General features: G+C 39.8%; 11 protein-coding genes and 3 long non-coding RNA genes across 22 annotated transcripts; 6 read left to right on the top strand and 8 right to left on the bottom strand.

The window, feature by feature from the left end:
• The first annotated feature begins 31,164 nt into the window (after window positions 1–31,164).
• TRIM71 (tripartite motif containing 71) lies at window positions 31,165–73,800 on the top strand. Its single transcript, XM_063301944.1, has 4 exons — window positions 31,165–32,085; window positions 57,952–58,119; window positions 68,566–68,700; window positions 72,015–73,800. The coding sequence occupies exons 1-4, from the start codon at window positions 31,165–31,167 to the stop codon at window positions 73,464–73,466; spliced, it is 2,676 nt and encodes an 891-aa protein (XP_063158014.1). The 3' UTR covers window positions 73,467–73,800.
• A 7,204-nt stretch (window positions 73,801–81,004) lies between these two features.
• CNOT10 (CCR4-NOT transcription complex subunit 10) lies at window positions 81,005–112,072 on the bottom strand. Of its 3 annotated transcripts, none has more exons than XM_063303934.1 (19): window positions 111,812–112,066; window positions 110,135–110,229; window positions 109,420–109,581; window positions 107,956–108,106; window positions 107,428–107,570; window positions 105,162–105,242; window positions 104,079–104,162; window positions 102,983–103,100; window positions 102,008–102,157; window positions 100,451–100,653; window positions 97,095–97,216; window positions 96,143–96,316; window positions 92,508–92,585; window positions 89,545–89,658; window positions 88,350–88,480; window positions 85,803–85,838; window positions 85,109–85,236; window positions 84,373–84,448; window positions 81,005–81,290 (listed from the first exon to the last, which is right to left on the bottom strand). In XM_063303934.1, exons 1-19 carry the CDS (start codon window positions 111,831–111,833, stop codon window positions 81,136–81,138), a joined length of 2,223 nt encoding a protein of 740 aa, XP_063160004.1. In that variant the 5' UTR covers window positions 111,834–112,066; the 3' UTR covers window positions 81,005–81,135. The 3 variants fall into 3 exon arrangements, with proteins under 3 accessions (XP_063160004.1, XP_063160003.1, XP_063160005.1); XM_063303933.1 differs by having other exon boundaries at window positions 92,508–92,588; window positions 111,812–112,064; XM_063303935.1 differs by having other exon boundaries at window positions 81,154–81,290; window positions 85,093–85,236; window positions 92,508–92,588; window positions 111,812–112,072.
• Window positions 112,073–123,279: 11,207 nt separating this feature from the next.
• On the top strand, window positions 123,280–146,025 carry DYNC1LI1 (dynein cytoplasmic 1 light intermediate chain 1). 3 transcript variants are annotated; one of them, XM_063303929.1, is made up of 13 exons: window positions 123,280–123,636; window positions 123,969–124,042; window positions 133,380–133,496; window positions 134,495–134,725; window positions 137,758–137,927; window positions 138,372–138,465; window positions 139,326–139,461; window positions 139,949–140,060; window positions 141,989–142,048; window positions 142,167–142,211; window positions 143,183–143,303; window positions 143,515–143,676; window positions 145,204–146,025. In XM_063303929.1, the coding sequence occupies exons 1-13, from the start codon at window positions 123,476–123,478 to the stop codon at window positions 145,314–145,316; spliced, it is 1,596 nt and encodes a 531-aa protein (XP_063159999.1). In that variant the 5' UTR covers window positions 123,280–123,475; the 3' UTR covers window positions 145,317–146,025. The 3 variants fall into 3 exon arrangements, with proteins under 3 accessions (XP_063159999.1, XP_063160002.1, XP_063160001.1); XM_063303932.1 differs by lacking the exon at window positions 123,969–124,042 and having other exon boundaries at window positions 123,283–123,445; XM_063303931.1 differs by lacking the exon at window positions 123,969–124,042 and having other exon boundaries at window positions 123,467–123,636.
• A 7,744-nt stretch (window positions 146,026–153,769) lies between these two features.
• Window positions 153,770–182,449, top strand: CMTM6 (CKLF like MARVEL transmembrane domain containing 6). Of its 2 annotated transcripts, XR_010067971.1 has the most exons (5): window positions 153,770–153,905; window positions 162,893–163,069; window positions 163,594–163,692; window positions 166,305–166,518; window positions 182,361–182,449. XR_010067971.1 is itself a non-coding variant. In XM_063303937.1 (4 exons), exons 1-4 carry the CDS (start codon window positions 153,777–153,779, stop codon window positions 166,452–166,454), a joined length of 555 nt encoding a protein of 184 aa, XP_063160007.1. In that variant the 5' UTR covers window positions 153,770–153,776; the 3' UTR covers window positions 166,455–168,945. The 2 variants fall into 2 exon arrangements, 1 of the variants encoding a protein (XP_063160007.1); XM_063303937.1 differs by lacking the exon at window positions 182,361–182,449 and having other exon boundaries at window positions 166,305–168,945.
• An 11-nt stretch (window positions 182,450–182,460) lies between these two features.
• On the bottom strand, window positions 182,461–200,069 carry CMTM7 (CKLF like MARVEL transmembrane domain containing 7). The gene is made up of 5 exons (XM_063303938.1): window positions 199,555–200,069; window positions 186,806–186,979; window positions 185,299–185,397; window positions 183,968–184,049; window positions 182,461–182,575 (listed from the first exon to the last, which is right to left on the bottom strand). The coding sequence occupies exons 1-5, from the start codon at window positions 199,696–199,698 to the stop codon at window positions 182,562–182,564; spliced, it is 513 nt and encodes a 170-aa protein (XP_063160008.1). The 5' UTR covers window positions 199,699–200,069; the 3' UTR covers window positions 182,461–182,561.
• A 4,327-nt stretch (window positions 200,070–204,396) lies between these two features.
• On the bottom strand, window positions 204,397–233,506 carry CMTM8 (CKLF like MARVEL transmembrane domain containing 8). The gene is made up of 4 exons (XM_063303928.1): window positions 233,034–233,506; window positions 209,696–209,869; window positions 208,356–208,472; window positions 204,397–206,024 (listed from the first exon to the last, which is right to left on the bottom strand). The coding sequence occupies exons 1-4, from the start codon at window positions 233,202–233,204 to the stop codon at window positions 205,941–205,943; spliced, it is 546 nt and encodes a 181-aa protein (XP_063159998.1). The 5' UTR covers window positions 233,205–233,506; the 3' UTR covers window positions 204,397–205,940.
• A 15,155-nt stretch (window positions 233,507–248,661) lies between these two features.
• GPD1L (glycerol-3-phosphate dehydrogenase 1 like) lies at window positions 248,662–272,994 on the bottom strand. 2 transcript variants are annotated; one of them, XM_063303926.1, is made up of 8 exons: window positions 272,808–272,954; window positions 266,902–267,079; window positions 265,669–265,809; window positions 263,508–263,646; window positions 260,688–260,800; window positions 254,867–255,100; window positions 254,116–254,222; window positions 248,662–252,474 (listed from the first exon to the last, which is right to left on the bottom strand). In XM_063303926.1, the coding sequence occupies exons 1-8, from the start codon at window positions 272,858–272,860 to the stop codon at window positions 252,378–252,380; spliced, it is 1,062 nt and encodes a 353-aa protein (XP_063159996.1). In that variant the 5' UTR covers window positions 272,861–272,954; the 3' UTR covers window positions 248,662–252,377. The 2 variants fall into 2 exon arrangements, with proteins under 2 accessions (XP_063159996.1, XP_063159997.1); XM_063303927.1 differs by lacking the exon at window positions 266,902–267,079 and having other exon boundaries at window positions 272,808–272,994.
• LOC134497916 (uncharacterized) lies at window positions 248,662–1,103,099 on the bottom strand. Of its 2 annotated transcripts, none has more exons than XR_010067969.1 (2): window positions 1,103,053–1,103,099; window positions 248,662–249,327 (listed from the first exon to the last, which is right to left on the bottom strand). It is a non-coding gene; the product is annotated as an uncharacterized LOC134497916 (long non-coding RNA). The 2 variants fall into 2 exon arrangements; XR_010067970.1 differs by lacking the exon at window positions 1,103,053–1,103,099 and adding an exon at window positions 726,907–726,938.
• Window positions 300,378–376,322, top strand: OSBPL10 (oxysterol binding protein like 10). Of its 2 annotated transcripts, XM_063303924.1 has the most exons (12): window positions 300,386–301,302; window positions 327,097–327,272; window positions 327,846–327,925; window positions 333,788–333,979; window positions 342,961–343,171; window positions 345,572–345,708; window positions 359,763–359,909; window positions 365,850–366,315; window positions 369,008–369,194; window positions 369,864–370,046; window positions 371,712–371,865; window positions 373,563–376,322. In XM_063303924.1, the coding sequence occupies exons 1-12, from the start codon at window positions 300,944–300,946 to the stop codon at window positions 373,608–373,610; spliced, it is 2,340 nt and encodes a 779-aa protein (XP_063159994.1). In that variant the 5' UTR covers window positions 300,386–300,943; the 3' UTR covers window positions 373,611–376,322. The 2 variants fall into 2 exon arrangements, with proteins under 2 accessions (XP_063159995.1, XP_063159994.1); XM_063303925.1 differs by lacking the exons at window positions 371,712–371,865; window positions 373,563–376,322 and having other exon boundaries at window positions 300,378–301,302; window positions 365,850–366,305; window positions 369,864–369,968.
• LOC134497914 (uncharacterized) lies at window positions 365,777–369,870 on the bottom strand. The gene is made up of 3 exons (XR_010067968.1): window positions 369,733–369,870; window positions 369,084–369,173; window positions 365,777–366,217 (listed from the first exon to the last, which is right to left on the bottom strand). It is a non-coding gene; the product is annotated as an uncharacterized LOC134497914 (long non-coding RNA).
• On the bottom strand, window positions 382,671–452,267 carry STT3B (STT3 oligosaccharyltransferase complex catalytic subunit B). The gene is made up of 16 exons (XM_063303922.1): window positions 451,591–452,267; window positions 440,631–440,739; window positions 425,386–425,673; window positions 424,988–425,053; window positions 423,069–423,168; window positions 409,281–409,379; window positions 404,733–404,879; window positions 403,173–403,221; window positions 402,194–402,348; window positions 391,274–391,485; window positions 390,689–390,876; window positions 390,401–390,572; window positions 387,310–387,483; window positions 386,578–386,691; window positions 385,482–385,694; window positions 382,671–384,186 (listed from the first exon to the last, which is right to left on the bottom strand). Exons 1-16 carry the CDS (start codon window positions 451,875–451,877, stop codon window positions 384,106–384,108), a joined length of 2,454 nt encoding a protein of 817 aa, XP_063159992.1. The 5' UTR covers window positions 451,878–452,267; the 3' UTR covers window positions 382,671–384,105.
• LOC134496203 (uncharacterized) lies at window positions 463,933–496,168 on the top strand. The gene is made up of 4 exons (XR_010067877.1): window positions 463,933–464,213; window positions 465,397–465,539; window positions 491,732–491,960; window positions 495,136–496,168. It is a non-coding gene; the product is annotated as an uncharacterized LOC134496203 (long non-coding RNA).
• Window positions 780,444–869,038, top strand: GADL1 (glutamate decarboxylase like 1; the record flags this gene model as incomplete). Its single annotated transcript, XM_063301836.1, has 14 exons — window positions 780,444–780,635; window positions 781,196–781,322; window positions 784,263–784,353; window positions 786,441–786,547; window positions 786,878–786,993; window positions 791,378–791,457; window positions 791,570–791,624; window positions 798,732–798,848; window positions 805,795–805,859; window positions 806,889–806,970; window positions 815,941–816,140; window positions 826,093–826,144; window positions 830,145–830,234; window positions 867,399–869,038. Coding segments are annotated over 14 exons (1,548 nt in total), but the record flags the coding sequence as incomplete, so codon positions are not given.
• TGFBR2 (transforming growth factor beta receptor 2) lies at window positions 884,630–945,784 on the bottom strand. The gene is made up of 7 exons (XM_063303921.1): window positions 945,657–945,784; window positions 921,670–921,835; window positions 919,598–919,788; window positions 896,032–896,831; window positions 895,423–895,564; window positions 889,613–889,740; window positions 884,630–887,111 (listed from the first exon to the last, which is right to left on the bottom strand). The coding sequence occupies exons 1-7, from the start codon at window positions 945,730–945,732 to the stop codon at window positions 886,932–886,934; spliced, it is 1,683 nt and encodes a 560-aa protein (XP_063159991.1). The 5' UTR covers window positions 945,733–945,784; the 3' UTR covers window positions 884,630–886,931.
• Window positions 1,103,100–1,148,253: the final 45,154 nt, after the last annotated feature.

Here is a 1,148,253-nt window from a genome sequence, read left to right as displayed (position 1 = left end):
CGAAAAGATCTTAATCAGTCCTTGAGTGTAATAGGCCCCTCAGAATCACTTTACGGCACTAGCCATCCCCAGGTGTGATTATTCCCCCTCCCATTCCAAGCCTGCAGACAAAACCAGGTCTTCAATCATTTTTTAAAGTCCAGGAGTGAGGGGGCTTGTCTCACCTCTGAGGGAAGGATGTTCCAAAGGGCAGGGGCTACAGCAGAGAAGGCACACTTCTGAGACCCCGCTAGATGGAATTCTTTTATGGATGGGGTCTGTAACATGCCCTCCTTGCATGACCGGGTGGGGCGGGTCGATGTAATAGGGATGAGACGGTCCCTCAGATATCCTGGTCCCATGCCATGTAGGGCTTTAAAAGTGATGACCAACACCTTGAATTGGACCCGGAAGCAAACTGGGACCCAGTGAAGCTCACGCAACAAAGGTGTTACATGTGCAAATCTTGGGACACCCAAGATTTTCCACGCAGCCGCATTCTGGACCAGCTATAGCTTCCAGATATTCTTCAAGGGTAGCCCCATGTAGAGCGCATTACAGTAAACTATATGGGAGATGACCAGGGCATGAGTGACCGTTCGGAGGGCCTCTCGGTCCAGGAAAGGGCATAACTGGCGCACAACACAAAGTTGCGCAAAGGCCCTCCTGGGCACGACTGCCACCTGCTCTTCGAGCAGGAGTCATGAGTCCAAGAGGACCCCCAAGTTACGCACCGGGTCTGTCTGGGGCAGTGCAACCCCATCCATTAATGTTACAGCATTTCCTGGCATCTTCTTGGCACAACATTTTTGTTTATTCCAAATTATTTTTATCTGAATTGAGGGTGTAAAAAAATGGGGGAGGGGGGAAGTTGACTTTATCCATAATATCCTAATCCAAGAATAAGAACCATAGTGATTCCTTCCTCTGGATACATGATAACTTTGGGTAGGTGGAGATTCTTACATTCTCAACTGGTTTGAACAGCTGCTGCAGGCTTTACTGAAAATGTCCTATATTTGTCTCTGACAAGACACCCTTGCCACTAGCTGGATTAACAAACAGGAGCTCGTACAAAAAACGTAGAAATGGCTATTCATTCTGCTGGATGGAGCTGATGGTAGTTTGAAGGTTGACAATTTCACCAGAAATTGTCAGTGTTACTTCCAGGTTCAGCATAAATACGGCTCCAAACTTCCACAGTTGCAGAAGGGATGAATGAAGAGATAATTCTAAAATACATGTGCACATACTCAGACGGGTGCACACAGTTTTTGGGTTTTAAGAAGCTAGATTATTTTGTTGTTGCTTGTACACTGAAGCCCAACCCAACTTCCTGGGACTGAGCTGGAATTGACACCTAATTCAGTCTTCTGTACACGATCATAGGTATGCCTGGGAACTGACCGAGAGAAAAAGGATCCGGCTTGTTGGTCCACATTTAATAGCTGCTTGTTCCACATTCTGCATTAATAGCTATTGAAGCCTGACAAAGCTTGCAAATTCATGTTATTTTCCCAGGAACAGATAAGAGCAACATTGGCATTAAAGAAGGCAAAAAGCGATCTGAGTTAATTCAGAAAAAAAATCAAACCATTTCCACCACTGTCTCACCAAGCCCCAGGAAAAACAGAAAATCCTGGCCTTGTCCAAATACATGATACAGTCCCACCCAATTTGCATCAGTGTTGTTCAAAAGGGCAAAATACAGATACAAAATAATGCCACTTCTTATTAAAGGAAAAGGAGCTGGTTCCCCTGCAAAACTGGCAGCACTACCTGTAGGTGATTCCACTAATATCGGTTTTTCCATCATCCATAGCCTAGCTGACATTTAGCTGGTCAAGTTTTAAAACTCCTGCTCTAAAACTGGATTTTTTATGATGAAAAAGTGTAAATGTCACAAATACATACATACATACAATGGGGGTGGGGTGGCTGGGACTTGAGCCACAGGATAGTCTGCAACCTGTCCCTCTTTCCAGCCTTCAGACCAAGTTATAAACCCTCCCTTAAAAGTTGCCACTGAACTGTAATCCTTAGTAGTAACAAAGGGGGAAATTTATTAAATGCATATTAACTCTGATGAATCAATTTAATATTCATTGATTTACTTGTGAATCCAATCAGATATAAATTTGCCTGATCCTATGCTCACTGTTGCAAGTAAGATCCTGGCTGGCCGCGGAGCAGCCCTCAGCTGAAAAGGGACTGGGCAGCCTTGTTGTAAAGTGGGAAGTTGAGCCATGTGCTCAAAAGTTGCACCAGGCATGGTGGAGCCTCCCAAAAGTCTCACTTCAGAAGTGGGGGAAGACACCCATTTTTTTGCTTTAATCCTCCCAGGCTTAAAAAAAGAAGTGGAAAATGTCCCCATCCACTTGGGCAGGAGTGTCCGCAACATGTGCTCCAAAAAGTTAAGATAGCCACAGTGGTGCAATTAAAGCTGCATTTATGTTGTCATGGCCAACTTGTGTTGTCAAGGCCTCCAACTTGACTTTTTTGATTACACCCTGCAGACTCCCCTACATTTCGGGTTCTAATGCTGGCTGGGAAATTCTGGGAATTGAAATCTACACATCTTAAAGTTGCCAAGGTTGAGAAACACTGATACATACAATGACCATATTTTCTTGGAAAAAATAAAGGACAAACCTGAAAAGGGGGCAAATCTGAAAGAGATTCATAAAGATAAAAAATTAATTATGTTTATAAATTTACAAAGGAAAATTCAAGAACAAAACCAAGACAACAGATAATTAAATCTGAAGGACCGCTTTCTGAAATAAAGGACTGTCCTTTATAATAAAGGACATGTGGTCACTGTAAGCCAGTGTTTCTCAAGCCTGGCAACTTTAAGATATGTGGACTTCAACTCCTAGGGGAATTCTAGGAGTTGAAGTCCACATATCTTAAAGTTGCCAGGGTTGAGAATGTTGGAAGTTTTGGCAAATTCAGCATCCCTCATTAACATGTAAATTAAGTTACCCAAAATGCAACTCTGAGGAAGCTGTTTGTTGCCACTCCCACTTCCTCTTTCTCCCTTCTCCACCCAGGGAGAGGCAGCATGGATGCTGCCCTCTTCATCAGGACCATATGCTTGGGCCTTGATGAGGGATTCTGCCCCTTTCTCTCACGCACCTCTTGGCAGCTGTAGGGCTGAGAGTTTAGGGCAAACTATGTAATTAGAAAGAAAAGAAGAACAAAGGAACTTCATTTTTTCCGCCAAGATGGATGTTACAGAACAACAAAGAATAAAGTCAGTAAGCTTCTTTTTATTTATCTTAACCTAACGTGTCTAAGCGTGTGATTCTTTATGCTTGGGAGCTGAATGTGTAGGAGCAATAACCTGTGTGTCATGTTCTCCATTTCAATGTTCTGCATACATTGTAACGTTTCACATGTCACTCTCTTGCTCCGTGTTTCCTTCTTGGAAATTTCCAGCCCTGCGAGGCTGTAATCTTTGGAATGTATGTTTGGGTTGGTGTCTTTCTTCAAGGTTACTTTCCCAGGCCGGTTTATGACGCTGGGTGGCATCTGGCATGGGGTGATTGCTACGATGGGGCGCGGGGCGGAGTTGGACTGAAGCAACAGTATTTGATTTGTATTTCGTGCGCTTTTGCTTTATTCTCAGCTTTGTCCGTATCTGCACACTATTCCTTTAATAAATCAGTTATCTTAAAGCCCGGGCTTGTGAGACTGAGTATATTGGAGTAGGCAACCATTACACTGTGTTTCTCTGGGATGCTCATGGAAGCTATCTAAGATAATTTTCTTTTTCTGTGCCAGCTTCTAAGCTGTGTTTTAAGCTCTGCTCCATTGGTTCTAGCAGGCCGCTGAATTGGCTTCAGAGAAACACTGGTATCTTCCTGGTAGTAAAATATTGTATCACGTATATAATTCCATTCATATGTACAGCCATGAATGTGGGCATGAGTACACACAGATCTGATGCACACAAGTTTGAGCTATATTTTATCTACCCATAGTTCGTGCATAAAATGCAATTAGTCTGTGTTCTCACAGTGCATTTGGCCATGAATTGTGGTTTCTAAACATCATGGCTTAGTCCACAGCAGCAAACTAAGAGACAAAGCACATGGTTAATGTGGCATTAGAATCGAGCCCCAGTTTGACAGAGGTTTGTGACCTAGTATTGTTTATGGATTCCTTAAAATTGTTTTTAAATGCTGCTTTTCATCCAAGCAGGTGAGGGCCCTATTAAGACTTCTCTCCCATTATTTCAGAACAATCCCGTGAGGTAGGCTGCAAAATCACAACTGACCCAAAGACACAAGAGAGAGACTTACAGATCTGAGCAGGGATTTGAACCCAGGACTTTCTGGCCTAATGTTGAGCTTCAGTTCTAGTCTTCATCTTCCAAACAAGCTGGAATACAACCTCATCAACTGAAGTCAGTGTGAATGTTGTTCTAATCACTCTAAGCCATGGCAGAGTTTCAACTTTCTACTGTTTCGTTTTCTATGCTCATATATTGTTCATTTGTGGGGGGGAATCAATCAAAGTCATGAGATTTCTTTCTTTCATTTCTTACATCCAAGATAAAAAGGAAAAGTAAACAGGGAGATTTAACCAATCAGTGTGGTATATTTAGTTAATACTGATTAACTACTCTAAGTCTTTATCAGAAACCCTTGATATAAGAAGTTTTGAGATAGCAAAAGGACTGGGGCAAATGCTTTATTCTTTCTTTTTTCTTGCTGTTTAATCAAAATGGTGCCAGGTGATCTTTCCTCAAGCCACTCACCTCCCTGCCTCCGTCTGACAGCAGCCTTGATCTAAAATGTCAGCAAAGTGAGATCACATCACTAGCAGCCAATATGACTTCCTTACTCACCGCTTGGGTGTTGACAGCAGGCTGTAAAGGCCCTCAGTCATGATATCAACCTAACAGCACAAATCCTAAGGCAACTCTCCAGTTGCATCAATATTCCTGTCTTTTAATTTACAGATTATAAATCTAGAACACATTTGGGGTGATATTCCCTGAACTGATAAACAAAGGTGTAGACTTACATAGGTAGGAGGTAGGTAGGTTGGTAGACAGACAGACAGACAGACAGATAAAATAAGTTATGCATGCATATAGAAATAATATGGAAATAAGTATATAAACATAGTAACACCAAACCATTTCCAGGATTTTGATAACTCACTTTATTTTTTACCCAAAAATAAAGACTAGGAATTTTCAGGGGTGTCCACAGGATATGGTAAAAAAACCCAGGCAGAGGCCATGACAGTTGAAGCAAAGCTCAGGCCATCACCCATAAAAAAACAGGCAGAGCTTCAATAGCTGAGCTATATATTTTCTCTTCCATTGGAATATACAGAGTACCATTTATTTATTTATTTATTTATTATTTACTTACTTACTTACTTACTTACTATCCCACCTTTATCATTTTTATAAATAACTCAAGGTGACAAATATACCTAATACTCCTTCCTCCTCTTTTCCCCACAACAACAACCCTGAGGTGAGCACTGGGCTGAGAGAGTGACTGGCCCAAGGTCACCCAGCCAGCTTTCAAGTGGTCAGTCTCCTGGTTTCTAGCCCATTGCCTTAACCACTAGACCAAACCATGCCTCTCAGATGTGATACAGTGATTTCAGGAAGGGCTGCATTCTGAAATTTAAGATAAGCTCTGAGCTACACCAGTCTATTAACTGAATCAGTACAATTACATAAAGCAGATATTTTTATTTAGAAATACAGTCCCTTCCATGATGGGGAAAATGATTTTCACATCACCTTTGTCCTCACAATTTTTTGCCATTGGTAGCTATTTCTGTTTTCTTGTCTGATGCTAGATGGTAAATGTCTTACCAAACAGCATCCTGTTAATTGATGGCTGAGGTCTTTGAATGCAAACTTCTCATTCTCCAGGAGTGGACAACCAATCACCTTCTAATGAGGCATACTCATGTAATGCATGTAAACCAAGAGGCAGGGCTTCAATCATCACTCCCAGCTGCCATCTTGAGTTTTCGACGCATGCGCACCCAGATAGCCCAGCCTTCCAAATCCTGAACTACAATTTTCAGCAACCTCAGGAAGTACAGGATGTACTCTTAGCATCTTGTATGTAACATGAGCGTGGTGGAAGTTGATTTCTTATGAACTATTGCAACTTTGTCATCCTCGCCAACCAGCAAGCAGGTTTTCCCTTCTATGGAAATATAATATATAATTGATAAATGATGACAGACTCTGATAGTTCTTGTGTTTGGGTGTGGGTGTAAGTGTTCGTAATTCCACTCCTGCCCCAGCTCACATGCTGGAAAAATGAACTTTTATTCCATCAGTAATAGCCTAAAGGGAGTAAATGTAGCAAAAGTCATGCGATTTAGAAGTTAATGGATAATCTTGTGAAATGATCTAACCAACTTTGTTATGCCTCGTTGAGTTTGTTTTAGAATATATATCTAGTATAGTGGGAAATCCAGGCACAATTGGACTTTCAGGACACACAAAGTAGTTTTCACAATGCCGGCAAACAGTAGTGGGGAAAATAATTGATAACTTGAGAGAAGAAATCTTCACTTTGCATTCCTTTCTGAAAAGGATTGGATGAAACATGGAATACTTGGTGTAAACATTTGCTATTTAAAGTGTCATTTGGTATGTAAAGTTGTCAGATCGAGGCTGCAAAAGACTTAGATCCTATTAACTGACTTTGTCCTGCTGATTAATCACCTTCCTTCCTTCCTTCCTTCCTCCACCCCCCAGGAGTTCAGCATGTGTGTGTGTAATGTTCAAAAATCAAGATGGCAATCACAACAATTGAAGCCCTGCCCCCCCTTTTTTTTAACAAAACACATACACCCCCATATATTCAAGCAAAATATATGTGAGTCCTTTCTAATTTAATTCCAACAACAGAAGTCCTGTAAGGCAAAATTGGGCAGAGAAAGAGAAATTGGCCCAAGTCATTTTGGGAACTCCGTGGCAGAGTAAGTAAACTACTCACTAAGTTCAACATTCTTTGTGGGCCACTGAGATTATATTCTAAGCTCTCTTGTTTAGTACTATCAGACCTGAACTGCAAAAATCCAGATGACCACTAGATGACAGCCAAGAATACAAAAAACACTTAAGTAATTTTTGCAGCCCAGATCTTGTAGCCCCGCTAAGGCCAAAGCTGTGGTCTTAGTAGAGCTAAGAAATCTGGACTATAAGAAGTAATATGTTCAAATATGTTCAAATAAATTCTACTAGGTATACTCCTAGATAAAAGTCTACAATTCTACGGACACTTACCTAATAGAAAGAGCATGGAAGATAGTAGGACTTACTTCTCAATAAAAATGCATAGGAATACACTGTAGGAATCCTAAAACAAGTTTTGTCCCATAAATTCCGCAGAAACCAAGCATTATTTTGAATTCAGCTTACTCAAAATATAGTTTGTTTTTAGCTTCATACATTGGGTGAAGTAGATCAACTGTGATTTATTAAACCATGTTTAAACAAAACACAGCTTCACACAATATTTGAATCAAAGAGTTAAATGGAAGGTCTTCAGAAAGATTTCTCAGTTACTTTTCCTTATGCCTCTGCTTGCTTCTCAGCTGATTTCAGGGGTCACTTTGTAGTTGCACTCCCAATTTAGTGTTAATATTTGATTCACCAGGGGTTCTTATTCAGTAGCACCTCAATCACTGGTCTCATAAAATAAAAGTCCATAAGGGCACCATTAAGTATATTTTAAAGTGAAGTCCTACATTTATATTAGCCATTTTATGACTGTAAGAAAATTCTGTGAGATAATTACACAGGGACATTTGAAAACTATCTGCAATGAAGGCATAAGTAAGTCTATAATTAAAATCCTTTTCTTGGTTGTTAAGTATTTAATTTAAAATATCCAACTTATTTTAAACAAAGCAAGCATGTCAGAAAAACTATTTTTATGATGCGTGTGTGTGTATGTCTGTGCACACACACACCAAAGGTGGAACAAAAGTCAGGCCCCCATAGGCCAATCACAGTATGTTTTATTAATATATTATTTCAGAGAAAATGTTAGTGTACTTATGAATGTCCAAAGGTCGTGTGTCAAATGAAGAAGAAAATGTGTAGAAGAAAATGTTGTTCAACCAATTCGAACATTTAATGTAATTTATATAATAAATTGTCTATAGAGTCTGAATTTTGGGACACCCTGTATATTCAGTTTTCAAAAGTGCAATTGACATTGTGCTACCCTTTCTACATTTGAATTTCCTTCTGCAATCATTTGCAAGCTGCAATATCATAATCTTGCACTTAATGCTCTCTACATGGGGCTGCCCTTGAAGACCAGCTGGAAATGTCAGCTGGTCCAGAATGCAGTGGCGCAGGCAGTGATGGACATGCCTCAGTATGCCCATGTAACACCTCTGCTTCGTGAGCCGCACTGGTTGCCAGTTTGCTTCTGGGTGCTGGTTGTTACCTGTAAAGCCCTACATAGCATAGGGCCTGGTTACTTGAGGGACCACCTCTGTTCTATAGTATCTGCCAAGCCGATCCAACATGGCAGGGTTGGCACACTCTGGGTTCCTTCAGTTAAACAATGCCATCTATCAGGACCTCAGAAGCCCTCCTTCTCTGTAGCAGTGCCTACCTTCTGGGATGAGGTTCCCTCTGAGGTCCGAACAACCCCCACCCTACAAAGGTTTCTAAGGGCCCTGAAGACCTGGCTCTTCACCTGGGCCTTTGGTGGGCATGACTGAAGTCCCTTTTCTTCTTTCCCATCTGGGTTTGTTTTCTCTGTCATCTCTGTTCCTTTATCTTGTTTGTTTTTGCACTTTTGGTATTGTTCCTTGTTTTAAAATAGTTTTAATACTTTGTAAACCACCAAAGCTGCTGGGAGCATATAAATTTAACAAATTAATAATAATAACAATAATGGTTAGATGGAAACCAACATATAATTTCCCAAGGATCCCCTTCCAAGTGCATTGAAGAAATCTCATCTTAAGGCAGAAACATAGAATCATAGAGCTGGAAGAGGCCCTTTAAGTCAGCTAGGAATCCAAATTAAAAAAAAACAAGATGGTCACAGCCATACAAAGTCCTATACCTTTTAAAATATGTATTATACACACATAAAAAAGGGATGAGACTTTGTGTTGCCACAGCTGCCATCTTGATGTTTTTGACACCGCCCTAGGACACCTCTAGCTTCAAAGGTGCAAGTGCTTTGGCCCTAGGGGGTCAATAGAAGCAGACTCCTAAATTCTTATGAAAGCTGCATATTGGCCATGTTGTCCTGTATTCCCTCAGACGCATACACATCCTAATTTTTCAGATGCTTAAAATACTCAAATTTTGAGACCAAGATTAGCAAAACAGGACAAAAAAGGATTGTGAAGGTTTTCCATGATGGGCCATTGAATAAGGCGTTAGGGATATACTAACCCCAAGCTAAGACATATAACATCAAACCATTGCACCAAACACTGAGTTGCAGCACTGCAGTTTTTGTGTACATTCTAATTCAAAACTTTGTGTGAATGACTTCAAGGGCTTTTTAAACTGTAGCCAGCTCATGAATTTGCTAGCCTCACCCCTCTCATAAAGCCAGTGTTTAATGGCAGAGCTTAATTCAGGTCCACAACTTGTTTAACAAAACATAGCATCCTTTCACGGTCATCAGTGGCTAATAATCAGCTTGTACAAACCGTAAGGTAGTTTCTTTATTTGTGGCTTACATGTTTGAGGAAACTTCCACTTTAGATAATAAGGCCAGGAGAATATTCCTGTGATTAAAAAGATAGCCACAGAGGGGCGGTGTTGTTTTAAATAAACAAAACTGAAAGGCATCTTAGTGTGGAATGATATTTGTAGCCCTGAGAATATTTCCAAAAACATTTTTGCCCTACAGTAAGTGTAGTTCTTTTCTCCCCACCCAAAACTTAGCATATCTGCTTCTTTACCCATATTGGGAGCACTGGTGGGTATTCATGCTATTTCACAATCTTTGCCAATGAAGGAGAAGAAAAAAGCAAAACGCAGAAGTGAGATCTTTCTCTCCTCAGTTTGAGGAAGATACTCAGCTCTTCTCAGTTGGTTGATCCCTTTGTAGAAATAAGAGATTTAGCTGGGTTCACACATCACCATCGTACTGAACTATGTTTTTTGTTGTTGATGAGTGCAAGGAGCCAGCATGATTAGTAAACCTAGTATGAATGTTTGACTTATTCAAACTATGGTTAAAAGAAATCATGGCCTAACAAACTATAAACCTAATTTTTGTGTTGGATCCATCCTTTTGTAACACTTAAGTCAATGAAAAAATGCATAATTAAGTTAATTAGAATCCAAATATATTGCTGCTTAGAAAAGGAGCAAAATATTCATTTATCTGGACATATAATGGCCTTTCCTGCAACCCTTTACAAGCCTGCTTAAAAGTAAGGGCTAATGCACATGTTTCTGCAATGGGGTGTGGGGGAGGCAGTGTTTCCAGACTCCCCACTTTAATTAACAAAAATGTCTCTAGCACTTCTAAAATGTATCCTCACTTCGCTGTCCTTGTTTGCAAAGAAGGCCTGTTCATACTTTTTAGAGTTTTTTGGCCAATGAAAAAACACTTCTAGCAAGACTGACAAGTACATGCCTTGGCGAAGGGAGATTTTTTAAAAACATTCCCTGCTGGGAAGCGATCGCTATTTGTTCAAATTTTAAAAAACAGGAAAAGAAATCAGAATCCAAATTTCTGGTGGGGCATTGCCTATCCCATGTGAATTCCCCACTCCCACTGCAAACTTAGGGAAGGGAAGGCTATTCACTTCCTTTGGAATAGCCTTCATAGCTTCTGGAGCTTGGTTAAAAACTGGCTCTTCCAGAATGCCCTGAAGCCTAAACAGCTGGAGTAAGATCTGCACCAAGGTAAAGACATTGCTGTGGCTATTGTGTAGTGGTTTTATTCTGCATTCTATGGAATTATTATTATTGTTGTATTTTTAGCCTTTAGAGGGAGGAAGTTTATAATACTAGTTGGTAAAAATATCAACTTTTTCTTTTCGGTTTTATTGTTTTTGTTTTATGATATATTGTTTTATTGGTGTAAGCCACCCAGAGTCGGCCTTAAGATGGGTGGCTATATAAATGTTTTAAATAAATAAATAAAATAAACTGATCAACAATACAAAAGTACAGTGCAACACACGTAAAAAAACAGGTGCTTTGATCACACAGTCGTGGCCACCAACTTGATTATTTTGGCCATACCTTACAGTCACCCCTGGTGAGATCCAAATCTGGTCAAGTATATCCTTTTCTGTCCAGTGTCGGTACATAGCTCCTTTCCCCAGAATGCTCAGCAAAGCTTCCAAGATGAAGGGAAGAGCTGTAAACTCCATAGTACAGTGTCTGCTTTACATACAAAATAGGGATGTGCCACATATTCCATCACGGAATGTTTTGACCCTGAAAAGGGCTATTCAGATCTTAGAAGAAGCTATTCCGTTGCAGGTGTTTACAGAACACTTGGAATTAGCCCTTTTTGAGACTGGATTACTTTTGAAATGCTTGAAATACCTCTTCCCAAGGTTGGAATAATCCTTCTAGGGTTGAAACATTCCGTGACAGAATGTTTTCCTACTGTAAAATATCATAAATGTAAATCCTTGCACTTTCCAAGTAGAGCTAGAAAAGACTCAGCATGAAACCCAAGGGAGTGCTGTCTATCTGCAGAGACATGGTGAGTTCAGTGGAATACTGTCTGACTCATGCCCTTTCCCTGTGGCTGAGTTCCACCACCCATCCTTCAACCAGCAGACACCTATGCCAGCATAGTGTTTCCTGTCTGTACCGCCAATCCCTATCCTGCCTCTATGGCCTCTGTACTGGCTTCTCACTGGATAAAGGCATTCTGATTCTGGGGGAGCAAGGAAAACGTTAAGCAAAGCCATTAGCTTTCTGGCCTTTCCTCCTCCTCAACGGTGCCAGCTGGTGGGAAACAATCCACCAATCACAGCACTGCTCGGACTGATAGTTTCAACAGATGTCTAGACTTGCAGGTTTAGCTGTCTGTCAGAATCCAGCACTTCCCCGAGCCCCATAGACAGCTGACTCAGAGGATAGAGGGCTGCTATTAAAATGGTGTTAATAGGTGAAAAATTATGTTTGAAGGGGTTTCTTATGTTCTTCAGCTAGGAGGGAAAATTTGTTTTAGAAGGGAATGCAGTACTAAGAATTGAAATGTGTTATAGAAATAAGGTTTACTATAATTTAAATTGGACTAGGAGATTGATACTTATTGATTTATGTATATCTTTGGAAGTCACTTTGTAGTAGTCTGGCTTGTACTTCTACACTTTTTAGTTTTTTCTCTTCTTCTTTGTAGGTTCTTTTCTTTCTTTTTAGTTTTTATGCATAAGTTGAAAAAAATTAATAAAATTCTTTTTAAAAAAATGGAAGAGGCCCTCTCACTTCACTGGGCAGCTCCCCCAGCCTGACAATCAACTGTTCACCTAGCTGGGGAATTCTGGGAGTTGAAGAACTCACACATCTTAAAGTTGCCAAGTTTGAAAAACAATGTTCTAGATCATGAAATCCTTTTCCTGACAAATCATATGAAATTGTCAAAATTATAAAAAAGTAATGTTGGAGAACTTGTTTTACAAAAGACAAAAATATCTAATGGATCCTTAAAACTGCAGTATTGTGTTTCTGTCATTAAATATAATGCTGAATATTAATGAATATATATGAGACCAATTAACAGGGGTATTGTAGCTGGGCACACTACATGCTCAAATTACAATCACATTTTACATTGCAGCTTTGCCTCCACCCCAAGGAATATTTCTAGAATGGATGCCTGTGAGTTTATGTCATTCAATAGGTCCTACTCCTAGGGAACAGTATACTGTACTGATCTATTGTTTTTTCCATCTTACTTGTTAGCCAAAACTTTTCTTAGATCAATTACAATACAGTTTAGAATTAGTAACAGCATTATGTTTTTTGATTTTCAGGACAATGTAATCGATTTGTTGTTTACCATCTTGAGTTCACTTAAATATATTTTAAAAAATTTGTTTTGGAATAAGTCAAAGAAATAATCAATCATGTAGCTAGCTATAGTTTTACTGAAATATTCCTATTAAGACTCCTTTGTAATGGAAAAAACATAACTGAATTTAACTGAAAACCATAATTGTTTGAATGCAACAGTAAATATTCTAAATTTCACAGGTTGCATTTTTGTGAATGCTTATAATTTCAATCAATAATCTTCTGTTCTACTCTCTTTCTCCACTAATATATTTTAAAATATTTAGAAGACTTTTTAAAGCATCATCAAAAGCCAATGTAAACGATCTATTGCAAATAACTATATGAGAGCCAGTGTGACGTGCTAGACTAGGAGGGGAGAGACCCAGGGTCTAGTTTTATCTTGGGCATGGTAGCTAGTCTTACTCACTGAAAAGAGGGTTGAATTCTGTTTTAGCCACATTTAGACTGCCTTTGCACAATATGACACATTAAAAAGTACACATAATAAGCATCCGCACAATCATCCTGCCTCGTCCTCCCCCCAGCTTTTAAGAAAAGTTTTAGGGTTACTGTGTCATTCAAACCCTAAGCAACCATCATTTGTATATTTGCAAAACCCCAAATTTCAGTTTTCGCCAATCTAAAATGGTAGCCATCTTAAGTTTTAACAGGGTAGTCTAAGAATGCACTGGAAGAGTCAAACACAATAGTGGCAATGGGGAGATGGTAATTTGTGTAAAAAAACCTGAACATCTTGGGTGAGACAAGTCTTGGAATAAACCTATTTAAGTATTTGAGATTTATTAGTCATAACTTAAGCTCCATTTATTTCAGAGGATCTATTGTAAGTATTGAGAGCCAGTTTGGTGTAGTGGTTAAGGCACCAGGCTGGAAACCTGGACACCGTGAGTTAGGCACCAAGCAGTCTCCAAGAATCAGACACAACTGAACAGATTTTAAAAAAAAGTAAATAGCAATCAGAATACAACTCAAGTGAATTTAAATTATAAATAAATTTAGAGGATGCTGTGTATATCAGTAACTCTGCAAAAGAAAATTGGAGCTCTTGAATCCATGACTTGGTCACATATGGCATTAAACCATAGTTTGTTTAATACATCTCAGTGGTTGAAGTGATGCACTGCACTGTCATAAACTGATATACAAACAAACAACTTTATAGCTTCTTATGGCATATGCACTGAGTTTACACATCATAATATGAAACCATAATGTGGCTTTTTTTTTTTCTTAGAATACTGCAGGAATCAAGATGTAATTTGAAAACCATGGTTTATGGGCTTGGATATTGAGTGCACCCAGCCAATTGTGATTTTAAAACCATGATCAGTAAACCATGGTTTTCCTCATCTTTCTCAGTCTTTCCTAGTTTAAATTTTTAGGTTGAGATTTGCTTTGTGAGAATTTATTTATTTATTTTGAATTCCTGGGAGCCTGTTGATTGTCAGCTCAGATTAAGTCCTGGAGTTTCCATTAGCACATGTAAATTTCAAATACCATGCTCCCACTCTCCATTTTCATGCAAACCACCAGGGCTGAAATCCATATGACACTGGGTTTGATCCCAAGAAAAGATTCCTTATTTTGTAAGCTGCAATACAGCTCAGTCAAAGCTTTCAAAAATTTTAAAATAGTTGTTTATGAAAGTAGCCATTTAGATAAGAAGCCAGTGATTGCCTTTTACAATCTTTTGCACTGATCACTTGACTTGAGCTTTCAATAGCCTCAAGTGAATCTTCCCAACTCTACCTCATTTAAGAAAAGTGGGGGAGGGAGGCACAGAGTTGTGACTTCAGGAAGAAGACAATAAAATTAACAATAAATGATTAAACAGATTGTTTTCAACTGTGGATTTACAAATGCAAATTGTTTCACAGGGTGAGATTTAATTGTTCACTGAATAATTGCACTGTTGTTAGTTGCTTAAAAGAAATGAATGCAAAGCTTTGCAGAGTGATGTGGTATGTCCTTCTAGTTTGCACTGAAAACATGAGCGCACATCCAGAGAAAAGAAACATCAGGAAACATAAATCAAAGTTAGCAAAAGTCTCAGTTCACTAAGTGTACATTTCGCTTAACCAGGACTGACCAACCTTCTGGTTACACTTAAGCATTTGAGAGGAAGAAGATAGAATATCCACAGTAGCTAAGATGTCCCAAAGTGCTGCAACCCACAATCTTTATTTCCCTGGAATTTTGTGGGAGGTGGTGGTTGTTGTTCTTGCTGCTGTTATCTTTAAATCTGGTTTTGGTTCAACCAGGTTTTTGCATCTCCTACCTCCTAACAGTGGGATATCCTACTGATTTTAAAATATTGGGATGGAAGAGGGCCCTGGAAGCCAGAAATAAGGGTTCAGGTATTACAAGCTTTGTTTTGGCTCTGGATGTTGAAACTGCCCTAAATAATGATTTACAGTGCAAAATGGTTGGGTTTACAACCAGCCTAAGACATTCAGGATGAAAGCACCAAAAAAAGTAGAAGACAATTTAAGATTCTGGGGAGAAGAAAAATTGGGGGGGGGGCTGCCTTAGTTCCCTCCCCAGGCAACATGCAAAGCTAAAGCCACACAAACCACTTAGTGAGTGCAAATAAAAGCTTCTAAATTGCACATAACTCTTAAACATAGGATGCACAATATCACTGTCAGCAGTTTCATGTTAATGGTGTGTGTGTGTGTGTGTGTTTGAAGTGGTAAGTTTTGTAATTATTTGCTCTCTGCTTAAAGTGATTAAATATTAGCAATAGTTTATGATTACCTAGAAACGAAACATGTTGTAAGTATTTTAATATGAGAGGTTGCTAGGTTTAAGAGATAAATCTTATTTTAATGAAGGATTGGGGTTTTGAGATAGTAAAGTGTGTTGCTGTGCTAAATTGTTAATTCAGATTTATTGAATTCAGAAACCAGTTACCAGTCTGGAATTTTAAAAACTGTACTTTCAAAATAGAGTTGAATCCAGATTAACAGTGGGGGGCTAGAGCCATCTGCTCAGAAATAGTCCCACTTATAGTGACAACTGAAGTTCCACTGATTTCAGTTAGATTAAAATATATCTAACTGCATCTGGATCCAATTCACTTTCCTTAAAGGCACTTGAGCTTGCACATTTGCTTGGGCATGATTTGCTTAATGACTGTTTATTAATTAAACTCCAGTTGTGTAGCTTCACATTCTGCATTAAGTCATATACCATGCTTTAAACAACCACACAGTGGGTTCACCCAACACTTCGAAGAAAGTGACTGACACCCCAATTTACAGCCAACTCCAACCAGGTTACTATTCTGTAGCAGGCCACACTTCAGCTATTTGAGTCAGACACTCTGTTGATGCTGACTTGAAGGTATTCCTTAACGTAGTTCAGTGTTAATCTTTGCTGTTTTTATCTTTCTTTTGTTTTTCTGAAAAGAACATAGAATGATAAGCTGATCCATTTCTCCTTTGATCCTTAAAAGGCTTTCTGTTGACTTGTGATCCCAAAAGAGAGGTTCATAAGGTTCAAAAGGTTATTGTTTCCAACACCACGCCATGGAATGAAAAAAAAGAAAAATAAATAAATATAAAGCAAAGAAGATAATAGCATGGAAGGCTAAAACTGGAAAAACCACAGATAAATAAAACTAGGTATAAATATGCTACTGTCAACTTTGAAAGAATGGTTTCAGTTTTTCCTGCACATCTAAAAATAGACAAGTAGGAAAATCCTATTTGGCAGGAGCTACAGTTCATGAGGACTGTGCAAAACCCCCAGGTGTTTTCAGAACCTAATGGCTAGATCTGGGGCACAGGTGGATGACTGCAGAGGAATTAAGGGAGGCAAATGACGACATGGGAGTGATGATGTCATCATGCCAATGCTGTAACTTACTACTTGCATAAGAGATCATGATGCAAGTGCATAACATTTTGACATCATGGTTTGCTATAAATCCTGCTCTGCAAGCTGATTCATACACTGTGCAATATTTAGTTTGCTACAATTGGCTGGACTTACAGACTAACGCATCAAACCTGGATTACAATCCAGAATTATTCAGTTCTCATTACAAGCCAAAATGAAACAAACCACATTGTAGATCAGAACCAGCTGATGTGGGTTAGTACATTATGCAAAGCCAACTATAGAGGTCGGTAAATCATGATTTATGGCTTAGTCCATTTGGAAATCCAGCTTCTAGCAATTATGGTTCTCCCACTCCCGCCGGCTAACTTTCAACACTTGCATGAAAGACCTTATGCAGACATTTACCTGCATGCATTGGTACTAGGGACTAGAGCAAAACCACAGCTGGATTTGATTTGATACTCTTTCTGAGTTTATTAAAAATAAATGTGATTATTCTCCATTTGTATTTATGTTTCCCATTCTATTAAAATCACAATTTATTAATAACTTCCTGGAGGTCTTGGGGAATCCAACACTTTCAGGGCAACTCAGGGGCTTCAAGGCCTAAGCTAAATCATCACACCTAACTTGCACAGTGCAAGTAACTCAAGAGTAAATAATTTAAAACAAGACATGAATGCAGTCCAGAATGATCAGCCATAATTTCAGGGACATCCACTGGGGGGAAGAGAAAAAACACAAGATTGCAGGAAAACTGTTCAACCAAAGCCCCGTCCATTAAAAAGAAGGGGTGGATTTTGAGCGACATAGTTCTGGCAGCCTCTTGACTTTTTTGAGACACACATGCCTTAGACCAGGGTTTCTCAATCAGGGTTGCATGGAACCCTAGGCTTCCATGAGAGGTCACTAGGGGTTCCCTGGGAGATCATGGTTTATTTAAATTATTTCCAATTTGGACAACTTCACATTAAAGAGGTAAGTTTCATTCTTTATTTTTAGTTTAAGAACACTGTTAATGCATATATACAGGCTGATATGTGAAATGAATATAATAATTTTGTCACTTCTGGCTTATATTTGAGCCTGAATGTGCAGGGGTTACCCGAGGCCTGAGAAACATTTTAAGGGTTCCTCCAGGGTCAAAAGGTTGAGAAAGGCTGCCTTAGACACTCCTGAAAACTTGCCACAGTCAGCTTTCAGCTTTTCAAACATTTGTAGCTGAGCCTTTAAAACATAGTGGTAGACAGAGACATTTCTTACCACATGGAGATAAATTACCAGACACCAATGTTCACATGAGAATGTATATTCTCCCTTTCTGTTAAGAGACAGAATACAACCTTTAAATTATACATACATGCATATAAAACACCTTGAAAATATACGTATACTGTATTTTACATACACACACACATGGTTAACAAAAAAATGAGAAAGAGAAACTTTGGGTATATCCTACGCATCTCTACATGGGGGTAAATCCCATTGCATTCAATAGAACTTATTTATAATAACCAAGGGTAACATTCCCCTATAAATCAACAGCATCATCTTGCCAAGAAGGATATAAACCAAGGGAAGTATCTTTATATGCAGAAATTAACTCTCCAAATATACACATAACAACTTCTCTTCATCCCAGTGATGCCTCTGAAAGGTGCAGGCACAGATGTCAGCCCTACAAGATGGACCAGAGAAACCAATGCAATGTAAGTCAGGACTACTGTTACAATAGAACAGCTATACAGTAACCGAATCTTGAAAGTCTGGATGTGCTTCCCTCCTCCCTGATCTTCCTGTGAATTAGGGAGGGGTTTGTCTGAGACATTTCCTCAAATTAGTTTCTTGGCTGGGGCTCAAGCCCAGCTTATCTGAGTCTTGCCTTGGTAGCAACTCTTCTTCCCATCCTTCGAGGCCATTCCCTATGCCCTCTACAACAGAGCACCATTACTAAGGAGAGGCAGGAGGTACTCACTGCTTTGTTCAGGTTTCCTACTGACAGTTACTGTTACCTGAACCAACATCATGCAGAATCCCTCGCTCTCTCCAGGTTAATTAACCTTTGCAACATTCAATGGCAAAAGCAGTTGTGATTACAACACAAAAATACAGCTGGAGAATGGTGTATAGTGAGCAACCTTCTTCTGTTGAGGGCCACGTTCCCTCTAGCCCTAGTCTACTAGTCATTTTTGCCCATTTTATGACTTTCTGTTCTCTTGCCTAATCTGCAAGGAAAGAGAGATAAGAAACACTGTTGAGTGAAGCTCAATTCTTGCTGAGAGCAAGTCTTGGCAACAGTATGAAGTGGTTTGCCTTCTTCTGGAATGTTGTTTTGACTTCCCACTTTAGCCCACAGCTGTGGGATTTTCTGGTGGATGCCTATCCAACAAATTAGGATGACCTATTTAGCTTTGTCAAGAACAGTCAAGATCAGGTAGGTGCTGTCACTGATAACTCTTAACCAGGGTCTAAACTAATCTTGGTTAATGGATCTGAAATTAGTCCAAGGGCTATAACACTGAGTTCTAGAGCTCTCTGCCACTTAGGCAGAAGTTCCACTGAATACAACCAGTCTTACTTCTGAGTAGACATGTATGTGTCAGCGGGAAAAAACCTCCCAGAAGAATTCCAATCCACAAGGTTCGATGATGCAGAGAAAAGAGTTTATTTGTAACGCGTTTGCAAAGGCGGGTTCCTCCGTGCAAGAAGGAACCCGCCTTTGCAAACGCGTTACAAATAAACTCTTTTCTCTGCATCATCGAACCTTGTGGATTGGAATTCTTCTGGGAGGTTTTTTCCCGCTGACATATGGAATTGCACTGGGAGCTTTCTTCCTGTTTTTTGCTAGGTTCAAGTCCCAGGAAAAAATTCAACAGTCTTCCCCAGATTTGCACAAAACATTAGACTAAAAAGTAGTCAGCCAATACTGACCCAGAGTATTGTATGAACACAGCCAGTATGATTTATGTTTATGTTTTGCCATGTTGTATGAATACAGGCATCAGGGTTTATTCAGGAAACCATGGTTCAATTAACCATGGGTGAGCATGCTGTGGGAACAGATGCCCCTGCTTCAAAAATGATAGCCAAATTGTAATTTCTAACATAACAAAAATGGGAAATTATTAAATGAGTTGAAATCATGCTAATTGCACTGAACTGATTTAACTTAAATTACATAATGTAATTCTTTTCCTGGCCCTACCCACTTATTGTGCTTGGTCTCCAGCATCTCTGTTGAAGGCCCTGTATGGCTTTTAGCTGGAGAAAGGTTGTACTCTTGCTACAATAAATAATACGCTAGCTGGTTTTCTGTTGAGTCCACTAGCAACTCTATTTGCAAATGCTGAATGGAATCTTCATGCATTGCATTATGAGAATTGAAGAACAAGGAGGGAGAAGAAAAATGGACTTGGCTTTTTTGCTCCACGTTACTTCCTTCAAAATGTCAAGATTGCCTTCTCTCTCCCAGTCTTATATAATCCCATCTGTTTCCTTGGTTTCCTGCCTTTCTGTCCTTATGTACTTGGGCACCACTCTCAGTCTTGGGGAGATTTCCTGAAGGGTACATTTTGCTATTTAATTCTTCTTCCTGATAGGCTTTTCTGTTCTTTTCACATGATTCTTTAGATTATTTTTTTGAAAGCATGCTAGTTATTTATTTCTCTGAAATCTTGCATTAGGTACCAAACAGTAATTTTCTAGGTCTGTTCCATCAATTGATTTTGTAGCAATAATGATTCACTTTGCAATCTGAACATGAATTAATAACTGTAGCAACAAGAGTGACCTGCCAGATAAAGATCTGAAGTTGATTAATCATCTGCTTTTCATCAATTAATTGATTACATTTAAATAAATGACATTTGCATATTAAGAAAGTATCAGTAGCTTTTAGAGGAAAACTAAAACAAGACCATTTATCCCTGAACCCAATGAACTGAATATTTCCATACATTTTTAGACATCTTAAATATTAACAATAAAACACACATCCACATTACTTTTAAAAAGGCAAGCCAGTATTTTCATTAATCTCAGATCCAAATATTAAATATATCATGCTGATCAATCAACATTTTTTTTCTTGCATGTATTTCCTGTATTTTCTTTGGGAGCTCAGAGTGAAATACATCAGACTGCCTTCTACTTCTATCCTCACTAGTTATTGGGCTGGGAGAATGGCTGGTCCAAAAGTCATCTAGTGAGCTCTGTGGTGGCTAGGTAAGTAGGACCTGAACCTGGGTTCCCCCAGGCCAACTCTACACTACTCACTCAGTAATCTACTTAATAATTTCAGCATAGTTTATGGTCTGTTGTATTTCTAAACTGCTAGAACAGCCAATCGGGACTGTTACAGATTAGGTTTACATGGCAGCAAGAAATAACTAAAAGTCCTAATCTTTTGCTGCCCTCCACCAGATTTGTGCCCTCTAGATCTGGTGGCTCTACTCTTGCTAGTTAGTAAATCCGTGTGGAATCCAGACTGTCATACTTGGATCTTTCTCAAATTATAACTAAATCCGGATCTGAGTGGATTCAATATTCTATACGTATACATATACAAATATATATACACACATATATATACATATAGGAGTCTAGAGTAGAAATGCATAAAACTACACAATAGAAAACAGGAAGAATCCCTGTTCTGGATGATACCAGAATTTTAATGAATACATACAGTACTTTTGTATTTAATATAATTTAAGAGAAACCTCGGGGCATTGTAGATTAAATTAAATTAATAAATAAAATAAAATAAATAAATAAAATACTTCTGCCACTTGGACTCTCTTACTCTTTTTTACTCTTATTTTTATATTTATTTTTAAGAGTAATTCTATATTTATATATTGTATTATATTGTATGTTTGTTGTTTTAATGGGTTATTTTGTCCCTCAGTGGGAGGAGATGGGCTGGGACAAATTAATTAAATAAATAAATAAAATAGATATTTAGATTTTGATGCTAGATTCTCAGTTTTGTAGATCCAGCGTTGTTTTTCCTAAGCACTAAATGGAAACAGAGTTTTCTGTCTTTCCTCACATCTAGTTGTGGTCCACAGTTCTACTCTGAGATGTTGTAGCCCTAGTTTTCCATTTCATATGAATTTAATCAGCAAAGGAGTGGGCGAGACCCTACCCTTGCTACTCCAACCAGTCTCCCGGAAGGGAAGAAGGGAAGATAGAGGTCCTTATGTACCTGAAAGCAGGAAGATACAGAGGAGACAGGGATTTTACTGATCATTCTAAAGAGGGTGCTTGGTTTTGTTATTATTGGGAAAAAAACTGCTGCCAGGTAGAACATAGTTGACCAGATTAATCATTCTAAAATCAGTTACTAGGGTTCTAAAATAAATTCTAAGATAAATGATTCTAAAAGAAATGATTAATGATTATTTGATTTATTACTTATTATGTATTATTATTTATAGATTTATATTTATTAGATCAAATTAATGGTCATAAATAACATGGAAGATTTTTAGTTCTTCAGAATTCTTTATCAGGCAAGAAATAAAGCAAGGGCATAACAGGAAGTAACTGATACTTAGTCACATTTGCATTTAGATACAACAGCCCTTCCCAGCCTGAGTGCAAATCAAGGCCTCTGTAGGACACCTACTGAGTGGGTTGAGTTCCAGTGTTCAGATGCCCTGGGGCTTGAATATGCTCTTTGTATTTTACTGATAACCCTGTTGGCCCCACAGAAGTAGGTGGAAGGAAGGGAAAGCAGGGCAGTGATAGAATTCTTTTATTTAATATATCTATATCTATATCTATATATTTATTATATTTTATATATATATATATATATATGGTGAAAACTATTCTTGGCTTCTCAAATGCAAAAAAACATAGGTCTAGACTTTGGAACAATGTTTATACTGGAGCGGGGTGTCTTTGATGAAACCCTAATTCCAGTCAAGACTCTCTTGGGTGTAGCCTTTGTGAGATATACTAGCAGCCAGGAACCAGCATCCATCACCTTTTGCTCCCTCTACCATGTATTTTTTATTTATCAGTCTGATGTTGGGGCTGATCTCTCCTTTTTTTTAAAAAAACCCAGATATTATTGATCAGGGATACTTGATAATTGCTGGGAAATGGAATACAAATAAGGCATTGATGATGCTGGTCCTTGTAATAATTCTAAATACAGTCAAACCTTAATGCCATTGTCCCTGCCTGCACCTTTGTATGCATTTTTCCTCTAAGCCTCTGAACCCCAGTTAATTCCTTGACCCTCAAAAGCTGTCCCATAAAGTATAGGGTTGGGTTCTTAGTGAGTTGAGGATTGCAATTCACCAACCTGCTCTCCACAGGTTGGCACAGTGAATGGGACTATAACAGAATGTGCATGAATTATACTTCTCACATTTTTCTTTCAGTTAAATCATGCTCCAGTCAGTCTGCTAAACCGCTGTATGATGGTGGACAACTTAAAGACCATGTTTTGCAGCTCCTATATTGTGCCACCAGTTTTTTTTTTTTACTTTCAGTAATAGTGAAAATAAATATGTTGACATTAATCCTTCTGCATCCCACAATTAAAAAGGATTAGAAATGTCAGTTCCACCTTCACTAGTGATGTCAATCCATCACCACCAGTGCTCCAGATCTCTGGAGGCTGAAAAAATAAAGTTTCAGTCCCCATCCTTAAAAAAGTGGTCCACCTGCTGGTTGATAGAACATGAGACTCTCATAATAGTATCCAGAAGTATAAAACCAGAATTTAAGGTAGTGTTTCTCAACCTTGGCAGCTTTAAGATGTGTGGACTTCAACTCCCAGAATTCCCCAACAAGCATGCTGGCTGGGGAATTCTGGGAGTTGAAGTCTACTCATCTTAAAGCCACCAAGGTTGAGAAACACCAATCTAAGGTTACCACAGTCAGTCCCCACTCAATAAAGGATGCAATTCTGGCATTCTGAACAGATAGTGCTCCAGTCTCTGCTTAAAGATTTCCCACCACCTTTGGTGGCACTTTGCTCTAGCCTTCTGTTTCTCCCAATTAAGAGCCCAAACCTCTTCCCCTGCCTTCTTGAGCAAAGGAAAAATACATAATTACGTACACTGAAGACCATCATAACCATAATTATCTCCAGAGAAACTCAATGGTTTCCCAACAACTTTTTCAGTAAATGGTAAGATTTTCTGTACAAAAAGTATCACCATTTGATTATTGTCATGCCCTGAATAACTATTAATAATTATATGGGTGAACAACAAGGTTACTTGCAAATTAAAATGACTAAGAAACAGAGAGAGAGAGAGAGAGAGATGTGGGTGGTACTTATTTTATTTACTTAAAATGACAGGTGTGAGGCTGTGTAAGTTACCATGTAGGAAGCGGAACATTTGGGTCATCTGATAGAAATAATGGTCATCTGATAGAAATAATGGTCATCTGATAGAAACTCAAAAATGTAGGTAGGTGTCAGCAAAGTAAAGAAAAGAGAAGCTGATTTTAAACCCTAGTCCAGATAAGTTTAAATTTAAATTTCATTTTAAAGTAAAACCAGCAAGAACTTCAGCAATTCAACCCCAAACACATGTAAAGACAATGTAAAAGGAACAATTCCAAAACAGTTCACACTTAGAACAGATCTATTGAAATCAATAGAAGTTAAATGTTACTAACTTAACTTCCGTAGATTTCTGTGCAATTTTTCACAACGTGGCAGAGTATGATTAGTTTTTTACATTGTGCTAAGTTAAATCCAAACCAAGCACATTACAGCTTAGCATGTTGTGTAAACCTGCCTCTGGGGACACAACACAATACAAAGTTAAATAAAATCCACTGATTTAAATGTAATTAGATATAGGAAGCACTGTATAATTGGAATGCTTGGAGAAATAGGAAGAGAAAGGAGAAAGCAAGCCAGCTGGTTCACAAGCATGTGTTTGAATGCCATTAAAAAGTTTTCAGTCTGTGGACGTGCTTAGAGGTACATTCTCTTGCCCGGTGGCAGATTTGTGTGTCTGAGCAAATATTCTATTAAAGATTGTCCTTTGCACAGGCAGCACCAAAATACATTGGGAACTAGCACATCACATTGGGAAGGACCTTGTTATATATCTGCATGTACTTTTTGCTTGCTTTTTATTTTCTTTCCTTTGCTAGTATGTAGAACTAAAGCTAATTATTTTAGGTTAAAAATTCAACCCTTTCAATTTTCTTTTTAAAAAGAAGACATTTATAGAAATTTCCTCTTGCCCAATTTGTTGTTTGAGCATAAATTAAGTTTAAATATAAATCAAAAGCTTATTGTTGGGTGATACCCACATTCAACATCATATGCATAAACTAAGTTAAGTTGGCATGGTCTATCAAAAGGTCAAAGTAACAATGAGACAGGAAGGCAGGACATGTTTTAGTAAACTTGTCAGAAGGTCACATTGGCACTGTTACCATTTCAGACTCCCTTAAACCTAATCTCATTTTCAGAAAATTATTTATTACTCTTAAGAGTATTAAAGTAACAAGACCAGCAACTTGTAATACACACAGAAGTGAAATTCCACTGTCAGTTTATGATGGGGTAGGAACCATCATGTGTATAATTATCCACAATATTGTCCCAGTTATATACAAATTGATATTTTCTTCCATTTTATAACTTTATAGAAATATAAGACAGACATCCTTTTCTTATTCATTGGCCTCTATTTCTAAGCTGTGACCCACTACAAGGGAATACTTCTGATCTCAGAAAAGTTAGATTCACCTTAAAGAGGATAGCAGTGAATTGTGTGGCAGCTGAGTAAACAGGTTCAAGAACAGACTGAAATGGTTGACTATCGCATATATTAATTGTTTTTATCTTCTAATGGAAAACTTTTGCAAGGCAGGGCACACAATTTTTGCCAATTGCCCCAATCTGCCAGCTTCTGTCTCGCTGTCCTCCAAAATGTAAAGGGGAATCATCCAAAAAACAGTCTTACCTGAGCACTTTTGCAATACAATTTTGATAAGACCTTTGCCTTTTAGGTGGGAATTTTATCTGCTACCCTGAGCATGGAGTTTCCACTATATTAACTAAAATAGTGTCATATATTCCCAGAAAGTCAAGATCAATTCAACATTTTAGACCCTAGTCAATAGCAAATGTCCACTTTCACCATCCACTTCTCAAAAAGTAGCATTTGGACAAATTGGCCACAGTGATCCACAGCACTAGGTTCCTCTGCTCATTAGGAAGCCTCAGCAAAAGCCATTAGAACAATGTTTCTCAACCTTGGCAACTTGAAGATGTGTGGACTTCAACTCCCAGAATTCCCCAGCTAGCAAGTCCATGTATCATAAAGTTGCCAAGGTTGAGAAACACTGCATTAGATGGTAAGGCAATACATCTCCATTTTGATCAGGCAAATTTCTTTATCAGTTATAAAATGTAGGAGAGGTTCTTTGTGTATTTTTTCCTTTTTTACATCTACCGTACTAATTTACTTTTTTAAAATAGTAAGGGATTTCTGTCTGAATTGCAGAGTCAACTCAAAGGCATGCCCCAATTAATTCCTAATCATCATAAATATCAAATGTGAATTTCTTCTCTCAGCATAGCCAAAAGAGCATCAGCCATAAATTAGAGAAAGGTATTAGTTTGGGGAAAACCAAACTTTACAAAAGTGGAGATGGATGGATGGATGGATGACACATAGTATCAGTGATAACTGAGCCAATTGTGGAATGAAACATCCTGGAAAAGAATTTGGTTGGCTTAGTCTATGCTGCAAAGTTTTATTGTTTAACTCACTTGTCACATGTATACACAACAGAAAAGACAAAAAGGAATGATTCTGCTTAGCAAAATTATTGATGGCTGTTAAGGAAGTGAATAATAAATATACACAGGATTGCAGTCTTAATGTAAGTGTAATGTCATGTAAAGCAGTGTGCTTTACATGTTTTTATTTTGAACTTAGGTCTTTTAAACTGTCCTTTGGATTTTCTAGGATATACACAATTCAGAATAAAATAAGCTGAATATGCTTTGCTGAATGTTATTAAGACAGGAAAGGGGACAGCTTGACAAAATTATGCTAATCTGAAATGGTAAAGGACAAATTAATTAAGCAAATAGCAGTGCAGCAAAGAATAATGAATAATGAGAATAACAAGCATATTCAAAACTGCAGGACTAAAGATCATTGCAAATATTAAAAGAAATGGAGAAATTAAATATTCAGCTGATATTTAAATAGTAATTAATTATGAATTGTTGGGCAAGTCTCTCTATGACAAACATTCCATAATGAAGATGTCTATTGAGGTGGCTCACAAATAGTTTAATAAATACAATAAATAAAAAATTAAGTGGCCACAAGTAAAAAGGCTCTAAATCTACCCTCTACCCTTGAAGACAAGTATTTGATTGTAAAGCCTGGGGAGCTGAGTTTCCTTAGGTTCCAACCAGGTAGAGCTTTTCAGGTCAAAATGTGGGCCTAGAAATTAATTAGAAGCCCACAAGAAGGGAAACAAATAGTCACATATCCATGCTTGTTCCCTATAAGATCTGCTGTTTTTTGCACCATCTTAAATTTCTGGATTGTCTTCAAAAGCAGCCCCACAGCCAAGTAGGGGAAGGCTACACCATAGTAATCTAAATGGGAGGTTACCAAAGCATGATTCATGGAAATCAAGATCTCAAGCAATGCTCACTAAAGCAGCAAGAAGGGAGCTTGAGAAATGTCTGGAACACAATAATTACAGCATTTTATTACTCTTAAGTGGCATGCACAAACCCTTTCTGACACAACTTATCTAACAGCATTATGTTTAATGCATAAGCAGCCCATTCTGGTGGATTTAGTTCTATATGACAAGTCATTAAAGTATGACTTAAAATAAATCTGATTCCTAATTTTATAGAATTCTTTTCAGGTATCTGCAATCGCATGTTTGGATCTCAAGTGAAGAAAATCAAGATTTTTGTTTTTATTTTTAAATGAAAAATATAGTAAAACAGGTTTTTCTGCAGTTAAAATCTCTGGTTTTTGCAAATCAAGTATTCTAACCACTGCACTATGGTCTTTCCCTAAAAGTTTGCACTTTTATTATCATGGTATATCAGTTTTTCTTCTGGCTTCAGTGAATGAAGAATCAGTTCTGTATTATTCATATGGATAACATAACCACACATGACTGATAATTTTCTATCATGGTGCATCAGAGCTGAAGTTTGAAAACAGCCAATGAACAGTAAGCTACACATCTTGTAACTTAAGAGCTTCACTCTAAAAATATAAATATTGGCACATTTTTATTAAGTTGAACAGTTCTCAACTTACTCCTTTATAAGTATATTTAGGAGTGCATCCTAATCAACTTTTCTGTTATCTGATATTTGTGGCTGCGTTACAATCATTTTATGAAAAGCAAGTGTTCTTAAAACTACATTCAACAAAGTTATTTCCTGCATTAAAAAGAAAATTTGGTCAAACATACTTGATCCCCAACTACTGTTAAAAAATCAGTAGGACTGGGCTTCAATATTTATGTGATGAACAGCCTTCTGATTGAACTGCACATTATTAAGGGAAATATTTTTAAACAGAAGTGCTTAAAATAGTTGGATCCAGAATTTGACATCAGTAGGTCTACTCTATGGAATAACATTGTATCCAACAATTGACATCCATCATCATCTTAAGGAAATCTTTCCTCTTGGCATTGACATGGGTGGGAGTACCTCTTTTGAGATCTGCTGTAAAAATGTATGCAGATTATTAATCAGAAAATGGTTTTCACTCCCTTTGCTCCATGAATGTATTCACATGTAAATGAATGCAGATTTACTGCATTGGTTAATCAGCTGAAAACTCTCATGAGGTTTATTTAATCGGAGATATCTCTAATTTTCTTATTAGGAACAAGGTTGAAGAACCCTTCAGTCCCGAAATTGTTTGATTTACAAACACTGGTTTCAGGATGCCACTTCTTAATGTTCTGTTGTAAGTGTTTAAGGCTCCTGATCATTAACCTGGATAAGCTCTTTGCTTAAGAGTAAATATTTTAATCTAAAAAGTATAAATATGTGCAGTAAAGATCAAGACACTGTCCTTTTAATTGTACAGTTTAAAACAGGCTTTAACGACATGCTTTCATTCCTTTCCCGTTCAAATGTTAATATAAAACTAATATTCTTTCAGTATCTTAGTATCTTACGCTGCAAAGCTGTGCAGTTCCTTCAGGATAATTCTACTAGAAATCGGGTGTACCTCTAAATAAACCAGTTTAAGGCTTCTTTCAGATAAACATGTTGGGTGCTTGAGACCAGCCGAGCAAAATTTAAGACCTTTAAAGAAGATCTTGAGGAAGATCCTGAAGAAACCGTACTTCCCCTCCCACGCCTGCGCCCCTCTCTTGAAAAAGGGGCCGCCACCCATTCATTCCAAGCCGTCGCTCTTTCCCCGAGTAGCCCGCTCGCTTGCTTGCTAGAATCTCGATGCTTAGCCTGAAAAGACGCAGCCCCGCACAAAGGGTTAATGTTTCCTGTTTGCTTTTTTTTGAGCTCTCCTCTTCCCCTCCTCCTTCTCTCCCTCTAACCACCCCCTCAGCGCTCAGGCGGAAGTGAGTTCGCTCCTTTGGAGATTAAAGGGATTCCGAACTCTCGATCGGTTTCAATAACACGCGTTCCGAAAGAGGCGCACCAGGAATGCGAGCACCTCGGCGCCCTGCAAAAATCAGGCTCACCTAAATCGGGGAGGGAGAGAGGGGAAAGGCTGCTTTTTTCCTTTTTTTAGAAGTGCAAAATCCAGAGCGACGTAGAGGGGAGAGGAACCACCCATTCACCGGCACGATGGCTCCGCTGAAATCGAATGGGATCTCCATGTTCCTGCATGACTGTTGTTAATTTAACTCCTCGGCCGGCGGGCCCTCCTTCCCCCACGCCCCGCATAGATTTTCTTGATAACGTCGGGGATTTTTTCACCTTTGGAGGGTCAAATAAGAATTCCGTTTTCAACTATTCTTTTCCTGGAAGACCACGCGAAAAGTTGAAATGACAAAGGAAATGTGATCCCAGTGGCTACGCAGCGAGGAGCCAAAGGAGTACGAGGGTGCCGCCGGACCGTAGGCCCGGGGAAAGCGTCGCACCGCTGTTCCAGTTTGTGCAAGCGAACCTAATACGCCCTCCATGAATAATTCAGGAAGGCCGGCCGGAACCTGCCGCCGTCCTTCTCCCAGGCGGCTCCTTTCGCCGGTTTAAACGCGGGTGCGCCCAAGCTACAGGAAAGAGCAAGACCGCGTGCGCGCCGCTGCCGTCCTTGCTTTAGTGGCGGTGGCGGCAGGAGCAGCAACGAAGGGAGCCGATTCGGAAAATCCCGAGAAATAAGAAGGGACCTGATCGATGCGCTCACCCGGCTTCCCGGGGGATCCGCTTGGAGACCTGGGAAAGGCGTGGACCCGCGAGGAAGATGACCTCTTGAGCGCAAGATCGCGCGCTCGTTCATTCATTCACACGCATCACCCACCCGCACTCCTTTCTTTCGGACGCCCGCCTGCCTGGAAAGCTGCTGCGCCGGAGGGATCGCCATCTCTGCTTCCCGCTTCTAAGACATGCGGTGGAGGAGCCCGCAGGGGCGGGTCGGTGCCGGAGGAATCTGCCGGGGCAACTTCCGTGTCTCCCGAAGCTTCTCGGAGTCCCCAAGAAAGGAGAAGTGAAGCGAACGACCCCCTTGCTCCCTCTTGCCTCTCTCCCCCACCGGCCCTTTCCTCGTTTCCTCGCCATCAACCCGCCTCTTCTGATACACCAACTAAAGAGAAGATTTCACCCCCCTCCTTCAGTTTTTCCCCTAGAAGGAAACGAAGAACAGCCGCCCGACCGGATCCAGTTCACGCTGGATTTCTAAGGAGAAGGGACCAATGCACTTTTCTGTTCAGGAAACCCTCATTCTTCCGCCTCGCCGTCTGAGAAGCGCTGAGCCGGCAGAGGAGGAGGAAGAAGGCGCTGTCGCGGGTGGGAAGCAGCTTCCAACGCAGCGCGAGGGAGGCGGCAACTCAGAGGAGCGTGTGCCTCCGGACGCTGCTTAAGGAAGAGGGGGAAGGAAGAGGAAAGCGAGAGGGCCACCGGTTGAAACCGCTCCCGTCTCGCCAAGCCCGCGAAGGGGCGGCTTGGAGCAGCAGGAATCCTCGCAGCGCCCCCACACAGCGACTAATTGATGCCACCCACCAGGGCTTGCAACGCGGGTCGTCGTCGCTCGCCTCGGTTCATGCTGCCGCCGCCCCCTTACTAACCGCGCGCGCGCTGCGCTGCCCCCTCCCGCTCCTCCCCTCCCCACCCCCTCCCAATGGCTTCGTTCCCCGAGTCGGATTTTCAGATCTGTCCGCTGTGCAAGGAGATGTGCGGCTCGCCGGCTCCAGTCTCCTCTAATTCGTCCACCTCGTCGTCCTCTTCGCAGACTTCAAACTCGTCCGGAGGAGGCGGCGGCGGCGGCAGCGGCGGCGGATCGTCGTCCTGCACCCCGTCGAGGCGGCTCCACGTCCTACCCTGCCTGCACGCTTTCTGCCGCCAGTGCCTGGAAGCGCAGCGCCACCCAACCGCGGGTGACTCTCTCAAGCTGCGCTGCCCCATCTGCGACCAGAAGGTGGTGATCTCGGAGCCGTCGGGCATGGATGCGCTGCCCTCCTCCAACTTCCTCCTCAGCAACCTGCTCGACGTAGTTGTCGTGGCCGCCGCCGCCGCTGAAGACCAGAAGAACAACGGTCGCCCGGGCGGCAGCAGCGGCCAAGGAGGCGGCGGCGGCGGGGCGAGCAACAGCAACGCCAACAACCGGCACCCTCATAGCCGCCCGCAGCCTGCGCAGCAGCAGCAGCACCGCGCCTCTGCAGGCGGCTCCTCCCCGGGCTCTGCCGCCGGCTCGGCGCCGTCCGGGGGAGGCGGGGGCTCCGCGCTGCTGCTCCGGCGGCCCCACAGCCGACAGGGCGAGCCCCGCTGCAGCTCGTGCGACGAAGGCAACGCCGCCAGCTCCCGCTGCCTCGACTGCCAGGAGCACCTGTGCGACAACTGCGTGCGCGCCCACCAGCGCGTCCGCCTCACGAAGGACCACTTCATCGAGCGCTTTGGCCCAGGACCGCCCGCGTCGGCGGGGACCGGCCCCGCCTCGGCAGCCGCCCAGCTCGCCCTCAGCCAGCCCTATTCCGCCGCGCCTTACAACATCCTCTCCGTCTTCCCGGACCGAGTCAACTATTGCCAGCACCACGATGACGAGGTGAGTGTCCCGAGCACCCCTTTCCTTCCTTCCCAGCGGAACCGGTCGAGTTAAGTGGCTGGTCCTCAAAGACTCCCCGTTATCAACTTGAGCACAGAGAAGCGTTGGGAGTCAAGGAATTGGCCTTTTCCTTCTTCCCCTACCTTTTGGGGAGGGGCAGCGACCAATCAGGCGCTCTGCTTTGTGCCAGGCAAGGAAGCCGGAAGGATGCCAACATGTGGGGGGGGGGCAGGGGCAACCATGTGAATCCTGTCCCCAAGTCCATCATAAATGGCCAGGACGTGGGTTGGTTTTTGGTGGGTGTGGAACATACTTTTGGTCCTGGCAGTGCTGAAGGGGAATACATATACAAGTGTGCTCCTTCCCAAATAGACACAAACACATCCTGTAGTAAAGGATGCTTCTTAGGCTTGCTTTTGTGGGGCTTTGTCCTGGGGCGATAATTTGGATTAAGGGACAGCTAAATAAAAAGGGGCATTGGCACACTATGCTTTCAAGATGGATTTTCATTCACAAACCTATGTTGATAGTTTTTTACTGTATCAATCTCAAAATAAATGGGTGATAGCATCCTATACATATTGGAAGTTGTTCAAAGGTGCTAAACTCAGAACTGTGTGTCTGCTGGGGGCGGGGAGAATTTGGTGCTCCTGGGGATTACAAACTATAGAGTTTGTGTAATTGAGCAAGAGCTTTCTGCAGTTCTTTCATCTTGTAACTTTGGTGATTTTGTGGCTATGCAGTACGAAATTCTTACCTTAGAACTGTGTTGTAGTTCTTCTGACAGATACACATGCCTTTTTTCCCCTAAGGCTGTCAAGTAGTCTCTCCTCCCCATTAACAGGAATTGCCCTTCAGTTTCCAGAATATCTGGTGGCTTTCATTTCCTTTTTTTTAATGGTTCCCCCTTCTTTCATTCTTCTCCTTTGCTTATGTGCTCCGGTTTTTGCAGCTTCCAGTCTGTCCTCTTTTCGTCCATGCTTTTGTTCAGGTGGAGCTGTCCAAGCTTAACTGGAGTAAATCATAATGCTCTACAAAGCAGCAGAGCTTCTCCATGTGCTGCAGGGGGGAGAGGATAGCTGGAGCCATTTAAAAACAGCACCAACTGTGTGTGTTGGGGGGGGCTGATGCTGCAGAGCAGTGAGGCTTGTTCCCTCTTGCAATGCTTTGGAGAATAAGTACATGCATTGTTAATTCAGGGATACCAAGATAGAAATCTTAAATGTGAGAATTGGTAATCCTAATCCCAGGCATATCTTTCTGTTCTTTGCTGCTTATTCCTCTACCAATGATGGTTTTGCGCCCATTCCCAGGACCAAGATGCCCAAGACATGGACAAGGTGCTCTGTGAGGATTTCCTGGTCCCCGTCCCTTTAGTTTATGTCTTTGAATAGACTGGTAAATTTGCCACTCTGCTTGATGTAGCTGCTGATTACAGACAGCTACAAATGAAGGAGCCAGGCATTGGTGTACTTTTAGCACATATTTTGGTTAAACATAAGTGAGGATCCTTGTAAAGGGGGATGATGAACAAACAATCTATAAGTGTCAGTTCAAATCAACTGTGGAAGTTGGGATGCTCATGCTTCTGAGCATGTGTGAAGTATCTTTTGCATAGAAGTTATTTCAGATTAGTAGATAAAAGATGTAAGAGCCTCAGTGTAGGTCTAATGGCCTCTTGCTTTCTTTTTTCTTTTTAAAAAATGCCCACTGACCTTTTGTTTAGTGAAAAAGTAGCTGTGTAAGTTGATTGTTTTTGCATATGTTCTGTATTGCATTTTTAAAAAGCTTTGTTTTTTTATAAATATCTCAGGTTTTTTTTTAGAAATCCTACTGGGCTTTCCCTGAGGTTATCTGATTTGACAGATGGCTTTTAGTGTTATTTTGAAAGTTTCTAAGTTGATGGAGATCATTGTTCTTGCATGGAAGATACTTCGTTTATAATACTTGTATTTCTTGAAAATTGGACAAAAACCACACATAAATATCTGAAAATACCTTTCTGACAGATCTTTTTCTACTTTCAAGGGATAGAGTCAATAAGGAATAGCTGAAGCAAAATGAAAAACTTAGCAAGCAAGTGAACTGAGAATAAATGTGCTGATTATACTTCTGTCTATAGTTATGCTTTGAAATTGCATGTGTTTGGTATAAGCTGAATGACCTCTTATGATAATATATAAATAAAAGGTTTAAGATCAGAGTGTCAAGTTGGTACAACTAAATGCATCTATTTCCTGAGAATACTGCACTTTAAAGTCAGTTGTTTATAGATTTTTAAGCATAGTATTCTAACAGAGAATCATTGCTTCAGATCCCAGAGAATAACACCTAGTTGTGCATGCATGCACTGGAAGTTCAACTTGTAAGCCGACATTCCTCTTAGCTGGTTGCATAGACCACAGTGGAATTTTCCATTAGCTTTGTTGTTAGAGGATAGCTTACTCCATGCTTACTACTGAAAGATAACAACCAGGTTTGGGAGATGAATTATTGGTTATTGCTATTTAGATACTCTGTAGTTTGGAAGAAAATAATCCATGATCTATTTTGAAAATGGATGGCTGTTCACATCTAGTCACCTTGTGCCATTTTTTGTGTGGTTATTTAAAAAATGAAAAAGAGTGCCCACTTTTTTTTTTTTTTTTTTAAGAGAAGGGAATTTTATTAGAGTTTTTAGCAAGGGTTTGAGGAAATGCAAATATCTCCCTATTAGCACTTGGCTGTCTCCCACTGAGCTTTCTAGAATTTGCCACAAATAAATAGGAATATTTATCAATCTGAAGGAAAGTTGGAACTCCAGATGCAAGATTAAGAATGATAAGGTAAATTGTGTAGTGTTTACAGTGATGGCCTACGTGCATGAATATTTCTGTTGTCCTGAAGGAGTTAACATCAAAAAATAATCTCTTCCAACCATCCCTTCCTCATGCTATTTTCACTACTACTCACTTACTAGATTCATTTTATAGGAATTCTGAAGGGGAAAAAAAAATCCAAAAATACTTTATTCTTGTGGCTGTATTGTGCATGAGTATCTTGGACAAAATATTGTAATTCAGCTTTATCATAGTGCTTGAGTTTCAAATAATTGTGATTATACCGAAAAACTTAAATATGTACTCTGCTTTGCAGTGCTTGTTCATTTCTCTCCCCATTTTTAAAAATTATTTCAACACTTAACAGAACATGTTGCATCTTCTTCTTTTTAGTCATACTTTGATAGTACAAAGCATGTGCATTTTGTTTATGATAGTTCTTTTGGAGCGAGTAGTCCATCAATAACCTCTCAGTATAACTTCACTTAATACAATACTTTTTTGCTGTAATCTTAAACATGATTATTTAGGAATAACTAAATAGAAATAAATACCAAATAGAATGGGGATCACATCTGGTAAACAACTCAGAATTGTGCTGTTAAAGAGAGTCTTGACTTGGGGTTGTAGTGAAAAAATATATATTTGAGCTTGTGTTAAGGGATATACATTTGGCACAGTTTTTCAGTTATTGTAAGGTTTTTATGGGAGAAGGGGATTAAGGGTGTTCCAAAGGTACCTTGCACTATTTCTGCTTGCACAGGGCTGGCATATTACAGCCTCCTGGGTTCCCTGAAAAGCTGCCATTGAGGATTAAGAAACCTTCTGAGACAGTGTGCTGTTCTAACACAAGGCTAGCATAACAAGGCATGGAGAGTTGTAATTGGCAGAGATTGAAGACATCGGCCCATCTGATTTTCAACCAATGGGAAATTTCAACTACAGTCTTATTTCTGACTTATCTGTAACTGAGATTCCATGAAAGCGGACTTGGGTATGACTTGTGTTGGCACCTCAAGGTTACTACATGAACTCAGCTATTTGTTTTCATCACTAACTACTAGCGGTTCTTTAGAATGCCTGTTATGACTTGGAGAGACTTGCTGTGTATGGTTCTATTTTAAGAAAGCCATCACTTATTCTGATGGCCTTTATTTCTCCAGAATCATTCAAAATGCAAGTTAAAACAGAAATATTGTCACATAAAAGTATCTCAACAACATCTTGCAGGGTTGTTGATGATGATGATGATGATGATGATTTCTGGAGCAATGTTTCCCAGCTGAGTCTCTGGATGGGTTGGGATTGTAGCTTCCAGAATTCTGAGCCAGCATTTGGAGGGTCCCAGTTGAAAAAGGCTGCTGTAGAGAATTGTAAATCAACCTAATTGGTATTTTGGAGATTCTCTAAAACATTGTACACCTATAGGGTTCTAGAACACTACAATCATTTGCTTGTTTACTTAGAAGTAAATCCTATGTTCAGTGAAATTTCCTTCCAAAGAAGTCTATTCAGAATTGTAATTTTAATCTTGGGTTCTTTTTTTACCTGTTCATCCAAATATCACAAAACGAAAGCTGTTATACAGGAATTAGAAGCATTTTCACTGTGCTTTTATGATTTTGGTGGTCACTTTTCTTTTTTAAAGAGTGAATATCAGTATCTAGTCTGTTCCTCTTGGTTAATCTCCCCAATTTTGTCCTCTTCTGCAACTCTGCTTAGCCTAGCGGGCCTTCTCTTTGTGTACTTGTGACAGTGAACTCGCTGCTTCTCTTTTGCTTGCGAGGTGAGTATAGTAAAGAATTATCCTTAACAGGATGCCTTTCAAGCAAGAGGCAGACATATTTATCTCAAGTTAGTTGTAGGTTGACACAGAAGTTGAAATAGGAGCGTGAGAGTATTACTTCTTTAGGAATGTTCTTATATGATAGCTTAGCTTTTTCAGAGGATGGATGTGTTCTGATGGCTTTGTTTTCAGAAACGATTTTGCCTGGCCTGACCTGAGTTTCAGCCTTTATGGAACAGTGTTTCCATCTGGTATCAGAGATCTGAGGTTTCTGGTAAGACTCTTTGTTTTATGTTGAGTGGGAGAACATTTCTTCTTCCTGGCTTACTCATCGTATGTGCGTTTTACTTGTGTGTTGCATGATGTAGTTGATAGTTTTCCAGTTTAGAATAAAAATTTACATATTAAATGGTCACTAAAAATAAATATATATATATGGGGTCTCAGCATGCATTCTTCATTGTATATTTCAGATATATTTATGCATGGAAATGGTGGAAGAGGATAAAGTGTTTCTGTACATTTAGGGATTTTTCTTAAGCAATATTTTTTCTAGTATTAAAAATATTTCTGAGTAGATAATAAGTGCCCTGTAATGCTGAGTTTTGGTTATGTAACTGGATTACACATTTTCAGGGCATCTACAAACTGCTTCTTTAATCTGCTTGCCAGTGCCACTGCACTGGAATAATAAAAATTGTTTACCCAAAAGGTTTGACTATCTCTGGGAAAAAGTTTGGACAACAGACTGCATGGTGCCAGCTATCATAACAAGTGACCCCAATGGTCACATCAAAACACAGCCAGTGAAAAAGTAACTATTTGACTCTAGAGATTGTAAAATGAGAGAGTTAAACATTTCCCTGAGGCTCAAATATTTTTGAACACAATGACAAGAAGTGCAATTTAAGTTTGCAGTGGGGAAGGGAAGAGAGGGAAAGAACCTAAAACTAAAAATGCACCAATCTTACTAACTCAGGTATTGATTTTCATGAATTAGCAATGTTGGATTTTAATGGGTGTGCCAAATCTGTGTTCTGTATATTGTAATTATTTCCACCAACAACTTCTGTGAGATAACTTGGATTCTTAAAAAGAAATAGTTGGAATCTTTTTAAACATATGGAGCTGGACTCACACACATACTTGCAGAGTTTCAGTTTATGATGTTGTTTAACATTTGTGCCCCCCTTGTCAACTTTTTTTGTATATTCTTCTATTAAGGGGCTCAGCACTGATTGAACTGTGCAAGAAAAGACATAAATATTTTATACCTGGTGAAGCGTTTTGCAAGTGCTCAGTATAAAAAGTAGTTTTAAGAGTTAAACAGTTTTCCCCAACCTGATGCTAAAAACCTTGTTTGGTTTTGCTTTAGTGTGAACCAGAGAGAGTTGGCACTGTGCTGCTTGTGTGGGAGAGAAAGTAGTGGATTACACAAGAGTTGCCTCTATTAATATAAAAAGTGTTAGAGAAGTCTCATATAGTGCCACAGGTTTGTATAAGAAATGCAGTAGGGTATGAAGACTGTATGCTAGTGTAGTTTGCCTACTTGCACTATAAAATAAGAGGATCTTGTTTGAGTATAAGCACTTGTATTATATTTTGGAAATTGTGGCACATTGTCCTGTGTCAGTTTTGACTACAGCAGCGGTAATTCCTCTGTTAGCGTGGGTTTTAGTTGCTGCTGTGTGTAGGGAAAGTCTAGTATGTTTTTGTGGTAAAAATAATTATTATGTGGACATGTAGTTGTGTGGTGACAGTTGGGTTTGGAGAACAGTAATGATTGTTGTGTAAATCTGTAACCTGTATAATATCTCAGATGAAATAACTTCAGCTGTGTCCAAGCCACTTCATCCAGTCTCTTCCTGTAGTGACATATAGGGATTCTTGCACAAGGAATTCTTTTTATATAAGTCTGCTGTTAGATGAATCTATACTTGCTATACAAAATGAGAACGATTTTTGTGTATTTTGAACAAGAAAAAAAAACCAGCCATGTTGTGGAACTTCCTGGCATCTATATTCCTGCTCTGTCAAAGTAGCATGACCTTTTAAACTTACAAATAACCTGATGAGAGCATCTTGACTGAAGCCATTTCTGTTTAATGTACACTAATTGCTGTAAAGCTAGAATTAAACTCTGAATTTTGTTATTGTATTCTACTAGACTTATTTACAAAGTTAAATCACAAAAAAAAGAAAAAGAAAAATTAAGACTTGTGTTATTGAACAATACTTTTAGGAGTACTAATTGTGGAAAACTATACTTCCAACATCATCTTGGTATGTAGTGTGTACTTCCGTCTCTAAAAGCCTGCCATCTTAATTCTGTTTTAAATGAAAACCAGGAAGTTACATTTCCTTAGAAACCAAGTAGTGGCACTGATGAATCCCAGTGGTTGTCAAATGCAGCCCATTATGTTGCTCCTGTGAATGTTGAGGGGGATGGGATGAGGTGCAGAGATCAACAAGCCAAAGCTGTTATAGTGAGGACAGAATGGAAGAGAAATGGGCACTTGACCCCATCTCCTTCCAATCAAACTCAGTAAAATGGATTCAGATCTAATTCTAAACTTTGTACATGTTGACTAAAACTTCTTCCACTCTTTTGATCAGTTTGCCATTTGTCTTCAACAAACAAGTCAGTTGAAAACTCTTGGCAAACCTAGTGCAGGGTGGCATAAAATCATTTGTTGCTTTTCTTTAATAACTTGCTGTGGAGAGTGGCAGAATGTAATTCGATTTAAAAATATCTTTCTTTCTGAAGTATTGTATTTCTGCAGAGTAGTTTGTCAGTAGTTATTGAGTTAAAATGAAATCTATCCTAACAGTTGTGTGTCAGCAGCTACAGCCCAGCTGTCCAGTGAAGTACAACGGCTGCAGCATCTACACCATGTGCTTCCTTTGTGCAAGCAATTGAGCAAGAGAGTTAGCAAATGATACTCAGTGCCAGGTAATTTTTATTATACTGATTGTGGCCAATATCCCTCTGTTTGCATTTGGGTTATTTGCATATGAATACCCATGTTAAAACTATTCTCCAATTTGGGATGATAATATTTGAAGTGGCACATATCTGGAAGGCACTAGGATGCGGAAAGTTGGCATATGATACCTCAGTTGCTGTGTTGACCTAATTTAATGTAACAGGTAGTAGAGAGAGAGAGTTATCATTCCCAGTTTTTTTCTTTCCTCCCTTGTAATATATTCGTATAACACAATAATTGTTTATGACTTAATGCCACATTGTTGGCTGGCAGGGAAAATTACAAGGATGGACACTGGTCTGATTAACACATAACATGTAAGCCATCATAGGATTCTTCTAGGTAGCCTGATAGGGCTGGGACTTGAGGTTAACTGTTTCACCGTGGTTCCAGTCCTACTGTAGGGCAGTGCCATGAGGTAGTATGGTTGGCCTATGGAAGTCCCATAGGGTTCTGCAATATCTGCATGGTAGTGTTGTGAGAAGTCATCCAGACCTTTGGAGTAAGGTAGCAGATCTCCAGCTCTTTACCATTTAATTTTAACTTAACCTAATTCCAGGGAAGTCAACCATTCCTTAAATACAAAATGAACTAGATGAAGGTGAATGAATTTAAATTAAGCATGGACAAGATGGATGTACTGTTGGTCAGTAGAAAACAGAGCTCCAAGACTGGGGTTGATCCTGTTATGGATGAAGTTGCACTCTACCTGCAAAAGCAATCTCTAGATCAGTGTTTCTCAACCTTGGCAACTTTTAAGATGTGTGGACTTCAGCTCCCAGAATTCCCAAGCCAGGAGGCTGTCTGAGGAATTTTAAAGTTGTTGAGGTTGGGAAACACTGCTCTAGATGTTCCTGGATCTACAGCTACCTCCAAATTCCCAGGGAGCAGCAGCAGCAGCAGCAGCAAGAACTATATTTGCAATAATGACATCTAGTGTACCAGTTGTAATATTCCTGAGTCAGTCAGATCTGGAAATAATCTGTGACTTGGTTATATTCCAACTTGATTACTGCTCTCTACATCAAGTTATCCTTGAGGAACATCCAGAAAATTGAGTTGGTACAAGATGTTAGCTAGTTGGCTAACCAAAGCTGATTACTGGTACATGTCTTACGGAGGTCCATCTATTAGGGTCATGGGAAAGGGCTTCTCCTGTGCTGCTCCTAAGCTATGGGCTACACTTTGTCAGGAGTTGTAAATATTTTTGCCTTTCAGCTTTTAGAAGACATCAGCAAGACCAGAAATATCCTCCGCAAAGCACAATGACATCAGAATGATGACATGTGGTGTCATCAACCAGATGTCATTATGGATTTGAGTTGTGATGTTTGAGGCAAGTTCATAAGTTACAGCTTTTGTATGATTGTCATGCCTATTTCATTATTCCACCCTCACACACACACACACACACACACACACACCATGGCCATGATCAAGACCTTTCTCTTAGCTACCATTTTCAGTTTGTTACTTTATAGTACCTTAAGAGTTTTAATTAAATTTTAAGTGCTGTTTTATTTTTTTAATGTTAACTAATTTGAGTACCTTATGGATAGAAAGGTAGGGTACAAATCAGAACAAGTAAATAAATGATGAGGGGGGTTGCTAAGAGCGCTGTGTAAAGTGACATGTCATAGCTTGTTACTGTGTGAACCAAGCATGGATCCATACGATCTGGGCTGCAAAAGTAGGCAGCAACAAAGAGATGCTGAAAGTGAGTGACCATCTGGACTTCCATCCAATCTGGTGGACTACCCAGGTTTAGCTAACCATGATTTTAAAAAATCTTGGCTTAGCATTATGTGTGAACGTTGTTTCTATATAACCTCTGTTTTGATATTATGAGAAAGATGAGAAATATAGCCACAGTTTTGCCACTCTACCTGCAAAAGCAATCTCTAGATCAGTGTTTCTCTTTAGAAACTTTAGAATGCAAGATTTGGAACTGACTTCCAGAGATGAGGACTTAGAAGTCAGATGAAAGCTTGCTTACTAGGTTTAACAAAGCAAGAGTTGCATGAAAGTAGGCCTTTGTTAGGCAGGGACAGCTGGCTAAATGACAACTTTTATTTTGACAGGTGAGATAGTATTGTACAGTTTATTAGGGAAGGAGGGGAACTTTTATTTGCTTTTTCTCTCTAAGGATTGCTCTTAGCTGGAGATGCATTTCCTCCTTTTTACTAAAGTTCAACTTAACAAAAGCAGCAGAAAAAGATAGCCTTATTGACAAATGTTGTATTTCACTGAGACTGATACAGCTTGACCAATAAACTGTTTTGGAGTGCAAGAATAAACTTGTTCTATCTCCTCATTTGGATCCTCTTATCTTTGTTCTTCTGCAACAAGATTGTAGATTAACTCCAGGAACTATTCTGATTCTCAGTCTTTATTTGGGATCCAGATAAATAATAGAGGTGAGCATTTGCCTACCAATAAAATAGATTCCTTGAATTGCTTACTGACTTCATCTTTAAATTTATTGTGGCTCTTTCTATCCTTGCTCTTACTTGTACTGTCCATATTGAGAATATTTAGTTAGTAAATTTATATAGCCATCCATCTCACATGAAGTGACTCTGGGTGGTGTGCAACCATTAAAACCATTCATATTGGATGCTCTTTGTTGGCCAGTGGTCTTCCTTAGAAACTGTGGTTAAATGGTTATTATTATCCATTCAATCGTGTCCGATTCTCATAGACTGCCTGGACAAGTCCCTGCAGTTTTCTTGGCAAGGTTTTTCATAAGTGGTTTGCCATTACCTCCTTCCTAGGGCTGAGAGAGAGGGACTGACCCAAGGTCACCCAGCTGACTTTGTGCCTAAGGTGAGGCTAGAACTCAGTCTCCCAGTTTCTAGACTGGTGCCTTAACTGCTACACCAAACTGGCTCTCAAACTATGGTAATCATGGCATATTTAAACATTGGATATTACTGTATCCAATGTTTGAGGAAACTGAACTTTGAGGAAACTCATTAAATAAGGAACGTATTGAAATCCTAGCATAGTATTCCCCACTCCTAGCAGAGTCCCCCACTTCTGCTGGGTTGTAATATAAATCCAACTGCTGGGTTCCAAAAATCCAGACCACCACTGGAGGGTAGCAAAGAGTTAGAATTTTCGGTACCTCTTTGGTGCCATCTAGTGCTTACTGAATTTTGCAGTCCAGGCTGATTTACCAAAATGTAAAGCGGGAATTCCCATTTTCTTTCCCTTCATTTATAGAAGATAGAGGACAAATGAGAATACTAATAGTTGGGTAAAAAGAGTTGAGTGGGCTTTGTGAGAGACAATGGTTTCTTCTGAGTAGCTTGTGAAGAATATCCTGTACTTCCTCACTCATACATGTCTTTGAAGCCGGTGTTGGTCTTGCTTACATTAGGTTTAACAGGTTCCTCCTTAAATTTTTCTCCTCCTTCCCCCTTTTTGAAAAAGAGAACAAATTAATGAGAATTGCTGATGGTTTGGGATTTGTAAGCAAAATTCTATTGACATGCTTTGCTGGTGATTCATCTGCCTAGTTCGTTGCTTTGAGTGCTTGTTTCCTTATTGTTATTATCTGAATAAAAAGATATATGCCTTTGGTTTTATTTGTCATAGTTTCTGGAGCAGAAAGGTATAATTTGTCGGGTTAGCCTATGTATGTTTACATTCAGCAGACGTTTAACGCAAATTTGACTTCTTGGTTGTTGTTTTTTTTCATATTCCTGTCTCGTTCATGCATAGAACACAAAACAGTACATGGCTTCCCTATTTTATCTTCACAGCAGCCTTTGAAGCAACTTTGGTTGAGTATTTATTTATTTTATTTTCTATCCTGCCTTTATTATTTTTATAATTAACTCAAGGTGGCGAACATACTTAATACTCCTTCCTCCTCCTATTTTCCCCACAACAGTAGCCCTGTGAGGTTGTGGGGAAAATAGGAAATAGCCCTGTTGTGGGCTGAGAGAGACTGGCCAGCCCAAGGTCACCCAGCCGGCTTTCACACCTAAGGTGGGAGTAGAACTCACAGTCTCCTGGTTTCTAGTCCAGCACCTTAACCACTAGACCAAACTCACTCTATTGGTGACTGACTCAAGGTCACCCAGAGAACATTATGCCCAATAAACTGTTTGAACCTAAATCTCCTCACATTTTGGCACATTGCTGGATGTTACTAGAAATCCTTTGTTTTTGTTTGTTTGTTTCTTTCGGTGCCCTCACAACTCAACAGCTCTAAGAGTGTTGGGGGTTAAATGAATTTTCACAGCCCAAATATGGGTGGTGTAGATGGACTCCAGCTACAGATTCTGTAATGCAGATGGGTACATTTTGTCATTTGGAGAACTACAGCAGGATTTGTGTGGTGTGTCTGGGTCATGCATCACCCAGGTGGCGCCAGAGCTTAGTTTAGGGGCATTTAATAGGGGAGCCTTAAGGCACTTGTTTTGCCCCTTACAATCCCACAAGCCTTTCCAAATCCAAAATCCTTTAGTTTTTGGCCTAGCTACTCTATGGGGAATTCTAAAGAAAATGACCCTAAAGCCACATGTTTTGTTTTGTTTCTGTGCCCTCACTGGTTGTTAAAAATAAGCTTGGGCTTCAAGCAGAGAATACCTTAAACAATTATTATATAACTGAGCACACATTCAGTTAATTATAGAGATTTGCTGATGAAGAAAAGCTTGTTTCTCCATCTTGTCATTTATTTACTTTTTCACTTACAGTCATGTGAAAAAGTACACTCCATGTAACATTTTTTTTTCTTTTTTAATGTATGTGGACATAATATTTTACCTTCATTCAAACGATATAAATATAAAGGTGATGTAATTGAACAAAAAAATCCTTTGAAAAATTGACTGTGCAATCATTTATTCAACAAAAAATTAACAGATATGCCATTTAAAGGTAAAGGTAAAGGTTTCCCTTGACGTAAAGTCCAGTCGTGTCCGACTCTAGGGGGCGGTGCTCATCTCCGTTTCTAAGCCTTGGAGCCGGCGTTGTCCATAGGACACTTCCGGGTCATGTGGCCAGCATGACGACACGGAACGCCGTTACCTTCCCGTCGAAGCGGTACCTATTGATCTACTCACATTTGCATGTTTTCGAACTGCTAGGTGAGCAGGAGCTGGGATTAACAACAGGAGCTCACCCTGCCGTGCGGTTTCGAACCGCCGACCTTCCGATCGACAGCTCAGCGGTTTAACCCGCAGCGCCACCGCGTCCCTATGTAAATGCTATTTACTAAGTAAATGCCATTTACTTCTGTGGAAAAAATAAGTACAGCCTTGGCTCTAATACTTGGTTTTGCCCCCTTTGGCAGAAACAACGTCAAGTATGCCTTTCTTATAACTATCTAACATAACGGGAGGATTTTTTTGTTCACACCTCCATGTAGAATTTTTTCAGCTGTGCAATGTTTGAGGGGTTTCTTGAATACAGAGCCTATGTCAAATTACCCCACAGCATCTTAATGGGATTTCGACATTAGGCTTTGACTTGGCCATTCCAGAACCCTCCATTTCCATTTTTTCAGCCATTCCTTGGTGGATTTACTGGAATGTTTAAGGTCATTGTCATATTGGAAGGTCTTCAATCTTCTGACAGATGATCTCAAACACCCTCTAGTACAATGAAGAATTCATAGTGGATTCTAGGATGATGAGCTGCCCAGGCCCTGATGGAGCAAAGCAGCCTGAAACCATAACATTTTTACCACCATACCTTACAGTTGGCATCAGGTTCTTCTGATGAAATGTTGCCTTTGGTTTTGGCCAAACATGTCTTCTGGTACTGTGGCCAATTAACTCTATCCTTGCCTCATCTGTCCAGAGCACATAGTTCCAGAAGTCCTGGTGTTTGCCTAGATGTTCATGAGCAAACTTTAATCTTGCCCTGATGTTCTTTTCCCATGTAGATCAAATTTGTGCCACTTCTTTCTAATGGTAGACACATGCACTCTGACATCAGTGGTGGTGAGAGCTACCTGTAGGTCACATGATGAAATTTTGGGGTTCTTACAGACTTCTGTCAGCATCTTGCATTCTGCTCTTGGGCTGAACTTTCTGGGACAGCCTGGCCTGGGCAAGTTAGCAGTTGTTGGAAATCTTCTCCACTTGTAGATAATCTTCCAGACAGTGTAATGATTGATGTCCAATTGTTTGGTGATCTTTTTAAATTCCCAGACTCATACACATCTATAACCTCCTTTCTGAAAGCCTTAGAGAGCTCTTTTGAACTAGGCATGATGATACCATACACTTCAACAACAAAGAGCCAATCAAACTAAATATCTGAGGTTTAAATAAGACGGGTTCCTCCCAGATCCTCTCTGATGATCTAATCATTTGCACCAGATCTGGTGCACCTGGTTCTAATTTTGAGTTTTGAGGTAGTGGTAAATGTAGGGGTGTACTTACTTTTTCCACATGTGAAATTTGCATTTTTATTTAAATTACACAATGGACTATAAACTCTAAATGGTGCATGATATTTGTTATATTATATCCCCTTTATTCTATCACTATTCTTGAAATGAAGATCAAATACCTGTATATTTGAAAAGGTCAAAAAAATTCAATGGGGTGTACTTACTTTTTCACATAACTGTAGCCCTTCTCTTGGAGCATTAACGTTTAGGATGAATTACAATTGATAGATGTATGCAAAATATATCAAAGCTAATAGAATTCCATATCTTTAAAAGAACATCAGAAGAAATACATTCAGCCTATTCAGGTTACTCAATGCGACAAACTAAATTCCTGAAGCAATAAAAATATTTTGATCAGATAAGAAAAGTTAGAGAGTCCAAAATGGAGGAAGGAAATTGCCAAGTTTCCCTTTTCATGTCTCAGCCATTCCTCCGTTACTATTGGAATATAGCATACCATCCAGATAGGTTTAAACAAAAAATTGTTGGCACTTGCAGGGTAGTTCACACCTGTCCTCTCTGTGTGAAGCACTCTGACTTGCAACCTGTTGGATAACTAAGCTAAGGAAACTGCTGTAGGCAAGGCAGAACCATACCAGTGGTTAGTGCCACCTGAATGCTACCTATATTGGCTACTTGCAAATAGTGAACATGTCCTATATGTTTATTTTGACCAAGACTGAGTGATGTTATCGGTTGAGTTGAAATTTCCAATACTAAGGGGCCAATCAATAAATATTAGTACCAGATGATTCTGAATGGGAATTGGAGGTCAAGTGTCGATTATAACTTTGGTAGTGAAGAATCCTCTAAATGTGGGTTGTTGCATCTTATATTCCTCAAAGGGTAAAAAAAATGTACCATATTTTATGAAGGGAGTTGTGAACCAATCCTAAGGTCCTAGTGTTTTATCCACACAATATTAATAGTTTCCTCTGACCTTCTGCACTTTGTCTGACACCTTGCATTGATCACTATTTAGTACTTCTTTTTCACTGCCACTTTCACTTTCTAAGAGGTCCATTGAGAAATTATTTCAGAAGATAGATTGTCCGTATCGAATATTTTGTAGCTTGATGCTTCCTGGCCCCTTTCACTTATAATCCTATACTTTCCCATCCAAAACGTTTGACTAGTAATCTCCATATTTTCTGTAATTTCCAACATATGTAGTTTTTTTTTTTAATTGGGGAATGGTCCATCATACATATCTTGAGAATAATGCTGCCTATTCTTGGCAAGTTCAGTAAGGTTGGCAAATGTTGCAAGATGCTGATCCAATGGAAGTTGCTGTAGTCTGGCTACGTTAAGGACTGATATTTTTCCTACATGATTAAAAAAAAAATGTTAGTCTCTAGGGGGCATGCGTAAAGTGGTCAAAAGGAATATTAAACACAGGGTTTTCTGCTTGATTTATATTCAGCTTGATTCATACTGAGACCGGTCAATTTGCTTTACAACTTTAATTCTCAGTCTCTGGTTGCTGTGTTGTACTACAGTTCATTTCAAACCCTGTGTGTATAGAGTGCTTTGAAAGCCTGTGTGTGCAGGTACTTTCACACTTGTATTACATCCATACATTTAAACAGTTTTAAGAGTTCATCTTTAACAGAGTATTTTATCCTCATTCAAATGTTGGAACCTAGGTGTTTTAGATATAATCCCACCATAGAAATTATATAGTGTGATGTGGGCAGAATATCCAACTCTGCCAATCTGCCACCAGAAGAAGAAAAACCAGCCTTTTTTTTTCCTTTTTCCTTTTTTTTATTTTTGCAGAATTAAAGGTTAGCCCCATGCCTTGGTGGCAGCTAGAAAAGCGATGATTTAGTGTGACTTTGACCTTTGGCATACACGCCCATTTGAATCTGACCTAATCTTTTAATTTATCAGTGCTGCTAGGCTTTGGGTTTTGTCTGTTTCCAGATATATCTTATATTTTGTTACTAAATTAGGGATATCCTATTCTTCTAAAACTGAGAAAGAAAAACGCATGACTTTTTGTACTATTTGAATGATAATTCATCTTAAATAAATATAGATCTATTTTGCTATGACAGATTTATTAGTTATAACTGAATTGGGATTTCTATTGAATGTGCATTTCTTATAATTATGTGTTCTGTGTTCTTCATAACAAGCTTAACTTACTACATTCCTTATAAAATAAAATGGAAAAAAAAGTGTTTGAATTCAAGAGCAGGTAATCTCCAAAGTGTGGGGACGCAGGAGATTGGAGCTTTTAAAAGGTGATGGAAGGGCATTCTGCACATGCTCTCAGACATACTTTCTTAGCACAAGGATAATCTGTTTCTGAGAAGTATTACAAGAAAAAAAGTGAAGGGGTAGGTGTTGATTATGATGGAGAAAGGAGCCAAACATTGGTCTTGTGGGAGATGTTCACAAAAGTGGGATCAGTACTAAATCATTCAAGAAGGAATGGGGCGTAAACTTCTGTTGCAGGCACACTATCACACTGCACACTCATTCCTTGATTCTACTTCTGCAACTACATCCTCTTGTTGTGTGACATACTAATGAAAAGAAAACACAGTGTATATCCATAGGTATGCTCGTCTTTTTTTAAAATAATTTTTATTAAAGCTTTTAAACAAGAAAATTAAAAACTAACACAAATTAATATAAAGTAAGAAAGAAAAGGGGAAAATAAGGAAATCAAGGAAAAGGCAGAAAGTGCAAGAAAAGAAAAGAAAAAAGGTTAAAGAAAAATAGAAAAGAAAGAAAAATATATAAGAAAGTAGCTTCCAGTATTCTTCACCGCAGTTATAAGTACAATATTTTTAAACCTCTCTAACAATACATCATATCACTCTTCTTTCTATAATCTGTCTTGTCTAATTACCGAAACCATAAAGCACAAGTTCATTTTTTTCATTTTTACACGAAGAGTACATAAGAGGCTTCTCCGTCACCAATAAATGTAGATAGTCTTTTCTCTAATCAAAGTAGTCAGTTTATCTGTCAACTTCACCAACTATTCCTTCATAGTGGGTAGTGTTGAATCTTTCCATCTCTGTGCATATAGTAATCTTGCCATAGTAAACATATATCGAAATAATCTTCCATGGTTTTTTTCTGTTTATCCATTAAGCCTAAAAGGCAAGGGAATAGTCTTGCCTTTTTGAATGTAATATCTAGAATATAATTTTCCAGACTGATTAATACTCTGTGCCTGAAAACACAGGCCGATCTAGGTAACTGCCAGCTTCTATGTTTCTGAAAGGACTTTTTATCTTCTCGCAGGATTCCTAGCTCTGTTTGTATCTGGAGCAGCACCTGACAGCAGCTAAAGCTAATTCTCTATAATCTCCATGTTGAGTTTGGATCCAAATTGTAGGCAACATTTTGGCTTAAACATCTTGCCTGGCGTTTTGGTTTCCTTTATTCCTTTTCTCTGCACTTCTGTATCTCTAAGTGACTTTGAGCCAGTTGCTGCTTTTCAGGACAGCCTACCTTAAAAGGCTCCTGATGTCAGGAAAAAATTGGATGGAGTGATAAGTACACCACCTTGAATATTTGGAGGTAAAGTGGGGTATTAAAGTAGTAAATAAATTTGCATTTAACTTTCCATATGGCCTATAAATTGTCTTGTGACTTTTGTTATCTGGGTTGTGTTACTTGCTTACTGTGGCTTATTCTACATCAGGTTTGTCTTGGATCTGTAACTTTCCATTAGAAAGGTTGGCTTGGTGAATTCTGTTTTACCCTTCCCAAGAGATCACAAGACTGACTGTTCTTCATTTTTAAACAGTGAATTTTGTGCAGTCAGTGTTGCTGCTTAAGGTGACCGTGAAACCTCCTAGAATCATTTTGCAGGCTTCTTCATACAGCCTTGTGTGTGTTGGATGTCAGGTATCCTACAGATGCCAGAATTCTAGCATGGACTATCCCTCATTTGAATGAAAAGCCTGCAACTCATGGTGTACTGCCATGTTAAATGGTTAGTCCAATGGAGCCACCGTGTGTCAATATATCTAAAATTTCCTAGGTTCTTGAAGATTTTTAAAATTTATTTTGTGTCTGTATGTGTGTGTTTCACTCTTAGTCTCATTTAAATACCTTTTCAGGCATCTGATTATAGTATACATACATCATTGCAAGCCTTGGTATTCTATACCAGGACTCTTTTTCCTTGTTGTTTCCTTTGTGTTGAGCTGTGTGATGGTTTGGGATGATAATGCTTGTAACTGAAAATGCCTGAATGGAATCACATTGGGGAAGGCTGCCCTACTCCATTAAATTAGTTTTAACAGCTGGCTCTGCTACCTGGCAAATACTTCTAAAACATCTCTGAAACTCAGAAGTAGTATGTGAGAGAGTGAGAGATAATTCTGGGTCTACAGAAATTTACCTCTGGTTCTCAAAACCAAGGCTGTTAAATTGGTGAGAGTAGGAGTAAAAATACATTTAGTTACTTTGAAATTAAGCGAAGTCTATATTTAATATACAGTTATTCCAAGGTAAATAATTTGCTTGCATTAAACTGAATGTTTGGAATTTCAGTTAATTGCAACAGTAAAGTAATGCTATCACTGATATTTTCTAAAGTATTAAAACTGTAACTATTTGAGGTCAGTCTCTATCATGTATGCTGGTCCTATTTTTTACCTTGTTTAAAGCTCTAATTTCATTGCTGCAGTGAATCAGGATTTAGCTTATTTATTTGAAAGGGAAATTACAAGAAATGTTGGTAATACGAGGAGGTATCAAAATTTTTCCAGTGCTAAGTCCTTTGTTGAGGACTGTTGGGCTGGGGGAGTTTGAGTATTGACTAAAGTCACCCAGGGAATTATATAGCTGAAGGTTGACTTCAGCCAGTGATCTCCTTGGTCCTAGTTCAACCCCTGAACCACTAGCTCCTGTCAGTGTCAAGTACTGCTGGATCTGTAATACTATGATCTCCAGAATGTGTTCCAGAGGGCTTGGAAAAAGTGGATTTTCCCCTTAGAGAGGTCTTTCCCCAGAATTAGATCTCTGTTGTCCTCCTAGCCTCCAAAGAAGCTTCAAAGCTAATTGTATTTTAATATTGGAAAGGGTTTAGTAGGATAGGCAGTATTCACCTTCATTTTAGTCTCACGGAAAAACAGAATTGTTCTGTAAGTAAGCTTTAAACATCACATTAAAACAAATTCTAATATTTACTTGGAAATAACGTCATTACAATACTTATGACTACTTTTAGGTAACTTAGAAGCATATATCTCTTTTGAATTGTTTAGATTTTAAGAAAACTGAATGCACAGAGATATTAATATAGTAATTTTAGCATGCCTCAGAAAACAAGTACACCTATTTACAAGGCATAATCTCCTGAGCACTTCAGTTTTTGGTTTTTGATATGACCACTATCCATCTACTGTATTTTACTAAATTGATGCATACATTTCTAAATGCGTGGGGTAGGGGAAAATGTCAGGGTTTCCACTGTAATAGAAGTATTTAACCAGGTTTTTGTTTGTATGAAACTCTAAACTTTGCTTGTTTGATCTTTAGTTATACATACAGTATAAAAAAATTATCATGGTTTGACATGTAAATGCAGTCTGTAGAAGTTAACTTTTTTATCTTTTAGCTTTTGCTGAAGAGTGGTTATTTTAAGGAGAAAGAAGACTAAATAAAGCCTATTACTTTATGAATTAATTATCAAGACTGCACCAAATTATTTAAAGGATGCTTGGTGATAGTATCAGCAGAAGTGTCATTTGTGTCTACACTTGTGGGCTCACATCTTGTGGGGGATCTTTGAAGTGGCTGCATTGGGTCTTCAAAAGGATGTGATGCTTCAAGAAGCTGGTTCAGAATTATTGTTCCTGAAGTACCTCTCAAAGTGGTTTGCTGCCGCTATATTAATTATCCAGTGAATCTTCTGATGAATCAGATGAAATTCAGGGTGAGATTGCTGCTGGAAGAAATTGAAGTAACTCCTGTCAGTGTGTGATTAAATAGTAAATAGCATAGATTTAAATATGTGTTAAATCACAGCTTTCATCATCCTCAGGCAGCCTTGATAAAACTTTTTGCATGTAAACTATAATAAGATAAGATGGATATGAGGCACAAATAGAGGCAGACTTCATGCTGTGTAATTTGGCTGTGCATATAGGAGTTATCTAAGGCACCTCTAATTGCCACCCAAAAGTTAAACTACAAATGCCATATTTTTCAATAAACCTGGCCATTTGTCATGCCTGCTGTGGATAATGAGAGAGGGTTAAAGTCTGAGAAATTTGGAGAATACTAGGTTGAGGAAGGCTATTCTATTACAATAAAGAAGGCATTGCCATAGTTTAAACTTCAGTAAGTGAAATGGAGCTTGCCAGTGAGGTGAGTCTGGATGGTCCAAATCTGTGGTTAGGAAGAACTTGTAATATTGCCCCAAAAGAAAATAGGATTGCAAATCTTGGTAGTAAAATAACAACAAAACAAAAAAAATTATGTTGAGAAACTATAAGAAATAAAGATTTTTTTTTTTTATTGAGCTGAATGTTGAGTCTTACCAAAGAAATGGTTGAGATTGTAGGATACAATCTAAGACAGTCTGATCTGCAGAGCAAATACTAAATTTGAATGGAATGGCACTTTGAGAATATTAAAAAAAAAAAAAAACTTAAAATTTTAAGATTTCATTCTACCAATTGATTCTTCCTGGCTTTAATTTAATTTAATTTTTTTCCTGTTCAATTGTGTCTGATTCTCGGAGACTGCCTGGACAAACCCCTGAAGTTTTCTTGGCAAGGTTACAATCAACAAACTGTTTAAAAGTAGAAGAGGAAGGCCAGATATGAAACACAAGCTAAAACGGTAGAATAGAATATTATAACCACTATTGTTATCAGTATAAATTGGATCTCTCAAGCTAGGAATCAGAATGTTACTTGTCTTAGGTACTTAACATAAGTGATATAAATCCAAGAATCTAAGACAGAAGTAGGCAAAAAGTAAAATCTCTCTGTCTGTACACACACACACACTCAGAGTTATGTAGGGGCTAGTCAACTTAGATCTTATCTTGCTGGCAGCATAACAGAATTTGGCAATGTCCAGGGAGGTAGAGTCCATTTTATCCAAAAGAAGGGTGTATATGTAGAAGGTATCAGAATGACTTGGATATTTTACTAGATAAGGGAAATAAAATGGGTTCTAGTAAAAAAATACGGGCAATAGATTCTACAGTGACATGAGTCCATCTATGTGGTTGTATGAAATGTGCAAAATTTTCATCATATATCCACCCGTCCCATGTTCAATTTCAGATCCATATGTGGAGGTGGTGTTAACTGTTAATGAGTTGTTTGTTCTGCCATCTTAATCATAGTATAACAGTCAAGCCCCTTCTTTTCTTATGTCCCTATGTGAATAATAAGGCAAAGCATGACAACTAAGCCTTAAGTCTCCATTGGCTTCACAATGAATCCAAGCCTTTTTGTGTGGGGTTGTTGTTATTTTTGTTTTTGTATTGCTACTTTCAGTGGAAACTGCATCCACATTCCATTGCTTTTGTTAATTGTGCCTGGTGCTTGAAACTTTTGGAAAGAGGAGGCAGGTAGGTGGGGCATGTTGGGGACAATGAGGGGGAGGGGATCTGGTTTAGGAATTGTCCATTCAGGTCAGAGTTTAACTCTAGCGGCCATTCATCAGATGTTGGTTGATTGCTATGGAATCCTTGGAGACATTTAATTGAATCTCTGCCCATCCCCCTCCTGGCTCTTTGAAAGCAGATGGGCAAAAAAGGGAGTATGACACTCGGACATTCATGTTTTTTGTTTTACTGTGCACTATAAAGCCCTTTCCTAGAGCAATCAACTTTATAGCCTCGCTCTTGGCCTGCTGTGGCTATAAAAGATGAATAGTCCCATGATATGCCTTGCCAGCTTTGGAAAATGTAGCAGGTTCCTATAGATACAGGTTGGTTGGTTGGTTGGTTGGTTGGTGGGTTGGCTGGTTTGTTTTAATGCATATGGCCAATTCAAGGAACTGAGGGAAATGGGCATTGGTTTACAGGTAATGCAAGTCTTGAATGCAGCTTTTTCGTATCTGTAAGTAATTCAGATACACACACACACACCGCCTCTCCTTTGTCATTAAGTCATGTTGCTGGTTCTGATAATGATCTTAAAAAGAAATGTTCCTAAGTTTGGTCTGAAATACTTATAAAACTTCATCTACATCAGGAGATCTGGAATGCAGTTCTATTTTACATCTCTTCTATCATAATGGAAGTTTTAAATCAACTTTTTTGCTTAACTGTTTTTGTGCAATTCCAGACCCTCACCCCTCACCCCCAACATTTGCATTTCAGGATTTGAGCCTTTGTTCTCTATTCCTATTTCTAGTTTTGCTACTTTTCAAATACTGGCAACTAAGTGGATATTGGCTAGATGTGGCCAATATCGTATGTGGGGTCAGGTTTAGGAATGTTCCATGACTGACCTGCAAAGTGTAGCTTTTAATTAAAGCCAGCCTTTAAGCAAATAAGTGGGCTGCGTGCATGTGGCACAGTTCTTGCTTCTTGTGCTGTCCTCATATCATAGTGTAACTATTATGTCTTTTATTCTTCCATCCCTAGCAATTTCCTCCTTTTGCGTTCCAAACAGAGCTTGAGTCCTAGTAATGGTATGGGCACATCCACGTAGTTTTCTTGACAGTAAAAAAGTGGTTTCTCTTTGCCTTTTTCTGGGATTTTGTTTGACTTGGCAGTCTGGCCTACAGCCATGGAATTCTCTGAAGTGGTGTCCTGTCTAAATAATTGCCCTATTTAGCCTCCATGTCCAGATAAGGCTAGCCAGGTTCTGTCATATATTGAAACACACACACACACACTCACACACATACTACAACACCAGAGATATTTGGGTAACTTTGCCTTGGGTGTTTTTTTGCAAATAGTCTTAATATGTCATATCTAATTATCATCTCATTTTCTGTGAACAACAATTACAGTTTGACCAGTACCTAGAAAAGTATTGCATTGCTTGTGAGAGTGTGAATTCCCTTTCTATTCAGAACCTTCCATAATTTCCTGAAAAGTTCCCTGCAAAGTTTGAGTAACCCTGGTGTGGTACCCTATGATGCAGGATTAGTTTTCTGCTGGAAAAATATATTGTGCTGTAGATAGAGCCTGCCTGGTTCATTCCTGGAAGCGTATGGGAATATTTGTCCATATGAAGGTGTAATCCAGTTAGCGACTGCCACATAGTACATTTTTTGAATAAAATGGGATGTTATGATTGAGTAACAACTAATGTCTAATTCAGTTTGTTGTAACCTTTACTTTCTTCAACCATGGCTAATTTAACAAGCTTATTCTCTAAAATGGATTCTTGGCAGCTTCTTGCACAGAAGATAGTCCAAACTACTGGAGAGCTTTATTCCTTTCATGTTAGACAGCTGGATGATATATTTTGTCAAATGAAGTGACTCAACTATGTGCAGCCTGAAATGAAAACTGCAGTTGGTTTGTGACTTACTATAATATTGGGATCCATTGTAGTGGTTTATTTGATAAACCTTGGTGAGATGAACTAGAAAAGTGAGCAGTTCAGTTGAGAGAATGCTGTTATACCAATCAGATTGAATTCCTTTTTGCCGGGATTAGAAGTTGCTCTCAGGCTGGCTTCTCTGGGTGTGGAACTGCACCTTCTCAGCTAGAGGACATGGCAAGGAAGAGCCGGGGAGGAGAAGTGTTGGCAAGCAATACAACTGTTTAATATTATACAGCAGCAGCTGGACAGAATGTACTTGCATAGGACAATAGCCAGTACGTATTAGGTATTGTCGTGTTTTTTAGCATCTGAAGCAGAAAAATCTTAAATTTTATTATCTCTCCCCCCCACCCCAAACATGGACGTATATTGAACAGAGGAGAGAAAAAGACACCGTTTTGTTATGCCACGCTAGGCTGGTACAACTGTAAAGAGTATCTGGTACCTTCCAGACTCGTTGGACTGCAACTCCCACCATCACATGCCACTAGTCCTGCCCCACATCTGGAAAGTGCCATGTTGATGGCCAGTAGAAAACTCCACTACAAATGGCCAGAGATACTGTTTTTTTCTTTGATAATGAGAGATGCTACTAAAAAAGTATTCTGGCCAATTTGGAAAATGAAGGAAGAAGACATGGCAAAAGGTGATCCTTCACTCCACAGTGTCTTAGATCAACATCTCTTAGCACAAGATCCTCACATTCTGTAATGAGAGGAAAGAAAGGCCCGCCATTTCGTTAATGATGTTTCTGGTAACATACTGTACGAGTAGAAATTTTTGCAATTATGAGCCTAATCTAACTTGTAAAACCGGTTGTATTCTTAAAAGCCTTATTTTGCATAGCAAATCTTCATATATTCTATAATAATAAAAACAACTTGTCTGGCATTGGGTGGTTCCTACTGCTACCAAGCCATTATTTTTAAACTATAATCAGCTGAACTAGAGGCTTTCTTTAACAATCTATTAATTGTTTTGATTACTTTTTCCTCTCTCCTGTGGCTTGTGTGCACTGATGACTCCTACATTGTATTCCTTTGGAAAGTAGCATCTGGATCTGCATGACAGCCCTGCTCTCTGGCCTTTGACCTAGCTTTGCTTCTGGCATTAACTGTTTCAGAGGGTTAATAGTAGGTTTAGCTTGAAGCAGAGTTCTTGCTCATATTGACGCCATTTTCTTTGCGGATGGCCCCTTTACACAAAAAGGGAGGGGGTGACGCTTCTAACGACCACAAGAATTGTGATATTAACATCACTCCATAGGTGGCCTGCATGAGCTTCTTTCTGTGCTTTTAAAATCAGTAGCAGGATTTTTTTTAATGATTACACTTACATTTGGAAATAAAATGAGATCAACTAGGCAATAAAATGATGGTGCTATGCTCTGCCAAAGGAGAAATGCTAAATTTTTTGTGAGCCCAGGTAATAGTTACACTGATCATTTTTTATGACTCTACAGATTCATGCTCTTTATTTTTTAAAAAAAAGTTTTTGTTTATGGATGGTCAACATTTAAAATGTGAATTTTACTGTGAGTGCATGATTAAGAACAAATTAATTGAATTCTCCAATATTCCTCTGACAATAGGCTCGGATAAGTACATATTCAGTTTTGTTTGAGAGGGAAACTAACTTTGATTTTGGAAGTGACATTCAAATATAGTTTTGTTAATGCAGTAACTCATTATTTTTGCTGGTTGATTGTTATCCATTGGTTTGAATTTTGTTTAATTAGAACATTTTAACATTACGGTTGATTTTATAGATAATGGATGAGGATATGCTAAGAAAATAGATTGTCATTACTTTACATAATTACAGAACCATTTCTTGTTATCTGAACTATTTGTGTTCTACAGAGGTAAATATAAAACAGTTGCGGAGCAATGAAAGATAGCATAAACTTGCTGGAGTTTTTTCTTAATACTTCAGTGAGGAGCATCCAACATCTGAGTGCTCTGTTGCTTCCCTCTGCTGGATGAAATGTGAAGAGAACTTTGTGATTTGCTGATGAATAAATCAGATAATCCCTTGACATGGTATTTTGGAAAAGTTCACTGGAGTCTGTTTGAGAGTTCTTAACTAAAACAATTTCTCTAAATAGTAAGTTAAGAACTTAACAGGAAGGACTTATATAAATCTACTGGCACTTCAAAGAATATAGTTTGTAATGGAAAGATATAAACAGAATAAAGTTATTCTAATACCTTGAGTTAAAACAAAGAGGAACTTCTATTGTTTTTCCCCCAATGTACTTTACAGATTGCCCAGTTAGGAAATGGCTTTTAAAAGAAATAAGTTTCAAATCTTCTGCTGATGTACATATTACTGAATACTCTCTCTGTCTCAGGTGCTGCATTTCTACTGTGATGCTTGTTCTGTTCCTATCTGTCGGGAATGCACGATGGGACGCCATGTTGGTCATAGCTTTATCTACCTCCAAGAAGCTTTGCAGGACTCCAGAACCCTTACCATTCAGCTGCTAGCAGATGCCCAACAGGGCCGCCAGGCCATTCAGGTAAATATGCAGTTTACACTGGGGACTGGTATTCTTTGAAGCCTCGGTGCCTGTTCAGCTGGGGTAGCAATCATCAGTGATAGGCTAAACACTTCTAGTACTGCTATAAGAACACTTCTGTATACACTCTGCTATGCCATTCTCTCTTGAATGATCTAGAAACGGGTCAAGCTGCTGTATAGTATCTGGATTCCTCAGTATAGGTTTTAAATATACTCCAGAGTTATTGTATAAACTATATAAATATGTCATTGTTTTTAAAATTCACTTAACAGAAGAAGAAAAAAGAAAGCCAAACAACAAAAATATAGATGTAGAAGGGCTTCTCATATATATTTATGTGTGTGTGTGTGTGTGTGTGTGACAGAGAGAGAGAGAGAGAGAGAGAGTGAAGTTAGGGTTAGGATCATCCAGGCATAAATCTTCTACAAAAAAGCAACTGGGATTATGTCAACTTCCAATCTCTATGGAAAGATACCAGATTCCTTCTAACTTGTTAAACTTTGGTAGTTGGATATCTAGAACTCCTTTACTTAGGCTGTTTCAAGATTCTTACCTCAGTGCATCATTATTTAAAGTTGCCTGAAGCTCTCTATATACATATAAACAAAGTGTTTGCTTCTGAGAGTCTTTGAACATTTGGTCAGTTAGACAGGTCTTTTTGTCTTTCCATTATTGCTTTCAAGAAATAAAACCAGGGAGATTTTTCAGTTTGCAGTTTTTGGGTCTTCAGTCTGCTTCTTTTGCCTTTTACCATCCTATAATCTTCTTGCAGGCTCTCTGGAATTCTTGCATAAACCACTCTCATGAGTGGATCAATTAACCACCCAGGGTCCCTCTTTTTGGGGGAGATAGGTGGTGATAAAATTTGAAAAATAAATACATTAAATAAATAAATTAAACTGGTACTTCTGGCTAAAGGAAAAAGTATTACTACCAGCATATTTTCATAATGTGGTTTCTTGAAAGCTTTGACCTAATAGCCTCAGTGTCTCAATAATTGGAGCATGAAAACCATTTCCAAAAATATAGCAAAATGCTTTTTTTTAATGTTCACAAGGTGGCAGAAGAGTGTCTTTGGACACTCGTTGTCTTGGATGCCATTAAACCAGTTAAACGAGTCTAGCTCATCTCAAAATCAAAACTTGAAGGAGATGCTTTTGCTAAGCTTGTGGGCATTTTTCTTGGTCTGGAATGTCATAGGGGCATTACTTCCTGGATTGTTGGCATCCTGTCAACATTTTAAAAGTTTTTGAATACTTCAAATAATACAGACCCAGAAAAAGCACCCCCTACATCTTTCTGAAAAACCCTATAAGTTGGCAAAATTGATTCCTAGAGCTGTATTCCTACTTTTCTGATTGGCTGATTATTTTGAGAGGAAGTGGATTATTAGCTTCCTACTGGCAGAAAACCAAACATTAAGACCAAACCCGCCAAACCCAACTGCAGGTAGTCCTCTCTTTATGGCACTGAACAAATGGTAGCTACATCCGGTCCTCAAAGTTACGGCCATTGCCCGCGGCCATGTGATTCCAGTCCCAATTAGGGTCGATAAGTGAGGACTATCTATATCTAAGTAGGTAATTGGCAGACCAATTTCTTCTCTTAATGGCAGCAATAAATCAGAAATCTTCTGTGTATGCCTTGGTAGGAGGAATACAAAGGAAAGACAAGAATTCAGGAAGAAGAACTTGACCTTTTGCAGGACTACTAGATTTGGGCTATAAAACCCCACATGATTGCTGGATGGCAGTAAAGAAATACAGATAGTTTTCCCTTAACGCCCACAATTGGGACTGGAATTAAGGTCGCTAAGCAATGCAGTCATAAAGCGAGATGTCACATGACTGCTTCGCTTAGTGATGGCAATCCTGGCAGTCCCTGTTGCCATGGTTATGTGAATGCCCCAGTTGTTAGGTGAGGCAACTTCTTGCCAGCTTCCCATATTCAGGTCAGTGGGGAAGCTGGCAGGAAGTTGCAAGCCCCAGGCCCTGCCAGGTAGGGGAGGGAGTGAACGGGTATATGGGAGGGTTGGGGAGGGTGTGCGGGAGTGGGGTGCAGGTTGGGTGTGCAAGCGCCTCAGAACCACTTGGATTTTCAGCCCCAGGGTGGAGAGGCTTCAGAAGCCTCTCCACTTGGGCTGAAAATCCTGCTTGGATTTCTGCACGGAGCTTTTTCGGCATGGAGCTGTCCGAGGACTCCCTGTTAGAGGACTCCCTCTGGTCTCTGGGGATGGGATTTTGGCATGGAGCTTTTTCGGCCATTTTCATGCTGGAAAAGCTCCATGCTGAAATCCAAGCAGGACTTTCAGCCCCAGAGTGGAGAGGCTTCCTCTCCACTCAGGGCCTGAAAGTCCTCCTTGGCTGAAAATCCTGCTTGGATTTTGGCATGGAGCTGATTGAAAAAGCTCTGTGCCGAAATCCTATCCCCAGAGATGAGAGGGAGTCCTCTTGGCGGGCTGCAGCAGCTTGCGATTGCCAAGCACCCTGTGATCATGTGATCACCTTTAGCAGTCTTCCCTGCTGTCTTTCCCATTAACTTTCTGGGGAAGCTGGCAGGAAAGATTGCAAATGGCGATTATATGACTGTGGGGCGCTTGGCAACCAGTGGTAAATGCGAACCGATTGCCAAGGGCCCGGATCGCAATCACTTGACTGGGGGCACTTCAACAGCCGTAATTTGGGGCATGGGTCCTAAGTCCCTGCCTTGAATGCCATTGTAAATTTGAACTGTCACTGAATTAATGGTTGTTAAATGAGGACTACCTGTAACAGTGGCTGCCTGGATGTCAGTAGCCCTACTTTTTGGAAGTGGAAGAATAACTTTTAGCTTAGGCCTGCAGTAAAATGCAGCATTGCTTGGTGTGCCCTGATGGATAAGAGAGATTACCTGAGCACTGCAAAATTCCCATTTTAGTAATGAGACATCTTCAAGAGGTGTAATCTGAAATCTGGAGCTATCCTCCAGGTGTACTTGCTCCTTCTACTGTCTGTCTCTTTTCATTGCAAAACTATAGCTATCACAATGCCAACAGATATGTTGCTATCCCAGTAAATAATATGTTTAGGAAATTCCTCATCCACAATAGAATCCCCAGGGGTATAAACTTGTATGTTTTTAAGCTCACTTTCCCTTAGGTGAATTCTACTTACCAGTGTTAACCATGTTTTGCTCATAAATCTAAGCTTTAACTTTAAAATAGCTAAAGCACAACTTTTGGTCTTTTTCAGCAATGACATTAACAGTCTTCAAAGTTCCGAGCTACATAATGTGTGCTTAAGAATACGTATCTGTCTGTCAGTCTGAAGTTAAGTCTTTTTGGGATAGAGGATTAAGCTAAATGGGAATGTTCTATTTTAATGTAGTAATTAATCTGCAACTTCCTCTTCTATTTTTAAGTTATTAGATGTCTAACATACAGTGTATGTCCATGGAATTCATTTGGCATTGTGGAGGGAGGAGCGTAGATCTTTTGCTCTCCTCTTAATTAATAAGTTATGCACTTTCACAGCCATGTTGACAGAAATTTTTAACCAAAATATCATAAGCATTTTTTCACAGTGGCCTTTCAGTGATTGCAGTGCAGAATGCCTGTGAATACATTCATACAATCCAGAAAACATGCTGAAACTTTACAGTTGATAAAATGCTGCAATGCTGGAAAAAAATAAATTATTTTGAAATGTTTTCAATGTGTGCTCTAATGCAGTGATTAAAAAGGGCATGGTACTTGGGGGCTTAAGAACATTGCCAGTCTTTAAAATACTGGTGATGTTTAAATGAGATCTTCGATTATATCATTGAATGGATTAAGAAATTGGGAAGGCTGAATTTGGATTCAGGACTCTTCCTATTTGCTACCACTGAAAGGGGGCACAGACAGAGAGAGAACAAGCAGGAAATCAAGAGCAGAGGACTGCAAGGCATGTTGAGGAGAACAAATTCAAAAACCTGAATGGCTGGATCTAATCTATTGTAGAGTCTCTCTCCTGCTGGGATGCAGGCAGAGGCTGGGCCAAGCTATTACAATGAATGGAGATATTTGCAGTAGTTCACTGACTGGACTGGATGAGGAAGGCTGGTGGGGATATGATTTGATAGGCAAGTACAAGGCTCCTCTTTTTCACAGCAGCTTGACGTAATGACTGTACATACTGCGAATGGAGGAAAAGAAACAGGATCTAATATTCTGTATGAATGGAGATTCCTGTGTAGTAGACTAAATCATAGTTCACAGTGGGAGAAAGTATATGCCTTATTTGAGCAAGAGAGGTTGATATGGGGAACCAGTGTAATGGTTGCCTAATCCCAAATACTCAGTCTCACAAGCCCGGGCTTAAAGATAACTGATTTATTAAAGGAATAGTATGCAAATACAGAGAAAGCTGAGAATGAGCAAAAGCGCGCCAAATACAAACTTAAAAGCCTTGCTTCCAACCCAGTCCCGCCCCGAGCGCTCGTTAGCAACCACCCCCTCCCAGGTGCTAGCAACCGTTACATCTGCCTGGGAAAGTAACCTTGAACAGAGTTGCAAACCCAAACATACATTCCAAAGTAGCAAAATAAAGAGCACAGCAATAATGGAAAATACCAGCAAACGTTCAAGCATGTAAGACATGGAATAATGGTTTGACATGTGAAATGTTATGATGTTAACAGAACATTGAAACCATGAACATGACATATCGCCCCCCTAAAAAAAATTGCTAAGGAGCCGGCTTGTCCGGATAAGCAGAGTGAAAACGAGCAACGAGGTCGGGTGAGCGAACGTCGTGGGCAGAAACCCACTCAGGATGAGGGAAGTGTTTCCAACTAATGAGATACTGCAGAGTGGAGCGCTGGCGGCATGAGTCAAGGATTTCCTTGACTTCAAAGTGTTGTTGGTTATCGATCATAATGGGAGGCGGTGGGGTTGGTTGGGGATGCCAGTGGTCCGACGGCAGGTACGGCTTGAGTAAGCTGCAATGAAAAACAGGATGCAAATGTTTAAGATTATGGGGCAGATCCAGTTTGAAAGTTACAGGGTTAATTTGTGCAATAATAGGGAAAGGACCAACAAATTTAGGACCAAGTTTTTTCGAGGGCTGTGGTGATTTGATAAATTTTGTGGATAGGTAGACCTTATCCCCCACAGTGAACGTAGGTTGGGGGGAACGTCTAGCATCTGCATGCTTTTTGTAGGTGGTTTGGGCATGGGAAAGGGCTCGTTGAATGTTGTGCCATGAGTCTTGTAGGGTTTCAGCCCAGTCAGTGAGAGAGGCTGGCAGTGATTGTGGGTGCGGGAGTTCAGGTATCGGGACGAACTCCCGGCCAAAGACGGTTTTAAAAGGAACTTGTCCAGTGCTTTGATGTACGGCGTTGTTGTAGGCAACTTCAGCAAAAGGAAGCAGGTCCACCCAGTTGTCTTGTTGATAATTGACGAATGCTCGTAAATATTGTTCCAGTGTTGAATTAACGGCTTCAGTAGATCCATCCGTCTCTGGATGCCACGCAGTGGAGAGGGCTTGTTTGGTGCCAATCAGCTTTAAAAATGCCCGCCAAAACTGTGACGTAAATTGTGAGCCTCTGTCACTCACCAAACGGGTGGGGATTCCGTGAAGACGGTACACGTGTACGAGGAAGAGGCGTGCCAGCTGTTGCGCGGTGGGGATGGAAGCGCATGGGATAAAATGCGCTTGTTTGGAGAAAAAGTCCTTTACCACCCAAATGACTGTTTTTCGTTGACTGGGTGGGAGGTCGACAATAAAATCCATGGATATGTCCTGCCATGGGTAGGCAGGGGTTGCCACAGGTTGCAGAAAGCCTTGAGGCTTGCCGGTTTTGCGCTTGGTTGTTGCGCACACAGGGCAAGCGGCCACATAAGTTTTAAGATCCTTTAGAAGAGTTGGCCACCAGAATTGACGTCTGATGAGGTGAAGGGTTTTAATGTATCCAAAATGTCCAGCCAACTTATCGTCATGGCAGCGCTGGAGGATCGTCTTTCGTAAAGCCTCAGGGACATACAGACGATCGTTTCGCCAGGCAAAGTCGTCAGTAAAAGTTACAGTGTTTAGATTTGCTTGTAACCAAGTGTCAGATTTCAGGTGGAAAAGCAACTGTTGTTTCAAGTCTGATGGAATTGGCAGACGCGCCAAACGGGAGGGAGGCGGAGTGGTCTGGCGTTGAGCCTGTTGCGCTCGCGTCTGACTGCGCGTCACAGCTGCCAAACTCAATTGCTTTTCAGTCCATACAGTACCCTGTACCATTGGCCCCGGGCCAGCATCTTGGGGTCTACGTGATAAAGCATCTGCTAAAAAGTTTTTTCTGCCTAGTATAAACTTGAGTGTGAAATCAAAGCGAGTGAAAAATTCAGCCCATCGAAGTTGTTTGGGGCTGAGTTTTTGACTGGTGCTTAATGCTTCTAGGTTCTTATGATCAGTCCACACTTCGAAAGGGTGGGACGCCCCTTCCAATAAGTGACGCCAGGTTTCCAAGGCTGTTCCAAGGCTGTTGACAGCAAACGCCTCTTTTTCCCAAACATGCCACCTTCTCTCCGTTTCTGTGAACTTGCGAGAGAGGTAAGCACAGGGTTTTAAAGTGCCAGATTGGTCTGCTTGAAGCAGAATTGCCCCGATAGAGAAGTCAGAGGCATCAACCTGCACTACGAAAGGCTTAGTTGGGTTAGGATGCTGCAAAATAGGTTCAGTGGTGAAAATTTGTTTGAGCGCATCGAACGCTTGTTGGCAGGCAGGGGTCCATTTAAGGAGCGCGCCTGGGTTTTTCGAGCGCCGCGTATCCCCCTGAGCTTTAGTTTTTAATAGTTCAGTAAGGGGAAGGGCGGTTTCAGCAAAATTCTGGGCAAATGCCCTATAGAAATTGGCGAATCCAAGGAAACTTTGTAATTGCTGCCGGGTACGAGGAGGCTCCCATGCCAAAATGGCTTCAACCTTGGCAGGGTCCATCTCAATGCCCTTTGCTGAAATTCTATATCCGAGGTAATCTATTTGTGATTGATGAAAGGCACACTTAGACAGTTTCGCATACAACTCTGCTTTCCTCAGTTTAGCAAGCACTTGACGCACCAAGTGAACATGTTCTGTCATGGTCTCAGTATAAATCAATACATCATCCAAATATACCAATACCCCTTTAAATAGGTGGTCATGCAAGACCTCATTGATGAGTTGCATAAAAACCCCAGGTGCCCCAGACAGACCAAAAGGCAACACTTTGTATTGGAAAGCCCAAGAGGACGGTTAAACGCTGTTTTCCACTCATCCCCTTCCCTTATGTGAATACGAAAATAGGCTTCCCTTAAATCTAACTTTGAGAAGATTTTGCCTCTGGCCAGATGTGATAACATATCTTTGATGAGGGGCAAAGGATATTTATTTAATATTGATACTGCATTGAGCCCGCGGAAATCGGTACATAGCCTCAAAGAACCATCCTTTTTTGGTCTAAAGAGAACAGGTGCCCCCACCGGGGAGTTTGCTGGCTCAATGAAACCCCTAGCTAGGTTTTTATCAATGAATTCCCTCAGCGTGGCCAGCTCTTTAGGAGACATGGGATAGATTTTTGGGTGAGGTAATTTCACATTGGGCAGAAATTCAATGGCACAGTCTGTCTTTCGGTGAGGCGGTAAGTGATCTGCTTCCTTCTCCCCAAACACATCTGCCAAATCTTGGTATTGCTTAGGCAGTCCTTCTAGGGGTTCAAGTGTTTGTACAGTAGTGGTAGCCACCCGTCCACCCTCAATGTCCTCTAACAAGTCCTTTTCTGGTGCTTTATAAAACCCATCAGTAAACGTTACAGTTCTATGCAGCCAATTGATAAAAGGATTTTGTTGTACAAACCAAGGCATTCCCAAAATAACCAACGGACCCCCCACTGGAGCTAAGACAAAAGGCAATTTCTCCCAATGGGTACCCATTTGCAAAGCTACAAGTCCTGTAGAGTGGGTGACAGCTTTTCCCCCAGCCATAGTTCCATCCAATTGCGTGAAGATCATTGGCCGTTGCAAAGGGAACGTGGGCAGTTCTAAGGCAGCTACAACATCGGGATGCATTAGCGAACGTGAACAACCCAAATCTAGCATAGCCCAGACTTCGACAGTCTTGGTTCTAGATCCCAATTTCACTTTGACAGTCAGGGTAGGAAAATTCCCACTCACCGAATCGTGGTCGCACCCGGTTTCTTCCACCTGCCCAATGGCGCCCTTCAGAGCAGGTGGTAGCCTTTTCCCGCCGGCTGGTCGAACTGTAATTCCTCCTCCTCTTCCCCAAATGGGAGGTCTGAAGGGTCGACTTCTGCGCAGGCAGCCCTCATCTTACATGGTAATGATGGCGATTTTCCCGATGCTTTTCCTGGCCGTTCCTCTGGTCTGCGTCTCGGGCACGAAGAGGCACGATGCCCTTCCTTCCCGCATCTCAGGCACTGACCTTTCGCAAATCGTCGTTCTCTTTCTTCTTCCCAATGTTTCAGTTTTGGGCGGCTTGAAAATCCAAGGGTCCGAGCCCCCTTACTAACTCTGGTTTGCCTCAGTTCCTTGCTATGGGCGAACGTTTGTAGAGCGTTTTCAGCGCTGCCCGCCAACTGAATCCACCCATACAACATCTTGGGATCGTCCCGACACAAAGCCCACCGGAGGACTTCCGTCTCCAGTCCTTGTTTAAACATTTCCACTAAAGTTGACTGGGACCAATCCTCCACCTTTCCCGCCAGGGCTTTAAATTCCAAAGCGTAGTCTGCGACAGAGAGGGTTCCTTGATAATGTTTTCTCAGGGCACTTTTCGCTCTCTCTTGGGCCAAGGGGTCTTCAAAGTGCTGTTTTAATGCCCACAGAAACTCATCAAAGTCATCTAGCTCCGTGGCTTCTGTTTGGCATAACTGCACATACCAATCCGCTGCCCTCCCCTTCAACTTGTTGGCAATAAAATTAATTTTGCCCTGCTCCGAACGAAAGCATCGCCCCCAATCATCCATATAATGTCTAGCATTGGTTATGAAAAAAGAGAGCGTGGTAGGGTCGCCATTGAACTTTACCCCAAACGGTGGAAAGGTTCTTATCGGCTCCGCCGGCTGCGATGGCTCCGCAAACGTCAACGCACGTCGAGCCCCCAGTGGTGGCCGATCCCTGGTTGTTCTCGACTCCCTTCCCCTCGATTGTTGGGAAGCCCGAGTCCTACTTCTTCCCCTGAGTGACAGGGACCTCTCTCTCGGGAAAGCCAGCTGGGAGGGGTCTTCTTCCCAATCTTCCTGTAGGGACCCCGACCCTCTGGGGATATCCTTCAGGAGGGTCACTATCATTTCCATTTTATCCTCTATTGCCTTCATGCGGGCAGAGGTGACAGGCTCTTCTAAGGGTCTAGTTGTCACCACCACCCTCGGTGATAAGGGGATTTCATGTTCCCAGGATGACTGTGGTGATTCCTTCCCCGTTCTTGCTTCCACCTCGGGTTGGAGTTCACCCCTTGTGGCACCCTGCACCGCCAACAATAGGTCATCCAATTGGGCATCCCGCTTCTCTCGACGTGCTGCCCTTTGGGCTCGCGAAGTCGGAGCTACCAGGGTCTTTGTCGAGTCCGGCTCCTCTTCGCTCCCCTCACTCTCTCGTAGTTGAGGTTCTGTCATCGCTAGCGCTCCCCTTTACCCAAGCTTTGGATGGGGCTAGCGGAAGATGATATAAATGATTCTCAGCTTTATGTAATGGCTGCCTAATCCCAAATACTCAGTCTCACAAGCCCGGGCTTAAAGATAACTGATTTATTAAAGGAATAGTATGCAAATACAGAGAAAGCTGAGAATGAGCAAAAGCGCGCCAAATACAAACTTAAAAGCCTTGCTTCCAACCCAGTCCCGCCCCGAGCGCTCGTTAGCAACCACCCCCTCCCAGGTGCTAGCAACCGTTACATCTGCCTGGGAAAGTAACCTTGAACAGAGTTGCAAACCCAAACATACATTCCAAAGTAGCAAAATAAAGAGCACAGCAATAATGGAAAATACCAGCAAACGTTCAAGCATGTAAGACACGGAATAATGGTTTGACATGTGAAATGTTACGATGTTAACAGAACATTGAAACCATGAACATGACAACCAGTGGCTTTCAGTTATTGCAGTGTAGTTATTGTAGACCAGTTTGAATAAATAGCTTTCTCTCTGAGAAAAATAGTCTTATCAGTTTCCAATTTGGATAATTCACAGAAGGTTTTTACATTGTGCTTTGATGCTAATAATGAGGATATGTTCAATCGGCCATTGCCAGCCCACTTTCAAAGGCTGATTATTATATTGGTCAAAGTTTGAACATGCTCCCTTGAAATTTAACGCTACCTTTCTATTTGGTAGCCTGGGTTATTTATTCAATCCTAAAAATTAAAAAAAAAAGTTGAATCACTTAACAAATGTTATGTCTCCTACTGTTCAATTACTTGACTAAGCATTCTTTCCTTTTTGTTATAGCTGAGTATTGAGCAAGCCCAGGCTGTAGCAGAACAAGTTGAGATGAAGGCAAAAATGGTACAATCTGAAGTGAAGGCCGTGACTTCCAGACACAAGAAGGCTTTAGAAGAAAGAGAATGTGAGCTGCTATGGAAGGTAAAAGGAGAATGCAATATGTTTATGAATTGCAATGGCACACTTCTTATCTTTTTTAAAAATCTTCTATGGGAGGAAAAGTTGCTTGCAAAAGGTGGCAAAAGCAGCCTTTTGTCATATCCTGATTTTTTTTTCTTTTGTTTGTCTTCACTGGATTCAGTGGATTCAATTGAGAATCCATTAAAACAAAGTTCTTTTGATTCTACTTTTACAAAAAAGCAAAGAATTCCTAGTTGGAACAGAAAGCTAAGCAGATCCAGTTGGAGTTTTACACTTCATTAGCTGTAAATCTTAGCAGGAAGAGTCAAGGGACAGCATATGGAAATGCGTTGCTTATTCATGAGGTGACCTGGGGATTGCAGCCCACAGTTTGAGAACTCTCCTCTAAACACACTTCTGTATGGAAGTTTTTTTTTTTTCTTTTAAAAGGGCACTAGCCAAATGGCAGCAGTTGTTGACATCTGGGATGGAATTTTGCAATTGAACAGTAAAAATATTTTATTATGGAAGATAATCTGAGGAAGACCTAATTAAATAAGATGCATGAGAGCTGGATGAAAAAAAGACCAGTGAGCTTGGTCAGAACAGCAACTAGAGATAGAGCTGGGTATGGTGTCAATGTTAGAACAGGAGGCAGATGATATTGAAGAGTTGGTGTTGGGGACAGTGTCAGAGAAGGAAAGTGTACGAAGAAAGTTCTGGTGAAGGAAAGTGAGTATTGGATTGTTAATGAAGAAAACAGATATGAAGGGGCAGAACAGAGGGTAAAGAAGAAGTGGTGTTGGTGATAAAGTTGGACACAGCAGTCTAAGTCTGTTATGGAAGAAGAAAATATTGTATAAAGTTTTGGTATAGTAGAGGAAATGTTGGAACGCCAGTAAGTTGTTGGGGAAAGAATGAATGATAGAAAGGGGGAAGGAAGTAGGAGAGTAAGTAATGATGCTGGGAGAAATAACTGTCTCCTGCTCAAGTCTTCATCCTGCATCATATCCTCCACCATGATGATTATTCTTGAAGTGTCTCATTGCCTGACATGTTGAGTCTTGCTGGTCACTTGTTATCATTATTATTACCACAATCGCTGCTGGTTGGTGTTTTATAATTGCCATTTAATTAAAGTTTGCCATTTGATTTGTGGAGTTACTCTAATGCAGCAAAAGCAGGATATCCCAGGAGACAGTTAGGCAGGTAGTGTCACTTCTAAAAAGCCAGCCATCAATGTATTTCAGGCAGATGGGTAATTTCCCCAAGTCCTCCCTTCTGCTGTTGGTGGCTAATAAAATTAACTTCTTGGAAGATCTTATCCAGGTTGGAAATGCCAACTTGGTTTGTGTAACGGAGACCTAACTGGGTGAGCTAGGTAATATCATCTGGTCCCAGATTCATCCTCCAGGTTTTCATGTACCGGAGCAAAGAAGTGTTGGAGGCCAGGGGAGAGGTGTTGCTGTCATTGCTAAGGATTCTATTCCTTTCCAGGTCCAGGATGCAACAAACCACAATTTCGTCAGGCTACAGATCTGAGTGTGTGTATTTAGAATTCAGAGAACACAGGCAGTCCTCAGCCCCAAAATCTCTGTACCTGAGCAGTTGGATGTTGTCTTGAATCTGGATGCTGGAGTCCCTAAGTTATTGGTATATGGAAACTTGAACATCTGGGCTGAGGCCAATTTCTTGGATTGTCTCAGGAATTCATGGCTTCCACAACCTGTCACAATTGACAGGGTGCTTGGATGAATTAGTTACTACCAATGTCATAGTCCCATTTTGGTTAGAACTGGTTGGGAGACATCTATTGAAGGAAATTCAATATGTTCTCTTCTGAATGCATCCTTTCTCAAGAGTGATGCCACCTGCAATACATTTTTTGAACCTTCCCTATTGACAAAGTACCAGTACTTGTAAAAGTACTGACTGAACAATTCCAGGTGCTCCTGGATGACACAGATAATGTCAATTGGTTTTGATCTGGTTTTAGGTTGGGGTGGAGCAGAGAAGCAACTCTGGTTGCCCTGATGGACAATCTGTCGAGGGAGCATAATGGAAGAGTGTTGTCTCTGTCTGTGCTTCTGGACCTCCTTCAATTTCATTTATCATCATATCCCCCTTGACTGCTTGAAGGAGTTGGAGGTCAGAGGCATGGTTTTGTTGTGGTACTGTTCCTACCTTGAGGACTGGTGCCTGATGTTACTTTGGGGAGATTACTGCTCCTCCCAAATAAACGTTGGGTTGCTACAGGCTTCCATTTTATATAAACTCACTGGAAATGAACAGGGAGAGTGGAGCTAGGTATCAGCTTTATGCAGGTGTCAGTCTCCGGGGTAGGCTTCCTGATTGGACAGGATTTGAGTTAGATGAGGTGTAGCAAACTAAGCCTGAACCTAAATAAGTATGAGATATTGCTAGATGGTGTTATTTCTGTCTGATTAGAAGAGAGTTTACCTGCACTGGATGGACCACCCTTTTCCTGAATGTCAGGTGTGTGTAGTGGCAAAGGGTGCCTTCTATCAGTTGTCCAGCAATTATCCATGCACTTGTTACCTTCCAGGTGGATCACTGTATTGTGCTTTACATCATCATGCTGTTGAAAGTTACCTGGAAGCTGCAGCAAGACCAGGAGATAGTGGCCAGTCTTCCTTCGGGTCTCTCATTAGGAACATGTGACATGAATCTCAGCTCAACTGCAATGACTCTCCATGGTTTTTGAAGTAAATTCCAAAGTGCTTATTTTAACACCTTTACACCTTGGGTTTTGACTACCTAAAGGGCTGACTTCCCCAGTATGTTACCAACTGGGAGCTCCATTCATATATTATGGTCTGCTTTGGATGCCCCAAAAGGAGACTTGGCTAGAAACAGCTAGGCCTTCTCAGTGGCAGCACCAGCACTGTGGATTCCATCCCCCCAAGGTGTGGTCTTAATCCTTCCTGGCTGCTTGGTTAGTCGCATTTGACAAACCACTTCTATAAAGTAGCCTTCCTTTCTGATTATCTCTTTGTATTTATTGATTTGCTTAATGACTACTTCGGTAATATTTTATATGATTTGTTATATATGGTTTTGTTTTTATGTCATGCCTTATTGATTATTATATAATGCTATGTTGTAAACTACCATGAGCCGGCTTTCCAAGAACATTTTGGTAGAAATTCAACGGTAAATAAAGTAAGTAAATTTTGGGATAAGGTGAATATCAAAATTCTTTTTTAACTTCAACAGTTTTGCAGGTTTGCTTTTGCACATTCAAACACACCCTTCCCTCCTCTGTGGTATTTATGGCTGGCAATTCCAAACGTGTTTCTCTGCTCTTATTTTAGGTGGAAAAAATCCGCCAAGTGAAAGCCAAGTCCCTCTACCTGCAAGTTGAAAAGTTACGTCAAAACCTCAATAAGCTAGACAACACCATCAGCGCAGTCCAGCAAGTCTTAGAGGAGGGGCGGAACATGGATATCCTCTTGGCACGGGATCGGATGCTTGCACAGGTGCAGGAGATGAAGAATGTAAGAGGCTTCCTGCAGCCTCAAGAGGATGACAGGGTCATGTTCACTCCTCCTGATCAGGCACTGTATATGGCCATCAAGTCTATGGGGTTTGTCAGCAGTGGGGCCTTTGCTCCTCTGACCAAAGCCACTGGGGAGGGTCTCAAACGTGCATTGCAAGGCAAAGTAGCCTCTTTCTCAGTGATAGGTTATGACCACGATGGTGAGCCTCGCCTTTCTGGGGGAGACATGATCTCAGCTGTGGTGATGGGGCCAGATGGAAATCTCTTCGGTGCTGATATTTGTGACCAGCAGAATGGAACCTATCTGGTCAATTACAGGCCTCAGATGGAAGGGGAACATCTGATCTCAGTCATGATGTGCAACCAGCATATAGAAAGCAGCCCATTTAAAGTCATGGTCAAATCAGGGCGCAGTTATGTTGGCATTGGACTACCGGGGCTCTGTTTTGCTAGTGAGGGAGATAGTGATGGAAAGCTGTGCCGTCCCTGGGGTGTTAGTGTAGACAAGGAAGGCTATATAATTGTTGCTGATCGTAGCAACAACCGCATTCAGATCTTTAAGCCTTGTGGGGCTTTTCACCACAAGTTTGGCACCTTGGGCTCCAGACCTGGCCAGTTCGATAGGCCTGCTGGTGTTGCCTGTGACTCCTCGCGGAGGATTGTTGTGGCAGACAAGGACAATCATCGCATCCAGATCTTCACTTTTGATGGCCAGTTCATTCTCAAGTTTGGGGAGAAAGGAACCAAGAACGGGCAGTTCAATTATCCATGGGATGTAGCAGTAAACTCCGAGGGAAAAATCCTGGTGTCCGACACAAGGAATCATCGGATTCAGCTGTTTGGGCCTGACGGAGTGTTCCTGAATAAATACGGTTTTGAAGGAGCACTCTGGAAGCACTTTGATTCCCCACGAGGCGTGACATTCAATCACGAGGGCCATCTTGTCGTGACCGATTTCAACAATCATCGTCTTCTAGTCATTCATCCCGACTGTCAGTCGGCCCGTTTCCTTGGGTCCGAAGGCACAAATAATGGCCAGTTTCTGCGCCCACAAGGCGTGGCTGTGGATCAGGAAGGTCGTATTATTGTGGCAGATTCCAGGAACCATCGTGTGCAGATCTTTGAGCCGAATGGTAGTTTCTTATGCAAATTTGGCACTCAGGGAAGTGGCTTTGGTCAGATGGACCGTCCTTCAGGTATTACAGTCACCCCAGATGGCATGATAGTTGTGGTGGACTTTGGAAACAATCGAATCCTCGTCTTCTAATCTGTGTTTATCTGTACTAGCAAGAAACTCTCAGGGAAAATCCTTTTAAGAGATCATGCCCCCACACAAACACACAAATATTTCAATGATAGTTCAAACCTACCTCATCTTTAATTTTTTATAGATGAATGTACTTTCCCTTTTTATCTGCAGGGAGTGAACCTGTGATGTTATAAACTCTTAATCTACCTCATTATCTTTGTGTTCCTTTGCCTCCACAGTATACACAGTGCAGTATATAATTAAGCCTCTTTTTCCCTGAATGGGACATTCATGCACAAGCATGTTTCTGTGCACATTAGCTGGTTGTGTGATAAATTCTGTAGACTGCCAAAAAGGCACACTCATCTTTAAAAAGAAGAAAAAAAAATCAGTAGTTTTAGATTTTTAAAAAAAATTATGTTCAGATTGTACTGTTTTTTTTTATTGGAGGGGGTGAAGGGAGCTGTGTTTTTAGATGCTGCTGCAGCAGAGAACTCTTTTCTTCGTTCTCCTTTTTTTTTATACCTCAGTGCATTTGACATACTGTTCCACATGGTGTCTTGTTTCGGAAGGCATTGGTCTTTTGAAGTGGGATGGAAATCACCATTTTTAATTGATACTTGTCTGCATGTGTATTTTGAAAAATGCAGTAACTTCATGGCACCAAGACAATGTTTGAGGATGCACAAAACGTTGTGATGTGTTCAACCTTATTTTGGTAGCTTGGACTTTGGCCCAAAGGGCCACAGGGCAAACCACCCATCCATGACAGCCCTGGAGAGACTGCCAGCTCCTGGAAACAGCCGCTTTATCTGCTGGGCAAAGTTGCTCTCTAAACCTGGGAACTTTAGAAGTTACCTCTGTTGTTGTCTAAGGAGCTACTACTGGGTGAGAATGTATCTCACCAAACAGAGGCCCTTTCTGACTTCAAAAGGATGTATTTGGAATGTAGCTTTGATATAGTTGGATGTTCAAGGCAAATGAGGATTTCCTTTTAGTCTAGTATTTTTCTCATAGCCTTTGTTCCAGTTCATTTTTAAAAAATAATTTCCCTTACATAGTGTGTGTATGTGTGTGTACATGTATGACAAACATGGCTGTGTGTGGCAGTTGCTGTTACAATGAGTCAAATGTTTGGGCATGATATGATATTTCTTCTGTTTTGAAGGTTTGTGTTGAAGAAATTTGCTTTTTGTAATGTAGCTTTATCAAGACGTGTGACTTTTCAGGTATGTATATCACAGGAAGTCAAAATTTGGAATTTCAGGGTGCATTTCAGAAGTTACAGATGAAGGAAGGAAAGCAGACTGTAGTAACTAATCTGAGTTGACTGTTTCCTGCCTTTCTCAGGCTCTTTCCCCCCACTCCTATTAAATGGAACATCTACATGGGAAATTCATCCTGGCAGGATAGCCATGTAGTTCCGTCTTTGGGATAAAGACTGTGGAAAGTGAACCACCCTAAATCCTACCTCATTTGCTCCAGCGCCAAAGAATGCCATGTAAAATGGGGGTGCACATCTAAAACCAAAACTAGTGAATATCTTGAATTCAATCAGCCACATTTAGCACTGAAAATACTGAGAATGTTTATACTTCTCCAAGAAGCTCTGTAACTCAAGTTTTATATCAAATCATAGGAATGTAATTCCTTCCATGCTTTGTCATTAACCCCTATATACCTCTACTGCTATTTGAGCAAATGTGTTCTGGGTTGCTATGGTGCTTAGTCTCTATGCTAAGGCTGTCCTTGGAGTCTTATCTGTAACATGGTGTAACATCTCCTCTTTAGGATCCTGTTTGGAGATCCAGAATCCTGATAGAGCAGTCTGGATCTCTTTTCAAAGAGATTTCTCCCCCTTTTTGAACTGAATGATTAGAAGGGGATAATAAACGATGAACATTTTGTGTAGTGGCTGAAATGCTCTTTAATGAAAAATAATGCTCCCTACCCAACCATATGTTCATTACTGGCAGAACTAACCATGAACATTTTGAGCTGACCAAGATGTTATGAGTTGCACTTTTTGCATTTTCCAAGGAATTAACTTCTAGGTGTGAGGAAGTTGAGTTTCATCCTTTAACTGGATGGCTACATTGATAAAATGGAGAATTAATTACTGTTAGCCTTCTCCCAGGAAATTAGAATTGAACCAATTCTACAATCCTTCACTGAACTATCCTAGCATTTCTAATGTCTTATTTAAACCAGTTGGGCAGACTCAGTGGCTTCCTTTTAGGCACCACTATCATCTCTGAGTACAAGAATTCAAATTAGGCTTAGGATAGAGTTGATAAAACTTAAGCTATTTTCAATATTTCTGCATTGCTACAACTGATACAAAGCTAAGTTGCAAATGAACTTTGGTGCTAAGGGATTAAAAGCTAGGATATCTGAAACTAAGGATTACCTTCTTAGCTATCGGCAGACCAATATGATGGAGGTGTTGTTAATATTTTAAGATTGCATTTGATGATGCTTTGAAATATTTTCTTCTCTTGGAACACCAAATATTCATTCTGTTTCAGATTTTTAAAAACTGTTTTTTTTAAGAAGACGACTGGTTCCATATATGTTGATCACATTGTCAGAAACTGTCACTAGAGGGGTTAATGCTTGAGCATTGCCACTGGAAACAAAAGTATGCTTATCTTGAGGCCAAGCTTAATGTAAGACCAGTGCACAACCTATGAAGGCATTTCAGATTAGAGTTTGTACTTATAACTCTAATGTTAGTTTCTCCAAAATAGCTACCAAAGATAACTGGTTAAAAGCTTTAATTTTGTTGTTGACAGAATTCTCCGTGTGCTTATAATGGAAGCAGTTACTTCTGTTGATTCCAACCTTGTTTTCTGGTAGGCTTTTCATAAAATAAGCTACTTCTAGAAGTTTTTGTCCAATAGCAACCCATGCCATCCATTCCTTCTAGCCTCAGAAAACTGTTGACTAGTGAAGTTCTGTTTTGAGAGAAACATATATGCACACTTACATACCTGCATTAAGAGGCTATACAAGATTTCAAAGTCAGGAACCCAGTCTGGGGAAGAAATTCTGTGTGTTCTGGGTTTGTTCATCTGTAAATACATTCTTCATTTCTATTGCAGATCTATACATCTGCTATTTTGGCACAAAGCAAACAATTTTAAAAAGGGTGGTTTCTTCATACGTACATTTTTCCTGCTTGTGTATTATTAAGCTTTTAAGTTTTATATGCTGCTCTTTGGCTACCCAGAGTGACTTCTGTACAGTTACTGCAATAGGTAATGCAAAGCACATGTTATCTCACTTTAAAGTATTATTGAAGCTTCTGCATAGGAGTGTTTATAATACTATGAAGCTAAATAGTATAATAATAGAGAAAACATTTAATGCCAGTGTAAAAATGCCCCCTAGGGGCCTGGTTTTATTTGGGATGTAACTGACAGGATTTCAAGTCTTGCCTGTTTGCTGTTTGTGGACTTATTGGGCTCCAAATAGACACTAATTGAATACAAAACTAAAACTAGGTAAGCAAAGGTTTGAAAACAGCTTGTAAGTGTGTGTTTATTCTTCAGCTCTTGGCTACTAAACTATTACATCTCAGTTACAAAATATTTGTTATTTATACAGTTTTTACCTACATTTGGGGAGTGGTTGTGCTGTAAACGTTTGAATTTGGCTAATCAATAATCTGTTAGGGGGTTATGTAGTTTTCTTCTGCTTCGAATAAGTTTTTTTCCTGAAAGCCCAATAGGAAGTCAAAAGGTGCTGCTAAATGGCAGGCACTTCAAACAGTTAATTGAACAGTGTACTCTTAAATACAACTTTGGGGAAAACTTTAATGACAGTTGAAAACCCTATAAATCAGTGTTTCTTAAATTTGGTAACTTCAAGATGCATGGACTTCAACTCCTGGGATTACCCAGCCAGCTTTTCTGGCTAGGGAATTCTGGGAGTTGAAGTCCACACATCTTGAAGTTGCCGAGGTTGAGAAACACTGCTATAAATGATATGCTGTCTAAGATTAATCAGAACTGGTAGCAAGGGAGGCACTTCCTTATAGTGTCCAGCTGGAATTGCATATGATTTGATCCTGGCTCTTTTAGTTTGTTAAACTCAAAATTAATTTATTGAAAAGTTTCTACTTGATTTTAGCCATATCTCTGATTTCTTTTGAAGATTAGGAGATTCATATATTATGTTCTGGTTCAAAATAAGTGCCAAAGCATTTTATGTGGTCGTTTTAAAAAAAAAAAAACATGAACATATTCAAATGGTGCCAAAAGGTGATAGGGTATTTTTTAAAAAGGAAAGTTTAATCACCTCACCCTACCTCCACACACAGTTTTAAGCTGTGTAAAAAGTAAATATTGGTACTTGTGTTGGACAAACACTGTTTATGGTCCTTGAGTCCTTGGGAAACCAGCAAGCCCCAATTTGCTGTGGTACAGGAAGCTTGAATAAGCGTGTTTTAAATTCCTACCTCACTTTTAACTTTAGAAGCACAGCATCTACCTCAAAGTTAGCGTCAAGAAGTTGCCAGGTAGCGTTTTCTTATTCTTCCTGCTCCAAAGAGCAATGCATCCTGGGATCTTACCTGGCTGTGTTTCCCTTTAACATTGGGCTACGTGAACTAAAAGTGGACACCTCAGGCAAATCTATTAATCATCTTTCTTTATGAACATATGTCTAGGGAACACATCCCACCTTTATTTCAGTATTTAACCCAGCTGGTTGGCACAATGAATTAACTCTAGAGTCATTGCAATCATAAATCTCCTCTCTGACAGAAAGGAATATATTGTATTTATAGCAAGTTGATTGAAAAGTCATCTTCTGGATATCTGGAAATGCCTGGCAAATTCTCCAAAGCAGTCAGGTCTATGAAAGGAAATAATAATAATCTCCCATATTAGGATGTGGTGGAAGGAGATGGAGGGTTCTTACACTGATTTTTCTGATTTGAAAATTTTGACATAGCAGTTTAGAGTATTTAGGCAGAGATAACGGATTCCTACCCAAAGCATCTTAGACTGGATTATTTCATCCATTGTTTCCCGCATGCTGCAAAGCTAGAATGGAAGCACATCATGGACACCCTGTGGATTATCACCACCTCCTCAGTCTTGCTTATGAGTGAGGTTGGAGAAATGGGCATAGAAAACTACTTGCAGTTGTGCGGAGCATGGATAGAAGGTATCTTTTTGGTGTTCCTTTAAGTGATTTTGCAGTTTGACAGACATTGGGTCCATTCTCTTTCCTATCCCTCAAGTAATGATTCTTCAGGAAAAAGGTTTTTAAAAATGCTTTGTGTACCTGCATGGTCTTAGATCTCTTCAATGATTGTATCAACTTACAAACTCAGGTTGATTTTTTACTTTGTTGGAAGCTCCTTTTTTCAGAGCTTTGGTCACTGAATGTTTAGTGTATGTAGTAGAGTGTGGTGTTCTTTAAGCCACCGAACCAGTAAGTTCTTTTTGTAGCATTATAGATTTCTTAGACCATGTAGCTTCTTTCCCAGGGGGGAGATCTTGTTTGTAGCCTCCCCTCATATAACACATATATATATTTTTAAATAGGTTACGTAATGTGTGTTCAGTCATCCAAACTGATGGCTCTTCCTACCTTGTATGTGATATTTCTTGTACTGTGCCTCACCTATTACACATCTGCTTATATAGTGCTAGCCCCTTTTTTAAAGTAGCAGTAGTATGACATGCCTTGGTGGTTATTTTTTTAAAAAAGAGCATTTGCAGTATTTTTCTGTGCCTAAACCCTGTGGTTGGTCTAAGACCAAAAAAAAAAAAAAAAAGGTCCAAAAATTAGCATAGGAACTCTGCAGACCAAATCCCTCCATTGATTATTCACAACATCTTATAAATCCATTTTCTCCCAAATTCTTTTGAAGCAATTCGTTTATTTGCAGGGCTGCTTAAGATTTTGCCTGGTTTTGGAAAATATTTTTTGAGCAGGTTGAATTTTAGTTGTTCATATACTGCTGAGTACACCTTGGATTTGCTTTATTAGAGGAAAACATACTAAGCATCTCCTAGAACAAGCCCCTTCTATGCATTATTGCTGGGCCAAGGTTATTTTCGTACTCAGTTGAAAGCCCTTAACTTTTAAAATTTGGTCACTCCAACTATTGCTGTTGGACTGCAGAGTAAAGTGGGAAGGGTGAGGCACAAGCTTTATTTGAACAGGCTAAAATGTTAGAACTTGTGTGGTTTCTTTAAATGGAGGCTTCTGAATGTATCTTTGTGGTCCATGGAGAAGGCTGAAGGATGTAGCAAGGAGACAATGTATCAGCTACTGGCAGCCTTAAAACAAAGTCATGGTCTCCATGGACTTTAAAATGTTTCTATGCAGTTTATTTTATTTTTGTTTAATCAAATAAATGTGAGTTTCACTTCAACTGTGGTTTGTCTTTTTTCCCCTCTCCCAAAATAGTTGCCCACACTTTTTCACATGTCTGTGGGGATAGATAACACACCCATGTTGCTTTTCCTATTAATGCTTTTATCTATATAATATGTTGCCTGATACAACTTGACAAATTCACAGCCCTTTTAAATTTGAAACATTTGTCCCTCTACTGTGAAGCTGCAATTACATGAGAAGGTTGTAAAGAGCAAATTGATGGATGTTGGCCTCTTTGTAGTCAAAGCAGTATGTGCTTAAATACCCTCAGCTAAACATCTGAAGTTTTGACAGCAGCCAAATTGTACCTAACTAGACTGAATTTCAACAGACCAGTAGGGGCCTGCACGAACTGGAAAATCTTCTGTTTTAGACTTGGAAGAAACCATCACATTCTGGAAATTCTGCCATACCATTTTGAATCAGCTGTCGGTCTGGGTTTGGGGTGAAGCAAAATCTGAGGGGAATCTGTCATGTCATGGAATGAGTGGGGCAAGGCTGGTGTATGTTTCCCCCCTACAACCCTTGCCATCAATCTTCTTAGGCTGCCTCCAATCTTCTGTGGTTGTGGCTGGTGATGTCTTTGTCCTTTTCTCACCCTTGATCCCCACCCACCCACGCGCTTCTGCCTAAGCTATATTTTAGGTTATAAACAATATTGGGCACAGCCCACCTGAAAACAGGCATTCTGCGCACATAATGTTTTGCATATCCCTACAGAACTATGTACTCCAGCACTATTCTTAGCTTTTGACTTTTTTTTTAAGCAGTCACAACATACAATGCAATCAACAAGGCTCACTGTCCTGGGCAACTTTTTTTTTTAGTATGCTCAAGAGCTGTTTCCATGAATCAGCGGAGCATTTAGATTTCCCATGATTCTGAAATGATTCAAGAATGCTGGTCTCCCATCCTCTTAACCAGATCTGACCTTGCTTGACTTTTTTCAAGATCAGCCAACTGATACTCCTTGCCCAGAAAGGTTGATGGAAGATTAGATGAACAGCTGTGACCAAGTGTTAAAAGTGAAAAGACCTCCAAGATGATACAAGCTTTGAAGCACAGCCACATCACTTTGGACTGTAAAGGGATTCACAGGAGAAGCACAATGAACGTCATAAGTAACGATCTTGAAAATATTAAAATGAATCTTTGTCAGTCTTTTTGTGGATTTTATTTTTAAATGAAAAAAAAATGCATGATATATGCAGATACATAAACAATTTTTAAAAATTACAAAACAAATCTTAAGTGCTCCCTCTGGGAGGGCCATTCTGTTTACAGAGGTTCACTTCCTCTGAACAGTGGTGAATGTTGGCATCTGAATAGGTTGAACCAAGTGGGGAGGTTGGAATACAGGTTTCTTTCGTATTTCGGAGAGCATTTTCACTGAAGGGAGAAGCTGATTTCTTTTGATGATTTGTAATGCCAGTTGAGTGTTGCCTAAAAAACAATTTCAAAACTTGTGACAAGCCTATGAAACATCACATGCACTTCACAAAATCTCAACTGCCATTATAGCTGGATTTTCATTACTATTTTATTGCAGATAAATGACACATGAAATAATTCAACATTTAAGGGAATGTCAGCCAACTCCTTTCTTGGCAGGAGAAATTCATTTTCTGGTTTTTCCCATGACTGCACCAGTCTTTTTAACTATTACATACACACACACACCCCTCAAACTATAGGATGCACAGGACATTTTGTGCAATCTAACCCCACAGAACCTTCGGGAAGCTGGGAGATGGCAACCTTTCCATTTATTCAGGATACATTTTTCTACACTTTCCTAAGAGCTTAAGTGAACATTAACTTATGTGACTCTACCTAAGTGACTGTCTAAAACTACATACAGGTATTTGAAATATGATACCTTGGGCCCAGAGGTGTTTTAATTTTTCACTGAAAATATCAGTTTTGACACAGATGTTGGCTAAGAGTTGGAATTAATTTGTAAAAATCTTTTCCATTCACTTTTGCTATACTTCTGCAACTTACCAAAAGCCTGATAGTCACAACAATCTCTACCCAATGGACTGAAACTGCCAACACTCAACTATTTAAGCACTATTTGCTTAGGCCCTCATTAGCTCAGTGGAAGCTTTCAAATACTGTAACCCAGTTTTTTTCAACCTTGGTGACTTTAAGATGGCTGGACTTCAATAAGCATGACTGGGGAGTTCTGGGAGTTAAAGTCCAGCCATCTTAAAGCTGTCAAGGTTGAGCGATACTGCTGTAACATACTCCCATAAATATCCCTGACAACCTAATCTTTAACATCATTTACTTTTTTCCAAGTTGTGGCATACTGGCACACTGCAATCTGGAGATTCTTTGCTGTTAATTCATAACACTGAGTTGGCTAACGTGAAGCAAAGTATATGGGGGCTTTGTTGAAGCATACATATTTTAAAATATCCAACAGCATTTTAAAAGATGACAACACATATCAAACAGGATTGCATTTGCAATTGCTAACTTTGACTATGGAGTTTTAAAAAACATATGAAGAAGGGAGATTAATAATTCAAACTGGGAAAAGAACCACTGCTTCAACTTAATGCTTCAAATGACAACACAATAAAATTTTATGGAAGATTTTTTTCAAGCATTTCTTGAAATTGCAGAGGGAGACGTGTTTCTTGGAGATAGATAGGATTTTTTCTCTCTCCAAACATAAGACACATCTGCTTTATCTAAAAGGAACTCTGGTACAACTTCCTCAAAATGTCTTTCATTATATGTCACTAATATCTCTTCAACATGTGGAAATACAAATAACTGTAGAGAAAGAATATACTTCCTAGTCTTCAGTTCATAAACTTACTTGAGAATAGATATATGCTGGATTTTTAACTCATTAATTAATCTCACAGACATGGAAGTTATAGCTCATACATACACAAATCGTAATACAATAACCGTAAGATTAAATAGAGGACCTTCCAGACTAAAAAGATGGAGACTTAACAAACAGATAAAAGTGACTCATAATCAACCAAATATGAAACTAAAGAAGCAATTGGAAAACTGAAACTGAACAAATCTACAGAATCTGAGGACATCTCTACAATAACCTACAACACTTTTCAAGAAATTTTCTAGGTAATTAATGAAGTCAAGCACTCCCTCTGTTATGGAAAGAAGCTTTCATTTCTCTGATCTACAAGGAAAGAAATGACCTAACTATTCAGAATCGTATAGACTTACTTTGTTACTGAATGTAGATTACATGCTTTTCACAACAATATTTGCAAAAAGAAGAAACAGGTTTTTAATTGAATTAATACATCCTGACCAGACTGGTTTTGTCCCAAAGAAATATATGACAGGCAATATCAGATATATCTTGAATACTACTGATAAAATGAGAGGGCAACCATAATCTGTCTTGAAGCAGAGTAAGCTTTTGATAATTTGGAATGGTCTTTCATGCTTACAACTCTGAAGATGAACTGTGGCTCTAACTTCTTTAAATGGACACAGTTTTAATAACGAACAAGAAGCCAAGATCATAGTAAATGGTTTTTTATCACAAAAACCGTAATGGTGAAATATGAATCAGAAACTGATTAAGTTAAAGACTATATGATTAAATGGATGCAGAATTTACAAACAATAATTGATATGCAACAATGGGAATTGCAATAGAAGAAAAATATGAAACTCACAGTGAATATTACACATAGAGATAACTGGTATAAGATCATTTACTGCTACTATATTACTCCAGTATTGATTACTAAAATGCACAGCTCATTTTCTAAAAATTATTGGAAATGCAATCATCTCATTGGGTCATTTTTCCATATTTGGTGGCAGTGTTATAAAGCTCAACATTTTGGAAAATGATTTGCAGTAGAAACAAATTTGAAAAACTGAATTTCCTTTCCAAACTGCTGTTTTTATATTAAATATTACTAAATCTTACATTCCCATGAAGTATACTGAACTAGCTCTGCATGTGGTAACTGCTGCAATGCTATTCTACACCTCCTTTTGGAAGGTACTCATAGTTCCTTTTGCAGAATGGCTAATTAAGCTCTTAAGTATGCTGCAATGTCCAAAATAACTTCATTATTTCAAAAGATACAGAATTTATTTCAACTTGGAAACCATTTTTAGATTTCAACACTATATATAGGCTTGTAGCACATCAAAAATTTGGTTTTCTCTTGACATAGAGCCTTTAATTGCTTAGATAGAAATTACTGTAATTCTTTATATCCTTTTATGATTTATACTGTGCTGACTACTGCTATTGATAGTTACATCTTACTTGGATTTTAACAATGATTTGTAGTTTTAAAACAAAACAGTTTACTCAGTTAAACTTATTAATGAAATATTGAAAATGCTAACCTAATTCTGTGATTCCTGTAAACTCCCTATTTATCTATTTTGTGTTTTATTTTCCCTTTTTCTGTTTCTTCTTTTTGTGTGTCTTTTTTCTTTCCCTTTTCCCCCTTTTCTTAAAAATGCTTAATAAAAATATAATTAAAAAAGAGCAATTGTTTACCATTCTGAAGCTCAAGATATACAGCCAGTAAGATAGCTTCTGGTGGAATCTCTTTTGGATGAATTAGTGAGGCAGCCTTGTATCAATACCAAAAAAAGGAAAGAAGAGGTAAATTAATGTACTTTTTATAAAAGAATACAGTAGACTTCCAATGCACAAAAAGCATTTTATGTCAGATTTCATCCCCAAAAAACAAAGGCTGTTGCTACCAAAGCAATGTAGATAATTAACATGATTACATTCTTTGCATCAATTTACATCATTGGTGCTTACATAAATTGACACAAAGAGGTACTTACATTAATTATGTAATTTAATGGACATCTCTTCCCTCTCAACTGATCTTTTAAATTAAATAAGTTAAAGCACATGTTTAAACAAGACCATTTCTAAACCACAGTGAGATTTTCCGAAACAGGTAATATGTTCAACAGCGGACTTTGTTCAAGGCTTGCTACCCTACTGGATATAACTGTATTTTTTTGGTATGGTCTCTAGGACTTCCACAGAGGACAACATATATTAAGCAGGTTTTGCACAAATCTGCAGAGAATGCTTAACGTTCATGGTTAAGGAAAGAGTCCTTTCTCCCAACTTGTTAGGGTGAGAGTCAGATATTGCTCCAGTGAAAACATCAAAGGTGACTCTAGAATAGATCTTGCTTTAATATTACAGTTGCCCATATTTTAACAGTTTCCCCAAGAAACGATGTAAGAAAACCTTTTTTTTTTTTAACCTGATGCAGACATTTCCGGGCTTTGTCATACTCGCTTCTTAAGCAGTAGGCACTTCCAAGATTGAACAGCATCATGGTTCGTGCAGATGTAACAGAACTGGGATAACACTGGGGTGTTTGCTTGCCAGCTGTATTAAAATTGATACAGAGTGCCATAGTTAAACTACAGTATGTCAAAAATGGGAATAAAGCTAAAGATTAATCAGCATTCAGAAATAGAACAGTTGCTAGAAGAAAATATGAGCTTCCCAAGAAAATGCAAAACAAGAATAGCTTCTTAAACTGTAGCTAAGCTAACAAGTAGCATTCACTACAGTGAACATAACATTATGAAGAAGAAACATCTCACATTTGGATCACCTGAATGGACTATAGATGCCGAAATATTCTTACGTTTTGTATTGGGAGTTATGATTTTCACCCTGCACATTTTATATTTAAAAACACTTAATAAATCTGTATTTGTAAATTCAAAAAACTACAGAAAAGGTGGAGTGACTAAACCTGAATTGCTTGCTTGAGCCATCTAGTAAGGTGCTGACAGGTTTATGAAACCCACTGATAAAACAATATTTAAGTATTGCTTTGATCCATAGTACACTCCTAAAAAACTGGATACAAAGGTCATTTTCCAGTTACTTCATACTACAGAGTAAATGGGAAGATGCTAGTTTACAGAAGTGCACAAACTTACATGATTCCATGGCTTCATTTTCTCCTTTATCAGACCCTGAAGAGAAACCAAACCAGAAGGCATAGTAAGCACGTCATGCATTAAAAGTATAATGTTGACAGAAATGTAATCTGTGTTGAGGGGCTAACTGCTAATTTGAACAAATGTAAAACTAAAGCAACCAGAAGTAATCACATGCGGAATACATAACATTTAAGACATGACGATGCATATCCCAACTCCATTAATTATAGTGTGTGTGTGTCCTCACTCAAGGCACAAATGATCAGGCTCAAATTATCCTACTTCACACACATTATGCGAAGACCTAGCTCTCTGGAAAAAGCTGTAATGCTGGGAAAGGTGGAAAGAAAGAGAAGAGGACGACAACCAGCAGCAACGTGGGTGGACTCAGTTACAGTGGCGATGGGGGCACCAGTGGAAGAGCTGAAGGACCAGGTTAGGGATAGATCATCATGGCGAATATCTGTATATGTGGTTGCTAGGAGCTGAAAACAACTTGATGGCATATAACCAACCAACCAACCAACCATCAACTAAAGGAATGGTCATTTAAAATCATCATTAGCATGGCAATACACATCACTTGTGATGCTTTTGAACTGCCTTTTGTTTGCCTGGCTATTTCAGCAGGGGCAGTGGCTGGCTGCTTCAGAGCAGGTACCTTGTCACTAACTAATAACATGGTTTGCCCTATTAACCACCAGTAGTGGCAAAGATAGTTGAATAATAGGCAGAGACTTAGGCTTATATCCTGGCTCTGCTGACCCATACTATGCAAATAACAACATAAGTACCCGAGATCAAGCTTGAAGCGATCCCACGCTGCACTGCCCTTGGAGTTGTAGGGTGCAAGTTTTGGGGGGGTAGAATATCTGCTGGGTCTTGGGTCACCAACCCCAGCAACAGCAAGGCCCACTTGCTAACCAAGGGGACTAGCCTGACTGGCCTGCAATTAGCATGATGTATCTCCTCTCTTTCTCTCAGCACAGGGCTCAGACTCAGTCTCAGCAACAAGGCAACAGCTGCCGCTCTCCCCTTTCCCCAGTCAAGAGACCCTGATTCTTCTCCCTTTCCACAGCCAGGATTGGTGGAGGGAGCTGATGGATGTAGCTAGCTAGCCCTAATCTTGCAGAGGGGTGGCATGAAGAAGTTCTAAAGATGAACTTTGATTTAAAATGAGAAGGTGGTATTAATTTAATACATGTGCAGTACTATCAGGACTAGGATATACACATTCCTAGTTGTGAGGACTAGTTTCTCCCAAATAAGCATGTAGCCCATATCAGGATGGTAGAAGGGAGATGAACCTTAAGGAAGGTGACCTGAGAAACAGATTAGGGTGGGGGGGAGGGGGAGGGGGAGGGGGAATCTCTCTCTCCCAGGATTTTCCTTGCGTTCAAACTGAAGCACTGCGGGGATGGCAAGACTAGGAGATAGTTTTGGGTCCTGGCTCTGGTTCTATGGAATATCCTTCCCTTACAAATAAGATTATCGTTTTCCAAGAAGACATTGCAGAAGCAGCCAAAGATGGAGTGGTTATGCTCGTTGCTGGCGCGGTTGTCAGTGTTTTGTCAAGTACTGTAACTATGTTCAGATTTAATAATTTTAAATTAATTTATTTACTGTGGATGTTTTAACTATATTTGCATTGTGAATGTTTTCATTATCAGCTGCAAACCGCAGTGTGCTCTTGGCAGACACGTCAGGATGGAAATAGGATAAACAAACAAGAGACCATTAAAAGGAGATGTGGAATGGGGACTGCCCAAAGCACTTAGCCAGGTGTTCATCAGGGGAGCTCCAGCTGCAGCAGATGTCCTAGTCACAATTACTTGTCAGAAGCAGCCCTCTCTCTGCACCCAGCAGAGTCGGGTTCTAACAGACATTTGGGTCTTGAGCTAAGAGCTTAAATAATGGCTGCTTTCTGCCAGTATTCCACCCCACACATCGCTCCATCCAATAGACGGAGGGACTTGACCAGCTTGCTCCTGTATTGGCTAGACTGGAAGACGTCTGAAAAGCAGCAATGCCTTCCCATTGCAAAGCAGACCAATCACAGCCCCGGGAACAGCCAGAACGCTTAGCAACACCTTGAAGCAGCCAATCACTGTGTTTTGTCTACGCTTGAAACAAACGTTCAGAACGTGGCTAAGTTGTTCCAAGTTTAAAATGCCCATTATGAGCGCAAAAATTTCGAGCTTGGAACATTTTACACATCCCTAATTTGAGGCAATTACAGATCTATTTTTCATCTTCTATATATTTATATGTTTTTGTAGGATGCCTGTGTTAGAATTAAAAGCTGATCACATTCATTTCTGTGCAACGTACTATTTAACAAACACAAACTGCTACGGCAAATCTGAGGAAGGCGATATGTCTTCTTGGGTGATTAACTGTCATGAATGCATTAACTTCAGAAAATGCACAGGCAGAAGCAATGCCCTTTATAAAAACGTACCACTGACAGGAAGAGCTCTTACAAGCTACACAGAAAGGCAGCTGAAAGCATAACCGATTTCAATCAACTATGGACTCATTCACCTTGATCCTGTTCGTTGGAAGAAATCCCCAGGGACACATCAGTGACGTTCTCAGGGTTCAAGTGAGTAATAGCATCAGAGATTCGGTCCAGAGAAATGAGGGCCACTGCAGCATACAAATGGCCGAGGAACCTACAACACCAAATCCACAGTGAAAAAAGTCAGTCTGGCATCAAGTTGCATCAAGCAGACAACAAACTTATGCAATATTTCTCAACCTTGGTAACTTCAAGCTGTGTGTACGAACTCCCAGAATTCCCCAGCCAGCCATGTTGAAGTTGAAGTCCACACAGCTTGAAGTTGCCAAGGCTGAGAAACACTGAACTAATGAAAAGCAGAGAAGGTGGATTCTTCTCTCAGTAGCAGCTTCACTGCAGCTAATCTGTACATCAAATTCAGTAGAAAGAGATGCCTGCACGAAACAGCAACTGTTCATATATTTAAGGAGCTGTTCACTACTCTTCCTTGATCGCCAGCTCCCCTTATACATCTATTCATGACTGACTGACTGCTTTGGTAAAGATCACCAACCAGCTGAGCTTTTATTACGCTAAATACATTGATGGGTATTGCATGGCATCTTCCAAGCTTGATTAGTATTTCTCACTTCCCTCACTGCAAAGCTGTGTAATACTTAATTGGTAAGATGAAAGAAGAGCAAGAATATAAAAACTAGGGTTGTGGTTTGAAAGCAAAAGAGGACTCTTGGGGCCTGTGGGGGGTATGAACACAGCATTGTCCTATAACTCCTTTAACCAAATGTGCCTTTTCAAGGATGATGCTGCAGCTGAAGAGGGCAGCAGTGCAATCAAGGGAAAGGGGTGGCTGCCTGAAGAAGATGCAGACTGGAGCTAGGCGACCATCCCTACGTGCTGCAAAGGATCTTTCTGCCTTGGAATTTGAAGCACTGTCAATAATGGTAATAAAAACAGCTTCCTACCAAAACATCTGTTCACTATCCCTTGTTGATTACATTGAAGGCTATGCCTACACCAGTGTTTCTCAACCTTGGCAACTTTCAGATGTGTGGACTTCAACTCCCAGAATTCCCCAGCCAGCCATGCTGGCTGGGGAGTTCTAGGAGTTGAAGTCCACACATCTGAAAGTTGCCAAGGTTGAGAAACACTAGCCTATACTATATATACAGGAATGAAATATCCTATTAATATCTAACAGCAAGATCAGGTCAAGCATACTTAAGGGATCCTGAGAGCTTGGGCTGCTGAAGAAGTTTATCTGCGTGGCTCAGAGCCATAAGATTGTCCCCCAGTGCCAAAGCCACATAAGCACTGCAGGCAAGCATGGAACATCTAGGAGAGAAAAAGAAAAGGATACTTAATTTATGGGTACATATAGATACCAGTATGAGTATAGTTTAGCATGCCTTAAGAAAATTTGCAAAAGAAATAACTATGTTAGAATGCTGACCCATCACTATTGTATGAAAACATGCACATTTCCAATCATTCCACTCTGAATGAGTGTTTCTCTTATTCTTGCTGCCCTAGAAGCTGTAACTATGTCTATTCTCAAGGAATACAAGCTAGTCCTTACACGCTTGTCCTGAAATTTGAGCTACACATTCCACAGCTTCAAGCACAAGGCCCATAAGGATGCAAGTATCAGGTCAGATTTTTACAGCCTGTGACCCCTTCTTCCCTCCCCCCCACCTCGCTTCCTTAATACAGCACTTTTAGATATTTTCCACTTCAGAAGATTGAGCTTGGGGCAAGCTGTCTTTGTTTCAGGGCAGAAGCAAATGTTTTCCTTGCTACAATAACAGATTCCATTTCCAGTAACAAACAACAACAAAGAATATAAGGGGACCTGATCTAACAGATCTGATGTGTTGAAGAGCTGCAAGACGAGTATATTAAACCCCCCAGCCACTAGATGGGCAATTACTGCTTCTGGCAATTGTCAAGTTTGCTTTTGCTTCAGCAATAAGCCACGTTAATTCATGGCAAGGTCTGGGTTTTCTTTATTTCTGGGTCCCAGAAGGCATGTTCTTTAATTATAGATGACCAAGATGAGAAGCCTCTCCATTGCCCCCTCCCCATTTCCTTTCCACCATGCCCAGATGTCACTTCAAATCTCACCCAGAAAAGCTTGCCATGGAAAGGAGGCATCCTTTCAAGTCCTAAATCTATCTGGCTTCTTAAAATCAATGTAGTGGTTGCGGTTACCTAGAGGAATATGGTAGGGGCTACATACTGGGGGCTGATTGTTCTGGTAGACATATTCAGTAGAAACCAGGACACAAAGACTTTGCACTGAATCAATTCCAAACCTATCAAGCCCACACTGACTTTCATATGCAGATACATTTCTTAGTAGACCCTTTTCGATATTTCATATCAAAAGACCCACTATTGTGCCAGACATATTCTGTAGGAAGAGATAATGTAAATCAAGTAAGCTATATAATTTTCTCAGTCTTCCTTTCCCATTGCCCAGAAATGACCACTGTGTGCAAACCCAAGTGTTAGGATCTAAGAGTCCATACAAAATAGACACCTCACTGCCCCATTCTCAAGTTTAAATTTTAAGTGAGTACTTTGATGACTTTTTTTGTATACTCACTGGAAAGCACATGAAAAAAACCCTGAACCTGAGCTAGATTCCAAAACCTGTACCGTGTTGCAGAATGTTGGCCAAACAGATTCTTTATTTTTTCAGTATTTATTAATAACTGCTTATTTTAGGAATACATTGCAATGGTTTCTATGCCTCCAAGGAACAATATTGCTCCTATCATGGTCAAATCTGCTAGTGAAATCAAAAAATTTTATACAGCTGTGCTAAATTACAGCCACAATCAAGTTTAGCCTAAATTCAAACCATTAATATTACTAAGTTCTAGCATACTTACTCAGTACAGCATAATTTGAAGCACAATCCACAATTAACGGTATTTGCAAACTAATGAACTTGCTTTCTAAAAAACTAAACAGCATTTAGTACTGTAGGGTTGTACAGCGCAGCGGATTTGAAGGCAAAAAGCTGCTCTGGAGCATGCCTGTATCTCCAGAACCCACATGTATGTTTTCCCAGGACTGCATAGCAGCTGTGGAGTGTAGATGTCTGATGCTAGTAAAAGACGCAGCTGCTATTAGCAGCAGACAGATGTGGGAGCATCGCCACATGCTCTGAAGAACCTTTTTGCCATCCATTTCAAAGTGCTGTACATCTCTAATATTTTGAGTAGCAGATCTGGGATCTTATTTAAGTCTTTAAATTCAACTTAAAGTATGATTTTGTATGACTTCCAGAACAGAAACTAGCAAAACTGGAGGGACAGTATTGCTGTTTATCTTACTCATTTTTAGTATGCATCCTTCCTGGTGTATATCTTTTCAAAATGGCCTGCAATTCTATAGTATTTTCTCACAGACCACCCATGTTCTGCCAAGCAGCATTCCCCATAACTAACACTACAGACAGGACAGTAATTCATATTAGTATCTAATACATTGATTTTTCATATGCCACTTTCTCTCATATAAACCTTTTCTCAGCAGCTCTAGGTCACAAAAGCTTTCCTTGGGTTTTGAAAACAGTGAATAGTATTCAACGGAACTAAATTATACCTACGTACAGAGAAGCTCATACATGACAATAACAATCTCTGAAAAGCCCCAAAGGTATTGGAGTGTTTCTGAGACTTTATGTCTGTCACTGTTGTCAAATCCACGTAACAGACCGAAAAGGGATCTGCAGCAGTAACCTATGAACCATATTACAGAGAAGGGCTAGGAAGCAGGCTCCTTCTGCTGGAGCAGTTTGTGACTGCTTTCTAACTGCAGTTCCAGCATCCTCCAATCAAGCCTCCAGATGTCTGGGGACTGGAACTCCCATGATTTCCAGCTACCATGGCTGCTGTTAGATTGTAACCTGCCCTGCTGCTTAACCTCAATCAAGTAAGACAAGCTCACTGAAGTTGTGTGCATTCAAGAAATCAGTACTGACTAGCTGTACAACATAAAACAAGCTAAAATTTAATTATCTCAGTCATTTTTTCGTACTACAGGAAGGGCAGAAGTTTAAGTTGCTTTGTTCTGAAAGGAGCCTCTTCGTGTTATGACTGTTTATCAGAAACAATAGAAACATATAAGAAAAAGTTGTATGGTTTTTAATTCATTCTGATGACAGAACTTACCTTAGGTTTTCTAATTCCTGCTTTCTCAAGGGAGAAGATGGAGGAGCAGGGATGAATTTGTCTCCTTCATGACTTTTACTACTGAGATAAAGACACCATGAGTAGTAGCTTAAGGAACAACACAACGAGGTCAGCACTTATTCACCAGTTTACAAAGCAAACCCAAATTAAGCACGTTTAAAGAGGAATAAAAAGGGGTTAGTGTTTTATGAGCACAACAGAAAAGATGCAACAGCTTTTAAAAATGCATTTTAGTAGAAAAATTATTTTAAAAACTTAAGACTACTGCAGCCACTTTATGAAAAACTGGGATTAGATTATCTGTATTCCTTGCAATGCCTTTAAGATGGAATAAGTCCACTATATGTATTAAAAAAAAAACCTACACAAATGCAAAAAGCCAACATAATTTTGAATATGTATAAATATATTTCTAAGCTTAAGGATACAAAAATTAAATATTTATAGTCAACATTTCTATCCAAAAACACTTTTCTATGGATGGAAGTGAGAATTTTTTTGTTGCTGTGTTATTTTTCCCCACACTATTAAATATGATCCAAAGAAAATATATTTTAATTTTCCAGTGAATGATGACCCTATGTGGTGGAAGAAACCCCCTCTCCTTTGAAGTCGAGAGACACCATCTAGGCAGTCTGAAACTGGGGTGAGTGAAAAGTGACATTTTAAAATGTTTAATGCTCAAGACAGCTTGTATTAAATTTTTACACACATTAAAAACCATTAAACACAATGTTTTCTCCAAGGACAAAATGGGAAATATCAGAAAAAAAGCAATGTCAGTCAACACTGAGCTTCCTAAGTCCTTATGCCTTTGTTTAGGACATATAAGCCATCATTCAAGATCTTTTAAAAAATGTATGGCACTAAATATCCTGCTATGATTATACCATATTCCATACTATTGCTATTATTATTATACCATATTCCATACTATTATTCTTAAAATTATTACTGTTATTTATTATTTATTTATTTATTTATCTATTTATTTCTCGATTTTATTATTACCACCCGTCTCCCCCGAAAAGGGGACCTTGGGTGGTATACAATAAAATTGACATTAAAACCATAAACATATAAAATACAAATATAAATAATCAATATAAATAGAAAATAAAAATAGATATAAAATCCAAGTGGTGATAAGATCTGATTCGGTGAGGAGGGCTCTATGGCGCCAACCACCCCCAGGAGGAACTATTCCCCTTCCTACCCCAGGCGAGGTGGCAGAGCCAGGTTTTCAAGTTCTTCCAGAAGGCTGGGAGAAAGGGGGCCTGCCTCACCTCTGGGGGCAGAATGTTCCAGAGGGCGGGCACCAATACAGAGAAGGCCCGCTTCCTGGACCCCATCAAATGGAATTCCCTTACTGACAGGGTCCGTAGCATGCACTCTCTGCATGACCAGGTGGGACAGGTCGATGTCATGGGGATGAGATGGTCTCTCAGTTAGCCTGGACCCATGCCATGTAGGGCTTTAAAGGTCATAACCAATACCTTGAATTGGACCCGGAAGCAAACTGGCACCCAGTGCAGCTTGCGCAGCAGTGGTGTCACACGTGCCGATCTTGGGGCACAAGTAACTGCCTGCGCAGCTGCATTCTGGACCAGCTGAAGCTTCCAGATAATCTTCAAGGGTATCCCCACATAGGGCGCATTGCAATAGTCTATATGGGAGATGACCAGGGCATGAGTGACTGTTCGGAGGGCCTCTTGATCCAGGAAAAGGTGTAATTGGTGCACAACACAAAGTTGCACAAAGGCTCTTCTGGCCATGACTGCCACCTGCTCTTTGAGCAGGAGTCATGAGTCCAGAAGACCCCCCAGATTACGCACCAGGTCTGAATGGGGCAGTGCAATCCCATCCAGAACTAAAGATGACAACTTCCCAGATACAGAGGAGCGGTCAACCCACAGCCATTCCGTCTTACCAGGGTTCAGCTGAAGCCTGTTGTTCCCCATCCAGACCCCCACAGCCCCCAGGCACCGAGAGAGGGCAGTCACCACATCACTTACCTCACCTGGGATGGAGATGTATAATTGAGTATCAGCATATTGATGATATCTCATCCCGTGGTGACAGATGATCTCACCCAGCGGTTTCATGTAGATGTTAAATAGGAGAGGAGAAAGAACTGAACCCTGCGGTACCACACAAAAAAGGGGTTGCGGTCTCTTACCTCCTATCACCACCGATTGGGACCAGCCCTGGAGGAAGGAGGTGAACCAGCGCAGGACCACGCTGCCCACCCCCAACTCCCTGAGCCAACCCAAAAGGATACCATGGTCAATGGTATAGAAAGCTGCTGAGAGGTCGAGAAGAGCCAGGATGGATGCACTGCCTCCATCCTGCTCCTGCCAGAGATCATCCATAAGCATGACCAATGCAGTCTCCGTCCCACATCCTGGCCTGAAACCTGACTGAAAGGGGTCTAGATAATCTGTTTCATCCAGAATCCTCTGGAGTTGCAACGCCACCACCTTCTCAACCACTTTCCCCCTAAAGGGGAGGTGGGAGACAGGACAAAAATTGTCCAACACAGTAGAGTCCAGTGATGGTTTCTTGAGGAGGGGGTATACTAGCGCCTCCTTAAAGGCAGCTGGGAACACCCCCTCTCTCAACAGAGGGGTGTTATAAATTATAAAATAATTTATAATTATTACTACCATATTCCATACTATTATTACATTATTCCATAATATTATTATTATACCATATTCCATACTACTGCTGCTATTTAAAAATATTTTAAATAGCAGAAGACTTTAAAATATTGAATGCATTATTTGTGACATAACACCAATAGTGAGGGGAAGAACAGAAAAAATGCTTAAAATAATAAAAATTTTAACCAGAATGTTTAAAAAGTGACTTTTTAAAAAACAGTCAATATGACAATCTTTCAGTTTTTAAAAAATGAAGTTGACATTACTAGGACTTTGCTTCCATACTTAGAGCACTGCATTGCAGTTACAGAGTTTCCCAAAGTAAGAGATGAAAAGTAAATTGAACAGATTGCATTCTTCATGCCAGAAAAATCTATAAAGCTGTCTTTGACTCAGACCCAGCTAGGTGGCTGCAGCTAGCAGATGTTTGCTGAAAAGTTAGGCATACTGAACCTGGTTAGTATTTGGGTAGGAAACCACCAGGAAATCCCCAGGCTGTAGACTAGACTGGGAAGTTGGAAAAATATCCCAGAAGAACCAACAGCAAACCATTTCTCCACTGTGGCTGAAGAAAAATATAGATGTGTTCATAAAGCCTCCAGGAACTGAACCTAACTTCAGGGAGGTTTTTTTCCATACTCTTTTTCTTTCATATAAGCTAGAATCTGTTTTTTCAATACCAATTGATAAAAAAAAACACCCTGCAAGTTCCATGCATTCCCTCTGTAATGGCTTCTTAAGCATACCTTGCATTTATTTTCCATGCTGTGCACAAAAATGTTTTTTTTCGTAAGTCATCGATCAGTGGTACGGTTGCAATATATTCCTTTCAAGAGCACTTCTGCTTACTATTTATGTGCAAAGTAATTTTTCCCTCATTCAAAACCTATTTACAGGTGATATACGTTAGTTTCCAAACAGGCTACATCCACCTACTGTCACACTTACCTGCAAGCTTCATTGTTCTCACTGCTTTCATTCCCACTCAGCTGATTACCAACTTTAGATCCATTTTCTTGCTTTGGCTCCTGCTGGTCTTCAGGAAGCAACAGCAAAGCATTTCTTAGACAAATTGCAGCAAACTCCATGCTGGCTACAGGAATAGCTGAAGACTGGCCATCGCTTGAAAAGAAAAAGCAGTATATTGATTCCCCCCCCTCTTTTAAACATTTGTCCCATCTGTTTGTACTGCGCTTGTCTGGTTCACACAGTGAAGCCATCAATGCATGATATGACAAAGGGTTTGTTCTTCAGCTAGTTTGTCACAGAGTTTGACTCTGTTTTGAAGTGGAGACACGCTGATGGGCCCAAGGTTACCCTGTGGCTTCTGTGCCGAAGAGAGGACTAGAACCTCTTTTCCCCTACCCCTAGTCCAGCACCTTAACCATTACACAACACTGCTTAAAGAGAGTTTCAAAATGCATCCACTTAAAAAAAAAAAAAAATCACATGCAAGCCGATTGGAACATTTATAAAGAACCAAGAAAGAAATATTTATATTGAGCAATAAAGGAAAGGATGGCTTAATTTGATTTATTTTGTATCCCTGAAAACGTGTATCTTTTAAAAGAATCTTAAGTGTACTAAACTTAAAAGTTTATTGAATCATCTAACTAGATTCCACATTCAGACTCTATTCAACTTTCCAAAGTCATAGTCAACTGCAAAGGGTATTCTGTAAATAAGGACTAAATCTGATATACTTTCAACGTTAAAAAAAGACTTCTAGTGAACATGTTAAGCCTACTTTTCCATTTACACTCACTTTTGCAAACATTTACAGCATTTCCTCTAAATTTAATGATTTCTATGATTAATAAACAACAGCAACAATAGTTAAGAAATTTTCCCACCAACTACTCATGCTTAAAGAAACCAAATATCACCCCAAAGTACTTACTTATAAACAATGTTCTGCACAGACTGAGATGCCAAGACGATTTTACGATGATAGCCCTGACCTACAATGGACTGTACAATCCCCTTTTTGCTTGGAAGGCCCTTTGTTTCTTGTTCCAAACTCTACAAAAAAAATTGAAGACATCAAGAGGCTGACATACTCTTTCTCTGCTCCTACCCAGAACTTTATTTCCAGTCCTGGTCACAGAATGCTTATATTCAACATTATTAGGGCTGGGGTGGGGGGAGACAAGATTTTCCAAGCAGGCCAACCTGCACACTAGCCACAGGAACAATTCTTTTTTATATATATAAATTTTTATATATAAAACTTTATTAAAAGTTTTTAAAAGAACATACAAACTAATACAGAATAAAGAAAGCAAAGAGAGAAAAAGAAAGAAAAGTACAGAAGGAAAAGATAGAAAGAAATAGAAAGCAGCAGCTTTGATGCAGGTATGATTACGAAGTATGATTATAAAGTTATCTCTTACTCTATGATTACAACAAAAAAAAAAATGCTCACTTTTTTCTATTATCCAGGACCACCTATTCCATAGTTAAAGCTGAAGTCAGGGGCTCACTGTATTACTCCTACACAATTCAGCAGGATTGGAGAAAGAGCAGAAAATGACTGTCCCTGCCTGAAATCGAGGTCTGGATTTCCTGTGTTGCTTATTTGCAATGTCATCACCACTTTAATTCACCTCAAAGATGCCACCTGTATATAGCTGCCCTACTAACTCATCTGGCCGTAATGAAATTCCCAAAAAATCATATCAATTGAAATCAGTAGTTATTAATCTTTTCTGATCTGAGACCCATCATAATCATGGTTTTATAGTATCATTTACTACCTTTACCATGGTGAGGAGTCAATCAGGTGTTGCTAAGTGATTGCTTTTGGTTTAACATGTTTGATTAACTCTGTCAACTGTAATTTGTGGCTTAGTATGTGTGCAAACTACCCACTGTGGTGTAGTCAACAAATTATGACACGGTACATGTGAGCTTTCTGAAAGAAAAATCCGCAAAGAGGATCCAGGCTGAAATATCAGTGCACACCTATTTGTTTTAGCTGTGTGCCTGCTGACTACAGGGAGAAAAAAAGAAAATCCAAAGCAAAGAAAGCTTTTCCAGCTTTTCTCCGGCTCTGAGCTGAAGGATGCCAGAAGAGTGATCGGTTTTTCTCTGACTTCAGGTGATGCATTTCTAATATGTAACAAAGAAGCTTGTAATCCTTGACAAGCTCTTATCCCTGAGCAGTAATAACCTAACATATTTCTCATGACCACTGACACACAAAATGTAGTCATATTTTTATGTTACAGTATTCAAAATCTCTCCTAGGTCAAGTCAGACTGCAATCCACTAAAGCAGGGGTCGCCAACCTTATTCTGCTTAGGTGCCAGAGCCCATGTCTCTGTAGTAGAGTAGATGGTTAGGCATTCTCTCCCTCTCTCTCAGGTGAATACACTGGCACTTGGGAGGGTTCTTCAGGGCAAACCATTGAGACATGTTTCTTTCTTAGGGGAAAGAAAAGGAGGCGGGGCCAAAGGGGAAAATGAGGTCACGCTCTGCAGAGTCTAGGGCTGCCTCTTGTGGTTGGGGAAAGAAATGCTTATGGAGGGAGGAGGAAGAGTCTTCAGTATCCAATGGTACTATATAAACATATATGTATACTTATATTGCATATGGGCCTGTAACACTGTCCAAAACATTATAATTTATTAAAATACAGGTAAAAGGTAAAGGTTTCCCTTGACGTAAAGTCCAGTCGAATCCGACTCTAGGGGGCGGTGCTCATCTCCGTTTCTAAGCCTTGGAGCCGGCGTTGTCATAGACACTTCCGGGTCATGTGGCCAGCATGACGACTCGGAACGCCGTTACCTTCCCGCCGAAGCGGTACCTATTGATCTACTCACATTTGCATGTTTTCGAACTGCTAGGTGAGCAGGAGCTGGGACGAGCAACGGGAGCTCACCCCGTCGCGCGGTTTCGAACCGCCGACCTTCCGATCGACAGCTCAGCGGTTTAACCCGCAGCGCCACCGCGTCCCTAAAATACAGGTAGTCCTCACTTAATTACCACAATGGGACCAGAATTTCAGTTGCTAAGTGAAGTGGTCATTTAGTGAATCTGACCCAATTTTACAACCTTTTTGTGATAGTTGTTAAGCAAATCACTGCTGGTAGCAAAGAAACCACATGGTCATTAAGTGAATCACATGGTTCCCCACTGATTTTACTTGCCAGAAGCTGGCCAGGAAGGTTGAAAATGGTGACCACAAGATGCTGTGATGGTCATAAATGCGAACCGTTAGCCATGCATCCAAACTGTGATTACGTGACAGCAGGGACACTGTGATGGTTTTAAGTGTGAGGACCAGTCATGAGTCAGTTTTTCCAGCACCATCATAAGTCCGAACCATCACTCAACAAATGGTTGTTAAGTGAGGACTACCTGTAGTGCAGTTCTATACCAGGCCTGAGTTAGAATCACACACTTTTTTTTTAGGACCTCTGGGGGCTGGGTGGATATGATCTTTCTTTTTGGGACTATGGGCTAGATAATTTCAGCTGTCATGCACTAAAGGATTTTCATTCATCAGTCAAAATCAATCTAAATAAAGCAATTAAAAAGTAAGTGCTGGGGCAAAGAAACCAAGCAGGAATAAGGAAAAATTAATTCTGGAACTGCATTCCCAGCTCATTAGCTAAATTCAACCATTCTGTCTGGTTTGGAACATGTGTGCACCCTACAACCGCACCCCACTTCATCATATCTATCCCTCCCACACCATTACTACTTTGTCCCTCCACTCCATTCTCTTTCTCTTCACCCTTCTAATAACCAAATGTTTAGACACTGGCATTGCGGCCTAGGTGGGCCAAAAGGTTAGACGGTTTTCCCCTCTCCTCCTCTAGCAGAGCTGTCAGGAGGAAATCAGGCTGGCTTTCTCTTCCACTTTCCACTCAGAGTTTTTTTTAGAAATACCTCTTGTAATGTAAATGCCTGCAAACTGCCTGGCCTTCTAATCCTCTCTGACTAAAAACTATACTTTTTCCAGCTCAGGCAGGAGCAACTCCAATTAAATTAAAAGCATATACTTTTGATTTCCCTTCTCATGATCATATGAGGACCTGGAGGCTTGCTGTGCACCTGTTCATGCAAGGCTGGAGGGAAAAAAAATGAATTTTTCCTTTATTTAAAAAAATGCACAATTTCAATAGTAAAAAAGCCAAGTTATTAAAAAGCTATTTAAAAATCCATGCTTAATTTTACAAGGTAGCAAAATATTAAATTTAATTTCCAGCACAAAACTGTTATGAAAAAGACCACTGGCATCAGTCTTACCCCTTTATTGGCAGCAATACAACACTCCGCTATTCTCAACCACAGGCGAGGATTTGAATGATAAACCTGGACAGCTTCTATCAGACATTCAAAAGCAGCTAGTGGCCTCCCAATATGTAAAAGCTGAATGCCACAGTTATACAGCAACTCGTAACGCTTGTTGGTCAGTAACGTGCACATTGGTCGTCCTGAGAACTTTTTACCTGTGATTAAAAATTGGATGTTAACTATGCAGTTTCAGAGGACAGCGGCAAATGGATATTACTGGACAAGAGCCAATTAAATTATCCTGTAACCAGAGGAGCTAACGAATGTTAGTAATTAATAATCCCTATGATTCAACCCCTTGCTTTATGTTGGTTGCTTTATTTAGGCTGTCATCAGCTTTTTTTATAGATCAAAAATGTAGGATGAGAAATGGAGCTCAAAATCCTGGTTCCTAGAAGTCCCTTTCTTAGAAAAAATAAGTTTCTCATTTGAGCAGAAACTGCCCAAATATTAATCAACTTCAGGCAGGACAATTGCTCTAATTAACTGACACCAATATATCCTATATGCTCCAGAAATAAATTAACCCTGGTCCCTCTTGGATACACAAATATCATAAACAGGGTTGTTAGTTATGGCACAGCTTCTCCGAGGATCCCTTGTCTCTGAACTTCCGGAGTGCTTCTCCTACCTAGTGTGGGCGATAGGCCCTGGTGAGGGTGCTCCCACCCACTGAGCTGTGTGAACAGGCCAGTGGAGTCAAGAATGCAGCATATACACATTCTTATTATACAAACATAAATTTATATAATACATACTATATAAATTATAACACGTATTGAAAATAATATCTATATCACATATACATTATTGATGCAGAGGATGAATGATGCTCATTTTTCTGCAAAAAGCAATGACTGCCCTGGAAATAATGGAGGAAAGTAAAAGAAGCGAGAGAGTAGCACATCTTCCCGGTGTCCAGAAAAGTTGCCCTTCTCCTGAAGTATCAGTCTGCTCATCAGCTCTATTATTCCTTCTTTCCTATTACCTTCATCCATTTCTCTTTATGTGTCCTTTTTGATTGTATCTCACAAATTCTAATCCATACATAGGCTCTTACTCTAAAATTTGTAATTTAAATCCAGAACAAGTGCGTCACCGTTGTACATTGTCTGTCTTTAAGCCTCACAAAGCCTGAGGTTTGTGATTACCACCCTTCTTAACTTACCCATTAGTAAACATTCCTGCAGCTAATGAAGTCAATTCAACAAACGATGCTCTTGAGCACTTGAGATTTACCTATCAACGGTGGTGATCTATGTATCACTCTAGTATTACATTTGAAGAAATAAAATATATTACGCTACATATAATTCCACTTTTTGTATTTCAATCCTTAGTTGCAAACCGGGCTAGAAAAATAATTCTAAGACGTCCCATGCATATTAAAAAAAAAACCTAAAACAGATCAGTTTCAAAAATTAGGAAATCAGCACTTTTGTATTTATTTTATATCCTATTAATCTATCCATTAGTCCTTACACTGTATTTATTACTTGCTTACTTTACCTGGGTCTGGGCCTCCTGTCCCAAGCTGTGCACAGGCATTGTCATTTTCTTGCAAAGCCTTTTTAAAATAGAAAATTCCTAAGTTGTGTTTCCCCATAGCAAAATGGATGCAACCAAGATTATTCCAGAACATGCACCGTAAACATTCTCCTAAGAAAAAGCAAACACAGAAATGAAATTATGGACTTCCTAAGGGAGGTGGGCAACATTTTATTTTCAACTACAGAGACTAAACATTTAATATCTAATTACCTTTCTTTCACATTCACTTGGTCTATTACAAACCAGCAGTCACAGCTTCAACATTATGTTCAATAATACTGAGCCCTGCTTTGACCACTGAGAGTCCCCCATTATTCTTTCTTCAAATCACAGTCCAAATGTTCTCCGTGTTTCCTTCAAAAGCATTTGAAGAAGGACAAGAATTTCTTGTGAGGAGAAAACTTTTGAGTTCAATTATATTCATATCGACTCAGCAAAACTCTTTAATTAACCTCAACAGATAATGCAACAATGTAAGTTGCATAATTTATCTTGAATGCATTTAAAATCAACAATAAAGGGAAAATTGTTATTACATGGCAAAAACAAGGGTTTGTGTGTTCAGATAATGAGCTTAACTAGACATCATATGGCTTTAAAAAGTAGTTGGAGCTGCTGGTTTAACCACTGTGAGACTTCTAAGGCTATAACCCTTTTCATATTTACTGCATTTATAGAGACTTAATTAAAGATCTAATTGCTTAGTAAATCAATGGATGTGGTCGATTAAGTGACACCTCTCTCAGAGAGAACATTTGGAATGTATGAGATGTTCAACAGTAAAATGCTCTTATACAATATATTACAAGAGGAAATAAAAACATTTCCAAGGAGGACAGAAAATATAAAACTCAGCTAGAGATAATTTCCTCCATATGATGTTTTATATCAAATCAGGGGGAAAAGAGTCAAAAGTATAAAAGCGAATCGTACCTGTCTTCATAAATCCTGGATGCTCAGCAATATTTGAGCTGTTCAGGAGCTTTACAGCTTTCCGGTAATTGCCTCTTAAATACTCAAAGTTGCTTTTCAGAAAAAGAGAAGGAGCAGACTGTGAAGTACATAAAAACAATAGTTACTGGTACTTCGAAGGAGCAGAGTTGGAAGTCTGAATTAACAACACAAGAAAAGCAAAAGTTGCAGAAATGACTAAACCTTTACTGCCAGAAAGGTACCACTAAACTCTACAATTTCTAGCGGTCTGAAGCGTTCTGCAAGCAGTTGATTGTAATATAAAGAGGCTGATTAAATAGAAGTATTGAAGGAAAAAAATCTTCATTCAGAATTATAAGGAAGGAAATTAAATGCAAGTTAATAAAAACGTTAGAAGAAATAATACTTGGGGTACTACAATATTCTTCTAACGGGATTCTAGTTCTCAAGGGGTCTTTCTGAATAGGTTTTATTCTAGTATTAACAACAGATGGGTTTTAATGTTGGGAACACTATGGTCCAAAACAGTCTAGAAACCTATGTAAGCAAGAATTGCTTAAATGATTCATCAGGAGTCAGGGTGCACCTTTTCCAACTAAACAATTTTATTAAAAAAATAATAGTTAATTGGAAAAGGTGCAACCAGACACCTGATTTTTTGCCACCATAGGCTAACAGGCCTCTCCCCCTACAATATCTTAATAATTAAGTAAATTAAGTAAAAACTTTCCAAGGCTAAAACAGCAGATTTTTAGATACGATAAATATGAAAAGTAGCATAACAATCCAAAAACTGGAAGGGATTTAAGGAAAATAATTAACCACTTTAATCCCTAATTGTAGAGGTATTTCATAATAGGATGCATCCAATGGCTGTATCAGTTTATATGCTTATGGAACAACATCTGCCAACACAATGGATCCCTCCTCACCTCTCATCAAATCTGTAGGGGAATCTGCCAAAACAATTTAAGATCTATATAATGGAGAGGAGGAGGAGGAGGGAGAATTCTACTGTCTGAACAAAAATATGCTAATCCTGGATAGTTCAGATCCTAGAAATTACAAATATGTTATTCATTACAGCCGTACTTACATTTCCAGCTGTATTCATAACAGACTTGATTTCTCTCTTGCATGCTTTCAGAGATTTCATTTGAATATAAGCTCGAACCTTATACTGGTAAAAATGAACATAAAACTTCATTATGCTATGAAAAAAATCACGTCACTGTTCAGAAATTATACTGGTCCAGGCATCAAAATTAGATGCAATTATTACAATTTGGACAAGTAATATGATATACTGGTTAGTAAAGGTAAAGGTTTCCCTTGACGTAAAGTCCAGTCGTGTCCGACTCTAGGGGGCGGTGCTCATCTCCGTTTCAAAGCCTTGGAGCCGGCGTTGTCCATAGGACACTTCCGGGTCATGTGGCCAGCATGACTCACGGAACGCCGTTACCTTCCCGCCGAAGCGGTACCAATTAATCTACTCACATTTGCATGTTTTCGAACTGCTTGGTGTGCAGAAGCTGGGACGAGCAACGGGAGCTCACCCCGCCGCGCGGTTTCGAACCGCCGACCTTCCGATCGACAGCTCAGCGGTTTAACCCGCAGCGCCACCGCGTCCCTTCTGGTTAAACTTTAAAATTATTCTAAAAGTAAGAATAAGTACGACAATGTGGAAGAACTGGTTTCGAGAGCTGATGTCCAACTCAACGCTGATAATTAAAACAACGTATGAGCACTTTTATGGCCAACTGATAATCCATACTATTCCTTTTAAATATTTCCCTTGGGAATACTGTAGAGCAAAACACGATATAAAAAGTTGACATTGTGCTTCAAAGTGCAAGGTAGAATGTCTAATCATGCATACTTATTTTATCCATGAATTACTTTGGTGTAAAGGGTTATGTAGAGAAGAGAAATCTCTTGGGAACCAGACTGTGCACAGACACAGTGACCATCAAAGTCACCACAGCTAAAAGGAAATAAGTGGCTGCTGAAACTGTACACAGCCCAGCTCAGACATTGGTTATCTCCAATATAATACACAAGGAGATCTACAAAAAGAAACCATATTTAGCTAATATATACCAACTAACTCTGGGTCAATTTGAAAATGGACATAATTTCTAAGAGAAATATTTAAGCAGAACCCAGCAGTAAGTCTTACCTGATGTATTTTTGATTTAGCAGCTTCCGTTAGAGTTCCACCTTCAGACCTGTTATTAGCTTCCTTAGTAGCATTACCTGTCTGATTACAAATCAATCAATGAAATAGTTGTCAGTTTTTGAAACCAATGAGTATTTGTTAAATTAAACTTATATTGTGTAATTCCTGAAATCGAACTTTTAATGATGATTTATCTCTCCTTTTTTGCATAACTAAAGTAACAGGTAATTACTAGGGGAAAAACCCTTTTTCCTATTGGGTTAATACAGCATATTTCAAATTAGCTCAAATTATGGCATACGTACAGCACTTCCCAAATATCCGACCAAGCACAAGTTAGAGCTGCTACTAAGGCCTAATTTGTGGAAGGAAGGGAAGTGAAATGTATTTCTCTGCCCTTATTGCATCTGTGGATAGCTGTCTGGCAACTTTGTTTAGGGTAGCCTGGGCCCTCTTGGGAAGGATTAGCACAGAGATCTACCTGCAAGGTTATGTGGGGAATATGCTGGGCATCTGTTGGACAGTTGCTCGGATTCACTCTGTTGGATTCTAGGTTTGGTGCAGGAGGTAGCTGAGGCTCACTGTAGTTTGATTACCTGGGAGGAGTTTGATGTCCTTCCTGGCTATCTTTCCAAGGAGGTGACACAGAGTTGGGGTTTAACAGTGGTGAATACTTTGAGAGCCGGAGTTGTCCCACTATCTCTTAAGGAGGCAGTAGTTTGCTCCTTCCTCAAGAAGCCACTGCTGGGCACATTGCTGGACACATCCAGTTGTCAACTTTCTCTTTTTAGGGAAGTTTGTAAAGAAGGTAGTTGTGCAGCAGTTCCAGAGAACTCTAGAGGAAATGGATTATCTGGACCTTTCATTTGGGATTCAGGCCTCAGTATGGGCTTGAAACAGCACTGATTGCACCTACAGATGACCTCTAGCAAGAGCAGGATGAGGATGGTGCATTCACTGTTCTTGACCTCTTGGTGGCTTTCGATACCAGCAATCATGGTATCCCTCTGGATCAGCTTTGGGGGTTGGGAGTGGGTGTACTGTGTTATGTTGGTTCTCTTCCTTCCTCCGGGGCCAGTTCTAGTCAGTGTTGATGGGGGGAGAGGTCCAGCCCATGGCCCCTGCTTTGCCAGGCTTGGTTCTCTCTCCGTTCTTGTTTAACATCTACATGAAACTGCTGCGTGAGGTCATCTAATGGCATGGGGAGAGATATCAGTATGCTGATGATACCCAACTTTACATTTCCACCCCTGGCCACCCAGGTGATGCCGTGGAGGTTCTTTCTCAATGCCTGGAGGCTGTGGCGGTTTGGATGGGGAGCAATAGGCTTCAACTGAATCCTAGCAAGACTGAGCGGCTGTGAGTATTAAGGCCCCTGCTTCCACGGACTTTCCATCTTTAGTTCTGGATGGGGTTGCACTACCTCAAACCAAACCAGTGCACAATTTGGGGGTCCTCCTGGATTCATGGCTCCTGTTTGAGGAGCAGGTGGCAGCTGTGGCCAGGGGGACCTTTGCACAATTTTGTGTTCTGTGCCAGTTGTGCCCATTCCTGGACTGTGAAGCTGTGTTCACAGTCATTCATGCCTTGGTCACCTCCCAAATGAGCTATTGCAATGTGTTTAACATTGGGCTAGCCTTGAAGAACAGTTGGATGCTACAGCTAGTACAGAATGCAGATGTGTGGATATATGCACTCCTCAGTCAGTGCATATTACATGTCTGTTTTGTAAAATGCACTGGTTGCCAGTGTACTTCTGGGCGCAATTCAAGGTGCTGGTAGTGATCTACAAAGCGCTTCACAACAAGCATGGGGCTGGGTTATTTGAGAGACTGCCTCTCCCCAATTACATCTACCCATCCAATTAGGTCTAACAGGAAGAGCACACTCCGGGTCCCATCTACTAGGGAGTGCCATAAGGCAGGGCTCAGGAAGACAGCCTTTTCTGACGTGGTGCTCAACCTTTGGCATATCATTCCCCCAGAGGTTAGATTGGCCCCGATCCTGTCAGCCTTTGGCAAGACTTTAAAGACATGTCACTGGGCCTGGGGATTCAGATATGTGCATGAGTCTGTGTACTGGCTGCGGTGACTTGTATGGTGGGTTTTTTTTTTACTTTGGCTATAGATTATATGTATGCTGTTCTTTTTTTTACTGTTTTTATTTATATGCCTTACTTAATTAATGTTAGCCACCCAGAGTCAAGAATTTGAGATAGGCGGCCATATAAATTGAAATTATAAATAAAACAAATAAAAATAATTACCTCAGCTTTCCCATTTTTGTTACTGCTGCCTTGCGAAACCATTTTTTCCAGGACAGCAAGCAGATGCAAGGCTTTCTCAGCTTGACAAGTCAGGAGGTATAAGTCAACTAGTAGGAAACACACTGCCTGTGCAAACTTTTCCTCTAAAAAACAAAAACATTTATTCCAAACATTTGGAAGAATTCAATGCATGGGATATATTTGTGGCAAATTACCCTGGCAAAGATTTAGGCTTCTCACACAAGTGTTATATAATCAACTAAGTGCTCAAATGGCATCCTTATAAGAATCAGAGAACAAGGTTCTTAAGACTCTTCTACATGACTGAACTTCTTTTCACTAAACATATATTTATACTAAAGTAACTATTCTAACTGAATTGCATATGCTAATTGTAATAAACCACAATAACAGTTTCTATAATCTCAGTAAAGAAGAAGGAAGGACAATAGTCATATCAATTGAATGAATGAATAAATAAATAAATAAATAAATAAATAGGACCTCTTTGGTTGTCCATAATCTTACCAAAAGGTTCAATAAATTGATAAAGTTTCTCCCCTACTGTTATTGCTTCAGTGTACTGCCGCAGATGATACAAGATAACAGCTTGATTATAATAGAGCATGCTGTTTTCAACATCATCTAAACCGTCCATTTCCTCAACAGCTGAATGAACCTGTTGGGGGTGGAGGGAGAAAAGGAAGAAGATCCAACATATCTCTGTTGACTCATTTTCAACAATGATTATCGAATAAAAACACAGCTGAATTACAACAGACTCTGCTACAAATTGATTCAAATATTGTAAATATAACTAATTGGTTAACCATCAATTTTGCTGAAAAGACCTCTTTAAAAGTAAGAACGACAGGACACAACTAAGAATGATTTTTGCCTCTGCTTAACTAACCGAAATACCATAAGCACTTGGCATATGGTAAGTGCTGTTTGGTCATAAAATACTGATATCATTTGTTAGGAAAAGTAATCATTTACCAATAGAGTGAATGAAGACCTAATTTCTTCTAACATAGTCGAATACCATTCAAGTATATTTTAAGATAAAGATCAACAGATTTCAGAATCAATTTTGCTTATTAGGATTAAGAATAAAATTCATAGGCATTCATCAGATAGCCTCTGAATAGCATGTTAGGAAAAATAGTTTGATTGTTTGGAAAATAGATATCATTACTGTTATCTCAGTAGTTATTCCCCTTAATAAAGTCATTTAATTCCTGAAGAAATTTTAAGACATTAATAAGACCAGAAATTATAGGATAGAGGATTGTTTCAATCTATGCAGCCCATCCTATCTGTGACTATTTTTAAAAGTTCCATGGATTTTTTAAAGTTCCATCCTCTGAACAGATGTGTACAGAGTTGCAACTTAGACAACATTAATTTTACATATTTATTTTGTGCCTTCACAGCAGTCTTGACTCCTGGTAACTGCCTAGATGAATCACTGCAGTTTTATTGGAAGATTTTCAGAAATGGTTTGCCCTTGCCTCCTCCTTCCTAGGTCTGAGGGAGAGTGACTTGCTCAAGGTCACCCAGCTGGCTTCATGCCTAAGGCGGGGACTAGAGCTCACCATCTCTTAGTTTCTAGCCTGGTGACTTCAACCACTATACCACATTGGCTCTCATTATTATATATAATCCATTTCATTTATTCTGATTTGCTCAGCTATAGTCAGATAGCAAAATAAACCACCAAATGTTTTCCCACTATGAATACAAATTTTGAGAGTGGTAATTTTTAAATGGAAAATTGCCTTTCCTGTCTTTTGTTTTTGTTTAAAAGGAAAATGGAAGAGGAACAAAAAACACCCTGCAATATTTAAGTTATTATAAAAAGCGCATTCCCTTTTGGAAATCACTGGATTTTTAAAAAAATATATGCAAGAGCTCAGAAGCATTGTGCCTAACACAAGAATTCCAGTCCTAAAGATGAAAAAGTTACTAATTCAACAAACAAAGCAGTACCTGGTTTTTCAGCTGATTAAGTGTTTGTTTCAAGTTATCTGTTGTTGTTTGATTACTTTTACAGAATTCTGCTACTGCCATGTTCAAAACTATTTTGTAATCATCTTTGTTTATTTCTTGCAAGCAGCTAAGGTGTTGCAGACAAGTATCATAGTTTCCAGCCTTGAAAAGCAATTTTAAAAAATACAACACATAAGGAGATATATGTTAAAATCAATCAATAACCTGGAATGCTAAATGTCTTGCTATAATTAAGTATATACATTGCCTGCAATTTAAGTAAGCAAGTATTTACTCGGTCAATGACCAGCAAATTAAAAAAACCAAGAGTAAAACAAATTAACACAGCAGTACACTAAAAGAGAAATCAAATAATAATATTACACAGTCTCCTCTGCAATTAATTTTATTTCAGTGGCATTTAAATCCATAGTGATGTCATGCATATTATACTTGCTCCATAGAAAAACAACAACTTACCTGCTTCCACTCAAACCACATATAAGACAACAGAACTGTACTGCAGTAAGGAATGTCAAAAGGAAAGCAGCACAGCATTCTTTCTTTTCACATACGGAAATCCATAACACAAGAACCAAATAAGTAAGTAGAAGCCTAGACACCTAGGCCTTTTGATTTTCTTATCAGTTCAGCTAAGATACTTAGGCTGCAGAAAAAGGGCTAAAGACCTATGCTATGTCAAGAATTATCTTACCAAAAAGGCTTGTAGTGCACTGTTTGATAGTTCCTTCTCTTGATCAGAAATCCCAGAAGAAGTACCTGCTCCTTCATGTTTCTCTGTTCCCTGATCTACAATACAAAGTGAATGTTAGAAACAATAGTTAAACCTAACTGAAATGTCAAGCCATTTATTTATTCACTGTGACTCCAAGTCAGTCTTGACTCCTGCAGTTTTCTTAGCAACGTTCTTTAAAGAGGTTTGCCACTGCCTTCTTCCTAGGGCTGAGAGAAAATGACTGGCCCAAGGTCAGCCAGCTAGCTTTATGTCTTAGGCAAGACTAAAACTCAGTCTCCCAGTTTCCAGCCTAGTGCCTTTAATGACTACACTAAACTGGCTCTATACTGAATTATTTTTAACCTGCGAGGATTCTGAATTTGGTAAATCTAAACTATTCCTCTAATATTTTCAGTGTATTCGGAGTTTGTAAATGATTCAATATTTAAGTTATAGGTTGGACAAGTTATCCAAAATCAATCTAAAATTTATTGGGGCAGCATATGTGGCATATAAGAAATGGGGCAGATAAAAAGTACATCTGGTTAAAACTACTAGATGACTGGCAATAGCCCAGCATGGAGATTTCCAGGTAAACAGCAGTTACTATTTGACTCCTTCTCACACTCTAAATTATACTGCTGAAGCTAAGCAAATTGGCCTAAACAATAATCATATTAGGTGGACAATTAACATCATTAAGTAAAGGAAAAGAAATTTCTGGGCTCAGGTTTATTTATTCTAGGAATAAGTAACTCTGATTAGTTGACAGATTTCAGAGTTCTAAAAACATAGACCCTGTAAGCTGAGTTTGCTCACCCCTACCTTAAAACTCACAGAGACAATAGTTAACTGCTTCTGATATTCCTTCTTTTCATTTTATCCTTCTCTGCAAGCTATGCTTGTGTGTAGTGGGGATGGGGTAGGGCAAGGGTTAGTTAGGATGTTCAGCTTATGTCAAATTATTTATTTGATAAATAATTTATAATAATTTTATAATAATCATAAACCAAATATTAGTTTTTTTAAAAAAAAACCCAATCTAGTTCAGCCTGTAAACATTCTGACTGATTTAGGGTCACTGGAGTCAGAAATTATGATGCACAATGTACGGTAAAGTCAACAGTCTTTTGTACTGCGCTTAGTAATTGGGAAGATATAAGGCATAAAGGTGGAATGAATCAAACATATGTGTACTACAGCAACTGATGTCAAGAAAAAAGATCTTCATCTTTAGCTATTTACATCCAGCCAATTCATAAAGACTACCACGATAGGTTACCTATCCACTTTTAAATTTTAAAAAATGCTCACACAACGCTCTTTTAGGGCAAAAAAGGAAGCCACGTCTTTAGCCTTCTCCTGCATCCGTCCTCTTAGACAGGAGATAGATTTAATAGACACGGAGCCACTCTACCCGTCTCCACATTCTTCCCCTCTTCCAATTATGTTTGCAAAAACGAAACAGACCACCAGAAGCCCCTTGGCGGAAGGCAAAGGAGCACTTGGGCATCCACTCGACGTGCGGAGAAAAATATGGGGAGACACCCTCCAACCAAAGGCAGCACAGAGCCCTCCAGTGAAGACCACCGGAGGAAGCGGGTAGCCTGAGGAACCCTTGCCTCGCCCTAAAAGAGACCGCTCTTTTGTCCTCACCTCCGCCTTTGTCCGCTGCCATTGACGCCGCGAGAGCCGATCTATCAATACCTTTGCAGATATTGATATAGATACAGCGAAGACTCCCGACAGGCGCAGCCGCAACTGGTGCCTCAACAGTCCAGCCTCAGAAGCGTCGGCTTGAGGAAGAAGAGGGATGGAGGAAGAGAAAACAAACGCATTGGTACTAGCTCCCTCCGCTTCCGATGGGATTCCACTTTTGTTTCCGGGTTAGGTGAGAGGAAAGGGAACCGCGAAGCCCAAGCATCCTCTCGCTGCCCGCAGCGTAGAGACGTCACGCAGGGGGAGGACCGGACTGTTCCACGGCTAAGGGGCGGAGCCAACGCAGGATAGGCGGGATGTGGAAGAAGAGCTAATGCTGCGTTTTTCAACCTTCCCCAATGCTGGCTGGGGAGTTCTGTGAGTTGAAGTCTACATATCTTAAAGTTGCCACGATTGAGAAACATTGAGCTAATGGGTCGGCTCAGAGCTGATGCCATTGTCAGGAATGCGCGTTGCTTATTAGGCCCCGGGATCTCTTGCCTGGTGGAATAATTAAGTAACCTCGGATAGAAACCGGGCATCGTCTCCACAAGAAAGGGTGATCGTCACGGCTGCTAGCATAGACCGGTAGTAAAACGTGATTAGCCCGTTCGTGGAGGATAAGCCTGTTCATGGCTAGCAATCGCGATGGCTATATATTAATACAAATTTGGAGAAGGGAGCTGCACACGAGAGAAATAAACACCCTCAAGTCAAACTTGATTCCTAGGGGCATAATTACTTTTTTTAGCAACAATATGAAAGTGGTGTGTTGTCACCTTTTCTAAGATTTTGCTTTTAAATTCTCAGTCTAGCCAGCATGGTGTAATGGTTAAGATTTGGACTGGTACTGAAGAGACTGAGGTTCTAGTCCCACCCTCACCTGTAGAAGCTCATTGGGTGACCTTGGGCCAGTCACTCCCTCTCTCAGCCCAGGCCACCTCACAGGAGTGTGGATGGGAGAAACCGGAAGAGAGCTAAGCTTGCCAGCTTGAGCTTCTGAATGGAAGTTGGGATAGAAATCTAATAAATCATCATCATTTATGGTTGTAAGATTTCCTGACAGGCTGAGTACTACAGGTTCAACTCTCCTTATCTGTCAAGATTAGCCAAGTTTGGCTAGTTGCTGTTCTCTGTAGACTCCTAGATGAAAGGCAGGATGATGATGATGATAGAATGATAGTGCAAGCTATCAGTCTTGCCTTTCCTTCTAGGTTTCTGGCAGAAGATCTTTCCATTTCTTTAAATGCCGCAAGTGTTTCAGCCATTTGCCCTTTCATTTACCATTCTAATAAATTGAAAAGGATGGGGTTTGTTTGACATTACCAACACTCCCAAAAAAAGCCACACAATCTGCTTTCTTCTGTGGACCTGCCAAGTCATGTTTTCTAAAGCTCAACTCTGAAGTGAAGGATATCTCTGAACAGAACATTATGGACCTCTTCTTGCTTTAGACCAATTTCAGCACATTTACATACCACATCTGCATCCAAGCCAAGGTGATCCAATTGTTCCCACAGCCCATTGGGCAAGGAGGAAAGGAAAGGAAGAAATTGAATGCTATGAAGACCAGGGTGTCTGTGGGGAGTGGGTGAGGGTCAAATAAGATCATTGAAGTCACATGATTGAAGTCCTGCCCCAATTTTAAGCTAGCTGCAATGCACATAACAAAATGGACAAGATTTAATCAAGTGATCACAGCTGCCATGTTGACTTCTTTGACCTGCATCCCTGTGTGAAGAAAAAGGCATTAGGATCAACTCTCTCTCTCTCTCTCTCAACCTCCAGCAAGTTGCTGAGGATAACTTTGTTCTATTTTAGCCTTTCCCAGGTTGGCATCCTCCAGATGTTAGGTTACAACAACTAGAGTTCCTAGCTAGCCCAACTAGGCTAGTTGGGAATTATGAGAATTGTAATCTAATACATCTGGAGGATGCCAGGCTCAAGAAAGATATTTTGTTGGATTTTTATCACAGGTACTCCCTGTTATTCCCTTTGTGGATTTGAACTAGTTTTGTTGTATCTGTATACTGCCTTTACAGAATAGAAAAAGAACAGCACATAAATATGCTCAGTATCCCCAACATTAATGTTACTCCTTCCCTCTTCCTTCCCCCACTCTGTTTAGAAAAAGCTACATTCCTTGAAGACACAGGTTGAAGCAGAAGACCTTAGATGGCAAGAGCAGAAGTGGCAGTTGCTGGAACCAAGGGTGGCAAGTGGGGTTTCCAAACAACTTTTGGACCTAGTAGGCAACACAGTGGCCACATCCCCGAGGTCAGTCATCTGTGCGGAGAGTGAATTCCAGAAATCCACTGCTGCAGTCTTAGCATCCATCAACTGCTTGCGAGAGCCCTGGAAAGCGGGCAGTAGTGAGCAGGCCCTGGGGATGAAAAGGGCACAGATGGAAAGCCAACCATGGCTTCCACCTTGGTTTGTCTTCCTCTGCTGGAAGAGATCAGATACTGTGAGGCTGAGGAGGAGTGGGAGAGCCTTGGTTTTGCTAGAGGCACCAACCCATCTTCCAACCTGGTCTCTTTCCATTATACCTCACTCTAGGAAATGTATGCTGGAGCTGGCCCAGCAGGCTCAGCAAAATGGGCTGACACACATGGAACAAGGCCAGGTGCTCAGCATGCTGTGGGAGAAACTGAATGAAGTCTCTGCCACATATGTGCCTCTCCTGAGCAAACAGGCTCCCCTTTCTTGAAGTTGGACAGCCATGGCCCTGCTCCAATGGCCAGTTCTCTATAGCTGCTTCTGAGTTGTGGCCTGCTCTTCCCAGTGAAAGAAACGCCAGATTTAAGAGATGATGGCGTCAAGAACAATCCACTGTTTCCTATTCCTTGGAGCTAAGATTTCCAGTACAATCAGTGGTCCAGTTAGATAACGTTAGCTAGTCTTCCTAGTGGTGGGGTTTGCTCCCTACATCCTTATAGTAGGGCTTTCCTCCCCTTAAGGTGTGGCTTTAGAAAGGTTGACTACAGCTCCCATGATCCTCACTTTGTATTGACAGTTGCAGGTATTGTAGCTCTACACTCCTGTAGGGAAGATTAGTATATTACTTGTTCGGCCCTTGTCCTGGAATTTAGATGGTCGATCGCTGTAGCTTTTCTTTTAAAAAGTGAGCAGTTTTCTAGTCTTTGTGGGTCTTCGTTAATCTGCGTATGGTGTCTTCTCTCTGCCTTTTTCCTCAGCAGGCCTCCTTTGGCGTCAGCGTACACCTAATTCTACCATAATTCCTGTTTAAAAAGTACCAGATGGTGCAAAAAATGCAAACATCTGATTCAGATAAAACAAGGTGGGTGGGGGTCCTCCAGAGTATTTTTGACCTAGGTGTCCAATTCAAGGTGAAATCCCACATCAACCTCCCCCCCTGAAGAGTCAGAGATAATAAAATGCAGAGGGAGAGGGAGTCTGCAGCTTCTCCTGGAACACAAACACCCCCAAACCAGGAAGTCCCTGTCCCACTGCCAACCTCTTACATGAGAGGACTGTGTAAAAGGAGGCAGCGGTTGCTCCAGTCCCCAATCCTGCTCCAGAGATAAGAAAGCCTACCATTCTACAGGGCAGGCAAACTAATCTCTCTCCGAGCTGTTGCAGGGCTTTGAATTCAGAAATTGCGGAAGCTCGCCATTTCGCTTCCGGCCACTGTCTTTCCGCTTCCTTCTCATGCCAGAGCAAGGCAGATGTCAGTGTGTCTCTCAGCTCCATGCAGACCCCTGGAAGATATATTCCAACATTTTGCAAGACGCAAGAACATGGAGACACCTGACCTTCAAGTGTGCTAGAAGTTCCAGGTACTCAGTTCAGGGGTCAGAATTGAGGAAAACAGGCCAAAATTGCTAGTGAGAACCAAAAGGCTAAGCAAAGGAAGGGGATGGAGATTAGGGCAAAGTTAGACTTGATTTCCCTGATTCCACATAGGCCAATGGCACAAGGCCTCTAAGCAGTGATTTGCTTAATCACAATTTATTAAATAAAGCAGTATTGGCTACATTCACACATGTTGAGCCATAAACCAAAAGGGCTAGGACAGCTGCTTGACTTCCCAGCCTGCTGGTGGGCTGCAGGTGGTCTTCCAGTGACTTGCTTCTCCCGGAGGGCGTGTGCCTGAGAGGGTTCCTCCTGTTTCCGACAGAGGAAATTGTCAAGAGTAGAAATGTATTTCACCTCTGGGGCTCACACTCCCATTCCCACTCTTGCCTTTTTTGACTCAAAAAACGTACTATAGAAATGTGGCATTCTGCCTTTGAATTGTGACAGTATATTCTGGGATCTTTTTGGCACTGCAGATGGGGTGCTGGACTTGCCATAAACTATAGTCTGTAATCCCCAAGGGCCACAAAAGCTAAGATAAAACCAAACATACCATATTATGGCTTAGCATGATTGACTGACTGATTAGATCAACTTAATAGCTGCTCAATTGAAATGTGAATCAGGGTAGTGTACACCAATAAAAAACAATGTGTAATAACCCCCCCCCCCCCATATTAAAATATAATAAAACAAGTTGTTGTCCCAAGAACTCTGGGTTCTTTACACCTGGCATGCTTTGCCAATTAACACACAAGGCAGAAATCTCTTTTATAGCTTTATTCTGTACAGCAAAATGGCACTTGGAAACTGGCTTTCAAAGCAAGCGCAAAGGAATTCTAAGGCATCAGGTTTTAATCTGCTACTATCAGAAAATCATTCACCATAAGCAAATACAATTTCATTGGTATTGTTACCTGGAATTTTAGCCCTCATTTTTAGCTTTTTAATAAAGATGATGTTAGCATTTAGTATGGCATCCGTGCCTTCTTTTGAAGTTCAAGAAACTGTGTTTTCCTTTTACCCCAAACCATTTCTTTCTTTTACGTGCAAAAACTAGCCTTTTCAGCACCTAAACAATAGAGAGCATATTCTGAAAGTCCATGAATACACTTGCAAGTTTTAAGATGGATACAAACCTCGCTGGGAAAGGGAGTGACATAACCTATAAATTTGCCACTTGTGGAATGTTAATGTTTTCTATTGTTCAATTCTCACATGTAATCAATGTCTTTTACTGTTTGATTAGTTGCCTTCGGACATATCACATATACCGAATGTATGTATCATTTGTTTCTGTACCCTATAAAAAGACTTGACCCCTTTGATAAATGCCTTTTGCTTTGCCTGAATTACTTTGTGATTCGTATTTTCAGGTAGGCGAAGGGACCACCTTTACAAAGGTAAAATTGTTTTCTCTCCCAAATTCAGGGATAGGACTTCAGCTCCATGCCACTCAGGTTGCCTGAGTTTTTAAGGCAACAGTATACAATAATTATTCACCCCCACGGGTGGGGAAAACACTCCCAAAAGACAGGCACTAATGCCCAACAGCACTTGCTGTCGCTAAGGGAAATATGAGCCAAGTTTATCCATTAGGTTAAAAGTGCTTCCCATGCATTCCACAAGAGGAGCTGTGTTTTAAATGGTTGTTTTTAAAAACTCTTTCCATCTTAGATTTTTCACACATGCTGCCTGCCTCCTCTCTTCTCCCTTTTCCTACCATTTCTTTTTTCCTCCTAACAGTTATTTGAGACCCCCTTCCCCCCATCCTGAAAAAAGGGGAATTTGTCCTAAATCTATATTGAGTTTGACCAGTGTTTATTGTCTTTAAGCTAGATAAGCTCACTTTCAGAGATGTCTTTCATTTACATTATTTTTAATGCAGAAAATTGCATTCTTCTGGCATTGAATGGGGGAGTTTCCTTGACCCTGTATCTGGGCTGTTTCTCCCTCTTTGAAGACAATCATATTTTCTACACTGACTATGTAAATGGCATCCCCTCTTTTTTTTTTCCCACTTACCTGGTACCCATGCACAGCTACAACACTGTGAATTCAGACATGCTGCAACAGATAGTTAAGCATGCAATGACATCCATTCTGGAGGAGCTGAAGCAGTGAGCCTCATCAGTAGGCATATGCCCCAGCTGCCAGCATTTGCAGAAGATGGTAATGGTATTGTGAAGCACAGAATACATTAACCCCAGACCCTCCTGTCCCCAATAAAAAGATTCCAGAGTGTAGCCTTTCTGGAGCATTCTTCTGGTCCTGAGTCAATGCAGGCCAGATCAAGATGGCCCTGCACTGAGAGATCTGGATGCAGGTCCACCTTGCTATGGATGTACAATCTGCAAAGCTGCCTCACATTGAAATGAAAAATTAGAGTTTATCTCTTTGGGTTCGCAAAGGGGTAGTGGGCTGAGGGTCAAGAGGTATGTTCCACTTCATTATCTTAAACTGAAGCACAACTTCCCTTTTTAAAGAGAGTCACAAACTATGATCATCACTTCTTCCCTATTCAGATCATTTTCCTATTGCAACCACCAGCTTTTTGCTCTTTACAGTGCTGGTAACATGAATATAAAGCACTACTTGTAGGAGCCCTTATGGCTTGAAATGAATGGGACTTAGGGTCAGCAACCACAACTGAGCCACAACTTCTCCATCCATCCATTGGATCTTGTCCAGATCTTTCCATCTTGGAGCTGCTGCTGTGTAGAGGTTCACTGCAGGTCTGGAAACCCCCAGAGCATAAGGTGTAGTCTCTAAAGCCCTCCAAATAATGTCACTGCATTGCAAATTTTAATGTGACAGGGGAATAGTATAGTATACCAGTCATGTTATTGTATTTAATTCATGTACAGTAAATTAAATGTAGTTTTTGCTATACGCCCACCTACTTTAAACAGCTGCGCCCTGCAGCATGCCATCCAAATACCAAGCACAGCCCCTATCTAAAAAGTATGCATTCTATACACTAAACGTCTGAAATTATCATGGATCACCACAAGTGATGTTCAAACAGTATATGGCAGCACGATGTCATCAGGAGGGTCTGTCTTCAATAACGGATTTTCTCAGGGTCACCACCTAAATTGTGACTATCCCAGCCAAACAAGTGACACTTCGCAACTAAGATTCTACTCTGTATAAACTCATGTGTGTGATGGAATTTGTGTGTTTTGTGTACTAGCAGTAGGGCAGTAGGCCATATTTCTTTATTAGATTTATATAACAGCCCATCTCACAGGTGGCTCACAACAATTAAAAACAACAGGAAGAAAACACAATAAAAATATAAATAAATGCAACAAACATACTAAACTACATTTTAAAATCACCATTAAAGGACCAATTAAACACAAAACATAATGATGGTCAGCAGGTGAATACAACCAGACATCCCATTCAATACAAGCCCTGAAAAGGCTCACTTCTACTACCAAACCCCAGGCACAGTGACACAACCACGTTTTCCTAAAGGCCAGAAGGTTAGGGGCCAATCTAAGTTCCTGGGGGATGATGTTCCAAAGTGTTTTGGAGTGTATTAGAGCATATGGGGGAGTATGCAGGGGCCACATATACGCAAAGAATGGGACCACCCACTCTTGGCCTTCTTTCCATCTTCCTTGCTACTCAGCATCAATTGGGCCTTGGGGTTGAAATACATTTTCCACCTCTGGACCAAAGGGATTTTGAAATCTTAAATTTTCTTAAATCATATAATGGTCAGTGTCTCTCCTTCCCAGCCACTTCATCTGCCTAAAATGTTCCAGCTCACAAAGTAAATTTCAAAGTAAATAAAATGAAGCGAGCCAGTTATATGAAAGAAAAGAAGTGGGCTAGAGGAACAAGGATGGAGAAGAGAGGGAGGGAAGATGGGAGCTGAGTGGTCCACTTAATCCCGCTAACCTTTGATAGAGATGTTTAAGAGATCATCTCAAGTGCCTGCAACAAACTACTTCATTGTTCTCGGATAGGAAGCCAGCTAAGCATCCATTCCATTCCATTCCATTCCATTCCATTCCATTCCATTCCATTCCATTGGCTTTCTTCCCCCTCTCTCCCTCTCCCTCTTTTCTCACCCCCAAGTCATTTAGCAGTTTGAGGCTATTTTGTGTGCTCAGTTCTCATTGGACTGGGTGAGGGACTTCCCTGTGTCTCTCCCCTCCCATTTTTTCCTACTTTTATTAAACAGATTTTACCCAAGACATTTGATACCTCTCTTAGGTTCTCTCTTTTAGCTGTATAACACAGCTTGTAACCCTTCAGACTCAAAGGTATGCTTTGGAGTATATGAAGGTGCAGACCTAGCATCTATCCACAGCTCCTTATACAGTACCATATACAGTATACATCTTTTCCCACAATCATGCTGCAATACAGAAAGGCACCTGTGTGATCTTGGGGAAAGTAGCTCTGATGATGATGGCCAATTTTATAGATACAGTTCTGATCTCAGTACTACCTCACAAACAAAGTACTACCTAAACTGCTGAGAAAGCACCTTGTTGGGCTAGCTTTCCAGTTTGGCAATTGGGAAATAAGTGAGAACTTTTCCCATACACTGCATCCAAAACTTTATTTTGCTTTTGGAAATTGTTTTGAATTGGTTTGTTCCAGTTTTTACCACAGGTAAAAATCATTAACTTGTACCTAAATACTCAAACTCTTATAAATATAATGATGCTAAACTTAATACTGAAGTAGCTAATCAAATCCCTGAAGAGTAAAACAGAGCTATAGCTCAAGTCCAGAAAGATTGATTGATTCTTCAGGTTCATTGAGCATTTCTAAAGTACCCGATAAAATCATTAAAGGATTGGTTCCTGTAATGAGATCGCTAGCTGTCATAATAGAAATAGCAAAACTGCATTAATTAAAATGTACATATATGGTCCTCGTGACTTTATAGAATTTAATACACTGTGTATATCGATTGTCATGTATAACAATCAAAATACAAAGTATTTTTAATTTTTTAATTTTAAAAAAAGTTTTGATGATTCAAGTAAAAAAATTAAGAGGGCTATTTCACTCTGGTCTTCATAATTTGAGAGCCTTTTCATGGAATTTTCATATTTTACAGAAAGGCAAGGCGGATTTCTGCTTTGGATTGGGAAAACCAAGAGCTTGAGGGTAAGAATAGGTCCCTCTGTGACCACCATCAAAACCTAGAGGGACAGCTTGAGGAAGCATGGGGTGAAAATGGAGGATTAAAGGCCAAAATTAACAGGTGAGAATGTTTTTTATTTAAAAAAATTTCACTCTGGTCTTTATATTTTACGGAATGGCGAGGCGGATTTCTGCTTTGGAATGGGAAGAACAAGAGCTCGAATATAAGAACATGTAGCTAATCAAATCCCTTAAGACTATAATGGAGCTATAGCTAAAGTCCAGGAAGATTGAGGGATTCATCTGTTTTACTGAGCATTTCTAAAGTACCCACTCATTAAAGCATTGGTTCCTGTAGAAAGAGATTCTAGCTGCTGTTATAGAAATAACAAAACTGAATTAATTAAAATGTATGGATTTGGACTGACTTTATAGAGTTTAATGCGCTTTGTATTTTGATTGTCATGTATCACAATCAAAATAGGAAGTATTTTTAATTTTTCTTAATTTCAAAAAAGCTTTGATGATTCAATTAAGAAACCAAGGGGGCTAATTTCAGTCTTGATCTTTTACAGAAATGCAATGATGGTTTCCCATTTATTCTTTGAGACAGAACACCTGAAATCAAGTGCCTGACAACAAAAATCTCCAACTAGAGGGGGAAAACCAACTTCTCAGCCTCATGAAAGAAAGCCAACAGTTGACAGAAGACCAGAGGAGGTGAGAATGTTTTAGAAAGGTAAGGGAAGGGGTGGTCCTGCCAACACTTAAGGAGGCAGTGGTCTACCTCCTCCTCAAGAAACCATCGCTAGGCTCAACTATATTGGACAATTTTTGTCCTATTTCCAACCTCCCCTTTTTAGGGAATGTTGTTGAGACAACAAGACAAGGCAAGACAGGAGACATCAAAACAGTCGTAGACCAGCTCAATAACAGAAAGAAAATCAAATGTAAGACAGCAAATAAAACCTCCTCATTAAAAATCCAGTGTGGTCAAGATGTGACATATTTTGATTTCCAGTGGGAACATGGCAGAATGAAAAGTTGTCCCTGCGAGCTTAGGAAAGCACTTGGAATCACCCCATCTGTCCTCTGGACCACGGCTTGCAGCCAGAAAATCATAAACAGCAATCACAATCCATGGGCAAGAGCTGCCGGGAGGCTGGGACATTACCATTTCCAAGCCCTGCTGTAGCCTTAAAGGGACATTAAGTCCAGCCACCCCATTTCTGAAACACCCAATTTATTTTTCTTTTAAGTATGCGTACCCTAAGAGAGGCTTTCTACAGCAAGAAGAAGCAGGATCTCTTGGTGCTTATTGTTAGTTTTGTGATTGATTTTTTCTTTAAAAATTCTTTTTAAGTTTTGGAGGGCTAGGAGCATTAGATGGGTATAGGGCATAAAGGTTAGAATATCTGTAAATACAGTATTCTAGTATATTAAAATAAATGCTAGTTTATGGCACCGTCATCATCTGCCGAATTTTAAGCACTGCTGCGCAGAACCTGGCAGCATTATTAATTTATTTGATTTATTTATTTATTTCTATAGCTGCCCATCTCAGCAAGTGACTCTGGGCGGCTTACAATAAATTATATGTTGTGGCAGGGTTGGTATCTGATAGCAACAGGGAGGTGTAAAATCGTCCAAAACGCCCCAGGTATTTATACAATAATGGTAAAATGAGGCTAGTATTTCTGAAGCAAATCAGACTACTTTCCATCCTGTCAAATTAGGGATTAAACCAAATCTTGCAATCAAAGTAGCCTTGCCTTCCATGAATTTGTTTAGGCCTCCTTAACTGATATAAGGAGAAGAAAAAGAAAAGCAGAATTTGGACAGAACCGAGTCAGATAGGATTTTTAGATCACACCATCCCAGACATTAAAAAATATGATGTGTCATATTACTACACCAAATATTAGTGTTTCGGTTAATGAAAAACACGGCCAACTAAGAAGCCAAAGTGAAATGGCTGTTTTGAGGCTGTTAACGGCACAGCCTGATGTTCTTCAATTTTGACTCTCCAGAGACCGGCAGGGATGTGGCCCGCCCGCGGGCTAACCAGCTAATCCTCACAGGGTCCTCCAGACCATTTCAACTGGAGGCTCCTGATCCCGAACCTTCCTCTCAGTCAAGAGCTGCCCCCGAGATGAAAGTCAGGGATAGGCGGACTAAACTACGCGGCCTGAGGGGGCTCAAGCGCTCAGCAACAGCGGGATGCCGTCTTCTTCCCGCAGCCCCGTTTCAGCCTCCCACCTGCCGTCCTCTCAGGGCCACTTACTCCAGGTCCCGGGCGCCATCCTCTTCCTTCGACCGCTTCAGTTTCGCCCGTTTGGGACTGAAGCTCCCGCTGCTCAAATTTGAATTTGATGCTCAGGAAAACGTTGAGAGCGCATGCGAGTGAACCCTCCCTCTCCTGGCGCCTTAGCGGCGGCCCGGCGGCGACGCGCGTCCACTCGGCTTTCTATTTCCAACATCCGGGTTTTTGTCGACGTCGCTGAGCCTGCCGCCGCCGCCCGCTCTTGTGGCTCTCTTTCTCCCATTGAAGAAAAAGGCGGCGGAGGTGGCGGCAGCAGCAGCGAGGACGCTTTGCTCGGTGGGGTCGATACAGCAGGGGGAAGGGGACCCACGCGGGCCCCCGCCTCCCTCGCGGTGTTGTGAGTGCGTGTGCGCGCAGCGAATATGGCGGCGGTGGTAGGAGGGCGAGCCGGTTCCTTTCGTTCCTCTTCTTCGCCAGGGATGAGTTCGGGCTACGGGGCTGCCGCCGCCGCCTTCGCCACAAATAACAGCAGCGGTGCGGACACGCGAGCGGGGGTGGACGAGGACGATGGGCAGAATCTCTGGTAATTGAACCGTCTCCCCCTTCCTTTGCCAGCTCCAGAAGGGAACCGTTAATACCCGACCGCTCCCCCACGCCTCTCCCCTCGGGCGCCCAGCAGCTGCCTCCGCGTCGCTCACCTCGCAGGCTCCTTTCTTTCGGGGCTGCGGGGGGGGGGGGTCTCCCCTGGAAGCCTCCTCCGCCATGTTACTGCCTTCCCGACTCATTTTCTGCCCCCGAAGGGATCTCTCCTTTCCTCTTGCATCCTTCGCCCAGCACTGCTGGCGCCGTGAGAGGAGTGGGTCCTTTTCCCCCCGGGTCTTGCCCTCCTTCACGGCTCTCCTCCTTTTGCGGCAGGTCCTGCATTCTCAGCGAGGTGTCCACTCGTTCCCGATCTAAACTGCCTTCTGGGAAAAACGTTCTGCTGTTGGGTGAGTGGTCGCTTTCTTCTAATCTCCTGCTTATTCTCTCCTTTGACTACTCTCTCGTGGCCTTGCCCTTGTTCATTAGGGGGCTGGACCGCTTCACGCTGCCTTTAGAGCACCAGCGAAAGAGGCCGCTTGTACCGAAGGGAGCGGAGGCTGTAGCCAGCGCTTCGTTGATCTTCCAGCCTACTTTCTCGTGCTCACCCCCGCCCCCTTGCAAGATTGAACAGATTCTCTTGTGCTAGACGAAAACGCACCACTGGAGCCGTGTTTGTCTTCCTTAAACAATAGTATATACGAAGTAAGGTGTTAAAACTGGCTTTCAGGGTCTGCTTTGTGGTCTTCGGGTTTGTTGATTGACTGGGAAGTCGAAACAGTCAAAACCGTGTCTGTTGCTGTTTTGCATTATAATGCCTTAAAGTTTTTGTCTGTTAGATATGGTCAGTCATTACCTTCATACTCTTTTTGCTATTTGTTAATAGAAGTCACAATGGACTGCTTGAAAGTAACTGACATTTGAGGTTGTCAAGATTTATCTGTACCAGCAGCTATGTCCTTCTGGGGTAGGGGGAGTCTCATAGGCCTAGACAGGACCTAAAGAATCAGTATTATATACTGATGGATGTTTTCTATTTTGATGATGCATATTGTAATTTGAGAAATTAATATTGTGAAAAAAAATATACATTGTGTTCCAGTAAACTTGTTTCTTGAAATGTAAACTTGGGTATCAAGTATGAGCAAACCTACTTGTGGGTTAGCTTTCTAATGGCTGCTTTTTTTAAATTAAAGTTTTTATTAAATTTTTCAACATACACATACAAACTAAAAAGAATGAAACAAAGAATACTACAAGAAAAGAGAAAACTAAAAAGGTGCAAAAATACAAAGGGAACTACTACATAAGTGACTTCTGACTTTCTACAACAAAGTTATACATAACTTCATAGCAATCTCTTACCCTGATTTAAACTAAAACAAACGTTATTTCTATGAAGCATTTCCATTTTCAATGTAACATTCTCTTCTAAAACAAACTTTCTTTCCCACTAAACGAAAACATAAAAAACCTTTTCCAACATAATTTTTCACTTAATAAATAGTCAAATATTCTTCTTCACTAAAATTTTATTCCTCCCTGCCAGCTAAAATAACAAAAAAATAGCCTTACATTTGGTTAATACTATTTTTAAAAAATCCATCAAAAGCCTTAAGAAACTAGCCTAATAGTCCCTCCTTGTGGGGGGAGATGGGCAGTGATAAAAATTTGATGGATGGATGGATAAATATTTAAACAATTAACCAAAGCATTTATATATTTAAACATTGCATCTTACTCCTATTATGTATTTGTACCATGACCTTATTAGTATCCTTTTACCCAAAATGAAATCATTATCCCAAGAACAAAAACATCCACCAAAACCTTTAAGAGGCCATCCTGATAAACACATTTAAACAACTATCCCACTTCAAAATAAAGCAGGGCATTTACATATCTCGGTATTACCCAGAGAGCTTTCCCCTTACAGGTCTCAAATTTAACAGCCTGCCTTGTGAAGTCCAAATATTCTTCAAAAATCTTCCAGCCTTTTAAGCTTAATCTTTTTTCTTGATCTCGATATTCCAGTAACACGGCTTTTCCCATCTCTCCTTTTGCACCCAGAACTCTTCCTTCTTCAAATTTCCACAGTTCAGTTTTGCTCCCTGCACTTTTTAACCCCAAAACTTAAATCGTTGCTTTCCTCTTTAAAGAAGAAGCATTATTCTCAGACTAGTTTTCACCCTTGTCGTCTTCTTCAAATTGTTGGTACCCTCTGGACTCCACAGGTTCTGAGAGATGGTCCAGGACTTGGGTGACCTCAAGATAGAATTCTTTAAAGATCCCTTTAATTTCTTCCATGTCTCTCCACAGTATGTTATGGTGCCCTCTAGTGCTTCAAGGTGGTAGAACCATTAGGCAGCTAAATTGGGAATGTCCTTCAGCTTATTATCAGGAAGTGTTCAATCAACATAATAGGAAGTGCAAACAAAGGCCATTCTCATGGGAAAGTGAAGGCAGATAGCTGAGAATTCAGCTCTGCAGATTCAACAAAGTAGGTAAATCTTTTATAATCGTCAAAACATTTTAAAGCAATTAAAGATTAAAAATCTTTAAATCCCAGCATTCCAATTTAAATATTAAGCCAAATTTCCAAATTAATAAATTCCAAAAATAATGAAAACCACCAAGAGGTTCTACATTTCTTTGTTGCAAAAAGCCTCTTTTCAGTAACAAATAAACAAAAAAACCTTAGTGTTATAGAAATGAGGTAGGCAGCTTCAGAGTCCGTTTTTGGCTTCATTGTGGCTTGGGAAAAGATGACAGCCCCGCTTCCCAGTTGACCACTCACCAGTCGATCACAAAACACCATTTTGTGGTCTTCTGGCTGCGACCAGCCATCCGGAGCGTACATGGGGTGATTCCTGGTGTTCTCCTTACTCCAGAGAACACTTCTGGGCTCTCAGGAAGCCTGCCTAAGCCCAAAAAATTTGTAGCGCTGACTGGTCTATCATGGAGATCATATAGACGCTGTTCAAGCCGCCATTCCCCCACCAGAAGCCTCTAGTGGCTGCTTTAAATTGTTTGTAGATTAGTTAATTTAAGTTGTAGAAATGAAATAGGTGAAAATATTGACTGTGAAGATGAATGACACAGATCACTTGAGGCTCTACTAGGTAAAAAAATAATGTATTCTTCAAATTGATTTAGCAATTATACAGAAGTGGCTTTTTAAAATAATTATTTCCCAATCTAGCATTCACCATATATGATGGTATATGCTGCTGGTCTCCTGTCCATGTGCTGATCAGATATGACCATGCTTAGCTTTTTGAAATCCACCAAGGTGGGCTAGTTGCTCTTTACTAGCTAGCTATTGACTGATTATATATAATATGAAATACTGGACTTGCAAATACATTCTGTAGCCATCCACTGGACATGAGAAGTTCAGTAATGTTAAAATGTTTCTGTATTGTTTAATGCAACTAACAGGACAGTTAACATTAAAATAATGTATTTGGCTGTTTAGTCCAAAATTTCAAGAGTCTATAAGTGCTATATTATACAGAACATGTTAGTGAGGCATAATGGCTAATCTGTTTTAGCATATGAGTGGAAGTTATACCTTTAGATATCATAACTCAATATGATTAGGTTTATTTTCCCATGAATAACAGTTTAAAATACTGTTATGTGTGTTAGCTTTCCATAGCCAGTAACAATGAATTCCTGTTAATTTGTCAAATTCATTCAAGTTCTCCATCCTGAGCAACGTTATTTATAGTTCTCAATACTGTTTATAGCTCCAATATGTCTCCAACAGTCCTGACCTCTTTTTTTTTTTTAATTGCTTTTCTGCGAGAAATATAGTCCTATCTCTGATCACTATTGCTGATCTTTCCATAAAAAATTTTGTGCCACATTATTACTTATTAAATATCAATGACCATTAGGTACCCTGCAAGGTTAAAACTGAAACATGAGGATATCATTATTTGTTTCAAGACAGCTAAAGGCTGCTACAAATAAAACATTGTGACCAGGATATGTGATATTATATAATTCCCTTGAATTGGAAGGAGTAATATCCCCCTTCTCAAATTTCACTTAATTGACACCAAGATTAATAATGTGAAGTTTATTCAATTTCTCCATAACCTTGGTTTCATTAAAATAATAATAATAATATATCTTAATTAAAACAGCATTTGAATTATTCTTATAGTTAATATTGATGCCAGTGCAATGCTATGGGGAGGATCAAGAAAGAGTGGGATCTAGCGGGGGAAACAATAATTTTGTAGCTCGTTCTCTTTCTCAATATCATTTATTTATTTATTTGAATTTATTAGCCACCCAACTCCAATAGACTCTTAATTATGGCTATGAATTTTAGTAATGTTAATCCATGTTGATCCTTTTTCTTTTCCCTAGTATTTCATATTCAGCATATTTTTAGAAAGCAGCATATTATAAGAAGTCATTGGTTGCATTTATATATTACACTCTGCTATGGCTTATTATTTGCTAAAAAGTCAGACCTTAGCTGTGTTTTCACACCATACTAACCATAAACTATGCTTTAAAAATCATCGTGGATGTCAAAACAGGATCATCCACATTGTATCTTAGCTTGGTCCATATAACATGGTGTCATATTAAGCCAAATGCTGGTTTGTTTTGGCTTAGCATTTTATGTGAATATTGCTAACTGCCCATTAGCGTATGTCTGTTTTAGAAACATTATAGAAACAACATTGCACATTTTGTGGGAGTGTTGTACAAGCTAGAAGTGTTTGTGTAAATAATTGCTCTATTTCTTGGATCTAAGAAGTGGTTACTGTACTTAGGTCCAAGAAATCGAGCAATTCTTTGGAGAGAGATAAGTAGTAGGGTTGTAGTGGCTGTAGGTATTCTTAATATAATTTTTTGGAAAAGGTAGTATCAAGACATTGATGCCCAGATTTTAGAAGGCCAGTTGGCCGTTGAATACAGTGTTGAAGATCTTGCTCTAAAATGTAAGCAGAGCAAGGGTAAAGGCATGAGATGTGTTAGGACAAAAATGAAATGTTTAATTTAAATATACACTTAATTATAATGACATTAAATATGTTTAATAAGATAATTTATTAATTGAACATTAATAACTCTCTCAGAACTCTTCCAAATGTTGCTGTCAAACTTGTAATTTTTAATGTGATTTAAAAAAATTACAGCTTGACAGCAACATTTGGAAGAGTTCTGGAAGCAATAATGAGGCTTTGGAGGCCATATCACATTGGGCTTCAGCTGCTGTACCTCTATAACTAATGGATGCTAGTCCTGGCTGTTAGAAGTAAACAGTGTAAGAAGTAATATATTTCATTGTAAATTAAAATGACTTAGTGGTCAGATTTGCACGAGTTTTCAAAAATATGTTAAGAATTATAAATGGTTCTTTTAAAAAAAAAACAACCTCTTTTTTTGTGGGAATTTAAATCTATGGCCACTTCCTATGCATTTTGAAAAAAATAAAACAGCAGATACTAGAGAACCTTGATGAGAAGGTGTGAGCTCTTTGCATACATTATAGCCAGTTGATTAGGTCAGAAAATTATACAGCAAGGTTCTATTTGTATACAATGGATAGTCTTTTAAATCATGTGCTTCATTCTGACTAATGTTTGTTTGGACGCTAATATGTAAGTATACTTTTAAGAAGCTTCTTGTTTAATTGTCTGGCCTTTAAAATCTTATAACTTGGAATCAATTCTTTTCTTTTTCTTTGATCAACATATTACTGAGTCTAGGGCAACATTTTTTCTAACTAGTTGGCTGAGTTACTTTGGGCAGCCCCAGAAATACTTTTTTCTGATTTATGTTACATGAGCAAATTCAGTGTGATCATTTTTTTTAAAAAAAAAAGCCATAATAACTGCTTTTGTGCTTTCAGTGCTCTAATATTGAAACAGCTTGGATTTTGTAAAGGACAATTAAAAGTAAAGGACTATTACCATCCTTTATTTTTTAATGGGGCTCTGGAATTTCAACTTAATAGGCTTTATTAAAGATCTCTATATTACATACAGTGTATACCTATCTTTAGATAAACAGAAATCAAGGTAAGTGTTCAGTCTAAGTGGTTGCATGTCAGATTGTGAGAAGCTGCTTAGTATAATTGTATGATACCATGCTCAGTATGTTACAGTTTTCTGCAGTAGAAATATGGAAGGTAGTGATATTTGACTAACTTATAAGGAGATAGGAATGTTATGGAGAGCCAGTTTGGTTTAGTGGTTAAAGGCACCACTTTAGAAACCAGGAGAACATGAGTTCTAGTCCTGCCTCAGGGATGAAGCCAGCTGGGCGACTTTGGGCCAGTTGCTCGCCCTCAGTGAGAGGAGGAAAGCAGTGACAAACTACTTCTGAAAAATTTCCAAGACAACTATCTGGACTTGTTCAGGCAGACCCCAGGAGTCAAGACTATTTGGGGAGGCACAAACGTAAAAGGACCTTTATTATGCAATAACACATAGGAGGCTTGTGTGGTATTGGGTTCCAAATGGGAGGAATATATAAAGGGGGGAAAAAGTTACAGCAGGTAACCAGGCAAACATAAGTATCATAAGCACAGGTACTCATGTCATTTGGGTTCAGTTTGTTGCAGTTAGGCCTTATTAAATAACTGAAATAAATGTGGTAACAGCTTAATTGAAATCCCAGCAAGTACAATGGAAATAAAAATGAAATGTACTTTTCTTGATCTTAATCAAAAGATTTGTTACTTGCAGCAATTCTATATGACTTGTATTAGTCCTAAAAGGTAAAATATGCAGTAGGACAGTACAGCATATCAGATTCAATTTCAGAAGATGCTTCCAAGTGCAGGGGGGTACAAACATAGCACATATTTGCAACTCTTTCAAGCAACTGTGTCTTTTCTGAGATAAATGGCTACTTTAAGGAGTTGCATATGTGTACAGTACTGAAACTCTTCTTTTGGAAATGAATCTAAAACAGTGTTTCTTAAAGTGCGGTCCTAGGAACCTGGGGTTCCCCAAAATAAAAATTATTTGCCAGTTTATGTTGAAAAATAAAATAATATTAAAATCTCATCAAACAATTGTGATAAGCAATAGTGGCAGTGAATGCGTCAATTTTAATTTTTAATACGGTATATAGTTATAAATATAACCCATACAAACAAAAGCTCTTTTGGGATCCTTCATAATTTTTAAAAATGGGAAGGGGTCCTGAGAGAAAAATGTTTAAGAAACACTTATCTAAAATATTGCATAGCTATACTATGCAATATATCCTATAAATATTGTCAGGATTGAAACTGTATTATTTTTACCCTCATATACTTGGCCTGCACTTGTAAGATACATTGCTTTTCAGGTTGTCATGCATGCCTGATGTTTCTAACCTAAACATTATGATAAGCAATGTTGGACAAACCAGCTCTTGTCAGGAAGTATCCTGGATAACCTTTTAATATTTTTGCTGACTTGCACAAAAAATCTGCTGCAGATATGGGTGTTGTTTGCAGTGTTCATCGTTTTTATATACAGTATTAAATTGCTGCTTTATTTTTTAATCAGTGCATTTAACTGTGTTGGCTAATGCAAATTTGGTTTTAATTATTTCATATTTTATACCCCCTTTTGTGAGTTATGCCCTAAAAGATAGGTTAATCAATATATATCAAGTAAATGAATACAGAATGTGGGAGTAAGACATTCAACAAAAAATTAGTTCAAAAACGCATGTATCTCACCTTTTTGTATTTGATATCTTGTCTGCATATTAGCTAGTCCTGCCTGACACTCTGAAAAATATACACATCCTTGTATATTAATCCCCACTTCCCCAAGGCATTCATTTGTACTTGACTGCTGTTCTGGAAAGTCAGTCTAATCTATGGGGAAGGCTTTCTAGGGAATACCAGAAAGAGAGCTGAAAAAAAATCTGTTGTGTGTCTGGAATATGACAGCCAGTTTAGTATAGTGGTTAAGGCACCAGGCTAGAAACTGGGAGACCATGTGTTCTAGTCCCGCCACTTCTGAAAAACCCTGCAGCCAAGAAAACTGCAGGGACTTGTCCAGGCAGTCTCTGAGAACTGGACACGGTTGAAAGAATTAAAAAAAAAACTAGGTAAAGCACACACTGTAAGGTTTGATATATAGCTGTTGAGAGTGCATTCCAAAACAAAGATAGTGAGCATCAAAATTCTTTATGTGTAAAGGGATCATTTTCTGTGGTAGGTCTTTATATTTTAACTATTACAGTATATTCTTTTCTGCAATAGCCTTATTGAAATGATATACATAAGCCAGTTTTTTTAATCTTCAAACACTGCATGTAGTATACTATCTTTTGAGAAATAAGAGCTATATTTGGGTGCAGCAGACATAAAAATTTCCTCTTGAGAGGGAGAAATTCCTCTTTCCCTTCTCTTTACCTGTTCCCCACAACAGCTTTCAATGTCTTATGAAACTGTTCTCATAACTGTAGGCCCCTCTTGTGTAGCGTACTGAAGGGTTCTCCCCTCCTTTTCAACATTTACATGAAACCACGGGGAAAGGTCATTGATGGTTTAGGGTTCAGTATCATCAAGATGATGTGTATCAATTATACCTTTTGATCCTGGGCCAGCCAGGTGAGGCTGTAGCAAGGTTCTGTCCCCATGCGCAGAAGTTATGCAGGTTTGGAAGGGGAGGTACCATCTCCGACTCAATCCTACCAAGACCAAGTGGCTGTGGATGTTTGAACTGCCCAGATCTGATGATATTCCATCTTTGATCTTGGATGGGGTGGCATTTCCTCCTTCAAGGTTGGTATGCAGTTTGGAGATCTTCTTGGACTTGCAACTCTTGCTTGAAGACCGGGTGTCAGCTGTAGCCAGGAAGGCCTTTGCACAACTCCACCTGGTGCTCCAGTTGCACCCTTTCCTAGATCAGGGGGCCCTTTAGACAGTCACTAGTCACCTTGTGACTTGACTGTTGCAATGTTCTCTACATGGGGCTGCCCTTGAAGACCACCTGGAAGCTTCACTTGGTCCAGAATGTAGTGGTGTGAGCAGTAATGGGCATATCTCAGTATGCCCATGTAACACTTCTGCTTCGCAGGTTGTTTGCTTCAAGGGGCTGGTTGTTACCTATAAAGGCCTACATGGTTACTTGAGGGATTGCCTGTCTCCTATAACATCCACCCAGCTGATTCAATCCTGCAAGGTTGGCACGCTCCAGGTTCCTTCTGTTAAACAGTGTCATTGGAAGTGCACCTTCTCTGCAGCAGTGCTTGCCTTCTGGAACAAGGGTCCAGTAGGTGGCCCCATTCTGCAGTTGTTTAGAAGAGATGTGAAGACCTTCGGCGAGGGACAGCGAGACCCCTCCTTTCATTGCGCTTGCCATCTTTTACCTTTATTTTTTATGGTTTATTGGTTTATTGTAATTTCTTTGATTGTTGTGAGCTGCCCAGAGAGTTAGGCGGCATACACTTTAATAAATTATTATTATGAGTAATCTACAGTTAGATTCACAGTCTAAGACTGGTAAAAACTTAATAATTCAAGTCCCAACCAAGGACCTAAGAATTATTAAGGTAGTGTTGTTGTTGTTGTTGTTATTGTTTTACATTTGATGATATGGACTTTAATTTACAAAGGCTTATGTGATCATTGATAGTATCTAACATGTGAGAAAGCTCTTTATTTTTGCTGCAAAAGTCTATAACAGCTATGCTTCTGTAGACTTTTGTGAAAAATATATTAAAGCTAATGTTAATAAATGCTCAGTTTTTGTTTTTTAAATCTAGGTGAAGATGGAGCAGGTAAAACTAGCTTAATTGGAAAACTTCAGGGAATTGAGGAATACAAGAAAGGAAGAGGAATGGAATATCTGTACCTAAATGTTCACGATGAAGACAGAGATGGTAAGTACCAGTTGAGACATGAAGATGTTACATTCTTGATTATTTGGGGCATGTTCGAGCATTTTAAAATGTGAATCTTCATTAATCAGCAACTATCAAATAAAATATCCCATAGCTATATCTCATATATCATGCTTTCTGCTTGCTTATGGGAGTTGGTAGGCTAGAAAAAAGTGAATTTTGAAAGGATGGTTTACACTATGGAAAATGTGATGGCTGGTTGAGGGTGACTATGCAAGATAAGAAACTTTCTTTATCACCCCTAGTTGCTATTTTCCCTGTTCTCTAAAACACTTCTGTAGCTTATAACTGCATCATTTTTTCCCATCATTTCTAATTATTTTCTCAACTGTTTAACCAGATTGAGCTTTACATTAAAGTGTGCCATTTCTCTCAGTCCAATATTTCTTACTTGCTTTTACTTTGCCTCTTTTTTCCTCTTTTTGTCTCTGTTTTTAATAACTCTCCCCTACTTTTCTTCAAAATCTTTTATACCATATTTTACTCTAGTATACCTGTCTTTTCATCTCTCTTGCCTTTATATGAATGTTCTGTTGTAATTTTTTTTTTTCTATTTCAGAATATATAGAATAATCAGGCTGGTTTAGGTTAGATAGGTGTCAGAGATTTTGGAAGGTTTTGTATATTGCTGGGAGGAAGGGGTTTTAACCAAGAAAAAAAAAGCTCTTGAAACATGGCAATGTCAAGATTCATCTGACATTTTGCAGGTTTGCATACCTCTGCTAACAAAACAAAAAAATTTTCATTGTGAACCATAATGATTTTTTTAGTCCCAGCTATTTAAAATATATCAGATTAGAATAATTCAAAGATGATCTTTAATGAATGATGCTACTATCTTTTCTTTCATAAGAAAAAAAAATGAGAAAAATTCTTGCTATCAAAATTCAGTATAATCATAGTTTTAATGTATAGTTCTATAGTTTATTGTTAATCGTTGCCGTTGGTGTGCTATTTGACTTTTGCTTTGTTTCCAGATCAGACAAGATGCAATGTATGGATATTGGATGGTGATCTGTACCATAAAGGGCTGCTCAAATTTGCAATAGAAGCCACCACTCTAAAGGATACTTTAGTTATGCTGGTAGTAGACATGTCTAAGCCATGGACTGCTTTAGATTCTCTACAAAAGTGGGCAAGTGTTGTAAGAGAACATATTGACAAATTAAAAATTCCTCCTGAAGAAATGAAAGAAATGGAACAAAAAAGTAAGTATTTTATAAACACTTGGATATTTGATACATGTTATGAAAATATTGATAACCTTATCTTCGTTGTAAATAAATGCATCTTTTCCATTCTGAAGATATTGGCTACTATAATTGTCAGTCTTTATTAAAGGAAATCTAATGGTGACGTTAGATCTAGTATCTGTTTATACATGCTGTTGTTGATTTTTATCTTATAAACTAATTGGAGGAGACATTGCCTTAAGAGGCAATATAAATCTTTTAATTGAATTAATTATAATATTTTATAAAGATCTTCTGTTATAAATTTATATTTTCAGTATAATATAATTGTAATATCTACCAAGCCATTATATGTGAGATTATCATTACAATTTGTCCTGAAAATAGTAAGGTTTAGCATATAAACAGTTTAATATTCTTGAAATAGTTCTATTCATTATAAAGCTATGGAATCAGTACCTCTGCTCAGAACATATTATTTAATTGAATTTTTAAAAAATTTCCTTAAATGCATGAATATGTCTTTTTCTCACCTGTGTCTTCTCAAAATGGTCACTCAGGAAATGCAGTTGGGTCTAAACAGCTGAAAGCAAAGATTTCTAAAATATATTTCTCCTGATACTAGAAGCCTGCTCCATAATAATGGAGCTCCAGTGGATATTCAGAGATGTGGTTTCTCCATTTCATCCATAAAATTCTGCTTTTAATAGAAATAAGAAATTCTTAACTATAAAGATGCTGTTGTGGTAACTATAAATTATTTTAGTGGAACAGCACTGATGTGCTGCAAATAAGGAATAAGTAATAAAAAAAATGTTTCACATCTGTCATTCCTTCATTAACATCTTTTGGACATAGTCTATCCATAGAAACAGACATCATTGCTGACTTTGTAACTGCTAATTTCTGACCCCATTCTTCAAAAATCTCCTGGAATATTGCAAATGTCATAACATTTTGTGTCATTTTGTAAATTCCAGTACTAACCAAAAACAAAAGGCAAGGTTTCACTTCCCTTTTCCTTTTCTGCCTGGAACCTTTAGTCCCCTCTAGTGTCCAGTTTCTGAAGTCATAGTCTCAAATCTCTGTTATGAGTTAGGATAGACAGAACAATTTAGTTCCCATGAAAGGCTGCTTATTTATGTAATTATTTCCAAAAATCTTTTAGTAAAAATCTTGATATTCAAAATTTGTCTGGTTCCTTAATTTGTTTATAACTTTATTGGATCACAGGCTTATTTAGCTTTTTGCCATTTATTTCCAATTCTTTAAATTCTTAAGTTTATAGTTAATTTTTCTTTTGTTCAAGAATGAAGGTAAACTAACTGGGTGGCTTTTCAAACTCATCATTCCAAAGATCTCTAAAAGCCTTAAGCTAATTAAATAGGTAATTTCCAAAAGTGATTAGAAAGTGAGGTTAGTGAACACTTAAAAAGGCTCTGCTGAGATTGTGAGCATGATGGCTGTTCGTCTCCTGGTGCTCAGACCTGTGGAAAACCTCTGTCCTGTGGTCTCCTTGCGAGGAGCAGCCATTTGGAGCATATGTGTGTAATCTCCTGTCCTCTCGGTATCCAGAGAGGTTCCCTAGAACAAGTCTACTTGCCAGTTCTTCGGTCTTTGCCACCATCATCTCTGTTCATTTGGAGATGTGCTAGTTCGCCTCCCTGGAAGTCCGCTTTGAAAATGATTTGGAACAAGTGCTTCAGACCTAATGTGAGCACAGCACTTCTCTATGAGTCATTAAGTATCTCTATTGTTTTTAGATTATTTTTTTTTAAGGAATCTACTAATTCAAGTTACTATAATTCTTGACATATTTGTCTATCTCCCATAATGTTTGAAAATTTTCAAATACTGGAGATGGAACTAATAAGAGAATACTCTAAATTTTAAATTGAGATATAGTAATAGTAAGACAAGTCCAAACCATATGAATTAATGTTCTAGCCCCTGAGTTATATCTTGACCAGCATGGTTATCGTAACCATTGATTCCTGAACATTCTGTTGAATTTTCTATCGTACTAGCCCTGTTCTTGGTGGGGGGAGGGGGAGAGAAAAAAAGAGTGCATTTTCACCCTAGTTCTTATCCTGAATATAGAATTTTGGAATCAGTAGTGGCATCAGGATCAAAAAGTTAAAATAATACATGTTTGAATAAACCATCAGGAAGCACCTTAAAATAAATCTAACTTAATTTTAACTGTATAACAGTTTTAAGCTGATCCAAGGTAATACTATGAAAGGTACGGTTTCCCAAAAATTCTCAGGCTATAAAAATATAAGGAAGCTCATTTCAGTACTAAAGGTTGTTGTTGTTGTTTTAGTATCTATTGTACATAACTATTTTTATAAAAGAGCCAGTTTGGTGTAGTGGTCAAGGCATCAGGCTAGAACCCAGGAGACCATGAGTTCTAGTCCCACCTTAGGTACAAAGCCAGATGAATGACCTTGGGCCAGTCACTTTCTCTCAGCCCTAGGAAGAAGGTAATGGCAAACCACTTCTGAAAAACCTTGCCAAGAAAACTGCAGGCAGTCTCCGAGAATCGGACACATTTGAACTTTTTTTTTTTAATGAAATAGTCATACTGACGTAGTCTGGTACTCCCGTGAGAGTAGATTTCTTAGGTGCAAGACTGGTCTCACAGAAACATTGTGAACGTAAGCTAGATAACCTTCTGCAGTGAAATATCCTCAGAATTTAGATTTTGTAAGGTATAAGCAAAGAATGAATTTTGTGAATTGCTGCCCTCTTTTTTTAAAAAAATTGTGTTTATATTTGCTTTTCTATTTGCTTCCAGTTATTTGATTATTATATTCAGAATTTTTTTTGCAGGTTGCAACTTGTACCTAAAAACTTCCTTATATATAATATTTCTCTGATGCCTATTAATTAGGTTTTTATAATTAAAACGATTAACAGTATTCTCTGGAAGAAAGGCAGACATAATTGAAAGTATATAATATTTCTGATAGAAATGCAAAATTTATTTAGGAAGAAAGTAACTTCCTCCCACCCTCCCTCCCTCCCTCCCTTTCTTTTTCCAGTTGTTAGAGATTTCCAAGAATATACAGAACCAGGAGAAGATTTTCCAGCTTCTCCACAGAGGAGAAATACTTCATTGCAAGAAGACAAAGATGACAGTGTTATTTTACCTCTGGGTGCAGATACACTAACATGTAACTTAGGCATTCCTGTAGTAGTAGTTTGTACAAAGGTTTGTTCCATTTTAATTAATGTTATATATCTTTAAATAATTTAATTAAACTTTTAAAACAATTGGTTGATTCATTAAAAGCCTTAAGAGTTTTGTTTTTTTTAAATACTTTTATTTTTGGCCATTTCTTATCCCTTTTATTCTGAATATATTGTAAACTGGTAAATGACAGTATTATATATCTTTGAATATAGGCTTCAAATTTATTTTAGATTGGCGCTAATTATGATTTTGGACCACTCATGAGTCTTTCAATTACTATAATAAGAGGAGAGAGTATTATTGCTCCAGATGCATATCTGTCCCTTAAGAATTTCTGCTCTAGAAAACCAGTGTATTAATATAAATATCGTATACTATTGGGAGTTTCTAGAACTGCAGTTAAATTGATTTCTACATATACAATATTAACCCCAACAATTTATTATTTTATTTATTTTGCAGTGTGATGCCATTAACCTTCTGGAAAAAGAACATGATTACAGAGACGAGCACTTTGACTTTATTCAGTCATACATCCGACGGTTTTGTTTACAGTGTATCCTTTAGTATATAGATATAGCATTAACTTTCAGTTTAGGTAATTGTGAAGATCATTCTAAGCCCTCAAGCTCTCTGTTGAAATCAAAAAGATTAAGGTGATAGGATTATCGTATCTTGATCTTACACGTTGAAATATGAGTAAATCTTTTACCTTTATGCAGCCTTTGCTCCTCCCTCATTTCCAAACAATCAAACTAGGATTTCTCTTTTAATCAGCTTAGAGCAAAACTGTTAAGTAATAGTGTGAACTTGGCTTAATTTATAAGTTCATTCCATATTGGTAACTATCAAGTCTTAAGAAAAACAGGAAACTGTTAATTATATATTTAATTGCTTATGTTATAAAAGGAGGAATAAAGGGGCTACATGAGTGGCCAAATGGCCTTTTCTTATTTTTTTTCAGTTGTGATATAATCATCCACATGGGCAAATAAGTAAAAGGTAGTCCTCGTTTAGCGACCACAATTGGAACTGGCAACTTGGTCATTAAGCGAAGCGGTTGCTAACTGAAACCATGAATGTGCTTATGATCTTACTTCAGCTTTCCTTTGCTTTACAGACCTGCAAAGGTTGTGAATGTGAAGATTGGTCGCAAAGTTACTTCTTCATTGCTGTCGTAATTGCAAACGGTCGCTGTACAAGGCAGTCACTAAATGAGGACTACCCTGTATGATAAATAGAACAAAGTATGCTTAGTAGCATATTCTTGAATTGTTAGATTTTGCACATTACTGAAAGTAATTTTAGATTTTTAAACTTGGTGGATGCTATCACACATTTAAGAAGAAAATATTTCAAGGTATATAGATTTGCAATGGTACTAAAATTTTGGATTTTCTTTAACAAATAATTCAGATGGTGCAGCACTTATTTACACTTCAGTAAAGGAAAATAAGAATATTGATTTAGTGTATAAATATATTGTCCAGAAATTATATGGTTTTCCTTTCAACATACCTCCTTTTGTTGTGGAAAAAGATGCCGTATTTATGTAAGTTGTTCAGTAATTGGGTTTATGTACAATAATATCTTGAAAATATTGTTGCTTATTTCCAGTTTTTTAAATGAGTGTTTTATTTAGATTTCCAGTTGCTGGAATACTAGCATTGAAGTAATTTCTAGAGTTCACTGAGAGGGGAATTTCAGGACAGAAGAACAACACTTTTCCTATCCTACTGAAACCTCCCAGTTTTGTCCTATACAGTTTTAAAAGGCTTCCAAATAGGGTGTTTCATTGCTGTATATTGGGTTAGGAGGGAAAAGTTTATGCAAAATAGAAATAAATAAATTTTATATAGTGCAGGTAGTATGTATATTTTTAACTGAATTTTTTATTTTAAATTTCAAAAGGGACTCATGGAATTTAATATGAAAATTCCTTGAAGAACAGAGGTATTTTTGTATGGGATGTGATTGGAGAGAAAGAGAACCAAACGTGAACAATTGAAATCTCTTGTGTGATAGTATTTTGCCTTCAGTCCTGCAGGATGGGACAATGAAAAGAAGATAGGAATATTACATGAGAACTTTCAGACTTTAAAAGTCGGTGACAACTTCGAAGATATTGTTACAAAGCCACCTGTCAGAAAGGTAATTGCTTACTGTAATTAAAAGATATATTAGTATATTGGCTTATTTGCAATTTCAGGAAAACCTAAGTAACAATAATGTGACCCACTACTTCAGATACAACTGAAACTTCTTTTTTGGCTGTAGTCTGAAGCATATTTAGAAGTAACTGTCATTTAATAATGCCGTAATATTTAACTTGCAGATTAGGCTGGCTCCCTCTTTACTGATTTTTTTTTTTTAAGTTGCTGAAAGCTGAGCTGTTTTGGAGAGCCCTTTTCTAATTTGGTGTTGCCATCTTTATTTTTGTATTTTCTACTTTTATGGTATCGTTGTTTTTGCTTACATTGTGTACTGTTATTTTTACTTACAAGTGTTGGGTTTTTAGGTTGTACTATGAATGTTTTAACTGTATTATTTATGTAAGCCACAAAAACCTTTCTGAATTGCGGCAGGATAGAAATACGTGAAATCAATCAATCAATCAATCAATCCAGAGCCTTGGTATCTGTTACTTATGCCCCATTGAAGAATAGGATTGGGAATATATATATATTCCCAATATAATATAAGCTAGATTTTAAGTAGGGTATAAATGGGAATAGCTTTGAAGAATTGATGAATGGAATGTCGTTAGAAATTTTAATTATAAAATTATTTAAGAGGACTTTTCTCATGCATTTAATGTTAGGAATATATTATAATCTTGCTTTTAAATAGTTGAGTTTTTCATCTGTAGTGTCAGCATGATGTCTGTTGGCTGCCTTGGTATCATACCTTGTAATACTTAGGACACAAAGGCTGTCATAATTTAGCCTGTATCTTTGTAAGTAAGTACAAATAAATATATTTTTTCAGGATGCTGCATGTGAGTTCAAGAGCACAATTGTTGCTTTACATAGATTACATTTTTATACTAATCATTAAACAAGAAAATTATGAAGACAGCATTGCTTATAACTGTTTTTCAACAATAAATTGGTCATATTTGTATTAGTAAAATCCTACATCGTAAATGTAAATGTCATATAAGATAAATGAATGAACTTCTGCTTGCCAAAGAAACAAAGCTTGTGAAATAACATTAGTTGTATGCCACCCAGAGTTGGTTTTAAGATGGGTGACTATGCAAATGTTTTAAATACATCTTGATTGAATGACTTTTTTGATTTATATTATAAAATATATTGTTTTTCTGATGTAAAGCAATCAAGGTGATAAAGGTTCCCTTGAAAACATATCAACTAAAACAGACACATTCAAAAAAAGCAGTGTTGCAAAAAACTATACAAAAGCTCCAAGACTGCTAAGAAAAGGCACAGAACTGCATTTCTACATTAGTGCAACAGAAGTTCGGAAGTGTCCTTTTTGCATGCTGTTTTTGGACATCTATAATAACTAGGTTAGTGCTTAACTACAATACTGTAGTAGTGGTTAAACGGCAAGATCAATAATGCAGTCTTACAGAGAGCTCCTGTGTGTTGCACACATCTTCCTTCTAACAGTGGCCCAGCCAGTCATAGTCTCTTAAGAAGCTCATAGCACAGGATGAAGGCAAGAACCCCTCTCATTTCTGTTCAGAAATCAGTTTTCAGTGTTACGCTATCTCTGAACATGGAAGTTCTTATTTAATACTGGATGTCTAATACCTACTGATGTGCCTGGCTATATGTGAATTTATATGATACCATGATAAGATTCTTAGCAACTGGTTGCAAAACTTGCAAAACCACTGCTTGGAGAGAGTCACCCCATAACCATAAGCATTTTGTGATAAGCAACAAAAAGATAAAAGCAGAGATTCTTTAGGAGATTTTATTGGTTAAATGAGGCCTAGGCTTTTTAATAGCTTTAAAGATCACAGCAGTGCTTGAAATATGGGCTTGAGTCTGATGTCTATGTATTTCATATTTTTCTAGACACATTTTAATACGTTTTTGTTATTGCAGTTTGTACATGAGAAGGAGATAGTAGCAGAAGATGACCAAGTATTTCTTATGAAGCAACAGGTATTAATCTGTACTTTTCATAGTTGTTAAAATGTATTTTATTTAATTAGAATTACATTTCATTTATATTTCAACATTTATGAACTTTTGCTCTTGCATGTCTGATTGTGTTTTTCAGACTCTGTTAGCCAAACAGCCACCTTCTGCAGCTGGAAGACCAGTGGTTAGTAAAAATTATTAACTTATTAATAATCCACAACAGGCTTCGTTTTAATATGGCACAGTAGCTCATTTCTAATGAAGTATATCATATATTACTAACTCTGCATTTTGTACCTGAAATCTTTAATCATTTTGCTGCTTTTAGACTATATATCGTGTATATGTACATCCCTGACATCTTGTTGAATTCAGTGGGACTTTTTTATTCTTAAAAAAACCTAGAATAGTGCTCATGAAAAACTTAACTCTAAATTTTTAGATTTTGAGGACATCAGATATATGCCAACACTGAGATGTTTGTTTGTTTGTTTTATTTATTTATTTATCAAATTTGGCACTGCCCATCTCCTCCCACCAGAGGGACTAGCAAACATACTGAAGGTTTGCCAACTTTGTGAGCACTATATGCTAATGTTAGAAGTTAATATTCACCTCAGTCAATCAAATCTTTATTTTGGTCATAGACCAGCATAGAAGTTAATAATGAACCTCATGTTTTTTCTTCCTAATAGGTATTATATTAAAAGGTTTTCCTAACCTGTTGAAGTATGCTCAGTAGTCAGTGTATTCTTGTTCATTCTATCAATGTATATACCCAAAATTAACAATCACTTTTTCTTATGTATTTTTATAAAGTTCACCTCTTCTCCTAATCTATGTTAACCTGTGTGATAATAAGCTTATTTTAGAAAGCTTGTCAATGGTTTTGTTATATAGGAAAAAGTAAGGAATTGTTTAATTTCATTTTTTCAAGCTGCTAAACTGGGATTTTGTGACAATGAAATCGCATTTGTTCTCTAATCATTTATAGACTACATAATCTGTAACCATAGTCTTCTTAGCAGTCATTTTTAAAGGTTTTTTTTCTATAGGTGGCTAATCTTAGAAGAATATTTTTAACTTCTTGACATTTTCCAGATGGTTTTATGTCCATGAGATAAATAATTTACTGTAGTGTAATATTCTGTATAGGACACCTCACCAAGAGTCCCTGGAGGATCACCCAGGACACCAAATAGATCTGTAACCTCCAATGTTACCAGTGTTACGCCCATCCCTGCTGGATCTAAAAAAATAGATCCTAGTATGAAAGGTAAAACACAGAAGATATTATTAATTTGTTGTAATTGTTTGGGATTTTGGTTTACTACTCAGTTGGTGAGGCAATCCTTTATATATAGTTTACATTTATTTATTTATATTTGTATCCATTGTATAAAAAACATTTTTAAACATGTTTAAATATTTCAAATTGAACTAAACCATATTATCACCATGTCATGGACTTTTTAAAAACTTTTCAGCTGGAGCCACAAGTGAGGGGGTATTGGCAAACTTTTTCAACAGTTTGCTGAGTAAGAAAACTGGATCACCTGGTGGACCTAGTAGCATTGGTAGTCCAGGAGGAGTAGGGAGCACTGGAAGTAGCAGCAACAGTAACCTGCCACCATCTGCAAAAAAATCAGGTAAGAACTGTATATAAATATTTTGAGGTTGATTAAATGGAACTTAAGGGATAGCTTCAAATCAACTGAACTCAAATTAACTGAACTCATATTAAATGCTCAAGCAACTAAATACAGTAAGAACTTACATAATGATTTAACATTAATGTTTAGTGATTCATATTTTGGCTGATTTCCTCATTGTTACAAGTTGGAAGTAGTCTAGTGCACAAGCTCATAAATTCTTCTACAGAGCTTTAACTCAGGCTGGTTTTTTGCCCATAACTTCTGGATTTATTAAATTCTTCTTCCCCAAAGTTTTTTTAAGGGAAACGCTTACTGCATGTGGTTTGGGAAAAGCAAAAGACAGCATTAATTTCCTGTTGCTTCTGTTTTCTCCAAGTGATATTATAAAAATTGTTTAGATACAGTTGTGGCAGAGAGAGATACACTATGGCTAACAGACATCAAGACAGATAATATGTTAACTTTGTAATAGTAAGGGTGATACTATTTTTAATACTCCAGTATCTTTCTTGATCATGTTTCTTCAATTTTTTTCCCACATTCTACAATGGGCTAATTTACTTCTACAGCATAAGCAGATCTTTGGCTCTCTTACTGTCCTTTTCTGGGTTGATGGGAATGAGGGAGGTATTGTTTTATCTATACAGGCAGATTCCCCACTCCTTCAGCCTAGAATATGTATATGCTTGTTTTCTTATAGATCAATTGAGGGTACATTGATAGGAACTTGATAGGGGAAATTATTCTCACCAAAGCATACTTTCCTAATATATAAGTATAGATAAACCTACTTATGACACTAATTTTTCAGACTTACTATTGGATACCTTTTCCTGTCAGGCTTGTCCTAAGACTGTCTAATACTGGCAAATGCAGCACAAGTTTATATCCTTGAATGCAAAGTTATAACTACAGTGAGCCTGCATGTTATTTTAATAGACTTGTGTCCTCAAAATTCTGCTTGTTCTGGTTGAGGCCAAGAGGCATGTATATGGAAAAAAATCAGCATGTATAGGTTTGGCATGAATATTCTGTCCCAAATTTGCCAGTACTTCCTTGCCAAATTCCCCCTTCCATATGTGGCAGTGAGAGACTAAAAATTCTCTTGTACTATTAATTCTGTGCTTCAAATGTCCTCTCCCCAGTTCTTACATTAGCATTACAAAAGACTATAGACAGTATCTTAGGGCTGGAATTAGCTTTTAAGAGTATTACAAGATAAATTGCTAAATTGGGTATTGCCATCTGACATGGGAAAATTGTTTGTTTGACCAAAGAGAGAGAGAGAGAGAGGGAAAAAACAGTAATACATCCAAAAGAAGCCAGGTAAAGACACTGATACAAGATTATGTTTATGCAAGTAGGCCCATAGCATGTATTTTCAATCTGTGAAATGCAATTTAGTATTGGCTAAAAATAAGTAATAGCAACAATATGTCAAATTCTGTAATAAAAACACACTTGGCATACAGTGCTTGTGTGGAAAATTACAAAATATATATATATATTCTTTCTTTATAGGGCAAAAGCCTGTCTTGACAGATGTTCAAGCTGAATTGGATAGAATCTCACAAAAACCAGATCTGGTTTCTCCAACAACACCTACATCTCCCACAGAAGGTGAAGCATCTTGAAGACACCAAATATAGCCATTTATTCAGTTCTTTGGGATAATTTAAACTTGACTCTGCCTCTTCATTCAATGACTGGAACTGGGGAACTGAAACACTTTCAGAAAAGGACAAGCAGATGATGTCTGTTGTGTCGCTCAACATTGTAAAAGGGAATTGTATAGATGAAAATTATTACACAATATAATATTGCTATTCACAATTCAATGTGACATTCAGAAGTCGCTTATTCCTGAATTTTGTTTAAAGTCAGTGCCATTCTCTAAATTTGAAGGTGTCCATGTAATCATTTGAAATCAAAAAGCTGCTTGAAGAGTTGGCAAAATGATATGCAAGAAGCATGGGCACTTAGTTTATATTGAACTCCCCTTAGCTTAACTCAGTTTTACAAATCCTCTTGGGGAAGGATCTACTAGTTTTGTTGGAGAAAGGTTAATCAACCATTGTTCTTTTGTGCACCATCAATAAACTAATTCAAATAAAATTTAACACTTCATTTGGAATATGACTTCAGATTATGCTGATCACATTTGAAATTTAACTGTATTAAACTGTTTGAACTAAAGAGTAATACAGTATTGAGGATTCAGTTCCAAATATTGGCATGGGTTTGAATCACTTTGGGATTCTAAATTTCTGAAAAGTAAATAGAAAAAGTACATGTGACCATTACTCTCAAATTAATGAAAATAAATTCCTTAGATATGTTTTACATTTATGCCTTAATACTCATTTTTGTTGTTTAGGTAGAAATGTCATCTAAAGTCATACAGATTTCAGCATATTTTTGTAGTACATAAAATGCTTATTTCTTTGCTTTTGGGAAAGTCACTTTTAGTTTCATAAATCTATTTCTAATAAGTTGCCTTCTAGACCATTTATTAGGTTTTGGAGATTATTGTTGGTATATCACAGTACAGAAGTACTCTAAATACTGTAGGTTCATCCATAAGCTTATATGCATCTCCTTTGGATTCCTACCTCCTTAAACAATGTCTCATAAATGCTTCTGAAATTCCACTCCCTTTCACAAATAGTTTGCCATGCAATATTTGGGGCTGATATTCAACAAATCCAAAGCATCCTTAAATAATTATATGATGGCTCAACTCAGATCATTGGTGAGTATATGTCAGGGAGGAAAAATACAAATTCTCACAGCACTGTAGCAAACATGAAAGCACCAAAAACTTCACATAAGAGATCTCTATCTAGTGTATTCTACATTCTTAGATAAACATACTTTTTGAAAAGGTAGTAATCAGCTTGAAGACTTTTTCTTGGCATTTCTGGGAACACTTTTTAAAAAAAATAATAGGTTCATCAATGTAAGATTTCTGGATTGATTTTTGTTTTAAGTCTCAATTTCCTGATAAAAGAAGTAAACTCTAATTCCAGTTGCTTTACATCACTAAGATCTAACTTTACTAAATGAATGCTTATTCCAAGAAGGAATATATTTACAGAAGGCTGTTTACATAAGTTTTCTTTATTTTTTAGTGAAATACATGAAATAAATTGTACCTGTTCAGATTACTACTATGTAAACACAATGTGAACATTTTGATGTGCATTTAAGATGTGCATGAGTTTATAGTACAGATGAGGTAAGTAATGTATCTTTCCAGTCATTTATATCTTGAATTGTTTAACTGTATTATTTGTCTAATTTAGGACAAAGATTATAGAAAAGGCCTTATAGTTTGATAGAATATGTGAATATGCAAAGGAAACATGCTAAAGACGTTAAGGAAATGTATTAAACTAGGAAGTATTTGCCTTACAAAAAAGTACCAGCAGATATATTTTCTATGCTGTGTGAAGTATCTCTCATGTTTAATTAATTAAGTTTTAATAGAAAGAAAATTCTAGAAAGGCAAAGACCAGAAGCCATGACAATAACTCGGAAGTGAATCCCCACAGGGAGGGAAAGAGTTTGACTAATTAGGGTAGCAGTCCTATAAAAAAACTGAAAGTGAAAGTGGGTAACATACTAATATATAGCACAGTGGCTTAATTTTTTTTTTTCTTATACTTAAGGCCAACTGCATGGACATTTTTTAATACAGATTTTAGAATGTGCTGTGCCTGCCTTCCAGGAAAAGGGGGTACCTCTGGAGCTACCATTGTAAATTTCATTCTCCATTCCTTCCTTTGAATTCTGCACATGGTTTGTGTCAGATCAGAATCAAAGTTTGCTGTGAGATTTAAGAGCAAGTAGGATAGGCTTTAACTGGGCAGTGTTTTTAAATAAACATTAGGATCATATGTGGCAGCCATAGAAAATATACAGCTTTTTCGTAGTGGTGCAGTGACATCCAATAAAAACTTCAAAAACAAACACAAATACACAGCGTAACAAATAGCTTAAGATAAGGCTTGGTAAGTGGCACAAATGACTATCTGGTTTAGCGCTTCTCATTTTAATTGTCACAGATTACTATTTATTGGAACCTGAAATTTGCCAAAGCACATTAAGTTGATAATTTCATAAAAAATTGGTAACAATTCCCAAATACCAGGGATTTTCTTTAAAATCAGGTAAACCAAAATTTAATTGATTAATGTGCTCATGAAGTAGTTTTGTTGTTTATTCGTTCAGTCGCTTCCAACTCTTCGTGACTTCATGGACCAGCCCACGCCAGAGCTTCCTGTTGGTCGTCAACACCCCCAGCTCCCCCAGGGACGAGTCCGTCACCTCTAGAATATCATCCATCCACCTTGCCCTTGGTCAGCCCCTCTTCCTTTTGCCTTCCACTCTCCCTAGCATCAGCATCTTCTCCAGGGAGTCCTGTCTTCTCATTATGTGGCCAAAGTATTTCAGTTTGGCCTTTAATATCATTCCCTCAAGTGAGCAGTCTGGCTTTATTTCCTGGAGGATGGACTGGTTTGATCTTCTTGCAGTCCAAGGCACTCTCAGAATTTTCCTCCAACACCACAGTTCAAAAGCATCTATCTTCCTTCTCTCAGCCTTCCTTATGGTCCAGCTCTCGCAGCCATGTGTAACTACTGGGAACACCATTGCTTTAACTATGCGGACTTTTGTTGTCAGTGTGATGTCTCTGCTCTTAACTATTTTATCGAGATTTGTCATTGCTCTTCTCCCAAGGATTAAGCGTCTTCTGATTTCCTGACTGCAGTCAGCATCTGCAGTAATCTTTGCACCTAGAAATACAAAGTCTTTCACTGCTTCTACATTTTCTCCCTCTATTTGCCAGTTATCAATCAAGCTGGTTGCCATAATCTTGGTTTTTTTGAGGTTTAGCTGCAAGCCAGCATTTGCACGTTCTTCTTTCATCATCTTCATAAGGCTCCTCAGTTCCTCTTTGCTTTCAGCCATCAAAGTGGTATCATCTGCATATCTGAGATTGTTAATGTTTCCTCCAGCGATTTCAACTCCAGCCTTGGATTCAAGCCCAGCATGTCACGTGATGTGTTCTGCATACAAGTTGAATAGGTAGGGTGAGAGTATACAGCCCTGCCGTACTCCTTTCCCAATCTTAAACCAGTCCGTTGTTCCCTGGTCTGTTCTTACTGTTGCTACTTGGTCATTATACAGATTCTTCAGGAGGCAGACAAGATGACTTGGTATCCCCATACCACTAAGAACTTGCCACAATTTGTTGTGGTCCACACAGTCAAAGGCTTTAGAATAGTCAATAAAACAAATATATGTTTTTCTGAAACTCCCTGGCTTTTTCCATTATCCAGCGGATATTGGCAATTTGGTCCCTAGTTCCTCTGCCTTTTCTAAAGCCAGCTTGTACATCTGGCAATTCTCGCTCCATGAATTGCTGAAGTCTACCTTGCAGGATCTTGAGCATTACCTTACTGGCATGTGAAATGAGTGCCACTGTTCGATAGTTTGAACATTCTTTAGTGTTCCCCTTTTTTGGTATGGGGATATAAGTTGATTTTTTCCAATCTGATGGCCATTCTTGTGTTTTCCAAATTTGCTGGCATATAGCATGCATTACCTTGACAGCATCATCTTGCAAGATCTTGAACAGTTCAGCTGGGATGCTGTCGTCTCCTGCTGCCTTGTTATTAGCAATGCTTCTTAAGGCCCATTCAACCTCACTCTTCAGGATGTCTGGCTCTAGCTCACTGACCACACCGTCAAAGCTATCCCTGATATTGTTATCCTTCCTATACAGGTCTTCTGTATATTCTTCCCACCTTTTCTTGATCTCTTCTTCTGTTAGGTCCTTGCCATCTTTGTTTTTGATCATGCCCATTTTTGCCTGGAATTTACCTCCAATGTTTCTAATTTTCTGGAAGAGGTCTCTTGTCCTTCCTATTCTATTGTCTTCTTCCACTTCCGCGCATTGCTTGTTTAAAAATAATTCCTTATCTCTTCTGGCTAACCTCTGGAATTTTGCATTTAATTGGGCATATCTCCCCCTATCACTGTTGCCTTTTGCTTTCCTTCTTTCTTGGGCTACTTCTAGTGTCTCAGCAGACAGCCACTTTGCCTTCTTGGTTTTCTCTTTCTTCGGGATGTATTTTGTTGCTGGCTCCTGAACAATGTTGCGAACTTCTGTCCATAGTTCTTCCGGGACCCTATCTACTAAGTCCAGTCCCTTAAATCTATTCTTCACCTTCACTGCATATTCCTTAGGAATATTAGTGAGCTCATATCTAGCTGATCTGTGGGTCTTCCCTAATCTCTTTAGTCTGATCCTAAATTGTGCAAGAAGAAGTTTGTGATCTGAACTACAGTCAGCTCCAGGTCTTGTTTTTACCGACTGTATAGATGTCTGCCACCTTTGGCTGCAAAGGATGTAGTCAATCTGATTTCGGTGTTGTCCTTCTGGTGAAGTCCATGTATAAAGCCGTCTCTTAGGTTGTTGGAAGAGAGTGTTTGTTATGCAGAGTGAGTTGTCTTGGCAAAATTCTATCAGCCTATGTCCTGCTTCATTTTGTTCTCCCAGGCCATGCTTACCTGTAATTCCAGGTGTCATTTGACTGCCCACCTTAGCATTCCAGTCTCCCGTGATGAAAATAACATTTCTTTTAGGCGTGTTGTCCAGTAGGTGCTGCAGGTCCTCATAGAACTGCTCTACTTCAGCTTCTTCAGCATCTGGTTGTGCCCTGAATTCGAATTGAGATCATTCTATCGTTTTTTGGATTGTATCCAAGCAGTGCTTTAGCCACTTGACTATTAATTATGAAGGCTACTCCATTTCTTCTGTGGTCCTCTTGTCCACAGTAGAAGATCTGGTGGTCATTTGATGTGAAGTGGCCCATTCCAGTCCATTTCAGTTCACTGATGCCCAAAATGTCTATCTTTAATCTTGACATCTCACCAATAACCACATCCAATTTGCCCTGGCTCATAGATCTTACATTCCAGGTTCCAATGTTGTGTTGATCCTTAGAACATCAGATTCGCCATTCACCAGCACCGTCGGCCGCTAGCCGTCCTTTCGGCTTTGAGCTAGCTGCGTCATCACGTCTGGGGTTAGTTGAACTCATCCTCTGTTCCTCCCCAGTAGCATTTTGACCATCTTCCAACCTGGGGGTCTCATCTTCCGATGGTATACCAACATATCTCTGGTTGTACTGATCCATTTAGTTTTCACGGCAAGAATACTGGGGTGGGTTGCCATTACCTTCCCCAGGGGTCGCATTTAGTCTGACCTCTCTGTCATGACCTTCCCGTCTTGGGTGGCCCTTCATGGTTTAGCTCATGGCATCATTGAGGTGCTCAAGCTCCAGCACCACGACAAGGTAACAATCCTTTGCTCAAGCATGAAGTAGTTATTGATGTTAAATCTATTCCTGAGTCAGAAGTATTAAGTGCTAGGAAAAGACTGAAATCTTTCAAAGTAATTTAGGTTCTCTGGCACAGATTAGGGTTTAATACCTTATCTTCACACAACTCCTTGCATAGCATATCAAGGAAAAAGAGCTCATTCTTTTTTCTCACTTTGCTTTATAGAAGAATTTCCCATCTAGCAAAAGTCTGGATGTAGTCTGTATAAATTCCTCTCAGACATGGTAAACAACCGAACCGTTCTTTTCCACATGTTTTCAACATTTTATTTCCTAAATATCCTATGTTACTTGCACATTGCTTTTTGGACTGAGCCCAATTTGCAACTGTGACTACCAGAAAACTCTTACCCTTTTTTCTTTCTCATACAATTATATCCCATACTTCATATTATAGCCAAGTATAACTCAGCTTGCCTTCTGACATATACTGAAGCATAGAGCAAAACCATACTGATTGTTCAGATTCACACATTATACAAAGTGGTTTATTTTTGGCTTAGTGCAATGTGTGAACAGAGCCACTGTAACCTAACAATGTGTGAACTGAAATATTACAGCTAATTCAATAAATCATGATTTAAAAATCCCAATGTGTATTCAGACAATGTTTAAAGTGTTAGGAAGGTTTCCACACCGGTTTTAGGGCATGGTTATGGAGTATAAATGATAAAGCCTCTACATAGCATACCTTTCTTTAGCTTCAGATATGCAGACATGAAATAATCCTGTCGTCTGGATAAATTAGACAGACAGATAGATTTGCCTGACCATGAGTCATACTGCAGTTCAATGGAGTTTGCTTTGAATAAAACCACGGAGGATGCGCCACTGGAGTACTTCCTGAAAGGCCAACCAATAAAACTGCTCAACACGTTCCTGGTACTGTAAGGAATTCATTCATGGAAAGTACCATTTTAAATATTAATATGACAAATTTATCATAAATTAAAGCTGTAATTGATCAAAGTGATTATAGATACTTGTTTGCCAGATGCTAATGTGTGTGCAAGAGATGTTTGCCATCTGTATAGTTTTGGTAATTAGGAAATTTTTGCTACACTTCTACTGCTTTTAAGAAAAGTAAAGCAGCAGGGATGTGATATAATTACACAGATTAGAAAAGATAGTTTAGAAATTGAACTAAAATGGAAATATGAAGTGCCATATTTTAAATAAAGTGCAATGGAACTATAATGCATGAATAATACAAATACATTCTTGATAGCAAAAGTTCTGCATCAGTTAATTGTATCTGTTACCCAGTTTTCTCCAGTGTTAAGTAACCACTACAGATTGCTGTTTAAGCAAATGTACCTTGATAATATATTCTTATATATAATACATACTAAAGATCCGATATTTTGATCACATCACTAACGAGGTGCTCCAAAGGAGTAGCTCGTGTAAACTTCATAACATCACACGTAGAAGACTTCAACTGACTGGTTGCATCTTCTGCATGGAGAACAACCGGATCCCTAAAGTGGCAATGAGTTGGACTCCTTTTGACGCTAAACGACAATGAGGACGCCCTCAAATAACATGGTGAAGAACACTGAAACAAGACCTGAAGGCATTGCATATCACATGGAAGGACGCTGAAACACTTGCCCAAGACCGAAAGAGCTGGAGAACCCTTACTGTCCAGTATGCCACCTAGCATGGACCAGGGAGATAGATGGATAGATAGATATAAAATATGTAATATATAATATATAATCTTAGTCATATTCATAGTGAATATTAGACACTTGTCTACTTTGTACTTCCAAGTGAACTGCCACTTAAAAGATTGTTTAGAACAAAGAGGTTTTGATAGCTTTTAATTCAACTCAACCTGTCAGTCACATATGGATATGCAGATGCTTAAAAGGGGATGGAAAATGGAAAACCATTTTAAGGTGCAATGTTGTATGAGCACAATAAAGAATTACTGCTTTTGTTGGCCTTTTAAAATTCTTGTGGGTTGGTTCTGCTAGTGCAGTGTTTCTCAACCCTGGCAACTTTAAGATGTGTGGACTTCAACTCCCAGAATTCCCCAGCCAGCATGGGGAATTGAAGTCCACACCTTAAAGTTGCCAAGGTTGAGAAACACTGACCTAGAAGTTAATTTCTAAAATGAGAGTGTTCACGCCCCTTTACTCCTGCACAAAGCATGCTCTGCGCTGGTGAAACCCTTCTTAACAGTTGTGAGCCTTCAGTTTCAAGGGCTATTCAAGAGGGAAGGTAACTAAAAATCCAGAAAATTGCAAAATAGGAGCAGGGAGCGGGAGGATGAATAAGGCCAGGGTGGACTGCTGGAATCCACATCGGCAGCCAGTTCCTCCTCTGGGCATAACAGCCTTCCCAAACTGGTGCTTCAGCGCCGTGAGCTTTGTGGGAAGCGTTAACCGCGAGCCGAACTGGCTGGGGCGGTCCTGCTGCTTTCATTGGAGGGAAGTTTTCATCGGCGCTCTCTCATGAGCCATTTTCACCCCCGGGGAGGTTCAGGGCGATTCGCTCCGTTCGGGCACAGAGGTGCGCTGCGGGACTGCGCTATCCGACGACCCTCCCCGCCGCCGCCGCCTTCCTCCTCCTCCAGGACCGGCGCGGCGCCGCCAGGGGGCAGTTGGGCTTCGCTGGACTGAGACGGCGCCTCCTTTTCCTTTCGCTTTCTCGCATAATTTGCTTTCGTCCGCGGCCATGGAGAACACAGGGCAGGTCTACGAAGATACCACCGTCCCCACCGAACAGAGCAAGGGGCCCTGCTGGGGTCACCTCACCACCAGCCACTTGGGCAGGTGGCGACTATGCCTCAAGATTTCGCAACTGGTGAGTTGGGTTTTGCGAGCGGGCAAGAGAAGAAGGAAACGAACGAGCAGGTGGCGCCGCCGGGCCCTCCTTTGGTGCCGCCTTCCATTCTTCGTGTTTATTTGTTCTTCGCTCTCTGCAGCTCGCGGACGAGGAAGGCTTCGGTAGAGAGTGAGGGATGTTGTGCCTTTTATGCTCCACTAATTCTGGACTCACTCGCTCACTACCGGTGTGTACACGGAGGACCCGGGAGGGAAGGGGCGTACTACCTGTTGGCATCTCAACGAGTATCTAAAATGTGGACGGTGAACCCGTAAAGTTGCAAACTCTTGTCCGCCCGCTTCCGGGTAGCTTTCTTCCGAGGAAGAGCCTTGCATTCTGGGCTGGTTTTGCTGTCGCTGCCCTTGCATGTCTGAAGCCGCCCTTTGTGTGGCTTATTTGGGGCTGTTTTCGCATCATTCTGGAAAGCTGCGCTAGACTGTTGATTCATCCGAAACGGTATCCGTTGTACGAGCGGTCGCAGCTCGCTAGCAGTCTTTCTCAACCTTGGCAACTTTAAGATGTGTGGACTTCAACTCCCAGAATTCCTCAGCCAGCATGGGTTGTTGAAGTCCACACATCTTTAAGTTGCCAAGTCTGAGAAACACTGCGTTAAGAGTTTTAGAGAGGATTGCTTCTTGGCTCGGGGTTTTTGCAGGAAAGCCGGAGTGCAACTACTGGGATGCAGCCTTTCCCCTGGAGGTCAGAAGAGCTTGTGATCTTCTCGCTGGAGCAGTGATGAAGTTGGGGGTGATGGGTATTGTGATCCAATATGTCTCAGGCCTTTCAGTTGGTATTAAATATTAGGCTTGAAGGTCTGGTGTGTGTGAGTTTACAAGAAACCCCAAATCCACCACAGCGAAGTACAAAAGGGTGTATACACTAAAGATTGAAGAATGTTGATCCCAGAATTTATTTTGAATAACAGATGAACAGAGGTTCCAGATCTAGCACATACCGTCTGATTCCTGATTACATCCCCCATGTATTATACATTTCAACAACATAAATGAGGTGCAGGAAGAATCATTTTGTTACAGCTTTCCTTGATCAATTGGATATTAAAAATCCCTGCAAATCACTCATAGTTTACTAGTAGATCCAGCTTTATTCTCTGCTCCTTCCTGCTCTACTGCTTGGCTATGCCCTTTGCAACAAGATGTGCCCTCAATAATGTTGCTAGGAAGGTGTTTTCTTCATAATCCCCAAAGGCCTTCATTGTTTTGTCACATGTTGGTTATATCTGTGTATTTCTTTTGATGTATTCAGTTTAAAGGAGATAGGTTTGCACCTATTTCTTAAATTAAAAAAAAGCAAATTACCAAGCACACTAAAGTTAGGAACACTGAAAGGCAAGTCAGACGCCCTGCCCCCATTCCATAACGTTACTTAAATGTTGGAGTCCATGAGGGCAAAGAGTAATAGTGTTTTATCGGGCTTGGACAAGTTGTAATGGGATGCTGGATGCAGCTTAGCACAGTTCAGATGTAGTCAATATGTGTAATGGTTGCCTAATCCCAAATACTCAGTCTCACAAGCCCGGGCTTAAAGATAACTGATTTATTAAAGGAATAGTATGCAAATACAGAGAAAGCTGAGAATGAGCAAAAGCGCGCCAAATACAAACTTAATAGCCTTGCCTCCACCCCAGTCCCGCCCCGAGCGCTCGTTAGCAACCACCCCCTCCCAGGTGCTAGCAACCGTTACATCTGCCTGGGAAAGCAACCTTGAACAGAGTTGCAAACCCAAACATACATTCCAAAGGAGCAAAATAAGGAGTACAGGAATAATGGAAAATACCAGCAAACGGTCAAGCATGTAAGACACGGAAGAACGGTTTGACATATGAAACGTTACGATGTTAACAACACATTGAAACGGTGAACATGACAATATGATACAGATGATCTCTTGGTTAATTCAGTCCACTGTCACATGGATAGAACAATGTGAGCAGACCTTTTATGTTTGAATTTGTTTTCATTATCAAGGCTTTTTTAAGTAACTAGCAATTGCTATTAATGTGCAGTAGTACCTTCAGATATTTTTTAGGGCTCAAATGTACTGTAGTGGCACTATAAGTCCAAATAGTTGTTTCATAAAAGTAAGTGTCCTTCACGTTGAGTTCAGCTCCTGGTAACATCACGGGTACAGATGTGTAGTGTTCTTGGCAACCATATGGAAGTTTGTGCCATTGCCCTTTCCCGGGATTTTGTGTGTTTTACTTTTTATACCAATTGATTAATACATTAAAGTTAAATAAACCAGCATAGTATTATGCAATATAACTTGAGGAAGTAGGAGGATAGGTATAAATCTCTGAAGTGTTTTAACATACAACAGTTGAAAGCAGCTGGTCATAGAGTAGTGGTTATATGAACGCCTCAAGTTTTCCAGCCGGGAAATTGATTATGGCAATAATAACCAGGTCCTCGTTGGGAAGGAAGTGAAACTGTAATAGGAAAATAATGAAGCAGGGAGATCTGCATTCAAGTTCCCACTTGATTCCATAGCTCTCTGGTGGACTTTGGACCAATAAATTTATTGGCTGTAGGGATAACCTGAGTGGAGAGGCTGCCGTGTGTGCTGCCTTGAACTTTCAGAAGAAAAGGCATGATAATACTGCGCTAATAAATTGTTGAAAGGAAAGTAATATATTAGATTTCAGATTTATCCAGGTGGATATTCTTAGCACAAGAAGGCAAGCCCTAGCAATTTAATCATACATGCAACATATGTATCTTTGAACACAAAATGTAAGGATAAGTGTCCTTTGTTTCTTTCTCATTATATAAATGTATCAAGTAACATGGCCATAGTTTATGTATATTATCTAACACATTCTTCCTCTATTTGCTTTTTGTAGTTCATGGCTCCATAATTAATTCTTTAACTTTGATATAAGGTCCTTCAAAGTCTGGTGGGAAGGTCATTTGTTAAAAAGCATTTCAGTATCAAAACAGTGCTAGCAAATGAACAAGCATCTTGGCAGGATGTCACTTGAATGCCTCAAGTTTTCCAGCCGGGAAATTGATTATGGCAATAATAACCAGGTCCTCGTTGGGAAGGAAGTGAAACCGTAATAGGAAAATAATTGAAGCCTGACTTGCAGATTTCTGATTAAACACATATAGGAAACTAAACCTAAACAAGTCATGTTTTGACATAATACATCTGGCTCAACACATTGCATGAATTTTATCTGACGGGATTAACATCTAATATTTGTTTAGATGACAAATGCAAGAGAGGAGCAATATTGTTTTGACCTTAAACTAGACATGCCATTGTGTGTCTCCCAGCTAGTACAGAATTCCCCTGTAATGCTAGCTTGTGATGCAAAGACAGGAGTGCAGTTCTGGTTATTATATACAGTGGCTCCTGTGTAGAAAGGGGAATAACAAGACTGCTTTGTGTTTATGTATCATACTGACCTACAAACAGACAAAAACTATATGCCTTAATATGGCCTCTGAAATTGGTAAATGTCAATTCGTAGTTTGATGTAAGGTTGCAGTGCAGATTTTTTGTACACAATAATAGCTGGCATAATTGGCTGGCAACTCTCTACTTCTCTGCAGTTTGAGATTGTTCCCAGCTTGCCTCTCTAGGTGCAGCAGAAATAAATGTGTAGCAGCTTCCCGGTAAGGTAACAGATATGTATTTCAGTCTATTTTTAACTAAGCAGTCTTTATTTAAAACTCATAACCTCAAAATGTACATCTTATCTGCTTCGCCGCTGAAGTTTCATAGGGAAAATAACATGTACAATGAAGTAACCAAGAGTGAGTAGTAAACAGCAAGTCCAATAAAATGTATCTTGAATAAGAACATTAAATGAAGCCTGAATTCAAGTATGGGAAAAAAAATTCTTTCTGAATGTTAGAGCCAAGAAATAGTTGCCAAACGTTTTTGAAACAATCAAAACTTTGGTATCTCAATTGTGTTACTTGAGATGTGTCAGTATACTCCCACAATTTCAGCTGTCAGTCTTCTGTGGAAGATATTGTTGGAAGTTTCCAAACATTTGACATAGTCTATCCTTGCCACAGAAATTGTATATAATGTTAATTCAGTAAATTTTACTGGGATAAGCTTTTGTGATATTTAACACGAAAATAATTGGTAAGGAAAATGCAAGACTAAAATTCATTGTAACTTTAGATATATAACTTTCGAAAAGTTTTTAGAGCTTTTTCACATTGACACCAGAAATTATAATCAGGGTAATTTAACAGAAAACATTTTGTATCAGTGCTCTGTAAACTTGCATTTTCAGTAAACTTGATACTGGTGTTCCACTGAAATTCCCATTGCAGCATTTCAGTAATTAACTCCATATTATGCAACTTTTTAACGTGTTCAGTTTCAGATTATAATTTTATCAATAGTTCATAGAGAAGTCCTAATGAATGTCTAGACTACTGCATCATAACATTTTTTAATTCTGTTAAAGCTTTCATATACTGTACTCCATGTTTCTGTATATCTTTAGTACTTTATAGTTGTTGTTTATTCGTTTAGTCATTTCCGACTCTTCGTGACTTCATGGACCAGCCCACGCCAGAGCTTCCTGTCGGTCGTCAACACCCCCAGCTCCCCCAGGGACGAGTCCGTCACCTCTAGAATATCATCCATCCATCTTGCCCTTGGTCGGCCCCTCTTCCTTTTGCCTTCCACTCTCCCTAGCATCAGCATCTTCTCCAGGGTGTCCTGTCTTCTCATTATGTGGCCAAAGTATTTCAGTTTGGCCTTTAATATTCCCTCAAGTGAGCAGTCTGGCTTGATTTCCTGGAGGATGGACTGGTTTGATCTTCTTGCAGTCCAAGGCACTCTCAGAATTTTCCTCCAACACCACAGTTCAAAAGCATCGATCTTCCTTCGCTCAGCCTTCCTTATGGTCCAGCTCTCGCAGCCATATGTTACTACAGGGAACACCATTGCTTTAACTATGCGGGCCTTTGTTGTCAGTGTGATATCTCTGCTCTTAACTATTTTATCGAGATTTGTCATTGCTCTTCTCCCAAGGATTAAGCGTCTTCTGATTTCCTGACTGCAGTCAGCATCTGCAGTAATCTTTGCACCTAGAAATACAAAGTCTTTCACTGCTTCTACATTTTCTCCCTCTATTTGCCAGTTATCAATCAAGCTGGTTGCCATAATCTTGGTTTTTTTGAGGTTTAGCTGCAAGCCAGCTTTTGCACTTTCTTCTTTCACCTTCATCATAAGGCTCCTCAGTTCCTGTTCGCTTTCAGCCATCAAAGTGGTATCATCTGCATATCTGAGATTGTTAATGTTTCTTCCAGAGATTTTAACTCCAGCCTTGGATTCAAGCCCAGCATGTCACGTGATGTGTTCTGCATACAAGTTGAATAGTTAGGGTGAGAGTATACAGCCCTGCCGTACTCCTTTCCCAATCTTAAACCAGTCCGTTGTTCCGTGGTCTGTTCTTACTGTTGCTACTTGGTCGTTATACAGATTCTTCAGGAGGCATACAAGATGACTTGATATCCCCATACCGCTAAGAACTTGCCACAATTTGTTATGGTCCACCCAGTCAAAGGCTTTAGAATAGTCAATAAAACAGAAATAGATGTTTTTCTGAAACTCCCTGGCTTTTTCCATTATCCAGCGGATATTGGCAATTTGGTCTCTAGTTCCTCTGCCTTTTCTAAACCCAGCTTGTACGTCTGGCAATTCTCGCTCCATGAACTGCTGAAGTCTACCTTGCAGGATCTTGAGCATTACCTTGCTGGCATGTGAGATGAGTGCCACTGTTCGATAGTTTGAACATTCTTTAGTGTTCCCCTTTTTTGGTATGGGGATATAAGTTGATTTTTTCCAATCTGATGGCCATTCTTGTGTTTTCCAAATTTGCTGGCATATAGCATGCATTACCTTGACAGCATCATCTTGCAAGATTTTGAACAGTTCAGCTGGGATGCCGTTGTCTCCTGCTGCCTTGTTATTAGCAATGCTTCTTAAGGCCCACTCAACCTCACTGTTCAGGATGTCTGGCTCTAGCTCACTGACCACACCGTCAAAGCTATCCCCGATATTGTTATCCTTCCTATACAGGTCTTCTGTATATTCTTGCCACCTTTTCTTGATCTCTTCTTCTTCTGTTAGGTCCTTGCCATCTTTGTTTTTGATCATACCCATTTTTGCCTGTAATTTACCTCCGATGGTTCTAATTTTCTGGAAGAGGTCTCTTGTCCTTCCTATTCTATTGTCTTCTTCCACTTCCGCGCATTGCTTGTTTAAAAATAATTCCTTATCTCTTCTGGCTAACCTCTGGAATTTTGCATTTAATTGGGCATATCTCCCCCCATCACTGTTGCCTTTTGTTTTCCTTCTTTCTTGGGCTACTTCTAGTGTCTCAGCAGACAGCCATTTTGCCTTCTTGGTTTTCCCTTTCTTTGGGATGTATTTTGTTGCCGCCTCCTGAACAATGCTGCCAACTTCTGTCCAGAGTTCTTCCGAGACCCTATCTACTAAGTCCAGTCCCTTAAATCTATTCTTCACCTTCACTGCATATTCCTTAGGAATATTAGTGAGCTCATATCTAGCTGAACTGTGGGTCTTCCCTAATCTCTTTAGTCTGATCCTAAATTGTGCAAGAAGAAGTTCGTGATCTGAACTACAGTCAGCTCCAGGCCTTGTTTTTACCGACTGTACAGATGTCCGCCACCTTTGGCTGCAAAGGATGTAATCAATCTGATTTCGGTGTTGTCCATCTGGTGAAGTCCATGTATAAAGCCGTCTCTTAGGTTGTTGGAAGAGAGTGTTTGTTATGCAGAGTGAGTTGTCTTGGCAAAATTCTATCAGCCTATGTCCTGCTTCGTTTTGTTCTCCCAGGCCATGCTTACCTGTAATTCCAGGTGTCATTTGACTGCCCACCTTAGCATTCCAGTCTCCTGTGATGAAAATAACATCTCTTTTAGGCGTGTTGTCCAGTAGGTGCTGCAGGTCCTCATAGAACTGCTCTACTTCAGCTTCTTCAGCATTTGTGGTTGGGGCGTATATTTGGATCACTGTGATGTTAGATGGCTTGCCCTGAATTCGAATTGAGATCATTCTGTCATTTTTTGGGTTGTATCCAAACACTGCTTTAGCCACTTTACTATTAATTATGAAAGCTACTCCATTTCTTCTGTGGTCCTCTTGTCCACAGTAGTAGATCTGGTGGTCATTTGATGTGAAGTGGCCCATTCCAGTCCATTTCAGTTCACTGACGCCCAGAATGTCTATCTTTAATCTTGACATCTCACCAATAACCACATCCAATTTGCCCTGGCTCATAGATCTTACATTCCAGGTTCCAATGGCGTGTTGATCCTTAGAACGTCGGATTCGCCGTTCACCACCAGCACCGTCGGCCGCTAGCCGTCCTTTCGGCTTTGAGCTAGCTGCGTCATCACGTCTGGGGCTAGTTGAGCTCATCCTCTGTTCCTCCCCAGTAGCATTTTGACCATCTTCCAACCTGGGGGTCTCATCTTCCGATGGTATACCAACATATCTCTGGTTGTACTGATCCATTTAGTACTTTATAGTACTAAACTATAAATATTGAGACCAGTGCAGAGCTTTAGTCCATTCTTGAGTGATCCTTTCATAACACTTTATATTGGTTTTATTTACCACCAGATTTTAAAATCTGTAAGAGTTACCAAAGTTCCACTGATCAAACATTATTCCATGATCATCTTCAAAGAAGTGAATGCTTGATATTGCAGCCAGTGACTGTCCAGAACTAAATCTCCTCTTGAACTTTTCCCATATTTTTATTAAACCCTTTATAATTGTTTATTCTATTATTTTGTCCCTTCTTTGCTTCAATCCATAATAATTTATGTAGTCCAACTAGTAAGTCTTCTCCGTCCATAGATGCTATTCAGCCATAAGGAACCGTATCTGAATCCATTCAGACATGTATGGTTTGAGTCCGTACAAGAAGTTTCATAGCTGTTTCAAAGTTCCCATAGGAGAATGCTACAACGTTACATAATATTTAAAGATTTCAGCCATTTTAATTTGTTTTTAATTTAAATTTGGGGATCTGTAAATGATGTCTAGGGAAGTAAAAGATGCCTTGACATCTGTATTGTCCATTCTATTATAAACAATAGAGCTCTGCAGCACTTAGTAAATCAGGAAAAGCGTTTCAGAGTGAACATAGCACCTGGCGGCTACTTCTTAAACCAGCCATGCAGTGTTTGCTAAGCACAGCTAAAGCACAGCTGCTATAAAAAGTAGTAGATAAGTACTACGTCCATGCTCATAAAAACTCCAAAGCACCATATCTGAAATTAATCTGAAACACTGCAGAATCCCGATAAGTGCTGCACTCTGTCATCCACTCACTCGGTGAATGTTAGATTGTATTGCTTGTCCTCTGATACAGAGTTGTATATTTCCAAGTATTGCTGTGGAAGTTTTTCTTCAGTTTTAATTGTTTATCACCCTGTATGCCACCTAGAGTTGCTTTAGTGATTGAGGTGGGTAATAAATTGATTAAATAAATAAATCTTTTGCTGCACTGACCTATTTTGCCAAACAGTGTTTATTCCCATATTGCTGATCACCTTCAAATATTAATTTGTGGGTGTGCATGAAAGAGATAAGCAAACACAGTTAGAAGTTTGCGTTTTCTCTTTGTCTTTGATTCAAATAATGCCTACTGAAAGGAGAAGGCAATGGCTGCGGTTTGATAGTAATGGAAGGAATACATGTAATTTAGTAGATATACAGTATTTCTAACTCAGTCATTCAAGCCCTGAGTTCAAATTTTGATATAGTCTTGAACGCTGAATAAATATGTGCAAATTCCTCTGTTGAAGCCCAAGATCTAAAACAAAGTACTTCTTTAAAAGAGTATGTCTTTTAAGATAAGAAAGATTTGTTATTTATAGAATTGAATCATCCAGTAAATGATCGAGTGGCTGATCATCTTTATTCTTTACCAACAGGTGTTATCCTTCATAGCCTTTGTCCTTGAAGAAATTGTGACGAACTGCAGCTCCTGTGCTGGACTTTACATCTTTGAGTTTGTCAGCTGCAGTGCCTTTCTTTTAAGCATATCAATCCTGGTTGTGTACTGTTCTTCTTTATATGAAAAGACTGGAAAAGAGAAAGTAGCATGTTTGGTAAAGAAAGGCATCTTTTCACTTTTGTAAAAAAACTGGAGACATGAAATTTAGTCAAGAGGGAAGAGTTTGGGTGACCCAGTTTTAAAGATTTTCCCCTGCCAAACAACCATCTTTCCTGCCATTCTTTTCATAACTTTATAGCATCAAAGCTACACTTACAGAATGATAGCATGCTCATTTCATTTTTTTATACAGTGCTTTGTTGCTTCGTCTCTGTGTTCAGATTATTTCACATGCCAATAAAAATAATACTCAGTGGAAAGTGGGTGAGAGGTAGGGAAGAGTAAGAAATTCTGGTCATTTAAATGAATGTTTTATTTTAAAAGCTACTATGAGAAAAGGCTTACAATAATGACTTTGAGCTGGGGCAAATAATTGCATCTTATTTTGACTTTCCTACCTGTAACATACAAATGTTGGTGATAAATTTAGATTATAAAATGTTATTTGAGTAATTAATGTAGTAGGAATGAAGGATAAAAAATGACATGTTTGATATTTTTATTTTTTCTTCATTATAGGATTTCATTGTTGTTTTATTAGTAGGATCAATCTTTCTACTAGCTTCAATTACATTTTCTGGAACCAGTGACAAGACACCAATTGAAAATGCTGCAATTGTGAGTACATGTCCATTTTCTGCTCTTTTTCTGCACTTTCTAACTTGTGTGTATATCTTTTAAGTAGAATCTTTATGGAGAGTTACTTTAAATTTTGAACCTTGATCACCTAGGTCTGTGAAAAGTTGTGGGAAAGTCTCAGTATTGCTACTGAAACCTTAAGATCCATTGAAAAATCTTGTGTGGCTTAATTAAGAACTCATTAAAGGCAGTTGTTTTCCTTTAATACAGCTTCCACCCAAGGATGCTTTGTAATATTGGCCCACTTTTTGTGACTTGTCCCTTTTTGCTGTCCTGATCTTATCTTCCTTTGATGGTCATTGTTCCTTGTTCTTGCTCTCTGCATCTTTTCTTTCTAATGACTTTCATAAAGAAAAATATTTATGGTTCAAAATATTTTTGTGCAAATTTATTTTTGGACTGGCTATTTTAAAGCTTGAACCCAAATTACTTTAAAAATCCTAAAGTCCATATTACAGAGCCAGTTTGGTGTAGTGGTTAAGGCACCAGGCTAGAAACTGGGAGACTGTGAGTTTTAGGGCCACCTTAGGCACAAGGCCAGCTGGATGACTTTGGGCCAGTCACTCTCTCTCAGCCCTAGGAAGCAGGCAGTGGCAAACCACTTCTGAAATCTTGCCATGAAAACTGCAGGGACTAGTCCAGGCAGTCGCCAAGAATCAAAAACTGATGTTAAGGCATCAAAAAAAAAATCCATATAGGAACTTTTTGACACCATGGTCATCTCACAAGCCATTTGCAATCTACACTGGCCCTTTGTATGGTCAACCGTGTGCAGCAAAACCACTGCATTTGTTCCATGTTGCAATAGTAGGAAAGATGATGAATGAGGTCAGTCATCTCAGCAAACCATCTTCCCAGCAAAATTGCAGATTTTTTACCTATCAACCAGCTTTTTGACAGATTGCCAGGATTGTAATTGTGACAGGGAAGAACAAGTGCTTCTGTGTGGAGCAATTATCTTTTATAATTCCATGTCTTTCCCTTGCTTCAGTTCATTGGTGTTGAGGTGGAAGGGCATAAAATAACTTCTGTGTGGTGAAGTAGAGATTGAGGAGAGTGGTGGTTGCATTTTTATGAGAGGAGGATATCTCTTCAGAACCTAATTCTTATCACAGCAGTCAGACTCGCCACCACTTGGTATATATTCACAATGTCTATGCTTAGTCCATCTGATTTTAGCACTTTAAATGCTGCCGGTTTGTTTACAATATGCACCAAACTAATGGAGGTCTATTTATTATTTGATCTGTTATCTATCTATCTATCTATCTATCTATCTATCTATCTATCTATCTATCTATCTATCTATCACTAGGAGTTGAAAATGACTTGATGGCACATAATCAGTCAATCAGTCAATCAATCAATGGAGGTGTTGGTATTAAAAACCCAAAGAACAGGCATTAAACTAGCCATGAAGTAACCTGCTTTTGGGAATTATGATTTGAGCTATGATTAAGCTACTCCTTTCCTTCTGATCATTTTTAAAAATCTGTACTAATATTTATATTTGTACTTTTCAATGTTTTCCTTTTTTTTCTTAGCACTATTGTACACACTGATAGAAAATACAGCATCTAAACTGGTGTGAACATACCTTAGTTTGTATAAAATTGGCACAGTTGAACCCCCCCCCACCTCATTTAAAACATAAACTTGTCCCCATATAATATAAACCAACTTAGTATGTAAGAAGGAGAGAAATTCACTGGCCCTGCAGCAAGCAAAACTCTTCATAGGCCCTTTGCAGTGAAAACCAGGAAAGAAGCGAAATGAAAGAACGAAGCATGTTGATGCATCACAAAATGCATGTAAGGAAATGAAAAATAACTAGAGATTTTTCAGGAAAAAGGCTTTCTGAGTAACTCAAGGTGTACAAGAATTGCCTTGCATCCAAAAGAGAAAAGTAACAAATGTGTGTCTCAATGAATGGCATGCATTTTTGTAAAGGTACAGTATTGTCACTGGTATGGAGAGGAGACTCATCTGTTCTCCAGAGCTCCTGCTGTAGCAGTTGGTGCTATGTATGGCCTTGTAGGCAAGCTACAGCTGGGGTTGACTTGGGAAATTCTGGCCATAAGTCTGGAATAAGAGGAATAAAGGAGGATGGTCACAGTACAACAATAAAACAAAACAAAGGGAACCACTGGATGAACAATACTGTAATTTGATAGAACTAATACATTAGTGTCATTCATATAGAATAGAGGTAGGCAGCTTCCCAGGACCAATGGCAGTGAAAAAAAAATCTGGAAAATCTTGGCCTTTTTTGACCCTCAGCACTGGATAAAATTTTTTGAAAAAGTCTGGACTTCAGCCAGGAAAATGTTGTTCACTCCCAACCTGGTGGTTTCCTCCCCTCTTGTTCCTGTAAGCTTCAATGAAGTTCTGATTTCTCTCTCTCTTTTTCTATTTCTTTAAGTTGCCTGTTATCCATAGTTCAAAATTACAGTATTTTATTAGTCACAAACCATGCAATACTCTTCAGGGTTTTGCTGTTTCAAGTATGTATGTGTATGTGGATATGTGTCTGTATACATGCAAGACAACATAAAGATATGCACGGACGACTCTGTTTTTTCATTTAACAGGCATTTGGATTCTTTGCAAGTATAGCATTTCTTGTGGATGGTGTCCAAATGATTAAGAAGCGGTGGGTCAGAAATGAGAGACAGCTAGAAAGTACAACCAACCCATCAAATCCACCAGAGAATCAGCCATTAAATAATCAGCAGGCCTGAGTTGTAAACCACAATAGCTTTTTACTACATGCTGGTCATAGTTGAAGAGATTCTGTCTTTTAAGGTGTTTCTAGATTATTATATTTTATTTCAGTTTTGTACTTGCTTAATCTCTGCACAATTCTTGTTCACATAAGGTATGATTTCTGAATGTGACCTTACCCCTCATTCCCTGTTTTAAAATAGCATTGGATTCACAGGATTGCACTCCTTTTGCTTTTCATACATACAATGTACCAATAATAAATGTAAAGTAGTCTGTTGAAGATAGAAATTTTGGCTGGGCATTGTTAAATCCTCAAGTGTTGCTTCTCTCAGAATGAATGTAGAGAGTAATGCATAGCAGAAAAAGTGGTTTGGCATAGTAATTCAAATTCAGATTTTTATTTTTTAGTAAATCTAGCCGTGCATGCCTGTGGATGTTTCCACATTCTTTTCCCAGTGAAGATTTTGTTACTCCTTCTTAAGTCATCTTAGAATTTAAATAAATTCATGGGGTTTTATTGTCAATATTTTGAATAGTAAGGTTTTATAATACAGATGGAACCTGCGTCAAAACATTGCAGGGTGCATCCTGTTCAGCATTCCAGAAACACTATTCCATTCCACCTTAGCATCCCAGTTAGCATCCCATGTCTTCTGACATGCTGTATTGTTGCTGTGGGCTCTTGTCAGGGAAAGGATACTTTTAAAAAAAAAAATTGTACTGTACATTTGCAAATCTTGTGGCTCCCCCCAATTCAGTAGGATGTGGGTGGGTTAGGCATTTTCATCTACATTAACCACCCAAATTTGAAGCGGTGAGGTCGGTAATCGTACATTAAAATAGCAAGCTAGATACTCTTGTGAGCCTGTGTATTTAGAGGGTAGAAGTAGAATATTTTAGGATTCTGAAACAGCCATTGAAAGATTTCAGATGTAAGAAAAATCAGCCTGTTAGGAAAAAAAAGATTGAGAGAGAGAAAAAAATAACTACAGAAAGAATTTAAATCTTTCAAGATTGCATAAAACTATAAAAGAAATTCCTATTGGTATATAAAAATACCAGTTGATTTTATAAAAAAGGAAATTTTTATTTCTTCTGTCAGTTTTTCATTATCTTTCTTTTATGTAGTTGTTTATGTATACATTCTGTTTCTTTGGGTGAATGAAATCATGACTGCAGAATTTTGTCACGGAGCGTCTGGTCAGCACTTCTTGTGAGTGGTCCTGGGAGCAATAAGTGGCCATGTTTCTCAGAACAGCAACCTAGATGGTGGTAAGAATGCTGTTTCTGGGCCAAAAGAAACATGATTAAACTTGGTCATTGATGCTCAGAACCAGATTATAGCTTTATGTGGTGTTGCAGAAAAATAGTATAGATAGCAATAGTCTGCAGTAAAATATTCTTCAATGTTGTTATTTGTAAGTGGAAAAATCAGCTTGCATGTAGTGTTTATTTAGGCGAAGCAAAATAGCTGTTACCTGATTTCCATGACAACCATTGAAACAGCATCAAAGCTGGAGAAGTGGAACAGTTTCTGTCCAAACCTGTTCTAAAATGCAATCAATAAATTGTGATATATTTTGGGAATTTTGGATAGAAAAGGGCAGGATTTTCACAGATTATTTAACTTATATAGTTGGGTATTAATGCATTGACATTGTTTTTAGGTAAACCATTTCAAGGAAACAGATTCAACTTTTATTTGCCAAATGTCTCCCAGGTGTGATTTTCTAAATTTTTTTCTGAGGTTTGTGTTGCCAGAGTTATCTTAGAGGCTGAACTGCAAGAATGTGGTTACCCAAGTATATTTTCAGGTATGTTAGCTTTCAAATGCATATGTCTGTTCATTACAGGTCTACAAATAAATTGGGAATGCTGGTAGGAAATTCCTTCTGTTGAGCATGTAGTGGGAAGCAGCTGCAACGCTGTTCTGCAGTATGAGGTTCAAAGTACAGGTAGTCCTCAGTTAGCGACCACAATTCGGACCGGTGACTTGGTCGTTAAGTGAAGCGATCGCTAAGTGAAACCATGACTGTGCTTACGATCTTACTTCAGCTTTTCTTTACAGATCTGCAAAGGTAGTAAATGCGAGGTTTGTTCGTGAAGTTACTTTTTCATGACATTGTAACTGAATGGTCCCTAAATGAGGCAGTCACTAAAGAAGGAGTAGCTGTAAATGTTATTCTGATGTCAAGATAAACTTCGGTTAAAATCTAAAATATAATACTAGGAGTAGGCCAAATTCATAGCCATAGTTTTTACATTTGGTTGAGTGATGTCACCCAATATTTCAGTATAGAGTGTCTTGTTTGTTAATTTCTCAGATGAGGAAATGTACAATGCTATTTGCTTATCTATTTAAATTTGTAAATATGCATGGAGAGTAAGGACAACTTCTGAGTGACTCTCAAGGAAGCTACAGGAAAGCGAGAGTAAGTTGGCCATTTTTCCTTTCAAGTGTCTTAGCATTTTCACATACTGTGTAGATAGGTGAATTTGTAAAATTGTAATGATTGCCTACCCTTACAGAACCAGACTCACAAGTGGGAACTTAATGATATCTGATTTATTAAAGAATAGTGTGCAAATACAGAGAAAGCTGAGAATGAGCAAAAGCGCGCCAAATACAAACTAAAAACCCTCGGTGGAAACGTAATCCCTCCCCTCGCCCTGCCATTGCAAATTCCCCGCCGCAGGTGCTGGTAACAATTTCTGCTGATGTCCTGGGAAGAAAACCTTGAACACACAAGATAACCCAAACACATTCCAATCCAGCCGAATACAGATAACATCCCAGAAGACAGAGTCCTCCTCCCCTCCCAACCTAAACACGCATTCGCAAAATGACATGCGAAACGTTACGATGTACGTTTAACATTGAAACAAGGAACCTGACATACCGCCCCCCCCAAAAACAAATGCAACATTAAGGAGCAGGTTTCAGAGGATAAGCTGAGTGAAAGTGGCTAACTAAAACAGGTGAATTAACATCACGGGCAGACACCCACTCAGGGTGGGGGAAGTGCTTCCAATGAATCAGGTACTGTAAAGTTCCATGAAGCCTGTGAGAATCAAGGATCTCCTTCACCTCGAAATGCTGCTGCCCATCAATCATGTTTGGAGCAGGAGGGGAGGCTGCAGATGCCAATGTGCGGAGTGGCTGACAGGTTTGAGCAAGCTGCAATGAAAAACAGGATGTAAACATTTCAAATTGTGAGGCAAATCCAATTTAAATGTGACAGGGTTCACCACCCCAACAATGGGGAAAGGCCCCACAAACTTCGGGGCCAATTTTCGAGATGGCTGAGGTGACTTAATAAACTTAGTGGAGAGATACACCTGATCTCCCACTTTAAAATCAGGTTGAAGGCTTCTCCGTTTGTCTGCGTGCAGTTTATAAGCAGACTGGGCATCAGCCAAAGCTTGCTGAATGACCGGCCACGAATCAGCCAGTCTAGCAGCCCAATCAGAAGCAGAACAGGGCTGGGTAGAAGGTTGTGGCAACTCAGGGATAGGCACAAAATCTCTCCCGGAAACCACACGAAAAGGTGTGTGCCCCGTGCTCTGATGGACAGCATTATTGTAGGCAACCTCAGCAAAAGGGAGCAAGTCAACCCAATTGTCTTGCTGGTAGTTTATGAATGCCCTCAAGAACTGTTCAAGGGTCGAATTTAAAACTTCTGTAGATCCATCAGTCTCAGGATGCGACGCAGTGGACAATGCCTGCTTTGTGCCAATTAATTTCAAAAATGATTTCCAAAACTGGGAAGTGAACTGTGTCCTGCGGTCCGTGACCAAGCGGGAGGGGCTATCGTGGATCCGGTAGATGTGGATTAGAAAAAGGCGGGCCAGTTGTGGAGCGGAAGGAATAGAAGCACATGGAATGAAATGGGCTTGCTTGGAAAAATAATCCTTAACCACCCAAATCACAGTCTTTTTCTGACTAGGAGGAAGGTCCACAATGAAATCCATAGAAATCTCCTCCCAAGGGCGGGAAGGACTTGCAACTGGCTGCAAGAGCCCTTGCGGCTTACCCCTTTTTCGTTTTGACATGGCACAAACAGGACAGGAAGCCACATATTCTTTTACATCATGCCTCAAAGTGGGCCACCAAAATGGCCACCGCACCAAGTGCAACGTCTTTACAAACCCCAAATGCCCAGCCACTTTATCATCGTGAGAACGGTTTAAAATTTCCTCTCGCAGTTTTTCAGGAACATAGAGACGGTTCTGTTTCCAAGCTAACCCACTGTCAGTGTGAAAAGTTACATTGTTTCTGTTTGCTTGCAACCAAGTATCAAATTTCAGCTCTTGTAGGAATTATTGTTGCAACTGAGAGGGGATGGGCAGTGTCCTCCCAGCCGGCGCGCTCGAAGCTGGAGGCAGCTGCGCCCGAGTTTGGCTGCGAGTGACAGCTTGGAGACCCAACTGTGTCTCTGACCATACAGTACCCACTATCTCAGCCGCTTGGACCGAATCTTGGGGTAAGCGGGAAAGAGCATCAGCCAGGAAGTTTTTCTTTCCAGGAATAAACTTCAACTGGAAATCAAAACGACTGAAAAATTGAGCCCAGCGAATTTGTTTTGGACTGAGTTTCCGAGGTGTGCGGAGTGCTTCTAAATTTTTATGGTCAGTCCAGACTTCAAAAGGGCATTTAGCCCCCTCTAAGAGGTGGCGCCATGCTTCCAAAGCAGCTTTGACTGCAAAAGCCTCCTTTTCCCAAACACGCCACCTCCGTTCAGTTTCCGAAAACTTCCTTGACAGATAAGAACAAGGCTTTAAATGATTGGAAGAATCCTTTTGCAGGAGAAGCGCTCCAATCGAGAAATCGGAAGCATCCACTTGAACCACAAAGGGCCGCATGGGATCGGGATGCTGCAAAATGGGTTCAGCCGTGAAAAGGCTTTTTAGGGTTTTGAAAGCTGCCTGACAGGCAGGGGTCCAATTGAGTAATGCCCCCGGATTTTTCACTTTACAAGTGTCACCCAAACCCTTTGTGCATAATAAATCAGTCAAAGGCAATGCAATTTCAGCGAACCCCTGGATGAACTGGTGATAATAGTTGCTAAATCCAAGAAAACTTTGGAGCTGCCTCTGAGTTCGAAGGCGCTCCCACCCCAATATGGCTTGAATTTTCACCGGGTCCATCTCAATGCCCTTGTCAGAGATCCTATACCCCAAGTAATCAAGTTGAGTCTTATGAAATTCACACTTAGAAAGTTTAGCAAACAGTTCAGCATTTCTCAATTTGCTAAGCACCTCCCTCACAAGGTGTTCGTGCTCCTCCTCAGCTTCTGTATAAATCAATACATCATCCAAGTAGACCAATACCCCTTTAAACAGATGTTCATGTAACACTTCATTGATCAATTGCATAAAGACCCCTGGTGCCCCCGCCAATCCAAAAGGTAACACCTTATACTGGAAAGAACCCAGTGGACAATTGAAAGCAGTTTTCCATTCATCCAAGGTATCTGGGTCGTCCCTGCCCAACGACCACCTCAGGACCTCCCTGTTCAGACCGTCCTTAAATAACTCTATTAAAGTAGCCTGGGACCAGTCCTCAACCTTCCCAGCCAAAGCCTTAAATTCCAAAGTGTAGTGTGCCACGGATCTTTGCCCCTGGCTGAGTTCTTTAAGAGCTGTCTTCGCTTTTTCTTTGGCTAGGGGGTCTACAAAGTGTAGTTTTAATGCCCACAGGAATTCCTCGAAATCCTCTAGCTCTGGAGCATCCGCCTCATTTAACTGGACAAACCAGTCAGCAGCCCGCCCCTTCAGTTTGGTGGCAATGGCATTTATCTTAGCCCTCTCGGATCTGAAATACGGTCCAAACTCGTCCATATAACTACTTGCATTCGTAAGGAAAAATGACAACTTCATTGGATCCCTGTCAAATTTGATGGCAAAATCTTTAACCCCCGCTCCTGGCGGGCCCCTCGCCACATCTGGGCGTTTGGTCTTTCTGGTTGGTACTGGGGATCGCTGCTCTCAAGAAGGGGACCCAACAACTCTCACTCTGTGCAATTTTGCCTCAGTCTGGTGCCTTCTCCTGCCTCTTTCCACCGAACGGGGAGAAGGAGAAGGGGACAAACCTCTGTCGCTGCGAGTTTCGGTCTCAGCCTGGCGACGTCTCTGGCCTCTTTCCACCACACGAGGGGGAGAAGAGGACAAATACCTGGTGCTGGAATCTCCTCTTCTCTTCTCCCGGGGCCTCCAGTCCATTGACAGTTTCTTTAGCATAAATTCTATCAACTCCAATTTGGCTTCCACTAGCCTTATCTGGTCAGGGGTTTGGGAATCCTCTTTCCTCTCCCTGCCTTGCCTCACAACCGTTGGGGACATCGGGTACCTCTGCTTCCAGGACGCCTTGGACGTCCCTGGTAGGGGTCCCTGTGCCTCATCCCAAGAGATCAGCTCCCCAAGTGACTCCTCGGCAGGTTCACGGGCTCCTTTTCCTCCAACCTCCTCTTCCTCCCGGCTGGAACTCGAAATCTCCTGTACCTCAGATAGTTCCCGAGTAGGGACCCTCTCCGTTCTCCTCACCATGGAGTCGGGTTCCCCATTGCTCGTGCCCTCGCTTTCCCTGGTTTGGGGTTTTGGTTAGGTCATCGCTAGCGCGACTCCCTCACAAGATAATCCTGGAAAGGGGCTAACAGAAAACTTTTAAGTATTATCAGCTTTATGTAATGATTGCCTACCCTAACAAAACCAGACTCACAAGTAGAGGCTTAATGATATCTGATTTATTAAAGAATAGTGTGCAAATACAGAGAAAGCTGAGAATGAGCAAAAGCGCGCCAAATACAAACTAAAAACCCTCGGCGCGAACGTAATCCCTCCCCTCGCCCAAACCGTTTCAAATTCCCCGCCGCAGGTGCTGGTCACAATCTCTGCCGATGTCCTGGGAAGAAAACCTTGAACACACGAAATAACCCAAACACATTCCAATCCAGCGGAATACAGATAACATCCCAGGAGACAGAATCCTCCTCCCCTCCCAACCTAAACACGCATCAGCCAAATGACATGCAAAACGTTACGATGTATTTGTAACATTGAAACGAACATGACAAAAATAAAATAAAATTTCTGCAGACTACACAAAGCTCAAATGATAATATGTAAATGTTTATAAATAATTTAGTCATGTTGTCTTACTCCACTTACTCCAATTTTTATTCCATGTTAGTTTGTGACTTAACCACCTTGCAATTTACTTTGTTAAATAATCTTCTCAAATACACTGTCCTCTGGGTATCCTGGAATTACAATCCCATAACTCAGCCATGATGGCTATTACTGGCTGGGAATTCTGGAAGTTGTATGCACAGTAATTTGGATTTCAACAACTTGAAGGAAGTTGTTTCAAAGAACTAAGATGCATTGGATCTACAGGAATCTAGTGGGTCTTATTCCTGAGTTAACAAGTTCAGTTTTGCACTGCCATCATTCTGGAGGAAGGCTGAACTTTTGACATAAGAGGCCTGCCTCTGCAAGGACTTTTACCTTTTGGAGGCAGTTCAATCTGAAATTACAAAATACTGACCTATCTGTAACAGCCCTACATTTTGGGGTTTTACCAAAGCTAAGAAGTTGTCAGAAGTAAATAATGGTTACTGATTTCAAAGAGATAATTCTAGCAGCTTCCCTTGTTTTTGAGAAGAGGAACCTAGGTGAACATTTTGCCCTGGCTATCTATATCTATATATCTATATCTATATCTATATCTATATCTATATATCTATAACCTCCCTATTGTAAAATATTTTAGGACCTTTACTTTAGTATGTTCTAATACACTGCCTTAGCCCTCTTGGATGATACCAAATATCCACAGAAGCTTTGTCCCTGTCATTTGGGAGCATCGAAATTATGGGTCATTTTTTGTTGTACTGCCGTCAAATTCTAAATTTTATTTCTTCTCACCGACCATAATATGTGATTTTAAAGTTGCCAAATTCTGTTTCAGGGCTTGTATCAGAAGGAAGCAGATGGAGAAACAAGACTATTATTATTCAGTAGCTGGCTAGGAACAAAGCATATAATTTGACAACTTTATTTAATTTTTATGTCACTTTATACCACCTTATTTTATAACTATGTTTTCTTTTACACCTTTGCAAAGTAGTTTTATAATGTTGTGATAGGTTTTAAGAAATTATTCTTTTAGCATTCTAGTACTTGTATTTTGAGATCCAGTTTGGTGTAGTGGTTAAGCATCAGGCTAGAAACTGGGAGACCGTGAGTTCTAGTCCCGCCTTAGGTACAAAGCCAGCTGGGTGACCTTGGACCAGTCACACACTCTCAGCCCTAGGAAGGAGGGAGTGGCAAACCACTTCTGAAAAACCTTGCCAAGAAAACTGCAGGGACTTGTCCAGGCAGTCTCCAAGAATTGGACACAATTGAACTGATTTTTTAAAAAAAATCTTATTTTATTGCTCCATTTTATTTTTATTTTTTTTCTTCCTAATTTAATTAGATTTTTAAAATGTATTTCTATTCAAGTTCATAAATTCTATTACATAACTGTATTATTTTCTGGTTAGTGACTTTAATAAAGTTTGGTCTAGTGGTTAAGGCTCTGGGCTAGAAACCAGGAGATTGTGAGTTCTAGGCATGAAAGCCGGCTGGGTGACCTTGGACCAGTCTCTCTCTCTCAGCCCAACTCGCAGGGTTGTTGTGGGGGAAATAAGAGGAGGAAGGCGTATTAGGTATGTTCCCCGCCTTGAGTAATTTATAAAAATAATAAAGGCGGGATATAAAATAAATAAAATAAAAATATTCAACTATTCCTTCAAAGTTGTTAACTGTAAGCTTTAAAAAGTATCTTTTTTTCCTAAGGAAATTAAGTAAAAAGCAGTGAGCTTTGCTGAAGTAGTTTGTCATTCAGACTTCCAGGTTTTAGCTCCCTTCCAATATATTATTTATTTATAATTTTAGCCCACTTTTTATTATAACAATAATCCATTGCAGGGTATAATTCAAGATTCTAAAAATAGACAACAACAATTGCAAAATCCTAACATTACAACAAGTGTATTAAAATACTAAAGTTGGGAGAGCAAGGAGGATGGATTTTTGCTCTGTCATTGTTCAATACACTTACTTCTTTTCATCTAAAATATATATGATGCATTCCTACTGGTTTGGTGAAATATTTTTAATCTATTTGGTTTAGTTATACCATATGTGAGGTTCTTTTCCTTCTTCCTTTTGTCATCCAAAAACCTATGGGATAAATACTGAAGAAAGAGCAATGGTTCCTGGCTCAGAGTCCAGGACTGAGCTGGGAGCTGAACACTCTTTCCCCCCTCCCCCCCTCCCTTATTTATTTACTTATTTACTTGTCACATTTTTATCACTGCCCATCTCCTTCACAAGGAGGGACCCTGGGCAGTTCACAAAACCGCCATTCCTTCCTTCCTAAAACTTCGTTCTAGGTGATGCGGGGGGGGGGGGGAGAGGAGGAGGATGATACAGGAAGAAAATGCCGTGATGGGTATGCTTTTGCTAACCCATCAGCTTTCCAGAAGCTGTCGCTTTCAATCCCAAAACGGACAGAGAAAGGGAAGAGGGAACAAAGAAGTAAAAATGTGGAAATTGTCTGGACAGCCAAAGAGTACACCCCCACCCATTTCAGATTTCTCTTTCCTTTATCTCCTTCCATCCCACTCTCGGGACCTCTTCTGTCTGGATCTGTGCTGGATGCTTGGTGCACTAGCTGTCAATAATGATTTTATTCTATAGCTTTAAATGGTCATGGTGTCTGTATTAGTTATGCATTTTAGTTGTACTTACGTTGATATCCTTATGAAGTATCCTGTATACCTTGGTGGAACAGACAGATTAAAAATCAAGTATATATTTTTAATATCACTAGAATCATAGAGCAGCTGTGGAAGCCATCCCTTCTGTAATGAGCTGCAGATATAACAGGTGTAAACCTGCCTGTGATAATACCGTGATAATAATACTGAATCAGATCCTGACTCAACTACTTTATCTACAAGAATCCCTCCACACCTGGTGCTATCCAGATGTGTTTAGTTCAGCACCCATAATACCTTAGTGGCCATGCTAGCTAGAATATGCAAGTTGAAATCTAAGCAATCTGAATAACATTAAGATGTGGAAAACCACTATGCAACATTGTACAAGTAATACATGACATATGGACGCCCATTGATAGCTTTTTTACATACACATTTTGTGGAAGAGAACCATGGACACGAGTGTAAGCGTGAAGGACCAAATTATGTGTACATTCTATCAGTATCAGTGTTACTCTTTGAAATCAAATCGTATCTATGACACAAATGAATCCATTATTGTATTTTGTTGGTTTTTTCATTTGTATGTTTAAACTTCTTTTGTACAGATTTCCTTATTTTGCAGCAACTTTTATTATGCAGTTAACTATTAATGGATTTAATATTATTAACTTAAACCAGGATCTCGCAAACTGTGAGGTGGGGAGGTGCAGACAGAGTCCAGAGGTGGTGTGAAGAACCTTTTAGCTGTACATTGTTACAATAAATGCACCTTTCCCAAAGTTTCATTGTTTTGTTTTCATTGTTCATCTGTGTTCATTTTGGTGTTTGGATTTTTAGGGGAGGTGTGTATATTAAGATTTAAACTAAAGGGAGGTATGATGGCAAAAAGTTTAGGAACCCCTGATTTAAACTGTGTGGAGCAGAAAGACACATTGCAGATTTTGTCATATGAATCAGTGATCACTCCAGTATTCTTTGTTATTACTCCATTTTCACCTTCAAAAATATCTCTGCAATGGGAAAGTTGGAATATCCTAGGGAATACAGAAAATAGCTCCTTGTGAGCATATTCTTCATTAGTTGTTTAATTCATCCTTTGTATTCTGCCAGTTGGGGCTGGGGCAGTTTCTGTTTGTCTCATCACTTGCAGAATTGGAGAAGTAAAGAATTTAACCTAGGACTTTATTTTTTTTATTAAAATTCTTCAGTTGTAATTTTATAGTGCCCAGTAATAGCTATTCCCCGGACAGTTGCAACCTATTGTTTTTGTTCTCTTCTCCCATGGTAGTTTTGTGGAAGATGATGTTGGCAGATGCTGGGAAAGCCTTTAGCCCAGGAGAGGTAAAAAAAGTCACACACCAAGCATTTCTATAAAAATAATTTATTTACAGAAAGCAAAAACAAAAGCAAAACATTTAAAGGACTTAGCCCCCTTTGGAGCAAGCCTTACTCGCTACATATCGGCAGTGAGAAAAAAAAGGGAGAAGACAAGTCCGGGCAGCTCCTCCCCTCCCCCCAGGCTATTTGCATGAAGCACGTGAGAGGAGACAATCTAATACAACCCCTTCACCTGGCCAAAATGATTAGGCACATATAGCAGTCTTAATCTGTTAGTAGGAAAACCTCAACAGATGATAAACAAAAATAGAAAATATGTAAATTGAACAGTGAGTTAACATCAGCTTCTGCCAGTTTTGCATTAGATAAGTGCTATTGCCATAGACAGACAATTGTAGTGCAGTATGTTACCTGTCAGGGTTGTGTGTTTTCCCCCCCATAATTAACACATGCAAATATGATCTTGGCCTTTAAAAAGCTAGTAACATTTATACTGTTCCACTTAATTTGTATTGATTTATGTAGCTCTTTGATTATATTTTAAAAACATTTAAACAAAATGATATTCTCCAGTCATTCTAGATGGAATTTTCAGACCAAATTTGCTGTGAGAGTTTCTGGAAGCATCTTGGGAAATACAACTTTAATGAAGTGTGGGAGCTTCTACAATAAACACCAAAGCATGCATCCTCCCTAAATGTATGCAAGAACAAGCAAAGGTGTAGATTTGTAACTGTTCCGCACAAGTTCTGCAAGGCTGTTCAGTCTTGTTCTCCATTGCTTTTTATGATGAACATACGATGTTGTGCATTAAATGAAATCTAAGACAGAGATGGGCCAGCTGTAGCCAACATAAATTGCTGAGGCACCAATTTCCAGGATTCCTCATCATAGGCCATGCTGATTGACGCTGCTGGAAATTTATTAATTTTGTAAAAATTGGATTCCACCTTCAACATCTCCAGGACTACAGGTTGCCTGCTCCTGTACTCAAATTTGTTTGGCAAAACATATTCAAAATTCCACCCACTTTTGGGTATCTTTAAGTACCAGTTGATTTAGGACCATAGTCCGCAGTAGAAATTTGCACAGGAATTAACATAACTGAAATTTAATATGGGGTGGAAACCTTGCTAATTACACATCAGAAAGAATACACCTTGTTGACATTGCTATGAACTGCCTGATTCAGTTGTTTTGTAATACTCTAAATTTTGATAGCCTCATCCAGTAGGCCACATTTAACATACATGTTTACAATTTTGACAGGCTGGTGACACTATTTGTAATCTTAACAGTTTCCATTAAATTTTCCATTAAATACTTTAATCCTAGGATACATATCTACTGTTTGGCTATGTGGTTTTGGACTCCAGAGCAATCTGTTTACAATAATAAAAGTACTATATTCTTTTCTTTTGTGGATCTCAGAGTTAGCCATATGCTAGACCTTTATACCAAGGGAGGAAACACACTATGAGTATGACAAGGTTTCTCCATCATTCTGAGCACAGATTGCATCTGTGATCAGTCTTCTTCCATGTCTTCTGCTTTGCTTTTCGTTCTACAGGGAACATTTTCCTACCTTTCACTAGCTAAGTCTGTTTGGGAAGCTTATCATCCTTTTAAATCTTAGCAGTTGGAGGAGATGGGAAGCCACAATTCCTTGAATGCATCTATGTTTAATAATATGTAATAAAATGCATTATTTAAAAATGAGGAAAACTGAAATAAATGAAACCCCTTTTTGGGGGTGTTGGAGGGTGAGAACAGATAGGAACAAAGCCAGATAGACACACCCATAGCTAACAAGTGAATATAGTTCTGTTTATACAAGCTTAATGCAAAATATATTTACAATAATTCTAGTAGTGAGTCTTTATGTATATCTGCCTATACACACACACACACACCCATACATACATACATACATACATACATACACGGTGTGTACACACACATCTATGAAATGACCAAGCATGTATGTATGTACACTAACAAAATCTAGCTATATCAACAGAATTTTTAACTAAACCGTTATCTGCTCCTTTACCTTATATCACAAAATGCTTAGCTGCTAGTTTCATCCCTCCTCCAACAAATACTTACAACTTTGCCTACCTGCAGGTGTATCACAGTTTGCTATTCTCTCCTTTTGCACTCACTCTGGCCCAGTTTTTCAGCACCTGAACCACCTGGTGTTTTGCCACCATCAACAGTCCAGAACTGTTTTTCTTCCTGGGGACTCCTCGAAGATTCCTTCTCTGGATTCCTCCCGATCTCTTCTCCCTGCATGTGGATCAGCTGGCCTTCTCTGCTCCACGTTGTGTCTGGCTGCCTCTAGTTCCAGAAGCATCCTCCGCCAAGCCCGGAAGACCTTTCCCCTTTTTCCCTCTACCTGCTCTGGCTTGTTTATATTTCTTTCAAAACCTACATGTCACTTTGTGGGTGATTCTAAGCAGTTTAAACTTTTTTCTTTTCTCTGTCACTGCCAACGAGCCTCAACTGTGCCTTTGACAGTCAGACCATGAAAGAGAAATGCTGACATGTAACATTTTTCTGTTCCAGGACAATTCATCCTTCCTTCCAGTATTCCTTCCACAGGGGGAAGGAACACTAGCATTTTCTTAAATGTTGTTGGTCTGCTACTTGTATCCAAATGTCCCATGAAAATAATGTTATTATTTTATTTATTATTTAAATTTATATTGCTGCCCATCTCCCCCCAACGGGGGACTCTTTACAAATTACTTTGCTGTTCTGCTTGATCTAACTGCTACTGTATGTATTCGGTACTGAGTGAGTTTCCCTCCAATTAATAATTGGTATTTCTGAGCCCTGGCCTCTCATCATATCATTAACAAATTGCATATAATTTTGGGGCTTAGATACCTGAGAGCTAATTTGAAAGGGGTATGCATCCTTTTCTTTATAAAGTTTTCAAGTTTGCTTGTGAATGGTTCTTACATGACTCTTGCTTGGCAGATGTAAAGCTTAAATGGCTAGATTGTCCATAACTAAGAATTGGAGTTAATTCTGAGCTGTCCCACCATAATCTTTGCAACTGCATTCAAAAATTTTTGTACTTAGTGGAGTAGCAATGAGAATACTTAGCAGTCCAAGGTAGCATAACCAGTGGTGAAACATTTGGGGAATTGTAGTTATTACTTTGGAATACCATCTCTTCTGTATCCTTGTAATAGAGGACTGGGCTGAAATAATGTTTATTCTTGACATATTATTAGGCTGCAACTTGCAACATCCTCCACCATGATGGATTTCAGCTTCTGGAAGGTGGTATCTTTCCCAGAAGGTTGATTTTTCCTTCACACCTGTAGGTTTTTTCTTTTTTAATGTATATAAATATAAACCTTTGGTTCCATTATCAGTTTTCTGGAATGCCAGTCACCAGGCATCCAGTTCTTGGTAGCCTTCAACTTCCATCAATCTCAGCTTAAATAATAGCAAGGAATAGCATGAGACAAACTTTGCAAGCCCTTTAAAACTCCTGAATCCTGCATTGCTGTGACCTATCACATGATCTGAGCTTCATCTAAGTCACACTAGCTTGTAAGCCATCAGATATGTAACCTGCTTTGCATAGCATCTGGCTTACTGGCAACATGTAAGAGCACTTGGCCAGTAACTACGCCAGTCAAGTTGGCAGCATAAAGCTGGATAACCAGTTTTACACATTTTGGATTGTGTATTACTTACGCAGCCACAAAAGAAAGAGATCTAATATCCAGTTAAGGCACCTGGAATGCTAGAAATGTTTTTGACCATCATCATAATCATCCACCACCACCACCACCACCATCATCATGCTGTTCTTAAAAAAAAGAAAATAAATTTATCTATTTTGCCACCAAAGAAATACTGTGGAGTCATTCATGCACTCATAATACACCAGAATCCTTAGTATAATTGCATTTTGTGGAAGAGTTACTTCCTTTAAAATAGGTGTCATAGGATTTCCCCTAAGCATTATGTGCTCATTTATAAATGCATAATAATATTGAAAATTGAGTCAAGATACTGTAGCTACTTTCCATTATCCCCACCAACATATATTGAATTCTTATTTTCACCCTTTCTAGATAATCTGATATATGCTTCTGTGGATCATAATAGAGAATTGTATTTTCTATGTATGATATTAATAAAATAAGTTTAAAATTCCTATACTGTATCACAAAACTGGAACACTAGAATATAATGGATTTTTTATAAACATTCTTCATTCTCAGTGGATCTTATGGCAATATGCATATAGTTATAAAATATAATTTAAAAAACATGGTAAGAGAAATAAAAACTAACCAAATCAGAAGTAGATAAAGTTTAAATGTCTGGTTGAGCAAGAACATTCAAAATTTGGCACTAAAAAAGAAATTCATACTAACCATGGGCAGCACAATCCAAAAGCTGGGATGCAACCATCTTAAACAGTATTATTAAGCATAAAAAGCATAGTCATGTTCATGTAGGTTAAATAAGATGACCATTTTTAAGAGCTAGAACCAAGAGCCAGGAGAGCTAAGAAAAAGATTTCTCAGATTGTTGGTTCATGGTGAGTTTTTGCAACATTTGCCAGCCATAGCTGGACTGATGCAGAATACATTTTCCATTTTGAATCTTAATTTGGATTCTCTTAAGTGCTTTAGGTCATAAAGAATTGGTGTATAATTTAAGAAATGTAGTCTTAGAAATTGGCATTTAGCATTAAAAGGGGATATTTCTCTTTGTGTTAAGGAAGGACCCTTTCCCTCCACAGGATGATTTACTGCAGCCATTCTTGTTTCACAGGATCCAAGAAATATGAGCAGCACAAGCCACACAAAGGAGTAGGTGACAAGTGCCAGAAGATGGCACTCTAGTGCCCAACAAAAAAGTTCTTCAGAGCCACTGAGGCCAGGCTATTGTATTTTACCAGTATACAGTTCCATCTTGCATGTTTTTGCAAGCTCTTCTCTCAACAGGTGTGCACTTCTTGAAGTAGCAAAAGACTCACACTGCAGCATCTAAAAAAATTGGGGAGAAGGGGAAAGACTAGGATCAACTTGCTGCAATGTTAATGTTAAATGTCTCATTAAAATAAAAGCTTCAATATAATTGGAATAGCAAAACTTTATAGTAGCTTAGATGCCTTCCATCACATTCTTGGGGGGGCAAGATGACTGACCAAATATGAATTCTGTCTGCATTAAAATCTGGAGTGTGATGACCCCCCCCCCCCGCATAAACATGTGATAGAAATGTTATAGGCTGCACCTGGGATGTTTATTTAAATAGCAAAGCAGATTGGGGCTTTTTGTCTACTGTTAGGAGAAGACACAAGGAATGTGTCGGAAAGTTTTTAATGTTTTGAGAAGTCAGTAGAAATCAAGATTACCCACTCAGTTGTTAATTAATTTTTTAAATGAATCTGTTTAGGCCACCTGTCCTGTGTTCAAAGCAACTGATGAGTAAACGTACTTTCTTTAATTCACTATTTTATATGATTTCTGTAAGGACAAACAATAATTTACTGAAGTATTGCAAATATGAAAATCAAATATCTACATATGAGATGGGAAATTCGGGAGATGAGTTTATGCTAGTGGGCCAGGAGCATATTATCCTGAAGGAGATCAGTGAAGAAACTGCACACGATTTGGACAACCAGCAAATGTACTGTAATTTCAATTGCTTGGCAATAAAGCTACGCCTTGAATTTTGCAGCCATCAGACATAGAGTGCCTACTTTACTCTTGTTTTGTAAATGTTGTATATACTGTAGGCTGCAGAATCCTATCTAGAGCAGAAGGAAATAAAAACAAATTTCTTAGGGCCAGAACAGGTTCCAATGTCACTGCCAAACTACAAGTATAAATTAGGTAGATAAGCCCCATCTTTCTGGCTATTCTCCACACAGGCCAAGTCAGCAATGATGATACATGTAAATTACTCAAAGTACTTCTTCCTTCACTGAATGTTATTTTAGGAGCATAGCTGGAATAATGGTTAGGATCCTAAGCCAGAATCTTAAAAAAAACAAAAAACAGATTCAAATTGCACACAGTGATGGTGGAAGCAATTGGGTGACTTTAAATCTGCCACTGTCTTTCAGCCCGACCTCCCCCACGAGGTTGTTGTCAGGATAAAATTGAAGTGTAAATACTATGTATGCCACCCTGAGCTGCCTGAGCAAAGAACTGGTCACATTCACCTGTTCTATAAATCTAACAAATAAACAAGCACAACAGGACACTTTCACTTACCCATTGTTCCCTAGGTTTAATAATATACATTGAAAGGTTATAGAGTCTGAAAAAATAGCATAATGGACCTGTCTGTGGATTACAGGTTAAAATAATGCAAGGAAAATGCGCAACAAAGACCTGGTTGGTCAGACTGGTTGATTGGGTGCTTACCTGCCGACTGAGTGTTACAAGAGACTTTGTAAGAGAGCCATATGCTTAGGAGGCACATAAATGTAGCCAAGAAACCAAAGACCTATTTAAAAAAAAGCAACAGCAAAGGAGTCATACATGAAAGTATCTTACATTAAGAATCCTGTAGATTCTAAACAATATTGAACAGCCTTTGAAATTCCAAAGGAGGTATCAACTGTGATCAGAGATTAGGAATAGATACCAAACAGACATTCACTGGGCACTGTCAAACATATACCTCTTTGTCCTCCCACTCTCTAATGCTCCAACCAGCAGAAATCTGCTTGCAAATCACTGTTTTCTTACTGGGAGTAACAAATGATTTTAAGTATGGTGGTCACTGGAAAGAGTAGGCTTAGTCCATTACCACCTCTCCAAGACAGATTTTCTTTTTTTTTCCAAGTAAAGCATGGCAAAATGCATTTTCAGTATAATTGTAATGAAAATACATGATCTACTGCCTTTCAAAAGGGATGGGGGAGAAGAGAGAAATTTCTTTCCATGAATCCACACCTCTGAAATCTAATGATTAGTAAGAAATTGAGAGCATGAGAACCTGTAACAGACAGCTCAGCAGCTAGAGCTAACCGAATCCCTATTGTGAACCTGTTTTTAAAATGTATCCAGCACCAATAATTATTTAGCATGCATGGAGCAAGCTGATTCATTAAACATTAAGTTTAGAGTTCAAACTTAGCTATTTTATGAATATTGTATGTGCCTTGCTACTAAACAATATTTGGAGAGATAAAAGAGCAAGCCACAAAGAGTTGTTACCCAGAAAATTTGAAATCTTCATGACCTCAGAAGCCCCATGCATTACTGCAGAATCTGGTAACAGAGTGGAGTTTTTAAGAATGCCATTATTTAAATTGGGCCAAAATTACAGCCCTTGATGTACAGAATAAGGCCAGCAGCGGGAAAACTATCTATTTGGAATGCTTGTGCAGATTCCATTGTAGTTAATGAAGCTTTCCTTGCCCTACAGCACATAACGGGAATAATTGCCGGCTCAGTTATTTAGTTATTAGATATACCATAAAATAAAATAATAAAAAAGAGACATGGGTTTTGCTAATGGAGGATTAGAGCAATAATGGAAAAAAGAAACGTTAAAGGCTTGGCTTTGCCAGTGTTTTTCAAGATTCAACACACTCAAGCCTCAACCATAGGTAGACTTGAATGTATGGACTGCCCCTCCTTTTAGTGTGCTTATTATGGAAAAAACTTGAAATCTACCTTAAGACCTGACTGCACCAGTTACAAATAAAGTTGCTTATATGTAACAAAGAAATGGCAAATAGCCTTACCGCTCCAGCCACCAGTCCTGCTGAATTGGAGCTTTTTGCAGCTGCCACAATGGACGCAATCAGAAGCAGAATAGTACCTATTAGGTAATGGAGAAACTCCTAAAATGAAACAGACAACGTAGTTTAGAAGAAAAGCTACGAAGACCCTGTAGTTTAGAACAGAAGCCTATCAAAAGAACGTTTCAGTGTGACTCATCCAAAGCAACCCCAGTGCCAGCTGAGTTCAAATATTTTAAATCAGATATTAAAAAGGAAACTTGAAACTATTCACTCATTCTCCTCTAGATAACATTTGCTGAATGAAAGATAGAAAGGAAAAAATGCCATTCTAATAAAATGGATATGGCTGTTACCGCACTGCCCAGTTACAAGTATCCTTTATAGAATCATGTGCCATTTTTCTATCTTTGGATAGTTCCTATTGGTCCTCTGCCAATGGCAACTCCATGAGATCATTAAAAGTTATACATTCAGCATGGCTGACTTTTCTGAATATATGAAGTTGCCTTATAACTGGTCTACCAACTTAGCTGAGACCAGTGATGGCATGTAATGGTATTTTTATAAGCAGAGAGACATTCACATCCAAACCAGCAGGACATTCCTCCCTTATCAGTTAAGACAACAGCCTCCTCACCAATTCACACAGGAACCATGAGTAAGAGACTTTCCACTCTTTAAGTCTATGCCTTAGGAACCTGGGAGTTAAATGGAAGTGGGGAGGAGGAGGTGAGAAGTGAAACAATCCAGTTGTTGAGATTTCTCTCCTACCTTCTTTCAATAAATCTTGGTTAAAACACTCTGGAAGAATCTTGCTTTCTATGGAGGCAGGGTGGCTAAGAACTTGATATCATTTCTTAACAGCCACAGGCAGATGCCTTTAAGGTCTTTCAACCTAGAGATGTCTAGGTCTGAAGCTGGGGTATTCTGTATGCTACACAGTAAGATACAGTGCCCCCTTTATGTGGTGATCTTTCACTCTTGTCACTGAAGAGACATGGGGTGGGTTTGTTTGCCCAGTGGATGCTGCAGAGTGCAGTGGAAAAAAAACTGAACTAAAATCAGGAAGTACAGGCACCATTACACCTCTATGCAGTTGTGTTCAACAATCTGCCCAAAGGATAACCAAATCAGAGCAGGTTTTGAGCAGCACAGCCAAAGCACGTACGTCCATCCCCACTACCTCGCTAAAATGCAGGTTGCAGATGTCGTCAACAAGATTCTCTTAAAGAGCATAGACTGATGAAAATTCTGCCATTTTAACTTTATAACCAAAAGAAGACATTCAGTGGTTCCTTCTTGTATGTTGTTAATGTTTTCTTTAGTTCAATGAAAGTATCATCAGGAGCTGCAATTGCTAAATGATAACTTGTTTTGGAAATTTGGAGTGAAAATATTACATAGGGATTGCTGCTGTTCAGTTACAAGTATAACAAAACAATCTACTGTAAGTAATAATCCTTCTGGAAATGGACAAAGATGATTTTAATTATGGATAGGAACTTACTGCAAGTGGCCAGCTGATGCAAGTCAGCATTCGATAAGCTCTAAAGACGTAGATCATGTAAAAGATGAAAATCATAATTAAGTCACATATGCAGACAATTTCAAAGTAGCTGTAAGCACTGTGGTTTGTCCATTGTGAAGATCTTATGCAAATGAATCCAACCAGCAGCAGTAACTGTAAGACAATAGCAAAACAAAACAGAACAAAAAGGTGTGAAGAATGCATGAAAAACCACATTCCAAGAACAATAAAATGTTCAGAATTAACAATTTTGAAAAGCAAAAGAAGAACAATTCCAGCTGAAAGAAGATTAAAAACATTCAGAATTGGAGGATAGAAAACATTCAGATACTTCCAAATCAGAATGGATTTTTAAAAGTTTAGAGAATTTATTCTATCTAGTGTCTCATTCTGGACTAAAAGAGTATGCTACAGAAACTGATTTACCAATCCTTCTTTACCAGTACTTACTGTATGTAACAACTGGTATAGTAGAAGTAGTAAGCTAGAAGTAGAGAGAGATACATAATTAAGCATTCACCATACTGTAATGTAGATTATTGGTAAAAGGAAGGAATGGAAACAGATTAGATCAGAACTAAATTTCTGAGAAAAATATTCAATATCCAGTTTCAAACTCCTGAACTGGCATGAAAATAAGTGGGGAAAAATTCAACAGCACATCAGATAAGTTCCAGTGTTTTTATATAGTTTGATCTCAGTTCTAATCCAGCTTGATCTCAAAAAAGGATGAGGGGAAAAGTACACCAACAGGGGAGACAAAGGGGAATAACTGTTCTGTGAACAAAAGGGGGAAAGATCAAAAACATACAAAGATGCATATCTTAAGGGGAAAAATATGCATATCTTAAGGGGAAAAAATAAGCCTCTTAGAGATATTAAAAACCATAGATAGCACAGAAGATTAGCATAGCAAACCATTCCAGTTATAGGGATTGACTAAAACTTCAGTGTAGTAAGCAATCTTAAAATATTTATTTTTGTGAATAAATAATCAAATCAAATAATTAATAAAATGCAATATAATAAAATACAATAATAAATAAAATAATAAAATAAAATAGCAGAACAGAGTAAGGATGAGTAAGAGAGAGAAGTTGCTGAAGATGGTAAAAACTCAAGTTTGCAGTTTATACATCTCTTAAAAGAGTATGGAAGTATAAAGTGTGATATTATGCACACTTCAAGATGCATCTCATTTGCCAAGTTTGTAACTGTTTATTATTTTAGTGACTGATTTTAATTTTGGTTTTGATTTTAATTGTATGTAGAATTGTGTGTGTATGTGTATACACACATATGTAAGAAAGGCAGGGCTACTTTTAAAAATTAATAAAAATTAATAAACCTTACCATTCTTTACCTGGGAGAAAGTCTCATTAAACTCACTGGGATTTACTGCTAAGTAGACCAATAGCGAATTTGTCTACTTCAGCTGGGTAGTGCTTTGGATCTCAAGCCAAAAAGGTGCTTCTGAGCTAATGGGGCCTGCATGTAGCACTGGTGTGCAACTTTTAAATCAAGTAAGTCTTATCCCAGAAGTGCACAGCGACTGCTGCTGCAGTTGGTTGCCACAAATCCCTGGAAAATATTTTCCTTAAGGAGTTGCAGACGGGTATTATGTAAGCACCCCATTTCTGCCCCCTGAACCCCATTCCTGCCTTTGAACTTGCAGTGGAGTGAACTGTGAAGTATGGTAGATCATGCGAGGTGCACAGAGATCAGGGCTACTGGAGCAAAGCTGCAGCACTTGCTCCTCCTCTAAAAACAGAAAGTGATTATTCAGATCTTTCTCACTAGTGCAAACTCTGCAATCTGAGAGAAACAACGGCATGTTTTAATGGAACATGCAACACATGAGTTAAAATAAATTGGTTAAGAAATTACTTGTGGAACATAGAAAATAATTGTGATGTTTTAAATATGAAAACGTGTTCATGTATTCAGCTTTCCCCAACCTCACACAATCTGGGGGCTGAAATTTCCAATATTCCCAGCCTGGGTATTCTTGGGGTTATGGCCCCAAACACCTCTGAAGTCCCACTTAGGAAGTCTGGTTGGGAGTTATGTGAAGCATCATAAATTCAAGGTATTTTTTTGTTTGTTTGTTTTGCAGTTCAATCGTGTCTGAACCTCAGCAACTGCCTAGACAAGCCCCTGAAGCTTTCTTGGCAAGATTTTGGAAGTGGTTTGCCATTGCCTCCTTCCTAGGGCTGAGAGAGAGTGACCTGCCCAAGGTCACCCAGCTGGCTTTCATGCCTAAGGCAGGAGTAGAACTCACAGACTCCTGGTTTCTAGCCTGGTGCCTTAATCACTAGACCATGGGTGTCCAACCTTTTGGCTTCCCTGGGCCACATTGAGTGAAGAGGAATTGTCTTGGGCCACACATAAAATATATAATATAGTTAATTTATGGAAGTAATAAAACTTCATTTATTTTTTATATTTTTATTATAAAAATTTTTAAAAGAGGGCAACATAAAACTAGTGGGATATTTGACCTTGTTTTTGTGAAACCAATGCATCAATGTCTAGTTCGATGAAAGTGGTTGCAATTCTCAGTTTGTCGTCTCAACAATTTTTTTTTTTACATTTTTATAACAGAGTCCTTTTGAGTTTCACAACTCAAAAGGACTCTATTATAAAAGCTAGTTATTTGGTAGCAAATCTGATTGCAAAAAAATCAAAACCATTTGCCGATGGTGAGTTTATTAAGCAATGTATGGAAAGTGTGGCAGATATAATTTGTCCTGATAAAAAAAGCAATTTTTCTAAAATCAGTTTGTCTCACCAGACTAGCCAGGCGAATTGAAGAAATAGGAAAATCTATTGAAAGAGGTTTGAAGAGTAAAGCTGCTAATTTCAAATTTTATGCTTTGGCGATGGATGAAAGTACTGATGCTACAGATACAGGATCAATAACCTACTAGAGTTAGAACAAGAGACCAGTATCTCTATTTTCAAACAATTTTTTTCAGATCCATAGTAATTTTCAGATCCATAGTAATTTTTAAAAATGGTAGAAGTAGCACATACCTTAGAAATTTACAACACAGTAATTGATATTATACAGTATAATATAATTCTTGATAGTTCCTAACTTCACTGTTAAGGGCTTTATTTGAGATTTCAAGACTGATCCTTCAAATAGCAAAATCCAACTTCGTAAAGAATGTTGTTTGCACTTTCCTAGAACACAACACATGCTCCACCAATTCTCAGTTAACATATAAGATAGAGATGCAAAATATTTCTTTTTCCTCTTTGAACAAAGATATTTAGAAATGGTGGGGAATTCTATTATATAAATGTAAAGGTTCCCTCAAGCGTAGCTCAGATCCATGTGACTAGATGGACACATTTTCATGTATTGTGACACTGTCCTCTTCCAAGATTTTTTTCTCAAGTTTTCCATCTAACTCACAACATTGAGATTTTCTGGTGCTCTCATCCAAGGACCCTCACCACCAATCCTGCTTAACTTTTTCAAGATCAGTCAAAGTTGGTTAGGTGCTGCCACTTGCTGTGCATATTTTATTCGAGGAATTCTTTTTTAAAAGTGAAGGAGACGGGAATCTGGAAAAATTCATTCATTCATTCATTCTAGGAGAAAGTGAACTTAGCTCAAGATACATAGCAATATGGATTTTCAAGAGAAAGTAATAATGTGATAACTGCGTATTTCAGCAGCACATAATTTTCAGATCTTCAAATGCCAGGTATGGTGTTTCTTTCGATTTTGCATTGATGGTTTAAATTTTTGTTTAGCTTAGGGGAAGTAGTTGACCGTAAAATTTCTCAGTTTCCAGTCTTCTTCAGAACAGGAAACATATATTTAAATATCTTGTTTAACAACAAGATGAACTCGATAACTACCAGAGATGATAACCAGTAATTTTACTCTACTGCCAAAGTCTTATCTTTTGGGGTAGGGATGATTTGTTAATGCAGAAACTGTCAAATGTTGTTAAACTAAGCAAGTTTTATAGTAAATTATTTTAAGACTGATGTGTAGAACCAAGCAAGGGTTCATTCCAAAGGCACTTTCATCTAGTGAGAAACTTCCCATTCACAGAAAAGATGTTCAGACTTAACTATATGAGAAAGGCAAAGATTCCCACAAGTCAATCTCAACTCCTGGTAACCACATGGACATGTTTCCTTGGCAGCAATAAGGAAGTTGTTTGCCATTGCCACCTTCCAAGATTTTTCTGTTTTTTTATTTCTCCGTCTAGCCTACAGCTCTGGGATTTCCAAGGGTCTCCCATCCAAATCACTAACCAAAGCCAACACTGCTAAGCATTTTTGGGCCAAGGTATTGGCACTTGTTATACTTTACTTAGTAAAGGTAAAGGTAAAGGTTTCCCTTGACATTAAGTCCAGTCGTGTCCGACTCTAGGGGGCAGTGCTCATCTCCGTTTCAAAGCCGAAGAGCCGGCGTTTGTCCATAGACAGTTCCGTGGTCATGTGGCCGGCATGACTACACGGAACGCCGTTACCTGCCTGCCGAAGTGATACCTATTAGTCTACTCACATTTGCACACTTTGTCAAGACCTTTAAATGATCCTATAGAATAATCTTCAACCTGATGTTCTCCAAACATAATTAAGACTATATATTCACTTATTGCCAGCCAACATAGCTAAGGATAATTTAACCTACTTGGAGGGTGCTAGGCTCAGGAGGAATGCATTACAATGCATCCTTTTGTTCTTTCTTTTCTAATGTAATGCCACCCAAATATATAATAAAGGCACATTGAAACAAAAGCTCATGAACTCTTGCACTAGTTCACTTAACAGCAGCAACAGAGCTAGTTTGCAAGACACAGAGTTAAACTGGTGTTCGCTTGTTTTATAAAAGCAGAGTATGAAATACAAAGCCAAAGGTAATAAAAGTAAGATCAATATATGAAAATAAGATCATTGGAGGGTTTCTGTTGGGACCCAGAAGAAATTTACTTTTGCATTTATGAAAAATGGGTTCAGCTTTCATTTTATTGCTATAAATAAAATGGTGCAAAAGGCAAATATGCTTGCCCCAACACCTTTGGTTCTCAAAAGTAATGTGCTTACAGTTAGAAAGTTTTTCTGACGTTCAGTGAGAATCTGCCCAGCTGTAACTTAAGTCTGTTACTCATGTCCTGCATTCTGGGACAACCGAGGTCTTGACTGTTTTCTGTGGTGATACCCCTTCAAGTATTTAAAGAGTGAACTGTTATTACCACCCTTTTGTCTTCTTTTCTCATGATGACATAGGAAGTTCCCTCAATCTAGATTCTCTTGAACTAGTTCCAGTTTTCTGAAATCTTAAATTGATATCCACAACTGGACGCAGTACTTTAAGTTGGATCTGACCAATGCAGAGTATAGTGCAACTATTATCACAGTTTGGAAAGTAATTTCCCACTGATGCAGTCTATCCGATGTATCCTATTTGCTGAGCAGGATTCAGGTTAAGCAAATGGTAGAACAACTGGGTCCTGGGTGACCAGCTGAGAGCCTGCCACTGGAGGATGAGGAGGTGGGGGGTTGAAGTGCCTTTTCACCCAGGTGAAAGGTGGCAGCCAGTCGAGAAACCAGTACTTGGAACAGGGGCTTTTCTTCCACAGTGTCCAGCCTATTTCCCACCACTGAGTCTTGGAGACTGCCTCAGACGTAAGACAGAGGATGTGGAGGTCCCATTTAAGGTAAGAGGCAAATGGGGGTGACACTCAAGCTGCCTCAGTGTTGTGACAGGGTGCCTGGGGTATTGCAGCCTTGCATATTTTAATTGTGTGCATTATTTAATATCTCTAGTTGGTGTAAGCATGGTTGGGGGATCCCATGGTGCCTATCTGAAGGAGCCTTCTGATAGCTGGCCCAGGGTGTTTGCATCTTAATTGGAATATAGAAGCTCTTTCTGCTTTTTTTTATGCAGAGAGGGCTAGTTATTCTCATCAAGATGGGGATTTTGGTAGTTACATCCCTATAATGTTGGCCCAAGGGAGATATGGTGGGGAGTACTGGGTAGGCCATATATGGGAAAGGAAGACTCCTAATCTGGTGGCAATCTCCATTTACAACCCAGTTACCCGATCCTAGGGATCATGTGGCTGGATTGCTGGTGCTACTGGCCTCAAGTTGCTGATGTTAATGCCAGAACTGTTTGAAATAAGAGCATCTTCATTCATGATATGGGATGGGATGAAGCTGCAGATCTGGCAAGATCTGGCTTGGTAATAATAAAATAATTCAGATTTAAACATTTTCCAGAAAGCCAGAGCAATAATGTTGCCTCACTGGACATCTGCCCAGGCAATTATTAGGTCTTCCAGCATCCTTAAACCAAGATTGGGGGGAAAGGGGGATTGGCTTTGGTTGTGAGAGATATCTTACCTATGACCAGGGGCTCTGCTGTTGAGATACCAGAATATGAGTGCCTATTTGTTAAGATGAGCTGTAGAAACAAGCTTGGGATCTTCCTGGTGTACCAACTACCTTGCTACCCAGCAGGATCCCTTCCTGATCTCCTGCAGCTGATCTCTGGGCAGGCTAGGGAGAACCTCTACTATTTGGGTTGTGGGACATCAATGGCCTGCTCTGAGATCTGGCTCCAGTAAAGCTCGGGAGTTCAGGGCCTCCATGGGCTTGTCTCAAGTAAGGAAGAAGAAGGAAAAATGCTTCACTTCCCTTATAACCATGGTGTGGGCCCAACTCATGTAGGCAGTCACACTTCAGATCTCCTTTTTGTCTCTGAGGAGATGCTGTGTGAGCTGGAGATGGAAGGAATTTCCATCACATCGTTGTCATGGTCAGATTGTGCCCTGATTCAATTGCAATTAGCAGCCACTTGTGTCCCCTGTGGGGCTGAGGCATTCGTTCAGATGGTCCACTCTAGGTACCTAATGGATCCCACTGGTTTTCAAAGGGCACTTTAGGAATTTCCCAGCTCTCTGTCAGGCAGTTCTGTTCAGTACTTGAACAACTGGTAATAGGAGGTGAACTGAGCTCTGGACATTATTGCCCCTGAGCAGCCTCTTTCCAAGGGCAATCCTGGTCATCACCTTAGTTTACTGAGGCCCTCCAGGAGAATGCCAGAAACAATGCCTGGAGGACTGGTGGAAAAAGTACAAACTTAAGAAAAGGCCCACTAAAATAATTCAGATTTAAACATTTTCCAGAAAGCCAACAAGAAGGGACCCATCCTGATCTCCATTGGGAGGCTCACCAGTACTGCCACAGAAAAGCAGCGCCTTCTAGCCTCAGCCCCCCTGAACCTCTAGAAAATGTGGAATTATAAGTAGTTTCCATCTAGATGTTCTAACAGATCAGGCTGATGCCAGTTGGACTAGATGATCCTGTAGGTACCCAGGTGCCAAGCCATAAAGGATTTTATAGGTCAAAACCAGCACCTTAAATTGCACCTGGAAACCCATCTGCAGACAGTGCAGAGCCTACACTGTTATATTGGTGTTATATGTTCTCAATGACAGGAGCCAGTAAGCATGCATGCTGCTGCATTCTGTATCAGTTGCAGCTTCTGAGTAGTCTGTAAGGGCAGGCCCATGTAAGGTACATTGCAATAGTCTGCCTGGGTGGTAATGAAGGCATGAGTTACTATATACACTATAGCCATATCCTTCTGCTCCAGTTATGGCTGTAGTTGGCGCACCAGCTGAAGCTTGGCATAAGCCCCTCTGGCTGTGGCTTCCACCCATTGTTCACACAGGAACTATGAGTCCAGAAGGTCCCAAACAATTTGACCTACTCCTTCAAGTGTAGGGCTTGTCCATCAAGAAACAACCCTGGTGCCAACAGAGAACCCTGATGTACAAGTAGCAACTCCATTTTACTAGGGTTCAGCTTCAGCCTGTTCTCTCCCATCCAGCCTCCAGGCATCAGGATACAACACTGATAACATCTCCTTTACAAGCCAGCTATGTAGAATTATAGCAGCTTTTATAAATTGTTGACTTCAGTTTGTGATTAATTCTCTAACCCATCAAGATCATTTTGAATTTTGTCTTCTAGAGTGTTAACTCCAAAAGTAGAGTTTTATGAAATACGATAAACATTGCTTTTACTTCTTTGTGCAAATGTTCTAGAAAAACTTTAAACAGCAAAAGGCACAGAAGTGAACCCTGTGGCACATCCCTTTCTATCTAACCTCCAGTTTGATGAGGAACCCCTGACTAGCTTTCTTTGGTGTGGTCTTCAAGCCAGCTGTAGAGCCATGACTGAGCATGCAGATTATATATAACCAACTTCTTAAGCAGATATATCCTAGGGCACTTTTTTCAAACGCTTTCCTGAGGTCAAGAGAGCTACCAATTGACCTCACCATGCTACAGCAAACATATTGTTTGCAAATGTATTAGTCGAAGCTGCTCTAAAATGTTTGGGGAAATATGAAGACCAAAGTGATAGTTCAGTGATGCAAAGTAAGTAGGACTTTAATACTTAGGGGAGTTTTGAAAGGATTCTTTATATGCATGTATATATGTACCCATCACAACTGTCTTTTGGGGTAAGCAGCATTATGCAGGTGCAGAAAAGGATTAAAAATATCATTCCAGATTTATGCATTTATTTATTATATGGCTGCCCATGAAAGGTAAGAGAGTAGGAAAATGAAACATATTTCAGTCTAATTGATACCAAAACATGCATGGTATCTCTTCAGACTTCCCAGCATGTCCATGTACCAATTCATACCTAGACTTCTATTCTTTAAGCTTCTCATTTCATCACCAATTTCTCAGTCTTCCCCTTTCTCTTGACCAATTCACTCTTACATACAGTTTATAACTCAATCCTCATTAATTTTATCCATGTGATTAAACCACTCCAAAATACTTCTTTCATACTGGTCAGTTCATGTTCATACAGCATCCATTCATTCTTGATCCTATCTCTTATTTTACCATATGCAAACTTCTTAAGAATGCTGTTCCCACTTCATTCAGCTCTCCAGACATACTCCACTCACTTCCATATAATGAAGTGGCTTACTCTTATAAACAGGCATTTTCACTTCTTTCAACACATATTCAATCCTCACAACAGACCACATACTACCCATTCCCTTTGTACATCTTAACATTTCTTCATCCGTTTCCCCGTGTTTAGTCATTCCTTCAGTGAGATAAATGAATTCATCTACTTGCTCAAGTTTTTTTACCAACTATGTATAACTTGCACTCATTCACTGCATTTTCCTGTCAGATACAATTACTTGATCATTGATACATTGATTTTTAGATCCTTACTTCTTGTTGCATCATACAATCTGATATTTAATGCCAATCACTCAAATCCTCAGCCAAAAACACAGCAGCATCAAGATACACATACATTAATGTCCCCAACCAACCAATATATCTCTAAAAGATCAAGTCAAGTATTCCTTATACATTTATCTATAAATACATTAAACAACCAGTGGGACATCACATGTTCTCCTTACTCCCTGCTCAATACTGAAACATTCCACTTTTTTCACACATGCTTTAGTTCTTCCATATACTGCTGTTACTACATTTGGCAGCCAACATTCAACTCCACATTTGCACAGAACATTCAAATTATTCACTTCATCATATACGTTCTCTAAATCAGCAAATGTTACCATTTTTTTCACATTAATACATATTTCACTGACTTGCTGAAAAGCAAAAAGTCTAGTTTGCACACTCCCGTCTCACATAAACTCATCCTTACCTCTTATTTTTTTCAGTCAGAATTCTGCCAGATACCTTCCTGGTCACACTCAACAAACTAATCCCACTGTAGTTTTTGCAATTCACTCTTGCTACCTTGTCCTTTATATAGGGTAACAATAATATTCTTCCAATCATCAGGTATAGATGGAATCTTCACAGTTAGGTTAAACAAGTTGCACAACTGCCCTGTAAGTGAACCACTTCTATATTTTGACATTTGTCCAGATACACCATCAATACCTGCAACCTTAGTTTTTCAACATTCTCAGTGTTTATGACTTCCATCATTTTCATCTTGGACACTAACATTTATAGCATTCATTTCAATTCTCCTCTATGACATACCATTATTATTTGACAGTTACTTGAGGCATCATCTCTTCCCAGTTGTTTCTACCCATCCAAACCAGTCCAGCAGGATGGGCATGCTTCAGGTTCCGTTGGCTAAGGAATGCTGGTTGGTGGGGCCCAGCAGGCGTGCCTTTTCTGCTGTAGCACCTGCCCTCAAACCATCTTTAATCAATTATAGAACTTGTGCTATAATTTTAATCTGTTTTGTACCACAAAACAGTTGAAAACTTCCATCAATTTTCAGCAGTAGTGGACAGAAGGGGCTATGAGGCCTGGAAGGTCTAGCCAGTTTGGTCTAGTGGTTAAGGCACCAGGCTAAAAACCAGGAGACTTTGAGTTCTAGTCCCACCCTAAGCATTAAAGCTGGCTGGGTGACTTTGGGCCAGTCACTCTCTCTCAGCCCAACTCACCTCACAGGGTGGTTGTTGTGAGGAAAATAGGAGGAGGAAGGAATATTAGGTATGCTCCCCACCTTGAGTTATTTATAAAAATAATAAAGGCAGGATAAAAAAAATCTAAAAAAAAAAAAAGGAAGGGGTCCCATAGGATCCATATGGCCCTGGGATTGCCTGCCCATCCCAGTTTCAAATGTGATTTGTTTGGACTACTAGTTCTATCTTCCCTAGCCAGTGTGGTGGTCATTGGAATTATGAGAGATCTGGAGGTACCAGATTGGAGAAGACTGTTCATACTAAAATATGGGCTGTTTAACTGAAGCAAGTCAATTTTAGCTTACTCAATTAACCATAATTAAATAGCCCATATTTTAGCATGAACTCACTGGCTAAGGAAGATAAAACTAGTAGTCCAACACTCAGAGCACACCAGTTTGGATAAGCTTGTTCTAGGCAGAGGCAAGGCCCATGGTAAGGCTGGGAGAACATGGGTGTGCAGATCCAGACTTTTTCCCGAGAGAAATGGCAACAGCATCTGCTACAGTGCTGCAGTCCTTAACAGGTCCTCTTTCTTCATGCAAGTAAATGAAGTGTTAATGGGATACTAAAACACTCTATTTATGATGGATCCTAATGCTGAGGAAATCAGTAAATGAGAAGAATAATCAAGCAGAGGTGGCTGAATACTTTTTTAGAGTTCCTACTCTGCATCAGAAATTTGTGTGGTTACCTATCTTTGCAAAATTGTTTGCATTTCTAATTCAAACCTAGAGGTTATATTTTCAGCTCCTGAAGGACAGTCATTAAAGCTCAATATAGTTCTCAAGTTGAACTTCAGAACTATATAAATTTGCTAAACAAATGAACAAACTTCTGCAGGCAAAAGCAGGCAATATCTGAGGTTAGTGAATTTATTATACTAGGCTACTTATTCAGAGGACTGCAGTCATAAAAAAAGAGTACTAATAAATTGAGGTTCTCTGCTGGGCATTGCTGCAACAGTGTGTTTGCATCCCGTTATTTCTTTCTAGTTATTTATTCAGTGTCTCTAGTACCTTTCCTTCAAAAACCTTACACAGCCCTCTACTCAACTCATCTCCCATATAGACTACTGTAATGCGCTCTACATGGGGCTACCCTTGAAGAATATCCGGAAGCTACAGCTGGTCCAGAATGCGGCCGTGCAGGCAATCTTGGGTGCCCCAAGATTTGCACATGTAACACCTTTGTTGTGTGAGCTGCACTGGGTTCCACTCTGCTTCTGGGTCCAATTCAGGGTGTTGGTTATCACCTTTAAAACCCTACATGGCATGGGGCCAGGTTGCCTGAGGGACCGTCTCATCCCTATTACATCGACCTGCTCCACCTGGTCATGCAGGGAAGGCATGTTATGGACCCCATCCGTAAAAGAATTCCATCTAGCAGGGTCTCAGAAACGTGCCTTCTCTGCTGTAGCTCCCGCCCTTTGGAACATCCTTCCCCCAGAGGTGAGACAGGCCCCCTTGCTCCTGGACTTTCGAAAAAGATTAAAGACCTGGTTTTGCCAGCGGGCTTGGAATGGGAGGGGGAACAGCTACACCTGGGGATGGCTAGCGCCCTAGAGAGATTCTCGATGGACCTATTACACTCATGGTTTGATAAAGAACTCTCAGCTATCTAGACTCCATCCTATTTTAGTTTACTGTGTTTGTTGTATTTGTAACTGTTTTGATTTTAACTTCGCTTTTATTGTAACCACCCACAGTCCCTCCTTGAGAGGGAGATGGGCGGTGATAGTTTGATAAATAGATAAATAAGCAAGCCACGTCAGGCACAGAGTTATGAGCAGCGTCATAGCGAGACTCAAGGCAGAGTTGAAACAGAACTTGGGTCAGCCCAAAATCTGCACGAAAGAGCTGCACTGCTTCTCTCTAGAGTCGGAAAGGCGCGGCCGCGGCGAGGAGGCGTCCCCAAATCGCCCAACCGCGCGAGGACGGCGGTGTCCGAGCGGTTCTTCTCCTCAGTCCCCTCACGAGAGCTTTGTCGCCAAAGCTTTGGCGATTCCTGGCGGGAACTGGGGTAACACGTGCAGCGCGTCGCCCGCTCTGGGGAACCCAGCCAGCAGCGCCAGCTCTAGTGGGCTGGGCGACGCAAAATCTTCCTGTCCTGTCTGGCAGAGGCGCAAGAGGCAAACAAATCCTAGCAAAACTTGAACGAGGGAAGACTTGCGGTTGCTCCCGCAGCTTGGCCAAAACTTCCGCCCTCCTCCCTGGGACCTCAAGCCCCGTCTCGTCCTTACCATTTGGGCCACTTTCAGCATGGCTGAGCAAGAGCCCGCGTATCCTCTGTCGAGTAGCCCATGGGGAACGGGCGGCGGAGCAGAAGAGCTGTGAGCGCCCCAACTGCTGGCTTCGGTGCGGATGACCCGCGTTCCGTGGAGCATCCTGCGCTTTCCTGAGCAAACGGAGGCGATTTGCCTTTCCCCGAGTTCCTCCTCCTCGGGAGAGCTATTGCGAGCGCTTTGCAACTCCAGAGGCCGGACAGCCCGGGGCGGGGCCCGCCAGCTCTCTGGCTGCGGTGCCTCTTGTACAGTTTGAGCCAGGCGAGGAGACAGGCCCGGGCCAGCGCCCCACTAAAACCACGGGAGCAAGGTGGAAGGGCGGCGAGGCTGCTCTGGGGAAGGGGCCATGTCGGGAGGGGGCGCCTGGAGCCCTAACAGAGCGCCGCGCCCGTGCTCGACTCGCGAAGAGGGAGAGAAGGTAAAACAGGAAGGAGGAACTGGCAGATGGAAGAAAGATTTGCCCCCTCCTCTCCCACACACATATACGATAAACAGGAAGTCAATTGAATAGGTGGCGGGGGAAGAGATGGCGAAATGTTTCGGGGCCTGCCGCTGCGAATGGTTGTCGAAAGAGGGTGGGTAATTATTGTACAAAAAGCAAGAGCCTTAGGTTATAACGGGGGGAAATAAAAACATACATTAGGACAATATGCTATTAGGCTAACAAGATGTTAAAACGTATTCTTTGGAATTCTTCATGCTCAGCGGGAAGCAAAACAACGGAAGAGCGAAAGAAAAAGCTGGTTGGAGTTGGAAGGGTTCATCTAGTGATCATCTGAAGCCAGACTTTTAAATTGGATTCCCTGCTAGGTATTCTGCAAGTTTAAGATTGTCTCTAGAGTATCTTAAAGCCTGCTGGGACAAATAAATGATCTATGGCTAATAGGTCGTATAAAAGTAGATTATAATGCAGCTGTTATGACGATCTTTCTCCTTTTGTGTAGGTTTTCTGAATAAGTGTAAATCAGAAATCAAAAGCAAGTAGTTTTGAATACCAAGAAATCTAGAGGTCATTTCAAGTGGTGCGCTTTTTTAAAAAAAAACACTAAATATAAGCTAAATGAGTGGATTTATCATATAATTGGGAGTTGATGTTGTAGTAGATCCTTGGCCTGATCCAACAGGATGATTCTTCTGGAAGCCCTGCCCTTAACAAGTACCACTTTCTCCAGCTTTGGATCTTCCCGTTCTGAAGAATATATTGGCTATAAATTTTGGGAATTGCATTTCATACTTTTGGAAGAGGCTGGTCTGCAGAAAGGCATGACAATGAAAGTGTAAGATGAGCTGGAGGAATTCCATATCCAGTGGCAGTGTCTCTCTTACTGAGATTCACTGCATTGTATTGGCATCTGAAGCTCCAGAACTCAGTGCCAGAGCTCAAGTTGAAGCTGAGAATTCAGGGAACGGATTTCTCAAGGTGTGCCAAAATTATTGAGCCCACCCCCCCAACTATGAAAAAAGGTGAAAGGTCCCCTGTGCTAGCACCGAGTCATGTCTGACCCTTTTGGGGGGATGCCACTCTCGTGACGTTTTCTTGGCAGACTATGGTGGGGTGGTTTGCCATTGCCTTCCCCAATCATCACCTTCCCCAGCAAGCTGGGTACTCATTTTACCAACCTCGGAAGGATGGAAGGGACTAAATAAAACAACTGCTGGATGTCAACTGTGGTTTGATACTGTAGTTCTTTGTCCTGTCTCTGCATGATGTTAAAGAAAGGCTTTCTTATAATCAAGCTTGACTGCTGGTGACTTCATGGACACACTAATGCAGTTTTCTTGGAAATAGCATGTAAGCAATTTGCCACAGTCAGCTTCCAAGATATTTCTCAACTTCCCAGCCTAGCCAGCAGCCTTGGCATTCTGTGGTAGTCTCCCATCCAAATACCTACTAATCAGGTTTGACCCTCGTTAGCTTCTCTACCCAGACCTGGTTAGTCAGATACCACCACCTGCTGAGCTGTATTACCTAAATGGGCTACCCTTAGCCCAGATGATTTTGCTACCCAGATGTAGCCAGTTTAAGGTAATTAATTTCACATATATTTTATTCATTTATTTTATTTTTATTTTATTTTTATGCTGCCTTTATTATTTTTATAAATAACTCAAGGCATCGAATATACCTAATACTCCTTCCTCCTCCTACATTCCCCACAACAACAACCCTGTGAGGTGGGTTGGGTTGAGAGAGAGTGACTGGCCCAAGGTCACCCAGCCGGCTTTCATGCCTCAGGCGGGACTAGAAGTCACAGCCTCCTGGTTTCTAGCCCAGCACCTTAACCACTAGACCAAACTGGCTATTTTAATCCTATTGTTCTTTCGAGTTGCTCAGAGATGGCATATGTGGTACATCCTGCTTTTTTACACATAAGAATGTCATTTGGTAGGTTAAGTTGAAGAATCTGACAAATCCAGGTTCGGGCTGAATTGTGAAGTCTTTTTTTGTATTGCCATGACTGTGCCAAACTGGCTCTGAAAATTCTTAGGAAAAAAAAGTAGAGAAGAAATTCCAACCTCATGGGGTTCTGGATCTGTTTGGACTTGCAGACAAAATTGGTTAGTTTCTTTTTCTGCCAGGCTTTCAGATGACACTGCATTAGTCCTGCACCTTAGGAATTACAGTGCTTCAATCCAGCTATTGTTCTACTTCTTTAAAGTTCATAAGATTAAAGGGCATTTCCATTATAAGAATTATTTTCAATTTCATGTACATGGTAAAGTTTAGAGAAACTATAAACACAGTATTCCACAAAATATCAAATATAGTTCTTGGCACCAAGTGTTATTTGGAAATGGGTTCAAGTAAGGTGAATCACAGAGGTCTATGCAGCACTGGGATACATCAGGCATCAGCTTGCCAAAATCAAATCTGCCCATCCAGTCTAGACATCTAGGGAGGACTTGTTAAAGATTCCCCCATGAGAGGTTCACAGGACATCGACAATGGAGCAGCCCTTCTCCGTGGTGCTCCCCCATCCTTTGGAGCACTCTTCTTGCATTTTCAGAAGCAGGTAAAATCTATCCAATCCAGCGAGTGTTTGTTCCAATCTGATCATTGGGACATACAGTGTAGGAATTTGTGTTTTTAGTCTGCAGTTATGGGCTGAATGGTTATTTTATTATATTTTATTAGTATAATATTAGTGTTGTTTTGTTAATATTACTATTGTTCACCAGCCAAAGGCTGAGAAGATTGGGGCACATTATAAGCCTTATACATTAAATAAACATGCCAAAAATATGCATTTTGTGAAAGTAGTGTTTTCCGCCCATGTTGCCACTTAATATGGACCAGTAGTTCAGTCATATTTTTTTTAACTTTGTTCTTTTTATTTCTGAAAGCAAATTGTCCTATGTTCATGTTAAATCTCAAGAACATTTTCTCTAAGATTATAATTTTTTGCTTTTCTTTTTTCCCTATAGGCTTCTATTGCAGTAACTTTGGAAAATTAATGCTGGCTTTTGACAGTGTTAGGTGGTCAAATTATGTTCCATAGATGCAGAACTGTGTTTGTTCAGATCCCCAGAGCATGAATATTTTGTTTCTCTAGTTTGGTTGCATGAGAAAGCTCCAAGGAAAATGACTGTAAACCTTCTGCTTTTAAAAGAACGTAGTTCTGCCACAGACCAGGTTTATGCAACATGGCGAGAAACCTTAGGAAGCGAGAGCATGCATGATGCCACTTTAAAATTTTCCATGCACTTTCAGATCCACATTATTCATGTTCTTGTTTATATCATAACCTTCCTCCGCAAGCTCAATTTACAAGTTTTTCCTTAACAGTAACACTGAGAGGCCGTATCTGAACCAAAGTCAACCTGTGAGCTTCCACGGCTGATAGTGGGCTTGATTCTGGATCTTCCTGGTACTAGTCAAACACTTTAAAACCACTGCGCCATATTGGTTGATCTCAAAATGGAGCCACATTTACCCTTGTGTTGTAACTGACAGCAAATCTAAGGTACAGCATCCAGACTAAAGAAACCTCAAATTACAGTGGTTTAGAAACTCTTTCATTGTTGTTTCTCAACAACTAGCTTTCAGAGAACTGCTGCCAGGAATGCTGGAAACAGCATATGATCTCATCATGGGCAGCTCTACCCATTTTGAATTTATTTAATCCCCTATACAATGGTTTAAGATGGCCATCATCACATCCTACAGGAGTAAATTCCAGAGTTATGCTCTGTGCTATTTGGAAAGGTCCCTCCTATTTGTCTGCCCCAAATCTTCCACCATTCAGATTCACAGGATAATCTTCAGTTCTAGCATTATGAGAAATGGAGAAATTTTTACCCACTTTTTCAACACTAGACCATGTATTACATTCTTAGTATTTTAAAAAAAATGATTAAAAAAGGAACACCCTAAAGCATTACAGTCTTTCCCTATATGAAGCTGTTCATGGCCCTGGTCATTTTGATTCTCTTTTCTGCATCTTTTCCAGCTCTAAAGTGAGAATGGAACACAGTATTTTAAATGTGATCATACTACAGATTTGTGCAGGGATATTAGAGTAATGCATTTCTTATATTCAGTTACTTTCCTAAATGTATGCACCCTAATGAGTTATAAACTATTCCCATCTATATCTAACTGGTAATAAACCTGCAGCTTTGAAAGTTTATAGACGTTTGCTTGGAAGAGCAAGTTGTAAGAAGAAGTGGATTTTGCTAATGAATAAATGCATGATTGGACAAGAACATTTATGAGAATGAGAAGTCCACTCATTTTGTTACAATAGTATACACTACCTAGGAAATACTGTAATATGAATTGATACAAAGAGTAACATGTTCTATTTGCAGTATTTTATCTGAGGGAGGATACAATTATTTTCCTGTTACAAAAGTTTCCACAGATTTTAAATCAATCCCAGTTTTAATCACACAGTGGCCCTGTTAGTACAGTGCCTGAGTGGAAACATTTTAAATGGGTCATGACTAAGGGCAGGGAGAAGGTGGCCTAAGAGGCTTGGTTGGTGTCTTTTTGGACAAATCTGATTCCTTTGAGATTAGATGAACTACTTACTTGAAGGTAAGGCTGGAAGGGAGAAGGGAACTGCTCCAAGCCTAAAGACAGGGCTGTTAGCTGTAGACATTCTGGGCATGTGTGGTTGGCACACAGAGGAGTGAACTTATGGAGGATATCACTGGGTAATCCATGTCACATAGGCACAGCTGTTACCGTCCATCAAATTTAAGTAAGACTTCAGTCCTATACATACACACCAGAAAGGATTAAATGAATTCTCTATTCAATACCATGGAATTCAGTCGGGCTTACTTCAGCATAAGGTCTGTAGATTTGCAATGCAAGGCTTCCATGTTTACTAATATGTACACACTATCCAATCTATAGATGATACAATCATACCATGGTCTTGTCATGAGAATACACCAGTGCTGAGTTCACATAAGCATGCTTATCCATAGATGACTTAGCCATGGTTATCCCAACCTACGAGGGTGGGGGGATGGGAGGTTACATGGCCTAAGTTTGCATAACATGCTAGGCTAAAATATGGTTTGCTCATTGTGGTTCAGGGCACTTTCATGCTGTTAATTTCATTCCCCAAACCTTCAGAACCAGTTTGAAGGTGATCTGCGAACATTTCTCTCAAGCCAAAATGCTGAGAAACTCGAGTGAAAAATCACTGCCTCACCCAAGCTACTGCCATTGCTGTAGGAACAAAAATCACCTCCCATTTAACACAAAAGAAGAAAGTAAAGCTCCAGTGGTCTTGGACTTCTCATGCCTTGTCCCACCTGGACAGGGGAAATTGACAAATTCTCTTTCAGTTCCATCAAGATGGCACTTCTCTTGCAAAGCCTGAAGGTCAGGAAGAGGGAGGCAGTGATTCCCTCCAATGGAGAAAGAATCATAGTATTCAAACACAAGGAAACAAAACCAAGACCCATTGCCACTACACATCAAGGCTGAGTGCTGACAGCACGGCTCTCTAACACTGTTGACAGGAACCCTGAGATCTACAGCAGCTTTCAAAGTGGCACAACATTGTATGGAAGTGCCCTCAGTGGAAACAGCATTGAATGGCTTCTGTGCTTTCTTCTCATCCTCCCTATGCCATCAGTTCTTCCTTCTGCTTCTTGTCTGTTGTAACTGAGCTTTGTCACAATAAACAATGATAATTCCAAATGAAGAAGTTATTGAGAGAACAGTGTTCAGAACCATTCCTGTCAGATGAACTATCCTTCCCATCATTTGCAAATGGAACCATTTGTTTTTACTTCTGAGTAAAACCCACACTACCTACGCATTTTAATCAAAATTATGTAACACTTACATACAGAACTGCTATTTTATTAAAAGGTAATACTTATTGCAAGGTTCGTGATCTCCAAGATACAAAACTAAAATAGGCATTTCCACCATAGCAGGAAGTGACAACGAAGGCAAAGAACTGTATGGATGGAGAAAAAGAGGGAAAATAGGATCAGAAAATAGTAAAAGTCATTAGGCAGATTTTTATTCGTATTCAAATGTAACAGAGGGGATAGTAAAAAAATAAATTTAAAATCCTCTCATTGTTTCTTTTCCCAGTAGGACACTAAATTCTGTGGAAGAAATATTATTGGGCCTTTAGTGTATGCATAGTATTAGGATGATCCTTACAACAGCAAATCCACATCGACATTAGTGAAAATAAGTGACATTTTTGGTTCTTCACTGGAGGTTAATGAGTAGTTAAATAATATTGCTTCTTGGCTGTTCTGTATTTAACAAGTTTTATTCCATGAAGCACATTAAGAAATTTTATTCAACAGATCCATGAAATAAATATATTTTTGTTTTAGTTATGCGTTCAGAACTGGTTATTCTCCAGTGAATACACTCTTTCCATTCTCTGAATTCTAAGAATCCAGATACTAATTTAAGCAGGAAAACATGAATAACATACATTGGAATAATAAACACATTATTTGGCGCATATACTTCTACAGTCTTTGATTTTATGCCAGTGAATATGTATATATAGTTTAGTGTCATTAAACAACAAGTTAGTTCACACATAAGATCATGATTTAATTTACTCATATCGTGGTTTGTAAGCAGAGTTTTTTTTCCCCCTCAGTATGACATAAAAGTGTGGCTCAATAAACTCTGCAAGTGCTGACTTTGTTCATAAAGGAAAAGGAAATAAACATTTATTAGAGGCTCTTGTATCTAACAGGTCCAATAAGCTGGAGAACTGACGTTCTTAGCAAACACAAACTAAACTGAAACCTAGATGTTCATGAAAAACAAAGCTTATCTACAGTGCTTCTCACTGCTGCCATTTACATACATTCTGAAACTTTACCAAGAGTTTTTCACACACACTCAACCATTCATTTATAGCATGGAAGGCTGGAACAATACCCTTTTTTCCTCAAGAAGAAAACAAACATTTTATATATTTATTTGTTTGATTGATTTCCAAAGGTGCCTAATTGCTAAGTGACTCAAACATTTTCCAAATGCTGAACTTCATGCACAAGAGCAACATAAGAATTTGGCCTTTCCAGGCAGTTGTATTTTTTGAAGTTACTTTGGGAGAAATAACAGTATGTTAGGTGGGAAGATTTTTCTGCCTTGGAATAAAAGCCCCCTTCATGCTTTGTCGCAATTTGTTGCACAAGCCATAGTGGCCTAGTTCACGTAACATGTTACCATAAATCACAATGTCTGCTAAGCCAAGATCAAATCAGCCACTTTATGCTTTAGCACATACCTGACCTTGGCTGATGTTGATAGCATTAAGGAGGTCAGGCATGATCAGTACTTGAATGGGAGGCTATCTAAAAATTCCAGGGCTATAGGGCTGTTAGCTCAACTCAAGGGAGGTGTTTTTTGTTTTGGTGCTTTTGAGTCAGTTTTTAACTCCTGGCGACTGCCTGGACTAGCACCTGCAGTTTTTTTGGCAAGTTTTTTGGAAGTGGTTTGCAGTGCCTGCTTCCTGGGGGTGAGAGGGTGATTGGCCCAAAGTCACCCAGCTGGCTTTGTGCCTAAGGTGGGACTAGAACTCACGGTCTCCTGGTTTCTAGCTATATTTAGTGTTTGTGGGGAGGCTGAGGGTTGAATGTGGTTGGGACCCTCTCAGGACAGAGTGAACAGAGCTCTTTTTTTCTTTCCTGGATTTTGATTTTTAACTGCAATCTGCCTATTTTTTTTTTATTTTTTTTATCCCACCTTTATTATTTTTACAAATAACTCAAGGTGTGGAACATACCTAATACTCCTTCCTCCTAGAACTCATGATATTACAGTTTTCATTTGTTTCTCATCTCAAAAGGGCAGGATAATGTGTCAACAGTCATGGTTAGAGGAGTTACTCTGCAAGAAGGAAACCAGATGTTATCCTGAGATTGCCAGCCTCTGAGCTACTCCCACAGGTACCTTTTTCAGACTTTGGCTCTACGTCTCAAGGTCCAAATAGCAGAGCAATTAAATAAAGAGAACTATTCTCCTTATTTAATGAATGGAGGAATTATTTATTTCATATGTGATATATCCCAAACATCTTACATGATGCTGCCATTATCACATTTCTAGGTGAAAAGAGCAGGATTTAAAAGGTACTTAAGTAAATAAAAAGTATATTGCTGCATCTGACACAATGTACAGTTTTAACAATGCCTGACCATTGTCTTTCAACTTGAATCTTCTTATATCTGACTCTGGAGGTAAGTGAACCAAAGCAAACATACACCTTTCCCCTCACTCCTGATATTAAGCATAAAGGTTATCTTACCGAAGATGCTGCCCAACTATTGTAACTGTGGCTGTCAAGTTCTTGGGTGACTGCACATGCTTCTGAAATAGCAGCAATTAAGTACAAGAGAAGGGCACTCCCATTAAAACACAGACCCTACAGGATGGGAAAGAAAAACAGGAGATAAGGGTTTTCTTCCCCGCACACATTATTCCATGCACAATTGTATCATCTCCTGGTTTAGAGTACAAAGATGTACTCCCTCACATCTGGAGAGTACCAAGTTGGGGAGAAAGCTATAGCAGCTGAAGAGATGCCTGAACTCTGAAGAGATGCCTCCACAAGAGCAGCTGAAGAGATGCCTCCACAAGGACCACAGTTCATTTCCTTGAAAGCAAGCTTGCTGGTGGGAAAGGGCTCAAACCTACTGATTAAAAAGAAAAAGGCGAACCTTTTCCCTAAGCAAGATCTACAAGCTGCACCTTTCCCATTAATGAGCAGACAGCTTCACATGGTACCAGGATGGCCCAAGACAATGGTGACTGCAGGAGAACAGTTAAATGGCAACCCTCATATAGCTCAGGATGGCTAAGAACAACACTTAAAGGTTTCTGGGCAGGGCTGAGGATCACAATGGCTGGGATAAGGCAAAGTGAATGAGGCAGAAGGGTGTATGTGTTCAGACTGGCGATCTTCTCAATTTTTCTGTGTATATCCTGCTTCAGCCTGCTGCCTTGACTGAACAACAACCAATAGCTTTTGGCACTCTGAACAACAGATCAAATTAGAGTATGCTGCTTTTTAGCACGTGCCAGGGAAATTATAGAGTAATTTATCAGAAAAGGGGGAGGGAAGCAAGCTTCTTGCAGCTGTTCTTTCTATGGCTAATACATGGGAAAAGGTTGATCTCCATCTTACCATGAAGTCTCTCCTAACTGTCCCTCCTGTCAAAGCAACATGTGGATTAAAGAAAAATATCCAGCTATTAGGTAGTATGGAGTGTTTCAAAAAATGGCACTATGCCAGCAGAACTGTTGGGTACAGTTTGCTCTAGCCATAAAGGTATGCTTTGGGATTCTCCCTGCAAAACAGAAAATATAGCTCCACTTAGGATGTGTTGTGTATTTTCTTAAGGGTTAAAACTGGTCCATAAGCTTCTGCATCCACCTCCTCAAACAAACAAATGCCAAGCCAAATATTGTGGCCTCACCCATTCCAGAAGTGTTTTGGGAGGCATCAAAGGGCTGCTGTGGATCTGCACGAAGGTCACAGGTTCCCCTTCTCTGCAGTACATGTTTGAATTGCCTGTATGGAACTACTACTATCAAGACGATTTTCTTAAAAAATCTTGTAATGTGGGTAAAGGTACATATACTCACAACTGTGGTCCATGGCACTTGAGGAATCCTAGTATATGTCATCGTTATGTAGATGATTAAAAAGAAGAGTGTAAGAATCCAGTAAAACACAGCCACAAACATTATCCAGCCAAAGACAGGGTACAGGAAATATTCTGTTCCAGCAATCAATGTCCATACCAGCAATCCTAATACCTACAAATATATAAAGAAGATATTGTTACCAAATGTAAAGTGGAAGATGTGCAAGCGAAAAATTGTTTTAAAAACTTTTTAAAATCTGATTCCAGAATATGAATTTTCAGGTTTGATTTCTTTTTCCCTTTCTCTGCCCCATTTTAAAAAAGTGATCTCATCTTATCAAAGAAGGTACAGCATATAGTGATCTTAGCTGATCTTGAAAAAGCTAAGCAGGGTTGGGCCTGGGTAGAATTTGTATGGGAGATCACCAGGGAATCCCAGGGCTGTATATTAGATTGAAGAGTTGAAAAAATACCCCAGAAGGCAGCAACAGCAAACTTTTGCACTGTTACCAACAAAGCACAAATACGTCCATGCAGTCAAAGGAGTTAACTCAAAAAAGACTTTAACTTCATTCTACATATCTCTGCTATACTTATTTGCTTGCAACATCAAAGTTAGAGCTGAAGTCAGAACTAGGACCAGTATGGATAGGTTGCTCAAACAGATAATCAGTAATGGAAAAATTTCAAAGGGGGGAAATATAGAAAGTATTTGTGAAGGTTCTGCCTGGATGGATTGGACTGTTTCACTCTATGAGGCTACTTTCATTAATATCACCACTGATCACAGGTAGCTGCTATTCAGTGTGACAGTGCTGGGTACAATTCACTCAGTAGAACCCTAACATGCAGAACGAATTAACATACAAGTGATTTATCATTTCTATTATCTCATGTAATGAAAAAAAGTTTTTCCAGCCAAACAAAAGGCTAGAACTTGAGCAAGTGCAATATTTGTCAGATCTAGAATTCGGATAAACACAGTTCTTTTAGTTCAGTTTGTTCCTTTAATAGTAAGAGGTGAACTCCTACACCTTTCCCATATAGAAGTATGAACTGTTCTAATCTCTTCTGAACAAATCTGGTCATATCAGCTTTTATATATGCATATAAACCAGGAATTCAACAAAAAAAGTATAAACAAATGAGGGAGAATTCAAATATTGTACTGCGGATTTATTAAGGCCTATAATAATATCACCTTAGTGAAGGCCTGAAAGGTTATGGATTATACATAGCATATGTTCTTTCAGGTTTATATAATTAAAGGCAATACCACTATTTACATTAAAATACCTAGCATTTGAGGAATGTTCTAAATCATCCTACACATAGTTTTGTTGTTTTTTCAAGTTCTAAAAAATACTTCAGAAGCTTGCCACAACTACCATCAGCCCCGACAGCATGAGTAATGGTCAGTGGTGATTTGAGGCTCAGTCCTACCAGTAGCACAAGTAATGTAAGTAATTTTAGACCGAAAACATCTAAAGGGAAGGGAAAGTTGGCCATGAGTATTATTTGGAAATGTGTACTGTTTTGCCACAGAAAAAGCAATCTATTTTAAAAGTAAAAACAACAGAGAAATAGTTCTAAGTTTTTAAAAGAAATTAAAGAAAAAAATACTAACAGCATGGTCCTGGTCCCATTGGTCCCCAAAATATATAACCAGCCTTCAGACCTCCCTGGATCTCTTTTCTGCTGCCCTAGGACAGGGTTGCTTAGCAATCATTTAAGGCCCTCAGGCTAGGAATCTCTGGCCTTTAATCCCTGAGGTCCAGATCTAGTTGCACCCAAGCTCAAAGGCTGGAAAGACAGATTTGGAGAAATAAACAAATTCACTCACTTCACTCACATTCAATTACATCTTCCACTTATTCTCTGAATCTGCATTATACAATTGAAAGCAAGTTACTTATTCTCTTACATTTAATAAGTCACCTTGATTACACATTCATATAGAATAGTAATTGCTACCACTGGAGGTCGCCACTGGTCCACAGAAATATTTATTTGGCAACATTAAAGTAGTTTCTAAAATATCCTTTGATGAAATCCAGTTAATGTTTCAACTTCTGTGCTATATCTAACAGGAATTCAGTTATTTAATATTTTATGTAATACTGCATGATTTTATGTCCAAAATTATAAATAACATTGGGCATAAAATAATTTTTACACTTTTCTACTTAATCTGTAACAATGCATAGCTGGAAGTGCACTCACAAGCACCCTTAGGTACAATTGTGCATGGAATAACAAAAGTCTTTCTCCATTTAACACTTGGGAGCTCAGTCAATTTAGTGCTTGATCACTGTATGCTTATTTTCATTTTTTTCTGAGTTGCTAGGTTTGTTTTCATTAACCCAATCATGGTTATAATGCTGGTTCTCTGCAAAATCATCATTTGGAAGCCTGGAAGTTAAAGTCAGGAAAGCAGACTCATTCTTGCTAATAACGCAATTGTCCTCTTCTTTGACTTAACCATAATTTAACAGCACATGTCTGCACATGCTAATTATTTTTAATTCTCATCTTCAGATAAAAGCTATAGACATAAAAAGTTAGACTACTGTCAGAATCATTTAACATAATTTTTCTTTGTGATTAGCATTCTATACCACTCTCTTTTCATTAATAACTGCTGTAGTTGATACACTCTCTGCATCAAATGAAACTGATTGTAATCCACAAATGGCATAATAAATGTATTGATCTGTTAAAATATCACAGTACTTTTTGTTATGCTGAAGAATAGGTGGGACTGATTACTAATCTGTTAGGCTTAAGGGTGTATTTCTGCTGTCTGGTTCTCATAAGTGGCAAAAATGTGCTTTTTTCCACTGAGAAAAATCTCAGTTAATGCCACTCTGGGCAGCATGTGAGCTCTGAGGCACAGTCCATTTGTTTTGGTCACAGCCTTGAGATATAATGGATTAAGAGATATTTGACATTTTCAGCTTGCTGAGGAAAATGGAGGACCATATTTTATTGACCCTGACAAACTTCAAAATAATATTACACATTTCTTGGTTAGAATTTAAAAGGTCAGGCTGGCTCTTCCCAGATAACTTATGCTCAATCCATAGCTGTGAATAGGCATGTAATACAGTGAACAGATTTCCACAGTGTTTAAACGTCTCTTGCAAATTGATTTAACATTCACAAGCGCAGCCAACTTAGAAAATATATTAGGCCCTAATACCACAGGTATCTAGGGCACACAATAGAACAATCCTTTCATTCTTAGCCACAGCTTGGTAGGTATGTTGAAGAGCCACCTACCACCATTATGTAAGCTTGTCTCATAATAACCTGATTGTTCTTTACGTTGCAAGCACATGGTTCCTTTGATAGTTTGTGGAATTTGTTTAGTTTCTTACTGTAATCTTGTCTGACTTAGTAGTAAGAAAGAAAAGGGTGCATGTACAGGGGTTCTTCCCTGGAATTCGCAAAGAGGCAGCTATAAACCACACTCAAGTGGTTTTGAATAATTAGGTAGAAGAATCTAATTTTGGTAGACACAGCTTAACATATCCTACTGGCAGAATTCACTTTAAAAAATAGAAACAAAACACTGGAATTGGCAACTCTCAGCACGGACACACACAGGGGATTTTTTTTTTTTACACCTTTAAAATAAAAAGTGTATTAAATATATTTTAATAAATATACATCTACTGAATTGTCTCTATTTGTTTCCTGCATGTACCAAAGTCAGTCAGCCTTGAGAGCCCTTGGCAGACAATCAAGTGTTTCCAAGCTGGGTGGCTTTGGCAAATGCTGCAGAAAATCCCATAGAATCTGCCAGAAGTGACCAGCCTGGAGCCTCTGCGTGTGATATGCAGGCCTTCTGGTAGTGTGCACCAAAGATGCCCAGCCTGGAAACCACTCCAGACTACTTGCCCAAAGTTTAGCACACCTAAGATCTCCCAGACCAGGTGGATCTGGTACATATTGCGAGTAATCCCACAATGCATGCTGGACTCAGCAACCATGGAGCCCCTGTGGTGCATGCTGAAGGTCTTTCAGGCTGGATGGCTCCAGCATGTGTTGAGGGACAGTCAGTCAGTCCCAAGTTCAAAGCACAGTAATTGGGATACCACAAAAGAAATAAACAAAAGTGTAAGCAAAGTCTTGCCCAAGAGTTGTAGTCAGTACTACATTACCAAATTAGAAGCACAGTCAGTAGACTGTCAGAGATTTAAGAGTCCAGCTAGCTCACATAAGTTTCCAAGCACAGGGTGGTATTGAGGGAGGTTGCACATTTTGCCTCCAACTGTTTGCTTAGTGAGCCATGTGCCTACTTATGTCCCAGATAGCTGAGCATCCCCTAAGCTTAATTAACTTATTGCTGGCAAAAAGTTATTCCCAAGGAACTTGGCACTTCTGCAGCTTTCAGACCACTTGATTTCATCATTCTCTCCCCTTCAGAGCTTTGGAGCTCTGGTTTAGATTCCAGCAGGTGGATGAAAAAGGTTCTGGAACAAGAAGTTTACCATGGTGGGTGTTTGGGAGGCTCATCAGCCCTGGTTCTGGGTGCCTGAGCGCCATTTCTTTTCATTCTAAGTTGGGTGTCGCTGTCTGAAATATGGGCTTTGGGTAAACCCAGGTGGATAATTTTGAAAGAACTGATTGCTGCAGGTGGCAGGTTATAATGCATAATGGGCAGGTCCTCCACACACATACCTTTCGTTTTCTGTGTTTTGGGGAGGGTTGAAAGTTTCATTTTTAAACAGATTAAAGGATAGTTTTTTTGTTTCCAACCTTAAAAAGGCAGAAGATTAAAATGCCAATTTTTAGCAATTGTACCATGACATTAATCTGCAAAGATGGAAGGAGCTCCTCTTTAATACAGCAGTCTCATAAATATTTCCCTTGAAATAGAAAGTTAGTCCCTGATCATGAAAATGTTTTAAGTTAAGAGTAAATATTGCAATATCTCCAATTATATTTCTGATGGCAGCGTTATCTACATAATCAATGCAATGCCTGAATAATACATGCAACATCCTTCTTGTTGCTGCTTTGTTAAAGAATATCAAACAGTGGCTATGACTCCTTGACCAAAACTCTATTTACATAAGCCAGTTTGTTTAAAGAGTTCCTAACTGCTTCAAAAGAACAATGCTGTATACAGCTGCTTTGCTAATAATGACAAGCTTTGTTGTTTTAAGATCTCCATCTTCCTGTTATGGCTTTACTCCCTCTATTTATAAATAGCACAAGCATTGTTCTGCGATTTTTTTTTTTAAATATAGGAAACCATCTTCCTAACGCACATAACAAATGAAAATTCCAGTGGATCCTATTGCAATAAAATTTTAGTTTCTTAAAGAAAGATTGAGATTGGACAACAGAAAAGGTATATAAAGTTTCCCCATGGGAAGTAGCAATTTAAAAATAATTTTGAATTTTATTTCCTATGTCCCATATTTTTCTACAATACCATGATTTTGACCAGAGGAATGTACCCTTCATTAATGCTTATGAAGTAGAGAACTTTCAGATACTATAAGCAAAACAACATAAAACATGGAAATTCTTCCTTGACAATTAGCAACATGTAAGTATTCAATGTTTTCAAATATTGCTAAATCTTGTCTCAGTCCATATTGTCATGAACTGAAGTGAAAAATCTGTTGAGTCACAGGGCCCAGTTAGTAAATGTCAAATGACAGAGTATTTTTGAAGATAACAACATGCATTTGGACAGTGTATTGTACATAATACCCAACTCTGTTTTTCTCATACATTCAGGGATTTCCAGTCAAACTGATGTGCTTTACACTAAGTAATAATTTAGCATGATGGGTGAACCCAGTCACGGTGGCTTATTCCACAACCTTTGGTTAAAACAAAACATAGCTTGACATGTGAACGAGCCAATGGGTAAGACTGGTGTTGAGAAGATGCATAAAATGTTCAATACCATCTTCTCTCAGCCTACTTATGCCACTAACTCAATCATCCCCAACTTGGTGCTGTCAAGTTCTGTTGACCTGCAATTACTATAACTTCCATCTCCACCAGTCACCAAGCCAAAGAAAGTTGAAAAGCTGGTCATGAAAAAATAGACCAGCTCCCTGTGTAAAGCAGTAGTTTCCCATAGCGATATATAGGAAGATCCAATGTTCAGTTTATCACTTGTCCACAGAATTCACTCAATGACTTTGGGCAGATCACTCTTTTTTAACCCAATTCACCTCACCTCACAGTTACTGTGGGGATAAAATTAGAGATCCTCAGGTATGCCACCTTAAGCTCTCAGGAGAAAAGAGGGGATATAATTATGGTAAAAATGATACATTTGATAGCAGGCATAGGAAAAGTCAGCAGTCCTGCTTTAGTCAGCATTGCTAACACACATGTAAACAATAAAAGGCAGTTTAGTAGTTGTTGTACTGGACCACAAAGATCCATGTTCAAGTTCTCATAAGAATAGCCATGCCAGATCAGGCCAAGGATATCTTAGTCCAATTATTATAAATCCAATAATTTTAAGAATTATTATGAGGTTTTATTTATGCAATAATAAGATAAATAATAGTACATCAGTTGAAGTCTAACTGATCTAAATGGTAGTGGATGGCTGAAACTGCTTAGTCAGCCTATGAAAATGAGCATTCTAGAACTTTAATATGCCTTCCTGTTTTAGAGCATACCTGGTGGAGGAAAGGTAATCCCCAAAAGTCCATGCACTCACATCTGCAGAATTACAATGATCATACAAAGAAAACACTTCTATGATGCATTTAACACACAATTTAGCTAGCAAGAACAACACCCAACCTGCTCTTAAAACAGAATATTCAATACTTTACTTCTACCGGTGCATGTTATAAATTAGCAATGTGATCAGGTATAATGGTTTTTTTTAAATATTCCAGCAGGCCCTCTCTAAATTGAGAACTGACATGCTGTTACATTAGAACAGATTTCTAGTTGCCAATATAGGAAGTTCATCTAATAGGAAAGGAAAATAAACATGGCATAAACAGGGCGTTTAGTCAATTATATTGTCTAGTGGATCTCCAGACCTCATCTGGCATTTAAAACAACACTATTTGAAAATAGTCAAACCCAATATTGTTAAATATAATATACACTACACAAATCCCTAAGATACTCTTTCTCATTCCAGAATTTAAGTATAATAGAAGTATAATTAATCCACTTTGACAAAAACTTCAAAGGCTGAGATTGGACTCCTGGCATAGGTCAGAACTGTAGACCTTTGTGATGAAAATTTGTCCATGAACCTGAAGCTTACATATGTCTTTATATGGTGTAAAGCAGATAGAATAAGTTTACAAACCCACCCAGTATCCTTTTGGACCCTCCATCCACCCAAGAATAACCACAGAGTGGGCAAGCCCAACATATTAACAGCCAAAATTGGTGCCTTAAGGTTTACAGTAAGACCCTCCAAATGTTGGCCCTATTCATTCAGGCAACATTATGAAATCACTAACCACACCTCCAATTCTCAAGACCAAAATAATGCTTTTTAAAACTGTTCACCCTCGGCAAACACCTTTCTCCTGACTTCTATTTCAGTCCCTGTCATTCAGGTGGAAACAGTTCTGAGTAACACCTTCTATTGCTTCTATGTCTAATTAGTTCTTAGTACAATTTAAATGCTATTTAGCATTTAGCAGCAGTTGATCTCACTGAGTTTGTACCACTCCTGCATGCTACTGTAAAGCTATTACAGATGGCAGATTTAGAGGTTAAACCTATTTCTTTCTCCAGATTTTGTTTAAACTTCACCCTCAAGAGAAATTCTTGTGAACCAGAAGCTTGCTCAGAACTTTGTGACATTTTCATTGGTCTTTAAGCTATTACCTTATCTGTCTTTTTCATTTTGGATTTTTTCCCTAATAAAGCAATAAAGCCATCTACAATCTTTATATCACGTATGTTTGAATGTAGTTCTTCATTTGTATTAATTGGCAATACTCCATCAATGCAGCAACAGCCAACTCTAGGCTGTGGTTCTTAAGGGCTGTTTGGCAGCTTGCAGCTTTTCAGATGTTGCCCAACAAGTACATTTCTTTTCAATTACATTCCATGCAGAAATGTCCAGAATAGTGGACAGTATAGCACAAGGAGGTATGGTGAACAGCAAAGGATGGGAAGGCTGTAGTGACGAATATCCAGTTTTATTTATTTTTTTCATTCATAGCTTCTCAAGCCCAGGAGAAAGTCAGAAAAGGCCAGAGTATCTTGTAGATTCCCTTACTCATATCAGTTTTTTCTTTTGACTTTTGCTTCATAAATAAAAATATGTTTGGGTTTGTTTGTTTATTTGTTTGTTTTTGAGCTCAGAGCAAAGGAGCCCCAACTGGAATTGTCACATCATCTGTGTTCCATCAAAACAAAAATCAGGACAGCTTTAGTAAGCCCCCTTCTGGCCTCAAAACAAAACTTTTGGAACCCAGACTTGTGTTTCAAGTTTAGAACACCTGAAATGGCAATCGTGCCTGAATAATTTGTATAATGCTAATAATCTGTTATTTTATTCCTAGGAATCAGGGGTGACCATAGGAAGGGGGTCAAAAAAATGAAGATGGTCGCCACAATCACATGATGGAAGCCTGACCCTTTTTCATTCTAACTTCAGAAGATTTATAAATGGGTATCCCTAATTTTATCCCCACAACATCAACCTTGTAACCCTAGAGTTCCGTAAGAGGTCACTAGGGGTTCCCTGGGAGATCACGATTTATTTAAAAAATCATTTCAAATTCGAGCAATTTCACATTAAAGAGATAAGTTTCAGTCTTTATTTTTAGTTCTTAAAATATATACAGACCTACCCATGAAACAAATATAATAATTTTGTAACTTCTGGCCTATATTTGAGCTTGAATGTGCAGGGGTTCCCCAAGGCCTGGAAAATATTTCAAGGGTTCCTCCAGGGTCAAAAGGTTGAGAAAGACTGAATTAGAAGGTTCCACATGTGCTTTCCTTGTATTGCAAAAACCAGACAAGTGTGGGATGAGGGGAGCTCTTTTAACTGGCCTGAAGGCGGGGAATTCTTATTCCACTTCTGGGCCAGCTTGTGCCAAATGTTAGTTCAACAGGAAGCAGCCCCAAACCAAATTGGTGGTAGAAGTTGTATCTCAGCTAGCTCTTTCTAATCTGGAGATGGCCATCTTAAAAAACAGAACTCTGAGTGACTCATCACTATTTTTAAGAAAGCAAACTGACAACCGAAGTAAGAATTATAACTTTCCAATCTATTATATATGCCTTTTTAGCAACTTTTCTTGTTTGAAATACTAGATCGTACTTTGGGGAAAAAATGCAATATACGTTAAAGTCAAATTGTGTGGGTGTTTAAATTCAGTCTTGTAAGGAGAATGTAAATGACAAAATGTAACTAACTGAAAAAATTCAACCTCATTTATCAGTTGAGTGTGATGAAGAGTTTTTAAACTGGCTTCAACAATGGCACTTTCTAAGCAGACTCTTGACCTTCTAAAGATTTTCTTGTTCTGCAAATATTTGTTCCTAAAGCCCACTTCTGCAGGACTGAGAGAGAAGCAATTGCCTTAGCACAATATGTCTGCACAGTTTTGATATAAACAGATTCTGGAAAGAAATCTTCAAATTGTAGTAATTAATCAAGTGCTCCTCAGTCTTACACATTTCTACTACTTCAAAATTAAGGAGTATAATAAACTTTTAACACACTGTTGATATAATCAAGTGATTTGTCATTTAAAAATATATGATTAAAAGCTGACTTTTAGTAAACCGAGGTAAAGGATCTCTTCTTATTTTATATAAAATTCTAATAGACTATGTGAGTAGTCTATTAGAATTCAGTTATTTTTTATTCATAAAATTTTGTTTTGAGGGATGAAACTTAAAATATGGTCACAATGAATGACAATTATTTTTGTAAAACTTGTACATAAATATATCTTGGACTACCATAAAATCATAAAATAAAGATAATATATTATATGTATGTTATATCTGACTACTAGGAACACTTCCCTTCATAAAACTGTGGCAATTCTTGAATATTCTTTTGATATGATTTCAGAAAGATACAATTTTTTAAAAAGCATGAACTTTATGGAGATAGTATCTTGAAAAGAGTGCAGATCTTAAGTTAAACGAAAGCAAAAAACAAGAATAAAAATTGCATACATCTGATTTACTATTTTGGACTACCTGTATTTCTCAGAAACACATTCCGTTGGTAATAATTTTTCAATCTAACAATTCTTTTGATAGAAGTATGCCTTTTCCAAAAACAGTGTTATTCAACAATGTTATCTTTTACCACAGTGTGGAATTCAATACAGTATTTGCCCAGTGATAGAAGCTGGGATAGCAAGTCACATAATGAATCATTTCAAATAAGAGGACTTGGGATGTGCAAATCCGCAACACGAAATGAAATGGAAATGGAAAGGGATTTCCATTCTTCTTCCATTAAAATTTTACTTTAAGGCAGACTTTTCCACTAGCTCAGTAGCCATGACAAGGTATCCCATAGGTGTTAAACAGGAGTGGAGAGAGAACCGAACTCTTTTGCAGCAGAAACATTTCAGTGCAGATGTGCACAGCCCTCTGACTACTGTTCCATGCAGTTATCTTGGATCAGTTTGTAACAGATGCTTTTAGGGCTAGGACTTTGTCAGAGATTGTTTTCAACAAACCACTGCCTCTTCCTCAACTGTGACAGGGAGCATAATATACTACCATGACCTATTGCTACCATTAATTGGAAGTTGGTAGGGAATGGGTGAATAATAAATATATACCAGCAATCCACCATTTAAAATGTATTAATATGGGTAGTAGGCAAACATGGGCAAAGTATAACTGAGTCATTTTATTTTTTGCAATAGTGCAGGGTTGCAATTTGATTGCAAGGTTGGTGGAGGTTGTGTTCAGTTTGTGCAAGAGTGGGGGATCCTCTGGTGCTAAGGATACTGGTTTTGGCATCAAGAGCAACAGTGACTACTACGGTGGCTGGTGCTTTGAGGCCAGTAGTTGAAAGATGTGCAGCTGGCTACATCCTGGCTGAGACCATTGATGGGGGAACAAACAGCAGCAGGGAGCCACAGAGATGCTGGAGACAAAGTTGCTTGAGTGTTCCGCATGATGAGATGTTTGGTGACAACATCAGCGGATCTGCAGATCAGTCAAAGAGCGGTTTGCACTTGTTTCTGGATGCCAGCTATCAGCAGAGAGGAATGGGGCTGGAGACAGCTGGTTTGCTGGCTGGCAACTGGGGCAACAGAAGTGTGAACTTGCTTAGTGGAGGTGACAAGTGACACCTTGGTGTTGGTTCCTCTTGCATGCTGTTTGGTTGTATTGGTGGCAACTGCCCAGAATCTTCTGTGCTCAGTGTATTGGAGGGTGGGGACGTATGGATGGCATGAGGAGGCAGTGGCAGGAGTGGGATCAGTTCAGTGGCTAATATGAGAGCTGGTCAGAGTCCTGTGGCTTCTGCAGAGTTTATGATCTTGGGTAGCTGCCATCTTGTCTCTTCACTGGCAATTATGACTGCAGGGTGGTGGAACATCTGTGCCCTGGCTGACCTACTGGTGTTTTTGCCCACCTTTGATGCTTGTCCCTGCTGCACGTACCATGGAACTGGAGTTTGGGAAGTCAAGGACTTTTTACTGTGGAGTTAAATGGATGGAAGTGAAGCAGGGAGAGCTAAAGGAAAGGGTTTTATTACTCTGTGTGAGAGGCAGAGAACAGGAATGTCCTCTCCTGGTCACTCCACTCTAAGAATTTTGGCTGGTTGTTTCAGACTCTGTCCAAGCTGGATTTAAAGGACATGTGCATGTTGTGGTTGCAGTGGATTGGTGGCTGTCCTGATTAGTCCTGCTAGCCCATTTAGCACCTATGTAGAAATGGGCCAAGGTCTTGCTAGGCAGCCTGACCTCGGGTGGTTGATATTATCTGGGTGAGAGATAGGATCCTATGTCCTAGGTGAGAGTTGGCAAGGTACACAGGAGAATGGTTTCTTGGGGAGGGGCTGGCAGCAGAGGAAGGATGGGTGGTAGCATTCCAGTTTTGATGGGCAGATGGAGATATGATGGGAGATTGGGGGCAGCCTGCTTTTGGGAAAGGCATTCTTGCTGTCTTTCATTAATTCTGCCTTCTAGCCCCCCTGTTTTCAGGCTGGTCATCAGATCCTTGATCTCAGGCTGCTGCTGCTTAATGCCAGGTTGGCTTGTAATAAGGCTCTCCTCATGCAAGAGCATATTTTGGAGGGCCAATCTGACTTGTATTACTAAAACCTGTGTGGGCATAGAAAGGGAGCTCAATCTTTCAGGAATGTGCTCTCCTGGGCTTTGAGTATGGCACCAGCTGTGATCAAAGGGGGTGGGGGGTGGGGAGAGAAGTGGCTATTATTATCCCAGAGACTGTTCCAGCTTTCAGAGGTTGGGATGAAAGGGTGGTGACAGCCTTGATTATGCCTGCATGGCCTCTGTTTGTGGATCCTGGAAGACCCCAGGTTTTCAGAGGGGGTCTGGGAGATGAAATGGCAGAAGAGACTCCTGGAGCTACAGTATGCTACAGGAAAACCAAGAGTGAATCTGCCCAGACACAGGTAAGAGCCTTTGTTAGGGAGCAAAGTGTAGTAATAAAAGCAGCAGAATTATTTTGCTGGTCTTATTGTATTGGCAGATTGCCATCCAGTGGCCCTTTTTCAGGTGATTTGGTCCTTGCTGGTGGGGCTGGGTTGGAAGATCCCTTGCAAGCTGTGAGGGACTTTTAATGAATCTGTTGGTTTAAATCACTTCAAGTAGGCACTCTGGTTGTGCAGATCCTGTGGAGGTTGAGGCATGGACTGATGTGGTTATCTGGGAAGTGTTTGATGCTGTCGGCTCTGAGGAAGTAAGCTGGGTCCTTGGAGCTGTGAGTGGATATACCTGCATTTTAGATCCATGCCTCTCTTGGTTGGCTAACACTGGGAGCATGTAGCTGGGTCCAAACAGTGGCAAACTCTTCCTAGAAAGAAGGGGTGGTCCCATCTGCTCTTATGGAAGCAGTAACACACCCCCTCTTCAAGAAGCCATTGCTGGCCTGACTGTGCTGGATAATTTCTGCCCTGTCTCCAATATCCCCTTTCCAAGGAAGGTTATTGAGAAAGTTGTGCTGAAGCTTCAAAGGGCCCTGGATGAAGCAGGGTTCAGACTTGGACATTGTTGATGTCCAAGTGGATGGAACTGGGATGCAGGTGGTGCATCCAACCTGGCCTTCATTGATCTCTCAACCCCCTGATACCATTGACCATGGCATATAACTCCGATCAGCCCTAGCAGTGCCAACTGAGAGGGATGATAGGATTGGCAGTCCAGCAATAAATGGAGGATGATAAGATCCATACCCCTGCTGTCTGAAGGAGGCTTCAAAATTAAAAAAAATATATCTTGGATGTGAATGAAGAGTATGTGGAAATTGCAGCAGATGCAGGGAACACTATTCTAATTGCTTCATTGACTAATATTTGCCAAATTCTTGGCTGCAGATGAATTACAAGTTTACTACTATCTCTAAACAGATTGGCTTTGTTTAATGCAGTTTATTTGGATTTTTGTCTTACTGTAATGTATAAATGTAATCCAGGAAAGGAAACCAAGGTTTGCAAGCCACAGGGTGTTTGTTCACATATTACGTTAATCTAAAGGTGAATTAATCACACTATAGCTTAGCATTATATATGAACTTTAATCAAAATGGCTGGTTCATACACACGGGTGAAATGAAGCATCTCGGTCAGAAATCTGTATCAAGAACAAGTCTGCAAGATTCTTAAAAGCGACACAATTGCTATGACAGAACAATAAAATATACCTGGCAATAAATTTTGTGGATACTTGATCACTGATAATTATTTCATGATGTGATACTGTTTGTTCCATAGAATGCTTAGAGGAAACACAGTAATAAATTCAAGTACTGGTTTAAAATGTACTATGAACAATTGCTTATTTGCTTCTGTTTTCTGTCTCTATGGTATCAGTCCTGGGTGTCCAAGTACCAATTCTTCTTCAGTCTACCTGACACTTGCGGGAGTCCTTAGATATAGTAGCATTTACCAGATTGATGATGGAATTGACAATTTTAAATGGCAATCTTAACACACGCCAACTTGGAGACAATTTTATATGCACTTGTTTAGAGAATTACATGACAAGTCACATTAATTGAATTGAATTGAATTGAACTGAGTACAGTTTTTACTCCATTTTCTACGGAAATCTCCAGTTATGCAAGAAACAGAGTTGGAATTATGGGAATCCTAAAATATTAATTATGACTTAAATGTCAGGCCTTTGAAGCTCCCAATTACATTTTCACTGCCTTCTCTGAAAATTCCTTGGAATCTGGATTATTAGCAGGGCTTCTCCCCAGCACCATGGGAAGCTGTGTCCCAGAAGATGGTCCTATTTCAGTGTCTGTGGTATCCCTGGTTAGGGCTCGATTTTCAGGCTTTACTGCAGGGAGTTTACTATACCATTCAAGAGAAACTGAAATTGTCTGTAATGTACCTTGTGATACATAGATACCCCTCCCATAAACTTGCTACTTGAAGTGTCCAACTCACTGATCATTAAAGTAACAAACTGTTTTACCTACTCATAAATAAGAGTTAAACCAAGTATTACTAGAATTCACTTCCCAGTGTATAGTTCTACTATATACAATAAACCAGCCTTTCTCAACCTTTTGACCCTGAAGGAACCCTTGAAATATTTTTCAGGCCTCAGGGAACCCCTGCACATTCAGGCTCATATATAGGCCAGAAGTTACAAAATTATTATATTCATTTCATGTGTAGGCCTGTATATATCATTAACGGTGCTCTTAAACTAAAAATAAAGAATGAAACCTACCTCTTTAATGTGAAGTTGCCTGAATTTGAAATAATTCTTTAAATAAATTGTGATCTCCCAGGGAACCCCTAGTGACCTCTCATGGAACCCTAAGGTTCCACAGAACCCTGGTTGAGAAACCCTGCAGTAAACCATGATTAGAGTTTTCACACATTCTGCAAGGGGAATTAGAGCAGGGCAGGGAATGCTGACTTAGCATGTGCTGACTCCCACATTATACTTAGACATGAATAATTTGAGGTCCAAGACACAAGCAGCCCTTCCCACTACTTCCTACTGCATAGTTTCCTGCCATTTTTAAACAAAGACATTTAAAAAAAATGAAGTCAAACCCCAAATTCTCCATTAAAACTGAAGGAAATTCAGCTCTACTTACACATCATCATTGCTCTACCCAGTGGGGTCCCTGGTTCTTCCCCTCCCCAAAATTTCCCCCTGCCATCAAAAACTGCCCATTCCTGCACTAAGCTGTATCTTATTTAATAATGATTTAGCAAATAAAATGCAACTAGCTGGGTTCATACTTTGCCCTAATCTAAAGTCTAGTGAACTATAAACATTGAAATTGCTGTAATAAGTATTTGCATTAAAAGAAAATCTTTGAAAGCAGGGTGGGTGGGAAGAGTGCAGGATTATTACTCTTCAAAAGGCAGTGTATAGGAAAAATAAATATAGAACACAAAGTAAACATCACTCCCAAAATGGCCAGGAGCACTGTATAAAACAAATGCTAATAGAAACAAATTCATAATGGGACAGAATTAAAAATGTTAGGAAGCTTTTCCAAGCTCACAGTGCTTAAATGATGCTTTTATGGAGAGAAAGAAATATTTTAATTCTTGTTAAAGACACAGAATCCCTTAAAGCATTGAGCTTACATTGTTCTTTTTTGTTCTGCAAGTTTTCATTCAGTCTGAGGGCATCACCACACATCGGATTTGAGCTTCAGGATCAGTAGCATTGAATTCCATGCTGTAGTCTCTATTTTACATACAGCTCAGCTGCAATGTCAGAGGAATCACTGTGACTGCAATTTTGGATCAGGAAAGCGAGAACTTCTTCATGTTAGAAGTAGCCTCATTTCTCATTGGTGGGAACTCTCCGACTCTTCTCCCTCCCTGTGGAAGTGAAGCCTACTCTGTGCTAAGCTTCCATTTCAGTGGTCCCTTTAATTCATTGTTTTTCAACCTTGGCAGCTTGAAGATGTGTGGACTTCAACTTCTCGAATTCCACAGCCAGCTATTTAAGTCCACACATCTTCAAGCTGCCAAGCTGAGAAACACTGCTCTAACTGAGCAGAAGTTGCCATGCACTGCTCATCAAAGCAATCACTTTGCCCCCACCCCCATTCAATTAACAAAATGAACTATGGCCATGGAGAGGGGATGGGACAGTGGGCGGAGGTTGATTATTTGAGTCTCTCTTCATCAGTAGGAAGGACTACTGCTTTGCTCAGGTGTTCTTGGCATTTCAGAGTCAGCAGTGGTGAGGACAATTAGAGCTAGTTCAAAACTGTAGCAGTGTGGAAGTTCTCTTTGTGTGGACAGCTTATGGTCAGCTTGTCAATTCTCTTTTGAGTTCTTTGTATGTGGAGCACCTTCCATGCCACAGCTTTCTTGGGTTATCTTTTGTCACCTCCAATTTTGATCCTTATGGACAAGAAAGGCTAATCAACAAATTGGAATATATTATGAAGAGGAGGCTGGAACAATGACATCTTATGAGAACAGGTTCAAAGAGCTGGCTGTGTTCGGAAAACACTGAGTTAAATAGTGATAATAGTAATCATATTCCAATAACTGAAGGGCTCCACATAGATGACAGAATAAATGTACTTCCTGTTGTCCCAGGAAATAGGACCATGGACTTGAATGAAAAGGACATTGTAATTAAACTTTAGAAACAATTGCCTGGGTGGATGGTGGAAAAGATGACTTCCAATGGAACAAGACTCTCCTTAATTAAAAGGTTTCTAAGTAAAGCTGAGAAGCCTCTCAGGATATTATGTAGTGGATGTCTTGCACCAGCAGTAGGCTGGACCCAGCTAACTCAAGATCTTTCCCAACTCTCTGATAACAGAATAAATCATTAAAATGTTTCCAAAGAGAACACATTGTTATTGTTTATGAAATTAGCTCAAAAGGATTATACATTTACAAAGCAACTTCTCAAATGTTTAATATTTGTGTTTCATTCCTTTTAAAGTGTTAATTTGCTATTAATATTCCAAGGAGGCCTGTAACATTCCTAGATAGACATAACATTGATAATTGATTTCAAAAAGATTCAGGTATGTTGAGGTCTATAACTTCAATAACCCTGAAATAACACTTGGTGCACTGAAATCTTTTCATATCTAAAAGCCTAATTTGAATATCTGCAGCCTGTTCCTACATTCCATCTTAAAAGGGTGCCTAACTGCTTCAAGATAAGCCAATTGTTTCTTCCTCTGCCCCCAGTGCTTATTGTTTTAAAGAAGTTGACAGCCTGCACATTATTTTGTGATCTGGAGTCACTCTAATAAATATATTACCCTAAGATAGATTTTAGATTATACCAATATCATAGCAAGTACACACACACTTGTATGTATATACATATATATTCCAACATAGAGTCATTATCTAGCATATTTACAATTGGCACATAATCAGTTTTGAGAAGGCTCAAATGCATCCTAATAGCCTAACAGTTCTCCCCTACAAAGATACAAATTTTATAAAATTGGTACTATAAGGATCTGCACTATGTAAATATTAATTGCTGGGCCAAGATAAAGGTTATTTAGAATATAATTAGCTCTAAGATTAAATATTTTTTTGTCCTTCAGTGGACCCCAACAATTCATAGTCATTGTACTGTTAGTGTTCTTCTTTAAAGAGGAGCATACAATGAAATCTCATTTTATTGGGCCTTGATACAACCGAGTTGGATTGTACCAAATTTTCTGTACCATTTAATACAAAGTTGTATTAATGCATATCATTGTGCAAATGTCCTAAATTTCCTCTATATCCTACTCTCCAGTAGAAAGGACACTGCTGAATAAAGGGCACTTCTTCCCCCCAGTTGGCCTCTTAAAATGAGCTTTCACTGAATAGTAAGTAAAATGAACGCTCGCAAACCCTCTATGACTTAAGATATGCTATGAGCCAGCAGTGGAAATTAACCAGGAAGGCTCATGGCTGAGTGGGCAATTGAATCTAGATTGTCCCAAACATAACTCTTAGCCTTTTCTAATCAGGACCCCTCTAGATGGACTGAACTCCCAGAAATTTCAGCATTTGTTACTCTTAATGAGCCACAAAACCCTTTATTCCTTTTGCAACAAGGTAATATGGAAACTATTTTAATAAAATATGTGACCTCAAAGATTTCAGAATATTTTGATATTTAAAATACAGTCTCATTTATATCCCAAAAATGTAGAGCGTGCAATCCTTTGCATTTTTACTGAGCAATAAGTTCCACGGTGTTGAATGAAATTTACTCCCAAATAACAGAGAAATGGATTCTATCCAAAAACTTTCATCCTTAGCGCAGTCTACAATCTGTACACAAAAGATGGTAACTTTAAATTGTCGTTACCAGTTTTTACTAACATTCTTTGTCACAAGGAGGTGACAAGAATACTGTTCCCGCAATATGAAGCTATTTCCCCAAAATCCATGGTGACCCCTTTATCTGTCTAGTGCTTGGAAACAATGGCAAAGGAACCTATTATCTGTAAAAGCAGATATATTCTATTTTTATTCTCGACATCAAGGTATATGTAACCAATGAAACAGTTTTTGCCTCAGTCAGGGTAATGTATAAAGGTAGAGCAAAGTAGTCACAAAAACCAAATGGTACAATGTGTTTTAGGTTCTTGTTAACCACTTAAATTAGATTGTACTGGGGAGTGACATGCACATACTCACCCACCCCCAAAAAATCACAATGGCACTCTGTATAATCATTTGAAACAGAATTCATGATAACAGTAAGTGATATTTCTGATTTTATATGTACAGTAAACGCTAGATCACTATTTGCCAATAAAATGGCAAATCACTATTCTGCTATTAAAATGTTAAACTATTGTATATACTAGTTGTTAAGATTATATTGACAGCATAACAATAATCCCACAGTTTCCAATCAGTTATAGGGACTTTGACGGAGTACCACACTAAGGGTGTGGCAGCTGATGAGTGTTGCAGGAGAAAGTAACCCCATTCACTGATTATTCTTCAAACCAGAGCTGTGGCTCTAACAACCTCTTCAGCAGAGGCAGCTGAAGAGAGAAACAGTACAGTTACAACTTGACTGCGTGTGTGAACTCAAGAACTCCTGTGAAAGAACAGTTTTCACTATCTAAGCACTTTGGACTTACTGCAAATTAATGTAAATTATTTTGTTTATTCTAAATAATAAATACAGGGTTGAACTTTAAAACTGTCTTTGTTCCATTAAAGCTGAGTCAAATGTTTTATTTTCAGTTCTGCTATCCAAAAGACATCACCATTCAGTTTCTTAATATGAAACAAAATTACAGAACTGCTTCACATAACCCACTCAGCAAATGGCTGAGTTCACATATCACATTAATTCATGGTTGGTTTAGTTATGTTTTGCTGAATAAGCCCCAGCTGATTGGGTAGACACATTGGACTAACTATAAACTATAGTTAAGAAATCACACAGTAGCTAAATCCACTTAAAAAAACCAAACAAACTGTGTATGACCTGGTTCTGCATGTCTTTCGTAAGTTTAAACTGGATTGCAGTTTTGGTGTGATTTGACCTCAGTACCTAGCTTCAGATCTCCAGAACAACAAGATTCTGTATATTTTGTTTACTGGCATGCATATCCAGACTTATAGTGTCATGGGGGCAGGGGAGTGGGATGAATTACTATATTAAGGGATCTAGCTATTCATAAGCGATGGTTTATAGCTTATGATGTGCTGTGTGAAACCAGCCAGTTGTGATTTATTTATCAAATCATGGTTATTATACCATGGTTCACCTAGTCTGGACCTGGAAAATAAATTGGGTTAGACCCGATTAGTACTTGGATAGAGAGTATCAGATACTCCCAGGACTATAGGCTAGACTGTGAACTCAAAAAATATCCTGGAAGAATGCAGCGACAAACCACTGCCATATAATAGCTAAAAAAAGCCCTGCTTGGCCATATCCATGAAGCCACCAGGAGTAGAACACAACTCAAAAACTGGACTTGATTTTTATGTGAACCAAGGTATAGTGCAATGTGACATTCATTGCCTTCCATTTATACTGACAGAACCTCACCTCAGTTTCTGAGGCCTCTGTCTGAATGTCCCTGTTAAAGGCTTGTGTTCACAAGGTAGTATCCACAGCTGTATTAAACATGCCCTCTCCGAAGAAGTTCACTTGCTGCCTATCTTTGCTGAAGGTAGGATATCATTTCAGCCTTTTTGCTTTTAAAAAGATGTGTTATTTTAGATCCATGCACTCCTACTATCCTTTACTATTAGTTTTCATTCTTTTTCTTCCAACTGTTGAATTTCTTTTATGTTTTATGTTGTATTTATTATTCTATGTTTTTATGAGGTTCTTGAGTTCTATTTTGAAACCACCCAGAGAGAAGGACTGCTAGGTAACACAGAAATGTAGTAAGAAGGCATACAGTAATAAATATTTAAATATCAGGCAAAAACATGGGTAAGGTTAAGGTTCTATTTTCAAAGACTTATCTTGGCAGGCCATTTTACTGCTGCTAATTTCAGTCACCACTATGTATTGTACAGTATTTTAATACTGGTGGTGCAGTTTTTTTAAAAAATGTTTCCAATGGGGTAAGTCAAATACATTTGTTAATTATAAACACATAAATACAGCACATTGATTTCTGAGCCCTGTTCTGTTTTGTAATGGTTACATCTGCTGATACCTTTTTCTTTTAAATGTTACAATTATTTTAACTTACGTTGTTCATTAGTTGTCTTAGTTGCCTATTGCAAATACTAGAACTGTAGGGTAAAAATATTTTAAATCAGGGGTGGGTAATCTGAACCCCAGGGCCATATGTGATTACTTTTTTATTTTTGGCACCTCCCAAATCTCTTTCTTTAGTCCCAGCCCCCGTCTGAATGCACTATTACATTTCAGTGGTGCTGTTGTCAAAAACTGTTGTTATTCTTTCCTACCATTTTAAGGCAGAGAACACATAAAGTTAAAACCTTATATTGACTTTCACAGCTGGGGGGGAATTAAAAAATCCTCAGCCCAGTCCTGGACCCATCTATCATCACCCATGTTGATGCAGCTGCCCCATTTTGCATCACTTTCCCTGACAGTGAGGTCCTTAATGTCTTCAGCTGTAAAAATGTACAGCTTTGGCTAAGAATGCCCACCATTATTTTTAATACACCCAAACCAGTAAGTAAATAACATTTTATGTCAAGGTATAAAATATGCCCAACTTTCTATGTTATATTCTGCGCAGTCTGATAATGAATTACAGGTAGTCCCCAGTTTAAGAACAAGTTCCATTTCCAAGGTCTGTCCTTAAGCCTACTCAAAACACCTCCACATTTCCTTCTCTTCCCAGCTGTTCTCCTACAGTGCACATTCCTGGAGTGGTTTTCTGAGCCGATAGCTACATTCCTCAGCAGCTTTTTCCCTCTTCACTGCCAGCAGGTTAACAGAATAAGGTATGACCAGAGGTACTAAAGTGTTTACAGAGATAAAGTCTGCCCTGAGTGCATGGTGTCATTCTGCTCCAGGAACAACAGCAGGATTCACCTGATCAGCTTCAGAAACAGTCCTCAGTAATCCATTATCCACAGCAGTTACTGGATCATCCTATATTTCCACTTGAATAAAACTGCTGAAGTCAAACCCAAGGACTTCCCAGGCTTTTCATTCCAGTAAGGTAAGAAAATGTATACATGCTCCAGCCAGCTGAACATGTTCTTTGTCCAAGCTTTCAGCTGCCCGGAGTCTGAATTTTTCTCGACAAATGGAGAAAAGCAACCAATAAGGGTGTCAGCTGGGGACACAGAATGGAGCTAAACTCCAGAGTAAGAAAACAGAAAGGGATGTAGCACTTCAGAAAAGCAGCCAATTTAACAGTGGCTACCTATAGGTCTTAAAGGAGGACAGGAAAACTTTTCTAGATTTTCAACCGTTGTTCATAGAGCAATAATCCTTACCTTTCTTTCTTTTCTTCAGGGCAGGGGATACATGTAACTGAAGAAATATATAGGAAACCTATTTGTTACAAGGTTAACAGGGAAACAAATAATATGAGTTGGCTTGAATACATTTATTAATCTTTAAGTTGTAAGTTGCAACTATTTTTTTGCTGCAATTGGCAAATAGAGCTGTTCTCTGGAGAAAAAAAAATATTCTATTGCCTTATAATGTTTACAAAGAAATTTGCATGTTGCTTGGTTCTCTAAAAATCAAAAATTTAATTTGCCCAAGGCTTGGACCCATAAAATGGTTTCATTGTCAACAGTCCTGGCATTTCTGAAGCAATCTGAAAGTTCTGCACATATTCAGGGTGCCCACAATGTGAACTAACTACAAACCGCTTTTTTTTTTGCCTCCAAATCAGTGTTAGGGACTACATGGATAAGTTCCTGCAATTTTCTCGGCAACATTTTCACAAGGGGTTGACTACTGCCTTCATCTTAGGGCTGAGAGCCAAAACTCACCCAAACTCACCCAGCTGGTTTCCCAGTGATTAAGGTGCTCCCAGTCCAGAACCTTAACCACTAGACCAAATTGGCTCTTATACAAGCCACAAGCCAAAATGAATAAATCAGATCCTTCTTGGCTTTTAAACACTCCCAGGTTTTCAGAATACATTATGTAATTATTTTATGTCAATTCATTATGTTGCTTAGATATTTAAAATATACTTCTGGATTTTGAGGCCCTCAGCCTTAGCAAAACTTAAAAACGATGATGTGTGAAAAGAAACGAAGGTGCAGAAAACAGACATAATTTGAATGGTTTTAAAGAGAAGATGGAGAAGGCTGCCTAAATTTAAAGCTTCCTTGTGGCTTGAAGCCAAATGCCCCTTCTGCCCCTCTTACTAGAGATCTTGGCTCTAGAACCTATTTGTGGTCTGCCTTGAACAAAGAGTGGCGGGAGTACGGTGAAAATCCGAGGTAAATAAATATATTGTAACAAGAGGAAAAATCCTTGCTGAAAAACCCTAGCAGCTATGTTGCCAGGGTTAAAGTTAAACCAAATAACCCGATTTCCTGGACTTGCAAGCCACACTGACTGGTAAGCTAACCATGTGGCCTGCGTTCACAAAGCCCACTAAGCCAAAATGCGGCTTGTGGTAACGTGCGAATACAGGCTTTGGATGGCACGCCGGCGCGTATATTTATATTCAGAAGCCCAGTCCGTTGACTTACTCCCACGTTCGCATTGCCTACGACCGCCCCCTGGGAGTGCTAGACTTACGATCTCAGCCACCATGAGGACTCCGGGAATCGTCTTCAGAAATTCCTTGTCGTAGGCGAGCGTGCTCGAACTGGACGAGAAGGTGGCCGCGAAGGAGCTGCTGGTCGTGGTCACCGTGTGCGAACTAGCGCGCTCCTGCTGCTGGTGGCTCTCGTGGGGCAGCTGCTCCATCTTCAGCGGCAGCGGGACCACCGCCGAGAGCCTGGCCGCCCGGCTTCCGCAGCCAAAGCCAGGACTCCTCAACCCAGCTGGCTCTGGACTTGTCGGAGGTTGCCGCCCGGAGAAGCGAATTACGCGCAGGGCTCTTCGGGAGGTGCTGGCTTTGGCGCAAGCGACGCCTGTGAAAAGCCCCGCCGGCGGGACTCCTGGGGGCAGAGCTAAGGGGACGCGCGCGGGCGGGGCGGGGAGAGGAGAGGCCTCCGTCACCTGGGGCCGTGCCGTTTGGGGAGGGGTCGGGGAAAGGGAACAAGAAGGCTCGCGCTGCCTCCAAGCTCCGGACTTGCCAGTTCCATGTTGGCTCTTCTTGGTCTGGAATTTTGCCGAGCTGACAAGAAACGTTATCTTGACCGACCTCACTACTGATGAGGCAGGCTTATCTGGGTGAAAAAGCGCCTCTGAAATCGGTTCGATTTCCGAAAGAGGCAATAGAGATACGATTGGATTGAACAGAGACCTTGAAGGATTTCATCAGAAAATGCACAATCGTCGTTATCAGTATCTCCTCCACCTTCTCCTCTACCTCATTATGACCCACAAATTCAAAACCAGTTGCAGATATAGATACAGGCTTGCTTCCTCGCTCGGGGAAATATCCATTTCTGGTATGTTCTTGACTTTCAGTACTATTGAAGGTTGACTTTATTAACAATTCTCTCCCCCCCCCCCTCTCTCTCTGAAGTAAGCTTCATTGAACACAGTTGGATGCGTATGTGGGGCTTTCAACTTACTTTTGAATTTTTTTGTGAGCCATTTTGAGTTTAAAATACTTTGTAAGGCAGGTTGCACATTTTAATAGCAGTGAATAAAGCATATTAATTGTCTTTTGAACGCAGAAGTATGCTTGGCAAACTAAGCAGTCAATACAGGGACTATAGACTTCATCAATCTCAGTGTAAAAAATGGCCACCAATGCTACCCCTGATACAATGCCAGTTCCAATTTATCATCTGGCACTCCTAGTGCATGGATAAGAAAATAATACACCACACGGGCTGATGCGCAACAGAACTGTAGACACAAGATTGCCTTAATGAAGTTACATTGCCAAGGTATACTTCTCTTACTTGGACAGTCTACAATTCCATGGCTATAGGCTACATTGGGAATAAAACAAAAAATCCTGAATGAATGCAAGAGCAAATGCCCTTCTTAATTTTTCCCAAAGAAATTACATGATCCTGCCCATGCAGTCGCCAGGACAATTTAAATAAAAACAGACTTTACTTGCAGTATGTAGCAATGTTCACATTGGGATGCTTTCAAGCAAATACCTTCACATGTGAAACTTGTGACATACATACATACATACATACATATGACATTCCCACAACATGCTAAGCTGAAATCTGCCCAACAATAATTTACTGAATGTGTAACAGTTGGTTCAGACAGGCAAACGCACTGTATTTTGGCTTGAATCCAGCCTATAGTCTTTGCATTCAGCGCAATTCCAGTTCATTGTTGCTTATCTTGTAACTAATGTTTAAAAAGCACATGTTATAATTCTCCAGGGATTTGCAGTTTCCTGCCTGGTGCCCTCCCCCACTGCTGGCTAGGAGTTATTAGCTTTGTGGAACAAACACACTTGGGGCACATGAGGTTGGAAAAAGCTGGTTCTATGATATCTCTTCCTGTATGGAAAACAGAAACAAAAAGGGAAAAAGTTATAACCTACCTGTTCCCTGCTTATAATAGGTCTTTCTGCATATGGAATGTTTAATGTGGTGAGATAAACATGTCATTCCCATATTGATATTCTGGTGTACCTGCTGTTTCTAAAACTACAGGTATTTTTTAAATCATCCCTCCATTCTCTCTGCAAATCTTAGTTTGTATCCATGAAGAAGACCATACTTTTACTCCAAATGTCACCTCTGTAGTGTACCAGATAAATATGTGTTGGGATCCATGATTGCATATGGGTCTAAGTGCCTGAACGAAACATGCATAAGCGTGATTCATTTTTATATAAGCAATATTGGGGGAATAGAGATCATGCATTTTGCACCTCTTTGCACTGGAATCTATGCAGAGAAGCCCCTGTACAGATTTGGCATTCTGTTTGTGGACACTGGTCATGCTGAGAGGCTGAAGCTAGTGGGCATAGTCCTGTTTTATATACATGCACATGAATGTACATATAAATGACATATGACTCAACAAAGATCTATGGACCCTCTTTTGCTCTTGTTGACTCTTATGAGGCACCCACTTGGTATTTGAAGAGATGTATTTAGCACTGGTGATGAAGAAGCTAAGATTCATTTTTTAAATAAGAATTTTATTAAGTTTCAAGCAAAGATAAAAGCTACAGAAAAACAAAAAACTATGAAGAAAAAAAATCAAAATGTGTAGAAACACAAGAGAAAAATTTTCAAAATTACAGAAAGAGGTGACTTCTGACTTTTAACAGCAAGGATATACAACAATTTTCCATAATCAATCCCTTACTCTATATTAAACCAAACTCACATTATTTCTATAAATCATTCCATTGGCACATTATAAAAATCATTAAATACAGTTACTTCCTCCCCTTGTATTAAAATAAAAAAAAAATAAACCTCCTAATCAACTCCCCCCCAAATATAACATTTATTTAATTAGTTCCTTCCTACTATGGACAAATGCCAGCTCTTCGGCTTTGAAATGGAGATGAGCACCGCCCCCTAGACTCAGACACAACTGGACTTAATGTCAAGGGAAACCTTTACCTTTACCTTTTACTACTATTCTATACATTCCTGTCTACTATAATAAAGATCAAACTAAAAAACATATAAATTATCTGTCATTGTACTTGATAATACAATTTTAATAATCTTAATCATATTAAACCCAAAACCAGACATTTATTTTTTATTATACCTTAATAATCCAAATCGTTAAAGATAAATGAAGTCAGCCAAACCCTAAAAGCAATCCAGATAAATATTCTTAAACCCTTATCCCACTTCAAAATAAACCAGAGCATTTATGTATTCCCACAATGTACACAGAACTTTTTTCTTTAAAAAATTGAACAGCCCAACTGCCCCCCTCAAAAACTCTGGCTTCTCTTCAGGAGACCTGCCATACACAATAACCCCTTCTTTTCCATGGCTTTCCATCAGAAGATCAATTTCACTTACAGCTTGCAACTTGATCTCTTCCTTTAATTTCTTGAACTCGACTATCCGATCTTCATCCAGCATTTCAACAGATTTCAGGTGTGGACATGACGGACTGAATAGCTGTGCCTGTGGGTTCAGCGGGCAGAACTGACAATGCGGCAGTTTTTTTGGGTTCAGGCAGTTTTTTCCTGAAGCTCAGGAGTGTTTTTCCAGAAAAAGGAAAATAACTTGAATCACTCCATCTGTCCTCTGGATGACTGCTTGCAGCCAAAAGATTGCAAACAGTGTTCGTGTTTGACTGGTAAGAGCTAGCCTGGAGGCTGGGACATCACCATTTCCAAGCCGCGCTGTAGCCTTAAAGGGACATTAAGTCCAGCCACCCCATTCCTAAATCACCCAATTTATATTTCTTTTAAGTACGCGTACCCTAAGAGAGGCTTTCTACAGCAAGGAGAAGCAGGATCTCTTGGTGCTTATTGTTATTTTGGGGATCAATTTTTTAACAAAATCCTTTTTTAGATTTGGACTTTGTTTTCCATCCAAATATTAAGGAGGACTGAAAGTAAATAATTGTCTCCCTGTTATTATTTTTGTACTAAATTTGAAGATATTAGCATTTTCCTACATGTTGAATTGGCTGTTTTGAACTTTCATTTTCTGCTTCTACTTTCCCTGGAGAACTGTCTGCATATTTCACTTTCATTTGTGTAAACACATTTTGGGATTCTTTCATATCTTCAACTTTTGCTGGTTAAGCTCCTAGGGGGCGCCATAATCTACTGCTTGAGACGTGGAGGATTTTAAACAGACTTTCTCTGACTTCCAACAAGATTTTAAACAGATTCTTTCTGATTCCTACCAAGTTTTTATGCAAGGCATTCAGGACATTGTGGAAAATATAAGGTTTAAAATGTATCATATGGTTGGGGAAGTTGTGGATGAAACTGAGGAATTTCATAGAAATAGAAGAGAAATGTCTCTTCTAAGAGTGAGATCAGGACTTCTGTTGAAATGCTGGAAGCTAAGATTCATTTATGGGGCTCATTCTGTTATGCAGCATGTCCCAATTTAATGCTTACTGCATGTGTTGGAATATGTAATAGTTAAGGTATTGGCAGCAAACCTAGACAGCATATTAAAAAGCAGAGACATCACCTTGCCGATAAAGCTATGGTTTTTCCAGATGTGATGTATGGTTGTGAGAGTTGGACCATAAGGAAAGCTGAGTGCCAAAGAGTTGATGCTTTTGAACTGTGGTGCTGGAGAAGACTCTTGAGAGTCCCTTGGACTGCAAGGAGGTCAAATCTATCAGTCCTACAGGAAATCAACCCTGACTGTTCATTGGAAGGACAGATACTGAAGCTGAAGCTCAAATACTCTGGCCACCTAATGAGAAGAGAGGACTCACTGGAAAAGACCCTGATGCTAGGAAAGACTGAAGGCAAAAGGAGAAGGGGATGGCAGAGGATGAGATGGTTAGATAGCATCACCGATGCAATGAACGTGAATTTGAGTAAACTCCGGGAGACAGTGGAGGACAGGAAGGCCTGGCGTGCTATGGACCATAGGGTCATGAAGGGTCAGATACAACTTAACAACTGAACAACAACAACAACAACAAGGTATTGGCACCAAGGATACCCAAGTACTAGTTTATCTTCAGTCATCAATCTCACTGAGTACCTTGGGGCCAGTCACTCTCATACCAACTTACCTCAAAGGGTTACAATTTGGGGGGAAAACAGGAAGCAGGAACACTTTTCCTCAAGAATTTAATTGCAGAAATAATTTATTTCCTCTTGGAGGGTGCTTCATTTTTTAGATTACAAAAATAAATTGCTTTCAGAACAAAACAGCTATCATTTGTTTATCATTTTCCCAGAAGGAAATTCCATACCTATTTTACATTACTGTTCATTTCTACCAGTCGGCAAATTAGCCAGGGTTAATGTAGCTTTCTTAAACATATCAAAGCAATTATTCCACAAAGAAAGCATTTCATACCCAGAGGCCATGCTGCATGTTAGTGGCTGAAATTCAGTAAGACTAAATTCTTTACATCCCTTTTGCCATTGTTTTTAAACTGCACCCATAGGTACCATTCTTTAACTTGTGGAGTTCCTCTTGTCTCACAATGAGCATTTTTTTCCAAAATCAGTTCTACCAGGTACAATTGTAAAACTTTACTTTATAATTACACAATTAAGAAATAATTTTACCACTTGGCTGAATCATCTTAGCTTTGTTAGAACTCAAGACCTTAAGTCTCCAAGAACCTTATTTTTTGTTCTACATCATTATTCTGACAAATAAAATTGAAAGTTGCTGAGAGACCCACAAAAGCTACATTTTCTTACATGTAGATGTACATCAGAGACAAAACAATTGAATGCTGCCACTTGAACAATCACCCTTTTATTGCCATATAGTCAGCAAGAAAGGAGACCATTTACCTTATTTTAAATAATGAACCTTTCAAGTAAAAATGCTGCATGGTTGCTATAGAAATTCAGTCAACTCTTCACCTAAATTTATTTCAGTAAAACCTCTATCCCAGGAAAGTGAGTGCTACGTGTACAGTTTCATCTAGGTATAAGCCTGTATAACATGATAGTCATAATCCTGAAATCCACTGTTTACCCAGCAGAAAATTTTAATCATAGTGCACACCATTGATTCTATGTATATTGATATGATGAAAAGGAATATGAAAAATTTTCAATGGGTTGAAAAATACTTGCACAGCCTTTCAAAGAAATTAGTTTTATTCCTTGCTGGATGCAAGAATGTATTTCAAATAATGTTTAATGAAAGTACATTATATTGTATCGTAGATAATAATCCTATGCAAAATGCTAGGGAATTCCTGGAAGCTTGGCACTCAGACAAATCAGCCATCAATAGACACATAAAAATAAACCATATTTACACACCATCCAAAAGAGACAATAAAAAAAGCTAAGAAGGAAACAAAAAGACCAGAACTCATCCTCTCCAGCAGCCTACACCCAGATAAGCAGCGACGAACACCAGGCAAAAAAGCAGAAAACAATACCCTAATCAAGGAACTACCAGGGAGAAAACCACACCCCCACCAACACTGGCAGGGCAAGCTGCTGTATATAAACAAGGAGCAAACCTCACACTCACTAGCACTGTTGATGTTGCCTAGTTGGGTAATGAAACGTCTGTAAGCAAACAACCAAGCTCAGAGAGCACCAAGGACTCCACATTATTAAGTATTCTAGAGTTACCTGTGTTTTCCTTTCCCAACCTGGTGCCCTCCATATGTATAAAATCACAAGTTATTGTCATGCTGACTAGTGGTCGATGGGGGTTGTATTTCATCTAGGCACCAAGTTGGGAAAGGATACCCCCAAGCTGTTACTAAAAAAATCTGCTGTTTGTAGTCTAGAATATTAAGACATTACTCTAAAATTTACTAGAGTATGATAGTTAAGAAAAAGAACACTGAAAAAACACAGATACAATTTTATCTTATTAGTTTGCAATGCAAATTATTCTGTCAATGGAAAGGGATGGATTTGACTCAAAATATGTCCTAGTAAAAATAACAGGATCGTTCTGGCTCTTACTGGCAGCATTTTGAATATTCTTTCCAGATGATTAGCAAGCTATACCTGACAATGAAAAGGAGGGAGGGTGGGGGGGAGGAAGCCAAGCCAGCCAACTATTCCCAGCAGTCATACAATTTTAACAAAATCCCACAAAAAAGGTTCATTACTAGAGTGGATAAGAAATTTTTAAAAAATGGATATCACTTGACCAACATTACATCTGGCTAGGAAAGAAGGAAAATTGCAAATCCTGTATATTAGACACCATCAGGGTTTCTATAACAGCATGGCTGGCTGGGGAATTCTGGGAGTTGAAGTCCACTCATTTTAAAGTTGCTAAGGTTGAGAAACACTGCTATAACTCCTGTCTACATGCTTTGTAATAGAATGGGCATGAACTAGAAGAGTTTTAAAGGCAAACTGCAGACAGCAATGCTAACAGTACTGTATGAACAACACAATAACACCCCCCCCCCAATAACTGGTACTGAGGTGCAAAAAGCTAGTCATTTCTAGAATCTGCTAAATTGTACTTGCAGCTGGCTAAGATTTGTTCCAGTTTCATTTTGCTCTGCCAGATTCCACCTTAGTTCCACCCCTACCCTGTTCTATCCTTTTCTGTCTTGGTTCTGGTGGCACAAACTTCAACCCTGACAATCCTCCAGGAAAGAAGTGCATCTAGACTTGTACTTTACTGAAAAGACAGAAAAAAAGAGCCACTGACCAAAGCTTAGTCTGCCGTACGTGCAAAGTGTAAAAGATTTTCGTGTTGGAGTTTTGATCAGGATATTAATGTATTATTACCAACTTCTACTAAATAGTCATACCTAATGTGACAGTTATGAAACAGACTTACAGCAAGGAAGGTAATTCAATACACTGGACTGTTTTTTTTAGCAGAGGTTTAAACTGGCTGGTACAATACATAGCAAACAAAAAAACAAAACAAAACTCCACCCTTGGCATGATCTAAGTTCTGATAACATTCTAAAAAAAAGCAAACGATGCTATCTTTTGATAAAACTGGAGCCAGCAAGTGTCCTGCACAGCTTTGGCTGGTATGATTCATTTGGAACAGTTAAACGCGATAGCATTTAAAGGACAATGTTCTTTGTACAATATGGCAATGGTCCAAGATTGTAGCCTTTGATTCTTTCTTGAGGATCCAAACATAAAATGCCAGGTGTTGCTCTTTTCAGTCCTTTCATATCTCCTTGATTAGTGAAGGCTGCTAAATATGCTTGAGATTTGGCTATTCTACAGTAAATTCAATTGCATCTATTACAAAATCAATTTAAAAATTTGGAAGTTTTTTTTTTTCAAATATTGTAACCAGATGGCTAATATAGCTGCCTAAGTGATTTGTAAAAGAAGTATTACTATGCAGTGTTCAAAGAAGTCTATTGTCATGTTCGCCGTTTCAATGTCTTTGATACATCGTAACGTTTCGCATGTCATTAGCTGGATGCGTGTTTCATCTTTCACGGGAGGATGGGAGTAGTTATCTCTTGGCTGTGCTTTGGAATGTATTTGCTTTATCTGCTATGTTCAAGGTTACTTTCCCAGGCTAGCAGGTCTGACGATTGCTAGCACCTGGACCGGGCGGGGCTGTTGCCAGGGAGGCGGGATACGTTCGGACCGAGGGTTTTAAGTTTGTATTTGGCGCGCTTTTTGCTCATTCTCAGCTTTCTCTGTATTTGTCCTAAGTTCCTTAATAAATCAGATTTCATTTAGCAGCCTCTTGTGAGTCTGAGTATTTGGGGCTGGGCAATCATTACATCTATGCCACAGCCAAAGTGGGTTGGATTGGTAATGGGAAATATGCTGATGCTGCATGACCAAAAAGACCACAGTGTCTTCCAGTGGATGAAGGGAAAGTACATATTACTTGAAACAACCCTTGACACATTCCATTATCTACATTTGATCAAACTCTAAGTGGAAATCATAGTCTTGTACAAAGATATTAGGCCATTGAGTTGTCAGAAGTATACAGTAAAATCATAGATTACAATTTAAGAAGGTTTCTGAAGGATTATGGGGCAGAATATTTATAGTGGGAAAGGAAAAAAAATAGTAGAATAAAGGAAAAGGAAGAAAAAATGCACAATGACTTTGTTGCCTATTACATAATGTGTAATACTCCCTTCTAACTTGTGCTGTATGTTGTACATGATGTATTGTGTGTTGAAAAAGAAAGCCAGAGCATTGTAGCAAGAGGTGATGAAAGTTCTAGTCCTACATGTGTGAAGGGTGCCAAGTCTGAGAAAGTCAGTCATGCAAACACATATTTGTAGACCCTTTAACAATGAAGAGTTCCAGCTCAAGTACTAGCAGCTAATAACTGAAGCAGAAGTCTGAATCAGCCAGTCTTCTTCATTGCAGATAGGCATCAGGACAATTTGTAATATTTATTATACAGTGGTTATGGGCTTGACAAACAGTTGTGAGGGGAAATTTCAGTTTCTGAAAATAGCTTTGTTTATAGGCAAATATACTCTGAGATCACAGGAGCAACAGTGATCACATCAAGTAGGCTTCTAATGCTCTCATCTCATCAAAGTTGTTGCTATTTTCACAACATTTTGCAGCTGATTTAAGACACATCTCACTGATAATCCAAGGGTATTCTCCACAGGGGAAGTGCATTGGCCTGTTGCAACAGAAAGAAAGAGCCTGGAAACAAAGCATGGCATGGTACCTTAAAAAACGACACAACACGTATTATAAAACAGTGTATTCTGACCGTGCGTCCCCTTCTTGTGCAACCTAAAGACTATTTCAGATGATGTTCCAGATGACTTTTTGGGAATTCCTTGAACCTGAAAATACTGGACTTGCAGTAAAGACATGATTTTGCTCACAAATCTTTGCTGGAATATCATGTTACAGTGGTATAGAAATAGCTATTGTCTCAAGCTTTATTTCTATTTGGTTGTATTCATGATGTTTTAAATTTATTTATGTATCACTTTATTGCAATCCACCTTGAGTTTTCTTGGACTTTCTGGGAATATAAATGTAAGCTTTATGCAGACTCCCTGCACCATCTTTGCAGGCTCTGGGGCATGTCATAAATTGTGCTGCTGAAATTCTAAGCCATCGTTTTCATCAGCATAAATAAATAGCAACATATCTCCTGGAGTGCCAATTCTGTTCCCTAACTATTCTTTTGAGAATCAGGTATTACAGATAACAAAAAGAAGTAGGTGGTACAACTGTACACACAGCAATAAGTGCAGAATTTTCTTGCTTCACAATCTCAGCGCTGCCACCCTTTAAAATAAATGTTACACATCTCAGAAGACATGCAGTCCACAGATTTTTTAATTGTAGCAGTAGTTTTCATTTACTGAAGATAAGGTAAAATATACTGGGGGCACTAATATCAGTAGGGGGTGCTTGAAAATAGTTGCTTTCATGATAACTGTGTTCTTTATGACACTTAAGGCAATTTAAAAAGGCACAAATATCTTATTTATTTATTTAATTAATTTGTCCCTGCCCATCTCCTCCCATCTTAAAAGGAAACTTCCCAAATCTCAATTTTTAACACAATAGAAAAATATTGGTATAATGCATTATACCAGTTTCTCAACCTCAGCAACTTTAAGATGTGTGAACTTCGACTCCCAGAATTCCCTAGCCAGCATGCTGGCTGGGGAATTCTGGGAGTCGAAGTTCACACATCTTAAAGTTGCTAAAGTTGAGAAACGGTGGTATAATACATTATATCAGTCTTAACTTGTACCCTCCAGTTGTGTTGGGAATGCACTTCCCAGAATTTCCTATGAATAGGATTGTTGGACTTGGTAGTTGGGAATTCTGAGAGTTGTAATTCCCAAGCATTTAAAGCTATTTAGGGAAGGCTGCTTCCCCACAGAAGTTTTCAGATTCAATCTCCAAGTAAAGGATTAGGCACCAGATTACAGGGAAAACCTCTTTCTGATATTATGGTGAGTCTTTGCCAATCAGACAGACACCACTGGACTAAATGGTGGTGTCTATAAATAATCTATACTGACATTAAAATATTTTCTTGGAAATTAATTACCTTGAATCAAGAATGAATCTTAGATACAATTTTATATCTTAAACACTATTTACAAAGCAATCCTTCCCTCATTTTGACATCTATAGATTTATTTAAAATAAGAGAATACCCATATGGTTAGTTTGCCAGTACATGGAAATGAAGAATGTATACTATTTTATATATACAGTTGAATGAACTTTTATCTTTTATCTAAGTACTTCATGATTGATTTGGAAGTGTTTCAGAATGTTGCCTTGCCAAAATATCCAACCCCTTTTCAGCTTCCATTTCTCAGCTGCTTGTGGAACATTAGCTACTAGGACATGTTGATCTTTAGTTGAATCTGCAAAATTTCCTGTCACTGACTGCCCCACCTCCCAAAGCATCATAGAACCACCCCATACTTAACAGCGTAAGAGGTGACAAGGTGCTCTTTCCCTCAGACACTCCAGCCATTTTTCTCCAAATATATCTTGGGTCCTTGTGGCCGAACAATTCAAAACCACGTTGTTCCAAAATATTTCAGGCATATTAAAGTTTTCTTTTGCAAACTTCAGGCAATGACTTTTGTGATGAGGTCAGAGGAAAGGTTTCCCCTTCTGACAACTCTCCCACAGAGATTATTGTTATATAAGCCACAGTGATCTGTGCATTTTGTTTTGCGGTTCTGACCGGTTTGGGGACAATTCTAGCAGAGATTTTTGTTTTCCATAAAACAATAACCACCCACCCATCTTACACATGCATATTTTTGCTGTCACCATGCATTGTTGAGACTGGCAACATGTCAATAGCTGACTCCGGAATCACTCCAATCACTCCAGAATTTAGCAGCTGTTTCCCTCTTCCAGTAATGTGATTTAGGTTGACTTCCAGATGAACTTTTAATCCTAAATTAAACAATAACAATCACTACTTGATTCAGCATGCTGCAATAGCCTTCCCCTACTTTGTAAGCATGAATTACCTTCATTTTCAAATGCTCAGACAGCTGCTAAGAGGAGCACATGATTGTTGAAAGTTACAGAACAACCACCACAATCTGATAGGAGAGAAGGGTCAAGAGTATTCACCGGTGGAATTCTTTTCGCCTGGCTAAGTAATCAGTCACCATTATTTGGGCCTTATTAACAACTTAGAGGTTTTTTTTTAAATAACACTGAATCAGCTAGAAGAGTGTCCAGACTTCCTCACCTACTACATTCACTTTTTTCTTATTCTGAATCTATAAAGAACTGCAATGAAATAAAAAGTATGCATTCAACTTTGCAAAAAGATGTTATGTTTAACTTTGTCCCAAGTAGGGTTGGGCCAGCAAAAGTTTCTGTCATGAAGACAGTCACTGAAACATAAAATTTGACCTGGATACCCGAACATTTGCATGCAGCTGAATGTGTGTATATGTCAAATAGTAATAACAAATAGCAATCCATGTTATATTGTCCCTGGGAAGAATGGTTTCAATGGTATAATGGAAACTTTCTAAAGCTAATATTGCCCCAGAGCACTTAGCAACAGCATGAGTATGAAAAGTTAAGAGCCAGGTGGCAGCTGACTAAATCACCATGTCAAGAGCACATGCGACTTCTGATGGTGCACTGAACGCCCAAGCTATAGCAACCGGAACGCTACCATTTGAGGAATGATTCATTACAGCTTATTCCAGTTTCCTCATTTACTTTCTGTCAGTCAACATAGGAAAAGAATTACTTCTGATGTGTAAAGAATGAGGAATGGTGAAAAGACTTTTAATGCCATGGGGATATTCCTCCTTTGAGGAAACCAAAATAGATCATCTTGATTTGGGTCAAATCTCCATAAAATCCAAACAAGGAAGCCTTTCTCCTCTGGATTCAGGTTAGTCATGGGGAGCAATAGCATGTTCTGAGGTCTTAGTGTGCCTGAAGACAACGTCTTGCCTTCTGCTCCACCTAACTTTTAATTTTAAAAAATATTTAATAATTAATATTTAATTAATGGAAAACAAAGCACAAGCTTCAAGTATCATCTTTATTTACGACGTTTTAATCTTCACATCGATTTCAAAGTTAAAATCCAAAATGTAATCTTTTTGATAAAACAAAAATGTAAGAACTCATTGGCTTTACTTTTCTCTGTTTTTAAAGCTGTATTGAAAGGCCTAAGCTGTCTGAACCTGGAGTTTAAAACACACACACAAACACACACACACACACTGTTCAGGATGATCGATACAGTGTAGATTTCTAGGGTTTCTTGTAACTATTTTGTGTATTGAACTTGGAACTTAGTATATTTTTAATTTGGAATAGTTTCAGGGCTGCCCTAGAAAATTAAGTTTTATTAGTGCTAATATTATGGGGTTCCTCCCTAACTCAAGTAGTTGGAGTACCTTCAACTAGAACAGCGTATAGCCTACGATAGTTCAAGCTTGCTTTATCTCATGGCCATAGCTTGTATTTTTCTATGCATACACCTTTAATAAGAACTATTATCATGGGGCTTGTATCTGGCGGCTGTTGGTTGTTCATTTTTAATTCTTAGACTGACTTGTACTGCAGGCTAGTTTTGAGAGTAAAACAGAGAAATGTCTGCCTTGAGATCCACAGAGCATACTGTACATGAAATGAATCAATGTCCCAAATCTTTTACTGAGGCCAAATTACTAGATTTTTAATTTCTAGATCTCCATGTTATCTCCTGCTTGCAGTAAGAGTTTGGTACATAGAAATATTTTTGCAGAAAACTATAGTTTACCTTTTAAAAAGCATGTTTAGACAACCAAAATTCTCTTGGCATTTTAACTAGTGATTTATTTATTTATTTACTTAATTTACTATTCACATTTCTATCACTGCCCATCTTCCCCCAAAAAGGACAACTCTGGGCAGTTTACAATAAAATTGACCATTTAAAACCATCAGTGAATAAATTACCAAACACACACCCAAGATAATAAAATAATAAAGATAAAGATAAAATCCAATGGGCGGATTACATTCAGTAGGGAGAAGTCTACATCACCAGCCACCCCCAGGAAGAGCTATTGCCCTTCCCATCCCAGGTGAGGCAGCAGAACCAGATCTTCAAACCCTTCCAGAAGGTCAGGAGTGAAGGGGCCTGCCTCCCCTCTGGGGGCAGAATGTTCCAAAGGGTGGGCACCACTGCAGAGAAGGCTTGCCTCCTGGACCCCGCCAAGTGGAATTCCTTTGCTGATGGGATCCGTAGCATGCCCTCTCTGCATGACTGGCTGGGACAGGCCGATGTTATGGGGATGAGACAGTCCCGATTTGCCATTATTTCACAATTCTGTGACTAGGAAAACAATAATCTGATTTCAACTTTTTAAATGTCTATTCCAGTTCTCCCCACCAGATACCCTCCAAATGTATTGAATTACGACTGTTATAATTCAATACATTTGGAGGGTAACGTATCTTGAGGGCACAAGATTGGGGAAGCCTATTTTACTCAGATCTCACAATAGGTTAAAAGTTTGTTTCATTTTTATCCTACCTTTATTATTTTTGTTCCAGAACAACTTAGTATGAGAACTAGAAGCCATCACTCAATAGAGGGAAATGCTACCATCACCAGTTCAATATGGGGCAATTCATACAGCAATGGCCTCTAATGGAGTATTATACTGCGCAACAAAATGTAGGCATGAAGAAGCTTGTGTAGATTGCTAGTAACCATGATCAAATTTTGCTCAATATGTCCTTGGGCAAAAGCCTAGCATTAAGCAATCCATATATGCTTGTTCCTATGAAGTGTTATAAGTTCCTTTTATGAAGAGTGGCCTTTTCCATTACTCTGACTTGCAGTTTGCTTCCAACATGGAGGTTTTACGTCTTGTATGGAACTATTTACTTTATACTTGTAGAAGGCATATATACAGCTAGTTGCTTAACTGGAAGTAAACAGTATCAAATACCTTTAGGAGTCTCATATGCACTTAAAAACAGGCATACAGTTTAGAAGGTGACATAAATCTTAAGATTTATCTTTCAAAATGAATTGAAAATAACTGCATCTCAGATGTGTAGATTCAATTATTTTACTATTATCTTAGCTAAATGCCACTACATATAAAACTATTACTAATTGGTGATTGTTTTTCTACACCTGCACATGATAAAAGGCAAATAAACTCTACTAGCTGAAAAATACCCCTTTGCTATATTTAAAGCTACACTACATGTGTTTACCCAGAAATACGACCCATTAAACAAGTAAGTGTACTTAACACTGTAGCCTTGGAGATATATACATTGATATGCTACATTTGACCACAAATGTGCAGATGTCCTTATTTCCCTTCCCCACCTTATTCTTTCACACTTTATCTGGTATGAATAAAAGCTGTCCTTATACGAATTGTTGTTGGGGAGAAAATATGTTTTGTACTTATTAGATGTGTGTGTACCAAATAAAAGTACTACTATTGAATACTATTAGGCCAACTCCTGTGTTACCTGAATTTCTGTTTGTAAGTTGCTATGTTACTTTAGCCAACCAGGCATTAAGACAAAGACAGTAGCACTCTCTAACCTTGTTTTCCTGTTCTCTTACTGAAAAAATTAATGTGGCAAATACAATTGACAGAATAACAAATGATCCTACAGCACTGAATGTGCAAATAAGAAACAAAGAACGTTATGTTTTATTGAAAAAAAAAATAACAATGAGTGACGCTTGGATAAATCTTTTACTGACACTTCCATCTGATTTAAAAAATCACATGGGAAAATGGCTTCATTTATTAGATGGAGTAAATAGTTTTAAATGATTTGACAGTATGCATAACTCATCACATTCAGTTTACAGAGCCCCTTACATATTACAAACACACTCATATACAAAATGGTTATACATATTAAGCATTAGGAATAAAGGCAGAAATATTATTAATCTAGATTCGATATTAAAAGAAAAACAGTCACTTCATATTAGGCCTAGCAGGCTTTGATATTATAAAGAGAAATATGTGCTTTCTATTCCTGATAATTAACTTTTTCTCAACTGTGCCCTTCCAAATCTGTAAACATTTCTCATTACCATGTTGTATTCAAGCCATTCTAAGTTCTGAATGTCTTAATTCATCAATGGAAAAGTGACATTAAGTGCTTAAAGCAAAATAAAAAATGTATAAAGTTTTCATTGGTGTAGACAGCTTCCCCCAACTTAGAGCTTTCCAGATGTGTTGGGACTACATGTAGTTTCAACACATGTGAAGAGCTCCAAATTGAGAAAGATTTGGGTCAAGTTTGAAGCATTATTTGGAGCATTTGAAGTAATCGGGGAGCTGCTTCCCTTTTACATTAAGAGTGGGAATTCAGTGTCCCTCTAGACCAGCGTTTCTCAACCTTGGCAACTTTGTGTGGATTTCAACTCCCGGAATTCCCCAGGTGCCAAGGCTGAGAAACACTGCTCTAGATATTGTTGGACTACAGCTCCCACTTGTCCTGATCATTGACCACCCTGACTGGGGCTAATGGGAACTGGAATCCTGCAATGTTTGCAGGGTCCCAGGTTCTCCACTCTTACATCAAGTTACCATTCTAGACTCTGCTTCATGACTCTGCTACCATTCTAGACTCTGCTTCACTTTCCTTATACAGAAAAGTTTTTGAGGGGGAAAAAGGGGGGGGGGCAAAAATAATGCTTAGCATATATAGCCAACTGTGACTGCCACCCACAGAAAACTTGGAGGCCTGTATCTGTAAGTAATTTCCAAATATTTTCTGTTCGGGAAGAAAAGCAATGGTATAGAAAGTTTTTTAAAAAATCCTGATTTCCAAATTTTCAGTGTGATCTCCACTGTGAAATGATTGTGCTTGGGCCAGCCTCTTCTATCTTTACAGCTTCAAAAAGCATATAATAACCTTACTCAGGGCACTTAAAACAAGCTAACTATAATAAAAGTGGTTTGGGGGATGCAAGAGCTCAACAGGAGAATATACGATCCTAAATTAATGCCTTTGAGGCCAGGGAGTATATGTAAAATAAAGGTAGTCAATATAATATTACAATGACCATGTCAAGGTGTGAGTGGAGATTCTAATTCAAATCCTGCCAATTAAGCAAACTGAATAACCTTCAGCCGGTCATTCTCTCTCAGCCTAACCTACCTCATAGGGCTGTTGTAAGGATGAATTAGAGGAGAAGAACCATGGGAATGCCACTCTGAGTTCTTTGGAGGTATTTAAGCTTAATAATAATTGAGAATACTAGTATATATACAAGATTAATTTCATATACGTTAGATCAGCTTTCCCCCAACCAGGTGCCTTCCAGAAGAGTTGGACTACCCATGTTGGTCACCAATGACAGATGCTGTAGTTCCACAGATCTGAAGGCAGCAATTGGGAAGACGGCTTTACACAGTTTATTAATCCCAGACTGTTATTTAACCAACATAATCTTTATCACTAATTTTTTTTCAAAAGCATCTTACTCCCATTCTAAATAGCCATCCCTAACAAGGAAATGGAGAAAGCTATCAAAGTCTTTGACTCGTTCCATTTTAAATCTAAGTAACTTCAGTCTTCAAAGTCTTAAAGACAGCAAGGCAACTGAAGAGACCAAGATCTTGTAGAAAGGTTTCCATTTAAAAACAGGTGAGCTCCTGTTAGATGGATTTCCAAAGGCAACTCAAACAACAATTGCAACAGGAACAACAACAAAAAAAAAGGCACTGAAATAAAAACAGCTATAACAGTAACACATTTCCTGGTAAGGGACATTTGTGAGGTAATGGGAATTACCAATACATTCACTACTGGGTGTAATCAGAACAACTTCTCTTAAGTTATCTGCACTAGCCTTCCCCAACTACGTAGAATTCAAATGTGTGGAGACCACAGTTTTCAGATTTTTACTGGTCTGTCATTCCCCTGGTTGGTGAAGGGCTGGTGTATGTTAATGCAGTGTCTCAAGCACTGGACTGCTGGATACTGCAAAAAGAAAGCACACGTGCAGCTGTTAGTTAAATGTAAAAGCTGCAGGCTCACATATCAGGGCCTTGCTGGAGAAAAGAAGAACGGAAGTATCTGTTTCTGGCCCTTTCTAATTTAATCCCACATATGGACAACGATATGCTGAGGAAACAAAGATTCTACACCAACCTCACTCCCTCTCATTGACCCCTCATGGCCCAAATACAGTTTTGACACTTCAGAGCATGGCAGCAGATTAGTTGTTAAATGCCACCTGAAAGAACTTCTGGGCAGTGGGCCAACCCAAGTGATAACAGGCTGCAATCTTATTACATATCATGTGAAAACTTTCACACAGCCATGCCCCATCCTCATATAGATGCCCATGTCATCACTTCAATCTTATTCATCTAGGATAAGGGCAGCTTTGGAGCTGCATATATAAATCCACAGGATTATCCTTTTTCTAAAAAACATGTGATGTTAAGCACCACAGCTACTGTAGATCAAAAAATGCTTTGACTTGGTACCTAAAATTCTTAGGCTTAGGTAGAGAAAGGGGAGAAAGCTAAGTGGCAAATTAGAGAAGGGATAAACATGGGAGAACAGACTTTGCTTTAAACAGCAATCTTACCATTATTTAGAACAATAGTTTCCATCATACCCAGATAGAGCAGGAGATCCTAGGAACTGCACTCCTACACATTTACTAGGTTGGGAAGCCAGTTTTTTTTTAAAAGGAGACCACAATCATTTAAAAAGCATATTTTCATTTCTTCAAATTACTTTTAAGAATAAATTATTTTTAAAATCTAAGTTTCAAAAATCTTAATTCCACTCCGCCACCAATCAAATATTACTAAAGTAATCCTCATTAAATTGTAATCTATGCCATACAAGATGTGCAAATCTGATTGAAAAACTGACTGCATGTTCTTGAAGCTTGGTATACGTTGGCAAACAACTTCTAGGTGATGTGCATTTGCATGATGCCCTCGATTTAAAGCTCCCCAGATGTTGACAACTAAAGCTCTCCTCGTTGCTCTGAACCTAGCTGGCATTGATGGGATCTGTAGTCCAGCAACGTTTGGAGTATTGCAGTACCTTAGCCCTGTCCTAGATTGCATCTCCCCCTTAAATCACTGGGGAGTCTAGATGAGTCCCCATTTGAAAAGCAAGCATTAGAATTATGTTTACAAGAACATCACACATTTTAAATGGGGCAAGGAGATTACTAAGTCTGAGGAGTGTGCAAGTCCTGCACAGTATATCTGAAAGCCACCCAAATTTTAGCCAGTAAAAATAACAGCTAGTGTTCTAGGAGCTATATAATAAACACCAAATAAAAGCAGTCTAGAGAAGCCCATAGATATACATATTTTTACAATTTCTTCATGGAGTAGGGAAACCAATTATATCAATTTGAACTCATGGATGAGTATGAAAAAGCAGGAAATGTGACAATGGTAACACATGTTTTATATATGCTCTGGGTGGCTCTGGAGACAAGAGATCATCTCTTGGACAGGCTTTCCTTCATAGCAGATTCGATAAACAGCAGTAAATAGTGGAAACCTAAAAAATAAGACAGGCAATCATCTTACTAGATGGGGAGGATGAAAGCTGTTGGTGTCCAACTTTCATGATGCTCTGATGACCAAAAAGAATCTGAGATAGCATGTATTTATTTATTTATTTGATTTGTGTTTCCTTTTTCTATTCTAGACAAGTATATCTAAATGCACTGGTCCCTAAATTAAGAAAGTAGAGCACATTAAAAAAAATATAGCAGCTAGCCTGTGTAAAACTTTAGAGGGGAAACATATTTAACTTCTTCCTTTTCTTTTCACCATATTCTGCATGCAAAGGTTGCCAGATCACTTTACAATATATTCATTATTTAAATCACGTACATAATATCCCCCAGTGTGTGCCAACATGGTGTAATGGTTAAGGTACTGGATTAGGAAGGGGGACACCCAGGTTCTAGTCCTCCCTTAAGCATGGAAGCCAGCAGGGTGACTTTGGGCAAGTCACTCTCTCTCAACTGACCAGAAGCCAGTTTGATCTAGTGGTTAAGGCAACAGGCTAGAAACCAGGAGACTGTGAATTCTAGTCCCGCCTTAGGCATGGAAGCCAGCTGGGTGACCTTGGGCCAGTCACTCTCTCTCTCAGCCCAACTCACCTCACAGGGTTGTTGTGGGGAAAACAGGAAGAGGAAGGGGTATTAGGTATGTTCACCGCCTTGAGTTATTTATAAAAACAATAAAGGTGGGATAAAAAAAATTTAAAAACCCACCCTAATCTGCTTCTGGCTCTGTGATAAACAAAACCCCTTGTTACATCCTGCACTGACAGCTTTGCTTGTAAGAACTAGGTGAGTGCAGTGCAAAACAAGTGGGCCCTGCAACTATGTTGGACAAATGCTAAGAAAAACAACAACAAACAACAACACATGTACATCTCTCCTGTTCCTCCCTGTTATGGATATGTCCAAAAATGAGAACCAGGTATCAAGAATTTCAAGACTGATTTGTCCTTTGTGGGAAGGCCAAAAATGTTCCAGCTATTTTCTGTTTCAAATCACAAGAATTTCACAAATCAAAAGAACCAAAAATCAAATTCTACAGGAGTTTTCAAACCACTCTATGAACTATTATGTAGCTCTTGTTTCTATGTTTTATTTTCTATTAGTAGCTTTTACAATAAAACAGAGAAACAAGAGGGCCTGTGGGGATGGGATGGGGTGAGGAGGGGGAGAACAGGGAATAAAGGCAAGTCCTACAAGGAACTGCCAGTTAAACAAATTGGTACATTGCTTATGATTAAAGAAAATAAACCAGTGAGTGCAGCAAAAATACTATTGTAGGGACATAGGATAAACAGCTTTTGGAATTTCAGGTAATCAAGCATGCAAACATTCTCTGATTATTGGAATCTGATACCAATTTTAAAAAACACCAAGATAAAATTATGGTTTGGTTTTCTATCAAAACGAGAATGAGACAATTTATATTTTAATATTATTACTGGGAGATCATTTAAATATATAGCTCAGTAACCCATTAATATCCCACTTCTGGCTGACTCTCTGAGTAGAAGAGGAAGATCACCTCATTTCCCAACAGGTTCCCTAAAGATCCAAAGGAGCAGGTTTGGGAGGCATCTGAGGTTGAAAATAGGAGGAGGGAATCAGCAAATTAGTAGCTCACTTACTTTTCCACCAGACCTTTCTGCTGAAGGATGCGATGCACTTCTGCAGAAGTCTGTGGTCCTTGAAGTTTCTGCCCATTCAGCATCTCTTGCTCCAATTCTTCAATGGTCTGAAAGTTAAAAAAAAAAAAGTATTTCTAAGGTTCGCAGATAAGTACGTAAGGTGACTAGTACTCCCCATCTCATCTTTGTGTTAACAGTTTCAGATAGAAACCATATGTCCCAGTTCCTTGTTTGTTAGCCCGTATTCAATATACCTCAAAAGCAAGCAATTATCAAGTCCTACGCTTGTTACGATTTGCAGCTAATCTGTTATCTGCAACATCTGTGAGTACGCTGGCACTGTGGTTATGACTTTGCCTGGCTCTACCATTACTTTTAACAAAGCTACCTCTTCTGTGGCAATTTCTGAAGTTCTGACTCAGGGGTCACTAACCATTGGGTGGGATTTGTTTTCTTCATACTTTTGTTTTAACAAAACTTACAGAGCTCTCTAAAAATAATTGCTAAGGAAGTCATCATAAAGACAAAGGAAACAGGCCCCCTTTGGCTATTCTCTAATTTCAGCTCTGCTTAGAAATAAAAAGCAAAGTTTATAGTTGTATTACAGAACCATAAACCCAACAAGTTGTAACTAGGTTCAAAAGCATACCTTATCACCCTCTAATACAGCCACAAAGTGCTACACAATCATTCCAAATGTGTCAACTTCCTGGGTTGAGGGAAAGTATCCAAAACACCACAAGTACTATACCTTTCCTGTTTTAACAAATGCTTCGGCCACCCTCCGATTGCGGCCACCGTAACACGTTGTGATCAAATCTGCAACCCCGCAGCTCTCCAGGAAAGTGGCAATAGAGACCTGCCCCTTGCAGAAGATTTTGGCAAAAGCAATCATTTCCATTAATCCAAGTCTAATGACGGCTGCTTTGGTATTGTCGCCACAGCGAAGACCGTCACAGAAGCCAGCTCCCACTGCTACTATATTCTAAATAGATGACAGGAACAAGGCAAAAAGACAGCAGAGTGATTGAAGAAATCACTGAAGCTACAGTTACATGCATGCTACATGAATTTCAGGTTGTCAACAGCTGCAAAGATATATTCAGCATCTTTCATTAAAAGAGAAAATCTAGTAAGTCCAGCACTGAAGGAACTGTATTATGAATTTCATTTGGTAAATATGATAGTTATGGTATAGTTTTGGACCAGTGTAGCAATTTATGTCCCCCTATCCTCTAATTCTTAGAGATTCATACCCAATGGAAAATTACTGTTGCCCGGAACAGTGGTTTCATTTACGTATGCTAAGCCATGGTTAATGTAGCAGAACTCTGGTTTGGTGTTATGACTAAATTGGCAATTCCATAATTGAACCACTGTTCTATCCCCCAGATACCACTTGGGAAATGAAAGTAGGTAACCCTCTCTAAACCATGGTTAGTTTGATTGGAAGGTCAAATCGTATTTGGAGTGATGTATGAACAGAAGGAGGATTGTCTAATCTTTCTCTAGAAAAGTCTGCCTGAATCTACATGACACTTCCACCTATAATACAACTTGTATTATAACAAGCACCCAACCTGCTGTGGTTTATTTAGTAAACCATGCTTGGGCAAACCAAGCCTCGGTGGGGTGAGTGAACACAGCTTCGGTGTGGTGTAGCATTTATGTTAAGACCAGAGAGATTCAGACAGATCTCTGCTCAGTCAGGAAACTCACTGGGTAACCCTGGGAAATTCTCTCTCTCAATTAACCTACTCCACTGATTTGTTGTAAAGATAAGATGGATGTATGTAACGAGGAGTTTCTAGGAGTGTGCCACCCTGACTTGTATTCCTTCCGAAGGTGTGCAGAGAGCTGATATGCAGATTCTTGCAGATTCATACTGATTCTCATTCCTGCCCTTAGAATATAAATACAATGGACTTGCCACTCAGTGACTTCATAACAAGGGCATAAACTCTGTCATGAGTAAGGATGGCCAAACTCTGACCTAAAAATCTTTTTGCAACAAGTCCTAGATAGTAATAATTACCAAAGCAGTCATATTTAACTAAAAGGATGTAGCAAGCTGAAATATCATGGGGCCGAGTTACTTGCAGAACCTTCTCTCCCCTGTTGTATCTACCTGTCCTGTGAGATCCAGCAGGGGAGGCATACTCCAGGTCTTGCAGGGAGTGGCAGGTCCCTGGAGGAGAGGCTTTTCTGTTGTGGTGCCTGTTCTCCGGAACATCCTCCCCCCGAGATTAGACTTGCCCTTTTCCATACAGCCTTGAAAACCTGGCTTTCTTGATGAGCCTGGGTTGTGTGGCTGAGCCCGTAGCTTGGTTATGTGGATAGTGTTGGTTGGTTTTATTCTATTTTTTTATGATGTTTTATTTTGTTATTTTTCTTCTTTGTTAGCCACCGAGTCGTATGTTTGATTGAATAAATAACGAATAACTTAATAACACCCCCTCCCCCCGCCAAACACTAAATGCCCAGAAGAAAGACTACAGTATACTAAAATCTCTGTTGGTAGCCAGTTACCGCAGAGCAGCAGGCTATTTGCTTCAAATCTGCTATCTTTCTTTGGTGACAAGCCTAATGCAGCCTAACATAATATCTGTGCAGGCATAAAGCTCCAGATTTAATCACTGATTTCTCAATAAAAAGAGGATTTTAGATAGCTGGATGGGGAAATCTTTGCTTGAGACTTTAGAAAGCCCCTTCAAGTCAAAATGGATAATGGCTGGGCTCATGCTTTACACACTAAACTGGTATGTGATCCCAGCTAAATGAACAACCTAATGTGGTTTGTTTGGTTTGGGTTTAGCATGTGAGGTAGACTTATTCAAGTAATCATGTTAGGTGATTTATTCAAGTAAGCATGGTTAAATAAAGCCACTCAGTTTGTGAATGTATTCTCTGCATATTAATAAAGAAGATATTGTACTATAATTGTAGCTTTACAAGAAATGGCATATCTTTTCAGTCTATATGCAACAGAGGGAGACAGACAATGGATCATAATGCTGAGTTCAGATTCAGTGAACTGCAGAGAGCTTTGCCAGAATGGGTAATTCAAAACAGATTTCCTTGATGCATGTTAAGCTTAGCTGAGTCCAGTATGGAAAACAGATCATTTCTTATACTTCCTGATCAGCAGGCTGTGGAAAGTCAGAAAGACTCCTCAGCATTAGAGAAAGTACAGACATTTACTTACAATCACATAATTTCAGAAGACTGTTAGTATTCAAGCTACACCATACTGGTACAGCAAAGATTCAAGGAGGCATAGTAACGCAGAAGAAACTAGAAATGGAGCCAGTCAAGAAAGCATAACAACATGTGCACACAATGCTGGATCCTGGTTTAGCACAGGAGACCCAATAGCTGGGTGCCAGCAAGCACATTTGGATTTTTGAAAACATGTTGCAAGCACTCTCACAAAATGGTATCATGAATAACAGGGCTTTCGCTAATAGCCATAATGGGCACAGCTACTCCCCAGAAGCCACTCCCCCAGAGGCCTTTTGTGCCCATTATGGCTATTAGCGAAAGCCCTGTTATTCATGATACCATTTTGTGAGAGTGCTTGCAACATGTTTGGTGTAGTTGCTCATGGCATCCACTCTAACCTGTAGGATGCCCCCACCCCTCCCAGCTTCTTTTGTCTTTTTCTGGACAGGCACATTTCTGAATCAAACTGGTAAGCCACCCCTTTGTGAACAATGAGAGCCAGCCTTGTGTATGGCAAAACCACAATATTATCTGGTGGTACAAGCAACTTGCATTACCTTGAAGAAAGGAAAAACTTTGATTTCTGAAAGTAAGTTTGATTTGTATGGTAGTTGTGAAGATCCCAAATGAATGCAAATTTCCAGAACCAGTCTTACATTTTATCTGATCACTCCTGGCTATGGTGAAAATATATTTAACAGCAGTTCGGGATGGACTAGCCAACTTTTCTGGCTGTGCATCATCTTTATATAGTGAATTACATCCCAGTGGCCATGCTGGTTGAAATTCTGAGAATTACAAGCCCCAAATGCCTAGCATCATGCCTGGAATCCCGTCAGGGGGTGAAAAGATGGGTTGCGATACAAGAAACCATCCACTGTCACTTAGAGTTATAAACTGGGATACTAACAATCTTAATAAACCATGGTTACAAATCTTGGCTACACATCTTGATTCTATGTGAATCAGACCCCAGTATTCAACTATCAGGCAGTTCCTTGCATGAACTGAGCCTAATTCCAACTTTCTCCCATGGGATCTAATTCGCTTTAAAGGGGAAAATCAACTCCTCTATCACCAAACAGGTTGTGGCGAGAGGGGAAACTGGCAACTTAGTATGAGGAAAAGAAAGGGAGGAAATACTGGGGCTCCTCCTTGCATTCACCTCTTGCAACTCCCTCCTTGCTTTTCCTAGCGTAGAAAGATAGCTTCTTTCATCTGGGTCTGTATATGACTGGTCAGAGGCCTATCAGAGAGTTGGCTAGTCCATCCCCAACTGCTATTAAATGTAGTTGCACACACAATGAGAGTTGCAACTGGCTTTGTGAAAAAACACCACTAGGTAATTTCAGCATCTGAAATTTGACACTTCTTTGCTATCTTAAGGCACGGGGATTGCTTCTGAAATTTCTTACTTTTCCCTAGACTAGCCCCTGACGATGAAGACTGGTGTTCTTGGTGCTCTGTGAGCTTGGTTGTTTGCTTGCGGGCATTTCATTATCCAACCATGTAACATCATCAGGACACTGATGGTGATCAAGCTCAGAGAGCACCAAGAACTCCTCTTACGGATTAGCAAATGCCTCCAGACCTCTTCTCTCTGTGGCACCGGGGAAATTCAACAGTGATATTGCCAACAGCAATCCAACATGCCTGTTACTTGAAAGAAAAGATTTCTAATGTCTTGTTAAATTATATCCCCAAAATCTAGAATCTTTCACTCTGTTAAGACGTTTGGCTACTCTGAGCTTGGACTGTGATGAAAAAGGTGATTATGTACTCATGGGCTTGTATTTCAGATTCTAAACATTAGCTTAAAGAAACCTTCTGTACAGCCTTTCAATTAGCACTGTACTGAAGAAGAGGCAAGGCTGGAGAATATGATTCTGTGTAGTCTAGGTTTACTTCCTTTTTCAAAAATAGAGTAATAATGATGAATTTGTCAATGTAATTTCAGCAGTCAGAGTTTTTTTCTTTCTCAATTTTTTTTCTTTCAAATTCAGCACTAGATATTATTTAAGTGCATTTTTATGATTTTTAAAATTTTCTTTAGTTGTTAAATTGCTATTTGGTTTTTAAAAAGCCCTTTCTTCTTTTATTGATTCTCAAGGTTTATTAATCATTTTAATCCTTGGTTCCCCCCCCATAGTTTAGTATAGATTTTTTTTTTACCATATAGCTTCCTTATATATAACAGCTTAGGTTTCTTTTTAAAGTCTATCATTTTTATACAATAGTATATAGATATATATATTTATATAGCTAGTTTGTATATAATACTATAAACTATTCTACAATGTTTTACAAGGAATGTTAATTGCAATGTTTTTAAAGTTTCATCAATGATTGAAAAAAGTTTAAAATGTGAAAGGAAACATTTCACTTCAATGTATCTTTTTTCAGCCTGTTGTCAAGAGACCATAAAAACACATCCAAGGAAGTGGTTAGGCAAAATACTGTATATGCATCAGGTGTAATTGTTATTCCGAAGGCAAATTTTGACCAGGAGGGCTAGGAATGTTGTTTGGCAGAAGAACAACACAGAACTCTTCCCTTAACATTTATGTTTGCTTTAGTACTTTGGCAGCCTTAGTTACTGAAATGTTCCCTGTTCAAATGAGTTGGCAAAAAAGGACCCCACAGCATCTACTGAAAAGGGCATTTACTGAAGTGTTTGGATATCCCCATGTTTATTTCTCTGATGCTTGGTTATTGAAATCTGGTCTACAGAACCTATGGCAGGAGAGCAGATGCCAGACAGCAAACCCAAAGTGTCTCATCACATCACATCACATCACATCTCTACCACTAGGGTGGCTCCTCATCTTCTGCAATTTCACTGATATCAGTGACTCAAGAAAAATTACAATTTGACCATTGCCACAATCATGTAATTGTTGTTATCACCAATACTGCCCCCTTGTGAAGAGTAGGTGAGACTGGAGCCTCAGTTGAGGTCCTGTGGACCAGGTGAGATGGTCTGGCAGACAGAATAACGTCCACAGGGGTGCTCCCCATTTCTGCTCTAGCAGCTCTGGAAATGCATGGAAGGTTTATGCCCTGTGGTTTATGCCCTGGTTCTTGTTGCCCACCATTAAACTAACCAACAATAAAAATCCAAAAACTCCTACTTCAAAGTGCTTTCCAAGAGAGAGGTTGCCTGCATACTGAAGGGAGTTTTGCAATAAACCAATACGGTAGTTTTGGCACCAACATGTCACTCAAGATTACAAAGGAAGCAAATATGGAAATCGGGTCTGGTAACAAACTCCCCAGCAAATTTACCTCTAGTTTTATGAGTCGGTGGGAGGCAATTTTGCTTTTTAATGCCATCTTTGAGAAAAACATACCTTAAGAGCGCCACAAATCTCAACTGTATCAGCATCATCCACAACAGTTATTCGGAAGTTTGGGGTCTGTAGAAGTTCTTTGAAAAGGAGGCCATTTTCCAAAATTTTACATCCTATTTTTGTTGGGGGAAGGGAGAGAAAAGGAGAAAAAAACAGTTAATGTCATTTGGTTATCATTTCAGCATTTCTAAGTAGGAAATAAAACAAAACCTTTACACAATTAAAAATGAATCTATTGGATCTTCAGCAAGTTGTGTCTCAAAATCCTTCCTGATCACACAGTAACTCTTAACCCATACAAGAATCGCCAAGATAGTGTCCTAATCTCTTTGAATGAAAGGTTCAATAAAGAGATGAGAAATAAAACAAGAAATCTCAAGGGGGTAGTACCTGATGATTCTTCTAAGTGTATTCAGTTCTATGCTGTCTTTTTTTTTAATCTGTTCAATTGTGTCTGATTCTCAGAGACTGCCTGGAGAAGTCCCTGCAGTTTTCTTGGTAAGGTTTTTCAGAAGTGGTTTGCCATTGCCTCCTTCCTACGGCTGAGAGAAAGTGGCTGGCGCGAGGTCACCCAGCTGGCTTTGTGCCTAAAGTGGGACTAGAAGTCAGAGTCTCCTGGTTTCTAGCCTGATGCCTTAACCACTACACCAAACTGGCTCTCATGCTGTCTAATCATGTCTTATTTGTGGTCAGATCTGATGTAGGTTTTTACTAATAAAGACCTCTATATTTTGTAACAATATATCACAACCATTAAAATATATAGCAAACCAACTTACCCTTTGGCTAGTACTGAATCAGCCAAGGCAATACATATTTCATACTTCTAGCATCCTGATTTACCCTACTATCAAAGAATCATGCTATTGACAAAACAGGGATACTTGAGATACAAAGACAAGAACTAAGGTATGATTTCTTCCCATCTTTTCATATATTTAGTGGAATGAGTGGAAAACTGTCCCTGGAATTGAAAAGTGATTCTCTTCTCACAGCTTGTACAAAGCCCTCTCCGTAACTACAATGCAGTACATGACTGCAGGATGTTTAGCTGCAAGACAAAGAAAAATGCATGCAGAATTTGGAAGGCCTTGATACAAGTCAAACTATTCTACTGCACTGCTATTGCTTGTCTGATAGTAAGGCTCATTGAACTCTATAGAATTTATTTTTAAGTAGACCTATCTTGGATTGCATGTGCCTCGTGTGGTGCAGAGTGGTAGGCGGCAGTATTGCAACTGAAAACTCTCCCCACAACTTGAGTTCGATCCCAGCGGAAGCTGGATTCTCGGGTAGCCAGCTCAGGTTGACTCAGCCTTCCATCCTTCTGAGGTCAGTAAAATAAATACCCAGCTTGCTGGGGAAGGCAACAACTGGGGAAGGCAATGGCAAACCACCCCACTACAGTCTGCCAAGAAAACGTCATGAAAGCAGCGTCCCCCCAAAGGGTCAGACATGACTCGGTGCTTGCACAGGGGACCTTTCACCTTTCACCATCTTGGATTGCACTATTCACCACATATTTCAATCTAATGTTCTCTAGATGTGTTGGCACAACAACTTCCAGGATTGCAATGCTGGTTGAAAATTCTTAAAAGTATAGTCCCAATATACTTGGACGGCTCCTGCTTGAGGAAACCTGCTCTACAGTATTATTGGAAGATAATGAAAAACAAAGTGTAACTTTACTGGGAGCAAAAGTCCATCACCGAAGAGCAGTGGCAGAGGCATCTGCAGCAACAGTCACTGGCTTCAAAATGGCAGACATGACTTGGTAATCAAAACCCCGGCCCTTTTTACACCTATGTAACGCATGCAATGCTCAGTAAAAAGGCTGTCCTAACAGTGAGACACACACTGAGACAAGGAGTAGTTCTCTAGTGTTTATTACTGCTACATAAACAGAATCCTAACAAACTGAATAAGCGTGGGAAAAACCCAGACATATAAACCCCAAAAGCTAAGGCGGGCCTGATCTGAATGGCTGCTTAATTCCTCAGTACTACGCATGCGTTTTCCCCCCTGGATAGAGGCCCGCTCCTGCTCACCATCATTACTCATGACAGGGACAGAGCTTTGATTACCCAATTGCATTTGTCATTTTGAAGCCAATGACTGCTGTGGATACTCCTGCACCCGTAAACATGCTATGAACAGCAACTCTGCTGATATTTTTAAAAACACTGCTGGAAATTTGGGAATTTCCCATTTCTTAAAAAAAAAAAAAAAAGAGAGTAACTGGTAGGAATATCCTCCCTTTCCTCACAAAGTATGTTTGCTGCTTGCTTCTGTTACAGAGGATTGTATGCAATGACATCCTATAAATTTAAGCATCGCTAAGTTCAATGTTGGGACATGGTGGCGCTGCCGGTTAAACCGCTGAGCTTGCTGATAGGAAGGTCGGCGGTTCGAATCCGCGTGACGGGGTGAGCTCCCGTTGCTAGTCCCAGCTCCTGCCAACCTAGCAGTTTGAAAACTTGCCAATGTGAGTAGATTAATAGGTACCGCTTCGGCGGGCAGGTAACGGCGTTCCATTTAGTCATGCCGGCCACATGACCACGGAAGTGTCTACAGACAAACGCCGGCTCTTCGGCTTTGAAACGGAGATGAGCACTGCCCCCTAGAGTCGGACACGACTGGACTTAATGTCAAGGGAAACCTTTACCTTTACCTAAGTTCAATGAGACCTACTTATTACTAATCCAGGTTAGCCATGGGAGGATTACAGACCAAACCTGGACAAATGCAGTTCCTAAGGATCACACAACACTGAAATGAAAGTATTTATTGAAAAGCATCATGTTACTTTTCAAAATTTACCTATTGTGGTTTCGCAGAACTTCTCTGCAGCTACCTCATTGGCAATGTTAGCTCCCATCAACACACTGATATCTATCCCCATTTTCTCTCGGATTACATCGGAGATGAGTTTGAGTCCCTCAGGGCTTTCATCTATTCCCTGCAGGAAACATAGGATGGCAATGATTACAGTCAATAATCACTTTTGGAAAGAAAATAAGAGACAATAATTCTTGTGGATAGACTTTACAGTGGCATATATACAGCATACAGAGTGGTCTAATCTTTATTGGTAAAGTGTGTCTGCTGTGCTAGTGTTATAATTTGTCAGCCTTCCCAGGTAGACCAGACAGGAAACACAACCAGATGAGCTAATTCTACTTGATTATAAGGCTATATTAACAGAATATTGCAAGTCTGAAAAGTACAAATCTCCTGCTGTCTCCTTTACAGCCTGAGAAGTTAGGCAAGGTTGCTTCTGAGCCTGCTTCTCCACTCATTATGCAGCTGCGGGCTATGCCCCCTCTACTATTCCCTAGGCAGCATCTCTTCGCCCCATTTCTCAAAATCTTTCTCACATACTACTACATAATCAGACATGTTAGGCTTACGACACATTTTAAGCATACTGGTTTGATCCAAATACAACATTTCTCTCCTGTATTAAATTGACATTTAGCATTTCTTCATTTCAGCATCTTCCACATGTAGCAAAATCACTATTCAAAAAGAAGGTAGAATGTACTGCATTACTCGACTAGAACACCATAGCTGACAAAAGTGTAGTTATTTCTGAACCTGCCCAATTTTTCAATCAGGGCATCCATTAAAATTTAGTTAAAAGGAGCAAAACATGCAAGGAAGGAAAAATATTTTCCACATTTGTATCAGCTAAAAAACAGAGGAGGGAGCAACTACAACTCAATTTTGTACCAATCTTCCCTCTCCCCAAACTCATTTATATAGTTTCTGAAATCAATTCAGTAGTCACCACCATCACATAAGAAAAACCAGGATCTAAAGAAGCCTATAGAACAGCTGAAATGCAGAGGTGTACAATCTTTCAGACTTATAGGGACATATAGGGCCTCTGAAAGCCATGGTTCCAGAAACTTCAAGAAGTTACTACCAAACTAATTTTTAACAAGATAAAAGGGAAATATTCTGAAAGATACAACTGAGAATAGTCATGCTGACTATATTTAAATTAAATTTAAAATGTACACAACATTAAATCAAATTTAGTTTTTGCTTTGCTACACCAATTATCTATCAGAGTTTACACCACCCATTCCACTTAAGGCTGAGAGGAAGTCTCTGACCAGAGAAAAATTGTGTATCCCACCTGTAGTAGGAGTGGGATAGGAGCCAATTTTCTCTGTCTGTGGTAGCTTCTCATTTCTCCAGGAAGACTCAAAAACACAAAACTTCCAATTTGGGACATGAGCTGATTTTTTTCTTTAAAAGCTGTTCAGGATAAGTGTCGATCATGACGGTAAAATGAGTTTACATATACAGTGAAGAAGTAACTGATGATTTCTACATATAGCTCCAAAACTGAAACCAAATTAAACGAGATACATCTGTCCTGGATCTCTCAGGCTGGAATCAGTTAGCTAAGCTATATTAAAGTTGTAAATCCAGCAGATGTATACAGTCCAATCCCAAAGGGAATAGAGTCCATACCAAGGAAGCATTCATTGTCTGAGTCAAAGTTTCCAAGGAAGTGTACAGTGAGAACTAAATACAGGACAGTTCACAGCAAAGCATATGGCACTGAAGGCTTGGCTGTCATAGACAGCTGTTCCAATAACAAACTACATTCAGGTGGGAATGTACATACAGGAATCTCTCAGACTCCTCCTAAGCATAGCTTGGATTGATCTATCCTGATTTCTAGCACCAGGCTGCTCCTGAATATATTCTACCTTCTACCTTCCTGCTGTCATAACATGGAGATGGCAGCCCTTCCATGCTTCTATGGGGTGAGTGAGACTTCAGTTCGTGGTCTGAATCACAAAGGCCAAGGGCCAAGAAAGCGTGGTTCCTGATGCTATCACTGACACCTCACCACCAGGACTCCACGATTTATACTTCTATAGAATTCTTTCTATGCACCTTATTGAACAGTTGTTTAGTAATTATTCAGTTTTGTTTTATACATGAAAAGAAACAATTGTACCTTAATGAGAGTTATACCAACAGCTTTCTTTGCTACATGCCCAGTAATTGCATCACAGATTTTATAAATGAATTGGTGGGGAATGACAAAAACCAACAAATCTGCATCTTTCACAGCTTCGTTCAGATTTGGGACTGCAACCTGCAAAAAAATATTTGGGAAAGAAAAAAAGGAAGATATGTGTAATCATGTTCAAAGACACTCAATTCACAATTCTTATTTTAAACTGCATTTAATTAATAGAACTAGCAAATTCAATTATTAAGGCCAAAAGGAAACAATTTCAAAATAAACAAAAAATTACATATACTCAATAAGACTTGGTGATACACTGTATTACAGCAGATGCATTTAGCTGGAACTGGAAAATTGTAGATTTCCAGAATAATTTAATAGCCAAGATGTTAATATCTGCATTGCCAATGATCATAACAGCAAATTGCAAATAGAAAGAAATGAGCAAATTTGGAACATATTCATAACCAAAGCATTCTGGGCTTTTTGCAAAAAAAAGAAAATGATTTTGTGACTTACGGTTTTGATCATTAGAAAGAATAGGTTATAGAAAGAAGGGAATTATGATGTAATCTTGAGAGAGAGGTTTGATTATAATAGTATGTACAACTGCTGAGAGGAAGATCAGAAGCCATTTCTTTATATTTCTTTTCATGTTTTCTGTTCTTCTATTTTCTCTTTATTCTATCTCCTTTTTTCTTTCTCTTTTCCCTTTCTTTTCTTTGCTCTTTCACATTTACTATATCTTTTTCTCTGAATGTATTTCTTATATATGTAAAATCTTTTAATAAAAACTATTCTAAACACACACATATACATATAAACATACATACATACACACACACGTGTATAAAACCAAAGCATTCTAATAAAATCAATGGAAAGACTCCTTCACAGGAAGGCACCTTATATTTATTTTGGTGAATGGCAACTGTTCTTTTGAAATTTAATGAATATACATGTCAATGAAAACTGTTTTATTTTCTTTGATCTATGGAAAGATACCTCATTTCTCCCCATATTGTAAAAAGAACAAGCCAAGACTAAGATGCAGTGAGATGAGAGGTGACCAATGTTTTGCTAGTAGACATTCATGAAAGACCAGAAATTTCCAAAACAGTTTTCTTACTTTCAGAAATTGTATGCCATGTGATATCAAAAGAGAGGGTAGTGAGAAGTATCAGCCCAAAGCCCACATATATCTGCTCCAATATTTACCACATTTTCTGGTAGTTTATATCCAGGAAGATATTTCACATTCTCATGGTCATTATTAATGATATCTGTAAGTTTCCTTCCATTAATAGTTTCTTCAAAAACCCACATTTTCACTGTAGAAGCAAACTTCTGCAATGTTTTTACATTATTGCCTATTATTTTAGCCACAGCAGACCCCCTGCAAAAATAAAGAAAATAATTATATGCATTAAAAAATATGCTAGCTTAAGAATGAGGAAGGAATGAAATCTAATAATCAAGTAATGGGTCCAATTACTTTGTATAATTTTCAAATGTAGAACTGTCATTGAAATGTCATGGTGGCAGCTCGTTCAAATTACTCTCTACTAAGCACATGCAGTTTAACTGTGGTTAGGAGTACATGGGACTGGGTCCATGTCATTATTTATTCCCATTATAATCAATGTGATGGTTAGTCATGGCCAGTTTTGACCCACTGAATTCAATAGGACTGTAATTTAAAATTGAACATACATCTCCAATTGCATTCCTGAGAATTTTTGTTAATTTAAGATTTTATACATTTGTTTAAAGGTTTTATTTTAGACTTTTTGGATGAACATTGCAGTTCACAGAATCACAGAACTGTGGAGTTGGAAGGGACCACAAGGTTCATCTAGTCCAATTCTCTGCAAAGTAGAGGAACACCAATTAGACCATCCATGAGATGTGGCTGTCCAGCTCTTCTTAAAAGGTGGAGAATCTACTTACTTAAAGTTATAGGAGATGTATGTGTCCTGCTTGTTATCAGTGTATGTGTCTTGTCTGTAGAAAGGTATTTCTCTGCAGCCATGAAGCAACATAAAAATTTCACAAGGTAAATGCCCCATCTTGTCCTGAACATGAATCAGTCTTTTTATACACATCTCCTTTTCATCCTTTCTATCTAGAAATCATCACATGGTTTATAGCAAAATTAGAAATGGGAACAGTCTGATAGCCAAGGGAGACTTTGACACAATGGACTGAGAATTCAGATCCACCATAGTTTTATTACAACTGCCAACAACAACAACAACAATTATCAATGAAAATAGGCAGGTCATTTACATTTTATATAGTACCAGACTCACCCCTACAGCTTTTAGTATTTTTCTTTGAAAGTTTATTCTTGGATGTGGCTGGCAAAACCCAGATGGCTCAATTATAAACTGGAGAGAAATCAAATAGTAATTTCTCTTTCTTTTGGAGATTATTTTGTTAATCCCTTCATAAAAAATGAAACATTATCCTCATTATGTCATAACGTTTTAAGCAAGGCCGAATTACCTGGTGCTTTCTAAATAACTTTGATTACAACTCCCACTGGCCCTAACCAGAATGGATAGTAGCAAGTCATTGTATTCCTCTGATTCCAAATGTACCTAGACCTCTTCTAGATCAGCCTAACAAAATTCTTATAGGCTATATTAAGAATGCGTCTATTCATCAGAAGAAAGATGATTATGCTATTCATTCACTGAGATCATCAGCCTAAATATTCTGGCTGTGAAGGTCAAAAGTAGGTCAACTGTTGTCTATTTTTGCACTAGTGAAAGTTACTAGAACAGTTACTAGTATTAGTCAGAGGGATATGAAAGATTGGGAAAGAAGTGGAAGAAGATTGCTTTTACTATATTAATATGAATTATATAAAAGAAAACATATGCCAGCATTTGCTAGTAATACTTTATGCATACATTTTGGTCAAACATTTGATTGGATCAACCAATGTCCACAATGTAGTACGAAATTACTCCCAAAGCTAAACAGAGTCTATCTTTAAAATTATATACACTGTCCACCTTCCCTTTAAAGTTCTCAGAGAGATACAGTTGTTGTATTATGCCATGCTCTTATTTTTTTGAGGTTTTACACAACTTCCACACAGAGAACTGAACTCATGGACACCATTGTGGAGCACCAGTACCAAGAAAGCCCCCAAAGCTAATGCACTCTGTACAGTCATCTCAAGGACCATAGTTCATGAGTTTAATTCCTGGTTTGAACCCCACAGTAAGATCAATGGCTATTTAAACCTAACAAATTCCAAATAGAATGAAACTAGGTGTATATTGCCTCCTAGTGGTCAGTAGAACTAAGCAAAGCACCTCTTTGAAAATAAAAGATGAGGGGATAAATTTATTTTTTAATTAAATGTATATGGCTGCCTATCTCATATACATGATTCCAGGCAGCTAACAATTAATACAAAATAAAAGCATAATAAAAACACAACCAATAATTAAAAACATAAATAACATAACATGGCATAAAATAGCAGCCAAGAATAATAAAAAATCTCACAGTCAATATAACCAAAAAGTGGGCTCACCCACACTATCAGAGCCCCAGGCTTAAAATATTTGTCACTATTTCACCTTTCTTTTTGCAGAAAAAGCTCCCCCTATTTTGTCCTATATTTCTGTCCTGTGTTGACTCTTGGCGACTGCTTGGACTAGTCCCTGAAGTTTTCTTGGCAAGATTTTCAGACGTGGTTTGCCTTTGCCTTCTTCTTTCTAGGGCAGAGAGGGAGTGACTGGCCCAAGGTCATCCAGCTGGCTTTGTACCTCAGGTGGGACTAGAACTTACAGTCTCCCAGTTTCTAGCCTGGAGCCTCAACCACTACACAAACTGGCTCTTCAATTGTAATGAAATTTACTGTATTCCATGATTCAGTTAACAGCCAACAAAGGGAAAGAGAATTGCAAAAGAGCAGATTGAACATCAGGGATTGAGAAAACGAAGTGTTCTGGTAGTCTTACTTTCAGGAACTTCTGCAAATAGCAACACAGTAAATACATTTTTCTGCAAATGTGCAACTGGACTAATATAAGCTTATGTCCTTTAAGCAGCAAAGTCAGCACTAACAGACCACTGATTATATTTAGCAATCTGAATGGTCTCTGTCAGCTTTTGTTGCAGAATATATGTCAACAGAGTTAAGACAAGAGTAAAGTTTAAAATATTCCATAATAGCATCTGGATAGAAATGTCAGAAAGAAAGTCCAAAAGAAAATTTCCATTAATTGCTCAATTTACTCAAGTGGAGTGCAGAACTTAATGAGTTAAAAAAAGTTATTCTTCTCTAATAGCATATTAATTAATATGATGAAATATCCATTTTCCATGGGAAAAAACCCTAACAAATGCAAAAATGTAGTTTAAACACATTTTGGAACCCCTCCTCCAATGATTAGCATTGTGTTTTTGGGTTTCCTCAGCATCTGGCAGTCTACTCTGGTGACAGAATGTTTATTCAGATAGATGGTTAGGAAGACCCAACCTGCCTCTTATGTTATGAAATGTATAGAGAACCTTCGACAAATACAACTACTGGAGGCTTAAATAGGTAGATCAAAATTCTGCCCCTTTTTACTAAGCTCCTAAAGCATCAAAGAGAGCTCCTCAACTGTCTCTCATTTCCATCTTCTCTGAACACAGTCAATTTCCCAAACATTTGATTGAATGAAAGAGGCACCTTATTTTCCAGTATACTGAAATGGTAATCAGGCCCTTAGCAAAAAAAAAAAAAAAAAGTTTTGTGTTTACAATGGTTTTTAATTTTTGAGAAATATAGAAAATAAACTGACAACAAAATTAACTTACAAAATTATTCAATTTTTCCAATTTCCTCAAATACATTAGACCAAAAAACAACTAAATGGACTTTACAGAGATTATCATATTCACCAATCTGATTAAAACTTCTCCAACACTGTCTAGAAATATTTTGATATCAATTTTTTTTTAAGGTCATAGGGTTTTAGAGCTATTATTTCCATATCCAGTTCTTGCTGACTCACCAAGACAGACTGAAGGAAAGTTAGACCAAAAAGCAGTGTTTCTCAACCTTGGCAACTTTAAGTTGTATGGACTTCAACCCCCAGAATTCCCCAGTCAGCATGCTGGCTGGGGAATTCTGGGAGTTGAAGTTCACATATCTTAAAGATGCTAAGGTTGAGAAACACTGCCATGAAGCATTCCAAGATGATTGGAATGTGTTTAAACTTGTAAGCTCCTCTATTTATATTTTAGTGAGGTAACTCAAATCTCTTGATTTATATGGCTCAATGGACCATAAGTAAATCACAATTGTTACACTAGGCTAAAGTGTAATCAGTTAACTTTTTATTCAGTGTCATATGAACACAACTGTTTAGTCTAATATGGAGGCAACTGAAAAATAGGGATAGGCTTGTGGTCAAACATACATATTATCCATATAGATGTCTGCATATGTTCAGGATTCATTCTCACCTTCAGCCAACTGTGCAAGAGAGAGTGCAATGAGCTGATAAGATACTTTTCTATCCCTTCAAAGAATGGGGAGGAAAGAACAGAAAGTTTTACAGTTCCTAAAATAAGCATTCTTAACACCACTTTGAATGTTGCTAATGTGAGAGAAAAAGTAGAACAGAAGCATTGTGAAGGTTTTTGAAACAAATGTTTCACCCAGTCAATTTAAATATCACAGATTCTAGACCTAGGAAATGTAGGGATTAATTTGTTACTCTTGGGAAAAAACTTAAGAGATAAGTGGTCTTCCATAACAAACATGCCTCATTTCTAACAGGCATTTTGATGAACACAAGAACAGCCCTGCTGGATCGGGCAAAGGCTCATCTTATTCCTAAGTCTTTGTTTCTCACTGGGACCAACCAGAGGTCTCTGCAATGCTTGTGAGACACACCTCTCCCACCAACACTTCCTTGCACCTGGTATCTGAAGGGATGCTGCTCCAACCTGGAGCTACACTGACTCGTCATAAGTGATAGCCCTTGACAGGACTGTCCTCCACAAATTTATTCAAACCCTTTTTAAAGCCGTCCAAGTTTGTTGTCATCATCACATCTCTTATGTGGCAATGAATTTCACAGGTTAAGTATGTGTTCTGCAAATAAGTGCTTCCTTTTGTCTGGTTTAACACTCCTCCCAATCAGATTCATTAGATGACTCCTGGTCTCAATGTTTTGAGAGAGGACTTTCTTTCTCCTTGCCATCCATGATTTTTGCATCTCAATTGCATTTCTCCCACAATCACCTTTTTCCCCCAAGCTAAAGAGTCAAAATATTCATTGGGAAAGTGTTCAAGACCCTTGATAACTTTGATTGCCCTCTTTTGCATTTCCCCCCCAAGAACTATTATATTCTTCCAAGGATAGGGACCAAAAGTGTACACAGTGTACACAGGGCTCCAGATAAAGGCTTTACAAGGTTGTATTTTTATGTTCATTCTCTTTCCTAATGATTATCAGCATGGAATTTGCCTCTTTTACAGCCAAATGGCCCCTTCCAATTCGGTGATTGGCTCCATCCTCTGCAGCCAACAAACTGTAACAAAATAAATATTTGTGCCACACAGCATGGAATTATGCAGACTTTTTTTTGCACTGTAATCACTGAAAGAGCAATACCTCTACCCAAGTTTTCCCCAGCTGGTGTGCTCTGGCCCCGTTGGACACCTCCAATCATTCTCCCACCCAGCATATCCAGGTGGAGGAGCCTGGCTGAGAGAATGTCATCGTGGGTACCCGGCTTAGATTAAACTCTCGGGAGGCGAAATACCACCCCCACCAACGGACATTCAAGCCCAGCGTCCGCGTTCCTAATGAAGGGACGCGCTTGGAACAACCACATTTCCACGCCAATCGGGGAAAAGGCAACCTTCAGCCTCGTAAGCTCTCTGCAATAAGGGAAAGCGCAAAGCCCCACAAAACAGCGCCGGTGCAGGGCTTAGTCGGAAATCTCTCCGCGCCCCGTTTCGGAAGGCTGTCACTTTTCGTGGAGGGGGTGAAAGGCGCGGCAAGTCCGGGGATTTCTCCCCACGAAAACCGGCCACAAAGAAAGCGCAGGCTCTGCCGACGCCCCTGCCAGCTCCGAGGCGCACGGCGCTTCCCACTCACCAGTTTCCTGAGCCCACGATGCAGACTTTCAAAGGTGCGCGAGGCAGAGCCATTGGAAGTCGCTGCAGCGACGCAAAACAGCCCAGGGCAACGGAGCTCCGTAATCCCCCTAATGGCCGCTGCGAAGAAACCTCCAGCGGCCATGAAGCGCCGACACAGGCGAAACAAGCCCGCCTCCACGAACAGCCGAAAAACTCCTCCTCCGGGGTTTGCTGGGAATTGTAGTCTACGTTGATAAATAACTAGAACGTGTTTCTCTTCTGGCTGCGCTTTTGGGGTTTACAAGCCGGTTAAATTTGCAGCCTGGGCGCGTTGCTGCTTTTGCATGCTGGCTGGGGAATTCTCGGAATTGAAGTCTGCACATTTTAAAGTTGCCAGGGTTGAGAAACACTCAACCCAATGCGTGGCTGAATCCAGAAATGCACGGCTTAACCTCCAATAATCTTTTCAATTTACTTGGGAATAAGCCGCACAATATCTGAGTAGGGGTGGATGCAGTTGCATTCGCATCCTCTTTTCGATTCCAGCAGCAACTCTTTGTTGTATTTATACAATTTCGTCGAAACAAACCCTTCTAGGTTTCACAACAGCAACTGCAGGCGATAGAAGTACTTTTGCACTGATCTCCTTTGATATTTCTGTGAGTCACAATAGTTTTCCGGAAATAGAACGGTCGTGTAAACACGGAAGCGGAATCGTCAGCAAGAGAAAGAAACAGACTGATGTTAGCACATTTATGCGAAGTTAGATCTTAGTTTGTTTGACTATCAATTGAGCAAGAGCAGAGTTACGGTTGAGGCGTATGAACGCTTACTCGGTGCTAAGTCCTATTGAATTGTGTCAGTTAAAACATTGTGGTAAGCATGCTTTATTTTAATCATGGTCTGTTGAAAATACATAGGGCCCTGCGTCACAGATAAAACTAAGCTGCTGAGCTGTAGTTTACAAACTACAGTGGTTGGATTCACATACCAGCTATGCCAAATCCAATGAACCACAGTATGTCTTAATGCAACACGTCAGTCTAGCAAATTCAGTGACGCTCCCAAGTAAATGGATAGAGAAGGGGGAGTCAGCAAAGGGCTAGTGTTTACACTAGCATCTTTCTAATGCTGAGATGTGTATTTGATGTGTAAGCTGAGTAAACAAATCAGGAGGAAAGTTCAAAAGGTGATACTGCTTTAGAGAGAACATGAGTAAGACTCAGATGATGAGGAAGTTCAAATGGAAGTAGTCTGTGTCAAGGTGCAAGATAAAAAGGAAATAAAAAGGCTCCAACAACTATTCTTTTAGGAATGCTGTTACATATGCATAGAACAGTAAGTTGAGTTGTTCTATATAGTTTAGGTTTTTTTATGGGGGTGGCAGAAAGTGCCATTGGTTTGGTTCATAGGTTCTGATTGAGCCAAAATGTGGTTTAGTTTAGCTTATTGTGCATCCAGCCATTATGATTAACCATCGTTTGGTGTGCTGTGCAGACATAGTTGTAGCTTATTAGCAAACAGTGGTTAAACAAACATGAATCAGGATGATGTGTGAATGCTCTCTTTAAACTTCTTCTTCATACAGAGAAAAGCAGATTATACATATTCCTAAATATTTAGATAAAAGTGAGTAAACCATTCTGTGGCTATTGATTACAGCAATAATTGGTGATAACACCTTCAATCTAGCATATTAATAGTTGTAATGGGACAGAAAATAATTTATTTGGTTTATTCCTAAATATCAAAATTATTGATATATTCCACTGTGTGGTTTCTTAGTGGAATTTCCCTTTCAAAATGATTTTTTTGTTCAATAGTAGCTTGTAGCTTGGTAGTGGAGTACTGTACAATATTCACTAAAATTCTATTTCCTCAATATCCAAAGCATATTTAAGTATATATGAAAATGAACCATTGTAGGTAAGCCCCAGGCTATTAGTATGTCATCCTATTTCCCAAAATAACCAACCAGATGCCTTTGAAAAATCCACAAGCAATATATGAGAATAACTTTTGCCAGTTATCAGGTCCAGCAACTGTATTACTCCATAATATAGATAGTATAATCAGTAGCCATCAATACATGCATCTTTCATAAATTTGTCATATCCCATTTCTAAAATCATCTGGCTTAGACCTCATTTGATTTGATTTGATTTGTATTTATTTATTTATTGTCATATTTCTCCCTGCCCAACTCCTACTCCGGCAGTTAATCCCATCCATTCATAGTTGTATCTATTGGCTGCAATGAAAACAAAATTATTTCAAGATTCTTAGTCAGAAACTGTATTTACAACACTTCCTTTGTCTGTCTTGAATAAGAAATAAATACATCTGCTCATCTATTTGAATAGATCCCATTATGAAGAGATGGATTATTTCTATTAATTTCCTCCATTCCCATCCTTGAATAATTTTTGATGCTCTTATTTATGTTTTTCTAACCTAATAATGGGTATCAACTCTCCATTTCCCAAAGTAGGGAGAGAGAACAATTGCTTAATAATTACAAAATACTTAAATGAAGATTAATCAAGAAAAAAATTGTGATGGAATTACATCACTCCCCAAATTTCTCAATTCATTAGGAACCAGTAAGCTACCTCTACATAAATTCAGTTGGATTCTGTCTGCAAGATCCACTGTTCAGATATGCAGAATTATATTTAGCAATATCCAGATTCCAGAGTCTGATCACCTCATAACTTAAAAATACAATTCCTTTATGGAAGGTAGGGCAAATAATTGCCGAGAGTGCCAAATCATTTGCACAAGATGGGCAATGAAGAAATATGATGCTATCCAAAGTATGGTTCCAAATTTGAAATAGTCACATGGATTGATTTGTTTTTCAAGAAAAACAATTCTTAAGTTAACATACAGTTTCAAAACTTATTTCAATATTTTGTGTTTCCTCATACGCTCTTACCTGAGACTAATTTAATGGGAGAAAAAAAGAAAACATTATAGGATGCTGTGAAAAGAAAGTGGGTAGGACAGATGGACTCAAATTATCATTCTGTTCCAGAGGTCTCCAAGACTGTGTTTGCTCAACAAGCCTATGTTTACTTAACCATGGTTTCCAGTATTAATGCAATTGCCTGGATTCGCTCAACATTTTATGTATACCACATATGCAAAAATCCAAACAGCCATTAGGTGGTACTTCCATTCACCTAGTAGACATCTGGATTTTTGCAACCTACACAGATACTGAACTTCGAACTATCCAGTCACTCTTCAGCCTAGCATGCTGTGTGAATCTAGCCAGAATCTTAAAAGCCATACTTTTGTTTGCTTCATTTTATCTAGCAAGGTGAATGACCCCAGACATTATAGAATATAAACCATGGTTTATGGTTTTGCATGTGCGAACTCAGCTGATTGTTTCATTCAATAACCATGATTAAGTGGGCAATAGATTGACATATATATGACATTTTGTAATAAAAGGAACACAGGATGAAGCTATGACACAGAAATAGAATTATTTCTAGTTAGAGTTTCTGAAGATAAGTAATAAAGGATTTAGGTCCTGTGGTGGTTTTGGGGTGACATTTTTATTTTCTTTCATTTGAGAATGGTTGCCATTTGTTTGTATAAGAAAAGTATTCTAAGCCCATCCTTCTGCAAAGTGCCATAAATAAAATCAGATCAGCTGCTCAATAATTTCATTGGGAGGACAGTGTAATGCTGGTTCACTTTTTGAAAAACAAAATGCACCTGAATTATGTGATACATGGATCATTGAAGACTTAATGGAGCATTTTCCAAGAAGAGCAAGAAATACTGGTTGGAATTATTTCTCTTCAAAGAATAGGAAAATACAGTTAGAAAATACCCCCTTTTTTATCATGATCACCTATAACTGAGAAGGGGTTTTAAAAACAGTGAAATGTGTGAATTCACGTGGGCATACTGTTATTTTAATCTCTACATATCTTTCTCCCCTTTTGTAAAGCACATTCCATAGCCTATGTATTTATCAGTTAGGAAAGTTGTCAGGTATTAAGATACAAAAGGTAAGGATTACTCTGAATTATACTCCACCCCTGGTGATTACATAGATATATGCATATTGAATTTTAGTGTCAGCAATGCACAATTAAATTGCCATAGTCTCCTTTCGGGATATTTTTGTTCTTTCCCAGTCTAGCCAAAATATTTAGGTTTTTTGGTGGTTTCTCATCTTCCAGTTATTGACCAGGTCTGATCCTGCTTAGCTTTATCTGAAATCAGCCACGGCCAAGTAGGAACTGCCAGATGGTTTTGTCAAAAAGGATCAGGACAGCACTATGGTTCGATGTTATTTCTTCCCTGGTTGCATTGGGTTGATTTTACATAGCATACCGAGCTTAAAGTTGGACTTAGCCATCCTGACTCATTCTTCATTCGTAACACTAAGATATGAAGTGTGGGTTTAAACATTGCCCTAAGCCAGTGATGGTGACATTATGGCACACGTGTCAAAGGTGACACGCCACAATGTTTTGGGTGACATGCCAGCATTCACCAACACCCAACAACTATTCTCCCTGATTGAGTTACTAAAGAAACTGAATGAACAAAAGGTAGTGCAACTCCCCCCACCCGCCTATCTCCCCCCATCTCTGCCCTTTTGGCTGCCCTGCACCCTGCCTTGAGGGGCAGCAAGCAGCCCCAGAACTGCGTGGCTCTGTGGCTGCTTGCCACACCCCAGGAAGCTGCAGCCACCCCAGCCCAGTCCCAGCCACCCTCGCCACTACGAGCCCCCAGCTGCCCAGCCCTCCACCGCCCCAGCTCACCTGGCTGTCTTCTTGCTCCCTCTTGCACAAAGCCGGTTCTTGCAGAAGCTGCTTGCAATTTGCAAGGGCTTCTCCAGGAACCGGCTTTATGTGAAGGGGCAATAACAATTTTAAAAAATAAATGAATATGTAAAAAATTGTTTCTCTTTTGTTCGGGGTAGGGTGGGGTGACATGCCACCAGAGTCAAGTTATGCATTTTCTCAATTTTTGACATGCAGATGTCATGTTCCCGTTCCGATGTTTATGGTTCCTTGTAACGTTTCACATGTCATGTCTGCAGTTGCGTGCCTGCCTGGCCACGCTGGTAAATTTCCTTTGTGCTGACTTGTGATCTTCTGGAATGTATGTTTGGGTTATCTCTGCTGTTCAAGGTTACTTTCTCAGGCCGATTCTAACGGTTGCTAGCATCTGGGGTGGGTGGTTGCTATGCTAGCCTGAGGGGAGGGTTTGCAACGGGAGCAAGGCTTTTTAAGTTTGTATTTGGCGCGCTTTTGCTCATTCTCAGCTTTCTTCGTACTTTGCATACTATTCATTCAATAAAGCAGTTTTCTCTAGTAATTACTGGTGAGACTCCTTTCATTGGAATAGGCAACCGTTACATAAAGCCCTTCCCACGCTGCATACCCTCGCTGTACCGTTGGAAGGGCTACCGGACCAATACCAGGACTTTGCCGACGTGTTTGGGGAGAAGGAGGCGGATCGGCTGCCGCCTCATCGGAAAACTGACTGTGCCATTGAAATTCTTCCCAATGCAAAGTTGCCCAAACCAAAGGTATATGCAATGACCCCAAAGGAATTGGCTACTCTTCGTGAGTTCATAGACAAAAACTTACAGCGGGGCTTCATAGAACCAGCCCATTCACCAGTGGGTGCTCCAGTACTCTTTAGATCAAAGAAAGACGGAACTTTAAGACTATGCACGGATTTCCGCGGGTTAAACGCAGTCTCCCTATTAAACAAATCTCCTCTCCCGGTCATCAAGGAAATGTTAGCCCACTTGGCGGGGGGGAAAATCTTCTCTAAATTGGACTTAAGGGAGGCGTATTATCGCATTCGGGAGGGGGATGAATGGAAAACAGCTTTTAATTGTGCATTTGGGGCTTTTCAGTATAAAGTGTTACCGTTTGGATTGTCTGGGGCACCTGGGGTTTTTATGCAATTGATAAATGAGGTCTTGCACGACCACTTGTTCAATGGTGTTTTGGTCTATTTAGATGATGTGTTAATATATTCAAAAACAATGAAAGAACATGTGCAATTGGTTAGGCAAGTGTTAACCAAATTGAGAAATGCTGAATTATATGCCAAGCTATCCAAATGTGCATTTCATAAAACACAAATTATTTGGGGTGTAGAATTTCAGATAAAGGCATTGAAATGGATCCTGCCAAAATTGAGGCTATTTTGGTATGGGAACCCCCACGCACACGCAAACAACTACAATCTTTTCTCGGATTTGCGAATTTCTATCATCCATTTTTAAAATTTTTTGCTGAGATTGCCTTACCCCTGACTGAATTACTCAAAACCAAGGGTGTAGGAGACACCCGCAAATCAAAGAACCCAGGGACACGCCTAAAATGGACGCCTGCTTGTCAACAGGCGTTTGACCAACTCAAGCGACTGTTTACCTCTGAACCAATCTTGCAACACCCTGATCCTGACAGACCATTTGTGGTGCAAGTCGATGCCTCAGACTTTTCTATTGGTGCCCTCTTATTGCAAGCCGATGAGCAAGGACAATTAAAGCCTTGTGCTTATCTGTCACGTAAATTCTCTGAGACAGAGAGGCGCTGGCATGTTTGGGAGAAGGAGGCTTTTGCAGTTAAAGCCGCTTTGGAGAATTGGAGGCATCTATTGGAGGGGGCGGCACACCCTTTTGAAGTGTGGACTGATCATAAAAACTTGGAGTCCCTTACTGCCTCTCGCAAGCTCAGCCCTAAGCAAGTGCGATGGGCTCAGTACTTCAGTCGCTTTGATTTCAAACTCAGATTCATTCCGGGAAAGAAAAACTTTTTAGCTGATGCACTGTCTCGGCAACCCCAAGATTCGGGAACAGCCCCAGATGTGGTGGGCACCCTCTGGACAGATTCCCAAATGGCACTAGCAGCAGTGACTCGCAGTCAGACGCGAGCGCAGCAACCTGACACTTCTGCCAGTCCTAGCGCGATACTTGTATCCGTTCCTGCAGATTTGCAACAAAAGTTTCTGACAGAGTTGAAATCGGATACTTGGTTGCAAAACAATCAGAGCGAGGTTACTTTGAAGCAAGGTTTGGCATGGAAAGATGATCGCCTCTATGTGCCTGTAGCCTTGCGCAAAACCGTGCTATTCAGGTCTCATGACGATAAAACAGCTGGGCATTTTGGCTTTACAAAAACTATTCATCTAGTGCGCCGACAGTTCTGGTGGCCAACCCTGCGGCGAGATGTAAAAGCCTATGTCAAGTCTTGCCCTGTCTGTGCTACTGCAAAACGAAAAGGGGGGAAACCTCAGGGCTTTGTGCAGCCAGTGGCCAATCCCTCCCACCCCTGGGAGGAAATCTCTATGGACTTTATTGTGGATCTACCTCCTAGCCAGAGAAAGACTGTCATTTGGGTTGTTAAGGATTTTTTCTCGAAGCAAGCTCATTTCGTCCCTTGTGCGTCTCTACCATCTGCACAACAGCTGGCACGCCTCTTTCTGGTTCACGTGTACAGATTACACGGTAGCCCCGCCCGCTTGGTGACCGACAGAGGAACACAATTTACGTCACACTTTTGGCGGGAATTTATGAAGCTATTGGGCACTAAACAGGCGTTATCCATGGCGTCCCATCCTGAGACAGATGGAAATACTGAGGCTGTCAATGCCACGTTGGAACAATATTTACGTGCTTTTGTTAATTATCAACAAGACAACTGGGTAGACCTCCTGCCGTTTGCTGAAGTTGCTTACAATAATGCTGTGCATCAAAGTACTGGGGCAGTGCCCTTCCGTACTGTATTCGGGCGTGACTTTGTACCTATTCCTGAATTGCCTCCACCGTCTACCTCACCCACCTCCCCGACCGATTGGGCCTCACAACTGGCAGATTCCTGGCCAAAAATACAGCAAGCTTTAGCTGATGCTCAAGCCACTTATCAACGACATGCCAACGAAAAAAGGGCACGACAACCTGTTTTTCAAATAGGGGATAGAGTATACCTTTCCACCAAATACATCAAATCCCCTCAACCATCCAAAAAATTGGCGCCCAAGTTCATAGGTCCATTTCCTATTGTTGCTCAGATTAATCCTGTTACCTTTAAGTTGGACTTACCTCACAATCTCAAGCGTTTACACCCTGTTTTTCATTGCAGTTTGCTTAAACCATTCGTGGAGTCTACACATTGGCATCCTGAGCCGGCTGCACCTCCCCCCATAATGATTGATGGTCAACAACATTTTGAAGTCAAGGAAATATTAGACTCTAGACGTTTCCATTCCACTCTGCAGTATCTGATTCGCTGGAAGCATTTCCCTCATCCGGAGTGGGTCGCTGCACGGGATGTGCGCTCTCCCCACTTGGTTGCTCAGTTTCACGCTGCTTACCCTGATAAACCCGTGCCTTAACCATTAGGTTTTTTTTCTTTGTGGGGGGGGCGATATGTCATGTTCCCGTTCCGATGTTTATGGTTCCTCGTAACGTTTCACATGTCATGTCTGCAGTTGCGTGCCTGCCTGGCCACACTGGTAAATTTCCTTTGTGCTGACTTGTGATCTTCTGGAATGTATGTTTGGGTTATCTCTGCTGTTCAAGGTTACTTTCTCAGGCCGATTCTAACGGTTGCTAGCATCTGGGGTGGGTGGTTGCTATGCTAGCCTGAGGGGAGGGTTCGCAACGGGAGCAAGGCTTTTTAAGTTTGTATTTGGCGCGCTTTTGCTCATTCTCAGCTTTCTTCGTACTTTGCATACTATTCATTCAATAAAGCAGTTTTCTCTAGTAATTACTGGTGAGACTCCTTTCATTGGAATAGGCAACTGTTACAGCAGAGCCCAAAAGGTTTGCCACCACTGTCCCAAGCAATATGTAATGTGTGAATTAGGGCTACCAGATCTGGGCTGAACAACTATGTTTTTTCCTACTAGGTGGGGGCAAAAAAATGGATTTTCTGTATCTCTTTGGTACCATCTAATGCGGATCTGGATTTTTGCAGTCTAGGTCTGGTGATGCAAGTGTGAATCTAACTAATGTAGTTCATAAACCATGTTTTATTACTTCTGTGTTTGTATGAACCTGGCTATTGTGACTCATTACAATGATCATAAAAAACCCATAGCTCAGTGTAATATGTGAACCTGGTTTACTAAGTTTTGGTTTCTTTAACCAACCGAAAACTATGGCTGAAAACTACAGTGGCTAAGTTCATACAACAAACTAAGCTAAGCTCAAACCAACAAAACCATTGTATGGATTGGTATAGTGTGTGAACCCAGCAATTAAAGCGCAGCACACTAAAACTACTTTTGAAAGTTAATGGGATTGTGCGTATTGCTATCTTATTGCTCTGTCCTACATAGTCCTTTCAGCATGGTCCATGGCATGGCATCCAAACCTGGAGCAATTGCCACTTCCTGTTGGCATAACTTGAATTTAAATTAGCAGCAACCTCATCCACCATCATATTGTGCAAAGTGTGAATACATATATTGTTTCTTTAGTTCCAAGATCTCTGCTCATCTGAACTTTGTCTAACGCAACATAACGTAACGTAACCTGTTATGTGAAAAACATTAATATATAAACCAATCACCTAAGAAAGTTGGACTCCCATTCACTGGATGTATACAAGCAGAGAGGAATGCATTCTTTTGGATTCCTTCATTGAACAAGGGATTGGACTGGACTCCATGATTCAAATGGTCCTTTCTGGTCTGTAATTCTACTGTGGCTGCTTTAGAGGTAGAATTAGTGGTTTATGATTCCATTGTTCTTGGAGAATGATGTTGATGGGGATCAAAAATGATGTTTTGCTTCTTTTTAACAGATGTAAGTAACCAATACAACCCAACTGAATTTAATGAAAGTCAGAACTAGAAATCAATTAAGTTCTATGTATTGGTTATTTGAAAGGACAATAATTACATACATTTCAATGGTATCAAAAAGGGGGTGGGACAGTGGATATTGACCCCAGTGAGGTCCAAAGGCATAGTCTCTTTAGATTGTATTTCAGACCTCAAATGATTTAAAAAGATCATAGAAAGACATTAAAGAAAATACAACAAGAATATGCTTAGCCTATTTAAAATTAGTTACAAGCAATGTAATCACATTTAATCAGTAACCTGTTTCTTCTGCATCTTTCTTATAAAACGTTGAGAGTTCTTAAGGAGTCAGCAGCCTAAAAATATAACTCTTAAGAGTAATTTTTACTGTACTAATTAACTCATAATCTTTTACATGGCTTTATCTCCTGCAGAATGTTATATTGCATGAAATAACACTTTTTCCCCAGGATGAGATGCTATTTTATCATAAAGTAGTTGTTTAGGAAATTGTAAGCTGATAACAAAGCACAGGTTTGTAAAAATAATCCTGTCTTAATATGAATATGTTTCACTTATTCACATTATTTCACTTATGTGTATCCTGCCTTTCCTTCAGGAGCTCAAGGTGGTTTACATAGGATTCCCTCCCATATTTCCCTTCAACAACAACCTTGTAAATTAGTTAATCCAGTTCCTTTGTGGATACTGACTGAATGGGACACCTGGTTCTGCTCAACACAGTGACTGGTCTTCTTTCCTCATGTTACCTTGGTAGACTTCCAAAGGTTGTTCCACTTTTACCAGCATGTGCTACTTTCAAGTACTTGTCCAATTGCTTCATTTTAAACAACAGTGAATGGCAGTACACTTGGAACTGAGGAAATATATGGCTAAAATGTGAAGCAGGAATATCGGATGAGATAGGATGATGTGTACAATTTTGTTCTTACAAAACAAGCAGGTTTTGCAGCTCTAGTCTATACATTTTAGAATATACTGCCTGGATTAGCATATTAGAATCTAATACTTGTTCTGTATGCAGCCTGTGTAAATCTCCACTAACGGAACCTAGATACCTGTCCATGGATCAATGTGAAACGTATTTGTAATTATTTTTTGTGCTGTCCAAGAGGCTTTACCTGATTAAACCACTGCAATCTCCCTAGATTGTATCTTCCAAATAAGAGAATATATACTCTACACTGTAATAAAGTTGAATTCTGTGGCAGTTTTATTTTATAGTTTATATATGCATATCGTCTTTTTTTCAGAATTTTAAAATGTGCTCTGAGATTTAGATGTAAGAGCACACAGCGCCTCTAACTGACTGAGAATGAATGCAATTAACTTTTCCCCCATGGTTCTGTATCACTTTTCTATAGTGAGAGAATGAGAGATAATTTGCATATGATTTATTTACATATGTGTCCTGTTAGTTACCATTAGATCAACAGCATAGATATATTGTAGTGAATGGGCAAGAAAGCCCCTACCTCACATTCACTGACAACCATCAGTATGTGAGTTCCAACACACATTTGAGCTGACTGTGTTAAAACAAAGGAGTTGGAAACTGAGGCTGAGAAGAGAAACAGGGTTTATTCCATCTTTCCAACAACTGTAGAATTAATTGACTTGAACCCTTAGACCAGTGTTTATCAACCTTGGTAATTTTAAGAAGTGTGGACTTCAACTCCCAGAATTCCCCAGTCAGCCATGATGGCTGAGGAATTCTGGGAGTTGAAGTCCACTTCTCTTGAAGTTGCCAAGGCTGAGAAACACTGCCTTAAACACTGGGAGGAGGAGTCCAGGAATTATTGAGACAGCGGGAAATCTTTTTAAAGAAAACAGGTATCTTTTAAAGAATGGGTTAAAAAATTAGCAGAAAAAAATCTATATATGATTATTTTGTGTTCTGTCCTTCTGTGTTTGTTTATCCCTGCTATTAATATTCCTTGTACAAGCTCCATGAGGGTGTGTTTTATGTAACTTGGAACCACTTTCTAAATTAGGAACAGATCAGCATCATCTTGTGATCTGCCTTATATTTGCCTGTATATATTTTATATGGAGGATGATAGCAGAATCGGCAGTGACAGACTTTGTATTTCTAGGCGCAAAGATTACTGCAGATGCTGACTGCAGCCAGGGTATCAGAAGACGTTTAATTCTTGGGAGGAGAGCGTTGACAAAACTCGATAAAATAGTTAAGAGCAGAGACATCACACTCACAACAAAGGTCCGCATAGTTATGTTCCCCGTAGTAACATACGGCTGCGAGAGCTCGACCATAAGGAAGGCTGAGCGAAGGAAGATAGGTGCTTTGGGACTGTGGTGTTGGAGGAAAATTCTGAGAGTGCCTTGGACTGCAAGAAGATCAAACCAGTCCATACTCCAGGAAATAAAGCCAGACTGCTCACTTGAGGGAATGATATTAAAGGAAAAACTGAAGTACTTTGGCCACATAATGAGAAGACAGGATACCCTGGAGAAGATGCTGATGCTAGGGAGAGTGGAAGGCAAAAGGAAGAGGGGCCAACCAAGGGCAAGATGGATAGATGACATTCTAGAGGTGATGGATTTGTCCCTGGGGGAGCTGGGGGTGGCGACAACCGACGGGAAGCTCTGGCGCAGGCTGGTCCATGAAGTCACAAAGAGTGAGAAGCGACTGAACGAATAAACAATGATAGCAGAATTGGGTCAGATGTAATTTGAACAGCTATGTATTTTTACCTTCCTTGTCACTTAATGTTTTGTTTGTAACTACTTAAAGCCAAAAAACATTTTATTTACATTTTCTCTTTCCTCCTTTGTTAAAAAATAATAAAAAAATATTTATATCTTGTGAGATAGGTTGATAACCCAAACAGGATGGGGAAAGAAAGGGCAATTATTCCTAGCCATCTTCTGCTACAGGGACAGAATCCCCAGGATTCCAAACATTCCCCAGGAATCTTCCAAACATACATTAATTAGTTTTTAAGGTACAACTAGATGTTTTGTAACTTATGCAAAAAATGTGTGGCAGGTATGGAGCTCCTTGGCAGAGGTGATGCTTGAAGGAAGGTTTCTCATGTGGATATGAAAACATGCAAACCGCTGCCCAGGAGAATGCAGTTTTCTGCCCTATACCGCAGTACGCTACTTCAGCCATTCTAACAGTTTTTTCTTAGCTAAATTATTGTCATTTTGGATTAAACATAGACATTTCTGTTGCTTGTAAAACACCCTTCTAGAACTCGATGTCCTCCAGATGTGCTGGATTTTGACATTCGTAATTCCCAGCTAGCAAAGGCCATTCTGAGTGGGAATTTAGGGAGTGGACATCCAAGACATCTGGATTGCCTCATTTGGGGAAATGCACTGCATCGCACAAAAAAGTAATGCAGGATGCTCCCATCTTTTCTCTCTCCATTTAACAAATAAGTTCTTGTATCATTGTTTTAACTAGCAAGATAAGCAAGAACACAGTTATGCACAGGACACTCCACCCTAGAGAAATATCTTGGTGCATTGCATACATATAAATACACTTGCCAACCCATCCATTCCCAGTCAATTTTTATTTAACTTGCCTCATTATTCTTAAGGAACTATCCTTAAAGAATGCAAATATAGCATTCTAAGAAATCTGGATGTCATATGATACTACTTTCTTGCAGCATTCCACTTTGAGCTTTCCTTTACTCCTATGGAAGCTCCTCTCTGGTTTTCCAATTCAGTAAAACTGAGCAGTGTTTAAAGGCCAGCATTAGGGCAGGGCATCAGAAATTATTTCCTCTACAGTGTAGTTTCTAGTCCTGAAGAGGGACTGTATCTAATGATGACATAAGGGACTGATTAGGCAAGTTATAATAGTGAAAGAATACATCTTTTTTTTTTGAATTGGGAAGATACATGACAGAGACAGACAGAACAAGGCCCCACAGGTTGTTGTGGAGAATGCTGTCCTGTTACCAATGTTGAATTACATTTCAGTTTCCGGGCTATTATCTTCTGTATATGGGAACTATAGATGGGACTCTTGTTCTTCACTTTAATGAGCTACAGAAAACGTCTTGGGCCAGCCCTGAATTACTCATACATTAAACCTATTCCTTAAACTTACAATGATTGTGAAGGTTGAGGTGGCTTCAGGGCTACCAAGCACTGCACTAGTGCAGTGTTTCTTAAAACTTTTTTCCTTAGAACTCCTTCCCACTTTTAAAAATTATGAAGGACCCCAAAAGAGCTTTTGTTTGTATGGGTTATATTTATTGATATTTACTGTATTAAAAATTAAAATTGATGCATTCACTTCTCACAATTGTTTGAAGGGATTTTAATATTGTATTATTTTTCAACATAGGCTGGCAAATAAATTTGACTTTGCAGACCCCTGAGAGGGTCTTGGAGGACCCCCAGGAGTCCTCGGACCACATTTTAAGAAACACTGCACTAGGGGATTCATTAATTAATGGTAATGGTGAGAGAAAAAGTGAAAGTTTAAATCACTAAGTATATGTAAAAGTCATCAACATCATCTCACTGGCAGTGGGCAATCAACTGTTTGCCACCCCTACCACGTCTAGCCAAGGACCATGACGTGTCAGGACATTCTGACAACTATGGTGGCCCATGTATAGGGCCTTCCTATCTAAAAAAAGGTAAGTAGTGGTTAGGGAAAAGTCTTTTCATTTGTGGCACCCCTGCTTTACAAGCTAGGCTCACCTCTGGGAGATTCATGTGTGTGTTTGCTACGTTTAACACTCATGCTGTGACTGGATCATGCTGAGCCATCAGCTGTTTTTGGCTTAGCATGTTGGGTGTTTAAAACTTGGCTTAATGCTTTGTGTGCCCAACCCAGCCAATTGTGGGTTACTCAACATAGTTAACCAAGCTAGGGGTTAGCACAATCTGCAAATGCTATATAAAGCTGCTTCTGCTTCACTTCAAAGCTGTGCTAGTGGCACAGCAAGTATAGTGGAAAGCAGATGATCTCTTGGACTACATAGGCAGCTGTCCTATGCATATTTTCCTGCAAATTGGTTCCATGGAATCCAGCAGGGTTTTCAACTTTGTGAACATTATAGCAATATTTCCCAACATGGTGTTCTTCAGATACGTTCATTGCCACTCCTGTTCTCATCCCCCGTATCAAATGGCATAGGTCTGGTGATGACTGGAGCTGTAGAGTAACACTTACTACTACTGAATATACAGTAGTTATATTCCTAGTCTTGAATTCAGTCTCACATTTGACGGAGGGATCCCATTGTCTTTTTGTTTACAATCCGACAATAATTGAAGTAAAGCATATTGGCTTGTTTTCTTCCTTAAGGTTTATTTTTTTTTCTTCAGTAAAAAGACTTATGAAATAACATTTGTATTGGTTTATATTTTGGACAGCTTCCAAAATCTGCATAATAACTGTGCTCTTTAAGAGGTGAGAGTTTCTAAATATAAAAATGAATCATAAAAGCTGAGTAATCCATTTAGTATGCTCCTAAATCACAAACTGGTGCAGGTGGTTTTGACAAATGAAGGGCAAGAACTGCATTGTGCTATTCAGCCCATTATTTATCAGGCTGGTACTTTGATTTTAAACATCTGTATCAGCATACTGCAGTGCTGTGTAATTTCATCCAACTTGATGCAAAACTCACTCCATATTCTACCAGGTGCTGGAGATCTACAGAACCCTAAATTCCCACTTTAGAAGACTTCACGGGCAACCTTGGGCAAATAATTTTCACTCAGCGTCAACTCTCATCTATACAATAATCGAACAGGGTTATTCAGAGGACAACCACAGGTATAAAAACCCTTTGCACAATATAAGTTACATTAATTGTGAATTTTAACAGATGCTGTCAAAATTCAGCATTCTGGTACAGTAAAGTTTCAGTCCTGTGTACTTATTCAGAAGGACGTCTACGGGACTCATTGCTAAGTTAAGTTAGGGAGGAACAGGTAGTCTCAGGCTGGAGCTGAGTTTCTTCCTCTAATATAGGAAGTTAACTTACATTAGCTGGCTAAGCCCAAACCAAGCAAACTGCATGGGTACTTACTGGAAGCAATGGATCCCTACAATGCGAACTGTTGATCCATCAATTCACTATCAGCAACAGTGGCAAAGTGGTTAGCTGGGAGCTAAGCGGATGTTAGACATGATAGCCTCCCTATTTCTGTCCCCTTCGGTTTCCTCCACTCGTTTACTCTCTCCCTAATCTTATTAGGAAACAAGGCTGATTTTGAGTTCTTTGGACTAAAAGCCCTTGATCCTGAGCCAATGGTCCAGTCCTAATCACATGAGTGGCTTGCACTGATAATGGCAGTGGCTTTTCACAGCTTAAATCAGAGATCTTTTCTGAGTCTACCAAGAAATGCCAGGAACTGAGTCTGGACTGGTCCAATGAATCACAGTCATCTTTCTTCAGAAATTTTGTAATTAAGATGGGATCACTTTTTGGACGTGGTCTTGATCCTTTCATTAGATATGCCTGTTAATGAATCGTCATCTGTAAATGTATCAGTCCTGTGCTCTTGACATCTTTCTGCAATGCCTGAGGACTTCTTTTATATAACTGTAAATCTCTTGAACAGATTGATGTGCTCCATGAAACATGTTATAAGATTAGAAAAAGAGTTCAAACAAGTGTCAGGCTCCTAATACAGGCTTGTACTTGCTGAAGCTTCTCAGAAACAAAACAAGAGTACAGGCAGAACAGAAATCTTCATTGTAACAGCAGGACTAAAGCCTTTATTAACAGTTAATAGCCTTTGGCAGTTAAGATTGATTTCCCAACTTTATAACCTCTTAGATCCAAATATGGTACCCTCTCTTTCCACATTTTTCACTGACTAACAGGTAAGCAGCCTTGTGTTTTCCACACCCAACTCCATGTGGCGGTTGCTTAACGAAATGGAGATCTACTTTGAAGCACTGAATGGAATAATATGGCTGTGAAGTGCTTCATAGCCTTTGGTCTTTTATAGACTCAAGACTTTTCTGCTATTTCTGAGGTTGTTACAGACTATGGGATTGCAATTTCACTTCCCACTAGTTGGAGAATACTTGGGAGGGGAAACTGACGTGATGGGTTGTGTAATACAGACTAAGTATCTAGCCAATGAGCTTTATCATTTCATTAATAAATGTCTATCATTGCTTGTTTCAGTCACTTTCTCAGCTTCCTTAATACAGCACCAAACCTTAACTTGGCTCTTTCTCCTGCTAACAGAATGTTACATTTCCCAGTTGATCCTGCCAGCACAGCTGGGAGTTCAGCTCAGCTTTCAGCACTCTTAATATGCTCAACGCTAAGCAGTCCGATACACACTCCTGAGTCAAACCTTACTTACAAATTTTGTACAACTGGGACAAGTTCAAACCTTTCAGCAATGAATGAATGAAACACATAGTGCTTTTGCCTTAAATGTTTTTCCTTTTTGAGAATAAAGAACAGTAAGCCTCCAAATGCCATGCTTTTTGTGCCACCCTCTTGTGTTTGCCTATTCCTGTGGCACTGCATTTCATATGCCAGCCTACTTCTGCTGCCTCTGCTGACTAAGCAACATAAAGCATTGACGGCAAGCCACAACCCTGACATAACTGCATCCTGCCAGTGGATGGTGGGTGGAGGTATCTTTCCAACAGGGACCAAGCTTACTGCCTCAGAAAACCCAATCACTGGAAGCAGCAAGCCTTACTATCCCAAAAGGACAAGTCAATAGTGGGTCTTCAGTGTCAGGCAAGGCCTGACTACTCTAAAAAAGCAAGTGGAAAACAGAGCTTCCATTCCATAGTCCATTTCTGAAAACTTCTCATTGAGTAGAACAACTTATGCATTGGTTCAGCACCATGTAGACCATATCCTCACTTGTACCTAACCACAGAATAAATGTGCCCTGGCAATTTTCTCTTATATCCCCATAAAATTACTTTCATCTTGTCTCCAATCATGGTTAAGCCATGCTTAAGTTGTGTTTTCCTGCTTAAGCTAACAGCAGCCAAATATGCAGAATCTGTTACTCACTGCCATCCATTAATACTGTTCTGCTGTCAACTCCCTAAAGAGTTGAACAAGTACTGTTATGTCAATGGTCTGTCACAATTGTGCAAAAGGCAAGACTGTTCAGCCATGGCCATAGTGCAAGACTGAACAGCCCAACTATAGAATGATGGGACTAATCCCCCCTCCCCAAAATTACCTCCTGGACAGAGCACAGAGGAATAGGGAACTGGGCATCTGTTGCCTATATACATAAAGAAAATGAAGGAAAAAGAAAGCCTAATTACAGTATAGTAAAAGGATTCTATTTTTTTTAATACTCAGCTTGGGTTATGACAGAACGTGTTGTAGGAGAAAGGAGCCCAGAGATGACCGATAGGGTCCTGCAATCCCTGTTGCAGCACCATAACTGGTGGACACTTTTCCCAACAGCTGGTCATGTACAGAAGAGGTAGGAGCGTAAAGCTGGAAAATGTAACCAATCATTTTGCCCATCAGAGACTGCTTATGTATAATCAAGATAGTACCATTCAGCACTGAATCAGAACAGATGCAGTCAAGGTAGGATAGGGACTGGCACTAGGAGAAGCAATTTTTTTGCCACTTCAAGGTTGGAGAGTACTTTCACTTAATAGAGGGAAAGGCCCTTTGGATCTTTGCTAGAGAAATTAGAGGCTGCTGTGCTGTTCTTTCCTAATCCCTTCCCTCTCTGTCTCAAGAGAGATACAGAGAAAATATTTCAAAAACGTATTGTAGTAAAACCCTTGAAGATATACAGCTGAAACTTGGCAGTATGTAAGGCTGCTTGACTCCATAGCAATTCTGGGTGTCACACCATACTAAAAAAAACAGTATAATGTAAAAAAAAAATTATGCATGTTCAGAAGAAAAAAAAATCCTAATCAACATATACGGTTATATAAGAGGCTTGCCAAGGCCTGGGGTGAAAACCATGTTTTAAAATATCTTCTGAACAAATTCAGAGTAGGGGCCAAGGATCTCTGGGGGGATGCTGTTCCAGAGTGTAGCTCCTGTGACATAGAAGGCTCACTTCCTGGGTTCCCTCACATGACATTGTTTAATTGATGGGACCTCGAACATGCTACCTCTGTCCAATTGCATGGAATGGGCAGACACTGCTGGAGATAGACAATCCCCCAGATAGCCAGGCCTATGTCATGAAGGGCTTTATAGGTGGTAACCAGCACTTGAATGCACCTGGAAGCTAACTGGCAACCAGTACAGGTCATGGAGCAATGGTGTTGCATGGGCATCCCATGGCATGCCCATTACTGTCCACACTGCTGCCTTCTGGACCAGTTGCAGCTCCTGAGTAGTCTTCAAGGGCAGCCCTACATAAAGTATGTTGCAACAGTCTACATGCAAGATGACCAAGGCATGAGTGACTGAATGGCCTCCTGGTCCAGGAACAGGAGCAACTGGCACACAAGATGGACCTGTGTGAAGGCTTTCCTGGCCACAACTGCCACCTTTTCTTCAAGTAGGAGCTGCAAGTCCAGGAAAAACCCCCAAATTCACACCAGTCCCAAATGGAGAAATGCACCCAGGACTAAAGATGGAAAATCTCTGGAATTGGGTAGCCCAAATACCCACAGCCACTCAGTCTTACTAGGGTTGAACCTGAGTCTGTTCCTCCTTATCCAAACCCTCACAGCCTCCAGACAATGGAATAAGATCTTGATAGCATCACTTGGTCAGCCCAGGGTCAAGATATACAAGTGGGAATCATCAGCATGCTTTGAACTGATGGACGACTTTACCCAGTGGTAATGTCAAGCTTTGTAGTACCTCAGACATTAGGGGTTTTAGGCTTGAACTCTCCCCTCCTGCCAACACTGATTGGAACCACCCACATAGGAAGGAGGAGATCCACTTAAACAAAGTACCCTCCTAATCCAGATAGGTGTTTGGGAAATGGTACAGAGTACCAAGAAGAAGAGTAGTGTTGTCTTCCCTGCATTTCCAGGAAGTCTTTTATTGTACCAAAAGGAGTAACAAGCTTTATGATACTTATTTCTTAACTTCTACCTTAACTCTAAACCTATACTATATACTATGCAGTACACATACAGTATGTCTATGTGACTATTGCTATATGCATTATATATCTAAATCGTAAAGAGTTCTGTATACACTTACGTTCTCCTTTGTCATGGAGGTATGCTTACCTGAGCTATAACTAATTGTTTAGCCACCACTGGAGTTATTTGGCCTCTGTTGCTGGCTGGTGTTCTGGTATTATCAGCTCAGCCCTACTGGCTGCCATTCTGAACTGCTGCTGAAGCATTGGCTTTGCAAAGTCCTTTAGCCTGTATTTGGAAGGCAGAGGGAGGAGAAGGCAAGTTACCAGCTGCTGACAGGCTGTAGGCTGTTACTGTAGTGTCTTCTGCTGAAGTAGAGTGGCTTCCAGGCTCTGCTTCCCCTTTCAGCTCTTCTGCTGTTGGTTTGCTGAAATCCATGCCTGCTTCTCCTTTGTCATCAGTTGCTCACTGCATTGCACTTTATCCTGCACCTGCTCTACACTCTTCTCTGCAATGTCTTCCTCTCTTCCTCTCCCACACAACAAACATCTCTTTCCAACATACCCATCAACACTCAAGTGCTTAACAGTGTCTTCCTTTTGCAACTGGAGCCCTAGATGAGGTCCTTTGCTCCTCCTGCTGCCTTAAAGTCTCAGGGGGCAAAACAAAGGGAAGGAAGGGCTTGTGCTGACTTTTGAAAGGTTCTCCTTCCGCAGTGGTTCAGAAGAATACCATGATTGATTGCACTGAAAGCTGCTGAGAGATCAAGGACAGCCTGGAGGGCTGCACCACCTGTGCTGGCCCACTAGAGATCATCAATAAGCGTTACCAATGCTGTCGCTGTGCTCTTCCCCCAGTCTGAAACCTAACTGAAAGGCTTTTTCCTCCAAGGCTTCCTGACCACCTTTTCAACAACTTTCCCCACAAAAAGGGAAGGTTGGAGACTGGCTGAAAGTTGTCTAGGACTAGTGGCTCCAGTGATGACTTTTTGAGGAGAAGGTACACCACTTCTTTCAAGGCAGGTGCAACCATCCCTTACTTAGGGAAGCTGACACTCTGCATGGACCCAACCAAATGTCACCTCCTGTCCAGCCTTCACAGGCCAAAAGGGACATGGATCTAACAAACAGATGATTGGGTTCAGAATCCTGAGGACTTTGTCCACTTCCTTGGAAGTTATAGGTTCAAACTTACCTCATCTAACCATGCAAGAACCTTCCCAGTTGGGGAAACTCCAAGCAAATCCAAGTAACTTTATTTGCCATAGTAACTTCACATAACGGTGGCCCTGCAGATGATCCTGTGACTTGCCGCTCTCCAGCATGGAATGAATTACCTTAAACATGGCTGCTGCATGGCTATTTTTCCATGATAAGGAAGGAAAAATAAGTATGCGTTGCTGCTCTTATTCCACAATGTAATCCTAATGTGGGCTCTTATTCATGCTCAGAGGGTTCACTTTTCATCTTTCTCCAATGGCATTTTACGTATCTCTCCTGGTGCTTCATCTTTTGGAGCTCCTCAGAGAACCAACGGGTGTCCAGGATTGTCACATAGTGAAAGGCCACATAGGAATAATCCAATCTAAGGTCCTCTTCATATGCCCATTCCAGGTCACAACTAAGGCCTTGGTTCAATTGCCCGCTAAATCCTTAGAGGATCTCCAAGTTCTCTCTGGAATCCATCTCAGTAACCTAGGGTGAACCGATCTAACGAGTCCTATCTCCCTGCAGAGTGGGGCAGCTCCAACAAGCCCAAAAGTGATCAGAGAGTGATTATACCATGGCAAAGGATTGATGATAATGTCCTCCACTGCTGGATCACGCTGCAACTGTCCTGAGACAAGAACCAGATCTAGTGTGCAATCCGTGGTATGCATCAGACCCTTAATTATGTGGGTCTGCCATGGTGGCCATGAACTAATGTCCTGCTCAAGACTCTATGCTACCCAGGTACAGATTAAAGACCCCAAGAACTATCAGCTTGGGGACTCAACTGCTAACCCAGTGATGGAGTACAGCAGCACAAAACTCAATTGCTCCCTAGAGCCCACTTCAACTAAAGGTCTTATATCTGGTTATCTGCAGAGCAGAGCCTCTGAAAACCATCTGTGTTTTCTGGATGACAGTTGCTATCCCAACCCTCTACTTGGGCTTACAGACACACCGTATCTCTAGACCCACTCAGGTCTTGGTTACACATACTAAATTGGCTGCCTCATCCACAATCAAATCAGGGTGAGAAGAGCTTTATTCAATACCAATCTGGCATTCGGTAGCAGCAACTGGAGTCCAGGGCCACCAAGGATCCAGTGAATTGACATTGGGGGCAAATACTGAGGGTTGGACAGTGAGATTGCTCTGAGCCACCAGCCTATCCTCCTTTTGTGATCATTACTTTAATCAGCTGTCCTCTCCTCATCCCAACCCTCTCAGGTCAAGGAACTCACCCAACCACACTCACCTTCCACTGCAACCAACCATACTTGCCCTCCCCCCAAGAAACCCCAGCAACCTCTTAACTGCTACTGCCCCTAAACACCCAGGAGCCTGAGGGTTGCTTCACAGCTGTGGATAACCTCACTCCCCACTGCCACTCAACAAACAGTCCAAAACAAGTGACTGATGTCACACAAGCGAGCCAGCAACTCCAATCTGCACATGAGGGGCAGTCTGGCAAGACAACTCCAGTAAGTGGGTGCTTGGGCCAGGGCCCAGAGGGCAAAATGGTTTATACAGTTCCTCTCCCCAACTCCACTTCCACCACTGTAGAAATGCTGTACGTGATTTGGTCATGTTTTAAAATAATGTGTAACATGGTTTACTCATTCATTCAGATTAAATATGCTTTTATTGTCATGAAGGCTGGAATTATCTCTCCGTTACAGCTTACCATTGATAGAGATTAATGAGTAATAGTAATAGTAATAGTACTATTACTATTACTTCTCTGTAATAGTACCTTAGACTGGCGTCATTTTCATTTTGGTTTCAGGATGGCCATTAGAACATTTGCTTCTGAGGATTCTATGCAATTTTAAATATACCAGCTCTGCTCTTCATTCTTTTCTTTTGTTGTTTTAAGATACTTCAGTTTTAAAGCTGTTGTAATTTAATAGTAATTTTCAGAACGTAGTCTACTGAAGTATAGAGTGTTTGCTTTATTCTATGTTCCAAATTATGATAGGGTAAGCAATTGATTTGCCCATCTAAATTACTCCAATAACTTGACTGACTTCATTTGCACTCCAAAATAACCAGTCAGTTAATCAGGCTCCTCTTCAGATAATTTATCTAACTTATATTTTGACACATATGGATTCAGTTAAGATTAGGCCAGTTATGAGAAGTACATGAGTCAATTTGTATAAAAAATAGGAACAGGTTTCCCCTATTTTTATAAGTATATTGCACTTGTGAGGGTTGGAAAGAAAATTTACCTCCAACGCTATCTCACTTCTGCTTATTTTGCCCCAAAAGGCTCATTTCAGTATTGGAGCTACTGCAAGCAGGGAAAATTAAGTACATAATACATCAGGGAAAGGCAAGTTTTACATCTGTTTCCTGTGCAGCTAATTTAATTATTAAAGTATTTTGAACCAAACAGAAGTCTGATATATTCCTGAGAGGGTAGGCAGGCAACAGGTGTGGTACAAAAGCTGCAAAATGTGAAACTAAAGTCCTGGGTCCTGTCCCTAGATACTACCACTAAAGATGATGTTCCCCAATGTTAGCCACATTGTTGGCTACGTTCACACATGCTAAGCTTGGTTACTTTTAAACTCAGACTTTTTTTGATAGAATAGTGTTTTTAAGAGCTTAATCCATATAATCAGTTTATGGTTTAGTGTTTCATGTGAACCTAAAAAATTAGGTTCAGTAAACTACAGTTAAAATTCAGAAATTATAAAAGCTGCACCATTTCAGATTTCAGGTATGGAAATACTTTGTGTTTAAAAAACCTGCAGGGGAAAATTAGCATGTAATGGAAAAACGTTCCTATCCAATTCTTCTTTCCAGTGGAGAAACTTTTTACTTTTTAAAAATCAAGCCTGGATTCAAGGATGCCATGTTTATTTTCAGCCTGAAATGCAACAATCTATTATTTCATCTCACTCTTTGACAACAAGGTATCACAAAGCTTATCATTTCAAGCAGCAAACCATGATGCGATTTGCAGATCAGCAGTTCAAATGGGACCGGGTTGGAAAAGCCTGTTCTACTGAATGAGTAGAACAGCTTTTCTTGGGAGTTACTCTTGAGAAGTTATGAATTAGAACAGATGGCATAAATAATCACAAGGCTGGTTCCTTCTCCATTTTCTTAAAGGCCCATGCTTTAAGAAGTACTGTACCGGTTCTAAGTATGTGTCAACAAGTTTTATATGCTACCACTAATAGCATTTCCCCCACGACGGGACGGGAAGTGGGATGCACATGGTCAGGCATCCAAGCACTGATCGGATAAGGACGCCGCCTGGGCCTCTTCTGTGAACGCACTTCAAACGCACTAAGCTTAATTATAATTATAATCTTCAGCAAAGGATCGTTACCTTGCCGTGGTGCTGGAGCTTGAGCGCCTCAATGATGCCCAGAGCTAAACCGTGAAGGGCCACCCAAAACGGGAAGGTCATGACAGAGAGGTCAGACTAAATGCGATCCCTGGGGAAGGTAATGGCAACCCACCCCAGTATTCTTGCCATGAAAACTAAACGGATCAGTACAACCAGAGATATGTCGGTATACCATCGGAAGATGAGACCCCCAGGTCGGAAGATGATCAAAATGCTACTGGGGAGGAACAGAGGATGAGTTCAACTAGCCCCAGACGTGATGACACAGCTAGCTGAAAGCCGAAAGGACGGCTAGCGGCCGACGGTGCTGGTGGTGAACGGCGAATCCGATGTTCTAAGGATCAACACACCATTGGAACCTGGAATGTAAGATCTATGAGCCAGGGCAAATTGGATGTGGTTATTGGTGAGATGTCAAGATTAAAGATAGACATTTTGGGTGTCAGTGAACTGAAATGGACTGGAATGGGCCACTTCACATCAAATGACCCCCAGATCTACTACTGTGGACAAGAGGACCACAGAAGAAATGGAGTAGCCTTCATAATTAATAGTCAAGTGGCTAAAGCAGTGCTTGGATACAATCCAAAAAATGATAGAATGATCTCAATTCGAATTCAGGGCAAGCCATCTAACATCACAGTGATCCAAATATACGTCTCAACCACAGATGCTGAAGAAGCTGAAGTAGAGCAGTTCTATGAGGATCTGCAGCACCTACTGGACGACACGCCTAAAAGAGATGTTATTTTCATCACGGGAGACTGGAATGCTAAGGTGGGCAGTCAAATGACACCTGGAATTACAGGTAAGCATGGCCTGGGAGAACAAAACGAAGCAGGACATAGACTGATAGAATTTTGCCAAGACAACTCACTCTGCATAACAAACACTCTCTTCCAACAACCTAAGAGACGGCTTTATATGTGGACTTCACCAGATGGACAACACCGAAATCAGATTGACTACATCCTTTGCAGCCAAAGGTGGCGGACATCTATACAGTCGGTAAAAACAAGACCTGGAGCTGACTGTAGTTCAGATCACAAACTTCGTATTGCACAATTTAGGATCAGACTAAAGAGATTAGGAAAGACCCACAGATCAGCTAGATATGAGCTCACTAATATCCCTAAGGAATATGCAGTGGAGGTGAAGAATCGATTTAAGGGACTGGACTTAGTAGATAGGGTCCCGGAAGAACTCTGGACAGAAGTTGGCAGCATTGTTCAGGAGGTGGCAACAAAATACATCCCAAAGAAAGAGAAAACCAAGAAGGCAAAGTGGCTGTCTGCTGAGACACTAGAAGTAGCCCAAGAAAGAAGGAAAGCAAAAGGCAACAGTGATAGGGGGAGATATGCCCAATTAAATGCAAAATTCCAGAGGTTAGCCAGAAGAGGTAAGGAATTATTTTTAAACAAGCAATGTGTGGAAGTGGAAGAAAACAATAGAATAGGAAGGACAAGAGACCTCTTCCAGAAAATTAGAAACATTGGGGGTAAATTCCAGGCAAAAATGGGCATGATCAAAAACAAAGATGGCAAGGACCTAACAGAAGAAGAAGAGATCAAGAAAAGGTGGCAAGAATATACAGAAGACCTGTATAGGAAGGATAACAATATCAGGGATAGCTTTGACGGTATGGTCAGTGAGCTAGAGCCAGACATCTTGAAGAGTGAGGTTGAATGGGCCTTAAGAAGCATTGCTAATAACAAGGCAGCAGGAGACGATGGCATCCCAGCTGAACGGTTCAAAATCTTGCAGGATGATGCTGTTAAGGTAATGCATGCTATATGCCAGCAAATTTGGAAAACACAGGAATGGCCATCAGATTGGAAAAAATCAACTTATATCCCCATACCAAAAAAGGGAAACACTAAAGAATGTTCAAACTATCGAACAGTGGCACTCATTTCACATGCCAATAAGGTAATGCTCAAGATCCTGCAAGGTAGACTTCAGCAATTCATGGAGCGAGAATTGCCAGATGTACAAGCTAGGTTTAGGAAAGGCAGACGAACTAGGGACCAAATTGCCAATATCCTCTGGATAATGGAAAAAGCCAGGGAGTTTCAGAAAAACATCTATTTCTGTTTTATTGACTATTCTAAAGCCTTTGACTGTGTGGACCATAACAAACTGTGGCAAGTTCTTAGTGGTATGGGGATACCAAGTCATCTTGTCTGCCTCCTGAAGAATCTGTATAACGACCAAGTAGCAACAGTAAGAACAGACCACGGAACAACGGACTGGTTTAAGATTGGGAAAGGAGTACGGCAGGGCTGTATACTCTCAACTTGTATGCAGAACACATCATGCGACATGCTGGGCTTGAGGAATCCAAGGCTGGAGTTAAAATCTCTGGAAGAAACATTAACAATCTCAGATATGCAGATGATACCACTTTGATGGCTGAAAGTGAAGAGGAACTGAGGAGTCATATGATGAAGGTGAAAGAAGAAAGTGCAAAAGCTGGCTTGCAGCTAAACCTCAAAAAAACCAAGATTATGGCAACCAGCTTGATTGATAACTGGCAAATAGAGGGAGAAAATGTAGAAGCAGTGAAAGACTTTGTATTTCTAGGTGTGAAGATTACTGCAGATGGTGACTGCAGTCAGGAAATCAGAAGACGTTTAATCCTTGGAAGAAGAGCAATGACAAATCTGGATAAAATAGTTAAGAGCAGAGACATCACACTGACAACAAAGGTCTGCATAGTTAAAGTAATGGCGTTCCCTGTAGTAACATATGGCTGTGAGAGCTGGACCATAAGGAAGGCTGAGAGAAGGCAGATAGATGCTTTGGAACTGTGGTGTTGGAGGAAAATTCTGAGAGTGCCTTGGACTGCAAGAAGATCAAACCAGTCCATCCTCCAGGAAATAAAGCCAGACTGCTCACTTGCGGGAATGATATTAAAGGCAAAACTGAAATACTTTGGCCACATAATGAGAAGACAGGACACCCTGGAGAAGATGCTGATGCTAGGGAGAGTGGAGGGCAAAAGGAAGAGGGGCCGACCAAGGGCAAGATGGATGGATGATATTCTAGAGGTGATGGACTCATCCCTGGGGGAGCTGGGGGTGTTGACGACCGACAGGAAGCTCTGGCGTGGGCTGGTCCATGAAGTCACGAAGAGTCGGAAGCGACTGAACGAATAAACAACAACAAGCTGAATTGCCTATTCACGTATGGCTTGTTGCCTTCGGCTTAACGCGAATTATAAATCCAACCTGCCTGATTTTCAGCGAGGCTGCTGCTCCACGCGCCTGCAGCTTCGGCGCCCTGATGCAAAACTTATTCCGGATGAACGCTCTCTCGACCAATCTTCCAACAAGCATATGCGCCGGAGCAGAGGCAGGCTCCGCGCTGGCAGAAGGAGCGGGCGTGAAGGGTATCTTGTCTCCTCCTCCCAGCGTTTCGCAGCTGTGTGGGAATCGCTCGCGATCGGCCTTCCAGGCGGGCCTCAAACAGAGACTCACAGCTAGGGCTGGGGCGAGAGGACGGCCTCGAGGGAGAATCGCGGACGGGGCGGGTCTCTCCACGCCACTGGACACAAAGCGCCGGCGCCGCCTCCACTTTGCGGGCGCTCAAAGCCCTTGAGAGGGAGGCGCCCGTGGGGCTCGCCCGGCCCTTCCTCTCCCTTTTTCTTTGCGAATGACTCGGATATTTCCCAACCTGCCGGCAGCGGGTCCTGTCTACAGCGAGGGCCGGGGCTGCCTCAGAGCCTTCCCGCGAGCTCCATGGAGAAGGCAGCTACGGCGCTGCAAAGCGCCGGGGACAACGCGGCGACGGCCAACAGCAGCGGCGGCGGCAGTAACAGTAGCAGCCGGAGTAGCAGCCGCCCCACGTCGGCGGGGTCCTCGCCTTCCTCCTCCACCAGTCGGGGGCTCTCAGGCCGGCAAGGAGGAGCGGCGGCCGCGGCGGTGGCTGCGAGGCCGGATGGAGGAAGCAGCAGCAGCCCCAGTTCAGCGGCGGCCAGTCCGGGAGGGGGCTGCGGCGGCGGTGCCCCGGGGGGGCTGGCGGCCGGCAGGAGAACGGAGGCAGTTCTGGAGGGGGCCTTGAGCAAATACACCAACCTCATCCAAGGTTGGCAAAGCAGGTACTAGGGGGAGAGGATAGTTTGCACGATGGTCCGCATTGCTTCGGGAAGGAATAAGGACCTCCCCCCCCGCCGTGCGCCCCGTCCGCGGTTCCTCGAGCCCAGCGGACTTGATGAGGTGTGGCGCCGACGATCATTTCTTTCTTTCCGCTCTTACAAATACTCTTTCTTTAGATTGATGCTCATCCGAAAGGTTATGGGACCCACCTCGTAATCTCCTCTCTCGCTTTTCCCTTTCTGCTCCCCGTCCATCCTCCCAGGACTCCTTCAAGCGTCCTTTTCCCGCAAATCTGTGGTTGTCCATTTGTAGAAGTTCCTTCTTCAGCTGATGCTGTGAGGAATTCTCAGCACTTTCTGTAACGCAGGAAAGTCAGGTTTCCGATTGCTTTTAAGGTGACAGAGTTGCTACTTCCAAAGAAAGGTTTAATTGAAAACCTATTCTCTTTCTCGTGTATATTGTATTATTTTTGTCACTGTTTCATGGTGTGTTTGTGAAGCCTGTGTTTGATGTCTTCCAGTTGTTAAGTTGTCTGTGCATCTAACTTTACATGCAGGAGAATGCTGCTTTTTGACACTGCCTGGTACATACTTAAATTTAGTTTTTATTGTATTAATGCATTTGATAATCTGAAGAAGAGCTGGTGGCTGCCATGTGTGAGTATTCCTGCATGGGGACTGTATGCCAGAAATGTGTAAATTGGTCAGGTAAATAGCCTGAAATATCTGGACTGCTTAGGAACATATACTGAAGGTTTAACAGTTAGAGATTTTCCTATTGGCTTACTTTAATCATGTTCAATTTAATATTTTTAAAGATTAGAGAAAAATGAAAGACATCTACAGTTGGCAACAGAATCATGAGGATAAATCAAAATGCTAAAATACTGTACCACTTACACACTTTGGAATGCTTCATCAGTCCGAAGTTAAAGGGGAAGAACTTTGGAGAATGTTCATTTGGTGCTTTGTGGTATTTTGGTTAGTTGAAATAAACTGCTCATCTGTGGATTTTGGAGTCTTTACTGGTCAGTGTAGCTATTTTTTATGTCCCTTAGAAAAAGAATTAAACGTGTGTATGTGTTGTGTATGAAATGGAGCTTATAAAACACTTTTAAGTGAGCATTAACTCTGAATTAAACAAGATACTGATTAAATACAGATACATAGTATAGATAGATATGGAATAAGATTAGAGGATTAATGTTTGTTTTCACACTAAGTTAACTAGGGGTGAAGAAAGAGTACTGGATTTCCCACTCGCTAATACAAATTAGGCAAAGCAAGAATTCTGACTTTTTAGATGCTCCTAGAACATAAAACTGACAAGTTGCTATCTGATTAAAAAAATGTGAGAGCAGTCATATAAGCATGTGGCAGGAAATACTGTTGTTTCATTCCCGTCTTAACCGTATCTGCTTGAATGATGCATTGACAGAAAACACAGTCTAGTACTTTCAATAAATATTTCATCTAGAGCTTAAATCAGTATTGAATAATAATCCATTTAAGTGATGAAAGTTAAGACTGTACTAACTTAATTTTCTACATTTTGTTTTATAATTTTTGAATATTAGTAATTGCTTTAAAATTGTGAAATACTGCTGTTTTGGCAGATTATAAGAGCTGGAAAATTCCTTTGGTGGCAAGTTGGATGGAAACTGATGTGTGCTTTTCTCTACAATAGCTTTATAGTTGTTGATGCTACAGACCCTACCAAGGCAACTTATAAGTCTCTTGGAAGGTGAAGTAGTAACTGTAGTAGTAATCATGTAATTTGTGTCCTGAGAAGGAAACTCCACTGCATTGATATCTAAAAGCTTGCCCTTTTAAAATACTTAATAGCTAAAGTAGAAGGAAAAACAAATATTCTCTTATTTGTATAAAATACCAGAGTTGAATAGTATTAATTATTTCAGGTAGAATAGCTTCTGGGAACAGTACCAGGATCGACCAAATCACTCTGGTTCTGGAGGAATTATACCTGGATGCAACAACTGTGTATTGCATGCTGACATTACAGACTGCTTGTGGATGATTTTTTTGATTATTGTAGCTGAAGTCCTGTTTTTCTGACAATCAATAAAATAGAGAAACTATGCATATTTTATTTTTAACTGACCAAATAGTAAATTGGCAGAGACATACAGTACATCAGTACAACCTTTAATAAACTTGGTCAGTAAATAAACTGGGTGAAGATGGATTTTAGGAAAGGGATCCAAGACCAGATTGCATTGTCTTCCTGGCCTAATGCAGTTCGTTATCAGTTCTGTTGTACGATATGACAATGGTGGGAGGATCAGGCCCCTCTTTTGATGAGGCTTAATTGGGGCCAGGAACAGTCAGATACTCTTCTTTATCTTACATTGTTACTATTTTCTTAGTAAGAAGCTTGAGGTTTTGGTGATCAGTGTCATCTCAATGCTGTTAAAAGAGTTCCACATGATCTGCACTCTGATTTTAAATGGGTTTGCCCTAAAATATTTAGGAAGAATTATTTCAGAGCAAATGAAAGAAAAAGCAATCCCTTTATTCTTCATTCCCCTGCCTCCTAATTGTTGTGCAGGAAGGAAACAAATGGATTCCTTTTCCCGTAGCAGAGTGTTTACTAAGCAGTCTTTAAAGCTCTGTTAAAAGTTAGGAAACTGTCAGTTACAGAATGTGGAGTCTGGTTATTCCCTACGTAAAGTTATGTGGCGATATGTATATCTGAATACTGTAGTGGATTCATTTTTCTTTGCAAAGAAAATAATATATATGCCTGTTACGAAGCAGCACACAGGAAGGAAGCCAGCAGGTACTTTATTTCTTTTTAAGTAGGAGGGAAGGAATTAGGACAGTGTGGGGAACAGAGGCAGTGGTGGTGCTCCATGTAACTTGTCTACGCCCTTCTCACCCTGATAGCACTACTGCATTCCCTAATTTGAAACACGAGGAGCTTCTTTCAACTTCCTTTCTATTGAAATGTTGTGTTCTCACATAATTTTAAAAGTTGTAAATGCCTCAGTTATTTTTTTGTTCTGTGGCGTTATCTGTTTCTGACTCATCAGGTCAGCAAAGCTAGTGAGGCTTGAGCTTCACCAATCCTGAACATTGAATGGTTACCTCACTATTTACTATTAACTCCAAAGGAATTCAGCTGCAGTGTGTTAAATATAAACAGTCACCTGAAGATATGGACTGTATGGTAATTCATGAAATTTTTTGCTGTAACTTGGCATTGTTTAAGACGTTAGAGGATCCCTTCTTTTTGCTGCAACTGCTACCTCTCTGGAGGTTGTTTGAAATACGGATATTTGTAGGAAGAACTATTTATTTGTAACTTTTATTAATTTGTAAAAACTCTCATTTGTGTAGTTGGTTCCTGCCTTAAACTCTCTAGGTTTTTTAAAATCTGTTTTTTTGTGTGGAGCCATTTCAGAAGCTTTGCACAGTATGCCATGCTCTCTAGATTTCTCCTCTTATGTGCTTATGAAGTACATTAATACATGATATTAGTCTTCCTTATGGAAAAGTCATACTTGGTTCTTGACAAACATTGTCCTATGTTCAAATATCTATATACTTTGGACTGTTAGTTCAATCATTTATTTAAAGAAAAGCTACACATTTGTGTTTTCTTGGTACCAATGGTTTGATTCTAGGACTAAGGTAAAGAGGTTGTTTCTAGACCAGTCTTTCTCAACCTTGGCAACTTGAAGATGTATGGACTTCAACTCCCAGAATTCCCCAGCCAGCCATCCTCTTTCCCCTGAATGTTGTTCTTTTTCTGCTATTCATAAGGACATTCATAAGAACAGCCCTGCTGGATCAGGACCAGCCCTTATCTTAGTCCGATACTTTGCTTCTGGCTGTGGCCACTTCAGTTTAAGTAAATTTAAAGTGGTGCTCATGTACCCCAGTGCCTACTTTACCCTTAAACTGCAGTGCATTTGTCATTTGGTTGATTGAGTTGAAGAGATCCTATCCAACCTTTCATGCAGGAGCTCAAGATGGTGTACATAGTACCCCCTCCTCCTATTTTTAATTTTTTATTTATTTGTTGTTGCTTCCCACAACAACAACATTGTCAGGTAAGAGAAAGAGTGACTGGCCCAAAGTCACCTTGTGAACTTCCACTGCTTCCACCTGGGTTTTTTTTTGTTCCTAGTCCTAGTCCAACTCATTAACCAGTACGCTGCTATTAATGTTTCTGTAATTACCTAGTTATTTTTCTTTGATTACTGTTCCTACTAACTTTCCTAGAACAGGTGTTAAGCTACAGTTTCCAAATCTCCCTAGGATTCTTTTTTGAAAAAATTGGTGCCACACTGGCTACTTCCAGTCCTCTGGAACTGAGCCTGATTTGAGATGAGTAAGCTAAAACAGTCCAACAACCTAAGAGACGGCTTTATACATGGACTTCACCAGATGGACAACACCGAAATCAGATTGATTACATCCTTTGCAGCCAAAGGTGGCGGACATCTGTACAGTCGGTAAAAACAAGGCCTGGAGCTGACTGTAGTTCAGATCACGAACTTCTTCTTGTACAATTTAGGATCAGACTCAAGAGATTACGGAAGACCCACAGATCAGCTAGATATGAGCTCACTAATATTCCTAAGGAATATGCAGTGGAGGTGAGGAATCGATTTAAGGGACTGGACTTAGTAGATAGGGTCCCGGAAGAATTATGGACAGAAGTTGGCAGCATTGTTCAGGAGGCGGCAACAAAATACATCCCAAAGAAAGAGAAAACCAAGAAGGCAAAATGGCTGTCTGCTGAGACACTAGAAGTAGCCCAAGAAAGAAGGAAAGCAAAAGGCAACAGTGATAGGGGGAGATATGCCCAATTAAATGCAAAATTCCAGAGGTTAGCCAGAAGAGATAAGGAATTATTTTTAAACAAGCAATGCGCGGAAGTGGAAGATGACAATAGAATAGGAAGGACAAGAGACCTCTTCCAGAAAATTAGAAACATTGGAGGTAAATTCCAGGCAAAAATGGGTATGATCAAAAACAAAGATGGCAAGGACCTAACAGAAGAAGAAGAGATCAAGAAAAGGTGGCAAGAATATACAGAAGACCTGTATAGGAAGGATAACAATATCAGGGATAGCTTTGACGGTGTGGTCAGTGAGCTAGAGCCAGACATCCTGAAGAGTGAGGTTGAGTGGGCCTTAAGAAGCATTGCTAATAACAAGGCAGCAGGAGACGACGGCATCCCAGCTGAACTGTTCAAAATCTTGCAAGATGATGCTGTCAAGGTAATGCATGCTATATGCCAGCAAATTTGGAAAACACAAGAATGGCCATCAGATTGGAAAAAATCAACTTATATCCCCATACCAAAAAAGGGAAACACTAAAGAATGTTCAAACTATCGAACAGTGGCACTCATTTCACATGCCAGTAAGGTAATGCTCAAGATCCTGCAAGGTAGACTTCAGCAATTCATGGAGCGAGAATTGCCAGATGTACAAGCTGGGTTTAGAAAAGGCAGAGGAACTAGAGACCAAATTGCCAATATCTGCTGGATAATGGAAAAAGCCAGGGAGTTTCAGAAAAACATCTATTTCTGTTTTATTGACTATTCTAAAGCCTTTGACTGTGTGGACCATAACAAATTGTGGCAAGTTCTTAGCGGTATGGGGATACCAAGTCATCTTGTCTGCCTCCTGAAGAATCTGTATAACGACCAAGTAGCAACAGTAAGAACAGACCACGGAACAACGGACTGGTTTAAGATTGGGAAAGGAGTACGGCAGGGCTGTATCCTCTCACCCTACCTATTCAACTTGTATGCAGAACACATCATGCGACAAGCTGGCCTTGAGGAATCCAAGGCTGGAGTTAAAATCTCTGGAAGAAACATTAACAATCTCAGATATGCAGATGATACCACTTTGATGGCTGAAAGCGAAGAGGAACTGAGGAGCCTTATGATGAAGGTGAAAGAAGAAAGTGCAAAAGCTGGCTTGCAGCTAAACCTCAAAAAAACCAAGATTATGGCAACCAGCTTGATTGATAACTGGCAAATAGAGGGAGAAAATGTAGAAACAGTGAAAGACTTTGTATTCCTAGGTGCAAAGATTACTGCAGATGCTGACTGCAGTCAGGAAATCAGAAGACGCTTAATCCTTGGGAGAAGAGCAATGACAAATCTCGATAAAATAGTTAAGAGCAGAGACATCACACTGACAACAAAGGCCCGCATAGTTAAAGCAATGGTGTTCCCTGTAGTAACATATGGCTGTGAGAGCTGGACCATAAGGAAGGCTGAGCGAAGGAAGATCGATGCTTTTGAACTGTGGTGTTGGAGGAAAATTCTGAGAGTGCCTTGGACTGCAAGAAGATCCAACCAGTCCATCCTCCAGGAAATCAAGCCAGACTGCTCACTTGAGGGAATGATATTAAAGGCAAAACTGAAATACTTTGGCCACATCATGAGAAGACAGGACACCCTGGAGAAGATGCTGATGCTAGGGAGAGTGGAAGGCAAAAGGAAGAGGGGCCGACCAAGGGCAAGATGGATGGATGATATTCTAGAGGTGACAGACTCGTCCCTGGGGGAGCTGGGGGTGTTGACGACCGACAGGAAGCTCTGGCGTGGGCTGGTCCATGAAGTCACGAAGAGTCGGAAGCGACTAAACGAATAAACAACAACAAGCTAAAACAGAATATGACTCAGAAAATTCTGTGGATGCTAGTGTGCTTTACTGATTTGGCTAGTTTTGATCTTCCTCTGGATGGAATGTGGGCTACATAAGTAGACTCCAAAGACATCTGTGAAGTTCTGCAGACAATTTCCAAAATTCTAGCTTTAAGGAGATGAGAAAATACATAATACATATTTGAAAAGTTTATATTAAGAGTATAAGTACAGTCTCCTTTAATCTTACTGTGTTGAGCAAGTCACAGATTGAACGAGTTATTCAGTCATCAAATCTAGTGAAAATGCATCCTTTCAATAGTTCTGCTTTCTTAGCTAGGAAAACTAAAGAAAATTCTTATATAACTCCCATTTATTCTATACTAAGTTAATTTCTACAGCACAGCTTTCTACATATTTAGTGAAAAATGCTATGGAATTCATCAGTTGTTGAACATAGCTTGTATACAGTATTTTTCTAGCAGTGGCTGACCAGACTCAAGCAGAGGGAGAGACATATCCTTCTCCCACATTGTGTCCTGAGATTGATATTGGAAGGCATGGTGTCCCCAAGTTGAAGGTAACATTGAGTCTTCAGTAACCCTTGATAGACCTATCCTACATGAATTTATCTAATCATCTTTTCCAGGTTAATGGCCATTGCCATATATTTTGGTTATGATTTCTGCTGTGGAGAAGATTTTGCTTGTTTTAAAATTCCTTCCTATCAGCTTCATTGTATGGTCCCTGGTTCTAGTATTTTGAAAGATGGAGAAATTCTTGCCATAAATGATGTTATATTCTTGAAGCATGCCCCCCTCCCCATTGCCTTTTTTCTACGTCAAAATGTTTCCAATGTTCTAGTCTTTCTCATAGGGAAGTGTTTAAACTCTCTCATCATTTTGGTTGTCCTCATCTGCACTTTTTCCAGCTCTATTATATCCTGTTCCAAATGTGACAATTAGGAGTGTGCAGTCCTTCTGATGTGGATGTACTGTAGAACTGTAACACTGTAGACAGCATTACAATGTTGGCTTTTTTATTTTCCTGTTTCTAATGATCTGTAGGATGGAATTTGCCATTTTCATGGCTAGTGCATACTAAGTCAGCATCTTTAGTTATGGCTCCCAGATCTTTTTCTTGTAAATTACAGACAGCTCAGACTCCATTTGTTATTTTTGCCCTATTGCACATCAACCTAAAATTTTGACTCACACTAACAGTATTACTTTTATATTGTGCATGAGAAGATGCAGCCAAATATTACAATCTTCAGAGGAGTTTATAATGCAGTGGGTGAACAGTACTTAAACTCTTAAAGGTTCTTTAAATCATAACCATTATTTGTCAATGCAGGCAATGATTCTAGGCAGGCATTAGGTACAGTCTCTTGACTGGCTTGAACAACACTTTACCTCCAAAGACATCTATGATATAGAGCAGGGGTGGGCAGTTTGTGGGCTACGTGCAGTTCCTCAGTGCCATATTTGTGGTCTCCAAGCACATCCAAATTGTACTGCCAACTTGTGGCAGCAAATCATAATCTTGGGATTTAGGGCTAGTTTTTTTGGGTTGGTGGGGAGAAGAACAGGGTTTGTTTATTATTTATTTACATATTTATTTATTTATTTACAATTGCCTGATTTCACAGACTCCAGCTGATTTATACAAAAATAGTAAAGCACATATTTATTTATTTATTTATTGAGACAATTTGTATGACTGAACAGCTAACAGCATAGAAAAACATAAACCTAGGCAATAGTATTTGCAACTCCAGATACATACTGTAGCACACACACCTGAATGGCCAAGTAAAACAGCATACCTCTTAAAAACAGCAGCACATAACAGGTACTTCAGGCCACAAAGTCGAACAGAACAGCCACATCTTTGCTGTGGTGAAAGGTGATGGAAGTGATTTGCCTCCCAGATGCTCTCTGCTTTCATTCTGATCTTAGCCTCTCACCACCCCAAAGTCTCCCCTTGTCCCTGCTGATGATGTTGTATCATCACCCAATATCTTCTGTGGTTCTTTGGATACTTCAGTTGCTGAATTGCAGTCCTTGATTCCACAAATATTGTCCATTCCTGTAATAGAGGAAAGATAAGCAACCTGATATCCTTGAGGAGTTTTATGGGTGTGCGTTTTAAACTTACAACTGGAACACAATCCTCCATTAGGCATTTTTAGATCCTATTGATTTTAGTGGGATGTATTTGAGCACAAGTGTTTTTGTTGGTTTATGGAGCTGTTGACTGATTTGCCCTTGCCCTATTCAACATTTTTGTTTTTCTACAGCAGGTGGCAGCACATGACAGACCTAATCTGGGCTTGGAAACTAAGCAAGGTCAAGCCTTAGTATTTGGTTGGGTGACCACTGGGGAATCCAAGGCTGTAGATTAGATTGGAAAGTTAAAAAAAAAATCTGGAAGAGGGCAGTGGCAAACCACTTCTATACTGCTACCAAATAAACCAAATGGATGCACCAGAATAGTCAACAGGAGTGAAGCTTGATTCAAGAATGTGTGATTTATAAATTATGGAGTAGTTCTAAAGTAGCAAACTCTTTAAAGCAGCAATTCTTCATCAGTTAATCGCCAAGACTGTGCAGGGCTTTGGATTTAAAGGCAAAAAGATCCTTTGGGTTGTGAGGGAGTGCAGATGTCGCCCCTTTCTGTAACTTCTGAAGACCAAATGTGTTTTTTCTTGGGAAAACTCAGCAGCTACCTGATCCTGGAAAAAGGCACATGATAGAACTTCTTTGAGGAAAATAATGATTGTATTCTCTGAAATTGCTGTTATAAGAAGGTATGTTGTATTTCACAAGTAGAGATAGTGTGACTTTATACTTATGTTAGTAAACAGCTAGTGATAGTATTTGGATGAAGGTTTTTAATATTCAAATGCATACTTTTAATTCCTGATCTATTAATAATGGAAAAAACTTACCAAGAAAAGGTGAAGATGTATTCTGTTTGAATCAAAAAGAATCAGAGGTTAAGGCAATGGGCTAGAAACCAGGTGTCCGTGAGTTCTAGTCCTGCCTTAGGCGTGAAAGCCGGCTGGGTGACCTTGGGCTAGTCACTCTCTCTCAGCCCAACTCCCCTCACAGGGTTGTTGCTGTGGGGAAAATAGGAGGAGGAAGGAATATTTGGTATGTTCGCCGCCTTGAGCAATTTATAAAAATAATAAAGGTGGAATAGAAAATTAAATAAACTTTTTGGGAAGGTTGGCTTCCCAAATTCAAACAATGCAACATATAAATGAGAAAACAGTCTAATAGACTTGTTCTGTGTAAATCTCTAGAACTGGTTAGGCTGCCCTAATCTATTGACCAATTTATATGATCAACAGCACTGTGGAGATTTATTGCATTACTTAACATACTGGCTTGCTTTTCTTCCGTTAGTAGATTATATTAATTTTGTCATTCTTATATTTATTCCCAGCTTGGTCAAATAGCTAATCAGGTCTTGAAACTTTCCTATTTCAAAGGAAGGGTTCCTAGAACAAGAAAAATGTTTTTATAGATAAAAGCAATTTTTTTCTTTAAAAAACAAATTTGGTAGCTTTGGGGTACTTTGATTACAGTCAATTTATTTAATAGCCGGATACAGACAAGCTGTGAACAAATGCATTTAGAAATTGTTACTTCGGCTGTTTACAGTTATATTTATCTGGAAGTAAACACAACTGAATTTCCTGGGGCTGATTTTGAGTGTGCTGGTCATTGGATTGGCTTCAGATCTAGGATAATATCTGGCACAATCCCATGCTGGAAAACGTATGACTAGTTAAGACTAGGTTTGGCACTAGGATCTGAACTGAAGCTTAGACAAGTATATGGACTGGTATGCTTTTAGGGACTGCCGCAGGATGTTCCTGCTGTAGCGCTCTCGTCAGTCATCCCAGAAGAGAAATTATTTCTGTCTGATTTTAAAAATGATCTGAGGGAGAATCTCTGGTGAACTCTTTAAAAAAGCCTTCCACTTTTGGCATGGTCTGAACTACAGTTCTTAGGCTTGCTGGGATGGGGTTGGGGGAGATGTAGCCCTTATCTAGAAAGTCCCTTGTTAGGAAAAGCTTTGAAACCTATGTGTCCTATTTAGGTTCCTTTGGTCATCTTTTGAAGTTAAATCAAAGTCACTTTAAAATCAGTATTTTCCTTGCTTTCTTTTTATTAATTGTTTAGTGATGCAAGAACAGCATTTTTTTTAAGGATTGAATATCTCAAAGCGCAAGATTCTTTCTTAGGTCAAAAAGTAATGTGGTCCTTGGTTGGCAACAGCTAGGCTAACAGTGACTGTTATGAACATATTGACATGGGTTGTTCAACAGTGGTTGTTGTCTTGAAGACAAGGAAATCTGGCTCTCCGCCTTGCTATTGAAGAAATATATGAGAAGTCAGTGGAAAATAAATCAGGTGGCTGGACTTGGGGATAACAGGAGGAGGAAGAAGTATTAGGTATGTTCCCCGCCTTGAGTTATTTATGAAAATAATAAAGGTGGGATTAAAATCTAAAAAACTAAATCTAGCTAGGTTCAAGGATTTGAGATCTGACCTTGATTTGGAGTATTATGAGTGTTCCTTCCATTAACTCCATTCGTAATTTTGTCAGTAATGAAACAAATGTACTGGCAAAGGGATGAGCAACCCATATGCCATATTCATCCTCTAAAATGTTCTGTGAGCCTCCCCCAGCCTCCTATGCACTGCTGAGATATAGTGGTGGACCAGTTGTATCAGCTTCTTATCCCACTGGTAACTGTCAATGCAATGTTTTGGGTGAATGGGAGGTTTTGGTGGCTGATGTTTCCAGTTGGAGCTGTGGTTTGAGGTGCATTTTCTTACACTGTTTGTAACTGGTGAGTGGTTTGTGCCCCATATTTGTGATGGCACCATTATCATATGTTTTGAGTACATTTAGAATCCAAAATCCTATGAAATCCTTGGCACTTGATTCTTCCCTCTTAGGTTTTACATTCCATCCATTACCAGCAAATGAAGTCTTAATAAGCTCTACGTACCTATACAGTCATGTGAGACATTGATGCCTTGACATGGACTCTAAAGATAAAATCCATTTTACATCTGTTTTCAAAGGGGTCCAACCCAGTTAACAGAAGGGTATTGTTACTTACCACCAAAAACCAGATGAAATAGCAGTTGTGAGTTTGAAGAGTAACAAATCATATCATGGATGATCTTGGAGTAATGTAGCTATCATGTGTATGGAATTCTTTTTTGGAAAGTCAAATGCAAACAGCATAGCTATTAACAAAGAAGCCAATTTTTTACTGAAATGTTTACTGCATATCTGTGAGAGGCTGTGAAATCTGCTTAGAAATCTACTTATTAGCACTTTATCTCAGATTTTGATTCCAGAGATTCTTGGTTCCACTTTGGTTATTTGCAGCTTATTTCCCATTCAAGCAGTAGTGAATATTCTGAGGTTAAGTTATGATTTATGTTATTTGGATATTAAAGCATTAAATTCTGTAGAAGAGGCCAACTTACAGTTGGCTCATACTTGATACATGACAAACTAGAGAAGCAGACCTTATCCTAACAATCATATTAATTTAACATAATAAGTATTCCTGAATGTGGATGCATTTTTAACACAGAGGGGTGCATAGAAACAAACTTTCTGGTTTGTAGAATTTAAATTCCTGAGTTGTCTCTTTGTTGTCTTCCATTATTTAGTCATTCATACAACAACTTTGGTATCCATGGGGGCTTTTTAGGGTGGATGGACAATTTGTGGACAACATGTAGCCCCAAGATTGTTATGGCCCAGATTTCATAGTAATGAAGATACTAGCATTGCAGCACAGTTTCCTGCAATGAAAACCAAAGTTATGTCCTGAATAGGCTTATTGCACCTCAAACTTCAGCCCATCCCCAAAACACAGCTTTTTCAAAGTCAGGAAAAATAATCCCCACTGACTTGCATAATGTCACGATGTCCTTGCCCATTTCTCCCTAGCCCTTGTCCACAGAAATAACACTTTAAATACCTTGCCTACAAAAAATGCTGCAAATTCTTTTGGTCACAGCATTTATAATTTAAACTTAAAGATAAGAAATCTTTTGGAGAGGGAGAGTAGAGGCATGGGACAAATGCACTTTCATCCATCCATAAAACTTGGTTATAACTAGAAATCAGGATGAAGTTCTTGGCCAGGATTCTTGTGTGAAGAGCTTGGTCTTTAATACTTTTATCACTTTATAAATCATTCATCTTGCTGTTTAGCATTCTTTCTGTCAATATTAACAGAGGTGGCCTTAGCAGTAGTATTCCAGTACAAGGCTGTTGGTTCTTGTGGATTTAGATTTCCCAGCTGAAACCCTGTTTCTGCCGCTGTTCAAGATTTCATGGCTTTTATTACTATTATGGATCTGCCTCATTATGCTTCAACTGATCTAGAATGGGAAGAATTGGAAATGTTGGTTGCCTTGGGCAGGATTTTCTACAGATTTAGGCGATAGTATTGAATCAAGAGAATCCTTAGAATTATTTTACTGTCATTTAGCTCAGCATTTAGCAATAAAATAGACAAGGACTTTTTTTGGGGGGGGGTGGAGTTGATAGAAAGAGAACATGGTTCTGGGTTGGTCTTGACTTTTAATTTTGCATTTACAACCTGCGACTATTATGATTAAATCAGGCTAAACCATTGGGCAAGCGTAGAAGGTGTCACAGATGATTTCCTGCTCAAATATAAAATGACCTGGGACTAGTCCCAACTACATCTCAGGAGAGTGCCTTCTAACTGAGCAGCAAAACTAGTTGATCAAGGTTAATTATAAAGCTAGTAATATGAAAAACCAGTTAGAGAAGAACTGTGCATGTAATAGCTTCATTATGCAATGAATGTGTAGGTGTTAGGCTCTTTTAAATAAATGCATACTTACATACATACATATACTCCAAATTTTTCTCCTGTTCACATGTCTGTGGCAAAGAAATCTTATTCTCCTAGGATAAAAATACCATTTTTGTGCTAGGAAAAGCAATGCAGGTTTTCATATAGATAACACTTGATAGCTAATTGGAACACTGCATGGATGTTGGGTGCATAAATATAAGCTTCCACTGGTCTGTGCCCATGCCACCATTGGTGACAAGCTGCTCTCTACCTGTTTGAAAAGAACGCATGCTTAATTTTAGAGGATGCATACCCCTTTCATCCTCTCCAGGGTTGTGGGAACATATAAGCAGTGTTTTAGCAAATCTATCAGAGAAACATAATATTAAGGTGCCTCTCTGGTAAGGCCATTACTTCTGTGTGCTGGGTGATAGCAGGATAATGCACTAGTAGTGTATCATCCAGGCTAATGTGATTTTAATGGAGGAGTACAGTCCACTTTTTATTTCGATAACTAGAAGACGTAGGAAATGCATTCAGAGGAGATGCCAGGCATCCAGGGATAGCATGCTGAGTTAGAGAAGAAGACAAGGAACAAAGGTAGTCCGTAGGTCAGCTCAACTTTGGTGCATATATGTAAATGGTAAATAAGAATGAGTTGCTTTGCGTAGATTTTACAAGAGCAGTATATGTCCCTTATAAGATTAGCATTTTATCTTATTCACAATATAGGCACTTGCTAATACTTAACCTCTTTCAGTTAGTGGTATATTTGAATGATGAGTCATGAGAGACATGATAAAATGGCTGCCATGGAGAGAATACATTCAAAGAGCAGCTGTGTTGTGGATGTAATTGATCATAAAAACTTTAATTACTGATGCTAAAAAAGTAACTTGCTGAGGATCTCATATACAAGATGGAGGTGGGGCTTGAGCCTTGGGCCAGAACCTGTCCTTTTCAGATAAAAGTTTTCTATTCCAATAGAAATTAATTTCACAGAAAAATCAAGTTAAAACTTGAATACATCGCAGAACAGGCTTTTCTCAGTCAGGATCTCCTTTTAAGTCCCTAGTGTATATAATATAATTTTTCAGTCAGTTATTTTACATTGTGTTTTAGATCATTTCCAATTGTCTCTTCCTCAGGATACATAACTCACACACAAGTTAAGCCCAGGCACCCCACCATTGCTCCCCACCAAATGGGTTACCCAATGGCATCTTTAATCCCCCCCACGTTTTGATTTCTGCAATTTTCCACACCTAAGTTCTAATCTTTCATTACATTTCATTCTCAGTCCTTTTGTCTTCTCCTCCATCTGATCACCCTTAGCCCTCTCCCAGTTGTTTTGATATAATTTCCATGCCTTTGTCTTTAGCAGGTAATGCCAATGTGACCCTCCCTCTCCTGTCCTCTCCCCTCTCCTTTTTTTTTTTTTGTCTTTATTTCAGGGGGTTAGAAATGGTTCAGCGTGCTGGAGATCTTCTCCATGCAAAGGAGGTATTCTGCCACTGAGCTAGGGTCCTTCATCAGTATTAATTTTACCTGAAACTATCTTGAAAAATAGTAAGATTAGCCAGTACAATGACCTCATTCAAAATTGGAATGCTGAAGGGGAGTTACTCCAGTATTATTTGATTATAATTATCCAAACATTGATGGTGTATTGTGTGAACTTGCCCTATGCCTTCACTCTTAAAAGAACTGTAGGTTATATTTTTATTGGCAAGTTTTTTCTTCTGTGTGTAAAATAATAACAACACCTCGATTCCACGGTTCAGAAATCTGATTGCACTATAGTGGGAATTCTTTGGAAGCAAAGTAGAACTTAATTAAATCAGGTAAGTTGAAGTCAGAGAAAGTTATGGGGACATTTAGCTCAAAAGTATCAATACATTGTTTTCTTTACCCAAAGCAATTACAATATTTACATTTTGGTGTAATGTATAATAGCCTATAGTTCTTGAATTTAATGAACGTACATAAACATTCACTTTTTTCTTCACAAAAATAATCTCAGGAGTTACCGGTTTATGAAAGTTAACATTTTTTCTTCATTCTGAAAGTCTGCTGGTGTCCAGTATTGTAGTAATGTCTAATAGTAGCTGCTTCTACCTGCCTTATCTGGTCAGGCAGGAGGGGCATACTCCAAGTCCTGTCCGCCAAAGAGTGTTGGCTAGTGGGGCCCAGAAGGAGAGCCTTTTTGGTCATGCCTTCTGGAATATCATCCCTCCATAGGTCAGGCTGGCCCCATCCCTGCTGGCCTTTCACAAGGCCCTGAAGATTTGGCTCTTTGCTCGAGCCTGGAGCCCCGGGTGTGTGATGGAGCCCTTCTTGTGGTTATGTTGAATGTTGATTGTTGTTTTATAATTTCCTGGCTACTGTGGGTTTTATGTTTTTAATTACGTTTTTATTGTTTTAATATCGAAACCTGCCCAGAGTCATATATTACAGATGGGTGGCTATATAAATTCAATTAATTAATTAATTAATTCTCGCAGAGGTAGAGTATTGCTATAATGAAGAGTGAATGCCAAAGATATGGGGCAGGGGTGGGGAGAGAATACCAGTACAACCTTAGTGTGGAACTGTGCTTACATAACAGTTTATATATAAAATGTTGCACAGTATTGACAGGAATAGATTTTGTAGTTTATAACAGAATGGTTAGTTCCAACAATGTTTAATAATTCTCTCAGCATACATTCTTTTCTATCACATTGTGTACATGCTTTATTTAATAAGTAGCAAATTAATTAGGGTATTTTTCCTTACACAGCAAACTATAAAAAAAGTTGTCAGATATAACAGGAAAAAAAATTCTACTAGCTCTGTAGTAATTTTGAAATGATAATATATCTGTCACTGAATAATATGGATCCCATGGATTTCTGTTGCCAACTGCCGATCTAGTCATGCATATTTTATTTCAAAGGACAAAGTTGAATAACAAATAAATAATATACACAGGTCAGTTGTGACCTTGCACAGGCAACATTATATTACTTTTGTTTAGGATGTAATCTGCTGCTTCTGCTGATTATTATGGATCATTTAAAAACAAAATATTGGAAGAAGGCTTCCTGTACTATTGAGTTTGCCCTATTATAAGAACAAAGCAACACTGTTGATTTTCTGATGAGGATCTGAATTGGAGAGGTCACTACAAGGTTTAAAAAAGGCTCTTCAGCAACGTCTGTTTTAAAATATTATACAAAAGCAGACAAAATAATATTAGGTTTATTTCAACTGCAAAAAAAAGGCCCTTATATAAAAGGCCTGGGTAATCTTAATGTTATGCTTGTTTTATGCTTATATTTGAAGTTTCATTCTTGCAGTTTATGGGTTACAAAGGTGAGTTATGAGGAAGTACGCACTCTGGATAGATGTGAATGAGTTCTTTAGCTTCCTTACTTCTCCCATTAGATGAATACACAGCTAACTTGATTAGTCCTCTCATTTTTCTCAGTGGTGTAGAACTGAAAATACTTGAATGGATAAGCCCAAGAACATAACTGTTGGAGCCAGCCAATGACTTTGATAGGGTGTTCTTAAAGTGTGATTCCTTACCTTCTGGGAGTTCATTTTAAGGGGTTGCAGTATTATAATCCTTGAAAATCCCTGACCTAACTAAATATTATATGTTCTTTAGCAGTAGAACAGATGCATTTGGAAGGCTTACAATATGGACAGAAGAATTTAGTCATCTTCCATTATTACTTCCCAGCAACTGATAATGAAAGTATGTTGCCTATGAATCTGGAGGTAATAAACTGCAATCAAGATCAGTAGTGGTTAATAACCTGATCATTGATGAATTTCTCCAGTCCTCTTTTTAGACTGCCTAAATGAGAGGCTAAGGACCCCATCTGATGGCACTAAGCTCTACAGGTTAATTATATGTTATGTGAAGAAACGCTTTTATTAGTTCTGTGTCTCCCCAAATCTAATCTCAATAGATGACCTTTAGTTCAAACATAAGGAGGATGTTTTCATCTCAAGCATGATGCTGTATACCTTTGTCATGGCTCCCTTTACCTGCCTTTGCTCAGATACTGTAGTTTTTCCTTGTAGGGAACCTGCTGAAGCCTCCAAATATTTTAGTTACTTTTTCTTCCATCTTTTCAAGTTCAGTAGTAATTTTTTCAGATGGGGATGTAAAGTATGGTTTAACCATAAATTTATATAAGGGCATATTGACTGTTTATTTTTGGTTCTCTTCCTAATTATTCCAGACATAGAATTTATCTTTTTTAAAACAGCAGTAGCAGGCTCTGTTGAGATTTTCCTTGAATGAACCACCATGACTCCAAGACTTTTCCTGCTCTGTCACTGCCAGCCTGATCCCGTTAGTACAGATTTGAAGCTTGCATTTCTTTCATGCCACAACACCTGATTTTGCATTCACACCGAATTGTGTATGTGCCATTTTGCTTCCGTTTATCTAGTTTGGGAAGATCCTTTCGGGTCTCTTTGTAACTGCTTGTTTATTTTGTCATCCTGAACAGTTTGGCATCATCAGAAAACTTAACCATCACATAGCTCAGCCCTTAAATCAAACAATTTATGAGCAGGTTAAAAATTACTGGTCCCAACACTGATATCTGACGGGGACTCTATGTTTAAAGCTGCCCAAATTTGCCAATTTCTTGCTACTGCTTGTTTCAATTTTAGCCAGTTACTGGTCTGAAATAACGCCCTATCTTTTCCCATTGTTGTTGAATTTGCTTTGGAGAAGGACTTTATGAAAGACTTTTGAAAGTCCAAATATATAGTGTCTATTAGATCATCTGTTCCTTTGATACCCTCAAAAAGTTAGTGAAACAAAAAGTATGCTAAGAGGAGCTATGTTGCTCCTTTTCATCAGGGCTCATTCCTGTATATGGTTATTTTCTCTTTAATAATCATTTCTATCATGGTATCTGGAACAGAAATTAAGCCAATCTTCTGTGTCTCCCCCCCCCCCCCGCCATCCCTTTTTTTTAAAAAACCAGAGGTACATTGGTTGTTTTCCAATTCTTGGAATAGATGCCAACCATAAAGAGAAATTGCACAGTTTTGTTGCAGTTTGGCCCCATTGTTTTATTTTTAATTTGTTGGTTAGACTTACAAATTCATCTCTTGCTACCTCTGTCTGTTGTTTTGATTCCTTTCTGAAAAAGGCAGCTCAGGCTTGGACATAATGTGCTAAATCCAAAGCAGCAAGGTCAGAAATAAAGAATTTATTGTTTCTCTGCACTTCCTTCCTTCCTTCCTTCCTTCCTTCCTTCCTTCCTTCCTTCCTTCCTTCCTTCCTTCCTTCCTTCCTTCCTTCCTTCCTTCCTTCCTTCCTTCCTTCCTTCCTTCCTTCCTTTCTTTTAGCACAGTTTCAACAGCTCTGTTGCCCAGTCACCCAAGAGCCTCCCTGGCTGGTTTCCTGATTCAAATATATTTAATGAATGTTTTGTTGTCTTAATGTTCTTTGCCATCTGCTCCTCAGTGCACAATTTATTGATTGCTTGCATTTCTTTTGCCAGTGTTTATGCTCATTTTTATTCTCAATTGGGCAAGTCTTCAGTTTTTGAAAGAAGCCTTCTCAGTTTTAATAGCTTACCTGACTCTGTTGTCATGTTCTCCTGAACTTCGTGGCACTTTTTCTCTTTGGAAGCATATATTCTAACTACGCCAATTATTCTTGTGGATGTTAATTATCTCTTAGACACTTGGCCATCTTGACTCCTTCTCTAAATTTTTTGTTTTTGGTTAACCAGTTCCCTCATTTTACGGAATTTGTTTTTTTATGCCAAACATGTGTAGGATCTTTTTGGCAATTGCGCATCGATATGCATGTTGAATATAATAGTGTTATGATCACTGCCTGGGTTAGTAACTTATCTGTCATGGGCATGATCATGAAGAAGGGTCAAGATTTGGCTGATAACTTGCTGCAACCATTTTATGGTAATCTTTCTTCTTTCAGCTAGGTTCATGTTGGCTTATCTTAGGGCGATATTTAACCTGGAAAATGAATACATGAATCTGTGGATCCTTGACTGGGCCCTGACTGGATTTCTGTATTTTAGTGTATTAAATTATTTCTATTGTAATACATTTTCTCATTCACTTAAAAGATATGCTAAAATATATAGTTGTGTTGATTTGTTAAAGTTCACTGATTTCAGAATTCTTGATTGTTGGTTGGGCTATAAAATCTAGTTAATTTTTGTTGGTTATCATAGTTTTCCCAGAGTCTGAGCATCTAATCTTTAGATGAAAGGAGAATTAGGTTGATAATCCTTTTTTTCGTTTATGATATGTAATTACAGTAATTGGGACTGGAATTTCTGTTGCCAAGTGATGCGATCATAAAGTGCTACATAACATGACTGCGCTGCTTAGCAATGGCAGTTCCAGCACTTCTGCTTGCCATTGTTAGGTATATCCTGTGCCACCGTTAAGCGTGACATCACATGGTTGCCATTTGTGACCTTTGGCTGGCTTCCCCATTGACTTTGCTTGTCAGAAGCCAGCAGTGAAGGTTGCAAATGGTGATCACGTGACTGGGGAATGCTACGACATAATTGTGAGCCAGTCATCAAGTGCCCAGATTGTGATCATGTGACTGTGGGGACATTGCAACGACCGCAACTATGAGGACTGGGCATAAGTACCACTCATTCAGCACTGTCATAACTTTGAAATTAAGGAATGGTTGTTAAGCAAGGACTACCTGTACTTGTACTTGTATAGGTAGTCCTTGCTTAATGACTGCTATTGAGACTGGAATGTTGGTTGCTAAGTGAAGTGGTCATTAAGTGAATCTGACCTGATTTTGTGACCTTTTTTGCAGTGGTCAGTAAGTGAATCACTGTGGTCATTAAGTGAATCACATGGTTTCCCCATTGGTTTTGCTTGACGGAAGCCCACCGGGAAGGTAAAAAATGGTGATCACATGACCATGGAATGCTCAACAGTCATGATGAGAACTGGTTGCCAAGTGCCCAAATCGTGATCATGTGACTGCGGGGACGCTGCAACGGTTGTAAGTGTGAGCACTGGTTGTAAGTCGGTTTTTTCAGCACTGTCATAACTCTGAACCATCACTACACAAATGGTCATTAAGTGAGGACTGCCTGTAGTGTATTCTCTCATGCTTTGCTGAGAATCGTTTTGATCGTAATTGTCATGAGTAAGGATGGCGAGCAGGGGGCTCCCATCCAGACTGTTAAGCGCATGCGTAGCACTGAGGAATTAGGTAGCCATTCAAAGAGACACAGATCGGGACCGCCTTAACCTTTGGGGTTTATATGTCTGGGTTTTTCCCACGCTTCTTCAGTTTGTTAGGATTTTCTGTCATGTAGCAGTAATAAAACACTAGAGACCTATTCTTGTCTCAGCGTGGTTCCTGTGTGTTAGGACAGTAATAGTGTGCAAAAAGACTGGATAATTACATTGTGCTTGTAGTAGGCACCTCTACCTTACAAGCTGGAGACTAGAGATTTGAATTGGTTTAGCAATGTACCCACAGCTGACTTGTGGACTGGTCTCTTCCCGATTTAGGATAGTGAATATCTCCCCTTGAAGTTGAATAGCAAGAGAGGTGTTTATAGGAGGCTTTTTAAAAAATATATTTATAGGGAGCTGCTGCTAGTTGTGGAGAAAATTAGAATTTAAGCTGAAAGTTATAGGATTAGATTTTCCAGGACTCGGGAAGTAATCCAATGCACCCAGATTTCTAGAGGGAGCGAGTAAATAGAGTGTGTTTGATGATTTTTCTTTGCATGTGATCAAGCCTCACCCAGTTTCTTTCAAAGCAATATTTCTCTGAGCCTTAGTCTCCATTTTGGATCAGTGTACCCAATGTTCCTTTGTTCACACCTGCTCTTTGTATCCTAAACCTTTAAGTCTAAAATCCTCCATGTTTCCTTTGCTGCTTTGTGGTTTCCCAGCAATTAAATATTATTTTATATGGACATTTCTGGTGCCACTTTGTGATTTGGGGAAAGTGTTGTAATCTATTAACATGTCTCAGAAGACTTGGCTTCTGCAGATTGATTCCCACTGACTACCAGATACAGGATTATGGTATCCTGGTGTTCCTCAGATAACAGAAAGGGGAAAGCATGCTCCTTCTTTTAGCCTTGCTCTCATAACCTGGTAGAGCGGTGGAAAAGAAGGTGGTGCAGTAAATAATGAAGGCAATAGCTGCTGCATCATTCCTGGCTGTCTTGGTTGGGTGGGGCAGGCCCAGTGGTGAAAGGGAGCTTTACAGTGCTATAAACAAAAAACACATCACAGTGGCTTAGGGTTAAGGTCCATATAGTAGATAGGCCAAAGGCTTAGTAAACATACACATGCATCTCATGAATCATTTTTGGCTTACTGTGATTTGCAAACTTGCACCAGGTTCAGACATAAGCTAAATACAAACTGGAATAGCTTAGGGTAGGGGTTCCCAAACTCTGGATTGCAATCCTTTGGAGGGATCCTGAGTGGAGTTGCAAATTTTGAATGACTTGTCCAGGCAGAGCCAGATTGCTGGTCTGTGAGTGGGGTTGGAAGTTGCAGTGGCTGTAGGGCAAAGGTGCTGGAAAGCTGGGCCCGAAGGCAGTAGTAGCAGGGCCTGGGATCAAAGTCATGGGCTTTGTTGGCAGGACTGAGGGCAGCAGGGCAGGAAGACCAAGGAGACTGGTCTCACAGAAGAGAGCTGTGGATTTGCCAGATGCCTCACCAAGCTACTGCTTTTCTCTGGCCTTTGAGAACCCATGGACTCTGTCGGAATTCTGCCCCCGAGTTTTGCAAATGGAACCACTAGGTTCTTTCCTGAATTCTGTCCTCCATCACCAGTGTACACCTTCTCAGGTGATGAATAACTGGACCTGCTTCTTGGAACAGGACCCCCCAAACTCTGTGCAGCACTTTTGGGGTTCTCTGTGAGAACTCACTCTCACTTTGCCTGAATCCTGGTTTAGGATGAGGTATGAATCCAGCCATTGAGCCAATGATGTTTCCTGCCTAGTTTGCTATTAGAGGGAAAGATTTGTTCTTGCATAGATCCAGAGAGAATAGGAAATCAGAATTAAACAAGGACATGTGGATATTTGGAGATGAGAGTTCATGAAAGGGGAAGTATTTTGATGCTATCATTTGAGTAGGAATGATGATGTGATTTTGCGTGTGTGTGTGCGGGCTACGGGGGGCTGCATGGTTATCTGGGAGGAGTTCAAGCCCATTGAACCTGAGGAAGTAGACAGGGTTCTTGTAGCTGTTAGTTTGGCCACCTCTGTGTTAGATCCGTGCCCCTCCTGGCTGGTCAAGGCTGCCTGGGAGAGGACATGTGATTGGGTTTGGGCGGTGGTTAATTCCTCTTTGAGGGAGAGGTAGTCCCACTGGCTCTTAAGGAGGCAGTGGTGCACCCCCTCCTGAAGGGGCCATCGCTTGACCCAACCAATCTGGATAGTTTTCATCCAGTCACCAACTTCCCCTTTCTAGGGAAGGTTGTTGAGAAAGTGGTTGCACAGCAGCTTCAAAGGGCTCTGGATGAAGCGGATTATCTGGACCCCTTTCAGTCAGGATTCAGGCCGGGCTATGGGACTGAGTTGGCATTGATTGCGGTCTTGGATGACCTCTGGCGGGAGTGGGATGGGGGCAGTGGGACCATCCTTGCTCTTCTTGACCTCTTGGTGGCCTTCGATACCATCGATCATGGTATCCTTCTGGACTGGCTTCGGGAGTTGGGGGTAGGCGGCACTGTGTTGTGCTGGTTCTCCTCCTTCCTCCAGGGTTGGCTCCAGTCGGTGTTGGTGGGAGGGGAGAGGTCCAGTCCACAGCCCCTACAATGTGGGGTGCCGCAGGGCTCAGTTCTCTCACCCCTCTTATTTAACATCTACATGAGGCTGCTGGGTGAGGTGATCCAACAGTTTGGGGTGAGGTATCATCAGTATGCCGATGATACCCAGCTTTATATCTCCACCCTGGACTGTCTGAGTGATGCTGTGGATGTCCTGTCTCAGTGCCTGGAGGCTGTAGGGGCCTGGATGTGGTGCAGTGAGCTCTGGCTCAACCCAAGCAAGACTGAGTGGCTTTGGGTGTTTGGGCCGCCTGGTACCAAGGTTCTTCCATCTTTGGTCCTGGATGGGGTGGCACTGCCCCAGAGGACCTGGTGCGCAATTTGGGGGCCCTCTTGGACTCACGGCTCCTGCTGGAAGACCAGGTGGCAGCTGTGGCTAAGAGGGCCTTTGCACACCTTTGGGTTGTGCGCAAGTTGCACCCATTCCTGGACCAGGAAGCACTACTCACTGTCACTCATGCCCTTGTGACCTCCCGTTTGGACTACTGCAACACGCTCTACATGGGGCTGCCCTTGAAGAGCATTTGGAAGCTTCAGCTGATACAAAATGCGACTGCCCAAGTTGTAAATAGTGTCGGCTACTCGGCACATGTAACACCTCTGCTTCGGGAGCTGCATTGGTTGCTGGTGTGTTTCTGGGTGCAATTCAAGGTGCTGGTTGTCACCTTTAAAGCCCTTTATGGCTTGGGACCGGGTTACCTTAGGGACCGTCTTTTCCCAGTTCTGCCTGTCCAGTCCAGTCCAGCAGGATGGGCATGCTCCAGGTCCTGTCAGCCAAGGAATGTCAGCTGGCAGGGACCAGGAAGTGTGCCTTTTCTGCTGTGGCGCCCGCCCTCTGGAACATCCTCCTTCCGGAAGTTAGGATAGCCCCGACCCTGTTGGCTTTCTGGAAGACCTTGAAAACCTGGCTTTGTGCCCGGGCCTGGAGCCCCAAGTGTGGGAAGGGCCCCATTGCATGGTTATGTTAACACCATGGCTTTTAGATCGCTTGGCTGTAATTATTTTTATTTTTTGTTATTGTTGTTATTGTTTTATATTATGACTGTTTTTATTGTTAGCCGCCCAGAGTCACTAGTTCGAGATGGGCGGCAATATAAATTGAATAAAGAAAGAAAGAAAGAAATTGCTGAGCCCTGATTGAAACTCTCAGCAACATAGGAGCAAAATATTGGGGCTTGGTTAATCTTTAGAAAGGCATCAGCAAAAACTGAGAACAAATTAAAATATTTATTTTAATTTCTGGTGTTTTATCTTTTTAGAGTAGCCATTGGTGGTATGATGCATATACTTCTTGAAGAAAAAAAACACATTTATATAATAAGATTAATTTGCCATTTAGAAAAATTAAGGATTTTATTATAATCAGTGGCAGTTTTTCATTTTGATTAAATGTCATCCTGATATCCACATGTAACTTTTTAACAATGGATACAATTATCAATTCCAGTTTTGCTGTGTCAAGATCTGTTCTTACAGCTTGTATTTGTTGAATAAAGCCTAAGATAAAATGCTGGTTTTTCATAGTGAAGCTAAATTCTTAAGGTCACATTTGAATAAAGCTCACATTTGATTAGTCGAATCTGTTTTTAAGGAAATGTGTTAGAATGAGGAGGAGAAGGTCTCTTTAAAAAAGCAGAAGCAAAACCTTTTTCCATTTTAAAAATGTGTTTAGTATTTGGTTTTGAAACAGTACAAGAAGAAGCGAAAATTTAAAACGGGCACATACCAAAACTAGTTGCGTCTTGTCTTTGTAAAAATCATTTGTAAATAGCTGATTTCAGTGGGAACTAATTGCAACAGCTGGAGCTATTCAATTGCTTGTTTAAGTTGGAATTCTGAGGGACTAAAATGTTTGTAGCAATGGGTAAGCCCGTTTGTGATAGTGGAATTTTCACTGTATTTCTGCAGCAGATTTCATCAGCACAAAAATTACTGACTTGGTTGAATTTGCCAATTAACTATTTTAGTTCCTGACATCTTCCCTCCATCTAAAAGTACTGTACGCTCAGTGTAATATACATGATACCTCTGGAGTTTTCAGTGCAATGGTTTTCTGAGTTTTAGTTTATTTTCTGTTTGAACAGTCAGTGCCGCTTTAATCCCAAGTGAAAGATTTGTGGTGTGAAGAGACTACCATCTATCAGTGGTTCAGTACTATCATCTCAAGGCAGCACCTTGTATTTTAGGTATTAAATACTTTACAGCACTAGTCTCAACATAACCTTGCCTTTTCTCGTTTAATATTTCAATAATATTTTATTTTTCAGTCTTAGATTTTTTACTGAACAATGGCAAATATTAATATATCAGCAGTAGAATATATACATGCACTATGCTTCACTTCTTACTTGTGTCCCAGAAATAATTTTAGCTTTTTATTTTTCTGGTTTCAAAATAAGAAATTCCCCATAGAAAATTAATTTATGTATTTTTTTCCCCTTTAATTAACAGGTATTTTATATTGGACTTTGAGACTGGAATTCTGCAATACTTTGTAAATGAACAGAGTAAAAACCAGAAGCCTCGAGGAATCTTGTCTTTAGCTGGGGCTGTAGTTGCTCTCAGTGATGAAGCGCCAAACATGTTGGTGGTATATTCGGCTAATGGAGAAATGTATAAACTGAGAGGTACAGTATTCTTGAGGGTTTAGTTCCCTTGATACAGTATAATCTTCAGACTGTGTTAACTGTGGTAAACATTTTAGTTAATCTGTATAAAATTAAAGCAAGGCTCTGCATTTCCCCTATTAATGTTCATGTGCAAATTAGTACATTGACATGAGATTTATATTTATATTGTAAGATAATTCTGTTTAGGCTAGAATTAAATCTTTCAAGACTGGAAAAGGTGCTGAAAGTCTAATGATTTAACTAAATGCAAACTAGGCAATTACCGGAATATCTGATAGAATTCCCTGAACTGTACATTTTATGTTGTGGGCATGTTTGTTTCTTGACAGGAAAATAGACTTCCTGATTTATCGATATGTATTTAAATCATAAGTAAGTATTTTGATATATTGAGATTAAGATACGTATCTCGGATTTAAAAGCAAGGTAGACAAGTCAATTTTCACTCATCAGAATGTCTTAATTTTAGCATGGAGAATTTGAGAACAGAAAGTTTTCACAGCAACAAATTGCTTTTAAACTGAACAGTTAAATTACAGATTATTTTGTGTGTTGTGTGTTTATTTCTAGCTGGTGATACAAAGGAGAGACAGTACTGGGTGACTCAGCTTCGATCTTGTGCCAAGTACCACACAGAAAATAATCTGAAGGTAAAAATTACTGGACAGGAAATGGCTTAGTTGCATGTCATAGAGCAAGTGAAGGTTGTAATAATAAAACCCCATTAAATGGTTAAGTTTGCAGGGCCTTACTATTAATTTTTCACTTCCTTATATAGTAGAAAAAGCTATAAAGAGAGAACTACTTACCAAGTTTTAATATCAGTAGGGTTTAATGGGTAACTGATACCAATAACAAAAACTAATAGCAAAAAAGGGAGAGAATATAATGAATGTACAGGGTGACTATTTCATGTCTTATTAGGAAATGTTAGTGTGTTAAATGAGCAAACAAAAATGAGGTTGCCTCTAAATTGGGTGTTAAAAGCCATTTATCTGTTATAATACAGGTAGTCCTAGCTTAGCGGCCACAATTGAGACTTGCAGCTCTGTTATTAAGGGAAGCGGTCACTAAGTGGGATATCATGTGACTGTGACTGTGCTTTTCTTTTCCCCGCTCCCCTGCCATTTGGAATGCTCAACCCAGGCACTGGAATAATTAACAAGAAGGGAATTAATGTTTGTATTTACAGTCATTGGAGAGGAAAGGATTACAAGACAGTAAGCAGGCACACAATGGGGAATACACATAGAAAGGAATGGGGTGGTGTTGGTAGCCCTGAGGTGCTACTCAGACAGCCCAGTGTATTCCCCATTGTGTGCCTGCTTACTGTCTTGTAATCCTTTCCTCTCTAATCTCTCCTGTGATTGCGAGGGTGGAGGACAATGGGGAATACACCAGGCTGTTTGTGTAGGGCACTGGGGCTGCCGGGGTTACCACATTCTCTTCAATGTGTATTCCACACATAGTTATCTTCTTTGCTACACATGAAGCCTGATACACTCAAAGTTTCTTGGATAAATGCTTTCAATTTTTATGTACATAATTTAACATTACACTTGCATCTTAATTCTTAGTTCTTTTTTTTAATATTACATTAAATAGTATAATTATTATTACATCACAGACTTAATTATAATTAATTAATTAATTAATTAATTAAGGAGTTGAAGATGACTTGATGGAGATAGATACTGTAAATAAATAGATAGACCAAAATGAGACAACGAAAGAACAAGTCCACATTGTATGTGTTAAAGTTTCTTCAAATTTTTTACATCTTGAGCGTAAACAATTTTAGAGCTAACCTTTCTTAAACATTAGCTGGGACATCCAATAAACATGACTTTTTTTAAATGAATTAATTTCATCTTAAGATCAAAGACACATGTCTGATATACTTTAGACCACAAAAATACCGATTTGATGAAACAAGGTATTCCAACTTTTTATTTCAAAATTCTTCTTAATTATCAATATTTATTTTAGAGATCCTCTTCAATTCTTTATATACCTGAGCTTTAGATTGAGACTCCAGTGAAATCTTTTCAAGTATGTCAAGTAGTTTAAGAGTTTCAGAGGCTGCCAATATGTCAGATCCAAACTGAGAAATCAGCGAATATTTTAATTGCATGTGGATCTGAGGACTTTTTGGCCGCCCACATTTCTTTTGTAATCATTCAAAACCTTTAAAAAGTCTCCTGATCGGAAGCATTGTGTCCTTTTTCTGCCCAGGTGTTCCCAACCCCCCCCTTTTTCCTGCCTTTTAAAAATTAGGGTTATCCAAAACAGTGAATTTCCTTTTAGAACTGGGGTCAGGCTGAAACCTTTACCCCAGAATTTTCCAAATAGGTCTGGTTGCCTTTAAAGCAAGTAGAGTAATTGAATGTTGGCTAAAATTAGAAGCAAGTGTTCCAGAGCAGTCAAATAATTGCACTGCTGAAGTTCTGTTATCAGTTGCTCTTTACTAATGAGGATTGGGGATAATGATCATCCAAAGCTCTTCTGCCCGCCCCCCCACTTCTCATGGGAAGTCATCAGTAAAGCTCATTAACTCACCATGTATGTGCTATCACAACGCCATATTTTTATTTGCTTTTATAAAGAAGATTTTTGTCTATTTAATGGAACTTTCTGTGACACACGCGAACCCAGAGTAACTCTTTAGAATGAGGCATGTGATGAGATAGGACATTTGTTTCTGATGCTTCCTCTCATTGCAATTAAATGCATGACAAAATGGTCCCTGATGTATTGGACAGTCACTTATAACAACTGGTCACAGTGGACTGGTTCACACACGATACTAAGCCATAATGTGGTTTATTTATTTTGGCTTAGCATGATATATGAATTCACCACTCATAATTTGTATTACTGTATGTGTTAACCGGGCCACAGTGCCAGGTCTAACATGCTGGATGTTAAAATTTGTGTTAATGTGTGAATTTTCCCAGGGGTATGTTTGAACCAGAGATCAGCACACATTACATTGAAGCACCAACTAGATTATTGACAGTGCTGGAGGCCTAAAGAGGGGAGGAGCTATAATCTTTCCTTACAGGTTTATGCAAATTAGATTATACATGGGATTGGATACAACAGTGAGATGATTTGTTTGGATATAAACAACAGCAAGTATTTGATTGGATGTCATCTATCATGTGCCTAGTGAGGTTAGTGAGGCAATTAAGGTGTATCTATGAGATAATGAGGCAGGACTACAAAGACAATGAGGTTGTGAAAGAACAAATAGGCATTCCATGAACATAGTTTCTTTTTCAGGAGTTGCTTTCTTTTGGTTTCCCAGAGCTCTGCTTGCCTCCCAGTATCTTCTTTTAGCTTATCATCATTCCTTAGCCTTTTCAATGCTTTATGGCTGAGCTGACATTTTTAGCTTCCCTAGGAAAGTGTATTTGGGTTAGGGGCTTTTAGCTTGATCCCCAAAATTCCCCTTCACATTAATCATCAACCCCAGGTCTTCAACAATTATCCTTTCCAAAAAGCAGTACCAACATGGCATGGAGAGAGGGAATGTGTGTAAATTAATTCTTCCCTTCCTCCATACTGTGTTTTTAAGTTAGCAGAAAATATGCAATGCCAGTGGGTTGCTTGTTAATATTTCTTTTTAACATAATTTTTTTCTATCAGGTTCTTAATTTTGTTTACCTATATTTGTATTTCTAGCAGTGGGGCTTGATTTTTAATCTGAAGCTTCATAGTAGCCAAAGAAATCCCTTCAAATAGAACCATAGCGTGAAGTTTAAAATATATGTGTGCAACATCTATTTTCTGCAGGAAAGATGGGCTAGCTATAATAAATGTAACATTATTTATTCAAGGAGTTCAATTATTTATATTCAGGATGTGAAACTCTCTACTTAAAATAAACACATAGATTTTTGGTAAATGTGAGAGGTTGTGCCAGTTTCTTTGCAGGAGTAAAGAGGGCTTCATGGATGCAGCTTGAAACATCCTTAGACAATTTTTCAAGTCACATTTCTGAAATAAAAGGTTTGTTGGATTTGGAACAGATGGTTCAAATGGATATTCAGTCTATTGTGTATTAGCCTTACTACATTGGGCTAGAAAGACAAACTAGGGGTCCTACTTGTGCACCAGCCACCCTGCTGCCTGACAGGATGCCTCCCTGAGCTTCTTGAGCTGGTCTCAGAGTTGGCACTGCAGCAACCTTGCCTTTTGGAGCTGGGTGACTTCAATATGCCAGCTTTCGGGGCTGGTTCAGGTAAAATGTGGGAGTTTATATCATCCATGGTGACTATGGTTTGTCTCAAGTTATCTCTGGCCTGATACGTATAGGTGGTTACACTTTGGATCTTCAATTTATCTCTGAGCAATTGTTCAGTGAGCCGGAAATGGAGGGAATTTCCATCATCCTGTTGCCATGGTCAGATCACACCTAGGTCTGATTGTGACTGGTAGCCTTCATAGGGCAGTAGGACCGATGCTTAATGGATCCAATTGGTTTCAGAGGGTTCTTGAAGATTTTCCCAGCTCTCTGACAGGCAGTTCTATTTAGTCCTTGGTGAGCAGCTGGTATCAGGAGGTGAGCTGGGTGGCAGATGTTACTGCCTCTGAGTAATCTATTTCTGGTTGCTGATCTTGGGGGTTGCCTTGCTTCAGTGAAGCCATCCAAGAAATGAAGTGCCAGAAATGAAACCTGGAGCATCAGTGGAGGAAGACAAGAAGCAAATCCAGCTGAGCAGTGGTATGTGCCTAAGTTTGGGCCTCCACCATGATGAAAAGGGAGGAGAGGCCCTCTTATTTCTCCTCCCTTATTGTATCAATGGGCTGCTGTCCAGACTTGTTTAGGGTTGCAAACTTCCTTGTGGGAAGATGACTGCCATGTGATCTTCTGTGACCAGCTTGTGCAGCATTTTGTTAAGAGTTGTTTGGATTTGCTGAAGTCCTGACTCTGAAAAGAGTCAGTGGTGACAAGCAGTTGTTTACTTTATCTTGGTCTGTGACTTCTGAGAAAGAGGGGAACGGTACTGTCTCAGTTGTCCTCGACTACTTGCCATTTGAACCTCTGGCTTGTTCAGGAAATGGGTGGCAATTTGGATGTGGGAACTTGTCAGCACCTCACTATGAGAGGGGGAGTTCCTGCCATCCTTGAAACAGGCTGTGGCCTGCCCCCTCCTGAAGATGCCATCCCTCAGTCCAGTCGTGTTGGAGAATTATTGGCCAGTCTCCAATCTGCTCTTTGTTGCAAAGGTTGTTGAGCTGCTGGTGGTAGATCAGTTCCACAGCACCACAGAGGAAGTACCCTATATTTGGTATGGATACAGTATTGGTCATGCTCTTAGATAATCTTTGTTGAGACTGCTGTTATGTCCTTTCCCAGCACCTGGAGGCTGTCATGGTCTTGCTGGAAGCTGAACTCTAGAGTAGCTTGGAAAAGTGAGATGGGCCGGTAATAAAATGAGTAAATAAATAAATATCAGAGTTGCTGTTGATACTTTGAGAATCTGTCACCACCAAATTTTTTCCTTGATGGGCAAGCATATAGGGGCCTATATACAGCTCTGACTAGTATGCCATTTGCAATCCTACGTGGGGTGGAGGATCTGACAACAGTAACTCATGCCCTGATCATCACCCAGCTGGACCACTGTAATGCACTCTACTTGGGGCTGATCTTAAAGACTAGCTGGAAATTATAGTTGGTCCAAAATGCAGCAGCCCACATACTTTCTGACTCCCAACATTGGGAGCACATAACATGGGTTTTGTGAACCCTGTGCTGGTTGCTGATTGATTTCTGTGTGCAATTTAAGGTGTTGGTTTTAACCTATAAGACCTTTATGCCTTAGTGCCTGGATATCTTCAGAACCTACTCCAACCAGTTCTGAACTGATTGATTAGATCAAGCTGTTATTAAACCCATATTTTTGGGCGGTTTGGGGGGCTGAAGGAATAAGACATTGTGGCAATGCCAGTGCTATAGAACAGCCTTCTGGTAATGATCAGACTAACTCCCTTCTTTTGGACATTCTGGAAACTGTTAAAGATGGAATTGTTTCAGAGACCCTTCTCCTGATTTTACAATGCCATCTTTACCTTTTACTGTTTTCATTCTTAACATTTGATCATGTTGTTTTATTGCTTTTATTGTAAAGGTTATGCTGTAAAATACATTTTTTAAAATTTATTTTATGTAAGCTGCCAAGAGTCTTTTTTATTGTGGCAGTATAGAAATGTGTTTAATAAATAAATGTACATAATATTTGAGTTGGGACTAATTTACATTTATATATGCATTTCTTATAGGAATGAAGGATTCACTAGTTATACAATTCTTATCTTGTGTAAGAATCATAGCTTTTCAGTCTAAGAATATCTTATGATTGTCTTTGCATCTTTACACTTCAGCATCCTCTATATAACAGCAACAATGCTTATTGCCTTCACAAGTATAAATGTTTCTTTGTTATTTGAGGGAAGCCCTCATTCTTCTCATCATTTTACTTCTAACTTTCTGATTTTTCTAGAGCACGCCGACCTCACGAGCGAAAGGCTTGTCTTTGCTGCCCCTTGGAGCAGCCAACTCCACCTCTCTCATTTCTCAAAAAAACGTGAATCAGAGTGGACCCCCAGTTGTCACCATTACACATCACAAATCTCCTGTGGCAGCCCGAAAAGCCAAAGCCCAGTGTCCCCACCAGCTTCATGGAGTGAGAGAAGTAAGAATTATATGGAATTCTTCTGTGGGTGAAAATGTGATGTAATCTCTGGAGTACGTGGGTTAGATATTAAGAACACAAACACTTATTTAGTCTTTGATCTCCTTTGTAGTATAAAGCAGTATAAAAACAAAATTAACACTAATAACCTATCTAAATGGTAAGAATTTTTAAAAGTTAACTACTAACTTTTAACTTTGTATTGGTAGAACATTTACATAAAGTGAATGTTTTGAAATGTTTTGGCTCAATTGGAATTTTGGGAGCATCTTCGGGGCATTCTCACAAAAACTCTGCCTTGAGAGGGGTAGGCAGTCATAAAATACCGATTTTCCAGCAAACAGGCTATTGAAGTTGTTTCCACCTTCCCATCTTCTAGTATTCCAGGATACTCTCCACTATGATAGTTTATTTCTGTCTTTTTTCTGGGCAGATGAACAGTTCTAGACAGAGCTTAGTCTGCAGTGGCCTGTTTAAAATTTAGATAAAACACATGTGAAAATCAAGCAGTTTTGAAGGCACTGTTGTGGCTGCCATTTTTATTTTTTTGACTATACCCTGCAGACACCCTGGGATGAAAGGTTGTACTTAGAAAGAAGCTGCCCAGGAAAATTGCATTTACAATTTAAAATATTTTTAATTGTCACACTTTGGGCAAAAAACCCCCCCTTTCATAAATACATGTACTCTAAATCATATTAGTGACCTGAAAACTACACTTTCTGATGTATCTGAACTAGAGGTTTTAACAGGTTTGTTCAAGACTGAGTAGGTGGGAAAAATAAACATTTTAATCAAATAGTTTGCTAAATACGAGAGCTGTCAGCAACTTTCTAGCTTCAACAGAAGAACCTGTCAAAAGAGAAAAGTTTTCATATTTTCACATACCAAGTTGGGTAACTGAAATAATACACTTCTAGGCATGCCTCAGTTCTAAGCATGTAGCATAATGGTTTTCTTTGCAATGATGGATATCAGGAATCAAAAAAGGCCTGTGGAGATGTGCAGAAATAGTGTAGAAATTTTCATCACATGTGAAGTAAATGTATTGTGCAGTCTTGTGAATCATTGAGGCTGGTAAAAATTTCTCTCTCTGGTTTGTGTGTACATGTGTATATATGTATGTATATATATATTCCATTTTGTGGGAAAAAAGGTATCCCATTATGGCTGCTAACAGGTTTCATACACCAAGCTTATCTCCTCTGAGTATCAAATCCAGCTACTTGCTAATACTTTATAACATTCACTGTAACTGTATGGATTTTAATGCTTATCCTAATATTTGAAGTATACACTGCAAAATTAACTGTGGACACAGATATTTTTCAGCAACTAAGTAACTTATTGCACATTTTTGTGTGTCTTGGAAGTCTATAGAACTATAGCAAATACGTATTGTTTAATATATTGTACTGATGCTGTAACATATTTTATATATATTATTTTATGCTTTAGATTTTCAGTTCCACTGAATACTTTGCTGTAAAAAAGAGTTAGTCATTTAACAACATATGTATTAAAATATCTGAGACTTGAACTTAATTTCTAATAACTTAGTATTTTGATTAGATTTGGATGCTTTGCCAAGCTTTACCTCTGTGTGAGAGTTTCATGTCCTAATTCTACACATTTTACATTTTAAAAAGATATATCTTTGTCCTTCAGTATTAGAGATTTATAATCCTTAAGTTCAATATTTGACAAAGGAAAAAACTGGAATGATATGGGTTCAGTCAAGTATTTGCCTGTAAGGCAGAAAGTCATGCATTCATGTTTTTATCAAATGCTTTTTTCAAATGTCCTTATTTTCCCAAACTGCAAAAGAAAAAATATCAAACTGGACTGGAATTATTATTTTCCAACATGAAGCAATTACCATCAATATAGAAATGTTTTTTCAAAGGGAAAGCCTCAGCAGTGAAAGCTTTTGCTAATGGAATTGTGGCTTGAATGCTTCATAAAGAGGCAAAACATTTAATGGTAAATTTTTAAATATAATGGGGAAAAGCTTTAATGAAACTTTTGAAAGGACTTGATACGTCATGGTGCATAACATAACACTTGAATTTCAGACCTGGTACATAATGTACTAAGGATTGGGCAAGGCAGGTCTCTTTTATATTACTCTTGTGCCTTTGCTATTTTCCATTAGTCCAGTTCCCCATAAAAGAATCAAATTATAGGGAATGCTAAGATAGGTGGGAACTGGATTTGGAATTTTAAAGCTCTTAGAGTACAGATTAGGTTGCTTCTCTTAAAATCCAAAACTATATATTGTGACTACTTAAATTCAAGCTTTTTGATCATGGGTATGATCAAAAACAAAGATGGCAAGGACCTAACAGAAGAAGAAGAGATCAAGAAAAGGTGGCAAGAATATACAGAAGACCTGTATAGGAAGGATAACAATATCGGGGATAGCTTTGACGGTATGGTCAGTGAGCTAGAGCCAGACATCCTGAAGAGTGAGGTTGAGTGGGCCTTAAGAAGCATTGCTAATAACAAGGCAGCAGGAGACGACGGCATCCCAGCTGAACTGTTCAAAATCTTGCAAGATGATGCTGTCAAGGTAATGCATGCTATATGCCAGCAAATTTGGAAAACACAAGAATGGCCATCAGATTGGAAAAAATCAACTTATATCCCCATACCAAAAAAGGGGAACACTAAAGAATGTTCGAACTATCAAACAGTGGCACTCATTTCACATGCCAGTAAGGTAATGCTCAAGATCCTGCAAGGTAGACTTCAGCAATTCATGGAGCAAGAATTGCCAGATGTACAAGCTGGGTTTAGAAAAGGCAGAGGAACTAGGGACCAAATTGCCAATATCCGCTGGATAATGGAAAAAGCCAGGGAGTTTCAGAAAAAATCTATTTCTGTTTTATTGACTATTCTAAAGCCATTGACTGTGTGGACCATAACAAATTGTGGCAAGTTCTTAGTGGTATGGGGATACCAAGTCATCTTGTCTGCCTCCTGAAGAATCTGTATAACGACCAAGTAGCAACAGTAAGAACAGACCACGGAACAACGGACTGGTTTAAGATTGGGAAAGGAGTACGGCAGGGCTGTATACTCTCACCCTACCTATTCAACTGGTACGCAGAACACATCATGCGACATGCTGGGCTTGAGGAATCCAAGGCTGGAGTTAAAATCACTGGAAGAAACATTAACAATCTCAGATATGCAGATGATACCACTTTGATGGCTGAAAGCGAAGAGGAACTGAGGAGCTTTATGATGAAGGTGAAAGAAGAAAGTGCAAAAGCTGGCTTGCAGCTAAATCTCAAAAAAACCAAGATTATGGCAACCAGCTTGATTGATAACTGGCAAATAGAGGGAGAAAATGTAGAAGCAGTGAAAGACTTTGTATTCCTAGGTGTGAAGATTACTGCAGATGCTGACTGCAGTCAGGAAATCAGAAGACGCTTAATCCTTGGGAGAACAGCAATGACAAATCTTGATAAAATAGTTAAGAGCAGAGACATCACACTGACAACAAAGGTCCGCATAGTTAAAGCAATGGTGTTCCCCGTAGTAACATATGGCTTCGAGAGCTGGACCATAAGGAAGGCTGAGAGAAGGAAGATCGATGCTTTTGAACTGTGGTGTTGGAGGAAAATTCTGAGAGTGCCTCGGACTGCAAGAAGATCAAACCAGTCCATCCTCCAGGAAATAAAGCCAGACTGCTCACTTGAGGGAATGGTATTAAAGGCAAAAATGAAATACTTTGGCCACATAATGAGAAGACAGGACACCCTGGAGAAGATGCTGATGCTAGGGAGAGTGGAGGGCAAAAGGAAGAAGGGCCGACCAAGGGCAAGGTGGATGGATGATATTCTAGAGGTGACGGACTCGTCCCTGGGGGAGCTGGGGGTGTTGACGACTGACAGGAAGCTCTGGTGTGGGCTGGTCCATGAAGTCACGAAGAGTCGGAAGCGACTAAACGAATAAACAACAAATTCAAGCTTTTTAGCTTGTTGTCTACTTAGTAGTACATTGTTGGCAGCTGAGGTTAGATTGAATATGTCAGCAATATTTCAAGGCATTAGCTGTTGTGTCAGGTGTTATTGTTTTAATGCAGGGTGAAGATGAGTGGCATTATTTATTCATGTTTGGCTGGTGGTGATGTTTAGTTGAGCATATACCATGCATATTCTCATAAAATACTGCCTATAACCAAAATAATTATTAATGTAGATATGGGCCAATCACAGAGCATCAATTTACCAGTTGAGAGACTGATAAGATGGCTTCCTATTATCTGTCTAGTCCTCAGAATGCTTTCTACAAACCTAGCTCAATTTTATCTTTTTACTACTTAGGTGCCAAGCATCTAAGGATGTTGTCCCAGAAAAGTTTTTGGGAAAAAAATATCATGCCAAAAGCTGATGTTTTCTTTTAAAACAGGGGTTCCTAAACTTTTTGCCATCGCACCTCCCTTTAGTGTAATCTTAATGTACACACCTCCCCTAAAAAGCCAGACACCAAAATGAACACAAATGAATAATAAAAATACAATGAAACTTTGGGAAAGGTGGATTTATTGTAACAATGTACAACTAAAAGGTTTTTCATACCTCCCCTGGACTCTGCCTGCACTTCCCCAAGGGAGGTATACCTCACAGTTTGGGAAATGCTGCTTTAAATATGAAGTAGGGCAGGGAATCTGGCAGCCATAACTGGAAATATTTGCAGGCATATTGGTACCCACCAATATCCATGGAGAACAAAAGAAATAGTCTATTCTTAAGTAGTTTATTAGCAAGTTGAAATTATGGATATCAAGGATAGGAACATGGAGTTAAACTGAGTTGTGTGTAATCAGATCTCGCAAACAACTCAGTTTAGCTGTAGACACTGAAAATGTTCAGTAAATTGTAGCTTTAATGTTTTTTGTTAAGTAAATGTTTCAAAATATTAAAAAAACCTGCCTTTTTGAAAATTTCTGTATTATTAGATTTTCTGAGTAGAAGAGGTATACAATCTGAGGACCTCTTGTAGCTGCATATGCATCTCAAAAGCCATAGATACGGATTCTGTAAATTTCTCAGAATTGTTGTTTTCAACCTAACAGAAATGAAAATTATTAAATACATTTTAAATACAAACCCATCACATTATTGTCTTTTGGGGTAAGCAGTGTTATGCAAAGTGATCTGCCACTGCAATGATCTTCAAGGAAAGGCATTTTAGAAATTTTATTAGCAAGGTACAAAATATCAAGCAACAGACTTTTTTTAAGGTTGCAAGTTACCTTATCAGTTGCAAATTGAAAGTTGCAATTTATCAGTCAAATTGGAATTTATATACTTAAATTATGTAGGTTATTTCAGAGCTTTCTTTTGTTGTAATTTTAAGTCTTGGGCTAGGGAGTTGCTATTTTGTGTGGTCTAGCAAGCCCTCTTTTTCTAGTATTGGTACTGAAATAAATGTGATGCCATAAACATTGGGGTACAAGCAAGCCATACTTTTTTTTATACAGCATATCATTCCCCCTCTCCTCATGACCCATACCCTTCTGCCATATATTTCTTTTGCAGTTGAGCCTTCAGTCATTTTCTCTGTATCACCGAATTATTTCAGTGTATTTCTGTCATACTGGACCTTCATTTTTCCATTGACGTTCATTCCGCACTCATCTCTTCTTCATGCTATCTCGTTTGACCACATGCTTCTCAAGGGCTTGATTCCCACTGACCCCAAATTATGTTTCTTTTGACATACCTAACTTTTACTTCCAAATAACAAAGTGGGAAGAAGCATGCAGCTGTTTTTACTACTTTCAACAATCACTCATTCCTTGTAACAGACCACATACTACTTACCTTTCTACCAGAATTTGTATGGCTTAAAACTTTTCTATCCGTTTTCACCACTTCACTAAACCTATCATAGGGACTTCTGGGGAAGAAATCAAAGCCTGAAGATGGCTCCGTGAAAAGTGGAGCTTATGACCACAGCGGAACGATGAGCCAGCAAGTAGACTGGCTCTTCGAAAATTCCTGTCCCGAAAAGAGAGGACTTGAGATTGCCCACAGGTGCTCCAGACTGTTGCTCCTTGCAAGGAGACTGCAAGACAGTAGTCTCCAGCAGGTTTAGAGTTCTGGGAGATGAGGGAATAGCCATCTTGCTCAAATCGTGGTTGATGCCTTTGAAAGGTTACTAAGTTCACATATTTCCTTTCTAATCACTTTCGGAAATTGCTTGTTAACAGCTTTTCAGCTGTTAGGAACTTTTGGATCAACATGTTTTACAGCACCAGGTGAGCTTCCTTCAATCCTCAGCAAAAGAAGTTTTAACTACAAGTTTAAGAACTTAAAACATTTCTTTTTCAAATAAACAGCAAAAGGTAACTTTCTAAAACTTTGATTTTAGGAAGTTACAAACCAACTAAGGGTCCAAATAAGTTCGAAATAAGGTTTTGGAATTAATTATAAAGAATCCTTCCCATGGGAAAATGCTTTTGTTTTGATTTTTTTTTTAAAGACACTAAAAATTAAAACTTGGACACTAGAGGGCACTAGAAGGAACTAAAGATTACAATTAAAGGAGAAGAACACTCAAACTCGACTTCCAATTACAGAATGAAGCAAAATATTTTAAGATTGGACATACTGAATTAAATTTTTGAACAATGGACCCAGAAGTTAATTTTAAAAGTGTCAGCCTCTATAGATAGACTGTGTCTAAGAGATGTTCTGTGTGACAAGACTGAGACTGATTTGAAAGTGGATTAAAAATGACAGGCTACAAGAATGACGTGGAAAAAGATGTTACACTGGACATACCAAAGAAAATGGCTGATGTCTTAATAATTAAAAAGGACATCCAACCATCCAACCAAGAGACTGACCTGGATAATTTTCCTATACTTGATTTACAAAAGAGGCTTGTTAAAATTTTGTAGAATTTTGTGAGAAGGGATAAAGAAAAAATGAAAAATCAAGTTCTACAGCATTAGGGACTAAAGATCAAGATTGTTAGAAGTAAAAGGAAGGAATATAAAGTTGGTTTATTTGATCAAGGCTAAAATAAATATGTTGTTATCTCTGGTAACCATTAATGGACTTCTGCTGACATCAGGACTGAAATGACAATGCTTTATGGATTTGTTTATAGATAAGAGATGGGATATGGGAAGAAGATATTATTCACTGTATTTTAAGAAAAAATGATTAGGTACTAAAAAATTTTATACTTGTAATGGAAGTGGGAAGTTACTTCTTTATATATATATATTTTTCTTTACTATATTTTTATTTTCTGATTCTCTTTTTTCCTTTTCTGTACCTTTTTCTTTTTTTCTTTTAGCTTTTTTAGTTTGTATTAGTTTTTACTGCTGTAGTTACAAATCTTAATAAAATTACTATTGAAAAAACCCTAAACCTATCATAGTAGACAAATCATCTGTTTGGTCTACTTTTTTATCATTTATGTATAACTTGCCCTCTGTCTCTAATTGAGATCCATTTTGCTCATTTCCTTAGTCTATCTGACATTCGCTACAAATTATTAGGGTTTTCAGCCAACAACACATCCTCTGCATACCAAAGTATTTGCACGTTCACATCCATCACCAATATGTTTCTAATGTCACCACAAACATTCCTTATAGTTTTATCCATGAATAATTAAACAACCAAGGGGTCTTCACATATCCTTGTTTTATTCCTTGCTCAGGATCGAATCATTTGCTAAGCACTTATTCTCACATATTTTCTTTCCCTCATGTATTCTTCCTACTGCCCTCAGCAACCAATCTTCAACTCTATATTCATGCACAATATCCCATAATTGAAGCCTGCTCATTTTATCTTACACTTTCTCTACATCAACAAACAAAATAAACTTGCTTACATTCATACATTTCTTAGTACCTGCTGAAGAACAATAATGTTGTCTGCACACTGTGAGCAGCATAAAACCCCCATTGCACTTCCAAAACTTTGATCATTGTAATCTTTGTATCCTTTTGATTCTGACAAACACCTTCCAGATGCACTGAACAAACTAATCCCCATGCAGTTTTTGTATTCACTCTTGGTACCTTTTTCTTTGTATACGTGAATGGTAACAACATTCTCCCAACTGTCAGGCCCAGATGCAGTCTTCACACACATATTAAACAGGTTGCACAGCCAATCCAGAAGCAAACCACATCCATATTTTAATAGTTTTCTACTCTTGCAACTTAATTATTTTTCAGTCTTCTCACTGTATTTATGACTTTATGTTCATCAGTATTTTCATAGGCACTAACACTTTCTGTTTCAATTCTACATATATCACTGTAGTTGTCATAAAATCTCTAATAATCTTTGTAGCATTCTTTCATTTCAGTTTCATCCCAAATCATTATAACTCTTTATTTTTAATTCTATTCACTGTACTGTGGGCACATTTAGCCCTCTTCACTTATTTCTATAGCATTTTTTTATCTCATCAAAATTGATGTTTTCTCTCCTTCTTTTAAATGTTCTTGCTCTCTTTCATTAAATTCTTTGTAACCATCTTCTACTGTGTATTCACATTGTACAATAACTTTCTCTTATCATTTCTGCAGCATTCTCTTATATGCATTTTTATTCATCCACAGTCTCTTTCGCTTCATCATTTCACCAAGGATCCCTTTTCATACTTGCTATTAGCATAAGTTCATTAACTTCTATGGCATTCTGTAACATAATTCTCGTCACTCTGTTCCAAGTGGCTTCCACATGCTCTTTCCTTATGCTTATTTTCCATTTATTCACTTGGGAAATTAATCTATCTTCTAATACTTTTTTATACAGGACTCATACCTCCTCTTCAATCATTCTCCTTTCACTCTATTTTCTTTCACTTCTTACCCATTTAAAAGGGTGAGTATTATATTACATTTCAGAAGGTGGGATGCCATGGAATTAACTTTTGCCAAATTAGATTTTGTATTTATATGAATTTAAAGCAACTAACATATATACTTGCAGATTATGACCCAAGTGGAGGGACAACAGAAGAATCTTGTGCAAGCCATTGAATCCCTTCCAGGTTCTGGTCCTCTTTCTGCCTTGGATCAAGACTTGCTGCTTTTAAAAGCTACCTCTGCTGCTGCTCTCAGTTGCCTGGGAGAATGCCTGCATTTACTACAACAAAACATAAACCAAGTGAGCCCACCCAGGAGCAGGACATTACCTTCAGGTGTGTAAAGCTGGCTGGGTTTCCTCCCTCCCTCCGTCTCTCCCTTTTTCCCCCCCACTGGCCATGTGGTAGTTGTAGTTGCAATACAACTGGACTGAAGTTTTCCAGGTATACAGCAGATGAAAGCTTCATGAGGCTTTTAGTCAAAATACATAAAAATGGAATCATGGGACCTCAGTGAAGCACAAACTGTGCCAATATTAAACATTTATTTTTATCTTGATAACATTAAAGTAATATTATACAGTATTTATACATATTCCTTATGGGGAGAGAAAGTCATAAAGATGTCTTTGCCAGTACTGTGTGAATGCATGCCATACTAAAGCATTATTTTTGTTATTAGCAGTAATTCAAAGAAAGATAACGACGATGTTGAAGATCATGGTGTTGTACTGCCAAATACAGCCCATTGGCTGATGTGAGGCTGCTGAGTGGTTTAGCTGCTCTTGCTTACTTTTTTTTTAGCATGATACTGTCATTCAGATTGTAATCATTCTTTTTTTTTAAGTAAAGAAATGGACCATTGCAAAGTAGCATCCTTTGAATATTTTTGAATTTCAATTGTGTAAATTTGAGACAACATTCTTATTTGAGATGTATGATAAAAAAAATCCAGTAATTCCCATAAAAATGAATTGAAATGCTACTTTACAAAGTAAACCCTGTATTCCCTACTTGCTTGATCATCCTGGTGTGTTTTGGCTCAGCATATGAAATTGTGGATCTATAAGTATAAATAACCAGATGTCAGACCTACCTGGCTGAACTCCTATAGCACAGTTGAGTCATATTCTTAGGTTTAGCAGCTTTTTAAAGTCTTGTTGGAAGAGTTTCAAGGTTTGTTGGAATTCCTTTCCTGTCTATGTATTCTTTGACTATATTGACTTGGAGGCTTTTTTGCACTGTTGACCTGGGACTCTAGAGCCAGGTTCATTGACTCTGTAGGTCATGCATAATAAAGCAACCAAGATCTAGAGGTGATGTTTGTTTTGGTTTCCAGCCACTGGAATGTATTAAGGTGCTTGGCAAGCAGAAAAGCACAGCTTCTGGAATTCTTTCCTTATTTCATCACAAACAACTCAGTATGAACAAAAGGTGTTCGTAGAATTCTGGGAAATCAAGTAGCCTTCTCCTTGGACTAGAAACTGCTTCAAGGTTATTTTTAATCTAAAAGACAATTTGTTCATCTATGCCTATACTGTTCTATTTGAAGCAGATTCTTGGCTGCGGTTGCTGCTATGATCACCACATGTCTGAAAAAATCTCAGGTGCCCAGGTGTTCAAGTGCTTATACTTTTAATGCTAGAGTTTAAGTTTTCCAGTTTTGATTTTTCTAAAAAAAATGCTAAGATAATTTTCAAAGTAAATGAATATATTTAGATTCAGTTCTAGATGGCTAATACCACACTGGAATAAAAAAGTGGTACAGTATGTACCTGAGCATCTGTGTCAGCCTGGGTAAAAAACTAAACTCTAGTTGAAACCTATATGCTGCATACAAGCCAGAAATGAAAGTTTTCTCTATTAATTTCAAAAGAACCAACTGTATGAAACACTTTTCTGTTTGAGGATTGTCATTTTCAGCGGAGGCACTGTTTAAACAGATAAGTGGATAAATATAGAGACACCTTGATAACTGCGGTGACAACAGAAAAGGGAGATGGAGTAGAAATAGCAGGAGAAACTTTTATCTAGGCCCTTGTCCCAGTTCCTCTGTGCTCCCTGTTTTTGATTCATCAAAGCCCACCTGTGCTGTTTAATGCCCAAATGTAAATGCCCTCCAGGAGGCAATATCCATGAGAAATCTCCAAGAAAGAGGAGCTGGAAGCCAGTGTGACCATCACAAGCTTTATTAAAGGTAAATACTTACAGGAGTTTACAGGAGTAAACATGCAGTGCTCCATGTGGCAGACAACAGGTATGTATGCTGTGTTCTGCCGTGGCATGTCCATGTCAAGGGGCTAGTTTGTAAAGCTGCTATAGCCAGGCGCAAACCAAGATGTGTGAAAAACTAGCTTACCAGTGAAATGCCCTTCCTGTGAACTCCTCAGTATCTTTGCACTTGGCGTACCTCACTGTGCATTCCCAGATAATGTCTGTGCTGTGCTGGGCATCGTTTTTTATACTAAAAGTCCATGCAGTGGTTAAACATGGCATTAGCTTGGTTCAGGGTATACATGTGCACAGGTTCTTGTACTCCTTCAGCGTTATGCCTTCCTCATGTCCCATAAAACCTGGCCAGCTCTGCTCTTCCATAGAGATATATCCAGATAAGAAGCATCTCTTTCAGCATATTTTTATCTAGACTTTCTATGTTGTTGCTCCTGTCCTCCCATTGAATGGATCGAAGGCACACTGCAGGAAAGACAACACAAGTTACTTTTTTTCTTGTTTCAGAAAATATCCTAGGATGGCATGGATCAAAGTCAAATTCCGCAGAGACACTGAAAAATAGTGCCCTTAGTTCTTTAACAACAGCAGGTGCCAGTCTGTCATGGTCAGTCATGCCATCTGTGAGACAAGATGAAACTATGGTAAGTCTGATATGAATATAATTAAAACAGAATTTCTAGACCATACTTTGAAGGCTTTGCAGTGTGTGTGTGTGTGTGTGTGTTGGGGTGAGGTGTTACATGGCAATTTGGTTTATGGTTCTTCTATCTTGGCATGGTAGTTTATGTGGTTTATTCGTTTATCTGCAAATCAGTACCTGCTGCTGGGGAGGATTGGACTAATTGCATCAAATACCATGTCCGGTTTACATCTTGAAAGATTCTGAAATATACTGTATATTTTGATACATGTATTTAGTTTATGTAATTGTTGCTTTAACAGATTCTTTGTTCCCTTCCGAAGCCTATATTCTAGGAAGATAGGAGGCTGCCTTCTACAAAGTCAGACCATTAGCTCATCCCACCTCAGTATTTTTTTAAATGCTGATCGATAGGAGCACTCTACGCATGTTGGCTGGGGAATTCTGGGAGTTGAAATCCACGTGTCTTAAAGTTGCCAAGGTTGAGAAACGCTGCTCTAAGGTTTTTGATGTAAACTTTTCCCAGGCCTGCCTACAAATGCCAAAGATTAACCCTGTATCATGCAAAGTAATATACTCCACAACTGATCTAAAATTGTACTGATCTGCCAGTAAAGGCATTTTAGAAATTTTATTAGCAAGGTACAAAATTTTAAGTGAGAAACTTTTTTTAAGGCTACAAGTTACCTGTTAACACTTGAGTTAGAATGTATGTACTTGCACTTGGTAGATCATTTCAGAGCACTTCTTGGTTGTTGTTTTAGGTCTTACGCTATCTAATTGCTATAATATGTGCTCTGGCAAGCCCTCGTTTTCTAATATTAGTACTGAAATAAATGGAATACCAATACTAATCCAGCCATAATTTTAGACACCATTTCATTTTTCTACCCCCTTTTTCCTACTCCCTCCCCAACATACTATTAGTGTTCTACCCACACTACATATATTTAGTCCTTCCTAACTACTTTTAATTTCCTTTACAAATTAGGGTTTTTTTGTGTGTGGATAGTGCTTTGATAGATAATAAGCCAGTTATGAGTTCATAGGATGGATCAAATTATTCTTGTAACTGGAAGTGTGTAAAAAATTCTAGTAAGATAATTGAGTAGATTTTGCATTTAGCAAAAATAAAATTATCAATAGTCACAGGAAAAAAAAAGGCAGAATAAATCAGGGTTAGATTTCAAACTTTTTCAAGCCACAGAACTTGTTCGTTTAAAAAAACACATTCCCAGAACTAGAACAGAATTCTAGTGATTGGCTTTGTTTAAGTAAACTTTTTGTTGTTGTTAGTCTCTCACAGGTAGAACCCTATGAAATTCTCCTAAAACATTTGGGTTATGCAGAATGCAGTTTGGAAAACCCTGGAATAGATGAATGAAGTAGATCCTGGTTTCTGTCTGATACAAAAATAGCTAGCGTTATGAATTCCAGAGGACATCATCAATAGCACAAAATAGTGGCATCTCCTATGATATGAATGTAGTAAAACGTTTCTCAGCCTGGAAATCCTCCAGAACAATTTGAATTTTTGTGAGTTCAGAAAGAGTGAGCGAGTGCTAGTCTTTCTCTTGCTATAATTAATTAAGAAGCCTTGATATTTACTGCTGTACTGTTAGGACAATGAGTGGTGCTTTCCCACAGATTGTTTTTATAGTTTTTATAGTTTTATTGTTTCTAATATTTCTGCAGTTATTTTTGGTTGTTTTTATATTTTTAACCATGTAAGCCACCCAGAGTCACAGTAGTGAGATGGGCGGCTATATAAATTAAATACATAAAAATAAATAAATATGAGCATAAACTCACAACCATAAAAATAATTAGTGATGAAGTTATTCTGTCTCTGGAAAAGATGAGAATGTTATATATGTTAATAATATGTTACTATCATGTTATATATGATAATAATACCAGTGGGCAGGAGAGTTAGGGTTAGTGTTAGGATTAAGATACATATTCAGGTTCGCTGTCAGTCCTGAAAGCTCTTTGGGGACCCTGGGCAAGTCCTCCCTCAGGCCAACATTCCCCACAGGGTTGTTGCAAGGAATTGCAGGATGGAGTGTTACATACACCTTGACCTCTGGAAGCAAAGGAAGAGTATACATCTCAATGATTAATAAAATAAATAAATAGAACATTTACATTTTAAAGTAGTGTTGGTTAAAGTTTACATATTTGTTCCTCTAGCTCACTGAATACAAATATTTTGTATGATAATAAAAGAATACAGTCACTCCTCATTTAGTGACTATCTTGGTTAGCGACCACTCACAAATATGATGGTAATAAATGGTAATAAAAATTTTCAGTTTCTGATCAATGCGACAAAAGCATTCAGTGTAAAACTGATTAAATTCTGGTCAGTTTCAGGCAGCAATGCCAGCTGGCTGGAGGGTTCTAATCAACTAATTAAGTTCAGGAGCTGAGCTTGTTAATTTATGGTTAGCACTTTTTAGGGAAGTGCTGTGCTGCAGAGAAAAGCAGCTCAGAAAGAGATTGCTTGTTTAAGCAATCCCTCCACCCTGCATTGTGGGTGGGGGAAGGGGGAAAAATGGGTCAGGCACAGGACACAGTACAAGAACTTTATCTGAAATAGACAACAGCAACCAGTGATTTTCGCAGCCTTCTCTCCCTCTCTCTGTCACGTATTCACTTAGTGACCATTTTGCTTAATGACCAAATCGTTGGACCAGAATGTGGTCACTAAACAAGGAGAGAGTGTAGTGCATGGAGCGTGGGAAGGAGTGCGATAACGGGCAGCTCTCTAATCCTCCAAGTGCTCAAGCATCCATCTGTAGTTCAGCGACATTGGGAAGACCATCCAGGTTCCAGTTCTGTGCTATAGATAAACGTTAAAGAGGTAGAGTGGTAATATGAGATGATGGAGTAAATGAGTCCCCCCCACTCTGCCCCCAGGGTTCCATCTTAAGCGTACTTAAAATCTTATTGTTTAAATATGTAAATCTTAGTGATTATTTAAATCTTAGTGATTGACTCTTGGATTAGCAGACATGAATAATTGTGGGATAATGTTTTGACTATCCTTTCCATTTATTTGCTGCAGTGAAGCAGGTATCAATAGAAAAATATCAAGGTAAGATTAAGGTGCTGTTTTTCTGCTGAATTATTTTGAAAAGGAACCTTGAATTATGAATTGAGGTTGAAATTTTGTGGCATATTTCAGGTGGCTTCTGGGGAGTCAGTCACGTCATGTCTGCTACGTAAATTGTGTGTCCTGTTTGTGGAGGTGACACTTGCAGATGGAAGTTATTGCTCAGCCTTCAGTTTGAGAAAATAAACCCTTCACAGATTATGAATGGCATTTATACTTAGGAGCGCTTAAGCTACAGGCATTTGACTGATAGAAGAATTGCCTTTATAATGCAATATTTTCTCTGATTGTCAGCACGCTAATGGCCTTCATTTTTATTTCTTATTTTCTTCCGTAGATTTGGCAGTGTAGTTGTTTTATGCCTTTTTACTTCATAAAAAACTAATTATATTGACTAGATGAATATGTTTACTGCTTCTGGAGGAGTTAGCAGCCTTTCATACAGCTGGCCTTTTCTAACTCCTGCCCAGTAAACTTAGTGAGTGTTTTCTGGGCATTCCTACCACCTTGACTCCTTTTTAGAACTGTTTATGGATCTACCTCCGCACCTCCAACTGCTTAGCCTCCATGTTCTTCGCCATTGTGTTGATCACAATTTCCAAGCCTTTTTTCTGCTTCTACTGAGACTTCTTTGAAAGTTACAGTAACTGAACTGCAGCTGTAAGGTCTATTCTTGGAAAATTAAATAGTATTGGCATAAGTACCACCTAATGGCTGTGCTATTGCAATGGTGACATACTGAAATTGTTTTTAAAGAATGTATTACAAAGAACTAAACATTAAAAATATAAAAAAACAAACTTTAAAAATATACATATTCTAATAGATACTGGCAGATTAACCATAATCTAATTGCTTGAAGCATATGGAGACAAAGTAAACAAACAAACAAATAAAGGGTAAGGACAAGATATATATACTGATGGCAAGAGACCCCAAATATATTTTTCTGGTGTTTTTGAATAGCTATTAAAAAGTATAGGGTATAAACTGGAGCTGAAGGCTGGATGTACAGTAGTTCTCAACATGTTTGTGGCTTCCAAAGCAGAGGCGTCTGCAGGAGAGTCAAAAAAGTCGATATAGTGGCCACAACCATGCAGTCAAAGCCCCTCTCCTTTTTTACATGTGTTGTATCACAACACACAATGACAGGGCTTCGATGGTATGGTTGTGGCTACCATCCTGCTTATTTCCACAGGAAGGTTTTGCTTAGTATTTGGTTTTATTCTGAAATTCATTAAAGTTTGTTGCTGTGAATCACATCTCTGTTAATCAGAGATAATAGACTGGGGTGGGAGGAGGATTCATTGTTTTTTTGGCAGACACCCAACATACACATATTGCAAATAAGATTTAAACAAAATGAGGCTTAACTGGTGCATTGAAACAGAATGAATTCCTGAGGGAATTGACTGACCCACCGGCATATTACGAAGGTAGATGCCCTTTTCTCTCCATGCAAATATTTGTTAGATTTTGAATTATTTTTTTTGTATTCAGGAGAAGGACTGTGTATGTATTGCTATTGTTCTATTTATTATTTGTGGTGAAAGTGGGAGATATAAATATGTTTCCTCATTTTGAAGAAAGATGGACTGGAACATTTTTTTTTAAATGTTGGGTGGAATGAAAGGTGTTTAAGGAAGATTTCTCCATGTGTCCCCATGTGTCCCCAGCAGCTTAAGGCAAACTGCCAGTTCACGTGGCCATTTGGGATAATTAATGAGATGTTTCCCACCTTATCTAAACCTCCATGCAAGTGATGTCAGGAGGCTTCTAAAGGAGGCAAGATTCCAGTCTTCCCTCTAACTCCTTAGGTTTGCTTGAGGGCTCATGGGATTTGCAGGCAGGACAATATACATCTGGTTCCTTATGCACATGGACATTATGGATCTTTTATATCCTCCCCTGTATCAGATAATGGGCTTTTCTTTATGTTACCATTACCATCTAGATCAGTGTTTCTCAACCTTGGCAATTTTAAGATGTCTGGACTTCAACTCCCAGAATTCCCCATATTGGCTGGGGAATTCTGGGAATTGAAGTCCAGACATTTTAAAGTTGCTAAGGTTGAGAAACACTGATGTAGATAATTCCTTTGCAAGCAACTTTGGCAGGCATTGAATAAGTAACCATAAACTCAAGTGTGTGTGCAGTTGAAATGAGGCAAATGTTTGCAAAGGAAAATGCTTTTGAGGATGCTAGATTGTGTTGATGGTTTTCTTCGTCTTTTTTTAAATTGAAAATAGAGCTTGTGAAGGGGGGAAATCATTTTCAAATTGTCTGGATATTTTCCTTTTTAAAAAAGAGACAGACAAATCCTATTTCCTCATTCGATGCTGCTTCCCCGTTTTTGTTAATGTATAGGTTTCGTTCTGTATTAAGATATACTTGCACAGATGCTTCTTAATAAATTAGAGATCAGATTGTGCAGTATAATATAATAATGGAATGTAACCATCTCAAGAATGGTCCCTGTAGTTCACCAAGAGATAAGCTCAATTTAGGGGTGTCTTTATCTTTCTGAAACTATACTTATTTAATTAAGAGACTGATTGGTGGAAGCGTTTGTGAGCAGTGGTTGAGAATGTCGGTTAGCAAAGTTGGATGGTAGGGCTATTTTATAAATTTTATTAGAAAATGTAGACGGGTATTATGTTGATAGATCTAAGATTTTGTAGTTGTACAAGTGCTACTTTTCTTGTGTTTTATTATTTATTTGTGTAATTTTTACTATAGTTAGTTTTTATGTGCTAATTTTGATTGTGATTAGATCACAATAATAAATACATTTTCTGATTGCTTTCTTTTCTATATATTATCATTCTGTCTGTCTATCTGTTCAGTTGTGTCCGACTCTCGGTCATTTTGTGGATCAACGCTCTCCATGCCTTTCTATCTTTTACAGCTTCCTTTAGTTCCATCAAAGTCATTCCAGTGTCCCTTCTGATGGTGTCAAGCCAGTGAGTCCTAGGGCAGCCCCTTCTTCTTTTACCCCAACCAATCCCAGCATAATTGTCCTTTTGAGTGAGTCGGCTTGCATAACACGACCGAAGTATGACAGTTTTTGTTTGGTGATCTTGGCTTCCAGGGATATTTTTGGTTTGACTGTGTCTAGGACTTCCTTGTTGGTAATCTTCGCTGTCCATGAGATGCATAGTAGTTGTCTCCGGCACCACAATTCGAATGCATCTATCTTTCTCCTATCTGCCTTCCTCAAAGTCCAAGTTTCACAACCATATGTAGCTATTGGATATATGATCATATTAACTAGTCTGTATTTGGTTGGGAGGCTGATATCTTTATTCTTCCAGATGTTAATTATACTGGTCATTGCTGTTCTTCCAAGTGCTATGCATCTTCTGATCTCCAGGCTGCAGTCACCCTTTTGATCAATTTTAGAGCCAAGGAAGTTAAACTCCTTAACTGCTTCAATTATCTCATTGCTGATCTTAACACTGACTTGCATGTTCTCTGCCATTGTCATTATCTTTGTTTACTTGTTGTTAAGGCACAATCCAAGTTTTTCACTTTCATATTTGACTATTAGGATTAGCCGTTCTAGATCTTCTTTACTTTCCACCAGCAGTGTTGTATCATCTGCATAATGAAGGTTGTTGATGTTCCTACCAATTTTTACCCCAATATTAGATTCTTCCAGATGTGCCTTTCTCATAACCACTTCTGCGTACATGTTGAATAATGAAGGTGATAGAATACAACCCTGACGAGTGCCTTTTCAAATTTTGAACCATTCTGTGTCTCCATATGCTGTCCTTACAGTTGCTTCTTGATCAGAGTACAGAGATCGTATCAGTTGGACGAGGTGTGATGATATTCCCATTTTTTTCAAGCACTTCCAGAGCTTGTCATGATCGACACAGTCAAAAGCTTTTGTATACAGTAGTCAAGCGCATGTAGAGGTCTTTTTGGAACTCCCTTGCCTTTTTCACCATCCATCGAAGGTTGGCTATGTGATCACATGTTCTTCTTCCTTTTTGGAATCCAGCTTGTACATCTGGTAACTCTCTTTCGATGGTTGAATTCATACTTTGTTGGATGATCTTCAAGAGAATTTTACTCGCATGTGGTATTGAGGCGATGGTGCGATAGTTTGAACAGACTTTTGTGTCACCTTTCTTCAGGTATTGGAATAAATACTGACCTTTTCCAATCTTTTGGCCATTGACCAGTCTTCCATACACTCTGACATAATGCTGTCAATGCTTTTGTTGGCAGTGGTCTCAGTAGCTCTGCTGGTGTTCCATCAACTCCAGGGGCTTTGCGGTTTGACATCTGACTAGTCAAACTGCATTCTACTTCCTCCTCCAGGATATCAGGTTCCAGCTCCGGCAGGTCGTCTTCTCCTCCTGTGCCTTGGCTTTGATTTTTGTTTATGTAAAGTTGCTCTGTGTCATGAGCACTGATGGTGAGCAGGAGGGGGCCCCTATCCAGGGTGGAAAACACATGCGTAGTAGCGAGAATTTGAGCTGTCATTCAAAGAAACCTAGAACAGACCCGCCTTGACTTTTGGGGTTTATCTGTATGGGTTTTCTCACGCTTCTTCAGTTTGTTAGGATTTTCTGTCTAATGTAGCAGTAATAAAACACTAGAGACCTATTCCTCGTCTCGGCATGGTTCCTGCTTGTTAGGACATCAATCCTAACAAACTGAAGAAGTGTGGGAAAACCCATACAGATAAACCCCAAAAGTCAAGGCGGGTCTGTTCTGTGTCTCTTTGAATGACAGCTCAAATTCTCGCTACTACGCATGCGTTTTCCCCCCCTGGATAGGGGCCCCCTCCTGCTCACCATCAGTGCTCATGACACTCTGTGTATTCCCGCCATCTTTCTCTGATTGCTTGTTGGTCGTGTAATTCCTGTCCATCATGTCCACTGACTGTTGCCTTTCTTGCCATAAAAGGAGTTCTGACCTTCTTCACATAAGGAAAACACTCTCTTGTATGTCCCTTCTGGACTGCTTCCTCCTGTTTCCTGCATTGCTCAGCCCAAAATTCCTCTTTGTCTGTCCTCGCTTCTCCCTGAAACTTTGCATTTAATCTCTGTACTTCTTCCCTATCACCAACAGCTTGGTACCATGTCTGTTGCATTTTTGAGCTGATCCATAATGTTTTTTGGCAGAGAGTACTGGAGTAGGTCGGCAGGTCTTTTTTGAACGGCTATGGAAAGCAAAGAAACCTTAATATATTTAGGAATTATCAGTGATAATATTATCATTATCACACTGATAGTTCCTGAATATATTAAGGTTTCTTTGCTTTCCATATTGTTCAAGTGTACGTCTTGAAAAAACTGCTTTTTAAGTTCAACCTCCTCCTGTTTGTTATATATGTTTAAAAATATAATGATTTTTAAAAGATACTGCATTATAAGAATGAATTTGATTTTACTGGCCACAATTTAAATTAGTGGTATGTATCAAATCCTAACCAACAGATCCAATCCTGAACAAGAAACACTAATGACTTATGACTTGTATACATCATTGTGGATCATTGTGACAACAGAAGTGCAACTTGTCCTGCCCATAAAAGTATCCCCTTTTTTAAAAAAAACAGACCAGCTCCTTTCTAACCTCAGGTGTGACGATTATTTGCCTTTATCTCTTTTCACATCATAGCTCAATTTTCTGTCTTGCTCTGCTTTTTACTCTAGCAATCATATATTTAACTTTTCCATTCCTCTCCCTATATTTCTCATTCCTTTCTTCTTTATTTCATCACCTCTTCTCCTATCACTGCTAAATCATTCAGCTCCTTATCAAATCTGTGGCTTTCATTTCTTTGTGTTATGATTCTGATGTCCTTAGTTCTCCGGCTGTTTTCCTCTGCTTATTCAGTCATCTGTAACTTTCGATGATAGTACATGTTAATTATCCAGTCTCCTAATTTCCTTCTGTTTTGATCTACATAGTCAGGTTGAAGGCATTGCTTTCTATTGTTAGAGTGCAATCAGTTTTCCAAGGGATCAAAAATCATGTGGGACAACCCTAGTACATCAGGCCAAAATGTTCTAGCAGAGTCTTCTCTCTAATGGTGCTAGAGTTTTATATGGCATCTTGCCACTCAGGTTCTCTCCTAGGGACACCGTCATATTCTTCCCAGGTAAGTAGCATGGCAGTGGTGTTCCATAGTATGAATGCATTGTTCTGTCTTCTAATCTTTGGAGTAAAAGAAAAAGAGAAAGAAAGACTCCTTTAAATGTACTGATTGTTTAAAGCAGTGTGGTTTTATTTTGATCTGTCTTACCAAAAGAATACTGTTAAGACACCTCAACTTGATTAAACTGAAATGTCCAAGAACCCTCACTACTAAGTTGCATGCATTTGTCAAGCAAAGAATTGTGTGAGTCAGCATTTTGTTGTGCCTTGTAGTTGATGTAAAATCTAAACATTTCTTTATAGCAAATAACTAATAAACATGTTGGGTCAACATTGTTTGTCTGTGCAGATTAAATAGCATGACACATTCACTGTGTAACAGAGACATTAAAGGATTTCTTATTGTGGTCTGTCTTTCTCCATTACTGATTGAGTGATGAAATCCTTTATTGACTACATACTTGTGCAGATGTTGTTACCCTACAGTGATATGTACAGCTAAATTAATAATTGGCAGTATGGTACTGTTCTAAGCTTATTGCTATTGAACCACTCAAATATAACATCTGTCACAGTCAATTAAAAAGTTCCCAGGTGAGGTATGCTTAGTGCAAATGATTAAGTGCACAATTATACTAAAAGTAGAGCTAAATTATACTAAGTATACTACACATCTATTGATAGAAATCACATTGTATAATCTAATTTTGACTTTCATAGCTTGCAAGTATAATTACTATTATAACCTTGTTTGCATAGATATTTTAGGGTGATGCAGATAAGTTTCTGTTTTTGATTTGTCTTATGAAAGCATGTTGTATGCTTACTGTTCATGATGCCCCAAACCGTTAAAATGAAACCCCTTTTTATATATAATAATTCCAAAATGTTTGTACAGTGTGTATAGAAGGTAGACTCTAGTTCTTTGCAAAGAATATTGCAATCATATTGAACTAAATAGAATTTATTTTGTCTGTTTTTTATATTCTTAATCAATTTAGGTGCTTTAAGAATTACCTCCTAGCCTGGTATTTGAACAGTGGTAAAAGTTCTAGTTTCCATATTGTGCAATATGACAGTGCTATGCTCAAGTGACTGTTACAGAAGACAGACCTTCTGCTCTTATTCCTTGATTTTATTAAATTGTTGCTAACTAATGGATGGTTATTCAACTGCTGTATATATAAAACATCCATGGATATTCTTCAGTGAAATCAGATCTGGGGGTTTGCCTATGATGGTTCTCAGGATAACTTCTAGGTATCAGTCAGGTAAGGGTTCTAGGAATCAATTGGTGGTGTGTGGAGATGAACTTGAGACATTTGTATTCTTTTGTAAAGAAGAAAATGAAAACTTTGTGATAATGAGAAGCTCAACAGATTAAATAGATCTTTCCCTTCCCTTCCCTTCCCTTCCCTTCCCTTTTTAATTTTTTAAATTTAAACTTCAAAAACTTTACAATTAACATTTCTTTTTTAAATGTAATGTAATACACACAGACACACACACACAGACACACACTAAATAGCAATATAACAATATGACCTATTACTATGATCTGAAAGAACTGTATCATTTAAAAAAAGAAATACATTCTATATTAAAAAACCCAATATTTTGAAGCACCCCCCAAAACTCTATATCAACTACCTAACCCCTCCAAAAAACAAAGAGAAAAAACAATAATTAAAAATGAAAAAAGAAAAGCCTAAACTAAACTAGGAGGTCAAGATAACAAAGCAAAACACCTAAATACCTATTTTTTTTAATTGAAAGATGGAATTGGGAGATTCTGCCCTTGATTAGGCCTTAAGTAAGAAATGGATGAATATTGGAATATTTCTGTAGTCCAGCTTTCCAAAAACTTGTCTAGAAAAAGATTTATCTTTCATTTATTCTGAAAACAACAACTTACCGCTGCTACAAAAAACTGGTTATGTAGTAGAGTTGTGCTGTAATATAAATTATGGCACAGGAAAAACTTTAGCTTTGCTTTAGCTAGCTTTCAAATTAGTTTTCTTAAAAAAATAATGCAGACCAATAGACTTAGTGCTGGTCAATTTTTTCCTTATTTGATGGCAAAATGTACTTTTGATCCAGATGGTGCAGAAAAAAAAAATTCTTGTGAGACAAACTCTTTAAAGAACTGAAAAGAAAAATATGAAAAATCACAAATAGACTTCGTGATTTATTATTTATTGGTCAGTGATCATTTAAAGTAATGAAGTAGCAGCCTTTTTATGATTCATGTTTTCTTTACAATATTGTTTAGGGGTCACCTTGGCTTGAGGGCAGTTCCTGTACTGCATTTTCAGCATTTCTTCTGAAATCCCTTGGAGTAGTAGTGTTTTTAAATTTCTCTTTTATTTTTTTTTGCTCTATATTTTTCTTTTCTTTTTAAAGTTTTCCATAATTTTTAATTTTCTTATTTTTCACTTTTTCTACTTATGATTTTTTGTATTTTCTACTATAACAAATTTGTCTCATACGATTTTTTAATAATTTCTACTATAACAAGTTTATCTCATACGATTTTTTAATAATCTTTTTTTCTTCTTTTCCCTTAACCTATACAAAGGTTGCGTTTGCAGGGTTTTTTTCACTTACACGATCTTTAGTTGTTTTGTCAATTATAAAAAGCTTTTGATGCTCTTTCAACATGGGTCGGATACTTATACCAAACAGAATAAAGGCAGGGTTATCTTGAGTATCTTTTGCACTCTTTCTTCTTTCCCAGGACTGAGTTGCTGTTTACTTTTATTTTGGCAAAGTGGCAAACTTGTTGAGAAAACAAGCCTGGAGGAAAGAAGAATTTCTATAAGGCATTTAAAATTCTAGGTTTGTTATTTAATTAAAAAAAGTTTTCCCATGCTGGAAAACTTTTAACATGGTATTGGAATCCTTTTCCTATCCAGTGCTGAGTTAGATATTCTTCCAAATGTTAGCTCAGTGTACATCTTGGAAAAGGGCAAAGCAACCAGCAACTTTAGCAACATTTCTTAAATTGCAAGGAATTTGTACTGTTGGAGCATTGGCTACCAACGTAAGCAGCCGATGCGTGCTAAATTAACAGCATACTTTTCCCATTCACTGGAAATTACACGGAGATTGGGGATCGAGCTGGAACAAGGAAGTGGGATTGAGACTTTTACGGACACTACTAATCCCTAGCGCCATTCTGCCTGCTAGGGAGGAGCTAGCAATGTAGCTGAAAACAGCAGTGCTGTTTGTAAGTTCACTGAGCTTGCGCTGGATGATAAGTAAGCCAGCCGTAGGAACATTGCCTGTAAGTTTTGAAGTCACTTTTGATATGTTCTCTCTCCTGGTCCACTTGATTCCCTTTTCCTTTTTTATATTAAAATATGTTTAATGCTTTATGTTCAATAAATTAGATTTATCTAATTAAAGAATTAGATCATGTGCTGTTTTTATTGTCATGTATGGAGTTAGGTTGTGTAAAAGATTTACCTTCTGGCACTATGGAAAGTGAAATAGATTATTTACCTAAGCGATGCTCATGTGCAAGAGTATATTGTCCTATTGGCATATAGCAGGGGAAGAAAATGGTTCATTTTCCAAAACCATTAGTTATCTAGCTATATTTAATGTAGACGTGTTTTTGTAGTTAATCTTATACTTCTGTAATTACTTTTCTAGTAAGATACTAATATTATTTAAATGAATATGTGGATTACCTGTAACATTTACAACCCTATTATTTTTCAATAGTAGCTTATTTTCACACGGTAGATTTATGGAAATGAATTGTATTCAGTATAACTGATTCAGAGTTATGTAATGGTGCCTGACTGACTGGTAAAATGTAGATGGAAAAGCTCCTTCAAATTGTGGGTTTGTTCAGTTTCAAGAGCAGTTGCTACAATGGAACCACTGTATTTTTAACAAATGTAAGGGCACCAAAATATCCCATGTACTGATATCACTTCAAAAAGCTAATTAGGCTGACTGAAGTATTTTAATGAATGTATCTATTCTGCCAACCCTAGGGAAGAATAAGCTGGACAATCAAATAATTGATGGCTTGAATATTCTGAATAATGATTCTGATAATGGAATGGAAATTTCAAATTTATAAAAAAATCAATTTTATAAAATTAAATACACTTACTTTTAGATAAAATTTGTAATCAAGAAGCAATAAATACTATGTTTAACTTAAGTAATCAGTGCAGCATTTGTATCTGAAACACTAGCCTATGTGTGTGAAAAATGAGCAGATGTGCATTTGTCATTATCTTCAACATAAGACGAAAGAGTGCATTACAATCTTATACTTGGTATTGGTCTATTTTTAACACAGTTGAAAGAGTTTAACAAAATGTGACAAACCCACTTTTAATGTTTTAGGTATCTGGCTCTATATATATTAACTTCACCCCACATGGTTTAGAAGGAGAAGAACACATGTACAGTATACATATTGACATGAATAAGATTATTTCATTTTAGAGGTTTGGTGGTTCTATTGGTAAAGCTCAGATTCATTCCGATGATTCCTTTTATGGCTTAACACTGGAGAACCCATTAATATTCACTGGTATTTCTAATTAAGCTTTCCTGAACTCAGTGCTCTCAAGATGTGTTGAAGTCACAGTTTCTATAATTCCCAGCAAACATATTGCCCTGTTCCATACATATAGAATGCATGAGGTCTATGGTAGTTGGTTAGTTTTGAGTGAATTGTTTGGAAGTAATCATAGTGTTTTTAGAGAATGCTGTAATTAAGCAAATAATACATTATTTGAATGTATGCCATATTGTTCCAGATGACAATACAATTATATTCTGTTTTTTAGCATACAACTCGTGAATTGATTCTGGTTGAAGATGAGGTGACAGACACCGAGGAGAATGAAGAGGATGATTTAGGAGTCATGGACGATCAGCGTAGTATAATCCTTCATCTTATCTCACAGTTGAAACTTGGGATGGATCTAACCAGGGTATGTAGCTCAGCCCTTTTTAGAAATTAAATATGCTTTGTTTCAAACTTTCTCATTTGACTTTGCTGCATACCTGTGATACTTGCTATCATGATGTTTGCTGCTTCTTCAAAAACTGCCTTTTTGCTTTAACTACACACACAGACACACACAGACACACTCACATCTTCTTTAAGCAGGCAGTATGTTGTTTCAGGGATAGAAAGCTTTTACATTCAGTCTCACTATAATGTGAAAGTAATCATTCTTCTTCACAACTCACAGTCCTGGAATCAAAAACTGGCTTTTTTATATTTCTAACCTGCTCTTGGGAAGTGGCTAGATCCTTGCTATTGAGAGATACGCACTTATAGAAAGAAAATTCACAGAGAACTATAAACTAGATTGTTGGCATCCTACTTTTTAAAAACATGAAGTCATGAAGCACATGTTTGTGGGAAATGGAGAAAACTTCTAACCTTGAATTTTTTGACAATTCCCTCATTGTTAATCCATTTTGTTGTTTATTCGTTTAGTCGCTTCCGACTCTTCGTGACTTCGTGGACCAGCCCACGCCAGAGCTTCCTGTCGGTCGTCAACACCCCCAGCTCCCCCAGGGACGAGTCCGTCACCTCTAGAATATCATCCATCCACCTTGCCCTTGGTCGGCCCCTCTTCCTTTTGCCTTCCACTCTCCCTAGCATCAACATCTTCTCCAGGGTGTCCTGTCTTCTCATGATGTGGCCAAAGTATTTCAGTTTTGCCTTTAATATCATTCCCTCAAGTGAGCAGTCTGGCTTTATTTCCTGGAGGATGGACTGGTTGGATCTTCTTGCAGTCCAAGGCACTCTCAGAATTTTCCTCCAACACCACAGTTCAAAAGCATCGATCTTCCTTCTCTCAGCCTTCCTTATGGTCCAGCTCTCGCAGCCATATGTTACTACAGGGAACACCATTGCTTTAACTATGCGGGCCTTTGTTGTCAGTGTGATGTCTCTGCTCTTAACTATTTTATCGAGATTTGTCATTGCTCTTCCCCCAAGGATTAAGCATCTTCTGATTTCCTGACTGCAGTCAGCATCTGCAGTAATCTTTGCACCTAGGAATACAAAGTCTTTCACTGCTTCTGTTAATCCATACATTTATATATTTTAAAATGTTCCATATATACTTTAGTATATCTTTTTAGCTCACTAGGCATATAAATATTAACATTTCACTTTAACCCTTAGGATCATCAATAACGTATAACAACATTGAAGCACATAGACAGGAAAGAATGTTCAAAGACACAAGACATTTAATTAAGTTAATAACAATTTGTTTTCTTAGAAAATCAGATCACTCAAATTAACCATTTCCACAAATTTAGAAGGCTGGTTTTAAGCCTTCATGATATCTCAAGGAGAAGTTTGAAGAGATCCAAGATATATAGAACAGGAATTTACCTAGGGGCAACAGGATTTCTAAAAAGAAGTTCAAACTGAACTTGAATCTTTGAAAACAATCTAAATCTTAGTAGAGAAGAACTTCAGGGGTAGGTAAAGGTGCCCATCCATCACCCAACATCTAGATTATTATCTTGCATCAGAATTTTCCAAAAAAACCTCCCAAGCTTGGGAAAGATTATTTGAATGCTAATCTCTCTTTGTGTCAAAAACAGAAACAGTGAGAGAAATTCAGTCTGCTTTAGAGCTTGGGAAAAATTCAAAAAAGAAAACAGATTCTTCATCATCAATAGTTAGCAAATGCCAGAGGACTTGAGACAGCTTTTTGTTTGTGCTAATGATCTTATACGTGTCCTTTCCAACCAATAAGAGCTGCCATAGTGGCAACCAAGTGTAATTATTAGCTGTGCTTAACCAATCTCTGTGTTGACTACTCATGGAATTTTTTTGTTCACTAGCTGTTTACATAATATACTAGAAAAAAATATCTTCTCCTTAACATTCATTGTGTCTAGTTTTCATACACTTTAAAATGCTTTAGTTTTGAGACTCACATACTGTTGGGAAAATGTCTTGCATATCTGTGTGTGTAATGGGTGAAGAACAATGAGCCTAGCATTTAGTCTGTGCATTTATAATAGGGTACTGAAAAAAAACTTCTAATGAGATTGGCCTGTTCCCTTGAATGTGCTTTTTAATATTGAAAGGTCAGCAAATAACTTATTTTGATCAGTGAAGAAATTGAATACACCAGGGTTGAGACCGCTTTCCTGAATAATGCATGAAAAGAAAGAGCTTGTTGGCTTGACCTCATTGAGTGAATCTAATAGGAAGGACCACTTAAAGTAGAGACACTGATGAAATGTGTAATTTTGCCTACACATGCTGGAACTGAATAATATTTAAAAATTATTAGCTGATTGAAGACATTATGGAGAACATCTCAACCAGAATGGATAACGTGGTGGCACTGGAATGAGACTGATAATTTTAATTATCTCACTGATAGATAGATTTAAATATATTTAGCTAATTTATGTGCCTTTATTAATATTTTCTTTGGTAATAATGGAGAATAGGTATTCTAATACTGATTTTTTTAGCAGTCTGGAAGTATGGTATCCCCAAATTAGTTGAATCTATTTATTAAAAAAACACCTATATTTTTTCTTGTTGTTCAACAAACTGAGAGTCTTTCCAGTATTACCAAGTATTCTAAGGAAGTATTAAAATACCATATCTCATTAACTTTTCTGTCCAAACTCTGTAACGTTACTGCTGGTGGATAATCAGAAATTAAAACTGAACCAAAGTTACATTTCCCAATTAAATTAACCATAAAATGTGATACTGTACTAAACAATAATCCAGAAAGGCTTGAACATGAGGTAGGTAAAAAGGGTTGTATTTGCTTGTTAAATTAAACTGTCTTCAATTATCCAATAAATTAAATTCCTTAATGTATGCATGAGAACAGTCCATCTCTGGGGGCTTTTTTCCCCTCCAGATCCAAAATTAAATTAAAGCCCCCAGCAACTATTAACTGATCATTCTGTAGCCCAAAACAGCTTGAAAAACAATTGCCCAAAATAAAAGTTTTATCTTTTATTTATTTTTATTTGCACAAAAATACTTCCATGTCATTTGAAGCCGCTAAAATCTTATAGAGGCATTCAGAATCTGCAATCTCTTATTCAACTGTAAAATTAGAAGATGTTTTAACTAAAATCACCACTCCTCTGGCAGATTTTGAGGTGCCATTTATATAAATCTACTCAATCCATTTTCTTTTCAGATGTTTCTCATTCTTGAAAAAGATATCCAACTTCATCTGTGCCAGTTTATTAAAAAATGACCTCCCTTTAGTTATTCCTCACAGCCTTTTAACAAGTCACAGTTGTTCCTATTTAAAACAAAACAACCCACATGCTATTTTTCAAAGTGGTGATGAGACCAGATCCCCAGTCAGAGTTGCAAAAAAGTTAAAATTAATATTTAAACAACGAGTCCTTGTTATTGAACTTACCGTATTTGCCTTATTTTGGAGTCAGTGGTTAATAATTTCCTAAGTTGATGCTGCTTTTGCTTTTAGAATAACAAAGCATCTCTTATTTGTATATATTAATATAAAGCAATTAATACAAAAGATTATTAATGTGCTTTCCAGCTGAGAGCCTCCCCTTTCCATGTAGGTGAGCACAAGGGAGAATAGTCCAGCCAACAATTGTGAAACATTTCAGGGAGTCTCAGAGAATCATAAATAAAAATACAGATGTAATTAATATTTTAAGTTCCATAATCTTACTTTTGCTAAGTATTTATGAAATAATTAGTAGATTGCACCAACACTGTATTATGAAAAATGCAGGTCTTTGATCAGCATTATCAGAAAAAAGAGATCAAATGCGGAACCAAAACCATCTGAATAGAGCAGTGATGGCAAACCTATGACGTGTGTCAAAGGTGACATGCCATGATGTTTTGGGTGACATACCAGCATTCACCAACACTCAACAACAAGGGGCATGCCTTGGTGCGAAAGAATGCAAAGGGGCGCCTTTGAGTGAAGGGGCCTGCTTAAGGTCCTCAAAGTTACAGCAGTCGCAGTGCCCCCACGGTCATGTGATCAAAATTAGGGTGCTTGGCAGCCTGACTGCATCTACGACCACAGCATGCACTTCAACTCCACAAACCTACTGGCTGCAAAGGGCCAGCAGCTGTCTTGGCTGGACGTGCCTCCTTAGCAATGGGAGGAAGACTGTGAAGGTCAGCTGGGGCTGGCAGGAGGCAGCAGGAGTAGGCGGCAGTGGAGTGCAGGACAGCCAAAAGGGCAGAGATGGGGGGAGTTGAAGCGGAGGCAAGTGCGACAGGGCAGAAGTGTGAGGTCCTCACCGAACGATGGTATAGTCTCCACCTAGCAACTGCAACTGGGACTACTGAAGCTGGTGTTGCTAAGTGGTACAGTCATGTGATGTTTCACCTAACAACCGCTTCGCTTAATGACATCCAGTTATGGTAGTTAAGCGAGGACTACCTGTATCCCAATTCCAGGATATTTCCAACGTTGGGTTTTGATGAAATTGTGCTCCCCCAGAAAGACCTGATTTGTAATCTGGGGGCTTCTGAACTTACAGCTCCCGTGAGAACAGAAGGTAGAATATGTAGCCAGAAGGGTGTTTGCCCATCATCGGCTGCTGCATCCATTATGGTCATTCCTGGAATGGGAAACACTGATAACAATCACCGGACCAGCCTTTCTCAAGCTTTTGACCCTGGAGGAACTCTTCAAATATTTTTCAAGCCTCGGGGAACCCCTGCACATTCAGGCTCAAATATAGGACAGAAATTACAAAATTATTACATTTGTTTCATGTGTAGGCCTGTATATATGCATTAACAGAGTTCTTGAACTAAAAATAAAGAATTAAATTGCCTGAATTTGAAATAATTTTTTAAATAAATCATGATGTCCCAGGGAACCCCTATTGACCTCTTGTGGAACCCTAGGGTTCCCCAGAACCCTGGTTGAGAAACCCTGGTTTAGACACCAGGCTAAAAACTGGGAGACCGTGAGTTCTATTCCTGCCTTAGGCACGAAGCCAGTTGGTTGATCTTGGGCCAGTCACTCTCTCTCAGCCCTAGGAAGGAGGCAGTGGCAAACCACTTCTGAAAAACCTTGCCAATAAAACTCCAGGTGGTCGCCAGGAGTCAAAAACCGACTTGAAGGCGCCCCCCCCCCCAAAAAGTTGTGTTACTTGCCATGAATGTTTTATTGTATCTAATGTGGACATTTATTCTATACTTTGATTTTTGTTGCCTGTTATACTGTGGATCTTCTAATTGTCGCTCTTTTAAGTTGCCATGAGTCTTTTTGGATTTAGTGGCATATACTGTAAATCCAAGAAAGAAAGAAATTATTAAAAGAACATCTTTAAAATTATAACTATAAATGCACCATGTTGGACAGAAGTAAAAGCTTTCCGGTATGTGCAAAGGAGAGAGAGAGAGAGAGAGAGAGAGATGGAAAGCTTTAATATAGAATATGTGACTGTTAGAATCAATTTTTCTCAGCAGTGAAACACTGGGCTTGTTTGCCATTCTTTGATAAACAGATTTCTTTGAGTCGTCCTCCCTGCCAACTGGCAGATTTCTCTGGAACTTAATTAACTTAAATCAAACTGTTGTGCTACTTTGGAGAACAATGAGTGCAATCAGTGAACAATTGTCTGATTCAGCAGCTAAGTGGAACATAGTAATGAAAAAATCCAGGCAGTTTGAATAGTATGACTTTGTTACTTGAAGGTCTAATAGGGATTGGAGAAATGGAGTGTTTTGCATGATTGTCTATCATAATACAGTAGGTGTTCCTTTTGTATTTATACTTGGATTCTGAAAAGGGGAGAAAAGATTGATTTTTTCATTCAGCAAAGAATTGCAGCTAGCTTGACTATTTATCCTTCCCTTATGCAGTTATGACAAAGTGACTGCTTTCTTTTTATTATGTTCAATATAGGTAGTCCTTCCAGCCTTTATTCTGGAGAAGAGGTCTCTGCTGGAGATGTTTGCAAACTTCTTGTCCCATCCAGATCTGTTTTTATCAATTTCATGTGGAACCACCCCTGAGGAAAGAATCATCTCCTTTGTGGAATACTATTTGACAGCCTTTCATGAAGGCCGAAAAGGAGCTGTTGCCAAGAAGCCATATAATCCAATAATTGGAGAAACATTTCATTGCTCTTGGGATGTGCCTAAGGACAGAGTAAAACCAATGAGAACAAACAATGCCTCTTGTGGTCTCAAGGGACAAGCTTCATCTGAATGTTACAGGCTGAGATTTGTAGCTGAACAAGTGTCCCATCATCCACCAGTGTCCAGTTTTTACTGTGAATGCAAAGAGAAGAAAGTGTGTGTGAATGTTCACGTATGGACCAAAAGCAAATTCATGGGGATGTCTGTAGGTGTTTCTATGGTAGGTGAAGGTAAGAAGTGTCACGAAGAGATTACATTTTATAGCACGCTTTCTTATCAAAAAGAATAATAGAAGAACCTGAGGATTTGTTGTCATCCTGCCCCCCGCCCCACATTTTACTTGGAATAAAAGCAGTAAAGCATTTGATGCAAAGTTCAGCCTCCAGACACAAAAATTAGTAGAAATGCTATATAGATAAGGATCAAGTGTCAACATATAGTCAGAAAAAGAAAAAAAAAGATTGTTAAGCAATGATTTGTATTTGATTTGTTTTGTTAATGTATATACAGTTTGTGTTAATACTCAATTCTGAAACAATTGTGTACATATACGTGGAACATTATAGAGGATATATTCTTCCTTTAAAAATGTATATACAATTGAATCTTTTGTTTAGTTTATATTTGGGCCTTTTTTGTTTGTGTGTATGTTTTATTGTGCTGTAAACGTGCTCGGTAGAACTGATTTCCAGGGGTATGAATAATGCTAAGCTAGGATGTTTAATCATAGTTTGAGGTACAAGATGATGTGCATAATGCTAAACCATAATAGGTTGGTTTAGTGACCATGTTAAGCCAGAAACAAATCACATTATGGCTTAGTGTAATGTAGGAACCTCATCAATAAGAGGGCTAAATGAATTAAAACTAGAGGTTTCTGGGAATCTCCTTTATTCTCTTTGTCGATCAGTCCATCCATCCTTTCCCCCCACCTTCCCTTTTTTTCCTTTTGGGCACAGGGATGATGCCCAGCCCACGCAGAGGGGTTGCTCAAATTCCCCTGAACTTGGTACTATGGAACTGGCATTGGTATCATTTGCTACCATTGTGATCTTCCTTCAACTGAGAAGTACCTGTATGCAGCTGCAGTTGGTCTGCTGCTGGGAAGGAAGGGCTGCCTTATGGGAATGTTCTTTTCCATTCCTGAATTATTAGGTTTTATATATCTATAGTGCATATACTAATAATACTGCATTTATCAATCAACCTTTGGATGATTCTTCTTCCCTAGTAATTTCACTTACAGTTTGCAAAGGGGAGAAGATGAAATTTTCCAGTACCTCACAGAACAAAAAGGATGGCTTAGAAGTCCCCCAGCAGCACCTTCTGAGACTCATTGGCCTTGTAGGAAGTGATAGTACCTCTTATTTGTTAAAGTTGATTCTAATGATTCAAGATGTAACTGTTTTGGATTTCCTATTGGAAGGGTGGGCAACCTGGTGGTTTCCAGATACTTGAATTACAAATCTGCAGAATGAGAGTTACAATGTAAAACAACTGGAGGTTGTCCATCCCTGTTCTGTGGAATAGATAATATTCCACCCCAATCATAGGTGCTCATGTGATTATAAAATGTCATCATATTCATAAAATGATAGACAAAATTCCAAGGCTGCCATATTGAGTGTTGCTTTTCAGTCCTTGATTTCTGCAAATCCATGTAACTGCCATTCATTGTAGCTGGGTGATTGAATCCTAGCCTAATGGGTACCATGTGAAAAAAGAAAAAAAACAAAACAGAGGTGAAGGAGGATCCTTTCTTACAGGACACCACTTAAGCCTGTGTCCCATCCTTTTGCCACTAATATAATCCATCCCATATAAAATCAAATCTGATAGTGCCTCTTTAGTGTTGTAGTTGACTATAATTGTATCAACCCAGGTCAAGGAACCTGTAGCCCTCCAGACACTACTGAACTTTAACACCCAGCAACTTTGGGCAACATTATGAGGTATGCTGGCAGTAATAATTCAACACATCTGGAGGGTTACAGTTCTCCCATCCAGGGTTGATAAACCTCACATGGCACCTTGGTATTTCATCAGCATGATCTGCAGAAAGTGTGTTTGGGGGTACAGTGTTTACCATTATGGTCTACATTACCTTGTCTCATAGAAGCAGTAACTATAACACTGGTTTGTCTGAGATTTTCTGGTAGATGAGAAATTGGAAGCTTTTATCTTTAATTTAACAGAACCAAGCAAGGGAAAGCATCAGTACTGAATAGTGTATCCCAGGCTATGTTTGTTTTTATAATAAATATAGTGATCAATAAATACTGCTTGCCTTATACCAAGGTAAATGTGATTGGTAGCTGATATGATAGAAGATTATCTCATTTTTAAGGCTGCTAAATTATCAGTTGTACTGCCAGTTATGGCAGCAATATCTACATGCCATATCAGGCATCTCATATGCAAACAAAGTGATACCTGACATTTTGAATTTAATTTAACCAAGCAAGTAATTCTTCAGAATTGGCACAAGGTAGAAAAGGGAATTAATGTTATCAATACCAAGGGGAGTGTCTTGAAATTTTCTTTCTATCCTTCCATTCATGGATGTAACAGAACTATTTTCTTGAAGCTTCTGAGGTTAGTGAAGGCCGAGCTTAGAGACTGAGAAATTATTTGGATTTCTTGAAGTTATTCATTGGTTTTATCTATTTTGATTAATTATATGGCTTTTACACTAACTGTGAACATAAAAGTTGAAAAGGGTTCAGCAAAAGCTCAATTGCAAAAATTCATTAACTGTCATTACCTGCACCAGTCTTTGCATTCTTTCCCCTCGAGGAAGTTACAAGGAAGATTAATATTTCGTCTTTCTCGAACTGTTTTGTCTAAGCATACATTTTAAAAGTGATCATGCTTCCCCAAAACTCTCAGTGCTAATCTCCTCTCCTCCCATCACATTCATAGGCATTCTTTATCTTGTGGAGCATGACGAAGAATATATATTTACGTTACCTTGTGCCTACGCACGTTCTATACTTACCGTTCCTTGGGTGGAGCTCGGAGGCAAAGTCAATATTCAGTGTGCCAAGAGTGGTTACTCTGCTACTGTCACATTCCACACCAAGCCATTCTATGGAGGAAAAGTGCACAGGTATCAAAACTGGGCTTTTGCTCTCTCTCCTTAGAGTATTCTATTCAAATACTAAGGCATAAAACATTGGCTGGCCTCTTGTTTACAGCTTTCAATTCTGCAGTTGCTTGTGACTTTTTTATATGTAAATGGCTTTTTTATATATAAATTTGCATGTACACATGGACTTGAGGTAGAGACACAGTTGAGCCAGAACACAGTGAAGTGTGAAACTCACTGTTCTGTCCTTTCCATTACATCAGCATCGGTTGTATTATTTTTGTGGACCAAAAAATTGGGGATCATTAAGTTGAAATGTAAGAGTTCTGTGCAGGAAGATGAAAGCTTTGAAGAACATCCTAGTAAATTGTGCTCATTGCATTGTTATTTCCCTTTTTTAAAAAAGCGTAGCTAAGATCATTTGTGTCCTGCAATGTGATCACTGTGTTGGCATGAACGATTACTTCTGGTATTTTGTTTGCGATTTGAGTTTTATCAAAACATACTGAACTTACATCAAGAATGCTGTCTACTTCCAAAGTGTATCTAAAATACATACATTTTTAAAAAGCGAAGTCTTAATAAGCAACTATGTTCTACACTTATCTTGCTTTCTGAATTTTGTTGTGATGAAACGGTTTATGATACATGCAGATGTCAGTAATCTTAATCCTTTATTATTTGTATTAGGGTTACAGCAGAAGTGAAGCATAATCCAACCAATACCATTGTATGTAAAGCACAAGGGGAGTGGAATGGCATTCTGGAATTCACATATAGCAGTGGAGAAACCAAAGTAATCGACACCACCAAACTACCCATAATCCAGAAGAAGATCAGACCAATACCAAAACAAGGGCCATTTGAATCAAGGTGAAACCATTTTGGTGAAATCTCATCCCTTTTAGTTAGTTTGTTTGTTTGTTCATTTATTTATCTATCAAATTTGTCACCGCCCATCTCCTCTCACCAGAGGGACTCTGGGCAGTTAAGGCAACCAGTAGTCAAAAAGAGGGTTTCCTTGTAAACAGGGCTTTTCTAAGTTGCTTCTGTAAAGATTTTTCTAAGCACATGGTTTTGCCAGATGCATTTAATGCAGCATGCTGAATGGTATAGGGATGCATCTATCTCTAGGCTAAACAGCTCAGTGTTGCTTTCCTGTGGATTTTACTTCTGTACATTGTTCATCTGTCCAGTAAGGATAACCTATAAGAAATTCAAAAATACATAAAAGCATTCTGAACTTACTGTAGGTGAACTGAAAATATAATTTTATTAATTGATTTGGAATAAATTGAGCTATGCAGAAGATGTTAAAAGACTATATGGGGTTTCTAGAGAGAACAAATTTAATCTAAAACAGGACAGTTGATGGGGGGAAAAGTTTAACCTTTCTTAAGTATGTATTTGAATATAAATTTGAGATTTAAATAAAAAAACATTTCAGTAAAAGTATTCTTCATGGTTTACAGAGTTCAATAGTTTACTGTAGTGCATTTCAGTCAGCAATATACAGAATAGTTTGTAAATGCTCTGATCGGAGCAAGTGGATATAAGAATTCATTTATTTATTTCTACATTTATATCCCCTATTTTCATTAGGTGCTCAAGTGGCATACGTGAGGGCCACTCCTTATTTGACCCTCACAAAAACCCTTGGAAAAGGAATAGTTTGTTCTGGGAAAAGTTGTAGAAGTCTCTTGATTCAGTAGCTATTCTTAACATTTCAGTTCAAAGGAAAGAAAGAAAAGAAAAAGAGCTTTAGATAACTAAATGGTAAAGGGATTGACAGTAAAACTATTAAGACAGATACTCAACACCGCCAATACATACAAATTGACTGTCTTGTTCAGTTTTGCACAATGAAATAAGTGCTTCCCAGTGGTGTACTGCTCCATTCTTCTCTGGATTGTGAGTCAACCCCGGATGAAGTTTGGGGCACATAGGTAGATAAGGAAGAGGAGATAGCTAGCATACAGGGTAGCTAGCAAAGAGAAATCTCTTAGTGGAGCCTGGTTTATTGTGCCCTGAGCATTTCAATTTTTTGTTTGAGTAATAGAGATTTTATTACATTGCTTTTGTTTTCTGTTGTTAGCAGCCCAAGGTACACATGTAAGATGGGCAGCCATATACATTTCCTAAATAAATAGATTAAAATGGTGTGCATAAGCAGAAGTCCAATCATACAACACTGGATGTACCTGATTATCAGCTACTGCAATATAAATTTAATCTTACTAACATTATCTTAGTATTAACATTTAATCTTATTAACATTAACAATTACTACACTTGTATAAAAACTAAGAATCTTGCCCTTTTTTTTCTTACAAATTTGGAGTGCTGTGCTTAGTTGAACTTTTCTGAAAAAAGTTTCCAAGATGGCAGCCAAGACATGAACATTCCTTCTCTGGGCTTTAGTGGTTTTTGTCAACTAGAGTTTCCTTTCCACCCATGCAAACCAGTAGGCAAGGCTATAGCTCTTCTGCAGCAGGTTTGCTTTCAGACCAAGCCTTCTCATTCTTTCCCTGTCTGCAGACATTTATGGCAACATGTCACTGCTGCCCTGAAGGAAGGCAACATTGTTGTGGCAACAGAACACAAGCACTTCCTTGAGGAGAGGCAGCGAACAGAGGAGGGGCAGCGAGCAGCAAGCAACACACATTGGAAACCAAAATATTTTATCAAAGAGGTAATGGGAAGGATATGAGATAGCAGAGAAGTCCGTTCATGGCAAATCATTGCACTTGAATATCCTTAGGACATTCCAGTTTTGGAGTTTCGAAGATCTTCCTTAATCATGCAATACGTTAAGGAATAACATGCTTGGATATGAGTGTGATGTGGATGAATATTTTGTTAAGCAGAAGAAAAAAGTGCTGTATTCATCAGCAGTTAGAATGGCTGCATTTGAGTGCATTTTTGGATGCTGTTTTAAACAACAGAAAAGGAGGAGAAATATGATGGGCTGCGCAGAACCCAGTAGTGGTCTGTCACCACAGTAAATTAGAAGTTTTCTGTGATCGTTATTGTGTCCCAGGTTGAAATGTCATGAGCCACTATTGCCAAGATAAATAATAAACTATGCTAATGAACTCCGACCGTGAGAAGACTAGCTTATTCACATGCTGCTGAAAATCTTTCCAGCTAATTCCACTTCTTTGCATTTTGGTGGATGGTTAGATTTAGATGTAGCCGTGTGCAATGGAACTGGCTGCCCTGCAACTCCTTCTCATTGCAGACCCTTTGCAAATGCGGGATGGGCAGTTGGGGCTGCTTTGCATGGGGCCTGCTGTAGTGCAGTGAACTGATACATGGACCTTTGGCAGAAGCTTGTTCCAAGGCTGCTTCTCCTTCTCTTTTAGCTCTCCAGTTCAAGCTTATTCTCAGGGTCCCTCTTTGAGCACATCTGGATCCAGTAGCTCTGGATTTTGTGGAACATGTATTTTTGGCAAAACGTTGGCTGGAAGGATTGCCAAGTTACAAAGCATTGATTTCTCAGGATGCTACTATTACTTCTGTGGTGCCTGCCCCTGATGAATTTTACTTTGTTTCTTGGGAGATGGGCATATTCCCAAACAAAACTATGGGATTGCAGCTGTCTGTCAGGCTTATGGGGCTCATTTGAGGCCCAGAGGCATTATTGGTAGCAGTTATGTCTGAGCCTGGTGCTTTGTTTTGCACCAACCCTTTTTCCTGTTTTTTAAACTAATTGTTTATTTTTTTAAAAAAAATCTGACAAGGCTGCTGAGTAGAGATTGGAAAATCTATTTGTATTAACCTCTAATCCTACATCTAAACTTGGATTCAACCCAGAACATTAAGTTTTAAATAAGTGTATCAGAGCCAGGCAACACAAATCTGGACACCCATTAGATGACAGCAAAGAAATGAATTAATCATTCGGATTTTTATAGGCCATATCTGGCAACCCTATCTTAAGGTGAAATAGCAGAGTAGCTTTAGTTATGAGAAGCAAAAGGGAAACAAAAGCCAAGATACTGTTCTGTAGTGGAATGTATTCTTGGAGACATTCCAGTAGAGCAGCTTATTTTTGCTATTAAGATTTTGCAAAGCAGTCTGTATTATTAGTCATAATTGCAGTTATGCCCAACATCTAGACTTGTAGCTTCCTTTTACAGTTTTGTGTTTAGGAGATGCTGCTTAAAAAGAACAAATCAGAAACAGAAAAAACTGCTTTTTTCAGACTAAGGAGTGACTTGAATCTACAGTAATGGAAAGTAAAGCCAAGAGAATCTCAAAAAGTATTTTGGATGTCCTCACTATTTTCTTAATGGAAATCTTGCCATATAAGTTTGTTACATTTTCAGATAAACTGTCTTATGTTTAGTAAAGATACTTACTTGCAATTTCTGTGATTCTTTTCAGGGTGATGGGTGGATGTACTTTGATCCCCTCTGGAAGAGTCATTGCTAAATTCACCTGGATTCAGACGCCCATTTTCTAAAGGCATTAAAAAGATGCACTATTTAATCTTCAGGTGTGATTAAGCTTGCTGTAAATTAAAGCTGCATTCTGTGAATAATGCAGCTCAAAACTAAAAGCTCAAGTTTATTGAAGAGCCATTCTATATGCAAATATTACAAGTGGATATGCTTCCTGCGTGTTGATACATAGCAAAAGTGTGTCCTTATATGTGTATGTTATATATAATACACATATCACACAGACAATGATTAAATGTCTGATCTTTTGCACTGAAATCAATGTGTACCATATTGCTTGCAGGATCAGGCTTCACATTAACACTTTCTAGTTTTGATGCATTTTTCTATTTTTCACACTGCCAAAAAGTTTTGCACTTAAAGCTACTTGATATGGACAGCAGTTACAGAGCCTGACCTAAAGAACATACTTTGACAAAAGAATGTTTTTTTTAAAAAAAAATTGGATGGTGTAAAAAGCATGTTTTTGTCTGTGTGGGTCACTCTGAAGTCTTTGTTTCCTGGCATCATGTAGGAAAACAGAAATATCTAAGCAGCCTTGACCGATCCTTCTGACTATGTGCTTTGTGTACCTAACAGATATTTTTGTTTCTTTTTGGGAATGTAGCTGATTGGTAACTTAATGATCAGTAGATGAACCAGAGATTTTTGAAAGACGATTAATTTTTCAAACTCAGTAATAGTTGCTTGGCTTTTCTATCCAGTTTTGTTGACTACATCGATTGGTTTGACAGCAGCCTATAAATGCAGAACTTATTTCTAGGATCAAAGAAATATTTTGTACAAAAAAAACAAACCCCCACAAGTGTAGTTGTTGGGATGAAATGTTTTGGCACAAGTCAGAAAATGTGGGGGAAAGACTTCTCCCACATCACCTGTTGCTGTAAAAATAGACAACCAAAGGTAGAGTCTGACTTGTTCTATCTGCTATGAAGTAACTCCTTGCAATAAAGCCCTAACTACATGCCTAAATAATGCTTATCAGCTGTTGGGAGAAAAGAATAGGAAAGAAATTTAATCTTGAGTTCCCACAAAATGGCTTGTGCTATTTAGAATGCCTAATCTGTTGTTCCAGCCAGGTGACTTGCTTATTCAGCTTTCCCATCCAACTAGAATGGCCTATGAGAAAGCCTAGCTTCCTCAAGACAAGGGAGATACAACCTGTCCCTAGGCTCAGAATGGTCCAACTGATGGTTAATCATTTATAGAGAAGTCCAGGATATATGAAGAATCCTTATGGAAGATCACAAAATCCCATTCATAGTAGAGTAAGAGAATCAGTTTTTATAAAGTGAAGATAACTGTATATCTTGTCCCCCAGTTATAGCTGTATTATTGTTCATACCTCTTAATGGCAACATAGATTCAATTTAAATTAAAACTATCAGCGTAGAAAGTTCTCTGTTTAATCTAAAAAACCGTATTTACAGTTCTTTTTCTGTACATAAGTTTTGAATGCTGACCTTGATTTTTTTTATGCCTTGTCTGTTTGAATTTTTATCTTAAATGAAAGGTTTACTAGCTTTTAAAATATTTTTTCAATGAAAATCTTAAGGTGGCAGTCGAAACTATACATATGTATCTATATAAAACAATGTATTATATGAGTAACATTACTCATGCTTTAATTCTTTCTGTTTATAAATACCAACAATTACCTAAAGATGTAGTGACCAAGTCCTCCTTTTGGTCTTACTTATTGTATACTTGTCTTAGCATAGGAATTCCATTCAATTTATAAAAACAAAATTTATTTAACCATGTTTAAAACCTATTTTAAAGGAAATAAAGCTATATCCTTGAGATAATGGTATACAGATCTGTTTCTAAAAGGAAAACTCCTTTGGTATCAAATCTTACATATGAGTCATCTTTGATAGCAGCAGAAACCTAATTTGCACTACTTGTATAACAGTATATAGGAGGCTGAAATTAGTCTGGTAAGCAACTAGCACATTAACAAATGCTCTCATAGACTTCTGAAATTGCAGGTGCATGTTATGTTTTCTACTCATGCTACAAAGAACTGATTTCATGTTTGGATTACATTATCAGATCTGTGTTGATACAACCCTCTTGAGTCCCAGACTTTGCCAATTTGATATAGGCATCCATGTTTCAGGATTTAACTTCATGGATAGATGTCTGATGTTTCTTTTATACATGGGCATTTCACACTGCATGATAGTCATGTTCTAATAAGCATCTTGTGCTCGTAATGGAATTGGCAGCTCAACACCTGCTGAAACTTAAAATTTCCTGAAATTGTCAGATCTGCTATGCACAGACTTAAATCTGGAAAATACTCATCATCAAGAGGTTCCAAAGAGAAGCCAAGATACCTTTCTTCCTCCTTCCCAGTGTAAACGTTGCTCCTTGAATTTCACAACTGAATCAGTAATGCCTTATTTGTAGGTCATTTCATATTTGTTTTGCACTTCAGATTGAATGTTTCTTTTCAATTAGATGCTGTATACACTCTGAATTGTAAATCTTGATGTACTTCCAGTTTTGTCACAGCTATAAGACCTATGCAAATTTTTCTTAAATAGAATTATTCATGAACAAAAATTTATATTTGTTAAGATCCAATTCTTTGGCAGTCATTTCCAATTAGCTTTGCTTTCATAACTTGGGAATTAAAATCACAATCTAAAGACACTTAAATTTTATTTGAATTTATTACTGTGCTAAACCTATCCATGCAGCTTTTTCTGTCTTTACTGCAGAGTTCTGTTCTGGAAATGTTAATACTAATCACAGTTCAACCACCAGTTTGCTTTGGTACTACAAAACATCAGTTTTAAAGGCAGCGCATCAATTGAGTATCTCATGAACTGTTGGTACGTACCTCCACTATCACAACATGTAAGGAACAATTCAGAAACAGCTGCTAAAGTGAACGTTTGAGTCAAAGAGAATGGGTCAACTCTTTGACACAAACATTCTCTTTAGCAGCCGTTTCTGAATTGTTCCTTACATGTTGTGTCAAACAGCACTTCGTCCTCAGATACGTCCAAGTATTCTGTGAAGTGGCTACATAGCTGATAAGAGTGTGACTGGCTTAGTCATCTAGCAAGCATTTCCATGGCTGAGGGAAGATATGAATCTGGGTCTCTCTCCACTGCTACTCTGCACCACACTAGCTCGGCTAATGTTGAAGCTATAGAACACTGTGGTATGGGTTTAAGGACTTGGCGGTGGGTTTGTGAGACTATTGTATTCAAACTTGGAATTGCAGGTAAGGGGAACACATACCTCTGATTTCTATTTTGGATTTTGGATTTTATGGTGTTTTAATCCCCACAACAGGTGGTGATCAATTCCACTCCCTTCACCTAATGTTTCTAGAGGAATTTTGCTACAAACCTAGCCAGTGAGTCTGCTGAGTACTCTGACCAACACCTAGAACTGAAAAGTGACCAAGTCCATTTATAGCAGTGTTTCCCAAACCTTTTCCTTCCTTTACCCAAAACCGCTTATCAGAAAGTCCTTTGTAGCCAATGTAGGTAAAATACTTTAAGTCAATTTAAATACCCCTGTTGTGATTTGTGTGTCATTACTCAAAGAAAAACTACTTTTACCCTATTTTGGGTAATTTACCCAGGTTTGGGAAGCACTGATTTATAGGCTTGATCCTGAATATTTGCAGCCAAGTTAAGAAAGTTAATTAAATTCTATGGCATTCTGAAGAATTTAGGATGATGAAATGGCAGGACTGATACCAAGCTGTAGGTGGCAGAAAAAGCAAGATTAAATATACCTTAGAGATACTTTTGTCCCACACTTGGATCTGCACAATACGAGTCAAAAGGCCAGGTGGTTGGCAGGTTCAGTGTGGCAGACATAGAACACTCTATTGCAGCCTTTCTCAACCTTTTGACCCTGGAGGAACCCTTGAAGTATTTTTCAGACCTTGGGGAACTCCTGCACATTCAGGCTCAAATATAGACCAGAAATTACAAAATTATATCCGTTTCATGTGTAGGCCTGTATATATGCATTAACAGTATTCTTAAACTAAAAATAATGAAACTTACCTCTTTAATGTGAAGTTGCCTGAATTTGAAATAATTTTCTAAATAAATCATGATCTCCCAGGGAACCCCTAGTGACCTCTCATGGAACCCTAGGGTTCCACAGAACCCTGGATGAGAAGCCCTGCCCTGTTGTAACTTCCGTGTGTGTGTGTGTGTGTGTGTTGATAAAATACGTTCCATGCATCAGAATCAGAGGTGATTATAAGCAGAGTACTATGTGTGGGAGGTTAAAATCTACCATTCGATCCATTAAGCTTTGTCCTGCATATTAGACTCTTGTCCTCAAGGGGTTTTTTAAGGACCAGTATGGTTCCTTCCACCATGAAAGACAGACCAAACCATTATTAAGTTTAGATTCATGAGCTTTGCTAAAATTACTTTAGTGTGAATTTTACCATTCATAAGCAAGATAGGGTGAGTGCTATAGATTCAGTTTAAGGTAGGTTTGGAGAACACTATTACATTTCAATAATTTAAACATGGAAAATCAGTATGTTTGAAAGAATTCTGATGATTGAGGGAGGAGCTCCCTTTGGCAAACCAGTTTGAAGAGAATTAATGCCAGTAAACAGAAAAATTGAGCATGGGAAAAGAAACAAGGAACACAGTATCATGCCAGAAGCACATCTTGTTGGCATCCTCAACATTCCTGTTGGCTGGTAAGTATATTGAACATTACTGGGATTGAGCCAATTTACAATGTATAGAATAATTAACTGGATTAATTTAAGCAGTATTTTTATCTCCATCCCTGTATCGATGTGCAGAGACTAGTCTTTGGGTCCAGGTTACTTGTAGGACTGCCTATCTCTGACAATTTCTTCTGGTTCCAGATCCAAGAGGGTGGGCATGCTCCAGGTCCCCTCTACTAAAAAGCATCATCTGCAGAGCACCACAGAGACGACTTTGGGGAAAAGTACAGATGAAAATTACATAAACAAAAGCGTTCTTTAAGCCCTGGAAAACAGAGCAAGCGTGAGAAAGAAGTTCTGGCTGGCTCTACCCTAATTCATTACAGTTTAGGAGGTAGAGAATGGAAAATTCAATCAGGCTTTCAAGATTGTTTCTATAGCCTATAACAAAGTATGGTTCAGTCAAACCTATGGAGTCTATTTCCTGACCTGACCCTCAAAGAACTGACATCTTGTGGGACCAAGGAAGTTTGCCTTTTCAGTCATGATGCCTGTCTTATGGAACAGGCTCCCCCCTGAGTTTTGGGCCTCCTTGAGTTTTCTTGGCAAGGCTATTGGAAGTTGTTTGCCCTTGCTTCCTTCCCAGGGCTGAGAGAGGGTGACTGGCCCAAAGTTAGCCAGCTGACTTCATGCGTAAGGCAGAACTAGAAACTCCTGGTTTCTTGCCTGATGCTTTAACCACTACACCAAATAGGCTCTCTTTATACAGTATATAGTAATTATATAAGAACAAATTTCCAAAATTCTGGAAATAGATGACATTAGCACAAATTTTGTTATAAAGAACTTTGATTTGACTGAACAGTAATTTCCTGTGTGTCGAAGGAGCCTGAAGATCTAACCATTGTTTTTTGTTCCCCAAAAGTGTATCTGATGATGGACAGAAAATGTGGATGCTGATACTCAAGAGATTCTGATAGTGTATTGCAAGAAGCTAACACTTTAATAGATGAACAGAATGCTCCTAATGGACTTTCCTTGTGATGAACTTAAAAGTGGGAAGAGCAGGAATCTTGTTTTAGAATTCCAAGAGTATCTTCAGCTCTAGAATCCACATATACGAATCAGAAACCACAAACAGCAAGACTTTCATTTCTCCAAGTATTGCCATTAAACTATATTCTGCCTATATTCTGCCTACATGTCTTTTCTTGATCCAGGTCACTGCATTAATCACAAAAATATTGCTTTGAGAGATCTTAATTTGGTGGAAGGAAGGGGAACTGAGAAACTTTGTCTCTACCACCAACCTGCTACAACATACAATGTTGCCAGTTTCTGCGGAGCGCTTAAAATTAGTCAGATGACCTATACCGTATGAACATCTAGTTCACCATACTAGAGTGCTCTGTAATTTGATATAGCTTTCCATATATTAACCTTTATGTTCCCCTACACCCATCTAATGCTCCTACCACTCCTTTTAGACTTTTAATATATATTTTCTGTTTTAATATATTTTAATATCTTCTAGCTTTTCATAATTTTTATTTTTAGACTCTGATGTATCTTCTATGCTTTTTAATTGACTGTACCCCACCCTCCTCATGCTGGTCTTGGACCATAATAAAGATTTGATTAAATTGTCTCCACTGCAGGTATGTGGAAGTGACTGTGAAATTGGTGAAAAGCAGAAACAGCATCTCAGGGGACTTTGCCAAGCCTAAATGGGGGAAAGGAGGTGATGAAAAAAGCTTTTTGTTGTTAATTCCAAATCATGGGAGGATGCCTATGTTTTTTGTAACTTCTGCAAATCTGATATTTCATCTCATCTCTCATTTGAGGTGCTCACATTAGGCTGCTATCAACAGACACAGTACTAGCAACACACATTCTCACGTTTTAGATTTTCTGAGCTGTTGCATATCTTTGCCAATGAATGTTATGAAAAGGATATATAAGAATTTAAATGGGGGAGATGGGCAGTAATTAAATTTGAATAATAAATAAATAAATGAACAATGATACTGCCATTTGGTGCTTCTTTCATTTACTGTATTTCATAAATGAAGTCGTCCAGCGTGCAGTGTGCCAGTGTGAAAAAATAACTGCCTCCCTAGTACGATCAATTAAAAGAATAAGGTCCATTATGTCAATACTTCACTAAACAATCAGGGCAGATTTAGGCTACCCAGTCCTATCCTATATTAATCTCACAAACTTTGGTTCCCTTCATCACAGTGAAATTCTTACCACACAGATTTAGAGACATGTCATGCGCTACTTGAAGGATATTGTTGAAGACCTCCATAAAAAATAATTGGCACCTATCAATCTGAAAAGGTTTATAAAATCTTTTCCAAAGCTCTGGAATACTACTGATTCAAAGTCAGAAACATGTTATTGAAATGGAAAATATGTGAGGTAATAGTGAATCTTTCCAAAGGTGGTTGTCCTGTAAAAAAATCACTCCAAAACCATAATATAAATTCTTAAGGAAGTCACAAAGAACTCCAGAACAAAATCCAGAAATCTCCAAGACTCTCTAACCTTACCTAAGTAATGATTCCACCATCAGAAAATCATTAGGTAAAAATGGAACTCACAAGAGACTAGCTAAGTGGAAGCCACTGATTTCTAAGAACATTTATGCTTGTCTCATGTTTAACAAAAAGGGAAAAGCAACCCCCCTTGATTTTTGAAGAAATGTTTTATGAACAGATGAGTCAAAAGTGAACGTTTTCAGGCTACATGGTTGCTATGTCTGGCAGACACCAAACACTGAATTCCAAATAACAGCATAGGACCAATTGTCAAGCATGGAAATAGCATGAGATGGTTTGGGGATGCTTTGCTGCCTCAGAATCTGAATTACTTGCCATAACTGAAGGAAGCATGAATTCTGCTTAATATCAGAGAATTTTAGGTCATCTGTCCATCAACTAAAGCTAAAAGAACAAGTGGGCTGTGCAGCAAGACAATGTTCCCAAACATACAAGTTTACAAGAAAACGGAGAACGAATTCAGTATGTTGGAATGGCCATTATTACCTTATCCCATAGAAATGTTGTGGCATGCCCTGAAACAAGTTCATGCTAGAAAACACTCAAATATTACTGAGTTGAAGCAGTTCACCATGGACAAATGGGTCAGAATTTCTATACAGCTACATGAGAGACTGATCATCTATTGCAGGAAGCATTTATTTATTTGGTTGCAGTTACTGCAGCTAATGCTGATGTAACCAGGCAATTAATCTAAAAGGGGCAATACTTTCTCACATTGACATCTCACATGCCAGATGGTTTTGTTCATCAAATCAATGAAACAAGCACCAAACCCGGAGGTTATCTGTTCAATCTCCGCCTATGTATCAGCAGGGGACATATATGAAGCTCCAGCAATATTCAGTGGTGAAGACAAATTCATAAGATCTGCAAGGGAGTGAATACTTTTTGACAGAACTGAGCACTATAGTGCATATTCCAGGACATACTCATGCATAGTGCTCCTGGCACATCTCTGGAAATAAAAAGTATCATGTGACTTTCTCATCAGAAAAAACTGGCCCAAGCAAGATTTGTGGACTAACCAAGGGAAGTTAGAAGTAGAATGCAGCTGAACAAGAACAGCTGGAAGAATAGTAGTCCCATGACTGTACCTGATTTCGACTTGCTCACCCTTCCATTAAAGGCCTAACAGATAAAGGTACCACGGAAAAACAAGCATGAAAGGTTGTAGAATGTTTCAGCAGCTGCTGAAAAATGGGAATATCAACTTGTTTCTGCCACCTTTAAAGTATACTCCTGTACAATTATTTTTCAGCAGATGAGTGAATAAAATTCATATACTGTATAGTTAAAATCAGTAACATTAAATGTAATTCAGTCTGAATATTGCCCAATGAATTCTGAACTTAGATGAAATGTCTACAAAATACCATATGAGAACTTGAGGCTTATTATACCGAATAGGTAACTAAAGTTTTCCACTAGAGTCTTTAAATACAATACAAAATAAGAGAGCAGGAAGCCTAGTATATGTCAGCATATCCTTTACAGGATAAATTTCATTAGTATTAAAAGCTGAGTGTGTGTTTCCCAGTTTCAGTTCCAAATTACTCGATTTGTACCTAATTATAATGCAGCAGTAGCACACTAAATTAGCTTATGTATATGGAAGAAATTACAGTGAGAGAAAATGTGTAAGCAAGCTCATAACCAGAACTGACAATGCTCAATGTAGAAAGGACTGTACTTGCCATATACAGATTTGAATGAATGGTGGTTCAGGTCCTTAGCACAGCAACTTTTGGAAGCCACAAGGAAATGAATAAAAAAGAAAATAGCAGCCAATCACTTAACACAAAAACTTGATTTAACTTTATTTATCCCTATAGTCAACAACGGGTTTGCATTGAGTTGTAAAGCAACAAAGTAATATAATCTCAATGACAAAGGGTCAGAAATCCAGATTTTGTGAAAATGTTGCTACTGCATTACTGATTTTATAACCTCTTTACTCCAAAAGGAAAAAAAATACAAATAAAAATTATACATCTGAAAAGTCAGCAGTAACTTTCTCACTGAGCAAAAGGTATTTTTTGTTGGGAAGGTACATACTATTCTGCTTTACACCAATAAAGCTGGTATAAGCTGTTTTCTATATCAAAATTATATCCTGTGGCCATCAATGAATCCTACCCCATATACATTTTTATTTTATTAAAATAATGAAGAATGTTCAAGTTTGTATATTTGGAAAGTGAACATGTTCAGTCTCCATTTATAATTTAGTGCACTTGATAAATCATCTTTTTCATAAACTATAAAAGCGCATATTCAAAGCAGAAGTTCCAACAACTGAAGCACTAAATAAAAATATGGAGAAAAACTTAGTTATTTCCAGAAACCCAACCCCATGAAAAAGACAGGTAAACAGGCAGACTTAGAAACCCTTCTGCCTGCAGGGAAAGAGTTTGGATACTTGTCAATTTTTCTCTTAACAGGCCAAAATATTATATAATATAAACTTGTAGCTAAACAAGGTTTTGAGAACACCAGGTGCTATGGTGCTCAGTAGCATTCATACTGTCATGTCAGATCTAAGGTTCAAATGTAGCCCTTGTATTTCTCTTTTCTATGCAAGATCTGCCACACACCCTTGAAGAACATACCTGCATAAGGTCAGCAAGACTTCTTCTCAAAACAAATGGCCTCATTCAAGCACATAATCTGTGCCATGATTAGTGAAATTGCAGCTTGATATACAGTCCTGAACACAACATACTGCAACAATACGAGTGGTGTCTTATAAAATAAGTACCTCAAAAGGAGTTCTACTAGCTGAAATGTCAAAATACCCACACTGTTGGAAGTGTCACAATGAGAATAGCCAATTCACATTTTACCATTCCAGTTGAGATATTGCTGTTCAACGGAAGATTAGGAAAAAAAAAACTGACAAGTATGCATGTGCCAAGGACCGAATTAAAGGGCTCTTTGGTGCAATCAGTTCAAATTCAATGGATTGGAAGGATAATATGTACCAATTTTAAAAAATCTGCTGCTAAGACCTGGATAGCAGCCCTGTCTTGCTCCACAATACAAATCTAAAACAGCTGTTCTCAATAAGCCAAAATTTAAGTCAGACATTGCCTGAAAGTTTTGTACAATAATCTGGACCAATGATGGTTCTGTACCCTCATGTTGCTGTGAAACATGACTTGAGCTAAAGGCAAAGACCGGTTATCTCAAGGACAACTGCTTCAATATTAGCAATCAGTACAGTGTTTTTAAACTGTCTTCCTGTTGGGTCTCTTGCCTTTCTTTAAAATTAGTTTATTCTTAATGTAGCCACGCTTCCTTTTGGCAGTCTAAAAAGAAAAACAGAATAGTGTATTAGTTATTTATAATGCTCTAGTGACAATGCTCATGTTTTTGCATTGCTCTAGAATCCTTAGTTATTATGTTTAAGTCATGGCTAGAAAGGTAGGAAGTACCATACGTAGCTACTTTGGAATGTGATCTTTCCAGTTCTGACATGTAGCATGTTCCCCAAATCCATCACCACAAATTTAAGAGTGTAATCCCTTACATGTTTTTCTTTAGTCAGTGTTGCTGTTTTCAGTGAAACCTAAGCTTTAAGGTTTCAGGCTATGCTTATTTATAGCAAACATTGCCGTTTAATTTCAATGACAGTTACTTAGCATATTATCCTGTAGCAAAGCAAAGTATTTCTTGATGCCTGTTTGCTTTCTGCTAATGCCACAATATCTTAGCACTCAACACATAAAGTACTATTTAAAAGACTGCAGACATAACCCTCTAATTTCTCTAAGAGTTATCTTGGTTATTATTTAAAAATCATTCTCTGTGGTTCACATTTTAATTCCTATGGACAATAACAGATCTGTTGTGCTCCAGGTATTTCCAAAATAAAACATGTTACGATGTTCATTTTTTCCTCTGTAATTATTTCCCACATAATTATTTAAAGCTGATATTTATCTCAAAGTGATTATATTTCAATATATATAAGTGCTACTCTAGTTTCTTAGATGAACAGTGCAATACATTTAAAACATGCAAAACTCAGAATTGCCCCTAGAAATGTTTAGATTATTTTTCTATTAAGAAATCATGTAAAACTTCTCTGTTTGAAGAGGATTTTATTTCCATTCCTGAACACTTGACTGTTCAATAGACTAGAAGAGCACACAATAATGGTGAAGAAAATGTTGTATTTAAATGAGATGATTTTAAAAGAGTAAGAAGCCAGACACTTGAGCTGTCAACAACAATTCCAGGTTTAATTATTTTACAAAATAAGTCATTCTGAAATGTCTAAGCACCATTTTTCAGAAAGACATTTTCACATTTATTGAATGAACTATCATAATTACTGGAACACTATTAATGTATTTTTGATAGTGAATTTTGTTACACTTAGCTGGGATTTTGGGGACATAGCCTGCCTTTGAGCACAAATAATAAATATAATCCCTACATGCTTTATTAATCAGAATGTTAACCATTATTATCATCAGGCAGTTCTGTTATTTGAAACAAAGTGTCTATTCACATAGCTAGTAGAAAGACCTAATTGTATAGTTGATAAAACTAGCATAGCATTAAAAATTTCCTTTGAAATATTTCACTAGGAACCCACCTTTTTTGACAAATACTTCTGTTTTGGTAAAATGTTGGTTAGTCTAGGCTTATGATCCAGTGTTTCTCTGTTGTCTAGCTTTTTCACTTTATATATTCTAACAAGCCAGTGCTCTGAAGTGAAGGCTTCTTCCAAATGTTTAAACTTAATGTCCTTGTTGCCAATTTCAGCATTGCGTGTTCGATCAAATCCTGGGGGAGTCCGAAAATCCAGCTACAAAATTAATGCTACCCATTAGTTTGCAGGTATATTCAATTCTAGAAACAGAACTATAAATGAGTATGTATTACTTTGAAAATATGGTCAATAGATTTGCCAATTTTATTTAAAGGTTTTCATATGATTTGGAACAAGTCATGATAAAGAGGCCTTACTTGTACTCCATACATTATCAAAATCCAGCATTAAATTATATAAATTAAACATAAAATTAATAAGCAGTTCCAGTACAAAATGGGGAAAAAATTTCAAGAATTTTGATAGAAACCCTCCCCCAACTAGAAAGTAATCTTGCTTTTCAATTTCAAATTATGGCTCATAAACTCATATTAAACTACTAATAATGAAATAAAAAAGTTATAAACACAGATCAATCAGTGCCACTGATAATAAGCAGGAGACCAGGAGAATGTTCTTTGGAATAAAATTAAATTCTACCCTTTAAAAGATTACCAATGAGAGAGTTAAGTGCCATTAAGATACCATTCTAACTAGTGTCCATTTACTACTTCTTAGCTGACAAGGAAACATAAAGGCAGTGAAATTCTGAAACCAACCCAGCCCCAAGCTTTTTAGAGGTAAAAACCAAACCTTGAATTGAGCTCAGAAACAAAATGGTAACTAGTACTGTTGGTAAAGGATTGAGCAGAAAGTATTCTGTGGGCTTGCATGCTTACCCATCATTAGAAGGAAGAGGAGTTTTCTTTCTTTCCCTTTTTAGGACTACTTAACAAGACAGCCCTTCACTTTTACAATATTATAGAAAGGCCTAATAATTTATGCAATCACAATAGTTGTGGAATGTATTGTCAGGGATACACACAGAAATGTAAGGAAGCATTACTATTAAGGCTGCACCTGAACATGTGAGACTAACCTGCATTTCTCCAAATCTGTAGTATGACATTTTATACATGAGACAGTTCAGCAAGGTTGGAGAGCCTGCTTTATCAACTCGAAACTCTCCTTGTGGAGTAAAGTAGTCACTTTCCTTTAACAAAAAGAAAGAAATGAAATTATTATACAAGTCAGATTAGGGAAACAAAATAAAACAGAATAAACATACAATAATCAGTAATTTCTGTAAACAATGAATAGCTAAAAAACCCCAGACTGAGAGTAGTTCTAATTTTTTCACAGAGGCACTATCTTTATTCAGAGAAGTCTGCACAATGGTGAGGAGTGTACAGTGCTTTAAGAATTTGTACAAAAAGATAGTGGGCAATTCAAATGTAAAAATGATTTGATTACTAATTCACTTTTCAGCACTCATTTTTTAATTCCTTTTTTTCCTTCCTGTCTTATTGCTAAGACTAAGTTACAATACATTTTCATTTCATCTTCACCTTTGGCTGTATTGGGTATATGATACTGAGACATCAAGTGTGACAAATACACAGTTAACTAGTACTTAACAGTTAATTAGGGCACTATGTAATTATAGCCTAATGTATCTAAGTGTCCACAGAAATATCAGACAAATTTTGGATGATTTCTTTTACAGAAAGATGAAAGTATTATACACAAAATCTTGCCAGATTACACACACAAGCTAAGGCAGGAAAATTGCATGTTGCTAAGTATACATTTTTGAAACCCTCTGACTTACCCTGATATCTTTAGGATGTTCTCCTTCTGCTATCCTTACCATCCATAAAAATTTGTTGATGTCATCACCAGAATAGCCAATTACACCTCCAAAGATTATTAATACATAATCCACATCCAGGCTCTTCATGATCTCATATGCTGCTGTCTCATTTGATGACATAGCTTTTCCTACCTGGAATAAAAAATATTTTTAAAAGTGAATATATTCTTCTTAAAATGTAGGTATTTTGAATTTGGTTAAGTCTGCATATATTTTTAAAAAACCATTCTAATTAGCATTTTCAGGATTAATAGACACAGTTAACTTTCTAACTGTGAATGTGAAATTTAGCAACTCAGGTTTTAGTTGCAAAGTTGTATACAAATATGTACATCACAAAAACTACATATACAGGTAGTCCTCAAGTTACAATGGCAGTGGGACCATGATTGCTGTTGCCAAGTGATGCAGTCATATAGCACAATGTCACATGACCGCATTGCTTAGCGACAGCAATCCAGGCAGTCCCAGCCATTGTCATAACCCAAGACGTGCACGCTGTTAAGCAGGAAGTGGCGGGAGTCCAAGGTAAGGAGAGAGGGGGTGTTGCAGGGGGTGGGGGAGGCCCAGTGCAAGCTGCATACGAGTTGGGGGAGGGGGGCTGCAGTGCGAGTGCAGGGGGGCTGGGGAAGGAGGGTGCAGGGCATGTGCTATTTGGAGAAAGACGTGAGCAGCATTGGGAAGAAGGCCTGGCACAGCCAGCAGCTGCCTCGCATAGGGTCAGGCTGGGAGCACCTTGTCAGCAGCGGGGGCCAAACAGCGAAAGTCAGATGGGTGCAGCAGGGCCTGCAGTGCACAGGGCGGTGGCAACCAGCTGAGACGGCTGAAGGCCCCTGGTCTCTACTTCAGCCCCAGAGCTGCCATCAAGGAGTGCTACTGTGCAGGGTAGCCAAAAGGGCAGAGATGGGGGGAGACAGGCGGGTGGGGGGAGTTGAAGCGCCCCTGTGATCTAAGTCTGGGTGGGCTGCCAAACACCCAAGTTTTGATCACATGACTGCAGGGGCGCTGCAATGGCTATAACTTCTGGACCGGGAATAAGTACCATTCATTCAGCGCCACTGTAACTGTGAACAATTGCTGAACAAATGGTCATAACTTGAGGACTACCTGTAAATAGAATGTATGTGACATGAATAGGACACAGGCTGTTTCATTCACCTCTGCTAAAAGCAGATTTTTATTATCAGATCACAAGATAAGTCCATTTTACCTGAACAGGTTATTAATCTCTTGTGAAATAGTTCCGGATCAGTTGCAGTGCCCTGTGATCGCCATTTGCAACCTTCCCTGAACTGTGCTCATGCCAGCCACTCGCTCATCCTTGCACTCTCCCCGACCTGCAACCCCGCACCCCCTCCCTAAACCACGCCACACCCCTGGCACCTTCCCTGAATTGTGCCATACCCCTGCACCCCCTACCCACTCAACGCCTCTCGTGCACCCCCTTATACCCTTCCCAACCCTCACTGTACCTCTTGTACACCCCCTTGCTGTACCTCCCCCACAACCCTGTGCACCCCCTTGCTCCCTCGCCCACCTGGCACTTACCTGCCTGCTGGCCTGGGACTTACAACTTCCTGCCAGCTTCCCCACTGACTTGGGTTGTGGGAAGTTGGCAGGAAGTTGCCTCGCCTAATAACCATGGGATATGGTTAACAATGGCAACTGGGACTGCAGGGATTGCCATTGCTAAGCAAAGCAGTTGTGCCTTATGACCTCATTGCTTAGCAATGGAAATCGATGCCAGCCTTACTAGGTAGAACAGACAGGAAACACAACCAGATAAGCTAATTCTACTTTATTGTAAAGCTACATTAACAGAATCTTGCAAGTCTGAAAAGTACAAATCTCCTGCTGTCTCCTTTACAGCCCAAGAAACTAGGGAGAGCCCCTTCTAAGCCTCTTGCCCTGCCCACTATCTAGTTGCCGGCTATACTGTCTCTCATCTGACTGCCAAAGAGGCAACATCTCTTTGCCCTGTCTCCCAAGGTCTTTCCCACATACCATCCTTACTACCTGTAAGCATTATGTCATAGCAGTTGTCAGTATACAGATAACTTTGGCATGTTTCACCTCAACTAATTTTTTAAAAAATTAGAATAATTTTGCCACTAATGTAAAAAGAATTAGCAAAAATGCAAAGGTCTTACAAGCTTGAATACCCAGAATAAAGCTGATATTACATTTTGAGCTAGTTCAACTGTTGCAATACATAAGGAACAGTTCAGGGGTTCACTTTTGGTAGGATTTGTTTTTAAACAAAATATCTGTATTATGACTACCAGCATTTTGAGCCTCCTATGTTTAACCCTCATTGCAGTTAAAATAATAATAATAATAATGATTCTTGGGAGCTCCAGGGAACTCCAAAATGGACTATGAGAGTATTTGGCTCACAGGATGCCCACTCTTGCGATGAACAAATTGCAGCAAGCCTCACAATCATGAATTTTCCCCATCTCCTACTCTACAATTCAATTTTTATATTGTAACTTGTTACTTTGTTGGGATTAAAATAAAGTCAGCTGAGATTTATGAGGAAAAAGGAATGCTCAAAAGCACTGCTATACCAATAAATGAACCAGCTCTTATTATATGCCAGCCTCATTCGAAGTGCCTTGTGATGTGCACATGGATGAAAACATGCAGTTTAAAATAGCACTAACATTTTTTTAAAATTCCAATCTTGGATAAATGAGGTACAGATACTGAAATCAGTCTCTGTATATCAAATGTTTCCACAAATTACTGAAATATAAAGCCAGCTTTGGAAAAGCAGAAATACCGAACATGGCAAAAGATGATAAGCCAACACTATGCTCTGACATTCTAGTTTTATCGTGTTCCCCTTCCATTTCTTCAAAAAATTGGAAAATTATATTTAAGTTTGAACTGAATCCTATAAAAATCCCAGTGTAATCCTGGCACATTTCTGTTTCTTAGAATTAAACTTTGATGAGCATAATGGAGTATAATGTTCAACATGTTACAATGTAACCAATAGGTACATTTACAGCTGTGACCAATAAAGATAATTATCACTACATACCAGAGCTATGTGGCTGTTATTCCAAGTGTTATTGTCAACTAGAGTTGTTCGATTTGCCATTCCAGCTATTTGATAGCCGTAATCCCACCAAGACATTACTCTTGCATGTTCATCTGTGTTTTGTCTTAGCCAATAGTATGCTTCTCTAAAGTCATCCAAAATGTTCCGAGTGCTGTTAGAGAAGTAAGAGTTAAGACCATGTGAAAATATTTATCTCTACATATTAGCAATGCTTGAGTAGATACAATGTATCATAAGCAACCAATACCTAAAGATAGTGAATCTTACCCATCGTGATTGTAAGAGGCCAGGACAACACTTGGACTGGAATAGGCATTGCTGGTTACCCATGTACAGTGAACAGCGAACATCATCAACAGCATTAGCATCAACATTGTGACAATGCTCTTTATATTGGGCCCAAGACCTTCTTCAGTTTTTTCCTGCTCAGATATGTGTTTCCTCACTTTACCTGCCTGAGCAAAGAAAACAAATGAAATCTTTCCCTTTTAATCTGTCAGATTTTAGAGTTTAAAAATCCTGCTTTCAGTCATGAAAGTCCAACCATTTCTGATTTTAAAAGTACATTAAGAATTGAAATATTGCAGGTGAAAATGGTTTTCCAAAATGAAGAGTGATAATCTAAATCTGCCCTCATTTAATATATCCAACCATGTTTTTGGACATGGTATAAAATGGTATAATCATAATGGAAGAAGAAGAAAAAAATGAACAGCTCGTTAAGGTATGCAGAGATCACAAAGAATATTACTATTTCTACCTATATGATTTTCACATATATTAAATATTTCAATTTAATTAATCTAATCTAATCTAACCTAATTGGATACTATCAAATCCTTCAAGACTCACCTTATCATAAAGATTTCCTGGATTTCTTTTATCATCTTCATCACTGCTGTCTTCTATTGGAGGATTCTCTCTCTTCATATCATCACCCAAATAGTGTTCAAAAACATTGGAGAAAGCAATAGCTGACAGCATACAAACCACTGGAGTCAAAGTTAACATCAGGCGAACCATCACTCCAGCAAAATAAACAGCACTGATTGCATACAAAGCCACTGCAAAAACAGATAGGCATTCTGTTTTAATATTAGCTTATTATTATTATTATTATTATTTATTAAATTTATATCACCTCCCATCTCCCCCAATGGGGGACTCTGGGCAGTTTACAATAAAAATAAAATCTGTTCATTACAGACGCAATTTTCCAAATGCATTATAAGCTTGAATTAAAGCTTGCATGTTTGTTTCCCAAAAGTTCATATGTATCACAATTTGAATTATACTATATCCTTAATATTCACTGAAAGGGCTTTTTAGCAAGCCAGACTGCTAATCAGTAGCTATTGTTCTAGTGGTCAGCTTTTGTCATCCTATCAGCTTTGATATTTTTAGTCTGTCCGTATGTTTTTATGTTGTAAATCACTGGGAGTCATTTTTGTTGAATCCAGAGCTATATAAATATAATAATAAATAAAATATGAATAAATAAAATACAAATGAATAAACACATGTAATTGGGGCCTATGTCAGTAAAACACTAAAGCCAAGAAGGGTTCTATCCTTGCTGTTCCTGCACATTCTCAGTGTTCTCAAAACCATTTGGAAAATGTTCCAACAAGACATCACTCTGAGAGAAGAAAGGATGACTGAGAGGTGTATCAAGTATCAAAGCAGATCTGATCTCCAAAATGTGTTACTTTGGCCTAGATATCCAGTCTAACATGCCAAATACATTTAGAGAATTGAGACTATGTGACTAAATGATGCAACTGTGCAAAAGGGACTCCACAAGAAAATGAAGTTAGCAGAATGACTTTGGATAGAATTAGAATGGAAGATTAGCTGATAAAATATGCTTTAGTTTGGCAAATCTCTGACAGATTTCTCAAAGGTGTAATATAGAAAAAACCCACTGCAACTTGTGAAAGAAATGTTGTGCAGTAAAGTTGTGTAGTCAAAATCTAGCGGTGGAATTGCCATCTCAACAGAGAGATGGAGTTAAACGAAAGATCCAAAGGATATTATCTTGACTGAAATGAAAGACTAAGAAAAGCTTTAGGAAAAATGTCAGAAGACAGGATAACTTATTCATTTGAAAATTGAAACAGAGTTCATTCACCCTTCAAGCAATAATTTGCCTCTTAAGGAAGAAGCTAATCTTTCATGTGACTTTGATGTTAGCTGTCCCAATATCACAGAGAAACCCAAACTGTGTCTGACAGAGAAATGGGGAAGGTGCTATAACTTGAGGAGACTTCTCAAGAATTGTTTAGACGGGAAACCACTGAGGAGCCATTGGTAGAATCCAAGAAAACATATGCTGTCTTTTATTTTGCAGGTAGGAAATGCAAAGATAGATCGATGGACAGACAGACACTGCTGTTTTTCATGCACGTGGATTACTAATGTTGTTGAGGTTGTATAAATGCAAAGGATAGTATAATGGAGTGTTGATTTATTAAGTTTTAGTGTATGTCTGCATGCTGTTCATGCTCTTGTTTCTTCTTGCAATGTGAATGTTATACTGCAGTGAAGCAGAGCCAGAATCCCTCTGCTATTTATTTTGCAGCTAGCAGCAATTCCAACCTACAAGCATTAGCAAAGAAAAACTCTGTTGGTTTCACTCACTTTGTTCCTGGTAGGCTGGCTACAAACTTAACAAAACCAAACTAATAGAAAAACAACACTGTTGCATGAACTAGATAAGCATGTAGGGTTGCAGTGCCTACAAAAAATGGCCAAGGGAATAATAAGGATGGCAACTGAGGCATCACAGAATGCGTTCTATTTTCTCCCCCATCTCTGGTAATACTCTGGTACTGAGAAAGGTAGAAACATACAGGATAGGAAATATCTTTCCAGTGACTGCGAAAAACAATACCTAGAGAAGTTTTACACAGCACTGCTGTAAAAAAATGTTGCACTGGGAACTATTTTGGTAGCAAACTGTTACTCTGGGACATTTCTTACTCAGTATAAGGTCATGCATTATTCATGACTATATGGTTTGGTGCTTAGGTACTACAGGACCAATTTCTCTTATTGGAATTGCCCATCCAGTACGTTCTTCCTGGGAGAAGCTTTCGTCATGCCCCACTTCTGTGCAGTCAGGAGGCAGTTTCTCAGTGTGAAATGCCATCTCTTTTAACATTCTGGAAGCTACTGAAGATGGAACTTTCATAAATGGAATTTAAGTAGTTTGTTATTGTAAGTTTTTATTTATTTCACTTTGGATTTCTTACACTGATTTAATTGGTATTTTATTTGATCTTGTTACAATTTTATTTTTCATTATCACTAGTATTATAATTTATCCACATGCAGTTGTAACTTTGATTAGTTACTGGTTGTTTTGATTTATCTATATTTACTATGGATAGTTTAACTGTTATGGATCTTTTTGTCAATTGGCTTGTAAACAACTGTGAGTCTGTGTTGATTTGGTGGTATATAAGTAGAATGAAATGAGTCTTCACTCCTAAAAGGGAGTATGGTGAATCTGCCACAACCCAGTCTACCCTCAGTAAACAAATGACTTCAAAATTGTAGCATTTAAGCTCCTGAGAGAGACTGATGATACTTAAATCAGATCTTAAGCAGAGAAGTTTTAAAGACTAGCTATGTAAGGGATGGAAGAGAGCCCAGTGATAATTGCCTAAGTATGTAAGAGGGACTGATATCCAGATGTTGGGTTGGAGTTATCTGGACTCACAAGAGTTATGGACCCAAATCAATCTGAAGATAAATGATACCAGCTGAACCAACAGAGAGTAAAGCAACCAGGACCTGCTGAAGGGGATGCCTGCAACACTCATTGCAAAAAAGAAGTCTAAAGTTCACAGTTCAGGTCCCACTGACTTGATTAAAAGTGCCAGGGTTTAACAAAAAATTGCTTCTTGCCCAGCAAAAACAACACAGAGTGCCTGTTAGTAGAAGATAGCCTGCTATACTGATTTTAGTATTTACAGAATAGTATTTTGAGCATCATAAGACCTAGGCAAATGCAATAAAATATAAAAATGCAGAACAGAAAGAAGAAAAATTAGATGGAAAGAGAATAAACAGGAAAATAAGGGAAAAAAGGAAATCTAATTTTTATCTCTGATAAACACTTCAGAAGTTTCTTTAGATGCTGCTGAAACAGCTGAAAAAGAGGTACAGTAAATAGGAAGAGGAGAAGTCTTGCTTTTTCAGTATCCACACAAAGAACTCTCAAAATACGAAGCAGCTTTAAAGCATGCGAAATGCAGTTCTTGTGAAAAGTCATGTGCAAGCCAGAGAATCTAATTGTATTAAGGAATAAATTTTGGCATATACAGCTATGGCACAGAATGAGACTTCCCTATACTTTTCTTACCTGCGCAACCTTTTTAGGCATTCAAAATACCATACAAAAGGTCACGGTACCCTGGTGAAGATTATAATGTGGAAGACAAGGTAGCATCCCCCCAAACTGGGCATCTCTTGTGAGCAAAGCTCTGCTCATGGAGTTTCCTTCTATTCAACTTTCAAGGCTATCCCTCTCCCATCAATGATAACTCCATTTAGCATGCTAAATTGTGGTATGCTTCCAGAGTTTAGAAGTCTACTGCATAAAAGTAAAGGACAGAGAGGTCTTTCCCAGTCTAATTCCAGCTAAATCAGTATCAAACATATGCATTAAGATAATCAAAGTTATATTAATTTTATTTTACTGAAAGACATGCCATCTTACTATTGCAACTGACCAAGCTTTAATTACATGAGGTTTTTGTGTACTTATGAAATCTGGTCTACCCTACAGCTAGAAAAAATAATTGAATTCTCAGAAATACTATTCTAACAGTTATTTACAGTTGGAAATTGTATGATTGACAATGTATGGTAAGATATAACTGCTAAGATGTGACCGGTAATGCTCTGTTAAATGTGAACATATGTTAGATAACAGATGCAGTATACTGTCCCTTAATTCTCCCTTTAAATATGAGTGTGTGTAAGTTAATAGCTGTAGTATTATTTCCTTCAATTTTTTTTCTTTCTTGATTGTATAGTTTTAGTAAATAACATTATTACTTTACTATACATCATCAGAGAAATTGTCTGCAATGTAAAAAGGAACTTCAAATTTATGTTGGAAATGTGAACAAGAAGGGACATTTTATCATGCTTGGTGGACTTGTAAAAAAGTCCAAAAGTTTTGGATTCAAATACACACACTAATTCAGAGGATTTTAAAGATCAATATACAATTGAGACCAGAGGAATTTCTTTTGGGACTGTTAAGACAAATAATTGGAAAAAAGTCATGGAACTTTGTTTTTAGACATGACAACTACAGCAAGATTATTATATGCGCAAAGATGGAAAAATCTGGCATTACCCACAATGGAGGAATGGTTGGTGAAGATGATGGAACCTGCGGAAATGGCTAAACTGACGTATTTGATTAGAGAAAAGACAATATACATGTTTATTGCAGACTGGAAAAAAATGAACTTATGATTTATGGTTTTGATGATAGGATAGATTATAGAAAAAACTGAGTTATGTTGTAACCATATAGCAAGAGGTAACTGTACTTAAAACTGCTGTAAAGAAAAGTGGAAGTTACTAATTTTTCTTTGCTTTTGCACTTTTAGCTCTTTGATCTCCTTTTTCTTTTTTTCTTACTTTATATTAGTTTCTATTAGTTTTTTAACTTCTTTCTTCTTTAATAAAGAAAATAAATGTCATGTGCGCCGTTTCAATGTCTTTGATGCATCGTAACGTTTCGCATGTCATTAATTGGATGCGTGTTTCATTTGTCTAGGGAGGATGGGAACGATTATATTTTGGCTTTGCTTTGGAATTTGTTTCTGTTATCTACTACGCTCAAGGTTACTTTCCCAGGCTAGCAACTCTGACGATTGCTAGCACCTGTGCCGGGCGGGGCTGTTACGAGGGAGGCGGGATACGTTTGAAGCAAGGGTTTAAGTTTGTATTTGGCGCGCTTTTGCTCATTCTCAGCTTTCTCTGTATTTGTCTCTAGTACTTTAATAAATCAGATTTCATTCAGCATCCTCTTGTGAGTCTGAGTATTTGGGGCTAGGGCAATCATTACATAAAGCTGAGAATATCAGTTCCTAACTCCGCTGGCCCCTGTCCAGGGAAGACACGCGTCTAACCTGTGAGGGAGAGAGCCCGCGATGACCGAACCCGACATCTTGATGATGGAGGAAGGGGAACCGGACTCGACCGTGAGGCAGTCCGGCCGCCCGTACCAAGGTGGAGAGCTGTCCGCCATCAGAGAGGAGGCGAGCTCCGAGTCGGAGAGCGAAGCCGGGGGGCTGGAAACGGCCCCGGAGACCACCCTCAACTATCCGGGTGAGCTGCTCACCTGGGATGAGACCCGAGGAGATGCCACAGCAGAGGGGGGCCCATCCTGGAAGCAGAGATACCCATTATCCCCCAACGTGGTGCAGGTGCAGCCAACGGAGGGCTCACCCACTCCGGATCGGATCCGAGTGTTGGAGTCCAAAATGGATTCGTTGGAGGCTATACTGAAACAGCTGAGCTTGGATGTGACCTCGTTGCGAGAGGTCCGGGAAGAGTCTAGCCAGAGGCATTCAACCCCTTCTTCCCAGGGGCTGACCCCGGAACGGCGACGGGTGGTGCGGAGGCGTGAAGGGGACCAGTCGGTCCAGATGGAAATCGCAGCATCGCCCGGGCGATCGTCCCGGGGCCCCGTGCCGCCCCGCGTCAGGGAAGCACCCGCCGCAGCAGCACCGGTGGTGGGGCGCAGCCCGGCGGGAGGCGGCATGCGAGACTTCCCTGTCAAGTTTGATGGGGACCCGACCAAACTCTCGTTCTTCCTGACGAATGCGAAAGCCTATATGGAAGAATGGGGGGCGTTTTTCCAATCGGAAAAGGCAAGAATCATCACCATTGCCACCAAACTGAAGGGGAGGGCGGCAGACTGGTATGTCCAGATGTGCCAGTCGGAAGCGCCTGAACTGGAAAGTCTCGAGGAGTTCCTCTGGGCGTTGAAGCAACACTTCGAGGACCCCTTAGCCAAGGAGAGAGCAAAGCGAGCCCTGAAGGAACTCAAGCAGGGGTCCAGATCAGTGGCCGATTATGCGTTGGAGTTTAAAGCGCTCGCTGGGAAGGTCGATGACTGGTCCCAAGCAACTATAATCGAGCTCTTCAAGGATGGCTTGAATACAGAGGTGCTGCGCTGGTCCCTGGGGAGGGACGACCCATACACGTTGTATGAGTGGATCCTGCTCGCAGGGAGGGCTGAACATGCCCAGGAGATCTTTGCCCAGCGAAAGAACGCCAAGGCGGGACGGGAGGTGAAGCCCAGCCGCCCATCGACCACCGGGGGGAAACCGGGACAACGACCCTGGGACGAGGAGCGAGAGAAGCGGTACGCCAAAGGCTTGTGTCTGAGATGTGGTAAGGAGGGGCATAGAGTGGCAGCATGCCCGAAGGCAAAGGTAGAGGAACGGCCCGGAAAACCGCCGGCAAAGTCCCCTGCATTGCCGAGGAAACAGAAAGCTGCGGTGGCTGAGACCGAGGGAGACGATGTGATGTCCTTCGAAATGGAGGGGGAGACCGAAATCCCGCAGCCGGCGGGAAACGCCAGCCACCTGCTCTAAAGGGCGCCGCTGGGCAGGTGGTAGAGAATGGGCGCGAGCCTCCAGCGGTGAGTGGCACTTACCGCATACTCATGGTCAAATTGAAATTGGGCTCCCAATCCAAGACTGTGGAGGTATGGGCCATGATTGATTCGGGGTGTTCCCGGTGTCTTATGCACCCCGACGTGGTGGCGGCTTTGGAGCTCCCCACTTTCCCTTTACAAAGACCCATCGCTTTTACTCAATTGGATGGGTCCCTGGCAGGGGGCAAACCGGTCACCCATTTTACAGGGCGGGTAGCCTTGCAACTGGGCAGTCACCAGGAAGGGTTGTCTTTTGTCGTGGCTCCTGTAGGGGGACCATTGGTGGTGTTGGGGGTACCCTGGTTGGTGCAGCAGAACCCCCAAATAAACTGGGTTTACCGAACCATCACGTTTAGGGATGGGTTTTATCAAGCGGCAGAGGGCAAGGGTGCCCCAGAGGAGATGGTGGGGGTTGCGGCAGCTGCGACTCCGCCTTACCCGGCCTCTCCTCTGGAAGGCTTGCCGGCCGAGTACAGGATGTTTGCTGATGTATTCGGTGAAAAGGAAGCTGACCAGTTGCCCCCTCATCGAAAGACGGACTGTGCCATAGAACTGCTGCCCAACACCCAATTGCCTAAACCAAAAATTTATTCCATGACGCAGAAGGAACTGACTCTGTTGAGGGAATTTGTGGACAAAAATCTGGCGCGCGGATTCATTGAGCCGGCGAATTCACCCGTGGGGGCGCCGGTTCTCTTTCGCCCGAAAAAGGACGGGACACTGAGACTTTGTACGGATTTCCGCGGATTAAATGCCGTCTCAATTTCCAACAAATATCCCTTGCCATTGATAAAGGACATGTTGTCACATCTGGCCAAGGGAAAAATCTTCTCTAAACTTGATTTAAGAGAAGCCTACTATCGTGTACGAATCAAGGAGGGGGATGAGTGGAAAACTGCATTCAATTGCCCGTTGGGAGCCTTCCAGTATAAGGTGTTACCGTTTGGGTTGGCTGGGGCCCCTGGGGTATTTATGCAATTAATCAATGAAGTTTTGCATGAACATCTGTTCAAAGGTGTATTGGTGTATTTGGATGATGTGTTGATTTATACTGAAACCATGCAAGAGCATGTAGCTCTGGTAAAAAAAGTCTTGTGTAAACTCAGATCTGCTGAATTGTATGCCAAGCTGTCCAAATGTGCTTTTCATCAGACCCAAATTGACTACTTGGGGTATAGGATTTCAGATAAAGGCATAGAAATGGACCCTGCCAAGGTGCAGGCTGTCGTGGACTGGGAGAGTCCCCGCACCCGCAGGCAACTTCAAAGTTTCCTGGGGTTCAGCAACTATTACAGATTGTTCATAAGGGGGTTCGCTGAGATTGCCTTGCCCCTAACTGAGCTGCTTCGAACAAAAGGGGTGGGAGATACTAGGAGAGTCAAGAATCCCGGAGCGCTGTTGAGGTGGACGCCTGCTTGTCAAACGGCGTTTGAGCGGCTGAAAGCAGCGTTCGTCAAAGAGCCCATTTTACAACATCCTGATCCCTCCAAGCCTTTCGTGGTACAGGCAGATGCCTCCGATTATTCTATTGGGGCATTATTGATGCAAAAAGATGAGGCAGGATGCCTCAAACCCTGTGCCTATCTATCCCGCAAATTCTCCGAGACTGAGAGACGTTGGCATGTTTGGGAAAAGGAGGCATTTGCAGTGAAAGCTGCATTAGAAACTTGGCGGCATCTATTGGAAGGGGCAAATCATCCCTTTGAGGTATGGACTGATCATAAAAACTTGGAGGCTCTTAGTACCCCTCGAAAACTGAGCCCTAAACAGGTTCGTTGGGCTCAATTTTTCAATCGCTTCAACTTTCAGTTCAAATTTATTCCAGGGAAAAAGAACTTCTTGGCTGATGCCTTGTCCAGGCAACCTCAGGACTCTGGGGCGGCGCCAGATGTGGTGAGCACCCTCTGGACGGCGCCCCAATTGGGCATGCAGGCTGTGACGCGAAGCCAAACGCGCGCGCAGCAACCGCCTACCACAAGCGCTGCTCAGCCAAGCACTTTGTCAATTCCCTCCCAATTGCAACAAAAGTTTCTGAAAGAGCTGAAAACTGATACTTGGTTGCTTGCGAATAAAGATACTGTTACTTTTGACAGAGGCTTCGCTTGGAAATCCGACCGCCTCTACGTTCCTGAAACCCTCAGGAAAGATGTGTTAACACGTTCCCACGATGACAAACTCGCAGGTCACTTTGGGTTTGTGAAAACCCTGCACCTCGTTCGGAGGCAATTCTGGTGGCCCACATTACGCAAAGATGTCAAAGACTACATTGCTTCCTGCACTGTCTGTGCAATGTCCAAGCGCAAGGTGGGCAAGCCCCAGGGACTGCTGCAGCCGGTAGCAACCCCCTCTTCCCCTTGGGAAGAAATTTCCATGGACTTTATTGTAGAGCTCCCACCCAGCCAACGCAAAACGGTCATTTGGGTGGTCAAAGACTATTTTTCCAAACAGGCTCACTTTATTCCTTGCGTGTCCATTCCGTCAGCACGTCAATTGGCCCGCTTGTTCCTTGTACACGTGTACAGGCTACACGGATGTCCCTCCCGCTTGATTTCGGACAGGGGTACACAATTTACCTCACAGTTTTGGCGGGCTTTTCTCAAGCTGTTAGGCACGAAGCAAGCCCTGTCCACGGCTTGGCATCCTCAGACGGACGGGGCCACTGAGGCTGTTAACTCTACTCTGGAGCAGTACCTTCGCGCTTTTGTGAATTATCAGCAGGACAATTGGGTAGACCTCCTACCATTTGCTGAAGTGGCTTACAACAATTCAGTGCATCAAAGCACTGGACAAACCCCATTTCGGGTGGCTCTGGGTAAAGACTTTGTACCTATCACTGATCTCCCACAACCTCCTGCTGGTGCAGTCACTACAGATGATTGGTCAACACAACTGGCTGACTCTTGGCCAATGATTCAACAGGCATTGGCTGATGCACAAGCAGATTATAAACTGTATGCTGATCGGAAGCGTGCTCCACACCCTGCATTCCAAGTTGGGGACTCGGTCTACCTTTCTACCAAGTTTATTAAATCTGCACAACCTTCAAAGAAACTGGCACCTAAATTTGTGGGTCCTTTCCCAATTGTTGCTCAGATTAACCCTGTGACTTTTAAACTTGACTTGCCTCATAACCTAAAACGCTTACACCCTGTTTTTCATTGCAGCTTACTCAAACCGACTATTCCTTCTGATCGCTGGCATCGCCAACCTCCACCCCCCACCCCCATCATGATTGATGGTCAGCAACACTTCGAAGTTAAAGACATCCTCGACTCTAGACGCCTTCGCAATACTTTGCAATATTTAGTTCGTTGGAAACATTTCCCTCATCCTGAGTGGGTCGCTGCACCAGATGTGGCTTCCCCGGTTCTGGTGGCCCGTTTCCACTCCGCTTATCCCTCGAAACCTGGTCCCTAGGGGTATTTTTAGGGAGGCGGTATGTCATGTGCGCCGTTTCAATGTCTTTGATGCATCGTAACGTTTCGCATGTCATTAATTGGATGCGTGTTTCATTTGTCTAGGGAGGATGGGAACGATTATATTTTGGCTTTGCTTTGGAATTTGTTTCTGTTATCTACTACGCTCAAGGTTACTTTCCCAGGCTAGCAACTCTGACGATTGCTAGCACCTGTGCCGGGCGGGGCTGTTACGAGGGAGGCGGGATACGTTTGAAGCAAGGGTTTAAGTTTGTATTTGGCGCGCTTTTGCTCATTCTCAGCTTTCTCTGTATTTGTCTCTAGTACTTTAATAAATCAGATTTCATTCAGCATCCTCTTGTGAGTCTGAGTATTTGGGGCTAGGGCAATCATTACAATAAATTTTCTTTAATAAAGAAAATAAATAAATTTCCTTATTAAAAAACTTGTTTTTTAATAAAATTATATTAAAAATAAATACTATATTAATACATTAAAATAAAAGCATGAAATGCAGATGATCCTAAAGGAAGTTAATGAACCTAAATAAAAAGAAATCACATTAAGCATCATTTTTAATTCCTGAGACATATGTTCAGATAAACTTAACAAGAATGCTAGCTTTCCAGTTTAGTTTAATTTTGAAAAATTAGTTCTTCTTACCAAAGACTCTTTCATCATTGATGTTTTTGATGCAGAACCACAGGCCTGCTGGAAAAGTACAGACGAGAATATGTAGATCAAAAAAGAAGGAAACCCAAGTTGTAGGCTGATGCTCAGACACTGAGGCAATGATCGGGATGTGAATTTTTGCATACCTTGTTTAAAAGAAATTCAGTTCACATTATTTTAGTGACTAAACTCTACAAATAATAAAAAAAATAGTACAGCTGATTACTGAAATTTTTTGGATTATATATATCATGTCTTTAAACACCAGTCATATCCTTTTCTTTTGAAGGTTAGTTTAAGGGGGTTTTTTGGTGGGAGGGAGGGAGGGTGGGAGCGAGGGAGTGTGTGTGTATCCCACATAGTTTCAGTTAAATTTCAGAAATGGGGAAAAAGTGGTTCTCATTACAAAAATACCTTCTGTCTCCTTGCTAGAAACTGAATGTGATCAAATGCAGCCATTTATTCAAAGAATGAAAAAAATGGCATGACAATGTAAATATCAAAGTATTATTCTGCATATTCATGTGATAAACTATACTTATTGTTATACAACCAGTTAGGAAATCATATTCATACAGTATTCTATTCAATGAAGTAACATGTTACCTTTTCCTTTGATATGTATATATTAACACAATGAATTACAAAAAGGGCACATTACACAATATTAAATATAAATTTAACATTAATCATGAATAAATTATAGAAGATGAATCCAAAGATGAAACGTAAGAAACCAAACTAAAAAACAGCCTTTTTTAAAAAGTAAAAGCTCCTCTGCTTCAATACCAAAAAAATTTATTGACACTAATGGAAGTTTTAAAGTTAGTTTCAGTGTGGACAGTAAAAAGCTCTTATTTACGCTCAATAGCTTTCTTTTCTTGCTGAGAGAGGAGTGGTAGTAGGCGGCCTAGGTGTTTTCCATTGACAGGGCTAAGGGTATGTAATTTTACTTTATGTTCATACTTACCCAGTATCCCACAATGAATAGAATCTGCCACTCCATGGTGCAATGTAACCTGAAAATACACATTACAGCTATTTAACATAGCCACCAAGCATTATTATGTTTAAAAACCACCACCACCACCACCCTATGTCTATTTTTCAAATATATTTAAAGGGTAAAGATCCTACAAGTAACATCATGATACATCCAGGTGAACACTTTTTTTCTGGGATTGAAGACTACATTTAGTTTTAAGGAATGAATTGCAAGTTGTATTGAACTGGACAGGCAAAAGAAATGTAGGTCAATGTGTACACATGTGTATACCAATATATACGTATTACTCTCATACCTCCAAATAAATTGTTCTCTCAATCCACCTTAAAAAAAAAAAGATTTCTATCCAATCTAATTCCCTTGGTCCATCTGAGGGAATTGCTCCTTCTCCATGTACTGATATTTATTTTTACTGACTGTCTGAACCATCTTGGCTGCATGACTGAACACAGAGTTCTCTGACAATGAAAGCTAGAGCTTCTGTTGGTGACAGATGCTTTAATAGTCACAATCAGGGATTAGAAAAAAGTGAGATCATAACGGAAGAACGACATTACAGGGTCTGCAGCAGGAAACAGCAGCAATGGGAACAAATAAAAAAGACAAATAGCAAAAAAGGAGGCAGGTAGGGCTCTGGGATTATATGCAGGGCTTTGGTGGGGCACAAGCAATCTACTGACCGTAAGTGTGCATTTCTGTACTACATGAACCTTTGCCTTCCAGTGCTTTAAAACATTTTGACATTCTATTTCTATTCAATAAAATTTGTATGCTTCTTATGCAGCATCCGCTAATAGTTCCAAAGACACTCAAGTACCTGGCTATTATATGAATAGCTATTATATGAATAGAAGTAGCAGAAAATAGTTTTGTTTTGAGCATGTTCCATGATATTCCTCACATTTTGCTGAACTGTTTCAGGCCAGCCATAGTTCAGCAGAACTGAGCCATGGAACACTTTAGTTGTTCTGAGTTTTGGACAAAACATAATCTAGACAGAGTGAATAGGACAAGGCTCATGCACATCACCCCCTCTCTCCCCTCTCCAGCTCCCAGTACAGTATATCCACTGGCCCAATTGCTCTCCACATTCCCAGCATCCTTCCTTCCACCCCTCAGTCACCAACTAAGTCCCAGCACAACATGTACCACTGGCCTGCCTGCCCCCCATCTTCCCAGCACCTTCCTTCCCTCCCCATAGCTGCTGCCTCAAGCATGGCATAGGTCACTGGCCTGCCCAAAGAGCCATCTGCTATCATCTTCCCTCTGTTCCCTCACACTGTTGATGTCCTTGCCTTTTCCCGTTCTTTACAACCACTTCTGCCCAAACAAAAAAAGCTCCATGTTATTCCATGCACAGACAAAAACATCTGAAACAGGTGTACACAGACACCCAAACCAGCCCCAAATCATGCATGGAAGAGTTTGTACATGGAACATTTTGCTCATCTCTACCTAAGAATTATTTTGAGCTGTCAGAAAGCTTTCTCTGACAACAGGAAATATTTACTGGATATTACTTACCTGTATATGTTAAATAGATAACGCTCAGGAATACAATTCCAGCAGCCAATGATATACCTAAGAAAAATAATGTCTGAAATTCTTGCTTTGTTAGTCTGTCTCTCATGTACTGCAGGAAAGCATAGGCTTGCAAAAGAGCAAACACACCTGTTAAAATGAAAAGAAACAGCTTTGCTTTGTTTAACAAAAAGCCAGTCCTTGCTCTAAACAAACACTAATTTTAAGTAATTTTGTTCACAACATACATATTTCTTATACTTATTCTATGTATTTACAGATACATGGATTTCTATGTATGTTGTCATATGTATGACTATTATATTTCAGATGTTTTTTATTTTCCTGATATATACAGTATACAGGTTCATATTCTGTAATATCCTTTTAAGCTTTCTGTAGCTATGTTATTTTTTCCCCATCAGATGTTCATTTTTCTTTTTTTATTACCCACTAGATTCTTGTATGTGTCAATCCATTTTTATTTTTATTCTTAATTTTACTTTTTCAGCTACTTACTTCCATGAAACATGTTGAACTGAATCTGAAAAAGGAGCCTAAGTAAAATGCCTTTGGGACAAAATGCAATCATGAATAACCATTATTATAAAAAAACCAAATTCTGAAGCATTTCTACTATGTTAATTAGAATATTAACAATATTTATGTTCATAAACTTCAACAATGAATATTGTTTATATGGGTAACTAATGTACTTTAGAAACTTTTCCTCTTGAATTGAACAATGAATATTATGGCACATGTAAATTAAGCAATCCTACTGGGTCAGGCCAATTGTCCATCTAGCCTAGCATTCTACATCACACATTAGCCAGATTTACATTTTATATACTGCATTTATATTTTATTTTGTTGTTTATTCATTCAGTCGCTTCGACTCTTCGTGACTTCATGGACCAGCCCACGCCAGAGCTTCCTGTTGGCCGTCAACACCCCCAGCTCCCCCAGGGATGAGTCCATCACCTCTAAAATATCATCCATCCACCTTGCCCTTGGTTGGCCCCTCTTCCTTTTGCCCTCCACTCTCCCTAGCATCAGCATCTTCTCCAGGGTGTCCTGTCTTCTCATCATGGGGCCAAAGTATTTCAGTTTTGCCTTTAATATCATTCCCTCAAGTGAGCAGTCTGGCTTTATTTCCTGGAGTATGGACTGGTTTGATCGTCTTGCAGTCCAAGGCACTCTCAGAATTTTCCTCCAACACCACAGTTCAAAAGCATCTATCTTCCTTCTCTCAGCCTTCCTTATGGTCCAGCTCTCGTAGCCATATGATACTACTGGGAATACCATTGCTTTGACTATGCGGACCTTTGTTGTCAGTGTGATGTCTCTGCTCTTGACTATTTTATCGAGATTTGTCATTGCTCTTCTCCCAAGGATTAAACGTTTTCTGATTTCCTGACTGCAGTCAGCATCTGCAGTAGTCTTTGCACCTAGAAATAAAAGGTATTTCACTGCCTCTACATTTTCTCCCTCTATTTGCCAGTTATCAATCAAGCTGGTTGCCATAATCTTGGTTTTTTTGAGGTTTAGCTGCAAGCCAGCTTTTGCACTTTCTTCTTTCACCTTCATCATAAGGCTCCTCAGTTCCTCTTCACTTTCAGCCATCAAAGTGGTATCATCTGCATATCTGAGATTGTTAATGTTTCTTCCAGCAATTTTAACTCCAGCCTTGGATTCCTCAAGCCCAACTTGTCGCATGATGTGTTCTGCGTACAAGTTGAATAGATAGGGTGAGAGTATCCAACCCTGCTGTACTCCTTTCCCAATCTTAAACCAGTCTGTTGTTCCGTGGTCTGTTCTTACTGTTGCTACTTGGTTGTTATACAGATTCCTCAGGAGGCAGACAAGATGACTTGGTATCCCCATACCGCTAAGAACTTGCCACAATTTGTTATGGTCCACACAGTCAAAGGCTTTAGAATAGTCAATAAAACAGAAATAGATGTTTTTCTGAAACTCCCTGGCTTTTTCAGAAACCAGAACTCCCTGGTTTTTTCAGAAATGCCAGTGGATATTGGCAATTTGGTCCCTAGTTCCTCTGCCTTTTCTAAACCCAGCTTGTGCCTATTGTTTTAATTGACTACTTTTATTGTAAACCGCCCAGAGTCCCTCTGGTGGGAGGAGATGGGTGGTGACAAATTTGATAAACAAACAAACAAACAGATGCATCCAGGAAGCTCAGAAAAACTGACAGAAGGGTAAGGACTTCCTTCACTGTTGCTCCCTGGCAGCTGGTATTTTAGGCATATTTTCTGATTTTTGATATAGTCCTCAAGTTTTATAGTCACTGGCCGCCTGATCCTCCATGCGTATACCCCATCTCCCTTAATTGGAACTGGTAGCCATCACTACATCAATGGCAGTAAATTCCATAGTTATTGTTCATTTAGATTTATATTCAACCTGCCTTCCAGGAGCTCAAGGCAGCGTACACAGGGATCTCTGTTAGTTTTATCCTTACAAAAACAAGCCATGTAGGGTAAAGTTAGACTGAGAGAGAACAATTTGCTCAAAGTCACTCAGTGAGTTCCTATTGCTAAGGTTGGACTTGGACCTATTCCAAAACCTTAATCACTACATCTCTCTGCCTCTCAATTAAACTACGTGAGATATAAAGTAATACTTTATCGGTCTGAATATCCCTGCATTTAGGTTTAACGGATGATTACTGTTCTAATTTAATTTAATGATAAATATGTAATACTATGTGAGAGAGGAAGAAATACTTTTGTCTGTTCACATTTTTCATACCAAGTGTGATTTTATATATCTGTCTCTCCTATGCTCCAAGCTGAAATGCCCACTACCTGAAATCTTCCCTCACAGAAAACCTGCAGATTGTTTTTGGCATTCCCCCCTTTTCTGTATCTTCTCCTACTATGCAGTAACTTACTCAGATGTGATGATCAGAACTATACAGACTAGTCCAATTCCAAGAGCCTCATCACAGACTTATGCAGTATAAATCCACTGTACGTTTGCAATGTTATTTTCAATCTCCTTCTTAATGATTCCAAGCACAGGGTATGCTTATTAGTAGCCCTCACATATTGGGTTACATTTTCATTCAGCTAGCCACCATGACATCAACATTCCTTTCTTGATCAGTCCCTGTCAGCTCTGAACCCATTAATATATATGTGAAGTTTTGGGGGTTTTTTTGTGCCAATGCATATCACTTTGTACTTACTAACACTGAATTGTATTTTGCCATTCTAAGACCTATTCACCAATTTTGTAGACTTCCTTTTAAGTGCTTCATAGCCCCTTTTCGACCAGGAAATATGAATTACTTGGAACATCTCTCCAAACAGAAAATTACTAATTTATTCCTACTCTATTTCTTGCTCTTTATCCATTACTAATTGGTGAGAATACCTATTCTTTTATCCTGCTGAGTTTGTTTAGCAGCCTTTGGAGAGTGTCTTTGTGCATTCTGACTGTCAAAATAACTATTTATAACCTTATATATATATATGTTATCAACAAGGTTAGTCAATGACCACACACAATCAGCACAGGAGGTCCCATTACTGGGAAAATGTGTGCCACATTTAAGAGGAATAAGAGTAAAATGTTTCTGACTACAGGTAGTTCTCAAGTTACGACCATTTGTTCAGCAACCATTCAAAGTTACGACGGAGCTGAATGAAGGGACTTACAACTGGTACTCAACATTCCGGCCCTTGCAGTGCCCCTGTGGTCACATTAACAAAATTTGGGCAATTAGCAACCAGCTCGCACTTATGACCAGTTGCATTTGTCCTGCGGTCATGTGATAGCCATTTGTGACTTTCCCTGCCAGTCTCTCACAAGCAAAATCAATAGGGAAGCCAACAAGGAAAGTTGCAAGTCATTTGGGTAAGTCTCTCCCCCACCTACCCCGGCCTTTCTTCACTTGCACGCACTGTGCTGTCCTTCCCCCCTTCGCTCACACACCCCCATGCCCTCTTTTCCTGGCTTTCCAGTGATCGCACCCATGCCATGCCCTCCTTCCACAGCCTCCCCTCAATTGCACGCACCCCATGCCCTCTTCCCATGGCCTCCCTGCAGTTGCACACACACATGCCCACACCCCACCCCTCTTTCCATGGCCTCCCTGCAACCACACACATGCACACACCTTGTGCCCTCCTGAGCTTGCGCCACACCATTCCCTCCCCCAACTTAATGACTTGCACATCTTGGGTTACAACAACAACCAATGTTAAGTGATGCAGTCACGTGACATCGTTCTTTATGACCACATCGCTTAGCGATGGCAATCCCAGTCCCAACTGCAGCTGTAACTCAAGGACTATCTGTAAATGTCTATAGTGGCTTGACGTAATTGTTCGATTATGCTACCTAAGAACTTCCACATTACAAGGTTCAATTTAGTTTCGTTTACCTGATTTATATTCTACCTTTCTTTCAGAACCTCAAGGCAAGGCAGTATATATACCAACACAAACAGAGGTTTCTGGATACCATATTTGAAAATTATAGCAACTCCATCTTGCATATTTTCAATACATTGTTTTTTCTTACCTGCAGCTGCCATGTGCTCACTTGTCCTAATTGGCTGAAATCCAACAAATGGTATCTGCATGGATAATATTAACCCAACAATATAGAAAGTGCTATATGCTGTGAATGAAAAAAAACAAGAGCCAAATTACTATAAAAGAAACAAATAAATGTTAACCATTTTTAAAATGTTATACTTATATTTCCAGAATTGGAAGAAAATCTGAAGGCCATTTCTGTAATATAAATTTAAATTTTGCAACATATATTGCCTGAGATGTTGGAAGCTAAAACAGTAACAGATACAGTATAAAATGTAAAATAATTTTACAGATACAGCTTGCCAAATAATTTTTACCTCTATGACCCATCCACACAGAGACACCTTTATCAGAAAGAATTTAGACCTCAGAAGCTGAAACAGATTCCTCACAATTGGATACCATAATCAACCTTTTATCAGCCATGGCATTCATATATATAAATATGAACTATTATATTCCTGAAATGCCTGCAATATATAACAGCAGTTATTTAGTGCTCCACTTGTTGCAGTGGATATAAATAATTCTTAACTACACAAAACAGTATGTAGGATGCAATGATGATTGGAACGACAGCTTTCCTTCACAGCCTGTACTTTTCTGCCACTGCCCCCTGCTGCAGGGAGGCAGGACCGAATAGATCGGTTCACCCCAGACACTTATGGACCTGCAAAGGTTCCAGAGGGAGCTGGGGGTTGTTCCTAAGGGTCTGCTGCACAGTCTGACAGAGGCCTTAGTCACCACTTGGAATGAGAGGACGGCTGTAGCCTTGAATCGGATTCCGCCCATGCAAAATCTCTCTTCCTGTGGATCCTGGTGCTCTCTGTGGTTTGTGCAGGAGCTGAGGGAAATCAAACGGGAGAAGGGATGTCTAGAGTACTGCTGGAGGTCAACAAAGAGCTGCTATTAAGGTAGTAAGAGCGGTAAAAGCAGTGAAGTGACAATACTTCTCCCTTACTGCATCCACAGGTTGGTTCTGGCAGCCTTGTTTCATGTGACCCAGGCCCTTCTGGGCAAGGAGAACCCAGAGATTCATCTGCAAGACTGGACAGAAGAATTTTCTGAGCATCTGTCAGACAAAATTGCTCAAATTCATTCCCAGCTAGATATCAGCCTTGGTTCAGGTCCAGTGGAGATGCCTGGGGCATAGTCTTGCCATTATCTGGGAAAAGTTTGAACCTGTTGGGCTTGAGGAAGACGACACACTCCTTATGACTGTGAGCTTGGCCACCTGCTCCTTAGATCCATGCCATTCCTGGCTGGCTAAGACCACCCAGGAAGGGATATGTGGCTAGGTTCTGGCAGTGGTTAATTCATCCCTGAGAGAGGGGGTGGTTCCTTCATCTCTTAAGGAGGCATTGATTTACCCCATCCTCAAGAAGCCATCACTGGATCCCACCATACTGGACAATTTTTGTCCATTGTCTAACCTCCTTTTTTAGGGAAAGTTGTGGAGAAGGTGGTCGTGCAGGAGCTTCAGTGAACCTTGGATGAAGTGGATTATCTGGACCCTTTCAGTCAGGATTCAGGCCTGGACATGGGACAGAAACGGCACTGGTTGCACTTTTGGATGAACTCTGGTGGGAGCAGGTAGTGCATCCATCCTGGCTCTAGTTGACCTCTCGGCGGCTTTCTAAACCATTGACCATGGTATCCTTCTGGATTAACTCTGGGGATTGGGAGTGGGTGGCACAGTATTGTGCTGGTTCTCTTCCTTCCTCAGGGGCTGATACTGGTTGGTGTTGATTGGGAGAGATCCTGCCTACTATGATCAGTGCTTTCCCCATTCCTGTTTAACATCTACATGAAACATCTGTGGGGGAGATCATCTGTCATCAAGGGGAGAGGAATCATTAGTATGTTCATGATACTCAATTATATCTTTCTGTCCCATGTGAATTAAGCAATGCTGCAGATGTCCTGTCCTGGTGCCTGGAGGCTGTAGGGGTCTGGATGGGGAACAACAGGCTTCAACTGAATCCTGGCAAGATTGAGTGGCATTGGGTTTTAGGACCTTCTGCTACTGGATGGGGTGGCATTGCTCCAGACAGACTGAGTTTGCAATCTGGGGGTCCTTCTGGACTCATGACTCCTGCTTAAGGAGCAGGTGGCAATCGTGGCCAGAGGGCCTTCGCGCGACTTTGTGTTGTGTGCCAGTTGCACTTGTTCCTGGACTGTGAGGCTCTGTTCACAGTTACTCATGCCTTGGTCATCTCCTGCATTGGCTACAGTATTGTAATGCACTGTACATAGGGCTGCTCTTGAAGAGTATCCAGAGGTTTCAGCTGGTGCGAAATGTGGCAGCATGGGCAGTTATGTGTGCTCCTAAGAAGACACAAGAGCCAGTTTTGTCTAGTAGTTAAGGCATCAGACTAGAACCTGGGAGACCATGAGTTCTAGTCCTTAGGCAGAAAGCCAAATGGGTAAGCTTGGGCCAGTCATTTTCTCTCAGCCCTAGGAAGGAGGCAATGGCAAGTCACTTCTGAAAAACCTTGCCAAGAAAACTGCTGGGACTTGTCCAGGCAGTCTCTGAGAATCAGACACAATTGAATGGATTAAAAACAAAAAGAAGAGGATACACATTACAACTCTGCTTTGTGAGCTGCACTGGTTATCAGTTTGCTTCCAGGTCCAGTTCAAACTGCTGTTTTTGACCTTTAAGACGCTACTTGGCACGGGGCCAGGTTATCTGAAGACTGCATCTCCCTGATTATATCTACCTGTCCCATCAGGTCTGGCAGGAGAGGCATGTTGTGAGTGCTGTCTCCAAAACAGTTCCATCTGATGGGACCTAGGAAGTGAGCCTTTTCTCCCGTGGCACCTGAACCTCTGGAACATCATCCCTCTGGAGGTGAGGTTAGCCCCAACACTCATGGCCTGCCAGAAAGCTCTTAAAATGTATTTTTTTTCCAGCAAGCCTGGGGATCCCCTGGTAATATGGAGCCCACATGTTGGCTGTATTATGTGTAATGTCCTCCTGCTTGCGGTCTTGTTTTTATCTATGTTCATTGTTTTTATTGTTTCTGATTGGTTTTATAGCATGTTTTAATAGAGGTTTTATTTTAAGTTTTATAGCCTCTATATGGGGCTCCCTTGAAGAATATTTGGAAACTTCAACTAGTGCAAAATGTGGTGGTACAGGCAGTTATGGGTGCCTGTTGTTTGGCACATGTGACACCTCTGTTCCACAAGCTGCATCAGCTACAGGTATGCTTCTGGGTATAATCCAAGGTGCTAGTGGTGGTTACCTTTAAAGCTGTCCATGGCTTGGGGCTGGGTTACTTGCAGGACTGTCTCTCCCTGATGTCTCTACCTGTTAGATCTGGCAGGAGAGGCATACCCTGGATCCCTTCTGCGAGGTAGTGCCATATGGCAGGACCCAGGAAGAGAGCCTTTTCTGTTGTGGTGCCAGCCCTCTAGACCATCATCCCATAGAGATCAGACTCACCCCAACCCCGCTGGCTTTTTACAAGGCCTTTAGGCATCAAGCCTGGGGCCCTGATAGTGTGGATGAGCCTGTTTCTTGGTTGTATTGACCAGGGATGACTCTTAGTGCTGTCGTTTAGCTGTTATTTTATGTTATTTATAATTTTGCTTAATGTTTTTATTGTTTTTAATTGTTAGCTGTGTACTTGAGATTGGTAGCCTAATAAATGTAAAATGTTGTTTTAATTGATTGTTGTAAACCACCCAGTCCCCGCCAAGGGGAGGAGATGGGTGGGGACAAATTGGATAAATAAATAAATTGGATAAATAAATAAAATACTTAAGAGCATTTGTTCCTGTTCTATAGGTCTCTGTGGATGAATCAACTTAAAGCGTTTCTCATGAATTCAGGTGGTAAATTTGCTGTCAATCCAAATCTCAACATAGAGTGGTTTTAATGTGGTAAGAGGGTGGTGACAAATCCTCCAGTTTTGGACCATCTTCCTCACACATCATGCAAAGACTAAGTCAAGCATATAACCTGCTTCATGTGTTGGAGCAGTAATGTCAAAACAACCTGCTGATCTGCATGGTAGCCATGAAGTCTTGAGCCAGTACTGACAATTACAGCTTACAGGTGAATGTTTTCCAAGGCCGTTATCTGGGTTTTCTGAGACCATCTCTAGTAGCCTGACTAATGAGGCTGCTGGCCAGCAGAGTGGGTAATACATCAACAACCTTCTTGTTCTGACTCTATGACTGAATACTAGATGAAACCATCAAACTCTTTAACAGAACATAAAAGTCTCAATAAAAGTGAGGGTGTTAGAATTCCAATAGACTCAAATGCTGTATCTTTCTTCTCCTTCATTCATTCCACTGCATTCAGGACTGAGTAAGGCAAATCAGGTTGGTCTGCTCATTCACAATTAAGCAATGGGTGATAAATGTTTGGGAAGACCTAGCATTAACATCATTCCTAGGCTGAGGACTGGCTGAAGGTTAACAAAGATTCCCATAGCAAGAGGATAACAGGCGGCATTATTATGTTCCAAAATATCCCACCAATATATAGCAGCAACAAGACCTACTTTTACCTAATTTCCAGTTTGAATAATGAGAATTATTTACATCTTAAGGTAAAGTTTGGCATTGTCTTGCAATTCAAAGTGCAAGAAAATAACTGCAACACTGCCATCTTGTGGTATTTAACAGTAACAAGTTCCTATGATTATTTGGGCTCTTCTGTTACGTATTTTAGTAATTTCAAAAGACCAAAGAACTTGCTCTGGTTTTGAACATTAAACTTTTAGTCAAATTTATTAATGTTTGTTCATATTAAAATACTTATAGATTTCTAATTTCTCTAAAGGAAGTTGTAACCTATTCTATCCTATCCTATCCCTAAATACTTCAAAATTCCCTCCAATACCTTTTTCACATGGTTCACTAGAAGCCATCCATCATTTAAAAGAAATGATTAACTATTAGTGCTTTCTGTTACAAACTTACAAAGGATAGAACAAAATCTAACTTTAAAACCTGGGAAGTAAAGCAGACCTGAAGTGTTTAATCACTGATCCCACTGTTACTTCTGTCCTCTAGTTTCCTCATACTGGGCCCTTTTTAAAACTCCTTTCCCAACTGTTTCTTCTACTTAGCCAAAAAAAAAAAAAGAAAAAAAAAGAAGAAGTTTCAGACTCATATAGAGAAAAGTATCAAGTGAGGAATCAGCCTCCCTGGGGTCTCTCTGAAATTTTCTATCAAATGAGATTTCAATACAGATGGGGAGATATTTATTCGGTTCATATTTTAATGTGACATTTTCAAATGTGTACTTCTTAGAACTATACATGATAGAAATGCAATTTTCTTTCAATGGTTGTACTTTTTTCAAAATTTATAATTTTCCAAATAAATACTAATGGAAAAATTGATAGGTTATTCATATGAATGAAAACAAAGATAACCAGAGGAAATTTCTTAAAATTCATATATTAGAAAAAATAGGAAGCTTATAAGAAGTATATCTGAAAATAAAAATAATTGTTCATGCTGAGTTTTGTTCTAAAATTTACAAGCTGATCCCAAACAATATCAGAAAATTAAAAACTGAGCAAGCACAACAAATCTTTCTTCTTAGGCATTTAACTGCATAAATTCCCACTGTGGTAACTCATTTAAGAAAAAATGTTAAAACCCTTTTAATTATGTTTTGATGCTTTCAAAAAATACTTTTGCTTAGAATGCACAATTAACCACAAGGATAGGTGACTGAATTGCAAAATGGGCAGTGGGTCTCTCTCAGACTTAACAATTTAAACATTACACAATTTTAATAGTGCAAAAATCATTTTCTGACTTACAAGTTTTAGTTAAAAATAGTGAGAATTCCACAGTAGAATGTTTTGCATAATTAGCACTATGGTTCCAAATCTTGGGTCACCAAATACCGGAGTATAATTGATAATTCTCTATTTCTCTACGATTTTCTACAGTCTACAAGGAGGCACAGAGCATTTTAGCTTAAATTTGTTCTGTCCACATAACTGGCCTCTCTCAGTATTAAGACCAGTGAACATTACTGTCTTAGTACTTTCCTGGGAGACTGCTATTTAAAGTGCAGGGACCGGCGGATTCCCCAGCAAGTGGGAAAAACATGCAACAACTGTTTCCCCTACCAAGGGGTTAGAAGGGAAGTAAGTTTTGACAGATGGTTATAGTGGTGGGTTTAGCTATACATCAAAACCTTTAGAGCAATCCTGGCCTAACACTTTCTGTAGTGATCCTGGTATTCCTAGTGAAAATGGTAGACCATGATCTCTCTATCACTTTCTCTAGTGAAAATATCTCAGGGAGTGTAGTAGACCAGGATCTCTCTTAAGCATTTGTGGAGGTCCTAATCTATTTGCTCTGAAATAGCAGTACACTCAATCTTCATTATCTGTGCATTCTGTTTCCGCAGATTCTCTTACACGCTTCTATAAAAGTGTAACCCATTTTTCATCAAATGCAGTCTCAATGCGGCTATACGTGGCCATGCCCAGTAGGGAAAAAAGTCTGAGAGCTACAACAAGGGAAACCATATTCTTGTTCTTGCAGTCTTTGTTAACAACTCTACATGGTTCTAATAATAGATCACATGTTCCCATTCTTCAAAAACTACAGTTTCCGTTTCCGCAGAGGTTTTCAGGAATGTAACCCATGCAGATAATGAGGATTGAGTGTTATCAAGATTATTACCATCTTGACAACAAAAGTATTGGGGTGGTGGGAATATATAAAGACAAGCTAAAAATTAAGAAATTGGAGTGTTCTCCTGAGCTGGTGAAAGGTCCCCTGTGCAAGCACCAAGTCATGTCTGACCTTTTGAGAGGATGCCGCTTTCGCGATGTTTCCTTGGCAGACTATAGCGGGGTGGTTTGCCATTGCCTTCCCCAGTCACCTTCCCCAGCAAGCTGGGTACTCATTTTACCGACCTCAGAAGGATGGAAGGCTGAGTCGACCTGAGCCAGCTACCTGAGAATCCAGCTTCCGCTGGGATTGAATTCGGGTTGTGGGGAGAGTTTTGGTTGCAATACTGCCACCTACCACTCTGCGCCGCACGAGGCTATGATTTATCCTGAGCTACAAACTGAGCTACACACTGATAAATTCAAGTAATTTGAGTTTTAGTTCCTTTAACTACAACTTTCAAAATATTTTTAAAAATTAAACCACAAAGAAGTAGGTGAAAATTATAATTTCATCACATGTATGTATTTAATAGTATCTACTATTTGACTGGCAATACTATTTCATTGTAATTAGGGCCTCCTGTCTTATCATCTCTTCCCCAGCCCTAACGCTACTCAAGTTTTATCTATCTTCCTCTTTCTTTACAGTGCAGCTATCCCATCCCTTCACCCCATTTTGAACCTGTTTTCTTTTTTGGCTGTTTCTTCTGTACAGAGAGAAGGGCATGTTTACAAATCTTTGAGTTTCTGTGAGTGGAGAGTGTGCATGCTCATATATGTAGATGAGGGATTAATTTATACATTGAGTATAATTTTATAGGCAATTAATTTTGATCAGTAGTTAATGTTTTAACATCTTAATGTTTATTTGGTCCTGACCTTTTTTTTTTAGTATATTTCTTAGGACATACACACAAACACACACAATGTGATATATACACAAATCTATGGGGTGTGTGGGTGAAAATATTCCAGGATCAGTTTCATCTGAGTTGGCCATTTTAGGTTGATAAGGTGTGGAAGCTGGGCAGTCTACAGACCCTTTGTGTTAACTTTTTTTGGTATGCTTTGCAGGTTTATATTCATCTTAAATTCCCAATCACGTTCCATTAAATTAAATACAGTATCAATAATGACATGAATACATTGCAAAGAAGATAGAAAGATTACCCAATCAATCAATCAATCAATCAATCAATCACTGATTCTAGCAAGATAAAGAGTAGAACCTCCTGGTTTCAATAAAATAATACATTGTATCAGAGTTAAATCTAATGCTCTAGTTACCATTTTTCTGTTTCATTTAAAAGAATTTCTTTGAAGATGACTGTTATATTGAGAAAAACAACTTCAGCTAAGAAGTGTAGACCGATAAACAATTGTATAATTATTCCTTTCAATATGGAAATTCCCATGATACTGTTATCTTACTAGAAAAGTATATTTCATTACTAGCTGATAATTCTGAACCTAGAAATTCTCTCAACAAGAGGCACCCTGACAGAGTATGCTCAGGATGGCATATGACTCTTTAGGAATCCAGAAATTTAGCTGCATACCATTAAGAAAACTTGAACAAGTAGCAGAAATACAGTAATTGTTTGGATGTACCAGTAGGACACAATCTGAGGTTTGGATGGCATAGTTTCTTATAGTATGATAAAGTTAAAGTAGATTTTAAAAATCATTATACTATGAATGCCATACTAAGAATACGGAACAGATATAAACCCAGGCTGTGCCTGAAAATACCCTTATTGGTTTCAGCACAAGAAGCATTTTATAGAAAAGAAACAGTGGGCAAAGAGAAATGGTTAAAATATCAAGATTTGTTAGTGCAGGAACATGGAGAACTTAAGATGAAGTCGAGAGAACAACTGACTGCAGAGGGATTTAGTTTTCAATGGTTTTCATACGGACAATTAAGAGAAAGATTTAATATAGGCAAAAAAGTAACTGGAATAGAACAATATAAGACAGAATTGAAATTGAATTATGTACAAATGATGAACATGCAATTGCTAAAATGTATAAACTTTTGTTGACATTTGAAATGGAAGAAGAACAAGTTAAAGAGTGCATGATAAAATGGGCTAAGAATTTTGGTTATAATATACAAATGGACCAACGGAAGAGAATGTGGTTACAAGGACTGAAATTCATGTTGTGTTATAATTTAAGAGAGAACTGTTAATGTTTTCTACTACAGATTAAGGTTACTATGGTAACTAATTATTTTGGCCGGATGAAGAGGTTGAATTCAACTGTCCCCTTTTCAAATGTTAATTTTTTGCACCTGAGGGGAAGAACTTGCCTGGTCTTGTTTTAGTTTCTGTTTCCCTTCTGAGTAGGCATGTAGAGTTGAATTAAGCAGCTCTCACTGAGAGCCTGAAAGAATGCAGAAGCCTTTAAAGATGTTTCGCTTTCTGTAAATAAAATTATTTTTATAGAAACGCCTGGTGAGTGACTTTTCTGATCTCTCCTGGGCCAAAGGCTTTCCCAGCAATCTGCCAACAGGTTATGCGCCCAGTAAACAGTCCAGTAAAACCCAGAGAGAATAGAGAGATCAGCTCCACACCTCATGCACAATTTAAAGGCAGGTAGCAAAGACCTGTGAAGATTTTCTTTGGAGCCACCTGGAGATTTTCCAGCAACTGCCGGTCTACATGACAAAGAAGCCAGCTGAGGTGACTTGCAAAAGAAGGAAGAAGCCATGGCTACCTCCCAGCCCTCAGCAATGCCTCTGGAGCGCCTATCAGAGACCAACTATTTGAATTGGGTCCTGAAGATGGAGATGTATCTTCGCAGAGAGAATCTTTGGTTGCTAATTGGTGAGCAAACCCCCCAAAATCCCAGTGCTGAATGGCTGAGACAGGATGAGCGGGCTAGAGCCACCATTATCCTGGGAGTTGAGGACAATCAGCTAGTCCACGTGCGAGGTATGCAGTCTGCAAAGCAACTTTGGGACGCTTCAAGAGACTTGTATATAAAGGCAACAGCAGGGAGTAAAGTTACCCTGATGAAAAAGCTGTACAAAGCCTACCTTGCAGAAGGAGATAGCCTTCCTGAGCACCTGCATTATATTCAGCAGCTGTTTGTTGAGTTGCAGGAGAGAGGGATGGAATTTACACCTCTCACAAAATCCTATATCCTCCTGTCCTCACTGAATGAAACGTGGGACACACTGATTTGTACCCTGGAGGCTATGCCTGAAGCAGACCTCACCCCATCGTATGTTACACAGCACTTACTCGCTGAATGGGAGAAGAGAGAGGAAAGATCCCCCCACATCTCTTCTGGAAAGCTGCAATACCAGAAAACAAGGGAAAAGAAGGGAAAGGAAGCTGAGGCCACAGTGCTAGCCAGCCAGCGATGCTTCACCTGTGGTTCAGCTGGACATTTGCAGAAAGACTGTGCCTTGAGACACAAGAGTAGAAAGACAGAGAAGAACACAAGGGCAACACAGAAGAAGGCTCTTCAGACAACCCAAATTGCACAGGTTGCTGAGAAGGGTAATTCTGATGTATGGGTGTTAGATTCTGGGGCCAATTGTCATTTATGTAATTGTAAAAGCTCTTTTGTGTCACTGTCTAAAACTGAAAGACAAAGTGTATCTTTAGCTGATGGGTCTGTGACTAAAATTATGGGACAAGGTGACTTGTATTTATCCTGCTTGGGAGAAATTGTAAAAGGTGTGTTGTATGTGCCAAATTTACAATCAAACCTGTTATCTGTGGCACAATTGGCTGCAACAGGGTATATCATAACATTTAAGAAAAATGGTTGTGAGATACGTAAAAATGGAAAATTGTGTGCTACTGGTATATTAAAAGACTCCTTGTACATTGTGCAAAATGCAAGGAAGCCAAGCTGCAAGGCTGCAGTTGGCAACACTCCATATCATGACCAATGTGTACACTTGATGCACAGGAGATTTGGTCATGCTAATTTCAAGTATACAGCACAAATGCCACAGCTGTGTGCTGACCTAATGATAAAACCCTGTGATAAATACTTAGACTGTGTAGTTTGCAAAGAATGCAAAACACTAAAAGCTCCTGTGAGTAAGCACAGTGACAGAGTTACAACTAGACTTTGGAAATTGTACACTCTGACATTATTGGTCCTTTTGCTCCAAGTCTTGGACAAGCAAGGTATGCAATGACCATCATTGATGATTTCTCAAGATACACATTTATCTACATCTTAAAACATAAAGATGAGGCATCTGAGAAATTTAAAGGTTTTGTGACATGGGCAAATAGAAAATTCCCTAGGCCTGTATCTGCACTCCAATGTGATAGAGGAGGAGAGTACCTTTCTCACAAATTCAAAAGGTTCCTAGTGGAAAAGGGGATAGAACAAATTCTTTCTAACCCTTACACCCCTCAGCAAAATGGTGTTGCTGAAAAAAAGGGCAGAACCTTGCAAAATGCGATGGAATGCATGCTAAAAGATTCACATTTATCTTTTAAGTATTGGGGAGAGGCAATATCTACTGCCTGTTATGTACAAAACAGATTGTATAACTCTGTGATTCAGGACACTCCATTCCATTTGTTTTATGGTGTGAAACCAAAGGTAAACCATCTTAGAGTGTTTGGTAGCACTGCTTGGGTTCATATTCCAAAACAACAGAGAAGGAAAGGAGGCCCCACAACAAAGAAAGCCATTTTTGTTGGCTATGAACAAAGCCAAAGGAGCTACAGGTTCATAATGGGAGAGAAATTAATAATTAGCAAAAGCGCTTCTTTTGCTGAACAAAACTGGGGGAGATTAAACTCTAGCTCTCCAGTTGATCTGACCACCACAAGAGAACAGCAAGGACTTGCTGATGGTGATCTTTTACCTGATGAGGACATTAAACCAGAAAAGCAAACTGAAGATCTGTCTGATGAGACAGATGCTTCTCAGGAAAGTGATAGGAGTCAAAATTTAAGCCCTGTATTACCTCGCAGATCTCAGAGAAGTAATAAAGGCGTTCCTCCATCACGTTTTCAGGCTGAAACAGTAAAGGCTTTTCACATATTCACAGAACCTGAGTCTTTAGAACAAAACAAGTGAATGCTTTACCACCTGAGATTGCACAAAATTGGCATTCTGCCATGCAACAGGAGTTAGCATCCTTGAAAGAAAATAAAACATGGAAACTCGTAAATCTACCTCCCAATGAACGCTGTCTAGGTTGTAGGTGGGTTTTTTCAAACTGAAAAGGGATGCTGATGGCAAAATCCAAAAATATAAAGCAAGGTTAGTTGCAAAAGGGTTCACTCAAAGGAAAGATTTAGACTTTGACAAGACTTTTGCACCAGTTACTAAAGGTGAATCAATTAGATTACTATTAAAAATTGCTGCACTCAAAGGAATGTCAGTTAACCACTATGACATTCAAACTGCATTTGTCTATGGTGATTTAGACCACAAATTATACATGCAGCAACCCCCTGCTATGAAAAAGGGGAGAATCTAGTCTGTGAACTGCAGAAGTCAATCTATGGGTTAAAACAAGCTGCTAGATCCTGGAACCAAAAATTAGATGAAAAACTGCAGAATTTTGGTTTTGAAAAAGGAAAAGCAGATCCATGTGTATATATGAAGAAAGACAAACAAGGCTGTATGTATCTGTGCATTTATGTTGATGATTTGCTGCTGTTCACACCAACAGAAAAACAAAGGCTTGATTTTTGAAGCCTGCATGAAAAGCCATTTCACATTAAAAAGCCTTGGAACTGTAAAAAATAACCTAGGTTTGGAAATACACGGGAAGAAGGATGGTAGCTTTCTGTTAAACCAAAGGGGAGATAATGTTAAAATAACGTGAATGGAAAGACAGAGTTGTCAAAGAAAATTGGTTTGCATCTTATTCTGTAGTATAAAAAGGGGAGTGTCAATGTTTTCTACTACAGATTAAGGTTACTATGGTAACTAATCATTTTGGCCGGATGAAGAGGTTGAATTCAACTGTCCCCTTTTCAAATGTTAATTTTTTGCACCTGGGGGGAAGAACTTGCCTGGTCTTGTTTTAGTTTCTGTTTCCCTTCTGAGTAGGCATGTAGAGTTGAGTTAAGCAGCTCTCACTGAGAGCCTGAAAGAATGCAGAAGCCTTTAAAGATGTTTCGCTTTCTGTAAATAAAATTATTTTTATAGAAATGCCTGGTGTGTGACTTTTCTGATCTCTCCTGGGCCAAAGGCTTTCCCAGCAATCTGCCAACAAGAACTTCTATAAAATGATGTACCACTGGTATATGTCACCAGAGAAATTATCTAGGATGTACAAAGGTACTTTTAGTCAATGCTGAAAATGTGAAAAGGGACATTTTACCATGCATGGTGGACTTGCGAAAAAGCAAAAAAATACTGGATACAAATACGTATGATGATGCAAAGAATTTTAAAAATTAATATTCAGATGAAACCAGAGGTTTTTTTATTGGGACTTATGAACAGCCAATTAGAAAAGACTTATGAAAGATTGGTTTTGTATATGGTAACTGCAGCAAGGTAATATGCACAAGGATGGAAAACTACTGAAATACCCACAGAGGAGGAGTGGATTGTGAAGATGGCAGAATTTGCAGAAATGGCAAAATTAACTGTTTGATCAGGGATAAAACAACAAGTATTTTTTATAAAAGACTGGAAACCCTTTATGGACTTTTTGCTTAAAAATGAAAAAAAAAAATGAGTTAGTGATTTTTGGATTTGCTGATTAAAAAGAATTGAATATGGGAAGAAGGGAATTATGTAATGTAACCTTAAAGAGGGAAGAGAGACAGTAAGTTTGTCTGTAACTGCTGTAAAGAAGTTTGGAAGTCACTTCTTTAAATGTCTTTTTTCTTTATCTATACTGCTTCTTGCACTTTTAATCTTCTTTTTCTAAACTCTCCATATTTTTTTTTCATGTTTATCTTTTATTCTTGTAAAAATGTTTAATAATATGTTTGTGTGTGTGTGTGTGTGTGTGTGTGAGTGAATGAATGAATGAATACTGGTCTGCTCCTGGCTAGCTAGCCAACTTTGGGCAAATTGGGAAAAAATATCTAAAACAAACAAAAAGAAATAAAATCATTTTTCATCCAATATTATCAAATTAAAATACTCACCTATATAGACCCTCCTGCTGTATCTCTGCATCAACAATAACACAAATACATGCAGTGGAATAAGGTTGATGATGAAAACATAACCACCCCATGCAGAAACCTGTGAAAAATGAACAGAGTAAGCATTAAGATATAGTACGTTTACAATGTTATCTTCAACATAAGTCACTGAAAACTGAGTATTCAAGTTATATTTGGTGAAAAGATATTTTGAGCCACAAGAAAAGCTTGTAAATCAGATGTACTTCAGGCAGAAAACAGATTAAGTAATATATAAAATAGGTTAGCACAGAAGTATTACATAAAATGATATATTTCAATCTTTTGACACAGTTTTTAATCTATTCAGTGTGCAGTTTACAGCACTCTATGAATTTAATTAATATGAGCTCATAAATAAATCCCAATGTGACCATATCTTATGTTTATATCTAATGTTTATGTTTCTAAAATATTCTGGAATAAAACGTACCATTTTATTGTTTTGCCAATTTTCTTTAAGACACTGACAGCATTATTATTACAGAACACAGAAAGAGGGGACAGCATGACTAGCTTGACTGAACATATATAATTTCAGACCCAGAAGCAACTCCAATTCTTCATTCCAGCTATTCATTATAAGAACAAATTTGCAACTTTAAGTAATGGTGCTGAGATCTACTTGCTTTCCTTTTATCTCAATTTTTATTGCTATGTTTTATTCGTTAAACTATATATTTACAAGCATCTCTCATGCTAGAATACCAGTGATCTCTTGCAATTGGAATAAATTTTCCTGGTAAAGCAACTTTAAAGAAAAAAATAAAGGACAATGTTTATTCAATTCAATTAGCAGTTTTATTAAAATAATTTATTAACACAATGATAATTTGCTTATTTCAAATACCTCAGGTGTATAATCAGTAAAACAGTTCAAAAGCAGCATTAGTAGCAATTGCTGTGGTAAGCTGTTTAGATAGTTACAAAGTTTCTAGGGTTATAATTGGACTTCACTGAAGAAACATTTGTTTTTACTGTATGTCAATACTGTATGTTGCAATACTTCCATAATATAGAACAGTATGACTTTAATACTGCTTTATGAAACAACACAGGGGAAAAGAATTGAAACCTATCTCCTTTCAATGATTTAAATAAAATGTAATTAACAAATAAAGGGGCATGAAGGTGGTTAGTAATACCAAGAATATCTTACAGTTATCAATTCCTTGTTGACCCTCGTTTAGTAATTCTCTAAAACTCATGAAAAAAATCAGCTGCTGCAGGCAAGGTCATCTCACTATGGGTCAACCCCACCACAGAGAGCTGTCATTAATTAATTTGCAGAGACTTTCTTTAAAAACCCATGAACTCACAATGTCTGCTAAGGATGCTAACTCAGGAATACAAGAACAGCATTAGAACATACAATAAAAGCATGCCAGTTTTCTAAACTGAAGTTGTATTTCAGTAGAACAGATATGTCCATCTGTGCTGTCTTTAGTTTACTTTGAAAATACCTCTGCCCTCCACAAATCCAGGTGGCAAAGAGGAAGAGACTGTCAGGCCCAGCCCAAGAATGACTAGGAATCAGTCCAGCCAAACTTCAGTTCTTTATTTGCTAACGTCATATAGACAGAATCTTGCCAGACTAAAGCAACTCTACCTAACCTCAGGGGAAATAACCTGGGAAAGCATTAGGATGGGGCTATTCTGAATCTCTTGGATCTCCCACAATCACCTCTTGGACTATGTTTCCTCTTATCTCTTCCCCCTTCTTGGAACGTGCTCCCTCCTTCCTGAGAACCAGCCGGACTGATGAAATCCACCACGAAGAGAAAAGTAGTATTGCTCACTTTTAATTTTTAGCTTGCCCACAAATATTCATAAAAGCATAATGTGACCATTTGCACGTTCACATTCTACCAAACGCTTACCATGTAGAAGTAGGATAGACAGCAGCAAATAGTCCAGAAGACAGATCCAGTTTTCACTGACTTCACCTAAGAAAGTTGTCTGAGTTTTAATTATAGCAGAAAAGACAAAAATTATACAAATATAATACAGTCTATTTGAATGTTTTTTTAGAATTTACCGTTTTTTCTAGATCAGAAAAAGACTTTAAAAATCAGCTGATTCTTGAAACATATGGAAGAGAAAATGTTTGAGCTATATTTTGAAGATCATGTACTCATTTTATTTTGAAAAGCAAAGCAATTGGCTGTAGAAAAGCTGTATTAGCTGTATTTATTTCTAGTGACTATTAGAAAAAATAGGAAATTATTGCGCACATTCAGATTTTAAGAGTAAGCAGAATTTATACAATAGTACTTACCCACAAGTAATATGTGAACTGCAGTGCAAATATAGCTATCCCTTCATTATCAAAAGATCCTGCAACTGATCGTGATATGTAACCTGGTACAATAGCAATAAAACAGGCAGCTAGAAGCCCTGCTCCCTGGTTCCACAGTTCTCTGGTAAGCAGGAAAGTAGAAATTGATGTAAGGCCGCTAAAAACTGGTGCAAGGAACACACATACATCTCTTATGTGGACAGTTATATTAAGCATATTTAAAATCCAATGAATAAGGCCAGCTGTCACCATCAGTCCTGGGTATACCTAGGAAAGGAGAGAAAAAACAATTAACTATACTGTAAACCAGAGTTTCTCAACCGGGGTTCTATAGAACCCTAAGGTTCTGTGAGAGGTCACTAGGGGTTCCCCAGGGGGCTCTGTCTCAGGGCGGGCCTAGGAGATTCAGAACTGGGCTGGCCCAGGCACCAGTGGCAGCAGGAGCCACCCATAGGATGCTCTAAACATTTTTTGTTGCAGTTTTCAACTTCTTACATGTGTGAGCAAACTTTTTCTTATTTAAAAAGCCTCAAAAGCAAAGACAGAAATTGTCTTATTTTGGTTGAAAATTAAATTTTTTGTGTGCTTATCTCAAGTTCGGCCCAGAATTGAGTATTTGTGCAGCAAAAAACAAACACAGGTTTCACATTAAGTTTCATTCATTATTTCTAGTTTAAAGACACTGTTAATGCATAAACACAGGCCTACCCATGAAACGAATATAACAATTTTGTAACTTCTGGCCTATATTTGAGCCTGAATGTGCAGGGGTTCCCCGAGGCCTGAAAAATATTTCAAGGGTTTCCCCAGGGTCAAAAGGTTGAGAAAGGCTGCTGTAAACTCTCTCTCGATATGTATACACATACACACACTATATGAATTGGCATTATAAAAACATGAAACTTCTTCAAGTAGTAATCCAGGCAGAAGAGTTATTTTAGCAACCCATGTAAAATAAAAGTCAAACATCTTGTGCAACATTGTAGCAAAATAATCTTCATAACAAAATGCAAGACACTGATGCTAAACAAGTCTGTATTATTCCCAATTTCAAGAACATAGTGCATGTTAATTTTATATCTAGATTGAAGAAAATTGTCCACTGAGAAGGTTTTTTCCACAATTTCTTCTATAGATATATTTAGATGTTCAAATGGGCATAACCTAATGTACAAAGATACAGGATAAAAGCGTACAGAAAATGTGAAACATAGCTGACTGAAGAAAGCAGAAGCAATGAGGAGAGGGCAAACATTATTGACAAATAGGAATATCATCTTCTGTTCTGGGAGAGATGGCTTTATGAGGACAAATAACTTAAGTAATATTTAAGTTGCAGCTCTTGTCTGCAACTACTCAAACCAAGTGTGCTTTTTTTCTGGGAGCAAGTAGCACAGCTCTAGTATTTTATAGATATAAATTGAATAAAGAGTTAAAAAAGGGAAAATGCAGCACTGGTTTCTAGAAGGCTCTTTCAAGTATCCCTAAACTACAATGAAACAGTGAAAATATTAGTGAAACTTCTTGCTAAAACTGATGGAACTATACTGTGCGATATAATAATTCAATTAAGAAGATGAAATCAGCAGAAAGAATGATTGACTTTATTAACCATTTTATTAAATATGAAGTAATACATTGCATTGATTTGTATTTTATATATCTCTCAGTCAGCACTTGTAGGTTGAAAAATAGTTACATTTCAAGAACATACTGTATCTATATGTCAGACTCTATTTTACAGATTTCTGTATAATCTTAGAATTAGCTCTATCATAACAAACAGGAAAGGTAAACCTTGTTTGTAGTCAGTGTATAAAACCTCTTGAATTTTGTCAACTCAGTTCTCTTTAGAAACCACTGTATTCTTCTTTTAAACGGTGGCAAAGGCCTGTAGTAGAGAGTTAATTTCAGTAATTATGAAATCTAAAATGGGAGGGAAAAAATAAACCAGCTATCGTACCTAGAAAATCATAGAAAAAACAAAAGAAATTACTCACGTTGCACTGTTGGCTGACAAATTAGATATAACCATATCACTGATGTATGGCTACATCTTCAGTGTTATGGTTATATCTATTTTGTCAGCCAACAGTGCAACGTGAGTAATTTCCTTTGTCTTTTCTATGATTTTCTTAGCTATGATGGCCGGGTTTTTGAAAGTGAGAGTCATTCTGGTGTAGTGGTCAAGGCATCAGGCTAGAAATTGGGAGACTGTGAGTTCTAGTCCCGCCTTAGGCACAAAGCCAGCTGGGTGACGTTGGGCCAGTCACTTTCTCTCAGCCCTAGGAAGGAGGTCAGAGCAAACCACCTCTGGAAAAAAAAACCCAACACACCTTGCCAAGAAAACTGCAGGGACTTGTCCAGGCAGTCTCCGAGAATTGGACACGATTGAACGGATTAAAAAAAAAATCTTGAAAGTAGGACATGAACAGAAGCTATACTGTTGTTTTATTTAAAGCTTTATTCAAAAGTTCTCTGAAATTTTGTCAATACTGATTGCCTTGCAGTTACATTTTGACAAGCTGTTAGTCATATAATGATGTGTGTTATGAAATATACATCTGGTGATGTTCAAGCTTTGATATTGAAAAAAACGTAACCAAAACATTTTGTTTCTTCAAGTGAATCACCAAGTCCGTTTGTTCACAGGACATAAAACTGAAACAATACATAAAGGAATAATTTTACTAAGGTCAAGAGTTGTAAATAGAGCTACTTTTTTTTTTTTTTTTTTACAAAAGTATACTGTTCATTTTTTAAAAATACCTGTTTGTAGTCTTTCCTTCTTTCCTAACAATTGCTCTAGGTTAGCTTTCCCTTTTTTATACTGAGGGCCTGGGAGGAGTGAGGTGGGCTAATTTAGCCAGCTGTGGATGCTGTTATGTCCATTAAGGAGCTGGGTGTAGCCAAATGGCTGGCTGATATCCTGGTGTGGATACAGGTGAGGGGGTCTGCACCAGTCAGCCTGCCTCTCTCAGCAGGCTGGAAGGATTGGGTACTCCTTTGCTGGATTTCCTGGCAGAGCAGGACAGTAATAACTCACACCCTTTTGTTGTTGTTGGGGGAGAAACTAATCTTGGCTTTGGGAAGAGGGGACTGCTTCTGCCTGGCAGCAGCTGTGCCAATCAGGTGGTTTCAGTGTTGCCTCTTTCAAATGCATAAGAGCACTTCCAATCATGTTCTTCTCCCTCACATGGAGTGGATATTTGTGTTTAGATATAGTTTTATCCTTAAGACAAAAAACAAACAGGTTATATACTTGTTGTAGCTACTGTTCTTTGAGTGATCACCTATGTATCAATATATGGATTATGTGCCTATGCAGAGTCTAAGCACATCTCCTATGTGTATAGACAAGTTCTCCTCATTTCCTTGAAACTACCTAACCACTATAGAAACCAAAGCACCAAAACCCAGATACCAGAAGAGGGGATAGGTGGAGAGAGCCATATGAATGCAGAGATAACTCAAAATACCTCTGTAATCGACAAGCAATTATTTGTGGGTTGTATATCACATATGCACATGGAAAATCATTTACCAAGGCAGAGGCAGATACATAATTTAATTCAAGATGGAGGAAGAGTCCAGCATGTCCAAATGTAGAATCCGCTTAGACCCTGGCATAAGTCTGAACAAGTTAATGAATAATGTGGAGCATGTTACTCATTTAAAGAGGTTTACCAATGACACCTGATTGCCTTCATAGAGTACCTTTTACTATCCTTTAGCATGGGCTTAGAGTCTGATTATGTCCATTATCCACTGAGCAAAAGCTTGCAATCAAACCCCCCTTCCTTTGGCCACTCCCAAGTACCAGATAGTCCAGAATATCTTTGAAAAAAGATGTCCAACTGATATTAAAAACGAGGACATAGTTCTCATTCAAGTTTAACAAATATTCAAGATCAGTGGACAGTAACAGAGAGAATAATTTAGCAGAAAACCTGAAGCTGAACCTTAGAAAGGAATGTGAAGTCAGGTTAAATAAAGATTATCACTGTGGAACAGCAAATATGGTTGAAATACAAAATTCTACTGCTTCCCTAGCTGAGACAATAGCTACTACAAAATATCTTGTTGGCAATTAACGTTAGATCTACTGTGAACAAGGGCTCAAAAGCTCTGGAGAAAAAAGGCTGCCAATACAAATTATATGCTACAATCTGACAGAAGCAATTTGACATGAGTAGTGGTATTATATAATTAATTCTTCTACAAACTTGCCTTGCAAAGGAAGAGAGAAAATGATACAACTGTCCATCTTATCATGGAATTCTAAGACCACTAACTTGAGCCTTCATACAAATAAAGTAAATAAATAAACAAACCTCTAAACTTACAATTCAAGATCCTAAAACCAATTACAAACAGCAGGTGACTGGATAAAAACTATTGCAGGTGCAAACACTGAAAAAAGAGCCAATTTCATCACATTAGCTTTCCATATTGATGGCCAGAAAGAAGATGCAAGAACCTACTATTTTATTCTAGTGGAGGGGCCTCACAGGAACCAGGCTGTGAAGTGTAGTAATCAAAGATTTCAGTGATGGATGTAACCCTGATATACTGGTAACCTGCAATGAGACCTGCATGATAGCTCCAAGAGCCTCGCAAGCTATTACTGCCTTGGTTACCAGAAAGCAATCAGAAGGCATGGATATGCAGTTGACTGTGGACCTTGGAAGATCCTTGTTATGAGAGGGAGTGGTTAAAGTAGAGACTCAAGAAATGCATCCTGTTTGGAATGATAAATTTCTGTCCGCTTTACTGTACTTTTTGAGATATTAAGCATTAGTTTGCAGTAAACAGTTGTGGTACAGTTTCTCCTAGATTAGAAAAAAACGTGATGCTATTGTCCAGGGAAACACCCACCTGTGACAGGAGTGCTGGAAGCAACTAAAGTAATTTCTTTTAGAAAAGCAATTCTTTTCCAGTCCCATCAGTCTCATCAATTGTACTGTAACATGGTAGACACATATTCAGAGACAGAGATGAAGAAAAACAAAGTTTGATTTTATGTATGTACTGTATGTATATACGTATGTCTGCCTGTGTACGTGCATATACCCACTCCGTCTGTACTATCTAATGTGATTTTCACAAGAGTTCTTGAATACAGGTTCAATGGCTGTAGTCATAAAAACTGTCAGAAAATCCAAGTAGTTACTGTGGTTTTCTGGTCTAACCTAGACCAATGTATGTGGATTTTGAATTTATGCATAGTATCCCCCCATCTGTCAATAATGTAAGCTGCCCAGAGTCATTGTGGGTGAGTTGGGTGGCCATATAAATTTATTAAATAAATAAATACACCGGTGGTTACTACAGGTAATCCTTGCTTACCAACGATTCGTTCAACAACTGTTCAAAATTATGATACTGCTGAATATGGAGACTTACGACCAGTCCTTGAGGTTGTGGCTGTTGCAGCATCCCTGCAGTCATGTGATTGTGATTTGGGTGCTTGGCAACTGGCACACATTTATGATGGTCGCAGCATCCCATGATCACCATTTGCAACCTTCACAGCCAACAAGCAAAGTCAATGGGGAAGCCAGTAGGAAATCACAAGTTGTGGTCATGCAATATCACTTTTTACAACCCACGGTGATTTGCTTAACAATCGCACCTGGAACTGATGAACTACCATTTTCAGTTGGGTGTGGTCATATGAATTTTCACTTTATGACCATGTTGCTTAACGATGGAGTGGCCAGTCCTAATTGCAGTCAGTAAGTGAGGACTCTTCAGCAAAGGACCGTTACCTTGTCATGGTGCTGGAGCTTGAGCACCTCAATGATGCCATGAACTAAACCGTGAAGGGCCACCCAAGACCAGAAGGTCATGACAGAGAGGTCAGACTAAATGCGATCCCTGGGGAAGGTAATGGCAACCCACCCCAGTATTCTTGCCGTGAAAACTAAATGGATCAGTACAACCAGAGATATGTCGGTATACCATCGGAAGATGAGACCCCCAGGTCGGAAGATGGTCAAAATGCTACTGGGGAGGAACAGAGGATGAGTTCAACTAGCCCCAGACGTGATGACGCAGCTAGCTCAAAGCCGAAAGGACGGATAGCAGCCGACGGTGCTGGTGGTGAACAGCAAATCCGATGTTCTAAGGATCAACACACCATTGGAACCTGGAATGTAAGATCTATGAGCCAGGGCAAATTGGATGTGGTTATTGGTGAGATGTCAAGATTAAAGATAGACATTTTGGGCATCAGTGAACTGAAATGGACTGGAATAGGCCACTTCACATCAAATGACCACCAGATCTACTACTGTGGACAAGAGGACCACAGAAGAAATAGAGTAGCCTTCATAATTAATAGTCAAGTGGCTAAAGCAGTGCTTGGATACAATCCAAAAAATGATAGAATGATCTCAATTTGAATTCAGGGCAAGCCATCTAACATCACAGTGATCCAAATATACGCCCCAACCACAGATGCTGAAGAAGCTGAAGTAGAGCAGTTCTATGCACCTACTGGACAACATGCCTAAAAGAGATGTTATTTTCATCACGGGAGACTGGAATGCTAAGGTGGGCAGTCAAATGACACCTGGAATTACAGGTAAGCATGGCCTGGGAGAACAAAACGAAGCAGGACATAGGCTGATAGAATTTTGCCAAGACAACTCACTCTGCATAACAAACACTCTCTTCCAACAACCTAAGAGACGGCTTTATACATGGACTTCACCAGATGGACAACACCGAAATCAGATTGACTACATCCTTTGCAGCCAAAGGTGGCAGACATCTATACAGTCGGTAAAAACAAGACCTGGAGCTGACTGTGGTTCCGATCATGAACTTCTTATTGCACAATTTAGGATCAGACTAAAGAGATTAGGGAAGACCCACAGATCAGCTAGATATGAGCTCACTAATATTCCTAAGGAATATGCAGTGGAGGTGAAGAATCGATTTAAGGGACTGGACTTAGTAGATAGTGTCCTGGAAGAACTCTGGACAGAAGTTCGCAACATTGTTCAGGAGGCGGCAACAAAATACATCCCAAAGAAAGAGAAAACCAAGAAGGCAAAATGGCTGTCTGCTGAGACACTAGAAGTAGCCCAAGAAAGAAGGAAAGCAAAAGACAACAGTGATAGGGGGAGATATGCCCAATTAAATGCAAAATTCCAGAGGTTAGCCAGAAGAGATAAGGAATTATTTTTAAACAAGTAATGCACGGAAGTGGAAGAAGACAATAGAATAGGAAGGACAAGAGACCTCTTCCAGAAAATTAGAAACATTGGAGGTAAATTCCAGGCAAAAATGGGTATGATCAAAAACAAAGATGGCAAGGACCTAACAGAAGAAGAAGAGATCAAGAAAAGGTGGCAAGAATATACAGAAGACCTGTATAGGAAGGATAACAATATCGGGGATAGCTTTGACAGTGTGGTCAGGAAGCTAGAGCCAGACATCCTGAAGAGTGAGGTTGAATGGGTCTTAAGAAGCATTGCTAGTAACAAGGCAGCAGGAGATGACGGCATCCCAGCTGAACTGTTCAAAATCTTGCAAGATGATGCTGTCAAGGTAATGCATGATATATGCCAGCAAATTTGGAAAACACAGGACCGGCCATCAGATTGGAAAAAATCAACTTATATCCCCATACCAAAAAAGGGAAACACTAAAGAATGTTCAAACTATCAAACAGTGGCACTCATTTCACATGCCAGTAAGGTAATGCTCAAGATCCTGCAAGGTAGACTTCAGCAATTCATGGAGCGAGAATTGCCAGATGTACAAGCTGGGTTTAGAAAAGGCAGAGGAACTAGGGACCAAATTGCCAATATCCGCTGGATAATGGAAAAAGCCAGGGAGTTTCAGAAAAACATCTATTTCTGTTTTATTGACTATTCTAAAGCCTTTGACTGTGTGGACCATAACAAATTGTGGCAAGTTCTTAGTGGTATGGGGATACCAAGTCATCTTGTATGCCTCCTGAAGAATCTGTATAACAACCAAGTAGCAACAGTAAGCACAGACCACGGAACAACAGACTGGTTTAAGACTGGGAAAGGAGTACGGCAGGGCTGTATACTCTCACCCTACCTATTCAACTGGTACGCAGAACACATCATGCGACATGCTGGGCTTGAGGAATCCAAGGCTGGGGTTAAAATCGCTGGAAGAAACATTAACAATCTCAGATATGCAGATGATACCACTTTGATGGCTGAAAGCAAGGAGGAACTGAGGAGCCTTACGATGAAGGTGAAAGAAGAAAGTGCAAAAGCTGGCTTGCAGCTAAACCTCAAAAAAACCAAGATTATGGCAACCAGCTTGATTGATAACTGGCAAATAGAGGGAGAAAACCTAGAGGCAGAGAAAGACTTTGTATTTCTGGGTGCAAAGATTACTGCAGATGCTGACTGCAGTCAGGAAATCAGAAGATGCTTAATCCTTGGGAGAAGAGCAATGACAAATCTTGATAAAATAGTTAAGAGCAGAGACATCACACTGACAACAAAGGTCCACATAGTTAAAGCAATGGTGTTCCCCGTAGTAACTTATGGCTGTGAGAGCTGGACCATAAGGAAGGCTGAGAGAAGGAAGATAGATGCTTTGGAACTGTGGTGTTGGAGGAAAATTCTGAGAGTGCCTTGGACTGCAAGATGATCAAACCAGTCCATCCTCCAGGAAATAAAGCCAGACTGCTCACTTGAGGGAATGATATTAAAGGCAAAACTGAAATACTTTGGCCACATAATGAGAAGACAGGACACCCTGATGCTAGGGAGAAGATGCTGATGCTAGGGAGAGTGGAAGGCAAAAGGAAGAGGGGCCGACCAAGGGCAAGATGGATGGATGATATTCTAGAGGTGACGGACTCGTCCCTGGGGGAGCTGGGGGTGTTGACGACCGACAGGAAGCTCTGGCGTGGGCTGGTCCATGAAGTCACGAAGAGTCGGAAGCGACTAAACGAATAAAGAACAACAACAAGTGAGGACTACCTGAACCTATTATGTCAGGAAGAAAATCGGGTCCCTTGAGATTTAGGTGATTTGTCCACCATCATAATCACTATTTCACTTTGGGTAGGATAAATAATGTCTATCAAGATAGCTGTTTCTAGTGAGATAGAAGGCAGAGATCCCATGTTGTAAGCAAAATCACTATCCAAACCAAAAGATTCCTCCTAGACCATCTTGAATCAAAAACGTTAGCTCCTTTCTGTCAACTTCTTAATAAACCAGAAATTATCTACTGTGACTTGAGAATTGTGTTACTGAAATGCTGCTGCCTCATAGAGAAGACAGGAATGGGCAAGGATTTCTGGCGTAAGAAATGGAACCATGAATCATAATGACAACTGATTAGGCAGCTCTTTGAAAAAATGTCATGCATTCAGTTATGGTATCCATGACGTCACTTGTAGTACAGATATTCTGTTAAAGTTACAATCTTATGTATCCCAGAAAAGACTCAAGCATAGTGGCACAAAGTGATTGTTCTCATCATTACTGCACTACATTCTACATAGTGTTCTACTGTTATGATCTGCTCCATAGAAAATCAATGTGCCTCAGCTAAGAGCATACTGATCATGCCCTGCATATCTCCAGGAAAGGATCCAACCCCCTTCCGAAGGAAGAGTAGTGGCCAAACAAATTTAATGGGTAGAATTCCTAAGGAGGGTAAATGGCAGAAAAGCAGCTATGCCCCAGGGTATCCTGTGTGTTTACTGGGCCCAAGTGTCTTCAGATACCAGATTTTTACTAGCCCATTTTTGCATTCCTGAATTTGGGGAGGAATGTTGAAAGAGAAAGCTGAACCTTACAAGTATTTTTGAGTGACACAGATGTCTGCAGTGCAAAAATTCTACAGAAACTGAGGTTACCAAAATGTTTCAGATAAATTCACATAAAAACTGTAAAACCCTGTAATTTAAATATTTTAAAGTATAAAACTATAAACTGTCATGTCTAAAATTTAAACTTATGTGTTTTTTAAAAATTACTAAGAATTTCAACAATAGTTACTTTTCTTACTATCTTTTTATTTAAAAAATGTAACAAATTAGGAATAACTAGTGGAAAATTAAAGAGAAACTACAACTGGAATATTTATACAGCTTAAAATGAATATGTTCTCATTTTCAATGCTGTAAAGTTTAATACAAGTTTTATCCTAGTCCAATGCTCTATTAATGAGCATATGATAATATTAAAAAAAACAGATCACTTTTCTTTCATGTAGCACTGACAACCTCCATGGTCATAATATTGATGTTAAATGAGAGAGACAATATTCAACTATTGTAGCATTGCTTGGAACTGTCAGTGCAACCTCAACCAAAGACAAAATCTAAAAAATGTAGATACATATTTTGTGCATTCATTTGCAAATTTCATTAATGATGGTTTTTCTATAGAGTTCTACCAATGAAGCTTCAAATTTAAGTTTCCTGACTTCAAGTTATATGAGTTTTGTTTCAATATGTCACACAGTAAGTTAAGATTTGTTATTCTCCTGCTAAAGGAAATACTTCCCAGCTATAATGTTGTTTAGTTCTTTTAATCTACTTTCCTCTTCATGAACACAATGTTCAATGAAAATGTTATAAAACCTTCTGAGTTCTAGTTTATTTTCACTCCTTCCTTCAGAATTAATATTATACCCTTATCAAACAAACAGTAGTCTGAAAAAGAAAGTACACCCTCTTTGAGTTCTATGGTTTTACGTATCAGGACATAATAAAAATCACCTGGTCCTTAGCAATCTTAAAATTAGGTAAATACAACCTCAGATGAACACAACACATGACATATTACACCGTGTCATTATTTATTTTACAAAAATAAAGCCAAAATGGAGAAGCCATGTGTGAAAAACTAAGTACACCTTATGATTCAATAGCTTGTAGAACCACCTTTAGCAGCAATAACTTGAAGTAATCGTTTTCTGTATGACTTTGTATGTCTCTCACATCGTTGTGGAGGAATTTTGGCCCACTCTTCTTTACAACACTGCTTCAGTTCATTGAGGTTTGTGGGCAATTGTTGACGCACAGCTCTCTTAAGGTCCCACCACAGCATTTCAATCGGCTTGAGATCTGGACTTTGGGCCATTGCAACACCCTGATTCTTTTCTTTTTCAGCCGAATTGCTGGTGTGCTTGGGCCTGATGCATGACCCAATTTCAGCCAAGCTTTAGCTGTTGGACAGATGGCCTCACATTTGACTCTAGAATACTTTGGTATACAGAGGAGTTCATGGTCGACTCAGTGACTGCAAGGTGCCCAAGTCCTGTGGCTGCAAAACAAGCCCAAATCATCACCCCTCCACCACTGCACTTGACAGTTGGTATGAGATGTTTGTGCTGATATGCTGTGTTTGGTTTCTGCCAAATGTGGCACTGTGCATTATGGCCAAGCATCTCCACTTTGGTCTCGTCTGTTCAAAGGACATTGTTCCAGAAGTCTTGTGATTTGTTCAGATGCAACTCTGCAAACCTAAGCCGTGCTACCATGTTCTTTTTAGAGAGATGAGGTTTTCTCCTGGCAACCCTTCCAAACAAATCATACTTGTTCAGTCTTTTTCTAACTGTACTGTCATGAACTTCAACATTTAACATGCTGAGGCCTGTAGAGTCTGAGATTTAACTCTTGGATTTTTTGCAATTCCTCTAAGCATTGAACGGTCTGGCCTTGGGGAGAATCTGCTGGGACGTGCTCTCCTGGGAAGATTGGTAACTGTCTTGAATGTTTCCCACTTGTGAATAATCTTCCTCACTGTAGAATGATGGACTTTGCATTGTTTGGGAATGGCCTTACAACCCTTCCCAAATTGATGGACAGCAACAATTGCTTCTCTAAGATCATTGCTGATGTCTTTACTCTTTGGCATTGTGTTAACATACACCTGAATGCTTGAGACCAGCAAACTCTTAAAACTTTGGCTTTTATAGAGGTGGTCACATTGCTGATGATCAATTAATCAAGGGCATTTGATTAAAAGCACCTGGCTGCTACTTAGCCTCTTAATAACTATGGAAGCAGTAAGGGTGTACTTAGTTTTTCACACATGGCTTCTCCATTTTGGCTTTATTTTTGTAAAGTAAATAATGACATGGTGTAATATGTCATGTGTTGTTGTTCATTTGAGGTTATATTTACCTAAATTTAAGACCTGCTAAGGACCAGGTGACTTTTATTATGTCCTGATACGTAAAACCATAGAACTACTGTCAGAAAATAATTATGGGAGTTTGCAAATATGTTTTGATCATACTTTATAGTCATTGAATTCACATGCTTTCCTGGCTTCTTCAAAAGTGCAAGAAGAATAGTGATAGTCACTGAATTTTAGTGCTGTTTTGGTATTCATGTTATTCTGCTGCAGCAGATATATTACAGGTTTAAAATACCCTAACATTTTCAGCATAATTTTGGTGAGAAAGGAAAAGGGTGAAGAAAGAATTATACTTCTTTGTGGCCTGTATGCATGACATGTATAGGTTCTACTTATAAAGGCTGTGGAGACCCATATCAAGAATCTTTTATAACTTAGAGACTTTTGGTGAGACCATGCAAAGGGATTTCTGCCTTTTCTTCCCTGGAATTAGATTAACAATGTGGGGTCGGCTTGAAGATGAAAGTGTTAACAGAAGGCAAAAGGTTGATGGATGATCATACCATTAAATGATGTCTCTAAAAGCTTATTGTGTAGGCAAGAAGTATCAGCATTCTTACAATAAGGGAAGTAAGAAGCTATCTTCAGAGGGAAAGAGAGTATTGTCACAACTATAGGTTCTGATAAAAAATCCATTAAGATAGAATTAGTTTTAGTAAATTTAACTCAATTGCTCATTTTACAGATGCTCCAGCAATAAGAAAACAATTTTCTATGGTAAAAACAAAAGCTTGCACATGGCAAGAAGCTCAAACTGAACCTTTATCAGCTGGTACAGAATGAAAACAATTCATGAAGATTTCAGTAGAACTAAGAGTGAGTGAAGGTTACATTAGTTGTTTCAAAAATCACTAGAAGTTGAAGGGGACCCCCATCTAAAACCACTACTACCCAAAATTCATTCAGCTGTAATTTCTGGCAATCAATGTCAACTGAAGACATAAACCTTATTTGTAAGGGATAAAGGGAATGTAATGATAATAAGATATGTATAAGCCCTCACTGTTGCTTTTACAATTTCTAAGGTTTTAACATACTTGGATGGACAGCTCTGAGCTACTTGAAGGACATTCTGAAGGCTTTTGATGGGTTATTCCTTGTTCGAACCAATGTAAACAAGAGTGAGCATTTCAAAACAAAGCCTTTGAGTCAAGCTCAATGCCTGGTAACTTCACTGACAAGTCCTGCAGTTTTCTTGGCAACACCTTGAAAATTGTTTGCCATTACTTTCTTCTGAGATTGTTTACTTCCCTATCTAGCCAGCTACTCTGGTAGTCTCCCATCCTAATACTAAAAGGTCCCAATTCTGCTTAGTTTTCAAGCCCAAATTAATCTACATGCTTTATCTGTTGAGGCAAGAGAGCCTATTAACATCTATTATTTTCTATGAGCATGCAATCATTTCCAACGGTAGATTTAGCTCCTGAAAGTGACAATACGCATGTAGTAAAATCTATGTATCACTACTGGTCAGTTCCAACAAGAGGTAAAGTTATTATCTATTTAAGTTAAAAAAATTGTTCTTTGTTCCTCCTTTTAAACAGCCATCCTTGCCATTTCATTTATTGCTTCAGTGCATCATATGGTTTCTGAAAAATACTGAGTGTGAGACTAGCTAATTACCACAGCTCTATAGCGTGCTACTAGCAAGTCTCAGACTAAATCTCTAATCAATACCTCAGAATGCATGGTTCTCTGTATTAACAAGTATTAGGGACTGTAGTAGAGAAGCAGTCTGTACCAAGATATATTCTACAGCCACTCCTTGTTTAGCGACTTTTGCAAGTATGATGTTAATTAAAAAAAAAAAATTCCAACCAATGCATGCATTTAGGACCAAATTTCATGTGCCTGACAACAAAAACCTTCAGTGTGAAACTGGTAAGGTCTGGTCAGTTTCAGCAGCAGCAGAGCAGGCCAGAGGGTTCTAATCAACTAATTAAGGTCACAGAGCTCAGCTTGAAACTGATTAAGGTCTGGTCAGTTTCAGAAGCAGCTAAGAGGGCTAGAGGGTTCTACTCAACTACTTAAGGTCACAGAGCTGAGCTTGCTAACTTGCAGCTAGCACCTTTAATTTAGGGAAATAAATTAAAAACAGCTTTTGTTAACACAGATTACATAATAGGAATCTTTGAAAAGATTTGGTTAAAAAGTATTTGAACCTTGGAAAGTATGTTAGTGAAAGAGTGATTACTATTAATAGTACATGTAGTCCTTGTTTAGTGATTGCCTTGTTTAGGGACTGTTCACAGTTACTAGTGATGAAAAAGTAACTTTACGACCAATCCTTGCATTTACAATCTTTGCAGGTCCGTAAAGCAAAGGAAAGCCGAAATAAGATCATAAGCACAGTCGCAGTTTTGCTTAGCGACCACTTTGCTTAATGACCAAGTTGCTGGTCTAAATTGTGGTTGCTAAATGAGGACTGTGTATTAATATTCAAGATGAAAAATGGTACACTTCTTCCATTTAGTATGGTTGCCCTTTTCCACAAGCACACAACTTTGACAGAAATGTAAATTTAGTGGTGAGGGAGGAAGGGCACATTTGCCTAACTAACCTGATCAAGTAAACCAACTCTGGTGTTCAATGGGGTGACAGATGTTGTAGCCAAGTCATCTTTTCATACTGGTGTATATATTATGGTCTTTGTCAGTAAATAAGAAATATCTAACATTCAAGCCTTTAAATATTTGAAGTAATTTTACTATTTTGTACTATGAAAATTTTTACACAGAAAAATAGCCTTAATAGATCTGCAAGATAGTAACAACTCAACTTGAAGATGAGAGCATAATCTTTAACACGCTTATAATACATTTAAAATTCATTTTAAATCAATAATATTTATTATGGGTGAAATTTGAATACATATCTGATTCAATTAAAAAAACCTGAATTATTATATACTTCTTGACTGCAAACTACAAATTAAAACATGAATATGAAAACAGTTCAATAGTTTGAAGAGTTTAAAACATGAATATGAAAACAGTTCAATAGATAAACAGCTTGAAGAGATTTTTGTCGAGAACTGGAATAGTTTTTTCTGATACTTACAGTTCCACCAACTATTCTTCCTAGTGGATACCATGCTCTTTCATCAAACCAGTTTAAGAATTCATAAAATCCATGTGATGCAAGATGGTGTGTTGATCTGTAGTTAAACCTGGAAAAAACAGATCAAATGTAAAAAACAACAACTATTAATTAAATATAACTCCAGAGGGAGTTAAAGGCGAGCTAGAACTCACAGTCCCTCGGTTTCTAGCCTGATGCCTTAACCACTACACCAAACTCGCTCTCTAAATAAGTAGTTTTAGTCAGGGAGATATCACACAAATTAATTTAACATTTGGGAGGGGGAGTGCCTTTGAGTCAGTATTGACTCCTGGCAACTGCCTGGACAAGTCCCTGCAGTTTTCTTGGCAAGAATTTGGAAGAGGTTTGCCATTACCTCCTTCCTAGGGCTGAGAGAGAGTGACTGACACTCTTTATTCTATTTTAATATTAGAAATTCTAAGCATTTAGTTCCCAAATAGCATTGCTCCAGTATCTTTATTTTTCAGTTTTACTAAATGGGAAAAAGAATAAAATTGCTATTTGAGAAATTTTTGCTCCCAGCTCTAAACTATCTACATATTTTGTAAGATTTATAGAGGAATTAGCAAGGTCCATAAATGAATGCACAACTATGTTTTGATCTTATGTTTAACTGTGAAATTGATGTTATAAGTATCAGTTTGTATGTAAAATATTATTACATTCACAACATAAAGGGAATTCGATACATAAATTTAATTCACTTTTAAATGTATGATAAATTTAGAATTACTATTTGCAATTAATTGTTCTAATATTTGTGGAACTACTCATGCATTTATATAACGCAGAGACTTTGCATTTTTAAAAAAATTAAAAATAAAATTTACTTACAAATAATCAAGATATTTTTGGTAGGCTTCAAGTGACGTAGGATACTTAGATTTTAATTGCTAGCTAAAAATATTACTTTGTCCAAAAAAAAATGTAGTTTTCAATAAGGATACTTTTATGACAGTGCACACAGAATGGATATTACAGACGAATCTTCCAAACTTGATAACCCCTTAGTGTGGTGGATTGCAACTCCTATCATTCTGAGGAAGCATGGCATGATGGGAATTATAATCCAAAACATCTGGATAAAGATATTATATAATTTTAAAACACAGAAGCTGCCAGTTGAAAAGTAAACACATTTATATGGAGTAACACAGTTCTCAGTAAGGAATGACAATGATCTTAATAGAATTATAATTACAAAGCAACATCAACACTATTACTGAAATTCTAGCTTACACTTGGCTCAGACATAGCATGCTACACTGTAGTGGGTGTGAAACTTATTACACAAGAAATAATGAGGTAACGAAACTAAAGAAAGGAACTCTTTAATCCAAAAACAAATTTGGATTAGTCATATTAATTAATGACAGGAAAGCGTTCAAGTGGGTATTTGTAGGATACTAAAATTTATGTATTTGTATCTATATATCTGTATCTACACACAACAGATATATAGATATCTCTCTGATGGTCCCTAACGATCAGTGGCTTATTTTAGCCAGTGAGTTAGGAATCAGGCTATATTAGTACTCGCTTTATATAGCAGTCTGTATAAAAATTATACAGAATATTATACATATTAATGAAGGTGATTGGCTTTCTTAAACTGAATTTAGTCAAAACGTGCTTGGCATAACAAAAGATCAGTTGGTAAAAAATACAACCAAGGGTTACTCTAGAGATAACAAACAATACAATGGGAAACAATTCATTTGAAGGTTTATATAGATTATCTGAGAAATAATTTAAGGAATACCCAAGGGAATTCTACCCTTTTTTCCTCTTGAAAACCAGACATATCAAACTGCTTTTAAAAGACCTTTTTGCAGCAATGGACTCACAGAGCTAGCTGGATTCTTGAGGCTTTATAAGTATGCCAGCGCTGACATGCTTTCATTCACCCTACCATTTTGTACTTACACTATTTATCAACTTCTATTTCAAACAGTTCATGCCAATATTAAAGCATCTTCCAAATATTATATATATTTGTACAAATCCCAGTAACTTGTACAAAAATATCTGTTTTTGTTAGAGGCACATAAGGAGATAATTTTTTAAAATTCTCATGAAAACATAAAAATGAAACATAAAAATAGAACACATTTTTATGACACCTATAAATAAAAACTTCATTATGTTCACAACCAACTCCCAAACTCAACAAAAACATTAGGCTGGAGAAAAAATACAGTTCAGTGCTTGGAAACTGTACCTCCAACCCAACTAACTGAACTGCAGCAGAAAATTTGACAGCTTCATACACATTTTCAGGAGGGATTTAACTCTGTGCCAAATTCCAAAGTGATCTCAACTAGAATTGTTCCAGGAGCCCAAGACATTGATTCTCATGGACAGATGATAAGAAGAGATACTGTACTTATAAAACTAGTTTAATGGCCCTGCAACTAGTTCTGCAGACAGTCAAGGAACTTATGTTTACATACAAACTGATTTACCTCCATTTCCCCATTATCATTATAAATAATGCTGTACCCAGCTTTTTGTCATTATGAGTACATTCATCTTGATAAAGCAATATGTGGACCATATGCTATCGTCCCCTTCTCAAACTTTTCATACAATTCCCAGTCTTCTCCTTACTTGCTACTGAAATCTAATCAAGAATTTTGCTATCAAAATTCAGCAGCAAATCATATGGTTGAATCTGATGACAAAACTGCTGGAAAGTATTATGCAGTTACACAAAAGGATTAGGACTAAATTTAGGAAAAAGATGAACAATTTTTTAAAAATGCCTATTTATATAAAATTATGCTTTGAAGTTTACCTTTTACACCACTTTTTTGTTATGTTTAAAAGCACCTTTTGATGATAAACTAGTTTTGTTTGTGACTGAGTTTCTGATATATATTTAGCTAGCTTGAAGCAGCGTATCTTCAACTGTACAAAAAAAATTCATTCAAATGATTTTTATACTACCTAGAATGAACAATAATACCCATACCCTCCCATCTCTTTGAACCTTCATACCCTTCTTCCAGCTCTCTTGAAAGTATGTTGCTCATTACTTCTGGAGGCAGAATATTTTGTTTAAATTACATATTCGCTCTTTTTTTATCACCTGACTTTACCCGCTTCCAATGTTAGCACTTTTCCTGGTAAGCTTTACCTCTTTTCTTCATTTAATACAATTTTAATATTTGACCATTCTAGAAAAACATGTAGCTAGTTAAAAAAATCACTGTCTTTCTCTCAGCTACAACTGACAGTTCATCACTTTCATTTTCAGTTAGAAGTTGAAGGCTTTAAATAATCAGTAACTGGATCAGTCTTTGTAGCAACACCTCGCTCTTAAACTGTGTAAAGGGCTCCTCTTTATCTTTGCAAGAGCTTATTCAAGAGGATACGAAACCCAGTTGGGACTATTACAAACAAGTATTTTAAATGTTTTATTCATCCTGAATGGAACTGCCCTCCTGTGGCTGCCCCTTGTAGGACTGGTTCAAATAAGGACAATCGCAGGAACTAATGATTAAAAGCTCCTTCTCCTCCATGACAAGGTTTCCACCAACAACACAACACTTGTAAATAAAAAAAATTGCATAACATGTGCCTCTGATGTAGACCTCAAAGGTAAACTATTAATTATTTAAGAAAGCATTCTTTTTGATTGTACAACAACTCATTGCTCTCATCCATTCCTTGTACATGTCACAAATCTTGCCTATCAATTCTCTAAAATAGATTCAGGAATGTAGAGTATTAAAAATCAGTTCCTCTGGCAAAACCAATTTGCCGTAAGATTATATTACATTACCAGATTTATCCCCATGTTTTCATTTCCATGCACAACACACGGAGCTACAATTAATTTAAACAATCAAATTACTATAACTTGTGAGCCAACTCAAAAAGAGACAGTCCTGGAATAGAATAATCTGGGGTCTGCAGCAGAAAGAGAGAATAGCAAATAATTTCGCAGTGATATAAGTGAAATGTCTTTTATTTGTATATCACCATTCCAGGATCCAGATTGTTACCAGTTTGAATTTGTTAATATACCATAGATCATCATCAAGCATGTGACTGGAAAGTAAACATGTTAATTATATTTTAATTAAATTCAGTTTTTGTCCTAACCTACTCAGTACTTTTGGGAGTGTGATCTCTGGCATATCACTCAAAAGCCAATTAAGGTACTGCTCACTTAACTACCTTTTGTTCAGTGACCATTCAAAGTTCCAGCTGTGCTGTACAAATGATAGTTATGACTGGTCTCAAAGTTCCGGCTGTTGCAGCACCTCCATGGTCACGTCAACAGAATTTGGGCACTTGGCAGCCTGCCTGCACATATGACCGCAGGGGCACTTTAACTCCCCCCACCTGCCTATCTCTGCCCTTTTGGTCGCCTTACACTCCACTGCATACCCCTGCTGCCCCCCGTCACTGCCCCTCCCAGCTGACCTTTGCCACCTTCCTCCTGCTGCTGGCCCGGCACCCAGGCACCGGGCAAGGGTGCAGCCCTGGGATGTGCATGGGAAGTACAGCAGGGCAGCGGAGCTTTGCCTGCCAAAGGGAGCTTGCCAGGCCCATCCAGGGAGGAGGCAGCAGTACAGGACAGAGAGTTTAAATGGAGTGCAGCAAGGCAGGAGAAGTGTGAGATCCTGGCCTAACAACGGTGCGGTCCTAGCCTAACCACCGCAACTGGGACTTCTGGAACTGCTGTCGCTAAGCAGTGCAGTCATGTGGTGTTTCACCTAATGACCACTTCGCTTAGCAGTGGAAATTCCAGTCCAAAGTAGGGTCGTTAAGCAAGGACTACCTGTATGGCCTTCAGGAGAGAGTAAGTTCTGCAACCCTGTGTAAAACATCTACAATGCAAAGTGGGAAAAGACTTCAATAATTTTCTCTTCCACAAAAATTATTTCATGCATGGCCAAGAGGACACAATTTAATCTGGATATGGTTTTATATTATCATCTTCAAATTGGTCTTTGTCATTCTCTTTTCATCACAGCTGCAGAATTTGATAGATGATTGATTTGGCACTTGCCACTATCTGTTGTTGAGTCTTACCGTAACACATTTAGCCTGCCTATGTTTGAAATTGTTCAAATTCCCAAGAAGCAACAAATTATCAATTGCAATGAGGATTCTGAAAAATGGCAATAGTGAAATATACGAACTGGGGAAACCTAGAAATGTTATTTCTAAAATCATCCATACATTTAAACGATGCTCTTTAACTCGATGTAATAATAACCTGTTGTTTAATATCCATAATAACTATCTACAGCATAACAGAATGTTAGTATGAGTCACCCTATTGTCTCGGAAAACATTAACTGCCTGTAAGAACAATACATTCTACATCAGTCTTAGAAGTACAAGACTCATAATAATCTCCTCTGAATGAATCCAGTCCAGCTATATTAGATACAGCACTATAAATGAGAGATCTTTCTACTCTCTATTTACAAAATATTAGTGAAATGTGGATAGATTTTAAATAATTAAATGTAAGATTATGTTAATTCCATTAATTTTATGTTTTAGACAACAACTAGAAACAGGCCTACTCAACGGATCAATTCTAAGTAGATGCTCACGAAGATTGACTTATATGGCAATGCAAAGATCAATAAAGTTTCTGTTATTGCTAAGATGTATTCCCATGGAGAATTAAAAAAAAAAGGAAAGGCAATAGGAATATCTTACTTCTAACAATTTATCTGAATAATAGGCTCCTCAAAACCAGCCATTTTGAAATCTCAATGGACTGTATCTTTAGACATGGAGATTCATCTTCATAGGAATATTCTCCTGTAGGTTCACATTGCTCAACTGCCTTAAGTATACCTATGGAGCATTTGGAAAATTTCTATTTCAATTAACTAGAGGTTAGCTTATCTCTGAAACCTACAGGGTAGTTAGCTTAATTAAAACAAGCCAGCTTCATGGTTTGAAGTTATCTGCTATTAGCAAACCAGCTTAGTTTAGCTGCTGTTCAGGAAACTTCATAAACTATGATAAATCAAAGCAGAAGCAGAAATGAATTCCTTCTTGTGACTTTCATGTGATCATGATTTATCATCACATCCAAAAGCAGCCATTATGGAATGGTAACAAAATAAATAATAAACAAAGCACCTGTCCTTTGGAACATCTTGCCCCCAGAGGTGAGATTAGCTCCATCGCTCCTAGCCTTCCGGAGGAATTTGAAGACCTGGCTCTGCCACCAGGCTTGGGGCAGGGAGGAGAATAGTCATACTTGGGGTTGGCTAGTGCCTTGAAGTGCCCCTCCTACGCAATGACTGGATGAGACCATAGCCATCTGGATTTTATTATATTTGGTAGCTCTGTGAAATTGTTTTATATTTAAATTTTATTATATATTTATTTATATTGTAAACCGCCCAGAGTCCCTCTGGTCGGAGGACATGAGTGGTGACAAATTTGATAAAATAAACAAACAAATAAGTATAAAAGAATCAATAGGTGTGAGCTGCAACTACATGCAAGCACCTCCTTACGGATAAACAGAAGGCCTAAATTATTCAGAACAACCATCACAGGCACATACATAGCAAACGTAAAGAGAAACTAAGGTCAAAATTCAAAATCAGAAGTGTTGATAGAGACCCAGCTTTGGGGGAAAAAGTCAAAAAGTGAAGTTTATAGCTGCAAGTTCATTACATTTTCCACTATAAAGGAAGCAATCCTTAATTATAAAAAGATAGTTAACTTTTCAACATTTCCACTTTGAAAATAAATATAAGCTACCTAATACTCTCCTTGTACACAGTAACAGCATGATGTTGCTGAAATAAGAGCATATCTATAGACTGATCTCTGCAGCCTAAATTACAAAGACAAATTCACCTTTTATCAATCAAAATAGTCAAACAGGGAATTATTTATTGTTATCCTGGATGCTATAAGTTTTCCTTCTTCAGTTCTATCTGGGGGTCTAGTGTGAAACTACAATTCAGCATAACACTTTGAGAAATTTTATAAATTACACTGTTATTGTTCTCTCCAAATTGCACCTATGGGAAAATTGGTTAGTTCTTAGTAGAAATTAAATTTGATCAGAAGATTTTAAAATCTGTATCTCAATTTTAGACTGCATGTGACACTATTTTTAGTCTAAATATAAACCGTACTCTCTAGTTCCACAATTCAAACAGGTAGAATTAAACCTAAATAGGTTTCCTCTTTGCTTTTTATTGGAGATACTTAGATCTGTAAGCCAAATGCTGCCTTCAAAAATCTTGGATGCATCCTCAGAAGCTCCCCCAAAAGTTTTTAACAAGTTCCAATTTTAATTTAACAAAAGGCAAAAGTTATTAAATACAGAAGAAATCATATCAAGTACATTAAATCAATGTAACGTTATTGAAAATTAAAAGTAAATGTAATCAAACTAAATTTAGGTATTGTTTTGGCCCATCTGTTTTTTTAGAATGTGGCTCTCAGCAAGTGAGTCAATCAGCCCTCAGCCTGAAAAGAGTTGGGAATCCCTACCCTAAATGCTAATTACTTTGTCATAATTTATTTTTCCATTGTGATTGTTTCTCCTAGAGATGATATACAAAACACTTCAATAGATTTAAGACGAAAATATTTATGAATATGCCATTCTTTATTTGATGAAACTATACTGAACCTATTGCTTTCTCAGATATAGGCAGTGGGATGCACAAGAAATGCTTTTCTGATATTGTCTCTAGCATATCAGATTGCCTGTGTTTTAGGAAGTTAGGCTGCCTTCTCACTGGCAGTGTTCTGTTTCTGCTTAAGACTGTATACTGAAAAGCATCCAGTGACAGAATACTTAACTGTTATGGTTAACTATAATTATAGTAAGCCTAGTCTCTGATGTAAACATTCCAAATACTCATGGAGTACCTTTTCCTTAGGAGAACTGGCCCACTAACTGCATTATGAGATGACTCCAATTAATAAATGTCAATATAATATCATAAAAGTTCACACCGGATAACCAAGAAAGTACCCAATCACATGAATCAGGAGCTTGGCAACCTAGGCTACCCCAAAAACTTTTAAATGACTCATGGAATTCCCTCATTTGGCAAGCTGCATGGAAACAGTGTTCAATTATCTAAAATGACTACAGGGTGAAAAAGGGTTAAAGAAATTTTTTAAAAATCCAGAAACTATTGAGCAACTGAATCATTCAGACAATATATTTACACACTTAAAAGATGTTTCTAAAATACTTAATGTAGTTATTAGATTATATCAATCTTTCTTTGAGGAGCTCAAGGCAGTGTCTACAGCACTCCCTCCTCCAAAGAAAGTTGAGATAAGCTGAATTGAGTGTGCGGCTGGTCCAAAGATGCCTAGGGTGGACTTGAACCTGGGTCATCCTAGTGCAACATCTTTACATTACACCATACCAACTCTCTTCTAGGTATGCCCCCAATAACATATCATGTCATGTCATGTCATGTCATGTCATATCAGAAATGACTTCTGAAAGACCTTTTTTATTTTCTGTGGTGATGAACTCAGCTACTTATTTGTCTCATATGTGAAGATTCTTGAGGCAAAAAGTAGGCAGCTCCTTTTAACTGTTCCTGCTCTGAGATGTAATTTGTTTATTTTATCATCTCTGTATTACGGTCTTTATCAGCTTCTGTTTCCAACAGTTCATGACTACTAAAATATTGTCCAAATATTAAATCGATTGTATAGTAAAATATCTTACTGGAAATATCTGTTTTGTCAACGATCAAATATTTTAAATTCATAAAATCTTTCCCCATGCAATCCAGAATTAGAATTTTCATATCTATAATTAAGTATTTCAGTATGTTTAGAAATAGCCCCCAAACTTTAATGCTTCTAACAAAAGCAGTAGGCTAGGAGAAAAAAAGTCATCAAAATCTTTGGAAATAAAATAATGGCACAATTTGTATTCTTTAATCCAGCCAGGACTATCTTTCCTGCCTGAAGTCCTGAAGTATTCAATGGGCTATTTGGCATGTTAGTTCATATTATGTGAATATTATAGATTTATAGAATGTATTTTCTGAAAAGTAATAATTAAAGCAGTTATATATCCTCTTAAGAGTGAAAATTCTGATTAACAACTTCGTAAGATGTGAGATAACTGCCCTTCAGTTCAAATGCCAAATTAAACCAAGAACTGGATTGTCTACTTTATTACACTTACGATGGTAAAATGGAAGTTTAAGTTTGCTGCAGTATGATTTGTTTGATCTGAATGGTAATAAACTAACAATACCTCCCCTCAGCTAACTGTCCTACAGCACAAAAAAACTTAACACATATTCTCAGGGAGGGTTTTTCCATATGCAGTTTTCCAAACTGATCTAACTAGAATTGTTCCCAGAGCAAAGATACAAATACTGATTCCCATCTCAGGACAAAGTTCAAGGGCTATGGACCAGGAAACCAGCATAATAGAATGGATTTAACCCCTCCAAGTTTTTACATACATGTTCTGTACAATGTAGCAGCCTTCTCAAGTACGTCAAATTCAATGCAGCCCACTCTAATGTATAGTCCATATGGCAGGCTGAAATAATGAGATATAAAATAGATGATGCAATCAACCACAGGGGTAAGATGTGCAAAACAGTGCAACTGCCTCCAGTTTTGTAATTAAAAGTGCAGAATCAGAAACACAGAAACGTATCAATCAGAAATAATCTTACAAGACTACAGCTCGTCATATTCAAGAATTAGCTTCTATTCTGTGTCAAGAAAATGTCAGTCTAGGACAAATCAATGCAGAATAGTATCTCCCTGTATAACAATAATTACTGTAAAAAGTGACATCAAGTTACTGTAACCCAATCTGGTCAAGATCTGATGTTCAATCAATGTATTTATTTTCTGTAACTGTCATACAGGCATGTAAAATCATGAAATGGAAATTGTGCCTTTAAATTCAGTTATGTAGAAACCACAGAAAGTACCATGTGATCACAAAAATAATACTGTACTCCTAACAAAAAATTGTGCGCCTATGTAAAATCAAAGTCCTACTCATTTTCCTTTTTAATTCATTGCAATATCGTTACCAGCAATATCTGTCTGCTGTAATTGCAATTTGTCAACTACCTTTCATGTCCCCAATCTCACGTTGCTGATACAGTTCCCAATATGCTCGCTGGGGAAGCATAAAGTTAAAGCCCATAGGCAGCCTCTATCAGGAATATACTGATTTTCTCACCCAATTGCTTAAGAAACTTGGCCATCAAGTGCATAGCTACTAAATCTCATGTGAACAGGATCCACTTGTATATACCCCCCTCCCCCCGACTCCTCTGCTCACGTCCGACAGCTTATTGCCAAGGTTCCCGGTCCTTCAGCGTCCAATGCTTTTTAACTAGCGCTCCCTTGCTCTGTTCCTCTCTCCCATACATAAACGCAAATGCACGTTCGTCGTCTATGCTGCAGCGAAGATTACAGCTGCGTTGCACAAGTTTTGCCGAATGAATAAATGAAAACAATTTTGGGCCTCTTAGTCCAACACCAGACCGCATTCAAGTCGTAAGCTTAGACAAGACTGTCTCGGTGTTTTGGCACAGGAATACAAGACGATCTTAGAGTAAAATACTGTACCTATCTCCAACGTAGCGTTTGTTGGCCTTCCCACCTTTCCGCCCTTCCAAGCAACTTCAGGTCTTTTCCACATGCCGTCTTCCCCTCCCTTCCCCTTGCACCATCGCACAGCACATTAGTCTCTCCCCAAACACTCCCATTATCTTCCCTTTTTTTTTGGATTTTAAAACTCTATTCGGTCGCGGTCTCCTATATGCTCAAGGGCCACACAGGCAGCAGTTCTTTTATTAAACCCGCCTCCCCACTCCTCGGTTTAACTGTGCCGCTTGGTCGTCCTCCACCTCATGGAGCAGCACCGGGGTCCGTTTCAGGCGTCCCGAACTCTTACCAGGGGTCGAACTCGTGTATGATGCTCTCGAAGCGGATGACGGCGAAAAGCCTGGAACTGAAACCAGCCAGCCAGGCCAGGAAAAGGATCGTGAAGGAGAGCAGCGACTGCCAGCCCGCCGGTTGCGACAGGCCCCCCGACAGGCCGCCCCCTCCCGCCGGGGCCCCGGGGCCGGTAACCGCCGATGAGGAGCCTCGGCTGTTGGCCAGCGCTTGGGAGTTCGAAGATGACGACGAGACGGCGGCACCGGACTTGTGCTTCTGGTCGGGGGCTGAGTGTTCCGCCATGTTGCTCCCCGGGCTCCTCGCTGTTTCTCCGCCTAACGCGCGGCGAAGGAGGGGCAGAGTCCGCCCCGTTCCCTCAGCGCGCTTCGCAAAAGAAGCGGGGGGGCAGCGGCTGAAGTCGTTGTTTCTTTCCGAGCCCCTTTCACTGGCGGGGGAAGCACTTCCCTGCCGCCGCCTCTTCTCTAGCGACCCAGCAACTATCGCCCGTTGCGGCCGCCGCCAACATCCCAATGCGGCGCCAGAGAACGGGCGCGAGACTGGAGCAGCGCGCGCGCGAGAGAGAGAGATGTGGCGGGGGGGGGAAGTAAGGAGTGGGTGTGAGAATAAGCGGGGCGACAGATCGAGAAGGGGAGGAGCTTCGAGCCGAAGGTAATGAAAGTAGCTTCCGTGTGAAAATGAATTGGCTCAGGACGGCGTTCCAGTAGCTTGAGGAAAATGAAGGGGGAGGAGAAATAAAGCGCGGGACTGTAGATAGCCGTTGGGCGGCGCGTGAGAAAAGGAGGCGGGGAAAGGAGCTAAAATGGCTAATTGAGGCTCTCGGCCCGAGCAACCGCTGACACTGAATTGGGCGGAGCCGACAACCAGGCTTTTCCTCCCGTTTTCGTCAAGAACTCCCTATTAACCTGTCAGAGAGCGACAGGTACTTCAAAAGGACAAAGCGAAAGCCAATCAGGATCGAGAGCCATAGGGCGCGGATAAAAGAAAGGCGGTAACTTTATCAGTTTTCACCAATGATAAAAAGCTGTGCTAAGTGGAATCGCTTGATTGGCTGAGATGTTAACCAGTGACGGAGAAACGATGAAGTTGCTTTTTCTCCGTCACGTGAAGTGAATTAAGTGTAGACGTTTTGGGCCCGCCACTGGAGTTGAAGGAGCTGCAGTATTGTATTTTAAAAGAGGAAATTCTAACAGTAGCCTGTGTTGCTTTTGCATTCGTAGCGAGGAAGTGCGAGGCATATTGGGGCTTGTAGTTTCTAGGCATTCTTCCTTTGCATCTGTCAAACGTTCTGCCCACCCCTGTTGTCATGGTAAACTTGGAGGACACACCCGTCAAAATCTGTACACTTGTTTTCTGAAGGTTTAAAAGAAACTGAAGCACGGTACAGAAGGTTATTGTGATACTGTGAACACTACCATGCTCAGTGCAAAATGCAACTTAAAAAAATCACTCCGAATGACACACTTGCAGACTCATAGGTACGTAGGGCAACTGGAGCTAGAAAGAGAAAGGTTGCGCAACCCAAACTATGTTTCCCAACCCTGGCAACTTCTCGGAAGGGCTGTTGCTGAGAATTCTGGGAATTGAAGTCCACATCGTATCTCAAACTTGCTAAAATGGAAAACGCTGTTCTAAATAGCCACCTCGAAGCAGTAATGCATAGGATGAAGACAAAATGAGACTGAACACAATAGCAGGTGCCCAGGTTCATGTAATAATTAATATTCAGACTCAGGTATAGGATCCTTTTCAATGTATCAAGTTCACAGAGTAGCTGTTGTTTTATTCTCATACTACCATAATAGTCTCCCACCCATCCAGCTTGCGACTGCTCATTTAATAAAACAATATTCTATTCTTAGGGGAAAAAACTAGAATATATTTTTTTAAAAAACTTCTAACAATAAATGGAACATCAAGAAAGATTTCCAATAAGCAGTTGCTTATAGCTGAATAAAAACACATACATACAACTGATGAGTCTGAATAAATCAAATATCTTTGCTAGGAAGGACGGAAGATAAACTGCTTTGGTGCCAGGCAATCTTCCTGAGAAGATTGAGAAAGGTTTCTGTAACTGGGTAACAAATTAGAAAAAGCCCTTTCCCTGGACATCACCTTCAAATGGCCCAGATCATATGCCATTTAATGGCTTTTAAGACAGAACTAATAATTCAAATTGTGCTTAGAATTACATAGGCAGCCCGAACAGGATATAAAGCTCATGAAACCTTAGTGACTGATGCTGCCATTAATATTTTCCAGTACTTTTCACTTACAGCTGTGCATGGAACACACATAATAGTAATCTAAACAGGATACAGTATAACCACAATATAACCAACATATCTTTCTGTCATGTGGATTAAACCAAGCATGCTAGCTGTGGCTGGTAAGTCTTGGCTGGTTATATCTTTTGGATCTCTAAATGTAAAGCTGATTATAATACGCCTAAGCTGTGAACAAGCCTTTCTGAAAGGGAAATCTTATAAGCAATTCAGACAGCAATTCAAGACAGAAACAAGCCTAAGCTTTTCACCTAACTACTCCAAATTAATTTATTGTTTACAGCTTTTTCCATTGTAACCGACATTGTTATCTTGCAAAATTCTACAAAATAATGGTTTTCGGAGACTCACTATCCTATGAAGCAGATATCACATGTCCCTAAAAGATGTTCAAGATCTTATAATTTCAAAATAAGATCTTCTTATTTTGAAAATAACCCAACTCATTATTATGTTATGGAGTCAGTTGCAGACACAACACTAGGCAGCATGAATTGTCCTGCGATTCCTACTGCCAGCATAAACTGTGTTGCTCAAGTCTTTCTCTTCACCCTGAACTGAAGTTTGCCAATTGGTGTACTATGCAAAAGCAAAGCAGCTGTTACAGCTGGGTGGATAGAATTTGGAAGGAGTAAGTAGAAAGCTATAGCCTCCAACTTAGCTGGTGGGGGGTGCAAATAATAATAATAATTGCAAATAAGACAGGTGTCCCTGTCCTAACAGTCAGGAACCACGCTGAGACGAGGAATAAGTCTCTAGTGTTTTATTACTGCTGCGTTCGACAGAAAATCCTAACAAACTGAAGAAGCGTGAGAAAACCCATACAGATAAACCCCAAAAGTCAAGGCGGGTCTGTTCTGTGTCTCTTTGAATGACTGCTCAACTCCTCACTACTACGCATGTGTTTTCCTCCCTGGATAGGGGCCCCTTCCTGCTCACCATCAGTGCTCATGACAGTCCCTTTGTATAAGCAGCACAGTCCTTCTCTCCCGTGGAGTCTATTTTTTGAGGGAGGGGTTTAAAGCACACTCACAGCAAACTTGGTGAATTAGAAAAGAGAAATACAAGCATGACACCAGGGACCAGAATTGCAGATTTCAAATAAGGCACCACTTTACACAAATGACTTGTACATGGTATTGGGTTCAGAGGTTCTTGCAAGCATTTGGCTGGAGGCAGCATCTCACCCTTAATAAAAACCCATCTCAGTTTAGGACCTAGATGAAAGATGAGCATAGTTTCAGACTGTCAGAATCAAAGATCACAAATTTCACATTTTTGGGAGCCACAACACCTGTTAATATTAATTGAGTTAGGTTATTTTTCCCAGAAGGATCTTAGGGTGAAAGATTGTTTTACTGTATTTGAAGTGCATGAGCAATTCTTTGCACAAAAAAAAAAAAGAAAAAAAAGAAAAAGAAAAAGTTATGTATCTTTTTACTTGATGATATCATGAGTTTGCAGGACCTTCCAGAAATGGAAGAAATGAGTAGATATGAATTGTGGCGCATGATGAAAGGTCTGTGTAAGTTCCTTTAAAAAAATTACAAACTAGCACTGCCAGATAAGTTCTGATATGGAGAGGAAAGATTACTCTTCCCTCTTCTAGGTGAGGCTGACTGAACATTTTTGGACCCAAAATGTGTGGAGAAGGTACAGATGAATCCCTGTTCTTGCTCTATTGATTCTTGAAAAGGGTAGATGAAGCCTGCAAGATCTGACAGCCTAGATCTCATCCCTGGGCTGAACAGGTGATATAATAGAAGTGCTGACCCAGTGCCTGAAGTTGTTAAGATCTGGATGGGGAGGAACAGACTTTGATTGAATCCCTCTAAGATAGAGTAGCTTCGGGTTTATGGAACGAATGATTCCAGGGAAATCTCATCTCTGACTCTGAACGGGGTTTTATTCCCCCACTCAGGGGTGGTTTGCAATCTGGGATTCTCCTAGACTCACAGCTCCTGCTTGAAGCGCTGGCTTTTACACAGTTACATCTTCTGTATCAATTGCATCCATTCCTGGTCTGGGAGGCCCTGCTCATAATCACTCATGCCCTAGTCACTTCCTGTTTGGGCTACTGTAACATACTTTACATGCGGCTGCTCTTGAACATTCTGAAGTTACAGAAGTGATGGCCTGGGCAGTAATGGATGTGTCCCAATATACTTGTGTGGCTCAACTCTTTTGGGAGACACATTAGTTTCTAGTTGGCTTCTGGGTGTGATTCAAGGTGCTGGTTGTCACCTTTAACGGCCTATATGGCTCTTGATCTGGTTATATGAGGGTTCACCTTCTCCTGTATTCATCTGCCTATCCAATCAGCTCAAATGGGGTCAACTCCCTCCAGGTTTCATCCTTTTGACATTGTCATCTGACAGGGGCCTGAAAGAAGGCATTTTGGCAGCTGCCACCTCTTCGAAATTTCCTCCCAGCAGAGGTTTAGTCAGCTTCATACCTTTTGGGCTTAGGAAAATTGTGAAGATCTATGTGTCCCATCCTGCACAGGAAGAGGGTATCTTGTAATTTAATAGTGGGGTTATAAGTACATGGCATTTGTAGTTTTTTGCTGTTTATCTTTCTTGATCTTTTTATTTTGTATGTTTTTTGGGGGACATTACTTTATATGTTAACATTGTTAACCACCTGGAGTCTTTTGGAATGGGGGAAATACATGCAAAACAAACAAACAAACAAGGTGTAAAGTTCAGCAAACGAAGGTATGGGCTAAACTGTTTCTCAAAACTGGGCAAAAAGAAGACACAGAATTTTGAAGGATAATTAACCTCCTCCAACTTGCAAAGACAGTGTTGGCTTTTTGAGGGATGATATCTGCAAAAAAATAAATAAATAGGGAGTTCCAGTCAATACATAAAAGGAGGGAAACTGACAAAAAGGGATCTAATAAAATGTGATTAATTGAAGTTTGCTGTGTCATCCAGGACATATTTCCTTCCTTAATGCTAAACCAGATTATGTATGCATTGTGGACACTAAGGTTGGTTAACAGTGGTGTACTTGGTTTACTATGCAAACCAAAAAGCTTAATAATTGAGCCCATGACACTGCCATCTCACTTGTCCCCCATCATATATCTCAACTCAAACAAGTTTTGAAAGTTCCTATCCTATATAATTTGGATCAGAAATGACTATCATTTTGAGTTTGTTTTGCAACTTATAAGAAGCCTTGATTAGAAAGTCCAGTTTGTGTAAATCCAAAATGTCCAATAGTCATTTCAAATTTGGACAACATGGTAAATCAATACGCTGATGACACTGAACTCAATCATTTGCATCTGAACCAAGAGAAATTATGCAAATTACATGCTTATATAAAATCTTCATTCTTTACATTTATAATATTTTCATTCTGTACTGTATTATCTCTATGTATTCTTCTGTTATAGTCTTTGATGTTAACTGATCAAAACGGGAGCAGAGATAAAAGAGCTGAAGAATGCAGACTACTGTATGCACCATTTAGAGCTGATATATGGAAACAAACTGAAGACAATATCTGTTGCTGGAGGTGCTCTATTATTTATTTAAAATAATTTAAAATAATTTAAGCAAAGATTGGACAGCCATTTGTCTGGGATGGTATGAGGAGTCCTGTCCTAGGCAGGAATTGGAGTGAAGGACCTCCAAGGTCCCTTTGAACCCTATTCAACAAAACAAAAATACTTTGGACTTATTAGACTGTATTGCTTATACAGAAAAAGCTTGAGCAAATCATCATATTGTTGGAAATGCAATGAGATTAATTCTTCATTTAAACATATCTCTACAGTGTCCTATATTTTTCATTGTTGCAGGAAGATACTATGTGTTTTAATTCAATTGTGAGACAAGATTTAATATTCTCAGATATATTCCTATTTTGAATAGAAATTTTCCATTTCTACCATATGTAGGTTTATTTATTTATCAACCAAATGAGTATGCTGACTCAATCACAAGACTCTCAGTGGCTACCAAGATTTAAAAAATACAATAAAGAATAACAAATACAAAAATAATCCAATATATGGCAACAGGCCCCAAAAGTCTCAGGAAAAACTCTCTCTCTAACATTTTTCAGAAAGCAGACTATGTGGGAGACAGACGAATTTCCAACAGGAGGTCATTCCAGAGGGCTGGCCCCACCACTGAAGAATAGTGCTTCTGGGCTTTGGCCCCCTGACCTCCCATAAATGAGGGAAAAACCAGCTCGCATGAACAGATGGTCAGGACAACTCTAATGGGGAGATGCAATCCTTTAGAAAACCAGGCACCAAGCCATAAAGGGTTTGTTGTTCATGCCAGCCCCTTAAATTGTACTCAGAAGCTAAGAGGCAGCCAATGCAGGGCCCACAGAACAGGTGTAACAGGCCTCCTATGGTGAGCACACGGACTGTTGCATTTTTGTACCAACTGAACCTTCCGAGTAGTTTTTAAAGGCAGCCCAAAGTAGAGCATATTGCAGTAATCTAAACAGGAGGAGTTGAGGGCGTGACCCACTTTAATCAGGTCCTCAGTAAGGCCACAACTGGCACAACAACCAAAGCTGGGCAGAGGCCCCCCTGACACATTCTCTACCTGCTAATCCAGCAGGATCTGCAACCCCAGGGGGACCCCCAAGTTGTGGACCTGCTCCTCAGGACAATTCAACCCCATCCAGAGGCAAAACAAAGGGCCTAGAGGACCTCCAGTGTATGAACAAAAGCTCTACCTTGCTAAGTCTTAGTTTAAGCCTGTTCTTTCCCATCCATATCCTGAAGCTGACACCCGTAAAAAGAAAGTGGATTCTATATGCCCTAGTTATAGCTTAAAAGACTTATTCTTAAGCATTGGAAGAGTAAACTTATGACCCCAACTACTCAATACTCTGCAGAGTTGGTGTTAGTAGCAACATATGAAGAAATTATTTATTTATGTAGATTAGCTATGAATGATTGTTAGGAAAACTGGCTACCATTTTTGAAATGCTAATATAGAATTTTTATACATGTTCATATATGTGTGTGTGTGTGCGTGTGTGCCCTGCATGTTTTTGTCTCTTTTTAAAAGGTTTATTTCTTAACTACGGCTATTTGTTTTTTCTTGTTTTTGTTGTATTCAGTTAATAAAAGCAATTAAAGCAATTAATGTTGTTCACGGTGAACAGGGTTAATGCTTCTAAGATGTAATAATAATAAGAAGAAGAGGAAGAAGAAGAAGAAGCCAAAATATAGCACCAAGATCTCATCCAATAAATCTGACAGTTGCTGTAGTTTAATTTGACATACTGTGTACAGAAGAAAAATAAATATTCTACATATGTCAGCATTCTTATAACCTCAATACATTAATGAGAGAGAGAAGAGAGAGGGTTTTTTTAAATTTATAGATGATAGATAATAGTCACACAACATAAATCAGTTTATTTACTTTGACCTTCGACCAACCAACACAAGTAAAAAAACAAATAAGAAAATTGGGCAGTAAACAAAGACATTTATCCAGAAGAACCCCATAAAGTACCAGCAGTTTGGTATCAATCAACACTCAGCAACCATCTGCATAGAAGGCAAAAGAGTCACTGCACAAGAAGTCTCCTTGTTCCAACTGGCAAGGGAAAAGTAATTTCTGTTTTTGGGCCAGCGCACTTAATCTTGCAGAAAGTGCTGTCACAATTTATTTCAATTATTCTCATAAATAACAGAACAGAACATGTAGTGTGGAATGTCTTCCCCTCACAAAAATAAATAATACAGATTAAAAGGCACTTGGTGATACTGTCCATCTATAATTGCCAAAGGCCTTTCCTGAAATCCCAGCAGCATTTAAAATACTCCTTATATAAAAGCTTAGATTAAGAGATCTAGCATGTAATTTTCCAGTTCATGCTGACATTTTATTTTCATTATTGTAACAATGATTTTACATTAGGTATTAAAGATAATTTTAATAGAAAAAGACACATTAGAAATGCCACTGAAACTCCAGTTTAATTTTTAATTACTAGATCCATTAACATAGGTTTGGAAGAAACCATATCTATCTTTCAGAAGCTAGGTGCTTCACTTAGCTAAAATAAATTGAGGTTGTTCATATAGGCAGAACATTTTTAATTTAGTTCCTAGAGGATGAGTTATTCTGAGCCAGAAATTAAATGGAAGAAAATAAAGTCATGTCTAAATTTGGGAACATCCTGAAGAGGTAAACCCTGTTAAAGGCTTAGTATAAAAGACAATGTACATGCCTATCTGCATATTCTCTTATTCTTGTTCACTGATACTCTGCCCAGATATCTTCCAGTTTGTTGCTGTTACAGTGAAGTAGTTTGAACATCCTGGCTACCACCTTCCCCATGAGATGCATAATTCTTAAAAGTAATGTCCCTTATCGGTGGTTCAGTTATAGTAGCTTTCCAAACCATAATCGTTTTGCAACCCCCCAAAAAACAAAAACAAAACAAAACAACTGTAGTCCTTTAAAACAAAAGCAAAACTATTAAACAGTTAACAGTGTATACCTGATCAACAAAGATCCAAGAAGAGATTTTGTTGGCATGCTGTCTAAGAAAAAAATTAATTAGTTTTACAAGCAACATAATAATTATTTTGACATTTTGAGGCCTGTCAAAATGTAGCATTTTCTCCTTGGGAAAACAATCAACGGTTACCGCTTTTACATTTTTTAGCAGTCAGGCTTTTGATTCCTTAAGCAATGGGACAATTTTAATTGAACTAAAACCACATTCCTATCACAATTCTCTTTCACTCTGATCTATAAACCAATTAACAAGCAATCCGGATTTAGCAAGTTAAAGGTAGGTGTCTGTGTTGGAGTTTGCGCAGCAAGTGCAGAGTGCTGGAAAGCGTTTGGCATGAGAGATCAGAAAGAAGACACCAGGCATTTCAGCAAAAAAGTTTTATTCAAAGAAAACAGAGATCATAAACAGTTACTCATCCAGATCCCTGAGTGGGATTCAAAAGCTTCTTAAATATAAAAGAGCATATTTACAAGTACACACACACATACAAGTGTGCTGAGCAGAAGGGTTGAAAAGAAGCTGCAAACAGGAGAAGCAAGGGGCTGGCTCTGGCAGAGCTGGCTTATTTAAATGCAAATCAAGTAAGGAAGCAGAGGATGGTTTCAGTTGCCCATATAAGGTCATTGGATACTTAAACCTTGTTGACCAAATGAGGCCTGATCTTTTGACTCTGCCAAACACTTAAGAAAATGATTAGTTACCATGGATACCTGGATACCTGGTGTCTCTGTGACTTGTTCCTGGTAGCACAACAACGAAATATCAACAGTCTGCAAGTTACATCAAATAAGGATGACCACCATCTTGGAGAGCTTTAGACACTTTAATGCAAGACAAGGCTATATATCTTTGAAGCAATACCTCTGTTACTAGTTATTGGGGACATGAAGATGAAGATGCTGTTGTCTTCATGTCCTCATTGTGGACTTACCTAAAGGTTGATCTCTTTAGAAAGAAAATGCTGGCATAGAAAGGCCTTTGGTTTAGTTCATTAGGAATCTTCTCTTTTACATCCTTAGCATTCACTGCAAAATTTGATGGGATCTGTATGCTGTTCAAATTCTGTTGTGATATTAATTATATTAGACTTCACCATGCGATTGATCAAATTTCATATCTGGAGGCTGGCAGATTTCTTGGAGTGAAGTGTTACAACTGAAAAATACTGATAGGCTCATTGAGACCATCTTTCAGAAGTGAAATATAAATCTCTGCTGACAGATATGACTTGATAGATGAACGTGTTTTTCAAATGAGAACAAAACTGCATAGGAAACCTGTGGAATTCTGAAATGTTTCTGTCAGACTCTTTTTAGATGTTTTAAATACTGCAATATATACTAATACATACTGTATATGTTAAAATATTATAGAATGAGAACTGGTCTGGTATAGCAGTTAAGGCACTGAACTAGGAGCAGAAGAATTAGGTTCTAGTCTTCCTTTATGCATGGAAGCCAGCTGGGTGACTTTTGGCCAGTTGCTCTCATTCAATCCTAGACCAGGAAGTCGAAAAATATCTATCTACTTATCAACCTGCACTGGACCAGGGTGCTAAATTTGGGTCCATAACCTTCAGGGAAGAGCCTTTCATCCTGCAATGCATTGATCTGAATTGGTATTAATAATATTATATATTTGTGGTGGGGATCTGGCTCTCAATTTTTATCATAATATATGGATCAAAAAGTTCAGTTTTGTGTTTTTTTATTCCTATGTATTTAAAAACATAACTCTGTAATATTATGGATTTCACAAAGTCTAGTTTGCATAGTTTATATATTTGTTTGACAATTAATTGACCAACAAGATATAACATTCATGAGGATAAAAGGGGGAAGCATGAATGCACGTGCAAATGATGTTCCTAAAGTCTCTATTTACATCCTAGCCAAGCTGAGCCGGTCACAGTAGCTGGTAGCACCCAGCCAACTTTGGTCTAGCTTGAAAAAAATGTAGCTGGGTCAGATTTGAGTAGTACTTGAATAGGAAACCAAAAGGAAATCCCAGGGGTATAGATTAGACTGGGAAGTAAAACAACAACAACAACAACCTGAAAGAAGCCAATGGCAAAGCATTTCTGTATAGCTGCTAAGAAAACAACAAGGATATATCTATGTGGTTACCAGGCGACAGTACCTTTTTTACATTTTGAGCAGCATGGTCTGAAGAGGAATTTTACTTGGTATATTATACTCAGACCCTGCCTTTCCTCAGTGAGCTCAAGGCCGCATACACTGGGAAGTCTTCCCTCATTATGTCCCTAGAACAGTCAGACAATGAATTTAGTTGGTTAAGAGAGAATGATTTGCCCAGTCATGGGTGGAATTGGTGAGTATAAAAGAACAACAACAACAAAAAGAATGAAAAAAGTTAAGATGGCGGTCATAACCATGCAATTGACTTGCACCTTTGGTATGTGGATTAATATTGCACACATGTACAATCGGGTGGGGCTTTGCTTTGTGTGGTCACAACCAACTTCTTGGCTTTTTGACTCCTTCTAGAGTCCTATGGAATTCCATAGTCAAGTGAGAACTTGAACTGTGGTCTCCCTGGTCCCAGTCCAATGTATTCACGACAACCCAACCCTTTGCTTGATCATGAGTCCCCTTTCAGATGCTGCTGCTCATCATAGGTATAGGAAATAGGAAAATGGAGCCAGTATGTACAGGATTATTAGAGAACACCTTCCATGCACACTCTTGCCCCATTAGCTTTTTAGCTTTCTCATGTGTAGGTTGAATGCCTGCACAACACAGGTGTGCACAACTTTTTTTGACCAAGAAAAATATTCCAAATTAAACTTTTAAGTTAATTAAACAGTTAATACAAATACCTTTCCTGTATTAATTGCTTTTTCTCTGTTATATAAAAATTACACCTCAACTCTAATTTTTTGAAAGGTCACAAACAAGACTTGGAAGCTGTAGGTTAAGGATCCTGAACGAAATATCCTTAAGAGATCTGTGTTGTCATTAGCCAATTTCCATACTGGAGATCTTTGCAAGTGCAAGCCAAAACTGAATGTAGGCTAAATATGTTTCTGGACTGAGCACCATCTCGGCCCAAATACTTTCTCTTCTTTCATTGATCTCTCTGTATCAGCTGCCAGTTGAATTAATATCTGCCAATATACTAGACTTGAGTCCAACTGATTTCAGTGAATCTGCTATAAGTATACTTAAATCTGGATCTAAGCTAATATACTTCCAGTAACTAAGTCTACTGCACTGCATTGATTTTGACCTAGAAATACCTGTCAATGATATACAACCTAGGGTTGTCTAGGTATTTTGGATTACGAGTATCAGTTAGATTTTCAGACTGGAATCTATGGAGGTTGTAAGCTAAAACATTTGAAATTAGTTCACATGGAGAGCAAATTGTCATGTGAATTTTTGAAGACTCAGTCCCATTGAACTTTAGAATAAGACCAATAAACATTAGGAGGGCAATTTTGGGTAAACATACATGGGGCATATGGTTCAAGGCAGTCTCCTGTTTGTTCTTCTAGGATTTCTAGGTTGAATGAACAGAAGTGCCCTTTGTGGCACAACACACAATGCAGTCACCATTATTATGTGAAGATAGCAAGGGAATCCAGACACCTGTTCTTGCTGGGTGCTCTACATTTCTGAAGTAGTTATTTCTTTCTCTTGAAGGCTTCCCAGGTTGGCTGAAAAAAGTGGTGCCTTTCTGACAATGGCACATAATCAGGGAAAATAAAAGTCTGTCTGAGTCAGGCTTCTGATCTACTGAATCATCCAGAAGCGATACTATGAGTGCACACTTCAGACATTGCTGCAGAAGTCAGGTAACTTCTTAAATATAACTGTAACTTAACTTGTCAAAATATAACATGACTTTGACTTTAGTTTGGTTGATAGATCTTGGCATGCTGGCTTAGCAAAGTTTGAGTGAACAGTCCCCTGTGCAAGCACTGAGTCATGTCTGACTCTTTGAAGTTTACTAGCCCACTAATAGAATATCTTTAGAACATTAAGTAGTTCAGGAAGAAAAAAATTCAGAATATCATGTATGGTTAATGTTGGCAAAGAATTCTTCATGCCTGAAAAATACATCTTCAGGCTTTCTTCAGCTCTTTCCTTAAGAAGTTTGTAGATTAAATGTTTCTAGCCTTGAGGGACAGGAGTTTATTGTACCCAATATCATTTCAAAGCATTATAGTAACTAGTAATTTGGAATAGTATCGCTTATCTTGGGATTTTCTAGCTACTCTTGACATTTCACTAATGAACTTTGACATATTAATGAGTGCATCAAAGCTGTATGAAATATCACTTGCATGTAAAATAATTATTAAATAGAATAGAAATCTGTAGTTTAGGTGCCAAGAAACTATAATTTTAATTTATAATAAATAAAAATAGAAGAATGACTGAACTATGCAGAAAATTAAATTCAGCTGTGACTCAACTTAAAACTAAAACTTGATGTGAGATTTCTAATTTGAACCCCAACTAAAACTCTACAGATCTGTGCAGAAGAACTGAATCATATCACATACACAAATGAATAAACTTCAACCAATGGTTTCTTATTGCAGAGAGGCTGACTGTTGTGGCTATGTACAAGTATTTTGTAACACTTATCTGTCATGTGTTATCCCATCTAGAACATAATATGTCATTCCCAAACTGAATATGCATCTAACCCACAGACAGTGGCAAGGAATCAGCATTAGGATTTAATAGTAACTTCAACTCATATTCTGGAAACAGATATATTTGTCTGGCTGCTGCAGTTGCAGAAAATCTCTTTTACTTCCAATCAGATTCAGGGTAGGAAAGGGTCCCTCATCCTCTCATTCTGTCATATATGTAGCTTGTGCAATCAGATTTCTGTTCCTGCCTGGCATTTAAATTCCATTCCTGCTCCACATCCCCCTTCAATTCAAGAATTGATGAAATCAGGAAATAAGGATGTTCCTTTTGAATTGATGTGACTGGAAATTTTATGTTGTTTCATTTTATTAGATTGATCCCTTGACTGTTTGTTGACACAAAAGTACACAAATTGGCATTCAATAAAGTTGTGTTACATAATCCCCTGTTCTGTAAATATGAGATGCAGCAGGGCAGCATTATTTGGACTTCCTTCTGAACAAAGAGAGTGAGAGGTGAGTATGTATATGACCAAAGATAAAAGTATTAGAATTGTCTTGGTCCCAGTGATCAGGTCAAAGATCAAAGAAACATAAAGAAGAGCTGCTAGCCTGCAACTTGTTATCCTTTTCTCTGGGACTGAAAGTTCTGGGCAAGAATCTAATTTGGATGGCCCAACTTGGGCCAACGAATGTAGAGGAAGCCGGGTTCTCAGAGAGTTCAGCCTCTCAGGTTAAGGGTTGCTGGAACAATGGCCTCTGATCTGAAGAGATTCAAGTACCAACATAGCCCTGGTGATGATGTTGATGCTCGGGCGGGTCTCCAACCCTTCTGCACTTCTGCTTTTGGAGCTGGTGAATGAATCATCTATCAGAGGTGGAGATGAGCCAAGTGTCACAATATATTGTAAATAAAATAAATCATAAAAAAAAAACCCAGCCCTATGAAACAATAGAAAAAGTGCAGTAAATTAGAAGCAGCAGCAAACAGATTGACCTATACAAACAGCCTCTCCAGAAACAGAATCTCATGCTTACCTCTTTACAAAATGTTATAGATATTAGCCTGACCAGGTAGATTAGGAAATTCCACACTCACCTTTTTCTCAAGGCTGGATATTTGGAGAAGGCCGTTTGTCTCTCTCTCTCTCTCTCTCTCTGTGTGTGTGTGTGTGTGAGAGAGAGAGAGAGAGAGAAGAGCTCATAATGTAGAATATGCATATTTTAAAAATGCCTTTGTATTTTAGACAATAACAAGCACTGTGCTCCTGATTTACTGGATATTATATGGATCAAAACTATCAACTATTGTTTAGAAAAAAGAATAGCATTTTAATGCAAGCAGAAGCTGTTCAAAATGCTCTGAGGGCTGCTTCAGGCAGATTTTTATGCATGGTGTTATTCTTTGGGGAAAATAGTAACTTCGTAGGAAAATACTTCCACTTGGAATATGCATTGCCAATACTGTTGTGTATTTCACAGTTGATGATCTACATGTTTCCTCCATGTATAATAATTCTGTATAAAGAAAATGTGTAATGTTGACATGATTTGGAGAAATCTAATGAACTTGGATCATAAGGATTGGAGTCCTAATCTCAGATATTTTTGTTCATTTGGCTAGGTTATTTGTACATCTATGGTTGGAATGTTTTAACATGTCTACAAAAATCTTGTGTTCAACAAACCCCCAAGCTATGTCTGGAATAAGGCTCAAAATGTATTTAAAGAGTATCATAGCAAGCAAAATGAAGTCACTGCAGCATGACCTTTCTCTTTGCTCAGTTCTATTGGAACAAAATTCTGCTTCTGTGCATCTAATAACAGTTGAACATACCATCTAGCAATCTTCTCTGCTTAAAAAAATACAAAATCAAAACCACAACATCTGCAGGTTTATTGATTTAGGTGCCACATTTACATTGTTATGTTTTCTTTTACTTATCAGAAATGTTACATCCTGAAGGCTATGGTAAGAAAGATCAATTCATCCAATTAGGTAGAGCCAACCCCACATGCTTGCATAAGATCAGATAGTAAACCTCATAGTATATAGTCCCATAGGTATTCTTACCTGCCTGAATTAAAAACACCCTTTTCCCAACTATTGCTGAATAGTTTTGTAATAGATTGCTGAGCTATACCATACAGGAATTTGTTACCTAGGAGAAATACATTCAGTAAAATATGCCTCAGTGGCTCAAGCAACCAAATTGTATCACCATCTGGGAAAGGAAGGAAAAACTATATATAATCAACAGGAATCAATCCCAATGTGTAAAATGTAAGCTATTTAATACTGAACAGGAAAATACAGTTGGTATTTTCCTAGCATGTATATCCATCTAATCTAAAATTCTTTCTCCAAACATGGTTGTCCTTCAGGTTCCAGAAGATGGGTAAAAGTGCGTGGGGAAAACTAAATCATATCTTAAAATCCCCCTTTTCTTACAATACACTGCTATTAGAATAGTATACTTAAAGTTTTCTTAGCTAAGCAATCTGTTCAGTTGCAGTACAGAACCAGAAATTCAAAATATTTATTAGTTTATAACTTTACCATCTGGTTGCTGGCTAGAAAAGTTGAATATACTTGAGTTCCACCAAATCAAAAAGTCTAAAATGTGTAGTTAATTACTTGCTGATTAAACACATCATATTCAATTTGGACTATAGCACTACATGAATGAACAATATAGAATCTTAAATAAATGTGTATAGGAGAAGGATTCTATCTTTAATAACCTCAACAAAGATTTGGATTCATGCCACAGATAATGCCTGTTATTTCTATTAAAACAAATTACTGTGTTTACCCAGGATTATGATTGATGCTATTGCCTGTCACCTTTTCTTCTGCTGAAACAAATTCTCTGTTTCTGTTCCTCCTAAAGTTAGAGTTGCTAACTTTGCAACATGGTGAGAGTTGCTAGATACTGTGTTTCCAGAAATGCTATCACCTTGGTTGAAATTGTGTGTGTGCATACAGCACTCAGATTGCAGTCCATGAACATAGATCTGTTGCGGAAGATCTCTAGGCCATGATCTCCACCATGGCCTTCTTTCCACATCCTGAGAAATTTATGTCAGTATCAGCTGTTGAGGCTAGAACCAAAACCACCCAGTTTTTCATACTATTGCTATATGTGATAGGCACATTCTGGTCAGTGAAAGATGCCCTAGTTGTGGTCAGGTTGGTCATTGGCTCTTTCTGACCAAGAAGTAGTATAGAGGCTTCCTGTTCTGGTTGGGATTATCCTCAAACACTGGCAATTTTCAGTGGGTTTCCTCAAATTCTATGACTTCCAAGTCTTAGCTCTTCTAGTGTGGCAGCTAACACTGACTCAGTTTTGTCACAAAGTTATTGTTATGCATGGATTCACTTCATAAAGAGGAATGCTGCCATCAGTTTGGAAAATGTCCATTCTAACTCCTTCACAGTTTCCATCTTGATTTCATATGGATAAGATGCTGCTTAGTTGTTTTGACTTTATTAATATAACTGTCAACACAAACATTTCCTAAAATTCTCAATGGATTGCAGATGTCCACTAGTTGAGAATAACTGCTGCAGATACTTCCCAGGGAGATCAGGCAGTAAGTCTAATTTACTAGGCTTACTGTCTACATTTGCCTGATCATGGACATCTGCATGAGTTTGCTGGTTTTGTCAGAATTCTGGAACAGTATTGTGGCATCATGCTGCAAATGCTGTCCCTTTAATACATGCATGTGATATCATGACTTACATATTAAAGGGGCAGGTCTTGTATTGCAACACTGCTATGCTCCTTTTGTCATTGCTGCTGGATTGACAACAGTTGCACATAGATAGATGCATACTATGACTCATTGCTGAGCTCTGCTATACTTGATTTCCCAGAAGGGGTCATAGAAGACTGTCACCAACCCACGTAACTAACTGGCAGTGAGCCCTGTTTGCTGATGGTGCAAGGACAACTTCTGACAGTTTGCTGTAGGGAGCAGATGGTTGACCCCACAATCTTAACTCCTGGCTGGGAAACTACAAGAAGCAAAAGGGCAGGACCATGTGCCAGAGGTGAGAAATGTAGAATTGACTGATCAGTCAAGAGCCTTAGAGAGAATGGAAACTCCTGACTCCTGCTTCTCCCCATCAATCACAATGGAAGAAACAGGCATACAGTAATGGTTAGATGACAGAGTGAGGTCAAATCTCTTTCTCCACTGGAAAAATGGAAATGGCTATAGCCAATAAGCATCTCCAGCAAGAGAGGGATGCTGAGCCTGCTGCAATGAGAAGATCTCATGCTCCAAAAATGTTTCTTCCATGGATGAAGAAGAGGACTAGGAATGGACTTCCATTCATTCCTAATCACTGAGTCCTTGCCTCACTAGCAGCATACTGCAGAAAACTCAAGCTGTGGCATTACTGAAAGAGTTGCTACAGATAGTACCTTGTTGCTGACCTCTACAGACTCTGATTTTGAATTTAATACCAGAACTAGCCTGCAGAAGCATTGCCAGCTTTGGGTAGAGAGCCAGAAGACAGACAGCATGCATGTTTGCAAGGAGAAACTCAGCACTTGTGAGATGGCTTATACTGTAAGTAGCATTTAGCCTTAAATCATCAGGGTTGGTATTTAAGACTGAATGGAGGCTGAGTGCATGTATGTATGTATGTATGTATGTATGTATAGGGTTTTATCTCAGGGCAGCCTATTTTCATGTGATTCGAACCAATTCTCAGGGCATAGCTCTTCAAATCCTCATTGCTGTGTAGAGTTTGTCTCTTGGAATTGACAACTACTTTACCTTGACCATATTCAATTTACAACTGGTTGTCAAGCCAGCAGACTAGGACAAGGGAGTGAATCCTCCTTTTATCTCTGTTTTCTGTTATTCACTGTTTTTACTGTTTTATGATTGTTTTATTTATTTATTTATCAAATTTTATTTATCAAATTTGTCACCGCCCATCTCCTCCTACCATAGGGACTCTGGGCTGTTTACAACAAAATAATCAATAAAACAATACAATTACAATACAATTACAATATATAAAAATTCAATATCTAAAAATACAATTACAGATAAACAATAAATTACAGATAAAAATAAAATCCAAATGGCAGATGATCTAACTCAGTCCTTGTATGCAACGAGCACTCTAGGGCACTAGCCATCCACAGGCATGACAACTCCCCTCCCTGCCTCAAGCCAGGTGGCAGAGCCAGGTCTTCAGATTCTTCTGGAAGGCCAGGAGCGATGGGGCTAGCCTCACCTCTGGGGGTAAGATGTTCCAGTGGGTGGGAGCTTCTGCAGAGAAGGTCTGCCTCCTGCACCCCACCAGATGGAATTCTCTTACCGAAAGGATCCGCAACATGCCCTCTCTGCATGATCGGGTGGGATGGGTTGATGTAACGGGGAAGAGGTGGTCCCTCAGGTAGTTGGTTTTTGGTTTTTGGTTTTATTGTTGTTGTGAGCTGCCCAGAGTTGCTTAATGGGCAGCCATATAAATCTAAATAAATAAATAAATAAATAAATCTCAACCTGCTCTGCACATAGTTTCACAATCTACGGCCATGCCACAGATGGAATTCTCTTACTGATGGGGTCCGCAACATGCCTTCTCTGCATGATCCAGTGGGATGGGTTGATGTAACGGGGAAGAGGTTGTCCCTCAGGTAGTTAGTTATTGGTTTTATTGTTGTTGCTGAAGCCAATTTAGTGGCCTGCTAGGACCAACCGAATTGTAGCAGAGCTTATAACACAGTGGAGAAGCTGCACAGAAAAAGAATATTATCTTTAAAATAGCTTTAATGAGCACATCAGAGAAACACAGGTTATTGATCTTACACATTCAGCCCTCCCAAGCATAAAGAATTACATGCTTAGAAAGATTAGGTTAAGAAGTAAAAAGAATCTTACCAACTTTATTCTCTGTTGTTCTGTTACATCCATCTTGGTGGAAAAGATGAAGTTCCTTTGTTCTTCTTTTCTTTCTAAATGCTTAGTTTGCCCTAAACCCGCAGCCCTATTTGCTGCCAAGGCTTTGTGAAAGAAAGGGGCAGAATCCTTCATCAAGGCCCGAGCATATGGCCCTGATGAATGGAGAGCAGAGCAGCATGCTTGCTTCTCCTTGGGTGGAAGAAGAAGGAAGAGAGAAAGGGGAAGTGGGAGTGGCAACAAACAACTTCCTCAGAGTTGCATTGTGGGACAACTCAATTTACATGCTAATTCACATGCTAATGAGGCATGCTGGATTTGCCAGGACTTTCAACAGTTGTGAGCTGCCCAGAGTTGCTTAAGATGGGCAGCCATATAAATCTTCTAAATAAATAAATAAATCTCAACCTGCTATGCACATAGCTTCATAATTTATGGCCATGCCACAGCCCTAGAATATCAGTTTTGCATGCAAAATGCCTCAGGTTTGGTCAGAGATATCCATAATTAAAAGAGGCACAGGGAACTTTTCAACTCTAAATAACATGTGAGTAGTTGGGGTCCCCAATTTTCTCTTTAATGCCACCTTCCACAAGGGACCCAATTAGCTGGACAGTAGATTGAAAGCACTGGCCAAGGGTAGGATTGCTTTGTCAACAGCCAAATGCAAGACAACAGCCAAATGCAAGACAACACTTTAATGAATGTCTACCTATGAAGGGTACCATTCAAAGGCAGAGCACATACTTTGCATGCAGGTGCATTATCTCTTTTCTTCTTTTGTTAGCAGATCAATCTGACATGATGCCACCTAGAAAGGGAATTCCTGTATAGCTAAAAATGATTGTTGTACTGCTGTCAAGTACAAGGGGATGAGATGGTCACCTGGGGAAGTTCTCAGCTATACCTGCATTGGGAAGATCAGCTAACTCCAGCTAAGCTTAATGAAATTGCCAGGGAAAGCAGCAAACCATGAGTGATGCAGACATTAACACACTTCTCAAAGGAATGACATAGATACTGAAGAGAGTCCGTAAAGGCACAGTGGTGTTAACTGTTGCAGGTGCTATAGAGCTACAAGGAAAGGAATCAGTAAAGGATCCACAAATAGCAGTTATGCAGGAGGCAAGTTTAAGAGCTTTCAGATCTTCAACAAACAGGACATTCCTGAGCGAAGAGCTCATAGTGGGGAGTCTGATTCTCTGGACAAGGTTCTTGTGATCAGAGTACTAATTACAGAATGAAATGTAATAGTTGAAGCTGGGGAGGTAGCAATCCCTGCTTCTCACACAGAAAGAGCCATTTTGTAAACAAGAGACAGATGGCAGAGACCTTAAAGGCCAAGAAAAGTCTATTAAGTCTAGAAGTCTATTAAGTAAAAAAGGCAGGAGAAAACCATGGGACTGACACCCACATCACCCATATACATTTCAGGTTTCTTGTGTACTGTTAGAGACATAACACTGTATGCATGGCTTACTAATTATCTACAGTAAAATTACTTATCTAATCTTCTTGTGTCTGCCTGGGAATGCAGAGCTGAGAGTTTTATAGCTGTACCTGTTATGAATCCTTGACAAGCAGGCCAAGACAGAGACCAGCAGACAACCTAAAAATTGAGAGGTATGCAGTGTGGCGCAGAGTGGTAGGCGGCAGTATTGCAACCAAAAACTCTCCCCGCGACCTGAGTTCGATCGCAGCAGAAGCTGGATTCTCAGATAGCCGGCTCGGGTCGACTCAGCCTTCCATCCTTCCGAGGTCGATAAAATGAGCACCCAGCTTGCTGGGGAAGGTGACGACTGGGGAAGGCAATGGCAAACCACCCTGCTATATATAGTCTGCCAAGAAAACATCACAAAAATGGTGTCCCCCCAAAGGGTCAGACATGACTCAGTGCTTGCACAGGGGACCTTTCTCCTTTCACATGCTGGAAACAGTTAAGCATTGAAATCTTGAGTTCCACATACCTCACTTCATCTTGGATGGCATTACATTGGTATTCTTTTTTTCTTGCTTCCCTGCAGAGGAAGGAACTGAGGAGGAACTAAAGGGTAAAGGAGACAAGAGGGAGGAAAGGTTTAGACAGTAATGTTATTCAGTAAATAGCTGGTCAGTTATTCCACTTCTGCTGTTAAAGTTAATTTTTTAAAAAGTTATGCCAATTTGGGGTCCTGATCCCTTTCATATACCTCAAAGAAAATGGTACCTACTGAATTATCTAGCCAATGTTTTCTCTACTTGAGAATTAATTGGTGAAATGGCAGCTATCAAGCCAGCTTGATGAAATCTACTGCCTCCGGGTTGCCTGTAATGAGAAAGCATGCTGGGACCTAGCAGATGATAGATGCTGAAACCAGGCACAGAATGAATGAGAGGGAACGTTAAAATCAGCCATGTTGATGAGGAAGGATCCCAGCAAGGGATATGCTAGGAATAAAATCAAGAGGAATCTAGGGTCAACTGCAACTTTGATTGCTCAGGTCCCCATTCAAGGCCTTCATGCCCACTGGGCTGGAATTGCATTGTACTGTTTGTGCCCACTGATTCAGCTGCAAAAGAGGACAAGGGTAAACCTACAGTCCAGTCAAGTGGAGCAGCAAGTAGGAAAAAATAATTCTGCTGATACCTGCAGTTGCAGTCTGAAGCTTATACACACTCTAGCACGCAGTGAAGCCCTAAGGTCTCTCCTTAGAGTTATTCCTAGGGGAAGGTTCTCTGGGAAGATTTACAGGTGTTAACCAGATCATGTACGTAGAACTCCCTATGTCTTTATACGCACAGCATATAAAATCACCTCTTCAAATGCCAGGGCTCCTGGCAAAGAAAATTGAAAAAAGGGATGCTACCAGGAGGATGCCAGGCCAGTTTTCTGCTGTTGACTGTACCCTACCCCTAGACTCTATGGGTCAGTCCAAGTCCTAGGAAATTTCCAGCAGATCATCACTGACCATGCTACAAAAGGGTCTTAATAAATGATGCCATCCTCTATAAACTTTACTCAGGAGCTGCAAGATACATTCCCAGGATTGTATGTTGTATGAATGGTTTTCCTGCTTCAGAGAATATGGAAAGATCTCCGGAGGGTGAATAAGGCCCAGAAATAAATCAACACAATTGTTGTATCCTTTTCTGAGGTGATTAGCATGGTGTAGACTGTGCAACACCCAGGAATATTAATCAAAGAGGTAGTTGTTTTCTGGAGGACCTCTTGGACATGTAGCAGGATTTATGGATAGTTATGATTATTTAATATTATTTATTTCTTATAGTTCTACTTTGCTGCAATCAGAATGACTCTTGGTGGCTTACAGTCTACATAACCAAAACATGAAACATCCATGGTTAGCTTAGGTAAAGGTAAAGGTTTCCCTTGACATTAAGTCCAGTCGTGTCCGACTCTAGGGGGCGGTGCTCATCTCCGTTTCAAAGCCGAAGAGCCGGCGTTTGTCCGTAGACACTTCCGTGGTCATGTGGCCAGCATGACAGTCACAGAACGCCGTTACCTGCCTGCCGAAGCGGTACCTATTAATCTACTCACACTTGCATGTTTCGAACTGCTAGGTTGGCAGGAGCTGGGACTAGCAACGGGAGCTCACCCCGTCACATGGATTCGAACCGCCGACCTTCCGATCGGCAAGCTCAGCAGCTCAGCAGTTTAACCCTCAGCGCCACCGCATCCCTATGGTTAGCTTAAACCAACCCCAAATGTAATAACAATAATGACAAGGACCCTAACAGCCCCTACATAAAAACATAAAGACCCAAGAAACAGGAAAAACAAAGAAGCAGAAACAAAAAGCAGAAAACATGATATCAGGTATTCAAGGGACCACGTTAGGGTTGGCAGTGAGTTTGGCCATTCACATAGTCCTGTGATATTTGAAGTACTGGGATCCTGTCCCTGATGGTGGTAGGCAGAGAGTAAAGACCTGTAATGTTGGAATGAGAGCTTCTTGCAAAAAGCTAAGAAGGGAGTGAGGTCTTATAGCCCGGCCCATTCAACTTAGCTCTGCAGTTTGAGGATCAGTCTCTTATCACCCAGAGATGGCAAGTAAGCAGGCAATAAAGTAATGTCATGTATAAGGAATGAAGCTGGTGAGGCAGGAGCCCATGGTTTCCAGGCAAGATAGATCAATTGTGTCAACATTGAGCAGGTGCCTCCAAATCTTAAGACCGTGAAGTAAACAGCCAAATTTCCATTGAAATTCTACCAAATCTGAAGTGTTTACAACTATATAGAAGCTTTGTTTTCTGTGTACTGCAGAAAGCAGATCTCTGTGTATATGGCTTCATCATTCTTCTTTGCAATAAAGCAATTAATTTAATGTTGTCTTTGTGAGATTCTGCCATAAGTAAGTTCTGAATACAGGGTTAAATGCCTGGAGAGTTGAGATGTATTTCTATGTTCTGATGAAAACTTGACAGCATCCTTATGCATCAAACAGAAGGCCGGCAATGTGTGATGTTTGGATCCAGACCCAATGAAATTTTATGCTAGCTGTAGCCAATAAAGATGTGACCAATATTTTCTGCTTTCTGAAGCAAGGTATCCAACATCCTATTTGTTGTCTCTTTGCCCTTTTCCTTCATGCTCCATTTAACATTGTGGGGCAAAAGGCCTCCTTTTACTCTCAAAGAACTTTCTGTCTGAAATTTGCAGGTTTTTTGGTTAATTGTCTCTTTAGACTTTTCCATTTGTTAGCATCAATTGTAAATGCAAGAATCAGTAGGTTAATGGGTTTTTTTTCCTTTGGAGGATACTTTTAAACCTCAAAATATAAGGTTCTAAACCATTGCCCAGTGATACTAATAAAGGCATTAGCAATTTAACTGTAATGGTATATGGGAAAGACCTTGGGAGACAGGGCGAAGAGATGCTGCCTAGGGAGTGGTCAGATAAGAGAGGACATAGCCCGCAGCTAGATAGTGGGCAGAGCAAGCGGCTCAGAAGGGACCCTTCCTAGTTTCTCGGGCTGTAAAGGAGACAGTGGGAGAACTGTACTTTCAGACTTGCAAGATTCTGTTAATGTAGCTTTACAATAAAGTAGAATTAGCTTATTTGGTCATGTTTCTTGTCTGGTCTACCTGGTAAGGCTGACATTAACCATCTGTCTTAATTTGCTGAGTTCATGCCATTTGTGTTACATTTTATAGACTTACATTTCATGGAAATACATTGCTAACCGTCCTCACCAACTCCACCCCACCTTTCCCTTTATGTAGCTTACATAGTATATTTCTTTTAAAAACTTTTCCATAATTTTATTACGCAATACGTATATGTCTTATGTGGTGGTAATCCTTTGAGTTAATTTGACTCCTGGTGATTACACGGACAGGTTTGTGCAGTTTGTGCAGTTTTCTTGGCAACATTTTCAGAAGTGGTTTGCCAGAACTTTCTTTAAAAATGTTTTTCAACTTTTCAGGCTAAGACTGAGAAAAAGTGACTGGCCCAAGACACTCAGCTGATTTTTGTGCCCAAGGGTAGGCTAATTCTAATTCTCAGGTCTGCCCATTCCTAGTCCAACACCTTTAACTATTACACTATTCTGGCTTTCTATATGCTGTGTTGAATAACATCTCCATATGTTATGTCTCTTTCTATATTATATCTCCTTCAGAATAAGAAAAGGATTCCATCTGTTTCTGTGTTTCTGTGTGCTATTGCTTAGGTGACTATTGACTATTAATAACTGTAGGGATTGTAGAAGATTTTTAGTGAAGTGCCAACACAAAATTTGCAACCTCCTCAGATTTCCCAGTTACTATTACCTAGCATGATAGTGTGCAACATTACAAATACCAATGTTGATACATGAAGTTCAGTTGTTTTTATTTCATCCACTTAAGCAAAAAATATTTTTAGTGTGTCATAGCTCCTTCAGACATGATAAAATTGTGTTTGTTGCATCCTTTAAAAAGGTTTTTGTTGCATCCTTATTTTTTAAAGAATCTGACAGGAGTAATTCACTTTTTGATTAGTGTCTTTTATGAACCAACACTGTGATTATTGGACATCATTTTGAAAATCACCTCTTTCATTATGCTTTTTGTTGTGTTAATTCATCACAGAGTGTTTAATTCTTAATTGAATAAGCTTGTATTCTTGGGTTTATAAAATGTGTAATTTGAGAAATCAATAGCAGAATGTTTTTCTGCTACCTTTTCCCAAGTAATGTACTTAATCACATATATGGCATTTTCCCCTTACTTATGTTTCTGCTTTGGGTAAATGGTACATGACTTAAATTAGGGGATGATTTCATTAATTTTTATTTTCTGAGTTTTATTCAGTTACTGCTTAGCATATAAATACAGTGTTAAAGTGACCCCCTGTACCCTGATTTCAAACTTGAAAATGGGGAACCTGTGTGGTACAGTCCTTGCATGGAATTGTTTGACATCTGAACATGGGTATCAGGAATGCTTTTTTGAAAGTACCATTATGTCATAATCTATGCCAATATAGAAAGATGAGATGGCATAAATGGAAGTAGTAAAAATAAGTTATCTACTTTCCAAACAGAAAAAAAACACATGTCCTGAGGTGACATAACCTTATAAGACAGGAGTAATAAATGCTCCTTCCTATTGATTTTTAAAAATTTGTTTGTTTACTGAATATGTGAGGGTGTGTCCATTATATCATCCTTCTACTCTTTCTACTCTTTCAGTTCAGTTTCCATCAGGGAAGGCTAATACTCTTGGGAAAATTCTAGGAAACAATCCATACAAAATGCACTTTCCACATAGGCTCTATACTCATTTCTAATAGCAATTTGGACCTGCTGAATCAGTACCCATCTCATAAAGGAGCCAGAAGGATCACAAACATCCAAACTGTATGTAAACCAAATTAGCAGCCGCCCAGATGTGAATTCCTGGATCTTTCTTCCTGACCACTAGAGAAGAAGCTAGGAATTCTAAATGGAGGAGGAAAATATACAGAGTCCCTGCCCTTCCTTCTGAAGAGCCTATAACATAAGGATTGACTCCAGTAGCCCTACGTGCTCACAGAAAGGCTTAGCTATACATTTTCTCCTAATGCAATAGGGGAAAATTATTATTAACCCAGTCACAGATGAGCAGCTAGCTCTTTGAGCTATTGTTAGTGGTCATCACAGTCAGTATACCATGTTCCTTGTTGTTTGCTGCTTGGTTGATTGACTGAGTTAATCGTTCTTTGATTAGGGTATATTGTGCTGTTTGATGGTTCATCTGGCATTAATCCTAGTGTTAGTTTTTGCATATGCGGGTGTTGATTGCTGGCAAGGAGGTGTCCTGGTCTTTTGGCTTTTCTGTTGTCTCTTTTGAATGGTGTGTAAATGTTGTCTACCTCTGTGGGTCTGTTGATGGCTGCTTTGTCTGAGTGCCAGGCTTCCACGAATTCTCTGGTGTTTTTGGATTTGGCTTGGTTTAGGATGCTCACAGTTTCCCAGTTGAAAGTATGGTTAAGTCTGTCCATGTGTTGTGAGATTAAGGAGTTTTCATTGTGTCTTCTGACTGCTGGTTGGTGTTCGTGGATGCGCTCTGCTAGTCTTCTGTCTGCCTGTCCTACATAGTGGCTGTTACAGTCATTACACTGTATGTTGTAGATAACTCCTGTTTTTTTTCTTCTTGGGCTACTGGGTCTTTTAGGCTACTTAAGATGTTTTGAAGGGTTTTGGTTGGTTGGTGTGCTACAGTGATGCCATGTGGTTGCAACAGTCTGGTAGTTGGTACTTTCTGAGATGTTTCTGATGTATGGCAGTGTTATCCTTTTCATAGCTTCTGTAGATTGGGTTGTAGTGGGTTGAGTGGTCAGGCAGTTTTTGATAAAGTTGCGTGGGTATCCATTTTGCTGGAAGATGCTGTGCAGATGATATGTTTCCTATTTCTGGTGTTCTGGGTTGCTGCAGTGAGTTTGTGTTCATCTGAATAATGTTCTTACACAGCTCCGCTTGTGGAGGTTGGGTTGTTGCTTTGGTAATGGAGCACTTGGTTGGTGTGGGTAGCTTTCCTATAGACTTGTGTTTCTAACTTGCCATCATTTCCTCTGCTGATGAGGATGTCCAAGAAGGGTAGTGTGTTGTTGTTTTCTTCTTCCCTTGTGAATTTTATTCCATTGAAGTTGTTGTTGATAGTTTCATGTGTTTCCTCCAGTTGTTCCTTTTTTATTATGAGTAAGTAAGTAACTTTATTGATTAGTCAAATGACCATATCAGAAAGTTGGGCATCAGCCACTGTAAGATATAAAATATAAAATATGATGCCATAAAACAACTAAAATACAATAAAATTAGCTAAAATATACTATGGTGCGATAAAATATGATAAAATACAGTAGGATAAAATGGAGATAAAATTGTAAGATAAAAATGCAAGACGTAGTAAAACAGGTAATAAAATACAGAAACAATGTGAGTTTAAATGAATTCATCACCTTTACATGCCACCCCAATGTGTTCTATAAATTGCGTTCTCAGTTGGACAGCCCTAACTATAAACTTAACAATTCTATTGACCACATACATATTTGTGCCCTGGAGGAAGTAACAAAATCTTTTGTTATGGTCCCAGTATGTGGTTCGGTCAATTAATGTCTGAAGGTACTGAGCCCTTACTGGGGCATATAGCTGGCAGTTAAATAGGACATGTGCAATACCTTCTACTTCGGATGCTCCACAAACACATGTCCTCTCAAGGTAAGGCACTTGGTGGAATCGTCCATATTTGACCATAGAATCTAGCTGGTCAAATCTTGCTCTAGTAAGAGCTATCCTATGGTATTGAGTCAGACCCATTGTCAGGTATTTTTCTATTTGAAAGGACAATTTATTCTTGGCCAGCTATTTCGATGACCTATTGTGTGCAAGTGACTCAATGTCTGTTTGGGCATTAACATCCAAGACTCTTTGTTTGAATATTGCCTTGGCATGGTCTCCAGCTGAAAGTAAGTATTGTGATGAAAAGCCGAAAAATTTGATGGTTTGGAGGAGTTGATTGATCCATGTGGTGGGTTGAGGTGTGCCTATCTGTTCTTCAAGGCACATTTTTGGTAGTCTATCATGTTCCATTGGGAGAATCTGCCACCAGTAGTTGAAAACTTTGGTTACTGATAGACTGTAAATGGAATGGGTGCCTGTTTCAGCTCTTATTGCTGCTGCGGGTGTATTCCTGTTGGCCCCCAGAATGGTTCTTAAAAAGCGTGCTTGATTTTGTTCAAGTAAGGAGGTCTTTGATAGGCCCCACAATTCGGCTCCATCTTTTTTATTATGACGAAGGTGGCATCCATGTACCGAATCCATACTTTGGGTTGTATGTGTGGAGTGCTATCCTTCCAGATACTGCATTACAATCTCTGCTATGAGTCCTGAAATAGGTGATCCCATGGGTGTTCCTTTGATCTGATGGTATATTTGTCCATCAGACTGAAAGTAGGTCATAAGGCAGAGGTCGATGAGGTCCATTATTCTGGGTATCTCAATCTTGGTGTATTTGGCTAGGTCGGATGTGTTGTATAGAACTGCTGCCATGGATTCTTTCGCTAGTGCTGGGTCTATGGATGTTAAGAGGGCTGTAACATCGAATGACACCATAATTTCATCATCTTCTATTTTTAGGTCTTTGATTTTCTGGAGGCACTGTAGTGGGGAGTTGATTCACTCTCCTCTGTGAGATGCCCAAGTTTCTTTGTAAGCTCTTTAGCTATGTTGTATGAGGGAGTCCCTGATAATGATACAATGGGCCGAAGTGGTATGCCATGCTTGTGTATTTGGGGGCATCCGTAGAAGCTTGGGAGGACGGGTCCACTGCTTTTCATTCGCCTCTGTTCTTCTTGTGTAATTTGACCTTTCTTGGTGAGGTTGTTGAGAGTTCTTTTGACCTAGTTGTCCAGTTTCTATATGGGGTTGGTGTTTACTGGGGTGTAGGTTTCTTTGTCCTCAAGTAATTCCCTGGCCTTTTGTATATATTGTGATCTGTCCATAATGATGGTGGTGTGGCCTTTGCCTGCTGGGAGGATGATGATAGTTTGGTCCATCTTTGGGTGTATGAGGGTTGCTCTGTCCTCTGCTTTCAGTTGGTTCTGTTTCCACAGAACCACAGATTTTTATTACCTATTTGAGCTTGTAAACCACCACCTCCAATCACAACCTCTGAGACTCACATTCCTCTGTTTTTGTCCCACCTTGCTGCATTTTAGTAAATTAACCAGACTTATGCTTCATTTCACTGATATACTATTATGCAAATTACATTTACATGTTGCTTAATTGGGAAATGGAATGTGAGAGGAGGTTTTGGAATATTACGCTGAATGAATATTTAAACTGGCCTGAAATGCATCTTGTGGTTCTTACGTACCAATTAAAAATGTGAAATCTGAATCACGTCCCTTGTTGGGTCATAGGTAGGTTCAGGTATGGCCCTTTCCTCAAAAGATAAGAAGGAATTTTGTAGATTATGAATGGCCTTGAGGATCAGGACAAAGAGCCGCTACCAAGATAACAGTCAAATAATAGAGTCCTGAGTCTGGGGCAGGAATGTAACCTGAGTAAATGTCTCAGACAAGACCCTCCCTGGGATGGGGGAAGCACATTCAGATTTGCAAGATTCTGTTACTATAGCTAGTAGTACAGACCTACATGACATTGGATTCCTAGTCTGATATACCCTGAAGGGCTGACAGTACACTATTCCTAGAAAGGCATATGGGAACTATCTCTCTGAATAATTAAAAATATAGCTTATAGTTCTTATTAATATACTCCTATGGAATGTATAAGGCATTTCACATTTCACCTGACACTAACAGCATCCAAAGCTGCTTTTATAAAATTAGTAAGCATATGGGAAAAGTGCAAGTGTGACAGCAATAAAAGGGGTATCTTTTAAAATTTCATATATCCTCTCTAATTCAGGTTTTTTGTTTCCAAGAAAAGACAAAAAGCCACTTTAATATTATGCATAAAAACAACCCTAATTTGTTTTCACAATATCAGTAGATTACTGAATTATTTGAGCAAGGTTCACATGAAAGAACATATCACATTCAAACACTGTACTGAAATATGAGGTGGTTGGTTGTTTCTCACTACCTTGATTTTAATGAAGTTGTACTTCTCCTTCTATAGCTGGACAAACCTCTTTAATTTATGAAGTAACACTTGAGAACTAGATCGTGAAAACAATCTTCAACCACATTTGGAGCATTCTGTTAAGAATTTTGTTGCAGATGATGATGAATGAATATATTTAACCAACTATACAATTTTCCAGTGTGTCCTCTGTGATTGCATTAACCGATCAACCATTCTCCATATCTGGGCAGGGAAATAAATTATTCTGAACAAGTTCCTAGCCACTAGAAAAAAAAATACTTAAAAAGTGTATAGATGCACATTCTGAAATGCCAGTTAGATCTGCAACATTAAATTATTTTACATTTAGAAACATTACATTCCCTGTCAAATTATTCAGTCTAATCACTATTAATTGGAGAAAAGGAATGCTTTAAAAAGATATTACTGAAATGAATGTACAGTGATTTAACAGACTTTAGATACAACACACAACTGGCAGAGCAATTAAAGCTTGGTGTTTTGGGAGATTATGCAAGACTTTTCCTTAGAGCTTGCAACCTGGTTTCTCTTGGCTGACGCATAGCAAACCCTACTGGCTTGAAAGAACCAGATGTAATGGTTGCCTATCCTAATAGACTCAGACTCACAAGCAGGTACTTAATGATATCTGATTTATTAAAAGAATAGTATGCAAATACAGAGAAAGCTGAGAATGAATAAAAGCGCGCCAAATACAAACTAAAAACCCTAGCTTCAAACGTAATCCCTCCCCTCGCCCTGCCGTTGCAAACTCCCCCCCCCCCCCAGGTGCTGGTAACCATTTGAACTGCCATCCTGGGAAAGTAACCTTGAACACATGAGATAACCCAAACACATTCCAACCCAGCAGCCAACAGATAACAACTCCCCGAGATGGAATCCTCCGCCCTTCCCAGATGAAACACGTATCAGTGAAATGACATGCAAAATGTTACGATGTACCAGCAACATTGGAATGGTGAACATGACACCAGAGCCCTGATGCATGCTTTTACAAACATGCGAAATGGGGGATGTACTTTTAAAGCATGCACAAAAATACCTTTTAGATTTAATGAACATTTGGCATTTAACAGACACCCCATCTACCTGAGAAGTCTATTAAATCAAGGTCTTACTGTATTTTTATTTTTTTAAAAATCTTGATTCTGTACCATATGAATAATCAAAATTAGAGATAGAAAAATCATATTAGATCTTTTAACTTATTTCAACTGCAGAATAGTTCCCAGCAATATATTTTCCAGCACTTTTATCTGATTTAATTTAAAGTTATCTTTATAATTGTACTTCTACAATTCCCCTTGGGAAATTATTAAATAATGACACAGCAATTACATTTTAGTTTTTTTCTGGGCTGCTGTACACAGATACTTTTATTTTTGTTAGATGGAACTCATCAGTTCAAAAATAAATATATTGAAGAAATGTGCAACATTTTTCCAAGTCTCATTTCTGCATCTATCAATTTGGAATCGTATTTCATAATTGTTTTTAAAATGTGTTTAGCTGAAGTAGATAGATAGAAGCTTTCACTGACAGTAATAAGACTGCCTTACTTTGAACAATTCCTATGAGAACAGCTATTCTCAATATTTTAACTGTTCAGTTTTGTGGAGATTCTACTCAGAATTCCATTTGCCTGCTGTGTTAAACACTACACTGAGCCACAAGCTAGCCAACTACATTTTAGCCTAGGTTATTGGGCAAATCCAGCCAGTGTGCTTAAGTTATGGTTTCACGTTGTATGAACCCAGAACATTGTGTTAATTGTGTAAATGTGAACCTTAGATAACTTTGTCATTTATATACAGTCTATATATTCCATGGTGCTTATTCCCAGGTAAAAATGAGTAGGATTCGAATGTACAGTATCCAGTGCACATATGAACAAGACAAGATTTAACACACAACGTTCTTTATTGTCCTTATTAAGCAGATTTTTACAAATGCTTCTAAGGTTTTCTTCTTTTTCTTTTGTTTTTTTTTACAAATGAAGTAACTGACATTGAATGAGACTGATTTTTTTTCCAGGCCATTCTTCAATCAGTGCCTACCCATGTTGGAAGGAAGCGAAGCCAAGCGTAGAGCTAATAACCTGTTGGCCATGTCTTCTTTATATTTGCTTTTCTTGCAATGTCAGTATTACTTCAATAATCAGACAGCACTATATATAATGAAAGCTATCTATAACCTGTATCATCAAAGTGGTGAAACTCACTTGCTCTACATATTAAAATATATAGATGATCTTGCTTAGGAAACTATTACACAGCAGCCAGCAGCTATCACTGACCAATCTAAGGAAATATAAAGGGAAGCATTCTTTGTTTCTTTGTTTAATTTCTGCTACTGGCTTTTTGCAATTTTTCTCAGAATTAGAGTGACAAGGGTGTATAGGAACAAATGGAGTGCTGTTGTGGCACACTGATTTTATAAGGTTGGACTAGGACTGGAGAGATCCAGATTTAAGCCCATCCTCAGCAACAGAATCGCACTGGGTTACGTTGAACTAATTACTCACTTAGTCCAACAATTTCAGAGGGATGTTGTAGGAGAGATTAAAAATAGAGGGAGTGCTATGTATATCATCTTCACTCCTGTGGGAAAGATGAGATATAAATCTAACAAATAAACAAATAAATAAATAATTGACCTGTTCTAGAAATGGTTAAGCATTTAAACAATAGGGCCAGTAACTGAAGAATACGGAGCACTAATAACTAAAAAGCAAATAGCAAAAGAAAGTCAAAGGTCCACAAGCAGGCTCTAGTGTGTGTGCCTGGCCAAGAGCTCAAATTTCAGCCAACCAGGAGAAAACCAGACAATCCAGAGAATAGCTTAGCATGTTGTAAACCTAGCCAATTGTGATAATAAATAAAGGTTACAAACCCATGGGTTAGAATTAAAGCACAGCATAATGGCATGCTTGATGCAATACCCTTATAATAAGCCTGACCAAGGTTTACACCATTAACCCAATTTTCTAGGTTTATTCAATGCACTGAAAAATAAATTAACTCTTCAGGCTGAGTTCAAATAATACCCTAGGTTGAAACTAGTGGTTAGTAAGTTTATACATCATGTAAACACAGCCAGTTAGTGAATATAGTTATTACTTCCAGTAACAAGAAAATTAGAAATGCCTTTAAGCTTGAACTCTTACAGCTCTATTCAAGGCCCAGATGAAGAACATTAGGGAGACCTTTGCAAAGCTCCTTTTTGCAAACAAGACTTTAGTCAAGGGCAGACCTTATTCACAAGGAGTTCTGCTTGCTTTTAGTTCAAGCAGTCTCTTGGTGAAGCCCAGTATTCCCAGGAACTCTTCTGAAAGCTTCAGATCTTCTCCTGAAGAGGAATTCCTGCTGCTGATGGTGAAGACCATGACAATCATTGTACAGAGTGTTCAATGGGAAGAGTACGGCTCAGATCCCCACTCTGTTCACATGTGTTTATTCATTCTTAGCTAAACTGTGATTTACTAATTCACAGTTTTCACCATACCATTTAAATACATCATAATGCATAGTTTGTTTGAGGAGGTAGCTATTGTAGCCTATGTCTCATCATTACTATATTTTGCAAAACTGGTTCCCCTCCAAATTAAGACAAAGCAAACCCCGACATCGTTACCTTGTCGGGGTTTGCCAGGAACCAGGGGTCGGTTTTGAGGGCGGCGGCGAGGTCCGTGCGTATCCCCCCTGGTAGTTGCGGTTGGCGTCATCTGGTCACAGGTTGTCCCGCCGTCGGTTGCGCCGTAGAGTCGAGCTGCCTCCGAGCGCCGCTCCGGGTGGTCACGGCCATCCCCAGTTGAGAAGCGGATAGGACCGTCCCAATGGTGTCTGGGGCGGGCTCTTCGTCTTGGGGCAGTCGGGAAAGGGCGTCAGCCAGGAAGTTCTTTTTACCCGGCATGAACTTCAGCTGGAAGTTGAAGCAGCTGAAGAATTGGGCCCATCGGACCTGTTTTGGGCTGAGGCGTCTGGGCGTTCGGAGGGCCTCGAGGTTCCGGTGGTCGGTCCAGACCTCGAATGGTTGGGCGGCTCCTTCGAGTAGGTGTCTCCATGTTTTACCGCGAAGGCTTCCTTCTCCCAGACGTGCCATCGCCTTTCTGTCTCGGAGAATTTCCTCGACAGGTAGGCGCATGGTTTCAGGAGTCCTGTGGGGTCCTTTTGGAGTAGGATGGCCCCCAGGGAGAAGTCTGAGGCGTCGGCTTGGACCACGAACGGCCGTTCTGGGTCTGGGTGCGCGAGGATTGGCTCTGTGGTGAACAGCGCTTTCAACTTATTGAATGCGGTCTGGCACGCGGGAGTCCAATTCAATACTGTGCCCGGGTTCTTGGCGCGTCGGGTGTCCCCCACCCCTTTGGTTTTGAGGAGGTCCGTTAGGGGGAGGGCTATCTCCGCGAACCCCCGGGCGAATGATCTGTAAAAATTCGCGAAGCCGAGGAAGCTCTGGAGTTGGCGTCTGTTGCGGGGGCGTTCCCAGTTCAGCACCGCCTCGACTTTTGCGGGGTCCATTTCTATGCCGTCTCCGGAGATTCGGTACCCCAGGTAGTCTAGGCGCGCTTTATGGAATTCGCACTTTGCGGGTTTGGCATAGAGCTGCGCCCTTCTGAGCTTATCGAGGACTTGTCTGACTAGGGTCACATGTTCCTCGTGCGTTTTAGTGTAGATAAGGACGTCGTCTATGTAGACGAGGACCCCTTTGAACAGGTGTTCATGCAGGACCTCATTGATGAGCTGCATAAACACCCCCGGGGCCCCCGCGAGTCCGAACGGCAGCACTTTGTACTGGAAGGCGCCTAGGGGGCAGTTGAACGCAGTCTTCCATTTGTCCCCCTCCCTGATTCGGATGCGGTAGTACGCCTCGCGGAGGTCCAGCTTGGAGAAGACCTTGCCCGTGGACAGGTGGGCGAGCATATCTTTTACCAGGGGTAAGGGGTATTTGTTGGACAGGGAAGCCGCGTTTAGGCCCCGGTAGTCGGTGCAGAGCCGTAGGGTGCCGTCTTTCTTCTCCCGGAATAAGACGGGGGCTCCGACCGGTGAGCATGCTGGCTCTATGAATCCCCTCTCTAGGTTTTTATCGATGAACTCCCGGAGGGTTGCCATCTCCTTCGGGGTCATTGAGTAGATCTTCGGTCTAGGTAAGGGGACGTCGGGCAGTAGGTCAATCCGACAGTCCGTCTTGCGGTGGGGGGGTAGTTGGTCAGCTTCCGCCTCTCCGAAGACCTCGGAGAAGTCAGCGTATTGTTCCGGTAGGTCTGCTGTGGTAGCTGCGTTGTCCTGTGTAGCCGCCTCTGCTCGTCCCACAGTGGGGTTGGTTCTGCCCACCGGAACTGGCGCCCGGTACTCGCCGTCGCCAAATGTGAAGGTGCGGGTCTCCCAGTCGATGCGCGGGTTGTTCGTCGCGAGCCATGGCATCCCCAAGACTGCAATGGGTCGTCCAATGTGGGTGACAACGAACGATGTGCATTCGGTGTGAGTGCCCATTTGCAGGGTGACCGGCTCGGTCTGCATCGTGGCTGGTTTCCCTCCCGCTGTTGAGCCGTCCAGCTGGTGGAATGCCAGCGGCGTGGGGAGGGGGGAGCAGCGGAGGTCGAGTTTGGCGACTAAGTCGGGGTGGATGAGGTTTTTCGAGCACCCCGAGTCCACTAGTGCCGCGGCCGTGGTGGCTCCGTTGCCAGCAGAGAGTTTGATTGCCGCCATTATAACGGAGCTTTCGCCGTTCCGTCGAGGTGGTCCGCGCTGCTGTCCCACTGCCTGCCTCACAACGCGTTTCAGGGCAGGCGGGGAGCGTTTCCCGCCGGCTGGTCTGGGTCTACGGCGTCCTCTCCCCCCCAGTAGGCGTCCCAGCCTTCCTCTGGTGTCGCTGTGGCTCCGGTCATTCGGCGGTGAGGGGGCGGCGGCGGGTTAGGTGGTTTGAGGCTAGTTTTTGGGGCGGGTTTAGGCACACTGGCCGGCGGTCGGTTGGCGAAGCAATCTGCCGTCTTGTGCCCCAGTTTTCCACACCTCCCGCAGGGCCCGCGATTAAATTTCTTCCTTGGGTATGTGGGACTGGCCGTCCCCACGTGTGGCGCGGGTACCTTTTGGCAGGTGTTGGTCGTGTCTTCCGTCATTGCCATGAGGAAGGTGCGGTGCGCGTGTTCTGCTTTCCCCGCGAGGTGGATCCACCCGTGTAGAGTCTCTGGGTCGTCGCGGTAGAGGGCCCATTGGAGTACGTCGCGGTTGAGCCCCCTTTTGAACATTTCCAGCAGGGTGGTCTCAGACCAGTCGTTGACCTTCCCTGCGAGGGCTTTGAACTCGAGGGCGTAGTCCGGGACAGTGCATGCGCCCTGTTTAAGTCTTTGGAGTGCGCTTTTCGCCCTCACTTTGGCTAGTGGGTCCTCAAAGTAGCTCTTCATCTCGTTGATGAAGGCGTGGAAGTTGGCGAGGGCGGGGGAGCTGGACTCGTACAGTTGGATGTACCGGTCCGCCGCCCGGTCTTGTAGTTTGATCGCCACGGCTGCGATCTTGTCCGCTTCGGAGTCATAGGAGTGTCCGTGCCTCCCCATGAACTCCCTGGCGTTCGTGATGAAGAACGACAGTTTCGCGGGGTTCCCATCAAAGAAGATGGGGAAGTCCTTTGGGGCCCGGGCGTTTTGTGAGCCCCTTCCTCTTGCTTCCCGGCCTGTGGCGTCGTCCGTCTGGGCCATTTGTTGACCATCATCTGGCCCGTGGGAGTTCGGCGCCTCGCTCGGGGCGTGGACCTGTGCGGGGACGTCGTTGGGCGGCGCGGGGGACATCAACGACTGAAGCATGGTCCGGAGTTCCTTCAGTTGGGTCTCCATGGCCGCGAGTCTAGCTTGTGCATCCCCGTCCGCGATCCGCGCCGCCGCTGGGCTGCCACTCCACGCCCGTGGCTGGGGTGCGATGTGGGGCGCGGGGTTCTCCGCTGGTCTCGGGAGGTATGTTGCTCCCTCCCGTGGCCGGGTTGCCTCCGTCGCCATCTCCCCTTGGGGTTGGAGCTGAGGCTCGGGTTGGGCCGGGTGGGTGTCCATGGCTCCGGGAGTCCGTGGTGCCTCTGGCCTCGATCGGTCCTCCTCTGCTTCTTGCCGTGCGGCTCGCCCCCCTTGTCCGCGTCGCGCTGGCCTCATCGTTCCTGGTCTTCTCGCCGTCTACTCCTCCCACGGCTCATTGTCGTCCGGTGGGGCTCGGCGAGGCTGAGTTTGTGACTCTCAGCTTTATGTCATGCGCTGCCTACCTCCGAGTAACACACAGACACTGATTCCGTTGAAGCAGGCTCTGGTTTATTCGTAGTGTAGATACAGTGGTAGAAAAAAGCTGAGAGTGACAGGAGCGCGCCGGTGCGGGGTTTAAATACCCCGCGCCGGTCAGCGCCCCCTCACTCGAGGTTACGTCACCCCCCCTTTGTCCAACATGCTGTCTTGCCGGTAGGTGAGGGGTTGCGAGGCCCCGCTGGCGCTCCGGGATCGCCCATCATCGGTTTCCCTATTCCTCCGGTGATTGCTGTCAGCTGGGCGATCTCCGTTGCGCTAGCGCTAACAGCTTGGGTGTGCCTCGCGATCCGTTTAGCCATTGTATCTTGTTCTTTCGTCTTTGTGAGTTGATGGCTGCTTATCTTGAGCCCCTTCCCCTGTTTCCTTGTTATTGTCATGTGTGCCATTGCGCTGATGTCTTCAGCTCAACGGCACTCATGACAGTTCTGCTGGGGCTGAAGGAAACTACAATCCAAAACACTTGTACGACACCAGCTTGCAAATTCTTTTATTAACTTATGTGCAGCCAATGTTGAATATGATGATTATGAATTATTTGTTATAGTTACATCCCACTTTTCCTCAGGAGATCAAGGTGGTATACATGACAATCCCTCATCCAATTTTATCATCACAAGAACCTTGTTAGATAGCTAAAGGTGATGACTGGTCCAAATTCATCCAGTGAGCTTCTGTGGCTGTGGCTGGATTTGATCTAAGTCTCCATGGCCTTAATGACTAAACCATACTGGGTGTAGAATGGTTGGGTTTTTTTGTTTTTTGTCTGAAGAACATGAAATGTGTACTTGCTCTTGAATGCTGGATTTTGAAATTAATATTCTTATATCAAAATTGAAATGTAAAATTTGAGCTTCCTTGCTGAGATGTGGTCTTGTCATGTATGACTTTAACACAGTAATCAAGTTATGCCTTATACATCTTTGTATACATGCCTAATAACCCCCCAAAATGCCTTTGAAATTGCAGAGATATTTAGACATGCTGATAATGTCACTTTCTGGAAAAGATTTGAATGTCTTTGCAATTTCAAAGAGTTTTTTCTTTTTTCTTTTTTTGCTGTTCAGAAGGGGTGGGGAAAGAAGCACAATATTCTACTGGGTGATTGCATGGAAGGGCACCTTGAAGCAGTCTGATCTTGAGCCAAAGCTTAAGCTTGAGCTTCTAAAGATGCCACTTCTCTGTCCATGCTCTATGTTTTGATTGTCCACCAGTTATTGATAGGCATGCTCTGTTTGGGCTGCCAAAATCCAGATATGGTATACCTACTTATTGTGGTTCTGTGGACCAGGATTGTTTTTTCCTGGTAAGACTGCATAGGGTTTGGGGTGGGCCCCCCACGCCTGCAGGCTCCAAGGTGGCTGTTCCTCTGTCTTGACTGTTTGCAAGCCACTGGGGGGTTGGCGAGTTTGTGTCTCACTGTGTTGTAAGAACCTAGCCGTAGATGCTGCCCTAAGCTTCTTGAACAAGAAGCAAGATCCCTTTTTAAAAAGTTATTTTCAGCTGCTAGAAGGTTATTTAAGCATACTAAAGCCTTCATGAATACTACTACATGGAGACCTTTCTAATAAAATGTACATTTAGATCTTGGTAATCAAATTATATTTTCTTCAGTTACAGTTTCTATCTACCTTACAGATAAATGGATTTATTTATAGTTTTTGTGGTAGAGACACACTGTTGTCTCTGCACTAATGAGGCAACCCACTGATCCGTGGAGGGAGGACTGTCTCTCAAATGTGGGCCTTACTTTCATGAACCTTACATACACAGCATTTCAGAGTAATGTCTACAAAATGACAAGGAGGTGCTAAATTACCCTCTAAAAACAAAATCTGCATGATCTATGTTCTTGTACCATTTTCTTGACCTTTCTAGCCCATGTTGTTTATAAAAACAGGAGCGCTGTCTATTTAAGCTGGGAAAAGTCTGTGTTGCAACTGCAAGCTTCATTAAATAAAACACTGAGAAATGAGAAATGTCATGAGCATATAGCATCAGGTCTTTCAGCATAGTTGGTTCAGATTATAGGTGCCCTTGTGGGGTTGGGGGGCAAGAGACAAAACATGTGTTGCAGCATTACAATGCAAATGCCAGTGAAGGTAGAAAAGGGTGGAGCTTGCATGGTGACATCATGACACATATTTTGGCATCATTGTGGTTAAGGACAGATGTCCACCATTCAGATACTTTCAAGTTCTGTTTAGGACTAATCCTAAGACTTCTATTTCCCTACCTCAACTCAAACTCCTATAAGGAAGAATGTCTGTATTCAAACTATGATCACAAACATGCTTTGGAAGGGCTAGTTTTGACATTTTTTCCCCAGAATCTGTAATGCTTTTGTGGGCTGAAAATAAGTCAGAAATTAATTACAACGTTTCCTTTCTGGATTACTTCTACAGGTAGTCCTTGGTTAGTGACTGCCTCGTTCAGCTACCTTTCGAACTTATGATGATGCTGAAAAAGTAAATTTACAACTGATCCTTGAACTTACAGCTGTTGCAGCATCCCACAGTCACATGACAGCCATTTGCAATCCTTCCCAGCCAGCTTCCGACAAGCAAAGTCAATGGAGAAGCTGGCAGTAAGTCGCAAGTCACGGTCACATGAATTTGCACTTAATGGCTGCGGGTGAGTCACTTGATCACAGTGGAACCGACATTGTAAGTTGGGTGCAGTCATGTGATGTTTCACTTAATGACCACGTTGCTTAGCAATGGAGTTGCTGGTCCCAGTTGTGGTCACTGAGTGAGGACTACCTGTAATCTAAATGTACGAATAGGCAGGGACAGCCCTACTATTAGACAGAGTGAAAGGACTGTCTAAGATATTAACTTCCTAACTTGTTCTGCCATCGAAGCTTTTTTGTTTGTTACATGGCAGAACTATCTATGTCACATGGTCTGACTGGAACCCAAGAGCATCTGTGGAGGGTGAGATGGCTCAAGATGACAGGCATGGCTGTGCAGTCGAAGGCCTGCCCCCTTTTTTAAGACAAGACTTCAATCACCAAAGCTGCCATCTTGACTTTCTTGACCCCACCTGCACATGTCCCTGCTGAAGGCACCTAAATTAGGGTGCTGTCTCACATGTGGTGGGAAATGCCATGCATCCTTTCAACTGTTAGTCCAGTCAGCTTCTGCACATTGTCTTGTGCTGGCTCTGCCAGAAAGATCAGCACAGACAGAAGAGCAAATTCCATGGAAAATCAAAATGCTGGCTTAAAACCCAAAGCAACTACCTCTTTGAGGTACTTTTCATATCGCTTCAGGGTTTGCAGCTGTTTTTGCTGGGGAAACTGATGCTTAGAAGTGCTCAAACGAATATTTAAATGCTTCCGGACAATGAACATCCATAAATATTGTTGCTGTTCTTTTCTCTACATTTCCAAACAAGACTGGAAACAACATTAGCCAGGTTTTGCCTTGTGAACAGAAAAAAAGGAGGGGACAACTCATACTATAGCAAGGAAAAGAAAAGAAAACAGCCTAACAGTGATTAAGTTGTAAGAGAATCAATTTCGAGACAGTTCTCAGACCTGGCCAACTATCTTCCAAGAAATATCTCTGTTCAGACTTGAAAAACCCCACAGGAAATGTCCTGAATACTACAACAAGGCTATGTTGAATTAGCTAGAAAAATCAAGTGAGGCAACCATTGGGATGTATATGTGGCTTGGATTACAACTCCACCGTGAGGCTATGAGCCAAGATTTCTGAAAAAGGGGATTGAAAAGACATTCACAGAATGTCTCTGAATTGATTCTAACACTGGTGGAAAAAATACTCCTAAATTAACCTGTGTGGGAGGAAAGGCATGGGCAAACAGAGAAAAGGCTTAAAGAGACAATCAATTAATGTGTGCAGCAGTTACATTTCTCTCACTCTCACTGTTGTTCAGGAGCTGAGGGATTGCCTTGCTGCAGGGAAATAATTATACTTCTGCTTTTTTCCCCCTTCCCTTCCCTTTTATTTTTTAAACAATTGAAGTACCTCCACTACAAAAGGAATTAACAGAGACATTAGGTACTGAAATAGACTAAAATAGAAGCACACATTATTTTGTGACCTGGGGGTGGGGGGAGCTGTATTAGTTCCTTGCTTATACTTTCCCACTCAACAAGTTGTTGGAAAGAAATTATTAAATGGACTCTGTCCATTTGTTTACTTCAGTGTTTTTCAAACTTGGCACTTGAAGATACGTGGACTTCGACTCCCAGAATTCCCCAGCCAGCATGCTGGCTGGGTAATTCCGGGAGTCGAAGTCCACACATCTTCAGGTTGTCACAGTTGAGGGACACTAGTTTACCTGTCGGTCAGCAGGATAATTGCTGAGGACAGAACAGAACAGAATCACATTTGATGTTGGGAGGGACGCCATCAAAATAAAGATTAACTTCGAAAATGGGATGGATCCAGCTAGGGGCCACAGAGAAAAACATGACACACAAAAAAGCCGCCATGCATGGAGAGGCAGTGGCTCAGAATGTGGACAATTGCTCCATTCTAAGCCCCCTCCTTCTTCTCCCTGGTCATGTGACTCAGATACACACAAACACATACAGACGTAATAGGAGGGTAGAGCAGAAACACATCCAGAGGCAACACACATACCTCCTCTTGGTTAGATACTTATATACAAAGTTACAGACACCCAGACAAGGGCAACACTTATAAAAACACCCTGATTAGCTCTGGAGAGAAACTACAGACAGACACACATACACCATGTTACTCTGTTACATAGAAGAGAATACCAATGCCTCCTATGGCCACTGCTAGTAAAGAGGTCAGAAGCAATTCCAGAACCTGTGTTCTGAATGCTTTGCCTACTTCTTTCTCTCTCCAGGGGCTGTAGGAGGTATTATTGTGATATAATGACATCACTGGAGGGAGCAGAGCTAGAATCTCTGTTCCTTTTATTAACGGTGGGTGGGGGGTTTGATAGACTCCTTTGAGTAAAATAGGTCTGCTGCAGTATTAAAGACTTAATGCATCTATTTTACTCATTATTAAAAAAACAAAAAACAGAAATTGCACTGTGTCGATTTTCAGCAGCTTGTTCCTGAACTTTGGTAATGTAAATTTGGGGTCTCCAGGGGCTCCAAAATTAGATGGAAGCCAAGTGTCCCTCCCCTCTAAACAAAATAAAATAAAATGTAAAGGTTTTTGACCTGGAGATGGCGTAGTGGGGGTGATCTTCCTAATGTTCGTAAGTGGTGCTTTGTTTAATTTTTTACTACAGTTCCTAAGATAGTTTTCCTTGGAGAAGTTGCTCAGTGAAGAGATAAATAACAGCAGTTAAATCTCCATGAAAAACTTCCCTTTCCAATTGTAGCTTGATGGTGGGTTCATTTTTAGGGTACCCTCTTAATATACATGGATGAGACTCAAGTACCAAAAGGTTAAAAAAAAAAACAATGGGTTGCCTTTCAGGGAAGCATAGCATTCCCTTTGGTGCAAGTGCTGAGAAATTGCAAAACCCTGAAACAAAATTACAAAATGGGCAGAAAATGATTGGACAGTAAACAACAAAGCCACCACATATGTTGTTTAGTATATATCAATATAGGTTCTTGTTATGAAAGGGGAATTTTGTAAGCTTTACAATCAGAACACAGCAGAATGTATTGAATTCCCTACCAGAAAGCAGGGGATCTGAGTTATTAACTTGTTCTATTGGTTTCAATAGAACAATCATGACTAACTTTAGTTGGACTGAGTCTAAAGCCTGGAAAGGCCATATGCTATAACAAAATATTACTTCAGTACTTTGAGAATTGGCAATTGTTGATTTCTTTTCCCAGAAGACTCATAAATGAAGACTGCCATAGCAAAGGATTTGGACAAATCAAGCTTAATGTGAAATCTTCTGGCTGTTGGGAAATCAGTCCAATATTCAGTCCATTTAACATGAAAGCAATCAAGACATACCTGCTTCAATTTTTCACAGGATGCCCACCATCCTAACACTGGAGAGAGATTTATTTTCAAGAATATCAGCTTTTAACATACTTAGCATCTCTCCGGGGACTTTAGAAACATCAAGAAACCATACTCTGTGAACTAGGAAAAATGAAGCTTGATTTCAAGAGTCAAGAAACCAGAAAATAAAGATACTTTTAATGATCTTCCTTCTTCAAGCAGTGTGAAATTTGAAACAGCTACTGTAGAGTGAGTTTCCTTTGGAGAAACAGCAACACCACAATGGTAAAATGAGAAGAAAACCAGGGATATTAAAAAAAAACAACCTGAAGCAAACTTTGCTTGACAGTGTAATTCTGCTCAGGTTTTTTTATGAATAAATCCCAGAATTCTGGAAGAGGGAAAGAGCCATCCTGCATTTAGATTTACATTATACTACTGCTACACCAGTAGAATAGCCAACATATCTGATGCATGCTTAACCCAAGAGGAGAAGAGGAAAAGGATGGAAAAAGGCAGTTAATGACATAACATTACTGGGGGTGGGTGGGAAAACCAGCAGCCACTCACATATCAAGGGTACTGTCAGATCCCCCCGATCCAAGGATTCACAGAACCCCTTATTGGAGGATCTGCCATCATTTCCTTGTAAATGGTGTAGGCTCTGTGTTGCCAGATGGGAGGGGGTGTGAGGTTGGAGTGTGAAGTGGATTATTATGGCTATGGAAGACATCAAGGACCATGGGTTGAGATACACCAGGAACACCACCTGGATGGGAAGGGGGATGACATGCTTTCGTGGGAAAGGGAACAAATTAAGGGAATGTAGTATTAAATCTAGGTTTGAGTGGGAACTCTCCATTCGCAGCTTTACTTCTGTACCGTTCATTTCGCTTCATTAAACAGTTAAAGGAATCTCAGCCTCTTGACTGTGATTGTGTGAATGCTTGAATGACCAGGTGCTGACAGGTACTCTGGATGGAGCCTTGAAAGAACATAAATTCATCCATTAGAATTAAATGTGGGTCAACTAAGTACTATTAAAAGGAAGAACCTCTACATAGTTGAACTGAGAATTTGTTGCAACTGAATGTGGGAATGTCCACCAGTTTAGATGGTTTTTAAAAAGTCAGGACAAATTCATGGAGGAATGGGTTATCAATGGCTACAAAGCTTGATAACCATTTGTTATCTCCAAAATTTTGGAGGTAGTATATATTAAATACCAGGTGCTAGGAGGTAACGGTGGAAGAGGGGTACTGTCATCCTTTTTGTAATGGGGCAATTCTTGGCTGTGACGGGCTAGTTGTGTTCTTAAACAAGGATACTACTGCATTCATGTCTTTCTTATGGACTGTCTATAGGCATCTGGTTGCTCCCTGGAGGAAGAGTATGCATGACTGCAAAGATGTTGGTGTAGACCAGTAGAGCTCTCCTTATGAGCAAATTTATGAAAGCAGAATATGGATGCCCATTACAGTGCTGCTACCACCTTCCCTCTAGTGGAGCACTGGCAGTCCCTAAAACCATGGAACTCTGAGGCATATATTGGTAAAACACAATATACATATTCGTAGAATAAGTAGGTCAAATTTCCTTACAGCTTCCCCTGCTCCAAATGATCACCAGTAAATGAATTTACTAAAAAAACATGCAAGGGAATTTTAAGACCTGGAAATGGGCAATATAGCTGGAAGAATACACAAACGAATGCTAACATTATGGCTCACATACCCACCCAAGAATTAACATTTCTTTCTCCCTTTCAAATATTGTCATGGGAATTTCAGCACAACAGCAAAGGCCGAGGAACAGAAATGAAGAGAAGGTCCAAATGGAAGCAAGCAAAAGGAGAAATCTTACACGCTGCTTTTTGCTACTGCAGCACTGCAGTGGCCTCCAACCTCTTCTTTGCAGCCCCTGGAATCTCATCTAACTATAATTGCTGAAAACTAATGGCAGTTTCTTATCATTTTATGGCAAGAAGCACATAAAAATGATGTAGAACTGTTGTAGAAGCCCTACAATAGGCATAACATTTTAAAAAGAAAACTATGATGCCCCCAGCCAGCCTCAGCTACTTTTGTATCATTGCTCCATCAGTTATGGGAAAAGAAAGACAAGATGGGGCACATGACATTCAATAGTTACCCATTCCTGTCTTAGAACAAGGCAGACCCATTTCTGATATGCAAAAGTGTAAGAAGACAATGAATAGTCACAAGCAGGCATACTTTGCAGCATCTGCTCCCATCTTTCTTTGCTTGTCTGAAGAATATGTTCTCATGGCCCTCCAGTTGGAGTCTAGAGTCCTGAGACAGAAGCACTTGGTCAGCAGAGAGATGTGTTAGGAATGTACCCAGGTTCACCTTCAGATTGTTTGAACAAAGTGCTCTCTTTATGTGTAAAGTGCCCTTTTCTGCACTGTTCTGTATTGTGAGTTGTCCTTCATGTGCTCATTGTAGGGCAAGAGAGAGGTCATGCGCCCCCCACCCCCTCCACACAAGCTGTAAGTATCCACACGCTGACAGACTTGTTTTCAGATTTGGAAATGAGGTGTCACGTGCCCCCCTGTTGTGGACATCTCCCACAAACCATAGGTAAGCACATCCTGATAACCTTTTGTTTTCCGATTTGGAGTTAGAGATGGGCAATATTCTTTTAATTTTCCTATGTTATCCTATATCTATATTGGTTTGTATTAAAAAGAACCACATGTCATTTTGAGGGTCTTTCTCCTAATATGAGTGGGTTCTTTAAATTATACCCTTTTGATTTCTTATTCTATCAAAGAGAACCTGTATACAGTGGTGATGCCCCAGCTCATGGCTGTGCTGTATTTTGGCCATTTGGCTGGTGCACCATATTTGGAAGAACGGCTCAGTTGGCAGGCTGTTCTGTTAGTATATTAGATAGTTCCACCAGGGTACTTTTTTGGGTGACCATGACCTGAATCTGAAAGCACTGTACCTGTATTCTAAAACAGCTAATTCAGCAGAACTTTAGTATAGGACAACTTTGCCCCTGAAGGAACAATAATAGTTATTCTTAAACAATGATTCTAGGAAAAGAAAACCTTTACAGGATGCATAAATTTATGAATATCTAAATTTCTATCATGTAGAAAGTATCTGCATTTCTATCTTGTATGGCTGAACAGCAATATGCAGCTTTCCCTTACCTGGAGCCCAAGAGGCATTGGCAGGATGGGGGGAAGAAGTCAAGATGGCGGTCCCCCACCCCCTCTAGTATGTGTTTTGATGGCCTCTGGAAAATCGCCTGCTGACGCCTTCCAGAGATGCTGGCACTACAGCCATTAGATTTCCCAACTAGCATTGGGATTGGAAGACATCAAGTACAGGAAAACTGATCTATTGCACTATCTTTAAAAGTTGTTATTTTTGTAAATGAATCACAATATACATTCAGAAGTACAACTATTCTTTCTGTGTTTTTAAAAATCTGCTTCTTGTTTTCATCTTACTGCTGGGCAAGTTAATGATTTGAGCAAAATAACCAAAGAAAAAAAAATTGGCAATTCCTTTCATGCAGTTTAAGATTTCTTTTTAAATGTTCTTCCTTGCCAGAGTTAATTTCACTGTAGAAGACCTAATTGAGATCCAGTCAAACTGTCCTTTTAGAAAAATGTACAGATTTATTTAAATTGAGAAAAGGACATATTTCTTGTATGCTAACCAATTATTACTGTAGCTACATATCCCTTTCATCCTTCCTTACCTTCAGTGAAGTTTTAAGTTGTTTCTGTAAGCGAGAATTGTAATTATGAAATTGTTACCAAATTTTTAATTTATTAAATATGAAAAATTTCTGGAAGACATAAAAGCGTACCATAAATCGTTGTAATCCAAAACATGCAACGTCCATCTCTCAAGAGCAAGAAAAAAAAATGCTTGAAAATGCTTAAACAAAATGGGCACATTATAGGAAAATCCTTAAGGCTGTGTGCATTAATAGACACACAGACATCTGTTGCACTGTGAGCATTCTTAAGGGATATAACTATCAGCTCCCTGCAATAAATCCCTCTCTCTTTCTACACTTAGGAACTAACAGCAAAGTGTCAAGAACAAGACTTGGACAGATATGTTACTTTTACTGCAGAGAGAAGAAACCTTCTTAATCAAGGCAATCAGCTACAAGTACTGCAGAATCAAGCCCTCTATAACAGCTCCAGAATTTAAATCTTGTGTCTCTCTCCCACTCTTATGTGGCAAGGGACTTTGCCTGCTGCTCATTTCTTGGCCTTGGATGTGGAGGGCACTTGCACCGTGTTTTGATAACCCTCTTGGCTGTTCTCAGGCTCTTGCTTCCACCCTTGCCAGCTTCAGGCTCACAATAAATGCAAAAATCACAGAGGTTAAGGCTTCACTTTTCATTGGCATTCCAATACTTAGTCATCTGTAATTCAAACATTTTCTGCTTCAAATCCAGCAAATGTGCTATTGTAGAAGTGGTGCAATTCCATGAAGAATTTTTTTTTGATGGGGGGATATTCATGCATCAATACTACTCATTTAACCCAGACATAAGAGTTAATCCACTAGAAAACATATTGGTTATTATTACTGTAGCTACATATCCCTTTCATCCTTCCTTACCTTCAGTGAAGTTTTAAGTTGTTTCTGTAAGTGAGAATTGTAATTATGAAATTGTTACCTAATTTTTAATTTATTAAATATGAAAAATTTCTGGAAAACATAAAAGTGTACCATAAATCGTTGTAATCCAGAACATGCAATGTCCATCTCTCAAGAGCAAGAAAAAAAAAAATCCACAATTCATAGCTGGTTTCCCAGGACCAAACAAAATGGTACAAAGAAGTCTACAGATTTTCAAGAACATTTCATCCAAATATGGATTATGAAAAGCAGGCATGGTGAAACAAACAAACATACAAAAAAAAAAAAAGACTTCCATCATGAAGTTTGGAGTTCAAAGTTAATTCCAAGATGAAGCTTGTGGACTGAATAGAAAACCAGGTGTTATTAGTATCTGATTATGCTAAGCATACAGAAATAAAGAAAATGTTTTTTCCTGAAACAACAAAACTTATCAATCATAAGTAATATTTTAATCCCAGCCTAACTATATAAGGGCATTAACAGTTATGCCAAAGATCTGTTTGGAGTGGGTAGAAGAAATAAATGAAGCAACTACTGTCCTAACAGCTTTGTCATAGTTTTCTTTTTCTGAAAAAGCACTCCAGGCACTTTCTATTCAGTCCACAAGCTTCATCTTGGAATTAACTTTGAACTTCAAACTTCATGATGGAAGTCCTTTTTTTGTTTGGTTGCTTCATGGTCAACTAGATCATGAACAGGACATATATGGTTCCTAGTTGGATAGAAGTATTCATGTACTTGGTGGAATTTATGTTAGAACTCTTTCTGCGTTTGGACCATTGTGGTAGAAGCATTTTGCAAAATGTAATAGCTACTCAGTAGACATGTGAAAACAACACAGAAAAATATCTACACGAAACATACATAACCCAGGAGAAGAACATCCTGATATGAAGGCTTTAGAAAAATCATTAACATGGTCAACAATAGAAGAGACAGTGGAATTGATTGGCAAAGTCTTAGTCCAAATTCAAGCTTCAGAATGTACAAAGTTCTTTATGGTAGTCAACGTTCAATAGACAGAACAGGAATCATTGTCAGTTCAAGGTTTCTAGACAAGCTTGGCAAGAAAAAAAATGGAGAAACTTGGTATCTGGTTGGCGCTGTAGAGGAGAGCTGTGTAGGTTTATGGTTCCAAAAACTCTGGTAGCACCTTTTCCGACATACACATTTTGTATCCTTTTGACACAGATAGATAGATATATAATGTAAATTCTTGTGTATTTTTTGTTTCTCTCCCTTCCCTCTCTCTCTCTTCCACTGCATTTTATCCCATTTTGCCAGTTAAGTGTTTTTCATGTTTCCTGATGTTTAGGCTAGATTTAATGTATTTAAATATAAACTATATTTTTGCTAGCTGAATTGAGTGGCCTATGTGCTAACTCTGATCTGGTTATAGGGATTGACTGGTAATGTGTTGGGTGTAGACTAAACTGGAAAACTACTGGAAATTACCCTCAGTAATTTCCCAACATGCTCATTGCATCAGTGGCAGAGAAATGCAGTTAAACTCATCTGACTTCTGAGTAATTCTTTACTGTCAAGGAGCCCGTTCCTGAAGCCTTGCACTTCTTTGCCATTCTTTATGTTACCACTCTTGCAGACATGGGGGATTTAGAAGGTCAGGTGCCCGGGGTGTAGGTTCAGAAGGAATTGATTTTCTCCTTGAACCAGTCAAATCCAAGACTTAGGGGAAATTAGGCTTTCCCTAGTACCAAATCAGCAGAACCCACAGGTAGGGGAGAGTGGGGGTGTTAAAATATTTAAGATGGTGTCTGTGACAGCACAAACTGCAATGTCTCCTGGGATTTGTAGTACTATCTGACAGGGATCATGACAGACTCATTCTCTCTCTGATGGTGATGTTTCTTTTTATTTTAGTCCAATTTTCTTTCTGTTAACATATACAAGTTCAGTCCATTATTTCTTTGGTCTTGCACATTTGATATACTTTAAAAAAACCATTTCCTGACCAGTGATCCTTTGGGAAAAACAGAGATTGGAGTAGCCCTCCCCCCTTCCCATTATTTCCTTAATGTTCTCTAGTGAACTTCAAAAACCAATTTTATCAGTGAAGTAGATTGTAATCCTTTCTTCTCAGTTTCATAATGCCTAAAGAAAACTCTTTAGTTTTTTTTCCTTTACAGTGTACATCTTTTCTGGACAGTATTCCACAAGGGAAACTGATAGCAGGGCAGCCTTGAAACATATGATATACTCAATAATACATGGCAATGTCTCATGTGTTCCAAGAGTGAAGCAGTCAAGGTACCGATAGAATACAGGCCCTGTGTAGATCTGACCATTATTATGACTAAGAAGACTAAAAATAAATTGCAGCCTAGTCCATAAACCAGAAGCCTAATCTATAGCGGATAACAAATTGTAATTAAGAAGCATCAACATTTGCAGGCTCCAAATTGTTAATCAGTTTTGATCCACTGGAAACAGCCAACCAATTGGTCCTCATCAGGTGTAAATTAGTACCTGTTTAATGAGATATCAACACTCACATAAAAAAAAACCTGGGAAAGTGAAATGATAATTAAAACTTGATAAAGTATGGGCTGTGGAAGTAATCTGTGATATTTCCAGATATGAATAATATAGAAATTATCAGGGATTATATACTTTAATATGGGTAATGGATACCCTAACTACTGCTTCATAAATGAAGTTGGGTGATTTTTATCCAATAAAAGAAACTGTAGAAAATAAGATAGTTAGAACATCTCATTGAACTGTGATAATTTAAAATCTAAATAGTTAAAGGGTGAGATCCTGCCAAACCAAAATCAATCAGACTTAAATACTATTTAATTTCAGTAGTACTACCGAAACATGGTTTGCATGATACACTACCACATGGCATTGTTACTCCAAGGATGATATGTAAATCCAGACCATGAGTTAAAGGTGTTTAAGGAAGAACACTTCATAGCTTGTCAAAGATCTACAGCACTGTGCACTGTTTGAGCAAAATGGTATATGTGTGCTAAAGAGCTAGAGGGTTTCTATCTAGTAAATAAGCTAATGGTTTCTAGCACCAACTGCATTTCAAAATGTGAATGCGTTGTACTTTGAAATGCTGAAATTCCAAGCATTATAATTTGGGGGTGGGGGTGGGAAATGCTTCCTTGATTTAGACCTCCTGTGGACTGCACATTTTACAACTATTTTAAATGCCAAGGTTAAACCAATCCCCTCTTCAGCTCAGGACTGCTGTGCTTTTTTTCTCCTCCTCTCAGCTTTAATACTCTGGTGCCTTGAAACATTTTCATAATGGACTGTGTAACCTCACTTGGATAAAGATAGTGCTTGTTATTTGGGGAGTCAGTCTGAACCATGCTACCGAGGTGGAGTTTCTTTCTTGGTGGAATATTAATAATCTAAAGTCAAAACTTCAGGAATGATTAATAAAAAATACTGTTGTTTTAATTTCTTACAGACAAAAAGAAGATTAGGGAGTAAGGTAATACTTTTTATAATTTCATTGCATTTTGTCATTCTCTTGCTCACTTAACAATTAGCCAGTGTAAGTGTTAAAGAAACCTTGATTAGTGCCTCTAATGAGTCCTCCTTATCATTTTCTGAGGCAAAGCTTCACTTCCTTTGACTTTGTTAAGTGGGGGTAGTGAAAGACCACAGAGGAAGCAAATGCATTAAGCTCTGTTTTCTTCAGTTTTGCTTTTCAAAAGCATTTACACTGTTATTATTTATCACAACTTAACAAAAATGATAAAAAAAACAATTATCATAAGGCTGACAGGAGTTTAGATCAAACACTCAGTATATGGATTGCATTCCTCAGTTCATGATTTGCTCCAACATTTCCTTTTTTGCCCCCTTCCCCCTTGCATTTCTTAGGAGAATGGGGGATTGTGGGATAAACCAGAGGATTTTGTTAGGTAAGCTGGGATTATATATGTATATCTTGTCTTTCTAGACAAATGTTTCCAAAAGAAGATTATTTCCCATTTAGTACGGACAATAGAGGTTATGTATGACACTTCCTACCTTGACTTTTGGTACTTGGCTAATATATCCAATTGGGCAAAACAAAATGATTTTCATTTTGACCTCATGAAAACAGGTAAGTCAATAAAGCTGTGGGATAAAGCTTTGGAGAAGTAGTTTGGAAAAGAACAGGGGAGCCATGGAAAAATATACAAAATTCTTCAAGAACTAGCTAAGGCAAAAGGGAAGTGCAAGGCACTGAGTCCTTTATTGTTTAACTTCCCTCTCATTCAAAAACAAATAACCACAAAAACCCATTAACAGGTAGAGCAAAATGCACAATTGAAGCATACTGGGAAGAGTTGCCTGGGGAAAAGTGTCTAATATTTTGTGGTTGTTCCTTTTTGCAATTGTTTGTACTCTTCCTTTTCTTTTTCCCCCAATTAAAACTGCCCAGAAATTTTTAAAAATAATTTTATTAAAGATTATAATTACAGTAGTAAAAACTAATACAAACTAAAATATAGAAAGAAAAATTGAAAGAAAGAGTAAAGAGTGCAAAGGAAACGAAAAAATGTAAAGAAAAGAAAGATAAGAGTATAGTAAGGAAAGAGAAAAGAAATATATAAATAAGTGACTTCCAACCTTCATCACAACAAGTATAAACAATTTTAGTAGCTTTTCACCTCCTCTTAATTTACAATCAATGATCTCTTCATCCCATGTCCCATCTCTTATCTATAAACAAATCCATTAAGCATCATAATTTCAGTCTTGGTGTCAGCAAAAGTCCGTTAAGGGTTGCCAGATATAACAATATATCTATTTTAACCTTGATCAGATAAACCAACTTTATATTCCTTTGTTTTACTTCTAACAATCATAATCTTTAGTCCATTCAAGTAATGTCATAGAACTTGATTTCTTTTCATTTCCTTTTTGCCCCTTCTCACTAGATTCATCTAAGCTTTAACAAACCTCTTTTGTAAATCCAATGTAAAAGAATTATCTAGGTCACTCTCTTTGTTTATTATTTGTAATTCCCTTTTGATTTTTAAAGCATCAACTGATTTCTTTTGTATGTCCAATGAGACATCTTTTTCCATATCATTCTTGTAGCCTGTCATTTGTAGATCCACTTTCATCATCAATTCTATCTGTCTTGTCAGATAAAACTTGTTCCTCTTCTGCCATTTCTTCCATAGTGTCTTTTGGACACAATCTATCCATAGAAACAAACATCACTATTGACATTGTTGATATTAAGTTCTGATTCCATTTTTCAAAAGTGTTCATCAGTATTTCCAATATTATAATATTTTCCATAATTCTGTAGCTGTTAATCAGGTTTATGTATTCTTCTCCTTTAGTTAAAATGTTTAGTTCTCCTAGTGTCCAATTTTGAATTGTTTATTTCAATTTTTAAAAATTCTTAAGCTTGTAGTTAAATTTTTCTTTCATTAAAGACTGAGGGCAGACTCACCCAGTGTTTTCAGACTTGTCGATCCAAAGGTCTCTAATAGTTAACGAGTAGTCAACAATTTCCAAATGTAATTAGAAAAGGAAGTATGCAAACTTAGTATCCTTTTAAAGGCACCAATTGCGGTTTGAGCAAGATGGCTATTCCCTCATCTCCCAGTCCTCAAAACCCACCAGAGACTGCTGTCCTGCAGTCTCCTCATGAGGGGCAACAGTCTGGAGCACTTGTGGGTGATCTCCCATCCTCTCCTTGTCCAGAGAGGTTTGAAGAGCTGGTCTACTCGCTGGCTCTTTGTTCTTTGCCATGGTCATCAGCTCTGCTTTTCATGGAGCTGTCGTCAGTCCACCATTTCTTCCTCTGGAAGCCCTAAAACTGCCTAGAATTCTTACATAGCAAAGTAAACATATGAGAGGATTTTGAAAAGATGCTTTGAATGGCGAACCTGCAGATGGGTACAGCATCAGCATGTTCTCCTGGGTGTCCTGTCTTCTCATTATGTGGCCAAAGTATTTCAGTTTTGCCTTTCATATCATTCCCTCAAGTGAGCAGTCTGGCTTTACTTCCTGGAGTATAGACTGGTTTCATCTTCTTGCAGTTCAAGGCACTCTCAGAACTTTCCTCCAACACCACAGTTCCAAAGCATCTATCTTCCTTCGCTCAGCCTTCCTTATGGTCCAGCTCTCGCAGCTGTATGTTACTACAGGGAACACCATTGCTTTAACTATGTGGACCTTTGTTGTCAATGTGATGTCTCTGCTCTTAACTATTTTATCGAGATTGGTCATTGCTCTTCTCCCAAGGATTAAGCGTCTTCTGATTTCCTGACCGCAGTCAGCATCTGCAGTAATCTTTGCACCTAGGAATACAAAGTCTTTCACTGCCTCTATGTTTTCTCCCTCTATTTGCCAGTTATTAATCAAGCTGGTTGCCATAACCTTGGTTTTTTTGAGGTTTAGCTGCAAGCCAGCTTTTGCACTTTCTTCTTTCACCTTCATCATAAGGCTCCTCAGTTCCTCTTCGCTTTCAGCCATCAAAGTGGTATCATCTGCATATCTGAGATTGTTAATGTTTCTTCCAGCGATTTTAACTCCAGCCTTGGATTCCTCAAGCCCAGCACGTCACATGATGTGTTCTGCATACAAGTTGAATAGGTAGGGTGAGAGTATACAACCCTGCCATAATCCTTTCCCAATCTTAAACCAGTTTTTTGTTCTGTGGTCTGTTCTTACTGTTATCCACTTGTTATACATGGATGTTTATGGAAAATCAAAAACTGAAATTGAATCCTTACTTGTTATTGTAAGGATATATAGTGATGATATGAAAATGGAATTTAGATTTGACAAATTTGATCGGGATAAAGAAAGGAAAAATTAAACAAAATGAAGGCATACAATTAAAAAAATGGGAATCTCATAAAATCTTTGCCCATAGAGGAAAGCTACAAATATCTAGGAATACTTTAATTAGAAAACATCTTTCATGGTGAAATTAAAAAGTAAACCAGTTTAAAATATTTTAAAAGAATGTGAAAAATTCTGAATTCAATGTTAAATTGGTGGAAATACAATCAAAGCCATACACGCTTGAGTGTTACTTGAATGTGACAATTTAGATTAAAAATCCTGCAACCAAAATACAATCAAAACTGTTAACAGGGCATCATGCATTGCATCCACAAAATGATGTTGATTGACTGTACTTAGTATGAAAAACTGGAGGCTGTGATTAACTGCAGGTAAAATAGACAGCTGAAGAAGTAAAACATCAAAGCAAGTAAAGCAAAAATTTCATGCTGTTTGCAAAAAAAAAAATCCTGAAAGCAGAAGCAAAAAATGGCAATAAAAGTGAATTGTTAGAAAACCATTTAGAAAATTGGAGATGTAAACCATTACATGGCCAATTTTTTGTTCTGTGTACCATTCTTTGAGAATAAAAATGATGCATACATGTTACTCATATAATCAGGATAAAACAAACTGACAGATTTTCCATATGTAAGTTTAGTTTACACATGCTAAATCATCGAGTGCATTACTATGAATTGCTGATTAAGCTACAGTTGGCTGAATTCAGCACTACTGTACACTAAGAAAAAGAAGCCATACCATGTCTTAACACATGTGTGAACCCATTCACATTGCATACTTTAACCCTGACTGTACAATCCTTGGCTTCCGCTGTACCAATAAACTGTAGCCACTGTTTTATTCTTGTATAAAAAGCAACTTGCACATGTGTGAACCGCACAGGAATTTAAAATGCAAATTTAACCAGGTTTTTAAAATCAGAAGCAATTCTATATTAAAATATAAAACTGATCAAGGACTAGTATGTATAATGTAATATGATAATATTATGAAAATAACACTATTCCTGAAAATAGTTTGTATGTATGTGGTGTGTGTGTGTGTGTGTATATATATATATATATACATATATACATATATATATATATATATATATATATATATATATATATACATACATACATACATACATATATATATATATATAGCTTTACTTCGCAGATTTTGAGGATATAAGATTAAGGCAGACTGAAAAGTTCTTAACATATGGCCAATATTTTTGCAATAAAAATTTAAACATGTTTTCTGAATAAAAAAACTAAGCTAATGCAATACATCAAACCTAACGGTAATTACAGTCAAACTGATCCTGTATTGGACAAGACTATAACACAATTTCATTAAAAAATTACAACAGATTCTCATTAGTAATGTAATAAAAATATTAAGAACTATATTTATGCTAGTGTAATTAGAAAAGGATTAAAGGAGCAGAGTAGAAAATAAACTATGTGCATGTCTTTCTGGATTTATATATATTCTAAACCATTACAGTGTGATAGTCTTCAAATCCTCCAGGAGAAATATAGTAAATGAGCTCTGCATTTTGGTACCTCTTTACTGTCTATATAATCTCAAGTGTCTACAGCAATATAAACATAATCAAGAGTATTGCAAATTATGTTTTCTAGAAGGTATGAAATTATTAATGATTGCAACTCCAAAGGGTCCACCTGTCCAAAGAATAATGACAGGACTAAATTATCCCATAGTGCAGTGTTTCTCAACCTCAGCAACTTTAAGATGTGTGGACTTCAACTCCCAGAATTCCCCAGTCACTCCCCATGCTGGCTGGGGAATTCGGGGAGTTGAAGTCCACGCATCTTAAAGTGCTGAGGTTGAGAAACACTGCCATAGAGACAGCATTTAGTTTTCACAAGCTGTTGGTAAAATACCCACAGAAATGCTAGTTGTCACAAACTGAACCACTGCTAACCTATAATCTTCTGTACTAATAGTGAACTCAGTTATCTGAGTACTAGTTCTCATGTAGCCAAACAGCACCATCCCGTTCAAGAGGAAGGTATCACTTGACCTCTCTGTGTGCATATGCATGTGTGTGTGAGCTTGTCCTTCACCTCAGGCAGAGTTACATATAGAGTAAGAAAAACTGAAAGGGAAGGAAAAACTCACAGACCAATCGATTAAGGGCTGAATATGTTCCTGAGCATGGGATGTTAATTGTTACAGGAAAATTGGGGAGAGGGCAGAATACAATAGAATGGAGTATCCTGAATGAGAGCATTGCTGTTGGGCTGGAAACATGAATAGGGGTTGTCTACACTGACCCTTTTTGCTGCAAGTTGCAGTAGTGGTACTTCTAATACCATCCAGACTTCAATGAAAGTTCTCAGATGAACTTTCCTTTCCCTTCCAGATGATGATCCTAATCCAGAAGACAAGAAGTAACAAACAAGCAGTAGAGTGCTGTGCTGTAGGCCTGTAATGGAGATCACTGGCAAAGAAGGAGGGGGCCTTCTCCAGGGGGAAAAGTACACGCGCAGTGTGGAATCCATTGTGCTCCCAGCCAAGAAGATAAGAAAAGAACCGCCTTAGTGTTCTGGGGTTTTTCCACTAGAGTTTGCTAGTTCTGTTTCAGTTTAGCTGGATTGATGTCAGGAAATAGGGCAAGAACCACGATGAGTCAGAAATTGTACTCTAGTATTTATTGTTCTAGCGTAATAGACAGGAGCCCAATGGATTCCACACTGCACGTGTGCTTTTCCCACTGGAGAGGGCCCCTTCCTTCTTCGCCAGCAATCTCCATTACAAGGCCAGAAGGATTCTGATTTAAAGTAAAGGCTAGAGACTAGTAAGGATAGTCTGATTCAAGAATAATAGAACAGAGAGTATCTCTTCCATCAGAGTTCACAACTGTGAAAGATCTATTCCAGTTTTGCCGGTCCATCTAGTAGTCCTCCTACGTAAAGCAGGTAAATCCAGACTAGACTGAAGTCTAGTCCTATTAGTAGTCAGAGTAAGGCAGATTTACTCAAGGACAGATGTATGGGTATTAGTCAATCCGCCCTGCATTCCTTAAGAAGCCTGCAGGTTGTCCCCTCAATGCTGAAGTAAGTTTGTCCTTCACCTCAGGCAGTGCAATGTCTTCAATTAGCCCTGTCCAGACTCCAAGCAATAAGCTTGGAAGTTTTGACTGAGTCTAAGTGAATGGAAGAGCTAAGAAAAAAAATGTTGAAGAAAGGAAATGTCAGCAATCACCGTCTTCAGAGCTGCCATGTTCATTAGCCTGACTGAAAGTACCATTTCCCTGAATTTAGCACTGCAGCAATGCTCGACATAGTGAATTTAATAAATGCTGTGGGCAGTGAAGCTGAAACTATTTTGAAGTAATTTGCTTCAGCATGGGATCCAGCCCTCCTGTAAGCCTTGATAATGAAGAACTTTCTCACTCACATTCATATACACTCCTTTTTCATTTATGAATGGTTGCTATTGCCAACTCAGGCCACAGTTGCCTCATGATGTCATGGTCTCACAATTTCCATTTGCACTGCTGTAAAAAAGAGCAATTAATCCTTAAAAAAGATTATAAATCTACCAGAAACTTAGTTAAAGCTCATAAGAATTGTGTTTGGATCAATGTCTATAATTGAAAAAAGTTTCAGCTCTAAAACAGGATGATGTAAGCATTCGGACAATTAGCAATACAAAAGCAATGAGAACTGAAGTGCAAGCAGCAAAGAAAAGGACTTCTGTTTTAAAAATAGAAGTTAATAACAGCAACAACACAAACACAGTCTTCTACTCATGAAATATTTGCAATATTGTGGCATTGTTGCTTCTCAAGGATGCGGGTTAGGAAGAGAACTGTAGTTTAGCTTTTAACTTTCAAGGTGTTTGTGTTCAGATTTTTTTGGATTCTAAATTCCATTTTTAATTATCTGTAGTTAGACTAAATCAGTTAAGGAAAATTTTGGTGCTCAGAGTCTGTGACATCAATAATTATTTTACCGTATATATCTGTTATGGAATGTGTCTCTGAAGGGGGGGTAATGTGATGGATTTTGGTGGTGCCACTGGTTCTCAGGAAGGAGGGAGCACATTCCAAGAAGGTGGAAGGGATAAGAGGAGGCAAGGTCTGGGAAGCAATGGTGGGAAAACTAAGAGGTTCAGAATAGCCCCGCCCTAGAGCTCTCCCAGGTTATTTCCCCAGAGGTTAGGTAGAGAAGCTTTAGTCTGGCAAGATTCTGTCTATATGGTGTGAGCAAATAAAGAGCTGAAGTTTGACTGGACTGGTGCTTTGTTGTTCTTGGGCTGGGCCTGACAAGACCTGTGTATAAGCTCATCCGCAAATAAGCTGACCCTCTACATTTTTGTATGTTTCAGTTTTCACAATTAGCTTATCTATGGGTAATCTGTGGTATTTTAGTTAAAAATTTGAGAGTCAGTTTATACGTGGGGTATATGGATACTTTTAAGAAGTTTTACCATATGTGTCATGACCCCGTTGCAAGGCACACAAGAGCCTCACAACGTGGATCATGATCATCAGGAAAGAGAGGAAGGATCACAATCAAATCAATGCTCAGATAATCACCCAAGCGTCCACACCCATGAACTGATCTACAGCTTAATAGAAGGATATCACTAGGTAATCCAGATAAGCATCAATGACACAGGAGAACTCAAGGCTTGTGCCCCGGAGGACGCACCTGCAACCAGAGGACAAAGATGGCAGCTGAGAAAACGCCCAGACACCTATCACAAATCACATCAACACCTAAATCACCCGTCCGGTCAGAGGAGTGGGGACAATGGAGGGTGGAGGAGCACGGGGTCCGGCAAGAGGGTATAAACAGGGTACCATGCCACCATGCCTCCATTCCCATTTTTCTCTCTGTCAGCACCGTTTCAATAAACCGGAAATCCTTAATCCCCATTAAGTGAGTCCGTGTCTTATTCGGAGCGAGGCTGGCCCTGACATAAAAACGGGAATCGACAAAATTTTTTACCTAGCACCTATCCAATCAGTTTGTGAGGGACCCAGCTAGGTTATGGAGATCAACGGAGTGCGGCGACGGGACCACCCGGCAACCAGCGGCGAAGCTCCCCTCCCCTCGGGTGGGATGTGCCTGAGGTCCGGGCGGCGCAACGCCCAGGTAAGCGCGGGATCCAGCTCGGGGGAAGAGGAAAGGGGGGTGACCACCCAGGCATCCCGGGGCCCACGGGCCACCGTGGACGAGATGGGGGGATCCTCTCTAGGTTCACCAACCAACCCTGAGGAACTGAGGGATGGACCGTCATCCACGGCGAACGAAGACGAGAGCGAGTGGAGAGCCGAGTGCACCCGGAGGAGTTCGGGGACGGCGGCGAGGCTAAGCGCGATGGAGGAGGAGCTGCAGGCAGTACAGCTGTTGCTCCAGCAGCTGATGGCGGCGCAGGGATCCCACGGCAGCAGCATTGTGGAGACACACCTGGAGGAGACACGGAGAGGCGACCGAGAGGACGGTGCAGACCGCTGCAGAGTCCGGTACCAGGAGCCCACGCGATGGCCGGAGTCGCCCCCGGAGGAGAGGTGGAGAAACGACCCAGCAGACGGCGGCTGGTTCCAGGAGCCCGCCCGACGATGGGAGTCGCACCTGGAGGAAAGACGGAGGGATGACCCAGCGGGCGGCGGCAACTACGGCAGAGCCCGACCCCAGGAGCCCACCCGACGAGCGGAGGCACACCCGGAGGAAAGATGGAGAGACGACCAAGAGGACAGCGGCGACTACGGGAGAGCCCGGTTCCAGGAGCCCACCAGATGGACGACATCCCACCCCCCCACCCTGTCGTGGGGATGACCTACTTACGAGGAGACCCGGCGAGAGAGGACACCGACACCACCAGATGCCTGGAGACGAATCGACCCGCACCAACCCCCGCGAAGCACGCTGCACGGCCCAGATGTGACCTGGAGCCAAACCAGAATGGCAGCCAAGGACTTGGGCGTAAAGTTTGACGGGGACCCCTCAAAACTCTCCTTTTTCTTAATGAACGCCAGATACTACCTCGAAGAGTGGGGCCCCTGTTTCAGGACTGAAAGGGGCAAGGTGAATGCCCTGGCCATAAAACTAAAAGGACAGGCCGCTGATTGGTATGTCCAACTGTGCCAATCAGGTGCCCAGGAGCTGCAGGACAGTACAGAGTTCCTTCGGGCGATGGAACTACACTTCAGGGACCCCCTGGAGAAAGAAAGAGCAAAACGGACTTTGAAAACGCTCCGGCAAGGACATCGCCCCTGGCAGAGTATGCCATGGAGTTTCAAGCCCTGGCCGGAAAAGTGGAGGTCTGGTCTCAATCAACTCTGATTGAGAAATTTAAAGAAGGACTCAACCTGAACGTGCTCAGGTGGGCACTCTGTCGCAACAACCCCAACTCCCTAACCGAGTGGATCCAGCTGGCGGGGGAAGCAGAGGATGCCCAAGACACTTTCCTCCAAGCCAAGAGGGAAGCGCAGCAGGCAGAGGCAATGAGAGCATCACGCACAGCTGCAGGGCCAAGGAAGGCAAGATCCCACACGTGGAAGGAGGAACAGGACCGGCGATTCGCAAAGGGCGAGTGCTTCAAGTGCGGCAAGGACGATCACAAGGCGGCGGCTTGCCCCAAAACTAAACCCAGAGAGAGCACACGGAGGGCACCAGCCACGCCGACCCCAGTGCCAAGAAAACGACCAGTGGCGATGGGGGAGAACAGAGCCAGACAGTTCCCCTACAGCTCAGAGGAGGAGGAAAGCAACTCCGACAAGCCGACGGGAAACGCCAGCCACCTGGCCTAAGGGGCGCCAGAGGACAGGTGGAAAAAGGCAGCAGGTGCACCGACGGAGGAGTGAGTGAAGAATGCCCCACCCTCTATGTCTGTGTTACCCTCACCCATGAGGAAAAGTCAAAAAAGGTCTGGGCGCTGATTGACTCAGGCTGCTCCAAGTGCTTAATGCACCCAGACCTGGTAGCCGCACTTAACCTCCACTGCTATCCACTTCAGCACCATTTGGTGTTTACACAGCTTGATGGATCAGCAGCGGGAGGGGGCCCGGTCACCCAATACACCAGTGAAACCGCGCTATGGCTCAGCAGCCACGAGGAAAAATTGGCTTTCATCGTGGCACCAGTGGGGCAACCCCTACTTATACTAGGGATCCCATGGCTCATGCAGCACAACCCAGTCATCAACTGGAAAACCAGAGAGATCAAGTTTGCTGACGGACACTACCAAGCACCCACAGGGGACAGGGTCCCCCGGGCAGCAATGGGAAGGGCAACAACGACCTCGGAGTGCAGAGGGACGGCGTTGCCAGACGGCCTGCCAGGCAACTACGCGGACTTCGCAGATGTCTTCTGTGAGAAGGAGGTGGACAGACTCCCCCCCCACAGGAAAACAGACTGCAGCATCGAACTGGTCCCGGGGGTGCCCCTCCCCAAACCCAAAATATATGCAATGACCCAGAGGGAGCTGGCAGCATTAAGGGAATTTATAGATAAGAACTTGGCAAGGGGTTTTATCGAGCCTGCAAACTCTCCAGTAGGAGCGCCAGTCCTCTTTTGTGAGAAAAAGGACGGGTCACTGCGGCTCTGTACAGATTACCGGGGCCTCAATGCCGCATCTGTATCCAATAAAAGCCCACTGCCCCTAATAAAGGACATATTGTCCCACCTGGCAAAGGGTAAGGTATTCTCTAAACTAGACCTAAGGGAAGCCTATTACCGCAAAAGGATAAGGGAGGGGGATGAGTGGAAAATGGCCTTCAACTGCCCATTGGGGTCGTTTCAATACAAGGTGCTACCTTTTGGACTGGCAGGGGCACCGGGTGTATTTATGCAATTAATCAACGAGGTCCTGTGCGACCACCTTTTTAAGGGGGTGCTGGTTTACCTCGATGATGTCTTAATATACATAGAAACGGAACGTGAGCATGAAAGGTTGTTAAAAGAAGTGCTCAGGAAACTTCGCAAGGCAGAGCCATTTGCCAAGCTCTCCAAGTGCGAGTTTCATAAACAACAAATTGACTATCTTGGGTATAGGATTTCGGCAAAAGGAATAGAAATGGACCCAAGCAAGGTCCAAGCTATACTGGCGTGGGAGCGCCCACGCACGAGGAGACAACTACAAAGTTTCCTCGGATTCACGAATTTCTATAGGGGGTTCATCCCAGGACTGGCGGAGATTGTATTGCCCCTAACTAACCTCCTAAGGACCAAGGGCTTGGGGGACACTCGCAAATCGAGAAACCCGGGGGCGCTACTAAACTGGACAGCTGACTGCCAAACGGCGTTCGAGAGACTAAAAAACCTATTTACAGCAGAGCCAGTATTACAACACCCCGACCCCACCAAGCCTTTCGTGGTGCAGGTAGACGCCTCCAACTTCTCCATCGGAGCTCTCCTGCTCCAAAGGGACTCTGACAACCAGCTGAAACCCTGCGCGTACCTTTCCCGGAAATTCTCCGAAACGGAGCGGAGATGGCACGTATGGGAAAAGGAGGCATTTGCAGTAAAAGCAGCTCTGGAAACGTGGAGGCACCTACTGGAAGGGGCCGCCTGCCCCTTCGAGGTCTGGACAGACCACAAGAACCTGGAAGCTCTCAGCACACCTAAACGCCTCAGCCCGAAACAGGTGTGCTGGGCACAGTTCTTCAGCTGGTTCAATTTCACGTTGAAATTTATACCGGGAAGGAAGAACTTCCTGGCGGATGCCCTCTCCCGACAGCCACAGGACACCACGCAAGCCTCGGACATCGTGGGGACAGTATGGACCGGCAAACAACTGGGATGCCCAGCTGTCACACGCAGCCAGACGAGAAATCACCACACGCCAGCACGAACGCCAGAAAATGAATGGAGGCGCCGTTCAATTTCACTCGACTGGCAACAAAGACTCGCTCAGGCACTACAAACGGATACATGGTTGCAAAACAACCGACACCATGTATCTTTCAAAGACAACCTAGCCTGGAAAGAGAAAGTTTTGTACGTGCCAGAGTCACTGAGGGGGGAAGTGCTAAACCGTTCACACAACGACAAAACGGCGGGGCACTTTGGGTTCGTAAAAACCCTACATCTAACGAGACGGCAATTTTGGTGGCCAAATCTTAGAAAGGACATTAAAGACTATGTCGCTGCCTGCCCCACATGTGCCACCTCCAAACGGAAGGGGGGGAAACCGCAAGGGCTGTTGCAGCCAGTAGCCAGCCCCTCCCGCCCCTGGGAAGAAATTTCCATGAACTTTATAGTAGACCTACCACCCAGCCAAAGGAAAACAGTCATCTGGGTGGTAAAAGACTACTTTTCAAAACAGGCACACTTTATCCCTTGTGCGATCATCCCCACCGCGCAACAACTGGCACGCCTGTTCCTCACACACATATACAGGCTCCACGGTGCCCCCTATCGTTTGGTGACTGATAGGGGCACACAGTTCATGTCAAAATTTTGGAGGGAATTTTTAAAACTCATTGGGACTAGACAGGCACTGTCCACTGCGTGGCATCCACACACAGATGGATCTACAGAGATCCTAAACTCAACCCTTGAACAGTTCCTGAGGGCATTCATAAACTACCAACAGGACAATTGAGTGGACCTACTACCTTTTGCAGAGGTAGCCTACAACAATGCAGTACATCAGAGCACTGGCCACACCCCATTCAAGGTGGTCTATGGAAGGGACTTTGTACCGATACCAGAACTACCTCAATCAGATGCACCACCATGCTCACCAGATGACTGGGTGGCACAACTGGCAACAACCTGGCCAATCATCCAAATGGCCCTAGCAGACACACAAACCACGTACAAGAAATTTGCAGACAATCACAGGGCGGAGGCACTGAACTACAAAGTGGGAAATAGGGTCTACCTCTCCACTAAGTTCATAAAAACCTCACAACCCTTGAAGAAACTGGCACCAAAATTTATCGGACCCTTTAAAATCACAGAAGTAATCAACCCGGTTACATTTAAATTGGAACTGCCCCACAATTTACGACGGATCCATCTGGTATTCCACTGTGCCCTGCTGAAACCAACAAGCCCATCCAAATGGCACACGGAAGACCCCCCGCCCCCACCCATCATGATAGACAAACAACAGCATTTTGAGGTACAGGAAATACTGGACTCAAGAAAGCAAAGGGGCACACTACAATACCTCATCAAATGGAAGCATTTCCCACACCCAGAGTGGGTCCAGGCACAACACATCTTAGCAAAACAACTGACCAGACGTTTCCACGAGGCATACCCAGAGAAACCAGCACCCTAAAGACATCTTCGGGGGGCAGCATGTCATGACCCCGTTGCAAGGCACACAAGAGCCTCACAACGTGGATCATGATCATCAGGAAAGAGAGGAAGGATCATAATCAAATCAATGCTCATATAATCACCCAAGCGTCCACACCCATGAACTGATCTACAGCTTAATAGAAGGATATCACTAGGTAATCCAGATAAGCATCAATGACACAGGAGAACTCAAGGCTTGTGCCCCGGAGGACGCACCTGCAACCAGAGGACAAAGACGGCAGCCGAGAAAACGCCCAGATACCTATCACAAATCACATCAACACCTAAATCGCCCGTCCGGTCAGAGGAGTGGGGACAATGGAGGGTGGAGCACGGGGTCCGGCAAGAGGGTATAAACAGGGTACTGTGCCACCACGCCTCCATTCCCATTTTTCTCTCTGTCAGCACCGTTTCAATAAACCAGAAATCCTTAATCCCCATTAAGTGAGTCCGTGTTTTATTCGGAGCGAGGCTGGCCCTGACATATGTACTCATGGATAAGCCTGATCTATTTTTGAGGATGTATTTTGGCACCTAAAATTCTTGGTTTATTTGTAAGCATATATGGTAAATATACTTGAAGGAAAATTTCCTCAAGAATAAATCTCTGCAAGTTTTTGGAGTATACATTATTCTCCTAGAAGCTGATTTGACTTTTATCTTCACAAAAGGACCTTTTCCACTTGTACCTAATTATTGGCACAAACATGCCCTGGCAATTTCTTTTTTTTTTCCTGCCATGTCCCCATGACATCACCATTTCATATCAAGTCCATGAATGAGACAGGCTCATGTTGTCTTTAGCAGAACTGTTGTTAAAGTAACGTGTCCCCCCTTATTCTGACACCATCCAAGGGCTGCCTGAAGCTGTTAAGTTTTGTTACCCATTTATCTGGGGGGAAACCTGGTGACTTTGGGGACTTAAAACAGAACCAAGAAAGGCTGGATAGGAATCAGCAATGGGGCAGAAAGCGCTCTTCCTCATGGCCATGTTAATGTGCGTTTAATGGACAGAAAAGTATGCCAGTATAAATTTTGCTGCCCTGATGGTTGAGCACCAATCTGCCTCAGTTACAAAACCAGTGAGTGGTGCTGTCTCAGAATTTTGATGTGGGACAATTTAAGAACAGCAATGGGTGGATTGCCTGCCCTTGTTTTTCCTCTTAATGAGTATCACTGGTCAGAAGGAAAAATAATAACTAATTGCTCTCTTTAAGGGAAGGTGTAGGGTTGGGTGAATGTAGGAAGGTATCTGGAATGAAGGGTTTAGCCACTTGCCCAACTGATGGGTCACAGGTGTGGAATTGCTACATGCCAGGGATCTAGTAGTCAAGCTACTTCTGCAAGAGTATAATAGTAAACCTACGTCCAAATGTAGCCCAGCTGAAAGGTTGCAGATATGCTGAATGGGTGGGGGCTGAAACAGGATGTAGTTGACTGAGTGCATAAGGAGAGTTCTGTCTGTTCACCTGTCTCCCCCTTCCCTCTGAGTGTACAACATGCAATCTATTAATTAACATGAGCTGATGTGGGTGGGAGCAATCAGCAAATGCTGCAAGAGAATGGCACTGCTGGCAGTGACTATCTATAGCTAGCAGCATCTGGAAGTAGCCAATGGAGTATGCAAAATTGTACTGGAGTAGGCAAAATGGCACCCCTGCAAAGAAATAGAAACAGAATGTACAGGCACATGAAACCCCTTGTCAGCAGAAGCAGGGGAGACCCTCTCATGCAGTCATTGGTGACAGTATCCGGTTCCTGTCTTGATTTCAGTGGATTGGAGGTCCAGTCCAGTTTTTGACAGAACATTCTAGTGCTCTTTCAAAATACTGTAAAACACATATTTTTAAAAAAAGTTTCACTGCTTGCCCAGTGCTAAATGTATCTCTATCTACTATCATTACATAATGCCTGAACATCTGCCTCTGTGGTGGACTGACATTATGAGGGTATGTCCTCTAAAAGGGTTTAACAAGGCACCTTGGTGCTGCAGTTAATAGGATGTAAATATGAGCCCAGAGACAACACTGGATGCCATTTAATTCAGATGGAAATTTAAAGAATTATAAGTATTTGTTCTTAAGGCTGAAATATTTAATCATTAATCCATTTGTTCAGAATAACAAACTTATGTATAATTTTAAAAGATCCCTCCAATTGGATTCTGATTTGCAATTTCAATTTTTTTACACATGTTGCCTCCTTTGAGTTGTTTATGCTCATCATTACAAGGGTGACAGATTTGGTTTGGTTCTCTCTCTGATTTTTCAGAGCAGGAAATCTGTCAGCGTGATGGATGCTCCAGGATCTGCGGTCTCTGACTGTCAGTAGTGGACTTTTGGCAGCCAAGCATGTGAAGGTGTAGGAAGCTGATTCACACTGAGGCAGTATGGAAGGTCAATGTGGTCAGAGTTAACTGTGTGCTCAGAAACTTTTCTATATTGTCAGAACATTGGGAACTTACTGTAAGACATGCCTTTTGTTCTCCTCAATCTCCTCTGCTACTGTTTTTCCTTCTCTCTATTTGAACGTGAGTTTTGCAGTGGGCAAGGCTAAGGAATGGCTAAGCCAGTTGCCAGCTGTGCTGAACGTAAATATGGGGTTTGGTTCACCTATAAACTGACTGGTAATTTCCGAATTAATGTCTGCACTCCCACCCACCCTCAATCTTCAGGGTCATTCCCTGGTAAAAAGACCAAGGGAGTGGTAAACAATGAAGACCTGACAATGATAGCAGATAGGAACCATGTGGTTAAGGCCAGCATTGGGCTGTTACCAGGCATCATGGCTGAGACCTGATCTGGAAGCAAAAGAACACAGAGCCTGGGTGGATAAGGATGACAACTAGAAGGAAAAGTCCTGTGATCATTTAGTATCTTTTCAGGATAGTGTATTAATGTATATTCATAGATTTATGGGAACATCTTTAAATGTTGAAGATGTTAATATAATTTTGAATTATATACCAAAGCTTTGGAATTTGTTTGTTTCTCAGGAATTGTGGTTGCATTGAGCATGGGGGGTTGGGGTGGGGGTGGCAAAAAGAATTATATTAAGAAATTGGAAAAGTTATATGATTCCAGATGTCAAGGAATGGTTGTTGAAAATGTGTGATTTATCTGTTTTGGAAAGGCAGTATTCTCTACTAATTGATGCAGCAATATGTATTACTATGGCAGAGATTCTGTGGTATCTTACAATAATACCTTGTATTGTTCATATTATAGTAATGAATTCATTAGTAAACCAGTGACTATTGATAAGTGTAAAATATAAGAGATTTTTCCCTTTTACATTTTTAGTCTGTACTTTTAATTTTTTTATTCTCTTTTTTCTTTAAGATTAAAGGTTGTTTTGTGAAAAAAAAAACTATAGAAAGAAAAGTCCATCCAGTCTATAAGTTATTTCCAAACCTTCAGATATCTGGCAATCAGGAGGCCTTAATCCTCCTTGGAGTGTGTCTCCAGTCGAATTCTTCTGAACACTGAGATTCCATTAAGTATCATGCTTTTTGACCAGATCTCCATGAACACCTTCAACATTTTCCAGTATTTAGTGCTTTGGATAAGAAGCCTGATGATTCAACAATATTTGTTAGGGTTGCACTTAAGAGTACTTGTTGATTTATTACTGTATTTTGACACTAAAAAGAACCAACATTGCAAATAGAAAGGTCTAATATTTAAGAAATGTCAGGTTGTTCTTTGTAATACCATGGTCTTCCTTGCATTTAGCAACCTGCTCAGCTTGCAGATTAATACAATTTCTCCTTTTAAGCAGCAGTACTTTCATTATTATTCTCCACACTGCAGTCTGTCTATTACTCTCTACGGGAATGCTATAATGTTGTGGCAATACCATTCCACTGTTGTCTTTTAGCAGGTGCTTCATGTCTGAAGCATTACAAGGATGATGAAACTTAATATAGGATGACTGGAGAAATTAAACAGGAAGATTTGCAAAAAATTCTTTCATGCTCCTCTGCAGTTTGTCATTCTAAGAAGCATAGGAGGAGAAGGGGTGGGGGAACAAGTTACAGAAGAGGCCATGCTTTCCTTATTATAAAATGAGAGTTGCTAATCTGGGGTGTAATAGCTATTGCTTTATAAGCTAAAGTGTGTGTAACAGAGATTTGGCACATGGAGTGCTTCCAGATGTAGCCTTTTAAGCACAATTACACTTCCTCACTCACAGACTTTTACAAAGGTGCAGGTGGTGCTATTATCCTGCCTTTTTCTTTCTAGAGTAGTCTCTTGAGGAGGAGAAGATAGAACAGCTGCACAATGCTTTCGGATTGATAACATCAGGAAGTGTCCATCTAACAGATTGCATGGCTTGGGGCTCCAGGAGAGGTGATGAGGCAAACTGGTTGGATCGGACCCCAAAAACAGGAGCCATCCCCACTCCTTGAATCTTCCCCCAGTGGAGATTTGGTTAGCCTCATTTCTTTTAGGCTCTGGGAAAACTTTGAAGACCTGTCTGTCAGTCCCACTAAGTAGACCAGACCAGAAAATCAACTCCACAGGAAGACTAGAACTATATTTTATTGAGGTTGGCTATCATAACAGAATCTTGCAAGCCTGACTTGGCGTTACCTTTCCCTCCTTCTTATACCACAGTGAATTAGGGAGGAACCTGCTTGAGTGCCTTTGAGTACTATCTTGCTTCCCCAGACTTTAAGGAATATTTCAGCCTTCTTTGCTTATGTAACATTTCTTACATATTTCTGTCAAGATCATCTCTGTTATCCTCCATGCTATCTGCTCCATCTTGCAGGATGACCTGTAATGTGAAGGTGGATGTAAAGCATTTGTATCTGTTGTTTTTAATTTTTCTTTATTTTAAAAAAATCTTTATATATGTTTGGGGTTTTCTGAGATTATTTTTTGTATGTTGTTAGCTGCCTAGAACCTTGGGAATAGGTGGCATAGAAGTAAAGGAATGAGTGAATAAATGAATGAATCCATCAATAAATATTCTAAGTATGGAAAAGTTAAGAGAATGATGTTGGTGTAATCTACTTTTAGCTACGTTTCTTTTATTTTTCTTATGTTGTTTCTCATGTTGTTGATTTCTTTGGACTATTGCCTCATGCTCCTTTTTGGTGCTTTGCACAACATTGCTGATTCCAAAAAAGAAAAGTGTAATAGTTATGTACGTATACTTGGGTGACCTGATTCTATTTGCTCCCATCTAGTGGTTGTCCAGATTGTTGCAGCCCAGGTACGATAGCTCTATTTAATACTGTATACGTGTTTGTAATTCCCAAAATAGCAGGTGTTCTTTCCAGTTTCATGAACTGTACTCACAGATGGCTCTAGGAGCTGTGAAAAATGGGTTGAAGAGCTACCTAAGGTCTTGGGGCTTTAACAGCAGTCCTCATTAGGGTCATTCTGCTGATCAGTTTTACACATGCAGAGAAGACATTACTGCATTAATTCGGATATTCCTGCAATACCTGAAACTGTCTTTTTATCTCATGCTTTTTTTCTTCCTGGCTCTTGGCATGTGCTTTCTCCCTCATCACTCAGCCACCATTGTCTCCGCAGAAACACATAGGATTTGGGGAGAGTGGTAGACTTGGGCTTTGAATATTTGAACCTGATGATGGTACCTTTGCTGAAATTATAGTCATGTTTTATAATAGCAAATTGCTGAATTTCCAGATAATGCTCTCATCTAAAAATAATGAGAACATGAGAACACAAAGTACAGTAATTAAGGGAGAATTGCAGTGCCAGACATAAGAATAAGATGCTAGAATAATGGAGATGCTTTATCCCTCAGTATTATACACGTTGCTTCCATTTCTAAGAAAAGGATATTTTTATTTTAAAATGTCCTTTTTTGTATTTAGAAAAAAGAAGAGATGCTTGTGAAAGGACACTTTGCTTACTAATTATGCTGTTTCCTCTGTAATTCTCTTGTGTGTCATTTCATAGAAAAAATATTCCTCCCATCTACTTCAAAATGATCAGAATTATGACACTGGATTGAGTACTAGATTGTGTCTGGCATAGGATGCCTTAGACAAATTTCCTTCTCCAGCTCTATTCTGATAATTAGTTTGCTTTCTTCCCTTTCTTAGTCTTTGGTAGTCCCTTTTCACATTTGTCTTTAATACCTTCTTTGAATTCAGTCCAAGTTCCTTTGGTTCCCTATTAATGAGGTTCTGGATTTCAGAATGGTTCCTGATACTCTCCTTGAAAATGGTGGATATATGTTCAAGATCAACTGGTTGACTTTGTTCTTCTGATTTAGTTTGACTTGGAACTTGCACTTGAGCAGATTACAACCTCTTTCATGATCAGCCCCTGGCCACATCTTTGCTATTAGAAATGAATTCTTCCACCTCCTTGAACCATTAATGTAGGAAATTTATTTTCTGTGTACTATATCCACATAGGTATAGTTTTGGTTGATGGAAGAATATGTTAGCAATGAAGAAATCATTGGATTGACAGAAACTCATTCTTCTGCTTCATTTCTGTTTCCTAGGTTGTACAATCCAACTACGCTTTTTTCTTTACTACTTCCAGTTTTGGCATTCCATTCTCCAACCACATGCAGTGCATCTTTTTGGCATGGTCTATTTCCGATTGAGCTTGACCATAAGACTTGTCAACCCCCACTTCTTCTACATTAATGGATAGTTCACAAACTTGAATAACCATCTTATTAAAGGGTTATCTGTGAAATCTAATTGATATTACTCAGTCATTGATTGCATTATACCAAAGTACTGTCTTCCCTACATTCTTCCTGACTATGAAAACAATACTGTTCCTTCTTAGTTTTTCATGTCCTAATAAACAGTATTATCTTCTGTTTGAAAGTGTCCAATTGCATTTCATTTCAATCTCCTGATGCCCAAGATGTCAATGTATAGTCAATTTCATCTTTTATTGTGCTGAGTTTTCCCATGTTCATGCTTCTTACATTTCATATTCCCATTGTAATTCTCTTTTCAACTTCAGATTGTCTTTTCCTGCATGGTAACATCAGCAGCTAGATGTCTGGAAGGGTTCGATCTAATCACTTCATAAAGACCATTAGTCTTGTGAAACATCCTTAGTTCTCCATCAGTAGCAGGTTGAGTGCTATCCAACCTGAGAGGCCCATCATCTGGAACTCCACTGATAATCACTTTATCATGTCTATCCATGAGGTTTTCTTAGTAAAATGCAGAAGTGATCATCTGCCTCCAGCAACTTGCTTTTTCATTGCTGCCTAATATGGGTGCCTGTTTACTTTAGCTGGGCAGCTGGGATGACCTTCACACCTTGATGACTCTACTGGGACTTTACATTTTTGACAGACACTACTAATGTGCTTTGCTAATCCCCCTTAGGAACACCCTACCACCATGATGAGGACGCATAACAGGACTTGGGGAGGATTTAATTTAATACTTATTTTTAACTGTAGTCTAAAGGTTATAATTATATTTGAGGAAGTATCCACATTGATAAGGTGTAGAACAGGGCTGTTCAGAATAGACTTTCAGCCTTGAAAACTGTTTATATTGCTGGTCTGTGCCATGCATAAAAATACATCACACAGATAATTGTTATTTAGACAGAATGAAAAGTGAGCTTTCTCAGAAGCTTAAAGCATTTTTATTTAATATTTTCAACTGGCATTCAGAACTTACATCTCCAAGATTTCTTTCTCTCTATTTAGACAGCTTATTTGGTTGATTGCCACCGGGTTCCTCCAGCTGACATTTATCTACTTTCCTGGAATGCACAAGTATTTTTTTAAATGGCTCTTTAAAACACACTAAAGTAAACACTTGGAAAGCCCCTGGGGAAAAAGTCTGATCACAGTTTAGGCAGAGAACTGTCATTGTATAGGGGTTTTTTTTAAATCCCTCCCCCCAAAACACTTTAGGATTGGAATGAATAACTGGCTCCTTTACAAACTACATTTGCAGTGATAATCAACAGTTCAGTGGAAACTTTGCAACTAAAACTGCAACTAAAGTTACAGTTTTTTTCCTCGTGCCATTGCTCTGGTGAACTCCTAATTAATGTAGCATGATATAATGATTGACAGTGTATGGTAAGACATGACTGCTAAGATGTGACCAGTAATGCTCTGTTAAATGTGAACATATGTTAGACAACAGATGCAGTATACTGTCCCTTAATTCTCCCTTTAAATATGAGTGTGTGTAAGTTAATAGCTGTAGTATTATTTCCTTCAATTTTTTTTCTTTCTTGATTGTATAGTTTTAGTAAATAACATTATTACTTTACTGTTGTTTATTTCTGATGTTATGTAAATATATTGAGAGCTGTTGCACCGAAGTCAAATTCCTTGTATGTCTAATCATACTTGGCCAATAAAGTATTCTATTCTATTCTATTCTATTCTATTCTATTCTATTCTATTCTATTCTATTCTATTCTATTCTATTCTATTCTATTCTAAATACCTTTATCAATAAAATATTTCTATTGCAGTCAGATAATAAAATGATTGATCACAATCAGATCCATTAACCTTACGTGACCCTAACAAATAAACCAAGTCATACATAGCATGATACAAAGGTCTATTTAGATCTGAGAGCACCCAGTAGAATTTTCATCATGTCTTCATTTCAGCTGCTGACTATTGTCGCTAATGAAAGATAGATAATTTTTAGAACTGTTCAGTTTTAAGTGGGATGAGGAAGTTGCTGTTTGTGAAACAAAACTCTTTGGGGGCAATATTGATGAATTATATAAGATTTATACCAATATCTAAAGGATGAAGAAATCCTATCTTGCCTATAGCTTTCCCACTGTAGTTAGACATTAGGAATAGAGTGTTTGTAGGATAGCTGGACTTTGTGGACTCCCTTTCCATCCACGTTTTCTTTAAACCCAGCCAGCATTGTTTCAATATACTGTGTTGGCAACAGCCAGTGAAATAGCATGCAGGATAAACAACAGAAAATATTTCACACAGTTCACTTTTGAGTTAATCAAAAATATTTTTTAAAAAAATCACCATGGGAGGAAAATAGATATTCATGGTGGTATATAAAAATAAAAACTGACTGCATAGGTCACTGTTTGTTTATTTTTTTCTCTTAGTGGTATTAAAATTATTATTTGTATTTTTTGGGCTAAGAATATTTTAGCAGTGGCCAAGAAATCATTTATCATTCTGTGCTCTATGAATGCATTAACATAATATATTTTAAAATGCTAAGATCAGCTGTAGTAACCCAGGAGAAAACATTGGGAGGTGGATAGGAAAGGAGGGGTAAAGGAGGAAAAATAATTCAGCCCATATTTTCAATTTCTAAAAAAGAAAAACCTGAATATGGCTAAAACCCCTGTATCCCTTGGTAATATTCTCATTCCACATTTTCTTGGAATTTTCAAGAATGAAAGCATAAAATTAAAACTTTTAACCAGATTGACATTCAGATATAATTTCTAGTAATGTGAATGAGGGTGATGAGATACTTCCTGGAGGAATGAATTTCTTGTTTTACTAGGCCCACTCAGTTTACTTTTCCCCCCTGATGTGGGAATTCTTGATCAATGGTTAAGATTAATGGATGAAGAGATTCAAAACATACAAAGAGACTCTACCTCAAGAAACTCATTAATAAATGAGGGCTGGAAGTTGCTTATACAAGTTTCTAATATTTTGTACTTTATCCCTAATTCTTGCATTAAAGTTCCTTATTGAATTGTGTGATTCTTGTTTCCTGGTTCATGTTCTGCAGTGCAGGTCTTGACACTGGCTATAAGTTCAAGTGTATGAATATAAGGGAATGAAATCCCAATTGCCTAGAGCAGGGGTCTGCAGCTTTGCAGGGGGGCTACTATACATACTTGGAATACTGAGTATGTTAAAAGCATTCTCACAAAGCGGTTGCCATGGTAGATGTGGCCACTTACAAAATACCCATTCACTGAAAGGCAAACAAACACAAGAATACAGTTATCCACCATTTCATTTTTTATGCTGTGATGTGTAAATACCTACAAAGATGAGAATTGTGCAAGGCGTGGTATGCCCTGTGACACTCTATGAAAGTAAAAGTTGGACTTCGAAGAAGCAGGATAGGAAGAACATTGATGCTTTGGGACTTTGGTGTTGAAAAGGTCCTGAGAATACTGTGGACAGCCAAGAAAACAAACCAATGAATCACTGAACAAATCAACCCGGAGTTCTCACTCAAGGCACAAATGACCAGGCACAAAGTATCCTAATTCAGACACATTATGTGAAGACCCAGCTCTCTGGAGAAGGCTCTAATTCTTGGAAACATGGAAGGAAAGAGAAAAAGAGGATGACCAGCAGCAAGGTGTATGGATTCAGTTAAGGTGAGGATGGGTGTGCCATTGGAAGACCTGAAAGGCCAGGTTAGGGACAGATCATCATGGAGAAAATCTATTTATGTGGTTTCTAAGAGTTGACAATGACTTGATGGCACATAATAAATTTTATTTTTTAAGGGTCCAGAGGCATTGCTGGATGTAAAGGATATGCTCGAAGCTAGTGCTTTGCACTACAGTATGCTAGCTTCCCATTCATTTCTTGTTCTTAAGACAGGGAGCTTGGCTGGCACGAAGAATATGTCAGCAAGCATATTTCACCTATAGGCAGGATATGTGGAACTCAGGGTCTTGACCAGTGTTTCTCAATGTTGGCAACTTTAAGATGAGTGGACTTCAACTCCCAGAATTCCCCAGCCAGCATGGCTGGCTGGGGAATTCTGGGAGTTGAAGTCCAACCACCTTAAAGTTGCCAACATTGAGAAACACTGGTCTAGATAATAGACAAGGATGCGAATGATGGGAACCTCTTGTCCGTATGTCACAAAAGGCAGACCACTAGGCAACAAGATCCCAAGGACTCATAAGTCATGCTGTGAGTCATAAAAGAATATCAGTGATTACTGAGTCAATGTTGACAGTAATGTCTGGAAAATGACTTCCTAGCAGCTTCTCATGAATATGCTAGAAAAATGCTAGAGAAGAGAAAGAACTTGGCGGAACTATTTTCATGTTAATTTCTTTATTTTTAAATGCAACTTTAAATAATCCACTTCAGTGCCAATGTAGTGAGAAGACTATGAGTTTTCTCAGGAAGCCAGTGTTCTATCAACCAATTAGTGTAGGATTAAAAAAAAATCTAATCAGCTATGTTAAATTAAATTATGATACCCAAGGCACTGAAATTTCCTCTTCAAATAGCAGCTCTGAAACAGTATGTGAAAAAATCCATCTGCTTTAAGAGAGCAGACTTGGCCCCTTCAATTGCAAATGAAGTAAAAGGAACATATTGGAGAAGGGATCTGAAATGCAGCTGCACTCCTGCTAATACGGTCTCTATTTTTAAAAACATCCAATTCAGCTACATTCAAGAAAAATAAAGCAAGAAGAGTTTGGTTCTAGTGAGTGGAGGCTTTGCTTTGTTACTGTGAGTGATTCTGTGATGAACGCCTACCCAAGTTTCCAACCAGACTCACACAAGAAGCTTATGGATATCTGAGTTATTACTGGATAGTATGCAAGTTCAAGAGCAAAGCTGAGAATGGCAAAAGCGCAGGCCTTTCAAACAATTAAAGCTTAGACAGTTCCAATCCCTCCCCCCAGAGTCAGAAAGAGTCCACTCCCTGCAGCCTGCAGGTGTTCCTGGCGGTTCCTGCCGGTCTTCGGGACAGTGGCCTTGAACAGGCGAGATAACCCAGATAGACATTCCAAAGTCTCTACATCAGCGGCTGGTACAAAGAACAAGAGCAGCCCCCTCCCAAACAGTAACACGTGTCAACACCAGCATGGCATGGGAACTAGTTACGATGTTCACAGGAACATTGAAACAGGGACCATGACATCCTGCCCCCCCTAGAAAAAAAAAAATTCAACTACAAAACAGTAAGTTAGAAAGGAAATCAGGGACGAGGTTTTGTAGGATAAGCAAGATGAAATTGGCGAACCAAATCAGGAGCGCTAATGTGTTGAGCAAGCACCCACTCAGGATGGGGAAAATGTTTCCAGTGAATGAGGTATTGCAGGGAGCCCTGAAAGCGATGGGAGTCAAGGACCTCCTTCAATTCGAAGTGTTGGTGTCTATCAATCATGATTGGAGGAGATGGGGGTGGAGAAGGGTGCCAGCGGTCAGAAGTGCGGAAAGGCTTCAACAAACTACAATGAAAAACAAGGTGAATGCATTTCAAATTGTGAGGCAATTGAAGTTTAACAGTAACAGGATTGATAATGTCAATAATGGGAAAAGGACCAATGAATTTAGGTGCCAGTTTCTTAGAAGGTTGGGAAGATCTGATGTACTTTGTGGAGAGATAGACCTTATCACCAATTTGAAAGGGTAGCTGTGGAGAATGGTTTTTGTCCATGTATTTTTTATAGGTGGCTTGAGCATCAGCAAGGGCCTACTGAATAACTGGCCAAGAGGCAGAAATGCGGGCTGTCCAGTCAGCAGCAGAACCTGCTTGAGAAGGGGGTTGCCGCAACTCAGGAATGGGAACAAAGTCCAGTCCATTGACAACCTGAAAAGGAGTTTTGCCAGTGCTTTGATGAACAGCATTATTATAAGTAACTTCAGCAAAGGGAAGTAAATCAACCCAATCATCCTGGTGGTAGTTAATGTAAGCCCTAAGAAATTGTTCTAAAAGAAAGTTAAGAATCTCAGAATTCCCATCAGTCTCAGGGTGCGAGGCTGTAGATTAGTCTTGTTTGGTGCCTAATAAAAATTCATAAATGATTTCCAAAAGTGAGAAGTAAACTGTATTCCTCGATCCATGATCACACGTGTAGGACAGCCGTGTAAACGGTAAATGTGGTGTAAAAATAGTTTGGCTAACTGTTGAGTAAGGAAGCACAAGGAACAAAGTGGGCTTGCTTTGAAAAGAAATCCTTTACCACCCAAATAACTGTCTGTTTCTGGCTGGGAGGTAAATCCACAATAAAGTCCATTGAAATTTGCTCCCAGGGTTTGGTAGGGTTTGCTACGGGTTGGAGGAGACCCTGTGGTTTTCCCCCTTTGCACTTAGACATAGGACAAACTGGGCAGCTGGCCACATACTCTCTTACATCAGTTCACAAAGTTGGCCACCAAAATTGCCTTCGTACACGGTGTAAGGTTTTTACAAATCCAAAGTGACCAGCCGTCTTATGGTCATGCGACTGCTGTAAGATTTCAGAGTGCAACGTTTCAGGAACATACAACTTAGAGTCTGCCCAGCAGAAACCATCAGAAGTTGACACTTTGTCTCTGTTAGCTTGCAACCAAGGATCAGATTTCAAAGCGCAAAGAAAGTCAGCCTGCAAGTGACTAGGTACTGCCGCTTTTCGCCTGCAGGGCTTGGGTTGCAGGCACCATGTTTGGCTTCTAGTGACAGCTGCCAAACCCAGTTGTGATTTTGTTAATACAGTGTCAATGATGTGGGGTTGCTGAGAATCACGTTGAGGTAGACGAGAAAGCGAATCAGCTAAAAAGTTACGTTTTCCCGGAAAATATTTAAGTTGGAAATTAAAACGACTAAAAAACTGAGCCCAGCGAACTTGCTTAGGAGTAAGGCGCCGTGGTGTGCACAGAGCTTCCAAATTTCTATGGTTCGTCCAAACTTCAAAAGGAAATTTGGTACCTTCCAGTAGATGGTGCCAGTTCTCTAATGCAGCTTTAACAGCAAATGCTTCTTTCTCCCAAATGTGCCAGTGGCGCTCAGCATCAGAGAACTTTTTGGACAAATAAGCACAAGGTCTCAATTTGCCTGAGGGGTCCTTTTGAAGTAGAATAGCCCCAGTAGAAGTACCTCAGGCATCTGCTTGCACAACAAAGGGACGATCAGGGTCGGGATGTCGCAATACAGGCTCCACAATAAACAAAGCTTTGCGCTTGTCAAATGCAGCCTGGCAGTCTGGGGTCCAATTAAGCAAGGCACCAGGGGCTTTAACCTTGCAAGTTACCCCTTGGCCTTTGGTTTTCAACAAATCAGTGAGTGGCAGGGCAATCTCCGCGAACCCCCTGATAAATTGTCTATAAAAATTGGCAAATCCCAAAAAACTTTGTAGCTGCTTGCAGGTGCGAGGTTGCCCCCAATTTGCCATGGCTTGCACTTTGGCTGGGTCCATTTCAATTCCCCGCACTGACTCCCGGTATCCCAAATAATCAAGCTGTGATTTGTGAAATTCACACTTAGAGAGCTTGACATACAGTTTCGCTGCTCTAAGCTTAGCAAGTGGAGCGAGAATTGCCAGATGTACAAGCTGGGTTTAGAAAAGGCAGAGGAACTAGGGACCAAATTGCCAATATCTGCTGGATAATGGAAAAAGCCAGGGAGTTTCAGAAAAACATCTATTTCTGTTTTATTGACTATTCTAAAGCCTTTGACTGTGTGGACCATAACAAATTGTGGCAAGTTCTTAGTGGTATGGGGATACCAAGTCATCTTGTATGCCTCCTGAAGAATCTGTATAACGACCAAGTAGCAACAGTAAGAACAGACCACGGAACAACGGAGTGGTTTAAGATTGGGAAAGGAGTACGGCAAGGCTGTATACTGTCACCCTACCTATTCAACTTGTACGCAGAACACATCATGTGACAAGCTGGGCTTGAGGAATCCAAGGCTGGAGTTAAAATCGCTGGAAGAAACATTAACAATCTCAGATATGCAGATGATACCACTTTGATGGCTGAAAGCGAAGAGGAACTGAGGAGCCTTATGATGAAGGTGAAAGAAGAAAGTGCAAAAGCTGGCTTGCAGCTAAACCTCAAAAAAACCAAGATTATGGCAACCAGCTTGATTAATAACTGGCAAATAGAGGGAGAAAATGTAGAAGCAGTGAAAGACTTTGTATTCCTAGGTGCAAAGATTACTGCAGATGCTGACTGCAGTCAGGAAATCAGAAGACGCTTAATCCTTGGGAGAAGAGCAATGACAAATCTCGATAAAATAGTTAAGAGCAGAGACATCACACTCACAACAAAGGTCCGCATAGTTAAAGCAATGGTATTCCCAGTAGTAACATGGCTGCGAGAGCTGGACCATGAGGAAGGCTGAGAGAAGGAAGATAGATGCTTCGGAACTGTGGTGTTGGAGGAAAATTCTGAGAGTGCCTTGGACTGCAAGACGATCAAACCAGTCCATACTCCAGTAAATAAAGCCAGACTGCTCACTTGAGGGAATGATATTAAAGGCAAAACTGAAATACTTTGGCCACATAATGAGAAGACAGGACACCCTGGAGAAGATGCTGATGCTAGGGAGAGTGGAAGGCAAAAGGAAGAGGGGCCGAGCAAGGGCAAGGTGGATAGATGATATTCTGGAGGTGACGGACTTGTCCCTGGGTGAGCTGGGGGTGTTGATGACCAACAGGAAGCTCTGACGTGGGCTGGTCCATGAAGTCACGAAGAGTCGGAAGCGACTAAACGAATAAACAACAACAGAGATTGCATGGAATTCTGTGTCCTTTCCTCTCTCATCATGGAGAAAATCTATGTGGTTGCTAAGAGTCAACAACAATTTGGTGGCACATAGTCAATCAAATAAATTCTTCTGTCAGCAGATGTTAAAATGAAATAAAAGGAGTCTTAATAGGTGACTTGTCCTAAGCAGAGAAGGAGGCAAAGAAAAAGCATACAGTTTTCCAGCCTGTCATTCTGTTTAATTCTTTCCTTTGATTTTTTTTTGTCTTTTCTCTTCCTTTATTTTATTTTATTTATTTTATTTTTGTTGTTGTTGGGGGGGATACACGAATTGTCTCACATTTCCAAACATTTATTTATTACTGAAGAGATAAGCCACCTTTATAATGCAAAGTCTAGGGCAAAAGGGCTGAAACTTTTTGTTAAGTCCAGAGCAATGAGATTCAGAAGAAGCTCAGGCAGATGTCTCTCTAATTCACTGGTGTATAAGAAGGGGGAGGAGATACAGTGCAATCAGACTTGCAAGATTCTGTTGTTATAGCCAAATGCAAAAAAAGTAGTTTTAGCCTTCCTGTGGAGTTGATTTCTTGGTCTGGTCCACCCAGTGGGGCTGACACCAACTACCTCTGACCCACGCAATCTCTTCTGCATACCAAAGGGCCCTATACAAACCTGAGCTAACAATTAGCTATCTCTTCTACTTGGCCAATTGTTTTTTGTGATTGCTTCTGACCTAGCATTCAGTGATCCTTGGTTCCAATTGGCTAACTGCTCTCTCATCCCATCTACCATACCACATTCCCATATACTCACTCACTCTCCCCAGGGGTAACAGGAGGCCAAAACCATTTCATAATCTTCACCACTGGTCAGGGCAACCTAAGATCTAAAGCAGGTCATCGCAGCTCCTCCTCTGGCTCTAGCCTGGAGGGAACATAGACAACCCCTGCCTCAACTGACTTCAGTCCACTAACACCATACGGCCCCATCCATTCCAAAATCAGACTGCAAGTTCTTTTCCTGTTAATTCCAAGTCCTTTGGATGACCCAGGCATGTGGAAGACTACACCCTGGAATGTAAGAATGTCATGGTAAAAGCAAATGTTTATTAGGGAAATTAAAATAATAGCAAAAGATCTCTAAAAACTATAAAAGGCTTAGATAAAACAGTATTTTAAGCCATCTCCTAAACTGGAATAAGAGGATATGGAGGCTTTTGCTTCATGTTCTGGCTTTCATGAAGTGAAAAGTGCAAAGCAGCTATATTATTGCTCGAAGCTCCTCATCTGGCAGTTCTAATAGCTGGAAGGGATTTCTGCACTTTTGTTGTGTGTGTGTGATAGCTTTTTCCACCTTCTAGAACTGCCAGGCAAAGCTTAGAAGTGATGTGAAGGACACTGATGAGAATTGGCTCACCTCTGTGGCACAAAGTATTTTGTTGAGTTGAAGCTTAGCCTGCTTGCATACACCTAGTGTTTTTCAGTTGTTTATAGATTGGAATTATGTTGGTTTTAGTTTGTTTTAGCCTACATCCCTGAAAGACAAAAATAAATGGAAAACTTCTGTATTATTACCAAAAAAAGTGACATGGACATGGTCATGAAGCCACCAGGACTTAAGCTTGATTAGAAAGGGATTACCTTTTACACAGTGCATAATTGAGAAATCTTTCATTACTGAAAGATTACTATAATGAACAAGGAAGTAAATGAACCAGTGGTTCTGTAACTATTCACAATAAGTTAATATGTATTTAAAAGCTACCCTCCATTCATTTTGCCCTGGCACTAAAATGGTCTCCAGCTTCAGCCAATGAAAGCAATTTGCCTGATAATGCTACATAACTTGGGAAGAACTGTTTCTCCATGAAGATATGTTGCAAAAAGTAACAATTCCGACTGTCATAGCTCATGTGTATAAATTATAGCAGAAGGCATAAGGTGTCCTTAATGCATATTGTTAATTATGTTAACTCTAATTTTTTATTAGATTAAGTCATGCAGTTCATGATGTTTCCTAACTAGCTCTCTGTACTAACCCTGGCTGTTTAATCTTCTTGTACTTGAAGATGGCATGCAGTGAACTTTCCAATGTTCAAATTAGTTTCACTTGCTATAGCCCTGTTAAAAAGACGTCAAAAGAACCTCTGCAAAATGACACTGAATCTTATTCACTGATATATAGAATCTCACACATTGATTTATGTGTTAAGACTCCATTGCAATTGACAGCTGCAGACAGACATGGAGATGGGGAAAAATTTGTTAGCTTGTAACTTTGTTTACAAGACAGTGCTGCAGTACTTAGACTGTTAACTGGGTTCACATTTCCACTAGATCATGAATTTTACAGAGTGGGCTCTGAATAAACCAACTCTGTTCACTAATGAAGGGTGGAATCCAAATGTAATGACATTTCCTTTTGGCTACAGCTAACACATTCTGATTCTTAGGATTAATGCATAGAATCCACAGGTCTTCAGGTTGAATTTAACAGCAAGCAGCCCCCTACCCCAACAACTAGCTTTTTTTTCTGGCCCACTCACTAAACTCCATGGTTTAAAGAAAAAAAAGAAGGGGGGGGAGTGATGGGACATGCTTTTTATTATGCCAACATTTCATGGTTCTTTCCTACCCCCACTTTATAGACTGAAATACTATTTTGCCTTTCTATATACAATACTCATTTATTCTGCTGTCACTCTCCTTTCCTGATTTAAGAGCTAGGATGAAAATACTACATTTGACTTAATTTAATTAACATTAATTAAACTGATTACAGTCCTCACATGTTTAATACTTTCCCCATTCCATTAGATTAAAACTTTGGCAGTAACTTTGGAATGGCTTCTGGGGGCTGCAGATGTGGGGCCGGACGTGGTCCTCTTGCCAAAGATATGTCTTAATATCTCGGCAACTGCAGCATTGAGGGTGCAGGCTATAATTCAGGGCATCAGTGTTCCTCTTAAAACGACTGAGTAGTATGCAATGCATCTGCCTTAATTTTTTTAAATTCTGAGAAGGAAATTGAATCCAGAATTACAATACTAATGTCTTGCCCTATCTAGATAAGCAAATGAATAAATACACATCTCCCCCAAATTAAAAGAAATAGTACAGAAAAATTGGTATAGTGATCTACTGGAGACAAAGTCCATATACAATGTCAGCTCAGCCATTAGAAAGGATACTAAAGTAATATTAGTAATATAATATAGTTGCAGTTTTAGTAGCAGGGAGAGGTCACGCATTTGTGTCATTTTTAGCTTCAGAGGACAACTTTGTCGCACGTTATGGAACCTGATTTGAGAGCTGGGGCAGGAGAAGCATTCCTGGAGTTGTCTCTGGCTGGAAAATACATATTGTGTTTGATGAATCTCTCCACCATCACGCTCAGTCTTTCACCACATGCAACAATATGTGCTATATTTCACTTTATATATAGATGTATCACATAGCATGCATTATGTATTTAGGATCACTATATAAAAGAAGGAGACAGCAGTAGAGAAAACACAGTTCCCTGTTAATATTTAAATAACCACATGTGGTTTCTAAATTAGCAGCCAAAAGTTTTGCTTCCATGAATTACACAATAGAAGAAATGTAAGGCACATCAGCAATGCAAACAGAGCCCACTTCTTATTTATTTACTTAATTTATTCCAGTCCACTCTTGCATATTGTGCAAGGGAGACCTCCTTGATCTTTAGCAGTACATCTAATGTTTCAAAACTAGTTTATACAATATCTATAATAATAATAACAAAATAATAATAATAATTTATTAAACTTGTATGCTGCCCAATTCTCAACAACTCTGGGTGGCTCACAACAATCAAACAAAGAAATTACAATAAAATCAATAAAAGATAAAGATAAAAGATAGCAAGTGCGATGAAGTAAGGGGTCTCACTCTCCCTCACCAAAGACCTTGGTGAAGAGCCAGGTCTTCATGGCTCTTCTAAACAGCAGCAGAGTGGGGGGCCAACTGGATCTTGGGGAGAACCTTGTTCCAGAGCGCAGGTGTTGCTATAGAGAAAGCATGCTTCTGGGTCCTGATAGATGACATTGTTTAACTGAAGGAACCCCGAGCTCACCAAGCCTGCAGTATCAAATTGGATAGGCAGAACAGGTGATCCTTCAAGTAACCAGGCCCTATGCCATATAATATTGGATTAACCTTCATAATTCTGTCACCCAGTAAGATGATTGTTGCTTCATACTATGTGATGAAGGTGATCCACATGGAGACCCTTGTCTGTGTAATTAGATTCCTGTGATCTCCAGGCCACATACTTGTATAGGGCAAGAATTACAAGATATAAAACACTACAACTCCATGTATACTTGATCCCTCAGTGGGGCATCTGAAATGCAATACGTTGGTATATGGTAAAGGTATGAATGCACACCTGCTTCATTATAGTGAGAGTTGAATCACCATCTAATTGAGCCACAGTTGTGGTTAAAATAAATGGAGCACTGAATTAAAATCCCAATCTTACTGAGGAGGGAAAGCAGAAGCTCTAAAGTTGGGAGTCAGGCAGCATACAAGTTTATCCAACTGCTCACAAACATGCTATTTAATAATCTGTTTGAGGACTTTGTATAGGGTAGATGTCAAGCTGACCAATCTGTAGTTTCTGGGGTCCTCTTCTTTCTCGTTTTTGAAGCTGGGAACTATCTCTACTGTCTTCCAGTCTTCTGGATCCTTGCCTGTCCTCCACGAGTTTTCAAAATTACTGACAGAGGTTCAACAATGATCTCTGTTAGTTCCTTCAGTATTCTTTGATGTAATCCATCCGGCTCTGGAGACTGAATTCATTTAAATTAGTTAAATTCTTTCACGTCCTCTCCTAAGCTCCAGTTTTCCCCTTCCTCAGGGGCATAACAATGACCAGCTAGGTTTCTAGTTCTGTTCAGAAAGAAGACAGAGGCAAAATAGGACTTAAGAAGTTCTGTCTTCTCACCCTAACCCATTATCAATTCATCCCTTTCTCTTCACAATGAACATATACTCTCTTTGGGTCTTCTTCTGTTACTAATATATCCACAGAACCTTTTAAAGTTATTTTTGGTATCCATTTTTATTCAGAACTTTTGAACGCAACTTTCACCGACATATACAGTTAGTAAGGTAAATTTCCTAAGATATATATGTTGACACCATCCCTGGTAACTTTCTTATACTTATATATCCCAGATGTAGCCTTTCAAAACATATTCACTTATGTGGCATTTAAAAAATGTAATTGTCTCTTTTTGAATACAACATTCAAAAACTTACTTTGTTTTTCAGATACATTTTTAATTAACTTTATAGGACTGTGGTTGTTTGTGTACTTTGGATCAGAGAAGAGACTATGCAAGATGCTAATAGATTCTATCCCCTGTTGCCATCTGTACAGCAGAGATTGTGTTGGCAACTTTTGCAAATCTGGTGCTATAGATCTTTGTAGTTGGTTACTTTGATATGCCTACTTACTGCAGCAGCAGTAGGTGACCTAAAATCTTCCTTCTTTCCTGTCACATTCTCCTTCCCAATTATTGTAGTGCAACGCAGAAACAATGCATCTTGCTGCACTTGGATCATGTGGACAATGCTTAAAGTTAATCTTCCCTCCATTCCCTGAATCTACATGAACTATGCAGATTCCACACTTCTACTAGCAACACTTGATCTGCTATATCTTGGTTCTTGTCTGTTGTGGTATAATTTTCTTTGTATCCAAATTTTCAGTCTATTTAAATTCTGCCATATGACTTTCAGAAGTTTTTTTTTTTTTTACAAAAAGATGATACAAAACTGAGATAAAATAGTACACATCTTAAGAGAACTAAAGTCAGAATTAAAATAAAGTATTTGATTTGCTAAAATCAGCCATTTTAAAATGTGATGAAATATGAATAAAGTGAATCCATTTTAATCACTTCAAAATATTAAGTGATGAAACCTAGCCTACTGTATCTGATAAGGAGTGACATTCTTTTATTCCTTCTTGAACCAAGGCTGTAGATTCCTTGATACAATTTATAATCTTAATTTTTAATGCATTTGGTCTGGACTGTAACAGTGTTTACCACCTAAGCATGTAAGTAGAAATTTTATAATTTAACTTGGTAGTTTATAACTAACTGAATAGACCTTTCCTGCACTTTCTCAAAATTTTTGCATGTATCTAGGTAGATTGGCATATTTACCAGATTAATTAAATCATTTAATGTGGACTTACACAGAATTAATGGCCAATATCAGCATCTAGAGCATATCATTTTTAATAGGGCACTATAATTTACAACATTACACAGGGTGTGTATAAGATATATCTTGTAGTGAACCTGTTAATTCATGACTTGCTGGATTTTAGTTCTATGTGCTCTACTTGGATGTTAAATTTGATGGCATATAAAGTCCTGCTAATAGCAGCTGCTCTTAGCATTTTACCTGATGGCTTGTTTTCCACCAAGAAAAATCTTGAAATTGGTCATCGGGCAATTCAACAGCTATAACTCAGGATAGGTAGGTAAACAAACAAACAAACAAACAAACAAACAAACGCAAGTTATAGCAAGGATACGTATCTAGAGTATAACTCTCTGATACTAAAAAGTTCCAAGTTTTAGCAGGCTCCACACCAGACATAATTGTAAAACTTGGCTCTCTAGACTCTTAACCCCTTATTTAGGAATTGGTTTACTCATTAGAGGCTTCTGGACATGACTGGGCAAGATTAATCTCTCTACTGCAGAAAGTAACAAAGCCATTTGCACCTACTCTCTACTGTAGTACACAGGAATCAAAGCCCTTATATATGCTTGATTCCAGGGTTTAAATTCTAGCTTTTTTCATTCTACCTTTCTGGGTTAGTGGATACATGGCTTTTCTCTTTAAGAGCCTTGGAAGTCGCCTGATTTTTGTTGACATAATTGTTCTCTCTAAGCTAGGGACCACTGGCTTTTGCTTCACCAGCATCATTCCTTACATTTATGTTATACAGTTTCATTAACAACTGGGATTTTAAAAGATGTTAGGTACCATGCCCAGTCATTTCCTTGTTTGCAGTACAGCTAAGCAGGAAAAACAAGCTATGGTAGGATATGGTGGGATTTCCACACAGAACCTGTGGGAAGTTTTCTGATAGGGCCTACTAACCCCAGGACTTTATGGAGCAGAGTAGCATCTTCCAATCTGGCACCCTTCAGATATATTGGGATTGTAACTTCCACACTTCCTAGCCACCACCACTGATTATCTACATGAAGAGGGGAAAGTATTGTTCCATTCCCTCCCCAAAAAGGCTCAGCTCCTAAACTTTTCTAGAGGAGCTATGATGCAGAACCTCTACATAGGAATCAGACTAAGTATTTGCTAATGGCATGAATCAGACAAAACAAAACAGACCCTGGAAATGGTGCAATGTGGATAGATTTTCTGCACCATCAGGGTATATTCAAAGGTGACCTTTGAGGTCCCTTCTAGCTCTGTATTTTTATTGCTCTGAAAGAAACAATTTGTCTCTCTGAAGGTTTATCATAGATGGCAACTGGATACAAAATAAAACTGCCATCAGCAAGATGTGCTAATAAGATCAGCATAAAAATCCCCATGTTTTCTAAACATTGCTGTTTTAAAAAATGATATACTGGAACTGAAATAAAATACGGGTTTTTAAATACTGCATTATGAAAAAACAGGAGAGCTTTCAAATGCCAGCATCTTGAAAGTTTACAATAGATTATTTCCAAGTAGGCACAATTTAGATTTAATCTTTACCCAACTTTCTTTCCTCCTTTAGCATTTTGTTTTAGAGAATGAAAATAGGCTGTTGCAATGCTTCTGTTATCTATTAGCATATATTTTCCCATGAGGCTTCTTGCCTTTTTTAGAAAATAGAAATATAAGTCCAAGTTATGATTCCACTCTTTTTGCTTAATATTTACTAGGATTACCTAGAAAAATAGTTACTAGAAAGTAGTGATTTTTGTTCCATATTATCCTTCATCGCAGCACAGGCTGTTCCAAACCTTTCCCTGCTTTACTGGTACAAAAGCTTTCTACACTGTCTGATGCAGTTATTAGTATTCCTTTTCATTATATTTTCCCTTCTGCTACTATTTGAACATTGCCTTATAGCCTTATTTGTTTGTAAAGAAGCAGAACTTCACTTTTAATTTATGCTATATATTATGCTTGTTAATATTACTCGGCTGGAATATTGGTTCTGCCAGATTATAAAATATTATGGCTGGTTGTCCACTAGATTAAAGTTTTTAAAACATATTTGAAAAAGTGAGGTAATTATTTTGTGTGCATAAGTTCTGTTCTGACATTTATAATTATATGGGGGGAACTCCAATATGTAGGCCACGTATTTTAAGCCCTTCTCAGTTAGATACTGCTTTTCTAAGACATTTGGTCAACCAAAAAGTAATGCATCCATGCATCCAAACCAATTTTTTTCTAGTGAAAATTTAATATTGCTGTAGCTTGTTATACCATGCATAACTCTTAGATTAAGATTCAGAAACATAACATATAATATAATATAATATAATATAATATAATATAATATAATATAATATAATGATTGCTCATGTGTTTATCTGGATTACTCATCTGTGTTGCATAGAGTTTAAGATTAAGGTTGCTGTAACTCTCCAGTATTACTACAAAGGGTAGATGCCTGCTTGCTGGGTTGCTTCTTTCTGTGTTTAAATGTCTAGGGTTGCCCACTTGCCAATGACTCTGGGAAGCTTACGAGGATTAAAAACAAAGAGTAAGGAGTTAAAATAACTAACAAGAAGATAGTCATACCAAGGGAGAAAGAAGTCTTGATGATTTGTACAGCATATATATAAATAATCCATGGTGGATACACACCTGGGACAGTTCTTTGAGGCTTTCTTGAAGATCAACAGGGTTTGGGGCTATCCACCCATGGGGGAATGCTATTTCAGAGGGCAAGTACTGTGATGGAGATAAGATGGCACTGCTTAATAAATGGGACCAGAAGCATGTCAACCCTGTCAGATCTTGCAGGATGGGCAGAGACAATGGGGGAGAGAGAGTCCCTCAAATAACAAGGTTCCCTGCTACAAAGGGCTTTGTAGCTGACATCCCGCACCTTGAACTGCACTTGGAAGCCAGCTGGCAACCAGTGCAGTTCTTGTAGCAGCAGTGTTATATGGTTGTACGATGTAATGATTGCCTATTCTAAAACATTATCATTAGCACTCCCATAACTTCTTGCACTGTTGCATTCTCTATCAACTCTAGCTTTTGAATGGTCTACAAGGAATTTGCTCCTTGGCTAATCCAGCCAGCATCCATAATAGTGGTGGAATAGGAACAGGGAGACAGCAAGCTCTGACTCTCCTGTAATGAACTTCTCACAGGTTGTCCCTTCAAATACAAGAAAGTGACCCCAAACTGTTGGAGCAACAGTATTTGCTGCAATGCTACACCTACTCCCTAATCAATGGGAAACATGAGGCAAGGCTGGACTCTTAAACTTCCACTTATGGGATTGTATGACTATTATGTATGCACATGTCACTGCGACTCCTTATCAGATCTGCACCCTTGTTGGGAAGTCCCTTAAAATAAACTTTAGAATTGCACACACCCTTTTTCCTTTCCTTAGCAAGCAATACAATAAAGCTGTAATGCTAAGCATACTTACATGGGAAACTGGTCTGTGCTGATGTTGCTCTAGTCTCTGGAGTGGGTGGGAGAATATCCTAGCTTGGCAGATGATAGCCTGGTTGCCTGCAGATCTCCTTCTGCCACCAATCACCAATATTTTATTTTGTAGCTGAGAGTAAAAGCCCTAATAAGTGATTGAAACAATAGGCAAGTGTAAAGATGCATGTTGGAATTAATAGCTCAGCTACTTGGACGATGGTGAAAGCAGCTTATGTCAGGCTCTTCCCTTCATGGTGCAGGACACTGAAAATAAAAAGCACTTCTGAAGCATTAGACTCTTTGCTGGGTGCTGTGTTTTCTTTCAAGGCAGGGAAGAGGTCCTTGCTCTGTCCCTCCAGTTTCTTCTTCTTTCTGCAGGGGCAAGCTCAGACAAAGCAAGTGGCATTCAATGGGTGGTATCCTTTTGAGGAAGATCAGAATTGTGCAAGCAGTGGTATTCTCTGTGACACTCTATGGAACTGCAAGTTGGACTTTAAAGAAGCAGGATAGGAAAAGTATTGACACTTTTGAACTTTGGTGTGGGAGGAGACTCCTGAGAATACCATGGACAGCTAAGAAAACAAACAAATGGATCATCAAACAAATCAACCTGGAGTTCTTACTCCAGGCACAAATTATCCTACTTTGGACACATTATGTGAAGACCTAATTCTTCAGAGGAGGCTCTAATTCTGGGAAAGATGGAAAGAAAGAGAAGAAGGGGACAGCTAGCAGCAAAGTGGATAGACTTAGTTACAGTGGTGATAGGTGCACTGTTGGAAGGTCTGAAGGACCAGGTTAGGGACAGATTGTCATGGATAAAATCTACCTACGTGTCACTAAGAGTCAACGATGACTTGGTGGCAGATAATCAATCAATCCTTTTGAAGATGATCCCAGGGTATGGCTTTTTATGGCTTTTAGAAGTGTGTTAGCTAGCACCACCCTTGTGCTGGAGCAAAGTAGGAGCATCTTGCAAAGGGGAGAAGGGTGGTATAGAGTTTATCTTCCTACTTCAGAAAGCTGGATTTGACTAATGAGGAAGCCATGTCATTAGGGATGTATTGTGATAATTTAGTCTTCAGACCAACTCTTGGGCCACAACAGGTGTTTGTGGACAGAGAGGAAGCAGCAGCAAAGAATGGAAGTAACCTGACAAAGGTAGAGAATGAAAGTGCACTGCCAGGGGCAGTGTTGAACAAAAGAGCAGATCACCAGCAACTAAAATGGAAAGTGAGTCATCCTGAATGTGAGCAGGCAGAACAGTGCCAACTTGCAGGAAACTAATCTGCCTTACCCTCCCATAGACATCACTTCCCTCAGATTCATCTGAAAACTTTTAGATGCCTCACTTCTAAAATCAAATTGAAATAGCTGCCTTTGGAATATATCTGCGATGAGCGCATATTTTCCAGTGCTATTTAGACTTTTGGTTTTTTTTTAAGTGATTAAAGAATTAACAGTACATCAACAAAACACCCATGATAAAAAAAGAACAACATAACGGAACAAAAGACAGACAATATTTCACAGCTATTTAGTCTTGTCAGGGTGATCAAAAGCAAAGAAGAACAAGGGTTTTTATTTATAATTATGCAGCAGGCGAATTTCGTTTATTGACTTATTCCTAAGTAAGAAATTGAGTACTGTATTCCAAAGCAACTTTTTCTCTCCAAAGCATTGATGATGATGATGATGGTAGTAGTAGTAGTAGTAATAATAATAATAATAATAATAATAATAATATATTGAATTTATATGCTGCCTGACTCCCAGTGACTCTGGATAGTTTACAATTGTTAAAACATTTAAATACAAAGAACAATAAAAAAAACACAAAAACAGCACAAGACAAAAGAACTAACTTTTGTTAGTTAGTAGGAATTCTAACTAACTAGAATTAACTAGGATACAGGGGCATGTATCCTACCTACCTACTCTGGACATCCTACCTACAATACTCCCAGGCCTTGACATGAAATTTTTAATGTGCCAATGCATTCTACTACACATTGGGCCCTTGAAATAGTATTAATTTCACTGTATTCCTGTATTAAGGACTTGGTGTCTTCAGACAACCCTTAAATGGTTAAGCTCTGTAGAATTATCTCTTGAATTAATTTCCATGTTTGCCCTAAACTCACTTTTTCAAAATGTCATTTTGAAAATCTAAATTATGAATAATTTTTTGGGATAACAATGATTCCACTCTTATCCTATTATTTTAACATTACACAAACCCATAATTTTTGCAATGCAGGCTACTAATTATTATCTTCTGCAATTATTTTTCTCACCAGAGATTTCATAATAGAAATGCTTAAATGAAAATAAAAAAAAATCAGGCTTGCCCCAGTACATGATTTTAAAATACTATTTTAAAAATCATATAAGATTTATGATGCTTACTTGAGATGACTGACCAAATACAAACCAACTCTAAAAACTGGGTTCTGGGTTGGCTTGTGGGAGTCTCAAGGAACATGGCGGGGTGGATGGGTCACAATTTTTTAAACGCCTGATCAGCTAGCACAGGTAGAGTGGAAGCACTATCAAAATTCACCCGGGTGTTACAGTTGCAAGCCTGTGGAGAAGTTACTGTACCAAAAAGTTCAATAGCCTTTGTGATGTCTAGATTAAAATTTAATTATTAAAAATAAGTACATTTATTTCTTGCCTAGCCCTTACTCAATAAAATCTGAGGGGGAGGGAAGAGGATTGTGACACATTTATCATTTTAGGTGGTTGTGGTACCATAAAATTGGAGAATCTCTGAAGTCCTCTAGTATCAATTACAATATTTATTTCAAGCCCAAATATTAAATTTACAAATCATATAAACGGTTTCACTTGTTTGAATCAATACAGTAAAGAGATTTAGTTATACATTTATGTGAATTCTTTGCAAGACACCTGTAGACTAGCCTTTCTCAACTGCGGTTCTGTGAGAGATTGTGATTGAAAAAAGTTAAAACCAACACCATTATTTGAACTTCAGGTAGCTTTGCTGTTGTTGTAAAAGTTGTAAAATGAGGACTGTGCAGACTAGAAGTGAATTGCATTGTAAAGCTTTCATATTTATTGCTATTTTTATCCAGGGGTTCCCTGAGATTTGAAAATTATTTCCAGTGTTCCACCAGGGTAAAAATATTTAGAAGACTGAGAAAGGCTACTGTAGACTATTGCCCAGTCAGATGCTGGCGCACATTCTGCATGACTAGAGGTATCAAAAGCATCCCTGGACTTACAGTGGTGTTGGAGAAGATATAAGCATTGTGGGGTATTGTCCCACAAATCAACCCAGTCAGGCTTTGCTCACATATTGGCCATTTGGCCATTCTCCTAGCAAGGTGCAATTTACTCTCTCCCTTAATTGGGAGAATATCTAAAGGGCAGCAAACAGCAAATACTTGCCTAGTCCCAGAATTAGCACTAGAAGCAGAGAAATGATTGCCAGTGACAGAAAGGGAAATGGATTCAGTGTCATGGTCAAATGTTATAACATTTCATTATATAAAGTGGAATACCTTGCCATTTTTGACATTTAGGTCACAATTCAAAGAACCATACCATCAGCTGTATATGATTTTTCCAATAGTACATCCTCCTTTTCAGCATGCCTTTGAGAATGCTGCAGAAGCAATTTGAAAGGTTATGTGATAGATGTGTGTCTATTCTTTGCTTTTGTTTTTATAAGCATTAAGAGATTCATAAAAGCCCTTGAGGGCTCACAGAATTGTTCTGAATTGGCTTTCTCCCATTTGATGCCCTCCAGAAGTGTTGGGACTACAGCCTTCACTGTTCCCAGTCAGTAAGGCTATTGCTGAGAATATCAGTGATAATAAGAGGCCTGCTCAGCTTTCCTGTGATGTATTTATGGAACAAAGTATATTGCAATAGAGAGAAAGAGAGGCATGTCAGTATTTGAAAAAGGAGTAGGCAGAAACAGACCTACTTATGAAATACATCTTTTTTTTTTTTGCTTTCATGAATTCCTTGCAGAAATTCATAAAAGATAACTATCATTTACTAATTTACATAAATGTAGACTATAATATACTTTATGAAAGTGTTGGGATTACACCAGACAGTCTTGGAGATGGAATTTTGTCTCTTATCTGTGGTGGAAAGGATTAAGTATCTTGAGGAACATCAATTTGTTGTGGGTGTGTCTGAGAAAAAAAGAATGGTAGGCATTTCTCTTATATATCAGGCAAAGCTGAAATTCCCACAGGAGATTCCCCTACCCTAAGTTTGCAGGACTAGCCAATGATAACAAAGCCAGATTCTCACTTTTCCTTCCTGCATAAGAATTATGAGACAGATATTGTCTTGAGAAGCTTATTTGTTGAGCTACCATGTAGTTCTGTTCTGAAGCTCAGGAGACCTGGGAACACTGCTTCAGGGTATTGTTTCATTTTCCCCAGATAAAATTGATGCAGAAATGTAAAATAATGTATGCTCAGATGACATAATTTTGAAAGCAACTGAAAGGTACAATCTTGCACACAGTTACCTGGGTGTAAGTCTTACCTAGCTTATTGGAACTTAATTTGGAGTAGTCATACATAGAATTGCATTAGGTAGTGATACTAGCTGGAAACATTTTCATGCTTAAAATACAAAGTAAAAAAAAATATTTGTCTATTCATTTTTAAATGATATACAGCCAAGGATTTGGGAATGGAAAAATGATACACCTCTTGAAATCTGTTGCCTGAAGTAGCTGCTTCATAGTAAGCCCAACCTTAGATGTACAAAAATCTTATGCCTGATTAAAAAGTGCAATATAAACAGTTGTTGGAAAATGTTTATTAGTGGGTGCGCAGGAGATCAATGATTATGTTGATTATGTGTCATAAAGTTGGTGTTGACTCTTACCAACCGTATAGATTTTTCTCCAGGATGATCTGTCCCCAACCTGGTCTTTCACATCTTCCCACAGTGTACCTATCACCGCTGTAATTGGGTCCATCCATTGTGCCTCTGGTTGTCCTCTTTTTCACTTTTCTTCTACTTTTCCCAGCATTACAGACTTTCCAAGAGAGCTAAGTCTTTGCACAATGTCTCCAAAATATAATAATTTAAGCCTGGTAATTTTTGCTTTGAGTGAGAACTCTGGATTGATTTGTTCTGTGATCCATTTGCTTGTTTGCTGGGTTAGCCATGGCAAGCCAGGAGTCTTCTCCAATACCAAAGTTCAAAACATCAACACTCTTTCTATTCTGCTTCTTCAAAGTTCCAGGAGATTTATGCTGTATTTATAAAATTCCAGTGAGAACCCACTTTATGATGAGCCTGATTGTCATGATCACCGTTGCGATGCTTGTGACATCGCAACGGCTCGCATGACAATACAGGGAAATGGGTCCCTGGCGGATTAAGGCAAAAGGCAACCATGAAACAAAAAGAAAGCAACAGGTGCTGGAAACTAAGTAACAACCAAAGCCGGCAGCGTGGAAGACAAAGATACAAAGTTGCCAAAAGGTAATTGACAAGACAACAGGAGAGGCACGCCCGAGCTGTCAAAGGGATTAAGAGCCTGATCGCCCGGCAATGAATCATTACTGTTCAGGAAGGCGATCGAGGCAACGCCCAGGGCACAGGGGGGCTGAACGACCTCTCACCTGACAAGGATGAAACCGGTGGGACTCGTGGGACGCACCTGGAATAAGATGGGGTGGAGTGCTGACCAGCGCGGGCTATTTAAATCCCGTTCCGGCGCGCTCCCCTCACTCTCAGCTTTTTTAAGGCATGCACTCTGTTTTCTCAATAAAGCCAGAACCTAAGCCTATGCTAGCGTCTGTGTCTTTACTGGTTAGCAGGCAGAGCCTGACATAAAGCTGAGAGTCACAAAAACGAACCTTGCCAGTCTCCACCGGGGAAATTTTTTTTTCCGTGGGAGAAAAACACCGGCGATGATGGAACCGGGGAAGACCATGGAGTCGGTGCTTCACACCGGAGGCGCGAAGGATGCCACGCAAGAGGAGGAGACGACCCGACAGCTGCTAGAGTTGGCGCACCCGAGATGGGACACGGGCTCCCTCCCTGCCCACACTGTACCCCAGTTCCAGATCTGGAGCTCCAGCCCGAATTGGAGAGCCCCGACGGAAGATGAAGTCGGGGGCCAACAACTCTTCACGTGGGATGGCGGAGCAGGACCCCGGATGGGGACATCCTACACCACCTGGAGACTCCACTACCCCCAAACGCCCGAGCAAGGAGTCGCAGGATTGCCGATCGGGCAGCAACCGGCAGCACTGAGGACGGATGACCCTGGCATACCGGACAGGGTCAGCACCCTGGAAGCCAAGGTACGAGCCCTGGAACACATGCTCCAGTCCATGGCATCGGTGGTGAGCGAACTCACAAAGACTGCTGCTGCACAGGGGGCAAGAGGGGATCGGGGCACCCTACCCACCCCATCGACAACCACGAGAGGAAGGGGCCAAGCACGGGACTCCTTCGCAGGGCTTCATGGTCCCAGCCCAGTGGGGGTCATCCCTAACCACCCACAGGTGGGGGTCTCGCAAGTTGGGGGATTCACCAAGGACTTCCCCGTAAAGTTTGACGGAGACCCCACGAACCTGTCATTCTTCCTCACGAACGCCAGGAACTACATGGCCCAGTATGGACATTGCTTCGGGATGGAAGCATCCAAAATCTTGGCAGTGGCCACAAAACTCAAAGGCAGGGCTGCGGACTGGTACGTCCAGATGTCCGAGTCTGGAGCCCCAGCCCTGGCCACTTTTCACGACTTCCTGGCCGCGCTGAAACAATACTTCGAGGACCCCCTGGCAAGGGAAAGGGCCACGAGTACCCTCAAAGGACTTTGCCAAGGGAAAAAAGCGGTGGCTGACTACGCCCTTGAGTTCAAGATCCTAGCGGGCAAAATCCCGGAATGGTCTGAGGCCACCTTGATCGACATGTTCAAGGATGGCCTCAACCGTGAGGTGCTACAATGGGCACTCTATAGGGATGACCCAGACTCCCTACAAGGGTGGATTTGTCTGGCCAGAAAGGCAGAGCATGCCCAGCACACTTCCATGCTAGCAACCGCAAACGACAAGAGCCCTCCCAGCGCGAGAGGACCAGTCCCACAGTCAGGTCCGACCTGGGATGCAGAGGGCAATGTGCCAGGTGTGGGAAGATGGGCCACTGGGCAGCGGACTGCTTCAAAGACAGGATGACGGATCGCCCGCCCAGACCAACACAGATGGCGCCGCACAAGCCACCCAACCCTCCCAGACGGCTGACAGGAGCGCTAGCGACCCCAGACAAGGAAGTGGATGCCTACCTTGCAGGGGACGTGGTTGACGCCCAGGAGCAGCCGGTGGGAAACGCCTCCCACCTGCCCTAAGCAGCGCCGCCGGGCAGGTGGTAAATAAGGGGCGCAACAACCCCAGGTTGAGTGAAGATTGCTCCATCCTGGCAGGGCAAATAGAACTCACTTATGGCTCTAGAGCCATCATGGTCGAAGCTCTGGTGGACTCTGGGTGCTCCAGAAATCTGATCCACCCAGACATTGTCGCCGCACTCAAACTGCCCTGCTCCCCCCTCCCTAAACCGCTGGTGTTCCAACAACTCGACGGCTCTACAGCGGGGGGGGGGGCGGGGGGACCAGCCACCCAGGGTACAAGAAAGGTCACCCTGAAAATGGGCACCCACAGGGAGTCCATAGACTTTGTGGTAACCCCGGTGGGGAAGCCCATAGTGGTGCTGGGGATCCCCTGGCTAGCACACCACAACCCCTGCATAAATTGGAGGACCCGCTCTATCACGTTCGAAGACGGGGTCTACCAAGCACCAACAAAGGAGAAATCCTCCACTCTGACTGTGGGGAGGGCAGAGACCGTCGACCAAACCCATGCCCCCCGCCCCCCCAGAAGGACTGCTGGATCAATACTTGGACTTTGCAGACGTCTTCGGAGAAGAGGAGGTGGACCAATTACCACCCCATCGCAAGACGGACTGTGCAATCGAACTGCTCCCGGACGTCCCATTACCCAAGCCCAAAATCTACCCCATGACCCAGAGGGAATTGGTGGCGCTGCGAGAATTTTTGGACAAAAACCTCCCCAGGGGCTTCATCGAACCGGCGAACTCGCCGGTTGGAGCACCCGTCCTATTCCGAGAAAAGAAGGATGGCACCCTGAGACTATGCACAGATTACCGCAGATTAAATTCCGCCTCCCTATCCAACAAATACCCCCTTCCCCTCATAAAAGACATACTGGCACACTTGTCAAAGGGAAGGGTGTTTTCCAAACTCGACCTCCGCGAGGCGTACTACAGAATTTGCATCAGGGAGGGGAATGAGTGGAAAACGGCATTCAACTGTCCCTTGGGCTCCTTCCAGTACAAGGTATTGCCTTTCGGTCTTGCGGGGGCCCTGGGGGTCTTCATGCAACTCATCAACAAGGTACTGCATGAACATCTGTTCAAGGGCATACTAATTTACCTGGACGATGTCCTAATCTACACAAGGACTCAGAGGGAACACGAGAGATTAGTGAGACAAGTTCTCACTAAGCTCTGGAAAGCCAAACTCTACGCTAAGCTGTCCAAGTGCGAATTCCACAAGTCGCGCTTGGACTACTTAGGGTACAGAATCTCTGACAAGGGCATAGAAATGGACCACGCGAAGGTTCAGGCAGTTTTGAACTGGGAACACCCACGCACCAGGTGCCAGCTTCAAAGCTTCCTTGGGTTCACGAACTTCTATAGGTCCTTCGCGAGGGGGTTCGTGGAAATTGCCCTGCCCTTAACCGATTTACTAAAGACCAAAGGCGTCGGGGAGACGCGCAAGGTCAAAAACCCAGGGGCCATGCTTAATTGGACTCCTGCCTGTCAAACCGCTTTTGACAGGCTAAAAGCACTGTTTACAGCAGAGCCCATTCTATCCCACCCGGACCCCGAACGGCCTTTTGTGGTGCAGGTGGACGCCTCTGACTTCTCAATTGGGGCCATCCTGCTGCAAAAGGATTCCGCTGGAATCCTGAAGCCATGCGCCTATCTCTCTAGGAAATTCTCAGAGACAGAGAGGCGCTGGCACGTGTGGGAAAAGGAAGCCTTTGCAGTTAAAGCAGCACTGGAGGCTTGGCATCACCTTTTGGAAGGGGTGACTTGCCCGTTTGAGGTCTGGACAGACCACTGCAATCTCGAGGCGCTCCGTACGCCCCGGCGCCTCAGTCCCAAACAGATATGCTGGGCTCAGTTCTTCAGCCGGTTCAAATTCCAGCTGAAGTTCATCCCAGGGAAAAAGAATTTCCTGGCAGATGCACTCTCCCGACTACCCCAGGATGCGGAGCCTATCTCCGACATTGTAGGGACTGTGCTCTCTGATTCCGAGCTGGGTCTGGCAGCTGTCACCCGGGGACGTGCTCAGGGACAGCCTGCCCCCCGCTTACAAGCTACTCTGGCGCAACCCGCCCCCAGGCGCAGGCAACCCCAAATGCCAGGTGGGTTACGGGCAGATTTTATAACAGCGATAAAATCTGACCCCTGGCTCCTCGCCAATCCTAACAAAGTCACTATGGAACAGGACCTTGCATGGGCGGAGGGAAGGTTATACGTCCCTGACTCACAAAGGCAGACGATCCTCAGCAGATCACATGACAGCAAACAGGCTGGTCACTTTGGGTTCCTGAAAACCCTACACCTAACTCGGAGACAGTTTTGGTGGCCCTCGCTGAGGAAGGACGTCAAGATGTATGTGGCGTCCTACCCGGTGTGCACAATGGCCAAGCGACCGGTTGGCAAACCCCAGGGGCTGCTGCAACCCGTGGCTGAACCCTCCCGCCCTTGGGATGAAATCTCAATGGATTTCATTGTAGATTTACCGCCTAGCCAAAAGAAAACGGTCATTTGGGTAGTCAAAGACTACTTCTCAAAACAAGCCCATTTCATCCCCTGCACCTCGATCCCGTCAGCACAACAGCTGGCAAAACTGTTACTAGTACACATGTACCGCCTACACAGCTGCCCCTCCCACTTGGTGACCGATAGGGGCACACAATTTACCTCGAGGTTTTGGCGGGCTTTTTTGAAACTGATAGGTACCCAGCAAGCCCTGTCAACCTCCTGGCATCCCCAGACGGATGGATCTACAGAGATCCTTAATGCCACACTGGAGCAATTCCTCCACTCCTACATAAACTACCACCAGGATGACTGGGTGGACCTACTCCCATTTGCAGAGGTTGCATACAACAACGCGATACACCAAAGCACAGGACAACCCCCCTTTGGGGTGGTGTCGGGTCAGGAGTTCGTCCCCATCCCTGAACTACCTCAGCCCCCATCCCCAGCAGTGGCTGCCTGTGATTGGGGTGCAAAACTCGCAGATTCCTGGCTGGTCATCAAGGACGCGCTTAAAGAGGCACAAACCACATACAAACTGCAAGCGGACAAACACCGGCGCCAACAACCAATGTTTTGGGTAGGGGACCTGGTCTACCTATCCACCAGATTCATCAAATCACTGCAAACGTCTAAGAAACTGGCCCCCAAATTTATTGGGCCATTCCAGGTGACACAAATCGTGAACCCAGTCATGGTGCGCTTGGACCTGCCCCATAATTTAAAGAGGCTGCACTCGGTGTTCCACTGCAGCTTACTCAAGCCGGCAAGTGACCCCTCCCGGTGGCACCCACGCACGCCCCCCCCACTAGTGATGATAGACGGACAGCAACACTTCGAAGTGAAGGAGGTACTTGACTCCCGCAAGCTGTGGGGCTCCCTCCAATACCTAGTAAAATGGAAACACTTCCCACACCCTGAGTGGGTCGCTGCCCGCGACATCCAGGCTCCCGACCTGGTCCGCAACTTCCATACCGCCTATCCCTCCAAACCCACAGCTTGACTTTCTAAAGGGGGGCAGTATGTCATGATCACCGTTGCGATGCTTGTGACATCGCAATGGCTTGCATGACAATACAGGGAAATGGGTCCCTGGCGGATTAAGGCAAAAGGCAACCATGAAACAAAAAGAAAGCAACAGGTGCTGGAAACTAAGTAACAACCAAAGCCGGCGGCGTGGAAGACAAAGATACAAAGTTGCCAAAAGGTAATTGACAAAACAACAGGAGAGGCGCGCCCGAGTTGTCAAAGGGATTAAGAGCCTGATCGCCCGGCAATGAATCATTACCATTCAGGAAGGCGATCGAGGTGACACCCGGGGCACAGGGGGGCTGGATGACCTCTCACCCGACAAGGACGAAACCGGTGGGACTCGTGGGACGCACCTGGAATAAGGTGGGGTGGAGCGCTGACCAGCGCGGGCTATTTAAATCCCGTTCCGGTGCGCTCCCCTCACTCTCAGCTTTTTTAAGGCATGCACTCTGTTTTCTCAATAAAGCCAGAACCTAAGCCTACGCTAGCGTCTGTGTCTTTACTGGTTAGCAGGCAGAGCCTGACACTGATTAATAAATAGTCCTGCAAGTTTCTGTCTGTTAATAGGTCTCAAATGCAGCTTTTAGTTCTGCTTGTCCTACCGGATTCAGCAGAGTTGGCATACCCTGGGTCCCTTTTATTAAGCAACGTCATCTGATTATTTTGTATTTGTTTGTACGCCATCCAGAGTTGTGAGTTGGGCAGCCATTCAAATGAATGAATGAATGAATGAATTAATTAATTAATTAATAAAAAGCTAGCTAGCAAACAGACTTCTTTTCCATCCAGCTACTTGAGTTCTGAAACTGAAATTGCTGAGGTCTGAAACAGAAGCACAAATCTGTGCATTTCCCTGGCCACCTGGATGAATTTCAAAATACAGTATCGGTATACAGAGAACATCCTCAGGAAAAGAGAAATGGTTTTACAGAGAGACCTATAACAAGAAAACTGGAGATCTGCCTAATCTTTTTTATCAACCTTTTTGCACAATCTATGTAGATTATGTATGAGAATGCAAAATCTATTCCTTCATGGAAGAATAAGGGCATCTTGGAATAAGTTCCCTTCTCTTTGCTCCCAAATTTTCCAACTATCATATTATAGATCATAACTTCTCCTTGTCCTCATTGGAACTGATTTATGCCAGGTGAAGATCTTGCCTTTGAATAGTGTTTAAACTGTCCACACTTCAGAGAGTTAGCAAATAATAACAATAATCCAATAAATGGATTGAACAAAAGGATGCTTTCTGGCATGCTCAAATATATTAGGCTTGAAATGTGAATGTAAGTTTCAAGCCTCATGAGACTGTATTTTATTTTACATTATATTTAATCTTGTTATTTACATTTTCTGCAGAATGTGGAAAGCTTTAGCCTTGAGATTTGCTCTCCACAAATGTACAAAAAAATAGCACAGCTAAAACGACAGACGTTATTCTGTCTGTTTACCCATGATGATTAGTTCACAAATATAATAATAGTTGTTTTCAGACAGATAATATAACAGATGGAAATAAACATTCAATACAGTTTTGTACATCTAAAATGAGACTGCCTTGATATTAATATCTTTGTGGAAAATTGTGCTGGAAGGAATGTAGAAACGATTGGAAATGGAGACAGAAGAACACAGTAATGTGAATAACCCGCATGTTTTTAAATGCACCACTTAAAAATTAAGCTCTGATCTCAGGAATTAGGAAATAGAATCATTTTCCTGAGAATAATGGAATATATTTAGGAGAAATATAATTGGAAATATTTAACTATAGTAGACTTATAAAAGACATTGAGACACTTATTAAAGTAGGAAATACAAATTCATGGTTAAGCCTAGTAACTTAACCTCAAATTATTAAGGAGATAGCAGGCTAAAAAATTGAACCTGGTAGACAGAACTCATTTCTACACAGTCTTTGATGTATAATTAAGTAGACACAGTCATAGATTTTCCTTTGAAGATTTTCAAATGGGTTCTTCTTGTGATAAATTTCTGGGCTATTTGCACATCACAATTAGATAGTTTACCTGGAGATGGGTATTGGAAATGTCAAGTGTGTATTCTGAAGCAGAACTGAATGAACTGTTAAGGAAGATGAACACTCTTTAGTCCAGGGCAGTGCAATGTCCCTGGTCAAGGATAAATTGTGCCCCAAAAAACACATCATTTTCCCTTTAATGCAATATAGTATCTCTAGGGTTGGGAGGTTAATTATATTGCCAAGCTTTTCCAGTATCTATTGCTGTAGGTCTTAAGATAAGATTATTTCTTTTTCTAGAGGCTCAGCTGATGAACTAACTCTGCTCTGCTCATAGATTCAAAGTTATTTTCAGCTGATGGCAGTTTTACAAATTTGTGCACTGTAAACTATTTTCCCCACAACTTTCATTTACTTCTATGATTCAGTGGGGCTTTTGTGAAAATACTTTTAAAACTGTACCATCAGAGGGTCTGTTAAACATATTCAACATAAAGGCCATCAACTGATCTGCACCTTGGTTTATTTACACATTCTTGCTGGCACTTATATGAATAAGTCCTAAAGAAAATATTCACCTATAGTTGGTCACACAGTAAGTGCAGTGCTCTTTTGATGGTCCAAATATATTAAATTGAAATGGCTTAACCATACATAATAAGGCATTCCATAAATTAAAGGTTTAAACTTTATTTTAAAAGCTGTTAACATCTACTTTTATTTATTAATGTGTTATTATGTTTTATTAATATGTTATTAATAAATGTATTAACACATAAACAAATTATTGCACAAAATATATAAAAAACCAAACCTTAAAGCTATATAATGTAATTGTAAACATATTTTCTTAGAAATAAGTAGTTATGGGACTGATTTATAGGAATACTTCCAGATATAGATGGGATCAAAAAGTAGCTAGCATCCTATCAGTTTAAAGCTGCAGCTTAATACAGTAGTTTCTTCTCAGGTATCTAATTACCCTACTATGGTAATAAAGATGAAACACAAAATTAATCTTAGCACAGATTAGTTATAATGCTGAAGACTGTACCATCCCTTTGCTCCCGTGAGCTGTTATGGCCACTAGGGCAAATGGGGAGTGATAGGTAAGAAGAAAGGCCATCACATGCTGTCCATGGGTCTCTTTCTCATCTGGTCTATGGTTAGTAAAAGAAGTATCTGTCTCTTAGATTTAACAGACAAAAGCAGCTTCCTCTCTCTCTCTCTGTCATGTGCTTCCCTCTCTTCAAAATGTACTGTAGCTCAGGTAGAATTGAAGCTTTTCTATCTCACAGATTTCTTAATAAATCTACATTTTGCTTCAAATATGGCTGCTAGCATTCATTTACAGCTGGACTAAGCTCATATTCTGCATCCATATTTATAAATATAAATATATTCATTCTTTTAAAAATGTGAACTGGTGTAGTGGTTAAGGCATCAGGCTAGAAACCCCGAGACCACAAGTTCTAGTCCTGCTTTAGGCACGAAGCCAGCTGGGTGACCTTGGGCCAGTCACTCTCTCAGCAATAGGAAGCAGGCAATGGCAAACTAGTTCCCCAAAATCTTGCCAAGAAAACTTCAGGGACTTGTCCAGGCAGCTGCCAGAAGGAAAAAAACTGACTTGAAGGCACAATAAATAAACAAACATTATTTTAGCACTCTGCATATGCTCAGGAGCATATCTTGTAATAAGGGTTCCTGCTGAATTCGAAATTCCAACAGGTTTGTGGGCCCAGACCAGCTTCCAAACTGAGCTACTGATAACCAGTTACTGAGGATTACAAGAGTGAATATACATTCAATCACTACAGTACAGAGTGTAAAGCCAGGATGGGTCCTTGCAGCACTATTCTTTAAGCTTTTTGTTGTAGAACATCTTAACAAAAGTAATTTTCATCCTCCTAAATTAGTTGATAGACATCTTTCAATTATCTTGTATGCTGATGAAATAGTTATTCTCTCATGCTCTGTGACAGGGATGCAAAGGGCCCTAGAATCCTTGCTCAATACTGTGAAGAATAAAAACTGATGATAAATTACCAAAAATGGAAAATTATGGCCTTCACTAAGAGACCTAAAGTTAATAGCCAGTTTATTAATAGTGAGAAAACAGAGCAAGTTAAATGTTTTAATTACTTGGGACCTTTCATTCATCAGGGCATAGGGACCGACTTATGTATCTCAGTATGCCACGGCCATACTGTCCTTTAATTCTTTAAAGATGGACACTATATTCCAGCTGTCTTAAAGATATTTGAAGCAAAAGTAATCTCACAATTACTATATAGAACTCAGTTAGGACTTTATACTAACCTTAGCAGAGAGGGTGCAATCTACCTTTCTAAAATCAATCATGCAAATTTCTAGTTGTGTCTCCAACATAGCTTTAAGATTAGAAGAACCACAAGGATGGAGATCAATATCTGAATTAATCTTTACTCAGTGGGGCTTGTATCCCTGATAAACAAGGATAATTTCCAATTTACCTGGAAGACACATGTCAGAGGAGAATTAGCTGTATATGGTTTCTCTAGCAAGGTAATTGAGAAAATACAGGTAGTCTTCGCTTAACAACCATTCGTTTAGTGATGGCTCAGACTTACGATGCTGCTGAAAAAACCAACTTATGACCAGTCCTCACACTTATGACCATTGCAGCCTCCCCACAGTCATGTGATCATGATATGGATGCTTGGCAACTGGTTTGCATTTATGACTGTCGCAGCGTCCTGCGGTCACGCGATTGCCGTTTTCAACCTTCCCAGCCAGCTTCTGGCAAGCAAAATCAGTGGGGAACTGCATGATTTGCCTAACCACCATGTGGCTCGCTTAACGACCATCGCAAAAAAGCTCATAAAATTGGGTTGGATTTGCATAATGACTGCTTTGCTTAGCAACCGAAATCCCAGTCCCAATTGTCATCATTAAGTGAGGACTACCTGTAGGATATGATCAAGCAAAATGAATATTGAAGGAGAGGATTCTTGACATGCATGGCAGCAAGATATTATTGTGGTATCAAGGCAACACAAGTCTTGGAGGTTTGCCTTTAGCCAGCTGATTATTGCCAGTCCTTAACAAATCATAGACAGAGCAGACCATTTGCCCTAGCTAGGTTTGATGCATTGTCCTTAGCAGATAAATATCAAATGACCCCTTTCTGCCCAAATAGCTCCCATGCTGTAGAGGATTTGTGACTTATTCCACTGTATTTCAATTTCTATAGAGACTTATGTGATTCATTAATTAGGCCCCTCATAAAAGAACACCCAGGCAGAGATGATGATGGTATACCTTCTCTCTCCTGGATGACTGTAAGAACACTGTTACTCACCATGTAGCCAAAGTCTGTCTGGCTGCTATGCGGACAAAGTAGTAAATATTATCTAACACAACTGCACTCCTCCCATTAACTTTAACCCCAGTTCTAACCTTCCTCTCCTCCCCTTATTGTTTTAAGGAATTATAGGGGATCATACAGTATGTATATTTTATGTGTTTTATGTAAACAGGCTGTATAAGACTATAAAATAAATCTTATGCTATGAGTAGCTACAGACATCCCATGATTGGCAGAATAAGTGTAGAAATGCAAAATAGCAGGTAGGACTTTGGTGTTGTTTGGTGGATTTTTTTTCTTTTTGGCCCTTGGCAAGCAGCTACAAGGAGCTATGATGCATAAGATAACATGCTCCAGACCATTTAATCCTGCAAAGGCTAAGATTGGGAAGAATGGGTTTATCACATGGAGATGTTCATGGAAATCATTGGATATAGGAAGTTCTGGAAATTCAAGGACCCTCCAGGGATGATGATGATGATTAATTCAATTTCTATCCCACTTTTAAGCTCAGGAAGCTAAAAATCTGAAAGCTGGTACTTGTTCATACCAAGAAATTGAGGAAGGAGTTTGAGATAAACAATATAAAGATCATGAAAGGTTTGACTGTGTGTCTGATAGAAACAACATGCTCTTTAAGAATGCAGGATGGCTCCAGAACCTCAGACCACACAAGTTAATTACTCAGACTTGGGAATCTGCTTATCTAATTTTTTTTTTTTTTGGTGCCTTTGAGTCAGTCTTGAGTCCTGGTGATTGCCTGGAATAGTCCCTGCAGTATTCTTGGCAAGGTTTTTTGGAAGTGGTTTGCCATTGCTTAGGGTTGAGAAAGAGTGACTGGCCCAAGGTCACCCAGCTGGCTTTGTGCCTCAGGTGGGACTAGAACTCACGGTCTCCCAGTTTCTAGCCTGCTGCCTTTAACCACTACACCAAACTATAATGGGACACAACTGGAAAATCAAGTTATAGTGACTTTTCTTCTAATGTCCCTACCCTACCATATTAATTACTCCAAATAATTGTTTAGGAAAGCCTGAGTTTGGATCAGATAATATCCAAAATACATGAGCAGGTTTCCTTGACAGGAGCAGAGAAATCCCACCCAGTAAATAAAGGCCCCAGTTTTCAAAGCCAGAGAAAAAATTTTATCTGCAGAAGCAGATCACATCTGAGAAAGACAAAGGTCCAGCCCATCAATTTAGAGATGCAAATGAATGGGAAACTAGTCAAGAATGGAGATTTTTCTTCTCACTGGAAGGAGAAATGGCCAAAGTGGGAAAAGGCACATGATGCAAAGAGAAGGGGATGTTTTACTGCTAGAGCCATTAAAGACGGTGTGGATCTTAACTCAGTTTATCTGGATAGTGGAGCAATTGTATCAATGTTTAGAACTAAAGATTTATAAGCTGCAGAGGACAGATCACACTAGCAAATGGAAAGCAGATAAATTTGCAAGGAGTGGGAGAGGCTGTAATGAAATGAGGTCTTAATGATGAGGAGACAATTGCTTTGTATGTTAAGAGTGCACTGTACTCTCCAGATTTGGACTCCAATTTACTAAGTGTTAATTATGTGGTCAGAAAAAGACAGAGCTGAATTTGTTGATCTTTCTTCTTTGTAACAAGAATGATGGAGATCTGTTGTTGGAACAAACATTGTTAAAATCTGGAGTTTTTAGAGTGGATTCCCCAGACAGCTGTGAATTCTCTGATAAGAGAAAACCAGCTGAGCTTGTAACCCTAGCAAATGGAAAAGGAGAAATTGCACTGTATCTTGGCATAGAAAACTAGAAAATCAAAGCATAGAGTAAATCAAGATAGAAAGGGAAGAATTGCCCATAATTTTCAAAACTGCAAATGTGCCAATCAATTCTGCCCAGCCTATTTATATGGTAAATGTACTCAAGACCCACACAGAAAAACTATGGAAAGTTTAGAATATATAGAAATGCAGCACAACAACAATATTTAGTGGGTGAAAAAATCCAAACTGACCTCCGTTTCCTTCCCATTGAGTCAAATGGATGAAACAGTAATGTTCTTGGATGAAGTGTCCCATTTTTGCTGTTTATATCTGATATGGGTTTAGGATGAAGTGTTCAACAAATTCAGGCAGTTTGTGGTTATGTGGAAAATAAATTTGGAAGAAAGCCACAGGTTTTATATTCTGATAATGGAGTAGAATTTGTGAATGGACAGATGTCCATTTAAAGGAAAATGGGTTTATTCATGAGGGATCTGTTCCCTTTACAGCAGAACAAAATGGATCAGCAGAAAGAAAGAATTGTTCCATGTTGGACATGTACAGACCTACGATCGTTAACTCAAGCCTGGATCAGGGTCGGTGGGAGAAACTAATACAACAGCTAACTACTTTCAGAACAGGCAGCTAAAACCAAAGAAGGCATTCTTTATGAACTGTGGTTTAATAGAAAACCTAGTTTAAAAACATTAGATTTTGGGGATCAAAGCTTATATGTTTTAGTATGCTTATATTCCCAAAGAGAAAGAAACAGAACCATAGAACTGAACAGGGTGTCATGATTCGATGTGCAATTGGCATAAAGGGATATAGGATTGCACTGGAAAAATTAAAATCATGAATGCAGCTTTATCTAAAGAGAGACTAAGGGCAGCTGGTAATAAGGAATCAAGATCTGAACCCAGCAAACCACTAGCAGGCAAGACTACTACAGTTCTTCTCTGGTTTCAGACTGGCATTACAGGCACAACCTAAGGTAGTAAAGGCTGCTGTAGAAGATTTACAACAAGCTGCAGTTGAGCCTAAAATACATAGTAAAGGCATCCCAGAGCTAACAAGGGATCCCCCACCTAATCAGGAGTCCAAGATATGGGGAGAGATGGATTGGTGTGGTGCATTTACTTTTCTGCATAGGATTCCCACTGCTGAGTCAGTATCTCTGTTAATTTTCTTGGGGCAGGTCGTTCCACAAGCTGCCAGTTGTTGTTGTTGTTAAGATCCTCTCTCTTCTCTTGTTGCTGCTTTCTTAGGTTCCCGAGTTGACATCTTTTGGCTTTCTCTCCATGTCTCTGGTAAGTGTTTGCACAGCACTCTCTCTCTCTCCCTACCCCACAAAACTGAGTAATGCTTGTTGTATAAACAGGGCCATTCTGCATGAATATGTGCTTTAAGCCAGGATTCCCAAATTGAAGTGACTTGCAAAAATGGGAAATGGTTGTAGAAAAAATCCAAGCCAAGGTTTGACATTAACAAGGACCATAATCAATAACTGCACAGTTCCCCCCCAATATTCCGCTTTGAGACTGTAGTGTTCTCAAAGCTTTCCGTGAGACTAAAGTAGTAACTTCTTTTGTAATAATAACTTTTATTTTATTTTATTTAGCATATTTTAGTCTTTCCCTAAAATGATCCATTTTAGAGTAAGCAAGCTATCTCAAGTCAGTGCTTTCTTTAAAAAGAAAAACCGTTAATGTTTAATTTGTTCTTCTGTATCACTTGCTCATTTTAATTAAAGTTCAGAATTTTATTTTGATATAAATCTCTGCCATAAACTGTTCATGGCTTTCTGGCATTATTCCAGGCTTTGCTAGGAATGAGTTTGGATGAGATTCAGAGATAGAAATGGCAATAATTATAATAGCTTTGGATCATGTTCACTGTGGTACTGTATGTCCTAAGCCATGAAAATAAATCAGATCTGTGTAAGTGTCATTTTCGTTCTTCCTTGTTGATTCAGTTAACAAAAAACCTGTGCCAAAAGCATTCAATTCCTTTTCTTCTGTTCTAACAGGAAGAAACTGACTATGTAGTATATACTGGTAACTGGACTTTGTCACTTCCGTAGAACAAACTATAAAGCAGAGATCAGCAACTTTTAGCTTTCCAGATGTTGCTGAAATACAATTCCCAGCAAATCTCATCACTGGCCATGTCAGTAAGGGCCGGGGCATTGTGGTTCTGCAACTTCTATGGGGCCACAGGCAGGAACATCTGTAGGGGGCACTGTAAAAAAAAAAAAGCAGGGCTTCATTTGTGTATTCACAGCCCCCATCTTGGCTTTTTTGACACACCCCACTACTGGAACATCTGGCAAAAAGTATTAGAAGAGACTATAGTCAAGTATAGTTATCAAAATGATGGCGTTCTTATGGTAGAATGAACATTTATCTCTCTTTATGAAGCCTCTCTATTTTGAAAGATTGCTGGACCTCTATTCATAGACCTACATTTAAAAATAAAGAACCATAAGAAAGGAGACCAATAGCCTGAAGTTGCCCATCAACAGCACCTAATTAATGTCAAATATAGATCTTTGGAAATACAGTGAAGTGTATTTCTATCTAAATTACAGTAAATCTTTCTAAACTAGATCTATACATAAACAAGACCAGAATATTAGGCAAACTGATGTCATATTTTTAGTGATGCAATTCCTTCTTCCTGGGTAATGCTTAAATGGCCAGCCTTTCCAGGAGGAGACTGAAAAAAGGACTTTTTTGTGATTGTAGTGAAGTTGTAGAACTTCCTCTTGATGAGAATGTTTATCTGAGTTGGGTGGCAATGTCTGTCCTATTCACTTAGACCTTTTCCAGATAATGTAATATGTTGGTATTGGATTTCCTCTCTTCTTCTTTAATACTGCTTTTGGCTTTTGCTTTCCGGGTTTTTGATAATGTTAATGGTGATTTGCTTATAGCTGTACCCACTGTTTTATTTCTTAACAAATGTTGTTATGTTTTGTACAGGTTTATACAGGTGGCCCACATTTAATGACCACTCATTCAGCAAACATTCAAACTTGTGACAGTGCTGAATGAATGGTACTTATGACCAGTCCTTGAAGTTCTGGCCATCACGGTGCCCCCGTGATCACATGATTGCAATCCAGGTACTCAGCAACCATCCTGGATTTCTGACAGTCTCAGCTTCCTTCAGTCACATGATTGCAATTTGCGACCTTCCCTGCTGGCTTCCCACAAGCAAAGTCAGTGAGGAAGTTGGAAGTCACGATGATGTGAGGTCCTTGCTTAATGACCTGCATGGTCCTTGCTTAACAACAGTAACCAAGGACTGACAGAACTTAGCAGCACAGTTATGTGATATCACGCTTTATGACTGCATTGCTTAGTGACTGAAATTCCGGTTCCAGTTAAGGCACTGCCTGCTACAGCTGAGAGAGAGTGACTGGCCCAAGGTCACCCAGATGGCTTTGTGCCTGAGATGGGACTAGAGCTCACGGTCTCCTGGTTTCTAGCCTGGTGCTTTAACCACTATACCAAACTGGCTCTCAACTCATGATAAGGTGACATTTAAATCCTATATGGGAATCAGAAAGAGTTGAATGTTGAGATGTCTTTCACCCCAGAATTCATGGTGTGATTCCTGTGTGAACCAGTTCTGTTGATATGTTGGAGTATATTAGCATCTAATGGTCTGGGAAGCAAAGGAGAATCACTTGTCAAGGGTATATTGAAGGATTATATAAAGCGAGTGCCTCCTAATTTCTCATTCACTGACTCATGATCTCTGATACCTGCAGCATGGATAGAGTCTTATAGAACAGGAAGTTTTGGAAGCAAAGCAACCATTTTCACATGATGTTGCATCCAACACTTAACAGAGATGGCTGCTGCAAATGCATTTTATACAAATGAATGTGCAATGCTTTTAGGTGAATTCCACCCTTGCTCTGTTCTCCTCAATCTTGCCCACTGGAAGTTCTGGATGATTAGAAAATTATCCCATTGTTATGCCAGATAAACATGCTTGGGAAGGACATTAACAGATTGAATTAGAAGATAAATGAGACAAAAACTTCACTTCGCTGTGTTGATTCCAGAGATACAGCTCTTATTGAAAATGACCCTTCTTTGGGGGTCAGACAAGCAGCCATTTCACTGTGCATACAATCTCTTTCAGACAAACCTTCAAACTTCGCTTCTCATGGTTTCTTCCTGGTTTCTTCAGACTTGTGCAGGATATTTCATGGATGTCATACAATGTAGCTCATTTACAATGCATGCACATTTGGTTCATAAGTATTAATTTGTGATTTGCAAATGATATGCTGCTGTCTGTGTTAAACATTGGACGGAGGAGATGTCATCTGTAAGAAGTTATAAATAAGTATATGCATATGTGTATACATCTTGAGAAAAGACGACCTTTGCTAGTACTGTGTTGTAATGATTAGAAGTTGGCTTTCAGTTGAAGAAACGGCATTAAAAATATATTTTAAAGAGTACCAGCATCTGTCTTTCAATAACAAAGCAATTTTCATGACCTTCCTTTTGATTTGCGAGGATACTAGATATTAAATTTTAATAACTCCAGCAGGTCCAAACTCAGTTTGAACTATAAGTTTTGTATTTTAAGTTTACTTTCTGATTTTTATTGATAACTTCTGAGGCAGCCACCAGCAAAATAAATTGAAAGTTAAATTAAGCTAATGCCACCGTCGTATGTCAAGGCGTCCTGTAATGCTCACTTGCTCTTTCGGTGCCTCTGACATTAATAACCACTAGCCTGTTTAAAATGGGTCCCCGGGGACATTTCATTTTGTAAATAGCCCCACTCTCATATTGTTCCCTTCCCCTTAGTGTTGCTAAATATAAAATCTATAAACTGAATTGTCACACAATGTAAGATTAAATAAGCATGTAAAATTGAATCCTCATGTACTTTCTTTAAAAAATACTGTGCAATGATTTTTAAGGGCTTGTGTACCTGATCTTGAAATTTCAAAGGTTACAGAATTATCATCCTGATATCTTTTTCAGATTGTTTTGTCAAATTCACTCTACCTTCCCTCAACAAATGCCCCACAAAACTTTGCTATGTTTATTAATATGGCTATTTAATTACACAACACTATGTGTGTTTACTTGGAAGTAAGTCCCAATGGGCTAGTATTTATGTTTAAAATTGCAATCTAAATTATTCAAAAGACAAACGTGGATTAAATGAGAAGCTGTTCCTGATGAATAGGAAAATGTCATCTTAAAATCTACTGAGCACATTGCATCTCTTACTTACATATACAAAATCTGCATTCACTTTGTACCCCGTTTAGCAATTCTTTGAACTTAAGAAATATTTTGTTAACTTTGTTATAGTGTAACTACTGTAGATGAATCTGCTCCACTGGAGTAACCAAACTTCAGTACCCTCACTTCATACCTAAAGGAAAGAAAACAAATTTTAAAAAACCTAAGCTTTTGGAACAACCAATCGCTAGTTCATAGCTAAAGAGAAGATGAAAATTGGGAAAATCTTTCAATTTCACCCTTGCTAAGTCATGCCATCACCCCCTTTCATGGACTTGGTACAATAGTAGGTGAAGCTCAGGAGCCAAGAGGTTGGGGTGAAACTGAAACTTCCCACCAAAGAAGAAATATAACATCCAACAATGTTCCAGGGTTTCATAGTCTGAAATTCTTTCTCTGTGTATCTTTGCAGTTGGAGTTCTGCAAATGAGCTGGAAATACAAAATTTCTCAGCTGATATAGGATCACCAAATGCAAAGGTGTCTTTGAATTGCTACACAGTCCTTGTGTGAAGTGCCTTTAGTTGGCAGCCATCCCAAGGAGTGCCTTTTCCCCAGAGGGCCTTTCTTACAAGATAAAGCACTGACTTATGTCATTCATAAACTGCGGCATGTGAAATTACCTTTAATTGCAAAAAAATACAGTTGACTCCAGATGCTTCAAGTAAGTTCCTGATTTAAACCAGCCATAGTATACTGCTCCTTAAAGAAATATATGAGCCTTTAGGCAGTGTTTTTCAACCTTGGGGACTTTAAGATGTGTGGACTTCAATGCTGGCTGGGGAATTCTGGGAGTTGAAGTCCATGCAACTTAAAGTTCCCAAGGTTGAGAAACACTGCTTTAGGGAAAGGTGCAAAAGACCAATATATTAATGCCAATTATATTGCTGTTCATTTTCATTGGATAATGTGAAAGCAAAAATAAGTGGAGAAGACCCTGATTCTTGGAAAAATGACTTTAAAAAGGAGTTGACAGAAGACAGAGTAGCTGGATATTATTTCTGATGACTCAAACATGAGCTTAAAAGAACTCAGGGAAACAAGTACAGTACTAGCACAATCCTGGCACAATGAGGTCCATAGGGCCACAAAGAGTCGTAAGCAATTAAACATTTATTACAACATTTCAAACAAATATCTCAACATCAGAGAACAGTCACCAGAACCTGAAGTTGCTTGCATCTGTTTTAACTTTTTAAGTGATTTGTGCCATTGGGGGTCTCCTTGGAAAATTTGGGAGAACTTGCTAGGAATTGTCTTCCTGCAGACAGATCTAGGCTTTGTGTGTATTGGTTCTGTGCAGAAACTTTCAGCTGAATGGATAGGACTGTATGCACAACCCCATTTTCCTTTTCTCTGCAGTGACCAAATTTCTGCATGGTTCCACCCAAATGTAGCTCAGTAAGAAAAACCTGTGCCGTGTTGTAGGTTCTGTCCTAGAGCTTTCCCAGACTTTTGTGTCTTTAAGCAGGACAACAAATCCCCCCTTTGCAGAATGAAGTGCACAGTGGCAAGGCTGGCTAAGTTATTTTGGTCCTTGAGGGATATAAATAAAAAATAGGCAACCTATTTTATTCAATGGGAGCATTGCAGTTTCCTTTTATTTATTTTTTTCACAGAAGGTGCAGATGGCTTGGAGGTGTGGCATGGTAACATTAATGGAATAGGTGAGACTACAATTTTCAGCTCATATTTTCAAAATATATACTGATACACTGCACCTACAATATGAACCTGGGGAAAATGATATCACTTTGCAAGAAAAAATCTGTGAGGAGACTTAAGGCTGTCTTTAAACCTACTGAGAGGCTAATTCTACAGACCTACTGAAATATATCAAGCACCCAAACCCAGTAGTGTACAAGAGAATCAGCATAACATTATTGTATGTTGAAGACATACATTCTAGAAGTTTAAATTGCTCTCAAATAAAGGTAGTGGGTGGTTGAGGGTTTGCATTTCATTAGAACCCAGTATTTTGTTCAATTAGATTGCCAAAAAGCCATTTGTCCTAATGGCAAACTGGAATACAATTCTTTATTTTAAAAGCTTATTTGGGAAAGGCTGTTACCACTCTGTAAGAGTGGCTCTACGATGTAATTCTCAGTGAGACAGCAAATGGCTCTTTGGGCTGCATCATTTTAAATTTCCAAGGTCTGATCACATGATTGACTGCTCTGCTGCTCTGACCTCTATACAACATTGCCCTATCTTCTCCTTGACGTGCTCATTTTCTGTGTCTGGATGCTCTTTTGATATTTATGCAGAGGAGCATCCTCTCATATAAATCCCCACTGCAGTCTGAAGTAGGGTAATAACACAGTCAACAACAATAAACAAAATACGGGGGGAGCAAGCTATAGATTACAATAAGATGGAAGGGATCAGCTATTTGCCTGTCTGTCTCTAAGTCCACTTTATTGTTGGATCCCACAGGTAGGAAAAATAGGTAGGAATGAAGTGCTTAGGCAAGTTCACAGGAAATCCAAGAACTACAGATAAGTAAGATTTATTGAAGAAAGTGGGAAGTCATAACCAAGGAATTTCAGAAACGGCTGTGATTTATGAACAAGCCCTATATAGAAAAATAATATTCCAACCCTCTTGTGTTTTATTTTTCTTCCCACCCTTCATAACAGACAACTTGCCCCCCTCTGTTGGGTGGGCTGGCATGTCTCCATCTGTCCTCTGATATGCTATCATGCAAATTTTCCCTGTCTGTGTGACAACCCTCTTATTAAAATTGTTAAGGATACGTACCCAGTATGGACAAAACCTGAATCATAGGCTGAGATGTTTTCAGAAAAGTTCCAAAGTTGCTCAGAATAAACCAGATCTTTTTCAAAGCAAATTAGGCTGCTCCAAGGTAACTGTTTTTTTCTTCCAATTACAGTATTTGCGGGGAGGGATGTCAAATGAATTTAACAGAAGATGTTCTCCTATTTTCACTGTACAGTGTCTTTTGATGGTGGGTATGTTCTTAGGACTTCTGGGAATATTTTGAAAGATGACAGTAATCATGAGATTCTACATTTCAGATGGACAGATGCTGGGAGAGCCTTGAATATTTGGTTAGATTAAACATAATGTAATTGCATTTTAAATAAAAAATGTATAATCATTTTGCAACTTCTCTATAATATATTAACCAGGATATATAGACATACATATTGATATAATGTTCAGATTTTGTCAAGTAGGTCTCTGCTTCTGGCCCAAACCGAAGTGGATCAGACAGCAAATTCTCCCTGAAAAATGGCCTGAAGGCCAAATCTTGATTTCTGTCCAAGCCCCTGTATTATTTTGTCAAAGGCCCATTTTATGGGCTTTTGTATTTTATTCGGCAGAATAACAATATGGCAGAGTGTTAGAACATAGCTGCTAAACAATCAGCTCTGCTAATATAAGATTGTATGCTGTCCTCATTGTTTTTGGGTTGAATTATCCATGAGGCCCATTTTAATTCTGATTTTAGTGCTGCTAGTAAATACTAATGAAATCAGAGCTGAAGCACAGCAGGGTTCTTCTTTGTTCACTGCCAGCCACACGCTCATACCTAGAGCAGCTGCTTTCTTCTGTTCGTGTTCTAGCAGGGTTTTAAAGACCAGGTTTTCTCATCCATATCCCTCATAATAGAAGTCATCGTCATCATCACCATCATCCATGTTTACAAGTGAAAGAGCTGGAAGATCAAATGTTGAAAACAAATTGTTGACCCCTTGCCAAATTCTACCACAGCAATTCACCAATGGGCTAAAAATATGGATATTAATACTGTAGTTGATTATTCATTCATTTTACAACATGCTACTCTGCATGCATGCAAAATAAATGTAAGCAGGGAGCACTGACCCCTATATATTTTTTTTCCTGAATTGAACCAATTTTTTTGTATATCGCATCCATCCATAGCAAATGCCGTTCAAATGAAATTTCCATTTTTGGGAATATATGTAAAACACTGCATTATTCCAAGGAAAGAATACCAGCAAAAATAGCCCAAGAGATTCCTTCATCATGTGTACAGTCTTAATGATGGCCACATCCATATACATCTCAAATCCTGTACAACAGTCTACCAAGCACTTACAGAAGTTCCTAAAAAACCTCAGTGCACACGTACTTGGGAGCAAGTCCTATTGGACTACATGGGTCCTATATTTCAGTAAAGTTATATTATATTATGCTGAGAACCAATCTGGTGTACACACCTGGTATTCCAGCTAATTTTCTATACAGAAATACTTATTCTGCATCAAACTAGGTTTTTTTTTGTGCAGTTCATGCTTTCTATTGATCTAACTATGGCCTTATAGTTCCATGGCCTTTCTCCATCATCATTCCCAGGCAGCTATGCATCTCAAAGTCCTACACAGTGATCACGAGAAATAGCTTTATAAACTTTGTAGCCTATAGATGGCTAAAGCTAGTAGCCATCTAAAGAGTTCCGGCATTTATTGACTCATAAACTATGAGAAGTATTTTCATTTGTGGTCCTCAGGATCTGGGTTACCCGACGATATATTTTATAGAATGACGCCATATTGAATGGGTTGAATTCAATTTGAAAATCAAAAATGCAACTAATTTTTCCACAATGGGGAAAATCTCATGTTATTCTGTGGCCCTTTCACATCAACTTGTCCTTAGTCATCTTTTTATCCATAAACCAAAAAATCATCAGTCTTTTCCTCTTTCCTTCTGATAATGTTGATTGCCTCCTTTCCAACTGTACAATATCTTTTCTCAGACAGGGTGACCAAAACAGTACAGACCGTTACCAGTCTGGTTGTATCTTAAGTTTCTGTCTAATACAAAGGTCTTTATTACTGCTTGTTGTGTTATTTAAATTAATTGTCAGCTAACTTGAACTTGAATATTAAGGTCATGAATTCAACTAATAAAATACCATTTTTTATGTTCAGAGATGGTTGTTTGGCATAACTCTAATAGTCATTTTTTTCATGATACCAATGCTACTTTTAATATAAAGTTATTCTACAGTAACTTTGCATACCACTTATGCAAATTACAAACACCCATTCACCTCATTAAACATTTTAATGAGGAAAGAACACAATTACTTCATAACAATTCAGGTATTGGAGTCCACCATTAGAGATTCTCCAGTAGATCATTAACTAATTGTGGTAAATGGAACATGATTTAGTCTGTTAAACTCTATGGTTAGTTAAGTACTATTTAGTCAGGCCAAACCTCTGATGACGGTATGGACAAATATTTGCTATCTTGGCCTGCCCAAACATTTGTAGCTGTTTCAAGAACATTCCAGTGACATCTTGATCTTGTTTGTTGTCTTTTCCCTTCTATTTCCCTCAACTTACAGGAATTATTCCTAAAAGGAAGTGGAGAATCTCAATTATAGTATCAAAGACATGGCCAGGTGCTGAATGTAGGACAGATCATGAACTGCTCATATGCATGTTCCAAGTTAAGCTAAAGAAGACGACAGCCAGTCAGTTTCCACAATATGATCTTGAATATATATCCACCGTTTTCAAGGAGAACATCAGAAATTGCTTTGAAGTTCTGAACCTCATTGAAAGAGAATCAGAGGAATTATGGAATGAATGTGGAAAGAGACCAGCAAAAATGAAGAAAGAGAAGAAAGCAAACTGGATGTCAAAACAAACCAGGACATTGCCAAAAAGAGAAGAGAAGCCAAAGCCAAGAAAGACAAAAATCTCCAAAAGGAACTTAACAAAGAGTTTCATAGAGCTGGTAGAAGAGACAAGAAGCTGACATGGAAACAGACACAGAAAAACAAGGCAAGTCTTTCAAAAGATCTCTGAACTCAGAAGGAGGTTCCAACCTCAAAGTGATATGCTAAAGGACTCCAACAGACAGACAGTAACCAATTCAAAGGAGATCAAACTAAGGTGGAGCGGGTATACCTAAATACTGTACAGTAGACATGTCAACATCCAAGGTACCTTAGAAGATATTCCTTACTTACCTCTAGTTCTCGAAGGTGAGTCCTATATTAGCATTCTGGTCATTACCAAGTCAGAAGGCTGCAGGAACCAATGGAATACCCACTGAAATATGGCAAGCAACAGAATAAGAATTAGTAAAGGTTCTAACCAAGCTATGCCAGCAAAGCTGGAGAAAGACTCAGTGGCCAACAGATTGGAAGAGGTCAATCTACATTCCAATACTCTCCCCCGCCCCAAAAGGAAATTTAACAGATTGTACAATATCCTTAATTTCACATGCTAGCAAAATAATGCTTAGGATCATCCAACACAGATTAGAACCCTACATGGAAAAAGAGGTGCCAGATATTCAAGCTGGCTTTAGAAAAGGCTGGGGAACACAAGAAATTATTGCTGATGCGCACTGGATAATTGAGAAAGCCAAAGAATACCAAAAATAAGTCAGTATATGTTTCATTGATTATAGAAAGGCCTTTGATGTGTCAATCACATCAAGCTGTTGAATGTGCTCACAAAATAGGAATCCCAGAATATCTCATTGTCTTCATGAGAAACTTATATACAGGTCAGGAAGCCTCCAGTATAGACAGAACATGGTGAAACAGACTGACTCCAGGTTGGCAAAAGAGTAAGACAAGGCTGTATACTCTCCCCTTCTTTATTCAGTATATATGCTGAATATATATTAAGGGAAATTGGATTGGAAGAGGATGAGTATGGTTTTAAAATTGGAGGAAGAAACTTCAATAACCTGCACTATGCTGATTATAATACCCCGACAGCCAAAAATGCAAAGGATCTGCAAGCTCTAGTAATAAAGGTCAAGGAGCACAGTGAAAAAATGGGACTAAAATTAAATATAAAGAAGACCAAACTAATGACAACAGGTAAAACCTTAGAATTGACAATGAAGCTTTAGAATTGACAATGAAGATATTGAAGTGGAGGATACCTTCTGCCTTTTAGGATCAACCATCAATAGCAAAGGAACAAGCAGTTAAGAAATATGCTACAGACTAGCACTCGGTAGAGCAGCCGTGAGGGCCTTTGAAAAGATATTCAAATACCATGATGTATCTATACCTACAAAGATGAGAATCATTCAGGCTATGGTATTCCATGTGACAGTCTATGAAATAGAAGTTAGACTTTGAAGAAGCAGGATAGGAAGAGTATTGACACTTTTGAACTCTGGTGTTGGAGAAGACTCCTGAGAATACTGTGGACAGCCAAGAAAACAAACAAATGGATCATCGAACAAATCAACTCAGAGTTCTCACTTGAGGCACAAATGACCAGGTTCAAATTATCCTACTTTGGATGCATTATGCAAAGTCCTAGTTTTCTGGAGAAGGCTCTAATGCTGGGAAAGGTGGAAGGAAAGAGAAGAGGATGACCAGCAGCAATGTGGATAGATTCAGTTACAGTAGTTACAGAGTGCACCATTGGAAGACCTGAAGGACCAGGTTAGGAAGAGATCATCATGGAGAAAATTGATCTGTGTGGTTGCTAACAGTTGACAACAACTTGATGGCATGTTGTCCTCCTCCTCATCGTAATCCTCATCAATCATTCTTATAGGAATAGTATTTTTTCTAGTCCATCATCTGCTCATATAACATGCCCAAAGTATATGTGTTTCTGCTTGCTAATCATCACTTCAAGGAATCAGTTTTTATTTCATCCAGCACTGATTGATTGCATCTTCTTGCAGTCCATAGTAATCTTAGAAACTCTTTTCAAGATTGATTGAAGGCATCAATCTTCTTTCCCAGTCTCCAGATTTCCTAGCCATACATTACCCCTGAAAAAATGATTTGTTTTCTTCATGATCTCATCCAGGTTTGTCATTGCCTTGCTCCTGTTCCTCCCAAGGATTAATTTCTTTGCTTCTCCAGACCACTGCCCATTTTTATTTATTCCTTAGCCCAAGAAAACAAAATGATCTGCCATCATCACTTTTTTGCCATTAAGTGTGTATTCATGAAATACACTGGTTGATATTACCCTTAATATTTAACATTAACCCAGATTTTTCAATTTTCAACTAATTAAATGTGGCCTCTGCATGTCTCCTCTAATAGCTCATTTACAACACTGCTGCCTTTGAAGTTGCATTGAACCATTGTGCAGTATATGAAGGAATAGATGATTGGCAACATGAAATCAAAGATATTCTCATGATGAAATAATAAAATGATTTTTGTTATATGAAATATCTGACAAATAATAATAATAATAATACCTTGTGGACAAAGATATACCACTTCCTCTTTTTTTTTGCTCTTAAAAGTATTATCTGTAATCTCTTCATTTGCTCAGATGGTTCTGGAGAACTTCACATAAATGGGTGATATATTGTTCCATCAAAGGAGAGTGAAAGAAATACTGCTAGTATTTATTGTATAATGGCTGCTCTATTTGACAGTTCAAATGCCTAAAACAGCTAGTTCAATCTTGATGCCACTTAGCAAAATATGTTCATCTAATTCTTCTAGTGTTAATTTGAAAGTAACTTTAAATTACTCTAAATCAGAATGTGTAGAAATGCAACCTGACCTTAAAAATCAAGTTCTACTCAGCTTATTGGGGCTTATGCATTCATCAGTCAAGGAGATTGATTTCTCTAGGCAGCAAATTATGAGTCAAAATGTCTTACAAGTCTATGGATAGCAGAAAGCACAATCAATGAACATACTGAACAGTCTGAAATAAGCTAATTATAGGGTGTTATCCCCAGAGACACAAATGTGATGTATATGATGTGTTTATTAGTGTCTCAGAGCTAAATGCTTTGGAATGGAATGGAGCCAGAAACAAAAGGCTAACCTGTTAATTATGTTTCTAGATTATGTATGGCCAACTGACATTAAATATCTGTTTCTCAAATGCTCATTTATTTGGGTAGAAGTTCAATAAACTTGAAATACAAGTTTTTGATGAATCAATTTTAATCTTAAGTTTGTTGATACCCATGTAATGTTCTTAAGAACTTATGCCTAATAACGTGGCATTATTGGATATTCCATTTATTTAGTCCATATTTCATAACTCCCAGTGGTATCCACTTAATTTTTTGAAAAATCTTTTGGTAAAAATATGTTGTAGGTTTAAATCAGTCTTGGTTCCATCAGATAACAAAATACCTCAGCTAACTCTGAAGGGGCCAAAGCACCTGACCCATAGTGAGCCATCAGAGCATGCTTGAGTGGAAGATACCGCCACTGCTGTGAATTAGGAAGACCGAATTCAATTTGAAGCACCCCCAAATACTTGAAATAATAATTACCTATTAATTGATTTAAAGGGTTCTGTGCATCCTTTCCAATAAAACATTTTTCTGCCTATTTTTGAAGTAGAATTCTTCTGAAGAGTTAAATACTTATGAATCTCAAGATCAAAATCCAATTTATGCCCCAATAGAGCCCAAAGATTTCTTATAGCACACACTCCTGGAAATAAAACACTTTTTCCACTATATGTTGATTCAAGAACTTGTCACGACCTTAGCAGAGGTACAAAATAATTCTCCAGCAAGGCCCATAGAGGATGATACTCTAATACATTTTCATTCCTCATACTTATGGCTGATAAGCCCAAAGAATGTATTTGAAAGGATGGACATAAGCTTTTCTTTGTTGGTGATGTAAAAATTTGAGGTTTCACTGACCTATATGATCTGGTCTTGTGAATTACTTGCATCTTTTTATAATAACATTTTAATGTATATAAGTAGATTTATGGGGAAATATTAAAGATGTTAATGTTGTGTTGAATTACTGTATATCTTAAAAGCTGACTGTCTTTGAGGAATTATGGTTATATTGGGCATGCGGGGTTGCCAAAGGGATTATTCTGAGAAATCGGTAAAGTGACATTATTCCAAGTATGAAAGATTGGCTTTTGGAAGTGTGTAATTTTCCTCTTTTTGAAATGGCAATTTTTTTCCGCTAGGCAGAAAGTGAAGCAATATGTTTTTCTTTGTACAGATTTTGTGACATTTTATAACAATAATTATTCTAGTCTTATCAGGTTATTTTTTTCTCTTTATTTGATAATAATAATACAGTATTATAATTGATTTCTACACCATGTGTAATATATACAGTATATTTAGATGCATTTGTTTGGTTCAAGGTTGTTTTTTTGGGGAGGTTTTAGTTGTCTTTTGTACTTCATTGTTTGCTTGCTTTTTATTTATTTTGTTTTGTTTTGTAATCTTGTTTTAAAATGCAATACAATAGGAAGGGGATTTTTAAAAAGGTTTTTTAAATGTTCATTTAAGGAAACACAAACACACAAAGTGTCCTGGAAGGGCTAAATATTGCAGAAGAGTTTCTTACTATTCTCCCTGTTACTTATGACTGCCCTGAGGAGCCAGACCTTTTCAGTTCCCTTTGAACAATGGGGAAGAGAAAAGTTGTAACTTTGACCTGCCATCATCCACAGCCAATTCCCATAAACATATCATCTATATGAATCCCCAAAATGGGGGACTTGCCACTTTTCCCACTGTTTCACTAGCTCCAAAATCCTTCAGTTCTGCCTCTTTCCAAATTTCCAGTTGTTTCTATAGGGTCCTCCACTTCAAATGCCAGTCAATCAAATAATTGGGTTTCATAGAAGTGCTATGCAAGACTCTTATGCTTCTTCCAGGGCCTTGGATGCAGATAGAATCCAGAGCTGATTGCTGACCACATGCCACTGGGAGCTCCACATGATTTTCCAGCCAAATCTACATTCACTTTTCACTTTCATAGGGCAATCAAAGAAGTGAGATTAATTAACATATCACAACTAAAGAGAGCCAAGGAACAGTTATATCTTCCACAACCATGAACTAAAGAGAACATCTGAATGGGAAGGGACAATACATTTATTTAAGAAAATTATGACAATCATGGGAAACCCTTAGGCAAATCAGGGCACAATCAAAGGACAGAAAAAGCAAAGGTCTTCCAGAGAGAAAAGATAAAAATAAAAGATGGTATGAACATATAAACAGTTTTGTACTGCTGTACAAACAAGATCCAAAATGAAAGATATATACAAATGTTTGATCACTGACCTAGAGCCAGACATTCTAGAAGGTGAATTTTAATGGCTCTAGAAAATACTGTTAACAGAAAAGCTGGATGAAATGCCTGCAGAATATTTGATTAAGACCACTTTTTTTTTTGGATAACCTTTACAAATATGAATGTACTGGGTGACCTCATCTGCCCACCAAGAAGCAATAATTGGGACTGAATGTAGAACAACTCAGTAGTTTAAAATTGGAAATGGAATGCACCAAGGTTGTATACTGTCATTTTATTTATCTATCTTACATGCACCTCATCTTTCTCATCTAACTTATAGGCAGAATATATCATGAGAAATAGTTCACTAGAAGAAATAGAAACTGGAATTAGAATTTTTCGGAGCAATATCAACAACCTCAACTATATTGATGATAGCACTTTAATGTTGAAAATAAGGAAGTACAGATAGTCCTCACTTACCAACCATTTGTTCAGCAACCATTTGAAGTTACGATGGTGCTGAAAAAATAACTTTATGGCCCATTTATGACCATATAGGACCTTTACAGCATCCCTCAGTCATGTGATCACCATTACAGTCAGTACGCATTGTCCTGTGCCTGATCTGTGTTTTTTTCTTTTTTCCTCTCTTGCAGAACAGAGAGATTGGAGAGGAAGGGATTGCAAGAGCGTAAGCTGTTTTCTCTTCTACACATCCAAAGCAATGCAATCATGCTGGCAGCCTGGGGCTGGGAGCCACAGGTGTGCTATGCAAACAGCTTATACTACTCTCTTGAAATCTCTTTCTGCTCTGCAGGGGGGAGGGGAGAAAAAAAGCAAGTGATTTCTGTAGCCAATTTCTCCTTTGCCTGACCTTTCCTTCACCACCCCCTCCCCACAGAGTGGTGAGGTTGAAGAGAAAGAGATTTCAAGAGAGTAAGTTGTTTGCTTTTCTACACATTGAAAGCAATGTGATCACACTGGCAGTGGGGAAGGGGTCAGGCAAAGGAGAGATTGCCTACAGAAATTGCTTGCTTTTTTCCTCCCATCCCCCCAGAGCGGAGAGATTGGAAAGAAAGAGATTTCAAAAGAGTACTGTAAGCTGTTTGTGTAGCACCCCTGCAGCTCCCAGCCCTGGACTGCTGGCATGAGTGCATTGAGTTCAATGTGTACAAGACAGCAAGCAGGCACTCAAGCATTCCAAAGTGCAGGGGTGGTTAGGAGGCAAACAAAAAGCCAAAGAGGTAAAACTGAGTAGTCTTGTCTCTTTCCAGCCAGTCTTGTCTCTTTCCAGTCGCGGCCACGTGATTTCCCTTAGTGACTGCTTTGCTTACTGGTGGAGTTTCCAGTCCCAATTAGGGTCATTAAGTGAGGACTACCTGGTAGGCAATCTGCTGCTGAAGATGAAAGAAGAGAATACAAAAGGACATCCACTGCTCAATATTACAAAAATATTGTAACTGCTCAATATTACAAAAATATTGTAATATTTTAAAATATTTGTTTTTAAAAAACAAAGATTATATCTATAGGCTACACCAACCTAATTCAAGTAAGCAGAAAAGAAGCATTACAGACTTTATTTTCCTAGGCTCAGAAATGTTCTGAGATGGTAAATGTAACCATGAAATAAAGAGATGTCAGTCACTTGAGAGAAAAATGATGGCAAATCTTGACAAAATATTAAAGTGCAGAGATATCAGTCTGATAGCAAATATATGTACTGTCAAGGCAATGGTTTTCCCAATAGTAACATAGAGCTGTGAAAGTTGGATGGTCAGAAAGGCTGAACGAAGGGAAAAAAGTGCATTTGAGTTGTACTGCTGGAAAAAATGGCTGAGAATCCCCTGAACTGCAAGAAGAAGAAATAATCCAGTTCTTAGATGAATTAAAACCAAACTGCTCACTGGAAGTACTAATAATGAAGCTAAAGTTTATGCTGCTGCAGACACACGCATGCACACAGTGAAATGATGTCCTTGGGTTAGAAAGAGTCAGAAGTGAGTGAATGTCTGGACAGCAACCACAATAAATTTTCCCCAAGAGATAAAAGAAAGACCTACAGTATACATGAAGATTACTAACTTAAATTATTCACAGGCAACTCTGTTGCTTGTTTCTAAAAAACATTTCCTTCTCAGAATCGACAGCATCTTAACATCTTTCTAAGAAACCAGACCGATCACAGATGTTCAATGTGCAGGTACCACATTTCCTTCTTTGTCTGGAGAACCTCATTTGTATGTTGCTGTAGTAATTCTGCTGAGAAATGATGATCCCTTTTGGTCTTTGGAAAGCTGTTTCTGTCTTTTGTTTTTGTTTAATAGAGACAACTCCTTCCTTTTGGGTAGAGGCATTATTAATAATACTCTCCTAACCAGAAGGGGGTTTGACACCTGCCTCAGTACTGATAAGAAGAGAGAGCATCTGCACTGTTTGTTAAGATCATCCAAGAGAGACAGCTCGGCTCAGCTCCACTGTAAAATTATGACTCCGATTTCTCCAGATTGCTGCCTATTTTCATTTAATTGTGCTCAAGGGTTCTTCTGCTGCAACATTTTTTGCTGGTTGAGAGATCTTGCTGTTTCTGAAAGGGCAAAATGTAACTAATTCTTTTGCTTTTAATGAATGCCAGTAAATGCTTCTTACAGGCTGTATTCAGAATTCATTTTGGTCATGAAGGAAAGGACGGGTGGGTGGAAACATCTCCGAACGTTATTTATGGAATACTTGCTATCAGGTATTAAAAATATTTTAGCAAGCCTCTCATCTTTGCTATAATGCTATTCTTCTATTTAAAACTTGAGTCATCTATCTCTGTTTTAACCTATGTGAGCAGAGATTACATTACATTATGGAAAGTTGCTTATCTTGTAATATATTGTAATTTTAAGGATGGCATTGCAAGCAATACTCACAGAGAGCCTTTTCCAGTTCATATGAAAATGCAACTTTCTTGGCAAAGAGACAGGAAATTAACAGCAATGTAAACAACATTTTCAACTAATTATAGACATATGGTATAGAACGGGAGAATGAGAAGTCAGGAAAATCCCTCCTCCTTACAGTCAATTAAATCTGAATCAGCAGAACATGGTGTCAATGAAGCAATTGATCTAACTTTATTGTTTTTGACCGCAGGATGGGTGTCACTTATTGTGGAAAGCTTGGGCAATATACTTGTCAGGATGCTAGACAAGGATTTTCTCCAGAGAAGAACAGAACAATGTTCCTTGCTTGCCTCTAACCATAGCATGAATATATCCCAACTTTTTCCTGATGTTGTCTCTTTTGTATCCCACACCTGAGGCACTTAAAGTTGCCCCTAGATGCTCCAGTTTTAAAGTTGTGTTTTCCTTCTTCTCCCAACACAGTGTTTGTCATGGGTATGATCTAGCACTGATGACCTGATTGCTGATTGTGTCAGGAGTAGGGTCTGCCCAGATCTTCTTGGTCACTTTAGGCTGCTGCAGACACACACATGCACACAAATGCATACACAGTCACTGGGATGTGCCCTTGAGAGCTGTTTTGGCTTGGGCTGCAGGAGAAACTGGACATCTGCTTCTGCAGAGACCCCCGTCTGGGTAATGCCTGATTGTTGCTTCTCATGGGGGGTTGTCAGCTCTTATAAAGGCATTTTATGAACATCATTCTAAACAAGGGTTTAGCTCCCATTGATAAGAGTGTTAGAGTGCTATTCATTAAATATGTTTTCAGCAGTATTTTAAGTGACTGCTAGTTGTATGCAGTACAACATCAATTTAAACTGGGAGAGAGAGAGGGGTTCTTTCAGCTTCGTGTTGCTAGTTCTGTCACCATCAGGTACATTATAGGACTCCAACTGCTTCTGCTGACAAAGGATATCACATCTTTTTTTCTGTTTTAATTACAGGTAGTCCTCACTTACCAACCACTTGTTCAGTGACCAAAGTTACGATGGTGCTGAACAAGGAGACTTACAACCGGTCCTCGTAGCTGTGGCAGTCACAACATCCTTGCAGTCATGTGATCACAATTTGGGCGTTCAGCAACTGGCTCACAATTATGATGGTCGCAGAGTCCCACGGTCAACCTTCACTGCTGCCTTCCAACAAGCAAAGCCAGGGAAGCCGGCAGGAGGTTGCAAAGGGTGATCATGTGACATCATGCATGACTGTGCAGGATTCACTTAACGATGGCAACTGCAACAACTGCCATTGTAAGTTGGCATAGTCGCGTGATATCATGTTTTATGACCATGTTGCTTAGCAACAGGGTTGCTGGTCCCAATTACCATTGTTAAGCCAGGACTACCTGTACTTGTATTATTTATTTATTTATTAAATTTATGTCACCGCCCATCTCCCCCAATGTGGGACTCTGGGAGGTTTACAATAAAATAACACTAAAAACATAGCCATCTAAATTACCATTAAGATATAATAAAATGAATAAAAAATCCAAGTGGAGATGGAACACAATCACTAAGAGGTGCTATGGCGCCAGCCATCCCCAGTGGAGCTATCGCTCTCCCCCTTCCAAGCAAGGTGGCAGAACCAGGCCTTCAGTTTCTTCCGGAAGTCCGAGAGCGAGGAAACCCATCTCAACTCTGGGGGCAAGATGTTCCAAAGGGCAGGTGCCACTGCAGAGAAGGCTCGCCCCCTGAACCCCGCTAGATGAAATTCCTTTACTGATGGGGTCCGTAGCATGCCCTCCCTGCCTGACCTGGTGGGGCGGGTCAATGTTATGGGGTTGAGACGGTCCCTCAGATACCCTGGTCCCATGCCATGTAGGGCTTTAAAGGTGATAACCAATACCTTGAATTGGACCCGGAAGCAAACTGGTGCCCAATGCAGCTTGTGTAACAATGGTGTCACATGGGCTGATTTTACAGCGCTGGTAACTGTCCACGCAGCCACATTCTGAATACTCTTCAAGGGTAGCCCCATGTAGAGCACATTGCAATAGTCTACATGGGAGATGACAAGGGCATGAGTGACTGTTCAGAGGGCATCTCAGTCCAGGAATGGGTGTAGCTGGTGCACCACCTGAAGATGTGCAAAGGCCCTCCTTGCTGCGACTGCCACCTGTTCTTTGAGCAGGAGTCGCGAGTCCAGGAGGACCCCCAGGTTCTGCACTGGTTCCAAATGGGGCAGAGCCACCCCATCCAGAACCAAAGATGACAACTTCTTGGAACCCGAGGGGCCATCAATCCACAGCCACTCTGTCTTACCAGGGTTCAGTTGAAGCCTGTTGTTCCCCATCCAGACCCGCACAGCCCCCAGGCACTTGGAAAGGGTGGAGACCGCATCACTTACTTCACCTGGGATGGAAATATATAACTGAGTATCATCCGCACATTGATGATACCTCATCCCATGATGACGGATGATCTCACCCAGAGGTTTCATGTAGATGTTAAATAGCTGAGGAGAAAGTACCGAACCCTGCGGCACCCCACAAAGGAGGGCTTGAGGGCCAGATCTCCCCTCTCCTATCACCACCGTTTGGGAATGGCCCTGGAGGAAGGAGGTGGACCAGCGCAAAACTACACCGCCCACCCCCAACCCCTTGAACCGCCCCAAAAGGATACCATGGTCGATGGTATTGAAAGCCGCTGAGAGGTCTAGGAGAGCCAGGATGGATGCACTTCCTCCATCCTGCTCCCACCAGAGGTCATCCATAAGTGTGACCAATGCAGTCTGCGTCCCATATCCTGGCCTGAAACCTGACTGAATGGGGTCCAGATAATCCGTTTCCTCCAGAATTCTCTGGAGCTGCAGCACAACCACTTTCTCAACCACCTTTCCCAAGGTGAAAATTTCTTATTTCTGAAGATTCATGCATGAGCACTAAAACTGTCCCTCTGAATGGTCAACACTCCTGACACCATGATCAGGGTGTCATGCCTGTTTGTGCAGCATACTGTGGTTACTTATGAATCTCTTAAATGGGTTGTAACATTTTGCCTATTCCATTTAGCCTTTGTTGGCACTAGGTGATGGCAGGTGATGGCTGCTGCTATTACAGGCCACAAGTGCATGTTTTTTCGTGACTATCCACCAGCTTCTTCCAGGTGCTGGAGGTCCTGAGGTCAGAACTCAAGACCTTGGTCACTCACTGCATTGATATATCCTTGTAGCGCTAGTCAAAGACAGAGTTTGCTCATTATTTCTTTGTCTCTGTGATCTGTAAGCCAAGTGATTTGTGAGGACAAGCCTAACACTCTTCTGCAGAAGGAGGGAAGAAGAGTGAAACAGGAGAGAGCAACCAATAACAAGCAAGCTCTATCCTTGTTAGCCCTTCTGGGTATACCAGACTAGGAATCCAATGTCATATAGGTCAGTACTACTTTTACTGTAAAGCTATAGTAACAGGATCTTGCAAGTCTGGATGTGCTTCCCCACTCCCTCCCTTATTTTCATGTGAACTAGGGAGGGGCTTGTCTGAGGCATTTATTCATGTTACTTTCTTGGCCCAGCCTAAGGCCTCTTTTATCCTTGCCTTGGTAGTTGCTCTTCCTCCTGTCCTTCACGGCCATTCCCTCTTCCCCCTACAATCTTCCACTAGTGCTACAAGGGAGTGCCAGTGCTGGCAGTGAGTCCTGTTCTTTGTGGCCAGTAGCACTTAGTAGTAGTTTCTGGATAGCTGTAGAGATGGAACAGAGTGAGCAAAATGGAACTGCTGCCTCCAAGATGTAGTAAAAGTATTGCTTTGGCTGAAATAAGATGAGAATTTATTTCTAGGACGTTTCCCACAGTTTCTGTGATAAGGATCAAGTCCAGTTTCTTCTTTACATAATCCTTCCATGCCTAAAGGAATTACTCCTGCCCTTAAACAAAACCACTTAATCCTTTTCAGGCCCAAAAGAAAAGAATACGATTTTCCTAAACAAAGGCAGAATGAAATTAACTAAAAGCAGTGGAGATTCAGCTCCATGAAATTGTTTAAGGCAGACCTACATTACAAAGGGAAAGGTCCACACTGTAACTTGGCAAAAACCACAGAAATTCCATGCAAATTGGAAACATGAGTGTAATTCCATCAACATTCAACCATTCATTAGCAAGAATACACTAGCTATTTCCTATGCTGTTTTTTCTTAACAATAACACAGCTCACCTTACACAATCAAAACGTATCTGGATTTCCTTTTGTGGTCCCAAGATCCTGACAGCAAATCAGAACCTTAGAATTTCCTGCCCCACAATTCAAAATTCTGATAAAAGATCTTACTGTTCTATTATTTTCTGTTTTTCTGTTTTTCTAAGCTGGAGCCCAGTGATCATTGCTTCAATAAAGTGTGTGATCTTCCTCCTCAGAGTTGTATCCCATTTTTTTGCCATCCACAAGGTTAGGGCCATGTGAAATCCAGTGTTGGCAGAAGTCATGGAAAATCAGTAATGCACTCAATTGTGACAGACTCAGCAACACACAACTGGCAGAACCCTTCTGTCTTTACCAATTGAAGTTGACCTTCTATGCCTAACAGGATGAGTGCTCTCTCAAAAGAGCATTTAACCTCTGTTTATAATGCATGCAAGAAAGTCTTCCTTCCCCATGCTGGCTGGGGAATTCTGGGAGTTGAAGTCTACACATCTCAAAGCTGTTTAGGTTGAGAAACACTGGACTAGACAGTGCTTCAGAGAAGACTACTCAAGCATTATGCCGGTAGATGTCTCTGCAGAATTCAGGTGTCTGATCTCTCTTGTAGCTCAAGCCAACATGGCTGGGTGTGTTTGTATGTGTCGGGATGGGTCATGCCTGAAGCTGCCTAAAGTAGTCAGTCTGAGAACCAGTTTGGTGTAGTAGTAATAGGCACCAGGCTAGAAACCAGAGAATAGAAACCTGAAGTTCTAGTCCTGCCTTAGGCACAAAGCCAGCTGGGTGACCTTGGGCCAGTCACTCTCTTTCAGCCCTATGAAGAAGAGGGCAATGTCAAACCTCTTCCAAAAGTCTTGCCAAGAAAACTGCAGGGACTTGTCCAGCTAGATGACAGGAGTCAAGACTGACTCAGAGTCAGCAACAATAACAAGTTAATTTGAATAGTTAAATAGTGCACCTAGCTGGCTTTGGGTATTCTTCAACAAATAAGCAGAACTGGATCTAGTTACTTCTTGGATGAGAAATCATTAGGAAATGACTGGGCTGCAGACTATGCTGGGAAGTTAAAAAAAAATCCTGGTAGAAGTCAATGGGAAATGAGTTCCATATTGTTGCTAAGGAACTTCATGTCCGGGAGTTGAGCTCAGCTCAACAGAGACTTTACTACTTTAATCTCCAGTATTCTTACTTGAGTATTCCTACTCTAATTCTTGAACATTAAAGATTTCTGTGACTTTAGCTATGAGAATGGGTACTCTATGGCAATGCTGCTTAAGACCTGACAAACAGGTAATTGATGGCTGTGATTATATTTCAGTGACTGAAGGCTAGAAATACTCTGATAATGGATGTGACTAGCGATGGATGAGATTATTCATCTTTCTTCTTCCCAAGATCAGGGGGAATGGGTAAGCCTACCGCATTGATTTTTTTTTTAAATCAGTGCACTTTGAAATTAGTGGAAAGAAGCAAAGAAAGAAGTTTGTTCCCTGCAGGTTTCATGAGGAACAAGTCTTTGCTAGGCATCCTGATGCTACAAACCCTCATTTTATGCTTCACCTCCCTATAGAGTTAAATAAGACCTAATTTTGCAGAAATGCTGACAGTCTCTAGTGATCTTCTAAAGAGAGTAACTCTGGGTAAGCATTTCTACCCATGCAACTCAATTACAGTATTTTGTGTTTCAAAATGGGGTTTCTGTTCTCATCTTACTAGCCTATTTTTTTATGAAATGTATTTAATTCCATATAATAAACGATTGATTGTAAGTCTCTCTTATCTAAAGTTTTCCTTGTCAAGAAAAACATAATAGAACATGTGTGTCTGAATAATGAAAATACAGTAAAAGACTGGGCTTATATGGGTTTGATCAGTATTCCAAATTTTCCAGAAAAGGGGCTAAATTCTGTACTGCAGCAATTGTTATTAGAAGTTGTTGGATCTGAATAAAATCCGGTTATGCTCAGTGGCCGAAAGCACCATATACCAACACAATGGCTATTATGAATGGAGCTTTTATGTGTGTTGTTTTGGTCTATGACCATATATAAATATTAATTGGTTTTGCCATGGAGATGTCTTTCAAAGTACTGTAGAGTTGTCATTAATTCTCTCACTCAAAGCGCTCTGTGAAACATCTACAAAGAAAAATCTTTGTACATGCAATTGTAGATGTGCTGGCTTTCAGCAGTGAGGTTAAATAGAGTTTTATTCTAAAACAGCTCCATTATTGTTTGGGACTAAATTAACTTTTCCCACTCAGCTGTCTTGAGGGAGTGAAAGGTGAAAGTTTTATATAATCTGAAGAGAAACCAGGGGGAGTGGGCTGATCCTTTTTTCCTGCTGCTAGTACAGAGGTGAAAACTAGGGAGGGTCCCTTCTGAAATGCTTCCCATGCTTTCCCCCCATCTGTGACTGAGCTGCCTCTTGTCTGACTGTTGCCTAGGCTGCAGGTCTTCCTCCTGTCTCCCAAGGTCATTCCCACATACCATCACCTCTCAGAGAACCCTGCCCCCCCCCCAATAGTTGCTTCAAAGCATTCAGTTTCTCCCTCCATTTTGTTTTCCAGCCCTCCTATGGTTACATCATGATGTGCATGTGTGAAATAAACAGGAGGTGACCATACCCACCTCTGCCCATGGTTGCTCCAAATCTGATTGGGCCACTGTAGGTTCATCTGACTTTGACTGAGCACTACCAAAAGTCTGGTGAGCCTCGCTGGGAATCCTCTCATAGTGGGAATGTTGCCTCATTTTGTGGAAGTGAAGGCTATATGGATAGTATTACTAATATGCCACCTGTAGAATTTTCTTCCACTCCCCTGTGCAGAAATATGAAGGACACACCATCACCATTTCACTCCTAAACCCACAGATGAGACTCTGACCCAAGGCCTGCCAGCTTGCTGCTCAACTTTGGAGCAGCGCTTCTTCATAGCAAGGTGGGGCTGGGTTGAGAGCAGTGGGAGCAGATTGTGCCTTGGCTGTGTTGGCACCTCAATGTGGGGTCAACACAGTCTCCCTTTGGCCTGTCCTGTGGACATGTAGCTGTGATTCACTTTCTTCTCAGACTAAGAATCATCAAGATGCTGCTGTATTCCTGCTATGGGTGAGTGAGGCACTAGCTGCACAAAATACTCTCAGCCCAACTCACCTCACAGGGTTGTTGTTGTGGGGAAAATAGCAGGAGGAAGAAGTATTAGGTATGTTCCCCAGCTTGAGTTATTTACAAAGCTAATAAAGGTGGGATAAACAATCTATTAAAAACGGTGAGCTGGAGGACTATGAGTTTGAACCCCCTGGTCTAGGGTTACCAGATATAGGATGCAAAGTCTGAACCATCACTAGATGGCAGCAAAAAGAGCTAAGTTTTCTCTGTCTTTTTGCTGCCTCCTAGTGGGCATCCATAGTTTTCTGGCCCAGATCTAGCAGCCCTAATTTGGTCTGTGGCATTTGAGTCCAAAAATAGGAACAGAACATGGAAACAACGGTTCCTAATCAGAGTCGGCAATATTCAGCTAGTCCAATGAATAGTCTACCTTGGCAGCTTCATATGTTCCAAATTGCCTTAACTGAGTCAAGGATGCTTTGGATGTTTTTACCAACAGTGCAACTAATGAAGAGCAATCTAATCAACATACTAAGATATTAATTAGATTGTAATTGAGGAAATGTAAGCTCATTTTAAACAATGTGGCTAAATGATTTTGTTCATTCTTGTCAGCCAATCTGTCTAATAGCTGATATCAAACATATATGATGTAATAATGGAATATTCTGATATATTCATAAACTTTGGGTAGGGTATTCCTGCTGGTTGGAAATTCATTTGAGTATTTTACATTTCCTTCAAACCTCTTCTCAAAATGAGAATGATAATTGCCCCTTCTTTATTTCCACAGCTTTAAGAAAGTGGTTATGAGATATGATCTTTCTGCTATACATAACAAACACTCATTTAACTAATATCAGGTTGCTATATAAACAGGTAGAAAACACATTTGGCAAAGTAAAGCATAGAGGACAGCAAAATAAAAATAATAGGAAAAAAAAACAGATGCACAAGAAAACAAAAGGGAAATTAAACATTCAAATAAATATGGTAAAAGTTTAAAAATGCAGCATTTGCACCAAACAGAATTACTATTTATAGTAAACAATATATAGTAATTATTTGCCATATAAGGATTATAATTAGCTATAGGGTTACAATTTATGAATGGGAGAAAATTTATGTAACATCAAGCCAAGACATTATCAGATTATCTTGCTTTAAATGTACAGAGATAGAATAATCACTATTCTGTAATTCCGTGGAACTAATTTGAACTTATGTCAGTCTTTTTGTTTTGTTTTGTGCATTCAGGTCAGTTTTTGACTCCTGGCAACTGCCTGGACTAGTCCCTGCAGTTTTCGCAGCAAGGTTTTTCTGAAGTGGCTTGCTGTTGCCTCCTTCCTAGGGCTGAGAGAGAGTGACTGGGATTAGAACTCATGGTCTCATGGTTTCTAGCTTGATGCCTTAACCACTACACCAAACTGGTTCTCTTATATCAGTCTAGCCCCTTACATTCGGTAGAGTTAATATTTCATGTTAATCTTGCTGAGGATAGCTATTTCTACTAGGGAATAGTTCGGTTTTGTCATTTGTAGGAATTCAGATGTTAGGAAAATTACCAAAAGAACACAACTATTGGAGACTCCCAAGGGTAGAAACTATTGAGGTTAGAATAAAAGTTCAATTCTTGCAAGATAATTAGTTTATTCTAATTGCATGTAAAAGTGTTTTAGAAAGCCTCTCCAAGTAAAAATATATAGGCCTGAGTTTAATGGAATAATAAAGTTGACTATTAAAAATACAGTTTAAATCCTTGGTAGGCTAAGAATAGAGTAACAGATAACAAGGGCTGCTTTTGAATGAACTGGCTTCTGAAATCACAGGTGAAGAGTGAGAATCAGTATAGAAAACCCAATGCATGTGCACACAAATACCCTAAGGAAAGAATGCTTGGAAGAAAGAAGCTCTTATTCTACCCCACCATCCCTGCCAGAAAAGTGATAACAGATAAGCACCCATCTTCATATGTCCATACTAAAACCTAAACTTCCACCTCCACTGCTTAAACTTTTGCATATCCTAATTCAGTTTCCCCCAACCTTGAGGCCTGAGATGTATGGACACAAGTTTTCAGAATTTCCTAACCAGCATAGCAATTGCTGAGAATTCAGGGAGGTGAAGTCAACATATTGGGAAGACCCTGGATTGGGGAAGGCTTTGCTAATTTAGATATGTAGATGCAAAACTGGAAATGGTTATTCTAATTTAGAATAGAATCCCTCCTTGGGGGGAGATGGGCAGTAGTACAAATTTGAGACCTAAATAAAATAAATAAATTGAAATACAATATATGTATTGTTCAGCTACAGATACAATCTTATAGAAAAATATCTGCTCTTCAGTATTACTGGCAGAGCTAGTATACAGTGATTAAAGTCAGTGTAACTGAGGTCCAGGTCCATCTTCAGCCATGGAAACTCACTCTCAGCCCAGCCTACTGCACAGGATTGCTGTCAAGGGGATAAAATGAAGGGAGATATCCATGTCAGCCATCTTTTGCTCTTGGAAAGGTGGGCTATAATCAATCTAACAATCAATCAAACAAACGAGAATGCTATGACTAGATAACCCAGTCAGCACTCTTTGGAAGAGGAGAGGCAGTTGGAAGTTCTCAACCAGGTAGGCAAACAGGAACAGGAGAGTTGTGAGGGAGTTTAGCAGGGGGGCAGGCAGCAGGAGGAACAGCATGCTTATTGTCCATCTTCCGAAACTAAGCATTGAGAATACATTTAGCAACTGTGCGAGGAAGTCAGTACACTATAGATTTTGATCTATAACATTCTGACACAGGGGCTTTTTGGTCAAACAGTTCCTAAAGAAGAAAGGCAAGTTCTGAACAGTAGCTGATGTGAAGACAGAAAGTCAGCAGGGGAGACAGCATTTCCCAGCTTAATGCATAGAGTGCTAATTGGGTGAGAATCTGGCTGCTGGGCATAAATGGTGGTTTTGCGATTGGTACAGTGAGCTCCTGACTGTGAGAATAAGTCTGAAACCAAGAGGGCTGATCTGGAGATGCTTAGACAGTCAGAGAAGAATGTGTAAGAGACCTTCTAGGGTGTGATCAAATCAGCCTCCTCCCAGGATGACAGCTCCCTTCATTTTTCAAAAAGCTTTTGACAAAGTTCATCTTCAGATACTCCTGAGTAAATTAATAGGCATGAGATAAGGGACCTGTCCTTCTATGGATTGCTATCAAAGGACAAAGTAGGAATAAATAGGCAATTTTCTCAGTGGAGAGAAGTGAAAAAGGACCTAGCCAAGTCTGCAGATGATATTAAACTATTCAGGGTGGTTAAAAAAATTTTTTTTTTTTAAGAACCCCAGAGGCTGCTTATTTAAATTCAGTGAATCATCAGCCAAATGGCAATTGCAGTTCAATTCAAGTAAATATAAAGTGATGAACACTAGGGCAAAGCCTCTTAATTTTACATATAAAATAATGAGGACTGAGCCATCAATATCTCACTGGAAAAAAGCGAGGCTCATATAGATCACTCAGTGAAGATGTTGAGTCAGTGTGTTGTAGCTGTAGAAAAAGAAAAAAAAGCTGAACTTCATACTATTAGGAAAGGGACTGAAAATAAAACTGTCAAACTGTTATGCCATTATACTATACATGCTATGTATCTGAAATACGATGTACTGTATAGTTCTAGGCACTGCTTTTGAAAAAGAATATAATAGACTTGGAAAAAGTGCATAAGATGGCAAAAATGGTTAGGGGCTTGAATTTCTTCCCTGAGAAAAAGCTAGAATTGTTGGGATTCTTTAGGCTAAAAAAAGAGGCAACTTTGGGGTTGTTATTAAGGTGTGTAAAATCATGCACGATATGGAGAAAGCAAATGGGAAATTTTCTCCCGCATAACACGAGAACCAGGGATCATCTGATGAAACTAATTGGAAAGAGATTTAGAACAAATGAAAGAAAGCAGTTCTTTGTGCAGCACATAATTAGCCTGTGGAATTCATTGCCACATGACATGGTGATGGCCACTAACAGTGGTGGCTTTAAAAGGTGACTGAATAAATTCACGGAGGAGAGGTCTGTCAAGGGCTATTGATCTTGAAGATTCAGTGTTACCCCTGGATTATGTGCAGCATGCCTCCAAGGACTAGATGCGTAGGAACAGTGGTGGGAGAGAGAAGTTTGTCTTGTTCTCCTGCTTTCAAGAATCCCAAAGGTATCTCTTTGGCTACTGTGAGAAATAACATAGTGGACTGTGATGGGCCTTGGTGTGCTATGGCAGGGCTATTCTTATGTTCTAACCCATATGCCTGCTTCAAGGGGCCACTCCAGTCTCCTTTTTCTGTGCTGGAGACCAAAAGAAAAGGTTGAATTGAAGTTACTCCTCTACTAGATTGGAAGACAAGGCAAAATTAGGTGAAGATATTCAGGAACTAACCTCCTCTCCTTATCTGGATTTGCCTCTGGTCCAGGCTTGCATGAAATACTAGGTCCACCAGTGACCTGACTGTAAGGTGATGACAGCCTGTGTTTGTGTGTGTGTGTGCAGATGTGTAAAGATACAAGTAGAGAGGAATAATACAAGTTAAGGAACAAAGAGGCCACCCCGCCACAACCTCCCAAACGCTGCAAGTAGATTCATTGACTCAATGGCAGCTATTCCTAAAAGCTATTGAAAATAGGAACTTCCAAGTTCTCTCAGGCTCCTGCCTGTTTGCATAGCAGAGTAAAAATAGCTGGTAGGTCACTTCTGACATAGCCAGGGAATAAAGGAAATGGGGAATAAGAAACAGCCTTAAAATGCCCCCACCTTTGCTCAGTTTACCTTCAACAAGTCAAAACTTCAAATGTACACAGCAAAGGTTGAGTTTGTTGGCTGTTTACTAGTCCACCTTCTTTATTTTTCAGATTTCTACCTCAAAGGCTTAAAGGCCCACCCATGAGGCAGCATTCTGTGCATTCAAAAGCTGAGTTTCTCTTCTTTAAAACACTCGTTACTACCTCAATGTCTTGATGTTAAAGCGGCATAAATTGCTTTTATTCCTGGAATCACGGCACTACAATTTTAGAAGGCAAAATTGTATGGAATCAAAATAGTTCTTTTGCTTATACAGTATATTCTAATGTTCTGTAATGCAGAGGTCACAACCTTTTTTTTGTTCCCTGTTGAGAACTTCATTTCCATGAGTGATCTGGGGGTGGCTGTAGGGTAAGGTGGGCTGAAACAAAAAGGGGGTGCAAATGGACACCTAAGATGGGTGGAGACTCTCTGGCACCCCTTCTTTTTCCTTTTTCTTTTTGCTCTTTCAAATTACAGTCTGCAGAGAAGGGACAGAAAGCTCTGAATGGAACTAGTGCATACGACTTTTAGAATTAGGTTGAGGGCCGTATGAAATGAGGCCAAGGGCTGCTGGTTGATGGCCCCGGCTCTGAATCAAGAACATAAAAACACTTACAAAGTAGGGAGGTGGAGGGAAGAGATTCAGGATATGCATTAACTTTTTTTTTTAAAGGGGGGGATCAGATCATTAAGTCCAAGTCTAGAATCACCTGTTCCATCACTAAGAGTATGTGGGAAGAGATTGACCACATCTATCACAATCTATCACAGGAATACCAAAACAGTCTGTGTGTCACCCCTGAAAGCCTTGAACATGGACCCTGGAGCCTATCAAAAAGTTGCCATCCATGTGTTAATGTGATGATAAAACAAAATGGTTAACTATAGGAGGTATGATTATAAACGTTATTTGATTTTTTTAAATAACATTAAATTAAATCTAAGATATTTTTGTCTGGCCTCACCCATTTCTTTGGAATGAAGGTCTAAGGTTCAGTATGTTCTTCAGACTGAAGAAAAAAGCATATTTCTGACCTAATATTATCCATGGATATCTGCAGGGTGGGGGCAATGTGCATCATAATATGTCTGTGTCATAATACGGTGACTTATGTACTAGTATCTGAATGCAGGTATATAGATGGGACCTTGTGTTATGATGTCATGATGTGGGCTGTCATTTTTGTGTGATGATGTCTTGCTGTGGGTCCTGAAAATACCATCTCTTTTCATTCTATATACTACTAAAACTCCCTTGTCTATTTGATACTTTGTAACCGTTAACTGGGCAAAATGGTGAATCGTAAGGCAACAATTTTTGAACCAAGTACCTCAAATGGGCTAACTTACAGAATGTGTCCAAGATCTGGGACCAATAACTCCCATGGAACTGAAATTTGGCAAATTTTATAAAACATTTTATGACATAATACAAAATGTCATAAAACATTTCCTGTGGTCAGCTCCTGATGTCAGACTGTGCTATACAGTTCAGTATGAATGACATGGGCTATTTTCAAGGCAGATACATCTCTGAATATCTCTCTGAATTTTTAAGAACGTTTCCAGTGAAGGCAGTACATTAGAAGCTCTGCCATTATTGAAGGCATTGAGGAATCTGGTAAGGAAATACCTCTGAAATGATGACTGGATGGGTCACAGGTTGTCTAGTTATTACTAGTTGTGGGCAGTGAGGTGACAGAGTTGATGTTTCAGTGGCATTCAGGCCCATGTTGTTACCTTTAATCCTGTAATCCTGTCCTAATTCTGCACAAACTCACTTGAAAACAAGGGCTGTTAAACTCACAAAAATCAAATAAATGCACAGTAGGAGTAAGACTATTTTCCCTTTATAATGGGCATTTTTCAAATCTTCATGTGTATTAAATAATATCTATCATGTTGGAGATGTTAACAAATCAGCATGCCTCATTAGCATATAGATGAGTTGATCCCATGATGCAATTTTCTATGTGCGAGGAAGCTGTTTGTTGCCACTCCCACTCCCACTTCCTCTCTGTCTCTTCCTCCTTCTTCCATCAATCGAGGAGGCAGCATGCATGCTGCTCTCTCTCCCTCCGTTATGGCCACATGCTTGGGCCTTGAAGAAGGATTTTTCCCATTTTCTCCATGCAGCTCTTAGCAGCTATGAGGGCTAAAAGTTCATTAAGTTTAGGGAACAGAAGAAACAAAGAATCTTCATTTTTCCACCGAAAATGGAGGTAACTGAACCAAGAATAAAATCAGTAAGACTCTTTTTACTTTTAAACCTACTTTGTCTAAGCATGTGATTCTTTATGCTTGGGAGGGCTGAATGTGTAAGATTAATAACTTGTATTTCTCTAACATGCTCATTAAAGCTATTTTAGAAAATATTCTTTTTCTGTACACAGCTTCTCTGCTGTGTTAAGCTCTGCTCTATTCAGTGGTCCTAGCTGTCCACTAATGGCTTCATATCAATGGAATTTCCAAAATTAATTATGTGACAAAGGAAAAGATGTCCCATTCTAAATAATTCAGACTTATGGCACTGCACTGATGATCATCTTGGTATTTTTCAGCTTTAACTGCACCTCCATTAAGTGTGTCGAAAATAAAAGTGAAAACTTCATTCTGAGCTCAGATTCTCTTAGGGTTGGTTTTATATGAATTGTGTATACAAAGTATCTATGGCAAAATTCCAAACTCTGTGATTTCATTTCATTTAACTGATATCTAATAGTTCCTCAATTGTATTTTCTTTAGAAAGACTGCTATTAAAAAGAATCTATTGAAGAAATGTAGTTTCCCCTTAAAACATTTTGCACTGCCTCTATATTCCCTTACAGAAGAGATTTATTTCAAACACCAATACCTCATTTTCAAGTCATTACAGCTGCAGTCTCAATGTGACTTACTCCAAAATTATCATTAGGGGCAGCGGAAATATACTGGACTTACCCAACATTGTTTAACAATAGTTTTCCTCCCATCTCAGAATCTGAAATATTGTAGTATATCTGCTTGCAATATAAGTTATTACAGTTATGGGATGCTGTGTTGACAGTAATATTGCTGCAGCAGTTGTAATATGGGCCTGCCTAAACAGCTTATCATTTATATGATCTTGTAATTAATACTGTTTTATAGATCCTGGTTCCCTGGAGATAGCCAGCATAGGCTTACTTTCATTGTGAACTGGGTATACCGAGTGTGTGATATATAAAAGGCCTTTTTAAGATTTGGAGTGGCCTGGGGGCAAAATAGTCATTTAGGTCGTACTTCCCTCACCTAATTTGCTTTCATTCTATCCTGTACAATTGTCAACTTTTTCTCAATTATGTTTTGTTCATTGAAATTAGTTGCCCAGTAAGTGGGAATGGACACAATATTGACTTTATTGCTTAAAATGATATATGGATTCGCTCAGTCATTTCAAAAACGGACCTTGAATTCAGACAGGGTTCCCTTAAATGAGAGGACCATGAAAATTGCTCCCATCGTCTTCCAATGGCCCTGAGGTCAAGCTCCCAAAGAGAAAATTCCATTAAATTGCAACTTACTGGTCTTACTGCCTTGAATGAAGAATATGGATCCATTTGACAAACAACAGACAAAAAATTGTATCGGCTAGATACTATCACCAATGACGTAAGTGTGAGTTTACAAGAAGTCAGAGAAGCAGTTACCGACAGACAATCTTAGCACAACGCTACCTGTTGGGTGATGAAGATTTGGAAGCAACTGATACATCGTTCAGGAAAGTTCGAAGTGTACTTCTCAGCATCTTAAAGAGACCCTGGATGGGAGAGAAATCTCACGTAGACTTATTCAATTCATTCACTCTGAAAATATACACAAACCGTGGTGCAGCATGCCTCCCAATGTGTCAAGATTTGAAAAAGGAACATGGTCATTCAACATGCTGGATATAGTACAATGGACAAGTCATCTATCCGTCCGTCTGTCCGTCCATCCATCCATCCATCCATCTGCAGTTCCTTCCTTCCTTCCCTCCTTCCCTCCTTCCCTCCTTCCTTCCTTCCCTTTTCTCTTCCTGCTCCTCAGTAGACATTTTGTTTCTCAAGTCCTAAGTGCAAGACAATGATGAGTGGGGTTGAAACAGTGTTTGACACTAAGGGAGCAGTCTTTTCCCAAGCCCAATTCAAGGAAGTATTTAAATAATCAGTGACAGCTAAGTGAAGCTAAGCTTAGTGTTTTCCTTTGTGAGAGGAGCCCAAACTAAATAATGACTGAGCCCAAACTAAATAATGACTGAGAGTTAGTGAGGATCTGTAGGCTGAGTGTGAATCAGAGAAACATTTTTCAATCACCTTGCCAATATTTTGCACATGTGCCTAACCCTGGAATCTTCAGAAACATGAGAATCTTCAAGGATGACAAGTACAGAGAAGAACTTGCTACCATTGTCAGAAATGCCATCTGTGTTCAGTGAAAAGTGATTTTTTTAAAAAAAAACTCACCAGAACTTCGTGATAATTGCTTGGGGATGGCACATATGCTCTCTTTTCTACCATGGTAGATAAGATGAATTTCTTTTGCATGGGTGCATGCATATCTTTTAGCTTTATCTGAAAACATTCTGCCTACCAGTTTATTGAAATTAAGCCCATAGACATTGCAGGGCTATCCTAACTTAGATACCAGCATAATTATATTGCCATTAAAGTTTTTAAAGCTAAGAAAAGTAGTCAAATATTGTATGGCTCCCAAGCCTGTAGTTAGAAAGATTTCTTTCTGCTGCAAGCCATACAATCAACGTTTTTAAGAACTACATTCTGGATCCCTTGAAATGTTCCTAACATGCCTTTATATTTGATCAGATAAGGCTTGTTTTGAGGCCTGGGTGCAGGTTTATCATCTCAATTTTGGACTAAAGCTATTGTTTTGACCAGATCCCCGGCCCCTCTGATATTCCTGGTTGGTTATACTTCAGCCAGGAGGAAAGAAATTGGAAATGATCTTTAACATTGAGGTCTCTCAGGGCACTCCTTATTGCTCTGACTTTTGAGAAGGTGAAGGTTCAAAACAGGCATTGGGGCTAGATACAGGCCCTCACAAGAATTTGAGTATAACCCCTACACTTTTATGAGAAGGGACTAACAGTAAGATCTTTATATTTGCTAGTAATTTTGTCATTGTAGTCTATGTGTTGCCCTAAAGAGCTTTCTCCTTAGGTTAGCTAAGTTTAGCTAACCCTCAGTGCTTCTGAGGGGAAAATACAGTAGTGTACTCAGAATAGATTTGTCCATGTGAAGTTGGGGAAATAGACACAGTTGCATGTGTACTGATGTGTTAGCTCTTTCTGTGGACTTCTACTCTGACCTATTAATAGCTTTTCTTACCAAATGTCATGGTAAGACAGGAAATGATTATGTAGACCATGTGCTTTCTGATAAATCTTCATTTATTACTACAATTTTAAAACTCTTTTAGTAGAAAGTTTGATATTATAATTTTAATTCCTTTTTGATGTCAGGAGTTTAATGAATGATCATCTTTTTATGTTGTGCAGTATTCAATTAATCAATTATTCATTTATGGTCCTGGACCAATAAAGTCCTATGGTGAATTCTGATTTAATAGCATTGGTCTATCACATAAATAAATAAAAATATTTTGACCATTTAACTTAAACTGTCGTTTACCAGAATGGCAAATTATACTGCAATTAAAAAAAGAAACCTGGAAAAAACTGTTTACTACCATCTATCACTAGGTTACATAAGTAGAACAAGTATTTGCCATGCTTCCTTGCTGGATGGTTTTCTAAACCTTTTGTCCACTGCAGCAAAGAAGGAACTGAATGACATAGTGCAGCAAGAAGATTTTGAGAATGAACATTTTTCTGTATCTAATGGACTACAATAATAAGCAGCTTTGAAAACTCAGACTTTATTGTGTATCAGAAAAGCTTTGTAGTAGACCAATGAGGATTAGAATATCTCTTACAGAAATGTACAGATCAGGACAATGTATGATGAATATGCATGTTAGGAGAAAAGCACATGAAAATGTATCTGAATTTTTAGAAGACTTTTAAAAACTTACCAACTGATGTGGAGATAGGACTGCATGAGCTTAAGACTATAAAGATGAGAAAAGGAGCAAAACTGAACCGGGAATTACCCAATTCTGCTCTCAGATTAGCGTGCATAGATCTGCAGCCCTTCAATGCCATTCACATAACAAAAGGTATTTACATTTAAATTGTTTAAAGAGAAGGATTTTCCCCTTTCCATGAACTCATCCAAGACCATGACCTTCTGAGTAAGTAGCAAGAAAGTTGTTGTTATTAGGATCATAACAAGCATTTGTAAAAGGGGCTTTACAAAGTGCATTTGCACTAAAAAAAAACCCCTCTCTATGAAGTATTAAAGCAGCCATGTCCTTTGCAAGGTCTGTGTGGGTGTTTCAAGCTCTGTCCCTTGTGTACAGCATACACAACCATCTTCTTTGCTCTCTTGTCAGTGGAAGTGTAATATGTAAATACACACAAACACACCTGCAGATAACTGGTGACAATTTTCAAAGCAACTGCAAAGGGTATAGCTACTTTAATTGTTCAGAGAGAGAGAGAAAGCCTTTATTTTGCACTAATGCATTTTCTGAAGCACCTCTTTTGAACGCAGTTATTGCATTTTATCTGATATACAGCAGTGCTCCCATTTTTTTTAAAATGTTGTTTGGGAAAGTTTTGAGGAGGAAAAACAATATAAGGATGGTCTTTACAAGTATGCCTGAATAATATTAAAATAAATATAGAGACTCTTTTGAACAGAGTCAGGCAAATGTATAAGCCTTTAAGCAAGCAGATCTTTGGGAAAACAATAAAGCTTATCAAAATATTAGCACACTAAGCTAGTGATTAATATAATTCTAATTTACAGAGTATATTTTGGATTCTGTAAAGCTTTAATGACCTCATTAGAAACGTGTAATCCTTTGTTTACCAAAATAAGGTTTGAACAGGAAGAGAGATTATAAAGCATTTTCTTGGTGGGAAGATAGATGACCTTTCTAAGACTGACAAAGGTCGACAAAAAGACTTTATTTGTTTTCTAATAGAAGAATTGGCATTGGGTGATGGGAAAAATAATTAAATGTAGATGGATAATTATTTGGGGATGGATGAGGCTTTTTTCTTACCAAGGTCATTTTGCATTGTCAAAACTGTAAGGTAATGTTGATTAAACATGAAAAACAAATGCAATCATATCAGAAGGCTTTTTAATAATATTTTATCATGTAGAAGATTCTGCAAAGCACATTAAAATGTTGCTATGTAAATAAATACTTTAGGCCAAGCCTACCATTATGGGATAGTTCAGCTGTCAAAGCATCATTCTGGCAAACATGATAGATGGAAGAATGAGTACATCAGGAAACTCTCAGTGGAAGGGCTTTAAGCTGATTAAACCTGGCAATTTTGAGTAAATGCCTACTGAGCTTCCTGCACTCACCAGTGATTCCTTCTGATTGCTTAGCAGAAGACTCTTGGACATGTATAGAGTGCCACCTTTGTAGGCAGGAATTTCCTGGGGCTGGAACATACATCAGGGATATAATCTAGGCTGCAATTCTAGCAGTGGAACAGCTTGGTCAGGTGACTATCAAGTGAGTCAATTGACTCTTTGGTTCTCTGTTGATTTTTAAGCCCAGGCAACTTATTCTGATTTTGGGACGTTGCTCTAATGGTTGGCCTGAATCTAGACTCTGCCTATTTTCACAGCATACCTGCTTCTGGCCTTCCCGATCCTACTCTGTTATCTTTGAACTTGATCCTACATGGCATCATACCATTATTTCTGGCCATCTGCATTCACAGCCAGCTAGAATAGTCATTTAACATTCTCCCCATCCTAACAGAAGGTATGCATCATCAAAAAATAACACAGAGAGGTCACAGGTTAATATATATTGATTCAGATCTAGACAGTACTTTCAATTGCCTTGTTCAAGTGCTGCAAATACAATTTAATTCATCATATCGGCAGTGACAATAAGCTGTGTGTGCTCCCAACATCACACCCATGTTATACTGTATTTCACCTACCATAATACAGCTGTGTTTGCATGACATACTTATCCATGGTTAATGAGATCATATATTACTCAACTAAGCCAATTGTCTAGGTCTGCACAACACATTGAACCATATGTTAATCACCTGGACCGGATTTGTACAATGTGCAAGGCCAAAATAATATTAACTAGTTTGTGCTCAGTATATCTTTGTGAAGACACCCTAGGTTTAGCATTTTAGAATTTCTAATAGCACCAGTCCAGCAAGGGCTAATGATATTTACCATAGTGAAGAAGCTGACTTATGGATCTGCCTGCTAGCTCACTGTTAATGGGCAGTTTCCAAGCCTTTGTTTTGCATAGTTGTGCTTCTTTATGCATCAACTGAACTTGAATTAAGTAACAATTTATATACCAGAAGTTTTCAAACAGAGGACTCTCCTCTGTGCAATACAACCCATGAATCCCCCTCAACTACCTCCTTTCTCTTCCAGATGCAGATGCTTTCTGCCTGGAGCCCAAGCATCAGCTGGATATCAATCTGTCCCATCATGACTAGATCAGCATTAGATTGTCTGCTGGCCATATGGGGCCTCTGCTCCTTTTCTGGGGCCCCGGAGATCTCTCCCAGGTTAGGCTGCCAAAATGCTGAAATATGGTAGCAGGATTTTCAATGTTTTAAAACAAGTAATAAGAAGCAAAATAAGTGTGTTAACAAACCAGTAGGCTTAATACTCCAGTTTTAAGTCCCACAACCCTCCGAAAGTAGAACTAATAAACGAACAACCTCAACTCAATGAAACTTGACTTTAGTTTCACGTCTATTGGTTGCAAATAGGTTGCCTGCGTCTACCTCTGACTAAACTTGAAACGTTTTGCATACGTAGCAAGTATGCTTTCATTGATTAATGACTCTCTATGTGTTTCCTTTATGTTAACTTCTTGTGTGTGAGAGAGAAAAAAAGATAAAAGTGGGTAATTCAACAGCATTATGAGGATTCCTAACAATATATCTATAACTGAAGAAGAATGGTTCCAATTTGTAAAAGAAACGGTGAGAACAATACCGGGAAGGTAACGTTTTTCTTGAATGAATCCATTATAAGAAAGTGAATCTCCCTACATTGTAGTAGTATTGATGGGTTTTAAAAATTTACACCAGCAAGTCATGCCAGTTTTTTTCAACCCTCCAGTCTGGTTTCTGAAGATCACTGGGCAGTTACTTTAACTGGTTTCTGATTGTGAGGGAACGAATATTGTTTCTTCAAAAAACCAAATTTAATAATGATCACCACAAACTTTATACAACTTTAACCAAGATTTATCAGATGATTTCATTTGTTAAGCTCCAAACAAAACAACAACAAAGGAATGTCCTAGAATACACACAAGAAGTTATGAGTTAGGGAAAGATAAAAATTGTTCTGGAACACAGTCATATGAAAGGAGGGGTCAAAATTGGCAACAAGGCAAGTATAGGGTACGATCCAACCCCTGCTGTTTTTGCACTTGCATGGGATGCCTATACAAAAGGGGTGGGGCTTGGATTGCAATGTCTCACCCCCCTACTTTGCTGATTTTGACCAACCCCCTTTGTGGATGCTGATGGTTTAGAATTTTGGAGTTCCCAGCAAATCAGCATGCCTCATTAGCATATGGATGAGTTGCTCTAGGATGCAAATACTCTATGTGCTTCTAGAGGAAGCTGTTTGTTGTCCCTCCCACATTCCTTTGTCTCACCTCCTCTTTCTTCTCCATCTGGGAAGCAGCATGTGGCTGTGTGCTGATCCATCTCTTGGGCCATGCGGTTGGACTAGAGAAAGAGGTTTTCCCCTTTCTGCATGCACCTCTTAGCAGCAATGAGGGCTAAGGGTTCAATTCAGTTTAGGGAACAAAAGAAAGAAAGGATTACCATTTTTCTACTGAGATGGATGTAACTGAACCAAAAAAATCAGTAAGACTCTTTTTACTTACTTTTTGAACCTACTTTATCTAAGTGTGTAATTCTTTATGCTTGGATGGGTTAAGTGTGTAAGATCAATAACCTATATTTCTCTAACGTGCTCATTAAAGCTATCTTAGATAATATTCTTTTTCTGTGCACATCTTTCACTGTGTTAAGCTCTGCTCCATTTAGTGGTCCTAGCTGTCTGCTAATGGCTTCAAGAATACATTTGGAAGAAAGGCTTACCCTTTTTATAAACTCTTTCCGGGTGCCTTTATCTTTCCTATGCTCCTGAGACTTCTACCAATCTTAAACTCTATGACCTATACTAGAATTAAGGTCTCTAGATCCTGTTTGAGAGGTTTTTCACACATTGCCAGTGGTGCACAGAAATGAAATGCTGTGATCTTCTTTATCCCACCCCTCTCCCCAATTCCCCTGTTTCTTCTAAATTTAAACTGCAATCATTCCAATGTGTGTATATGTGGCATATATGCATGCCTGCTTACTGAATGGTGGACTTTCCCCTACAATAATATAGTCTTGTGATCTATCTCTTTTATAGTTCAAAAGATTTGAGGGTGTTTTGTACCATACTAAGATTGTATTTTGTTAGGCGTTCTCATTTAAGTCAGATGAAAAAGAAATAGAAACAGATACATGACAGAAAAGCAGATACTGAAGTAGACTGGACATGTGCCCTACCATATAGACACACTTCTCTTTTTAAAGAGCTATCAGGGACAATCCTCTGTTACAAGGAACATCTAGGCCACGAGTGATTTAAGGATCTATACCAACAGTACCTGAAATGCAGTATCTAATATTGATCTCAGGTATTGGTTTGGTGTTACTTCCCTGGCAACCATCTGCTGCATCCTATTCAATGTCGCTAGCTAAGAAGACTTCTTGGATGACAGTGACACTCTGAGATGGGAACTGAGTGCTTGGCCCAGCATTCATCCAAAATGCTACTGCTGCTCTTCAGATGAACTTGTTGGGTTTTCAATTTAGAGGGCATGTGAGTGGAGTGATAGTGATGGTGAGAGTCATGGATCCAGAGATATTGGAGTAATTTGAGAAGACATCTACACCAATGGAATAACAGCTCCTATTTTTCTCCAGCTATCTACTCTCAGGATACTATAATCTGTGCACACAGTATACATTAAGAAAGTCTGCATAGATAGGATGTTCTTTTCTTTTTTCTTTTCTTGGTGCCTTCAAGTAAGTCTTGACTCCTGTAGACTGCCTGGACAAGTCCTTGTAGTTTTCTTGGCACAATTTTGGAAGTGGTTTGCCATTGCCTGCTTCCTAGGATTGAGAGGGTGACTGATACAAGTCACCCAGCTTAAGGCGGGAGTACGCGGAACTAGAACTCATGGTCTCCTAGTTTCTAGCCTGATGCCTTAACCACTACATGAAACTGGCTCTCACAAGGCATAAATCATCCGTGTGAAATTTACTTCCAGGTAAAGACACGGTGGCACTGCGGGTTAAACCACTGAGCTGCTGAGCTTGCCAATCGGAAGGTTGGCAGTTCGAATCCATGTGACAGGGTGAGCTCCTGCCAACCTAGCAGTTCAAAAACATGCAAATGTGAGTAGATTAATAGGCACCGCTTTGGCGGGCAGGTAACGGTGTTCTGTTTAGTCATGCCGGCCACATGACCACGGAAGTGTCTACGGACAAATGCCGGCTCTTCAGCTTTGAAATGGAGATGAGCACTGCCCCCTAGAGTCGGACACAACTGGACTTAATGTCAAGGGAAACCTTTACCTTTACCTAAAGCTAGGACTGAGCGTAAGAGCATAAGATAAACTTCGTTGGATCAAGCCAAGTCTTCTGAGTTATATCACAGTCAATCAAGTATAATGGACAACCTTTTGTTCTAGTATTAGGAGAAAAGGGAAAACAAGCAGGGTACTCTCTGGCCACGTTTTCCATCACATTTCTACTCCTCTTCCAGCTTTACAGTATCCTTCCTGGGATGTGGTGAGCTACTGATGTATTTTCAAAGAGTTCCCACTCTGGCTAACTTGGTAATAATCAGTTCAAATCATAGGAGGGAAGCTTATGCTTATACCTTCTCCTGATATTCTGTTCTAGTTATGTCAGTTTAACCCCTGCTGTAATGGGTGAGATAAATAGGTAGATTGATTTTTTTTTTATCGTATGGCATAGCAGTTTGATGTTCATGCTGCTTTTTCTTGCTGGGAAATCCTTGTGAGGTCCAGCAGCTCAATAGCTAGAAATGTAGACTATTTAGCTATGACAAGTCACGTTGCCTGGGGTGCACCACAAGGAGGCTAGTCTACATTTCACCAAGTTGGGCTGAGAGAAAGTGACTGGCCCAAGGTCACCCATAGATGATAGATAGAAAAATAGATATAGATAGGTGATATAGTGTGCCTTTGAGTCAGTTTTTTGACTCTTGGTGACTGCCTGGACTAGTCCCTGCAGTTTTCTTGGCAAGCTTTTTCAGAAGTCATTTGCCATTGCCTCCTTCCTAGGGCTGAGAGAGGGACTGACCCAAGGCCACCCAGCTGGCTTTGTGCCTAAGGTGGGACTAGAACTCACAGTCTCCCGGTTTCTAGCTCGGTGCCTTAACCACTACACCAAACTGGCTGACAGCTCTCTTAAAACCAGTCTTGACCAAATGCCATAAATCATATTTAGAACCTGGCACAACTGAAAATCTGTATAGCCATTTCCATTTTTCCCAGGGATTGGCTGGGAACCAGGATAAGTTCAACTGGTTTTGCAAGATCTAAAAAGAAGCTTTAAATCACTCCCCGCTCCCTGCCCCCATTTTTTGCTCTTCTGCTTTTTTGCTGTGTTGTATTTCTATTTTGTTAGTAACTGGTACATCTTATTTGAAGAAAAATCACTTTGATGTTCTTCCTTATGGTTTGCTCCATAAAATTAGTTTTGACCTTTTATAAAATAACAAAACAGATTTTTCTGTCTCACTTCAGAATAGATGAAAGTAACAAGCATAAATACAAAATATATTAGTCTTGTGTATTATGAATATACAGATTTGATTTACATGTTGAAAGGCATTTGTAAAAAGGGAATGGTACTAATTTCCCCTCCCCTATAACTCTAATTCATTTTCCATGTACATAATTACTAATCATCCTGCATTTTTTACAATGGTGGGACAACATGGCTTAAGGAAAATTATTATAGAAGGCATTTCTCAAGGAGGAAGGGATATGAGGAGAGAGAAGGAGAAAAGTTATAGAATCTAAAATGATGTAGCTCTATAAATCTTTAGCATATTCCCAAAATTAATTGGATCTAACTGATAATTGGACATTCTGACTTTACAACCAAGTATTTTATTAGCCCACTCTTTGTGTAGTACAGATTCTAAAAACTGTTATGATCATGTATGTCATAGGTCTGAATGCACATGAAGTTTTTTTTTTTTTTTAAACTTTCTGAATTCTCAAACTGCAATGGTTCTAATTAATGTGTCAAAAATAAACTAAAATGAAAGACAGTTTGACAACGAGACAGGAAACAAATGAATGCTATAAAATGTCAGCAGTTAAGACTGGTTTATATTATGAAAATGAGGTTTAAAAAATGTCTGTGTGTTTGGGTGTGTTTGAGGAGATGTCTGTGAGTATTGAGAATCTTTCTCAAAAAGTGGAGTCCACAAGAATTATTCTTGCTGGAGAATTACCTGCCTTTCCCCATAGGCATGCGCTTAACTCCACTGTGTGTGTGTGTATGTGCATGTGAACTGATTGGCATAGTTCACCATCTTTTCTCCTTCCTTTGCTATGCTGCACTCTGTAGTTTGATGGATGCTGGTTAATTTATGGTGAGGAAATTTGAGGATTTCCTCTTGCCTGAAAACAAAAGTATTATTGACCATTCTAGGCCTGAAGCAGATAGTCAAAATGACTCTGACTATGTTTGGACACAACAGTGAATGGTGGTTTGCTGTTATTGGCCTAAGCAGCCTCCAGCTTCCAGACACACAAGGGATGATCAAGTCTGTTGAGCTGTTTTGCTCATTTGCTCATTTCTCCAAATGTAAGAATGCATCATCTCATTTCTGCATCCCATTCTGAAAATATGAATTGTAAACTCAGTTTAACGACTGGGTTGATTTTATCTGGTAGGTTGTTTGCTAGACTTTAACCTGCTTTTTTTCCAGGAAGTCATGGAGATCTACTGTACATTTATTGCTGTATTTATATAACACTTTTCTCTGAGAGTTCAGAGGATCTTTTCTCATTTGTTCCTCACAAAAGGATTCAGTGTAAGTTGGGCTGAGGTACAGTGACTGGGTCCATCAGGAGTAAGCTCAAACTAAATGGGGACTTGAACTGAGGCCTCCCCAGCTCAAATCATTATACCCTACTGATTCTTCCATGAGAAGACATGCTAAGGCTTTTCCTAGTAACATCTGCTTCAGCTGCATTGGCTGATCTGTTTCAGTGCAAACCAGAGATGCTCTTATACCTGATTTATCTAAACCAGGATTCACTGTAGTGCATTAGGTTATTGTTATCACTGATTAAGCACGCCCATGATCTAGTACTGCTACTCAGTTACTTTGGCCTGCCAGTAAATGTTGCCATTCTTGCAGGCTCGCTGGGGTTAATTCTTCTAGCATTTCAGTACAGCAAGCAGTGGAGAAAGATACTGATAGTCATAGTCATTAGAAAAGACGTAACGCCCACCATCTCATAAGTTGGCAGAAGTGCCTGCCAAACTCAAAGTGCCTTCTGTCTGGACACATGATGTCATGGTCATCTAGTGGCTTTGCCTTGTGACCAGATAAAATCTGACTGGGTGAAAGAAGAGTTACTGATCATCCTCAAAGTGAACCTGAATGGAAAGTATTAGCAACTTCTTTGTTATATGGCCATTTGTAAGGTCTGTGAGGTTCTATTCTTATCTGAGCAGCCAGCACTGATTTTGTCTGTGGATATGGATATGAATGTGTGCTTTTCCTGCCAGAGAAATGTCACCCTCGAAGCAGGTCACAAAGCTGAAGCAACAGTACATCCTGCATCAGCCACCTACTCCTGGAAGTACTGTACTTGCCTGTGGCAAAATGTCTTGGAGTGGTCTCTCAGTTGTCAGAGCCTTATCTGAGTTTCCAATTTGCTTCCTAATTTACAAAATATTCACACTGGTGCTCTTTATCTCATGTTTCTTCAAGAACAGGTGGGCATATCTCATGAGCTTCTAATATTTTAGGTGGCTAGGTAAATTTTAACTGAGCAATTGGGGTTATCTGCAGAAGCCAAGATGAGTACTTACAGGCATTCCCAATCTTTGTGATAACAATTGTCTGTATAATGTTCTGGGCAATCACTGCTCTTTTCTTCAGCATAATGAATGAAACATACAGTAGGTTGTGTAGCAACGCTCACTCACTTCTTGAAATACTATCCATCTTAGACAAACAGCCCCAGCAGAAAACGAGCTGTTTCGCTTGCAGCAGGAGTCAACCATAGTTTAGCTGTCCTTGCAGGCTTTTGGGCTGAAGGCCAACCTCAGGAAGCCTCTTCTCTGTCTGAAACAATTTAAGTTTTTTTTAAGTGTTGTAAAAGAATTGCTGGGTGAACATTTATTACATATATGGGGGATGTATAGCCTTCCAGAAATTGCTGAACCTCAACTCCTAGCATTGGAGATGCTCCTGGGGTTGAAATGTGTAGTCCAGCAATGTCTGAAGGGCCACCTATGAAACAGACTTCCTATTCATCGTGTTCAGTTAATTAGACGGCTCATGAAGATGGTTGGTGTATACAGTGGAGGTGATGTATGAAAATAAAACACAGGCAGATTAGAGAGAGCAGGAGTGGAATGGGGAGTAAATGGTTCCAGCCAATACTTTGCCAATAATGTGAGGGTTGGAAGTAGTTCAGCAACATCTGGAAGTCCTCATGTTTTCCTTATCTGGTTAGTTTATTATCAGTCACAGTTCTATCCTGTTTAATTATATGAAGTTGCTAACAGTACAATCAAGGAGGCAAAGTATTAATGAGTGTGTTCCTCCATAGTCATTACTCTATGCAGCCTTCTTACAGAATGGACATTTCTATGACTCCAAATGAATGATGGACTAGGGAAAAAAGCTGCCTGGAGGCTTTCTAGCAATCAAGCTAGATTTAGATATTACAGAAGGATTGCTAACCATATATTGAACAAAGTTAGTCATCCATTCTCTTTATTTGACCCATCTATATTTCTGCAGTGGTCAAAAGAAAGTTATAGCAATAAAACACCCAGATGTGTTTTGTCTTAAATCTAGCAAGTCAAGCATATCTACTTAAAAACTAACATTTTTTTAGAGATGATGGATATGCTTCTGACCCAAGACTCTTGGCTGAGATAAGCCCTGGGAAACAGTGTTGGAAGGGGAGTGTGGAAACGTCCAGCTAAAATTGCTTTCACAATCAAGCTGATTTCTAAAGCAGGTTGCAGGCCCAGAACTTTAAGCAGGAGCATAACAGGCATACAAGTTTAATTTTTTTGAAAGCACAGAGAGCTTTGAGGGAGTGCTTCATTTTGAGGAGCCCTGAAATAAAACACTCCCTTGAAGCCCTTCATAAAGCAACATACCCTCCCTTATTTCCAGAGGTGAAACAAGGCTGTCACATTGCTTGGTATGTTCCAGGAACTTCTCTGCCACTTGAAAGAGCAGGAAGAGACTTCTGTGCATAATTGGCTGCACTGCTCTCTTGACTTCACTCCCAATACTTGACATTCCTAGTTAAAGACATGGCCATGCTGAATACATCGGCCAAGGTCACTTAACCTGCTGAGCTACAAACAAGCTGACTACTTTTTAGCTAGTGTGTTGTGCAAACTCAGCCTTATAGTGATGATTTAGTATCTTCTATGAATCCAGAAAAAAATAGAGGGAGTAAACCCCAGTCATTCTGGGGTAACCATAAGAATGCTGTGTGAGCATAGCGATCAGGTTTTTGTTGTTCTTCTAAATAATGGCTGGAGAGAGAGAATCAGAACGGGAGCAACAGTGGCAGGATTCCCACATCACACCAAATCAAGGGTAGCTTAAACCATGGCTTGTTGAATAAACCATATTTGCTGAATTCACACAGAATGCAAAGCTGTAACCCAAGATTTACCAACTACAATAGTTGGACTTGAAGAACATGCTAAGCCAAAAATAAACAACACACTTTATGGCTTCACTTGAGATGTAACCTCAGCCAGTAGAAGAAGAATAACTTTCACTTCCCTTTAGTGCTAATTTTCATTGGGATGGGAAGGGATGATGATGATGGGAAGAAGGAATATCCCCATACAACAGCCCTTCAACCCAAAGTGTGTGCATGGTGCAAAACTCCACAGCTGTTTTAAAAGGAAAAAAAGACATGCTGATACAACTGTACGTGTAATGTCACTTTTAATTTTGGCCCTTATTAACTTGCCTAGCATGCTGAATTTAATAGCTCATTTTGTTTTGAAGAGCTTTGCGGATAGAATGCCCAACCCCATTCTACTTCATTACAGAACAGAGATCCATCCTTTTGGGATCGGATAGGGTTTATCAACTTAAATGGGCCATCGTTACATTAATGAGGATACAAAAAATCGACGCAGTTCTGGCTTTGCTATAAACTTTCACAACACAGCTGAATGATAACTGATTATTTCAAGAAGGAGACACAGCCTTAACTTTAACAAAAGACCAGCCTCTTGCTGGCAGTATTTTCAGCCATGAAATGTGCAATAATAATACATAATAAACATATGTGTGTTTAAAGAAGTTTTCTACAGGTTTTGAGTAGAAATGTTTAGCTGTTTATTTTTTGCAGTTGTAAACACAAGCATCATGGTTCTCTTTGGAGTTGCATTTGTATTTAACTACAATAGAAGCTGCCAGCCTGGGATAAATATCTTGCTAACATCACCTTAGTGAACACAACATCCTTCATTTTTTTGTTCTCCTTCCATCCTCATACTGAACTCTATGCTGGAGAAAATTGTGACTTTCTATCTATTTAGGAAAAGATCTCCCCTCGCCCCCCCAATTTTATGACCTCAGGGAATTTCCCTTTGTCTGCATTTCTCAAGGTGGACAAAGTCAAGATTGACTGTTGAAAAGGAATGTAGGGAACTACCATTCTTCAGTTATGGGTTTCTCTTCTATATTGGAAGAAGTAAACGACAGACATGTTGTAATGCACAAAAATGGGAAATCAAGATTTTATGTGGGGTTGTTCTCTATGTAACTCTTTCACTCCCCCCACCTCACCCCACCCCATGTTCTTATCATCATCTGTCAGTTATCATTCTTGGAAGTTGTTTGTTATATTGTGTTGGTAAAAATGAGGGAGTATCTTTCCTGATAGCTGTATTTAAGTTTTTCTCTTTTTGTCGTATGTTCTTACACATACGTTGTTTGTCATATATTATGACACATACTTTAACAGGTTTAGTTTCAACCTGCTAAAGTAAACTTTAGTTTACTTTAAACCTTCAATTTAAAGCTTTTGCAGATATTTCTTCTTAAATCATAACAGAATTAAATGGAATTTAAAAGCTGCAATATTCTGCACCTCCATGGAAAAAATGCACCGTCTGATAGAAGAATATAATTGCAACTGTATAAATGTAAACCAAGCCCACCCTTTCAGGGGCATCCAAGATAGTGCCCACACTTGGGCAGTCAAAGCCCTCCCTTTTTTATGTGTGTTGCACATGTGAGATAGACATGAAAAGAGGGCTTCAATCACGCGGGCATGGCCACCATTTTGATTTTTTAAAATCTTCCTTACAGGTGCCCCTACACCCTTCCCCAGCACGAGAACTGGTGAAGTATATCCCGCTTCAAAACCATTTTTAATTTTTTATCTAATAAATGGCAGAAAGGAGGGGGAAAAATCTACCCCAAATCTAAGATCTCTTTAGATCAGGGTTAGGTAATTGATTTTCCAGATCAAGGACTTCTCCATTCAATTAATTTATTCTATCATTGATCTCTGGCCCCACTGAAAAAGTAGATAGGACACAGACCAAAAAACAACAACAACCCCGGGGGGAGGCAGCATTCTAGACATGAAATCAGTTAGCTCCAAGAAAAGCTTGAATCCTTTTGTCTGATTTCTGCCACTTTTTATTTGCTATTGCAGAGTGACAAAATATGAAAGGTGAGAACCTGGTGGTTGTTAGGAAGCAGCCATGGCAGTGGAAATCATTTTACAACAGGCTTGGGCAACTTTTTTTTTTTTTTTTTTTACTGTTAAGGGCCTCTTCTTCAGGAGTAACCTGCTGAGAGCGTGTTACATGCCAGTAGAGGGTAAGGCTAAAGCAAATGGAGAATGATTTTTCTGACAGCAGTTTCTCTCTCATGCCATCTGATGCTTTCTCTTTCTCACTTCCTTATGCTAGGGCTGCACAAAGTTTTGATCTGGACAATTGATTCCAAGCTAGTTAGATTGGCTCTCCAAATTGAATTGTGTTATCGAATTGGAAAGTTGAAATGAATCGGATCAGGGTCAGTTTTTTTGTACAGGCTGCCAGGGAAGGTACAGATCACTTTTGCCAGAAGTTGGATCTGACTGAGGATTGTGTTAAATTAAACTGAAGGTTACATGTGGTCCTGTGGTTACAGATTGTTCATCCTTCTGTACCAAAGGACTGTTGGGGGTTGTGGAGTGCTTGTGTTGCAGGGGAGAGAACAAACCAAATTGCTTTGTTTGTGCTTGAGGCACAGGACAAGTTTACCTGTTCTTTTTTATGTACAGAAGCAACCAGTATTGACACATGACTGGGCAGCATCTTTCAGCAATCTTAAGGACAGCAGGCTCCCTCAAGGATTATAGGGCCAGCTGCATGCCACACATACAGTCTGCCAGTCCCTTGGCCCTTGACTATCTGCTACCTGAAGTCGCTACCTCCCTAAGCCTAATAATAGGGTTGGCCACGCCTCTGAGCTGAATAGGGCTTATACTGGCCAAGTTAATTGCTATGATGTCCACAAAGATAATTATGTTCAGGTTTATATTGGTGTACTTGCTTAATGAGCTTTCAATCACAGGCATATATTCTGACAGAAGGAAGACAGAAGAAATAAGTTGCCCCATGTAGGAGATATGACAGAGCAGCAAGACTGTAGTAGCAGCATTAATAGTAGATGATGATGATGATGATGATGATGATGATGGGAAGTGTTGGCAGCATGCTGTGCCTCCTGTATCAAAAGAACATACCTTGCTATGGTTGCTTCTGCACTTTGACTCGGAGTGTGAAACATCACTTGCTGCTCTGCCTTAGACGGCAAAGTATCTTGTGTCGGCCATGAATGAGCCATCCAACTAAACTCAGAAATATTATACGTTCTTGTGGCTAAAATGAACTAATATAGCTACTGAGATCAAATGATTCTCAAAAGCAACTTCCATCTCTCATTCCAAACTCATTTTGCAAAGCAACCTGATCCATTTTATACTCAAGCAAATGACTGTATTGAACCAGTCAGGTTTACTCTCCGGCAGACCTGGGTAGTATTGCAGAAGACTGCTGATGAATTGAAGCCACAGAGTATTGACTTCATAGGTCGGCTTTTTGTGGAGGCAAGATTAATTTCAGCTTTCTCATGTGCTTGCAGAGAATGCCATAATTTTCCTCAGAGAGCACTGCAGGTGTAAATTATGTGGTGCAGGAATGATCAAAAGATAGCAAAAAGCCGCATTTTTCTCCTTGTCCTTGCAAGGTTACTATAGGAACAATTGTGAGCCACTAGCTCCTCTTTTTGTGCACCTGGGTATTTTCTTTTCTTCCTTTTTCTTTGAGAAATATACTCTGAGGTTATGCATGAAGATTCCACCCCCGTTACTCTTGCAGCTCAGTGTGTTAAGCCTCCTGCTGACGGGTTCGATTAGTGGAATGTTGATGCTGTCAGCTTTTTGGTAAAATGCTGCCGTGATTTGACATAAATGAATATTTCATTGGAACTGTTTCCTGTGTGACAGTTGGCCTGAGGTCACAGGAAAACTACATGCCTGGTCTCAGTTGCCTTAACCCCAAGGACAAATATTGCGGGCAGAAAGGAATGCCATGTCAGGAATGATAATGTTATTTAAGGAGAAGGGGGAAGGAGGCGTTGCTTGGAGTACTGTTGATATGCCCTACCTTCTCCCTGCAGCTGCGCTACCGGAAATATTACCAAATTACTCAGGCATCCAGCTGTTTTGGAAATGGGCCCTTGCTTTATGCATATGCAGGTGTGCAACATTGCACAACATAAATCAAACATAGTATTGCAAATAAATCCCACTCGTCTTCAAGTAATAGCTGTTTCTTCTCTTCTCTTCCCTGCCCTGTTTTGTCTATGGTAGAAAATGTAAGCCTGCTGGAGGACTCATCACTAAATGAGATATCAGAAGTTGAGCATTTATCATCAGTAAAGGGAAGCATAAGGATTTCTAGGGTTTCCAAAGTGGGATGTATATGGCATTACTGTACTCACCAAACTCCTCCCAAACCCAAACATAAGAATTTACACCCTATAGTGTTGCCACTTCAGGAATACTCATGCTTTGTATTTGCCTTACCCAACCTCATGGCTTTCAGATGTGTTGGATTACAACCCACATTTTGCCAAGTCAATAAGGTCAAGGCTGGGGGATAACTCTGGAGGATGCAGCTGAGAAAATGCAGGGATGCACCTTGGCCATATTGGACAGTATTCACTAGATGACATTTTTAGGAAGGCAAGGAAGGAATGAAGTGGTATGAAGCCAGAGGAATAGGAACCTCAGCAGGTGATTTGATTGACAAAAGCTACCTCTTGTTTCTAGTAAGAAGGATACATTTAGTGAGGTATACTCAAGGGAGTTGAACTATGGCTAGAGTGGAGAGGATGGCTATTTGTCCTTTTTATTATTTTGTGGAATAGATTTGATTTTAATTTGTGACATGTTAATGCCAACCTCCGTTGAAACGTATCAGCTTGTTTTAAGCATAGGAACAATTTAGTTTTAAAAAAAAACCTTTCTCCCCAGTGAAGTAGGATACAAAGTGTCCTTATTCAAAATTTCCTTTTGAATCATGGTGGAACAAACCACTATTAATTGTACACCCGCCCCCCCTTGCTCCAACAACCTAAAATTGTGTTGCTGAAATTCAGCAATTTTCCCTTTGAACGTCTGTGATGCAAACACATAATAGATTGCTGCAGGCTGCTTGGGCCTCTGTGCTACACCGGTTGTTCACCCCTGCCCGAAAAGAGCAGATACATACCTGGCCCTTGGATCCTTCGTTGTTACTGAGTAACTTGGAAAGCCTTCTGAGCTGAAGGTGAGATGCCAACTGGACATAAATAGCCTGCAACAACTATTCATACTCAGCCAACCTTCATTGCAAAATATTATACATAGATCTTCATTTGAAAACTGTCCAGCAATATCTATTAGTTCAAAACAGGGTAGTTGGATGCAATTGTATTACAATGAATGAATGAATGAATGAATGAATGAATGAAAGAAAGAAAGAAAGAAAATGATCAGTATAGAATTAAATATCAGTGATTTCAGACCAGTGTTAAATTCCAACCATGAGATTTTCTTCTGCTGTTCTTTTTAGTTTCCTTGTTAGTCCTGGTCACTCCCCAGGCAAAAAACAAGCCATCTGTTACGTAAAGATTTGCCTTGGCTGTGCTTACAAGCCATCAATAAAAATCATTGGCTAGGTGGACATGAGGGTTTTTCTTTTAAATGTCAAAAAGGATTTCTAGGACTGTTACTGAGCTGCGTTTGTTTGCTGGCTTCTCAAATGCACCTGAAAATTATTTGTAATATTGGTTGTATTAATGCAGCACTGAGGAGTACAGTAACATCTTATAGGGTATACTTAACCTGAGAAGTTTTTCAACCTTAAAGACAGCATAGATATAGTATTTAAGCAACAAATAAATGTACACAGTCCATGGAAGGATTTCAGAATTTGAAAGAGATGGAAGATCAACTCATACGATTAGCTGTAAGCTGCACCTTCAGATACCTGCCACACAGAAGAAATGTAAAACCTATTTTGTATCATTCCCTGAAGCAGGACACAGAATAATGGATGCAATATATACTGTAGAAGGCTAATTCTGCTTTCCAAACAGTAAGAGCACTTTGACGGTGGCATCAATTGCCCAATGAAGTGGTGAGTTCCCTTACACTAGAAAAGGCCAGGCAGCCATCTGCCATGTTTTAATTTGGATTCCTACAATTGTGGTGTGTCTGTGTGGACTTGAGGGCCTAAATGGCCCCTGCCAATGCTATGATTTTAGGAGCATTAATCAGAATAACACCCCACCCCCAAGGAAGCACCAGCCTTTTTTCTGAGCCAGTCCAACACAGCTCAAGGGACCACTAATTTCTGCTTATGAAATAAGTTAGAAATTGAAGTCTAGCTGCTGTCTGGACTGTCTAGATTGAAGTCTAGCTGCATGTCTGGACTGATGGGATGCAGTCTCCCATCTCTATTTGTTTTTTTTTCCCAATTCAAGTGAACGTTAGAAAGAAAATATGAAAAGGGGGTTGCAAAAGGAAGATTGAATATGAAAATGGCTGTATTTGGAGCTGTAGAGAAAAGCATTCAAAAACATTCACCCCTTTGGGAGACACCGCTGGACAATGGCTCGGAACACTCCCGACTGCTCCATTCTAAGCCCCCTTCTCTTGCTGCTTGTCATGCAGCCTGCCATAGACACCAGACAGATGTGGGGAAAGCAGGAAAAGGACACACAGATGAACATACACACAAACACACGTATGATCTTACTTTGTGATACTGAAGAAAACACAGATGCCTCCTATGGCCCTGCTGGTAAATGGATTGGAAAGAATTCCAGAAGTCATGCTCTGCATGCTTTTCCTAAGTTCTTGTGTATTTGTTGGTTAGATAGATTTATATCTTGAGTTTCTTCCAGGAGCAAAAAGTGGTATAACAGTATTTCTTCCTCCAAGTTTTATCCGTAACAACAATCTATAAGGAAGCTTGGGCTAAGGGTGAGCTCCAAATCACTGTCAGCTTCCATGCCTGAAGGTGGACCTGAATGTGGCTTTCACTGGTTCAGTAATAAAACAATTCCACCTCCACTTTCCCTTCCTGTTAATTCCAGGAAGCCATTTTCATTTTTTAAAAAGGTGTGAATCAGCATTGTTTGGCAATGTATATCACTGGGCAGCAGACACAAAAGCTGGGTGTCTCATCCATCAGAAAAGAGTACTTCCTAGCAAATTGTCTATCAGCTGAAATGACAGCATCAAAGGTGTTTTTCCACCCATCTTTTCATTCTCTCTTTTGGAGAAGTTAAATAAATCTAACCTTAGAAGGATAAGGCTTTATTTGGCAAAATGTCATCAATCATTGATTTCTACCCCTACCCAAGGCCAGGGAAGCAGGGAGCAAAGCACATACACACAAACACCCCTCTGTGGATTGCCTGAATGTCATTTTTATCTGCCTATTCTATCCATGTGTGCACATTTTTTTTAAAAAAATAACATGGTTAATAAATTTAGCTTTTTCTTACAACTCTGTCAAAGTTTCTGACTTTGACAGCTATTAGATGTTGAAGATGCAAGGTATGAGCTTTTCATGTTTTGCTTCTCAGCTGTCTGCCGATTGCAAAAGTAATGGATCAGTTTTTAAATCAATAGAAGTGAATTAAACAGAGATTGTTGAGAGAGATGTAGGTGTTGTCCATCAACTTTCTGAAGAGTTCAAGCCAAAATTATGTGCATGCTTCAGTTTGTTTTGGCAGTTCTTTTAAGCTGGGCTTCATACACTGTAAGTTTTATTGAGAAATGTTCACAAAGGATTGATGGGCTACCATAAGTGAAAAGGACATTTCACATCTTGATGTGTATGTGAAAAACTGCTAGCTTGGAAGCAGTCCTTCACCAAAAACTCCATGCATAAAGAAAACAAGCATGCCAGCTTTTGGTGGCTTTGTCTTTCCATATTCAGGGAGATTTTGACATAGATGCTCTTCATAAAAATTATCCCTTCCCTCAAATGCATTTTGAATTGATACAGGGCAGGAATGGATGATGTTGTCTTCTGCTGGCCGCTCGCTGCTGGGGTAGCCACCTCCACCTGAGTTTTCTTGCTGTCCATGAAGAGCAGCATTCTCCCTTTCAGAAAACCAGAAAAAGGAAACAGGCCACCTATACAGCATCTTCCAACAAAATGGATACTCATGCAACTTTATCAAAAGGTGCCTGATCGCTCAGCCCACTGCAGCACAACCAACACAAGCTAGGAAAATGATATCACTGCCATATCTCAGAAACATCTCGGAAACAACCAACAGACGGTTACAACCGCACGGCATCACAGCAGCACACAGACCAACTCAAGCCCTCCAAAACATCTCAAGTAACCCAAAAGACCCAGGAGCCCAAGAAGAAAAAACAGGAGTCATCTACAACATGCAGTGTAAGGACTATAACAGCCTTTATGTAGGACAGACAGGCAGAAGACCAGCAGAGCGCATCCACGAACGCAACTGGCAGTCAGAAGACACGATGAGAACCCCTTAATCTCACCACACATGGACAGACTCAACCATACTTTCAGCTGGGAAACTGTGAGCATCCTAGACCAAGCCAAATCCAAAAAAATGCTAGGGAATTCCTGGAAGCCTGGCACTCAGAGAAGTCAGCCATCAACAGGCACATAGAGGTAAACAACATTTACATACCATTCAAAAGAGACAACAGAAAAGCTAAAAAGAAAACAAAAGATCAGAACACCTTGCCAGCAATCAACATCCAGATATGCAAAGATTAATGCCAGGATTAACACAAGATGAACAAGCAAGCAATAAACAACAGCTTAATCAAGGAACTACCAAGGAAAGAACAACGCCCCCACCAACACAGGCAGGGCAAGCTACTGTACATAAACAGAGAGCAAGGCCTACTCCCTTCTAGCACTGAAGATGTTGCCTAGTCAGGCAACAAAATGTCTGCAAGCAAACAGCCAAGCTCAGAGAACACCAAGGGCTCCACAGTTCAACCCTGAGCTACATATATTTTCTTCTATTGATTAAGTTTTCTTAGCCTATTTTTACCACCCTTAAAAAATGACCATTTTGCAGAATTTCTTTGAATACATTCTCCATTGTTGTTGTTGTTGCAATAGTCATTTTATTTATACAGTATCCTGACATCACAGGAAATCTAAGGCATTTGGTATCAAAATAGTAGCCCCAGTGCTTGTACAGCTGTGGCTTTCATTTGCATGGCAGGGAAGAGGAAGAAAAAGAAAGGAGGTGCATTGCTTCCAGTGCTAAAAATATTCCATAACTCTGAAAACCTAACAGAAATTTTACCCTGAGAGAAATTAGTCATTTCCTTACAATTCTACTACAAGTGGTCTGCTTGAATTAACATTTCCCATCAATTTCTGAAATTCTGAAATCTTTCTCTCACACACAAATATCAGCTTTGTTGCTCCTCATTCTCTGAGCAAGTATGTCATCTTGTAAACAGGTTTAATATGTTGTTCAAAAACTGAGCTACCTTGTAATGCTGTAGTATTTTATATTCACATTGTGTTGCATGTTTTTTTTTACTTTTTTCTTGTACATACAGCAAATTAAGCAATACAGGTAATCCTCATGTAGCAACTGCTTCATATAGTGACTGTTCGCAGTTATGTCAGTGATGAAAAAGTAACTTTGCAACCAATCCTTGCACTTATGACCTTTGCAGTAAGATCACAAGCACAGTCATGGTTTCACTTAGCCACCACTTCATTTAACAACCAAGTTGCCAGTCCCAATTGTAGTTGCTAAACAAGGACTACCTGTAATGATAAAAACCATGTGCTCACACTAACATTTGGAATCACAATACTTACGCCTGATGGTGATGAACTATTAAATTATTCCACATCTCTTCCTGCCCCCAAGCTCCTGAATTAACTCTTTGATGCAAGCTCAGCAGTATCATCAGGCACTGATCTAGCTCTGTCCATCCAAGGAGGCTATTTTGTTCTCTTGGACAGGAAATAGTTAAGAAGGCTCCTGTTCCAATGGAGCCTTGCTCAGGTAGTAGAGACTTCCTGATCTTGTGTTTATTTTTATATCTTTGATTGTCCTCAGTGGGGAATTAAAAGGGAAGCAACTAGGTGTTTTCCTTACCTCCCCCACCACCGCATAACAGGGTTGGGGACACATAACATAGTGAAAGGTCTCCTATGTAACCTTGGAATATTTTACAAAATGCAAGGCAATAATGGGTGCAATTGTATGTATGCAGGTTAGAGAGCCTGTAGGTTTTGACCTCTTTTCTTTTCTGGTGTCTCAGCGGGGCCTTTCTTTTAGAAATGCTAGAGGGACAGTTGCATGGGACACCTCAGGAGATGGACTCACTCCATCTGTTGTATAGTAGCCAGCTCATGTAAAGTTGTCTGGACCTTGAGTGTGCTTGCTAGAAAACAGAGCTAAGCAGAGAAGCTAAATTCACCTCTAACATTAGAAGTCAGCAGACTGCTTTCCTCAAGACCACCTGGAAAAGGGTTTTCCAGGGAACAAGTCTGTCCTGTTAAGAAAAGAAAAAAAAAGGTACCTATTAAACTCCCTCTGAATTAAACTTTGCAGGAAATGAAGGAGAAAATGGGAACTAAGATTGCAATTAGAACTTCCCATTACAAAAGCTGAGAAAAAGTCAGAGGACTATAAAATTATTGTAATGGCACACTGAACAGGCGAAAACGCTTTAGAAACATATAACCCAAGATGTTCTTGCTACATCTAAAACTTACTGTGAATCCAGGACAAATCCTGTTTTGGGATAGTTCTAGTTTTGGCAACTTCCTCCTAAAGAGGCAGCAGGCATAGGCCTTTTGGTCATTGCACGTAGAGAAAATTTCAGTATTGTGTATTTGAAGGTTCTGTAGATCTAATGTTAGAGACAAAATTATCTTCAGCATCTTGCTTTCCATTTTCTTTTCTTTTTTCTGAGGCCTGGGGGATGCCTCTCCCTTTATCCTTGAGGCTCTGTAGCTAACTGTTAAAAGGGTGTTTGGGATTCACCGTAAATGATCCAACATGCACACCAAAAGTTCTTCTTGTGGATTTTCCTTTTATTTGAGCAAGAACAAGATGAGAAGCATTTCTTTCAGCAATGCACATCCTTTTAAGTCAAGCAGCACTTACCTAAGATAGATGTTTCTGATAGACTCTCTCCCACTGTTTCGCCTTCCTGCAACCCTACTGATAATAGTAAAACAGTTTACTGTTTCTGTGGTTTATATATGCCTGGTCAAGAATTGCTAGGTTAACCCTAACCCACTTAGAGTTAAATAAGGCATTAATCACACTGGCTGGCAATCTTGGTCAGGCTGGCCAGATACGTTTTTCTACTTTCAGCTTCTCCTGCAGGTCATCTGCCGCAGTAAGCATGTCCCTTTGCCCACCATCTTAGTTTGGTGGTCTTCAGACACACTCAGCTTTGCTTAAGAAGGCTTGCCCCTGTGTCCTCTGGAACCAACAACGCTTCTACAGCGACCTTTGCCTAGAATCTATTCTCTTCTCCCCTTAACCTCTCTCTTCAAATCTACCAGCAACCTTCTACCCCTTGCCAACACATTGGCTCCTTTTTCTTGTGAGAAAGCTTGGGTCAAGGGTATTATATCTTCTTCTCCAGATCCCATTATCAGCTAAAATGACACTACCTGTAAACTTACATGACAGGCTTGGCAGTCAGCCCTTAGCTGCTGCATGTTGTCACACTAAAATTATTAGTTTTTTTTTCCTTTTAAGTGTACTGTACACCATGTTCAATACTTATGTAACATGAAATATAAGAGTAAGAGACACTTTACTTTTCAAATAAGTTAATTTCTGTAGTGAAATAAAGAAAGCTATTTGACATCATAATACTATATAATAACACTTTTACAAAATGTAACAATTAAGTTTTATTGGTAGAAGCCTCCACAATTCCCTTTGGCCAAGTACCTCCAGAACTCTTAATCCATCCCTGTTGGCCTGGACTCCTGACTTTCTTTCTTTAATTGATTATGTGCCATCAAGTCAGTGTCAGTTCTTAGTGACCACATAGCTGGACCTTCTCAAAATAGTACAACAACTAGCTTTAGAATTGGCAAAGAATGGTGGATAGTTTTTGCCTTTTTTTAGGACTGACTAACAAAGTAAAGGAACCAGCAGTTAAGAAATACACTGCAGACTAGCACTTGGTAGGGTAGCAATAATAGTTTATATTTCATTTCTTAATCAGAGGCATACCCTGGGAGTATTTCTGGTTTCTCATATTGTTGGGAGGTCTGCATATGTGTTGCTCAAATAGTCTCCCCTTAAATTGAAGTAGCAAGACATTCCCTCCTTATAGCTTATCAGTGGATTCTTGGAGGTAAATAACTCTTTTTCCTGAATGCAAAGTTTTTGCAACAGGATCAAATATTTGCCGTGGAACACAGCAAATTCAGCACAGTAGCATTCAGAGAACTAGGTGTAACTGAATGTGACACTCAGTCTGAGGTCCTGTGGGGATTAAACCAAAAGCAACTCTGTGCACATGAGTACCAGGGATGAATTCTGTACAGCCCCAATACTGCCAATTCATAATTACATGTTTTTAAATACCACCGACTTCAAAAAGCACCAGCTTGTTTTCTGTTCAGCCTTTTCTCTGTTGATATACTGGCAGGAAGCATCAGAAATGTAATCTTTGAAAGTAAGTGAATGAGGAAGGGATTGTTAGGGCATATGGAAAGGGATGGTAAAACAGCTGAATAAAATGTCCTTTCAAGTCATTCTTGGTCCTTTATATGAGACTGGATCCCCAGCGGTTTCAGGCGGGCCAGGGAAATGACTAGGAAACTTCAGGAGCTTGGACCCTCTGCTCTGACAACTTTTGATTTGCACAGTGAATAATGGTACCCAGCTGAGGGAAACATGATATTTATCAAGCTTAGTGCTTTATTAGTAGTTTTGGCCCCATTATGCCATGCTGAGACATTGTAAAGTGTGTTTTCCTTTCAATTTTTGTCCTAAGAGGGAATTTGTTTGACAACTTTACAGTGGAATCTATTCAATATTTACTGAGAAGTTCCCTCCCTATGAATTCAGTAGACCTTACTTCAAGGAAAGGAACTGCAAGATCTCATTCAAAGCCTCCAAACTTGAATCATTTAAAGTCTAAAGATATGATCAAGGAGGAACACTCAGCTCTGGAGATGCTATTGATTTCATTATGAAAACACTGTAAAGATATGGGGACAGTGAGGTGGTACATTTTAGACAAAAAAGAAAGATACTTGGAGAACAATATTACTATTCTTTGAGCTTGCTTTTCTTGGAAACATTTTATTATCAGGCTAGGTAACATCATCCGCGCATGGGGGAGTGAAGTTTGCTGACTCTGGCGTGCTCACAAGCAGAAGCTGGAGACATACCCCTCTCCCACCATTATTCTTCTGTAAGTGGTATTAGGAGGCATGCTGGCCCCAATCCACAGGTAATAATGAGTCTTCAAGACCAATGACCCTTGATAGGCTAGACCTCCATGAATTTATATGACTGCCTTTTCAAGTTGGTGGCCAGGACTACATTACAATATTTTATTATAGTGAATTCCACAACCAAATTATGCCAATGTAATAGTATCTTCACAAGTAAATATTTGTGCTGCTAGTTTCTTTTTTCAAGTAACACTGGAGGTTGTGAGCCTTGCCCACATGGGGCAAACACAGGGGAAAAAAGACAATTTGATAACATCATGGAGATACCATGTAAAAAGTGACTGAACAAAGAATGGCAATTACAGAGAACATTCCTTATGTACAAGCATCTTCAGTGACACCTGAAAGGGAAAGAGAATGAGACCACAACAGAGAAGCAAAGCATACAGTTTCCATGCAGATATAGGCATTTGCTACCAACTGCAATGATGAAGAAGAAAAAAAGGTCAAAACACTCATTGTGACATTGCAACACACAACTTGCTCTTGCATACTTGCACCCTGGCTTTCAGCAGAAATATATATGTAAAGAGTTTGCATTGTGATTTAATAATGTATGTTTTGTCATCTGCTCCAGGGCATGCCTATGTGTGCATATGCTTCCAGAGTCAAAGGAATGTCAAGTACAGCTGCGAGAGAAATACAGACAATTCAGACTGACTCGTCTAATAGAATTAAAGCTTCGGCTCAGTTCTATTTTTTGAATCAAATTAATTTTGAATGGAATCTTGGGTGATTCATATCCCTGTTTTAATCATCACAGTATGGATTGGGGAAAAGATGGGTCACTTTCTCATAAAAGGCTTAATGTGCATTTCCTTGGATCATAACCTAACAACAACAACAAAAGTAATCCTTTCCTCTCTCCTTTATGCGAGGCATGTACTTTTGCCTTAATATCTGCTGTTAGGCTCTGATTTCTTTTCTTTTTTTCTTTCTAAAAAAGAACAATTTATCAGCTGCTTGGTGTAGATACAGGCCATTGTGACACAGGCCACATCGCTTTCACAGGGAACAGTAGCTTTGAAAGCTGCAGGGATTAACGCTTGATTTTATCAGACCTATTTTGGTATCTTTTTTTTTCTTCCTCTCTTTTCTTATCGGAATCTTTTCTTATTCTTATTCACAGCATAAAAACCCATTCAGTCTTCAGGGTTTCTTGTATGTTTGATATTCCTGCCTTCTAAAACTTTGAAACCCAGGAGCAGAGGGAAGGTGATTGGGGCACTCATCTACCCTATCTGATGATCAAAAAAGAATGGAGAGCACAGGAACACAGTGCTTTTCCTAATGTTAGGGTGCCTTGCTGCAAATTCTGCGGTTGCTCTGTTTATCTCCATTTGAATAAGAATAACAGCCTAGACGAATGGCCTTGAAATGAGGTATAAAATAAATCTCTTCTGGGGTTTAAGAAGATATTGACAGATGGATGATAATCTGTTACTAAATAGCCACCTACTGGAAGTCATATTTTATTTCCAGGCTATGAATGATCAAAATATTGTCTCCCTCTAATTCACTTAAATATGCATATGTAGAAATGCAAATAACTTCATAGGGAGAAGGGTTTATCTAAGTGAGAGGTTAACTCAGAATTTCAGGGGGAGGCCAAAGCCTGAATAGATGAAATAATAATAAACTAGACGATTCAGAACATGGGCTGAGATCCTTTGCTCCACTGTTGATTCTCAACCAAGGATATACTGTATGGGTCAGTAAAGATTCAGTTCACAGGCATTGTTACACACATGATATTCCAGTTCAGTGTCTGTTCTGCTTTCTTTTTTTATATTCTTTTAACAGTTTATATTCTCAGCATCTCCTGATATACATAGTTTTTTTCCCCCTTTGTATGGAACAGATAAGATGCCAAGCAATTTTTTTTTAAAGCTGCAAAGAAACCTCCTTTCATTCCTTGCTACTTAACATGCCCTGACAGACACTATTACAATACATGTTTCCTAATGATAATCTCCTTATTTTTTAAAAAAAAAACCTGCCACAACTCCCAGTAGAGTCTTTTATTGTCAGATGAGTGCAAATGCATGTTTCTGATGGATTTTCAGTTGAAGAAAGATGAACAATAATTGGCTTGGTTTGATGCTAATACTGATGATGTTGCAAAACCTGGTGACACAGAATACAGAAATCTGCTTACCAGGGTGAAATTATTTACCAATTTTCTCAAACAGAGTTAAAAGACAGAGAAAATTATTCAAGTCCCAGTACCCTGATGTTGAAAATTAAGAACTGATTGCTCACATACTTGAACACACTATTCATTGGTCTTTTATTTATAATCAGAAACTTGCATCAAGTATGTATGTACTAGAAAAAAAATATGGCACTACTTAAAATTATACAAATCATTTCTAAATTTACATCTTCCTGCCAGATAAAAATTTAGAAATAATTTAAAATTTATTATTTTAAATAGGACCCACAGAAAAGTAATGCATTTCCCCCTACTTGTTCTCCCTCAATCTGATGAAAGAGTATTTGCTTTTGAGATTTCTTTTAAGGAGGAATAAATTTCAGTGAAATTCTCCTGGTTGGATGTTTGGCATTTCTTTAATTACAAGGAAGCAAAAGGATATATAGAAATGTCTTGGATTTCATTACACAATCATCTTTCCCATTTCTTGGTTCCCACAATCCGTTAAGGGAATTTCCCAAGGGAAAATGTTATGAAGCAAGTTAACTCAATGGGCTTTTTCAGATTGGGAAGTTGGCAGCTAGGAAAGTAAAAGGAAAATGTGCAACTAAAAACCTCCAACAGTAAAGGAAGTGCAAAGATGCTGCCCAGAGAAATTTGGAAGAAGTTCTCAAACACTTTGAGAAAAAAGGTGTTGAAAAACAAAAGCCTCTTTAATAGAGGTATAAAACTTTTGAGATACTACAAAGCAGATTTTAGTCCAATGCCAATTCTGAATAGCAATACATTAGTAAATTGGAAACATTGTGTCCAGATGATTTGTGACTACTTAGTTTGAAGTCCAAGTGCTGTTGACCTATAACTTCTATGTTTCTGTTCTCCCATTTTTAGAAATCTTTGTTTTTAAATGAGTTTTGGACTGAATGTCCTTTCAGATTCAGGATTGTCCAGTGTGAAATAGGACACATGGATCTTCTGCTTCATCTTAGAAGACAAACATTGAATAACATGGCAGAGTAATGCTTATTCATTTTTTATGCACAAAATCCAAGGGATGTATAAACCAAGCCCAAAAGAGAAGTATATGCTTCCATTATGTGTAAGGATTGTTTTTTTTTTTAATCTGTTCAATCATGTCCAATTCTTGGAGACTGCCTGGACAGTTTCCTTGGCAAGGTTTTTCAGAAGTGGTTTGTCATTTCCTCCTTCCTAGGGCTGAGACAGAGGGACTGCCCAAGGGCCACCCAGCTGGCTTTGCACCTAAGGCAGGACTAGAACTCACTGTCTCCTGCTTTCTCGTCTGGTGTCTTAACCACTACACCAGACTGGCTCTCTTTATGTCACAGGCATGTATTTCATTGGCACAGTCTCAGTTGGTTATATTCTTAAGCTATAAGCAGTAGGAAAGGACTAAATACAGCTTTTTCAGAAGTAGCCCAAAACATGAAATTAGTCACTAAGGCTGATCTGCAAGAAGAGATTGTGGAATATTAAATTGTAAAATAAACATTAAACAGAAATAGAAACCAGTGCATGCTGTTTTATTTAGTTTATTGGAAATATATCAGTATGGACAAATGTTATGTTTTAATGAAGTTATAAACCCCTTGACTTTTTAAAGTCCAAAATCAATGTTGATCTGCATTTCAAAGCAGGTCATTTGTTTGTTGTTTATTCGTTTAGTTGCTTCCGACTCTTTGTGACTTCATGGACCAGCCGTCAACACCCCCAGCTCCCCCAGGGATGAGTCCGTCACCTCTAGAATATCATCCATCCACCTTGCCCTTGGTCGGCCCCTCTTCCTTTTGCCTTCCACTCTCCCCAGCATCAGCATCTTCTCCAGGGTGTCCTGTCTTCTCATTATGTGGCCAAAGTATTTCAGTTTTGCCTTTAATATCATTCCCTCAAGTGAGCAGTCTGGCTTTATTTCCTGGAGGATGGACTGGTTTGATCTTCTTGCAGTCCGAGGCACTCTCAGGATTTTCCTCCAACACCAGGTCATTTGTACCTGGTATATTTATGCGAGAATGACTGGTTGTTGTTTTAATTGCTCTGTATTGACTAGGTTTTTTTTTAAAGCACTGTATGTTTTATTCTCATTTTATACTTTGCCTGCTATTTATGAACGGGGATCCTAACATATGTAATATTTATATAGGTTCATGCAGATGAATCAAGTTACAAGCTTTGGTGTTAGAGTGGGGAACCTATCATCTCCCAGATGTTGCTGAACTAGAACTCTCAGCATGTCTTGCTGTGAACCATGAGAGTTGGGGCTGCTTGGAGTTATAGCTTTAGCAATCTCTGGAAAGTCAGCGCTTTCGTAAGCTTGCTATTAAATGTACAATGACAGTGTTTATGTGTGTATCTATTTTCTTCAGCTTCTTAGGTTTATTTCTTTCTCAGACAACCACAGAGAAAAAATTCTTTCCCTTAGATTAAAATGGTCCATTAGGACAATAGTAAAGAGACAATAAAATAAAGCCACTGCCAATGGCCATGGTTGATTAGATGTTTCTGCTTGTTTTATACCCATGCTGTTTTTATGTCCTCTCTCTTGGATGTTCTTTTTTATATCGTTTCGTATCCAAATTGCTTTCCATAGACTGTAACTGTTTTCAATTTCCAGTTGTTCCAATGTTCTTCTCCCACTTCCATGACCACAAATAAAAGTGTATAAATGGACAGAGTTAGAATATGTATGTATATCTCCTTCAACATGATACTGGAGGACGAGCCTCCTCAAATCAGAAAATATCAAATGATCTATTCAGGAAGAGCAGAGAACAAGTTGCACTGGGGCTTACAATGAGGCTGGATTAAAGCCATTAATCGCTGCTGATCTGGCCAGAGACAAAGGAAAGTTCAGTAATGCAAAGTTAGGTATGTCATTGGTACTTGGAATGTCAGAACCATGAATCAAGATAAACTTGATGTTGTCAGAACAGAAATGTTAAGATTGAACATTGATATTCTGGGAGTCAGTGAGCTGAAAGACTGGAATGGGTTACTTCATGTCAAAGGAGTATCACATCTTCTGCTGTGACAAGGACAGAAAAAATGAAATAGCCATCACTATTAACAGAAGAGTATCAAAGTCAGTGCTCAGATATAACCACCCCCCACAAATGATAGAATAATCTCAATTTAAATCCAAGGCAAGCCAAACAGTACGATGCTGATTTCATTCTGCATCTCAGCTGCAGATGCAGAAGAAGTGGAACCGTTCAGTGATGATTTGCAACACCTTGTAAACAAAACAAAACAAAATAAGACATCATACTAATTGTAGAAGACTTGAATGCTAAAGTTGGAAGTAAAATAGCATCTGGAATAAGAGGAAAATATGGCTATGGTGTACAAAATGAAGACATGCTAAGGAATGTCTTAGCATGTCTAAAAACCTATTGAACAATTGCCTCTACCTCCCATGTTTGCAATATACTACCCAAGATTTTGCAATCAACAACATATGGAACAAAACCTGCCAGATACTGCCAAAAACTGCCAGATTCTGAATACAAGCTGGATTCAGAACAGGCAGGGACACCTGAGATCAAAGTTTCAAAAATATGTAATATTAAAGAATTTCTTATTGAAGATAAAAGAAGTGAGTGCAAAAGCCAGTCTTCTATTTAATATATTTTTAAAAAAACCAAGATTATGTCAACAGGCAAAGTAATCCAATGAAACAGATGGAGAAGAAGTTGAAATGGTAAACATTCTTCATCTTTCTAGGCTGAAATATTCACAGGGATGGTAATTGTAGTCATGAAATAAAGAGATGTCTGTTGCATGGGAGAAAGACTATGACAGATCTATGCAAAACATTAAAATATAAACACATCACACTGATAACAAAGATATATATTGTCAAGGCCATGATTTACCCAAATGTAACATATGGCTGTGAAAGCTGGAGCATCAAAGAGGTTAAAAAAAAGATGATGATGACTTTGAACTATAATGCTGGAGAACATTGTTGGGAATACCTTGGACCACAAGAGGATCAAATCAGTCAGTCCTAAATTTAGAGAAACCAACCTGCTTACTGGAAGCACTAATACTGAAGCTAAGATTTAACTATTTGGGACACATAATACAAAGGCAAATGTTATTAGAGTTAAGTATTTTCCTAATACTTGGAAAAATCAAAGACAATTGAAGAAGAGGCTGATAGAAGACAAGGTGAATAGATACTGTCACTGAAGACTAAAGAACTTACAGAACTCAAAGAAGCAATTACTGATCAACAATTCTAGCAAAATAATCCATGCACACATAAAAGAAAGAGAGAGAAAAAAACTAGTGCATGCAAATATGTATTCATTAAAATATCTGGGCTTTCTTCAGGCTTCACATGGGTGCCTGGATTTAATTAATCCACTCTTCCAACTTAATATGATTTTTAAATTAGCACTTTTTTCAGGTTCCTGTGGAAGCCTGAAAAAAACAACCTGGGCTACTTTATTGAATAGCAGAGGGTTGATGCACTTGTGCGAAGGCCCCTGCACCTCTTCCAAATCATATAATAGCTTTTATAAAATTCGTATGTCTGAATTCAATGTACTATTGTAGTGAAACAGCTGTTGACATGATTAATTCAATGAGACAGCTTGCCTTAAGGGTAGCTTTCTCCAAACTGACCTACCACACCTGGAAGGCACCAAGCCTAGAAGGAAAATGTTCAGGAATAGTCAGCAAAGAAGAATGAAGAATCATTTCATCAAGGTTGTAACTGATAATATGTGGCATGGGCAAGTCAGAAGGATGTACGTAAGTGTCTGAGAGAACCAGAGAGAGAGAGAGAGAAGAGAATGTCTCAAAGTGCAAAAATCAGTGACTTTGTCTAATTAGAAAACAACAGCAGCCAGATCTAAAGGTTTGAATTAGTACGTGCCTGTTTCATTATATGGTTGGCATTTTGTAATGTTCCAGGCAATTGGTCGCAAACTTCCACACTCCCTTTTTCTTTTTGCAAAAGTATGCTGCTGATGGCAAAGGGAAACATGAGCCAATTATTTCCCAAGCAATTGTAATATTGATAGTGTAAGCAACCCAAAAATTCCTTCCCCCACCTTACAAGAAATAAAATAGCTCTTAATCTAGAATTCTCTTCCCTTCCATATCTCACTGAGGACAAATATGGGAAACTCAGCTCTCATTCAGCTGTGAATGCCTGCATGAAACTATCATAAAAGTGCTTTAATACTTCTCTCTTCAAAACATTAGTGAATCAACAAGGACACAGTGCTGTAAAGTGTGTATGCAATGAAAGGGAGACAAATCCCAAATGGTACATGGAAAAAGAAGAACAACGGGAGAACCAAGACACTTTAGACAATCTATGAAATTTGAGGGATCCCTTTCCCACATCTGTGATGCCTGAGGAACTCTGGGCCACAGTTTGAATGTTCTCACGGGGGTCCAATTTCATAGTACGACCCTGGATGAAAACCAGAAAGACAGAGAAAGAAAGGCAACTGCATGTTCCTTTCTTATCTTTCCTCTGGGTTTTTTTTTAAGATAACAAAGAAGAAAAGTAGGTTAATAAAGCTTCAGAAATAGGTGGACAACGGCATACAAAGTAAAAGATGAAAGAATCAGTACAGGCTACTGTATGCTAATGGAAAGAATAATTTTGAATATTCTTGCAAATTGACAAGTCTCAATATATGAATGGGAACATTTTGAAGCTATTGTGAACAGATCACTATCCAGTGACAGTATGATATTTTGCTGCCATTAGAAAGAAAGGACTAATATACCAAACACTTTATAGAACCATTTTCAGAAATCAATAATAGATCTTAAACTTAAACTGGATTTGATAGCTGGCTCATTCAAAGCCTTTGAAGAATAAAAGAGCCTGTGAGAAAGTTCCAACAGTGATGTTTAGAATAATAAAAAGATTTTTACAAATGTGTAATTTCCGATGATTCCTTTGTTCAAGAGTGATGCAGAGCAATAGAGATGCATCATCATTCTTTTGAAAATGATGAATTGGGATCAGATTTTTTGCAGATTTGGGCAGGGTCCAGCAGTGCATTGGTATTGATAGTTTGGTAGTGTAGCATGGGGGAAGGGCAGAAATGGGGAAAGTCACCTTTGCTACCAGCACCCACACGGGAACATCACAGTGTCAAGAGGTAGCGCAGCACATAATACACTGCCTTCTCTGCTCTCCCACAACACCAAGGAAGGGACTGATAGCTGTGATAACTTAATGATTGTTCCAGTTACTTGAGCAGTTATTGCTTTACATCCTCTGACATCCAGTAAAAGGCAGCCTATCCTTAGTTCACTCTCTCCATATGTTGTTTCAAGCTTTCACAGTCTGCTTGATGAGCCCTCAGTTATCCTGATAAAGATATTTCTTCCAATATTTTTAAAGGCATATTGTATATGGACATATTATATATAGACCAGAAAGAGCATTTGGACAAGCTACAATCTGGAAGGCTGAAGCTATGATTCTGCTATGTAGATTGTAGGGTTAACTTTCTTCAAAAGCTCTTGAAGTAGTACGAATGACTGAATTCACAAGCGGGGCCAGCCCATATTGAAGTTACAGAGCTATCTGAACTACGGTGGCCAAATTTTCTTCTCAGTTTGCCAAATTTGTGATCAAATTTTCTTATCTAAGAAGAAAAGATTTGGGACTTCTAACCTAATTGTAATATTTAGCAGTGCTTTGAAAATGTGATTATGTCTGTTTGTTTAATTTAATTTGGGTAATGCCCAAAGAAAATGGATCATACAGTATATGGATGGGAAAGTGGTCTATTACATAGCTAATATTTTATGCTATGAAGTTGCTATGAAGTTTTTTTCAGGCAGCAAATTATCCAATAAAATAAGGCTTAATGGTTTGTGGTTTGTTTTATTATTTGTCTCCTGGTCAATGGAATTATTCATAGCCAGTGAAAATGGAAAGAGCTAGCTAAACAACATAATTGAAATTAATTCACAGTTCACTTCCTTCTCCATCCAAGACGTCATCTCGAGGCAGAAGCGGCACTGATTCAGCTGACTTGCTTCTGCCTGATTTTTTTTCTTGCCCATCATTGCTGGTGTGGGAATATTTCTGTTCTCATTTCACCCTGGGCATTATGTGGTACAGTGATGAGCTCACCAAACTCATTTGACAAAGGTTTACAGATCAAATTTAAACTAAGGTCCCAGATATTAAAATGTACTCATTTAGCCCCTAAGCCTTCTACCAGAGGGGGAAAAAATAATCAATAAAATCTCAAACTTAATGACTTGTAAGACAAGTAAATTAGAGTTGAGTGTGAACAATATTGATCAAGTTATTCTCCAAGGTGGAACATATAATTTTCTTCCTGTAATTAAATATTCCATATATAGCCCAGAAAACTAGCAATTTTAAGGCAACGGGTTAGAAACCAGGAGTCTGTGAGTTCTAGTCCTGCCTTAGGCATGAAAGCCAGCTGGGTGACTTTGGGCCAGTCACTTGCTCAGCCCAACTTACCTCACAGGGTTGTTGTTGTGGGGAAAATAGGAGGAGGAAGGAGTATTAGGTATGTTCGCCGCCTTGAGTTATTTATAAAAATAATAAAGGCGGGATAGAAAATAAAATAAATAAATAAATAAATATCTTTTTACTTTACATTTTCAAATAATCACTTTGCTTCCTTCAATTCCACAGCTGCCAGTTTCTCATCCGAAAAGGCTCTAACAAACTAAACTTCCATTTTAATATCTAACTTTGGTTTATAGCCACAGTTTCAAAATCTATTTCAGCTGAAATAGGACATAGTTAGAGATTAATTTACAGAGGGCCATTGTGGTATAGTGGCTGGATAAGTCAAGATAGATTTGGAAATCCAGATTCAGACTTTGAGATATGTGAGAGCCAAGATAGTGACTAGTTTGACTCTGGCTTCAATCATTAATTCAGCAAGTAGTCAAAGGCAACCAACTATTTTTAGAGCATCATACCTCTTCCACATCCACAATATAGTGGTGATGGTATTGAGCTTCTTTTAAGAGTTATAATAAGGATAAACTAATGTATGTGAAATGTAACGTTCTAAAGTAGCATATTAAATGCTATATGATATAATATTGGGTTTCATTTCATTTATTTAGCAACCTTGGTTAAATTACTCATCAAAGATCCATCTCAGGTTTGTATCCACACAACCAAAATAAAATCAACTTGACCTAGAATTCAGCTTTGATGGGGAAATATATGTATATGCACAATCTTTTGGCCAGCAATGATGCTGGAAATGAAATCTTCAGTGTAACTGATGTGCCTGTCTTTTCTCATTCAGCCATACTATAGATTTAAAAAGAGTAACTTTAGCAAAGCCATAATCATCACTTATCCTAATCACTCATCACTTACTGCAGTCAGAAAAAAGGAGTGCTCCAGTAAGTAAAAATGAAAAATGATATATCCATAATTCAAGAAAATTTCTGATTAAAAATTGTACTCAGAAGCAAGAAACTTTGCATTTGTGCAGTATAAATTGGCAGCAATTGAATAGCCTTGTGCATCTACCCAGAGAATGAAGAATGAGGAGCAATTGGGCAGAAGGGATATTTACCCTAGGTTCTGGCCTCAGGACAGGGAGAAATACAATGGAGAAGAATGAAAGATAAGCCTTTATATAGGCACATAGTCTGCTGCTTTCCTTCATCTTTTGATGATCAATATAGTCTTTTGACTTGTGGATGGAGGCAAGCAACACTGGATGATTAAGTAAACAGAAAGGACAAGAAGAGTAGAAAACAGTGAAGGTCCAGCAAATGGAAGCATTGTGAGGGAGGAAATACAAGTTCACAAATATTGGATTCAATATGCTTCTGCAATGTTTCATGCTTATGATCTTCAGGACCATGTCATCAAAAACCAGGTGAACAATTTGAGACTTTCCCTCCCTTCTCTCTTTCTAAAAGTTACATGAAGTAAAACAAATCTCAGGTTGAGATTATTAAAAAACAATGAAAACGTAGAATATAATTTCTATAAATAACTAAATAAGTAACTAAATAAATATACAAACATGTAAATGCACTTTAATGACTTAAGCCGATACAAACATAAAAGCAAACGCAATACCAATATGATTTTAAAAATCAAATAAAGTTCCACCCTGATAACTTATATTAACAATAAGGAGTGAAAATGAGCTAGGAGACCAAGTATAAATCATCAACATATGAAAAGGATAGGGATTACAAAATTTTTAAAAAAATTAAAAGTTCTGGAAGAATATTAGTTCAGCAAGAAAATACAACAGTGTTGGCCTCCAGGTGAATTTCCCTGAAGAGAAATGTGTGGGATCTTCCAACAATCTAATATAATATAACTAGTTCATTTGGGTGGTGTGGATTAGTATCAAGTTATGTCAGACCAGCTTGATTATTTCCCAGCTGTTATTTCCCAACTATTAAGGTGAACTCTAATCCAACATATTTCAGAGCACCAGACTGAAATAGGCTATGGCAGCTATGTAATTCACCCTGCTAGTTTCTCATATGAATATAGGTTTGCAGAAAAAAGTATTTTCAGTTTTAATGGAGTATTCCCTGCCCCATAAAAAGTAGGCATAAACAGGATTAGTTTACAGGAGAGAGAGAGTGCGTGGCTTGAGAGCAAAAAGCAAGAACACAACACTGGGTATAAAGTAATATTTAATGATAAATGGATAAATAAAGTTTCTTTCTCCAGAAGTGGCTAGTCAGTATTCCTAGAGATTCAGAAAAAGAGCATGAAAGCTTTAGCAAACTCATAGCTACTTTTGCCACTGCTGTTTTTAAAAAAAATATAATTGAAGATAACTTATTCAGAATCATTCCTACTGTTACTAAGTTAAAAGATTGGGAAAAGATGCAGTTTAAAAACTAAAGATCATCCCCGAAAATAAGTATTTTTGAACTTGTTATTATGTTGTGACTGTTCGGCTGTATTAGGTTTTATTGTATATTATTGTATTATTCTATTGTATTGTATTGTTCTAGCTGTTACTGAAAACTCAGTGGATCAGTACAACCAGAGATATGTCGGTATACCATCGGAAGATGAGACCCCCAGGTGGGAAGATGGTCAAAATGCTACTGGGGAGGAACAGAGGATGAGTTCAACTAGCCCCAGACGTGATGACGCAGCTAGCTCAAAGCCAAAAGGGCGGCTAGCGGCCGACGGTGCTGGTGGTGAACAGCGAATCCGATGTTCTAAGGATCAACACACCATTGGAACCTGGAATGTAAGATCTATGAGCCAGGGCAAATTGGATGTGGTTATTGGTGAGATGTCAAGATTAAAGATAGACATTTTGGGCGTCAGTGAACTGCAATGGACTGGAATGGGCCACTTCACATCAAATGACCACCAGATCTACTACTGTGGACAAGAGGACCACAGAAGAAATGGAGTAGCCTTCATAATTAATAGTCAAGTGGCTAAAGCAGTGCTTGGATACAATCCAAAAAACAATAGAATGATCTCAATTCAAATTCAGGGCAAGCCATCTAACATCACAGTGATCCAAATATACGCCCCAACCACAGATGCTGAAGAAGCTGAAGTAGAGCAGTTCTATGAGGATCTGCAGCACCTACTGGACAACATGCCTAAAAGAGATGTTATTTTCATCACAGGAGACTGGAATGCTAAGGTGGGAAGTCAGATGACACCTGGAATTACAGGTAAGCGTAGCCTGGGAGAACAAAACAAAGCAGGACATAGGCTGATAGAATTTTGCCAAGACAACTCACTCTGCATAACAAACACTCTCTTCCAACAACCTAAGAGACGGCTTTATACATGGACTTCCCCAGATGGACAACACCGAAATCAGATTGACTACATCCTTTGCAGCCAAAGGTGGCAGACATCTATACAATCGGTAAAAACAAGACCTGGAGCTGACTGTAGTTCCGATCACGAACTTCTTCTTGCACAATTTAGGATCAGACTAAAGAGATTAGGGAAGACCCACAGATCAGCTAGATATGAGCTCACTAATATTCCTAAGGAATATGCAGTGGAGGTGAAGAATAGATTTAAGGGACTGGACTTAGTAGACAGGGTCCCGGAAGAACTCTGGACAGAAGTTCGCAACATTGTTCAGGAGGCGGCAACAAAATACATCCCAAAGAAAGAGAAAACCAAGAAGGCAAAATGGCTGTCTGCTGAGACACTAGAAGTAGCCCAAGAAAGAAGGAAAGCAAAAGGCAACAGTGATAGGGGGAGATATGCCCAATTAAATGCAAAATTCCAGAGGTTAGCCAGAAGAGATAAGGAATTATTTTTAAACAAGCAATGCGCGGAAGTGGAAGAAGACAATAGAATAGGAAGGACAAGAGACCTCTTCCAGAAAATTAGAAACATTGGAGGTAAATTCCAGGCAAAAATGGGTATGATCAAAAACAAAGATGGCAAGGACCTAACAGAAGAAGAAGAGATCAAGAAAAGGTGGCAAGAATATACGGAAGACCTGCATAGGAAGGATAACAATATCAGGGATAGCTTTGATGGTGTGGTCAGGGAGCTAGAGCCAGACATCCTGAAGGGTGAAGTTGAATGGGCCTTAAGAAGCATTGCTAATAACAAGGCAGCAGGAGACGACGGCATCCCAGCTGAACTGTTCAAAATCTTGCAAGTTGATGCTGTCAAGGTAATGCATGCTATATGCCAGCAAATTTGGAAAACACAAGAATGGCCATCAGATTGGAAAAAATCAACTTATATCCCCATACCAAAAAAGGGAAACACTAAAGAATGTTCAAACTATCAAACAGTGGCACTCATTTCACATGCCACTAAGATAATGCTCAAGATCCTGCAAGGTCTTCAGCAATTCATGGAGCGAGAATTGCCAGATGTACAAGCTGGGTTTAGATGTATAAGCTGGACCAAATTGCCAATATCCGCTGGATAATGGAAAAAGCCAGGGAGTTTCAGAAAAACATCTATTTCTGTTTTATTGACTATTCTAAAGCCTTTGACTGTGTGGACCATAACAAATTGTGGCAAGTTCTTAGCGGTATGGGGGATACCAAGTCATCTTGTATGCCTCCTGAAGAATCTGTATAACGACCAAGTAGCAACAGTAAGAACAGACCACGGAACAACGGACTGGTTTAAGATTGGGAAAGGAGTACGGCAGGGTTGTATACTCTCACCTTACCTATTCAACTTGTATGCAGAACACATCATGCGACAAGCTGGGCTTGAGGAATCCAAGGCTGGAGTTAGAATCGCTGGAAGAAACATTAACCATCTCAGATATGCAGATGATACCACTTTGATGGCTGAAAGCGAAGAGGAACTGAGGAGCCTTATGATGAAGGTGAAAGAAGAAAGTGCAAAAGCTGGCTTGTAGCTAAACCTCAAAAAACCAAGATTATGGCAACCAGCCTGATTGATAACTGGCAAATAGAGGGAGAAAATGTAGAAGCAGTGAAAGACTTTGTATTTCTAGGTGCGAAGATGACTGCAGATGCTGACTGCAGTCAGGGAATCAGAAGACACTTAATCCTTGGAAGAAGAGCAATGACCAATCTCGATAAAATAGTTAAGAGCAGAGACATCACACTGACAATAAAGGTCCGCATTGTTAAAGCAATGGTTTTCCCAGTAGTAACATATGGCTGCGAGAGCTGGACCATAAGGAAGGCTGAGCAAAGGAAGATAGATGCTTCAGAACTGTGGTGTTCGAGGAAAATTCTGAGAGTGCCTTGAACTGCAAGAAGATCAAACCAGTCCATCCTCCAGGAAATAAAGCCAGACTGCTCACTTGAGGGAATGCTATTAAAGGCAAAACTGAAATACTTTGGCCACATAATGAGAAGACAGGACACCCTGGAGAAGATGCTGATGCTAGGGAGAGTGGAAGGCAAAAGGAAGAGGGGCCGACCAAGGGCAAGGTGGATGGATGATATTCTGGAGGTGACAGACTTGTCCCTGGGGGAGCTGGGGGTGTTGACGACCAACAGGAAGCTCTGGCATGGGCTGGTCCATGAAGTCACGAAGAGTCGGAAGCGACTGAACGAATAGACAACAACAGCTGTTACTGCTCTGTACCCCTCAGAGTCATTTCGTTGATGCAGTTTATAAATAAATAAACCTCATATAATGTTCATCTCTTAACCTGTAAATTCATCTGTAGATCATCTGTTCATTTCTTTTTTTCTAATCCAGACAGTGTTTCCATGATATTTGCCACTAAGATTCAGTGCTAAATTACAAGCTATGGAAAGAAGTTTTTATCCAAGCAATGCAAATTTGATAAGGGTGATCCTGGGTCATTTGAAGTTTCTGTCACTCACTCATGTCAAAATGTCCCCTGTATTTTGTATTTCAGACTAAATGGTCACAGAAATTGCGTTTTCTCAGATGAAAAAGTAGGGAGGGGTTATTTGTTTAACTGAGTAGACCCTGCATTTTCCAAACAGAGTTATCTCATGGTCCAAGATTGCAGAAAGAGAAACACTGGTACAAGTATAAACAATGAATCAAAAGGTCTACACTGACTGGTAGATACACAGAGGTACTCAGGAGCCATCTATATATTACTAAAACACTTGTGTCTGTTTGTAACCTTTAACTGGGCAAAATGGTGCATCATATGCCAACAATTTTTGAATCAAGGTACCTCAAATGGGCTTGCTTACAGAATGCATCCAAAATCCACGACCCATGGCTCCTATGGAATGGAAATTTGGCAAATTTTATAAAATATTTCATGACATAACAATTATCCTAAAACATTTTATGACATAATACAAAATGTCATAAAACATTTCCTGTGGTCAGCTCCTGATGTCAGACTGTGCTATACAGTTCAGTACGAATGACTTGGGGCTATTTTCAAGGCAGATATATCTCTGAATATCTCCCTGAATTTTTAAGAACTTTTCCAGTGAAGGCAGTACATTAGAAGCTCTGTCATTGTTGAAGGCATTGAGGAATCTGGTAAAGAAATACCTCTGAAATGATGACCTAGGTCACAAGTTGTCTAGTTTACCCTAAAGGTAATCCTGAGTAGAAGAAAGAACTGGGTGAAGAAAATATCTTATTGAAATATTTAACAGGCTTCCCAGAGTGGTTCATACATCTTTTCTCTCATACCTGCAACAAGCATTTAATGACAAAATTTGGTCTACAAGGAAAAGGGATGTTTTGAAAGCAGATGACCGCTAGAAGTGAAAGAATAAAATGTGGAGTATAATAGGGAAAGATAACACAAAGTTAAGGAACTTGGTAGGGAAGTTTAAAAAGAAAGTTTTAAAATATGTATATACCTTCTGTCATGTACCACTGATCCAAGGAGTGTCTAGTAATGGAACAATATATCTATGTATGACAAAGAAAACCAGCTTCACTAGAATCACATATAACCTCATGATGAAGTTGAATGCTGAGAATATCTGCCTAAACTAAAAGAATAGGTATGCCTGCTTTATTTCAGGAGTTCTAAAAGATGGACACCCCAAAAGAAAATATTATTTCCCCCCACATCTATGTGATGTGGCACTAACAGCTCAGAATTTGATTATAGTGGTCAGATAAATCTATAGTATATGGGAGAGGTTGCATATTTGAATAGGTTAAGTACAGTATGTAGAACAGGTAGAAGAGTAACAGGGACAAAGGCAATATATTTACTTTTCTACCTTGTCTTTAAATTGGCCAATTTCTTTGAACAAATATAGCAATACTCCCTTATGCTGGGATTTTTGTCAGAAGCCTTCCTGGCTGTGCGTCATCTCATAGATCTGATTGAAACAAAAATTAACATAGATCATGAAGATTTTTCTTCATTTTTTTCTTCTCCCTAATAATATCTGGTTATTTCTGTGGGTAATCTACTCGTCCGTTCTTTTTCAGTATTAGGTCTTTATTTAAAATCAAAACAAAACAAAAACAAAGCATTTGCTTTAGACTTAGTACTAGTCTGCTAACAAGTTGCAATTTATTTGCAATGTCTCTATTTCTCTCCTTCAGTGATTTATGTCCATTACTATCCTAGTAGCTTCCCTCTTGGCGTGTAGAAAATGGTCAGGGTTAGCTATCTGGCTGCTAGTCAAAAACATTCAGTAGGACAAAATGGCATCCCTCTTTTTCGGGTATGTTAGCCCCCAGTGATTCTTATTTCGACACTGAGGATGGGGTTATGTCTTCCATCACACCAAACTAGGTTATGGGGGGCAGGGTAGGTTCAGGGCACACATACACCGTTCACACCCCTGTACAGGGCCTTCTTGCTGCCTCCTCAGATATTGAAATGTAGCAGTAACAATCCCAGCATGCACCACAGGATCACAGCAATGTTTTTAAGGATTTGCTCATAGATAAGAGATGGGATATAGGAAGAAGAGATCACTTTTTGTATTTTAAGAGGTGATAAGTTACTCAAATTGTTTATACTTGTGATGAAGGGGGAAGCCATTTCTTTATATACTTCTTTTCTTTTTCTTTATGATATTCTTATTTTTTCTTTCTTTTCTATTTTTCTTTCTATTTTTTTCTCTTTTCTGTACCTTGTATTTTTTATTCTTTTTTTTTAGTTTGTATTAGTTTTTATTGTTGTAATTGAAATTTTTAATAAAATTACTCTTTAAAAAAAAGGATCACAGCAATGTTTGTGCATATGCAGTGTCTTATTGGGAGAGGTCTCTCTGCTAGCTGCCTTTTTGCTTTGATCAATGGCCTTTCTCCATGTGACACTTTGGGAGAAGATGACTAACCAGAGAACCCAGGAGAGCAAAAAGCCAGCAACTGTGCTGTTTGTTGGGAATGCCCACAGCCATGGATGTCCATGGGAGGAGGAAAGGAGAGAACTGATGAAACATGACATAATCATGCTAATCCCACAATTTATGTACTTGTATCAGATGTCAGGACTCATGTATGTGAGGGTAGCATTTGCATGACAATTTCATACTGTGCATGTTGTCTTTCTGGCATCACCACTATTTGCTGTGGATGCCATGGCTTGGAGAAATCAAGCCAACAACTCAAGAGAAAGTGGTTCTTCTCACAGTTTCCCAGTAAGAGCCTTAGATAGCTGCCATCTTCTGCCTAGCACAGACCTCAGGAATATCTGACCATACATTCCCATTCCCTGGCCTAAGAGGAAAATGATATTGCAAACTAAGTGGGTGAGATTTCTGTTTCACAAGCTTATGGAAGAAGCCAAATAGAATGGTAATCAATATTGCTACCTTATTCATCTTGACATGTAGAAAATTTGCATATACCATGTATATACTATTTCTAATTTGCATTTTTAATCATTCAGGTTTTAATCAGCTGGGTACATGAAATTTGGAACAGGCTCAATATTCGAATAGTCTCTCAGAACAGACACTCATAGGACTTAGTCCTCATGGTAAATACTGTAGAATTTATTTGCATCAGATAAAATGACAGAAATATACCTTGTGTTAGAAGTTAAGCCCTATGAAATAAACAGGACCTCTCAGCTGTTTGTGGCCTCTGCTCTGATCAGATTTCTGATGAAGGAACATTTGAGATAAAGCAAATGTGCATCGCAGAGCCTCTGTCATGCTTCTTGACTTCCCGTCTTGAGCTATATTCCAGGAGGGGAAAAACTGAAAATCAATAAGCGTGTATATGAAGTTTGACAGAACTCTTCTTCTTAAATTCATAAATGTCATGAAATAGTGGTTTACTGCAAAAATCTCTACTGAGTGCCTTCTGGATGATCATTTTATTTCTCTCTCCCCTCCATATATACACATATATGTAAAGTAGCAAGTTGTCATGTTCCCGTTGACACCAACGGAGATTGAGACAGAGAAATCCCAGCAGCTGGAGGCGAGGATGAAATCCATAGAGGATTTGTTGGCAAAGTTAACCTTTACCAGGGACACTCAGAAAAAGGAAAAGACGGGAGGTGAAGAAGGTAGTGACTCTCCTGACACCTCCGCGTCCCCAACCCCCCTCCCCCAGTAGACAAACAGGGAAAGCAACGGAAATATTGGGGGGGAGGGCCCCCACCGAGCAGGCCTCCAAAGAAAGCCTCCTTACCTTCCCCAAGTAGGGAGCAGAAGGAGAGAGGACGGAGCCGGGAGGGGGGGAGACGTGTGAAACTTCGACTGGCAGAGGCTCAAGAAATAGCGCCAGAGGTGCAGGAGGAAGAGCCACCACAGCCACGAAAAGCTAAGCACAAAAAGAGACATGATAGCCCAACCCGGGTCCGATATCGAGACTTTAATGTGAAGTTTAATGGGAATCCTACAAAGCTGTCATTTTTTTTGACTAATGCACACAGCTATATGGAAGAGTTTGGGAGCGTGTTTCGTTCTGAGCGGGCTAAGATTAATGCTGTCGCGACCCAACTAGAGGAGAGGGCAGCAGACTGGTTCGTGAGACTGGTTGACATGGACGCTTTGGAGTTGGATTGCTTTGATGATTTCATGTGGGCAATGAAAATGCATTTTGGTGATCCTCTAGCTGAGGAAAAAGCAAAGGTAGCCCTAAGGGAGTTGGTTCAAGGCTCCAGATCAGTCTCGGATTATGCGCTGGAGTTTCAAGCACTCTCCGGCAAAGTAGAGGATTGGTCTGCCACCACCCTTGTAGAGATGTTCAAAGATGGACTAAGACCAGATATACTACGATGGGCAGTTGTACGGGACGACCCAGCAACGCTGTATGAGTGGATACAATTGGCTGCGAAGGTTGAGCAAGCCCAAGCTAAGTATACTCAAACTAAAAGAGGTCCCAAACAACAAGCGATGGGGAAACCTACAAGGCCAGCAGCTACTGCTAGCAAACCAGTGAGACGGTCGTGGCAAGAAGAAAAAGAAAGCCGTTTTGCCAAAGGATTGTGCCTGCGGTGTGGTAAGGAGGGGCACCTGGCAGCTGCATGTCCCCGCAGGAAGCCAGAGGAACGGAGAGACAGATCGGGGGGGAAATCACCAGTGGCACCGAGGAAGCTGAAAGCGACAGTAGCAGAGCTGGTGGAGGATGTGGACTTGTTTTATGGTGGGCAAGACGAAAAAGAAGCCTCCCAACCGGCGGAAAACTCCAGCCACCTGCTCTAAAAAGCGCCAAAGAGCAGGTGGAAGAAGAGGGGCGCGATCATGTCTCGGTAAGTGGAAATTTCCCAACGTTAACCGTGAGACTTAAGCTCGGTTCCCCTACAAAAGCTGTGGAACTATGGGCTATGATTGATTCTGGATGCTCACATTCCTTAATGCATCCTGATGTAGTAGCTGCTTTGGAGTTACCCACCTTCCCGTTGAAACGTCCCATGATTTTCACCCAATTGGATGGATCTATATCGGGGGGAAAACCAGTCACCCAGTCTACAGCGTTAGTGGCTTTGCAACTGGGTAGCCACTGGGAAAAGTTGCCCTTTGTAGTTGCACCGGTGGGTGGTCCCTTGGTCATTCTGGGGATGCCTTGGTTTGTTCAACAGAACCCTAGTATAAACTGGGTACACCGAACTGTTACTTTTGCAGATGGGTTCTATAAAGCCCCTCCTGGGGATGATGAGGAGGAGGATACCAATGTGGGGAGGGCAGCAGTGTCAACGCTGCATACCCTCGCTGTACCATTGGAAGGGCTACCGGACCAATACCAGGGCTTTGCCGATGTGTTTGGGGAGAAGGAGGCAGATTGGCTGCTGCCTCATCGGAAAACTGACTGTGCCATTGAAATTCTTCCCAATGCCAAGTTGCCCAGACCAAAGGTATATGCAATGACCCCAAAGGAATTGGCTACTCTTCATGAATTCATAGACAAAAACTTACAGCGGGGCTTCATAGAACCAGCCAATTCACCAGTGGGTGCTCCAGTACTCTTTAGATCAAAGAAAGACGGAACTTTAAGACTATGCACGGATTTCCGTGGGTTAAATGCAGTCTCCCTATTAAACAAATCTCCCCTCCCGGTCATCAAGGAAATGTTAGCCCACTTGGCGGGGGGGAAAATCTTCTCTAAATTGGACTTAAGGGAGGCGTATTATCGCATTCGCATTCGGGAGGGGGATGAATGGAAAACAGCTTTTAATTGTGCATTTGGGGCTTTTCAGTATAAAGTGTTACCGTTTGGATTGGCTGGGGCACCTGGGGTTTTTATGCAATTGATAAATGAGGTCTTGCACGACCACTTGTTCAATGGGGTTTTGGTTTATTTAGATGATGTGTTAATATATTCAAAAACCATGAGGGAACATGTGCAATTGGTTAGGCAAGTGTTAACCAAATTGAGAAATGCTGAATTGTATGCCAAGCTATCCAAATGTGCATTTCATCAAACACAAATTGATTATTTGGGGTATAGGATTTCAGATAAAGGCATTGAAATGGATCCTGCCAAAATTGAGGCTATTTTAGTATGGGAGCCCCCACGCACACGCAAACAACTACAATCGTTCCTTGGATTTGCGAATTTCTATCGTCCATTTTTAGAAAAATTTGCTGAGATTGCCTTACCCCTAACTGAATTACTCAAAACAAAGGGTGTGGGAGACACCCGCAAAACAAAGAATCCAGGGGCACTCCTAAAATGGACGCCTGCTTGTCAACAGGCGTTTGACCAACTCAAGCGACTGTTTACCTCTGAACCAATCTTGCAACACCCTGATCCTGACAGACCATTTGTGGTGCAAGTCGATGCCTCAGACTTTTCTATTGGTGCCCTCTTATTGCAAGGCGATGAGCAAAGACAATTAAAGCCTTGTGCTTATCTGTCACGTAAATTCTCTGAGACAGAGAGACACTGGCATGTTTGGGAGAAGGAGGCTTTTGCGGTGAAAGCCGCTTTGGAGAATTGGAGGCATCTATTGGAGGGGGCGGCACACCCTTTTGAAGTGTGGACTGATCATAAAAACTTGGAGTCCCTTACTGCCTCTCGTAAGCTCAGCCCTAAGCAAGTGCGATGGGCTCAGTACTTCAGCCGCTTTGATTTTAAACTCAGATTCATTCCGGGAAAGAAAAACTTTTTAGCTGATGCACTGTTGCGCCAACCCCAGGATTCAGGAACAGCCCCAGATGTGGTGGGAACCCTCTGGACAGATTCCCAAATGGCACTAGCAGCAGTCACTCGCAGTCAGACGCGAGCGCAGCAACCTGACACCCCTGCCGGTCCTAGCGCGATACATGTATCCGTTCCTGCAGATTTGCAACAAAGGTTTCTGGCAGAGTTGAAATCGGATACTTGGTTGCAAAACAATCAGAGCGAGGTTACTTTGAAGCAAGGTTTGGCATGGAAAGATGATCGCCTCTATGTGCCTGTAACCTTGCGCAAAACCATGCTATTCAGGTCTCATGACGATAAAACAGCTGGGCATTTTGGCTTTACAAAAACTATTCATCTAGTGCGTCGACAGTTCTGGTGGCCAACCCTCCGGCGAGATGTAAAAGCCTATGTCAAGTCTTGCCCTGTCTGTGCTACTGCAAAACGAAAAGGGGGGAAACCCCAGGGCTTTGTGCAGCCAGTGGCCAATCCCTCCCACCCCTGGGAGGAAATCTCTATGGATTTTATTGTGGATCTACCTCCTAGCCAGAGAAAGACTGTCATTTGGGTTGTTAAGGATTTTTTCTCGAAGCAAGCTCATTTCGTCCCTTGTGCGTCTCTACCATCTGCACAACAGCTGGCACGCCTCTTTCTAGTTCACGTGTACAGATTACACGGTAGCCCCGCCCGCTTGGTGACCGACAGAGGAACACAATTTACTTCACGCTTTTGGCGGGAATTTATGAAACTATTGGGCACTAAACAGGCGCTATCCACGGCTTTTCATCCCCAAACGGATGGAAATACTGAGGCGGTTAATGCCACGTTGGAGCAATATTTACGTGCTTTTGTTAATTATCAACAAGACAACTGGGTAGACCTCCTGCCATTTGCTGAAGTTGCTTACAATAATGCTGTGCATCAAAGTACTGGGGCGGTGCCCTTTCGTACTGTATTCGGCCATGACTTTGTCCCTATTCCTGAATTGCCTCCACCGTCTACTTCGCCCACCTCCCCGACCGATTGGGCCTCACAACTGGCAGATTCCTGGCCAAAACTACAGCAAGCTTTAGCCGATGCTCAAGCCACTTATCAACGACATGCCAACGAAAAAAGGGCACCACAACCTCTTTTTCAAATAGGGGATAGAGTATACCTTTCCACCAAATACATCAAATCCCCTCAACCATCCAAAAAACTGGCGCCCAAGTTCATAGGTCCATTTCCTATTGTTGCTCAGATTAATCCTGTTACCTTTAAGTTGGACTTACCTCACAATCTCAAGCGCTTACACCCTGTTTTTCATTGCAGTTTGCTTAAACCATTCGTGGAGTCTACCCATTGGCATCCTGAGCCGCCTGCACCTCCCCCCATAATGATTGATGGTCAACAACATTTCGAAGTCAAGGAAATACTAGACTCTAGACGTTTCCATTCCACTCTGCAATATCTGATTCGCTGGAAGCATTTCTCTCATCCAGAGTGGGTCCCTGCACAACATGTGCGCTCTCCCCACTTGGTTGCTCAGTTTCATGCTGCTTACCCTGATAAACCTGCGCCTTAACAATTAAGTTTTTTTCTTTGTGGGGGGGGCGGTATGTCATGTTCCCGTTCCGATGTTTATGGTTCCTCGTAACGTTTCACATGTCATATCTGCAGTTGCGTGCCTGCCTGGCCACGCTGGTAAATTTCCTTTGTGCTGACTTGTGATCTTCTGGAATGTATGTTTGGGTTATCTCTGCTGTTCAAGGTTACTTTCTCAGGCCGATTCTAATGGTTGCTAGCGTCTGGGGTGGGTGGTTGCTATGCTAGCCTGAGGGGAGGGTTTGCAACGGGAGCAAGGCTTTTTAAGTTTGTAATTGGCGCGCTTTTGCTCATTCTCAGCTTTCTTTGTACTTTGCATACTATTCATTCAATAAATTAGTTTTCTCTAGTAATTACTGATGAGACTCCTTTTATTGGAATAGGCAATCATTACACAAGTTCATTGTTGAGAAAACTTGCACTTTCTGAACATGCATGCACAATTTTTCCTCCTGTAATAGCATGAGTGTGAAATGTGACAGTGGAGCATCACGAGATTTCATCTTATCTTACTTTAAATGTCCGTGGATGGGTTTATTTCTTTGAACGTTGCCATTTCAGGCTGTATGAACTTTACAACCGCTGCCAAGTTGTTGGTTTTTTGCTGATTTTTGCATATATTCAGACATTTTCACATACACGTGCCCTGTCAGCCTCTGCTTTGGAAGAAAGTGGGGGAAGAGAAAGGAGAACATGTTCCTATTGCCCAGACAACCAACGAGTTACTCCCTGCCTTCCATTATTACACTAGCAATTTCATTGTTCAGTTGTGGTGTCTTGTCCTAGACTCCACCACTATGCATCTTTGGTTACGAATAGGTGCACATAACTGGATATGGTAGAAGGTACACATGCAGCCCACTGAACGTAATCCTGATGATATTGAAATATATGCAGCTGAATACAAGTAACATCCTCATGCAACTCATTATTTTCAATTCCACATGCATCTTTTTATTGTTGAGACTAAAATACTAAATCAGGGCGATCAGTCTGGTTCCTTGGGGAGTGGGAACATGAACTTTTTTTTCTTCAGCACATGCCCCCTTGTGAAGAGTTTTCCATGAACACATACACTGTGTCCATTGCATTATTCCTTTCAGGGTAAGCAATGTTGTGCAAAATATAAAAAAGGAATAAGAAATGGTAAGCCAAAGAACTGAGGTAAGGGGAAATAAGGAAATATAGCCAGATTCTAGTTTACAACCCATGCCATTCATTATGCCTATCTATCTATCTATCTATCTATCTATCTATCTATCTATCTATCTATCTATCTATCTATCTATTTTTCATTTTAATTTATATGGCTGCTCAACCCAAATGCATGACTCTAGGCAGTTAACAATATTTTTAAAAAAGCATAAAAACATTAAAAAATGAGAATGACAATGCATATGAAAACCAGCTGCCAATACCCACCAATAACGACTCAGTACAACCATTGTTCAGGCTCAACCACACCTCCTGACCCCCAGGCCAGGTGACAAACCCATGTTTTTAAAGCCTGATGCAAGATTGACAGGGTTGAGGCCAGTCTAATCTCTGGGGGAATGATGTTCCAAAGGGAGGCACCATGACATAAAAGGCTCTCTTCCAGATAGGACCTGGAGCATGCCTGTTTTGCTGGACCTAATGGGATGAGTAGACATAATTTGGGAGAGGTGGTCCCTCAAATAACTTGGCCCCATTATATGAAGGCCTTTATAGGTTACAACAAGCACCTTGAAAACTGGCAACCGATGCAGTTCATGGAGCAGAGGTGTAACATGCACAGATCAGGGAGTGCACATAACTGCCTGCCCCGCTGCATCCTCTACCAACTTTAGCTTCCCACTGTTCTTTAAGGGCAGCCCCATGTAAAGCCCATTGCAGTTATCCTTTTGGGAGGAGATTAAATCATGAGTGACCATAAGCAGGGCCTTGTGGTCCAGGAAAATATAACTGGCACATAACACAAACCTGTGGAAAGACCCACCTGGCTACAGCTACCACCTGTTCCTTGAACAGGAATCATGAGCCCAGGCAGACTGGTTTTGTTTAGGGAAATTCAGCCCCATCCAGAACTAAAGATGGAAAGTCCCAGGAACCAGGGGACCCTAATACCCAAAGTCACTCAGGCTTGCTTCATATCCTTCAGTTCTTACAAATCATCCTCATTTCTACCACATCTGTATATAACTTTACACATTTCGTTTTCTTTTTAGACTTTTGATTCTTTTGCAGGATCTCATCAACTTTGTCTAACCATGATTTATCAGTCTTCCTCTTCCTCTCAACCAGTACATATTGACATATCCACTGCCCACCGTGGCTTTCATCAATCAAGGCTTTAACATACTGTTTTGTACAAAGATACAGAAGATGTAGAGTAGGTTCCCAGCCCTAGTCGTACCTGTACCCATGTAGCATTCCCTGATAATGGTGAGGAGAGTATAGGTGAGTTAGGCACTGGTAGCACTAGTGTGTCACAAGTACAACCAAAGCCCAGTTATGACTTCTATGATCTCTAACAGCAGCACAGAATAGTTTTCCGGTTTATTTTTTTCAGGAACGGACCCAGTTATCCAAAGGAGAAGGGAGTGCTTTGCAAAAACTGGGTCTATTCATGATAAGAATAAGCTGAATGGATCAGAACAAAGGTTCCTGTAGAACTCACCCAGATTCTTTGGGAACTCCCAAGCCAGACATTCATCTACTTGTATTTTCCACCAACTGGTAATCAGAAGCATGTTGCCTCTCATACTCTGGGCAATAAGGACTGGCCATCATAACTAAAATCCATCGATATAGTTGTCCTTCACAAATTTGTCTCATCTCCTTTTGAAGTTACTCAAAGTTGTATCTTACTACATCTTATGATAGTAAATTCCATAGTTTACCTACCTATTATGTCAAGCAATTATTCTTTTTAGTTGTCCTGAATTTTCCACAAGGTAGAATGATTATAAATTGCACCATTTCATCTCAGCATAATCCTTGTATTTGTGCTCTCAATTTCATGGAAGCACTGATCCAAATTCCTTGAGCCTGTCATATCATGATGGGATTTACTCTGGTGTAGTTGTTAAAGTGTCAGGCCATATCAATGTGGGAGCATTAATTTAACTCTATATAACTAGAACAAAGTAAAGTACCAAACAATTAGAATGCATTTTCTCAACCCTTTCAGATTTTTCTTTACCAGTGGTAAAAATCAGTTCAATAAAGCATCGGATTGTTGAGCTGGCCAATGGATGGATTAAAAAAAAAGATGTCAAAACCAATCCTCTTTAAGAGAGCATTTGCATTCTCTTGGCAGCTGTTGCAGGTTTATTTATAGTTTTTAATTCTTTACTGGATTTTATGGATGGATTATATGATTTTACTAATATTTTATCTCAGATGCAATAAGTCACCTAAAATCAGAAGAGTAGGTGGCATATACAGTTGGCAGTAAATGAATAAAATTGTCATGAGTAAGGATGGCGAGCAGGGGGCTCCCATCCAGACTGTCAAGCGCATGCGTAGCACTGAGGAATTGGTCAGCCATTCAAAGAGACACAGATCGGGACCGCCTTAACCTTTGGGGTTTATATGTCTGGGTTTTCCCACGCTTCTTCAGTTTGTTAGGATTCCTGTTAAGTACTAGCAATAAATATTAGAGACCAGTTCCTTGTCTCAGCGTGTTTCCTGGCTGTTAGGACAAAAATTCCATAGCTAAAATCTAGTTTGGAGTTTATGAGAAATCAAGAATGAATCAGATAATATCAGCCAGTTTTGCCTATTGTACATTCCAAGGTTAGGAGTATTGTCCTGTCAGCCACTGTAATAGCCCTCCTGAATCCAGTTACCTCTATACTACAAGTTCCATAAACCTGAGCCAACAGGTGTTTGTTTCTTTTGGTTATGGATTACATAAGTGTAAGTCAGCACATCTGGAAGACACTGAGGTCTTAGCTTAGATATACTGACCACCATGCAAAATGCATGTCAAACAATCCAGCATCCATTTGATGTGATTAACAAGAAATCCTGGCACTTTAATATTTTTCCAGATGAACTTCTTGGTTAAATTAATTTGACAGCTCCTTGAATTACAGTAATGAACATCCTCATTGGATTCCTAAAGTACGAGAGTAAATGCTCACACTGTGGGCCAAAATTCTGGACAAGTTCAGCAGCCATTTGGTCTAGTGGTTAAGGCAACAGGCTAGAAACCAGGAGTCCGTGAGTTCTAGTCCTGCCTTAGGTGTGAAAGCTGGCTGGGTGACCTTGGGCCAGTCATTCTCTCTCAGCCCAACTCACCTCACAGGGTTGTTGTTGTGGGGAAAATAGGAGGAGGAAGGAGTATTAGATATGTTTGCCGCCTTGAGTTATTTATAAAAAATAATAAAGGTGGATAGAAAATATAAATAAATTAATAAATTTCACTTCAGTCATTGGCACCAAGAGCCTGTCAAATTGGTGAGAATACTTTGTAATCTATCATGGTAAAAGATTTTTGACATATTTAGTTTTGGACTCTATGATAAGCAACTTGGGTAATAGAGTATTTAATTGCAAATGGGATACTGTGCTTAGCAAATGTTTTTGTTTATTTGTTTATTTATTTTCTATCCCATCTTAATACGGGATAGAATTCTTTCGTATAAGAAGCATTCAGGAGGTGCAGTGTTGCATCTAAGGAAATGTATAAAAACTAGGGTGGTGCTTCAAGGGAGTGGTTCACTTGATGAAGACTCAAGGAATCACCTCCTTGATGCTGCTTTGGAAAGTGATGCAATCCCCTCACTTCTAAGGGGGAGTAAAATGACTGCCTTGCTTTCCTTTGCCTCTTCCTATAGTCTTAGCTGGACTTGCAGTAGCCAGAAGAGGTTTCTCATCAAGGGAAATCGAAGCCATCTGGAAAAAGCCAAACATAAACCACTTTATCTTAGTTGTTATTTACAAATAATACAATACTTGATTGTAAATACATTTTATGCTGCATATTTCAGTGGATCATGATCCCCAATAGAGAGACCACTATGGAATTGGAGAACTCCTACCTTCGCTAGGAACATCACAGGGCACCTTTGAAGGCAGAATGTTTGGGACATTAGCAGTGGTGTATCCCCTTGTGCCACTCAATTTCTGATGTCATCTGTCAGTGTCTGCTGATGAGATTATAGGCTTCCCTTTCTCCTTGGTTATTAATCAGTCCTTGTGATCCAGATTTCTTCTACCCGCCTCATCAACCAGACTTCTTAGAGATTCCATTCCAGACACTGAAACAGAGGTGTTTGATCCCTTATTTGTCTCCTTAGTACCTAGAGATCACAATCCAATTGAGTTGTGTTATATCTGGCTTTTCCTCCAAGGGCTCAGGGCAGCTTATATAGCTGTGAGGTAGGTTGGGATGAGAGAGTATGTGGTCCAAAATTACCCAGTGAGTTTCCATGGCTGTGGGTGAACTACAACCTGGATTTCTCTCCACCAATCCAACGTCTCAGCCACTATACCACACTAACCAATAATGTCTCCTATTAAAAAAAGGAAACAAAACAAACATCCCCCCCCAAGTATTAAAATGTGTACAATCAAATGAATTCAAAAATATTTTCTACTTCTATGTTTCTTGTGTGACTTTTCCATGCTGTTTTCTGGTTGAAATCTCACAGACATTGCCCATTATCATGGGATACTATTTTCTGTAGATTCCTTGATCGTCTGCTTCAATATCTCCTGGGTATGGCTGAGAGTATAGCTTTATGGCCTCAGTGATTCAATGCAAAATCTCAGAACCCTTGAATATCCCTACTAATGGTTGCTAAAGACTTGATAACCAAACCAGAATGTTAAGGGCCTAAAAGAACAAGTCTGTCTTGTATTTTCTCTTAGTCTGAAATGATCTGTCAGCCCATGCCTTTTAGTAAAAAGTTTTCAGTGGAGGAGATACAGTGAAAGTCTCCACCAGAGTTGTATGTTTCTGGATACAGAAGCAGATCAGCCCAGTAAATCTGGGGGTGTTGTTTGCAGACTCCAGTGTGAGCTGCCCAGCTGTGATTTTCCAGATGTCACTGGTAAAATTAAAGAAAAATACAGTATATCATTTTTCTATAGTGCTGTCTATTATCGTATAAGCTTCTGTCCATTACTATGGTTCAAAGTTCCTTCATATCAGTGGCTAGGAGAGTCACAGGGTAACTGCTGCATTTAAATAAATCTGTTGCGACCTTAATGGTCAACAGTGATGACCTGAGCACCAAAAACATAATATACAAAAGTCACATCTAGTGGGTTCATTGTTCTCAAATACATAATGAAACTTGAGTTAAAGACAACTCATCCAAATACGGATATGGGGGGTTTCCTGCATAGAAAACTATATATTCATGTATTTTGTATGACCAGGCATCCAAATTCCTCCATGTCTATGCATGCTCAAATGTTAATAGTGATAATCCTGTCCAAATCAAGAGGAATGATATATTGTGATGTGTCATGTTATTATGGATGAGTGGATCCATGTAGATACATACATACACACTCATCAGACCATTTTATTTCAGAGTAAGCAAAGTTATGAAAACTGAAAAAAAGACTAATAAATAGTAAAACAAACACATTAAATGCATGAGATACAAGAAAAGAAAGGAAGTGTGGTTCACTAGATGGGCCTATCAATACTGATCTCCAAATCAATGCTTTGGCTAATTGAGGCTTTGACATAACACTTTTTAATAAGGTAAAGAAGGCATTCCTCTAAGGACAGTACTGGACAATTTGGGCACATTTTGGCTTATATGTCACATGCATGCCACTAAAGCCCAGTTTTATCCCAAGCACAGTGACACTGTTCTCTACATTAATCTAGTGACTACTTTGCCAGCCAAGCATATTGTTGTCCACATCCCATCAAGTAGGAGGTAACCATCAAAATATTGGCAGATTCTTCATTTTTCAATAAAATGGGATGAGAATACAGGGTGAAAAATGAATTAGAGTATGATAACCCTGCCAGATCTCAAGGACTGCATTGCAATCAATTGTTGAATTAGTCTTCTTACTTCCTTTTAATGACAGAATTATCAGCGATAAGAAAAAGATAGCATAGCAGCCTCCAAACTATCCAGCAAAGGACCTAAATTGTGTTGAACCAATGTAGAAATAAAAACTTCAAAAACCTTATAAAAGCAATTTTTTCTTAAAAGTGGAAGAGCCCAAGACCCTCTGACCACCTGCTTTTTAAAATTTGGCCTGGATGATTGGCAAGTTTGGTCTCTTCTAGAAATGATACTGAAGGATGCCAAATGTCAAGTCCTTATGTGATGGAACTCCCAGAGTTTCTAAAACTAAAATCTTAGAGTCTACCCTTCCACCCGCAGACCATCTGCTTCCTTAGCTGCCAGCTATGCCTTTACTATTGGCAAGCATGTGGTCTTAGAAATGATGCAGATGGGTTAGGGTAATACAGATTAGCAAATCTGTGGTTTCCTTGCAATATCGTTTGCCAGAAATTAGAAGGACTGCCCTTCTGAAGGACTTCATTCTGCTGAGTAGAATCCAAACAGATGCCAGAGTTGGTGATAGTCTGGCTGGCAAGTTGCTGCAGACATTTTCCAAGATGAGCATTTGGACCAGGCTGCCGAGCAAGAAGAAGTAATAAATGTACTCATTCACTGGATTGTTGCAGGCAGCAGTTGGGTCATTGTAGCCCAGCTGGCCCAGAGAGAGGAAGAGACTGGCAAGCAGGCTCTGGCTTTCAGAGGTGAATGACTGTGCTGACCAGAAGTAAGAGGAACTGTTGGAAAAAGGCTATCTGATTTTCTTCATCTTTTTAAAAGCAGTATTTGGTAACAAGGTCTATTCTGGAATATACTCTTACATTCACACAGAGAAAAAACATTTAGGGCCAAATCCTAATATTACCCTTGCTTCCATCTGCTCAGTGTTAAAGTTGAAATGTCACGCAAGCAAACAGACGAAGAGATAGGGAAAACAATTTGACCCAAGATATATGTTATTAAGAGTTGGATTGGACTGCTAGCAGTGGCCCAGAAAGTGTAACATTGGCACATGATGTCAAAATTAGTTTGAATTAAAAAAGGAACAGGGATGTGATTGCATGATTGCAGCCACCATCTTGACTTATTTCTCTCTCTCTCTCTCTCTCTCTCACACACACACACGTCCTATGGATGCCCTTGCTTGTGGCCACATTTTAAAAGGTTGAGAATCAAGAGAATGAAGCCTGTCCCCAACGAATGCTCAGCCTGAATGGTCAGGTCTAATCTTAAACCTAAACTCAATGCCCCAGCAGAAGCAACAGTAAGTAGCAGAGTAAGGAAGAGCCCTGTCTACACGTCTTGCTGGAGATCCTCCAGGGATGATAGGTTGACTTCAAGAGATGGCTAGCTATTCTGCTACTTCAAAAGTGTGCGGCAGTTAAGGATATGGGTGAAAGAGAATGGATTTGTGGAAAAGTAGAGAATCACACAAGAAAGCAAAACCAGATAAAGAGGCAACATAATGAATGAAAGAACAGATTGTCTTTCTCTCTCTCTCCAAGTGAACCTGCCTTAAAAAGGTGACCAGAAATGTGAAATACAAACAGCATGAGCAGCATTCAGCTAAAAGCTCTGATAAATACAACTTTTAGAAGTGAAAAAGCTCATTGGCCAGTTATTCTTGTCAATATTAGAATGCCACTCAATCTTCCCCTCATCTTTGTTCCTGTATGAAAGGAAAGCTACCACAATATTTGAGAATCTGCAAAGCCAGAGAACACCAGAACCTCTCTAAACATTTGATTTGAAGTTTTATTCCAAAGGGGTGGTTTAATCAAATCATAAGAATCAGAAAACCCCTTTGATGTTTCATATAACCCATGTATCATGAGGTATGGGATGGAAATAGGCCATTTCACTTTGATGCACTTTGATGATGCATAAACATTTGACTTTACAAGAACATTCATCTGACTTTACAATATTGATTGTGCAAAGGCAAAAATAAAATGAGAACTGTATTTATTATGCAGTGTAGTCACATACATGTCTCCTTAGAAGTAAATCGCACTGTGTTTAGAGAAGTGTGTATAGAACTGCAGTCTTATTTTATCTATCTATCTATCTATCTATCTATCTATCTATCTATCTATCTATCTATCTATCTATCGAATTTTATCACCGCCCATCTCCCTCCCAAGGAGGGACTATTTGCTTATTTATATTAAGTGCAACACTAGGTTTCTGGCTGATGCTGTATCTTCTAATGAAACTTCAGAGATCATTTTTGTTATTGGATTCTGCAACTTGGAGCAAATCAATGCATTTCAGAACCATCATTACCTGTTTGCGTGAACTGCTTTTTTCCCCCTCTGTGAATTTCATCTCTTCTTTTTCTTTAGGCTTCAGATTAGAAGGATCAGCTTAAACATGTTGTGTGAATTGGCCTTAATCAATTCAGGCTGTGAAAATGCACATAATCCAGATCAATCTCGATTGATTCTAGTACTTTTGGGTACATTTGATGATTGAAATCAAATCAGTGATCTGATCTGGAAAGGTAGTTTGATTCAGGGAGTTGATCAAATCACCCTCAAACCTATTTTCTAAATCAAATATTCACATAGCCCTGTAAGTATGGAATGTGAACCCACAATTGGGAAAATAATACAGGTATATCCTATTGCACACTTAGAAATTTATATGTGAGATTTAAATCCCCTCCTACAGCCTTAATTGCTTGGAAATATCAACATAATTATTTGTTATTTTGGCATCCTGGGTTGAGAACTAATCACATTATGCTGCTAGATGGCAGCACTGAGCCAACCTTTGCTCATCTCAAAAAGCTAAATAGGGGCAAGAGATTGATTTTTGGATGGGAGACTACCAGGAAATATCAGGGCTGGAGCCAGCCTACAAAGTCACTAGGAGTTAAGCTTAACTCAAAAGAGAGTTTATTTAGGACAGATTTTAAAAATGTACTTGAATCCAGAGTCTTAGACATACCGTGTTGTACATACAATATTTGTATGGATGTATATCTTGATCAAGGAACCCTTGATCAATGCAGAGCTGTCTGTGTGAATCAGAGCTTTTATACTTGGTGTGGTTGATTATTTAGAGATGGGGCATTGCAGTGTGTGTGTGTGTTTGTGTGTGTGTAGTCTGATGCTATAACATGCCTTGCCTGTTCTCCTTGCACAAAAAAGCAGATAATAGGTTGTGTTTCCATCCTGAATTGTATATAATGCAGAAGTCACAGTACCCTAAATCACTCCCAGAAAGCTCTGCCCTCTGTCTAACAATATGTCCAGGTTAAGTAGCCTATTTGTACAATCTATATTCTTTTTTCTCACTGCAGCTTTCATAAATAACACTAGCTGATAGCAATGTGATATTGGCTCTACACCTCTGCTTTTCAACATGGCCAAAGACTGTCAAGCTATTTAATGAGGAGAATCTTTTTGGAGACTAGCTCTAAAGTAAAAGATGGAGGAACCTTGGCTTTAAATGGGTTTTACTGAGGTAGCCATTTCCTGAATATCATTACTATACATGCAGGGAAAGGGGATAGTCATTTCCTTTGAATATAAAACAATCTGTGTGGCCCGTCATAAAAATCTATTTTTTCTCTGCTTCGATTCTCTGTTAATGGCTTCCCATAAAACTTAAGAAATTGAAATATAATGCTGAAAATGCTTTTGCCCTGGCAAAACTGAAGGCTGATGTATTTGGGAGATAAGGCCACACTCAGCACACTTTGCACATAAGAAACACTTGGAAAATTAGATTTTTTTTCTTGGACTTTTTTTTTTAACCCAAGAGTCATCTTTTCATCAAATCTCACATGCTTCATTGCCTTCTTGGCGTTTCTTCATTCAGCTTTCCATTTTTGGTGAGCTCTCACCTGTTCATTAAGAAACTTTGTAGTTCTCAGTAATACATAACCAGCAACATCAGAAACAATGCTCTTTATCTGACAGACAACTGCATCTATATTCTCAAATCTTTTTTGCTGGACTTTTCATGCACCTGGCTAAGTTGGATGAGTCCCCCAATTCCCCTTCTCATTTTATTCCTTACCCTTCCTGGTATGTTTTACATCCTTCTCTAAAATCCAGCATAGCCCTTTATGTTGTGTGGTGGTATAATATGGTTTTGAACAATGGCTAAGGTTAGTACATGATAGTTTAACTGAAAAATAAGGGGGAAAAAACTGGTTTTTGCTGAAACAACTTTAGGCATAATTGAGCACAGGCCTACAATAGGTTAAGATTTAAGAGAGAGATCATCTGATTTGATTTTTCCAAAATTAATGTTTTATTGAAATTTAGGTAACTCCTTCCTCCCTCCCTATAAAATATAGTTTCCTCTTGACTGTGAAGTAGCCTATTCATATTGTAGTACTTCCATGTTTGCTCAATGTCTATACCTACTTGCATCTGAATACACTAAGACATAAAATGTATTTGCTGTTTTTCTTTCTCTTTCCTGGACAAAATGGGAAAATTGAATTTTAGCTCAGGAAGCTTGGCTGCCTTTCAAATCACTACCGATTGCCTATTTATGAACAATATGGACATGTGATGGCATGTGTAGTCAGCCTGTCCTTCAGGTATCACTATTGGCTCAGGCAATTGGAGCTAATGATATCCCTAGATAGGAAGAAGATAGTTTATGAGCACTGAAATAGGCTGACTTTTGCCTGCCTGCTTCTCCAGCAGTATGCTGTTGAGCAATCACTTTGTGTTAGCATAAGAGCGTATGCTTGGTATATAGAACTTTTCAAGATTTTAGTATCTCCAGTTAAAAGGTAATGGCAAAGAAATCTGGAGTTATTGACATTAACTAAAAACATAATGCACAGCTATATGGGCAAGTAGTAAGAAATGGTCTAGCTGTGCTTGGACTTGAAATCTCAGAATCCTCATGGTTACGGTAGTTGGGAATTGTGGGGATGGTAGTTTAAAAAAAAAAGCTGGAGTCAGTTGGTTGATTTGCTACCTCAATTAAAAAGTTGAGATAGATGGGATAGATGGATTCCAGATTGTTTCTTACAGTTTGTTACACAACCTTGGCCCATAAAATCTGGCAGGGGATCTCCAGGGGTGTCAAAAAAGTAAAGATGGCAGCCACAACTACATGATCGAAGCTGCCATCTTGACATTTTTTGACATGTCCCTGTAGATGCCCCTGATCTAGTCAACAGCAGTGGTAGTTAAAACACTGCAGGAGCTTTCACACTCACATAACCCTCTATGACCATTGGGATCAATTTTTAAAATAAATAATATTATTCCTGCTTTTGCTTCTTGGAGAAATGAAAATTAGACAGGCCTTGAGTGTAGTGCGAGCTCAGGTAATTGTGGTTTATTAGAGAAGCTATACTTAACAACACTGCACAAGGTTTGGAATCCACTCTTAGTCTGCATATGCAGCGTATGTCAAAAAGGAAGTCCAACTTGAAGCAGGGCTTGGAAGAAATATATGTGAAAGCATGCTTATTGTTTTAGAAATTAATAAAATGCTTTTGACATTGAAATTTATTTATTTATTTATCATATTTTTATCACCGCCCATCTCCCTCATACAGGGGACTCTGGGCAGAAATGTTTGAATTGTAATAGTGATGGTGGTGAGGGGTGTCCATGTTTTCCTACATTTTTTTTAATCAATAAAGAACTTAGATGACAAAGACAGCAGGTCTTTTGGGATATCATCAGCATCATAAATCAACAAATGATAACACTGAGAGCCTCTGTGGTGTAGTGGCTGAGGTGTTGGATAAGCTGGAGGGATATCTAGGTTCTAGTCCACCCTCAGCCACAGAAGCTCACTGGGTATCTGTGGGTCAGTCACTCTATTGCAGTGCAACCTACTGCAAGGCATTGTGGGGGGAAACAGAAGCCTTTTGCTCCTGAATGAAAGGTGGGATGTAAATCAAATGGAATAAACATATATGGATATAATATACTTATTTCAGCAAAACTAAGAACACAGGATCTTCAAGCTGAAATCCTATGTCCACTTAGCAGAGTACAATCCACTAAACTCAGTAGGGTTTACCTTTGACTAGATAGCTCTAGGTTTGTGGAATAAATAAAGGCAATCAAATTCAGAATTTTCATGTTGGTGATTAAACTGACAACCAGGCATGATGGTTCCATTCTCAGACTACATTTCATGCAAATATAAATCTTCTACCATTATGATATTTGGCCTTCTTGAGCACCATAAAAAACCCAAGGAACATTGCTGAACAGCTTTGTCTGACATTCCTTTTCTGTTGTAGTGAGCAGCAGCAAAAGTGAGCAGTGATTTAAAAACTCTTTTCTCCCCTCCCTTTTGTACCTATTTTTTACACAACCAACAGAGTCATGGAAGGCTGCACATCCTCCAGTATGTGACAAATGAAAATGTAGCTCAGCATGAGGATAAATTTGTAGAAGATTCATTTTGTTGACACTGAACAAGCTTCTGTATTACATTCGTTTAGATCTTTGTGCAATGATATACCAAAAATGTTAAATAGACTTCAAATATACACTTGTGCTATGTCAAGTTAAGTTGTTAATTCTTTCAATAGCATAAAGCAACCACACATTGAGATGTTTCCATATGGTAAGAAGGCCAGTGTAGTTTAAGTGTTGATGGTTCAAGTCCACCTTCAGCTGTGGAAACTAACTAGGTGACTTGGGGCCAGTAATTTTCTCACCTAATTTACCTTACAGGATTGTATGTGAGGATAAAATGAAAGGAGATACTCATGTAAACAGTCTTGATTTTCAGGAGAAAAGACAAAATATCTAGCAAATAATCATACTATAGAATATAGTAATTAGTATATACTAATATAGAATATAGTATAGAAACCGATTCAATGAATTGCAGCATATATCATAGTTTGATATATATAATTATATATCAAAATAATATTGGAAAGTAAATGCTATTATTTTTGTATACAGTACATTCCGTACACACTACCACACTACCTATACTAGAATGGACAATCCACACTCTATGAGCCATATATTTGTTGAATGTATGTATACTGAAGGGAGTCGGTGGCACATGGATATTATAATAAAATAAATTTAAAAAAAATTAAAAAATCAACTATGTGGACTTTAGCTTCATTTTTATATTGTTTAGAATGTTCCCTAAATAATACAGAGTACACTGCTGAATAATAATAATAATAATAATAATAATAATAATAGTTGTTGTTGTTGTTGTTGTGGCGGCACAAATAAGGGATGCAGTACACGGTGTGTAAATATTATCAGATGGCCTGCATAAAAACAGAGGAAGATTTAGGATTCAGGCATGTCATTATGGCTTCTTTAAAAATAAAAGAAAAAATATTGGAGATGCAGAATGAACGTGATACCTGGCTGTCTCAAAGCACTGTAATCAATTCATGTACTTATGCAGCAGCTGCAACTGAAAATGGGAGCTTCAAAATGACAGCTCACAATGGGCATCTTCCTCACTGCCATGCTTTTGTTTTGACAGCCTTTGTGTGCTCAGGGGAACACCTCTCACTTGTTACTTGGGCCTTCCATCCACTGGCCAGTGACATCTATCAAAATGAGGATTTTAAAAAATACAGTCCTAACAAAGCCTCATTGTTCCACCTGCAATGTATTTTTCTGGGCTTATCCGAAAGTGAAATGAAACAATCCTGTGATTTGTTGTGGGGAATTCTAGTTTCACCTCCCCAAATGTGGCAAGGGGAGACATTTTTTACAGCTTTCCTTGCTGTTGCGGGATCTTCATTACAGCTTAAGGATTTTGACACTAATAAATTATCTACCAAGCAGACCTATTTTGCATAAATTAGATAGCTTAATGAGAGGATGTAAGATTGATCACGCAGCACAAATTAATCAAGGGATGGTGTGTGTCTCCGTGTGTGTGTGTGTGATGTGGGTATATCTGCACAAATGTGAAAGACATGTTTCTTGGAACAATAATGCTATAAATCTGAATGAGGGCCTTCAGTTACTTAGGTATCTTTTAAACACACTGCCTACTGTTCTAGATGTACTCAAATCAGCTTTTTGATTGTAGTCCTTTACTCATTTGCCTTAGAGTCAGCCCCCTGCATGTATGGTCATGGGCATCTGCTGGTGTGGGTGAGAAGAGGTGTTGTGGAAAACTCAGAAGTACAGAGCACAACACCGAGGAGCAGGAACCATGTTTATTGAAACAATCACTGGGTGCCTGCTTTACAAGAAAGCGGGACCCCAAATAATGGGAAAGCAAAGATGTTTACAGATGTTGAGGGCTACAAGGTGGGAAACCCTAGGGATCTGATTTGCTGGCCAGTTTGAGGAAGCTAGGCAGGTCCTTGTCCCTGTCCCTGGGGTCATTTCTATCGTTAGGCAAAGTGGCCCTTTCAGGAGGGGAGCAGAGCTGGGGCAGCCCACTGTTAAGGAGATGGAAGGTTGAACGTCATCAGGCTGACGGAGGATGGGGCGTTGGGGTTTTCTCCGTGCTGCAGTTCCCTTGTAAGGGCTGCCCTTGGGCTGTACGGAGAGCTGGTGAGGAGACTTCTAGTCCTTGGTTTAGATGGGATTGCAGGGAGGCTTTGTCTGGGGCAGGGAGGGTCAGTTTGGGTCTGAGAGGATTTAGGCAAAGAAAAGAGCTGGGATTGACTAAAAGACAGGAAGGAAAAGGGTGCAGCCTCCATTTTATTTGCTACATTTATTTTCTCCACTACAGGGGGGAGGGGGAGTAACATAATATGTTCAATGTTGTCATGACACATGATGACATTGTGGCTTCTACTGCATTGCAATAACTATGGTGTACTAGTTGCTAAAGTGTTGGCCTGGAACCAGAGAGAGCTAGGTTCAAGTCTAGTCTCAGCCATGGGAGCGTGTGGGTGGCTTTGGCTCAGCCACTTTCTCTCAGCCCAGATTATCTTATGGAACTGTTGTTGGAAAGGCTGGAATAAAGAGTGCTATGTACAACACCTTGAGTTCCTGGGGAAAGGCAGGGTATAAATCTAACAAAGAAAAACAATCAACGCATGAACATAACATAAATCCCTATACTTTAAGGTGTCTCTATCCATTTCTGAACATGCAGATGCCCTTGGAAGACATCACAAATGGCGGCGATCCAAGACATTGTTGCCTGTGCTCTCAAGCTCTGGTCACACATTGGCAGAATACTCCACCAAAGACTATCCTGTTGTCTGTGACAGGATAAATACAATAATAATTAATTTAAAAGCCAGTAGTCTCTAGCCCTTTCCCATCCATTAATGCCAGCTGCCTGAGAAGGCCTCCTCCCTTTGAGTAATTACAAACGAGGTCCTGCTCACTTACAGAGCAATACCAAACTCTAATCAGATTGTGTGACTACATCATTTATGGATTCTGTTCAGTAGTTGCCATAGGATAGGTCAAATTTAGAGACCAGAAGAAAAAGAAGCAAATTGTAAGAATGATAGTAAAATGTCATGCTGTCCATAAATAAAACAAAACCATCCATGTAGTTTCTCCATCAAGACATCAAGACATCGAGCACTATATGTGCATAAAGGACAAGGATGGCAAAAGACTTCAGGGCAAGCAGGAAATTCTGTAATGTTGGCGAGATCATTTTAACGAGATCTCTAATATTGAATTCCCGCACCCACCAATTCCGGTGGGCTCGCCAACCTGTGGACCAATTTTGCCCATTATTTCTACAGAAGTCATTATTGCAGTAGATAGTATGAAAAACATGAAAGCCCCAGGACTTGATGATCTACCTGTGGATTTCTGGAAATTGCAGGAATTCCGCGATATGGGGATACATTGGCTAACTGAGTTCCTTAATGATGTAACAAGTAATGGCTGCGTACCAACTGATTGGTCAACAAGTATAACAGTCCCTATATTTAAAAACAAGGGCAACCCAGCTGACTGCGCCAATTACCGCCCATTTCGCCTCTTGTCCCATACTATGGAGATCTTGGAAAAAATTTTGGACCAGCACATTTGCAACATCATCCAACTCACCACCAATCAATGTGGCTTTGTCAGAGGATGCAGGACTACCAATGCCATTTTTGCAGCTCGCCAGCTTATAGAGAAACACAGAGAAGACCCAACCATTGCACATGGCATTCCTAGACTTGGAAAAGGCTTTTGACTGTGTTCCACACCAACTGATTTGGTATACCCTTCGTGAACACAGGGTGCCTGAATTACTCATCGACTGGGTCAAAATGCTATACAAAAACACTAGTAGCTGTGTGCGATGCTCAGCTGGCCTCTCTGACAGTTTTCCAGTGATGGTCGGACTACACCAAGGCTCTGCACTGTTGCCGCTCCTGTTTATATTAGTCATGGATACCATCATATGAGAACTGCAGCGAAATGTAGCCTGGACCATACTCTGTGCTGATGATGTCATGCTTGCTTCTACTACTAGGAATGAACTGCAGTGGCAAGTACAGGCATGGAATGATCACCTCAGCCATTTTGGACTCCACCTGAACATAAAGAAAACTGAGTACCTAGAGACTGTAACCACCCATGGGACGCTCCAAATAAATGGAGAAAACTTAAAGAAGGTGGATATCTTTTGGTACCTTGGCTCCTATCTCCAAGGTGACAGTGGCATCAGCGGGGATGTGCAAGCAAGGGTGAATGCGGCCTGGCTGTGCTGGCGAGAACTCACCGGTGTGCTTTGTGACAAATACCAACCTGTCTCAAATCTAAGATCTATAAGACGATCGTTCGCCCTGTGGCACTGTGTGGAACCAAGTGTTGGGCAGCAACAAAGGATATAGAGAGCCGCCTCCGTGTTATGGAAATGCGTATGCACCGTTGGATATCGGGCATCTCCCTGCTCGATCACATCACAAATGATGCCATCCAACAACAACAAGGTGTGTCATTAATTACAGAGAAGATGAGAGAAAGCTGGCTTCGTTGGTACGGACATGTCCTTAGAGCGGAAACTTCCACTGTCGCCAAAATAGTTTACCATCTTAAAATTGATGGCCGGCGGCCACGTGGGCAACCAAAACAGAGATGGCAAGACACCATCAATAAGGACATGCAAATTGAGGGTCTGAGCCCTGAGGATGCAGACTATCGGGCAAAGTGGTGTTTCAGGATCCGAAAAGCAGACCCCACAATAACGGGAAAATGCTAGGAAGAAGAAGAAGATCCATGCAGTTTCTCCCTCTTTCTATTTCCCTATGTATATATGTATGCACAGGGCAAAAGAAATGAAAACAAAATCTTTGAAAGTTCATCCTCAAGAGACCAAAGATACATTCTTGGCACATGAATGGGAACAGACTAAAGCAGGTGTTATACTTCAAGTACTTGGGGGTAGTCTTTCATGCTTCTGGCTACAGAAAAACCCAAAGCAGATATATTTCACAAAATGTGCAGAAGAGTGCTACCACCATCCTAAGATTCTTTTAAACCAAAGGTGTTTACTATATATCTGCAGAACTTAAATTATTTAGTGCCAAGTCAATGGTGCAACTCAGACGAGCCTTGTTCTAACTTGGTCCCTTTGTAGCTCTTCCAGTCCAGATAGTCAAGAGCTGTGTTTCCAATACTAGTTTACGATGGGAGGCAGGCCTGGCTAAAGTGGAGGCCAGAGTATGGTTATCTGTGTTCCATGTTTTGGCTATGATTATCCTTTTTCAGTGAGCTTAGTTCCTCTAATGCTAAATGATAGGCACCAATCCATTAGGAAGCCTTTATCTCTTGGTCTGTCCCCTTATCACCTACTTTACTTGGGCTATGAGCAGGCAAGAACACTTCTTAAACAACATGCAATGTACGTAGAGTATTAATGACGTAGGCAGGTCTTTGAGCACTTTCATTAATGAAAGCTTTATCTGCTGCATATCTTAGACAACTATTGTAGTCACAGTGTAGTGCAGTCATATAAGAGCTTTCATACTAGTTTGCAGCTGCGCCCTCCCTTTGGCCATATTAGATGAAAGTTGTAGGATGATCCTTTTATCAGAACATTTTTCTCCCTGCAATGCTGGGCAAGTGGAAACAATTGAGTGTGTTATGGACTATAGATTTTTAAGACTGCTACTTATGGTTTTCCACTGCTTATTCTATACAGATATTCTTTTATTCCTTCTTTACTAACTAGGTTGCCAGGCCATAGAGGTCAATATTGTTTATTATTTTCAGATTGCAACCTGTTTATGACATGTAATATTAGCAGTTTCTATGTAGCAGCGGGCAAAATCTGATGGGATCTGGCAGGTATTAACAATCTGATTTAGATTATGATAGTACTACTTTTATAATCATAGACATTTAGTACTATAGTATTTATTGCTAAGGTTATCCTTTTGTGTTTTTATAGCTTCATATATTATTTTATATCTATTGTTTAATTATAATTAATTAGTTTCATAGCAATTTGAAGATTCTAGTTTTATAGTTTTCTCGTAACTGTCATGTTCTTACTAATTTTTATTGTTACTTCTCTTATCGTTCTTAGGCATAACCGTTTCTAATGTTATAAAAGTGTTATTGCTTGTATTATTGTACTGAAACACAAGTGTTGCTTGAACTTCAGCTTGGGTTGGGAATTGTTTTGCAGCCCTTTGTTACGTTGCTTTAATATTTACCTTTTTCTTGCCAGTGTTCTACTGATTAAAGATTAATTTATATCACAATGGGGAATCTTTGCATTTGGGAAATAGCAGCTTTATCTAATGCTGCCCAATGGGAAAAGGGATGTGAAAAATGCTCAATTAAAAATATCAAGAGTTTATTAAAGATTAGGTTACCCCTTCCCAAAATAAATATTCTTCAGACATATAGGGATTACAGCTCCCAAAATTTCCAGCCACCATAGGTTGAGATTTCTTGGAGTTACAGTTCAACACATCTGGAGGGTATGAGGCTGAATAAGGCTGGGATAAATCACGTTCGTTTCCATTAAAAGCACTGCACACTATGTACAATGTAATGCAAGGTTTGACCCAGATGAGGATTAAATCCTAAAGCCTAGGTCTGGCACTTTTATAAATTTGATCTCTGTTGAGTACATCATCCTTGCAGAGTACCAGATTAAGACCTTGTTACAGGAAATTTAAGCACTTCTCTGACACATACTGTAGTTCAGGGGAAATAGCTGAAAATGCTTCTCCAGAAGAATGTGGTCTAAGGGGGTTAAACCTTCCTCTCTCCTAGGGAATCCAATAAGAAAAATCTACAACCTCTAGTTATAAACAGAAAAGAACAACTTTATTTTACTATTTGCTTAAGAAAAATTACAACAATAAAGATCTACAGACAGTAACACAGAGAGAGGAATGATTTTAAATAATACTAAACAATTTAATTCAATACGATGAATCTCCTTGTGCCCAGAAGTGAGGCCTTATCAAAGCTAATTTTCCCCTTTCCTCCATACATAGAAACTGAGCGGGTTCCTTAAAGCAGCCCCCTTTATCTCTCCTTTCTTTACCTTGGCATCTCCAAGGATCCTATTTCCTCTGATTCGAACTTCCTCCAGTTACAGACCTTGGCAACCAGATGCTTAGCACCCAAGTGTTTAACTTCCTTACTTCTCCTCAAAAACTCCCACTGGTTTTGCAGCAAACATTAACTTCATTACCTATTTCTCAAGTCTGTTGCAATAAACTGGTTATTTACTTATTTGGTTTACTAACTGCTCCAATCCCAAAGGACTCTGGGTGGTATGCAAAATATAAAATCTAATAATGAAATAATATCAGTAACAACACCACAATAATTGCAATAAAAACATCTCTTCTGCTTCCAAAGGCTGCATATAATTACTCTCTAAAGGTCTTCTAAAACAGCCAGGTCTTCATTATTACTTTTTGAAGGCCATCAGAGTAGAGGCCACCCCTGGGGGTAAGAGAATACCCACCATTGATCCTCCTCCCACTGTTTCTTATAATAGGAGGGGACCTTCAGGTCAAATAGGTAGAATCTACCCATGAAAGGTAGTCTTTAAATTCCCAGACCCTGAGCTTATATAGGATGAGCCATATAAGACTTCATAGATAGTGACAGCAACTTAAATTATACCTGGGAACACATCAATAACCAATACAGCTCTTACAGCAATGGTTAATATGACAGTACTGGGACTGTCCAATAATCATGTGGGCTGCCTCATTTTGGTCAGCTGAAAGTTCCAGATGGTCTTCAAGGGCAGCACCACATAAAGCAAATTGTAGAAACCCAATCGAGGTTGAACACACCTGTCAACATTTCCACCCCTTTCTCCTCTGTCTTTAGCAGCAGCTTAATGTACAGGTAATAGCAAGTGACAACTGAATTCTGTACTGTCAAGAGCTTCATTCTGAATCAAGGAGACTATGCCATTCCCTCTTTCCCCTGGGTCAACTCAGACTTCTGCATAATTTATTGCTTATAACCATTGATTCATCTTTTTTGGTATTATTAAACCATCTAGTTATATCCTTTCTAATCTATTTATAAAATTGACCTTTAATATTAGCCACTATGGCCAGATCATGTGAGCTACCTAATGTGAAGCTACTGCTGAAAGTGGCACTATAAATAACTTAAGTTAGAGTTATGCTGCCTGTTTAAATATATGAGCTATGCATTATTCACTTACTTGAATATAGAGCACATAGTTTACCGCCAGGCAAAGCTATCAGTGGGATGGGGGAGATGAAAAGAAGAAGAAAGTGGCTTCACTGATTGTGTATGGATAGAAACCAGTGATTCTTCATTCCTCTTTCCTGGACAATTTCTAAAATGGATGCCTTTTAAAATTCCACTAAAAGTTCTGTAAGAGCAGCACCTTGATCTATACCAACCATGCAACCTAATCACAGTTAAGTCAGGTTGATATCATCTTCCAAGCCAAAAATGTCATGCAGTGTGGACAATACCATCATAGCATCTCCAGCATTTCAATAGGCAATGTCTACTACAGTTCCACCAGAGGAAGATCCAATAAGAAAATAAACTAGAGTATTTAGCCAGAGGGACTGAGGGCTCATCCACATAGCTCCTTTGCTGTGCTTTCCTTGGGTCCCAGACTGGCAGCAAATCTTATTGCCATAAATCATGGTTACCCCAGAAGTTGCTCTTAATGTGTATCCAGAGTAGGGATAAGCTGTGCTCTGTTCATGCAACTCCTCTACATAGCACTGTAAGGATAGGGATTGGCAGCTCTTCCTGACTAAAGTTTGAACTTCATGAACTGTCACAATCACCATACAGAAAGTTTGCCAGGATAGTGTTGTAAGGTCTGGGCACTCTGCCCAAACAATTTTTTTCTTTTTGCTTTCCCCCCAAATGACTGTTGACTTATTTGACCAAACAATCACTAGATGTCAGCAAAGTGTTCATCTTTCTTAAATGCAACATAATGGTTGCCTGGATTTGTGCTGCCCAGATGAAGATGCTGCGTAAGTGTTCTTGCAGTGTTCTCATGTATGGGAGTTTTGTGTATGAAAGAAACATGTTCAGCTATGGGGTGCTCTCAGGTACATCCACATAATTTCTCCAAGAGGATGATTGATCTATCAACCTATCAATCTACTGACCACTGGGAAGCAGCAAAGAATTAGACTTTTTTGCATGTCTTGGCTGCCATTTGGTGGTCATCCAGATTTGTGCAGCTGAAATGCAGCTGCTGGATGAGTATTTTTGAAGAACTGGAATCTGAGAAATCACTTTACCAATCCTTGTGTCAAATCATACATGCATGCATACAGCTCTGATCATCCAAAGACACAGGAGAAGGGGAAATATGGCTATATATTTCAGACATATCTATACCAGGTTATATTCTATGATGGAATGAACTTTTAAAGAGAATATTCCTTGCGGAGAGGAGGTAAGCAGTCAGAGCTTCCCCAAGAGCAGTGGCCACCATGCAGGCTCCAGAAGCACAAGAGCCAAGTCCTTTCAATTACATGTTCAGTTATTTGAAATAAGATCAGAACGGTTGCTCAAGTTCAGAGCTTCACACTCTCTGCATTGATTGGTAGACCAGTTAATCAACCAAGTGAATTAGGAAAGTTAAAAAAGGAAGTGGCTGCAGAAGCTTGGGTTCCAGTCTCTCTCACAACCAAATCAGCACTGCAGAAGTTACTGACAGGCCAACTGTAGCTGTGCAAATCACCACCCATGTTCATGTCATCTCAAGTTTCCTCCTCCTCCATGTTCCATGCATTGTCCAGATAGGAAGTCTCCTTTTGTCTCCTAAGAAAAACATTAGTTTCATGCCTCAGATGAGCTTCAGCCAGCCTCAGCAGTGGGCTGCAATGAGATGGAGGTTCTGTTGGGAGGACTTATCCTCGGCAAATGGCAAGTTGGGTCTTTTCATACTATGACAAATGGGTTGTGTAGATGAGCTCTGAGAGAATGAGGTGTGTGAACCCAAAGAACCAGAAGTCACATCTTTCTTAGAACGGTGCCATCAAAAATGAGTTTTCACAGGAATGTTAACCAAACTCTGTACGCAAAATCCAGAAATGACTTGCCTTTGTGAATTTAGTATCAGAGCTGCACTCAGTGCCAGCCAAATCAGATGCCAGATGGCATCTTGGGGAAAGCTAATTCTTTTTAAAATCTTTCTGCTATTTTCAGAGACTATTTATTTCTTTTGCTTGTACTCTCCTTTCCATCCCTATAGTGCTCAGGATAGCTAACAGACAACACATACACTCTGTCGCACACATAAAAACATAAAAGTTTTATAACACATAAATGGCTACATCATCAGTCCAGCTCAAGGCAGTACAAAGAAGCAGCACATCCGCTATTAGCAGACTGGTGGCAACAGACTCCAAAGGCCTCATGACCTCTGCCAGTGGTATCATGTGGATATTAGACAGCATAGAGAACAAAATGGAATGCTATGGAACAACAATCAGCAGCAGCCTGAAGGTCCAGGCAGAAATTTCACCATGCCCTCTTCTGGGCATGACCTTGTAGAGACAAGAGCAATTACAAAACTCAAATTTCAAAGGCCAGTCAGTCCTGGGCAATATAACAGTATCTAAAGCCTCTGAGAAGTCCAACAATGATTAGGATCATACAATTCTCATCCAGTTTCATTAAAGTGATTTTAAAAAAAACTCTCAGTCTCATATCCTGCCCCCAAGCCTGACTTATATGGGACGAATTAATTTATTTCTTCCAGTTAAGGCCTTCATCCATTCCTTCCTTTGTGGTACTAAAAAAAACACCCCCATAATACTCCATCCTATTAAATGGTGAACCAATCCTGGTAATACAAGTTGGTAATATACTGCCAGTTGGTCCAATTAGCTTTCTATATTCATAACAATTCCATCTCCTTCCTTCTTTCCCATCTAGGATTCAGAAAAGGCTCAATTCATTTTGCTGTTTGAGGCAGAAGATTAAATTGTGCTATCCTGCTCCCCATTCCAATCCCCTGCCCCTATTCCATATTTAGAAGCTTATTTAAATGTTAATTAAATCCTACATCAACTCTACTGATGGGCCAGCATCCCCCACCCCATTTTATGTGGATGTAGCTTAGGAGATGCAAGGCAAGCTGCAAAGCATCCAGAGCTCAGTCCTTCACCACTGCTTCCCAGGACCTGCCACCTAAAGACCATGTGATGGGTGTATCTATATGTTATTGCAATAGGAAAGGAAAAGATATGGATAGGCTCAACATTTCAAATAATTAAATGATTTGGTTTTTATTTGGTATCAAAGAAATAGGCTCATGGGAAAAAATAGAAATGGTAGGTAGAATGGACAATGAAAGAAAATCACCTAAGAGCCATGTTTCAAGCAAATACAATACATAATTGGTTGTCACTAGAAATATTCTGCAGGCCAACATTTCCTAATCTCTGTTTGCTTTAAGTATATTAGTTTGATCTGGATGATGGAACATACATGTTGTAAATCTTTCCTAATAACTCATATTCCTGACATTGTTGTTCAACAGCCATTTGTAGAACCTGCACCATCAATGGCCAACTATGGTTAGTTAATGCTGCCATTGATCATGCTCCTCTAAGCCTCTTTCTTTGTTTACCTGGTATTCATCCTCTCAGCATGAATAAGAATGAGATGACCATCTGGATTTCTGAAAGAGTGAGGGCTGCCCCCATTGAGCTCAATAAAAGAGAATGATGATTTTGGGTTTTACGTGAAACCATTAAATTAGCCACAATCTTTGCACTAAGGCATGCCATGAAAAATAATGTTTTGTAGGAATAAGCTGCCTGAAAGGATTTGATTTTCTAAAGACGTCTATTGTTTTTATGGTAAGTTAAGTAAGTTATACTAAGTTTAATCTTGGCAAAAGGTTAAAATATTAATGCTAAATATTAATAGCTATACTCTTTAGAATAACTACTGTAAGTATGGTACACCAGTAATCCCTGAATTCCACCTTTTATCAAAGAGTTGTTTTCCCATTTAACAGACTGCAGTTGAATTACTTTTTCAGTGATAGCAAGAATAAAGGGATTACATTTTAAAGCTTGCTAAACTTGGTTTTCCCTGGTAGGTGCAGTTCATTTTCTTGGTGTTCTTCCTATATTTTTTTCATGTGTTTTCTACGTTTCATCTTCATCTTCTATTTTATTGTTTTGAGTCACCCTGAGAACTATTTGTAGAGGAAAGCCATACAGAAACAGATTAAATAAAAATACAGATTTCTCTGCAATGATCTGATTTATTATGCTATTCTACCTGGGCTGCATCCTCTCTTTGCATACAGATGATCTCTGCAGCTACTAGATCCTACCTCAGGAGAGTGCCATAAATGACCTTTGGTGCTGATTTCATTATAAGTATGGATGATGCTCTTATCTTGTTGCATCTTGCTTGTAACCTCAATTCCTGGGTATTATAAAAGTGCTCAAGAGAAACATTAATAATATTAAGCTGTACAGGGCCTCATTTTGAAATGCCAGCCTGCAATATGAAGTTAAGGAATGCTCACTAAACAATGGTTTCATCAAATGTAGCTTGATCTTCCTAGCTCCCAAGAGAAAAACCTACTTCAATTATTCTATATTTTATTGTTAGAACTGCAACCTTATGGTCTTTTTTCTCTTTGGCATAACTGGCCCATTGTTTACTGCTGACACTAGATGTCAGCACTCCCACACACAAGTTCATTTGGACCATTAACCTTCTGGTAGTTAAAAAAAAATCCATGCGTGATGATTTATTTAGTTATTTAACTTAAGTGGTTTAAAAAACTCCAAAACCTGAAACTTGCTGCTCTCATGAAGCCCTAGGTGGACTACTTTTCATATGATGCAAGTGTAGGAAAAAGTGACATACCCATTGTGTACAGTGCCTCTGTTATATTGTGCCATGATGTCTTCTCTTGGGATATGCAATTCTATAGAATGCATTCCCAAGAGATCAGTCCATCTGCATCTAAGCTTTCATTGCACTCTTCTGTCTAATCCAACTACCTCTAGAAAGAAGCAAAGAGTTAGAATTAGTTTGCTATTATTTAGTGATTGTGGATTTTTGTAGCCCACATCTGGTAGCCCTATCATTTCGTTTCTCCCCAGTGTTCTTGAGAATGTCTATATTCTAGTGAGTGAACCTCAACTCCTGCTTTATTCCAGTTTTCCAAGAGGGCAATTGTTGTAGCCTTTTCCCATTTGTTCCCCCACTGGCACTTTGTGGGCTTCTTTCCTTGCTGGCTTATTAGGAAAAAGTGATGATTGCGTTTAGTGAAGGAATGAAGAAGGAAGGAACAACTTATTGCAACTTGGCATGATCCCAGCTGGTGCAGCAAGAGCATTGCCCTTCTTGGCAGTGTGGGCAACAAGTGACCAAGGAGTCAAAGTCTGACTCAGTAGCTGGTAGCACCCAGAAGTAAGAAAGGAGCAATCATAGGAAACTCATGCACTAGAGTGGACTTTTGGAATCACACAGTTATGATTGGCTTGTATCCCCATGGCACCTTATCCCACTATAGTGGGGATGGAGTGTGCAAAACTGTGCTTTCACCTTCCTCCAAAGAATCTGTAGTGCATTGCACAATCAGCTGTAGATATTGCAGCTGCATGAGACAGGTCAGCATTCCCCAGTTAGGTGATAGTTGCCTGAGTCTGCAAAAATAATAAAATAAAATTATAGAAGTAGTTAAAAGTTCAGCCATGCAAAAGCCCTTGTTGGCAGAAGCAGTTGGAGTTTTGTAAGGCAACCAGTAGTGATAGAAATAGCAACCCACAGCTTTCAGGATCCAACTGTTTTTCTTTTAAATCAACCTTCTATAAAGCACCGGACTAGTACTGTTTCAAAAAAGCACTAAAATATCTAGGACACAGGTGTAGTGCTCTTTCAAAAGAGCTCCTAGACCTATATTTAAAAAGAACTTGCATTAACACTTCTCAAGTGCTATGCCCAGCATTATGTAGACTGCTGCCTCTGCCACAAACATATGTCTGGTTAATTTTGCTGTCTAAGCCAAGATGGCCTTGGAGGACAGTGTCCCGCAACTGGAGGGAAGGGACAACAGGAGCTCTAAACCAGGAGACTCTAAACCAGTGTTTCTCAACCTCAGCAACTTTAAGATGCATGGACTTCAACTCCCAGAGCATGGCTGGCTGGGGAATTCTGGCAGTTGAAGTCCACACATCTTAAAGTTGCTGAGGTTGAGAAACACCACTCTAAACTCTCACTGTAACAGCAACCAAATGATTGGTGAAACATGCCAGATTATATCAACAGGAAAACCTGTATTGGAATAACAGAAAAAAACCCAGAAGGGCTAAGGATGACTTTAAGTTGCCTTATATATGGGTTGAGGATGAGATAAAGGCAAAGTTGTTAGGGCCTGGCTGAAAATAGAAGCTGCCAGGGCATGTTCATGCTATGGTTAGATGTCAAGAGGAAAGGCCATAATCTTTGATTTCTAATCAATAATTGTAAGGAATAATCAGGTGAAAAAGGTATGGTTGCATGAGTACCAAGGTTTATCTATTGCTTGGTGTCAGATATGGCTGTACCATAAAGCAGCTAATTGAGGCCACTCTTTTTTATCTACAGGACTATCTACTGCTGACAAATCTGTTCCTGCCACCCCTCGGCAAAAAACGCTTTGCCGTGTGTCTCTCTAAGAAAAGAGGGCTTCCTCAAGTAAGCTACCATGGGGCAAAGGTGATTTGAGAGAATGTCTGCACTCCTGCTTCTTGCTAAAGACAGCAGCAGATTCTGTTTGCATTAACCTTTGTTTTACATTTCACTGATGCTTTAAGCCCTGTTTCCAGCTGTAGTGATCCAACAGCAGTAACATCAGAGTTTTTCAGGATCATTTCACCTAGGATGCTTCCCTTTGGTGGGAAAACATGGCTTTGACTAATACAAATGCAGTCCTATGTTGATGCAGGATGAGCCTCTTGGTAATCAAATGATGTCACAACTGATGGCTTGCTGTTGTGTGAAATCTTGATATATCCCTGTTGTTCCATGGCTGGCTAACTTCTACTTTGAAGTAGTTTCTCAATCACAAACTGATAAACCGCAAGGCAAAAAAACCCAAGCAGTCTGAGGCTTTGCACGCCAGCTTAATCCCTGCTGAAGAGAACTGAGTTGTACAAAACTGCATGTCTTCAGGGATTCCTTTTACCATAAAAACATGTTTCACATCAATTCCCTTCCCCCTGCATCAATTTTTAAGATCAGCAACCTCCATTTTAATATCCATATATGTTCACTGCTGGGGGGTGGGGGGTGGGAGTTTCAAACAGTCCAAATTTTGCAGGGTAGCCTGTCTGCCTAAAATGGCTACTAGAAAAAGGGGAGAGGGGGGAATGAGGAGACTATTATCCCAGCAATGCATCCATGAATATATGTAACCCCTGCTGTAACACAGAAACTGGTCCTGAGTCTGACAAGTTGATTCTCTGATAGTTCTTTCAAGCAGAAACCCTTTCCGCCCCTTCGTAATTTGCTTCAAACAAGCAGGCTGTGAAATCCTCCACCAGCAAGGGGAATGGGATAGCTCCAAGGAGTGATTTCTCTCTCTTCTGGGCATCCAGTAAGGAAAATACTAACCCTCTGGGCATAAATAAATTCGACTTTACTGTTTACATTAGAGAAACAACAACTGTAACAGATATACAGGCGGTATCATTGTAAGTTTCCTCAGGGGAGGGCGAGCAATGAAATGTGTGTCTTTACATCATGACACAAGTATGAAAGGACAGATCTTGAACTGTGATCTCACAGTAAACGTCTCGCCATTTTGGCATCATTGCAGTTAGGAATGGAAACCAGTGAGTATCATAAAGGTGCAATAATAACTTTAAGAGAGCCAGTTTGGTGTAGTGGTTAAGGCACCAGGCTAGAAACTGGGAGACTGTGAGTTCTAGTCCTGCCTTAGGCATGAAAGCCAGCTGGGTGACTTTGGGCCAGTCACTCTCTCTCACCCCTAGGAAGAGACAGTGGCAAACCCTCTCTCTCTCTCTCTCTCCTTAAAACTTTAGGCAACAGTATGCTATGGAATTCAATGAGCTGAATCTCCTTTTGTCCTGCACAGAGGCTTGCTCAAAGTTAGCATCTCATACACAACTGACTGAACAGTCTCCTTAAAGGTGCAGGACATTTCAGAAGCACAATACATATGAAAACAGCTCTCCTCTCTCCCTCCTTCATTGATGCAATACTTCTGGCAAACAGCTTTCTCTGCAAAAAGTCTCATAACCATTTTTCTTCATCTGGCCCAGGTCTCCAATCCACTTCTCCCCTCAGTATTCAAGCCTTGAACTTCTGCAAGTGAATATACTGGGTGATTTTCCCACTGCTGAAAACTGCCAGCTTCCCTTTTTCTCCGTCTCTGTGCATTGGCTGAGCTGTCAACAACAGATACTCTGAATCCTTTACACTTCACCCCAAACTGCCTCCTTCCCTGTTAACTACAAAGAGTGGAATTCCAGCTGGAGAAAGTAATGCCTCATACTTTCTCTTTTTTCCTTCTTGCTTACTGCCTTGACTTAACCTTTTTATCTTAAACTCTTTACCTCCTTAGCTTGTCTCTTTCTAACCCAGTGTTTCTCAATCTTGGCAAATTTAAGATGGGTGGACTTCAACTCCCAGAATTCCCCACCCATCTTAAACTTGCCAGGGTTGAGAAACACTGTTCTAACCTAATATCTCTTTTTTCCTAGTCATACTTTTGGTTTAAACTTCTGCTCCTCTCTTCTCCTACACAGATATGTGCTTTTGCCTGTGCACTTACCATTTCACAGCTTTTTTGCCTTTCCTTAGGGTAACCAGATCTCTGAACAGACAAAGGAGGACACAGACAATTGGAAAAGAGGACAAATGGGAGGGAAAGGAGGACATGCTAACTGTCATGAGTAAGGATGGTGAGCAGGGGGCTCCCACCCAGACTGTCAAGCGCATGCATAGCACTGAGGAACTGTTCAGCCATTCAAAGAGACACAGATCGGGACCGCCTTAACCTTTGGGTTTTATATGGCTGGGTTTTTCCCACGCTTCCTCAGTTTGTTAGGATTCTTGTTAAGTACTACTAATAAATATTAGAGACCAAGTCATTGTCTCAGTGTGTTTCCTGGTAATCAGGACATCAATCCTAACAAACTCCTACTCCCATCGAAAGAGGGAGGAACAAGCAATTAAGCAGATACATTTAGAAATGTCTTCAGAAAACCAAGAAATGCGGCTCGCCATCCAGCAATTGGCAGCAGCCCTACAGCAACACCAGCAACAAGTAGATCTCCAGATCAACACATTACAAGCTACCATGCTACAGCAGTTGCAACAACCAGCTCCGATTAACCCACAACCGGCACCAGCAGCAGCAGCAGCAGCAGCCCCACCGGTAATGTTGAGATCACAGGGCAGTCTACCAGAGAAATTTGGAGGAGAAGCAGGACAGCTGAGAATCTTTCTCACACAGTGTACTATGTTCTTCGACAGCAGACCCACAGAGTTTCCCACAGACAGAACCAGAGTCACCTTCATCCTAGGCCTGCTGAAGGGACCAGCAGCCAAATGGGCTATTCCCATGGTGGAGAACAACGATCCGATTCTCAACGACTACCAGAACTTTTTGGCAGGCTTCCGAGCACACTTTGATGACCCCATCAGAGAGGCCACGGCCAGCCGGGAGATTCGGAGGCTCAAGCAAGGTAACAAGAGGGTGGGACTCTACATTGCTGATTTCAAGTTGTTAGCAGGAGATCTGGACTGGAATGAGAGTGCATTAAAAGACCAATTCAAACAGGGGCTGGATGAGGAGATTAAGAATGAATTGGTGCGCCAGGGAACACCAGCCACGTTAGAAGCCCTATATCAGCTATCGGTGGTCATAGATGCCAGGCTAGAGGAGCTTAGGCAGATGCAGCCGGGGAGAAGCAAGACCCTCAGAGCATTTTCAGGATTCCCAACTCCCTTTGTAGCAGCCTCTCACTCAGCACGAGAGGAGCCAATGCAGATTGGGGCAAGCAGGAGACTGATTTCCGAGACTGAGAGGCAGAGAAGGAGAGAGAGAGCCCTGTGTTTCTACTGCGGAGCCCAGGGGCACATAGTGAGAGCTTGCCCAGCGAGAGGCCAAGCAGCTCCAGTAAGACCCCCAGGGCAAGCAGCTGAAACAGGACCCATCCCCACCTCTGTTTCCAATCAGGGAAACTCCATTGGTCTCCCTCCCAAGAGCTCAGCAGGGAGACCGTAAATCAATTAAGGAGGGCTCATTCCGAAGATTCCAGGCAAGACTTTTACTACTTACCCGTAAAAGTCCAAGTCAACCCAGAGCACCAGGTCAAGCTAGAGGCCCTCGTGGATTCTGGAGCTTCAACTAATTTTATTGATGCGCAGACCGTACAAGACTGCAACATACCGACCAGAGAATTGCCATGCCCCATAGAAGTGGAGACCATTGACGGCCAGCCCCTCAAGGCAGGGCCGATTAGAAGGCTCACAGAACCGGTGCAGCTGACAGTGGGAGACCACACTGAGTGGATCCAGCTTTATGTTACTGCAGCGCTAAATGTGCCGGTAATCCTAGGCATGCCTTGGCTGAGGATCCACAACCTGTTGATGAACTGGACTACAGGAGCAATCTCCTTCCCAGCTAAGGAATGCCAGCACCACAAGAGTCAAGCCGCTCCACACTTTCCAGCAACCAACGCAGTCACAGTAGCAGGGGGGGTCCACTTGCCAGCCAAGTATGCAGATTTTGCAGACGTTTTCAGCGAGCAAGAGGCCACAGCACTACCCCCCCATAGGGACTGTGATTGCACCATTGAGTTGTTACCAGGAGCCAAGATCCCAGCAAGGAAACAATATCCCATGTCCCCCAAGGAGTTAGCCACCTTAAAGGATTACTTGGACTCCAATCTCCAAAAGGGGTTCATCCGACCATCTACATCCCCAGCGTCTGCTCCTACCTTCTTTGTACCAAAGAAGCCCGACCCGTTGGCACCTGCAACCCAGGAGACACCCATGAGAGTGGTCCACGACTTCAGTTTCTTAAATAAACAAACAAAGAGAGAATCCTATCCTCTGCTCTTAATCTCGGAGCTGCTAGATCGCTTGCAGAAGGCATGCATGTTTACCAGGTTGGATCTCAGGAGTGCGTACAATCTGATCCGGGTGAAAGAGGGGCACGAATACCTGACTGCCTTCGACACCAGGTTTGGCAAATTTGAGTACCTTGTTATGCCCTTTGGCTTGTCTAATGCAGGAGCCATATTTTCCAGATTTATGAATCACGTTTTTGCTGATTTACTAGACAAGTACATGGTCGTTTATCTAGATGACATATTAATTTTCTCTGAGGATGCCACAACTCCCATGTACGTAATGTTTTGCAAAGACTGAGAGAGAACAGGCTGTTCGCCAAGCTAGAGAAGTGTGCCTTTGATTTAACTGAAGTACATTTCCTGGGCTATATAGTATCCACAGAAGGCATATCCATGGATCCTGCTAAGGTCCAGGCAATTCTCTCTTGGCCCACCCCCCGAAATGTTAAAGATATACAAAAATGGCTAGGATTCTGTAATTTCTATCGCCGTTTTGTCCGGGCCTATAGTCATCGGACCAGACCATTCACACAGCTCTTGAAGAAAGGCTCAAAATTCGTATGGGGGGAGAGGGAGCAAGCAGCGTTCCAGGAGTTGAAGCAGCTTTTTGCTTCCCAACCGCTCTTAAGGCACCCTGACCCCACGAAGCCATTCATAATGTACTCAGATGCTTCAGATGTTGCCATTGGGACAGTGTTATTGCAATATACAAACAAGGCAGAGAATACATTGCTTCCTTGTGCCTTTTTCTCACGCCTACTCTCACCAGCAGAGAGAAACTATGATGTGTTTAACAGAGAGTTGCTGGCAATTAAAGCAGCATTCCAAGAGTGGAGGCACTGGCTAGAAGGGGCGACCTTTCCTGTGAAAGTTTGCACCGATCACAAGAATTTACAGCTTCTACAGAACACCAGATCCCTCACCCCACGCCAGATCAGATGGAGCCAGTTTTTCTCCCGTTTCAATTTTGTCATTTCTTATGTGCCCGGGGCGCAAAACTGCTTGGCAGACGCCCTGTCTCGATCCTTTCAGGCAAACCCCCCCACTCACCAAGAAGTACAGGCTGCTATATTACAACCTCACAACTTTGACCAGCCGATGAGGGGGAGCCAAACAGAGAGTTTAGCAGCAGGCAGCCAAGCAGAGGACCTATTTTCAAGAGCCAGAGCTCAGCAGCAACAGGACCCGTATGCCAGGGCCAGGATGGATGACCTCCAGAGGGCCCCGCAAGACACTGCCTCCCCATTCAATGTGGAGGCAGGAATCCTCTGGCATAGTGGGCGATTGTATATTCCCCCTTCATTGAGGGAAGAAGTACTGAGACTGTGTCATGACCCCCAAACGGCAGGCCACGGAGGCGTTTTCAAAACTCTCCATAGAGCTCTGAGAGACTACTGGTGGCCTAAGATGGTTGCAGACATTAAGGGCTACGTTGCTTCTTGTCACACCTGCAGACGAGCCAAGCCTCTCCCAGGGAAGCCCACAGGACTCTTGCAGCCCCTACCCACCCCCAGTAGGCCTTGGGATACGATCTCCATGGATTTCATCACTGATTTACCCCCGGTCCAGGGCCTGACTTCCATACTGGTGGTGGTGGACCTTTTCACCAAGATGGCACATTTTATTCCTTGCAAGGGCCTCCCATCTGCACCAGCCACAGCGCAGTTGTTCATAGACCACGTTTTTAGGTATAGAGGCATGGTGAATCACTTGGTGAGTGACAGAGGCCCACAGTTCACTTCCAGGTTCTGGAGGGCCCTTTTCCAGTCATTAGGGGTCCAGATCCACCTGTCATCAGCGCATCACCCTGCCAGTAATGGGCAGGCCGAAAAAATTAACCAGTGGTTACAGCAGTATCTCAGGTGTTACACCACGTATCGGCAAGACAATTGGCCAGCCCTGTTGCCCATGGCAGAATTCACTTATAACAACTCTGTGCAGTCATCTACCCAGATGTCTCCATTCCAAGCGCTCTACGGGGTTAACCCTCAGGTGTTGCCCACCTCCTCCCAGCAGGGAACTGTTCCAGCCGCAGCTGATTTTCTTAAAGAGCAACAAGCCGCACAGGAGTTGTTAAAGGAGCAGCTGAACAGGGCAAAGAGTGCTTACAAAAGGGCGGCAGACGCTCACAGGCAGGAGGGGCCAGCGATTGCAGTAGGAAACAAAGTGTGGCTCTCTACCAAGTTTTTGATCTCTACCAGACCCTCCAAGAAATTAGACTCTAAGTTTGTTGGCCCTTTCACTGTGGTGCAGCAGATAAATCCAGTAGCTTATCGTTTACAGCTTCCACCATCCATGAAGATCCATCCAGTGTTTCACAGAGCCTTGCTAGCCAAAGACCCTCCCCCAAGTAACTTGCGATCGCAACTACCCCCCCCCCCCCACCTCCAGTAATTGTGGAGGGAGAGGAGGAGTACGAAGTGGAAGAGATTCTGGACTCTAGGAGGAGGGGAAGGGGCATCCAATATTTCATACACTGGAAAGGGTACCCTGAGGAGGAGCGCACGTGGGAGAATGCCAGAGATGTACATGCTCCAGCACTGGTTCATCGATTCCATCAGCTTTTCCCTCACAAACCCAAGCCTCGCATTTTACCCGAGATTCCTCTTTCGCCTGAGCAGGCCGAAGAAGCCCAAGCTGAGGAGTTTGTGAGTGTGTATTTCCCCCCGCCCCCGCCTGAAGCCTCGACTCCAGTTACAGAGGAGCCGGGTGAACCACAGCCCTCAACCTCGGGCTTGCATTTCCCAGGGGGGAGGGGGGCTGACCCTGCTAACTCTCTAGATGTTTTTCAGCAGCAGCCACCTGGCCCGGAGGCGTTATCGGATTGGGAGGGCAGCACCGCTTCGTCCATGGAGGAGTTGTCCTTTGAAGAATTGCCTTCTTTGCCCAGTTCTCATGGGACTTTACAAGCAGACAACATATCTTATCAAGACTCTGGAGGGGAGGGGGCTGAAATGGAATATCAATCTGGAGGGGAGGGTGATGTCATGAGTAAGGATGGCGAGCAGGGGGCTCCCACCCAGACTGTCAAGCGCATGCGTAGCACTGAGGAACTGTTCAGCCATTCAAAGAGACACAGATCGGGACCGCCTTAACCTTTGGGTTTTATATGGCTGGGTTTTTCCCACGCTTCCTCAGTTTGTTAGGATTCTTGTTAAGTACTACTAATAAATATTAGAGACCAAGTCATTGTCTCAGTGTGTTTCCTGGTAATCAGGACATCAACTGTTTAAATTTCTTGGCATCCACAACAAAATTATAGTGAAAAACTGAAAAAAAAAGTATTTAGGCATACATGTATATGAAATTACTTTTTCCAGCATCAGAAGGACTGGTTTGTCAATCTTAGGAATGAGTTAGAGCCGGTTAGGAGGTACAGGTAGTCCTCACTTAACCATTTGTTTAGTGATGGTTCAGACTTACAATGGTGCTGGGAAAACCAACTTACGACTGGTCCTTACACAACTGTCACAGTGTCCCTGCTGTCACATGATCACAATTTGGGCACTTGGCAACCAGTTCTCATTTATGACCATCGCAGCATCCCGTGGTCACATGATCACCATTTTTTACCTTCCCGGCCAGCTTCTGGCAAGCAAAATCAATGGGGAACCATGTGATTCACTTAATGACCAGGTGGTTCACTTAATGCCTCCAGTGATTTGCTTAACAACTGCTGCAAAAAATGTTGTAAAATCAGGTTAGATTTGCTTAATGACCACTTTGCTTCGGAACCAAAATTCCAGTCCCAATTGTGATGGACAAAGGAGGACTACCTGTAAAGGCCTTCAGCATGTAACTGATTAAGGTCTTGTCAATTTCAGGTAGCAGATACTGAATTAACCAATTGTACTAATCAACTAATTAAAGTTACAGAGCAGACCTTGCTAACTTGCAGTTAGAAATGCTGCTCAGGAAGAGATACCTTGTTAGATACTCAAAAAGCTGGGCAATATTTGATTTTAAGGCTATGCCTGCTCGATGGAGGGCATGAGGAGAAAAAGGAGGACATGTCCTCCTTTTGCCAGATGACTGGTAACCCTACTTTTCCCAGGCTCATCTAGACTTTCTTTTTTCCTACCTTCTGTTTGGGACAGATTCCCTCCCTTCTAGAGGTCTGCAAATCTGATTTCCTTGCCAACTCCAAGCAGCCTGACAGAAATGTCCCATCTCTCCTCCTAATCTCTATCTCTATTTATCATAGCAGCTCTGAGGATCCTATTTCTTGCATCCTGCAATTTTATATATTTAGCTTAACCCCTTTAACCTTTTCTGGCTTACACCAAGTATACTGCAACCACTGGGTTGCATAAAGAGTGTGTTCTATTTGCCCTTCAACTTCAGAATCATGCAACTGGAAAATGTGGCTACTATATTGCCCATCAGTTCATCTAAGCACTATTAATCCATTTGGTTCCTCCTTTTCTCTCCTTGGATGGTGAAAAAACATCCTGGATAAAGAGCTGTAACTGCCATCCACAGAGGCACTGGACCGCTCAGCTGTTAGTACAGAAGAAAGCTGATTGCACATGTAGCCAAAAGACTTCATAACTAAACTTTCATGAAGCTTTCCCCAACCCAGAGTTCTCTAGGTTAATTCTCATCTTGGAATTTAAGGAACTGTGATCCCAGTATATCTGGAGGCATAAGTTGTGGAAAGGTATGGTAGTATGAAGTTAATATGTAGAAATAGTGTTTGACTTAATGTGCTTTGGTATTCAGCCAATTTTAATTTTTGCAATAAACCATGATTCAGCAGACTATGGCTTAGACTATATGTGAACCACTCAATCACTAGCCAGTTTTGCAATGGAGATAGTACTGACTCTAGCAATGTTATTTTGGGATAGAAGTTATTTACCAAATTGTGTACAACAGTGGAGGAGTTTGATATCTTACAATATTTTTCATCACACAATTCACAATCAATGTCCACAGGAGTAGTAATCCGTTTTAGTGGAGTGTAATGGCTACACTGATCATATATATGCAAAATTCTCTAGATGGGAGGCCACCCTTCTAGTCCATTTCAGTCTACACCTTAATTTCAAGGTTCATAAACTTAAGTAAACAAACTGCTTATGTATCAACATATAATGACAAAACAAATCAGTAATCAGTAATTAGTGTCACATACTATCTCTTGAGTGCTGTAATTTCCTTGAGTCGTCATATTAGTCACAGTACGGTCTTCTCAATTTTATTCCTTTGATTGAATAATAAATCCAATTCTCCTATTACACTTCCCATATTATTCTTCATTTCCTTAAAAACAACAACAACTCAGACATGACCTTTTTCTCTTACTGCCTGCACACTTGAAATTAGCTTCCCATCGACCCTTGCTCCTGTAGTTATTTATGAAACCAGGGGAACAGTCTCTGTTTGGGAGAGAACTTGACAAGACAAGCTTAAGCAGAAAAATCAGGCAAGCCACCTCATTGGAGAAAAGCATCATTTGCGGGTGGGGGGTGTTGGAGGGGTGAAGCAACACTATCCTACTTTGCAGCTGTATTTCTTGCTTCCAATTTGCTTTCATTACAATATTCTAGATATATGTTTATTCTTATTTCCTTGTTGGAAGCTTCCATTATTAGCATAGCTTGTCTGCTTTGCCAGAAAGGAAGAAAAAAATGAAAAGGGGGGCTACATTTTCCCATAAAGCTACATTTGTTAATCTATATGTATAGAGCAGCGTTTCCCAACCTTGGCAATGTTAAGATAGGTGGACTTCAGTTCCTAGAATTCCCCAGCCAGCATGCTGGCTGAGGAATTCTGGAAGTTGAAGTCCACCTATCTTAAAGTTGCTAAGGTTGAGAAACAATGGTATAGAGGCAAACTTAGAAATGATTGCTATTATTTAAACATGCTGGGTGGGGAATTCTGGAAGTTGAAGTCCACATATCTTAGAGTTGCTGAGTATATACAGTATCCACTGGGAAAGACTGGAACCAGATCAGTCTGCTATTAGTCTGTTTGTTATCAACTTCAAAATCTCTTCACTACTTTTTTTTTTAAGGTTTAAATCAGATTTGGATCAGAGAGCCTTTCAAATAGAAGATCTCAAAGCTGGGGTCATGGCCACACTAACCACTCCTATTACATCATTTGTGTGGTTTTTCATTGTGTCTACACACAATACAGAAAGAGAGAGAATAAATTCCTTGCAGTTAGAGTAATCAGAATGACAGCTGTGAAACATGACTAATATTCATCAAAGAATACATTTTTAAAAGGCAATAAACAGTTGGCACTGGAGGAAAGAGGGATAATCTCATTATTTAAAGACCTTTAGATACATTTATTGTTATAACTGGGTATAAATGAAATTATTCAAATTACTTCTTGCCAAAGATCTTGCCAAAGATCTGACTTGCTAGAACAAACTGAATGAATTATTCTTATTAGCAGAAGTTTCATTGGTTTTATAATGTCAATTTTTTTTCCTTTAATAAACAGGACAGTTCTGCTCGCCAAGACAAGGGCAGGGATACAGGCAGTTAGGTTCAGCCTATGGGTATGATCTTCCACAGCCAGGCTGAATGAATGTGCATATTGCTATGGGTAGGCCCTCTTCAAGAGGCTGTAGTAGCACCCATAGAACCCCTTCTGACCCTCTGCCCTAGGAATTGAGAACTCCTTCCTACATTGCTATAGCTGTCTGATATACTTTATTATACTGCCAAAACAGACTGACCTATGGTGGTTTACAAGCAGATAAAACCAAAACTCAGTTAAATTACAAAGATAAAACCATGAAATGAAACAACAACCAATAAATCAATAATAACACAATTAGCATAGGTCCAACCACAATCTACATAGCAGCAATAATTACACCTAGGAAACCCTATGGAAATATTCCATTTTCATGGACTTTGGAAATGATGCCAAGGAATGGAAGAAGTACTTTGATGCTACCTATATATTGTGGATGATGGATATGTAAGTACTAGAATAGGTTATATTGGCTGTATGTCCATAGCATACTGGTTAGTTTATGACTTGGTGCATTATACAAATTTAAAAACTTAGGATGTGGATAAAGCATGGTTTGTGCAGTTACTGTCATTATAGTTTCATTTGGCTATTGCCCAGTCTTATGTTGGTTAGTTCTACCCTCAGAAATAACATGGGAATCACCAATGCCTAATATTTTGTCTGGTGAATATTGATGTGATGGTCTGACATGCTGTCAGTGTAACACCTCCATTCTGGTTCCTATAGGCATTACACTTGAAATTGCCACTAAGCTAGCATAGGAACATACGCATAGGAACATGGGCCGTAATGCTCAGTCCACCAGGGTAGGGATACAGGAAGGCTGGGCAGTAAGCTTGATTGTTATGCCTCACCAGATGTTTAGCACATGGGTATCCAAAGAGTTTACTGCAAGGCAGGCTGATGAAAGCTTGGTGGATCTCCTCTTTTTTGTTTGCTTTTTTAAGAGTGAGCTGGACTTATAATGCTGGCCCAGAAGTAGAAGCTATCTGAGTAATATTTCAGAGTTGATAAGAAATGTGAGGCAGATGCTCTGAGAGGTGAACAGAACTAAAGAAATGTTGGGGTCAACAGTAAGATTTTGCTGACCTAAAATATGTCAATATACACTGAAATGTATAAGCTGTTCCATTCATATACCTGGTGGAGGGGGAAGACTGAATGGCAGTAATCAAAATAGGATTTCTGTAGAAGCAGCTCCTTGTCATCTAGATCTGACCTATCGATAAAAACAGACAGCTCTGAGACACTCTGCTGCAGATGGCAGAAAGTAAAGTCAGATCTGTGGTTGTCATGAGCAAACAGTACAAATCCACAGAATCTATTAAAATAACATTTTTTCTTAGCATCACCATCTTACATTTTCTTATCCAGAAGTACCCTGCCATCAAAATGGAGGTTGGTTTTGATAAGTTGTACATAGGATAGTGTCCTATAAACTTGTATCAACAAGGTCAGCAACAGGATCCTGTGATTCAGTTCAGATATGGGTGTCAAAACTTATGTAGCTAAAATAACATACAAAAGAGACATTTTTGAAGCTTCAAGAACCACAAGGCTGGAATCATCGTCATCATCATCTGAGTGAAATCAGTACTCCCTGAGTGACAGTTGAGCTGGGCAATGGAGTAGAGTGTTGTGAAGAAGGGCATGAGCAAGCAGCAGAAGTCTGCACTACGATTGTTGTAGATCATCTTTGTATGTATTTGTTCATACCAACTGCTGAAGAGCATCAATGACTTACTTTCAAGCCCTGCTTATGCCTTTCTGAACAGCATCTGGTTGGCCAGTGTTAAAAAGAATGCCAGGTAAGAGAGATCTTTAGCCTGAGGCTCTTCTTATGTTTATAATGGAGCAGTGTCATGAAGTAGATATAAACAGATGATGCTATCCCATTTTATATGATCTGGTCCTTCCCTTAATATAGCTCTTCTTGTACATAGATTTAAAATCCATGTTTTCTTTGTAAAGTTGCATTTGTGACAGAAAAGTAATAATAGTCCTCCTGTTTGAAGCCAGAAGCAGTTCTTCCCTCCTACATTGAGGAAATGTCTTTTTTCTTTCCAACTTCTTGTCTTGATTTATATTCATTTCTGCAGAAGGCATAATTTCTTGGAGGAAAATGCTGTACTACAAGTTCACCTTTAACATGTTAAATTTCTACCACCATTCTGGGCTCAGTGCCACACTGAACTTTTTACATTAAAAAAGATTACTGCAAATCCATTTATTTTACTGAGCGTGTAGGACATTCATTTAATCTACACATCTTGAAGCTGCCTGTGGCCTCATAAGATTAAAGGGTTCTTATATATTAGATGATTAGGACATTTGGAGAGTTAAATAGATGACTTAAGGATGCCAATGTATGCATGATACATTGGGTGTGATTCTTCAAATGGTAAACCAAACAGACCAAAGCTGACCATTAGAGGGCATTTCATGCTAATTGGAGTGACTCATTCATTCACATTCCCCACCCCCGTCTCCCAGCAATGAGTAAATGCCTCCTCTTTAAGAATTCATGAAAACTTTGTATAAGTGTAGCTGTGATAAGTTATCAGTCTGGGTAGTTGGTATGTTACAGCGTCCTCCTTTGCCACAAACTTTCTATTATAGTTTTGCAATATCTTTTTTTGTTTGATCAGAAAAGACTCCTCTTTCTCTGAGGATAATTCATGAGCAAAGTGCATCAGCCCATTAAACTGCTGATTGTCCAGACAGCCAACCATAACAGTAGAAGCTGGAATATAGGTCTGACTGTAATACCAGAAGCCCAATAATGAACCATTCTAAAATTGGGACTTATGTTTATAACATAGTATAAACTTCAGTCCTTTCAAGCACATATTTTCCCATTGTTCCATCTGTATATTATAACCAAAAATTTTAGCCCACTTTATCATACATTCTTTCACCTGTTCTTTTCTTTCACTTGTTCTGTTAAAATTGCAATAAAAGTTTATAAAATTTTGGCAATAACATGTTCATCATTTGTACACAATTCTATTTCAAACTCAGTCTTACAATGTTCAAAGCCATAAACTCTTTTGTCTACTTTAAATATTTCTAAAAACTGTAGATAAGGAAAAAATTGACAACTATATCCCTCTGCCACCAGTTCTTCTCTTGATTTTCTTTTACATTTCCCTTGACAAAATTCTAGTATAGCCATTTGTGTTTGCCTATTATTTCTTGTCTATAAAATGCTTCTTGTGTTGACAGCCACAAAGGTGTTTTTGGGCACAACCTGGGTTTGGATCTATTCCATATTCTCAATATGCCACATCTAACATAATGATTTTTAAAATCCGCATTAACCTTGACTTTGTCGTGCCACACATATCCATGCCACCCAAAGCTCAGGTCATGTCCTTCTAACTCCAAGAGCCTTCTATTTCTCAGCAGCACCCACTCTTTCATCCAAACCAAACAGCAAGCTGCAAAATACCACTTCAAATCAGGCAGACCTCCTTCTATGCATCTTGTAACACCTTATGTTTCACTTGTAATTTTTTCCTCTGCCACACAAATTTAGATATATCCTTATGCAAAACTCCTATATTCACACATTTCACTAAGCCACAGTTTCCTTAACTGTGGTTTGTTGAATAAGCCCCAATTGGCTGGACTCAGACATCTCCCTAAGTTATGAGCAATTGTTTACGAACTGCAATGGCTAAGTTTATGCATCATAATAACCCACAAAGAAACTAACCGTATTTGGGCTTAGTGAATATTATGAACTCAGCTGAAACTTAATTCACAACTGCATTCTCTCTGAGGCCAGTTTATTGGGAGAACAGATAACGCTGATATAGTTGTCAAAGAGCATTTCCATAAAGCACAATTTCCTCTTCCCAGTCGCTCAGGAGCATTTTGAAGTCTGTTGTGCAACTGAGAACATGCAGGGAACTTATTGCAAGCCAATAAGTGCTCCTTACAGGTGACCAACAGGAAAGTGCAGAAAATGATAATTCATCCAGGGCCACATTCCCAGAACTATAGCAGCTCCTCAAGTGATAGCAACCTCCTTGCCCCTAATGCAACATAGAAAAGGCAGGGATAAAAATGCCTAGCTTAGCTCCTTGCTTTCAATGTCTGCTGCATGTGTCTGTCTAACAATCTGAGCCATGATAGGATGTGGCAGTGCCTACATGGTCTCAGGAGCTTGGGGTCAGCCCTGATTAGAACTTGGGTGGGCAACTGCCTGGTAATTTCGGAGTCATTAGCCAGAGTAGGAGTTGGGGAAAAAAATCTAGGAAAGAGGATGTGGCAAACCACTTCTGTAATACTGCCAAGAACACTGCCTGGGGGGTCATCAGGGGTCAGGCTCAACCTGAAGTTGTCTATCATTATACGGAGAGAGCTGCTGGCTTTTGAGACACCATTCTTCCTGCATAGAAATTCTCACTGAATGCTGGATGATGGCAGCATTTTGCAGCCAGGTATTATTTCCAATGATTATAATAATGGCTATAGGTTGCAGTGTAGAGACTCTGTACGTGTATGGGGGTGAGGAGTGGGGAGACTCCTCCCTAATAGTTCACTTGAGCCCAGAGCATAGGCATCTTCAGCAAGGGGGCATAAGTGCCAAAGTGTACATCGTAACATTGCAGTGCAAACTTTCATACATATGTTGTGACATTGTCTGCAAATACAGAAGAGCTGGAGTTTGCAGTGCACCATCACAATGCAAGTTTCATCGTTTTGCTGTCATTGTGGCTAGCTGCAGAAGCTTCTGACTGAAAGGCTGGCAGTCAGGGTGAGAGCAGGGGGGTGTATATGTTTTTAAGGTCAGCATTGTGAAACTGGCTAGAAACCACCCAGAAGGATTAAAATGGGGTTTGTTGATGAGACTGCATATGAAAGTTACAAGAGTGCTCCAAGTCCAGGATGTGGGAACAGGGTGAAGCAAGAGTTCCCGTAAATGGGAGATGTCGAGAACTTCATAATTACATATAGTTAAATGAAAGTCCTGTAATTTCAGCTGCACTGAAACTGAACCAGAAAGAATTGGTTTGCCTGCCCAAGGAGGATTGATATCACAGAAATACAGTGATAGCATCAAATCCAGATCAACCCAAACGTGCTCTGTGCCAGAGTAGGGTAGGACTAGAGATCCTACTTCTTATTTTCTTTCATCACATTTTTGTCATTTGTTCTTCACTGGGACCTTTGCCAACGGCAGCAGCCACAGAACTTGTAAGGCAGTGTTGTTCCTTTCACAGTTGGTTCATGGAATCCGGAACACTTTGTTTTAATTGTCCTTTCAATTATGTCCCTTAACATTCTCATAATGCTAATAAGGAAGCTATATAACTTGCTCTGTAAAATAGAATTTGTTCAGAACAGATATAGTTGGGTTTTGGCAAAAGCACCCAAATCTCACAAGACCATAGAATCTTCCAAGATTTTGGCATTTTTGACAAGATCTCATGAGATTTTGGAAAGTTTCCTTTTGGGGCAGTCAGATGCCTTCTGGGATTCTTGCACGCATCTTGGAACACACTGTGTTACCAACGCCTGATACACACACACACACACACACACACACACACACACAGAGTGTAATTCTACAATGAAATTGTTTAGTCTGGAAATTATACAGAACTATGAAAAAACATACATTCTCTGGCACAGAAACTTATGACCCGAATAACAATCTGATCACAGTTTGCATTTTAAAGAGCACACACACTTTGCATTATTTGCATTTTTAAAGCACACGGATGCTCTTACCAATATATCCAGGGTACAATGCTGATTTCTCTTCCCTTCTTCCTGCACAAGCTCTTCCTATGCCATTGCAGCATTCAACCTGGGATCTATCTCACTACAGCCCATTATCTTACTGGCAAATCCTATACTAGTGCAGGCTCTTGCTTAATTGGGAAAAACACTGTGCAGAACAGGTATGTATAATTGTGACTTGCATTTTCTTCACCTTCTCATTTTTTTCCAGAATCCAAGAATGCTCGTTGAATTGAACAACTATTCTGTTTTCTCTTACTGGAAAGTTTTCTGCAAAAAGCTTAAAAGCATACAAAGAAAGGGGGCTAAACAAAGCCATTCCATTTTATTCCTCCTGGTATGCCATGGAATGAAGGCTGAAGAAGTAAATCTCACCAAACACCAGTGTGGATTTCTGGGAAAGTTCCCCCTTCCCTTTTAAAATGTGCATTCATTGAAGTCTAATTTAGAAATACAATGAACCATTCTTTTATACTCAGCATCTTCCAGATTAAACTGAATTCCCCAATGTTTCACAAAATTAAATAACAGATAAATAACTTCAGAAGGAAGTATACGTGTCAGGGAGAAAAGCTACTGCCAGCTGATGTTCCTATATCAGTGCAGTATTTTGCATTGCAATGATTGATGGGCTGTTCTGTGTTTGGAAGGCACAGGAAAGGCAATACATTATCTCTTTTGCCCTGGCCTTGCCTGCTTATGGCATGTACAGGATTTTGCATTTGGCATAACACTATAAATAGAATAGTGCTAAAAGTGTTCTGCTACAAAAAAGCCCCCTCTGCTTCAGGTTTTTGCCCCTGTTTGTGAAGTAAAGGGGGGGGGGAGTAAAGTTTGAAGCCATTTAGTGGCCTGCTAGAACCACCGAAATGGAGCAGAGCTTAACACAGCTAAGAAGCTGGCAAAGAAAAAAGAACATTATCTTAAAATATCTTTAATGAGCACATCAGAGAAACGCAAGTTATTGATCTTACACATTCAGCCCTCCCAAGAATAAAGAAGCACATGCTTAGACATAGTAGGTTTAAAAGTAAGTGAAAGAATATCTTACTCATTTTTATTCTTGGTCCAGTTATTTCCATGTTTTGTGAAAAAGATGAAATCTTTGTTCTTCTTTTGTCCCTATACATAATTCACCCTTAGCCCTACAGCTGCTAAGGGCTGCGTGGAGTGGAAGAAGGAGGAAGAGAGAGAGAGGAAGTGGGAGTGGCAACAAACAGCTTCCTCAGAGTTGCATTGTGGGACAAACTCAATTTACATGCTAATGCACATGCTAATGAAGCATGCTGGATTTGCTAGGACTTCCAACAAAGTTGAACCTAATTGTGGTCCAATTCGGGGGTAAGGAAAGGAAAGATCACCTTATTCTCCCTTCTTTTTTTAAAAAAAATAGTGTTTGCATGCATTTACAAATGGTATAAAACCTTTCCTTTCCCATATTCATTCTTAATAAACAATACTCATCTGATCATGCAATGTGGCTTGCTTGGTTCGATTAATGTTATTTGTGAAGAATGACAAAAGAGTAGGAAGAATTTGGCATTGCTAATGGGCATGCAGGTTTTTTTTTCCCCAAGAAGAGAGGGAAGAAGAAAAGGATAAAAATTATCTTCAATCAGCCCCCCACTTTTTTTTCCTTGGAGACCTGTACCTTCCTCATTTGCTCTCACTGTCTGCAATTCTGATATTTATTATTCTAGATCTGTAGAGCCAGCATTTGCTATAACTTACTCAGCACTTAACACTGAAGCATCATGATTGGAAGGGCCGTCTAAGCTCTGTTGTTGGCTCTGAAAAAGTTGTGTATCAAGGACTGTATCAAGGCAGCTGGAAATGCTTTGGGACATTGCCTTGGAAGGAGCTAACTGTAAAGCTAACCAGGCAATGGCACTGATCTATGCATGCAAGACCAGGTTTACCTAAGGCTTTACATTTCTTGAAATAAAAGACGAAATGGACCTGTCCTACCAACATGTTTCTCCAATATTGCCATGTGTTTTGATTAAACAAAATGTGGATTAGCATGAGTCAGAGGTCAAACAAGTTTCTGTCCTCCCTGGCTGATGACTTCATTTGTCTGAAGATGGAAGAATGGACAAAAGAGCGCTACTCTGAACGTAATCTTCACCAACAGGGAGGAATTAGTTGAAGCAGTGAAGGTGATTGGAAAAAGTGATCTTGTTATCCTTGAATTCATGATATCAAGGGGAGAAACGACAGAGGATTCAGACTTGTGTACTGAATTTCACAAGAGCTGATTCTGGTGGATTGAGACAGAATGATCAGAGCTAATGGCTTAGAATCCAGAAGAAGAAAAGTGTGCAAGAAGGATGGGAAATTCTGTGAAACACAACAATGAAGGCACAATCACAAGCAGTCCCTACTAGAAGAAAAAACTGGAGTCATTTAAATAGATCAGTGTAGATATACACAAGGCTTTCTAAAGTTCTGAAAAGATAAGGATTATTTATAGGAAACAGAAGGAGGAGAATATAACCAAAGAAGGATACAAGTCAGTTGCCAGAAACTGTAGAGATTGTGTTAGAAAGGCTAAAGTGCAGAACAGGAAATGCCTAAAAGAACAAAATAGGGTTTTTCAGAAATGTCAGAAACAAAAGAACAGGCAGAAAAACTTAGATCTGTTGCAAGGAGAAAGAAGGGAATTGGTAATGGATGATGGTGAAAATGCAGACTATTTCAATTCATATTTTATTTCTGTCTTGTCTCAGAAGGGAAGCAAAACCCAGGCTGGCCATCACTGCGCCATTAGTAGAAGGAAGTAGCTGCAGTCGAAGATCAACAAGGAGAGGGTAAAAGAACACTTAGCTAATTTAAATGAACTCAAGTATCCAGGGAGAGATGAATTACATCCTAGGGTATTAAAGGAACTAGTGGGGGTGATTGCAGAAATGCAAACTGTAATCTTTGAGAACTGCTGGAGAACTGGCAACAGCATATGTTATCCCTATCTTCAAAAAGAAAAGGGGTCCCCAAAATTATAGAAATGTCATCTCGACATCCTTATTGGATAAGGTCTTCAAGTAGATTATTAGTAGTATATTTATGAGCATTTGGATACAAATGCCACAATTGACAAGAGATAGTGAGTCATGTCAGACTAAACCAGGGCCGCAACTAGGGGGGGCAAGAGGGGCATGTGCCCCGGGTGCCGCACTGGGGTGGCACCAAAATAAGCGTGGAATCCATGTTTGCCCTGGGTGACAGAGTCCCTAGTTGTGGGCCTGGACTAAACTTATCTCCATTTTTGACAGTTGCTAGTTAAGAGATCAGGGGAATGCCCTAGATGTAATATACCTTGGCCTTTGCAAAGCGTCTGATGAGTCTGTCATGGTACCTTCATTAATAAAATGGTAAGATGGGTGATAATTGATAATTAATTGGATTCATAATCAGCTGGATGACCATGCTCAAGGAGTAGTAAAAAAATGACTTCACATCAGCTTGGAAATTTATTTATTTATTTATTTGATTTCTACAGCTTCCCATCTCAACAAGTGACTCTCAATACCTACATAGGGCTGTGTCTTGGGCCCTGTGCTGCTCAACCTTTTCATTAGTGACCTCCAGGAAGGGTTCATGGAATGACATCAAATCTGCAGATAACACAAAAATGGAAGGAGAGGCTAACACTTTAGAAAAGAAATAGAAGATTCAAAAAGATCTAAACAGGCTTGAGCAAAAGGCCAAAATGAATAAGATGAAATTTAACAGGGAGAAATATAAAGTCCTGTGTCTGGGAAGAAAACAATGAATGGTACAAATGCAGGTTGGAGGAGACCTGGCTTAACATGAAAAGGATCTGGCTCACATGATCTGGTATTCTAGTAGATTACAAGCTAAACATGAGCCAACAATGTAATTCAGGTACTAAAGTGCAAATGCTATTTTGGGGCGCCGTAAGAACAGCAGAGACTGCAGATCATGGGAAGGAATTGTCCTACTTTATTCTGCCTTGGTCAGGTCCCACTTGGAATACTATGTCCAATTTTAGGCACTGGAGTCTAAAACATATTTTGACAAACTATAGCCGGTCCAGAGGAAGGTTTCTAAGAGGATGAAGGAACTGCAAACTTAAGTTCTATGAGAAATAGGTAACACTGGCTATGTTTAGCCTGCAGAAGAGAAGATTAAGTGGTGGTATGATAGTCTTCAGATATCTTAAAAAGTGAACTTGTTCTATGTTGCAGGACCAGAACCAATGGACTGAAATCACAGGGAAGGAAATTCTGCTTAGATATCCAGAGAAATTTCCTGATGATAAGAACTGCCAGCCAGATCCTGCACTGAGCAGAGTCCAGTCAGAGTATCTCTGAAGATCCTTGATTCTATAATATCTTTATCTAGCCACAGTGCTGCAGAGGGAGGGAGGGAGGGAGAGAGAGAGAGAATCTTTATTTTATCTTTCTTGCAGTTGTCTGGTCTAGTTTCCTGCTGTCCTCCTTAGCAGAAGTTCACTGCCATGCTGTCAGTCACATTAAGTAGACCAGACCAAGAAATCAACTCCACAGGAAGGTTAAAACTACTTTTTTTGAGTGTGGCTATAACAACAGAATCTTGCAAGTCTGATTGTGCTGTACCTCCTCCCCTTTCTTATACTCCAGTGAATCAGGGAGGTGTCTACCTGAGCCACTTCTGAATATTATCTCATTTCTCAAGGCTTAAAAAAAGTTTCAGTCCCTTGTGCCTAGGTAATGTTCTTGTGTATTTCTGTCAAGGTCATCTTTCTTTCTCTCTATACATGTCTTGTCTGCTAGGTTTGACTTTACTTGTCTGACTTAGCCAGGGGGCCTTGAGTAATATCAGACTAGGACATATGAGAAGCTCCCATCAGCCCTGGAATCAAGCCCATGTTTTCATCTGCAGCATGCTGGTGTTCTAGATGACATCCATGGAGGCCTTTTTCTTTTTTGGAAGGGGCAAATAACATTGCAAATGGAGTAGAATATCCCATTCCTCCAGCACTCTCCCACAAGCAGTTACAGACAGTTTACAGAAGCATCTAAACTAGCGGTTCTCAAACATTTTGGTCTCAGGACCCCTTTACATTCTTAAACATGATTGAAGACCCCAAAGAGCTTTGGTTTATGTGGGTTATATCTATCAATACGTGCTGTATTAGAAATTAGAAAACCAAGAAATGTTAAAATATTTATTTGACTTTGTGGACCCCCTGAAAGGATATCAGGGATCCCTGGGGTCCCTAGACCACACTTTGAGAACCCCTGATCTAAATAGTATTAATGGCTTACATGTTACCCAGCATTGTGGATATCACTGTGAATGGGTCAGAGCAGAAAGAAGATTCCAACAATGACAAGGAGGTCACAAACCGCTTTTGCACTGCTGAGAAAGATGTGGTGTCAGAAAGAAGCAGTACATACACCACTCTTGCAGACATTTGAGGGGCATAATGGAAAGAGGGCTACAATGTAATGGCTCCCCTGTTTTCCTTCAAATAGATCTTCTACCTTTATGTGTGCCCTTAGCAAAAAAGGAAAAAAAAACCCACCATGCCCACTTTTGTACAGAATAATATTCAATGTGGCAGCAACCTTTAGGTAGTTTATTGATTTACTATTCCTCCAGAGTCTCTGTGAAATACATGGCCCAGAGACTGCCTTACGCTTCATAAAGTTATTTTGATGGACCTGTTTGACTGGCAGTCAGCCTCCAGGTTCTTATTACATTGTTTTCATATAAATACAGCTAGCTCCTACTCCAGTTATAAACTATGTTCTTCACAAGCATTTGGCACAGGTTCAACATTTGACTGTCTTTGGTGTGCAGCTCTCCCATGTTCATTGCAGTGATCCATTTCACAGTGAACTGAATTTAAAAAACTGCCTTGGCGGGCTGTTGTTGCTTCTTATTTCATAGCAATAAAGAGGGAAGAGAATGGGCTAGCAGAATGTACACATTGTAATGATTGCCTACTCTAATAGACTCAGACTCACAAGCAGGAACTTAATGATATCTGTTTTATTAACGAATAGTATGCAAATACAGAGAAAGCTGAGAATGAGTAAAAGCACGCCAAATACAAACTAAAAACCCTCGGCTCAAACGTAATCCCTCCCCTCACCCTGCCGTTGCAAACTCCCCCCCCCCCCCCAGGTGCTGGTAACCGTTTCTGCTGATGTCCTGGGAAAGGAACCTTGAACACACGAGATAACCCAAACACATTCCAATCCAGCTGCTAACATATAACAATCCCACGAGATGGAATCCACCTCCCCTTCCAGACGAAACATGCATCAGCCAAATGACATGCAAAATGTTACGATGTACCAGCAACATTGGAACGGTGAACATGACATACCGCCCCCCCCCCAAAATTAAGGAGCAGGTTTCATAGGATAAGCTAGATGAAAGCGTCTAACTAAAACAGGAGATTGAACATCATGGGCAGACACCCACTCAGGGTGGGGAAAGTGTTTCCACCGAATGAGGTACTGCAGGGTGCCACGAAGTCTGTGAGAATCAAGGACCTCCTTCACCTCAAAATGTTGCTGTCCATCAATCATGATTGGAGCAGGAGGTGGGGATTGCGGATGCCAATGATTGGAGTGGTTGACAGGCTTGAGCAAACTGCAATGAAAAACAGGATGTAAATGCTTTAGATTGTGTGGCAAATCGAGTTTAAACATGACAGGGTTCACAACTCCCACAATGGGAAAAGGACCAACAAACTTAGGAGCCAACTTCTTTGAGGGCTGAGAGGATTTAATGAACTTTGTGGAAAGGTAGACCTTATCACCAACTTTAAAAGCAGGTTGAAGGGCTCGTCGCTTATCAGCGTGCAGTTTATAGGCAGATTGGGCATCAGCCAATGCCTGTTGAATTACCGGCCATGAATCAGCCAGGTGAGCAGCCCAATCAGAAGTGGAGGAGGGCTGTGTGGAGGGCTGAGGCAGGTCATGAAAGGGCACAAAGTCCCGGCCAAACACAGTACGGAAAGGGGTGTGCCCCGTGCTCTGATGGACAGCATTATTATAAGCCACCTCAGCAAAAAGCAGCAGATCAACCCAATTGTCCTGCTGATAGTTGACAAATGCCTGCAAAAATTGCTCCAGGGTCGAATTAAGAGCCTCCGTAGATCCGTCAGTCTCTGGATGCGACGCAGTGGACAATGCCTGCTTGGTGCCCACCAGCTTCAAAAATGCCCTCCAAAATTGGGAAGTAAACTGTGTTCCGCGGTCCGTGATCAAGCAGGAGGGGCTCCTGTGAATCCGGTAGATGTGGACTAGAAAAAGGCGGGCCAATTGCCACGCAGACGGAATGGAAGCACATGGAATAAAATGGGCTTGCTTAGAAAAGTAGTCCTTCACCACCCAAATCACAGTCTTTCTCTGACTAGGAGGCAAATCCACAATGAAATCCATGGAAACCTCCTCCCAAGGACGGGAGGGCCTGGCCACCGACTGAAGCAGCCCTTGCAGTTTGCCCCCCTTCCGTTTAGACATGGCACAGACAGGACAAGAAGCAACATAACTTTTTACATCACGTCTCAATGTGGGCCACCAGAATTGGCGGCGCACGAGGTGTAAGGTTTTGACAAACCCAAAATGACCAGCCACTTTATCATCATGAGACCTAATCAAAATTTCCCTTCACAAACTGTCAGGGACACAGAGGCGGTTCTGCTTCCAAGCTAAGCCTCTGTCAAATGTAACATTGTCTCTATTCGCTTGCAACCAAGTGTCAGATTTCAGGTCTAGCGGGAACTGTTGTTGCAATTGCGAGGGAATTGGCGTCCTTCCCCCAGCCGGTGAAACCGACGCTGGGGACAGCTGTGCACGAGTCTGACTGCATGTGACAGCTTGCAACCCCAATTGGGGTGCTGTCCACACCATACCCACAACGTCAGGTGCCTGGACCGAATCCTGGGGCAGGCGGGAAAGTGCATCAGCCAGGAAGTTTTTCTTGCCCGGAATGAACTTCAACTGAAAGTCAAAGCGACCATAAAAATTGAGCCCAGCGGATCTGCTTAGGATTGAGCTTACGGGGTGTGCTGAGCGCTTCCAAATTTTTATGGTCAGTCCAAACCTCAAAAGGACATTTAGCCCCCTCTAAGAGGTGGCGCCAAGCCTCCAAAGCAGCCTTGACTGCAAAAGCTTCTTTTTCCCAAACATGCCATCGCCTTTCCATCTCGGAAAATTTCCGGGACAGATACGCACAGGGCTTCAGGCGGCCAGCAGCATCCGCTTGCAGCAAGAGTGCTCCAATTGAGAAATTGGAAGCATCCACTTGAACCACAAAGGGTCTAGTGGGTTCAGGGTGTTGCAAAATGAGTTCAGCAGTGAACAGGCTTTTGCGTTTGTCAAAAGCCAACTGGCATTCAGGTGTCCAATTGAGCAATGCCCCCGGGTTCTTCACCTTGTGTGTGTCCCCCAACCTCTTTGTATGTAACAAATCAGTCAGAGGCAATGCAATTTCTGCAAACCCTTGGATGAATTGGCGGTAATAGTTGAAAAAGCCAAGAAAACTTTGGAGCTTCCTGCAGGTATGCGGGCGCTCCCACCCCAAAATAGCTTGAATCTTCGCAGGATCCATTTCAATGCCCTTGTCAGAGATCCTGTACCCCAGGTAGTCAAGCTGAGTCTGATGAAATTCACACTTAGAAAGTTTAGCATAAAGCTCAGCCTTTCTCAGTTTGCTAAGCACCTGTTTCACCAAGCGCTCCTGTTCCTCCTCCGTTTCAGTATAAATTAAAACATCATCCAAATAGACCAGTACACCCTTGAACAAATGTTCATGTAACACTACATTGATAAATTGCATGAACACCCCTGGTGCCCCCGCCAACCCAAAAGGCAAAACCTTGTACTGAAAAGAACCCAGAGGACAACTGAAAGCAGTCTTCCACTCATCCCCCTCCCGTATGCGGATACGGAAATAGACTTCCCTCAAATCCAGCTTAGAGAAGATTTTCCCCTTAGCCAGATGTGCTAACATGTCTTTTATTATTGGCAGAGGATATTTGTTTAATATCGAGATCACATTAATCCACGGTAATCTGTACAAAGTCTCAATGTCCCATCCTTCTTCGCTCGAAACAAGACGGGGGTGCCCACTGGCGAATTTGCTGGTTCAATAAAACCCCTGGCCAAGTTTTTGTCCACAAACTCCCACAACGCCGCCAGCTCCTTTTGTGTCATGGCATAGATTTTTGGTTTGGGCAGCTGCGCGTCGGGGACCAACTCTATCGCACAGTCAGTTTTTCGATGAGGTGGAAGTTGGTCCGCTTCCTTCTCACTAAACACATCCGCAAAGCTTTGGTATTGCTCCAGCAAGCCCTCCAGTGGGGTGACAGCGAAATGCGGGGTTGCTGCCGCCGCCCTCCCCACTGCAGCCTGTGGAGCGTCATCCTCCCCAGGGGCTTGATAGAAACCATCCCCAAAAATCAAAGTCCTGTGCACCCAATTTATATATGGGTTTTGTTGGACCAACCAAGGAATTCCCAGAATGACTAAGGGACCGCCCACAGGTGCCACTACAAACAGCAGCCCCTCACGGTGGCTGCCCATTTGCAACGCCACCATGCCCGTGGAATGGGTGACCGGTTCCCCCCCCACCGTAGAACCATCCAGTTGGGTAAAAATCATGGGACGTTTTAGTGGAAAGCTGGGTAACTCCAAAGCAGCCACCACGTCAGGGTGCATCAAGCAACGCGAACACCCTGAATCGATCAATGCCCAAACTTCAACGGTTCTTGTGCGGGAGCCTAGCTTCACTTTCACTGTCAGTGTGGGATAGTTGCCACTCACTGAAATATGGTTGAACCCCTCCTCCACCACCTGCCCAGAGGCGCTCTTTAAAGCAGGTGGCTGGCATTTCCTGCCGGCTGGAGTAGATCGGGCTCCCCCTCATCCCCGAAGTAAGGAATCTCCTCCACTTCAGTTTCAGCCATGGCTGCCTTCATTTTCCTGGGTAAAGAGGGAGATTTCCCCAAGGACTTTCCCAGACAATCATCGGTCTTTTCCTTCAGGCATGCCACCGCTCGGTGACCTTCCTTCCCACATCGGAGGCATTGTCCTTTCGCATAGCGGCGCCCTCTCTCCTATTCCCAGGCACGTTGACCGGTCTTTCCAGTGGGTGCAGCAGTGCGGGAACCTTGCTGAGCCCAGCATATCTCATCACCTTCCAGTGAGCAAAAGTCTCATGGGCATGCTCAGCCTTCCCTGCCAGCTGTATCCATTCATACAGGGTATCTGGGTCATCCCTGACAAGTGACCACCTCAGGACCTCCGTATTCAGACCATCCTTAAAAAGTTCTATTAATGTGGATTGGGACCAATCCTCAACCTTCCCAGCCAGAGCCTTAAATTCCAGAGCGTAATCTGCCACCGATCGTGGCCCCTGGCACAGCTCCCTCAATGCCCATTTTGCCCTTTCTTTAGCTAACAGGTCTTCAAAGTGTAGTTTCAATGCCCACAGGAATTCTTTGAACTCCTCCAACTCAGGGGCATCCGATTGACATAACTGCACATACCAATCGGCAACTCGCCCCCTGAGCTTAGTGGCAATGGCATTAATCTTGGCTCTTTCTGAGCGGAAACACTGTTCCCATTCATCCATATAACTCCTTGCATTGGTAAGGAAGAATGATAGCTTAGTTGGATCTCCATCAAATTTAATGGTAAAGTCCTTAACCCCCACTCCGGGTGGTCCCTTCACCACAGCTGGTTGGTCGGGCTTCCTCTTAGCTCCCAGGGAGCTCCACTCACGAGGAGGGGACCTTGAAATTCTCACCCTCGGCGCTCTTACTTCCTCTCTGTGCCGAGTCCTACTCCTTTCCCCCAGGGAAGGTGGGGGCAAAGAAGGGGTCGAATACCTATTACTGGACTCCTCTCTCCTCCTCTCCCGGGGACCCCAGTCCATGGACATTTTACGGAACATAAATTCTAGTGACTCCAATTTGGCCTCCACCAGTTTTATACAGTCAGGGGTTTGGGAATCCTCCTTTCCCTCCTGCCTCACCACGGTTGGGGACATCGGGTATCGCTGCTTCCAAGATGTTTTGGACATCCTTGGTAGGGATCCCTGTGTTTCATCCCAGGTGAGCAGCTCGCCTGGTGACTCACCGGTCGGTTCAGGGGCTCTTTTACCTCCAACCTCCTCTTCTCCTAGGCTGGAGCTTGACCTCTCTCGAACTTCTGAGGGCTCTCAAGGAGGGACTCTCTCCGTTCTTATCACTTTGGAGTCGGGTTCCCCCTCGCTCGATTCCTCGCTTTCCGTGGTTTGGGGATTTGGTTTGCTCATCGCTAGCACTTCTCCCTCACAAAATAAATCTGGAAAGGGGCTAACGGAAAAAAATTTTGGATTCTCAGCTTTATGTAATGATTGCCTACTCTAATAGACTCAGACTCACAAGCAGGAACTTAATGATATCTGTTTTATTAAAGAATAGTATGCAAATACAGAGAAAGCTGAGAATGAGTAAAAGCGCGCCAAATACAAACTAAAAACCCTCGGCTCAAACGTAATCCCTCCCCTCGCCCTGCCGTTGCAAACTCCCCCCCCCCCCCAGGTGCTGGTAACCGTTTCTGCTGATGTCCTGGGAAAGGAACCTTGAACACACGAGATAACCCAAACACATTCCAATCCAGCTGCTAATATATAACAATCCAACGAGATGGAATCCACCTCCCCTCCCAGATGAAACACACATCAGCCAAATGACATGCGAAATGTTACGATGTACCAGCAACATTGGAACGGTGAACATGACACACATTCTATTTTATTTATGATTTAAACCTAATGAGGCAAAATGGGTTCATCTTCAAGTGCTGCATGAATGCTAAACTTCCCAGATGGCCAGGGTTGAAAAAGTGATAAGTGGTTAACTAAGACTTAAATCTTAATTTCAGATAGATTGTTGAGGGACTGCTTGTCAACACTACATAAACCCTCACAAGGTCCAAAGTGATGACAAATGCTTCCCCATTTCTCCCTACCCAAAACATAATTGAACAGCCTCCATTCCTGCCATGTCTCTTCAGCAACTTTCTCATAGTCCATCATACATGTGCCAATTAATTAATTAATTAATTAATTATTAAATTTATGTGCTGGCTGACTCCTAGTGACTCTGGATGGTTTAGAAATGGTAAAAGTAGTTAAAACAAGGAAATAACATAAAAATATGAAAACAACACAAAACAAAAGGAACAAAGATGGCAGAGAAAACAAACCCAGGTGGGAACAAAAAAAGAAGAAGAAAAGGGGTGTCGATCATCCTCGCCAAAGGCCTGGGTGAAGTCACATCTTCTGTCCCTCTGAAATACCAGTAGGGTGGGGGCCATTTGGATCTCGGGGGGAACCTCACTCCAGAGGGCCAGCACTGCTACAGAAATGGTCTGATTCCAGGGTCCTGATAGATGGCATTCAAAGTCAAAGGAACCCAGAGCACACCAACCCTGCCCGATCAGACCAGCTGGGCTGGGAATAAATAAAACTAATTACAGCACTCTCTGCTTATTGCTGAACATGGATCTTGACCATCAGGAGGGTATAACAAGGAGGGAGGAACTGTGGTCTCCAAATGTTGTTGGATTACATTGGCCATCATAAATTATTGGCCACACTGGTTTGGGTCTATAGTAGTAGTCAAAGGATCCCTATTGCTATCCTCTCTCCTCCCTCCCACCCTCCCTTCCTGCGATGGCAGTTCCAACTGATATATTCATAAGTGGCTGTAGTGCTCACTTCTTTTAATCCTATCCCTCCATACTTTCTTCCATGGTTCTCAAATGCCACTTCAACTTTTCAGAGCCCCCTGATTGCATGAACATGCCGCTGTATTATTCAGTGATGGATTTATGTGTAGGCAGATTGCATAAAATGTTTGTTTTCCTTGAAATCTGATATAACTGCAGTTTGATTTGGGGAAAGCTTGAGAACAGATCAGGTTTTACAACAATTATCCAATATTGTGATTTTCTTTAGGGAAAGTTTTCTTCAAACAAATAATACAGTTACTGTAACAATGTGGCTGTCCAGATGAATGGGGATTTAAATCTTGACAAGAACTTCAGGGCACAATGCAGAGAAATAATTATCATGCATTATAAGTGAAAACAGTAATTAAAACAAGTTTAAAGAAGGTGGATTAGATAGAGAACATGTAATGTAAATAACAGCATCTGGATGAAAAGATTTATGATAGTAACAAGTATATAATCAATTTTGTGGCTAAATGCTAAAGGTTGTCAGACATTTCATAATTGGGTGCACACATTACATTGAACTACTTTGTGGTTTAGTTTTGGGTGGTAAGTTGTATGAACCCTTGTGGTTTATAAACCATCATTTATACCACAGTTAAATAAACCATGCCTAAATTTGGTGTGTAAACTCATCAATAAATGAGCATAATGAATCCTTTAAAAAAGTATATACTGTATATTCTAATGAAAATATGAAAAATGTGTAGTGGATTTTTTAAAAAACGTAGATCATGAACTAAACACCAAGTATTTTAATCTCTTCACTCCATGAGTGCTGAATATCATAATCTATATACTATAAACAGTACGGAAGGCAAAGTTTATCCTATGAAATTATTGTCTATCTTTTTAGATAACAAAACATGTATTTAAATATATAAGAAGACAAACATCTACAAGGCTCCCTTAGTGAGTTTACTTTTTGACAGCACCACTCTCTACATCAGTGTTTCTCAACTTTGACAACTTGAAGTTGTATGGACTTCAGCTCCCAGAATTCCACAGCCACTTGTCCTCCAATAAAATGAATGACTGACAATATGGCTTCATCTATTATGTCACCTCTGTTTCTCTTTGTACAAAAGTGATTGAAGTATTCCAACTATCTATCCGATGTATGATGTGTTTTCTGTCTCTCTCTCTCCCTCTTTCTCTGTGGGGGTGGGGGTGGTGATGGTGTGTGTGTGTGTGTGTGTGTGTGTTAGGCCAGTGCAAATAATTCATCCCATTACTAGAAATGTCAGAGGTAAGGTGCTCTATCTTGCAAAGCATTGGGGCAGGGCTGGTCTGTCTCAAACAGTCCCTCATTTTGAAACAAATGGCTTCTGTAGATTGGTTGCACGAGTGTAGATCACTGAAGGACTACAAAATTGGCAGGAGCAATACAGCTGCTGTGTTTGGTGGAGCAAAAGAGCTGCTGTGCTTTGTGGATCTGCTTTGATGGGGTAATGAGATCTAATCAGTTTCAAACTGAATCACTCCATCAAAAGTCTGCACCACTTTAAGTGGTTCAATTTATTTTTATTTTTATTTTAGTCTTATATGCTTAACATACACAATTAACAAAATGATCTTTAAACTTAAAGAAGAAGAAAAAATTGAAGTGGTCCAAAATTACCCAGTGAGCACCGTGTTTGAACTCTGCCCTGGAGTAATATAGAGTTCTATAATAGTTCAAAATCATAGCACAGATAGTCAACTAATAATTTTCCAACTGCAGTATGGAAAATCTGTAAGACGAAATCCAACCAAGTACTATTCCGTACAACAAGGGAGCTAATATCATGCTTACCATTTCTTCCACTGAAATCTGTTTCAACCAGGCTACTTGAGCCGATAGGTAGATCTTACAGTTCTGTTGTTTTGTTTTTTAAATCTCTCTGCACAGAGTTAGAGCTGTGAAATTTTGAACAGAAAGATTTCCAGATAAATGACTAAATCTGATTGATAGTTTTGCCTGCTGTTTGTTCTATATTTCTGAGTTTCAGTTTAATTCATTTCACTTCCTAAAGTTTCTCATTAGCATCTTGCCTTGGAATTGACTGTCTGAACAATAGTTGCCATTCAGAGTTCTCCTTCTCAGATCACAAGAGTCCTGCTGGAAATGTCAACTTGTATTTCATCTAATGATTGTGACCATTTCTGTTTTCTTTAAAAGACTTCCAAGCTTATGAAGAAAACAGAATGTCTATTGACTGTCTGACATTTTATGCTTTGTTCTATATCCTTCATGGTTAGGAATTCCAAGGAGATTTGTATGAGTATGTTTCTTAGAGAGAGTCTGTGAGTGAGCATGTGTCCTCTTGCATCATTATTGGTTTCTACACTTTGACCACTATAAAATATGAAGAATTAGAGACCTTTTACTAGAATAAATGGCCCTGCAATAGGGCTATCTGCTAGATCGCAGACTTGAAAATAAGGCAGCCAGAAATGAAAGGGAACAGGACTGTCGTGATATAATGTACTTCGTTACAAGAACAGTGCAGAAATCCTCCTCTTCCTCCTGTTCTTTTTTCTTTCTCCTTCTCCTTTTCATCTGGTCATTCATTTATGGGCAGTTTCCTTTCTGTTATGGCTAATACGTACGAGTGATTGAATGATGTATTGTTCATTGTTTATGATCTCAGGAGGGGGTTACAAAATTCAGAGCAAGGAAAGCCTACTCTTGGATATGTTATTTATTTATCATTATATTAACCATGCTGCTCATTGGGGCCCTTCAACCAAGGTACATCGTCCAGCTATGCATCATCTTTCTACAATAATACCAGAATGAAAGCAAAAGGAAAATATTACTTTAAGCAAACAAGAGCAACATTCAAATTCATCAAATCCCAGTGAAATAGTGTGGAATTTCCCAAGTAAAATTCAGACGTAGATTCAGACTGACATCCATGGGCACAAAAGTCAATAGTTGTGAGTGGGCCGCTACTGACAAGGCCTTCCCTTGTGTTCCACCAACCTACCAGCTCTAAAAAGCACTGCAAAAACTAAGAGGCAACCATGTTATAGAAAAGTTATATGACTGGCATTCAAGTATAATGGAGATGTTGGTGTTCCTGTGCCACAAATGCCTTCATAATTGGTGATTGGTGCTACCAGCACTCCCTACATTGTATGGCTGACTCTCTTCTGTGGAAGTTCCACAGAGGAGCCTGTGAATGGAATTTCCTCTCTTGCCCTCCCTGTTTTTTCACTGCTTGCTGTAAAAGATAGGACAGGGCTAGTTATTTTCTTAGGAATACGATATCCTACTTCTCCTCCTCCTTCTTGCAAATTTGTTTCCATTTTTGTCAGATGCCTTAATGGTTTGTATAACAATGACCACTGTTCTGTGGGAGGTTTTGGGATTGTTAGTTTAGCATTCCAGCCTTAGCACAGTTATTGATTGATTGATTGATTGATTGATTGGCTGTTTTATCCAGCTTTCTAATGCATCACTCAGTGTGACATTGTTATAGTGTCTGGGGAGCCTTGAGGTTGATAAGGGTCATCTGAAGGGGCTTCAGAGAAGTACAGTTCTACAGTTCTTTAGAGGAGGGGAACATGATAGCTAAACTATAGTTCATTGCACTGATGTGACCTCAGGGAATTCAACCAATAAGGTAGCCAGAGGTATAGTTTGTCCCAAGAAAAATTCCATGTGCATTGAAATGCTGAGGTGTTTCATCCTATAGCATCACTGTGATATAATTTAGTGTTCCCTTTTAAAGATAAAGATCAATTCTGAGATACCGTCTGTCTTCTCCCACTGGAATCCCTGGTGGTAACAAAATGAACAAGGAACTATGTGTTACTTTGCTATACTAGACAGCAATGCTTCCTTCTTTACACAGAACCAAATATGAAGAAAATAAGATAGATCCAGATATTTTGCAAATGTTCTCAAAATACTCATAAAGCATAAGATGCCTATTAAATCATTAACATTTTCTAAAAATCAGAAGCTGTGGCATGGGGGGAGGTGCTCAAAGAAGACAAGTTGAGAGTTGTGCCTAAGTGACACACATAAAAGAGAGGTGGAGCTTCAGTCATGGCTGTTGTTTTTTTACATGCCCCTATGAACACTCTTGCTGGCAAAACTGCTTATGGGCAGTGTTGGGCTTCAGGGTTTAGTGACCGTGGTCTAGAAAACAGATTTCCTTGCTCCTGTAGTTATAGCCAGGTGTCCTGACTTCTGACTGGCCTTTGGCCGAGCTGATTTCCAGTTGGTGCAGGTTGGTGAGGGCTGGTCTCTGATAGGTTCTTTGTGTCTGATCCTGATTGGTTGTTTTGGTGGTGTTGCAGGTGAAATGTCAGGAAATCTGTTCTCTAGACCACAGTCACTAAACCCTGAAGCCCAACATTGACCAACAGATACCAGCTCTGAAATCCTACACCAGTATAAAACTGCTTATGTTCATCCCTGACCTGTTTGAAAAGACGTCTATTAAGATGTCTGTGAAGAGGAACTTGATCAGCCTGAAAAGGTAGATAGTTCTTCTTGGTAACTAAAGCACCAACAGTGCAAGCTGGCATAATTTAAGACCAAACATTGATAAACCCTGAAATCATATAAAGCATGTGACATAATCACTCTTTCCTTGTTTGGAACTGTTTGCTTCTCAATTGAAGCAATCTGACTGGATTAAGAAGAGGAAGAGGAAGAGGAAGTTGAAGGACACAGAATTCATCAAAACAAGCAGAACGCTACAGAGCACTTTATGATTATATATACAACACAATGTAGAAGATCAGCATCTCTGAATATATAACATTTCTTTCTAAGCACTGTGTCTGCTTACATTGGTTTCTCATCTTACTTTTCCTTTCTTTATTAACTGTAAGTTATGCTCTGTTCATGAAAGTGTTCTTTTCCCTTATCAGTTCCTGGTACTTTTGCAGGTTAATTCATCTAATTTCCAGTTAAACAAGGCAGAGAACTTTGTCAATTATTTAACTCCTAATTAATCTCTTCTAGCCCTGCTCAGGTTTTCACCTTCAGTTGTTTGCAATTTCTGTTTGCTGAGAATGAAAGACACCTTCCATCCCTGTAATGTGCAAAGTCAGAGTTTCTGCCTGTTAGTCTTTTGTCCTAGAAATAATTGGGATGAGTTTTATGTTTGTTTGTTTATACCGTAAAATATTCATTCTCAATAAAATATTCTAAAATATATTTGATCTTCAGTAGCTGGAAATTATTTTTAAAATGTATTGTTGTTTTACTTGAAAAACTAATTAACTAAAAAATTAATTGGCAATTACGGTCATATTGCATGTTTGCCTTCTTGCGGTAGCCAGAGATCTTTCCAGGAACAAAATATAGTATATAAATTGCCATCTGGGTTTAATTTATCCAAGTGCAAAGGCATGGTGGCCTGCTCCAGAACAGAAGCACTGTACCTGGGCAGCTGGTGATCTAATTCCAGATTAGAGTGTGCAGTTCAGTCATTAAAGGAGTTCTCCTCTTTGGCTATGACCTTTTCATCTGCTCATCACCACTGCAGAATTAACATAAATTTCATTAATATTATTAATGAGCTTTCTTGCTAGTTTCTTTCTTGATCAGTCCTTTCATCCCTTATCAAGAAAAGCTGGGTTTTTGGAATCCCACATTACTGGCCCTTGTAATGCTTACTTTTTGTGAATGGGCAACAAAATGGCAAATGAAATTCAAGGAAATTTAGCATATACAAATATATATGGAGGCAAACATGTATGCATCATTGCTATATATACTGATGATGCAATAATAGGTAGTGACTAAACAATGAAAAGTATCTGGAGATTGGAGGGAGAACTCTGTTAAACTATGATCTTATGGATAATAAATCTGACTGGCAGGTGATTCACAACAGACTAAAATAGTGCTCCATACAGCATGTAATTATTTTAAAAGCTTTGGTACTCTGAAGTGATGGCTATCACATAGTTTTGAAAGAGATTAGATAATTTAGTGGAAGATCACAAAGCAATCTGATTTCTTTGGACTGTACTTTAAAGTAAATTAGCATACATCAACCCCTCAATTTGAAATTTCTGTGCAAAAACCAATGGCAAGCCACTCAAGAAAACCAGGTGGACCTGTCTAGAAAGTCACCCAAAGTCAGGATTGACTCAAAAGAGACTTTGCCTTTACTGTACCCAGACTACACTAAATGCATTAATTTGAAACCCACATTATTTTACAGACATGATATTTAATCCTTCCAAATGTACCCATCACTGTCCAATTCATGCAGTTTAGGCTGGGGAAGAGTGGGAAATTTACCATGGTGATGCTGATTCATGGAGCACTACAACAGATAAAACAGCCCAACAACTGAACTTGAGTGGAGATGCAAGATGAATCCAATTTTTCCTCTACATGCAGAAAATGTAAATGCCTTAGATATACTTGGCTGAATTGAAAACAACTTAGATCAATGAAAGGATGGATTTTAAATGATGCATCTCAAGAAGGAAAGAGTAAAGCATACTATTTTATGATGAAAAAATGCCATTTTAATAAACAAGAGGTGGAGATACTACTGAGGAGGAAAAACATCAAAAGGGCAGGATTCCTCTCTAATGAAAACCAATGAAGCCTTGGTTTAATTTATGTACCAATTAAATTGGTGCCCCTTGCTGATCACTGTAATCTTTTTAAAGCTCAGTAAGCAAAAAAGGTGGCATCATTGATCACCATGATGACTCAGGGATTCTGGACCCTGAAAGTGAGGTGGCTTAATCATCCTCTAAATGAAACAGCCCAGGGTTTCTGAATTGGTTTCCATCCCCCTTTCTTTATCTTTTGCTGATGCTGGATATTAAGCACCAATATTTACAGAGCCTGCTTTGTCTTGATGTATTTTAACATACCCCAAAAAGTAGAAATGAATATGACAGAGAGGATCAGGACAGCAGGACAGATAGCTATGTATTGCTCAGGTATACCCTTCAGTTGTCATATTTGCAAAGATGGAGTATGAGCCCAAGGTCAAGTCCCAGCTCAGTCTGTAATAGCTCTCATTTCAGCAAGGGATGCTTGCACTATAAAATGCCAGAAGAGGTGCTCCTCAGTGATGTTTTTTTTCTCTCCAATTCTGAGCTCACATACCACTTTCAAAAACGTGATGAGAGCCAATAAGGACACTACCTGGTGGATTGTTGCACTACAATCCCTGAAAGGGATTAGCAACACAGTTAAAAGAGAATGTTTGCAAACCAAGGCACCTCAAGTTGCATAGAAATAATTAAGACTGAAGGGCATATTATGGCCGCATATTATTCCCAAAATTTGGAATTCTGTAACAGTATGGAAATAAATGGTAACTGTTTTGGAGTAAATATGGTCAAACTGAACAAGATACAGATAACTCGAAAATAATATTTTGTTGTGCAGCCACCTAGTACTTGTGTCCAGGATATTAATTTTTCATGATAAAGGTTAGACATCTGCTTACTATATTTACCTGGTAGGAAGAGGTTTTCCCCCAAATGATTACTTGTGAATGGGAGAAGGAGGTTGGCTTACACTGGGTGTTAAAAATAGGACAAGCTGTTGAAAACGAACAAATTAGCCCAAGATGCCAATGGTTGCGCTTCTCCTGCTGCAAAGCATGGATGCCTCTGAAGATCAGCCTGAAGATTCACTGCTGCTTGGAGGGACTGCATACCTGATAGCGAACTCTTTTGTAACACCAACAAGGCTTCTTTCTGTTACTTTCCTTCCCTGTCCAGTTACTAAGATTACCGGATCTGGGCTTCCAAAATCTGGACACAGCAGATACAGAAAACAGTTCTCTTTGCCGCTATCTTGCATTATCCTCAAGTTTGCAGCCCTATTCTAATAACACTACTGCTTCTCACTGGTTCCATTCTATTTTGTTCCTTCTTATCCTTTGTTCCCTTCCCTTCCCTTCCCAATGCAATCATTCTTTCTATTCTACTTTTTCTTCTATTTGGCTGTTTCTGTCAGAAAGAGGAGAATGTGTGTATATGATACTGGTTGGTGTGTGAGAAAGGATGTTTCATATACACAGATGAGGATTAATTACTTTCATAAATGGGTTACCTTATTTTATAGACAATTACATTTAATTAGTATTTATCACACACACACACACAGACACAGACACTCAAATGTATATGTTTCTGCCCTTATTTTGGAGCATGGCTTCTAGCAGGTATATGTGTGAGTGTGCTTACCTGCACACACAGGTAAGGGCTGCCACATGCAAATGTCTATTGGTTGCAGGATTGCTTCAGCTGGAACCTGCAATCCTAGGCTGCCAAGGTAGAAAAAGTGGGCAATGCACAGAACTGTTATCTGTGCTGATGTGTGTTTTCTACCTGCCTTTCCTAGTGGGGAATCACCTTAAATTTGGGTTTCTTTCTACTCTTACTGATTGCTAGTACTTGGTCATCAAATTTGACAGGATCCAGAATCCAGCTGTAAAAACTGCTGGATGTGCAAATTCTACCTAATGAATGCAACAAAATTAAATATTTCAAGGAAGTACATATGTGGAATCATCAAAGGATACTTTCCACAAAGTTTTCTTTCTTTATAGGATAACCAAGGCCAAGAAAAGCTAAGCAGCCTCAGTTCCCATAGCCCCTGTGAATGTTGCTGGAATGATTCCTAAAAACTGGGTACAATTTTCCCATGGGACTGAGGCAGGAAACATGCAAAAATGCTGATGTGACCCTTGAAATACACTTAATAGACCCTAAAAATTCAACTCCTCTACAAAAGTACTATAGAAAGGTCAATTCATGTATTATCTCAGCTATTATGACAGTCAGCAGCCCCCCACAACATTCAGAGCATGTTAATTGCCCCTGATTTAAGAGTATATTAAAAAATGAAAAGGCTTAAGTTGAGAAAAAGAAATAAAACCTTAAACCAAATGTTGACTCCCCCCTGCCAATGATTGATCAGAACAACTGCAGAAAGCATTTAAAAAAATAAAATGCAGTCAGTACAAGTGCTAAAATTCCCATTGATAACCTCCCCCAAATAACCAGCAAGCTAATTTTTTCCCTCCTCAAAACCTAGGGGACTTCCACATTTTTTGATTGGTTAATACATTTAGATATAAGATGCTGTAGCACATTTATCTTATACATACATACTTTAAATTACCTTCAAACATCTCTAGTTCTGCCAGGAATGAAAGCAGAACAGATGCCAACCTTTTTTTTTAGTATTTCTCCATAATAAAGCAGGAATTCAAAATGGGACTGTCAGATCAAAAAGTCAACATGGAATCAGTTTGGAAAAGGATTATGTATGCCAAATAGTCCTGTGGTCCCAAAGTAAGGACATTTGCTTAAAATAGCTTATTTATAAACAAGTGGATTGATGGTGCTTCATCTTCCAGGAAATTGTCATCCTTAGTTCTGAATGGGGTTGCACTGTCCCAGACAGACTCAGTGCATAATCTGGGGGTTCTCCTGGACTCACGACTCCTGCTCGAAGAGCAGGTGGCAGTTGTGGCCAGGAGGGCCTTTGTGTAACTTGGGTTGTGCACCAGTTACGCCCATTCCTGGATCGAGAAGCCCTCCGAACAGTCACTCACACCCTGGTTATCTCCCATATAGACTGCTGCAATGCACTCTACGTGGGGCTACCCTTGAAGAGTATCCGGAAGTTTCAGCTGGTCCAGAATGCAGCCGTGTGGGCTATTTTTGGTGCCCCTAGGTTGGCACATATAACACCGTTGCTGCGCGAGCTGCACTGGGTGCCAGTTTGCTTCTGGGTCCAATTCAAGGTGTTGGTTATTACCTTTAAAGCCCTACATGGCATGGGGCCAGGTTACCTGTGGGACCATCTCATCTCCATTACATTGGCCCCCCCACCTGATCATCCAGAGAGGGCATGTTGTGGACCCCGTCCATAAGAGAATTTCATCTGGCGGGGTCCAGGAAACGGGCCTTCTCTGTAGTGGCCCCCGCCCTCTAGAATATCTTGCCCCCGGAGGTGAGGCAGGCCCCATCACTCCTGACCTTCCGGAAGGCCCTGAAAACCTGGTTCTGCCGTCTCGCCTGGGGAGGGAAAGTGAACAACCATTCTTGGGGGTGGCTCGCACCCTAGAGTCCCTCCCACCAGCCTGGATTTTATACCTTTCTTGGATTTTATTTATTTACTGTATTTTATTATAACTTTTATGTGATTTTAATGTTTATATTTTGTGCTGGATTTTATTGTAAACTGCCCAGAGTCCCTCTTTTGGGGGAGATGGGTGGTGGTTAAATTTGAGCGATAAATAAATAAATAAATATAAAAAAGTGGCTCCTGGTAACCTTCATTGTCTAAATCTATGTAGGTATGAATACCTATGTATGAGGCGTATATGGTATGAGAGCCAGTTTGGTCTAGTGGTTAAGGCAACGGGCTAGAAACCAGGAGACTGTGAGTTCTAGTCCTGCCTTAGGCATGAAGGCCAGCTGGGTGACTTTGGGCCAGTCACTCGCTCAGCCCAACTCACCTCACAGGGTTGTTGCTGTGGGGAAGATAGGAGGAGAAAGGAGTATTAGGTATGTTCACCACCTTGAGTTATTTATAAAAATAATAAAGGTGGGATAAAAAAATCTTTTTTAAAAAAACCCAACAAGCCAAAAGTGCATGGATCAAATATAACCCTTTCTAAAGAATCAGCTGGAGTCAACTGAAAAATACAAGGAATCTTTTCACTCTTTTTCTCTTTAGTCACACTTCAATCCCCTTTCCTTGCTCCAATATTTGCACTAAGAGTTAATACTACAACCCTTTTCACATGGTTAAATCCATATGACTTCCATCAGCACCTATTGGAAGTAACCAAATGTTCAACATATCCCCCCCACACCCCATTCTCCTTTTCCTCCTGTCTGTAACAGTGGTCACGCCTGAAGAAATTTACATCCACATGCAGTACCTAAGAAATCAAGTCTGAGCTGCTCTTTCATGCTGGTAGTGCCATGGGAAAGCTTTTGCTGGTGTAGGAATTTGGCATGAACAGGATCATTTTTATTTTTATTTTTTCAGTGTGTGTAAAATATTGAACCAGAAACTAACCAAAGGGGCTGGGTTCAGATATTGGACATTAAGGTGCAAAAAAAAAATCTAATTAGGATTAATATTAACCAACTTAGCATGTTGTGTGAATGCAAATGCTAGACCATTAATTCAACTAATTGGGTTGTGTTAACACAGCTCTGCATGTACATACAGTCCTGTAGCCAGTTAAGCAAGAATGAATATTAGACGAATGGAGCTCCTATTCAGATATGCTATTTTTAACAGTATACAGTCAGTGACTCATCCAATTGAAGGGAAAAGCAAGCAGCAGCTAGTTTTTTTCTCTTCCTGATGCATTTCAGCGGTAATCCCTTTAAGCACTTTAAAAAACAGAAATCAGGGTAGTAGACATAAAAATTGCACCAATCATACATTTTGTCAATAATATGACCGGTTTAAAATTCATGATCTGTATCTCTCTTTATATCTGATTATTCAGATCACACCCATGCAACATTTAAAGTATTCAGGAATTGGGGATTTTCCCTTCTGCCTGCTAGGAAGACTTTGACTTCATATGAGATCTGAATGTCAGAGTGTGTCAGTGAGTGAGTGAATGAATGCCACCTTTTCCTTCATGTTAAAACTCCATTTGAAGAATATCAGCTTTTATGGACAAGCAATGCTTTCTCAACCTTGTTTCAGATAGCTAGGGCTTTGCACATCTTCAAGCTAGGAGCAAAGACAACAGCCTGCACCTTGGCCATATGCGATCCACCAGGGTGTGTGAGTGTGTGTGCAGATGTCAAGAAAGCTCCCTATATTCCACTGGAATCCAAAGCTCAGGCCAAGAGTGGTTTTTTTTCCATGTCTCACTTCTGCCTCATCCATAGGTGAGATGTGTTTGCATGTGTGCATAAAAGAGAATGGGTTTCAGGTGTGGTTTTTCTTTTTTGCTCACTTATTTGTTATTTTTCTCTTTTAAACCTGGGAATCAACTGAGCTGTGGGAAGACAGAGATCACTCAAAGCAGCTGTGCTTAAATATCACAGTTAAATAATTAAAATAAAGGCAAGCAGTAATATTAAGGTATAGTTTAATTTCATGTTCACCCCAGCATTTTTTAATTTTTTTTAATGTGGCCCCATGCTGTTCCACATGCAAACTCTACCACCAACCCCATTTGCCATTGCAAAGATTGGTGCAGCCCTTTGCCAAGAAAAATTGTACATTCCTACCCATAGGTCAGTTTAGGTTGGCAGCACTGTGCAGTTTATTAATTTAATTTAATTTAATTCAAGTTTGAGGCCACCCTACTCCTTAGTGACTCTAGGCAGATTACAATGAAAAGAAAACAACTTACATCAAAAAAAAAAAGAATACACTGACTGGAAGACTAACTCCGCAACACAAATAAAACCAAACCCCAAAGGGTTGCATTAAAAAAGAGATTACCAGCCGCAGCTTATGCTCGGAAAGAAACCACAAAAACTGTATGAATGCTTTTAACTCACCCCGGGCACCTTATGCTGTTTGGATTTCAGGGACTTACAGTATAAGCTGATTTGTACCAAAAGAAATTAAAGGGAGAGAAAAGGAGAACAAGGAAAGGGGTATGGTTTTATCTTTCTTGTTGGAGGATGCCTGGCTGTCTGAGGGACTACCCGAATGAATAATCAGGAAGTGATGATTCTCTCAAGTGACTAAATACAGAACAATGCAGCAAGGTTAATATAAGACACAGAATCCCATGTGTGGAAAATGCGGGAAGGACGAAGTCAACAAAAGGCAGGAAACTAGCACAGACTCCAACTTCTCCAATATGACGTTTGGGAGTAGCATTGTGAGAGGTAAAGATTTTAATGTGTAAATAAGTTCAAGCTAGTGAGCAAAAGCAACGCCATGTTAAATACTTAAACCAACACGAAGTCAGGAGGAGATAGTGGGGAAAACTCATCAAACGATAAGGGCTAAACTCATCACTTATCAGGGCAACGGCTAAACACATCACCTAATATGATAATGGTTTAAAACAAAGGCGGCCGGAAGATTGTAAGTCTGAGAGTACCCAGCCAATGGGGAAACGGATAAAGAGGAGCGACAGGACAGGAAAATGTATAAAAATAAACTTGAAATATTGTATGGTGTGGCTTTTCTTTTGGACACGTTGCATCGTGCTCCTAGAAAGTCCACCACGCTTTGCAAACCATAGAAGCTCAGAGAGAGAGAGCGAAATAAAGTCTTTTTCTATTTCTAAACTCAAGGACTGTTGGAGTCTAATTTGTTTTGAGTTTTGTCGCTAACAGTTTTTGGTGCCCAACGTGGGGCTCGACTCAGGGTTCCGGGACTGCCTTGGCTAATGAGGTAACCAGGAGAGGCATCCCCCGTCCCTTTGTGATGGCTCCGGTTTGCCTTGCGGCAGTGGCGATCTTGGAATAAGAGCCTTTCGAGCCCCACAAACCCACATAGCAGTTGAAATAGAAAAAGATCTTGAGAGTGGACCAAGAGAGAGATTGCTGAACCCTGTAAAAGAACTGGGAGACTCTGTGCACAGACCCAGGTGAGTAGAACTCGGAAGGTGTCCGATTCACACCTGGGCGGTTGGGGGACTGGGTAGGACTGTTCTGAGTCTGAGATCTGTGAGAAGAGTGTGTGTGAGACTCCCCGAGAGCCAAAGAGGGCTGCAAGGCGAAGCGAGAGTGACTCCTTAGTACCGCGGTTCCATACCCTCGCGAGAGGATTGGCCGGGAAGCGGAGGAAGTGACTTGGTGAAGTACGAAAAGAGTCTCAAAAGTGGATTGGTAAGGATAAAGACAGGACAGTAACCAGTATGGGCAATATAAAGAGTCATCCACGAGTGAGGGAAAGAAAGAAAAAACAATTAAAAATAGATCCGAGGAGTCCATTAGGACTCCTACTGGCTGGATGGGGAAAGCCCCCGTATAATAAAATAATCACTAAAATGGGGTTAACTAAGGAAGAGATGATCCACCTATGTTGCTTTGTATGGTGGGAAGACGAAAGAATAGATTGGCCACAAGAAGGGAGTGACAACTATTTCGCCTGTCAGAATTTGTATGAGTATGTGAAAAATAAGAAATGTAAAACTTTAAGACAGGAACTAGATTATGCCCTTATATGGGTGCCAAATAAGTGGCCACAAGACCAGGAGGAGAGTCGGATCTTAGTCCAAAATACAGAAGGAGAGGGGGAAGAAGAATTAGACCAAGAGGAAAAAAGGAGATACCCACCCATCCCCCTTATAATCCACACCCCATAATGCCCATGGCACCTCCCCCTCCTAGTCCACCCCTGTCAAATTTATATAAAAATTTAAGGAAAGAAATTGAACAATGTAAAAAGGATTTAAGGAATTTGCCATTTGAAGGTGAAGAAATAACAACAAGTTTTCCTTTGAGGGAGGTCCCCTCTGGATTGAACGCTCAGGGACAGCCAGTCATCAGTTACGTACATGAACCATTAAAGGCATCAGAATTCCGGATGTTTAAAAAGGAGATGAAAAAATTAATAGAGGACCCATTGGGGGCGGCAGAACAATTGGATAATTTATTGGGGCCAAACATCTATACATGGGATGAATTAACGGCTATAATAAATACTCTATTTTCTGCTGAAGAGACGCACCTGATAAGAAAAGCCGCTATCCAAATTTGGGAAAGAGAGCATCAAGCCGGCCCAGCGGGGGGATGTAAAATTTCCTCTTGCCAAACCAAACTGGGACAATAATATGAATCAGGGGAGACAGAACATGGAGGACTTAAGAGTACTGATAATTAGGGGAATGAAGGAAGCAGTACCCAAAGCTCAAAACATGACCAAAGCCCTCCAGATAGAACAAGAAAAAGAGGAATCACCAGCCGCATTCTTACAAAGATTAAAAGATGGAATGCGCAAGTATTTCTGGGATAGACCCCGAGGCGGCAGGGAATATCCAACTTGTTTGAGTCTAATTCGTCACCAAATCATGGCCCGATATAAGAAAAAAATTGCAAAAAGCAGACAGATGGGCGGATGTCAATTGAGGATTTGCTGAAGGAGGCACAAAAGGTCTACGTCCAGAGAGATAATGAAAAGGCGAAACAACAGAGTAAAATGATGGTGGCAACTGTCCACCAAGTCATGAATTATGAAAAGAAAGAAGAGGGAGGAATGAAGGGAGGGAAGAGAGAAGGAAGAATAGGGCCAAGAGTAGAGGCCAGAAACTACCGGACAGGAAGAGGGGGATGGAAGTCCGAGGGAAAGAGGGAAAGAGCATGTTTTGAATGTGGGCAGAAAGGACACTTTAAGAAAGACTGTCCCAAACTTCAGAAGGAATGACAGATATATGCCATGGCTCAGGAAGACTATGATATCCCCTACTAGGGGGGTCAGGGGCCCATATTTTATCAATCCCACCAGGAGCCCTTGATAAACTTAAAGGTGGGACCAGAAGGAGAGGAGATGGTGTTTTTAATTTATACTGGGGCAGCCCGGACCTCAGTAGCCACCATTTCCGGTTCTGTAAGAAAGAGTGAAAGAAAAGTAAAAATTTCAGGGGTAAAAGGAGAACCGTTTTATGTGACAGAATTGGAAGAAGTGAAGATCCAATATGGGAAAGGAACAGGAGTAAATGGGAAAATTCTATATATACCAGAAGCCGGGGTAAACTTATTAGGAAGAGACTTATTAGGAAAATTAAATCTTTCCATATCCTTTTCGGATGACTCCCAGCAGATGTTACTATTAACAGAGGAAGATCAGAAAGCTATCGATAAGAAAGTCTGGGTAGCGGAAGGAAATAGAGGAGGACTTCAAGTCCCTCCGTTACAAATTAAATTGAAGAGGGAAGGAGAAGTTGTTAGACAAAAACAATTTCCGATCTCGATGGAAGGGAGAAGGGGGTTACAACCAGTAATAGACAGCCTCGTGAAAGATGGACTATTAGAGCCGACTCAATCCCCATATAACACCCCTATCCTTCCAGTCCGTAAACTGGACGGAACATACCGGATGGTCCAGGACCTCTGGCTCTTAAACCAAGTAGTGGAAACTAGGCATCCAGTAGTTCCAAATCCATATACCTTAATGGGACATATTCCGTCCGACCATAAATGGTCTAATGTAATAGATTTAAAAGATGCTTTTTGGGCATGTCCACTGGCAAAAGAATCAAGACCCTTGTTTGCATTTGAATGGGAAAACCCATTCATGGGATAGAAGCAACAATATCAATGGACAGTACTTCCACAGGGCTTCACTGAGTCCCCGAACCTGTTTGGACAAGTACTAGAACAGGTTCTGGAGGGGTTCCAAAGTCCTCGGGGAACATATTTGATACAATATGTAGATGACCTTTTAGTATCAGGGACAAGAGAGCAACTTACCAAAGACGCAACTAACCAATTGTTGAATTACTTAGCCCAGAAAGGGTTGAGGGTATCAAAAACCAAACTTCAATATGTAGAGAGAGAAGTTAAATACCTAGGTCACCTAGTTAGTCAGGGAAGCCAAAAAATCACACCTGAAAGAATAGAGGGAGTAATAAGGCAACCTCTCCCTAAAACCAAGAAGGATTTGAGAAAGTTTTTAGGACTAATAGGATATTGTAGATTATGGATTGAAAATTATGCCAAGCAAACAAAAAGTTTATATGGGAAACTTACCGAGAAGGGATCTTGGATCTTACACTGAGAAAATGCAGAAAAAGAAGTCTTTAAGGAATTAAAGGAGGCCCTAACAAAAGCACCAGTTTTAAGCTTGCCCAACTTGGATAAACCATTCTACTTGTTTGTAAATGCTGAGGAAGGCATAGCTCATGGAGTACTCACTCAAAAATGGGCTGGACAGAGGAAACCAGTAGCATACCTGTCAAAACAAATGGACCCTGTCATCTGCGGATGGCCGACTTGTGTACAAGCAGTGGCGGCTACTGCCATTCTTGTTCAGGAGAGCCGAAAACTGACTTTCGGAGGGGCTCTGGTGGTAAGCACACCACATCAAGTGCGAACCATCCTCCAACAAAAGTCAGGAAGATGGTTGACTGACTCACGAATTTTGAAATATGAGGCAATGCTAATAGAACAGAGGGATTTAGTGTTAGTAACAGAAAAACACCTGAACCCAGCCCAGTTTTTAACAAATAATCATGCAGAGACGGAGGGTAGTCCAGAGCACTTTTGTCTCGATGTAATAGAGTTACAAACGAAAATACGACCAGATTTGGAAGAGGGACCATTAGAAAAAGGGGAAGCTTTATTCATTGATGGATCATCTAGAGTTGAAGAAGGAAGAGGCTAAACGGATATGCGATTGTGGAAGGAAAAACTAGGGTATTAGTAGAAGCGGGATCATTACCCACCAGTTGGTCAGCCCAGACATGTGAACTTTTTGCCCTAAATCAGGGACTAAAATTATTAAACAAAAAGATAGGGACTATATACACGGACTCCAAATATGCCTTTGGAATAGTCCATACATTTGGAAAAATTTGGAGAGATCGGGGAATGGTGAACAGCAAAGGGAGAGAACTAATACACGAAAAACTAATTACAGAAATTCTGGACTCACTAGTGAAACCAAAAAGGATTGCAGTAGTACATGTAGAAGCTCATAGGAAGGGAAATACCTTCGAAATAGTGGGCAATAATCTGGCAGATGAAGAAGCTAAGAAGGCAGCTCGAGAAGCTGAACCCATGTATGTACTTATCCCCGAGGTAAAACCAGAAGTAGAAAACCCTATCTTTTCAGATAAAGAAAAAGAATACATGAAGAGGGAGGGGGGGCAAGAAGGACGGGATGGCTGCTGGTTTCTCCCGGATGGGAGACAAATTATAAACAAAGCAATAGCCAGACATCTTTTAGTCCATTTACATGAGGGAAGCCATTGGGGAACCCAAGCCATGGTAGATTGTATTTTAAAGTCATACGCATGCTTTGGGATCTATACCCTGGCCGCTCAGGTCATCGAAGGGTGTTTAATTAATCGAGTTAATCGATTCGCCTTGAGAAAAGGGAACCCGGGTGGGAGACCTCTGGCTTTCCGACCATTTCAATGTATCCAGGTAGATTTTTCAGAGTTTCCCAAGGTCGGAACTTATAAGTACCTCTTAGTGATAATCGACCATCTTACAGGCTGGGTAGAGGCTTACCCCACTGTACAAGCTAATGCCCGATCCATGATACGGCTCCTATTGGAACATATAATACCCCGATACAGATTGATCACTCAAATCGATAGTGATCAAGGGAGTCACTTCACAGAAAAACTCTTGCAGGGAATCATGCAAACCTTAGATATAAAATGGGATTTCCATACCCCATGGCATCCGCCCTCAAGTGGGAAAGTAGAGAGAATGAATTCTAAGATTAAAGAAAGCCTCAGTAAACTCATGTTAGAAACAAAAATGCCATGGACCAAATGTTTGCCTTTAGCATTACTGAGAATTAGGACACAACCTAGGCGCAACATAGGATTATCTCCTTATGAATTATTATATGGAGTAGGGTTTGCTCCGGGAAGAATTTGTATAGACTCTCTGGAAACCAGAGATAAAATCATACGAAACTATGTGCACACCCTGTCCCAGTATTTTGAATTTTATAGGAAAAAAGGATTGTTGGCTCAACGACCCCCTCTAGAGTTCCCTGTTCACAAATTCCAAATTGGAGATTGGGTCCTGATCAAGAGTTGGAAAGAAGAAAAACTCCAACCTAAGTGGGACGGACCGTTCCAGGTATTGCTGACCTCTGAGACCGCGATCAGGACGGCTGAAAAGGGTTGGACTCATCATACCAGAGCCAAGAGAGGGCCAGAACCACAAACTCCAGAAGAGTGGAAAGTGATAACCGGATCAAGCAAGCACAACGGAGACCTCCAAATGACATTACGTAAAAATAAACCGGGGGAGGGTTGTGCGAATGTGCTGGTTCTGTGAATGCCCTTGTATTTTCCAGTGTTGTTGTTGTAGCCACTGTGAGGGTGTGGAGCGGTTCATGCTGATTGTACTGAAGAGTGTGATATAACCCTAGAGGAAGATTGGCTAGAACCCGAAGGCTACCCGTGCCCTTGTGGCTGCAGGTGATATGACTAAAATGTCTTTACATAAAGTATACTGGGTGAAGGTAATAGCTGTAAATATCTTGTGGGGACAGATCCTTTCTACAAACAAAGAAGCAGAAAAATCAAATTGTGAAAAGTGTGTCAGTTGGGTACAGCAGGGGCAAACAAAAACCAAAACCCTACAATATCACACTAAACAACTGGAGGGATGTCAACAAAACGGGGTGTGCATTGAGAATAATCAAGAATTCCAAGTCTGTGAGACAGAGAACAAAATGATATGTTATGACCCTAAGGAAGTTACTAAGATCACTATGATACTGGTGAGCTTAAGTCACCATACTTCAGGAACCCATAAAAATATAACCTCTAAACTCATTCGAACATATGGAACCCCTGTGCAACTAAACTTTGATGCATGCAAGGTCATCAATGCTAATGGCTGGCCAATGGGAAACTGTGGTGGATTGAGGTGGGAACGCATGTACATGTTAGATGCTAAGTATCTATGTGCCTATCCAAAACAAGGCCCCAACAATTATGACAATGATTATAGTTGTAATGTACAAGACTGGTATTATTGTCCAGAATGGAAATGTGTGACCACTGCCACGTGGATGAACCAACCCATAGGAGAACATAAGTTGCGAATACAAAATGGGGTAGCCCAGAGCAACTGTAAAACTGGGGAATGTAATCCCATTATAATGACATTAACTCTGGTCAAACCAATAAAATATACCTATGGGATCCTGATATATGGAAAAGGGACAGACCCCGGGGCAATTATAACATTGGAGGTAAAACAAATATTGCAGGAAACAGGGGAGGAGAGGAGCATAACTTGGTCAGTTTATGAGACCTTAAAACAATTAGGAGACGAACAAGTGGTTTCCACAAAAGCCCAAAATTTGTTTGTGGAAATGGCAGAAGGTATCGCTCAAACCCTAGATGTAAAAAATTGTTTTGTCTGTGGGGGGACAAACATGGGTGAGAAGTGGCCGTGGGAGGCTAAAGAGGCTGACCCTGGCCAATTCAACAATCTCACTAAGACGGGAAACATTACTCAGAGAAAAACAACCTCTGACATTATTTGGACGTTAACCACAAACCTGGTGGCAAGAATCTGCTTTAGACAAAACGGAACTATTCCTGTCGGAGACTTAATGTGTTCAGGGGTATGGGATGAACAAGAGCGGACAAGCCCTAATAATGAGTCAAAACCAGTGAAGTTCAATATCACTATAGAAAAGGGAAAAGATTGGATATCACTGGAAAATATGTATTGGATATGTGGAAACCAAGCTTACGAAAAGCTACCAGGAAACTGGAGTGGAACTTGTATGTTGGGATGGATAAGGCCTTCTTTCTTCCTCTAACCCATGAGAAGAAAGCAGGTTTTAGGAATCCCAGTATACGATGAGATAGGGAGACAAAAACGAAGTATAGCAGGGATAGAAGTGGGAAAATGGAAAGATGACGAATGGCCTCCAGAAAGAATAATTGCATATCATGACCCGGCATCATGGGCTGAGGATGGGTCCTATGGATATAGAACCCCAATCTATATGCTTAATAGAATAATAAGGTTACAGGCAGTATTGGAAATAGTGGGCAAAAGAATAGATGCTGCCTTAAATATAATCGCTGAACAACAGGACAAACTTAGAACCGCAGTATACCAAAACAGATTAGCCCTTGATTACATATTGGCAAAAGAGGGAGGTGTATGTGGGAAGTTCAACCTAACAAACTGCTGTCTGGAAATAGGTGAAACTGGAAAGGTGGTGGCAGATCTTACCGCCGACCTGAGGAAATTAATACACGTGTCCATCCAAACATGGAAAGGAATTCTAGATACTGACAGTGGGGGATTTTTGGGAGGATTATTCAGCAGTTGGAAGCAAGCTTTAATGATGGGAATTTTAATTTTTATTGGCCTAATGTGCGTCCCCGGTGGCGCTGCGGGTTAAACCGCTGAGCTGCCGATCGGAAGGTCGGCGGTTCGAAACCACGCGGCGGGGTGAGCTCCCGTTGCTCGCCCCAGCTCCTGCTCACCTAGCAGTTCGAAAACATGCAAATGTGAGTAGATCAATAGGTACCACTTCGGCGGGAAGGTAACGGCGTTCCGAGTCGTCATGCTGGCCACATGACCCGGAAGTGTCTATGACAACGCCGGCTCCATGGCTTAAAAATGGAGATGAGCACCGCCCCCTAGAGTCGGATTCGACTGGACTTTACGTCAAGGGAAAACTTTACTTTACCTAATGTGCGTCCCATGCATTATCCCCCTGATCAGAAATATTGTACAAAGCACGATAGAGAATATGATACCAAAGGAAAAAATGATGACCCTAATGGAAAATAAATATGGGAGTTCCGAAGCAAGTAAAATATTACAACAATTCGAGTTACAAATTAAAAAGATCGATAAAAATTAAAAGGGGGGATTGTGAGAGGTAAAGATTTTAATGCGTAAATAAGTTCAAGCTAGTGAGCAAAAGCAACGCCATGTTAAATACTTAAACCAACACGAAGTCAGGAGGAGATAGTGGGGAAAACTCATCAAACGATAAGGGCTAAACTCATCACTTATCAGGGCAACGGCTAAACACATCACCTAATATGATAATGGTTTAAAACAAAGGCGGCCGGAAGATTGTAAGTCTGAGAGTACCCAGCCAATGGGGAAACAGATAAAGAGGAGCGACAGGACAGGAAAATGTATAAAAATAAACTTGAAATGTTGTATGGTGTGGCTTTTCTTTTGGACACGTTGCATCATGCTCCTAGAAAGTCCACCACACTTTGCAAACCATAGAAGCTCAGAGAGAGCGAGCGAAATAAAGTCTTTTTCTATTTCTAAACTCAAGGACTGTTGGAGTCTAATTTGTTTTGAGTTTTGTCGCTAACAGCATTGCGTCCATTAACATCTCCTATGGTTCGTGTGAGGTTTCTGCAGCTCCTTATTCTTATTTTTATGTTTCTTTTTCAACTTGTTAAAACAAAAACCCTGGTGACTGTTGCACCATAAATTGAAGCACGGGCCTCCACCGCTAACCTTATGTCAAAGTTCATATATTGCACAATGCCACAAGGTGATTAACACCCAATTTATTGCTCAGCATAGATTTTCCCAATTTGGGCCCCTGTGGGTACTTGTGACTCCAAAGATTCTCTGCCTGCATGGCCATTCTGTCCTAACAGCCAGGAACCACGCTGAGACAAGGAATAGGTCTCTAGTGTTTTATTACTGCTACATAACAGAAAATCCTAACAAACTGAAGAAGCGTGGGAAAAACCCAGACATATAAACCCCAAAGGCTAAGGCGGGCCTGATCTGTGTCTCTTTGAATGGCTACCTAATTCCTCAGTACTACGCATGCGCTTTACAGCCTGGATGGGAGCCCCCTGCTCGCCATCCTTACTCATGACACATTATTGAGGACTTGGGGAGTTAAATGCCATGCATCTAGAGGGTGCCCAGGTTGGGGAAGGCTGGGATAGCAATATCTGTTTAGTATAAATGACCATATCCTTCATGGGTAGAGAAGTCCCTGAGGAAGGCTTCTAGACCTTAGGCTATCTTGTTCATTTTCTGACTTATAGCTTAAATGTATCTAAGTTTTTCTGAAAAGAATGGAATAGCTTACTCTGGAGGGTAGTTTAAATGATAGCTAGATATCTTATATGTTTTGTATGAATAGACAGAATAGGGCAGACATACATGGCAAAATTTGCTTCTGGCCATAGTGGCCATTCAACGTAATGAAATTGCTTTTATCCAACTCCATTTTTTCAGTTTCGAAACAGCTACTCAGCCTGTTTGTTGATTTCCCTTGCTATCTCATTAATCCAGAGCAGAGGGATGGTGGGGAAATGTACTTTAGGCTAGGAATGGAAGAAGCAGAGACAGAAAAAATGTCCCTCTCTTTCTGCCATAATTCAGATCTGATAATGCCTGAAGAGGATTGTAATAGTCACTCTGAAGAAAAGCTACTTATATATCAGGTTTGGACAACATAGTCATTTCAGGAATTTGATCATGTTTGTAGGGTCTTATGTTGAATAACAGAGTCTTGGCTCTGTCTTGTGGAGGTGATTCACATTATGGAGACTATATGATTGTTCTTGTCAAGGGAAAGAGGCAATTCTCCTTGACAAAGTGCCTTGCATTGCCTTGAAATTTCATCCAATCGTTCCCGTAGCCAGAAGAGGCATCACACTTGCACAGAAGCCCTCTCCAGCTATTCAACTTGCCAGAGGTGGCCTCAAAGGAAGCCAGTGTCGCTGTTTTGCTGTTAGAAGTGGGCTGGGGCTGAACTGCTCTATTAAGTAATTTTTAAAAGGTGCATTGCATGAACTGCCACAGGAGCAAAGCACCCTTCAAAGCTTTCTGCTTCTACACCACTGTTACCTGCTCCTTAAAGGTAAAGGTAAAGGTTTCCCTTGACGTAAAGTCCAGTTGTGTCTGACTCTAGGGGGCGGTGCTCATCTCCGTTTCTAAGCCTTAGAGCCGGCGTTGTCCCTAGGGACACTTCCGGGTCATGTGGCCAGCATGACTCACGGAACGCCGTTACCTTCCCGCCGAAGCGGTACCAATTAATCTACTCACATTTGCATGTTTTCGAACTGCTTGGTGTGCAGGAGCTGGGACTAGCAACAGGAGCTCACCCCGCCGCGCGGTTTTGAACCGCCGACCTTCCGATCGACAGCTCAGCGGTTTAACCCGCAGCGCCACCGTGTCCCTCCCTGCTCCTTAGGGTTTTCCAAATCAGCCCTGATCCCATTCAAATTAGACCCTCTGGTTGGAGATCCAAGGGCCAGACCAATCTGATTTAAACTCCTTGAGATCTGGTCAAACCAAATCTAAAACCCAGTGTTTCTCCACCTTGGCAACTTTCAGTTGTGTGGACTTCAACTCCATGGCTGGCTGGGGAATTCTGGGAGTTGAAGTCCACACAACTGAAAGTTGCCAAGGTGGAGAAATACTGCTCAAACCAGTCAAGATTTGAAAAAATATAAGCTGTAATGGGCTATAATTCCCCATAGGCTATAACAGGGAAGCAACAAAATACCCAGTGTTGCTTCCTCTTTTGAAATAATGGAATGGAAATAGCAAGTTACGAAAGATCCTTTGGAGAAGAGTAGCCCTGCCTAGTTTCAGCTGGTTATCTTCAAGAGGTTCACAGCAATACAGCATCTGAAACATTCGCTACTTGAAACGTTCACTGCTTGAAACTTTCTCTGTGTGCCTTTTCTAAGGGTGAGAATGCAGGGATGCAGGACTGCAACCTCCACACCGAGCCTAAGTTGCACTGAAGCAATGCAGAAAGTGTCTAACTCCAACTTAAAATAAAACTTTAAAAAAAATCTATTTTAAGTTTTAAAACTGTTTTAAGCTCTTTTCTACTTGTTTTTCTGGAATGCCACACTTTGGCATAAATCCCAGCATGAGCACTGATTTGCGCTGATGGGTACCTTAGATCACTTTATGGGTGCCAAAAGGGTTGGGAGAGCTGGTCAGCAGGCAAGTTCCCCTCTGGAAAGGACCCATCCCTGGCAAGATGTGATCGAGTCAGGATTGTGGCTTGCTAACAATATTCTAAGTTAGTTTCTGAAGTCATTATATAGCTTTTCTAATAGGTTGTTTCTTTTTTAAACTACAGAGTTTTCAGTGTAACAGTTGTATAGTTGCATTGCTATTTAGTTTTTATGCAATACTGAAAAAACTGCTAAGTTTTTTAAAGAAAGTTTTTTGAGGTTAATAGAATAAAGATAAAGATTCTAAGTCTGTTAGCAGAGGCAGCAAGGGAGACTGGCAAAATGAAATTTGAGATAGGCAGGCCACAGAGAAAGGCTGGCACAGAAAAAGTGGCATTTGTAGCCTTGCCATTATTGCTTTTTTAAAACAGCAGGTGTTTACCCCATAAGTGTTTGCCTGGTACCTATGTATTCATTCCTGGCCAGTTGTGTAGAACCTGAAAGTAAGGTTTGAGCCAAAGTACATTCTGGTTTGACATTAGAGTGTATACTGAAATGGTCAGCCTTGATCACCCAAAGTCTCAGTTTATCGGCAGGACAAGCCCAGAAGCATGACATTATTAGTGCAAGAGAAGGCAAAGTTAAGGCTTGGGGCTGGCCATGTTCAAGAGGATGAGAGCTGAGAAAGGGAGTGAAGCCCAAAGCAAAGTTACTGTTGCCCCTCAATGTCCCCAGCCTCCCCCAGGTCTGACAGGCGGAGAGTTTAATGAAGGGATCAAACTTATTGACCAGCCACTCAGGTCAGTGCCAGGGAGCGCATTACATTGCTACTTCCCCTTCAGCCTTCTCCATCCTTGGAACTGAAATGGCAACATTGCACATGATCTGAAACTCAGAAGATGCAGCAAAAACTTTCAATTCTGCAGAGTGTTTTGAAAGGCGATAAAGCCCCTTGAAGCCACTGGATTCAATCTGCTTCAACAGGGTGGTTCAATCAAATGGAAGTATTACTTTAAAACTTTGCACAGCTGTTCACAGTGTTAGAATTCGGATGTTTCTCTTGTCTCTGGGCTGAATGCCAAGTTCAAATGAATGTTTGACCTTTGAGTCCTCAAAACTGTCTCTTCTTCTTTCCTGAGATTTTCCTGGACCTCAGCTGCCAAGAAGATTTGTTTCTTCCTGTGTTCTCTTTTATTCCTGGTGCTCTATCTTCATTCTGCCCAGCAGGTTTCAGCCAAGGGGACTTTCATAAATCCCTATGCCTTTTATTAAGCTTGACATTTCTGGGAATTTGCACCTCTCCAGAAATTCACAAGTTGTTGATGATTTAATAAGCTTAGGGGTCTCCAAGCAGTTGCAATTTTATTTCTTTTCAAACAGGATGATGAATGTACAGTTAAAAAACAGTAGCTGCCATGTTGACCATGAGGAAAAAAAAAAATCCATAAGGGTTTTGACTAACTGAAGTTTTCCAAAATTGTTACACACTTTCTGGATTCAATCCTTAAGCAAGCTGGAAAGGAAAAAATGGGGAAGGAGAGGAAAAATGTGGTTGATTTTGGAGCCATAGCTGTACCAGTGTATATTAATTGAAGCAAATATTTGTAGCTCAGGGTTGAACTGTGGAGTCCTTGGTGCTCTCTGAGCCTTGTTGTTTTCTTGCAGATGTTTCATTGCCAGACTAGGCAACATCTTCAGTGCGAAACCTTTCACACTGAAGATGTTGCCTAGTCTGGCAATGAAACGTCTGCAAGAAAACGACAAGGCTCAGAGAGCACCAAGGACTCCAGTGTATATTGTTAGATGGGGAATATGGAGCCCTCAGGCATACAAACTGGGTTTTAACTGGGTTTTAACCATCATTGGTAGGTTGTGATAAGGTTTCTTCCAAAGCTTTTTAGAAAGAAGAACCAAGCATATGTTTGTAGGTCCTCCATTTTTAGAAATATAAATTCTAGCTGTTCAAGTCAAAACTGTTTCTATCTTATGTAAAATACACTGTTTCTTGGCTGGTGGAAAACAGAATGTGAACACATATGGATACAGTCTGAAACGTTATAACAGGCAACAAAGAGTGGTCAAAGCCAAATTGGGAAGGTTTATTTGATCACAGGAGGGAATGGACTCCCAAGGCAACATAAAATTTTCTTTCGCCTTTGTAGGATCTTGCTTTGAAGGCTATATTCAGTATTTCCCTATACCTATAAAAATAATAGAATCCATGTTGATCATAAGAAAAAAAAATCAAACTCTATAGAGGTATTAACTTTACTGGGCCAACAGAAAAGTTATACAAAAATAACTGCAAGCTTTGGAGAACTCTTCATCAACTAAGTTGATTAAGAAAAAAGTACACAACTATAGCAAGGAAAATTAAGAGTAAGATATTACTTCAGTGATCCAGTTTGGTCTAGTGGTTAAGGCCCCAGGCTAGAAACCAGGAGACTGTGAGTTGTAGTTCCGCCTAAGGCACGAAGCCAGCTGGGTGACCTTGGGCCAGTCACTCTCTCTCAGCCCTAGGAAGGAGGCAATGGCAAACCACTTCTGAAATCTTGCCAAGAAAATTGCAGGGACTAGTCCAGGCAGTCGCCGAGGATCAGACATGACTGTTGAACAGTAGGAAAAAAAAAATTCAATAGCAATGCAAGGTTGCTGTGGAAAACTCAATTCAATTCGCTAAGTAATGGTTTGTATAAGCCACCATAGCTACAGTATATTTATGTAGCACATAAAGCCAAAAGCAAATAAACTTCACTATGACTTTGCAGAGGTGGGCAATTTGCTTGATTTGGGAGCTGTGACTTGCTCCCCTTCAAGCAGTATGGCCACAGATGATGTCACTAGAAAATGGTGATGTCATTCCCCCAAAGAGGTGGAACTGAAGTGGGTGGGTTAAAGATGATGCAATGTATGAATCGAGCAAGTTTGAGCAGTTCGGAAGGGAATCAATATATTCATAAAGACATCTAAGGAGTAAAGGGATACAGTATCAGGAGCTTCAAAGTTACCTATAAGAATCAGACTAGACACAACGTTCTCTGCTAAGATAAGATATACTATCTTTGGGCATCCTGGGGGTGCAGGGAGATAAGGGGAGAAAATAAGAAAAAAGTGCATTGCAATTTTACTGTATATCCATTAGCTGAAGGATCAATACAAGCACTTTTAATGCAAAAAAATATACCTGTGGCTGAGCATTATTTGCCATTTGGATTTCTGAACTGTGGGCACAGAACTGCTGTAGGACATCACATGTGAACCATTTCATCCATGGTATTTTGTAGCACTTCATGGCTCTTTGTTTTCTAAGCAACTTGATGTTTTCTGAATGCTTTGGGCTACAATTTCCAGGAAGCCCATAAAAACCCAATAATCTATTAGTCCTGGATTATGGGTTGTGGTTCATGTTTCCTACTACTTGAAGCAATGTCCCTGCAAGTCTATTGTGAAAATGTGTGTTTCCTCTTTCTGTTCTTATTTTTAAACCTCTTCTTGGTGCTAACTTGTATAAATTCTATCTACAGGAGCTTTCTTGCTGACAGTTATTTTATGTCTCTCAGCATCTCTTAGTTCCTTTCCTAATAAGCACCAGTGACAATGACTTCTCTGCCATGGTCTCACAACCATTACTTCTGCTTTTGCTGAAGTTTCATTAATGGCAAGTGCAGCCCTCCCTAGTCTGATGCCTTCTGGGTAGGCTGGAGTTCCACTGCCTTCCATCCCAGAAAGAAAGTTGAAACACCAAGTTTAATTCTGATGCTGACTATTCTCTCATCTCCGATAAAGTGGAAGTGCAACCTCTATGGGTTTAAACATAAAACACACCAAGTATTAACTTTTCCACTGTAAGAAGCTGAACAAAATGGTTGGCATTTTCAGAGTCTGTTAAGTAGGCAACACCCAAAATAAACCTACAAGGAAGTAGTGAAATACTGAAGCTATGGTGCATTAAAAAAAAAAGTTATCTGTGAGACAGCTGCAACAGTGTTTGTCAAGAAATAGACCTTTTGGAAGAGCTCACTAAAGTAGAGAGCCAAACTAAATCACAACCATAATCCATTATCAAAAGCACTTGGGGAATTTAACTCACCAACGACCACAATACAATGCAGAAAGCAGCTGTATATTCTACATTGATCAGTGTCAAGATAGCTGGGAACTTTTTGATTATGCTTGATGAGTGTAATAAAGCCCTTATCTTTTCCTGATGTCACTAAAGTGCTTTCCCCTGAGGCTCTTGATGGCAAGGAACACACATTTCATGCTGGGTGGTTTATTAGTTTGAACAGTATTCACATGGAACAGATGTTTCCCAGAAAGCACGTGATGCCCTGACATGAATATAACATGAGGCCCACATTTCAAATGCTGAGTCAAACTGTATACTTCTTGGTGAGAAGGTGCCTAAAATGGATGGCATTCCTGCTCAAAACTTTAACTCTGAAATGATTACCTCATATGCAGATTTGGATTCTTGATAGGTATGGAAATGGGCTGAAAATAACAGAAGGCAATTTAACCAAGAGAAATGCAAAGTTTTCCACTTAGGAAACAGAAATCAGATGCACAGGTAAACAATACAAATGCCTGGAGTGGCAGGGAAAAAAAGTCAGGGAGCACTACTTGATTACAATTAAAGCAGCAGGGAGACATGACTGCAAAAAAGGCAAATGGAATTTTTAGGTAGCATTAAGAAAAGTATGGTATCCAAATCTTGGGAAGTCATAGTTCTACTTAGTTCTGCTCTGGTCAGACCCCACCTCAAGCACTGTGCCTAGTTGAGCACCATATTTTGAAAAGGATCCAGGCAAATGAACAGGTTCAGAAAACGGCAGTGAGGCCTTACTTCAAAGGGGTGCTTGAACATATATTCCATCAGAATGAAACAGAGGTGCCTACAAAAGACTTGATTATGATGATTGTGCCTTTGAGTCAGTGTTGACTCCTGGCAACTGTCTGAATTAGTCCCTGAAGTATTCTTGGCAAGATTTTCCAAACTGGTTTGCCATTGCCTTCTCCCTAGGGCTGAGAGAGAATAACTGGCTGGCTTTGTGCCTAAGGCAGGACTAGAACACACAGTCTCCTGGTTTCTAGTCTGGTGCCTTAACTACTCTACCAAACTGGCTCTCCAACAGACTTAGCTTACACCAAAATGATGACATCTGCCTGGTGACATGATGCAATCCTGCCTTTGTCCTTGTGTCCTAATATCCTAAGTATGTAAGCTGTGTGTTTTGTGCCACCCTGATGAAGCATACTTTCAAAGCTTTGCACAGCCTTATTCATTACTAATTATAGAAGTCAATAACTTTGGCTTTGCAGTTTATGTCTCATTGATGCCATTTGGTAGAAAGTTAAAATCACCAGTATTGTTGAGATGGTGTCAAACTAACTTTCTTTTCAATTCAGACTCTTTTTAGTGGCAGTCTTGTAGACTTGGGTATGAATGTAAGATACCAAATGGATGGAACAGCTACTTCTAGGATATCTGAGGACTGCTACAAATCTGTTCTGAGCATACCCAGTATGCAAAAGTGTTGTCAGAGTCTTTGCCGTTAATGAGCAGAAAATCCTGGCAAGTTTCAAGAACATCTGGTATCACAGACGATGAGCTGGCACACTGCAATGATGAGAAATGACTCCAATAACTCCAGAACAAACATGGCTGTTAGATGCTAAGGGCTGACAATGATTTTTCTAATGAAATTTTGCCAGTCTAAAATTGGCCTTTTAGACAAAGAGGAAATTTAATTCAAATGAATCAAAGTTATCCAAAGAGATATAAAGCCCATGGTCCTACAAATACTTATAGTACCAGAAGGAGGACAATCAAGGATAACATATAGTAGTTTGAGTACCATTACAATAAATAAGGAAGTACGGCAAAGCCTTCGTATTTCTAGGTGCAAAGATTACTGCAGATGCTGACCGCAGTCAGGAAATCAGAAGATGTTTAACCCTTGGGAGAAGAGCAATGACAAATCTCAATAAAATAGTCAAGAGCAGAGACATCACACTGACAACAAAGGTCCGCATAGTTAAAGCAATGGTGTTCCCCGTAGTAACATATGGCTGCGAGAGCTGGGCCATAAGGAAGGCTGAGAGAAGGAAGATAGATGCTTTTGAACTGTGGTGTTGGAGGAAAATTCTGAGAGTGCCTTGGACTGCAATAAGATCAAACCAGTCCATCCTCCAGGAAATAAAGCCAGACTGCTCACTAGAGGGAATGATATTAAAGGCAAAACTGAAATACTTTGGCCACATAATGAGAAGACAGGATACCCTGGAGAAGATGCTGATGCTGGGGAGAGTGGAAGGCAAAAGGAAGAGGGGCCGACCAAGGGCAAGATGGATGGATGATATTCTAGAGGTGATGGACTCGTCCCTGGGGGAGCTGGGGGTGTTGATGACCGACAGGAAGCTCTGGCGTGGGCTGGTTCATGAAGTCACAAAGAGACAGAAGCGACTGAACGAATAAACAACAGTGGCAAAGCACTGGCTTGACTGGTCATTTCCAGTTACACTAAAGATATGAAGCTGAAATCTAGGCTCTATTTTTTTCCCCAAAATTTCAACTATGATATGCTAAGACTGACATCTATATCTTAGATTTTATGTGAATTAATCATTCCACACACATATACACACACAAAGAAACCAGCTGCAAACATCATATGGTAATATTTCCAATTGCATGTGTATGTTAATAGATTCTTTCCCTTCTTCACCCAGAACTAATCATTTGGGACTGGGCCAGTGCAACCAATTATAATGTGCCTCATTGTACCAGATCAAATGTATTTATGCAAACTACAAAAATGAAATCAAGGAAAATTGCTTTAATTAAGGTATAAATGAAACCATTTGCTGTACTGACAAAGACATTCTCAACTTGCTTTGGGCATAAAAATGTGTCTTTTATAGCCCATATTGACAGCATGCATGACTCCTGCCTTTCAATTATAAATGCCTTGGGGTGACCAAGCAAGCAATAACTCCAGCTGCTCCCAACAGAAGATGACACCCCCAGTACTGTGTTCTATTGCTCTGACGGATGCACTTTCCCAATACGCTCAGCACCCTGCATGTCAGTGGCATCTGCAACAGCAGGGATTTTGAAATTAGGTCAGGTATATTGATGGACTGGCACATAAGATGGATGGAGTGGATTAAGAAATATGTAAATACGCATCAGAATATATAGGCTGTCACAGAAGTGCATATCTGACTGCTTCAGAGCTGTGGCCATGTGGAACCGCTGCAGCAAACCCATAAATTTCTATGTTTAAAAAGAATTTATAAGTGACATTGGGACATACTTGAACTAATAGTTATGAAAATGTCCAGTGCATTCAGATGTGTCCCAGATTTATTTACTTATTTATTTAGAATAAGAATAATTCTGAGATACATTATATTGTCAGTACTGTTTCAGGCATTAGTTTTCTTTTGTTTATTAGTGTTAAACAGTAATATAAATCTTGAAAGATGTGTGTTATATATATCCAGTTTTCCCACACACATCACATACACATACAAATCCTTTTGCTGAATGAAATAAAAAAAATTCAAAAGAGTTATTGCTTCCCAGTCCAAAACTGGTAAGAGTTCCAGCAACCCACTGGCTTTGCAAAACCAAAGTAGCAACCTTTTCTCAAATTGGTCTGTGCTTTTTGCTCTGATGTCATGCACTTTTATCAAGTTGTACAGCAGCAAGTATACACTTAGCTGGAGTCATTCTTAAGGAAGCAATGGGATTCACAACTTCAGGAAGAATTCTATAATACTTTTGTTTTTTTTAAACAACCACTGAAATCAAGTTTCAGATATTAAGTCTGAGATTTGAAAAAGCCTTGGTCATGCCATCAGGTACTGTAGCTTATTCCGGGGAATGGATTAAGGATAGCTGCTTAGTAACTGTCAATGCCATCAGTCCTGGGAACCCCTTTCAAATACAACATGCAACCTCTGGAGTTGGGCAGGTGATAGATTGGAGTGCTCTAGATCTTGTAACCTACTTGCCTTATGTTCCCAATTCCAGTCTAGAATGTTGACACAAATTTTTAAAGTACTCCATGGTTTGGATCCATTGAGTACTTTGAAAGACTACTTTCATCAATAACAACCATCCTGTAATTTGAAATCAGTGTTGGAAGCTATACTTGGGTGCCCACCTATAAGAATGATTAGGGTGGTAGGCATGAAGGATGAAACTTCCCGGTAATACCCTTCCTCCATTTGTAGAACTCTTGTCTAACTGATGGCTGCTGGGCTGCTCCATTCAGGCCTCAAGTGGACCCTAAAGACTCACCTATTTACGTTTATTTATAACTGGATTCTAATTGCTCCATTTATACTATGTACTCTATTACTTAGAAAGTGGTGTGACATCACATGACAGAACAAAGGCTGCTTTTTCAAGATCATGGATTTTGCAGTTATAATCTACGGCTGTGGAAGCTGCACCATCAGAAAAGCTGAATGAAAAAAAATGGATGCCTTTGAACTATGGTGCTGGAGAAACTTGTTTGGACCATAAGACAATCAAATAAGTCCATCCTAGATTAAGTAAAACCAGATGGCTCTCTGGAAATGCTAAGATAAAGCGTAACTATTGTGGAAAATAGGTACTGTAGACACAAAAGTCTTTGGGCAAAAAATGAAGGCATTAGCAAAAGAAGCTAACAGAAGACAAGATCACCAATATCATGAGCATGACCCTTACAAGGACTCAAAGAAGTTGTTTTGATAAACTGTTGTCCATTGTGTCAAGAGGAGTTTATTTATTTAAATTGACTGGCCACCCAACTCCAATGGATACTGGGTAGCAGCTCAACATCTGGAAGTTGTTAAGTTGGAAGCAGCTAAACAACTGAATAACCACAAATGATTATTATTATTGATCAGTACATTGTGTTGTACATTACCTTGCTAGATTAAAAATTGGCTTATACATTTCAATAAAATCATAAACAATTCATGAAATAATGATTTTCCCTCAAGTTTAATGGCATGAACCAAAAACACAGCATAACACTCCACCCAAACCAGACAAACAACCAGTGAGGGGCAAAAAAAATTCATATTGCTTTCCCCTTATGGCAAGGAAGAACTATCCCCAAACCCCTTTTGGGGGGAAGGGTATCCCCAAATTATAATTACCAAAAGTCTTTGGAAGAATTTCCCATTATTTTAAAGTCCAACACATAATATAATGTAATGACATAACTTAACACGACTTAGTTGAAAAAACCCAAGAAATTGCTCTTCAAAATCCCAGCAAAAAAAAGAATACAAAGCACACATACTCTGCATATTGCTCCCTACCATATTCCTTGACCTCCAATGCTACCTGTGACATTCAGCCACCATAAGGTTACCTATTCCAACTCCTGGTTTTTTCATCCTGTTGAATGTAACTTATTACATGAAACATTCAATCAGTGTCAGGAAGATCTATATAAATCTCTTAATACTTACTATCTCAACAGCAGTATGCAAAGTAAATTAATAATTGGAATACAATATTATAAAAAAAGTGGAACAATCCATCTGAATTTTATCCTGTTTGTTGATGTCTCTTAGAAAACTAATTCAGTTCCTCTTGCTGTCATGATAACTAGAATATTACTTTAAAATTCTTTAGAGTAACAAAATCATAAGTAGTAGTATTATTAAATTATGTTATGTCAAGATGCCTAGGAGGATATACACATTTCTGCCACTAAACTTTCTTGCTTTTCTTTCTTAAATATGGACAAATATACTGCCTGCTTAAATGTTTCAAAATGTTCCTTGTTGATTGAGATTTAAAGGAAAAACAGCCTTGAGTCAGACTTGGCTCTTGATGAGTACATCCACGTAATGCTTTCTTGGCAGTGTTATGGAAGTCATGTGCCGTTGCCTTTTTCCAGGATATTTTTCTATTTCTCAGATTACTCAATAGCCCTGAAATTCAAATAAGTTTCCCTATCCCCCATTTGTCTCCATTGCTCCAAGAGGTTCCACTTTCCTCCACTCACCGTCTTGGGATCTTGATTAATGCTCAGCTGACTTTGGATTCGTGTCAGGGCTGCCTTGCTCCAAATAACACACGGACTCACTTAAAGGGTTTAAGGATTTCTGGGTTTATTGAAGCAGAATGCATGCGGAGAAAAAAGACGGGAATGTGGGTGTGGTATCGGGGTCTCCCGTTTATACCCCGGTGGCGGACCTTGTCCCCCTCCATCCCCTATTGTCCCCCAAGCCAGGTCCGGATGGGTGATTAGCGTTGGTATGGGTCTGACGATGGGCGATTTGGGCGATCTCCGACGTTCCCCTTTGTCTTCTTGTCTTCGTCCGGTGCAGGTGAGTCCCTCGGGGTAATGGGTGGGAGTTCTTCCGATCTGTTAATGGTTTCCAGATCCTGTCCTAGGTGCGGTTCATTTGTCCTGTTGATTTATTCATGGGTTTGGGTGCTTCAGGGATGATGTGTGTGTTTAAGGGATAATGGTTATCCCTTCCTCTTTCCTGATGTGCATGTTCCCCGTTGTGATGCACTTATGCCTTGCAACAGGGAACATGACATGCTGCCCCCCTAAGAGAATTCTAAGGTGCCGGTTTGTCCGGGTATGCTTCGTGGAAGCTTTTGACCAGCCGTTTTGCTGAAACGTTTTGCTCTTGGACCCACTCTGGGTGTGGAAAGTGTCGCCATTTGACGAGGTACTGTAGGGTGCCCCTTAGTTTCCTGGAGTCTAGTACCTCCTTAATTTCAAGATGTTGTTGCCTGTCTATCATGATGGGTGGGGGCAGGGGGGTTTCCTTGTGCCATCTTGAAGGGGTGGCCGGTTTCAGCAGGGCACAGTGGAATACTGGGTGTATGCGCCGCAGATTGTGGGGTAGGTCCAGCTTGAAGGTCACTGGATTAATAATTTCTATAATTTGGAACGGTCCAATGAATTTGGGTGCCAATTTCTTTGAGGGCTGTGGGGATTTGATGAACTTAGTGGAGAGGTAGACCCTATCTAAGGGACGCGGTGGTGCTGCGGGTTAAACCGCTGAGCTGTCAATCGGAAGGTCGGCGGTTCGAAACCGCGCGGCGGGGTGAGCTCCCGTTGTTAATCCCAGCTCCTGCTCACCTAGCAGTTCGAAAACATGCAAATGTGAGTAGATCAATAGGTACCACTTCGGCGGGAAGGTAACGGCGTTCCGAGTCGTCATGCTGGCCACATGACCCGGAAGTGTCTATGACAACGCCGGCTCCAAGGCTTAGAAACGGAGATGAGCACCACCCCCTAGAGTCGGATTCGACTGGACTTTACGTCAAGGGAAACCTTTACCCTTTACCTAGACCCTATCTCCCACTTTGTAGTTCGGTTGTGCCGCCCTGTGATTGTCTGCAAACTTTTTGTAAGTAGCTTGCGCGTCTGCGAGGGCCAGCTGGATGACGGGCCAAACCATGGCCAGTTGTGCCGCCCAGTCATCTGGGGAACAGGGTGGGGTGTCTGGTTGGGGCAGTTCCGGGATTGGCACGAAGTCTCTGCCATAAACCACTTTGAATGGGGTGTGACCTGTGCTCTGGTGCACTGCGTTGTTGTAGGCTACCTCCGCAAAAGGTAGCAGGTCCACCCAATTGTCCTGTTGATAGTTAATGAAGGATCGGAGGAATTGCTCTAGGGTGGAGTTGAGAATCTCCGTAGAGCCATCTGTGTGGGGGTGCCAGGCCGTGGACAGTGCCTGCTTGGTCCCAATAAGTTTTAAAAATTCTTTCCAGAACCTAGATGTAAATTGTGTGCCCCTATCGATCACCAAACGGGAGGGGGCACCATGGAGTTTATAGATATGGGTAAGGAATAGGCGTGACAGCTGTTGTGCTGAGGGAATGGACGCTCAGGGTATGAAGTGTGCCTGCTTGGAAAAATAGTCTTTTACCACCCAGATGACCGTTTTTCTTTGGCTGGGTGGTAGGTCTAAAATGAAGTCCATGGAAATTTCCTCCCAGGGGCGGGAGGGGCTTGCTACTTGCTGCAGCAGTCCCTGGGGCTTCCCCACCTTTCGTTTTGACATGGCACATGTGGGGCAAGCAGCGACATATTCTTTAACGTCCTTTCTGAGAGTAGGCCACCAGAATTGTCGCCTGATTAAATGTAATGTTTTGACGAACCCAAAGTGTCCGGCCATCTTGTCATCATGGGAGCGGTTTAAAACTTCCACTCGCAATGTCTCTGGCACGTACAGGTTCTTCTGTCTCCAGGCCAGACTGTTCGTAACAGATACATGGTGTTTGTTGGTTTGCAACCATGTATCTGTCTCGAGGGCTTGAATGAGTCATTGTTGCCAGTTTGGTGAAATTGACCTGCGGCTCCCTCCGTTCGTGGGTGTTCGTGCTGGGGTGCGTTTGGTTCTTGTTTGGCTGCGCGTGACTGTGGGGCAGCCCAGCTGTGTGTTGGTCCACACAGTACCCACAATGTCCGATGCCTGGCTGGCATCCTGAGGCCGTCGGGAAAGAGCATCTGCTAGCAAATTCTTCCTCCCCGGTATGAACTTTAATTTAAAGTTAAACCGGCTGAAGAATTGCACCCAGCGTACTTGCTTTGGGCTGAGGCGTTTTGGAGTGCTGAGAGCCTCTAGGTTCTTGTGGTCTGTCCAGACCTCGAAGGGGCAGGAGGCCCCTTCTAGGAGGTACCTCCATGTCTCTAGGGCTGCCTTGACTGTGAACGCCTCCTTTTCCCACACGTGCCATCTCTGTTCTGTTTCGGAGAACTTGCGGGAAAGGTACGCGCAGGGCTTCAGCTGATTGTCAAAATCTCGCTGAAGCAGGAGTGCCCCGATGGAGAAGTCGGATGCGTCGACTTGCACGACGAAGGGTCTGGTGGGGTCGGGGTGTTGAAGTACTGGCTCCACTGTAAAGAGGCTTTTGAGGTGTTCGAAAGCCCTTTGACAATCAGCTGTCCAGTTCAGGAGCGCCCCCGGGTTCCTTGATTTATGTGTGTCTCCCAGGCCCTTTGTCCGGAGTAGGTCAGTTAGAGGCAGCACAATTTCTGCCAGCCCCTGGATAAAACCCCTATAGAAATTTGTGAAACCAAGAAAACTTTGGAGTTGCCTCCTCGTGCGTGGGCGCTCCCACGCCAGTATGGCTTGGACCTTGCTTGGGTCCATTTCGATCCCCCTTGCCAAGATTCTATAGCCCAGGTAGTCAATTTGGTCCTTGTGAAACTCACACTTGGAGAGCTTGGCGTATAGCTCTGCCTTTCGGAGTTTCATGAGCACTTGCTTTACTAAGCGTTTGTGCTCTTTTTCGGTCTCTGAATATATTAAAACGTCGAGATACACAAGCACCCCCTTAAATAAGTGGTCGTGCAGGACCTCATTAATTAGCTGCATAAACACTCCTGGTGCCCCCGCCAACCCAAATGGTAAAACTTTATATTGAAAAGACCCCAGCGGGCAGTTGAATGCTGTCTTCCATTTGTCCCCCTCCCGTATTCGTATTCGGAAGTAGGCTTCCCTCAGGTCCAGTTTTGAGAATATCTTGTCCTTTGCCAGGTGGGCAAGAATGTCCTTTATTATGGGCAGGGGGTATTTATTTGATATTGACGCAGCGTTCAACCCGCAGTAGTCGGTACAGAGCCGCAGTGACCCGTTCTTCTTTTCCCGAAAGAGGACGGGGGCTCCGACTGGTGAGTTTGCGGGCTCAATAAAACCCCACGCTAAATTTTTATCGACGAACTCCCTTAATGCTGCCAGCTCCTGCTGGGTCATCGCATATATTTTGGGCTTTGGTAGGGGTGCGCCAGGGACCAGCTCTATGGTGCAGTCTGTTTTTCTATGGGGTGGGAGTTTGTCAGCCTCCTTTTCGCCAAACACATCAGCAAACTCTGCATATCTGGCTGGCAGACCCTCCAGGTTCACTGCCTCCAGACGCATCGAGGTAGTCGCCGCCCTCCCCATTGCAGCACGGGGAACCCGATCCCCTGTGGGTGCTTGATAGCGCCCATCCGCAAACTTGATTTCCCTGGTTGCCCAGTTTATTCGTGGGTTGTATTGCACTAGCCACAGGATCCCTAGGATGATTAGGGGTTGGCCCACTGGTGCCACGATGAAGGGCAGTTTTTCCTTGTGGCTGCCGAGCCGCAGCGCGACTTTGTCCATGTATTGGGTGACCGCCCCCCCCCCCCCGCTGCTGAACCATCCAACTGTGTAAAAACAATATGGTTCTGAAGTGGATAGCAGCGGAGGTTTAGCACGGCCACCAGGTCCGGGTGCATAAGGCACTTCGAGCAGCCAGAGTCAATTAGTGCCCAAACTTTTTCTGTCTTTTCACCGTGGGTCACTTTTTCTGTCTTTTCACATATAGGGTGGGACAATTATCACTCACCCCAAAGTCGTTGCGCCTCTTGTTTTCTTCCACCTGTCCTCTGGCGCTCCTTAGGGCAGGTGGCTGGCATTTTCCGCCAGCTCATCGGTGTCGCTTTCCTCGCCTTCGGTGCAGTAGGGGAAGACTGGCATTTTCCTGGGTGCTGGGGTTGGCTTTGTTGGTGCCCTCCCCGAGCTGTCCCTCGCCTTCGATTTCGGGCAAGCCACCGCCTTGTGATCCTCCTTCCCGCACCTGAGGCACTGACCCTTTGCGAACCGTCGGTCTCTTTCCTCCTTCCAAGGTTGGGGTCTCGGCTTCGCTGGTCCTGCAGCTGTGCGGGGTCCTCTTGCCACCTCTGCCTGCTGCGCTTCCCTTTTTGCTTGGAGGAAGGTGTTCTGGGCGTCCTCTGCCTCTCCTGCCAGCCGGATCCACTCCACCAGAGTGTCGGGGTTATTTCTGCACAGTGCCCACCTGAGCATGTTCAGGTTGAGACCCTCCTTGAACCGCTCAATGAGGGTGGACTGGGACCATACTTCGACCTTACCGGCCAGGGCTTGGAACTCCATGGCATAATCTGCCATGGAGCGCTGTCCTTGTTTGAGGGTTTTCAGGGCTCTTTTTGCCCTCTCCCTTTCCAGGGGGTCCCTGAAGTGCAGTTCCACTGCCCAGAGGAATTCGTTGCAGTCCTCTAGTTCCGGGGCGCCTGCCTGGCACAACTGGACATACCAGTCGGCGGCCTGTCCTTTTAATTTAATTGCTAAGGCATTTACCTTGCCTTTCTCTGTTCGGAAGTAGGGGCCCCATTCCTCCATATAGTTCCTCGCATTGGTGAGGAAAAAGGAGAGTTTTGTGGGGTCCCATCGAACTTAACGCCGAAGTCCTTCATCGCCGCTCTCGGTGGGCTCCAAGCCGCATCTGGGCGTCGAGGTGTGCTTCGGGCAGTCGGGGCTCCGTGGTCTTGCCATGGGGATTCCCTCCATCGGGCATCAGGTGGTGTTGGTGCCATCTCTTGCCGGCTCCCGCTTCGTTCTGGTCGTCTCGCCATTGGGGTGGGAGGGTGGGGTTCCTGGAAGAGGACTCTGCCCGGCGCTGTGTCGTCCTCTGGACCTCTCCTCCGTCTGTCCGGCTGTTGTGTCTCCGAGGGGGGGGGTAAGGGGTGTCGGGCATTTGGTGCCTGGTCCCTCCGCGCCCCGGCTGTGGGATTCGTATGCCTCTGCTAACCTCTGGAGCAGCTGCTGCATCGCCTCCAGCTTCTCCTCGACCGCGCTCAGCCTTGCTGCCATTCGCGAGCCCTTCTTCGTGCGGTCGCCCCTCTGCTCTCTTTCGGTTCTTGACGCCGTGGATGATGGGACGTCCCGCGGTTCCTCCGGAGTTCCGGGCGATCCGGGTGAGGATCTCCCCATCTCGTTGATGATGGCCCACGTGCCACGGGACTCACGGGTGGCGTTCGTCGTCGCTTCCCCCTCCGAACTCGATCCCGAGCTCACCTGGTCCTCGCGCCGTCGGGGCCTCGGGCACCTTCCGTTCGTGGGGATGGGCGTTCCGTTGCCGGTCACCAGGTAGCCGCCTCGCTGTGAGATGCAATCTTCCATGACTAGCTTGGTTCCCTCACAGATTGGATCTAGATTGGTGCTAGTGGAAATTTTTTTTTCTCGATTTCTGTCTTTATGTCAGGGTAGCCTTGCTCCAAATAACACGCAGACTCACTTAAAGGGTTTAAGGATTTCCGGGTTTATTGAAGCAGAATGCATGCGGAGAAAAAAGACGGGAATGCGGGTGTGGTATCGGGGTCTCCCGTTTATACCCCGGTGGCGGACCTTGTCCCCCTCCATCCCCTATTGTCCCCCAAGCCAGGTCCAGATGGGTGATTAGTGTTGGTATGGGTCCAACGATGGGCAATTCGGGCGATCTCCAACATTCCCCTTTGTCTCCTTGTCTTCATCCGGTGCAGGTGCGTCCCCCAGGGTAATGGGTGGGAGTTCTTCCGATCTGTTAATTGTTTCCAGATCCTGTCCTAGGTGCGGTTTATTTATCCTGTTGATTTATTCATGGGTTTGGGTGCTTCAGGGATGATGTGTGTGTTTAAGGGATAATGGTTATCCCTTCCTCTTTCCTGATGTGCATGTTCCCCGTTGTGATGCACTTATGCCTTGCAATGGGGAACATGACAATTCGTTTATTTGCAACTCTTTCAGTGAGGGTTGAACCTGTTCATTTGATGAATATTTGTGAGATACAGGGAGATGGGTTAAGGGAGGAGATTTATTGGTACATGCTTTGGTTGTTTCATATTTAGATTATTGCTATAGTTTCCTGGTAGGTGATCCCAATTCCTCTCAGACCTTTGATCCTAATTTAGAACAGTGCCACTCAAGGTGTTCTGGACCTTGCATGCTCTTCTCATGTTTTCTTACATTGTTACATGTTACATGTTTTCTTACATTGTTACATACAGCTCTTTGCTGGCTCCCAATTTCAGGCAGAGCCCAGAGCCCTCCAGTCACAACCCCCACCCCCAGGCATCTGTCCTTATTTCTTTCTACAGTCCTGCTGTTTTCTTATGTTGCCTAGGCAGGCAGGATCTTCTTTCTATTCCTCACTTCAGGGTCATAGTCTAAAGGCTGTGGGCCTTCAAGAATCTTACCCTGCAATTGTGGGACCAGTGTCAGCCCTTTAAGGTAGTCCAGACAGGAACCATAACCATGAGTACCAATAGTACCTTTATTGTAAGGCTACATCAACAGAATCTAGTCTGAAAGTACAAATCTCCTGCCCTCCCTATTTACCACCTGAGTAGTTATGGGGGGTCCTTCCCAAACTTCTTTCTCTGGCCATTACTCTGTTGCAGGCTCCTTTCCCTTTTATCTGATCGGTCCCTAGGTGGCATCTCTTCCCCCTGTCTTCCAAGGTCACCCTCTCATTCCACCACAGAATCTTGCAAGTCTGAAAGTGCTTCTGCCCTTCCCTGCCTTTACTTTCTAGAGAAATAGGGAGGGTCCCTTCTGAGATACTTTCTCCACCCCCATCCCTCCTTTGGACTCAGATTTCATGTATGAGACCCTTGTTTAGGCTGCGGCTCTTCCTCCTGTCTCCCAAGGTTATTCTCACAGCCCATTACAAACAGCTCCTTCTGTGAAATCTGACAGCCTCTAAAAGGAATTGAAATACTTTTCTATTTGACTAGTGGGTCACTGTGGGGACTTGTTTTTTTTAACCTACTCTCATTCAGAATGGTAGCTCTCAGATTAGTATTTTTTAATAATTAGGAATGTAGGCATGCTTCGCAACATCCACTTAAATATGGGTGGTTGTTTTTTATTTATTTTAGTTCTAAATATTTGCTTTACTGGTTGGTTGTTTAATTGTGAACAATTTTATTGAGTAGAATTTTCTAACAATTGTGTTTTTCTTTTGATCTGCATGATACCTTGGTAAAGATATGTAAATAGTAATAATAGTAGTAACAGTAACAATAATAGTCACTCTGCTTAGCTTCCAAGATCAGCCACATTAGGAGCACTTCTGTAAGTATTATAATACTGAGCTTATCACCTGCCGAAAGCTTACAGATGCCATATTCCTCATACATCGTCCATACATACCTTTAGAAGCAACAACCTTATGGAAAATAGCCATCTCTTTAAATGGCACCATAAACTTAATAATGGGATGTATCTTGAGAAGTGGAGAACTGTTTTTGTGTGGCTATTGTAGGATTGTTGTTTTGTTACAGACAAAAATGCAGTGGCAGCAATGGCAGTGGATCAAAAAAGTAAAGTCGGTGGTCATGACTGTGTGATTGAAGCCCTGCCCTTTTTTTATATGATTGTGATGCATTGTAAGGGCTTTAATTGCATGGTTGCTCCTGCCATCTTGATTTTTTTTACCTCCTTTCCCACCAGACGCCTCTGCAAAAGTAGCAGTGGGAAGCGTGGCCATAGGTGTTCAACTGAATGGGACAACATTGGCTCTAAATATAGGTTTTATTTATTATACATATATTCTTTGTACTGGGTTGGTTGGCTTTATTCTCACATCATACATAGGATGCTGGTATCCTTATCCATACCTCTAACCTATCATTAAGGTACTTTCTTCCCTGCACTGTATTACAATTTTGAAGGTAGAGCTATATGGTGATAAAGATGGGGAAACTGTGGCCTTTGAGAGATTGTTGAAGTACAACTCCCAACATTCCTAGGAAGCAGAGCAATGGTGAGAGATATTGTGAGTTGTATTGACCAACATCTGGAAGATTACAGGTTCCCTATATGATAGTTTGCTTGCTGGAAGTGAAGAAGACTTGAAGTACTTGCTGATGAAGATCAAAGATTGTAGCAAGCAATACGGACTACACCTGAATGTGAAGAAGACGAAGATACTCACAAATGGACCAATAAACAATGTCACCATAAATGGAGAAGAAATTGAAGTTGTCAACAATTCCAGTCTACTCGGATCAACGATCAATGCCAAGGGAAGTAGTAATCAAGAAATCAAACGACGTATCACGCTGGGAAAATCTGCCATCAAAGACCTATCTGAAGTTTTCAGAAGTAAAGATGTCAGTTTAAAAACAAAGATGAGTTTGACTCACACCATGGTCTTCTCAAATGCCACATATGCCTATGAAAGCTGGACATTAAAAAAGGAAGATAGAAGAAGAATTGATGCATTTGAATTGTGGTGTTGGCAAAGATTATTGAAAATACCATGGATTGCCATCAGTTTTAGAAGAAATAGAACCAGAACATTCCCTAGAGGTGAAGATAACTAGGCTTAGAGTCTCATACTTTGGGCACATCGTCAGGAAAGACCAATCGCTTGAAAAGGACATCATGTTTGGTAAAATCGAGGGCCAGCGGGAAAAGAGGGCCACCTTCAATGCGATGGATTGATACAGTTACCGCAACAATGGATGCAAACATTGGAACAGTCAGGCATATGGCGCAAGACCGAACAGCATTTTGTTCTGTTATACATAGAGTCGCCATGAGTCATAAATGACAGCAGCAGCAGCAGCAACAACATATTGATATAGAAGATATATATGGGTACACTAGCCAAATGGTTACTAAGACTAAATAAGATGAAATGCCAGGTGTGCAAGTACAAATCTGACCATTCTACCCCTAATTTTTTAAAAAGATCTACAAGGAAGAAAAAGGATACAATCTGGATTAGGTACATGGGGATAGGGTTAAATTCTTCCTTTTATTTTGCACCAGTTTTAATGCAAATTGCCTCTGCAAAATGCTATTACTTATAAAGAAGAAAATATGTATCAATGTACTTAAAATTATTTTACTACACTGATTCCATTCTCTCTTCCATTCACCTGAGTTTATTTTTTAAAAAAGGATAATAGCAGCAATATGGATTATTCCAATATTGGCAAATCCAGTTCTTCCAAATAATCAACATTTTAATTTTAATTTGCTGTGCAGAATACAAAGTGATTGTAGTTTCTCTGCTTTACCGGTTCTACTTGCAAGTATCTTATTGAAAATATTAAGCTTCATTCTGCCAGTGATTATAATATACTTGAGCGTCCTGAAGAACCTTTAATCTTTGGATTCTTTAATCTTTGAATAATCACATACACACATCCAGGGACTGATGAGAATATTGTGGAACTGAAGTCACTTCCAGTCAGCTGAACAACTGCAGTGTTTTCCCCTTTGTATCTTCTCTGAAAGATTCTGAATAATTCATCTGAAACAATGGTGTCCTTTGAACTATGGCTTTCATGTCTTAATTGTTAGCATGAAACTGTCTAATTTTCTTCTGAAAATAGTTACTGTTTGTTGTTTTATACTAAAGAAAGCAAATTCAGGGGAGAGTTAAGACTATAGATGGAGCAAAATAGAAAGAAGAGAGACCAGTGGGAAAGACCATCAGATTTATTTATTTGGGCATTACCTTCACATATTCAATGCAACACACAAAGTGTAGTACACAGTCACTTCCCTCTCCTAGTTTCACTGGCGACCTAACTGAAAAGCTGTTCATTCAGGATACCGCATGGTGATCTGCACTACGTAGTCTTTGCATACACACAAATGTTTCCACACAAGCTGGAACCCTTCACTATTACCAGACATGTATTGGACTGAATCTGAGAAGGTGATGCTTGAACAGAGCCACAGTTTCTTCAGATAACAGAGAGCTTTTTGGCTGTCCTTTGTCAGATATCCTCAGACAGCATACATCTATCTAAATTCTGGTGTTCTATACAGTATCTCTAAATTTCCCCTCCCCATAATCTTATTGCTTTCATGGAACTTTGATTTCTGCTATATTGTATAGAGCTGGATTAGTGTAATATCCCTGCTTTATGAAGGAATCCAAATTAAAGTACAAATGATAATTCAGTTTCTGCCTGAACAGATCCAATGAGGAACAGCCCAGCAATTTTCTGGGGAACTGGTTCCACTGCTGAACTGCTTTTACTGTTAGGACTTATGTCCTAATATTCAAACAGAATCTGTCTTCCTGTAACTAACATCCATTATTTTGCATCCTGCCTTCTGGAATGACAAAGGATAAACTTTGGTCTTCTTCAGTGTGACATCCTTTCAGGTGGAAGAGTGACATATATTTGCTCAGTCTTCTCAAGGCTAAGCATTTCATGTTCTTTCAATGTCTCTTCATAGGACTTCAGTTCTAATAGGTCTGTATAAGGTGGCCAGTTTGCCTTGAGGAGACACTTTGCACCATGTATCATTATCACATCACAACACAGAAATGAGGTGATTCACCTCACTGAGGAACTGCTCTCACTCCAACAGGCATTTCCATGAATTTCCATTTTTAGATAATTACACCACCCACTATAAATCTGGAGAAAAAGCGAAGGGCATATTTCTCCTCAAATGTTATACATGACCAGCTTGCCAAATGGCATCCAACTCAAATAATAATCTTCCGTGGTTGTATGGTCAACTGTTAATCCATGGAACAGGCATTAACCTAGTTAAGAGAGGCCAAAGCTCAGTAACAGAACATGTGCTTGGCATATAGAAGGTCTCAGGTTTAATCCTTCTTCAGACAGGAATAAGGGAAGGGGTGGAAGCCTTCCCGGAGATCTGTTGCCAGTCAGTGTTAATGAAATCAATGGTCTGTCTCAGTGAAAAACAGCTTCCTAAATTGGTAAATTAACTAATCTTCAAATAAGTCTGTTTAATCTCTACCGGTCTTGAGGTCCAACTGTCTTGGTACATTTTCAGCTAAGATGCAGTCTTCTAACCTCAAGACCAGAAGTAATGAAGAAAAGTAAAAGAAGCCATAAAAACCTATCACTTTCTCTTCACTTTGTGATAGATGGAAGGCCACTATCACTCTACTTCATCTTTTATTTATTTATTATTCACATTTCTATCACCGCCCATCTTCATTGTCATAACAAGGCAACTTCTCTTAGCAGAAGGATACTGCTTTTGAACTCTTGCTATTACTCTTCTTTTTCAATTACTTACTTTGTCTTCAAATTAGGTACAGGATGACAGGCTGGAGAAAAGAAGCAAAGGTGGGCTCTTAATTAAAGAAAGACCCGAATTGTTGTACACGGAGAGTCCAAACAACATCATTTCACACCATATACATTTACAGACAGTGAAAACCTCAGAATATCTGTGTTCATTTCACTGTGTGATTAAAACATAAAGAATTGAAGTTCTTTAGACCAGTTTGAAAAGTGACTAACAGTAAGTAACTTTAACTTTACAACAGTTTCAGACCACTGAATACTTGGCACTTTGCCAGTCTAGTTAATTTCTACAGAAGAGTAAAAACCAATTGAACATCACTTGCCATGAGCATTTATTAGTTTGCCATGAATATACAGAAAAAGAACAGATGAATGGCTAACACCAGCCTGCTTTCAGAAATGTTACACTATGTAAACAAGGTTTTCCACAATATACATAATAGTAACATAATTTAGCTGAGCAGCATAATTTGTTTTCTGCAGTAAGGAATTACTTTTCAGAGTAATACCCTGTTAAATCTCTGTTCCATAGTTGATCTCATTATAGAGGATCTAGCTTCACTAGCAGTAACTCAGTATATTAATGCAGAAATTAAGGAAACTATAAATAAATATTTTAAATAGGCGCTTATTTACTAGTATAATATTGCACTGTAGAATTAAACTCACAGGTTCTTTCTTAGATTCTTGGAGACTGGAGCTTCCACTCTTTAAAGCTCATTTGTTCAATCTATGACCATTTGCAGAAACAAGATTTTCTTAAACGTTTCTGGTCAAAATGAAATTCAAGCAGCTTATTAAAATTAAAATTATTAAAATTAAACAACAACCCACAATGTAATTCTCTTATCCTGTGTCCTCTGGTTTTCTTTTAAATCCAAAATACTATTTGATGTTTCATATTATTTTTAAAATATAGTGAGTTCACACAATTTAAAATCAAGTCACACAGTGAAACATAATTATGTAAAATGTCTTTTATAAGACATTTGCAACCTTTATTTCATTCTTCCTCAGAACAATTCTACAAGATTTTTCTCCTTTTTCCCATTATTATTTCTAGTTTCCATGTGGCACACTAAGACTCAGCACTGTCTTACCACCCAAGGATATTTAGTAAATTCATGGCTGAACTGCAAGACAAAACTTTGTGGTAGCACAATGGTGTTATTTCTATTTGCCACTGTTATACTCAAATAAAGTTACATATGGCTTACACAAAGACCTTCAACCACCATTTAATGAGAACTGAAAGCAATAACAGTGCAGTTTTTTACACAGTTCACTGGTAATCTGTGTCAATGCAACACCTGTCTGTACCAGACATTTGTAACAACTATCACCTGGGGGCAAGTATTTCTTGGACCTGAGTAAGATTGACATCACGTTTTTGAGATACTTAAAATCAGATGTGGGCAACCTGTGGCATTCCAGATGTTTCTGAATAGTCATTCTAAGCATTTATCATAACTGCTTTCTAGGGATTTGATCAGAAACCTTTTGAGTACCTATCCCTTGTTTAAATATACCTGGTGGTTCAAGCATCATTTTTCACACTGAAAAAGTTTTGGTTGCTATGATCAGTGACTTTAGTCAAGGGACAGCTAGGGTAAATACAATTGTTTTGGTTTTATTGGGATTTTATTGGAATTTTACTGTGTATTTATTTGAGTTTTTATTGTATATTTATTCTGTGTTGTAAACCGCCCAGAGTCCCTCCGGTCAGAGGAGATGGGCGGTGACAAATTTGATAGATAGATAGATAGATAAATAAATAAATAAATAAATTGTAGGCATTGCTATCTACAAGAATTATGCATAAAATAGTATGAATCGGATTGAATATAAATATTAGCTTTTTTCTTACTACTGCTCCACACTGAGGGGGGCATCTGTTTATAAGTTTATCAGGAAGACAGCAACTGCTTAGAACAGTGGCACCTGCAGCCATTCGCAATGACACCAAAATGATGATTTGCTTAAGATGTCATCATGCAAATCCATCATTAGTATTTGCATCCCATCATTAAGCACACGTCATTTGCCCCCATGAAAAACCCCATCGTTACAGGCATTCAGAGTCGGAGACAAATCACAAAACAGGTATGACAATATCGCACACAGGCTGTGACTTAGATTCTTCAATCAGATGTCAGGATGCAACCATGGAATGGGAGCATTTGTGTGATGATGTCACTTCCTGCATGTGGTCTTTTTGTGTGATTGTGGTTTGCTGCACTGATGTTGCTAGTTTTCTTAGGTCCTTTGCAGTTCCCTTTTAACAAGAAAACCTGGTTCTTTCAACAGGCTTGGGGATCCAGGGAAGTAGGAAGCCCACAAGGTGGCTACACTATTTGAAAGACATTGGTCTGTTTTCTGGCAGTCTTATTTATATCTGTGTTTAACTTTTAAAAATTATTTTAATTTTTTTAATTGTTGTATTACGCTGTTTTATACTTGTTTACTTGATTGTTTTATTGTATGCCACCTGAGTCATGTATGTGAGATGGGTGGCTATATAAATTTAATAAATAAATTTAATAAATTTAATTGGGAAGCCCTTCGGATGGTCACTCATGCCCTTGTTATCTCCCATATAGACTACTGCAATGTGCTCTACGTGGGGCTACCCTTGAAGAGTATCCGGAAGCTTCAGCTGGTCCAGAATGCGGCTGCGCGGGCTATTTTTGGCGCCCCTAGAAGGGCGCACATAACACCTTTGCTACGTGAGCTGCATTGGATACCAGTTTGCTTCTGGGTCCAATTCAAGGTGTTGGTTATCACCTTTAAAGCCCTACATGGCATGGGACCGGGTTACCTGAGAGACCGCCTCTTCCCCGTATCATCAGCCCATCCCACCCACTCATGCAGAGAGGGCATGCTGTGGACCCCGTCAATAAGAGAATTCCATCTGGCGGGGTCCAGGAGGTGGGCCTTCTCGGCAGTAGCGCCCGCCCTTTGGAACATCTTGCCCCCGGAGGTAAGATTAGCCCCATCGCTTTTAGCCTTCCAGAGGAAGTTGAAGACCTGGCTCTGCCACCGGGCTTGGGGCAGGGAGGAGAATCAACATACTTGGGGTTGGCTGGTGCCTTGAAGTGCCCCTCCTACATGATGGTTGAAGAGATCATAGCCATCTGTTTTTTATGAGCTGGGGTAGTCAAGAAATTGTTTTGGTTTTTAATGGGATTTTATTGGAATTTTATTGTGTTTTTATTTGAGTTTTTATTGTATATTTATTCTGTGTTGTAAACTGCCCAGAGTCCCTCCAGTCGGAGGAGATGGGCGGTGACAAATTTGATAAACAAACAAACAAACAAACAAACTGCCAACATTCCTTTAGCTTTCTCACATGTGATAATATTACACCAACATTACTACATGATTTCTATTAGCTTTGGCAGACAGTTCAGAAAAAGGGTCCCTGGTATGAGCCCCAAGTAATTAATTTAATTTAATTTAATTTTATATATCAAATTTATTCACCACACATCTCACTCAGAAAGCAAGTGAGTGAATTACGTTATTTCTAGAGAGCATCTATTTGTAAAGTGTTTGGGATCATTCATAGATTACTACATTTTTCTTTGAGGAAATAATTAAGGCTTAGAGGAGGTTTGGGATTAAGAAGACACACTTAGAATGCTGACTTTTCAAATATATTAAAAACAGCTTTAAAATGATTTGATCCTGGAATAAATGTTTAAAAAGCAATCAAATATAAAGAGATCTATTTTTTTAATAGATTCAATCATGTCCGATTCTATATACACAATAAAATGATTCTATTGATACATACTATTCTTGTACTTTTAGGAGTAAAAAGTTGATGTGCATTGGTAAACATCCTAGCAGCAACAACAACAACAAAAAACTAAAATGAAAACTTGCAATACTAGCCTTGTATATCAGATACCTTAAAGAACAAACATCTTTGACTTTCTAACCAACTGAGCTAAAGTTACCAGATATCTGAACCGGCAAAGGAGGACATGGACAATTGGAAAGGAGGATAAGTGATGGAAAAAGGAGGTCATGCTGTTTAATTTTCTTGGCATTTATGATCAAAATTACAGCAAAAAACTGAAAAACTTTGTACTTAGGCCTATGTGTATATGAAGTTACTTTTCTCAACATTTTTCCAATAAATCTTTTTCGAGAACATATGCTTGTGATAATATAGAATTGATGATGATATGCTTTTCAAATTTCACCATAGAAACATATGATGAGTCATGTGATCTAGACTACAATGATCATAGACTTGCAGGGGCTCTATTGAATCAGGAAATAAATAACATAAATCTAGGCTATTGAGTCTGTCAAGGGATGAGGGAAAGAAAGAAGAAATTTACAAGGTCACAATACACAAAAGTTTTAATGGCTACTGTTGTGAAAACAGTCCCTCTCCAGAAACCCCAAGACATTCAAAAAGTCAGACAATATTTGATTTTAAGACTATGCCTGCTAGATGGAGAACATGAGGACAAAAGGAGGATGTGTCCTCCTTTTGCCAGACATCTGGTAACTCTAAAGTAGGCATTTTGCCTTCATGCTAAAATGGCTTGGCAGGCCTCTCCTTTTTCAATTTGTAGTTTACAGGAGAGGGCAGTTTTGTTTTGGGTTTGATCCAGGTAAAGGAAATTTAATTTCTATAAGTACCATGGCTTGTTCTACAATTCAGAAAAGAGTTTGCAAAATCAACATGAGGAATGATGCTTGGTGCAAAGAAGCCATGCACTGAAACTTCTGACCTTCTTCCTTTGCTTCTAAGCCTAAAGCTTGTCAGAGCTCTTACTTGTAACAGCAAACCACAGCTTGCTGTTGCATCTGAACTAGAGAACAGTTGAAACCCTAACAAGCAAGCATCCACAGTATATCAGTATCAAAATAACCTACATTTGCTTGAGCCAAGAGTCGACTGGGGAAAGACAGAGAAATTAAGAAGCGAGCTGTTAAAAAACAGCTGTTAAAAAAACTGTTATTCAATGAATCAGTACAGCAGAACTAATAGCAGTTGGAAATAAGGAACCGTTAACCAGAGGCACTCCGCTATAGATCCGTTTGGCTTTCTCCTACTACCTGGAAACCCTCAATTGCCTTCTCTGCTAAAAAGAGCAATATCCATAACCTGGAATGTGTTTAGGGGAGAAAAACAGCATATCAGTTATGCTGAAGAACGGTGCGCTTTCCTGCGGCAATTACAAGCTAACTCAAAGGGGGGTACCAGGTCTCATTGGGATTAATTTAAAGGCACACTTTATTCCCTGTTGATGAAGAGCCTTTGCTTTGTGCTTTCAATCACTTGACTGAAGTCACATGCAGAGAATTTTTCCCTCTTCTTTCCAGAGCCCCTTATTCAAGTTCTTCTAAGAGCATTGTGCCTACTCGCTTAGTTAATATGTGCTACAAATATCAGTGAAAATAATGATTCACTTGTTTCTTTAGACCCACTCAAAAGATGTGGAATGTAAACTGCCCTCTCCTGAGTATTTCTTTCAAGAACTTAAGAGGAAAAAAAAATTGTTTTGAGCTTTGAAAAATTCTTGTCCCAGCCATATGGGGAAAAGGTGCAGCGGGGAAAGTCATTCCAATTCAATCTCAATTTTCAGCCTGTAAAATGAGATAAATAGTTTAAACATTACTTTGTATTTGGCTGAGCACTGTTGAAAAAAATGGATTTAAAACAATTTCTGCCCACAGACTATTGCACTAAGGTAGTAAAATATTAAATCTAGGCTTCAGAATCAGCTGTACCACCACAACCTGTAGATGGGATATTGCATTATTTAATGTCCTGCTCTGTTAACAATTCTGTCCATTCAGAAACCCTTTCACAAAGGTAAAATGCTGAGATAGAATATTAAGCTGCTATTATTATGGTTGGTCTAACAGTCAGCCAGATGTTTAGACTGGATTTGGCATTTTTATCCACCTATCTAGTCCTTCCCAATGACCTGGGATAGGCAGATGTTGTTTGATGTGTTAAAGGTATCGTTGCAGGATGTAAGCTGTTCCAAGTAAAGCTGCCTTTTGCAATTGACTGATGTTGGTTTTGTCAGTGCTGACGGTGTTCAAGTGGTGCTCCAGATGTTTTGGGATTGCACCCAAGGTGCCTATTACTATTGGTACTATCTTTGCTTTCTTTTGCCACAATCATTCTACTTCTATTTGCAGGTCTTTGTATTCTGTTTTTTTCTCCAGTTCTTTGTCTTCTATTCTGCTGTCTCCAGGTATTGCAATGTCCACTATCCAGACTTTTTTGTCTTTCTTATCAACAATTGTTAAGACTGGGGTATTGCGTGGCAGATGCATGTCTGTTTGAATTCTAAGTTGTTGTTGTTGTTACCATTTTTTTGTTTGCTTCCATTGGAGAGTATTAAAATGGTTATTCCTGCTCTGCAACTCAGTGGTGGAGGCCCTTTGAAAAAATAATTAACAATAACTCTAAAGGGCAAACTGCAGAAGTGCTAAGCCATTGTTCTCTTGCAGTTCAGGTCAATGAATGTTCAAAATGAAACGAGATCCCCCCTATGCATACTCAACCTGGGTTGAGTTCCCAGGTATAATGCAATAAAAATGAATCAAACATGTAAAATATTCTTGTTAACAGTGCTGGTGAAGGGATAGCATGCCGGGTGCTTTCCCCAAGAGCCGTAACCATGGTTGCGCTTTGATGCAATGGCTAGAGTGGAGGAAAGGAGGAGATAGTTTCTGAACCATGCCTGCAGTTGGGCACCAGGAACTGGATGCTAAAGATTGCCTGTGGGGGAGAAAGAGAGATACACAGACAGACAGACAATGTTCTGGAGCAATAATAATCAACTCACTCTTACACACAGAAGGAAGGAAGGAAGGAAGGAAGGAAGGAAGGAAGGAAGGAAGGAAGGAAGGAAGGAAGGAAGGAAGGAAGGAAGGAAGGAAATTCATGGAAGCTAACCTGCTTTTGAAAAAAAAGAGAAACAGACAAAATTCTATTTCACATCCTTTCTCAGATAAATGAATACACAAAAACAGGCACAGTCATTGCTCTCCAAGCAACCCCAATCACTTCTGGCTGCATTTGAAAGTGCAATATGCAAGCTGGTATGCATTTATCTTGTCATTGGGGGGGCGGGGGGACTAGATTATGAGAGGAGCTTGTCAAGCTGTCAAGCCACTTTTCTCCTTTAAAGACCTAAAAGACAGGGTGAGGGATGAATCCCAGCTCATGGGAAAATAGATGACCCATAGCTTTTACAGAGCCTCGCCTCTGCAATCTGAAGGGGTTTTTTTTTCCCTTAGTACTACAGCTAAACTGAAAATAAATCAGCTCATCTTCCAAATAGAGATGATGGTGTAAGGCAGCAGTCTGGAGCCAACTCACAGAGAATCCTCTGAGTATGAATGTACTGGGTAGTTTGGCCATGAGACACAGAGATGTTCGAGGTCTAATTAACAAGTTACAAATCAGCCCATCACCAAGTCTGAGCATCTGTTTGCCAAAAAACTTTCAAGAGATCAGATTTGAAATTGCTGATCTTCTAACAAAAACAAGTTATCTGTCCCTTAAATTTGGAACCCGTTTCTTCCTGAGATCTGGCAGCCCCCTACCCTACTAGCCTTCTGAAAAGTCCTGAAGATCTGGCTTTAGCCACAAGTGCTGGGGTAGTGCGTAGCTGGAGCTCAGTAAAGCCCAGTAATTTGTGGATATGAGGTGGTGCATTGCTTTTCGGGGTGCTGGGAGGTTCTGTGCTGGTTTTTATGTTTTTTACTGTTTTCATCATTTGCAAGCTGCTTAAGATTATGGTGCATATGATGGGTGGCTATATAAATCATTTAAATAAGATAGATAGATAGATAGATAGATAGATAGATAGATAGATACCCATACTACTTATAGCCAATATAACACCATTCTTCTCTGTCTCTCTTTCAAAAGGAAGGAAATTGCAGGAACAAACGTGTATATAGGGTTGGTCTGGTAGGTGCAAATATATCCCAAAACAGGTATGATATGGGGAGGGGTTAGAAAATTATGAGGGCTGTGCAGTGCTTCAGAAATAATGAGACATGAATAAGGTGCTACAGAGCATGCAGGAGCACACACTTAGCACCTGTATGCAACTCTTTAAAGCAGCTGCATCTTTTAAGAAGCAGTATACAGTCCTAACACTTACAGTATATCCTCATGGGTTACAGTTCTAATTTAGATCTTGTTTATAGAGCAAGGGGTTTTTCCACTGAGTAGATGCTGAGTTGCAGCATGTCCTATACTATGTTGCTATTCGGTTAACTCTGCCTTGAATTGACCAATTTTTTAAAAAATTGGGATAAAAAAATCTAATACTAATAATGTTGTTGTGTGGTAAATGAGGTAATCATAGCCACACATTTTTTAAATCCTTTCATTGACATCAAGGAAAGTGACATTTCTTGTACCGGGTCAGAGGGTGATATAAATTTTCAAAAGGACACGATCATAGACTGAAATGATATAGAAAGTAATATGTTTATCTCTCTCTGCACTACACGTCATATCTGCAACAAGAGCATTTGCCAGGGGAGCGGGGGAAGGGAACAAAATGATGAAGAGTGTTGTGGCATTGTGATGCATCTGTCCCTTTTGTATGGGCATTATGATGTCACATGCACAAACAAAGAGTGGAGTTTGTGTTGCAAACTTTGTATCATAACTCTGAAGGAACTGTTGAATTCTGCAGATGCCTGTGCAGGCAACTCTGGCATACTGTATATTCTCCCATTTTATATTTACTTGCAGAATGATTCTATTTGCCAAGTGTGCTTTTGCTGAATCTGTTATGCTGCTGGAGAACTGAATTTTGCCAGCATAGCACTGCTTGCGCCAACTGAATGATTCCCTTTCAGCCAGCCTTTCTCCACAATTGAACAGGAGTTCTATCCACCTGTCCTTGAGTTAGTACATAACAACCCAGCATGAATTTTGCTAATCCTGACTGCTAATCTGCACCCTGTCTTGTGTCTGTTTCAAGTTACTGAAAGAGGGTATTAACTCAATTTGTAGGAGTGCCAGTCATTATAAGCAATGTTTTTGGTTTTCTCTCCAGCTTTAGGCCACCTCCTTTCAGCTGTTCTCCACCAGTTTACCAGTGGGGCACAGCATCATGAATACTGTATGGGTCTGACTTCAGAACTCTGCCTGGTCCTCTATACACTAATGTGTCTCTTCCTACATCTTACTTAGGTGTTTCCCAAGTTAAAATAATGTGGGGGGTGGGAAGAAGGGAAGAAACCAGGTAGAATTAGCCCCTGGAGAGAGAGGAACGTGGGGTACTTCTGCCATGATTACACAGGTCCTGTAGAGTAGGAAAACTGAATGGCTAACGGGCAACTACTTTATTTCATAAGGATAGATAGGGAATGATGGACCCAGACAAACACAGGATAACTGGCAAGCAAGCAAAGCCATCAATAATCCTCATTATTCTTTGGACAATTTTTTTCCCCCCAACACTGCCTTCATTATGTCCCCAGCTCATGAGCAATACAGGCATAATCCACCCTCAGCTGTTTCGGTATTAAAGTAGGCTTTGCCCACTTTATTCCAATACCATCGAAGGATAGCCTCAAAGTGTATAAAATTTGTTAGGCTTTCCATCATGTTAGAGGGAAGACTGGTGACCAGCAGTGACTGGGAAGGAGGCAATAGAGGCAGGGGAGGGGTCAACAATGGGGAAAACTAACTTCCTACCTGTTTAGATTTCTGCCAAGTAAAGCATGGGTGGATAGCAATAAAAAGCTGTTCTTCAGAAGGACTGGAGAGAAGATGAGGACAGGTTTATGCCACCATGGGAGAAGACTGGGGACACCCCTACTTGTAACAAACTGCAAGTAGGGGACAGGGCCTATATGAGTCCATCAGAAAATTAAACCTAGCCATGGTTTCCCCAAAGTTACCCCAGTACAATGTTTCTTAAACTTTTTGCTCTGAGGACTCCTTACCACTTTTAAAAATTATGGAGGACCCCAAAAGAGCTGTTTGTTTGTTTTGGTATATTTATTAATATTTACCATATTAAAAATTAAAATTGACCCATTTGTAGTTTATTGAATCATGTAAAAATAACAATATTAAACCCATTAGATATTAACATAAAATATTTCCATGAAAAAAACCTATCATAAAGAAAAGGGTGACATTGTTTTAAATTTTTGCCAATATCTTCAGTATCTGGAAAATAATTTTGATTTTACAGACTCCTGAAAGGGTCTTGGGGAGCCCCCAGGGGTCCTTGGACCCTGTAAGAACTGCTGCTCTAGTAAAATCTTTAGTGAAAGTATATTTAGGATGGGGCATGCGAAGCCAAAAGGAAAAACTGTTTCATTGCCTTCAGAAATGTTCCATAGGATGGAAAGATCTACTTCCTCCCACCAAATTAACTACAGTATATCCTAATGCAGAATTCTGGGAGTTGAAGTCCACGTCTTAAAGTTGCCAAGGTTGAGAAACATTGTCCTAATATACTCCCTCTTTCCTAAACCCACTGCAAACAAGCATTAAATCAAGAACTCCCTCCCCCCAGTTCTATGCGCAGCAGCACCCCTTTCCTCAGTGCCTCATTCCCGGCCCTCTGCTTGACCCCTCGGCTCAGCATCTCTAATCTGCTTTGGCCAGAAGACGCATTAGCAGCGCGACCGCTTTCTAGCTTCCGCGCGCCAGGAGCTGGGTGGGCAGGGCTGACGGTGGGGCGTGTCTTGCCCGGCTCTCCTGCCGGAGCTATCATCCCACCTGCAGCCATTTGCCGAAGAGGTCAGTGTTTGTGCGGCGGCCCGGCACCAGCCATCGGCGCGTCGCTTCGCCGAAGCGCGACGTCCCGTTGAACTGCAGCGCCAGCGGCGAAAGCGGGATGGAGGAGGAGGAGGAGGGTAAAAGCACAGGCTCGGTGGCTTTTCTCGCGTAATCTTTTCTTACAGGATGCTGGAGTTGGCTCTCGGCGAAGTTTCCCAGCCCTCGTGGGTTGGGGGCGCAAATTTCTGCTCTCCAGGGAAGGAAGCAGAGCCATGCCTGCGGCGAGTGAGCTTGTGCAGGGCGTCTTTCTTTCTCAGTGGCTCTGGGGGATTGCAGCCCTGTCCCATCCCACTTCCTGGCGGCTTGGGACAGAAATTCTTCGTGGTCGGGAAGGGTGTTTTCCTCGGCGTGTTGTGGTATTTTTGTGTCTCTTTTTACCTGGCTCCCGCTGCCTTGCTGCGGTCTGGTTCGCTGAGCGGCATCCTCAGTAAATAATTCGAGCTTGGATGCGGCGGCCGCCTCGCTCTTCCGCAACTCTCAAGGGAATTGCTGTATCTCCATCGGCGAGCCCTAACTAACTGAGCCCTAAATTACCACCGTGGATTAACTTCGTCGGGGGCGTGGAGCTGGCTTATGTTATAAAGAAACCAACATCACACAACCCACCCATTTCCTATAACGAAGCCCACACTCTTAAAACAAAACAAAAAAGCATTAACCAACCCCTGCTTGCTGCCCCTCAGTTCCCATTACATTCTCTATTAGTCTGTGTGGCTGTTACAGTACAGTAGTGTCTGTAAGCACTATAAAAGGAACGCCGGTCGTTTTTATCGTGAACATGGAATTGCTAATGTAAATGGTTTTCGGGAGGACGATGAGATAGTTTCTTTAAATGTTAAGTTAAAGATAAGAGAAATAGAGAAAAGTAAAAAAGAAAAAAGAAAGCAAAAGGAAAGAATAAAGTGGCTTCCAATCTTAACAGCAGCTATAAGTACATTTATATTTTACCCTCTCTAATCAGTTTCCTTATTTCCATAATCTATCCTTTCTAATAAATCCATAAATCATTCTTTTTTTTCCTTTTTCATCAGAAAGTCCATAAGTGAGATTGTTTCTGAATCTTTTTATCAATATCTTCCCAAATTTTCAAGTTGGGCTAACATCCAGAAGACAGTCTTGACCAGAATTATCCAAGTTTAAGTTTCCTCAAAGTCAGAAGTCACATCTCTTTAATTTTGCTAGCTATATAGGTCCATGCAACCCTTTCCAGCTTCTGTTGCTAGGTAGTGGCTGGGTCTGGCCCTAAAGTACATTTGTGTTAGGATTACACCTGCAGTCTTATACAAAATTGGGACTGCCATTGGCTTGAGTCTGTGGGTTTGAACATACCTAATTTAGCTTAAAGTTATGTTCTACATATGCTAAAATCAGTTTAGTAAGGTTAAAACTAGCAAGGAAAAATACAACAGTGTATTTCACAGAGTACAAATGATTTTACTGTATTGCTCCTCATCTAAATATCTAGAAAGTATTAATATAGCAACATAATATATGTACATATATTACATTATCCTCTTCCCTCAGCCACACTTCTTATGAAGACTTCATTAAATAGGCTGCTCTGTGTTGGGAAAGTGTTAAATCCCAGTTGACCCCATGAATTCTGGGAGGCTTCTCTGAGACTTTTCTCCATATATATATGTAACCCTTCACAGTGAGATATATTCTTTCAGTGCTGTCACACAATATCTGGGCACAGAGACTACCGCAGTTTATTTCGAGCATTACGTGAATGAAGAAGCTGGATAAATTTCTGTAGACAGTTGACAGAGTTACAGTGTAGGAAACTGCCCTTGTACTAAGCTGGGTCATTGGTGAATCTATTCCTGGCAGCAGCTGTCAAAAGTTAAGGGCAGAACTAGAAGCCAGAAATTGATCCTGGAATCTTCTGTTTACAAAGCTGGTGCTCAGCCATTGACTTGTGATCTCTTACTGACATATCTCTTACAAACATCAAGGACTCTTGTGGTACTTTAAGAACAGCAAATTTTACTATGGCATAAACTTTTGGGTACTGTACATAAGAAAAGCTTATGTGATAAACCCTTTGATGTTTTTGCTCCTACGAGATACTGCTGCCAGCCTTCCAGCAATGTTCATATCTATATATGTTATTTGTATGAGGACCATGTTTTGTTTGCCAAGTTGTCACCTTATGCTTTGTGAAAAAATAATTGTTCTGGATTTTTTCTTTCATATGCTTATTAACACACACATCTTGGTGATCTGTAGGTTTTCAAGTTCATTTCTTGGTATCTCATGTTTCCTAATAGCTGCCTTGCCTTATTTTGAATGCAGATATTTAGTGAAGAAAATAAAGATATATGTTAAATCAAAATCTTTAAGCAATGATCCAAATAACTCCTTGGGTATCCTGACTCTATAGATCTAAGTTAGTGGGATATAGACAACAGTAGGTTGGCTCTCAAGGTACTCTCTATTTTAGAGATCCTATTTACATATGATGGTGTGAGTGTTCGAGATTAAATAGTGCTTAACATAACACTCGGCTTTAATTATGCTTGTGATGTGCTGACCAATAGGTGCCAGAAATGACAAGTACTTTCTTTACCATTAGCATGTTGGGGCGTGGATACAACTAAAGCTGGTAGCCTTGTCTATACCTTCTCTACTCTATCTTACTAAAAAGCATTAAGTGAAAGCCTCAGTTGGCCAGAGTCATGATAGACAAGGGAGGCCAATATCTATAAACCCATCTAGTGATGACCATGTCATGTGGAAAACTGAATCTTAGATTGTAAGAACATATATTAATGGAATGAAAGAAAGAAATAGATATGTAATATATCTGTGAAATTAAGAGAAAGGCAAGAGATATGAATGAAGGTGATCTGATCTTGTGGAATGAGTTGGAGAATACATATAGGAAAGTGAAGATGAAGGTTTAATTGTGAATGAAAGGCCTCAAATGGCTGGATATATGAATTGGTGTAATTTAGGTTGTAGTGGATGTGTATGAAAGTAGGAATTCACCATTCTGAATGAAAGCAATCCAGGATAGGAGAGAGTATTTTGGTTAGCATCAAGAGTAGATCTTTGGAAAAAATGGACATGTAAGAAAAGGAATTGAGTGAAAAACCTTAGAATGACTGTAAGAACAGAATGTATGAGTCATATATGACTAGCATTACTCTAACAGGAAATATGAAAAAGGATGCTTAATGGAATTAAGTGAAAGAAGCTGTGGATAAGGAAAAATACATATAAAAGAGTCATTATGGTAAAAAGTTAAGAGAAAGATATTGTATATTGGGTCTAGAGAGAAAAAGATAGTTGCAAAGAATTAATCAGAGTGGCAAGGCATGATTCATATTAAAGAAGCAAAGAAAACGATTTTGATGGAACTTTAAAAAATGGTCTGGAAATGGCTGAAGAGGACTAAACAAGAGCCTTCAACAGAGTGAATGGAATTAGAAATAAAAGTGATAAAATCATTTACAATGAAACTGAAGTGAGGGAACGTTGGAAGTAGTATTTTAGAGAGTGGTACGGCAATGATAGCAATAGATCGAAGTAGAATTGGACCAGATGCTATAAATGTTACCTCCCAAGAAAAATTGATGAAAAGAAAGTCACAAATGCTATCAAAATAATGAAAGATTATTTTGTAGCAGGTGTAGGTGGTGTAATTGGAGTAATGTTAAAGCATGGATTTGGTTTGCTTATGGGGTAACTGTTTAATGTCTATCTGGGCCTGACAATTAGGAAAATGCTGCTATTGTTCTTTTGTACAAAAGAAAAGATAAGAATGAATGTATGTTCTACAGGGAGTTTAGTTTAAGTGTGCTTAGAAAAGTGTTTGGCAGATTTCTGGTTGAATTGTTCCTTTGTTGATTTAGACAAATGTATGATAAAGTGAATAGGCTTGAATTATGGAATGTTTTTCATTAATGTGGAGTTTGATAGAGTTCATAAGAGTTTATAAAACCTCAAAAACAGACATGAGGAGCATAAAAACAAAAAACAAACAAAACAAAAAAAGGCTGTTTGTGGCTGTGCTGGAAGCAAGAATAGTTTGCAACAATAGAACATTATGGAGAGTCATTGTTAATGATGATATATTTAACTATGTTTTATTTTATTATTTTATTCATGCTTTTCTTTGGCTTACTATTTCTTACACCCTTTCTGCACTTTGCATAACATTGCTTAAGGGAATATTGTGATGGGTGTGGGTGTATGCACGCGTGCACATGTATACACATGCTTGGGCTTGTACAAGGGGTTGCACTAAATGGAGTAGAATTTGAGATTTGTGCACATTCCCTTTTTACTTACATAATTTTAGACTCCCTAGAGAAGAATAAGTAAATTCAGTGTTTAACATCTTCATCTAAGGAAAGACTATAAAAAATAAATACATTTTCTGACCTATTAAAATAAATGCTAAATATACTATAGATATATTTTGAGTGAAATGCTTGGCTAGATGTTAGTATCTACCATACCTTGGCTGACTTCACAAGAAAAGCAAAGTCAAACCCAGTTCATATTTGGATGGGACACAGTCTAGATTGTAAAGAAAATAGGCTAGATTGTAAAGTTGGGGGGAAAAATGGAAGGAACAGTGGTAAACTGTGTCTATGACATCATAAGGCCTTGAGCTCATCTTTAAGGATTCTTTACTGTTGAATGAAATAAATGTGTTAATGGATTGAGATTTGTTAAATTGTCTCCTTTAAATTTATTTTTTCTTCCTAGCATTTTTCCTGCATATGCAGGGTACACTTTTATTAGATCAACCAGATGTCTGTCTATTAGCTGCAACAGGAATTGACTGAGCAGCTTGTCACCTAAGCCTGATGTCGGGGGCTGAGAGAGTGACTGGCTCAAAGTCACCCAGCTGACTTTCATGCCCAGGGCTAGATTAGAATTTACAGTCTTTTGGTTTCTAGCCTGGAGCCTTAACCACTAGACCAAACTGGCTCTAGTCTCCTTTAAAAGAAATATGTAATCTTAAATAAAATAATAGAAGTTGGGTACTATTGAAATCACTAAAAACTGTACTTTCACCCATATTTTTCAAAAGAACCCCAGTCTCAATAACAACCTTTCAATAGTATTTTCAAACAGCAGTGTCCCATAATTTGTGGTAAACTGCCATAGAAACTAAGTTTAAAGCCCACTTAGCTTATCAGCCAAACTAGCTTCATGGATCTATGAATTGGTCCTTAATATTTTCATTTGAGTTTGTGAGTACTTAATTTGAGGTAATAAAAAAATGGCTGTTGCCGTAATTGTACTGCTTTAAGCAGGTTTGTGGGACAGAACTGCTTGAAATTTATAGCCATCAGTTTGCTCTTTTAAAAAAAATAAATACTAGAAATATTGAATATAATCAAGATTATAGAAATACTGTTCATAGTCTTAATATGTGTAACAAATGGGTAACCTGTAGTAGAGCAATCTCCTTTTGTTATTAATTTAGGGGTAGAACATTTACTAATCAAACAATGAATGCTAATGCATGATTTAAAATATGAAAATGAAAATATGATTGCCAGATTGAAATGGTACATCAGAGCATGAAGGTTTTAAAAACAATACTTGGAATTTTATTGTCCAACATCTGAAACTCTCATTCAACTTTATTGAGAGTGAATGGATGGATTAGTAATTTGGCTATTTATTTGGAAGTATTGCTCCCTAGTAAGTCTGTGTAGGATTGTAGTTCAAAAGTACTTACTTAAGCATGCTGGTTATTCTGCAGATTGGCCATTCCTTGCCCTTGCCAAAAATGTTTTATAAAGTAGCTCTTTAATGCCACTTGAGCTCCATGTAAAAGAAAATAATGTAATTGCTGCATAAGAGACATTGTCTACTGAGAATTACTGTTGCACAAGCCCCAGTGAAATTAATGAGATGCTTACAAAATCTTATGAAAGTGTTTCTAAAAGCCTGAAGTATATTTTTCTTTAAATTGACTGATTTGTACTAGGTATAGTAACATCAGCAGTTACTAGAAAATCAGTTTTTTCTTCTAAAAGCTCAATTATGTAAATTGCTAAGCACTTAGGCTATTCAAGCAATCCCTAAAATTATTTTTACTATGACAGATTTAACTCAGGTAAAGATAATCCATCCTTTTACCAGATGGATTTTTTTTTTCCAGAGAAAGTTCATAGCTGCCCTTCTATGAATCCGAATCTAGACCAGGTTATTAAAGTGATTTTTCTTGACAAAGCTACATTAAGCTCACCAAAAAAATAAATTTAAATTCAGCACCGAGTACTATATGACACAAATCATACAGTGCTCCTTGATTATTTATTAGATAACTTTTAAACCCCTCTCTTTATTTACACTCTGTAAAAACATTGATTCCCTTAAGGTGAGCTTGTCCATGTAGTTTTGGAGCACCAATCCAGAAATGGTTTGCCATTGCCTCCTTCTGAGATGTTTTTTCATCTCCCCAGTCTGGTGTGGGACTTTCTGGTCTCTTATAAAAATCCGACATAATGTATCATATAATCCAGAAAAAGGTTGGTATTAAGTCTACATAGTAAATGGAAGTAACGCAAAAGCAGCATGGAGAGAGTGAAATCAGTAGAAAGACTCAAAATAAAAATTTGCATCATGAAATTTGTGTGATATGAACCAGGGAAGAGCAAGATCATCAAATTAGAGGACCCTCAGTTACATCATCATCCATAGATAGTACCAAACTGTACAAGTTTTAAACATTAAGTTGTGATTTTTTTTAAAGTTTTCACATGCATACAACAACTAACAGCAGCTTTCAGACATGACTTTCTTCTTTGTCTTGGGAATGATCCATTGCAAAGTGATTTATTGCAGAGGTGGTAGGTTTAACAGCATAATACTCAAACTGTGGTTGCCATAATGGCTCCTGGTTTTCTTTTAGGGCCAATCCAAACTGCTGGTTCTCATCTTTAAAATTCTACATGGCTTAGCACCTGAATATCTGCAAGACTATCTATTCCACCCAGACTCTGCCCACTCCATGCTATCTTTGATGGATGAATGCTGAGGAGGAGAGAGGTTGGGGCTTGATGATACACTTTCTCAGTGGCTGCCCCATCCTTTGGAACACTCCACCTCCCAAGATAAGGAATGTCCTCAACCTGTCAACCTTTTGGAAAGCCTCAAAACTCTATTTATTCTGCAGAGTATGTGAGTGCTTCTACTTGGGCTGCCTGAGCTAGAGTTGCTGATGGTTTTAATTATCATTTTTATTGTAAATTGATGATCTTTTGGAACTGGGTGGTATGTATATAGTTATAGAAATATAAATAAATGCTGGATGTAATGGCTCTGGACACAGGACTTTCTGCAACTTACTTTAGAGAATGATATGCTGCATCTTCAGCTCCTGCTTCTTTCTCAAAATAATGACAATTGTTAATTTGTAGGGGAGAACAGAGCTGTGATTAGCCATAGAACTGTGATTTACCAAGTTGGTTTGATGAATTTTTGTGGCTTGAAAATATTTTCATAATGTAGCCCTTGGGTAGTTACGTCATGTTTTATAATATACAGATGATGATAAAATGTCCTTTTAATATTATTTGATAAGTAGAAAAGGAAGTGTTTGGAAGAAATCATGAAGATACATCAAGCTTCTTTTTGAAGATAAAAGTGATACTTCATTCGATTTTCCTTAAAGATTTAATAAATGGTTAACAAAATGGGGTTTAATACTGACAAATTAACATCCTATGCATCATTAAACAATCTTGTCAATTGAACTTCTAAAATTACTATCAGATTAATGCATTGGGATCATTATTGCGTATTCAATTTTCACACTAGAAAAGCTGTTTTTTATGTCTCAGGGTTTTTTTTTCTGCTTTAAGTGATCTAAGCTTTTTTGGGGAATAGAATTTATAGCTTGATGAAAAGTTTCTGTAGTGTATGTTAAACCCTGAACAGTGGGAAATGACAACAATTATTTTAAGAGTAACACAAAATTAGAGGGTAGGCAGCAAATAACTGCTTATATCTCTTCTACAAAAAAGATATTGCCTAAATTGCTAGTCTGCAATTGATAGCAAGGACTAGTAATGCTGAGTTAGAGCACGTAATGCAGCTTCCTGCTTTGCCTTGAAATATATAGGTGCTGGTTTTGCTCATTCACATTTCAAAAAGAGTCATGGCTTCAAACTTCTGTTTCTCAAATCTATACCTTAAATGACAAAAGCGTATACTAAAAGCACTTGGGGATAGTTCATTTTTCTTTTATTCACTATCTCGGCTTGGGTCTGGCAGTCTTCCTCTTGTAATTTATTTTACACTTTCTTCCATTAGAGAATCCTGTTAATGTTAACTTGTCTGCCAAAAACCTGAATACATCTACCATAAAGCTTCTGTGTTTTACTGAAAATCCTGCAGAGTGTTGTCAAGTGCTGACTTGAATAAAGTACAAGAGACATTCAAAAATCCCTTTTGCTGGCCAGAAATACTGAACTGTAGGACATATCAAATGTTCTTTTTTGTAGAGCCCATTGCAAGGCAAGATCAGTTATGCTAGGCAAGCTACTTCTGTCATCACTGATCTTTTCAGTGAAGACTGATAACAAGCTAGGAGCATGCAATAAAATGTGATAGCCATAAGGAAACTGTGTATTTTAGTGTAGTTTGGAGAGGGAACCCCTATATAGGTATGCCTATGGTAATGTTAGAAATTTCCACAGCAAATATAAATTCATTCTGGGAAACAATGTCACTCTGTATGACATTGAGTCAAAATCTCGAAGGAAAGGCTTTTCTACAGAATCACTCCAGTGGAAATATGAGAACCTAACTAAACTGAAATGATCTTCAAATGGAAAACGAAATTAGAGAATTATCTGAAAGAGAAATGTGTTCATAGTAATGGGGGATTTGTCCTGAAATGCCCTCATATAGATAGTTTAAATGCACATTCTACTCATGGCAAATATATATATATATATATATATATATATATATATATATATATATATATATATCTGCATAGTTTAAAAACAGTTTTGCCTAGTTTAAATGCACATTCTACTCATGGCAAATATATATATATATATATATATATATATATATATATATATATATATATATATATATATCTGCATAGTTTAAAAACAGTTTTGCCTACATAACCAAAGGAATGTAGCCCTGGAATTTAATCTTAAAGCATACTCAGGAACAAATGTATGTTGTGAGTTCTGTTGAATTGATGGGAAGCAGTGATCACAGCACTACCCAAATTTAATTTCTATGCAGATGGAGAATTGGAACTCCATTATTGGTCAAAAGAAAGTTGATTAGGGTGAGAACTCTTCAAATTACTTCAGAATTACTCAATTTTGATAAGCTGAGCTAGAATGTATTCCACCTGTCATCCAATTTTAAGGAGTCACTTGCATGATAAGTGGTGTCAGGTTGATAGAGAGAAGGTGACTTCTTTCAAAAAAAAATGGAAGTCCTGCCAAAAGTTGAACAAATGGGACAGATTTGTGCAAAAATACTGAAGAATCAGAGTTGCTAATCAAATTTTGAGGACTATCTTTTTAAAAATTAAGTCAAATAATAAAAAAACAGGAAGCCCCATAGAAAAGCGGCTGAATCATTAATAGGAAGTTAAATCTTGGTGCTTAGCTTGATTAAAAATGTCATGCCAGTACCTTGAAAAGTGATAATTACAAATTGAATTAAAAATCAAACTGCTAGTATTTTTGAATGCTGTAGGATGGTATGGCTCTACTTGGAACATTGTGAACAATTCTGGTCACCACACATTTAAAACAAAATGTAGAACTGATACAAGTGAAGAAATGAACATGCTCTAAAATTTACCTAAGAAGAAAGGTTAAAAAAATACCGAGCGTTTTTACTTTAAAGGGGGACATTATATAGAAGAATATAAAATTATGATGGCAGGGAAAAATACTCTCATAACTCTAAAATCCAGAGACATCTAATAAGCCTGAATAGTGGGAAGTACAGGTTCACACAGTGCATAGTTAAATTATGGAATTATGAAATCTGTGACATATTTATTTATTTATCAAATTTTATCACCGCCCATCTCCCCCCAAAGGCGGACTCTGGGCTGTTTATAATAAAAACAAAATTCAAAATTCCATACAATTATAAATACAATAAATATAAATATAGATAGATAATACAAATATAAAACGTGATATTCTAGTAATAGCTGCCAACTTGGACAGCTTTGAAAGTGTCAGACTTCTTGCAGTCTAGACTGGAAACCAGTAATCCAAGGAAGAAGAATCTAGATTAGAAGGAAATTTAAGATTACAACTCAAGAATTCCAATAAGTGCCTTATTTTCAGATGAGATGCTTTTATATAGGCAATTTACAGTGGCACAGCTCTTTTCCTCCTCTTTAAATGTAAAGGTTTCCCCCTTCTTTTCCCCCATTTCTTCCTGCTCTTTAAATGTAAAGGTGTGGTGGTCCCTTTTATGAAGGTCTGCATCTGTTTGTTGTTTTGCTAACTTCTAGTCTTTGTGTCAATGTTGAGAAATACCTCTTACCAAAAGGAGTTTAGACAAATTCAAGAGGATTCAGTGAGTAGGAATTATGATAGTTTTGCTGTGTATCTTCAGAAGCAGGTATTTTTGGAAACCAGTCTTGTTAACTTCCATTAAGTACTTAGTTTGTTATTGTGAGAACAGAATACTGGATTATATAGATCTTGGTCTGACCTGGCACACATTTCATGTCATTTAATATATGAAAGCTGCAGAAAGAAACTATAAAATATTTCTCTGGGCAATTACCCTAACTTTATTTCCCCCCCCCCACTTCTTTACACTCTAACACCACTGTTGCTTCTATAAACCAGTTTCCAGATTAGGAAGAAACTTTTTATAGAAACTATAAAAAGGAATTTTAAACAATTGCAAGAAAATTCTAAAACAATTAACAGCAGTTAATAACACGAGGGAGGAACTGGAGGGCTTCTAACAGGTATACCTATTGATACAAATTTTGCCTCAAATATCATGAAAAATGCTCATATTGAGAAATGCAGATTCCTGATTCCCAATATTATGTACATAAAAAATTAGTACATTTTTGAAAATTTTTATGATAGATGGGTAGTACAAGTACTCATAAGCTAATTCTACTTTATTGTAAAGCTACATTAGCAGAACCTTGCAAGTCTGAAAGTACAATTCTCCTGCTGTCATCTTTACAGCCCAAGAATAATTCCATAATTCTCACTTGAATAATAAAAAAGATAAAAGGCATCAAGTCCCTGATTACTGAGCCTTTTTCCACTGGGTATTATTCCAAAACTTGCTTACCTGGATATGATAAACTCAGAACAAGAGACTGGTTTATGTTTAATGTAAAATTAAACCACTGTTTACTGTACTGTGCATGTTCTTGAGGAGGTCTGGAAAATCCATTTCTGAAAGTAACAGTTTTTTTACAGCTGAACTGAAAGCACACTGTAGATAATTTAAAATTATAGTTTGATGAAATGATCCATAGGTTTTGTTAAATGATTGTACGTAGCCACATTCTCCCCTTCACCCCACCCAGTGTTTAGACTAGCCTTTCTCAACCTTTTGACCACTGAAATATTTTTCAGGCCTCAGAGAACCCCTGCATATTCAGGCTCAAATATAGGCCACAACTTACAAAATTATTATATTTGTTTCATGTGTAGCCCTGTATTTCAGGCATTAACAGTGTTCTTAAACTAAAAATAAAGAATGAAAGTTATCTCTTTAATGTGAAGTTGCCTGAATTTGAAATAATTGTTTAAATAAATTGTGATCTTCCAGGGAACCCCTATGACCTCTTGCAGAACTGTAGGGTTCCATGGAACTGTGGTTGAGAAACCCTGGTTTAGACAGATTAACAAACATTTGTTGGAGAGAAAATAAATGCTTCCAGTTGTTTTGTGGTTGGTGTAGCAAATAAAGAAGAGATGTAGGCTCTGCCTTTTGGAGGTTGCCCTCAGATTTCAGATAGAACATTTTTTGGAGCAAGATTCCAAAGAACATGAGTGGGCTGCTCATTCAACAATCAGCAACTCCCTCCATTCTGCATGAGTAAATACTTTGAGTCACTTTGGATTCTGGCCATGCTTTTTCACTGAAGTGATTTACTGGGCTATTGGAGGTTGGCAGCATTTCCATACTGATCATTAGCCCAGATTTGTTTCTAGAAAGTTGACAACTGCTTGGTTAGGCATTACATCACTGCCACACAATATAGGTTAGTTGGAAAGAATTGTATTAGTTGATCACCCAGGTAGGAGAAAATGCACTTTTATACTGTGAATAGTGGTTTTCTAGTAAAAGAACGCCCCCAGCATAAAAGGAGTGAACGAAAGGTCTTCGTGTGCAGTGTCTCATTTGGAAATGAATTGGTGAGTCTAAGTAAACAACCTTAGGTATCAAATGAACCTGTGACACTGTCCAATTTCCATCTAGAATAAATTCTGCAAGCTCTAATGTGGGCTGGAATATGGCTGACTTCATTCTGGGACTCTTCTATATCTAGGACCCTTTTTCTAATGGTCCTAAGCCCGAAGGTATTCCAAAAGAAGCAGATGCTTAAGTGGGAAGCCTTAATGAGTACGTTTCCCCGTGGTTGCCATGAAGATTGAAATTGGTTGGTCAGGACTAATGGAAGGGGATTCCCTACCCTTTACCAAAAAAAAAAAATGTAATAACTGCTGTGTCCTTTGCACTTATGAAGCAGCATGATCAGTGTGCATTTTCCAGGCACCTGGAACACTACTCAGGTTTACTTGAAATATTTAATCTGCTCAATTTCCTTCCTTCCTTCCTTCCTTCCTTCCTTCCTTCCTTCCTTCCTTCCTTCCTTCCTTCCTTCCTTCCTTTCTTCCTTCCTTCCAGAGGCCTATTTAAATCTTTTGGGTTTCTTGGTGAAACCTTCCACTTTAGCTGTATGGCCATGAATAACCAGTAAGTGCTCTTGGCAGAAGTAAGTGGAAACTTTGAGCGCATACCTAAATCCCACATGTGTTAATGAAAGGACAGATGCATCATCAGCATACAGAAGAAGTTGAATAGCCACCCTGGCAATCGTGAGGATGGAGTAGGGGTGGGGGAGAGCTTGAATCAGTTAACCTGCTTGTTTGGGAGTTCCAATAGAAGTTGAATACAGTAGGGCTCTATGCAGCAGCCTTGTCTAACTCTCTTTTGAACTGGGATTACATTAGACAAAATGTCTTGTGCGTTGCAGCTAATTCTAACAAAGGTGTTATTATAAAGTTCCTGAATTAGTAATAGATGTCAGTCTATATTAATGTTAATCAGCTTGTCCCATATGATATGATTTAAGAGCTATAAAAGCTACATAGTGTGGACACCTATTCTTGCCACGAAACTTTTCAGTAAGCTGTCATAGGACAAAGACATGATCTAAGATAGACCGAGGATAGTGATTGGGACGGGCAGTGGATAGTGATTGGGACAAAAACTGGCCTGCTCATTGCCCAAACCTGATTTGTCTCTCTCCAGTCCTGTAATTTGTTGTTCAGGTGGTAGGTGTAACATTTGCTAATAATACTCAGCAAACCTATTGGACGGGACTGAGACAAATACATCTTCCAGGCCATCAGAAGTTTGCTTGGAGTATGTAGGGATACCTAGGTGTTAGTTGCTATGTAACTGTTTCATATGGTAACTTTTCCAGAACTTTTCCAAAACTTTTCACAGCTTTTCCAGACCTTGGGGTGGGGTGGTTGGTGAGTCCCTGTAAGATTTTATATTGTTTTATGTGCCTTTTCTCTTTCTGGGCGTGCATCATCTGTTCCTTTATTTTTCTGTGTTTTTGTAATGTAATGTGCCCAGAGTCATTGGGAGTCAGGCATTCTTTAAAACTGATGGAAATAAATAAATTTGAGTGAAATATGCAAAAAAGACCATGTATGTGCTAAAAAGGTTTAGTGGCAAGAATAGGTCTCCACACTATGTAGTTTGTATAGATCTTGAATCAGATACCAATTTTAAATCAGATATCATATGGGAGAAGTGCTATTGAGAGCTTGTTTTTGAAAACTCACCTGCACCAAGACCCTTCTGCCTCTGCTGCCCTAGGATAATTTCAGATATTGCTTCTGAGAAGCCCCACTGCAGTGAACAAAACTTTCCTTTTGTGATTTGGCAGGTACAGCAAAACATTTTGATTTGTCTCTAGACTGACCATTGTTTTAGTCGTGTGCGTGCAAAGAATGATGATTGTATAAAATCAGCATGAGAAATGATTTTCCTATGATTCTGTAGAGATGAGCTAAGACAGCATGGTTTACTTTTTAACAGAATGCACTGTATAATGGCAACAAATCATTAATCACTGTAAGTTATTAAAATCATGGTTCTTCTTTAACATTTATTACCTATTTCAGGACAGAGATAATTAAAACGTATTGATGATCTACTTATGCATAAGATGAATGCCATTCTGGTTATTAATGTGCTGACATTTTCTGACCTTTTTGTATCAGATTGAGTTTATATGCTCATTTTGGATAATTGTGTGGAGTTTAGTCTTCCCTCTCGTTCACATGTACAAAATAATTGGTTTTCCTCTGATCTCATGCACTGTTTTCACTTTGCAACAACAGACATTCCTATTTTTTTCCAGAGTACCAAAACAAAAAACAAAAACAAACCTAGTCTGCCTTTGAGTTTTCCTTCCAGTCCTTAGTGTCTGTAGAATGTAAACTTCAGTAAAAGTTTAAGTTGCCTTTTGATAACTTCTGAAATTATTCATTCAGAGCTTTGTATCCTTGTAGACAAGTTCAGCTTTTTCTGCCGTTCCACCAGTTCATAAAACTGACAGATATTGGGTATGACTTCCTGCAGTATGTAGGGAGGTTGCTCTTTCCAAGAATAAAATCCATTCCACTGATGGGGTGCTGTAGCTGTCACGATCTGTGTTACTTGTTACATCAGTGCTGAGAGCTGATGTAACTGACTGTGATTTATGGATGGACATTTAAAAAATCTTAAGCAAAATGTAGATGATAAAATTACACCCAGTTTCTGCATTTAGGCTCTCATTCTTGTTATATGCTATTATGCTAGAACACATCTGCATGGAGATCCTTCAACGTATATGCAATACATGGCTCAAAGGTTTTTTTTTTTTTCATACAATCCAGCTGACTCAAGAGTGTACAATTTGGGAAATATGTCAGTCGTCTATTTTCAGTGTGGGAGAACAGTATGGTTGCTAGGAGATCAATTGACCCTTATGTTATCTCCACTTCTCTGCCATCCTATTATGATGAGTCTCAGCAAATAATCCCTTTTCTTGGCACCACTAGGGATGTGCTTCTGTTTTTCAATAGCATCCTGACAAACAATCCAGCAGTTTGGTGAGCAGAGCCACAAACTCTGGGCTTTACCATCATACTTACTATTGTAATGTGTTGCAGTCCACATATAGAATATGTAGATTTAATCTGCACAGTTTTAATCCAGGTAGCAAAAGGTTTTTCAGTGCTACAAGGAGAATTTGGAATAAAATCTTGCTGGTATCATCCATATGGTGCTCGTAGACACTGGTATGTCCATGCTCACCTCTCTTGGAGCATGACGGGCCCTCCATCCCATTCTACTTTTTCTCATTTAAAATATAAAACTATACATTTTTAAAGTGCTTGACATGCTACAAAGCAGTAGCCTCCAAAATAATTCCATGTACCCACCCCCCACCCTTATGTTTCATTTAGATTTCATAATAGGCCCCATAGGAGTTTTTAGAACATAAAGTGAGCAAGTAGTTGAGGCCCAGTGTTTTGCTGTAGATGAATCCAACTATCTAGGCCAGTATTTCTCAACCTGGGGAACTTTAAGGTATGGGGGCTTCAATTCCCAGAATTCTGTAGCCAGCATGGCTGGTTGGGGAATTCTGGGAGTTGAAGTCCACACATCTCAAAGTTGCCAAGGTTGAGAAATACTGGCCTAGGGAAAAAGGCAAAGTAAGCTGAGGGATGTTAGGTGAGTGTCTTGAAAATGTAGAAAGGATGGCAAGATGCGACCTTGGAGGGATTTTTTTTAATGCGTTACACTTACTGTGGAAGTCATTTTGTGAATGAAGAAGCCACTTCCTTCCATGGTTGACATTTATTTTTGAATACAGACTGTTTGCTCAGAAAATGTCAAATGTATCTCATAGAATCCAACTCAGTATGAAGTACTCTCTGTTCAGGTTTGCAGCCTCTCCAGTCCGTTCCCTCTTCTTCCAAGGTTCTCTAATCTCTGTTGTGTTCTGATTGAGCTGCTTTGGATGTTCCCCTCCTTTAGATTTTTCCTCCCTCTTGCAAACTTGAGATTTTCCAAATCTGCTGGCATTTGAATGCTTTGGTTACATGACCAGAGGTATTCACAGTCTGAATATTAGGATTAGATTAATGATGATAATGTAAATGGATCGTGCTGAATCCCCCCTCTATTGGGATTTTTCCAGGACTTTTTTTTTTATGGGGCTTTCTGTGTGACATATATCTGTATTGGGGCTGTAATGGTGCTGGGCTCTCTTGCTGTTGCCAGTGCTGTACTGTCAGGTGTGGTTTTGCTTTTGAGAGCTTTTGCCTTTTTGATCTTAATACAGTAGTAATTGCTCCCAGTTTTATATCTATATTTGTGATACCTTATTCTGCGAAAGTACAGTTCACTTAGAAGGCACTTCATATTTATTTATTTATTTGATTTCTATAGCCGCCTGTCTCAGCGAGTGACTCTGAGCTGCTTACAACAATAAAACTATAAAACAATTACAATTAAAACAGTTAAAATATAAAACAAATACAAAATAAATATACATGACTGCCAAGTGAGCAATGCATGGATGTTAATACAGCCAAGAGACGGGACCATCCACATGCTCGAGGCCCCAGGCCCGAGCACAAAGCCAGGCCTTCACGGCCTTACGAAAGGCCAACAGGGTTGGGGACATCCTAATCTCTGTAGGGAGAATATTCCAGAGGGCAGGTGCTACGGCTGAAAAGGCACGCCTTCTAGTTCCTGCCAACCGACACTCCCTGGCTGATGGGACCTGCAGCATACCCAACCTACTAGATCGAATTGGACAGGCAGAAACAACTGGGAGAAGGCAGCCCCTTAGGTAACCTGGCCCCAAGCCATGAAGGGCTTTAAAGGTGACAACCAGCACCTTGAACTGCACCTGGAAGCACACCAGCAACCAATGCAGCTCATGTAGCAGTGGTGTTACATGTGTCGAGTACCCGACACCATTTACTATCTGTGCAGCTGCATTCTGCATCAGTTGAAGCTTCCGAATGCTCTTCAAGGGCAGCCCCATATAGAGTGCGTTACAGTAGTCCAGACGGGAGGTCACAAGGGCATGAGTGACTGTGAGAAAAGCCTTTCGGTCTAGGAATGGGCGCAAAGGCCCTCCTAGCCATGGCTGCCACCTGCTCTTTGAGCAGGAGCCGTGAGTCTACAAGGACCCCCAGATTGCGCACCTGGTCTGTCTGGGGCAGTGCAACCCCATCCTAGACCAAAGGTGGAAAAACCTTAGCACCAGGAGGCCCACAAACCCAAAGCCACTCAGTCTTGCTAGGGTTGAGTCGAAGCCCACTGCACCCCATCCAGGCCCTTACAGCCTTCAGGCACTGGGTCAGGACATCCACGGCATCACTCAGGTGGTCTGTGGTAGAGATATAAAGCTGAGTATCATCAGCATATTGATGGCATCTTACCCCAAACTGTCGGATCACCTCCCCCAACCGTCTCATGTAGATGTTAAATAGGAGAGGGGAGATGTCCTAACAGTCAGAAATCACGCTGAGACGAGGAGTAGGTCTCTAGTGTTTATTACTGCTACATTAAACAGAATCCTAACAAACTGAAGAAGAGTGGGAAAAACCCAGACAGATAAACCCCAAAAGTTAAGGCGGGTCTGATCTGTGTCTCTTTGAATGGCTGCTTAATTCCTCATGCGTTTTCCCCCCTGGATAGAGGCCCCCTCCTGCTTGCCATCAGTACTCATGACAGGAGAGAACCGAGCCCTGGGGCACTCCACAGAGTAGGGGATGTGGGCTGGACCTGCACATGTAACTGAACTGAGTGGGTTTTCAGATTTGTAGTTCTTTATATGAGTTTAAGCAGTTGGGCAGAGTTGGCATGTTCCAGGTCCCATCCATTAAGCAGTGCCATCTGATGGGACCCAGGAAGCCACCTTGTCACAGCATCTGCCCTCTGGAACAACATCCTCCTTGAAATCCACCTCACCCCTCTCCTAACTGTGTTCAGAAGAGCCCTTAAGCCTGGTTCTTCTCCCAGGCCTCGGGTTAGGCTGAGTGGCAGGTCCTGTACACTGTCTTGTTTTTAGAATGAATGGTCTGTCCTCTTCTAACCACCGTTGGTTTTTTACTTTTATCTTTTTTTTTTTAGTAATGATTTTATCATTGTATGCCACACAGAGTTGTCATGAAGTTGGCCTTATAAATGTATTACATAAATGAATAAAGTCAATCTAATTTCTGATTCAGTTGTGGGTAAATTTCACTTATTTTAACTATTAGATTTTTGCAAATTATTTTTTTTAAATCCTACAAAGAACAGTTACAAAAACAAACTTCAGTATGATAGATATCTGGAATATTTTGGATAACTTTGTGGGTTTTTTTAAGTGCAGATTGGAAGAAAATAAGCACAGTAAAGAGAGAATTGTTCACACCAGGATATGATATTTTTTAAGAAGCCATCTTCTGTTGCAAACTATATCTTGGTTTTTAAAATATACAGGCCTTAAATATTTAGGGGGAAAGGCTGTAATTACAAAACTGGTAAGATAGTACCAGTACATTTTATTGCCATTCTGATTTTCAAGGATGTTCCCTTTTTCTAGCTTCTTAGAGAAAGCAAAAATGTAATTGAAAATATAAAATAAGTGGTAGAAAGCCATCAGAACAGATGCACTACTGTTCAAGTACTAGCAAAAATTAAACTTTGATTGGTTCGTTTCCGCTGAAGTAGGTGAAGTTTTATGGCCTTTTACCTGAGATATTACTATCTTTGAGCTATAACAGAGCTAGAGAATTACTTAGGCAATACAGTTGGGATGCAGAACGTAAGATTATTCAGGGGGAATACCCAAACATTTCAAAACATAGAGGCTGAATCCCCACTGGGAAGCATTGTGCTACCATCATATTTTAACTATTCCCAAATACTGGAAAGCATTTTCTGGGACATGTTTTAATGTCCTCCCTTCTGCTTTGCTAGATGAGAGATTTAATAATGATCCTTTTAATGAACCCCTTTGTTCCTGTGGCTCTAGATTGTTGAAATAGTTGTCCCACATTTTCCAGTCTTGTGGTTTTGATAAAGTTGTATGCAATGACTTGATTTCACCCTTTTTATTCCTTCCTTTCTAGGCTGTTAATGTTTCTGTTGCTTTCCTTTTGTCAGATAAACAGCCTGTCCTATTTCCAAGGCACCGTAGCTAGGTTCTGTGTCCTTATTAATGAAGCCCACCAAAAGGTTGTGGTAGTAGAGCCTATTCATTTGCAAATAGAAGATGTAGTTTGTGCCTCTATTTCATGTATTTTATGTACAGATATTTACACAGGTGTTTGTAGGGGGGATGAGGCGATATGTGATGAAGTGTGCATCATTATGTCATGATGCAAAAACTGTGAGTCGTTTACTTGTTGGAGACCTAAACTGATTTACTTCCAGCTCAGCTATGAAATAATGGGAATCACTACAAAGTGATTTTTTTAGTGGTATGGCTTCATTTCTCTTCATTGGAGAGAATTCTTGCATCACCTTTCTTTCAAACTCCTTTAGGTCCTGCAAGTCCATTATCTGTATATATACGGAATTATATCATGCTACTTTCTTAAATTTTATATTCAGTGTATCATCATCATCATCATCATCATCATCATCATCATCATCATCTAGGTTTAGTATAGCTGCCCACTCTTAAAGACTCTGGGTGACTTACAGCATAACAAATGTACAATTAAAACAGTCAAAAACATAACAAAACGTTACAGCCCAGTCAAGAGAGCAACTGTAATAGTCAAAACCACAACAGGGGCTCCACGAAGACATTACCCCCAGGCCTCAGAATATAGCCAGGTCTTAAGGGCCTTCTGGAACCCCAGGAGAGTGGGCACCATATCTTGGAGGGGATGCTATTCCAGTGGACAGGGCTGCAATAGAGGAGGCATGCTTTCTCAGTCTTACAAGATGACAATGTTTAATTGAGGAGACCTGGAGCCTACTCTATCTGAACATACTGGCTAGACAGAAACAATTGGAGACAGGCATCATATATAATTGTGTGTTGCTTTTGTTTCCTCTTCGTCATTTGCAGCTGAGATGAATAACCAGCAAGAAAAGTCAAAGAGGAAGGACGCAATCTTAGTTGATGGAGTTATTTTAAATGGCCCAGTAGCAGATTCAAAATCAGGCGAGAAATTTGTGGAAGAGGTCAGTAAAATCATAATGGAAGAAGTGATAAAGAAGGCTGCTGATGCAACTGAAAAGGTAAACCTCTTTGATGTAATTGGAGTGTCTTCTTAATACATGGTATAACTCAAACTGATTACCTAAATAAAAAAAGCAAATTATTAACTCAGGAATCATATTCAAGGATGTATCTTTATGTACAATGTGCATTGCTACTGATACATGTAAAAAAACACATTTGATATGATACTGATGATTAAAGATACTGAATCTTCAACAACAGCAAATGTTTTCCATGTTATATCATGCCTCTACATCTTAATTTCTTGGATTTAGTAGTAGACGAACCTAAAATTCAAATATTGTTGTTCAGAATCTTCCATTTTTTATGTGTTTCATACTTGTGCTTATTTTAAATTGTTTGTATTTGCAAATCTAAAACAGTTTGTAAAGACTATAAAAAGACTCTCTCAGTTATGTTGAAATTCTAGAATACTTTATCAACTAAACCAGATCAGTCTTTTTAAAAAAAGTTGTATTTACCAGAGTATTTTGCAAATTATTTTAGGATACAATGTGATTAAGTTCTCTCATCATCCACATTTCTTTCCAATGACTTGATGCTTTCCTACAATTAGGTGTGTGAATGGCAACCTCCTGAGAAACTGAGAACACTTCTTGATTTGGAATTGAAAGACACAGGAGAGAGCCATGCCAAACTCTTGCAGTTATGCCAGGATGTTATACAATTCAGCGTCAAAACCTGTATGAATCTTATGTTTATATCTGTTTTTTGTTCCTAAGATACTGGTGATGTTCTTCCAATTGCAGTGTGAAGCTGCTCTTGCTTTTATTTATTTAGAAGAATGTAGCAATTTGGCTTTTCTAGCTAAACCCAGAAAATGAAATGAAAAGTTGTTCACTATGGCATGTCTAGATAAGAGCCTATTTTAATTGTATTTTCACAGCTTCATGTATCTGACATGGGCCTTTATGAATACGTACCACTCCTTTTTGTCTTCTTACATTTCTGATTTAATATCCTGGTTACTACTAAATCAGAATCCTTATTCAGATGTAACAGAGAACTTTAAATGAAACAAAATCTTCATGTTGAAGTTTTTGTGCTGAGAGAGAGGAAAAGATGAAAATAAACTCTGAATATTCCTTCCTGGCTTCATAAATACTTAGGAAACTTGGAGTTTACATCTGAAATGGATCACTGAATTTGTCTAAAATGGTTCTGCCATCTTTGGGATGCTGATGAATTTTCTGCCTCAGCCCTATCTTTAGCATTAATGTAAAGCATTACTCATTACACAAATTGAAGTCATACTGTAATGAGTTCTTCTGAAAAGATTAGTGGTCAGTGATAATGGTGGTCAGAAAACATGTTTGAGGGTTAACAAAACTCACCATAGAGTGAACAGCAAAAGTGATTAAGAATAAATAAAACCAGTTTGTAGTAAGTAAACATTTTTAACATAGTGCAGGAATCTGGGCATGATTATGGTAAAGTATGAATGTCTCCAAGGGGAGAGAAATGAATTGACTGTGGTAATTGAAGAAGATAATTTAGAACATACAGTGGCAATTGCAACAAAACATTTTACTGTTTATCTCCATGCTTTGTTGAACAGCTATTTGACAGTTGGCACCTTGCATTTTTATTGATTTTTTTAAATTGAGCTTATTTCTAGCTATGATTTGTTTTATTTAAAACTGTTTATATCCTGCTTATTTTACATAATCCTAGACAATTTATAGGAGCAACCAATATATCTGAGTTCTTTAAAATATCCACGTTCAAAAATGTAATCAGGGCTGGAAATTCTAAGGGAATTTAGGAAGTGGGAAGAAAAAGGGCCTAGAAGGGGTAGACAGGCAAACCAAAGATACTGCGTTGAAAGAAGGACTTAAAGACCATTGGTTAACAAGTGTACTGGAATAGCTTCCTAGGTATTCCTGCTAATTTTAACTATACATGACCATCTCCCTTTTTAATGCTTTGTGTTTATACAATAAAAATAGATTTAATCTGAAAGAAGTGGGGGTCTACATCATACAAAATGCTTACAGAACAGAGGTGCTTCCAATTAGCCACTTAGATATCAGATTGCAACTATTAATTAGCTCATATAGATAATATTCAACAATCTTTCCCTGGTTTGTTTGACCTTGGCTTAATGTGGTAGGAGAAACTCAGTCACTGTGGCTTGTAACCATGTCTTATGGCTTAGTGCAGCATGTGAATACCAGGCATTGGTGCCATATTCAATAAGTTGTGTTTGTATCATGGCTTAGTGTGATGCAGAAATCCTGCCATTCTATAAATGGCAAATTCGGTTTGACTAGCACATGTCTTAGTTGTCAGAACCTGTGAGCATCTAGAGTTACAGCCTGAAGCAAGGAGGGGATTTTAATACCAAGGATTATCAGCCCATTAAACAAGAATCAGAGTAGCTATATTCAAAAGAATTTTTATTCTAGTAAATAATGAGAGTGATCAAAAGGTTAATTACCTGTTTGGAAAATATGGCTAATTAATGAGAGTTCACAGCAATTTTCTGAAGCTGATAAGACTTACTGGTAAAGAATCTATTAGTCAACATTCTTATAAAAGGGACACTTAATTGTGTAGCTGTTTAGAGGCCCCTTTTATAGGAATGTTGTCCAATAATTCTTTACCACTAAGTTTAAGTTTAAATGAGTTTACTTTTATTACCAAAAAAAGATGTCCAGCCAGAGCACGCAGTTAACATTGCACTATTCATTAATTTATAAAAGATTCAAAGTAACATTTCTAAATCTATATTTCATTTATTGTTTGTTTATTTTATTTTGCTTGAGATGGACCAAGATAGGTAGTCTAGGATCCGATTCATGCAGTTTTTTTATCTGAACAACTAGATATAACTTTAAGATAGTCTTCTGATGCCACTTTACCTATTGTGCAAGATCTTTAAGCTAACCAACTGTGATGTGATTTTAATTATTCCTCATTGCTCTGAATGTCTTGTGTGTCTTGGAGAGGACATAAAAATAGGAACTATAGGAACTATATTCAAATCTTTTGTAATGCTTTTATTAAATGATGGACTATGTATACATCTCTTAAATATATTTCTGGAAGGGCTGACACTCTTAAAATAAATAAAATAAATTAAAAATCCAAATTTTAAATAGGAAACTTGAACACCATTCTTCTTGTACCAAATACATCTGGCTATATAATTAAAGTTTTCTCAAATAGTCTTATACTCTGTTGTAATCAGGGATGGTAATATTTAATTTACTATTATCAAATATAAAGTTGGGAAGAATGAAATCAGAACACAAATACCTTAGGACACACTCCCCCTTTAATGAGAAGAAGCTCAAATTGCGGTAGATGCAGGAACAGATCTATCTCAAGTTCAGGCTTCTCTCTGCCTTTCTTTGTTTCCCTTTTCTTCCTTTGCTAACAAGGAGGTTTACTTTGGATAAGGAAAATCTGACTGAAAGCAGAAGAGTTCCCACCTATACTGGAGGAGTTCTGAGGCTGGGTTCATGCACCACATCTAAACCACTAGATTTTTTTATTGATTTCTGTGATGCATGGGCTCTGCAACTGTGCCTTAGCAGTAAGTGCAAATCGGACTATTTATCTTTTTCAACAACCACTAATGCTAATCAGATTTATGTCTTTGTCGTCATTATTTACAGATCACCCAAGATTTTTTAATCAGTTGTATGCTGGTATTGATTATTACTCTTTAGCAGCACGTTTCATTACAGAGGCATTAAACCCGAGTGTGTAAGTGTATTTTGTTTTAAATCATGGTGGTGAATCTGCAGTGCTGTTTAATGGTGGCAGATCCTATTTCCTCTACATTTCTATGTACATTAATAACACTGATGGGGTGCATTTTTCAGATATTGGGTGAATTAGATTTCTCAGTCGCTATTAACTCCATAGAGAAGCTAAATTAAAGATGTAGGGGACTCTTTTAAATCTGAATGATTAGAGGCATTCTGTTTAATTGGTTGAAAGAAAAAAAATCTGTTTAATTGGTTTATTTTTAGTTCTTTTTCTTCTTTCCTTTATATGATTAAATATTTCTGTTCTGAATATTTTTTCTCCCTCATCTTTCCTATGTTTTCCTTTTCATATCTGTACCATGCAACCTTGTTTGGCCTGACAGCCATTTGTCAGCATGGCATTCAAATACCGATAGTCATCATTTAGCGACCACAGTTGGGACCCGCAACTCGGTCATTAAGCAAAGTGGTCACTAAGTGAAACCACAACTGTGCTTATGATCTTACTTCAGCTTTTCTTTGCTTTACTGACCTATGAAGGTCGTAAATGCGAAGATTGGTCAAAAAGTTACTTTTTCATCACCATCATAACTGCAAATGGTTGCTAAATGAATCAGTACCTGTAGGACATACACACTCAAGTCTGGAAATTGTGTTGAAGTTCCTTCCACATGCCATATATTGACTGTAGAATTTGAGCCTAAGTCTGTTGGGTTACTGAAATGTTAGCTTTATTCAAACATTATTCCCAGGCTAGTAGGACCCTTCCTCATGTAGAAAGAGTGTGAATATTCTGTTTCATTCCTTTAACCCATGTAGGAAGACTGGAGAAAAAAGTACTGCCCTATACTTGCCATTATATTTGGGAATTCAATCTGAATGTGAAACCTTGACTGGTTCTGCTTTCTTATTAGAACAAATATGAGAATGTTTAAGAAAATTCAAGAGGAACTCCCTTCTCATATAAATGAATTATACCTGCTTATTTCTTTGTATGAGGTATTTCTTGATTATTAGTTAAAAGTATTTCTCTTTTGGATTGGATTTTGATGCTTCAAATGAAAAAAAGTCCTTTATCTCTTTATGATAATTCAGAAGATAATACAGTTTTTCTCATCATTACAGCGCTGGGATAGGACAAGATGAATCTGGGAACATCTATCGCAAGAGCACGTAGAACAGTGTTTCTCAACCTTAGCAACTTTAAGATGCGTAGACTTCCTCCTGGAATCCCTAGCCAGCAATTTGAAGTCCACACATCTTGAAGTTGCCAAGGCTGAGAAACACTGTCATAGAGGAACTGAAGTCCTTTCACAGGAGACCATAGTCACACTGACCATTATTCGAAAGCACAGTTCTCACAACTAGTTATCACAGTTTATTCTTCTCTATGTATCTTCTCACTTGGAATGTTATAAGAAGCAATAAAAGTCTTAGATGGTAAATGAATTTCGAAGCTACAAAATAGAGGTTTTTTTTAAATTTTCTCAATATATTACTGCTTCCACATTAATGCTATTTGCAACATATAGCAGCATCAGTTAGATCAGGAATATATAGATATTTTGGCTATCCCTGAGTCTACAATATTGGATTGTAGATAGAAGGAAGAGGTTCAAAGTTGTCATATTAGCATGTGGGTTGAGACATCACAAGGCCAGATGATTGTATATCAAGGTCAATGTAATGATATGCTGTGGAGCATAACAAATTAACAGGAATTAGATTCCTGATTCTGAAGGACTATGGTATAGTGCTTGAAATACAGGGCATAGTTTTTTAACGGAATAGGTGGAGAATCAGTTAATTACATGTCATCCAGTCTATTAAGGGCATGAAGTGGTGGGACCTGGTGCTTAAAATGACCAAGACAGACTAGAGAGTTTTATGTCTCAATTTATAGTTTTAGGTCACTAATGTCTTGTAAATGTCTTATAAAAATTGGGGCTGGGTTGCAGACTAGGAAGGGATCCATTATATACTCATATTCATGCTATCTACTAATTTTCTTTTTCATTTGGTACATTTGATAAAAGTCAACCATCTGAGTGACAGTTTCATGTCACATTTCCCTTCCTTCAGATATACCTATGAAATTTCTCCAGTGTTTTTGCTAGTGGAAGAAGCAGTCCTAAAGAAAATGATTGAATATATTGGATGGGAAGGAGGAGATGGTATATTTAATCCAGGTAAGAAAGTGTTCCTTAATTTAAGAAATAAGGCAATGTCTACATAGCAACCATATGATTTATATAAGTATTGTGGCATCCTGTGGTATTTTCTCTTCTGGGGCATCCTGTTGCTTATAGTGGGGTGGAAACTATACTGTATCACAAAACCCATTCTACTTCTTCCAGTGTTATGCTCTCTGAGATGTATATGTTCTGCTTATATCCATATGACTTCCTCAACATCCAAGAAGCATCTATAACCATACAGCATTTACAATTGGGTACTTCTACACTTACCGTTTGGAAACCTGAAATATTTATTAATATACATAATGATTTTTTTAAAAGGTGGCTCTGTTTCCAATATGTATGCAATGAACTTGGCAAGATATAAATATTTTCCTGACATAAAGGAAAGAGGTCTTTCTGGGATACCTCAGTTGGTTCTGTTTACATCAGAAGAGGTAATGAACTTTTCTTATAGCTTTTCTAGTACAGCATTTTGTGAGAAGGAAAATGTGGACCAAAGATTGTTATAATAAGCATCAGGATATATGCATACACACAGAAAATCAAAGCTAGGATGTTAAGCAAGGTTTTAGCTGGCAATGTATATTCTGACATTATGAACTATTAATAAGATTTGAAAAGTAAAATTATACAAAGCCCTGTTGGAAATATTTGTGCTAACTGAACCCTTCTTTCCTTTACTGAAGGGCTAGATGGCCTAGGCACTGTATGAGATTCAAAGATTCATTTTTATGATTCTTCAGAGAGGACATGTGCCACCGAATTTTGGCGGCACAGTTTGCTTCCAAAAATTAGCAGTGTGAATTCCAACTATTTTAGCTGGGAAACTCAATAAAGTTGTTGTGTGGGTCCTGCGGTAGATGTAATTAAATAAAAAAAAAGAATGAAAGGCCTTAAAATATTACCAACAACAACTTCCCATTAGTATTCTGTGTCTTCCTGTCATTGCACCAACAACTACACCCCTACTTCCTGAAATATTTTAAGTGTAGTTTCTAGCCCTAGGTTGCCCACATTGACCCTGCTGTTTTCTGATAATCACCAGGTGCTCCTTGCTTCTTGGATAAGAATGACCAAACTGAGAAGACTCTTGATAGTTTTTTCTCCAAGTTTTGTGTCTGTTTTTCCTTCCTTTCCTCTTCCTTGACAATACTCCTTATTGGCAAGTAGCTTGCAAACAATAGAAGAATTAAATGAAGAAACCAGATGTTCATTTTTCTTTTTTTGTTCTGCAGAATACCAAGTTGCTAGATTAAGTGAAGACAGGCTAATTTCAACTCCTGTTACAATTAAAAAAAGAAAGAAAAGAAAAGAAATAATGAGAGAACAGGAACATCAGTTTTATTTTGGGAAAGCTTTCTTTTCTGTTATTGCTGGTTACTGAATTGATAATTAAAATTAACATCTGCCCCAAAACAACTCTGTTTCTATTTAATGGTCAGAAGAAAACAACCCAGTCCAGAAACGAGAGAGAGAGAGAGAGAGAGACAATGTGTCTATGTATACGTTTGAATGTGTGAGTGTGTGAGTGTAGGGATTCGTTGTTTAAAGGGACATTTTGTGCTTTGGTGATTGCATTTAAATGGCTGTTAGTTGTATGCCTGCATTTTTCTTGGCACAGCAGTTTAACCACCCCTTTATTTTCCTTTTATGGTCACTACCCTTGGCTAAGTTTGGCCAGGGTCAGACATAATGATAAACCTTGTTATGTTGTTACAAAATTGCCAGCACAAGAGAGTGGTTATGACCCTCCCTTTCGTTCTCTTTTGTGTTTGCCTGTCTTGTGCATGTGAGGAGAAGATTGGAAGCATCCATTTTCATTTTTGCCCTAACTACATTTTTCCTTTATTTTTTGATTGCAGCTAGTGGTGGGTTGTTTTTTTTTTTTTTGTTTTTTTGAAAAAAAGAAAGAATAAACCAAGGTCTTGAGTCCTAAAAAGCTTTTCTCTTCCAAGCCTTGTGATTCAGTGGCCTGCCACTATGCCACTGTGTAGATTTCACTGATCTCTTATTATCTGAGTCTGAAGAGGTTTTGACATTTTCCCAGGAATTCACTGTCACACTCCTTTCAGCTGAGCTTAATAGGTGACTGTTAGAGTACTAATAAGAAGCTATTTTGTAAAAATCACTTGCAATTCAAATGAAACTCTGATGCCACTGTCCAAATTTCTGGTGAATGGTACCTTAGCCCTCTGCAGGCTTATTTCATTATTGATGTAATTCAGTGTAACAGAAGATTAATCATCTACCTATGTATGTTATTATTCACAAAACAGCACCAGTTAATAAATTCCACAGGCTTTGTGAAAGTGTCATCTTAGAAATGATTGGCTGATGGTAGCTGATGGTATATTTGATGCACTTCATTAAAAATGGGGGGGGGAAGACTTCCTTGTCAAAAAAAAAAGGAGCCACCATTTTGAGATGATTCATCTCATTAAAAAAGTGTGGCAACCTGAATAACTTTAATATATTCATGCCCACACATTAAAGTGCTGCAGATTTTTCATAATTATGTTCATTCGTAACTACATTTGTGTGAACTCTCTGGAAGAAAACTGAATTAATTAACCACCTGGTTTCACCTGCTGTATGCAAAGAAAGAATTTAAGGCTTTATTCAGCATTGTTGGCAAATACATTAATTTAACCCTTAAATAACCCTAAAGGGTTGCTCCTATTTCCTCTGCTTTCCTTAAGAGGAAGATTTATTATTCTACTGAAAGACTCTCAAATCTCATAGACTTTGGGAGCATTCAGGAGCTCTGTGAAACTCTACAGAACCTTTCAGGATTTGCCACGGAGTCAGAGTAGAAAATTAAAAATACCTTTGAATGTGCAATTTCATTAGGTGGTTTTGCACACTACTTTATTCATGTGAAAGTTGTAGTCACCAGGGCAATTCAGGTCTTCTGTTTTTATAGTTGTTCATGGAATTAAACCTAATTTCCCCATGGAGTGCAATACAGATTAACCTGAATGTTCTCATATCCATCTAAATACCGGAGCCATTGTGGAACCCAGAATCACTTTGTTCAGCAATCAGGATGAAGCACACATTTTGGTTTAGTGATATGAAGGCACAGAGATCAACAAGATGATTAAGCCTCTGGGCCATTTGGATGTTGCCATTCCTTGCTCCTATTTTGAAAGCCTGTGTCCACTAATTTCTGAGTATTTCTACCTTTGAAATATTGTACAGGTGGTAAATGCCATATGCTGAAAGATTTCTTTGCTATCCACATGATACTCTTCTTTGATAGTTTATAAAAAGGCTGTGTAGATGTTTTGTCCCAGTGGCTGAAAAATGAAAAAGGCTTACAATTCTTGGCCAATCTGTTCATGTGGTCATTTTGAGACATAAGAGCTGCCTTTCAGAATCAGGAGCAGTCACCTTGAAATGATCCAAAAGGCTTTGGTCTGTCTGATAGAAGCTCATGAGCAGGAAAAAATGAAGGTTATAACGTTTGTCTTCAAACTTTGATTTGAAAAGCTTTCTAATATTTCATGATAGGCCTTTCAGTAACTATTAGCAATATTCACTAATAGTTTCCTCATGAGTCATCATGTTTCTTTAAAAAGTCTGTGAACAGGAACCTTTGCCAGCTCCTGTTTTTGATTGACTTGTAGACAATATCTTAAAAATTATTCCAGGCTTTTCTTTTGAGAGGTAGTTGGTTGGTATTATTATTGTCTCAGTTTCAGTTATACTTTTTATGGTTAAGATGAAGTACATAGTTTCCTCCATCAGGAAATATTTTCTCCAGAAAGAGTGATCTGTCCACAGAGCTAGCTTACTGGCTGAAAGAGGGCTGGAGCAAGAGAAAGACTAAGATGTACTCTATCGAAACCATGTCCATACCTAACCCTAACACTACTCCAATGCTAGTGCAGAGTTAGGCCTGCTTAAGGCCGGTTTAATTAATTACCAAGACATTGAATTCAATGGGAGTGCCAAAAATTATTTCCTAATTTACCCACTTGAATCATGTGTTTTCTAAAATTACTGACTTCAGGATCTTAAATGTTTCAGCCAACCAAACTCAGCTGCCACTCTGACCAGTTTGGCTTCTTAAATTACTTTGATTTCAGTAGTTCTGCTCGAAATAAGACTAAATAACTTCAAATAGAGTCCAGTGTGATATTTCCAGTTGGAGATATTTCTACAAATGCGTTTAGAAAGTCTGTCATGAACGCAGAATACTTCATCAATGAAAATGATATAACATCTGTAGCCAACAGAAGACTTGATAAAGTCAGCCATGGGCTGCTTTAATGCTGGTCACCTTAGGCCAAAACTGATGTTACATTTCCAGATGTTTGTTTTTTTAGAGGCTAGTGATATTGTTTTATCCATTTTAGATTTTAGATTTTTTAATCAGATTAAATGTTAAGGACCTGGAGGGAGGACCCCAAGGTATAAAGCTATTAATAAAGAGGATTTTCATTCAACTTGACCACTTTTCTTTTTCTGCCTGTAATTTGACATATCTTTGTAGCAGTACCTTAAAGCCATGAAACTTCGAGTTGGCCCTTAAATGCCTAACTAGGCTAAAGGTTAACCAACTTCAGTATTCCTTTCTGCTTTGAGGGAGTATGAGGAAATGATATCTTGTTTTACTATCATGTTAATGCAAGTTAACTATCAAGTGAATGCAGGTTAAAGCAGAACAGTACATATATGACAATGTCTTTATTCCAATTTATCTGCTCTTTTTGTGTAGAGTTTGTAAATTGCTTACCCGATAAAACTTTTTTTAAACATTTCCACTGTTAGTTACCTGCTTAAAGCACTCTCACATATTTTGCCTTTACATAGTGTCACTACTCAGTGAAGAAGGCAGCTTCCTTCTTGGGAATTGGCACACAGAATATTTGCTTCATCAAAAGTGATGACAGGTAGGGGCACTACCACCACTGAAGTGATATGATCCATTTGACAATGCAGTATTGCTGTAAGTGACTAACCTGTTTGAACATAACTGAAAAGTTTTACGTCTGTGTCCCATAGAGGTAAGATGATACCTGAGGAACTGGAGAAACAAGTCCAGCGGGCAAGGAAAGAGGTGAGCGGGGGAAAGAGCGTGAGAGTCTGTGTGTGGATCTTGTGAAAGGTGGACCTTTGGGCTCTCTGCTTGGATGTGTTCAGAAAAGGGGTGAATGCAAGTTAAAGCAGAACAGTACATATGTGACAATGTTTTCAGTCTACAGATTGGTTAGTGGGGCTGCCCATATCATCTAGAGCATTGTTTTGCTTTGAAGTACCCCTTCAGAGTTGTTCCACTACGTAGTACAACCCTCCTCCCTTTTTAAATAGTGAAAGTGCTGTGTTGCTTCACAATGGATCACTCTGGGGACACCTTCAGCACTTGTAGTAGCTGAAAGAGTTGAAAAAGAGGGCACTCTAAGCAGCATATAGTGCTTTAACAAGACAGCTTGGGTTGTTGCTGCAATATGTCTTGTCAAGGTGAGGCATCGCTGCCTTGCACAGATCTGTTGCTCAGTAAGCCGTATTTTCAAAGACTTTGATTTGCAGAACAAGTCTATCAGAGGATCAAAATGCTGGGTGCTTTTACACTATGTCAGAGGGCTGAGAACATCAAGGATCCTTCTGTTCCTGACATACCATTCCTGTCTATCGTGGTTCACCCTTTTGGGGGCCTTTCAGTGTTAGGAAAACTATAGGAATAAGGCATAGGCTCTTGCTTTAGCTTTACATTTTACTGTCATGCATAATAGCAATGGTAAGGTAACCCTGAAGTATTCTAGTTCATCTCTTTGACCCTCAGTATTATTTTCTTATTTTGAAACAGTCTGAAATTGGCATTGAAAATGGATAACACTGCAGTTCTAAACTATTCTTGTTCATTTCACATTGATTATATCTCAAGCTAGTGTCAAAGATAAGGAATGTCTCGCTTATTCTGTGCTATAAGGCTGTTGAGAATATCTGCTTTAATGGTGTCATTATGGAGAAATTTCATCCAATTTGAGCAGATGCTAGAAATAAGAAATAAAAGTAGAACCTACTTATTTTTGAAAAATAAACCAGCTTTTCTGTTTTGCATTAAACAACTATCACCAAGCAAAGAACTAAATTCATTGTCTAAATAAATTGTCAATAAAAACTTTTATGACTTTAAATGAAAATATTTGCAGGGTTGTCCTGTTTATTTTAAAAATAAAAAAATAAAAATCATCCTTAGTGAAAAATAACTGTACTTATCTGGGTTTAATATAGTTTATTTCCTTGAAATGGGAACTGTAAACAGTTGAAAGGTTCTTTTATCTCATTTCAGGGCCTGCAAAAATGTTTGGTGAATCCTGCTTTATTAGCTCGATATCGTACAGGCATACAAATTGCAATTCAGGAACATTGTTGTATATCTGGCATAATATTTGTTGTTTTGCATTATTTGATTATAGGGAAGGCTGTATTTCTATCATTTCCAGGGGGTAGTCATGTGAAGGTGTCACAGTGGAAATATCAGGAAGCCCCAAGTCACCCTAAAGAATGACATAGACTCCATATTAATAACCAGATAGAAATCTAAGAATAATAAATACGTTGTCTTTAAAGTTCTCAGTGTTTTGAGTCTGGAGAACTGAATGCAATCACAGATCAGTTTCAAACTGCTTTGGGAAGGAGAAGTGCGATGCTGCTTTCATCTTTTTTAAATTCACAAGAGATTAGATTGACCTAACATGAAATGTGGAGACGGGAAAGAGAGCGGAATTTTCTAATGCATAGGATGTCTTTTTTTTTTTTCACTGACATGTGTCAGTACCACTGAAGCATTTAAAAATATTTTCCAGTGAAAATGCACTTGGCAATCTTTTCAGCTAGCTTCAGTATTACAAGGCACAGGGAAAAGACAATTTTTGAAATACAAGCTTGCTGCTCTTCCCCATCCCTGCTAAAGTTAAGCTTTAAAAACCTATTTAAAGTTACATCAGAGCTGAAAGAATTCTGTTTAGTGGGATTTAGGAAGCTGTTCTGCTCGTTTCAGAAGATATTATTTTGCATCTTTGTTCAGTATTTAGGTTTGTAACTCAAAAGTTACTTTAATCAATAGTTCAGTGCAATGAAAACTTACAGGTGTTGTCTTGGGAGGATAATTTTCATTGAATTGATGTTTTTGCTTTAGGCTTTTGAGAAAAGAGCATTTTGTTATTTTAGAGAGGTATCTGAGTGCAAGGCATGAGTATTCCAGATGGGTATGTCATTAGCCTCTCTGCCAACCTAAATCCTAAAAAATATAAAGGTAGTGTATGGGTGAGAATAACATTGAAGTTAGTTGAGTAACAGTGCTTTAGGGCAATGTGGTAACAAGTCCTAGAACATCAATAAGATATTCCTAGGTAAAGGGTAAAGGTAAAGGTTTCCCTTGACGTAAAGTCCAGTCGTGTCCGACTCTAGGGGGCGGTGCTCATCTCCGTTTCTAAGCCTTGGAGCCGGCGTTGTCATAGACACTTCCGGGTCATGTGGCCAGCATGACTCACGGAACGCCGTTACCTTCCCGCCGAAGCGGTACCTATTGATCTACTCACATTTGCATGTTTTCGAACTGCTAGGTGAGCAGGAGCTGGGACGAGCAACGGGAGCTCACCCCACCGCGCGGTTTCGAACCGCCGACCTTCCGATCGGCAGCTCAGCGGTTTAACCCGCAGCGCCACCGTGTCCCAAGATATTCCTATCCTGAACTTAATATTTGGAAAGATTAGAAGTTTGCTTATGGTTTTATCTGTTGCATGTCAGATTTCCAGAGTATGAATGTTCCACAATGAACATCCATACTTATTTTGTAAACAAACCACCGTTTCTTCCCCTATCTTTGTTTTCCATCTCCACTTATTGTGCCAGTGGCTATCAAATTCCTTCAGAGAGGTGGGATATGGCCCCTATAATTGTAGAGTCAACAGGGTTCTTTAGGTCCCGTATACTACTTCTTACATATACAGTCTTTTGTAATGTGGAATTACATTGCTAATTACCTCTGATTTCTCTTTTGGATCAATTCCTTCTTAAGATCCCCAGTTAAATTATATTAGTTCAGGGTTCATTCATACTGCATCTTCATCCAGGGTTGAATGTGAAGCCTCTGCACTTCCAGTAATTACATTCACTCATTGCTCATTCTGCGGTCATTCCTCATCTGCCCTTGCCCATCCACATTGACAGGTGCATGCAACAGATAGAATACTCAATACAGCGGGTGTTTGATTTGTTATTTATTTGTAACCTTTATATACTCTATTTTTATTCCTTTCAACAATTGCAAAGCAGTATACAATTCAATTAAGTTAAAATAAACCACTTGGTTTTAAAAGACTTACAATTAAAAATGGGCAAGTCAGTAAACCTCTCACACAAATAGAATCATACTATTGGAAAGGGCTATTTAGGACATCGAGTCCAACTCCTTGCTCAGCACAGGAATCCAAATCAAAGTGTTTTCATAAGATGGCTGTCTAGCCTCCCCTTGAGCCCATCTAGGCATTTTTTTTCTCCTAACGTTGAGTCAGAATTTGCTTTCCTGCGACTTTAACCCATAATTCCATGTTGTGCATTCTGGAATGATGGAAAGAGGCCTTGACTGCAGTGGCGTCTGAAGGGTGTGTGTGTGTGTGCACATGTTAATCTGTGTGTCAAAACAGTCATCATGAACTTGCCTGTTTTGACCCCTCCCTTCGATGGATGTTGCTGTTTGGCTGTCTTCTATGGTAGAAGAACAGTTATGATAGTATTCCTCAGCTTCCCCAAGGCTAAATGTTTCCAATGCCTTCAGTCTCTCTTCAGGGGACTTAGTTTCTAACCCCTGATTACTCTCATTGCTCTTCTCTGAACCTGTTCCAGTTTTTCTGAACCCTATTTTAAAATGGGGTTCCCAGAACTGGGTGCAGTATTCAGTGTGGGCTTTGACCAATACAGAAGAAAGAGGAGCTATAATTTCTTACTATCATTTACATTCCTAATTATATTCCCATAATTAGATATTACCCTACTGTTTATGCAACCTAAAATACATTGCCTTTTAAAATGCAATTTCCCCCTGCAGACTCATATTCTGTTTGCAATAAACTACTATTCCAAGGTCTTTTTCACAATATTATTACCAAGCCAGTATGACTCATTCAATATCCATGCCTTTGATTTTTCTTTCCTAAGGCCACTTCTTTCGCCTATGAAGATTAATTGGAATTTTATTTCTGTCTTCTAGCTACCCCACCAAGTTTTTGTCATCCGTGTTGTTGTTGTTGTTGTTGTTACCATTATTTACTGCCCTTATTTCACACAACTCAAAGCAGTGTACATAATGCTTCTACCTTCTATTTTTCCCACAACAAACAACAGTGTGAGGTGGGTTGGAATCAGAGAGAGAGTGACTGGCCCAAAGCCTCCCAGCTGGCTTTCATGCCTAAGAAATCCAATCCAAATACAGGATGCTGATACCATCCAGACCGCAGAATCAATTAAGCAAAGACCTAAGTGGACAGAAATGACCCTGGAAACACACACCACAATTAATACTAGAACTCTACTTTATAGACATAGGCTATATTAACAAAATATTGAAAGCCTGAGAGAGTTTCACTTTCTCTCCCTCTTATATCCAAGAAAGTCAAGGCAGGCCAGTCGCTGAGTTTCTTCCCCACTCTTCCTGTCTTAGTAGGCTAAATTAATGTTTTCGTAATGTCTCCACATATTTTCCTCAGGGCTATCTCCATATTTCTCTACACTGACATGAGAAACTCAAGGTTGGTTTATACCAATTGTAATTTGACAGTGCAGGAATTCTACAGTGGGGCACTTCAGCCAAGAATGGACTCTTTGGGGTTCTCACATATGGAAGTCCTGGCTGCTGAAACATCTTCAAGAGGTATCAGGTTTGAACTGATTAGCAGATAACTAATGAGGCATGTGCTTTTCCGTATCTCCAGCTCCTAAGCTGCATAGGACTTGTATGTCATGCCTCATACCTCGAAATAAGCCTGATGGCAGACTCTTATCACCTCCTTACCCTGAACCTATTTTATCTTCTTGCCTTTATGATCGTTTGCTGCTGCATAAAAAGCTGGCATATTTGTGGGGGGGAGATGTCCCGTCCCCCTTTTTTAAGATAAGCTGATTGATTGTATTTGGTTGCAAATATTGAGGTAAAGTTCTAATTACATTGTGCAAGTATGGTTGCATGGACAGCCTGCTAGCTGAATGTATTATTCTTATCAATGATAATGAAATTTCAATTAGAATTAGGGTTTCTTCCCTCACTTATGTCTGAAAATGTAATTTGGAATTAACTGTGTTACGGAAAGTTGTGATTATTCCAAGATGGTGATAATAAGCAGATTGTCCAGGATCCGGCTTCAGAAGGTGTTTTGCCTTGTGGAGATGCAGCAGTCAGTTTCAGCATGGTGAAGTGCCTTGCCAATATTATTGTGTAAAGCTTGTCTGCCTTGTGCTTTGATGTTAGGGCCTTCCAGGCATGTACTGCACATTTCTAGAAGCCCCTGTTCTGCAGAGATGTGGTGCAGTCACTCTATTCGTTTTAAGCAGGGTGCTACTTTTTGGTTTTGTTTCAATGGGGTGCTCTGCTCGAGATTTTGAGTTGTGGTGGTAGTGTCAAATTTACTCATGCCGTCATCCTGGAACAAAACAACATGTTTGGTTTGATGGGCAAGTATTAAGGAAAGTCACAAGTCATTGGTTTATAAGCACATCCAACTTTATCTTGGGGGTGAGGGATGGGAGATTGCCATGACTGAGGGATCTTCATACTATCTTCAAATTGTGGCAATCCCATCAGGTGTGCTAGGACACATAGCTCCCACGCCTTCTTGGGTGAAAAAGTGTATGTTCTCTTTAGGAGTAGGAGCCTCCATCCATCATCGTGGCATAATTCCCATTCTCTTGACTCAGAGGGAGGGACAGTACTTCAGTTAACTGCAAGTGTTTTAGGTCTGCTTGGTTGGACCACTATTAGATTTTTGTGCAATTAGAGCAAGAACAAAAGATTGACCCCCTTTTGGGATGAACAAAGAGCATCTTGTCCATTCCTACCTACTGGATATGCCATGACTCAAAGCACTACCCCCCCCCAAACTAGCTGTTCTTACCTAGTGTCTTTGATTCAAATCAAGGCACACAAAGAGAATACCCCCCCACACACTTTTCAGTGGTGATCCTAATGAATATTGTTTTTTCCAAAGAAACTTTTAATCTGGGAAGACGGCATTTTTAGTGGGACTTTATTGGTTTCAATCCATGTAAATTCCATTAGTTAAAAATGCAGGAACCTAAAATGCAATAGATATTTATTTAATGTAGTACATCATTTGTCTTTTAGAAGCAAATGATGCATCAATCTTTAATCCAAATGCAGAGGCAACTCTTAAATGCTGAAAGCTTGTCCAATTAAAAAAATAAATTAAAAGGCAACCATTTAAAATTTTTATTTGATTACATTTTCTCCTTTTTAAGAGCGGGTAGCATTGGTGTGTTCACACTTCAATTTGAATTTTTTGTTTTGGGGGTCATAGTGATTTAGACTGACCACAGCACAGTGGAATTTAAAGGTACTGTCAGTCTCCTTGGTGTCTGCCTAGAGACAAATGTAATTGCTTTTCCATGCACAGTTGTCACAGAGTTTCTTTAGCAACATTTATTAAGAAGGATGAAGTTATAAGAATTCTGGCAACTAAACAGTTTTCCATTACAACCAATACATTCCAAAGTACATGAGGGCAGAGTCTTTGTCATTTTCTTTCTTTTTTTTTTACTGCTCTTCTGTGTACGGGTGAACTAATAAGTCTCTTTACGGATAACAAAGGAGCTTGCAAATGGTTGATTATAAAACTTTCCTCAATCCTGATCAATCTGGGAACTCCCCCATTAAAGATAGAATTGGCTTGCTTAGATCACAGGACTAAGCTCTATAAATCTCTGAAAGAGCACTGATAATTGGCAGTTGATCTTCAATATTCTGGTATTATAGTAATCCAAGCTTCAGATACATACTTCTAAGTTCTCTTTGGAGGGAAGCTGGCTGTTAATTTTGTTTTTGCAAAGAATGTAAAATATAGGCATTGTTAGTTCTGTCTAGATTCCTAAACTCACTCTATTCTGTATACTGTACTTGCTAGAGAATTATAAACAATCTCTGTTTCTCTAGGGTTCAGCACCATTTTTTGTCAGTGCTACTGCTGGCACCACCGTTTTGGGAGCATTTGACCCTCTGAATGAGATAGCTGACATATGTGAAAAACACAGTCTTTGGCTGCATGTTGATGTAAGTTAATTTTAATAGCATTGGTTCTTTTTTCATTTGTTCTCATCTGGAAGTATTTTCACAAACCAGGACACTGAAAATGTTGGGATAATATTTTCTAATTCAATTAATGGGGTTCTGAAAACAGAATGTTATTTGTTTATTGTTTCTTAATATTGTCAGTCTTCTCTCCAAGAATTGAAAGCATTTTTATTTTGACATTGGCTGTTTGAGAAGTAATACCTTTAGGTAAAGATACCCAATGTGTAAAATTTTCCATCCGAAGACCAAGAGTGTAGCTGAATACAGCTTGAATACAGCTCCCAGAATTCTCAGTGGTAAGGAATTCTGGAAAGTGCAGTCTCTACTGGAAGATGCCAGTTTGTATATGTCTGTCTTTATTGCTCTATTTATCATCCCACTAAAATGTTTGCTGTTATCCAATGGACTTCTTAGACCACTACAAATAATCCTTTTCCTATTGTTGGCTATCCCCATCCTCCCCCTTTCCATCCCTTTCCCTCCCTCCCTTCCAAAAGGAAATCATTCCAGCATTTTGTGATGACTGCCTTACTCAGCTTACCATTAAATTCGATTCATAAGTGGTTAAAGTAGAAATCTCTTTAATGGAATGTAGTATGCAGTACAGTGAAAAAGTTGCAAATAGAAATTCCCGCGCTTTCTCCAAGTTAAACAGCCCAATGAACTCAACCCCTCCCCCTTTTTCAGTATGCAGCCCCTCACTTCTCGTGCCAGTTCATTCAGTCCTGTGCAGATGTCTCCAACGGCTCGGCAGCTTGGATGCCAGAGATAGTCCAAACAAGATGCTTTCACACTCCTGGCTTGTCCCCCTCATACTTCTACCCACTCGCAAGTCTTGACACATGTTGACTTCATTCATGCATGCGAGTCCGATCTGGGAAGATTTGATCTGGGAGTATGACACATTTAGCAACCCCACACTTTTCCCAAGATCCCAAGGTTACATTTTGTTGTGATGCTTGGAATGGGCGAAATACATTCATTTCTTTATTCGTTAACTTACCTAATTTTTATACTGCCCCAACCAACCAACCAACTCTGGGCAATTAAAATAAAATAATCCATAATAAAACTCATTTTATTATGAGCTTTAAACAATGCTTGCTGACAGGTACCAGGAAAAAATATCCAAGATTGCAAGTGAAGTAGGAGGTGGAGACTGTCCTTGAGCAGCACAAATCCTCTCATCATCCCATACACACAAATGGGAAGGAGAAGAAAAGAAGTGACTGGACCCCTACTTCCATCCATAAGGCTTATTGAAACCAAAACGAGTGCCCAAAACAGCCTAGGGATTTGCACATAGAGACTGTTCAGAATGGACTCTTGTCAGTGTCACCCTTTTTCCCTTTGCCTAAGCTATTGTGCAGGTAGGAACAGTTTTCAATTTGGTCCTTTGTTTTTTACTGTTATGAGAGGGATGGGAAAAGAATGTCTGCTTAGGCTGAACGCTGTTAAAACCCCTAAGCTATGCTCTCAGAAACCAAACATGAGGCTGATTAATTGCATCACTGATCTTAGCCCAGTGTGGCAATTATTAGAGATGTCATTATCCTAGTGTTTAGTGAGTATTGAGTTATTTCAGATGATTATCTGGAATTACTTTTAGATTTCAATGGCTGTTATTCTTCATTTATGAGGACTCTGTGGAGTTCTTTTGGGCTAATGTTTCCAGACTCTAAAAATGATTCTTTCCAGGTTTGTATATATTTCCATTTACAACAGGAGAGTGAGTGAATAAAAATAGAACTCCCTGCATAGCATTCATATTAATTTGGGAAATCAAAGTAAGGGAGATAAACATATAACATGTTTTGTGAGCTGGCTGCCATTATATGTGCTATTTGCTAATTTTCTGCTTTTCTTGTTCATGGGTTATCAGAAATAATAAGAGGTTTGTATTCAGAATTTATGATCCCTTGATTACTTGGTAATAATTATTTTGAAAGTCTCTTTGTTTCTTTTGATTTAATCATTCAGAGAAACTTAAAATAAATTGCTTTCCTAGTATTACATTTCAAGTTGACTTCTGATATAGCTGTCATAGGGGTATTATTTTATTACCCCTATGACAGGAATAAGAAGGATAAGAAAGCAACTTTCACCATTTCCTTTATAACTGTGGCTCAAGTAAAGTCTTTGTATGTTTAAGTATGTGGAAAATGCCTTGCAGGTATGAGCTGCAAGGCCACCTCCACTGTAATTTATCACTCTTTTCCATTCTAGCCACCAGAGAAAAAGCTATATAAATCTGTGATGGCTGGAGACAGATTCAGATCACCAATATTATTTATGACCTAAGCCCATTTGAAGGGACGCGGTGGCGCTGCGGGTTAAACCGCTGAGCTGCCGATCGGAAGGTCGACGGTTCGAAACCGCGCGGCGGGGTGAGCTCCCGTTGCTAGTCCCAGCTCCTGCTCACCTAGCAGTTCGAAAACATGCAAATATGAGTAGATCAATAGGTACCGCTTCGGCGGGCAGGTAACAGCGTTCCATGTCGTCATGCTGGCCACATGACCCGGAAGTGTCTCCGGACAACGCCGGCTCTAAGGCTTAGAAACGGAGATGAGCACCACCCCCTAGAGTCAGACACGACTGGACTTTACGTCAAGGGAAACCTTTACCTTTACTTTAAGCCCATTTGAAACAAATTGTCAGCATAGCATACTAACTGGGCAATAACGTATGAATGGATTTCAGAATAATCCCCACTAAATTCAGTAGGAATTATTCTGTATACATTGTAGAACTGTAGACTAGTTTTTACTGAAATCTACTTTTGTAAACTTGTCATGCATTTTAGGCAGCAGGCAATTTAGGTGGAGATAAACATATTAGATGCAATGTTTTCCTTTTGTTCAGGAACTCAAGAGAGAACTTAATGTTTGAGGATGCTACCGTGTATGACTATATCTTTAAGATATGGAAACCTCTAGCTTGCCAGAGGTTGTTAAATGACAGCTCCAATATCCTTTGCCATTGGGTTCTGTCATTCAACATCTGTAGGATCAAAGTCTTTCTGCCCCTATTTTAAGATTTCTATTAGAAAATAAGTTTGTTCCTAGAAACCTGCACGTAAAGATGTAACCTTCATTCATTCAGAAGGTTATCCCAGTTTCTCCTTTCCCAAAACTCTTTAGCATTTTTACCCCATCTTCCTGATCTTTAGAGGCCTTCTACATCCCTATAATTCCCAGATTTCTTTATCTTGGCCATTTTGCTGGGGCTCCTTGGAGTTGTAGTTCAGCACTTTTGATCCTTAACTTCTTCCTATTAATTTACATAATCTATAATGTAAAGTTTCCTTCCAGTTCCATGCTCTTTTCTCTTTCCTAGCCTCTTGTTTACGATACAGATTCTTATCTTTGAGTGCCTGGTTCTCATTTTATGTTAATTACTAGGGTGAGGATTTCTATGACATGTCATATTTTTTCTGGAACCTCTATAAGTAAGTTAAAACATGTTTTAGAGTAATCTGGTAAGAATTAGATGCTTTTTATTTTGCCTGAAAAGTCATATTTTGACTTTTTAAAGGTGTTATGTCATATTTCTCCTTAATTTTGTAAAGTGAGAATTTGACCGTTTTTGTTCTTTTTCTTATTTGCTCCCCAACTCAGGTGTGTGTGTGTTCAAGGTGGTGGAGCACATGAGAGCTTCAATCTGATTTCAACATGCCTAAAAGTAGATGTTGAGCAAGTGTGAAATTACGGTGTCTTGTTCAAGAATTTGGGGAGCAGATTTTCAGTAGTGATGGTGATATTTTGTTTTGTAAATTGTGTGAAGTTAAGGTATCGGCCTTACTGGCGCATACCGATTGGAGTATTCAAATCCTCGCCCAATCAGTGTTGTAGATTCCTCCTGCTCTGCTGAATATTAAAGCATTTTAATATTCAAAAACATTGTGACACCACAAAACACAAGAGTTGTTTAGCAAGATTTACCTTCACTGAGAACAGGCAATGTCTCCTTTTCAAGAGAGCTTCTTCTTCAACTGCAGGTTCATCAAATACCCAGTCAGAATTTTGTAAGGAACTCTGTGCAATGATGGTTACTTCAAATATTCCCATAAGGAAATTAGGTAGTGGTAATCTCAGGCATTTTTGGAGAAGTACACCAGTCACCCAATTCCAAATGAATCAACTGTAAGGAAAAATTACATCTCTGCCTGCTATAAAGATGTGTTAGAAAAGATAAGATCTGCTGTTGACAACAATAAGATATGGGTTTCAGTAGATGAAACAAGTGATGTAAACGAAAGATGTAGCCAGTGTTATTATTGGCACTCTGAAATGTGACAAGCCTGGTGAAGTATTTCTTCTAATATGTGAAACTCTACAAGAAGTAAACAATTCCACTAATTCTATGCTCTTTGATGATTCTGTGAAACTACTCTGGCTGGATGTTTCAGAACCAAGCTTGCCTGTGACTCAGAAAGTGAAACTCTTTCTGAGTCAGAGGAGGAATTGGAAACTTACTGGGCTGGAATCAGAGAAATGAAACTCCAGCATGACTCAGCAGAGCAGGAGGAATCTACAACACTGATTGGGCGAGATCCGGAGGAGGATTTGAATACGCCAATCAGTATGCGCCAGAGATGGGCTGAAAAGCATGCGAAGGAGAAGGCAGCCTTATTGGCTACAGGAGACTCCAAGTGCACCAAAGAAAGGGGTAAAAGGCAGCCGCGCAGATAGTGACAACTGATCCTCTAAGCCTGCAGCTTCGGGAGAAGAGTCCTTACCGGTATTGGAGTCAGTGTCTGTGGCTGAAGAGGAACCAGCATTCGAGCTCCACTCCAAAGACGAATTGAATCCTGTATCTGCTGCCGGTGAGGAATCAGCGTCAGCCATGCCCAGCAGCCTTTGCCTTGCTTCCAGCTGTGAAACTCCGCGATCTCCTCAGCAGTGTGGGCAAACCCTGATGTTCCAATGCTGCCATTTGTCTTCAGTCCTGCGCCCCTGTGCTTCACAGGCTCTGTTGTGTTCAGGAATTTCACACCTATTGCGTTTGGGATCTGGTTGCCAGCTTAATCCAGGGCTTCCAGCCAAGTCCAGCTGAGTTTCAAGTTCCAAGCCTTGCTCCAAGTCTCCAGTCCAGGGAGTCCAGTTTAGTCTGGGGATTCCAGCCAAGTCCAGCCTTGCTCCAGTTTCAAGCCTTGTCTTCAAGTCTTCAGTTCAGAGTACCCAGCCTAGTCTAGAACCCCCAGCTGAGCCTAACCTTACTCTGAGTTCGAGTTCTGATTGAAGTCTTCAGTTCATCCCTGTCTGTTGTTCATAGTCCTGATCCCAGATCCAGTGAGTCAGAGATTCAGTGTCAGTGTCATTCCAGTACTGTTCCAGTTTGAGAACTGTTGCCTCCAGCCTTCGTGTTCCAGTCGGATCCAGCTGGCCCAGTAGGGCTTGCTTAACCCAGTCTCGCATATCAAGGACTTACTTATTATAAGTAATTATTTAATAAAGAATATTCTTTGAGAACCTATCTGGTGCTTAGTATGAACAGGACAGGATGGTGTAAAAAGGGGAAATATACTTCTCTTTGTAACAGATGCCACTCCATACATTTGGAGTTTGATAGCCTTAAGATGCATGTGGTCATCCAATGCAATTCTGCTGTTAATGAAAACCAATCCAGGAATGACCATTTTACTCTCAAAATGTTCATTTGATTCCTTCAATACTAGCACTTCTGCACTGGAAGTGAAGAAGAATAGTGTGTGTGTGTGTGTGTGTGTGTAAGCACAGATTTTTAAAAATTGGGTGCTAATTTCAGAAAAATTGTAAAGTCATATTTTTGCTTTAAAAGTCATATTTTTGCTTTAATTGGTCATATTTAAACAGTTTTAAGGTCATAAATGCTTGCATATTTCTAACATTTTTAGGTCATAGAAATCCTCACCCTATTAATTACACATAACTTTTCTGCTACAATATCTTTTCTTAGCTTTTCCACTTCAGATTTTCCTGTTTCTCAGATCCATCCATCCATCCATCCCTCCATCCATCGACAGACACACACACACAAACACATACACTATTACTCATTCTTTCTCCACCCAATGCCTGTGAACAGACTGCTAAAGGTTTTCTATCAATTCTGCTTCATTCTCTTTCCGTTCTTCAAATCTTGTTTTGCTTCAATTTTTAGAGCTTCTGTTGTGTCCTATGATGTATTTTCCTTCCAAACTCAGCTTTCATTTCCCTTACATATTCTCACTGTTTTTCTAATTCTGGCAACTGGAACTTGTATGCATGTTCCATGACATCACAGCCATTTCAATTTATGTTTGTACAGGAAACTTGTCTTATCTGAAGTGATTTCATTTCCTCAGTTTTAAGTAATACCAGGCTAAATAAAATAACCATAGAACTTTTTTCTGTGCCTGAATTTATGCCCCCCCCCAAAAGAAGGATAGTTAAATTTTCCAGAATGCATTGGAAAGATTCTTCGTTGTTATGGTGAAAATTGGTTGTTCGCTGGCATAACATTTGGTGAGTGAATTTGCTCTTTAGGATCATCACTGGCTTATCTAATACAAAACTACATGGATAATTATGAAAAATTTCTGAAGAATTTCTAGGTCTGTGGAGCACATTCTAGTTTCTACATGCAACTTTTCTCTTACCTTTTCTCAGAATTGTGGATCAGACAGACACAGGGTTTTCTTCAGGGAGAACATTTTAGAATGACAGCCCATCCATCCATCCATCTGCTGGATATGATTTATCTTTGTCTTTAACTTTTGAATATGCTGCAGGTTGCCAGATTAAGAGACTCAAACCAATGTAGTGTAGAAGTTAAGTTGAGGACAGGGGAAACCCAGATTTAAGTCTACCTTCAGCCATGGAAGCTCACTTGGTGACTTTGGGTCAGTTGCTATCTCTCAGCCCAGGCTACCTTATAACTTTTAATGAATTATCTTGCTCTATAGGCATCATGGGGAGGCTCAGCTTTGCTGTCAAGGAAGCATCGCAAGCTTCTTCATGGCATCCACAGGTACATCAGTTTTAATTGGAAATTTAATAGTTATGAATCAAACGTAAGCACTTTGTACGTTCTGCTGTTTTAAGTTGGACCAACTTTGTAGTGTGGTGTTGTATTTGAAAATGTCTTATGAGAGTTTCAGGGGCTATAGCAGTGATCCATGACATTATTGGAAAGGGTGGGGCTAGAACATCTGACTCTTCCCCCTGCCCCTGCTTTCTGTTGTTGCTTATTTGTAGTTTTAAGTTTGTAAAAAAATAAAAGAGGCTTAACATACTTATTTAGCTGCTTATGTTTGTCAGAAGTCCAAATTTTGACATTTTCTGGCTGAATTTCAGTGCTGTGTTGGAGGGGAGGTCTTTAGTCCACATATACCTGTTCACTGTATTAAAAGTCAGCCCCTTCCCATTTAAAGCAGAAGTTTTTTGTCTGGTCTGTGGACCTTTCCTTATGCATAACCATGGCACAAACCTGTCTCCATAATGTTGAGATTCTTTTGGCCAGGAATGACCAAGGTTGTGGAACCCTCTTGTTGATCCTGCCCAAAGTGCTAGCATCAAAATTAAAGGAAAATAGGGTAACACTGTCATAGAACAAATTCCATTGGCCTCCATCTCATCTCCTGCCCATGAATCAGACAGGCTTAGATCCTCCTTAGTTGTATTGGGGTTAAAAGTAGTATTTTTTTCCCTTATTCCAGTCCCATCCAAGAGCAACCTCAAGATATACAAAAGCTATTAGGCTTTGTTATCCATTATGTTGGAGAAAGGTCCAGTGACTAGCAGTGACTGGGAAAAGAGAAGAGAAGGATTAGCAATGGAAATAGCAAATTACGTGCTGGTATTTTTTTCTGCCAACTCAAGGATGGACAGTGCACTTCAACCCAACAGTGGGGAAAGGCCCCATGTTTCTGTTTAGTTTACCTGTATGGATATCTATACCTATAGGTTTAAAATGAAGGGAATTTGAAATGAAAATGAAAGGCATAACTTCCTCTCATAAAATGAAGTTCTTTTTTTTTTCCACTTCTCACTTTCATAGGGCCAATTCTGTTGCTTGGAATCCTCATAAGATGCTTATGGCAGGAATCCAGTGTTGTGCACTTCTGGTGAAAGACAGCTCTGTAAGTCTATTTTATTCTGCTATATGGAGAAAAAAGAGAAAGGAACCTGTAACTACACCTCCATGAACTTTCCAGATGCAAAGTATAAAATAGCCAAGAATGTAGAGAGAAATATTATTTCTGCAATAACTTCTAAATTAAAAGTCCAGTTTTCTTAGTAGCTTATTTCATATAACATTTTAGCTTATAAATGAAGCTTGTATTTCATATGTTTATATATACATACATACGCGCACACAAATACAAATTGAGAAGTTAGGAAAAAACATAATTAAATAAACTAAGAATGCTTATACAGTATGTGAGACTTGTATGTGAATACAAGGTGATCTATGCAATTAAAGCCCCATGCCCCCCTTTTTTTAATCAGTGATGAACATATAAAAGGGTCAGGGTTTCAACTGCAAAGTTATACCCATCATTTTGACTTTTTTTATCTTCTCTGAGACACCCCTGACTAGGAGATGCTTAGGATCTGAAATATCCTCAGTGGTCCTAGCTTTTATGTTTTGAAACTCCAGAACCATTAGAAATAAATACGATAAAACCTATCAGGAAAAAAATACACCAATTAATAGATACAATTAGCATATTCACTAAAACAAAACCTCTAACTATATCCTAACAAATTAGCTCAAAGAGTACAATAAGAAATTGGTGAATTAACAGAGTCCAGTTTGCTATTAATACAAGAAATATGTTTCAACTAATTAATGATGAAATTGTAGATTACTTAACCCTTATAATTTTTATTATAAACCCCTTTGTATCACCTTTGTATTTCATATATTTATTGTCACCTTTCCAAGAAGACTCTAGAATCATTCAGGATGCAATGAAAAGAAAAGAAAGTAATTCTTTTTGGGCAACATTGATAAAAGTTGTAAGTCTGTAAGTTGCAAGCATGGTCTAAGAGTCATATTTTGAATAGTTGTTTAAAGATGATATTCCAAAATTCTGGAATAGCTGAACATTATCACCAAATTTGGCAGTAAGGTCCTTCTTGTGTACGCATTGTTCCTAGATTTCTTCTGAGCTCCCTACGTGAAAGTTTTTTTTTTAAAGAAACAGCTTTAGAGATAGTTTAAATATATTTTCTCCCATTATGCATGGTGTAAGAGAAAATGCTTTTGTTTAGTTTGGTTGTAGCAACAAATATCAAGAGATACTACAGCTTTCTGTACCTTATTTCTGTCATGCTGCTTTGCAGCTGGCAAGATTGAAGGACTTGGTAGAGCTGTCCAGCTTCAGAGAGCTCCAACAGGACAACATAATTGTCCTTCATATTTCTAGTGTCCCATTAAAACCAATGGGACTTTAGTTAGTGATAATGTACTTCACTTTGGAGTTTGGTGGCTCTCTGCATGGCAAGATTAAATATTAATTATAGATTCAAATTATTTTATAATTTGATAGAACTCAGAAATGTGAGGTGGGTGTTCTTTATGACTTGTTTCCTTAGCTACTGGTGTAAAATATTAGAAACCAAAACCTAGAAATCACTTGGGTTACCAATGCAGCTGTGCAAAATTATAATTGGGTTTGTTTTGTCGTGGTGAAAGTTGTGTGTGTGTGTAAAGAGTTATGAAACTTTGTCAGGCAAACTATTTCTGGCTTAGGATGTATTGTGTGAGATCATAGTAACTTCAAGAGAGGTATTATATTGCAGGTTACAACCCTGAAAAGGTCTGGAATAGTCCCACTTTAGTTGAATGTATTTGTCTCAATTGTATACCCCTTATTTGAAAAAGGGAAATAGAATTTCCCTTTTTCATAGTGAAGAAATGTATTGGGGATAGCAGTTCTAATTTTTTTTTTTTCTTTGGCTGTAGTAATCTCATACTGTGGGGATCTGAGAGTCACTATTTGAAAAACAGAGTTGCTATAAAATGTCTAAAATCAATAATAAGAATCTGGGTAGCAGCAAAAGTATTTACCACATCAGTTCTTTAGGGACTCAAAAGAATCTGATTAGGTATATTGTTGTCAAAATGAATACTTTATGAGTGTTCACAGTGGAAATACAATTTTTTTTGCTGAGAAATGTATTTTGTTTGCAGGACAGAAAATCAAGGTGCATTATAATGCTCAATAATACATTTCATAATAATGAGACAACTGCTTCCTGTGCATAATTTAAAAAAAAACTTAGCAAAGTACAGGTAGTTCTTGTTTAGTGACTATAATTGGGACCAGCAACTAGGTCATTAAGCAAAGTGGTTGCTAAGTGAAACTGTGACTGATCTTACTTCAGCTTTCATTTGCTTCGCAGACCTGCAGAGGTCATAAATACAAGGATTGGTCACAATGTTACTTTTTCATCATTGTCATAACTGCGAACAATTGCTAAACAGTTTAAACAGTCATTAAACAGCTACCTGTAATCTCTCACCTATCCCTCCAGCACGATTCAAGAGACTCACAATCAAGAGCCAAGTTTGCTCTTAGTCCAGATTAAATTTCAGAAGTGAGTGCAATATTTGAGACTGCATTTCCCTTAGCAAAGGGGTAGGCAACTTTTGGGATAAATTTCAAATTTTGACAGCATGTGTTGGGTACCTTCTCAATTTGGCTGACATGAAAGACTTGTTGATTCACAATTTGCCATGGTATGACAAGCCAATCTTAAAATACTTATTTACCAGAAGGCAAATTAATATCTCAGAATGTTTTTTATCTTCCCAGTAGAATTTTTGTTTGGCTGAGCATTGTTTCTGTAGATTGATATAATATTTGAGATTGTTCTTTGTTTTGCATTATTTATTTATTTTTCAAATTTTGCCACCGCCCATTTCCCCCCCAGAAGAGGGACTCTGGGCGGTTGACAATAAATCTAACAAGTTAAAAACAATAACCATAAACATCAAGTATATAATATATAAATGCAAATACAAAATATAAATATAAAAAAATAAAAATAAAATTCAGATGGCAGTAAAAGATCTAATTCAGTTCATATGTATGTGAGGAGCACTCTAGAGCACCAGCCATCCCCAAGAATGACGACTCGCCTCCCCTCCTTAAGCGAGGTGGCAGAGCCAGGTCTTCAGGTTCTTCCGGAAGGCCAGGAGCGATGGGGCCTCCCTCACCTCCGGGGGCAGAATGTTCCAAACGGCGGGAGCCACTGCAGAGAAGGCCCGCCTCCTGGAGCCTGCCAGATGGAATTCTCTTATAGACGGGGTCTGTAACATGCCCTCTCTGCATGATTGGGTGGGACGGGCCGATGTAACGGGTCGATGTAATGGGGATGAGATGGTCCCTCAGGTCTCATATATGCATGCAGGATCACATTCTTACAAATTATTTCATTTTTTAAGTAAAGTGAGATGGGGAGTTGATTAGCACTGAGAGAGGTCTGTGGGGTTGCCTTAGCAAAATCAAATAAGAATTACATTTATATACATATTATTCACATTTTACTTATTTCTGGGCTAGAAAATGTAAGTTCAAGTGATAGTGCAGGTATTTTATATGTCTACTTGGTTCAGTGGGACTTTTCAATATATACTAGTAAATAGAGGCATGACTGAAATGGATCTTTTAAAAAATGCAAAATATGATTGAATGTCATTGAGCTAGTAAAAGAGAAGTATAAGATTCTTGGTTGTGGGAGGAGACGAAGTGTTTTAAGTTGATTGAAATGGGAAAATATCTGGACTACATAGATGGAGAAAAAGTGAAATTAGTAAATCCATTTTAAAGCACACATCAATCAAAATAATTGCCGGTTGTTCCTTGTGTTGACAAGAGGTGCTGGAGAAGAACACAATAGTTCCCACAATGCCTGGTAAAAACAAGCTTTTCCTGAAATACTACCTGTCATTGCAAATTTGAATTAAAGTGTCTACCTGTTTACTTAAAACAGTAACTAAGGAGGTTTGTGTGGAGGCATTACAGATGTAATTCTTCAATTAAATCTTTATTCAGTGTTTGTTTCATTTTTAAAAAAGTGTAATCTTCCAGATTTATCTAAGTAGTGTCAGAATAATTATACTGCATAAGTAGCTGTTGATTCGTACCAGTCCAGAAGTTCTGTGCCAGTGTCTTCTACTCTGGCACCTCCAAATGAGCTGGGCTTGCAGTTCCCAGAATTCCCATCCAGCAGAGGATTCTGGAAGATGCATTCTCAATACATCTCAAGGTGGCCAAACTGGAGAAAGTTTCTCTATATTTATGTAAGTTACATACACAAACATTTTGGATGAATATTCACGTCAGCATTGGGATAACCTCTGTGCATGCAATTCATTATGCAGATTGCTGTTTCACATCACTGTCATGTATAGCAAGCAACATGTTAGATCCACATCAGCTTGGCGTGAATCCTAAATCTATCTATTACATGTAAGGGTGGATGAATAGTTAGCTGATACAAACAACAAAAAGGAAAATGTAATTTTTGTTGGTTCCCAAGTGACAAAGGTGACAAGGTCACATAAGGAAATATTCTGTGATATCTAATGTCTAAATTCTGCCCTGAGAAATAAATAAATATATATATATATATATATATGCATACACATACAAACACACACACACACACACATTGTTTTTCCATGAAGTACATCATCAGCATATTTGAGGTTGTTGACATTTCTCCCAGCAATTTTACTGCCAATTTCTATTCTATTAATCCAGCATTTGACGTATATTCTACATATAAAACAAATAAATAATATGCAACCTTGGCTTTCCTTTTGTTAATCAGTTTTTCACAATAAATTATTTTAATCAAACTTAAGTATGGACTAATATGACTTGCAGATTATTTATATTTCTAAGATCAATTTACTTAATGTAGCTAACTCGTAATGATTGCCTCCCTGTTACTGGCTTCAGCTTATTGTCTTTTATTTTTTTTTTCCTAATTAGTTCTTACTAGTTAGCTTACCTACCTTTCTTTCACTATCCTCCATTCTTAGCTATGCAATTTCAATCCCAACCAATGTATACTCTTCAGTTTTTCACAATCACCTGAAAATCTTAACTTTTTTATAACTGAAAGCCATAAAAATAATGTGTATATTTTCATAATAAAATAATTTGGCTCTCCAGTTACAGAGTACAAAAAAACTGGCTTCTTCTCATCTACTAAGTAGGTATAGACAACCTGACAGTCTCCACATGATAGGATTTGAATACTGCACCCTTTCTCATTGGTGATGGTAGCTTGGGAAGGTAAAAACTGTAGACCAAAACATTGGAAGAATCCCGCATCTATATACAGGTGGTCCTCATTTAACAACCATTTGTTCAGTGACTGTTCGAATTTACAACAGCACTGAACGAGTGGTAGTTACTACCAGTCCTTATGCTTACAGCTGTCACAGCATCCTTCCCTGCTGGCTTCCGACAAGCAAAGTCAATGGAGAAGCTGGAAAGAAGTTGCAAGTCACAGTCATGTGAGGTCCTCTCTTAATGACCTGCACAGTCCTCACTTAACAATGGCAACCACGACTGCCAGAACTGCCTTTGCTAAGTGGCGTAGTCATGTGGTTTCTTGACTTATGACTGCGTCGCTTAACAACAGAGTTTCCAGTTCCAATTATTGTCATTAAGCAAGGACTACCTGTATTCTCTCCCATCCCTATTCCACATCATATGATTCAGAATTAAACAACTGTTTATTCATTTAGCACTGCCTATATTAAAGGTCAGAAACCTTTCATGTACCAAGTACCTTACACCGAGGAAGAACAAATATCAGGAAATTTCAATACTCTCATTCCATGATCTCATGGGATTATACATTACATTGATAATCTCTGGTCTTGTGTATGCATCTTTCTCATAACCTGCTATGTGAATTTTGCTGTGAGGTTCACTCTGAATTCATATACTTCTTAGAGGCCCAAACATTATTTACATAAATAATCCATGCATTATTTACACAAAACCTGCATAATCCGAATGCTACCATGGTGGTTAAGTTGTAAGCTAGTTGACACCTGCTACAATCTCCCTAGAGAAGTTTTAGGAAGTCTCAGGAAGTCTTTCTCTCAGGCCTGAATCTCCTTTCACTATATGTAAAAAACAATACTGACCTGCTTTGTAGCTTTGTTTTTAGAACTACTGGGAAAATGCATGGAATGTTAGGCTATCATTGCTAATTTGGAAGACATCAAGCTTGTATATAGATTGGAGTACTTCATCAATGTAATGATTCAATTTTTGGTCACATGGCTTTTCTCAGTCAAGATTTCAGCTGATGGTTTGGTATTAAAAACTTTAGGGATTTGTATAGAGGATTTCATAGAGAACATTGGAGGATGAGAATGTAAACATTCCTAAAAAAGCAAGAGGTGTCCTTGGTATTCTTCATTTCTGAAATCTAGTAAGCAGAAGAAGGGGAGATCTTCTAAGAATGGAATATTACCTTATGTTTAACACAGTTCTGCAACCATATGGAATAGTTTATTTTTATTTTCCAGAGGAAAAAGGTTCAGAATTCTAGCAGGGGTTTAAAAGTAAGGTAACATTGTATAATGAGTGCCTAAAGTCTAGGAAGCTTCCTTATTTTGGCTGGGTTCGCGTATCATACTAAGCCTTAGTGTTTACAAACAATGATGGCTAAATTCATATAATACTCTTAAGCCCAAGCCAAATAAACCACATTCAGCCTTAGCGTTAAGGGTGAATACAATCAGACAATTGGTCTGTTTAGTCTAGCAATTCTGACATTGATTGGCAGTGATTTCCCAGGACAGAGTGTAAATCTAGATTCTTGAGCAATGCATCTGCAGTTGTACATAAGCTTTGTGTTGCTTGAGTTTGTCAAGATTACTTACTTTTTATTTTGATGCTTTCTTGTAGCACTGGACCTCACACTCCTTCATCATTCTCTTCACATATTTTTAGCTGATGACTTTGGTCTTTGTAAAATCCATTCTCAAGGCACATTCATAGCAGTTGAATATTTTGGTGCTCATTACTAGTCAGGTGTTTTGTGATGGTATTTTCTGTGGAATTAATTTAAAGAGGAAAAACAGTAACTGATGGAATAATTTCATTTTAAAATGTGAATTACTTTGTAATAATAATAATAATAATAATAATAGCAGCTTCCTTACTATCTGGTTTTAAACACAGCCTGTTGTAGAATTTTGAAAAGAGATCAGAGTTGATGTGTGCTTGAGAGTATCTTTATGGAGCCAGTTATAACATTGTGAGGCATGATGATAATGAAACATTTCATGTCTAGTGGGGATTGTGCCATTAGAACACTTTCTGATTGTGACTATCCATTTGGAATTGAAGCCAATAAGGCATTGGAAATTGTGGAAGGAATCTTGTGAAACTCCCCAATAGCTTCAATAGGAACCTACTTAAAACTCAATAGCCTTTTCTTATCCCAAGTCTCTACTGCAAGTTACTGCTTCTTCTGCTTCACTTGAGAGGCAGGCCACTCAAGGCTGCTCAGATACTGTTGTACAGTGTGCCGTGAGTTGTCCCTCATTCTCTTTGCGGCCCTTTGCTGTCTCTTGATAACCAAGGATCACAAAGCATTCAACTATGGATCCTACTGAGAGCAAATGTGGGTATTGCTGCCATGAGATCTGCCTGAAAAGAAACATGAACTACAACGAAATTTGAATAGTATTTGTTCTTCTCTTGGAAAAAAAAAACTGGTGGGCAATGTGGAAATTTCTGAAATTAACTTTCATTTCTTCCTCGTTTACTTTTAAAAAAGTCTATCATGCTTACACCATTGCCATGGTCTTTTAAAAATAGTAGTGTCTTTCCTGAAGGGATAATTTGACTACTCAAACAGTTGGGTAATTCAACTTCAAATCCCTTCCCTCTCTTTTGAAGAATGTTGGTGTTGCTGAATTTGTGGTTCGGCTGACATCTTTGTTACCTATTTTAAAACAATAGCTCCTGACCATTCTGTTTCTAAAGATGTTGTGCCCCTGTGTAATACAGGCTGTTTATGTTATATTCCAGTATCAATCAATCAATACTTTATTACGGTCACAGGTCAGAATTACAAATAAAATACAAATTTATACAAATATGGATAAAAATGCATTAAAATAAAATAAAACAAAACATGATAATATTAATGGTGGGATCATCAGTGGGCAATCAAAGTATGCGTAATTCTACAGACAGTATAGCAAAATTTAGCCATGTTCAAAGAAACTGAATCATACTGATCAGATAGCAAGAAATGTACATTAAAAAGTTCAGAATTTCCCAGGTATTTTATCAAATAGGGAGTTATAAAATGGATCCGTGAATCCTTATAGAATGTACAGTATAGTAGGACATGGGCTGTAGTTTCAATAGCCCCTTGTGTACAGGGGCACAATCTAAGCTATTATGGAACTTTTTTGTATCAGCCCTTCAAAACTGCTGTGGGAAGAGCATTGCAACATGCTAGAGTTAATGCTCTTTGGGATTTGGAGACAGTTATATAACGTAAATATCTTGCCGGTTTATAAAAATAGGCTTGACTGCTCAGGAAAACGTTGTTAGGTAGAGCAGACAGGTCCTGTTGGATTTCCAGATCTTTGATATGTTGTTTAAATGCACTAAGTGCATGCTCATAGCCCATTATTAGGAACATCTACCTGGAGAATTCAAGATGTTGCCGTTTTTGTGAAATAGTCCTGGACCATACTGATTTATAATTGTTCTCAATAAGGAAAGAACTCAAACCTATGGGAAAGAACAGTAATTTCAACCAATGTGCTATAATACAAGTTAATGCACCTGTTTTGACTTTAGACAGCCCTGCCTCCCTCCTTAATACTACATTTGGAATGCAGGGGGCTACCTGGAATATAGCCCTTAGGAATTTGGACTGAACCCTTTCCAGAGGAGTAAAGGAAGGGTAAGGTCCTAGCTGGGCACCAAAGAGTAGTTGTACCCGAGCCTTAGCTGAATTATATTCCAGCATTTAATGTATCATCTTGAATCCAATAAAGGCTCTTACTTCTGTTTCATTTTGTCTTACATCTAAAACAGGACTTACTTAAGAGATGCTACTCTGCCAATGCCTCATATCTGTTCCAGCAAGACAAGTTTTATGACATAAGCTATGACACAGGTGACAAATCCATCCAGTGTAGCAGAAGAGCAGATGCATTCAAATTCTGGATGACATGGAAAGCCCTGGGGACAACTGGCCTTGAGGAGAGAGTAAACAGAGCCCTTGCATTAGTCAGGTATGATCTTTCATTGATAGAAGTTTTTGACACAGTACTTAAAATATCACATAGTAGTGTGATATCTTTAAAAATATCTTGGGTAACTCTATTAAGTTTCAGATACATATCTTGCTTTTGTTCTGCTTGTGATTGGAAGTTGTGATTATTTACCATGGATATTTTAGTTTTTGATTTATGTATGTTTCTGATAGTTGTTAACTATCAGGAGTCTTTTGTAAATTGTGGTGATATATAATTACATTAAGAAATAAGAAATAAAAACATTTCTGTGTCTAACAGAATTGGCATTGTGCTGTATTCAAACCAAGAAAACCTGTAATATAAATTCTTACCATAGTCCGTGAAGCAATTCAAACCATGGTTTTCATTTGTAGTAAAAACATTTATATACAGTAGTAAGAACATAAATCCCAGCCTTCCAGTTCAATATATTGTAATAAAGTATTGAATTATGGTATAGAAAAGGAAGGAAAGGGAGGGATTTTATTAGAAATAGAGTGGTATGAACTAATATAGTTTTGATCCAGAAATGTTTCTAATAACACATTTGAAAAACACTTGTTGTTTATTCGTTCAGTCGCTTCCGACTCTTCGTGACTTCATGGACCAGCCCACGCCAGAGCTTCCTGTCAGTCAACACCCCCAACTCCCCCAGGGACGAGTCCGTCACCTCTAGAATATCATCTATCCATCTTGCCCTTGGTCGGCCCCTCTTCCTTTTGCCTTCCACTTTCCCTAGCATCAGCATCTTCTCCAGGGTGTCCTGTCTTCTCATTATGTGGCCAAAGTATTTCAGTTTTGCCTTTAATATCGTTCCCTCAAGTGAGCAGTCTGGCTTTATTTCCTGGAGGATGGACTGGTTGGATCTTCTTGCAGTCCAAGGCACTCTCAGAATTTTCCTCCAACTCCACAGTTCTAAAGCATCTATCTTCCTTCTCTCAGCCTTCCTTATGGTCCAGCTGTCGCAGCCATATGTTACTACGGGGAACACCATTGCTTTAACTATGTGGACCTTTGTTGTCAGCGTGATGTCTCTGCTCTTAACTATTTTATTGAGATTTGTCATTGCTCTTCTCCCAAGGATTAAGCGTCTTCTGATTTCCTGACTGCAGACAGCATCTGCAGTAATCTTTGCACCTAGAAATACAAAGTCTTTCACTGCTTCTACATTTTCTCCCTCTATTTGCCAGTTATCAATCAAGCTGGTTGCCATAATCTTGGTTTTTTTGAGGTTTAGCTGCAGGCCAGCTTTTGCACTTTCTTCTTTCACCTTCATCGTAGGGCTCCTCAGTTCCTCTTCACTTTCAGCCATCAAAGTGGTATCATCTGTGAAAAACACTTAATTTTTTTTAAAAAAAATCAATATGCATTTGATTGTATCAGTTAATACTTTATTAGAATATTACTGAAAATGAGAATATTCCTGCTATTCAATATACAATTTGCAAAAAGTGTGTTTTGGTTTATAAGTAATATAAAGTAATGGGTTACACGTAAGTAATGGGTTTCATACAGGTACAAGCTAAGTACTTCTAAAGAAATATTAATTGTATTTTGCTGGGACATCCTTTAAGTTGTAATCTTTTAATAAAATCTTTATAAATCTAAAAAATCTTTATAAATCTAAATTAGATTTAATTGGTGCACTAGGTTGAGGGTTTTTTTTTAAATGATGCATTATAACTTTTTTTAAAAGTACATATATGAGACAATTATTTTAGAAAAAGTGGCCAGTTTTTTTAATTTTTTTCTGAAAAGCTGTTGCCAGTTACTGTAGAGATGACATTGAGTATGAGCCAATGCTGTAATTGTTATAAGGAATTATAATATATTCAGTACATTCATTCTCAGCCTTGGCTCTTGCAAAAACCAGCCTACAGGATTATTGTTAGTATTACAGCAAAACAATAATGCGTCTTACACTTAAACATTCTCTAAGATGAGTGTTATAGAAGTGTCTAGCTAAGTATTGGAAATGTTACGGAAATACTGTGTGCTAAATGACCTCCAGTTAAACTTACTGTTCTTATTACAATTTTTCTCAATAGAGACTTAGACTTCATGCTGTGTGTAAGAAAAACAAAGCACTACATTTTTAAAAATCCTACTGAACCTATTTATTTCTATTTTAGAAACTAGATAGGGGAAAATCTCCATAGGGAACTTGTGTCAGCCTAAATTAATACACTGCTAACTTTAATGTGAAATGCTGCTGCAATATTACTTCACATTAGATTGTAAATAGAAATTCATTATCATGTTTATTTCTTGAAATGCATTTAAGTGTATAAATCCTACTAGATTGTTATAGTTGCTACTGTTGTTGGTCTTCCTCTTATTCTTGTGTGTTAGAAATAATAGCTACATCACTAGCCTCAGTAGTGTTTTGATCCTTATTCAGAACAACCAAAAAGTTCTCAGACTTGGCAACTTTAAGGGGAATACTGGCTGGGAGTTGAAGTCCACATGTCTTAAAGTTGCCAAGTTTGAGAAACATTGTTCTCGAACAAAACAACAATGAACAGTGTCATACAATGAAATGTTATCTCATTGAAATATGAGCTGCTCCCCTTCATGGGCAGAATTTTGATGATACGAAGAGAAGGAAAGTGCCCTGTAAATATTTAATTGTTTATATGTACCATCACGATGGTCTGGTTCAGCGTGGCTTGACCTGTTGTTATTATATAATATATTCTCTCTTTGCATGCTTTCTGTTGTATACAACTGCAAAGGCAAGAAGCTCTCTCCATTAAAACTCCTATACACCTACATACATTTACAAGAAATTATACTGTAGTTCAATTCCCCCATATCCTGATGCAGTTTCTTTTTGCCATTCTCAGCAGCAACATCAACCCCATGTTTCAGACACTTTGCTGTTTCCCTGGGTACCTACAGGTAGTTTGTTTGAAAAAAGTATCTAAGAATAATAATTGGTTTGAAGTACACTAAGCAAAAATGTCAGCAAGTGGCAAAATAGTAACACCAATGTATTTTTACATAAATGTAACAAAATGCTAAGTACTAGTACATGGAATAAAGAATGTAAAGAAGTAAAGAGTAATGCGTTTTGCCTGGCAAGGTCGAGGAGGAGAGCCTTTTCTGCCGTTGCCTCTGCCCTGTGGAACATCTTGCCCCCTGAGGCGAGATTGGCCTCCACTCTTCTGGCCTTTTGGAAGAGTGTCAAGACCTGGCTCTGCCAACTCGCTTGGGAGGGCCAAGAGTGGTAGGCAGCCCTGGAGGTGGTGGGTGGTTTGAAGACCGCTCTCTGCCTTTTCGTTTTTTCCCTTTACCTTCTTTTATTTCTTGTATTTTTATAATGGTTTTTATGATTTTCTATTTGTAAGCCACCCAGAGTCACTTTTATAGTGAGATGGGCAGTAAATAAATTTAATAAACAAACAAACAAATAAATATTTAAATTAAAAGCTGGGATGATAAAAATCTCCCATGAAATAAAGTGATTTGAATATATTTAAACAATCCTGTCTTCCTTGTTCTATATAATTTCTGCATGGGAGAACATAGTTCCTAAATAGATAGTTTTACTTATGGCACTTTAGATTTTGACAAATCCATCCTTTTATGACTGTAAAAATAATTAGGGCCATGTGGCTCAGAGGTTACTGGTCTTTCAGAGGCATGGTGCACTGCCTCAGTGCAATGAAGTACTTTGACGAGGCATCTACATAGCCTTAATAGTAATACTAAAATCTACTGTGGATTTTTAAAAATTTTTTTTAAAAGCCTGCATTGTAAATAAAAGCTGGGCAAGAATTCTACCATCAGCTCTAATACAAGACCATTTGTCTGAAGGAAATGTGTTGAAAACAAAGTCCAGGTATAATTTTAGTGGTTGAATGTTCTTTAGACTTCTTAAGTAATTAATAATTGTGTCTATTTGCATTCTATCTTACTAAAACAGGATATATTCAGACTTGGCAGTTGATTTTCCCTATCAGTTAAAAAATAGTTCTTCATCAAGGTCACATTTCCAAGTTCACTTGCTAAAAATACACAGGGTAATGATCTGGGAATCAATATTTCCCTTTGATGGTCATGTTTTAGCCTATGGCATGGCTAAGTGAGACACTAGTCTTCTCAGAAAGAAAATTGCCGTTGTCTGATAATCACTACCATGATATTCAGCACGGTAGTGTCTCTGCTAGCTTAAGCATTAGGCACCAGGCCTTTACCATTGAGGTATCTGTTTCCTTGGGCAAAAAGCCAGGTTTGTTAAATGTTGTAGCCAACTGTACAGCATGTTTCTGATTATGTTACAGTAAGCTTTACTGTGGTGCTGCAGAGAGAACATTTCAGGATCCCTGAACAGACTTTTCTTCATCCTGGAGGTAGCCTGTGGACCTTAAAAAATCAAGGGCAAGATTCTCTCCTTTGCTAGCTGCCAGGCTGACAAATATTTTTACTTGGACTGCAGTGTGGTTTGTCTTTTGAATCAGCTGTTGTGTATATTCACCATTTAATTTTGTCCTCCTTGCTTTTTGGGGAATGTTGAGTTCCATTTCTTCATATTCTACAGAAGATCTGGCATAGATATTTTCCTTGCAGGGATGCATAGTATTTTAAGATAATTGCAGTAGAGTGCTCAGCTGATCCCAGAGGAAATGTTCTGTGTGCTTTATAGATATCCTGCCAAACTTCTATAGTAATCTGTCCTAGAGTAATATGTTCTGAAGCAATGTTTGCCTCTGTTACAGCATCACTGCTGTGCAGGCTTGGGTGCCCTGGGGTAAATCAGTACCTTTCATCCTTGCTTTTTGTCTTTAAAAAAGGGGACTGTAACAACTGCCTTTTGGCGTTCTTTGAGTGGAATATGATACACAAAACTTTATGACCTTTAAAATGTATAATCCCAGTAATATAATGAAAAATATGAACCAAAACAATATTTTTTATTATAGGAATATTGCGTTCAATTAGATGTTGTTAATACGTGTGGCAACAGCGTACCATGGCAATCTGGTTGCATGGATATGCAGTGAAGAGAGAGGAGTCACATGTACTTGTCTTGTTAAAAACAAACATCTTGGCAAGTGCCTGTGCTCCGGTATAAATCCCTTCGTTCTCTTTAATGAATCCCTGGACAGTCTTGGCAAAACATTATGTAAAATGCCAGATTGTGGTATATCTCAGTTATTCTGTGAGTATTTAAAATCAGTATTTCTAAAAATACTGGTTTTTAGAAATCTATTCAGTGTTGTGATTTATCTTCTGAGCATTTCTTCAAACAACACCTTGTCAGATATACAATCCTTTATCAAAGATCAGATTCGTAGGGTTAAGTTCTATGCCCTTATAATGGTGGATAGGCTTGGATATAATTCTGATTCAACTAACTGATTAAACAGTACATTATCTATTCAGTCCTAGTTCAAATATAGATAAAGTATTCAAAAGTAATAGAATATAATTTCTGTGATGGAAGAGTATACTTTCCTTTTCAACTTTCAGGTCCATGAATTTTGATTTTGGAATTTACTTATTTTGCTGCTTGACTCCCAATGACTCTGGGTGGCTCACAACAACTAGAACAAGAGAAATACAATTAATAGCAAGTGAAAAATAAAAGATGGCGAGAATGACAAACTGGCCAGGAACAAAGCAAACTGTTATCACTCTCTCTTGCCAAAGGCCTGGGCAAAGAGTCTTCAAGGCCCTTCTAAACAACAGCAGAGTGGGGGGCCAGCTGGATCTCGGGGGGAACTTCATTCCAGGGGGTAGGCACTGTTACAGAATTGCCTCTGTGCCTCAGGTCTTTTGGCTAATATTGCTAGCTGGGGAATTCTGGGAGTTGAAGTCCACACATCTTAAAGTTGCCAAGTTTGAAAAACACTGGTCTAGCTGCTTACAAAATGAGTATAAGATTCCCTCAAGTCTGTAAGTTATTTGTTTTTTGGGGGGTGTTTTTTTGTTTTGTTTTTGCAACAGTATGGAAGTGGTTTGTCATTGCCTTCTTCAGGGATCTTTTTACACTGCCTAGTCTAGTTTACAGCCCTGAGATTTCCTGTGGTTTCCCATCCAAATACTTCCTAAACAGGTCCAATCCTTCTAAGCTTTTTTGAAATCAGCAAACCTGCTTACAAATTGGCATGTAATCTATGCCAGCCTTGAGCTGATGTAAATGTGTTCCCTCCCATTGTTTCAAGCCCTTTCAGCAAGCCTTCTAAGGGAGGAAGAAATAGACATTTCTATCCTTTTTCACTTTCAGCCCAGCAATATTGTGGGTTTTCCTGAGGTTGTCATGTTGGAACCCTTCCTGTACATCCTGCATTTCTCTGATTCTCTGTTGTTCTTTCTATTTGTCCCAGCCCCTAATGATCTTCCTACCCTGCTCACCAGCCTTTTCAATTATATCCACCTGCCCATTGCTTCTTTCCCCAGCCCCTGATCATTCTTCCCAGCTTCCATGCTTGTAAGGAATGGAGCTGGTGAGGCAGGAACCAGTGGTTCCCAAGCCAGAGAGAACTGTTATGTCATCATAGATCAGGTTTCTTCCAAAGCTATTAAGAGAATAGCCAACTATCCATTCCTTTCTATAAGTGGCTTCATTCTTTTATGCAACAAAGAGATTTTATATATATATACACACACATACACACACACACACACACACACACACATACATATACACATATATACATATATATACACATATACATATACATACATACACGTATATATATACATGTATATATATATACACACATACATACACACATAGTATGTGTGTGTGTGTGTATATATATATATATATCTTATTGAAAGTTTTAACAATAAGAACTAATCCAAACTAAAATAGAAGGAAAGGGGGAGAAAAAAAGAAAAAGCTAAAAGTGCAGAAAGAAAAAAGTAGAAGAAAAATAGAAAAAGATATAAAGAAAGATATAAAGAAGTGGCTTCCGATCTTCTTCACAGCAGTTATATGTACAATTATATTTTAACCTCTCTCTCCAAGGTAATCATGACTCTCTTCTTCCATAATCTATCCTGTCTAATCATCAGAACCATAAATCATAAGTTCATTTTTTTCTTTTTTATGGAAAAATCTGTAAGGGGTTCCAGTCACCATTAAATGTAAATACTGTCTTTTCTCTAATCAAACAAGTTAATTTAGCCATTTCAGCAAGCTCTGTCACCTTTACCAACCATTCCTCCATTGTGTGTGAAAGGTGAATATTGCCAAATACTTCCATCTTTGTGCATATAATAATTTTGCTGCAGTTATCATATATAAAAACAGTGTTCCATGGCTCTTTTCTAACTGTTTTTCCATCAGTCCCAAGAGAAAAAGTTCTGGTTTCAATATTCTAATTGGAATTTCTTTGATAATACAGATGTAATTATACTTAATCTTCAATCTAGTATTAAAATGCTGCTGCAGACCTTGGTTTCTAGTCTTCTTCTTGACAAAGTGCACAAGTATATCCCTTGAAACATTTCTTAATTTTGCAAATCTCGTATTTATCCTATAAACTTTATCTATTTCTGCCTCTGTGTCCTCTTCATCCATTCCAAAAAAATTGATAAGCCTTGAATAACCTTTCTCTGCTATCTTCACCAGAGTCCTCTGAAATTGCTCTGAATCTCAAGCAGAATTCTTTCTTTCTCAATTCTAATAGTGCCAAATTATCTAAATCTTTTTCCATCTCTCTGTTTATAACTTCTATCTTGCTTTCAAAAACGTCCACTTTATCATTAATTTGTTTTACATCTCCAGCAACTTGTCCTACAGATTCTTCAATCTTCTTAACTTCTTTCATTTCCTCTTTAAGGGGCCATGGTGGCTCAGTGGTTAAGACACTGAGTCAGAGGACCATTAAGGTCAGCAGCTCAGCAGTTCGAAACCTGAGAGCGTCAGCCGCGTGACGGAGTGAGCTCCCGTCAACTTGTCCCAGCTCCTGCTAACCTAGCAGTTCAAAAGCATGCAAATGCAAGTAGATAAATAGGTACCACTTCGGTGGGAAAATAACAGGGACATGAAAGGAGCCCCCTCGGGCATCCCCTGGGCAATGGTGACGTCACCAGCAAATCCTTCCAAGACAGAAATGCCTTGGTAGGTGCTTCTGACAAGAAAAAAAATCTCTTTCATCTTTACAAGTCTTTCTTCCATTCTCTCTTCAAAAGCTGCCAAGTTAGCATTAACTGATTCAGACACCTTCTTGCCCAATTCCTCAAACATTTTCTGCAACATCTCTGGAGTGATCCCCCTTTCTGTAGGTTACTCTAATGATCCTCTCTTCCCTTCTCCGCTTTTGCTGCTTTTCTGGTGGTTGCCATTCTAATATTGTAAAGTGAAAGTGTCTCAATTACAAGGTAAACATTAAAGGCAGGTTCCCCCCCTCCTTTTCTTTTTGCCTTTCTATGTCCTTAATACTTTAGTCTCATTTGACACTCTGTAGTTACAGTCATATAATCTGTCTCATACTACCTTTATCTTCTTTGTTTTGTAAAATCTACCAGTTGTCTGCATTCTTTAATATTAAACAAACAACATTCCCATGAAAGTCCAGTCCATTTGCCTATTTAGTTCCAATATTTTCAAGAGCACTTTAGTCAAAAATTAATCTTTTTCAATTACTGTCCCCTTTATATTTTTAAACTTTCTTACATCAAATCCTTGTTAAAACTTTTTGCTAGTAATTTAAAATCTTTTAAAACATTCTTTTTTTTTAACTTTATTTGATCCAGAAAGATGATTGACTCACCAAGTGGTTTTCCCCTTATCCTGCGGATCTGAAGATCTCTCTTTAACTTTAAATTGATTGTATCCAATAGTAGTTAAGAAAGTGAGGGTTTAGCAAACCTTATGTCCATTACAGGCTGCATTGCAATTGTGAGCACAACTGAAATCCCTTGACTCATAAGTTGACCACAAAACCCACGATTCTTGCAGTCTCCTCATGAGGAGCAGCTGTCTGGAGTATAGGTGGTAACCTCATGGTCTCTTCTTGTCTGGAGAGACTCTGTCGACCAGAATTTGCCATCTGGTCACCAATCTCTGCCACGGTGCCATTCTCAGTCCTTCAGGGATGTCTGGTTCACCATTGAACCTCGCCCGGCAGCCTAACAAAGATATTAATCTTACTGAAGTGTGTCAATAAACCTTATTGTCCTAACAGCCAGGAGCCACACTGAGACAAGGAACAGGTCTCTAGTGTTTTATTGTTGCTACATAACAGAAAATCCTAACAAACTGAAGAAGCGTGGGAAAAACCCAGATATATAAACCCCAGAGGTTAAGACGGGCCCGATCTGTGTCTCTTTGAATGGCTGCCCAATTCCTCAGTGCTACGCATGCGCTTTACAGCCTGGATGGGAGCCCCCTGCTCGCCATCCTTACTCATGACACTTATGCTGAGTAAGCCAATTCCTGAATCAGGGGCTAAGAGTCACAAGAACAGAGATTTACAGCTGTGCCTGTGTGAAACATGACGCTTACTAATTCACTTGCTGCAGTATGTGTGAGTAGGTTTGTTTCTGTTGCTGCTTCTGTTAATTTGAAAAAAAAAATGAAGATTTATATGACTGAATAGTTTAAAAAAACAAACAAATAGTTTCAGGCTTTTTTCTTCATCAGTGGAGGTACGCTGTGCCACTCAGAAAAGAGTTTCCATTGAGAAAGACTCCACTGCTAAAAAAAAAAGCCTACAACTCATCCCTCACCCACACTTCCTTGAAATTTTGCTATTTAGAAAAAAGTAAATACAAACTTTAATGCTAATTTTAAAATATACAGGAACAGATATACTGTATAAAATAAACAGTGACCCCATGTAACTTGGGACTTAGCTTCACCTACGTTTGGAGTGTGGTCCTCAGGCTAAAAGAAGTTATACATGCATCTGATAACCTAAAATGTTAACATCTGCTCATATCTGTACATTAATTAAATTTCTTAACAGTACATTTCTGTTCTGTTTTTCAGATACTTAGTGGATGAAATTAAGAAGAGAGAAGGATTTCAGTTGCTTCTGGAGGTAGGTTTTTATTAAATGCAATTTAGCACTGTTTTTGTGCCATCATTTTGGAACTGTTGATATAAGAAATGCTAAAAGGTATAAAGTGTAGGCAGTATTTTAGATCATCAGCTAGATTGCTTCCCGTGCCTGTTTTAGATGGTAAGTAATCACCATGTAATTGAACTGAAACAAAGTGGAAACAATTGAATTGAAACTAAATAAGGTGCTTTGCATAGACTGTTTTTTCCTTTTATTTCGTAAAATAAATTTTCATTAGAATATTTGGCAATAGACTTTAGTGTTGCACGGGACAGGATAAAACGTATGTAAAACTTTAGATTTTTTCTTTAATTACTTGCTAAGATGAGTACTTTAGAGGCTAGTGACTGCAGTGAATTTGTTATGAATTTCATAGTATCTCAAACTGTCATCTGAAAGTAGCCTGTAATGTCATATCCCAATTATTTGTGAGCCAAACTCTACAGGGATTATTAAACTGGCATGAGTCCCCAAGTTCCCAATCTAACCTTTCCAAAACTGGTGTACCATCCAAGTTGACTTGAGGTTGATCAGAGTTGCTCTCCATCAGAGGTCATCAGATTGGGAAAGCTGCTGTAATGTGAGGAGTGGGTAATGGGATGTAAAAGAGCCATGAATGTAATCCAGATAATTCTTCTATGAGACACCCAACAATAAATAACTTACAACCACTTTATATTAAGCCGTGCATCAGACTATAGTTCTCTCAAAACTCACTATTGCAGCTACAGCTGTTTTCAGGCTTTTCAGCAAAGTCTTTCCAGACCTGGTTGCTTAAATCACTTTTAACTGAGATAGCAAACTTAGAATATATGAACTTCTGCATACTCTCCTGTAGCACATTTCTGTGCCAAAAAGGGGTATTTTCTGCAATCTGTCTTACTGGCATTGAGTTGCTGACATTAACAACAGATCTTAGTTGCCTAGACCATTGGTAAGCTAGATCTGGATTTTGTTCAAGCCTGAAAATACCCTTCGGGAACAATGCCAGAATAAAAGAAGGGTGGTTTAGTCTCAGAAGCTTGTGTTTCAGGCCTGAAGGAACTAGATTCTGATCTTGTGGAACCAGACCTCTGATGCTGTCCTGTTACCCATTACAATTTAATGTCCCATTACACCTGAAAATTTAATACCTGTGCACAATTTCAGCAATTTATACCAAGTAGAAATATAAAGCTGCAATTTCCATGCAGCGTGGCAATGGAAAAAACATCTGCTGTAGCATAAGTTGTGCTATGCTTTCAGATCAAATGTGGCTACAGAAAAAAATAGCTGTCAGCAACATGATCATTAACTGACCTCTGGCTGCACAGAATTTCAACTTTCATCATGGTATTTGGCCCTGCTGATTGTGGATGATGAGTGTTACATTCTGACCTATCTGATGACCTCTGTATTAGATGAGGCTGGCTTGCAGTATATCCCCCTAATATCCAAAGGATGCCAAGAGCCATTCTCAATGAACTTTCCTAAAACTGTTTCTTTCAAGGTCAGCAAGGAGACAGATAAAATGCATGGGTTGTCACACTTCCATCTCCAATCTTCAGTAATTTAAATTGCAGAAATAGGAAACAAACGTTGAGGGCTTTCCAGGGTCATGCAGAATAATATTTCGCTACTATTTTAAATTGGAGTTAGGAATGAATACAATTCTGAACAAAGAGTTAGGAATGCATAACAGAAAACCAGGCAGTATAGACGCCTAGATGGCTGAAAAATAAGTGAAAAGTGTCAAGCCTACAGAGGAAAGTAAAGGAAAACAATTGCATTTCTCTAGATAAGGGGACTTGGAATGCAGATTCTGATAATTGCTGAGGGTTAGAGTTAGTGCTGGGACTTTAATGGACTTCTTGTTTTAATTTCAAGGCAGTACTTCTAGAGAAGGAAGGAAAAAGGCCCCTTTCAGGTAAAAAAGAATGATTGAGCAAACCTCCCAGGAAAAGCAGAAGTTAACAGAGAATTGACTGCCCACAGTTCACTCATTCAAGGTATAGATAACTGCTAGCAGGATCAGCACGAGTGGCCCAGTAACTGAGATGCTGAAGGAATAATAAGATGGACTAAAGTCTTGATACTTAGGACAGAATTAGAGAGTCAATTTAATACTTCTGCTTAATGATACAACCAGTCATTTTCAAGATCATCACTTGCTTAGGAATGGCAGTCATATAATGGATGCTCACACCAAACAGTTGCCATGGGATGTCCTGCACATTCATAAAGTGTGCATGATGGGTGTGGCTATTCAAAAAAATCCATCTACTAGGAGGTAAACAATTGAAGTTGATCCTCCTTGACAGACAGACAGACAGACAGACCATTCCCTTGGATTCTGTCTATTGCCATCGTTTTTTTTTTCTTTTTCTGGGTAATATAGGCATATATTGAAACAGAACATCAAGTTGCTTACAACCCCACTGGCACATTTCATTTCATTTCATTTCATTTGCAGCATGTCAGATTCCCATGTATTCTAAACTAAAAGAATCTTAAAAAAAATTAAGTGAGGTGGGCAGAGGGTCTGATGGATGACCAGTACTTTGGAGTCTCTGTGATACCCATTGTTATCTCGCCACCATCCCCAAAACTTCTCTTGATTGAAGTTTTCTTTAACTTTGACATCTCTCTCCTTGTTAGGGAAGAATATAAAATAAAACCAAAGAGGAGCCAGTGGTATCTGTCAGTGATCTTTCTATACATTGTACTAAATTGTGGTATAATAAACCACAGTCTGTTAGTTTGCACAAGCCATTAACACACAGTAGCTGGGTTCATGCAGCACATGAAGACACAACCCAAACAAACTACTGGCCCTGTGTGAACCCCACTGTTTTTATTAACTTAGTTACCTCCATACATCAAGCAACTCCCAGTGGTTTACAGTATAATACCTGGAAATAATGCATAAAAACTTAGAAGAATCCCAAACAACCCCAGCCTGGCACCTGTAAATAATGGAAATATCTCTTACATAATTCCAGTCTGACAGCCTTTTATATGCAAGGAGGGAGGGCCCCATGGTTAGTTTTTACTCAAGTAGAAAACTGGGTAACAGTTGGCCTAAAGGAAGAAGAGGAGGGCAATGACATGATTGTGTGAATTTGAACAAATACTGTATACCCAGCTAATTTGCAATAGACACCTCCATCTTTTTTTATCCCACCGGAGCTAATACTAAATTCAGTATTCCAGAAGAGGAAGATTACTTTAGCCTGTACGTGTTAGAGAAAAAGTTTAACTTCGTTTCATCACAGCTGATAACACACTTGGCCATCTCATCCTGCTGACAAGGGTATTCTCCTTGATGATTAAATGTATTTAATATATTCTTTGAAGGAAGGCAGAAATGATATTATGAACAGAGTTGGTGCCCTTTCATGAAAGAATTTAGCACGGCTAGTAGTTTCTACCCCCTTGGGAGGAAGAATAGACTGTAATTGAGACAGCATTCACTTTCAGAAAAAAGGAAGAGTACACTCTAGCTGTTTCCTTCTGTTTCTTCCCTGTTTTTACCCTCTACTATGCTGATTTAAAATCGGAAATACTGAAAACAAATTATGCATGTATAGCAGGAACATGTGCTATAAAGGCTATTGTCGTTTAAGAAATTAAGAGATTCTTTCTTCACAGTTTACATCATTACATTTATCTGTAATTTCTTACAGTAAGTGATAATATAATGGCATAGAACTAGGTTTATGCTGAAAATGCAAGATACAAACTTAACAGATATAAACTTTACTCAAGAATTAATAAATCATTAATTATATACACCATCATGATATTATATAGAAATATTTAATTAGATTAACAATCTTTAATGGGATTGATACCAAAACTTTGTGTGTGCGTTTGTGTGTTTGTGTGTGTGGATGGGGGTAAGATTTGCTCTCATTTGAACTCTTACATTTGTACTGATTTAGCAGTTAGCCAAGTTTCTTTCTATGTTCTGAAGACTTTTTTTTCCTTTCTTTTTTAGCCAGAATATGCAAATATTTGCTTCTGGTATATTCCACCTAGCCTGAGAAAGATGGAGAAAGGACATGAATTCTGGGAAAAGCTCAGTCACGTAAGTACTACATTTTGTTAAGGAATGTCTTTAGTCCTTAAAGGCACACCAGACTCCTGTGCCTTTAACAGCTGCATGGCAAAAAAAAAATCCATCGATGTTTGTATTAGTGTACTAGTATAGCTTCATCTGATGAATTTCTGCCTGCCAGTCCCTTCTTTAAGGCATAGGAGACTTGCTAGAGAAAATGTTGGCAACATGTGGATTGCTTTGGAGGTTTATGCTCCTTTTATAGTTTGTGATAAAACTAAGCTCTGGTTTTGTACATGCTCACAGAATTAATCCACCATCTGGGTCTTAATTTGAACTAGAGATAAGAATTTATAGGTCTTTTTAAAGTTTACAGTGATCTCAGTTTAGGCAAGGCTAATTAAATTTCTCTCTCCATATAATAGATGCAGACATTATACAATTTCTCCACTTCCTATCAAAGCTGCTAACAGATGGCAGAGCTAAGGGAAGATGAACGACATTGTCGGCATCCATTGTCTAGACAGATCATTCATTACCTGTTTTAGACATTTAACGTTGTCCTTGGGACTCACTTAGCATTATTGGTGGATATTATGTCCAGGAAAATGTTTAGGAATAATTTCTGATATTAAACAACCTGCCTGCAGTACAGAGAATGAAAAGTGGTTTCTGCTGTTCACAGAACCCTGTTTCAGTCTTGCCCTTTGTGTAGGAGTTTGTGTAGGAAATATTGTTTATATTTGTGTAGGAAATATTAGGCAATCAAACCAAAGTAACTTTAGGAACATCTCACACCCTAATCTTAAATTGTGTCACACTGAGGGAGTAATTTACAAAAAGGTGTTATAGCCAGCGCAAACTAGGGATAAGTGAATCCCTCCATTTTTGGTTTCTCTGTTTCTTATTTTTGCAAATACGCTTTTTAAAAATGCTTACATTAATATGAGTATTTTGGTATACTTTTCTCCAAAATGTGTTTTTGTTAGCATAAAGGCAAAAGTGCAAACAGTGTCCCTTCATATAGTATATTTTGTACGTTATTTTCATGAATACATACATTTTCATACAAATGCTTTTCTAGTGTACTTTTTTATACTTTGCAAACTGCATAGCAAAACACAGAGCACTGCAAATTTTGGATTATAATTGTTTGATTTAAAAATGCAAAAATATATTAGTCTGCATTCAAATGTGAGCTAAATAGATTTCCCTCCCTCTATCTTTTCCCTTCTTTCCAACACAATAATCACATCTTGTTGCAGTAGGTTGGTGGTTGCAGGCAAATTGCCGATTGTATCCATTTGGAAAGAAGCCTTGAAAATAGCAATACTGCAGTGTTGATGGCAAATTGTACTGACCTTTTCTTGTACTTGTGGCATTTCTGGAATGTGGAACAGAATCAGGTAGCCTAAACTCAAATACACAGACTAAATTTACTTGCCATTCATTCTGGTCTTAAAAATTGGAATTATGTAAATAGAAATGTATACCTGAGGGAGAGTTACTATCTTACCAAATTAAGACAGGGATTGTTGCATAGCTGTAATTGTATGGGTGATATGTTTCTTGTATTGTACATCACTGAGCACAGTGCATAACTTTTAAGGCATGCACCAATGACTGGAATAGGCAGCCTTCTTTGGAATTTTAAAACTCGTACACAGAAGACCATGAGGGACGTGGCCAGTCACAAATGACCATTTAGCAGAAGACAAAATGGTGAGGGTGATTCCTGCCATCCCTTCTGGAGCCCTACAGTGTGCTCTTAATGTACTAGTGGCTTTTTCCCCCCTAGACTGGTGACCAGACTACCTAACAAAAGACTAAGTTGCAGCCACTTGTCATTGCTGTAGTCTAAGAATGGTCGACTCAGCCTTCCATCCTTCCGAGGTTGGTAAAATGAGTACCAGCTTGCTGGGGAAGGTGACGACTGGGGAAGGCAATGGCAAACCACCCTGCTCTATCATCTGCCAAGAAAATGTCAGGAAAGTGGCATCCCCCCAAAGGGTCTGACATGACTTGGTGCTTGCACAGGGGACCTTTCACCTTGTCTTTAATCTTAACCCATCACTTTTTTCATCATATGATATCAACAGATGAGCTCTCTTGGAAGGCAAATTAAAAGCCTATTTTTTCCTACAATGTTCACTGGGACACCTATGGAAAGCTCCCAAGTAAGACTTCTCCCACCATTGTTCCTCTGCAAAGCATCCTCTTCCTGATCCTGAATACAGCCAGCATGATTTATAACCATGGGAAGACTTGTCTCTGTGACTTTGTCTGGTCCTTCTGTCTATTCTATTCCTATTCTAGATGCCATTTAAGTCCAACTGGCTCTGGGTGGCTCACTAAGTAAAAAGCAATGCAAAAGCAACAACTAAATAATAACACAATAAAAATTAATTTAAAAAATTATGCAAGATAGTTACAAAATGGCAATCTAGACAACATGCAAATCTGAATCCACCCTACCCGAAGGTCTGAGAGAATAGCTAGGTTTTCAAGGCCTTCCCAAATGCCATCACAGTGGAGGCTACACTTGTCATTTAAACGTGGGGGATGGGGCGCATTCCAAAAAACAGTGGGTGAGGCCATATCAAAACCTAGATCGGATTTCATCTGGTTTACATTCCATCTTCATTAAAATAAAAAATAGTTAATGTATTGTGCTCTAATAATGTGCTTCAATTATTTCCCTTTCTGACCCATTAGACCTAACAATTATGAAGCAACTTTTGAAGACCTCCACAGTGCTGAGGGTTAGAGGCTACGTGCAGTCCTGTGGCATCAGGTTGTATACCTCTGCCATATTGTAATGTACTTGGTAGGACCTTTATCATGAGGGAACACCATTTCTTGCCCACCTTCCACCCCTGTGGCCAAAGAATATAAAAGAAATCTACCAAGAAGTGATGAGGCCCATCACCATGAACCCCGTAGTGGTATAAGCAGCAATAATGATACATTTGTCAATTAAAGGAATAAATGAATGACTATAATCCTGACATGGGCTTGAATCAGATTAATCTACCCTTCCTTGCAATTAATTAATACAATGTACTTATAAATTACATCCTTTAAAGTGTTGATTCCTTATACTTATTGGTTCTTCTTTTCTGATTCAGCATGTTAATTATGACTATTATTGTCACCTATGAAACTAATAGGGAGATTATGAGAAAGGTGACATGTAATCATCCTTCATTCGTAAGAGCTCATGTCGCTTGCAATTAGCTCTGAGCAATTAGATGTCTGTGAAATGCTTCAAGCTACTGAATAAGCATGATTTTGCAGGGATAATATTTATATCATTGCAAATTATAATCTGGTATATCGATAGTAAATATTACAATCAGATATAATTTTGAAGATATTAAAAAGGTTATCTTTAAATATATTCCTAAAACTATTGCTGAACAGAAACAGTTCTGATTTTTCTAGAGAGACATTAAATCTTAAATAGCTTATGTGAGTTCTTCATGTGCCCCCTGGTGGCATTTTCATTTATAAGCTTCATGCAATTACATTAAAGTTAACAGCAAGGAAACTTTGATACTTAAAAGATTAACTTAGAATCCTTTTTTACATCTTAACTGTCCCTATTCAAGTAAGTTGGAAATGTGGCCATTCATATATAAGAAAAATCTTGCATTAATTAAAAGTGGTCACATTTTTCTACCTGGATATGGTTACCATCTCTGTGTTGCAGTAAGAAAGTAAGATGTACTTGTGGTTTGAGCTTTTCTCATGAAAGGCCTTGCTCACGGTCACTCATGCGTTGGTCATTTCCCAGCTGGACTATCGCACTATGCTCTACGTGGGGCTGCTGTTGAAGACCACCTGGAAGTTACTGCTCATGATAGACCACGGCAGCCCAAACTGCACTGGCTTCCAGTTTCTTTCCAGGTGCAATTCAAATTGCTGGTTATTGCTTTTAAAACCCTACATGGTACAGGACCAGGTTATTTGCAGGACTGTCTCTCCTGGAGGATATCTGCCTGCTCCACTAGGCTAGGCAGGATGGGCAAGCTCCAGGTCCCATCCCTTAAGTGTTGCCATCCAGTGGGACCTGGCTAGCGTGCCTGTTCTGTAGCAGCCCCTGCTCCAGAACAGCCTCCCCCTTGGGATCCGGCAAGTCCCCCAACCTTTTAGCTTTTCAGAAAGCTGTAAAGGAGTGGCTTTTCCTCCAGGCGCTGGGACAGAGTGAGGTGGGAGCTCAAGAACTGTATGACTTGATGGATTGGTGATCATGGGTCAGGCACCGGGTTTTCTTGGTTTTCTTGTTTCTAGTTTTATTATTGTTGTGAGCCACCCAGAATTGTGTTCTACAAGATGGGCAGCCATATAAGTCATATAAATAAGTAAGCCTGATAAAAGCTGATTTGGGGATAAATTCTGGCACTTCAGAAAGACCACTCAGGTGGTGAAAAGTATAACTCTGGCAGACTTACAGGACATCTCTGTAGCTAAGAAATACATTGTCAGAAGCTGATGAACCACTGCACATCCTTGATCACATAGGAGCAAAATTCTAGCAAAGAAAGGCCTTTGAAGTAATAGGAAAAGCCTGTTTTGTCCACAGTGGGCATGAATGATGGGTATGAAGTAGAAGGGAAGTCCGCCTGCCTTCTCTGGATTGTTTTAACCATACTAGTACTGCATACGGTGAAGCAGCAAGCAGTGGCTGCAATAAGACATTGCCCTAAGCTTATTGTGTTTCAGTTTCTTTTGGCTCAACACATGGTTTCTCAGACTTTGCAGTGCCACAACCCCCTAAATTGTGCAGCTCTCTTCCCTTTCCAGAAGAAAACCAATAGCTGGTACAGCAAAAGTAGGGAACAAAGCCTAGAGCAAATGTTGACAGTGTTCTTGCTTTGCCTACGGAGACCTGATCAGCTCTGAAAAATGTTTGTGACACCCAGCAAAGTTGCTTCTAACCCCTCTGGGTTTCGTGGCCCACAGTTTGAGAACCCCTGACAAGTTTTGTGAACCCAGCCATTGTGACTTGGTTATGGCTTAGTACAATACTTGAACCAAACTTAGTTAACAATCATGGCTTAGTGTAATGCGTGAAATGGGTCACTGAGAAGTTTCAGCATGCAAGCCATCTGCTGTAGAACTGACCCTCCCTGCGTTCTTACCTTGCAGCATGCCGTTTTTCCCAGCCATTGTCCTCTAAATCCTTTATCATCTCTGTTTTTCTCCACACCCCCACCCGCAAAATAAGGTCTGAATATGTTCATCATTGGAAATTGATCATGTTTTACTTCTCCCCTCTCATGAATCTGTTCATTTCTCACTGAAGACAATTTATTGTAGGCCATGCTGTTGCTTTTAAGAATATACCTCTTAAAACAGGAGTGGCCAATTTGGGTTGGATGTGACCATTGGGTTAATTTTTTACAGCCCCCCTCCCCTTCCTGAGTTCAAAAGTAACTAAGTTCAAAACTGGGAATAGAGGTTTATCCCTTCTGTATAGCCTAGTGTTTGTCAGACAAAGAAGAAACTGTCAGAAGGAGAACAGGGGGCTGGAAAGAGAAAATGGTGTGAATCAGAGAGAGAGAGTGGGAATGAATATGGGCATCCCAGAAAACTTGGTTCTGGCCATACCCACACTTTGTTCAATCCTGTTTACTGTGCAGTCCCCAATGGCCCTCAATAGAGAAGGATTCCCCAACCTTAGTTTAAACCCTAAGACCATATTATAGTTAAGGAGGATAATCAAAGTATGATTCACCATTTTAAATAATCAGATGTATCGTTACTTTTCACTGAAGACAATAAAATGAATCATTCAAAATGTCATCCTAGGAGTTACTTCCATGTTTTAGATTTGTCAACACATTCCCATTTCCTAGGATGTCACCTTTGGTGGATAAAACAATGGAGAACAAGAAACTAATGTAAGATGCCCTAAGAGGAAAGTGGGCAGGGAGGAAGTTCACATGAACAGCCCATCTCTGGACCTCTCAGAGCTTTGAAACAGCCCTGCCTTGGCCTGTCCTTAGAGGAAACAGATTCTAGGAATACTACACATATGTAGTGTTAATCAGGAAATTATGGACAAGGGAATGCTTGAAATGGTCCCAAATGTGGTATCCCTAAGTGCCTACCAGCCTTTATAACCCGCTTTATGTTTAACATTTTAAAAACATTATTTCAGTTTTGGACAAGTGAAAGGGAAGTTGTCATGAGTGCCGTTGAGCTAAAGTCATCAGCGCAATGGCACTCATGACAATGACAAGGAAATAAGTGAAGGGGCACAAGTTAAGTAGCCATCAACCCACAACGACTAACGGCTAACAAACAATAGCTAAACTAATCACGGAGCCACCCAAGCCATCAGCGGCAATACAACGGGGATCGCCCAGCTGAAAGCAATCAGCAGAAGAATGGAAACCTGAGGATGGGCGATCCTGGAAACCCTCAACCAATGGCAGGGCAACGCATGGGACAAAGGGGGGTGACGTGACCGTGAGCGAGGGGGCGCTGACCGGCGCGGGGTATTTAAACCCCGCACCGGCGCGCTCCTGTCACTCTCAGCTTTTTTCTACCAACGTTGTACCTGCCCTGCAATAAACCAGAACCTGATTTGCAAACCAGCGTCTGAACGTTATTCAGAGGTAGGCAGCGCATGACATAAAGCTGAGAGTCATAAACTCAGCCTCGCCGAGCCCCACCGGACGACAACGAGCCGCGGGAGGAGTAGACGGCGAGAAGACCAGCAAGATGAGGCCGGAACGGCGCGGGCAAGGAGGGCGAGCCGCGCGGCAAGAGACAGAGGAGGACCGACCGAGGCCAGAGGCACCGCGGACTCCCGGAGCCATGGACGCCCACCCCACCCGACCCGAGCCTCAGCTCCAACCCCAAGGGGAGATGGCGACGGAGGCAACCCGACCGCGGGAGGGAGCAGCACGACTTCCGAAACCAGCGGAGGACCCCGCGCCCCACATCGCACCCCAGCAACGGGCGTGGAGCGACAGCCCCACGGTGCTCGACACGGAGGAGGACGACGGAGACACCCATCAGACGGAGGAGGAAGCGGACCCGCGGCGGAGGGACGATGAACCCCACCGGCAACCCACCCCCGAGGACGCGCCAACGGAACCGGCCCCAGCGGCGGCGCGGGCTGTGGACGAGGAGGCACGAGCTGAACTCGCGGCCATGCGGGCTCAGCTGACGGAACTCCGGACCATGCTCCAGGCGCTTATGCCCCCCGCGCCACCCAACGACGTCCCCGCACAAGCCCACACCCCGAGCGAAGCACCGAACCCACACGGGCCAGCGGAGAGCCAGCAGACGGCACAGGCGGCCGACACCACACCCCGGGAAGCGAGAGGCGGGGCCGCGCAAAACGCCCGGGCCCCAAAGGACTTCCCCATCTTCTTCGATGGGACCCCCTCAAAACTCTCGTTTTTCGTTACCAACGCTAGGGAGTTCATGGGGAGGCACGGACACTCCTATGACTCCGAGGCCGACAAGATCGCCGCCGTGGCGATCAAACTCCAAGACAGGGCGGCGGACTGGTACGTCCAACTGTACGAGTCCAGCTCCCCCGCCCTCGCCACCTTCCCTGCTTTCATCAAAGAGATGAAAAACTACTTCGAAGACCCCCTAGCTAAAGTACGGGCGAAAAGCGCACTCCAGAGACTTAAACAGGGCACACGCACGGTCCCTGACTACGCGCTGGAGTTCAAAGCCCTCGCGGGAAAGGTCTGCGACTGGTCTGAGACCACCCTGCTGGAAATCTTCAAAAGGGGGCTCAACCGCGACGTTCTCCAATGGGCCCTCTACCGCGACGACCCAGAAACGTTACACGGGTGGATCCACCTCGCGGGGAAAGCCGAACACGCGCACCGCACCTTCCTTATGACAACCACGGAAGACACAAACTACGTCGGGAAAAAGGTACCCGCACCACACGGGGGGATGGCCGGCCCCATATACCCAAAAAAGAAGTTCAACCGGGAGCCCTGCGGGAGGTGTGGCAAATTAGGGCACAAGACGGCGGATTGCTTCGCCAACCGACCGCCGACCAGCGCGCCCAAGCCCGCCCCGAAAATTAGCCCCAAACCACCCAACCCGGGGCCGCCCCCTCACCGCCGAATGACCGTGGCCACAGCGACACCGGAAGAGGGCTGGGACGCTTACTGGGGAGAAGAGGACAATACCGACCCCGACCAGCCGGCGGGAAATGCTCCCCGCTTGCCCTGAGACGCGTGGCGAGGCAGGCGGTGGGACAGCAACGCGGACCACCTCAACGAAACGACAAAAGCTCCGTAATATTGGCAGCAATTCAACTCTCTGCCGGCAACGGAGCCACCACGGCCGTGGCACTAGTGGACTCGGGGTGCTCAAAAAATCTCATCCACCCCGACCTAGTCGCCAAACTCGACCTCCGCTGCTTCCCCCTCCCCACGCCGCTGGCATTCCACCAGCTGGACGGCTCTACAGCGGGAGGGAAACCAGCCACGCTACAAACCGAGCCGGTCACCCTGCAAATGGGCACTCACACCGAGCGCACATCGTTCGTAGTCACGCCCATCGGACGGCCCATTGCAGTCCTGGGGATGCCATGGCTCGCGAAAAACAACCCGCGGATCAACTGGGCGACCCGCACCTTCACATTCGGCGACGGCGAGTATCGAGCACCAGTACCAGCTGGCAAAAGCAACCCCACGGTAGGACGAGCGGAGGCGACCACACAAGACAACGCCGCTACCACAGCAGACCTACCAGAACAATACGCCGACTTCTCCGAGGTCTTCGGAGAGGCAGAGGCAGACCAACTACCCCCCCACCGCAAGACGGATTGCCGGATCGACCTACTGCCCGACGTCCCCCTACCTAGACCAAAGATCTATTCGATGACCCCGAAGGAGATGGCAACCCTCCGGGAGTTCATTGATAAAAACCTAGACAGGGGATTCATAGAGCCAGCATGCTCACCGGTCGGAGCCCCCGTCTTATTCCGGGAGAAGAAAGACGGGACCCTACGGCTCTGCACCGACTACCGGGGCCTAAACGCGGCTTCCCTGTCCAACAAATACCCCTTACCCCTGGTGAAGGACATGCTCGCCCACCTGTCCACGGGCAAAGTCTTTTCCAAATTGGACCTTCGCGAGGCGTACTATCGCATCCGAATCAGGGAGGGGGACGAATGGAAGACGGCGTTTAACTGCCCCCTAGGCGCTTTCCAGTACAAGGTACTGCCCTTCGGACTCGCGGGGGCCCCTGGGGTGTTCATGCAGCTCATCAATGAGGTACTGCATGAACATCTGTTTAAAGGGGTCCTGGTCTACATCGACGACGTCCTCATTTACACAAAAACACACGAGGAACACGTAACCTTAGTCAGGCAAGTCCTCGACAAGCTCAGAAGGGCGCAGCTCTATGCAAAGCCCACAAAGTGCGAGTTTCACAAAGAGCGGCTAGACTATTTGGGGTATCGAATCTCCGGGGACGGCATCGAAATGGACCCCGCAAAAGTCGAAGCGGTGCTAAACTGGGAGCGGCCCCGCAACAGACGGCAACTACAGAGCTTCCTGGGATTCGCGAATTTCTACAGGTCCTTCGCCCGGGGGTTCGCTGAGATAGCCCTCCCCTTAACGGACCTCCTCAAAACCAAAGGGGTGGGGGACACCCGACGCGCCAAGAACCCAGGCACAGTGCTGAATTGGACTCCCGCGTGCCAGACCGCATTCGACAAGCTGAAAGCGCTGTTCACGACGGAGCCAATCCTCGCGCACCCGGACCCAGAACGGCCGTTCGTGGTCCAAGCCGACGCCTCAGACTTCTCCCTGGGAGCCATCCTGCTACAAAAAGACTCCACGGGGCTCCTGAAACCATGCGCCTACCTGTCAAGGAAGTTCTCCGAGACAGAGAGGCGATGGCACGTCTGGGAGAAAGAAGCCTTCGCGGTGAAATCGGCACTAGAGACATGGCGTCACCTACTCGAGGGAGCCACCCAACCATTCGAGGTCTGGACGGACCACCGGAACCTCGAGGCCCTACGAACGCCTAGACGCCTTAGCCCAAAACAGGTCCGATGGGCCCAATTCTTCAGCCGCTTTGAGTTCCAGCTGAAGTTCATGCCGGGCAAGAAGAACTTCCTGGCCGACGCCCTCTCCCGGCTGCCCCAAGACGAAGAGCCCGCCCCAGACACCATTGGGACGGTCCTATCCGCCTCGCAACTGGGAATGGCCGTGACCACCCGAAGCGGCGCACGGAGGCAGCTCGACGCTACGGCGCAGCCGACGGCGGGACAACCGGCGACGGAAAGAAGCCAACCGCAACTACCAGGGGGAATGCGCACGGACCTCGCCGCCGCCCTCAAAACCGACCCCTGGTTCCTGGCAAACCCCGACAAGGTAACGATGGCGCAAGACCTGGCATGGGGGGAAGGCAGAATCTACGTCCCAGACTCGCAACGCCAGGCGATCTTGCATAGGTCACACGACGCCAAGCAAGCGGGACACTTTGGGTTCCTCAAGACCCTACACCTAACACGGCGCCAGTTCTGGTGGCCCGCGCTCAGGCGAGACGTAAAAACCTACGTGGCGTCCTGCCCAACGTGCGCTAGGGCCAAACGGGCACCAGGCAAACCCGCGGGGCTATTGCAACGGGTGGCAGAACCCTCCCGCCCATGGGAGGAAATCTCTATGGATTTTATAGTGGACCTCCCACCCAGCCAGAAGAAAACGGCCATTTGGGTGGTGAAGGACTACTTCTCTAAGCAGGCCCACTTCATCCCCTGCACGTCGGTCCCATCCTCACAACAACTAGCCAAACTCTTCCTCATCCACGTGTACAGGCTACACGGATGTCCCGCACGTGTGGTGACCGACAGGGGCACACAGTTCACCTCCAAATTCTGGCGGGCCTTCCTGAAGCTGACGGGGACCCAACAGGCCCTATCTACGGCTTGGCATCCGCAGACGGACGGAGCCACTGAGGTTCTTAATGCCACCTTAGAGCAATTTATACGATCATATACGAACTACCACCAAGACGACTGGGCTGAACTGCTCCCGTTCGCCGAAGTCGCATACAACAACGCCGTCCACACGAGCACGGGGAAAACCCCGTTCGAAGTAGTCTCGGGGCGCGACTTCGTCCCCATACCGGAGCTACCTCAACCCCCGGAACCCCAGGTGGACGCCAGCGACTGGGGACGGAAGATCGCGGAAGCATGGCCAGTAATCACGGCGGCGCTGAAGGAGGCACAGGCTGCTTACAAAGAGCAGGCCGACAAGCACCGGCGCCAACAACCGACGTTCCAGGCGGGGGATATGGCCTATCTCTCCACCAAGTTCCTAAAGTCAACCCAACCCTCGAAAAAACTGGGGCCTAAGTACATCGGGCCGTTCCGAGTCACGCAAATAGTGAACCCGGTAGCAATACGCCTGGACCTGCCACACAACCTCCGGAGACTCCACCCGGTGTTCCATACCAGCCTCCTAAAACCGGCAACCACCTCCCGATGGCACCCAAGCACGCCACAGCCCGCACCGCTAATGATCGACGGGCAACACCACTTCGAGATCAGGGACATCCTCGACTCCCGCAAGCAACGAGGAACTCTACACTATCTGGTCAGGTGGAAACACTTCCCCCACCCGGAATGGGTGGCGGCGCACAACGTTAACGCGCCTGACCTGACCAGAGCATTTCACCGGGCATACCCCGACAAACCGCAATCAAGGTCAGCAAAACCAACCCCCCCCCCGCAGGCCCCCCCCGCCTCCCGTGCCCCAAGGGAAAGGGCCCCCCCCAAGCCCGCGACTTGGGTGGACCTTCCCCCCCCCGGGACTCACTCCCCCCGCCCCGGGCCCACGGGGTGGTGACAAACGATCGCCAGCACCCTCCCCCCGCCCCCCGGCCGCGGGGGAGTGGCAAGCAAGTCAACAGGGCAACCTGGGGGCAACGCCCAGGAGACACAACAAAGGCGACGCACTCTAAATAAGAAAAGAAGGGCCCTACCTGGAGCTGAGCAGCACCCGACCAGCCACGCCTCTCGCCTCGCCGAACTGAGCCAAACAAACAGGGTGTGGTTGGAGCATGCGCACGCCAGGTCAGAACCCGAGCATGCGCACCATGGACACACCCTGGGAAGGCACGTGGTAGAGGGAGGAGCAAAGGGAGGGGCGACAACTACTCCGGCGGGAACTTTGAAAAAAAAAAAAAAAAATGTGGCGTTTTGACAGCTCCACGGGGAAAACCCAGAAACCCGGGGGAGAACACTATTCGGAAAGGGGGCAGTATGTCATGAGTGCCGTTGAGCTAAAGTCATCAGCGCAATGGCACTCATGACAATGACAAGGAAATAAGTGAAGGGGCACAAGTTAAGTAGCCATCAACCCACAACGACTAACGGCTAACAAACAATAGCTAAACTAATCACGGAGCCACCCAAGCCATCAGCGGCAATACAACGGGGATCGCCCAGCTGAAAGCAATCAGCAGAAGAATGGAAACCTGAGGATGGGCGATCCTGGAAACCCTCAACCAATGGCAGGGCAACGCATGGGACAAAGGGGGGTGACGTGACCGTGAGCGAGGGGGCGCTGACCGGCGCGGGGTATTTAAACCCCGCACCGGCGCGCTCCTGTCACTCTCAGCTTTTTTCTACCAACGTTGTACCTGCCCTGCAATAAACCAGAACCTGATTTGCAAACCAGCGTCTGAACGTTATTCAGAGGTAGGCAGCGCATGACAGAAGTACAGAGCAAAATACCAGCTTTCAGAATCATCTTTTTTTCCCAGCCCAGTTACTAGTAAGAATGTTAAACATAGAGCTTAAGTTACTAGTAAGAATGAAAGGGAAGGTGAGGAGAAAATGTAGTAGTAGGAACCTCTTAAATTTGCCTTCTGGTGAATTGGTATAAATTGGTAAAACTCTCCACACCCCTGGTGGGGACCATTTTATAAAGTGGCAAGCCATCTTCTGGCAGCTGTTTTTTTAATGCACACAACAAACTCTTAAGAGTGCATGTTCCTATTAGCCAAAAAAGAGCAGGGCATCATCCTGGAATATTACTCTCAGATTTAACCCCTCACATCTTTAATTAAAAGATTCAGAATGTGTGAGGCTTAGAAGAGTTTCAACCAGCCATAGTTGATCACGTTTCCTGACCAGGATCCAAATGTGTTGGATTATAATACCCATACTGGGGACACACAGTAAAGGGACTTTTTCCCCAGTTACATTAGCAGGGAGATGCAAAGTGTTATATGGTTTCTATGTCATTCATAGTGAAACAGAATTACCTGTAACTGCTTTTACTATTTTGTAAAATTGCTTCATTGTCTGTAGTGCTCATGAAATCATTAGAATTAATGATTAAACTTTAATTATAATCTCTTGAATTGTCTTTTAACATTTTGCCATTCAGAATTGGAAATAATGGGGCTCAGACCTCTGATTATTAGAAGACATCTTGAACTTACACAACCTTTTTTTCCTATTGGAAAAAAATTCTTGGCTAGCAGGGTAAGTATCTGCCAGGAGGGGGCACCAGAATCACATAAATATATTTAAACTTCTAATTAGTATATTTGCTAAGCTCTTTTAGGAATAATCAGAGAAATCTGCACATAGAAAAAAACTTGCCAGCTCCAGTTCTTTTCCTTTTCCTTTTTAAATATGAGTGTATTTTTCTTTTGATTTATTTGCAGAATGCTGTTTTCTGAGGAGATACTCTTAGAGTTTAAATTGTGTTCTGCTTTCTAGTAGACAAAGCCCTAATAATAATGTCCAAGAGTGCACCAATAAGGGTCATAAATCTGTATCAGTACAGAATTATCCACTGAAGACTTTAGTATAATAGGACGGTTGGCTTATTAAAGCTATGAAAACTTTATCAGGAGTTTAAGGATATTGGTTATGAAATGTTTTTTAATTTTTGTTTTGCTTTGAATGCCTTCAAGTCATTGTTGATTGTTAGTGACTACCTGGACCCAGTACCTGCAGTTTTCTTGGAAAGATTTTCAGAAGTGGTTGCCATTGCCTTCTTCCTGGGGCTGAGAGAGTGACTGGCCCAAAGTCACCTAGCTGGGTTCACGCCTAAGGTGGGACTAGAATTTATGGTCTCCCAGTTTCTAGCCTGGTGCCTTAACCACTACTCCAAACTGGCTCTCAAGGTGTGAATTACCTTTTTAAAAATGAGAACATTAAGTTCTGAGGTTTCAGTTTTATAAACATTTATCTCAAAATAAATGTGATTAAACTCACTGGGGCTTTTTAAAAATAGACATGTATTTTTATAGATGCAGGAAAAGCATACTGCCCAGGACCTTATTAAGTTGGCTAAAACTAAACATAGGTCAAGCATTGAATGCTGGCTGAGGTTACTTCCAGTATTTCCACAGTTGTTTAACTCACTAGATGGGGATTCATAGCAATGTAAATTATTACTCTCAACTCAGTCAATACCCATTCAGCAGAAAATGAGAACACACGATATAGACAAGTTCTTTTGCCAAGCATTTAAATTTTTCTTTTCCTTCCCCAAAATATTAAGCTTCCCCCTCCCCAACTTATACTGAAAGTTAAGCTAGGAAGAGATTATTTTTCAGGGGTGCTGTTAAATCTGTTTATTATATTGTTACTGCATTTATAGTCTCATTTATTTTGCATTATTATGGTGGTTGTTTTTCTCCCTTACTACCAGTGGGCCATAAAGTGGACCATTATAGAGAATAAAACTAAATTCTTCTGCAAGGAAGAAATTAACATCTGCTACCGTGGTTAAAGTTTTTCTTATAAGCCACATCTGGCCTTCAAATTGTGTGAAGAGGTTTTGTCCACCAAACAGCTGTATTAAGACATCCAAGGATTTGGGGTTGTAGAAAGCTGCCTTAGAGTGTCAGTCCAGTTTGGGTCAGTTTCCCTTTAGCGTATCATGGCTGGGATTGGAACCAAAGTGGAAGAGTTTAGTAGTTCTGAAGAACAGTGATTCCCAGAGGTGTGAAGATATTTATGTGTGTCACTTCCTACTATTTAAGACATACCTAGTTTGCAAGTTAAGCCTGGTATAACATGCCTGGAAAACGTATCTTAAAGAAAGAGGTGCAGTGGGGGGGGGGGGGGTAGGAGAGAGGGAAGGAGGGAGGGAAGGTTTTTATGTTGACAAACAATAGGAAATAACAACCACAGCAGCAGCAGCAGCAATGACTACTAGTAATTTCCACAGCATAAGGAGCTCCTTTCCTCTAAAAGCCATCTCAAACATGACAAATTTCCTACTTGAATCATGTTCATGTAAGACATATGTCATTATTTCATATCCATTTATTTCACTGCAGAAGTGATGTAGTAGTGATGTCCTGTGTACAGTTTAGGTTTTTGCAGCCTTGGTGTACAAATGGTTTTGGTGGGGACTGCTCACTGGCTGATGGAAATTGTAGAGGAACCCAGCTTGGAGAAGGATAGCCTGTAAGTTGTAACTAAAAAATACATGTTCTATCATGAAGGGGTTCTCAAACCATGGTTTGTTCCAAGGAAAGGGGAGTTGCAAAGTTGAGGCGTGGGGGGGAGAGATTATGCATACCAAGCCAGAATGCTGTCAAAACCTGCTTTGTCTTTGAGCAAGCTGGTAAAATGGAAGCCAAGCTGGGAGTGAGTTCTACCAACTTTATTTTCTCCCATGCCCAAGAAGATAATCCCTCCCCACACCATAGTAGAGCTACCAAGCCAGTCATCTACAGGGTGACTAATGGAGCAGAGTACCCACGGGACCACACTTCATTTTTTTTTTCCATTTAAGCCCACCGAACTGTTAGGGAAAGTCACCTACAGACTGGGAAGAAGGAGAATCGGTTTGGTGTAGTGGTTAAGGCATCAGGCTAGAAGCCAGGAGACCGTGAGTTCTAGCCCCGCCTTAGGCACAAAGCCAGCTGGGTGACCTTGGGCCAGTCACTTTCTTTCAGCCCTCAGAAGGAGGCAATGGCAAACCACTTCTGAAAAACCTTGCCAAGAAAACTGCAGGCAGTCTCTGAGAATCAGACATGATTGAACGGTTAAATAAAATAAAAATAAATGGGAAGAAGAGATCCTTGCATGTATCTCTCACCTCTTATAGGGGGTGAAGAGTTATTAAGTTTGTTTATACTTGTGGTGGTGAAGATCAGAAGTCACTTCTTTAAATGTTTTTTTTTCTTACTTTCTCCTTTTTTTCTTTTTATTTCTTTGCACCTTTTATTCTTTCTTTCCACCTCTCTTTTTCTCTCTGAGTTTAGGTTGTATTTGCTTTTACTATTGTAATCAAAATGTTCAGTATTTTTTTTTTTAAGGAGAGATGGCTAAACCTTGTAACAAATAATGGAGAGAGGCCTAGAGCAAATTTTGACAGGGCAAGACGTCAGAGCAGAGGGCTGGTACAGGCCAAGCAGGCTGCAAAGCCCCAGGAAGTTTTGAGAGTCTATCTATCTGTCAAAACAGTCTGCACACCACTGCAGTTTTATCTGTTATTTATTAGGTATTTGTAATTTAGGTTTATTTGTAGGGGAGGGGCACAGAAATTCATTCACCATTTTAGGGGGTTGCGGTTTTGGAAAGTTGGAGAACTTCTACTATAGAGTGTAAGTTCCATAAAAAGGGAGAAAGAAAAGATTAGAAGTCAAAACTTCTAACCCTAAAATCAGGCAGGAAGTTCTGCATCCCTCAGCATAATTTCATGCTTTGCCCAAAGAGGAGGTAGTATAACCAGAAAGAGTTAGCGGAAGGGAATTATACAGTAAAGGAGTGCTGCAGCCTTCACTCTCCATCAACAGCCCTTTATAGCAGTGTTTCTCAACCTCAGCAACTTTAAGCTGTGTGGACTTCAACTCCCAGAATTCCCCAGCCAGCATGCTGGCTGGGGAATTCTGGGAGTTGAAGTCCACTCATGTTAAAGTTGCTAAGGTTGAGAAACACTGCTTTATAGCAAATAAGTTCAGACTTAATGGCATCATGTTAATTAGTTAGACTGATAATGAGATCTCCTTAATAACATATTAATAACAATTAATTCTCCTTAACTATTTATGTGTGGGAAAATAAAAGCAGTTTCATTCTATCAGTTCATTGCTGATACCGTCTTTCAGACAGTCCAGCTTGAAACAGCAGTCAGGGAAACAGTAATAAGATCAAACTCTTCTCATAAACAGGTTTTTTTGAACAATGTTTTATTGAACAAACCAAAAATGGCTAGGTTCATACATAATAGTAAACTCTGAATCATAGTGTATAACCCACAGTGGCTGGCTTCATATGTAAAAAAAAATCACAACATGGTTTAATGTGATGTGTAGACTCAGACACTGTGTGTGAAGCCTTGAGGATTTGGTTCAAAATGGCTCCTATACACAGAAGGGATGTACCAGTGTAGCAGCCATTTTGTTACATCCAATGTAGCCACAAGGTGACTTTGGAATACCAAGGAAGTATTAAGCCTCTGAAACAGGAAGATTTTGAATATGAGCAGAGTCAGGAGTTCTGTTTTCTAATATAAAACTTTGTATGAGGTGTAAGTATTTTGGATGCACCTTCTCTAAAAGTCATTTATTTGATATATTCTTTGGCCTTTTTATAGCTGGTAATAGGGGACCACTTTATATAAAATGTGAAGTCTCTAAAAGAATGTTTCTCAACCTTGACAACTTAAAGATGTGTGGACTTCAGCTCCCAGAATTCCCCAGCCATCATGCTGGTGGGAGAATTCTGGGCGTTGAAGTCAACACATCTTCAAGTTGCCAAAGGTTGAAAAACATTGTTCTAAAAGCTTGCTGTTGTATGTTATTGATGTGCTCTGCTGATATAAGTTCCCTAATTTATACAACTTTTAAGAGAAATAGAACGTAAAATATCTCCTCTTTTAGTCATCTTTATATTCACCATCACTGGCTGCATAATTCTGGACAGGAGCATTAGGTTATTTCCCCTGTCAGTCTCCTGGTTGTATCGCCTTAGTCATTAAAGCATACTTTCTGCATCCAACAGGCAGTTGTTAAAAATCAATCTAGGCCACACACTTAGTTTGAAAGTGAACTAAAATAAATTAGCGCAAAGCTAGTCGCTTCTTTACATTAGTGAAGTTCCCTGACAGCAGGGAACATTGAAGTCCAGGCTGCTAAGGTTAATAATGCACCATCATCTTAATTCACTCTGGAGGGCATCTAATGGTATAAAGAAATAAACCTGACTTTAAGGTTTTTCCGTAAAAGTAATTATGTAACAGCTATGGAAACTGGAAGTAGATATAATGTAGAAATGTTGCCCTTGCTTGTAACACCTATTAAGGATGCATCCTGGGACTAGCATGTCTGGTTGGAGAATTCTGGGAGCTGAAGTCCCCGTATCTTAAAGTTGCCAAGGTTGAGAAACGATGGACTAGAGAAATAGAAGCTGATACTGTACCTGTGATAGACTTCAGCTAAACTAGATATGGCATCAGGAACCCTTTGTTTGATATCCTGCATCATTGTGCAACTTGCTTGGGGTAAGCAACTTTATGCAGAGTGCAGAAACCAAATAAGAAATAATAAGCTAAGAAAGTAAAGGCATGGCTTAAGAAAAAAGAAAGAAACATAGCTAAAGCTAGTTTACCAGACCATGCATTATATCTTCTGCACCTTTCAATCCATGCACAGCATCCTTGCTTCCACCATATCAATGCACCATTTCATACATTGCCTTAACTTCACATTGCTTTGTTTTTGAGGGTATCATCAATTCCATCCAAGTGCTATTTCATGAGCTTTTCCTTCCTCTCAACCCATTCATATGTTTGTTTTGAAATTCAATCCTCATTAATTCTCTCTATATGTCCAAACCATCTCAAACCGTGGTGGGGTTTTTTTTGCATTCAATCCACATTCTTTCACTATCTATTGATTCTTGGTCCTTGCTCCTCTTGTTTTACCATGCACTTCTTAAATAACCTATTCCTGTCACATTCAACTTACTTATGTTTCTTCTGACATGCCCAAATATCATTTCCATATAACAATGCAGGGAGAAACACAGCCATTTTTACTTGTTTTGACAAACATTCCTTGTAACAGACTACATGCTATCCATTATCTTTCTGCCAGTGGATTAGAGGTCCAAAAAGTCAAATGGTGAGCATGATTGGGTAATCAGAGCCCCACCATTTTTTACATGTGTGCAATACACATTAAAAAAGGATGGAGCTTCAATTGCACTGTCACACCCACAACACACCTCTGAACATGCCTTCGTTGTAAGGAATGTTTAGACTCTGTGAACACAAATATTGGATTAGGTAAGACTGCTCTAATTTAGTAGGATAATTCTTATGTTCTAATGATGACTTACAGTTCAGTGTATGAACAGCTTTTTTTAAAAAAAAAGTGTAGTGATATAAAATTAATACTGTCTTCCTTAATCTGGACCTACTCTAGATATATTAGGACTGCTACTCACCAATAGCAAGTTTTCTAGCCATGTTGGTTAATTATGGGACTTGCAGTCCAATCGCTTTTGGAATGTACAGGTTGGGTAAGGCTGACTTACTGATTTGTAATAGCTGCTTCCAGCCTTAAGTCAACATTTACATTTTAAATAATATTTATATGTTTCAGTCACCACAGGGTAAGCACGCATGTGTGAATTCTCATGAATTCACCTCATATGAACACTTTGGATAAAGGGCATTTGGATACAGCATGTTATATCATTAAAATATTATGAAAAGTTATCATAGAAAGCTGAACTCTCAAAATAAATAGATGCGATAAATCCAAGTTTTTTTTTTAAAGGAATCCCTTAATTTTTTGATGCATTTAATATTATTCCATTTATCATCAGAACTACAATAATTAAGCCTCATATTTTGGTAATGAGTATTAGCACATGGCTCAGAAGTGTACTGGATTTAATTAATATTAACAGAAGCAATTGAATAATAGGATTAACATCTGTTAGAGAGTAAAAATATTCAGGTTTGAATAATATTGTCCCATAGGATTCAAACCACTCAGTTCTACAACTGACCTCTTAAACTGCCCACTGCATTATTTTAGAGAGACTGTGTGTGTGTGTGTGTGTGTGAGAGAGAGAGAGAGAGAGAGAGAGAGCGCACGTGCGCTCACTCTGTAATCCACTTCCTTTTCCTTATGCTTGTTTGAAAAAAATCAGTAGGAAGATATGGAGTCAGTTTACTGATTAACAGCCTAACCCTTTCCTCTTATAGATGTTTCAAGAAATAGCACTTGGCAGACAATCATAATTGTATTTATTTATTATTTAATATATTGCATAAATCCTGCTTTTTATCATTAAAAATAGCCGTATTTATTTATACTTTTACAAACACACATATTTATAATTATCAATTTCTAGGGCTGCCCATTTGCCAATGACTCTTATCCCTCTTCACCTGTTACACTAAATCCCCCTCCTTGGGGGGAGATGGGCAGTAATAGAAATTTGAATAATAAATAAATAATAAATCAAGGTTATTTCTTTTCTTTTTCTTCAGTGATTGAAAATTTTCCATTCATGCTTTTGTAGTAAACAGTCCTTTGCATCTTTATCCAAACGTGTGTGTGTTTGCACCTGTAAATGTCTATATATGTAGAGGAACAAATAAACACAGTGGGATACAATCCCAGTGAGTTGTGTACTCTTAAATAATGATGATGCTCTTTGAGTCGACACTGACTTGATGGCACATAATCAATCCATTACTTATGAGACCATAGTGAGGAACTGAATACATCAAGTTGCTTCAGTAAATTAGAGAGAGGGTGACTGTTCTGATGCTGAAAAACCTGTTGCCCAACTGAAAATGACTTTCACATTTTTCTGCTAGAGTTATCTCACTTTCCTGTGGTCCAAGATGCCTCTATAGCAGTTTTGAGAATACTGTGCTGTTCTGAGCCCATCAAAATGTAGCACAAGGTAAAGAGTAGAGGCACAACTGGAAAAACTGTGGAATTGTCGCTGAATGAGTTGTCCTTTCTTAATCTTACTCTTTCTTACTTCTTTCTTAATCTTGCTGTAAAGAGCAGAATTGGAGGGAGGAACAATCTTCAATAGTGTCCACCTATTTGCTTTTAAATAGAAAGCAGTGTGGTAAGATGGAAAAGGGTTACAGGAATTAATTTACATGGTGCAATTTCTAATAACTTAATTTTTGCTGAGATACTGCTTTATTTTATATAAGCCTCCAAAGTAAATATCCAGTAATCAAAGGTGATTATGTAAATACATTATTGATTTTATTATGTGCTATCATGTCGATGTTGACTCTTAGCAACCACATAGATTTTCTCCAGGATAATCTGGAGTCCTCCAACCTGGAACTTCAGGACTTCCAACAGTAGCACCCAACTACTGCTGTCCTCTTCTTTTTCCTTCCATATTTCCCAACATTATAGAGTTCTCCAGGAAGCTAGGTCTTTGCATAACGTGTCCAAAGTAGGATAATTTGAACTTGGTCGTTTGTGCCTCGAATGACAACCCTAGGTTGATTTGTTTAAGGATCCATTTATTTGTTTTCTTGGCTGTCCATGGTATTCTTCGGAGTCTTTTATTTATTTTATTTATTTAAAGCATTTATATAGCTGTCCATCTTATATCAAACTCTGGGTGGCTTTGATGATTAGATAGGATAGATTATAGAAAGAAGTTAGTCATGTTGTAACCACAGGGGAAGAGGTAAATTTATAATTGTGCTTATAAGTGCTATAAAGAAGATCAGAAGCTACTTCTTTGTATCTTTTTTCTTTTCTTTTCTTTTTCTATTTTACCTTTTTTTCCTTTCTTGCACTTTTAGCTTTCTCTTTGCTTTCTTTCTTTCTTCTTTCTCTTTTCTTTTCTTTTCTTTTCTTTTTCTTTATATTAGTTTATATTAGTTTTTATCTTCCTTTTAAAAAAATCTTTAATATAAATTATTTTTTAAAAAATTGCCTCCCTACTCACTTTCCAAGTAATTTACAAAAGTTAATCTTAAAATTAAAACTATATTTTTATAGCATTTTTATAGTATACATCTTAAAGTCCTGAAGGCAATCTCTACTGTTTTTCATGATTCCCTTGGGGTTTTAGAGTCAAGGGAGAAACTCTCTAATATACTATATAAATATACTAATATTTATTAAGTATAATTGTGTTTAATAAAGTTATGTATGGACAACATAACAATACAGGAGATCTGGAATCTTGTCTGGTGAATAGTTTCTGCTTTTTAGCAAATAATTAGAATATCTTAAGGACATGGTTCATTATACACTTTGGGATAAATATCTCTTAATTGAGGATTGATTTATTCTAACACAAAGTGTGATGCTCCTGGGATGACTTTATAAAGCACACACATGGAAAAGAATAGAATAATCCACACAGCTTTTTAGAGACAGCATTAGGAACAACAATGTGTTGCAGAATGTCATTCTAATCAATGAATGGGAATAGGAAGAGCCAAAAAATTAAATGGTAGAGGTAAATTGGATCAGCTGCTCCTTAAAGATCTTAATCCAGACTAATCTTTTTCAAAGCCTGCATGACTGTTGTGTGAGCCCTAGAAAAGACATGGCTCTTTTAAGGAGCACCAACATGTATACTGAGGTGCCCATGCTGGATCCAAAGCAGCCTTGTTCACTTCTGATTTGTGTAATGCACACTTCTCTTATATGCCAAGAAACGACCCAGGGAGAACAGGAATTAGCTGGAAAAGAAGGCATTCAGTTTGGAAAAGCTATCTAAAGATTGTAAGCAGAGATAAAGACACAGAGATTGCAGACAGAGTTACAATATATAGATACAGAATTACAAAAGGTATTGTATAGAGATAGAGTTACAAAAGATACTGTTCTTTGATTGGATGTGTTAAACCAGTTTGTGAAGAGCAAACATGGTATCAGATATTTCAGCTTTGGTGATACCTCTCATCTGACATTCTACAGTTTTGATGCCTAGTGTGAAGCATTTTTCCCACTAGAGGCCTTTGATTTTAGTAGGTCTGATGGGCACCTGAGGTTTTCCCACTAGGAAATTGCTATCAGGAGGAGTGTGGAAGGAAAAACCCAAGGATGGGCTTGCATTTATGTCATAGGTAAAATGAATTTTTAAAATCATTATCTTTGTTGCTTTTGCTGTGGATGTCTTGGGAAAATTCATTGAATATTTTGTGCCCAAGAGAAACCTCACCATGTTTAGAAGGCAGGGGGAATATCCTTGAGGAACAGGAAGAAGAGCCACTACCAAGGCAACAGTCAGATACAAGTGGCCTGGGCCCAGGGTAATTATGTAATGTGAGTAAAAGTCTCAGACAAGTTCCTCTTTTAGTAACAGAATCTTGCAAGTCTGAATGCACTTCCCCCTTCCCTACCTTTATCTTTGTGTGAGCTAAGAAGTGCATTCAGGCTTGCAAGACTCTGTTACTAAAGCTTTGCAATGAAAGTAGTACTGACTTACATGGCATTGGTTTCCTAGTCTGGTCTACCTTGAAGTTCTGACACCGTGAGAGGATTTACTTTCATCATATGACACAGAAACATGGAGAATTTGCTACATGAGAAAGGAGATATAAGCGGGCTGCCAGAGAAAGGAGAACAAGCGTGGAAACAGCAAAAATGAAATTGTCAGGGTTGTGAGCACTTTAGGCAGCACTTCATTACAACAGTTACAGCTGACAAGGAACTCTGAACTGACTGAAGGCCATATTCAGACCAAGGAGGTTGCCCAATGCTTCCAGCCACTCAAACAAGAATGCTTTAAAATCGATAAAGAAATAGATGCAATTGTGAGTTTAGAATCAAAGGTGGGCCTCTGCTTTGTCACTACAGATTACTGCATACCTTGTAGGCTTTGGAGCAAAACTTTACATTGTCTGAAGTACTTAATTGTGTTGTTTATTCTTTCAGCCCCTCCCTGATCTTTGTGACTCTTTGTGTCCTTGTAAATTCCTTCTTGTGTCATCAGTAACAGTGTCTAGCCATCTTGTTTTCTGTCTCCCTCTTTTTTCAACTCTCTTTGATTTTTCCAAGTATCAGGATCTGCTCCAATGACACTTGCCTTCATGTTAGGTGCCCAAAATATTCAAGCTTTAGTTTCATTATTAGTGCTTCCAGTGCGCTGTCTACTTTTATGTTACAGTATATTGTACTGAATTATTGTTCCCCTTGCAGTCCAAGGTATTCTTAGCAATTTTCTCCAGCACCACAATTCAAAGGCATCAGTTTTTCTTTGTTCAATCTTTCTGAAGTCCAGCTTTCACAACTGGGAGAACCATGGCCTTGACAGTACATATTTGTTGTCAGTGTGATGTCTCTACACTTTAATGTTTTGTCCAGATCTGTCACAGTCATTCCCCAAAACAGCAGATATTTCTATTTCATGGTTACGATCACCATCCCTATGAATTTTTATGTCTGGGAAGATAAAGTTTGTAGTATTTCTTCTCTGCTTGTTTGCTTTCAGGTAGCATTGCCTGTGGCACAATCTTAATTTTTTGTTTCTTCTGTACTCTCTTCTTTCACCTTGACTAAGAGATTCTTTCGATCTTTCTCACTTCCGAAGTGATACCAGCAGCATATCTGTATTTGCTGATTTTTCTCCTAGCAGTTTTACTTTCAATTTCTTTTCTTCTACAGTAACATTTTTCACAATATATTCTGCATATCATTTAAATAAGGTGACAATATGCAACCTTGGCTAACAATTGCTTCCTGATTGATTGATTGATTGATCTGATTGATTATGATCAAGACAAGCACAAAAGCAGTATTTCTAATCATCATACAAATTCTTCAGTAGGCAGATGAAATGGCCGGGTAAACCCATGTGTTGAAGGGCTAGTCACATTTTTTTATGGTCTACACAGTCAGAAGCTTTAATATAGACATAGATATAGCCATCTTTTTGGAACTGCTTGGCCTTTTCCATTATACACTGGATATTAGCATTGTCATCTTGGGTGCCCCTGCCTCTTCTGAAAGTAGCTCGTACATCTGGCTGTTCTTGTTCCCTGTAATTTTGAAGTCTAGATTGCAAAATGTTGAGTGTTATCCTACTAGCAGCTTGTTCAGTAGTTTGAGCATTCTTCAGCACTAACCCTTTTGGGTACAGATATATAAATTGAACTTTTCCAGTTCCTTGGCCACTGCTGCATTTTGCTTACCTGCTTATAAACTGCATCATACTGCAAGCATTTAAACTGTTGGTATTCCACCCATTCCTGCAGCTCTACTTTACCGGTAATCTTATTTGATTTCATTCATTTTAGTTTTATTTTCTAGAACGTCTGCCTCTAACTATGTGTTCAAACTTACGATCAATTCTGTGATCACATCATTGATTTGGGGATATATTTTTGTACAGTTGGAACAAACATACAGAAGAATTGTACCCCCCAAAAAAATCCCAAGATGTTTACTGTAGAAAATTATAGTAATCAAGGGGAACTTTTGTGCAAAAATGGACACTAAAAAGACAAAGGCAAAAATCTTTTTTGTATAGCTCTTCTATGTATCCACACCATCTCTTATTCCCATTTGATGGTTATCCTCAGTTTCTCTGCATTGCTTATGTAGATATAACTCCTTACAAATTGTCCTCTATCTCTATTGCCTCTTGCTTTGTTCAGGTATTTTCAGGATACTAGCAGTAAGCCATTTTACCTTCTCTTGCTTTCTGATTTTCAGAGTATTTTTCTTTGCTTCCTTTAATGATGTCTTGGATTTCAATCCAGGGCTTTTAATTTGTAAAATCTGTTCTCGACCTTCACTGCATAATCACATTGACTTCTGCTGAGGACATAGCCTCTTGGTCTGATGTATTGTATCTGTTTTGTTTGAGTTGTAATTTTTCAAGAAGGAATCAGAGCCAGGTGTTGGTTTTGCAGGCCAAGGAGAGTTTCTCTGTCTTTGCTTATAGAGTATGTAATCATTCTGGTTTGGTGTCATCTTTTAGATTGAACTTTCTTGCAAGAACTCAATTGTTCTGCCTCCTGCTTCTTTTTATACATTAATAAAATATTTTAAAAGCATCTAGAATAATGGAAAATTTATAGTAATCAAGGGGAACTTTTGTATTTGTTTATTTTAATATTTTTCCATTATTCTAGATGCTATTTTACTTCCAACTTTAGCATCCAAGCCTCCTACAATTAATATGGCATCTTTTTTTGGTGGTGTGTCAACAAGGTATTACAAATTGCCAGCCAACTGTTCATCTTCCACTACCTCAGCATTTGTGATTGAAGCACAGATTTGGATCACTCCTGTATTGATTGGATTACCTTGTATTCAAACTGAGATTATTCTGTCTTTTTTTGCTAATATCTGTGGTGACTTTATTTCTGTGATTTTTTTTTTTTGTCTGAAGTAGAAGATCTGGTGTTCCTCTAATGTAAAGTGATCTATTCCAATTCATTTCAGTTTGCTAATTCACTGAACATCGATGTTCAATCTTGACGTTTTTGCTCTGACAACATGAGGCATGCCTTGGTTCATGGTGCTGGCATTCCACATACACTAATGATATGCATATCTTTGGAGCACTGAACTTTCCTCTATCTCTTTCCACATCAGTATCTGAATGTCCTTTTAGCTTTAATTCAGTCACACTGTAAGCACCAGTGCTATTCATGCTGTCCTCTGCTCTACCCCAATAGCTTTTTGGGTATTTTCAGGGGTGAGGGGTGGGGAGAGGCAGCCTCATCTTTCAGTATCATGTTAACACATTGATATTGTCATGATTGCCTTTCAGATCATTTTAGTCTGGACTGTCTTTATGGTTTTATGTTCTAAATGTTTGGGGGGAGGGCTTGTATGCTGCCCAGAGTCCATCGGAGTTGGGTGGCTATAAACAAATTCGAATGACTCACTGAATGAATGAATGCTGACATGGACCAACTCTATTTACCTTCTCAGCCCAGACAATACAAGACAGGTGCTTCCATCCATTGAGTCCAAATAAATAAATAACTGTATATTCTTCCAACTTTTCCAAATAAGATGGAAGGTTCTCTTTTGGAAGTATCTTTCTCAAATGTGAGTTTTTAGTAGAAAATGAGGCTTTTGTTGTTTATTTGTTCAGTCGCTTCCGACTCTTCGTGACTTCATGGACCAGCCCACGCCAGAGCTTCCTGTCGGTCGTCCACACCCCCAGCTCCCCCAGGGACGAGTCCGTCACCTCTAGAATATCATCCATCCATCTTGCCCTTGGTCGGCCCCTCTTCCTTTTGCCCTCCACTCTCCCTAGCATCAGCATCTTCTCCAGGGTGTCCTGTCTTCTTCTTATGTGGCTAAAGTATTTCAGTTTTGCCTTTAATATCATTCGCTCAAGTGAGCCGTCTGGCTTTGAGAATGAGGGAGGGTAGCAGATTAATTGGTCTCCGTCTTATCCGTGACTGTAATATGTTGCTCCCATTGAAATCTGTGGCAGATTTATTTTACATCAATATGCAAAATGGTTGGTTATGCACATTGATCATTCAGTTCAGATCATCTGTAGCATAATAGTCACAGTCCAAAGAATAACAGCATCACAAAAATCCATGAAGTATATAGAAGACGAAATTTCAAAAATCCACTGAATGCTAGAGAGAAATGTTCCAGTTGAAATAGAATATTTGCCTTGCTTGCATTTTGGAGCAAGGCTTATGCAAGGAACTTCAAATCCCATAAATTTTCATAAGTCATGCCAGCCAGACTGCTACTTACATGTGGAAATCAGTACCGTTCTTCACAGAGTATTACTTTGTGTATATTTTAAGGAAAAAAGCCAGAGCCTAAAGAAAATACTCTATGAAAGATGGAATTTAAGCTGTTTTTCTTATGATGTACACGATGTACACTTCCATTTGTGTTCTTTATTTACTGCAGTGCAGCCTTTTCTGAACTGGTATCCTCCAAATGTTTTAGGATTGTAATTCCCAGAATTTTCCACTTGGTGCCACCTTTATCTTGAAGGAGAATTCTGAAAATTGCACTCTCACAGCTGGAAAACACCAGCTGGCAAAGCTGCTGTCATGTTTAATTATGTCTTGGTTTGGATCTGGAACATTGTATGGAGAGGGGGAAATCCTAATCCATACCATACCATATTGGGGCATACAGTAACTGAGCTGCAAAAATCCAGTTGTCCAGTAGAGAGAGAGAATGCAGATTTCCACATTCTATATGCATGGTGCCTAAATTCAGCCTTTTTTAAAAAAAAAAGCTTCGGAGCCGTTTTTAAATTTTTCCAGAGAGGTTTTTAAAGAAAGCAAACTCATGTCAGGGACTGTGCTGAATTTTTCTAAACAGAATGTCAGGATTGGGCTTGACTGTTCTTGAAAAATGGAAGGTACAGAAAGAAGACATGGGTGTCAGTATCACATCCTTTACTGATTCTTTTCCTTAGCTTTGAGCATCCTAGGAATTTCTAGGAAATTCCTATTGACATTTCAATAATGTCATGCTAAACAAAAAAGTTTAAATTGATGTCTTTGTTAATGTTTTTCTTTAGATCTGCCTAAAAATAGAAGAACAGTATTGTTACAATTCTTTAATTCCGACTACTTTACAAATCTGGAGGGTGGTATGCCAGATGGTAGTTCAGGTAATGATAATCATAATTTTGAATAACAGAGACTCATTCCAAGTCTCTCTGGGGACATTTGTTTTTCTACAATGGAATGGTGTCAGTTTTTTAAATAGCTAGTCATTAGCTAGATCAAATAATGTATCGCTTCTCACTAAATGTACATTTTCCACATTGCATTATGATTTTTATTCCCCTAGAGGAAAAGGACAAAAACTCATCCAGATACTAACAAAGTATTGAGAGAGTTTTTAAAAACCCTTTTGAGATGACATGCTGCCATTTAATTCCTCTCTGGATGCAGGGAAATCACTCAGCAGATGGTGAAAAAGCTTTTTTTCACTGAACGTTGTTTTAACCCCATACTCCACAGATGAGACTTGAGTCAACTATCTTGTCATTATTTTTCTTTTAAAAAATTAAATAGATTGATACTAAATTGATTGTGCTGTTTGTCTTTTGGATTGGTCTGAGATGTTGAAATATCCTTTACTACAACAATAAATATTGCTGATGATGATAATTTATAGAAATCTGTCCATTTGCAGTCTGCTTTATAAGATTGCTCTTTTTGGTTTCCACAATCCTCTTGTAAGTTGAAGGCATTGACTGTGAAGAGCCAGTGTATTAAAATGTATAGAACATCATTACTCAACTTTAGGCCTGCCAGATGTGTTGTACTAAAACTGCTTGAGTTTCCAGCTATTATGATAGTAAGTAGTAGCCATTTGGGAGGGTTTTAAGTTGGGGAAGGCTGAAATAGAGGTTGGACGGGCACAAAGGAGATATTGGTTCATCTGGCCGAGGAATGGCATTAACCAGTAACGGTAACTCTGTTCAGATGTTAGGACTTGGGTCTCCAGCAAGGAACCTGCCCTTCATTTTTACCAGACTCCAAACCTATCTGATACTACAAGTAGTCCTCGACTTACAATCACAATTGGAACCAGAATTTCTGTTGCTAAGCAAGGTGGTCATAAACCATGACCACATTGTTTAGCAATGGCAATCCCTGCAGTTCCAGTTACTGTCGTTAACTGAATCCCATGGTGGTTAGGTGAGGCAACTTCCTGCTGGCTTCCCACAACCAAAGTCAGTGGGGAAGCTGGCAGGAAGTTGCAAGTCCCAAGCAGACGGGTAAGTGGCTGTTGCCGGGTGGGGGAATAAGGGGGTGCAGGGGAGGGTGCAAGGTGGTGCAAGAGAGGCACCGCATGGGTCAGGGAGGGTGTGCGAGAGGCACCCTGCGGGTTGGGTAGGGTGTGTGGGGGTGCATGAGAGATGTCATGGGGGTTGGGAAGGGTGCACTATAGTGCATTGCAGGTCTGGGAGGGTTTGGGGTGTGCGCGAGTGGCCGGTGTGGCACAAGCACACAGGGCTGTGGAGAGCGTGCCGGTGGGGAAGACTTACCCAACGACTTGCAACCTTCCCTACCAGCTTCCCCATTAACTTTCTGGGGAAGCCGGCAGGGAAGGTTGCAAATAGTGATCATGTGATTGCAGGGTACTTGGCAACCGCTACTAAGTGCAAATGGGTTGCCAAGCACCCAGGTCGTGATCACATGACCATGGGATGCAATGACGGCCATAACTCCAAGGACCAGTCATAACCACATTCATTCAGCACTGTCGTAACTTTGAATGGTCGCTGAACAAATGATTGTAGGTTGAGGACTACGTGTAGGCAAATTGAGATTATGAGAGCATTCTAGGAGACTAGAGGAAGTGGTGCAGAGTGATCTGTTTTGTCTTCTAATGTATGAATGTTAGAAGTAGAATAGAAGCCTCCCTATAGCAAAGGAGAGCTTGGGATTTGTGGCTTGCGGCGGGGAGGTTGCTTGCGCAAGGATTTTATTTATTTATTTATTTATTTATTTAATAAATTGATATGGCCGCCCATTTCATATGCCTGACTCTGGGCAGCTAGCAGTTACATTGTCTCCTACCCCTTATTCATGTGTTCATGTGCATCCAAATAAGCCTTATTTCTTAGCCTGATTTATCTGGCAGGCAGTTGTGTTCTGTGGAATTGTTGCATGCTTTTCTGACTCCAAATCCAATAGGTGTATCTGGTTATTTGAATGAATGAATAACTGCATTACTTCTTATACAGGGAATTTTGTAACCATTAATTTACATAATTGTTCAACTCTGCAGGACCTAGAACAGTCCAGAGAGCATGTTTTGTATGTAGTCGACCCCACTTTACATCCTTGCAGTGGCATCTGCAAGGGGATTCAAAGTCTGCAAAATGGTGGTGTGGCATCACAAACCAAGCCCTGCCCTTTTTGTATGTCCATTAACATGGCATGAACCTACAAAAAGGGTGGTGTTTAGATAGTGATGCTGCACCCACCATCTTGCAGATTTTGGCACTCATCCCCTTGGATGCTTCTGCATCCATAGCATCTCTAGTTGCAGAGCTGGGGAAGGCCTCTTGAAAAGATATATCTAGTGATGATATATACCACAGGAAGAGGTGGACGGAAAATCTGTTCTGTATATGCATAGTCATATATTAAAGTAATCAGCCCAAAGCACGTAACGGAGACACTAAACTGCTTCAGTGTTCACTCTGGCAGTGGCTGATTTTTTTCCCCAAATCACACAAGGAATAACTTATGGAAGCTGCTTTGAGGCTATGCACAATAGAGTAGGAAGAATCTTCCAGGTGTACAAGATGCATAAATAAAATGTAATAGTGAGCCAAACGAAAAACACTTACCTTGCCTCTGAACGGGCCATAAGGTAAATGCTACCTAAACTTTTGGGCTGTTTTCAAAAACTGATCACTGCAATAATCCACAGAACGGGTTAGCATGGTATAAATAACTACTTTGAGGTTGTTTCAATCAAGATACTTCATATTAGAGTCCTCATAACAACCTAAGCTGATAAAATGCCAGCCGTTGTGGCCATCTGTGACTCTAGCAGCAACATTAGACCTAAGAGCATTTCAAATTATGTGCCTGATACTTTAGGGATGATGCAACCCCCTTTAAAATAGGAGAGGCACGAGGGCTGTGCAATTGAAATTGAAAAGTCTGTTAATTTTGAGTCAGAAATAATTTTTTCCAACCTTACTGGAAGTGTTCTTACAGTGTTCCAAGCTGTTCCAACCATTCGGGAACATTTTAACCTCAAAAGGCTCTGTTATGAGTTCCGAACAGGTGCTTTGAGCTTGTAATGGACTGTTGGAACAGTGTTGGAACATTTTCAGTAAATGAATCTTGGAACAGAACATTGTGAACTCAAAATGGACCATATTGAGCTTGAGACGTTTTGTTTTGCACATCTCCAATAAACGCCAAGAGTTAAAACTACTCACTACTCAGTTCATTAATACTCAGTGCATTACCCTGCCCCATCAGTGGGTTCACTTCTCATCCTCAGATAACCTCTCCTATTAGCTTCATAGATACTGAAAACATGAGAAATTCATTCCAGTTCAGACTGCTGATGAAGAAGGGTAAAATGTTGATCCACTCAGCAGGCTTTTTATCATAGCATGAAAGTCTCCTTAATAAACGTATTTGTCCTTTTGGACTTGAAACATCTGTTTCTAGACATTAAAGGGCTTGATTCTATTTAAATATTTATGCTCTGTTCAGTATAATACCCCACTGAATGAACCCAAGGATTCTAACCAAAGTTTCCTCCAAACTTTCCCTACAATTATACAGTATCTCACTGAGAAGAAAGGCACCAGTGTCATCTGCAGCAAACTGCAATGGCATCACAATATCCACACATGCAGCAACATCATCATGTACATGCCACCCTTAAACACTTGTGTCTTGACATCTGACACAACTACCTAAGTCGTAACTGCATCACACATTTCCTCATTTCCCCCATCCCCCACAGATGCCCATGGAAAGCACTTGGGGGGGAATCTGGGGTATGCAGTGTCTGCCAAGTCAAAGCTATTGTCTATGGAACTATGATTGAAAATATCTACGCCAATATGACCACACACACCTCCTAAGCAGCACTGACTGGGCAAATACAGAGACATCAATTTCTTCCTTTAATAACATCCAGTAGCTCTGAGAAAGTGGAAGTGATTAATTGCAATTTGACAACCACATTTATCTCTCCATTTTGTTGTAGGATACAGCACAAGGGAAACTCTGTTTGCAGTCATGTGCAGCGGTAATTTATTAGTGGTTTAAGGATGTGGGCCCAGAACAAATTCTAGACAAAAGAAAAACATGTTTGGGTTTTTACAGTCTGCCTTGGCAAAAGGACCAAAGCTGTGCTTGGGAGTGCCAACATTTGATGTTGCATTTGTTCTAGTCAGGTGACAGCTAACAAATGACCCTAGTTTGGTTTTAATTACTGCAAAAGAAGAAAGGCTGTATATTCATCTGCAATCAGCTTCACAAAATAAAGTATTAAAGGGAAATATTATATATGTATGTGTATGTATGTGTGTATATATATATGTATGTATGTATGTATGTATGTATATTTCAAATTTCTATCACTGCCCATCTCTCCCGAAAAGGGAACCATATCCGTGGTATTTTACTCATCTGCATGATTTTTTAAAGCAGATAAATAAAGGGCACAGATTTGGAATCACAAAATAATGCCTTTGGTAATTGTTATCAATTGTGAGGATAGAAGCCAAAGTTTGGTGCAAGATCTCTGTCTGGAGTAACATTAGCCTTCATTTCTTCTTGTTTTAACCTTCTGCTGTATATTGGCTGTTGAGTAGATGCTTCTATTTGAAATTTGACTATTTGAAATTTGACATCTGTTTTCGATTTTTAAAGTGGTGTACTGGCCTACATTCTGTAGAATATATTTAAGAACCTTGTGCTGGGAAAAAGAACTAGCTTGGGAACCTGCCAATATTTTCTCACAGCTGGGCAAGATACTTCTTAGTCCATCTCTGATTTTTGTGCAGTGTTTCTTAGAATCTTAGCACTAATGTGATTCGCAACAGAAAACCTTGTAAAATTCGGTCGGTCCTTTTTTTTTTTAATGTGGTCACATTTTGTCGTAAAGTATTTGAGATCCTACTTTGTCAGTGCTTAGGACCATGGAAAGCTGGGCAATTCAAATAGGCCAGTGACATTTGCAGACACAAGAGGATGGGTAATTCAATTTTTTTTCCAGGTATGTTAATTTTTTTTCAAGCACTGCAACTAGCCATACATTAATTAACAGAACACACTGTGTGCATCTTTTTGAAATATATCCAAGGAAGTTCCGGGGAGTTTAATAGCCTGCAATCTGAGAATCTTCTGAACCTCCACTTGTCTTGCAACAGCAGCCATCCTCACAGTCTCTCTTTTGCTTGCATTATTTCCTGAATTAGAATTCAGCTGGACAATTCTGACTGCACATCCACTTTGATGATATAATATTCATTTTAGCCATACGCTTGATTTACGCTTGTGTTCTCCTGGGTTTTATAATTAATATCCAGACAGCCTATGATAAAAGACTAAATAAAAATTATATTTACTATAAGGACAAATAGGAACAGAGACAAATTGAAATGAAAATTATGGATGCTTTTTTGGTTTGAAATGTATTTTAAGGCAATTGAGTGTTACACATTAATGGGGTGGGGAGATATTTATTTATTTATTTATTTATTTATTTATTTATTAAATTTATCCACTGCCCACTCTCGTTCAATGATGACTCTGGGAGGCTAACAATAAATAAAAGAATAAAAATTCATTATACAATATAATATAATAAATAGAAAATATAACATATAAAATATAAAATCCAAGATGGTCATGATGGAATTTACAGGGGCCACATCATGGCACCAGCCACCTCCACAATCTACTATCCTCCCTCTCGCCCCAAGTGAGGTGGCAAAGCCAGGTCTTAACTCCCTTTCTAAAGGCCGGGAGAGTGGGGGCCAGCCTCATCTCTAGGGGTAAGTTATTCCAAAGGGCAGGAGCCACGGCAAAGAAGGCCCTCCTCCTGGACCCTGCCAATTGGCAATCCTTCATGGACAGGGTCCGTAACATGCCCTCTTTGCCTGACCGGGTGGGATGGGTTGATGTAATGGGGGTGAGGCAGTTCCTCAAGTAACCTGGACCCATGCCATGTAGGGCTTTAAAGGTGATAACCAACACCTTGAATTGGACCCAGAAGCAAACTGGTTCCCAATGCAGCTTGCGCAGCAATAGTGTTATATGTGCCCTCCTTGGGGCTCCTAAGACTGCTCACGCAGCTGCATTCTGTACTAGCTGTAGCTTCTGGATACTCTTCAAGGGTAGCCCCATGTAGAGTGCATTGCAGTAGTCTATGCGGGAGGTGACCAGGGCATGAGTGACTGTTCAGAGAGACTCCCGATCCAGGAAGGGGCGTAGCTGGCGCACCACATGAAGCTGTGCAAAGGAGACCCTGGCCACAACTGCCACCTGCTCCTTGAGCAGGAATTGTGAGTCCAGGAGAACCTCCAGGTTCCACACCGGGTCTGTCTGGGGCAGTGCAACCCCATCCAGAACCAAAGAAGACAAAGTCCTGGATATGGAAGAGCCATTAACCCACAGCCACTGTGTCTTACCAGGGTTCAGCTGAAGCCTGTTGTTCCCCATCCAGACCCCTTCAGCCTCCAGGCACCAAGAAAAGGGGTGCCTGGTCACAGCATCACTTACGTGATATATGGTTTGATATACTGGAAAATATATTGTGAGTGTCTAACATTTATATAAAAATTAATTTTTTTAGGCTTTATCAAGTGAAATGTATTTTGAACATGTTGCAAGAGAGATGCAACGCTATTAAGTCAAATTGGGAAGCATCTTATTTCTTGTAGAGATCATGAAGCAGACTGCCGCTGGCTTTTTCAGACCTAGAAAATGAGTGCAAAATGAAAGTCAGCAGTGTATTTGCTCTTTGCAAAGAAGCACCTCAGAGCATGTTGAAGAAATATGGCAAGTATTTATTTTCTAAATACCTACTTGTCAAGCTATGATTTTCAGCAGAGCTCGGGAAGAGTTTGATTTTGGTTCTCTTGGGTGAATTTCTTTGCTGTGATTTTAACAGAGCTGCACTGCTGGCCTTTATGAACCGCAGGGCCTCCATGTGAGGTTGGACTATAAATTCCTTTATTCCCTAGTTGGGGAAGACCATACTGTGTTGCAAATACATCCTTGAATGTGCCCACCATATGTAGGCATAAAACATACTTCTGAACAAGTGTGTGGGGAAGGAACATAGATTGAACCAAGTGATACCCAATTCTGAATAAACTTGCTACTTGTTATTAAGAGATTATGTTTATAAAATGAAAGATGCCAGAGAGTGAAGAGTGCGTGTTTGACCTATCCCATGTCTTGATCCAGCCCTTTCCTCTTATCACAGAAACCGCAGCTCTTAGGCCATGGTGATGGAAAGGCACCAACGTATGTGCTTAGAATAGCCTTTTTCTCTTTTATTAACTTTGCTTATTCTAGTGCTGGGTTTGGTAATCGAACTCCTGTAATTCCTTTTCTTGTTGTTATTACTCAAGTTGTTCTACATTCACTACATTAACTGATTGGGGGACTACTTAATATTATTCAGTTTCCTTTTAATTTTTAAAAAGAATGACAAAAGAGGCAGCGCAACAGAAAGTTATATTAGTCATTACATAATCATTCTTTCAAAATAAAAAAGACAACCAAATAAACTGGGCTGAGTTTGGTAACATAAAGCTGTATATATGAATAATTGTGTGCCACTAGTGTTTGAAGATAGGTGTTGATTTCTCTCCATAAGGTTGCACCAGTCTGTGCTTTTTCGGTGTTGCTATTTTTAACCGTTTTGTTATACTTTCTCCTTTTTTATATCAAATATCCCCGTAAGTTTTATTGAAGGGCTTAGAACAAAAATGAAACACACCAGTGAATTGGGCTCCTTTGGTCTTTGGCCAGATCCAGTGTTGCGTTCCTTATCTACTTAAATAGCTAGTGTTGGGTACACAAAGCTATTATCACATAACACTGTTTATATGTGGATGGGAGGCCAATTGATCAACTGACCATGTCAGCGTATACCCAATGTATAAGGAATTTTACTGTGTGAATGAGATAATGCCAAGGCTGTTGTACAGCTGAGAGCACTAAGTAATTAGCGTGGAAGGATCACGAGATGTTATTGCCAGCGCCTATAAAGTGACTCAGCACCTATCATTGTATATATAAGTAGTACAGATGAACAGTACTGTGTTGGGGATAGTGTTAGCTGGTGTTGAGTGTTACTGTGTTACTGTGTGAAGGAACTTGCTGTGTATATTTGCTGTGTAAGAATTAACTTGTATATTGCTGTATATAGTAAAGATTGTAAGTAGTTACAGAACCAGTCTCAAGCTGATTTCTTCCAGCGCTTCTTGAAGATTGCAGTGCAGGCACGGCTTCAACAGACCAGTCAGTCAGTCAACAAGTGGGGTTTTCATGTGAAGGAGTCGCCAGTGGAATGGGAAGATTCAATGGACCACTGCACATGGGGTTAACTTTTTTTTAAGCTAGTCCAACCCTAAAGGTTCTTAATATAATTTTCATGAAACCATGCACATCTATGTTTTTATATTTTATATATATGTTTCCCCTCTTCTTCCTTTATTTTTGATTCTTAACATCATATACTAATGTTTCTTTGCCAATTACTATTCTGAATGCATATCTCAATTCTTTATTTCAGATTGCACCCACCATTAAAGAGAGGATGATGAAAAAGGGAAGCATGATGCTGGGTTATCAACCTCATCATGGAAAAGTTAATTTCTTCCGCCAGGTCATCATTAGTCCCCAGGTGATCCGTGAAGACATGGACTTCCTGCTTGATGAGATTGATTCACTCGGGAAAGACTTGTAGTTGATGCTCCCCAACACTAGGTGCAGCTCCTGTGTGTAGAGTTTATAGACTAAAAAACTTAGTGGCATATGTTATTAGACCTTGTGATACACATAAAAATGCTCAGTTGGCTGGGCAAATGGTGGGCAAATGGAAGTCTGATTTTCTGCCATTCTAATAAACAGGTAATGACTTTTTGAAAGAGGCATTTTGTATCTCTAGACTGCAAGATGAAACATTTCTTAATCAGTAAGATGAGTATCTAATTTAATTCCTATAACTGAACTGAGTGCAATTACGTCATTGATGTAGTAGAGCTAAGTGTGACTTACTGAGTATTAAATGAAAGAATGTCATACATGTTGTGAAATTTAAAAGTTAAAGGGAATTTTATCATAATAGGGTAATGTACAAATGTTACCAAATGTGCTGCCCTTTAGAAAAATGAAGTGTTATATGAGCAATTGGATACTTGTCATCAATCACACATTTTTCCTGAAAACATTCATATTTTTGCATAGAGATCAACAGAGATCTATACTGAAGATTATACAACCTCTCCTACCTTTGAATAATTAATCTCATGTAGCAGGCTTTTCCATTGATAGATTAGGATTACATCCTCTATTATTCCAAGCAGCATGGTTAAAAATTGTGCTGGCTGGGAATACTGGGAATTATATTCTCATCCCCCATCTGGAGGACTTCAGGATGAGATAAACTGCATTATAACTTCTGAATCATGTCTACAATGCTAAAATTGCAGCAAGGTCTTCCTTAAGCATTTCAGAAGCATATTTGAGTTTTAAAAATTTTATGTGTGTATGTACACATGTAGGTCTTAGTTGTGTTTTTTATTCAGTGTAGCTATTTAAAATAAGGTTTATGGCACTGATTCATCACCATGTGTGTGATAATATAAAAACCATCGTTTACCTACCTTAATATAAACTTGTTGGAAACTACACTAAAGGCAGTATAATGCCGGGATAGAGACCAAAGAACCACACTGAGATCAGAAGAATTAGCTCTAGTGTTTATTGTTCTACTCTGCAAGACAAAATCCTGCTAAACTGAAAAGGTACCAGCAAATCCTGCTATAAAACCCCAGAAAGCTGAGGCAGGTCTCTTCTGGTCCTGGTGACTGGAAACGGAAGAGATTCAGTACTGTGTGTGCACCTTTCCCCCTGGGGAAAAGAGGCCCCCCTCCTCTTCACCAGCAATCTCCATAACATAAAAGTACATAATAATTTGAAATATGTTTATAATATTCAAATAGAGACATAGTTAAATGGTAAATAGGTTTGTGAAGATGGAAAGGCGTATAATATTTTCCCCCTATTTAATTGTTCTTTGCACTACTTTTTAACAAACCTATTTGTCATTCATGATCTTATTTTATTACTTTATGTAGGGCTTCTGCTATATTTGCTCATTTAAATGTTGAAGTTACATTTGAAGCATGATATAATACTTAATTTAGTAAAGCCCTGTGTTGTTTATTTCTGCTTTCAGAGTTATGTCATATATATAGTGCATAAAAGAATTGTCTAGATTCAGCACTATAGAGATATTCCTTGTAGCAGCATATTTCAGCTTAACAAGAACACCACTCCTATGTTTTTAGTTGACTGTTTGAATTAAATGCTTTATGATAAATGCTTTATCAAAAAGTGCCTGATCACTCAACCCGCTGCAGCACAACCAACAAAAGCTATGAAAACAATTACACTGCCATACATCAGAAACATCTCGGAAACTACTAACAGACTGTTACAACCACACGGCATCACTGTAGCACACAAACCAACTCAAGCCCTCCAAAACATCCTAAGGAACCCAAAAGACCCAGTAGCCCAAGAAGAAAAAACAGGAGTTATCTACAACATACAGAGCAAAGACTGTAACAGCCACTATGTAAGACAGACAGGCAGAAGACTAGCAGAGTGCATCCACGAACACCAACCAGCAGTCAGAAGACACAATGAAATCTCCTTAACCTCACAACACATGGACAGACTCAACCATAGTTTCAACTGGGAAACTCTTGAGCATCCTAGATCAAGCTAAATCCAAAAACACTAGGGAATTCCTGGAAGCTTGTGTTCAGACAAATCAGCCATCAATAGACACACAGAGGTAAGAGACAATAAAAAAGCTATGATGGAAACAGACCAGGACACCACCTCTCCAGCAGCCTACACCCAGATAAGCAGCAATTAACACCAGACTAACAATCAAGCAGAGAGCAATACCCTAATCAAGGAACTACCAAGGAGAAAACCACACCCCCACCAACACTGGCAGGGCAAGCTGCTGTATATAAACAGGGAGCAAACCCCACGCTCGCTCGCACTGATGATGTTACCTAGTTGGGTAATGAAACCTCTGCAAGCAAGCAAACAAACAAGCCCATAGAGCACCAAGGACTCCACAATTAAATGTCATTGGTAACTCTATTGTTTTAATAAAACAACAAACAAAAGCTTTGATGCTTATTCAGGTTTGTCGATGTTTCTGCTTCCTATATACTTGCCACACTTTAAAGAAACCATTTTCCTGTTTTCAGTAATGGAAACAGGGAAAATGGTGGTGGAATCCCACACTGTGCATTTGCCTTTTTTCTGGAAATTGCCAAAATAGCCACCAGGATTTAAATTCCACTGGCTACTTGTCCCTCACCAATAAGGTCAATAAAGGAAAAGTAGCCCTAATGGAGAAACGTGGCATCGGAATAAGTTCTTCCAATTAATACTGCTTAGTTAGTTGTCATTGTGCTTGGCTCTTCTTCCAAGGAAGGGTTGATACTCCTAACAACCCTGCAAGGTTGATTAATCTCAACTGACACTATTCTAAAATCTACATGCCAACCACACCATCATGCTAGCCACAGGACTGGCTTATGGGCTATATTTCTGGAAAGGGTGTGTTGCTGCCTTCGGTGATGGCCAGCACTTAAAAATATCTAGCGTACACAAAAATACTCTCTTTCTAAGACAATCACATGGCATTTACTGTCCTTGCCACTGGAAGATTTTTTGTGGGTTATTTAAGAAATCCCAACTCTTTTTTCAAGTTAAAATGTATGGGTTTTGTGTGCTCAGAAGAACTTTTTAAAACACTTCTCTTATAAAAACAATTGTATTAACTATCCACAAAATGTAGGGTTTTTTTCCATATCTCTTAAATGGTAGCCCAAGATGTCTCTAAATAGTCTTTCCAGGTTGTACCTTGGTAGGTCTTTTGTCTTTCAAGGCTTTACTCAACTCCCTCTTTCCAAAATATTAGATGGAATTCTGTGAAGATAAATTATTTTATTTCATTGCCCAAGTGTCTAGCCAAAATAAAATTCTGTCAGACGTTCAGATACAAGTCCTATAATCTTCAAAGAGGCTGACACTCAGTGAGTAGCTCAAAGTTTGCAGTCATATATATAGAGTGATCCTACTGGCCATTGCAGGGAGATCTAAAAGCCTGTTGGGCTCACCCTGGCATGGCGGAAGGAAGGGATTCTCTCTCTCTCTCTCTCTCTCTCTCTCTCTCTCTCTCTTTTTAATCCTTTCCTATTCTGTTTTTCTTCCCTCTAAAGCTGCTTCATTCTCAAAATCAAAAACTTAAAAACAGTATGATCCACACATGCAAATCCACCCATTTCTTGACAGCTCTGACATCAGAGCTCCAGACCAGAAAGACAACATTTCAGGGTTTTCCATGAAAGCTGAAAGGCAACATTTGAGATTATACAACTTCTTTCAGAAGTAAATCTTTCTGTCTACCCTTCAAGGCAGAACTACATCTGTCCTGTGGCCTTTCAGGAATGATAGCTTGGCAAGCTAAGGAATTAAAGCTATCAGAAGTCCATCCAAGCCTTTGCCATTTCAAGTTTATAACTACAAATTCTTGATTGCCAGCACAGGCCAAAGATACTCTCCTCTCCTAAGGAAGATGAGCTACATATGTGTCCTGGCATCTCTAGCAACAGTGCAGAGACTTCAGGGAATCTGATCACAAAGGAACATCCAGTCTGAGAATTGCTCATCCTTAACAACTTTTTCAGTATCTAGTGCAAGGGCTCCAAGACAGCCACCCCTCAAACTGGCATCTCTACAATGTTGCTGCCTCCCCAGAAAAGGCTGTGCCTACCTTGAGTGTTAAAACAGGATTGCAAAATACCCAGTCATAGTGCTCTCCTTCAACAGCTATGATGTAATATTAGGACCTAACGCCAAACTAGACTTAGATATATTTTTAAAAAACGAATGATTCAGGTTCAAATTTATATAAGGAGAATTCAAAAGTGCTTGAAGTACTAAATTCCCAGCAATGCCATAAATCCTCTTTTTGCCACTTAGAATAGCCTTCCCAACCTGATGCCCTGAGAATGCTGGGTCCTGAAGGGTAACCCATGGATAGGCATCTAGTAGAAACCATAATTATGTCAACATGGTGTTGCTGCATAATTATGTCATTTGCACAAATCACCCAAATTGCATACTTGCATCATTTTGCAACAAATGTAATTTGATCATTTGTGTGATGATGTCATGGTGTGTATGATGTCACTTGTGTTTTTGTTCTCCTTGGACACATGTGGAAGGAGTGAGGTTAGAAAGGGTTGCTTTAGAAATATACCAGACTCTGAGCTATCAGATCTCTTTTTCCAATTCATAGCACTGGGTTGATGGAGTAAATAGAATTTTTCAGTTGAAGAATTTTAAACCAGAGCCCCTCCGCTCAGCTGGATTCCTAAGGGGAGGTATTAAAAGGAGAGGGCTGAGCCTTGTCAACTAGAATGGAGGGAATTGGGAGGTTTGGATAAAAAGGGTAGTCAGTGTGAGCTCTGGATATTTATCCAAGTATATCTTCCAGCAGTCAGAATGTCTGGCTTAAATAACAGTAACTTCAGCTAAAGAAGCTAGTGGGAGCGGTTAAGTTACTGTGGGCCAAGTAGCTAGTTTGCCTAAGAGTCACCTCTGAAAAATCACTTAAAGTGTAATCCGAAACGGATTCGATCTTAACACATACAAAGCCAAGCCTATTTTATATACGTTTACCTGATAAAGATATTTAGAAAAGTTGACCGGTATCCAAGCTGAAATAGTGTTTTATCATCAGCAAGCTTGTTTTTTAATACAGAGAAAAGATAACTTCAGTTGACCTTTTGAGGTTGAATGAAAAATGTTATCCTTATTTGTAAGCATTTCGCTTTTCCTGGGTTTATCCATGTTCTACTAAGGCACATTACTAACAGAAACAGAAACATTCCAAATTGGCAAAAAGGTTTTGATGGTGTCAAAAATAGCAAGAGGGATCTTATACAACTGGAGGACCATATTTCTTAAGGAAGACGATCTACTGGTTCCCAACATGCACCAATTTCCCATACTTGTCACTAGGGCCAAGAGCCCAGATAATCAAATGATCCTACAACCATTAATTGTGGCTGAACTGACATGACATTTTTATCCTGATCATTAAATTAACCCATTTTCTGGGTTGACACAATACATTAGACTAACTAAACAAACTATCTCACACAACACAGGAAGGAAGGAAGGAAAATAAACACTAATCAGGCTTAGCAGATTATCTGAATGCATCTGCTGTGTCTTCACCTAATATGATAAATGTGCTGTGGGAATATGATCAGCATTACAAACCGTTCTTGCCCACCAACCATAATTTCTTCTCCTATTTTACCCCACAATGTGGCTGCAGTGGCTTGGGCATGAAAAAGAACATGTCCACAGAAACAGAGTGTCTAGAGAGGCTTGTTTTTGTATGGCATCTCTAGGACTTTGTCTCAGTCATGAACTTTGGATGGAATAGTAAATCCTCAGAAAAGTAGTTTGCATGGTATGAAGATTAGCTGTTTGAGGCATCACTGGAGCATCTGGGGCTGAGATGTCTGGAACTGGATTCTTTGAGTCTTAAGGTTGGGGTTGGGGACTGGGGCTGGGGACTTAATGTCTTACATTTCTGCGAGCCTTTAAATACAGGTAAAAAATACTGAATTGGAGGAGACAATGGGAAATTTCAAATGATGAAATGGCTCCCATAAATAACTGTGAAGCTCAAGGCACCCATTTTGGCTCTTAAATGACTACTCTGCAAAACTCACTAAGAGTCACAAAATGGGGTAATGAATTTCAGCTCCACTGCTTGCCACTGTGGGCAAAAATGGGCATGTTTTGAGAATGGAAGTTCAGCACTTATATGTCTCTGAAATTTTGCTAGAACATGTTAACTGTCTCTGCTTTTGCTATATGTATCTACATCTCCATTTCTGTGGTATGGTTAATTCACAAAATATCAGTAGCAAGAATTTGGGGGACTGATAAACTGAACGATTTCAGTTCCTCATTGACTTTTCAGATAATAAGCCGATGCTACATACCATTTTGATTCTTGAATTAGTATAGAATATGTTGCTCTGTAACAGCTTCAAGCAACCAATTTCTCTTCCTTCTTACTTACACTTCTTGGGCGGAAGTAATCCTATTCCTTAATAATGTCAGCAAATCTAGGCAGTTATTACATTCCTAGAAATCATCCATTCTCCAGTTTATTTACTGCTGCAGGCTAGTAAATATCCTTTGCAAAAATATTACTACTGCATGCTGAAGTGTTGTAATTGCCCAAATGATGTAATTGCGCAGAAATTCACTATGTCATGATTAAATATGCTACTTGCAAGTTGGATGCACTCAAAATTGCTCTAGCTGACAAAATGATTGTGTAACTGGGGTATGGGGAGGAAGAAATACAATGGAAGGTTTTTCTTTTTTGATATTTAAATTAAATTAGATGCTTTTGTTCCAAGCATTACATTACCTGCAATTTTAATTTTGTAACTAGAAAATAATTAGGCAGGAACAATACCAAAACCCAGTGGAAAAAGAAAGTACTTTTGCACAGTATGAAGAAACTTAACAAAAAATAGAAGATTTGGGACAATCCTGTATTTAATGATGTATTGTGGAATTGTCAGTGAACATCTGTAATGGCTGCCTTGCTGAAGAGGTAACATGAATTACTTTTGACACTGTCATTCATAAGCACTTTGTCTCTCCTAATACAGCCAAATTGTGTCCCTGATTTTCTAGTGAACTCAGTGAAAGAGCAGGGACAATGGCCACAGCAATGGTGAAGGAAAACCTTGAGTCAATCCAATTGAACTTCCTGATAAAATCATTCATATCCAATGTATTTATTTCTTTATTTAATCAATTTATATACTGTAGCTGCCCACCTAGCACATGAATCAGGAACTAACCTCCTTGATTATAGCAGTTTTTTTATAATATACCTGGTCATCCATTTGTTATAGCTAAGTTCCAGTTTAATTCAAATGTATCATATGGATAGGAGCTTTTGCTAGCATGAGGTTTAACATATGCATTCTTGATAATGCTTTCTGAATTATTAGGAGTGCATCTGTACAACCTTCTTGCCATGACATGAAGATGCCACTTACTGTATGCTGAGGACATGTCCTGACAATGTCTTCAATGTCACAGCCTACTTCTAAGGCAGCCCCAAGATGGCTTTAGGTGTTCTGTTGTAGAAGTGTTGATTTCCCTCTTATCCCAGCACAAGAACAACCATCTCAATAACCTAAGATTCATGGAGGAGGTGCCTTGAAATGAGACAGCCAGTGTTGCTGATCTGCTTGACTTCAGTTGGCCCAGCATGTCTGGTATGAGACCACCCCCATCTGGCAGTTAGGCTCTGCACCTATTCTGCAGTTCTCTTTTAGCTGTGAAGAAGTCTGCAACCCTGGATTCAGCACCCATTTTCCATGTGGGTCCCCCCCCCCACTTACGGGTAGGTCAACTGATTGACCTAAAAGTGGGCAGTGCCTCAGCACCACTCTTGCTCTTGCATAACAGTTCACATAGCCTGCCTGCCTGCCTGCCTGCCTGCCTGCCTTGCCTGCCTGCCTTGCCTGCCTGCCTGCCTTGCCTGCCTGCCTTGCCTGCCTGCCTGCCTTGCCTGCCTGCCTTGCCTTGCCTTGCCTTGCCTTGCCTTGCCTTGCCTTGCCTTGCCTCCCTCCCTCCCTCCCTCCCTCATCAGGGAAGATGATGATGTGAATCAGTGTTTGGTTATTGTAATGGACTGGATAGGGTTAATAAACAGAACCTTAATTCATTAAGGCAGAGATACTTCTGGGCAGAAAGCAAATTGATTCTAGAATAGAATTTCAAGTTGTGTTACATATGGTAATATTCTCCTGAAGAATCAAGACTCTAGTCTAAGTATAATTGTGGATACAGCTTCATATTTGGAGACTCAGGTAGCAGCTACAGCCAGAGTGCTTTGCCCTGCTTAAACTGTTGCACCAATTGCATCCATTCCTAACAAGAACAGACTTGGCCATGTCCCCTACTTGGAGCTACCTTTGAAGAGTCTTTGGAAACTGTCATTGGTCAAGGATACAGTAATGAGAATGTTGGTGGGTACTCAAATCAGGACTATGTTACAGTGGTCCTGCAAGATTGTACAACATACTGGTTTGTTTCGGAGACGTGATAGCTCAGCATTCCTCACCCGGAAGTCATTCCCCCCGCCCTTATATGTATGGATTTTTGAGAGGTGACCAACTGATGGTAGAATGCTGCTTGCCTGTGCTGTGACTGGCCCCATTTTTGCCATTCACATTGTTTCAGTCTCAGGTCCATGGCAGATTTCCTTTACATCCCTATTGGGTAATGGTAGGGGATGCCTGTTGGGCATTTGTCAAGTCTCATGCTATAGCTTTGAGAACCTCCTCCTCCTTTCTTGTCATTGCTTTCTTATCTCTCTGGTCTTGTCGTTTGGCTTAAAGAAGAGGAGCAACATAGGTCTTAAGGAAGTGAGACACAACAGCAGCTGCTGCGGGGCCCAAGTGGGGTCCAATGTACCTAAAGTGGCCAAAGAAAGCAGCTATTCTGAAGGGAGAGCCAAAGGCAAGTGGCAGGGGGATCAAGGGGAAGGAACAGAAAGCAAGGGAACTGGTGGGAATTGGGTATTAAATGACTCAGATGAAAAAGAAAGCAAGATTTCAAACTAATCAGCATCAGTTGCTCAAATCTAAAGGAAGACAAACAGTGTGCACTTGCTTCATTGCGTGTACCTAGCACTGAACTGACTAGAAAATACTCACTTCATTTAGTTCTGACTGAAGACAGTATTCGTTTCCTGAAAGAGGATCTCAGGTGAACCTTTCATTAAAATAGCACAGTAGTGCCACTATTTTTCTTTCTTGGTCTGTATTTCTGGCCCTAAATTTAGTGCTAATTCATTAGACTGAGAGCTGTAGTAGCTCTCCTCAGTAGTGAATACTAATGATAGCACAAGCAAATAAGTGCAGGATGGGGAAGAGGAGGGTGACTTAAAATAGTCTGAGCAGGAGCTTTTTACAAAAGAGTAGCCAGCACGTTTGATGGTGCACAGGACATTTGTGGATGGAGGTAGCCATTCCCAACCTGGTGCCCTCCAGACATGTTAGGAGTAAACATCCCCAAATTCCAAGTCACCTGTGGGTCACACCTATTTGGAGGGCACCAACTTGAGGAAAACTGGTTTTGGATTAGATGTACAGTATAATAGCCTGTCCATGACTGTATGGCATCTTTGAATCCAATCCAATATCTGCAGAGTTACTGCACATCTACTAGAAAGGAATACTTAAGCTTGGAATGCTAAAGATGAAGCAGATTCAAAAATCTCAAGAAGAAACAAATATTGTCATTTTAATGACAGCCTGGTATGCAGCTCACAGTGCATATAATTTCTTCTTCGTTACTTCTGGCTGTTAATTAACATAGTCATTAAAACAGAAATCATATTAAAAACACAGAAAAATGGCATTACAAGTATATGCAGATTGTTCTGCATTGCTTTTAATGGGCTGCGGAGATTTGTGGCTGAACATGTGGCTATGACTGGAGTGCTATGATTATAAAATCTATTCCATAATTAATACAGCAATTAATTTACCAGGATTCATTTTTAGAAAAAGAATAGAGTCCCATCTATTCTAAAATTATTTTTTAAATGTTAGCCCAGCCCCAGCAGAGACACTGAGGCTTTTTTTTTTTAAGAACAAAATTTGAGCAGGGTCTCTCAAACTTTTCAAAACCATAGAATCAGGGTTGGTTTTAGGCTAAGGCCAAGTGGGCCCTGCCCTAGGGTGTCAAAGCTGAGGGGGCACCAACTCCCCTTCCTTCCAAATCATTCTAAAAATTCAAATCTTTGCATCATCAGGAGGTGGCACCATCAGTCAGTGTAGCCTAGGAGTGCCAAATACCTTTGCCCTTGCACTGCCTAGAACACTAAGCATTTTTTAAAATGAAGGAATACCTATGACTCTCTAAAAAAGGTAAAAAGAATATTGAAATAAACATGTTTTTATCAATATTCTTAATTTTTTATTTATACTTAATATATTTAATATATATAAATCTTAATAATCAGTGTTTGGAATGAGACTTATTAAAGAAAGTCATAGGATGTTATGCTTGCTCTGTTTCAGTATTCTGTTCTGGTTGTGATGAGTGCTGAAAACTCAACTTTCACAAAGATATGTTGAAGAAAAGGGTAGTAGGACTCCGGTGCCTTTTTCACTTAAAATCTCATCCTTTCAGTGAAGAGTCATCTAAGGGTTAGTGATGATTTTTCCCACCCATTGTTTCAATGTGAAATGGGTCCAAAATCCACAAAAATCCTTAGGGGCTGTAGTAGAACAACTTCATACTGATTGGGGAATACTAGAATTCCATCACAGCTGCTCTATATGTATCCAAAACAATGTAATTTAAAAAGACACAGCACTGTAGCTTTTCCCAATCTGGATATATCTATCTATGTTATAGATAGGTTGCATCTATATTTCCCAGAATTCCACTCCGTCAGAAACCCCACCCCTGCTTTATCACAAAAGCTGTGGATTAAATGTAATAACATATAGTGTCTAACAGAGTATTAAACCTTGTTAAGCTTTATCAGCAATGCAAAATACCCGGCTACACCCACCCTATCCCAGCCTTTGCAACTCTGCCCCAGTAACCCGTGGGAAGATATGCCTCACTCTCAGACAAGACGTCTTCCCTATAGATCACCCTTCCACCATTTGGTACCCTCTAAATACCTTTGGACTACAATTCCACAGCTGTATAGCCAGAGGCAGCGAGGATGAGGAAATCTACAAGCTGCAGTCCCATCTTATCCGGAAGTTAAACCTCCTCCCCAGTCTTAGATCTATCTAGATGCTGTACTGAGTGTTCAGAAAGGCACAGCTGAGAGAGATGAAGTTCTCCCAATTCCTCCACCCAAGCCTCATTGATACAACCAGATTCTTATCTCTTGAAGTTCAAGTTAACCTTAATTCCAATGCATCCCCTGAGCCTCTTTTTTGAAAGGTTTCCTCTTCCTGTGCATTTTAATGTTTTTAGTTAAGAATGGAAAACCTCCAGCTGTTGCTTGATCTATAATTCTCAGCATCTTTCATCTATTTTACATGCCGGCTGGAGCAGCTGAGAGTTATAGTTTAGCAGCATCTAGGGGGCCACTGGCTCCCCATCTCGGTTTTAGATGTTTCCATTGCTTTATCCCTGCTGCAGTTTTGTCGCATGTGGTTTTATTGGCATGGTGTTATTGTTTCCGTGGTCCTAATGTGCCCCCTTCCCCGTGGCATTACCTCCCATGGTAGTCTTACATTAAAATCAGCCAGCTAAACCAAGGTAGATAGGTGGTTAGAAAAGGAAGGGAGTTTTCATCACAACTGAAGCAACTTAGAATCTTTTCCTGCATATTCCTGAGCCTTGCTTTGTACCATCAGAAAAAGATTGCAAAAGAAACTGAACTTTGATTGACATGCTAATTAAAGGCTGCTAGCAGAAAGATTTGAAATACATCCATAGGATGAGAAAGACAAGCAACAGCATTAATTGGAAAATATCTAGACCTATCACTTTATCTTCTTTTCAAGCTCCCAATTCATTTGCAAGTTATTCCTCAAGCCACAACTGAACGTACTTCACTCCTTGTGGCAAGACTGGTTAACCTTCAGGTGTCAAAAATTCTTGACAGTAATCCATTATAATAAGTCTAACACCTGATGCACACCTAGGAAAAATAATTGAGCAATGTTATATGAACTTACATATATCCTCATGCCCTTCTTTATAGGAAGGATTAGCTGCTTTCTGATGATTGGGAAATAAATAAAAAGCAACTTCACATTGAACACAGTCTTTGATATTCCTTTAATCATTGTTCCTTGCACATGTAGCTAGCAGAGTAAAAGAAGAGTTTGAGTGTGTGTTTACAAAACTCCCAAGAGGTTCTTTGGAGTTAATGTATTCCTGAATAATGGCCAAACACATTAATCTGTTGGGTCTTTTAAAACAAACAGCCAAAATATTAGCCTTGCAGGTAGTGGTAGAGTAAAATCACCATGCAGGCATGCAGAATGAAATTAAAATCATTCCTCTCCACCCATCCTGCTGGTAACAATTATTGTAAGCTGCCTAGAGTCACGTATGTGAGACGGGTGGCTAAATAAATAAATAAGGGCAGTGTTAGCTGTGGAGGGTTGGAGAAGACTCCTGAGAATATTGTGGATAGCTAAGAAAAGAAACCATTGGATCATCAAACAAATCAACCCACAGTTCTTACCTGTGGCACAAATGACTAGGCTCAAATTATTCCTACTTTGGACACATTATACAAAGACCTAACACCCCAGAGACGACTTTAATGCTGGAAAAGGTGGAAGGAAAGAGAAGAAGAGGATGACCAGCAGCAAGGTGGATCAATTCTGTTACAGTGGCAGTCAGTGCACCATTGGAAGACCTGAAAGACCAGGTTAGGGACCGATCATCATGGAGGAAATCTATGAGTCAACAACAACTGGATGGCACATTATCAATAATCAAGCTGTGGAGGAGACAGCCCCTTTTTTACATTCTGATCCTATAATTCATCAGGATAAGATTGTTCAATCTGTTACTAGGCCAGATCTCTGGGGAGTCCATTGCCAAGATTGGCTTGCATCAACACCACCTTGTGAAAAGTTTGCTTCTCATTTTTTAATGCATAATGATTGTGAAATTATATTTTCAAACCTGGGGAGACTAATGCAGTCTAATCTGTGTGGAGTAGCATATGTGTTCATGTGTTGCATATTCATTTCAGAAAGGATGACAGATACCAATTTGGCTTAATTTCAATTTATTCTAAAGCTAACACATTGAAGAATGAATGCATATAATTGTTACTAGTTGCTGTCATTCATTTCTCATTCTTGTCATTGAGAATTGGAAGAAGTAGTAGAGGTCTTTGATATGACTGACTTCAGATTCATCTCCTTAAAACGATATGAATGTTGCAGCTTTCCATCTATATGGTACTAAAACTCTGTTCGTGTGTAACCTTCAATTGGCTGAAATGGTGCATCATAGGGCAACAATTTTTGAAAAAAGATACCTCAAATGGGTTAGCTTAAAGAATGTGTCCAAAATCCAGGACCCATGACTCTCATGGAATTGAAATTTCAAGGATCTTCACACCAGTTTTATTCAGAAAGTTGTGGCCACTGCAGCATTGCCACGATTAGCTGTAGTCATGTGATTGTGATTTCACACCACCTCCCAGAAACTCATAGGTTGCATGGCTCAAGGGAATATGGGAGGGGCATATCCCCACCCTCTTTCCCACAGCCATCTGGCCCTTGTGCCCAATTGGCTGGTGGCAAGGCCCAATGGGCAAGCAGTGATTGGCTACTTTGGAACCGAGGCCAAAAATTGAAATCTCTTAACAACGGTGGGCAGCGAGGGAAGGACAAGGGAGTGACTTGGATGCCTGCTAGAGAGGTAGGGCTGGCTGGAGGGTGCCGGCGGTCAACAGGTGAGTCCTCTTCCTCCTTGGAGGGGACCTGTGCAGACATGCCAGGATGGGGAGCGGGGTAAAGTTTTTCTCGCGGTCAGCGCTTCCCTTTGTTCCCCCTATCCTCAGCAAAGTGTCAGGCAGTTCTGCAGGTCAGCTTAGGAGGAATAAGAGGTGGCTGAGGCTTCACTGGGGCTCTGCTGAAGGTCATGAGGGGAGAAGAAATGGCACCAGCCTACATTGTACGTGGAAAGGATGACCCAATGGGTTATGGGTTGTCTAGTTGGGGACAATCTTCCCCAATTCAGTGGCCCCCCCTAATGTGTTGGATTTAATATTTTCTTTAGTCACACTGGCAAAGAGATTATGGGAATTGAGTCTATTTGTGTGTGGAGGGAGTGTCAAAATTGAGGAAGGCTATTCCATTATATAGTTGTATATAATTCTGTGAATGAAACAAGTATGCTTTTTAAAAATACAAATAATGGACTAAGGATAAAGCTGTGTTTCTTCATACACTAGAAATAAAGAGCTAATCTTGACCATCTGTTTGGTAATGGCTCTGTGAAAAGACAGGGCAGTTTATTTCTTAATAGGAATGGGCCACCAGGCTCATTTTATACTAGTTCTCCAGTATTTCTACTTCTTATTGACCTTGAAATTCATTTCTAAATATTGAGTTTGGTCAAGTTCCTTACTGGTCTGGCCTAAACATAACTCAAGCCAGTTTTCATTGCAGTTAAAAACTAACCTAAAAGCACTTTAAGTTCCCAAACTACAATTCCCAACCAAAGAAGCATTAGGAAGTGCAAGAGTGCTAAGAAATCCCACCAAATATCTAGGAAAACCTAAAATCCTGTACAAAAAATTATGTGGCCTGCATTTCAAAAGTTATGAAGAAAAAAATTGTATGAGAGAAAAATAGCAGTAGGAAGGCATTTTCTCCAAAGAACAAATGTGTTCACAGTAGGAAGTGTGCATATTTAAGTGCATGTGTGAATAATGACACAAGCTTTTTCTAACAAATTAACATGAAGAAGCTAAACAGATATTACTTGAAGATGAAAAAGAAAGCAAAAACAAGGTTAATGCAATTGCCTGTCTCTGTTGTTAGACTTACAAATATATTCCTTACTGTGTAGCTGTGATGGATTACTGGATTTCCAGAGAGTTTATATTTGAAGCATAGATATATTGTTTGTCATCTTTTTTATACTGATAAATTTGTACATAGGATCTCAAACATGCGCTTACACTATCTGTATTATTTTATTGATTAATTTGAAAAAATTGTATTTTATACACTCACTTATAATACAAAGTATTTGGGGAACTGCATTATTCCATATTATGGTCTCTATTATTATACTTTCCTTCCAGTACTTCTCTGCCTAACGCAGTTCACTGAAAGTAGGAAAACAATTAAGGGGAAGAATAGGATGACTTTAAATTCATTGGTAATTCAGAAATCTGCTTCAAATTACTCTCAAACTATCTTTGACACACCAGTATTTAAAATGGAGGGCCTGCAGAGATTTTATGTGTAAATTATTGACATAGAGCCAGTTTGATGTAGTGGTGAAGGCATCAGTCTAGAAACCAGGAAGCCGTGAATTCTAGTCCCGCCTGAGGCACAAAGCTAGCTGGGTGACCCTGGGCAAGTCACTCTCAGCCCTAGGAAGGAGGCAATGGCAAACCACTTCTGGAAAACCTTGCCCAGAAACTGCAAGGACTTGTCCAGGCAGTTTCTGAGAATCAGACATGATTGAACGGATTTTAAAAAATTGCCATAATGACCCCATAACTAGAATTCCCATTTTACAGATAGGAGGAATTAGTTTGTTATTGTTCTTAAGTCATATAATGCATTTTCATGAGTGAACAAATTACATGGAATCCTAGCATCCCTTACTGATGTTCCACAAGGCCTATACATGTATCTACAAAGATGGCATGTCATTGTTAAGGTAGAAGTTCATGTATATGAAATAGTTCTGGAAAACAGCATAGAATACCTGAATGAATCATTCATTCCAATTGATGGAAGGTTTGTCTAGCCATAATACAAATTATACAGAGCTAGGGTAGCCTGCAACAGCCAGTTTGGTGTAGTGGCTAAGGCCCCAGGCTAGAAACTGGGAGACTGGGAGTTCTAGTCCCACTTAGGCACAAAGCCAGCTGGGTGACCTTGGGCCAGACACACACTTTAAGCCCCAGGAAGCAGACAGTGGCAAACCACTTCCGAAATCTTGCCAAAAAAACTGCAGGGACTTGTCCAGGCTGTTACCAGGAATCAAGACTGATTTAAGGGCACCAAAAAAGAAAAAAAAAGGGGAACCTGTAGACCACACTCAAGTCTTTTGCAGGTGTAGCATTTCCAGTCCATGAATCCCCAATCTTGTGTGTGTCTTAAACTTTTTTTTTCTAAATGTAGTTTTTCATTTCTCCTTATTAAAGGACATCTTGTTCCTTTCAGCCCAATCTTTCAATCTGCCCAGATTAGTCTGCAATTTTGTTCTGTCTTGGGTGTTTGCCAGACCTCCCAATTTTATGTAATCCACAACTTTGATAAGCCCATTAATTCCATCATTTGATAAGCCCATTAATTCCAGCATTAATAATAGTGTTGAATAATTCTGGCCCCAAAACTGATCCTTGCAGAATCTCACTAGTTACTGCCCTCCAATTCAAAATAGAGCCATTAATGCTGACTCCCTGAATGTGGTTAGCCTGTTAGCCAGGAATAAATTTACTAGTGGGCAAACTGGTGAACATGCTGCCTATTGTATACTTAAAATACTCCCCACTCCCTGCAACGATCTGTACAATCTCAACCTACCTTTGACTTTTCTTCTGAGCAGGTGGGCACACTTCCAAACAGCCATCCTATCCTCCATTTTTATTATGTAAGAATATTTTGGAACCTATTTGGAAAGTGGAGGCCTTCTTGGGAATAAAGTTGTTATTAAAAGCTAGTGCTGTACAGTATGCTGGCTATTTGCTTATTTTTAATTAAAAGAATCTAAGAGAAATAAAGTCATATCGGCAGAGAGCTTGGTAAGCATCAGAAATGGTCTTCATGGGCACATCATTACAGTACCCACAGGCACAATGCTGCCTAAACTTGAATTATGTTGTCAATCTGAGGGTTTATCTCCGGAAACGCTCTGAGGTATTTTAATATGAATAAGACCTTTAAACAAAAGCACTGGGTACAAGATTTTATTTATACAAAAATATGGTTAAGTGCTTGAAAAAGAATCTGATAAAAAGATTAGATATGCAGATATTCCTATTTTCATATATATTGTACTTTAAAAGTGTTTCATGGAAAAATTAAAAATTTCCCTTTAAATGTAGTAATAAAAAAAGGTAGAGGGTTGTCAGGAGCTGAGTGCTCTCTCAGGTTTTTGCCAGTGCATGACAGACAAACACACCCCAGTTTCAGAAGGAAGACCTAGGCATGTCTACACTGCCAATTTAAATACTGACCTTGCTTGAATCTCCTAAGCGGATAGAACGCCTGAACTACTGAGGTAAATGGTAGCAAGATGCAGTGACATTTAAAGCAGGCTCCGAAATTAGCAATTTAGGTATGCAACACAGTGGCACCCTGCTTTCCCGTTTGTAATAAAGCTCATTTTTCTTTCCTATGCAGCTGTTTTTCAGGATGCTACTCTAAGCAACCACCACTAGAGGTCACTAGATCCCACCACTATTCAACACTAACCTCTAGTTAACTCCACAGTTTAGTACACTGCCTGTCATTTTAAAATCTCGTTTCATTTTGTTGAGCTTGTGCCCACTTAATGCTTAAATATTTCTAAAACATTTAACAGAGAAGGCAGACACAGAAAAGCTTTTTAAAAATAAATATTTTTCCCCATAAATTTTAAAAAATTCCTACACGAATATACTTTTTTCTTTCCTATTGGCTACACAAAAGAAGAGCTCTCAGAAAAACATCTGTCTCCTGTATGAAAGAGGATTGCACTTGAAATACATCCTTCAACCTTGAAGGGCTGTTTCTGGCACTGACTAATTTTAATGAAATTAGAAAGGAAAGGAAAGGACCTCTCCTGTTACAAAATAGCAGCAAGGCAGTTGTAGCCAGACTGACAGACTTTCAAAAATGATTAATTACCAGAGATATCCCCATCCCCGGGTTCTGTTGGACTCCAACTCTCATCACAGATCTGCAGTCCAACCTATCTGGAGGACACTAGGTTGGAGAATGCATACCTTGCAAGAAAACACAAACAGTTGAAATCCTGTCATTTAAAATTCCTGATGAGGCCAGCTCCAAATCTAAATATTTTGGAAGACTAAAAGAATGTAAGCCTTGCCTGTGGGGATCAGTTTAGGAATGTGTAGTATTTCTAAGCGGCTGCAGGCAGGGCTGGCTATGATGCACGTTACAAGGACCAAAAGCAATGCATGCCCAGAGTGTGGAGCAAATCTTTGCCAAAGCATCATAGAAATCCAGACACTCAGGAAGGAATTCATCTGCTATCCCTCCTGGGCACAAAATCAAGTGTGAATTTAAGGGCTTAAGAAACGAGACACGATGTTATTGATCCAAAAAGGATGGAGGAAAAGAGGGAGGAAAGGAATCTACTTTTTTTTTTTCCAGAATGCATAGCAAATGCAAAACATCTGTTCCAATTATAATTGGTGCTGCCCAATTCCACAGAGCGGGGGCAGGGAAACCTGTAGCCAATATGAAGGCTGATAACACGAAGTGCAAGTTGAAAGAAAGGGAGGGGGAATTAATGATTCTTTGTACAGACAAGACAGAAAAAGAAAAGAAGAACTTTCCAAATTCTATGAGGTTTGAAGAGAAAAACAAAACAAAACGAAGACCCTGACTGGGAATGGTCCATTAACCCACAAATTCTAAACATTCAGGAACCAGCTGAATTACCATTGCATAGTTACTTTATCTTTTTTTTTTTTTTAAAAGCTCAAATATGTCCAAACTCTACTAGTTGCTAATTCTTTGCCCATCAACTGAAAAAAAGGTGCAGCAATTGATAGCATTTGCAGTGTAGTTACCTACAGGTTTTTGTGGTTTGGGTGAGGTGAATAAGGCAATACTGCTGCCAGTTATCTTAGCAGACATCTGCAATTTCCTATCTATTAGAAGTTTCCTGGAAGACTCTTTGCAGAGCTTTGCTTATGTATACCTAGCATTGCTCTTCCATAGTTTTATATACAGACATTGATAAAGTGCAACTGTTATTGGCATTGTAATACAGTCCGATTTTCTCAGGAAGCACCAATGTAGCTTATCCTATGGCACAATTAAGGAAGCGACTGCTATGCCATGGCGCTGCACATGGCTGATCATGGCTTCCCCCATAAAGTCATTTCTTTTCTCTGGAGCTGCAGGGTGGAGGAAATAGCCGCTCTTCAGTGTCACAGAAACAAGGTCCAATGGTAAAGGTTCCTTATTACTCCAAGGCTGAGCAGAGAACCTAAAAGTGGACATTCCTCTGGTCTTGCCAGCTCTTACTTGGCGCTGTTGCCAGAGCTCTCTTCAGGGATCTTCTCTTCTGAGCTGCTTCTTCCTGAGAGTCTGTCTTGGTACTCAAAATCATTGAACCTCTCAGCTACACACTGTGCGGTCAGCCGGGCCTCAGGATCATGGTCCCAACACTCAACAATAGTCTCGCACACCTTCTGGATACCCTGAAATGAGCACAGAAAGCAATGCCTCTGAACTCTGGAAGGCACAGAACTCAATAAATGGTTTAAAAAACAGTGAGAGGTCTACAAAGGGTATAAATGTTCTCAAAATCTTCTCATGTAGTATTCATGTTACAAATAGTAATGCTCAGGAAAATACAGAATTCTAATTTACACCATGTGTCTGTGTGTTCTTAAGTGAAAACAGGAAACACAGCTTGTCACAAGTTATAATAACTCAAGTTACTACTTATACAAGTCACTTTTGATCTTAGAGAAGATGAATATACACTGAGATATTAGTAAGGCTATTACTTGCAATAAATATTACTAAGCCCTGTTTTGTAATTAGTTTCTACAGTAAAATGATAGTCATACCTGTGGGGGATTTTTTTCCCAATTGAGGAAGCTGTGTAGTGGTGAGAATACAGTTTGGGATTTTACAATGTACTTGCAATATTTACAAGAAGAGATGGCATTGGCCAAATTAACCAATGCCTGCAGAATTGTCTTGAAGGGACCAAGACATTTTTCTGGCTTGGGTGAAGCAGCAGTTACCACAATATGCATAACACTGAAACAGCCAAGTTATTTTGACACTTGAGCAAAAAATCCACTAAGTATTTTTTTCTATAGAAGGCAATATACATTAAAAAAAACAACCCTATCATGTTCATTCATGACACCTGCAATTAATACTTCCAGGCAGCTCCCACTGATGTCTAACAGTAGCACATGCCCTGGCAGCCACTAATTTTGTCAATAATTGTCCAAGTACAATTTTATTGTAAACTGCCCAGAGTCCCTCTTTTGGGGGAGATGGGCGGTGGCAAAATTTGAATAATAAATAAAAAAGTATGAAAAAAATCAAGTGAACTAAAAGGCATGAATTTCAAAATAATGCTATTGAAGAAAAACATTCTCTTTCCTTCATGAAAATAAATGAAAGAGGAGGTTTTCCTCTTTTTTTCACCATCTACCTGCCTTGCACCCCTCTGAAGGCTGAATTATTTATTAACCCATAGTTATATACTGCCAAATTAAAATTCCGGGTGAATATTCCAGTTCAACATAGCATGTTGGTCTACATGTGGAAACTAGTTTTGATTTTGGAGAGCTCCCTCTGTCTGCTCTTCACTGAGATACAGAAGGGTTCCAGGACTTCCAGCTGATGAAGAGGTTGATAAAGGGTAAGAGCAGAAAGAAGTTTGCTGGCACAAACTTCTTTTTGTGCTCCAAACCTCTGCTGTTAATGCTAAATGTTGTTAATGTTAAAGTATTCAAGTAATTGTGACATTAATTACAGTTCTCCCATAGTGGGACTTTCACTGTGGGTATTCTGTTCTAGAAACATAATGGCTAATTCCAGCCCTGTCAAGATTACGTGTTGGGCAGATATTAATCTTATGAACATTTATGTAGTTTCTTGCCTCTAGCTCATGCATATTAATTCATTAAATCATATACTAAAGTGTTTGGCCTTTTATTTCAACTGAGCATTTTCTTGATCACAAGAAAGGGTTAAAACTAGTATGTTCTTTCTTTAAAAAAGCAAAATTTAATTGTATGATTTACTTCATAGCCGATTTTGACAACTGTCAATAGTATAGTGATATTGGAATTATACAAATAATATTCTTTTTTTGCATTCTGACATTACCAACATTAAGTTAAATTAAATATTAAACACTGACTTGAAATTGGTAATGTCAACGATCTTCATTAAGAAATGAAGGAGAGGAAAAAGAAGGCTATGTAAAATCCATTTCAAATTTAGTATTATGAATAATGGGTATATAACAAAAATGAAATTGCATGGAAAAACAGAGGCATTACATATAGCAGTAATAACTGCTTTGGGTTTCAGAGTTTTGCAAAAGAACGAAGAACCACAGCAGCAACTTGAAAATACCAAAGGCAGATTTTCAGTATAATTTTGACTGCAATCTAATACAAAGAATCACTCCATTGACCGAAGGTGGTCTATGGTAATAAGATGCCCTGGTGAAAGGAGAATAAAAATGAAAATGGTCCATATTAATGAAATTCTAGCAACTTGACAAGGCAGAACTGAGAGAAATAATGCAGCAGAAAAGGAGACATATGGAACAGAGCTGCAATCCTATCACCACTTCGCTGCAGCAGTGCTTCTAATATCTCTCCATCACATTAAGTAGCACTCATGTTGCAGGGCCTTTTTACAACTCTGAGAAACCTTTGGGCAGAATGTTCATGCAATTTTTTTTTAGTTTTATTTTTTTCCCATTGTTGCTTGTTCCTTGAATTCAATTGTCCAATAAACAGGACTTCAAGGGAAACACAAAACACAGAAATAAGTATTGGAATTATATTTTAGTATTAGTTGTAGTATCTTGAATGAAAAGTATCTATTAGATCATTTAAAAAACTGAAATATACTTTCCGTGGTGACTCTACTATATGTGAGGCCTGGCCAGTTCCCCATGAGGTCTCCCCCTCCAAAAATAATCAAGGCACTGTCTTACCTGATGGTTGAGCCATGAGCTAGGAATCTCTGGCCGTCCTCTGTCCCTCAAAACATTGTCCTTCATACTTTCTACACAAGGATGTTCTCGCACTTTTGAACCAAATGGTGGCTCATAGTCTTTCACCTCTGATAAGAGAATAAGCAACAATGAAGACACTTGGTTAGACTCAAATATCAAAATCAAGAAGTCCATTTTGGTCTCTCCTTGATAAAGTAGAATCTGCTGCTGGCACCTGTCCTTTATCATCTGAATTCAGTATTGCATTTTCTGTTTTTATAGCAACAAATAGCAATGTTTAAATGTTCCAGCATTTTGTGGACCTGTCATGCAGTTGTCCCTGCCAAATTGTGAAACAGGGGTATGAACTCAGGGTGAGCTGAGGCCTACTCATGAATTTGAGAGGCACATTGGGGTCCATGCTCCAAACGGATGGGATTGTACTTAAAATATTTACAGACAAGCACAAACACATACATGCATGCATGCATGCACGCACACACACACACACACACTCATTACTTCTGGGATTGGGGGAGTTGGACTGGCTCCTGTGCTGGGGGAGGGAAGAATAAGAAAAGGAGAGCTGGATTCTGGGCTGGGTGATGAGGAAAGGGATGGGAAAGCAAATGGAAACTGAAAGGGAGGGGAGGGTGGTGCACAGTTCAGGCAGAAAAGTGGAAGGAGGGGGATGAGGAGGATGGGTCACCCAAAGAAAAAGCAGAGATGGAGGAAGAGGCCAGGGAGGAAAAAAGGAGGGATATGGAAGAGAAAGTTGAGCAAACAAAAAGCAAGTCCAGGGAGGGGCAAGCAGTGCAGGAAGATAAGGAAGAAGAAAAGTAGCCAAACTAAGCTTTTAAAACTCCTGTTATAAAGAATCCAATGTAAGTCAACTCTCTCCCCTCCTGCCCTGCCATGTGAGAATTTGCCAAATCATAAAATTGTTCCTAAAATTAAAAATAAAAGCACTGTGGACTTGCCCTCTCTGTTTAGCTACATACCTCTACCAGTGAGCTACAGATGATCTGCAACATGTCTGAAACATGTTTTACAAGTATTTATTTTGGAAATTTTTACTTTCATGCTTTCCCATGACAAATACTTTAAATAGCCTTAAATTTTTTGATAAAGCCATACTATAGTTTACTAGTACCAACTGAGAAATACAGAGCAATAACATCTATTTAGACCAGAGGCCCTCTTTGTATCATGTTGGTTTTAGAATTGGTTTCTGTAGGCAGGAAGCAGCTTTGGATTAGACCAATACACTGAATTGAACTGAAGGGGGCCAAATCATTGCGATTTCTCTCAGGAATGGCATTACTGCATTTAAATGTGCATTTCATATTTGAACATTGTCATGAAGACTCAAGGTCTATTTCTAAGGGACACATTCAATCATCCAACATACAATTTGCTTGCTGAGCACTGATAGGCTGAATGAGATAATTCCCTGTAATCTATTTTTGACATGAAAGGATGCAGGATGAAACTGAAACATGGACACAATAACAGACACAAAGTATATTTCCTGGAGCCAGTCTAAGGAAACAAGTGTGACCTGGAGCACAATAAAGGGCATTTTAAAAGGTGCCAAGCTTTCTTTTGTGGAGAAAAAAGGATGAAGCCAATGACTCCATTTAAAGGGAAATCAGAACACTTGCATATAGTATTACTCCTGCAGAACTCTCATTCAAAAGAGTGGGGGCTACAGCTCATACACTTCATTCTAATTTTAATGAAAAACAGTTCATTAAGAAGGCACATTTTGGAAACGGAACTGTTTGGGGGAAAATAGCAGCTTTGCCTTCATTTGTCATGTCTCCATAATTTAAGTGTTGATATTAAAACTGAATCAAAAGTTCCTGTGCCAGTTTTCATGAAGTGGCAGAAGAAAAATGCAAGGGGCTCAGTTTTCTTCCATTGCATTTGATGTTTGCCTGCTATAGCCAGTAAGAAATTGGCCATGGATTTATAGCTGAACACCAAAAGCTTTTGAGCCCTTGGAAAACGAAGTGCAGACTACTCTTCTTCCAAAGTATTTAGACTTGTCTTCCCTCCCAAACACCAGAGTCCTTCCAGTGTACTAATTTTCTGTACTCTCATCCCGAATCCAAATGCACTGTTTCAGACAAAGCCAGCAAACATTTCAGGTAATCCAGCATTGCTTAAAGAAGCTCAAAGAGCAGACGCTATCTGGAAAGGTATTTTTCAAATTATTCCCGGGTAACTTGGATGTTTCTGACTAACGTCATATACAGGCAACAAAGATATAGAAAACAAGTGGCTTTGGAAGAGCTGTCAGATCATTTAATGTTTGCTGTGCTCTGCTTTCTCAGAGTATCCATGTCAGTTGCAGAGGCAAATTGTTTGGATGAAAATGATATTTCTCACAAAAGCATAACATCTGGTATACAGCTGTTGTGCTAAGTGAACTACCAAGCAAGCACCTCAAGCTTTCCTAAAAGCAGCGTTGCTGAGTTTCTAAATATGGCTTCTAAATTACACTCTAGTGAAACATTGAGCAAGCTACAACTTCTTCCCACATACACTTTTCTCAGCATTTGTCCAACAAGCAATTGAATGGCCTTTTCCTAAGGTTGTTCCTTCATTTACAACTACATTGCTATTTGTATCTTCTGTTTTGAGGCAAGGCTAGCTCAAAAGGATTAAAGTGGTACTGAGACTATATTTAGAAGATGTTCACTTTACCTCCACCTGACAAGGTGAACAAAGAACCCTTACACATATCATAGTCTCATTCTTGAAAGACAACGCCTCTTTGTCATAAAATTTGCATTTAATTTAAAATAAGCAATGTGTTTAAACTAATAAATATCACAGAACACTAAAAGGTTTTCCCTACCCCTGTTTTCACAACTACTTAATAACCTGTGCTATGCTGATTATACTACCCTGAAGCTGAAAATGCAACAGATCTGCAAACTTCAGTAATAAAAGACAAGTACAAAAAATAGCAGTTAAGTGAAAAAATGGGGCTAAATTAAATGTAAGGAAGACCACGCTAATGTCAACAGGTACAACAACCAGCCTTAGAACTGACAGTGAAGATAATGAAGTAGTAGACAGCTTCTGCCTTTAAGATCAACCATTAACAATAAGAAAAACAAGTAGACAAGAAATATACTGCAGACTAGCATTTGGCAGAGTAGCCATGAAGGCCTTGGATAAGATATTCAGATGTCATGATGCATGTATACCTACAAAGATGAGAATAGTGCAAGCAATGGTATTATCTGTGACAATCTATGGAAGCGAAAGTTGAACCTTGAAGAAGTAGGATTGAAAAGGTATTGATGCTTTTGAACTTTGGTGTTTGAGAAGACTCCTGACAGTACCATGGATAGCCAAGAAAACAAACAAATGGATCATTGAACAAATCAATCCAAGTCACAAATAACCAGGTTTCAATTATATTACTTTGCACACATTATGCAAAGACCTAGCTCTCTGGAGAAGGCTCTAATTCTGGAAAAGGTGGAAGGAATGAGAAGAAAAGGACAGCCCGCAGGAAAGTAGATGGCTTCAGTTACAGTGGTAATGGGTACCCCGTTGGAAGACCTGAAGAACCTGGTTAGGGATAAATTGTCATGGAGGAAACTATGTGGTCACCAAGAGTCAACTGCGACTTGATGGCACATAATCAATCAATCAGTGTATTTACCTCCTATAATATAAGGGGATAGAACCTGCTAAGTGCAAGTTTTGAATCAAAACATTTTAATACCATATGAAAATATGAAGCCCTAAAGGAGGCCAGTGAGAAGACTTGGCTAGATAGACTCAAAGGTAGCCATATCTGAAAATCAAGATGTTTCTGTTCTGAATCTAAGGGCACTTTACAAACTTTATATACTACACAGAAAATCCCCAGAATTCCACCATTCATTATGTAATTCAACTCATATACATGTAAGAAAGCTATCTAAGGTCTTTTGGATTTTATTGTTCCAAAATATTAGTAATCAACCATTATGGTGGATATTATAGACAACAGTTGTGACTTGCATCCTTTTCAAAAATCCATCCCATTTTCTTACATTTATTTGATAAAGCTCTCCTAGTATTACTTCTATCTATCTATCTATCTATCTATCTATCTATCTATCTATCTATCCATCCATCCATCCATCCATCCATCCATCCATCCATCCATCCATCCATCCATCCATCCATCATTACCATTTATTCTAGCTGGTAATCCCTTTGCTTTATCAAGAACATGTAATTCCAAGCTTACTGTATTGTTCTTCAAGCATGCTCCTACTCTGCCTACATATTAAACACTGGCATTGTACATTGAGATGTCCAAGGATCCATTTATTTAAAGAGATTAATAAAGGACTCTATCCTTTTTTATCTAAAGTAGTACATTATTTTTTTCACCTGATTACATTAATTTTGTATTAGTTTTAGGCAGCTCTGTAACTTCCTGAGCACAGCTGCTCTGAGGGTGGTTCTTTCCCTAGGCACTATTCCAGGGTACTGAAACAGAAACAGGAAAAGTTCTCAGGAAATCAGCAATGATGCAAGAGTATTCCAGAACAAACAGTTCATCCATGCCTTAAAAAGGGAAGCTGTGAAATGCAGTAAGACGGAGTTCTAAGAACAATGTCCTTCCCCTGCCCCCACCCTATCAGCTTTTTATTGTCTTTATCAGAATGATTAAAACAATAAAGGTTTAACAGGGATCCTCATACTTTGTGGTACTTGACCCACTAAAATGATAAATGGATTTTTATGACCTCCCCTCATGCATAAAATGAATGTTCGGACAAGAAATAATACACCACTAGCTTTTCATAACGATAATCTGTGCATCTCAAAATGTGTAATATTGCATTAGTGACTATGCCCAACCGAAGTAGAAGAAAGTTTTGAAAGTGCTCCTTGTGGAGAACAGTCAAAGTTCACTCCAAGCTTCCCTTTCCCCTGTGACTGCTGTGGGGTTGCCTAGGCAAAGCAGGCATACATTTATCAGCAATGTCTGTGCAAGCATGATCAGCTTTAAAAAGATTCTGCAACCCTACTCTATGTTGATCACACACCTCCGAAGGATTGTGGCCTACAATTTGACAACCCCTGGCCTAACTACAAATTACAAATTAAACTTTGCTGCTGTAAAGTGTTTAGCGGTCTGTATGCATTACGAGTATCTCTCATCTCTCTTAACAAATTGATCTGTTCTGGTCAACTAAATTGGTTCTGGAATGAGCACTGGGACTGAGGAATCCTCCCTTCATCTCTGTATCACCCTGGCTTCTTCTTGTAGCTTGCCAGGATTCCTAAATTCCACTGTGATGGAGAACTGTGGAGCCACAGAAGTCAGGAACTTTCCACCAAAGCCAGCAGGGATAAAACTAGCTTTCTTGAACAGAACTGCTGGACGGGAAGGGATCTATGTTTCCCATCTCTCAATGAGCCCACTCAAAAGTGCTTATTTCCTGCTGCCTATTGACCTGAACTCCTTTTTCTTCCAAATGACTTTGCTCAAGATCGCTGGGAACAAGGGGATGAACAGTATGATTTGCTTGCTAATTCCTCTGCCAGCAAGACTGCCTGCTCTTGGTTTTGAACATGTTTAAATAAGATAACTTGATGGCACAGTTCTATTACTGAAGCAGAGGTTATCTCACTAGTGCTAGAAGCGGCCTGAAAGGGAGACCTTCTATGAACAACACTGCAAGCCTCTCTAAACTTGGTAATAAATGTACCTCCTGCAAGCATAATAGATAAGGAATTATAACCACATCTGCTTAAAAAAATTAAATCTATGGGATCTAACGTACCTCCAACACCATTGCAGCGAGATGTCATTTCCCACAGAACCAAAGCCATGGAATACACATCAGTCTGCTTGAAGGATTCAACATTATCCAAGTTCATTCTGGATTCCAGAACTTCAGGAGCCATGTATCTTGCTGTACCAACCTGTCAGCATTTACAAAAGTTAAAATGCTTTAAATGGAATTATCTATTCAGAAAGCAGAACCACCACTAAATATTTTATCTCAAAAATAAAATCAGCTATGTAGGTGATGGGAGAGTACTAAGCAGATGGAAATAGGTTCAATTTTCATGGCTGCATGGCCCAGAAGAAAGTTTAATCACCACTTAAGCAATGCCTCAAAGTGCAACATTTATGGTCTTCTCCCTAAGTGTGAAGAGTTGCCAGGAAAAGAGAATCACTGAAGACACTAATGCAGTTGGAGCTAAAGCTACCCTCCACCCCTTACAAAGGATTGTCTAGATTTTGCTGAAGAGATACTACAAGGAAAGACATGCAGTTATGCAAGCCTGCCTCTAACCATAGTCAATCCATCACAAAGCTAGGCATTTTACCATGTGTTAATCAAAATCCTCTAGCTCTCCAAATTGCTCCTCATGCCTCAGCTTACCTGCCCACTATTGGCCAGGTCATCAACTGAGAGAGTAGGATCCAGCCGCAGTGACAGCCCAAAGTCACAGAGACAGCAGGCCAGATCAGTTTTAACCAGGATATTGGAGCTCTTCAGGTCCCTGTGGACAATAGGTGTCTTGGGCCGGCCACAAGGTGTGTGGTCACTATGAAGGTGGGCAATCCCGCGAGCCAAAGAGCCACCTAATTTCCAGAGATCCTCCCAGCTAATGATGTGTTTTATGAGGTACTCCTGCAAGTTGCCTCTTGAATGGAAAGCAGTGATCAACCAGTACTGTTTGCCTAGATCTGTCTTGCGCTCCTCTGCTGTAAGGAACTGAAGGATATTCTCATGTTTTAGATTTATGTCAGAAAAGATGTCTTTCTCAGTCTTCCAGGAGGCATATTCTTCGTAGGAGAAGATCTTGACAGCTACAGTTTCAAACTGTTCTGATGTGTTTTGTTTCAGTTTAGCCTTATAGACTTCTGCAAATCGCCCTTTGCCTACCAGAGTGTCCAACTCAATGGGCAGCAATTCGGTATTATGGTTAATATTATTAGCACAAGTAGAACTGATGTCAGAGCGATCATCATCCAACATAATGGCGCAAACATCACTACAGTCTTTGTGCTTCCTGGACTTCACATTTTTCTCCCACGCCTTGTTGAGCTTCCTCCTCCTCTGAACACGGTAAAAGTAAAAGATAATGATCACAGCAATGGCAATCATCAGCAATGGGACGAGGCATATAACTGCAACCAAAGCTATCACGTATTTTACTTCCGTACTTGAGGGGGCATCTGGAAAAAAGGTATAAACGAAACTGTTAGAAAATATAGAAAAATGCCATTAAGATAATTATAGTCCTGTAATTATAAAAGAGAGTCAGTTTTGTGTACTGGTTAAAGGCAGCAAGCTAGAAACCAGGAGATTGGTTCCACTTTAGGCATGAGACTAATGTGGGACTAGGATTGAGTTCTAGTCCCACTTTACGCATGAAGCCAGCTGGGTGACCTTGGGCCAGTCACTCCCTCTCAGCCTTGATAAGCAGGCAATGGCAAACTACTTCCAAAAAGCTAAGAAAATGGCAGGGACTTGTCCAGGCAGTTGCTAGGAGTCAACACTGACTCGAAAGTGCACACAGACATACACAATAATGATAGAACTATAGTTTACTTTATAGCAGTATCAGAAGCTACAGTACTAAGCAATCCTGTAAGATTACAAGAATGCTAAGAATATAGTGTTGCAGTATTTTTTCACTTCAGCATTTTAAATGGGCGCAAAAAGGGAATTCTAGCTTATTTGCAAATGCTTGTGTGTATGTGAATGTGAATACAAATACTGAGCTGGGCCTAGCTCAGTTTTTCATTTCATCTAGAACAATAATTAATCAGCATTTAACCACAATGATTGTTTCAAGTAACCTCACAGATTCAGCTTGACAGTCTTGTACTAGACCCTAGAGAACAGCTTGCTGAACTGCTTTTTCATTTTTCATGAAAATATTTTTCATGAGACGGGGAAAAAATGTAGCTTAATCTAGACTAAAAGGTGTGTCATTGTTATTTTTATTGCAAAGTTAGATTAGTAGAGCAAATTGAATACTTTGAAACAATTGCTTATTTTTTTTAGTGTGAAACTCTCAATACCACAGCTAAAAATCTAGTCCAGTGAGATACAACATTGGAATTTGTAACCACAATGGAATGAATAACTTGTGTAATCATACTCTGAGGTTGTCTGTACCAATTCCGTTTTTAGCTTAGGTTTCAAAGTTCGGGGTGATGGGGAGGGGAGGTCAACATGATGAAAAATATACATATATACACAGATGTAAAAATCACTCAATTTCCTTTAAATTCATATTAAATATTTTTCAAGTCACCTATAATACAATCATAGGGACGCGGTGGCGCTGCGGGTTAAACCGCTGAGCTGCTGAGCTTGCCGATCGAAAGGTCGGCGGTTCGAATCCGCGCGGCGGGGTGAGCTCCCGTTGCTCGTCCCAGCTCCTGCACACCAAGCAGTTCGAAAACATGCCAATGTGAGTAGATTAATTGGTACCGCTTCGGCGGGAAGGTAACGGCGTTCCGTGAGTCATGCTGGCCACATGACCCGGAAGTGTCCTATGGACAACGCCGGCTCCAAGGCTTTGAAACGGAGATGAGCACCGCCCCCTAGAGTCGGACACGACTGGACTTAACGTCAAGGGAAACCTTTACCTTTACCTATAATACAATCACAGCATTTCAAGAATCACTAGGAAATAAAATCTCAAAGAGTTAAAATTGACAGATCACTCATTTTACACTATTTATTCATTATTTGTCCATTCATTCAATCTGTATGGCCACCCATCTCAAATTCATGACTCTGAAAGGCTAACAATACTTAAAAACAAGATAAAAACCACATAACAAAATGTCTGGGGCCCCAGGCTCAACAAAACCAGGTTTCTAAGGCTTTATGAAAAGCCAGTAGGGTTGAGGCAAGTCTGATCTCCTGGAGAATGATGTTCTAGAGGGTGGGTGCCACGACAGAGAAGGTTCTCCTCCTGGGTCCCACCAGATGACACTCCCTAGCAGATGGGACCTGGAGCATGCCCCTTCTGATGACAGAAGTTCCAGATGTAAAAGAAAATGAGTAAACAGTCAATTTTCCTTGCTGTTGAAAGGCAAACTACATCCTTGCATTCTCCTTTTATATAATAGTTCAATAACATGCAGTTTTTCTTGTACAGGAAAATCTGTTTTCCCTTTACAAGGGCTGATGGAAAAGAGAACCAGCTTATTTCTTTTCTTATTTCTCCATTCCACAGACCTAGACGTTTCACATGTATGGATTTTCCATGAATATCAACATTGGTTGGGTGGTATTGTTGGTGTCCTAACAGCCAGGAACCACGCTGAGACAAGGAATAGGTCTCTAGTGTTTTATTACTGCTACATAACATAGAATCCTAACAAACTGAAGAAGCGTGGGAAAAACCCAGACATATAAACCCCAAAGACTAAGGCGGGCCCGATCTGTGTCTCTTTGAATGGCCACTTAATTCCTCAGTACTATGCATGCGCTTTACAGCCTGGATGGGAGCCCCCTGCTCGCCATCCTTACTCATGACAGTTGGTCTTAGATAATATGAACACGTGGGGGCAGAGCGTCTGCAGGAACAGAGATTTTCATCAAAATCCCAAAAGGAACATTGTGCCGTTGCAAACAAGTTCTGCCTCTTTCATATGTGTGTGCAAAGTAGCAGACTTTGCATTGGGCTGTTGTGATAGACACCCCCCCCCCCACATATGACATTTCTGAATGAAAGAAGCATTAAGCAGCACTCTATGTTCTCTATCTATTCCCACCCCAGCAAGATATTTGACCCTGTCAAAAATGGCTGTTTGGCTGCTGAACATGTTTGCCTGTTAAAAATAGAGCTTGGCTCTTCTGAATGAAGCATCCTCAAAAAAAAAAAGTGGGGGGTGGATCTTGTGCTGCTGACTGGAATCTTAACTAGCAGCATTCCATACTACAGCTTTTTGCTGCAGACCCCACTTGTCTTCCCTATAGCCAGAATTCTCAGATGAAGACAAGAAGCTACAAGATATTGATCAGCTAAGGCAGAAAGAAGAGAAAACATTAGAAGTGTTGCCAAAGAATTTAACAGCTGATGAAATAAATTAGAGAACATTCCATTAGGAACAGAGAAACAAGGATGCCAAAGGGTATAAAATAGACTGGAGATGATCTGTAAAGGTTCCTATAAAAGAATGTTGAAACTTCTATAATCTCTGGGACTGTAGATTCAGTAAGATCTACCAGACCCTATTGGGATATTCTGAGGCATATTTAATGTCACCTGATAAGATGAATGCTAAATATTTAATGAGCTGGTGACAACAGCCATGCATTTTGCATGGGTTCTCAATAGAACACTTCAGTGATTTAAACAGGCCTGCAAGAGGTTCCACCATGCCATCTGCTTGATAGCTCTCCATTAGTCAAGCAGCAGATGGGCCTCAATACTCAGTCTGCTGCATATTTCTCAGAATTGCTTGCTGTCCAATTCTGATAGACAATTTGAGATACCACTTAAGAGTTCAAAACGAAGGAGTCCCCCTGCCAGCAGCAGTCTTTTCCCTTCGTTGCTGAAAGGGATCCTTGGCACAAAAGAACACACTGAAATTTTTACCCATCTCCTGTTTATTCAGTGTACATTTATAACTTAAGGAGTAGACATTTCTCTCAACATACTGCCCTAGACACATACTTAGAAATTCAATTGTCTCTTTAAGAGGAGATCTTAGAGAAAGTGAGGGCTAGAATAGGAAGCTATTTGGACTTGCAGACAAGGACAGAGCAAAGTTAAGTGTCTGAAACAATTTAAGAGTCTGAGTAGGTTCATGAGTTACAGTATAATGCTGTTCTAGTACAAAGTCTTTAGGGTTAAATCAGAGGAACTCAAAACGTGGGCTGTGACCTCCCAGAGAGGTAACAATTTTAAGGAGGTGTCACAACTCAGGCTTGGAGTTTTGAGTATTATTAAGCTTATGAATACATTTGCAGCTCCTTCATTTATTTATGAGCAACAAACAACACTGTATTCTTTAAATCATTATTCATGTTATAGAACACTGTTTTGAAATGAACTTATTTGACAAATTGGTCACACTTAACATTATGCCAAAAAATGTCAGTAAAGTTGCTGTGACTGGCTTTGATTGAAGAGTAATTTATTTTCCAGATTGCGAGTATTAATGCAAATGAAAGAGACAAAACATTTATTTCTACCACTGACCCTGATAGATCATGTGACAAACTATTATCAGATATTAGTGATCCACTGACACTGACCACTAAAAGCTAGGATTGTCTTCTCTGCTGGCACTGCACAATGTAATATATCCATAGACTTCCAAATGTCTGTAGAAGTATACTTATTAGTAAAGTTCATTATTTTTATCCATTTTATAAACTTGTAGGATTTTGACACGGTTCTTTCGATGTAAGTTAAAACATTAAAAGTGGTGTATTTATCGAATAAATCATTAGACTTATTCATGCGGTGGGGAAAGAGGTGAATGCACGCATTCATTTATCAGGTTAGATGGTCATGGTAACACAGGATTTGGAAATACCTGGCTGTTGGGTTTTGAGGGTTATTAACAGCTAGTAGTGTTTGTGTTATGATGCTTTGCTGAATATTTAGTAAGCTACTCTCTTACTAAGTATTGGACTAGGGCCAGAGAGATTTAAGCTGATACACTATTTAGAATTGGGGCACTGTGTTACTTCGCTGTCTACTTTTGAAGAAGCACTTCATTTGAACCTTCAACAAGAAAAATGCCTCTTTGAAGATCCATGCAGCCTTAATGGACACATCAGAGCTGCACAGTATGTTTTTCCCCTTACAACTACAACTTTAAGGTATTGCAGACAGGTGCTACATTCACACTCGTTCAAGCTCCAAAGGACTTTTTAAAGACTAAAACACTGTGCAGCTCTAGTGCACATACCTAGGAATAAGACTGTCTTCTAAGTAAATGCATATAAAATTGCACAGTAAATTTAGGGCAACCAAATCTGGGCTGCAAGAATCCAGATGACTACTAGATAGAAGCAAAGAGATACAGGTATCTCTAACTCTTGGCTGTCGCATTAGAATTCTGCAGCCAAAGATCACATTAGTAGGGCTGCATGCATGTCTGTACACACACACACAGACACACACACATCTATGTGTGTACATACCCAACCAGATACAGAAATGCCGAATTAAAACTCAAATTACTCAAAAATATCCAAATTAAATAATCATTAAAAGTGTGGCTGAATAAATATTTAAATATGTACCAAGATGCCAGTTGCATTCACCTGCTCATATTCGCTAGTATGTATTATATCTTGCTCACAAGGATATTTAGGAAAGAAAGGCTACATAAAGACTGAAAGCTGGTAAATCAAGCATAGAAAGTTTCTACTGTTAGATTCTATAATTATCAGACGTTAACCTTACACAAAATTAGGTTGCTTAAGTCCAATAAATACCATAAAACAAACAAGGCACTGTACATGTACTAAGCATTTAGTTTAAACATTTACCATATCTTCAGCTTTTGTCCATTACTCTACACTGGTTCTTTAATCAAGTCAACACATATTATTCCACTACTACTTTATTCAACACTGATTGATCTCACATTGAGTTTTATGTTTTCCTAGTTTTAGTTACAGTTTATGTTCATCCTTCTGAAATTACTGAAACCTCTAACAGCTTGTTAAACAATGGTTTTTATATTTTTACAGACTTCAATCATCTGGAGTAATTCAATGGGCAAAAAACGTAAGTGAAAATTAATCCTGCCTGGTTACCTTTCCAGTTCAAGGTCCTTTCCACCCCTTCCCGATGATCTACAAAACAAATGCAGAGACACAAAGGTACACAGATTACCAGGTCCACAGAGGTGACTCTTACATGGCTCATGTTTAAATTGTACTGTCACAAATCTTTTTAAGATTAGTAGTGCAGCACAATCCCATGTATAAAAAAAATGAAACACAGAGCAGCTGCATAAGTACAGACAACAAACTCAAATGACCAAGCCTAATACTATTTTCTTCAGCAAAGGATCGTTACCTTGTCGTGGTGCTGGAGCTTGAGCACCTCAATGATGCCATGAGCTAAACCGTGAAGGGCCACCCAAGACGGGAAGGTCATGACAGAGAGGTCAGACTAAATGCGATCCCTGGGGAAGGTAATGGCAACCCACCTCAGTATTCTTGCCGTGAAAACTAAATGGATCAGTACAACCAGAGATATGTCGGTATACCATCGGAAGATGAGACCCCCAGGTCGGAAGATGGTCAAAATGCTACTGGGGAGGAACAGAGGATGAGCTCAACTAGCCCCAGACGTGATGACGCAGCTAGCTCAAAGCCGAAAGGACGGCTAGCGGCCGACGGTGCTGGTGGTGAACGGCGAATCCGATGTTCTAAGGATCAACACACCATTGGAACCTGGAATGTAAGATCTATGAGCCAGGGCAAATTGGATGTGGTTATTGGTGAGATGTCAAGATTAAAGATAGACATTCTGGGCGTCAGTGAACTGAAATGGACTGGAATGGGCCACTTCACATCAAATGACCACCAGATCTACTACTGCGGACAAGAGGACCACAGAAGAAATGGAGTAGCCTTCATAATTAATAGTAAAGTGGCTAAAGCAGTGCTTGGATACAACCCAAAAAATGATAGAATGATCTCAATTCGAATTCAGGGCAAGCCATCTAACATCACAGTGATCCAAATATACGCCCCAACCACAAATGCTGAAGAAGCTGAAGTAGAGCAGTTCTATGAGGATCTGCAGCACCTACTGGACAACACGCCTAAAAGAGATGTTATTTTCATCACAGGAGACTGGAATGCTAAGTTGGGCAGTCAAATGACACCTGGAATTACAGGTAAGTATGGCCTGGGAGAACAAAACGAAGCAGGACACAGGCTGATAGAATTTTGCCAAGACAATTCACTCTGCATAACAAACACTCTCTTCCAACAACCTAAGAGACGGCTTTATACATGGACTTCACCAGATGGACAACACCGAAATCAGATTGATTACATCCTTTGCAGCCAAAGGTGGCGGACATCTGTACAGTCGGTAAAAACAAGGCCTGGAGCTGACTGTAGTTCAGATCACGAACTTCTTCTTGCACAATTTAGGATCAGACTAAAGAGATTAGGGAAGACCCACAGATCAGCTAGATATGAGCTCACTAATATTCCTAAGGAATATGCAGTGGAGGTGAAGAATAGATTTAAGGGACTGGACTTAGTAGATAGGGTCCCGGAAGAACTCTGGACAGAAGTTGGCAGCATTGTTCAGGAGGCGGCAACAAAATACATCCCAAAGAAAGAGAAAACCAAGAAGGCAAAATGGCTGTCTGCTGAGACACTAGAAGTAGCCCAAGAAAGAAGGAAAGCAAAAGGCAACAGTGATAGGGGGAGATATGCCCAATTAAATGCAAAATTCCAGAGGTTAGCCAGAAGAGATAAGGAATTATTTTTAAACAAGCAATGCACAGAAGTGGAAGAAGACAATAGAATAGGAAGGACAAGAGACCTCTTCCAGAAAATTAGAAACATTGGAGGTAAATTCCAGGCAAAAATGGGTATGATCAAAAACAAAGATGGCAAGGACCTAACAGAAGAAGAAGAGATCAAGAAAAGGTGGCAAGAATATACAGAAAACCTGTATAGGAAGGATAACAATATCGGGGATAGCTTTGACAGTGTGGTCGGTGAGCTAGAGCCAGACATCCTGAAGAGTGAGGTTGAGTGGGCCTTAAGAAGCATTGCTAATAACAAGGCAACAGGAGACGACGGCATCCCAGCTGAACTGTTCAAAATCTTGCAAGATGATGCTGTCAAGGTAATGCATGCTATATGCCAGCAAATTTGGAAAACACAAGAATGGCCATCAGACTGGGAAAAATCAACTTATATCCCCATACCAAAAAAGGGAAACACTAAAGAATGTTCAAACTATCGAACAGTGGCACTCATTTCACATGCCAGTAAGGTAATGCTCAAGATCCTGCAAGGTAGACTTCAGCAGTTCATGGAGCGAGAATTGCCAGACGTACAAGCTGGGTTTAGAAAAGGCAGAGGAACTAGAGACCAAATTGCCAATATCCGCTGGATAATGGAAAAAGCCAGGGAGTTTCAGAAAAACATCTATTTCTGTTTTATTGACTATTCTAAAGCCTTTGACTGTGTGGACCATAACAAATTGTGGCAAGTTCTTAGTGGTATGGGGATACCAAGTCATCTTGTATGCCTCCTGAAGAATCTGTATAACGACCAAGTAGCAACAGTAAGAACAGACCACGGAACAACAGACTGGTTTAAGATTGGGAAAGGAGTATGGCAGGGCTGTATACTCTCACCCTACCTATTCAACTTGTATGCAGAACACATCATGCGACAAGCTGGTCTTGAGGAATCCAAGGCTGGAGTTAAAATCTCTGGAAGAAACATTAACAATCTCAGATATGCAGATGATACCACTTTGATGGCTGAAAGTGAAGAGGAACTGAGGAGCCTTATGATGAAGGTGAAAGAAGAAAGTGCAAAAGCTGGTTTGCAGCTAAACCTCAAAAAAACCAAGATTATGGCAACCAGCTTGATTGATAACTGGCAAATAGAGGGAGAAAATGTAGAAGCAGTGAAAGACTTTGTATTCCTAGGTGCAAAGATTACTGCAGATGCTGACTGCAGTCAGGAAATCAGAAGACGCTTAATCCTTGGAAGAAGAGCAATGACAAATCTCGATAAAATAGTTAAGAGCAGAGACATCACACTGACAACAAAGGCCCGCATAGTTAAAGCAATGGTGTTCCCTGTAGTAACATATGGCTGCGAGAGCTGGACCATAAGGAAGGCTGAGCGAAGGAAGATCGATGCTTTTGAACTGTGGTGTTCGAGGAAAATTCTGAGAGTGCCTTGGACTGCAAGAAGATCCAACCAGTCCATCCTCCAGGAAATAAAGCCAGACTGCTCACTTGAGGGAATGATATTAAAGGCAAAACTGAAATACTTTGGCCACATAATGAGAAGACAGGACACCCTGGAGAAGATGCTGATGCTAGGGAGAGTGGAAGGCAAAAGGAAGAGGGGCCGACCAAGGGCAAGATGGATGGATGATATTCTAGAGGTGACGGACTCGTCCCTGGGGGAGCTGGGGGTGTTGACGACCGACAGGAAGCTCTGACGTGGGCTGGTCCATGAAGTCACGAAGAGTCGGAAGCGACTAAACGAATAAACAACAATACTATTTTATTTATTAGTTTGTTTTTGGCATCACTTTAATGAATTAGTACTCTGATTTTCCTATATTCCAGCTCCAAGGAAATTACATTGCCATTACAATCCTTCCGTAAGAAGCCTTACAGCAGAGGTATACACTTCATTTCTAATTCACAATTCCAGTGAATTAGAACTGGAAATATATTTTTAGCAGAAATTATTTTTTTAAGAGAGTATACACTATAGCCAACTGACTGAGAAGAAATTAGTGTAAGCATAAAAAATGCCTATCCTGCTCTCTGAGGAGCTGTGATGTTTGCCTTATTCCCAAAGAAACACAGACTCACTTAGTCAGGGCTAAGGATTTCCGGTTTATTAGGAATAGAATGCATACACAGAAAAAGACGGGAATGAGCACATGGCGTGCGAGGTAGCCGGTAAATACCCCCGGTGCGGACCTGGTCCTTCTCCACCCATTGTCCCAAAGTCCTGATCCGGAGTCTTGATGGGCGATCAGGGTGCGATTCCGGAGTCTCGATGGGCGATCAGGGGGATTAGCGCTGATCACCTCTGTCCTCTTCCTGTGTCCGGCGCAGGTGTGTCCCCCGGGGTAATGCGGAGATGTCAGGGAGATAGGATGATGGCTTCTCGGGTCAGGACAAAGGTATGGCTCCTTTGTCCTTAATTGGTATTTGTCTTTAGTGCTTAAAGGATTATCACTAATTCCTTCCTCTTTCCTTCCCTTCTCCGGAAAGGCATGTTCCCCGTTGTGATGCATGTATGCATTGCAATGGGGGACATGACAGGAGCCACTACTCATGTTCCTACAAGAATTACTAAGTTAGTGGTGCCTCATTTGAAGGAGACAAGCCCATAGCAGTAATTTTATAAGACAGCAAGCCCTTTCATATTACATTTCTGCAATTTAAGTTACTATATGGTCTAAATAGGATTCAGACAGAGAACAGAATAAATGGCTGAACCTTAAGAAAGTAAACTGAAACTTCTAGATCAGATCAAAAGCCCATTAACACAAGGTTCTTCTTTCTCACTGTAAGCAACCAGATGGCTACCGGAAACTCACAGGCACTGTAATAGCATTATCCTTCTGCTGTTCGCACTAGCTCTGATTCAAAAAATCAGAATGCTTATTACATGAGAGTTCTGCAACATTACTCAAGTGACACTATTTTATTTATTTATTTGATTTCTATAGCTGCCCATCTCAACAAGTGATTCTGGGTGGCGTACACTCATAAATAATAATAAAAAACAATTAAAGCAATACAAAGCAAATATATACACAATATATTTATTATATATATGTATATATATATATATATATATTAGATGAAAGGTGAAAGATTCCCTATGCAAGCACTGAGTCATGTCTGACCCTTTGGGGGGAGACTGCTTTCACGACATTTTCTTGGCAGACGATAGAGCAGGGTGGTTTGCCATTGCCTTCCCCAGTTGTCACCTTCCCCAGCAGCGAAAGCTGGATTCTTGGATAGCCGGCTCAGGTCGACTCAGCCTTCCAAGGTCGGTAAAATGAGTACCCAGCTTGCTGGGGAAGGTGACGACTGGGGAACGCAATGGCAAACCACCCCACTCTATAGTCTGCCAAGAAAACGTCGCGAAAGCAGCATCCCCCCAAAGTGTCAGACATGACTCGGTGCTTGCACAGGGGACCTCTCACCTTTTTCATATATATTATATATATATTTTATATATACATAATATATATAATAAATATATATGGTTGCCTAGTAAACAAATGCCAGAGATGTTAATATAGCCAAGAATAGGGCCCTTAACATTAGTTTTCCTGTTGTACGTATGCTTTATTTCTGTACGTCTCATCCTATCTGGAGTGCTTACTGGTAGACCATTCTGACATAGAATGTGAGAAAGGGACCATTGATTAACTCTGATCTTGGAAGTATCATCCATATATCATGGCAAGTGGTCAGTGACAGTCCCATCCTCCAGTTTAACTCATTTTTAAAGATATCTGAGAGTCAAATTCCACTGAAACCAATCAAGGCTCTTTTCTTTAATTCTCTCTAGTGCAGGGTTTCTCAACCAGAGTTCCGTGGAAACCTAGGGCTCCATGAGACATCACTAGGGGTTCCCTGGGAGATCACAATTTATTTAAAAAATATTTCAAATTTGGGCTTCACATTAAAAAGGTAAATTTCATTCTTTATTTTTAGTTTAAGAACATTGTTAATGCATATATAAAGGCCTACACATGAAACAAATATAATAATGTTGTAACTTCTGGCCTATATTTGGCCCTGAATGTGCAGGGGTTCCCTGAGGCCTGAAAAATATTTCAAGAGTTCCTCCAGGATCAAAAAGTTGAGAAAGGCTGTTCTAGTGTGTGGAAAGGTAGAACCATTCTAAAATAAAGCAGATGAAATGGAAAGCGAAGTAAGTTTTTTTTTAAAAAAAAAGGAGTGAAATCTTAGTACAGTACTTACATAAGGTAACATGTGAAGATAAAATCACCCTTGAGCTGAGCCTTACTCTCAGCTCAAGGGTGATTTTATCTTCACATGTTGGCATCAGTTTGGAAATATATTGTCACTGCCTTCTTCTGAGGTGTTTTTTAAACTTCCCAGGCTAGTCTACAAGCCTGGTATTTCTGAATCATCTCCCATCCAAGTATTAACCAAGTCTGATACAACTTAGCTTTTTCAAGATCAGCCAAAGTTGATTAAGTGCTGTTCTCTGCTGTATTTTGACTGTAAGCTAGTAGCAGTCTAAGGATTCTTATTGAAATAAGGCATTATTTGATTCATTTATTATTTTGAAAATAACAGTGGAAAAGTCCAAAATCTTGGAAAAATACACCTAGCAGTGATTCTGTGCTTTTTTATGATGGTGCTTCATAATATTTAGAGATATATTTGTTCCCTCAAGATACTAGCTTTCAGCATGCAGAAAATATAGTTTATTTATGCACTCCAAACTAAGGTGTAGCTTAATCCAAAATTTCAAGCTTAACAATATCTCACCTGTTAATCTGCAGACTGTAAACTCATCGATCCTAGTGGTGTTCAAATGGATAAATAACTTAACTGATCTTCAACATATGTTAGCAAGTTTACTCATTTCTTTTTTTTAAATAATTTTATTGATTTGTTAAAAAACAATAAAAGACAATAGGAAGTAAACTCAGAAAGGGAAAGAAAAATAAAGAGAGGAGAGAAAGTGCAAGAAGAGATAAAAAAGGAAAGAGGAAAGAAGAAAAAATAAGAAAAAGAGAAAAGAAGTGTTTAAAGAAGTGAGTTTTGATTCTCACCACAAGTACAAGTTTAGTAATTCTTCACCCCCTATAAGGTTACATACAAGTATCTCTTCTTCCCATAACCCATCCCTTATCCATACGTAAATTCATAAATCATCAACTTTTCAGCCCTGGTGTCAGCAAAAAGTCCATAAAGGGTTCCCAAAATTTTATAGAAACGTGTTTTATTTTAACCTTGGTCAAACAAACCAACTTTGTACCCCTTCCTTTTGCCTCTAGCAATCTTGATCTTTAATTCATTCAGATTAGGTATGTTTGCCGCCTTGAGTTATTTATAAAAATAATAAAGGCGGGATAAAAATTAAACAAATAAATAAATAAATGTTGTCACAGGATTTGATCTCTCATCAGTTTTTCTTTTTCCCGTATCAAAGGCTTTCTTGAGGCTTTAGCAAACCTCTTTTATAAATCCAGTAAGGAGTCATTATCCAGGTCATTCTCTTGGCTTATTGTATTTCTACTTTAACTTTCATCTCTGTCGTATAATCCACATTTTTTTTTATTGTCCAGTATTTCAACAATTTCTTTGTATTCTAATATATTGCATTAGGTGAGATTTGTTTCAACTCTTTACTCTGCAGATCTTCCAAAGTATTCTTCTTCATATCTGTCATTTCTTCTTTAACATCTTTTGGACATAGACTATCCATAGAAGCAGGCATCACGGCTGAAATTTTAGCTGCTGGTTTCTGTCCCCATTCTTCAAATATGTCCTGGAATATTTCAAATGTCATGCCATTTTCTGTCATTTTGTCCCAACGCTGACCAAAGACAAAAGGCAAGCCTGTCACTTTTTTTTTCTTTTTCCTTTTATGGCTGGAATCTTTAGTCCCCTTCAGTGTCCAATTTCTGAAATAATAAAGTCTTGAATTTGTGTTATGACTTAAGGCAGACTAAACAATTTAGTTCCCATTAAGATACTATTCATATAATTATTTCCAAAAACTTACAGAAAAAGTCCTAATATTCCAAATTTATCTGGTCTATTAATTTGTAACTTTCTTAAAATCTTATTTAGTTTTTTGCTGTTTATTTCAAATCCTTTAAATTCTTAAGCTTAGAGTTAATTTTTCTTTTCTTCTGGAATGAAGATAAATTCACCAGGTGGCTTTGCAAATTTTTTGTTTTGAAGATCTGTATTAGTGTTAAGATAGTTAAAGAGGTAATTTCTGAAAGTGATTAGAAAGTGAGGTTAGTAAACCCAGGGTCTTTAAAAAGGCTCTGCTGTTACTGAGAGTGTGATGGCTTCTCTTCATCTCCCGGTGCTCAAACCCATGGGAAACTGTTATTCTGTGGTCTCCTTGCAAGGAGCAGCAGTCTGGAGCACAAGTGGGTGATCTCCTGTCCTCTCCTTATCTGGAGATGTTCAGTGGGACCAGTCTACTTGCCAGTCCTTTGGTTGTGGCGTCGTATCTCCGCTCATTCTGAGATGTGCTAGCTTGCCATTCTTTACCCAGAAGTCTGTCACAAGTTTACTCATTTCTCAATGTCTTTCCATCTTACCATGTTCCTATTAACCTCTCAAATACCTTCCATTCTACACTATTCTATTATTCATGAAGACACTGCTAAGTATGCCAGTGTGCGTGTATGTATTGTTTTCATCTGAACATTCCATTTTTCTTTCTTGCTGGTATTTATTTGGCTAGGTTAAACTAGAATCTAAGGCTGGCCTCTAAAGCTATATAAGCCACTGCACAGGAAATTATTTAAATTCCTTTCTTTTTGCCCTTTGCTTGTGAAATGTTTTTCTTTGTGTTTACCTTTCTGTACCCTTTTAAGCTTTTAAGCCTTAAATGAGCTCACATTTGCTGTTTCAAAAGTTCATATTAACTAATAAAGAAAAACATTATGCTATTGTGAGAATGAAGTGCATTCTGCAAAATTATAGCAAATCAATTCACAGACAGTGACTGATTTAACTAATTGGCTCAAGGGCTTCAAATGAGTAGCACATTTGGCTGATTATGTGTAGTATGTAGGCAATTTTCACTAGCATTCAGCATCCTATTTAAAAATCATTTTTTAAAAAAAAAATAATGTATCTGTGAAATATCAGTATACAACCAAGCTGCAGACAATTAAGACTTTACACATTCAGAAAATGCACACACTTTCTCCTTCTTGGACTGAGTCAATTCAGACAGTACATTAGAAACCACATGTGAATTCTGTCCATATTACTCTCCATGTAGAAAATCTAAGGTAACCCAAAGCTCCACTAACTTATATGGTGGATAACTTATAAAATGGATATTTCCTTATATAGGAATTAACTATACAATATGATAGAAATATAAGAGAGTTTTGTGCTCATGCTAAAAAGGTTACAGTAATGAAATGACTGAGTTCTGCCATTTCTTTAAAGCAGACTGTTGCTCATATTCAAGTTCATATTATTATCCAAATGTTCAAACTAAGCAAACATAGTAATGAATATTGAAGCAAATAAAAAATCTTACCCCACGTTCACAGTGTAAGAACCTGAACTGTCAGTGCTGAACAGGAAATAGATTAAGGTTTTCCCTACATAGCTAAGTGAAAATATTGACCGTGCAATGAAAGAGATAGATTTCTGTTGAGGATCATTGTGGAAAGAATTGAAAATTAACAGTATTATAATGCCTATAGATGTAAGGGCAACAGAATTTTTTACAGTTTGGGTACACCACACCAAAAGACAGTGTTAAGCTGAAAGAATTCAGAAAAGAATAAATGAAAATATTTCAGGGATATTATACAACACCCATATGAGGAAAGTTCCAATATATGTATTTAATTTAGGGTTAGAAAGAAAAGTGAGTGAGAGGGAATATAAAATATATGTAAAAAATAATTCACGGTTTAGGGAAATGGAGTTGTTTTTGCTCTTTCATTTACTAAAACTCAGGGATCACCAAGCCAAATGACGGGTAGTTCCAGAAAGATAAAAGGAAATTTTAATCAGTGGAATTTAATCTAAGATTTATCAACTGCTGTCAGTTTGACCTTAAAAAGCCTAGTTTAGGCTTCAAGTTTGGACGCTGGGGATAAAATGTTAAACATGATTGGCCTGTCATCACTTTCAAACAATTTTTTATGCTGTTGCTTAGTAAGTAGCTCTTTGTTTTTTTGTTTTGCTTCTACCCTTAAGTAGCCTCACCCCCATCTCCCTCTTTCAAATGGATTAGGAGCAAAACATACAGGGAGGTGAGGTTTGATCTCAGACAGCACGTTGATTACAGACCATTAAAACCAGCATCTCCAGTGCCACTGGTGATGACTGGAAGGACAGGTCCACAGTAAAATCTCACAAACACAAAAACTGGAGGAAGAAGTCTTATAGACCATTTAGTCAAATAGCCTGAATGATGTAGGAAGTTCAGAGTTAAGAGCATTCCCAACAATGTTTGTAGGCCTTCTCCATGAAAAAAAATCTTTGAGGTCATTGACCTCATTGCCAAATTGCTTTTATCATTAAATATTTATCCTAACATTCAACCAAAAACCATCCATCTAAAAGTTAAACCCATTAGATCTGGTGAATTTGTTCTTTTTGACTCAATAGTCTCACATATAAAGAATGTCTAATTCAGAAAAGAGTCCCTGAGGGACTCAGGGAGATTCTTAAATCATAAAGCAGTACATGAAGCAGTTACTAATACTAAGAAAAGTCCCCCTTAGTATTAATGATGCGGTTTTTACTAAGTATTAAGGGAAAAAAAACACTTCACTGACACTACTAGGGATTTTTTCACTATTATTCACTACAGTTTTACGAACTGCTACATTTATTCCCAATCACAACTGGGAAGACAGAGACATACATTTACTTTACAAAAATAGAAAATAAAGTTGTGCAAGTATATAAGGTAATCTGTAGCTTTGGATATTAAGAAGACCTCTACTGATACCTTCCCCTGACAAACAAACCTTTCCTGAAAAATCATCTTTGAAACAAACATTGACTTCAGTGCAGATGCATTTGAAATATGTACAATTTTTAAAAGTAATACAGTGCTTAGAACTACAGCACTTTGACTGTAATAAAACCTAGGTTAACAATCCATCTATGCCACCCCATAAAATTCTACAGTGATTATCTTTAATTCATGGTGGCTTTATGATAATTTTGGGGAGGGGAAGAGATTTAAACAGATCTTGACTAAAATGACCTACTAGCTTAGCTAAAAGTTATACAAAAAACAGGAACATATACTTTTGATATGCTGTTGATGCTCTTATGTATGAATAAGCCAGTTATGTCTATAGAAATGCCTTTTATTTTGACAGTACACTCTCTCCCTACACTTTGGATCATTTTTTAAAAAAAATTGGAAATGAATGTTCTCGTATCCCAAATGGAGACTGTTTTCTTGTGGTACAAAGTTACATAAAGAGTGACTGAAAACACATTGGCATGATATTTTGCTTTTAGGCATTTTTCCACCAAGATACCACCACAAAGTTCTAGTTTGTGCATGCCAGCTTCCTCAATTTTATTTGGCAAACAGAATCCATAACCTAACTATCATATGCCTCTCATTTTCAAATCCCGGTCCCTGTAAGAGTCCACAAAGACACACCCTGCCTCAACAACATTTAATTCAGATGATTGTGCAAGTGAAAAGAAGTGTCTCTCAGAGTCAAAAAGTGATTCAAAGATCTGGCTTATCAAAATGAATAAGCTCAATGTGATTAGTTATAAACTCAGGCATACTGTTTTCCCACCCACTCAAATGTATGCCAGTTGGGAAAAAAAAATCCACAGGAGATCAAGACTTCATTCTATTAATCTCAAACCATTTTAAATGAAACCTCCTTGGAGGCTCTCAGTAACTAGCATTACTGACCAATCATATTTAAATAGGGAGAAATACGTCTTTAGAGACTGAGCTTAGCAACCCTGGCTTTCAAAAGATTAAGGATGACAGTTCTTTAAACTAACTTGCCTGTAGCTAAAAGCTATTTCATTAGAAGCAAGTGTCTAGGCTCTTTGGAAAATTAGATCCTGCTGTTGCATTCATAATTTTTTTATTTAAGCCCAAAACAAATATGGCTTTCTGCTATTCCTACATAAATCAGTGTTTCAATATATCTTCAACAGCTGGACATTTAAAACTGATAGTAAATTAAGTGGAAAGAAAGGTAAAATAATCCAGTGTACCAGCACCTTGATTTAACATTCATTTGTGCTACTGAAATTCACTTTGCTGATTTCTGTAGGCTATAGCTGAAACAAATGGGCCATTTTTATCTGAATTAAATACGGCAAGAAAAAATCTACATAAACACACAAGAAAATCTGCACTCCACTAAGCAAACAGCAGCAGGCGCCTGCATGGGTGGGACAAGAACCATGTGAAGGGTACATCTGGAGGACAGTCCAACAGACAAAATTATTGCAGGATATTCTCTAGTTGTCTGGAGGAGCAGTGGACCAGCTGGCCATGATGTTCTGCTCAGCGTTAAACACAGACAGGAAACCACATGTCTGATACTGTAAAAATAATTTGTCTTCCTGCCACAGTTAAGCAGGCAACCAACCCAAAGGGGATTATTTTCATTTAAAAAGAATACTAATCCACAACAATAAAAACCAAATGACAATGCATCAGTTGTGTATGGAGTGAAAGTGTTACAAAAGGAACCTTTGGATTTTAGCTGAATGAGCTCCAAGTAGCCAAACCCTGTTTGGGCTGGATTCTGAATTTGGAGAAATACTCTTGAATTTTCTCAATAAAAGACAACAGTGAAGAGGTGGAATGCTAGATGTTTGTACTAATAATTTTTTTCCCTTAGTGAAGGAAGAATGAGTTCAAATCAGAGGTCAAGCAAAGAAGCACCTGCCACTTTGTGAATTTTAATAACTATTCACAAATAAGGCCTTACTCAACAGAATACCAAAACACAGTTTCTAATGACCAGCAGCTGAACCTATGGTGGGCTAATCAGAGCTCAGTCTTAAGAGGCCTTTTTAAAATCAAGATTCTAGTTTCCAGTTGCTTAGAAGTCTGGTTGTTGCCCTTACCTAACCATTTATCTGTTTCCTAGCAAGTCTTTCCATGCCTGACTACTACATTCATCTTAAACAACATATGAGTATATTTCTTTACAGAAATGTTAGGTTCGAAAGGGACGCATTAGAGGCACCTTTTTCATTAAAGCTGTGTTAAGTTTTTTAGAGAAGTTATACAGATTATCACCGTAGAGTAGCTCTATCAGTTCTATAGCATTTTTGCAGAACAAAATATTCTTACTGGAAATGAAGGCCAAAGCTTTTGATTTCTTCTGTTACTAAGCTTTAAGCACTGAAGCAGGAAATAACTTTAGCATGCCAATTGTACTTGTCTGCAATAGCTTAAGGAGCAAGAAGTACAATGAAACATTTATAAAAAGTCAACCAAAACTCTACAATAATGTGCAGATTTCTTTGGAATGCAGATCCTTTAGTACTACAATATTGTTAAAATTACTATTAATTATGAGACACAGAGATATCTCGCAGCAATATGAAATGTTAAGAAATACAATCACTCCTTCATTCATTCTCTCTCTCTCTCTCACACACACACACGCATGTGCAAACAAAATGGGAAAAATGTAGTATATGTTCAAATTATGGTATGCAAAAAAAATAATAATGTGGCTAGCATGTCTTTTAATCTAAGAAAGCAGAAGATTTTAACTCAGAGTGTGTGAAGGTAGAGAGCAAGGGGATCACTCCCATGGGCAAAAACTGGCATCACTTTGGGGGAATTATGAAGTACTCTACAGGTAGTCCTTGTTGGCAACTGGGACCAGAATTTCTGTCACTGAGTTAGGTCATAAAGCACAACCGCATCGCTTAGTGATGGCAATCCCTGCAATCCCGGTTGCCATCATTAACCAAATCCCACAGTCGTTAGGCAAGGTAACTTCCTGCTGATTTCCCACAACCAAGTCAATGGGGAAGCCAGCAGGAATTTGCAAGTCCTAGGCCGCTCGCAAGCAGGCCAGCAGGCAGGTAAGTGGCTGCTGCCATGTGGAAAAAGGTGTGTGTGTGTGAGGGTACAAGGGAGGCGCAGCAAGGGTTGGAAAGGGTGCGTGGGGTGCACAAGGATGTGAAGGGGGCATGGTGAGGCACAGTGAGGGTGCACGGGGGTGCAAGCGAAGTACAAGAGGATGCTCGGGGAGGGTGCACAAGAGTGCAAGGTAGGTGCAGCAAGGGACAGGGAGGGTGTGCAAAAGTGTGTGGTGATGCTCGGAGAGGGTGCACTGGAGTGCTGAAGGTGCAAGGAAGGTGCATCGATTGGGGAGGGTGCTCGAGGGAGGCAAGGTGAGGGTTGAGGAGTGTGCATGGGGGTGCATGAGGGTGCAAGGGAAGCATGGGGGGGGGTGTCAGGGAAGGTACGTGGGGTTCATGAGTGGCCAGCACAGTGCAAGTGCAGAGGGAGAGTGTGTGGGTGGGGGAGCTTCCATGTTGACTTGCTGGGGAAAATGACAGGGAAGGTTACAAATGATGATCATGTGGTCACAGGGTGCTGCAACCAGTCATAAGTGTGAGCCAGTTGCCAAGTGCCCAGATCACAATTACATGACCGCGGGGGTGCTGGGATGGCTGGAACTCCAAGGACTGGTTGTAACCATCATTCATTCAGCACCATCTTCCTGTTTTCTATATATACCTCTATATCACATAACACATATACTTATCAGTGTTACCGTTCATCTTGCTGAACAGCCAACAGACTTGATCTTATGTCTTTACTGTCAAGTCATGGCGCATCTCCCTTCACAAAAATGCAACCTACGGCCATTCCTCTGTATCTTCCTCTGCCTTTTTCTCATTCAAATTTTATGATTTTCTCCTCTGTGGTCTTCCGCAGCTTCAGTCAACTAACTGTCCAGCTCTGTTGTTTCCCCAAACCACTCTAATTGTGCAATGGCCCTCAAATTAGCTTCTTATTTACTCCTAAATCCAGTATATCTCAAGACTTTTATTTACTTATTTATTTGCTTGGTTTATATGTCATTCTTCTCTTTAAAATACTTGCAAACCTACCCAACCCAGAAAGTGAAAACTGAAAATGAAAAACGATTTGCTATTATCTCTTTTTTTTTTTATTGTGAAACAACATTGTGCATGATCCTTGCTCCTTTAGCTTCACCATCCAAATGCCTCATTTTTCACAAGATATCCCCTTTTCTCCCATGGGTTGACTAGATTTGAACGCTCTCTACAAATCGTGTAATAATGCTGCATGTACACAATTCTTCACTTGAGTAGAAGAACAGAGAAACGGTAAAGACAAACTTGCCTTCCAAAGTGTGATGGAACTTTAGAATGTAATCAATATTCATTTTCAGGGCAATTTACATACATTTAAACTTTCTATCACACTATAGGAAGCAGTCATTTTATCACCCGATGGTAAAAGAGATGAGATGCAACTGCAACTCAAATTCAGAAAGATTTAGAAAGATGTGCCATAAGAAGAAAATAGTTAATATGACCATTTATAATTTTATGGAGAATCAGTTAGAAGAAACTAAGCTGCTTCAATATAGACTGCTTCAAACAGATGGCCAGAGGGCAACAACTGGGATGGAATCATTGCCAATCTATTCGTCCAAACAGGTCTAAGATACCTGTCAGTCATGAACTTTATTATGATTGGCTGGGCTGACTTTATTACTTCATTATGATTGGCTGGGCTGACTGAATCAAAAGCAAAAGATCCCACTACCGGTAGATACTCACTCTCTGGATGGAATGTCATGCTAAACCGCCCAGAGTCCCTCTGATGGGAGGAGATGGGCAGTGACAAATTTGATAGATAGATAGATAGATAGATAGATAGATAGATAGATAGACAGACAGACAGACAGACAGACAGACAGACAGACAGACAGACAGACAGACAGACAGACAGACAGACAGACAGACAGAATCTTTACAGAGTAAGGCAAAGCTACTTGTAACTAGCATATAATCCAGGGATGATACCCCTCTAGGACCCCAGAAGGTGAGCTCAAACAATGTAATGGGAACACAAACTGCTATGAACAAGTTCTTTTCATTCTAATATTTCATCTTCCAAGGTTTTTCTCCTTTCTTCCCCTTCTGCATAGGTTTGGAATTACAGGTAGTCTTCACTTACTGACCGGCAGCTTAAAGGCCATTCGAAGTTATAATGGTACCTCAAAAGCAGATTTCCAACTGGGGCCCAAAATTACGACCCTCACAAGACCTCCGCGATCACGTGACCGAGATTCGGCCATCCCGGAAGTGGCGGCCATTTTGGGTCACAGGTCTGCCCTTTGGAACCAGGAAGTCCTCCAGGCTTACGACGCTGGATTTCTGAGGCAGCAGGCCCGGTCACATGGTCACACTACTTACTGTGATTTAGTAGCCGGCAGAGGGAGCCTTGCGTGTGCCTCACTGTACAGGAAAGGTAAGTACTTTTTCCATGTACTTATGCTTGCATTAATTTTTCCCAGTTTTTGTTTAACTTCAGTAGAGATTTGTATGGTGCCATGCATGTTCCATCCTCTGCCTGTCTGATTTTTTAATTATATTTAACAATACTGAATGCTGGCTTACTGTTTTTAAAACAGTTGTTTTATAAAAATCAGATTTATATACAGTATTGTACTGCAGAGTTTACTACAGCAGGAAAAATAGTTACAGTACTGTACCTTTAAACCTGTTTAGTACTGTACTGTAGAACAAAGATTCCAATGAAGACCTTACAGTAAAATAATCAACCAGTAATATTAGTTGAAAATAACAGTAATATTAACTGAAAATACTACTATTGTAGCCACAGAAGCATTTCCATAGTCATGTTTTGGTGGAAAACATATGACTATCACACTCGGCCCCCCCACAATACTGCAAAGTAACTCCTGGTTCACTTAACAACTGCACCGTTCACTGAACAACCAAAGGAAACCATAAGCCCCGATCTTGAATCACTTAATGACCTCTGTGACTTGCTTAACAACTGCAGTAAAAAAAGGTTGTAAAAATGAGTCGGGCTCACTTAACAACTTAACAACTGAAAATCAGGGCTCAATTGTGGTCCTTAAGTGAAGACTACCTGTAATCATTTACAGAACTAATGTCTAGTTAATATTTGGTAGATTTGCAAATATCAGTATTCCATGCATGTTTTCATGGAATACTAAGTGAGCACTGCCTATCAGAATCAACTGAATGAGGATGTTTCTTTCAATTATTATTTTATGAATCATTCTACTAATGCTACTTTGGAAAAAAATATAATAATCAGAAATCTTTTGATCTTTAAGTTTACTATGCCAGTGCATGAAATATTTCACAATTTTATTGACTCATTAAAGCAACTATATCTTTCTTCAGGATCATGTAACTTCCATGAAAGCCTTCTTTAGCAGTTGGACAATCCCAGCCAAAAAATGCACCCATATACAAAATGGAATACAACACGTACTTACTTTCTGAAAAAATAATTTCATCATTGCATTCATCATCTTTGCAGGAACACATAAACAGCAGTCCTCTAACTCCTTTCTTCTCTTTCATGATGCATTTTTTTGAATTGAAATCATCCAATTTGTATCCATGGAGTTCTAGCATAGGATCATGGCATATTGTTTCTAGAGTTATGTTTCCATTATTCTTTCTCCTAAAAACAATGGAAAATAAAAAAGTACAAACATTTCTTTTTAAATGGGGGAATACAGCATAAAAAATGAAATGGGGGAATACAGCATAAAAAATAATTGTGCCAAAATTAAATTTCATGTAAGGTTCAAGGTACTATCAGCTAACCTTTCTATTATGTTTACTGCAGTAACTTAAATGGCATTAAATTATCTGATATGGAAAGTACCATGTTATCTTCCATCACAGTAAAAATATATTCACCAAAATATTGTCTGCATGGATTTACATACTTTTGAACCATCTTGGGAACCACTTTACAGGAAAGTCTAGATATAAAAAATAGTAATATAAGGACAACAGAAATGGCCTGTATTTATCCAGCTTACCAAATAATTCAAATAAGCATAACAAATGCATTTTACCAGCCAGTCATGCATAGTTTGCATAATGATCTACTGGATGGTCACCCGCTTTTCTTTCAACAGCATTGGGTGTGTGTGTGTGGAGTTAGTAAGTCTTTCACGGACTGACATAAATGGATACAGGCAATATCCAGCTTGGTGGGCTATAATTTGTACAGTTCTAATACAAGCTACATTGATGTAATGACTTCTAGATGCACATCCTGTATACTGAGCTTAATCTTGACTTGTTTTACTGTGAAATGAAACTAACCAGGATCACCTTCGTTCATCAAAATCTACACCTGAGTTAACACTGTAAAAACCAACAACTGAGGAATGTGGATTTGGAATCACTGTATATGCATGTATAGTTGCAAGATTGCCCCAGATGCTTGGAGCAACATCTTGTGATCTCTGAAACAAATGTATATCTACAGAATTTGATTCATGTAATTTCATGATATTGTGGAACAGATATATTTTTATCAGACTGAAGGGCAAGCTAAAGTGCAACCAGCCAGTTGTCCAACAAGTTAGGGAGATAGTATAATGGAAGTGGTAGTGATGGCAGATGTGGAAGGGAAGAACATAATACTGTACACTACCCATCTTAACCTGCCATCTTCACAACATGATTAATCATCCTATAAAACTCATTATCAAAGTTCTTCATAGCGTACAAATTAGAAAACTAATCAACACTTTTGGAACAAGCCAGTATCTTAAAACCAATTTAATATCCTTGGCTTGTTCCAACGTTGGTAACCATAATTTCCAAATATAGAAGTTTCGCAGTTAATTACTATGTTGTGAGGGATGTAAAAAAAGTCAAAAACACTTACTCATGTTTCTACTTATTAAGCCCTAATATGATAATCTAAACCAGTTTGAGTAAAATCTTGTCAAGTATCTTTTAAAGTTCCATATGGCTTTCAAGATGCAGAATCTACTATAACTTTGTATACCTCTGTGTTTATGGTGAGCCATACTGGAGCGAACCTATGTAGGCATCCCTTTATGTGCTTCTAATCAAATCTGCTCTTATGGTGGCCATCTTCTTAGGAGATCGTATCTAACGCATCAGCTTTTCTTCTGCATCCTAAAAGACTGGAACTTGCTATCAGATGTAACTATCTGAATTTCATAACTACACAGGCCCTCTTCCAGTAGGGTAGATTTCTTTCATTTTGCAAGGAAATGTCTCTCATGAAACATAGGAATATGAATTATAAAGTCTGAATCCATGCATCATTAAAATGAATCGAAACAAAACTTGGTTTTCATTTGAAAATTGTCAACAGTAATCACAACATTTTGTACTTTTTACCAAAAAGTATGGTGGAGATCACAGTCAAATTTAAAACAGAACAAAAACAAAAACAAAAACCCAACCCTGAAGATAATGCAACAAATATATGAATGAAAATATATTTAACAGACAAGCAAGGAATTATGAAGCAAATACCAATTCTTGCACACAGCTAAAATGGACTTACCAAACAGCTGCACAGATTTCATTCTTGCCTTCGCAAATAGCAGTGATGTTGCAGTTACTGCAACAATGACCTTCATTGGTGCAGGTTGTTAATTTAACATCACAAAACTTGCATAGTTTCCGCATTTTGAATCCACCATTGAACATGCTATGTTCACGATGCTCAGCTACAGAGAAAGGAATGTATATTAAAAAGAATATTAGAACTTTCCACAAAATGCATTTTAATTGTCAAAATAGATTTTAATATTATTGTGAACAATATTTTTACATCATAAACATTTGTGCAACAAATATAGTTTAGTTACACCTGACAAAATAAGGTCAAAATCTTATAATACAGCACATTGCTTTAGTTAGTACAAATTTACATAGCTACTGTTCTGAAAAATAATAGGTTTTAATTTTAGCTTGTATTCATCTATTTCTTAAAAAAAAAATCCAACCTATTCTTCCAATGAAAATTATATTTAATACACACACATACAGGTGTTTGGGGAAATACTATATAACTGAACTTTTTTGGCCAGACTATAAGATCCATGAAGTAAAGGTAATTACTGTCAGAAGCAAAGACTATCAATAAAAATTAAAGAAGAACCAAACTATGAAACCGTAATTTTAATTTTTGATACAAATAATCCTCAAAATTATTGCTCCACCAACAGGCGTTACTGAACACAGAACACACCAACCACCCTAAATTGGCAGCATACTCTCATTCAGATATTTCATATACCTCACATCTCTGGACAATACATTACACACATCACACCTATATTTGGTATGTAGGTGGTTTTCAGAAAGGTTCAGCCAGAACAAGGGGAGGAAAACAAGCACAACGTATTGCAGTGGATATATCTGGGGCAAGAAGCTGGACGTAAGGGATTTTCCAGTCTGAGAAATGAAGATATTCGTTTCACATCTAGCTGCCATTACCAAGTTATAAGAGGAACTCTCTTTTTTTTCTCCTTTTCATTTGGAGGAATTATTTTTTTCCCTTTCCTTGACACTTACATACAAAGCTGCCAGCAGCCAGACCATGTGAACTTGTTAAAACATTGAATGCCGAGTTGTAAATAATATGACTGCTGTAATGCTAATTAATTCATTTGGTTCTTTCAGTCAGATGTTCATATATCTACAAATGTATGTGCAATTTGTATAAATCATATGGTTTTATATGTAAATATATTATACATGTGTATTCTCAAATTTTCTAAAAGCTTCATACAAAATTATAACTGAACAGTGTTTGGAATGATGTTACAAATTGTGCAAATAGGTAGTCCTTGTTTAGCAACCACAACTGGGACCAGAAACTCTTGTTAAGTGAAGCAGTCGCTAAGTGAAATCGCGACTGTGCTTATGATCTTACTTCAGCTTTCCTTTGCTTTACAGACCTGTGAAGGTCGTACAGGTAGTCCTCCAGTTACAATGGCAATTGGGACCAGGAAATCCATCGCTAAGCGATGCAGTCATGAACTGTAATGTCATGTGACTGCATTGCTGTCTGCAATTCTGGCAGTTCCAGTTGTTGTCATTAAAAAAGGACTGTGCAGGTCATTAAACGAGGACTTCGCGTGATTGCATCTTCCAACTTCTTGCTGGCTTCCCCATTGACTTTGCTTGTGGGAAGCCAGCAGGGAACATCAGAAATCGCAATCACGTGACCATGGCTTGCTGTGATGTCGTAATTGTGAACCAGGCCCCAAGCACCCAGATCGCGAGCATGAGATCACAGGGACACTTGAACAGCTGGAACTCCGAGGACCAGTCGGAAGTCCCTCTCGTTCAGTGCTGTCATAACTTTGAATGGTCACTGAAAGAATGATCATAACCTAAGGACTACTTGTAAATACAAGGATTGGTTATAAAGTTACTTTTCCATCACTGTCAACTGTGAATGGTCGCTAAACAAGGCAGCTGCTAAACGAGGATTATCTGTATATTTGTCATGTTCACTGTTTCAATGTGCACTGTACATCATAACGTTTCACATGCCATGGTGCTGACACGCGTTTCTGTTGGGAGGGACCTGCTGTGAAACCTTGTGCCAAGCTCTGTATCTATATTCATTTCAATGGAATGTGTTTGGGTTATGTGCTCTGCTCAAGGACTTTTCCCGCAGACCAGCAGAAGCCATTAGGAGCACCTGGGATTGTGAGCCTGGGAAGATTCTACAGGGGGAGGGATCTCGTTTGTACCGAGGGGTTTTTAGTTTGCATTTGGCGCTTTTTCCATTCTCAGCTTTCTTTGTGATCCTGCATACTGTTCTTTATGAACCTGTTCATAAGTCTGATGGTGTTTTAGGATAGGCAATCATTACAATATTATTTTGTACCATACAGGATCTCTGGAATAGTATTTTGCAAAACTGTGTTTTTACAGGCAAGCTCACATAAAAAAGGAGTAATTATGCATTAGTCTATATATAACATAATCATGCCCTCAGCAGTCCTTTTTGGGTGTTTTACGGGTATTTCTATGCACCTTCGGCTATGTCCATGTGTGACAGCTCAACAGAAACCCTAAGCCATATATTGTTATATTGTTCCCTACATAAGGATTCTATACAGATCCTTATATATCCATTATTGAAGAAATTTCCAGGCAGGGAGAGTGACTTCTATCTAATGCTACTTCTTTCGGACAAGGACTCAAAATTATCCTCCCAGGTTGCCCAGTTTTGTGCTATCATCTGCACAATACACCACACCATCACTTAGATTTTGAATTTCTTAACATAGTATTTTATTTCAATTCATTTTAGATTTTTCATTCTTAATTTTGGATTGTAGTATATTAATTGCTTCTGTTTATATATGTATGTATGTATGTATGTATGTATGTATTAATGTAAGATTGTTGCTATTATATAGTTTTATTGTGTCTGGCCTTAGGGCTGTAATAAACATGATGATATATAACATAACCATGGAGAAAATCTATCTATTAAAAAAACAACTTGATGGCACATAATCAATCAATCAATCAATCAATCAATCAATATATAACATAAAGCCAATTTGTTTATGGAAAATGCATGGCTATTAGAGTCATGCGTTTTCCATTTTTTTAATGGAATGATGCAAATGTTGACAGATGCAAATGTTCACACATGGGCAATATTATGCTCTGCATCTGAAAGCAATAATTCTGTATTCGTTCAGAATTGGTTAAGAGGTTGAGTTATGTTGGTATGCTAGAATGTTTTGTTGCTACAACTTTTGCTCTTTTCCCAATAGTATTTTGACTTGACATATAAGCGTCATCATTCAGGCCCTAACCCATGTAACTTAACAGTCTCAATATATAGAACAGCTGAAAGGAGTAAATATGAATACTAATAAAATACACCACCTTTTAGCAAATCCCCATGGCTCAGGTCCTTCCTTCCACCTGCCAACTGAAGTGTGATGGAACTTCAAAATGCCATTAATATTTATTTTCAGGGGAAACAATACTCATTTAAGCTTTCCATTATACAGTACTAGAAAGTGGATTTGTCATTATAAAAGGGGAAGGAATGAAACTGCGAGTCATATTCAGCAAGATTTAGAAACTTGTGCCATAGGAGGAAAGCAGTTAATATTTCCATTCCTAATTTATCAAAAGTAATGGAATAAACTAGATTGATTCTACCACTGCTTATTAAACAGCAAAAATAGCTTATTATTATTAATATATTTGTGTAATGGAGCAAGAGCATCTTCTGACAGCAACTTTTAGCATAAAGACTCAATCAGCTGAAAGCCTTCATTTTATTCCATAGTTATTTCTTTTTAAATAATTTGACAGCATCCCTATGGTCTCCCTATGTAGTTATCAGCATGAAAAAAAAAATCACAGGGACAAAGTAAAAAACAACCATTCTGAGAATGAAGCAACATACATGACAAATCTGTAAGAACATGAATTGCTAAGAACCATCTCTTCTTGCCTTCCCTATTCTTACCTTCAAAATTACTGCAAGAAACATGGATTTAGAACCTATCATTTACACAAATAATGTCTAGTTAATAATTGCTGGATTATTGGTTTGGTGAAGCATATCCAAAAGTCTGATACCACAATTTGTAATCCATGCATGTTTTTCTGGAAGCTTGATAACTGAAATTGTAGAACTCTACATACTAGAACTGGTTGAGTGATCTGTCTTAAATAGTGAGGACATTCAAATCTGATATCCCTCCATGAAGCATTCCAATAATGCTATTTTGGAGGGAAATATAATAATCAGAAATCATTTTATCAATAATTCTACCAAGTCATTTCCATGAATTATTTCACTGTTTTAACATTCTGGTCATATGACGATGATTATTACTTGAAATCTAATTGTTGAGAGAGAATATAGCCCTAAAATCTAATTGTTGAGAGTAGAAAACAGCCCAATTTCTTTTTGAAGAAAGCTAGTTAAGATTTTTAAAAATAGGCATACATTTTAATTTTTATTGGAAGAGATGAAGATCAGGGAGGAATCTTCCTGCAAGCAACCACTGTATTATCCACATAATATCCACAGGGAAACTGAATCACCAATTTGAAATGATATGGTTTCTCCTTTGTTTATCATATTTTTCCCTGGATATTACGTATGTTCGTATCATAGCAGTGGTATTTTTAAGGCTAGTTTTAAACACTCATATTCTCATGGCAACAGACATTTACTTCTCAATGCAAACAAAGAGAACACTTAGATACCACAAGAGAGAGGTTGGACAATAAGAATGGATGACTGAAGAATTGACACATTTGAATTGCGGTGCTGGCGTAGATTGCTACATTTACCATGGACAGTCAGAAGTGCTGGACTGTATAAAACATGATGCATCATTAGAAGCCAAAATTGTAAGACTACGACTGATTTACTTTGGCCATGTCATACGTGCAAACTCACTAGGGAAGTCGGTGATGCTAGGAATTGTTAGCAGAACAAGAAGAAGGGGCAGGCCAAGAATATATTGGATTGATACCATCAAAACAGATACCAAGATGAACATCCAGCAATTGATAGGGCTGCATGGAGAGCTCGTCCATAAAGTCACCAAGAGTTGGACATGACTGAATGGTTAAAGCAGCAAGCAGCAGCATGGTTGCATTACACATTCATCAACTTCACCCATTTTTTTTTAAAGGAAATGTGTCACCTGATCTTTAAATACCTGTGCGACTAAGCAACATGGATAAGCCTTTTAAGGGTTGCTCCTATTAGAGAAAGGACAATAGTCATTCTGTGTAGCTTTTCTTCAATGACTGGGATTTCCCTGTGTTGATGACTCTATTATAGAATACATCACCAAAGGAAAACTAACTCTAGCCTACAGTCACTTGGCAAACAATGCAAGGGATTGTTTTTATGATCAGCATTTTATGTTGGGCATGAGTAATTTCGTTCATTTATCAACCTGATGAGATTATTCACTGATATCTAGATAAAGTGGAATGCAAAATAAGCAAGCATTCCTGGCTTTACACAAACACATTTAAAGCAAGACTTGAATGTCAAGGAATCTTTCACTAAAAAGTAGGTATCTGGTTTTAAAAATAAATCAAAACAACAGAGTTTATTAATCTATTAGAAGGGCTTGCTGATCACTGAATGTTAAATTTGACAATGATAAAAGTGCAGAAAAACAGAAAAAGCTCTTTTTATATTAAAAGTGCATCAGTATTGTCAAATGGTACACAATAATTTCAAAATGAGTAATGGTGTAAATTTCTGTGTGTCCACCTTCCAGAGTAATACTGTAACACAACATAACCCAAAGAACATGTCTCTCGTTGTATTTCATGGCTTCATCTCAAGTGGCAGGGATCAAGGAAGCTCATCAAACCTTTCATGTAGAACTTGGGCTAGAATCAGTCCTAACAAGAACATTCAGTCCAGAGATCCAGTTTTCATCAGTGCAGCCACTGAGCCTACCTGATGGTGGCACAGCCACTATATCAGACGGCAGAGAGGTACCAGTGTGCTTACTTGCAAGGGTATCTGCCATGGAAATCAAGGTCCACTTGAGAATAGTCTAGCATATCTGGATGACTTTGCATCCAGATCAAACTTGAGGAACACCAGCTAAGGCTGTTAACTCAATACAACTGGATGGTCAGATCAGACCTAATGAGTACCAGAGGAACTAAGGCAGCTAGAGCCTGTAGTATAAAACTTTCAGCCCATGAGGAGCTCATTGCTGGATGTCCATTGCTTGAGAGTTTATATGACTGATCACCCTTGTACCTTGAATATTAATAAACCTCCCTAGTATATGAATCCCTTGCCTGGAGTATGATCTTCACTTTATGTTTGCTTGAGAATATTGACTCATTTAGATTTGTCTGGTGTTTGGCTGCTAGACTGACTGTTCTTTTGTTTTTATCTCTGACCATGAATAACCTTTCCTTGAATTAGACTTTGCACTGTGTAACTATGCTTTTGTGGCTCCTAATGCCAACCTGGGATAAGACGTTATTACAAAAATAATGTCTTGTCCAGGCAGTCTCCGAGAATTGGACACAACTGAACAAATTTAAAAAAAAAGCTAATAAGTAATCACAATTTGTGATCCTGCACATCATTACTGAACTTGGGCCACTTCTGCTAAGGCATCCATTTCCTGAATCAACATGATCAAATAAATTATCCATACCATCTTAATAAGTGTTCTCTTGCACTAGGTCCACGGAACTAGTGCACAGAACTAGTGCTCTCTAAATCATGAGTTCATTTCTGGTAGTTGCATTTAGAATGTATCTAGAATTGAAACTCTATGTCTTCTGAACTAAATACTTAAAATATATCCACGTTTATACCACTGTGTATATTTATCCTCTAAATTATACACATGACCTCCATATTACAGTTAAAACATGCTGTTTAAAAATTTGTGTGAGGGAAAATAGAGGCAGAAACATTAAAAAGTCGTATATGTCATTCATACTTTCAAATAAAGTACAATGTACAGAGAAAGAGGAAAGCACAAGTTTGTATTTATTTAGCATATTTAGATAGAAACAAAGGATAAACTTCACACGCACATATCTCTGTGACACAGAAATTAATTTTAAGGAACTTCAGATATAAACAAATATACTGGAATATTATTTTTTTTGTTCCACTCAAAAACCAAGCAAATCTTACTAACGTTGGAATATTTGCCTTATACTGAGTTTGTTTTTTGTTGATTTTTGTGTGAACATCAAATTAAATGTATGCTTATGTTTCATTTCCTATGTGGGTTTTAAAACGATCTAATGAAAATTCATAAAAGGCATATGATTTATGCTTCTGATCCTAAAAATGGTTTGACAATTATTGTTGCACCCTCCAGAGAAAACCGTGCTGTGCAGAAAAACATCTATTGGAACCCTGTTACAAATCATGTTTAACCAGCTCAATATGTTTTCTAATCTTGGACTGGTGTGAACCTTTAAATCTTGAGCCTTTAAAAATGTATATAGTACTTCATTAGCGCATTATTTCAAGGTGGATATGATACTAGAAATAAGCTACCCCCAATATTTGCTATTATTGTTTTAGTCCTTTTTTTGGAGGTTATTTAGTACATTTACCCTATATTACTCTTACAACACAAACTTATTTAAGTCTGCTCCTGGGTCAATGTACATACAATTGCAGCTGTGTTCTATGCACATTCAAATAAACATACTTCCTCAAAGATGTTTCTATATGAGAAAGCCTGAGTAAAGGAACAGTGTAACTACTTCATTTGGGCCCTAGATTGTGTGGGGAGTATATCCTGATGCAATTTCTAACCACATTTGCTAATGAAATAGGAGACTTTTCTCCTTTAGAAGCATGTTTGCAAGTGAGCTTGTACAAAGAGTATAATTTATTATTGTATTCAAAGTAAATATTTGATATATAATAATTGAGGTATCTTTATTAGTTAAATTGAAACACATACATCATTATCTGATTAGTAAAGTTTAAAAGTACAACTTAATCCTTTGGGATAAACATCTGCCAGAATATGTTTGGATTAAACATTTGATATATGCTATTCATTTCCTGGCTAAGAAAACACATAGATTTTTAAGCTGTTGTGATGGGCTTCCTGAATAGAAACTGCTTGAATTAATGGAAAATAATTTCTACAGACAATATGAGAAAAACACAACAGAAAAAGCCTATAATAAGATTTTCATAAATCACAAGAAAGTATTTCATTAAAAATTCTCTTACTTTGGAGGCTTAAATACCTTGGTGACTTAAAAATGATTATCAAATGTGTCAGAATTCATGATAATAAAACTTAGGCTGATAGAGATGAAGTGTTACCAACAAACCTATTTTAATGCTACTGGTATCATCAAAAACTTCCATTTCCTGCTGTTTTTACAAGCTAGCCTTCTAACATAATCTGAATCACCAGAACTGATAAAAAAGAAGGAAAGCCTCAATGTTGTCTTTAAAAATGTATTTATTAAATTTATTAGGCCACCCAACTCCATCACAACTCTGGGCAGCATAAAATATGATACAGTTTAAAGCAATGCAATACAAAACAGGGAGAAAAACCTGAACATCTGGAAAAAAAATAACACAAATTTTAACACAAAAATCATCCCACAAGGGGTCCACAACTCCACTAGTCCAAGGCCTAGGGGAAGAGCCAGGCTTAAGGGCTCACTTAAATAAGTTTGGGGGTGCACCAATATCCAGGAGGGGGTATCTTTCCAGAGGGCATGTGTCAGCCTTGCAAGGTAGACCAGACACTGGCTCCTGATAGACTTCAAGGCCCAATTCAAGCTGTTGGTAGTTACCTTTAAAGTCCTACATGGCATTGGACCAGATTACTTGAGGGGCCAAATTTAAGTATTGTAGGTGAACACTTTTACAAACAAATACGATTACAAAAGAAAATAAAATACCATTATTGGCAAGGATAGGAAGAGGTTGGTATTTTATTTTCTTCTGTAATCATGTTACTGTACTATGTTTGTAAAAGTGTTCAGCTACCATACCTAAATTTGGCTTTGTTTTCTATAGATTGGTACTGCTAAGTATTATTGCCATTTATTCAAGCATAGGCTTGATGTAAACCAACTTTTCTTCTTTTCCCAAAGAGTAAGCAGAAATAGCCCTGTGGACATTAGAAAATATCAGTTCAAGAAGCAGCACTTTTTTCCTAAAAAAAAAAAGCTAGCCTGGTTTTCTAAAATAATCATCATGATATGCAATTAAGGTGCTTATATCAGCTACAGCTCTCCAGCCTGCAATTTTTTCACTTGCCTTTCAAATACACAGCAAGTTGCCTGTCTCTGACAGAAGGCCTTTTCCCTCTGAAACCCCAACACATACCATTTGAAGCACTGTGAGCTTCGTGCTTAATCATGATTGCTTCCAGTTCCTCAGAAGCAGCATCATAGGAGAATTCCTGATGAAACAAGATCTGGCATACAGTGGATATGAAAAGTCTACACACCCCTGTTAAAATGCCAGGTTTTTGAGATGTAAAAACCACGTTATTCTAGTTTTTTATTTTTATTTTTTCCCCTAAAAGGTGTTTTTCAATTGAACTGTACAGCTTATATGTTATATTAAAGGTGGAAAAAATTCTGAAGTGATTTAATGAACATTCACCTGATTCATAGGGATCTTCTCTTAAATACAATGCCGGAATTTTCATTATCTAACTATTATACTATAAATAAAACAATTGCTTTCTAAAGTTTTATTATGATCTCTACGAGTAAACAACAAACTAGCCTGTTCCCAATTAAATGAGATTTTTCAAGCTGCTACCAAAAAAATAATAATAATACAATCCTCTTTTGTATTATTTTATTTTTCTTTCTCACCTTTAGTAGTGTTTGTTTCGATACCAATTTATCTTGTCAGCATTCCAGGATCTGTGCTCCTGTACTTAAAGTGAATTTTGGATCCTCACTGGAGTAATTTTTGAAGGTTTTCAGCAAACGATCAACAGTACATTAACTGCCCTTAATAACATACATTATAGTCTCAATTATGCATATGGTAAATTAAGTTCAAACTATGCTTCTACCATGAACTCAGTGAGACAACCAGGGAAGATATGTTTTGGCTCGGGTTTGCTGGTTCACATAACAGGCTAAACCCAAACTGAACCAACCAGATTATGATGTGTGAACCTAGTCATTAAGTGGGTTCTGTCTTACTGATGATTCTATAGTAAATTATTCTGAATAAAGGTAAAAGGTAACTGACTTCTGAAATACATGACATGAACTCCTGTGTTAAATCTGTGTCAGCCTTGTGAGGTAGTCCAGACAAGAAGCACACCCAGGAGTAGCAGCTTTATCTTTATTGTAAGGCTACATTAACAGAATCTTGCAAGTCTGGAAGTACATCTCTCCCCCTCATCTTTACAGTCCAAAAAACTGTAAGGGTCCCTTCTGAGATGTTTGCCATACCCCTATTTCTTCTGCAGACAAGCTGCTTCTTGTCTGTTGCCTAGGCTGCGGCTCTTCTTCCTGTCTCCCAAGGTCATTCCCACATACCATTACAATCTGAAAACATTTTAGCTGTAATTAGGATTGTTATTACTTATTACTGAAATGGGAAATGCAGAAGGCCATCTTGCGTAAAAGCCACTACAGCCATATTATACCACTACTGTGACCATTCACTGGCTTCCAATAGGTACAGTTTAAAGCACTACCTACCTAGGCTACCAGGTATCCTCAGTTAGACCCATCCTGTGTTTTCGTCCTGGGTGGGATATTCACCATTCCCCACATATATGAGATAAGAGGAGTAGGGAGTCTGGAGGTAGTGTTTCTCTCTGCTGGTCTCTACCCTGTGGAACTGCCAGAGGCCTGATTGGCATCTGTGTAGGTATCCTTGGCAGCTAAAACAGAGCTTTTTGTGAAGGCCCTTGAGTTATAATTTGCTGCCATGTAGACTAGGGTTGGCATCATAGTTATCATTATTATTATTTTATTAACCTATTAATATTAATGTGTTTTCTAATCTTGGACTGGTGTGACAAAATTATGCTTAAATTGGATTTTACCGAATTTTTAGTTTTACTGTAATCTGCTGTGAGTCAATTTGCCTTGGCAGTATATCAATAAAATAAAATATAATAACTACCTATGGTTTCTCAACAGCCTCATCACTATAAGCTACAAATTATGGATTTATAAAGCAAAACGTAAATGAGAAATATGCTGAGGCATAAAGGTTACTGTTCTTATTTTGCTCCTGTCTTCATGTGTATCACTAAAGCAACAAGGAAACAGAAACTTTTCTGTGGTCTTTTATTCTACAGAATCCACTGAGGATTTGTATATTAGCAAGAAACTGGGTATTAAAGCTGATTTATCACCATCGCTTCCAAGAACAGAATCAACCATAGTCTTTGGCTTATATGCTACATTTCTGTTTTGTTTGCTTGCATAAAGGAGAGAGTGAAATTGGAACAATTGATGGTCATATTACATCTATACTGTACCACTAATTTCCAGTTTGTTTTCAGGCACAGTTCAAGGTGTTGACGTAAGGTGAGAACTCATTCCTTGCTTAGGACTACAGAATCTAAATGACCATCTCCTCCTGCTAATTCCTACTGAAGGCCAGAATTTTCCTTGGGGGCCTTGTTCTATTTGCCCTCCCATGCAGAGGAATAGCAGGGGACTGACTAGGAACAGCCTTATTAGTTGTAGGTCCCCTAAAACAAGAACTGACTTTTTTGTGCCAAGCAAAGACTTTTCTACTTTCCAGTTCTTTTTAGTGTTCATCTCTATTATGCTGCAGAGGTGTTTTTAATCCTTTTTAACTGCTGTCTAGAGACTCTTTCAATGATTTTAACTGCTTGCTTCATTTATTGTTTTACTTTTATGTTATGCTGCTGCTTCAGTTTAACATTTCTAAACTGAGAAAAATTGTTTCAAAAGGCAGTAAGTTTTCAAACAAAAAAGTAAATGAACTATGAAGTAACCTGCTATTTGTTGTAATTTTGCTTACTTAAGCCATGACGTATGTCACCGGTGCATCATAAGTAAAAAATGTAATCTTTTACATTCCTTATTGAGCTAAAAGCCTTGGTTATTTTCTTTCTTAAAGTGGCTTGCTGAGCAACATTTTTATCAAAAAGGTATCCATCTCTGGTGTAAAACTGCAGGATAAAATATCACAGATGTAGTATGTGTAATATGTCTCAGTGTGGTGCAGAAGAGTTTCAGGATGATTATTAACACTTCTTAGATGCCAATATGAACAATTACAGATGTCAAATAAAGGCTTAAGAATGACTGGAAGGGGCAGAGTAGAACAATAGCTGTTACCAGACTGTCGACTAGCACAAATAGTACTTTTTGAGAATTACTTGCATTGTAAAAACGTTTCCCATATATCCATTCTAGACCTTAAAGACAAGTTCACAAGTTCTGAAATTCCATTTTAGAGATCACTGGTGATCCATGAGATTCATTTAAGAGAACTGTAAAACTACTACGAATATCTGTAATTGCCCCATGCTTGCCCCCTGTGACTGTCAGAACTAAAAAAAAGTTTATTTTAATGGCTCTGCCAAAGCGCCCTCCTCCCAAAAAAAAGATATGGAGAGACTTTTGGGACTACTCCCTTATCTCTGGTAATTTTGCATTTAAGAAACAGATGCCTCTAAATATCTAATCTATTCCAGCCTACAGTTTAATCCAAAATAGAAAAGGCATAGCACCAACTCTCAAATTATTATTAGGCACATACTTGCCTACTAGTCTCAAGTATAACTAGAGTTCAAACTGACAGATTTTTCTTATATTTTCTAATCGTTAACAGTTAAACCACATGACAAGCAAGCCTCCTGAATGCTAGTAGCATGTGTTCATGTTCTACAAGAGTCTGCATCTAAGAAAATAATAAAATATCTACTTTTCTCTAAGCAGTGTTTCTTAAAGTGTGGTCCTGGGACCCCTGGGAGTCCCCCAAGACCCTCTCAGGGGTTTCCAAAATCAAAATTTGCTAGCCTATCTTGAAAAATAACACAATATTAAAATCCCATCAAGCAATCATGAGAAGTGGTAGCGGGTGCATCGATTTTAATTTTTAATATGGTAGGTAAAGGTAAAGGTTTCCCTTGACATTAAGTCCAGTCGTGTCCGACTCTAGGGGGCGGTGCTCATCTCCGTTTCAAAGCCGAAGAGCCGGCGTTTGTCCGTAGACACTTCCGTGGTCATGTGGCCGGCATGACTACATGGAATGCTGTTACCTGCCCGCCGAAGCAGTACCTATTAATCTACTCACATTTGCATGTTTTCGAACTGCTAGGTTGGCAGGAGCTGGGACTAGCAACGGGAGCTCACCCTGTCACGCGGATTCGAACCGCCAACCTTCCGATCGGCAAGCTCAGCGGTTTAACCCGCAGCACCACCGCGTCCCTTTTTAATATGGTAAATATCAATAAATATAACAAAAGCTCTTTTGGGGTCCTCCATAATTTTTAAAAGTGGGAGAGGATCTTAAGAGGAAAAAAATTAAGAACACTTCTCTGAAGTGTCCATTTCTGGTATAAATATAAATATATGGAAAGCTCAAAGTGGGAAGCAAACAGGAACATGCATATTGCTCTGTGCTTATCTCTCTCCAGCTCCTTACATTCAGGTGGGAAGTGCAGTTGTGCCAGTGCTTCCTTGAAAATGAGTATAGCTGTCAGCACAACCCAAAACTTTATTTGGGCCTTGGAATAATGTGTGGACAGCTTTACTTGAATTCAGTTTAAGACCTGCTAGATTGTCTAAATTTATGGAGACTGACAAGAGTTAAATGAAGAACTGCATGAATGCTTCTGTTTTCTTTCTTCTCTGATCTCTGGAGGTGAATATCAAATAGAATTTAAGTTATTAAGGAACACTGGCTTGTTGCTTTATGCTTTACCAGTATTTTATATTTATAGTTTATGTTTATATTTTCACATCTTAGTGTAATGCAACTCCAAGGGTGATGCATCCTCCCTTTCAACTAAGCTCAAGAAATTCATGCTGTACTTACAAGACCTGGAGATCTAAAACAAAAGAACTCCAGCAGAAACTGGAGATCAGCCTTGACTTACTATATTCTCTGAAAATTTGAGAATGATCAATATTTTTTTAACCAGCCCCAAAGCTGAGAAGGATTTGAAAGGAGCCGAGATTTTGAATCAGGTAGCCACATAACATGGGAAAGCATGCAGAGTTCTAAAGCTTATGTTGCAAAGGCATGTTTTAAAAGAATCTTTTCCACTGGTAATAAGCAACTATAATTTATAGTTAATTAATAATACAAGCAAATGTAGCTCTTTATAAGAAGCAACACATTCTCTAACAAGTAGTTGGAGAACTGTCATTTGATTTTAACTTTTTGTTGATCCATCTAACATTGCAACAATGAGACCACCCTGTGTTAATTAGCTGCTCCCACAACAGGTGGAGGTAAATTACTAGGCTAAGCAACTGTAAAAATATCCCCATAAGTGCAAGCTTCTAGCATTTTTGTTCCAACATCTATTTAAATAGCTCAGCAATTTTTAAAAAAAATCTTAATTACAGCATATCATACTACTATGGTATCCAGTGGTTTTTTTTTTTAGATATCCAACAACTAAGCAAAGTGCTCCATAAAAGCATTTTGTTCCTGTAAATTATGTCAATACACAAACTTTCCAACTAATAATGAACTGTTCATAGTGTTTCTAAAGTCATCAGCCATTTCAGCTTATAGTTATACTGGTAATTCTGAGTACAGAAGTTTAAAACAAGAACTTTCAAGAAGTGCTGAGTCTTCCTAGGACAACTCTTCCCCATACAGACAAAAATATTTCTATTTCATTTTTTAAAAAAAAATAAAAACCCAGAGCAATGGTGATCCCTAATTCAGTTGTCCTTTACAAACATTACATGATTTATTTATTTTTGCAAATTTAGAGAGTTGTTTACTGCACTTTATTCTATAAAGAAATTTCTACAAGGAACATCCAAAATAACAATGCTACAAGCCATTAAATGTTTGGGCATGGTGGTATAGTTCCTCATTTTTTATTTACAATACAGCCAATTGGTCATACCAAAAGTCTAACAAAGATAGACAGATACAGACATATTTGGAAATGTGACAAAGATTAAGCAGTTCTAAGGTTTACACTTCTAAAATTCGGAAACCATGTCTTTTACAATCTATTGTTCTTACATTATTGTTTGAATGATAATGATACTATGAACTGATTTTATCATAACATTTTAATGTCATTAATATTTCCATTGATTTTAGTCTCTGGAGATAAGAATGGATTATTTGTTATTTTAAAGAGCCTCATAAAGACTTTTTTGGTGCATTTCTATGCAAATCAACATATATTTCTTGAAGATGTGATAAAATTACATACATTCCACATTAAACAGGCAATTTCACCATATAAAAAAATTAATCTGGCATATAGCTTCTGCCATATTGCTTCCTGTACCAGTGGCCAGCAATATGGTCAATACAGTTGCCCCTTGTTATACACAGCAACTCCGTTCCATTATAAAACCATAGTGCAAAACTGTGAATAACAAGCACTTGTGTCTATGGGAATATAGGTGTTACATTCCAGAGCCCCTGATTATCTTCTTCCTCCCTCAAGTACTTCCTCTTCCTCCCATAACAGTCATCTGTGAAAAATACCTTATTTTCTCTTTCTTTTCCTCACTTGATCATAGCAGATCTTGCTGGGGCAGCCCACTTGTGAGGCTCTGCATAGCTTCTTTGTGGCATCTGGTGATGGCTCATACTGACTTTGTGCTCTGCACAGCACTTTCACAGTTTCAGCAGAGGGACCTCTTGACTCTGTTACTGGGTATTACTGCTGCCTGCAGACTGCTTGTGGTGATCTCTCAATCATGCCTTGGATGCTAGTGCTGCTGTCAACGAATCCAAGCTGGGTCTAGTGATACAATCAAGATATCACTGTGACTGGTCTGTGGGTTGCACTAGCAGACAGCAGTACAATCAAAAGGCCACTCCACTGACATCATGAAAGACAACCATGCAGAACTGAGAGGTCACAAAAACAACATGGCACTAGTCAGATGACCCCTCCATTACCAACTAAAGAAGTCACTCTGATATAGGCCAGTTGCAGCCAAAAAGTCACATGAAGTGTCACAACCAGGCTGACTTAGCAAGAACCTCCATGACCCAGTGAAGGGAAAGAGCAACAAACACAGGGATATTACTCAACCTAACCTTTTAAAAGCATACTTTACATGTGCACAAAAGCCTGCCCACCATTCTTTGCATGCCTGAATAACAAAAAACAAGGTCAAATCTGCAGATATATAAAACCTTATTCATATTTCAAGGTTTGGTCCCTAATTATCAATCACGGATACATAAAACCATGGATAATGAGACCACAGACAACAAGAACTATCTAAACTGAAATTTTTGGTCGCACTTGGCTGATGTTCATTCATTTTCATTAGTACACTTAAGTCGATAGTTCCATGTTGTTTAGACTGCAACACTGAAAAATGATAGTGCAAATGTCTTTCCCTCCAATATTTAAATAGGAACAATTAAGATAATTATCTGATCTAAAGTATTAATACCATATTCCTTTACATATATTTCTAAAGCCAACAGACCGAGAACAGTGTAATGGAGTTGCTTCCAGCATTATTAGTAGACTGTCCTCAACAATAGAGGTGGGAAGACATGCTAAGGCTCTCTATCATGTCAGCGTATGTTCCAATTCATAAAGTTATAATGCACTTTGTTTATTGTTCCTGCCTACACCTACAAGGGTATTACAATTCTCTTGCTGGCCCTAGATAACAAGGGTTGTGTGTATGTGCCTATAATATCTACATACCTTCTCAGAGGGAAGCATAAAACTCAGAGAAGTAACTTTTGTCTTTCAATTTTGCAAGGAGTAAAGTAAGGGTAGCCTGGACTCCTATTCCCAAACCCAGAAATATTTATGGCAGGCTCTCAAGAGGTTTTCCCATTGTTAACATTATATTATGTCAGGATCACATTATTTCTAGTTGCATGAATGTCTGCCCCCAGTTATTGAGTTTATATCCTGACATGCTTTTGTGACTCTTGGTGGTTTACATGATATACAAAAATAAAAAATTAAACAAAAAAACTTAAATCATAAAATTACCAACACATGGCATAACAAAAACAAGTGAACAAAAAAAAACAAAAACCCAAGAAACAAAAATAGAAAAGGCAAAGATAGCATAATAGGTAAGCATCACTGGATCGCTTTCTTGAAATGCTGAACAATCTTTTGAAAGCCACCAAGGAGGGAACCAGCCTGATCTCCATCAGGAGATCATTCCACAGACCCAGTGCTGCCACTGAGAAGCAGCACCTTCTAGCTTCAGCTCCCCTTACCACCTGGAAGTGTGGGACTACAGGGAGTTTTAACATTCTAGTAGGTTGAATTGGTACAGGTTAGAGAAGACAATCCTGCAGGTACCAAGGTGCCAAACCATAAAGTGCTTTATAAGTAAATACTGTAGGAGCCACAGAGTGAGGGGGGATCCAATTCAGGATCAAAATCATGGCACACCAGCCATGAAACAGTTATCTTTTTACTCTCCTGCAACAGTCCTAACAAAATTAGTCCCAATGCAGCTATTAGCAACAGGATGACTTTTTCTTATGAATTGTGAGCCAAATAACATCTTCACAGGGAAATAATCATCTCAATCTTAAAAAGCATCTCCACCCACCAATATTCAGGGTTTTTTTTTAAAAAAATGTTATGCATAGTATAGTCTTTAGACTTCTTGGGAGGAAGAGCAACAAACAAAGATGTTCTGGTTACTTCTAGTAACAATTAGGATCGGTAATGTAGAAAAGTAGAAGCATACACTACTTTTGATGACTTATTTCAACTAGCATTGTGAGTGCTTGTCATCTGATTTTTTTAAAAATGCATAAAGCTGCTTTGAAACAGCAAAAAACCAACCAACCATAGATGGCACTACTAGATTTTGTTTCCTGTGGGTGACAGTACTTTCACACACATTTTTTCTCATGTCAGAAAGGCAAACTCCTATTTTTCACTGAAAATACATACAAGATGCTTTATTTTGATGATTTAGCACAGCGTCCTGCAGCCTGATACCCTTTAGATGTGTAGGACAGTAACACTCAGCATCCATATTGGTCTGGTATTCTGTGAATTGTAATCCAACACACCTGGACATGGTCACCTTGGGAAAGCAGCGGTTGCTGGTATCTTACACATATTTATATTGGGTCCACATATATACTTCTGTTAGTATTATTATTCTACACATTACCAGCAATATCCTTAGTAGTCTTCCATGAAAGTAAAAGAAAAGACTGCTTTTTCAAGTGAGATTACCCAAAGATAAAAGGCAAGAGAAAGGTGATGCTGCCAACTGTTTTCCTTAAGAAATAATCCAATTGCACCCATCACTCTGTCATATATGGTCAAAGCAAAATGGGTTTCAATATTTCCAGTCTAATCATAAGTAAGTTACTCAAAAAAATTCCCATTATGTTCAATGGGGCTTACTTACTGAATGCTAAGAGTTGCCACCACAGGGATAGAGATGCATTATCAAGAAATGATAAATTTTTCAAAGAAAAAAAATTACATTTCAAGAAGCAAGAAGAACTAAGAGAAGTTTATAAACTGATAATGTCAAAAAACACATACAGTAGCTTTTTCCATAGGATTCAATGTTGTATATATAAATAGCCAAAAACTGAAAGGTCAAAGTAGGTAAAAAGAAATACCTAACAAATCTTTCTATGGATAGATTTTTTTTCTCCAAAAATAGTTGTTCAGTTCTTAATATTTAAGTCTGAATGTTCTTATACCCAAGTATAATAAAAGACAGTTTGGTGTAGTGATTAATGCATCAGGTTAGAAACCAGGAGACCGTGAGTTCTAGTCCTGCCTTAGGCACAAAGCCAGCTGAGTGAACTTAGGCTAGTCACTCTCTCAGCCCTAGGAAGGAGGCAAGGGCAAACCACTTCCAAAATCTTGCCATGAATGCTGCAGGGACTTGTCCAGGCAGTCTCTGAGAATCAGACATGACTGAACGGATTAAAAAAAATAACAGAAGAGTAAATGTATTATTAAAAAATATAAAATTTTATTTCATATAGATCAAAGTAATTATATCAAATGATTCATGACAATTAGTGCTTCCCAGATAAAATTCTAACATCAGAATTATAAAGAATCTGTCATGAGTACTGATGGCAAGCAGGAAGGGGCCCCTATCCAGGGGGGAAAATGCATGCGTAGTACTGAGGAGTTAAGCAGCCATTCAAAGAGACACAGATCAGCCCAGCCCTAACTTTTGGGGTTTATCTGTCCAGGTTTTTCCTGCACTTCTTCAGTTTGTTAGGATTCTGTTTAATGTAGCAGTAATAAACACTAGAGACCTACTCCTCGTCTCAGCGTGATTTCTGACTGTTAGGACGGAATCTATGGCAAAAACATTTCAAAATTTGTTTTGATTATACAGAAGAAAAGATTAATATATTTTTAGAAATTGTGGGTGTTTTTAATAGTTTCAAGACAAAAGCCAAATCGTTGTGTGTTTTATTAATAAACACTGTTTGGACTTCTTCAATGATTATCAAATAATGACTACTTAGGCTCCTTATTTCTATATCCAATAGAGATAAAAATTTAAAAAAAACTAATAAGAAATTATTAAAAGGTATTAATGTTTGCAAATCACATTGACTGGTTAAATCACATTGATTAAATACAGCAAATAGGGTGGCTTTCCATTTGTTTAACAATTTATCTTTCTGTTACCCAACAAAGAATTGGAATACAGTGACACATATTGCAGGTGCTATCAGGGGTCTGAGATTGTGCTCTCCTGCTTTGAATCAATGAGAATAAGACTGAGTCCCAGTGTGCTCACATATTCTCCCTGGTTTTTTCCTCAAGCAGAACCAAGGGGAAAAAATGCTAACTTTCGTCAGAAACCAGAATCATGTTTGATTTAAACAGGCTAGCTCTAGAAACCCCACTGACTTGTTTTAGAGTAACTATGGTCATCACCAATGTTTCATTACCTGGGAAAACAAACGCAAAAGCACTGCAAACTTCTTTCAGCTCTGCATGAGGTACATGTCACTTAGCATAATATTAGACACAGATGTAAAGGAACTGTCACTGATTTGTTATGCAAAGTTGCATGTAGTTAGTAGTCCCATCTGTATTACAAAAATGGTATTTTTTTTTGGTAAGAACATACCATATGCTATTCCTTATACTCAGCCCTATATCCTTTAGTTCTGACTTCAAACATACTGCTTTGAAGTCTGAAAAGAATGCTTGACATGCACTCAAATCAGACTGAGTCTGAACAAGTTACAATCTACTCCCTTCCATGAACTATCTTGCATTGTAAGTGACTGAGGGTGGCTATCTTAAAGAAAACTTCATATATGTCAGGACTACTGGGTGGGAATTAGTAAATTTTACAGTAATTTATAATTACTGAAAGCATTTTGTTTGAAAATGCTTTCAGTAATTATAAATTAATGAGAGCATTTTCGAACAAAAGCACTCCAGTGAATATCCAAGTATTCTAAGTATTTAAACAATCTGTGATTTTTTAAAACTTTTTTTAACTAGCCCCTGTAAAAAATAAGTCAAAACTATGGACTTAAGAATTTTCACATAGACCTCAAAATATACAAAGGCAACATTTTATTAATAAATCTGTAGCTTTCATACTTGCTAACTCCTTGAAAAGAAGCAGGTTCAAAATTTAAACTGTTATTTTGCAGGGAGTTTTTTCCAGTTAATTTACTTTGTTGGGACAAAGACTATTTAATATTTATTATAAACCACTTTACATATTTAAAGGGAATTGGTATATGTTTTAAATTAATCAATAATAATCACTGGAGTTGGGCAGCTATAACAAATTTATATAAATAAATAAATAATTGCCAAGTAACACCCCTTCCTATCCAGTAATGTAGATTTCTCAAAAAAGAACATCTTCTCAAAATTACTTGATGTTCATGTTACACATCTGTAGGTACTTCAAGTTACTTCAATTTAAATTTGTGACATAAGGAAAAGAAAACAGGAAGTCAGACGAAAAGGAAAGTATACATGCCAAACAATTGTTAGCTAAACTTTTCACTTGTTCAAGTCATATTAACTATCAGTTTTCAATTCAAAACAACCAGTTTTCAATTAAAGAGATCCATTCCAACTATAACTTGGAGAGAAATGCAAGCATGTTTATTATTTGGTCATGAGGATTAATCTTAAATTAGCCAGAATACACAGGCCAAAACTCAAACTGCTTTGTGTATGAAAAAAAACAAAAAACTAATGGTGCCCTGAATCCTGCTCCAGAGGATCTTCTCATCTTCAGGAGCAACTGTTTAGAAAACATAATCAGATTCACTGGAAAGGGAAGATGAAAGAGTTTGCAGTATTCATGCAAAAAAGCTATTTATTAACCTTTTGATCAAATTCTCTATTACCTCTTTCAAGCTCATGTAGAACACATGCAACTTCATCGATAAATTAAACAATCTATGACCCATTGGCTCATCATTTCAGAGATACTTCCTTACCAGATTTCTCAATGCCTTCAACAATGGCAGAGCTTCTAATGTATTAGAAAAGTTCTTACAAATTCAGGGAGACATTCAGAGATGTATCTGCCTAGAAAGTAACCCATGTTGAACTGTATAGCAAGTCAAACATCAGAAGCTGATCGCAGGAAATGTTTCATGACATTTTATACTACATCATAAAATGTTTCATAAAATTTGCCAAATTTCTATTCCGCAGGAATCATGGGTCCCAGATTTTGGACACACTCTGTAAGTTAGTCCATTTGAGGTACCTTGATTCAAAAAATGTTGACCTACGGTACACCATTTCATCCAGTTTAAGGTACAAAGTATCAAACAGCACAAGAGTTTTAGTAGTATATGGATTCTATCAAGACAAGAAATGCATAGATTCTTATAATAAGCATATTTTTCTTACGACATACATGTATCTCACACCATCCTATGAAGAGTCTTCAGTGAGCCTTACACTTTAAGGTTTAACCACATGGCAGTACCACTGACTCTGGTAACACACAGCGTATTATCATTACAGGAATAATATATTGAGCTATGCAAGTATTTGAGCAATTTCCATCGCACAAATAATGTATGATTATGATCTGCCCCAGTGCATTTGCTGCTCTAGTGAGAATAAAGTATTTAACTTTCTAAAAATAACTTGCAGACTATTTAATATTACTACTGGTGTTAATTTGAATATGAAGGTATAACATTTTATACATGCATAATCTTCCAGCACTATATGGTGTATGTCATTAACCATCAACTTTCAAGAAATCTAATAGCATCATAACTCTATATATGATGTTACAATATGATTTTACTTATAAAAAGAAATACATAGGAAGTTATTTCACTATATGACAGTAATGTATAAGCAGAGAAATTCTCCCTGCCCCAAAGAATTTACAGTCTGAATTTCTAGATTAGTAAAGGGAAATAAAAGGAATCACAAATTAATATGCATGATGGTGTGCTCAAAGTTTTGAAGCGGGTCTGAAGGGGGGGATGGAGAAAGATGTTTTAGGGAGATATTTCAGGCATACCATGAAGCAAAGGAAAACATGTAGAAACTTTTAAAAGGAGGCTTCTAGACAGTTACTATTATTACAGAATACAGCTCCAGATGCTTACAGTTTGCTATCATCTTCTCCAATCTACCCCAATTACAATCTTAGTTCTACAAATATAGAGATACACAATCAGCAAAAAGTATAGGCCCAAAATCATGATAGAGGAAAGAATCAAAACCTGCATTAACTTTAACGGAAAGTAAATACTCTTACTTATTATATCACTAGTTCACAGAACCAATACCCACAACTATCACACTTTTATATACAAAAAAACTTCAAACATCTCTTTGAAACGTTACTGCACTGAATGCAAAGATGAATGCAAAGATCTGCTTCCAAAAAAGACAGAAAGCAAAATGGAGAACACAGAGATGCTTTACACCCCACACCTAACTGATTCACTACTTTGAACAGAGTTTGGTAGGCATTTAGCATCAGCATTTTAGAAATGAACTTGCCAGACTACTGTTTTCAGTAACATAGCTACCACAAGCTTTCTCTGCAACTTACTTTATCCTAGATAAAAAGGCAAACGTAACATGAAATTTAAAAAGGGGGCTATGCAGTCCTTTACTTTTAATTTGTATAGGAAGAGTTCCTTCTTTACAGATTGCTTTGCTGCATTTGCAAAATTAAGGGAACTAACTTTTGGAAATTCTGCTCTGCTTTCTGGGGATTTCTGACTCAGAAAACATTAGCACATGATATAGTTCCCCTATTTCTACAGCAGGGTACCCCAACTTGTCAATTACTGCTAAGCCAGGCACAACTGAGGGATCTACAAACAGCAACTCATCCAAGACTAGGTGTGACAACAGCTGGAAGTGCAAAACAAGGCATCCGTCTCTGACAGATAACTCAAGGTCAGGATTAAAGCTCCTGAACTACACTTTCCTGAAATGCAGACTCCAAAGCTAAGCCAGCTAGCAGAGCAATCTAGGCACTAAGGGTGGTGCCTCTGGTGTTCTTCAGCATTCAGAAAAAAAGGCGGGTGGGGAACGGGGAGTCAAGGTCAGAATGAATTTGGGCAAGGCGAGAAACAGATTTACTGCAAAGAAAAACTTCCTAGAAGAGACTCTCTAAACCTGATATGCTCGACTACGCCTTTCATGATCGATGGGTGTGCTGGCTGGGGGTGATGGGACTTCTGATCTGGAGGGTGCCAAGTCAGCGGCGGTGGCTTGACGAGTTCTTTCGAAGTGCGGTATGTAAGTTAGGCAGCTGTTAAGAGCGAAGTGTGGAGAACAAGAGGGGCGGGGAGAAGAGACCCTCTAGACAGACAGACAGACAGACCTCAGGTAGGAAATCAAAGTCCACGTTTACCTGTTCCCCGCCCCAGCGGGTGAGCCGTGCTGTGCAGGAGAGTCCACAACAAAACGTGCTTAGGAATCCAGCTCATTGTATCTCCCTCCACCCTGAGACGGGCCTGCAGGCGCGGGGTGAGAGAGAGCCTGGTGGGGACGACTCTGAGGGGCGAAGGGAAGCGGGCGGGACTCGGGGCTAGGGTGAGAGGCGGCGAAGCGGCTCTGAACCGAACGCGGGATACCGGGGGAAAAGAGGCCCCAGCAGAGGCAGCCGGAGCAGCTGCGGCTCGAGTACTTCTGGCATGCGTGTGCGAGTGCTCTCTTTCTCTAGCTGCAGGGGAAACAGGAAATCTTAAAAAGTTCACATACAGCTGGGCAGGACTTTCTTAACTCTTACAGTAGTTCCTTCTCTGGCCCACCCTCTTCCTCGCTTCTCTCCCCCCGCTGGGCTTCAACATGAAGCCTCTTCAGCCCGCTCTGCGTGTCAATCACCGGCCTTAGGCCGACCCCTCTCGCCTCAAGCCGTTTCTCCACACGCTGCAAAAAAATGTATCAGCAGCCCTGCCTGGAGGTTAACCCGCGGCTTGGTTCGTAGCGGCGTTTTTCCCAGACAGCACGCCCACGCCTTTCTCCGTCTCAGGCGCGCGCAGATCGCTACACGCCCAGGCACGGAACCCTGTTATTAGTTTCCATATCCGTAATACATTTCTGTATTGCGTCATATGCGATACAAACGGGAGCGGTTCAAGCGTATTTCTGGAGCTCAGTATTTCTTCGGTTCAGAATGGCATCCATCAAGGCGAATGTTGACCCCAGATACTGCTTAGCCTAACGTGTAAGCATAGTTCCACATTATTTTACTTTACTAGCTTCTATACCCAGTATTCGTAAATCGGGTTAAAAGCATAGGTACCCAATAAAATAAAATAAAATAAAGTTTATATATTTGTTTAACTTAATAAAATCAAAACAACGTTGCAAATGTTGACTGAACTTTCTTGTCATAGGTCATTTCTGTCTAATTTGGCTCTCAGCACAGAGCTTGCATTCCTCACTGGCTGAATGGATAAGGAAAGAGACTGGTGAGGGAATAACTCAGTATATGTACTATTTTTATACAGAAGGTCAGATAAATGCATGGAGCTTGGCAGCAGGGATAGGCCAGAAAGCATGCTCCCCACAAATGCATTTGTATTTATGAACATACCTCTTGTAGAAGCCTGATGATAGACTGGTGACACAGCATCTTTCATTCCCATATATGTGCTTTGGAAATGCATCTATGCACTCTAGTAAAGTCTCCTTTCAGTCAAGCTCAATTTCCTGGTATTTTATGGACACAGCCAATTAGTTTTCTTGGCCACCACAATATAGAAGTGGCTTGCAATTGCCTCTTTCAGGGATTCTTTACTTTCCCAGTCGAGGCTATACCCCTATTATTTCCTAGTGTTCTCTCATCCAAATACTAAATAAATATGAACCTGTTGGGATTTTGGTGTTCTCTGAGCTTGCTTCTCTTCCATTTCATTTTTAGGCTAGGTAACATCATTTACTGAAAACATCAAGAACCTAACAATTCAACCCTGAGCTACATATATTCTTTACTTTAGCAAGATCTGACCCTGCTTGGGCTTTTGAGATCAGTCAAGATAGGCTAGTTCTGGCACCTAACTGGTGATATGAACTCTAGTACCAAAATATACAGAAGTACTGACTTTTGCAGGAATAATAATAATAATAATAGCAGCAGCAGCAGCAGGAGGTCAGGCGAGACACTTAACAACAAACCAACAAATGGCAACCAGAACTGAAGTTTTTTAATTGGGATGAAAAATAATATATAAAAAAGACAATGAATTGTTAGTGGGAATTCATTGTGAAGGCTGATTTGTTGATTCAGTTTCAACTTTGAATAACAGGCCAATCAGATACTCAGCCATATATAATTTAGCTACTTGACTGTTTACCCACTGTTGACTAACACTGACTCACTTCCGAATTTTGTTATGCCTCCTTATATCTACTTTAACATACCCCAAAGGCTATAAAATATATTACACAGGGCATGCTTATCACTGATGAGGCAAATATAGATATAAAACAGTAACATTTGTAAATAGATACTGTACTGATAGCCAGTGTGGTTTATGATGCAGGTGTTTGTTTAGGACCAGGGAGGCCCAGGATCAAGTCTATTCTCAACTGTTGAAGCTCACAGGCTGACTTTGTACTTTTAGGTCTTCTTTCATTCACGTACATGCATAAAAAGAACAAGCAAAAAACAGGAGCTGCAAAAGCTGTTTCACATTTTGCTCACTGAAACACATGGTTGCAGCATGCATCTGTGCATAAAAGCTGGCCTAAAGTGGCCCATGAATTCAATGCCTCTGCTTTTTGATGAATGCCAATTGCAGAAGACCCCATGCTACCTGTGTATTTGTGGATGCATGCTGGATTTGAAGACATACATTCCTACATCTGGCTAGCAGAGATGAAGTAAGGTGGATCTGTCATTACCCATCTTTTGCAAATTTACATTGCATTTGCATAAAGATGTGCTAATAACAGCCCTGCAAGGTAGGTCAGGTCATGAAACGGGAGAGCATAATTTCAGGAATGCTCTTTATTCTAGTAAAGTAGAATAACATAATTTTGAAAGCCTATTCAAGTTTCTCTCTGTCTCATTTTATACCCAACTAAAGCAAGGCGGGCTTATTTTGATTCATTCTCATGCTTCCTTCTGTCTTATGTAATGATTGCCTATTCCAATAAAAGGAGTCTCATCAGTAATTACTAGAGAAAACTAATTTATTGAATGAATAGTATGCAAAGTACGAAGAAAGCTGAGAATGAGCAAAAGTGCGCCAATTACAAACTTAAAAAGCCTTGCTCCCGTTGCGAACCCTCCCCTCAGGCTAGCATAGCAACCACCCACCCCAGATGCTAGCAACCGTTAGAATCGGCCTGAGAAAGTAACCTTGAACAGCAGAGATAACCCAAACATACATTCCAGAAGATCACAAGTCAGCACAAAGGAAATTTACCAGCGTGGCCAGGCAGGCACGCAACTGCAGATATGACATGTGAAACGTTACGAGGAACCATAAACATCGGAACGGGAACATGACATACCGCCCCCCCACAAAGAAAAAAAAACTTAATTGTTAAGGCGCAGGTTTATCAGGGTAAGCAGCATGAAACTGAGCAACCAAGTGGGGAGAGCGCACATGTTGTGCAGGGACCCACTCTGGATGAGAGAAATGCTTCCAGCGAATCAGATATTGCAGAGTGGAATGGAAACGTCTAGAGTCTAGTATTTCCTTGACTTCGAAATGTTGTTGACCATCAATCATTATGGGGGGAGGTGCAGGCGGCTCAGGATGCCAATGGGTAGACTCCACGAATGGTTTAAGCAAACTGCAATGAAAAACAGGGTGTAAGCGCTTGAGATTGTGAGGTAAGTCCAACTTAAAGGTAACAGGATTAATCTGAGCAACAATAGGAAATGGACCTATGAACTTGGGCGCCAGTTTTTTGGATGGTTGAGGGGATTTGATGTATTTGGTGGAAAGGTATACTCTATCCCCTATTTGAAAAAGAGGTTGTGGTGCCCTTTTTTCGTTGGCATGTCGTTGATAAGTGGCTTGAGCATCAGCTAAAGCTTGCTGTAGTTTTGGCCAGGAATCTGCCAGTTGTGAGGCCCAATCGGTCGGGGAGGTGGGCGAAGTAGACGGTGGAGGCAATTCAGGAATAGGGACAAAGTCATGGCCAAATACAGTACGAAAGGGCACCGCCCCAGTACTTTGATGCACAGCATTATTGTAAGCAACTTCAGCAAATGGCAGGAGGTCTACCCAGTTGTCTTGTTGATAATTAACAAAAGCACGTAAATATTGCTCCAACGTGGCATTAACCGCCTCAGTATTCCCATCTGTTTGGGGATGAAAAGCCGTGGATAGCGGCTGTTTAGTGCCCAATAGTTTCATAAATTCCCGCCAAAAGCGTGAAGTAAATTGTGTTCCTCTGTCGGTCACCAAGCGGGCGGGGCTACCGTGTAATCTGTACACGTGAACTAGAAAGAGGCGTGCCAGCTGTTGTGCAGATGGTAGAGACGCACAAGGGACGAAATGAGCTTGCTTCGAGAAAAAATCCTTAACAACCCAAATGACAGTCTTTCTCTGGCTAGGAGGTAGATCCACAATAAAATCCATAGAGATTTCCTCCCAGGGGTGGGAGGGATTGGCCACTGGCTGCACAAAGCCCTGGGGTTTCCCCCCTTTTCGTTTTGCAGTAGCACAGACAGGGCAAGACTTGACATAGGCTTTTACATCTCGCCGGAGGGTTGGCCACCAGAACTGTCGACGCACTAGATGAATAGTTTTTGTAAAGCCAAAATGCCCAGCTGTTTTATCGTCATGAGACCTGAATAGCACGGTTTTGCGCAAGGTTACAGGCACATAGAGGCGATCATCTTTCCATGCCAAACCTTGCTTCAAAGTAACCGCGCTCTGATTGTTTTGCAACCAAGTATCCGATTTCAACTCTGCCAGAAACCTTTGTTGCAAATCTGCAGGAACGGATACATGTATCGCGCTAGGACCGGCAGGGGTGTCAGGTTGCTGCGCTCGCGTCTGACTGCGAGTGACTGCTGCTAGTGCCATTTGGGAATCTGTCCAGAGGGTTCCCACCACATCTGGGGCTGTTCCTGAATCCTGGGGTTGGCGCGACAGTGCATCAGCTAAAAAGTTTTTCTTTCCCGGAATGAATCTGAGTTTAAAATCAAAGCGGCTGAAGTACTGAGCCCATCGCACTTGCTTAGGGCTGAGCTTACGAGAGGCAGTAAGGGACTCCAAGTTTTTATGATCAGTCCACACTTCAAAAGGGTGTGCCGCCCCCTCCAATAGATGCCTCCAATTCTCCAAAGCGGCTTTCACCGCAAAAGCCTCCTTCTCCCAAACATGCCAGTGTCTCTCTGTCTCAGAGAATTTACGTGACAGATAAGCACAAGGCTTTAATTGTCCTTGCTCATTGCCTTGCAATAAGAGGGCACCAATAGAAAAGTCTGAGGCATCGACTTGCACCACAAATGGTTTGTCAGGATCAGGGTGTTGCAAGATTGGTTCAGAGGTAAACAGTCGCTTGAGTTGGTCAAACGCCTGTTGACAAGCAGGCGTCCATTTTAGGAGTGCCCCTGGATTCTTTGATTTGCGGGTGTCTCCCACACCCTTTGTTTTGAGTAATTCGGTTAGAGGTAAGGCAATCTCAGCAAATTTTTCCAAAAATGGACGATAAAAATTCGCAAATCCGAGAAACGATTGCAGCTGTTTGCGTGTGCGTGGGGGCTCCCATACTAAAATAGCCTCAATTTTGGCAGGATCCATTTCAATGCCTTTATCTGAAATCCTATACCCCAAATAATCAATTTGTGTTTGATGAAATGCACATTTGGATAGCTTGGCATACAAGTCAGCCTTTCTCAATTTGGTTAACACTTGCCTAACCAATTGCACATGTTCCCTCATGGTTTTTGAATATATTAACACATCATCTAAATAAACCAAAACCCCATTGAACAAGTGGTCGTGCAAGACCTCATTTATCAACTGCATAAAAACCCCAGGTGCCCCAGCCAATCCAAACGGTAACACTTTATACTGAAAAGCCCCAAATGCACAATTAAAAGCTGTTTTCCATTCATCCCCCTCCCGAATGCGAATGCGATAATACGCCTCCCTTAAGTCCAATTTAGAGAAGATTTTCCCCCCCGCCAAGTGGGCTAACATTTCCTTGATGACCGGGAGGGGAGATTTGTTTAATAGGGAGACTGCATTTAACCCACGGAAATCCGTGCATAGTCTTAAAGTTCCGTCTTTCTTTGATCTAAAGAGTACTGGAGCACCCACTGGTGAATTGGCTGGTTCTATGAAGCCCCGCTGTAAGTTTTTGTCTATGAATTCACGAAGAGTAGCCAATTCCTTTGGGGTCATTGCATATACCCTTGGTTTGGGCAACTTGGCATTGGGAAGAATTTCAATGGCACAGTCAGTTTTCCAATGAGGCGGCAGCCGATCTGCCTCCTTCTCCCCAAACACATCGGCAAAGTCCTGGTATTGGTCCGGTAGCCCTTCCAATGGTACAGCGAGGGTATGCAGCATTGACAGTGCTGCCCTCCCCACATTGGTATCCTCCTCATCATCATCCCCAGGAGGGGCTTTATAGAACCCATCTGCAAAAGTAACAGTTCGGTGTACCCAGTTTATACTAGGGTTCTGTTGAACAAACCAAGGCATCCCCAGAATGACCAAGGGACCACCCACCGGTGCAACTACAAAGGGCAACTTTTCCCAGTGGCTACCCAGTTGCAAAGCCACTAACGCTGTAGACTGGGTGACTGGTTTTCCCCCCGATATAGATCCATCCAATTGGGTGAAAATCATGGGACGTTTCAACGGGAAGGTGGGTAACTCCAAAGCAGCTACTACATCAGGATGCATTAAGGAACGTGAGCATCCAGAATCAATCATAGCCCATAGTTCCACAGTTTTTGTAGGGGAACCGAGCTTAAGTCTCACGGTTAACGTTGGGAAATTTCCACTCACCGAGACATGATCGCGCCCCTCTTCTTCCACCTGCTCTTTGGCGCTTTTTAGAGCAGGTGGCTGGAGTTTTCCGCCGGTTGGGAGGCTTCTTTTTCGTCTTGCCCACCATAAAACAAGTCTGCATCCTCCACCAGCTCTGCTACTGTCGCTTTCAGCTTCCTCGGTGCCACTGGTGATTTCCCCCCCGATCTGTCTCTCCGTTCCTCTGGCTTCCTGCGGGGACATGCAGCTGCCAGGTGCCCCTCCTTACCACACCGCAGGCACAATCCTTTGGCAAAACGGCTTTCTTTTTCTTCTTGCCACGACCGTCTCACTGGTTTGCTAGCAGTAGCTGCTGGCCTTGTAGGTTTCCCCATCGCTTGTTGTTTGGGACCTCTTTTAGTTTGAGTATACTTAGCTTGGGCTTGCTCAACCTTCGCAGCCAATTGTATCCACTCATACAGCGTTGCTGGGTCGTCCCGTACAACCGCCCATCGTAGTATATCTGGTCTTAGTCCATCTTTGAACATCTCTACAAGGGTGGTGGCAGACCAATCCTGTACTTTGCCGGAGAGTGCTTGAAACTCCAGCGCATAATCCGAGACTGATCTGGAGCCTTGAACCAACTCCCTTAGGGCTACCTTTGCTTTTTCCTCAGCTAGAGGATCACCAAAATGCATTTTCATTGCCCACATGAAATCATCAAAGCAATCCAACTCCAAAGCGTCCATGTCAACCAGTCTCACGAACCAGTCTGCTGCCCTCTCCTCTAATTGGGTCGCGACAGCATTAATCTTAGCCCGCTCAGAACGAAACACGCTCCCAAACTCTTCCATATAGCTGTGTGCATTCGTCAAAAAAAATGACAGCTTTGTGGGATCCCCATTAAACTTCACATTAAAGTCTCGATATCGGACCCGGGTTGGGCTATCGTGTCTCTTTTTGTGCTTAGCCCTTCGTGGCTGTGGTGGCTCTTCCTCCTGCCCCTCTGGCGCTATTTCTTGAGCCTCTGCCAGTCGAAGTTTCACACGTCTCCCCCCCTCCCGGCTCCGTCCTCTCTCCTTCTGCTCCCTACTTGGGGAAGGTAAGGAGGCTTTCTTTGGAGGCCTGCTCGGCGGGGGCCCTCCCCCCCAATATTTCCGTTGCTTTCCCTGTTTGTCTACGGGGGGAGGGGGGGTTGGGGACGCGGAGGTGTCAGGAGAGTCACTACCTTCTTCACCTCCCATCTTTTCCTTTTTCTGAGTGTCCCTGGTAAAGGTTAACTTTGCCAACAAATCCTCTATGGATTTCATCCTCGCCTCCAGCTGCTGGGATTTCTCCGTCTCCATCTCCGTTGGTGTCACTGCTCTTGTCCTTTTGGTGATCTGCACGGTCGGAAACAGCGAGGAATACACCGGCTTGGCTGGGGCTGGTGGCGACCCATACAAGGGTCCCTCCGTCTTCTTGACTACCACTGACTTCACTGCCTTCTCCGTATCGCAACTGGAATCCGTTGCCTCGGAGAGGTCATCCGACCCTGGCGTGAGAGTCCCCTCTCTCTGCGGTCCCATGGGCTCTTGTTCCCCACCTCTGGAGAGCTGACTTTCCCCCGAGCCGGTGGTTAAGGTTGGGGCAGTTTCAGTCATCGCTAATTAAACTCCTCACAGGAAACTGGATGGATGCTAGCAGACTGATATTAAAAGATTCTCAGCTTTATGTAATGATTGCCTATTCCAATAAAAGGAGTCTCATCAGTAATTACTAGAGAAAACTAATTTATTGAATGAATAGTATGCAAAGTACGAAGAAAGCTGAGAATGAGCAAAAGCGCGCCAATTACAAACTTAAAAAGCCTTGCTCCCGTTGCGAACCCTCCCCTCAGGCTAGCATAGCAACCACCCACCCCAGATGCTAGCAACCGTTAGAATCGGCCTGAGAAAGTAACCTTGAACAGCAGAGATAACCCAAACATACATTCCAGAAGATCACAAGTCAGCACAAAGGAAATTTACCAGCGTGGCCAGGCAGGCACGCAACTGCAGATATGACATGTGAAACGTTACGAGGAACCATAAACATCGGAACGGGAACATGACACTTAGGACTATGTAATTTTTTCCACAAGTCCCCGTTTAGAGCTTGTTCCTTCCTTCCCTCTTAATGGCTCTTTCATATCTTTCCAAAGGCATTCCTTTATAGCTAACATGTAGTTTGGAAGTTGCAGAATCTCATTAAAGTTAACATTTTATTTCCTTTGCAATGTATTTATGAAGAACAGTATATATTATTTCTCTTTGTTTGCAGGATCAGGATAGATAAACTCTAGATTGTGATAAGGATGAGGTAACAAAGAACAAGTGTCAGTCAAAATGCAAAATGCTATCATTTCAAAACTGAACATTTAAAAATTATTTTTAATAACTGCAATTGCTGATTAAACAGGTCAATTGAATAAGCTCATTTAAAATGTGTTGAGATGGCTTATTGCAGTTGACTTGTTTGAGTTGAGTGCTGCTTTCTTCTGGAGTAGTAAGGGACCAGGAGAGTCCATCCCAAATATTTAGGGAAACAGAGTGGTTCCTGAATACTTTTGGGACTTTTTATAGATATAACTGGTGCTCCTGCTGAAGACCTAGCCTTGTTATGCAATATTGAGATATAGTACAATTGCACGAAAGCTTTGTACACTTATGTAGAGCTTAGAGGGCTCCTCAGTTTAATCAGAAATGCTGAGCAATGAATTAGAGGAGGAGATGGCTAGAGCACAAAAGATGCAACAATTAATGCAAATAGGACTGAGCATAGGTGGGAACACATTATCGCACCTATCACATAGCAATAGTGGAGGCAAAGAGAATATTTTTTTGGTCCTTTCTACTCACTGCTAATGTAATAGATCAGTCAAGTGACATATTGGTGGTGTCCTAGTTTGGAAAAGTAATGCAATGAGTTTGCAATTTACTTTGGGAAAAAAGTTGGTCAAACCCACACTGATCTAGAAGCAAACATTGCAGTAGATCTATGGGAGGTTGTCAGCACATCATCTGATTATTTATTCTGAGATTATTTTCAGCCACTGAGGCCTGGGGAGGTAGACAAAGTTGTCACATGTTTTGCCCAACCACCTGTTCTCTTGACCCTAGCTATTCAAAGCTCTTAAAAGCAAGCAGATTAGGAACATAGGGGTGGGTTGAGAGACTGTTGAATGCTTCATCACCAAGCTGAAGATACTGGTGATCCAACCCCTTCTGAAGAGGTATCATCTTGAGGTATTGTCGAACAACATACTTCATCACTAATAACTTTTTTGGGGCTAGATTATAAAGACAAGGCATCTGGACAACTGAGGCAATTGCTAAATGCAGCTTATTTTCTGGATGCATGACAGTCTGGTTTTAGGGCTCATTTCAGCACTGAAGCCACCTTGGTTGCCCTGGTAGATGACCTTTTATGAGAGAGAGGCAGGAAGTGCCACTCTGTTGCTTCTTTTCATCTCTCCCTGGCTTTCAATATGGTAGCTGCTTAATATGATTTGAAACTGCTTTAGTGTGAGATGTCATTACAGATGTTACAATTTATTTTATTTATTTAACAAGTGCAACTCCTTGTGGTTTACAATATAATAGACATAAACATAAAATACTTCCGGAATATACAGTTATAAACTAGAGAACTAATAAATATAGAAATGTAAGAAGAAAGGCAACAGTAAAAAGTATAAGAGCAGACATAGGTACCATGCTCAGTCTAATCACACCAATTCTCAAAGGTCATATGAAAAACTTCTGTTTTAATAGCTTTACAAAATGATTCCAGGGTAGGTGCCAACTGAACCTCTGGGGGAAGCCAATCTCATCCTACTCTGTCTTGCTTTTTCCATCTGAATCAGGAAAGGTAGTGGAACAATTGTATTAGTGCTTTCAGTGGACAGGTGGTAATAGACAGGATGAGGACCAAAGTAGGCTAACCATATTTCCTTGAGACAAAAACGGGACATTGGGATGGCAAAACGGGACGGGGTTAAACTTATGTAATATTCTGTATTTATGAAAAAGTAAGGCGATAAAAAATTTTAAAAAGAGTTTTTAAGATCCATTTGCTGGTCCTTAAACAGATTACTGTTTATATAAAAAGATTTTTGTTTTCATTAAAATGAAAAAGTTTTATTACATTAACACATTGAGCTAACAATTATTCTTCAGTGACAGAACTCATACAAAAATTTAGGTAGATGTAGAGAGGGACTGTATTTTATCGCTTTCACTATCACGATCACGTCTCATAAACAAACTGATATTTTTAACTGAAGCCAGAGCCTTTTCAGCATCCTTATGTTTCTGGCTAAGTAGATGTTGGTTGATGTCACTTCTACCTCCATGAGCAATGGAAAAATGGATATTACAATGTTGGCATACCACTTTTGTTCCATCACTGCACAGTTTGTCCAGTTTAATAAATTTGAATTCCTTCTGGAGATTGTCATTAAAACTGCAGGTTCGCCTCTTTGTCTTTGGCATTGCAAGGGTAGACTGCAAGCTATAAAAAAATATGAGTCCAGTTCACACTAGGTACAAGGGAAGGCTTGAGTCCAGTCCATGCTAGGTACAAGGCAGGCACTAGGACCGGCACGGAAGTCAGCAGTTTCAGGCACCGAGCTCCAGCCTGGTAACCCTTGGAGGCTTCAGCAGCAGCATGGCAGCAATGGAGGCAGCAGCGGAGAGTGGAGGAGGCGTAGGAAGGTAGGACTTGGTGGAGGATGGGTCAAAACGGGACAAGATGGACATTTATATTAAAATGACAGGATGGTTGGGAAATGTTAAAAAAACAGGACTGTCCCATTCAAAACGGGAGGTATGGTCAGCCTAGACAAAAGACTGAGATTAAATCCCAGGAAGGTGGGAACTCTGGGCAATTTTCAAATCAGAATTGGCCTTCAACCCAGTGCTAGATGGGATGTTAGTCCCATCACATGACCAAGTACAGGATCTGGGGATCCCCTTGGATGCTAAATGATCACTGGAGGCACTGGTGACATGAGGACCAGGATTATTTATATGCAGCTTCAACTGGTAAGTCAATTCCAGTTATTTCTGGATTGAGATAGCCTAGGTTTTACATGTTGTTTAACTTCCTGACTAGATTATTGTAATGCATTCTCTGTGAGGCTGCCTTTGAAGACAGTCTGGTATCCTGGTTGGACATGCTGCAGCCAGGGAAGTATATGGGCTCGGAAGGCAGGCTTCAGGCTTCTACCCTGTGAGCACTGTAATGACTACCAAAAGTACACCAGGCCATGGAACTTGACCATGAAGCTGTCAGAGTCAAGCCTGCCTTTGATTCGGAAAGCAAAACTCTTTCTGCGTCAGAGGAGGAATTGGAAACTTAACGGGCTGAAACCAGGAAAACAAAACTCCAGGATGAGTCAGCAGTGCAGGAAGAGTCCAAGGCACTGATTGGCCAAGATTCAGGGAAGGATCTGAATCCACCAATCAGTGCATGCCAACAACCGGCTGAAAAGCACGTGAAGGAAAAGGAAGCCCGATTGGCTGCAGGAGAGTCCCAAGTGCGCCAAGGATCGGGATAAAAGGCAGCTGCGCGAAGAGCAAGCTGCCGGAGACAACCAAGCCTCCAGCGTTTTCGGAAGAGTCCTTACCTGCATTGGAGACAGCATCTGTGGCCGAAGAGGAATCAGCGCCTTCGCTCCGCTCTGAAGAGGACTTGCATCCCGCTGCTGCCATCAAGGATCCTTTGATCGCCGAGCCCAGCAGTCTCAATTTTGCTTCCAGTCTTGAAACTCCATGATCTTCCAAGCGGCTTCTTCGTACCTTGAAATTCCAGCACCACCATGTGCGTTCAGTTCCGTCCAACCGTGCTTTGTGTGCTCAGCCATGTTCAGGGATTTCACACCTATCTTGTTCGGGATCTGGAATCCAGCCTAGTCCAGGGCTTCCAGCCGAGTCCAGTCTTGTTCCTAGCTTCCAGCCTTGCTCCAAGTCTCCAGTCCAGAGAATCCAGCCTAGTCCAGGGCTCTCAACCGAGTCTAGCTTTGCTCCGAGTTCCAGTCTTGCTTCAAGTCTTCAACCCAGTTCAGAGTTTCCAGTCAAGTCCAGCCTTGTTCCCAATTCCTAGTCCTGCTTCAGAGTTCCAGTTGCTGCTTCCAGTCCAACGCAAGCTTCCAGATATCCAGTAATCCAGCGCCAGAGCAGCTCCAATATTGTTCCAGTTCGAGACCTGTTGCCTTCAGCTTCTTCAGCACATTGCATTCCAGTAATCCAGCCTCCAGTTCCAGTTAGAAGTCCTGTTCCACTGCCTTGTTGTGGCCCAGTTGGGCTCGTTGAACCCAAGTCTTCGTATATCAAGGACTTATTTATTGTAAATAGTTATTTAATAAAGAGTATTTTTGATATTACTCTGCCTGGTTGCATAGTCTGAACAGGACAGAAGCCCTGAATGGCTCTAGATCTAGATATTTGAGTGATTGCCTCACACAGCACTAATCGCACCATAGTGTGAAATCTGCTGGGGAGAACCTGATGACAGTCACACCTGTGTGAGAGGTTGTTATGTCATGTACCTGTTGGTGGACCATAACAGCACAGTATGTTGGAAAGAACTTCCAATGGACCTGAGGCAGGTCTGCCTTTCACTCTGGATGTTTAGAAAACAGGTAAAGTCCACCTATTGACTCGGGAATTCTCTGAAACTTGAGTGGTCCTCATAAAGTTGATTTTAAATATTTTTACAATTTTAATAACATTCTTTTAATCTTTTAATGTGTTAATTGCAGATATTTTAATGCCTTTTTAATTATGATTTCATTGTTACAACATACCCCAAGTGCCATGAGGTGGAAATTTTGAGTAAGATAAACAGACAGACAGATAATTGAACAGAACTCATAATGTGTTGGAGGTTCATTAGTGTGTTAGGCAGAATAAGCTGTACAGAGGCTTAACATTGGCCTTGAGGTAATAATAGACTAGAAGAGAACCACAGCTGAATCCATATGGGGTACTGTGATTAGTTAGTTCTCAAGTCCAGGAGTTTAAAACATAGTCTGTACTAGGTGAGGTACCATTCCTTCCATCGCAATAGAAACATAGCTTGGGGCTTCTTTTTTATTTCAGCATGGCAGTAGAGGATCAGGTAGCCTCAGTGACAAGGAGGGACTGTGCCTGGTTCAGCTAGTGCATTAGCTGCAACCTTATCTGGACTCTATAATCTTTCCTCAGTGATCCATACCCTCATAAGGTCAGTCCTGGATTACTGGAATTCACTCTTTTTGGGGCCACCAGAAGCTGCAACTGCTGCAGAAGCAGCTGGCCAATTGTAAAGAGAGGTAGAGACTAAATGGGACAGCCCTTAAAGAGCTGCATAAGTTGGTTAGCTATCGGGTCCAATATTGGGTGTTGACATAGTCTAAATGTCTTTGTTTATGAAGCCTTAAACGATATTGCTTTCCCAGAATGTTGGCTGGGGAATTCTGGGAGATGAAGTCTGCACATCTTAAAGTTGGCAAGTTTGAAAAACACTGGTTTAAGGTGTGCCTGCTCATTCAGACATTTATGGGAAAAAAATCTAGTTCAGGATCAGGCTATCTTTCAGATTGCCTCTTACACTACTTTTTAAAAAACGAACTCTGTTTTAATGATTGTATTTATAATTTGTATGGGTTGTTGGCTTTATTATGAAAGTTTTAATTAAGACTGCTTTCAATGTTTTTTGTTTTGTTTTGTAAAGTGCTCTGGGCTGTTCTGAAAGGAAGAAGGGATGCAAATAAATATAAAATAAAATTATGTTAAACAAATAAATATCTCCCATACTATAATTAGTTGCAAGTAGGTTTTGAATAGCTCTTGAGAAGCTGAATTAAACTGCTACAATAAAGTGTATCAGACAACAATAGCAGTATGACTTTCTGTTCTTAAACCTTAATGTAAGTGGAAAAACAGAGGAAGAATAATTTACAGTCAATTAATTAGAGGCAGAATTCTGGAGAAAGGATAAATAAGTGGCTGGGCTGGAAGTTGCTGGAAGTACTGCAGCCACTTTGTGGATTTTTGCTTCTGTGCTCTAGTAGTAACACTTCTACCTGCTGTAAATAGCAACACTGGCTGTGTGCTATTACATTGTCAACTTCTGCTTAGTTTACTTTTCTCTTCTCCTGAATAAGGGATAGTTCAAGAAAATGTTTACATCATATCTTCCCAGGCTGATGTTCTCTAGATGTGCTGGACTATAACTTCCATATTTCTCAGCCAGCATGGTCTTGGTAGCTGAGAATTGTAACATCTGTAGCCCCCCAAAAAACCTGGAAGACACATCCATAGGGAAGGCTGCTTCATGGACTCTATTTTGTTTCTTTGTTTTGATGCTCAGGAAGGAAAGTGTCCTAAAAATGTAAGGTATATATGAAACAATGTGCAGAGAACAAGTAGAATAGGCCATAAAGGCAAACTATAATAGCTTCCATAGGGTAAAAATTCTAGATCCAATTCACAGCAGTATTAGCTCAGTTTATACTAAGCTCTCAAATCTTCCAAAAAAAAAAAAAACCCTTTCAGAATCCTTTTATCTATACAGTGTAAGGTAAAGGTAAAGGTTTCCCTTGACGTAAAGTCCAGTCGTGTCCGACTCTAGGGGGCGGTGCTCATCTCCGTTTCAAAACCGAAGAGCCGGCGTTGTCCCTAGGGACACTTCCGGGTCATGTGGCCAGCATGACTCACGGAACGCCGTTACCTTCCCGCCGAAGCGGTACCTATTGATCTACTCACATTTGCATGTTTTCGAACTGCTAGGTGAGCAGGAGCTGGGACTAGCAACGGGAGCTCACCCCGCCGCGCGGTTTACACTATACAGTGTAGCTATTAGATAATATCTGCTGCTACCCAGCTCTCTATGCAGATAAATTCTCCACTTCAAATTGGTTTCTGGCAATGTGATGGTCATGACTTTCATTCCGAGGGTCAGTACCTGGAGAAAAAACAAAACAAGATGCCATTTATGCCCTTAGTGAGAGAACAAGCAATCAAAAATCTCAAAGTTTTGCAAAATATGGCATTTTACAAGGAAGCATTATGTAAAGCCTAGCACCACTGATATTTTGGGGCCATAGCTCTTGCTGCAAATAGTACTACTTTTAGCAAACAAGACTTGGGCGATCAGTCAAATGTTGTCCATACATGATGTATGGGAGCATTTCTCTTTAGTCCTTTTCCAGTTAATGGAAGCTGTACGAGAGATGGATTTAAAAGTGTATGTCCTAAATGCTAGTGCAAGGCTGTCTTTGTACTTTAATTACAAGTTTGCTAGCATATCAGAACTATTGTCTCTCCTTGTTCTGCACTTAACTGATAATTGTAGCACAGAGAGGTGATCCTATCCTGACTCATGTAGCAGGGATTAATGATGTAATTTCACGGCTGGGGATACAAAGATTTACTTTTAATACAGTGGTTGCTTATTGGAACATTGATGGGGTGCTATGTTAGATAAAGGGGAGATTTTTGTAGCAAGAGATTGAGCAAAATCCAAAAGTTCGTTTTTAGAAACTTTCAAAATTAAACCAGTTTTTTTTAAAAAGCCTATCTTAAGGCCAGTTAAGATACTCTTTTAAATGCCCAATAATATAATGGTGCTATCAATACAGAACAAACATCTGGTTCCCCAGCCCCAGCCCCCACCATCCCCAATAAAGGGACTTGTGATTTTGACATGCATACCTATTGAATTCAGCATAGCAATAATACTCAGGTACGTCAGTGAACAGAATAGATAATACGAACATCAGAGGAAAGTCACAAAGCACTTGAAAAACAGAGTGGCATTTGAATGGTATGATACCACTTGATATTGTATCACTGCTAAAGCTAAGCAAGTGTTTGTGTGTGCATTCATATTACAAATTAGAACCCCAGTGCTTCCGTTTGTTCCTGTAAGCAGAACTTGACTCAACATATTTTGCTCTCTGGAGCAGAAAATGGCATTTACTGGCTTAAAGCAAAGTACATAGCACTGAAAGCTAACTGAGAATCCTGTTGTTTTCTATCTATCAGTATTTACCAATGATAATCCCATCAAGGTGGAAGAAATCCTTTTAATGCCTACATGTATATTATCTTTTCTTCAGTTTGTGTCATGTGCAAGGCCCATTTTTCTTCTAGGCCCAAAATAGGAGAGTTGTGCGCTGTGGCAGAACCCAAACATGTTTACTCAGAAGTAAGTCTCACTGTATTCAGAGTGGGATTTACCTTGGTTATGGAGCTCTTTGAAGAGGCACTTCCCTCTGATAGTGATCTGTGAAACGGATGGATGAATCACTTCAATTCACCGGGTAGTAATGGCATCAAATCAACATTCCTTGTTGAGACAGATCATCCCTACCTTGACTTTGGGACAACACTCTTTCTAAAAGCAATCTGCTGAAACTAGACTGTTGTTTTATAAGGTAAAGCACCTCATCAAAGGGATCCTTGCAGGTCTAAGGCTTATAGCAAAGGGGCTGCAGCTAGAAATCATTTATCAAGCTACAGTAATTGTATTACAACTTTGAACGTAAAGAGCTATATGCAAAAATCTGTGTTTCAGTATTCCCTAGAACATTCTGTTTTACTCCCCAGGTGCATTGATGTAGCCATTCCATGTGTGGTTTGTCTCTTTCCGGGAATGGATATTCTGGAACATAAGGAGTTTTATGATGTACCAGTTCTCACAGAACACTGGGAAATTTTGAAATGTTCCAGGACTTGAAAATAACATTTTGAACACTCCAGATTTTAAACTACCCCAGCCTGTCCTCCTTTTTTGGGGTAGGGCAGAAATCAGGGGTGGTATTCAATGCAAACACAAACAATTTAACAATAATTCACCAACATGTACTCAGGATATTTCTGTGATTGGTATCATGTGTTATACTGTAGAAACACAAATGTGTAATGAATGTGGATATGAATCAGAAAAAGGGATGATTATTTTTGGAGACTTCCGGTGAGGATTCATGGTGAACTAGATGTCCCTGAAGGAGCTGGGATGGCACTGCAGCAGAGATCGGTGGCGAGATGGTGAATTCTGGCTGGCGAAATATCTCTGGAAAATGGAGAGATTGTGAGACCACCCACGTGTACTTCAGACAGTTAGTCCTCATGAGTAGACTGCAGCAACCAAGGTTTTGTGGTGGTCAACTTGTGAGTTGAGTGGCTGGGATGGAAGGATTTCAACCAAGCTCACAGCTGTAATGTAGCCTATATGGACATAAGGTTTGCTGAGCCTCATTTCTTAACCACTTTTGGAAATTACTTCTTAACTGCTTTTCAGCTATTAGAAATCTTTGGAGTGACAAGTCTGAAAACACCAGGTGAATTTCCTTCAACTGTTAGCAAAAGAACTTTTAAATACAAATTTAAGGACTTAAAAAAATCTTTTTTTGGAATAAACAGCAAACGGGTGATTAGAATGTTGATTTTGGAAAGTTATAAATGGACTAAGGGTCCAGATGGATTTGAAATAAGAGCTTGGCATTAATTATAAGAATCCTTCCCATGGGAAAATGCTGTTGTTTTGAATTCTTTTTAAAAAAACCCACATGATAGGGTGGGACTTTGAAGGTTGAACACTAAAGGGAACCAGAAGGAACTAAAGATTACAATTAAAGGAGAAGAACACTTAAATTTGATTTACTAATACAAAATGGAGCAAAATAATTTAACATTGGACATATTGAAGGATATTTGTGAACAATGGACCCATTGCTAAGTTAATTTTAAGAGTATCTGCCATTATAGATAGACTGTGTTTAAAAGGTGTTATGGAAGAGAAACAAATTTTATTGGCAAGACTGAGACTGATTTGAAAGTGGATTTAAAAATGACAGGCTACAAGAATGATATGGAAAAAGATGCTACCCTGGATATACAAATGAAACCAGCTGATGTATTAATAATTAAAAGGGATATACAAATAACAAATCAAAAGAGTGACTTGGATAACTTCCCTATATTGGATTTAGAAAAGTTTCGAAGGATTTTGTGGAAAGGGGCAAAGAAAAAATGAAATCAAGTTCTATGATGTTATTTGAAGGGATTAAAGACCAAGATTGTGAAAAGTAAAAGGAAGGAATATAAAGTTGGTTTATTTGGTCAAGGTTAAAACAAATATGTTGTTATCCCTGGTAACCCTTAATGGACTTTTGCTGACACCAGGACTGAAATGACGAGGCTTTAAGGATTTGTTTATAGATAAGATTCTGTATATGATATGGATGGTGAAATTATTGGAGTTGGCAGAGATGGCAAAATTGACAGCATAGATAAGAGAAAATACTGTGACTGGATTTTTTCTATGTGGAAACTGCTTTTGGATTATTTGCTTATAACTGAAAAAAATGAAGTTTTGAGTTTGGATTTTGATGATTAAATTGTTATTTTTGACAGAAATAATGTATCTTAAACATTAAGATTTAGTTAAGAGTAAGAGATCAAAGTATTAATATTTGTATTCATATCTGTGTTGGGGAAGGTCAGAAGTCACTTTCTTTGTATTTCCTTTTAATTATTTCTGCACTTTTTCAGTTCTTTTTTCTTTTAGTTCTTCAAGCTTTTCTATACTTTGTATTTTATCTATATTTCAAAATCCTAATAAAGTCTTTATATAAAAAGATTTGTTTATAGAGAAGAGATGGGAAATGGGAAGAAGAGATCGTTTGTTGTATTTTAAGAGAGGGTGATAAGTTTCTAAAATTGTTTATATTTCTGATGAAGGGGGAAGACATTTCTTTATATATTTCTTTTCCTTTACTATATTCTTATTTTTTTCTTTCTTTACTCTTCTCTTTCTACTTTCTTTCTTCTTTTCCACTGTTTCTTCTTTTCATTCTTTTTTTAGTTTGTATTAGTTTTTAACTTTTTAATGCATGCAATGTTTTATAAAAAAAGAAAAAAAGGGATGAATATTTTCAATATTTATTTATTACATTTATATCCCACTTTTTTGTGCCAATGTATATGGGCTCGTCCTTCATTTTATCCTCACATGAATGACCTTATGATTTGGCTAATGATCTACTAAATCCAGTCCCTTAAATCTATTCTTCACCTCCACTGCATATTCCTTAGGAATATTAGTGAGCTCATATCTAGCTGATCTGTGGGTCTTTCCTAATCTCTTTAGTCTGATCCTAAATTGTGCAAGAAGAAGTTCGTGATCGGAACTACAGGCAGCTCCAGGTCTTGTTTTTACCGACTGTATAGATGTCTGCCACCTTTGGCTGCAAAGGATGTAGTCAATCTGATTTCGGTGTTGTCCATCTGGGGATGTCCATGTATAAAGCCGTCTCTTAGGTTGTTGGAAGAGAGTGTTTGTTATGCAGAGTGAGTTGTCTTGGCAAAATTCTATCAGCCTATGTCCTGCTTCGTTTTGTTCTCCCAGGCCATGCTTACCTGTAATTCCAGGTGTCATTTGACTGCCTGCCTTAGCATTCCAGTCTCCCGTGATAAAAATAACATCTCTTTTAGGCGTGTGGTCCAGTAGGTGCTGCAGATCCTGATAGAACTGCTCTACTTCAGCTTCTTCAGCATCTGTGGTTGGGGCGTATATTTGGATCACTGTGATGTTAGATGGCTTGCCCTGAATTCGAATTGAGATCATTCTATCATTTTTTGGATTGTATCCAAGCACTGTTTTAGCCACTTGACTATTAATTATGAAGGCTACTCCATTTCCTCTGTGGTCCTCTTGTCCACAGTAGTAGAACTGGTGGTCATTTGATGTGAAGTGGCCCATTCCAGTCCATTTCAGTTCACTGACACCCAAAATGTCTATCTTTAATCTTGCCATCTCACTAATAACCACATCCAATTTGCCCTGGCTCATAGATCTTACATTCCAGGTTCCAATGGTGTGTTGATCCTTAGAACATCGGATTCGCCGTTCACCACCAGCACCGTTGGCCGCTAGCCGTCCTTTTGGCTTTGAGCTAGCTGCGTCATCACGTCTGGGGCTAGTTGAGCTCATCCTCTGTTCCTCCCCAGTAGCATTTTGACCATCTTCCGACCTGGGGGTCTCATCTTCTGATGGTATACTGACATATCTCTGGTTGTACTGATCCATTTAGTTTTCACGGCAAGAATACTGGGGTGGGTTGCCATTACCTTCCCCAGGGATCGCATTTAGTCTGACCTCTCTGTCATGACCTTCCCATCTTGGGTGGCCCTTCACGGTTTAGCTCATGGCATCATTGAGGTGCTCAAGCTCCAGCACCATGACAAGGTAATGATCCTTTACTGAAGATTTTAATAATAGAACAGTTAAAATCAAACATATTGCCCAATGTCAAACAGCAGGGAATGTTTAAGTGATGAATTAATGGGGGTTAAATCCTGCTTTTCAGCCAACAAAAAAATAATACATTTGGGTTTTGAAAAAAGTCACAGATGAAGCCAGGCCTATCTAAGGAAGGCGTTCTGCTGGCTAGGGGTCACTTCAGTGTCTTTTCTACTGCTTGCTTTACTGAAATGTCTACAGCAGCTAATTCCAGTGAGTCTGCAAGACTTATAGCATATACAGGCTGACCAAGATAATCAAGTAATAATACAGGATCATGGGCATGCTTTTTGTCACTGATAAAGAATAATAACCCACTACACTACATCTCTCTCTGCCAAGATACAGACCCTATTATATTTACAAAAATAGGTGCTGTGGCAGATTACATGTGCAAATGGGATATTGTCTATCATCACAAACAGAAAAGCTTGGGGTGCCTATACATCAACTACTAGCTGTCTGTCTTCTTTGGGAATAGGTACTACAGCAGTAATCTAAGAATTTCAGTTAAGTCTCCACCCACATCAGGTACAACTTTTCTGCATCTGTGTTCCAAGCCAGCAACAGCTTCTCACCCAGTCATGAACCCAATTTCTAGTCCACCTCTTTTCATAATATGTAAGTCCAACATACCTTGCTGATTACTGTATTTTGCAGTTATAGTATCACCCAAATGGGAATATTTTCTCCAGTGTTAAGTTTTTAATTACATTTCTGTTGGCTTTAGTTCAGCATCTCTGACATGCTGCTTTAATTTGTGCTGTGACATAATTAATACTTCAAAACCAGTGCCCAAGTCTACAGATGTGGTTTTGCCATTCACTTCTGGTGTGAGACATATTACTGATCTCATTTCAATGGCTGGTGAAGTTTCTATGTGGCATTTCCTGACTTTAAGTCAGCTGACTCAATCTGAAGACCTCTGCTATGGGAAAAACTAAGGGGATTGAGCATTGACATGAGGCTGTTGGTCCTAAACCAGAAATTGTATCAAGATTCTAGGATCGGAGTTAGATTTGATCCACAAGGTCTAATTTCAGGCCCAATCCCTGTAAATTGGGGAGGCAGACCGAGAAGCATTTTAGCTCCCTCTCTGTTCAACTTATACATCAACGCATAACAAAAGGCACATTATTGAGGTGGTGACGGGTAGGGGACGTTATGGCGGGAGCCGGAGGGCAGGTCATCTTCAGGGAAGACGCCCCCGGCGTTTGCTACTGGTGGCGTGTTCTGGCCCTCTGCGCTCAGAACCATAGGGGCCCTGGTTTCCGGCTGCTGCTTTTTAATGCCAGGTCAGTTAGTAACAAGGCCCCCTGCATATATGACTTGATCACTGAGGAGGGGGCAGACCTGGCATGTATTACGGAGACGTGGCTGGGCCCTAAAGGGGGGGTGCCCCTTTTGGAAATGTGCCCAGCTGGGTTTACGGTATGGCACCAGCCGAGATCCCAGGGCAGGAGAGGAGGGGTGGCTGTTGTCATCCAAGAGTCTCTTGCCTTCAGGGGCCTTGTTGCACAAGTGGCTGGCTGTGAGACCCTGTTCTTCAAGTTGAGTTCCCGAGAACAGCTGGGAGTGTTGCTGCTGTACCAGCCTCCCTGCTGCGTGGCAATCTCCCTGCCTGAGCTGCTCGAGGCCATCTCAGGGCTGGTGGTGGAGTTCCTCAGGCTCATGGTTCTGGGGGACTTCAACCTGCCATCCCTGGGGTGTGCCTCGGAGGCAGTTCGGGAGTTCATGGCTACCATGACAGCCATGGGCCTGTCCCAAATAATTCGGGACCCAACTCGAGACAGTTGCCTCACCCCGGACTTGGTTTTCTTGTCGGAGCAGTGGCAATGTGATCTGAGGGGAGAGTTACAGCTGTCCCCTTTGTCTTGGTCAGACCATGCCCTGGTGGCCCTGAGATTCTCTTATGCCACCCCCCTCCGCAGGGAGGCAGGACCCATTCAATTGGTCCGCCCCCAGTGACTGATGGACCCAGTAGGGTTTCAGAGGGAGCTGGGGGTTATACCCGGTGATCCGCTGCCCGGTCCAGCGGAAGCCCTAGCTGCAGCCTGGAATAGGGAGGCGGCCGGGGCCTTGAACAGGATTGCACCTGTGCGGCCTCTCTTGTCCCATCAAACCCAGCACTCCCCGTGGTTTACGGAGGAGTTGAGCCACTGGAGGAAGACACAGACTGAATTCAACCGAACACAGGTAAGAGCTGCTATTAAGGCCTACCTTGCGGCGATAAAAGCGGCGAAACGTCAATACTTCTCCGCTCTTATTGCGTCCGCAGAATGCCGCCCGACAGCCCTGTTTAAGATCACTCGATCCCTTTTGGGGAAGGTGAGCTCGGTGACCCACCTACAGGGCTGAGCAGAGGAATTTGCTGAGCATCTGCAAGACAAAATCACTCGGATCCACTCCAAGTTGGACTCCAGGTGTGAGGCTTGGTCTGGAGAGATACCAGGGGAATGGGCTTACCCAGTTATCTGGGGGCAGTTTGATCCTATTGGACCTGAGGAAGTGGACAGGATCCTACGGACAGTAAATGCCACCACATGACATCTAGACCCATGCCCCTCCTGGCTGGTAAAAGCAGCCCGGGAGGTGACATGTTGTTGGGTCCATGCGATGGTTAATACATCCTTGGGAGAGGGGGTGTTTCCAGCTACCTTTAAAGAGGCGTTGGTGCACCCCCTCCTCAAGAAGCCATCGCTGGACCCTACTGTTCTGGACAATTTTTGTCCAGTCTCCCACCTTCCCTTTTTGGGGAAGGTCGTTGAGAAAGTGGTGGCTTTGCAGCTCCAGAGGGTCCTGGAGGAAACGGATTATCTAGACCCCTTTCAGTCAGGTTTCAGGCCTGGTTATGGGATGGAAATGGCATTGGTCACATTTATGGATGATCTCTGGCAGGAGCGGGATGGAGGCAGTACATCCATCCTCGCTCTCCTTGATTTCTCAGTGGCTTTCGATATCATCAACCATGGTATCCTTTTTGGGTGGCTCACGGAGTTGGGGGTGGGTGGCTTAGTTTTATGCTGGTTCACCTCCTTCCTCCAGGGCCAATCTCAGTCGGTGTTGATAGGGGAGGAGAGATCGCCCCCACAGCCCCTTTGTGGGGTTCCACAGGGATCAGTACTCTCCCCTCTCCTTTTTAACATCTACATGAAACCGCTGGGTGAGATCATCCGTCACCATGGGATGAGGTATCATCAGTATGCTGATTATACTCAATTGTATATCCCCATCTCGGGTGAAGTAAGTGATGCCGTGACCCTCTCCAAGTGTCTTGGGGCTGTGGGGTCCTGGATGGGGAACAACAGGCTTCAACTGAACCCTGGTAAGACCGAGTGGCTGTGGATTAATGGTTCTTCTGTATCCGGGACATTAACATCTCTGGTTCTGGATGGGATTGCACTGCCCCAGACAGACCCAGTGCGTAACTTGGGGGTTCTCCTGGACTCATGACTCCTGCTCGAAGAGCAGGTGGCAGCTGTGGCCAGGAGAGCCTTTGTGCAGCTACGTGCTGTGCACCAGTTATGCCCCTTCCTAGATCAGGAGGCCCTTCAAACAGTCACTCATACCCTTGTTATCTCTCATATAGACTATTGCAATGAGCTCTACATGGGGCTACCCTTGAAAAGTATCCAGAAGCTCTAGCTGGTCCAGAATGCAGCTGTGCAAACTGTTTTTGGTGCCCCCAGAAGGGCACATGTAACACCACTGCTGCGTGAGCTGCATTGGGTACCAGTTTGCTTCTGGGTCCAATTCAAGGTGTTGGTTATTACCTTTAAAGCCCTACATGGCATGGGGCCAAGTCACCTGAGGGACCGCCTCTTCCCCATTACATCAACCCGTCCCACCCAGTCGTGCAGAGAGGGCATGCTGCAGACCCCATCTGTAAGAGAATTTCATCTGGTGGGGTCCAGGAAGCGGGCCTTCTCTGCAGTAGCTCCCGCCCTGTGGAACATGCTGCCCCCAAAGGTGAGATTGGCCCGTTGCTCCTGGCCTTTCAGAGGAGTCTGAAGACCTGGTTCTGCTGCCTCGCTTGGGGTGGAGAGGGGAATAGATCTACATGGGGATGGTTGCTATAGACCACTCCTCTCACACTTGGACTGTTTTAGATTCTTCGCCACCTGGATTCGTTATTTTTACCTTTATTTATATTATTTATTATTGTATTTTTATACTGTGTATTTTATGGTTGTTGTTTTTAATCGATTGTTGTAAACCGCCCAGAGTCCCCCAATGGGAGGAGATGGGCAAGGACAAATTAGATAAATAAATAAATAAATAAAAAGAACTCTCAGATCCAAGCTTCCATCTGCCTAGAACAGCAGATAGGATGTTCCACTTCTGTTTTATGCAGATGATTAAGCCATTATCTCAAGGACCCCAATTAGCCTAAGATGTACACTCAAAACCCTAGCACGCTACTACAGTGAAAATCACTTTGTCCTGAACTTCTAAAATAATGGTCTTCCCTAAAACATTCAGGAAGCTCTGCTAAGGGCAGGAAATTGAGCAGGAAATGCTCTTCAGCCATCCTAAGATTCTTCCATACAAAAGGTGGAGGATGTATTCCTGCAGCTCTCAAATTATTCACAGCAAAATTCCTGGCTCAGCTGCTCTATGTTTCCCAGCTAGGCCCCTACCTAAATTACACACAGATGGAAACTGTACAAACCAAGTTTATAAGAGCAGAGTTCCAAGCCCCAAAATACATATCTAATGCAATTTTGACATTAGAAACTGGTCAGATGAGGATTGAGGTTACAGCATGGTTATTAATCTTTAATTACTGGTTTAAATGCCATTATTTTCCAGCTGGGCTGATTCCATCCCTCCTCTCTGACAAATTTGAGTCCTCTTGGATTCAAGCAATACATAAAAAGCCTTCTATCATGTGGCCTTTCCCTTGATTCCCTATATTTTCTTGATTTCCCTCAGGCTAGGAAAGTTATTAAAGAAAGACTTTTAGACATTGAATCCCAGGAGGACTCAGCCCAAATTATATCCAAACTTGGTTCAACCATGTCAGGTGGAAACCAGCCAACTACATCAACTCATTCATCTCTCCAGTCCAACAAAGGTTCTTCTTCTTCAGAGCCAGGTGTAATAGTCTACCCTCACTGTTTTTATATGGGAGGTTTAATTTTAACCCCCACGATTAGCCAAACCTGTTCTTGTGATGATGGCACAGTTGAATCCAGTCTCCACTTGTTGCTGCACTGCTTTTACAGTGATACCTGAAGAAGACTCATCTTCCCTCTCATGCTACATGCAGCACATTATTCTGAGGAATTTCATGTTAATTTCCTCTAATCAGACAAGCCATATGTAGCAAAGTTCTGTATAGCTGCTGTGAATGCGCATTGACTACCACACATGACTAGCCTCCTCATACCTGATGCACATATCTTCTGTTATGTAGGGATTCAGTACTGACTTCCATTACTCTAATACTCTAATACCTTATTTAATAATTACTTTGGACAATTACATTCACACAAACATTCACCTTTTTACCTTTTGATGGTTCTGTGGATGTGGGGATGTTTTTAAGCTATATTTAATTTATATATATATTCTGTTTTATCTGCTCCTTGCCTGAAATAAATATTGTCTGGCTGTCTGTCTACCTACCTGAAAGCCAGTTTGGTGTAGTGGTTAAGGCATCAGGCTAGAAGCTGGGAGTCCCGCCTTAGGCTCAAAGCCAGCTGGGTGACTTTGGGCCAGTCACTCTCTCTCAGCCCTAGGAAGGAGGCAGTGGCAAACCACTTCTGAAATCTTGCCATGAAAGCTGCAGGGACTAGTCCAGGCAGTCACCAGGAGTCAGCACTGACTTGAAGGTATCAAAAAAAAAAATCTAATTTCATTTTATGCTCCAGATTTCCAGGTGAGCTATCCCTGTTTCACTTTCATTATCAAAGTCTTTATATATGACATGCAGCACTGTACTTTTTAAAAAAATATTGGCTTGATTGTTTTTCTTTAGCAAATGGTTTGCTTTTTTCAGAGCAACACAGTCTCTGAATATGTCTCACTGTATTGCATTTTCTCCAGGTTTCACCTTGAAATTTGCGCTGTGGTGGTGCACAAACCTCTACCACAATGATAGCACAGTTTGCATTAACCCATTAATGTCAGTATGTATGGTATTACAAGCTTATTTATATTTGCTGTCAGTCCTATCTGCAACTCTGTAGTATATTTATCAACAGTTTCCATGAAGGTAGCAATCTCAAATGCTATCTTAAGTGTTAAATCTGTCTGTGTTAAAAAGCTTTTTCTAAAATGTTTTCTTTCAGAATTCCAGAAATCAGCCAATCTTTCAATGCAACATTTAGTACTTTGCCAAATATGCAATGTTCAGAATATTTTTAAAGTCTATCTGGATATGCTGCAGTAGACTCTCTCTCTCTCTCTCTTGTTTTTGTTTATGAAACCTAAAATGCTCTGTAACCAATAAATATTTTGGTGCAAAATGTTCCTGCATGATTTTTACTAGTTCCACAACGCTAAGTTATGAAGGCTTTTAAATCTGCTGTATGTTTGGACTCCAATAACACTCAGTAAAATTGGCACCTTTTTTTCAGCAACTATCACAATTGCCTCAAAAATGGATCAAGTCATATCCAGTCAAACATATGAATCTTCCAGTAATATTACCCATCTCTCTGTGTTCTCTTTCCCTTTTGTTGTTTATTCGTTTAGTCGCTTCCGACTCTTCGTGACTTCATGGACCAGCCCACGCCAGAGCTTCCTGTCGGTCGTCAACACCCCCAGCTCCCCCAGGGACGAGTCCGTCACCTCTAGAATATCATCCATCCATCTTGCCCTTGGTCGGCCCCTCTTCCTTTTGCCTTCCACTCTCCCTAGCATCAGCATCTTCTCCAGGCTGTCTTGTCTTCTCATTATGTGGCCAAAGTATTTCAGTTTTGCCTTTAATATCATTCCCTCAAGTGAGCAGTCTGGCTTTATTTCCTGGAGGATGGACTGGTTGGATCTTCTTGCAGTCCAAGGCACTCTCAGAATTTTCCTCCAACACCACAGTTCAAAAGCATCGATCTTCCTTCGCTCAGCCTTCCTTATGGTCCAGCTCTCGCAGCCGTATGTTACTACAGGGAACACCATTGTTTTAACTATGCGGGCCTTTGTTGTCAGTGTGATGTCTCTGCTCTTAACTATTTTATCGAGATTTGTCATTGCTCTTCTCCCAAGGATTAAGCGTCTTCTGATTTCCTGACTGCAGTCAGCATCTGCAGTAATCTTTGCACCTAGGAATACAAAGTCTTTCACTGCTTCTACATTTTCTCCCTCTATTTGCCAGTTATCAATCAAGCTGGTTGCCATAATCTTGGTTTTTTTGAGGTTTAGCTGCAAACCAGCTTTTGCACTTTCTTCTTTCACCTTCATCATAAGGCTCCTCAGTTCCTCTTCACTTTCAGCCATCAAAGTGGTATCATCTGCATATCTGAGATTGTTAATGTTTCTTCCAGAGATTTTAACTCCAGCCTTGGATTCCTCAAGCCCAGCTTGTCGCATGATGTGTTCTGCATACAAGGTTTAATATTGCCCTTTCTTCTTGCCCTTCATAATTTCCTACGGGAGCATATAGGAATTGTTGTAGTTGGAGATGACTGAACCGAAAGAAGAGTTTATTTATTGTTTTATTATTTAAATTTATATCACCACTCATTTCCCCCAATGGGGGACTCTGGGCGGTTTACAATAAAATAATGATAAAAACATATCAACCTGAGTTACAGTCTAAAAATATAAATAAAATAATAAATATAAAATCCAAGAGGAGATGGAACCACAATCAATAAGGGGTGCTATGGTGCCAGCCACCCCCAGGTGGAGCTGTCACCCTCCCCATCCCAAGCGAGGCGGCAGAACCAGGTCTTCAATTTCTTCTGGAAGTCCAGGAGCGAGGAGACCTGTCTCAACTCCAGGGGCAAGATATTCCAAAAGGCAAGCGCCACTGCTGAGAAGGCTCACCTCCTGGACCCCACTAGATGAAATTCCTTTGCTGATGGGGTCCATAGCATGCCCTCCCTGCCTGACCGGGTGGGGCGATGTTATGTGAATGAGACAGTCTCTCAGGTAACCTGGTCCCAGTTAGGTCACTTTTGATACCTGATAGCTTTTTGTTTTCCTCATTGAACTGCTGGTATATTGATTCCTTCCATTTTATTTTGATCCATTGGAAAAGTAGATAGTTGTGCAGGTATCAGGAAATAGTTACTGAAATAATCCCAGTATGTTTTAGATAGATCTTAGCACAATAGTCCTCTTACTCAAATAAATAATCCTTTATTTATGAGCTAGTTCAAACACATACAATAATGCCATTAATCACCTGGATAAAAAACAACCCATAAACCAAACCTGGCCTGCTTAGATTATTATACATCCAGTATTTCTCAAACAAGTCCAGTTTTTAGACAGTACACCTCATCCAGCTGTGAATCAGAAAACAACTAAAATGTCCAGGATTGCTCCTTTATTTCTACAAAGAATAGAGCAGCCTTTAAGCACCTTGATCCTTCTCAACTAGATTCTTTAATCTTTTTCCTTTCTGTTTCCACAGGTCATACTGCTGTTTTTTTCCTCCATTTCTCAGTTCTGTCATGTATTTTCTACTGTTTCTTCCCACCTCTTTGGTCTGTCCTTATCTTTCTGTGCTCAACCATCGTGTTCTTTCCAAACTGTGTTCAGGTTGCTGTCTGTCCATCTGTTTTCCTGCCACTTTCCCCATCATTATTTCAAATCTACTTCCATTACAAAGATTTCCCATGATTCCTACTGTCTATTTTCTATTATTTAATCCATTGTACATCCACAAGAAGACCCATCCTCTTAATTCACGGCTACAAAATCTCATTATCACAAAGACCTGTTATAATTAGTTTTTTTTTTCTTCAAAAAAATAGTATTGTTGCCCAAATGAGACCAAAAGGGAACATAACATGTTGGCAAAAGAAATATAGACAGTAAATGGGTTTATGACTGTAGGAATACTCAAAGTATCACAAAATAGTGGAATGCTTGTTGAGTTTCCTACTACACTTCAGGAGGTGGAGAAAAAAATAAGCACAGACTTAAAGGAAAAAAATTCTCTGCTAAGGTTTGGGAAATAGAAGAAAGTACACTAGTTTTTTTAAAAATATATATATTTAAAATGATCAAGAAGAAAATAATAAAACCTGTCAAGTGCATAAATTTAATTATTCAAATTCTGCATTTTCATCTATATACAATCAAGATTTAGCAACTTCATAATGTCATTAAATTCTATATCCTCTTGTTGATATCAAATAAATGTTGGGTCCACTATTATTTTCATGAGTGCTAACTGCATCATAGTATCTCTAGGAAAGGAATAAAATAATACTTCAAAACAAATAATGACAAATAGTGGACAATTCTGTTTTCATTCCGAGAACCTAGAGAAGGAACACCCCAATTTTCCAACCCCTGTGTGATTTGGTTTCTCACAGCAAATAAGCAAATTTTTGTCTATCTCTCTCCCCCACCATCCATTTCCTTTAATGGTATATCCAAATGCTGTATGACTTTTTATGCTTCTTTTGTTTTGCTTCAACAGACTTACACATTATCTCTCCGAATGATTAATGTTGTTCCTTGTAATCCAGCCTGTTAAAATGTCCATATCAGGGTTTCTCAACCAGGTTCCAGGGACCCTAGGGTTCTGCAAGAGCTCACTAAGGGTTCCCTGGGATATCACAATTTATTTAAAAAATTATTTCAAATTTGGGCAACTTCACATTAAAGAGGTAGGTTTCATTCTTTATTTTTAGTTTAAGAACGGCGTTAATGCATATATACAGACCTACATGAAACAAATACAATAATTCTGTAACTTCTGGCCTAAATTTCAGCCTCAGTGTGCAGGGGTTCCCCGAGGCCTGAAAAATATTTCAAGGGTTCCTCCATGGTCAAAAGGTTGATAAAGGCTGGTTCATATTATTCACTCAAGGATTTCAGGAGCTTTTATCCATTTCATTTCATTATGTGGAAGAAGACACCAAGAAGGGATGGTGGTGAAATAATCAGGATAGAATCAGGACAATGCTTGTTTATATTGTACTGAAAAAATAAAAAATCCAATAAATGTTTAATAACAATCAAGTAGGACGAGTAAGATGTTATGCAAATGACTGTAAGATAGGCAGAAAGAGAAATTCAATCAGCAATCAGGAAATGACTAAAGATTCAAACATTTTGGTATATGTCTCATTTCCAGGACTCCTCCTTGGAGAATAGCACTTACCAGGCAGTTATCAGCGGGCTGGATTTGTACCAGCACTTAATACCAACAGTACAATCCTGCCACAATCAGCCAAAACATTACTTTGACATAGCATGGACGGAAGGAAGGGCTGAATTTAGCATGGTCCATTCTTTTACATCAGAAAAGCCTATACAAGTTAGCCTAATCTCAAAAAAAAGTTTCACCAAAGTTCTTCAGTTTTTAAGAAAGGGATGTTTATTAATGGTTAGCAGCAATAAATTAAAGGAATCACTTAGGGAAAGATGCATAGAAAAACGTTTATAGGATAGGATAAAGTTGAATAAAATATAAATTATAAAGCTTGGGGGATTCTCTAATAATATTACTTTTTTTTCCCAGTCTGTGGGCCAAACTTATCCTATGTGAGATGCACAATTAAACAGCTGCCGTAAAAAGATGTTTTGATCCACAGTAAATAAAGGAGAGAATATTAACCTTTTTTCATTGCTTGGTACCAGTGAATATACCCTCTGTCAATGACAGATTGGGGGAGATTTTGAGTTGTAATGAGGCAAAGTGATAGGGATTACGACCTCCTTTCCATTAATCTGATCCAGATTGACCTGGCATTGTGACTGTTTTCTAAAAAAGACACCCAGATATGTTAAATGCAATGCACATTTAATGTTTCATCTAGGTTATCCTGTTTCTAACCAAACCAAGATTTATTGGAGTTTTCCCTTCTGCCCAAGGGTAAGATTTTGCAGCTCAATTTGACTCTGTCTCTTCACTAAGTTTGAGTAGGGTTGCATTTACTGTGGCTGAGATACAACTTTTTCTCTGGAGGCCCCAAAGGCTGGGTAGGTGCAGTCTTTGCTAAATATCCAGGGGTATATTTATTCACAGCATACAAACAGTTCATGTTTGTCTACTTTTAGTGTTATATTTTGATGTGTGGCTGGTTATTACCATTTCTCTCAGCAGTAGAGACAAAGCTTTTTTAAAAACAAAAACAAAACCCTCAGAATACAATAAATGGAATTATTAAAATAAACAACAAGAACACAATTGTTTCCCTGTCAGAAAGAGAATGAGCTATACATATAACATTATAATGTGCTTTATCACTGCACTTGTTGATTTGCTGCTAAAACATATCACATATCTAAAACTCTGCACTGTCCCAACTGGTAAAGAAAAACACTTTTTTCCTGCTTGTTGCTATGTTCATTGGCAGACACACACTTGATCCAGAAAGCCATGCTTGGAGCATTCTGGAAACACCTGCCAGCAGACTGTTGTGAAATGTTGTTTAAACAAATATATCTGCCAACTTTCCAGTACTATCAATTCCACTGAGCCAAAAACGGGGATTCTTTTAAAGCTAGACATGATGGATAATAGGAATTGGGCCAATGGGGATGAGGCACAGAACAGGCTTCAGAGCTTGCTTAGAATCACCCTCAGAAAGAAGACTATCTCAGGGAGAGGTGTCGTTGTAATGGATATAACAACACATTGTGTCTCCGAGGACTCAAGTAATACCTATTCTTTTCTGGGCTCCCAAAGCCCTTCTGTTTGCACTGTGGAATTCTGGATTCCCACCAGTTCAAGAAGAGAAAGACATAAAAAGGACAGTGTAAGCTTGAAAACAGAATAAAAAAGGGGTAATCCTGGTCCCATACCCAATCCTATGAACTATCATTGTCCTGCCTACTGCAGGTTTTAGTACCTTAAAGTAAAAAGAGAGGTCTTTTGATTTAATAAGGCCTTTACACAACCCATAGTATTTTGGTGTCTCAATTCATCTTTTAAAGGCAGAATTCAAGAAAAAGTACATTTAGAACTAATTTGAATCTGCAACATAATGGGGTTGTTCTTCATGTGCTTCAAAATGATATTTAGGCAAACAGATGTTTGATATAACAGAATGATAAAGTTCAGCACTTTTGAAGATCCAGAAACTATTCTCTAGTCTATAGAGGCTAGAGTTAATATCTACTAAAGGAAATGCACATAAAATTGCATTATAATGATGAGGCTGATGATGATGAGGATAAGAAGAGAATACAAGTACTTGAAAAGATCCAAAGGGAATGGATGCAACAAAGTATTCTTTGGGTTTTCCAGCCCTGGCAAAACCGGTGGTATTCTGTATACTCTGAAACAGTAATAAACATTCCTAGCTTATCTTCATTGTATTCTAAGCCTATTATATTGCCCATTATTGAGTTCTATTGGTAATTTTTACATTAAAAATAAGATCAGCTCTGATGTGATTTGAATTTGAATTGATTCTACTTGGATTGGAGGTTGAGATTCAAAGAGGGCATGATTTGATTTAAGTTTGTGATTTGAGATTTGATGAGAATTCATTTCAATTCAAGATGCTTTGAGATTCAAGATTCAAAAAAGTGATTGGGCAGGTCATAAGGACAAAGCTTGACTTCTTCTAGGACTCAAAAGAATGACCAGAATCCAAAGAAACTTCAGAAAATGTCTAATAATTGCCTTTGTTGCCCTCCCTCAGAAGGGCATTTATGATATTAACTAAAACTGCTCTAACATGACTAGAAGTTGGGCATGGATAAGCCATGGGATGTTACCGAACAAGATGGGCATGAATAAGCAGTGGGATGTTTGCTTGAAGTAGCCAATCCATATCAGATATCACAAATTGAAATCTCTGGATATAAATTCTATAGGAAAGACAGAGAAGGGCATACTACTGGTTCTAAATGTTGAAAAAACCAAAGAGATCATTATCGACTTTAGAAAGAACCAGCCCAGCCATACACCACTCTTTATTAATGACATAGCTGCGGCGTCAGTTAGTAGCATCAAGTATCCGGGGGTGCAGATAACCAATAGTTTGACTTGGTCTCTTAATACTGCATCCTTGGTAAAATGAGCACAGCAGCATTTGTATTTTTTGCGCTGGATGAGGAAAGCACATCTTCCTCCTCCCATCCTTCTTACTTTCTGTAGAGGCACTATAGAGAATATATTGACCAACTGTATTTCTATCTGGTTTGGAGGCTGTAGTGCTTCAGATAAGTCTGTGCAGAGGGTGGTGAGGGCAGCAGAGAATTGGGATTTCACTTCCTCTTATTCAGGATATAGAGCAGACACACTGTCTATCCAGAGCCTGAAATATTGTTAGTGGTCCCTTCCACCCCCATCATGGCTTGTTTTCCTTGTTATCCTCTGGGAAAAGGTTCCGCTGCATTTCGATGTAGAACAGCTAGATTAGGTAATAATTATGTCCCTTGGGCTATTAGACTCCTGAACTCTTAATAACCCCTTCTCACTCCATGGGTACACATGCTGTGTATAGGACTGATATTTATTAGGGATCAAGATTAGAGGAGTGGAATGGGTAAATAATATATATTACATATTATAGTAATTATGGTATTCTTATTTTATTGCTTGAGCCAATTGTAACAAAATTTCATTTTAATGTATACTTTGTGTATAGTGAAATGACAATAAAAGTTATTCTATTCTATTCTATTCTAGGAGGTCAGTTCACTCTACACTGGGAGAGACATAGTGTCAATTAAATTCAAAATGGATAGAATACTTCACAGAGGCTTTTTAGATCTCAAAAGTACTTGTTCAGTACTTTTGTTACTCTATTGCTTTCTGGCAAAAATTCTTCAGAATATCTTGGGATAAAAAAATGAAATTAGCAAGGCATCTAAAGAGGGGGCATTTGTAAACATTGTTAATTTCAATTAAATTCCAACATAGACTGGATAAGTACATATTCTAGTGATATTATTACAGTTCAAGATGAGCAACACAATTATCAGCACATAAAATATATGAAGTTCAACTATAGAGTATCTACCTTATTAAAAATAATAAATTGAGGCCCAATAATCTTTTGGAAGACTTTATAAAGTAGCACACAAAATCTGAGCAGCTTGAAAATGATAACAGACTGTTATCTGACAAAATACAAGAAAAAAAAATTGAATGACTAAGAAGATGTAGTAAAAAGGTAAAATTAAATAATTACCTATATCATATACCATAAATAAAAATATGGCCAACTTTTCAGTGGTCCCAGAACTTGAAGGGCAATACGTTCATTAAAAAGTTATTAAATGTATCATCTAACAATGCATATGAATGACCATTAAAATGAGTCCTGATATTTAGGGAAAATTAAGGTGATGATAGTAGGCTGATTTCTGGCTGGAATTCAGCTTCTAGGATTTGAAATTAGGTATTCATTTAGTTCTGCACTGAAAATATGCTACCCTAAGTACCTATAGCCCCATTATAGTTTTACATTGTAGGACCTCTGGTGATTGATAGCAGTTTCCTTAAAGCAGCCTTCATCCAGCTTGATTGAAAATTATTAGTGGACATAGAAGGAGCCAGTCACAAATTTTAACTTTAACCAGAAAGTAAGTGTGGACATCAAACTCTGCCTTCAGCCCTTAGCAATCCAGATTCCAAGGAAAGAGCTGTGTTGGATATACAGTACACCTGCAGGCTTGAAGAATGCCTGAGAAATTGCTTTCTCTCAAATGTGGCAGACTAAAATATGGGCCTAGCTTCACTCCATATAGAAGCTGAACTCTACCTTTGCCACAAATAATTTTAAAGCTATAGATGCAAAAACGCAGAATAGCAACCACATTCTTTTGAGCCAAAATAAAATGTATGTTAGGTGCCTTAACTATTAGAATCAATGATTGTGGAGCAACCAGAACGGAAGCAATCCTGAATTAAGTCCTGAATAATCTCAGAACTTCTGTAAGATGTAAGTGGTATTGAAACAATTGGCAGCATACTACCAAAATTTAATGTATATGAAACTGGAAAGTGCCAATAAATCCAATACCATCACATTTGACTTCAAATGAGGAAAGATGCCAGATATGTGGACATTAATAAAAGTGGAAAGGGAAAGTCTAGAAGATCAGATCCCTGCAGGGCATTTGGGGGAATTTAAAACCAAAGTAATAGGAGCTCAGCTAGAATGTATATACTGCTAATCAGAAACCAAGCCACCAGTTCCAGATCAGGATGATTAACAAGCAAAGTAAAATTGTGAAAGAGACCAAAACAGAACTCAAATTTGCAAAAAAGAAATCCAAGAAGACAATGCAAAAAGTTTTGAGGAACATAACCTTAGCATTAAGACTAATAATATTTTATCACCAAAAGCAGGAAAATGGCAGATTTTTAAATGACTAGGGAGGAAGGAATACTAAATTTGAATACGTGTTTATGTGTGTGTATGCACACATGCACATGGACACATACAATACATTCATATATATATACACACACACACACATTCATATGTATATATGTGTGTGTGTCTGTGTATACACACATTCATAAATATAAATATATGAAGCTGAATGAATGTTTTGCATTTGCCTTCACAACAGAAGATGGAGAACAGATACTTAGCCTGAACTAATATTTTCAAGAAGGCAGTCTGAGGATTGGTGCTAACAGTATATGAATGCTGAGATTTACAACGAATTAAAAATAAATACAGTGGTAGATCCAATGGTATCTATCTGAGAAGTTTGAAAGAGCTCTGAAATTGCTGAACTTCTTACAAAAATAGGTAGCATGTCCCTAAGATTGGCCTCTTAGGGGCATACTACCTACGTGTGGCCCTGAAATCCAAAAAAGTATGTTCCAAATAAATTAGTAGAAAGATACAGAATCATATACAATGACTGGCTACTGCAAAGATAAGTACAGCCTCACTTCTTATAGTTATTTAAGAAGATGAACAAATTGTAGCTGGAATGATGCAGTGGATATTGTTTGCTTGAGACAAAATCCTCACTAAGACATCTTAACATAATCATTAGGAAAAATCTTACGGATTGGTTAGGAACTGAATTTAGAGAGTAGAAATAAGTGATCCATTCTTGGAATATTTGGAAATAGTTTTCCAAAGAATTTCGTTTTTAAATCCGAAGACGTTTGGTAAAATCACAAGAAATTTCAATAATCTTGTGTGAAAACATAGACATTTTGCAAGATCTCCTAAGAAAGTGCAGAAAATCTTTTTGTGGTCTCATAGATCTTGTGGGGAATGCAAGTTATGACAAGGTTAGAGATGAATAGCTAGAGACCAGATTGGCCCCTTATCATAAAAATTCTTCTTGCCCAAATGTGTGATGCTCTCCCATTATGTCACAAGAAAAGGAGAAAAACGTGTAAGGTTTAATCACTGTTTTGCTATAAATGTGCCTTGCATTCTGCACTTGACAGTTACTGAATTTCTTCTTAAAGTTTCTCCTAGTTTATTAAGAGCTGTATCCTTGAATTGCTGCCCAAGCAGTTCCAGCCCTACAATTGGTGGAGAAAAGCCTGACTTTGGGTCACCCTGAAAGATTGCATGATGAAAATGTTGCTGACATCAGATATACCCTATAGCCTATAATCTGTCATAGCAATGTGTGTATCAGTAATGTGGTAGCTATTTTAGTTTCCTCTTTCCAAAGTCTAGGCCAGAAATTCTTTTTGCCTTCTTCATCACTGATGTGAAGTTGCTTCAACAATAGGGTATGTCTGTTGCCTGAAAGTAAAGGTTATGGCATACAAGTGACCTTTCTCTGTACCACCCCATCATACTGTTGATTCTGTTGCAGTTTAGCCGCTCCAGCTGCATATCTTTATCTTGAGAATACTTATACTATAAAATGTTCTACCAAGATACCTGGAGTATTCTCCAAGGTACAATTCCACCCAATTCAGTACCTTTCAGTTATCATAACTGAAGTATAGGATTGTATTGATAGTTGTGGCCGTAGGTAAAATGAACTCCCATAAAATGTATGTTTGGGCATCAGTAATATTACTGGTAATGTCTATAAACCTGCTGTTACTAAAGACAAAGCATTTATCAAGCATAATGTGAACAAGTCTAAAATTCAGAGCTCTTGTTGTTGCTAATATGTAGATTCTTTAAGTTGCCTCATACTTATTCCTTAGGGTTGATAGGAAGATTCCAAAATCTTGGCAGCAATATTGAATGTTTTTACCACTGGCTGGGTGCCCAAATAAAAATGAATGTTTATCTGTCTTGACTCAAAAAACTACAGTATGGTCTCCTTGTTGAGCTGATTAATTTTTTTTAATGGAAAGAGTCAAAACACTGTTGTTGCTGTTTTTTTCTTCAATGATAATTTGAGACCATGGGGATCTCTAAATGGAAGAAATAAATATTCCTATGGTCTCAAATTATTGCTTAAGAGAAAAGTGGGGAGGCCACAGTGATGACAGAGCATTCAGCTAGGACTGGGAGGATATAGATTCAGATGTACTTGTCTTTGTTCACTAGGTAATTTTGGGCATAATTTTAGTGTAATCTAGTTTATAGGCTTGGGGAAGAGAAAGAACTAAGAGAGAGAGAGAGAGAGAGATCAAATAAAAATAAATTACTAGGTAAGACCAACCTGTTTGTTTTTAGGGATGGCATATTATAAATAATAGTACCATAAAATACATGGCAGCCCCAAGGCTTTTTCAGAACTGTAGAAAAAAACTCATCTGTTCTGTAAATTTAATGTAAAGTAAACCAATGCTATCATAAATATTTCAGGACACTATAGAAGTCAACAATTTTTGCACTTTCATCCTTTCCCTATCTCCAGATTGTTATTTGAGCAGCTCTGTTTTGATAGCCAAACCACATAAAGAACATCATATTAACCAGTCTTTAAAATAATTTCAGAACCAGTGTGGATACCATAATGACCACAGATATTGCCTTAACTGATCATATTGACAAGGATTGGAAAAGGACTACAGAACAGTTGAAGAAATAAGTTATTAATAATAGTACTTAATTGGTGTGTCCTGTTTGGAGATTGAAAAAAGTGAAAAAAACTTATCTGTGTATCTTTGAAAATATTTTTGTTATATTTCATAACTTCATTTCTTGCCATTAAAGAAATCAAAATTTTAGATAATATTTTTGATGTTTAATGCGTATTTTGATAAGATACATGACTATAAGAGGCCTGTACTGCTATTTTTCTTTTTTCCATTTTTAAACATTTTAAATATCTGTACCAAAAGGACTGCAAAATTTAAAGCAGATCTTTTGATCTTGACTTGGAAGATAACACTTATGTGGACACATCAAGAACATTTGTGGGGCAGGACAAGGACTACTTTTGAAGCAAAGCATGGATTGCAAGGAACGCTATGTGCTTAAGAAAAAGCTAATTCCCCAAACTCATTTTTCCATAAACACAACTAGGCAACAGAGACATCCCATTGCTTAATGCTGTCTGGATGAGTTCATTTGCTAAATATTCCAAAGCTCACCAGGGATCATGTGATTCACCCTGCTTCCTTCACTGTGGAAACTGATTTGTCTTTTGATTCTATGACAGAAGAAAGGTCATTTATCAAAACCCCACAAGGAGTACATCTATCAAGACATTATGGCCCTGAAGACAGATGTTCTTGTTGTTATAAACTTCTCTTCTTTGTTACCTTCTCCTGGTCATTAAAATATTCCTGTATACATGCAATAAATGCTCATTCATGCATTGTGCTAGTCTGATTATATTTATTTCTTACACAAACATGTCTAGTGCAACCAAAATCAAAAATACCATGTGCATATTCTCTGGATCAGGGATGGACAACTACTGAAGGCCCTTTTCCTTGGGAATATCTGTTGGGAGTTGTTTGCTAATTTGTGCGTAAGGCCAAAACAAGGGGTAGGTGGAGCCAAAGCTAAAAATGCATGTGGCCATTTCATTCTGATCTCTCTCTCTCTCCACCCTTCTAATACAGCAAGCTGCCAGAGATGGGACATATCATTCTTGTTAGAGGTCTCAGTTAATCATTTGCAGGATTAGCCCAAGATCTATCTGTCCTTTAAGGTCATCACTTGTTCACCTCTGCTCTTTACAGTCATTTGATGCTACCATATATTGACCAAGACTACATGTAGTTATCATCATTTTCAGGCAGGAGGAGGCAGAGAAAGACAGATAAAGGCATGACTAACATATTTTTCTACAATATAGACCTGATCAGAAGTAAATGCTGAAAAGTAGAGCTATATAGCCATAGGCACAAGTAGCTCATAAAGCTAGGAAGGAATAATACAGGATGATCTGGCTAAGCTGCTTATATCTATCACATGTTATATTGGATGAAATAAAAAGAAAAAACCTTGCCTCCTTGATAGAAAAAAATGGGATTTTAAAATTCATCTTCAGACTCAACTCACATTGTATTTCACTGGAACATGAAGTATGTGATTCTCCTTCTAACGCAACAGACATTTGCAAAATGGTACACCATTTTAAATATTCCTTCCTTTGGGCTTCCTCTAAAGGGCTTTGTTGGCTATAACTAAAGGAGCTTCAGAATAACTTGGCCTGGATACATACTGTAATTGGATGTGGCCAAGGGCAGCTTCAAATTGAGAAAGTCCATTGGAGGTTCAATGTACCCTTTCCTGTGGTTTTAAAAGTCATTCCACTTTATAGGATATTCCACTTTCTTCTTACATGCTCTGAGAAAACCATGTAAAAAAGAGAAAAAAGGCAGAATACCAAACTCTTGTCAAAAATGTAGATAATAATTACATTCTTGCGAAGGGGGGAATCATAGCCCAGCTCCATGTGGTATCTATAACCAAAGTACCTTCTACCATCTTCTTGGTACTCACCTGCATCACTGCACTGCTTCAGCTGTGTGTTTTTAAGCTTATTTCTAATTTTAAAAAGGTAAACTAGCAAGGTGCAAAGCAAAGCACCAGGATCAAATATTATTGATATTTCTAACAGTGCCTCTGGGTCTTTCACAGAGCCCAGAGTTACTATTAGAAAATAAAATGGGTGAGTAGCTGTAGTGTGATGCTTTGTCTGGAAATGTGCCCCTCAAAAAAAATAAGTTAAATAGGGAGCATCCTAGGAGATAGTGTAGAGAACCTAATAAGTTTGCCTTCTGATAAATGGGTTTTTACAAAGGTCCGTGCTGATCGTGGCAACAATTTTGCTTTCTGTATTTCAAATGTGACCACCAATTCAAAAAGTTACCCTTTCCTATCCAGTATTTATTGTGGGCAGTAGCTATCTCAATGACCTGTTTAGTTACTTAGATTCTTTTGTGGCTTGCATATCTGGTTATCTGGATAACAGATATGGACAATCATTGTTCCAAATCTGGGATGAGAGACTAATTTAAATGGATACTAGATAATTTCCAAACTTATTGTGGTTTGGCTTTTCATCACAGCAGTGTTTCTCAACTTCAGCAACTTTAAGATGTTTGGATTTCAGTTCCCATGCTGGCTGGAGAATTCTGGGAGTTGAAGTCCACAGATCTTACCTGCTGAGGTTGAGAAACGCTGACCTAGACCACCATCCTAGCCACTTCTTTCAGCTGTAAAATCCATTGAATTCAGTGGGGCCCAATTCTAATAAAGGAGTACAGAACTTCAGGTGGAAATTAATAATTCCTCTGCATGTAATCAATGATATTAGGAGCAAATGTTTAACCCTGTTTCATTGCTGTATGATAGAATTAGCTGTGTGCCTCAGACATTTGCAGATGCCTACAATAATGGAAAGTAGCTCAATATAAAGCTGTTCTGCTTATTTTCATGTTTATTGTATACATTTATTGCTGTTTGATTAATCACTTGTTTTGCCATATCTGCTCTTTGCTTTCTTTAAGGAAATGGAAATAGGATATACTGTTGAAAGTAACCATGTTCAAATTATAACACTGAAATCTCTGGAAAGAAGGGAAGGGTATGGTATCACAAATAAGTCTTCTACTCCCTCAGCTGAATTGAATACAGATGAAATGCAAAGTTACTAGCAGCTATAAAAAAACATGGGGAGAGAATGTAGATTGTTTTTCCAGAGGAAGTTTTAATAATCACTTCCAGCCAACTGTATCTATTTTTCAGGTGGACTGCAATAATAAAGAAGTGGTTAAGGTAGGAATTAGGGTTTTAGGTTCCATTTTGAGATTATTGACCAGGAAGCCATGTACTTCCTTTTTGCTGTTCTACTTTCATTTGGTCACTCTTGGTCATTGTGCCATCATGTTACTTTGCAAACTGAAGTTGGAATTCCCAATAATTACCATAACTTAAATGAAGTTTTTTTTCAAGATGGCTATCATTGTTGGAAATGATAGCCATCTTAGCCATCCACCATTCTGTGCTGAGGCATCATTTTCCATTCTGGGCCTTCAAAAGATCATTTATTTATTTCATTTATTTCTGACATTTATATATCACCTCAGTTCAGATGGATTCTAGGCAATAACAATTAATTAAACAATAATTGAATAGTACTAAAACTGCAATAATAAGAGCTTTCTGGTGTTGATGACATAGTAAGTCCCAAAGGTTTTTTGGAATAGCCAGGTATTTACAAGGCCATGAGACTAGGAATCACTTTCACCTTGGGGGAGAAGCTGTTCCAGAAGAAGGAGCCCCAGAGAGGATGACTGCTATCAAACCCCCTCCCCTCATGAGGGGGACCTTCAGGAGACCTTCTCTGGCCACTCAGATTAGGCAGGCAGAATATACCTGGGCAAGGCGGCTGCTTAGAAACCCAGGCCCAGTGAAATATAGGGCTTTATGGGTGAGAACCAGCCCCTTGAATTGTACTCAGAAACATACTGGTGCTCAGCAACAGCTGCCTGGTCTATTTTCCGGATTCCTGCAGGTTCTATTCAGCCCCTATATAGCAACTCTGGTGAGGGTATCAACTTGATTTGATTTTTCTCCCCTTTTCCCTGAAAAGTTCACTCATTTATAATGAGGGTTGAAGAGAGTGGGACTTTTTCTTGATAAGAAGCATAGGACTCTGCCTTAATACACTATACCCTTTGTACAATTGCGTAATTAATTCTATCATATGGAAGCTCCCCAGGGCATTGACATACAGCTTCTATTTCTCTAAGAATTCACCGGTCTCAATTCCTATTCTCATATGTATCTAACTATGGCACAGATACGTTCCAGTATCCTCTTTTTTCTGCTACGTCTCTATGACCTTGCCTTCACCTGCTTCAGCATGCAGTGTCCCCTCCTGTGTGCTTTGTCAGCTGTTCAGCCCAGATATAAGGGACTAAAACCTGGCAAAAATTGTTTATTTGTATAATTTTTTTGTTTGTATATTTTGTATAAATGGATTCATACAGGAGATTTATACAGGATTTATAAAGGAACCTTTCTGGATTTCCTGAAAGAATGCAACATAGATATAATTTGTATACAGGTCAGTCCATAGAATCTCGTGCTTACAGTCATACAAATGAAGTGAAATCTGATTTTAAATAACCCCATGTCCAGTATTTCATTCACAAACAGCCTTTGCTTTTACTTTTATGTAGGCCTTGATCATGTATTCAAAAGTCAATCTGGTTCCATATATCATGTTGATCTGTACTTTTTCACAACAAAAACCACCACAGTGATTCATGGACAGGGTTTGGAACTAGCTTTCATCTTATCTACACAGCCTATAATCAAACATCCTTATATTAACCACAAGTATTTTGCTAGTTTTGGAACTCTGCTGTATAGGTTTGCATAGTAATTGTTGTATGTAACCTTCCAGGTCATATCACCTTTCTATCAGTGCACCTGTTATTTCCTTAAAAACCATAGTTGTAAGTTACAGAAAATAAAACCAGAAGTACTATGAACTATGAGATGATTTTATATTTCATTGCCTATTGCTAAATACATAATATGCTTAACAATAAAACATATGCGATGATGTATGCTTTTAATGAATTATTCAGTGAAGACAAAGTAAGTAGAGTTTCTGGATGGATAAGAACATACTCCAAACCAGTGTTTCTCAACCTTGGCAACTTTAAGATGCATGGACTTCAACTCCCAGAAGTCCCTAGCCAGCCTGGCTGGGGAATTCTGGGAGTTGAAGTCCACATATTTTAAAGCTGCCAAGGTTGAGAAACACTGCTCTAAAATCTGTGAGCATGTCCCTCTCAGTTTTTTTTATCAGCAATTGCACTCCTGGTAAAACTACACCATGGTCAGTGCTAGAGTGAGATCTTACCAGAAAGAAAAGCAGTACAAAAAAGGCAAAAATCAAGGATTGTATCCATTCAGTGGGTAACAAATATAAATCCATTAAAAGCAATGGAAAGTTAGCTATGTTTAAATTCCTCTAATTTCATTGGAGTTGCACCAACAGACAAGAAGAAAAGGTTGCTTAACTAAGCAAAAATCAGAAAAACGAAACTTTTGTTATTTTTTACATCCTCTTTTAAGTCGCTATTACAGTTAGAAGATTGGACTCAGAAAATGATGGCCACTAGGAATTATCCAACATGTCTGATCCGCGTTGTTGACAGATGGATAGGGCTGCAAATAAGCTTACACATCTGAAAAACATCTGGCTCCATTCCTTGGATGTAGCAGGCAATGCTCTCCATCTTTATACTTCCCCAGTGTTACTTTGGATTGCTCCATCAGTCTGTCATCTTACCCCTTCAAGACTATAATCTTCAAACTATGTCCAAATCTACATCATAGATACACTGGCATGATTCAGAGATCATTATAGCTATATTAAAAACTTAAAAGTACTTTTTAGGTGGTGTAATACTAAATTCTATCTCAAAATGTCAGAACTGTCCAGGATTCTTTATATCCTCTCACTTTCAGATTTGCTGCGTGGAGGTAAAAGAAGAGGAGTATTGCCTTCTTAAAACATTCAGCCTTACTGAGAGCAATGGGAGAGAATATATTTAGAGAAGCTCTGCAGCTGATTCAAATTTATTCATGAATTATATACCAACTTTTCAAAACAAAAGCTTTCCCAGTTGCATAATATTTTGAAGAACATTAACTACAAATTCTAAACTAAAATCAGCAGCATAAAATATAGTATTTAAAATGCATCTTATACAAAAAAGTCACCAGGCATAGAAGGTTAAACAGGAGAACAAAGATTAAAAAACTGGTTCCATTTCATTTTAAACTGAGTATGAATATTACAAGGTCTAGGAGAACTAAAATCCATTTCCCTGATGCAGAAAAAGCAGCAAAACCGATCCCAGTTGTGTTTTACTAAAGAACTTGTTCTAAAGTTGAGGCCACTAGAAGGCCCATTTCTAGGATGCTCAGCTTGGGATGCACCCAGAAAATGACCACCAAAGATGATTTTAGATTGGGTAAGAACTTCTAGGTTGGTCCCAGTCTATGAAATGCTTCATATTTCCTTATAATTTGGAAGGCATGGAGACTTCCAAAACAGCTAGCTGCAGAGGATAGCAGAGAAGATTCTCTTTCAAAGCTTTGTTGAAGGAGGAAATCAGCAGAATCTAGGAACTATAGAACTGCAGCTTTAAATGATTAAATCAATTTATTAATTCATTGTTTGGGTTTAAAAACCTGCTATTCATAATAGATTATTCTCCAGGTTCAAGAGGTTGGTTTGGGTGAAGCAGACTATCACACTTGAAAGTTATATTTTTTAGACTTACTGTTTTCATATTCAAACATTTTTTCTCTATAACATGAAGAGTTTCACAGCAATGAGCCGGTACGCAAGAGCAGCAGAGCCTCCCTCAAGACGTTTGATGCCTGAAGCAAAAAAAATGAAATGAAATGAAATGAGCCGAATGATGACCCTGTTTCCATGATGGCAAAAAGATAATATTAAACTAATAGCTGGTGATTTTCAGATACTGCAAAATCTGGCAGAGTACTTATTTAGTCAATGGTATAATTGAGGTTGGATGTTGGTACTGCCTGAATTGTCAGTTTGCCTGGAAATCTGTTGTTTATTGTAGTCAACTGGAATCTAATTTTACTCTCCATCAGAAAGGAATGTAAATGCATGGACAGTTTGCCCATTTGACCCGAGTGGCTTATATTGCTGATAGGCCGAGTTCACATCGTGCACTAAGCTATAATATGATAAATTTGGTTTATGTTTAACTTGCTTTGTGAATCCAGTTGCTGTGGTTTGTAAGCCGTAATTTCCCTTGTTTGTACCAAGTCATTAGTCCTGCTGAGATGATCCATTATCAGGCAAGTTTCAATATGTGAGGAATGGTGGGTGACCTCTTCTATCTCCAAGTCCCATTGTGAGGTTCATGAATAGCAGCTCATCCAAGATTACAGCATGATTCTCTACATTTTTGCTTTTCATGATGTCATCACTGCACCTTGAGGAGAGTGCTCACTGCTCATTGGTTGAATTCTACATCTAAATGGATCACCTGAACAAGGCTAGTACAGGTAGTCCTCATTTAATGTCCACTTGTTCTGCGACCATTCAAAGTTACAGTGGTGCTGAATGAGGGGTACTTACAATGGGTCCTCATCGTTGCAACTGTTGCGGCATCCCCACAGTCACAGAATCACGATTTGGGCACTCGGCAACTGACTTGCAATTACGATGTCACAGTATCCTGCGGTCATGTGATCACCATTTGCAAACTTCACTGCCAGCTTCCGACAGCAGGAGGTTGCAAATGGTGATCACGTGACTGCAGAATGCTGCAACTGCGTGGGATTCGCCTAACAACAGCAACTGGGACTGCTGGAACTGCCATCGTAAGTTGGCCGGTTACATAACGTTGTGCCTTATGACTGCAACGCTTAGCGATGGAGTTCCTGGTCCCATTACTGTTGGTAAGTGAGGACTACCTGTATAGATTATACAACTATGAGTCTGGATCTGTTCTCTTTTATTACAACATTGGTAGTATAATATAAAGCAAGCTGTCTGCCTTGCTTAATAAGTTATTAGGGATGAAAAACTGAAGAATGTTGGAACAAAATATATTTAAAATTATAATAAGACATAATAGTGCTTTATGCCAAAGTTTAGAATTTTATTGGAGATTCTTATAGCTGAATTTCTTTACTTTATAACATTATGTTATTTAAAGGAAAGAAAAATAAATTAGAATTAAAGCAAGAAGTTTTAAATTATCCTTAGGTTTTTCTTTCTATGTTTAATAAGAAAAGTATATATCAGAGAAGGATAGGGGAATGAAGGGCTTCGTTGTAGCCTTCTCATAGCTACAGGTCCTGAGTGAATTTTAGATCTCTCTCTAACTAAAATAAATTTTTCTTCCTCATAGTCCTGTGAGTATATCCAATAACAATACATGCCAAGTCCACCTATTAAATCTGGAAGGGAAAACTGACTTGGCATTCCTTACCAAGATTAGAGTGGATGAGTCAGGGTGGGGGAGTTGATGTCTCTCATTATATTCATCGAGTTCAGCACTATAAAAGTTCAGCTTTTGAAAGTGATGGCCTAAGAAATCCATCTCCCTTTTTTCTGCCCAGATGTATTCCAGTTTTTAGGGTCTTGCAACTTCTGTGAGATCATCACTACAGATGGGGTATTCAATTAGGAAACAGACTACTTCGTTGCCTAACACTTTTCCTAGTTAAATTGACAGGGAATATTGGACTTGGAGTTCAGGTTATTTGGAGTGGTGAATCTCAACATTCATTTTTAAAACTGCTTTCTTAAGACCTAGTTAGAATATAAAATCTATCATGTCAACACCAGCAATTGTACATCATTCTTTGGAATTTCTGATAAGGCAAAAGGTGCTATTTCGGCTGCTTTTATACGGCTTAGCCTTATCATTGGTTCTATCTTCTGCAGGGATGGGAGGACGCAATTAGAATGATGTTGTCTTAAAGGTAGGTATATCTAGATGGATTCCTGGACCTCCTTGAAGAATTATTACTTTAGCATAGCTAGTATTCCTGCTGCTGCTTATTGTGTGGTGAACAGATGACTTGGGCAGAGCAAGATGACAAGATTGCTCTGGTTTAGGAGGCACTAAATACAGTGATGCAGATGGAATGTTGAAAACTGAGCAAGGACAAATTTTAGAGCCTCAAGTTGCTGAAGAAGCTATGTTGTCATGCCATTTCATGCCATTCAGCAGGTCTTTCCCATGTGGTATCAGGCATTCTTCATCTTGCCTGTCAGAGTGATATTCAGGCATCCTCAGAGACACATTGACCTTTGAGGGTTTTGTTGTTTATTCGTTTAGTCGCTTCCGACTCTTCGTGACTTCATGGACCAGCCCACGCCAGAGCTTCCTGTCGGTCGTCAACACCCCCAGCTCCCCCAGGGACGAGTCCATCACCTCTAGAATATCATCCATCCATCTTGCCCTTGGTCGGCCCCTCTTCCTTTTGCCTTCCACTCTCCCTAGCATCAGCATCTTCTCCAGGGTGTCCTGTCTTCTCATTATGTGGCCAAAGTATTTCAGTTTTGCCTTTAATATCATTCCCTCAAGTGAGCAGTCTGGCTTTATTCCCTGGAGGATGGACTGGTTGGATCTTCTTGCAGTCCAAGGCACTCTCAGAATTTTCCTCCAACACCACAGTTCAAAAGCATCGATCTTCCTTCGCTCAGCCTTCCTTATGGTCCAGCTCTCGCAGCCATATGTTACTACAGGGAACACCATTGCTTTAACTATGCGGGCCTTTGTTGTCAGTGTGATGTCTCTGCTCTTAACTATTTTATCGAGATTTGTCATTGCTCTTCTTCCAAGGATTAAGCGTCTTCTGATTTCCTGACTGCAGTCAGCATCTGCAGTAATCTTTGCACCTAGGAATACAAAGTCTTTCACTGCTTCTACATTTTCTCCCTCTATTTGCCAGTTATCAATCAAGCTGGTTGCCATAATCTTGTTTTTTTTGAGGTTTAGCTGCAAACCAGCTTTTGCACTTCCTTTGAGGGTAGTGTCACTTATATTCACAGTGCTTTGGACACTTTCAGTTTGTTGTTGGGCAAATTTCAGTTGCTGTGTTATGTGGACATTGATAAGATATTTGGAAAAGGGTGATTGGGAATCTTAAGCATGGCACTCTTTATCTCAAAAAGACTAAGCTTTTGCAGATATTCCAACTGAATACTCACCAAACCTTATGGCATTTGCAGATGTTCAATTCAGATTCTCATTAAAAGGATGTAAGGTGTCTGCAAAGTAACTGCCTTGGTTTTTCCCTTCCATCTGGGGCAGGAGAAGCAAGTGGTGGCAGAAGCCAGCACCAAAGATGATCGGTGTTTCCAGGGCTTTTCCTAGTAAGGATCAGACTGGCAGTCCATCAATAGACCTCTTTCTCTATATATATCCCAGAGGTACTGCACATTCCTAGGTGTGGGAGAAGAAGGTTCACATTCAAAGTAAGTATTGAATAAAGTTGTGAACCAACAGCCTTCCAAGGTTGTTGGAATTGTAGGGTAATTACAGGCAAAGTTGTAGGCAAAGTTATCAGATAGATGTTTTTTCCATTGTTTTCCCCAGAGAAAGAGAAATTATCTAATAATTTCTAAAGGATATGACTTACAACGATCATAGCCTTGCTTTATAAAACCCCAATTGGAGGAATTAAATTAAATTAAATGAAAAGCCAGTGGTGAGATGATCGTACAGTGAAAGGCAGGACATTCATCCTCTGACCATCTGAACACCACACTTCGCCATAAGAACTTCTCCAAAATTCTTTTCTACTTTGAAAGCATATCATCAAACTGAAAAAGACCTGGTAGGGAAAAAGGCAGAAGAATTCCTCTGCCTGATAATAACTGAGAGTAGAGCGATGCCATCCTCCAGTCAGCTTGCAGTGTTTACCTTTGCGAGGGCCTTTGTTGGCTGCTCAGTGAAATCTACCCATCCGCTATTTGAACCTGTTTTTTCGGGCTCCTCATATCTAGTGAAGAGGTTGATGTCATGACAAGGCATTGCTCTTCCCACAGGGCACCCTTGTCAGAAGAATTCTGCTAGCCTACTGAATGAATAGCTAAGCTAAGGTGCTGCTTACAATATTGGCAAGGTATCCTTGTTCTTACTGTTCAGTTGAATGGGGAAAAATCACTTCCTTCAGCTTAGAATTTTCTTTCTCCTGACATATTTTTCCATTGTCACTTTGAAAGACACAACATACCCATCACTAATGGCCTTATTACTTTTAATTTTATATTCAGATTGTTCTTGTTATAAAATTCCTTCCTCTTCTCTTCTCTTCTCTTCTCTTCTCTTCTCTTTCTCCAGCTTTTTGCCCTAATTATTACTGCATGACTCCCAGGCTCACAAAGAAATTGTTTTACTTTGGATAGTGCCTTAGTATCTCTGATTGGTATGTTCATAATTGCTAAGAAATGTTTCCTAAGCCTGCAGCCTTCCATAGTATGGAAAGGCAATCTACAACTAAAGGTTGAATGTTTCTCTTGGTGCAAAAAAGGTGCAGCCCAGTCCATTACTCCCAGCAAACAGTTGGCCACATTGATCACCTAGCTGGGGGAAAATAAAATGCTGTTGGCAGCAGAAGACTGGTGAGATGATGCTTACCTTGCAGCAGGAAAATAGTGGCATGCAGTGGTAGGAGAATACTTCCTGGCAGAGGGAGGGATCTGATTGCATCTGAAGACCAAAGATTTTCAAACCAGAGATCTTCAGCTCCATCTCTCCAGTTGTCCCATTCAAAATAGCTAATTTTCTGCCGCTAGGAAATCTCAGTAATCTTGGCAATGATGAGTTCCCCCTCCCTCGTAGTGCCTGGCAACCTATACAGGCCTTAAACCAAATAGACTTAACTCACCAAACCTAGAAATATATTTAGCTGTTTGTTTTAATTATTTGAGCAATATGCTCCATCTAGTCTTTTCTCCCAGGGTTGCTTTTACTTTGCCAACATTTATACCCAGAATAAGCTTACACTCATCAGGAAATAATGCAGCTCTTTCATCACTGCTTACCAAAAACTATGGAAGAAATTTGAGTAATAAAAGGACACAAGTACAAACATGAACAACAGCACGTACTGTGCATACAGATTCATTCCCATTATTTTATAGATGTGTTTTAATGTTGTAACAATTATCTATTTTCTGCACTGGGTTATGCAACAAACCATGGTTAAATAAAGCATGGCTTGATGCAATCTGTTTTCTCAGTTATAATAATCATAGCACTAAAGTCCATTTAGGCATTAAAGCTGACTCTTCTATTCAGTGCAAGAATCCAGATAAAAGGATATTTAGCACATGGCTGTCTAGTCCTTGCCTGAACATATCCAGTGAAGGAATAATCAGTAATTGGTCCTACTGACAAACTGCTATTATTATGATTTTTTTCATCACATTTGTCATAGCAGATGGTGTTATGTACCTGTTCCCCCACCCTCCCAAAAAAACAACTAAGTTTACTTGGACCTGATTACTACCTGGATGGGAGACTACTAGGAAAATGCAGGATTATAAGTGAGCCTGGAAAGTTTTTTTTTTAAATAAACTTTCTAGAGGAAGGCAATAGCAAATCATTTCTGTGATGCTGTCAAGGAATCTACACAGACAGAAGTCAAGCTCAACTTGAGGAAGTCCTTACTTTTCTACCTAACTTTCAGTTGAAATCAGCCAATTGTAACTAAGATCATTATTCTGTCTGAGGCACTCCGGAATAGTAGAAATCATCCTTCAGATCTATCAGAAGTATTTCCTCTCAGTCATCTTTTTTCAAGGTTAAACACAGACGGTTTTCCCAATTTCTCCTTGAAGGACCTGGTTTCCAGAGTCCTGATTATTTTTATTGCTCTTCTTTGTACTTGTTCATTTCCTTGAATCCTTCTTAAGGTGTGCTGCTAAGAAATGGACATAGTAGTTGGTGTCTGGACAAAGCAGAATACAGTGAAACTATTGCTTCCATGACTGGAAACTGTTATATTGATAGAGCTAAAGTTGTGTTTGTCTTTTTTCATAACCATGTAACACTTTAGATCCATATTCAGCCTGTAGTTGTCTACGCTTCCAAGATATTTTTCACACATGCTATTGCTGAGACAGGAATTGTCCATCCTATGCTTGTGCATTTGATTTTGTTTTTCTAAAGTAATGAATTGCATTTTGTCTTTATTATTTCCTGTTATCGTCAACCTATTTGATTGATTGATTGATCAAATTTTTATAGCCACCCATCTCACACAAAGTGACCTATCAAGATCTGTCTGGATTTTGGTCTTCTAGAGAATTAGCTACCTCATCTAATTTTTAGAAACATTCCTTCCATCTTATTGTCCAAGTCTAAATAAAAAATGGCTGAGGCCTGAATTCAGGGATGATCTCTCTGGTACTTGTTATCTTCTTTGATGAGCTTTGATGAGGACCTATTTGTCATGAGTGCCGTTGAGCTGAAGACATCAGCGCAATGGCACACATGACAATAGCAAGGAAACAGGGGAAGGGGCTCAAGATAAGTAGCCATCAACTCACAAAGACTGAAGGACAAGAAACAATGGCTAAACGGATCGCGAGGCACACCCAAGCTGTTAGCGCTAACGCAACGGAGATCGCCCAGCTGACAGCAATCACCGGAGGAATAGAGAAACCGATGATGGGCGATCCCGGAACGCCAGCGGGGCCTCGCAACCCCTCACCTACCGGCAGGACAACGTGTTGGACAAAGGGGGGTGACGTAACCGCGAGTGAGGGGGCGCTGACCAGCGCGGGGTATTTAAACCCCGCACCGGCGCGCTCCTGTCACTCTCAGCTTTTTTCCTATACTGTACCTACACCGTGAATAAATCAGAGCCTGTTCCACAGAACCAGTGTCTGAGCATTATTCAGAGGTAGGCAGCGCATGACATAAAGCTGAGAGTCATAAACTCAGCCTCGCCGAGCCCCACCGGACGACAACGAGCCGCGGGAGGAGTAGACGGCGAGAAGACCAGGAAGATGAGGCCGGCGCGACGCGGACAAGGAGGGCGGGCCGCACGGCAAGAAGCAGAGGAGGACCGACCGAGGCCAGAGGCACCGCGGACTCCCGGAGCCATGGACGCCCACCCGACCCAACCCGAGCCTCAGCTCCAACCCCAAGGGGAGATGGCGACGGAGGCAACCCGACCACGGGAAGGAGCAACATACCTTCCGAAACCAGCGGAGAACCCCGCGCCCCACATCGCACCCCAGCAACGGGCGTGGAGCGACAGCCAAACGGCGGTAAGCATGGAGGAGGACGATGGAGACACCCAGCAGACGGCGGAGGAAGCGGACCAACGGCCGAGAGAGACTGAACCCCACCGGCAACCCACCCCCGCCGACACACCGACAGAACCGGCCCCAGCGGCGGCGCGGATCGTGGACGAGGAAGCACGAGCTGGTCTCGCGGCCATGCAGACCCAACTGAAGGAACTCCGGACCATGCTTCAGTCGCTCATGCCCCCCGCGCCGCCCAACGACGTCCCCGCACAGGTCCACACCCCGAGCGAAGCGCCGAACCCCCACGGGCCAAATGAAGGTCAACAGACGGCCCAGGCGGACGACACCACAGGCCGGGAAGCGAGAGGAAGGGCCGCACAAAACGCCCGGGCCCCAAAGGACTTCCCCATCTTCTTTGATGGGAACCCCGCGAAACTGTCGTTCTTTATCACGAACGCCAGGGACTTCATGGGGAGGCACGGACACTCCTACGACTCCGAAGCGGACAAAATCGCTGCCGTGGCGATCAAATTACAAGACCGGGCGGCGGACTGGTACGTCCAACTGTACGAGTCCAGCTCCCCCGCCCTCGCCAACTTCCCCGCCTTCATCAAGGAGATGAGAAGCTACTTCGAAGACCCACTAGCCAAAGTGAGGGCGAAGAGCGCACTCCAAAGACTTAAACAGGGCACACGCACTGTCCCAGACTACGCCCTCGAGTTCAAAGCCCTCGCAGGGAAGGTCAGCGACTGGTCCGAGACCACCCTGCTGGAAATGTTCAAAAGGGGGCTCAACCGCGACGTACTGCAATGGGCCCTCTACCGCGACGACCCAGAAACTCTACACGGGTGGATCCACCTCGCGGGAAAAGCCGAACACGCGCACCGCACCTTCCTCATGACAACTACGGAAGACGCGAACTACAGCTGAAAAAAGGTACCCGCACCACACGTGGGGACGGACGGCCCCACATACCCAAAGAAGAAATTTAATCGGGAGCCCTGCGGGAGGTGTGGAAAACTTGGGCACAAGACGGCGGATTGCTTCGCCAACCGACTGCCGACCAGTGCGCCTAAACCCACCCCGAAAGCTAGCCCCAAACCACCTAACCTGGTGCCGCCCCCTCACCGCCGAATGACCGTAGCCACAGCGACACCAGAGGAAGGCTGGGACGCCTACTGGGGGGAAGAGGACAACGTAGACCCAGACCAGCCGGCGGGAAAAGCTCCCCGCCTGCCCTGAAACGCGTTGCGAGGCAGGCGGTGGGACAGCAACGCGGACCACCTCGACGGAACGGCGAAAGCTCCGTGATAATGGCGGCAATTAAACTCTCTGCCGGCAACGGAGCCACCATGGCCGCGGCACTAGTGGACTCGGGGTGCTCAAACAACCTCATCCACCCCGACTTAGTCGCCAAACTCGACCTCCGCTGCTTCCCCCTCCCCACGCCGCTGGCATTCCACCAGCTAGACGGCTCTACAGTGGGAGGGAAACCAGCTACGATGCAAACCGAGCCGGTCACCTGCAAATGGGCATTCACACCGAACGCACATCATTCGTCGTCACCCACATCGGACGGCCCATTGCAGTCCTGGGAATGCCATGGCTCGCGACAAAGAACCCGCGCATCAACTGGGAGACCCGCACCTTCACATTTGGCGACGGCAAGTATCGGGCACCAGTTCCAGCAGGCAGAACCAACCCCACTGTGGGATGAGCAGAGACGACTACACAGGACAACGCCGCTACCACAGCAGACCTACCGGAACAATACGCTGACTTCTCCGAGGTCTTCGGAGAGGCGGAAGCTGACCAACTACCCCCCCACCGCAAGACGGATTGCCGGATCGACCTGCTGCCCGACGTCCCCTTACCTAGACCGAAGATCTACTCGATGACCCCGAAGGAGATGGCAACCCTCCGGGAGTTCATCGATAAAAACCTAGAGAGGGGATTCATAGAGCCAGCATGCTCACCGGTCGGAGCCCCCGTCTTATTCCGGGAGAAGAAAGACGGCACCCTACGGCTCTGCACCGACTACCGGGGCCTAAACGCGGCTTCCCTGTCCAACAAATACCCCTTACCCCTGGTGAAAGACATGCTCGCCCACCTGTCCACGGGCAAAGTCTTTTCCAAATTGGACCTTCGCGAGGCGTACTACCGCATCCGAATCAGGGAGGGGGACGAATGGAAGACTGCGTTCAACTGCCCCCTAGGCGCCTTCCAGTACAAAGTGCTGCCGTTTGGACTCGCGGGGGCCCCCGGGGTGTTTATGCAGCTCATCAATGAGGTACTGCATGAACACCTGTTCAAAGGGGTCCTTGTCTACATAGACGACGTCCTTATCTACACGAAAATGCACAAAGAACATGTGACCCTAGTCAGGCAAGTCCTCGACAAGCTCAGAAGGGCACAGCTCTATGCCAAACCTACAAAGTGCGAATTTCATAAAGCGTGCCTAGACTACCTGGGGTACCGAATCTCCGGAGACAGCATAGAAATGGACCCCGCAAAAGTCGAGGCGGTGCTGAACTGGGAACGCCCCCGCAACAGACGCCAACTCCAGAGCTTCCTCGGCTTCGCGAATTTTTACAGGTCATTCGCCCGGGGGTTCGCAGAGATAGCCCTCCCCCTAACGGACCTCCTCAAAACCAAAGGGGTGGGGGACACCCGACGCGCCAAGAACCCGGGCACAGTATTGAATTGGACTCCCGCGTGCCAGACCGCATTCGACAAGCTGAAAGCGCTGTTCACCACGGAGCCAATCCTCGCGCACCCGGACCCAGAACGGCCGTTCGTGGTCCAAGCCGATGCCTCAGACTTCTCCCTGGGGGCCATCCTACTCCAAAAGGACCCCACGGGACTCCTGAAACCATGCGCCTACCTGTCGAGGAAATTTTCCGAGACAGAAAGGCGATGGCACGTCTGGGAGAAAGAAGCCTTCGCGGTAAAAACGGTGCTAGAAACATGGCGACACCTACTCGAGGGAGCCACCCAACCATTCGAGGTCTGGACCGACCACCGGAACCTCGAGGCCCTCCGAACGCCCAGATGCCTTAGCCCAAAACAGGTCCGATGGGCCCAATTCTTCAGCCGCTTTAAATTCCAGCTGAAGTTCATGCCGGGCAAAAAGAACTTCATGGCCGACGCCCTCTCCCGACTGCCCCAGGATGAAGAACCCGCCCCAGACACCATTGGGACGGTTCTATCCGCCTCGCAACTGGGGATGGCCGTGACCACCCGAAGCGGCGCTCGGAGGCAGCTCGACTCTACGGCGCAGCCGACGGCGGGACAACCCGCGACCAGACGAAGCCCACCGCAACTACCAGGAGGAATACGCACGGACCTCACCGCCGCCCTCAAAACCGACCCCTGGTTCCTGGCAAACCCCGACAAGGTAACGATGGCACAGGACCTGGCATGGGGGGAAGGCAGAATCTATGTCCCGGACTCGCAACGCCAAGCGATCTTGCATAGGTCACACGACGCCAAGCAAGCGGGACACTTTGGGTTCCTCAAGACCCTACACCTAACAAGGCGTCAATTCTGGTGGCCCGCGCTCAGATGAGACGTGAAAGCATACGTAGCGTCCTGCCCAACGTGTGCTAGGGCCAAACGGCCACCAGGCAAACCCGCGGGGCTATTACAACAGGTGGCAGAACCCTCCCGCCTATGGGAGGAAATCTCTATGGATTTTATAGTGGACCTCCCACCCAGCCAGAAGAAAACGGCCATTTGGGTGGTGAAGGATTACTTCTCGAAACAGGCCCACTTCATCCCCTGCACGTCGGTCCCGTCCGCACAACAACTAGCCAAACTCTTCCTCATCCACGTGTACAGGTTACACGGATGTCCCGCACGTGTGGTGACCGACAGGGGCACACAGTTCACCTCTAAATTCTGGCGGGCCTTCCTAAAGCTGACGGGGACCCAACAGGCCCTATCCACTGCCTGGCACCCCCAGACGGACGGAGCCACAGAGGTCCTTAATGCCACCCTAGAGCAATTCATACGCTCATACACCAACTATCATCAAGACGACTGGGCCGAACTGCTCCCGTTTGCCGAAGTCGCATACAACAACGCCGTCCACACGAGCACGGGGAAAACTCCGTTCGAGGTAGTCTCGGGGCGCGACTTCGTCCCCATACCGGAGCTACCACAACCCCCGGAACCCCAGGTGGACGCTAGCGACTGGGGACGGAAGATTGCGGAATCGTGGCCAATAATCACGGCAGCGCTGAAGGATGCACAGGCGGCCTACAAAGAGCAGGCCGACAAGCACCGGCGCCAACAACCAACGTTCCAGGCGGGGGATATGGTCTACCTATCCACCAAATTTCTAAAGTCACCCCAACCCTCGAAAAAACTGGGGCCTAAGTACATCGGGCCGTTCCGAGTCATGCAAACAGTGAACCCGGTGGCAATACGCTTGGACCTGCCACACAACCTACGGAGACTCCACCCGGTGTTCCACACCAGCCTCCTGAAACCGGCAACCACCTCTCGATGGCACCCAAGCACGCCACAGCCCTCACCGGTGATGATCGACGGGCAACATCACTTTGACGTAAGGGACATTCTCGACTCTCGCAGGCAACGGGGAACTTTACACTATTTGGTCAGGTGGAAACACTTCCCCCACCCAGAATGGGTGGCGGCGCACAACGTTAACGCGCCTGACCTGACCCGGGCTTTTCACCGGGTATACCCCGACAAGCCAAAACCAAGGCTAGCAAGCCGTCACCTGCAAAACCCCTCCCCCGCGGCCCCCCCGCCTACCGTGCCCCAAGGGAAAGGGCCCCCCCAAGCCCGCGACTTGGGTGGACCTCCCCCCCCGGGACTCACTCCCCCCGCCCCGGGCCCACGGGGGAGTGGCAAGCAAGCCAACAGGGCATCCTGGGGGCAACGCCCAGGAGCACACATAACAAAGGCGACGCACTTTGAATAAAAAAGAAGGGCCCTACCTGGAGCCGATAAGCACCTGACCAGCCACGCCTCTCTCCTCGCCGAACTGAGCCAAACTAACAGGGTGTGGCCGGAGCATGCGCACGCCAGGGTGTGACCTGGGCATGCGCACTAAGGACACACCCTAGGGAGGCACGTGGTAGAGGGTGGAACAAAGGGAGGGGCGAAAAATACTCCGGCGGGAATTTCAAAAAGTTTCTTTTGACAGCTCTCCTGAAAAAAAAAAAAAAAAAAAACCAGAAAACCGGGGGGGGGGGGCACTATTCGGACAGGGGGCAGTATGTCATGAGTGCCATTGAGCTGAAGACATCAGCGCAATGGCACACATGACAATAGCAAGGAAACAGGGGAAGGGGCTCAAGATAAGTAGCCATCAACTCACAAAGACTGAAGGACAAGAAACAATGGCTAAACGGATCGCGAGGCACACCCAAGCTGTTAGCGCTAACGCAACGGAGATCGCCCAGCTGACAGCAATCACCGGAGGAATAGAGAAACCGATGATGGGCGATCCCGGAACGCCAGCGGGGCCTCGCAACCCCTCACCTACCGGCAGGACAACGTGTTGGACAAAGGGGGGTGACGTAACCGCGAGTGAGGGGGCGCTGACCGGCGCGGGGTATTTAAACCCCGCACCGGCGCGCTCCTGTCACTCTCAGCTTTTTTCCTATACTGTACCTACACCGTGAATAAATCAGAGCCTGTTCCACAGAACCAGTGTCTGAGCATTATTCAGAGGTAGGCAGCGCATGACACTATTGATGAGCACTGTTTTGTTATGGCTCTCAAGCTAGTTATGACTCCAGTTAATAGCCACGACATCCAGTCCCAAGATGTCATGGGGTATTTATCAAATGCTTTGCTGAGGTCAACTTCTATCATGTCCACATTGTTCTTATAATCAGAGAAAGATAGTTGTAATTGTCCATATCACCCCCATAGCTACCCCTAAACTTAGACATTTTTCCAGGTTTAGTGGGGAGGAGAGTGAAGAAATGATAGGATTACAATTAAGGAGTAAAATTAACATTGTGTATAATAGAAAGATGGGAAAGTTGGTGACCTCCAAAGTGTTGGTGATGCTCAAACAATATGGTGCTTGTACAACTCCTACAAGCACCATATTGCCTAGAGTTGATGAGATCTGAAGTCCGAAATATTTGAAAAGCATCACATTGCTTATTTCAGCAGCACATTGAGTCAAGATCACCTTCATGTCAGTGAGAGGAGGGGGGTTGTAAGGGCGCATCCTGCCAAACATGTTATACTTCAGCATGGCATAAAAAGGAATCTGACCTAAGGAATTCAGCCTTGTAGTATCCAAAACAACAGCAGCAACAAATGACCCAGCACCACAGATGAGTAATGCAAAAATATAAAATTCTGAACTTCACAATTTTTGAAATATGCAATTTTAGCCTGGCCCATCATATTATCTGAATGGGAATGAATTGAACTGTATCACTCAAAACTCTAATATGAAATTGGGCTTTTAAAAGAGATGTAAAAGAGATAGGGAGAAGTAGTATCCATGTTCCTGTAGAGTGTAATGATAAATTATAGTTCAGATGCAGAATGAACATTGACTTCCATTTGCACAGGTTATTGCAAGAAGAAAAGAATAGCAGGATTTGAAATATCTTTTATTGAAGGGGTTTGCAGTTATTGTAATATGTATCCATTTTCTTTAGTTGTCTCTTACCAGTTTTCTTACTACCTCATAAATCATAGACACTAAATCTAGGAGGTATTGGGACATTCATAGCCAAGCAGCTGAAATACATACATTATTGCAAGCAGATGTAATTTCTGCAGAAAAACAATGTTGAGGCTATTGTGTATCAGATCCTTGCTAACTACAGTATAGCACTGCAGTATGCAGTAACATTGCAGAAAGGAAAACACTGGAAATTATGGAAAGGAGGCTAGCATTGATCCCCAAATAGGAGTTTTGATTTTTTTATTATTTATTATTCAAATTTAATTACCGCCCATCTCCCCCAAAAGAGGGACTCTGGGCGGTTTACAATAAAATCAAGCTCCAAACATAAACATTAAAATCTCATAAAAGCAGTGACATCACAATTATTATATCCATGCCACATAGAAAATTAGCAATTATATTGGTGTGCTGCATTTGCAAGCCTGTATTTTAGAACAGATGGAGGAAAGTACTGGATTCTTCCCCGACAGCCACTTTTGTGTATCTTCAAAAAGCAAGATTTCTTCTTCACCATCACAACCATTGTTGAGCTTGTATAGTGAAATTATATCAGAGAAGGCTGGAATTTAGAAGGCAAAATCAGCTTGTAAGAGAAGAGTTCCACACTCCTCTTTATTAGATCCTCTTCCCTTTCACTGCCAATTTTAACAAGAGTCTGTTAGCCTTATGTTTAGTTACTGAAGATATTTACACATCTTCCATAAGGGAGAGATGGTTGGAATTATGGAAATAAGCTCTACTGTGATACTAATAAAGGCCTCAAATCATAGGCTTATAATATTCTTTCTTTCCTCAGGTACCCTGCTCCTGGAACAACTTCATTCCAGAGATGGATGAGCAGAAGACTATTCATTCCAGTTATGACAAGAAGCCCATACAAATATCAGAGACCTCAAAACTGGCATTGATATCAGATTGTGCCACTCAACAGGGCACAATTCCTGTTGCCCAGTTTGAAGTGTCTCATCTGTTTGAGGTGTCTTACGAAAATTGATGTGTTAGATCTTCATCTGTGTTAATTTAAGGAGACAGAAACATTATTTTTGACAGTATCAGAAAAGAAACTTCTTATTTCAGAACTGATATTTTCCTTCTTCAATGATATATGTTAATAACATTAAAGATCAATAGATATTTCCAGGGATTTGAAAAAAAAAGCTAATAATATCCTTTGCATTCTAAAATGTGTGCATTCGTTTGTTACAGTCTCTACTGCCACTAAACATGCAAGCCTATTTTCCTTAACATCTTTAAATTAATGGCATGATGTCCTAAAGAGCCAAACTCTAGCATAATGGTGAGATCATCCGTCTCCAAGGGATGAGGTATCATCAATATGCTGATGATACTCAGTTATATATCTCGATCCCAGGGGAAGCAAGTGATGCTGTGACTTCCCTCTCCAGGTGCCTGGGGGCTGTGTGGGCCTGGATGGGGAACAACAGGCTTCAGCTGAACCCTGGTAAGATGGAGTGGCTGTGAGTTAATGGCCCCTCTGCTCCAAGGAACTTGCCATCTTTAGTCTTGGATGGGGTGGCACTGCCCCAGACAGACCTGGTGCGTAACTTGGGGGTCCTCTTGGACTCATGACTCCTGCTCGAAGAGTAGGTGGCAGTCATGGCCAGAAGGGCCTTTGCGCAACTTTGTGTTGTGCACCAGTTACGCCTGTTCCTGGAGTGAGAGGCCCTTCAAACAGTCACTCGTGCCCTGGTCATCTCCCATATAGACTACTGTAATGCCCTCTACATGGGGCTACCCTTGAAGAGTATCCAGAAGCTACAGCTGGTCCAAAATGCAGCTGTGCAGGCGATTTTGGGTGCTCCAAGATCAGCACATATTACCCTGTTGCTGCGCGAGCTGCACTGGGTGCCAGTTTGCTTCTGGGTCCAATTCAAGGTGTTGGTTATCACCTTTAAAGCCCTACATGGCATGGGGCCAGGTTACCTAAGGGACCATCTCATCCCCATTACATCAACCCGTCCCACCCGGTCATGCAGAGAGGGCATGCTGCGGACCCCGTCTGCACGAGAATTCCATCTGGTGGGGTCCAGGAGGTGGGCCTTCTCTGCAGTAGCTCCCACCCTTTGGAACACTCTTCCCCTGGAAGTGAGGCTAACCTCCTCTCTTTTGGACTTCAGGAAACGATTGAAGACCTGGCTTTGTCACCATGCCTGGAGTGGGGAGAGGAAGAGCCACTCTTGGGGTTGGTTGGCTCCCTAGTCCTGCCAAGGTCAATCTTGCTCCCCTCTGGGTGGTATTAGATCTCCCATTACTTGGATCTCATTACATTTTATATTTATTTATTGATATAGATATTTGTAGATTAATGATATTATTATGATTTTATTAATTTTAAACTGTTTTATTGTGAACCACCCAGAGTCCCCCGTATGAGGGAGATGGGCAGTGATAAAAATATGATAAATAAATAAATAATGCTTAATTAAAAATCAAAGAAAGTATAACTCTAACATCTCTGCCATGAAAAGGCAGGTATATCTAAATTTGGGTTCCCTTCATATTACAGCTGTAGCACATGCCAAATTCCAGCATCTTGATATTATGTTTATAGTATTTATTTGTAGACTGTATGAATTGTGAGACTGGAATAAAGTAATAACACAAAAACAGCAAAAATTAAAACAGCCACTCTTTTTCACTGTTCAAAAAAAAGTAAGTATTACTAGGTTTGGTTGGTCTAGCTTTTTTTCCCATTCCAGTTCTTTCCATACAGAATCCTTGGTCACTGGAATGTTATGTAAATCCATTATTGGTCTTTTAAAAAACCAAATTATGTTACATCTATTAGTTGCATGATGCCTACAATGCCACTGTGGCTTGACCCACATGCTTGTGGTACTATGTGACCTAGAATGGAGAGATTTTTGTTGACTTCTTACTGCTTTATATTGGGAAATCAAAACATAGCTAGTAAAATACTAATCATCCTATTAGGCTGAAAGCAGATAGGATTCTGCCTAGGGTAGACCCTATGAAATAAATGAAACTTATGATTAGTTTGAAACCCCTATGAGCCTGTTCTAAGCATGACTAGGATCAGTAGGGTCCCAACCCTCCTGGCCTTCATGAAGGCACCTAAGACTGGTTCTTCCCACTGGCATTGAGTTAGATTCATATGAAGCCCTGCTTTATGGTGTAAGATATCTGATTTGTTCCTCCTAGCAGGAATTTTTTTTAAAGTTTGATTTTTATTGTTTTAACCTTTTGTATGTCATCCAGAATCATAGACAAGAGGAAGGCCTGAAAAATAAATTCAATGTATGAATTAAAAATAAAAATGATTGTCTGGATTTACCCCTAGTGCACGCCTGTGTGTCTTTATGTGAATGCCTTGAACTAATTTGAAAGCTGTGATTTCATGTTATGGTATCCCCAGAACTGTATAAAACTATGAATTTATTTATCCTATAGATATGAGCTGCACACTCTTGGTATGGTATGGTATGGTATGGTATGGTATGGTATGGTGTGGTGTGGTGTGGTGTGGTGTGTGTGTGTGGTGTGGTGTGTGTGGTGTGTGGTGTGTGTGGTGTGGTGTATGGTGTATGGTGTGTGTGTGTGGTGTGGGTGTGTGTGTGGTGTGGTATGGTATGGTATGGTATGGTATGTATGGTATGGTATGGTATGGTATGGTATGGTATGGTATGGTATGGTATGGTAGCATTTTATTTTCTAAAACAAAAGAAAAATAGCATTTTTGTATGTAGGTCATATATTCAGATTGATTCTAATGCTTGTTCCGCAACTACCCATGCATTTTCTGCACAAAATTGCCTGTTTTGTGAACTATGAAAAAGAGTCAATCTTTCATTTGGCTCTTATTAAAACTTATGCATATTTAAAAGAAAGTTTGCTGCAGTAACCTCATAGTTTTTTAATCTCTTTCTCTATCACAAACACCAACATAGAAAATAAAACTTGATAACTTATAAATAGCCTTTGAGAATTTTTAAAAATATTTTTAAATAGAGGGGAAGATGTTTAAACCTCAGGCACTGAAATCCTATATATGTCTATTCAGAAGTAAACCCCATTGAGTTTGATGGAGCTTACTCTCTGGTAAGCATGTACAGGATTGCAGCCTAAGTGGCAAAGTAAAAACAAAATCTGTCCTAAGATCTCTAAATATTTTCCTGATTGCATGGCAAAATATGTGTGCACTTAGCAGCAATTTAAGTTTGCATTTTCAGATATCCCTGCTGAGACCATCAAAGATGAAACAGTAGGTTTGAGCATAATTCACTGCAGAATCTACTCAATATGCTTTAGCTATGCACACAGTACTTGAAATTATATTTATGAACACTCCTTTGCCAATTGCCAATTTAAGCATTTTTTAAGTAGAAGGGAAAAAATCCCTTAACTACTTTGAACTTTATTCTTAATGAGCACATAAAAATCCACTGTGCCCCCCCCCAAATATGTATCTGCCAGTTTTGCACAAAGTAATTCAAATGATCAGAACACTATATAATTAAAATTCTGTAAAACAATAGAGATTAGCATTATTTTCACAGGACAATAGGTTTGATCCAGATTGATCTACAGCAGCCCTTCTACCATCAAGAAGCAAAGGGATTCAAGCAACACCCTATTTCCAGCATCTTTGGTTGATTATCTTTGTACCAAATGGGATTCTTCATGAGCCAACAGCTACCATTGTGGTTCTACCCTTACAATTACCTATATTTCAGTTTAAAGGATTGGAGACAATGACATTGGAGTGAACACAGTATCTGTCTGTGACTCATTAAAGCAACCAGATCTGTTTCTGAAATTCCATGGCTGCAGGAAAAGACTCCTAGCTGTATGATCCTAGAAAGAGATACAGCTACATTGATGATTCTCAGGGTGCTGCATTCATGCTCCCACATGTCCTGAAGCAACTCTTCCCAGGTGACTTCAAAGTACAGCACAGCTTGTGTGTGTGTGTGCGCACGTGTGCACACGTGCGCAAGTGACATTTTAGCACCAGTAGAAGCCTTCTTACCAAGATTGCTAAAAATGACAGCATCATGTCTTGCCATCTGGGAGATGTTGTAAATCTTAAAATAAGTATATCAGATTTACAAATAAATTCCCAAATCTCCCACCCATACCCAGTCCTATCAATGTCAGTGTTATTTCCCCAGTATTTTTGTGGCTGTTACCCTTCCAGAAATACTAAATGTGACCCTTGGCCACCAAAAACATTTCCTCCTACTTGAAAGGCATACATAGATTTCATATGACCTGAATCTTTGGCTACAGCACAAATATTTAGCTATATTTCTTCTCTATTAAAGTATGGGGAATATTAAAAAAGGGAACAAGGAACTAAAACAATGAGGCCTGAATGCATTGGGATCCATCCTTTTGAGAGTTCCCGGTTGGAGGATCTGCCACAGATTCCAAAATACACTGAATATAGTCAACTGCCTTCCAAAGCTGTTTATACAAAGACCTCCATGATTTTGTTTAGAAAAGAGAGATTTGACTGAAAAATTGCCCTATCTGCACGGTTGTTGATATAGCTCATTCCATCATTGCCAGCAGGAAGCATTGTATTTTAAAGTTCAGCCTTTGGGGTCCTGCAATGAACCATAAATATTCATGACATACAAGAAACAGTAGCCAGATAGAATCAAACAAGCCCAAAACATATAAGCAATACTCCAGAACTGAACATCTCCACACTGCTTGCAGCCAATGCAGATACTTGTTTTCTGTGTTTTCTCAGATATGTTTAAAAACACAAAGTGTTGAAAAGTCATTTTGTTGTTTATTCGTTTAGTTGCTTCCGAGTCTTCGTGACTTCATGGACCAGCCCACGCCAGAGCTTCCTGTCGGTCGTCCACACCCCCAGCTCCCCCAGGGACGAGTCCATCACCTCTAGAATATCATCCATCCACCTTGGCCTTGGTCGGCCCCCCTTCCTTTTGCCCTCCACTCTCCCTAGCATCAGCATCTTTTCCAGGGTGTCCTGTCTTCTCATTATGTGGCCAAAGTATTTCAGTTTTGCCTTTAATATCATTCCCTCAAGTGAGCAGTCTGGCTTGATTTCCTGGAGGATGGACTGGTTTGATCTTCTTGCAGTCCAAGGCACTCTCAGAATTTTCCTCGAACACCACAGTTCAAAAGCATCTATCTTCCTTCTCTCAGCCTTCCTTATGGTCCAGCTCTCACAGCCATATGTTACTACAGGGAACACCATTGCTTTAACTATGCGGGCCTTTGTTGTCAGTGTGATGTCTCTGCTCTTAACTATTTTATCGAGATTGGTCATTGCTCTTCTCCCAAGAATTAAGTGTCTTCTGATTCCCTGACTGCAGTCAGCATCTGCAGTAATCTTTGCACCTAGAAATACAAAGTCTTTCACTGCTTCTACATTTTCTCCCTCTATTTGCCAGTTATCAATCAAGCTGGTTGCCATAATCTTGGTTTTTTTGAGGTTTAGCTTTTGCACTTTCTTCTTTCACCTTCATCATAAGGCTCCTCAGTTCCTCTTCGCTTTCAGCCATCAAAGTGGTATCATCTGCATATCTGAGATTGTTAATGTTTCTTCCAGTGATTTTAACTCCAGACTTGGATTCCTCAAGCCCAGCATGTCGCATGATGTGTTCTGCATACAAATTGAATAGGTAGGGTGAGAGTATACAGCCCTGCCGTACTCCTTTCCCAATCTTAAACCAGTCCGTTGTTCCATGGTCTGTTCTTACTGTTGCTACTTGGTTGTTATACAGATTCCTCAGGAGGCATACAAGATGACTTGGTATCCCCATGCCACTAAGAACTTGCCACAATTTGTTATGGTCCACACAGTCAAAGGCTTTAGAATAGTCAATAAAACAGAAATAGATGTTTTTCTGAAACTCCCTGGCTTTTTCCATTATCCAGTGGATATTGGCAATTTGGTCCCTAGTTCCTCTGCCTTTTCAAAACCCAGCTTGTGCATCTGGCAATTCTCGCTCCATGAATTGCTGAAGTCTACCTTGCAGGATCTCGAGCATTACCTTACTGGCATGTGAAATGAGTGCCACTGTTTGATAGTTTGAACATTCTTTAGTGTTTCCCTTTTTTGGTATGGGGATATAAGTTGATTTTTCCCAGTCTGATGGCCATTCTTGTGTTTTCCAAATTTGCTGGCATATAGCATGCATTACCTTGACAGCATCATCTTGCAAGATTTGGAACAGTTCAGCTGGGATGCCGTCGTCTCCTGCTGCCTAGTTATTAGCAATGCTTCTTAAGGCCCATTCAACCTCACTCTTCAGGATGTCTGGCTCTAGCTCACTGACCACACCATCAAAGCTATCCCCGATATTGTTATCCTTCCTATACAGGTCTTCTGTATATTCTTGCCACCTTTTCTTGATCTCTTCTTCTTCTGTTAGGTCCTTGCCATCTTTGTTTTTGATCATACCCATTTTTGCCTGGAATTTACCTCCAATGTTTCTAATTTTCTGGAAGAGGTCTCTTGTCCTTCCTATTCTATTGTCTTCTTCCACTTCCATGCATTGCTTGTTTAAAAATAATTCCTTATCTCTTCTGGCTAACCTCTGGGATTTTGCATTTAATTGGGCATATCTCCCCCTATCACTGTTGCCTTTTGCTTTCCTTCTTTCTTGGGCTACTTCTAGTGTCTCAGCAGACAGCCATTTTGCCTTCTTGGTTTTCTCTTTCTTTGGGATGTATTTTGTTGCCGCCGCCTGAACAATGTTGCGAACTTCTGTCCATAGTTCTTCCGGGACCCTATCTACTAAGTCCAGTCCCTTAAATCTATTCTTCACCTCCACTGCATATTCCTTAGGAATATTAGTGAGCTCATATCTAGCTGATCTATGGGTCTTTCCTAATCTTTTTAGTCTGATCCTAAATTGTGCAAGAAGAAGTTCGTGATCGGAACTACAGTCAGCTCCAGGTCTTGTTTTTACCGACTGTATAGATGTCTGCCACCTTTGGCTGCAAAGGATGTAGTCAATCTGATTTCGGTGTTGTCCATCTGGGGATGTCCATGTATAAAGCCGTCTCTTAGGTTGTTGGAAGAGAGTGTTTGTTATGCAGAGTGAGTTGTCTTGGCAAAATTCTATCAGCCTATGTCCTGCTTCGTTTTGTTCTCCCAGGCCATGCTTACCTGTAATTCCAGGTGTCATTTGACTGCCCGCCTTAGCATTCCAGTCTCCCATGATGAAAATAACATCTTTTAGGCGTGTGGTCCAGTAGGTGCTGCAGCTCCTGATAGAACTGCTCTACTTCAGCTTCTTCAGCATCTGTGGTTGGGGCATATATTTGGATCACTGTGATGTTAGATGGCTTGCCCTGAATTCAAATTGAGATCATTCTATCGTTTTTTGGATTGTATCCAAGCACTGCTTTAGCCACTTGACTATTAATTATGAAGGCTACTCCATTTCTTCTGTGGTCCTCTTGTCCACAGTAGTAGATCTGGTGGTCATTTGATGTGAAGTGGCCCATTCCAGTCCATTTCAGTTCACTGACGCCCAGAATGTCTATCTTTAATCTTGACATCTCACCAATAACCACATCCAATTTGCCCTGGCTCATAGATCTTACATTTCAGGTTCCAATGGTGTGTTGATCCTTAGAACATCGGATTCGCCGTTCACCACCAGCACCATTGGCCGCTAGCCGTCCTTTCGGCTTTGAGTTAGCTGCGTCATCACGTCTCAGGCTAGTTGAACTCATCCCCTGTTCCTCCCCAGTAGCATTTTGTCCATCTTCCGACCTGGGGGTCTCATCTTCCGATGGTATACCGACGTATCTCTGGTTGTACTGATCCATTTAGTTTTCATGGCAAGAATACTGGGGTGGGTTGCCATTACCTTCCCCAGGGATCGCATTTAGTCTGACCTCTCTGTCATGACCTTCCCGTCTTGGGTGGCCCTTCACTGTTTAGCTCATGGCATCATTGAAGTGCTCAAGCTCCAGCACCACGACAAGGTAACAATCCTTTGCTGAAGTGAAAAGTCATTGGAAACTAGTAAAAAGGGGGTTCCATCAGGGCATGCCTCTTTTTATTTTTATTTTTTGCCCTGGGATATACATCTGGTTCATATGAAGTAAATGATAAGCTGGTATATCTGACAGCATTCAGAGGTTGCAATCCATTTGCCCCTCAGAAAGTCAGCCTTTTAAAATGGTTCGTCTTCTCCCCCAGTGCTTGCTAAAGTGGGTCACTTTGCTTTGTAAATCAAGGGATACAAAGGAGCTGTAGAGGCAATCACCATGGAGTAACCATTAGTTGGTTAACTAACTAATAACTAATATTGAGTTAAACAACTCAAGAGGCAATCCTTCTTACCAAGGAGGACAACTCTCAGTCCAATTTCTGCCCTGGTGAAAGTCAGCAGATGTAGAATATTAAACCCCAGCTTCTCAGGCAACTAATGCTCTATGAACTTCTCAGCCTACAAATCAGCAATGTAATACTTTTCCTTCCCCTTCCCCTTCCCCTGTAGAAGAGAGGTTGTATTCACATGCCACAATAAACTAGACTAAAGTGAGGATGGTAGCTTGTTGTACAGCATACTAGGGGAACCCAACTATTGTCTTACATTCTGTGTGAACCTGGGCATCATGTTTAGTTATAATATGGTTTATTTATATGGGCAAAGCATGCTACATGAGCATGGAAACTGAGTTTCATTAAGCAGCATTCTGGATACCATGTGAAGGGTTTTTCAGAAGATATGACCAGTCAACATGACCCAGCAGGCTGGATTGGCTAATACAGCCCAGTATATGGAAAAAGCACAAATTTGTCTGTTCTCTTTGATAGCCAGCATCCTAATTCCACCCCCTTTGGTAGCACATGCATGCCCTTTACATGACCTAGACATGTAATCCAAAATCACACTATTGTTTACTGGATACATTCTTGGCTTTTTACTGACCAGTTTGGTCTTCATATCAGGGTTTTTTGATTGGCATTATTATACAGCCAATCCAATCCTCAAAAGATGGTAGTGGCAAGAATAAGCAAGAATTCCATGTTTTTGCATTCTGGTTTATAATGTAATAGGTCCCATATATTCTGCATTGGTCAGACTCCACTTCAAAGACTGAGGTCAGTTCTGGGCACCGTACTTTGTCAGGCAAGGAGCATGGATGAGGGGGCTGCACCTGTCTATAACTCCTTAAAGCAAAGGGACTTTTCCTGGGATTGTATGGCAACAGCCATGTGATCCTGGGGAAATGCAGCTGCTTTAAGGAATTGTAGACATGTGTAACATTTGCCCCAAGGTTTAATTCTGAGAGAAGGATACAATCTCACTTTTCAAATAGTTAAAGGAGAGTGTGTGTATGTGTGTGTATAATTCCCAGAGTGAGTGTATATATTTCCAGAGCGCTGGGCATGGAGTGCTAACCTTAAATTACAAGATGACAGAATTTAGTTAAACAGTACCCAGAGAGATGATGTGTTCAAGAAGAGCCTCAACAGGCATGTGTTAGGGATGCTTTCATTCATCTTTCCTTCCTTCCTTCCTTCCTTCCTTCCTTCCTTCCTTCCTTCCTTCCTTCCTTCCTTCCTTCCATTTATGGTGCCAGACCAATAAAGCTTTCATTTGGATTCATACAGGAAAGCAGCAGATGAACTCAATGGCCTTTCAAGTTTTTGATTCCCAAAGGACTGGCAAATTTATGTCTGAATATTTTATTTAAAGTCTGGACATTAATCTGCTAGAATAGAAAATGATCCTGATAAACAACCAGTAAAATGGAGAAAATTTACACAGAGTCCTTGCCATGTGTTGTAATGTGAATTTGTTCTAAAAACCAATTCACATTTTATGTGACTGATAACTTTGCTCTTTGTTTAATATAAGACTCCAGGTGAATACAGTATATTTGGAAGAGAAAGCCTTGAGCTGACATTCACAGTACCATACATAGGCCAGAGAATTATAGCTAAAGCCAGAGGTTTTGGCACATTGCCTCTGTCTTTTTACAGATAGTCATTTTGTGTTTGTGTTCAGCTGCCAGAGCTCAGCTGCTAGTTCCCTGCTTTTACAGATTATATTTTGTAATGTGTAGGTAAAAAAACAAAACAAAACATGTTGAGCTTGTGTGAAATATTAACATTCACCATTTATGATCTGTAAAACTGCAATGTATGTAAGGACTATGTTGTTGTGCTTATCCTTAAAATAATACCATTATTTTAATGGTGAAAATTTGCCTCTGCTATCACCCTAGTTTGATTTTTTTAAAATTATTATTTTTATTTATGGATGTAACTGATACACTCCCACATGCTGTAGTATCACCAACAGGCAAATGGCTAATGAAAAATGGAAGTTTACTATACATATTGAAGTACACCGGTTTTATAATCTGGCTAGAACTAAAAAATGGAGCAAAACAAATTGGAATGTGAGCAAATATGGTTGGAAACATCATTTATATTATGTTTCACTGCCACTGTAATGTTCTTTTCAACATTGGTACTCTGCTTCATTTGAACACTTCTTCCTCCTCCTCCCAATATTCCTCTCCCATGCCTACATATTTTATTTTTGTTTCCCACGTAAAGATCTTTGCATTTGTGTCTGTTAAATTTCTGTTATTTTCAGACTTTTTCTATAACCACATCACTATTACTTCAAGATACAATTTGTTCTTTGGAAGCACTATCATCTTTGCCTTGGTTGGGCAAATGATACTTGGCCCCAGCAAGACTCCTATTTTTATTTCTAATTTTAATCTAAGCATTCTCTGTAGTATTGCCAAGTTCGTTCATTTTGGTTTCTGAGGAGGGATAGATATGCTTAACATACAATGCAACTTCTCCTTCCTTTCTGTCACTGATACATTTTAAAGACAAAATGTATCATCCAGTTGCTTTATACCAGTTGTGGGAATCATTCCACCAGGTCTGTATGTTAACTATTAAATCGTATTTGCCTTTCTGTCCAGAGAGATCAAACTAATTTTATTTCCTATTGTCTAAATGTTATTGTGTAGACAATGAAGCCCCTGAATGTTATGAGCCAGGGCTCCTTCTGATTTTTCATTAAGCCATTAGCTCTACTGAGGCATATTACTGCTTAACTCCCAAGTATGGCAGGTCTCTCATATTTTTGCTGCAAGTAAGAGGTCGACTTCTGAGCACTTTGTAACACCTTGGATGAGCACACAATATGATGTTTGTATGATGGTCCCTTACCTGAAATTGGCTTGTGATTTGGGCTGCTGAAATCTAAAATCTGACAGCATATTGAAGGTTGGCAAAGCTTCTGAAATTCCATACAACCCAGCTAAACTTATAATGGCAACTATTGAATTGTGGGTGCCAATCCTGACTTCACTATTCACTATTTTACTACAGATGAATGCCTGTTTGTACTTACTTACACTGAAATGCCATCCTCTGGCTGGAGTGGGTCTATCTAGAGTAGAGATTTGTGCTTGGCTGATGATAGTTAAGTTTGCGTTAAAGCTTATGTTTTGTCTAATGTTCCTGGCTCTCCTAATAATTCTTACAAGTCCCATTCTGGCTGGAAGCATACTGTGAGTTGATAAACTGTGCAAACATGGCCTATCTTCGGAGCTTTTGCTCTCTGGCCCTTACAATTAAGACATGGCTATTTTTAAACAAGTGCTAGACATGGAGCAGCAAAATTTGTTTGTTCTTAACACTTAGGAGTTTGAGTCTGAAGTGCAGTCTGCTGTCATCCAAATATATCACATAACTTTCAGAGCCTTCTCCCAGGCCCAGTTTAATGTTCTTCCATGTGTTCCACTGGAAGATAGATTTCATAAGACCCCTATAAGGAGTGCATTTGCCTTTGTAGTTCAGAGTCTGTCAAAACATCTGGGGATGTCCTGTTACACTCTTGAAAATTATAGAGAGCTAAGTAGTCAACCTAGGCCCTGTCCTCAAACCTTTCCTGGACACCCAACTAGATGAATTCCTGCTCACCCTCTTACTTGATGATAGGCAGCCTACTATAAGGTAGCAACATTTGTGCAACAGCCTGTAGAGTAAGGCAATAGATAATGAGAAGTCACTAGCAGAAAAGGTAATCTAGCTCTCTCAGTTGCTATAGCAAACAATTTAAACTTGTTTTTATGCTATCTATTCTATTATGTTGACATCTATTTGCTATTGTTCATTGACTGGAAATTATAACTTTTGGAGGCTGTTTTAGGGTGCTGGCATTTGGCTATAATAAATAATTCATTTGTTCCCAGCAACAGTGATATTTTACTACAGAGCACAATATACTACAAGGTTTCCATCTCCAGTCCCGACAAGATTCAGTTTAAAATTCCCCTGATCAAACTCAACAAACTTTGGCCAACCACAAGTTTACCAGTCCTTATGAAGCAGCCAGCAGTTCTTCAATAGATGGGATACCAGAAACTAAATCTCTTTCATCAAGACAATTTGCATAGCCAGTCATTTACTTGCTGTCTTCTCCTTCCCCTTATTCCTCTTCTGTGGACTGGAAGAATGGATGAGAACACCCACCTCACCAGCCAGGGCCTTGAACTTCCTTCCTGGATCTTCAAAGACCATGGTGATATAGTTATGCCTGTTATTTGCAATACCTTTACTGTATGAAAGGGATAATTTTCAGTAGATTTAATAAGCCCTGAAAGTTGTTTTGTCACATCCCTGGTCCTTGCTCCTGGCAGACAGCACATTTCACAAAATGATCAGTTCAACTGGCACACATTTATTTTGATTCCTGGTAACAGTGAGTCACCAACTATCACAAATCTTCTCTTTGTCTTCTAACAGGATGCAGGTACATTCCCTTTCCCCTTCAAGAATCCACTGTCCTACCTCCTGTTCCTCAGTGTCTTTTTCAAGAGCCTGAAAAGCTCCTGAGTTCCAGTAGTGGAGAATATCCTCTATATCTCTATGTCTAGTTGTCACTATATATTCTATATAGTAGTCTCTACTTCTACAACTTATAGTAGTCACTCTCCTCTAGCAAACCCAATCCTTTGTTTATTTCTCATCCTTACTGAGAGTTGAATCCTCTCTCCTGATGAATCTTTAATTTCTCATACCAACTGAAGTATGCCCACTTCTGCAGACTTGTACTTATTACAACTATTAAGACAAAGATGCCATAGGCACTGCAGTTCACAATAGCAAACTTCTATCCATTCACCTTCACTTTCATTTCTTCACTTTCACTCCTTCTCAGGCTTCCGGGTTAGTCAAATAACAGTTTTCACTTACGGGGAAGATTTCTTAGGAATGTCACAATAAACTTTCTGCTGAATTCTTAAGCAAATCCCATGGAACCTGGCTGCCTTATATTCCTCCTTTGTTTATTTACTTTTGCAAATCTGCAAGATAGCTAAAGCTGTTGGCTTTTCTTTCTTTTAATAGCAGAAAACCTTTCTTTCTCAAAGTGGTTCAAGGTCAGGGGCTGCTTCTCTTAAGCAGTGCTTCCTGGAATGACATATGATATTGCTGCATTGTATGGTCGGACTGTCCAGAAAATTGTATGTTGTATGGTCCAGAAAATTACAAACATCAAAGGTAAATTCCAGGCCAAAATGGGTATGATCAAAAACAAAGATGGCAAGGACCTAACAGAAGAAGAAGAGATCAAGAAATGGTGGCAAGAATATATGGAAGATCCGTATAGGAAGGATAATAATATCGGGGATAGCTTTGATGTTGTGGTCAGTGAGTTAGGGCCAGACATCCTAAGAGTGACGTTGATTGGGCCTTAAGTAGCATTGCTAATAACAAGGCAGCAGGAGATGATAGTAGCCCAGCTGAACTGTTTAAAATCTTGCAAGATGATGCTGTCAAGGTGACACATGCCATATGCCAGAAAATTTGGAAAACACAAGAATGGCCATCAGATTGGAAAAAATCAACTTATATCCCCATACCAAAAAAGGGAAACACTAAAGAATGTTCAAACTATCAAACAGTGGCACTCATATCACATGCCAGTAAGGTAATGCTCAAGATCCTGCAAAGTAGACGTCAGCAATTCATGGAGCGAGAATTGCCAGATGTACAAGCTGGGTTTAGAAAAGGCAGAGGAACTAGGGACCAAATTGCCAATATCCACTGGATAATGGAAAAAGCCAGGGAGTTTCAGAAAAACATCTATTTCTGTTTTATTGACTTTCCTAAAGCCTTTGACTGTGTGGACCATAACAAATTGTGGCAAGTTCTTAGTGGTATGGGGATACCAAGTCATCTTGTCTGCCTCCTGAAGAATCTGTATAACGACCAAGCAGCAACAGTAAGAACAGACCATGGAACAACGGACTGGTTTAAGATTGGGAAAGGAGTACGGCAGGGCTGTATACTCTCACCCTACCTATTCAACTTGTACGCAGAACACATCTTGCGACATGCTGGGCTTGAGGAATCCAAGGCTGGAGTTAAAATCACTGGAAGAAACATTAACAATCTCAGATATGCAGATGATACCACTTTGATGGCTGAAAGCGAAGAGGAACTGAGGAGCCTTATGACAAAGGTGAAAGAAGAAAGTGCAAAAGCTGGGTTGCAGTTAGGTAAAGGTAAAGGTTTCCCTTGACATTAGGTCCAGTCGTGTCCGACTCTAGGGGGCAGTGCTGATCTCCGTTTTAACGCCAAAGAGCCGGCGTTTGTCCGTAGACACTTCTGTGGTCATGTGGCCGGCATGACTAAACGGAACACTGTTACCTGCCCGCCGAAGCGGTACCTATTAATGTACTCACATTTGCATATTTTCGAACTGCTAGGTTGGCAGGAGCTGGGACTAGCAACGGGAGCTCACCCCGTCACATGGATTTGAACCGCCGACCTTCCGATCGGCAAGCTCAGCGGCTCAGTGGTTTAACTCGCAGCGCCACCGCGTCCCTCTGTTAAACCTCAAAAAAACCAAGATTATTGCAACCAGCTTGACTGATAACTGGCAAACAGAGGGAGAAAACAGGGAGTGACAGACTTTGTATTTCTAGGTGCAAAGATTACTGCAGACACTGACTGCAGCCAGGAAATCAGAAGATGTTTAATTCTTGGGAGGAGAGCAATGACAAATCTCTATATAACAGTTAAGAGCAGAGACATCACACTGACAACAAAGGTCCGCATAGTTAAAGCAATGGTGTTTCCCGTAGTAACATATGGCTGTGAGAGCTGGACCACAAGGAAGGCTGCGAGAAGGAAGATCGATGCTTTGGAACTGTGGTTTTGGAGGAAAATTCTGAGAGTGCCTTGGACTGCAAGAAGATCAAACCAGTCCATACTCTGGGAAATAAAGCCAGACTGCTCACTTGAGGGAATGATATTAAAGGCAAAACTGAAGTACTTTGGCCACATAATGAGAAGACAGGATACCCTGGAGAAGATGTTGATGCTGGGGAGAGTGGAAGGCAAAAGGAAAAGGGGCCGACCAAGGACAAGATGGATGGATGATATTTTAGAGGTGATGGGCTCAACCTTGGGGGAACTGGGGTTGGCGACAACCAATAAGAAGTTCTGGCATGGGCTGGTCCATGAAGTCACAAAGAGTTGGAAGTGACTGGATGAATAAACAACAGCATAGTCGGACTATTAAATGGGATAAAGGAAAATCAGCCTCTGAAAAAAGTCTTGAGTTACTGTGATTTTTGCTATGAAAAGAAGGGGGTGGGGGGCTATCCCAAGCCATCTCATCCATTTTTCAAAGTAAGCTGGATTTTTTTTGAAGGGAGGACAACAGTTACCAGAAGTGAAGTACTACTAGTATTCATCCTACCATGGACCTGCATGGAATAAAAATCCAATCCCAACAAAACCATTCGGTCCCGGATCTATATGAAAGATGTTTTTTCAACTATGTCCTTCCTCAGATCATTGTCCCCATAACTGATTTTAGACTTGTTCTGTGTCCCAGGCAAGGGCTCCCTCACAAACGTGGACAAACTAATTGAGTTTCAAAATATCTGCAGTTAGACATTAATCTTGCATTTTGCGTTTATTTCACTGAGGCTGCACATTCAGTTCAGTTGGAAAAATACTTCTTCTGCATATATATTTGTGCCATATAATTGTTTGATCATTGTATTCCTGAGAGAGAGAGAGAGAAAGAAAGGGAGAGGGTGAATATAAGAACTGAATAAGCAAGATAGTAATGAAAGTGAGGGTGTGGGTGTAGGGGGGAGTGCTGATGTTAAATATGGAGTCCACTCCCTCAGTGGAAAATAAATCCTTTGAAATGTGAATACAATAGCGATATTGTTGTCATTCACAATACCAGTTGAGGCATCAGTGATACTTACACAAATTTTTAACAATGTATTCATGAAGTTGGAAAACAGAGGCTTTGTATGGTTGGAAAACACATTTTAAAAATAATGGAATGAAAGTACTTTTCATTTCCTCTTTCCACTCATTCCTAAAGGGTTAGCAAAATGGTACAAGGCTACATACTGGATCAAACATCAGCATTTCTTGCATATGAAAAACTATAGAAATGAAACTATAGCTTTGCTTGATGAGGACATTCCTCTGCCCACAGAGGTATAGAGCAATTCTCCAGCCCAAGAAAGATGGAATGCATTGTCAAAGAACTGAACCAATTCCTCCGAGATGAGACTCGTGGCCAATTAGAAAAGGCACATTTTGCAATTAAAATGGGGCAGCCCAATTTACAACTTGAAATAGTTTGGAATTGTATCACAGGAGGCACAGAGCAGCTGTCAAGCAAGAATGGTGTTTCCTTATGAAGGTGTCTCTCAGAATATGAGCTACGCTTCCAGTGTTTCTATACTTTTGCCTAGTTGGAGATTTTAAAATGATCCTTAATTGCCAATATAAATCAGAAACATTCATAACAATACAGACAACCCAGGGTTAGTTCAACATGTACAAAGCAGCAATTATTTGCTCAACAGTTTTTCCAGTGCATTTGCATGAGGATTTTTATGAGTTTGTGCTATATAACAATAATAGATTTTGTGAAGTGCTAGCTCTTCTCTTTCTGAAATGGATTTGCCACAGTGCCTTCTGCTGGACTTTAAAGTCTCCTATAAGCACCTTCTCCACTCACATATATCCCTGAGCACTATTTTCCAGGGCTGTTCTGCTTTGGGCAGTGGAAATGTTGGGTTTGTTCAAACTATGCTCTCCACTGTACAAAAGAGCCCTCTTTCTCCACTTCTGCCACCACTGCACATTTCATGGGGGATCCCCAGGCTGCTGGAGCTCAGAGGATTACAAGAGAAGGGGTAAAGTCTGGGACTGGATAATTGGTGGTTCATGCTAATGCCCCCTCACCCCACTTTTCCTGCTAATCTGGGGATGGGGTGGCAAGAGAAGCTGGGGAAAGAGAAGATGTCTTCTCCATTATGTTTCCAAATGCACTGAACTAATCCATCTGATCAGAGACTTGGCAGCGAAACAGTCAGCTAATGGGTGCTGTGGGTTGGATCCATATTCTTCACATGCTCAGTCCATCACTATTTTTCAAGGGCCCAGCAGGAAAAATGTGGAAATATAATTTTAGACAGAATTTGCACTCTTCCTGAAGAGAGCTAAACTCATGTTCTTAAACAACACCTAATGGGAGCTTTCCAATAAAGCAGGAGGAATCCATCCATCTTGTAGAGCAGTTCATCTGTGTGGTGGATGGATGCTGCCCAATACAGCCAGTGAGTGAGCATTGCCTACTAACTCATGATGGTGATGAGTGAGTCCTGCCCTTTCCCCGTGGATCAGCTATCTTCAGATCACTTTTGACAGATGGCTATACCCCCACCTCTAGCCAACCGTCTAAAATTACCTTCTCCCTTAGGGAGAGCAATTGGTAGCAGTTGCTTTCCTTATTCACAGGCAGGATAGCCCAAACGCTAGGACTATCATGTATGGGCTGCAAAAATGCAGATGACCAGGAGATGGCAGCAAGGAGAACTCACTCATTCTGTTGGCAGATTAATCTGTCTCCTAATTTTTATTTTTATTTTTTTCATATAAAGCTTGTACTTTGTTTCTCTTCAGCAATTCTACTTTCATTTCACTCCTTTCTTTTCATTCCATATCCGTTTTCCCCACAAAACCACTCTTGATCCTACCAAGTAATTATCTGTTCCACATTTGGAACCTCTCATCACTTTTCCATCCTTCATGAATTCTCTCAATCTTTCATCATAAACAATCAAATCAATCACGCTTTCAGATTTATATTCATTCCTTTGCCATGTGCACACCTGAATAGAATAATGATTAAATGATTTTTTTGAAACAAGCACACTTTTTTCTAGGAGTTACGAAGTATAGAGACTCAGTTACGAGCTCTGGACAACAGTGCTCAGGGATATGAGGGGGCAGCCTGAAACAGCCTCAGTGGCCAAGAGGGGCTGGGAGAACCCAGTCCCTGGCCATGTCATTGGCCACATTGTTGATGAAGCCTGGTAACTCATTTGGATAGTGAGACTTGTGTTCGGAGAAGAGGGAAAAGACCAGAAAAGGGAAAAGACCATTTAAGACCAGAACAGCTAAAGATAAACATAAACTGCCTCCATTGTGGGCTAGGGATGAGATGAAGCCAATGCCATGAAGACATGACCTATATCTTGTTCTAAACCACCCAGAGTCCCCCCCTTTGGGGCAAGATGGGCGGTGGCTAAATTTAATAATAAAATAAAAATAAATAAAAAATGTAACCAATGATTGGGGCATCTTCCTGCTGTGGGTAGGGGAAAATACTTTGGTAGCAACAGCTTTGATAAAAGACCTCTAATATAGGGGTGGTGGGATCATAAGAACCTCTGTGCAGAGTTCTGTACTCGCAGTTCAATGTGTATGATGGAAAATCTGCTTGCAAACTTAATAATGAGTTGCTAAGGATAATGAAGTACTGAAGCACCTTCCCAAGACTGCAGGCAATGTATCCACCTTTTTTCTTTGGGTTGTGAAATGGAAGTAATTCCACAAAAAGGGAAGGTTCTGGTGAGTGAAAAGTGATTATAAAAATTGGGATCTGGTTTTGTGAAATTTTAGCACTGCAGCAGAGAGAAAGAAATAATGAAGCCCTACCCTGGGACAACTGCGAAAAATCTGGAATCTCTGTTTTGTGCTGGGCCTGCTTGTATGAATGCTGAGCTCAGAGCTGGCAGCTGACTCATTTCAACCAATTACTCAAAGTAAATTGTGAGCTCTTTCAACATTTTGATCCTGAAAGCATTTTTAAAACTAACAAATGAAAATCCATTACATCTTGAAATGTGAAGAAGTCACTTTTAAGAGGGGTGTTTTTTTAAAAGGAAATAAGCTTGTTGGACAATACAAATATTTCCAGATATCCAGTGCTCATAAACAGTCTTTAGGACAGAAGCGAGTTATAAGTCTAAACATCCATATTTAATTCCTTAAAAATTAATACATCAAAATTACCTCCTAGGATTTCAAGTGTGGAAAAAAATGGCAGGAGGAATACGGAGTTATGTTTAGGGGAAGGGTGCTCCCCACATCTTGTCAGCCTTCAAATATCTGGTCCAGAGTATTTGGGACTTCCCATCCAGCTGTACCAACTTCCAACCTCTTCTGCTCACAGAAGGCATCTTTGGATCCAACCCAAGAGAAAGCCATTTTGCTTTGCCTAATCTTTGAAATTCCTGATGTTGTGACCTCAGGACATGGGAAAGATAAGTTTATTTTACAGAGAAGACAGATTTAGACAACTGACAGCTGGTTTGAGCAACAGCTAAGTATGTATCAGAGCGGTCCAAGCTTTGGTTTCAGGGAGTTTACCTAAAACATATATCCAAACCCTGCTGAATTTTTTCAGCTTTGAGTACTGCAGCTCGCATGTAAAAGCAATTCACATATTGCTGTTCACCTCCTTATTTCAGTGCCCTTCTGAAACCTTGAGCAATTTTCAGAATTGATTTATGGGGCTGCTTGACAGCCCGTCAGCAGAGCTGGGGAAGAAGACACAATACTCCTGCAGCACTGAAAAACTTTAGGGTCTTCTGCGAGGAATGATCAGGTAGCAGATTTGTTAAGAACTTGCTGGATTTCAAGTAAGACTGCTATCTATTTGGTATACTATTCTGCTTTAATGTAACTACCCATTTCAAGCTGAAGAAATTGTCAGCAGCTACTATTCAGCTCAAAAGGAACTGGAGTAAAACACCACTTTATGAAAAAGAATTGTTAGCAACAGAATCATATAAAACACTTCAGTTTCTGACTCTGAAAAATGATACTGTTGTGCACACAAAAATACACTTACAGTAATTTTAAAAGATAGATGTAGTTTTATTCAGATTTGAATTTCAAAACAGATGCTCACTGATAACTGATGGGCCAGCTCTCTAAGATAGGATTTTTAAATTTAGTGTCATGAAAGGAACTGGAGTGTGCCTTCAAAGACATACTTGCCACTCTCTTTGGCCAATTAAGAAGATAAGATTCCACTGTAATCTCCAAGGCAAAATAATCCCCATCCCCAATTTTGTTCAATTATTTTACCAATGAAATTCAAACCTTGTGATATATTAACTTCACATACTCCCAGGAAAAGATTTATGGGTTGGGCATTATGTTCTAAAGGAAGATTTGGAACATCTTTCTATCCCCAGAAGTTCCTGGAAGAGCTTTAGGGGGTTACTACGTAAGGCATGTGTGGGAAAATATTAACATTAAAATATTAAATATGAATACCTTAATATTTGGGGGATGTGACTAAGGGCTACAAATGGTTGGAGTCATTCCAGAAATATAAGCAGTGCTGAATTTGGGGTAAGTTTTGAGGAGGGTTCAGATATTTGGGGTCTGGGGACATTATATTTTTCATCTGTTTCCTATCTCATTGGGGCAAGAAACTATGCCATTAATTTTGAGTGATGATGTTTGGGGTGCAACTATGCAGGTCGCAGAAAAGGAGTTTGGGGCAACATGCTGCTCCAAGGCTTCATCCCAAATGTAGGAGAATTTCTCTGGGAAATTTTTGGGGGGCAGGGAAAATTATAGTTTCTGAGAGTAGTTCTTGAGTGTGGCAGGCCCCTGTGAAAGTTGCTATAGAAAACCAAGCTTGAATTCAGACTTTGGGGCAGTCCCTCTCTCTCAATCCAACCCACCTCACAGGACTGCTGCTGTGAGGAAAAAATAGGAGGAAGGAGCAATAGGTATGCCACCTTGAGCTCCTGAATGAAAAGTCAAAGATAAATCTAATACAGTAAATAAATAATACATTAATTGCATCAGTAGGAACCATCTTAGAGCATCAGTTCTAGTTTTGGAAAAAGAAAACTATTTTCAAGTTCAGTTCATAAATAGATTTTAGAATTAAATCATTCACGAACTGTGCATTTGAATATCTCTTTATTTCACCTCCCCCTTCTGATTTTTCTTTCAAGTAAGCCTGCAATTTGATTCATATTTGAATAAAGCGTTAATTGTATGGAATGTGTTTGATTTAGAAGATGGCCCATCCATTGCAAAATTGGAGACTCATTGTTTCTTATGTGAACCCATTCAAAGTAGTAAGGTCAAAGCAGATAGACTTATACTGTAGTTCACTGTGGTTCACAGCAGAAATTTTTCATCAGGACATTCTTCCATTCAGAAGACAATGATCTCTTTTTCTTAGAAACAAAAAATCTATCTTGGCAATCTTATGATTTAAAGATAGCGTTCTTCCCACACAGGCACATATCCACAGAACCCTGAAATGAATGTTATTCAAAGAGCACAACTGTACAAAGAATTAACATATGTAAGGAATGAGCATAATTCTTTCTAGATCTTGGATGTGTGAATTCCTGTGAAAAACATATTGATAGTTAATTTTTTCTCTTCTTTGAACAAGTTTTCCTGTTCCTGTAAATACCACTATTCCTTCTGCATTCTGTTGTTTTTAGAAGGTCTTGCATCTCTACATTTTTTTTTCTTCAGAACTGTTATTACAGCCTTATTCCTGCTGTATTCAACAGGCTTTGCTTATTATTTATTTACTTATTATTTCTAAATAAATTAATGTATTTAATGTTTTTATTACTGACTACTAAAGCCTAACAGCAGTTTGTAATATGGACCTAAAAACAGAATGAATGAAAATATAAGAATAACAGAGAATATAAATTTAGAGTTGACAGCTAAAAGCCTGTTTTTTTTAAAAAAATAAGTGTATTACAATCCCTTTTAAATGACAACAAAGTGTGTTCCTACCATTCAACAGAAAGTACATTCCAGAGACCAGGGATAGTTACTGAGAAGGCTTAACCCTGAATATAAGACCACAATATCTGGGTTGCCACAATCCAGACTGGATACAGATAATGCTCTAAGCTGCAATCTAGTGGCCATCTGGATTTTGCCTCTGAGATATTGTAGCCCCACATCTAGTGGGCATGGCATCTGTAAGTCAATCTCCTCAGATGAATTTTATGCATGGAGTAAAGTGGGCAGTCTTATAGCAGAAAAGAATCTCTCAGGTAACCTGGATTAAATCTGTGCATGGTTTACCCTCAAGTAGATATGCAAGCTTACATACTGTAGAAGGCAGAGGGAATGGCTTCGAAAGGAGGAAGAGCCGCTACCAAGGCAATGGTCAGATAAAACTAAATGTAAACATCTCAGATAAGCCCCTGCCTAATTCACATGAAGATAAAGGGAAGGAGGGGAAAATGCATTCAGACTTGCAAGATTCTGTTCTGTGGCTGTTACAATAAAAGTAGTACTGACTTACAAGGCATTGGTTTCTTAGTCCTTGAAGGGCTGACACATACTTATCTCAATCCCTCTAAGTTCAGTGGTAAATGTGCAATACAGGGGTGTCTGCAGGAAATGGTAAAAAAAGTCAAGGAGGCGGCTGCACTGGTGCAATTACAGCTCTGCCTAGGTTTTATGTGTGTTGCTATAGAGAGTAAGGAGTAGGACCTTGATAGAGAGAGGAAATATTTGTAACCAAAGCAACATGGAGCAAAACATGTCTTAAGCCCCAGACAAAAAGGTACATGTAAATGTCTCAGACAGACACCCTCTAACTCACTTGAGTATAAGAACAGGAGGAGGTAAAGCATAATCAGACTCACAAGATTCTATTACCAGAGTCCATCTTAATAAAAGTAGTTTTACACTTCAGTGGAGTTGTTCTTTGGTCTGGTCTACATCGTGGGGCTGACAGTCACACATGCAACCCAACAGAGCTTCAATCAAACTATCATGGCCACCAACTTGACTTCCCTGGTGTCATGGATTGTAGCCTTATTTTTATAACTTAATTCTGGGAATCCATTGTTGTGAATAAAACATAGGATTGTTATGAGGTGGACATGGGGAATTTGAATTTCATGATAATCACTAGAATTAGGGCTATTTGATTTGGATTGCAAAAATCTAGATGACCACAAAAACTAAAAAGTATTTTCTGTTGTTAAGCCCCTAGCAGCTGCTCACAGAGAAGAAAACTAGATTGTCACAGGGTTTTATTAACCAGATTTATCTTAAGAGAAAAAAGGGTCCTAGGATACAAAGTTCAGTAAGGCAGGGATTGCTTTATCTTCTGGCTAAATACCTGTTTGATGCACTGAGAAGGTGGCTGCCCTTTTTCTTGATAGAGAAAGAATGTGCAGATGTTCTGAACATGTACAGTTTTACAAACCACCATCGTCTTTCTCGAAATCTGAGAAGTCATTTACAGATGCTATCTAGAGGTCCTCTGGACTTCACCACTGAGATACAGCAGGCCTGGCTTTGCCACCCCTAATTGCTTTATGTAAATCACACGGTAAAAGGCAGGGACCAACGTAAATAATCTGAACACTGATGTTGAGCATACCATAATTCTCGTCCGCAGCCGCTCACAGAAAAACTAACCTGATAAGAAAATGCTCCCTAGTATAAGAGATACTTCTGGTGTTTTTTGTAGCTCAGAACTGGAAGCCCTTCTCACATTTGTTCTTACTTATTTTTAATCCATAAAATTCATTTTGTTGTTGAATTTCTATCTTGCTTTTCTGTTTATTCCAGTACTAAAAACACTTGTAATTATATAGAGAGTTTAAAAACTAAAAATTAATAAAGTTAAATCAAAGCCAAAGTTAAAATCAAATCATTAAAATAATTAACAGTTAAAAGCTTGGAGAAAGAGATGTGTTTTAGTAACTTCCTTAAGTGGGAGGCAAGCACACTTCCTTAGAGAGTAGATTCCATAACCTGAGAGTCACAGAGGACAAGGCTGTTGACTGACCACCTCACTAATTAGTTGTGAGCTTTCCCTTTTTTTTTTAATTGATGTAGGTTATAACTGTAGACCACAAACATTATAAAGTGGGTAGAATTACCATTTCCCACAACTATTTTCATATTGCAAATTAGGTGGAAATTTGAATTTCTGAAGCTTAAAGAAACTTTCCTGCTGAAGCAAAGAATGCATTAAAAGAACTGGATTTCTTCTTTTAAAGTGTCAAAATAATTTCCCACCTCAGAATAAAGGAACTGGATATAAATAAGTCAGGAAAAAAGCCATAACTAAGTGGAATGAACTGTATGCAAATATCAGGCAAAACAAAGGCACCTGAGGGCTTTTTTTCCAGTGAATATGGCAATATAATGCACCGCACAGCATGAGGCCTAGTTAAGTAAGTTCATGCATTAATGAGTCCTACTTTGCAAAAGCTTAATGAATAGTAAGCCTGTATTAATTCTGTATAAAATCTTAAGAGTGCAGAATTACCTTTAAAAAAGATTTCTCTGTTATGAGTTTCATATAGTTGCACCCCTACAATTATTCTCTTGTTAGTAAGTGGGTGCTTTGGGGTTAATAACACACAATACAATCAGTCATTGGCAAATAAGTGGGTTTTCTCCTAAGACACGAATGCTCTTGGCTGAATTTTCTGCAGCTTCCGTAACCTACTGCTGGGCACCAGGGAACAGATCACTGGTTTCCGTCTGCCCCGGCAATCACAAACCAGCAATGGTGAAAATAAATTTTCCCCAGTCTCAGCACTCTGTGTCATATATCAGAAAATGCGTAGAGCCTTAGAGAATACACCTACTTTATCGAGAAGGGCACTTTCTGTAAAACCATCCTGTCTGAAGGACTGTCCAGTTCAGGTCCACTTAAGAGATATTCATATGAAGGGAGAGTAGATACAGCGAATTTGCTCATGAACAGTTTGCACTGGGATGACAGTTTTAGTAGCTAACTAGGTTGCTTGTTTATACATGGAAAGATTTTGTTTCTATTTTAGGCCTGGACATTTTTTCCAAATTTGTATTTATGGATATAATATGCAACTGTTGTGAAATCTGCATCATCTTTTGTCCTATTTTTGTGGCAATCCACCAGTGGCCAATCTACTGAGCAGTATGGGAATTATACTACAGCCTGCCTTGTCACACCCACTATGAGTGCTCTAGAGGGGGACTGCAATCTTATTTTATGTTGATATATATTTTGACTTGGCCTGGGTTTATATAGATATCTGGCATGATATTTAATGGAAAAGGAAGATGCTGTAGTGCAGGGATCCCAAACTCTTCAGCTCTTCAACCCCTTCATGAAATTTCAGATTGTTCAGCAGCCCCCCAAAATTAATTATATGAAAATAATTTAATAAATGCTACTTTAACTAATAATATTTGTACAATAACTATAACAACAACAACACTGACCCCTTGGATAGCCCATTGACCCTTGGGGGTCAATACTGACCACTTCGGAGAACCCTGCTCTAGCATTTTGTTCTTCTACCTTCTGCCACAGTAAAAATGGCTGAGCAATATAGTGAACCACTGACCATCTTATTGGTCCTTGTACAGACAGAATGCTGGACTAGACAGGTTGCAATATAAAGTCTTATATTCTTAATTTGTTATGAGCTTTGGAATGTAACAATGACTATATTTGGGAGCAGGTAAAGGTGAATGTCCATAAAAAATCTGAAATCTACTGAACTGAATCTTAAATGCTAGTAGGATCTATATTATCATTATTCTAGCATAGGAAACAACACTTATTCTGAATGTCAGAGCCAGAAAATGCCAACTTGCCCAGGAAGAATGTGATAAACAACTCTATATTAGAATGTAAGGAGAAAAAATTGCTTAAACAAGAGTTGACAATGGCAAAAAAAAATTAAAGACAGTATTCTTTAGCTATATTAAAAAAAATGTTAGTGCTTCCAAATGGCCAATGTTTTGAATTTTCTCCACATACTAAAATACAAATATAAACATTCTCCTTTGTCTTTCTTTTTTAAAAACATTATTTCTAGGGAAAAAAAATAAAAGCAAATTTAAGATGAAAGCATTATAACAAGAAGGCCACTATGCATTCCTCAGTCCCTCACAATCACTTTACAGATTATTCATGTTCTTCTTTTCTTCCATTGACCTTGCAGTACTGAGAATAAGGAGAAAAACCCTGCCCTGGGTTTTACTGGAGATAAAAAGACAAACCCTCATCCCTAAAATAAAATAAATAGCTTGTACCCCCCTTCCTCCATCTAAGTTTTTCAGGATATATATAATACACACACACACACACATGATTGTATGAAGAAAAAAAAACCAGGGGTGCCTATAAAGAGGAAATATAAAGCTGTCAAGCCCTTTGCTGTTTGAAAGGCCTGCTAAGTCCAGGAGCTACATGTGGCAAGGATTTCTACAAATTAAATGGAAGGTCCACAAATTCCATAGAACCACAGCATTTCAATATATTCAATTTAAAATACATTGCAACAGAGCAAGAATAAATCAGTGGAGCTCTCAAACATCACTGATGTCATGGGATCATGGAAGTCTGGAGCTGGTTTCAGACTTTGACCCTTGTGCATCAGTGACCAATTATCTTGAAGCTAGCTTTTTCCTTCCTTCCTTCCTTCCTTCCTTCCTTCCTTCCTTCCTTCCTTCCTTTCTTTCTTTTTCTTTCTTTCTTTCTCTGGAATGAGGGAAAGTGTAGTTTTGCTGCTACCAACATTGATGAAAATAAACAATAAAAGCAGAGTGCAAAAAAACTCTTCCCAGATTGCCACCAGCATGGATACCATTTCCGGGTTCTGTAAATGTAGCAAATTTGCTTTTTTCCTATTTAGAAATGGAGATAAGAAATACAATACAGTAACACCATCCCGTACCCTCATCAAACCCAAATTGAGGGGGACATTTGATTTTAGCTTTAACTGAAAGCATAACAGATGAGTAGGATTCCAGGTCTCATACTCTAGGAAAGGTCTTCTGCTTTTGATAACTTTACCACAGAAAGTAGAATAGCAGATGTACTTTTCCCTCTAACATCATCCCCAGTCTAGGTATTACAATAACAATTAAACAAGTGATATCCTAGTTTTGCCCTGCTGGCATATTGAAGACAAAGGTTGTTGGCCAATAAGCTGAATTTGCATTTGCAAAGATTGTTTGCAATAAGCACTTAAGAGTCATATATAAAAGCTTTATGTGCTGGACAGGAAACCACTCTAACATTTTTATTTACTGGATAATTCATATAAGTTGCATATAAGAGATAAGGAAAAAATAGGAAAAATTTAGGATCAGGCCATTTGAAAGACTGTATTGTCACTTATGAGCCTGTCCAGGTTGTAAGATATCCAACTTTTTTTGGGCATGCTTGGAATTTTGGAAGTATGTTCTGGGGGCAAAATGTCAGCTTAGTGGGACGTGACCAGCTACAAAACTCTAGTTTACTAGTTGTTCCCTGCCACCTCCCTTTAACTCCTTTCCTCTGCAGGACACTCCCTATGAATGGCTACTTACTGTTGTCTTGTTTCTAGGCAGGTGACATGCTTCCAAATAAAGCATTGGACAATAGTCACCCATAATTTTTATATTCTAATTAAGCTTATAGATTCCATTTAGGCATACTTTGCTTTGCAACTTGCTGGGTTCCCATTTTTCAAATTAAAATTGTTTTTAATCAAATGTAATAATTTGTAAACAATGAAGTATCAAGGGAGGTACATGTGGCCAGATTGGCTCCCTCCGATGTCGCATTTGAGTCTTTCATATAGTCTTATCATCATTGGAATAATGTTTGGTAATATCATGAAGTTGGGTCTTCTTGGTTAGTTGTTCCTAGACTTTAGAGCTGCATACTAAGGGAGATAAGGATGTTCAGTTTCTGTTCTAACTGGAACCACAGGAAAAAATGCTTTAAGCCAGTTTGGTCTAGTGGTTAAGGTGCTAGAAACCAGGAGACTGTGAGTTCTAGTCCCATCTTAGGCGTGAAAGCTGGCTGGGTGACCTTGGGCCAGTTACTCTCTCTCAGCCCAACTCACCTCACAGGGTTGTTGTTGTGGGGAAAATAGGAGGAGGAAGGAGTATTAGGTATGTTTGCCTCCTTGAGTTATTTATAAAAATAATAAAGGTGAGATTAAAAATAAACAAATAAATAAATAAATAAATTAGGCCGGGTTTAGGCTTCTAGATGAATTATCCTGCTTACAGCTTTGAAATGTCATTGAAGTCTTAGTTCTTGAGGTAGGTAGGGGTACACCCATTTCACAATGTGCTATCTTAATTATATATTCAAATTTTAATTATATGAAGGGGTGTCAAAGAGCCCAGTGTTTTGTTTATTATTGTGTTTTCAGAATGTTTGTGCAGGGGGGGTGTAACTCCCCCCCCCAATCAGTATATCTCAGTCAGCTTACACTTCACAATACCACAGGGTGTTCATACTAATGTGCTATGACATTAAGGGTAGATTTCTACCCTCAATGTCAAAGAGAACCTCCTAGAACCTCTTCTCAGGTGTTTCTCTGTGTGACCAGATGAGTTCTTTGCACTTCCTCCCCTGTTGGATAAGGTCCAGAGAACAATACTTGTTGTTGCCAAATGTACATTAATGGCCTGCTGGATTTGATCACTATTAACAACAGACTAAGTTACAGTAGAACACTGTCCTAACAAGCAGGAACCACGCTGAGATGAGGAATAAGTCTCTAGTGTTTTATTACTGGTACATTAGACAGAAAATCCTAACAAACTGAAGAAGTGTGAGAAAACCCATACAGATAAACCCCAAAAGTCAAGGCGGGCTGTTCTGTGTCTCTTTGAATGACTGCTCAATTCCTCGCTACTACTCATGCATTTTCTCCCCTGGATAGGGGCCCCCTCCTGCTCACCATCAGTGCTCATGACAAACACCTTAGTAAAGGTAAAGGTTTCCCTTGACATTAAGTCCAGTCATGTCCGGCTCTAGAGGGCGGTGCTCATCTCTGTTTCAAAGCCGAAGAGCTGGTGTTTGTCCGTAGACACTTCCGTGGTCATGTGGCCGGCATGACTAAACAGAACGCCCTTACCTGCCCGCTGAAGCGGTACCTATTAATCTACTCACATTTGCATGTTTTTGAACTGCTAGGTTGGCAGGAGCTGGGACTAGCAACAGTAGCTCACCCTGTCACTTGGATTCGAACTACCGACCTTCCAATCGGCAAGCTCAGCAGCTCAGCTGTTTAACCCGCAGCGCCACCACATCCCTAGAACACCTTACAGCTGTTCTAAAATAAGGCAGCAATAGGTTCATTGTGAGATCCAGTTTGAGGAGTGGTCAAGGAACCAGGCTAGAAACCGGGAGACCATGAGTTCTAGTCCTGCCTTAAGCACAAAGCCAGCTGGGTGACCTTGGGCCAGTCATTCTCTCTCAGCCCTAGGGAGAAGCATATGGCAAACCACTTCTAAAAATCTTGCCAAGAAAACTGCAGGGATTGGTCCTGGCAGTCACCAGGAGTCAACACTGACTTGAAGTCATACACACAAAAAAAGGTTCAGTGTAATGTGGTTGGCAGTTCATCTTACTGGTATTTATCCATGTTGATGTGTTGTTGCTGCTTTATGTTACTGTGTTTTTTCTCAATTTTGGTCAATTTTTCAATAAAAGATATTTGATTTGATTTGAAATTGTATTATTGACTCTAACTTTACTTTTCTTAGCTGCCTTGAGCACTAGTTATCATGTAGAAATTAATGTCAGTTGTCATGTAGAAATTAATTAAACAAAAAGAGTGGCAAATATCACTTTCTGCCTTCCCACAACTACTAACCATAAATTGATCCACTACCAACCAAGAGACAGAGCTACAGCTACCTCTGCCAGAGGTGAGAAACCAGATCAGACCCAACGAACAATCCTTTCACATACAGTCTATCACCATATTAGCCAGATTATATCTTTGGAGAAATGGCTAAAACTCACCTTTCAATTCTATTATCTGGTTCTGGGACAAGCTGCTTCAAAGCAGCAGGGACATTTTGGAATGGCCGTTCGTTGGTTGAGTGCCACTTACAAGTGTTCCAGCTGGCATGCCTGCAGATATGGTACTTGCTGCAGAAAATGGGAGGAGATAGAGACTTTGGCCTCACTCAGAGCTTAGAACTGGATTCATGAGACAGGAAGAGTTATAAAAAAGTTTCCTGTTTGATCTAAACTTTTGCTGGCTCTGTTGTATTGCTTTGCAGGCCTTGAGTGTGTGACTGAGTTTAACCATGGTTTATTGACCTAACCACAGTGGGCAGGGCACAAACCACACACTAAGCCAGTGTTTCTCAACCTTGGCAACTTTAAGGTATGTGGACTTCAACTCCCAGAATTCATGGCTGACTGGGAAATTCTGGGAGTTGAAGTCCACATACCTTAAAGTTGCCAAGGTTGAGAGACACTGCACTAAGCAGTCAACCATGCTCTACGATATTATGGTTTATGCTTCTTCATATGTAAACTCAGTCTGTTTCAGGTCAACTCCATAGTAATAAGGTCTGCTTCATAGCTGAGTGCTGAAAAGGTTTGACAAGCAATAGCTAATCTAGCAGAATCATAGGGAAGATTAACTTTGAATCAGTGATTTCCATACATTCTTGAGAGATCAAAATACACAAAATAGAAGATAGCTACTGTACCATGCCACCTTCTAGATCACAGGAATCTGAGGCTAATGAACGGTATCTTCACTAATGAATTCATAGCCCAAACAAACTTTGAACCACTGGTTTCCTCACTGCATAAAGTGGTAAATAATCATGAATGATGCAATTCAGAAAAGTTTTACCAATAACACAGAGCACTGAAATAATTTTGAAATGCTGTACTTTAGAGATCTTTCCCTCTAATATTTATTTGCTCTGCTATTTACCTTTTTTCCATATTATTTTCATTACTTGTTTCCAGCTGCATACTCAGTCTGCTGTGCCTGTCCAAAAATACAAATTATCAGTGTCTTTGCTACAAAGAGACCTTTAGCAAAAGCTGGACTTTGCATGAAAAACACATACCTAAAATGGACTCTTGGATTAATTGTGCCAATAGAAGCAAAGTAATGGAAACGTACACCCAACCTTAAACATATGATGTGGCTGCAACGGAAGCCAACGAAACTTGGTTCCAAGGAATTCATTTATGTGTTAGTGGGCTTCTTGGATGTTCTGTGTTTATTACCTCATTTGACCTTGTGTTGATACCGTAGCAGTCAAAGGGATCTTTTCTGAGAGAAATTGATTTTCTTAAATACTGTATAGATAAGGCTTCTTTTTTAGCCTATTTGTGGAGCAATTCTACAGCTGAGTCAACTTCATCACATGAAAAAAGTTATCATTGACATGCTTGTTCTCCTTTATAAATCCTTTCAATTGATCTCAGCTTCAGGATACATTAGGAAACAGTTAATAATGCAGAGTGTATTGAATCAATGTTGACAACACCACTATTTTAAATGCTGTAAAGTTTGTTTTAACAAAACAGATGTTTAAAACTGTCTTTACTAAAGAGCCCCATTGTAACTGAATGGCTTTCTCATGAATTAGGAATATATCTTCCAAAGAAATGTGCTTGATTGATACTCTGCTTCCTTAAAGGAAGATGTTAAGTGCCTCCCATGTTTTACCTAACATTCTTCCAGTTTAGCTAAAAGTGAATTATGCTCATTACTTACCTGAATACTGAACTAACTGAACAAAGTCTAATTGAGTTCTGTATGATAAACTATATTTAGATCCTATGGTTTTATGCTTGACTCTCCTTGCACATTTACTTGTATGTCAATTCCACTGTATAACATAGAATTTGCTTCCAAATAAATGTGCTGTTTTAGAAGGCATTAAGGAAATAGAAAGTTTTGCCACAAACTTCATGCAGTTTGAACCCACTAATTAATATCGCCTCTCCCTGACTTTAAAAAACAAATTATATCTGTGTATTACACTGATAACAATGTAATAGAAATCAAAATTGAAAAGGAAATGAAAGAAAAGAAGCCTGGGAATATACATCTTCAATAAAATAATTTCAAAATAATGGGACAAATTGCTTAAAATTCCTTTCCCTTGTCTCTGCTCATCAAAGAAAGACAACGTCGTTCAAATGTTGACAAGGAGCTCATATTAGCAATCAATTGTTGTACATCAAGTGCAGACTGTTTCACTAGTGAATAGCAATTTTTTTGCCAGCTTCTATGCACAAAGAATTGATAGTTCTTCATAACCTAATGGATTCTAAATAATGGAGAATTGGCCAAGAATTATATGAAACAGGGACAGGTGTGAGCTTTGTAAATTCATATTCAAAATCAACAAGAGCCCCAAATCTAGCAATATTAGGACAAGGCCCAGTTATATGGATTAATATTCCATCTCCTGAATGGAATCTCCAACAGCAAGGCAATAGTGATCAGCACTTATTAAACATTTATTTTTGTTGTTTTAACCTCTTTTTAAGATGAAAAAGCACTAGTCTAACATTTAAAAGCAATCTTCCACTAATTTAAAAGCAATCTTGCATTGATTTCCAAGAATAGGACATTGAAGTCCTTATTCCAAAGGTCATGCAAATAATCAATACCTTCAACTTCTTATAACAATAGGGTACTAGCTTTAGAGTCATGGTTAGTCTAAAAATGGAGTGGTTGTGTTAAATAAACCACAAAGAAAAATAAAAGGAATACTTACTTACTTACTTACTGCTTATGAAATACACCTTTACAGCTTGCAGGTCCCACTCAAGGTTCACTCTAGATATGTTGTCTTGGCTGAGTGTTAGTATGCTCTGATAGGCTTAGTTAAAAGAAGTGAGAGTTCAGGCATGTTTTTGAGCATTAACTCAGAGATTAGTCTAATTGCTATTTTAATTTTCTATGCCCATACCTGGATAATATCTTAATTAAAATTAATAAAAATCAGCACAAAAGCATTCGATTTCTCCAGAACTCTTAATCAGGCAAGCTGTTACCTAAACAAAAAAAGTGACCAAAACAAACAAAAAGGAAAAAAAATGGGGTATTATTCACAGGCTAAGTCAATGCTTCTTAATGTTTTTGACCTTAGCTTTCCTTTTAATTTACAGCACAACATTTTGTTATTTTTGTCTTGAGTTAACTGGTATTTTTACATCTATAACAATGTATACATGCAACCCACTCTGCGTGTGTGTCTGTTTGTGTGTGTGTGTATGTTATATACTCATAGATGAAAAAAGTCAATTTAAAAAAAAACTAGTACAGTTCTCAACAGTGGGAAAAAAAGAAAAAAACAAGAAAAAGGAAGTTTATGTACATCTTTAGATATATATGTATATGTGTATGAATGTGTGGTCCACTGTGTAAATTACTATTGTGCATAAGAATTCTCTTACATGCATTTCTTTCCATTTCTTTCGAACTGAAATGATAAACAAAAGAGAAAAAACCAATCAAGCTATATCTCTTAGAAGTAGGCACTGACCTCCTGAGAAATAGAAAAGATAAACATAGTTTTGGAGAGATGGGTGCTGCTGTCACGAATTTGATGGAGTTTACTTGTATGTAAATGCATATAAGATTTAAGGGACGTCCCCCCCCCAAAAAAAGTACTTACAGTAGTAGCATTCCATGAGATTGTACAGTGCTCACCAACACAATCTGTCAATCCACAAAACCCTGTCTTGTTGACAACATGGTATAGATAAAGGTTTCTTTTCTGCCATTCAATCATATCCAATTCTTGGAGGCTGTCTAAACTAGTCCCTGCAGTGTTCTTGGCAAGGTTTCAGAACTGGTTTGCCATTGCCTCCTTCCTGGGGCTGAGAGAGAGTGACTGGCCCAAGGTCACCCAGCTCTTTGTGCCTAAGGCAGGACTAGAACTCATGGTCTACCGATTTCTAGCCTGATGCCTTAAACACTACACCAAACCGGCTGTCATAGATAAAGTAACCTAGCTTAGAAGAGGTGCCTGCTGCATGAAAGGTCAAACAACAACATATATGGAGCTTTCTGTAAGAGCCTGGAAAAATGTTATTGACATACAGTATGTATAAGCTTCACAGCTTTATTTCCATCTTAACTGGACCTCCTTCCTATTCGTTCAGTTCAGGCAGAATTTTTGGAAGAAATATATTAATTTTTGAAATGCCATGTAATTAATTACAACATGATAACCTGTAAAATTTCAAGAGATGGGATCTTGAAATTCATAATTTAACTGCAGTATTAAATGTCTGGACTGTGTATGACATACCAAGCTGAATAGGGCCTGTTGGACAAATACCTTAGTTACTATTTTTGCCACCCTGATCAATTATCAAAACCACAAGACCCTCTAGTAGAGGAGGACAACAATATTTGCTTTACATGCAAATATTGCATGTATTTAATCATGTATTTTCAAAATAAGCACTTTTTAAAATTTTGCGGTGTAATTTTGCAGTCAGAAATTAGTGCAAAATGATATAAAGGAAAAGTATATAGAAAAATATATGTATCACTGAAAATAGTGCACAAAACCATTTTTTCAAAAAATAGGTTACTATATACAGATACAAGATACTATAAGATATAAGATACTGTACACAGATTTAAATATTAAGAAAAATGCACAAAATGCATGTTAAAAAAAACTTTACTGATACAGAAATAGAGGATCGATTTTAAAATTGAAAAAATGAGACCCTGAGAGAAATCAGCTTTGTAGATTCACCCGTCTCAATCTTCTATCGCCTGGTAAATCTCAACGTATCATTGTCAAGCTGTGTTCAGGCTGGTGGGGACAGCGGTGCTGGACTGTTTTAGAGTGAATCAAGCAAGGATTTTGGTCAATATTTAATATACTAAACTGCAAGGACCAAATGGGATCTTGTGTGTTCTCTTTTCCTGACAGTTTTATACCATGAAAAGTAGTCTTAGAAGGGAGAAGTGGAAAAAATGATAGGGAAGGAGGAGAAATTGCTCCAGGTTTTCCTCTAAAAATCTTCATCCTCTCCATTTTCCTTTCTTTTTTTATCATAAGGGAAAAGATGCAGGGGATTCCCACCATTTCCCCCCCCCCCACCCCACAAAATGACTGAGGTGAAGAATAGATATATGGCTGAAAAGGAAAACCTTAGCAATCTTTCTTCCATCTTCTCCGTTCATATCCTAACTGTAGCCTGTAAGAGTGTGTTTAATTAAAAACAACCATAAAGCAAATGGGAAGGAGGGGACTCGTGATGGTGCTTCTTGTTCAGTTTCTCCCCTGGTGCTCTTATCAACACAGGATGCACTTTCCAAGGAGCAAATCCCCACGCCACATTTATCTCTCTCAGTCAAACATGTTTTTGATCCAGATTACTGGAGAGGAAGGAAATGGGTGACATTTTCTTGGAATCATTTGTCGTTATGAGTTGCATTAATGCTTCTGTACATCAGGTAAACTCAAAGATTTAACAATGGATTCAGCACTCATCCAATCTATCAATTTTATCTCTGAGAATGTGGATGTTTTTCTTCTTTTGTAGTTTTTGTGAGAATGTTTTGCATTGGTAATTCATCCTTTCCACATGTTTTACTAGATTCCTCTCAAACTGCCGCCGTAGTTTTGGCCTCTCTCTTGTCTAAGTTGTTAACTTCTTTCTCCTCCAATAAAAAGGTTAACTTCCTGTGCTCTAGACTTAACACAATAGTGGCAATGAAGTCTGCTTTCTCACCAGCCTTTTTTTGTTTTTGTAAAATACTGCAGGAACTGTTCTGTACATTCCCATGCAAAGATCTTCTGGTAATTTTTGCAAACAGATATTTCACAGTGTGCAGGGTTTAAGCATAAGGAGGGACAAATGTTGAAACGTGCATTGCAACATCGCAACACAAACTGCACTCCTGATGCCGTGACATATGGACTGAGCTTGGGTCATCATATCATAATGTACATTTCCACATTTTGGCATCATCCAGGTTAGCAATGGACTCCTATGGAGTTATATGACATTCATTCAGTTTACATCAAATGATCTGAGTTTAGTGAATGATATTATGCATCATGAAAATGTTCAGAAAAACAGAAATGCATCTTCTATATTAGCCTTCCCCTATTGTTTGCTTTACCAGATATGTTGGACTATAATCCCCATAATTAGGCAGCAAGCATGTCATGAAATTGTGGCAGAAATGAGATACTAAAAACTGGGGCCTCCTACAGACCAATTCTGTCGGCATTTTTATACTATGGATCAGTGTTTCTCAACCTCAGCAACTTTTAGATGAGTGGGCTTCAACTCTCAGAATTCCCCAGTCAGTATGGTTGGCTGGGGAATTCTGGAAGTTGAAGTCCACTCATCTTAAAGTTGCTGAGGTTGAGAAACACTGCTATAGATTATTATATAGGTTTATGTGTTCCAGAAATTCAAAAGAGAAACTATTATTAATGATCAAACAATTTATTAAGTAACATTTGAGGTTAATGATATAAAGACAAGCTAATAATAAGCACTTGACAGCATATAGGGAATGTAGCACAAAGAATATCAAATAAGAAGCAGTAATAATCTGTGAGAAGTCAGTAGCTTATTCAGTTCAGCGAGAGAAAGGCAAGGAGGTCAGAGAGTATCACATTCAATTTAGTAGGAGAAAGGGATGGAATTCAGAGAGTAACACATTTAATTCAATGGGAGAAAGACTCAGGGTTTGGAGAAAAACACATTCAACTGGGTGGGAAAACAGCCCCTACAATTAGCAATGTTTTCCTGGAATGGTAAGTTGGGAGGCCTAACAGCTGGGATATTGTCTAATGGAGGGTGCGTGTGGAAGCTTGCAGTCCAGACTGAATCTCTTGCCAACTGCTGCCAAAGCATTTTAGTGTGGTTAGGGTTTCCTTAAACTGGCATCAGCACAAGGAGCAGCTTAAAGGGTTAGCTCTAAATAATTGTAAAGGAATTCACATTGCGTCCCCCTGCAAAAAAACATCCCTAACTTTGCAAGTATATTGATGGGGTTGAAGCTGTCTAGTATAACTCAGAAAAAGAGCTGAGGTCATAGTGGATAGCTGAATGAAGTTGTTAACTCAGGATGCAGCAGGTGTGGAAATGCCAAATTACATGCTAGAAATGCTTAGAAAATAGATTGAAAATGAAAGTGCCAATAGTATAATGCCATTATACAAATCTATGGTACTGTATATCTGTATCTGGAATACTGTCTACTATCTACAGTTCTGGTTACCACATTTGAAGAAGGACATAATAAAACTGGAAAAATCATAGAAGAGGGCCATCAAAATTATCAGCTGGTCCAGAATGCAGAGGCATGGGCAGTTTTTGGCATTTCTTGTTAAGCCTGTGTAACATTGCTAAACTGCAAGCTGCAGAAACCTTCCATATGAGCAAAAGTTAAAGCATTTGGAAGCCAGCCCTGACCACTCTGCGTTACAGGTAGTCCTAGGGTTGGTAGTCTGCCCATATGCCATGGAGGGCTTTGTAGGTGATGACCAGCACTTTGAATCACACCCAGAAGCCTCCTGGGAGCCAGTGCAGCTTGCAGATCAGCAGTGTTACACGGGCTTAACAAGAATTGCCAAAAACTGCCCATGCCTCTGCATTCTGGACCAGCTGCAGTTTCCAAGTGCTCTTCAAGGGCAGCCCCATGTAGGACACATTACAGTAATCCGAATGGGAGTTGACTAAGGCAAGGGTCACCATGAGCAAGGTGCCATTGCAGCCCAGCTCTCCTCAGAAAGATAAGTGCACCCCCACCCCACTCACTCCTAAAGGCTGCCCAGATGGTGAATATGTCAACTGTGATGCCTTTTTTCAAGATTATCTTGCTTTCAAATAGATAATTAAACATAATTCTTGGGAATCCGTGTTCCTTACCTCTTTGGTGCTACCATATTTTCAGTTTCTGTAATTGCCCACTTTGAAAATCTAATTATTTTTCTGAAATTATCAATGCAAGCATTATTCAAGGGGCCCATTTTCTATCGTTGCATTCCAGAAATGCATCTTACTTGTATTAAGTAATTAATTACTTGAATTAATTGTAAGTCTTTTTCTGAATTTCTGATAGAGATGCATTCTATATATTTTTTTACTTTTCTTGCTTATTATTCTATTGGTAGTGAAGAGATTTGGCTTACACACTGATTTTAAAGGTTAAAAAAAAATCTTACAGCTACAATGTGACAAATGTTGACACAAGAGGACAATTCTTGCAACTAGAAAATATCTCTCTGTAAAGTATCAATATATAATTAGTTGAAATACAGAAAAACAATTCCTGGAACAAGAAACACCAATTTTCTTCTTATTTAATTAGAAGGCTAGTTTCTCATGAACACGCGTACTGATTTATGAATACCTATTGTTCTTAATTTAAGTACACATTTAATCTTACACAATGAAAGTTGTATACAATGTAACTCTAATACCTTTAGAGTTATCAGTGTGACCTTGATACATTTATATTTATAAACCTTTCAGTTAATAGTTAACTTTCCTTGTTAGCTCCCTTAATCAATCCCAGTAGTTCATAACTAAAATTCTAGTTTTACTGACTATGAACCCAAGTAAAAGGGAAAGTCTGATTTTCCTTAGGTTGGCAAACGCTAAAAAATTTGACTTGTATTTCATCCTAATATACCTGCTGGGCATTTCCTTAAGAATTCTTGGGTTATCCAAAGAACAAAATAATAACCGCCCAGAGATGTTGCTATATGAGATGGGTGGCAAAGAAATATGATAAATAAATAAATAACACGTGCAATTATAATGGAAATGCAGTCGTGCTTGTATGTTTATTTTGGATTGGGTATCAAGTCAGTTAGTAGTAAATCCATTATGTTAATGGTGAGACATGGTTTATTTATATTTATTTACTGTATTTATATTGTATAAATATAAATGGTGAGACATGGTTTATTTATATTCATTTACTGTATATATTAATTTGTATAGCCGCACATCTCACATTTGTGACTCTGGGAGGCTCACATAGCAGTAAAAACACAATAATCCTTAAAACCAAATAAAAAACTAATTAAAACCAAGATTAAACCCAAAAAATACAAAAAGCAGGCAAGTGCAAGTCATGGATCAATCATTATAACCATCTAGCAGGCTCCAAACCATAACTAGATCCCCAGGTCCATTGACATAACTGTGTCTTTAGAGCCTTTAAAAAGGCAAGCAGGGTTGGGGCCAATCTAACCTGAGGGGATGATGGTTTTAGTGATGTAGATACCAGAGCTCTCAAACAAGTGATAGCCAATCCCCTTGCCTTTTCTTTAACCTTATGGAGATGAAACCATCAGCAAAAGGAAATCTGGAGATCTAGAAGTTTTGGCCAAGTTGGTTTTCCAACATAATAATAACCATTGGAATGAACATTACAGTCCATCTAGTCCAACTTCCTGGATCCACCAGACATATGACTGTACAGCTTCTGTTTGAAGACCTCCAGTGAAGGAGGACTCACCAGTTCACATGGGTCAGGAAGTTCCTCCTGATGTCAATACCATGATTGATGGAATTGAAGGCCACTGAGAGATCAAGAAGAGCAAGGTGGACATACTACCTCCATCCGACTCTCACCAGAGGTCATCCAAAAGTATGATCAGTACAGTTTCAGTCCCATACCAAGGTCTCAACAACCTTTCCTAGAAAGGGCAGTTTAGAGACAGGTCAAAAGTTACCTAACATGGATGGGGTAACAATGGCTTCTTGAGGAATAGGCATATCACCGCTTCCTTTGGAGCCAGCACAATCCACCCCTCTCTCAAATATGAATTCACCTGCACCCAACTGCATGATATCTCCTGGTAAGCCTTAGCCTTCAAGAGGGGCATGGGTCCAATATACAGATAGCCAAGTTACAATTCCTAGAACTCTGTCCACTTCCTCAGGACCAATAGGCTCAAACTCTTTCCAGATAGCCAAGCCAAACTGAGCTTCAGTCACCTCTGTGGACCTGCCTCAAGGCTAGAGTACCGCTTGGAGTGAATCCAAGTGACTTAATCCAACAGATACTTATTTCTATTATTTAATAAGTTTCTTGATGTTATTGAGTCTCCATAAGTGTTTCCTATGTTCAGTTCAAGAACTTCCCATCTTCCCCGATGAGCTGCAGAATAGAGTTTTACCTCCAACCTTCTGATCAGCCTGCACCCATAGCATATATAGTTCTTGTCATCTTCAAGTAAAAAACAAACATGGTGCATATCCTGAAGATCATAACTGCACTTACTTCCATCTCTATGTTCCTCTGATTGTCAACAGACAACCACCACCACAAAAATGAATACTTCTTAACATACCCCTGCCAAACCTTTGTTTGCTTGGCTTCCATATAGGTCTCCTGAAGCTGGTTCAACTAGATTAGCAGCAAACAAAGTTCCAATCACAGTGAGCAATCAACAACATTCAAGAGCAGACAGGAATCAGTGAACAACATTCAGGAAACAGCATCAGCAATCTTTCAGCAGTCTCTGCTCCTTCTTGGTTCTTCTGGTTTCCTACTCATGGTTCTTCTTCCTGCTCTTCCCTCTCCTCAGTTCTGAATTTTACTGAACTTCTTTTCTCCTTTGGAAAAAGAAAAAAACCCAAAAGCAAATTATTTTCCTTAAAATTAAATGAAAACTGCTAGGGAAAAAAAATAGAGGGATATTTTTTGCCCAGCATTAGTTAATTTGACTTCCTGCACTAAGCAGGAGGGTAGGCTCTGTAACCTCTTCCAACTGTGTGATTTTATGGTCTCATCTTCTTTCAGTGGTCCAGGATAAGTAGTTTCTTGATTACCGCCTGAAAGCAAATGCCACTAACCTATATTTACATGTTATTATTAATTAATAGATTTTTCATGCTATGTTTGTAGAATGGCTAAGAATCTCACTGGCTTATGATTAGCAGGAGTGATGCAGGCAAAAGTAATAGTTTTTTTTACTTATGTGTTACATTTATATCTTACATTTCTTTCAGGAACTCAAGGTAATATGCATAGCACTCCCTCCTCCAGTTTTTCCTCTTAAGAACAGTCAGTTGTGCTGAGAAAGTGACTGGCATTTAAGTCACCCAGGTAGTCTTCCATGGCTAAGTGTGAACTTAAACCTGGGTCTCCCCACTGCCAATCAAACCCCTTAATCTCTACACTACCCCAGCTCTTTATGATCCCATCATCTGGCACCAGCCTAATTCTATCAAGCAATTTACAATCTGGCAAGTAATTTAAACAGAATGATCACAAATTGATCCTTTAAAAAGGGAAAGAAAACTAACAAACACAGTTCTTAATTTCCTGCCACATATACCATACAAAATTCTGTATGTTCTTTTGAGAATAGCAGGCAAATGAGGACCACTGGGGGGAACTAGTTAACAGGATTTACATTGAAATTATCTGGTACGAACTGAATATATTAGAAATAATGAATCCTTATAAGTTGATGCTTTTGAATGCTAAATCCTCATTTACTTTAGATATACTGAGAAACATAAGAATGCTCTCCGAGAGTAATTAAAAGCACAATAATGACAGATTACTCAGTTCACTAACTCTTCTGATTAAAATCTGTCTTAATAATAAGCCAACCAAATTAAAATGAGGCATGATATATAAACATATACATACTTGTTAAAGTTTTGAGCAGTTCAGTTATGTTGCTTGGGAACCATTGGCTAACCAGCTAACAATAAACTAGAAATAAACAGTAATTGCCATTTATTTATGGAACATATTACAGCTTCATAAGTGGGAAAGGGGTGGGTTGAACCTTAAGATCCTTTGGCCTCATTAAGAAGGGAGATCGTGTCATCAAATTTCTTTTCTTCTGAAACTCTTGGCTACCTCCAAAATGATGGGGGAGTTACTAGGTTGTATGTTTCTCAGCCTTTCTGCAGGGAGGCCTTGAATTTTTACTTGGCTGTAACTCATGAGCAGATCTCATACTTGATGTTTCTGTATTGAAAACAAAGGTGAAGAAGTTGTGAAGTGAATTTTCCAACCACTCCTCCCAGCAAGGCTAGGACAACTACATATCTGGCATCTGTATGGCACAACCCTACAGAATCTCCCTTCATATACCAAACTCGCAGGTACTTGCATTTTCCACAAGTTGTGTCCATTCACCAAGCCAGCATACATGTTGTGAGCAGGCTCTGGGGCTGGATGGCTTAACCCTCACATAGGCTTTCAGTGAATAAGGGAGATTTTGTGTGATCCCTTCTGACTAAGACAATCATTTCAGGTCCTTATAGTGGAAGCATCTCAGTATCCTCTCTTCAGGCTGGCTAACAGTGGCAAGGAGAAAGTAGATGATGCTTTTATTCCACTCTCTGTTTGGATGTTGCCTTTGCCTTTTCACTTCTTTATCCCCATCCTCCTGCATTGTGAAGCCATTTCTCCCCTGATCTTTGACCCTACTGAGTCAGAATAGTCACATGGTGTTAACCACAAATCAGTGACCTCAAACCTATGAGGTAGTACTCATATTGATTCACAGCTGAAATCAGAAACTGATTCCTATCCATGACCTATCCATGCCTAACCAGGCTACATCTCCATGACATCAAATGTGATACTCCTAAACCAGCTATTGAGCCTAAGTGAAATTAATATCTGAAAAGCACTGAAATCAATAAGAGGGTCTTTGTATTACCCTACCTTGTGCACCAATTGCATCCATTCCTGGACTGGGAGATCCTGTATACTATCACTCATACCATGGTACTTCTAGGCTGGATTATTGCAATGTCCCCTAGATGAGATTGCCCTCAAAAACCACTTGAAAAGTTAGAACTGGTCCAGACTACAGCAGTTTGAGTAATTATGGGCACTCCTCAATTTGTCTGCATTAGACCACTACTTTGAGAGCTGCACGAGTTGCCATTTGCCCTCTGGATGTGATTCAAGATGCTGGTTGTCACTTTTAAAGCCCTACATGGCTTAGGACTTGGGTGTCTTTGGGACTGCCTGCTCCCTGTACTAGCTGCCCACTATAGGGAATAAGGAAGATGATCTTCACAGGGATATGCAGGATTAGTTGCCTAGGCAAAAAAAGTTGAAGTATTTTTTTAAGTTCACAGCAAGCAGACATTGGAAGTGGCTCAGGCAAAATGCCTCCTTAATTCACTGAACTATGAGAAGGATGAAGAAGTACAGAACAATCAGACTTGCAAGATTCTGTTATTATAGCCAATCTCAATAAAAGTAGCTTTAGCCTACATGTGGCTCCTGGTCTGGTCTGGTCTGATCTACCTGCTGGGTGTACCTACGTGGCATGACTGGGCCCCTACTCTGAGAGACTATTACCATCAGGGACCTCAGAACTGGGCATTCTCCTTTACCTTCCTTTCCTATGGAGCAGCATTCCCCCTGTGATTAGAGTGATTCCAACCCTTTTGGAGTTCAGAAAGGCCATCAAGAGTTGGATGTTCCAGGAAGCCTTCCAGACTAAAATGGAGATGATCCCCCTGCTGGTTGTGACTGTATATTTTGAAAGATGTTTTCATGGCATCGTAGGATTTTTTATTATTTGTATTGGTGGTTTGTTGTATCGTTTTAACCCTGGTTATGGAGATGGGGTGGACACCACTTAGATAGGATTGAAACTGCCTATAAACTGGAGTAACACATACATACATACATACATAGGGTAGGGGTGGGAAATGCACCAGACAGACCTTGAAATGACCAAGGCCTGCAGTTAAATATTTGAGGCTGAGGACTGCATTAAGCAGGCAATATCACAAAAATGGATGAAGCCCTTTTATAGACTTGAATAGACTGAGGTGTTTCATTCTTCCCCACCAGCCGATCGTTTCTAGGGAGGGAGATTGGTTGTGTCTTTTTTTCTAATGCTTTAAAAATGTGTTACACCCTTTTAAAGACTCAGATCACAGTTTTCAGGTATTTCCCATCTCATAGGAAGGAAAGGAAATTGCTCTGCTTATTTCCAGCATGTTTTGGTGTGGAAGGCTACAAACATTAGTTTTGTGGGCCATATATGGTCCTTGGGCTATGAAAACCCATACTATCTGTTCCAAAACCATCTGCTTGACCAAATGAATTTTGTGAATAAGGCCAAAGGGTTCCTAGACCAAATGTTGCACTTTGTACCAGTAGTGCTGTCGTCAATATGCAGGAAAATGTGTATAAATGTTTTTACATGACTATGAGTAACCAACTAATTACTTGCAGTTGCTTGTAGGTCACACCCACATTAATCCTTTGCCTTTGGCGGTTCTGAATAATATACTATACTAAGATATGCAGAATGAATTTTTGATATCAATCTCAGTAGCGAAATGCATGATCCTTAAGAAATAGGAAATTGAATCCTTGCTGATTTATGCAAAGAGACAAAGAGAAAAGCTTACATTTCAATAACAGAAGAATGATAGTTATATAAGGTGATCATAACTGGAAAGAAGCACAATTTTCCATTTTAGACAATAAGAATGAAAAATGGCAAATCTATGCAAATAGCCTGAGAGCATATCAAACTTCATTCAGATGAATACCCCATTCACCCCCAACATCCATCTGCATGTTGAGGAAAAAGATTCTAGGATATGACTGTCATATTGTAGATAAATGAATGTATACCCCAGGTCATTCCAGTACTATCAGAAAATACCATTACAAATTCTGGACCCAAAATGTTGCATCTGAACTTTAACCATCATTATTTTTATACACCAAAACAATGCTTTGCTCTGAAAATGTACCAGGCTTTAATACCAGTTAAGATTCAGTCCTGGGAAACCACTGGATAAAAGGAATAGATAGCAGCTAATGGGAAAGATCTTTAAAAAATGTATTTTTTTCCTGAGCTGATTTCTCCCTGCCACAATAAAATTCCAGCAATGGGGCAAGGGGGTGGCACACATCATCCAGATGTATTCCTGACATATGAGTTACCAGTGTTTCATACAAGAAAACAAAATACAGTTGGGGCATTTTAATTGCTGGCTTGAATGCAACTTATCTTGAATGCAAGCCAACAGCCAGTATTTGTAGCTGCCTCTAGGATACATAACTTTGAAAATTGGGGTGTGGCTGAAGTATCTATGAACTTGCTCAGTTATGCTCAAGACACCAGTTGTCATGCAGCCCAGAAGTTTTTACAATCTAACTAAAAATTTGGATGGGAAGAGGTCTCTACCAAGAGCAGAGAGGGGCAAACTATGAATCCTATTAGCTCTGAGTTACCATTCAAGATATGTGGAGATCTGTTTATTCCTGCATTACAGGAAATTTGCCATTCACTGCCAATTTTATTAGAATTCATTTGGATAGTTTTTAAAAGTCTAACCCTAATTAAAGGACAGAATATCTTTTTAAAAAAACTTAAGCTACTGAAGATTACTTGCTTGTTAACAATTCAGCCTTCTTTCCATAGGTAAAGGTAAAGGTTTCCCTTGACGTAAAGTCCAGTCGTGTCCGACTCTAGGGGGCGGTGCTCATCTCCGTTTCTAAGCCTTGGAGCCGGCGTTGTCCCTAAGGACCCGTCCGTGGTCATGTGGCCGGCATGACTCACGGAACGCCGTTACCTTCCCGCCGAAGCGGTACCAATTGATCTACTCACATTTGCATGTTTTCGAACTGCTTGGTGTGCAGGAGCTGGGACGAGCAACGGGAGCTCACCCCGCTGCGCGGTTTCGAACCGTTTTACAATTTCTTTTAAGGTAGAAAGGTATACATTTCGGGGATGGGAAAGGATGAGAGATAGCCAACAAATGTCAAAGGACAAATGTATAACACGAGAGATTCTAAGGTTGTCTCATTCTGAAACAGCCCAGACTTTCTAACCTCGAATCCCTTTTGTTTGACCTCAGATGTTTGTGTGTGTGCGTGTGCGTGTGTGTTCGTGTGAGAGACAGTTTCCATATGAAACTCAATTTATGATCTGGAACCCCTGGAATGCTGCCTGGGATGACAGATGGGACATTCTTCCCCAAAAAGTTGTAGAATAGTATACTGTCCATGGCTAATCCAGTTATTTTGGCATTTCAGGCTCAAAAATATCACAGCTATAGCTTTTGCTAATATTAAAATACAATAATAAAGATTGTGAAGTTCCAGACCTTGAATGGCCATATTATCCTACATAACAGTAGGGTTGAGAAGCACTCTTATCTCACCTGTTATTTTCCCACAGAGCAACTCAACCTTAGCACTGAAAGAAAACTTTCGCCTAAGTTTTGACCAAGAATATAGCCTAAGCTTTGGCTGAAAGCAAGGTTCGGATTTCAAGATTAATGTTCAGCCAAGTCTTTTAAATATTTGCCAAATATTTTTGCTTCCTATTGATTTCAAAGTCCATCTTTCATCATGATCTTAACACTTCACCATTTTATCATTACAGATGGCTGTACACAAAGACCACCAAATAAGACATTTGGCATGGACACAACTGGCTTGTTTTTGCCTCAATTACACTGCTTTAAAAGGCACCCTGAAGAGCTTTTGTATAGCCACCGTAAGAACCAGCCATGCTGTAGTGTTTATAAAAATTCTGGGCAAAGCTACTGTCTTTTGGATAGCAGATGAATAATCGATGTGTGAGATGAAAGAGAGAAAATGTATTTTTCTCCCTACAGTGACTGATTAAACTGTCTTGTTGCATTAAAATGATAATCTTTTTCAATAGCATAGTTATCTCAAAGAATTACATTTTGCTCACAAATTAATGTCCTTTCCCCCAGTTTAAAAATTACTATGTGGGAGAGAAGATTATTTTACATTTCCCCCTTTTCTCTTCCCCCCATATTATTACTGGATTTTCCTCATTTGCATATTTTTTACCATTTATTTCTCCTTCAGATATATTCTTTAAAGAAAAACCTAGAAATTTCACACATCCATTAACTCTAAGAACCAAACGCATCTATATACCCAGAAACTGATCGTGAAAAGTAAGATGCTGGGATCTCACTATTGCCTGGGTTAAACCATTTTTGTAAGAAATATATGTTGTTAGATCATTTTTGCTTTGCTTTGTTTTTGTTCTTCTTGTTATGCTGGTCCTTGACCAAAATAAAGACATGATAGATGGTTACATGTTCACCTGTGAGTGAAAAAATGTGCCACAATTCAACTGTGCTTTCTTTCTTTCCACTTCCTATGTTTGTTATCTGAGGATCTGCCTCAGATTCCTTGCCAAGAAGAAAAATCAGTAGATGAAGATACATACAATTGCTTTAGTATCAGGCCCATATAGTGGACTCTCTTCCAGTTTATCTCTTTTGGGCCCTAAAAGCATGATCTGTCACACCATCTTACAATCAGGTTATTAATTTTAATTGGTCTTCTCCACTGTGGCTTGCTGAAATATTTCATTACTTACAATAATAGTATTTTATTATGATGGTATTTTAATGAAGGTTATTGTTGTGCTTTTATACGGCTTGATATTTTATTTAACTCAAGTCCCCTTGAGATCTTCTTTGGAAAATAAAGGGAGAATAATTTAAATCTAAATGAATTAACCAGTTGAACGAGTTCACACTGGTCTCTTTTAAAACGCCACCCTTCGGCACAGGCTGAAATGTAAAAGGAAGTACGAGCAGCCCTAAACCAAATAAGAAGTGGGAAAGAAACAGAAGCTGGGCAGTGTGGGAAGGAGGTTCCTCTTATGCTAAAATGCCTTACTGCATGCATGTATCTCTCCCCTTTACTAAGTGAAGGGAACTTTCTAATCCCATGCTTAGATACAGTGGGATTTACCTCTTATTGTTACATAGAAACATATCTAGACCCTTGTAGGAAACTCTTGAATATTTATTGAGAAACGTTAATCTTTTCAAGACTGCAGTTTTGACAGCAGTCTCCAGGGAAACTGCTAGGCCTGGCCTTTGTGGCACAAATCCAGAAGCCATCAACCTGGGGGTGAACTATGATGAGGGTAAAACGGCAGGAAACAATACAGGTGAGTGCATTCTGGCCTGTGTCCTTTCCCCCTTTTTCCTGGTTAATGTTTAGCCAGAGAGGTGCATTGCATATAAATGCACCTGCTGCAGAAATTCCAGCTACATTCATCATCTTCCTTTTCCTGGAGCCTGTAAGACTAACTGTTTTAAAAGAAAAAAAGGAGGAGGGAGAAAGAGCAAGCAGGAGATAGGGTAGGAGAGCACAGGGAAGCAAAAACCATCTACTACAAGGCAGGAACTGGGGCACCACTTAGTAACTCAGCAAGGTAGCATGAGTACCCCAAAACTGGTAGAGCCACAAGTTATCTCAGCCATATATATCTTAGATGTTCATTGATCATAAACCCACATATTTTATTTAATTTTTTTTCAGATGAAATAATAGGCAGAAATAAATGTGGGAAAGCATATCCTTACTACAGTATTGTGAATTGTGCATTTACTCACATGATCGGCAGGTAAGTTATCAAAAGGTAACTTAAATATTCATGACAATTACAGATGAAAAAACATTCGTGAGGTGAATCTTTGAATTAGATTTCCATTCATGGAAACCCTGTTAGTCCTCACCTACTCCCATACCCTACTTTTAATATATCTGAAAGTCATCAGTGCTTCAATAGGGACCAGTGCCTCTGTTTCTAGTCAGGAAATGTTGGCATGTTTTTATTTATTTGTTTATTTATCAGTCATATTTATATGGCCACCCATCTCATGAAACGTGACTCTGGGCAGCATACAATCAAACCATAAAAAAATATTTTAAAAAATTCAACAAGTACAAAAATTATTATTATTATTATTATTAGGATGGGAGAGAGTGTCAGATATTATGAACAATGGAGCCACCTCATCAGATCACCATTCTCTTGTGACTCCCAGGCCTGTTGACACAACAAGGTTTTGAGGGACTTCCATAATTCCATGCCCTTTCAGTTTGTTATCTGACAATTGCCTCAATTTGGCTAGGACTGTCACAGTTTAGGTGTGCTCATCCCATCCAAAACCTGGCCAGTAAAATCCCAGTTTTCTGTAATCAGGAATTAAGGAGAAGCAAGAAGTTGTTCCCAGTATTGTCACCACTGCCAGTGCCATTATGCTGTTACCACGTGAGGTAGTTCTTCCTGCTTCTCTGAAACTCGTTCTTTCCTCTTTCTCCAGTTCAGATGTGTGAGAGGCACAGGGAAATCCTATCACATTATGGGAGCTGTCTGGGTGAGGGGTGGGAGGGTGACAGTGGATACACCCCCCACACACACACCACGTGAGTCATGAAGTGGCAGAAGGCTGAGGGCAGCCTGGGTATGGATGGATAAGATTAAGTGTTGCCTCCATCCAAGGGCCTTTATGATCAGAACAGTGTTTTATTTTCAAGAACTACTTAAGTGCTCCAGATTAGAGTTTTCTTCTACAGGACAGCATTTTTATTTCCCTAAGTGGTGGCAGAACTGAAATTAAGCTTTTTCCTTATCTGGAACAATATTTCATTTTTAAAAGCCTGCTGTAAATTTGGAGATCAGCACTCTTCTTATCAAGAATGTTGTTTCATTTTCATGTTGTATCATTTTGTTGTTTATTCGTTTAGTCGCTTCCGACTCTTCGTGACTTCATGGACCAGCCCACGCCAGAGCTTCCTGTCGGTCGTCAACACCCCCAGCTCCCCCAGGGACGAGTCCGTCACCTCTAGAATATCATCCATCCACCTTGGCCTTGGTCGGCCCCCCTTCCTTTTGCCCTCCACTCTCCCTAGCATCAGCATCTTCTCCAGGGTGTCCTGTCTTCTCATTATGTGGCCAAAGTATTTCAGTTTTGCCTTTAATATCATTCCCTCAAGTGAACAGTCTGGCTTTATTTCCTGGAGGATGGACTGGTTTGATCTTCTTGCAGTCCAAGGCACTCTCAGAATTTTCCTCCAACACCACAGTTCAAAAGCATCGATCTTCCTTCGCTCAGCCTTCCTTATGGTCCAGCTCTCGCAGCCATATGTTACTACAGGGAACACCATTGCTTTAACTATGCGGGCCTTTGTTGTCAGTGTGATGTCTCTGCTCTTAACTATTTTATCGAGATTTGTCATTGCTCTTCTTCCAAGGATTAAGCGTCTTCTGATTTCCTGACTGCAGTCAGCATCTGCAGTAATCTTTGCACCTAGGAATACAAAGTCTTTCACTGCTTCTACATTTTCTCCCTCTATTTGCCAGTTATCAATCAAGCTGGTTGCCATAATCTTGGTTTTTTTGAGGTCTAGCTGCAAACCAGCTTTTGCACTTTCTTCTTTCACCTTCATCATAAGGCTCCTCAGTTCCTCTTCACTTTCAGCCATCAAGGTGGTATCATCTGCATATCTGAGATTGTTAATGTTTCTTCCAGAGATTTTAACTCCAGCCTTGGATTCCTCAAGGCCAGCTTGTCGCATGATGTGTTCTGCATACAAATTGAATAGGTAGGGTGAGAGTATACAGCCCTGCCGTACTCCTTTCCCAATCTTAAACCAGTCCGTTGTTCCATGGTCTGTTCTTACTGTTGCTACTTGGTTGTTATACAGATTCCTCAGGAGGCATACAAGATGACTTGGTATCCCCATACCACTAAGAACTTGCCACAATTTGTTATGGTCCACACAGTCAAAGGCTTTAGAATAGTCAATAAAACAGAAATAGATGTTTTTCTGAAACTCCCTGGCTTTTTCCATTATCCAGCGGGTATTGGCAATTTGGTCTCTAGTTCCTCTGCCTTTTCTAAACCCAGCTTGTACATCTGGCAATTCTCGCTCCATGAACTGCTGAAGTCTACCTTGCAGGATCTTGAGCATTACCTTACTGGCATGTGAAATGAGTGCCACTGTTCGATAGTTTGAACATTCTTTAGTGTTTCCCTTTTTTGGTATGGGGATATAAGTTGATTTTTTCCAGTCTGATGGCCATTCTTGTGTTTTCCAAATTTGCTGGCATATAGCATGCATTACCTTGACAGCATCATCTTGCAAGATTTTGAACAGTTCAGCTGGGATGCCGTCGTCTCCTGTTGCCTTGTTATTAGCAATGCTTCTTAAGGCCCACTCAACCTCACTCTTCAGGATGTCTGGCTCTAGCTCACCGACCACACCGTCAAAGCTATCCCCGATATTGTTATCCTTCCTATACAGGTCTTCCGTATATTCTTGCCACCGTTTCTTGATCTCTTCTTCTTCTGTTAGGTCCTTGCCATCTTTGTTTTTGATCATACCCATTTTTGCCTGGAATTTACCTCCAATGTTTCTAATTTTCTGGAAGAGGTCTCTTGTCCTTCCTATTCTATTGTCTTCTTCCACTTCCGCGCATTGCTTGTTTAAAAATAATTCCTTATCTCTTCTGGCTAACCTCTGGAATTTTGCATTTAATTGGGCCCTATCACTGTTGCCTTTTGCTTTCCTTCTTTCTTGGGCTACTTCTAGTGTCTCAGCAGACAGCCATTTTGCCTTCTTGGTTTTCTCTTTCTTTGGGATGTATTTTGTTGCCGCCTCCTGAACAATGCTGCCAACTTCTGTCCAGAGTTCTTCCGGGACCCTATCTACTAAGTCCAGTCCCTTAAATCTATTCTTCACCTCCACTGCATATTCCTTAGGAATATTAGTGAGCTCATATCTAGCTGATCTGTGGGTCTTCCCTAATCTCTTTAGTCTGATCCTAAATTGTGCAAGAAGAAGTTCGTGATCTGAACTACAGTCAGCTCCAGGCCTTGTTTTTACCGACTGTACAGATGTCCGCCACCTTTGGCTGCAAAGGATGTAATCAATCTGATTTCGGTGTTGTCCATCTGGTGAAGTCCATGTATAAAGCTGTCTCTTAGGTTGTTGGAAGAGAGTGTTTGTTATGCAGAGTGAATTGTCTTGGCAAAATTCTATCAGCCTGTGTCCTGCTTCGTTTTGTTCTCCCAGGCCATACTTACCTGTAATTCGAGGTGTCATTTGACTGCCCACCTTAGCATTCCAGTCTCCTGTGATGAAAATAACATCTCTTTTAGGCGTGTTGTCCAGTAGGTGCTGCAGATTCTCATAGAACTGCTCTACTTCAGCTTCTTCAGCATTTGTGGTTGGGGCGTATATTTGGATCACTGTGATGTTAGATGGCTTGCCCTGAATTCGAATTGAGATCATTCTGTCGTTTTTTGGGTTGTATCCAAGCACTGCTTTAGCCACTTTACTATTAATTATGAAGGCTACTCCATTTCTTCTGTGGTCCTCTTGTCCGCAGTAGTAGATCTGGTGGTCATTTGATGTGAAGTGGCCAATTCCAGTCCATTTCAGTTCACTGATGCCCAGAATGTCTATCTTTAATCTTGACATCTCACCAATAACCACATCCAATTTGCCCTGGCTCATAGATCTTACATTCCAGGTTCCGATGGTGTGTTGATCCTTAGAACATCGGATTCGCCGTTCACCACCAGCACCGTCGGCCGCTAGCCGTCCTTCCGGCTTTGAACTAGCTGCGTCATCACGTCTGGGGCTAGTTGAGCTCATCCTCTGTTCCTCCCCAGTAGCATTTTGACCATCTTCCGACCTGGGGGTCTCATCTTCCGATGGTATACCAACATATCTCTGGTTGTACTGATCCATTTAGTTTTCACGGCAAGAATACTGAGGTGGGTTGCCATTACCTTCCCCAGGGATCGCATTTAGTCTGACCTCTCTGTCATGACCTTCCCGTCTTGGGTGGCCCTTCACGGTTTAGCTCATGGCATCATTGAGGTGCTCAAGCTCCAGCACCACGACAAGGTAACGATCCTTTGCTGAAGGTTGTATCATTGCACTATGTCTAAACAGAAATCCAAGCAGAATACAGTGCAAAGCGATATTCAGTTCAGGGGTCAAAAAATGTCAAGATGGTGGCTGCAATGGTATGACTGAAGCTCTTGTTTTTTATGGGCATCGCACCCATGACATGCTTAAAAAATAGGTACAGCTTCAATTGGACCATCACAGCCACCTTCTTAAATTCTTTTATCACGTCCTGTGGACACCCCTGATTCAGTTCTTCATATTCTGCAGAGTATAGGAGATGTATATTACTATCCAAAAACGGAAAGACTTACTGTATGTCTCTTTGTGAAACATGCACTTGAGATTTCTTTAAAAAAGCAGAGGGAGGCTGGTAGCCCCTTTTTCGACTAACGCATTTTATTAAAAGGCACACGCTTTTGTGAGTTGCAGCTCACTTGATCAGGTGCATGGAGTGGCTAAACTGATGTAGCATTTAAATTGGGGTGAGGTGGGGGAGGGGGAGGGGGAGGGGGAGGGGGAAGGGAGGCAAAGACAAGTTGGTTATGCAAATACAAGTTACATCTGAGACAGATTATCAATTAACAATTGTAAGGTGTTACAAACTCATTGTTGAATTTTTGACTGACACCTTGTGAGATTTCCTGAAATGTTTTGAAGTATGTGAGCTCAGCAGTCTCTTGCTTAATGGTGATGTTAGTCTCATTTGTCCAATGGTAACTTTGAAATCTTCAGTATAGCATCTTGGAAGGTTGAAATGCTCTGATATTACTTCGTCCTTGATTTGAGTCCTGATGTCACACTTGTGGCCATTAATACTTTTGTGCAAAGTTTGTCCTGTTTGCACTATGTAGACTCCAAAGGGGGATTGCTGTCAGATGAGGGCATATATCACATTAGAGGAAGAGCATATGAAGGTGCCTCTAATCTTGTGTGTGTACTTGTTGGGGCCTGTGATGGTGCTGTTGGTGTAGATGTGGGAGCAAAGTAGACATCTGGGTTTTTTGCAGGGCCTGGTTCCCATGTTAGCATCATTGCCCAATGTTGTTTTTGATTTCTCAGTATCCTTCATGAGTCTTATGGCATAAAAGATCATGTAGGTAGTGTAAAGCATAAGAGAAATGAAGAAAATCAAAAGAGTTTAAAATCTTCCTGAGCACTGATGAGCATCTTCACAACTGGGTGACAAACAAAGCAGTGAGCACACATCTACTTTTTCTGGATTTTATTTTGCACTTAACATTTCTCCTTTCTGTTCATCAATTTATTTTTCATATGTGAGCATTTCTCCTGAGATTGTTGTTCAAACTTCTTTTTTCAGATTTTCTTATCCCTTTACAAAATGTGAAGAAATGACAAAGGGACTTATTTTCACTCAATGCTCATGCTATTTTTAAAAAAACCTCCAACAGTTTCAAGGTCAGATTTTTGCCTCTGATGCAGATCACTCTGGAATGATTTTTGTACCATTCCAAAAGTCTGGCACAAACTGTTCCAACCACCTCATGTCAAATAGAGGAAAACAAACATTCCTTAATAAGCAGTCTAGGTCCTTGCCAAAATTAAGGGGTTTGTTATGGCATGTGTTTTTAGTGTTGCATTTCCGTTCTCTGCTGGGGTAATGCAACCCTGCCATTGACTTGAAAATAATTAGACAGCAGCAGCAAGGGCATTTTTCTTGCTTGCTCTTCAAACTAACAATTCACCCCCCTTCAGGAGCAACAGACCCTCAAACTGAATAATGATGGACTTGAAACAACTGTTGGTATGGGTTGCTACAGCAAGAATCCAGCATAAAAGAACAATCATCCTATGTTGCTGGGTGGAGTGGTTCTTTGTTTTAAAGCCAGTTGTGGGTGATTAAAAGAAAGTGACCTATACATTTCATTTTGAGCTAGCATTGTTCTTTCACCATGCAACTATCCTGGGAAAGGGGATATCCCAGTTCTTCCTTGGCCATAATAAGCAAGGTGTGAGAGATCTGTGGCCACAGAACTCAGCTATTTCACTTTCTTTAAACAGAAGTCACCCAGTAAGAGAAAATATTAGAGCACGACTGGAAGGCCCAGGAGACATTCACCATTTGAGTTCTCCCTAAATCAAACTCATGTGATTTATCCTCTTGGGGATGATATATGTTACTACACACATAAGTACAAAGGGAAGGGTGAGATTAGAGTGCAGTGGCTGAGCACATGCTTGAATGACACAACCCCCAGATTTAATCCAGACATTTCCAAAAGGATCAAGAAAGCTACTAAGAGTCAGAGCGGTAAACAATACTGTCTCTATCACAGTAAACAATCCTTGGCATGTCAAATGTTATTTAACTACAACTTCTGCTTGATCTGCAATTGCCCAATACTTTCTGGTAATGGTTGGAATTTAACAACATCTGAAGTGGTCTACCCCTGTTCTGTATGTTAGGTAGCCTCCACATGTAGGTTCTTGCTTGTAGAAGCTTACAACATAAATCTACTTTTCCAGGCTTCATACTCAACATGGCTGTAAAATTGGCTTTCCATACATTTAATCACCCACAGCTCAGTTTTTTTTAATTGCACACCACAATGAAGCCACATATACAGATAGTCCTCACTTAGCAACCACTTGTTCAGCAACCATTCAAAATTATGACAGTACTGAAAAAGGAGACTTATGACTGGTCCTCAAAGTTGCGGCAGTCACAGTGTCCCCATGAACACACGATTGTGATACGGGCGCTTGGCAACTGGCACGCATTTACAATTGCAGTGTCCCATGGTCATGTGATTGCCATTTGCGATCTTCACAGCCAGCTTCTGACAAGCAAAGTCAATGGGGAAGCTAGCAGGAAGTCACAAGTCATGGTCATGTGATATTGTGCTTAATGATCTACAGTGATTTGCTTAACAACTGCAGCTGGAACTGACAAAATGATGTCGTAAATCAGGCACAGTCATGTGATGTTTCACTTAGTGACCACATCGCTTAGCAATGGAGTTGCAGGTCCCAGTTGTGGTTGATAAGTGAGGACTACCTGTACTGAGATTTGTCTACTGCAATATGCAGAAGTTAAAGATCTCATTTAGGACTATGCTCCAGAGTATAAATTCTATGTAGGTGTTTTTCCCCAACCTTTCTGTGTCAATAGATATTTGGCTATACTCTTGATGGCCTTGAAATATACTTGATCTATGTTGACTGAATGGTTCTCTCTAGTTTGGAAACTGCTGATCCCTGCCTTGTCAGTTTTATTCTTTACTGGCATTGGGTCTCAGCTAGATAATATATAAATGGTGTGTGATCTTGCTCCAGCTACTAACTGCAAACAAACTTTTTTGCATCCTTGTGAGTTCAAGAAGAGGAAAGACTTAAAATTCTCCCCACAAGTCTCTTTGATTTTTTAAAAATAGTAATAATTATCCACTTATAGTCATGTGGTTTTTTAAAAAAAACAATCTTACCAAGATTTTTTTTTTAAAAAAAAGCCTGAATACACATGACAAAAATGAATTCTTTTTAAATGAAGGGGCTGGGTGGAAAGATTAGATTTCCTCCTTCACATATGTATTGGTTCTGATCCAGATTGAGCAAACATGTACCTACAAGTTAGAAAATAATATCAGAAACTAGAGGGCATTCCTTGTAATTTGCATATTATCTAGTTTATTTCTAATATTAGTGCTTGTATTTTCTGAATTGATGTGATACTGTGATAATTAGAAATGTGAAAGAAATCTGTTATACATTTCTTTGAACTCAAAGTGCCAAACTGTGCTAAATGAGAGTTTGCCGTAGGAATCAGTTCCTGCCTATCATTCTTGGCCAGAAAAGATTAGAAAAAACAGCTTTTATTTAGGAATTTTGTATAGAAATCAGTGCTAAAAATAATAATAAATACTTTGGTTTTACATACAGTGTGCATTGGGGGAAGCTCATAAATAGAGGAAAAAGCATATATTATGGAAAGCTGCATTAGAGAAATTTTAAAAACTGTGGTGGGGGAAAACTTAAATGGAGGAAAGTTATGTAGGAAAAAAGTATACATGTAGAAAAATGTATATTGGGAATGGTTATTTAAAGTGCATTATAAAATACAGGTACTGCATAAAGAAGCTGCAAAATAATGTAAAATGCTAAAAAAAAATTTTTTTATTTGCTAAAAAAAATTAGATGGAATAGAGCACTGGGAGTACATAAGGTATTGACAAGATCAAATTTACAGTAATTCCTACCTCTCAACATCTACTGACATTCTGGTGTCTTAACTATTACACACACTTTGTAAGTTTATCTTACAAGGACTAGAACACTTGTAAGATTGATGCCTTCCAAAGGCATGCAGATGAAAAGTAGACACAAGGATATCTATTGCTGTTCAGGGAATAAAATATACCATAATATAGGTAGAGAGCGTGGGTATTACATTTCTCAATGGGAACAAGGGCAGATAATAAATATCTTTGCAACATCCCTTCAGAGGAACTCAAAACAGCTCATCCACCAGAGCGGTCTTATTAAATAGATACATTTTTGGGAGTTATTCTCTGAATCATATACATGTGGCTTCCATGTCACATATTGATGATATGTGACAGTTCTGGGGGGGATGGATAAATAACAATGTTAAATATGAAAAAGAGTTCTTATTCACACTCTTCCAATAGCCTTTAATAAAAAAAATAAGATGGTTAGGGCAAAAACATGAAGGATGGGAAATAAACAGAAGCTATGTCATTTCCTTGTGTGTTCCAGCTAATTTCTGTTTCTTGGTCCTATAACCTGCTATTCCCATATAAGTTTTCTGTGCCTTTTAAAGTCCTTATCCCTCTTGCACACCTAGGGCACCCAAATAATAGGAGACATAAGGATCACAGGGGCAGACAGTTGTTTTGTAGTTAGCAGCTAAAATTATTGTCAGACCAAGCCTCTGGATACTGCAGTCAAGGTTGAGTTTTGCAGATAAAACTAGGCTGGATTATATGCATGTTTTTGGGGGGGAGGGTGTAAATCATGTCCTACTTGGCTCACTTATATACATTAAGCCCAGAAAGGACAGGATAAAGAGGTGCAGGCATGTGCAAGCAAAATAATAATCAGGAAAGCAGCCTGATGAGGTCAGTTCAGAAAGATTCACATGCATGGGAAGGAGAGAGAGAGACAAGAGTGATCACATTCAGAGACAACCTGAGGCAATAACGACCAAAGGCATTAGTTAGGTACAACCACTGGCACCAGCAGAGTTAACGTGGGGGAGAAGTTGGTCTGGGGCACTCATAATCAAGGTGGGCCACTAAAGAACCAAAGGCAGGCTGTGTTCCTGCATTGAGCATCTTACCAGAATTTGAGGATATGCCATATTAGCAGCTGGCCATTCCCTTGGTGCTCACAGACAGCCACTTGAAACTGTAGGTGCTCTGCAACAGCCAGGATGAAATCCCTTTCCTGACCTTACATCATGAGAAATGCTTGTGTGAGCATATGCCTCTGGGCCCTTGTTTAGAGATTGGGGGAACTGACTCCCTGTCATGCATCTATTTTCTCAGTAAGCTTTTGACAGCAGCTTGCATGTACTTGGAGATAACAATGCAGAGGAAATAGACTCTCTGTTGCAAATGTCTTACAAATCTTAATAGGTTGTGCTATGGCCAGGCTCAGTAAAAATGGCAGCAAAAATGTGCAGTTTTAAAAAGAAAGAATTCCTCTGAATAGAAGTGCCTTTAAACTGGAGAGAGGGGAAGGCTTCTACTTCCAAACACTCCAGATAGAACATTTCATCATATTTCAGTCATTCATGGCTGTCAACATGCCATTTCATTAATGTGATTGCCCTGTCACCGCAAGACCAACTTACCAAGGTTACCTGGACTAATCAGTTTCCCCAAAGAAAGACATTTTGCTTTGATTGGGCCTGAAGTTTTCAGTCATGTGAACAAATATTTATAGGTGACAGCCCAAAGGGGCACCAGATTCAAGTTTAGCCTTTCTTAATCCAGTGGTCTCCAGGTAAGCATCCTGGTTAGGGGACTGGAGTTATACACCAGTCCCAATAGAAGAGAATATATGTAGCTCAGGGTTGCATTGATGATGTTACCTTGCCAGGTAATGAAATGTCTTCAAGCAAACAACCAAGCTCAGAGAGCACCAAGGACTCCAGAGTTATACAACAGTCTATCTGGAAGGCATCAGGTTGACAAAGACTGCTTTAGTTCATACTGTTGGGGTCTATCATGCCTACCATAGCTTTCCTCTTCTGAATAGAGTGGAAAAGATCAAAGTACCTTTTTTTTCTTCTTTGATATAAATATTAGCATTTGCTGAAACCAGCTTAGAATGTACAGTATATTTGATGGTTGCTCTTTCCGTATAGGAAACTACTGAAGAACTAATGGCACATTCCTCTTAACAAGTCCATTGAATTTAATGGTGCTTACTCTCATGTTAGTAGGTCTTAACAGAAGTGAAGAACTTGTGGTCCTCTAAATACCTTCCAGCTGCCAATAACTCCTGACAGTGTAGCCAGCAATATCTGGGGGTTGCAGGTTCTTCCTCCCCGGGATATCAAGCTTAGAGCCTCAGACTCTTTAAGATCTAGCAAATAGCTCTGAGAGCAGGCATCATAGTAAAGCTGTTAGGTAGAGTATCATAATCTCAGCCTCCACTATCCGCTCTTGCAGACTGTAAAAAGTGCATCTGAGGGAAAAAATGTGATATATTAAGCGCATTTTATTTGTAGAGAATTACGGGTCTTTTTGAAACTCTTCTGCTCTGTCACCTTCACCCAAGAAGAAATGATCATTCTTGACACACTGTGAAGTACAATGAGGAAGCAGGAAAATTGAGTCATCTGTAGGAAATATACTGAAGATAACACATCATTTGTCAAAGTTATCAGAGGACATATGGAAAGCTGATTTTTGTTCAGCCTGAGCAAATAAAACTCAAATAGCATTAAAGATGGAGCCCATTTTTTAATAGTTTCAGGGTATCTTCAGGGATTGAATATATAAAATATAAGACAAAGTCCAAATTTATTCTCAGTCACATTCCCATATTGTTTCTGAATACATTTACCCAATTAGTATCAGCTTTCCTTTGGTATCTGGTTTGTTCATAATTTGAGCCTGATTTCAAGACCCATAATTAATGTTGCCAGAAATCAACAAAGAGTCCAGTGAAGCTTTAAAGAAAAACATATGATTGGAACAATATTTACTTAATACATTTTTGTCCCACCAGATGCTCATATAGCTACAACCTTAACCCCACCTGATCCTCAAAGCAATCTCATGAAATAGGCAGTGCTGGCCTTACCATTTGGAAAAACGAAGTAGATGTTTTGAGTGATGGACTGGGATAGATAATGAAGTTAGGACAAGAGTCATATGTTACCCTTCTGAACTGCTCTTAGAATATCCCAAAGCACACAGCCTTCAGAAACCATTTGCTACTCTTCCCACCACTCTAAGAGCAATGCAAGCTGGCCTTGGCAGCCAGTTACACACAGCTGTCATGGCCACCTCACGATGTGTTGTAAGGCAGACCCCATTCCAGAGGGTGATTTTTTGCTGTTGTTGCTAGTCAGGAACAAATGTTGTATACGGTTAGAGGCAGTGATTAGGTGGTAGCAGTGAGAGAAGTAACAAATTATTTTTCCAGTTCAAGTGGTGGGTCTTCCTGTTCCTCAAGGCTTACTAGTATTACCCCTAGAAGTAGGTAAAGCTAAGAAACATTCAAGTTTGCTTCATAACTAAGTAGACATTTAAGATCTTCTAAGTGTTATTCCAAAACTCTACTAGCAATACCATGTCAATTCATGTCATTCTAGGTCTGCTGCCTGAGACAGATGTCTCATTTTGCCTATTGGTAGAGTTAGATATAGTCTGACACACATATAGTTAATCTTTATATTACCTTTATATGTTTCTTCTACTGCCTTCAGGTGTTTGAAAGCTAATACATAATATGTATAGCTTTATAAGTTGCCCTTGTGAGCCTGATTCAAATTAAGCTATGAGATTGGAGTTTCAGTATCTGTCTTTTAGGGGAAGTTTCAGAAAAGGATGTTTTTTTCTTTTTAAGCCTTGCTTTGAGTCAAAAGACTTTATAAAACTATTACTGACTGATTTAAGCTAAAACTTACACAAGATAGCAAGAAACCCAGTAAGATTTCCAAGGAATTCAATAATGTTTCAGCTTAATCATTTCCCAAAGCTCAGGAAATTAAGCAATTGGAGGTGATTATTTGCACAGACATAAATCACAGCTATGTGCTTTTGGGGAAAGAAACAAAGACTGAAGGATTCCTGACAGCTGTGGAGTGAGTTAAAGTTGTTTGAGTTCCTTGACTCACAATGAGGTGGACGTGGTAAAAGCTTTTTAAATACTTAGCAATTTCACAGCAGGGAATAACTCAAGGATTCATCATTAGGCAATTCACTAGTAATCAAGATATTTAAAAAAAAGTTATGTAAGGAAGGAAAAAAAGAAGGATGTGGTAACCATCAAGATAATTCTCCCGCTGACTGCCCTCTGTTCCCTTTCACAGCAGTTATTTGAATAAAAAGCACAGCCGATTTTTAATGCCAACTAAGAGATCAAGAGGCACTGTCAAAGTCTGGCACTTGGCATTCGCATATGTACAAGTTTATGCTGTGAAGAAAAACTCAGCAGTTTTTTAACCCACCTCAACTGAGAGACTCTTGGCAGGGTACAATCCCAACTATACAATGATCACAGTAGAGGTAATTTCATATAATAGTAATCACTAAAGCTTGGAGAAAATCATCAAACAATTTCTTAAGAGCAGAATCCCCCCTTAGCATGGATTGTTGCATTATTATTGAAAAAGCCCAAGAAAAGGAGCTCCTGCAAAACATTTTCCCTTCAGAAGGGGAAAAAGCAAGGCAGGGCTTGCAGACTGTCCAAGAGACAATCAGATGATGAGAGACAGGACTTTCTCATCACTTTTGACCACCTTGTAACCAAGTGCAAGAACGCCCCATCCCTCTGAACAACTTCCTAAAAGTAAATTTCCTTTAATCAAACTGCATGAGAACTACTGTGGAAAAATGCAGGAGAATTACTTTGCCCAGCATTAACCACAGCCCTTCAGGTAATCTATCTACCCAATTGGCCAATGAAGTGCTCTGAGTTTTACAACTGCTCTTTAGGAGCAGATATCACAATTTATAGTTTACGCTTGATTCATTTGGACAGGGTCTGTGTCACCCGGGGCAAACATGGATTCCACACCCATTTTGGCAGCCCCCCCAAACGCTCATTTTGGTGCCTTCCCCAGCGTGGCGCCCGGGGCACATGCCCTGCTTGCCCCCCCCCCCAGTTGCTGCCCTGCATTTGGAGGCAATTATATTTTCTGTCTTTGATGCTTTTTCTCAAGCTAGAATTGGGTTTGGCTTATTTGATTCAATCTGGTTATTGATAATGGATACTTTTCTTTGGTCACTACCCTGGCAGAAAGATCGGGGTGGGAATGGGATGAGAAAGTACTGTATATTATGATGTCTCATTAGGATCTACTAAAATTCCATTCTGTACAGTGCTTCCCTGCTACTGTTTCTCTTGGCTTCTGACTACACCCACCGTATTATGTTCTTACTAGTTTTTTCTGAGCATTGGAGAACCATTGAGATCTAGTTTAACTTGCTTTATCTGGTTGTAGTTACCTTTAATTATTGAATGAGATAGGCAGATCTATGTCTTTTATTACAAACAACTCTCAACAAACCCTTCCCTCCCTGATGACATCATCCATTACTCAGAAGGTTAATTGTTTTTATGGTCAGGGTTTTCAGAAACTGTAAGTACTTCAGTGATAATGATCATTGATGATTGCTAAGGCCCTGAGTCCCAGTCTTTTGCAGGATCAATTTAGAATCCTAGATTGAATCTGTGCTTTATAAAAGTTTTCCTATTCTTAGGTGGCATTTGATTTTTCATTCATTTGTGCTTCCAGCTGAAAGCAGTTGTAAAAACAAGTGCATGAAGAACCAACAATGCATCCATAACTTAAAAACAGGAAGAAGTAAATGCAAAGCGGGAAAAGGAGTTAAGTATCTCTATATTTTGTTTAAATATGGAGAGATTGGTTATTTCCACAGAGCTCAAATTATAGTCCTAACCATATCCATGACTCTTTTTAACTAAGTTGCAGTTTTTCCTGTTATTAAACAATAACACAATTTGTGGTAGAGATAATTCTGCCTGCTCAGCAGCACATGAAGAAGAGCCATTGCTTCATTCCTTTTTCCAAACTCTAAAAACAAATTTTCCTTTATTAATTGTTTACTACTTGAATTCTTCATCAAAGTTACACACTCTGTTTCTGATATACAGACACAGCCTAAACGATAGTTCTAGAGTTGTAGGTACAGATGCACAATACATTTCTACTGCAGGAGGAGAGCAAAGCTCGTCTATGATGGCAAAAAATCAGGAGGAGACTGGGAGCATATTTCAAATGCATAAGCTTTTTTGAACTGTAGCTCACTTTATCAGTTGCATGGAGTGGTCAAACTCATGTAGGGTTTAAGTAGGGATGAGGCAAGAGAGGTGGAAAGGGAGGTTATGCAGATGCAGGTTACATGTGAGGCAGATTATTAGTACCTTTGAAGAAGGGACATGAGTGTCAAAATAAGTCACAGCCAGCATCTTTTCAAAATCTCTATTACTCTTTGGTTCCAGTTACTTCAGCTAAAATCTTCTGCTAAGATTCTGCACAAACCTTGCTATCAAGAAAAACAACAACCCAATCTTATCTACTGTGCTCTGTATGACAGTAAACAAATCCAAGATATTCTTTTGTAAGAGTGAATATATGCAGGGAGGTTATTGTAGGGAAATAGATTGTCTCTTTTGCCTTGACCCCCATCCCAAATTTAGAACAAGAATATGATTTATTGCTAAATGTCTGATTCAATCTGTATCTTCTCATATAGTCCATCCTCTAAGAATTTAAAAGGCAAACCAGTATGTGTTCTTTTGGTTAAATATAGATTGGAACCATGCAACGGCCTAGTAATCAGATCTCATTGTTCCAAGTTACCTCAGCCACCACAGTCTGTGAAATGGCAGTCTAAAGCATTGTGTTTTGGCATTATCATTGTCATGCAATTCAGATAACCTTCCTGTCCTAGAAAGTAATTTCTAGAAATCCTTGGGAACAAACAAAGAATGTGAGGAACTTGGGGCACTCCAGATATAGCTGCACAGTAGTTTTTAGCAAACCCTGCCATCATGGACAATGGTGAAGAATAGCAGTGGGAATAGCAGTGGCTCCTCATCCTTGATTCAGTAAGGCAATGCCCAACATAGAAGGCTGACTTAGGCATGGCACTCATCTACCCAGGAAAACTGTAAGAACTAGGAGGTGTCTCTCATAATGGCAGTTGGATATAAGAGTGGTATAAGTCACTGGTCACTAATCACTATCAAGTCACTCTAGTCACTAGTTACTGTGGTGGTCAACTGTAGAAATACAGGATCTTATTTTTATAGGATAACCCCTCAGTTATGTTAGTATCAAGTATGTCTGCCAAGGCTTTCTCTTTTGCCCTGAAATAAGGAACTCATCAGATTCCACAGCAGTATCTTCTATTTATATCTAAAAGCTCAGGTTTTTCTTTTGTCATTTCCCAGCATGGCTTCAAGTCTGTGGTTTGGAGATATGAGCTGTAACATCTTCTATTTAAGTTTTACATGCCTTGTTCTTGGTTAACTCCCTTCATTGCCTCTTCTGCAATGTAGCTGCTGCATTTTTACCTAAGCTAGACTGTTTGTTTAAAGGGCTCCTGCCAAGAATGATTTCAGACACAAGGATGCCACCAGTTTGAATCGGTGGTCTTGAACCACTAAGTTACATTCACAATACAAAGGAAACATCCTTTAGAAACATTTATCCACAGTGTTATTTGAAAACAGCACATGCTTTACTGAAGATCTGACAGCAAGATTACTTTATATCATATTAAAATAATCACATGCATCAAAGGAAGGAGAGGCAGGTTGTAAAATGAAACAAGGAAAAAACAGGAAATTAGAAAGCTAAAACTGTCATTGTACAGCTACCTCAGCAAGTCATGTATATTTCTCACAGGACTTGGTTCTGAAGGGGCCTGTTTTGCTGCAAAGACAAATGGTTGTAGGACTGGAGCCTATCAAAGCAAAGTGAACAGCTCATCCCATGGCAACGGAATCTCATCTTGGATTGTGATGGTGCTGCAGAAGTGAAGAAGGTTGAGCTTATTAGTTACTTACTCCTCTAAAGGATGGCTATATGAAGATGCATCTTCTTGTAATGGGATTTTATTCAGAGGGTGCCTATGCTCCCCAGAAAAGGATATATCAGAGAGTTCCAAAGCATGCCCCTCCTGGCTAGGGAAGGCTCCAGGAAGGGAATATGTGGATGGGTGATTGCTGCTTGAGAGAGGGGGTTGTTCTGCTGGCTCTTAAAGAAGCAGTGTTCCTTCTCCTCTTCAAGAAACCTTTGCTGGATCCTACTGATCTGGAAAACTCTCATCCAGTCTCCAACCTTTCTTTTTCAGGGAAGGATGTTGAAAAGGTAGTTGCCCTACAGCTCCAGGCAATCCTAGAGAAAGCAGTTTATCTAGATCCCTTTCAGTCAGGTTTCTGACCAGATCGTAGTACTGAAATGGCATTAGTCACACAGGTGGATGACCTTTGGTGAGCTCAGGATGGATTATTAAAGCAATCACTGCCCAAACTCACATTTGCTACATGAAAGAACTAGAGAAAATCACTAGAAAGACCATGAATTAAAGAAAAGAGCATGGTTTAGAATCAAGAAATGAACGAGGAGGGGGAATAAGAATATTTGTGGCTGGCAAGACATTCCTCAATGTTTTGTTGGCAGCAACGTCTTTATTTGCTTTCTGTGGTTAACGGGGGGGGGGGGGGGGGGATATTGCCCTTAGCTGTTATGTTTAAATTTAACATTTCTTAGAAGGACCCAGTTCTGCCTGCAAATCATAAAGTACTTTTAACCATCGAGGTTTTTATTATATTTATTGTATCTGTATTACAGGATTTTATAGTTTTATATTTTTATCTATCTTTTATTGTAAACCACCCAGAGTCCCTTTTGGGAAATGGGCAGTGATAAATTTGATTAATAAATAAAAACAAATAAAAACATGTGCATTCCACAAAAGAAATTTGTGAAAGCTGTGCATAACTTAAGGCAACTCCCTTTCCAAGTCACTAATATGGCAAATTACCAAAAATGAAAACATATTCTTGAAATAAGTATTTGAGAGTCCCACTCTTCTGAGCAATGATGGGATTTCTTTCCACTTTTGGTTTTATTACTCATTTCAACTTTTAAAACATTACATTGGTTATAGGAATCACAGCATTGCAATTATTTCAAAATAATTTGGCTTGGAAAGTTTTTTTAAAAAAAAAGATTGGCACTACTCCCCACTTCCTCAACTTCCAAACAACCATGACAACCTAAGTGGCCTTCCAGATGAGGTTTTTATTATGCAATCTCTTTGCCTCATTTGTTTAATTTTACAAAGGAGGGTTCAAACAATATTGTCCTGGAGTTACAATATTGTAATCCCAAGAATCCATTGTGGAAGAAAGGAGGAAATAGCAGCATAATGTCCTTAAAGGTCCAATTGTGACCCAGATTAAGAAATCAGTGGCAATGGGTGCACCATAGGAAGGCCTGAAGGACTAAGTTAGGAACAGATTGGAGAAAATCTATCTTTGTGGTTGCTAAGAGTCAATACCAACTTGATGGCACATCATCACTGTTTCCAAATTTTGATGCCATTTTGGATTTTGTTTTTGTTTCCTTTTGGTTAGCCTCCATTTAAAAGTATTCCTTCTATAGAAGATATACATTTAAGTAAGTTTTCAGATGGTCCTAAATGTACTCATCAGCTATGATAAAAATAATTGAGGGTATAAAAATGGAGAAATTGAACATTATGAGCCAAGTACAAATGCCTCAGAAGAGAGGATGCACATCCTCAGAAGTAGCTTTTTGGTTTACTATTTCTATATGCAGTTCTGAAGTGATGGGAAAATCTCTGCTTCTTCTACATTTTCTCAACTGTGAAAGACTTTAAATAGCCTGTGGTTCAGACTTACCTCGGGCCTTTAAGGCACTCTGTTTCCAGGTGCTCATGATTCCAAAGTAAATATGCACACACCTTGCATGCACCCCCTCAGTATCACTGTACATCATCACCAATATAGCCTCTTCATATTTTAGAGAATGGAGAAAATACCAGCTACACAGCTCACCTCAGCCATAGCCTCTTCACCTTCCTGCCATTACTCTGTGCCTAGGAGAAATCTCACACACACTTATTGCTGGATCAGGGGATTGCAGCACATCCTCCACAGGATAAAATGTGGTTAAGGGCATGGTCTGATTGATGAGGTAGAAAAGTTCTTAGTCTACAACTAAGTTGATTTTTATTTCTGATAAAAAGTTAACAGCTTTCCTTTTGCACAAGGGAAGAATATTCTGGAACCTCCAGAAAGTTAATAACGAACTCCTTAAAGCCCTGGTGATTTGCAAGACATTGGTGGATGAGATTAAAAATGTTTATCAAATGAATGACACCAAAGGGAACTCAAGGAAAACTGTTATAAGACACCTTGAAAGCTATCATGAGAAGCAAAGTAATCAACCATCCATGCCCTATGTAGGAGGAAAAGGTCTCATAGGCAAAAGCAAGAGCTTCTTTGAAAAGGCAAGAAAATAACAACTGCACACAAAAACACAAAGAAGAAAAGGCAATAAAAGAACTAATTAATGCCAAAACCAAGCATTAATTAGCAACATATTGCACTGATCACAATAAGTGTTCCTATAGACAGGGATAGAATATTATGAACAAAGTTAGCAAAGCATTAAGACCATTAAATGGGAACTGGGGGGGGGGCAGTGGCTACAGTGAATAGAATAATGGGAACATTAAAGCTGACCAATGGACCTTTAGGGGAAACTTTACAAGAATTTTGTTGTTGTTTTTAGTGATTTGTTAAAACGAGACAAGAACAACACTTGTTTGATGAAAAGACAGCTCTCAAGAAAATCCTGCACTACAGAAAAATGGAAAACACAGCTGACTGTGCACCTCCACAGTGAAAACAAAAGAGTTGACATTAGTAAGACACTTTATTAGTGTGAAAATTATAGGGCTTACTTGCCCTATGGATGTTTTCTTATCCTTTCAAACAGGCATCTAATGCAGAAGAAAAAGACATTGAACACGATAGCAACTTTAGTTAGCGATATGATTACTGTGTGTTCTGATTTACAGAGATGTCGAGTCTTCTATTTGATAGAATCTGAACTGCCTTCTCCACATATATTACAGAAATCATTTTATTATTTAATTCCATAAGAAAAGACAACCATATGATTTTAAAACCCCAGTTTATGGTTTAGCATCATATATAAATCAGAATAATATGCCAACATTGTTCTACCTGAGAAACAAATAAAACAAATAGCAAACATATGATTGAGCTTAATTTCTTAATTTTGAGATGTGCTAGTGGAACTTTATTCTGTTGGTTTCCCATGAGAAATGGTACTCTATTTTCCCTATTCCAAAGACTGGGAAGGAGAAGGCCCAAATTTTTCTAGCTTATACATGCCCTTCCTTCTTTCCTTCCATCCATCCATCCATCCATCCATCCATCCATCCATCCATCAATGAGCTGCTCTTGGGCCACAATGAGATCTTAAAGATGCAAGAGATTCACATCTACCAATAAGACTGGTTTCTCATGGCAAGGTCATTATATACACTCACCTCACAGCGTTGTTGTGGAGAAAATAGGAGGTGGAAGGAATACTAGGTATGTTCACTGTCTTGAGTTATTTATAAAAATAATAAAGGTGGGATAAAAAATCTAAACACACACACACCGATTCTTAGAAAAAAACTATCTTTTTGGTAGACCTCGCAAATTACATGACAGTACAAGCCATGTTACTGGGTAGTTAGAATAGAAACTATTCAAGCAAGGAGTTGGGAGTTTATTCTCAAGACGCCATTCAAGTTTCAACAATCTCAATGTAAAACTATTTCTCGGAAGAATAACCCAAGACAAATAACAAGTGAATTCCTGAACTTTGTATCTTAGATCATAATATTCAAAGAAAGAAAGAAAATATGTTAATTGAAACATCAACCCGAATGTACAGAGTAGAAGTTTGGGTATTAACTATACAGTACAAGTTTGTATAATGTACCTTCAATGGGAAGAAAATATATAAAAGTAGAGTTGCTTTTGAAAATAAGCAGGGTTGTACATTAACCCAGAATCAAAGAAATTAGTTTTAAAAAGACCCTTTTCAGCATGCTGCACCATTGGACAGGAACAGCACTTTTCATGGAGAAAAGATTATTTTAAAAAGTATTGAAGTATACTAATCTTTCTTGCTTTCCTATTTTATATTTTAAAAGTGGTTCATCAAAGGTACACATTCCAACACTACCACCCCGCAAATCAAGCTAAGAAGTTAAAACAAGAATTTTAAATTATTATGTAGTACAAAGTTCTCAATTCCAGAATTACCTGTCAAGAAGAGATATAAAACAAAGGGGAAACTGAAACAATGCTCCTTCCTGGAAAGAAGTTTTTTTCAGTAGTTCTTATAATGGGATATTTGTTTATTACACCATTATTTTATTTGCATACAAATGCTGGTCACTTGAGTGGTAATTTTGGCAAGTCTAAATCTGTAGGTGTTGTGGATGTAACTGACCCATTTTTATATTCACTTTTCAGGACAGTCACCAGTGGATTCCATGAATAATGTGCCCATCTGAGCTATGTTCTAGCAGATCACCCTGTTCCACTTGAAAAGTCTGTGACAGAATTTGAGAATCCTACCTGGAGGTAGGCAATACTACAGGACTCAGTGGGAGTGAATTCCTACATGTAAATATGGGTATAGGATTATGCTGCTGGTGGACTGTCTGCCTTAGAAGTGGGCATCTGTAACCTTCCTTATGTTACAAAGTACCATCTACAGTATTCTTCACCATTAGCCATATTGGTTTGGATGTGGGGACTTGTAGCTCAGTAGGGCTACAGGTTCCCCACTCTTGCACTTGGTCAATAAATGTTAGGACTTGTTTATCTCCTGCCTTTTGTTCCTGAAGGAATAAACAGCACACTGATGTGAATTCCAATCTCATCTTGTTAAAATAAGAAAAAGTGAGGATGAGAAATTGTTCCTGAATTTACCAACTCTTTCCTCAAGCTAACTGTGTGGGCAACAAGCTAGTTCAGAAGTGGTATGCTGGTCTATGACTGAAATAAAATTGATTGATTGATTGAGTTCAGAAGTGCACCATCCTACCATAAATACCTACCCTTAGTTTTCATTCAGTTAAAATTAAATTAAATTAAAATGAGATTGGACCTTAGCCCACCCACTTCCTTGCCCTGGTCCTACCCCCTTTTTGGAGACTGGCTTACTATGTCATGTGAAGGTCAAAAGCAGTCTTCATCCCCAAAAGCATGGTACACCTTCTGCTTTAAAGAATCAAACACTCAGACAGTGACATTTGTATCAGCACAAATGGTTTGCCTGTGCAATCAAATGTTACATTGGATAAATTTTTCCACCCCCCTATTACCAGATTACCCATATTAATTAGCTAGGAAAAAAAATACTAAACAGAAGCAGTTTTATGCCATGCTCTTTACTTATGTCTGGTAACAGAAGCAAAAAAAGACAATTAGGAGGATCTATTAATATTAAACATTCAGAGGCCCGTATTTCCTGGCAAGCTGATCCATTTGTCCTTCTCATCAGTGAGATAGAAGGGAGGCAGGGTGGGGAGAAAGAGAGATTAAGTCTAAGTAAAATGGAAACAAATTTAAATTTTAAATATCAGCAAATATGCAATAACTAATGGACTGTGCTAGCTGTTTTTGCTACACTTTTACTGGCATATGATGGATATCTGCCAGTAGAATGTTTAAGTTATTATTTTAAAACCCAGCTGTTTTCAGTGATTCATTTCCTCCAATTTCCCAGACGAGTCATAGCAAACCAGAGCATCCCCTTTGCCAGCTCTGGTTGCCAATATCAGTACTTGAAAGTTCTTTTACTCCCAAGCTTTTAAAACTGCATTTGCTGGATGAATTTATTTTTCCCTTTTCTGGTGATTAAGTTTCAGCTTTCCCCGCTAATCATAGAAATGGAACTCCCCATAGACAAATAAGTACACAATCGTTCAGGTCCCAGGCCAACAACCTCAGGGCTCTTTCACCACATTATCTCTCAAACCACGTGCTTTTCCACCAGGCCTTGGACTGGCTAATTAAGCACACTCTATTGTTAGCCCTGTACACATTTAAAAATAGGGCGTGCTGTTTTTTAGTGTACGAAATAGGTGAACCCAAAGTCCTGACTGCATCAAAAGAGGGTAACAAGAAGCAGTGCACTTTCAGCAATTTTTTTCTCCAATTGCATCTAAAAAATGTGTGTTTGTGGCAAAATAATTCACCCAATGGTAGGAGTTTAACGTTTTCTGAAGACTGCTTGGTTCCTTGGGGATGTCAGCATGCAGCCAATTGGAGCTACCTTTTTTTGCCTTTTCTGCTTTTGCCCCTTTCTTGGATCTTGTGAGCTTTAATATGACACAACATCATTCAGGTGGGTGGGGTGGAAGTTTGGCCCATTTTGTATGGTTACAATTTTGAGGAGTTCAGTGGGTGGTTTTTCTCCTACAATGAGAAAAACTGACCAAATTTTGTGGGGATTAGGGGGTTTTCTAAGGGTTAAATGTGTGCCACAAACCTCCACAAGGACACATTTTCAGGCCTTAAACTACCCCTACCCTTATCCTAATTCATCACAAAAACCATACAAAAATCTGTACCCACTCCAGGAAGCTTTAGGGTGTAAATGAAGTTTCTAGGTACCTATTTTCTTAGCAGATAGGCTCTACTATTGTTCTTCTGTCCCCCAGCTCATATGGCTTCCAGCTAGATCATAGATCAGTGTATCTCAACCTTGACAACTTTGAGATGTGTGGATTTCAACCCCCAGAATTCCCCAGCCAACTATGCTGGCTGGGGAATTCTGGGAGTTGAAGTCCATACATCTCAAAGTTGCCACGGTTAAGAAACACTACCACAGGTGAAACGTGTTATGCTAGCATACAAGCTAGCCAACATGTAATGCAATAGCAACATTGAGGTTCCACCATAAAGAGAAGTTCTGCCTGTTACTCTTACTCCCTAAAAGATTATCTTGGTGAATGCTTGGCAAACTGAAAGACAAATGTACACAGAGTCATGGGGACCAATTCATGGATTGTGAGCTGTGGGGTGGGGAAGGGAAGGCTTGAAACTTTTTTTTTGCCTCTCATAATAATTTGATGTCTCTTTGATAAGTGGCATGAAGAGCAGGAAGCAAGGAGAGTGAATGTTGATTGGCTGAAATGTTCAGGTAGGTAGGACTCTCTGAAGGCACACTTAGTGAGCCCCAAGCCTGGCAAAAGAGTGTGCTAGACATGTTTGGCAATCATGCAGGGTGAGAACAGTGAAGGACAACAGAATTGTGACAATCCAGCACATTGGGGATGCTTTGCACATGGGATGGACTTGTGGCGTGGCAGGACCCAACTGTTAACGAAAACGTAATTTAGCCTAAGGCTTATTAACAGATGGCCCATATAAATAAGAAAAAGGAGTAGCATGGAGATGGGGAACTATAAATATTCATTTTCAGAGCTTTCGTTTCCCTTCTCTTGTAATCCATTTAAACTATGCAAAATGGAGCTTAATCTCAAGTGCTTCTCAGAGGGCATGAGGGGGTGAGAAGTGGCCTAGAGCAAAATCTAGTTACCTTTTCCCAGTAGGCAATAAGATCTCATTATTTCACCATTCTGTAATAAAATGCAGAGCTGAACTTTGCTGGCACAAGGGAACATAATGTAATATCTGCTGTTCTGAATATATGAGGGGCTAGAATGTGTTTCTATCCAAAACTTAACTTCTGCGTCTTCCATCCCATATTTTACCCTTTTCGATAAAACTTCTTTTGGGGGGGGGGGTAAAATAAAAACAAACAACTAGTATTTGCAAAGCACTGATTTCGCCAAAGGAAAAGAAATATGCAAAGTATATTATGCAATTGTTCTCAAAACAGTGAGTTAAGAATAATCCCACACGGGGGCAAAATATATAGAGGAAAATCTGTAAAATCTGTGGATCAGATTAGAGTCTGTCCAGGAATAATTCTGTATGCTTCCTCCTTCAGATATGGCCTCGAAAAACTGAGTGTATGGAACATCATCAAGCTAGCAATGTGTGTTCCTGAAGCCTTTACAGGTTTCAGTGCTTGAAGAAAACTCAGGAACAGTAATATATTATCTGGTTTAATTTACCTGAATAGCCACATGCTCCCATTTATTTTGGTTTAATTTTTTGTCACACATTCCCAAGCCTTACTCTATTTAAAAAATGCAAAAGACCTTGAAAGTAATCCCCATTACATGCTGCATTTGTTACTATAATGCCAAGACTTTGGAAAGTTTTCAAGACCGCCTTTTTTATTCATTTATTTTTAAGTTTAAACACTTTTTCCTCCCAACAAGGTACTGAGGCTGGTTGTGTTAGCGGAACTGGCGTTGATTGTTGGTGGTTTTTAGAATGTTGCAGATGGTTGGAGGAGAGGACATCTTGCTTGGATGACAGAGGGAACCTCTGGGGTCTCCCCTCTCCTGGTCCTGGACTGGCTGTTAGCGCTTGCCATCAGGATGCATATCTATATCCCGGCCTACGCTTGGCTGCAGGTTGGGACAGGGCCTCACCTGGTGCTCAGCACTTACCTCTTGTTCCACGCTGCCAGACGGAGGACTGCCTTCCCAGAGCCAACGGTGGTGGTGGTGAGACAGCAGAACGGCTGGAAGTGCTGATAGCTGTTGCACAGTTTGTATCAGAGGTAGCTCAGGTGTTCATGGACACCATGAGGGCCTATCCCAAATCATCCATGGCCCAACAAATAACAGTGGTCATATGCTTGACCTAGTTTTTCAGTTGGAGCAATGGCAAGGTGATCTGGGTTTGGGGGAGGTTTTAGGGTTTTTTTGTTATATTTTTATCCCACCTTTATCATTTTTATAAATAACTCATGGCAGTGAACATACCTGATATTCCTTCCTCCTCCTATTTTCCCCACAACAACAACCCTGTAAGGTGGGTTGGGCTGAGAGAGAGAGACTGGCCCAAGGTCACCCAGCCGGCTTTCATGCCTAAGGTGGGACTAGAACTCACAGTCTCCTGGTTTCTAGCCTGGAGTCTTCACCAGTAGACCAAACTGGCTAAACTAGTTTCTAAACTAGTTTCTCCCTTTTCATGGTCAAATCACTCTCTGGTTACCCTACAGTTCTCTGGCATGACCCCCCCCCCAACCTATTGGGTTTCAGAAGGAGCTTGGGGTTGTTCCGGAGGGTCTGCTGCACAGTCCGACCAAAGTCCTGGTGGCTGCCTGGAATGAGAAGGTGGCAGGGGCTTTGGGTTGGATCACACCAGACCTCTCAGCGGCTTTCAATACCATCAATCATGGTATCCTTCTGGACTGGCTCCAGGAGTTGGGGGTGGGCGGCATGGTACTGTGCTGGTTCTCCTTCTTCCTCTGGTTGGTTCCAGTCAGGGTTGATAGGGGAGAGAGATCCAGCTGGCAACCCCCTTTGTGGGGTGGCTCAGGGCTCAGTACTCTCTCCCCTCCTGTTTAACATCTACATGAAGCTGTTGGGTGAAGTCATACGACAGTTGACTTTATATCTCCACCCCAGGCAATATGAGTGATGCCGTGGAGGTTCTGCCTCAGTGCCTGGAGGCTGTGGGGACTTGCCTGGTTGTATAGATGATGGATTAGATCATGCCTGGATGATATTTTTTCTTTTATATTATGTATTTTGTGTTTTTATTTGTTTTATTGAAGCTGCCTAGAGTCACATAAAAGTGAGATGGGTGGCTATATAAATCGAGTAAATACATAAATAAATAAAATATATGTGAATTTTAAAATACCAGCAACCCCCCACTACCAGTTTATATACTTAGATCTCAAACCATTAGGCTAGTGATGTGTTTGGAATAAGGTCCATTCTCTTTTTGTAAATAGGCTTTTTCTCAAACTCAAATTGCTTAGATCAATACTCACCTGGGAAGACTCAATGTGAATTCTAGTACATGCATGTAGAACAAAAAGATACACTTGCTTTCAGAAATTTGCTACCCCAAATTTAGCACATTTAAGTCCTCAAAGGTTTTAGCTAGTCAGTTTAACTTTTTCCAATGGGAACAGTGACTCAAGCTATTTAAAACTTTGGATAGATGGTACCCTCTACATTGGTGGCTGGAAACTCCACTCATAATATTTTTGGTGGTCATGGCAATAATTCTAAGCAGATGGAGCATGTTATCTAAAGGACAGGGACAGGATTTTCTGTTTTTTCTTCCCAGGTTTTATGGATGTTTTGCTCTTTGATTAAATCTACTTAAGGATTTATACATCATTATCTTATGTTTCCCACTGCAATGTGATAAGAAACCATACCCACAATTTTGAGATGCCCATCAAAAAGGGGTTTCTGGGGCTGCAAAAAAGGGGGAGGTAGACCTGCATGCAAATTTTGGATTCAAGTTGCCCATGCTTCTTTATATTTTGATCCCTCACAGCTAGGACAATTTTTTAAAAAATGCCCAAATGTAACTAACCAGAAACCGTTTCTGGAAACTACAATATACACCACTACCAAAATATTATCAGTTGGATCCAAAAGTCTTCTTTTCAAGGCAGATACATGTATCTGAACAATCCAGTTCACCAAAAATAAATCCTTCCACTACACTAAGTCTGCCTTCCCCAATTCAAAGCCTTCAGTCAGCACTAGGCTATGAAAGGCTGATATAAGAACTGATACATAAAACTGATACATGTTAAACATGTTTTGAAGTGTGTTGCAAAACATACCTGTTGAAGGTCTCCTTGTGAATACTTGTAGAAACTCTTGCTAAGAGTTAATCATGATGTACTTGTTATGGTCTTCCAAAACTTCAAAGTTGTTTTTATTTGGTATTTCTTACCCCATGTCTATGCTAGAGACTGTACTTCCAGTATATGTGCATTTACATTTTTATTTTTATAGTAACAGAATATTTTAATATATCAGGTAGATTGTATTTGGTTTTGAATTTGTCACTAAGGTGTTGATATCACATACTTTGCTGTGCAGTTGTATTATATTACAGGGAGGATTTTATGGTGATAGCTTTGAAAAACATGCATGTAATCAAAGGAAATGTATCAGTTTATAGGGTCCAGTAATCAATGCTTCATCACAACACTGCATCCAGGGAAAGAGCATATGACAGACACATGATCCAAAAAAATATATGAATCCTCTAGGATTTATGGTATTAAAATGAATACCAGATGAATTAACAAAGGACTGCATATTTAATGAAAACTGTTGTACAAATGTTTGCATTGTGATCCCAGCTATCAAATAAAATCAGCCTAATGAGCTAATTTAATTACTTTCCTGTTCTCATCACTTTCTAAGAGAGCAATTATAGTATACTTTTGCTATATTACATCTAGTAAAGGACATTTGGCATTTAGATATTGTTTGTAAAATGTGTTGTTCCTTGTTTCCTTAGACATCAGTTTTTAATACTGGATAACAGAGCCCACTGAACCATGTATTTTCTAGTTACTGTGCCTGGATTCTGAAAGAAGGAATAGAAAACTGAATGAGAAATGATGGGGGCAGACCCTTGGGGCAGAGAGGAGAATAGTCATACTTGGGGTTGGCAAGTGCCCCTCCTACTCAATGACTGAATGAGACCACAGCCATCTGGATTTTATTATATTTGGTAGCTTTGCAAAATTGTTTTATAGCGTATTTTATTGGAATTTTATTATATATTTATTGTTTTATATTGTAAACCGCCCAGAGTCCCTCCGGTCGGAGGAGATGGGCGGTGACAAATTTGATAAATAAATAAATAAATAAATAAGTTTTATATGTGCTATGTGTTTTTTGCTTTTGTATTGTCAGATTCCCTACTGCATCATTAATATTTGAATCAGGAAGAAGACATGGAATTGTTTAATATCCTGGTTTCTTCTCATCCTAATTTTATCAATCTGTAATGGACAGGAACAGTTATACTACAACAATGAACAATTAGCAAAAGGAAATATCTTGAAATAAGTGGGTTGTTTGTAGTGACAGCCCTGAAAATTGTGACTGAAGAACTTGGAAACTATGTTCTCTAGATAAGACAATGATGAGCAAATGCAAGCTGGACCCAAATCTTTCTAAATCTGAACACATAACTAGCCAAGATACTGCCAATGTTCTCCATTTCTAGCCCAACTTGCAAGTGTCCCCCTTCTTTAGCATGATAAGAACAATAATAGCAGTTGGCTACTATGGAAGACTAGCATGGAGACTTCATCTTCAAGGCCAACAAATGCCTATTTTCCACCTGGCTTGCTTAGGTTATTGTTAGGGAGTCTCGTTTTATCTGAACGTCTATTTTTCAGGCTCTCCTAGGACAATCTGTGCAGAAAAAAAAAACAGAAGCGTCTAGTATTTTCAGTGTGCAGGATGATGCTGGCAGGTGGCGACAAACCTTCTCAAACCCCATCTTTTCTACTTCCAGCAGAGGTTGTGGGAAAGGGGGGAAGGAGAATCAAGCTTATGACAAGTCAGTTACAACAATAACAAGTATGAAACAAACCAGAGGGATATCACATCATTAATGATAACATGTAAGACAAAATGGCTATACACAGTCATTCCCATACATAACCTTTTGCATGAGCATGTGAATTTTGATAGAATTGCCTTGACTGATAAATATAACAATCCTTCTACTGTAATGTCTACAATAGAGTTGAAAGCTTGAGGAAAGGGGAAACAGTAGTGAAATCCATTATGTCCACATGTCAAATTGTGAGATAAAGCTTTATACAGTAAATAGATCAAACTCATAACTGGCACTATTTATTTGTTTGTTTGTTTGCTCCACCAAACTTCAGAGGTAGAACTAGGTGGCCTTGACCTTAAGGAACTTGTTGATGCTTAGAAATCATGTGAATGTGTTTCAGTCCCCCTTCTTTTCCAGAGAAATCAGGAAAAATAACAATTACGAATTCCCAGGCCTCCGAACTGCAATGGATATTTCAGAAAATCCACCTTCATTCCTATATGGAACTTAAAGAGAAGTGTGTTCCCAAGCCCAATACTCAGCTTATTTAATTTCTTCTCTTCAGAAAGAGTATTGATCTGAATGGGTTAAAAAGCAGCTGGGAGAGGGGCAATTTAAAGCAGATCAAAAGCTGCCAGGGAAATAATTAAGCAGCTTCCTCATCCTCTCTCCCAATACATACACACATAAATATACACATGTTCTCTACTGAAACATTTATGGCTGTCTTGCATTAAAGAAACAGAAGAGAGAAAAGAGTTCTAAATAATCATAGAATTCTATAAATTTATCATGCAGAGTCATCATTTTTCACCATTTTAGTGGTGAACAAAGGGGGTCATCAAAGATGTGTCTCAAAATCAAACAGACCACAACACCACCCACATCACTTTCACAGCCACAAAAGTACTAATATTTTGCCCATTTTCTAGTTGTCTGCCATCCTTTTGTAAATCAAATGTGCCTTGGCAATACAGTTGAAGCAAAGCAGGATTTTGTATGAGGGCAAGGCCAGGCCAGGCCAACCACAGAGAAAATCATCCACTGACATACTGAGCATTAAAAAAATATACAGCTAGAGTTGCTTACTATAGTCCCTGCAGTTTTCTTGGTAAGATTTCAGAAGTGGTTTGCTATTGCCTTCTCCTGATGGCTGAGAAAGAGGGACTGGCCCTCAGTCACCCAGCTGGCTTCATGCCTAAGTGTCAAGGCAGCCTCGCCTCGAATAAAACGCGGACTCACTTAGAGGGTCTAAGGATTTCCGGCTTTATTGAAACGGAATGCGTGCAGAGAGAAAGACGGGAATCCTTATGTGGTGACAGGGTGCCCTGTTTATACTTTGCTGGCGGATGTCGTGCTTCTCCACCCTCAGGCCAGGACTGGATGGGTGCTTGAGACCTCGATGCGTCAGCTGGTGGGCGATCCCAGCAATCTCCTTTGTCTCCCTGTCGTCATCCGGACCGGGTGTGTCCTCTGAAGGTGTTTCCCCGATCTTCCGATAGGCGTTAATTACTGCCTGATGGGTGCTCCCATTATGTTGGGCATTACTCTGTGGATATGCGTGCCTGAGGGAGGTGTGTATGCATCCCTGGGGGAAATGGGAAGGCGTTCCCCTTGCCTTTTGATGGGTGCTAAGTTTGGTCTGAAGGGCTTATCTATTGTGTTAGGGGTTCCCTTCTGGATTATGGGTGCTTGAGTGATTTAGGGATTATGCTTATCCCTTCCTCTTACCTAATGTGCATGTTCCCTGTTGTGATGCACATATGCCTTGCAACGGGGAACATGACATGCTGCCCCCCAAAGAAGATCTTAGGGTGCTGGTTTGGATGGGTATGCTTCATGGAAGTTCTTTATCAACCCTTTGGCTGAGACATGTTGGGCTTGGACCCACTCTGGGTGTAGGAAATGCCTCCATTTGACCAGGTATTGTAGCGTGCCCCTTTGCCTCCTGGAGTCAAGTATTTCTTGGATTTCAAAATGCTGTTGCCCATCTATCATGATGGGTGGAGGCGGGGGGGTTTCTGTGTGCCATTTCGAAGGGGTGGCTGGTTTCAGGAGGGCGCAGTTGAAAACTGGGTGTATGCGCCTTAGATTGTGGGGTAAGTCCAGTTTGAAAGTGACTGGGTTAATAATTTCTGTGATGGGGAATGGTCCGATAAATTTGGGTGCCAATTTCTTGGAGGGCTGTGGAGATTTGATGAACTTAGTGGAGAGGTAGACCCTATCTCCCACTTTGTAGTTCAGTTGCGCCACTCTGTGATGGTCTGCAAACTTCTTGTATGTAGCTTGTGCATCTGCCAGGGCTAGCTGGATGATGGGCCAAACCGTACCCAGTTGAGCTGCCCAGTCATCTGGAGAACAGGGTGGGGTGTCTGGCTGGGGCAGTTCCGGGATTGGCACAAAGTCTCTGCCATAAACCACCTTGAAGGGTGTGTGACCTGTGCTTTGGTGTACCGCGTTGTTGTAGGCCACCTCTGCAAAAGGAAGCAGGTCCACCCAATTGTCCTGTTGGTAGTTAATAAACGCCTGCAGGAACTGCTCCAAGGTAGAGTTGATGTCATGTTCCCGTTCCGATGTTTATGGTTCCTCGTAACGTTTCACATGTCATATCTGCAGTTGCGTGCCTGCCTGGCCACGCTGGTAAATTTCCTTTGTGCTGACTTGTGATCTTCTGGAATGTATGTTTGGGTTATCTCTGCTGTTCAAGGTTACTTTCTCAGGCCGATTCTAACGGTTGCTAGCATCTGGGGTGGGTGGTTGCTATGCTAGCCTGAGGGGAGGGTTCGCAATGGGAGCAAGGCTTTTTAAGTTTGTAATTGGCGCGCTTTTGCTCATTCTCAGCTTTCTTCGTACTTTGCATACTATTCATTCAATAAATTAGTTTTCTCTAGTAATTACTGACGAGACTCCTTTTATTGGAATAGGCAATCATTACAGTTGAGGATCTCTGTAGAGCCATCTGTGTGGGGGTGCCAAGCCGTTGACAGTGCTTGCTTCATGCCAATGAGGTTTAGGAACTCTTTCCAGAACCTGGAGGTAAATTGTGTGCCCCTATCTGTCACCAAACGGTAGGGGGCACCGTGGATTTTGTAGATATGGGTGAGGAACAGGCATGCCAGTTGCTGTGCAGAGGGGATGGATGCACAGGGTATGAAGTGTGCCTGCTTGGAAAAATAGTCTTTTACCACCCAGATTACGGTTTTCCTTTGGCTGGGTGGCAGGTCGACTATGAAGTCCATGGAAATCTCCTCCCAGGGGCGGGAGGGGCTTGCTACTTTCTGTAGCAGTCCTTGGGGTTTCCCCACCTTCCGTTTAGACCTTGCACATGTGGGGCAGGATGTTACGTAATCCTTGACGTCTTTTCTTAGGGTGGGCCACCAGAATTGCCTCCTGATTAAATGTAAAGTTTTTACGAACCCAAAATATCCAGCTGTTTTATCATCGTGGGAGTGGTTTAACACCTCCGCTCTCAATGGTTCTGGTATGTATAGGGCTTTTTGTTTCCATGCGAGCCCGTGCGTAATAGATACATGGTGTTGGTTGTTTTGCAACCATGTATCTTTTTCGAGGGCTTGGGCGAGTCTTTGTTGCCAGTCCTGTGAAATTGACCTGCACCTTCCCCCATTTGCTGGTGGTTGCTCTGAGGCGCGTCGGGTTTTAGTCTGGCTGCGTGTGACAGCAGGGCAGCCAAGCTGTGTGTCTGTCCATACAGTCCCCACACTGTCCGGTGCTTGGCCAGCATCTTGAGGTTGTTGGGAAAGGGCATCTGCCAGAATGTTTTTCCTCCCCGGGATGAACTTAAGTTTAAAATTGAATCTGCTGAAGAATTGCGCCCAGCGTACTTGCTTTGGACTGAGGCGTTTCGGGGTGCTGAAAGCCTCCAGGTTTTTGTGGTCAGTCCAGACCTCGAAAGGGCAGGAGGCCCCTTCTAGGAGGTGCCTCCATGTTTCCAGGGCTGCCTTGACCACGAATGCCTCCTTCTCCCACACGTGCCATCTCCTTTCCGTTTCCGAGAACTTGCGGGAGAGGTACGCGCAGGGCTTCAGCTGATTGTCAAAATCGCGCTGAAGGAGGAGCGCTCCGATAGAAAAGTCTGAGGCATCTACCTGTACGACAAAGGGTCTGGCGGGGTCGGGATGCTGTAATACTGGCTCTGCCATGAAGAGGCTTTTTAGGCGTTCGAAAGCCGTTTGACAATCAGCTGTCCAGTTTAACAGCGCCCCCGGGTTTCGTGATTTACGGGTGTCTCCCAGGCCCTTTGTCCAGAGGAGGTTAGTCAGCGGCAGCACAATTTCCGCTAGCCCCTGGATGAAATCCCTGTAGAAATTCGTGAACCCCAGGAAACTTTGAAGTTGTCTCCTCGTGCGTGGGCGCTCCCATGCTAGTATAGCCTGGACCTTACTGGGGTCCATTTCAATCCCCCTTGCCGAGATCCGGTAGCCGAGGTAGTCGATTTGCTCCTTGTGAAATTCACACTTGGAGAGCTTTGCGTATAGCTCTGCCTTGCGGAGTTTCGTGAGCACTGACTTTACGAGGCGTTCGTGCTCGGCTTCGTTCTCAGAATAAATTAAAACATCGTCCAGGTAAACAAGCACCCCCTTAAACAAGTGGTCGTGCAAGACCTCATTGATTAGCTGCATGAACACACCCGGTGCCCCAGCTAACTCAAACGGTAGCACTCGGTATTGGAACAACCGCAGCGGGCAATTGAAAGCCGTTTTCCATTCGTCCCCCTTCTTTATTCGAATCCGGAAGTAGGCTTCCCTGAGGTCTAATTTTGTGAATATTTTGCCCTTTGCGAGGTGGGCTAGAATGTCCTTTATTATGGGCATGGGATATTTATTTGAAACGGACGCGGCATTGAGCCCGCGGTAATCTGTGCAGAGCCGGAGGGACCCGTCCTTCTTTTCCCGAAAAAGGACCGGGGCTCCGACTGGCGAGTTAGCCGGTTCGATAACCTCCTGTGCCAAATTCTTGTCAATAAAGTCCCTTAATGCCGCCAACTCCCTTTGTGTCATGGCATATATTTTTGGCTTTGGTAAGGTTGCCCCCGGGATCAGTTCAATGGTGCAGTCTGTTTTTCTATGGGGGGGGGGGAGTTTGTCAGCCTCCTTTTCCCCGAAAACATCGGCAAAGTCTTTGTATCTGGCAGGCAGACCCTCCGGGGTTTCTGCCTCCAGGTGCATTGAGGTCGTTGTCACCCTCCCCATTGCGGCGCGGGGAACTCGATCTCCTGTGGGTGCTTTGTAACGCCCATCCGAAAAGGTGATCTCTCTTGTCGCCCAATTTATTTGAGGGTTGTGGTGCCCCAGCCACGGGATCCCTAGTATGAGTAGAGGTTGGCCCACCGGTGCCACGATGAAAGGGAGGCTTTCCTCGTGGTTGCCAAGCCTCATCGCAACTCTCTCTGTGTATTGGGTGACCGGGCCCCCTCCCGCTGCTGATCCATCCAACTGCGTGAACACCAGTTGGTGCTGAAGTGGATAGCAGCGGAGGTTAAGCGCGGCCACCAGGTCTGGGTGCATGAGGCATTTCGAACAACCCGAGTCGATCAGCGCCCAAACCTTCTTTGTTTTCCCCCCGTGGGCCAGGGTGACTCTCACATATAGGGTCGCCCTCCCCGAGTCTGTTGGCAATGGCGTTGATCTTTCCCTGTTCTGTCCGGAAGCAGGGTCCATATTCAGCCATGTAGTTCCTCGCGTTGAGGAGGAAGAACGACAACGTGGCTGGGTCGCCGTTGAATCTTGCCGCGAGGTCTCGCACTCCCATCATGGGTGGGCTCCAGGGCGCCTCCGGACGCGTGGTCCTTCTCCCCTCCGGTAGGAAGCTGTCGTCCTGATGTGGGGATTCCCTCGCCCAGGCTCCAGGTGGTGTCGGCTCAGCATCCAGTCGCCTCCAGCCTCTTCCCAGCTGACGCCCTGCAGAATAGGGGGGGGGGGAAGCCCTCTCCCAGGCAACCCAGTGCGGTGTGCTCCGGCGTGGTCGGCTCCCTCCTCCCGTGCTGTGCCCTGCCGCTGCAGCTGCCATGCTTCGGGGTCAAGCGGGGGTGGGGACGAGCTTCTGGTGCTCCGTTCGCACTCACCCCGGTCGGTGCCTACGCGCTCCAACACTAGTTCTGCAAGGAGCCGCTCGATCTGTGCCAGGCGTGCTTCCATGGCTCCGCAGCACGAGTTCTCCGTGGCGCCTCCCACAGCTTGCCCGCTCCGCCGGCGATCTCCACCTCTCGCTGTGGGTGTGTTCCATTGCTCCCACGCCGCTTCGACCATCACAGGTAGGGATTCCCCCATTGCGTCGAGGGTGACCCATTCCGCCTGCGACTCACCGGTGGTCGCCCCGGTCACGTTGCGGCTGGGTTCCTCCCCCGCTGGGCATCCACTGGTCCTTACCGCGAGGTTGCGGGTGCTGTCACCGGTTCCCGGGTGCCGCTTCATCGCTGCGTTGATCCCTCACAGACAAGTCTGGAAAGGTGTTAGCGAAAAAATTTTTGGGGGATTCCCGTCTTTATGTCACTGCAGCCTCGCCTCAAATAAAACACGGACTCACTTAGAGGGTCTAAGGATTTCCGGCTTTATTGAAACGGAATGCGTGCAGAGAGAAAGACGGGAATCCTTATGTGGTGACAGGGTGCCCTGTTTATACTTTGCTGGCGGATGTCGTGCTTCTCCACCCTCAGACCAGGACCGTATGGCTGCTTGAGACCTCGATGCGTCAACTGATGGGCGATCCCAGCGATCTCCTTTGTCTCCCTGTCGTCGTCCGGACTGGGTGTGTCCTCTGAAGGTGTTTCCCCGATCTTCCGATAGGCGTTAATTACTGCCTGATGGGTGCTCCCATTAAGTTGGGCATTACTCTGTGGATATGCGTGCCTGAGGGAGGTTTGTATGCATCCCCGGGGGAAATGGGAAGGCGTTCCCCTTGCCTTTTGATGGGTGCTAAGTTTGGTCTGAAGGGCTTATCTATTGTGTTAGGGGTTCCCTTCTGGATTATGGGTGCTTGAGTGATTTAGGGATTATGCTTATCCCTTCCTCTTACCTAATGTGCATGTTCCCTGTTGTGATGCACATATGCCTTGCAACGGGGAATATGACACTAAGGCAGAACTAGAACTCACAGTCTCCCAGTTTCTAGCCTAGTGCCTGGTGCCTTAACCACTACACCAAACAGGCACTCAGTTAGATTTTAAGTCAGCCCTAAAATACCCTGTTTTGTGTTAGATCACTAACAGGAATGTACCTGGTAGCATGTGTCTAACTTTCAACCAGTGGGGTATCACTTCCAATAATACTCTACAACCCATCAATATTGGGCTACCAGATCTGGGCTGCAAAAACCCAGATGCCACTAGATGGAAGGAAAGCTTTAGGGTTTCAGTATCCTTTTGCTAGATTTTTGTAGTCCAAATCTGGTAGTGCTAAGGAAAGGCCAAATGAAATACAAGATTGCAGCTTTAATCTGTTTTTATCATTATTATTACATATTCTGAATGTTTGTAATTTTGCATCAACTTTTGTAGAGGAATACAATGCATGCATAATTCTTTTAATAAAAATATGTCCAATTCAGAATGCACTGAACATTTTCAGTAGCTTCTTCTGTCTAAAACCTCACACTACCACATACATTTCCATATAAATATAGAAAGTTTTAAAAATTAAGATCAATCACAGGGTTACTATTTTAATGCCAGAACAAATTGATATTTTTTATGTTTGCTTCACACTTTGAAATAAAATACAATGTCTAGAGTCCAGCAAAAGCAATAACTCTGAAATTTTCATATCAATTTCTGTTAGCATTTCAACTTTTAAAAATACCAATTTTCTGGTGGGGAGAGAGAGACAACAACATTAGATTTGTATTTTTTTTTTCCTTCCTGCACAAACTTCTGAAATAGCAAATCAGGAAATCAGGCATCATTTGACAAAGGGTATCTTATTTACATGGGCACAGTGAATCACCTGTTTGTTTTAGGATCTTTGAGTTGGGATTTTCCAAATCATTTAGAAAGGATTCAAATTGTTTTTGAGGTTTTTCCCCCCCAAAATGCCAAAACAATCTATATACAATTACTTCTCTTTTATCTTAAGCGATGTTTTCTTCAAGATGTAAATAACCTTTTGAGTCTATAGTCGTTTGTAACATTCTCCACCCTTTTGCAAACTGTTCTGCAGATGTTTTTCACAGAAAGGCTAAAGTAAAGTTCTGGTTTATTACTATTCATACTCATAACAATGAGCACAGCTGGCTTTGTTTCAACACCCTCAGCTGTTTTTTGGTAGTTGCAAATGCAACAATGCTTTGAATTTTAAGCACAGGTTTAGTTATTTTAAACTCAAATGTTGGACAGTGAAGCTCAGTTACTTACCAGTAAATACATAAATAAACTAATTATAAAAGATTTGCAATTAAACTAGTATGTATGTGTGAAAGACAGTGTACATCTAGATGTAGGCATGCATACAGTAAGAACAAACTTACTCTATACATGTCAGCCTACCCCACACTAGGGAAGGTGTCAGTAGGTTGGGGAAATTCCTGAATGTAACAACTGTGTACCGCCATTCCTGCAAGGCAGAATATTTTCCCAGACCTGTTATACTCTGACATAATTCCCATGTTTTACATCATTAAACAGCTTGAATGCATGAGAATACAGGCCAAAGGGATGCACTTCTAGGAAAGGACATGTGCCTCATGCAGAACTTTCTGGAAGAACCAGGTATGTATGCCAAGCACTCTGGTCCATGGCTAAGCCCACTCCCCAGTCTAGAAGAAAGACTAAATCGAGTCCAGTGTTCAAATTTATGCATTTATTAAAGAATCCAGCAGAGAGGACCATGGCACCAAGGCACTGTCTTTAAAAAATACTTTCGAGGTCACACATGATCAGAGGGACAACTGAGACTGGTTTTCCGAGCAGTACTCAGTCCTGATATAGGTGTTATGATTGTTCTATAAACTTAGTAGCTAAATCAACAATACTTTTTAAAAAATCTTGTTCACATCAGATCCTTTCTTTTATGAGTCCAAGAACAGCACATGGTACCAGGAGTGGAGGGCAAAGGAAGAAGAGAAGGTTATAAAGCAAGAACCAAAACAGAGGAAGCAGAGCATCTAAAGATTCCTGAAGAACTGTTCTTTGGCTTATCATTTGTCCCCTGCTGAGGTTTTGTTTCACAGAAAACTCTAAACTAACTTGCCTAGGTTTCTACAGCTTGTTGATACCCATAGGGTTATGCTGTCTCAGCACACTCGAAAGTTCTCTTATGATCAAGGCTCCAAAACTTCACCACCTTTGAAACTTAATGCTGGTGCCTGCATTTTTAACATTACTTGGGTTGTGCCAACCCTTGTGTTATCTGAGATAATTCCCTCTCAAATGAGGTGGTGACTCTGACAGGTCATATTTACAGATGTAACTAGTGCCACTTGTAACTTGTTCCTCCTATTGGGACAAGAGGGGATGAGAGAGGAAATGGTTAAAAGGAGATGGCCTCAATTCTGCCAGCCTGTTGAGGATGTAAGTTCATCAAATGGGGTTTTCCAAGGAAAATGGAAATAATTTTCTAATACAAAAAATAAATTTGACTATAGAAGGCCTGATCCAAATGATTCCTACAGTATCTGTTTAGCATAAATCTACGTTGTAGGAAGCTCTCCATAGGAAGTGGCTTATGCAGGTTTTTTATCTGAACATAAGCTCCTCTGCAGAGAAAGGAATCCTGAATCCAACATACTAAGCAATAGTACTTTTAAACCTGAACTAATGGCTCAGGTCTAGGATCTTGAAGAATTCTTTGGTCAGCAGTTCATTGAAACTGCACATGTGAGCATCTCATGGTATAATACAGCATATTTTCCCAATTGGGTGCCCTTCAAATTGCAGACTTCAATGCAGAATTTTCAGCCACCGCCATACTCATTGAGGAATTCTGGAAACTGAATTTAACCCATCTGGAATGCATCCAAGTTTGGAAAGGCTGAAGTAAAGTCTATCCATAACCTAGCTGTGAGCTGATCAATCAGCTGCTATCTTTGTATGTGCTCTTGCCATTGGAACATTGGAGTTCTGGGAGAGAGACTCCATGTTTATTTAATGCCCTGATTAGTTATATGTTTCACTGGATCAGCAATTACACCACATGACTACAAACCATGGTTTTAATTGGTGCATACATATCTGAAACCTCAACCTATTGGGCAGTTTAATACTGATTCCATGCTGGCTGGAGGGAATGACAACGGCAATGCCACAGCAAGGAGGAGAAAAATGAGGATGCCACAATACTGGGGTTGAAGAGGAGGAATTGGCAGCAGGGTAGATGGGTTGGCAGCTAAATATGACTTCCATGTGGTTCCCTCAAACCTGATAGCACTGCAGACCCAAGTATGTGCAGTAGCATACATACAGTCTTCCACAACTTTCTGCAAGTGGGGGGAACCAACCTCATTGGGGCAGAGTAGAATATCTAAAAGCAGCCATGCTGATTGGCTGGAAAACTGAACAGTCTTGTTGCACACAGCTTCCACTTGGTGGATATATAATTCAAGGAACATTAAAGGAGCTTCAGTGGTTAGATAAACTCCCCTCCTCTTTCAGTATAGAATTAATTTAACATAGCCACTTGAAACATCTTCTGATCATGCTTGTTATTAGTATGAATGTTGCACTGAGGAAAGGAGTACCCCCTTAAATTCAGATAAGTTATACAGTTCAAAAAACAGTGCGAACTACCTTTTAGAATCTCATTTTATTCCTGTGGCCTATATTTTTATTGTTAAATCTTTTTTGGAGATCCAATTTTTCCCAATTACCTTCCCACCTCAGTTCACCTTCTTCCCAATTCCATTGTACAATTTTGTATAATATGGCTTCAGTGGCAAAAAAAAAATTGCTACAATTTGATTTTTATGAAAAGGGAAAGAACAAGGGGGGAGGGAAACTAAAGAGAAAAGAAAAGGGAAGGAGGAATAAATAATTTACAGAATTCTTCATTGGATTGTGTGCCATGTGGTACATTCCATTTGATACAGACATTTCTATTTTTCTACATACAGTTCAAGAACTTTATTGCAACTTGATTTGGTCCAGAATATGGTCCAACTCTTCATATAACGATTTACCTAAAATACCTCTGTGTTCAGTTTGTGTAGTTACAGAATGATATTCTCTGCAAACGAGATGTCTCAGTACATTAGATTATCATTCTATCATTCCCCTTCCTTCCCCCATCCTATCCAGGCCTATTTTGCATTTTCACAATAGTGTAAGCATCAAAATGAGGCACGGGGGAGGGGTGTGTGGAAGATAATGGCTGCCACACAGAAAAAAGTCTTTAAGTCAGAAAAAAAAAAAAACCCACCCTGCGTCATGGCCTTCTTTTTCAAGAGAATCAAGAAGCTGATTATTATTATTCCAGAAAAATATCTGTTGAGCTCAGCTCTATGTACGTCAGAAAGGTCAATCACATCTTTTTGTAGAACAAAGACCTTCCTATGGTCAAGCCCAGAACACATCAGGCTCAGGAAATGGAACTTAATGTAACAGCTAATGAGTTCATCCAGAGAACACCAATTAGAATGACCACGGCCTGTGGCTAAGACTTCTATTCGTGTGTGTGCGTGTTCAGAAGGCTGCATCAAGTGTCCTATCTGAGTCTCATCCTGACTATAATGTTGTGGGGATTTTTTCTTCTCCCCTCCCTCCCTCCCTCCCTCCCTCTTTTATCATCACTTCAAAGAACATTTATTTGCTTTTCATTTGTTTTTCACTTCCTCCTGGTTTTTTTCCCATTTCCATCAATGACTCCTTCCACTATTAGGTGTTGCCTCCTCCCACTATTTGATAGGGGTGCTCCTGAAGGAAAAAGAAAAAGGCCAAGTTTTGCCCCTTAAAGATTGTCCACCCAGCTGGTGCAGGCAAGCATCTGTCTGCATTTGTTATGGATGAACAAGGCTCTATTGTGTGAATGTAGCATCAGCCTACAACTTCTTAAGACAGTTGCACCTTTCCCCAGGATTATATGGCTCCCTGGGAACAGGCAAAAGATATAGTATATTGTTTAGAAATTGCAGAGAGGTGCTATGTGCCTGCTCTGAAGCACCCTTTTGCCTCAACACCCACAGCCTTAGCCCCAAGAGGCAGCTCTATGCAGGCCCACAACTAGGGTCTGTGTCACCCGGGGCAAATATGGCTTCCGTGCCCATTTTGGTGCCCCTCTCAGTGCTCATTTTGGTGCCCCCCCAGCGCTCATTTTGGTGCTCCCCAGCACAGCACCCGGGGCACATGCCCCGCTTGCCCCCCCCCCAGTTGTGGCCCTGGCTGTATGTCTATCCAAGCAAAGCAAAGCAAAGCAAAGCAAAGCAAAGCAAAGCAAAGCAAAGCAAAGCAAAGCAACATCACATGGGTAGTCAATCCCTGCCCAATCACTGAGAATGTCATTCTTCACTTGGGAGCCCTGGCAGTATGTCTATCCAAGCAAAGCAAAGCAACATCACACGGGTAGCCAATCCCTGCTCAATCACTCAGAATGTCATTCTTCAATTGGGAGCAACTGCGGGTCCCTGGTGGGGTAAAAATACTCTAAAATATTGCTCTTGGGGGGGGGGGAGCAGAATTCTTTCCCATGGAGCTTTATGTTGCTGAACTCAAAAAGTTCTTTCCATACCCAAGACTTGACAATTTATCTGCTGCTGCTTTGTGCTGTAGCTTCCCCTGCCCTCCCTGTCTCATTGGATTCACCTAATTAAAAGGAACCATTATCTTATTAAGGCTTATAGAAAGCAGCTCCCTGAGGGGAAGGGGGAGCCTGGCTGAATAAGGCTATGTCTTTATCCTATACATATTTACTCAAGGGTAATTCCCAGGGAACTCAAAAGGGTTTATTTTCTAAGAAGGCATGTTTAAGATTATGCTATTAATGTCATTTCCCCCTTATACTCCTGAATTCTTCTGAAAGAACAAAAATTAATATTGATCACATTTCATATATTTAGATGAGTTACTGATTTTGAACTAAGTTCTTTGCTTGAGGTTCAGAGTGGGCACTTTTATTCAGAACTTCTTCCCAGGAGAGAGGATTAAAGGATCAAAATAACGCTATGCCCTTCTCGTAGGCATATTGGAATATAGTCACTGGTAGGACAGTAGAGTTCCTAGACCACACAGAACCTAATGCTTCCTTGACATTCTTTTTTTCTTTCAATTGTATTGTTGTGGTTGTTTTAACAAGATTCAAAACATAGAATACAAACATACAAAAAATACAGTGAATTACTAAAGACACTTAATAAATCACTTTTAAAAACTAAACAGAACCAAAAAAGAAAAAAGAAAAAAAAATCCCCTCCCAAATGTAACCCCCCAATTAAAAAAACCCAAAACCAATACTATAGGTCATTTCTTCCAAGACATTTCTTTCTTTATTTCACCTGACTTTTAAGGCCGCTCTTTGCACGACCATGACAATTCCATCATGGTCATGCAAAGTCTGCCCAATCTCAAAGAAGGAAGGGGAGGGAAGCTTTTGAAAAGCAACACTAGTTCAGTTAAGAGGAACATAAAAAGTTAACCTGAATCCAGTATAATTAATCCAATAATTTGCAGGGAAGTCCATTTTGGTTGGACCTCAGGAAAAAATGCCTAAAAGAAAGAGCTGTTCGATACTGGAACTGATTGCCTTGGGTAGCAATGGATTTCCGTTCACTGGAGATGTTTAAACAGAGGCTGGATAGCCATCTTTTGGGGATGCTGTACTAGTGGATTCCTCCTCTGGCCAAGGAGTTGAACTAGACGATCTCCCAGGTCTCTTCCAACCCTTGCACTCTATGATTCCGCTACTTCTATCTTAACCAGGGCTGGCACCCAAACGTTTTGCTTCCAGATAGGAAAAAAACAAGATGGTGTCACCTTCCATTACATGTATGAAAGGCGACCAGATGGACAACTGAAGATTTCTTTAGCATTGGGACTGCGATAGCATATTCTACTCCATGCAAGGTAGCAGACTAGTTTAGGGGGAGGTACATCATTTATTTATTTATTATTCAAATTTTGTTACCACCCATTTCCCCCCCACTCTTTTCTCCATCTGCATTGCTATTGCCAGACACCCTTGCTTCCCTTGGTTTAACAGTAGGGCTGGGCCTGCCTTGGCTAACCCCCTGTATCCTGCCTTCTGCCCAACTCCTCACTCCCAGCAACAAAACAGCTGGATTTTTACAAGCTTCTTTTATATCCAGAGCTGAATGTAAGAGAAAGCTTACTCTACCTGTATGATTCTTCCCTTCTTTCACCCAGGACAACCTCTGAGAAGGGCCACATCTGCATTCCATCTTTATTTGCCTTGCTCTGGGTCAATATTTGTATTTCAGTTATATTTCTCCCACATTGCAGGCCTCACATTGAATAATCTCACACATTCATTATTCTCTGCTTTGCACCTTATTATGAAAGCAGGCTTTGAGAGGAACAATGAGAGCACTCAAGAGAAATGATACTACATAAGCCATTACAAAATGCAGCATTGATGTCAGAGTCAAGATAATGCTGGAATAATGGTGGCAGATGCATGCCAGGGAATTCAGAAATTGGAAATACCACAGGCGGCTGCCTCTGCGAATTGATTCCAGGTGGTCAGTTTCATCAGTAATTATGCACTCATAGGGTAGGGTGGCAGGGGGAAAAAAAAAGCATTATTGTGCTCCATCTTCATCTTCCTAAGCCTTTCAGACTGGCAAAGATCTTCTCACCAGGTGAAAAAGAAGAAGCAACAGCACTGCACAGTTTGCATCAGGCAAAAGGGGGCCTGTGAATTAGATTAGCTGGGGCAATGTCTTTGTTTTCCTCTGAATGACAATCATGCGCTATGCCCTTAAAATCCAATTGCCAAAAAAAGGCACTTGGGACCCCAGCATTAATGTCATCAGACATTATCTCTTAATTAATATCTGGCAGCACTCCGGTGATGGAACAATGGGAATTTCATTGGAAGAAAAACATTAAATTCACACTGAATATTATACTTACAGAAAACTGGCATAAGATGTTTCAGTGCTGGTATATTTCTCCAGGACCAATTGCTAAAGTAGACAGTTTATTCTCTAAAAATTCTTGGAAATGGTTGGTTCATTTTTTCTAGTTTTGGAAAATAGGAAATTACCTTTTACTCAACCTTACATTCCCTCTAAGTATTCTTAATTAGCTTTGTACATAGTATCTGCTGCAAGGATACTCTGGGCTCTGAAAAGTACACCTGGTTCCTTCTTCAGAAAAATGGCTAATTAAGCTTTGGGAGTATGCCTTGATGTCCAAAATAACTTTATGTTTCAAAAGTAAATCTGCAGTAGAATTGAATTTAACTTGGAAACAATTTGTGGATTATAATTTCATATACAGGCTTGTACCACATCTGAAATTTGGGTGTCTCTTAACATAGAGTCTTTAATTGCTTGGAGATAAATTAATCTCATTTTATGATTTATACTGTCCTGACCATTGCTGTTAATATTCACAAATTATTGGGATTTTAACAACAATTTGTAGTTTTTAAAAAGATGATTTATATTCAGTCATTTAAAACTAGTGAAATTTTGGCATAAAGTTTGGAGTTGCTCTTTATTTAAGTAGCATGAATTGGAAAAGAACATGATGCTCCCCTGTCATCACTTCAGCTTTTGATTTGTGTGAAAGCTTACCCCATGGGACCCACTGAACTGAGCTGGAGGAAAAGTCTCCCAAAGGACTATTCTGACAGCTAAGGTTACCATTCACTGTTGTTTTAATGCACTAAACATCTGTAAGATGCTGCATCCAGGCCATCTTTGGCAGTACAGCATCAGTAGTAATAGGTTATACTAACCTTAACAGTGGCTTATCTGTTTGTTTAATCAGTGATGTCATCAAAGTAAACAAAACCCACATGATGCAGACGTCACCAGGTCCTGACCCCTTCCCAACATGATGCTGGAGTCACAAGGTCACGATACCTACCACACATGACATGTTGAACCTAATCCCATCAAGAACAGGGTGACAGTCAATCCTGGAGTGCATGATTAGCTTAACCCCAAACCTAGCCCTAATCCTATGTAGATTCAAACCAAAACTAAGTAAAGAGAACAATTAACAGAACTCTAGGCTGAGCTGTATTTGGGAAGCAAGCCCTGTTTCATGCATTGTGAAATAACCTAGTGATAGTTTTAATTTTTGTAGAATTTTAAAATCAGCGTTTTGAATGAAGGAAAAGGAGTCCCTAAATCAGCCTGCATTTGCCTCCCTTTTGATGGACGAGCCGCCCTTAATTGGGGACATGGGAGTGGGAGGTTCCAGTTGATAAGCAGAGGAATGCAGGGATGAGTAGTACAGAGAACCGGCTTTGGGCAGTTTTGCTGAACTTTGAAAGACCCCTACCCAATTATAATGGAAAATATTCAAATGAGCATTAGTGAAGACATGCTAGAGATACTATGGGATGTTAATATGTAACATGGAAAGCTTACACGCAGGTGCGAGCAGCTGATTTTAGTTAGCCAATCACAATTTTATACAGTATATTCCCTCTTAATGAATGGTATAAATGTAACCAATTGTAACTGCTGGGTGTTCCTCTCAACCAAGAGGCAAGAGGTTCCCTTTTTGTCTGCACACATAAATAAAGAGTTACTGGAATCCTTCGGTTTCAGTGACTGGCAGATCCGTGCCAGGTTTTACAAACTGCCGGCTTTCCGGCCAATACTTTTCTGAAAGTTTTTTATTTCTATGGATTTTTAAAATCACTCCCTCGAATGCAGGAAAAAAGAACTTTTCAAACCACAGCAGTCCCAGAGTGATTGATTTAACCTTAACCTCAACCCTAATCCTATAGGGATTCAAATAAGGCCTAAGTGAAGTGAAAACCACAGGCAGCAGTTACCTTGTGTAAAAGTTAAAGACACATCATCTGCAAATTTTAACCTGAAAATACACATGCACATATATACCCCCACCCGTTTGCAAATTTCACTGAAAACACAAATATGCACATACACATTTTGAAGCATGGCCTTAATAAGATTTTATTCCACCCTGCCTTCTAGCAAAGCCAGGAAAATTTAATCAGGAACCAAATACTCACAGACACACAACAATCAACCAAGCAGCAAGTATCCAACAGTGATTCTTATTACCGATACATCTAGACATGCCAGATCTGTGATTCTGGACATGTGCACAGGTCAGTCATGTGACAGCTAGTAAAAAGGGCTAGGGCTAGGGTGGGGGTCTCCAGGCCTATCTGGGCAGAACATGCGCATGTCCCGATATGTCAGAGTCATGATTCTGGGCAATGGGTAGGGTGGGGTGGGGGTGGTATGTCCAGACATGCCTGGGCAGTTGCTGCATTGAGGTTCACCAGTTTAAAGCCCAGCATGCTTCTGAAAAATAAAAGGCCAGCGGTTTGAAGATGGCAAATATGGATGGTGATTTGTTTGATGCAAAATTGACCCCAAAGCCTCCAAAGTGGGGGGTTAGAAGAAGAAAAAGACCCTGCACTCCTGAGCCATGTGGCTTCTCCAAGGAGAATGCACAGGATGAACTTATACTGCCTTGTAACTGTAGGTTCTGCAAAACATCAAATGGTAAGTAAAAATAAAGATTAAGAAAGTAGTATTTCAGATAAGTGAAACCACCACTCTAATTCTATCTTATTACCTGTTTTAGAATTGATGGGGTCTCAAGATGTTACGATGACACAGATTCTGAACGTGTGTATCATAAAAATGCTACATCATTGTTTAATGGGCTGTCTGCAAGAAGATGAAGAGCAAGTGGACAGAGCTGGAGAAACAGAGCTTATTAAAAGCTTGTGCTGTAGACTTTTCAGACCTGAGGCTCTTTGGATCATCATAAGCATTTCCTACGACTGGATAAATTATATTTCATGCAAGACACCCTTGGTGAACTCAATGCCCACATACAGTGCATCAAGAAGAACTCATAAATTGAGCTTAATTTTTTTTTCTTTTTTTAATGACAGAAAGTAAAATTATTGTTCTCAATTTAAAAACTGTAAAACTGTAATTCATTATCATTCTCTCTTAAGACAACGGTGAGGAAGTCTGCTTTTTCCACAAACCCTGATCAAATAAGCTGTTATGTCAAGATTACCCTGAATCACAGAGCATTCCTCCTTTATCAAGGGTTGAATTCTTCTGGTAGTAATCTGATACCTAGGGAAGAGGGAAATTTTGTTTGGCCCAGTTTTTTAAGAACAATTTCCCCATTTTCTCACATTTCGTCATAAAAGAGAAAGGCAGGCCTTTAAAACGGGAATGAAATAAATAAAACTGAGAGACTCATCCATGTCTAGTGGCATCACAATAGATTATTTACGTAAGTCAAACATCTGTGTGGATAAGGGAAATTACAACTTAGAAATGAAGAACACATAGTTAATATTAAGGTCTTATGACAGTGATTGACATGAGTATTACTTAAAAGGATCTTTAGATGTGAAGGTGAAGGAGGGAGTTGATGAGCTTTTCAACATGTATTAAGAATATGTAAACAATCTTATAACCTGAAGAACATAACCTTTGATCCTGTGTGTGTTCTGCAAGCAAGATGACCAATTACACAGAAAGTCAACATGAACAGGTCCTTCTATTCTTACCAAGCCAGTTGTGAATCTTCGTTAGAAAGCTTTTGCCTTCAATAATAGAAAAAGAAAAAGGAGATGTCATGCTTATTAAATATACTGATTGAAGAGGCTGCCTTGGGTCCATATGGAGTAATGAAGTGATTCCCTTCATCCAAGCAAACAGGTAACATGTTATCCAGGAGCATCTGCATGGAGGGAAGGTATAAAAAAAAGTCAAGATGGCATCTGCAACCATGTGACTGAAGCCCCACCCCTTTTGTACATGTATTGTCACTACACACATGTACAAAGGGGTAGGGCTTCAATCACACTGCTGTGACAGCCAGCTTGCTTGTTTTACCACTCCCACCCCCACTGATGCCTCTAGAGATCATGTTACTTTACTCTGCTCTTAGAGCAATGTTTCTCAACCTTAGCCATTTTAAGAAGTGTGGACTTCAACTCCCAGAATTCTCCAGCCAGTCCATACATCTTAAAATGGCTAAGGTTGAGAAACACTGTCTTAGAGGCAAGGTGGCTTCATTGCTTCATGAAGCAGCTTTGAGGGAATGTTTTGCATAGAACTTGCACCAAAGACAAGCACTCCTTCAGTGATTTGCACAACCCTAAGTGGTATGAATACTTAGCAAAAATGTTTACTCATTTGTTTTCCCAACAATGCTTAGGGAGACTTGCAGCAAAGCTATCACATGAAGGAGCTTCAGGATGAGACTTTCCTATCAATTCAGTTGCTGACAGTATATTGACACAGCCAATCAACAGAACAGCAACCGTGCTGGACAACATCAGCTTTTCTACATATTGGCTTCCTGCCCCAGGCAAACTTTCCCAGCACTGGATGCTGTTGAGGCCCTGCAATAGATCAAAGGTCTTGCAGCAGGTGTTTTATTCATTCTTCCTGTCCAAATTCTCCATCAAGGAATCCCAGCCACATATGGGAAGAAAAATAAAGGTGTCATGCCAGAAAGAGAAATGCAGAAAGGAGAAAAGCTGTAATCCTGAAGACACTTAACAAGACTTTGTCCTAGTGAGTTCAGTGCAACTATTAGTAAACATTTTTACAGATACTGGTTTAATGAGTACGAGGCTGCCAAATTGTGCTACACAAATAATTCATTGTTGCTGTGATAGATGCAAGAGTCAAAACATATTACATATTTTATTTATTTATTTATTTCTTATTCAAATTTTGCTACCGCCCATCTCCCCCAAAAGAGAGAGACTGGACTCCATTTACAACTACACGTTTGGGGGACCCTTTGTCAAGCTGTTGTCAGCAGCCTAAGTAGATCTCCACCTGACTGCTTGCACTCTTAATCTCTTATATCCCAGTCTCTCCAGCATTCCTGAGGTGGAAGCTGAGACCAGCAAAGTGCCTCTTCTAGATTTATATCCCCGTTAAATGGCAGCAAAAGCAGAGAGGAGCGTCAGTAGGCCAGGGGGTGAAATTGGTGGTCCTGTCAGGTGTCTAGCATTGCTGACTGCCTTCTGGCTGTTATATATTTGCTTGGCTCTTACTTGCTGAGCCCTTCAGTTGGCACAATTTGTTCTCTGTAATGCCATCTCATATAGCACTCTTAGTAGCTCTGTGCTGTTCTGACATCCTATTGTCATGATCTTCAAGCTTCCAGGATCTATTTGATGGCTTGTATTGCACTCAGTTGATTTTGCCCTTAATCATATTATGCAGCTAAGCAAAGTGACTGGCCATGTCATTCCACCAGCTATTCTGTTCCTTACAGATGCTCGACAAATGCAAAACAACCTGAGCCAACATGAACAATTTCCAGGTATTATGGAAGTTGGAGAGCTACAGGTTCTCCATCAAGGGAATATCAAGTGATTTCCTTTTCTTAATTTTCCAGTTCTAATTTATCTTGCATTTCTCTACCACCACCTTGTTTTACAGTATCTGATGCAGAGTGTTAATTCATGTGTTTATTGTTATAAAAAATTGAATTAGGTATATCTAAGCATATGGAAAATACCTTGCTGTAATATTATATTAACCAACCCCATAAAAACATGTGATTAAAATAGTTACCATAAGGTTAAGCCTCTATAGAGTATCTTTCAATTACTTCCTAATAGACATACCTAGAATTCAATTTATAGAAACTCAAGACAGCATTGAAAAACTGAATAGCCGAACACTGCTGTCTCCAGCATCTGTTGTAGCATTCATATGCTCTCTGTAAACCTGGAAACTGGATGTAAATACCATGGCCAGTAGCCACTGATACTCCATCATGTTCTCTAAATCTTTTTTCAGAGTTATCAAAGTAGCAAATTTCATTCCATGAGGCATTTGCTTATTTTGTGTTCTGCCTAATCAAATTAAGCAAACCAATTGCAGGGATCCAAAAATAACTGTGACAAGTCATATTATTCAGATACAAAAATTAATACCATGGTTTCACTCACCCACCTCCAATTATCTGCCAGCAATAGTTCTTTGAAGGACAGAACAGGGCTGGCAAAAGCAGGACCAGCTTTCTTGGCCCCTTCCTGTGCTAGGCTTCCCAAGGTCCTCTGACTGGACTCATTTCTTAACTCTTAATGTGAAGCCACAATATACTGAGGCAGACTGGTGAGCTCCATACGATTGATCCTAACTGCTATCATAACTGTCCAGTAGAGATGGGGGTCTTTGCTGTCCATTCCTGGAGATTCAACCTGAGACTTTCACATCATGCAAACCATGAGCTCTGCCGCTAAGCTATAATGTCTCTCCTGTTACTGTTCTTCCTAGATGGATGATTGTTTTCCTCAAAAATGAGCAGCAGCAATAATGACTCTTCTTTTGTTGTTGATAGTAACTGTTCTCCAAGGTCAGCTTCAAGAGCAAGAATTAGAGGGCTGGTTTCCCTCAGGCCAATTCTGCCAAGATTCTGGGTTCTTCTCTGGGTTCATAGGCTAAGCAGCAGGCAAAAGAGAGAGGGATAGACGAAAACTGTGGCCTGATAATATAGCAAGACTTTTAAACATTGGCCCAAGTAGTGGGCCTAGCCACACTGCCAGGATGTTTCATGATGAGTTCATGCCTGATGACATCTTCTACTCACCCCCAGCCAACCACAAATTCAACCACTGTCTGTATATTCATGTTCCAACTTGAAAGTACAGATAGTCCTCACTTAACAACCATTTGGTTAGTGACAGTTCGGACTTACAAAGGTGTTGGAAAAAAAACTTAATACCAGTCCTCACACTTATGACCATTGCAGCATCCCTGTGGTCATGTGATCACGGTTTGGGCACTTGGCAACCAGTTCGCATTTATGACATCGCAGTGCCCCATGATCACGTGATTGCCATTTTCAATATTTCTGGCTGGCTTCTGGCAAGCAAAATCAATAAGGAACTGCTTGATTCACTTAATGACCATGTGGTTCGCTTAATGCCCATGGTGATTTACTTAACAGCTGTTGCAAAGAGTCATAAAATGAGGTCAGATTTGCTTAATGACCACTTCACTTAGCAACCAAAATTCCAGTCCCAGTTGTGGTCGTTAAGTGAGGACTACCTGTAGTTTTTCCCAGTTTGTGCTAGCTCAAGCCTGTTGTGTTTTACTTTATTAAGTTTCAAAAAACCACCCAATAGCCAAAGCTCTTTGGGTGTTTTATAGTAAAACACACTGAAAATTTACAATTTGAATAAAACCATTGTGGGGGACAAATAATATTCTGTTCTTACATAGATGATGCTGAAATGCATATTAAGTAGAGAAGGCAAATTGAAGCTGCCTGATGACTCTGAAGGGAGAGGAGATGGTTAACAAAAACTATGTTGTTGTCTTTTCTGTGGTTTTTTTTATAAGAATTTATTAAGTTTCAAGCAAAGGTAAAAGCTACAGAAAAACAAAAACTACAAAGAAAAAAACTAAAAAGGAGTGAAAACACAAGAGAATCTTTTTTCAAAGTTACAAAGAAGAGTGACTTCCGACTTTTAACAGCAAGGATATAAAAGATTTTCCATAGTCAATCCCTTACTCTATATTAAACCAAAACCACATTATTTCTATAAATCATTCTACACTGGAACATTATAAAAATCACTAAGTACAGTTTCTCCCTCCCCTTATATGAAAAGAGGAAAAAAAAATCATATAAACCTCCTAAACAACTTCCCCTCCCCAAAGATAACATCTATTTAATTATTCCCTTCCTACTACTATTCTATACATTTCTGTCTACTATAATAAAAATCAAACTAGAAGGCACATAAATTGTCTGCCATTATACTTATTAATACAACAATTTTAATGATCTTAATACACCCCAAACCCTCCAAGTAGACATTTAAGTGGGCATTTTTCCCACTACAGCCTGGCATAGTTGACAGGATTGGAAGTTCAAGAGCTAGGCAGGTCTCCCCCACCATTTTTTCAGGCTCACAGCCTCTGCCGTTGCCCTTTTCTCATCTCCAATCCTGGACCCATTTGGAGATACTTGATTGCAAACTTAAAATACCATATACACTAGGCAATTGTGAGGTAGGCATTCAAAAGCCAAAACAATATGAATTAAAATACAATTAAAAGCCATTTTAAAAGCCTGAGAAATTAGAAAGGTCTTCACCTGGAACCAAAATGATATAGTGTAGGCACCAGTTGAGCTTTTCTGGGTAGAGAATTTCATAAATTTTCAACTTCTTTGTTGAGGAGACCCTCATTAGATGATCTTAAGGTCCAGGTAGGTACATATGGAAGAATGCACTCTTGAAGTAACCTGGTTGCAAGCCATTTAAGGTTTTAAAGGTCAAAACCAGCACTTCAAAAGTGAGTCCAGAAACAGACTAGCAACCAGTGTAGATGGCAAAGAACTGGCATAACAGATTTGTATTGGATGGTCCCGGTAAGTGGTCTAGCCACTCTATTTTGAACTCAGTAAGTGTCTGGACTGTTTTCAAAGGCAACCCCTCATACAATGCATTATAGTAATCCAACCTTATTGGATAACAGTAAGGTTATTAACAAATGACTAGAGTGTGAATAACTGTTGCGAGGCTGTCTCTGGCCAGATAAGGTTGCAGTTGGTAAATCAGCTGAAGATGATAAAAGGCATTCCATGCTACAGAGGCCACTTGGGCCTGTAGTGACAGTGATGGATCCAGGAGTACCCTCTAATTTCAAACACTTAAGCTTCATTTCTATTCCTCTCTTGTTCAGTTATATATGATTTGTCCTGAACCTTGAGAAAGGAATTCTCTCCATCAGTTTTCTAAACATTGTTGATAACATCTACAAAACGTTTATTACTTCTCCTATTCTGTATATGAAAATATATTTTGTTTCTCCTGATATTCTATCTCTGTGCAGTTAATTTCTGCTTTTCTTTCCCACTCACATCAATAAACACAAGCCTGTTGCAAATAGTTTTCTTTTTTCTCACTCTTTACTCAATACATACTTGCTCCTTCTCCAGTTTTGCCTCCAATGTAGTAGCTCTTTTCTCCTCAGTTCCCTACCCCCGACTTGAAATTAATTGCTTTTTCCCAGTTTCACGCACTTCAAAATATTGTTGTTAATCACCCCCTTCTCCCCCCTCAGAATTAATTGCTCCATTCTCTATATAGCACTGCCAAATTAATTGGCTTTTCCAATCCCCCTTTGGAATTCATTTCTTCCTCTCTTTTTACAGCCCAAATATTCCAATTATGTTGATTTATTAAATACTATTTTAAATGATGTGCTTAAGAATAAAAGGTTTGATAGGTGAGTTGAACAGACTCCAGACATACTAAAGCACAAGTGTGTGATATAGTCATAGCCAGCTTTCTGTGTAAAGGCCAGCTTGAATCTGTTCTGAGTTACTTGTGAGTGAATGCTTCTCTCCGATTGTGAAAATGTGACATTACCATTAAAGGGAAAGAGTTTAATGCTTTGTTACAGACAGATGTTAATAGTTAAAAACAATGGATGACAACTCCCATTTGTGGGCAGGTTAGGCATTAGGCTGAAACTGAAAAATGGGGACTAGTAATACATGACAAAATGAAACAAATCACCACAAGAACAAAATGTAAACAGACAGGAGACTCTCTTAGGGGAAAAAAAAAACCTAGAATTGCATGTGAGCAAAAGTTAACCTTACACATTTTTAAAACAAAAAGCCTCAGATGTTAGGGAAGCTTACTGAACCAGATCTGCAGAGATTGCTGCAATTGTTGACTAATACAGGATGAAACAAAATTCAAAGGGCTAAGATAGTGAATAGCTTTATCATAAAAGGTCTTTGGGGGAAAATAGATAACAAATGGCATGCATAATGGATATACAGAAAATAAACCAGACTTGCCATACACAGATCTCCAACCCTAGTACAGTACATGTTTTTGTGGCCCATTTGCAATATGCAAATGATCAAAGAGACATTATACCATGCCTTCCAGTATGCTGTATCTAATACTCCCAGAATTCCCCAGCATGCTGGCTGGGGAATTCTGGGAGTTGAAGTCCACACATCTTGCTGAGGTTGAGGAACACTGCCCTAAAGGAATATCCTGTAACTAAGAGAACAAGATTATAGTAACTTGAGTCTGAACTTGGGGTCTTAAACCCCAAACCATGAAATACAGCTAAATAATGAGAGAACTAACTGGGGTTCAAACAGAACTTGTTACTGGATGGTACTTTGGATAGTTTATTATGTGGAAATGAAAAGCTACAAAATCAGAGTTAGAGTTGTCTTTCTTTAATAATTCAGTATTTTTTTTTATTTATCTGAAAGCTAATTGTCATTCTCTGTCTATACTTGAGTAAACATTTGAATGATTTGTTTACAACAATATTCAGGACCTTTCTATCAATGTTTATTTGTTTTCATCTTAAAAACCCTTTGATATTTGTTTCAAATAACCCCCTGATAATAGAGTATTCCAGCTGATGTTTCCAAGCATTTTTCTTTTTCTGCCATGATTTATAAGTAAGTATGAGAAATGTTGATGATAAAAATTTAAATTTTTCAAAAGAGCCCTTGGATTTCCAAACCACAGCAGTTAAGATTGGACTAAAGCATCATGCTCATACTGTTCATTATCATATCCAGTTTCATTGCACCTTTTCTTTCATGCAAGTCACAAACATCTACCCCTCCCACCACTTTCCCTTCTTTTTGGCTGCTTGTGCACAGGGCATACTGAGGTAGATAGTGCAATGTCTGTACAACTACTTTATTTCTCAGCATGTCCCCATGTCTCTGGGTTGCTCTGGGTTGCTTCCACCAGAGTGAAAGTGTTTGTGAAAGTGTCAGCAGCAGTTATTCTTCAGCCTGAAGGCAGGATGGCAGCAACTGGGGAAGACAAAGCAGCTGTAGCTGAGAGGCCCAGAGATTACAGCACTTTCAAGTCCAGAGGCCTGCCTTATTCTGTCCTGCTGAACAGAGATTTCCTAGGGCAGCCTTTCAGATGGGATGAGCCCTTCAAGCCATGACTGTCTCAGCAAATCTTCTCTGCCTTTTCTCTCCTACCATCCATTGATGTTTCTCAGCTACCTTCTAGAGGATCTCTTACTGGTTTTTGAGGTACTGGTTTGTGAGGTGCAAGAGCAATGAAAATCCAGTTCGGGACTAGTACCCTTCTGTTATGAATGCACACTGTGTGTCTATACTATGATCAGAGCATGTCCAGGGGAACAACGGTGGGAAAGGTCTCCACTTTCTGCTTCTGAGCACCCCAGAGGCATCTGGTTTGCCACTGTGAGGAACAAATGCTGAACTAAGATGGGCCTTGACCTGATCCAGCAGGGCTATTATGTTCTCACATTCTTATCTCCAGCTTTAGCCTTTCACCCTTTTTTTATTATTGACACTAAAATATTGAATTCTTGTTACTTGTACCATCATAGCATCTAACTGTAAAAGATACCCATAAACATCTGGCTTCCTAGGAAGAAAAACATGCAAAATGTAAAAGCCTTTAGCCTAATCTCCTTCAGTTTACTAAACCATACCATTACTCCTTTGTTTCAAGTAAGGGACTTTCCCAACCCTCCTACCAGCTATCAGTTCTTCAGTTAGATGCTGGTGAATTAACCTGAATCATGTACTTGAGAAGAATATTTTGTAGCCCTGGATTTTTTGTCCAGAGAAAAACTTTGTCCATAAAGCCTGTCTGAATTATGAAATCCAATGCATCAGAAGGACACTAGGTTGGTGAAGATGGGCAGACTCTAAATGCCTGCAAGTCAAGCCAACATGATGGATTTGCAGGTGTAAGTAGATCCATAGCTTTGGCCTGCTGGATTGTTTTCTTTTTTAAAGAAACAGTGATTAGATTATATTCCTATTTATCCCATTAATCCTTAGAAAATATTACTACTTACCCCACCATAAATGGCAATTTAAATGTTTTGATAAGAAATAAGATTCTGTAAAACTTAGAACCTCAGTTTTAAATATTGGTTCCATGGAAAATATAATTGCACTAAGAAGATTTCCCTCAAATAAGAAAAAAGTTACAGTGTGCTTCTAGAAATTCTAAGCCTGTATTTTACAAAATCAGTGTCCGGAGTTGCAAAAATTCAGACCAACTTTGTTGTTTTGACAATTCCTAATCTAAATCTAATAGATAAGTAGAATCTAACGTTCTACTGAAATGATTGAAACTGATATGAAAATAGATTTGTACACATGCTTTAAATGGTGACCATAATCCAAGGCAGAATTAAAATGGATGGGATTAACTGCATTCAAGTATGTTTTTACTATAGTTACCTTTTGATAGCTACAATCTAAGGTATAACTCTTGCAATGTAATATTGGTTAAGAAAATAGAAGTCAATTTTAGCTCTAAATTGTCATCACATAGCCATGGCATGCAGTTTCTAACCCAGATGGCATTCTTCCTTCAACAAAGTGAAGGAATCTGGAAGAGAGGCCTCTATAGCAGGGTTTCTCAACCAGGATTCCTTGGAACCCTAGGGTTCCACAAGAGGTCATTAGAGGTTCCCTAGGAGATCATGATTTATTTAGAAAATTATTTCCAGTTCGGGCAATTTCACATTAAAGAGGTAAGTTTCATTATTTTTAGTTTAAGAACACTGTTAATGCATATATACAGGCCTACACATGAAACAAATATTATAATTTTTTAACTTCTGGTGCCTCTATTTGAGCCTGAATGTGCAGGGGTTCCCTGAGGCCTGAAAAAATATTTCAAGGGTTCCTCCAGGGTCAAAAGGTTGAGAAAGGCTGTTCTATAGTTTATTCTCTGTTTGTGTTTGCTATCAGGTTTCCACTTTCACTGTTGGAAAAAGTGTCTCCTTTCCCTAGTATTGCAGATATACCTTTCGATCATGTTGGTTGGGCCAAAGGAAATTTATCATAATGTGAATCTTAGTATCCTTGTTACTTCTTCCCAGCCTATCTTTTTTTTTTCTTTAGAGTCATAACTTTTTAGATTGCAAGCCTGAAGGGACTGCCTTATTTTTTATTGATCCATAAGCTGTTCAGCTGCTGCTGAATGCAGGATATAAATCCTTTAAGTCCATCAATAACTCTAAACATAAGATTTAACTGATTTGCTTTAATGCTTTATTTATAATTTAGTGTTTTATTTAGATATCTGTTTTAGGGTGTGCCTTCACTGCTATTTAATGGAAAAGGCAAGATGTAAACTTAACAAATATATTTATTTTTTTTAATGAGTAATATTTTCTTTTTATTTTTGGACTTCATTGCCTCTATATATATGTGTGTGTGTGTGTGTGTACATTTTTATGGATATAAGCTGCTTTGAGGGTCCTTTTGAGAGCCAGAAGCTGGAATAGAAATCATCATGTTATATACCAGCACGTAAATCAATGAAGAGAATATTGGATTTGGACCAGAAATTTGAACCCTATTTCAAGCTTCTATTACTTTGTAAAGCTTATTGGATGACCTTGAGCCAGTTGGTATATCTCAGCTTAGTTCATCTCACAGCACCATCATTAAGTCAGGAAGAGGCGGAAAATGCTGGCCCTGGCCCTGCTCTGAACTTTTTGGAGGAAGGACAGGACCCACATGTAATAAATAAACTATCTTGAATGGATAAATTCACTGAACTCCTGGGTTAATTACTCCTTGAGCAACTCTGGAAGCTAGCCAACCATTCCTTTGAATTCAATTACTAGTCATTTGCCACTGCCATCTAGCTATTTCTCATAACTATTGTTGCCTAATGATGTAAGCAGTGACCAGATGGTACACTGATATTGCAAATATTTTGCCAGTCAGGCAATAGGTTTGGCTGTTTCTGAGAATCCTGACTTCGTGGGGTTTGTTTGCAATGGAGGTGAGAGAAGACACAGCTATATTGATCCCATGACAAGATGGATGTAGACCACTGTTTCCATGTGATGAAACAGTCATCTTAGATGTTCCATCTGGTGGGCATCCCTGTTTTCACCTCCCAGCCACAAGGACGTCTCAAGAACCTGGTGGCTTTAACTTCAGCTGGCTAGAGGAAGAAGAGGAAGCAGCAGCAATGGAAGAGTAGGTTGGAGAGGAAAGGAGTACTTGATTTACTGCTTTGCTCATTTGATAGACTTCAGTGGAGAAAAATTCTCCTACCTTCCTACTATTTCTGATTTAGGTTGATGAATGAGGCTATAATTCTGGAATTTCTTTTAAAGGCGAAGGAAGTTTGGTGACAATCCCATGAACAGAATGTGCTGTATGTGTACGTATTTGGAACGTAATCCCCCCAGACCTTATATTGGCCTCAACCCAAATAAGGTTCCAACCTTATTTGGAACATAATCCCCCTGCCCAGCCTTTAGAGGACCCTAAAGACATGGCTCTCCTGCTGTGACTGGGAGTCTGGCAATGGGGAGTTTTTCCAATGGCTGTGTTGAGCTGATGGAAGGATAGATTCTGCCACTGATCATGATGTTTTAAAAATTGATTATGGATGGTTTTTATATGTTTATATAAGGGTTTTTTAACTTGGTTTTATTGGATTGGGTTTTTTTTATTTGTTGTAAGCTGCCCAGAGTCACTTAGATGAGATTGGTGCCCATACAAATTGAAATAACAATAACAATAATATACAAGGTGGCCAAGGGCTGGGTGTGATTGTCTCTCCATGGTTTGCAGCCTCCCTGGATTCCCATACTTCAGTTAAATCCTGAGAGACCTCCTGTGGTAACTTTATTCATTGAGCTATTTCAAATTGGTAAGTATGGATAGCTCTTTTAAAACTATTTAAACCCCCGCCCCCCAAAACTCTAAGCTGAGCAGAGTATTTTTTTTTTCTTTCATCCCCATCATAGAGCCCTGTGTCAGGTTCTTGATATTCAGAGCAGGGTGTTGATGGGAAGAACAGATGAGTCATTTGGTCCTTCATTATTTATTCATGGAGCTATTTGTAATTGGTAAGTATGGGTAGTCAGTGAAGCTTCAGAGCGAAGGAAAAACAGATTACAGAAGAAATCAACAAGCTGTTGTCTTCACTTCCAGTAAATAAAGTAAGTTCAAAAATATCACCAATATAAAAAGAAAATAGAAATTACTCAATGTCTGTAAAATCTCAAAGGCAAAAATCCAAATCCTTATGTTAAGGAAGGTCTGATTCCCTCCAAAATGTGGGCAATTAGCCAAGGAATGAAAAAACTGATCAAATAGGATTTTATCTAAGCTTTTTTAAGACTGTAAAAAAACCACCCTCAATTATGAATTGAGGTTCCCCCCCCCCCATTCCTATCATAGAGCCTTGTGTCAGGTTCTTGATATTCTGTGGAGGGAGTTGGTGGGAAGAACCCATGATTGGGTCATTCATTATTTCATCATATGACCCCCATAAAAGGGAAAAAAGATCTGCCAATTTGATAAGTAGAGAATTATTCTACTTTCAGAAGGAAATGGTAATCATGGATAGGAAAGGAAAATGCTTTTAAAGCTGAACTGGTTCATCTTCAAAACTCTGCAAATTTAACAATATATAATGTACTAGGTTAGCCCTGGATTTATAATATTGACCAAGTGTGTGCATTAACTGTGGAAGCAAAAGATGCTAGTGCATTTTGTAAGTCAGAAGAGCAGCATTTACCTGAATATTTAACAATAAGATATTTCACGTACAAAACAATTGTTGTAACAAAAGGAAAAGATAGCATCAATTAAAAATAAGACATTAAAGGTACACTTGGATTTATGTGGGGCATATTGGCAATCTTAGAAAGGCAAAATTGAGGTTTGATGTTTTATCCAAGCAGTTTTAACATGCCCTCATACTATTAAATAGAACTGGCTGCTTGAAGCATATTGTTGATTGGCTCTGTAAATGAGATAAATAATGAAACTGGAATTGATACAGGAACTGGTATATAGTTAAATTATCTAAGGAGAAAAAAGGGAAGAGAATGAAGGAACTGGACTTTTAATTGAAACATTTGTGTTGCTGTTGTTTTTCCATTCTAATGCTCGAAGCACAAACACAGACATGAAATGAATCTTTAATAAATTGTCTTGAACTTCTGCTGTGTAACCGAACGACTTCAAGTTCAGACTTGGGGATTGTGCTTACAACTGTCCCCAACATTCCTTTTAATATAAATTGTATTAAAGGTTTTTAAAAAGGAAGATAAAAACTAATACAAACTAATATAATGTAAGGAAAATTTAAAAAAGAAAGAAATCAGAGAGAAAGCTAAAAATGCAAGAAAGGAAAAAAAGTAAAAGAAAACTAGAAAAGAAGAAAAAAGATACAAAGAAGTTTCTGATCTTCTTTACCGCAGTTATAAATACAATCATAAATTTACCTCTCACTCTATGATTACAACATAACTATCTTCTATAATCCATCCTGTCTAATCATCAAAACCATAAATCCTAAATTCATTTTTTTCTGTTTTACACAAAAAGTCCATAAGGAGTTTCCAGTCAGCAATAAATGTAGATATTGCCTTTTTTCTGATCAAAGAAGTCAGTTTTGCCATCCCAGCAAGTTCCATCACCTTCACCAACCATTCCTTTATTGTGGGTAGTGCTGAGTTTTCCAGCTGTCCGGCATCTTTCCTCCCTGTAGGATAGAGTTCACCATGTTTTGTAAAGGTTGTATAAGTTCATCCTCAACACACTTATAATACGAACCTGATAATCCATCTGGTCCAGGCACCTTTCCCAGTTTAATCTTTTTTATAGCTTCAGAAACTTCCCTATTGTTATGGCTCCATTCATAATCTATCTCTGTTCCTCTGTAATCCTTGCTAAATTTTGTTTCTTTAGATATTCATCTATTTTCTCTCGAGAGATGTCACTTTCTTTATACAAATTAGAATAATATTGATGAAATGCTTTTTGTATAGCCACATTGTCCATTAATACAGTATTTCCCTCTTGTAATTTCAATATCATTTTCTTTTCTTTTTCTTTTTGTAATTTACTGTATATGCTAGCCACTTCTCTGGTTTATTTACAAACTTTTTTTTAGTTTTGCTTTACATAATTCATTTTTGTTTCCATTTCTCTTACTATTAACATAGATAATCATTTTTGTAAAAGCTCAATTTATTAAGTAATACTTTTCTGGGAATTTCTTTAATTCTTCTTCTTTTCTCTTTATTTCATCCAAGATAGCTTGTGTTTTCTCTTGACTCTTCTTTTTAAATTCACTATTATAAAATAGCCTCTAATAAAAGCTTTACTTGCATCCCAAACCATTCTTAAATCAGTGCCTTTACCTAAATTATTTTCAAAAAAAATCTTTTAGTTTTTTGTTATAATCCTCCACTATTGCATCTAAAAGAATTAGATTTTCTTTTATAAACCAAACTCACAGGATTATGATCTGAAAAAGTCTTTGGTAATATCTCTACTTTAGAAATCTTAGTAGCCAAGTTCTTTGAAATCCAAATCATGTCTATTCTTGAAAAGGATCTATGTTTTTTCAGAAAGTAATATACTCTCTTGAATTGCCATTTTTCCATCTCCATATATCAACCAGCCCTAAATTGTCCATCAAAACAAAGAAAACTTTGATAATTTGCCTTGGGTGATTTTAATATTTTTCTCAGAAATTCTATCCAGTTGTGGGTAGATCATTCCAATCCCCCATCAAACACCAATTTTCATAAGAGAACCCTATTAATCTCTCCATAAGTCCTTTATAAAACAATCCTTTGTCCTCATTTTGGGCATAAATTCTCAGTATCAAAGTCTTAATCCCATGCAAATTAACTTCTACCCCAACAAATCTACTATGCTCAGCAGTCAGTACAAGTTCTGGTATTAGTTGAGGATTTATAAACAAAACAACTCCATTCCACCACCCTCACCCTCCTCACCCTCCTCCTCCTCCTCTTCTTCTTCCTCCTGCTGCTGCTGCTGCAATAAATTTTTCACGCAAATTTTTATAAATCAGATGTTTTATGTCCTTTTTTCTAATATGTGTCTTTTGTAGGCAAATTATACCTTGTTTAATTTTTTTCAAATAATGATTTTTTTTTCTCTTTTGAGGAACACTTGCTCCATATATATTCCACGTTAAGCATTTGTAATCCATTACAAGCCAAAAATTTAGAAAAATCAATACTTGTAGCACCTAGTTCAGTGTCATCCCTTTCAGTTTCCTGCTGCATCTTTTAGAGTTTTTGTGTAGTCTCCTCTGACACCTCCATTTGAATTTCCTCTAATTCTTCTTTGAATTTTTCGAGAAATCCCCTCGCCTTCTGGACAGAATTCAGTCAAAACCTCTGCTGTTTAAAAGCAAAAATCATACCTTCCAATTTGTCCCATTGAAATGTGATCTTTTTCTGCTTTAATCTCTCAGTCAAAGAAGAATAGTCTTTTCTCTTATGCAAAATTCTAACAGGAATTTCTTTAAGAACAATTACATCTGTATTATCAATTTTCAGTCTTGTATTAGACTGAGGCTGCAAAACTTGATCCCTTGTCTTCTTCCTGACAAAGTTCACGAAAACATCCCTTGGAACATTTCTTATTCTCACAAATCTTGTATTTATTCTATATAATTTATCAATTTCTGCCTCTGTATCCTCCGCATCCCAATCCAAAAAAATTGCTAAAACTTTAATAATCTTTTCTCTAATATCTTCACCAGAATCCTCTGGGATTGCTCTAAATCTCAATCAAAATTCCTTCTCTCTCCATTTCAACAGAGCCAGATTATCTAGTTCCCTTTCAACTCTGTGTCTATAACTTCTGTCTTACTCTCCAAAATTTCTACTTTATCATTAATTTGTTTTACATCTCCAGACACTTGTTTTAAAGAGCTTTCCATCTTCTTAACTTCTTCTTTCATCTTCTCTTTCATCTTTACAAGTCTTTCATTCATTCTTTTTTCAAAAGCTGTCAAGTTAGTATCAAGTGATTTGGCTAACTTAGTGGCCAGTTGCTCAAACATTTTCTGGAGCAAATTTGGTGAAATTCCTCTTTCTGCAGGTTGTTCTAGTGATCCTCTTCTCCCCTCCATTTTTGCCACTTTTCTGGTGGTTGACCTTATGATATTATAATCCAAAAATGAAAGTGTCTCAAACAAGGGAAAAAGAAAAGGCAAGCCCCCTCCTTTTCCCCCTCTTTTGTCTTCCTGTGCCCTTAATACTTTCATCTCAAGTGGCACTCTGTAGTTATAGTCAGCATCACAGTCAGCATTGTCAGAGATTGCTGGAAAGCGTTTGGCCCGAGAGATCAGAGAAAATGCACCAGGCATTTCTATAAAAATAAATGTATTTACAGAAAGCACAAAAACATATTTACAAGCTTGTGCATTCACAAGCGCTCAGAGAGGACTGGGAGGAAGGCAGGTAGAAAGGAAACTGAAACTGAAACACGCCCAGGCAAATTCCTTCCCCAGGCAATAATCTTACATGGTCGTTCTTTTCACACCCAAAACTGAGGATACTTAAGTTTGACCTGTTCACCCTTCTAGAGTGATTTGTTACCATAGTAACTTAATGGCTCTACAGCCAAAAGCAGAAAAAAAAAACAAATACCAACAAGCATCTCCACAGTTACAGTCAGCATCACAGTCTGGCTCATACTGCCTTTATTTTTGTTTTGCAAAATCCACCAATTGTCTGTAATAGTAAACAAAAAACATTCCCACAAAGGTCCAGTTCATTTGTCTAATTGAATTCCAATTGATTCAAAAGCACTTTCACCAAAAATAATCTTTCAAAATAACTATTCCTTTTATCCGTTGAGAATTCATGGAGAACCAGATGTGCCTGAAGGAGCAGGGACAGGTAAAGGAGAGATCATGAGATTGCTCGCTTGCACTCTGGGCAGCTGCTGCTCATGAGAAGACTGCAGGAACTGAGGTTTTTGTGGTCAGCTCATAGTTGAGTGGTGGGGAGTTGAGGGATTTCAACCAAACTCACAGTCGTAATGCAGCCTACGTGGACACAAGGTTTGTACAAGCCTCACTTTTAGATGTAACTAATTTACAGCTAAAGAGAGGTTTTCGGAGTGGCAGGATAAGAGACTTCCATTAGTAATCCATTATTCTTTCTGGATTACAAAGGAATAAAGGGAAAAAAGAGTATTAAAGATTTAACTGTCTTCCACATTCCTGACAATTCTCTTCTTCTGAAAAAGGATTGGGGATTTGTTTGTTTTGTACTCAGTGTGGCTTTGAATCTCCACTGAGTATCTTTTTGTGGAAAGTACTGTTGTGAAATAACAAAGGATGCTTTTGCTGGCTTTTTTTTTCCTATTAGGTATTTCTCCATCCCTTGGCAGTCTCCCTGATGCTCCCCTGCTTCTTGATCTCAAAAAAGCCTATGGGAAGGGTTCCCTTGGGATGTAACTGCAAATATGGGAAGCCGGAATTACTGCAGATCACTGGAGAACTGATTATGGCATCAAAAAGGGGCACTTATATACCCCTTCTAAGTGTAAGAACCTTATATTCCAACTAGTGAGCATTTTCATCTGTTTTTCTCCTTTAGGGTGAGAAAAATAAATTGAACTGAAAACATTTCCCCCCCTCAAGCTGAAGAAGAGTGGTTAAAAATGCAGATGAAAATTCTAGTATAGCATCAATTTTAAACATCAGAGATAAGAAGTATCCATCACCATAGTGTTTTTAGCTTCCAGTGACCATTAAGAAAGAGACTGCTGGACTAGCTATGCTTTCCTTTGAACTAGTAAATTAATTCTTATCTCTTAATCAAGTGGTCTCTCTAGGGCACAGATACAGTATTGAGTAAGTAGGCTGACAACCAAGTCAGTGATGCAGAAAGCCTGTAACTCACAACAGGAAGTAAAAGTAGTCAGCCAGACCAAAATTGAAATATGAGTTTCAAGGAGAGACTATAGCACTAAATGGTCTAAAAACACAGTTCAGGGTCAATCATAAGTAAGCAAGCTCAGAAGCTAATGATTGGGTTCACACAAGAAATTAAGCCATAATGTGTTTGTTTGGCTTGGGCTTAAAGTGTGTAAACCCAGCCAATATAGTTTATGAACTATATTGAGCAAATCAAGCCAATTGTGGTTTATTCAATAAGCCATGGTTAAACAAACCATGTCTTAACATAATAGATGGATCTAATCATTGCTTCTAGCAACCAAGAGTCCAGAACTAAATGCTTTTAAACCTGAGTTCTCACAGCCCTCACTGAAAGTTTTTTGCCCATCAGTGGAGCTCCATACAAAATTCTTACTTGTGACCAAAAGTTTCTTTATGAATAAACAATACTTCATATGGAGCCCTGCTTTTTGAGAGCATTACAGTTTCTGAGCTTCTGAGAGATGGTTTGTGTTAGGATAATGATGGTTAGATAGCAGTGGATATGAAAGATTGCAGGTTGAGGAATTTAGGATTAGGGCTAGGAGAAGGGGCTATGGAAATGACAGTAGAGGTTCATTGAATTGGAAAATCAGGGGGAAGACTGCAGGAAGAGACTAGCCCATCTGGTCGGCAGGGTGCTGAGCAACCTGATCACTCTGTGGAGTTGATTTTATGATTTGAGTTTAGAGGAGGAGATGGGACCCCTGCTGATGTATGAGCTTTCCCTGAAATTGTGATTGCCAGGAGATTGTCTATATGGAATGGGAACTAGAGCTGTTTCCAGGAAGCAGACTGAGGCAACATTCCCCAGAAGACTGTGTCAAGTGGAAGGAATATTGCCTGGGAGAATGATGCATGGTGGATTTGTGAACATTTTCATTGCCTTGTATGAAGTTGTCCTCCAGAAGCTGGAAGAGAAGGTCAAGAGGCAGTGATGATAATTTGGGCACTTTCCAGGATTGAAGGAGAGTAGGGATGTTCCTGGTCTCCTTTTCACTTAGGTTGACCACTAATGGGCCTGGGAGAAATGTTGTCAGGTGCCAATGGAGGTGTTGTGAGCACTGGGGACTGGTTTTAGGAATAGGTCTGGAGACCCTATGATGGGGAATAAGAGTGATGGAAGCCTAATATTGTAACAGTTACACAATAACCTCAGGGAAACAATTCACGGGAGATGCCAGTTTGCTCTGGGTGAGAGATAAACACAGAATTCCAAAAACTGTAAGAATAAATTCCCAGCCTCAGTTGTAATGAGTTAATTATGGCAGGGTCTCTTTGTCATGCTTTCTTCCTACATCTCTCACATCTGGATTATGTTACCTCTTTTCAGATAAACCAAAAGCCTCATTCCTTGCTTTCTTATAATCTGTCACTGTTGTTATGTGGTACTGTTAAGGAATTGTTTGAGAGACTGAAGAGGCCTGGCAGGTTTGTGAGAAGCTTTATTAGGTTGCTGGGCTCCTGAGTGAAGTGTAAGTGTGCGTGAGGTATTTTATATACAAGAGATTGTTGTGTTGTGAATAACAAGCCATGTTGTTGGATGGACACTGCATCAATGGAAGGGTGGGTTGAGGTGATCCCAGTTGTGATGAGTTGAGGGAGATATGGCAGAGGCACAGAATATGCACTTTCAGACGAAGAGGCACTAACAGTTTTGTGTCAAGTCCCAACTCCTGACCTTGTTGCCCTGATCCTGAGTCCTGGTAGCTGGATCACTTGTGACCTTGGCCTCAAACTGCTGATAGTAAACACCATGTCCATCTGCCGTGAGACCTCTCAGCAGTCTTTAATAGCCTCAGCCAGGCTATGCTTCTTGACTGTTTTGTATAGGTTGGGAATTGGAGGTACTGCTCCACAGTAGTTCCATTCCTTCCTTAGTAAACAGTTCCATGTGGTTATAAGACAGGAAAGGTCAGCCCAAATTCACAGGTTTGTTCCTCTCCTCCTGTTATTTAACATCACATGGGGCTGCCTTTGAGGATACCTGCAAGCTGCAGTTGATACAAAATGCAGTTTCCTGTTTACTGGCAGATGGTGATTTCAGGAGTTCTCACACCTCTGTTGAAGGCTCTGCATTGGTTGCAATAGGCTTCTGAGTACAATTCAAAGTATTTTCAATCATAAAGCCCTATGTGGCTTGGCACCAATGTATCTTCAAGACTGCCTAGAACCAACCCATCCAGTGTATTCATCTTGGGAGAAGCTGTTGGTTAGCACTTATTTTTGTCAGGACCTAGGCCAGGAAATATATTGTTTCTCTATCATGGCACACCCTGCCTTTGGAAATTTTGGGGTGGCCTTCCAGAAACTGGTATAGACAAGTTGTTTTAGAGGGTCCTTGATGATTGAATGTCAACTTCTATAGGAATTCTGAAATTGGTGCTATATATTTTTTAGATATAAATTATTGGTTTGATTCATTAATTGCTTATATTTAGTACTGTCTACCATGAATATTTCAATTGTTGATGTTGTGTTGTCATAAGCTATCATGAGACTGAATGGATCTGGCAGAACACAAATTTACTAAATACATAAGTAATAATATGGGTGGTTCTTTCATTTTTTAGATTAAAACAGGCATTGTGCTTCCAACACTGGTTGCAGGGGTATAAATCCTGAAGAAATGCTGATATATGCAAATGCCTGTCTAATTGCTGGTCATCACCTAGGTGGCAAAATCACATGAGTGATTTTAAATTGGTCCATCTGGAGCCTTCATGGGGGAAAAAATAATCTTATTTGGGAGCATTCCTACATCTAAGACAGGTCAGGTAATCAGAATGCAATTATAGGTGTGTATGTGTGTTTTAATATACTAGGTACCTATAGTTTATACGACATGTGCTTTTATTTTGGATGTCTCAAGGAGCCAAGCATCTCTTGAAGATTTTTTTCATTATTCATCAACTGACCTCTTTGTTTTGCCCCATCTTGAACAATGTACATCCTCAAAACCACTAAGTCATTTGTTGCAAACCCTGACACTCCCCTTGAGTTTGGACATCTGATCTTTGTTTTTTGTTTTGCTTTCTCATTTGCTTACATTCTTGCATGCTTGGGGAGTTTGAGCTGAAGATTTAATCAGCGCTTGTTCTTTAAGACCATTCCTCATGATACTTCTCTAAAATGCACAAGCAGTATTCTGATGCTTAATTCTTATTTTCAGGGCTAGAGGGATTCCTGCATCCTCAGTGTGCTTTGTAGGGGGAAGGAGGAAAGGGCCTTGCTTATAATCTAAAGTCAACTCAGGGAAACAGAAGGCTGTAGGATGTAGCAACAGAAATTAATCTGAAATTCTTTTAGTTACTTAGGCTTCAATTTGGGCTTCATTGCAGAAGTGAATTTTGAAGAATGTATTGAAGATAATAAGAGAGGTAGATTACAGTAGGGATCTTGGAGGTAATCTGACTTATAAAGGATATTAACAACCTAACTAAGTGAAAGGCCTTCAGAATAGAAATCTGGAAGAGTAAGCTATGAATACTCTAGAGAGGCAAATGGGGGGAAATCATGGTGTCACTGTGTTTGTTCTTACATTACCGATGTGTGCATCTACAGTATGTGTTGCTTGTTTCCCCATTGTCTCTCTGATGTAGAAGATACAGTTGTGAAATGGCATGTGTAGAGGGGGCTAAGATGAAGTGCCAAGGCATACTAACAGTTGCCTTAAAATGCTAGAGCACCTTGATCTGCCTACACTGCTTTTGGCTTAGTTATTTTCCCCACAACCTCATGCTCATTATCCTGCCCTGAATCTGATTACGACTGAATGGTGACATTGCAGCTAAAATAGCCTGGAGAACAGACCACTACCTCAGTGCTGGGGTTTGCCCCTATCTTAAAATTACAACCAACCTCCCAGCAATATATCCCCACATCTATTTCCCTCCTGTCAGTAGTATTTTGAATACCCAGAGGCTAGAGTCTCATCAGCAACAAATGGCCAGTGATTTATTAAGCCAAGCTGCAGCGTAATAATGCTCACTATGGGGCTAATAAGCAGGCATTTGGAAAGAAAGCTGAAAAAGCAGAGACTTTTCTTGGGGTGGTTTCAGTGCCAGAGCAGGCACACGAACACCTTGCAATGGACAGAAGTGTGCTTTGATTGCTAAACAAGCAGGGATTCAGCATCATGTAGATCAGGGTTATTCCATGGGGCTGAAGAAGAATACATTAATACTCAACTAGTTCGGTGTGGGTGTGAGAGTGTGTTCACATTCATATGTGCAGAGTGTGAAAGGCTTTGTACAGTTAAGAAAAGGGAGACATGATGTCTGGGTAGCATCAGCTTGTGCCTTTGGGCTGCAGGGTTAATCACCCTAACTCTGTATTGTTTAAAATGAGCTGCCTGCATCATTTCCTGTTAAGAAAGTAAGGACCTGTTCCCAATTCTAGATTCAGCTATTGGGCAAATTCTTATAGAAGTGACTCAGTAGACGTAGGAGGCAATCTTTGCGAATTTGGAAACTAATGATCAGTCCCAGCTGGACAAAGGTGCTTATCAAAATTCCAATTTTCAGGTGCTGTTTGGTCAGTTCAGTTCAAATTTTAATCCGCCCTTTAGCCAGCACATAAAGCACAATAAAAGAAAAAGAGAGAGAAAGTGAATGAACAAATAATCACCTGATGTTGTTCTTGTATTTTATTAATGCTCCCATATAGTTACTTTTTAAAATGCATTAGAGTTCATTTCAAAAGGTGTGTTTTAATTGTATTCAAATAAGTAATAAAATCCCAATTGTCAAGATTACTTTAGAAGGAAACATGTAAGGCTGAACAGGTGCTGAGGTTTCTTCTGACCAAAATAAAGCACAGGGTCTCATCCAACTGGATGGGCAACTTTTTCCATCCATCTCTGTTTTACCACCTGCTGTAAAATTACAAGGAATGGTTGCATCTTCTTTATCATAAAAATACATTTATTTATTTATTTATTTATTTATTTATATTTATTTTATTTTTATTTTTTACTCTTATTTATATTATTTATTATTGTAATTTTATACTGTGGATTTTATGATTGTTGTTTTAATTGATTACTGTAAACCGCCCAGAGTCCCCCAAAGGGAGGAGATGGGTGGGGACAAATTGGATAAATAAATAAAATCATAAAAATATGATAAAGCAAAATGAGAAAAAGCAACTGTAGAGCATCATGATGCATAATCATGAAACATAAATAACTTGTGTTTATTGCTAGCATTTAGTTGTTGCAAATTCTTGTCACAAGGGTTAGAGTTAGGGTTAAGGACTTTTTATTCTTTCCAAGCTAACGGAACACTGAAATTATGTACAGGGGTCAGGACTATATCTGTATATCAGAAGCACAACTATCTATAAATTGCACAGAACAGGACCAAATCTGGTGTGGAGGGAGTACCTGGCCAATGAAAGATGACTGCAAAAAGGGGCTGGATCAGGCTGGAGGATGGTGGAGAAAAACAATCCATAAAAACTCTCCCAATGTTGAGCAGCAGCTCAGAATCCCAAGGACTTGTCCAGTCTAAGCCCGCCCCCCTCCTGAACACATGTACCAAAATGGAGCCCTTAGCAAGGGTATGGAAAGAATTTTGCACGCCATGTCCTATATGCTTCCCCTACCTTGTTTATGATCTACAATACTGACAGTAATTTTTTGAGATAGATCAGATGTGCCCTAAGATGGTTCCAATAGTATCCAGTATTACAGCCTTACCAAGTCATCTTGTCTGCCTCCTGAAGAATCTGTATAACGACCAAGTAGCAACAGTAAGAACAGACCACGGAACAACGGACTGGTTTAAGATTGGGAAAGGAGTACAGCAGGGCTGTATACTCTCACCCTACCTATTCAACTTGTATGCAGAACACATCATGCGACAAGCTGGGCTTGAGGAATCCAAGGCTGGAGTTAAAATCTCTGGAAGAAACATTAACAATCTCAGATATGCAGATGATACCACTTTGATGGCTGAAAGCGAAGAGGAACTGAGGAGCCTTATGATGAAGGTGAAAGAAGAAAGTGCAAAAGCTGGCTTGCAGCTAAACCTCAAAAAAACCAAGATTATGGCAACCAGCTTGATTGATAACTGGCAAATAGAGGGAGAAAATGTAGAAGCAGTGAAAGACTTTGTATTCCTAGGTGCAAAGATTACTGCAGATGCTGACTGCAGTCAGGAAATCAGAAGACGCTTAATCCTTGGGAGAAGAGCAATGACAAATCTCGATAAAATAGTTAAGAGCAGAGACATCACACTGACAACAAAGGCCTGCATAGTTAAAGCAATGGTGTTCCCTGTAGTAACATATGGCTGTGAGAGCTGGACCATAAGGAAGGCTGAGCGAAGGAAGATCGATGCTTTTAAACTGTGGTGTTGGAGGAAAATTCTGAGAGTGCCTTGGACTGCAAGAAGATCCAACCAGTCCATCCTCCAGGAAATAAAGCCAGACTGCTCACTTGAGGGAATGATATTAAAGGCAAAACTGAAATACTTTGGCCACATAATGAGAAGACAGGACACCCTGGAGAAGATGCTGATGCTAGGGAGAGTGGAAGGCAAAAGGAAGAGGGGCCGACCAAGGGCAAGATGGATGGATGATATTCTAGAGGTGACGGACTCGTCCCTGGGGGAGCTGGGGGTGTTGACGACCGACAGGAAGCTCTGGCGTGGGCTGGTCCATGAAGTCACGAAGAGTCGGAAGCGACTAAACGAATAAACAACAACAATTACAGTCTTAGTATTGTCCCAATACGAAAGGGAAGCAATCTGACTCAGAAGGCTTCATGGTCTTACTGTTCTAGAGCCCCTAGAGCCCCTTGAAATTCTGCTGCCAACAGTCTGTGGCAAAGAATGAAAAACAGAAGTATAATTTGCCAAGTTATTTTAGCAGAAAGAAAAACAAAATAGGTATGCAGGCCACTGAAATAGGTCTTTTTTAGGCCTGAAGAAGGAGGAGAAATGTACAACCTCCAACAGGATGCAAGTTCACCAAAATCCAGCCTGCTTCTTTGTATTATATCATTCTTTACTCCACCAATTACATTCTCAGTGGCTCCCCAACACGAAAATAAAACCCACATGATCTCTGTGCAGTAAGTAGGCCAGATTGTAGCTATATTTAGTTAAAGATAGACAATGTGCTCAGGGTAAAAGCCTGAATGTAGGTGCCTGATATAAGTTCGATTGGATAATTCCATGGGGCAGAATAAGCACAGAATACATTAATTTTAAAACAGCTTGGTATGCATTGCAATGCTGTCCTGTGGTCCTGTAGATGACTTCTTAGAATAGACAAAAGGCAAATCCAAGCAAGCGAACAACTATTGATCGTAATGCTGAATGCTCAAAACACAGCTGTCAAAACCCTGAGCTAAAATTGAAATGAAATATTGTTTGTTTTCCCTCAAGTACCATTTCCCCCATAACCCACAAAGGACACTTCTTTCTGTGAGAAAGCTGCTTTAGTGAAAATATTCCCTATCTACCTGGATTATTAGAAGCACCACTGTGCTGTGACCTTGACTTCAAATGCTAGGAATACCTAAGATTTACTGAGTTGTCATCTTGGACTAGCCCTCCTGAGACTTTTTCAGGAAACCACTTCAGAACAAAGAGTGCCATGGAAAGATTATCTTTAGTTTAATCTTTGCTTTACAGGCATATCCGTGGCCAGAGCACATTCTTTTTCCAGAATCTGAAACCCAGGAAGGCACATGACCAACAAACAGGAAGGAACACCTTTGAATGTACCCCAAAATAGAAAAAAACATTGCCAATTCTGCATCATTTACTTTGTTCCTTCCTAATCAGGAGTGAAAGGAAGCATGCTGCATATCTGATGATCACCTATGCATTATATGCTAAACAATCTGCAGGAAGCATTTTTCCACAGACCTGAACGCTGTTGCACTGGAATATTTAAACAAAAATGTGGGGGCAGAAATTAATGTTTGCTTGCTGTACTTCAGCATTTGAAAAGAATGTAGAAAAGAAGGTGTAAGGTCATTGGCTGAAATAATAGAATCAGTGAAAACCTCTAAGGGTTTTATACTTGGGAAAAATTTAATACTCACTATATTCAAAGGCTCCAGTGGGATCTGTGATTCTGCTAAACTTTGAAGGGATCAGGATTGTGGATTTCCTTTGGATCCCCTGAAGATCTGACCAATGTTTCAGTTAACAGATCTCTGAACTGTATATGTGTTCTGACAGATAGAAATGGATTGTTTTCTTCCCAGTTCTCTTTCCTATTCTCTCAATTAGGCAAAAAGAGTAGAAAGAACCAATTAAGATAAAAATAAGAGCTTGCTGATGGCAAATTTTGAAAAGAGAGATGAAGCACTGAAGAATTTATGTAGGCCAATTTACCCAGGACTTTTCATCTACACCCATAATTTGAGCCAGCTTTGAAATACACCCACGTGTGGAAATTCCAAAGTATATGACTAAGCAATATACAGATATAGCCAGAAGCAATTTCTATGATGCTAGTCCTTGAAAAACAATATTACTGTGATCCTATAAATTATTACCAGTTATAATGCTACCCATATAACATTTTTGGTTGTCTCTAGACATGTTTGCGGCTGAGGTCCCTTTGAAACTTCCAGTATGTATGGGCCCTGGGAAATCATGCTCAGTGAACACCAAGATGTTCCAACCCTGAGCAACCCATATTCTCCATTATTGCTAGTTCATCCATCCATGCATCTATCATCCATTCAGGAGAGACCTTAAAAGCAGAAAGGGACTAAAGCAGGAACAGCAGGGGACCTTCCTTAACTCATTTGGGGGACAAAGGGTAGTAGTGGGTGAGTTGATGTTGTAAAGGTGTAAGTGTCAGCCCTTTGAAGTAGGCAAGGTCATGAAACAGGCATAGCAGCAATTCCAGGAATGCTCTTTATTATTGTAGGGTAGAATAACAGAATCCTGAGAGGCCTGTCAGTTTCTCTCTACCCCATCTTATACCAAACAAAATCAAGGTAGAATTGTTTTGAGTTTCTTTCTCACGCTTCCTTCTTTCTCTGTGCCACTTTTTCTGAAAAGTCTCCCCCTTAATAGTTTGCTCATTCAATCCTCATTCCCAAGGCCAGGTCTATATTGCTTCATGGTAGATTTATAACAACCATATAGTGTGGGTTGACATTTTCTATAAGATGTTCCAGGAAGGTGTTGGACTAGGATGGAAGAGACCCAGGTTAAAGTCCACCCTCAGCTACAGAAGCTACTGGGAACTTTGGGCCAGTCACTCTTTCTCTCCCCAATATACTGGATGAAGTAGAAGTAGTAGCGGTAGTAGTAGTAGTTATTGTTGATGATGATGATGATGATGTAAAATTAGAGGAGGAGTCTTGTGTATAATACTTTTAACTGTGGAAGAAAAGGCAGGATATAAATCAAATAAATAGTATGTTTGTGAGAATGGGGGTTAATTTACAATTTTAATATATTTTTCAAAATGTTCACTTATAATAGGAAAGATATCTGAATGGCTACAAAATGCATACTTTTTGTAACCATTTAGTCTAATATACGTAACATTTATTTATTTATTTATTTATTCGATTTCTATAGCTGCCCATCTCAGCAAGTGACTCTGGGCGGCTTTACATAACTTTGTATGCCCTTCTCTTACTGTTATGCCTATTTGTTTATTTGATCAAAGCAGCACATCACAAAATATAGGGAATTCCAAAACCGATAGAAAATAGTATTCCAGTTTGTGGATTGATTGAAGAAATCTGAATTACATCAGTTCATATTAAAATCCCAAACAATCTAGTTTTCTTTCATCCTTACGAATAATATATCAGTAGGCAAGGAAGTGCAAAGAAGCTAATGAAAAGATTGATTAGTTACTATATTTTGCCTAGTCTCATGACTCTTTTTATAAATAATAAAGGGATTACCAATTCACTCAGCAGTGACTTGAGCCCTGGGATGGTTGATTGACAGGTTGAAACTGAACTCATTCATGAAAGTGCTATTCACACTAGATAAACAAATTTGCAAATAAATTCAGTGCTCTCCAATTTCCTTTAAACATGTGTAGATTCAGTAAAGATTATAGTACTTTAAAATGGCACTTTCCAAATTCTTTACTTCTGATTAGTGATTTTAGTTGCTACTTAAGTTTGCTACTTACCAAGCTCTAGCAAAAATCATCTGGGTAAATCAGTTCTCTATCAAAACATACAAATGATTAATGATTATGAGAATGAATGTTCACTTGAGAGACATTTGAAAAAGATATGGGGCACTTTTCTTATTCTCTGAAGTTGAGTCTGGTGCTGTAAAAATCTGGTGCTGTAGATGGCAACCGAGAATTAGCCATTTCTGTGTCTCTTTACTGCCACATGGTAGTTGTCTAGATATGGTAGCCCCATATTCCCAGGAGATTCTCTGCAATCTTTTTAATTTTTTAAAAATTCCCAGAAGAAAGTTCTATACTCTATGTAGCTAGTGAGAAAAATATAACAGTGAAAAGTTTTCTGTGGCGATTTAAGACATTTTTCTCATCATAAATAACTTTAGATTTTCTTTCAAACAGCATGACAAAGCATGAAGGTAATGAACCATCTAAAGCCCATCTGTTGCTCATGGGGGGAAGGACTGCTAGTCTGTAGGTTTTTTTAAGGGAAATTTTCAGTGTTGGTCCTCCCACTATTAATGAGAACTGTCTACCTAATTGCCCCAAATGAAACTATGCCCCAATACATTGCTTTACTACACTTTATGCACACTCACTCTATGGCAAACAAATACCTATTCACAACTGAGGAAGTGAATAAGTTACAACTGAAAAGCACAAGGCATAGGAACAAACGTATTTCAATGTGTGTTATCTCCAATCTCCATTTAACATGGGCAGGGGGGGAGGGAGTAGATGGCAGGCCTATGGAGAGAGAGAGGGGGAAGTAAGATGGGTTACTAGAAGGTGGTAAACTACTGCTACCTTTAAAATAATGAAATCAGAATTCAGGTTATGAGGAGGCAGTGGGAATAAAAAACAAGGAAACTATTGAACAATTTATTGATAGTGTTCATTGCCAATTATTGTGTTTGCTGAAGTATCACATACTCAGAAAAGTTTGATGGATTCTCTGTTCATACCATAGCTCACAGGTATTAGCAGATCTATATTAACTAATATTATGTAAATGGAATTTTCTATCTATCCAGACTAAGCCTGTTTACATGGCTGATACATGGATAATAAGATTATTGCTTAATTTCAAGGGTAAAAAATACATTCACTGACTAAGGAAGTTCAACTTGTTAAAATGTAGTTAATCTACATTTGCCAGTTTGCATAACCAACATCTTTTGAAGATTCAGTAATGGGGAACACACATCTGTTTCATTTCTGTCTGAATTGCAGCTGTTAGTCATTTGAAAGTATTTTTAGGAAAAGGGGCACTTATAAATGGAAATTGCAACCAATGTTACAACATGAAAGGCTCCTACTTAAGCCCTTGCTATCTGTCACTGCTTGCTTATAGGATACAATATTGCCTGTCCTTAGTTTTCCATTACTCTACTCCCATCTCATAGTTAGCATTCTCTGCCTACTTACATATTCAGTCCTCATTAAGTGGTTTCAGAGTTCTTCCCTGGATTCCTTTCTCTAAGGATGTGGCTAGTTTACAGTCAGCTGATTTTTTTTTTAATCGTATGGCATAGCAGTTTGGTGTTCATGCTGCTTTTTCTTGCTGGGAAATCCTTGTGAGGTCCAGCAGCCAGATGTGTAGACTATTTAGCCGTGACAAGTCACGTTGCCTGGGGTGCACCATGAGGAGGCTAGTCTACGTTGCACTGAGTTGGGCTGAGAGAAAATGACTGGTCCAAGGTCATCCAGCCAGCTTTCATGCCTAAGGCAGGACTAGAACTCACAGACTCCTGGTTTCTAGCCCAGAACCTTAACCACTAGACCAAACTGGCTCTCTAGTCAGCTTATAGTATCACCATGTACATGAGGGTGAGTCACAGAAAGATCCACTCTCCAATCTAATTAACACTGTCCATAAAACATATCTCATTTTGGTCTATTTCTAAATTTCCTTGATTTTACTATAGGTTCACACCAGCCCAATCAAGGTCATGACCATCGTACATGAAGTGGGGTAGCCTAATATGCCCCCTCAGTTCTTTTGTTTAAAAAAATTCAGCATTGCATCCTGCTCCTTGTGTGCAGGAATATCAAGGGAAAAAGCCCTCCTCTGGTACTATTTAAAAATTCCTTATATGGTCTTGGGATTGGTTGATTTTTTTTTTAAGAAAAGGGTTATTGCTCCCAACATGAGGTGGTCTTGAACTAAACTGGGCTACTATGGATTTACACTAAGTCAATAAAAGCCAGAAGAGAGCCAACAAGATCCACCGTCTGGTTTAGCTGTCACAGAATGAGTTCACTGTTGTTACGTGATAGCAGACTTACAAGAACTCAAGGAAGCAGTTATTGACAACAATCCTGCCAAATAATCCTGGCAAAGTAATCTTTGGGTCACCAAGACTTGGAAAAGACTGAAGATCAACAAATATGTCATCAGGAATCTCTTGATCTTATATGACTATGGAAGGAAGGTAGAGCCAGTAGTTCAGATAAGTCCAACTCCCACTTTCAACTTGATTGTGTTAGTCTAACTATGAAAGGCCATTACAAGCAATACACTTGGACCTCTGGCAGAGTTACCAAGTCCTCCTTAGCATCCTTATGGATGGTGAGGAGATGGGGAGGCAGAAGGAAGAGGGACACAGGCACAAAAAAGATGTACCCACCCCATTTTTCAGTGTGATTGGTCAGTGGCCCCTGACAGATTAACCCCAAGGGCTGGTGTCCCTTGTCTGGAAAAAGATATAATCAAGACTCAGTTTGATTATTTCTGTGGGCAGATTTATGGCCCGCTGCTACAATACTTGCATTGTGGCAAAGCAGGTCCTGTTCTAATGAGAAAAAAATGTGCATGCACAGAGAGAGAGACACACACTTTAAAAAATTCTATATTCAGTGAAGTCTCTGCACAGAGTCTATCCATTCCCCTTGTTACTCTAGTTACCAATTCTGAAACAGCTACTTATTTCCAGGAGACCAACAGCTCATCAATTTCCCTCTGCCTCTTTCTTGCATGGAGTTCAGTGCCTGCCTCCTAAGGGGCTTGCTATGTGAGCGTTTTTGATCTTTACAGGCCTTGAAAAGCAATGTGATCAAATGGATGATTGAGGGGATTTGACAGCTGCGCATCTGTATATTGTGGCTTTTCTGCCCCCTGACTTCTTTGCTCATCTGTTTCCTTTGTCTCTGAACACACAGAGAAACAGCCAAAGGAGATTAAAGCTGCATTTTCAAGGTGCTGCCATTTTCTGTGCAGACATTAGCCAGAGGTGAAGGAGGAGGGAAACCGCTAAGGTATAAAAGTAGAGCACACACTCAGATGTGTTGCTGTTTCTCAGACCTAGGTGAAAGATTTCTCCTGGTTGTTTCTTTAACCATAATGCAACTGCAGGAGAGCATGCACCTGCAACTTCTTTCTTGTGGTTCTTCTTTGGGTTTATCACCACAACTCCTGTGAAGTATATGAAATCTCTGGCCAATCAAATAAAGGGGGTGGGGGGTTAATGGGACAGTGGTTTGTCCAATTATGAGCCAATAAAAAAGATAATAACAAAATATGCAGTCTCCAAAGTTAATGCCCTTAAAGTTGCCCACATATTGATGGGATGGTTGTGATCAGAACTGGTTCTACCATTCAGTAGTGAGGCAGCTGTCTGAGGCAGCACATTCTGAATGTCAGGAAAGTGTTGGTAAGGTTAGTTGGTAATGTGTTACTATGAATTTTTTATTAGAAGGAATGGAGAGAGGAGCTCCTGTCTGCATCAGGTCCCAGAATAATTTTAGATATTATGTTTCTTCAGTTGAAAAGAGGTGCTCAGTTGAAATTTAAAGTGAAGACTTCCAGATCCCCAAACTAATAGCCAATCTATCACATGTCTTCCTAGGCCGCAAATACAGCCTGTCTATGATTAACACTGAACTCTACTTAACACCCAGACCTTTCTATTGATATAAAGGGCTTCATCCATTCATTTTTAGTTCCTTTTTTCCAGCTGAGAGGTTTTAATTATTAACAAACAAGACACAACAAGGCAATGAGTGCTTCCATAAGGCATGAAGCCAGGCATTAGACAATGCACCAATAACCTCATTCCCTCAAGAAGCACACCAGGAGCCCTTTTTCTTCTACACTGAGGTGTGCCCTGGAGTTATTAAAGTGATATCTGTACATTAATTCTGAAGAGGAAAATCTTCAGTGACTCTTTCAGATCCTACTGCTATCACAGCCTGATGAAATGAGTTTTCAGTAGTTGTTTATTCTGTAGGAAATGTTTCTGAGTGAAGAAATGAGGATCAGGGACACATAAACACTGAAGTGCTTTAATATTTTAGTGACTTTCTTCATATTGGTGATTCATGGCCAAGTCTCATCCTCCACTATTCATTAATATGCACCAAGGTAGTTCTACAGAGGTGAAGACACCCACATGCTTCCTAAACATGTTTATTTCACACACTGAATATTCATTAGTAAAATGTATGTGTAATGGTATGTGGGAAAGACCTTGGGAGACTGGGTAAAGAGATGCTGCCAAGGGAACAGTCAGATAAGAGACAGTATAGCCCGCAGCTAAATAGTGGACGGGGCAAGGGGCTCAGAAGAGATTCTCCCTAGTTTCTCAAGCTGTAAAGGAGATGGGTGGGGGGGAGAATTGTACTTTCATATTTGCAAGATTGATGTCAGCCTTGTGGGGTAAACCAGATAGGAATCACATCCCGATGAGCTAATTCTACTTTATTGTAAAGCTACATTGACTGAATCTTGCAAGTATGAAAGTACAATTCTCCTTCTCCCATCTCCTTTATATCTCGAGAAACTAGGGAGGGTCTCTTCTGAGCCTCTTTCCCTTCCCACTATCTTGCTGTGGGCTATGCTGTCTCTTATCTGACCGTTCCCTTGGCAGTGTCCCTTCACCCAGTCTCCCAAGGTATTTTCCACATACCATTACAGTACATCACTCTTCTCTAACCTGGCATTTTTAAAACATGTTCAATTACAACTCCCAGAATGGTCATGTCAAGTTAAGCTTATGGGATTTATAGTTCAGCTTTTCTGAGGTTATCAGGTTGAGGAAGTTATGTGCTTCATATTATCTCAAATTCATTCTCTTACATTTCTGCAGCACAGCCTGTTAAAGAAGCAGGCTCTCTGGGTGACATAAGTATTCATATGGATATATTTGTTCACAAGTCGATGTTTGTGAATATACTTACGCATATATCCTAAAAGGGGAGATGTTAAAGATCACTTTGTAACACATTCCCACAAAATGGTATCTGAATATATTTGCTTCATACTTGTAAACTGATAATCCAGCCCTAAGAATACATTGCTGATATATAAGTCTGTAAGACTTTTAAAGTAAGAGCTGGACTTTTCTAAACCTGACTTGGCATGTAATTAGTGATTATTCATACTGATTCAATAATGAAAAGGAATTAGCTGGAGAAGTACAAAGGAAGATGATGACATTCAAGGAACTGGAAGGAACAGCTCTCCATAAGCAGAGCTTACAGTGCTTGATGGGTTTTGGTTTAGAAATGAATTACTAAAGAATGACATGATGAATGTATATCTATATATTAGGGTTCTCCTATCTGTCCTGCAAGAATCCAGATAGTTGCTAGATGGCAGCAGTTACTTAGCATTTCTGTATCTTTTTTCTGTCATCTAGGGATCAACTGGATTTTTTCAGGCGAGGTGGTCATCCTACAATACATGTTGTATGGAGAAAATGGATAAGGGCAGATTTATTCTCACTCTCTTAATACTAATGGGTTAGCTGAATGGCAGAAGATTCCAAATAGATAAAAGGAAATACTTCTTCATGCAGGACATTGTAGATGATGGATTTTACTGCTGAACATTGTAGTGAATAGTTTTAAGACGGGATTAGGAAAATTAATGAAGAACTCGTGGGCTTCCTGAGGCATATGGATTAGTCCCTGTTTGAACAGAAAGCTGTTCTAGGTAATATTATTGAAGGTTTCCATCAGATGGAAGTTGGAAGAAACTCCACAAGTGGAGGCAGAGAATAAAAAAGACAAAATGACACAGGGAGTTTAATTTGGCTCTGTAACTCCCTGATCATATGATGTGAAAACTATGTAGGGAGATTTTAACTACATTCAACTTGTGCATTTGTACATACATTCAGATATTACAAAATGCCAGTAAGTGTCATGAGTAAGGATGGCGAGCAGGGGGCTCCCACCCAGATTGTCAAGCGCATGCGTAGCACTGAGGAACTGTTCAGCCATTCAAAGAGACACAGATCGGGACCGCCTTAACCTTTGGGGTTTATATGGCTGGGTTTTCCCACGCCTTCTCAGTTTGTTAGGATTCTTGTTATGTACTACTAATAAATATTAGAGACCAAGTCCTCGTCTCAGTGTGTTTCCTGGTAATCAGGACAGTAAGCTTCCATATCCTCCTTCTAAGGATAAGAAGATCTAGTTAAAATTGTTCCCCTGGATCTTGTTGCCACTTGGAGAAATCAGGTGAATACGTAACAATATAACATTGTGCATACTTTTTTGCAGATTGGAATAATTTCCTTTTTTCCATACTTACTTTCTCTCATTGGTATAGAATTATTACTGATGGTGAAACGTTGAGGAAGTTTTCATTTCTTTGCTTTCTTTTTGTTTTCCCTTTCCTTGACGTCACTTGGCAAACAGTTCAGAAAGGGACACTACTTCTGACATACAAGCCTTGAAGCAGCAGCTCTATGAATTGCACACTAGCCAGGTTGATTTATGCTTTAGCTTTATGGATGATATCACACAATTAACTCCAGATGGAATAATTGCAAGGAAGGACTGCCAAAGAACATTAGCCAATAAAAGAACTCAGCCATGGCAATTCATTCAGTACTGTGATTGTTTTTGTTTTGACTTCACATACTGGGGTAGAAACAGACAATCCTATCCTTTAGGGCAAAGGATAGCTCTCTGTCAGCCAACTGTTGCTGAAAGAATGACTGTTGGGCCCTTGCGGCCCAAACGTGAAAACAATCTTCATCCAAAGATAGGCCAGGCTGACTCAGACAAATTTCTACAACGAGGTTACTGGAATGAGTTGACTTTGTTACAGAGGCATTTTTCAAAGGTTATCAAGCAATGTATCCTCCTTCTGCTAGTCATTTTCTCTAGTGCATTCACTATTCAAGAATAAGGTCCAAACCTATTTATCTGCCTTGAACACATTTTTAATACTGGGCTTCTGTCTTCAGAGTATATTTAATCTATGTACTTACTGTTTCAGTTGCTCTATTCTTATGGGGCAAAGTGGTCACATAATTCGATACCAATGAAGTATGTAAATATGCATATTGGTAATTCTATTCATTGGGTTGGATGGAGATTAAGTTGCCTGCAGTTATAATGGAAGCCATATTGATTCCAACAGGAATTAAATCTAATCCAACCCATTAAATATAGATATGACATCAATTATTCATAACAAAGAAAGCATACAGCTGATCCTGTCCAAAGATACTATTTCAGAGTGGGCTTTTTTTCATTACTATGCAAACCAGAGGTAAAGATGCATGGTCACATGTAGCCTGAGCAATGTAAACAGTCATGCACCTCTCATTTCCTTCTGGCATCCAACTTTCATTTCCTATCAACCTTACTCAGTTGTATGCTATTTCTTGTTCTATTTTAAATATATTTATTAGAAATCTATCTGACTTTGACATAGCCCAGCTTCTGATGCTACCTTCAAGAATTTCACAGACCACCCAGTTTTGCAGCTTCATATTGCTGCCCTAATTTTAGCTAGTTCCCAGCAACAGGAGTCAATAGTTGTCGGTGTATTCCAGCTGCCATTTTTGGGAGGCAAAGTTCACTCACTAGATGGCAGTAAAGAGACAGAGTTTTCTTCACCTCTGAGCTGCTCTGTGTGTGTGTGTGTGTGTGTGTGTTTAGCCCAGATAAATTATACCGGGGTATATGACATTTGAAGGGACTGGCAGCTTTCCTTCTCATATTCCTTTAAAATTCATCAAGGATTTCACTACACCAGAGTGTGAAGCTATTCCTTCACCTCAGATAGTACCAGAAGTCTTGGCTGGTTATTTTAATGAAAGTTTCCTGTTTTTCAATTAAAAAGCTTTATTTCATCGAAAGTGCAATTTGTGGTGTGAAAATTTAGCTGATGCCTACTTAATATGGTACAAGTAAGCAGTGAATTAAACTTCAATTTCAGGCTTATGCAAGCCCTAAAATACCCTTAACTCTGTTGATAAAATCAGAAATGCCTGCCCTCACTTGCATTTGTAACATTGCTCTATCTGCTTTGCCCCATGCACTGAGGTGTTGGCAGAGTGCTAGAAAGCATTTGCCCCAGAGAGATCAGAAAAATCACACACCAGACATTTCTATAAAAATGAATTTATTTACAGAAAGCACAAAAACATATTTACAGGCTTCTGCATTCACACATGCTCAGAGAGGAGAGCTCTCTCAGAGAGCTGCTTACTGGCTGCAAGGCTAAAAGAAAACTAACCAAGCAAGCTGTCCTCCCTTCAGGCAATGCAACTATTAACAGCTAAACTGAGGACAATTAAATTAGACCTCTTCACCCAGTCTGAATGATTAGTTACCATAGTAACCTTAATTTCTGTAGCAGAAAACAATATACCAACATGAGGCACTTAACTCTTCCAAAAAATGTTCAGTACCAACCTCTGATTACCATAAAGTTGGTCCTCTCTGTTCTGTTCTGCTCTGGTTCACTTTTTCTATAAGTTGGATGTATTCAGAATCTCAACAATTTTCAACTACTGCTTATTTAGAATATGTAATTGTTCAGTAATATGACAGAGTTGGAAAAATATAAAAGGAAGAGTCTGACTTTATAAAACAACTCTTATTTGTAATTTTAAGAGTCTTAACAAAGATGTTGTTATAGCAGGAGGGCAAGGAACAAATGTTAGCCAACAATACTCATTCATGGTCTCTGATGATCCTTGATCAACCATGATGGACTGTCTCAATAGTCTTTCACCTCCAATTGGGTATGTTTCACTCTGATCCCTTTACTATGTTCATCCCCAAATCCACCCAGTTTCCTCCACCTTGAATTTTTGATTGATGATCAGCTAACCCTATACCCATTCATTGAACTTAGAGTAAGCATTGCTAATCTTTCTTTAATAGTATTTGTAGGATCTGGGGACTGCTGGTGAAAAAGAATGTAGCTTCATTGTTCGTGCCTTGATTGTTTCAAGCTTGGATTATTACAATTGTCCCCTGGCAGATATTCCTGATTCCTCCATCTGTCCCCCAATCATAGCTCAGAACAGTGCTGTTTTGGTGGGTTCTGAACCTCCCACACCATTGTCGTGTTATATTCACCGGCTCTCTTTTCTGAGCCAAAGCAGAGTTTAAACTACTAATGTGCATATTTAGAGCCCTAGGGTCACAACCCCCTCAGTCCCTGTCTGCCGTTATTTTTCCCAATGATCCTGTTTGCTCCTTCTGTTTTTTTGGCTTCTTCTGTTCTTCTTTCTACTCCTTGTTCTAGGGTTGGGGTCTCCAGGTTTCAGGCCCAGTGTCTCCAGAATCAGCTTCTCTCTGCCTTTGTTCAATGACTTTTAAAATGGGGTTTAAGACCTTTTTATTTGAGTAGTGGGATCCTGCAGTGTCTGTTTATCTCACCCTATTCTCATTAATGCTGGCAATTCCCAGTTTAATACCTGTTTTACATTAATCATGGTTCTAGATATACTCCACCATATCATGGTGTGTTGCTTTAAATAAGTATGATGGTTGGTTTTAGGTCTGGTTTAGCTGTAAATAGATACCTTATTGGGATGGTTATTAAGATGTAAATTACTTATAGTGCTTGGAATTTTTATAATTATTGAGAATTTTTGACTTATACTGTATGTTATCATCATCATAATCAACAACAACACATGCACATAGCATACCGTCAAAGTAATAACTTGTTACAAAAAGACTGTTGTTTGAACTCTTAAAGAAAGAGGATAACTGCCTCCCCCAGCAGATAAGGATAAAATGTAACAAGCATTTTCTAGGAACAGAAGTGTTAAGTCACAAGAGATGATAAGTCTGTCAGAAACAAGGCTATCATGGTTAGCAACTGAATTGCAGTGTGAAATTCAAATTCCATCATGCAACATTTTATAAATGAAAATAGAGATACTGTTGTATATCTGTACAGCATAATTGACACAGTTCTGTCAGGGCAGAGCTTTGGGATAAAAGACCCATCAAGAGATGAGGCTTACAAATTTAAAATAAATAAAGGAATTCTTATGATCTAACATTCACAATATTAAGCCCAAACCAGACATTACTCAACTGTATCACAGCACTGTTACATATTTCTGAAATTCTCCTCCCCACAGTTGATAATTTACTCTGCAACTCATACGCGTTCAGCAACGTTTCTGGTCTGAATAGACAATTATTAAAAAGATGGAGGGAGGGAAGATATACATTGGTATTTTACACACATGCATGTTCACTACAATTAAGGTACATCTTTCTTCTCCCTGTGAGATTTAACTTCAGAGACCCAGATAAAGCACAGCAGAATTACTAATTCATAGTAACACATTTCTTAAAAGCATTCCTTAAATCTTTCTTAACAATGACAAATAGGGACAAAGTAGGGTCAATAATTGAAACATATTCTAGAAAACCCAGAAAGGATAATTTAAGTATTTGTGTACTACAAACTAAACCCTAAGGAAGCAAAACATAGTCTAAATCAAAATGACATATTGTATTGTGGAGAAGGATTTATAGGATCTTAAGAAATTAATTTGCTCCCAGGGATGGAAGAATAGAATTCTGTTAGCCATGGTCGTTATAAGAAATAGCTGTGGCCAGTAGAATTAATGACATGAAGTTAATGGGTAAATATCCTTTTTAACTGTTTCTTCACACACACAAACACACAGACAAACACCTGTGATAATATACAAATACAAGAGAGTACAAAATATTAAGACTTTACACATTTACAAATTAATAATCTAAAGTTGGATATAAGCAAAGTCAATGTATTATAAAACATCAGTAATTCCAGAGTTTTTTTGGAGTGGGTTCTTTTAAAAATCTAATGGCTGTCTGAATGAATGAATGAATTTATTGTTAACAAAAGGTCTAGGACAGCAATTCTCAAACCTTCTGCAAGTATGGATTACTAAATAAACATTCAGACATGTTGGGACCACCCAGTTAAGCATCCCCTCCCTTTCATCTGTAAAAGCATGAAAGTTCACATTTTTTGATTAAGATAACATTTTATTTATTATTTAGATTTATAAGCCATCCACTCAACAATCCAATGGTTGCATTTGTGTATGCTTCCCAATCTCTTCCATTTTTAAAGGTATTTTTTCAACTAAATTTTGCACTAAAATTTAATCCAAATTTATTTCTTTACACCTTCAATTACTTTTCTGTACCCCATGCCATAATAAGAACAACTCTAAGTACAAAGTTGTTGGCCAAGAATGTCCTTCAGTAGAAATCTCAGAGCACTAAAGAGCTGGAAGTGCAGTGGATCTTCAGCCCAATGAAATCTCATTTTAGATATTCATAATCATACTTTCTATTCTTACTTGTCTTTTAGGGTTGCTTGTGTAAGGTCACAATACCACATAGCATAGCACATGTGGACTCTCAGTCAAAAAGCACACTTGAGACCTGTTCACTATTACCAGTTTTCTTAAGTTTAGTATGCATATTGCTACTTGTACTTTCTCTAGGCTGCTTCAGTGAATAACTGTTCAGCCTCTGATCCATTCTCATGAGCTAGCTGACACATGGGGAGGAAGGTATAAGGGGAGGGGGGCTGGAGCGGTGAGCAGGCTTTAGTCAGTGAACAAGGGGAGCTGTTTGGTTCACCTGGGACCTCTGCTGGTCTGTAGTATTCCCTTTGAGAATCACTGCAAGTCACTTAACAGCAGGTACTTTGAGCACATGGATTTTTTTCCCCCAGCTCAATACCAAGCAAGCATTTTTGTTCATTTGTTTCTTTATGTTGGCAGTATCCCCTGCCATTTTATGTTATATGAAATTGTATTTTATTTTCATTTTACATTACTGTTAGTCAGTTAAAAGGATTATTTTTTTCCTCTAGTCAAGGGTGAAAATATACAACATTAATCAGTTTCAATCCAAGTTACTAATTCAGAACAAATTCAAAATGATCATGATTATGATGTAATAAATGGAAGGTTTAGAGGGGGATTTCTACACCAGAGTTACTGGTACCCAGCATGTAAGACATTTTCAGGTATTTGCAGGCTGAAATAGTAGTCAAAGGTCTCTAGTAATCAGAGTGTTGAATACCTATAATTAAAAGAGAAAAATGTAGTGCAATGCTATTCATGGAATGCCCAGGCCAGGCTGACCCTAAGAATATGTCTTAAATTGTACCTGAGCTATAATTTCTAATTGACAAACAACTCCAAATAGAGAATGAATCGAATTATACACTGCCACCTGGTGATTGCACTATACTTCTTTCCCCAAAGGATCTCTCTTTATACAGTCAGCAGTGCAGGAACTTAGAAAATGGAAATGTGAAGTTAAATGAAGTGGCAGACATTAAATACCAGAAATCTCTGAAACTGTACTTTTCAGATAACAGAATATTCTGGTATATGGCAATTAGCTAAATTACTGTTGAATAAAACCTACAATATAGTTTCTGTGGAAGGGAAGTGTTAGAACTATTAGTATCAATTCTATCCCACAACTGATAAGTTTGTATTTGATTCCATTGTAAGATTATATTGTAATGATGGAATTGCAAATTAGCTCGGGTAAGTGTATCCCTGTATATCCAATGTTCAGAACTGATCTGAGCAATTCATACATAAAATTTGCATAATTCTACCTTTCGAATTTTCTGAAGAGAAATTTCACTTCCAACAGCTTCTAAAATTGAACTTCTCATTCTGTTTCTCCCAATGAAACAATACATAGATTTATCACTTGTCCTTATCAATAGGGCTATGCAGCATTGTGCTTTATTTCACCCTGACACAATTAAGACATACGCTATCCTTGTATCAACGTATAATAACCCTATATCTTGAAAAGCATGGCTCATATCTGAGAAAGCAGGAGCAGTTGTGTACAACGCCATTACCACCTCTGTAGAAGACATTCGCTGAATCATTACTTTCTAAGGATAACACATTTGTATTAATCTGTCTTGCCTGCTTTCCTTTATTATAGCATTGGAAGGATGTAGGAATCTGGGGGGTCCTTTGCACAGCTTCATATTGTGCACCGACGGTGCCCTTCCTGGATTAGGAGGCATTGCACACAATCATTCATGCTTTAGTCACTTCCCAAGTAGATTAGTGCAATAAACTCTACATGGGCTACCCTGGAAGAACATCTGGAAGCTTCAACTGGTCCAGAATACAGCAGTGTGGACAATTTCTGGTGTAACTTGTTTTGCCCATGTTACACCTTTGGTTTAACATAGCATTGGTTCCCAGTTTGCTTCCAGGTGCAAATTAAAGTGCTAGTCATTACCTAAAAAGCTGCACATGGCATGGGGCCAGGATATTTGAGAGACCACCTTATTCCCATTGCCTTTACCCATCCCGTTAGGCTGGGCAGGAGGGGCATGCTCCGGGTCCTGTCAATCAAGGATTGTCATCCAGTGGGACTCAGGAGATGTGCTTTTTCTGTAGCTGCACCTGCCCTTTGGAACACCAAACTGCCAAGGTGCTTGGCTGTTCCTGACTCTGCTCACCCTTTGGAAAGCTCTAAAGACCTGGCTGTTTTCCCAGGGATGGGGGCCAGGGGAGTAACTCAGCCCACGCTGCAGGTGAATGGTGTTTTCGGGGGCTTGTGTTAGTTGGTTACGAATGTGTGTATTTTTAATTTATTGTATCTATATTGCATTTTAATCCTTGTTAGCCACCCAGAGTCACATTTGTGAGATAGGTGGCTGTATAAATCGATTTAAATCAATCAATCAATCAATCAATCAATCAATAGAACGTTTTGAAATCTAAAATTCCATGTCGTTGCACATCCAGCTGTATTAAGCACCTTTATGCCCAGGTAACCTCCATTATTATTATCGTTATTTTATTAAATGTATTATGGCTGCCCACTGCAAAAGATGCTGGGTGGCTTACAATGTCCAAATTTATAATTAAAACAGTTAAACACAAGAAGCAAAATGTGACAGCCCAGACTAAAAACAACCATAAAAACATAAAAGGGGTTCCACAGACATGTTAACCCCAGGCCTGGGAACTGGGAAGAATAAAATAGAGGTCACTAGATTTTTAAAATGCATTGACAATGTCCTATACCTTGTGGTACATTTAGAACAATGATTAAAAATACACAAGAATCATACCCTTTCGTGTGATTTGATTCACTTGTAAATGAACATATTTTCAAATAGAACAGTCACAAGTAATTGAACACTATCTCCAACAGAAGTTTAAATTTTCTCTTATCACAAAAGGTTCCCCATTTCACTATTTTCAGAGTTTCTTTGCTCTTTTCATTATGAAGTTGCACTGCTGCCAAAGTTGTTCTTTTTCTGTGGTTTCTTTCCTTAATGTTACAGCTTGACGATTTTTCCTGTAACATTAACACAAAGGCTTAAACCACTCTGCATTTCCTACCCAAGTCATCTTTATCCCTCTGGACTTGCAGCGAATTGTGTCTTTTTCTTTTTACGTGGCATCACAAAGTCTGCTATGTGGTTACTCCCCAAAGTGCCTTATATTCTAATGTTCCAAAGAAGTGGGCCTGACATACATGCACAACATATGCTTGAAGGAAGGAAGAAGAAAGAGAGAAGGGAAGAAGCTCTAGAGTCATTCAGGTCCAGACTGTCATGGTTTGCTCCCTGCCACAGATGTGTATCATGGATTTTTTTGCAATAGGACAGAGGTGGGGTTGAATGAGTGATTCTTATGTTGCTCTTTTATAAGCAACAAAAGTTAGGAAATAAATAATATAACAGAAAAGGAGATCATAGCCTAAATCTGGGTATACACAGCACTGCCCATTGACATCTCTTTTGGTACCAACCGGGTGACTTGATTCTTTTTTATAATAATAAACAGACAAGCAAATAAATAAAATAATGGAGAAAATAGTAAGACCATTTTCTAACATCATCTTGATTTCCAAGAATGTCTCTGATCCGCTGATCTGCTTCAAGCTCAGCTAAAATTGACAAAGGTAAACCATTCTGGGAAGTAGATGGAACAATGGGGAGAACTTCACCAGTTTGCCTTCTGGAAAAAAAAATCCTATTTATTTATTTACTCAGTTTATAGGCTGCCTTCAGTTCAGTCAGGGTGGCTTACATCTTAAAACAAATGCAAATGGGTGGCTGGCAACTGTTCATCCTCATAATTGCTGCCTGTTTTTAAGCAGGCAAGCTGCTCATAGCAGCCACTTTGTGACAGCATCCATAACATGCTTTCAAAATTCCAGATACAATATGCCTATAGCCCATAACCATCACTTATGCCGGGCCTGGCTACATACTTTACACTGTACGCATAATGGTGTGCAAACAGGTCTATGCAGTTTCACAATGAAAGTTTACATAGAGTATTCCTACCAAGGTAAGCGACTATGACCTAGAACAGATGACAGCACATAGCCAACCTTGACTTATCTCAAGTATGCTATGCAGGGTCAGATCTGATCAGTCCTTGGATGAGAGATTACCAGGAAATCATAGTCTGGGAAGTCAAAAACGATCCTGTAAGATCCTAGAAGAAAGCAATGAAAAAAAACACTTTCATAACATTGCCAATAAAACTACAAGTATATAGATAACCATCAGGGGTCAACCTTGCCTGGAAGAAGTCTTTACCAATTATGTGACAACTTTGATGGAGCTGGAGTGATGACACAAAGCTATTTCTTGAGTGCTGGAGGTACTGTAGATCAGCTAAGCATACAGGAATCCAGTATGTTAAATAATATATTAAAATGAAAGACCTCCCTCTGTCTGTTCTTGGATGCAAAAATAGGAGATGTTTGTATTAACTTGGGCAGCTAAATTCTCACAATTATCTCAAATTTCACCAGGTCTTAGGCTAAAGTGAATAAGGCAGGTGGATGGCTTGCAGTAAAATAATCCTGTACAGTAGAGAATGAGAAGACATGGGAGTGCTATAAAGTATAAAATCACAGGAGCTGAACTCTTTCCCAGTCACATTTTCCTCCTCAAATTACATTCAGTTTGCATGGTATTAAGATAAATATAATGATCATTTTACCCAATTATTTTATTTTTATTATTTTATTTACAGGTTAAACTTCAAGCTAAAATTCAGCATTAAAAAAAAGTTCAAAAATGCTACATGAACTTGCCCTAGCTTTGGATGCAACTCTTTCTCCAGCTATGAGCTGTTAACTGTAGGGAAAGATATTAAAATATCTTCCTAAAACTTTATGGTACTAAGCCAAAAGTGCATTTTTCATGGCTCTGCATGGCATCTCTGTAAAATTACCGATGGAATGTGAACATCGTTGTAGCCAGTACATTCCTTCCCTTTTTCTCAGTTGGCTAAGGGAGGAGGAAAAAGGCTTTCAAGAGTAAATTAATCTGCTTGGCCTGGCAAGGTTCTTTTGACAAGTGTGGATGTTCTGGCACTGTGAAAGCTAAATGAGAAGTACGCTTCAGTTATTTAATTAAAACTGATTGTGGTGTGCAGAGTTGCATTACCAGACCATTCCTCTGGGAATGCATTGGATTCTGTTGATCACACTGGTGTCACTGCTGAAGTATATTTGTGTACCAGCACCTATACTGCTGCCCTGTCGGGGAAAGAAGCAGAAAAAGAACCATGAAAGGACTTGGAACGTGTCTGGTGCATGCAGGAGTGTAGATGGGAGAGAGACCATGAACATCTTTCATAATCTACAATCTAGCTGCTTACTGCCAGGAAGACCGAAAGACTGCTTGATTGTCCAAGGTTGGCACAGAGTCTTGTGGGAATACTCAGCCGTATTTGAGAAGTGGCCTGTTTTTTATGCTTACACTGGCTCCAGTTAGAATCCTATTGGTAGCAAATATAAATTATGTGGTAAAAATCTCCCCTGGAAAAGCACTTTTATGAACTCCCACAGAAATTATGAATTTTGTCTGATTTCAAGAAGCTTGAAGTCAAAACCAAACGCTTTGGTCTAGTGGCTAAGGCTCCTGGCTAGAAACCAGGAGTCTGTGAGTTCCAGTCCTGCCTTAGGCACGAAAGCCGGCTGGGTGACCTTGGGCCAGTCGCTCTCTCGCAGCCCAACTCACCTCACAGGGTTGTTGTTGTGGGGAAAATAGGAGGAGGAAGGAGTATTAGGTATGTTCGCTGCCTTGAGTTATTTATAAAAATAATAAAGGCAGGATAGAAAATCAATCAATCAATCAATATGCGAACTGATTGTCCTCAAGTGTAGCTAAGAACTTTTGCATCCAACCTACAGAGCCAAGAAAGAGGAAGGATGAGCTTCTGGCGAGAGGGCTGGAAGCGAGATGTGCTTGGCTTTTGGGGCAGGTGAGGTTGCTTTTAAGACCAGATAGCAGGGCAGTTTCCTGCTTTCCTACCACATGCTCAGGTTTTATCTGCATCTTGCATACACGGTAGTGCTCTCCTCCCAAGAAAACACATCTTATTAAAGGCTGCCCCGATAAACTGCACAGGCACCATTTGACAACTCAGCCGGTGCTGCATGTTTCTGGGAGCTCCAGGAAGCCATCTCTTTGCCTCCCACGATAAAAATTAGCTTTGCCTGTTAATAACAATTTTATATGTTCCTTCATTTCCCCTAAGCAATGAACAGTTCTAGGAACAGCGCTCTCTGCATTTGGAGAAGGATAACAAGTGATTAATTGTATTTCTGTACTGTGTGTAGTATATACAAACATACACGTAACTAGATATAAATATATTTAAACTTTTATGTCCATAACATGGTCGACTTGATATTTAGGCTCACTCTGTGAGATGAGTGCATGAGCATTCACTCTCCCCCTTCTCTGCGTGTACTCAGATGCATTCACATATATCAATGGGTTCAAATTATACAAAGCTATCCCTTGGGATGACAATCTCATATAACTGACAAACTAGATTCTGGGCAACGGAAGCAACATTATGCCACTTCTGTTGTATTCACACAACATGCTAATCCATGATTAGCTGAACCATAACTTTCTGAATTAACTCTGAATTTATACATACCAAACCATAAACTAATCACACTGGCTGGCTTCACAACATAACATGAACC

The sequence above is a fragment of the Candoia aspera genome, chromosome 4, assembly GCF_035149785.1.
Source record: "Candoia aspera isolate rCanAsp1 chromosome 4, rCanAsp1.hap2, whole genome shotgun sequence".
Taxonomy (NCBI): Eukaryota; Metazoa; Chordata; class Lepidosauria; order Squamata; family Boidae; genus Candoia; species Candoia aspera.
This window is presented reverse-complemented; position numbering and strand designations above follow the sequence as displayed.

Coding starts and splice junctions, on each gene's coding strand:
- TRIM71 (XM_063301944.1), top strand. CDS start 31,165: ATGGCTTCGTTCCCCGAGTCGGATTTTCAGATCTGTCCGCTGTGCAAG. Junction 58,120..68,565: donor AGGGCCGCCAGGCCATTCAG/GTAAATATGCAG, acceptor TTTTTGTTATAG/CTGAGTATTGAGCAAGCCCA. Junction 68,701..72,014: donor AATGTGAGCTGCTATGGAAG/GTAAAAGGAGAA, acceptor CTCTTATTTTAG/GTGGAAAAAATCCGCCAAGT.
- CNOT10 (XM_063303933.1), bottom strand. CDS start 111,833: ATGGCAGCGGACAAAGGCGGAG. Junction 88,481..89,544: donor AAGCTCTCAGGATCCCTTAA/GTATGCTTGACC, acceptor TTGGTGTTGTAG/GTTCCTCGGCCATTTGTATG. Junction 81,291..84,372: donor ATATCTTGAGCTTCAGAATG/GTAAACAATTGC, acceptor ATTGTTTTTTAG/GCAACACTCAACTGGCATTA.
- DYNC1LI1 (XM_063303929.1), top strand. CDS start 123,476: ATGGCGGCGGTGGTAGGAGGGCGAGCCGGTTCCTTTCGTTCCTCTTCT. Junction 140,061..141,988: donor CAAAGCCACCTGTCAGAAAG/GTAATTGCTTAC, acceptor TTGTTATTGCAG/TTTGTACATGAGAAGGAGAT. Junction 143,304..143,514: donor AATAGATCCTAGTATGAAAG/GTAAAACACAGA, acceptor AAAACTTTTCAG/CTGGAGCCACAAGTGAGGGG.
- CMTM6 (XM_063303937.1), top strand. CDS start 153,777: ATGGAGAACACAGGGCAGGTCTACGAAGATACCACCGTCCCCACCGAA. Junction 163,070..163,593: donor AAGAGAAAGTAGCATGTTTG/GTAAAGAAAGGC, acceptor TCTTCATTATAG/GATTTCATTGTTGTTTTATT. Junction 163,693..166,304: donor CAATTGAAAATGCTGCAATT/GTGAGTACATGT, acceptor TTCATTTAACAG/GCATTTGGATTCTTTGCAAG.
- CMTM7 (XM_063303938.1), bottom strand. CDS start 199,698: ATGCTCCACGGAACGCGGGTCATCCGCACCGAAGCCAGCAGTTGGGGC. Junction 185,398..186,805: donor GCATCAGCTGGCCACTTGCA/GTAAGTTCCTAT, acceptor GTTTCATTTTAG/GAGTTTCTCCATTACCTAAT. Junction 184,050..185,298: donor CAGGACTGGTGGCTGGAGCG/GTAAGGCTATTT, acceptor TTTTTTAAATAG/GTCTTTGGTTTCTTGGCTAC.
- CMTM8 (XM_063303928.1), bottom strand. CDS start 233,204: ATGGAGCAGCTGCCCCACGAGAGCCACCAGCAGCAGGAGCGCGCTAGT. Junction 209,870..233,033: donor TCCTCATGGTGGCTGAGATC/GTAAGTCTAGCA, acceptor ATATATTTGTAG/GTATTAGGATTGCTGGTATG. Junction 208,473..209,695: donor AAGTGCCATGGACCACAGTT/GTGAGTATATGT, acceptor CCCATCCTGTAG/GGTCTGTGTTTTAATGGGAG.
- GPD1L (XM_063303926.1), bottom strand. CDS start 272,860: ATGGCTCTGCCTCGCGCACCTTTGAAAGTCTGCATCGTGGGCTCAGGA. Junction 265,810..266,901: donor ATAAACTACCAGAAAATGTG/GTAAATATTGGA, acceptor ATTTTTTTGCAG/GTTGCAGTCCCAAATCTGAA. Junction 263,647..265,668: donor TTGGTATAACTCTCATTAAG/GTACAATTGTTT, acceptor TGTTTCCTGCAG/GGAATAGATGAAAGCCCTGA.
- OSBPL10 (XM_063303924.1), top strand. CDS start 300,944: ATGGAGAAGGCAGCTACGGCGCTGCAAAGCGCCGGGGACAACGCGGCG. Junction 343,172..345,571: donor GAGCAGGACATTACCTTCAG/GTGTGTAAAGCT, acceptor TTCTTGTTTCAG/AAAATATCCTAGGATGGCAT. Junction 366,316..369,007: donor TGTTTCTATGGTAGGTGAAG/GTAAGAAGTGTC, acceptor TCACATTCATAG/GCATTCTTTATCTTGTGGAG.
- STT3B (XM_063303922.1), bottom strand. CDS start 451,877: ATGGCGGAACACTCAGCCCCCGACCAGAAGCACAAGTCCGGTGCCGCC. Junction 409,380..423,068: donor CAGCAGGAGGGTCTATATAG/GTGAGTATTTTA, acceptor TTTCATTCACAG/CATATAGCACTTTCTATATT. Junction 390,877..391,273: donor CAGGAAATCTTTATGATAAG/GTGAGTCTTGAA, acceptor TTCTTTGCTCAG/GCAGGTAAAGTGAGGAAACA.
- TGFBR2 (XM_063303921.1), bottom strand. CDS start 945,732: ATGAGCTGGATTCCTAAGCACGTTTTGTTGTGGACTCTCCTGCACAGC. Junction 896,832..919,597: donor TGAAATTATTTTTTCAGAAA/GTAAGTACGTGT, acceptor CCTTTTTTCCAG/ATGCCCCCTCAAGTACGGAA. Junction 887,112..889,612: donor GCTCATGGCTCAACCATCAG/GTAAGACAGTGC, acceptor TGCTCATTTCAG/GGTATCCAGAAGGTGTGCGA.